Raw genomic sequence first — 1,060,452 nt, forward strand, 5'->3', positions numbered from 1 at the left:
TCATAAACTAATCATAACCTTGTACAAATCACTTAGCCTATTTGATTCTCTTGTTTTGAGCTGCAAAATACTAGCAAATATGTCTGCTCTATGCTAGCTGTCTTAGAGCACTGTCACAAAGAGAAAAAGATAATATACAGGCAAGTCCTTTAAGCACTATGTGGTCCCCTGCAAAATAAGACATTCCTGTGAAGAAGTCTTTCTCGAGTGTTCATGTATTTGTCTATTTCATATCTCTTCAGTGATAGGTGTGCTCTGTATGAGGCTCCTTGCTCTACATAAAATGTTTTGTCCCTTTAAAAATGCTCAGCAATAAATCATTCCTCCCCTTCCCTGCCTCTACTATCCTCCAAGGGAGTTAGCACGGCTCCCTTTCCATATGGCAGAGGACAGAAAGACGGGGGACAGCCCGGAGGGAGAAGCAACTCTGCTCAGGATTGCTCTGATTGTTTTTATGTGGGTAAGAGCTGAAAAAGAATACAATACAACTTGCACATGGGTTAGCCTAGTGAGGGGTAAGGCCTCCGGTTTATGTCTTCAGTGTTTCGTTTGTTGACGCTGATATGCTCTTGTGCAATGAACAAAGAAAATGATAGTATATGAGCTTGGAAACATGCTGCCATTTACCAAGCATTTTCCTATGAAGCTCTTTGATGTTTTTCACTACTATTCTGTGAAGTCAAGAGGGTGTGGGGATAGGCCTGTGAGACAGCTAGGGAAGCTGAGGCTTGCAGAGAGATAACGGGATGCAGAATCAATACGTTATTTCCACTACCCAGAGGAAAGGGGACACTGCTCCAAAGAGGAACCAACAGGATGAGTATGTTAAGCCCTGAGCTCCTCCTAAGACCATGGTAGAAAGACCCAAGATGGGGCCCGGCGCGGTGGCGCAAGTGGTTAAAGGTCCTCGCCTTGCACGCCCCGGATCCCATATGGGCGCCGGTTCTAATCCCGGCAGCCCCGCTTCCCTTCCAGCTCCCTGCCTGTGGCCTGGGAAAGCAGCAGAGGACGGCCCAAAGCTTTGGGACCCTGCACCCGTGTGGGAGACCCGGAAGAGGCTCCTGGCTTCGGATCGGCATAGTATCGGCCCGTTGTGCTCACTTGGGGAGTGAATCATCGGATGGAAGATCTTCCTCTCTGTCTCTCCTCTCTGTATATCTGCCTTTCCAATAAAAAAAAATAATAATAAAAATAAATCTTTAAAAAAAAATGTTTTTAAAAATAAAAAAAAAAAAGAAAGACCCAAGATGCACCTGTGACTCAGGATGAGATCTGCTCAGTCCATGGTGAAGATGGGGAGAGCCATGTAAGACTGTGCCCCGCTTGCCTAGCTGTGAGCAGTAGTCTTGGCAGGCTCATTGCAAAGATGGGAGACGGCTCCTTCTTAAGATAGCAATGGGGGGATTCAATCCCATAGCAAATAGGCAAGATGGGAGCAGGTGGGAGCACTGGGCCTTCTTTGGTCAAAGTGCTTGGGAGCCACACTATTTTTATTGTAATTTTCTGACTTTCAAATGAATCAAGATTTAAAAAAAAATTTCCAAGAAAACTTATTGGGAGCCATAAAGAATAACCAGCAACATCTTTAGAGTCAGCCTGTGTAAAGAGCGGCCAAAGAGCTCACGTCCAGACTCAAAATGGGTTTCAGGATTAAGGAAGAGAAAAAGGTTGGGCCACCAGGGAGAACTAGAGCTGCAGAGTGGCAGCCCACAGTCTAGCCCCTAATTTTAGATGTGTTCTTTGGAGTTCCTAAAACTATCCAGGACACAGCTACTATTTCATGTGAAATAGTTGCCATCATTTCAGTGTCATAGAATTGAATATAAAATGTAGGTTTCTAACTTCTCTTAAAAAATCACAACTTCAAACCTCCTAGGCCCAGGACTCCCTCTTGTCAGGAAAGGGCTAGAGATGGAAAGAAGGGCGTATGTCCAGTGCTTCTTTCTCATGCCCCCTAGTCATGGCTTTATTTGGAAGATGAGCTGGGGACTCCAACTCCATAGCTGAAGAAAAGATTCAGAGAATGAGCAGAGTTGAAGGAGAAGTCCACAGGGTTATGAGGCCACTGCAAGAGCCTCAGGTAACCATGGCTTAGGAAGCTAATATTTGCATGTGCTATTCACATTCATGTTTTCTTATTTTTTTTTTACAATTTTTTTAAAATTAATTACATTGCAGTATGTGACACTGTCTCATAGGCTCTGGGATTCCTCCAACCTTTCCCCATACCCTTCACCCATGGTGGATTCCTCCACCTTGTTGCAGTATTACAGTTCAAATTCAGCCAAGATTCTTCCTTTGCAAACATAGAGTCCAGCATCTTATTGTCCAGATAAATTCAATGGTTTCTTGGGGAGACCATCTCTGGTCTGAAGGCAGAGCTGGCAGAATATCATCCAATCAATTAAAAGCCACAACATAACATCAACAACAATTTACAACATTATGGAATTGACATGGTATGGAGTAATCAATATGTTTAAAAATGCAAGTTCTTAACCACATCCTATGACTACTTCGTTGACATTTCAATTTTAGTTTATACATAGAACCGACTGCTATACACCTTAAAATGGCTATAGGGTGCTATTCAGTTGTCTCATGTCTATTTTCATTTTAGCATTCAGCAGTTTATAGTGTTGAAGCTTAATTTTACTGAACTTGGCAGATTTGGGGATAGTCTAAACTGGCTTATAACTCTAACAAGGCATATGTCAACAGTTGAGGCACCGAACAGTTTTAGGTGGGGGGTGTGTAGAGAAATCTTCAGTACCTTAGTGAGGAGTAACTAATCTTTATGTCCTGCCTAGTAAGGCATGTGAGTCCATGCTGACTGTTTCCTGTCTGGTCCCAAGCTTTCCTTGTTGTTCTCTGTCTATCTATTCCAATTTGTGTGTGTGTGTGTGTGTGTGTGTGTGTGTGTGTGTGTGTGTGTGTGTGTGTATGTATGTGTGTGTGTTTTAGGGTGGGGGGCTCCGGAGCAACCCTGATGGTCATTGCAAGATAGCATAGGGATTGAAAGTTAGAACTAAGTGAGGACCAGTAAAAGCTCCTCTCCCTAGTCCCGAAGGAAGCTTTCCGTTCTTCTGTTTCTGCAGACTGCTCAGGGCACCTGGCTGGTTATGATCTACATCAAAGAATTGTAAAACTTAATATACTTTTAGGACCCTATGCTACTCAGAAATGGGGAGGGAGAGCAGAGACATCTTCCATCTCTTTAGAATGTGTGAGGAAAACGTGAAGTATAACCTATCAGGAACATAACAGTTAACTTATAGACAACAGACTTGAATCTGCATTAGACAATAGTAAAACTACAAAGACATTCGGGGGAATCAAGAGTGAGCCTGACAACCTCTTAACAGGAGGTCATATGCACAGAGCAGGGGGGAAGACCCCAGAGTGAAGCAGAGGGACAGGAGGAGGCTTGTAACCCAACCCTGGAGACTCCCTGATCCTCACCAAGGACTATCAGTACAGGAACCAAGGACTACATCCCAACTGCCAAGGAGACCACGGGGAACTGGAATGCCTTCAGAGACCAAGAACTCTGAGGTCATCCACCCCTGTTTGGATCTACCACCTGGGATGGAAGAAGCCCAAACCTTTCCTTGCAGGATCCAAAGTCATCGGAACAACAGTCTTGTTTTCTTGATTCTTCACTGACCTGCCTGCCTGAGGCTCCAAGATCCAAGGTCGACCCTCTCCTTCCAGGAGGATGAGCATGGGCAGGAGTCTCTGGAATGAGTACCAGGAAGTCCCAAGCAGAATCAACAAGCAGTCAGAGTTCAAAACCACAGCGACACCTGTGAAGGCTCAGGTGGCAGAGGCTTGGACTTGGTCCCATTGAGTTGGGTGATTGTGGCAGTGTGCTTTTTGCAAGTCCTGCATCCCAGTCAGACAGGGGCCCTTCCATCCACCAAGTCTAAATGGAGGTCTCTGATAATGAACCTGCTGACTCCATCAGAGGCTGCTGCAGACCAGTCACACAGAAGAGCCTCAAAGATCCTTATTTGAAAAAGGAATGATTGAACTATTAATCATTAACTTCAAGATAGAACAACTTGGCCATGACCAGAGAAGCACTGACATTATGCCCTAATCTGTCTACCCTGTTTCCTGGGATTTGTTTTATAGTTTCACATACTAAGGTGAAAATGGTTCATGGACAAGGTTACTCAATACAGTTTCATTCCCATCAGGAAAATGAACCAGTGCCCATATGGGATCCCGACTTCTAAGAAAACAATGATACTTTCCTCCTTCTTTCCCTCCCTTATCCAAAGTCTTAATGCTCCACTCAATATAGAGCTCAACAAGTGAAAAGACTCTAGATCAGCAGAAACCAGATCATTAGATAGAGACACAGTTGGCCTTGGTCCTGAGAACAACAGGGCCAAGGGCAGAAAGAATACAGTGAAACCAGGCCTGGCACAGTAGCCTAGTGGCTAAAGTCCTCACCTTCCACTTGCCAGGACCTCATATGGGCGCCAGTTTGTGTCCCGGCTGCTCCAGTTCCCATCCAGTTCCCTGCTTGTGGCCTGGGAAAGCATTAGAGGATGGCCCAAAGCCTTGGGACCATGCACCTGCCTGAGAGACCAAGAAGAAACTCCTAGTTCACCTGAAAGACCAGGAAGAAGCTCCTGGTTCCTGGCTTCAGATCAGCTCAGCTCTGGTTGTTTCAACCACTTGGGAAATGAACCAGCAGATAGAAGATCTTTCTCTCTGTCTCTTCTTCTCTCTGTGTATATGACTTTCCAATGAAAAAAAAAAAGAATCTCACATGACTGACAGCTATGCTGAGTGCCTGCCTCAGTCTCAGCCTCAGTTTATCTGCAAGAGCCTGAAGAAAGGGTAGAAGTCCAGGACAGATTTTGATAAGCCCCCAGGAGAGTGAGTATGCAGGTGGACAATGAACAAACTATACAACAGAAACAGAACTCTAACCTAAGGCTACGGCAATGACCAGGAGACCATCCCCTTCTCTAGCTAGAGAGTCAGTGTATCGTCTGTAAGGTTGCTGGCTGTCTCTGTAAGTCTAGGAGCCCAAACAAAAAACACCACAACTGATGCCAAAAGGCCAGCACCACTTAATAACCAGCAACCTCCCTCACATTTGGCTTCACTTCCAACTTAAGACCAAAGAGGAAAAACCAAATAAGCACTTCTAACCATGCATATCATGGAGCTTATAAGCAAAGTGTCTCAGTATTTCAGAGAGGGGTTGACTTCCAACAAAGCAAGTCAAAATTGCTCCTGGCATGACAAGAGGTTTGAAAGTTTAACAGCGTTCAGAAAGAAAGGGGTGTCAATTTATTTTACCATAGCAGAAATGAAGACTGGAAGACTCTGATAACAGAATTTCTTCAATGAGGAGAAGGAAGAGAGATAAGGATGCTGTACTCAAACTCAGGGTATTCATTTCATATACTGCTATGAAAGGGGCAGACAGAACAGAAACATCCAAACAAGTATGGAAGAGGCAGGAAACAAGACCTTGCAGTGAGTGGTAGCTGCCGCAGGTACAGCAAAAGGAACTCAAGGGCTCCAAAAGAAATCTGCAATGAACTAAACTCACATTCTCACAAAATTCATATGCAGAAGTCCTCATCCCCAACATGACTGAGTTTGGAAATAGGGTCTTTAAGAGATAATTAGGATTCATGAGCAGGGATTTACACACAGAAAGAAAGCCATGTGAGGACTGCAAGAAGGTGACCAGATATAAGCCAGGATGTGAACCCTCAGCAGAACCCACCCTGCCAGCACTATGACCTTGGATTTACAGCCTCCAGAACCATGAGAAAGTGAATTTCTCTATTTAAATCACCCAGTCTGTGGTATTTTTTTATGACAGCCCAGACTGCCTAATGCATCCTCCCACTCCGCCCTCCCCAGTTCAGTTAGACCACTGCTGGGTATGACAGCAGCATGAGTCAGTTGTGTGTGCTGCTCTAATGCTAAGTCCAAGGCCCAGGAATGGCAGTGTGGGAGAGAGTTGATGTTGCTGCAAGCTCTGATGATCCAGCAGAAGTCCTGAGATCTTTTAAAGCTGATACAAAAGCTGGGGGCTAATGTGTGCAGCAGCAAATGCCAGCACCGAACAATCTGGACACTTCTTTGGCTCTCACAGAGCCCCACATGTAACAGGCCCTCCCTCACTGCCCCTGCAGCCAGAGAGTCTCCAGAAAAATCCCGTGATCTTCTCTTTGCTACCCTGGACACCATGGTTTTGCTCCTCCCTCCATATACCCAGGCCCCATAGGGCTCTAAAAAGGGAAGAAGGCAGACAGTGGCAGAAATGGGAAAGATATCATTTAGCCCACCCAAAGAAATGAAGTCACTAGAGAAAGAGTTTCAATTACTGACTCAGGCTAAGAAGAATTATAACATGTCCCTTCTGGTTCTCCCCACCTCCCATGGGAATGGGGCTCAGAAGGAAAACCACACCAGCAGCAGAAAAAAAATTAAGTAAAATATATTTTCCTGAACATCTGAGTGTGATAAGAGTAATCCCTTGTTCTGCTAGGTCTCTTCACGAACACATACATCTGCATGATGTGTTCACAGCAAATTTTGTATAAGGACCATTTAGGGCCTTACAACTGAGCTATCCATTCAAAGGCAAGGGCTGAGTGCAGCCTGTATTTAGACTATTCTCCCTGATGGAGAACTTTCAAACTAAGTTACTTACATTCATCTTATATCAGTATCTAAAACATTGACCCTATGGTCATATGCCCTGATAAGTCCAGCCCTAGTGTGTGACTCACTCCACAAACCTGGCAAAGACTTGGCCTTTGTGCTTATTCGCTTCCTGCTCCTCCACAGAAAAAAATCTAGGTCCTTTGGCACCATGGTGCCCATCTACTTGACAAAAAAGAATGCGATCATTTACCTTAAAATTTGTCTTTCCCATAAACCTCTACACTATTGCTAGAAACAAAGACTATGAAGGCTCATGAACCTTATAGTAGGTCAAAACTAGGAGGAGAAAACAGATTGGAATGCAGCTCAAATCACCATGTTGACATTTAGCTTTGCTGTATCAAAGCAATTGTACAGAGCTTGCAGTTGAGAAGCAATTAAAAACAAAGTAAGTGCCTTTTGAATTTTTGTTTGTTTGTTTTTAGGGCCAGTAAAAGCTACTGGATAAAAGCCACTACCTTTGTCGCTACTCTGGACATCACACATGGGCACCATTTCATGTTCTGGCTGCTCCATTTCTGATCTAGCTTCCTGTTAATGTCCTGAGAAAAGCAAAAGAAGATGGCCTAAGTGTTTGGCCTCTTGCCACCCACAAAGGAGACCCAGATGTAGCTTCTGGCTTTAATCTGTCCCAGGCCTGGCCATTGTGGGCTCTATGGAGTGAAGCAGCAGCTGGGAAATCTCTCTCTGTCTCTCCTTCTCATCTCTGTAACTTGGACTTTCAAATACAGCAAATAAATCATTTTTTAAAAAATGAGTTTTGTCACCCTGAAGCAGTCAACCACTATTTGTGGGCCTAAGTGCCTAATGAAATAGATTTGAGTCCATCCTTGGGTGGATATCTATGCTCACCCTCTAAGTGGTAAACTTCAGAAAGTACAGAAGGAAACTCACAAGATATTGGGGACCAGAGAGTGATTCCAATATGGAAACTAAGCCCTAGAATTGGAAACAAAAGCAGTCACCTCAGTGACATTGGAGTAAGAAAATCAGGAACTCCTAAAAACAGCAGAAATGGAAATGATGCAGAAAGAACAGGAGTACAGAGCAGTTCCAGAGAGTTCTGGATTGATTTCCCAAGCTCTAGTTTGTGACCTTTCTTCTAGGTTTTCAACTGGCTATGTTTTATAACCTGTGGTGGGACTGAGTCTCCCAGTGGCTGGTGGAATTACATCAAGTCTAGGGATCCAGAAAGTGATGGACAGGGTCGAAGGTCTCTAGGGCAGCACATAGTACATCTAGAGAGAGGACTTGTGACATGTGGCCACCGTAAGTGCAAGAACAGGGTGGTTTGGAGACCCTGACATTTTGGGGTACTAGAAAGAGGGGAGTCAGCCTTGCCGTTTCTTGTGAGCCAGAGAGGACAGTATAACTTTAGCCAAGCCCATAGATCTTCTGACATCCCCCCAGAGAATGGCCCAGGCCTGCACTCTCTAATGAAAAAGCCACTAACCACATGAACAATTCACTTTTTCATCCACCAAACTTTTTTTTTTTACTTTGATTTTTATTGGAAAGGCAGATTTACAGAGAGAAAGAGAGACAGGGAGAAAAGAATCTTCCATTTGCTGGTTCACACCCCAAGTGGACACAGTTGAGCCAATCCAAAGCCAGGAGCCACTTCCAGGTCTCCCACATGGGTACAAGGTCTATGGTTTTGAGCCATCCTCCACTGCTTTCCCAGGCCACAAACTGGGAGCTGGTTGGGAAGTGGGGCATCCAATACACAAACCAACACCCATATTGGATGCTGGTGCCATCAGGCAGAGGATTAGCCAGTTGAGCCACTGCATTGACCCCAGTTACTCAGTAAAATTTAGTTCGACTTAATTAAGGACTCAGTTTCACCTGTGGCAAGTTGCTACCTTTTGGACAACACCAAAATTGAACCTCATACAGAGCTCTGCTCTGCAGAGCTGGCCCACACAAAATATTTAGGGGTCGATAGAAATTATAACTATTGTTTTGCACTCCGAATATATGGAAAACTTGAGTTAGGGAAAGATAATTTTAATTTTAAAAAGCTTAAAGTTAATACTTTAAATTACTGAAGAAAAGCCTAAAAGAATAGCCCTAAAAGAATGTGAAGTGAAGAACTCATGTGTTCACAAATTGGTATAATATCTAATATTCCTGAATATTTTCATTCATTTTGATTCTCTCCTGCTAATTGGTCTAACAAATATGGAGGGGGGAAAGTCATGCTATGGATGACTTACAAGAATCATAAAAAATAGCATCCCACTCACCAGGAAATTTTGAGTATATATGCTTCTTTGTCTCTGCCCACACACTGTCTGTGTGGAGAACACAGCTGTTCGTTTGTAAATGATTTGTGGTGTTTAGTTGACCTCTGGGGTGGTCTGCAGACATCATCCCCCGTTAGTCATCCTAAATGTTTTGATAGATATTTAGATATCTGACTGGGTTGACTTAAGACAAACTGGGCATTTCTACAGCCCCCCAAATAAAGACTTCGAGTGTACCTCCCTCATTCTGCATACATACATCAACCACAAAAGGCTCAAAACGTTCACCCTGGAGTTGGCAAGCTACATAATGACGAATGATAAATGTCCTCCTGACTGCTCAGAAAGCCACCTGCAGCTCAGCAACAGTATCGGAAACCAAGTCTTCAAAGAGCAGGCCTGTTGATCTCAGATCAAAGAACAGGCAGAGAGAAAAATCCAGACATATCTTTCACTCCATTGCCTGCTGGTTCCCTACAAGCACACCCCTAATAACAAGTTACCCAATGACACTGTGGTAATATATTACGTCCTGCATCACTTTACAGGCGTCTTCAGCAGTCCTTCCATCATTAACTCTCACTGAATGAAATGATTCATATTTTGGAACATGATTCTTATCTCCTGTCATGAATATACAGAATAGTGATTGATCTTGAACTCTGGGGACCAGAATAATTGGGGCTGTTTCCGGCACACTTCTCCCACAGAAGCAACAACAAAATCCCCATTAAAAAACAAAGTGCCCGTCTATAGAGTCTCTTCAGGATGGTAGTTGTAATCACCAGCTACCATTTCTAGTTGTTGACAATGTCCCTGGCACCCTGCTAAGGTGTTTCCCTGCATGTTTCCATAGAATGTTCATAATAATAGTGGACCCTAACCTGTTGATATCTAGCCTGGGAGAAGGAGGGAACTGAGGCAGCTAGAGTCGCACAAGGGGGAAAGGTACAAGTCGAACCAGATTTGTGAGATGCCAAGCCTGGTCTCTTACCAAACTGCACTGACTTCAGTGAAGCTGGAAGACACTGTTTTTACAGAGAGAAGGGAAGTTATGTGGACAGGAATGAAAACCAAACCAGAAGCTCTTCTGGAAGCTTCCAAGGGTGTGCCTAAGGAAGGAACTTAGGAGAATCAAGCTGGCACCCTTCACCCTGCAGGAGGGATTGTGCCCACCAGAGTTTTGCCCTACTACTCTTTTACTTTAATTTGTCAGACAGCTTGTTCTCAGCTGAGCCATTTTCTCTTTCAATGCGTTACACAGAAATACAGAAGGATGTTCTGTTGTCTTACAGGCACAGGGTGGAATAGGAGGAAGATGCTGTCTTCTCCATTGCCATTTTATAAATGTGACATGGGCTATGTGCCAGCCAGGGTCAAACAGAATGGGACAAGAAAGACTGGAAAGGAGCAGAAGACCCACAGTGGTTTGAGGAGCAAGAGAAACTGAGTAGGTTCAGGTTTCCTGATGGCACAGCTCCAGGAGAGAGGGGAGGCAAAAGGTTTTATAACAATGATCAATTTCCTAAGAAGCATCAACTGTCTTTTGCTGGTTGAACTCCCTTAACTTCTTGATGCCTGACATGCTACTATGCGGCTTACTTCCTATTAAATAAATCCAGGAAGGTAATGAGATTTTAGGCTAGGAATAGTAACAGGGAAAGCTATAAGCAGCTTGTCAGTGAATAAAAGATCTAGAATAGAACATAACTGGTGGGCCTGGTGTGGTAGCCTAGCAGCTCAAGTCTTGCCTTGTATGTACCAGGATCCCCTATTGGTGCTAGTTTTCATCCAGCGGCCCCATTTCTCATCCAGCTCCCTGCTTGTGTATGGGAAAGCAGTGGAGGTTAGCCCAAAGTCTCAGGATCCTGCTCCCGCATGAGAGATCTGAAAGAGGTTCCAGGCTCCTGGCTTTGGATTGGCTCAGTTCTAGCTGGGTGTTGCAGCTGCTTTGAGAGTGAATTGGTGGGCAGAAGATCTTTCTCTCTCTGTCTCTCCTCCTCTCTGTATATCTGACTTTCCAATAAAAATAAAATAAATCTTTAAAATTAAAAAAAAGGCCTGGATAGAGAATTTGCCTCCACTACTTAACTAATCTGTGATTTGGAACATGTTTTTTAAGATTTAGCTTATTTGTATTGGAAAGTCAGATATACAGAGAGGAGAGACAGAGAAGAAAATATTCCATCAGATGATTCACTCCCCAAGTGGCCACAATGGCCAAAGCAGAGCTGATCCTCAGCCAGGAGGCAGGAGCCTCTTCTGGGTCTCCCGTGCTGGTGCAAGGTCCCAAGGCTTTGGGCCGTCCTCGACTGCTTTCCCAGGCCACAGGCAGGGAGCTGGATGGGAAGTGGGGCTGCCAGAATTAGAACCGGTGCCCATATGGGATGCCGGCACATGCAAGACAAAGACTTTAGCCACTAGGCTATCATGTCAGGTCCACATTTTTAAGACTTTAGGCATTTCCTTGTTCTCATCTCTGAGGATTCTCCATTTGTTTCGTTGTTTTACTTTAAGAATAATGACCTAGAATCTAGAAATTGTCTCATACCCAGTGAGTGTTGTTATGGTTTGAGCCAGAGAAGAAGTATATGTTATTTGAAAACAACCCATGAAATATAAAGGACTGAAGAGTTTGGATCATTTGCCTAAAATCAGAGAATTTCAATCAAACCCATATTTTGACTTCTGTCAGTGTTCTTTCTCCTTCAGTATAAAAGTCCTCAACATAGAAAAAAGGAAGAGATGACATTGTGGCAGGGCAGGTAAAGCCACTGCCTATGATGCCTGTATCCCGTATCAGAGCTCCATCGGTTTCAGTCCCTGCTTGCTCTGTTTCCAGTTTAGCTGCCAGCTAATGCACCTGTGAATGTAGAGAAAGATACCCAAGGCCTTGGGTCCCTGGCACTCATAAGGGAGATCCAGATGGACTCCAGGCTTCTGACTTTGAACTGGCCTTGGTCTCATTTTTGCAGTTATTTGGGGAAGTGAAGCAACCAATACAAGATTCTCTCTTGCTCTCACTCGCATGCTTTCTCTTGCTAACCCCTGTGTGGATCTCTCCCTCTCACTCTCTGTCACTCCACTTTTCAAATAAGTGAAATTAATTTAAAAATTAAAAACAGTCTTTATTGTTGACCTTGTCCAACTATGCCGCAGAGGTCGTACCCCTTACCAACTGAGAGAACAAATCCTAGTGGAGGAGAAGCTGGGCAAGTTCCCATTTGCTGCACTGCAAACGGGGTGACCTCTTGCATTCTCTACATCCCTTAGGACCTCCGGCTCCATGCCAGGTAGGGAGTATTGATCATGTTATTGTGGGATAACAAGCAGATCCATGAAGCAAGCACCAGAACTAATGAGGTCAGGTTTACTATAGATTCAAGTTTTCTGGCTGAGCAACTTGAGAATTGAATTAAACCAAAGACATGAGACATTTCTGGCTTCCCAGATTGTTGAGCACTGGCATGTCCTTTGAGATCCATTTCTATGTATTCTGGTTTATGAACCAGAGAGTTGAAATGCTTGGGGAATATTACAGTGGTGGTCTTTCCTACTAGCACAAAGGGGGAAAAGGGGGAGAAAAAATAGGGAGGTGACAGCTGCAGAAGTTAGCTCCTTTTTGATGTTATCCATTTGATGTGAACCATGTACCAGGCATTGCAGTAGACACTCTATGTCTGATGTATGTATGCATTCCATTAAACCATTTCTATCGTTGTAATCTTTTTACCCACTGCTATGATTTGAATATGTTTTGTCTCTCACCAAAACTCCGGTAATGACTTGGTACCCAACAAGGTGGTGGCTTTCTAGTGATGTTTAGGCTATGTGGGTGGAGCCCTCACAAACAACATAGTGTTGTCCTCATGGGCAGAAGTTGCTTGTCTCAAGATTATAGCCTGTCTTTCTGTCTTCTGCACATGCCAATTTGCCCTTTCATTTGTCACTCATGAGGGCTCCACTACAAGCAGAGAAGGTACCAGTGCCTTGCTATTTGGACCCAGAACTGTGAGCCAAAATCAATTTCTTTCCTTGTTGGGAAGACCATGCTTACTCAAGGAAAATACATACCTGAATGTGTAAGACATTCTGGGCAAACCAAAACAACACAATTCACTGCTGATATGCTTTTCCCAACCCTATGACATGACACAGTAAAGTTAAGACATGACTTCAAACCCCAAGACTCAGTTGTGTTGGCAATAATGCTGCTCCTTGAATAAGGCAATATCACAAAGCTCCAAGAAAGAAATCAGGAAGCTGAGCTCACAATTGAGGTAGTACATGTAAGATGCTTCCAGAGACTGGTTAATGTTCCACCTGTGATGCCAGCATCCCATATTGGCCTGGTTCCAGTCCAGGTAGTTCCACTTGCGACCCAGTTCCCTGCTTACAGCCTGAGAAAACAGTGGAGGATGGTCCAAATCCTTGGACCCTGACACACACATGGGAAATCTGGGAAACCCAGAAGTCCTGGCCCCTGGGATTGGACCAGCTCAACTCTGGATATTACAGGCATTTGGGAACCTGCACATTGTAAGACCTCTGTTTCTCTCGCTCTCTTTCCTTTTCATTCTCTGTAACTCTAACTTTCAAGTAAAATAAATAAATCTTTCAAACAACTAAAAATGATGCAGGCCAAACTCTGCTTTCTAAGCTGTTTACTCAGCAAGAACAAGGGTTTAGGCCATTGTCTAATGGTTGCACTGTTGCCCACGTGGGAGACCTGGATGGAGTTCCTGGCTCATGGCTTCAGACTGGCCCAGCCCAGGTTTTTGCCACCATTTGGAGAGTGAACTAGCAGATGAAGATCTCTTTTTATCTCTCCTCTTCTCTTTATAGCTTTGCCTTTCAAACAAATATAAATGAATTAATATTTTTAAGAAAATGTGAATGTAGAGCCTTAAAAAATAAAAAATCTAGAACACATACATCCCTCTAAGAATTAACAGATGTATTTATCTGAACATTGCTAATAATGGCCAGATGTACCTGCAGAGAACAGGTGCAATTACAGCGAGAAGAACCACCACCAAATGTTGGGCATATAAAGAATGAACCATATAAAGGAAGAATGATTTTTCCAGATTGGAAGAGAGATTTCTTTACTCTGGAAAGAATACTGCTCAGCAATTCAAGACTTTTACAACATTTCTATTCTCCCAATACCTCCAAGCCATGTTTAACTTTCCAAGCACTAGCTGCTCCTTACACCTGACTGAAGTGAGGGCAACTGGGAGAGCCCCACACAGAGTAGGCACCACCGTGGGCAGGCTAAGATCATCCTGCTGGGTCAGGTACAGTGGTCTTTAAGGTTGCACAGAGAACACACATGGCACCAGTATGTAGGCTATCCTGGTTACATGGGATGTGATCAAATAAACAGGCTGTTGGAAGAGAGAGGTAGCTGTGACTCAAAGACACCTGGGGACCAGAGGAGGACACTGTTTCCTTAGGATGGAGAAGATGTAGGTGTCTGTCACGGGGGTGGAGGGGGATTAATCAGAGCATGCCTTCTGGACAGGTTGGCAGGTGCATCCCCAGCATGCAAAGAACTTGGGTCAGACAGAGCAAGGTGCCAGAGGAACTCTCTTGTAACAGAAAAAAAGCTGGGGTTGGTCCAGTCTGACACTCAGTGGTCAAGAGCAGGAGAATAAATGCTAGAAGAGATGGCTTTAGATCTCTGGTCATGACTTGTAGACAAGATGAGCTAGACTCCATTTCTTCACCCCAAAGAGAAGAGCTCTATACTTCCAACACATAGTTGTCTGAAGGACTGTACCAAATAATGTACACAAAAGGCTAAGCATGATAGGAAAGAATCAATAGAGACTCTAAGATAAGTGCTCATTTACTGCATTACATTTAGTAGTGATGAAAATGAGTAACTTAAATCTTTCTGCACACACACGAAGAGATTTGCAAGACAAACTTCTGAGGTTTTGCAAGATGAAACTGTAAAGTAAAATGCTTGATAGCATGCCATTTATATTGAAAACTATATAACTGCAGTGAATTGAACACATGATGTATGGATATATCCCTGAGCTCATCCTGATGCAAAAAGAGCTCAGAAAGAAGACCAGAAAACATTCAAAAGCACTAGGGAATTAACCCATTATTTTGAAAAAAAATTAAAGGATCAAATCAAAGTTTTATTTTTCTAATTTCCTTCCATAATCTTGACTTTAGGGCAACCAAATAATTGATAGGAAAGTTTATATAATTATTTCAAATAATAAAAAAAAAAGAAATAAACTTGAATTTCACTACATGGCAACCCTCAGTGAATTAACAGATGTTAAAACCAAGCACCGATGGACACAAGCTGAAAACTGGCACCCACTAGTGGTAGAAAGCAGCCAGATTCCTCCTGTGAAAGAATGCTAGGCCAAAACCCAAGTCTGACTCTGACCTTGCCTCTAGAAATGATCATCAGCTTATGAGAAAAAAACAGAACAAAGGAATACAATAAACACCAGCAGACTTCACATTATGGAAAACTCTTTGGACAAACAGCTGTGTTTTTCAAAAATGAAGTAAAAGAACTCCCTACCTGTCCCCACCAACACCACCAAAAAGGAAAATCTTCAGTAAAGAAAACAAGCAAAACAGAAAGAAAAGTGATTAATGATTTAAGCAGATTTAGGAAGTCATACTATTAATATGCATGTGCCACATTTTAACCTGATTCAAATAAGCAAACTGTTACATATTAAAGCTAAGTTATAATATGAAGTAAATATTTCAAACCTGTAAGAACTATCCATAGGTTTGATTGTCTTTCTGGAGTAAGGATTCCTGGAGTAAGGTAGCCTCAGATAAATTAACATGCCAGGGATGCATGAGAGTAACACCACTTGATAATTTGGCACGGGACAGAGAGAAGGAAAATGGGATGGAGAGGAAGTCAGGCAAATGTACAAACTGAGGCAAATTCCCAACTTCAGCCTGGTTCTAGAATGGAAGGTACCTATAGAGTCTGTCCCATCTTGAGGCAAAGGCCCTTGGTTTTCATACCTTAACGCCCACCCTCGGCTGTGAGAGGAGTGTGGAATAGAAAGGTACTTTATGCTCTTACAGTGAGCAGTTACCATCATGGTTGAAATGTGGAAACGCTGACAATTTCCCCAAGCCCAGGACCCTTTATGCAAATGAGCCCCTGGAGGTGGTATTCAGTGTAGTCCAAGCTCCCTGAGGCATGCATACAAATCTCCAGCTAAAAACAACATTTCTTGAAGCATAGTTTTTAGTGAAACTCTGTCAAACTATGGAATTAAGGCCAATAACAAAGGTATAATAAATACAATCTAAACTTTTTAAAATGATTTAATGTGACCTAAACTCTTCTCCATTGAATACCAGTTCTCAAGAATGCTGTAGAAAGGATCTTTTGCCTAAATAAGTCTAATAGATAAGAAGTCACTCAACTCTAAGCAGGTGTATTTGTAGCAATACATCCCAGAGCTGTTCGCATGCCTGTGAGGGCTGTAGATCTCCAGGAGGCCAAGATTTCCCAAACCAATAATGTAGGCCCTGGATTCTAAGATGCACATACATTTTCCCCTGTCACCACCAATAGAACCCAGGGGCATCTGATGAAAATCAGGCCACGGTGATTATGAAACTACAGAATTTTATGCCCAATGTCTGCCAGTCTGTTTTCAAAAAGCTCAATTTGATGGGAAAAGAAGCAACCAATCGCTGAAAACTTATTCTGTGCTCAGTTCAAAATTTCTTTCAAAAATTCAGAGGGCTTTTCTCCCTCTCCCCTCTGTAAGGAATTAGAAATGCATCTTATGTATTCCAGGCTTGGGGAAACAGTCAAACCACCATGCTCCCAGATTCAGCACACATCACTAACCACTAGAAAACAAGCATCTCTCACCCAGAAGCTCCTTCAGAACTCACCTGTCCTCCACCGAATGTTGGGCTCAACAAAGGTCCATCTATGGGGCTCCAGGTCACCTCTGCTGGGTGTCATGTGGTTTATGACATAGTAATTCAAGTTTTTTGGTATTTTCATGTTCTGTCATCTTGGATATGCTGTATCCTGCTTCACAATTCCATTATCATCAGCCATAGGCCAAGTCGCACAACCCCAACTGTTGGACCAGAGGGCACGCTGCCAATCAACACATCCTGAACACAAGAGCCCCTCATAAAGTTTGTTGGAAATGCATATTGTGAAAAAGTTAGGCATAGGTTTCAAAAGCTTGCATAACAGAGTGAATTCATCTTCTAATTTCATTTTTCATCGACTCTCTGAAGTATTACTGTGAAGGTCTGAGGCCATGGATGAGAGTTCTGGACTTGTTTATGACTCATAGTGTGGGTGATGGGAAGTAAAAGCAGTGGCGTGGGAGCTGCAGATCTGAGTTCACCTTGAAGATGAACCCTGAGGGTGAAGCTGGAGTTCAAGTGCAAGAAGACATTATGTCTGAGGGTGTCACCTGACTCTGCTTTGACTGATGGAACTTCATTCGAAGAAAATTTCTAACATCTCTTCTCTGTCTGTCATCTCCATTGAAAGAAAACACACAGACATGCTCATGTGTTCCTCTGCGTGGCCAGGTGAACTGGAAATTCTGCACAGGCACTGAAAGAGATGTTCTCCCCTGCTCATACTTCCCATTGGGCCAGCACATACCCCAGCCTGCGAATGCTACTCTCAAAAGGGAATGCACCCACAAAGAGACACTGTACTGATTTCACCCAAGCCACACACTGGTTATGAAGTAGCACTACTAATTTTCCAGATGAAAACAACTGAGGAACACAGAGGTAAAGTAAGTTGCCCGAATTTTCCCAGTTGTCAAACTTGATTGGCTGTGGGGCCTCCTGAATTGTGAATAAATTCAGAAATCTTACTGATTTATATGCACATGTGTGTGTAGGAGCAAGGGGACTTCCATGTGGACTGTATACAACTGCTGCTTTACAACACAGGGTAGTTTGCACAGCTTCTCATCGGCTGTAATACCCAACATGTGACAGCCCAGACAATTAAAAAATAGCAACAGTAAAACTAGATACATTTCTGGGACATATCTATAACCTTGGGTTCTTGGGAAGTAACAAAAAGGAAGTAAGAGTACTTACCACAAGATGGTGTCTCATTCCAGAATGAGATCTTGCTTTTGTCTTGTTTTTGTTGTTTTCGTTTTTACAGCTCATGCAGTAAACTGATTTTCCCAAATTGACGTCTATACATGGAATTGGTTTGCCTGGTTCAGTTGTTCACTTCTTATTGATTGGATAGTTTAGAGTGCACGATGCTTAAACTGATCGGGTGTCTATGTCCCTCCACTACACTTGACTGGACATTTTGCATTATGCACTGGTATAAGCTTGGTTGATAGAATGATTCATATCATGTGTTAGTGCTTTCTTGGCTGATTGGATGATCATTGCTTAAAACTACCGGATCACGATTGATCAGGGCTGCTTGCATCCTCCATTTGCAGTGGTACAGGACAGTCCAGCAGTCAGTGCTGGCCGGTGAATAAAGGTTCCCGAGCATCCAAGCATCTGCTTCCCACTCATTTCTGGGAAAGATCTTGTCAACTCACAACAAAGGTATCCCTAATTCCTTCTTGAAGTCTTGTCTCTTTCATGAAGGATCTGTCTGGCTTGCACAGCAACTTACTCAAGGCAACAGACAGGCCACATGATATCCTGAGGACCTCCAAAAAGATATTTGTTGAGAGTGCTTGATGTGGCAAGCACCCTGATAGGGATGAATGTTGATTTCCCTTATTGTAAATATTAAATTCCCTTATTAACTGGTCAAGCTGGAAAAAAAAACTGACACCTCAATTGTTTGAAACACTTTGCACACATTCTTTCCTTATGCGCTTCTTGGGAGAGTATAAATTGGTGTACATTTTCTAGATTGCAGTTCAACACAAAAGCCCTTAATACATGACTATGTTTTAATTCTGTAATCCTACTTCTAGGCATGTTGCCTAAGAATATAATTGGACAATTACACATGCCTATGTGCAAGGTTGTTTATTATGGAAGCAGTGAAAATAGAAAAAATCTAGGGAAACCAAGCTATAGTAAGTGATGAATGCCACAAGGCAATGCTTAGGCCTCCAAAGGAAGGTGGCAGCAGGTGAGGCACTGACAAGGAAAGACATACGGGGAATGTATTTTTGGTGGAGTTTGAAATGTACAGGTGACAAGCTAAAGAAGAGGACAATTTCATGGGGAAAAAATCCTGTAAAACAACTTACCCAAAGTAATAGAAGCATTGTCTCTTGTTAATAAGATTTTAAATGGTATCTTTCTTTGCTTGGCTTATTGCATTTTTTTTTTTTTGGTATGCAAGGATAATTTGCAATTACCTAAAACATAAAATGCACTTTTAAAATGGGACCATAGAGTTTAGATGGAAGGTGCTAGCAAGTTCTGGAGGAGTCAGCAGCAAAGGCTGTGTCCGGGGATTCCCTCATCCACAGCTGATAATGGCCACCAAGACGTGCCCTGGCATGCCAGTCAAGTGCTGGGGGATGAGAAAGACATTAAAAAAAGACACATTAACTCAGGAGTCATAAAATCTTTGATCACCAGCTAATCATGAAAGCAAATGTTGAGGAAATCACTGGGGTCAGAGCATCTCCTCTCCTGTCCCTGAGAGACACAGCAGGTAGGAGAGGGGACCATAAGACAATATCACTGCCACATTCTCAGGTCAGAGAATCAGCCCCTGCCCAACCAACGGAAGGCGCTGTTCCTGGGTTCTCCAATGGCATCAGCACCTGAGGACTGTCAGCTACAGTCCTGCTACATCTCCTGGGGCTTCTGGCAGCTGAGCGGCTTAACCTGGGACACAGAGAAATTAAACTCCAAGAATACCAAGTTCCTAGGGGCTTGCAGAGAATGTGTTCATTTCTTATCTTGCCTGAGGAAATGTGAATTGTGACAGCTTCTCTGGAAAGCTGTCGGGAAGCATCTTATCAAAATTAACTGCTTCCATATCTCAGCAGTTCAACTCCGGGAATCTACCACATAGAAATAATAGCACCAGCACAGAAATGCATTCTAATGGAGCAAGTGTAGTGTGGGAAGTGTGTGCTCTAGTTGGTGTCTAGCTTGTAGATACAACTCCCTCTCCCTGAGACATCTGTGAGATGTCAATAAAACTTCAAACTTTGATGGGGAGGGCATTCCAGGTTGGTAGTTGAAAAAAGGACAGGAAGCATCAGGACTGTGTTCAAGGAACATGATCTACTTCATAGGTATCAATACTGCCATTTGAAAATGTGCCCTGGGAGGGATTTAGGGACAGCTATAAAGATTCTGCTTCGGATGCCTGCATCCCATATCCGAGTGATTGTGCTTCCTGTTCCCATGTATCCCTGGGAGGCAGCAGATGGTGGTTCAAGTACTTGGGTCCCTGCCACCCACAAGGGAGGTATGTATTGAGTTCTGAGCTCCTGGTGTTGATCTAGCCCAGCCTTAGCTGTTATAAAAGAACCAACCGATGGGGTCTCTCTCTTTGTTTCTCCTCCCTCTCTCTCATTATTTCTGCTTTTCAACTAAAACAAAAACATGTTTTAAATCAAATCAATAAAATGCATCCAGGATTTTGTTTAAATTAGAGATAGTAAGCTATGCAAGCATGGAAATGGTTGTCATGAAGGAAGATTTTATACTCACACATTCCTAGATGCCAGATGCACCTGTACTGTGCCACACATGGAATGCCTGGGGAAAAGCCAGGGTTGGTCAGGAGACAGAGGGAGACAGTCCTGATCACAGCAGGAGATTCGGAGCAAGATGTAGGGTGACTAATTTGGAATTATCTAGTTTTACAGGGACTCTCCTAGTGCTCTAGTACCTGGGCATGAGGACACTGTGCTTGAAGTGTTTATGCTGATGGTGAGGAGAGGCAAGTAGGCTCTGGATTCATTCATTCGCATAACAAAGTCACACAGACAGGTGGTGCATAACTTCCTTTAGGAACCAGCTAACCCTGGGAAGGAAGGCTCTTGGGGTCAATGGGCACAGTAGCCTAGCAGCTAACGTCTTCACCTTGCAAGTCCTGGATGGGGAATAACATATCAGCGCTGGCTCATGTCCTGGCTGCCCTACTCCCCATCCAGCTCTCTGCGGGTGGCCTGGAAAAGCACTAAAAGATGGCCCAAAACCTTGGGACCCCGCACTCATGTGGGAGACATGGAGGAGGCTCCTGGCTTCAGATGGGCTCAGAATCAGCCCGTGAGACCACTTGGGGAGTAGATCTTTCTCTCTTTCCTTCTTTCTGTAAATCTGACTTTCCAATAAAAATAGATAAATCTTTAAAGACATCCATGCTTGCCACCGTTAGCTGGGCCCAGGCAGGGGCCTTGACATGAATTTAGGCAGGTAGTTAGTTCAGGAAGCCACACTTCCCCTGCCTATGTAATCTTCTCTGTCCACCCGTGTGTCAAATGATGCTAACCTATCATTGCCTGGGACCTGAGAGGGATGGTGTTGTATAACCTTTCCCCTTTCATGTTCCTGAAAAGCCCATGTTGAGGAGGCTCAATCTGTCTCTCTTCCATTGTTACCACCTTATTAGACCATCTGTGCTTAAAAACTGTGTTTTGTAAGAGGCAAGAACTAGAAAATAAATACTAGGTGATCCCACATGGGGGCCATTTAAAGAACTAGAAAAGAAGGTGTCTGACCAGCCAGCCTGTGGAGATGAAATCAGGGAAAGGTGTCACTCCCACTGGGAGTGTCAAACCTGCAAGACCAGAGTAACACTAGCTGATTCTAGCAACTTCAAATCAGAGGCACACAGAAAGACTCAGGTCACTGGGTCCTTGGCTTCCAAGGCCCAGTGTACCAGGGAGATGTGCTACAGTTTCCTCTAGGTCTGACATTTGTTTCTGAGTCTACCCTGAGACTACAGACTGGAGTGTGTAGGCAGGCACTTGGCATGTTAGAGTGTTGGTATAATGTTAGAATGTTAGAATGTTAGAGTGTTAGCTCAGGCAATGTTGGGCCCCTTTGTGCCAAGAAGCTGCTGCTTTGCTAGGTCGGGATGCATCTGGGGCCATGGGAAAACTCCACTTTAGCAATAAACGTGTTCTTTGTCACTCTGTGAGCTTGTGAACGGTGTCACAGGCCTTATCTGTAGAATGCACCCAGGTGCAGGAGGACAATGGCACAATCATCCAGTCCCAGGAACAGGATGAGCTGTAAAGATAATGTGTGTGAGAACGGAGTGGACTGTTTGCATCTGGACTTTACACTGATTGCTGTGTTTGAATGATGTATGTGATGGCCGAAAGGGGGCCTATATAATCGCTGGCCTTTTCTAGTTTGGGGTCTGCCCTCTCCTTGGCTGGCCTGCATGCCCCAAGATCAGTCCGACCCTGGCATACTAGCACAATAAACTCTGCTTGCTGTTGCATTATCAGTGAGGCTCTTTGTCGTTCATGGGAAATTGATGAAACCGGACCCTAACAGGTACAGCCTTGGACATGCTCCTTGGGACATTGGCATACTGTGTCAGGGCTGGGGGATGTGTCTGCATTTAAGCCTCCGTTCCCTCTCTGATCCAGCTGGCTGGCAGTGCACACCCTGACGGGGAGCTATGATGGTTCAGGGTCCCTGTCGCCCACACGTGAGACTCAGATAACAGTTTCTGGTTCTTGGCTTCAGCCTGACCCAGCCCTGGGAATGAACCAGGGCTGGTCAACTGTTCATTCATGCCTCTCTCTAAATACCTATGATTTAAGCAACATAAATAAACTAAAGAAAACTAAAAAACCCTGGAGTGTGATGAGTATTCAAGGCCTCAGGGGAGTGAGGGAAGCCAACAAAGGAGAGAAAGAGAGACTCTTCCCCATTTGTCAAATCCAACTTTCAAGGACTTGGGTGGCCCTGGAAACTCAGGGGTGGGTCAGGAAATTAACCATGTGCGGAAAACCTTGCAGCAATGCAGGTGCATCTGAAAGAAGGGTGAATCACTTCTTCCTCCCAGCTCACCTGCACACGCCCACCCAGTCTCTGCAGTAGGGAGCATCCCCTGCCTCGCTCCAATTACTTCCTCAGCAGGAGAGGTAGACCTTGCTCTTATTTCAGAAAAAGAAAAACCACACTGGGAGAGATTCCTTGCCAGGCACTAGGCTGAGAACACAGTAGGCAGAGGGAGTTCATTTTCATTTCACTTTTCTGCACTGACTATCCTCGCATTTGCATAGAAGCAGGGTTTGATCTGCCTTTGCTAACATGACTGGTATTTGTGATGCTCAGGAAAAGAATGGCAGTGGCTCTCTTGGGCCATTGATAACCTTGGCTTTTCCCCAAGAGAGCTGCACATTTGTGTACTGGCTGCATCTGTCACCCTGCCCTGCCAGCCACATTGCTTCATGCAGCAGGAGGGTCCCTGAGCTCCATCAGCATAAACAACACGTGGGACTTCCGGGCAGGGGAATTCTTACAGATATCTGGGTTTTAGAAGTCCTTAGTTCAGGTGCCTCAGCCCACACTCTGCTGAGGAAACATCTATAATTCCTGGGTGTAAGTTATTCCAATATCCCACGCTGGACCTGGCGCCATTTCCTCTTCCTCACAGCTCACGAAATGCACGCAAGCCTAGCCATCCACCAATCAGATGTAACGTGGCATTCCACCTGAAAATCCCACCCCCAATCTCCAAGCCCCTTTCCCCCAACCCCACCCACTCACCAATCATCCCCAGGCATTCACCTGCAGGCACCAATCCCCTGGGGCCTGCCCTCAATCCCTTCCAATCCCCACCCCCCACACCAGGCAGACAAAAGGCCCCAGGTGGAACTCTGTCTCTCTTCTTTGCTCTTCCCCTCTCTCCTCCTTGTGGCCTCCCTTTCCTCCCTTACCCCCTTTCCCATCCCCCTTTTCCTGCCCCACTGGAATAAACCTCCTAAGATACCTTGTTGCGTCTGGTGTTTTCAGCTCACCAGGTTGTGGGAATTAGCTGCGCGTAAAATATCATATGAACTAGAACTAAAACTCCATCACTGTTTTAAATAACTAACACTGGGTGTTTTTGTTGCCTGAATTAACATGCGTGTGTTGAGACTCTGCCATCTCACCGTCCGGGACACACAGCACTTAGACTCAGACGTTATTATATTCCTGCTACTCAGAGTGAGGGCCCTCCAGGACACTCTGCTTGTCACTTGTCCTCTTTCTCTGTTTGTCCTTGATTCACTGCTCTCGTCCCACAAAGGCACACTATGTGTTAATTTGTTTTCTGAGAACATGTCCTGGGACTCACCGGCCAGACGCTGCCTCTGCTCCAAGATAACAAAGGAACAGGGCCAGGATACTTGGAGGTTCACAATAATATAGGGCTGGTGGCAGGACGCAAACCAGCGCCCTAGTGGCTAAATCCTCACTTTGCTCTTACTAAGATCCAATATAGGTGCCAGTTCATGTCCCAGCTGCTCCACTTCCCATCTAGCTCCCTGCTTGTGGCTTGGGAAAGTGAAGAACTTAGTCAATCTAACCCTTTTCCCCTGCTTGATGCTCAGGGCTGGCAACTTGGGGACAGTTGCCCAGGTGCCCTGCAGGGGACCTACCTGCCTACGTGACACCTGTCCCGTCACCCCAATAAAGAACCCCCACCTACCCCTTGAACTAACCAATGGTGTAAGGGTCCCATACTAATGAGGGATACTAAAACTAACCCCCTGATTGGTTGATTTTTGTATAAAAACCCTAAGATTTAGAGGTTCGGGGTCTTCGTCTTCGGGGACCCGGGCATGTTCAAATAAACACTCCTGTTGACTCCTGACTCCTGGTGATTCTTCGGGGAAGAGCGGCGGCGGCGATGGCGGTAGCAGCGGCAGTGGCGGCAGCGGCGGTGGTGGTGACCGAGACGAGACCGTGATCTCAGCGACCCCGGCGCCTGCCTAGGGGTTGCGGCGGAGGCGGTAGCAGCAGAAGCGGCGGTGACGGCGGAGGGAAGAAGCGGCGGAGACCACAACCGTGACCACAGTGAAGAGGGCCTGCAGTTGCTCAAGGCCATGACGGTCGTCCCTGGCGTTAGAGCGGCCCAGAGCTGCACACGGACTGGCCAGCTGTTGGCTAGTGCTGCCAAGCTGTAACACTGTTCCAGGCCCTGCCTGGTCCAGACCGAAAGAGCTGAAACCTCGGCCCCACCTCCGCCTGCTCGTGGCCCACCTGCCTGGCTGAGCCCCTGTTAGGGGATCCCCGCTCGCTTGCCGCTGCATCTGCCTGCCGGCCAGCCTGGGAACAGGATCCATCCAGCTACCCTGTCTGGAGTGTCGCCACAACAAAAGCACTAGAGGATGGCCCAAAGCATTGGGAACCTTCACCCACATGGCAGACCTGGAAGAAGCTCCTGGCTCCTGGTTTAAGATCAGCTCAGCTCCGGCCATTGTGGCTACTTGGGGAGTGAACCAGTGGACAGCAGATCTTCCTCTCTCTCTCTCCTCTTGCCTGTAAATCTGACTTTCAAATAAAAATAAATAAAATAAAAAATTTTAATAAGAATAAATGATGTGTTACTGGTTAAGCTTGGTAAATTGTTTCCTCACTTTGGTGTAGAAAACAAAAAGCTGGGAATTGGTTGCAAACAAGTTTTATTTGTGAAGTCAACAAGTGAACATGAAAAGAAGAAGGAAAAGGAGAAAATCTCCTGGGAAGAATACTGGAGATGAGGTATCTCCAGAAAGGGGAGAGAGAAAGAGAGAGTGTTCTGGAAGTGTCTTGAGCTTTGGGGTTTTTTAAGGGATCTTTGATTTTCTCCCCTAGTAGTCTTTAGCCAATTAGGAAATGGGTGGGCAATTCCTGTGTTGCCCACTTGGAGGCGATATTTGGCAACTGACACATTGTACGTGCAAACATGCAGCAGTGAGATAGCGACTCAGACTCAGGGAGAATGGCCTCACATGCTTTGTCCCTGGGTCTGACACAGGAGTTTAGCAGGTTTGGGTGATCTCAATGTGTCCGTGCCAGGAGCAGCAACACTGCTGCAGCTCTTAGCAGTGTGTGTGTGTGTGTGTGTGTGTGTGTGTGTGTGTGTTACAGACAATTGCAGGATGAGATCTATGTGCCAGGACTCTTCAAAAAGTTTACAAAAAAGTGAAATTAGATACATTTATTTGGGAAAAAATTGAAATGTATTCAGTTTTTACAAATATATATGTATTTCCATGAAGCGTTTGAGAATCCATCAGATGCATGAATGTCAAATGTTTTACAACCAAACTTAAGTGTTTTGAATTTCACACTTCATAAGTTCTTGAAGAACCCGTGTATGAGTGTGTGCTTTTAAGAAAATCAATGGCAACTTTAAAGTGAACCCCATAAAAAGATTCTGTTTCTGTATTGGGCTGCTTTGAAGATCTTTAAATTTTCCACATAGCTTCAAGCTGCAAGTTACGATCATTTTGCTAACATCCATTAATGCAACTTGCTAAAAATAAAAATTAAAAAAGCTTTCACCCATACTAAATTCAAAGCATGTTTGACAGGGAGAAACCAAAGATAATGAGGGAGGGAGAAATAATCTGGGATCACTTGCCCTGTAGCTAAAACTCCCAAGCAAAAGCACTGACTTGGGGCTATGGAAGCTGAACTTAAGTATACTTCAGAAATCAGAGGAGGTAGCCCAAACCGCCTGACAGTTCAGAAACCTCAGAACCAGGATGATAGCAGGCCTTGCCTTGGGCTGTGTGCAGCTGGCTGCTCTCAACCTCTGGGCAGGAGTGCTGAGTGGTTAGGTTGCTAGGGGTTAATAGCACAAAAGACCCAAACGACAGTTCTTGTCTCACACAAAAGAAGACTGCGGAACACGCAGTGAGCAGGGCAACACAATTTTTTTTTAAATGTATTTATTTTTATTTGAAAGGCTGCTGGTCTCGACCACCTTCAGCCTGTGAATGTATTCAGCACCCACATCTTCAGCCCCTGAATGCCTTCAGTGTCCCACTTCCAGGTCTCTGTTGAGCTCCTGCCACCCCTGCAGGCCCTTTGCCAGCCTGTCTCCAACTTGCTCAGCCCTCTGTGATTCTCAGCTATCTGGTGCCACCTCCTGGAGATCCGCGATCATGGCTAATCTAAAGAGAAGAGCAGGTTCCTACAGCATCCCACTAGCAAAGGCTCCAGTGAGAATACACCCAACCTCTTTTTATTTGTGCCACCACAGTTACAGGTGCCTTATGAGCTTGGCACTATGTGGGAAGAATAATGAGCATGGTTAAGCATGTTTGCTGGACTCAGGGCAGCCACCCTGGCTGTGCATTCCCAGGGCAAGATGGCTGGGGCAATATGACCAATATCTTAGAGGATATTGGTCCTCTAAGACATTGTTTCTGGATTCCATTGGTTAATACATATAAAGATTCTGGGAGAAATGTAAAGATGGAAGCAATTCTGCTTCTCTGTCATTCATACTTTTATTAAGTTCTGTCTTAATGTACTATTTGTGATACAAACACCGCATTAGTCTTTCTAACACTAGGCAGGGGCATCCATCTCTTGTTTTCTGTTCCCATTTTGCATCTTTCTAACAGGAAGGACTTTGTCTGCACCCATGTTCCAAACATAATCTATGACCTTGGTGAGTTCCGTAATGGCTCAATGTTCTCCAGAATGGTCTAACCTATTTTGTTTTTGCTTAGACGGTGGAATGTAACTACCTCCTGGACATTTTTCCATTGTAACCCGGCACTCTCGAGATGTGAATGACCTACCAGCCATTGGTAGGCCCTATAGTTCTAGAAAAAGTCATTAGTGATGCTGGAGAGGTCACTCAGATGCTTCAGGAGTTTCGGTGTATAGAAGTAAAGTTGTCAAGTGAACTATGATGGCATTAGAAAGGTCACAGAGGGCTGGGAGGTGCAGCTCCCCGCTTTGACCTTTACCTGACTTTAGGACTTCACTCCTGAAACTTCCAAGCTTTCCTTAATCTGTACCTTGCAGGCAACTCCTGATTACACTTAGGTCTAGATTAGTCTGGTCCTACTCCAACAGTTATCAAAGTGACTCTATGAGGACACTTAAAAGTTAGTGACCAGGTGGAATTAAAAGGTATGTTTAGGGACCAGCATGGTGGTATTGTGGGATAAGCCAAAACTGTGGCAGTGGCATCCCTTCCATGTCACAGCACCAGCCCCAGCTGTCCTGCAACAATCCAGCTCCTTGCGGATGCCCCCAGGAAGGCAACAGACGATGCTTTACATACTTGGGTTCCTGCTGCCCATGTGGAAGGCCCAGAAGCAATTTTAGTCTTCTGGCTTCAGCCTGGCCCAGCATTGGCTGTTTTTGCTATATAAAGAGTGAATCAGCAAATAAACAATATCTTTCTGTGCTTCTCTTTTGCTGTCATTTAGCCATTAAAATAGTCTTTAAAAAAAGTTTATTTTTGCACAAGTTTTTAAAATCAATGCATATGCTTTAAAAAAAAGAGAGAGAGAGATTTGTTTTTATTGGAAAGTCAGAAATAGAGAGAGGAGGAAAGATAGAGAGGAAGATCTTCTATTCACTGATTCACTCCAGAAGTAGCCACAATGGCTGGAGCTGAGCTGATCTTAAGCCAGGAGCCAGGAGCTTCTTCCAGGTCTGCCATGTGGGTGAAGGTCCCCAATGCTTGGGGCCATCTTCTAGTGCTTTCCCAAGTCACAAGCAGGGAGCTAGATGCGAAGTGGGGCTGCCCTGGTGCCCATATGGGATCCCGGACATACATGACAAGGACTTTAGCCACTAGGCTACTGTGCCAGGCCCTGCATATATATGCTTTCTAATAATGAACTTTTCCATGTATTTTGAAGCTCCCTGCTGTGAATGGCTTAAGACAATTTTTGCACCAAATATTTTGCATAAACGTCTTTTTTTCCCCTGAGGCAGAAACACAAAGAGAGAAGGCTCCTATGCACGAGTTCACTCTCCAATAGTGTTCAATGGATTCTAGGAGCTAGAAACTCAATGCACAATGACGGCAGGAACCCAATTGCTTTCTGCAATAGCCAGAAATTTGAATTAGGGCTGGGACTGAAGCCCTGACTCACCAGAGTCAGTCCAAAGCATTTTTTCCAGCATCCTAATTGCTTACGCCAAATTCTCTCCTCTAAACTCATCTGTCAGCTTTATTTTCTTACAGACTCTAGATAAATCCTTGCATGCAGTCTTTTCTGCGTTCATGGAGATTTGGCTCCAGGAGTCCTGAGGATACCCACAGCTGCTCCATGAGGCTCAAGGGCCCTTTTCACCATGGCATGTTGTTTGCATAGAACTCATGCCCATTCTCCCGTGTACTTTAAATCATCTCTAGATTATATGGAATGCTTAATACAATGTAAATGTCATGTAAATCACTGTTATGCTGTGCTGCCTGGTGAATAATGACAAGAAAATGTGCATATATGTTCAGTAGATAGATGTGGGTTTTTTTCCTTTAAGTATCTCCATTCTGCAGTCAGCTGAATTTATGGATGTGATATAATCCAGAAACAGTAAATCCAATGTCAGAGATACATTGCAGTCACACATGTCCCTCTAGACATGACAGATGCTTTCTTGGAGTGACATGCAGCACGGATCTGGCCAATGAGAAACAAGAAGATCATAGGTGGTCAGATGAGGCAAGCTTTACAAAAGGAAACTAACACAATAAGCAAGTGTCCGTTTGTCATTGGCATTCCCTTACTGACTACAAATAAGATGGCTGGCAGTTGGCAGCCAGCTTGTGACTACAAGACAGGAATAAGAACTCTGCCAGTGACAGAACAGGAAGATGGGAGGAGCCTGACAGCATCCTGGAGCTGCCCTTCCAGTTCTAGGCTCCCCATGTCCTTAGACCTCCTCATGTGAGAAAATAAAGCCCTTCGTCAGAAGTAGCTGCTTCAAATTGGCTAACACCTGCAGATGAAAGTATGTCCCAAGTGCTGTGCAATAGTTGTTACTAATAGTTAATAGGCAGAATACTTTATTTAACTAAAGTAATAATAATATTATCACTAGTTATTAGCATTAGCAATAGCTATTTTAGCTTTATTTATTATTATTATTATAGTATTACTAATGCTATATTAATAAGCATTAATATAAAATGGTCTTAAGCTGTCAATAATATTGATATAATTATATTAAGTAATAATAATATTGAATGACCAACTGCCCAGTCAGTCATGGAGGATGGGGAATATTTTTCATGTTTTTTTATTCACTGTTCTTATTCACATTTCTAAGTAAGAATGTTTGAAATTTAGTAGGCATCCAATATTTTCCCACCAATTGTAAGCTGACACAGAAGCCTGCACGAGTTCTTTTTTTTTTTTTTAAGATTTATTTTGATTATTTTTTTATTGGAAAGGCAGATATACAGAGAGGAGAGACAGAGAGGAAGATCTTCCGTCCGATGATTCACTCCCCAAGTGAGCGCAACGGCCGATACTATGCCAATCCGAAGCCAGGAGCCTCTTCCGGGTCTCCCACGTGGGTGCAGGGTCCCAAAGCTTTGGGCCGTCCTCGACTGCTTTCCCAGGCCACAGGCAGGGAGCTGGAAGGGAAGCGGGGCTGCTGGGATTAGAACCGGCGCCCATATGGGATCCCGGGCGTGCAAGGCGAGGACCTTTAACAACTTGCGCCACCGTGCCGGGCCCGAGTTCTTTTTTTTTTATAAAGATTTATTTTTATTATTTTTTTATTGGAAAGGCGAATATACAGAGAGGAGAGACAGAGAGGAAAATCTTCCGTCCGATGATTCACTCCCCAAGTGAGCACAATGGTCGATGCTATGCCGATCCGAAGCCAGGAGCCTCTTCTGGGTCTCCCACGCGGGTGCAGGGTCCCAAAGCCTTGGACTGTCCTCGACCACTTTCCCAGGCCACAGGCAGGGAGCTGGATGGGAAGAGGGGCCGCCGGGATTAGAACCGGCACCCATATGGGATCCCGGGCGTGCAAGGCGAGGACCTTAACCACTGCGCCACCGCTCCGGGCCCTGCACGAGTTCTTAATTAGCATCTACAGTTCCTGCTTCTAATTTCAATTTTGTACTTTACAAGTCTCAATTATGACAACTAAATGTGACAAAACATGTGCAAAGCTTAGTATACATTATGGTACACAGTCTACCAGTGTGAATAAAGGAAACACATCCTTAAGCTGGAGATTTAACTAAATCTATACAGAAAGAGGAAAGTTTATCTTGGGCCTAATGGAGACCATTTTTTGACATCCTGCTTAGTACAGATTACTAACAATCATGGATTTATTTGATTATTTAAACTATAGTCCAATTACATTGTAAAAGTGATATGTGAACAATTAAATTCAGAAAGTCATGTTCAATAGATACATGTAACCACAGGTTACCTGCTAACTGTCACTGAGTGTTAGAAACTCATGAGGCGTAACTTAGATGTAGCCAAAGAAAGCATGGCTCCCCAATAAAGGCCAAGTCTCTCCACAGAAGGACAAGTTAGGAGGTGGATACTTCCTTGGCGCTGCACAGGATCCAAACACAGCTTACTGGTCCATACTGTCTGTGTCTTTGCCCCCCTTTCATATTGTATGGGTTGTGGTAGTGTGTGAGTTTGTGAAACCAACCAGTTCTGGCTCCAGATATTTTTGTTTGTGAGGCTTTTCTTGTCCTTGTTGCTGCAGGTGCTCCTTGAATTTCTCCTCAGTGCAGAGCTGCCTGTAGAACACGATGATTCGGAGTGCACCATGGCTGTCCCGGCTTGGCCTGCTCCTAAGAGCCAGCCTCATCTTCTGTGTCTACATTCTTGGAAATAGGCTCAAGCACTTAGCTTGCACATTTTTCTATCAGTTATTTTTTATTTTATTTATTTACTTTATTGGAAAGGCAGATTTCCAGAGAGGAGAGACGGAAAGATTATCCATCTGCTGATTTACTCCCAAAGTGCAGCAATGGCTGGAGTGGAACCAATCCAAAGCCAAAAGTCAGGAGCTTTATCTAGGTCTTCCATATGGGTTCGGGAACCCAAGGCTTTGGGCCATCTTATACTGCTTTCCCAAGCCACAAGCAGGAAGCTGGATGGGAAGTGAAGCAGCTTGTACACAAACTGGCACCCATATGGATTCTGGCACTCAAATGGGTCCCAGCACATGCAAAATGAGGATTTAGCTCACTGAGCCATCATGCCAAGCCCTATAGCACAGTTCTAACACAAGTGTTCTTTGGCAGCCTGCATTCTTTCTCTATTCCTGGTCTGACTCTTTCATCTACCAACTTTTCTTCATACGTCTCCTCAGTAACAATCTCTAAGCCAGTTATCAATGTCCCAGAGGAGACATGGGGGCAAGGGGCAGAGAAAGGGTTGAGAGGACTGTTGGTAATTTTCTCAAGAAACTTCACTCTATTGCTTGGCTTTAGCTCCTACGCACTAGTTCGCAGAGTTCAGTAGTCAATGCTCATCAGAAAGCAGTGATCCTGAATGACTCACATATTCATCTGAAATTCAGTAATTACAGAGTTACAAGTTGGTACCTGCTAACTATGTAAGAGGAAACTTTTGCTCTGGGCCCTGCAGATGTACAGGATTCCCACATGGCCATGAATAGAAGGATTGTTTTCCAGCTAGCTTTCTGCATAGAGTTCCCTAAGTACATATGCATAATGAACTCAGTAATCCTTGAGCTATATCCCTGGCTCTGTGTATCCCTGGCATAGCTCCTCTTTCTTTTTCTGCTTACCTGAGCCCAAGCTTGATAGAAAAGGAGGTATCTACACCAGCTCTGCCCTCTCTCCTGTTCTGGAGGTTGAGGAACAACCTCATGCTCAGCAGGTACCCGCTTGGTTCCTGGAGAATTCACTTCATGAGCATGTCTTGTCAACTAACCTCTCTTGTCCTACGGTTTCCAAAGTGTGGTTCCCAGACAGGCAGCATCAACTCCTAAGATGTGGTTGAAACCAGATTCCTTGACTCAGTTCATCAGAACCACTGAGCCAGAAAATCTGGGAGGAGGGTATGGGGCAGGAGAGGGAGAAAAGGGGCAGAAACCTGTATTTTAGTTTAATAACCAGGTGTTCTGATTCACACTCAAATTTGGAAAGCACTGAGGTGGTATTGGGCTTGACAAACCTCTGCTATAAATAACCCAATCATATGTTGGGCTTTGCCAGCCATTCTTCCAGTTACCACCTCTCAACTCTGCTGTTGTGTGTTGTAACAGCTGCCATGGACCCCATGTAAGGAGAATGAGCTTGATTGTGTCTCAACACAACTTAGGAAAGCCAAACAGCAAGCCACATGTGGTTAGTTGGACCCTGGCTTAGTCTGTCTTGATATACCTCTGGGATGTTAGATGGTTTTTCATCCGTCAGAATTTTTATTTCAACCACATTCCTGTTCCTGGCTTCTTGTGAAGTAATTTTTAGCCACTTTTAGAAATTTATTCAAGGCAAAAAAAGAAAAGTAAAATTGTATAGGAAAGGATAATAATGCATTTTATTATTTCCAGAGGCCTCATTTTACAAGGAGGAAAGTGAGGCAGAGACAAGATGTGTTCAGGGTCCAATGTCCTGCCCCCTGTAGGGTGCAAGGTGTGTCCCAGAGTGGTGCAACAATGACCCAGGATATAAGTACATACAACTGCAGTGCTGGTCCCACGCTGTGGAGCTTCCTTACCCAAAGATCTTCACTACACTCTGTAATGTATGTCAAGGCCATATACATCAGAAAGAGTAACTTGGACAATGGCAGGTTTTCAAAGTTCATCACTGACTCATCTATTTCTGGAGTCTTGATCAAGAAGAGATCCATTAGAGACCTTGTTCTGTTCACCGAAAAGCAGGCAGTCTTTCCTTACTGTTTGTAAAGTGTTGACAATTTTCAACAGAGTGGAGATAGGTTCAGTCGAACCAGGCTGGCATCTAGTTTATAGCTTGAAATACAGCCTTGATGGACAGGTAAGGATTCTGTGGTGTGTTGTGAAGCAATACTTTGGGTGTGGTGCCTACACTTTACAAGACAAAATACTCTACTTCAGTATTGATGTCTCTACAACTCCCTGTGCTGCTCAGAGCCTGGGAGGGCAGAGTGTCAATCATATGCCAGACCCAATTATACCATGTCCAGGAGCTCTGGAGAGAAAACTGAGATGATGCTATAACCATGAATAAAGGTAGAGGAATCAAGCTCACTCTAAAATCACAAGGAGGGTGCTAGCTCCACTATGGAACCCATCATTTCTCTGACATTGCATTAGATTTTTAGTCTGCACAGCCTCCTTCTTCTTGTCTCCTGGCAATAAAAGTTGTGTTCATTAAGTACCTTGGTCAATATTGTTATCCACAGGGATTCAGCCAGCAGAGGGATCAGAGTTCTTTTCAATACTATTCGGAGTAGATTTGAGAGGTTCTTTTCTTCTCTGGTTGTGCAGATCTCAGTATAGGCACTCAGAGCTCAGGGAGCTGAACAGAAGCTGTACTACCCACCAGGCAAAAGCAAGGAACTAGAAAATTAAAACCTGATGGAGGGACAACTAAAGACAAGCAATCAAAAAGCAATAAGTGACTTTCTCACTTCCTAACAAAGGCACATCCCCTCGTGAGTTTGGTTTTTTAAGGCCATTAATTCCAACTTTAACTTTTACCTTTGCTTTTTAACTTCTTTCTGAACTGTTTGGGTTTCTGACATTTGTACCTATAAGAGCATTGATTAGGGGGGGTCGGTACTGTGGCATATCAGATACAGGTGCCACCTCCAGAGCTGGCATCCCATATAAACACCACTTCATGTTCTGGCAGATCTATTTCCAATAGAGCTCTCTACTAATGCACATAGGAAGGTGGTGGGAAATGGCCAGCATTGCAGGCAGTGGTGTTCCCTGTTAAATTACAATGCTAGCCCCTTTCATCAACATGTGTATTAGAATGAGCTAGGCAAACAGCCCTAGAATTTCAGTGGCTTTAATGCAACAAAGAAATTGAGATGATGAGATGTCTCTTGCCCATATGAGGACTCTGGGGCTCCAGTTGCCTTCATATTGCAGTTCTGTTCCTAAAACCAAGCTTCCTTTAGTGTCACATGACCACGGAAACACAGAGAGGTACATTGGCCTACACTGTCTACTTCCAAATGGCCAGCGTCAAGTACATTGTGCTACCCAATTACAAGAGGACCTGTCTTCTATGTGTTTGGGCGGGGAAGAAGGCTGCATATAATGCTAGTGGCAATGCAACTCATTAACTTCTGCTGTGTGGTGTAAGTATGTCTTAACACAGCTAAGACAAAAGCCAAATACAGCTTGCAAGAGGACTGAACAAGGAGTGGTTCTTTTTTTTTTTTTAAATAGCTCTGACATATCATTGGTACATAATGAACCACAATGTCATTCCCAAACACCCATTAAACACAGAGTTATGCTGTCAGGGCTCTCAGCACAAGCCTATTCAAGTTTTACTATAATCACCTTTACCCTTTGCTGAAGTAAGGTCAGCAGGCAGATACAGACAGAAAGCATTTGTGTCAATGAGGGCAAGTAATTAATTAATTAATAGTATTAACTAAAACACAGAAGTGGAAATAAAGACTAGTGTTCCCTGTATCTATCTTGTCTCCTTTTATTCTCTCTCTATCTCCTCTCTCTCTGATTGTATTTCTTTAATCAGGACACATCTTCTGCCCTCTAGACTCTCTTGCTTTATTCCACTTGAACAATGCAGGCTAATGGGTGATTTTGATCAAACCTAGAGATAACTTCCCCAGGACTCTATTTCCCATACCCAGTCCTCAACTGCCTAGCACATGATTTTTTTTTTTTTTTGGTCACAGTTACAGTAATCTCAGCACCTGTCACATACTAGGCACTGTGGCAGGAACTTTCTATGTGTTAGCTTCAGTTCTCTGCCTATGGGATCTATCATTCACAACAGCCCTAAAAGAATGATACTGCTATATCTACGTTGCAGACAAGAAACTGAGAATGAATTAGGCTAAATAACTCCTATTTTACTTAATGGATTAACTGATAATGAGCTAATTGCTGGATTAATGATTAATATATGGCAGAACTGTCACCTGCTCTCAGATTTGATGACACCAAAGTCAGACACTGTTCATCTGTCGTACCAGGCTACCTTTCTTATCATTCCTTTCGTTTTCATTTACCAGAGAATGCCTACAATGGGTTCCACATTCAGAAGCATGAGCAAGACAGTGAGCTATGTCCTTGAGTTGCTTGCGGTCTACATTACTGCCACACATGTGTTGGAGCTGTGTCTATGATGTGTGGAGATACTCCAGAGATGAAAGCTGTCATCTATCTGCAAGAGTAGAGAAGCCTACAGAGAGGAGACCTTGAAGGCCTGAGGTGGGTAAGAAAGGCTGCTTTCTTTTATGGAAGTCCCTTCTGTGTCCCTATTGAATGTCAAGGTGCCAGTGGGGCAATACCAGGTTATTGGCATGGAGAGTTGAGAGCCCTTTTCTGGAAGGACACAGAGCATGCACATTCTAACTGCCCACAGCTATCACCCTTGCAAACCAGCAGTACTGGGTGTTGGGACCTGGATCTGGATTAACTATCATCACACAAGTGTTCATAATGAGGTTGTAGTTAGGGTTGCTGAGAAAAGATGAGAACAGGTCCTGGGCCTTCAACCTCGTGTCCTTCCATTATCCAAGGTAAAACCTAAGAGTTAGTTAACCCTGCAGCAGAGGAAGCATGTCTTTAGAGACAGACGAATAATGTAGTGCAGTGGTCTCCAGGTGCTGTTCCCAAGCCAGCAGCAGCACTGCCAACTGGCCATTATTAGAAATCAAAATTACCACCTTCCACCCAGAATCTTCTGCATCAAATTCTTCCTGTTTTTTCATCTGGAGAAAAAGTCTATGCCAGAAATGCTACTGCTCTCCTCCGAAAGTGAGTAGGAATCTGAAGAACGTACTGCGATTTCTCAGGTGACCCTGCTAGGAGTCCATCTCACCTGCCACTCCTCCCCAGAACCAGCCTGGGCATTTTGTGAGAGCCACAGGTGTTCCCTGCCCTTGTGGGAGGTGTCCTGTGTCAGAGAATGAGTGACAGGGGAGCAAAGAAAGAGCTGTTGTGTGTCCTAACATGTAGAATAGCAGTTTGTGCACTGTGGGAGGAGGAGTGGGCATGGGATCTTAATTGGAAAGGGAGAGGGAAGGGATGACCTGAAACAGAGACTAGACAGCCATTGCAGAGAGGTGCAACCACACTGCCCAGTGTAAGGTGATGCCCGCTAGAAGGATCTACTTAGTGAAACCAGCCAGGCTTTCAGGTGGCATCTGTACCAAGTGGACACCACCTGGGTTCTCCATGCCCACTGTGTAGATCTTCCTACTTGTTAAATCTCTTGAATAGCACTTCTATTGCCATTTCCTAGTAGAGTGAGCAACAGTTAGTAAGCCTGTGTACATCTCAGCTTCCTTGACTATACAATGGGTACATGAATAGCACCTCCTTCCAGGACTGTGAAGATTAACTGAATAAATATAAAAACTGTGCTTAGAGCAGTACCTGGTGCCTCAGTGGATGTCAGTTGTGATCATTCTTTTCTTCCAAAGCTTGAATAGTGAAATGGTTCATCGACTGCCTCAAGCCAGCAGCTTGATTTCCATGATGGCTGGATTCCAGGTGGGATGATCCCAGCCAATGGCTCAGAGCCCTCCTGGGAGGGAGCTAGATGGCAGCAGCTGGTAGGATGGGGGTGATGCCACTGTGACCATCCTCCAGCCAACATGGAACTACCACACACTGACAAATGCACTACCCCCACCACTACATGCAGATGTCCTGGCCCCAGCCCTAAGGCAGGCCCTTGGAGTCCATTCAAAAGCGGGAAAATGTTTTAGATCCACCCAAACGGCACTCTAGATTGTTGGCTCTTACTTTAGATAAACAGGAAAAGCAAATGTGGCCAAAATGAAAACTGGTCATAAACACTGTCTTTCACTATTCTTGTGAAAGAAACCAAATCATTCATCTCATAGGAAATGTCAGAAGGGTTTCTGGAGTGCTTGTTTATTTGGTTAGGGATGAAACACACACATGCTCTCTCTCTTTCTCTCTCTCATACATGTGTCATATTTAGAACACAAAAGAGGCCCAAGGAGTGCAAATGCCATGTGTGTATGTGTGAAAGTTGTAGAACATGTCCAAACAGCAAAGTAACACAGTGACACCGTGCTTTCCCTGGAGTAGTGTCATCAGGCATCCCAGTCTCAGCATATGGTGACCTAGAAGAGGACTGTGATAAGGGCCCATCAATTATTCCTGACAAATATTAACTTCTTTTTTGATCTTCTAATGCTTTTATGATCGCTAACCATGGTATCACCCCTTCATCTTGCTTGGAACAGCCTTTCCAGTTTTATTCCATTGGGTGGCTGCTGCCCAGTTGTTGTCCCTATATCTTCAGAAAGGATATGAGCCACACAGAGCACCCGTGCTGCCCAGCCACATGGAATCATCTGCACCTGCTGTCCATCTTCCCTGGCAGAATCCTCACTGCTGCCAGAATAGCTTTAGCCTGATGCCTCCACCTAATCCACCAGGGAATTCCTTTTTGTTTTCCATCTCACCTAGGCCAAGTTCATCAGTCTAGTCCAGATCCCATCACTTCTATCATGTCTCTTCTCACTTCTCTAGCCTGAAGGGCACTTCTTTTCCAAAATCTAGCACCAGCAGAGTTTTCTGTGACTCTGCTTGTCATCCTGTACAACAAAATGGTGCAAGAGAGTAGAGCCACCATGTGGAGAAATTGAGAAAGGAGGTGTGTTTTATGTGTCAGAACCACCAAAATGCTTTCTGAATTAAAGGGAAAGCAAAATCACTTTTAGATAACCCACCACAATGATAGGAAAGAGGTAAAAGCAATGCTAACAAGAATTAAAAATCAACTGGAACTCTCATATAGTATTAGCTAAAAAACAAATGGATTGATGATCTTAAAGACAACATCAGCATCTGCTAACAGAGTCAGGATCTACCACATGAATTTTCTCTGTAACTCAGGAACTGCAACAAAACAGGTGCACTGTGAGACACATATACTAGAAGTTTCACAGTTGCACTAATTGTAGTAGCCAACTGCTAACACCAGTGCTTGTCAACTGAAGAAAAAAAAAAAACACATCTCACAAAGGAAAACATGAACAAAAGAGGCCAATCACAAAAGAAATGGGTAAGGGCTAGAAAGGGACACAAAGTTGTTTCTGAGATTCTGATTATGTTCTGTTAATTGATCTCTTGGTTGGTTACAAGTAGGTTCATTTTATGAAAATCTGTTAAGCTGTGTATTTCTCACAAGTGCAATTTCTCTTACACATGTGATTGTATAAATTGCATTTAAAGTGAGTGTGTGTGAATGAGAGAGAAACAGAAAAATACTCCTAAGTGTAGAACATGCGGTGAATGAATAATGAATAATAGCCCAGAGACTATCACCAGTATGTTCAAGCACAGCTGGCCTCACCAGTATGCAAGCTATCTCATGCAAAGCTCTGTGTGTCTAGAATCCCAACCTTTCCTTTTATCACCCCACAATTATTAATAATTTTTGAATCAGATATGAACATTCCCCCTTTACCTGGTGACCTGAAAACAACATAGCCAACTCCCTAATATCCAGGATCCAAGATTTCTGCAGAAGATCTAAGATTATACAGCATGGAAGGGAATAGACTCAGTCCCTGAAACAATCCTGGGTGCTCTTGCATGGAAACTAGAGTGACAGCTGCCTTCTTAACAGAAACTTTAACGAAGCCAGTTGGTTTCAAGGCTCCCGAAGGCCCAGGAGGGCAGAAGTAGAAGGAGCTGCTGCTCTTGGAGTCCTAAGGGTAAATTCCTGAATGAATCAGGAAAACCACTTGGTTCAGCCCAACCTAGCTCTTGAGGTTACCTTTGAGACTGGTGGAGCCTGCTTTTCTCAGTTCCTCCTTGTCTCTTGGAGAGAATGAATAACATTTAATCTATTGATTATGCTGGGGATGGGAAGTGCTACCTTTTCAAGTGTACCAGCCAGGGTTGAGTAAGGCTGATTCAGAGGCATTGATAAAGGTATCAGCAGAACTAAGCCTATGCGCTCTATCCTGGTTTCTGTTGGCACTTAGTGGCCATGTGGCTTCTACCTACCTCTCCTTTGTCCAGCTCTCCAAACATTCAGAACCTAAGTATGCGGGGCTGTTGCTGTGCAGTAGCAGACAAAGCTTCAGCCTGCAACACCAACATCATGAATGCATACTGGTTCAAGTCTAGCAGCAACATTTTCTGATCCAGCTCCCTGCTTATGGCCTGGGATGGCAGCGGAGAATGGCCCGGGCCCTCGAGCCCCTACACCTATGCCACAGACCCAGAAGGAGCTCCTGGCTCTTGGCTTTGGATTTATTCAGCTTCAGTAATCACAGCCATATAGGGAGTGAATCAGCAGATGGAAGATCTCTCTCTCCCTCTCACTCTCCCTTTTTCTGTCTTTCCTTCCATCTCTGTACCTGCATTTCAGATAAAAATAAAGAAATGTTTTTTGTTTTTTTTTTTTATAAAAGAATCTAAGTCGAAATCGGCAGCTGACCAGGTCTCAGACCTTTTGCAGAATTACAATTTCCTGTCTGTTTACAAGCTGCAGAGTCAGCACCATCTATAAAGGACTCCATGACCCCATCCAAACAGTGAAAACCTGACTCGGTGTGGGCCTTGGTGTACTTGAGGACAGAGGCTGCACTCCTTGGGCAGACCCACCTTCTCTCTCCAGACCGGAATGAGCTTCTTCCCTGACATTGTCTGCCCTGCTGCTTGGTTCCGTTGGAGAGCAAATCCCAACAGGTGCTCCAGGGCAGCCAGGCTCTCACAATTTCTGGTTCACGTGCTGTCCTGGGAGTCCACTAGGTGGGCCTCTAGTCCTGTAAATCTGTTTTGACCAAGTTCAATCCAGCCCCACACCCAGGATGGAACAGCTGACACCAAAGCTTGTCTGCTCATCGCATTTATTTTCTGCCTGAATTATGCTCGCAGCTAATCTGCTAAAAGCCTGGGGAGATTTTCCGGGGTTATTTCATATGAAAGGAAACAGCTTCTATTTTCAGCTGAGAATAGATAAAATTCCCAGGGGATGCCACAGTCACCCAACAGGTCCTGCTGTTTGGGTAACCAGTCTGAAGGCTGTATTTAATTCCAATTAGCCTCAAGGAATCTTTTTTCTTCTCAAGTGAGAAGAGCAATAATAACTTATTTGCCTTTATATGCTGATGACTGACAGGGTTCCAAATAGGAATCATGCGTTTTTGTAACCTTCTCATCTTTGGAGGAACTTGTATCTCCATAACTCAATCTAGCCATGCAAACTTTCATCTGAATAACTGCACATCACCTTGCAAATCATTGATTCGTTATTTACTCAGCAATACAGCACTGAGTAGGCACTCATTACCCCCACCCTTCTTGTGCCTCCGCCTTTTTTCCTTTATCCTATATCCCTCAATGCCTTGCTGTTAGTTTATATTCCAAGCACATATTCCAAGAAGATTTCTTTGGTTCTACTCATCCTATTTTGATCAGAGCCCTCCAATAGGGAGAGCTTGGTTTGGTGCTCGGTCAGTCTGAGCCTATTAACAGCTCAGTCTGAATCAAACCTCCCGTACTAGTCCCATACACTTATCCTGAGGCTCTAATCAAGTTCAGCGATTACCACAAGGAGAGAATTGGTAGTGTGTGAGTCTCAGGGGTATCATTCAGAGCTTTTAAAAAGAATACCCGGGCCCGGCACATTAACGTAGTGGTTAAAGTTCTCCCCTTGAACATGCTGGGATCCCATATGAACGCTGGTTCATATCCCAACAGCCCCACTTCTGATCCAGCTCCCTGCTTGCGGCCTGGGAAAGCAGTCAAGGACGGCCCAAAGACTTTTGACCCTGCACCTGTGTGGGAGACCCTGAAGAAGCTCCTGGCTCCTGGCTTTGGATTGGCTGAGCTCCAGCCATTGCAGCCGCTTGGGGAATGAATCAGTGGATAGAAGCTCTTTCTCTCCATCTCTCCTTCTCTCTATATCTGCCTGTCCAATAAAAATAAATAAATCTTTTTTTTTAAAAAAAAGAATACCCAATATTATATTTCATTTCAAATAAGTACATTTTTATTTTTGCAATATGAATATAAATACCCTGATACAATAGCTCTGCTTGGAGGTATTTAATGCAAATGAGAGTCTCTCAGTGGAAGTGTGTTCCTACAGGTGGTGACAAGACCTGAGCTGGGAGAGGTGGGGTTTTTCTACCAGTCTTCTCTAGAAGGCTAAGAGGAATCTTTTCCCTGAATGAGGTTCTTGTTTCATGAAGCTTAGTTCAAGCTCCCTTGCTCGCTTAGTGTGTTGTGTCCCTCCTGTGCCTCTGTAAAACTTGCTATGATTTTTTTTTAATGGATTTCTTTTTTTTTTTAAAGATTTATTTTTATTATTTTTTATTGGAAAGGCGGATACACAGAGAGGAGAGACAGAGAGGAAGATCCTCCGTCCGACGATTCACTCCCCAAGTGAGGAGCCTCTTCCAGGTCTCCCACGCGGGCTCAGGGTCCCAAAGCTTCGGCCGTCCTCGACTGCTTTCCCAGGCCACAGGCAGGGAGCTGGAAGGGAAGCGGGGCCGCCGGGACTAGAACCAGCGCCCATATGGGATCCCAGGCGTGCAAGGTGAGGACTTAACCACTTGCGCCACGGCGCTGGGCCCAAACTTGCTATGATTTTTAAAAAATATTTATTTATTTGTATTGGAAAGTCAGATATACATAGAGGAAGAGAGACAGAGAGGAAGATCATTCATCCCCAAGTGGCTCCCATGGCCAAAGCTAAGCTGATCCTGAGCCAGGAGCCAGAAGCTTCTTCTGGGTCTCCCACACAGGTACAGGGTTCCAAGGCTTTGAGCCATCCTTGACTGCCTTCCCAGACCACAAGCAGGTAGCTAGATGGGAAGTGGGGCCACTGGGATTAAAGCCGGTGCCCATATGGGATCTTGGCGCGTTCAAGGTGAGGATTTTAGTCGCTAGGCTACGGTGCCGGATCCAAACTTGTTATGTTCTTAACAACCTCATCCTGCATTTGCTCTTTGGTACCATAACAAGTTCTTAAGAGGAACCTCTGAGGAAGGAAGGTTATTTTGCCTGACACTTTTAAAAGTGCACAGTCCAAGATCAGAGGGCCTTATGGGTCTGGGTGCTGATGAGGGTGACCCAGTGCTTACAGAGTTAGAAAACAGTCATGATGAGTTCAGTTAATACCACCAACTCTCTTGTGAGAACTGTCTTCCAAGCCAACTCTTCAGTTACCTAAAGGCCTATCCTCAAGCACCCCTCTCAGACACCATGAATGAATGAGCCTGCATCCTTAATCTACTAAGCACTAAACATTAACTATTAGCCATAATCATGTTTAAACTTAACATGAATTGGGGAATCAAATCTTGGTCAAATCATAGCACATCTTTTAAGATTTTCCTAGATCTTGGGGCTGGTGCAATGGCTCAACTGGCTAATCCTCTGCCTGTAAGTGTCCACATCCCATGTGGATACTGGTTCATATCCTGGATGCTCCACTTTGGATGAAGCTCCCCACCTGTGGCCTAGGAGGTGTTGAACGATAGCCCAAAGCCTTGGGACCCTGAAACCACATGGGAGACCCAGAGGAGGTTCCTGGCTCCTGGTTTTAGATAAGTTCAGCTCTGGCCATTGTGGCCATTTTGAGAGTGACCCAATGAATGAAAGATATTTCTTTTTCTGCCTTTGCTTCTCTCTGTACATCTGCTGTTCAAAACAAAACAACAACAATAAAGGACTTTCATGGTTCTTCTAATAAGGAGTAGCCTTTAAATCCAACCAACATATGAATACAGTGGATAATAAGGCAGATTTAGTGGCTTCTCTTCTGAGAGTCCCCTCAGTTTACTCATCCTGCAAGGCAGCAGTAGTGGTTATTTTGTTGTGGGTAATGGAAGTTTCCCCAGCTTGGATTTATTCCAGGTTCTTGTCTCAATATGGGAGATGAATTTGAAGTTGAAACATGAGTGAGTTGCAAATCGGAGAATAGGGTTCATTTAACATGATGGTAAGCATTGAGAGGTAAATGAGGGCAGCCTCACTCCATGAGGAGAGAGTGGTGTCTGCTGGCTCTATTGCGTCATTCAGCAAAGTTCTAGACACAGGGTGGTGCCCTACCTGAACACACAAATGGGATGGAGCTTGGGCAGTGTGTCAGTGCAAGTGTGGATCTCCAGGCAGGGGTAGTTGCATGGCTTAACCATGTGTAACTCAGCATACATATAGCCATCATGATGTCTTATACATGATGGGAAATGGGCATGCTACATTCCCCTATAGTCATGCTACATTCCCCTATAGTCATGCTGGGTTGGGTTGAGCAATACACAGAGACTACAGCTGGTCTCTGAGCTGCCCACCTAGCCTTAGCGCATATCAAACTAGTCCTCATGAGCTGACTGCTTTCTTTTCCTAAAACTGTGGTCTTCTTGTGCTGATAGGTGAAAAAAAAAAACAAACAGTAAATGAGTTAGGTGCATGATTCCACTTAACCACTTAATTTTTCTTCCTTTGTCCACTTAGCTATTTGGGCAAACGTGTCTCCCGATGACCCATGTTACAACTGCAAACTCAGAGAGATGATGTGGGAAAGAAATTCCAGAGCTGTGCCTGAGCAGTCAACCTCCTAGGTGGGGAATTACCCCCACAGCTTTGTCAGGCCAATCCTGTGTGGCTCCAAGAAAACAACTCAAGAATGCCACTGTTATTCAGTGGCATTGTTGTGTCAATGACCAAACATGGGCAAAGAAAAACACAGATACTCCTTCACAAAGGAAAAAAAAAAAAAGACACATCCAGCCAGCTGTCTGTTAACAATAGACACTGGAAAGGTAAAATATCTCAAATTCTCAGATAATTTTATCACTTTTCTCTAGTGAGAAACAAGTCAGAGAAGCTTCAAGGATAATGTTAACATACTAAGCAGAAATAGAGCTTGTATGAATTCCATCCACACACATTTTCACCCCCATCACACCACCAAACAAACACACATGCACACATGTGCACGTACCACACAAACACATGGCCCAATTTGGGAGGAACTTGTCCAGACAACCATTTAGGCTTGACAAGTTCCCATCAAGCCTGACATGTTCCCATCAAGCCATTTTGTGCTTATAAACTCATTGCTCCTTCAAGACCTTTGGGTCTAATGTAAATTAATTAAACTGCCATGCAGCTCATTTGACCATTATTGCGGGTTTAACATAATTAAGAGTGAAGGCAACTGGTGAAACCCTTTTCTGGCTACTGTAGCAGTTTATGAATTATATACATTGCTTATTAATGTGAGTCCTCTGTGGGTGCAGATTAGCTGAGAGACATTCAATAAGATGAAATTAGAAGGCAACAGTAGCTGTGACATCTCTTTGTTTCTCATTCCCTGATAGCTTTCCAGGGAGTTCTATGTGCAGGAATAAAAGAATGGACTTTATAACGTTTCACAAATAGGATCATATTTTTTTAATCCCATTTGATCCTCACACTAAGCCTTTCAACTTTGCAAGGCTATTGTTGTTCTCTTTGTTTCACAGTGTGTAAAAACGTGAAACGCAAAGAAGTGCCTGACATGGATACTAAGGAAGGGACATGGTCGAATAAGTAGTGTTCCTCCACTGAGCCATGGTTGCCTTCTTAGGAGCCATGATTTCCCCAGACCTCCTTTCTCCCATCTTAGATGTCTGAAATTTCTCTTTTTCAAAGATTTATTTTGTTTTTTGTTTGTTTGTTTGTTTGTTTGTTTGTTTTGTAAGACAGGGTTCCATAAAGAGAGAGAGACAGAGATAGGGAGAAAGGGATATTTTTTCTGCTGGTTCATTCTCCACTGGCATAATGGCTAGGGCTGGGCCAGGCCAAAGGTAAGAGTCTGGAGCTTCCCCCAGCTCTCCCACATCAGTACGGTGGCACAAGCACTTGGGTCATCCTCTGCTATCTATCCTTCTAGGCACATTAGCAGGGAGCCCGACAGAAAGTGGAGTAGCCAGGACTTGAGCTGGTACCCATTTGAGATGCTGGTGCCAGCTTTACCCACTGTACCATCATGCTGTCTCCGTATCTAACATTTTTAGAGAAACCTTCATCACATTGACCTTGCATTAAAACAGAGAAGAAACACAGAGGGGAGGGGAAGGGAGGAAGCGCATGACTCAATAGGATAATCCTCTGCCTGTAGCGTCAGTACCCCATATGGGCACCAGTTCGTGACTAGCTACTCCTCTTCTGATCTAATCCAGCACCCTACCCTGGATTTATTGCCTTGGGAAAGCAATAAAGGTTGTTCAAATCTTTGGGCCCCTGAACCCATGTAGGAGAAGCAGAAGAAATTCCTGGCTCTTGACTTTGAATCCAGCTATTGCAGCCATTTGGGGAGTGAAGCAGCAGAAGTTAAGATCTCTCTTTCTCTATCTCCTCTTCTCTCTGCAAATTTGTCTTTCAAATAAAAATGAACAAAAACAAATCATTTTTAAAAGAAAGAAAGAAAAATAGTTTCCTCTGAGAGATAGAAGGTTGTTTTCTGCTGTAGCCTTTTCTTAAAAAAAAGAAAAGATTTATTAGTTTTTATTGCAGTCAGATATATACAGAGAATATATATATCTTCATCTTCCATACACCATTTCACTCTCCAAGTGACTGCAATGGCCTGAGCTGCACCAATTTGAAGCCAGGAGCCAGGAGCTCTTCCGGGTCTCCCACATGGGTGCAGGGTCCCCTTTGGGCCGCCCTTGACTGCTTTCCCAGGCTGCAAGCAGGGAGCTGGATGGGAAGTGGAGCTGCTGGGGTTAGAACTGGAGCCCATATGAGATTCTGGTGCATTCCAGGCAAGGACTTTAGCCACTAGGCCACCATGCCGGGCCCCACTATAGCCCTTTTTACAGCTCCATTAAAAGCGTTAAAAAGAAAAAACCCACTAACTTAAGTAAAATAAAAAACAAACATAAACACAGAATATCATCTGGGAAGCATCTTTACCAGTATTCTAACACCTGAGTGTAGTTGAGAGAGCTTGGTGAAAGCAGGTTCATCCCCAGCTAATTTTATAAAATGTGCAGAATTTTTCAACAAGAAATACTGCTAAGAAAGAAATAACTACAGTGACTTTTTTTTTTAACAGTGGGGGTACATCTTAGCACATTTGATGAGACCAACAAAATCTTGATACCAAGGAAAGGGAAAGAAAGGAAAGGAAAAGAAAATCACATTCCAAACTTACCAAGGAATCTTAGGCACTAGAATGAAAAAAGTTTTAAGCGAAGAGTTAACAAAAACATAATATGTATTTCTCCAGTCATATATGAGAAAGATGCTACATGATGATCAGCTGGTGCTAATTCTAGTACTGCAGGAGTAGTTTAACTTTTGCAACTCAAGGTAACTGTCTGGACTTACAGAAGAATAGGGAAATTATATGATTCCATTTATTCCAGTACTCATGGTAAAGTATGAGCAAAAAAACAACTGAAGTGAACTTCCTCATATAATAAAAATTATATAACAAATGGAAATGCTGAAAATGTTGGAAGCTTTTCTTGTTGAACTGGGAATGAAGTAAGAATGGAGCTTAGGAACAACCAGTCAAATGAATCAAATTGAATCTAATATATGCAACCAATCAAAAAAAGATTAAGAAGAGGGAACAGTGATATTATTTATGGAAGATACAGTTATGTGTAAATTATTAGATTAAGAGATGGGATTGGCAATTACACTGAATAGAATATCAGAATACAAAGAAAAGTATTTCTACAGGGTGAGAACAAATAATTAGGCAGTTTTAATGTTTTAATTGTGCTCATTATAATGACATTAAAAATCAAACAAATGTCTAGAAAATAAATGACAGGTTACATGTGAGTTGTCTACACAAAAATGTTTGAAGTATTATTGAGAGGAATTAAGTAGAGCAGAAATAAATTAAGATGTTGGAAGCTTTGATATTGTACATGTGCTAATTATCCCCCAAATGACATATAGATTCAACTCCAATCTAAATGTCAGTAGGATGTGTCTGTGTGTAACTTGACAAACTGTTTCTGAAAATGACATGGCAGTGTAAGATAGCAAGAATATTCAAGACAAACTCAAGCAAGAACGAAAAGGATGTATATACTTGAACAGTGTCAGGACTTACATAAAACGCTATGGTAATTAAATCAGTGTGGTGAATGGTGTAAGAAACACATATAGATCAGTGAACTGAATAGTTAATCCAAAAGCAGATGCCTGTAGCATGCTTGCTTGACTCATGACAAATGTGGCACCAAAAGCAGCAGGCAAAGACAGCTTTTTGTTGCTAGGCATTCCTAATCAAGTTTTTATATATAAATATGCATAAATATTTATAAATTAAACACAGTCCCTATTTCATTTCTACAAAGTAGTCACTTTTACATAGGTTGTGTATCTAATGTGAAATAGAAAGATAATAAATAGTAAAATATGCTTATGATTTTTGAGTGGACAAAGCTATCTCAAAATAATAGAAAACCTATGAACTATAAAGCAGCAATGATAGGTTAAACTTAACTAAAAATAAGAACCTCCATTCACCAAAAGATCCCACTATTATCTAAAAAGAAAAATCAGAGAATGAGAGAAAAAAATCATAACTCAAATAATTAAATGGGATACATATTCAAACTATAAAACCTTCCAGCAGTGCATTCAAAAAAGACAGGCAACTTTGCAGATAGAGAAGATATTTAAATGGGCACTTCAGCAAAATGAATATGAAAGTGGATAATGAACATCTGTAAATGTAGCTAGATTAAGGGAAATGCATATTAGGAGTATAAAAGACAACATCATTGTAGTCTTTAGCATGGCTAAAATTAAAAGGCTTAACAAAGCCAAGTGCAGACAAAAGTGCAGAGCAACTTAAACTCTCGTATGCTAATATGAGAGCATACATTTGTAAGACTACTTTAGGAAATTGGCAAACTCTGCTAAACTTAACATAGAAGCATGCATAGTAAGTGATCCCCAAAGCCCCCAAAGCCCCATACATACATTAAACAAAATATAATGTGAAATTTTTAGTTAAAATATAATGAATTTTACAATTTTTACAATTATGTGCAGTAAAGCTCCTAAAGGGGAAGTAAGACAAATGCCCTGTCAATAACAAAACCACATCTAGAACAACACAGCAATCAAAATAATTAAAAATACAGCAATGGAATAGTCTGTGGCTGCATGAAGCAACAGGAATGAATCTCCTTTATGTGATACTGTGCAAAAGAAGGTAGAACATACAAGAAACACAAGTATATAAAGATTGTGCACTCAGCATGTAAAACTTAAAAGAAGTTGAAGAACTGGAAACATAAGAAGACACTGTGTGCATATTAATTGAAAGATTTAATGTTGTTAAGGTGATAGCTCCCAAACTGATCTGCAGATTGAATCCTTATCAAAATCTCAACTGACATTTTTTTCTAGAATTGATCATTCCAAAATTCATATGGAACTGCAAAGAACTCGGAATAGCTAAAAACAATCTAGAAGAGTCTTAAAGGAATCATACCTTTCAATGCAGAAATGTATATAATAATTAGGATCACATGGAAATGCTGCAATGTGGACAAATAGGTCACTGAATTAGAATTATACGTGCATGAGTGCCAAGGCAATTTAGTGGACAAAAAAGGAGTCTTTTCAACAAATGTTGCCTAGACAATGGATGGCCACATACCAAAGTATGAGTCTGGATCCCCAAGGCACAACAAACTCACAATAATGTGAGTTTGAAAGAGAAAAATTTAGGAACAAATTTTTATGAGCTTTCAGACAATGCTTCTTAGAAATAACACAAAACACAAACAGTAATGGTGGAAATAAAGCATGAATGACACTTCAAAATCTAAAGTTTTTGTGTTCCAAAAGGGTTCATCATGACAATATAAATAAAAACACCTACTTGCAAATCATACATCTGGGAAACTCTAATACTGAATACTAACAATTAGTCTAGTCTCGTCATACATTTATTAAAAATTATTTACTTAATATCATTTTGGAAATGTCCATTCCTAATGCATATAATGACAAATTACTTTTTAAAAATCTATATATTTTATTCCGTAGATTCATGGATTTCCCCTCCCCCTATTTTCCTCCCACCACTGGTTTCCGCTATATTATTACAATATTATAGTTTTTCAAAAAGTCTTAAGTTCATCATTCTGCTATTTAAGTGTATCATATTATAGGTGTAGACAATGGCAGAAAGTCCAGCATCTTATTGTCAAGGTGTTTTTTAAAAGATTTATTTATTGATATTGCAGTTAGATATACAGGGAGGAGATACAGAGAGGAAGATCTTCCATCAGATGATTCACTCCCCAAGCAGCCGCAACAGCTGGAGCTAGCTGATCTGAAGCCAGGAACCAGGAGACTCTTCCTAGTCTACCACACAGGTGCAGGGTCCGAAGGCTCCAGGCCATAGTGTACTACTTTCCAGGCCTCAAGCAGGGAACTGGATGGGAAGAAAGGCTTCTGGAATTAGAACCGACGTCCATTTGGGATCCTGGTGCTTGCAAGGCGAGGACTTTAAATATGTTTTAAGTTTCATTGAGACTACATCTTTGATTTATGAGTAGAGATACATACTGCAATGTGTCTTCCCTTCTCCATATACAGTCTCTACTGTACAATTCCTATGAATGACTATATGTACGTGCATGTTTACCTCCTCATCCATGGATCTTGTGTTTTGAAGGTTGCCTTATTTCAGAGAGGACATAAGACCACTGACTTTTGAATATTCATCTTATTTCATTTAACGTTGCTGAACTCATTGATTAGCTCTGTAGATTTTCTTTGTAGATTCCCTTGGATTTAATATCAATACATTCTGGCTTCAGAAAACAGAAATAGTGCTACTTTGTGCTTTCAGATTTGGGTACTGTACACTTCTTTTTCTTGCATAGCTACCCTTGCTGGAACCTCTGGTAGAAGACTCAGTATAATCAGTGAGGGTAGACATGCTTTCTTGTTCTGCAAATTGAGGGATTGATTTTGGTCTTTAAGCATTTGAATCTATCAAATCTTAAGCTTCCACTTTGCGAATATCTAAATGTGCGGGGTCTATCCCACAGATTCCTTTAGTACCCCATTGCCAGAGGGGATGAGCCTGCTGCCCGCCACCCAGCCTCCCGGCCAATGAGAGACAGCCAGACGGACAGGGGTTCAGTCTAAGCAGTTCCGATTTGTTGGGGAAATTCAGTTTCTTATATGGGGTAAGGGATAGCCTCAGGCTAGGAATTTCAGGAATTTCAGGAGGGAAGAAACTAGGAGTCAATTACTAGGAGCATGAGTGCAGAAGCCACCTGCCATAGGCCAGGGTAGGTAAGTGAAATGGCCCTGGTCAATCAGTATTTCCTTGGAGTTATGTGACTCCTGCCCTGGTTCACGCCCAGGGCTCTGTCCTTGGCCGCCATCTTGCCCGCCAGTGACCTGGACTGTTAGTCGCCATCTTATTGACTTAGTGACCTCTTTGCTCCTGAGCCCCACATAAATGAAGGGATTCAGTGCTGTAAATCAGAACCTGGAGCTTAGATATTCTTTATTATCATGAAGAAGAAAAGCATCACCCTATAAATGGGACACTGTGGCAGCAATACTTTTAGATATTTATATTTATATATGATAAGTACATATTTTTACATGCATAGAAGCTGATCTTTAAGTAGGACTTTGGGGAAATAATACATAATTTCATATACAACACAATAAACAAAAAAGACAATCCTACAACCTACTCAACAATTATTATTGGTGGAAAGGAGCAAAACATTTCAAAGAATTAAATTCTATTTTTGACATGCTGGTGTCATCACATAACATGGCTGGTTCTTATATCATCATTGTTATTGCTATTTGAGAATAATACAGCTTTTTAAAAATCATTTATTTTTTATTGGAAAGGCAGATATATAGAGAGGAGGAGAGAGAGAGATGGAGATTTTTGGTTTGCTGATTTACTCTCCAAGCGGCAGAAACAGCCCATGCTGAGCCAATCTGAAGCCTCTTCCAGGTCTGCTACAGGGGTGTAGGGTCCCAAGGCTTTGAACTGTCCTCCACTGCTTTCCCAGGCCACTAGCAGGGAGCTGGATGGGGAACAGGGCCACTGATATTAGATCCAGCACGCATATGGGATCCCACCACGTGCCAGGCAAGGACTTCAGCTACTAGGCTACCATGCCAGGCCCATAATATGGTTTTTTATGTAAAACCTTACATCAGCTGGAATAGCACTAGGTGTATGTAGCTCATCATCTTGATTTCTCATTGTGTCATCCTTGAAATTCAAAACACAAATCTAGGAGCTCTTTCTTGTGTCTGTTCTGAATTTGTGAATGTTCAATGTATTTAGGCATCAATTAGTCTCAGTGAAGAAAGACTAACACCATTTTTTTTTTTACCTGTACTAGAACTGGAATATTTGGAAACTCACCAATCCTGATTATCCACACCAACAATGAACTGTTGTCCCAACTGTCAACAAATAACTATAACTAGTTTTGTTATGCAATCAGTACACAACACTGCATACCACATATGTTCTCCCAGTGTCTTATTTAAGTTTTTTTTTTTTAATCAGAAAAGCAGATATACAGATAGAAGAAGATACAGAGAAAAAGATCCATCTGCTGGTTCACTCCACAAGTGGCCACAATGGCCAGAGCTGAGAAGATCTACGACCAGGAGCCAGGACCTTCTTCCAGGTCTCCAACTTGGGTGCAGGGTTCCAAGGCTTGAGGCCAATCCCAACTGCTTTTCCAGGCCACAAGCAGAAAGGTAGAAGGAAAGTGCAGTACCTGGGATTTGAACTGGTACCCATATGGGATATTGGCAGATGCAAAGATTTAACGACTAGGTTATGGCACTGGGCTCCCAGTGTCTTTTTTATAGGGTGGCTATGCTTAAACACTGATCATTTGAAAAACAGCACTTTTTTGGAAAAAAAAAAAAGGCGCCTAGTTATATAAAATGTTATCATGAATGCCTTTCTTACTTATCAGCTAGGTATATAATTTGTCCAGCCAAACATTTAGTGAAAGTATCTTTTGCAGTAAACTTTATGCAATTTTCACAATGTAGTTAAAAATAGCTTCACATGCTTTCATTATTCAACTATTATTTTTCTCAACAGAACTTTTCAAACATAATATTTATCTTCCAATAAACATGAGTGTTATATTTATTGTCTAATTTATAATTTTATAGGTGTCCAATATGACAGATTATGGAATGTTATAGCTTAAGTTTGATATTAGCTATAGTTTTAATGGATGCCCTTTATCAGACTTAGAAAGTTACCATTTCTAGTTTGTTGAATTTTAAAAAACACTTGTTAATCTTTTTGAAAGGTAGAGAGAGAGTTCTTCCATTCACTGGTTCAATCCACACACGGCCACGTGACCCGTGTTGTGGTGTAGTTGGCAAAGCCACAGCCTGTTAAACCAGCATCCCATATAGGCACCAGAGCTTCACTTTTATGTCCCAGCTGCCCGACTTCCAATCAAGTTCCCTGCCAATAGCTTGGGAAAAGCAGCAGAAGATTGTCCAAGTGCTTGGCTCCTAATGCCCACAGAGAAAGCCTTAAAGAAGCCCCTGCTCCTGACTTCAGCCCAGCCCCAATCTGGCCATTGCAGGCATCTGGGGAAACAAACTAGAACATCCCTCTAAAAAACACATAGTACAACAGTGCTCCCCATGTTTCTTTTTAAAAACTCATAAATGGTAGTAATTTCTACTGAAATATAAATGCCATAAGGAATAATGACATTGAATACGTCTAAATTGTTTATAGGTGTCATTTTTTAATTGTTGTTCTCTTTCAACACTCTTGACCAAATTAGTTTACCTGTCATTATTGTACAGCAAAATAGAGAATAATGTGGCAGGAAAATAAGACTAGAAAAGGTTTAAGGAAGTAGACAAGAGACACCAGGGACTCTGAGCAGCTCCCAAATCACAAAGTACTTCTGGGAGCCACGTAGGATGGGCAGACGAGTGCTGCACAAATGACTTCCTCGTTCTCTCCCTTCTCACAGTCAGAAAGGCTCCTACAAAATCTTCCAGGTCTGTACCAGAGTGTCTATTTAATATGGGCATGACAGCCTTGGGCCAGAAGCTGGTGATATAAAGATGAATTGCCTCAGTCCCTGCCCTCAAGCACTCACTGGCTGCTGGGAAGGATGGAATTATAAAAATTAACGTCAAGTACAACAATAGATATGCAGTGGCAGGAGCTACAGCAATTGCCCAGGGTAGGGGAGATGATTCTGTTTAGAAACTCAGAGACTATTCTATAGAGAAAAACAAAAAATCTATATTTGAACTCATCATGTATAGACCAGAGGAAAGGAAAGACATGGGGGTAGCACAACCAGTTTGAGGAACCACAGGACTACTGGTTTGATCACATGTAATAGTAGATGGAAATACAACTGGAATGGAGGAATCTAGGCCTCAGAGGACTGTCCTTGCCCTCACAGGGAGTAGCAAGCTTCTCCTGTACATGGTGGTAGCCACTGAAAGTTTTCAAGTAAAGTAATGTCTTGATTTTCAGCTTAGAAAAAGACCATGGTGCTTCGATGGAGAATTTGTGGGAGTAAAAGAAGATGGAAGGTCAAAAACCGATTAGAAGAATGAGGCTGGTAGTCAGTGATGGAGCCTGAAAAGAAGCAGAAGAAAGACAAATGTCACTGACAAAGAGTAATGGAGAGAATGTGGTGAGAAGGGCATGCGGGCTTCTGGCTTGAGGAGCTGCGTAGGTGGGTGCAGAAAGTGAGCTCATTCCTTGGCAAGCCAGCACAGATGCATGTGTGGTGATGAACATAGGACACACGCAGAAAAGAAGATTCCGAAGTCAGGATGGAGTCTCCTCAAGTCCAGGAGAAGGACAAGTGGCCGGAGGAGAGAAGAGTGTGACGAGAGAATGGTGCAGCATTTGCAATTCAGCAGTGAGTGAGTCACCACAGAGAAGCCATAGGGACTAGTAGCAGGGTATGAGAGGAGGAAAGAAAAAGGATGAAAAAGTTCTGAGAAGGGAGTAATCATTAGTGAAGAAAATTAAGAAAAGTATGAAGAAGGAAAAGAGAAAAGAGACTGAAGGGAAAGGAAAAGAAGAAGGGGAAGAATACAGGGAAAGGAGGGGGGATCAGTGCGACAATTCAACTGACTAATCCTTCACCTGCAAGCATTAGTATGCCAAATGGGCACATCTCCCAGCAGCTCCACTTCCCATCCAGCTCCCTGCTTGTGGCTTCGAAAAGCAGTCAAGAATGGTCCAGAGCGTTGGGACCCTATATTCACATGGATGACCCTAAAGAAGTTTCTGGCTCCCAGCTTCAGACCAACCCAACTCTGGCCATTGTGGCCATTTGGGGAATGAACCAGGAGATGGAGGATTTTTCTCTCTGTCTCACCTTCTTTCTGTAAATCTGCCCTTTGAATAAAAATGAATACATCCATAAATATATAAATATACACGAAAGAGTACATGCTTGCTTAAGGGTGAGCTGCATGCAACTACATTCAGGGTCATTCCTCAAAACATTTATAACAGCATTCATGGACCATACAAAATTATCAACTTAAAAATTCAGTGACTATAGACGTATTGAATTTCAAGTCCCACCTACGATTGCCTTGGCAGAGCCAGACCAAATGAATTCACAAGCCTAGTACAGCCTTCAGGCTGACATTCCCCACCACTGTTTGATCTAAAGGCACAGGGAATGGTATAAATTGAATATTCATAGTGGGAGACATTGGGGCAACGCACTGACCCTCGTAGAAGCAACTGCAGATTCCTTGTCCTTTTGAAGAAATCTTGGAAGTGACTTAGAGGCAGGGCATGATGGGAGTGGATGTGTCAACCATGAAAATTTTATTGTGATGACATTATAATGAGCTAGAGGCCATTGCAAAGAAGCAACCAGCAGCCATGGTGGCTACTTTAGCCACTGCCGGTTCTCAACCCCATGGAAGAGGTCAGCAGCTCCTCCTTGCTCATCACCTCCCTGCCTACATCAGGGATATTCTGGGCTGATGCCAGGACCTGCCACCTACAATCCCTGTCTTCCATGTGAGAGTGGAAACACAACCACTTAAACACAGAGGGGCATTTACTTCACCTGGCACTTGTTCAGGGGCTTGTGTGTGTGTGTGTGGTGGATTGTTTACTGTGACAAATAAGGAGAAATTGGGAAGGCACTGACCCCTAAACAAACTTCTTCCTGAGAGAGGCAGTTGACCAGGATTAACCAGGGTATAGTGAAAGGAAGCAGGAGGCAAGGTCCTACTACCTCAGGTAACATGCCTCTGCAGATGCTGTGTATTTGAAACTTTGGTTTCGTGTAACTTTCCTCATGTGCCGATGGTCTGCCCCCCTCAACCCCCGGGTGTGCTATCTTGTATGATATGCTTTCCTGAAATATCTTCTGGAAAACCAATTCAAGTGAGAAAAGTGTTTCACTTTATTCATTTATTTATTTTATTCATTTTTATTGGAAAGGTAGATCAGATTTATAGAGAGGAGAGAAGCAGAAAGAGAGAAAAGTATCTTCCATCTTCCTGGTTCACTCCCTAAATGGTTGCAATGGCCAGAACTGAGCCAGTCCAAAGCCAGGAGCTGGGAGCCAGGAGCTAAGAGCTTCTTTCAAGTCTCCCACATGGGTGCAGAGTCCCAAGGCTTTGAGCTATCTTTGGCTGATTTCTGAGACTACAAGCAGGAAGCTGGATGGGAAGTGAGAAGTTTGGACACAAACTGGCCTCCAAATGGATTCCCAATGCATGCAAGGTGAGGATTTAGCCATTTAGCCGTAACCCTAGGCCTGAGATCTTCATTTTTAATTATTGGGGTTGGGGGGATCTGCATTGGCAGGAAACTAGAATCAGAATCTGGGATTGGGACCTGAACCCAGACACTCTGAGATGCGATGTCAGCCTCCCAAAAGGTGGCTTAGCATTAGACCTAATGCTCATACCAGAGAATAGTCTTTAAGTGCCACAGAGCTACTAACATCCCTCTGTTTTCTCCAACAAGCACGGGAATGTGGTGGGTTGTGGTTAACATTCCAGGATCCTGGAAGAAGAAGGAGGTCAGAAACAGCCCTTTTAACCCCTCCACTTATCTGGCCTGGAACAGGGGAATCCTTCTGCTCATCCCTCTGTGTCCAATATTATAACCTTTTCAACCTATAGATGTTTGTGCATCCCAAGCAGTCCTTTTCCTCAACTCTGACAGTGTAGTAGGGAATAACCACTGACCCTCGTAGAAGCAACTGGAAAGAAGCCAAAGCAATTGAAGGACATGTCCTTCCCCGGCTATCTCAGAGGCTAGAGGTTAAATAGGTCTTGGTCCCAGGCACACATACAGCCCCACATCCATCATGAAGACATGACCTCAATCAGCTCCTTGGAAACAAGAAACACAAACCTCCACTGAGAGTCAATAAAGTGCCGTTACTGGGCTAGAGCTACACACCTGTTAGCTCACTATCTTGGCCTGGGAGATTCATGATTCCATGTCCATCAAGAAGACTCAGATCTACATGGGCTTGATACGTTGCATTTTTCAGGGTCCAGGATTTGTTCCTAAATGAAGAAAGTTAATTTCTACTTTTTTTTTGCCTGTAGTTTTTGATCCATCAGATTTCATTAGGCAGATGAGCTTAAGAAAGACATGTTTCCAGTAGTTCTGGGTATAAACAGAGTTTCTGCAGCTCAGATCCAACTTCAAGGATCTTAGATTTCATGACAAGTCTTTTTTCTACATTCAAGAGGTCTTTTGCACAACCACCAGCCAGGCCATACAGCTACATATGTCAAGTTTCCTTCAAGTGGAGCTCCATTCTGCAACTAAATGCACTTTTTACCCTGAATAAACACCAATTTCAAAGTCTCATTATGTTTTCTTTGGGAGCTGAGAGACTGAGCATCCCCAGAACGAGACCTTGGCATTCCCATGCAGTGCCTGAAGGAACCTTTCTATCTTGGAGGAGCCAGGCAATCAGACTCCAGTCCCTTCTCAGGAGCCCACTGCACCAGGAAATATCAGGTTTTCACCTTTACACTTTCTTGAAACTTCTTGAGGATTCATAAAGAACCTAGGTGAAACATCTGAACCTCTTAGATCAAGGTAGACTCCATGGGTCAGGGGAGAACTGAGGCTGTGAAATTCTAAGACCTCTCACCATTGGTCACCAAAGTCTGTGGGCAGCTTTCTCCTTGCCTGACCTCTCCTCTGCTCCCCAGGATTCAAGCACACGCAGCCAAGCACTCTGGTTTCCTTGCCCCACCCTTCTCTACCTAAGAATGTCAGGTGTTTGCACAAATCTTTGCATACACAAATGGGCTGAACTGTGAGTTTACTGGACAATATCATACACTTATCCAAGACTTACACTGATAGCAGGCTCCTCTTTGAGCTGGTCACCTATTCCATCTACCAGATATATCCCAGTCTTCTCCCAGGGAGATAATCATACTTTCTCAGCCCTTTCAAGGTTGGGTATAGCCATGTGACTTACTTTGTCCAATAAAATACAGGCAAGAGTGATGTATATCATTAATACAAGGAGCCTGGAGGGACCAGTAGGCCAAGGAAGCATGTACTGAGATCACCTACTGTCAGCCAGCATCCCAGAGAAAGAAACAGAGAGTCTGCAAACCCCTCATAGGCAGGAAGCAAAAGCAGACCAAGATGCCACAGGTGTATTCAGGAGGAAGAGCAGATCGAACTCTCACTCCAGGGGAGGCTGGTCAATGAAGACTTCCCAGAAGAGGCAGGGTTGGTGCTGAGTAAGAGTGGAGGGGGCGGAGTGTTAAGAAGTGGGCAGGAGGCAGTCCAGGGACAGGAGATAGCACAGGAACAGGCTTAGAGAGTCACAACCAGAGAGGGAGGAAGGCAAGGCCCTGGAGTCCTTGGGAAGACCCATACAGGAGCAAGAACTGCCTTGCTTAAGAACTCTTTCTGAGGTAAATTTTGGACCACCTGTCCCTGTGCATACAAAAAAGAGAGAGCAGGAGAGGGGTGGGAGAGGGAGAAACCAAAGTGGAAGAGAACAGAGAAACATAAAGTACATTTAATGCAAAAAGCAATACAAACAACCAGGAGGTTCAATACACTCAGTGTCATGAATAAAATAAAAATATTTGGTGCACCAGATTAGAAAATGTTCCCCAATCCCCCAAATGCCAAACCCTTAGTGTGGAACTGGCAAATAAGAACTTTTTTGGAGAAAGGCTCTTTACAAAAATGTTTACAGATTCAGAAGCAAGGTGAATGCCTTGGGCTGGCCCTTATAGCTAAATTCTGTTTCAGGCCCACATGAGAGGGATGTAAAGAGCTGCAAACACAGGAGAGAGACAGAAGACCCTGAGATAGCTCCTGCAGCCTCGGGGCCACAAGCAGAAGATGGCCTGAGACTTACAGAAGCCAGCAGAGGTGAGGAAGGGGCGGGCTCTGAAGGAGGGCATCCCAGCAAGGCCCTGTCTTCAGCTCTCTGGCTACCAGAATAGTGGGAGAATATGCACCTGGAACTCCCTGCCACCCAGTTGGTGGGCATTTGAGACAGTAGCCCCACAAAGCTAGGATGCAGATAACAGAGAAAGATTTATCATTTGTTCTGATGGTCCGCCCCCCTCCCTTAAAGAATCTGCTGTGTAGCCTTCCCTTTTACATTCCTCCCTCAGCTGTTCTCTGACACCACCCACCTCTTTCCTCTCCCATCCTGCAGGTGACCCCAAGGCTCCAGCGGTGAAGCTTCCCCAGCTACCTTTGCCCCCCTCTTCTCCCCTGGGCCAGATAGACAGGCCCTTATATTAGCTATTCTTTTGCACTCAGATCCAAGCACTTGGATGCAGAACACTTCATCACTACTCCCAAATAGCAAATGCCAGATTGGAGACACAGATTTGAAGGCATAAAAGGTAATTGACAACTAGTTGCTAATTGATTGATGACTTTGAATGGACTCTTATTACTCTAACAACCATTTAGGAAGATCTTATTGTGCACCATACACTCTGCTGAGCAGACCAAATAATTAGAGTAATAATAACAGCCATGATCACAAATGAGCTGTTACTGGATGCCAGGGGCTGTGTTTTGCCTGTATTACTTCAAATGTCAACTTACTGTTTTATTTGATCCTCACAATAATACTATTATTATTATATCTGTTTATGGACAAATAACACAGGCTGGGAAATGTTATGGACAAATAACACAGGCTGGTGACACTTTGTGTCACTCAGTTGGTAAGCTTTAGAGTCCAAGTTCAAGTCCAAACCAAAGAACCTATCAAAACTATGCTCTAAACTGGGTCTTTTGAGGGAAACCATTCAAATTCTTCAAGATAGTCATTTCATTGACCACTGTCTTAAGGTTGCCCAAATGTATGTGGCTCATCCTCAACTCATCTGAGTCTAGGCTTGCTAGCTAGCAAGACCGCCCCATCACAATTCCAGGTCCTGAAATCAACCAAATTGGCCACTGGGTGGCACCAGAAAAATGTGTTTGAGACCCAAAAGTCTACCAGTGTGGGTGGCTTCCAGTTCTCAGGTGTTCTTAAAAGTGAGCATCACAGACAGGGAGTCAGTGCCGCCACCTACCTGGAGGAGCAGAGCTGAGATGCAAACAAATGGGTTAGAAAGCAGGTGTCTCCTGCTAAGGGAAGAGAGGGCAGCATGGCCACATTTGTCTTTCAGTTGAAGAAATCACAGTCCGGAGAAATGCAGATTAATTAAACACATTGGCTTAGGAGGACACAGGAATCCTGGGGGTGCCGCAAGAAATGAAAATTTACAAGCACAGTAATTCTCCCTTGGTGTGGATGCCCAAACACCTTATCAAGTCCTTGTGGAGACAGCAGCTCTTAAATTATTTCATCTGCTACTTAGCCCCAGTGCATAGCAACCGCCAGAAATATGCTATAATTAACAGCACAAGCAAAGCAAGGGGAACTTGCAAAATACTTCATTTTACATCTCAGAGGAGTCAAAGAATTCTTCCTTGTGAATGAGGACATTGTCAAATTATTTATCTAGAGCCAGCTGTGAATGAATGCGCCTCACTGTAAAATTCCTATGGTTTGCTATGTGCTTAGTACAAAAAGCCAGAACTTATGGAGTAACTAGCTTCTGTGGGTTGGGCACCTGGCTAGAATGCCAGTTGCCAAGTGCCATACCATTACTATGGTAAGTGTGGTCTTCAGCATGCCATCCATTTGGAAGCTATCATGGGACTTCAAAAATAATTACAAGGTAAGTTTATTTTACTGCAAGTATTAATTTTAAAATCCACACGAAGTTTCTTGTTAATATACTTTCCCGGAACTTTTTGAAGATATCTCATGGCCATATATTTCAAAACAAATTTTTTTGAGAGGCAGAGAGAGAGAATTCCAAATGCCTCTAAGAGCCAAGGCTGTGCCAAGCTGGAACCAGAAACACAATCCAGGTTTCCCCTATGGGTGTCACAAACCCAATTACTTGGGCTGCCACTGCTGTCTCCAGGAAACTGAGCCAGTCACTGCAGCTTAAGTGGTGTCTTAAACCTGCCCCTCCATAACCTTCTCAAGCTATTCTCATTTGGGCTAATGTTCCTCCAGCAGGCAAGTACAGAGAGTGACAGGGAGCACGGAACACTTGTACAGCAATTTGACATCACCGTGCTAGCCACGGCTGTGATCAGCTCAGCTAAGTTGACCCAGCAGGGATGTGGCAAACCAAACTGGCTGGTGAGTTATTTGTGACAAGAGTCAGAGCCAAACTAGTCCTATGCAGGAAGCATTCACAGATCTGAAACAGACTGGAAATTCAGCAAGCTGGCCCTCGGCCCTGAGCAGTTTGAACTGTAGGATCCAAGCGATCAAAAGCAGGACATTCTAACCTGGTCCATCCAGTTTCCCAGCCTTGATAAGCAGTGCCTAGGAGTCAAGGGTGTGGGTTGGTAGACAGGGAAAACTCGATCTAATCTCCTCTGTTAATTACCAGCTGTGTGGCCTTAGTTCCACTGCCTACCATTGAGTTTTCCTAGGAAGAAAATGTGGTTAATGATGTTTACAGTGTAAGAGTGGGAGAATGATACGAAATTGAGTAGGTGTGGTGAAACTGAGCACTCCCATGCTGCTTTCTTTCCTCTCTCTGCATGCAATACCATTCTTTTGGAGGACTTTTCCAAAAAAAAAAAAAAAAAAAAACCCTCTCAAACATCCTCAGCAAACAAGGCAGGTGAAACAGCCAGAAAACTTACTTGGCAGAGGATAAATGGAAGGTTTCAGGTGTGTCCCACCTGCAGCTTGTAGGCAGGTGGCATGTTAAGTAGAGGCAGAGCAATCTGCGTCGTAGATTTACAGAGTGTATTTGGGGACTTCTCTGGGCAGTCCTTAATTGGAAGAGAGAGCAAAAGATAACAGGGATGTTGGCAGGCATTAATGATCCCAGGCTAACCCAGGCTAGGGGGCAATAGAGGTGGTGATATGACTTCCTAGGCTATTTGCTTCAAGTGCACGTCCACACCTTTGTTGCTGTAAATGACCTGGCCACTGTCTGTGTGCATGTTTACTCTGTCAGGACCCACATATCTCACCCATGTCCAATAGGAAGATGTTTTGGATGTGTACCCAATAACAGCATGAGGGCTCTGGAAGACCAATCGGCACAAGTCTGTTAACACCCCAGTGTCTCACATCCAGGCCAAGTCTTGGGTAGCTTGGAAGGTGCTGGAGCCAACTCCTCTTATACTTTGCCATGAGTAGCTCGTTTTTCCATGAGCTGCTGTGGTGGCTAATGACACCCAGTCACACAGGTAACACTGCTGACACAGGGTAGCACTCAGTAACATTGCTACTGGGAGTTTATTTTGTGGGAGTGCATTTGGTTGTTGTTGAAGGAGAGGTACCATTTGTTCAAGGATCTGGGATCTACACCAGCGTTGTTCAGGCTGGAGACTTTTTGCCCCCTAGAGGACATATTACCATGAATGGAGGCACGTTTTGTGTGTCCCAGTTGTGGTTGTGTTGTAGGGTTTTCGACCCTGAGTACGGCAGCAACCTCAATTCTTGTCTCACAGGAAAGAATTTTCGTGTGGACACAGTTTAGTTTTGAAGCAAGATTTATTAGAAATGCTGAGAAGAGGAGCTCCTGTCCTAGTGACAGGAGGGGACTTTAAGAGAGAAAAGAGCCGGTGCCTCCTGCCATAATAGCAGGAGGAAGAGAGAGAGAAAAACCCGAATTAATGGTGGGGAAAGCATTTTTTAAAGGTTCACCTCAAAGATGTTTCTCCATAAACAAAGGAGAATTTCTGGTTTCCATGATACCTGGCCCTGGGACAAAAGATCCAGAAAGGTGTTATCACCCAACTTCCTCAGTCCTTTTTAATGATAAAGAGGCCAGTATCAAACCACCCCCTTAGCGATGGCTGGAGATGGAATTGGGCTGATGCTTTAGGTGGGGAGTTGGTATGTTAACGGAAGCATGTTCTGGATATGTTAAAATATGCACTTGTCTCAGGAGAAATGTGCTCTGGTGAATCCAAGACATGGTGGGGAAAATACCCTTTTTCATTTGAAAAAAAAAAATGATGACTCGGGGACCCAGAATACCCTAACTGCCTGCTACCCAAACTAACTCCTCTCTCAGTTGGAGACACCACAACATGTGCTGGGTGGGAAGCAGGCACACTGCCAAAGATCCTGCGATGGCATAGGATGATCCACAGCCGCATGTGATGCAGCCCCAAATGCCACTCCTGATGAGGTTGCCTATGTCTGGAGAGACATGGACAGCATCTGGGTGTTCTGGTGTCAGGACAGCACAGGGACCAACTGAGTGAACTCTGGATTCAGGCTTTGCTACCTTCTGGTGATGAGGGACGAGTTGCATAACACCTATGACAGTGGTTTCCCACTCCCAGGATATATTATGCACTGAACTAAGCCAGCTTCATCCCAATTTTTGTTTAATTCCTCTGAATAAAAAATGAGCTAGGAAGGTTGAGGTGGGTGAGCATTGACCAGTCCTTTCTGTCCAAGATAGTTACGAAGTTAAAAAGGAAGAATCTTGCTGCCAAGATTTAGATATTTAGTAGGAAACAAAACCAAAAATAGTCCTGGTGTAAACTCATGCAAGGATAGAGAGCATTTTAAAAATATTTGATCAAATCTAAATGTCTTGAAGTTCTGTTTCTTTTTTTTTTTTTCATTATCAAAGACTAGGGACAAGCGATGTACAGAACCATCTTGATGCCACTTGGGACATGCACATCCTGTACACATCAGAGGGCCTGCATTCAAGAACTTCCTCCACTTTGGATTCCTGCATTCCACTAATGTGTACCCTGGGAGGCAACAGATGATGATAGCTAAAGTACTTGGTTGCCTGTCATTCATGTGGGAGGTCAGATGGAGTTTCCAGCTACTGACTTTGCCCTATCTGTTTTAGAAACTTAAAAAAGTAAGCCAGCAGATTGAAGCCCTCTCTTTTATCTCTGCTTGAAAACTCTCTTCTAATGCTCTCCCAGCATTTAACAAATCACTAATGGTATATATGAAGAAACATTTCTGACATGTTCTAGGGTAATTGAGGTTAAGAAAGACATCAATAACAGAAACCCATTCTACCCTTTTGCTGATACCTTCTGCTTAGGGTACTGAGCACTCCTGAGAATTCTTTCCATACTGTATTACTAGCTGCACCTGGGCTGTGGCTTCCCATAGCTCACAAACACTCAGGGACAGGGTCTAGTTCAAAGGTTCTCAAAGTAAGTCACAGAAAATATAATAGGGTTGTTCAAACTGTTTCTAGAAATTACATGCACTCGGCACTATTCCTGACACATTAATAAATGAGAAACACACACTTGATAGTATTGCCATTAGTTTTTGAAAACTGACCTCTAGTTTTTTGAAAAGACAGGGGATTTTAATATCTTAAAATAGGAAGGTGGTGGTGGCATTTTATGAGCAACTCTTGAGGCCTGAGGATTTTTTGTGAGTCTTTAGCATATGGCAAGATGATTTGAAGATTGCAATTCTCCTATGAAGAAACAGTGCATCATCCAATACCACCTAAGCAGAGCCAGTGTTTAAACACTCTTGCATGAGAAAAATTTGTACAGTAGTTGCAGCTGCCTCCATGCCATTGCACTTCAAACTACTAGTCCAGGTAAAAAGTGAAGAATCAGGAAGAGAATGGTAGGACCACCGCTGAACAATGAAGGTGCATTAACACCAAAGACGAATGGTGTCTTTCTTCCAGGTTTATTTAACACCCAGTGGAAAGGGTAAAGAAAGAAGAGGAATTTCTTTGAAAGCATTTCTGTGGCCTGATACAATGGGTCAATGGCTCAATCCTCATCTCGCAAGCACCAGGATCCCATATCGGCACTAGTTTGTATCCTGGCTCTCCACTTTCCTTCCATCTCTCTACTTATGGCCTGGTAAAGCAGTGGAGGATGACCCAAAACATTGGGACCCTGCACCCATCTGGGAGCCTCAGAAGTACTTGGGTGACTTCTGGCTTTGACTGCAGCCCTCATAGCCATTTGTGGAGTAAGTCAGCAGATGGAGGATCATCCTCTTCTGTCTCTTCTTCTCTCCATAAATCTGATCTGCCTTTCTAACAAATAAGTAAATTAATTTGGGGGGGAGGAAGGGCAAAAAAGAAAGAAAGCATTTCTGTACCTTCAAGGAAAGACCAAGTGGCTGAGATGGAGCCCTGCCTTATGCACCAATTTGCACAGTTTCACTGAGACAAAACTCACTGTCATCATTATTGCTGCTCTGCACTTTAGTTTTGGCAGCGTGGACTGGTAAAGACAAAGGTCCAAGGGGAAATTCTTCCCAGCAACTATCAAACGGAGACCTTGTATCCAAATGCTGGAGCAGACAGTGCCACCATAGGAGAGATCCCTGCCGCCTACCTGCCATTGTTCTTCATTGCACCAAGTGCATGACCACCAAGACTGAATTTGCTCAGTTCAAATTCCTTGGACTAGTGTTTGTCTCCTTTGCACTAAATATGCTGAACTTTTATTGTTTTTTTTTAAGATTTATTTTTATTACTGTTTTATTGGAAAGGCGGATATACAGAGAGGAGAGACAGAGAGGAAGATCTTCTGTCTGATGATTCACTCCCCAAGTGAGCACAACGGCTGATGCTATGCCGATCCGAAGCCAGGAGCTTCTTCCGGGTCTCCCACGCGGGTGCAGGGTCCCAAAGCTTTGGGCCGTCCTCAACTGCTTTCCCGGGCCACAGGCAGGGAGCTGGAAGGGAAGCGGGGCTGCCGGGATAGAACTGGTGCCCATATGGGATCCCGGGCGTGCAAGGTGAGGACCTTAACCACTTGCGCCACTTGCGCCACCGCGCCAGGCTCTGAACTTTTATTGTTGATGTCTGCTCCCATGTTGCATAACCATCAGCTCCACCATCAGTCTTTCAGGGAGACTTCCAAGGCTTTCTTATCCAATTTCATTCCTTCTACACCATTCCCCCAGGCATTTTCAGTTGTTTTTTAGTCTTTTATCTTTGTTTCAGAACTTAACTCTTTCTAAAGTCAGAGAATTTGTCCACATGCACTTGAGTTTTGGGTGTTCAGTAAAGGCAGGGCATACTTTTCCTTGTGAGCACATTTGTAATTCTTATGGTTAAGATACTAAAAATCACTTTTCTACCATTTGAAAAGGTACAGCATGTTATCTAGTCTCATACTGTGCTCTGGAACACTAAAACTTCTTTGTGCTGTCTAACCATAACTTAGTAATGTTGACCCATCATCCCCCAGTCATCCTGTTTTGCCCATATTCCCTGGCCTCTCTCTGATGACCACCATTCTACTGTGAGCCTCTGTCAGATCAGCTTTTTTATATGCAACATATGAATGAGATCACATTCATCAGCATTCATGGCTTGAGAGAGTGAGCTTCCCTGCCTCGCTGAGATGTCTCTTAGTTCACTTCTCTGCTTCACTCTGGACTCTTTTGGTCTTTGAGCTCTAGAACTCTCCCCACATCTTGACATTGGCTGTAGTATTTTCCTTTAGTGGTCATGGGAGAGGATGGTTTTCAACCCTTCCATTCCTTTCAGTGGAAATAGTTTATTGGGTTGAAATAAGCTAGCCTGGGCCAATATGATGGAAGACAACCAACCATGGAAAACAAACATGGCTTGAATGCAGTATTATGTAGACATGCCCTTTCCATCCAAGAGAGTGTTACAGTCCCGTAGTTCAAGAAGGGAGAAATAGCCGCAGTGAGAGAGCAGGCATTGGAGGCGTTACATAACAGCCAAAGATAATACACCTCTAGGGAACTGTTACATGAGAGCCAAAGGTAAAACACCTCCAGGGAACTACAGAGAAGGAAAAAAGAGATTACCTTAGGGAGGCAAGCAGAAAACTGGCAGGCCTTGGCATGGGCTGCAAGCTAGAACAAATCCCAGGTGGAGGCACTGCCATATCTAAAGGAAGAATCTCTCTCTCAACAAAGGAGTTGGCAGGTCCTGGGATTAGAGTAAATGTTTGTTTAGCTTCATTACTTACCGAAAGTCTTGCTTACAGATTTCCTTGCATTGCCTCCTGTAATCCTCACAATGGTCCTTTTCTTTGTGACTAGCAGTCTTATCATAAGAACATGTCTTTTGTTTTTCACCAGTCTTTAGCTTACTTAGGCTGTCCAAACATTACAGTACATAACCCAGCACACAGAGAAATAACCTGCACTGGTTGATTAACACTTCTTAATCCTGGGGTTTTCATCCCTTCTGAAAATATTCTTCAATGCTTGATAATACATCACTGGGTTCTGATTACCCAGGTAGAGGACCTGGATTGTGCTCCCAGCTCTTGGTTCCCACCTGCCCCAGTCCTGGCTGTTTTGTGGCCTTTGGGGAGAGAATTATCGATGGAAGAACAGAAGAGCATGTACTTTCTCTATCTTTCTCTCCCTTACAGTTAAATATAGGAGGAAGAGTGAAAGCATCCTGCATTTTAAGCTCTTTGGAGTAGAATACATCTAATCTTTAATTCCATTTCCTATGAACCCTTTGAATGTCCCTACTTACCATAGTGACATAGGTTCTGCCTTGCCTTGCCTTGGTCTCCTGTTTCTCTCTGGGAAGAGTGCCTTCTTGATCTTTCTCTGATTGGCCATGACCTCTTTTAAAATGATGGGCAAATGGAGTTTTGTAAATAAGAGACCCATGTTCATTCAAATGCACATGCTGATTAAATAGCTATGTGACACTGGGAAAATTAACCTCTTTGTATTAGTATCCCATCAGTGAAATGGACTTAATCACAGAGATGCTAGACTTCTTGTACAAATTACTAGAAACTTTAAATGTAAAGGGTTATTGTAGAGAAGTTAAGATTGGATTTAGACACACATACAACACCTGGAAGGGGATGTCAAACTGCAGAGAACCTTTGAGAAAGAATATAGTTAAGTACTAACAAGCGGCAACTGGTTAGGTTCAGCTACAAGCAAAAGAAACTGAATTTGGCTAACTTAAACAACAATAAAACAAAACAAAACTCCAAGACTTGTTATAAAGACAAGTGGCACTCATTGACTTGAAAGGTAATCAGAACAATCCATATTGGGGAAGGATGGGCCGAGAGGGAACTCGGCTGTCAACATTCTGCATGAGCCTCAGTCTGACTGGCGCCCTTGGGCTGATGAAGCTCCGATTACCTTCCACCTTCTCCTAGTCTCTGCTCCCATAAAATTCAAAATCCAGGAGAGAAAATCTGGGTCATGTCTTGTCTTGTAGGGTTCAGGGAGTAGGCACTGTGACTGATGATCCTACCAAGATGACATAGGACAATGCAGGGACTAAATTACAGATTGCTATTGCTGCTGAAACAAGTGACCATATGCTTAGTGGCTTAAAACAGCAGTCATTTACCATTCTATAGCTCCGGGGGCCAGAAGTCGACAATTTATCTCCGTGGGCTACAACCAAGGTAAGGCATGCTTGCTCTCTACTCTGGCAGTCTTAGATAACTGAAAGTAAATGCAAAGTTTCCTGATCTCTCATGCCTGAAGTCATCTTGAGTGGTGGCCATCAAGTTCAGAGGTGGTATTCATACTCCAGGGGAGAGGACTGTACATACCAGCTGTGTCAAAGATGGTCTATATTTCAGCAAGGTGAGAACAGGCACATGAACTGAGTGAAGTACAACATGTGAGGTGTTATGGTAGGCGCATTATGTGGGAGACCTTCCAGGAGATGATTAGTAAAAATGTGTGGAAAGGAAATGGGTGTATGGACTGCTGGGAAGGTAGGCAGGGTATAGAGAACAGAGATAAATCCTGAGTTAGAAGCTGCACACAGAGACCAAGAGGAAATATAACTCAAACTCCTCGGTGAAGCACTCATGTTTTAATCTTCAGCAAATAGCTGGATTCCAGAAAAGTCAGAAATTAAGTTCAGGTAGAATCAATCATTGAATAAGCCAATCAGGCCATCTTGGCGTGCTTGGCAACTTAAAGCAGCTAAGATAATGCGCACCTGGAGCCTTTTCTAAAACTTGCTGCACCTTGAAATTCCTCTCAGGAGTCATAGTGGAGTCATAGCACATTATTCAAATCTGTTTGCTTAAAAAAAGTCATCGAGAAGCAGACTTTGGTGGAGTTGCTGGGAGGAAAAGGAGTCCTATTAATGCTGAGAAAGGATAACAGTGGAATTCACCAATCAGCCAGCTACCTGGGGGCTTCTGAATTTCTTTCTAATCTTACATGGCAGTATAGAGCTTAGAGGCAAAGGATATAGGGAAATGTGAAGAAAGGGGTAGGGAGTATGATTAATTTAAAGCAAGCACTAATTAGGGAGCAAGGGAGAAGCAGTGTTGGGAGTTTGAGCTGGCCAACAGTGGCCAATCACAGCTCCATCTGCTAGAGGTGTGCATGAGATGGTGCAAGGGTTTCCAATTCTCTCAGTATCCCTTTGTCATCCATTCTAGTGTGAGTCCAACTTCAGAGAATCGATCTGGAAACAGAATAGTCAAGGATTTGTTTTTCCTGGCACAGGGGCATCTTGTAAATTTTTCTTCAAGTATACAGGCACACATTTTTTAAATATCAGTTTTTTTAAGAGTAATGTTCTTTATTTGATCTGCCTACAAATAATGTATTGGTGTCAAGCTCTGTATATTCATTTGAGATATCTCTTAACTACCATTACTAAATAAGTGTAGCTCACCTATACCATCACACCAGACCCTACCACCAAGTAAGCTTAATCACTATCTGTGTCCTTTGTTGCCTGTTTTCTGCTCCTTTGATATGCCATAATGTTTACCACTTTTTTTATTTTCCATGAACAATAGTCTTACATATTCTCTCTTGCGATGAAAGGGTTTAAAAAGAAAATAGGGAAATTTTTTTTCATTATTTTATTATATTTATGGCAATCTTTACATAGTTAATTTGGGTAAAAAGGTTGAAGGGCTATAGGAAAGTGGGTAAGACTATTATTTCCATATTGTGTCCTTCATGTATCTGAGGTAAAGGGGGATATCAAGGGAGAAGCCCCACCCAGTTTCCCACCCACACCAGGTTCCAGATGTGGGGCATGCTCCGAGATTCTTGCTCAAGTGGTTTTGATAGTTTACTAGTAATGAATTGCTGCCAATCTCACCACGCCAAGCATGATGAGGTCGTTGAAGAATCCACTTATTGACATAGTCCATCATAGAGTCTCCGTTTGCCCAATATTTTGCAGCCAACGTATAGCTGAGGTGTTTGATTGACTTGTTCTGTCTTCTCTCTTTTCTTGGTTAGGGTTCTGAGTCCAGCAGTTCGACTGGGGAGATCCCCAAAGAAACTTTGTTCCCAGACCAGATAAAAAGAAAATAGGGAAATTAACAGGTGAAAATAGTGACCCAGTATGTCAATGTGGGCCATTAAAAAAAAAGTTGCAAGTATAAATACATTGAAGACATTATGGGTAAATAGAATAGAACACATTTCTTTCTTATGAGGGCTCTCAAAAGCTTTGATGTGCAAATGCATACTGGCATGCTTCAAAAGGACATGAAATGTGTAGCATTTCCCAAACTTTTGATCACAGAAATGTGTTTAGTGGTAAGGGTTTTTTTTTTTTTTTTCCTCCTGCTACACAGAGAACATTGATTCTCATTTGGGGAAAAATGTTTATAGAAAGGAAGAAGAGTCAGACTTACGCTTGTTGCAATGTCAGGTGCACACAAAAAAATTGTACTAACATTCATTCCCTTTGAGTACCTGCCTAGAATGTACTGAGAGCTAGCACATGGCTTCCCTTATCTCTATACTAACAGTATCTCAGGAAGTGCAGAGTAAGGCATAAACATGGCCCATTCAGTGTTCCCCAATTTAGAAGGTGGAAATGAAGATTCTCAGAGTTTCTTGATTGCACCTTACCACCCACCGTGATGTGAGCATAATTTGAATGTCCTCCAAGAGTTCACCTATGGCAGCCTTGGTACTAAGTTGGCAGTACTGGCAGGTAGTATAGAATTTTTGGAAGGTTCTTAATTGAGTTGGGGGGCGCACCCTTGAAAGATGCTAATAACTCCAGTTATTTGCTGTTTCACAGCACTCTGTTACAGCAGCCTGAGCCAGGCCCCACCCAACCTCTCTTGCTCCCAGTCAAACAGTTGGGGGTTTCTTCCTTCCAGTGGAGACCCTGCCTTTGCCATCTGACAGGGTAAGACAGAGATCAGAGAGCCCTCTGCAGAGCTAAGCCAGGCCCTTGAACCTCCAGAGCTTCAAATACTTTGTTATAGCAATGGAAAACAGTTCACACACCGTATCTCCCGCAGACTGCCCTGCTACTCAAAGGGAGAGAACAGGCTTCTGAAAGTAGCTGAGCATCCTTTCTAGGTCGTTTCTGGAATCATTATGTTCTATTTGTTTCTTTATAGTGATGCACAAAATACCAACAACTGTATATTCATTAGTTCCGTTGAGCCCTGTCAGACAGTGGAGCTGATAAGGGCACAGAGGTTGAGTGTACTGCTCACACAGGTAACCATGGACTAAGAATATCAGCAGTTCGCCTTATTGCCAGCTATATCCTAAGTGTACGGTTTCCAGAATTATTTATTTATTTATTCATTTGAGAGACCAACAGACAGAACTCCAGCCATTGATGCATTCCCTGCAATCTCAATAATGACATTTAGATAAGCAAAAGCCAAGAGCTTAGCACTCGATCCAGATTTTCCACGAGTGGCATGGACCCAAGGACTTGAACCATCACCTGCTCCTTCCAGATGCATGATAGCAGGAAGATGGAATCAACTCTCTGATGTGGGATACAGCCATTCTAACTTCTGACTTCTTAGCTAAGGCAAATGCCTGCCCCAGAATGCCAGATTTAGCAAACAAAATACTGGAGTCTCAGGGTTTCACATAGGGAATGAATAAATTCTTTAAATATAAGCAACTTCCATGCAATACCCGAGACACTTATGCTAAAATTAGCTTTCAGTGTTAACCTGTATTTTAAAAAAGATTTTAATTATTTTTATTGGAAAGGTTGGAAAGGCAGATAGAGAGGAGGAGAGAGAGAGGAAGATCTTCCATCTGCTGATTCACTCCCCAAGTGGCAACAATTGCTAGAGCTGAGTCAATCTGAAGCCAGGAGCCAGGAGCCTCTTCCAGGTCTCCCACACAAGTACAGGGTCCCAAGGCTTTGGGCCATCCTCGACTGCTTTCCCAGGCCACAAGTAGAGAGCTGGAAGGGAAACGGGGCTTCTAGGGATTAAAACCGGCACCCATAAGGGATCCCAGCGCTTTCAAGGCAAGGACTTAAGCCACTAGGCTATCGTGCTGGGCCCTTATTATTATTTTAAATTTAAGTGGGTATCTTGTGTGTTGTCTGGCAGCCTTACAAGTCAGAACTCAGCTTAGAATGCAGAATTGACAGCTTGTGGGGGCCTGGAGCAGAACAGGAGCATGCTGTATCTCTGAGCTCAATGACTAATATGCAGCCAGTAGGAGGAAGCAGACCAGGTATTACTGTTTCTCCTAGCCCTCTATCCAGCTAAAGGAAGCTGGAGCAACAGCAGCACAAAGCCAGGCACTGTCAGCCACAAGCAGCCTCATCGAGCATTGTTTGAAGAGTGGCCCACATGTAGCCAAACCTACAGGTGGGTGCATACTCCCTTAAGTGGCATCTAGGATTGTCATTTTATCTGGATCTCCCAGCAGCCCACATTCAAGACATCCAAATACCAGATCCCTTAACCCAAGAGCTTTTTCTTGGGGTGAAGATGAGAGGGTACCCTGGCAGGTATAGCTCCCGTTGATGTAGCCTAGATATTTTCATTTTCATTTATTTTCATTTTATTTGAAAGGAATATAGAGAGACAGACAAATAGACCTTCCAATGCTTGTTCATTCACTCCATGCTGGATAACTACAATCTCCTCAGTCCTCACCCCTTAATAAGCACTATTCTATTCTCTATTTAATAAGCACTTAATAAGTACTGTCAAGTTAATAAGCATATTAATAAGCATTATTCTTTTCTCTCTGTTTCTATGACTTCATTTAAGACTCTACATATCCTTAAGATTATGAATTATCTGTGTTTCTGTGCTAGGATAACTTAATTTAGCATAATGTTCTCCAGGTTTGTCCAAGTTATTGTAAATGACAGGACATCCTTCACTTTTAAGGATGAGTTGAATTCCATGTCTTTATCCCATTCATTCATTATTTGATACTGTGGTTAATTATATATCATGGCTACTATGAATAATATTGCAATGAATGCATATCTTCAACATAATGATTTCACTTCCTTTGGAATCCCAAACCCCTCTTTCACACATATCTGATAACTGTTCCTTTCTGGCTGCTGTGCTTTTATCAGCGATCTACTTAACATCCTGGTGACTGCTTTGTCTTGTGAGTTCAAAGAACTAGAACATCCTGGTTATTTTAAAATGATTAGGGTGTGAAAACAGTTTGCATGTGAACTCTGTTTGCATTATTACAGAATAAAATTAAACACAGCATTTGACAATAAAGCATTGCTGAAATATTTAAATATAATCAACTCTTGCAAATGTTTGGTTGGCTGTTTAAAAAAGGTCTTAAATATATTATCAGCTCTGTGGGGGACCTTAGTCTCAATGATGATCAGGAATTTGAAGGGAACACATTAAAAAGTCAATTAGGAGGTGCTTGTAATCATTTCAACATAAAACTGGATATAGAAAGCAATGCTGAATTCCACTTCCTCTAGAGACATGAACAGTCATGAGCGAATGTTGCTCCTAGTCTAACAACAAGATGCCTGGTAATCTACAAATCATACTTTTTAAAAGCCTATAAGAGAATTCAGGTTGTAAAAAAACATAATGAACCAAAATCCAAAACATGACAACAACCTCCCAGGAGATGGAAATGCCCACAGCTGCTTTTATCCTTGGCAGCACAGCAAAATTGGAATTCAAAAGGCTATAAAAACAAGAAGGACATAGGGTAGCCAAAGCAGTAGTGAAAAAAAGCAAAATTTGGAGGATTTATTCTACATGACTTCAGGACTTAAGCTCCTTAATCGACATAGTGTGTATTGGCAAAGGACTGACAAATAGACTAACAGACCGAAACAGGCCGGAAAATTACTCAGCTTGCAAAATAAAATGATTTCCATTAGGAATATATTAGAAATGCAAAGGGAAAAAAGACAAAGTGATTTTCAAATGATATAGAAACAACTGGTTACCTTGCAAAGAAAAGCAGCAATCTTTACCTCTTTTTCACATCACACACACAAAAATAATGATTTGAGTTGAATTAAAGGCCCAGAGTTGAAAGTTAGAGACTGACGTTTATAGGATAAAGTATAGTAGTCACAAGACCTTTGTAGAGCAGAACTTTCTTAGAACACGGACAGTAATCATAAAGTAAAAATATGATGTATTTTACTAACCTGGAATGCATTAAAGTTTAAAACTTTTGCATGACAAGATGTCATGAACAAAATAAGCACATAAGTCCCAGTCTAGAAGCAGATGTTTACAAAGCATATATCTGACAGAATAATTGTATCAAGAATATAAGGAACTCTTACAACTAAAACTAAAAAGGCAAATTGTTCAAATAAAAACTGGGTAACATTCACATCAGATATCTCAAGAAAGATTTATATAAATGGCATAGAAAATCATAAGAAAATGTTCCACATCAATTATGAAAGAGATGAAAATTAAAACAATTAGATTCACTACAAACTAACCAGAGATATGAGTCCAGTTGTCCAGTTGGTGAGGGTGTTCGCCAAGAAACTTCACCTGAGGCAATCCCTGACCTGAACCCCATGTGCACCAGCCAGTGTGGGATCTGGCTCAATCCATCATCCACTTCTGCCTACACACACACACACACACACACACACACACACACACACACACACACACACACACACACACTATCCCTACCCTCACAACTCCACCTTCCTGATCAGTTTTGCACCCAGCCTCATCTCTTATGCAAACCAACAGATGCAGTGGCCCAACGTAACCCTTCCCATCAAATACTAGGCCCTTAAGCACATCTGCAAGAACTACAGCCTAATCAGGGTAACCTCCAATAACTCCCACCAATCCTGTCCTGGTTCCTACACGTGCTGACATGTGCAACAGACTGGTCCAATCCGTCCTGCAGCCCATCTGTCTCTTATATCGACCTTTGGGTGCTGCAGCCTACCTCAGCCCAGCTGATCCCACCTTCCAGCCCAAATATATATGCCAGCAGATGCTGCTGCCTTGTCCAGCCAGGCCCACCCTCGGCCCTGGCTCTCATACTCACTAGCAAGAACTGCAACCCAGCAGAGTGCCCACAGTTTCCCTATAACATCTGCTCCCAGTCTTGGATCTTACACTTTTCAGGGGTTACTGTGGTCCAGTCTGACATGACTTGCACCCAGTTGTAGCACTTGCCAGTGGGTGCTGCAGCAAAGCCCTGCCAGCCTGCACTTATTCTGGCTCTTGTATATGCCAGCAAATGTGGTGACTTAATCCAGCCTAGTTCTCCCTGAAACAACTCACATGTAGGCCAGTGGGTGTTATAGACCTGTCAAGCCTGATCTGCCCCCAGAACCAGCTCTCACACACACCAGTGGGGTTACTGTGGTCCAGCAGGGGAGTCCCTGAAGCCACCACCTACCAGGTTGACTCCTGGCCTGGGATCTTGGATGTGCTGGTGAGTGCTGTAACCCAGTCTGGCATGGTCCGTCACCTCACATGCACCAGTGGGTGCTGCAGCCTGATTCTGCCTGGTCTGCCTCCAGCTCATGCTGTTGGGTGCTGCAGCCTAGCACAGCAGATCCTAACATGAACTGGCTGGTGTTGCAGCTCAACCTGGCCTGCCCTGCACCCCATCCTGGCCCTCAGGTATGCATTTATTGCTCTTGGCACAAAACCTGGTGCATGGCAGGTGCTCAGTGAATGTTAGTTCCTTCTCTCCTCTAGGGTACTGTTAATTGTGGAGGTATATGTTTTATCTGTTGTGTGTAGGGAAACATTGTTCATTCCTTACTTTTATTTCCTAGAAAAGAAGGTTGGAGCTGTTAAATAGATCCAGTGTTGGCTGCTCTTCAGAAACAAGTTAATTTATGCAAAAAACAATTTTCTGAATTTTCTTGGTGATGGCCTTAAACAGTATGCAAATCAGGAATTCAGAATTCATTAATTGGTGTTTGTGCAACCATGCAAGTTCTGAAAAGGGCAGTGTTCTTACAAAACTAAATACTTTGTCATAATTAAGATGACAGTAGGGAGCTTTCCAGGAATATAAGAAGACTTTCTTCTAGACAATAGCCAAATACTTAATTAAATCTGCCAATATTAGAAATTCATTTATTTGTGGAGATACCAAGCATTCAAGAAGATTAAAAAGTTATTTTTTCTATACATAGTCCTCAAGAATTTGTTCCTCAAAATAACTTAGGAAGAATATGTCATTGCTTGATAACAAAGTTTTTTCAAGGCCCATAAAACCTAAGTAAAAGGTTGTTTCTTAATTGGCACACTGTTTTAGTCTTGGGCTAATTATAAAAATGATTCTTTATGTTACTTCATGCTTTCAACCAGAAACTAGGATTCTGCACATGCTGTATTCCACAATTCTCCCACATTTAACTTTAGTATTAAAAATGTAAGACATTCATGAGATGTGGCCACATGGCACAGCACATGCATTTCTGCACTTTCACAACACTCTGCAAGCTCACTTAACAGATGTGGAATAACACAGATGGCTGGTTTAGTAAATCAGCATCCACATCTGCTAGAGCTGGGGATCTCACCCATATTTTTTATCATTCAATCTTGGCCTGTGCACTTCAGACCCCATGGAAGAACCAAAGGAAGAAGTCACGATGCTGTGTGGACCTCTCTGCACTCCTTAGGAGACCTGGCCTGAGCAGGGAGATCTTACAGGCCACTTAACTGAAGGCAGAGACACCTAGCCCACTCACACACCCATTCACCACAAAGGGGTGGTAGTCATGTTTGTTTTCTCCCACCTGTGTGCTCTTAGGGGAATTTCTAATCAGAGATCCCCAGTCGTCACACTGCACCACCACCTCTGTTGACAAGGACTAGGGTGTGAAGAAAGGAACTGACAGCTCAGATGAGAGAATAAGCAGACCCAGCCAAAAGGGTTGTTGAAGAAAGAACCTCACACTCAACAGTCAGGTACAAAGCCATGAAACAGCCAGCATTCCATTCCTTCCTCAGCAGCCTTCCGGAACCTCTTCTTCTCCTTTCTTGTCTTTCCTTGTCATTCGTTTCCTTTCCTTTTTTTTTTCTTTGATGTTCTTTTCATCTCGTTTCTTCTATCTCTCTTCCTTCCCTTTTCTATTTTTTCCTTTCCTTTTTCTGCTATTCTCTTTTTAAAATGAGTCTTATCTCTTAGCTCACTCAGGAGTTGATGGTTAACATGTTATCCGAGAAGCAACAGAGAAAAATACATTTTATTTTTTCAGTCTTTGAGTTGAACACATTTTGAGCTATCCATCCATTTAGTCCTAGACAAAGATGGCATCTATAGTCTTACTTTTAACCTGATGTTGAGTTTAAAAGATAGGTAATGAGGCAACTTCCCATGTAGAACAGTATTGGCATCAAGATTGCTTATCTAGTGGTGGACTTTATGGTCAATGGGTTAAGCCGTAGTTTGGGATCCTCAAATGCTAGATCAGAGTTCCTGTTCGCGTCCTGGCTATTCCCTGCCAATGCACTTTGGAGTAAGCAGTGATTGATTTTATTCCTTCAAAGCAAACATTGTATCTCATGGTGTTTTTGAAACTCTGAAAAAAAATTGAATGTATGAAGTGCCTGTGCTCATGCAAAGGAGTTTTCTTCCTTGCGTATGTTGTGGAACATCCTGTGTCTCTCTCAGTTCTTACCATGTCTGTACCCTTATGATTACAGACTAACTATGAGTATTCTGAAGTTTTCTTATATAAAAGTTGCATGTTTATAGTAAGGTTTCTACCATATTGAAATATTTCTTGTTGTAAACTATAAGAATTTCAGCAAAAAAAATAGGAAAAATGTAGTATGTGAGAAAATTTGTGATACAAATAATTTCTCTTGGTTTTTGAAAAATGATCCCATTGATGAATGGAAGCTAAGAAGGTTGAATTCATGGATGCAGAAAGTGGGATGTTGGTGAGCAGGGTTGTGAGTGGGGATGAAGGAATGGGAAATGTTGGTCAAGGGAGTTAGAAAGAATAAATCCTGCAGATCTGTACAACATGCTGATGGCAATTGGTCATTTATTGTGTCTTTCAAAATTACCAAGAAAGTGGACTTTAAATGTTCTTACTCCCCCAACATGATAAAGTTTGTGAAGATATGCTTGTAGGCTTGATGTAACAAATCCACAATATATACACATATAAATTCTACATTGTATGCTATATTCAGTTTTATTTATACGTTTAAAAAATATATAGAAGAACATGGAGCAGAAAGTAGGATTGGAAAGGCAAGAGAAGGAAAAGGAAGAGAATGGAAGAGAGGGAGAGAGGAAAATTGGGAGGGAAGGGTGAAACCATTCTAAGATGTTCAACCTTCAGTTCAAGATTGTGGCTACTTCTGCAGGAAGGCAGCAGTGGGGGTAGGGAGACTTATGGCAGACTACAAGGCATTGACTTCACCCGTATCTATCTACTGTATTTTAAGTATGATCAGAAACATTTTTAAGAGGCTGCTTCTTCATTATCCTCCATTGTACACTTAAAAAGTAACCTGTGTGAAATAAATGTGATGATAATGCCATCTGGCTTAACCATCCTGCCCTCATCTAACTGCTTTCCAAGGCAGTGGCTATTCTAGCAGTGGCTGTATTCAGCCACAAGTTAGCACACATGGTTTAAGCTTATGCAGATATGTGTAACATCACAGTATACTGGAATGTCTCGCGTCACTTATATTAAGAAAAAATATATATGAAAATACTCAGTCCACCCATTTCTATGTAAGGGCCTACCATGCACTGTGGCCAACTGTCAATGTCCCACCGAACAATGTGATATATTTTTGCAAGAAACTCAATTTCTACTTTAGTCTGTCTGAGGAAAAGTTGATTATCTTAATTATTACCACTCTGTAGGGAGTAAGAAACAGACTTAATATTATGCTGTCACTAAAGCATAATTAAAGGATTTTTTTCCTTTAGCAGATATTATAAATACCAGTAATTGTCCCAAGTATTAACTTTGAAAAGAAATTTTACAAATTGCAATAGCATTTCTCTTCTGTATGGATGGAAATGAATGATTTAATTGAATTTCATCTTTCATTTCAAATCCTTCTCCCAAGCTTTCATTAAGTAACTCATTTTTATCCCGGTGAGGACAAATACATTTAACTTCAGCTCTGCACCCCTTGCAGGCATATGTTTTTTTGTTAAGACAACTCAACCACCTGGCACTGAATATTTAATATCAAGAGCATCCTCTGCACCTGGAATTAACTCTCATCTGCATCTGGTTTAGCTACAGTCTTTGTATATTTATGCGTAGTGTTTTGGCTGAGTCTGTCTAAAGAAACACAACGTGGACCCACTTAGGAAAGAGAGTGACTATGAGCAAGACAATGATGTGGTCTTGTTTACTGATATTTGTTTATTATCTGATTAAAAAATAGGGATTAAATAGAAGGATTTTAAAAGTGTTTTAAAGAACATGTATTTTAGCGTTTTATATTACCTATAAAATTTTATTCATTATTCTTATTTTTATTTCTATAAAATAAGTTTATTTCACATGTTTCATGAATCAGGTCTAGAAGCACAGGACATATTCTCTTTCCCCTTGCTCCTTCCCTCTCTGCTCCCTGATTATGTTTTTCCAAATTATTACAATAACACATTCATTCACTTTACAGTAACAAGCTTAACTTTGCAATATTTAAAGACATCATAGCAACACAGCAAGTAGAGGAAAGAGGTAGTAGAAAAGAAAATAAGATTATGTATAATAAACGTGAACTAAAATGGAAATGGAAATCTTACTGTTCCTCCCAAGTGTTGACTTTTGCTGTATACAGCAGTTGTTTCCCAGGATGCTGACCTCACTCAGAGGTTATGTTTGTTGTGCTCTGTGTGTTCGTTGGCACAGATCAGGGAGAACATATGATATGTGTCATTCTGGGCCTGGCTTATTTCACTAAGCATCATGTTTTCCAGCTGGGACCATTTCATTGTACATGACAAAATTTCAAACTTTTTTTATATAGTTGAGATATATTTCATAGTGTATATGTATCACATGTTCTTTACCCAGTTGTCAGTCAATGGGCATCTGCGTTGTCTATATATCATAGTTCTAGCGCATGGTACTGCTATAAACATGGGGTTGCAGGTATCTCTCTCTTATGCAAATTTCATTTCTTTTGGATATATTTCCAGGAGTGACTGGGATGAATGGATAATCTATTTTCAGGTATCTTAGGACTCTTTATATTGTCTTCCGTAATGATTGCATTAGTCTACATTCCCACTTTTAAAGATTTGTTCATTTGAATAATAAGATGTCAGAAAGAGCCAGACAAGCATGTATGCACATGCACACAGAGAGAGAGAAATTTTCGATCAACTTGTTTGCTCCCTGAGTGGCCATAAAATGGGCTGGTGTAGCCTGCAGTCAGAGGTCTTGAACTGCATCTCAGTCTCCCACCTTGGTGACAGGGATCATCATGTGATCACCAAGGCTCATTAGCAGGGAATTGTATGGGAAGCAGAATAGCCAGGACTATTTCCTATGTAATGTATAACATATAATATATATAATAGCACCTAAATGAGGGCTGTCAGTGATGTAAGCAGTAAATCAACCCCTGGAGCCACAACACTAGCCCCCAGATTTTCTTATTGAAACAGATAGTTGAACTTTAGGTTAATGTCACATTTGAGTCTTCTCGAAGAAATAGTTCATTCCATCTTATTTTAGACAGTATTTAGTTTTAAGAAGTATATGGAAAATACACATTATGGCATAGTGGGTAAAAACACCCACTGCAGCATTGGCATCCCATATGCATGCTGGTTTGAGTCCCAGCTTGCTCACTTCCAATGCAGCTCCCTGCCAATGACCCAAGCAAAGCAGCAGAAAATTGCCCAAATTCTTGGATTTCTGACACTCAGGTGGGAGACTCAGAAGAAGCTCCTGGCTTCTGGCTTCATGGCCGTTACAGACATGTGGAGAATTAACTAGCAGATGAAAGATTGTTCTCTGTGTCTCCCTCCCTCTCTGTAATCTGACTTTCAAATAAACATATCTTTAAAAAAAAACAAAGAGTCTACTGAAACAGAAAACAGCAAATATTTGGGATAGGGAGCAACAGTAAAATTGTCTTACCCACCATAAAATATGTGATAAAATATGTGAACCACCATGATGTGAAAAACATATAGGGTACCATTGAATAAATAGGTTGAATAAAAGGGTTGTATTATCTGAAAAGTCATCATTTCCTATAGAAACGAGTTAAAGTAAGAATGATTCATTAAGTCAAAATTTATTATGAAGAACTGGCATTGTGGCACAGCGGGTTAAGCCTCTGAATGTGATACTAGCATTGCATATTAGAGTATAGGATTAAGTACTGGATGTACCACTTCTGATCTGGTTTCTTGTTAATACACCGGCGAGGGTGCTGGAACAGAAACAACAGAAAACAACTTAAAATAATTGGGTCATTTCTACCCGTATGGGAAAAATGGATGGAGTTCCTGGCTTTGGTTTACCCATTTCTAGCTGATGCAATTCTCTATGGAATGAACCAATGGATGGAAAGTCTCTCTCCTTTTTCTTTCCCCAACCTCTAGTCTCTCTTTTCTTTCTCCCTCCTCTCTTTTTCTCTGTGTTTCCCTTTATCTCTGATGCCCTGCCTTTCAAATAAATAAATAGTATATTTTGAAAAAATATTCTAATAAATGGTAAAATAGTGACAAAGATTGAAATTAATTCTAGAATAACTCTATAAATTATTTCTTCTTCTTTTTAAAAATTATTGCCATTGCCATTTTATGATATAGTTCCATAGACCCTGACATTTCCTTTACCCCCTTCTCAAATCCCTCCCCCTGAGTTTTCCCATACTATTACAATAATTAATTCTTCATAAACAGTCATAAGTCTATCATTGTGGGCATGGACAATAGCAGAGAGAACAACATCCAATTGTCAAGATAATTTAACAATTTCGCTGTGAGTGCAATGCAATGAGATCGTTGAGTTTGCTCCCAGATCAGCACATGTGCAGCTCACTGTTGTCCCAGTATTCTCAAAGCCTTTACCACACTGCACAAAATGGCACTTGATGTGCTACTACTAGAGTTGATCTGCTGGCTGTCACCACCCAGCAGCAACACTAAACTAATGAGCACGCTCTTGAGGGTCTGGGAAAAGCCGAAACCACAACTGGACCCCTCACTGCCAAAAGTGGCCGCGTTTAAACCTTTTTCTCTGCTACCCTTTTCCCCATTGGCCCTAGCTTTCCTCTACCGCTTCTCCAGCCCTTTCTCCACCACACTTCTTCGTTCTTGTCCCTGTTTTCTGCTGTATTTCTCCGTTATTGTTCCCAAACTTAGGTCTTACTACTTCTCCACCGCTTTTCCAGCCCTCTCTCCACCACCCTTCTTCCCACCCATCCTTCTTCTCCCCGTTCCATCTTTCTCCATTGTAGTCTCTCCATCTTTCTCATCATCGTCTGTCCCTCCTCTGTCCTAGTCCGTCCTCCTCGCTTTTACCAGCTACTTTTATATTGTTCTCCACCAATCACTTCTCCCCATGGGTCCACTTGGCACTACGTGATAGGCCAGTAGCAATGACATAACCGCAGCGAGGGCAATATCCCTGTGACTTCATGTTTATCTGCTGGCGAGACCAACTCCGCCTCCTGGCCCTGGGCCAGCCACCATCTTGCAACAGCCCTTCCCAATCCCAGAAGTGGCTTTAGCACCCCGCTCCCCACAGCTGGCTGTTAGGTCTGGGGGCTACCCATTCCTATTTTGGGTGAAACCTGTAGGATGTCATGTCATTGCAAATCACTGAGCTAGAAATGAGTTCACTCCTTGCTTGGTTCATGTGCATTCCTCTTTCATAGTCTTTTCCTCCCTACACAAAATGGAACTGGATTCAGCTTTAGTGTAGGTTTGGGCTGTGAAATCCACCCTGTTCCCACACCGCCTTTTTTGGATCTGCTGCTCTGTCTCTGATCCTGGTCAAATCAAACAAACCAGCAGGATGGACAATTCTTTGTCTGGGTTCACCTCCCGGGCTCCCAGTGAGCTCCCCTTACCACCTGGTTGCTGGTAGAGTTCTGGTCTCTGGTGGAGTTCAGATCACCACTCCCTGAAACCAGCTGGTCACTGTAGCACCACACCCTTGTCTCTACTGCTTTCCTCTGTCCATCAGTCTCCAGGTGTCCCTCTGGCATCAGTCTGTCCCTCCTAATTCCTGGAATGTGTCCTCTCAGCTTCACCATGGCTAATGTTTCTCCATCTTTTAAAATATGTCCCTACTCTGTTTTGCCATCTTGATTTTCTCCATATGTACATTTTTCTAAATTATTTTTCTAATTTGGCATTTTTAGTGACTAAAACATCATCCTTTGCTCCATATCTGATAAGTATTCTTAAGTGGAAATAATATAAGTAATCATATAATTAGATATAAGAATGAAATATGTAGAATACATTTATATTAAGCATATGACACACACAGTGTTCACATAAATAAACCCTGATAAATATGCCCTATTGGTAGTTTCCCAACTTGTCAAACTCATAGATAAGTGAATGACACTCTGATTTTGATCTAGTCTTCCCATTGATGGAAGCAACTATGGGTTGAATGCATTTTATCTCCTAACAGTTTATGTGCTGGAAACTTGGTCCACAGTATGGTGGCGTTGGAATGGTAGGGCCTAGTAGAAGGTGACTGATCATGAGGGCTCAGACCTCATGAATGGATTCATGCTGATCTCTCAGAATGGTCTGGGTCTCAAAGGAGGGAGTATGTTCTCAAGAGAGTGGGTTGTAATGAAGTAAGACCACTCTGCATGCCTGGTACCTTCTGCAAATATTTGGTTTGCTTTCTGCTTCTGTGCCATGCTGTGGCACAGCCAAGGAACCCTCATCAGCATACTCCTTAGAGCCACCAGCCACCAGAATCATGATTGGGACCTGCCCCCCTTTTCTTCATTCATTACCCAGGTTTTCTGTGACAGCAGCATAGAACAGTATAGAGCAAGATCCTCATATCCTACAGGATGGCATTCACTCCATTACTGGATAACTGTAGCACACAGAAAGGCAATTTAATGTATTCCATAGACATCTGTATTCCAATGTTGTTGAAGCAATATGGAATATCTACTTTGTCTTCTGCATGACCACTCTTAGACATTTCTGAATGTATAGCCTCATCATGCAAGTTGTCATCCTCTTGATATAAAATTGAGCCTGGAAATGTTCACACTAGTGTGGCCTAAGAGAAGTTTAGAATAAGCTACCTAGAGATTCAGTGTTAGAATAATGCCGCTCTGGGGCACTAGAGTTAGAGGCCAGTTGTGTGTAGAACTACTCCAGACCTCTTGCTTTGTGAATAACAGAAAGTTAATCGGCTTCAATGGGAAGGAAAATGATTCGGTAGGTTTCGCTTCTGTTATCAGGTTCCTAGAATAGAAGGGTACTGCAGTTGGAACAAGCATGCAGCTGAGACATAGAGACCTCCAGCCAAAGAAAACCAAATTTACATGGGAATTTTTCTTTCCATCATTCATATTTATTCCTCTCTAGAGTCCTTCACTACTGTCATGATTTTAGTGCTATCCCATTTTAGCTAAATCCAGAGCTTTAGCTCTCAAAGAATTTGGGCTTCAAGAATCAGACTGGCGTTTAGTTATCAGTACCTATTTAAAAATGCTTGGAGGCAAATGTTCACTCTTAAGTCAAATGCCCATTCCTGCTGTCATCAACTGTGGCTTGGGATCAAGTCAAATTGTGATTTGAATGCATTCATTGCAACCATTTTGACAAGCAGGAGGGACAATTTCTAGGAAGCATAATTTAGGTGGGCAGGTCTGCAACTATATATCAGAACACCACCCTCCCCCTCCCCCCCCCAAAGCAGGTTTATTTGAAAAGGAACAGTTAAAAAGGGGGGAGGGAGGAAGAGAGACAGAGGGAAGAAGAGAAAGGGATGGAGGAAAGGACAGAGAAAAAGAGAGATGTTCCATCTGCTGATTCATTCCCCAAATGGCTGCAGTGGCCGGAGCTGGGCCAGTCTGAAGGCAGGAACCAGGAGCTTCATTCTTGTCTCTCACATAAATATCGGGGGTCCAAAGATCTGGGCCAGCCCCTAGTGCTTTCCCAAGCACGTTAGTAGGAAGCTTGGTCAGAAGTGGAGCAGTTTGGACTCAAACCAGAATCCAAATCAGATGCTGGTATTGTAGGTGGCAGCTTTATGAGCTATGCCACCACACCATTAATTAGTAATAACTATATCAATATCTTTAGATATGTTTAATTAGTAGTATAGTTAATAATAAATAAATAATTAAGCACTCCTTTCCTCTCATATGTAAACTATAGTTCTATCTCTTGTCCCCCATTCTGTACTTGTCACCTTGGCTACTTGAACCTGGGTTCTCATTTCTATTTAATGAAGTTCAGCACATCTTCACAGCGTTTTGACATTTGTCTCAGTTTCCCATACAATATATATTACTGACACATTTCAGTCATCTCTGTGACATTTGACTTTCACCTACTCATGAGAAGATGATAAAGTGGACAAGTTGATTTGCTCATTACATATTGTATTCATGTATTACACTGTACCCCACAAATTTGTACAACTACTCTGTGCCATTTTTAGAAGATTAGATTTTTTAGTGAATTTAAACCTAAAAGGAAAATAAATGGATGGGATCATAAGTGAAACTTTATGGAAGCTCATCAGAAGCTTCTTCCAAGGTTTCTGATAGACTCAGGTCCATCAGTCAGCCCTTTTCCAACACCATCTTTTAACCAGCAGTAATGGCTTAGAAAGTAGTCTTTGCAGGCACACATGGATCTGTCAGCAACAAGGAGCTCACAAGATTCATCATTTCCACAGGCCAAGAGGGAGCTTATTTGAGGAGCAGTGCTCCTGCAACCCAGAGAGAGAGAGTTCTTGAACAAGTGTCCTGAAATACCATTTTCTTCTAACAGTAAGTGGTGTCTGGAATAGTAGGGTATTGAACAGATCATGATTGCAGTAAATCAAGGTTGTCACAAAAACAGGGCTTAGAGGAAGTTTTAAAAAAATAAAACCCTATCACCAGTCCAGACAGGAAAGGCAAAGGGGGTGAGTGGGACAGCATCTCCACTCCTGGCATGACACCCTTGGAGCTCCTAGGACTGTATACTTTATGAGAAGAGAGAGACCTGAGGATTTACACACACACACACACACACACACACGTTGGATCTAGCCATGTAACTCGACACCACATTGGTCATCCTGACAAATTGTTATCAGCAACAGAACATGAACCTGCATGGTATATCAAAAACAAAGCAATGCCTTACTTTCCTGCATATCCTTTCATTAGTTGTAGCTGGTACTATCATATTTTCAAATATCTTTAAGCTTTTAATTGTCATCTGAATTGAATTTCACAGTGATTTCAGTGAAGTAAATGAACTACACCCTCCCTAAGCTGGTGTCTTCAACCCAAGGTTGTTAACAAATATTCAATGATAACAAAAATTCAATTTTTTAAATTACTCAGCAGGAATTTATCCAGCAGTTTATGTGCATACGCACAACCCATTCTGGATAATTCCATTCACAAAACAGATACAGTCCCTGACTTCATGCAACTTAAAAATAGTGTAGCCAGACAAGTCTGTACACTGACCAGTGAAACTTCTAGCACTTTCTTGACTCCCATTCCCCAACCTTCTAGCCATTCAATGACCTCCTGTTGTACTCCGTCTCAAGGGATGCCAGCTCCCTGGTCCAAAAAAACTCCCAACCAATCCAGTGATCTTCCTGCGAGTGACTTGTTTGTCCCACGACTGGATAGCTTCCAGCTGATTTTAATAGAAGCAGATGTGCTTTAGTGTGGGGATAGATCATTGTTTAGTTCCTGACACTTATTCATTTCATAATTTTCATCCACATGTGTAAAATGAATATAACAATGTCAATTTCATAGAGAAGTTATGGGAATTCATTTATTCCAGATAAGATTCTGTCTCAGCCTATTTCTGCTGTGCAGCAGCATATCTCATAGTAGGTAATTTATAAATAACAGAAACTTCATTCAGTTCTGGAGGCTGAGAAGTTCAAGATCAAAGTGCCAATAGATCTAGTGTCCAGTGATAGTTCATTCTCTGCTTCCTTAGGTGGCACTTTGTTGCTGTCCTCGTGGGAGGACCTATTCTGTGTCCTCATGTGATGGAAAAGAAAGAAGGCTGCTTTATAAGGCAATTAAACTCATCCAAAAGAATAGAGCTCTCATGACCTACTTCCTGGGGTGGGGGGAACCTCACTCTATTAATACTTCCACAACATGGATTAACTTTCAATATGAACTTTGGAAAGATATACTCATTTGAACCTTAGCATATTTTATCCATTCATCTAGTTCTCTAGCATGGTATAGTTAGAAAGTGCATGGTGGCATTACACTTCTTGACTTCAGTCCACTAGAATTATCACCCAGTATCTGTGAGTTTCAATTTTTGAAAAGGAGAAGATAATTACTATTTTTTTTTGTATTTTTCATTTGTGTACTTAAGAGGCAGAGAGACTGAGAAAGTTCCCCTAATTGGCCATGATGAACAATGCTTGGTCAGGCAGAAGCCGGGAGTCCTTGTCTCACTAGGTGGTGGAGGGGACTAGGTGAGTTCTCACTGCTGCTGCCAGACTTGGCATTAGCAAGTTGCTGAGATCAGGAGCTGAAAGCAAGTACTGAATCCAGGTACTTGAAGTGGGATGCAGACATCCTAATCACTAGATCAAATGCTGGACCCTAAAGGTAATCATTCATGTATCACAAGATTGTGAATAGGAATAACATTAATGCATACAGAAATCTTTTATGAGCTATAAAACAGAACATACAGCATATTCTATCTTAATGTCTCTACTTTATGATTCCTCGCTATAGATTGTCAACCCCATTGGGCCAGTGAATTCAGCAACCCAGGCACAAATTAATACAGCTTGAATATTTGTTCCTAATAACTCATGTAGTTGAGCCTCCAAATCTCATGTTCATGTCTTGAAGAAGGTAGATACTTAAATTGATTGTGTCAAAGGTGGTGTCATTGGAAAATGACCTTAGATTAGATTGCTCAGTTAGATTAGATTCCCCATGATGAGACCTTGGTGATTTTACAAGAGGGAAAGAGACCATAAAGGCACAAGACACTATCACCATGGTGTTTTTCAGACAAGTAGATCTTCAACAAAGCCTGCATTTTGCTATTTGTCCTTCCACACTAGAATGTGAGCCAAAATAAGTCACGTTTGTTTTTGAAGTCACCTGCCTCTGATAGTTTATGATAGTAACAAAAATGTTGGTTATTACATATCTCAACCTACATTTTTTGGCTTCCTGTAAATGGAGTCATACCAAACGGATTCATGCATCAGATTTTGTTAACATTATATCTGGAAATTCACTCTTTGTAGAATATATCAGTAGGTTTTTATTTCGTTGTGTTTTATCTGCTTCCTATGCTTTATGAATATTCCAATGCTTATTTACCCATTCTTTGGTTAATGAACATGCACTATTCCAAGTTGAACTGTTTCAGGAAATACAATGAGGGGTTGGTATTGTGGCATATTGGATAAAGCTGTTACCTGTGATGCCTGCATTCCATGTGGGAACCACTTCATTTCCCAGCTGCTCCACTTTAGATCCAGTTCCCTGATAGTGATCTGTGAAAAACAGTGGCATATGATCCAAGTACTTGGGTCCCTGCCACCCATGTAGGAAACCTGGAAGAAGCTCCTGACTCCTGCCTTGGCCCTGGTTCAGTGATGGCTGTTGCAGCTGTCTTTGTAGTAAACAAACAAACAAAAAAACAAAACCAAAAAAACAAAAAAGCTAGGAGTTCTCTGTGTCACTCCCTGTCTCTCTGTAATTCTGGTTTTCAAATAAAATAACTTTAAAAACAAAAGTCATATCAACACTTTTGTGCATTTTTTGTTACACTTTGCATACATTTCTATTGAATATACATGCCTAGGAATGAAATTACTAACTCAAAATGTGTAGATTTAGTTTAGTAAAGATTGTCAATCATTTCTCCAGCATGATTGTGCCAATGTGTACTCTTGCACCAGAGAATGAGAGTGCAGCTGCCTCACAGCCACACTAACACCTTGTATTATCTGTCTTCTTTGCGGTAACTATGCCAGGGAATATGCAGTTGCATTCCATGATTACTGATAAGGTTAAGCATGTTTTCATAAGCTTATTGGTTGTTTGAATGCCATTTTTGCTGAGGTGAATATTTAAGGCACTTGAAATACTTAGTTTTTGATTGTGCATATGAGTATATTTTGGATTTGAGTCTTTTCATACAAATGAAGATACTTCAAATGATTCATAGGGCACAGTTTTAAGATAATTTTATTATGAGGCGAATTTGGTGGTATAGCAAGCTAATCCTCTTCCCTGGAGTACCAACATCCCATATGGACACCAGTTTTCATTCCAGCTGCTCCTCTTGCAATCCAGGTCTCTGCTTATGGCCTGGGAAACTAGCAGAAAATAGCAGGACCCTGCACCCAAGTGGGAGACCTGGAAGAAGTTCCTGGCTCTGAGCTTAAGATCAGCTCATATCTGGCCATTGCAGCCATTTTGGGAATGATACAGTGTATGGAAGACCACTCATTTTCTCTCTCTATATAAAATCTGCCTTTAATATAAATAAATCTGTAAAAATAATTTTGTTGTGGTGTAAACATAATTTTGATTCCATGTGTGAGAGGAGTCTTCAAAAATCATGAAAATATGTGTCACGAAGAAACTACATGGATTTCAAAAATATTTTGCATGAAAATGAATTTATCTGCTAAAATTTGTATTTCTTTCTAAATTTAAAAACTTTTATCTGAAAGGCAAAAAGACATACAAGAAGATACGTTTTCTAATCTTCTAGTTCATTCTACATATGCCTGCAACAATCAGGGTGAAGCTAAGCCAAAACCAGGAGCTGGTAACTCAATCCAGGTTTCACATATGGGTGGTAAGATCTATAGCCTGCTGTTTCCCAAGGTGTTCACCAACAGAAAGATGGACTGCAGAGGGAAACTGGAACTTGAAGCTGACATTCTGATAGAAGATGTGGCTTTACAAGTGACTATATAATCACATCTCCAAACATATACCCTTATATTTCTCTTTCAATTTAGTTTTCCAATACTTAGACGGATATTCTATTCAGTATATGCGGTTTGTGTTTTCTTCCTCTAAATGGTGTCTTGATCATAGAAAATCTCTTACTTCAGTACAGTTAATATTTTGTGGTTCGCATCTTTTCTATCTGTTTTAAGAAAACTGTCCTCAATAATAGGGATGTTATCTGGTATTCTTTTATAAACACTTTCATTGATTTGTTGCATACCGAGCTACAATCAAACAAGAATTTGTTTGTATAAGATAAACAATGATTCATTTTTTTTATGATGTAACTATCCAAATAATAGCACAATTTTTTTTAAGGCAAGCTTTCTATAAATACAACATTGGCATTTTCACAAAAACATTTGCAACAGTAGAGATGTAGGACTTCCTGGTCTGTCCCTCTTGGTTTTTTTATCCTCTTGCTTACTAGTCTCTCCTAATTTCAATAGCTTCTTGAGAGTCCTTGATATCAGAGGGAATAAGTCTCCCAACTTCTTTTTATTAATGATCTGTTTGACTTTTTCTGACCTCTTGCCTACATACAAATTTAAAATCACCCTGTCAATTTTTGCAGAAAATGAGCTCAGAATGTAATTGGGATTTTGTTTAATCTTGATACTTTTCGGGGACAGTTTGTACCCTGATAGTTTAATCCATTTAATCTGTGGGAGTGAGGGAAAGAAAGCATGCATAATTAGGTTTTTAAATTTTCTCTTAACAAAATTTTATACTTTGCAGTATACAAATTTCAAAAATCCATCGTTAAATATATTTCTAGACTTAAGGGGCTTTTAAGCTAATGTAAACGTATCTTTAATTTCATTTGCATTTTTATGCTGATATAAAAAATGCCATTGAGTTTGTATATTGATCTTGTTGTTCAAAAAGTGGCTACATTTATTTATCAATCCCATTAGTTTGTTTTTATATTTTTCTTTTAGATTCTTTGAACAATCTTGTCTACGTATAACAGAACTTCAGCCTTCTCCAAACTTTGCCTTTTATTTTTTAGTTTAAGGTTTCATTTATTTATTTGAAAGTTGGAGTCAGAGAGGGAGGGAAGGACGGAGAGAGAGAGAAAGAGAGAGGGAGAGAGAGCAAGGATCTCACTCCTCAAATTACTACAATGGCCAGGACTGGAGCAGACTGAAGCTAGGAGCCAGGAACTTTATCTAGGTCTTCCACATGAGTGGCAGTGGCCCAAGTACCTGGGCCATATCCACTGTTTTTCTCAGGCCATTAGCTTGGAGTTAGATTGAAAGTAGAGCAGCCAGGGCACCAACTGGTACCCATACAGGATGTTGGCATCACAGGCAACAGCTTTACTTGCTTTTCTACAATTCTGGCACCTTTTTTGTTTTTGTTTTTGCTTTGCCTTCTTGCATTGACTTACATCTGTATTTTTGTTTTAGTAAAACTGTTAATAGAGGTTTCCACATCAGGCTATTCATCTCAGGAAGAAATCTTCCTTATATGTATCATTCCATGGTATACAAAGTGTTTTTTTATCATAAATTAGTATCATGATTTATGAAATGTTTTCTCTATGATTATTCAGATTTTTATTTTACCTCCACATTTCTATGAACGTTGTGCAACATGCTGATTGATTATTAGCCTTTCTGGAATAAAATTTATTTGTTTCTGATGCATTCTCTACTTACACATGATTGAATTCCACTTGCTAATATATGTCCAGCATTTTTACACGTATGTTTATGCTACATATTGGTCTTGTTTTGTTACAATTTCTTCAAATGATTTAGCCACCAATTTTACACCACTCCTGTAGAAATAGTGGGAAGAATATCTTGTTCCGTTTTCTGGAAGGTATGCATGAAACCGCCGTTATCACTTCTTTAATATCCAATGCAATTCACCAAGGCAACTCTCTGGGCTAGGAACATACTTTGTGGGGAGTTTTTTACAAAATATTTAATCTCCTGAGAAAATGTGATATGTTGATGATCCCTTTTATGTTTCAGTTTGGATAAATTATGTTTTTCAAGGAATTTCTTTCATTAAAATTGGCATAGAGTTACTTGTAACGTATTCTTCTTAGCACCTGTAGGATCTCTTCAGATGTTGCCTCATTCTTTACTGTTTCTGCTATCCTTTATGTCAGTGTTACCATCACTGTAGCAATTTGATCCCTCTTTAAAGATGAATAATTTATTGATTTTCTTCTTTATTGTTACACATTTTTCTTCTTTCTGCTTTTATTTTATCCTTTCTTTGTTTTATGACATTTTATTTTATTTTTGAAATGAAACTTGAATCATTGTTATGCAGTGTCTTTTTCTTTAAGATGTGTAAACAACAGTATAATTTGCTTACCATGCTTCTCAGCAATTATTTATTTTTATTTCTCTTGGGCCTGGCAGCATGGCCTATAAGTCCTCGCCTTGCACGCGCCAGGATCCCATATGGGCACTGGTTCTAATCCCAGCAGCTCCACTTCCCATCCAGCTCCCTGCTTGTGACCTGGGAAAGCAATCGAGGATGGCCCAAAGCTTTGGGACCCTGCACCCGTGTGGGAGACCTAGAAGAGGTTCCTGGTTCCCGGCTTCGGGTCGGCATAGCATCAGCCGTTGCGCTCACTTGGGAAGTGAATCATCGGACGAAAGATCTTCCTCTCTGTCTATTTTTATTTCTCTGAAAATACAATCATTTTACCTTCTTGCTTGCAGGGTATTTTTGATGATTATAAACTATTTGTTGGCAAATCTCTCCTTTAGATAATTTAGCTGTTTTCCAAGTTTTCATAGATATGCTATAGCATCACTATACATATTTCAACATATTTTCTAATATGCACTAACGCTTTGATTCATGGGTTGCTTATAATCTCATGGCTCGATGTTCAAGTAGTTGGTATTTCCAGGAGCCAGCAGTATAGTGTGATCAGTAAAGCTGCCACATGCAATGCTACCATTTCATGTGAGCAATGGTTCAGTTCCACCTGCTTCACTTCTGATCTAGATCCCTGAGAAGCAGCAGCAAATGGCCCAAGTGCTTGGGTTCCTATCCAATATGGGAGACCAGATAGAAGATCCTGGCTCCTGGCTTTGTCCTGGTCCAGCTCTGACTGTTGCAACCATTCACCATGTGGGCACTAAAGTAACAGATGGAAGATTTCTTTCTCTTTCTCTCTGTCTGTCTCTCTCTCTCTAGGTGTTTCTCCATTCTTCTCTGTCCTCTCGCTTACTCCTCTGCCTTGCAGTTGAATAAGTCCTATTATTTTTTTTAAGTAGTTGGTGCTTTTCTGGCTAGCTTTTGTTTTGGATGTCCAGAGTAATCCCACTGTGCTCTGAGAACATGGATTGTTTTAGTTCCTCACAATATTCTGCAGCTTTATGAGAGAGTTTATGGTAAATTCTAGCACACAGTCTGTGTTTTTTACAGTTATAAATAATGATATAATACACATCTTACATAAGTGTACATACTTATACTTCTTATGTATGTACGATTTTTTAATTCATGATGATTACTTTTATTACCCTACAGTAAAGTACTAAAAGTGGCATTGCTAGATCAAGAGGTTAGGACTATGGTTAATATCATCATTTACTCACTATTGCTGAATGAATCTATGTACCTAATTTCATTGTCAGGTGTGATACTTCAAATCACCAAATTCCCCATAGTGCTCTTTTTTTAAAAAAAGATTTATTTATTTTTATTATAAAGTCAGATATACAGAGAGGAGGAGAGACAGAGAGGAAGATCTTCCGTCCGATGGTCCACTCTCCAAGAGACCTCAACGGCTGGAGCTGAGCCAATCCGAACTCAGCAGTCAGGAGCTCTTCCAGGTCTCCCGTGTAGGTGCAGAGTCCCAAGACTTTGGGCCGTCCTCAACTGCTTTCCCAGGCTACAAGCAGGGAGCTGGATGGGAAGCAGGGCTACCAGGATTAGACCAGGTGACCATATGGGATCCCGGCACGTGCAAGGCGAGGACTTTAACCACTATACTATCCTGCCGGGCCCGTCCCCCCATAGTGCTCTAATGTTTTTGTTAATAAAGTGGAAACAGGAGTGGGCAAGGCTATGCAGTGGGTTAAGTGGACATGTGGGATGCGCTCATACAGAGTGCTGGTTTGAATACCGACTTTGCTTCCAATCTAGCTTCTCACTGTTAAATTCATAGAAGCAGTAAATGATGGCTCAAGTACTTGAGTTCCTGTCACTCACATGGGAGACCTGGATGGAGCTCAGGTCTCCTGGTTTAGGCCTGACCCCATTCTGTCTGTTGTAGACATAAGAGGAAATGAACCAGCAGAGGAAATATGCATATTCCATGAGCTTAGGGAACATACCTCATGTGCATGCAAGGCTGAGCCAACTTAGCTCACAAGCAAGAACAGAAATCAGGATACAGCACAGGCCATGCTGAGCTAGGCTCTTACACCTACTGGTCTGCATGAGCCAGGGAAGTTGGATCATAGCATCGAAGCCAAAGGCCAAGACAGGTGAGGGACTATGCCAACTGGGTCAGAGCAACCACTGACATGCACGCAATCTATGGCTGGGAACAGGCATGACTGGGGAGCTAAGAAGACATAGGTCGGGGGGCAGACCAGGCTGAACCAGTTCACATCACCTGCTGGCAAATCCAATCACCAGAACAGAGTGTGGGTTGGGCCAGGTATGGTTGCAACAAATACCAGTACACCTTACAGCTGGGATTGGGTGATTACTTGGCTGGGGTAGGCTGTAAACCCCACCAGCGGGAACTGGAATTGTGGGTGGGCCAGGCCCATGCAGGTTATAGCACCCACTGGCAAATGCTGAGGCAAGGTTGGCTGTACCAACTTGGGCTGCACCCAAACAGCACACGTGAGAACCAGCGGGGGAGGTGACAAAGCCAGTAGGGGGGAATGTGGAGGACTCCCCTGCTAGGCAGCCACTCCCACTGGAAAGCGTGAGTTGGGATGGGGGCAGACCAGACCAGCCAGGGCTACAACACGTGTTAGCTAGACCAGGGAAAAACCAGGCTGGGCTGACTGTTCCTACTAGTGGAAGCATAATTCAGAGTGAGTGAGGGTTGGTTGGGCTTTGCCACAACAACAGCTGGCAGAGGCTGGAACTGGGGTGTAATTCTGTCAAGTTAAACTGCAGAACCACCTGGAGAGTGCATAATCAGAAAGTGGGAGTGGCCCAGTAGGGAAATAGTGGGTACCTCCCTCTTGGGTTATCACTCCTACTGGAGAGCATGAAAACCATGACTGGGACAAGTGTGGTTAGACAGAATGGCACCTGCCAGTATGTGTGTGGGCTGGAAAGTAGGGGTGGTTGGGTTGAACTAGGCTTCAATGCCCATTGACATTTATGAGCGCTGAATGCAATGTGGGACAGACTGGACCAGTCTGCCATACATATTGGCATGCATGGGAACCAGGGAAGGGGGCAGGTCTGGTGGGGGATATGGGGATCGCCCCAACTAGGCTGCAGCTCCCACTGGTTTGTTTAAGAGCCAAGTGTGTGCAGGGCAGAATTAGGCTTGACTGCGACATCCATTGGTTCATGTGGAAGACAAGTCTGGAAACTGAACTAACCTAGCAATTGTAACCACCAGCATGTGCATAAACTGATTGGGGCACTCGACTGTGCTGGACCCTGTACTGGCAAGCACACACAAGAATCAGGTCTGGGATCACCTCAGATGATGCTTCTTCGGGAATCTCCCAACTGAACTACTGGACTCAGAACCCAACCATGAAGAGAATTGCAGGTTCTATGGTCTGACCATAGAGTGTCAAAGCTGAGCCTCAGGGCTCAGACAGAGTAGCTGACAGCATATTCAGGTGCACATGGACGATACGGCCATCCATTGGAACCTGCAGAGGACACCTGGTACAACAACAGAGGACAGAGGAAAGAACAAATCAATCAACTACCCCAGCCATGTGTTGGTAGTGAAAATCTGGGCAAACAGAGACTGTAGGGTGGACCATATCAGCCAGTGAATTCTGGAGACATTTCATCATGCTTGAAATGGCGAGATTGGCAGCAATTCAGAACTGTTGAACTATCAAAACCGCTTGAGCAGGACCCTCAGAACATGCCCCACGCAGGGGACGTGGGATGGCTGGGAGGCTGGGTGGGGCTTCTCCTTTTTTCTTTCTGCTTACCCCAGATGCAGAAAAAATAATAATAACAATGTGGGAAATAAATAAGATTGATTTTTAAAAACTTAAAAAAAATTAAGTGGATGAGTGTAGAGATGCTGATCTCCAAGCATGTGTTATCATTGCAACATTTCAGACATTTGTAATAATTCAGATGACATTAAAAAGAAGTTAGTATTATATTATAGTTCATTTAAAAATAAAAATGAATTTCAGCCATTACACATGTAAAAGCCCCCAAAAAACAAATTTTATGCACCAAAATTATTCTTAAAAAAAAAAAAAGATTTGTTTTTTGAAAGGCAGAGTTACAGAGAGATTTTACATCTGTTGGTTCATTCCCCAAATGATCACAAAGGTCAGAGCTGGGCCAGACTCTGAAGCCAAGAGATTCTATGGGGTCTCCCACATGGGTGCAGGTGTCCAAGGAGTTGGGCCATCCTCCATTACTTTCCCAGGGCATCAGCAGCGAACTGGATCAGAAGTAAAGCAGCTGGAACTTGCACAAGTGTTTATATAGGATGCTGGCACTGCAAGCAGTGGCATTGTCTACTAAGCCACAGCACTGGCTCCCAAAGTAATTCTTATTGCTATTACATTCTTTTAAAACTATTTTTCCAGACCTGATATGTGTAATATGAAGTGTATTTTACTCTGCCAGAACAGCTCAGCTCAGATTTGCCTCTTTTCAAATGCTCAGTAACCACTTGAGTTAGTGCCTGTGATATTTGAAGGCAGACGCTAGGGTCATATTTCATTTTTCAGCTAGAGTTGGCAAGTGTTGATGGGGCTACAAGTCACAGGCAAAGCAACCCAAGTTTGGGGATGGGGGAAATAAGGTACAGGGACTTGCTTTCTCCCCGTCTTAATGGAGACCCTGACATGACTTCAGCTCCCCTGGGAAAAAGGACTGAGAAAATAGCCTGGAATTCTTCTCATCAACTCATTAAAAGCTGACTGACTAGAGCAGTGAGGGCAGAGCAGGAGGCAGCATGCCAGTCTTGAACAGTGGCTTCTTAGTGCCCAGCATAAGTGGAAGCATCACAACCAGTGCCAGCTTGTAAGGATGGGGAGAGATTGGTATGAACTTTGGGGCTAACAGATTTTCTCCAAAACATCACACTGATGTTGAGAGCTACTTATCAGTGAGTTAAATGCTTGGAATTTGGAAAATACCTTCGCAAGTTAGAGGAGTCAGCAAACATTTATCTGATTTCTCCCTCAGCCTCCCGCTCTGGGAACTCCCAGCGGCCTAATAGGACTTCAGCAACACCTGCTTGGCTGCCAGCATGTGGGCATTTTTCTTCCTAATAGTCCCCACATGATGACACTGCCTATTGTGCTAATGTCTGTAGATTTTTCTTGGGCGAACAAGATTACGGCAGCTGTACATTCTTATCTCAGCTCTCCCTGACGACTGGCCCCTGAATATTTGTACACAGATCCCATCTGAGGTTAGATGAGGGCCTCCTCCTATGACTGATTTTCAACTGATTCCTTGTTCAGACAAGAATAGAGTGGCTCAAAGCCCAATCTTGAAAGGCACACAAAACGGAACTGGAATGTTAATGCTACTACAACTTGCCAGCTCTATAGACTTGAACATGTGGTACTTCATCTTGTCATGCCTCAGTTTCCTCATCTGTGAAATAAAACCACCAACTTCCCATGGTGGATACAGGGATTATATGATAATAGGTGTGAAGTGCTTGGTTGATGTCTACTGTAAATGCTAAAATTAACAGCTTTTTTTGTACTATGATTTTTATTATTATTTTACATTGTGGTTTTACCATGCCCTTTTCCCCCAAAAGAGCCTTGCTTATGGCCTCCTCATCCTCTCCTCACAGTGTAACTTGTAACAGAAGATAAGGACGGCAACTTGACTAGAGGCTTGCAGAGTTTCCTTGAACAAAAGGGGTTCTGGCCAAATGCCCTGTGATGCCTCATGGTCCACCTTTGGCTCGAATGCCTCTTTTCCAACATGGTGTCCAGTGGTCTCCTCTGCAACATGTCTCTGCTGCCTCACTCTCCCAGCTTGCACAAGGAAGCTTCAAAAAGTTCATGGAAATAGAATTAAAAGATAAGTTTAATCTTCTTGGGAAAAAAGAATGGAAATCCACGGCTAGTTTTCTCATAATACAATTCTTCATGGACTTTGTTTAAGATTTGTTTTATATATTATTTAATCGGAAAGTCAAATATACAGAAAGGAGGAGAGAGGGGAAGATTTTCTGTTCACTGACTCCCTCCTCAAGCAGCTGTGACCACTGGAGTGAGCCAATCTGAAGCCAGGAGCCCTGAGCCTCCTCCAGGTTTCCCATGCAGGGGCAGAGCCTTGGGCCAGCCTCAACTGCTTTCCCAGACCACAAGCAGGAAGCTGCATGAAAGGCGGGGCCACTGGGACATTAACTGGCACCCTTATGGGATCCCAGTGGGTGCAAGGTGAGAACTATAGCTGTGAGGCTATTGCAACTATTGCACCAGACCCCTCATGGGCTTATTGAAGAGCCCTCATGTTACCATCTCCATCCCATTACTTTCTTCTCTTTGACTGCTTCCTCCCACCAGTTTTTAGTTGCATTTCTTTGAGTCTTTGACACAATGAGCCTTTCAAACTTTTTAAGATGCCAGTAGCAGGGCTGGCACCATGGCGTAGTAGGCTAAGCTTCTGCCTATGCCGCCAGTATCCCATATGGTTCAAGCCCTGGTTGCTCCATTTCTGATCCAGTTCTCTGCTAATGGCTTAGGAAAGCAGTGGAGGATGGCTCAAATCCTTATTTCCCTGCAGCAGGGTAGAGGAAGCTCCTGTCTCTTGGATCCATCTCTGGCTGTTATAGTCATTTGGGGAGTAAACCTGTGGATGCAAGATAACTCTCCCTCTTGGTTTATCCTTCTCTATCTTTTAAAGAAAAAAGAGAAATATTTGAAAAGAGAAAGAAAGAGACACCAACAGACAAATCTTTCCCACCCCGTCCCCATTTACACAGACCCCAGATTAACCACTCTTCATAGGATATTCTGTACACAGATATATACTATGAATCACACACACACACAAACACACACACACCTACCTTTTTTTCCTTTTTTACACCACTGCACCTTGCTTTTTCATTTAGAAAAACTTGGCAACTATATCATGCTACTTCCTGAAAAGCTACTTCATTCTCTTTTATGGTCACTCCACTTCCCATGGGGTGGAGAAGTCATCATTTATTTCCCTCATTCCACAGATGTTTAAATTTGTCAATATTTACTTCAGTAACTCTTTACATATACAAATCTATACACCAGATAAATATAAATTCCTGTAAGTTTAGTCACTGGATCACAATTAATGTTTACAGATTTGGCCGAGTTTTTGCTGACTTACACTTCCAATTAGGAATGGTAGAAAATATCAGTTTGCCCCTGCTCAGCCGACTGCATTCTGTATTCTTTCTCAGACAGAGTAATCTTGACATCTTTAGTTCTACATCTCCATGTGTATGTCCTGCAAATGGATCTTTCCCACTGGATCTATCATTTATCTCTGATATCAAGGCTGTCATCCACCCCTTAAACCCGAGGGCTCGGCCCTCCCTCTATATATAGAAGGATCTTCTCTCTGATCTTCCCAGGCCTGCATTGTTGGGGTCAGTCTGCTTGGTGCTGGGAAGTTTCTCAATGGTTGGGAGCCAGCAAGAAGGACCAATATAGGACTCCCATCCAATGTGCACCCGCCAAGATAGGCAGAGGATGCCCTCTATCATTTCCCTTCATGAAATAGCTGGATGTCATTGATTTAGACCACTGTATACTTACACATGGGAATAGCACACTGCTCTGAAAAGAATGATGTGCCACTGTATTCATCAACAGGGATGCATCTCAGGAATATATGTCAAGTATCTTATAAATCAAGTCAAAGAAAACATGCAGCATGGCAAGGTGCAAAGTTCTAACAGGAGCAAGCCAAATGTTTTCTGTGTTTGTGAGTATATATATACATGACAAAACCATACAAATTATGGGGCGATGATAAGCACAAAATTCAGAATGACAATGTCCTAGATTTGAGGGAAGGAGGAGAATAATGTGATTAAGGAGGATCACATGAAGTCCTCCATGGTATGTGTCGTCTCTGTTGCTTAAGATGCGAGTGCGTTCCTGGGTGTTCGTTTTATTCCGATCCTTAATAACCTCCCAACCACTCATGTTGCCATGGTTCTTCATTGGTTTAAAATCAATACTAAAATTCTAGTAGTTAAGCCATCTTGTATCATATCAGAGTACTTCGCTTCGATGTGTGACTGTAGTTCCTGCCTGTAATTTGCTCAAATTGTAACACTGAAAGGTGGTAGGGATGGTTTAAGTCAATGTATTCCTGCCTCTTGTGAGGAAGACACGGATTGAATTCTGACTCCTAACTGCAGTGCCCTATCCATTGCAGGCACTTGAAAAATGAACCAGGGAGTGGGAGTTTCCTCTCTATCTATGCATCTATCTGCTTATTCTATTCCTGCCTCTGAAAAAAATCCTTTAAAAATTTCAGCATAATGACCAAAATGATAATAATGGTAGTATAGGTTATCATGATATTATGCTTTTTTTTCTTAAAAGATAGTTATAAAGAGTGATGCCAGGAGCCAAGAGACTCTTCTTGCCAGGAGCCAAGAGACTCTTCTGAGTCCAGTGGGCTGAGACTTTGGGCCATATTCTGCTGTTTTCTTAGGCTATTAGTAGGGACCTGGATTGGTAGTGGAGCAGCCGGCACTTGAAGCAGAGCCCATATAGGGTGCTGGTACCACAGGCAGAGGATTAGTGGGCAATGCCACTGTTCTGGTGCCGTAATATTATAATTTAGACTTTATGATATAAATTTTCTAGTTTTAATTTTTTTTCTTTCTTAAAAACAGGAAGGGAGAGAAGAGAAAGAAACCTGCTACCCACTTATTCACTCCTCAAATGCCTACAATAGCCAGAGCTGGGCCACACTGAAATCAGTAGCCAGGAATTCAGTTTCAGTCTCCTACAAGGTTGGCTGGGACCCAACTGCTTGAGCCAAGTCCTACTGTCCCCCAGGGTGTGCCGTAGCAGAAAGATGGAATTGGGAGCAAAGCCCAGACTCCAATCCAGGCACTTCAATATTGGGGTGAGGCTATATCAAATGACAGCCCACCCACCATTACTTTTATAACAGTGAAGTGTTTTATTGTTGGTTTTTTTTGTTTGTTTGTTTGTTTGTTTTACTTTCGTAGTGAGAAAATATGCGTTTAATATTGTGTTAAGTGCTACGCCAAGTAGTTAAACTTAGCTCACATTCACTCATTTTACTCTGTCAGGTTCTGTTCTGAGTGTATCACAAATATGTTATTATTAAATGCACAGGGAAAGTTCATGTGACTGGCAAGCTAATCCCCATGCCACAAAGTAGCAACTGGAAGGCAAGAGGGATTAAATAACTTCCTCCCAATCACACAGAGAGCTAGTGGTGCAGGCAGAGCTCCATTCAATCTTACCCAAGCTTTTGGGTAGAACTGAGGAGCCTAGGGAAGCCCAAGGAAGCCATTCAGTCCAAGAAGGGCTAAGGACCTGGATGATCATTTAAGGTTGCCTGCCACTTTTTCATAGGTATTGACAGGAGAGACAAGCTCTCTGGGTCACAGCCCTGAGGAGTGCTCAGGGCCTAATAAGAAGCATAGCTTACCGTTGCCTGCATCCCACCTCTTGGGCTCCAGCTACACAGAGCAGCCTTCAGAAAACTCTGTGTACATGGTGGATTGTGTTGCAAGGAAAGAACAGTCAACTCAGGAGGCATAGCACTGTGGCTCCAAGCAGAAACACACCTCATCCTTGTGGGAATGCCCACCTTGTTCCCCAGGCTGGTCCAGTATAAATACAATCCTGTAAAAATTCCCAAGAAAAACAGGTGCTCAGGACACGGAGTTCCTCACACAGCCAGCCAGGATATGCAGGGCCCATGAGTTAAGACTGTTTGAGATGCAGCATAGAACTGGTCTAAATGAAACACAGCAAGAAACAGAGGGAGTTATGGCCCAGCGTGGTAGTCTGCTGGCTAAAGTTCTTACCTTGCACACACCAGGATCCCATATTGATGCTGATTCTAATCCCAGCAGCCCCGCTTCCCATCCCGGTCCCTGCTTCTGGCCTGGAAAAGCAGTTGAGAACAGCCTTGGGACCCTGCACCCACATAGGAGACCTGGAAGAGGCTCCTGGCTTCAGATCAGCTCAGCTCCAACCACTGCAGCCAGTTGGGGAGTGAATCATCAGACCAAAGATCTTTATCTCTATCTCTCCTCCTCTCTGTATATCTGAAGAAAATAAAATAAATCTTTATAAAAAAGAAAAATGAGGAAGAAAGAAAAAAAATAACTTACAAAAATTCTCCTCCTTTCTCTCTCAATTAAACTAATTAAATAAATAAAATAACAATTTTTTAAATGCCAAAGATGTTTTGCAAAGATGAGCTAGCTGGGTTGACAATGAAGCACAAGGTGTTCTCAAAGGTTTGCTGAATCCCGTCAGTCCCTGAGGTCCTTTCTCCAGACATATAGGCCAACCACCACATTCCCTGTGACTTCTGACAAATGGGGCAGGTCTCAGGAAGCTGGAGCAGGCTGACTGGTCCTGACACACTGTGCCTAGGGATTTGCCCAGCTGATTGGTTTCTAATTGATTGCAATGCCTTCCTTCAATCTGAGGTATCTTTGAACACACCTAAAATTAAGGAACAATGGTCCCAACTAGAGACCATTATGCTCATTGAAATAAACCAATCCCAAAAGGACAAATATTAGGTATTCTGTCTGATAGAAGGCAAGCTTCGATTTCATAATGTACTTACATTACAGAATGATGGACTTATGAGTGCTGCTGAAGAATTACACTATTATAATAATAAGAGGAGAATGGTGGGAAGAAATGGGAAGATTGAAGACAATATATCTATGCCTATGGAACTGTATCATGAAAAAATAGTAGTTTTAGAAGAACTGGGAATAATGATCCAAATCACCAGACCCAAAGGAAACATCCATCTGCAAGGGAATTACCTAGGCACCCAGTGCTATGTTGGTTAGGACACCATATCACACTACTATGGATGGGCAGGGATTGTACCTACCTGGGCTAAGACATCCTGGGTTGCAACTGACAAATGAAAAGGCTTTCCCCTCATTCCAGCCTAAGAGCTCTCCTCCTCCTAAGCTCCTCTGTTCATAGATAAGGGCTGGGCATCACATACAAGTGCAGGTTCTCACGGTAAGCGTGACCTCTGTGAAGGCTCCACAAAGTAGTGTGTGTGTGTGTGTGTGTAACTTCAGGGGCAGCCACAGAAGGCATAGGTCAGGCAGAAGGCTGCCCCACACTGTGAACACTCCCTGCAGCTAGTTCCCAGATAACAGGACCTTCCAGTGCCCCTCAAGGTGATCAAAAAAAACCTTCTCCCAGGACAAGGAAATATCACCTGTGCCTTACAGAGGAGTGATCTCTGTGTACAAGAACTGTTGTAGGAAAAGTGATTAACAACCCCATTGTTTGCCTCTCTCAGTATATGGATTACATCCAATATGGGAGTAAGCATGCGGATGCCATGGACCTGCTTCATTAATTACCATGTCTGTGAACTATTACCAGGTTTTGTTTGGTTTTCGGTGTGATTGATAACCACACTTAAATCTCTGTTGTTTAAACCTGATGCAGAGCATGTGCTCATCCTGTAAGAATAAAACCTGCCAGCAAACTCAGGCTCACACAAGAGCCAACTCAGGCTCCTGAGAGAAGGAGTTCCAATTTTATATTCTCAATTTGACCAGCTGAGGAAACTTAAACTCTGAATTTTCTTTATTGTTTAAATATTTACTCACTGATTCTCTTTAAAGAGATGCAGAGAGAGAAAGACAAGAAGACAGAACAAGACAGAGAATCTTGTGTCCATTAGTTCACGCTCAGATGGCTGGGCCAGGCTGAGTCAGAAACCTCATCTAGGTCTTCCACATGAGTGCAGAGGGCCAGCCATCTTCTACTGCTTTCCAAGCAGCACAAGCACGCAGCTAGATTAAAAGCGGAGCAGCTTGAGATCAAAATAAGCACCCTTATGGGAGGCAGGCACTGGAGAGGGTGACTATACCGGCTATGCCCCCTTTGATTTTTCAACCAAACTGATTTTTTTAGGCCACGTATGATTTAGGAGAGAAAAGCATACATGAATATGGATTTGGACCCAGAAAATAATAGTTGATTTGAACTAAATCCAACAGAAAAATTCTGCTTTCTCATTCCCACTATAGGATACCATTTCTCCTACTTTGGTGATCCACTAAGTACGAAATGAAAATAGTGTCACGTTATGAAAATGAATTTGAATTTAAAGAGAATGCATTGACTGGAGGGAGCCCTCCCACACCTTGTGGTCTCTGTTGGCTGGCTGTTGAGTACCCCTAAATCTCTCCTCCTTCTCTTCTGGCCCCCCTGAAACCTCCTTAGGAGAATCCAAGGCGTTCTACACTGTCCTTTTGTCTTTAGTGTCACAGAAGTTCCTCTCCAAAGAGATTTTCAGAATGAGAGGTTCTAGAAAGCCAGGACCATGCACTGTTTATCTATAGCTGGTTCCTCTCAAACACAGCAGCTTAAAATAGAAAACACGTTATTATCTCATTTTCTGAAGGTCAGGAGCACTGCAGGCTTAGCAGTGGGGCGCCTCTGGCTCAGGATAGCTCTCAGGGCTGACATCAAGGCGTCAGCCAGGCCAAAGTCATCTCAAGGTCCCAAGTGCCATGCAGCCAAGCAACAGTCCAGGTTGTTGGCAGCAGCTGGGTCCTCCTTGGGTGTTGGCAGAGATATCAGCTTCCTTCCTTCTGGACCAGTTATCAGGTGTCTCACAATTCGGCATCTGGCTTCCTGCAGCAGGGGCTGGAAGAGAGAATCAAAATGAAAGGAGCAGGACAGAATCCTGCTATGGGAGGAAACACTCTGTGATTTTTGTTGTGGTTTTTTTTTTTTTTTTTTGGCTCCAAGGTGCACACTTGAATGTGGAGGAATGACAAGGCCCTGGTTGTAGGAGGTGGGAATCACAGCAGCGTACCTAGTAGCTACTAACCAAAGCTATCCTTCCCATGGCCAGACCCCATGCCTAACAGTGTCAGGCATGGGGCACATGGACATTGGAGTGGTGTGTTTCATTCTGTCTAAAGGTCTGGTATTGGGCAGGGCCCCTGCTGAAGAATGAGACACACACAAGAAATAAACAGAGGATGGTGTGAGGGGTATGATTTTCATTTCACTAACTTAACTGTGCAACAGCTACAACAGGCAGGGCTGGTGGAAACTAGGGACTGGGAACTCCCGAATCCCTGCTCTGTGACTTGGTCACATTTTCCTGAGAAAGAGAAGAATTTCTGCTCATTGCAGAAGAAAGGGCATCCCACAGGACCCCTTTCCTCCTAGGAAGTAGACCTTCAGAAGGCGTGGACTCCCAGGCTGCGGGAAATCCACTATCTTTCATGCTAACATCAAGCACTTTAGTGATTAAGTTTCCATACCATCTGTAAGTTTCTCTTGAATTCTCACATCCAGGAGTCAGCTATTGCTGATTCATTTAACTGATGAAGCAAATAGACCAGCAGGACAGGAAGTTGGGACTGGAGTTCAGGTATTCTAAAGCTAGAATCACGCTTCTCTCAACTAAAGTAGCACAAAATGGATCTTTCTAAGGAGGGGAGAATGAAAACATGCACAGTTTTGGGCTAGTGTGAGTCTTCATTTTCATGCATTCTTCTTCTCAAAAGAGGGGAAGGAAGAACATTTTTTCCATTCGTCTGCTTTGTTCCAACTATAAAGAAAGGTCATGACAGCGGAAGAGACTAGTATGTCCTTGTGAGATTTGTTTGTTTTCTGTTGAAAGTGCCAAAGACAAGTCTTTAAGGTCATTTTGTCTTTCAATTTGTTCATTTGAGGCTATTGCCAATTAGCTCCATTGTTAGAACATTCTGATCCTGAAACCAGGGTGGCAAGTGGCTTGATCAGCTTCAGAAAGGAGAGGAAGCAGCACGGCATAAGATTTCTTTCGTCCAGAAGAAAATCAATTCAACCCAAGTACCAGATGGACTGTGGCCTAACTGGTGTTTTTCCTTTAGCTCACAGGGGCCAGTGTCGGCCCAGGCTCCCTCTCCTGTGACTCAGGTATTCAGAAAAGTAGAACAGGTGCACAAAAAGAGCTGGTGTGCTGACCACAGATCCCGGAGAGGGAGCCAAGGATGTTCTTGTAAGTGGTACAGTGAGTCCGTTACTTTACCTAGCAATGCCTGAAAGCAGAATCTTTCACCTTTTATCACCTTTTGCTCTATAGTTTCTCAATTATATACAGATGCCACTATGGGAACTAATAAGATACAAGCTCACTTCAAAGCATTTTTAAAATCCTAAGACTTATTGTCATCCTGTGCTTAGGTAATGAAAGGATACTTGTAACAGGAATGTCAATCTGTCATACTCTCGGAAGTTCAGCAATAATGTTTTCTCTTATAAAAAAAAAAACTCTAAGCTCAAAACTATTAGGATTCATTGTTGTACATTGTGCACACGATCCCTAGTCCAAACATCTTGGGAGCTGAAGAATTAATCATGATCCAGGGAGACTCCCCAAGCCAATTCATACATTAATGCAAACCCTACCAAAAATCCTAGCTGAGTTTTTTTGGCAAAAATGAAGGAAAGTTCAGCCTAAAATAGATATGGAAATAGATGGAATGCAGAACAGCCAAAATAATCTCTTTTATTTTGTTTCAGTCTATTGGTGATGCTTAAAAGAAAGGGTATAGGATGTGAAGGCGGAAGCGGCTACATAGGTCACCCCTCCCTTCCCCCTGCCTGCCCCTGGAACACAGTAGTATCACTTACTTGCTAATAAGCACTAACCTTATTAGCTAGTTGATGCTTATTGCTAATTCACACTAGCCCTTCTGCAGGCACAGGTGGCTACTCTCACATGCCCAGTGTCCTGGGGCTGTAACCCCAAAACAGGAGCCCATCGGAGGGCTATCCATAGGCCCATCTCATTTCCGAGAGCCACCTGCACAGCCTTGATGGATGCAAAGGACACTGCAGCAGGCTCTGAATTCTCCCAGGAGGGGTCGAGTTGAGAACCTCACCATACTATTGCCAAAACTGTAGGTGAATATTTTTGGACTCATCCTCTTTACGGTTTCATTTTTGCTTTGAGGGTTTTGGTGTTCTTCCCCATCACCCTCACCTCTCATTTTCCTGTCTCCTTCCCTCCTTCTCCCTCTGCTTCCCTAAACTGGAATGAGATTGACCTTCTTTGATCATCAGGTCAGCCTTTTCATCCTTCCTTCCCTGATCAAGGTTTTAGCCCACCCCCACTCCCACCCCCACCGTGTCGCTGCTTCTTGACTTCCTGACCTTGCGGTACGCAGTACTGGCTGCACCGTCTCTTACTCCATTAAGGTGTGAGAAGGCTGCTAGAAAAGTCCCACTGCTCTGGGACCATTGGGATTTTTGTCTGAGGGGCAGGGGAAAACCTCTTGCCTATAAGTCTTCTCCTCAAAGCCTACTGGTGTGCAGGCCCATGACTAAGAACTTTTTGGTAACCACCATGGTTCCAATGCAGTCTGGGTTGGTACTACAACACCCATGTGTGTCCAGAATAATTGGGAAAGATGAGAGAGAAAGTTGGAGGTCCCACATGTCCCCAGTGGAAACTGTAATGATCAAGATAGTGTGCTACTGGCATAAGAACAGACACAAAGATCAATGGAATAAAACTGAGGATCCAGAAATAAATACCAAATTTACAGCCAATTGATTTTCAACAATGGTGTAAAAATGGGAAAGAATGGTTTGTTTGCTTTTCTTGCAACAAATGGAGCTAGGACAATAGATAACCACAGGCAAAGAAATATATTTGGGCTTCCTAAATTAGATATAAAAATTAACTCAAAATGGATGAAGGACCTAAGTAGGCAAGCTGAAAATATAGAACTCCTTTTAAAAAATAGTACATTTTTGTGGCCTTGGACTGAGGACTGGTTTCTTAGAAACCAACACATGCAAAACATAAACAGAAGAAAAAATAGAGCATCATCAAAATTTATAACTTTTTCACTTCCAAGGATAATATCAAAAATGTAAAAAAAAAAAAATTCCACAAGCTAGGAGAACATTTTTTACAACTTATCTGATAAGAAAATAGAACATAGTGTTTATTCTTGCAATTTCACAATTAGAAAGCCCATAACCCAATTTAAAAGGATTTGATAGACATTTCTCCAAAGAAGATGTACAAATATCTGATACACACTAGAAAGCATAGTCAATGTAATCAGTCATTAGAGAAATGCAAACTAAAACAACGTGTAAATGCCTCTATGACCTCAAAATTTTTATGTTTATCCATGGATTGTTGAACCAAACAAGTCACCTGGCCAAGCTCAGAGTTGAGTGTGGGAAGAACTCTGCAAGAATGCGGATAAGGAGACACGTGGTTCATAGTAGACTGTGACTAAAACAGTCAACCACACCATCAGGCCATCTCAGGCTTGAGTTCCCACTGACTCCTATGCTCCAGGGCTGGTCACTGTTTCCACAATCTCCTGCCAGCTGTCCCCAGGAACAGCTTCCTTAGCCTCCCCCAGCCGCATCACAGAGAGCCTAGACGAAGCAAATACACTATTCATCTCTTTCTCTTAGGGGTTTTTCCAGACTTCATCTCCTTCACTCCTTTTTGAAAGTCCTCTCTATTACCTAATTATCTGCTGGGGACCAGAGAACTGCCGAACAGCAGGAGTGACTCCATTTTGTTATTTCCTCACTTTGTAATGGTCTTGGAATGCTAGATCCAGTTATCTTTCACCCAGATTCCTCGTAATCTTTCACCTGTATTTGTTCACCCAAGACAACGGTTGTCCTGGTGACCTCTGCCCTATCTGGCCCACATCCTGCTGTAAAACTCCCCCACCCAGCCTTTACCTGCGGCTTAAATACTGCCCGAGAAAATAAAGTTTTCGGAGCTTGATCAGACCTCCTGTCTTGCTCCCATTCTTCGTGTCTCCTGTCCCCACCAATCGTTGGTTCTCTCCCCAGGTCTCTGTTGAAGACCCCGCGGGCCGGGCAATTATCATCCCTTCTAGCTGTAAAGATACCCAATCCATCTTTCTGCCAAGGCTTTTCCAAATGACAATTTATTTTTGGTATTTGTTATTGAACCTCATCCCAAATTCTGCCTTTCATATTGCCTCCTACATCTACCCTTGGACCTTACCTGAGCTTAAAGGCCAATCCTGTTTGACCGTCCTTGGCTAAGAGAAAGTCTCAGATATATGCATCTAGTTCGTGATCCCCTGTCCTTCTGGTACTGTCTGATATGCCTCTTAAATACAGAAATCTCATCTTGAAGTTCAGGCCAGAAGAAGAGATCCTGCCATTGGCTGATGCATTCCCCCAAGAGCTAAGATGCCCAGCATTGCCTGATCCTGGGATCACTATTGCTTGTCCTTGTCATGCTAGAAGAAAGCCCCTGGTGCTTCATGTTTGGACAAAACACTCAGCCCAGATTAAATGGGAGATAGGGACTTCTGGGCTCATATAATGGAGACACAGGAAAATGAAACAGAGTTCAGAAATAATGATGCAAGGCCTGACTCATATTCATAGTCTGCTTCAAAGTCATATCTTTAACTTCCCTTTAAATGTTCGTGTTACACTGTGATATAAATGCAAACCCTAAAGTTTGCATGTGATAAACTTGGCTACCAGTGTGTCACTACTGAGTTGGTAAAAATCCTTACAAGCTTGGACTTAGCAGAAAGTAATTAGGTCAGGGGGAAATCATGCTCCTGAAAAGATTAATGATATCTCGGGAGACTGATTCAAGTCTTATGGGACTGCACTAGTTACTACAGAAGCAGGTTGTTAGAAGTACCCTGGCACTTCCCCTAAATCTCTCTTCTACACATGCTACTCCAACACATTTACCTGCCATTAAGAGGCAACCTACTACAAGGTCCTCAGCTGTCAGGGCGCCATGTTTCAGAACTTTCAGAACTGTGCTCCACATAGAATTCTTTCATTTTATGAGTAGCCAGCCTCAAGTATTTTGTTAACTCAATGGGAAATGAACTCACGGTTTTTTCCTCCATGGTCACTATAAACCCTGAAACTCTCTGAGGGTATACATGTGAATGCCCATATTCAAGCTCTTTAACTTTGTGCCAGAACAGATAATTTTTTGGCAAAGCCATTTCATGATTGAAAAAAAAAGAAAGCTGGAAGTTTACAGATTCCTCTAAGGGTATGTTATTGCTTTATCTTCTCATCCTTTTTTGACATGTAGAGAAGGGAAACTAGACACAATTCAAATTCTTGCTAGTTCAAGTCAAGTCAGGATCTGCATCAAATACATAATATAAAAACTTGATTTTCAGAACTTGAAGATTTCAGAATAATGGTTGAGATTGTACATCTATGCTGCAAATATCTAATGATGGCTGGAATTTCAGGCCACTGGTTCCCAGTGTTAGAGGCTATCTCCAGCCAACACGGGAGATAATTGGTTGAACTTATACTACATGCTTGCACCTAGGTACCATTCCTCTATGGCCAGCCTTGTTTTCAGTTTCTTGAGCACCACAAAGCCTCCGTTCCCCAGCAACTTCTGCCTCACTGCTGTCATCTCTCCAAGCACCTGCATCCAAGGAGGCTGTACTTAACACTACATTGTCTACATCCTGATAGAATCCTTAATGGCATGTCCACCTGGCCCTACATTCCTTTTTTTCGAGATCCTCACAGATTTACCGTGTCAAGTCTTTCCACCTGGACTCTCACCTCAGGATGTCCTAAGACATCCTCTAATCAAACTTTATTTCCCATCCATTTGAACTCCTTAACTGTGCTCTAAGAAACTCATGGTCCATCATCCCCAAATCTTCTCTACCCCTCATTCCCTATATGAGAAAGAATAGCCTCATGCTTCTTCCCCAGGACACTCCACTCAGTCCTCATGCAGGACACTCAAGTCATAGCTTTGTTTTCTTTCACCCCTCTTGTATCCTTTAACCCCATGAGTGTGGGCATATATAGGTGTCCTCCTTCTCATGCTGCTTTCAGATCTCCATCCCGCCCTTGCAGGTTCATAATGACACTTCAAAAAAGAAATGTGCATTTGACCTTCATCCTTGTCTCTTCTGAAACTTGTCAGCTTCTGAAACTAGTGGCATCTGTGGAGTGCTAAGTATCTTTTTGTATGTTAATAAAGATGGCTGGGGCTGAAGGCTCCTGGGTAGCCTCAGAATGGGACTGGTTGTCAGGGAAACCAATGCTATGATTAGAGGGTTATAACTTACATGGAGGGGACAGAGACTGGCTCTTGAGTTCATTACCAATAGTCAATGTTTTAACCAATAATGCCTATTATTGAAATTCCCATAGAAATCCAAAAGGGTGGAGTTCAGAAGTCTTCCAAGATGATGAACAACACAAGGTGGGGCCTTGAAGCTCCACACATCTTCTATGTATCACCCTGCTTGCCTCCACCTGCTCACCTGTGTCCTTAGAAGTAAATGAATCACTGTTAGCATTCCCTTGACTTCTGTGGGTCGCTGTAGCAGACAAACTGAATCTGAAGAGGGAAATCTACACTTACAATTGCTTTGTCAAAAGTGGTGTATATATGTACTGTGGAATACTACTTAGCCATAAAAAAGAATGAAATCCTTTGTTTTTCAACAAAAATGATACAATCATTATGCTTAGAGAAATATCCAGTAAATAAGCCAGTATCCAAAAGGCAGATATCCTATATATGCTATAGAGGTACTTTGAAAACCAATTATTATTTTTTTAATTGATTATATTGCATTATGTGACACAGTTTTATAGGCACTGGGATTCCCCTCTCCCCTGCTTAACCCTCCTCCCCCATGGTGGATTCCTCCACCTTGTTGCATTACCACAGTTCAAATTCAGTTGAGATTCATTCATTGCAAGCATTTACCAAGCATAAAGTCCAGTATCTTATTGTCCAGATAAGCTCAATGGTTTATTGGGGAGACCATCCCTGGTCTGAAGGTAGAGCTGACAGAGTATCATCCCAATCAATTAAAAGCCCCGACATTACATCAGTAACAATTTATAACGTGATGGAATTAGTTGACATGGTATTGAGTAACCAACATGTTAAAAGAGAGAAAGAAAAAATAAATAAATAAATAAAGAGTGCAAGTTCTGAACCACATCCTGTGACTTCTACATTGACATTTCAATTATTAGTTTATATACAACTGAGTTCTATACACTATAAAATGGCTATAGATTACTATTCAGCTGTCTCATGTCTATTTTCAATTTAGTATTTAGCAGTTTATAGCATTGAAGCATGATTTTGCAGAACCTGGCTGTTGAAAACCAATTATTGTTTACAAACTTTGAAAACCAATTATTGTACTTTTTAGGAATTGTAGAATTTTTTTTTTACTTGCTAGTTGTTGAATTCTTTACCTAATGAATGCAGTGTGAAACCTGTGATTGCAAACTGGACTGAAAGGATACCAATTTAACATTCAAATTTTAAAAGAAGAAAAGGAGGAAGGAAGGGAGGGAAGGAAAGAGGAATGGATGGAGAGAGAGGATAAATGGGGAAGGAAAGGAGGAGGGAGATGGAAAAGAGGAAAGGAAGGGAGGGAAGAAAGGAGGAGAGAAAGAAGGGAGGAAATAGGGAACATGGCAGTAAGGAGGGTAGGATAGGAAGCTTCACTCTACTCCTAAATCTGTATTTTGAAATACATAAAATTTGTTGACTTTATATAAGTAAGTTAAAACATATATTTTTTGAAAATTGTTACCTCCTCAAAAGCCTCACCTGCTTCCTGGCAAATTGTCAAAAATGCACCAAAAGGAGTTATTGTGCAAATATATTTGTGCCAAATGAGGGCATTAAGGATATAGTTTCCAAAGCCAACTCCACAAGTGGAGAAATAGGCATCATGTACATTAGACAGAATGAATATAGAAGACGGCATGCCCCTGTCATTACTGTAAGGTATGGGTACAAGTCCACTCAGGCACAGCTCAAACATAGATTCCAACAAAGACAGGAGCAGTGCTACGGCCTGCTAGGCCAGTCCTCCTCCGGCAGTGCAGCCATCCTACATGGACGCTAATTTATATCCCAGCTGCTCCACTTCCAACATCTCTCCCTGCTAATGGCCTGGGAAAACTGAGAATCACAGCCTACCTAAAGCCATGAGCCTCTGCATCCCTGTGGAAGACCCAGAATAAGCTCCTGGACCCTGGCTTCAGATCTCAGCTCCAGTCATTGTGGTCATTTGGGAAGTGAACCAGCAGGCAGAAGACCTCTCTTTGTCTTTCCCTCTCTCTCTGTAACTCTGCCTTTCAAACAAAATATAAAATAAATCTTAAATTAAAAAAGAGGGCAACAATCAGGCCAGATCAACACCTAGACAAAAAAGCCCTTTAGAAGTCTGTTTTTCCCTGGGAAAATATTTCATAAATACAGCAGGGTACTTAAAAATTTAGAGAACAAAACTTTTCAGAAAATTGTTGGAGGAAAGAGAGCTCAGTATAAAAAAAAAGAAATCAGGGAAATCATAGGTCTAATGAAGCATGTATTTTGCCCTAAATTCCCTATAGCATAGTGGTCTTCTAACCCCTAACTGACTTCACTGATCTTTATAATTCCATATATAACATGGCAACTGGAACTCAATATTTGCTGCACTGAACAGAATCCTTTAGAAGATAATGAAAAAAAAAATGACAGTGTGACAGGCACTGAAATTCTCATCTACAGAAACGGAGAATTCAAGTCTTCCCGGAGAGTCAAATTTTTCTCTATCATTTTCTTTTACAAGGGATTTTAGAGAGAAATCTTCATTTGAATGACATTCAGTCTCATAATGAACAATGGCTTCATTGACAGAGGTTTCAGTAATGACCTTCAACTATCTTTCTCTTCTATGCTCTCCCTAAAACCAAGGCAATAGTGCTCCATCATATTGCATGGATGGCATTTCCAAGGAGAGGATTAGCTCATTTGGCAGAGTGGGCTGCTTTCTGACCAAAGGCAGAAATAGAACTGAGAAAACCAGGAGATGTGGCTCTGAGCCTTGGCTGGGGAGAGTATCAAATATTCAGAAACACCTGGAAGGATTTTTCAAAACAAGTGCTCTCTCCACCACAAAGGTACTGCCATTACCTGGATCCTGTCCATGAGAGTGACAATGGGAGGTATCAGATTACTGTCATAGGTACTTTAGGAAGCACAGCTCTCTCTCCCTCTCTTTCCCTTAAATAGCAATGACCTTGGGAGATGCATTTGGGTGTGATAGGCGTTTCTCAAATGCCAGTGTATCTTTTATGTATGCATGTATGTATGTATTTATATGCCATCTCTCTCCAGAAAGGATGGCAGATGGCTTACAAGGATACATGAAATACAAAAAGGAGAGTGTAAAAAATATATAGAAGCAAAATGCCAAAGTGGGGTTGAGGGGGCAGTGTTGGAAAACTCAAATGTTAGTAGCCCTAAGGGTGCACTCATGAATGTTAGCTGAGACAGTCCAACAGAGGCTGTAGCACTGAGAGGAGACAAAGGAGGCACCTGCTGATGAAGGAGACTGTGTGTTTCCAAGATGAAGCCCCCAACTGCAGTCCTCATCAGATAGCAAGAAACCACCTCTGGGGAGGAGTAAAAAAGGGTCCATGTCTGTTGAAGTGTCTCCATGATAGCTCCTGGTCAGGGAACACTTGTCTATTTTTATTATTCTTATTAAAGACTTATTTATTTTTATTAGAAAGGCATATTTACACAGAGAATAAGAAACAGAGAAAGATCTTCCATTTGTTGGTTCACACCCCCAAATGGCCACAATGGCTGGAGCTGAAGCTAAACTGAGCTAAGTTGAGCTGATCTGAAGGCAGGAGCTTCTGGGTCTTTCCCATGGTTGCAGGGGCCCAAGAACATGAGCCATCTTCTGCCTCTTTCCCAGGCCATAAGCAAGGAGAAGTGCAGCAGCTGGGACTTGAGCTGGCATCCATAAGGGATGTCAGGGCTTGCAGGTGGAGGATTAGCACATTGAGCCACCATACCTGCCCCAGGAGCACTTGGTTTTTAAGACAAAATAAACCATTTTTATTAGGTCTTATTATTCCACACCTTTCCCCCACTACACACACACCCCTACTCAAAGCTGGCCTAGATTATGACATCTGGAATTCAGCCTCTTATGCTCAATTGCTATCTAGACTGGTAGCTCTGTTGCAGATTAAAGTATAACCTTTTTCTAATTCTGATTCTGTTCTTTTTTATTATTATTTAAAGGGTGAGAAGGAGAGAGAAATAATATCTTTCATTCACTGATTTACTCCCAACAACTTCTGGCCAAAGCCAGGACTAGGGCCAAGCAAAAACCAGGAGCTCAGAACTCCATCCTGGTCTTCCATGTAGGTCAAGGACTCAGGTGTTTGAAGCATCACCTGCTACCACCCAGGGCATACATTTGCATGAATTTGGATCAGAAACAGAGTGGGGATTCAAACATATGATGTGAGCATTCCAAAGTACAGTGAAATTCTATTTCAGTTTACTTTTTCTGGTTAAATATTTCTCTAATATTAGGTTTGTCGTAACTTAAATATAAGTCTATGAGCCACACATGCCACTCCCCTCTATGAGACACCCTGCCTTCCCACTACCTTTAAGGGTACCTGAGAAACTTGCTTTTGTCTGAATTTATTTTCCCTGAGATACTAGCTATACTTCAAATGAGAGGAGTCAGGAATCGCCTTCCTTAAGCACTTCAGCCTAGGCCCTCAAAGTTTTCACATTTCTGACAAGATTAACACAATCACCAGGTCCATAGCAGTCACATACACCATTCCTCTTAATGTCCTAAAAACAATATTCACAGATAGTTTCCTTGTGTTTTGCTCACTTTGCTTGAGGTATCAAACTGTGGAATGGAACCACAAGAAGTTCTTGAAAAAAATAGAAGATTACCCACAGAGTAGATGTTGGGAAGCTGATGAAGACACAACTTGGAATACCCACCTTTCTTACTGAATGCTGGAGCTTGAGTTCTAGCTCTGTGCCTCACTCCAGCTTCATGTTAAGACATTCCCTGGGAGACAGTGGAGATGGCCACTGTCTCAAATGGCCACAATAGCCAGGGCTGGGTCAAGGTGAAGCCAGGAGCCTCATCTGGGTCTCCCACAATGGTTCAGGGTCATAAGCTCTTGAGCCATCTTCTGCTGCTACCCCAGGCACATACACAGGGAGTTGCATAATAAATGCAGTAGCTGGAACTCAGCAGTACCCACATAGGATGCCAGCTCTGAAGATGGCAGCTTGACCTGCTGACCACAACCCAAGCCCTGTAAATAAATGTATTTAAAGAAAAATGACAATTCTACATTTCTATAAACTATTGGAGTTTCTTTTATTAGCATGCATCATGCGTGTTTCCATGGAACATTACCTGGTACTTGGATCATGAACACAGAAATGAGTTCTCCTTTGAGATTTTGAAGATAAATGTGTGGTATGTGTGTGCAGCTATAACCCAGACCCCATACAAGCTACTGCAGAATTGTTGCTAAAGTCTCCCATTCATAATGTAAGAGACGACTGGGATTCCTTATAGCATCTATCTTAGGGATTTTAAACCCTAAGTTTTCACTTCCTTGGACATTCAATTGATTCTTTTCTAAGTAGATAAAGCTGTTCTCCTAGTAAACAGTGGGATCCTGACATTAGCACCCTTTGATGAACTGTGTGATCAACTCTACTTCAAACATTTGACTCCCGTTCTTGCATGTATTAAAACTCCAAGTCCTAAGCTATTAATACTAAGAGGATGGAAGCTTGATTCAGTGCCCATGATTAGAGGCAGGAGCTAGTGGGAGATCCTAGGATCAATGGGGATGTACCTGCAAGTGGCAAGTGTCATGAGAGGATTGTGAAGGTGGAGAGGGATCCATCTTCTCCTGTTCTTTTTGGTTCTCCACATGATCCTGCTTCCACAAAGCTCCACCATGGCCATCCACCAAAATCACTGAATGCCCAACCAGTGGGGCTGCCCAGACTTGAACTTGAAGCTCCAAAACTGTGAGCTAAATCATGCTTTTCTCTTTACGAAGTTAGTTTCCCCCCAGTGTTTCAGCATAGGAACAAAAAAGCTAAGCAATACGGAGGCCCTGGTTCATATCAGCCCCTGGGGATGGAACTTAAAAGAAATGCCTTTTCCTAATAGTAGAGAAAGGGGTATCTGTGAACAGATGCAGTCTGTAGGACCAGAGATGTGCTGTGGGTGTCTTCTTCTTCTTTTTTTTTTTTAGATAACATACTATTTTGAAACAGTTTAAGACTCACAATAAATTGCAAATTCACTTCAGACACTTCTCCCACAGCTTCCTCTATCATAAGGGACAGGGGGCACAGAGGACACTTGCTCATTGGCAAATACTGCCTGAGCACACACACACTGTGTCAGGAGCCATCCTAAGAGATTAAGACATTAGTTCTTTTAATCCTCGCAAAAACCTGTGGGGCAGGCAGGATAGTGGCTTTCTGACAGCAGAGGAAACCAAGGAAACCAAGAAATTAGATACATTGCCCAAACCATCTGGCTTTGAAGTACCATACTACTCTAGATTTTTTTTTAAAGTTACACTCATTCCTGTATATAAAAAAATGTGTTGTTTTTGAAGATTTTTTAAAAACTGGACAAAGAAATATCACCTGCAGCCTCCAGTACTCAGTGGCTGTTTCTCCCCAGGTCCACATCTGATAAACACTGGCTCACTTTGGAAGGTTGTTCTTCAGGCACTGGAAACCATAGGTGGAGATCAATAGAAAAGTCAGTGAGTGATACATGCCTTTCACCAGGCAAATGCATTTGTATGGAGATTTGCACAGGAATAAACCCAAAATGGTTAGCCTTGACCTCCCAGGTACATCTCTGGGATTCCAGCTCTGAAGCAATAGCCAATGGACAGTAAAGATTTACTTTACAATTTATACAAGGCTTAGGTAGATAGGAAGTGATGGATAAAATCAAAGCAAAATAAGTTCTGGAGAGTACTAAAGCTAATAGGTTGCATTTGCATTTTATAGTCCCATGGTTAGGTCTAACAATCAGAGTAGATTTTAACTATTTGATACATACCTACTATGTGCCAGGAGCTTTACAGTCTATCGAGTCCTCAGAGCTTTCAGACAAATGGTGCCCCATGCAGAGAGGAGGAAGCTGGAGATGGAGTTATCTTCTGACTGAGAAGAAGGAACAAGAACAAAATCCAGGTGACAATGTCATCCACTTATGTCAATAAAACCAAAAATGAGCTGACAATGATAGGATAAGGCAATTAATGGGAAGTTAGCTGCCATGCTAATTAGGAGATGTGACTTCATACATTCCCTGTAGAATGTATGTCATGATGTCATTGGTGACCAACTACTATATTAAATCATACTGGTTCTTTATTGCAGCTTTCTCTTCCACCTCTACTTGGATCATGGAGTAGGATTCACTAGTTAGAAAGTTTGTGTTCCTTGCTTTTGGCTAACTGAAAAAAAAGAGCTATCTAAAAGTGATCAACAGTCTTAAATTCTTAGTATAAATATTCAAATACCAAAGGACATGGGGATGCTGGAAGTGGTTGATCATTCAACCATTCTGGAAGCGTCCAGAAGACATCCATCACAATGCTATGATAAATTCACAAGGAAACCCTCTTCCCCTACTCCCTGAAGTGTTCTGTAGTTACTCTAGATACGTGTCGTAAACTGAGATTGAATATGATTTCTGAATGTGGTGTGAGTGATAGGATTTGGCAATGGCAAAGACCGAATGATATGAAGGCCATTTATAAAACAGTATGCTGTAAACCTTTGCATTGGCTAACTGGTCTTGCCATTCCTAGAGGTAGAACTGATAAGTAAGTTATTAGAATCTTCCTCATCCAAGTGGAAAAGCTCCCAATTACTATGTTCATCCTGATTCAGTAACGTCAAGTCAAGGAATCCTTGAAGAAGGAATTTGGTATCCTTCAAAGAGTCATGCTACATACTGAAATTCTGGTTTTATTTTTTCCAGCAGTTCAGTTGGCATTTACCAAGGTGACTGTGCATTAGCAAAGTAGAAACAGACTTCAGGATTATGATACACTGGGTCTAAATTAGCATTCATTTCCAAATGCCTAAAATGTGTCTGCAATCCACCAGAGCAAGTGTTGATGAAGGTGAAATAACTCATGGAGTTGTTCATTTCCATCTCACAGCAATCCCAGCAGGCTCCAGAATCAACTTCCTTCTATTTCCCCTCGGTTTTGGAAGGCAGAACTCTGCACTGGCTTACTCAGCTGTACAACCTGGGTTGTTATGATAGGAAATTCCATAGAGAAACCTCAAGTACTTCCTCTATTTAGAAGAGTAAACCATACCACATTTCTTAAAAGATTGTAAAGATTAGTGTCAAAATGGAGAATTTGAAAGATACAGGCATAGCGATTACTACATATCTCCCATACAATCAGTTTATTCAAGTTGTCCTGTGAAGGAGACAGATGGAGCTTGGAAAATGAAAGTGAATTATGTTAAGCTTCATCGGGAGGTGACTTCAATTACAGCAACTGCTGCTCTAGCAGATGGAATTCGTTGTAGGAGCAAATCAACACATTCTCTGTCACCTGACAGGCATCTATTGCTCTGGCAAATGTCCTTTTGTTTAAACCTATTAATGAGGTCATCAAAAGAAGTTTTCTTTCAGCTGTCAAGGGCAATGACCACGCTGAACTGTTTACTTCAGGGCTATGGAGATGCCTCATCTCGGCACTATGACTGCATCTTCAGGGACATAGCCACCTTTGTATTCACAGGAACCTTTACACTGATGATATATGCTGATTGGACATGGTAGTTAACTATTTTTGGCATATTAACACAATATTCACATTGGCAGGAGGCAAATAAACCCCCATAAAAACCTCTGTGGAATTGCTATTTATGAAGTATATTGAGATATCTCATTCATGGTGAGGAATCTAGCTGCAGCATTGGGCTCACTTCCCAAGTGACTCAGTGAGCTGCCATTTCGAGTGGGCTGCAGAATAAGAGAAAGATGTAAATAGGGTCCTGACTGCTCTGCAAGTTGCTCTGCCACTTGAGTGCTAGAACTACCAAATCTCTGCACAAAGTTTCAGTACTGGATGTGATGATGTATGGAGAGTTTGTGAGTTACGTGACAGACTCTTACAATTTGGGAACAAAACCGCATCCTCTTCTACAGCTAGCTACCCTCCTTTTGGAGAAACAGTAATCAGGTTTGGCTTAGAGTCACTAGACTAAAGTACTAAGCATGAACTTAGGATTATCTGACGTACCAAGGCATAAATGTCATCATGCACAGCAGCCTCCATTATCTAGTGAAGTGCTGTGTGTAGTTATCAGCCTTCAGCAGATCCTATGCGGTCTCAAGTTGCCTAGGAAAGTGGCCCACATTCTCATGGCCCCTTTGTTTGCCACATTGCCATCTCCCAACCTATATGTGGGAAGGACATCATATGGAAATTCCTTAAAATGATTTAATTGAACAGGTGGAGAAAAGCCTTTGGGCATGGCTGACACATGAAAGAGCATGGCTGCAGCACCATAACGCCACCCTGGGGTGAGCTAGAAGGACAGTGATAAAAAGCAATACTGCCATCGGGTAGAACTCAGAGTAGGGCCTCTGCATTTTGCCTGGAAGGGGAGATGGTACAGGTCTCAACTGCTTCCCTGGGCTGAAGCTCGTTATTCAGGGAATTAGAAGGAACAGAGTTGGAACAACTAGGTGGGAGGGTATGTGGCTATGCCTATCTATATGTAAATGGAATTAATACACTGATACCTCATACACAAATGCTCACTATAAGGCTGCTTCACCAGAGGTGAATTTAGTAAGTGGGTAGGATAACCCATCCTGCGCCACAACTTAGTGCTTCCCCCAAACCAGTCCTATTATTGGCCAAAGAACATGAATGAAGCTCCCTGTAGCTCATGACCAGGAAATTCTACTCACCCGACCTATCTGGTGTCTGCCACTGTGAGGTGGCCAATATGCCAAACACAAGAATCAATACTGAATCGCTGACATGACGCCATTCACTCCTCACGAGGACGGGGTGGCAGGTTGACTGCTTTGAGTTGCTTGCATCATGCAAAAAGAATATTCTCTCCTTAGTCATTTACACGACCTGTGGGTTTGCATTCCTTGCATGCAATGTTTCTTTAAAACTGCCGTCTGTGTACATTACACTGAGCCTTACAACCCTTCATGCTATTCCAAACAGACTTCTGATCCAAGAACCTGCTTAATAGAAACATAGGATGACAATGGACCTGTGTGCATGGAATTCATGAAATTCATTGGTTATATTCCTCATTGCCTTGAAACAGCTGGCAGGGAAGGTTGATGGTATGAACCTAGGAAGACTCCTTAACAGTACTTTCTAGGCGGCAAAAGCATCGAAGGGGTGGGGCAACAACCTCTAAGATGCAGCGGGTGACCTCAATCAGCCCCTAAGAGCAAGGGCTTTCTTTGGATAAGGGTCACAGGTGCAACAATCAAGTGTTGAAAACAGGAGTAACACCGCTCAGCATAAAACTTAGAAATCCACCAGCACAATTTTATTTCCCTTCACCTTTAAGATCTGCTGGGCCAGTAGCTTTTGACATAATTTGAGAGTTTGGTTCCTGAACTTACACAAGATGTTTAGATCCCAACGTTCTAAATTAATGGCTCTGGGGGGATGGAAGCGTTCCATAGAATTATGGTATTCAGGTGAGCCTAGTGGAAAGGCTTTAAGTAATTAGGGCTGTGTCTCTTACTCCTTGCAGCGTGTCGGCTATGAAGCCTGATTTGGGCCCTGCCCTTGCTGGCTCGCTGCTGCTTGTATAGCCATTTTCTACGCAAGCTCCACCACCGTCATCATCAGACACAAAACAAGCAAGGTCACCAGACTCTGGATTTGAGCCTCCAAACTGGTGAGTTAAAGAAACTCTTTCTGTTTACCAAGTTAGTTGCTCCAAGTTTTTGTTGTATTGATGACAAGCAATGGCACTTCTTGAGGGGGGAAATCCTTTTACTAACTGTATGACCATGACTCCGTTGGACTGGAATTTTCGACTGTTTGGGGGCTGTTTTGGGTTCACTGTGCCAGTGAACCAACAGATCAAAGAAAGAAGGCACCATAAAGGGTGGTGTGATCAATCCTGCCTATCAGGGAAACTAATCTGCTATCCTACAAGTGAGAAAAGAAAAACTAGATTTGGAATACAGATGACATTCTGGGTATTTCTTAGTATTCCATGGACTGTGATTAAATTTATCAGGCTACTAGTGACAAGGGTGCCAATGGCCCTGAACCTTCAACAATGAAGGTCTGAGTCATTTACTAGTCAAGGAGTCATGACCAGCTGAAGCAGCAGGATGGAGAGTGGATAGTGAAAGGGTAGTGCTTACAAACAACAACTACAACCCTGTGACTGGTTACCTGGAGGACAGTAATATGTATGACTAGTCTGTGTTTTGACATGGGAGTTTATATATGTATTCGCTGAACTTCAAACATTTCTTTATCTACCTTTTATTGTCTTCTATAAAACATGTTCATAGATGTTAACTTTATGGCTCAATATTTAAGGCTGATAACATTCAGCAAGGTTCTGAATCTCTTAGGCAAAGAAAGAACATTTCTCCTTGATGAAATAGAATCATGTATCTTTTTGTTTAGTCTGGCTCCTCATATACCAGGTGGTTGTAGTATGTTAGGGAAGCATGAATTCATCAGTATTTTTATCTGGAGATTAAGTCTGGGCGTTAGAGCTGTGTATGAGTGATGAATGGTTGAAAGAGTACCGTGGCTTAGTAATATGTCACTCTGGCTAAACAGGTCCAAGGTCCTGGTCCTGGGAGTTTCCTCTTCTATCTGCTGTTGATTGAGAAGCCCTCAGAGAGGTTATTGTGGGCAGAAGGGGAACAGCAGGTGTTTCTTAGCTCACATGTTCTCTCTCTATTTTGCTGGCTTGGCTCCTCAGTGTACAGCAGAGGTTAGGCCTGTGACTGCCCTGACTTCCCCTAGTGCCTTCATTAACCACAGCAACTCATGAGCAGGTGTGTGCTTCACTTACGGATGAAGGGGATTGCTTCTGCAGGTTGTTCATACCCACCAGGCCAAGACACTAAGCATGGGCAGGCACTTGAGTCCATCGTTGTGGACTCCAGTTCGTCCTTGCTGTCTCCTGTTTTATAGCCCCAAAAATATTGCTTGAATACTGTGTGGTGGTGACTTGCCTTCACCAATAAACTTTGAGAATTGTCTATATATGTCAATATGTAATTTTTAATTATACATAGCTATATATAAATTGATTGCAGGGATTTGATATGACCCATACCACAAGCTTTATTTATATATAAATATATAATTTATATTTTATATATTATACATGTATGTATTTTGTCACAGGAATTTGACAGACATATGCAGGCATACCTACTTCAAGGAGTTTGTGGGAAAATGGAATTAAATGAAGTCTATTTTGGTATAAAGCATTGAAACCCATGAATAGTATTTTAAAACATGCATTTTTCATGAACTTTAAAAAATAATTTATTTGAAAGGCAGAATATCAGAGACAAAGAGAACTCTTCTTCTATCTTCTGGTTTACTACTCAAATGGCTGCTGTAGCCAGGGTTGGGCCAAGCTGAAGCCAAGAGCCAGCACCTCTGTCCAGCTCTCACACATGGTGGCAGGAAGTCAAAGACTTAAGCTATCACCTGCTGTCTCTCAGGTACATTAGCAGAGCTGGAGGGAAGTAGAGGAGCCTGGAATGAACTGGCAGTCCTATAGAATGCAGATGTCCCAAGCAGTGAACTAACCCACTGCACCACAATATCTACCTATCGTAAACTTCTCATAGATCCCTCATATGCATGAATTTCATGTGTGTGTGTGTGCCAAAATAAACTTTTACTTCCATCCTCCAAGTACTTTTTAAATATATGAGTATTTCTAGAGCTTTCACATCTCTCACTGAATCCTGTCTGATACACAGGACTCATTCAGAGGGTTAGTGACTTGGGCCTACTGGGTAGAAGGGCCAGGAACCTTCAACAAGCTTTAGTCCCAGACACCTGCTAGCGTAAAGGCCCAACTGTGTCTGAACAGGAAGTCCTCACCACTGTGGGTTTCATCTTTTAAACTAAGCCTTTCTCTTGCTGTGCCAGCTCAGGGAGGGCTTTTCCATAAAGACAACCACAGAACAAGAAATTCTCAGGTTGATGAGACATGTCTGTCAAGACGCTAGAACTGTGTCCCTGGCCAGCAGCACCAATATTAGCTCTGCTTCTCAAAGACCCAAGATTCCTAACTTGTCCCTGCACATCTGGGGAGGATGTAGCTTCCGGCTCATTCTCAATGGACTGTGAACTTTATCCTGCCTGTCCCTCACAAACAGCACATCTTCCTGTCATGTGAAAGAGCGTGTATCACTGCTCTCACACACGGAAGCTGTGTGAGGCCCCTTCCCAGTGTTATCTTTAATCCTGCCACTCATTGTTCTGTTGCTTTCTCTTTGTCCTTGGCTGGCTTGACCCCTCCAGAAGGCATATAACATTTTCCTCTATCCTCAGCCACCCAGCCAATGTGGCAATTTTTATGTCCCAGAGCTGTTTGTTGTAGCATGGGCTACAGAAGTGGTGATGCAAGAGTTCTGGCTTCTGGAGAAGGATCTGTTCTCCTGTCTGGGTGTTCACAATGGGAAGTGATGGGGACCCTCCAGGTCATCTCTGTGGGTCTGGATTTCTCAGAACATGTCCTTCCTGTGGGAAAAGGTCCCCACTGAGCCATGAGCAGAGCGAGCTGGGTCTCAATGATCCACCTTGCAGGTGCACTCATCTTTGAAGCTGTCTGAGTAACTGAAAGAGGGAGAGGCAGAGATGAGGCAACCTGAGGGATGAGCCACAAGTTTCTGACTGCTAGCAACCAAACTCCATGAAAATGACACATAGTTCCTATTTTTAAGACTTATTTTTATTGGAAAGTCAGATATACCAGGCCTGGCACGATGGCACAGTGGTTAAGGTCCTCGCCTTGCATGCCCGGGATCCCATATGGGCACAAGTTCTAATCCTGGCGGCCCCGCTTCCCATCCAGCTTCCTGCTTGTGACCTGGGAAAGCAGTCAAGGATGGCCCAAAGCTTTGGGACCCTGCACCCGCATGGGAGACCCGGAAGAGGTTCTTGATCCCGGCTTCGGATTGGTACAGTACCAGCTGTTGCGCTCACTTGGCGAGTGAATCATTGGACGGAAGAACTTCCTCTCTGTCTCTCCTCTCTGTATATCCACCTTTCCAATAAAAATATAAAAAAATCTTTAAAAAAAAGTCAGATATACCGAAAGGAGGAGAGACAGAGTAAGATATTCTGTCCTTTGATTAACTCCCTGAAGCTGAAGCTGCACTAATCCAAAGCCAGGAGTTAGGCGCTTCTTCCGGGTCTCCCATGTGGGCAGAGGGTTGGGTTTGGGGGCTGCCCTTGACTGCTTTCCAGGCACAAGCAGGGAACTGGATGGAAAGTGAGGCTGCCAGAATTAAAACCTGTGTCCGTATGGGATCCTGGTGCGTGCAAGGTGGGGACTTTAGCTGCTAGGCTACCGTGCCAGGCCCAAGATATACTTCTTAGAGATAAAGACATAGGAGGAAGTCCATCCCATCATTCTTCCAGCATGCAAAAAACTGTCAAACTATATATGTTCAATGGCAGAACATTGGAAGAGTGATAGAAAAAATCATGCTTTCACTATTTTTGGAAGCTGAAACCAAAGTAACCATAAAATGTTCAATCTTTTGAAGAATAAGCAGCAACATGACATAAGCCAATGTGCTTGCTTTTAAATTTAAATGACTGACAGTGTCCAGATATTAAAAAAAAAAAAAAAAAGGAGTGTTAGCTGTTAGTAATGGTCTCCCCTGGAGAGCAGACTAGAAGTGAATTTTGCTCCTTGCTACTGCAGACACTTCAGGTCCTTTGGTTCAGGTCATTAGGTTCCCACCACCCACAGGAGAAACCAGGTTTGGAGCAGATTCTTGGCTCCAACCTTCATGTCCTTGACCATTATAGACATTTGAAGAATAAACCAAAAGATGACTCTCTTTCTCCCGGTGTGTGTCTTTCTCTGCCTTTCAATTAAATAAACGCAAAATATACATAGATTTAAATAAAATCATGTCTTTATGAGCATTTTGCTATTACTCACCAATCATTAATGTGAGATAAATTGTTAAAGACAGAGCGCAAAATATATAAAGGCTAAAACTCCACAACATATTACCTAAAGAGAGAGAGAGAGAGAAATACTGGAAAGAACAAAATACTTCTTGTAAAATATAATTTTTTTTGTTGTCATTAAGGTTAGGTAACTTAAATCCTTTGAGGTAATTACATTTTCTCAGAAATTCTGAATTTTGAATTCATTTTTCACGCTTGAGAAAACAGGCAGAATTGCTTTTTATAGTCGAACTTTATGTTAACATCCTGTGACATGCCAGGCCCCAGCAGCTGTGTGTGAAGGGCTCCCAGTTCCTCATTTTCCACCCAAACCGAGAGTCTTCGGGACTCTCAAGAGCATTTTCTCACGGAGGCTGTAGCAGCTATTTTCCTGAGGAGAACAGTCCACAGGCCAACTATCAAGGGTCACGTGCTGTGGTCTGGTTCTGCAGGCCCCCTGGCTCCATGCTGGCAGCTCAACCACCATGTAAATCATTGTCCGTAGTGCCTCTAGCTTCTTCAGGAAGACCAATCATTAGTGAACCTCCTTCCTAGGCAGACTTTTTCAAACTCAATTTTTAAAAATTCATATCTGCTGTCCAGCACTATTCCTTTAATTTTATCAAGAGTAAATATGAAATAGCAATTATGGAGCTCACCGACAAAAAGCTAATTCAATAGCACTGCTAGACCCTGGCATCCAACTCAACATTCGCATTTAATCAAGTTCCTAGTGTGTGCCAGTCACTGCCAGCAGGATCTATATGCATGACCTTGTCCTTGGGATGCTCATAAAACTGACAATAACGAAGGGAAAGGGAGCCAGAAGGAGCAACATCTAAGACTCACAGGACTCACCATTCACAATGCATGTGAGCAGGGGAAGAGCTCAGGGCCACAAAGATGGGGAAAAAATGCAAAAAGAATATCAACAGAGGAAAGCAAGGCCTCCTCTTGCCCTTCTGCCCAGGGTACTGGTTCTCTAAGCCCAGTCCCCACACCACCTGCCTTAGTATATCCTGCAGCTTTTAGTCAAAAACACACTTTATTGGTGAAATACAGGTGGCCAACAGACACATGGAAAGCTGCTCAGGATCATTAGGCATCTGGGAAATGCAAAGAGACAGTAGAAGCAGGTATCCCCTCACCCTAGTCAGATAGCTGTTATCCAAAAATGAAAAAATAATAAATACCAACAAGTATGTGGGGCAAAAATGCACCCTAATTCACTGTTGCTGAGGATATAAATTGGCACAATCATTATGGAAGAAAGTATGACGATTCCTCAGAAATCTAAGATCTATCATATGACCTTGCCACCTGCAAGAGCCAGCACCCTGTATGGGCACCAGCTCATGTCCTGGCTCTTGCAGGTGGAGGATTAGCCTATTGACAACACTATGCCAGGCCTTATTCAGTGTATGTTAATGTTGAAAAAGTACAGATATATAGGTATCTGTATCCAGTTAAGGAATAAAACTCTCCACAATATTTAATGACCAAGTTACAATAGTATAAAATTATTTTGAAATACATTCTTAGAAGAAATGCACATTCTTAGATTGCACTCCAGACTTCCTGGAAGTCAGAAACTCCAGAGGCAAGAGCATTTTAGTTGGTCTTTTTCCCCTTCCTCATGCCCCCACCGAGTGATTCTGTTTTTTTTCTGAGGACCACTAATGTCACGTTTGGTGAGTAGCAGGTGCAGCATAATTCAGAAAGGCAAACAAGCAGAAACCTAGGCACAGATGAATCACCTGCACCTCCTGCAAAGGCCGGAAAAGGTGCTGAGATCTGCTTGTAAATCGGGACTCAAGGCTGTTGACAGTATGCTAGTTCCAAATGTGAATTACATTCCTATTCAGACAACAGTGGGGGATGGCCCTCTGTTGTATTGCAGTCATTCCCACGTGTGCTGAGCCAGAGGAAATTGCCCAACAGCAGTCAAATTTCATGAATGCAGAGAATCACGTGACTATGAACCTACACAGGTGTTAAGATGTGATAAGTCCTTTATTAGAGATCTCAGCCCAATACAATCACTGCTGGCTGGGAGCAGAAGGCTTTATTGAAGTCACAGCATTGATGCACAGCTTGATTAATGAGTAGGTTGGTTTCTAGAAATGGAAAAATGTAAGTAAAGGTTAGAGGTCATGAGAGCATCTTTGGGAGTCAGAGAAAGCTGGGGGGAAAAGACTCAGGTGGGTGACAGGGAACTAAGTGGCCAGAAAGGGCAGGATGAAGCCACGTGCAGGAGGATTAGCATGGCCCCACAGAAGGGCCATCTGCCTGATGTGATTGAAAAGAAAATGGACAAATCTGCAGCAAAAATGAATGTATGAAGTGAAAGGAAACCAAGATCATTGGGAGCAGACACTGTGGGTTCTTGGCTGTAGAGATGGCAGTGGTTGGGTCCAGTGTGATGACACAGTGGGTAAATCCTCACCTTGCAAGCACCAGCATTCCATATTGGAATCAGTTTGTGCCCTAGCTGCTCCACTTCCCATCCAGCTCCCTGTTTCTTCCCTGGAAAAGCAGCAAAGAATGGTCCAAGGCCTTGGGACCATGCACCTATGTGGAAGACCTGAAAGAAGCTCCTGGCGTTAGATCAGCTCATCTCTGGTCATTGTGGTCATTTGGGGAGTAAGCCAGTGGGTGGAAAATCTTTCTGTCTTTCCTTCTTCTGTAAATCTGATCTGCCTTTGAAATAAAAATAGATAAATAGTGGTCACCTGAGATAGCATCACCAGGCTGCAGGGGTAAGCTCCAGAAGCTGTTCCAGGGCTGAGGGCAGGTATAGGTCACAGCCCCTTGCAATGTCATCAGCCAGCCAAAGGCTGAAAAAATATTAGCATCAGACCCTTTATACAGAAAGCTAGGCCAAGGCACAGATATGTTATAGTCATATGGGCAGGAACTGGCTAAGCGGGAGTTTGGGCCTCAGGCTTTCACGAACAGTGCTGGGATTTAGGGAAGAAATAATTTTGGAATGATTGACAGATTATAAAGCAGTATTAAAAGCTCAAAAGAGTCTAAACATCATTTAGACTGTCCTTTGAGGGTACTGTTGGGTTGTGGTGGTTAAGCTGCCAACTACAACAGTGACATCCCACGTGAGTACCACTTCCAATCTGGGTTATTTGGCTTTGAATCCAGCTCCCTGCTAACATGCCTGGGAAAGCAGCAGAGGATGACCCAAGTCCTTCAGTCCTTGCCACACACATGGGAGACCCAGATGGAGTTCAGCCTGGCCCATACCTAGTTCTTGTGGCTCTATGGAGAGTGTACCACCAAGTGGAAGATCTGTCTGACACCTTTCTATGTGTGTCTTTGCCCTTCAAATGAGCACATAAATCTTTCAAAATATATACTTTTCATGGCATCCATGATGGTTTTGGAAAGAAAAACCAACAGGATCTCTCTCATTATACAATCTTGACTTCTGCCACCATATGAGAAAGACCTGGTTAGAGGGTTCCTGTGGAGGAGGCAGAGCTGTGGCAAGAGGCTGTCCTACAGCCAAAGCCATCCGGGAATGGCACCAGAGAGAAGGTGGTTTCCCAGCCACTAGGGCACAGCTGTGGGATTGGAACTGTGGGACTGGAAGCTCTTCAAGTCTTTGGGAAAGCGCAGCTACCAGCAAAGCTGAATCAAAGGATCTAAAACTAGCTGAAGAAAACATAAAGACAGAATGTGCAAATCAGATTATTTGAGAAGCTAAGCCAAAGGCAGAGAAACTACAAGATGGGGTGGACGGGGGAGGAAGAAAGGAAACAGAACCTGGGCCTCATTCTGTAGTGGTAATTGTACCCCTAACCATTATCTCAGATCACCTTCACTGCACACTGAAGTGTTCATATGAAATGGGCACACCACCTTGTCGAACAATCTGCTCATATCAAACACAGAACAGAGAAATGAGCCCTGTCCCTGCTACCATCAGTTGAGATGAGACTACCTTATATTGCAGGCAGATAGCTGGCAAAATGATTCATTTTCTAGCTTTACATATTTTGTTTTATTTGACAGGCAAAAGAGAGACAGGGTTTCCATCCACTAATTCACTTCCCCTAGTGCCCCCAAACAGCCAGAGCTACACTGAGACCAACACCAGGAGCCAGGCACACAATCCAGGTCTGGCTTGGAGGCTGGAGGAATCCAAGGGCTTAAGTCTTCACTCTTACCTCCAGGATCTGCATTAGCAGCAAGGTGAAGTCACAAGTCAGAGCCGGAGATAGATCCCAGGAAGTCTGAGTTGGGATGTGGACATCTTAACCTCCTAGGCATGTAATCACTCATGCAGAATTTCTCAAGGATATCCCCCCCAAATCCCTAACCCTCCAGTCCTTACATGAGATATTTTGAGATAGCCAGAGGAATCCCAATGAAATGAGCTCTAGTAGGTGGCATTTGACTATCACATTGGAAAATCCTCATAAACATAACATTATCCATAGTAATGTAGTTCTAGGGTCAGTTCAACAGCTCAGCATCATAGGGCATCAGTCAGTGCAAGTAGTGTGTGGGAGTAGGCAGGTTCCTTTCTGCCTATCCTGGGGCAGGTGACCTGCTTCCCATTGGGGCCTGTGTTTGCTTCCCCAGAAGCCTGCACTCCTTAGCTCATAATCTCTCACACCAGCTCCCATGGATTTCACTGCTCCCATCCCTAGGACTCCCTCTCCCACCTTATAGCCCTCCTGCCACCCTCTGGCAAGGAGCCCTGTGGCTATGATGGGCCTCAGACAATCTCCCCATTCAAGGCCCTCCACATAATCATATATCTCTTTGGCCATGGCAGGTGGCATAGTCAGAGGTTCTGGTTATTGGGAATGTGGACATATATAGCCCTTTGCTGTGTCTTCTGTGCACTCACTGACTCTAAAGCAACAAATCGGCCCAATCTGCTCAAATTTCTCTTGGATAATTTTGCAAGTTTCCAGAGATCTTCTTCAGAGATCCCTTAGGGTGCTCATGGAACCCTTTCATTTTAGTTGCCATGGTATCATGAGATGTCTCTTGACAGTGGGGAGTAGTCAGAGGCCTTATGGAAGAACAGTAGTACTGAGAGAGAGGTGTATGTATGGATGGACAAAAGAGTGGATATATAAAGATGTCTCTTACAATGGGGTTGTGCCCTGAGAAATTCATGCTACATTGTAAATACCCTAAGTCAAAAATGCGTTTACCATACATCCTCTATAGAACCGCCCTAGCTTAGTAACATAGCATATCAACAAGTAGCAAGTGTTCACCCCTGTGACCAGGGAGTTGACTGAGAGTTGCAACTACTCAACTTCAACCATGTAAGAACATGAGAAAGCATATTGTAAATCCAGGAAAATTCATCACATGGTTTCTGCTGAATGCAAATGGCTTTATCGTCATCATAAAATTGAATATCCATATGTCAAACAGTTGTATGATGACTACTTATATACACATACATGTCATATGTGTATATACCTTTATATGTCTATACAAAGATATTCAGGGGACTGCACTATAAGTATGATGGGTTTAGTCCATAAGGCATCCCAAATGGACCCTGGTTTGAGTTCTGACTGCTCCACTTCCAATCCAGCTCCCTGCTAATACACTTGGGAAAGCAGCAGAGGATGGCCCAAGTGTTTAGATCCCTGCACTCATAAGGGAGACCGAGAAGGAATTCCTGCTTGGCCTGGTCCAGTCCCCACCATTGATGCCATTTTGAGAGTTATCAGTGGATGGAAGAACTCTGTCTCTCCTTCTATCTCAATATAATTCTACCTTTCAAATAAATAAAATCTTTAAAAAATAGATATATGAAGTATGTAAAAGATATTGTGAGAAATTATTTATTTTTTTGAAAGGCAGATTTTATAGAGAAGAGAGCTAAAGATGTCTTCTACCTGCTAGTTCACTCCCCAAATGACTGCAGCAGTCAGAGCTGTGCTGATCCAAAGCTGGGAGCCAGCAACTTCTTCCCAGTCTCCCACGTGGGTGCAGGATCTCAAGGATTTCCTTTGCTGCATTCTCAGGTCATAAGCAGGTAGCTGGCTTGGAAGTGGAAAAGCAGGTTCACAAACCAGTGCCCATAAAAGATGCTGTTACTAGCAGTCAGGGGATTAGTTTGCTATTCCAGTGCACCTACCCCTAGGAATTGTTTTATACAGTTATAGAGGACTATAGATTTTAAAAATGTATAGATCTGATGTCCCAGGTTGAGCCCAAACATTGGAAGCTGCTGCAGACCCAGTAAGATGACTCAGGAGTGAAGGGATGAGGCTAGAATCTTCTCTCCTGCTCAGGGGCAACCTATTGTTCTAGTCAGACCTTCAACTGATTGAACATGGCCCACTCCACACTAGAAAAGGTCTTCTGCTTATTCAGCACCTACAGAAATGGTTGTTGTACCCCTATGTACACCTAGAATCATACTTGATCAACCCTCTGGATATTCCATAGCTAGCCAAGCTGACAAAATACATTCATCATTGCAAATGGCAGGTGCATTGCTCAGGCATATTTGGATCCTGCTGGAGCAGATGCCACTGAGAACTACCATGGTGGAAGAAAGCCCGCAGTACCCAGAGGCCACCTGCACCATGGCCCATCCATGTGCAGTGACACACATCACCTAAAATCAGGGGGCTGCTGTAGGGTGGTCTGAGGGTCCTTAGGCATGGGACATGTATTAATACCAAGTCCTTCATTGTGTCTGCCCCACCTGACCACAGTCTATCATGCCAGCCTCACCTTTATCCCCACCTCCATCCTTAAACCAAAGTTAAGTATTCACCTTTCTTGTGAGTGAACTCTGGGTTTTGTTTTGTTTTGTTTTGCATATAAATACCACCCTTTGCAGGTACCTCTCACACCACCTGCCCTGAAGTTCACCTTGCACAAGGTGATGCTAGCCGGGAGCCTAAGACGTGTACCACCAAACTCAAAACCAAGTTGGGGATCCTGCTGGAGGTTTCATTCTTCAAGATGAAAGAAACAGGTCTGCTTATCAGCAGCAGCCAACGTGCCTGGAAGCAGAGAAGGCATAGGAAGCTTAGGAGCAGGGAGACCCTCCTGGGGAACTCAGATCACAAAAAGGAGGCGTTCCCCTGCCTCTTGGCCTTATGGTTTCCTGAGAATCCTCTGGTTTCCATGCCACCTCCCATGGAGCTTGTCCTTAGACAGCCTTTCTCTTCCTGAACTGTCCCTGAAATAGGAGCATGCTATGCCCCAGAAGCCCTCCCCACCCCCCCACATAGTGCAAAGGGCAAGGCAGGGAAATGACCAAACTCCTCTTATCAACACCCAGCCCTTGCAGATCGCTCTGGCTGATGTGAACACATTTTCCAGGGCTTCAGGAGAAAGCATGCATATTTCATGGAAATTCAATCTAGTTAAGCTGGTGGAAACTGGAAAAGGAAGTCCTTAATGTTGGGGAAGTGGAGGGAGACTCCAGCCAGGCAGGATGGACCAACACAGCAGGTGGTGAGCTGCAGGCCAGGGGAGTGGGGGGAAGGGTGGGCTCTGATGAGCTGGGGCCTGGCCAGTAGAGGCAGCAGCACAGTAGTGCAACTGATGAGGCTTTAGGATGAGGAAATACAAGCTCCTGTGTTGGGGTTAGAGTGGGGACTGGACAGAAATGCTTTCGACAGAGTCAGCAAAAGAGCTTTCTGTTCTGTCCCCAGCAGGCGCCTGTACAACAGTACTGGGTCATAGCTAAAAGAGCAGCTTGGGAGTCAGATACCCCTGGGCCTTCATTCCCACTCTGCTTATTCTGACATTATCTCCCAGTCACAATTCTTTATCTACAAGGACCTGCCTTATAGGCCATGAGATGATTCAATGCCACTATTATTAACTGTTCCACAGAACCAGATTTCTATCTTTCTCTTCTGCCTTTCTAGCACATGGCTTCCACCCTCAAGGTCACCTGATGCTCCCAGATGCCACTAGAGTCTCCAAATTGCAGGAGGAAGTTAAACTGGTAGGATGAAGACGAGGAGGTTTATGTCTGATTAGTCACAACCTTATTTCTCTTTTAATATTTATTTTTGTTTGAAAGGCAGATTTACAGAAGGAGGAAAAACAGAGAGATCTTTTCTTCTGCTGGTTCACCATCCAAATGGTTATACCAGCCCAAACTGAGCAAATCTGAAGTTAGGAGCCAAGAGCTTCTTCTGGGTCTCCCACTGGATACAGGGGCCTAAGGACGTTAGCTATCCTCTGCTGCTTTCTCATGCCACAAGCAGGGAGCTGACTGAGAAGTAGAATAGCTAGGACAAGAATTAGTGCCCATATGGGACGCCAGCATCTTAGGTGGAGGATTAGCCTGTTAGGGCCCTGCGCCAACCCCAGTCACCTCCTTCAAAATAGCCTTTCTTACCCACATGATATCATTTCTGCTTCCCTTTCTGAAAACATGACTGCACTGAACTAAAAAGGTACCTGGATACATCCCATTATTTACCCTTGTTGAACTAGATTCATTGCTAAAACTCCTGGCTAAACTTGATTTCTGTTATCAAGGAAGAAGAACAAAGTACTGTCCCAAGAGCCTCCATCCCTCCCAAGGTCTACTTCTCCATCCTTCACCTTCACAGGCAGGCATCCTAGTTCTTTCAGTAAAGAACAGAATCGGACAAAACAGAACTTGGCTGGGATTGCAGCCCAACATTTAAGGTGGTCTTCACTCTCTGGCTTTTGCAAGTGTTTATCCTGAGCTTGCAACAAAGCTGAAAGTGAGGGCCAGCTTAAGTGTTGTGTATTAGTCACCTTATTCTTCCTTCTCATACTAGTCCCAGCCCTGTCTTAGAATTTCTAAGATAATAACACCTCCCATCCCCACCTCCATACAATGGAGAGCAATTTCTTCCCATCTGATTTTTCCAAAGTAGGCCATCTTCTGTTCAAGCCTCATGATTTTGATCAGCTTATTGCTCAGCAAGGGCTCCAAATATCTGCTTTGTTGGAGGTCTTCAGATCCTGTAGAACACAGATGGCACCCACATCATGATGTATCGGCCTTCCATAGAGAGTGTGCAAGCATAACTGGCCAGGCATGGTGAGCACCACTCCAGCAGCGCATGTAAACCCAGTCTCACCCACATTCCAACTTGTCATGGCTTTGGATTTCAGAACTCCTACCCCAAGCCTGGGAGAAATGAGGCTGCAGCTGGCACTATGCCTTCATCCCCAACCCATGCTTTGAATTCTTTCCAGAAAGCACCAACCATGCTACCTCATAAGTGTTTTGCAAAAATCTGCTGGCCTGAAACACTTTTGGATACACTGTACTACACACAATGGGTTAATTGCCAGTCCAATTATAATAATGGCAATAATGGACCACACTCACTCATTTTAACCTGCATCATTAAGGCAAATGGTTTTTTGCACAGCTGGGTCCAAGCAGGCTGAGGTTTCTTTGGCTCGGAAAAATGTAGACCAGAGTAACACCCATCTTTGTTTTCACTGCAGTTCTCCCAGTGTGGCATTGCCAACAAGTCCCAGATTCTAGGGATCATCATCATGCTCCATCTTTCTTCTCTTTCTTTCCCAGATGACTCTGTAAACCTATGGAGATCCAAACCACACATTCTCACAGGCTTTTGAACTTGGAACCTCCATCTCTAGACCACCATTCCCAAAGACAATGTATATTCTTAGTCTCATCCTGAGGTCATTCTTTTTGAGTCTCCTGGCTCAGCGTGTTTTTCTGACATCACCCTGGGCCTGACTGCCTCACTCTCTGCCAAGAGAGAGTGTTGGCAGCTCATCAGGAGGACACGCCTATTGGAAGCAGAAGGGAGGAAGCAGAATTGACACAAGAGTCTTCCTGTCTCATCTCCTGCCCTGTAGATGAAAAAAAAAAAAAAGTTAGAGGAAACCTAGAGGATTCCTTGCAAATAACCTGGAATGAATCAGGGGACAGACCAAAAACCTTTGGGCGGTGTGACCCTCCCTGCCCCTACTCTTCACTGTTTTTGTGGCTCGCCCATCTGCCCTTCTATGTGTTGAACCCCTTGAAGTCAAAGTCAACACTTTTGATGTTCCTGCCCCCACACAGTATCTGCTCCCGCTGATGTCTCATAGATACTTGCTAAATGAACAGACAGCATTAGGCACTTCTACAGCCCAGATACATTTAGATCTCACCAACTGGGGAATCAAATAAAGTCACGTGAATAATAATCTCTCCACCTGATCACAATTATTTTATCTGTTGGAAAAGTCTCCCCAGCCACCCACCAGAAGCATATGACAGATCTGCCAAGCAGGGTCATCAATATCCCCCAACCAGTCCAAGTCATAGTGATTATTGGATCATCACTGACTCTATCATAATCCTCTCTCTGCCATGGCTTGGTTCTGCATGACAATATCATCACCATGGTGTTAGCTAAGCAGGAGATGGGGTAGGGAGGGGAGGGGAGGGATCACCTAGTGGTAATTCCAAGTGCTGGTGCTGGTTTAGAGATGAAAAGAGCTGAATGTTGCTGACCTTGAGGAGGTTAGAGCAGCCCTCACTAACAGCCAGGAAGGACACAGGGACTTCAGTTGCGTAACCCCAGGGAGCTGTCTTCTGCCTCTTTTCTTCTCATGGAGCTTACCCACAGCCAGCCAGCCTGGAACAATGCTGCAGTGACAGGACAGACCCTGTGGCTCTGATGTCCTCATTCTAGAGGCAACACATGCTACAGGAGGAAGAATTCTAGGATGACCCCAAACTTCCACCCTAATGCATGTGTCCTACCTAATGTCCTCCTCTGGTGAGTGGATAAGACCCACCAATGAGAAGTTGACAGTCATTCCTTGGTGAGATTTTGACAGTCACTCCCCTAATGAAGACCACATTGTGAGGGGGTCTCAATCTGAGCGGCACCTCCAGGTGACACCCATAAAGAAAATGGGGATGTAAGCCCTTCCTCAAGGGCCTGGATTCTGCCAATAGCTCAAATGAGATTGGATGGAAACCTCAAGCTCCACCTGAGAACACAGCCCAGTGGCACCTAAACAGAAGACTCAATTGGGCTATGCTCAGGGGTCTGCCACACAAAAGTATGAGGGAATAAGTAGGTGTTGTGCTAAACTACTAGATGGCAATGAAATAGGACACAGCAACAGAAAGCTGACAAAAACTGGAGAATTTATGCATAGTTGTAACTATGAGTTTGGATAGCAATAAGTTTCCCTATGTTGCCATCTCCAATAGTCAATGAGCTTTCTGTTTGATACAGATTGTGCTGTTATTTGGGCCCAACTTTAGCCATACTGTCTTAACACTTTTCCATGCCACTGGCAAGCTATCACATATTTTTTATATACACTTCAGTTTTAATGGTTGTGTAATAGTTCATTGAGGTTTGTCCTAGTTTTCTCAACCTCCCTCCGCACTATGATCGTTGGTTGTTCTTAGACCCTAATAACACTTTAATCCTCACCATAATGTGAGAAATTTACTTTCATCTTTAGAATCACTTGTTCCTTTAGTTTAACTCTTGAGCCTGCTACTTCGATTAGCATTGCCTTCTTGTCTGTCCTCTGTCTAATACACAGGTTCCAATTGTATCTCAGTCATATGTTGTGTATGTCATATCAACAGGGGTGTGTAGACCATGCACCTCTGTGTGTTCTTCCATGGGTTGTTAACAACAGGTACATGAAAGGACAGAACTAATACCAGGAGGGAGGTGAGCAAGTTGCTGGACTTGGGTGCCACATTCAAAGGACACCACAAAACTCAGCAATTACATTAAATGCTATTTTAATACAATTGTGTCCGTTTCCTAGCACTGTTGTACCAAGGTGCCTCCACTTTGTCAGAGTTCTAGAGGCCAAAAGTAAAAACCTCAGGTGTGTGGTAGGACCACACTCTCCACTAAGTTCCAGGGGAGAATTCTTGCTGGCTTCCAACTTAAATGGTTATTGGCAATCTGAGGAGTTCTTTAGTTTGAAGTTGCATCCATTCAAATTCTGCCTTTGTTTGCACTTGGCTATTCTCCCTCTGTTTATGGTGAGTCCTATAAGCTCTGTGCCTGATGGATTTAAAACCCCCCATCCCAGTATGATTCATCTTAACTAATTACATCTGCCAAGACTTCACTTCCAAGTAGGCTTACCTTCCAAAGTCCTGGATAGACACAAATTTGAAGGGCACAACAACTAATCAACCAAGTCATCAATTGACAGGAAAAATAAAAGCCCATAAAAAATAAATAATAAAATTGTAATATATATGTTTGCTATTTATCATGATACAGTTCTGTAGATATGGGGATTCTTCTTTCCTTTCCCTTTTTCTCCCTCGTTCTCCCACCCCTTGCTCACAATTGTCACAGTAGTGTAGGCCCTTTAAATTTTAAAATCTTAAATTAGCACTGGATCCACTCTGCCTTACCATGTCACATCATTTGCTTCCCCTCTGGTCCCTCTCCTGATGAGATAACTTCTGTAAGAAGCCTCCAGAACAGAGCCAGATTTCAAAAAGACAGGGTAAGCATTCATTGTATTTTGCCTTCCTTCTCCACATGTTCACGGGTTTGATAGTTTTAATTTTTTTTTCCCTAGCACTTTGCTCTGTACATGTTTTCATGTGAAACAGTTGTCTGTTTCAGGGACTAGACCTCTTGGGTGTGCATAAGCCTGCTTGTGGTCCACTTTGCATGGCTTCAGTCACCTAGAACTTACAAATAAGTACAGTTGAACCACTTCATCTTCCCCTGGCATGAGCAGCATGTACTGAGCGACTCCATTCATAGAGGGGAGAGGCAGAGCCAGTGCTTCATGCCCAATGAGATTTCATTACCGCTAGTGAGTGAGCATTGGAGACAGGGTCCACACTCCCAGGGGGAGAAGGAGAACCCTCTCTAGGGGCTCCAGTCTTGAGCTGAATCCTAGCATAACAGACTAACATTGCAGAACAGCCTTGCTCCTTCAAAATTCCAGAGCTCCCAAAGGAGCTTACCAATCTGTTTACAGAGAAACACACAATCTCTGCTTATACACTGGTTTCTCAGCAAGAGAACATAAGAAATGGCCCGGCCCAGCCTAGAGTAGATCAAAAAGTAGGTCATAAATATCCTTGAATCAAATTACTGAGGCCAGCAGCTGGCAGCACATGCCACAACCGGTAGGTTCCACATGGTTTGTTTTTCTCTGCTTTGTGGAGTCGAAGAAAGTAATGAAATCTTCAAGTTTCACCCTGGAAATGACAAGGATGGAGAATCCAATATTAGTAACATCTACAGATTTTTTTCTAGTCTGCACAAAATCCCATGCACTTTCTAAGTGCAATTTCCGTGAAATCAGACTGACAATGTTGACATTAAATCTTTCTTGTTTTCTGCAACCAGAAAAGTCACAGAGAGATCAGACTCAGCCAACGAATGTGTTCCAGCACACTGGTGTGATGATTCCATCAAATGCTAGAATCCTCCTTCTTGTTCACATATCAAAATGTAAAAGAGCAAGTCTAACAGTCAGAAACCCTACCAGTGACTTTCTTTTCTTATTCTGGGAATTTGCCCCAAGATACCATTCAGTAATATACGCTTAGTCTGTTAATAGCAGAGTTATCAATAGTGGCAAGTAGAGAAGAATCCAAATAGAGAATGGTTAAATAACTTAGGGCACACTTCTCACTGAAATATCCCAGGTTGTTCAAACTTGTGTGATTATTTCACTGTAAAATATTCCCCTATAAATACATACATAAATGACAGGACTGCCTGTTTTTTTTTTATGACACAGGGATCCCTGAATATGTCTGTAGTACAGAGAAGGAGGCATCTAAGCCAGTAGTAGCAGTCACCTGTTGGCTTTGTGCTGCCTTTGGCATGTAACATTTTTAAACCACATATGTGTCCCTTCTCCATTTGACTGGAAGCATGGAAACAACTCCTTTATTTGATTTTTTAAAGTCTCACTGAAGTTGCTATGTGTACAGCAGTATTTACTAAAGTAATAAGAAGCGAGGCAGAAAAATGACACTTAAATCCCAAAGTCGGATGTCAACCTTCCCAAACCTGTGGCTCACATCCCCATGCAGGCTTTGTACTGACTCTGACTACCATCTGCAGCTCAGGCCTACTCTTACATGTGCAGTAGTCCAGCCACTTTGCTTGGGTACTTGACCTGTGGACCTGCCTGGCTTACGGCACCCAGAGGCAGCCAAAAATCTGCAGCAGCTGCTCCATAGCCATTGGTCTTCTCCTTATGTCTCCTTTCAGCTCCAGGGTAGTCACTGGCTCTTGTCTTGCATAATCAGAAGGCTCGTTGATGTATTTCTTTTATTCCAAAAGACAATAAAGGCCTCTCAAATGAATTTTGCTGGAGAAACCAAAATAAACTGTCAATCAGTTTTAAAATAGCAGTCTATCTCCCCTTCCAACCACACACTAATGGAATTCTTCAGAGCCACTTAAAGTCATGTTGGAGAAAAGTGTTGAATGACACGGTAACAGTGTTCATAGCATATGGGTAAGTGACAAAAAAAACTATTAAAAAGTACATGGCGCAGAATCCAAATTGCATGAAAGTTGTGTATATATTTGATTTTCAAAAAGAAGGGCAGGTTTGGAAACATATTGTTGTGTTTCTGTTTTACCCTCCTCCATCTGCTGCAGGGTACACATTATTACAAATACCAAGACACAGCATTGCTACTTAGCTTTTGACATTCAAATCAGCTGTGTTACACTGAGATGGGTTTCAATGCTGAGAACTGATAAAACAGGGCCACTGGATATACTGATGACTTTTCTTGAGGAGTTAGAGGGAAGAGAAATGGAGACAGAATAGAAAGACGTTCAGAAAAAAAAAAAAAAACCTGCATCCTTTGCGTGAAGGGACCACTTGAAGGAAGACAGTCCCATGTAGCATTCAGGGCCAAGACCTGTGTGTGGACCAAGCCTGGGAAGCATGACTAGATTCCAGCTTGGCTACGAAGGCAGACACAGCTGATTGGAGTTGTGTCATGATCATTGACTTTGAGTGACGATCTGGACAGGTGACAGACAGCATGAGTGGACAAGACGTGCCAAAGGCAAATAGAAGAAGGCAGAAACTCGGGGTCTATGGTACCGTGGAAGCCAGGAGAAGACGAGAGTAGCAGAGGGAGGATCCTGAACAAGCTGAGAAGGAGTACGACAGGCTTCAGCTGTCACCAATGTCAGGATAAACGCCAGCTGAACTCTCAACTGGGTCTCAGCAGCAGGGAACACCAGCACAAAGTCCCATCCCGTTGGCCACAGGGTCACAGAACCTTCCTCCCACCCATGCTTCCAGCCACCTTGAAAGCAGCCAGTGGAGGCCAGCAAGGGAAGAGTCTTTAAGCCTGAGCATGTGCCCCGAGCAGATGAAGGAAAATCTAAAGATGCTACATGAATTATTGGCTTGGAGTTAGTGTAAACTTGTAACACGCTCAGCTTAGTCTCTCCTGACAATCTCTCATAACAGATAGTCTGAGGAAGTCCTGATTGAGAGGATCAAACTCTCCACAGAGCAGTGATGCTGTGATGTTTACGTGAGAATCACCTAGAGAATTGTCACAGATCCTGGCCAGGAGGGCTGGGGTAGGACCCAATAATGTGCATTTCTAGCAAGTACCCAAACTATTTGGGCCCAGGAATGACATTAGAGAACCACTGATCTAGAAAATTAAGCAAGGCCATTGCCTCAGCCCAGGTAAACAGATTAATGACAAGAATTCTTTGTTTGCCAACTGATCCACCCAATACCAGATGGCAGCTATGGTTCTAATGAGGCTGTAAAATACAGGTAATTTGTGTGTGTGTGTGTGTGTGTGTGTGTGTGTGTGTGTGTGTGTGTGTGTGTGTTTAATTGTACATTCTAAAATTTTCCGGTTACCTAAAATATGTATGTGTTATTTTTGAAGACTGGGGAAAATTATATAACAAAAGGATTATTCAAAAGGCTAAAAACACTAGCTGGTTGGGATCTATTTAATGTGAACTGAGAAAATGAAATGGACCATAGAACCAGAACCTCACTCTTCCTGCCTGGTCTAGGCTGGCCCTTCCCATCACTGAAGGTTTTTCTGGGCAGCTTTAAAACTGTCAGTTTTGGGCCTGGTGCAATGGCACAGTGGTTAAGGTCCTCACCTTGCACACCTGGGATCCCATATGGGCGCCGGTTCTATCCTGGCAGCCCCGCTTCCCATCCAGCTACAGGCCAGGCCTGTGGCCTGGGAAACGGTCGAGGACGGCCCAAAGCTTTGGGACCCTGCACCCGCGTGGGAGACCCGGAAGAGGCTCCTGGCTTTGAATTGGCATAGCATTGGCCGTTGCGCTCACTTGGCGAGTGAATGATCGGACAGAAGATCTTCCTCTCTGTCTCTCCTCTCAGTATATCTGCCTTTCCAATAAAAATTAAAAAATAATAAATCTTTAAAACAGTCAGTTTTACACACAAAAAAAACACAGCCACCAAATAGGAATGAGTTGAGAGGCACAAAAAAATTCCATAGGCCCGTAAATATCTTCCTGCTCGACCTGCTGTGGTATCAGAAAATTGCTCAATAGACTGATTCCTAAAGGACTTTGAAAATGGTCACTGACTACAGCTTCTATGGAACCTGTTAGGGATCACTGTCAGCTTCCTGACCAGAGAGAGTACTGAGATCATTACTGCACATCTACATAATATAGTACATTAAATCCATAATATTGCATAGTACATGTATATGTTTAGTCATACAGTAAATCCTTAACCCCATGCATATTAAACATTACTTCTCATTATTAATAGGACATTACTACTTAATCAACTAACTTCTCTAACCAACATGAATATTCACCTATACTATTAACTTAATAATTGTACATAGCACATATATTCTGTAATCGTACATAGGCCATCATACCCACACTGACTTTATACCCACCACAACATGACTGTCCCCCTCCTCCAGGAGTCCCTTAATCTACCCTCCTCTGTGAAACCAGCAACCCGCCCAGTACGGATCCCTCTGCTTGCTGTGTGCCCATATCACTTGGTGGTTGCTAGACTGAAACTATAACTGACATCTGGTTCTTAGTTCAGAGCCATGACAGCTAAAATCACCGACACATTCCCCTTAAATAAGACATCTTGATGGACTAATGACTAATCAGCCCATGTTCACACATAATTGTGGTGTCAGGCATTTGGTATTTTTATTTTGGGGTATGCTTGGACTCACCATGGCTGTGGTGGGCCATAAATCAGTCCTAAAATCGTGGCCGAGCACCTTGATGTACCTCCTCCACCCTTATAATTATGAGCCAGGACATTCGTTCCATGAACTCTAGGACATAGCGACTACCACTTTCAACATTCATTTGAACTTTACCACGCCTAAGCTAGCATAAACATTCAAGTTAATGGTTACAGGACATAATTTCTTAATACTACACAATTCATGCATGTATATGTATGTGTAACTCATTTCCATATCTCTATCTCAACAAACACCCCTGCCCCCCCCCATGTCACACTAATGAATCCCTATTAACTCATGGAAACACCTGTATATGCTTAATCTCTTGCCAAACCCTCGAAACAAGACTCTTACACAGTATTAAGAACTTACGATATGAAACTAATTCAACTATAATTTTAACTTGCACCTGGACTGTGGTCTCTTGGAGGTTGGGAGAGGTGGTAGGGAGGTATAGAGGGCAGATGCAACATGAAACACTCTGGGGCACAAGACCTAGGTTGGAGGAAGTAGTGGACAGCTGTGCACATCCAAGGCTCCGCCCAGAAAAGGGAATCCAATCGTGTAAGAAGAACGCTAAGCCCCACGGCCTGCTTGCCCTGGCTGACTCAGGGCTGCAGGAACGCACTGCAGTTCTAAGCAGGTGCCTATGTTACTGCCTTTAGACAGTGACCCTACACAGGGATTTAACTGGGGGCTCTGCCATAAAATCCAAAGGCCATTACCAAAAACCTTTCACACATGATGAAACTTTCAAAGCAATTCAATTACTTGTGAAAAATCATCCTCTTAAAGTCCTGTGCCATCTTATTTACCAAGAGCCACACTTTCTGTGCAAGTGTTAGCAGAGGCCCAAATGTAGCTCATTGCAAAACTTTTAAATCAATTGCCTTGTTTATAAAAATGGCTCAAATATTCAATAGTAATTAAAAAAAATTTAGAAAAATTTAATTAAAAGAGGTTTGTTTTGGTGCAAATTTTAAAATCCATACACCTTTTTTTTTTTTTGGTAATGCATGCTCTTCATCACCTTTTCAAAGACTTACTATATGATAAATTCTTTACACTACAATAAACTTACATTTTAATTCTGTTATAGAAAAACTTTTTGAGGTACCATCATAGGTTTTATGTATTTGAGAGGCAGAGAGTGAGGGAAGGAGAGAGAGGGAGAGAGAAAAAATAAAGGTCTTTCTTCCACTGGTTCATTCTCCAAATACCCACAATGGCTGAGACTATGCTAACTGTAGTCAGGAACCAGGAACTAGGCTGGGTCTCCAACACAGGTATCAGAGACTAAAGTACCTCAGCCATCACCTGCTCTCTCCCAGGTGAGCATTAGTGGGAAGCTGGAATCAGAATCTGCCATTAAGACTGGAACCTGGGCATCCCCTGCTTTGCCCCATGGATTTCTGAACTCTGCCTCAGGAGTGTCCTGGATTTCAAGGCTGACTCATCTGACTGTTCTGAATAGACCAAGAGTACTCATTTGCTGAGGGCCTTGCTGATGCCATTCCTCCCCAGCTCAAGGAACAAGTCCAGCAGAGTTCACATTAACTACCTGGAAAGTGATTCTCTTCAATCTACTTTCCATGGTGGCTGTGTACACTTGCCACTACCTACAGGGCACAGATAGCCAGTTAATCATTCAGTGTGGATCCGTTTGCTATTCAACCTGGTTGACTGAGAGCACCTTGAGAACATCAGTCATGTCTGTATCATAACAACAATGCCTGGGACAGAGTGGGCTCCTCAATGTTTGTTGAACGCATACATGAATCAATAAATGTGTATAATTAAAATGCATTTTAACATCGCCTTTCATTTGAAACAAACATACATAGCTGCACACACGTGCACACACACACACACATACATACAGATCTCTCATCTGATGACTCATTCCCCAAATTCTTGCATCAATTAAGGCTGGTTTAGATCAAAGCCAGGCACCAGAAACTAAACCCAAGTCTCCCAGAGGAATAGCAGGTACCCAAGCACTTGAGCCATTCCCTGCTATCTCTCAGAGTACCCTTTAGGAGAAGCTGGGTTTGGGAGCAGAGCCAGGACTGAAGCAAAGCACTGTGACATTGGATGCACGCATCCCAAGTAGGAACTTAACTACCAAATGGTCACCCCTACAATGTCTTACACTTCTATTGAATCTTTCTAACAATCATTTTTCACAAATAAGAAAAGAAAGAGAACCAATGACTGGGAAAGGAGGAAAAGTGAAGGGAGATTCAGGGATGGTGGCAAGGAGAAGCAAGGGGGAAAAGGTGACACTGATGGAAGGAAGGGAAGAGCAGAAAGGAATGGGCTATGATAGAAAGGGAAAGGAGCCAGCCAGGGAGAGAGAGATTTAGAGATCAACCAGCTGGCATAGTACAGAAGCCAAGGTACAGTGGAAAGTGCTGGGAGGATGGCTGTTGAGCTTACAGAACACTTGGTCTGCAGAGACTGATCAGAGGAGCCTAGTGAAAACCCAGACATCAGTTGGCACCAGTAGTGACCTCCTAAACTGACCCTAGCAGAAGGACTCTCGAGGGCCACGTTTGAGGACTGAGCTGACAGGCTAGGTAAAAGCCTGCCAGGAAGTACTAGAGCTGGAGATGCTGAATGGGAACCAGGAGACTGGAGTTTAATTCAAGGTTACCCATCAGGAGAGTGACTCGGGGCAGGAATCCAGGTTCAGAACAGAAATGCAGAAAACAGACCAGGCAACCACTGCCCAGGAGACTGAGGGAGGACAGGCACCATCTCACAGCATGGGATTTACACATCTGTTGCATAATGATATTTGGGAAGACATGTGGTTGTCACAAAATCAAGTTAAGTAATACAGCACAGAATAAGGTCACAGAGTAGAGCTTTCAGAATTGCATTTGCCAGAAATGAGCCTTGTTGCTGTTGATGGATCTACTTTTGGCAATACTGTGCACAATGCAGAGACAACATAGATAAATGGGAAGACGGACACCCAGACACAAATGTACAGGTTTATTAGATGCTAATTTACAGCTTTCACTTTCCTTAAATGTAAAATGTACCTAAATGTGTGGCCCAAGGGTAAGCATTCTTGTGAAAGCATAGCAAAGACATGATTTCAGATCACCCCAGAAAGTGATAAGGCTAAGACACAGAAGAGAAGCAATGCAGGATCTACCATCACTGGGAGGTGATTCAAGGGGATTCATCTAGATCAAGTTCCAAGAAAAATAAACAACTCAAGATTCAGTATTACAGGAAAACCAAGTGCTGAGTTTGAGAATAAGCCAAACCAAGAAAGGGAGGAAATAGCACTGAATTTTTCAATTTTAGTATGATCAGATGTATTATTTAAAATGATATTTGGGGCCAGTACTGTGGTACAGTAGGCTAAGCCTCCCTCCACAGAACCAACATCTCAAAATGGCACTGGTTCGAGCCCCAGGTGTTCCACTTCTGACCCAGTTCCCTGCCAATGCCTGGAAAAGCAGCAAGAGATGACCCAAGTCCTTGGCTCCCTGCACTCACCTGGGAGACCTGGGATGAAGCACCTGACTTCTGGTTTCAACTCTGGCCATTATAGCCATTTGGGAAGTGAGCCAGCAAACCAAAGGATTTTCCTCTGGTTCTCCACTTTTTAATAGCCTTTCAAGTAGAAATAAACTTTAAAAAAATCTTTAACATGTGTAATGAAATTTTTAACATACCAGAAGAAAGACTTGAAAATAAATGATCATAGACCTAGAAATGTCAGCTATATCCAGGCACATTTCCAGAAGAACGAAGCAGAACTTCTAGAAATAAATAGTCATTTCTACTAAAGTCTTAATGACACAAAGCAGGTCATTTACTGCTGAGGAAAGATATAGTAAAGAAGATGTGAGAAATGAAGGGATTATTAAAATTAAATGCAAAGAACTGGAAAAGTACTCCAAAAAGTTGAGGCATGAAGGATAAATAAAGAAGATACAACACATATACATTTACAAATCTACAAGATTGAGGCAGTAGCAATCTATAAAGAAATAAGAGAGAAGCATTTTCTAGAACTATTGACATGTTCTCATCCACGGGTTAACAAAGAAGAAAAAGGATAAAAAGCAGTGCATACTAAGTTGCACTTAATTAAAATGTATTAAAAGATCATTTTTACATAGTCTCAACATAAACCAGAATATAGTTGGATGTTGTCTCCAATAACAAAAATTAGCATGTATAATGTGCCTGGAAATATTGTAAGAACTTTAATGTGCCAATTCATTTCATCTTCAAAATCACACACAAAAAAGAAGTGGATACAACTGTTACTAACATTTCTTGTATAAGAAAACTGAAAATTTCCCCATGTGCACACAGTAAGTATCAGAGTCAGAGTTCAAGTCAAGTTAGCCTTGTTTCAAAGACAAGGCTCTTGACTGCCACATTCATTAATTCTTTGGACTGAGAAAAATTACTGTCAGTCTAAATTTTATTTTTGCCATTCCAAGTATCTTCCTATCATGATTATTTTTCCATTTAAGTGATGTCAGACTACATAATTCAATTAAAATGGTGAGTCTGTAATAAAAAAGCTTCTCATAGGAAAATTTCAAACCAAATGGATTTACTAATAATCTCTATCAATTTTAAATTCAGTATTACATAAACTCTACCAGAGAAAGAAAAATGAAAATAAAAACAATGAATTTACTTTCTGAAGCCAATATAATTCTAATTTCTAAAATTGGCACAAATGTAAGAAAGCAAGATTATCAATTCATATCATTCATGAACATGAGTAAAAAAAAATCTTAACTGAAATAATAGTAAATAAAATTTACTAGGTAAATTTGGCAAAATCTTTCCAAGTAAAAATGCAGTTACCCTATGGCCTGTCAACCACAATTCTGGGAATTCACACTACAGATTGAGCTGCTCTTGTACAAAACAAATGCTCACTACAATGGCATATTCATGACATCATTGTTTGTGTTAGACAAAAATGGGAGACAATCCAACTTTGTAAAAACAAAACTTGTTGAATAAATTAGTGTACATCCATATAAAGGAACATTGTAGAGCAATATGGAAACTTTCTAAGATATATTGTTAAAATTAAGAAATCAAGGACTAAAATGATGTTGACTGTTGTATTATGGTAGAAAAACAAGAAGCTAGAAGGAATGTTCAAAGGCTAATGAAAATCACATCTGATGAAAATGCTGTACATGAATTCAAGAACTTTTTACATCCAAATAAACTCAGGTTTTAAATAAGTTTTACAAAGTCTTTCTTGAGGTACTATCATAAATTCTGTAGTTAAATGAATAATAAAAAAAAACAACAGAATATACAAAAACCTTCCCTGTTGGAAGGTACACAGTAGCCAGTAATGGAAGGAAAACATTTTGATTAAATTTTTCTTTCATGCATTATTTATTTCTGAGTCATGGAATTACGTTAAAAGAACAAACAAACAAAAATAGAGGTGGCTTTGTGGTATAGTGGTTTAAACCACTGCCTGCAAGGTCAACATAACATATGGTACCAACTGGTGTCCCAGATGCTCCATTTCAAGTCCAGATCCCTGATAATATATCTGCAAAAGCAATGGAAAATGGCCCAAGTACTTGAGCTGCTGCACCCATGTAGAAGACCTGGATGCAATCCAGGTTCCTGACTTCAATCTGGACCAGCCCCAAGCCATTGTGGTCATTTGGGGAAGCCAGCTAATAGAAGATCTCTGCTTTTCCTCTGTGTCTGTAACTCTGCCTTTCAAATAGATACATGCTTTAAAAATAAATACAATCTTATGGATAAAACAAGATTATAAGGAAATATATGGCAAAAGTATGTACAAAAGGTGGTCATAATAATAATAGAGATATCATGGATAACAAACAGTGGTTGATTTTAGAAGATAGTAAGTTCATAATTCTAGAGTTAATTGATAGTATTTTGATAGCATTGGCACAAAACACACAAAGCAAAATTTGACAAAACTAGGAAATATATCTCAGTCATAGTAAAGTAGGTTAAGATACATATCTCAAATGGATGATTTCAAGACATTTTTTTAAATGAATAAGAATGTAGAACATTTTAAGTACACAATAAACAATCTTGATGCAATAGTCATATCAGAGTGTATAACTCTAGGCCCAGTAATAAGGAGAACAGATAAAGTATACGTAAAACATTTATCAGCATTGACTATACAAGGCTATGAAATAAGTTTCTGTAAGTCTTAAACAACATGTGCTGCTGCTATACTAGCAAAATAGGAATTCATAACTAAAACTATAATATTTACACAATTGTACCATTTAAAGGAAATTACTTTGAACCTTATCCAAACTATTAAATGATTATACAAAAATAATGCACTCCAGCTTATGAGACAAACCATCATCTTGCTTTGAAACTAGCTGAAGACATGAGAAAAAAACATTGCAGTCAGAACTCATTCAAGCAGCTAAATGCAAAGCCCCTTTGTTAAGTTTTGTGTTCTATTGGCAGAGCAGGAGTTTAGAAAAATCAAAGTGGTGGCGATTCCAGAAGAGAAAATGAAACAAACACAGCAGTGGGTGGGGGAAGAAGTTCCCCCTGAGTGGCTGGCTGCTCCTTATGAGAGGAATTCACTTGGTACTGGTTCTGGATCTAAGTACCAAATCCAAACTCCGGCATGTATCTGCTAGGGGCAGAAGTTGACAGCTTTCTACTATAAAATCAACTTGACTTTAAATACTTGAATCACACTGCCTTTAGTTTGGAAGTGTAACTGATACTGTTACACCTGTGTTCTTATCTATATTGAGTTGCTAGTTGGTTTCTAAGATCTTTCCATTCAGTTGTTGACTGACCAGAATTTTATAACAAAGTAGTTGGTCTATTTGATTGCAGAGTGGCCAGTGTATACTTATTTTCTGATTCTTCCCGTTAGGTTCAAAAGAACCCTGAACCACAGGCAGATAGCTTCCACAAGCAACAATGCAAAGGCAAAGAAACTTTATTGATAGCTCAAGCTAGGGTCCATGTCTCATCCATCACAGTGGAGTCTTGACAAGGACCCTGCTGGTCTCTTGCAAACTGTCTTTATTCCCTCTTAGTCATATACAACACGCTTCCAGCAAGCAGTCCTTATCTTTGTCACATATAACTTGTACTGGTGTAGGCCACATTTCTGCACAACCTGTACCCCATTCTATTCTCTCCATTCCAAACCATGATACGAATGGGCACTGATGTGGAGAGAATAGATATTTGTATGTTGGTTATGTGTGTTTCAGATAAGTAGGATTGGGTATTTAGATGAGCATATTTGTGAATTTAATAGCGTGAAGATTACTTCAAATGAAAAATCTCAAAATTCCTCTTTGGTTTTGTGCATTTTCTTTCAAAATGTAATCATATGATTTTAGTGTGTTAGATTTTCCTGAGTCCTAGCTGTATTAGGAACAGTTCCATTCTACATTTTACCTTGGTCACATTTGAACTGCTGCCAAAGTTGGGGGTATAAAGAATGTCTACTGCCCTCTATTTAAATTTTGGAATGGGATAGTGGGTGTTTTTCCACTCTCATCTTAAAAAATCATTCTGAAACACTTCAAAATATATAGGACCACTAAGCCTGCTATATCTGAGCATATTAGTAGGGTACTTTTTTATTTTTCAAGCATAAGAGGCTCATTTAAATCTGATTATTTTCCTTGGTTTACCCTTTTTATTGGTTACAAACTCAATGGGAATAAACTTGATGTATTATTGAACCTTTAAAAAAAAGTGAAGACCACATTCCATTTGCCGGCGTGCAGATGCCCCTGATTGGCCCTTCGCCAAGGTCTTTGCCCTTTGCCCACTCCATCACTCTGAGGAAAATGAGACTTTGGAGTGAAGTGAGACTTAGGCCTACTCCCCGACCTTAACCCTATCATGACATTGGTCCTGTTCTTTATGCAGCAAAGCCAAGCAACGATTAGAGAAGCCAAATTTAGCGGTTAGGCTAACAGTTAAGAAACTCCCTTATCACTACTCAGCATTCTTATATTCCTACTACTGTTTTATGTTTAACTAGTCTCACCTCTAGACACTAATTTACTATTATCCCTAATAACCTTTTAACACTACTGTTGTTAGGAGTAAATCTCCGCCACCCAGCCTTGTACCACCAACTCCACATTCCATGTTTGGTCATTGCTGAAGTTGTTTCATAGCTTTTTTCATATGATTGGAAGCCCTTCTGTATCAGTTGCATTGTTGCTGGGGAAAGTCTGATGGTAACCTGATCCTAAATCCAAAAGATCAAATCAGGGTCGACTTTTGCTTTAACAGGGCAAATTACTGCCTGCAATGCCAGCATCCTATTTGAGTACCAGTTGGTTTCCTAGGTGCTTCGCTTCAATCCAGTTCCTTGTTAATGTTCCTGGGAAATCAGTAGAAGGTGACCCACATCCTTGGACTTCTGTATTCAAGAGGGAGACTCAGATGAAGCTCCTGACTTCAGCCTGGCCTAGCCCTGGCTGTTACAGCCATTTGGGGAGTGAACAAGCAGATGGAGAGTTTCTCAATAACTCTGCCTTTCAAATAAAAAAAAAACTAATCTTTAAACCAAAAAGCCAAGTTTTCCTATATGTAGTGACCTCAGAGTGCCATTTTTTCCTTCCCAATAAATTTTAAGAGATCATTATCTACTACTAAACCAATCATTCCCTACCATGTACCTTGTTTTCTACCTCAAACTCAGATATTGCTTCCATAGCAACTTTTCTTCTATGAAATCTTTGAGTAATCTTTCAGTCCTATTTGTTGATTTGTCTAGCTCATATTGATCAACACTCGACCATTATTATGTCTTTTCTATAGCTGAGAAGCAAGTGCTTTTCTCTTACTATCTTACTCTCTTTCTGAATCATTTAAATGTAATGCCATCCTGGATTTCAATGACTACTTTTTAGCCATGACTTTTCAGTCCCTCCTTATTTCTGGTTTATTACTCTTGTAGTGATGCTACTTTATTGCTCATTTTGTTTCCCTGGTTTTGCAATTTCCATTTCCAGCTCATTGAATGTTTTACCTAATTTGTAAGATATTGTAAAATTGAATACACATTCTTTAGCATCAAGTATTTGCACGAGTGTTTCTGTGCTCCTTAGATAATTTTTCCGTAGAATAGAATCTTCAACTGGCAACTGAATTTTCTATTTCTTTCTCTGTTACCTTTCTTAATACTGTCTACAATTCTGGTACAGGAATTCAGAGTCAGTTCTTCATCTCATGGTGATGAAGAATTATGATACAGACAATAAAGGGGGAGGTGAACAAAGGAAAGGAAAATAAATTTCACTGAGAAATAGAGATCCCAGTTTGCCAGAAGGGACCCCCAAGGGAAAGAAAGCTGAGAAGGCCTAGGTGCTGGGAGTTTATCTGGGGAGTGCACAGCAATTAATCAATTCTGCAATTTCAACGGTAAGCGGTCACCTTTGGTTTGTTTTTTGTTTTTTGTTTTTTTGTTTTTTCTCTATGTCTGTTGTGTAGCAATTAAGGTTCCAGGTCAGTTAATAAACTTTCCCATGTCAACCACTTGGGAGATGTGGCGATTGAGAAATGTTGTTGACCTGATCAGTTTGAAGGCAGGTTATGAGTACCTGATTAGTTGCCAAGCACTTGAGACATGCTGCCTTGTGGAGTGTTCTGGTCTGATGCTACAGCCTGGTTTCTCATGGGTCACCTAAGAGTGTGGAACACATTGTTCTGCCAGAACTATCAATCTTTTCATTTTCCTGGGGCAGTGTCTTTTGTTTACTCAGCTGCTGGCAGGTTTTCTATGGCCACTTGGTTCTTTATTCCCACAAGGGCCTTTCCTAAGTGCCTATTAACCCTCTCACTCCCCCACACTCTCCTGTGATGGCGGCTTCAATGTCTTTCAGTTCTTTTTAGACTTGCTCCTGATGTGTCCTCTACTCAAAGATGGGAGATTTTTTGTGAATCCCTTTCCCAATTGAAGTCCACTTCCCAGGAGTCCAAACTTCACTTTAAGAACACAATATGGATGTGGGTGTGTGTGATACAGCAAGTAGTGCCTTAAGTTACAAGGTCCCTGTCACCCACAAAGAGGAATGAAACAACATTCTGGATTCCTGACTTCAGCCTGCCCCAAACCTGGCTTTTATGGGGTTTTGGGGAGTGAATCAGGATGGAAGATTTTTCTCATTGTGAGTGTGGCTTTCATTGCCTCACAAATAAAGTGAAAATAAATAAATGGAAATTTTAAAATAGCTCAGAATAAAATCCTATCTACCTGAAAATAAAGAAAAAGATCTGCTTGAGCTGTGGGCAGTCTTTGCTGGAAAACTTTGCTCTGCAACTCTCATCCCAGACTCAGTTTAATTGCCTGTAAAGAGATTGACTTTGTCATTAAAGCAGGCAGTACCAGACCAACTCTTGAGCTTGAACCCAATGGTTGTCTTCTTGACTATTGTCTTAAATCCAGACTCAATCTTAACATTTTCCCTTGCCAAGTTGAAAATATTTGCAAACTTTCTTGATTTTGTTTAATGTTCTTTTTTAATGTCCTATTAGTAGGGGTTGGAAAGAGAAGTGTTTGTGTTCTTGTGACCTTTATGATGAAGTTGTTTCTTTATTTGGAGGCTGTTGATTCTTGGCTATCGTTGATGCTGCTGGTTTCACTTTATTGAGAGGGAAATAAAAGCTGTGTTCTGACTTTATTGTACTAATTTTATCTAGGCGTGTTGAGTACATGGTGATATATAGAATTGAATAAAAAGACAGTGGGGTGGGCATTGTAGCACAACAGGTTAAGCCACTATTTGAGATGCCTACATTCCACATTAGAATATCAGTTCTAGTTCCAGCTAAAACTTCCAGTCCAACTTAGGAAGTTGATGACAGCTCAAGTGCTTGGGCTTCTGCCACTTAAGTGGGAGAGCAAGATGAAATCCCAGGCTTCTGGGGTAAATAACCCAACACTGACTACGGCAGGCATTTGCGGAGTGACTCAAATATGAGCTTTCTCTCCCTCCTCTCTTTGATCTTTTTCCAAGTAGGTAAGAATAAATATACACATTTTTTAAAAAGACAGTTTAATAAGTAATGTTTATAATTGTTTTTGCTTTTAAAATCCATTGTTTTCTAAACATTTGTTTATTTTTATTGAAAAGGCAAATTTATAGAGAGAAGGCAAGACAGAAAGAGGAAGATCTTCCATCTACTAGTTCATTCCCCAAATGACCACAATAGCCAGAGCTGAGCTGATCTGAAGCCAGAATCCAGAAACCTCTTCCAAGGTCTCCCACATTAGTTCAGGGGTCCAAGGATTTGGGTTATTTTCCACTACTTTCTCAGGCATAAACAGGAAGATGGATCAGAAGTGGAGCAGCTTGTGTATTAACTGATGCCTATCTATGATGCTGGCACCACTGGGTGGAGGATTAACATATTGAGCCACTGCACCAGCACCTAAAATGCATATTTAATCAACATATATATATAAATACATTATCTATAATACCTACAATATATAAATCATATGTAAAAATATGCAGTTGTATATCAATATGTTAAAATTAATATTCTCTAAAAGAATACATTTTATTTTCACATTTTCTTCTATTCACATTTTGTAGCATTTAATAGCAAACATGCATTGCTTAAAAAAACATTTTCCCTTCATTAATAGGCATCCTTTTTTTAAAATGTACTTGATAAAGTTTTCAACAACAGAGTTATATGATCAGATTAAAAAAAAGAACTCAAGGCCTAGAGAAAACTAGTAAAGAAAGAGGGAAAGCCAAGAGGTGGTAGAGTGATCTGCTGGGTGTGGTGAGGCCAGGCACTGAAGGGACCTGCACCCTTATAGTATCTAACCTGCTGGCCATAGGTGGGCACCAGTGGGGTACAGGGCCACCACATCATGGAGTCGGCAGAGACTAGACAACAACGCCCTTGAGCTATGAAATTGTCTCCCCACTGATCACAGCAGACAGAACTTCTGTCATAACTGAGGAAGCTGCTTTTCCTACCTTGAGCCAGCTCAGTGAGGCCATCAAGAAACATCTGTGGGAGTACTTGCAGCATGACTTACTTGGAACACTAACTTGCATGTTCAGATTGAAAGCTGGCATAAGACAATTCACAAATTGGCTCATCATTATTCTCTAAAGGAAGAGAAACTGCACATGAGCATTGGTAGTGTTGAAAATGCACCATTATCTGGGACCATGGGCTGCCCATACACTCCTTCCCAGCTAACACTCCTGCCCCTACACATACCTGGGGGCTCTTTCATTTGATTCAGCCTCCCTTATTAAACCATGGGAGCATCCATTTTTGCACCTGACACCCACCCAGTTCCAATCCAAATGCATCCCTGTTGTCTGAAAGATAAAATAAAGTTCCACAAACTTTTACTCATAGCTTTTCACAATCACTTACCCATGTAACTTATGTCCAACCCAATCTGCAAAATGTACTCAATCGAATAAACTGCCTTATTGACAAAGGGATGTAGTAGTATGAACAAAAACTAGTAAAATAATATAGAGTGGCATTTACAAGGGGAACACAAATAATGAAATCACTTAGTTGTTTGATTGGGGTGAGTAGCTGTGCACAAAACTCATGAAGACCAGGTGTCTTTGCAGTTAGGCCTTGGAGCAGAAGAATGATTTTTTTCAATGTCATGCTAAGGAAAGGCATTCCAGGAGAGAGCAGAAATCTATGCAATGGTATGAACTCAAGTTTTCAGGAAGCAGAGAGCAACCCACAGTTGCTAGAGAAGACCTGCAGTACTTCACCACACTGGATACTATAAGGGTACAGTTCCCTCCAGTGCACTGTCCCCAGTGCACTAATGATGCTGCATTATGTAGATATTCTGACACAGAAAAACAACATAAATGGTGCCCCATGATCTGCTGCCTCTTAAGGTGCACAGCAGTGAGATACTGGAGCTAGAAGCAGAGGGGCTGTGACTTTAAGCAGGTACCCCAAAATAGGATGCAGCATTCCAGGCAGTGAATTAACTGCAATATCCCTACAATATCACAAGTGTTTATAAAAGATTTGTTATAAAAGATTTATTTATTTTGAAAGCAGGATAAGAGACCAAGAGAAATTTTCCAGCTTGTCCCTCAGTCACCCCAATAACTAAGTTTAGGCTAGGCCAAAGAAAGACATTATCTTTTAAAGATCACCTTTAAAATAGTCAGGAAAATACTGTGGACAAGGGAGAAAGAGAGAAAAAGAGAGAGAGAGAGAGAGAGAGACCAAGACAGAGATTGGTGCTAGAGTTCAGTCAAGAAGGTGATTGCAATAGCTTTGGCCAGGTGAGTGTGAAGGACTTCTGCAGAGTGATGGCAGGGGCTCAAGACTACACGAGACTGTCCAGAACAGACTGCAGTAAACTTAGTAACCCATATATCAGAGTGGTGAGAGAGATGAATCATAAGTCCAGGGCTTGGGGAATTGGGTAGGAGGGAATGGTATTCATTGAAACAAGAAATTCTAGATGGAACCTGGTTTATGGAGTTCCACTCAAGATATGCATGTGTAAGTCGCTTATGGAATATCAGGAAAACTAGGAACAAGACCTTGGATCCACTAGCAAAATCCTTGCCTGCCAATTCCTCCTACGTAACATTTGCTGGGTGTGCAGTCAGAGCAGTGGGAGAAGCTGAGCCGGGCCTGGTATTGAAGAATTGGCCAACACCACATGGTCCTTAGAGTCCCGACACCTGAGGGAGGCAGAGCCTCTGATTCCCACAAGAGAATCTCTTGGTGATTAGTAATTTTGCAATATGCAAAAATTAATTCGACATGCATAGGAAATATAAAAACACATGTGTAGGAAATATACATGACACATGCATAGGAAACAAATTCTTTCCTAATTGGTAAATTGGACCTGGTCAGATGAAAAGCTTTTGTTTGTGAAAATACATTATTAAAAGGATATTTTAAGGTAAGCCATAGACAGGAAGAAAATAATTGCCATGTTCACATAAACACAACTTGTTTCTGAATATGTGTAAAGAACTACCAGAAATCAATAGAAACTCACATCACTCAATTAGATTCATGTGCAAAAGACTGGGAAGGTACTTCACAAAGGATAACTACATGGTTGAAAAGCTCATGGAGAGGTACTTAAAATGAAACACAAAAATGCAAATGAAAATCTTGGAAGTTGCTACTACGTCAGCACTAGAATGTGCTAAAATAAAAATACTAGCAACTGCCATCGATGGTGAGGATGGGGAACCATCAGAATTCTCATGAACAGTTGATGTGAATGTAAAATGGGAAAAGCACTTCAGAAAACTACTCAGCGTTTCCTTAAACATCAGTTTTCTCTATCGCTTGGCATTTCTACTCCAAGCTCATTACCCAAGATATATAAAAAAAGATTCACAAAAGGCATGTAAAGAGTTTTTCTTAGCAATTTTAGTCACAATAACCAAAAAGTAAAAACATTCTCCATCAAAAGGAAAAATGGATAAACAAATTGCAGCACGCTCATGCAATGGAATGCCACAGGACAATGAGCAAAGGAGTGAAAGACTGATACATGTCTACAATTTTTAAAAGAAAATGACAAAATATAAAAGACCAACTGGATGATTTAGGGATATGAAAACCTGGTGTATAGTCACAGAAGGAGTAATGGTGAGTTCCTTAAGGTGGCAAGGTAAGAGTAGGATCTACTGCACAACAAAGCTGATGACATTCTAGATTTTGATCTTCTTGATTATGTATGTATGTAAATATGCAGAAAGTCATCAGGCTTATATCCATGATTTACACATTGTCTTTCAGGTAAATCATGTCTTCCGACATGATATCCTGAAAATGATATATCACGCATGTAGTATTCTGGCAGAGTGTAGAATATAATCTATTCCATCACTAGTAGCTGCCTATTTTTAGAAAATATCACTATCACAGCGGTAAGCTGTCTTGGCCTGCAGTGCCAACAACATTTATAGGCATGGGTTTGAGTTCCAGCTGTTCCACTTCTGAGTCACCTTCCATTCCTGCTTGTGCCTGGGAAAGCATCAGAGCATAGCCCAAGGTAAGAGTGGGATCAGATTAACTTGGTTCTTATAGTTATGGCCATTTGGGGAATGAACAAGTTGATAAAAGATATCTCTAAGTGTGTCTTTCTTTCTCTCTATAAGTCTGTCTATCAAACAAAAATAAATCTTGCAAAAATGTCAATATTATACAATAAAAGGAAAAGCTAGAACATTCCAGATTAAAGGAATCTATGACGTAAATACAGTACCTAGCACTAGGTCAAATTCTGGAAGGGAAACATGCTAATAAAGACATTATTGCCCATCAGTCAGACAAGCAGTTAGATAACCAACATTTGGGATGATTGGTTACCAGTCTTTTTAAAAGTTTTCATTGTTTTATTATTTTCCATGATACAATAGGGATTCCTCCATTCCTTCCCCTTTTCTCCCTCCCCATTTTCTTTTCCAATCATTTCCCCCCATATTATTATGCTAGTATATAGTCCCTTAGTAGCAGTTATCAGTTTAACAGTCTGCTATTCAAGTGCATCATGCCATTGTAGGCATAGACAATAGTATAAAGTCCAGCATCCTATTTTCAAGGTATATTTAACTAGTTCACTGAGAGTCCTCCTTTTATTCAGGAGTACAGATGCATACTACAACTTACTTTACTTCCAAGTATGCTAGTCTCCATTATATAGTTCTATGAGAATATAGGCATTTACTTGTTCAGCTGTATATCCATTTGGTTTGCATTTTGCATAAAGGTTGACTTTATTATCTACTACCTGTATAATGAAACCTTTGTATTACAACTGAACTGAAGGCTTAGTTGGTCTTTTACAACCTCTGAAAAGTGAACTGCAAGGCAGCATAGAAGGTTAGATGTGTGCGCTGATGCAACCAGCAAATGCTTAGTCACCTTCTCTGGGCCATATACTATACAGCTCAAGGGGCTGATAGAAAACAAGGCAAAAATAAATGTACCAGTACTGTGAATAGAAGTACAAGTTGCTACCAAGGTTTGTAATTTACTGATACAGCTCTCCTGAAATGAGCAAGGTTTCTTAGAGTAACTGACACAGCAAGTTCAAATGTGAAAAACTAAACAGACACAGGATAACTCAACAAAGAATCTGTAGAGGAAACAATGTTCCAGACAGAAGGTTTAAAAAAAAAGCAAACCTGGAAATTTAAAAGAATCTAAAAAGCAATCAAGTATGTGAATGAAGATTTCTCTAAAAAGATGTTCTGTATAACATAATTTATGAGAATGACAAATAAAAACTACTCAAGTGCTCCCAAATAGGAGCATGATTAATCTATATGATGTGATGATAAAATCAAGCCATGAGGAATAATTCTGTGGATGACAATGCTCAAGATAAATTAATTTTTAAGTGGCAGGATGTGCTTTTTCAATAGGAACCAAAGGGCCACATCAATATTCTATTCTGTGTGAGCATTGAACATGCAAGCTGAATGCTCCCAAATTCTATGCATGGTCGTATCTGGGCAGTGGAATTGCAGGTAATATTGTTCTTCTTTGTGCTTTTCAGTATTTTTCTAATTTCTTGCTTTTATTCTTCTCACAATGAACAGGCACTACCGTTGTTGAGAAAATAAGGTTTGAAAAGAATCAGGCTGCTTTTTCAGGCCCTCTCCCGGAGTGTTCTGTTTGAGAAGCATCAATGATTCCTGCAAAGTCCCAGCTGGCAGCTCACGCCACACTGCACCACTAGGCATATCCTCCCTCCTACAGCTCACATTTGGAGCCACCTGGGGCTGGGACTTTCCCACCCCAGCTCCCTCCCATGGGGCAGGCTTTTTTCCCCTCAGGAGGATTTGGTTTTGCCTTCATTGCACATGTGTCATTGCCCTGACAATAACCTTGTTCCACCAGAAGAGCTTTATTACAGGGCTTGATGCATAGCACACACCAGAGCTGCTCTCAGTAAGTAGGCTGGGTGAAGCTGTTCCTCTTAGAGGCTTCAGTACTGGGCATATCACATCCTGTGTAGCTCCTTTCGGGAAAAGGGACTGCTGCTGCTACTTTGTCACCCCTTGCTACTGCCTTTTTCAGGTGCACAAGGGAGTCCCTGCCCTGTCCCCCACCAAGATAGGAGGAAATTCTGAGTGAGGCAGGGAGAGAAGGGGCGTCTGTGAACTTGATGTTTGAATGACATGGTTGCCACAGGTGGTCTCAGCCTTGACCGCATGTTGCAATCACCTGGAGAGCTTTCAAGAATACTATTGCAGGGACTGGCATTTGACCTGTCAGTTAGACTGTCCAGGTCTCACAACGGAGTGCTTAGGTGCGATTTTCAAGTTCCACTCTAGACTCCAGCTCCCTGCTAATGCAGGCTCTTGGGAAGCAACAATGATGGTTCTGTAGCTGAGTCCCCACCACCTACATGGCACACCTGGAATGAGTTCCTGCTCCCAAGTTCTTCCTGCCCCCGCCATGTCCCCCGCCAGGCAGTTAGGGACTGAGCCACCCATAGAAGCACGCTCTATCTTTTTCACTCCTCTCTACCCTCTTATGCCCCTCTACCCCTCAAAAATATTAAGAAAAAATTAATGAAGGGATGGATGGACAGAAGCACAGGTGGATGAACAGATAACTGATTATGTCTGACAACCATGGGCAGAAATCCTGATTTAACCTATGTTGTCTTAAGCACCTGGGACAGGAGAACAAGGGAGTTTTCATCATGTGTGGCATTTTCCTGTGAATGTTCCCTAAGCAAGATCCCTTTCTCATGCCATCATCCTGCCATATTTTCTCCATTCTTGTAAGCAAGTTTTTAAGTTCCTTTTCCACAAGAAACTGAAGCCAAGAAGGCCCTGTATTTTTAATACAATTCTCTTAACATCTTTGGACTTCATTTCTTCACTCCCTTGAAGTGTCCTGGTTTGGCTTTCCAAAGCTGGTAGGCATCCTCCCCCTGACTAGTGGGAGCCAGATACTAGTGGAACAGACAGCATTCTGACTTTCAACTCAGCCTTTTGTCTCTGTTCTCCCAGTTCTGGAGACAGAAGTGGCTTTCTGCAGTTGCTACCTCCTCGATACCCTTCACAAAGTATAGCAAACATTCCCAGGCAAAAGCCAGAGATGAAAGTGTCTCAGACCTCCCAGACTATTTCTCTGTTGAGACTATTCAAGGTGGTCAATGTAGCATTTCAAAAGCTATAAATAGTATATAAACAAGTGAGTATGACTGTCCTAATAGAACTTTATTTGTAAAAAGCATCTGACTCTTCTAGGTCGATGCTTGTAGAACCTTGCCATTTTGTTATGTCATTGCCATTTCAGCAACTAGTAGACATTAGCCATAATGAACAATTCTTTATATTACATTGTCTAGGCCCAAGTCAACTGCTGTTATTTCTATCCCATAACTGATCTCTGCCCAAGACATTTATTGTGATGAGTTATTTTTATTAGGTGAGGGGAAAAATTTATTCTCTTTCATACTTCTACATTGTTCGAATTCTTTATAAGCATATTTTTGAGAAAATTCTTGACCTAAAAATATGTTCTCCTTTAATAGGCTCTGAGTACTGCCTTCGTCATCTTCAAGAGATTATTTATATGTTGGATATTTTATTCTATTTAAATATTCTCTTTCAGGATGGAATAATTTTATTCTCAGAAATATTGCTGCTTATTCTATCTTGAAATTCTGCTCCAATCCTGGCAAATTTGTATTTTAAATATATTTCTTAGAAGAAGCAGAGGAAGAATAATAGCTGTACTGCCAACCTCAAGGTGGTTGTGAAAAAGAAATTAGATAATGAATGGGAAAATGCTTTTGGAAGTGAAAAATGCTGCTTAGCTAGGGGAAGATGGAAGGACTCACAAAACCTTGTCCATCTTCCAAATAAAGGCTCTTGTTGTACTCTAGGGAAAATATTTAATCTACTTATTTCCTGGTTTTTAAATGAATTCCTATTCTAAGAGGATATGTACAGGGTGTTTTTCCTAACCACCTGCAATACCTGAGTCCAAGAAGGCTAGCAGGTTCCACAACTCCATCCCAGCCTTAGATCTGTCAGCTGACAACAGACGGGCTCCCAACCCTGCTTCCTGTTTCCATTCCCCCCAACATAAAGTATGCTAGAGATTTACAGGGGAGGAGATGTACAGTATACTCTAGAGAAAGCAGAATACCTTAATCTAGGTTCTGCAAGCTCAGATGAACAGAAGAACTAAAGTTGAGTATTTCTTTCAAATGTTAGTGTGGCCATCAGTGTCAACGGTATGTGAGGCTTACTCAGTAATAGAAGTAACAGGCACTTTGTTGTATCAAACTGTCGGTATTGTTTCTACAGATACAGTTTCCATGCTCACCATTGCTTCAAAATCCAAGATGACATCAGACCCCTCCCAGTACAAGTTCTTTATGTGCTATGTTGCTAACAAGACACCTATGTTTCTCTGTCTCAAAATTTGTGTTTTATGTGTGGCTAACTCTACTTCAGTATCCTGTGTTTACTTTGTAATCCTGTGAATTTTGCCTTTTGTGCATAAAGGGGCCTGTGGACCTCATCCCACTGCCACCCTAGGATGGCATATACATTCTCCCAAGGGAAGTGTCTCTAGCTGGTTTCTCAGTCTAGCTTGATCTTTGCTGGTTCTTCTCTGTTCCCTCACGGTTTCTCATCCATGCTCATTCCAGCTTCAAACTTCTCATCACACTCATTTACACAGAGCATGTCCACCCAATGACATTACTGGAGTATCCTGCAAAGCAAGGGTCCCTCCAGTTATGAAACTCACCCACTTTTGAAGATAGTTCACAGATTATGTTTCTTTTTTTCTCTTGAAGATGATCTTGAGGTCCTAAGCCTCATATCATGGACTTATTAAACTACTCTTCTTTAGAATAATGTTGATGAATACTGATAGGAAATAAAACTGCAGACATCAAATTTGGAAGTAAGTGTTATTTACTGAAAAAGACTCATATAAAGAGGAATGAAGCAAGCACACAGGACTCAAATTTTTTACCATTTTGTCAGTTCCTTGACTGGGCTTTCTAGGCACATAATTTAAATCACAAAAGGAGCAGTACATTCATTTACATGAATTTCATCAGGAAGCAAGGTGATCATAGCAACATATTCCAAGTTAGTAAGATAATTCTGTGCTGTTCTCTTAAAATAGAGTCTGGTTTAGCAATTTCCAAACAGCCATTTGCAAAGTATAGCTGATTTTGAAAGAGACAATAGCATTTGTTTATAGTAAAAGGTGAGGTTCTAAATTGTTTTCTAAGGTGTAAACCAGGAATCTTTACAGCAGGTAGCTTTTGCTGCAGAATGGTATCTTCACATAGCAGCTTCACTGAGTTCCTTTTCTGAGTAACACAGAAGGAGGTCACATGGTAACGGTCTATCATGCTAAGAATTACAGGGCAGAGAAGATGATTTTCCAGGTATGTGTTAAGTATAATACACATTAAATCTCAGTGGCTTCCTAGTGCATAGTATAAGACCTGAGATAATTGGGCTGTTTTTTTTGTACAGTTCCTTTAAAAAATATATTTATTTTATTTTTATTGGAAAGTCGGATATATGGAGAGGAGGAGACATAGAGATAAAATTCTTCCCCAAATGGCCCAAGAGCTGAGCCAATCCAAAATCAGGAACACGGAGCTTCTTCCAGGCCTCCCACACAGGTGCAGTGTCCCAAGGCTTTGGGCTGTCCTTGACTGCTTTCCCAGGCCACAAGCAGGGAGCTGGATGGGAAGCGTGGCCTCTGGGATTAGAGCTGACAGCCGTATGGGATCTCAGCACATGCAAAGCAAGTACTTTAGCCACTAGGCTACCATGCCAGACCCTATACAGTTCCTTTTTTAAAAAGTGTTTTTTTTTTAATGTATTTGTAAGAGTTACAGAGAGAGGGGAAGAGACAGAGAGAAAGAGAAATCTATCTGCTGATTTACTCCCCAGATGACCACAACAATTGGCAGCGTGAGTCAGGCCAAAGCCAGAGTCAAGAATATCATCTGTGTCTCCCATGTAACTGGCAGGTCCCTGGGCATTTGGGCTGTCTTCCATTGCTTTTCCAAGCACATTGTCAGGGAGCCGGATTGGAAGTAGAGCTGCTAGGGCTCACATGGTGCCCAAATTGGATGCTGGCATTGAGGCTGCAGCTTTCAGCAGCATCCACCCACTGCAACACAACATCATCCCCAAAGACCTTATTCTTATGCACAATAGCTTCATGCTTTAACTGACAATAAATGATTTGTAAAACAGCAATACCATTGTTAATACAAACAGAAGTACTTCCCAATGAAGCTCAGGTGAGTCTATGCTATTCATTTACCCTTAGCATGCCTCCCGCTAAAGACAGTCTAACTATTGTATTCTGTGGATCCCTGGAACTCTTTGTGTTAGTGCCCAATAATAGTCCTCACATAATAAATATTGTGAAATGACTAAATTTTAAAATCATTCATTATCCCACATTCTGTATATTTCCTTTAAGTAGTTTTCAGAAGTTTGGTTTAGTTTCATGGTTTCCACTTCATTCCCAACTTGAAGACTTGACATTCTAACAGATGGTAGTTATAAATTCTCAAAAGAGCATAGCTTTGACTAATAAGATTTTCTTGCTGGCAAAATTCAGCTAGTTGAGTGGAGTAGGAGTGAGTTAAGAGACATGTAAAAAGTATGTGCACAAGTTTCATTTAGTATTTTTGGGCTATATGCAGCTATATATGTTGTAAATGCAACATCTGGATAGATAAGCCAATTATGTTTTCTATTGTGCAATTTCTAGAATGTTTTCACATAGCCTATTGAATTTTTTGACTTTATAAGTTCCAATTTGATATTAGAATTTTTGTTTAGCCTTTATAGCTTTTCTCAATTATTTCCTCTTTTTTTATAACAATCAATACTCTATTGCCTAAATAAAAATTATACCATGTATTATTATGTATTGCAGCTTATAAGTCAAGATCCTCCTAATTAGCATAAGGTTGGACTGTAGTTAGCCTACAATTTTCCTTTGAGATATTTTAAAGAAAATCTCTAGCTTCTTGGGATTTGTTTGATTAACAAGGAAGAATAAATGCAAACACAGTGGTTATGGTTATGTATTAGCATATACCTTCACGCTGCATCTCAGGAATGCATTAGCAGGAATCTCACAATGAAAGGCAGCCCAAATATGGAATGCCTAATTGTGAGAAGTCTTTAGATTAAACACAAGTGCTCATTACCCTAATACCAGGTAAATTCAAACTTCCAGGAATGGATTATGAATACCATCAAATAAAATCAGATTAGATTGTTTAATAAATAGACATTAGAAAAATATGATAGAACTCACAGCTAAACGGTGTACTTGGAACAAGAGAAAACAGTACGTATACATACAGTCTAGTTGCTTAACAGGGAATATGTGAAACCCATAGCAGAAAGCTTAAACATTCCTGAAAAGCGTAACGAGCAAACATTTAAAATGAGCAGCACCCAGCGATAAGGGTCTAGTTGAATAGACTGTGGCAAAGCCTCACAGCACAGTACTGTTACCACTGAAGGAAGAATGCAATCTGTATGGGAGTTTTTACAACAAAGGAAAATCTATAGGTGATACAGTAAATGAAGGAAGTAAAGTGTTTAACAGTGCTTTTACTAGGCTACTGTTCCTATGGGGAAAAGTAGAGAAATAATACACATACAGACTAGCTTGTATTTGCAAAAAGGAACACTGTGATAACCATGACACTAAACAAATGGTAGCCTATGGGGAACAAATGAGGGGGGTGGACAGAAAAAAAAAGGATAGAAAATATTTTAGTGGAAACCATTTTGTATTATTTTGGTTTATTTAACAGTGAGACAGTTATTACCTATTAAAAGAAAATGAAATTTATCCAACAATGTTCACCTGGGAACATTTCTCTAAATGCATGTATTTTTTAGATTATTGGGGTTTAACTCACCCAAATTCTCAAGAGACACCATTGCTTACCACTGTAACTAGAATAATACAATTACGGTATATTCCAATTGAAATCCAACATTATTTCATATTTACATAAAGTGATTTCTCTTTTCTCTGTAGAGAAAAGCAACAAATCACATTCTTAATATTAAAGTAGGGCCTGTCGCAGAAGCCTAGTGACTAAAGTTTTGTCACTCATTTTGTGTGTGCCGAGATGCCATATGTGCATTAGTTCATATTCCAGCTGCTCCACTTCCCATCTAACTCCCTGCTTGTGGCTTGGGAAGGTAGTAGGTGAAAGCCCAAAGCCTTGGGATCCTAAACCTGCATGGGAGACCCGGTAGAAGTTCCTGACTCCTGGCTTCAGATCAGATCGGCTAAGCTCTGACCATTGCAGCCACTTGGGGAGTGAACCAGCAGATGGAAGATCATTCTCTTCGTCCCTCCTTCTTTCTGTAAATCTGACTTTCCAATAGAAATAAATAAATCTTTAAATATGTATAGATATATACATATATGTATTAAAGTAACACTACACACATTGCATTAATTTTGTTGTTAACACAACTAAACTTCCTGAGAGAAGCTACAATAAAAATGAAAGGGGTTATCATTGCTCTCAGTCTTGGAGGTTCATACACTAAGAATGAATAGCACCATTGTCGAGCATATCTGAGGAGGGCCATGTGCAGGGGGCAGGAGTGCATGGCACACCAGGAGGCAGAGAGAATGACTGGGCCAGATTGCCTTCAATAACAACCCTCTAGCAAGAAAACATCTTCCAAGAAAGCACCCCTAAGAGCCCAAGAGCCTCCCATTAAGCCAACCTCTGAGACACCATAATTAGAGCAAATCTTTGGCATTGGAGCCTGAGCGGATGCCCAAACCATTATCTAACCCATAACATATCATGTGTTTTAACCACTATTTGACATTTGAAAGGAATATTACACAAAGGCTCCCTTATTTGAAAAATATGTTTTACAAACCAAAATTAACCGTGGAAAAATTAAACCAAAATCCACCCTCTGATTTTTCTTTTGCTTTTTCTAGAACCAGAGCTTATCTTTGATTCATGTTCTGTTATTAAATCATCAAAGGTTTTTGAGTATAAGATGAAACTTTAGAGATTAGTATTCTTGTTTTTAAAAGTAGTTTAATTCATTGTTTTTAATTTCATACAGAAAAAATGCATTTTTTTTCAAGACCAGAAAAGTACACAGACATTGAGAAACATGCCAATAAAAAGCACTTCATGGCTGTATCAATGAAAGCTTCAAATCTGAATCAAGTGTCTTTTAACAGTTGGCTTTTAGAGAGTGATCCAAATGGTAAATCATTCTTGAGATTCTGAAATCATATACACAAAAATTAGTAAATGAAAATCTGTTTGTTTCACAAAATGTATGTGTCCTTGGGGAACTTGCTGTGTGTGACTCAATATTCCACTAATGATCATGCATAGGATATTGTGAGAATGCATATTTCTAGCAACAAGTTCATCTTAAGTCACTCGTGTGGAGCTTGAAGGGTCTATGGGTGACCATGGTGATAGGCATTCTTTCTCAGCATCTTTCTCAACATCATTCCAGCTCTGTTTCTCTCTGAAGAAGTTCACCTTCTCCCAGAGAAGTGCTCCAAAATGAAGTGTTTACCATAAGGTTATAAAGAAAGGACTCACCCCTTCAAGAGGGCCATGATCACAAACTCAGCACTTGTTTTCCAATATACCCAATGAGTTTAAAGAACTTGTTATCAAACAATTTTCTATCTTATGTCGCTCACTGGAGTATTGTGTAAGGCCAGTATAGATGAATAAGAGCTCAGAAACACCTGGGAACATGACAAGCAACCAAGAGGGAAGATCTTTCTGTCAGACACGGACAACTGAAATGATGGCAAATAATTCTGTAACAGTACTAAAGTAAAAATGTCCTACCCATGCCCCACATCCAGAGGTTGTCAGGCTTGCATTTCTTTTTTGGGCTTCATTTAGTTTTCATTCAATCAGTAGATGCCACAAGGCAATACTCAGTCCTAGAGTATTGCCAAGCTACTCAACTCTGCTACACACCGTATAAAAACATCGGGTGTTGTTGCATGCCAATCAAACTTATGGACAAAAAGTAATTTTGGATAATTTTCATGATTCATAAAAATTCTTTTGCCAGCTTTTAAGAATGTAAAAATGGGACAGTATTGATTGTGATACAATGAACTAAGTCACTGCTCAGATGCAGGCATCCATTAGTGAGCACTGGTTCAGGTCTTGGCTGCTCTGTTTACTATTGAGCATCTTGCTAATGCATCTGGGAAAGCAGCAGAAGTTGACCAAGTGCTTGGGCCCCTGCCAACTATTTGATAGGCACAGGTGAAATTCCTGGCTCCTGGCTTCAGCCTAGCTAAGTCCAGGTCATTGTACTCATTTGAAGAGTGAACCAATAGATGGAAGATCTCTTTCTTTCATTATATGTCTGTCTTTCCCACTGTGTCACTCTGCCTTTCAAATAAATAAAATTAATAATTTTTAAAAAGAATGTAAGAATCCTTAGCTTGCAGGTCATCCATAAAGAGCAGATAGCAATCAGGTTTGGCCTTTGGACTATCATTTCCCAAGCTCTGTTTGAGGATGTTGGAAGAAAATTGTTATACTATGAACTACACCCATCCTAGGCCATCCTCTTACAAATCCCCGTAGACTGAGCCCTCTGCGTGCATAACTACATATTCATCATAATAATTGAGAAGGCTTCAGGCCATTGAAGTTCTGCATTAAAAAGTCCACTTAACCCTGCCTTAATGTCAAAATTTTTGCTCTGTAACTGAACAAAGATTTAAAGTTTATAGGTAGGATAGTTCTAATTTAGTGTTTAAACTATTCCATAAAAATTGCAAAAACTTGCCCGATAACACTGGAAGTAATGTGATTCTATATTGAGGAATCTATTTTTGGTGCTATTTTTGGCAAAGTAACAATGCCCATTTTCCTCTAGGGCAGTGGTTTTCAGTATATAATTGCCAGATCCACAGCATTAGCATCACCTGAGAACATTCTAGAAATACATATTCTTACACCCTAATTCAGCTGAATGAAAAAACTTACAGGTATGGCCCTGCACTCTGTATTTCATCAAAAATCCTTCAAGTGATTCTGATGCATCCCAGAGTCTAAAAACCATTGATCTAGAAAAACTCCATTGTACTCTGCAGAAAATAAACTCATTCTAACTAGGATGTGGAGTTACTGCTTGGCAGGGGACTGCTGATGTAATCAATCTGCTGATAGGTGAGAGGCATCTGACACCTGACTGTTCCCCGGACCATCTTCCTTGTATTACAAGCAGAGAGCCTACCCAATGACAGGCTGTTGTGATGGATACTCAGGGAACACACCAGTAGTTTTGATTTGTTCTGTGCTCTTGATTTTCCCCAATGTCTCCTCTAACTGATGGATTGACTGGCAGAATGGACTTAGGAGAGAGGAAAGTCTGCCAGGGTGTAAACAGCTTGTAAACAGGGCGAAAGAAGCTGTTGTCGTGATCCAGACAGCCTTTTCCTAATCAGTGGCCTCATTCTTTAAGTCATGTAGTTGTTTTATGGTCAGTAAGCGGCAAGAGGAAATAGATGGTCCTAGAGAAGCAGCTTGAGCAGCTGCATCGGCACAAGCAATTCCCGAACTAAGCCCATCTGTGTGATTGATGAGGGCTATTGGTCATGGTAGAAAAAGCAACAGAAATTGGAAATGGCAACATCCTAGAGAGAAAAAATAATGCACAGGCCAGGTAAGTAAGAGACCTGAGCTGGATTCTGGAGATGATAGTATTAGAAGTACAAGCTACAGGATGGACAAGGTTGACATGCCCTTTAAGGTGGCATAGAATCTCAGCAAAACAGGAGGCTTGTCTGCCATCAGAACTACCTAACTTTACTGCATGGCTAGAAGAACGTGGATCTGGACTAGAGCTAAGACAGCTTGTTGAAAGTTTTTATTGAGGGACTCAATGTTCTCTTTGTGTGTATGGAACATAGGTGGCAGAGCATCATTGTAGTGGCACCAGCAAATCTACTTTGGTTCTGACAGGGTGTGTTCTAAGCTAATTCCCCATCTCGATAGGGCAGTTGATCACAGGCACACAGAACTTCTAGGAGAGCCAAATCTAACAAGAGAGTTCTTGTGGCCTAGTCATTGTTAATTCTCCACTCAAGATTGTCTAGAGAGGGAGGTCAGGTCCAAACATAGCAGTCTTAACTTGCAGTCCATCCTTGTATGGAATTTGCAGAGGAAACCTGAAGCTAATATCCATATGGGCCAGTGAGGGAAGCATGTTCCTTCATGAAGGACTCAGAGAACGTATGGGGTCATTTAATAAGATGATGGTGGATGATGATTTCCTCTGTTCCTTTCTTTGAACTGTGAGTCTTACAGAGCCCACGATTGGCTGCCTTTAATCTTGACGATGTTGGCATCTCTTGACTTCCTCTGAGTTCTGTCCCGGAACCCCAGACAGTAGTCCAGAAGCAAAAATTTGGAATGCCCCAGAGGTGACCTTCAGAATACTCTACCATGGAAAATTGCCTGCAGAATTTTCTCAAAGTGATTCTAAGTGCCTGAGATTCTACTTACTTTTAAGCAACTAATTTTTGTATAGTCAAGAGCAATATAAAATGAATTAATATACTCTTTGTGTGCCATGCATTAAATACTTTCAGTGCCAATGCAGCCTTATCACAGAGTTAAGGGATTTTAAAGGAGCCTAAAAACTCTTCAAATTAGGAGGGAAAGTATTTGGCTTGCTGAGGTCCAACCATTCTGCCAGAGCTTTTAACCATCTTCTTGAGAAAGGTCTGCTGCATTAAATATACTCTTAGGCTTAGCTTGAATGGTCCCAACTGCTCTCTAAGTTTTGGGGACAATTGAGCATAGGTACACCCAAGTGACATGGAGACTATACAGACAATGGGTAACAGTTAATGTGTAGTGGGGTGCAGCCATTGATGGCTCACACCTGCTTGTCAGGTTAATTGACAGCGGACAGGGTGTGGAGCATACCCCTTCCTTTCTATCTTCTCTAATGCCATTCAAGTTAGTTGAAGGCACAAAACCAGCTTTGTAGGCTCCTTGCATGCTCCCTGCTCCAGCCTTCTGCACCATTCAGAACAATTGACAGCAAGGAAATTACTTCGGAACTGCTGTCACCAAGCTTGTCAATAAAGGCTCCTCCTAACACCCTACACTTGGGTCCAGTGTGATCTCCCTCACACCCCTCAACAAATGACCAGAAGTCTAAGTGAGAAAGGCTGCCAAATGACAACTAGCCATATCTGCCACAGACAAGAAGGGGAAGTCAAGAGGAGACACTGACAGTGGGGTCATGGAGGTTTCCTGTGAGCCCTTGATGCGGTTCTCTTGATTGGCCTCTGGTGCCTCATGGGTACAGATCCAGCCCAGGAGATGAGGTTAAGTGCATCTTTGCCAGGAGATTCTGGGAGTCTGGGAATTAGCATTATTAAAGTTTATTCAGCGGAGAACTCCATAGCTGTGTCATGTTTGTACATCCACACATCCTATCTTTCTTCACTGTGAAAAAATAAGACTTCCTTTGCAGGAAAGCCCAGATACTTTGGATTCATTCTGTCTAGTGTTGTCCCTCTAAGACTCACAAGAATGTGTTTAGAGATTCTCACTCCTTGTCAAGATGCAGAAGCCAGAAAACTACTGAGGTCTGCCCTAGTGGGGCCATAGGGACTGAATGCTCCAGAGGGTTTTTCAATTAGTTTCAAAGGCTTCTTCTGTGTTGACTCAAATTCTTCAGACTTTCTAGGGTATTTGTGTGGGAGGCTCTCATGGATTTCTCTCTCGTATAAGCTTCTGTTCCCACTTCTACCTCAACTCCATCTGCTCAAGATAAATATTCTTCAGGTTTCCCTACTTTGTGGTCCATCCCAAAGATAGCAAAATGTTGAGTCCTCCCCACTCTACCCATTGTGTATATACTAACCAAGTGGACAGACCAAGTAGCCAAACGATTTAACATTGACAAAATAATATTGGGAAGCCCTTTTCCATCCTTGGAAGAGGTGGTGGCTTGTGGTCCACTGACTTGGAACAGATATGAAGACAAGGCACCCAGAAGTTTTCTGTGTACTTATACGAAAGATAGCACAGGTTCACACAGGTGACATAGGCTACACAGACAATGGGCAGCCTTAGACGATGAGCTGAACTCTTTTTTATTATTATTAATTATGTTGCATTATGTGACACAGTTTCATAGGCTCTGGGATTCCCCCAACCCCTCCCGGTACCCGTTCCCCATGGTGGATTCCTCCACCTTGTTGCAGTATTACAGTTCAAATTCAGTCAAGATTCCTTCTTTACAAACATATACCAAGCATAGAGTCCAGCATCTTATTGTCCAGATAAATTCAATGGTTTCTTGGGGAGACCATCTCTGGTCTGAAGGTAGAGCCGGCAGAATATCATCATCCCGATCAATTAAAAACCCCAACACAATATCAACAACAATTTACAATATTATGGAATTGACATGGTATTGAATAACCAATATGTTAAAAAAAATGCAAGTTCTTAACCATATCCTGTGACTACTTCATTGACATTTCAATTTTAGTTTATACACAGAACTGGCTGCTATACACCTTAAAATGGCTATAGGGTACTATTCAGCTGTCACGTGTCTATTTTTTATTTTAGTATTTAGCAGGTTATAGTGTTGAAGCATAATTTTGCTGAACTTGGCAGCTTTTAGGATGGTCTAAACTGGGTTATAACTCTAACAAGGCATATGTCAACAGTTGAGGTACAGAACAGTTTTAGGAGGGGTGTGCAGAGAAATCTTCAATACCTCAGTGAGGATTAACTAATCATTGTGAGTCCATGCTGACCATTTCCTGTCCAGTTCCAAGCTTTCTTTGCTGTTCTCTGTCTATCCTAATTTTTTTGTTTGCATTTGCGGGGTTGGGGAGGCCTCTGGAGCAACCCTGATGGTCATTGCAAGAGAGCATGGGGATCCAAAGCTGGAACTAAGTAAGGACCAGAGAAAGCTCCTCTCCCTAGTCCCAAAGGAAGTTTACTGTTCTGTTTCTGCAGACCACTCAGAGTTCCTGGCTGTTATTCCGATGACCTTGGATCCTGGAGAAAGGATTTGGGCTTCTTCCATCCCATGTGGTAGATCCAAATGGGGGTGGGTAACCTCAGAGTTCTCGGCCTCTGAAGGCACTCCAATTCCCTGTGGTCTCCTTGGAGGTTGGGATGTAGTCCTTGGTGCCTGTATTGATAGTCCTTGGTGAGGATCTGGGAGTCTTCAGGTTGGGATACAAGCCTCCTCCTGTCTACCTGCTCCACTCTGCCCCCCCCCCCACCGGATGAGCTGAACTCTTAAGTGAGAAAGGTTTCAAAGTGGAAACTGATCAGGTCAATCCATGTGTAAATACAAACAACAAGGAGAAGTCTAGAGGAGAGATTGACATTGGCGTCATGGGAGGTCTTCTGTACCCCTGTCCCTATGATGCAGTTTTCTTCATTGGCCTATGGGGCCCAACAGGTACAGATCCTGCTGCAGGTACACAATAGGTGGGAGAGAATACCAATGGTTTATATTTTTGTGTAAATCTCATCATTTGCTACAATCAGTAAGCAGGGCCATGAAGAAAGAAGCAAAGATTTCCCCAAACTCCCAGATCTTGTTAGGGTTTTAAAGCAAGGTCAGCAAATAGTGCAAAAAAAGATTTCATAGCACCTGGTTGGACTTGGTGGGCCACGCACTGCCTGTCACTACTGCATAGGTCTGCTATTGCCACCCAGTAAATGAGGTTGTGTTCAAACAAATGTTACTTACAGACACTCTAACTTGAATTTCATATTGTTTTTTGTATGTCTGGAAATAAAAGGCTCCTTTTGATGTATATGAATATTGCCACCAAATTGTACACTTTAGAATGGTTGGTGGTTAAATTGCAACACAACAAAAAAAAGTTTAAAAGCCATTTTAGTTTGGATGCTGCACAGAAACAGATGGTGGCCAGATTTGTCCCTAGGTAGTTGTTTACCAGCCCCTGCCTTATTTGTAAGTCTGACTAACTCAGTTTTTTCTTGCTATAACTCAATGCCACACACTGAGTAACTTACACATTTCTATGGTTAGTGTGCTGAATACTGGAAAGTTCAAGGTTGGGCATCTGCCTTCCATTTGGGAGTCATCACGCCTTCAGGGCATACTTACCATTGTGCTTATACAAATTTGACTACCCAGTAAACTAAAGCCATACCAATGAGAAACTGAAATTGGAAAGAAAACCTCAAGCATTTCCTAGGTAGATGACTTTGTGACAGTCCCATTTGGGTGTAAATGTGTTAAAGCAAATATAAACAGCTTTGGGGGCCAGAGCCATCTAAGAGTTCAGCAGTTAAGCAGAGCCCGAGCAGGATTGTAGCTAAGATTCCCCAATATCACAGACACCAAGCTGAATAGCTACTCACCTACCCTAGCTTTCCTTTTTTTTTTTCTAAAGATTTATTTTATTTTTATTGGAAAGGCAGATATACAGAGAGGAGAGACAGAGAGGAAGATCTTCCGTCCGATGATTCACTCCCCAAGTGAGCATAACAGTCGATGCTATGCTGATCCAAAGCCAGGAGCCTCTTCCGGGTCTCCCGCATGGGTGCAGGGTCCCAAAGCTTTGGGCCGTCCTCGACTGCTTTCCCAGGCCACAAGCAGGGAGCTGGAAGGGAAGCGGGGCTGCCGGGATTAGAACTGGCGCCCATATGGGATCCAGGGCGTGCAAGGTGAGGACCTTAACCACTGCGCTACCGCGCCGGGCCCCCTAGCTTTCCTTTTTAAGACGGGGGGGAGCCGGATGAGAGAGCACAATGCCAGGATTTATTACAATAAGTGGAAACGATGGACCCGGCATGATGGCCTAGTGACTAAATTCTCACCTTGTATCCCCCAGAATCCCATATGCACATCAGTTCATATCCCAGCTGCTCCACTTCCTATTCAGCTCCCTGCTTGTGGCCTGGGAAGGCAGTGGAGGATGGCCCAAAGCCTTGGGACACTGCACCCACGTGGGAGAGCTGGAGGAAGCTCCTGGCCCCTGGCCAAAGCCAGGATCAACTGATTCAAAGAATAGCTCAGCTCTGGCCATTGCAGGCACTTGGGGAGTGAATCAGTAGATGGAAGATCTTTCTCTTTGTCTCTCCTTCTCTCTGTTTACCTGCCTTTCCAATAAAAAATAAAATAAAATAAATCTTTTAAAAATAATAAATACAAGGAAATGAGATTCCTTGAAGTAGGAAGGAAAGAAACAGTTGCCAATATCACACTTTCCCCAATTCCAAGTAACAGTGTGGAGAGAGATATCACCCACCTGGATGAGGGAGAGGGAATTAAGTCCATGTCTTAGGGCTAGATTCAGCACGCAATTCCAGTTTTCTGAGCTTCTGATTCTACTTTAACCAGGATACCAAGGGACTGTCTCCAGAACCACTCTTCTAGCCTCAGGCAGAACAAGGGAGAGGGACATTCTACCTGTTGGGGAGTGGGACAGTAGAGTATCTGCAGGACTAAACATACCAAAGCATGACCTCCCACAGAAGAAAACTGAGCACACAGTACTAGTAGTTCCATCTCTCAAGCGACCTTCTCTCAGCAGGGCAAGATAAGCAGCAGAGCCCCAGAAGTCATTGACAACCTGTGGCAGTTAACACTGGAGAACACGGAGACACTTACAGATCCTGTGCTGGGTTTCAGGAACTACTGGGGCACAACACCCCTGAGTTGCTGATGAGAAACTGCCAAGCCCACATTGTACCATGCCCCACCCAGGCTCTTGCTGGATGGAGTCCTCTTGAGACCCCATTTCCCCAGAATTCTGTGGCCCATCAAGTCCAACCAGGTGCTATGAAATCTTTTTTAGCACTATTTCCCCAGAATTGTGGAGATCTCAGCAGCTCCACAAACTCAGCCCTCTGAACCAGCCAGAAGGCCCCATCTACACTACCACAGTGCTATGAGACTTAGGTCCTGCACAGGTGGAGCAACCCGTCTGCTGCTTACCCGTCTGCTGCCCTGGAAATAAATGGCTGGTCTCACCCTTGCACCCTTAGCACTGTCAAGCAACCAGACAATCAGATTCAAATAGCTTGATACACAGAGCCCTAAGGAAGCAAGTGAGAAGACCTGTTTACCTAACCCTGACATTGGGGTGCAACATGCTTTCTGTTTCCAAGTTCTCCAGGAAGCTCCTGGGCAGTTCTTTACATCTTCCTGTGGCCCCCAGGAAGCAATTGAAAGTCCCATTCTCAGAAGATCATACTTACTAGGATATTTTATTTCATATTCATTAGGGCATCTATGATGATCAATTATGTTTAGAGTGGGAAAAACCAAAATACAAAAAAAATTCATTCATTTTTCCAAAATAAGGTCCCATGTCCAGTCAATGACAAAAGAGTTTCAGTCCCTGGTTTTTCTGTGTACTCTTCCTTAATGTTAATTACAAAAGCCAATGTTTCCTGAGGGTTTCACATCTGCCAGACATTGTTCTACATGCTCTAAACCCATGCTTCTCCACGAGTGCCACAGGGGACATCTGGTAATGTCTACAGATGTTGCTGTTCATCACCATGTCCACAAGGAGTGTTGCTGGGATGATAGGTATTTAGGAGGTGTGCAGTAGGCAGGACTCAGGGATGTGGCCAGGCATCCTGCTGTGCGCAAGACAGTGTGCCACTAGGAAGACCTCTGCAGTCCCAAACATTGACTATGCTGAGGTCAGGAAACCCTGCACCAGAGTGGTGATCTCTTTAATCCTCACAATGAACTTAAGAAGTGAATATCATGTACCCATTTAGCAAATGAAGAAACTGAAGAAATAGCATCCCCCTTGTCACCTGTGTAGGGAAGTGGATTTGAACCCAGGAAGATCAGCCCCATCATGGCATACTTGAGTCACTATTGCAGTTTATTCAGTGATTTATTGTCTTTTTCACCCTGCTAGAATAGATGGACCATGGTCTCTTCTTGTTAATGTGTCCTCAGTACCTACCTCATGGCTTGCTCTTTGGGAGTTTCCTGACAACCATTTGGCAAATGGACCAATGAGTGAATGAATGAATGAATGAATAATACGTGCACATGTGAACCAAGAACCTCTGTTTACTGCTCTATCTCTACTAGAACAAAATTTCACCTAAGTAAATTCTTTAACAAGCTGAATGTCGTCTCTTTCTATGCTAAAAACTCATTTTCTCCCATTTTAGAGAGAACTATTTTCAAATCTGCATGCATTCTTGGCTGAATAATTAAACTCAAACATTTATTTAGTGCTTTCCAACTCACTGAGGACTTCATGTTATCTTCACCGCAAGCCTGTAGCAGGTGGCCTACTGCTACGCACCTAACCCCCACTTGACAAATGTGACACTAGAATTCTGAGATGAATAATGACTGGCTAAGGGTCACATGGTTGTCCAGTGGTAGAACTGGGACTAATAACAGGTTTTCTGAGTCATATTTTCCCTTAAACACACTGCTATCTGTTTTTGTCAGTTACCATGGGCTTGAGGGTGTAGTGTCATCTTCTTCCCATCGGCTACCATGCACAGGGGCTAGATGGGCTATGAAGACATGGAGTGGTTTGTATCCCCAAATGTCTCTAGTCATGATGTTTCCTATGGCGAGGCATTGTGTATAATGCCTCACTTTCTTTCTTTATAGTCTTACACTCTGTACATTCATCCTTAGATGAAACAGAACCCAATTCCTTCTCATTCAGGTTTCTACTCTTCTCTAATACAGAAAGTTATTTAATTGTTCAAAGCCATCCCTAATAAGAGAGTTAGTATGCTCTGAGGAGAAACCAAACAGATGATCTTTTGAGTAAGGTGTAAGAGCTTTGATGTATAGTCTTCAGCTGGCTGAATGTACACAGAATGCATACTGGCACACTTGGTCATCTCCATCTTGGTTCACGAGACCATTGTCACCAATACTGGAGCTTAGGAAAGCTTCCCAAACTGGCCACAAAGAATCATGTAGCCAAAATGTGGTCTGCAGCTTCTACAAATGATAGAATCAGGCTTAGGGTTGGGCAATCTTCAGATCTTCCTTTATGGTGAGGAGAGTCAAAGGTATATCCCCCAGAAACTCTGCAGCTGTGGTAGCAGAGAACCACCTCAGGTACTGCTCTTTAAGCACCTGCCACTTTACCCAAGAGGATCCCCCTGTCTGCCAAGAGCCTTCTCTCCCCATGTGGAAGCCCCTTTCTGCCGTCCGTGTGCTCCAAGTGGAGACAGCAGAGTCCAGACAGCCCACAGGGTTAGCGTGACTGCTTTGAGGGTCTGACTATAACTAGCAATGAGATGGAGATGCACAAGAAATGCTCTAGTCATCCTTGGCCATTCAATGAACACTGGTTGCTATCGTTGTTGCTGCCCTCACTATTTTACTACACAAAGTCTGTCTGTAATATCACTGCCACCGATACCATGGTTACTTGAGGAACTTCTTACTGAAAGGAGTCTTCTGTTTTGTCTCTCTCAGCTAGGAACAGGTAGAATGTCCAGATAAGTGGTCCTCACAAGTTAGAAGAATAGAAATAATGAATGAGCATTACATGTTTCCTTTGGACCAGGTAGTTTTCTAATGGATTCATTAATCCTCCCATCACTAAGAAGGCACTTACTATTGCCATTCTACAGATAAGCAAATGGAGGCACAAATTCATGCAATTAATAGTTTATGCTTTCACTGACACATTTGCAGTTTCATTTGCCTGGATCATCAGCCTTTTAGCTCCACATCTTCTTTCTCTTAATTTCTTTCTCTCAGTTGAAATCTCATTGAAATTTTAACACAATTTTTTTTTTAACACAAATTTTTGACAGCTACCTTCTCTCAAGAGTTTATCCCTGGATCTTGCTGACTCAGTGATCTTGCCTGCACTTGTGAACCTCCCAGAACTTTCTCCCTTGTGCCACAAGCCTGAATCTGCTTTGCTTGTAACACGGCTATTTGTGATCTTACCTAGATTCTCCCAATATGAAGCCAATTACATTATATGTAAATGAGATATTAGGTCTTGATCAGCATTTTCAAAAATAAATGAATAGAATAGAATGGATCCCCATGCGTTCCAGGAAGTAAAAAGATGTTTTCTTCATGAAACGGCTGTATCAAGTGTGTGCGTGCGTACATGCACGAACTGGATTAAAACATAAAACAGACTCCTAATAGAGATTCACTGCTTAGTAAACAGGCAGTCCAAGCCCTGCCTAGTGAAAGCAATGCTAGAGCCCTGTGGCCCCAGGGTGGGGATAGACATATCACTGCTGAGTTACACCCTCAGAAATGGTGAAGGGCATAAATTGTGTGTGTTTTAAACCATGAAATATGATTTTTCATAAAAGAGATGCTTCTTACTGTGAATCATGGCCCCAGAAGTTGAAACGATACTCTTCGATTATATTTAAACCATTTTAGGGCTTAAGGCTTTATGATGTCATCTTTTTTATTCAAAGTAACACGCACCTAGCAGCACATTTCAGACTGAGCTCGGGAAATATTCCCGGAAGGAAACACATTCCTCATGACAAACAGCAGCGAAGTGGCGATCCTCTGTCATCTACCTGCATGCACACACACACCCAGACACCTGTCTTCTCCCAGCCTGTCTGTGCACACACAGGACTCAGTCATGTCCCCACCCACCTTCCCTTAATAAACAGGGCCTCCTAAGGCTGGCATGATGACTAAATGGATAATCTTACCCCTTGCATGTGCCAGGATCCCATATGGGCACTGGTTCATGCCTCAGCTGCTCCACTTTCTGTCCAGCTCCCTCCTTACAGCCTGGAAAAGCAGCAGAAAATGGCCCAAGGCCTTTGGACTCTGCACCACACATGGGAGACCCAAAAGAAACTTCTGGCTCCTGATTTCAAATCAGGTCAGCTCCAGCCATTGTGGTCACATGGGGAGTGAAAAAGTGGATGGAAGATCTTTCTATCTCTACTTTGTAAATCTGTCCCTCCAATGAGATAGAGAGAGAGAGAGAGAGAGAGAGAGAGAAGCTGAGGAGAAAGGGGAGGAGGTAAAGAAGAAAGAAAGAAAGAAAGAGGGGAGAAGAGGGGAGGGGAGAAGAGGGGAGGGGAGAAGAGCAAGGGAGAGGAGAGGAGCCAGGCTCTCCTGTGCATGACAAATACTAGGAAAGGAGCAAGAGGAGCCCCAAGGTGGGTTAAGTGGATATCTGTGCAGTGATGTAACCTGTCTCCTCATTGGCTGAGGATCTCTGCCCCATGACCCTTATCCAGCACTGCACATGCTGGGCGGAATGAGCTGCTTTTGCTTCACAGGAGTCTGGGCTCTGTGAGCAAGAAGACTTGGTCTCCCAGGGCTCAAGGAGCTCCCTGAAGGCAGACACCTGAGCTCTTCCCTAGAGAAAGTGCTGTTGATGCTCTGCCTGACTGTACAGCTGGGAGTAGGTACACACCGGGGTTTGTACCATAACTAAAACTGTATGTAACATCAGAGAGAGAATGAATGTCTCCCCAGCACAGGAAGAGATGCTCATTGCTTCCCTAACCAGTGTAGAGGTACCTAATCTGGATCAGGGCCTAGAAATAGTCTCAAGCTTGTTCTCTATACTGCCACTCAGCCAGAAGTAGTTCTGTGACAGGCTGTATTTCTTAAATAGGTGGTTTGAAGCAGTCTGGAGAGAGGATTGGGATGAACTGGAGGGACATTCGGTGTCATACACAGTAATAATCTTTCTGGGGCTGGCATGGTGGCCCAGTAGGCTAGGCTGGTGCTTGTGGTGCTAGCATCCCATTTCAGTCTCAGCTACTCTGCTTTCAATCCAGTCCCTTGATAATGTGCCTGGGAAAGCAGCTGAAGACAGCCCAGGTGCTTGTTCCCCGCCTCCCCTGTGAGACCTGAACGGAAACCCTGCTTCCTGATTTCATCCTAGCCCAGTTCCAGCTGTTATAGCCATATGGGGAGTAAACCAGTGGATGGAAGATATCTGTCTCTCCCTCTCCTTTCAGACACATAAAATAAATTCGATAAATACAAAACAGAAGGACTCTTCCCTAGTACAAGACAATATCAGTACATGAACAGTGGTTCTCAGACATTTTGCTTTATTGATGTGGACGAGTGAGGTTGTATTATCTGCAGGGCCACGTGTGTCTTTGGATTCAAGTCAAGAGTTACTTCCAGAGCAGTAGAAGGGAACAAATTGTGTGAATAAACCTTAAACTGGCAGGAAATGCCCAAAAGGAACCCAACTTCAGTGCCTGGCTCTGTCTTCTGTTCATCTCTGTGGATGTTTCCCTGGGCAGACAGGAAGGAGGAGGTGCAGGTGGAAGCTACAGGGAGGAAAGCCTCAAGGGCTGGGGGGGACCCACTCTGGGGAGGCGTGCCAGTGGGCTCTTCCAGAAGCCTTCGAAACTTACAGAGTTTCTCTCTAGCCCTGCAGCATTGCACCGTTCCAGGGGACACCATTCCTACCATGCTGTGGAAGCAACACTCCCCTGAAGTTGGGTAGTAAATACATATCACTACTTCTGATTATTTATTTTTAAGGATATGGGCCTGCAGTGGGGCACAAGGTTTGGAACTGGAGCTTGTCACCCTCTAAGAGGAAACAATTCTGCCTTTCTCTTGGTGACCATAGACTAAATCATGTGGTCATATGCCATACACCTTATCTGTAGATCAAGTGCGATTTCCAAGAGGTCTGTTGTCTGTGTTACCATCTGCTCTCTTGGTCCTCCTTAATCCTTCAAGCCGACAGGGTACCCTCCAGTGCTGGGTGTGGTCACTGTGAGAAATAGAGGGGTGGGGTCATAGCAGAAGAGCATTTTCCTTGTGGGCAGGAGTGACAAAGCAGGAAAAAGCACCCTCTGCAGGAATTCTGCCCCTTGGGAAGGCGGGGGGGTGCCAGTAGCAAATCCAAATCTCAGTTGCTGAAGAGAGCTATTTCACTCTGCTGCAGGAGACTGGCCGTCCTAACCCCAAGGAAATCTTCAGTATTGATCCACACGTTGTGATGAGAGCACACACAGAGTTCCACCCCACCTTCACAGAAAATTCTGCTTTAGCAGTGCTAAAATTGCAGTGGATATTTTCAGGGAAAGAAAGCAAGGAAGCATGGTCCAGACAAGCAACCACCCAGGAAAAGGGTCAGCGACTCAAATATGTGATGCCTGCAGGAAAGTTCTGGAAGTGAAGCAGTTCAGAGGTCCAACAGGCAGGTGTGAAGGAGGGAAAAAGAGACTGAGCACAGTCCATGCAGGTTTAGAAAAGGCAAGGAGTTCGTCCCTTCGGCACTAAATTAGTTCCTCTGTATTTGCAGCAAATTAATTTTTCCTTGTTTAGATAACATTAAGCATTCAGCTGCTGGAGAGGGGGTAGGGAGAATTTATAACAATGCTGAAAGAAACCCTTACCTTGACAATTTACTTTCTATCTGATGAGCAGGAAATTAATTTCCATATGAACGCATTATGTGGAGATAAGACACAGAAACACGAATTACAAAGCACATGGAGGTCTCATTAAATTTCTGAGAAATACTGGGCATGCATTAGGCTGAAGCCAGCAAGTCTAATAGAGACTTGCAGAGAGAGGTGGATTACCAGTGAAACAGCTTTGGTTCTAAAGGTTTTCTCTTCCTCAGGGAATGGAGCAAGACATGACACATTTCTTACAAAATGTAATTCTCTCCTTCTCCAGCCTCCAGGTGTTACCAGACAGTAAGGCCAGCTCCCAGCACAACAGGAAACGTCATTAGCCAGTCAGTAGTAGCACGGGGCTCTCCAGCCCCTGGCTCCAGCTACCCTTGCAAATGAACTGTACAAAGCCCAGGGAAAACCCCAGTTCACCACCTCCCTGGCTTGCCTATGTGCCCTGTCAATCTGGGTTTGGATGATGAATTGATGAGTCTCCCATATGGTCACAAACACCAAAGCATCATCACCACTATGCGTAATCCGAATGCATTTTTAACTGCCAATCCTCTCCCTACGCCCACCCATTAACGAGGAACCAAGGAGAAAGATCTCTAACAGGCAGCCAGAAAGAGCAGTGCCACTGTATTTGAGAAGCTGAAGGCACTGGGAGTTAAAGTTATTGGAAAGAACCCCAGATTGTGATTTCCATGGGGAAATTTGTGGCCTGTCTGGGGAAAGGAAAATGGCAGGTGCATGACACATTATTGCACTGTCCTGGAAACAGGGAATTTGCCAGCAAGGGACTCAGTTGGCCATGACCTTGCTGCTTGACTTTGGACAAACTGTGGACTCCTTTGTACAATAAAGGGTTGTGTTTAATGGTTTTTATTGTCCCTATCAATGTTAGCAGTCCATGTTCCTATAATTCAGCAACTGATTAACAAGCAAACCCTTGCTTGCACATCAGGATGGATCCTGTGGATGACCCTTTAAGGAAAACTTTGTTTGCCCAGCAGTTGCATGTGTCATTGGGAGAAGATGGTCTCTGTTTTAGGGAGCTGCTTAGCCAGGGTTCCTGCCCATCCTGGAACAACTTCACAGATAGAAATTGGGAATAAAGGGCTGGCCCTTTTGCTCCTAGTTAACACCACACCAATGTGTGTTCTAGCTCCTGAACTCTCTGAGATTAACTGGGGCCAGCACTGGGTTCTCTCTCCTTTCGTTCTGTCCTACTTCCATTCCTTTTTCCCATGATATTTTTCCCAAAGCCTCTCCTTAATGAGCAGCTTTCTGGTACTCTCTTCTCAGAGTCAGCTTCCTTTGAAATCCAACTGGTAACATTCATAACCAGAGGCTTCCTCCTTCTTCATTTTCCAAACTAGAAACGAAGGCCTGGAGAATGACTCACCTAATTCACTCAGTTGGCAGACCCAGGGCTAAATCTTCAGTTCCCTGAACCTCTTGGCTGTGGCTCTTTGAATTACATCTCATTGCTTTCCTCAACCTATCTCATTTTGTTTGCATGGCATAGACAGATGTGTAGGCAGAGAGATAAATTGGTTCATCCATCCATCGCCAATGCAAGAGGAAATAATGAGCAAATTCATGCGTTCATGAGTTATTTGCTGCCTCCACTTTAAATAGAAAAGCTACTGGTTTCATTTGGGGTTCTTTTTTTTCTCTTAATCTCTCTGCCAGGCTGCACCATGTAGAGACAGTAGAAACTCTCAATTAAGAACTAGGAATACTTGAGTTTTCATCTCAGTTCCTCATTCTCATAGCACATATCTGCTGCTGTCTGATTTTAGGCTCTTCCAGATTCGAATACTGATGGCTGGGACCTGCCCTTGGGTGGAGAGGGGTTAATCATGCTGTGAAATAATGATGTCAGTTATGTAAGAGGTTATGGGAGGGGCAGGTAAGCTGGGCAGAAGGCACACAAAAACTCTGGGTTATTTTCTGCATCTTCTTAGGGTCTAAAATTATTTCAAAAGAGAATGGCTTCAAATAATCACAAAAATAACCAATGATAGTCTCATTTATCCTCACAGGGAAAGGCTGACATTGGGTCATCCAGTGAGACAAGAGGAAGAAGCTTGTTGAAACAGACATGCACATTTTCATTGCTATTATTTGATGTATTTTGAAAGGTAGAGAGTACACCTCCTTCTATTGATTCACTCCCCAAATGCCAAAAAAAGCCAAAAGTGGGAGTCAGGAATTCAACCCATGTCTTTCCCCATGGACGGCTGGGACCAGCTAGCTTGCATCATCAGCACTGCCTTCCAAGTCTGCATTAGCAGGAGGCTGGAGTTAGGAACTGAAGCCAGGGAACCAACCCAGCTGCTCACATGTGAAACACAGATGCCCTAACCAGCATCTTTTTCTTCTTCAGATTTTATACCCTAAACAGAATCTTTTTTATTTTTAAAATTTATTTATTTTTATGTTTTGAAAGGCAGATTTACAGACAGAAAGAAAAGACAGAGAGAAAAATCTCCCATCTGCTGCTGGTTCACTTCCTAAGTGGCCAGAACAGCCAGAGCTGAGCAAACCTGAACACAGGAGCCAGAAACTTCTTCCAGGTCTCCCATGTGGGTACAGGGTTCCAAGGATTTGAGCCGTCCTCTGCTGCTTTCCCAGGCCATGCAGCAGGGAGCTGTATGGGAAGTCTAGCAGCCAGAACACAAATCGGCACCCACAGGGAATGCTGGCACTTGTGAGTGGAGGATTGGTCTGTTGAGCCACCCAGAGAAAAAGTTGGGGTCATAAAAACAAACAGTTCCAAGTTACACACATGTACCTGGCCAGGGATATGTCCTACAAACATCTTGTCCTGTTTCAAGATCTCAGCTATGGGGGAGCAACTGGGAAACCCTTCCCTAAGGAATAACAACAGGAACCCTGGTAGCAGGACTAGGGTTAGGGATAGGATCCAGGTTTCATTTACAAATACAGGTGACACAGTCACTCAGGATGTCTGGGGCAGCCTCCTGGGAAGTCACACTTAGAGATATGATCTTGAAAGAAGGAGCTGCCTCCAAAGAGCTTAAGAATTAAATATCTTCTGTGTAAATGGAAACCATGTTCTAGGGTACTACCAAATATAAATCAAAACATAGGAGAATAAAAACATAGGAGAATAAAAAGAACTAACAAGCAAAATGGAGCTTGCTATCCTTTATCCATAACTTCTTACAATAAAAGATCTGTTTATTTTCTAAGTTATCTTTGTCTCCCAGGAAAAAAGAATGTTTTCACAGCAATAAGAAGGAAATGCTAACAAAAATTGCTGTTGATTCAGTGTATATATGATTTCAGGTGGTGTTTCCTGTTCAATAATAAGAATCTCTAGTTCATATTTCAGAGTCCAATGTCATAGGCTACACTTTGGCTATTTTGAGAACATGAACATTTTTAATTATTTTTTAACTGAGGTATGCTTTATAGAAATCAAGTGTTCAAAACTGAAGACTTTGCATACAGTTGTCATTTTGGATATCTAAAGACTTGATTCCAGGACCCCAGAGACACAAAAATCTTAAGATGCTCAAGTCCTTTGTATAAACAGACCTTCAATTTGTGCATATCCTAGCTTAAATCATCTATTGATAACTAATAATACTGAATACATGAATTGATATTGTTGGTTAAGCTGGCACCCAGAATGCCAGGATCCCATATTTATACCAGTTCAAGTGCCAGCTATTCCACTTCCAATTCAACTCCCTGCTGATGGGTCTGGGAAAGTCACAGATGATGGCCCAAGGACATGGGCCCTGGTGCCCACATGGGAGATCTGGATGGAGTTGCTGGTACATGGCTTTGTTGCCAAACAATAACCCAAACTGGATGGGGGCATTGTTGTACAGCCCCCAAACTGAGTCCATTCACCTAAAACACAGAAAGCCCATCATTGACATCAGGGAGGTGGAAGAAAGTAGGTATTTATTGCAAAGTGCAGAGAAAGGAGCCAGGCAACTGTTGCTTAATTCCAGAGCTCTCTGAGGAGTTAGGATGAAGGATCTTATCAAAGGAACTTGGGCTAAGAGGTGCATGATCAGCTCAGGTCCAAGCTCCTGGCAGGGCAGTGGAGCTCATGACCTTCCTTTGACTGGTCAATGATGCCATGCTCTTTAGGAAATGTATGATGGCCAGGTGGGCTTCAGTTGGTGTGGGGGTTACATGAAGACAGTAGTTATATTCTGGCCAGACCTGCAATTTCCCTGCACAGAACATCCCAGGACAATACTAGCCATCCAGGTTCTTATCTATGGGAGAAGCAAATGACTCCTTGAGTCCGGGGATTAGAACTTATCAGACCAGCTGCATCACTGCTTAAATCAGCAAATTCATTTTTGATAAAGGACAGGCAAGGACACCTGTCCTTGGTAAGGCAAACAACCAGGAGGCTGGGTCCTGCTTTTATATTATGGAGTTTGGGTTGCAGCTTCTGCTCGGCAAAGTCCCAGCTATCGTAACCATCTGGAGGAGTGAAACAGCAAATGGAGTCAGTCACACACTCTCTCTCATCTCCCTCCTTCCCTCTCTTTAACTCTTCCTTTCAAATAAATGGAGAAATCTTTTTAAAATGTATTTGTATTCTGTTTCTCCTTCTTTCTGTAAATCTGACTTTCCAATAAAAATAAACAAAAATCATATATAATAAATATTTAATTATATTATTATATATAAATATATTATATTAATATTATATTATTATATAATTTTATATATTTATTATATTTTATATCATATATAAAATTATATATATATAAATGTAAATAGTGGTTATACTTTAGGGAACAGTGACAGGAAAAGAGTCTAATTATTCAGGATACTTGCAACTTCTTTTAATATGAATTTTTTTTAGATCTGCAGTTGTTTGAATCCATGAAACAAGCAGCTCACAGGTACAGACTGTGGTTTGCAGACCTGAGAACCAGCATAGGTCCAGAGGAAGTCCAGAAGCCTCCTGAAGTACATCCATATGTAGCCAATATTCATGAATCGTGAAGCCTGCTCATCCCAGCCTTGGGTCAGCCCCTCCAGGAAGCCAGTGGTGCTGATAAGAACTCTTTATCCTGAAGGTAGGACTTGCTTTTCCAGATGTGCCCGGCTTCAAGTCTGCCTTCTCACAGCAGATTTGTGTCCAGAAGACCCTTTGCTTGACAAGGTCAAATAGGCCTTAAAGCAAAGGATCAGGGAAGGAGGGTGGGTACAGGGACCAGAGACCAGGAGATTTAAGGAAAACCCAGAACTGGAGGACAGGGGAAAGTTAGCAATGAAAACAGATAGGTTTCACTTGTAAACTGTGGTTTTTAATAACAAGTAATAATTCTTGGGAGTTTATTTCACAGCCACTGAGTGGTAGAAACTGTGCACTTCAAGGTGAAAAGATTTGCCCTTCATGTTTTCTTTTTTGTTTTTTCCCCCTTCATGCTTTCAACCTGTACACTGATGTTATCTGGACTCGGGTTAGTTGGAAATGTATATTGCAAACTCTGGAGCAGAAAAAAATGGAATCATACAAATGTTGAATTAAAATCACAAAAGATGTCTTGGCTCTGCCCTGTCGCAATCATCTTGTGGCAGGAAGAGTTTGGGCAGTATTGGGCCATGGGGTCAGAGCAAAAGCAGCTCCCTGCAGTGTGGCGGCTGTGGGGGTGACCCAGCCAGGATGGACCCAAAGCTGGGGACTCAGGCCAAAGTCACCGCTGAGAGGCATTGACTGAGTCCTAGACTTTCGGTGCCCAGCGCACCAAGTGGTGCCAGGCTCTGCATGCTGGCTGCCCGGCTGCAAGCTCTGGGGTTTTTAGGATATATGACTGCTGCCTAGGGATATCCATGGATAAGGGCAGTGTGAGTGTGAGTGAGGGATGAATTCTGGGTGATTCCTAGCAATGGGGTCATGAAACTTTCTGGCAAGCATGGAGACTGAGATCGGAGGGTTTGGAGGGGAGATTCCATAAGTTCTATTTGGGCCAGACTGATTCACCAACCAACATGGGAATCCTGAGATGGGCTGTTAGCATAGAGCATCACTGACTGCCACATACCAGTCCACATGAAAGCTATGGATGGGGGCCTGTCTGGCAGGGCTCGGTACCAGTACCTGACTGAGTGGTGGAACAATGGACAGGTCACACTTGGCAGAGTCAAGACACTAACCAACATGTGAGAGAATCAGGTCCGGGGTAGATTCTGTGGGGGAAGTGTGGGCCCAATCCTGTGGACTTCTGTTGGTTAGCTCGCAAGTTGGGGTGGTGATGGGCTGAGCTGGCTATTACCATGCAACCTGCCATCACTTACAGGTAAAGGAACCGCTGGCAGTCTGGGCAGGTGAAGGCAGCAACACCCCAATGTGCATCCTAAAACAGGATGTGGGGTGGGCTGAGCTGCAATTGGAAGGGGGTGGACCAGGCAGGGTCAAGCAAGACTCAACTCACAAGGAAGAACAGAAATCAGGATAGAGCACAGGTCATACCAACTTAGGCTTTTACACCTACTGGTCTGCATGAGCCAGGGATACTAAGACACAGCAATGAAAGCACAGGCAAAGACAGGTGAGGGGCTATGCCAAGCTGGGTCTGAGCAACCACTGGAATGCACGTGATCTATGGCTGGGAACAGGCCTGACTGGGGAGCTGAGAAGATACCCTAACTGGGTTGGAGTTCCCACTGGTGCGGGGGCTGGAGTGGGGGCTACATCCTGGTCTGGACATGGCTGCAGTTTCCCTTGGCACAAAGGTGGACTGGAACTCAATGCACCAGGCCAGGCTAGTCTCCAGCACCATCTGGTGCTTTGGAGGACCAGGGTAGATGTAGGTTCGACTAGGCAAGGTCTCTGCCTCTACTGAGCCATGTGTGAGCTGTGTCTGGGTATGGATGAGCCTTGGCTGGTCTGAAATATCCAACTGTAAGAACTTGAATGGGTTGAAGGCCAGTCAGGAAAGGCCACTGTTCCTGCTGGGACAGGAGGTAAACTAAGTAGGGCTGGCTCATGGACCCACTGGTATGTGTGAGATCTGGCATTTGGAGGTTCTGATGGAGGAGCCTGGCAACTCCTCTGGCAGGACACAGTCCCTGCAGGTGAGTGCAAGAACTACAGCAGAGAGCAGCCCAGACCAGGCCAGGGAACGGTACCCACTGGCATACATATGGCATAGGTCAGGGCATACCAGCTGAACCAGTTCACATCAACCGCTGGCGAATCTAAGCACCAGAACAGAGTATGGGTTGGGCCAGGTTCAGTCGCCACACAAACCAGAGCACATTACAGAATGCCAAGGTGAGGTGAGCCATACCAGATGTGGCCACAGCACACGTGAGAACCAAGGAAGGAGGGAGCAAAGCCAGTAGGGAGAATGTGGGCTTTCCTGCTGAACAAGCACTCCTACTGGAGAGCGTGAATTGGGATGGGGGCAGACCAGACCAGGCAGGGCTACAATGCCTGTGGGCATCATATGAGCTAGATCAGGCAAAAAGGCTGGGCTGACTGTTCTAACTGGTGCAAGCATAAATTCAAGTGGGTGAGGGTTGGTTGGGCTTTGCTACAGCATCAGCTGGCAGAGGTTGGCACTGAGGGCTAAATCTTGTCAAGTTAAACTGTAGAACCACCTGGAGAGTGCATAATCAGAGAGTGGGAGTGACCTAGTAGGGAAGTAGTGGGCACCTCCCTCGGGTTATCACTCCCACTGGAGAGCATAAAAACCAATACAGGGCCAGGGGTGGCTAGACAGAAAGTCATCAACCAGTATGTGTGTGGGCTGGATAGTAGGTTGGTTGGTTGAACTAGAGTTCAATGCCCATTGACATATATGAAAGTTGAATGGAATGCGGGACAGATTGAACAAGTCTGCTGTTCATACTTGCAAGCATGGTAACCAGGGTAGGGGACAGTCCTGGTGGGGTTATGGGGAGTTACCCCAGCTAAGCTGCAGCTCCCACTGGTTTGCATGGGGGCCAAGTATGAAATGGACAGGATTAGGCTAGACTGCAACAGCCATTTGTTCATGTGGAAGACAGGGCTGGAAACAGAACTGACCCAACAATTACAACAACCAGCATGTGCATAAGCTGATTGGGATGACGGACTGTGCCAGACCCTGTACTGGCAAGCACATGCAAGAATCAGGTCTGGGATCACCTCAGACAAAGTTTCTATGGGGATCCCTTCAACTGAACTGTTGATCTCAGAACCCCAATCCTGAGGAGACTATGTCAGCCAATGGATTCTGAATAATTTCATTGTTCTTAGGATGGCAAGATTGGCAGCAATTCAGAACTGTTGAACTATTGAAACTACATGAGCAGGACCCTCAGAGCATGCCCCACGTTGGGGACTTGGGATGAGTGGGAGGCTGGGTGGGGCTTTTCCCTTTGTTTCTCCCCTGACCCCAGATACAGGGCGGGAAATGATGATATTAGTGTGGAAACAATGGTGTTACCTACTTTCCTGTAGCCCTTGACCCTTTGTACCCTAATCAACTGTGTAAGATTATAAAAAAAGAAAATAAAAACACAAAAGATGAAATGAGTTGAAGACAAAAATATAGCATAAAATAAACACAAATAAAAAAGCAGTAATAAATATAAAGATATTAGCCCAAGTATTTCAGTAATTACTGTTAATATTATGTTCTTAATGTACCAATTATATATTTATTTCTTAAGGTTTATTTATTAATTTGAAAGTAAGATTTATAGAGAGGGGGACACAGAGAGATCTTCCATCAGCTGGCTCACTTCTTAGATAGGCACAACTAGACAGGTCCAGGCCAAAGACTGGCTCCAGGTGTCTTCGCCTGGGTCACCCATGTAAGAACAAGAGCCCAAGCACTTGGACCATTTTTCACTTCTTTCCCAGTCCATCAGCAGAGATCTGGACAGGAAATAGAGCAACTAGAACATGAACCAGCATTGATACAGGGTGCTGCTTACAAGCAGAAGCTCTACTGGCTATGCTACAACACTGGCCTCCTATATGTACCAATTAAAAAACAAAAATTATCAAAATGGATTAAGAATAAACTAAGATTAATTCTATGTTTACTACAAGAAACCTGTTTTGAACATAAATATTCTCATAGATCAAAAGTAAGTGAATAGTAAAACCTACATGAGTGTAGCACCAGTGATAAGAAGGCAGGTTTATCTCCTGTCTTCAGACAAAGCAGATTTCATGCCAACAAATCTTGTCATGGTAAAGAGGAGCAATGTGTGATTTTCCAAAAGAAGTCATCTTTAACACAGATGACTTTAACCACAGAGCTTAAAGAAATACATGAAGCGAAAACTGACAGGCTAAAGGGAGATATAGATGAATCCACTATTATAGTTGGAGACTTTAACATCCCTCCATCAGAAATGGACAGCTCCTACAGGCAGAAAATCAGTGAAGACCAGGTTGAATTCAACACATTCATCAGTCAATATCCATAGATTACTTCATGCAACCGTCACTGCATACCAATTAGTCTCAGGCCCACATGGAACGTTCAGTAAAACAGGCCACTTTCAGGGATATGAAGCTCATCTGAACAGGTCTAGAAGAATTAGATATTACATCTTCTTTCAGACCACAATATAATTAAAATAGAAATTAAACATAGATATTTGAACAAACTCAAATATACAAAGATTAAATAATTAAACACTTCTTTTGTCTTTTTTATTGTCATTATTTTCCATAATACGATTTTGTGGGTATAAGGACTCCCCCTCCCCGTCCTCTTTATTCCCCATTTGCCTTTCCTGCCATCCCCCCCAATATTATTACCATACTATAGTCCTTTACTAACAGTTACAAGCTTAGCATTCTGTTATTTAAGTGTTTCATGGCATTGTAAGTATAGGCAAAAGCAGAAAATCTAGTATCAAACTGTCAAAATATATTTATGTGGCTGTTTCATTGGGAGTCTTTTTTTTAATTTGGGAGTATAGATGCATACTATAATGTGTCTTCGCTTCCAGATATACTAGTCTTCAATATGTAGTTCAACTATGAAAGTATATGTATATGCTAATTTACCTGTAAATCTATTTTTTATGTTTTGCACAAAGATTGTATTTTATCACAGAGAACATACAATATTTGTCCTTTTGAGATAGGCTTGTTTCACTGAGCATAATATTCTCTAGTTGGGACCATTTTGTTGCAAATAGTAGAAATTTATTCTTTTTAATGACTGAGTAGTATTCCATGGAATATATGTACATAGTTTCTTTATCCATTCCTCTTTGGACAGGAATCTGGGTTTTTCTCCTATCTTTGTTATTGTGTGTGTGTGTGTGTGTGTGTGTGTGTGTGTGTGTGTGACATATAGTAGCATATACAGTCACTTCTTCACTTTGTTGTGCGTTTCCTTTGCTGTACAGAAACTTCTTAGTTTGATGTAGTTTCATTTGTTTATTTTGGCTTTTGGTGACTTTTCTAAGAAGTGTTTGTCAATCCCAGTATCTTATAGAGTGCTTCCTGTGTTTTCCTTCAACGGTTTGATGATTGCAGGGTACAGATTTAGGTCCTTAATTCATTTAGAACTGAATTTTGTATAAGGTGAAAGGTGGGGTCTTATTTCTTTTGCCTGTAAACAAATAATGATTGAAAACACTTCTAAGAAACACTGAAGTCAATGAAGAAATCTGATAAGTTTAAAAAGTGTGCTTGAACTAAATGAAAATAAAAACATAATTTGTCGGAATTGTGGAATTTAGGAAAGCCAGTATTTACAAGCAAGTGTATAGCTTTGGGTGCCAAGATAGAAAAAAAGAAAGATGTAAAATCAGTTATCTCAGTTTCCACTGTGAGACTGGAAAAAGAATAATAAATTAATTTCAAAGTAGATGGAAAGAAAGAATCAAACAGCAGTAATTAATAAAACTTAAAGTAGAAAATCAGCAAAACCAAAAGTTTGCTCTTTGAAAAGATAAATAACATTTACAAGCCTTTAGACAAGATAACTAACAAAAATAATCAGGGGTGAGGGAGGGGTCAGCATTTCAGATTCTATGGGCACTAAAAGTTAATTACAAACACAAAATAAAACAAAAACAATGAACATCTGTTTGTCCATAAACTCTATGATGGCTATGAAATAAGCCACTTTGTTGACAACCACAATCTAACAATCTAAAAAAAAATTAACAAACAATGTGAATAGTCTAAATTTGTTAAAGAATTTGAATCAATAAGTAATAACTATTCCAAGCAGAAAGTTTAAAACCTAGACAAATTTTGCCAAACACATAATAAGGAAATGACACTTGTTCCCTGTGATCTTATGTGGAAGATAAAGGGAATACTTTCTAACTCATTTTGTAGAAAAATATGGGCCAATATCTCTCATGAATGTACATTCATATATCTTCAGCAAAATACTGACTCACTAAATCCTATAAGGTATAAAAAGATACATCCTATACTGACCGAGTGGGATAAATCCCACGTGCTAAAACTGACTCAATATTTGAAATTTATTCAGTGACATACACAGAGAAGAGGAGAGACAGAGAGAAAGATCTTCTGCCTACTGATTCACTCCCCAGCGGCTGCGACAGCCAGAGCTGAGCCAATCTGGTAAATTCTGGTAAAGAAATCAGACAGCCAAATAAATGGAGAGACTTTCCATACTCATGACCATCAAGATTCAAGGTTGTCAAGTTGTCTCTTCTTCCCAAGATAATCTATATATGCAATGTAATCCCAATCTAAATGGCAGTGAATTGTTTTGTGAGTTGCAACAGACCAATCCTAAAATTTATATGGACAGATCAAAGACCGAGAATTACAAGATAATATACAATATTGAAAGAAAAAAAGAGTTGGAAGGCTGACACTTTAAGACTTATTGTAGGGCATGACGTGATAACATAGTACCTAAATCCTTGCCTTGTGACCACCAGGACTCCATATGAGAGCCAGTTCATGTCCTGGTTGTTCCATTTCTCTTATATCTCCCCACTCATGGCCTGGGAAGGCAATAGAGGATGTCCCAAAGCTTTAGGATCTTGCACCTGTATGGAAGACTGGGAAGACGCTGCTGGCTCCTGGTTTCAGATCAGTTCAGTTCCAGCTATTGCAGTCACTTGGGGAATGAGCCAGCACACAGAAGATCTTTCTCTCTGTATTTCCTTCTCTCTGCAAATCTGCCTTTCCAACAAAAATAAAATATTTATTTTTAAAAAGACTATAAAGCTCCAGTCATCAAAAATATCTGTTTATGGAAAAAGAACAGACAAATAGAGCAATAGTCAAGGGAGCTCAGAACTAGCACAATATAAATATAGCCAGCTAATCTTTGACAAAGGAGTAAATAGTGCAGGACAACTTATCACATGGACACACACACAATGAATCTAGGCATAGCCCTTGAAACCTTCACCATATGTGATTCTAAGTGAGTCACAGAACTAAACATATAGTACAGAAGTGTGAAACTCCTATAAAAATCAAGATGGCCTTGGATGTTTTAGATACTGTCTCAAAGTCATGAACCAAGAAAGAAAAGGTGATAAGCAGGGCTTCATTAAAATTAAAAATGTCTGTCCTTGAAAAACACTGTCAAGAGAATGAAGACAAATCCTACACTAGGAGAAACTATCAAAAATCTTCCTGAAAATTCAACATATATAAAGAACTCTTAAAACTCAGTAATAAGAACATAAAATATCCACACTAAAAAATAGGCCAGATATCTCTGTTCTAATTCATACCTGTTGTTGACCTTGTGTCATGGCTTCTTACTTAGGATAATGTATAGTGATGGAGTACAGGGGTCTATCGTATACAGACATGAGGGTACAATGGAACATGCATCCCTGCATCCAGACAAAAGATGGATTCCCAATTAAAATGTTGGACATGTGAAGACAATGAGATGCTGGAATGTCTGACATTGTCTGTACCAACAATGTCGGGATCGGGGTACACTTAAATAAGAGACTGACTGAATTATGATTCCTTATGAAGGACTATACTATTGTAACAAAATGGGAAAAATCTGACAGGGATGGGAGTTTGGAGGGGAGATCCCAGCTTATAAATCAAAAATTCAAAATAAAAATATAAAAAAAATAGGCCAGATATCTTAACAGGCACCACAACATAGAAAATATACAGATACACACAGGAGTAGAAGATTAACATCATGTTTTGTTTTTTAATATTTATTTATTTTCATTGGAGAGACAAATTTGCAGAGAGAAGGAAATATAAAAAGATATATCATCCACTGCTTCATTCCCCAAGTGTCCACAAAGGCCAGAGCTGAGCTGATCCAAAGCCAGGAGCAAGGAGATTCCTCTGGGTCTCCTATGCAGGTGCAGGGTCCCAAGGCTTTGGGGCCATCCTTCACTGCTTTCCCAGGCCAAGGGTGAGGAACTGGATGGGAAGTAGAGCAGCCGGGACATTAAACAGAGCCCATATGGAATCATGGTGTGTGCAAGGTGAGGATTTAACCACTAAGGCTACCACACCATTTGTATTCCCACTATATTTCTTCAGAGATATGCAAGTACTCACTGGTAAGAGCTGGAATGGGTGTGGGCCAGTCAGGCAAAGTTGCTGTATCAACTGGTGAATGCTGGGACAGGAGACCAGGTCAGGATGTGCCTAGTACCCACCATTGTATGCAAGAAAAATGACTAGAATCTGACCTGGTAAAAGAGCTTGGGCAACTCCTTTGTCAGGACCAAGGCTGAGAACCAAGCCTTGGGCTAGCCCAATACCAGGCAAGGCTATATTACCCACGTGTATACATGTGGGTCAGGTCTGCAGGTGGGCCAGAATGGGCCAGTCTGCAGCACCTGCTGGCAGTTATGAGAGCCAGAACAGGGTGTAGGCAAAGCCCGTTGGGGCTGCAACACCCACCACTTCACATTAGGGCTGGGATGGACTAGGCTGCAACACCTGCCAGCATCATCTGGGACTTGGGGCAGGCCAGGTAAGGAACTGGATGGGAAGTAGAGCAGCCGGGACATTAAACAGAGCCCATATGGAATCATGGTGTGTGCAAGGTGAGGATTTAACCACTAAGGCTACCACACCATGTGTATTCCCACTATATTTCTACAACACCAGCTGGCGAATGCCGACTTGAAGCGAGCCATACCAGTCTAGGCCATAGCACCGGTTAAACCCAGGATAAAGGCTGCAGGGCTGTTCTGTTGGACCACTGCTCCCACTGGTGGGTTTGAAAGCTGGGTCTCGGTTCAGACCAGGCTGGGCAGGGCTATGAAATCTGTTAGCCTGCATGTGAGCTGAGTTTGGGGGATAGCTGGACTAGGCTAGGCCACTGCATCCGCTGGCGCATGCAAGAGCCAGAATAAGTGTAGGCTGCTCAGGCGTTGTTGCAGTATCTCCTGTTAAGTGCCAGAAATGGGTACAAATCACATCAGACTGGACCACAGTACCTCCTGGAAAGTACAAAATCTGGGTCTGGGAGTGAGCCTAGTAGGGCAACTGTTGGCATTCCTCTGCTGGGCTGCAGCTCCCATTACTGAACATGAGAACCAGGGCTGGCAGTGGGTCTGACTGAATAAGACAACTACCCACTCACACATGTGCAGGGTAGATCATGAAGTCAACTGGGCTGAACTAGGCTACAGCAGCCATTGGTTGTATATGGAAGCCAGATGGGGTTCAGGATGGAATGGATCAGTCTCCTGCACAAACTGGCATGTACTGGGACTGGCACTGCAGGTGGACCAGGTAGAGGTTATGAGGGATAACCCCGACTAGTACAGTTCCTGCTGGTGTGTATAAGGGCTGAGTGTGTGATGGGCAGGGTTAGCCTGAGCATCAGCATCTGTTTGTGTATGAGTTGAGGCTGGGGCCAGAACTGATCAGACCACTGCAATCACCAGTGTGTGTGTAGGCTGATGCAGATGATGGACTGAGCCCAACCCCACACTGGTTTTACACAAAAGAATCAGGTCTAGAATCACACCAGGCAAGGTCTTGGGGAACCCCCACAACTAGACTACTAGTCACAAAACTGCTGCCAAAGGGAAAATCACAGGATTTGTGGTCCAACCTTGGAATGCATGTATCAAGACTGGGTCCCCTCCATGGCTGATGCCTGTACAGTAAGCAGCATGCCCAAATGCACATGGGGGATATGACAACTCATTAAGGCCTTCAGAGGCTAATACCATGGCAGAGGATGGAGGGCAGAACATGCTGGACAATTATCCTGGCCAAGCTTTGACACCAAGTATCTATTTGTCTGCCAATGGACCTTGGAAAGATTTCTTCAACCTTGGAGCAATGAAACCAATAATGTCTCAAAACTAGCAGAACCACTTAAGCAGTACACTCAGAATAATCTTTTCCACCTCAAAGTTCCTAGAATGACATTAAGTGGTTGTTCCCCCATCCCCAGGTACTGAGGTGGTTTGACTGCTGGGAGCAGTCCCCTTCCCCCAGATATAGGAGAAAAAGAAAAGAAAACCAGAAGCATTTACTCCACTCACCTTTCCTCAACCCTCCCCACCCTAATCAGTGATCCACATGGACATACATCCTCCCCAATGATGTAAACAATGTCAAAATAAATAATTCTAATAAACAAGAACAGCAAAAGAAAAAAAATCAGTGGGACAGGCTGGTGTTTGGCAAGTGTTTAATTAACACTAGGGATTCCTGTATTTCGTATCAGTCCCTGGATCCAAGGCCATCTCTGCTCCAGACTTCAGTTTCTTACTATGCATACCCTCCAAGGCAGCAGGTGATGGGTTAAGAAGCTGGGTCCTTGTACCCATGTAGGAGATCTGGGCTGAGTTCCAGGCTACTGACTATGGTCTTGTTCAACCCTGCCCAGTTGAGAGCATTTAAGGAATGAACTGGAAGATGGAAGATGTCTCCCTTTCCCACTCCCTCTCCTTTCCTCTTCCCTGTATCTCCCTCTGTAGGCCTTTCTGTCTCTCTTCTTTTCAAATAAATAATTAATCTTTTAAAAATTAGATGCTATACATCAGCCGTTGCGCTCACTTGGGGAGTGCATCATCGGACGGAAGATCTTCCTCTCTGTCTCTCCTCTCTGTATATCCACCTTTCCAATAAAAATAAAATACATCTTTAAAAAAAATTAGATGCTATAACACAGCTATTAGAGTGGCCAAAATCCAAACCACTCACTATATCAAATATCAGCAACAGAAATATAGAGCAACAGAAAGTCTCATTTATTGCTGGTAGGAATGAAAAATGGAATCACCACTTTGGACTATGATAAGGAAGTTTCTCACAAAATTGATCAAATGCTTAGCATATGGTCCATCTATCATATTTGTCAATGCTGCTTGTTGCTCATCTGAAAGAGACCTGCACATGGGTGTACACAGCAATTGACACATAAACATTCCAATGTCTTTAATTTACAACTCAAATTCCCCCTCATATCCTTTGAAATGTGTCTAATTCATTCTAATGTCTATATATTAATTATCCCATAATGTAGATAAATTACAGTTATATTTATCCTATTTCTTCTCTTGATGGGAAATGAGTTTACTTCCAGTCCTGGAATAGTAAAACACATCTGCAGCACACATTTTTATTCATATTTCTGATGGCCAGGTGCTGAATTCTCCAGAGAGAGGAACTGGGTCTGTAGTTCACAGCTTTTGCAAGGCTGAATCTGAGCAGTGGTACTTTTGGGCATCACAGAGAAGATACCAGAGCTTGCCAGAGCCACCCTCTGCTTTGTTCTCCATGTGCAAGCTCAGCTGGCCTAGAGTGGAAAGCCTGCTGTGCCCCACAGGTGCAGAGGCAAGACAAAAGCAGAGCTGTCCCTGAGCCCAAGTAAGGCACACTGGGGACTTCCAGGAATGGCTGATGAGAAACCCTGCCCTGGCTTGACGTTGCCACTCTCCCAGACAGTGGTTTGTGCCCTTGGTCTGCTGCAGCCTGGGAACACAGGGGTCAAACAGAGGAGGCTGCCCTGTTCCTTTCAGGGCAGTGAGGATACCCAAGTTTGCTCTGAGGTGATTAAACTTGTCTTGGGGGTGCTACATTTTGCACAACAAGCTAGAGAAATACAAAAGCAGCTTCATTTCCCTTCAATAGTATGAGTCCGACAAACCTGGCAGGAGAGGACATGGGGATTTGGATGGCAAATGTCAGAATGAATAAAAAAGAAAAGAATTTGGAGACATTACCCATTTTTGTTCCTTCTCATGGAATCTTAATGTTCCACTTTATTGTCATCCATTTAAAACTAAATTCCCCATGAGAGGAACTTGAAATTTAGGAACTATGTCGAGATGACCCTGTCAGGGACCCACTCCACCCAAGGACATCCCTCGCCTGGATTTAATCTTACGTTCACAGTATGCATGAATAGCCAGGATAAGAATGGTTAAATATTCACTCCGGGAAGTCTGTCTGCATTAGTGCTAAGTCATTTACATAATAATTTTCATGCCATTTCCACCGTATTCCACTCTTTTTATGCATTCAGACAGGATTATAGCAGCATCCTAGATATCTTTAAAATACAGAAGGTAGAGAAAAAGACAGGGCAGAGTGACAGAATTAATTTCTGTAAAGGACCTCAGGTTTTCCAGCCTCCATGGACTACTCTGCCATTTTTACTATGCATTTAAGCTTGCATAATTTACCCCAAAATTCAGTGACATCTACAAAGTGCAGGATTCCCTAGCCAGTCTTTAGTCCAACTCCCCTGATCTTTTCCCTTCATTGAGTTTTGGTTGGCCCGTAGGATCCATACTCCTGGCCACTCCCCAAGTCTCCTTTTAACTATGTCCTGCCATAAGCATTACATGCACCTTTCATATGCGCTGTGCCCCTCTGATGTTATCTTACCTCTGAAATACAAGGCTCCCCTCTCTTTCAGATTCAGCTCAAGCACTTCTTTCTCCACAAACACTTCTTACATCAGCTCCTTGGTGGTCTGTTTTGTTCATTGATAGACTCCTCCCCCTTCCCCATGGTGCCTGAAACATAGTAGCTGCTGAATAAATATTTGCTGAATGAATGAAGAGCTAAGTCTTTTCTTGACTCTGTCCTCCTGCCAACTGTGGAGACGTCTGTTGCTCTAACTACCTATACCTAGCTACTTTCTCCTTTGCTGCCTCCTCTGACAGGCACCTGTTATGCATTTTGCTGAACTTACCTCCAGGAGACTGAAGGATCTAGAAGGATAAGAATTTCTTCCCACCTACTTTCCTGAGCTGCTGTCACATTATTCACTTACATTGTTAGAGGCATACCTTACTTTCAAATTCTTCAGTATTGGCATTGTGATACATCCATGCATTAATTCTGATCCTCCCCTGCTCCCAGAGGCAGGAGTGATTTAAGATGAAATCTGTACTCAGACACCTACCTACCAACCACATGCCCTCAGCCAATAGGGAGGACTGCCCGAGCTCTGAGGGATACTAGAAGTTACTTTCATCCCGAGCCCCATGGTGTTGAAGGTATGTGCACTATGCCTTCGCTTAAACAGATCATCTCAGGGGACTAACCCAGCTTCTTGGATTCCCTGACCCTATTTTCCTCCTATTGCCTTGCCCCAGGTTCCGTCAAGCAAAGGGATAGTTTATATACACAAAGTGAGTTATTCATCTCTTTGAGAGCTCTTCAGGCACCTCTGTGCAGTGCTCAGTGGCTGACGTTTCAAGGCTACTGAAGATTTGTCCCCTGCATATCTCCCTAGCGTCACCTTTGAACATGCACCACCACCAACCTCTCCCAACACAACATTTTACTCCATGTGCACTCTTGTGTGAACCAAGTTTGGTTGGGGGCAGGGGTCTCCAATAAGCATATTTTCGCACTTGATTTGAGTTTGCTGTGTCAGTGGGATCTTTCAAAAAGTTCACAGAATAATGATATTAAAATAAGTTTATATTGATGTAAAAATTGAAATATATGCATGGTTTTCCTCATAATATGGATTTTTCATGAACTTTGTGAAGACCTTTCAAAAAGAAGGAATAATTTTCTCTCACCACTAGGGATTCTCACCCTACAGGAATTTCCAGGTAATTCACTGTAGATTCTATAATTTCCATTCTTTAAAATTTAGAAAATAAGGTGATCAGAAAAGGACTGTTGAGTAGACAGGTAGTCATGGGGTTGATTCTACATATGAAGGGGCTTTAAAAACACTCATAGAAAATAAAACTAAAGGACAGTTTTATTTTGAGACAATAAATTTTTAAAATCTATGCACACCAGGAGCCTTCAAACAGTTCATGCAATGCATATTATGAAAAATTACGTATGATTTACAAAATAAACTTTTAATTCCATTTGCCATGGACACTTGGAAGTATCTTTGCATCTCGGCTTTGTGGTTAAAACAATCTTTAGAGTCTTGGGATGCAGAACAATGGACCACACTGTTTGGGCCAAATGCTGGCTCTGTCGCTCACTTGCATGAGGCCTTGTACAAATTGGTCATCTCTGCATGACTCCATCTCCATATCTGTTACAGGATGACAACAATAGCACCCACTCCTCTGGATTATTATGAAGATTTAATAAGTTAATGCCTGTCAAGTGCTTTTAGCACACTCACCTGCTACACAAACAGGACTGAATGAAGCCTTTATGTGTTTTTTGTAAAACTTATTTTTTATTAGAAAGGCAGATTTTACAGAGCAAGGGAGAGACAGAGAGAGAGATTTTTCATCTGCTGACTCACTACCCAAATGGATGCTATGACTGCAACTGAACTGATTTGAAGCCAGAAGCCAGAAGCTTCTTCTGGATATCTTACATAGGTACAGGGGTCCATGGACTTGAGCTATCCTCTGCTACATTCCCAGGTATAAGCAGGAGCTGGGATGTCAGTACTGCCAGCAGAGGATTAACCTTTACGCCATCTCATTAGCCCCCTCAGTAAAGTCTTTATTACTGTATTTCACCTTGCAACCCAAGAGTCACTGATGGGGTTCCTGTGGGCAAAGAGTGATGAAGTGTGGTTCAAAGAGCATCATCCTTCAGCACTAGCTCCCAGTCTCAGCTCCGCCCCTCAGTAGCTGAGACTTGATATCCTTGAGGAGTATGCTGAAGGAAGTAGCATTATAAATTTTAGCCATGAAAACCTTCTTTCCAATGATCCCTTTTGGGCATTAGCAAGATAGATGATAGGTAAAAGTGAAATTTGGGCTATCACTACCCCAACCTTCTTGTATACACAGAGGCACTGCTAAACCTTTGAGGTAAGATTATTGTATCACACAATTTATGAATGACTCTTCCTTTCAAAAGTGCTAGTTACAAAGTAAATGCTCAATAACTATTGACTAATGTTGATAGAGCATCCTCAGTAGCTCTCTCTCTCTCTCTCTCTCTCTCTTTCTCTCTCTCTCTCTCTCTATATATATATATGCCTCAGATAAAGGGCGATTCATACATTAGACACAATAAGATATCAAAAACCACTCACAAAATAGAGCAGTTGCAATAGTACTCTGATAAAAGTTGTGTGTGATTTTGCAAAATATACTGGTACATGTCTAGTGATGATGCAAGATGATACAATGCCTACATGAGATGAATGACATATGCAGAATGATATATGATTTAAAGCCTATAAACTGCCTGTTTCTGGAATTTTCCATTAGCCATATTAGACAACATTTGACTGTGGGCCAGGAAAACTGTGGGAAGGGAACTCCTGGAGAAAGAAGGGGAGGAGACACTGTAGATAGAATGGCTTATCCATAAAGGTTCCTCCAGCCTAATTCAATCGGAACACAAGACAGATACAATATCACAAAGAAACAGCCCCTCTCCAGTAAGGAGCAGGTGGTATCCCTGCAGTTAATGTCACTGGAGAAGCCAGGCCAATTGTCAGTAGTTGGGAGAGATTTTTGGAAAGTAAGATAAATCTCTGGATCTCAAATTCCAGCCAGCCCCATGCATTTGGAGCTTTCCCCTTCTCTTCCTGCTTTCCAGGACTCTGTAATGGTTTATTAGGGAACCCGGTGGGGCTTCCTTCTAGATGCTTCCTTCTATCCAGATGCCACCTGTGTTCTCCACACCACTGGATCCTTCCCACCACTGTTCATCAAGGAGCAGATCTGTGCATGGGCAGCGGTACTGAGGGCTCCAGCTAGCTGCCCTGAGAAGGGACAGATTGGGCTCTCTCTGGAGCTCACCTCTGATGATTGCTATGAACTTAATCAGGTTCTCCTAAACATTCATATATTGAAGCTTAATCATCATTGTGACTACAGCTGGGAAGGAGGTCTTTGGGGGAGTATAATTCAGAGTACTGGAGGTCAGAAGGCGAGAGCCCCTGATCTGAGAGAATGTGTCCGAACAAGTATCAGAGGAGACAACAGAGGACTGGCTCTCTCTTTCTCTCTCTCTCTCTCTCTCCCTCTCTCCCTCTCTCCCTCTCTCCTCTCTCTCTCACTCTCTTTCTCTCTCTCTTCCCCAACAAAGGTTCAGATGAAAGGCCAGGTGAGAATAAAGCAGAAGAGCACACTCTACAATCCAGGCAGAGAGCCATCACCAGAGACCAGTCGCAACCCAGCCCCTTGACCTTGTAGTCTCCAGCTCCAGAGCACTGAGAAAATAAGTGACTGTTGCTGAAATCACGCTCTTGGTGGTATTTTCTTACAGCAGCCCAAACAGACCACCAATGGGGAGATGTTTGTGTAGTTTCAGGAATGCCTTGCAAGTGTCCTTCAGCTTCCGGGCTGCCTGGAGAACCACGTGGGAGTACACTGCTCTTCCTGCACTCCACCGTAATGCTCCCTGTCAGAGCCAATGCTGTTGTTTTTCCTGAGCAACGTGGCAAGTGAATCTTTGGAAGGCTTTCTGCAACTAGTCTTGAGGAAATAGGACTGTGTGTGCAGGATATTTTCCTGAGGATGAACATTTGTATCAGAAACATAGCTTCCAGACCAAAGCAGACCACATTTTTTTAAAAAGATTTATTTATTTATTGGAAAGTTAGATATACAGAGAGCAAGAGAGACAGAGAGGAAGATCTTTCATCCAATGATTCACTCCCTAAGTGACCACAATGGCCAGAGCTGTGATAATCCGAAGCCAGGAGCCAGGAGTCTCCTCTGGGTCTCCCACATGGGTGCAGGATCTCAAAGCTTTGGGCCGTCCTCCACTGCTTTCCCAGACCACAAGCAGGGAGCTGGATGGGAAGTGGAGCTGCTGGGATTAGAACCAGTGCCCATATGGGATCTCGGGTCGTTCAAGACAAGGACTTTAGCCGCTAGGCCACGCCGCCGGGCCCAAAAGCAGACCACATTTTAAAAATGCTCAGTAAAGTGGCCAAAGCAATGGCTTAATTGGCTAATCCTCCCCTTCCAAGCACCAGTATCCCATATGGACACACATTCATGTCCTGGCTGCTGTGTCTCTGATCTAGCTCCCTGCATGTGGCCTGGGAAAGCAGTGGAGAATGACCCAGTGTCCTGGGACCCTGCTGCACCTATATGGAAGGCCCAAAAGATGCTCCTAGTTCCTGGCTTCAGATCAGCTTAGCTATGGCCCTGGTCTATGGCCATTTGGGGAGTAAACCACTGGATAGAAGCTTTTTCTCATTTCCCCTTCTCTCTATAAATCTGCCCCTCCAATAAAAAGAAATCTTTTTAATAATGTACAGTACAATAATATATGATAGTGAGGTTCTAACATCAATATATATTGATTGTAGAAAACTGCTCATTTTGAATATAAAGAAACAGTTATAAATTATACTTAATTCCATTTCTTATATGTATTTACATACTGTCATGTGTGTGTGTGTGATTTTTATTTATACCATATATATTTACATAACCTCCTTTGTTATTTCACATTGTATTTTTTTTTTCATGATAAAGTTCCATAGGCTTAGAGATGTCCCCTTCCACTCTCTCCATTCATCTTCCCCACAACTCACAGTTTTCCCCATGTTATTACAAAACTATAGTCCTTCAACAACAATCACAAGTCCATCATTCTGCTATATAAGTGTATCATGGCATTGGTGATATAGGCAATGGTAGAAAGTCCAGCATCCTATTGTCAAAACTGCGTTTAAAAGTTTCACTGGGAGTCCTTCTCGTCACATTTTATGTCACAGGTATTTTGACAGGTTATTAAGTGTTCTTCAAAACAACACTCTTTCAGAGCCATGTGTGACTTTGGTGACATGTTCATTTATTTTGCATTTAAGGAGTGAGTTTCCCCTGCTCCATAAATCTACTCTTGTAAAATGCCAGTAGGCCGTGAGAAAGGGCTGGTTGTGGCTTAAGTGTCCTGTTCTGGGTTAAGCAGCTGTGGTTGACAGATACTAAAGTGGGCTTCCCTTAAGCAACTGGACATTCTTTGAAGACTGAGATAACAGAAGATCCCATTCAACTGGGAAGATGCCTTGATCTGTTAGATGCTTTCTACTGGAATACTTGAGATTGAGTTATTTAGAAAGAATAAAATGTTTATTTTAACTTACAAATCTGGAGGCTGAAGTTCACGACTAGAGGTCAATATCCAGCTAGGTTCTCTTGTTTCAGCACCATATAGCAGAAAAGTAGAAGGGCCAGAGTCTGCATATGGAAGAAAAAAAAAAAAAACATGGGAGCAACCTTGCTTTGTAACACTTGCTCTTCTGTGAGGAATCTAGCCCCAGAAGAAAGGAATTAATCCTTCTCAACAATCTTCATCACTTCTTAAAGCTTTATCTCCTTGCCACACCGCTGCATTTCAATATGTGTTTCAGAGGGAACAAACCGTAACTGAGGCATAACAAGTGTTTTCAGCAGATGCTAAAATAACAGGTCAGAACAACTTAAGAAAATCTGGCATGCATGTCCTTTAGGGTCATAGCCGATCACTCTGGCCTTGGAAGGCCACTGACAGACAATGCACTTGTCTCTTCTGCAGACAGTGCCTGAAATCTGAGACCCTGAGTTCACCTCTTTGGCATGTGAGTGAGCACTGAGGCTGGGAGTATTCCTGCCAGCCAGCACTGAGATGGGCACTCAGGTCCAGCCCTTGGTGCTCCCGCCCTTTGTTCTACTTTCTTTTTTATTACAACAAAGTTGTCTTCTGGCATACAAGTAAAGTCTGCCAAAACAAAACTTCAGAAATAAATGTACAAATAAACTTCTTTGAGATTCCCTTTCTTACACCCTGTCTTCCTCTTGGTCTCATGCCCAAGCGTTGACCATTGTCTCAACTTTGTTCTTTATGAACTGAGATATTCATATTTTTACATGTTAATACAAACCACTATGGCTTTACATAATATAAAATTTGTATGCTTGTTCTAATGCTTTGGGACCCTTCTGTAACGTTCTTTTTTCACTTAACATTTTTTCTTAATTTATCAGTGTCAGCATCCAGTATACTCTATAATGTGTTTTATAATATAGTTATCCACTGCCAAGTTTGTGAACATGTGGAGTATTTTCCTCACTAGAGCACCCCAGCAGTGGATCTTCCTAACAGGTATATCATACAAGCTACGTCCTGGGCTTTGTTCACCTAGCTATGTCCTAGGGAGCTGTGAATTCCAGTTACATACCACTCTGTAGGGCTGTGTTGTTACAGGATTTATGTTGTACCATCTTGAAAGCAGTAGAAAGGAAACATTATCTTGGCCCATTATCTCTTGTAATGGGAGACCTGATCCTGGACCATTTCTAAAGAATGGACATGTGGGGCTTCATAGTGGCCTAACGGCTAAAGTCCTCGCCTTGAACACATCGGGATCCCATATGGGCACCGGTTCTAATCACAACAGCCCCACTTCCCTCCAGCTCCCTGCTTGTGTCTAGGAAAGCAGTTGAGGACGGCACAAAGCCTTGGGACCCTGCATCCACATGGGAGACCTGGAGGAAGTTCCTGGCTCCTGGCTTCAGATCTGAGCAGCACCAGCCATTGTGGTCACTTGGGAAGTGAATCATTGGATGGAAGATTTTCTTCTCTGTCTCTCTTGCTCTCTGCATATTTGACTTTGCAATAAAAATAAAGTCTTTTTTAAAAAAAAAAGAAAGAATGGACATGTGGCATACAATTCTGAAGGCCAGGAGGCCCAAGAGCAAAATACCAGCAGTCTTACAACCTCTGGTGAAGGGCTTCCTGCCAGGTCACTGTGAGACAGAAAGCAAGCATGCCAGAAAAAGTTCATTTCTAAAAAGACCTATTTAATTTTATTGGGAAGACAGATTCACAGAGAGGCAGACAAAGATCCACTGGTTCACTCCCCACATGGCTGTAATTGTCAGAGCTGAGCCAGTCCAAAGCCAGGAGTCAGTAGCTTCCTCTGGTCTCCCACATGAGTGTAAGGTCCCAAGGTTGTGGGCCATCCTCCACTGCTTTCCCAGGTCACAAGCAGGAGGCTGAGTGGGAAGTGAAGCATCTGAAGTGAAGCAACTGGCACCCATATGGGATCCTGGTGTTTACAAGGGTAGAATTAACTAATTGAGCCATCTCACCAAATTCAAAGAAGTCTCATTTTAAAAACAGGGCCAACCTCATTATACTCTGTTAATACATTCTTTCATAAATGAATGGATCTGGTCATGATCATTAACCACCCTGAATTTCTGCCTCCAAAACATGACTTGGGGCTTGAGTTTTTAACATGTGAAATTTGGAGGATACATTCACAGCAGGGTACACAGTCAGAGTGGAAGGGATGCATGAGATTCAGAACTTGGCAGGTGCAAATCTGTGTAGGAAAACTTCCTGTTAAAAAAAATTTCCAGCAGTGGGGGAGGGGTAATGTGTGCCCAAAGCCCAACCCATAATCAGTCCCCAAACTCCTTTCCTGGAGGAGCCCCAAGACCTAAGGGAAATTTAAGATCCTAAATGGGGAAACCTCCAAAAGTTTGTGGGAAATGAAATTAAAACATAAATATACTTTGGTGTCCAAATACTCATGAAAAGTGCATATTAGCACAGAACTCTACATAGATTTTAGTCTCTTTTTTTGCACTAAAGTAAACTTTTAATTCCACTTTTCCCAACTTTCAGAAGTACTGTGACACTCAGATATTTATTCAATGAAAGGCTCTGTCTTAGTATTTTTTGATCATTAAACGAAAAGTGTCATGGAGGTTTGAATTCTTCTGGAACCTTTCACTAATTGCCTGGGTTTACAGCAACTGTTTGCTTTCCCCACCATTGCCTTGGAGAGAGAGAGAGAGAGAGAGAGAAAGAGAGAGAGAGAGAGAATATTTTTTTTTAAACAGAACAGTCATGATAACCTCAAGCAACACTGTCAGAGATATTTATTCGCTTGGAGTTCTAACCACCCTTTCTGTATTTAAGACTCTTAGAAAACATTTAACATTTATCCTTCCAGCTGGGTTTGCATTTCCAAGTGCTAACATTATTGCCCTGGGATTTCTTTTTTAACAAAGCTGAAATTAACATTGCTCCCTTGACCAAATTTACAAAGACTCTTCTTCACATGATGGACTTTACCTCTATGAAAATCAAGCTTATTCGTCAACTACCAGTGAAAGTGAAATTCCCTAAATCTCAATGAAATGTCTGTCTGTGGCTCTTCTTAACTAAAAGAAGGAAGGGTTTAGACACAAAGAAAACAGTTAAAATCTGGGCTTCATTCCTCCCCTTGAATGTACTTACACCAAAGTAGGTCAGACTGTATTGCTACAAATCTTAACAATTCTCTCAAATTCTTTCACCCAGCTCAACTTGAGAGCTTAGAGGGAGGCGAATCCATCCAATTAATTAAAGAAAAATTGCAATCGGGTAAGAAAAAACTCCTGGAGTGCTGATGAGCTCCAACTCCAGCCTTCAAGAGTTCACCAACAAGAGGACTATTAGCACAAAGATTACTGGTAGCATAATGGTTATTATACAGTAGACACTCCAGTAGGCTGCCATGGTTGACCACAAATATTTCCCTCTTCCTGCTGCTGAGGAGGAAGCTGACACAGCTTAAGACAGGCCAAACCTGGCTTACACCTCACATCTGAGTTTAAAACCTTCCACAGAAGAGGCTCTCCAAGCTGGGGATTCAGCAGAAACTTATAAAGATGCATAGACTTGGTTGAAAGTGTGAGAGAGTGAGGCAAACGTACAGAAAACTTTAATTTGCTGAGGCTGCGTGTGTGATGCTTCTAAGTCCAAACCCTTCCCTTTCTTTGTCCTTGAATAGATACTCCTACCTTAACCACAGAATGGTACACTTGTGTGCAAGATCAGCCTTGCCAGAAAAGTCACAGCATCATTTTGCACTGAATCAAAACATTGCCTGTTTCTCTCTCTCTCTTTTTTGTTTTACATTTATACACTAGTGACTTTCAAAAGCATTAAAACTCCCTTTGGAACACATCATAGACCAACAAAAAGCTGCAAAGCCTGAAGGGAGTTTATGAACGACCTCTGGCTTATTCTTTGATCTTATCTGAATATCTGCAAGAAATGACTCGAGAGAGATGTCTCCTCATTAAGCTACCCAGCAAAACAAGTTTTCCAGATTTTTCCAATGAATTCTAGGACAACACAGTTCTCATCAACTAATTCTTTTCTGTGTGGATCTAAGATACAGGCCTTTTTAGCCCTCACTCAGAACAAGATATTGTTTTACAAGCCTACTTCAAAAAGTTTGTAGGAAAGTAGAATTAAGAGACAAGTTTATTTTTATGCTAAGATTTTTCCATGCAGAATTATATATAATACTACACATTTTCCACTAATTTTTTGAGGAACCCTTGTGTTCTATTATATGTCTCTAACATTACTGTCTACATTGTATTTGTCAGCTATTATCAAAAATAGGCAGTATGTGTTGAGGTGAGTGGTGTGCACAAGGAAGGCATTCCTGGCAGAGAACCCCCCAAAACTCATCTATGGGTATGAAGGGTGAGATCAGCTGGAGGAGTGTGGTTAGGACAGCGGACTCCTTCAGTTACTATGAGCATGCTTTACGCAGCAGTTGTATTATATCCTAAAGGCCATTAAGCATCCAATAATATTCAAATTGGAACCATTCATTTAATGGCATTGTCTCTAATCTACATTAATGCTACATGGTCTTGTCCAATTCCCAGGAACCGGTGCATGGGGAAGTCTGGAGTCGCCTGCAAGTGATATCTTCAGTCAAAGTTACAGGCAGGGCACGTGACCCCTAGGCTGCACTTTGGACCCCATGCAATTCAGCAAGGGTTGAATGCAGTGTATGCTGGTGCCTAGCTCTCCGCTTGGCACTCAGAGGGAGGCTTGGGATGGAGTGGCAAGAACCATCTCTATCTTGACGACATTGTTCCGAAGGCCCTAATGCCAGCTGAAGGTTAAAATGGGTCCCGCTGAATGGTTGCAGCTGAAACATATTCGTCCCTACCCCTACCCCCCATTTCTTCCTTAGGATTATGCCTCTTGGGTCAGGAAGGCAGGGTCACCTCTACTGAGCAGAATGGGCTTTTCTGAATATCCCAGTCCTACGCTTCTTTCCCCTGCTGCATCCTTCCACGCTTTCAAGAAGGTGGAGTCAGTGGGGCAGGTAGAGGGGGAGGGGACTTGATTCCATCATGTGTCGCATTTCCTACAGGGAAAAGGCCAACTGATGTGTCCAGTACTGTTTCTGATGAGCACAGAAGAGAGGAATTTAAAACAGCTGACTCTAGGGATGAATTAGTAATGAGTTTCTACTGAATTTTTTAAAGTCGTACTTGTCACGTGACTGTGATCATTACCCGTCTTTTGATGAATCCACCAGGTTTAGTTTGGTAATTTGCAAAGTTATGCAAAGGAATGCATAGTTTCTGCATAGACAGACTGGCCAATTCCTCAGGCCAAGGTTGTCCTACCTGCCCCCTCATGCTAGGGTGCTCCTGGATCCTGTGAGGGGAGTGAGGTGGGATGCAGGTGCTTTTTCCTGGATTCTCCACCTACAGATGCTCCCAACTCCTGGCTCAGTCCTCGGTGCTGCTGAACATTTTTGCACCATGACCGTGACTGACTCCAGCCCTGCCTACCTACACTCTAAGCCAATGCTCCTCCCACCTCCTACTGTGAATACAAGATGCCACCTCGGGCCCGGCGCAATGGCGCAAGTGGTTAAGGTCCTCGCCTTGCATGCCCAGGATCCCATATGGGCGCCGGTTCTAATCCTGGCAGCCCCGCTTCCCTTCCAGCTCCCTGCTTTTGGCCCAGGAGAGCAGTCAAGGACGGCCCAAGGCTTTGGGACCCTGCACCCGCGTGGGAGACCTGGAAGAGGCTCCTGGCTTCGGATCGGCATAGTATCACATACAGTGCGACTCTACTGGCCAGATCTGTGGCCCACATTTTCTGGGCTTCTACTCTAGTACCTTCACCCTTCCCTGAAATGCTTCTGCTCTAATGAATCAGCTGCATGTATGTGTTCATGTTTCTCCTGTGAGTACAGATGAGTCTCATTGAACTTGAAGTAGCCTTGGGGGCACCCTGGCTCAGGGGCTTGATTCTCGGAGCTTTCTGGCCGAGGCAGGCTAGGAAGGATCCTGGAGTCCTACGTGCTGTTCACAGTGCTCTCACGGGAGGATTTGCAGAGGTTCCGCAAAGGGAGATGGTCCTTACAAGTAGAAACAAATAATTGTTCTACTTTCTCCAAAACTCAGTAAATAAGACCGTGCCGGTCCTTGCCCTTGACGATTGTACCCGTCTGTCCTGTGCATTCACAAAGCGTGCACTTGAAACCCGAGGAGTGACTGAGAAGGGCCACTCCCTCCACCTTCCTCTTGACCAGCCAATGCCTTGATGTGAGTTCTTGGTTTTGAGTCTTTGACCATTCTGCCCGGATCTCTCTCCTTTTGCTTGTACTGAAGATGTTGCCCAGCAAGAGCCACTGTGCAGTTGCTGGGAGGGTTTGTGGGTGTTGAAGTAATTAGAGACACACCAGCTGCACTTCCAGGGCAGGCAGTGGGGGCTGCTGCCTGGCTCCTCCTCTTTCTTCCTGAGCCCCTACCTTCCTGTGTCCTGCCCACGTGCCAGCAGGAGACATTGCTTCCTGTCTCCAGTTGCTTCATGTGGTTTGGTTTATACTCATCTTGGCTGATTTAAATAATTCCTGTAAAACTTGTACAAACTGGGCCTGGCGCAATGGCACAGTGGTTAAGGTCCTTGCCTTGAATGCCCTGGGATCCCATATGGGCGCCGGTTCTAATCCCGGCAGCTCCACTTCCCTTCCAGCTCCCTGCTTGTGGCCCGGGAAAGCAGTCAAGGATGGCCCAAAGCTTTGGGACCCTGCACCCACGTTGGAGACCCGGAAGAGGCTCCTGGCTTCGGATCGGCATAGCATCGGCCGTTGCACTCACTTGGGGAGTGAATCATCGGATGGAAGATTTTCCTCTCTGTCTCTCCTCTCTGTATGTCCGCCTTTCCAATAAAAAAAAAAGTAATAAAAAAAATAAATCTTTAGAAGATGCCACCTCTAACTCCTCAAGATCCTGGAGGTCAACGGTCAGACCTCCTTCTCGTATCTACCCGCTGCCCCACCCCAGAGTTCATGGAAGGGGTAACAATGATGATGAGGCTCCAGGAAGACTCTGCAGCAGCTTCTGCCTCACCTGGAGCCTAGCAGGAACCCATCTCTTTGTTTCCTGTGACAGCTGTAACAGCTCATCACGAACCGCATGATGGAAAAGGTGCCAAATTGCTTATCCTGCCCTTTAGAAGGTCAGAGTCTTCAATGAATCTGCCTGGGCTGCAGGCAGGGGTCACCTTCTGGAGGGTTCAGGAGAGGACCTTCTGCCGTTTCCAGCTTCTCAGGGCTGCTCACAACCCACGTAACTAATGGCTGTGGCCATCTTCAGGCCAGCCAAGGCTAGCTGGTCCTTCCCCAGTCACATCGTTCTGACATGACTCTTTGACCTTCCTCTTCCTTTCCTGAGGATGGCATGAGTACCCTTGCAACCCACAGCCACCTCTTTTTCTCCAGGTCAGCTCATTAACAACCTCAATCCCACCTGCCTCCCTCAGTCTCCTGGCTACACAGTAGAACATAGGCAGGGGTTTCTAGGACAGGGGCACGATTAGAGGGTCGTAATTCTGCCTACCACAGTGATCAAGGTGTAGGAGATGTGAAACACACATGCACGTGCATACGTGAGTGTGCACACATGAGTCCCACGCTTGTTTGGGGACAGATATGGGCTGAGACACTGTCAGGCCAAATGGCAAGAACAAATGCTATAGAAAAGCACTCTATTTCTTCCACTCTGCTTCTTTTACCCACCCAGTGTTTCAAGCTGCCAAAAAAGGTGCAGGCGTCGCCTGTGTGTATGGCTGTTGCTCTGACATGCTAATGACAGGGGACTTCTCCAGGCCTGCCAGAGTGGGGAGGATGGATGAGATGGGAGACAAAGCCTGCCTCTCTTCCATCTGCTGGCAGCCTATCAGGGCCATCATGGAGCGCGTTCTGCGGAGGTTTTCCTCGAATCTGCATAAGAGTGGGGCCATCTGCTTCCCTCTCTGTAATTAGCCACACATGAGTGCTCTGTGCCCATGCTCTGTTATTATGTTTGGATCTTTAGAAGTATGATGTGTGGTTTGCTCATTGGAGTCAGAAATTCCTCTTAGAACACTACCTATTTCCAGGGTTTCAGGAACGCTGCTGCATAGTGGCCCTGCCAGTGGTCATGAGGGATTGAGGAGTCTGTGAGAGATGTTCAGGTTCCTTAGGGCTGGGGTTTAGTGAGGCCACTGGCAAGCAATGACTGCCTGGGAAGAGGGCAGCATCAGCAAACAGGAAAGCATCACATCTTGGATCTTTCTGAGTGTCTTGTGCAATCTCTAAGTCTGTGTAATTCAGGAGACTGTAGAAGGTTGCTCATTACAAGACAAAATAGAGACCAAAAGGGGGAAAAAATGGAGTCTTAAGTTGAGTCAGGGGGTGAGTCTCACCATTTTGTCATTAAAGAAAAAAAAATGCTGATAGTGGGAGCCAAGCATAGGAACTGGCAGCTTCTAACATACAGAACAAGGAAGAGAAACATGGGGAAGAGGTAACAGCCTGTGTCCTCAAATTCATAAATGACAGAAGCAGAATGAACAGGTCAAAAAAAAAAAGTATAGCAACTCCCTTTGCCAACTTCATCAACTACAGCATGCCCTCAACAATATTGTTTCATTAAGGTCTTGATAGATTTCCATCAGAAGCAAATATTGAAGAAAAGCTTTCCTTTCAGAGGATGTACTCCAGGAAAGCAACCATCCTCCATCTTATTCCTGCTCTCATGACAGGAGAGACAGAGGAGATTCAGCACGCAAGGCCTGCTAACAGGGACTTTCTGTTGCAGGGCCAGGCACCTTGTCCGAACATGTGTGAGTGACAGAATAGATGGAGAACTGATCCTTGTCCCATGCCTGCATCCCATTGCTCTGCCACATTTGAGTGGAAAGGTAGGAGACACTGAAACTGGGTATTCAGGGCTCAGCTGAACCATTAGGCTTAAACAGAAGCACCTGCCAGTTATGGTAATAGTTTCCATCAGTGAGTTTGTTTGTTTGTTTGTTTCTGGTGAGCACATAGTGAACTGCTGCAAAATCAAAAGGGAGCAAAAGGGCACATGGTGAAAATCTGACTCCAGGTACCTGATGCTTTCACTGAAACAACGATTGTAAATAATGTACTACCCAGTTAACCAAAAGCATTTAATTATTACAAACACAGGAGTCCTCTTATCCTCTCATGGATTTATCCCAGGAGCAATGAGCTCCCTCTTTCCTAATGTTTCACTTTCCTGAATTTCAGTTACAAAAATACTCAGCAGAAAAATCCAAGAAACGAACAATTGCTGGGTATTAAATTGCATACCACCCTGAGTAGCCTGCTAAAATCTCGTAACACTCTACTCCATTCCCCATTTCTCAAATCACCCCTCTGTCCCACGTGTCTGTGCTATATAAACTACCTAGTAGGCAGCTTAATTATTACTTTTTAAGATTGATCCATTTATTTATTTGAAATACAGAGTTATGGAGAGAAAGGGTGAGGCAGAGAACAGTTATCCGTTTGCTGGTTTATTCCTCTGATGGTTACAATGACCAGGGCTAGACCAGGCCAAACCTAATAGACAGAAGCTTCATCCAGGTCTCCCAAGCAGGTGTCAGAGACCCAAACACTTGGGCCGAGTTCTACTTCTTTCCCCAGGCCATTATCAGAGAGCTGGATCTGAAGGGGAACAACCAGGACATAAACTGGCATTCATACAAGATGCCCGCCTTGCTGCTGTGGGTTAAACCTGCTATGCCACAAAGCCAATCCTGACATCTTGACTCTCAAACCAACTGTTGCTAAAGCTTAGTGCTGTGTTCAAGTACCCCTTGCTATGAAATATGAAATATGTTTTAAAGATACTATCTTAGACTATGTAGGATACAAGTACTTGGGCCATATTCTTCCGCCTTCCCAGACACATTAGTAGGAATCTAGATCAGAAACAGAGCAGCTGAGACTCAAGCTGGTTTGAGATACTGGCATTACAAGTATCAGCTTCATCCCCTGTGCTACAACACTAGGCCCTAGATGTTAATGTCTTGCTGTGCTTTGATTTATCAATTATACCCTTTCATAAGAAGGTAAGTACAGGACAAAACATAGTGTCTGTTGGATTCAGGGCAATCTGTCATTTTAGACATACACTGGAGGTCTTGAAAGTTGTTTTTTTAAGACTAAGGGGGAACTACTGTGCATGCAAACCTGTGTAAGTATTGTCTCATTCTCCTATATTATTTTGCCTTCTTTGTCGACTTTCTGTAGCATTTTCAGGTTCACAACAAAACTGAACAGAAAGTTTTCTCTGCACCTCCTTTCCTCAAGCATGTGCCACCTCTATTAACAACCAACAACCTCCCCACCCCCACCACTGATCACCATCATCATCAGCCAAACTCCACAATGGGTATTTGGGGGACAATCCTGTCGATTCTGCAACATTGCAAAAATGCATCATAATGACATGGATCCATTTCTGTAGTGTCACAAAGAATACTTTCATTGTCCTAAACATCCTCTATACACTGACTTTTTCATCCCTGCCTTCCCTCAACCCCCTGCAACCACTGATCTTTTGACTGTGGAACAACCAGGATAAAGCCTTGCCTTTTCCAGAATGTCATGCCATTGGAAACCTACAGCATGAGCCCTTTGCAGTGAGTCCCACCTGCTCCTGTTTCCTCCATGCATTCATTCTCATGGCAGTATTTGCCATAGGCCTGCTGTGCACCTCACGGAATCTCAGCGATGGGGACACTGGAGAGAAATTCCTTTATTGCTTGAAGCTTGCCTTCTAAACGTGTAGTGGGAGAAAGCCAGTAATCAAGTAAGAGATGTTGAGATGTAATGATATGAAGGAAATGATACATAGGGAGTTGGCAAGTAGTGGCAAAGGAGATGCCCAGTGAAGATGGGGATGCAGAAAGTGGTTTGCTCAAGAGATTCCTTGTGAGCTGACCTCACGTACTGCAAGGAAGGAAGGAAGGCATTGAGATTGTGGGTTGATCCTCTGTACAAGGGTGGCAGAGAGCCAGGCATTCTTTCCTCTTGATCCTCTCCCTGTTACAAGACTTCTCTGGGGATGGTGGCACCAGACAAGGTTTGCAGGCTCTGACCTGTTATTACCCTCGTCTACACTTAGATTTGGAACAAACATCTGAAGGATGCTCGCGGGAGGCAGAGGGCTTTCTTGCCTCACTGCCTCTGCACCTGGGCCAGACTGCTGGTTTGCTTGAATGGTCAGGCACCTTTCTTCTTTCCTAATATTGTACAACAAAGCATTTGTGCATTGTGTGCAAAATGGAAGACATCAGCTTTCATTAAAATGTATACATTTGTGTAGTTGTGTTTCTGAGTTCTCACTATACTTCAAAGTGCAGTGAGAGCACTACACTACCTCTCATTCACAATGAAGATGAGAGCAGTCCAGGAGAGGGGGTGGGGAGTCTCCAACTGCAGAAATCTAACCTTGAGAATGCACACTCAGTACGCCCATCCCAAATGCTCCAGAGTTGACCTGGGAGCTCTCATCCCAAAACCAAGCAATTTCTAGGCCACCATATGGGTAAGAGTAGGAATGAATATTCTCTATTGAAGAAATAATATGTGCAAAACATTCCTGTTGAGTATGTGCCGTATATCTCTAATCTCACAGCAAAACCACCAGATATCTCCAAGGTAGATCTCAGGAAGAGGGGAGGCAAAAGAAAAATCTCAGCCATCTGCTGAGAAAGCCTTGACTTCAACAAAGACCATAACTCAACAAAAGAAGCAGATCAGTGGATGTAATTCTGAGTCTATCATCTATTAGCCCAGAGATCTTCCACCAGCTCCCATTTCCAACACACAAGACCGAAGGATATTCCAATTGCTGAGCTCAGGGACCCGATTAAGAGCTAGACAGATGCTCAACAGGACTTCTGTTCATGCTGTGATGGTGAGAAGTTCTGGAGTGACATCTGATTTCTGCTTTGGAACAGCAGCTAGGCCTGATCCTGTCTCTTGCTGTATCACTCAGCTTCCTATCTTCTGGGTCCCTGCCCTGGTCAAGATCAGCAACACGGAAAACCATTGTAGAAATCTGTTCTTTCTAACTAACCATTGATCAAAAACTGCCTGTCCTAAAGAAAGACCAGGGCTTGCCAAGGCTGAGTAGGGAAAGAAAAGGGGGTTAGGAAATGTCCATGCTTGGGTTCAGAGTTCCTTCTAGGGGATGCTAAAGATGTTTTGATACCAAACAGTGGTGGTGGTTTTACAGCGCTCTGGCTATATTCACAACCACCAAATTAAATACTTTATGTTGGTGGGTTGTAGACTATGTCAATTATACCTCAATCAAGCTATTAAGAAAATATCCTGACTCCTCTCATTTCCTGCCTTTTTATGGCTGTAGATTGCTTAGCTCGGATTTCAGACATGTCCATGTGTCTTTTGGTGCTCACCACTAAAGAAATGGAACCTAACTACCATCCCTATGGAATGGGCTAGACTTAGTGATCACCCAATTGGATGGCGCAGGACAAAAGTGAGGGTCACGAAAGGCATTACGGCTCCCTCCCTGTTTCTCTCCCGGGATCGCTCACTCTTGAAGGAAGCCAGCAGCTATATCATAAGGAAGTACAGTGCCATGGAGGGCTTCCCCAAGTGAGCCAGCTTCAATTCAGGTATGCCAGCCCCATCAAAACAAACCTTCAGGTGACTGTAGCCCTCTGCTTTATCACCATGGAGGACTCTAAGCTAGTACCACCAGCCAAGCTGCTCTGCTGATTACTAACCCACAGAAGCTATAAGACAACAGATACTCATTGTCTTAAGCCTACCTTTGGCTGGTAATCTGGTAGGCAACAAAGATAATAGTAATAGGTGGGATAGGAGGTTCAATTAGCTAACAATCCATTAAATTGCATTGCCAAACCACTAGCCAATGTGGGCTCCATTTAGGCAAACACAGGGTGTGGGGAGGGGGGGCAGATGGTAGGACTCTGTGTCCTTCCAAACAGCATCTTATGCTTTAAATAAGGGACTCTGGGTATGTGGTTTCTCCTGCTTTGAAAGCATGGTGATAGAGGAGGGGTGAGAATTTCAGGCTTTGGGGCAGCCCTGGTGGAAGGTTATTTTTGGTCAGAGCTGGTGAGTTTCTGTGGTTTTACTCATCACGCCAGGCTGCCAGCTGCCTGTTCTGCATCCCCTGCCTCTTACCCATCCCCCAGGCAGCCTAGTGAGACAATTCCTGTCAGAAGCAACACAGGCAGGGATTTGATAATGTCACCACCACCCAAGTGACAGAAAAAAAAATGTCCCTTTCTCTAGAGAGCTCTCATTCTCCTTTCTTTTCAGGCTGCCTCATCCTCTGAGTCTATCTGGGTCTCCCACCATGAAAGGTCAGTCTCACTCTCCTTTATTTCTGTCGCTAAGGGGGCCTTTCCATTCTGGGTAAGTGTGTCTTTGCTACCTGCTGACTTCTTTTTTCATTTCCTCAGTCTCCTTTGACATTTGTGATTGCTACAGCCCTTTGGAAATTCTAGGATTCTTTCAAGAATTTAATTAAAGTTGGGGATTGGTATAAACGAGGGCTGAGGTCTACAGCTGTTCCCTTAGCCTGTTGTAAGGCTTAATAGCAACAAACAAGTGCATATGCATATGTGTATACTCATACACAATCATGTAGAGAGGACACAAACACATAAAGAGCAAGGTGTATATCCTGGCCAATCAGATGACCCCCATACCCACAGGCCTGGACGGTAGGGGAGTGCTTGGGTTCCACAACTTAGCAGTAGGTCACAAAAGTCAAACCCATTTATAAAAGATTGGCAGTAATCTCTCACATGCATAAAGACTACCTGCATCATCATCTTTACTTTTGGCTGTTCCATTTCTCCTCCTGCTTTGCATGTGCTTGAGAACTTGTCTTTGACTAGCTTTTGAATGATTGCTTAAGATCCCCAATGATTAAGTCCAGGTTTTGAGTTTTTGTGCTTCTATGGCTGTCTCTTCTAAAGACTGTTAACTCCACTGTGGCCCCGCATGCCCATCTGGACTCTGGAGTGCCTTAAAACAGTGTAGGGTGATCCTAGAGAAATCAAGAAAAATTGAAGGTGACACAGCTGTACTTGGCCTTGAGGAATACCTTATGAACCACTCACCTGAGGTAGGTCAGAATTCAGCACAAAGAATCAAGATGGCGGAAAAGGGAAAGGACATGTTTAAACAGATGGAGAAACATTAGCGAGTGTGAAGCAGAAAGGGCACATTCCAGAAAATAGGAGAGGATAGAACAACACTGGAGAAGTACCTGGAAACAGACAAGAGAGGACACAACAATGTGGTGTTGCAGTGACCAACACCCCAATGGCATTCAGTGAGCAGCAATCTGAACTGCACTGGCAGCCTGGACTCCACCAGCAACAAGGTGCAAAGGGGTGTACACCAGAGGCTCAGGAGGTGAACCCTAAAAGAGAACTGCCCATCCTGCTGGTCTGTTTGATTTTACCAGAAACAGAGACAGAGTGGCAGGTCCCAGACAGTCAGTGTGGAAACAGGGTAGACTTCCCAGTCTGTCCCCGAGGGCCAAATAGGGCACCATTTTATTTAACGAGGCAAAGGCTATGTGACAGGACTGGACATACAATAAGCGAGGAGTGAACTCATTTCTGGCTCAGTGAACTGCAACAACATGGCATCCTACAGTTTCCACCTATAGGATGGGTCCATGTAGCTTTCAGACCTGATAGCCAACAGATCAAGAACTTTAGTAGTGGCCCATTAGGCATTATTTTGTACAGTGTGGCAAAGGCTTTAAGACTTCTGGGACAACAGTGAGATGCACATGTGTTGAGCTGGGAGCAAACTCACTGAGTTAGTGCATTGTACTGGTCCCTCGGGGAAAATAATATTGACTTTTGCATCATACAGGTCAAAGGAGGTCCGTGTGGCCCTCAGACCTAACAGGCAACAGGTTCCAGCAAGATCACCAGGAAGAACAATATCTAGCTATACAGGACACCCGCTGTCTCCCTAATCCTGGGAACTGCTAGAACTAGACAACAGTGAAGCCTCAGCACAGTATCACAAGAGGTGGAGAGTGGTGAGCCAGGACCTGGGGCTATGGAGACCATGGTGGATGTCTAACATACCTGGAAATTGCTGCAGGGAGTGGCACAACTGACTACAAAGATCCCTGTACCAATCACAGTAAGGAAAATCACATTGTAGACCTGTGGGTGACACAGCTTATTAATCTGCCCCAAGGAGGAATCATCTGATAACAAGAAATACAATGACCAAGAACAAAAGAAGAGATGAAGGCACAAAGAATATTACTGAAGACTCCCCTGCAAAGGAGCAAAAGCCCTTGCCAACCTCAGAGTTAACTGAGGAAGACAATGAGAAAATGGGGGATTCAGGATTCAAAACATTTGTTATGAAACTTTTTATCAACAATGAGAAGCATGTAAAGCAGGCATTCAAGGAATTTAAGGGATTTGTCACAGTGGAAATGATTCAAATGAAAGATGATATCTTAAAAGTGAAGAATATAGTGGAGCAAATTAAAAGTAACCTGGAGAGTTTCCAAAATAGAATGAATGAAGCAGAAGAAAGAATCTCAGAATTGGAAGATATTTCCTGTTACCAGGAGGAAACAAACAAAAGGAAGGAGAGCTGGGTCTAGCTAAAAAGTATTCAAGAATTGACACTGTTAAAAGGCCAAATATAAGAGTTATGGGAATCACAGACGTGCAGAAAGAGAAACTGGGATTAAAGGTGTATTTAATGAAATAATAAAGGAAATTTTTACCAATCTAGAGAAAGAATTGGAAAACAACTTCCAGGAGGAGCACAGAACTCCCAACAGGGTTGACCAAAAGCAGTCTTCACAATGACACATAATAATCAAGCTCTCTTCAACCAAGCATAAGAAAAAGATCCTGAAATGTACACATGAAAAAAAAATCAATTTGCATATAAGGGAATGGCAATTAAATTCACAGGAGACCTCTCACAGGAAACGTTAGAGGCAAGAATAGAATGGAATGACATATTCCAGATTCTAAATGAAAAGAATTGTTGGCCCAGGATAATGTACCCAGCAAAGCTTTCCTTTGTCTTTGAAAATGAAATAAAATTCTTCCACACTAAAAAAAATTTGAAAGAATATACCATTCCAAACCTGCCCTACAAAAGATACTTAAAGATATTCTCGTGACAAAGAGGAGGAATTGTACCCACCAAAACCAAAAGCAAATGTGAGGAACATCCCAGTAAGATGACAGCAGAAGACTAAATCAATGAACAACACCTTGCCAAAATGACAGGACCTATTCATATTAACCCTGAATGTAAATGACTTAAACTCATCAATCAAATGTCATAGATTAATAGACTGGATTAACAAAACAAAACCCATTTATTTGTTGTCTACTGGAGACATATCTCACCAACAAAGATCAGCGGAAACTATATCTCATAGATTTCTATTTTATTTAGATTTAGATTTAGATTTAGTTTTACCTGTTCAAAACACTTTCTTTCCTTAAATTCTTCACTGACTCATAGATCATACAGTAGCATCATTTTCTTCAAGAAGGTTCTTGATTTTCTTGTTCATTTACTCAGTGACACATTAGTTGTTTAGTAATGTGTTATTTAACTTCATGGTGTTTTTTTAATTTCTTTTTTCTTCCTGTTGATTTTGTTTTGTGGCTTTTCATTTAAGGGGATGTATAGTAACTGTGTAATGGAGACTGTCATATCCAGATGTGAGAATACAATGCAGGATGCATCTCTACTTCCAGATCAATGATGGATTCCCAATGAAACTATTAACTATATCTTGACAATAGGATGCTGGACTCTCTGCCATTGTCCATGCCCGCAATGATGGACATATGACTGTTTATGAAGAACTATACTGTAGTATTAATATAGGGGAACTCGGTGTGGTGGGGAAGTGAATTGGGGAGGGGGATACCAAGGCCTATGGAACTGTATCATAAAATGATAATAATAAAAAAAGAAGAAGAAATAATTCAGCACAGGCCCATATAATTCTTTCTATTTCAGTACTTGTACACTGAGCTTTGGGTGGCTATTATAAAAAGGAAGTGTTACTCCAAATTCAGTGTGCAACAACAACAACAAAAAATGACAGTTAAAGTGTCCAATCTGGGAGATTTGATCAATAATGCCACAGGTATGCATATAGTCTGCTAGTAAAAATTGTGATTATCCAAGAATGAAATATTATTAACCTTTCTTTCCATTTATGCAAGTTTTCTTTTTCCTAAAATAGTGTAATGGTTAAGACCTGAATACCTATTCAGGTGTTTGAATCCAACTACCCAATAAGTGGAATGGGAAGGCAGTTCTTTTGATCTCAGGGCATGGTGAGAGAACAACTGATATAGCCTGACAGCACTGAGAAAGGGGGTGTCCTATTGTGACCAGGCCTCCCCCTAGCCTTCCCCGGTACCCACCTGCTGCCTCATTCTCTGAAGCACACAGGATACTGTTCACCAAAGTTGCCATAACCCCTCACTTCTAGGACTTTAGGTAGAGAATGATCCTCTCTCTCCTGCTTTGGCTATCTGCACCCAGATCACCTACAACATCTGCCACTTAGCCCACCACCTGGAGTTGCTTTTTTTTTTTTTTTTTGCTAGTATATTTTTTCTACTCACCAAGGAGCTTCTCAAGAACAAGGGATATAGTTTGCTTTCCTCTGTATACCCAGCATTCAAGAGAAAAGGACACCTGTGTCATTAGAAGCTTTTTCTATAATTGTGCCAACTTTATCCAGTCTTCCCTATAGAGACACACTATCATCCCTAACTTCCATTCCTGTCCTGATCTGAAAGGACCAAGTGGCCTTTCTTCCTTCTGAAACTATTCATTTTACAGAAACGTATTAAAGGACCAAGATCTGGAGAATTTGCTTGGGGTTCTCTGGTCTCATTTCAAGAAGTCTATGTGCTGGGCCATTCCAGCTGGGGTCAAGCTTGCAGAATAGTAGCAGCCCAAGGCACATCTGGTCATAAGTAGCAAGAACTAGGAGGAAGGAAATTGTGTTGGGTCATATTATGTTAGATTGTGGTTTGTTCTGGTTTGCATGATATGGAATGCTTGGTCTGCTTTTTGGAAGCACAGACTTAGATTTATTCTTCTGCTATTCCTGAAATAGCATCAATACCAGGATCCCTGAAAAAGTGGCCTTTGCAGAGCCTGGAACTATAATCAGAAGCTCAGAACTGGCCTTGATCCAAAATAATTTCACTGTCCAGCACAGGATGATCCCTATTCCAATGTTAAGTACAGCAGCGTTTCTTCCCAGTTTCTGCAAGGTTTCTCTCTACAGTATCCCCATTCTACTAAATTAATCACTCTCTGCTTAGCCTCAGTTCAAAGACCTGAAGGGCAATCTGATTGGTCCAAGCGATTGGTGAAGTGTCTGTGGTGGTAGCTTCTAAGTTGGCTGTGGCTGAATCAGGTGTCTGCTTCCCATCCAATCAGCTGTGTGTGGGACCAGAAAGGACTTGGAGTGCGGCAGCATGGTTACTTGCTGTCTCACAATCCTTGTGAAGGAGTTATACAGAAAATATCCCAGGAACTGGCCTATCTTGCCTGTGTAATTTTTACTGTTGCATAGCGCTAACTAGCTGTCTGCTCAACAACATTGATTGTTCTGTTTCCAGCGTCTTATTTATCATCCCCAAATTGTCAGTTTCAGTCTACACGCTGATAATGCCCAGTTATTTAGTTATGAAGCCATCAGTGTCTCCTCCATATTTATTACATTAACAACAAATGATTTTCTCTGCGTCTGCAAACACATCTTTTTCTCAGGGGAGTATAGCCGAATTGCCTGTGAGTGTGAACATAAACATCTTTGATTTGCCCCCAACGAGAGGCCTCCAAGATTCTGTGATTCTACAGTGATTTATGAACTTGGAGTTTCTAGAGCACTGAGTTGGGATCAATGCACAAGATAAATGAGTCCATGAGGTAGAAAAAGAGGACTTCTTAATTTGAGCAATGAAGCTCATTAACTAAGGGAAGACCCTTTTAATTGCTATGTCTAAATAATCAAGGATGAAATACCTTATCTTTGGTCTACATCAGTATATACTTTCATATGCATAGGCAAAGCCTGAGTCTTCAGTGAGATCCTGCCAGGAACCAGACTCATTTCCAGGGCTGACTTGAGCCTTAGAGATGAGTTTTTCCCTGCTTTTGACATTAACCTGTGGTGTTGACCCTCACTGTGGCCTCTGGTATTGGATACTGGGTGGGTTTGTTTTTTATTTTGTTTTGTTTTTGATGCTTTTTGATGTCTTGGGTTGTTTGTTCACACAGTTCACTTTCATCTAAACTGCTTCTGTCTTACGCCTTGCCTTTTATTCCTGGACAGCTTTAAAGTCTTGTTCCAAATGACTCCTTCGCCTGACTTACACACATAGCCAAGCCTCGACTGAAAATAAGGTGCTTTCCCAGACACTGCATGTTCTCCTGGTTCCCCTCCCTCCCTGCTCCCAAGCTTGCAGGGGGCATGGCTTGGACTAAGCTTCAACTCAGTCTCTCCTCTCCAACTGCAGGGCGGTTCCTTCCTTCATTTCCTTTCTCTTGACTCTACCTTTGCTGTTGTTGTAGAAATCTAATAGCTACCTTCGAAGCACCCCCTTCAGACCTCATGTCCCAGCCCTTTCCACAGCATACAAACTCAGTGACTTCTCCCTCCCCTCTCCAGCCCATGGTGGTCAGGCTTCATAGAGCATCATTCATGTGAGAGCTCATGCAAACATAGTTGCTGCAGAGTTTGGAACTTAATGTGTCTGCTTCAGGATCTTGTGCATTTCTCTCTCTCTCTCTCACATTTAATCTAACTTTTTTTTTAAAGATTTATTTTTATTATTTTTTTTATTGGAAATGTGGATATACAGAGAGGAGAGACAGAGAAGAAGATCTTCCATCCGATGATTCACTCCCCAAGTGACTGCAACAGCCGATGTTATGCCGATCCGAAGCCAGGAGCCTCTTCCAGGTCTCCCATGCGGGTGCAGGGTCCCAAAGCCTTGGGCTGTCCTTGACTGCCTTCCCGGGCCACAGGCAGGGAGCTGGAAGGGAAGCGGGGCTGCCGGGATTAGAACCGGCGCCCATATGGGATCCCAGGTGTGCAAGGTGAGGACCTTAACCACTGCGCCACCGCGCCGGGCCCTTAATCTAACTTTTTAATGTTTTTTTTTTCTTTGAAAAGCAGAGAAACAGAAGGACAGGTACACAAAGGGACATCTTCTTTTTACTAGTTCATTCCCCCCAAACACCCACAACAGCCAGGCCTGGGCCAGGTAGAAGCCAAGAAGCCCAAAGCTAACTCTGGCTTCCATCTCCCAAGCTGAGCAGCAAGGACCCAAGTGTTTGAACCATCCCCTGTTGTCTCCTAGAATGCACACTGGCAAGAGGCTGAAATTGCCAGTGGAACCAGGACTTGGAACCTGAACACTTTAACACGGGATGAGAGTATTCCAGCAGCATCTTCACTGCTGTACCAAAGAGCTGCCCCCACATTTCTGACAAATTCCCTGATGTTACTGATTGTTCTGGTCTATAGACCACTGTGTGAAGAGTGTGGCTGGTGGGGTGGGAGTGTGATTTTTGCATTACTCCTATCTACCCCCCTGATGTTTGACAATGCATTGAGACATTTTGGGGTGCCAAAACAGGGAGATTTGGGGAGAGAGGCTGCTGCAGTTTGGTGAGATGCTCTAATGATCCACAATGTAGAAAGCTACATCTTTCCCGTCTCCAACAAGGAATTCTCCAGGCCCAAAATACCTGTGGCACTTGAGAAATTCTGCTGTGAGAATTCCCTAGATTGGTCCCTGATCGTGGCCCTGCTCTGCTTTCGTGCAAACCACCCTCTTCCTACCCCCCAAGCTCTTATGGCTCTGTCTCTGCTATGAATATGCCTCTCCTGTCCTTGCTTCTTCCATTCCACTGTCCCTCTTTGCTTCTTCCTCCATCGCCTCCAATATGGATTGCACCAGCTTATTAAATAGTTTTTTGTAAATGATCATGTTATCCAGCTTAAATGGATAAGAACTTTCCAAACTTGAAGCCTGCCATGTTTTTACTCCCCCCCTCCCCCGCCCTTGCCACCACCACCCCCAGAGCAGGTTTGAGAAGACTCCAGATTTTGTGACACGTGAGCCTGTGTTGGGTCCCACCAGTCTGGTTAGCCCCTGGGCCTTCTCACAGCCATGTGTCTGCCTCCAGAGTCACTTGCTGTTGTCTGAAGGCACTACCTGCTCTCATCTCTAGGTACCTTGTCTGTCCTCTTCACCTGGAAGCCCTTTCTCATCCTCTGCTTGGCTAAGGATTCATAGCAAATGTCACCTCCTCCATGAAAGCTTCCTTGACCATCATTGACCAAGTGGTTTCCACTCAGGGTCCGCCAGGACCTTTGCCAATGTCTGTACCATCAACGTTGATGCTTCTCACACCCAGAAAGGCAGCAGAACAGGTTGTTACACATACAATTCAGAACTGAAAGCCCCATCTGGTGCTAGCTGAGTGACCTTAGATAATCTGCTTAACTTTCTGTCTCAATTTCTTTTTCCATAAGGTGGGTTTGTGAGGGCAAAAGGAGTTAATATATGTTTGAAGCACTTAGGACAAGGGTTGGTAATTACTAAGCAGTTTAAGTGTCGGTCACTCTTGATACCATTTATTTGTCAGTTCATTTCTGTCAATCATCAGCTCATGAGGGGAGTGAAATATCTCTGATGTCTGTGTTCCCTCTGATTCTAGCAGGTACTCAGTAAACACAAACTTGTGGATTCCTTGAAAACACAAACCTGGATAGAACAACACTTTTTTTCTTTTTTCTCCCTTCCTTCCTCCTTCTCTCTTCCCTCTTTTCCTTTCTTCCCTTTTTGCCTCATTTATTCATTCCAAAAATGTTTACTGAGCACCTTTTAGACAAGTCACTAATGCCTACATCCTGATTTCTAAGAGTGTAATAGAATATATGAGGCAATAAGAGTTAAACAAGCTTCATTCCTGGCTCTCTCTTAGAAGCTATGCACATCAAAAAAATTGCCTGTCCCCTCTTCTGTCTCCATCATGTTGTGAAGCCATCATGAGACAATGAATTTATGGAAAGTATAAAATAAATGCAAAAGATCTTATTCTTGAGTCCAGCATTGGATCATAGCAGGTTAAGCTGTTGCCAGCAATTCTAGCATCTCATACAGGCACAGGTTCAAGACTGGTTGGACCTGGTGCAACGGCTCAATGGCTGAAACCCTGGCCTTTCTGGTTCATGTCCTGGTTGCTCTCCTTCCCATCCAGCTCCCTGCTTGTGCCCTGGGAAAGCAATAGAGGATGTCCCCAGCCTCCCCCACCACTGCCCCCTACTTCTAATCCAGTTCTACTCTACTTCTAATCCAGTTCCCTTCCAAGCTATTTTCCTTCCTGAAAAAGCAGCAGAAGATGTTCCAAGTGCTTGGGCCAATGCCATCCATGAAGGAGACCTGGGAGAAGCTCCAGGATCCCAACTTTAGCCTGGTACAACCCTAGTCATTGTGGTCATTTGTGGGGTAAACCAGCAGATGGGAGATCCTTTTCTCTCTGCCCTCCCTACCCCCATAACTCTGCCTTTCAAATAAATCAAAGATAAATCATTTTTTAAATCTGGAAAAAAGAATACTAGTTTGACTTCTAATTATTTGTACAGTATTCTTGGCAGAAGAATTAGAGAAAATGTTAATTGAGAAACAAATTTCCCACAGCTATGCAAAATTAGAAAACTCAGAGAGCATGTTCATGTGTTACAGACCCAGGCTGTCAGCATTTTCCAAGGCATTTTTCAACTAACACCCACTCCAGATGATGATCCAGCTGGAGGGGCAAATATAGTCAACCAAATATGGGAATACTGGATTATACAAACAAGTCTCTTGGTAGTAAATCTTTGCAGACTCTTTAGGAAGCTGATGTGCAGGATCTTGGGAGTCTCGATAATGCCCAAGTCTCGATAGCTACTGCCTTCAGAACATTTTCTATCAAGGGTGTTTTCCTTAAATAATAATAATAATAATAATAATAATAATAATAATAATAATAATAAATATGTATTTATTTTTATTAGAAAGGCAGATCTACAGAGAGAAGTAAAGATGAAGAAAGATCTTCCATCTATTGGTTCACTGCCCTCCTCAAGTGGCTGCAATGGCCTGAACTGATCTGAAGCCAGGAACTTCTTTCAAGTTCCCAACATAGGTACAGGATCCCAAGGCTTTGGGCCATCCTCTGCTGCTTTCCCAGGCCACAAGCAGGGAGTTGGATGGGAAGTAGGGCAGCCAGGACATAAACTGGTACCCACATGGGATCCCAGTGCTTGCAAGGAAAGGATTAGCTTACTGAGTCATCACACCAGGGATCTTAGGAAATAAGTTATTCAGGCCACACACTTCAGACCTGCATGCTGGGAAACTCTAGTCCAAGCTCTTTGTTGTATTGACATGAAAACCAGGTCTATGGAATGACATGATTTGCTGCAGGTGACACACTCAGTGAGGGAGAGTATGCTGGACCAGAGCCTATTCAAAACAATCATATGGTTGCCATCTTTGTCCAAACTCTCAGAATGTAGAGGTCTGAGGTTTCTGATTTAGGTCCAAGGTAGTTTCAAAATTCAAATTTCAGAATCTCAAGAAAATTTTAAAAATGTTTGTGAAGTTAATAGGGGACCATGAGTTTCATCTCCTTCCCATTTAGAAACTGAATGACCTCCTCCCTCTTCTGATGTCCTAATTCCAGCCTGTCCTCAGGTCTCGCTCAACAGTATCTGCTATGCAACAGGAGCTCACACGATGTGCGGTAAGCATTAAATCTTCCAGGGGATCTCCTATCACTGGAACTTGTTCCTCCCCTGTGGTCCCACTACACATTGCACATTGTCCTTGCTATCTCATGGCAATTTTCAGAGTTTCCCCTGTAATGGCTCACACACATTCTCTTCCATGCCTTAGGTTATAAAAATAAACTATTATAACAGTAAAATGCAAAATGAATGGATAAAAATTGATACCAAAGTATGATCCCAAGGAAAGAGCTATTTTAATCATCTAAACACTACTATAAATTAAACTGTATCATTTCTCTTATTATCTTAACATTGAGCAGATTGGATTTATGTTACTATAATAAACAGCTCCCAAACTTCATTGATGTAACCCAATAAAATATTGTCACGTGTGTCCTATGTGTGCCCGAGATCAGTAGAGGGCTCTGTTCCATACAGTCATTCACGACCTAGCCTTACCACAGCCTGACCTGTCACCAACTCAGTCACAGCAGTGAAATGAAACCTCTCATGCTGTATATCTTACACATTATCTCAAAAATGACAGGCTATGTCTCATGTGTTAATGTCCATCAAAAGAAAGGAAAATCAGATGTGGGTGCACCCTAGATTTCTCCATCACAGAATCAGATTGTAAAAATTAAACAGAGTTTGTTTACTTGCTTGCTTTTGTTTTTCACGTATTTGAGAGGCAGAGGGATGGAGATAGATTAAGAGAGAGCTCTGTACTGATTTCCTGCCAAATATCCACTGTGGCCAGGGCCAAAGCTAAGAGCTAGAAACTCAACTCAGGTCTCCCAATGTGGGTAGCACAAATGCAGTTACAGCACTCATCACAACCTTTCATGGTGTATGTTAGGAAACAGAATCAAGAGCTAGAGCCAGAACCAAAACCAAGGTACTCTGACAGGCGTTATGGGTACCCTAACCAGTATCTTAACCAGGAGGCCAAACAACCATTCCTGTGTTTTGTGCTTTGTTTCTGACAATGATATGATGATACATGTTGAAAATAATTTCAGTTAAGATGGAAATGAGATACATTTTAAAGGGAGGGTTAAATGACTAAAGCATTAGATTAAAATGCTCATCCAATCTTGCTCCTACCCTCTGACCTTGAGCAAGTTCCATGACCACTCTCAGTTTTCATTTCCTCATAAGTGGAAAATAAGAGATTGATCTGGAAAGGGCTTGACGGGAAGAGAGGGATGAGGGAAGGGTGGCTAACAAATACAGGAGTGTAGTTAGGCAAGAATAAGCCTGGTGTCTGTGACACCATAGAACAACCATGGACAACAACAATTAACTGTGTATTTCAAACCGGTTAGCAAAGAGTTTGAATGTCTCCAGTGCAACAAAGACATGGTCCATGTTGCAGTGATGGATACGCCAGTTACCTTGCTGTGATCATCACACATTGTAGACATGTACTGAAATGTCATAGTATGCTCTAGCAGTGTGTACAATGACTGCGTGTCAATGAAAGATTTAAAAGAACACGTATATGTTTAAAATGTATGAGACATACAGAAATAGGAGGCTGGGTGATATTATTTCTAAGGCCTATCCTAACTCAATTATTCTAATACGCCTTGGTAGGATAAGAGCATTCATTGCAAGAATTAAGAGCAAGCCTGTGAACAAAGGCCCCCGCCACTCAGCAGAATTATCCCTTTAACACCAGCTGGCTTTTTGTCCTAAATAAATGGAGAAGCCACAGAGGAGAGAACAGAGTAGAGCAAAGAATCCAGAAATAGCCTTTCATTGCAAGCCAGGGGCAGGCAGGAGCCCTAAGCAGAGTAAAGATGTTCACTTTGCTTTTGGGAGATGCCAAAGTTGTCTCTTCAATCAAAGAAGATTGTAAGAGAAACACAGCAGTTCTTTAATGTGTTCCTGAGCTGCTCTCGGGCCTGGGACTGGGCCCAGGAAACACAGTTATTGTAATTGAGATTCTAGGACTTTTGGCAGTGTTACATTCTTGTTTGGCCCGGTGTGGCTCTTTATTTGTTGAAGCCTCAGGGCTCCTCAGACCAGGGTTCAGTGTATTAATGTATACAGTTTTCTGCCCTAGACAGAAGGCTGGTTTGAGTACCCACAGCTCCAGGGTGACCCAGTTTGCAGCTAAGATATTGACACAAAGTTTCTTGCTTTTCTTCCTTATTTACACCCATAAGCGGCATTTGGCACCCATGCTAACAAAACACCAAAGTCTAACTCATCACTTCTGCCCTTTCCAATATTCCTTCCTTCATTATGCTAACCTGAGTTGGACTCTCAATTTAATTCAAATACCCAATATATCCTGAGTGTTAATTCTACACAAGAAGTATGCTAGCATGAATTAAATAAGACCTAACTCTGTCTTCAAGAGGCTAAATATATCCTGAGGGAGACAGACGTGGAACTAGTCCCCCACTCCACCCCAACCCCTGAGAATATGGCAAGTGCAGAATTAGAAGAAAAGACAATAAGAAGGTGGAAGTGAGGATGTAGTTCACTCTGTGAAAGGCTCACAGGGGGATTTCTGGAAGAGGGTGCTTGATTTGGACCCTGAACAGTGGGTAACAGTTGACCAGGCATAGGAATCGGGAGGACCAAGTGGTCTTAGCCATTACCTGGGTCACAGTAGGGTGGGATAAAATAACATTATATGCATTGAGAACATCAAATCATTTCAGTTGAGTTAAGCATGTAATAAGCAGAAAGAGGTGCAAGGGTGAGAATGGGGCTAGATTGTGATTGACTTTGGGAACTAGATCAACCTTGACCTTGTCCTCAAAAAGTAATTTGTGCTACCATCCTTCCTCCAGATGAATTTCCAAAGACAAAAATGTCGCTAAAGGTACTAAAATGAATGCTGATGGTATCAACCAGGGCCTCAACTGAAAACAGCATATTAGGATAATTTAGAGATGTGCTGATTTATAAAGGAACTATTAACAGAGATGAAGGTAGAGGAAAGCCACAAGGGGAAGAGCAGTGGGCAGGCATCAGAGGCAAAAGTTCCACTAGCACCCTGGAGCTATAGAGATGAGTTTTACAAGATCAGCGAAGAGTTGTGAAGGATTAGGGTCAGAGAGAAGACAATTTCCTGACATCCTTTCCCTCTCTCCTTCCAGTCTTCTGCTAGATCTCTCTTAGGCCCAATAAGGCTCCAGAGCATATTAACAATGTCTAGAAACATCAGGCAGGACAAATGGAACATTTTCAGTAATTTATGGTTGACCTTGGCATTGTTGCGAATTGCAAAAGAGATTCTAATGGCTGGAACTCCCTTGCATTCCCTCACTAACATTCATCCCTTCCTCATGGTCTTTCCCTTCAGATCCTGGGTAATGGCTAACTTAGCCATCTTGGCAGCTGGCACCTATTCTATGGGATATATAATTGACAAAATGTGGCAAACAAATGAAGAGATGGTTCTATTCAGGCTACTGCAACAGAGAGAACATTCACAATGGAGGAATGCTCATGGAATAGGCAGGGGTTCTGGGGTTTTTAAGAGGCAAATAAATGAAGGAATCACACAGGCATATCAGCATGTATATCCTATGAAGAAAGGAAAGTGGCTGATTATTTCTAGGAACACAAAAAATAGAGAATAAAGTTGACTATTACCATTTGCCAGGAACTTAAGACTCAGGTACCAGTTCACCTTTGCCAGATCCCCCTTTGTTTCAAAACAAGTCAATAGCATTCATCCTTAAACTACTCAGAAATGATCACCAGCCTTCTGAGAGGGGCGACATAAGATCCAAATCGATAGTCTTTTGAAGACTCTTTTTGCAAAATCATTTGAACCAACTGTTGAAAGGCAGTGACACCGGTCAATCCTTTAACAGACATGAGTATCAGGCATCTTATATGAAAGAGAGAGAGAGAGAGAGAGAGAGAAAGAGAGAGAGAGATTTTAACAGAAATGGCTGTGGTGAAGAGCCAGAGAGTTAAACCAGTATGGTGGATGCTACCTCAGCATCATTAGGTGATTCAGCAGCTTGGTTCTCTGTTGAGACTGTCAGGTCTCAGATGGCTGTCATCCAAAGGTGTGCATGACCTAAGCATTTTCCTGAGCTTCCTTCCCTAGTGGTTTAGACAGCAGGAAATCTAGGTTGGGGGAGCAGAGGGGTAAAACTCCAGCCCATAGGTGAATGCCTGTGGGTGTACATCAAGGTGCTTGAGTTTGGTAAGACCCTGGAAAAAAAGGGCCACAGCAAGGCAATCTAGCATCCCAGTTGGTTGAAATCTGGCAGATCAGGTTTAATATTCCATGATACCAGGCCAGGTAGGCGGGAGAAAAATTGGAAAAAATATCATGGAATGCCACAGTCAGATACTGAGGGAAACTAGGAGAATTGGAAATTTGATATGGATTGGCAATTTGCACAGTGTAATAAGATCCAGTGCAACTTGCAGGTAGTTACTACAAAGGGTTTTTCTAACGAGGTAGGGAAAACAGAAAGTCATGCAAATCTCTACCAGATGAGAATTTGCCTGTCCATCAATTACCTGAAACTTGCAGATGGGCAACTAGCTCAATGAACAGGGCCAGAATGAACAGGGTAACTTGGAAATGTGTGCTCTAGACAATGTGGTTCTCCACACACAAAAAAGTCACCTGACTCCTGATCAAAACTCATCTCTACTAAAGATAATTCTTGAGCACAATAAAGATGGTCTCATTAGATTTGACCTGATTATGTACATAAATGCCCACAAGTACAGTGATTTACCTTACATAAATCCTTCTTAAATTTGCCTTACTGGACATTTTCATTAAAGTCTCAGATTGAACTCTTTTTTTTTTTTTTTGAGAGAAAACAGAGGGGCACAGAGAGAGAGAGAGAGAAGGAGAGAGAAGAGAAAGAGCCTGCTTCACTGTTTCATTCCCAAATACTCACAATGACCAGGACTGGAGGAGGTCCAAGCCAGGGTCCAGAAACTCAGGCCAGTTCTCCCATGTGGGTAGCAAAGAGCCCCTTTCCCTGGGCATCACCTGCTGCCTGATCAGGTCTATGTTAGTAGAAAGATAGAGTCTACACAGGAGCAGGGTCCTGAACCCAGGCATTCCTGACCAGTGTCTCAATCCCTATACCAAATATATGCCCCTCAGATGACACTTTTCAAAGCTTCTCCAGGATAGGAACCCAAACCAAAAATCCACCACCAGATCTCAAAGCTAGTAAAGATGTGGATCAATGTCACATTTCCTGACGTCCTCCAGCATTCTGTTTCCCAAGTGCCCCCAAAGGGTGACTTCTCTTACTTATAAGGACATTTGTCTCAAAAGGGCTTTTGTAAGCATCAGCTCCACAAAGTCAGTCTTTGCCCTTAAGGCCATATCCGATTAAATAAACACTGTTCTCAATAGACATGCTAGGCAAGGCCATGTTTCCAATTGTATCCTGTGAACAAGGAAGCTGTATTATTGCTGAACCTATTCAGTTAACCATATGGCTATGAAAAGAGAACATTTAGTAGTTCCAGATTCTCTGAAAGTATCAGGTAGGGAAGTAAGAAAATAAAGATGTCACTTCTGTTTTTAAGCTAGGATCTACTAAATTTGCTATGCACAGACAGTTTAAGAGAAGGGACAACTGAAGGGATCCTCCTATTCAGAAAATAAAGCATTAAAAAGTGGCTATTCCTAATGAAAGTTACTGTCATCTTTCATCTGCCCATTCAGAACATATGTAATGAATTCATTTTTTTCTTTTATTTTGATAATCGTTACATAGTTGATTAGGGCACAAAGGGTCAAGGGCCACAAGAAAGTGGGTAAGACCATTGTTTCCATATTGTGTGTGTGTATCTGGGATAAAAAGGCAGATAAAGGGAGAAGACCCACCCAGCCTCCCACCCCATTCCAGGATCTCCAACATGGGACATGGTCCAAGGGCACTGATCTAGTGGTTTTGATAGTTCAACAGTTCTGAATTGCTGCCAATCTCGCCATTCCAGGCACAATGAAATCTCTCCAGAATCCACTGGCTGACATAGTCCACCTTAGGATCTCCATTTGCCCAGATCTTCACTGCCAACATGTGGCTGGAGCAAATGATCCATTTGTTCTGTCTTCCATCCTCTGTTGTGGTACCAGGTGTCCTCTGTGGACACTCCCCAAGTGTCCACAACAGGGAGCCAAACTGAAGATGGGAGCCAGGAGCTTCCTCCAGGTCTCCCAACTAGGTATATGGTCTAAACACTTTGGGCCATTCTCTCTGTTTACCCAGGCCACAATCAGGGAGCTGGATGGAAAGCAGAAGAGTCAGCACACAAACCATACCCGTATGGAATCCCAGTGGATACAAGATGAAGATTTACCCACTAGGCTATTGCACCACTCCATATTTATTATATTTTTAAAGAAGACTGAATACTACACTTAGCTTATTAAAATGAATGAATACAATCTTTACAGAGAAAAATATCTTTACCAATAACACATAGTAATCTTGAGACATAATGGTGAAGTTAAGCTCTTAGTTAGACTATACCATTGTTACTAGCAAAACTCAGTGGTGTCTTCCTCAGCTTAGCATAAAAACCTGGAAATTAGTTGAATACCAAGAAGTATTATTTGCAAAGAGACCAGGTAAATGTAGAAAGAAGAGGGAAGGGGAAAACACCTCCCTAGAAAGAGCTGGGAGGTGGGGTGCCTTTGGAAAGGAGAAATGGAAAGGCACCAAAGGTTTTCGGGAGGGTGTTAGGATTTTATGCATTCCTTGACTCCTCCTTGTTGGGTGGCACCCTGTAGGGAATATGTTTCCCATTGGTGGTGGCCTCTCACCTCTTTTAGGAAATGACTAGGCAGTTCTGGTGCCACCCCTTGAAGGTGTGGCCAGATTATAATGAGCCTAGAAGGGCTCACCATGACTACATTGAGAATATCACATAAAGAGGATCCAGTAAGTCTGGTTCTACATGGGAAATCATGTGAATCCAAGCTTGAAAACCACTGGTCCCAAAGACATTAGACTCAAACAATTTAAGAAGTGACTAAATTAGCATTTAAGAAATGCAGCTGGTATTCAATTATAGGCGATGTGGCACCAAGACCATGAGAAGAAGAAGTACGCCATGGCCAGCCACTGACTGTTAATGGCAAATATCAAAAGTTATCAGCGTATTTGAACACTGATACATGGGTCATTGAGAACAACATGTGGTTATCAATTTCATCAATATGAAAGTAATAAGTTTTTTAAAAGTTTGTTGTTGTTGTTGGAAAGGCAGATTTATACAGAGAAGAAAGACAAAAAGAAACATCTTCCATTTGCTGGTTCACCCCGGAAGCGGTCACAACAGCCAGAGCTGAGCAGATCTGAAGCCAGGAGTCAGGAACTAGGAGCTTCTTCTGGATCTCCAATGTGGCTACAGGGTTCCAAGGCCTTGGGCCATCCTCTACTACTTTCCCAGGCTACAAGCTGGGAGCTGGATGGAAAGTGCAGCAACCGGAACATGAACTGGTACTCCTATGGGATTCCAGTGCATGTAAGATGAGGGAACCAATAGTAATTGTTCAAATCAGTGAGTCCCTGCCATCCATATGGGAGACCTGCATCGAGATCCCAGGCCCTAAGTCTTGGCCTCAGCCCAATTCTGCTCATTGAAAGCATTTGAGAAGTAAACCAATGAATGCAAACACTGTCTTCTACCTGTGAGAGAGAGAGAGAAAGCGTGTGTGTGTGTGTGTGTGTGTGTGTGTGTGTGTGTGTGTACATGGTCATGCACCTGCCTATTTTGCTACCTCTCAGATAAATAATTCAAAAATTAAAGAAAAACACACAAAAAGCAGAGGAAGTAACATGATGGTAAAAGACCTTCATTTAGCTCTTGCAAAGTTGAGAATTCTTTGTTTTCTTAAATAATCAAGGACATGACAAAGTCAACACAGAACACAACCAATTCTACTTGTAATGCATAGAATTTGGGTTTCCTAGGCAGACCGACTCCACAGAAGGCAAGAGCCACCTTTTACAACCTCTTATCAACAGCAGGTCAGTAATCTAAGAAAATGTTGTTTTAACAGAGAGAATATCCAAGATCTGGTTTTGAATCAGTGTAATACTTGATGCAGAAACTCTTTTTGAAAAATCTCATAAATAAATCATAAACCTTGGCCAGCTTTGGTCACGGCATAAAAAGCTTCATTTCTAAAACTTTTTCTGTCCATTTTATCCTAAACTTTTGCTCTTTCTCATTTTGAAGCAACCAATCATTTCACTTTAGAATAAAACATTTTGTTTTTCCTTAATCCAACTTCTCAAAGTAGCACAAAATAAATACATTTATTAGTAAAACCAAACAATAGCTTTTCTATATTGCAAGTGAGAAATTCAAGAATTTTTAAGATTTATTTTATTTTTATTAGAAAGGCATACTTATAGAGAGAAGGAAAGACACAGAGAAAGATCTTCCATCCAGTGGTATGCTCCCCAAATGGTTGCAATGATCAGAGCTGGGGCAGATCCGAAGCCAGGATCTTCTTCCGAGTCTCCCACATGGATGCAGGATCCCAAGGCTTTGGGCCGTCCTCTGCTGCTTTCCCAGGCCTCAAGCAGGGAGGCTGGATGTAGAATGTAGCACAGCCAAGATATAACAGGCATCCATATGGGATGCTTTGGTGGAGGATTATTCAGTTAAGCCATGGCACTGGTTCGAGCCTCACAAAATTGCCAAAAAAATAAAATTCATAAAAGTTTTAAAAATCTGTCTTTGGTTTCTTCATAATACATTTCTCATGACCTTCTTGAAGTTCCCTCCTATAAGTACTTGCTCATCTCAAAGCAAATTGGAACAAAGCTCTTTTAAAGAGGTTTTTGTTACCTAGTGGTGTACTGCTATCCAGAGGTTGGAAACTATCACAAACTGACAGATATGTATATGTACAGGTGTGAACAGGAAGCTTTTAGCTTCAATTATAACATTTCATCTATCAGTCGAGCATAAGAAACATAAAACCTTTTGGTTCACCTCAAGGACTTTTCTCTGCCAGTTGGGTGTGAATGCTTGAGAGATGTGAACTCAAAACAGACATACAGAAAAGAGAGCTAAACCAGATTGTTGGTCTCACACAGAAGACAAAGTCTATATAAACCATTATTCCCGTTTTCAGTGAGCACCACTGGTCCTATCAGCAGATCTAGAAGACACTGTCACCAAAAGTGATGAAGGCACTCTGAAGACCCAGACCCAAATCCTTAGGAATGTGGCACATGGGACCAGGAGGCAGCCTTGCCATTGTGGTGCTCCAGTGGGCAGTTAGGAAAGGAAAACCATGAGCTGAGGGCTGGTGACAGTGGGCAAAGGAGACTCCAAGGGAGAGGAGGCAGTAGTCGCTGAGCCACGGTACCAAATCATCAAGGACAAAACGCACCCAGTACTTAAGGATGTGATTTTATCAGGGAGAATGTCTGTCTATGAGAAATTTCAAAGGCAAGAGAGGGGGGACTTGAGCATCATAGAATCAGGTCAGTAAGGAGGGTGTTAGAGTGGTGGGAGGTCTGACCTATGGGGGAAGGGATTCTTTGTCTTCTGGAACCCCAAGGGGTAAGAAGGTTTAAAAGGAAAGTGGCAAAAAGGTTTCTGGAAAATGAAAGAAGAGAGCTTTCTTAGTTGCTGCTACTTCTCTGGAGAACAGGGGTCAGGTAGAGGTTGACACTGTTGAGGGCCTGTCAAGCAGCTAAATGGAATCTATGATTATTATGGTTATTTTAGTGGCTTTTGATTTCAGCCAAATCCCTTATGGCAATTGTAATCCATTATAAGATGCATCATAAGAGTTTTTTTTTATTGCTTTAGCTAAGTCAAATATTAAAGCTAAAAGATGACTTGTCTTTTTAAAATATAACTTCAGAGTTATTCTTACTTACCTGATGGGTCATGTAGAAGTGAGAAACTGGGCCTGGCATGATGGCTCCATAGATAAATCTTCACCTTGCAAATGCTGGGATTCTAAAAGGTGTCAGTTCATGACCCTGCTCCACTTCCCAATGAGCCTCCTGCTTGTGGCCTGGAAAAGCAGCAGAGGGTGACCCAGAGCTTTGGGACTCTCAACCCTGTGGGAGATTTGGAAGAAGCTCCTAGATTCTGGCTTTGGATCTGCTCAGTTTCGGTCAGCCATTGCAGCCCTTTAGGGAGCGAACTTTCAGATGGAAGATCTTACTCTCTCTGTCTTTCTCTGCATAAATTTGATCTGCCTTTCTATTAACATATAAATAAATCTTTTTTAAAAAACAGAGTCGCTTGTACAAATGTGTTTAACAACAGCACCCACTGCAACTTTAGGGTGCTAATTGTGCACACAGTGAGGGGAATGAGAAAGAGTGAGGAATCAGATGAGGCTCAGGAGATGGGCAGCTGTGGCGAGAGCCAGGGTTTCTTCCTGGTTAGAACCTGTTGTTGCGATGTCCTTTTCCTGAGAGCCTGAGCCACAGGGCTGACTTTTGGATTCCAATCCAGAGTTTGCTACTTACTGTCTGCAATCTTGAGTTGGTTGCTTCAGCTGTTTCTTCTGTTGTGCAACACTGTTTTGAATGCTATCTACTGAAGATCACCAAAAGGCTTATGCAAAATGGATATTAGGAAAAAATCATGTAAGGACTTCACAAGAAATCTTTTTGCACTCGAATAAATGTGCCTTCATTCCACTTTCTAACAAATTATTTTGAAATATTCTTACGTTTCAGATGAATTGTGTGATCTCCTACAAGAAAAGCTTTCCAGTACTCTGTGGGGAAAAGAGAAGGACCTGTGACTACTATTGGAAACATTAATTGTTGGGATTTGCCTGTTCTAATGTTGTTCCCTGTGTGCATGGGCACTGTGGACCTCCTGTTTTCCCATTAGGAGTGGCTTCATAACACCAATCAGCTCAGAAGCTGTAGAGACTTGCTGGTAATTCTATATAGCTGCTTAGGCAATGGTGAGTGAAGTCCACTGATGAAACAAAACCATGAGGTTCTGGAGGTCAGGATGTGGTTAAAAGTCTTGCCAGTGTCACCCTTCTGGGGGAGGGGGATGAGAAGCGAGACTGACAGGTGGTTACAGAAATGTCTGACAGTCTATGACCTTAGTATGTTTCCTTTTCAGCAGCCGTCTTTGAGTTTCTGCCACCATTACAAATGGGGAACTCTAGTAAAATGGCCAGAAGGAGACGCTCAAGACCTAAGCATGTCTGGAGCTTGAAGTGCAGAAGAAGCCATGAAAGCCCAGGCAAAGCTTGGGCATATTTATGTGTTTCGCCCAAATATGAGAAATCCAAAGGGCAGCATCTCAGCCTCCTTACAAGCAGACACTCCCAGGAAAGTCAACTTGAAGGTTCTTGTCTGGCTCAGACTGTGCTGACATACATCAGCAGTGCTAACTTGATTTATTTCTGGTTCCTGGCCTAGCTGAGCAGAGGAAGTTTTCTAGAGCATAAGGCCTCTCAAGTGCAACGGTCTACAGGCTGTAGGAAAGGGCTAATAGTGTGGCTCAAGGATTCATTCAAGAATAGCACTGCTGGGCCATTATTTTCTATTTCTGAAGACATTGATTTGAAATGAAAGGAATGAATGAATGAAAGGAGAAAGGTTTTAACCGAGGTTGTAATTAATTTGGAGTTGATGGGCCTTGCTCGTCAAAAGAGAAATATTCCATCAAGTGCCATGTCAGTATTGTGGGGGTTAATTAGTAACCATAAAATAAGAAAATAAAAATCTTAGTTCATTAAACCTGATTTTTTTAAAAAAATTTTTTTACAATAAGTTGTATGTTTTCTAATTGAGGATTGGGCTAGGGTGGGTTGTAGTTAAAACTATGATTGAATTAGTTTCATGTCTTAAGTACCCAATATTGTACTTGTTTTAGGGGTTTGGCAAGACACTAAGCTTACACAAGTGATTCCTAAAAACTAATAGGAGTTTATTAGCATGATTTAAGTGGGAGGGGGTGGGTGAGGGGGGTTGCTGATATAATCAGAGAATATGACTATGAATTGTGTGTGTATGCGTATGTGTATTAAATTATGTCCTGTAACCATTAACTTAATGTACACCTGCTTTAGGCATAGTGAAATTCAAGAGAATGTTGACTAAGTCAACTGTGTATATCCTAAGTATATGGACTGATTATCCCAGCTCATAATTATGAGGGTGGAGGAGGTACTTCGAGGTGCTTGGCTAGGTTGTTAGGTCTGATTTATGGCTGCAGTAGGCCATCTTCCATATGCTTACTCACTCACTCTCCAGCTGCATGCAATAGCCAGGGCAGAGCCAGGCTGAAGCCAGGATCCAGAAACTCCATCTAGATCTCCAGTGCGGGTGGTATAAGCCCACATACTTTACTTGGGTCATTATCTGCTGCTTCCCATGACGCGTGTGTGCAGAAAGCTGGAGCAGAACTAAATGTGGGTCTTGATCCTAGGAATTCAGATATGTGCCAACGTAGCAGCTTACCCTGACGCATCACCATGCCTGCCCCTACCACTAGCACTTGAAGTCATATAATCACAATACTCATTCTTTTTGCTTCATTGACATAAACTTCCATTTATATCTTGCAACATTTCAGCAAAATATCACACACACACCCCCCTCACAACTATGTGGAGGATGAAGAGAACACAGTGACCTGAATACCCATGGCAGGAACAACCATTGAAAAAAGGTCTCTGCTTCCAGATTAATTTGGCTAACATCATTTTCTTGGCTACTGTGTCCAAAACCAGAACCCTTGTTTCCAGAACCAGAGAGGTTTACACAAACAGATTGTTGGTCGTGTGGGGAGTTGAAATTTACTCAACAACCATGAGATGCATGACTTTCAAAGCTTCTGACCCTGACCCAGTGAGAGAAATACACTCTCTCTCATGATCTAACTGAAGCTACATTGCTATAGTGTTAATGCTCTTAGCATAATTTATTCCTAGCTAGCAATCTGATGTCACTGGTTCTCTGAACATGGTTTCGGAAGAAACATACATAATCAGCTGTCAACACACAACTGCTACACACACACATGCAAGCAACAATCATTAACAAACTGCTGAATTTGCAATGCAAAGAGCACACATTGAGAAACCCTTTCTGAATTGCAAAGTTAGTAAATCAAAAGAAAAAGATGATTTGCAATATCTCAATGTTTTCTTTGCAGAATTTTAAGGTCTTTGGCAGTGTGCTTCAACAAACACACTCTCCCCAATTTAATTTTCCACTGGTGATGTTCCAAGGAAGGTGGTACTTCTATTTTAAATCGCTACCTTCCCTGGTTTTTTATTCCCTGTGGTTCTGAAAAAAAAAAATTGCTTCAACCCACATGAAGTTTTCTTTGGAAACAATTCTTATAAAGGACTAAAAGATTAAGTCTGATTTATACATAGTAAAATGAAGGGTATGTATATATCCATTTAGCCTGTATTTAAATTCATGAGACTCTTAAGTGTTCAGAATAGATTTGGACATAAGTAATTTTCTGCTAGGATTTAAAAATTATTGTGTAAATTTAAAAAGTTGCATTATTGCACAACAAACCTTAATGTCGATGCCAATTTACAATAAGCATTTACTTATCACATAGTTACTGGTTTGCTGAAAGAACTATTGGCCCTTGACTGGGTTCATTTTTTAAAAATTTTTGTTGTAGGGCCCGGTGCCATGGTCTAGTGGCTAAAGTCCTCACCTTGAACGTGCTGGGATTCCATTTGGACACCGGTTCTAATCCTGGCAGCTCCACTTCCCATCCAGCTCCCTGCTTGTGGTCTGGGAAAGCAGTTGAGGATGGCTCAAAGCTTTGGGACCCTGCACCCGCATGGGAGACCTTGAAGAATCTCCTGGCTCCTGGCTTTGGATCAACTCAGCTCTGGCTATTGAGGTCGCTTAGGAAGTGAACTAACGGATGGAAGATCTTCCTCTCTCTCCTCCTCTCTGTATATTTGACTTTCCAATTAAAAAAAGAAGAAGTTATCTGACAATTTTATGATCAAGGATAATGTGGCAAGGAGAAGATGCTAAAGATTTGGGGTCTGTGGCAGGCTGTACAATGTGTCCAGGCCACAATGTCTGGAACCTATAAATATTACCTTATATAGCAAAAAGTTCTCTATAGGTGAGGTTACATTAAGGTTCTTGAGATGGAGAGATTATCCTTTGTTTTCCTGACAGGTGCAATGCCACCACAAGACGCCACATGAGAGCAAGGCAGGATATCAGAGTTGGAAGAAGCATAGGGGATGATGGAAGTGGAGGCGAGAAAAGTGATGTGATGTGTGTCAGAGCCAAGTATGGAGGAAAACATCTAAAACCCAGAGAAGGCAAGGAAACAGAATCTCTGCTCTGAAGGCCTCAGGGGGAAAAAAATCGACACCTTGATTTCATCTTTTTGACCTCCAGAAAGTGGGACAACAAATTTTCTATTGTAAGTTAAAAAATAACTTGTAGTGTTTTGTCAAAGCAGCTATAGCATTTCAACATAGATTGGAATCAGGATGTGGGGTGATGCTGTAACACATACCCACAAATGGGGAAGTGGCTTTGGAACTGAGTCATAGGCAGATGCTAGAAAACGTTTAAGGAGTATGGACACCCATAGGCTATATTTCCTTGGCCAGAAATTTAGATGTTAGAGAATCTGTTGGTGAACAGCTTGGGAAGACATAAAAAAATTATGGGAAAACTGAAGGCCAAGGGATCCTAGTAGAAAGTAGTAGGAAGATTGGCTAAATTGTGTTCTATATTTTTTTTGGAAAGAATTTGTCAGTAATGTGCTTAGATATTTAGCTGAGGAAGGTTCCAGGCAGAGTGTTGAAGTTACAACCTGCTTTATTGTTTATGGCTAAAACATAAATGTGAGAAGAAAGAACTAAATTAAGGAAAGGACTATTCAGCAAAAGGAAACAGGGCATAAAGATTGGAAATGTTCAGCCTTTCCAGATTGCAAAATGGGGTAAAATTAGGAGATTTCCTGCCAGGACAAATGTGTTCTATAGAGAAAGCCAAGACTGTGGCAGGACAGTCTTTTGTTAGTGCCTGAGAAGAAACAAAATATCACAGACTTCTATCACCCAGGGGACTCTTTCAAAACATTTCATATGTAACTGTGGAATTCCTGCAGCCCTCTCATGGGATAAGGCAGGAGAGAGTAACAGCTGTCTCTTCTTTAAAAATGGAATTTAAAAAGATTCATTCATTCACTTATTTGGATGACAGAGTTTCAGAGAGAGAGAGAGAGAGAGAAAGAGAGAGCAAGAAGCTTTCATCTGCTGGTTCCCTCCACAAGTAGCCACAATAGGCAAGGCTGGACCAGGCTGAAGTCAGGGTCCTGGAACTCCATTTGGATTTCCCAGATGGATGGTACAGGCCCAAACACTTGGGCCATCTTCTGCTATTTTACCAGTTGCGTTAGCAGGAAGCTGAATCAGAAGTGGAACAATGGAACTTGATTCAGGGCTCATATCAGATTTCAGCATTACAAAGTGGCTGTTTAACCTACTATGCACAACCTCAGCCCACATAAGGGCCTTTCATCTAATGGATTTAAGCTGTATGACATATGTGGAAGATCTGTAAGACTCTTGATATTGTTATGAAGGAATATTATCAGTTTAGATGTAAGGAAACAAGTTAAAACAGCTAGATTTTTAAATTGCTTGGGACTAGTGACTCCTGATTTCTCCTTTTTTTTAAAATTAGGAATGTCCATAACCATTATCCTGTAACCAGTATGTCTTGGAACCAGGTATTTGTCTTCCAGTTTCATGAGACCACAGAGGGAGAAGTACTTTGCTCCAGGATAGATCATACCTAGAGTCTCACTCAATCTTGTGGTAGAGTAAGTGATTTGGGACTTTTGAACCTGTAATTTTGAAAGATAGTTGGTACCATGACAGATTGAGACGTGGAGGGGATGATGAGAAAGGGTGAATGAACTTTGATGTGACATGTATATAAATTGTTGAGATTCAGGGGGCCAGACTCTAGTAAGCTAAATAATGATTCCCCAAAAGGTGGTCACAGCTGAATTCCTGCAATTTGTAAACACTAATGTCCCCAAAAGATCTTTGTGATTATGATTGTAAAGAATTTAGGTATGGGGAGATTGTTCTGGAATTTCTAAGTAGGACGTGAATAGAATCGCATGGAGCTGTGTGAATGAGCACCAAGAAGGCTGAAGTAGGGAGAAGTGAAGTGATGACAGAGCAGAAATTGGAGTGAGGCATTCTGGGAACAAGGAAACCACTGGAAGAGCAGAGGCAAGGACCTAGAAGGAATCAGATCACGCTAATGGCAGGTATTATGACTCATTTCTTATTTGTGGACTAATGTTTTCTGAAAGCATTTGTTACCAAAATAATAAATTACACATTTGGGGCCGTTTTCACAGCAGTCATTGGCAACAAATATATTGTGTAGGGCAAAAAAGTGTTCCTCTGTTTCCACTTGCATTATTATTTTAAGCATTATTATTATTTTTAAACCTATTTGCTAGTACATTAACATTTGCAGTTTGGGAAATTTTGATTTTCTCAAGTGTGATTTGATCTCACTTTGTCTTCCACAGCAAACATCTTACCTTGAAAGTGACGTCACTGAGCAACTGTATTTGAAACACAGAAATATTCTAGAGCTGCCATCTTGAAAACGTCAAAAAGCTAACATGGTATGCAATGAGACAGTGCTTATTAACGGGAGCGTATACGGAATGAAACAGAATCTTGTCATAACAAGTAACCCCTGCTTCTCTCTTCAGTGGAAGATCCAGGAAGCCTGTGTGGCAAACATAGAAGCAATGGAGAAGGAGAAAGGGGAAATGAAAGATCTGGAGATCTGTGGAGAGACAGCCATATTGTGTGACAAAAGTAGATCAAAGGTAAAAAGGGATTTTAAAAATGGTATCACTATAAACTATATAGATGTATTTGGATCCATTCCAAACTTTGTGAGAGGGGCTGGCTGGCATTGTGCTATGATGGACTAAGCCACAACCTGTGTTGCCAGCACCCCATATGGACATGGGTTTGAGTCCCAGCTGTGCTACTTCCAATCCAACTCACTGCTTATGTCCTGGGAAGTTCTTGTGTCCCTACACCCAAGTGGAAGACCTGGAGGAGACTTCTGGCTCCTGCCTCCTGCTTTGGGGCAGCCAGCTCTGGTTATAGGAGCTATTTGGCAAGTGAACCAGCAGATAGAATATTTTCCTGTCTCTCCTTTCTCTCTGTAGCTCTGTCTTTTCAATAAAAAGAAATAAATCCTTTAAAAAAATAATAAACAAGGTAGGAAGCCTAGAATGACCAGTTAGAACTCAGCTTTTCCTGCATCTCTTAGAAAATATCTTTCCCAGAAATCCTCAGCAGTCTCTCCCTTCCATCTCATTGGTCAATACTGGGTCAAGCACTGCCCCATCTTCCAATGGAAGAGTAGAGGCCGAGAAGACAAGAGCCTGGTTTTTCAGATTTATAGTGGAGTGTAGCAAAGGAAAATGGGTTGGATGTGGCTTCTGGTTGACCATCCACGTAGAAGTATGTGGCAGAGTGTCTGATCTCTTTCGCTGAAGGGGCTGCAGGTTTCTGGGCAATGAGTTTGGGAGATGAGTCAGGGCCTCTGTTCTTTTCAATGAGTTCCCAACTCCAAAGGAAGGTCTCATCAGTGCTTGTCTGCAATACCTGCACTCCCATCCCTGGTGAGCTGCCTGGAGCTATGAGGAATGTGTCTTCTAGGGGATCTTAGGGATGGTTTGAGATGGATACATGGATCCAATCTGATAAATCCTTTTGGGTATTAATTCTCTAATGCCTCCTACTTGCACAGAACCAAGGTGTTTCTGGCATTTCTCCTTGATAAGAACTTAAAATATTTTCAGTTCAGACACAGAAGATTGCCATTGGGTTGGAATCCCAGCTGCATCGCTGACGGGCTGTATGAGGAAAACTGTTGAACTTCTTTAAGCCTCAGTTTCCTTTTGTGTAAAAAAGGGAGGTAACAATAACTCACAGCCTTATTTTCAAGATGGACTACTTTAATGTACAAAAGGATGCTAATCAGTCTTGAGCATCTCAGAAGAGCATCTCATGTGCCAGCTCCCATTGCTATTTATTCCGGAGCTCAGGACCCCAGATTTCAGCAGGTGATTAATCCTAGTCCCAAATGCTCAAGTGGGCACCCTGGGTCTAGAATCTGGTAACTCCTCTAGAGCCTAACTTAAAATCACATTCTTCTTTCTGAGTCTATCTCAGAATCTCCATGTGCATTTTTCAAATTGTTTGCTTCAATAGGTTCGTTAGGTTACAGCTAGAGTCCTGTGATGGGCAAGCCTTTTCCTACAGCATTTGCGTTTTCAGTCTGCTTCTCCAGGTATGCTGAGATCAGATCCTGCACAGAGACAAAATGAGGGAGATTTGGCATTAAGGGGTGAGGTTTCAAGGCACCACCTCAACACAGATCATCGCTCTATCTCAGTCCTCATGATTGCCTGCACTTGGCACGGAAGGCAACGGCAGGCACGTTGCTCCCACGTCTCTCCATTTAATCCCCAGGGTTCTACTTTGTTCTGTTCCGCTCTGTGGCCTCTGTTTCCAATCATAGAGGAGCCAGGTCATGAGTTAAAGTGGTTTCATAATTTGGTAACCCAGAACATCAAACTTCGAGTTTTCACCTACCTGGACTTCCAGTTGCTAAAAATAAGGTTTCTTATCCTTGGCTGCTTGTTGACTATGTCAGAAAACATAGAAAATCCTGGTCTATGGGTACTTTGAGCTGAGAATTTGGGAATTTGTTATCCTCTTTCTTTAGGCTGACCAACTCCATGAAAACAATCAGCTTAGTCCCACAACCCTGACATTTTTGGCTGCCACTTGGGCTCCCAGAAACTTGGTGCCCATAGGTTCATTATTCTTGGTAAATAAGGTTGAAAAACTGTTTTTGTCACTGTATGCCATTAGTTGCCTGTATCATAGACCTTTTTAAAATATTTATCTATTTTTTTTATTTGAAAGGTGGATTTTGAGAGAGAGAAGGAGAGAGAGTCTTCCATCCCCTGGTTCACTCCCTGTATGGCCACAACAGCCAGAGCTTCTCCTCAGATGGCCAAAACATTTGGGTTGGATCAGACTGAAGCCAGGAGCCAAAAATTCCATCCAGATTTCCCAGATGGGTGGCAAGTGCCCAAGCACTTGGCCCATCTTCTGCTGCTTTCCAGGGCAAATTAGGAGGGAACTGGATTAGAAGTGGAGCAATCCAGACTCCAGCTGACACTGCTCTGCACTGCCAGCTTTGCATGTGGTAGCTTCACCTGCTGTGCCTAAAACTCCACTCCTGAACAACATTTTTTTTGTCAGCATTTTTATCCCACTGAGATTGGTTCGAAGACTGAACCACAGAGGAGTTCCAACTTCCAGAAGTGGCATACAGAATTGTTATTTTGTTGCTTACGATTTTCACACAAGTAGGTCAAGAAATGTGGTTTGGCTCTTACACCTTAAATATCTCGTTTAGATTGTGAGGCATTTTTCAGAGTAGTGCCTGCCCTACTGGTCTAAAATTTTCCACTGCTGCTGGCAGTCTAGTGCAGGGAGCATGGTGTAGGAGAAAAATGTTGGGCTGGGGATCAGAAAAACTTTGGATTCCATTTTGACTCTGACTGGTCAACAGTTCACTGGTAGGTGCAGGCTTAACGCAAATAAGCTGTCACTACTTCTTTAGTAAAATGGGCATGGTAAAATCTGCTCCCCTGGGTAGTGTCTGAAGGCTGAGAATCTAAGTGGCCCACCAGGCTTTCAGGCTCATCTGATCTGTGAATTGTAATGAGGGTAATTACAATTCACATAGAGCCTAGTGAGAGTTGCCAGGAAACAATGGTCTTGATTGTGTGGCTCAAGTTGTGTTTTCATGTGTCTAATTGAGTGATTATCTGAAGTGTGGTGCATGGAACAAATACATGGACACAAGTGGAGCAATACAGTTAAGAGGAGACTTCGCACTCTCAACAGACACTGTGGCATTGTCATGGAAATCTTCTCACCTATCATCCATTCTGCACAGGTGGTAGACATGCCGGAAAGGAGTCTGTCCACCAGGTACACATGACCTTGACCATCAGCTGCCAGGGCTTTTGAAATTCCAGTGTGTTATCTGCTTCCTTTTAAGTTTGTAACATGTTCTCTCTTGAGAGGCCATGATGAAACATACAGTTCCATCCTAGTAAACACCTTTGTCCATAAACAATGTCCTTCAGCAATTGTTGTAAAGTACAATCTTAATCCCGAGGAAAAAACAATCGAGTTACAATTGATTTCTTCAAGTGAGTTATTCATGTAAGTAAGTAGGGTATATACTACAAATAAATGTGCACATTTTCATGTACACATGAATGCTAAAAGATTTATTTACTGTTATCTGGAAAGCAGACTTAACAGGAAGAGAACCAGATAGAGATCTTACAGCTGCCGGTTTCCTCCTGAAATAATTTGGCTGTAACTTCCGGTGCTAGCTGGTCTGAAGCCAGGAGCCAGGAACTTCTTCCAGTTCTCCCACGTGGATGCAGGGGCCCACAGGATCTGGGCATCCTCTGTTGCTTTAGCAGGAAGCTAGATCAGAAGTGGAACAGCTGGGATTCGACCCAGAACTCATATGGATGCCAGCACTGCTGGCAGGGGATTAATTTGCTTAACCTACTTGACACCACAGTGCTAGCCCCTACATATGAATGCTTATCTTTACACTGTTTTTTTTTTTAAATTTTACACATACACTTCATTTTTAAAAAATCTGAAATAACCATCTGTTGCTTGCTCTAATGTGGTGGACCTGTAAGGTTGGCATGATGGACATGTTCAGAAATCTTTCAGTTATTAACTGTACCCCTGGGGCCTTGGGCTGCAGAGTCTGGTTGGATCCACCGCACAGCACACAGAGTCCTGGCCACCAGATGTCACCATTCTTCTGTTTCCCTCCAAGTACCCAAAGTGAGCTTGAGACATTTTCTTCCTAGGGACTGAGGGAAATAAGCTCCTTGGAATATTTCCTGGAATTTCACCCAAGGGTCTCTTAGGAGGAGCAATCCTCCTGGGCCTGTAGATCTGTCCATGGTTCACAGGCACGGCTTGGACAATTCTTGACAGCGCAGGACCCCAGGGTTGGGACTGTAGGATTCACTGGATCTGAAAGTATCATAGGCACTCCCTGAAGGCTTGAGTTCAACGCAGGACCGGCCCAAGGCAGGTGGAGCCTTGAGCTGCCATGAAGTCTTCTGCTGAAGACTCCCTAGTCATCTGCACGGTCTTGTGGATTCCTTCCCAGCTTCAGAGAGGGGTGGGGAGGAAGTCATTGCTGGGTTCTGAAACCCTCCAGGATGTCAGTTCTTACACACACTGAATGAGTGTCAGAGGGGGGTGCCCCAGAAAGGACAGTGAAATGAAGGATCCTGCAGGCAGGATCAGGGGTACCTGGACGTGAACTCTCAATGCTGGGATTGGAGGTGGGACTGGTTACAGGACCGGCGACTTCCTGGGGCCATGTCCCTTACCATGTCCACCGCTGGGCAACCCACCAACCCCCTCATCCCTCCATGCAGGTTTACTTAACACATCTATACTGCTTTTCTGCAATCTCTAAGTGGCTTCACAGTACCTTCAGGGCATGGCATGTTTTGTTTATTTGTTTATTTTTTGAGTTTAAAACAGCGTGACCAAAGTCCAGAGTGTTTATAACATCCGCGTGGGGGAAGAGCAGGGAACCATCAGTGGGTCTTATTTATGGAACTCCTACGATGTGCTGGGTCTGGCTGAGCACTTTTAGGAAGTTTTATCTTCACCATCGGCCTTAGGAAAGAGCATTCATCACGCTCACGTTTAGAAGCTGAGTTCAATGAAGTGGGCCACTCAAGGTTCCAGGAACCGGGTCGTGGGACCTCACGCGGCTTTATATAATCCATTCCACAAAGGAGGGTGTTTATTAACATTGACTGCAGCCTTAGGCGCAAATCTCCCTGGGCTTCCCTGAGGGGAGGTCCCTGGTTCCAACCGCACCAACTCCAGAGGCCGCTTTGTGCTGTCAGCAGGTGCACTGGTCCCCGACCTTGCTCGGATGTTAGGTGCTCTCACGGTCAGACAGTCCGGCTCCTCGGCGTCTTCTTTTGGGTTGCGGAATCAGAAGGCTGGCAAGCACTCCTCGGCAGGAGTTGAGAGTTTGCAGACGGCCCCTGAGAAGCTGGCGCGCTCCGAATTGGCTGAGCGCTCGGCCGGGGGAGGGCGGGGAGTTTGCCCAACGTCCCTGGCCGGAATCCCTGCCTCCCGGAGCCGCGAGCTCCGAAGCCAGACAAGTTGGAGAGGTCCGCGGGTAGCGGACGCTCGCTAGCAATTGCGGACCCAAGCGCTCGCCTGCTCCCGCGCCCCGGTGCCCCGCGCCCGGGAAGGAGCGCTCCCGCGGGGCGTCCGGGCCGAGTGTGGACGCGGCTGCGCGCGGCCCCGCCAGGGCTGGGAGTTTGCAGACCGTCCCTGCCGCGGCCCGCTCCGCGCCGGCCCTGCGGCTCCCGGGCGCGTCCAGCCCAGGTAGCCGCGCCGCAGGCTCGGGGCGCCGCGACCCCGCGTCCCGCCGCGGGCACGGCGGCCCCGGCGGCCGCTCCGGCTGCAGCTCGGCGGAGAGGTAAGAGCTGCTGGCGGGGTCGGGGTGATCGCGTCGGAGCGCGCTCTCCATCCGGGCCGGGGATGCACACGCAGAGGGGACCGCGGGGGGCGAGAGCGGGCGGGGAGAGCCAGCACCCCGGGCTGCGCAGCTGGGAGCTTCCGCCCACCCGCCACCCCACAGCCGCCCTGCGTGGGTGCTCCGGCGCCAGCAGCGGCGGCTGCTCTGCAGGACCCTGGGAGGGGTGCATCTTGGGGGGCGCCCACCTGCCCCGGGCAGCCTATTCCGAAGGGAGGCTAGAACCGTTCCCCAGCTCCCCCAGGCCCTGTGACACGGGGTATACTGGGCTTTACAAAGGTGGTTCGGGCTGCGCGGGCTGGATGAGGGCGGCCAGGGCTGGCAGGTGGGTTCTGAGGCTGCGGAGGAACCGGTTGGGGGTCACGTTGCTTGCGGGCTGGGCTTGGGTTGGGGAGGGGGTGGATGTCCTGGGGACCTGAGGGCGCAGGACGCGCAGGGTGCTGGGCCCCTTGGGAGGAAGGAGAAAGGCTGGCCTCGGTGCTCTGGAGAGGAGAGATGCGGTGGGTGGGTGCTGCGAGCTGGGCCGGGGTTGAGGGGTTCTCCGAGATCTCAGGGTGCCCCATCCCTCAGAGACTGCCCACCGGGACTGCTGCCCCGCGGGCGCATTCCGGGAGGCTGCGGGGCGCAGAGCCCACACCCGCGGAGCACACACACTCCGGGAGAGCATGCTCAGTGCGGCCCTGGGAACTTCCTGCCCAGTCGCCAACCGCCCCGGCCCTCTCCTCCTGGCCCCTCTGCGGCTCGCAAAGTTGGGGGGTGGGAGCTGCGTGGGTTGTGGGGGGAACTGCATGTACCCCTCGGCGCCCCTCAGCACCCTCACCCTCAATCCCGGCCCCTGCCCTGCATCTGCCCAGCCCCGAGCGCTGCTCCCCGTGGCCGCCTCCACCGCTGGGCACGGGGGCGTGGATGTCATCTATGGTGGCCAGAGGCCTTGGCGGCACGGCTGTCAGCGTGGTGGCCCCACTGGCAGTGCGCAGCCGGCAGTGGTGGGGAGAGCCCAGCTGGCAGAGCCGGGTGGTGGAAGGGGGTGTGTGAGCCCTGGGACGTTTGCGCGCACACACTCCCGGCTGTCACACAAAGCCCTGGTTTCTTCACCACCGTGAAGAGAGGGAAGGGGTGGCGCCTGCCTTGTTCAGCCTCGTTTGGCGCGCCCACTGGGTGCTGGGTGTCCCGGGGTTGTGGGAATCGCGCGATGTATGTGTGGGTTTCCAGAGGTGCTGGAGTTGGGGTCTGGGTTCCTGTCTCCTGACACTGTCAGGCATTAACTAGCACTGGCACCACTGGATGCAGCCGCCTTCTCTGGCTCTGGTGGCCCTAATGGAGAAGGCTGGATGTCTCCGTGTGTGAGGGCTAGGACTCACAGGTGTGTGTGTGTCGGGCGGGGGAGGGGGTTGCGGGGGGGGGGGGGCTAGGTTGGGGATAGAGAGGGAAGGTGACTTTTCCACCGGTGTACACCCAGATCCAGGAGGGGCGGCAAGGGGAGTGAATGTCTTGGACTGCGCTCCTCCAGGTCCTGGCCAGCACCTGAGCCCGGGGTTGAGTTTTAACACGGAGAGGACACCCCAGTGGTGGCCAGTGATGCTGCTCAGAAATAGAATCTGACCTGAGATGTTCACCAGTCGCCCTTCAGGGTTAGGACTGGAGAGTTCTGATATTCTTCCTTTTCTTTAGTTAAAATCCTCGGCCCATGTAGCGCACCTGAAGTGGCAAAACCCTGAAAATCCAGAGGCACTTTATTTAGTGTTGGGCATTGAGAGAAGAGAGGATGTTGCTGCACCTGGTACCTGATGGTGGCAGAACTGAGTGCTTGGGCAGAGATCTGTTCTTTTTTCTTTCTTTTCTTCCTTTGTTTGGCTACCTTCTTGGCTTTGGGATACCTGTGACTAGAATCTGCCCGGAACAAGGAGTGTGCAGTCCTGGTCTGGAGTTTTGCAGATTTTGCCTCTACTCCGAGGCACCCCCGCCCCTATCTCCATTCCATCCCTCTGCCCAGATCTGCTAGCCCCCTGTCACCCAGCAAGCAGCGCGAGGGCCTTTTGATCCCTGGAGCGGTGTGCTTTCAAGGGCTTCGTGTGTGGACCCGTGATGCCTGAGCTCGTTTATATATAGCCGCACATCCCTGTGCGTTCTCATCAAGCAGCCTGTGCATATGCGTGTGCATATGCGGTGTTCTTGAAAGGACACCAAGAGAGATCCTAGGAATTCAGATTTCCCCTCTCTTCCCTTTCAGCTTGCTCAGTTTAAAAATAACCCAGCAGCCTTCTGCCCAGCTGGCCTCTGAAAGTACCAAAATATCAGAGTCCCCCATGGTTGTCGCCGAGGTGGGGAGGGCTGTGGCGACTCCCCCTGAGAGGTGTGGCTGCTCAGCGTTCATCCTACATGCTGTTTCCATGTGGAACATGACTTTGCCTGACGGACGTTCTGTCGATGCAGAGTCACGTAGGGTTCATGGAGACAGGGGACAAGCAGTGACCAGTGTCTGGAAAATTCCAGAGTAGTCATGAGTGAGGTTCCGGCTGCTGAGTTCATGCCCTCAGTGGTCACTGCTCTGGAGCATTGCCCCACTCCTTCACCTCCTCGGAGTGCTTATTTCCTCTCTCACTGACTTCATGTGTACCCCCCCCCCCCCCCCCCCCCGCTCCTAGGAACTCCTGGCAAGCTGTTTCAGTGGGGTCCGTCCTGCTCTTGGCAGAGCCTGAGCTGTGGGCTTTGCCGCAGGTCTGCTCTCGGCGAAGGCTGGCATCTGGGCAAGGGTCCTTGTGTCAGGTGAACAGCTGGCAAGTTTTGATGGATGAATGGGTACGTGTTCCAGAATGGAAGTTTTGTTTTTTAGATTTATTTGTTTTTATTGGAAAGTTAGATATATAGAGAGGAAGAGAGACAGAGAGGAAGATCTTCCATCCAGTGAATCACTTCCCAAGTGACTGCTGAGCTGTCCCAATGCCAGGATCCAGGAGCTTCTTTTGGGTATCCCACATGGGTGCAAGGTCTCAAGGCTTTGACTGACATCCACTGCTTTCCCAGGCCACAAGCAGGGAGCTGGATGGGAACTTGGGCTGCCAGGATTAGAACCAGCACCCATACAGGATCCTGGCATGTGCAAGGCGAGGACTTTAGCCACTAGGCTACTGTGCTGGGCCCAGAATGGAAGTTCTTTACCAAGGGAGGCACTTATCTTATATTTGGTGGGTGGTGGTGGGGTAGTGTTTGCTGTGGGGGTGACAGTTGAGAATTTAGGGTGAGAAAGAAACCTTTGGAACTTGTCAGTACAGGTTTTACTGGGCTGCCTTTAAAGTTAATAGTTGCTTTTGAAGTCTGGAGAGGCGTTCTTAATTGCCAGAAGATAGCTCTCCTTGAAATTTCTGTTGGAAATTAAGCATCTCCCCCAACTGTAAAGTTTTTTGAAGTCTCCAATCTAAGTCGGATCTCTGCACTGGGTTTTATAGGCTGTGTCAGCATGGACGGATTGAGTGCTGCGCAGCTGGGACCCTGGCTACAGGCATCCTCATGAGCATTTATCCGACATCTGCCATTGCATTGTGCCCGGGGCTGGGGCAGGGTATGGAGCTATCCCTCTTTTAAATTACCTTCTCACTTTTAATTTATCTAACCTTCTCTTCCAGTGTGTTAATGCAAACTAATAGCTCCTGGAAAGCTGCCAGTGTGGCTCCCAGGAGCCCAAGTACTGTATCCACGCTCTCAGCGCAGGCATTGTGATTTGAACTGTGTATTTGCCTCTTTGGGCTGTTTTTGTTAAATTCATCTATCTATCTATCTATCTATCTATCTATCTATCTATCTATCTATCTATCTATCTATCCACTCCACCATTTAAATACATCCTTCTCTGACTCAACCAAAGATCTGGAGGATGGCATGTGTGTATGGGAGGGGTTTGAAGAGTTCCTTCTTTGAAATGCCACAGCTCTGTTGGCTAAACACAGAACCTTCTGGAAGGAGAACAGGGCTTTTCTCTTGTGCTCTTTGTCCAGTCTCAGAAATGCAGACAGGCAGGGCACATACGGTAGGGGGACGGCAAGGTTTGGTGGAAGCAGCTGTCCTTGTAAACTGGCTCTGTTTCTTTGTCACCTTCACTGCCAGGCCTGTGCCACTGCCAGCTGCCCCTTGGCTCCCACAAGGTCTGTGGAGTCCTTCTCTTCCCCGTGGCCTGTGACCGCGGAAGTGAGACGTGCTCCGAAGGATTTGGTTACTGGCAGAGGTTTAGTAACACTTCCCAGTAGACTGGCTTGTTAACTTGCAGCGTAGTTCGAGATGCCTCTGGAGTAAGAACAGCCCTGCGTATCCTTCCGTGGTTTCTGTGCCGGGCCCTCGTAGTGCAGTTCTGTGCGCAGACTCCGGTTGCTGGTAGAAAGGCTCTTCCGCATCCCATAGACAGAGTTCTGCTCTAATCATTTTGGGGTTCCTTTGTGTCTCAGACTCCGGTTCTCCCAAAGGTAGTGTGTTGTGCTGGTGATCATGTCTTGCCGAAGCGTGAAGAACTGGCAGATGAGAACATTGAAGTAAGGAGGATGAAAGCTTCTCCTCTAGTTGACGTCATTTCACGTGCTTCCATTGTGCCATGTACTATCATCCTCACTGTAACGCTGAGAGATCCCGTCACTCTGTGCACAGGGAGACGGTGAGGTTGTGAAATCTGGCCAAGGCTCCAGACAGCTATAGCAGGTGGCAGAGGATCAAGACTCAGGTGGTCTGGATCTAGCTAGATTAGGACTAGCATGCTCCATCCTAGCTAGCACTTTCTTTCTAAGCTGGGGTCTAGGAGTTGCTTTCAGATACCTTCTTTGTCTCAGAGGGTCACGGAGACCCTGAGGGTGAAGGACTTGCTCCAGGTCCTACCAGCAGGTGGCAACAGCAAAGTCAGGGCTTCCTTCCCATCCTGGATGCCGGAGGAGCAATCTATCAACAACTGATAACTCATGTGTACCTTATTTGTAGTGATGATCCTGGAAGGCAATGTGGAGTGATTGGTGTCTGTGTCCCCTGGAGCCCTCAGAGGGCTTACCCCCAATGTCACCTCAGAATGGGGTGGCCAGGAGGAGTTGGTTGGCCCGTCGCCGTCTCATCCCCGCATCAAAAGACCAAACCACTTGTGTCCTTTTGTGTGAGTGCTTCCTTTCTTACATCGCCTTTTCAGCTTGACTTTTTTAGATTACAGTCTGGGCTTGCATTTGACATTGCATTCTTAATCTGTGCATCTTAGGAACACAGGTTTCAGTCACTTCTGTAGGAATGCAAGGTGGGCAAGGGGCGGGAGGCTCCTGGCAGGAGTCTCAGAGTTGTGTCTTAGAAGTCCAAAAAGGGTACCTAGGAAGACAGCAGACGGCTCTGCTGATTCCTGAGGTCCCCCAGACTTTCTGGAATTTCCCTGCTGGGCATTCCAGTGAGCCACTTCTGCCACCTTTTATTCGCTTCTGTGTGCCCTGGAATACATGAGACACTCCCCCACCCCCACCCCAGGGTGGTCTCCCCCACCTGGCTCTGAAGTTTTCTGGTTAATAAATCGTTGCTAGTCGCTCAAGGAGTTTAATGTCTAGATCTTGTCAGAGTCTGTATGGAAGTTCATTTACAAAGGAAAAGGCAAATAGAAACAGTAGTCCAGCCTGCAGTGTAGTGCTGGGCTTCACTTCTTTCTGTTTCTTTGTTTTTCTTTTTAAAGACTTATTTTTAGTTTTATTTGAAAGGCAGAGAGACAGGGAGGAGATACACACAGAAGAGAAAGACTCTTCTATCCCCTGATTCACTCTCCAAATGGGTGAAACACCCGGCGCTGAGCCAGTCCAAAGCCAGAAGCCTGGAGGTCTCCTCCAGGTCTCTCATGAGAGTTCAAGAGTCTAAGGACGCAAACAGGGAGCTGGATTGGAAGTGGAGCAGCTGGGGCTTGAACTGGTGCCTACATGGGATGTTGGTGCCACAGGCAGGAGCTTAGTTGACTACACCATGGCACCAGCCCCTTGGCTTTACTTCATGTTGGAAAGAAAAGGGAACTTGAATGAGCTCCAAAGATCCATTCAGTCCTACTGTTTCATTCTGTATGTGTGGCAAAGGAATTGCAGAATAAGTAAATAGACTAACTCTGCTATTGGATTATGGAAAAAAAAAACAGAAGAGAGTGAGAAAATACATTTGTTTGGTCGGGGGACTCTTTTTTAGTAGGGAGCCAAAATGGCTTGCCTAAGAACCAACCTGTGTGTATCCATCTCTTTGTTATGTGTAACTGTATGTTTAGAAGGAGAAAGGCTATGCCTTTATGTTTGGTTTCTAAATAACCTGCTTGTCACTAGGGAACCATTCCCCCCACCTCTGGGAAATTGAGCTTCAAAGAGGAAAAGGTGACCAGGCTGCCAGAGTCTTGTGGTTACCTGGATCGGCACCCTGGGGAGCGTGATGAGCTGTTTATGCTGCCCCACACCCATTCCCAGGAACCCTCTCCTTCCTGGTGGAAACGCTACATTGAAAAAATATTAGATTGTTTGCTGTCAGGCCCCTGGCAGCTGCTTTTTTTTTTTTAGACCCATCTGTTATTTTCAACTCTTTTTTATTTATGAGTGTTCATGTGGATGTGTTTGCTAAATGACCGATTCGTTCTCATATGCATCTAGTTTAAAGATGCTTCTGCCTGCCACCAAGAGTGACGTTTCTGTTTTCCTGTGGCACCTTTCTTAGTGTTGTGTTTCATGTGCTTCCTTCATCCCTCTCCTGTGGTTCTCTAGAGAAACCATGCTAAAAGACGGCACCAGGTGGGGGACTGGGACAGACAGAGGGAGCTGTCCTCCAGTCTCCCCTGCCCCCCAGCCCTGGGAACCTTCGTCCTGGGGTATCCCTGGCCCTGTGTAAGACTTTTGCAGACACAACTCCAGATCGCATAAGCTTCCCCAGGTTGCCATCCATCCTTCACAGACTTCTGGCTCCTATTAGCCAGGGCTGACCATGGCACATTATCCCCCCACTGCCTTCATTTAAATTTGAACCACATGCTGAGTATTGCCTACCCAAAAATACGTGTGACCAAAAGCATTTCAGATCTTGGAAATTTAGGGAAATGCTTGCAGGAAGTTATCTTAGGGGATGGGACCCAAGTTTAAACACTGAATTCACTAATGTTTCCAATATACTTAAGCATATGACCTCATAATTTTATAATAACTTTAGATGCCTGTGATCAGGTGTGACATTTTCCAGTTCTTCATATTGATGCTTAAACACCTGTCAGGTTTTGGAGTGTTCTGGACTTTAGGGATGTTTAACTTGTATTTTCTTGCCAGATTAAAGATGGGACTGTTACATGGGCAGTCTTTCCTGCATGTACACACATAATTCCTGGGTAAATAGGATTAACAGGATTAACTTTCTTGCATAGATTCATTATTCCTATTTCCTTATTGCATTTCGGGTGCCCAGGGAGCACCAGTAAGAACATTCCTCCCCTACTCCGCCCCCACTTCTATCTCACTCCCCCAACTCCTTCCCTTCTTCCCCCCACTAGTTTGTTCTACAAAAATCTGGCCTTCCACAATGCTCCGTCAGTACTGTGGAGCTGTCCAGTAAGCAGAGCCTGCCACATTGCAGTCACAAGATCCACTGGGCAGGGTGGATGGGAGTAAACTTTGACCCCAGCAGGTGAAGTCTCTCTGCCAACACCCGGGTTACTTGTGTGCTCTAGGTTTCTAATGTTTCCTGTCTTGGATGATCCATCACTTTAGCTTCTCCCACCCGGGGTTCTGCTAGTGGTGTTGCTTGGCTAGGCTTAGCACGCTTGTTCTCTCCAGCCTCATTCATTGGCCCTTAAGGCTGTTCTTAGCTGTGTCTCTTGATTTGAGGTCTTATTTGGTTATTGTGCTTTATTAGAATTCTCTCATTTCTAATCAGTGAGTAGACACTTTTTTAAAAGATTGATTTATTTTTTGTTGGAAAGCCAGATAGATATACAGAAAGGGGGAGAGACAGAGAGGAAGATCTTCTGTCCAATGATTCACTCCCCAGGTGGCCGCAACAGCCAGAGCTGAGCCAGAGTTGATCCAATCTGAAGCCAGGAGCCAGGGGCTTTTTCTGGGTCTTCCACATGGGTGCAGGGTCCCAAAGCTTTGGGCCATCCTCCACTGCTTTCCCAGGCCACAGGCAGGGAGCTGGATGGAAAATGGTGCACCGGGATTGGAGCCAGCACCCGTATGAGAATCTGGCACATGCAAGGCCAGGATTTTAGCTGCTAGACTACAGCACCGGGCCCTAGTAGATTTTAGTAGGTATTTTCCCCTCTCACATTGAACATGTTCATGGGCCCTTCAAAGGTCAACAAATTGGGATTCTGGAAGAAAAAGTTAAGAGTGATCAGGATTCGCTCTACAGAGGAGGAGCAGCCATCAGTTAACTGAAGTCTTCTGAAGAAGTTCTGGAGAAGGAGTTTTGTTATTTGGCTTCCCCCTGCTACTTGTGTGTTGGGGCTACAGGTGCGGAGTTCTTGGAGATACTGTAGATCATTTCATTACTCTTTTCCATGAAGTGCGGCAGAGTGTTTTCTCCAAGATACTGCATTGGTCCGTCTACCTTACTGCCTTTGGTCTAGCTGCCGCTCTCATTGGCTTTCCTTTTCTGTGCCATGCCTGCTCAGTGTTCTCCTACGTCCAGAGTTTCTTCCTCTCAGCCCAGTGGCTTCCAGAGTGCCTTTTCCCTTTCTTTCTCGTCAGATTTTAGTGGGAGCATGACACCGTCCTATTGTTATTGTAGCAAGTAACCACAAAATAATAGTTTAAGCAATATGCAGTTTTACTTTGGATTCTATAGATGGCAAGAGATTCATATGGGTCTTGTTGGCTAAGATCAGGTATCTTCCTCCTAGGAACCCCTAGGGAGAAGTCTGTTTCTTTGTCTTTGGCAGTCTCTAGAGTAGGGATGAGAACCATCCTGGAGTCTGAAGACCATAGAAGGCAGTCATTTGGTGTGGCCCTGCCAAGAGAACAGCAGCATCAAAAATCCATGCATCTGTGGTAGGCTTATTGGTACTTTTGGGTTTTTTTTTTAATGATTTATTTATTTTTATTGGAAAGGCAGATCCAAAGAGAGAAGGAGAGACAGAGGGAAAGATCTTCCATCTGCTGGCTCACACCCCAAATGGCAGCAGCAGCTGGAGCTAAGCCAATCTGAAGCCAGGAGGTTTATCTGGGTCTCCTACATGGGTGCAGGATCCCAAGGACTTGGGCCATTGTTTGCTGCTTTCCCAGGCTATAAGCAGGGAGCAAGATAGGAAGTAGAACAGCCAGAACATAAACCAGCACCGATATGGGATCCCAGTGCTTGCAAGGGATGGACTTAGTCTGTGGAGCTATTGCGCTGGGCCCAAGTTGATCATTTTGTTTGGCCCATGAACCAAGTTATAATAGCTAAGTGCCTCTTGGTGAAAAGGCTGCCCCTACCTGTGGGGCTGTGCACCTTCCTAGGCTGCTGCCCCTCATTTCAACAGCAACCGCATCAAGTTGAGTCCTTGTGCTTCTGCTGCCACATAGCTTCTCCTACTTGAGTGTGGCAACATTCTTGGCTCTAAGGATCTGTATGATTAGATTAGAGTGACCAGGCTCATCTGGGATAATCCCCCATCTTGAGTCCTTAGATTGATCCCATCTGCCCTTTCTAGTGGCATATTCCCTGCTTCGTTAGAATTAGGACATGGACATCTTTCTGGGCCATTTTTCTGCCTCCTAAAAACACTTTGTAAGAAAATGGTTCGTTACTCTTTATGCAAAGACTCTAGTCTATTTTTGTAGAGAGATTTTACTGGTCTGAGAAATGTACCTGCTTGCTTGCTCCTCCACTGTTCTGCAGCTGCTTGCAGAACATATTGGTAGCTAAATAAAACTTGCAATCTCCTACAGCCACACCTGGAGCTGCGTACTTACACACGTCCATGCTAAGGTCATTGCAGCAATGAGATTATTACAGCCGGGGAACCGAGGAGTGAAAGAAGCTTTCCCACTGTCACAGAACCCGAAGGGACAAAGCCAGGGAACATAAATTCACATTCCGAAAAGCCTGCATTCTGCTCAGTGGGGTTCTAACAAATTCTGTATGCAGAGCATGAAAAAATATCACATGTTGCTTCCCAGTGTCTTTCACACAGTGGGGCTCATGAAAGCATGTCCAGGCTAGCCCAGAGGGGTTAGCCAGGTAGTCCTCAGAATAATCCCATCCTGGACCATCTGACTAGCTGCTGCCTTCCGTCTCCTGAGCCTGGATCTAACACCACTGTTGAACCTGCACAGTCCTGCACCCATTGTTCTAAGCCACTGAGTTGCTATTGATACACAGCTCACATCAGATGTTTGAATATACAAGAGGTAATTTTCATATCCCTTTAAAGATCATTTGGGGTTGTTACAGTTCGTTAATATTTCTCTTAGATTGTGCTTTCCCTTTTGACCATTATGTCTGCCCTTTTCCCTCCCTTTTAGTCTTACAAATCTTACCAACTTCACCAAGCAGCAAACTTATTCTTGCCTCATCAACTATCTGCCATTGTCTCCTGTGGAAGGGTTTGACCCTGCTGGCCAGGGAGAATGATTGTAACACAGATTGCATTTCCCTTGCAGAGCAGAAGGCATTTCCTGTCTGTGCCTTGAAGAAGAGTTAGTTCTCTGGGCCTGCACTGGGTTGATGTCGCCATGCATCAGCTCTCCTGGCATGAACAAGTCTGGCGAATGTGAAACCTGTCCCTTCTCCTGTGCCATACTCCACCTTTCTTCTCTGTTTACTTAGCTCAACAATTACATTTAGGCTGTTTGGATGGGCACTAGGCCCAACCATTGAGATGTCCCCTAGGATGCCTGTAACTCAAATTGGAATGCCTGGATCGCAGTCTCAGCTCTAGTCCGGATTCTAGTTTCCTGCTGCTGCATACCCGTGGAGGCGGCAGATGATGCTCAAGTACTTGGGTCGCTGCCACCGACATGGGAAATCTAGCTTGGGCTCCTGGCACCAGCCTCAGTTTGGCCCAACCCCAGCTAGTGTAGACATCTGGTGAGTGATTCAGTCGATAAAGAGTTCACTCTGTCCATCTGTGTCTCAAAATCAACCCCAAAAATAAACAGATATGTATTTATTTGTTTAAAAAAGGTTTTTCCTGTTTAGTATCACGACTGATTGGCTTAGATAGGAAACTTTAGGAATTTCTAAAGTATTTCATTTTATTTAGTGTGAAGCCCCTCTTTTAATTTAGGTAGGGCTTTCTAAGGGAAACTAACTGGAATTAAAATAGACACAAATTCCATTGAAGTGCTAGTTATTTATTCATTAGATTCATGCAGTGACTTTTTAGTGATATAATGGACTCCATTAGTGAGAGAGACAGAAGAACTGCCATCTTGACTTTCTTTCAGAACACCTTGCTGGCCTCTGATTCCTATTACCACATTTCTGAATTAGGATGGTATTATTCCTGCGCCTCAAAATAGTTGAAAAGGTTTTCCAAAAAGTCATTATTTTTTTCCCCCACTCAAACTTAATTAGGCCTCCAAAGGCCACATTTCTCCTCTCCCTACATTTTCCAAGCCTGTGGGGGGAAGGACACCATTGTTATTTATAATGTGTGACTCAGGGGATTGATGAGAAAAAGCTGAGGCAGAAAAGGCTTCAGAGTCTGAGTCTGAAAGGTTGAGTGAAGAGTGGTCACTGGCCCATTCTGCAGTAAAGTCAGAGTCGACAAAAATGACCTCGAACTGCAGCCTGAGGAGCTTAGGGAAGAACTGAAGGGTGTCTCCAGGACAAGGTGCCTTCTTTGTCACTGTGACACTAGGTTCTCCCCAGCAGTTCTGCTGGTGCTGATGTGTGTAGTGGAGTTGTAGCCCATCACTCAGGGAGGCTGGTGGTTGGATTCCCGTACTCTGAAACCCACAGACTGGGAAGGGGGTCCAGGAGCCACCAATAGCCAGGGCTTAAGGCCTTAGGCACCCTCCAAGCCCCTTGCACCCTCCTGTCAGCCGCCTGCCTAGCTGCCAGCATCTCTTCTACCTTCTCCTGCTTTTCTTGTTCCAAGGGCAGAATTCTGGGTAAGAATTCGCTATATAACACATTTGCTTTTTCTCTTGAAATGCTGGTTTTCCTTTTTTGGATAGTACACCCCACAATTGGAGCTCTCCTGGAAGTAGACAGGGGCTGGGATCTAGGGAGAGGACTCTGGTCCAGCCCCGGATTCTCCAGTCCAGAAATGCATGCAGGTGATTTTTAGATGGAGAGATGCCATAGCATTTGTTTTACGGGCACCATGGACATTAAACATTCACCCTGGCTGGAACAGCTGTGTACCATAAAAATCATTTCTGTGACAGTGTTTGACTAGGTAATCACAGACAAGCAAAGCTTGAGCCTAAATCTCACTTACATACAAGCAAATTATTTTTGCAATTTTAATTTAAAAGAGTTTCTTAGCAATAGAGCATGTGCTATCCTTAATATGGTCACTGCCCCAGTGCACTCAGTGTCCTGGATGAACTGGAACTCAATTCAGGCTTGTCACACGAGTGGCAGAAAGACAGCTACCTGAGCCATCACTCTTGTCTCCCAGGGCTTGCATGAACAGGAAGGAAGCTGACACTGAACCTGGAATTGAACCCAGGCTCTCTAATGTGGAATATGGCATCTCCTTTAAACAATTTTTTTTTCAAGATTTTTTCTTCTTAGAAAGACAGATTTACAGGGAAGGAGAAAAAGATCTTTCATCTTTTGGTTCATTCCGCAAATGGCTGCAATGGCCAAGACTGAGCTGATCTGAAGCTAGGAGCCAGGCGCTTCCTCTCAGTTTCTCAGATGGGTGCAGGGACCCAAGGACTTGGGTTATCCTCCACTGTTTTCCGGGCCCTAAGCAGGGACCTGGATTGGAAGTGGAGTATCCAGAACATGAAGTGGCGTGAAGGGATGTTAAAAATGTACTTGAAGCTGAGGGAGTTTGAGGCTGAGAGGGTTTGGAATGCAGCTCTGGGGAAGGCCTAAGTCCCTTGTATCACAGGGTCTGCGTCCGTGGACTCCACCTTCAGGTTGGACATTCTCAAAGGAAAATTGTGTCTGTCCTTATCTTGGACAGATTTGTTCCTTCTTGGCTTCATTTCCTTAAATAATATAGTGTAACAACTAATTACAAGGCAAATGCGTTAACTTAAGTCTTATGGAATTGATTTTAAGTAGCTGGAAAGACTTCATAGGTTCTATGCATTTCAATAACTTTCTCGCTTTAAATACTGGACTGGAACATCATCAGCTTTGGGGGGTCTTGAAGCCCATCTTCCAGGGGATGCTGCTGGGATTCATACTTCTAACACTAACTTTTTTTTTTTTTAAGAAAGCAAACAGATGCATTCATTGATGTGGCAGATTAAGGGAGAAGAGTAGAGACTGGGTTCCAGTTCCCATCCGCGCTCCTGGATGGTGGACTCTTCTTAGTGCAGATTCACCCCACCTTTTCCACCATGTGTTTTATTGCTCTTGCTGGATCAAGGTTCGTTTGTGGATCTCCTTATCATTCTTGAAAAATCACAGGAGTGATCTGCCTCTTTTTAAATTTCTTATTTGAAAGGCAGATGTACAGAGAGGTGAGAGGGACAGAGACATCTTCCATCTGTGGTTCACAATGCCTGGAGAGGAGCTGATCCTTAGCCGAGATCCAGAAGCTTCTTCTGGATCTCCCACTTGGATACAGGTATCCACGGGCTTGAGCTGTTCTTCACTGTTTTCCCAGCCCGCAAGCAGAGTTGGATCAGAAGTGGAGCAGCCGGGACATGATCTGGCACACATATGGGCTGCTGGCACTGTGAGGCAGAGGATCAGCCTGTTGAGCCAGCACACCAGCCCCTGCTCTACCTCTTAAAGATTCCATTGTCTCAAAGTCCACACTTTGGAGAGCAAGCTGTCAGTCTATGTATCTGTGGAAGACAAACTACGTCCAAACTATTGCAGGACAAAAGCAGGTTGTTGTGTCGCTAGAACTATGGTGAACCAGTGTGCATGGCTTCAAAGGGACCTGTGAGCTGATGTGGAAAACAATACAGCTTCTCTTCATTGATCTCTTGCCAAAATGCAACTATCCCTTCACTTTCGAATAACAGTGTGCAACAGCAGTAGTTTTTGATTTTGTCACTGATAGATGATAGCCAGTATTTTCATATTACATTATAGTTGGCTAACAGATATGTTCCATTTACCACTAGTTGGACATGATGGTGCCAGTTACATCTGCTGCTAGGGTGTATTACTTTTTTTTTTTTTTAAAGATTTATTTATTTATTGGAAAGTCAGTATACAGAGAGGAGGAGAGACAGAGAGGAAGCTCTTCCATCCGATGATTCACTCCCCAAGTGAGCGCAATGGCCGATGCTATGCCGATCCGAAGCCAGGATCCAGGAACTTTCTTCGGGTATCCCACACGGGTGCAGGGTCCCAAAGCTTTGGGCCATCCTCGACTGCCCTCCCAGGCCACAAGCAGGGAGCTGGATGGGAAGTGGAGCTGCGGGGATTAGAACTGGCGCCCATATGGGATCCCGGCGTGTTCAAGGCGAGGACTTCAGCCACTAGGCCACGCTGCCGGGCCCCATAGGGTGTGTTACTTAATGCATTAATAAACAAACACATACATTATTATTTCATGCATTAATAATGCTTTTGTCACTGAATTTAGATAAAATTTATTTCTTTCGTAATTTTATTAAAAAAATATCCCATTGAGATCAAGGAGTTCTTGGGCCCTTCTCTTCTGCCTAGCGCTCTGTGGTGCAGACACTGGGTTGTAGATTGGTGAGGTCTGAACGCTTTATGTCCTCTGCTTCCAGCATTGTCCTCTTCCCAGGGTTTGCTGATGTGGTGGTGGAGTGCTCATGGGTGTCTCTGACTTACATATTTTTCACAGATGTGGTCAAAGCACTGAACTCCACCCATGGCTCACTTGCATGCTGTACACAAGGTGCAGCTTGCTATAATATTCCTCCATCACGTCTGTATGAATCCATATCATATATGTGAAGCATTGAATGTTAAAATAGGGAAAGGTCTTTGGCGCTGCAGGTAAAAGCCCATTTGGGGACTTGGCACGGTAGCCTAGCAGCTAAAGTCCTCACCTTGAGTGTGCCAGGATCCCATATGGGTGCCAGTTCTAATCCCAGTTGCCCTGCTTCCCATCCAGCCCCCTGCTTGTGGCCTGGGAAGGCAGTCGAGGACAGACCGAAGCCTTGGGACCCTGCACCCACATAGGAAACCCGGAGGAAGCTCTGTGCTCCTGGCTTCGGACTGGATCAGCTCTGGCTGTTGCAATCACTTGGGGAGTGAATCATTGGATGGAGGATCTTCCTCTCTGAGTTTTCAATTTAAAAAAAAATAGCCCATTTGGGATGCTGTCATTCATATTGGGGTACCTGGGTTCCAGTTCTGGCTTGCTTCCAATCCCAGCTTCTTGCTAATAAGCATCCAAAGAGGTAGCAAGTGATGGTTCCAGCAGTTGGATCTTTGCCACCCATGTTGAAGACCTGGACTGAACCACACTCCTAGTTTTGGCCTGGCCAAGCCCCAGCTATCGAAGGAGTTTTGGGGAGCATGAACTAGTGGACAGAAGATATTTCTTTCTTTGTCTTGCTGCCTTTCAAATAAATGCAATAGATAATGGTGACAATAAAGTTAAAATGTACTGATAATCTGAAACCTGAAGCGCAATCTGACTTCTGCTTTGCTTTTGAGAAAAACCACAGACACCCTGCAGAACATTCCCTCTGCACAGATGAGGGCCCCCCCCCATCTTCTTCTCTCTGTTCCTCAAGGTTACATAATCATCAGCCCAACTGTTCACAGTTACCTCATTGCCCATGAAAGAGTTGCATAAATGGCTACCCTTGGATTTACCTGTTTCCCCTAGGCTTGTAGAAAAAGCGGCAGGCGTTCACTGAAGGCTACGGCCTGGGTGGAGGTAGACAGCCCCACAGCTGTGGAATGCACCTTCAATGCTAGCTTAGGCTAGCTTAACCCTGGCTGAGTCCAGCCTCTACTGCTGTGCTGCTGTTATAGCTGAGGTCTCTGTCTGGAAACTTCTGTCTATAGGAAGTGCCTGTCCTGGAAAAACTTATTGCACTGTTTCTTGCCATCCTTCTTGCCGAGCACCATTGCTGGGCTGTCCCATCCATGTTTTTCCACTTGTAGCATCTGACTGTGGAGCATGAGTTTGCTGCTTGCTTGTTTACTCTAGTTCCTTAGGCATCACAGTGGGGTTATTTTTCAGATGTCTTCAGTACCAACACCTTGGACAACCATATTCAATAAAAGTGACAAGCATACATGTTTTTGTTTTGTTCCGAAAGCCATTATTCTGAAGATTGGAATCCAAAAGTCTCATGTGTTTTTCCCTTCATTTTCTTTTGGGTGTGGTAGTGGATCCAACTGTTTGTTGAGTGTAAACTATCCTTTGAAGGAAGTAGGATGCAGGCTCATTAAATCATGTTGATTCTGCTCATTTAAAGACTAAGAGGAACTTGTGTGTTTCTATAAGCTTATCAATAAAAATAGGTCTCATAATTTTTCTTAAAATCCTGTTTAGTTCCCAAACTCCTGTTTGATAATTCATATTCACATATAAGAATCTTCTCTATTAGACCTATTTTTAAAAGATTTATTAAATTTTTTATTGGAAATGCAGATATACAGAGAGGAGATACAGACAGGAAGATCTTGTGTCTGCTGGTTCACTCTCCAAGTGGCCGCAATAGATGGAGCTGAGCCGATCCAAAGCAGGGAGCCAGGAGCTAGGAGCTTCCTCTGGGTTTCCCACATGGGTGCAGGGTCCCAAGGCTTTGGGCCATCCCATGCCACAGGCAGGGAGCTGGATGTGAAGTGGAATACGAACTGATGCCCATATGAGATCTTGGTGGATGAAAGGCAAACATTTAGACACTAGGCTATAGTGCTGGGCTCTTCTTATTTATTTATTTTTTAAGATTTCTTAAAGTTTTAAGTTTGAAAGACAGAATGCTAGTGAGGGAAGGAGATATTCTGTTCGCTGGTTCATTCCCCAGATGACTGCGATAGTTGGGGATGTACCAGGCTGAAGCTAGGAGCCTGGAGGAAGTCCATCTCCCACATCGGGGGTAGGGACCCAGTAACTTGGGTCATTTTCTGCTGCTTTTCCAGGTGCCTTAACAGGTAGCTGGATTGGAAGCAGAGCAACCAGGACTCAAACTGGTGATCTGATATACAATTCTGGCATTGCAAGCAGTGGCAATGCCAGAATGCCAGTCCCTGGATTTGGTTTTTAAAGTAAACTATATAAAACCCTTTACCTAGAAACTGTCCTGTCGTCTCTGTTAAGGCCATGTTTTTTTTTTTGTCTTGTAACTTGAGAAAGGTAGAAGTCCATTGAATTCAATGGCTAAGGGATGCTGATTTCGTGAAGTTCAAAGGGTCCCTTTCTCCCCCTTCCTTCAGTTGGCCTGTCTTTTACTGGAGTGGTATGGGGGTGAGTTTTGTAGAGAGTCAGAAGAACTAGAGCATAAGAGTTTAGAAAATAGTGAGAAGGATTCACCTGCTGGTCTTATTCATGACAGCTTCATTATGGGCCCAGATTCTATAGGCCTTATCCCAACGAGAAGTGGAAATTGTGGGTCCTGCCTTGAACATGATGACACAGAAGGTGAGGTCTTCACCTTGCGATGAACATGTTCTCCCAAGCAGTCCCCAGGAGCCCAGGAGCTAATGTCCAGGGTCCTCTTGGTGTTCCTTGACCAAGTCTTCTGTGCACTGTTTGCTTTGTTTCTGGACACAGCTTTGGGTGTTAGGCTCCTTATTTGCATTGAGCAAATGTGAAGTTGTTGTCATATGGAGAACTGAAGTGTCTTGTTTGTAGTGACTCACGTAACAAGCAAGGTGACCTGATAATTGATCATTGAACCTTGGACACGCTTGTGAGTGAAGAGGGTAATGGTATAAGTGGGGATGTGAATGCCCCAGCTAATCAGGTGCAGGTTGGCAGTTTAATGCATGGCTCTGCTTCTAAAGCCCATTGTGTCTTTGTTACAGGATGTTGGATCAGGCTGCCCTATGTTTAAGCAAATACGCCCTACATATATTAAATAGCCTTAAGAATTATGTTTAGAATCAGAGACAGAAAGGAAGAGAGAACCAGCTTCTATCTGCTGAGTCACTCGCTAAATGTCCACACTGGCCTGAGCCTTGAGCTAGAAAATCCAGGTCTCCCATATAAGAGGCAGGTATGTGGTGCTTTTGAGCCATCACCACTGCCTTCCCGAGGAAGCTGGGGTCAAGACCTGGAGTTGGGTAATCAAGCCTAGGTCTGCTGATGTGGGTTGTGGTCATCTTACCTGCTGGCTTAGAGGTCCACTTCCGAGTAATCTTCTAAACAAATATCCCCTAGCAAGTGGAGAGTTAAAGGGAAGTTGCTTTGAGGATATGGGATCATTCCCTTTGGCAAGAGAAATGTTTTTCTTTCTTAACAAGAAGTAGAAAGCATCTTGCTGGGAAGGTTGGGTGGTTTTTCTCTTCCTGAAATTGTGTTTTCCAGTGTTTATTTTAAAGGATAATACATGTAAATGTTTACAGGAAAGACATAGGTAGATTTATGAGATTTCTTGTCCAGGGCAAACTTTGACCCAGCCAATGGCTATTGAGATACAGCAATACACATTTGTCTTTTGAGCTCCATAGTAGATTGATTCATGGTTTCCTTCTCCGCCACTGTGACTACCAAAATCCAAATGCTCAAGTCCCTTACATGTATGGGGACAGTGTTCATATATAACCCTGCATATTTTAAATCATCTCAAGATAACGTATAATATCTATCACAGTATGGATGTTGTGTCAATAACTATATTGTCTTCTAGGGAGCAATGACAGAGAAAAAACTCTGTGTTTCACACATGTTTTCTTTACTACTTCTTTATTTTTGGTTAGTTGAATCCACAGATGTGGGGCATGCAGTTTTGGGGAGATGGCTAAGGAAATTTTCAGTAGTAAAGAGTGCGGATACAAAATCACTGCTATAGTTGTCACTGTGTCTGTGCCTGTTATCATTGAGGCAACCATGTATGCTATAATAATTCCGATGAGAATATGCAAAATCCTATCCGTTATCTAAATTGTCCTCCCAGTTCTGCCACACTCTGGCTTGTGATACCAGCTGCATGGTTCTGTGAACCTGATGGGTATATGAACCCATGGGCAGAGGCTCAGACCAGAGGTTGCATGAATTGCAAGGTGCTTAGAATGGTATTGAAGCCACCCATGGAGCATATTCAACAGCCTCACATCCGCATGCCAGGGTTAATGTGTTCACAGTGTCATATTCTCCTGCTCTCTTGTAAGGCAGCAGAGCTGTGAAAGCAGAAGTTGCATTCCAGAGCCATTCTGGAAATGTCACAGCCTCTGAGAATGTCCTGCTAGATTGCTGTTTGTCATCAAGTAAGCAGTGCCAAAGCATGATGGACTTTCCCAAAGGCCACTGCCGAAAACCCAGAGCGACAGGTGGACGGGTTAGAGTTATGCACTTGGTTGGACATTTGGGAGCTGCTTTCCACTTGAGAGCTGTTACTTGGCCATCATGTTGCACCCAAATTAATGGGGAATCACGAACCTTGGCACGTTCAGAAAAGGCTGAACGCCAAAGCAGACAAAGTGCAACTGTCTTCTCTTGTCCCAGTCAGGAGAGACAAGCAGGGCTTGGCAAGGGACTGGGGCTTAGATACTGTCCCTTGCCCTGGACTGTGTTAGAGCCACACCCTAAAGAAGGCAGGGGCCTCTGGTTATATTTGTGAAGGGCTGGGCTCTGCTCCCTGGATACTTGAGACCCACTATGACAGTGAGTCAGGGAGGAAAAGAAAATAGAATTGGCAGGGAGGCAGGAAAAGTGGATGTAAAAGGACAGCAGAGATGGCGTGGATGGTCAGTCTCAGCCTTAGAGTAGAGAGCCTGTGCTTCCTTGGGCCAGTTAGGACTGTTTGGGATGACTGCAGGATTCCAGCTGGACAGTCCTGTGATCTGAGATGATTGCTTTCCTGACCTCTCAGTTTGTGAGCTTCTTTTCTGTTCTGCAATCTCATAGGTGACTGCAGGGGTGGGTGGGTCCTATGTTATCCAATGGGACTTCTGGCTCTAGAATTCTTTGGTGCTGAGTCATTGGATATCCCTGTAGGGCCCACCGGTATGGCACAGTGCACACTTACTGAGAGCCCTTAGGTCAGGTGTGGGACAACAAGCAGGAATCCAATACCTGCTCCCACATGCAGGGAAGGACCCTCTCAGTGCTCCACCAGGGGGAAGAGGAGCACATCTCAAAAAGCACGGGTCCTGAGCCTGCCATCTGCAGGTGCTTGTGATCCTCCTGATGCCATGACACAGGCGGCATTCTTCCAGTCTTATTGCATTTGATAAACATTGTTTTTTTGTTTGTTTGTTTTTACTTTATTTGAATGGTGGAGAGACAGAGCAAGATGCACAGAGATCTCCCATATACAGGTTCATTCCAAAATATCCACAATAGCTGGGGCTGTGCCAGGGAGAAACTAGGAGCCAAAAACTCCAGGTGCTAGGTGGCAGAGGGCCCAAGTATTTGAGCCATCACTGGCTACCTCCCAGAGCGTGCAGTAACAGGAAGCTGAATGGGAAGCAGAGGTGGTATTGGACTAGGCAAGTATTCCCGGGCACCTTAACTGCTGATTCACATGGTGTGCTGGCCACAGTGTGAAGGGCAGAATTTCACTGGGAAGGAGAGACCATGGGAATTGAAGTGGAGATGCGAAGTGGAGGCCCAAAGGTCTGAGGACTTTCTAAGCTGGAATTGGTGGACTTGCTAACTGGCTGTCCAGGTGTTCCCATGTGGGGACAACATGACCTTGAGCCAGTATGACAAGGACAGCACAGTTAGAGGTTTAGGCCTTGCCAGCAGTTTAAGACAGGATAGTGAATGGCATCACCTTGAACAGGTATTACCCCAGAAGAGCCAATCCTTAGGAAATTCTTTCTTTTGAAATTATTTGTATATTTATTTGAAAGCCAGAGAGACAGGGAGATGGTCCATTATCATTAAAAGGAACCTGGATTGGAAGCTGAGCAGCCAGGACTCAAAGTGGTGTTCCAATAGGGTGTTTCTGATAGTGGTGGTGTCTCAGATGGTGGCGTAAAGAGATGTACAATTCCAGGCTTTATAGATTGAACCCAAAAGAAGTCCCAGCTGGACAAGGGAGGCCTTGCCCTACCCAAACACAACAGGGATGTGGGTTTTATGAGCCTGATCATCCTGACTACCATGACAACGTTGCTGGCACACTTGGATGCTTCTACTCATTTTCTCTCTGTTTCACAGAGGAGGGGAGGGATGTGTGGGGAAAATATGTTTCTAGCAATCTGAAGTTGCATACTCCATGTGACCAGAGGCCTGTGGCGATGAGGCCATCCAAGCTTTCTTCACTTTTGCCAGAGTGACACTCTGAGGCCTTTGTAGGACCCAGACAGTGCAGCAGAGGCTGAGGCCGGGGGAGGAGGTGAAATGGTTTTGACAAGAGAATGAAGGGTCAAGAGAAGGGGGCGTACATGTTGTTCCAAGGATGGGGACATTGCTTGAAAGGCTCAGAGAAAAGAGCAGGGCACAGAGGAAACCTCAGGCTCTCTAGGACTGAAGTGAGACAAGCATCATGAGCAGAAAGGAGGCCTCCCTGGTGGAGGCTGAGAAATGGTGCCTGGAGAGCAGACTTCTCTGAGTGCATGACCCTGCTGATAGGAGATGGCCAGGTATGTCCACGGAGACAGGAGGGCAGGGGCTGTGGAGTGGGGAATGAGGAGGAGTACCTAGAGCATCTGTAGTTTGCCCTGAAGGTGACAGAAGTCGTAGAGGTGCTGACAGCATCACCGCAGGAGTGTGTTCAATGTCACTGAACAGGACACTGTTCAAGGGTAGTTTCATCCTCTGTGAATTTTCTTTCAATTAAAAACAAAAAAGCTGGGGAGGGCAGCAGTGTGCAGAAAGTGATAGGGATCCCATCTCTGCCCCTGCTCGCTCTCTGGTGTGGAGCAGTTTTGTTGTCATTATCTTTCTGTTTATTAGCATGTGAACGTTGTCACATTGTCAGCAGCAGTCCTGGCTGTGTGGTGTCAGCCCAGCAGTAGGCATAGCACACAGAGTGAGTGCTCAGGAGCTCAGGGAAGTGGGCCTGGATGGAGGCACAGTTGAGTGGAAGATGAAGTTCATCTGTAAAGGTGAGGTGGCAGAGTGGTGGTTGAGAGATGTTGGCAGAGCATAAAGGGTCATGCTGAGGACAAGAAAAAGACCCAGTCATTAAATGAAAAGACCAGGGCATATGGTAACCTGGTAACTGCTGTTTGTGTGGTTACCATGTATTCTGTTTTGTTTTCTGTTTCTTTGTTGTTATTTTTTTCTTCTTCTGAATACTGTTGTGTTGCCTCAGTGCAGAAGAGGAGGCAGATGTAGAATGAAGATACCATTTGGTGTTCCAAGGTGAGGATTTTGCTTGGTGATTAAAGTGGAAGGACAAGGATGTGGGGGAGAAGGCCTTGTGCAAATGGATGGCTCTAGGTGTGTGTGTGTGTGTGTGTGTGTGAAAGAGAGAGAGAGAGAGACAGATTTGGGAGGGAGAAGCAGGCTTGGGAAGCAACTGGATACAAAATGATCCCAGAACTCTGGGAAGTGGAGAGAGGGCTGAGTGTTGGAAGGAGAGGCCCTGGACAGATGTCAGGGACAAGATGTGCTTGGGGTGTGGCCCCTGTGGGCTGAAGGTGAAGGTCACTGGACCCCTGATGGACACTGTGGGGTCAAACCAGGGTCATGAGTTACAAAATCTGTTGTTCAAAACCACTTTTGGGGGTGTGGAAGAAAAAAATGAAGATTTTATCTTTAATTTATTTTTGCACTAAACATTGAAGTATTAGGTTTTGCTAAGATTTACATGTTGAGAATAGTGGTTTTTTTTTTCTTTTGAAATAACATTTTGAACATACATTAGGTTTCCAAAAGCTGATGGTTTGGGTGTTTAGATAGATCCTGGGGTGACAATTTGGGGTCCTTGCTTGCAATGCTATGTGGGAAACCATGGCAGAGGGCTCCTTGGGACAGAAGCCCTGGCTCTTGGCACCCTCTTTTGGTTGACCACCCAAAGGCAGGCCACCGCAATGTGCCTGATACCTTTTTAAGTCAGGCTGTAATCCGGACCATCTCTGTAAGGTGATCAATAGCCATTCGCCAAATACTTGATGGTTGGCATTTGATTAAATGCTTACCAATGTCCATAGTTCCTGAATCCACTCCTCAACCCTAACTTTGGGTTTGGTGTTCTTGTTTGGAAAATTGAGCTGTTTGCTTTTGGTCTTTTAAGGGCAGGAGAAGGAGCAGCCCAAGGCCCAGAGCCAGGGCCATCTGTCTGTCCTCCAGGTCTCAGTGCTGCCACCCTGGTTGTGTGCTTCAGGTTGCCCACCCTGTCAGGTTTTACGGGAGAATGAAAAGAACTCCTAACACCTGTGCAAGTCCCTGTGGCCTGCCAGTAGCCCTCGTCTCCCCCAGCACTCTACCAACCCTGTGCAGTCTGCTGGGAAAGACGCTGGGGAACAAAGCACCTCTTGCTGGAACTTCCCGTCATGACTGGTCACAGGGTCAGGCTGCCTTTGTCTTGTATCCCCTTGCACAACCTGTCATTTCCTTTTCCTCAGTCATTCTTCTCCTTTAGGGAGAATTGTGGGGGTGGGAGGCATTCTCCATTATGTTAGAAATGGCACCGTGTGAACTCTTAGGCTTGGTCTAGCCATGGTATAAAAACTCGGTAAGAGAGTTGCCACCACCCCAAAGTAGATTTATGGCTGAGCTGGGTGCCTGGGTCTTGCACTTTTTTTTTTTTTCATAAGCAATGCCGCTGCACTAAGGCTAGGCCCTCCTGTTCCTACTGGCTCCCACTGTTAGTGTGATGCCCCTCCCTGGATATTGCTGTCACCACAGGACCTCTTCCCATCTCTTAAGGTGCCCACTCGTAGGTCAGGGTACCTATACCTCTGCACCTTAGGTACCCTATCCACTGGGTTGCACCTCCCCGCTTTCTCAATCGAGGAGAAACAGGGAGAAGGAAGCTTTGTGTGAGAGGGACAAAAAGAAGCCTAGGAGTCCTGCCTGCTTCCACTAGCTGGCCACTGCTCTCCGGTAGGGGTAGGAGATGATGCCTGGTTTTCTGCTCCCTCAAGTTTCTGAGTCCATCTTTGGTGGGGAGGTGATCTCAGGTGGGCTGACTTCCCACAGGTACACTACGGTGTTAGGTCAATGTTGACACGAGTTCATCTATTTTGAGTCTCACCTCATCCCATGAAATGCCTTGTTGAGGAACTGATCTCCTGGGAGGCAGAAGAGGAGGAAACATCCTCACACTTCCTTCTACTCCATTTCACACAATGAGGTAAAACAATGTCCTCACACTTCCTTCTGCCCCAGCTCACAGATGAATTCCAGGAATCTGGAGAATCAAGATGCTCTGGTAGGGTTGCAGAAGACCCTTGCTAGTTGTGGAATGACAGTCTTCGTTTTTGAGGCCATGGCCTTGATGGCTATGTGCCACGGGCGAGCTCTGTCTGCCTGGCTGGGGAGCTGTGTCTATGCCATGCTCCTGTTTTCCAACACTTAGAGCTGTTCCCTGTGTCTGGCTGCCACTTGACTGTGCCTTGGGTCGCACCGTGCCATTCTCACCTGCATTTCCTCCTACTGACGTCTTGCTTTGCACATGGAAGGAATATGAAAACACTAGAATAGCCAGAAAGATGTTCTTAGGAAGAAAAAAAAACTGGGTCTGTGAGTTCCTTAGCACAGTGTGATGCTAGGGTAAGTGGGTGTGGTGTCTCCACCCCAGGAAAATATTTTATTGTTTAGTTAAAAAATACCTTTCTATTTGTAACAGCACTTTCTTCCTGTTTCTTTTCCTCCCTCTTTTTTCTCCCCTGTTTCTCTTTCCCACAAGAGTGATTTTGTAGCCTCAGTCTATTTTTGAAGTTCTTCATCAGTTTATTTCTTTATTAGTAAGATGGGAAAATGGCACAGCATGGATGTGAGTGTTGGAATATTTCAGGAAAAGAGCCTGGGGCTGTGCCCAAAAGGTGATAGCTGCTCAATGCATGGTAAATGCTGCCTTAAATTCACATTAAAAAGGGGGGAAAAAAGCATTCAGGTTCTCTGCAGGCAGCAGAGCACTATATGAAAAGAAGCCTATTGAGTAAACACTTAAAAAGTTTCAAAAAGCCCCTTTTAAATCCCAGGATATCCGCACTCATGTGACGAAAGTCTCAAGACAGATAAAACAGTTGAGTCTTTTTAGTAAAACAGGAATCTTTTCAGATGAAGTGGCACTTGAAAAATATTGCTGTAATTAAGATATACAGTGGGGTTAATTTTCAGGAAATGTACATTTTTCATGTCTTAGAGAAACCTTAAAAAGGGTGGGGGGTGCGTGGCTGGGGCTGGGGAACAAGACTGTCCTGGAAATTAGCAGGTGACCAGGTTGAAGTGATGGGGCTTTTCCCCTTACTTCTGCCCGAGGCCTTGCTCCTAGTGGTGGAATTTATTTGGGGGCTGAGACAAGCCAGTAGCTCTGCTCTTTTTCCTTACAATCCTGGGAGACTGTGAGCTTGGACGGGATCAGGAGTCCTTCCCTTCCCACCTCTCAGACTCCTTGGTCGGGATAACCAAAGCTGAGGTTGTTCCAGTCCCTTACATAAAAAGGCATAGTATTTGCATATGACCTATGTACACTTTCCCATATACTTTAGAACATTTCTCCATTGTTTCTAATACCTAACACGATGTCATTGCTCTTTGGATAGTTGTTATACTGTATTATTTAAGACGTAACGGTGAGATTACAAGCCTGTATTTATTCGGAACAGATAAGATTTTTTCCTGCTCAGCAAGCTTTAGTCCACAGTTGGTTGGCTGAATTTGTAGACACAGATGTGTGGAGGGTTGATTGTTGAGGACAGGGGCCTCAGCAGTCATGGAAAGTCCACGTTGTTTTCTGATTCGTTTTTTATGAGCTTGTTGAAGTGCCCTTGTATTTGAAGTACTTTGACTATATCACGTTATATTTACTGCTGAGATCTGTAAATATTTGTTACCCAAAAGGTGGTGGTGGGGTAGATGTTTGGCCTGGAAGTTAGGACAGTGGTAAAGCCCGTGCATTCCACGCTGGAGTGCCTAGAGTGAATTCTTGGCTCTAGCCATTGATTCCAGCTTCCTGCTTACAATGGAGGCCCTGGGAGACAGCGGGTGATGGCCGAAGTAACTAGGTTCCTATCACCCACATGGGACACTTAGGTTGAGTTTCTGGATTCTGGCTTCTGCCTCCATCCAGCCGCTGTTATTGCAGGCATTTGGGGAATGTCTCAGTAGATAGCCTAGCTCCAGGCCTGTGGGTTGGTCTCTCTGCCCCTCAAGTAAACAAAATATTAAAAAAACGATAAAAATGGTAAACTCTCATCATTTTCAATCTTGTTGCTTTGTGTGTTAATCAAAAGGCAATTATATTATGATATCACAGTTTAAGAACATTGCAACAGATCCAAGCACACTTTGTTTCATTTGTGTTTTATTTTTATTTAAAAGCATTTTATAAAGGAAACATCCATGGGCTTCTTCCCCAGGTGACTCGAGAAGTGGTCTAGAGTAGACAAAAGATGGAGTCTTCTGCTCTGTCTCCTGTGACCTAATCACATCCTCCATGATTTCAGAGCAGTCCTCAGCCCGGTTGCCCATTAGAGTTACTCAAGGAAGTTTTAGGAATCTCAGTGCCAGGCCAGAATCTCAGTGCTAGTCCAGTCGAATGCACATTTCTAGGAATGGGTTGAGTGATGACTCTTGCTTCCAGTTTGTAGCCGGCAATAAGAACCCAATGGTCTAAGTGTTTGTACAAAGCCCCTTCCTTCTTTCTTATTCTTTAAGAACGTAAACTTAGTATTCTTAGAAAATTCAACCTGTAAAGATGAGCATAACCTTGGCACCTTCCTAGAGATAACTATTGCTCACAAAGTTTGTGCTTAACCATTATTCATACAAATGAGGCATTTCAAAAAGGTCATTGAAATGAAATGCAAAGATAAGCTTACTTTGGTGTGAAAAACTTGGGAATTCGTAGTTTTCAAGCTATGATTTTCTGCATATGCATTTTCTATGAAAAATCTGAAGGCTCTTTGTATATCCATGACAAGATTGTACCACATCTGTTAAACCAAGTAGACGTAGCTGTGCTGTCACTTACATCAAATACAGTTTTCTCAGACAATTTTAACTAGCTTGGTTCTTTTTCTTTTTAAGATTTATTTATTATTTTTATTGGAAAGTCAGATATACAGAGAGGAGGAGAGACAGAGAGGAAGATCTTCCATCAGATGAATCACTTCCCAAGGGACTGCAACAGCTGGAGCTGAGCCAATCTGAAGCCAGGAGCCAGGAGCTTTTTCTGGGTCTCCCACGCGGGTGCAGGGTCCTAAGACTTTGGGCCGTCCTCGACTGTTCTCCTAGGGTACAAGCAGAGAGCTGATGGAAGTGGGGCTGCTGGGATTAGAACTGGCACCTAAATGGGATCCCGGGCGTACAAGGCGAGGACCTTAAACACTACACTATCATGCTGGGCCCATAGCTTGGTTCTTAACATTAAGACTCTGGGGGCTGATATTGTGGCACAGACTGGGTTAAGCTACTGGCAACCCATTTTGGAGTGCTGGCTTAAAGTTCAGCTGCTCTACTTTCACTCCAGCTCCTTGATAACGAACCTCAGATAAAGACAGTTGATGGCCCAAGTGCTTGGGCCCCTCCCACTCACGTTCACCTGAATGCTGTTCCTGGCTATGGCCTGGTCCAACCCTGGCTGTGGCGACCATATTTAATAAATTAAATACGTGTTTAGAAAGAGTAAGATTTTCCTTATTTAGCATTTTTGCTTTACACTGGAGACCCTGATCCACATAGGCTCAGAGTAGTACTAATTATAGATCCTGAGTTCCATTTTCTAAAGTATGACCTAGTGGGAGAGAAAGACCAACCCCTTGATGTCAGGCAGACCTGGGGTGTGGGGCCTGTGGCAGGGGGTCATCCACGTGCATTTCTTTAGCTGTGTTTGCTGCCTTCCAGGTAGCAGTAAAGAACGTCTCTGTACAGGACAGATGGGTGATGTGTATATGCCTGAGGCAGTAGTTTTTTATCACTGACCTTGTGGCTAGAATTCCTCAGAGGAACTTGCAATGTTCCCTGGGTGGCTCTGAGTTCTCTTCCCTGTAACTCAGCAAGGGGCAGGAAGGAGGGTAAGTAAACAAGGACAACAGTCTGTGTATACTTCCTGCTGGCAGAGCTTAGAGAGCCTATACCCCAGCTCTTGTCATCTGGTCGGATTTGCAGTTGGGTTCATGGCCGCATCTGTGTGAAATTAGCCTTATCAGTACCTGCCAGTCTGGGACTTGTACCAGGTTTATAGTTCTTGGAAATGCCCCCCATGTGCTTACAGACTTTCAACTGTGCATTTCATCTCCCTTGCAAGTGTAATTACGTTTACAATGAAAGTCATTGTCACAGCTCCTGGCAGGCAGTAGAATTCACCCCAGATGGTTTGAATGAAGATTAATAAAGGAACAGCTACAGAGGTACTGGCTGTGCTGGAGGAATCCACTGAGGCTTGGGGACTAACAATATTGGGAAAGCTCTGCCACCCTTAGGGCTGCGGGATGAGAAGTAGTAGTTACTGCATCTGTTGAGGTTTGGAAACAAGGAACAGAAGCTTTCCAGCAACAGTGAAGAAGAATGGTGCCCAAAGATGTGGCATGTAGGAGAGGTAGAAGTGTCCAGTAGTTTAGTCATGCCTCCCTTATCTAGCCCCCCAGGTACCCATCACTGGTTGGTTGGTCCAGTGCAAAGCCAGCAGGGAGTGGAGCCCAGGTGATGTAGGCTACAGATACCAGCAGGTTAGAAGGAGGGCAAACACGGAGCATGGAGGTGCCAGATTTCAGGACCAGAGAGGGCTGAACCCTTGGGTGGTCCGTGATAAGTGATTCCCTTTCCTGTCCTCCAAGGACCTGGACAGTTGCTTGTTTGCTCCATCTTAAAAAAGCATCACCAAAGGCACTTAGGCAGAGAGAGGAGGAAAGAAGGGGGCAGGTTTCTAGCCTACTAGTTAATACACTACTTGAAATACGTAAATCCTATGCTGGAGTGCCTGGGAAAGGCAGATTTAAAGAAAGAAGGGAAAACAGAGGGAAGAAACATCGATCTGCTTGTTCACTCCCAAATGGCCACAGTGGCCAGAGCTGAGCTGATCCGAAGCCAAGAGTCAGGAGGTTTTTCCAGGTTTCCCACGGAGGTGCAGGTTTTCGCAGACTTGGGCTATCCTCCTCTGCTTTCCCAGGCCATAAGCAGGGAATTGGATGTCGCACAAACTGGCCCTCATATGGGAGGCTGATGCTCAAAGGAAGGATTAGCCAACTGATACAAGGGGCTAAGTGTCTGGGTGTCCTCTGCTGCTTTCTCAGATGCATTACAGGGAGAGGATTGGAAGTGGAGAGGCTGAGGCTGAAATTGCCACCCACATGGGATGCTGGCTTCTAAGGTGATAGCTTTACATGCTGTTAAAATAATAAAGCATCTTTTGAGCAATCGAGAAGGCAAGAAGCTTGAGTGAAGGACATGGCAAACCGTGTTTGTCTCTAAGGAACATGCAGATGCAACTGAGGCAAACCTGTTCATTTCAAATGCATGAATTACTCTCTGGCTATAGCTGTGTTATCAGTAGGGCATTAATAAAACAGGACAGTGCTTTGTCAATCTCACTTGCATAAAAAGGACTGCAGCAGCTCTCCCTCCCCTCTCTCCCCATCCTCCCTTCTCCAGACAGGAGGGAGTCCCCCTTATTCACCAACACCCCAAGTAGTTCAGGAGACAATTTAGACAATGCTGCCCCATGGGAAAACACATCCACTTAAGCCTGTTGTAAGGTGCTGAAACCTGCTAAGGGGGTATTTAACGTTTTTGTTGTTGCTAGGTCAGAATTGCAACATTTCTTCTGAACTTCCTCCCCACTAGTGGGTTTGAGGTTGTTACTGCCAGCATTGACCAGGCAGATGCACCTCTCCCCGGAGAGAGCCAGCTCCTGGGGCCACATGGTAGGGAAACTGTCTTGTCTGAAAACAAAGAAATGCAGCCCTAGGAGGTGTCCCAGAGGAGGTAGGAGATGAAGTGTAGTGGTCTCTGTGTGTTTGCGGAGTCTGTTGTTATTAATCCCACTCCCTGTCTTACCCTCAGAGTTTTCTGCAGTGCCTGCTAGAGCCTACTGGGGGATTAAACAGCTCGCTCGGAGCCCCCACAGGCCACCTGAGAGCTGTGTGCCTACTGCAGCCACCTGTACTTCTCTGCGCCTTTTCTAAGTGGTGCACTGCCTCTCTTGGCTCCATGGGGGTGGGGGCGGGGAGTGTGCCAGTGCTGTCATGGTTGAGTCCTGGCCACGGCTTCTCCCAGTGGTCTCCTCCTTTACCCTCCTCTCAACATCAGAAGCTTCTCAGCCCCCTTTTACTGGAGCAGGCAAGGATGTAGCTCTTTAATGCTTCCTTTAAACAAAAAGAAAAGTTTTTTTTTTTTTTTTGAGAGAAAGCTCCCAATCAATAGCTTATGCTGCAAATACCTGCAAGAGCTGGAGCTGGGCCAGCCCAAAGCCCATAGGCAAGGGTGCAACCCTGGTCTCCCACCCGGCTGACAAGGACCTGAATGACTTGAGCCATCGCTTGCTTCCACCCAGGATCTACCCTGGCACCCAAGTGGGATGGAGAACATATCTGGGCCTTGGGAGTAGATCCAGGACTCAAACCATGTACTCCTGTATGACCGTGGATGTTCCCATCAGCATGTGCCCTGGCAGGCCAAGTGCCAGCCACTGCAGCTCTTTGTTTTTTAATGTTAATTATCCTATAGACAGAAACAAAGGCTATAATGCTAAGAGCCATCCAAAACCAGATGTACTTTAATTCGGTACTTTGGAAAAGAAGAGAAAGGTAGTATGTTCTGTAGAACACACCAGATGGTACAGTTTCAGGTTCGTAATAGAGAGAGTTTGTGGTCAGTGAAGGCAGTGAGGGGAAGGTGGGAGAGTTGGAGGGTGTCACGTGCACAGGCGTGCCCGTGGGGCTCACGGGGCAGCTTGCATACTTTGTCTGAATAGGGAGGCTTTCCGATGTCTACCCCTCAACATCCCTCCCATCCGCCTCCCCTCCACACATCTCCTCCAGGCTGCCCCGCTTCTTCTGTTTCCCAACCTGCAGCTGGCTGCCCTGGTTTCGTCTCCCTCCTTCCCCCCAGGCATGTCCCTCTTCCAGGTCAGGCTCCTCAAGTGGGCAGCTTCCATCTTCACTTTGCCATCCCTGGATGTTTTCAGAGCAAAACAGAAATCCTCAGGGTCCTGATGGTGAAGTGACGGCAACAGGGCAGATGAGATGTCATTGGTCATTGCAGCTCCTTCCAGAGGAGGTGCCGTGGGAGGGGTGTGCCCTCCCGGGAGAGACCCTCCTTCTGTTCCATTTCACTACCTCCTGCTTCATGCTGCCCACAGAAACAAACTTCCCATCGTGGACCTTCCTGTTATTATTTTTCAAAATTACTTTTATTTTTTTTGAAGAGTAGCAAGAGAGGGAGAGAAAGAGATCTTCATTTGCCATTTTATCCCCTAAATGGCCATCACAGCCAGAGCTTCACTAGGGTGAAAACAGGAGCCTGGCGCTCCATCTGAGTTTCTTACAGGGAGGGCAGGGGCCAAAGCACTTGGGCCATTCATCTTTAGCCTTCCTAGAAGCATTAGCAGGGAGTTGGTTCCAGGGGAAGTGGAGCAGCAGAGACTTGAACTTGCATCTGTAAGGAATGCCTGCATTGTAGGTAGTGACTTAGCCTGTGTGCCACAACACTGGCCCCTGGTGTAATGTCACTTTTTAAAAGTTTGATTGTTTATTTATTTATGGGGGATGGTGCCTGGTGGGCCTCTCAGCCTGGGCTATCGCTGCCAACCACCATAGTTTTCAGGTACTCCTGCCTTGTCAACAGGCAGCAGTGATGGATTCCTTTGGCTCTGTGGTAACTGTTGATATCTGTGAATCTTTGGCTTTCGGAACACCATCATCTGGGGGCAGAAAGTGTGGGTTGGAAGCAGGTAGACCAGTTGACGTAGTCCATCAACTACTGCTGTCTCCCACCAACAGGGTGGTATTGCCCAGGGAGAAATACACTGTAGGAAATCTGAGCTATCCTGGCACTTGCTGCCAGTGTCTGCAGAAGCATTATTGGTTTCTGATAAAAGTAATGGCTTTTTCAAAAAATTAATGGGTTTTAAATTTTGCAGGTTTTTGGCATAAATCTTACAGCTTTCCTAGAAATTTCAGTTGTAAGTGTATTCTCACATGTAAATTTGAAACTCCCAGAGCCTATTATGAGATGATGGACATTTTTTAAATGAGCAGCAAGTTGTTTGCCTTCTCAAGTGTTTTCACCGGAAGCTTTAATGTGCATCTTCATTCAGAAATGTATTATATTGTCATACTCTAGCAGAAAGAAAAATTTTTATTGGAATATATGATTCAGTTTGCACAGATCATATGCCTAAACCACCCCCTTAAAGAAAGCCTAGATTATATAATTCAATTCTACACAAAAGTATTTAGTGCAAAATTTGTATCTGAGTCTTATTCATGTTATAAACATGTTTTAATTCCAACAACAACCTCAAGTCTGTATGGGCTTTTACTATAATAGGAAGGGAGGCTGTAACTTGTTTCCATAAGGAAGTGACCACCTCTCCCTGCACCTGTGGGTCCCTCTGGGACCTGCTGAGCTCCACACATGGCTGTTCTTATTGTGTCAAGCCGCACAGGACAGGGACACAGACCAGGCTGAGCAGGGGGTGAGGGTGGGCATAGTTGCACCTGACCAATTAGACCAGCGAAACCCACTGGCTTCACTGGAGTCCACTTCACCAGCCTAGGTCTGCCAGTGGCTTAGATTAGTGGGCTCCATTCAGCATCTCCCTGTCGCCCACCCCAGCAAATACACACATGCACCTATGTGCATGCCAACATATATTACGCATGCATACACATATGTAGTACACACACCCATGTCTGCACATGCACAACCCTGTGTGTACCTGCACACATGCACATGCACACGTACAGAGACATACACAGACATATACATTTTTTATTTAAAGTGCAGTACCTGGACCCCACCCCTCAGAGTCTAAATTTAACCCAGGAAGTCATTGTCTGCCAGGCTTGTTCTGGTCCTTGTTCCGTTTTCTAAGCCACAGGCATGATTTTATAGGAACGCAAGCCATCTTCTTCCTCGAGCTGAAAGGCACTCCTGGCGATTAAAACGTGGACTCTGTTTGTTCAGGCACAAGCGGAAAGTGTCTTCTTACAGCCAAGTTTGTATGTGTGCATGTTTGTTTGTGTGTACTTGGGCAAGCACTGCTGTAAGCTGTCTGAGCCATTTCTCCCTGAATGCTAATGTGGAAAGGGAAGGGCAGACTGGTGCTGACATCTGGGTCACTGTCACGGCCCTGTGTTTCAGGTTAGGTCCTTTAGGAAAGGGGAGACTGCAGTCCCCCTCATCATCTTCTGTGAGAGTGGTGTGGGACTGGGAATGAGATGCTTGCTTTGTTCATGGCCACATGGTAGAAACCTCATTGAGCAGCCCCATGCGAGAGGCCAGGCTTGACCAACCACCTAGTGCTTTCCATGGCATGGCTATGGCTGCCCCTGCCAGGAGCTCTATCCTGGTCAAATGAGTAGCAGGGGCCTGAGTACCTGAGCCATCATCCACTGCCTGGCCTGGTGCATTAGTAGGAAGCCAGATTGAAAGCAAAGCAGCCAGAACTTGCACCAGAGGTCCAGTGTGAGAGGCTGGCAATACAAGTGATGCCTTAACTTGCTATACCACAATGCCTGCCCTCTCCAGATCAAAGTTTCACCTGGAATGCCAAAGACAGTCAGTACTGGCTCATAGTAAGTGCTGAAAATGGGTGGTTTTGTTGTTAGTTTCAGAGGCCTCCTTGTTCAACTTGGACTCCAGCACGGAGTCCTACCTGCCGATGCAGCACGGTCTGAGGCCGGGTGGTGTCTCTGGCTCTCCTGGCAACACTCTTTCTGCTCCTTCTCACTGTTTTCCAGCCACACAGGCCCAAGAAGTGACAGCACATGCTCAATATTCTCAGCTTTAAGACCCCCAATTCTGGACCTTTAATAATATTTATCCCAGGCTGTAATTTCATGTCCATTGGTTGGTCATCAAACTCTGCCATGTTTTAAGCTCCTTGAAATCCAGCTTGGACTGTACTTGTACTTAGCAAGGGCCTAATTTGCATGACTCCCCAGCTGTGGGCTGAATGCATGCTGGGCCCCAGCTGAGCCTGCAAACTTCCTCTGGGCCCACCATGTGTGTGCCACAGGATGTTTATCTGTGGACAAAGAAACTTCTTTTTTTTTTCTTTTTTAAAGATTTATTTTTTATTTTTATTGGAAAGGCGGATATACAGAGAGGAGAGACAGAGAGAAAATTCTTCCGTCCAATGATTCACTCCCCAAGTGACTGCAACAGCTGGAGCTGAGCCAATCAAAAGCCAGGAACCTCATCCGGGTCTCCCACGTGGGTGCAGGGTCCCAAAGCTTTGGGCTGTCCTCGACTGCTTTCCTGGGCCACAGGCAGGGAGCTGGAAGGGAAGCGGGGCTGCCGGGATTAGAACCAGCGCCCACATATGGGATCCCAGGCATGCAAGGTGAGGACCTTAACCACTGCGCCATCGCGCTGGGCCCAACAAAGAAACTTCTAAACACATTTTTAGGTCCCAGATCAGCCATGAAGATGTGGGGTTTTCAAGCCGCTGCAGGCACCAAAAACACCTGCAGGACCTGTGAAAACTGGTGCTTGAGCCTGCTTCCAGGATGTGTGATTTTGCAGGCCTGAATTCCCAGGGGAAGCCTCTGCTGCTAGTGTTGAGGCCACACTTAGAGAACCAGTGCCAGAGCAAAGCAGATACTCTGTGGAGGACAAGTGGTCAGCAGTTATGGAATGCCAATGGAAAAACAAACAAAACAAAAGACAAGTGAAAAGATTGGTCCATTCCCTAGTCTCAGGAGCATGGGTCCCAGGAGTTGTGTGTGAGGTCAGTGACCTCAGTATGGGAAAAGCTCTTCTTCATGCTTTGCTGCTGTCATAGCATGGGTGATGACATTTTGCTACTCGAAAGGATTGGAGATGAATGTTTCATCCATCCACCCATCCATCCATCCATCCATCCATCCATCCATCCATCCATCCATCCACCCATTCAGTTGGAAAGAGGCCAAGACAGATAGATCTTTCATCTATTGATTTGCTATCCAAATGCTCACAATGACCAGGAACCTGGAACCACTCCATCTAGGTCTCCCATGGGGGGACAGATCTAGGAACTTAGTAAACCGGATAGCACCTACCACCTCCCTTGGGGTGCCTTAATAGGAAGCTGACTTAGAAGCAGAGGAGCAGAGCAGCTAGCACTCTAGTCTATGTGTGAGCATTCCAAGGGACGAAAGTCTCTGTCAAACGCTTGTCCTAGGGCTCTATAAAAGAATCCCTGGTCATTATGTTGTAAAGGTTCAAAGCCGGAATCTTCAGAGTTTTATTGCAGCTAATTTAATTTTTTTTTCCTGACACTCCATTACTCACTTCTCAAGAAGTGCTCCTTCCTTTGACTTCTGGTGCTTCTCCGTGCTGTGTGCAAGTACAAGAGAACTGGGTTGGCCAGTGGCCCAGGAAGAGATAGGCCATCTTTGGGGGCAGGAGCCCCTCTTTCTCACTTTTATGACCTTTTCCTGGGGTTGTCCCAGCTCTTTATCCATCTGGGACTGAGAGAGGCGGTTGTGTGGCAGGAGTACAGCTCTGATCTTTCAGTCAGGTGCAGCCCTATTTGATGTGCTGTTATGGCTTTTACATTAACAGTGGAGTAAGGATTCCTGTAATTCAGTTCTCCTATAGGCTCCTCCCTTCTCCTGACTCCTCATGCTCTAGAAGATCTGTTTGGTGGTTGGTTGGGGATTCACATCTCTTTTTTAAAGCCCCCGGAGACCTTAACACCTTTCTCCCAACTGTGCCTTGAAGCTGGCTGTTGCTAAGTGGACAGATGTTAGTTCCCTGGTTTTCAAGGCTGCCAAACTACCTCCCCAGTAGCTGGGGAAGTGAAAATGCAGACTCCTAAGCTCCCTGCTGCTGCCTTGTCCTAGGAAGGGGATGCATTTACTCTAGACAGCATGCTTGTCAGCTAGTGGGGTGCTCCAGCATGGGAAAAAGCCTCAGTTTACACTCCTGAAGCCAGTGGGTATTGGTAAGGTGGTTGGGTGCAAGGCTAGGGGTGGGATCCCAGAGCTGGGTGGACACACCTGGCCTTCCTTTTCTCCTTTGCTAGTACCTCCTGATTGGCTAGACTTCTCAAGGTCCTTCTCTCTTTCTTAGAGGTCAGCAGAAGATGAAGGGATCAAGGGTGAGGTCATGAGGTACAGGCCCTATTTCTTTGCTTGGTGACTTTATAATAAGGTCACTTTAAAATCTATACTAACTAATTATGGCTATTGAGATGAGCTATGGTAAATGGTTTATTTTTATTGGACAGGCAGATGTAGACAAAGAGAAAGAGAAAAATCTGCCTTCAGTTGGTTTACTCTCCAAGTGGCCACAACTGCTTTAACCAAGCCAGCCTGAAGCCAGGAGCCAGGAGCCAGGAGCTTCTTCTGGGTCTTTCTTCCATGTAGGTGCAGGGTCCCAAAGTTTTGGGCCATCCTCAACTGCTTTCCCAGGCCACACACAGAGCTAGATGGGAAGTAGAGCACCTGGGATATGAACTGGTGCCCATATTGAATGCAGGTGCAGCTTGCTGGCAGAAGCTTAACCTCCTTTTCCGTGGTGCCAAACCCATGGACAGCATGTGGTGCAGGCTGCCACTCCATACTGGTCCTCCTTGTCTTCTGACACTTTCACTGAACTTAAGGCAGGGATTGGCTTGGATGATCAGAGCAGATTTAATAGTTTCAACAATGAACATCTGCGAGCCCCCGGCTGGCCTAGAGGATGAAAGGAGTGCAGCTGGAGGTACTGGAGGAAAGTGAGGGCGCAGGGGAGGCTGGGAGCCGCACAGTTATTTTTTGGGCCAGCCAGTGACTTTGCAGATCAGGTCAGAGTTTCTAGATGCTGGGAAGGTCATACTTTCTCGCCTTGATTCACAAACGCCTTTGTCAGCATGCATCGCCAGGGACTGACCGAGGCCGCAGCCCCAGGGTAAGGTTCATACTGACACAGCTTTCTGCCTTGGGGACTGGGCTGGGCGCTGGGAGCAAGAAGGAGGAAGTGAAGACATTGCTCGGCTCTGTAGATGGTGACTTATGCTGGGGACTTTGTTACCTGGAACTGGCTGAATTCTGAACGCTGGCTGCCCTGGGCCCCCTGCTCCCACAGTTGAAGAAACTCCTGGGCCCTAGTGTCCAGCTTGGAGCAGGTCAACGCTGAGGCCTCCAAGACGAGGGCAGGAGCCCAGGCCCATGTGAACCTTCCTGTTTTGCCTCTCCCTGCCTCCCCTGAGTTTTCTTTTTCTTTCTTTCTTTATTTATTTATGATTAATTTATCTATTGGAAAGACAGAAGGTGTTTTTTTCTTCTCTCTCTCTTTCTTTATAAATCTGTCTGCTGGTTTATTCCCCAAGTGGTCGCTATGAGTGGAGCTGAGCTGAAGTCAGGAGCCTCTTCCGGGTCTCTCATGCAGGTCAGGGCCCTGAGGTTTTGTGCTGTCCTGCACTGCTTTCCTAGGCCGCCAGCAGGGAGCTGGATGTAAGTGAGCAGCCGGACATGAAGCAGCACCCATGTGGGATCCTGGCACTTGTAAGGGGAGAATTAGCCAATTCAGCCATTGTGTTCAGCCCTCTCCTGAGTTTTCAAAAACTTGTAAATTGGGCAGAAAGGATAGGATTTATTTTTCTTCGTTACATGGGGTGGTAGCATTTTCATTTGCTTGATTGGAGGGGTATGTGTCTCTAGGGTGCTGGCTTTCTCAATACAGTAGACACAGTTGGAATGATTTTAATCATAGATTTGTTTTGTAAAAAAGGGAACCGGTAGGACCAGTGTCTATTGCTTTCAGGAACTGTCTCGCTGATGTTGCGTGTGAAATGTGAGTTGACGGGAATATTTGGGGAGTGGCAGAGCCATGACACTGAGGGCTCCCATGTTCCCTTTAAAGAAGCAGGTCTATGGGCCGCCGCCCAGGTGATTGTCCTGAGCTGACGCTGCTGGGAGCTTTTGCTGATGATTGGGAATTTTCAGCTGAAATGAATGCAGCCTTGCAGCCTGATTTAGCAGCTCCCATGTGAAATCCTGGGGGTGAAGAGTGATGTGAACAAGGAGTGTGAGGACTTTGTTTTCCCTTTTCATTTGTGTGAGGGATTGGACCAGACTTACATTTGGTGCAGCAGAACTTTAGAAACCTCTTTCCCAAGTCAGGGTGCCAGGGTTTGAGTACTAGTTCTGCTCCTTCAGGTGCTTCCTCATACAAACCCTGGGAGATAGCAAGTGGTGATAGCTCAACATTTGGATCCCTCCCACCCACCTGGGACACCTGCCTCAAGGCTCCTGGCTCCTGGCTTCTGCCTGGCCCGACTTTGTCCCTCGAGGAGGTGATTGAACCCAAGGACAGAAGCGTTCTCTGTGAAATAATAGCCAAGTTTAGGAGAAGCTTACCCATGAATGTCCCGGACTGAGTTACCATTTACTGATAGCGCTGGATGTGTGAAGGTACTTCAAGTTCATGTAACGTGGAATTGAAGGTTTATTTTCTTGCAGCCACTTTGCAACCCATGCATCATTGATTCATCTGTGCTTTCTGCAGTCCCTCATTTACTCCTTAGCCTGATTATCCTCCTCCTGTGGTTATCCAGCCTTTCACTGAGCCAATCCTTTCCCAGGATCCCACAGCTGGGTCAGCACAGTGCCAGGATGGGAACATAGGGCCGAATCATCCGCCCACGTGTTATTTTTTCCTGTACTGCCTTACCTCCTGAAGGAGACTTAGCAGGAATGAGAGTAGGAGGGGAAGAGGGAAATGAAGACACTTAAGTGGAGCCTGCTGTGTGCCCGACACTAGGGCTAAGTGCTTCACCATTATCTCCTCAACCCCAAAGACCCAGTGGGGGAGGCCCTGCCATTACCTCAGCTGCAAGGAAGATGAAACCCAGTCTTAGAGATGTTAAGTGCCTGGCAAACGATGTTGAAGCCATGTGCCCTTAGCAGATGGGGAATCTGCTAAATTTCGGAGTGTGAGTAGGAATTGTGCTTTCAGCAGATTGTCAGAGATGAGGGGACTTCACAAAGGGAATGAAAGGATCAGTTTATTTTGATGCACACACCAAAAATATGAAGTCCACGCAATGAAGGGTTTTCAAAAAGTTTCTAGAAATGGACTAACATGAGCTAACAGCAGATCATGAAGATTTTCATTGGATTTTTCCAAAGACTTCCTGAGGTACCTTGTACTTGGAAAGTGTGTGTTTTGTGTAAGATTCAGAGTCCACTGGCTAATATTGCACTTGCAAGCACCAGCATCCCATATGGGTGCCAGTTTGTGTCCCAGCTGCTCCACTTCTGATCTAGCTCCCTGCCTGCGACCTGGGAGGGTAGTAGAGGATGGCCCCAAGCCATCCTTGGAACCCTTTGCCTATGTGGGAAACACAGAATAAGGTCCTGGCTCCTGGATTTGGATTGGCTTAGCTTTGGCCATTGCGGCCATTTTGAGACTAAAGCAGTGGACGGAAGATGTTTTTTCTGTTTCCTTTTCTATGTAATTCTGCCTTTCAAATAAAAATGGATAAAATATTGGGAGACTCTGTATCCACATGCTCTACACAGGCCATGCTCTTAGAGTTGGGGAGTTAGGTCAGGGAAGTTACTACGCTGGGCAGGCAGGATGCTCAGCTGTGAGCTGAGGATGCTGCGAGCCAAGCCACCTTTCTGAGTAAGACCTGGGGCAGTTAGAGGATTTTTCTGGCAGGCGTTTCAGAATGGTTTGGGAAGAAGAATAAGGCTGGACTAAAACACCACCCCTCCCCCGACATCCCTATCCCTCTGCCCCGCCAACCGAGGTTAGAAAGCAGCGAAGCTTTCATCTGACTGATACCACAAAGAAGTGGATCAGGGAAGAATCTTCTTTGGGATTGGTCACTCACTTGGTTGTGAACCTTCAGCAAAGGTGAGCAAGCCTGTGAAGACATGCAGACATCTTGCGGACACAACTGAGTTCCATTCTCAGAGGAGCATTTACTAGATGGCCTGCGTGGATTCTGAGAGAAACATGTCTCTTTCCTGTAATCAGTGTCCCGAAGGTTTTGCATTTGTTGTTAGAACAAAAGCAAGGTGGCAAGTTATTCTAACTCTTCTGCTTTATGTGTCCTCCTGGCAGAAGCCTAGGTCTGACCTGTGTGCTGGCTTGAGGCTGGAACTTGGTACATTGATTTCCAGAATTACCTAGATTACTGCTACTGTGAAGTTTGCATTTTGACCTGGGATCTGCCACCTCATAGACCAGGGTTGGTGTCCAGGCAGGCTGGTTTATCGTGGCTGTGGAGCACAGTGGTTTTGGACTGCTGCACAGACAGCAGGGGAAAGCTGTGAGCAGCTGGGGCGAAAGGAATGCCAGGTGCAGAGAGCTTGTGAGTTTTCGTAGTGGAAGGTCAGATCATTGACCTTGCCTTTTAACAGCTCTGCCTGCCTCACCCTGCTGTTGTATTTCAGCAGCATCTGACTCTGTATTTTAAGATCCTGCTCCAGATTGGAATAATTACCCAGAATTTCTCAGGATTTTAATTCCTATAAATCTATTTTATTAAGATATTTGAAAAGTTTGCTTTCTCAATCGAGAGTAATTGCATATATTACATCCTTGTGAGGTACCATGCAATGTTTTATATTTGTCTTGTGGCCTGGAAATCTTTTTAAATGACTCCTTCCAAATCAGATGTTATTGAGGGGAAGTAGGCTATCTTTTTTAGCCTCTTATCTGACTGTCATTGTCCAAAATAAACTTGTTTGGTTGGTAATTATCCTAGCTTTAAGAAAACCAATTTAGTGATGCCAACTGGTAGAAAACAGTGAGTCGTTAGCATTGTTTTGTGCTAGAATCGGGCCAAATCTGGAATCCCTGCCTCACCAAGGAGGAGTTACAGTGATGAACTGTTCACCTGGCAAGAGCTTTGATGAAAATGGGTGTCAGAGATCTACCTGCCTTGGGATCATGGATGAGTCTCAGTGTGGTACTTCGATATTTCTTGAATGGCAGTTTCCTAGGTTGGCTATTCCCAAAAGGAAGGTCTGTTATTATTGTTTCTTAGATGTTCCATCCTACTGCAGCCTCATAAATTGGCCAAATGACTTATAGAATACTATACCTTAAAAGAAGATACATGGTGGCACGCGTGCATGCTCACAGACTTATGAAGGCCTCAGATTGATGTGGTGAAAAGGCTGTCCTTCACACTGTTGGTAGGTGTTAAATGAAGAAACAAAATACACTGCCCTGAGATTTCCGCCCGAGCACCATTGAATAGAACTCTTCGCCTATGGTGGGCTATTCCTCTATCTGTCCTAGCCGGTATGTGACTGTCAAGCTTTTGAAATGCAGCTGGTGCTTCTAAGCAGCAGTGGTTTTCATTGGACACCAGTGAGTAAGCTGATGGCCAAAGGAACATTGCCTGCTGCAGTCAGCAAGTAATAGAACTTGGGTGTAGGTCCTGGGTGGACAGTCTTGTTGGTGAGAGGAAGTTTAAGACACAGGGTACACTACTGGGAAGGAGAAGATGAAATTAATGGATAATACAGGATTGCAAAGTTGTATTGTACTGTTGGAATTCCAAGGAGAGTTGCAGCTGGAAGCAGGCAGGGAAGCTTTTGGGGGAAGATGCCATGTCCTTAGTGTGCAGGAATCTGTGCCAAAGGCCTGCTCCAAGATAGGGGAGCTTTTCTTCCTCTATGGCTTCTTCTGCATGATGTAAGTAAGAGTACCTCAAAGAGGTATTGTTCCATTCATGGCTTGGACAAGGCTCCCAGTGTCTTGGCGCAGGTTTTCAGTGCAGGCATTGTTACAGGGAGAAGGACAGCTTGTTTACACAAACCCTTCTGATTATCTCAGACTACCTGGTAAGGCTGGGTTCTCCCACCTTCTCTTAATGGTCTTTGATGAGGGCAGTCTCTGTGTTAGGTGAGGAGCCTAAGCTGATGATCAGAGTCAGGAGGGAGTTAAGAGGCTGAGTGATATGCACAGGGACCCTTGTAAGACGGAGCATTGTAGTGTGAGAAATTCATGCCTCGATTCTGTGGGACAGGCACTCGTTTACTGCCACATATTATAATCTTCGACATTCTGCCTTTGAGTCTCCTTCTCTCCTGGAATGAGTATTAACTGCATTTTACAGCTCCAGCCCCAGGTTTCCAAGCATTACTGTACACGTGACACTTGGGGCACTTCTCGGAGCCAATTCCATTATCATTTCCTTATCTGGATTCTATGTACTTGAACACTTGAGGTTGATTTAGTATCTTACAAGAACTGAACATTGTCTCACAGACATCATTAATCTCGCTGCTGTTGTCCAGCACAAGTGTGAAATTAATCAAAAAGGAAAGGGAAATTAATAACATGTTAGTATTCACAACTCATCAGGGGATCTCACCACAGGTATGATATTAGCTTCTCCAAATTAATATGCACCTTAGAAAGTGATTTATTTGTTATTTATGAACTGCCCCCTAGTTCTTGCTGCCTTCATCATTAGTTCTGCTAAATGATGGGCGAGAAGGCCACTCAATATTGGGAGGTCACCTTAGGATCCATAGGAAGTGCTAAATCAACTTTTTGGTTTTCTTTGTCTGTTTCTTGGGTGATTGTGATAAATCTAGATAGATGTTTGGTGTGTACTTGGGTTTTGCTTTTTGTTTTGTAGATTTTAAGAGGTTTGCCCAAAGACAGTTTTGATTTGTTTACAGTAAAATACATTTCATCCCATGTTCTATGTTTCCTTTTTTTTTTTTTTTTGGCATGTGGTAAGATTGTTTTCAAAGGGCATATTATGATGAGTACATTATGGAAAAGAATGGGGTGTGATAATTATAACTCTCCATTTCAGCTTTCACCTGGGGTTGATAAAGGACAAGCTTTTATTACTGAATTGTTCCTGTAATTACATCAGAGATAAGAGGCAGCAGTCACCTTCCATTAGGGGAGTGAGAAGGCTCCTTACTATTTAAGTGATCACATAAGGTGCCGAGTGAATCATCTTCAGCCTCATCACGGAGACTTAAAAATAGGAAGAAACAGTTGACATCATCCTATAGCAGGTTTTTAAGGAACAGAAAAAATGCCAGATTGTTCTTCAGGAGCTCTCTGAAGTACCGGCCCAGCCCACATGGTAATAGGTTGTTGGCAATGGCTCTCAGACTTGAGTGTGCCTCTGACTACCTAGGGAGCTTGTCAGAGCAGGTGGTTGGGCTCCACCTGGGTTTCTAATTGAGTAGCTGTGTGCTAGGGGGAGCTGAAAATTTTGCATTCCCAGCTTCCCAGATGATGTTGCTGTTGCTGGTTCAAAGGTTGTACTTGGAGAACCATTGGGATAGGAAAGAGGTGGAACTAGGAGATGGTTCCCAAAACAGCATTTCAAGATTCTATTCCTGGGGTGTTTGGAGTGGCATTAATGATGCTGCTTGGGATGCCTGCATCCTGTGTTGGATGTCTAGGTTTGAGTCCTGGTTCTCCTCTAAATTCTAACTTTGTGATGTCAGGAAGTCAGTTTGGGTCTCCCTTGTGGGTGGCAAGGAACTAATTGCTTGAGCCATCACCACTGTCTTCCAGGGTCAGAGTTAACAGGAAGGTGGATTTGAGAACCACAAGGCATCATTGAACTTGGGTCCTTTGACGTAGGGCACAGGCATTTTAACTGCTAGACCTAAGATCTTCCTTGAAGATACTGGAACTAATGGTTATCTGAGTCCCAAGTCAGTGAATCATTCTTTGTCACATCTGTGTCTAAGAACAGCTGTTAGCAAGATGGAAGTGTAATGCATGGAGCCCCATCAGCTAATATGGCTCTAGCACTCTCACTGGTTCCAGAATCATCCTTGTCTTAATCTGTTAATTTATTACCCTGTGAAAAGAAGCTACCACCATGGGGATCCCAGCTTCTGACTTGTACCGAGAACTTGCTGACTCTGAAATCCTGAGTTGGGCTTCCCTTGCCTCGCTTGCTAGCGAGGCCCTGGGATGCCCTGTTTCAGACCCAGGATCACCACAGAGGCTGGGTAGCTTGGCTGCTGCCATTGCAGGCTGTGAGAGTTTGAGCCCAGATATTGTTAGCAGGTTAGGGCAGAATTAGATTTTAGGTTACTTCTGTGGAGAGGCACACTGCAATGCAAGAGGATTTGAAAGCTGTGGCATGTCATAACACCAAACCTGTTTAAAGTTAGCATTAGTCTCAGGAGTCTCTCTAGATTGTTCTAACAGTGCAAACAACTGTGGTCAATTTTGCTGCTGTGGTCAATGAAAGCCAATGGAATGAGTATTGTAATTATGGGTATCTTTTTTTCTGCATAAGGGACATTGAATGAATAAACAACCATGAGGATTTTTTCCTCCTCAACATGGTGTACCACCAGGTGGTCTTATTTGAAATCTTGCTAGACATGATGGTATTTTTTATTGGACCCACAGATGCCATTTTACTGAACAAGGCAGATTTGTGTTCTCAAGGAACTCATTTGTAGTAGTTTGGGAGGGAAGGAAGGTGGAAAGTATGCCCACCTGGCACCTCACCGTGGTGGTTTTTCATGTATGACATTGTCCATTTGGAGAGAGACTGGCCCCAGGGAATAAAATGAAGGAAAATATTGAATGTAAAAATAGAGAAGATGCCCATGGGACAGGTTCCAGAGCTGATGGACAAGACTGGAATGAATCGTCATGGTTCTTTGTCACCAGTTCCTAAGCAAGTGCAACCTATACAAGTGAGTCTTGTGCATGTTTTGGCCCACTTTTGGGATGCATTGTGTGTGAGATGGGGAAGGAAAGAGCACATTGCTGGCTTAAGGATGTCATTAGGTACAGGGCTTACAGAGTAGGTTCCTGCGTGTGTTGACTGCAAGGAGAGTTCCAATTTTTTCTGGGCTGCTCTGCCACTTTACCCTGTGATTGCTGCTTGACTTTCTCCCTAAGACTGAATTGCATTCCTACAATCTGAATTGCAAAGTATCTCACAGTTTAGGTGTAATTGAGAAGGGGAGGAACCTCAAAGGATGGAAGCCCAAGAGGAAATTGAGGAACTTACCAATGCCCAGAATGTCAAGCATTGAGTGAACTCCAGATACAAGGTGTGTGTTTGAAAACTGGAATGGGAAAAAGGATCTCTTTGAATATTTTCTTTGTAAATCCAGCTAGAAATGGCTTCACATTTTCATTAATGTTATGTGCTTGACTCTGCAGGAAATGATACTTAAGATAAGCTGAACATTAAAGCTTTGTCAAGGTCAGACGTAAATGGCCTTTTGGTGTCTCAGTGACCATGAATTTTGTGGATGTGCAGTGCCAGTGGTGATGCAGAGGTCTTCAAGTGCCCAAGAAGGAGCTTAGGAACTTTCTAACTCTTAAGGGGCAGTGAAGACAGAGTAGTTAGGGTGGTGGCTGCTGTTAGAGGCACATAATCCAGATTTGGAAACCCTGGGGAGAAAAGGGAAAGTGGACTCTTTTTGTTTTTTTTTTTTTTTTTGTATGCATCATGAATGTATTTTGATTGCTATAGTCTTATCACTGATGTGATTGTTCAGTCATCTACCACCCTGGGCTTGATATCGTACTTAGAAAAAAAAAGCTGTTGTAGAATGCACCCAACGAAATGTTGATGAAACTTGAGTAAAAGCATGAAAGAGACCTTGATAACCATTTAGGCCCGAAGCACAAAGGCAGTTTGTTCTTTTTGCACCACTGCTCTCAAGAGGTGTCCCTGACAATGACCAAGAATTGTTGTATGGAAATACATCTTGGTACCTGGATTTGGGAGAGTGGGCAGCTTTTTCTGTATCATGACAATCAATTTTTCAACTTGTTGCTTCATGCAGAGCTATCTGCAGTTCTTCAGCACACCTGAGCTGAGCTATACCAGGCTGTTTCCTGGTGATGGGGCATTTGGAAGGACGTTGGTTTGAGTCTAGCCGGTCACCTTGGTGTGCGGTCCTCTGATGTTGCTCACAGCTTGTAAACGGAGTTAAATACTATGAATGTGGTTGTGTGCTAATGATCATCCTAAGAAAGACATCCCTTCATTTGTATCAAAAATACAAAAAAAAAAAAAACCTTGCAGAAAGGAATTGTATGGACCCTCCATGATGTCCTTTAGAAAGAAGCAGGCTAGTTAGTGTTGGAAGACTGATTGGGTACTCAGTTTGTAGATGGTTGGCAGAAGGCTGCATGATCTTCTGGATATTTTCCTTCTTCCTTGTGGGGCCCTTTCTGGTTTTGTGTTTCTCCTCTGATCATCTCAGGAATGTCAGAAACAGACTGCAGCTGCTAATGAGTACCTTTTTTTCCTCTTCGCTTTCTTTTTTACAAAGGTGTTTTGTAGATGGAAAATACTAGCCAATTGCAAAGCCCTTAATACATACAATTTTAGAATGGCTTTTGACTCTTTTTTCTTATTTTTCAAGTTGAAGTGGCTACAAGTAGTCTGTTGCATTTGAGTGAGCAGGCTTCTAATTGGGTTGGCTTTATTTCCTATTGTGAACTTGTTGCAGTTTTGTAACAGAACTGACTTTTTTAGGCTTGTTTGTGTGTGTGTGTGTGTGTATATATATATATATATATTTGAGACTGTGCATATTTGAGTATGACCTAGTCTGAAAAGTGTTAGGATTGGTAAATGTTTTGGTTTAATGCCTCCTGAGACTTGAACAGTGCAGTGCAGATACCCAATCTTAGCCAAGTGTGACCTTCTTGCTGGTATAATAATGGATGGGTTTGGGTCCTAGCAAGAGATGAAATTTTTTCTTAAATAATTCTAGATGTTGAGATCATAGGCCTTCTACTTAGCTACATCTAGGCATTGTAAGTGTGGGTGTGTCTTGTTTTTGTAGACTGCCTTTTTCTTCCCCCCAAAGCTTCATTTGACAGGCTGAGAGATGGACTGTCATCCTACTTATTCACTCCCAATGCCCACAGCTGCAAGAAGTTGGCGTGGGTGACTGGCAGCCTCGTTGATCTTGATCATCCACGTGGGTGCCAGGAACCCCAATAGTTGGGAATGACTGGCTGCTTTCCAGGTGTATTAGCAGAAAGTTGGATGAGAAGCTCTGGGTAGCTGGGATTCAAACCACACACTATGGTGGGGTGAGCATTCCAAGTGCTGGTTTATCCTCCTGTACCACCCCAGTGCCTGCTCCAGGTAGACCGTGTGCAGAAACAGGTTCCATGATGTGGGAATCCGGAGTTCATATAAGGTCTCTCCATCTGTTCACATTGGACCAAATCTTTTAAAAAGAAACGTAAAATTGTCCTGGTACTTGGGTTTTCAGAAGTGATTTGTGTTCTACAGTGGATACGGGAGGAGGTTCCATTAGGCCGTGTATGCGCTTTGGTAAGCGAAACACTCTGTCTAGCTAGGCACAGAGTCCAGGATATTTGTCCCTGGGAGAGAGGACCGAGGAGCTGAGTCCCTTCAAACTCTGGCCCTCAATGATGAGAGTTGACTCTCCCAGGAACTGTTTGATTAGGTGAAACAGAGAAATTGAGCAGGAGTATTTTATCTGTGTGGAGTTAGTGAAGTGACTGGAGCACATGGCTGTTCACTGTCAAATGCGAATTAATTGGGCTCCATCATTGCCAGAACAGCCTGACCCAGCACTGACATACAGGATCATAAAATCGGTGAAACCATGAAACAAGAGTGAGTGGCTTAATAAAGATTGCACAACCTCTAAACTGTGGCCACCTTGAGGAACTGTTGCTCAATGAGAATATTTTTGAAATTTGGCAGTTAGGGGCATATTTTATGGGGAAGGTTGCTAAGTACTGTTTTATTTTGGCTGTCTGAAATAGTTTGTAGCATGTGGAACCACTGGCCAGACTCCCCTAGAGAGTTACCTTGATAAATCAAACGTTGAATGTGAGCAAAACATTTGAATTTCACAGACTGTTGGGATTTGATGTCAAGGTTATGGATCAGCAGAATGAAACATTAAAGCTTTGTGAATCTTCTCATGGGTTTTGGTCTTTGCATATATGTTGTCTGTAATGAACTTACAAGAGAAAACACCTTTAGCGGTGCTGAATAAAAGCACTAATATTATAGCTAAAAAAGTCATATGACTTGTCAGCAGCAACTCCAAGCTGTCACCTTGAGAATTGAGCCCTCTGGGAGAAGTCAGAGGAACAAGATGTGCCTCCTTTGTAATTGTCAAAGGGAGTTTAATTAATACACAAGTATATTGTATCTGCCCTCCCCCACTACCCATGCGTACATCTCTCCCCACAGCTTAATGGGAATGTGATTTTATTCCAGGGACTGGACTACTGAATAATCTGCCTTCTAGGTCTACCCACCCTGTGACTAGTGCTAACTGGCAGGGAGATATGTTTATTGCCCTCCTGGAGTTGCATGGAGATGCAGCAGCTGTGGGAACAGGCTGACACTGGGAGAATGGGAACTGGCTGGTGGTCTCTGTTATACACTCAATGTGGTTCACACTTTGGGAGAGAATGAGCATTTTTCTGTGATTTTTTTTTTTTTCTCCAACAGTATCTGCACCTCCCACCTGCTTTCAAGCTCTGCACCATGTGGGTTTGACAGCCTTCACAGAGCCTGCAGGTGAGTTGGCGTCATGTGGGTCTCCCAGGCTGTGTCTTTCTACCACCAAATATGTTGGCACCCTCCCCCATCAGTGTGCCATACCTAGCTGCTTGGGAGAGGCCTCTTGGCTCCTTGGGGAATAACTATGGAAAGAGCAGCTATCTGTCAGCCTCCTCCAGGGCTGTCGGATTGGGCTGCTGTCACCCTGTTGTTGGAGGAGTTCCCGAGGCAGCAGACTTGGCTGTCATTGACATTTATCACTTGAAAGTCATATCACAGATGACTTTACATTTCTTCTTGAAATAGCCTATGACCTATCAAGCATGTGTCCTGTCTACTCTGGCAATGCCCATGAGTGGAGAAGAGTGGGTCTTCTGCAGGTGACCACAGGGCTCCTTTGTCTCACTCTGCCCTATTAGGATGTAAGCTCTGGGTTAGAAGCAATTGTCCTGTCCTTGTGCTTAATTAAAGTGTGACCAGGCAGATCCTACTAAGATCTGGAAGAACATAGCTTCCAAGGCCAGGGGACTGCTCACTTATTGATAGTCACAGAGCCTGGGAGAATGGAGGGTACACCTGAGGAGCAGGTTACAGAAAGTGTTACGTGAGTCAGTGCAGCCTGTGCCTGGTTGGTTGTGCCCTACTTTCTCAGAAAGCCAGCTTCTGAGTTGTATTTCTTGAGACATAAATGGAAGAGAAAGGGGCAACGATCCTGCTGAGAATACAAATTCTGATGTCCACGAACGTGGAAAAAAACCAGGATGGGCCAAAAAGCATGTCTATTGCCTGTGTGTCTCTAAAACTGTAAATTTCTGAAGATCTAGACTAGGCTTTTCTCTTCATGCCTCCGTGTCTAGGGTGGGTCTGTGTGCAAGCTCAGTGGATGCGTGGTTAGAGCAACTTTATTTTCAGGTGGAAAAGCTTTTTTCCCATTTTGTTATCTGGATAGCACAGATATTGAAATACATTAATCAACAAATCCAGATTATGGGATTAAAAATAATGAAGTTTTCCTGTGGGCAGAGAACAGGGAAGAGTTTGAGATAAGAAGTGGAGACAGACAGTCCTCGTTAGTTTTGGCTAAAATAACACACCTTCGTCTTTTAGACCTCTTCCTGTGGGCATGATTTCATCTTATGAAATGCTGCTCCCTGGTTTTGGTGTTGGGCGTAGCTGGCCTGAATTAGCTGCAGCCATAGGCTTCTTGAGCCAGACTGAGGGTGTCCACAGGCTTTGGTAAGATGGTAAGCTGCAAGATGTTTGCTGCTGCTGCTTCTCAGCTCTCTGCCCGCAGCCCATGAGGTTCTCTGGACTCTAGAGTTGCAAGAAAGTCACAGCTGTCCATTGTGATGGTGGCATGGGGGACTTAGCCCTGCTGGTGTCCTGGCCAAGGGCAAAGTGAGGGACTGTGGGCCAGCCACACACTTCTGCATCAGGCCAAGGACAGGGCAGCCCAGCAGGTTACCCCACCACCACTACCCCCGCCAAGGAGTTCCTGGTGCTGACCACATCTAATTGGCATTCTGGTTCCTGGTAAGAGATTTTCAAAGAGCATCTCATTTTCTTTGTTGAGAAACAGAAATGCAGGGAGGGAAGAAAGAAGGGTCAGAGCGGGTAAAGAAGGATGCCAAATGGTGGTTTACTCCTCAAATGTCTCCCAATAACAGAACTAGGTAGGGTGAAAACTAGGAGCTCTGGGGCTGGTATGATAGTTTAAAAGGCTAGTTCTCCACTTGTTAGTACTGGTATCCCATAGGTGGGCACTGATTTTTGTCCAGGCAACTTGACTTCTGATCTAATTCTCTGTATAGCCTGGGAAAGCAGCAGAGGGTAGCCCGAGTCTGTGGGCCCCCACACCACATGGGAAACTGGGAAGAAGCTCCTGGCTTAAGATCAGCTCAGTTCTGGTTGTTGCAGCCATTTGGGGAGTGAACCAGTGGATAGAAGACCTGTCTTTCCTTCTCTCTTAGTAAATCTGTCTTTCAAAGAAGAACGTATAAAAATCTTAACAACAAAAGCTGGGAGCTCAGTTTAGATGTCTCACATGGGTACAGGGTAACAACTTCCTGAGCCATCACCACTGTGTTCCGGGGTCTACATTGGCAAGAAGCTGGAGTTAGGATCTTAAACTGGGACTTGAACCCAGGTACCCTCTGCAGGTGTGTCAGCCACTAGCCTAAACATATTTTGGATATTTGAAATGTCCAAACAAATGCAGAGCTTTAATAGGACAATCATTCCAGTATCTGCTGCCCACATTCTCTTCCTTTGTAATCCCTCCCTTGACACATGTCATCCTCACTTTGAAAGGTCCTTGTTCTGCTTGACACAATTAGAGTTCTTGTGTTAGCCAGATTTCTAAAGTCCCGTACCGTAGCACACCTGTGTCGAGGAAGGTGGATACTGCCCTACTTGTGGTTTCCCTGTGTTCATTCTGTTGTGTCATTCTGTTTTCTACTTGGGTACTTTAAAAATTTGGAGGGAAATATTTATTATAAAAAAAACCCCATGGATTTCAAATTTTTGTACCCACATGAACGTTTTAAATATTTTTTATGACCTTTTTGCAATACCTGCGAGTCTGCTTTCATCCTTGACTCAGTGTCACAGAAGTAAACACACACACACACACACACACACACACACACACACACACACAAAACAGATTGTGTGTTAATTCCCTTGCCCCCTCCTCTCTCCTTATCTGGCTGATCAGAGCCTCCCTTGGTCATGAATAGTCCAGTTCCATTGGTTCTGCTTGGCAGGGCTCAGGCCATCTCCACACCTCATTCCTTTCCCTGAGTAACTTCATCACATCATGAGCACAGGTGACTCATTTTGCAAATAGCCTCTTGATTCTCTTGCAACCAAGTGTGATTTCTGCCTGTGCATCTGCTCTTTGGAGGTGTGAGGCACATACTGTTGTACTTTGCCTTTCCGGTTTGGAGTGAGGTGTGCATGAGCAAGTAGAGTCCCTACCTCAGGCTGAGGTATAAGTGATGTGTTTCGAGTGCAGCAACAGTTTTCTCATCACTGCTTTTTAATGAGAAAAAAAGCAAATGGTGAGTTTATCTTGGTGTAACATTTTTTTTTAAAATTAATACATAGGCATTCTTTTTTTTTTTCCTTGAACTTCTTGAAGATTCCTGGTATAGGTGATTGCTGAACCAGCAGTATTCAGGGAGGCCCAGTGATGGATATGGGAAAGGTGTAGCTTTGGGAAAGTGACAAGAGTTTTTGAGGTTCTGGATGATTGGAGAATAAAAATAATTTTGAAGAAAAATCTAACCCATCATAAACAAGTATAACACAACTGAATCATTCTAAAAATGAAATCTAAAAATTGGAAGTAAAAACTGTATTTCTCTAAGTAGAAGTTAAATTCTCTGAATATCAGATTAAAAGATGTGGGATCCCTGAGTACTGTTTCCTGTCCCAGCTGCTCTACTTCTAATCTAGCTCCTTGCCAATTTCCTAGTAGGGTATTGCATTATGAACCAAGTACTTGATCCCCTACCACCCACGTAGGACACGTGGATGGAGTTCCAAATTCCTGGCTTTGACCTGGCCCAGATCCAGCTGTTGGGGTCATTTGGGAAGTGAGCCAGTGGGAGGAAGATCTTCTCTCTGTGACACTACCTTTCAGATAAATTTTAGAGAAGGCATAGTAGCCCCAACAAGTTGCTATAGAAATTTCTGGGTCATTTTCCTTCCATTTTTGGCTTTTACTTCTTAATAACCCAGAGCCAAATACTTCCTAGGCTGCTGACCCCTTTGGAGTACCATTGACCTTGGCCTTCTGGGTCTTGGTGTTTCTGTCCTCACACACTGGGTGGTCCAGCGTGACTTCTCTGGTGCTGGATTTTATTGCTGGAGTATGGAAGTGCTTTCTGGCTTACATGTCACTCTTGTCATGAAGACATGTGGAACTAGGAGTTAGGTGCTTGATTCTAAGTCTCTTGCCTAAGTGACTTCCTCTTATGGAAGGTCCAGAACCTAGGGGATTCTCTCCTATAACCTCCAGCTCCTCCTTCCCACATGAATTACTCATCTGCCTGAGGAGAAAGGCATACATCCTTCCCTGGTGACCTTTTGCTGGTAAGTATGTGTGTGCGCTCCTATGGTCATTTTGAGTGTGATGTTGAGTGGAATGTCATGGTTTCTTGTTCACAGACAGCATGGGACATTTAGATGATCAGCCCTGACAGTGGTGACTGTCATACCCTACTCACATTTCATGGCCTGGAATGCAGTTGGCTGGCTGTCCCTGGCCAGGAAGCACTGTGCCTGGACTTTGAGGGGCTGGCATTCCTCTCATCTGCCCTCTGTCCTTCCTCTGGTTGACTAGAACCTTACTGTAGGCTTCTTTCATACAATCTTGTTTACTTCTTAAACCTGAGAGCAGTCATAGCCAGCCATTGGCCAGGCATGCGGCTTCCTAGGTGCTACAGAAGGGAACAATGGAAGGAAGAGAAAACTGCCTGGTCCCTGGGAGTGCACAGCCAGTGATAACATAGGTCTGTGGTCAGCTGCTCATGGTCACCCATGTAGACTGTGGCAGTGAACTGGCTTTGTACCCTAGCCTACATTTTCAAAAAATTTTTTCTTTGAAATCAAGGTACTTATGAGTTGAGACTAATGCTTGATCTTTCAAAAATAAACGGAACATAGGTGGGTGGAAAAGCATCACTGTGTGGGAGCAAGGGCAGGCTGTAAGTGGCCGGTGTTGAAACGTGGTTGAGGTAATAATGTAAGTTGATCAAAATAGCTTTATCCAGGCTCTGCCCATCTTCCTGCAGTTGTGAATTAAAAGCAAAGCAAAAGCTTCTATACTCACTGCACTCCAAGACCAGAGCCAATCTGGGAGAAGTGAGGAGTGAGCAAGGGACAGGGTATGTGCAGGGGTGGGGAAAATTTTGTGGCAGGGAATCTTCTAGAGCCAGTGTTGAGTGGGGTGTCAGGTGGGATCAGTCAGCAGACAGCCTCCACCTTAAAGTGCTGAGTCACGAAATAGTCTTTGATGCACAAGCATTAGAAGGTGTGAGAGGGCCAGGCACGGGGCCTGTTGGAGAGCTGATGGTGTTGTCAGGTACCTGCCTAGGCAGCAGGAGAATGGAAGAGGGGTCCCCAACTGCTTCCTTCTTCCTGACCTCCCTGAGTCTGTGGCTGCCTTCCAGAGGCAGATTCTAGGGAAAACCACTGTCAGAAAAGCTTGGGAAAGCCCGTTTCCGCCAGTGGTCAGAGCAGAGAGTGGTAGAGGGTGGACTTAAGAGCACAGGGGGAGTCGTTGGTACTCCTCAAGATGTGGTAGCTGAGCGAGAGATGACGCTGGAAAAGGAGCTTTCTTACCACGTTCATGTTGCTTACAGCCTGGAAGTTAACATTCCAAGATGGTGTGTATATGGGGGGATTGGCCCCCATTGCTCTGCTGGAGGCTGGCAGTGCTGAGGGATATGTGGAGGGAGAATACTACAAGATGTGGCATCCAGTTTTTGTACTGTTTTAGCTCACACTAATAACACGTGATATTTGTCTTTCTTGGTCTGTTTTATTTGCCCACTGGAATCAGTTCACATTCCATCCATTACCTTGCAAATGTCAGGATTTTGTCATGCTTCTATAGTATGTGATATGTTGATGTATCTGATTTCCCTAAAAGAATAACAAATATTTGCTGAGTGTTCACTCTGAGTTGGTTTTATCTGTAGGGCTTCATTGAATGGTCAGATTGCTCTGTGAAGACAGCCATCATCCATCTTCATTATCTGCTTATTTGTGGATTCACATCCTGGCTAAAGCCTGTTTAATACACTCAGATCGATCGCTCAGTGCTTTCATGTCACTGTTGGACATGCACCGAGCAGAGGAGAAAGGGACTTGTCCAGTGCCCATGTTCCCTGCTGAGCTTGAACAAGCCACTGCTCTGCCTTTTTGCCCCAGCTGCCGTGCTGTAAACAGCTCTTTCTTGTACCTGGTTGGCACCACAGCATTCTAGGTTTTCTGCTTGCTTTGACTTTGCTGCTGAATCAGGTTTCCAGGTGGGATGCTGAAGTGCCTCTGAAGGCTTCTATATGCAGGAAGGCTGTGATGTACCAGAGGGAGGAGGGAGCCAGAGATGTGCCATATAGGTGTCTTCAAATGGAATCACGTGGTGAACAAGGCTGTTTGTGGATCAGATGCTGACCATGCTGTGACCAGACTTGCGGGGCCTGCAGATCTTTTCGAGAGGCACAGTCCAGAGGTTATTAAATGGAAATGGGGAAAATGGGGACAGAGGGACCTTGTATCTACTGGTTTACCTCCCTCCCTCCCTCTCTCCCATTTCCCACCTCCTGCTCCCACCAATAGCCATAGAGGCTAGTGCTGGTTTGTGATGGGGTGGGGGACTTCACAGGACATAGCTACCAACAGTCTTGCTGGTCAGCAATACCTGGTCAGCTTTGGCCTAAGTAAAGGTGACTAAGGCAAGTACAAGTCGAGAAAGGTGTTCATGGCCTCCCAGTAGCGTCAGGACTCAGGCTACTGCTCTGCTCACCTGCTGCTGGCAGACTGCTTTGCCCTGGAGAAACCTGTAAGTTAGACTGGTGTGCAAGATCAGTGATTCCAGAGAGGGACCAGGAATAAACAAATATAAATAAAGCTTTAAAATATTTGTTTGAAAGGCAGAGTTAGGGAGACACAATGTTCCATCCGCTGGTTCATTCCCCAAATGGCTGCAACGGCCAGAGTTGGGCCTGTCCAAAGCTGGGAGTTAGGAGCTTATTCCAGGTTGCCTGTGTGGGTTCGGGGACTGAAGTACTAGGGCCTTCCTCTGTTTCTTTCCCAGGCCAATAGCAGAGAGCTGGATCGGAGATGGAAAACCTGGGACTTGAACTAGCACTCAGATGGGATGCTACTTGCAACATCAGCATCCCATATGAGTGTGGATTCAAGTTTTTGTTGTTTCACTACCTATCAAGCTTCCTGCTAATGCACCCAGGAAAGTTGCAGAAGATGGCCCAAATACTTGAGGCCCTGCCACCCGTGTGGGAAGCATGGATGGAGCTCTGAGTTCTCGGTTCCAGCCTGGATAAGCACAAACTGTTACGGCTGTTAAGGAATCTTTCATCTGCTGGTTCACTCACCAATCTTCCTTCCCTTTTTTCCTTTGCCTCTTTCTTTGTAACTCTGCCTTTCAAATAAAATGTCAGTATCTGTGTTTATTGATGACCATTGCACAGTTATTTTTAGAAATGTGTTTTCATTAAGGAAGTCTGAAAGGAAAGGCAGGGCTGCTGGCACCTTCTTAGTGCTCATCCCTTAATCTGAGCATGTGCATCTAGTGTTTCTGTCACCACATTCCTTCCTAGCTAGCTAGACGTGTGTGTTAAGAATTCAAGGAATACTTTAGAAATGTGCCCCTTCCCATGCTCCATCAAGAGGTGACCAGTTTGCCTGATGTATTGTGTGTCTGTGTAAAATGTTCTGAGAAGGATTCAGACTGGGAGCAGTTTTCCTCCTGGGACATTTGTCACATGGGACTTAGGGGAGTGCTGCTAAGCATCATACAGTGCATGGGCAAGCCCTGCAGGTGTCTCGACCCAGATCAGCTGTAGTGTTGAGGTTGAAAAAGCCTGCACTGTCCTGCTCTCTCAACACTATGAGCTGTCCTAATGTGTCCATCACAAAAGCCTTTGTTACTGAACTTGACCTTGGTCTGTCTTCAGAAGGCTTGGGCTGCCAGGTTCTTCTGTCCCGATGTTACAGCTGCTAGCTGAAGTTGGGCCGCTGAGAAAGAACCTCTGCAGTTGCCGCTGGGAGGAACTGCATTGTCCTTAAGACTGAACAGACTGACTTCAGACAGCCGGCCTTTTTTAAAAATTAGCACAATCTACATGGGCAGTTCATAACAAACCCAGGGATAAAATGCTTTGAGCAACAATTGCTTGTTGATCCAAGTCCTTGGTAAATGCTGCTATATTTTCCAATGTATGGTGGCCTGAATAAAGATTTTTCTGTGATGCTATGCAAGCAAAACTGCATCTTGGATTTGGATCTTCTCTAAGGCTAATGATCCGTGCAGGTGGTGTGGTACCACAGCTGCCTGTCAGCCAAGGCTTCACCATGCATGTAACTAGTACTCTGGTGCATAGGTTGATTAGATATCTAAAATAGTCTTTCCACTTGGAAAACTTTGAATTTATGTGGGGTTATTGGATCATAATCCTGTTGTAAATTGAAGAGTTTAGTTACAAAGATTCTCCAGCAAGTTTGAACAAAAACAGAATTTAGGGATGCATTCAATTCAGTGCCAAAAACCTTTTTGAAATTCATGTATGGCTTTTCTGTAACCTGGATTGTCATGACCTTTGGAACGCTTCTCATGTCCCTGGATTTCAGATTTCTGCATAAAAATAAAGTTCTTTTAATTTTCCACAAGCTATTTTTGAAGTTCCTTCATGTATCAATACGCATACACTTCAGTTGGCACTTTTTTTAACCCTTTAATATTTGGCACATTCTGCTTGGAAGTGATTAGAGCTCAAATTACATAACTGCTCTGTGTTTTGCTCTTAGTGCCATGTGTTGCTTTGAACCTGAGATCCTAACCAATCAGTGGTAGGAGCTGCCACATTTAACCCTTTGAGATACGGCATGCTCCTCTGCTGAACCATACATTTTCCACCAGCAGGGATAGTATAGTTAAAAGGATGCAAAGCTTGAGTTTCTTTGCTTCTGTTCTATGTGATGTGAATAAATTTAAAACAGTGAGGAAGTGAGAACTGTGTGTGTGTCTGTGGGGTGAAGTCATTTGGTCAGTACAGATGATGGTTAATGGAAGACCTATTTTCCTGAACTTTAAAATTGGCCATTGTGGGTTTTGTCGAAGTATAAAAATGAGTCAAGAATGTGGGGAGTATTGAAGTGTGTGTGCATTGCTGTAAATAGTTTTGTCTGGAAGAAGGATGTCACACAGTGATGTGTCCTGGTGTCACCTACACTTGACATGCCAGTGTTAGGGTGGTTGATTCTGAAGAAAAATGAAAGGAAATGAAAGTGGACCCAGTAAAGCAGTTAGTCATTTATGTTGGACTGGTGTTTGTCCATTTCCCATGGAAATGCTCTCTCACGTAGCAATATGAAGTACTGACCTCTCATGAGCTTAGGAGGACAGTTTTTGTCCTTTCCACCTGTGATGTTTTAAGCCTTGGTATTGATTTACACAGCAAGAACAGTGCATTCATCACGAATAAATGGCATGAAGAATTGTGCCAAGCAAACACACCTGTACTTGGCAACACCCAGCCTGAGAACCCAAATGGGTCCTTGCTAGTGTCACCACATGACTTCTAACAGCATGGAACACTTTCATCTGTCTTTGGCTGTTAGAGACAAATGGAATTACATAGTACAGAAACACTCAGTTTTCAATCTATTTTATTATTTGAGAGGCAGATCTCCCATCTGCTTGTCAACATCCCAGTGGCTGGTGCAGGTAGACTGAAGCCAGGATCCAGGAATTTGGGTCAGGTTGTCTTGCATGTGGACAGCATGGATCCGCTGCCTTGACCTTCACCTGCTGCTTCCCAGGATCTGTGCTGACAGGAAGCTGGAGGATGGTCTCAAACGCAGGCACTCTGTTATATAGCCTGGGCATTCCACTTGCTTCTTTTTAAAAATATTTTTCTTGCGAAGTCAGATATATAGAGAGAGAAGAGGAGAGAGAGAGGAAGATCCTCCATCTGATGGTCACTCCCTAAGTGACCGCAATGGCTAGAGCTGTGGTAATCCAAAGCCAGGAGTCTCCTCTGGGTCTCCCATGTGAGTGCAGGATCCCAAGGCTTTGGGCCATCTTCTGCTACTTTCCCAGGCCCCAAGAAGGGAGCTGGATGGGAAGCAGGGTTGCTGGGATTAGAACTGGTGCCCATATGGGATTCCAGTGCGTCAAGGCAAGGACTTTAGCCACACTGGGCCCTCCAGTTGCTTTTTGACTACTTGGCAGAATGCCTGCCCAGATAAGACTACTTCTTAACATAATGCTTGATTTTGCTTCTCCCTGGACATGATGGAAATACTTGAAAATGTAGCAGTTTTGCTTCTTAGCAACTTTCAGTGGGAGATGAACAAAAATTTTCTGTTCCACTTGAATAAAAAACTGCAAGATAGTAAGACATAATACTCTGGCTTCCATAACGAAGAAAATGACCATCTTAATCATCACATTGCCTGGTGGGATTAAGATTTTGATTTGGAAGGCAGGCAACTGCATAGAACTGAGTTGGTGTATGTGTTGGAGTGATCAAGTTCATTTGAATTTGGAGTGACTTAAAGCATTAGAGTGTTGCTAGTGGACCATACTACATAGAAGCTTTTAATCAGCTTTGGGTTAGAAGCCTTAGCATCACTGTCCTTGCATTTAGAAAATCATTTCTGAGCAGTAATTCTGACTTGTCTACATAAGCTGAATTGGATGACTGATTGTTGAAATTTGGGTCATGGAGAGATGAATTTGACCTTCATGACAAGGGCAAGTTGAGTCCTTTGGAATATTGAACCATTAAGTTCCCTTAAAGCTATTACATAAAAATATGGCTTTCTTAGCAACCGTCATCCATGGTGAAAAAATGTATTCTCACTCCTTTCTGGATGTGTCAGGGGCTGGCTCGTTCTCGGTGAGCCACAGCAGCCAAGTCTGGAACATGATGTGGTTCCCAGTGGGGTGTTCTGTGGGCAGCAGCTACCGGGACGTGACAAACATTGGCCATGCAGCTTCTGTTGGTCCCAGCAGAGATGAAAATGAACAGTTTCAGCAAAATTGCAAAGCCAAGGATGTTTGTCTTTGGGAAACTGCCATTGGCTTGCTTTTTTCCCCTTTATGTGAAAGGCATTCTCTTTTGTCTTTTCTTGTCAGTGGTTTCCAGTCATCTTTGCTGATAATAACAGGGAAGGGACCTTTCATGTCTTTGTCTTTGAAACATAAGTTTGCAGTTACTAAATCTGCACCTTGTTTCCGTTTTGCATGTATAAGCCCCTGAAGAGGAAGAAGCTGGGGTTGCATATAAAAATGAGTTCAGGAAATGAGACCTGAAGTGGAAATTGAATCACGCTGCTCCTGGGCTTGAGGACTTTGCCATTCGTCCTTTGGCACAGAGTCCCGAGTCTCAGCCATGGTGCTTTAGTCCTCTCATTTTCATGTCATCTCGGACACACCTGGGCCACTTTCTGCATCCCTCTGTGCTTGCATCCCCTGTCCTTGAGAACGACTGATGCAGACATCACCGTTGTGTATGCACCTGCTCTTCCCTTGGTTGGGGAATGCCCTTCCTGTCACTTTCATTTGCTCCTTCAAGGTTCCTTCCAGGGTCTGGATTATCATCCTTAATCCTCCTGGGTCAGATGAGAAACCCTTGTGTATTCTTGCTTCATGCAAATTGCATGTCACAAATGGGTGCTTTTATTCCTCACTGTGTGCCAACTCTGTAAAAGATTGTCAGACACATACTAGCTCCTGAGCAGGTGCCAATGAGTGAATCCCATTTGGTGGGTAGCATTATCTATTATTAGTGAGTCTGCTTCTCCACTCTTTGAGGGCAGGGTTCTTGCCTCTTTGTTGTCACATACTCAGTGACTGGCCAGGGTGCAGGAGAGTGTGTGCATGGGGTCAGGCAGAACTGGCCCATGGGGACAGTGTTTCAGAGGCAGCGGAGGCTGCTGCTCACCTTGTCATTGTTATGTAGGCTTGAGTCTAGGGGCCGACCCTTCCCCTATAACATAGTGGTCTGTCACCAGAGGACTCCAGAATGCTGCAGAATCAGAATTATCTGTGCTTTTCCAATTTCCCAGCCCCTTGTTTTCCGAATTGGATTGCTGCCGTGTATGCGAAGGTGTTGAAAAAAGCTTCTCTGGCTCAGGGAAAATGCTTGACATTGATGTTGATTACTTTGCTGATTGCTGGTGCAGGTAGACATCAGTAAAACAGAAAATCTGGGAAAAGGGGCTTATGTTAAGGCAGTATCAATCATCATCCTTTAAGGGTACTAATTGCCATTATAATGTGATTGCTGTGCAGCTCAGCACAGTCCTGTATGTGGCTCATCACGGTTTATTCCTGAAGGAACTTGCATGTGAATGTGTAATTGACTCAGATCCTTGGACTCTAGGATTCTATCATAGCTGCTTTTTCTTTTTTTTCACTTCCCAGAAAAAAGAAATTAAAGGCTGGAATAGTGGTGTCAAAATTTTGAACCCCTCGGTCTCTGATACCTGCTAAGATCTTCGGCAGCTGCTCACCTGCCAGTGAGTGCCAGAGGGTGGCAAAATGAAGAACCAAAAACCAAGCCCTGGGCCAAGGGGAGAGATGCAGTTAGAGGCAGGCACTGCTGTCTCCTATGGCGCTGTTTCCTCTTCGTCTCAGGGAGCCTGGCTCAGAGGAAAGGACTTGTGTGCTCACCTGGCTGTCTGGGGCTCTGCTATCTGCCAGGACAAGGGCCCCTGGGGAATGAGTAAAGGTGCATCGTCTGCTTTTAATTTGTGAGATGCTGGGTCTGCCAGCACATTGCTTGGCCCTGCCTGTCTCCCCACCTGGGACGTTAGATGCAAGAATAGTACAGGTTGGGTTCAGGGATGACCACAGCCAGGAATGCATAGGCCTTTTGTGTAGGGGACAGTTGCTCTGAGGGGACCTCATTCTGATGGCTATGGTGTGAGGGAGGTTGGCAGGGATGATTGGACAGAGATGTGTGTAGGCCAAGTGGTTCCCAGCCAGTAATGATCTCACCTGTCTTGGGAGTGTTGATGGGAAAGGACTGGCAGTCTTGATTATGCTGTAACCCTGCCAGGTCAGAAGGACATTGCCTTTTCCAGGCCCGGAGATTCAGGCTCAGTTATCTTGAATCTGTTCTAGAGGCCTCTTGCCCAAAGAGAAATGGAGAAGTTCAACTTGACATTCCTTCACTCAAGCCATGTCTATCTTGTATAGCCTCTCAGTTGTCCCTTTGCACTATACTACCCATCACTGCCTGCAGTCAGACATAGGTCTGTGTCCACTTCTCCCCTCTTTGACCCAGTGGGGGCCCCAGTGAGCTGGGCAAGCCTGTGGCTGGGATGCTGCTATGTGCATGACAGGTGCTCCAAAGGCTTACTGAACAGCTGAACGAAACGAAAGGGCAGTCTGTTAATGTCCTTGGTATATACCTGTTCACCATCAAAACAGCCTGAGATTTTCCTGGCTGTACTCACCATTCTGAAGTATCTGCTTAATAAACACTGGGAGAGGGCCCGGTGCGATGGCGCAGTGGTTAAGGTCCTCGCCTTGCACACCCGGGATCCCATATGGGCGCTGGTTCTAATCCCAGCAGCCCCGCTTCCCATCCAGCTCCCTGCCTGTGGCCGGGGAAAGCAGTTGAGGACGGCCCTAAGCTTTGGTACTCTGCACCCATGTGGGAGACCTGGAAGAGGCTCCTGGCTTCCGATCGGCATAGCATCAGCCATTGCGCCCACTTGGGGAGTGAATCATTGGATGGAAAATCTTCCTCTCTGTCTCTCCTCTCTGTATATCTGCCTTTCTAATAAAAACAAAACAAATCTTAAAAAAAAAAATAAACACTGGGAGAAGTTAACCCCTAGGATTTAACTAAAAGGGAAACCATGGTGGGAGAGAAGGTGGGTGAAGGAAAGTGATGGGTGCTGGTTCTAATCCTGGCAGCTCCACTTCCCACCCAACTCCTTGTTTGTGACCTGGGAAGGCAGTTGAGGATGGTCCAAAGCCTTGGGACCCTGCACCCATGTGGGAGACCTGGAGGGAAGTTTCTGACTCCTGGCTTTGGATCGGTGCAGCACTGGCCATTGTGGTCACTTGGGGAGTGAACCACTGGATGGAAGATCTTCCTCTCTGTCTCTCTTGTTCTCTGTATATCTGCCTTTCCAATACAAATAAATAAATCTTTTTTAAAAATGATGATGAAAAGAAACAACTTGGAACCTGGTCATTTATGGCAGGGAGATTTGTCGCTTTTATTAACATTCAGAGCTTCCTGCTGTTCACTTGAATTTTTTTGTTGTTGTTGGGAAAGATTTTCAGGGACATAGTTAACCTCCTGTACAGCTGTGTTCTCAACATGTGCCCTGAGCCACAGTCAGAACCTGATCAGAACCATCAGAGAGCCCACCAGTTCTGCATGGAACCCAGCCTGTGGCCATCCTGAGGATGGACAGTGGGAGCTGAGATAATGGAGAGGAACAGCAGCCTACAGGCCCTCAGGGCTGGGCAGCAGGCATCACAGCCTCCACCTGGCTTTGTGACTGTGGGACAGCCTCCCTATGTGGAGCTGTTGCTTTTGAATCGAACACATCCCTTGACTTCTCCCAAATGCGCCTATCTGTAAAATGTTACAGTTACAGAACCTGCCATTTAAGGTTGCTCTGAGAATTAAGGGAGTTACTGTATGTGGAAGGTCTTAGAACTATGCCTGGGAGAATAAGTCACCCAAATGTCTCAGCTATGGGGGCTGGCATTAGGGAATAGTCGGACAAAGCTGCTACCTATACAACCAGTATTCCATATGGGAGTTGGTTTGTGTCCTGGCTGTTCCACTTCAGTACATCTCCCTTCTGATAGCCTGGGAAATGCAATGCAAGATGTACCCCTTGCCACCCATGTGGAGACTTGGGTGAAGCTCCTGGGTTTGACTTGGTCAAGTATCGTATGTTGTAGCCTTATAGGGACTCAACCAGTAGCAGGAAGAGATTTCTCTTTCTGTCTAAAATAAATGAGGACCCAGACTGAAGGATGTACCTGAGTTCCAGCTTTCCCACCATAGTGCCATGTGTGGTAGATATCTGGGTTCTGGTGCCTTCAGTGCTGCTGAGTAAACTGCTCAGGATAGGGCCAGGACAGAGTAGGGACCACTGAGGACTCAGTGTAGAATGGTCACTAAGGGACTCTCTTGGAGAGGACACTGCACCCATCTGAGAATGAGAGGGACTTGGGGCTGGTCAAGAGCTCTTCCTGGACCTGTGTTCTGTACCTGCCTGTGTATATGACAGCCAGGTCTTGGGGTGGGTTGGGTCATGTACACTCGATGGTCTCACCTGGGCCAGGCCCGTGTACTCTCAGCCACATGTCAGCAGGGATATGATCTACACACCAGGCCAGGTTGTGTACCCACTAGTGTATGTGTCACATTTGGGTTTGAGCCGGGCATAGGAGTTGGGGAGTTCTCCCTGGGACAGATCGCTGTATCTGCTGAGATTCAGAGTCGGAGGAAGGTTCCAATTGTTAAGAGATGGTATAAATTCTAGCAGAAAACATTGTTTGGACCTGGGTATTGAACCAGTGTATAGTGCTTGCATTTACTGAAAATGAAGAGGGAGGAGGCCATGACGCCTGCTTGTATACCTGGACTGGGCTCTGCTGCAGCTGCCCAGAGATGGTGCAGAGCCCTTATGTTAAAGGGGTTAGCCCTTCTTTCAGGCACCGTCTTCAGTCAGTGTCTCTATGATGCTCACGTTTCTGACTGCACAAATCTGGAACTGCTCGAGTCTTTTCTTTTCTTTTTCCTTTCTTTCTTTCTTTTTTTTTTTAATCTAAGTTAGGAGCAGAGAAACGTAGAGACACATGCAAAGTACCTTGTTTTGCACCTGTCCTTGGGAGATAGGGTGTGACACCTTCCTGCCACATCCCTGTCCTCACCGAGTGGGGGTGCCATTGAGCAGGTGGCCAGAGTTATTCTCAAAGTAGCTCTTACACTGAGGCAGTTCTGAGTGATGGAGGACGTGCCTGTAGCTAGGGGTGGAGTTTACAGCCCCCACTCTGCTCTGCTGACACTCCAGTGTCTTGGTAAATTGTTCTGATGAGCAGATCCCACCCTGAGCCATCTCTTAGTTACTCAGGTAGGATACAAGGGGCTGGTGAATAATAAAGCTGCTCCTGAACTGAACAAATCCTAAGGATGTGGAGTCTTCCTCCAGGAAGAACCAATGTCAAAGCTAGTCCGATTCCTTATTGTACAGTGCAAGATAAAGGAACTGGCATGATGGCTCGATTGGTTAATCCTCCTCCTGCAAGCACCAGCATCATATGTGGGTGCCAATTAGTATCCTAGCTGCTCTGCTTCCCATCCAGGCAGCAGAGGATGGCTCAATGACTTGGAACCCTGAACCCACGGACGACCTGGAGGAAGCTCCTGGCTTCTGATAGACTCAACTCCAGCTGTTGGAGCCATTTGAGGGAGTGAACCAGTGGATGGAAATCTGTCTCTCCTCCTCTCTGTAAATCTGCCTTTCCAATACTTATAAGTAAATCTTCAAGATAGCAAGGTACAAGGAGGACCTGGGAACAGCTGCTTGGCGCAGGGCCCTCTCTTTCCTTGTCTGGGAGTTGCTGCTGTTGCTGTAACCTGGTGTCAGACTGGCCTCCTGGGTTTGCAGGAACATTTGTTTAGCCTAGGTGCCTCTAGCTTTTTTTTTTTTTTTTAGAATAACCTTATTTTGTCCCATGGTAATTAAGCTGTCTTTGGGGATTTTACAGTGACCTGTTAAATAACCACAGAAACAGCATTACTGAATTGGAGACTGTGGCTTTGAAATTGTACTGCAGTGTTCTGAGCACGGTGAACTGCTGGCTGGTCCTGAACTGGATTTCAGGGTCACAGATGAACCCTTCTGAGTAAGTACACCCCGCTCCCCAACCTCCTACCCACACCGAAATCTGAATGATCGTGGGTACTGGCTTGTGCGTGGCCAGGCATACAATTAGCCTGTGGTGAGATTTTCCCTGTTGTCCCCGTGGTTGCTAGCGAATGCTCATTGGTGTTCTGTATGCACTTGAATTTCTGTACATGTGTGCTTTCTGTAGTGCATCTTGTTCTCTCTCTCTCTCTCTCTCTCTCTCTCTCTCTCTCTCTCTCTTTCTCTCTCTCTCTCTGCCATCGTTCCTGCAGACTGCACACACTTAAGGTGAATTTCATAGTACATCTTGGTCCTTGCACTCCCAGCCTGGGGTTCTCCAGAGGCATTTCCATTTGGATATTTTGAGCTCCTGCTCTCTCCCGCCGCCTCCTCCCTAGCCGCTGCTTAAGCAGAAGGTGTGTAACAGGGGATGACACACGGAAAGTGCGCAGTAAATGTTGTGGCTATGGTTTTTCTTACTAGTCATTTATTCCCATCTGATTGACAAACAGCTTTAAGCAGCAGTAAAATGCAGAAAATAGAAACCTTGCTGACAGCCTCCGGTGTAGAATTTGAATCAAGGCATTCTTAAGTCTTGCTAGTGGCAGTGCGAATTGATACACTTCTGAAAGAAACATTGCCAACATAACTGCCTCAGAAGAAGCCAAGACATCCTCTGACTTGGACAGATAATTTCTTCGTTCTTCTAAATGAAACATGTTTAAACTTTAATTTTACTGTAAAGGTAGGGTCAGAGACACAGTTCTTCCAATTGTGAACATATACATAAAATCATTCATGTAAGAATGGAAGACAGGTTTGTCACACCTTTATATAGGGAAATTGAAAATAAAATGAGTGTCTAAAACTGGTTTTATTTAAGTAAAACAACCATCTCTGAATGTATACTAGATTAGTTTGTGAATTGTGATTCAAAAGATGGGGAAAAAGTTTGGAGTTAAGATCAGTGCAGGCTACAAGAAACAACCATGCCATTTGTGATATAAATGTATGGCTAAACATGCCATACATTTGTATATATGGCTGGATGGTGTGTGTATGTGGGACAGTGCTGCAGAGAGATAATGCAATTGACTGTTGATTTTTTTTTTTTGATGCAAGAAAATTTAAAACTATGTGTAAATCTTTTTCACAATACGCCTTTTCCGTGACCTTTCTGATGAACTTGTTTGTGTGTATGGGAGACACCAAACTAAGTGGATAGATATCTTATTGCATCCACTCAACTGCTAAAATAGAATATTACATTCACCAGTGAATCACAACAAAGTTTTATTATAAATGAAAGGCAAGGCAACTGGCTGGCTGGCTGGCCCAAACCTACACCCCTTACCAGAGTGTGGGCCCTGAATAGCACATTGACAGGGTTTTTATAGGGGCAGTGCACAATAGCCTACAAGGTGAGGGAGGAAATGCCACACGTTCCCTGCTTATCTTGGCTGGACAGTCCATGCATAGCTCTTCTCTGGTCTAGCAATTAAGGTAACCACCTACTTAATTACTTGGAACCACCTGTGAGATAAAACCAGACTTGGGCCTTGGAGCCATCTGTGCCTAACTGAACTTGGGCCTGGATTCATGAGACTTCGGGCCCATCAGTGCTGAAGGTCACATAGGCCATTTGGCCTGCAAGCTTAGTTTCTTAGTAGCATTGAGCCATGTTTACTCAATTTTGTTTTCCACTTTACAGTCTGATGATGGGTTTCTATAGTTAACTTGCAATCTGTGCATTTCCAGTATTCATCCAATGTTTGACAAAGAGCAAGTGTTGTGTTTCTGTCAGAAATAAGGCAGCTCCAGCACTTGGAAAATCAGGGCTCTAATTGCTGGTGTGAGGGTTCCAGGAGAGCAAGAACTCAGTAAGGGAGCCAGTTTCCGGGTGATCCCCAACACAAGGTGATGGGCTGCTCTCCTCAGCAGCCCTTCTTGCCCGCCCAGAATGTGTGCCCAGCTCTCTGCGGAGCCCTAGCCTGATAGGAGCCCCTCTTGGTCTCCTTGACTAAGGAACAGTCTCCCCCTCCTTGACTTTGCCAGAGGATTTGTGGTTTCTGGGTTTTCTGCCGAGGCCCTGTGGGATTTGCTGAGAGGCTGTTTAATCAGAAGTGATGAAAGCTGGCTTCTGCCTGATCCCGTTTTTGGATCCCATTTCCCGTTCTCCTTCGCTGTCTCCCTGGCATTCCTGTCCTTGCTGTTCTCTGCATACCATTTTAACGGGGTAAAAATAAACTTTGCTTGCTGCTCAGAATTGATCCTGAGCAAATCTATCTTTTGGCTGGGCCTGGGTGCCAGATGGCCTTGTACCCCCTGCTGGGTCATGGAATTGTCCTTTGGGAAGAACCTTGAGTTGCTCTTGACTCTATCTGGGAGCATTCACCACCAAACTCTGCGGGTGGCAATTTGCATTTGTTTGTTTTTCTCTCCCTCTCCCGATTTCAGGAAGGAGAAAGAGGTGACTTTGTGGAATCTTCCCATGAATGGACTCAGCTTTACTGCTAGTATTAAGAATGTGTATCCCTAAGCTACTTAACGTATGTTGTGTCAACTTCTAACAGAAGTATATCGTTTCTCCTTGGAGCTGTCTGCAATGGTTGCTTTAAAATACAATGCCAATTGGGGCCAGCATTGTGGGGCAGCACATTAAGCCACTGTTGTATTGCCAGACTCCCCTGTGGGCTCCAGTTCTGGCTGCTCCATTCCCAGTTTAGCTTCCTGGTAGGTAATGTGCCTGGGAAAGCAATGGAAGATGGCCAAAGGCTTGGGACCCTGCTGGAGACTCAGATGGAGTTCCTTGTTTCCTGATTTCAGCTTGCCCCAGCCCTGGCCACTGTAGCCATTTGTGGGGGTGAACCAGTGGATGAAGATCTTTCTCTTCCAATTTCTTTAACTCTGCCTTTCAAATAAAACCAAAGCAGAATATTACTTCAGCATTAGGGAGAGCAGGATTTATAGATGCTAGTTTGAGGAAAGCCAGAAAAAAAAAAGGAGTTTGTGGCTGTTAATAGCACCTCCATGGTTGCACACACTCTCATTCATTCTTGCTATAACCTTGGGTAGCAATAAGCAGGTCCAGGAAAGAATATTACCTGTGTCTACTCATTATTTGGTCAATAGCTTTAAGATAAGATAGCTTATGTGCTGTGTAGGGATAATAAACATGACTCAATGCAATCTGTGGCTCATACGCTATAAAATAAATAGTGGGGGTGTTAAGGATCAATGAGATCTGCCAGCGTGAATTTGTGTCTCTCCCCACGGTAGGTCTGGGTACCTTCCCTGTGGAGAGAGTGCAGTGGGTTTGGAATCCTGCCCCCTTCTAAGGGGCTTCGTTGAGGCGCAAGTGTTATTAGCTCTGTCCTCACTCTGTCATAGTTAAGGCCCTGATTCAGTATCTTCCCTGAATGCCCATGCCTTCTCTTGACACAATAGGTGTTTTGATGTGCAGGTGGTTCATTCTGCCACAAGAACCTCAGTTCAGGAAGGTGATAAAGAAGCTGAAATTCTGTGTGGTTTCCTCAATCTCTTTGCCCAGGCTCAGGAGTTATCATAACTGCAAAGGTCACATGTCTGTCTTATTTTCCAATTTTGTGATCTCCGGTGTTCCCCAGAACACTGTTGGCCTCAAAGGTAGGTGACCTCTAACATGGAAACACCCGTTAGCCTAATCCTGTAAGCTTGTCCGATTCCTTCAGGTTCCTAAGCCATAGCTCATTGTGTACCTACCCCCAGAACATGACTTGTTTCTGAGTTAAAGGCTACTGTCACAGACTGGAATGCTTATTGTCAGCACTTAGTACATTTTTGAATTTGGGGAAAAAAAAAAAAACCCTGCAAGTGTGAGTTTTCTATTTTTGAGGAGGATTTCCCTTTTCAAAGTTTCTGAAGTGTTTGGATTTTACTCTGCACACTCGGTAATGATTTATCCTCTTGCAGTACAATTTTCTAAAAGTTATCCTAGAAATTTCAGAGGGCATAAAAAAGTCTCAAACCTGTGAACAGGGAGTCAGAAGTTTGCTTTGTTCTTATACACCGTTTGGGGTGTGGCATGTGGTGCTGTAATTGTTATTTCTAGCTCTGTTTCCTCCTTCAGCCTCACCCATTGTTGAGTTGCTCCTAATCAGCATTGTGTACAAGTGCATCCCTCTGTAAAACTTACCTCAACCTTTCTGATGCCGGTAATCCTGCCTGTATTGGGTGCCTGGGATGCATATGAGTGTGTGTGGGTATGCGTGCTTGCAAGAGCTTCTGGTTGGCTGGAATCATATGTTTCCCTTAGTTGGCTTAATTTGTGATGATCACAATAAGAAATGGGCTTTATTGGGCTGATGTGTTGGCTCAGCTGCCTAATCCTCCACCTCCAAGTACCACGTGCCATATGGGCACTAGCTTGTATTCCAGTTGCTCTACTTCCAATCTAGCTCCCTGCTTGTGGCCTGGGAAAGCAATGGAGGATGGCCCGAAGCCTTGGGACACTGCACCCACGTGGGAGACCCGGAAGAGGCTTCTGGTTTGTGGCTTTAGATCAGTTACTTTGGGAGTGAACCAGTGGATGGAAGATCTGTCTCTTTTTGTGTAAATCTGCCTTTGCAATAAAAAAAACCTTAAAAGAAAAAATGGACTTTATCCTATGTGTTGGGCTGGAGGAGGAAATAGGCACACCTGGGCGTGTAGGCTGGCTCATGTTGCCCAGCAAGTCACTTCATGTATCTGATCATCCAGCAGAGTTGTTTGTGGATCTCCCTGCAGCTTTTAGATGCCATGGGTCTGTGAGTCAGACAGATCTGCATTATATTTTGGATATTCCATGGTAAAAAATGAACAGGATGCAAGTGAATTTAAAGCCATTTTCTCCCCATTTTTCATGTGGGTGAAGCTCCTGTGTAGTGCTGTGGGACTGCTGTTCTTGAGAAGTTGATCTCACTCATTGCTTAGTGCTGTATTCCCTACTTAACAATAGATGCTGACGTTGTCACGTGGGGTCTGCCTTTGAATTTCGCCTCTCTTTTCTTAATGAGGTATCTATTGGAAAGGTAGAGTGACACAGGAGGAGACAGATCCACTGTCTGCTTGTTGATTGCCCAAATGTCTGTAACTGCCAAGGCTTTGTCATTTTGGGTCTCTCATGCGGGTCCTACAAACCAAGTAATTGCATCATCATTTGATGCCCCTCGGGCTTTAGGATGAAGCTGGATTGGAAGCCTGGTTGACTTGAACCAGGCAATCTGATACCAGGATGTGGCCATTCCGAGTGACAGCTTAACCTGCTTTGCTGTCACTTCACTAGCTGTGACATAGTTCCATTTGATTTGTTAGCTTCATCGATATTTTGTTCTGATTGTGCTGGGGACTGAATTGCCTAGAATCTGGGAGACTAGAATGAATCAGCTCTTCTTGCCCTAAGGACTCCGCAGGCTGCTATGTTAGCAGGTATATATGCTGCAGTGTATGCCAGTGGTCTTTTCAAAGTCCCCCGAGCCCTTGGGAGTTGGAGCATTCTTAAGTTTGAACTTGCCCATGATGCTGAGGGAATTTCTAGGTTATGAACAACCTTGCAGGCAGGGGGAACAGCATGAGCATTGCCCGAATGATGCTAGACTGATTTGTTCCAGAAATTGTGAATGATGTATAGGAGAATCCACTGGAAGAAAAATTTAAATTGAAAGGTAGGTGGGAGGACTTTCCTAGTGGACAAAGCAGTCACTTACAATATTAACATAGCCCATATGGGTGTTGGTTTGTGTCCTGACTGCTAGACCTCTAATCCAGCTTCCTGCTTGTGTGTTTGGGAAAGCAGCAGCAGATTGCCCAAGTGCTTGGTCTCCTACACCCATGTGGGAGACCTGGATGAAGTTCTGCGCTCCTGGCTTTGGGTTTGCCTGACTCTGGCCATTTTGTCCATTTTAGGGGAGTGAAATAGTACAAATGGAAGAGCTCTCTCTCCTTCCTTTTCCCCTCACCTTCTCGCCCCCTCTTCCTACCTGATGGTGCCTTTTACTCTCTGTACCTGTACGTTTCAAATGAGTAAATGGGGCATTAATTAACCAAAAGAACAAAGTTGTTAGTTTTGCAAATCTAGGGCTTAAAATCTGAGGTTTGGGAAGAAGAGAGATTTGATACTGTTGGCATCACTTGCTGTAGAGAGGAAGGTGATGCCTTCTACTGTGTGGTCAGACTTCAGAAGGGAAGAGAGGGTAGGGAAGGGTTGCTGCTAGGTTGGTAGTTCCATGCAGGACAGAGCACAGGTCCCACTGCTCCAGCAAACCTTAAATCATATTTCAGTAAGATACTGAGTTTCCTTTTGTGTTACACTCGATAGGAGAACAGTCTTGAGGTAGCAAAATCCAAGTGGTGACTTTGCCAACTCCTGTGCTGCTCTCCTTGTATGGCCTATGATACAGTGGAGGAAAGAGTGGGAGGAAAAATGTGGGAAGATGTTTACCCGTGTGTGTTCTGCTTACATCCCCTAGGACAGGGTTAAGACACATTGCCCCTAGCTACAAGAGATGCTTGCTTGCAGTCTACAGTCAGAAGCTCTGCTGAATTCATGGGAGCATCTGTGAAAGGGGGAGGCAATAGCTTTGGGAGAGAGGATGGTAGCACTTCAGCACATTTCTGTTGGGGCCTAACTGTGTTGGCATTACCAGATGCCAATGAAGATAGTCCCAGCCCATATTTTCTAGGTTCTTCATATCAAGAATGAAGTAATTTACAAACTCTTGTCTGCTCCATCAGGCTCCCTGACCTGGGAGCCAGCCTCCAGCTGCTTTCTGTGACCTTTGGCTTGGGAGACAAGATGTTTGAGCTGGCCAAATGTCAGATTTTTTGCTGCCTGGCTCTGCCCAGCTCTGCAGAAGGCCAACATTCCTGACACAACCTTCTTCAGGATTCCCAGGCAACTGACAGCAATGTCCAGGAAGTTGGCTGGGGGACACCTTTTGCACTTGGTCCCAGCTGGATGTGAGCCTTGGCTGTCGCACCATCTGGACTCCATCCAGTGTGGCTGCATTAATGAGGTTCTTGGGGTATTTTCGTGCAGAGCAACTTGTCAACCTTGGGTGGGGGAAAAGCAGTCAGTGTGCCCTTGCTATGTTGCCTCCTGCAGCTGCTCTCAAACCTGCCTGCTGGTCAGAGGCACATGCAAAAGAGGCTGCTTCATATGATAGGATCCCATGATCCATCATAGTGAAGCTACTAAGGTTAGTTCAAAGGGTGATGCCCCCAAATAGATATTTATATTTAATTTTAATATGTTTAAAAATAAAATGTTTATAAATGGATACTTACATTTAAGTTCACTCCTCAAATGTCTGCAATAGCCAGGGCTAAATTAGGCTGAAGCCAGAAGCTAGAACTCTATCCAGGGCTCACCCTGGATGGTAGGGAACTAGCTATTTGAGATAGCACCTGCTCCTTCCCTGGGGTGTGCATTAGCAGGAAGCCAGAATGGGAAGTGGAGCAAGGCACCCTGATGTGAAACATGAATCTCCCAAGGGGTGAACTCACTGTTACACATAGACATGCACTTAATGCTCCCAGGATTAGACCTTTGAATATGTGTGCTTAAGACTGGGCCAGGCTGGGGAACCACTGCCTCACAGCCTTCTTGGTAAAACAACTATTGGCAAATGCCTCACAGTTTGCTTTCTGTTGAGGGGTTTATGTTACAGTTTGACTTGTAAATGTTAGGTATGGGACTGTGTCTGATGCTCAGCCTGTGTAAAGGAGACAACAGTGTGTTTTTCTGAGTGAATGGCATTTGTGTGCAGCTCCACGGCTCCCTTGAAATGTTTGCTCCGTGGCATATTAAGTTGTCTTAAAACATTTCCACTAGCAGAAGGTAAAAATTAGCACACCAGGAAATGTTGTGTATGCACCATTTCAAAGAAATTAAATACTTTTCCCCTTCCAAAATTGCTGATAGATTTGAAAGTTAGTGTTAAACTTCATTCTGGAGTTCTTTGGTAAAGGTGCTCTTTTTTTTTTTTTTAAGGAAATCCTTTCTAGAAAATTTGAGTTCTCAAGAGTGCTATTGAGGTAGATGGGAATTAGACTCTGTATAGCAGAGGGTGAAGACAAGGCCCTTTAGAAAGGCAAGGAAGTGTGGCAGGTGATCGCAATCTCAAAAGCACACCTGGAAGCTGCCCAGGATTTTTCAGTGCAAATTCCTGTCCAGACCCTGATAACAGGTGACCCCAGCCTCCCTTCCAGGAATAGCTGTCATGGGGAAGCGTCTCTGCCAGGCATCAAATAGGTTCCCCAGTCTGATAACATTGGGCAGTGAAACCTTCACAGCTGTCCCCCTCAGTTCCCCCTCACACCCACCCACCACACAAACAAGGGCATCCTAGGGCAATCTCTGCCCAGTCTGATAACATTGGGCAGTAAAACCTTCACAGCTGCATCCCCCATCCCTCCAAGAGCATCCTAGATCAATCTCCTCTGCCCAGTCTGACAGCGCTGAATAGTAAAATCTTGGGAGGAATTTCACCTGATTCACAGTCAGCAAATGCTTTGTCCAGGAGGGAGAGGGAGGAGGAGAATCAGTGGGAAGAACTGGACCTCGTACCCATAAAAGCCCCCCACTCTGAATAAAAGCCTTTGTCAGCTCTTTGCTGAGCTGTCCACCTGGCCTGTCAGGTGTATCCTTTACATGAAATCCTGTAACCTTGGCTTTCCCAGTCTGAATGGTTGGGCGTTCTCTCGGATTTCTGTCTAGAGAAGTGTCCATCTGTCTTGGTGAATGCCCTTCACCATGAAACCTTGCTCTCTTGCTTACCACTGCTGAATCCTGTCTGAATTTTTTGGCAAAGACAAGAACCTGCTCCGCTTATGCCCACCAGCACCATCCTTTTTCCTGAGTAGGCATTGTTGTCCTCCTCCCCCATTTCTCCTCTTCCTGCAAGGATGCCAAAGCATGCAGACACCAGGAGACCACAACCCCCCAACATGAGTCTTGAAAGTCATGGCTCAGTGGTAACAGTGTGGTGAACTGAAGAGCACTCTCCTCTCCTATGTCCCTGGGTGCTGTTCATCACATCTCTGAGGCCAGCGTCTTAAGACTGACGGTAGCTGTATGGTGCTTGCTTGCTCATTCTCAATGATAGTAACCCGCACCTGTTCTGCCGCTTGCTCTCTGGTGATGGTATGTCAAGTCCCTGTTGAGTGACAGCAGTAGTGTTTGACCTGTGCTCTGGGTTAATCTAACAACTCTCCTAAGCCTAGTGTCCTGTGGATTTTTTTTTCCCCTCCCAGCTCTTGGATCTTTCAGATACTCATTTTGTGCTTTTGTTTCTTCTGTCACTCAGGATTATCCTCTTATACTTTGCTTAGGATTCTTGACTGCTGCTTCTCTGCCCTTCTCATTTGAACCCTCAGCTTTGGGAAGCTTCTCTCCCAATTCCTTGGCTTGGGAAGTGCATCTGCGTTGAAACTGGTCTCCATCATGGCACGTAGGTTCTGTGTGAATGTGAGGGAACCAGCTATCGCTCCAGTATGTGGAGGTGATGCAGGTGTCCGAATTGAGCGTGGCCTTGCCTTCAGGGAGTTTCAGTAGTCCAACAAAAATATCTACCACCCTGCATCAACAGTAGCTGCATGGTGATACAGCTCTGCACTTTGCGTGGAAACTGTGCTGTCAGGTTTGAGTTTTGATCTTTTCTAAGGGTAATGATGGTTGATGGTTAGCCTCTCTTATGCTGGACATTAGCAGCCTGGTCAGTTCTACCATCACAAGAGTAACACCTGGTACCCTGCTGGGTACTGCATTACTGAGTTGTGCCATTCAGTTGGTCAGATGTATTCAATATATTTTCAACTCAGGATATTTTCAGTTTATGGTGAACTTATTGGGTGTCCCTGCATTGGAAGTTGAAGACTATTTCTAATACCTATGATCATCGAGAGTCTTAACATTATTTAGTAGTAGTCTCTTTTGGGAATGTCTAAAGATTTACTTTGTTGCTCTCTCACTTCTTGGAAATTAAAATGATGCAGTTCCCTGTAGTCTCCTATTTGGGTAATAATGACTATTTTGGCTGATTTCATTCTGCTACACTCTGCCACCTCCAATAGACTGAGAAAAGCACAGCTTTAAGGAAGTATCTTGGGCTTTGTGACTGGCTGACCTTGTGGGGACATGGTGTTGGTCATGCATGAAGAGTTTAAACAGATTGTATGCTTCAGGCAGGACTGTCTGGATGTCCCATGATACCTTGTATTCTGTTCTGGAAATTTCTGCCTTGCTGCAGCAGAGCTGTCCTTGATTGTTTTTATCTGGGCGGTGGCCATTGTTTCTAGTCAGTGGTGCAAGGGTCTTGTTTGGTGCTTGTCTCCATTCAGCCACTGTCTCACAACCCTGAAACATGATCAGGCAGCTCCCACTTGGCTCAGGTCCAGTGTCTTTCCATAGAACCTCTCTTGGCATTAACCTTGCTCCATGCATTCATTCCTTCAGGGAACAGTTGAGCACCCACAGTGCATAAGACAGTGCTTCCATTGACAAGGACACAGTGACATGCACTCTAGAGGCCTTCTCTGCCCTCAGTGGGTTTCTATTCTGGTAAAAACCAAAGATACAGGACAATTGCAGGTGATTAGGGCAAGCTGTAGTGGAGAAGAAACATGTGTTTTATTAAGGTGGTCCGCCATAGACAGAGCTTGCCAGCCATGAGGGAAAGCGTGCAGAGAGGGAGACTGGCATTTAGGATGGCAACATTGAGATCTGACAAGCGGGGTGAGGAAGTGCAAGGCCAGATTGCGATAGGCTGTATTTGATCAGGATAAGGTATTTGCCCTGAGCATTATGGGAAGCTATCAGAACAGAGGAAAGCCCTGTGGGCTGTGTAAATGGCTTTGCCTGTCAGTGACAACACTCTGTATCCTATGTGTGTGTGTGTCTTGGAGCTCTGAGTGTCAGGCTGTGAATCTTATTTCCTTCCCAGAAGTGACAAACCTGCCATCCCTGATGCCTGGATAGATTCATTTCTCATGATCATGGGCTTTTAACAGAAACAGCGGAAGCTGAACTTGGGAATGGTCCTGATGCAAGGGATGCTAGGGGAAGAAGGCTCTGGCTGGCCCTGCCTTGTATTTGCTGTTCAATGAGTGGCCTCTCTTGATCCTTGGCTTATGACACATGGAGACGAGAAATGGGACTGAAGTACTTCCAGTGCCTTTTTCTGTTTTATATCTGCCCTATTGTTCTTGTAAATTATTTTCAGACATGGTAAAGGATTTAAGGTCCTGTGTTACACGACAATACACACATCTGTGGAACTGATAGTGCCACAGTACCTGGGTTTTCTGAAAGCTACTTGCAAATTTGAACACCAATCAGAAAAAGCATGAGTTTCAATTTAGGGAGTATGTCTTCTGTTCAGTCATTCAGCCACCTTTATTGAGTACCCTGTCTGGGCTTGGTCTCCCTACTGGGCTATTTACTGCCAATGGAGGAATATGCTTTTCAACTCCCATGGCTGTCTGGCCTGGGTGACCTACACTGGCCTGAGAGCCAGCAAATCTTAAGTGATCACAGAAAAGTAGATCCTGGGCTCATTTCACAAGGAAGTGTCACTTGAGAGCATAAAGAAAGTGTTGGTCCCTGTTTAGGAGCAAATAGAGTCCAGAATGGTTTAAAATACATTTTCAGGCCTGGCGTTGTCAAAGTCTAGCAGCCAAAGTCCTCACCTTGCATGTTCTGGTTCTGGTCCCAATGACTCTGCTTCCCATCCAGCTCCCTGCTTGTGGTCTGGGAGAGCAGTTGAGGATCCAAAGCTTTTGGACTCTGCACCTGCATAGGAGAACTGGAAGAGCCTCTGGACTCCTGGCTTTTGATTGGCACAGTTCAGGCAGTTGCAGCTGCTTGCAGGGGTGAATCAATGGACAGAAGATCTTCCTCTCTGTCTCTCCTCCTCTCTGTATATCTGACCGCAATAAAAAAAATAATAATCTTTACCTGGGCCTCTCATGTGGGTGGCAGGGGCCCAGCACCTGGGCCATCCTCTGTTGCTTTTCTCAGCTGCATTGGCAGGACAATGAAACATACATGAGGCAGCCTGGGATGTGAAGATGCCAATGACAACACAACGCCCACTCAAGGGTGGGCTTTTGTCACTATTCTTCAGCTTTGGGCAATTCAGTGAATTTTTTCTTGGTCTCTTCTATTTAAATCCTGTCTTTTGGCCTGTTCATTCTTGTTAGGGAAGCAGCAGACAGGAGGGAAAATGATAGGATAGGGAGGGAGGAGAGGACAGCATCTTCCGCATCAGCATTGGTCTCACCCGTGACATCTCCAGACAGGGTGAAACAATTTTTATGATTTGTCTTCACATCCTCTTCTCCTTTTGCCTTCAGGGTGACCTCTCCTTGTCAGATTCTCCCTCTGAGGCGGTGTTCCTGTGAGTGCAGGAGCTGTGGGCCAGTGCTAATGAGCAAGTTACCACTGTCATCTTCTCCAAGGTGGCCTTGGTCATGACCACCAGACCCCAGCATCTTTATCTTCCCTATGCCAGATAAAGCATGTTCCCTATGCCAAGTGCACAGCCCTTTATAAAAAGCCCTGATGTTTGTGAGAGCCATGATTACACCTCTTTCTAAACACTGCTGATAAGCCCTGACTGATAATGTGGATTGCTGGCCATCAAGCTGCCAATGTTTGATGTGGTCGCTAAATGAATTGCTTCTGTGATCATTTGTTTTCTAGTTGCTACAAATGAGTACACAGTTATTTCCATATCATTATTTTTTTTTTCTTTCAAGATTTATTTATTTGAAAGACAGTGTTAGATGGAGAAACAGAAATCTTTCATTGGCTGTCTCACTCTCCAAATGGCTGCAGTGGCTAGGAATGGACCATGCCAGTAAGTGCTGCTTGGTCTCCCAAGTGGGTACAGGAACCCAAATACCTAGGCCATCTTCTCTTGCTTTCTCAGGCACATTAACAGAAGCTGGATCAGAAGTGGGGTAGCTGGGACTTGAATAAGGTACTGTATGGAATGTGGGCACTACAGATGGCATGACATGATCTGCTATGTCACACTGCTGGCCCCATGGTATAATTTTTTAAGAGAAGCTTGTTTATTTGAAAGTAGAGTGATAAAGAAGATACATTTGATGTTCCATCTCCTAAGTAATCATAATGGCCAAAGCTGGATCAGGCCAAGACAAGGAGCCAGAAATTCCACCAGAGTGTCTCCAGTTGGGCCATCATCAGCTTTCCTAGGTACATTAACAGGGAGCTAGATCGGAAGTAGAGCTGTTGGGACTTCAACCTGTTTTCATATATGACGCTGGCATAAGGGAGTGGCTTAATCCAATGGACCACAACACTGGCCATTGTTACTGTTTTTGTTGTTATTGCTCTTGGATCACCCAAACCAATAATTTGGCCTTCCCAGTAACTAACATCAGTAAGTTCCTTTCCTGTGCCATCTCTATAGCCACTGTCCAAAATGTTCAGCTCCTCTCCCTATTGCTGCCTTCTGTGATCTGGCTGTGTCCTTGTGGAATTCCTATAGTTGGCTAATGACCAGGGTGAGAATATGAGCAAGTGGGGTCTTTCAAGCAATGGTTCCTTCATGAGGGTGGAGCTCTCCTGAATGGGGTGAGTCCTCTCATTGGGGTGAGTCCTATACAAGAGGCCCTGGGGGGGGGGAGGAGGATGGTGGTGTGGAGCTGTTCTCCACTTGCTTGCTGGGACCCAGTTGGAAGCAGCATCGGTGAAAGACAGAGCAAGCCCTTCCTGGACACTGGGTTTCCTAGTCCTTTCACCTTGGACAATTCTCTGAATCTGAGATTTCTGTTGCTCATAGGTTGCCCAGTCTAAGGTAGCACAGCAGCGAGGTCAGATTGACTTTGGCTGCAGTATATAGGTGGGGGTGTTGCCGTGAGCTTTGGCTGTCTGCCTTCGAAGTGTGTGTGTGTGTGTGTGTGTGTGTGTGAGAGAGAGAGAGAGAGAGAGAGAGAGAGAGAGAGAGAGAGAGAGTGAGCGAGCAAGTGAGCTAGTTAGCTAGCTAGCTAGCTGTCAGGCAAGTAGAGTAGCCAGGACACAAACTTCTGCCCATATGGGATGTTGGCGCTTGCAGGTGAAGGTTACCATGTTTTTCTACCATGTCTCTTTCTTCGTGGAGCAGTGAGGTTGCTTCAGGAAGCTGGATTGAGAGACTCAAAGAAAACATGACACCTAGCAAATGACAAGCCATAAGCAGTTCTTTTTGCAAAGTAAGGGGCATGTACCAGTCATTCAGCTCACAAGTAAGACACTTGGATTATTTGGACCCTAAGTTCACTCAGGTGATGGTCAAAATTGGATGCTTGAATTTGAGAGCCTCAGCTTGCAGCTGGGGTTCAGAGCCACAGGACTAGACATGCTCCCCAGGGGAGAGAAACCAGATATCATCAGATGGACAAGAGGAAGTTCTGGCAGGAAAGGGCAGCCCAGGAGCTGCTGCAGTGTCCTGAAGGCAGATCCGTGGAAAGGAGCAGGTCTATAAATAGAACTCCCTACAGAAATGCTAGCAAACCAGTCATAAACCCAGAGAAAGAGCAGTGATTACCCAGCACTTACAAGTGTGTGCTCTGCCCCTAGCCAGCTAGGGAGACTGTCTAAAGAGGCTCTTCCTAATTGAGGAGTGTGGTCCTCCATCTTCCCATTGCCTTCTATTTGTGGTGGGGATTATTGGCTTTGTGGGCAAAGCTCTTTGACATTTGTAGATGGAGTGTGCTCATTATAAAGAGAGATTCTCAGAAATGGTGGATGTCTTTTCTTGACCCCACCCCCAACTCTAAGCTTTACTTTAGCAATTATTACACAGATCAGCTAAGAAACTGGTGAGAGACAGGAAGGAAGGGTGACCTCTGGGGTTTTCAGTTGCCACTTGCTTCTGTAACATAGCATCCTATCTTAAGTCAGTGCAGTGATTAGGGGGGAGATCATCTCTGGATATGGGATCCCTGGAGGCGGATGGGAGTGGTGGGCTCCATCCTCCCAAGTAGGACCCCTCCTTATCTGTAGCACTCCTGGAGGAGATGGGAATGTATGGCTTTCCTCTTGCTGCCATAACAGATGCTTATCCTTAGTGGCTTAACATATAATTATGATGTGCGGTTTTGCAAATCAGGAGTCTGACGTGGCTGTGTTGCAGGTTGAATAATGCCCTACTAAAACCTGGTACCTGTAAAGGTGAGCTTACATGCAGAACTGTCTGCAGATGTAATTAAATCAAGGATCTGGAGACTTGGAGGCTGGGAGAATCGTCTTGGCCTATTAAGATGAGGCCATCAGAAATTTCCTTCTACTAGAAAAGCCAAGGAAGACAATGCAGGGACAGAAGAAAAGGCAGGTTTAACTGTGCAGGCTGGAATTGGAGAGATGTGGCCACAAACCAAGGAATATGGACAGCCACCAGCTGTTGGGAGAGGCTGGGAGCAGGGAGCCTCTGGAAGGAGCTTGGCACTCTGACCTCCTTGAGTTCTTGGCCCTGGAACTGTGAAAATGCAGATCTGTTGCTTTAAGTAACAAACTTGTTAGAGCAGATCCAGAAAGCTAGTCCAGAATCTCCCTTGGCCAATCTAAGACCAGCAGATGTGTGTTCTTTTCTGCAGAAATCTAATTCCTTGCCTTTTCTGCTTGGAGATGAAGAACCCAAGGACACAGTGAGACTTGAAGTCAGAGCTGTTTAATTTTTGTTTGAGTTTTTTTTTTTTTTAATCCTTATTTTTAAGCAGACTAGTATTTCCAAATTCTAGGCACTATTCTTATCCTGCTACTGTTACTGTTTGTACTAGTTCTTTAGCATGTTTGTCTTCGAATTAAGCCTAAAGTGACTCATGCATTTTAATTTGGTGTCATTCCATTTGACAGAATATACCAATTGATGCATTTGTGCTGCTTGAAGTAAACACCTGATTATTAGAGTAAGAGGGGTTTATATACTATGTGTTCATGATCTACACTCAAGCAGCTGTATGAGATGAGGCTTGACACCCAACGGTAATGGAGTCTTTGACCATTGGCCAAACTTAACATTAATGTCAGCAGATAGAAGAGTGGCTGCTTAGCTATTCAGAAATATTTTAAATAAAATATCTGAGGACCATGGATTACATGTGCCTTCTCAGCACGCAGAAAATAAATGCTATTTGTTGAACTATTTGCGATATAAATACAGTAGGTCCAGCAAAAGCTTCATTCAGTATCCCATTAAAAACGGCAAAGAGAAAACTTGGACCACTTCTAGATGAAATGTCTCAGGAGACGGGGGGTTTGCCAGGTCCTGGGCAAATGATAAAGCTCAATATCTGTGAGGAGCAAAAATCTAGTAAATAGAACCCTATCCTGCGTTTATACTTGGACTTGTCTGGACTTCTTAAAAAAGTTTCTATACTACATTCTTGATTGTGATGAAACCTTACCTTACTCTTAGCGTCTGGGGAAAGTAAAAGCAAATGGGGTAAAAGTACCAATAAGGAAAGACCTCCTTGTGTCATTCTGAGATCAGGGCTCCTGTGCATGTGGAAAGACTTCTGTCTATCCTGCCATGCTTCTCTTCCTCTTTGTCTTCTGTTACTACATTTATTGGGGGAAATAGAAGGATTGTGATGCGGCTGATTCCTGGGCACCTCTAGGGAATGGTGGGATCTGAACTTTCTAGAAAATTTGGAGCATTTCTAGGTCTTAGAAGTCAGGGATCTGGTATTACCTAGGAGATTGTGGGAAAAAAACTGGGATAACATTGACATTGATCCCATTTGTCCAGTGTGTTCTTTCTCCTTTCTCTTCTCAGACTTCTCTAGGAATACTTCTTTTTAAATTTATTTCCAGTGTGTCAAATATTTATCTTCTAGAACAAGGGAAGGTATCAGTAAGATCTTCAGACTTGCAGCTCTCCTCAGCGATCATGGGAAATGAGCCAGGTTGAATGCTGAGCTCCATGTGGTGTAGACTGCTCGTTGGCAGAAATCAGTGCAAATGTGTCTGTGTTGTCTTCTCCTGACCTTGAGAGAGTGTTTTTTTCTTCAGAAGGTCTGCACTGGCTTTTGCATGTCTGCATTTTGTTTGATGAGTGTCTTTCCTGCTGACTTGGGTGAAAATCTCACTTTGCATACTCCCCAATTTTTTTAGACCAAGGGAAGGTAGCCAAATGACAAGCTGGTCATATGGGGGGCTGCCAGGCCAAATGATGGGTTGATAGGTTGGTGGCCCAGGTGGCTAAATGCTACTTTGTCAAATGCAATCCTGAGTCATAGGTTGTCTATATTTTTCTTCTAGAGACTGGTGGTTTGGTTGGTTGATTGAGTGTTTGATACCTAAGTCATTGCAATAGCCAGTGCTGATCCAGGCCACAGCCAGCAGCCTGAAGATTGATCTGGCTCTCCCATGTGGGTGGGAGGGACCCTAGAACATGGACCATCATGTGATGCTTTCCCATGTGCGTGAGCAGAGAACTGGGTCAGAAGAGAAGCTGCCAGACTAAAACAAGTGCTCATTATTGGATGCCAGCTCTGCAAGTGGCAACTTAACCTGCTATGCCATAAGGCTGTAGATTTTATATATATATATATAATTTTTTTTTAATTAATGAAGTGAGGTGCAAAGAATGAAAATTTGCTTCAGGCTACACAAACAGCTGGTGTCTGTTGATCAGTTGCCTTTTCAAGATCAACTATCACCAAGAACCCAGATTTATCTATAAAAGGGAGAACTCTTCACTACTCAGAATACCTCTGATACCAAATATGTGGTGAGTTGCTCCCACATCAACCAAATCTCTAATTCTGCAAATACCAACTAAGTGCCCTACAGTCCAATTTTAACACTAACTACCTTGGGTGGATGGAGACCCTCCCTACAGGTTCAGAAATGGTTCTGTCCCGTAAGAATGCCCACTTCTCCCCAAGCCCCACTTTCTGCCATTTCACACAACAGCCACAACTCTCATTGTTACCTGTACTGCTAATCAACTATGAATAGAGGATTCCTGCAACCCCCTTGACAGGCATGACAATTTTATATTCTCCTTCATAAAACCCAAGGAAAAATTTGGCAGTTTATTATAAATGATGTTGAGAGCTATGCACAGGCTGATAAAGAGAAACACAGATGGGGCAGATTCTGGGAGAGTCTTTTGCAGCAGGTGACACAGGGACATGTACACCAACCTGGAAGACCCCTGGGAGGCTTGAGACCTGGGAGGCTTGATTCTGTAAGCCTGATGGTGCAGATCATTGGCTGTTGGGGAGCAAGCCCATCTCTTCTTGCCCTTTTCTTCCACAGATCTTGGGAATTGAAGTACAGTGGAACTGAAAACCTCCAATCTGGCTACTCTCTGGCATCCTGAAGTTAACCTGGAACCTTGACTCTGGTTATCTCGTTAGCATACAAAAAGACTCTGTCCACTCTGGAGATGGCAAAGTATCTTAGAAGCTCATGTGTCGGCAATGGAGGATTAAGACCTAATACTGAAGGAACTGGTATTACGGTGCAGTGGATTAGCCAGTTTGTGATGCCAGGATTCTATTTCAGAAGGCCAGTTCAAGTCCTTACTACTTTATAGCCAATCCAGGCTTCTGCCAGGGAACCTGGGGAAGCAGTGCAAAGTAACCTAGGTGCTTGGAGCCCCTGCCATCCATGGGGGAGACCAGGAAGGAGTTCCTGCTTTAGCCTGCCCAGAACTGGCTGTTGAAGGCATTTGGGGTGTGAACCAGTGTATGGAAGCCAAATCCCTTTTCTTTCTGTCTCTGATGACTAATGCAAACCAACACTCTTAATTTTGTTCCTAATTTTCATCAATATGTAATATGCGTATGCAAGTGCACAAGTCATAGATGTACAGTCAGGATTTGACACCCAGTGCACCTTGCCTATGTAACCACACAGATGAACAAACATAACACTGTCAGCCCTTTACAAGCCCTCTCTTTTCCTCCCACTTCCTTAGCTATCCCCTGCCCCCAGTGCTGACATTGAATAACACAGATTGAGCTGGTCTGTTTTGTACTCTGTGTAATATATTAATACAGTATAGGCTATCTTGTGTTTGACTTCTTTGGCTTGGTATTAGGTTTGTGAAAGCCATCCAAGTTGTTGTGTGGTACATAATTCATTTTTTACTGCTCTGTGGTATTCCCATTGTGTGTCTATGCTGTGATGGACCTGGTTTACTGTGAAAGGACATATAGTGATACGTGGAATTTAACAGAATAGATATCAGACTGAATCTCACCCATTCCTTGAATTTTCTGTGTTTTCTATCTCTGGACTGACATCACAACCAGACTTGGTCAGTCTGCTCAAAGTACCAGGCTGGAGGTTGGACATGTTGGGTGTTAGTGAACTAAATGGAGCAGTCTGGATAGTGGTCTTCCTCTGTTGGAGTTTACTGTGAACAAATGGAAGAGTTGGCTATTTTAGCTACTACTTGGCTCAATTCTCATCCATATGAGCATGTGTATCTCAAGCAGAAATAGATACTGTGTTCTTAAAAACTATGTATAGGTTGCAAAACCTTTTTCTCCAGAAAATCTATTGAGCCACACCTTGCACATGCTGAGATCCCATATGGGTGCCGATTTGTGTTCTGGTATTCTGCTTCCCATCCAGCTTCCTGCTTGTGGCCTGGAAAGCAGTGGAGGATGGCCCAAAACCTTGGGACCCTGCACCCGCATGGGAGACCCGGAAGAGGCTCCTGGCTTTGGATCAGCTTAGCTTCAGCCATTGCGGCCACTTGGAGAGTAAATCAGAGGATGGAAGATATTTCTCTCTCCTTTCTGTTTATCTTACTTTACAGTGAAAGTAAATATTTGAAAAATTTTTATTTCAGTTCAGTGTTCCATGAATCTGTTGGAATTACTCTCGTAGATACACACTGGACCTGAGTATATTCTTACAAGTGGACTTTTCGGGGCTTACAAACATAGAATTGTCTTTTCCTAGCAGTAGTACCAGCAGAGGGCTTCCCCCCAGTCATACTCTCAATGCAATTGATATTTCTTGGATTTTGCACCTTAGTCATTCTGCTGGGTATGTCATGATACCATGCTGCAACTTACTCCTGATCATTCTGTTGTAGTTTGACTAATGTGATTATGTGCCTTTCTTGTGTGCCTTTGATGGATCCTGTAATCGCCACCCTTTAGATGGTGATATCAGAAATATTATTCAGATTTTTCAAGAAGGCTGAAGTGACCTGACAGACTGCCTCACCTTGGCCATTCTGCAAGGGAGAAGCTGGTGAAGCTGATGTGTTGTCCTGCGTGTGATTATGCTCCGCCTCTGGGCTTGGCTTCTTGCAGTAAGATTAGTAGAAAGAGGCAGGTGCACACCAGACCAGCTTCATTGGGCAAGCTGGATCTAAACGCTGACGTTTATGTGCTAGAGCACAGCAGCCAGCAGGAACAAGATGGAAAGTCTGGGGCTTGCAGGCATTGTGGGCCTGTGAGAACAGATATGGCTTTGAGGTTTTCAGTGGAGAAGGGAAATAATCTGTTTTGAACACTTAAATATGTCCAGGATGAGCTATGTGCCAAACCTTTGAACTTTCATACTCGATGAGCAGATTTTCTAATTGTTTCATTTCACTTTCATTCATAGACTGACAACTGGCTCTCAAAGGACTTAATGGTTTTTGAGGCTTGAGTTTCTTGAGAAAGTCAGTGTGGGTAGCTGAAAACTGAACTGAAATCAGCCTGGGGAGGAAATGCATCATGGCAACCACCGCATGGGACCAGTCACCAGGTTCCATCATTGAACGATTAGGGTTGAATTGGGGTATTTCCAGAGATATCAAAGTTGTGTTGAGTGGGGTTGCTTGGGTTTTGGCAAAAGCAAGCCCTGGAGCTCACTACCTGCTGTGCATTTCTGACTTTGATAAAAAGAATAGGGATGGGCCTCGTACCTATTCTCTCCCAGCAGAACAGATGAATTGCTTAGTTGGACAAGGTTGATTCCTTCAGCGCAGTGGGCTTAGTTTTGTATCCTGAACAATCAGCATAGTCCTAGGCCATCTTGTTGACCCAATGGGGAAGACTATAGCAAGTTGATGAGAGAGAGAGAAAAAAATTAACTTAGAAAAATGTTTTCTGCCTTGTGCTTTCCCCAGTTTTAACATTGCCCCAACCTGAGATTGCTTGCGAGTCAGTTAATGGACACATGGTAAGCTTAGCATGAGTAAGATTAAACATTAGTAAATGCTTGTTTCATCACTGTTGGCTGCCTGAGGGGTAATGGGAACCAGGAAGAGGTTTTGGTCCTGTTCTTCTGCTATCTCTCCTCCTTAGTGCTTGTTAAAGTGTCCAGATGACTCACAGTGATTGTGCTAGAGATGAGGATGATGACAAATCCATATTAACTTCCATATAAAATTCAGAGACAGGGCTAGGCACAGTGGTGCAGTGGGTTAATCTGGTGCATGGAGTACCTGTATCATGCATGCCAGTTTGAGTGTCAGCTAGTCTTCTCATACAGCTTCCTGTTGGTGTACCCTAGGTGTTGATAGATAATAACATCAGTTCTTGGACTTCTGCTACCCAAGTGTTAGACTCAGATGGAGTTCCAGGCTCCTGACTTAGGCCTAATCCAGTCCTGACTTTGTGGGTACTTGAGCAGATCTAAAATCAGTCTCTTTTTGTATTTCTCTCTCTCTCTGCCTTTCAAATAGATGAAAAAAAAAAAAGACATTTAAAACATACACAAAATGTTCAGAAGTGCTTTGTTTGAATACCCTACAACCAATCATACTGTCTCATGACTTGTTGGAACACCATTTTAAGCTCTGTGGTTCTTGATGTGACGTACAAGGTAGAATCAGTCTGGTCTCCTGGGTCTGTCACTTGGTAAGATGAGGATTTATCTTGCGTCATCACACCCGATAGCTATGGCCACATGACAAGCTCTGCCAACTCATCAAGGCATAACACAATTGAGTCTTTTTTTGGTGTTTGCTAGCAGCCTGCACATCAACTAGGTGATTTTTGTGGGCTGAGCTTGTTTGGCTCATGGGATTGGAGGGACCAGGCTGCTGCTGGTCTTGGCTGACCTTTCTCCCTTGTTTGAGTGATTGGGTGGCTGAGGCTGGTTTAGGATGACTTCTGTTGGACATCCTTCCATTACTCTGATGTCCATGGCAAGCTCATTTATTTGGCAGTCTGTGGTTTTAAGAGGGTTAACAGGAAGCATATAATAGCTTTTGAGCCCACATTAGTAACTGGCATACAATGGCTTCTGCATTGGCCAGCCCAGATTCAGAGGGTAAAGTTGGTAAGAACTTGTAGAATCTCATAAGGAGCATGGATATGGAGAGACTAAATCAGGATCACTGGTACAATCAATTGGTCACATCTGTTCTCCTACCCTGAAATCCTGCATGTGACCCCTGAAGCAATCCCTCATCCCCTTGGTCCATTCTTTACTAATTAAAGCTCCTTACAGATGGATATACTATGGTTGGTGAGAAGGCTATCACGGTGCATTAGGTACTGGCACCACTTTACAAAAGTTCTTAAGCAACAAGTGGAAGGAGATGGAATTGTCAGTGTCTGATAGCAACAGAATGTGAATGAGCCTCAGGAAGTAAGGTATGTGTGTGTGCGTGCATGCACCCATGCACACACACATGCAGAGTGGCCTGGGAAGGCAGAGGAAGGAAGTTTCTGGGTAAAGTTCACTTCCTAGTGGGGGAACCTCCCTCACCCACAAACTGAGAACAGGAAATGACTGAGGAAGATGGCAATGAGAGAGCAGACAGCAGGTGCAAAGCTTCCGGAGCGGCCAGAGTACCTACTTGGCTCATGGAATGCTTTGTGTATGGAAGGAGTGGCGGAGGCAGGAGGCAGAGCCAGAAGAGTTGGCTTGGGTCAGAGGGAACAGCCTGTCCTGAGGGCTCAGAGGCCAGACATGACTGATGTCCTTGCAAAAGGAAGCTGTTAGCAGATTTCTTTCTTCTCTTTGCCATGTCAGTGACTCATCCATTTTAAGGAGCACGTGGTACGATGACTGTGTTCCTTTTCACCTTAATGACTTTTCCTCATCAAAATGAGAAAACCAGTGGAGTAGAGTCTCCAGACTGTGTGCTGTGGTGCCAGAGCAAAGTCACAAGGCTGCCAGGTGATTTCTGAATGCTGAGGAGAATCTGGAATGTTTGTCAGACACAGCTCAACTCTGCTTAGCTATTGGGGCTTAAATGTTCAACATGCAGAACTTTGTTGGCATCAGAGGACCATTGAAGAAACAAACCTAAAAACTCAACAGGATGACTAATACAGCACTGTGGTATATGGTGGAGTTAGAGCACTTGCGGTGTTCAGGGTCCTGGGAGGAATTCTGCTTCTGCCCATTGGAGGTATGATTTTGGGCAAGTAAGTCAGTGTCTTGAGTTTCTTGCTCCTTGATGAAGTGCACTTGGCACTTGTCTCTTCCCAGCTCAGGTTTTTAAGAGGAACAAGTTTGCTCTGTGTCACCTTGCATGGCAAGTATGCTGATAAGCACTGATTCTAACTCCTTAAGACCCTAAGACCTGGGCTAATGCTTGGTCACTGTCACTTGATAAAAGTAACCTAACCACAGTAGAGGTGCTCCTGTTGGGATAAGGAGACAGTGTCAGAGCATTTTGAAAGAAAAACATGGAAAGTGGAATTGTGAGTTTATTTTGGTGCATAACATTTCAAAATCCATGCATAGTGGTTTTTTAAGTTTTTTTTTTTTTCAAATAGATTTTGCACAAAAATTTTGACTGCTGGTCCTCCTTCACAGCCTCTTTGTGGTAAATGGAACTTGGTCTCCTACAGGAAGTTGCACGGCACAGTGGACAGCACCCAGCATTATGCTGTCCTACAGTGTTTGTTCTTCCTCGGCCTCCCTCTTCAGGGAGCTGCACTTGCAGACCCAGCTCTGGGGTCTTCGTGATGTGGACAGGTGTATTCACTCATTCTGTCTTCCCTGAGCACTCACTGTCCCCTCATGAAATCACATGGTGTCTGCCTGTCGACATCAGAGGGGAGGAAGGTGGCTTGATAATAGGTGGGAGTGGGCATGAGGCATGGCAGGAACCAGCAGATTCCCTGCATGCCCTGGGAAGGCTTCTGCCTGATTAAGAGCTGACTTTAATGCTGAAATAACTCACTGTTCCCCATCTCTCTAGTTGATCTCTGTACCCTAACAGGTTTCCTATTAAATTGGATTTCTCTCCCTCCCTCGCTCCCTCCCTTTCTGTGTGTGTGTGTGTGTGTGTCACATGCACTGCTGTGTGTGTGAGAGAGAGATACTGTGTTTGGCTTTGTGCAACAGATTTTTGCCCCTCCTTTCCTTGCCTTCACCCTAGACTATCTTTCTCTCCTTTTGCTTGTGGAGTCTGTTCTTTCCCGGTCTCACCCAATGTCCCTTGGGTGCTTTTTCTCTAACTTGTAGCAGGAAGTGGGCTGTGGCTTATCAGTCATTCTGATCATGTTCTTTCTGGATCCTGCCAGATCTTTCTGGCATTTGTTCACCTCATTGCTCTAGACTGTGCGCAATTCTGTAAGCTCTTCAAGCTAAGTTTCTCCCCATTTGCCTTTTACTTAGTTTTCCTCACCTGTGTCTTCACCTCTCTCTGAACTGTCCTTCTATGGATAACCACAGCCCCACGGCTGTTGAGTGTGATCTGTTTAAAAAAAAATGTGGGGGCCCGGCGTGGTGGCGCAAGTGGTTAAGGTCCTCGCCTAGCACGCCCGGGATCCCATATGGGCGCTGGTTCTAATCCCGGCAGCCCCGCTTCCCTTCCAGCTCCCTGCTTGTGGCCTGGGAGAGCAGTCGAGGACGGCCCAAAGCTTTGGGACCCTGCACCCACGTGGGAGACCCGGAAGAGGCTCCTGGCTTCGGATCGGCATAGTATCGGCCCGTTGCACTCACTTGGGGAGTGAATCATCGGATGGAAGATCTTCCTCTCTGTCTCTCCTCTCTGTATATCCGCCTTTCCAATAAAAAATAATAAAAATAAATCTTTAAAAAAAATGTGGGTCAGGACAATGTCAGAACTAGGTTCCTAGGGTATGGCTTCATTTTTTGAAGTTTTTGGTTTCATTTGCTGTCTTGCTATCTAACAAGGCACACATCCTGTTGGCTACGATTTCATCATCTGCTCTAAGTTTCAAGAAAGTACTTTCCCATGAGGTATATGTATTGCAAAGGATTCGTACTTTAAAACTCAGTGCTTTGAGTGCTAACCCAATTCTTCTTGGAAGACAGGGAGCTGACTTCCTCTACTGGATGAAGTTCTAGTACAGTCTACAAAACCCTTGGAAATGCTGATGTTTAGTGTCTGTGAATTTGAATCAGGGGGAAGAGTGCTTAGATTTCTATAGGGAATATGTGCCTCCTACATATGAGGATCTGTGCTGAGGTTGCTTAAAAAGTCTAAGATGATTTGAATTTATGATGTGTAATCTGAAATAAAAGGGCAGAAGTTACAGCAGCATAGATACTTGTTTCTGGTGATGATACCGTCCTTACTAAGCATTTAGAGGGAGCTATTTTGTTTTTGGGGAGTGTTTTCTCCAGTACTTTTTGTCTTTTCAGGAACCAGGATGTTTCTGGGTTCTTTCCATCTTTCCTTCCTTTGCTTTCTTCTCTTTCTTCTCTTTCTTTTGTTTTATCTTTTCTTTTTCCTTTTTCCTTTTCCTTTTCCTTTCCCCAACTGACTACAATGCCTGGAGCTAATCTATCTGAAAACAGGAGCAAGGAGCTTCTTCCAAGTCTCCTATGTGGGTGCAGGGTCCCAAGGCTTTGGACCATTCTATACTGCTTTCCCAGGCCACCAGCAGGGAGCTGGATGAGAAGTGGAGCAACTGGGACATGCACTGGCACCCATATGAGATCCTGGCACTTACAAGCTGAAGATTTAGCTACTGAGCCATCGATTGTGGCAAGCCCATCCTCTAAACCCCAGTACTCATTCTTATCTATAGTATTGACTGCTCATTGAAAATGAGATGCTGAAAGGGAGGGGGGAAAATAAAGGTCATGTCTTAGGAGATTCCAATGTAAAGACTGGCATAACAGGATTCATCCTCCCTGGCAAGTTAGCATTGTTCACTTGGGGAACACAGTGTAGGCTCCAAGGAGAAAAGGTAGTCGTGGGACCTTGCTGACCACTCTAGATCTTTACTACTCAGCAGTGGTCCATACCCTGGCAGCCTTCCTAACACCTGAACACCCTCCAGACTCTTCCTAAGCCTGCGGACTGACCAGGGCCCCGGGTGATTGAAAGAACATGTAGATATTCAAGGAACAACATAGTGAGCGTGTTTCCCTGACAGCAGCAGTGGCCATCTCTGAGGTCTTGTGTCCTGGGAACGACCCTTGCATCTTTTAGGTGAAGTTCTGGTTTCCTGTCACTTAAAGCAAATTTCCACATGAGGGCAATAGCGAAAGTCTATAGAAAATAGAATTAAAAGACCAATTTATTTTGGCACATCAAAACAGTCATGAAAAGGGAATAGTATGAATAAAAGTATATTAGGATTTAAACATTTTTGCATGAAAGCCAGATTGTCTTTATGTTTTATGGACTTTCTGAAATATCTTTGCGTATCAGCGTGACGGGATAGAATGTGGTTTTGTGCCTGTTTGTGTACACAGGTGCATGAATTGATCAGAAAAGGGGTGCTTTATTGATTAATGCTGCCTGGAGGAAGGAGGCTGGGAAGCCTGCATAATGAAGTCACTGAGATAGAAGCAGTAAGATGCTGGAGATCTGTAGTCCAGAGAGATAAACCTGTAAAGGAGGATTTGCGTACCAGCAGATGAGATCTTGTGACAGCATGTAGCATCGGAGGAAGAACAGGTAGCTGTGTGTCGCACTGCTGTGGCGTTCCATCAGTGTATGGCCATGGATGGACAGCTCTGTAATGAAGATTATTGTTGAGTTTCACCAGACATCTGACCTCCTTGAGGTGGGAAGTAGTTCTCCTTCCTCCTTGTACTAAATGAGTAGCATTTCTGCGTCCTCAAGAAAGTAGCTTAGATGTTCTGTTGTTCAGGTGGCCATCAGTCCTACCTGGGAGCAAGTGATGATTGGCAAGCACAGGGGTCCTGCTCTCTGCCTTGGCTAAGGATCCCTGCTTCCTGTGAAGTGTAAGGGCTTCCTTCTGTGACTTTGTGTCCTTGTGAACTCAAGTAGGAGGTATGATCCAGTTAAAGTACAATGCTTGGCCTGCCTGGCTGGTTGGTCACAGCATGCTCATGTACACTGTAGTAGAAGTAGCCTCATTTGAAGACTTAAAGGTAGATAACTTATTTACCTGATAGGATTTTTGAGTTTTACAGAAGAAAGAAGCAACAGCATCATAGTATCCATACTTTTCTGTTTAGGTAGTTTTGTTCCTTAAGAAACTAGAGAATGTTTCTCTAGGCCTGTTTTTTGTTTTTTTTTTTTTTTAACTCAAAGCCCTTTTTTAAAGATTTATTTATTTATTTGTTTATTTTTTGAAAGGCAAACCTACAGAGAAGAAGAGACAGAAAAATTTTCCAACTGCTGGTTCACTCCCCGGTGGCCAGAGCTGACCTGATCTGAAACCAGGAACCAGGAGCTTCTTCCTTGTCTCCCATGTGGGTGCAGGGTCTCAAGGCTTTGGGCCATCCTCTACTGCCTTCCCAGACCATAAGCAGGGATATGGATTGAAAGTGGAACAGCTGGGACACAAATGGACACCCATATGAGGTGTAGGCACTTGCAGATGGAAGATTAGCCAATTGAAACATTGTGCCAGCCCAAAGCTTTATTTCTATACCCTGCGTTGCTTTTCCATACTTCTGGCTATGGAGTTAGATAAGCTATGGATCAAATTCTGACATCATTGGCCAGCTGGGTGAGGCTTGGAAATGCGTGGTTATCTCATTCCCTGACTGCCATGAGTGGACTGGGGGCACAATGATATTAAGAAAGAATATACAGCTTGTGTATACTTGATCCACAAATTAGAATTCCTGAGTGCTCCAAGCGCCAAAAGTTGAAATGCCTATATGGTACCCCAAGGGGAAATTACATATTATGTATGTGGTGTGTCACCATCAAAGTATAGATGCACCCAAAATATTAAATGACCTTCAAACTGAATGTAAGGTATACGTGGAACATAAGTGTATGTTCAGACTTGCATTCCACCCTTCACATCTCATTCTATATATGTATATATGCAAATATTCCCAATCCTAAAAATAATCCAAAAGCTGAAGCATTTATGGTCTCAAGCATCTTGAATAAGGAAGAATCACACTTGAGTATAGGCAGAAGATCTGGGATGGTTCATGTGGTAACCTTGCGGTCCTAGCATCTCACAGGCACAGCTACTGTGAACTTCAATATAGGTACTGCATTGGAATATACCAAGTGAGAGCCACACAGGCTTCTCATGCTTTATGATGAGACGAAGCTGAAATTCCAGCAGGGCTGGGCAGGCTCTAGGGTTTCAGAAAGCAGAAAGTATACTGTGGCAACTTGCAGAGGGAAGGCTTCATTCCTGCCAGGGTGCCCTTTTAGGCAAGGTTTGGTATCTACAGGAAGGCCCAGAAGTCCAGCCTTATTGTGAAATCTCCCTATATTCTGATTTAAAGAAGAACCTGGGGTGAGTGAGTATGTGGTACAGTGGTTCAGACACACGGTGATTTGGAGTGTCTGGGTTACAGTCTCGGCTCAGTCATTCATCTGGCAGACTCAAGCATACCCTGGAGATAGCACCAATGGTTCAGAACGCCGTTCTGTCTGCCTTGGGAGACCTGTGTAAAGTACCTGACTTCTGGAGTCAGGCTGGTCCAGCTACAGCTGTTAGAAGCATATACAAGATGTATGCTCTCACTATTTTGTCCACATTCCAATTAATAAAAAATGAATAAATGCTAAGAGAACTAATCCTTGCTGACTTTTGACTTCTTGTTTCCCATAAAGTAATGAGTGTGTCCGTAACAAATGTCACTTTGATGCTCTGGCCCATCACTGGTGGCACAAAGAATGGCTGCAATCACCCGCCTCATCCTCTGTCCCAGCAACATGATGAGCATCTGGAGTCCAGAACCCAGCGCTTTGCCTCCAGTCTTCTCCCCACTGTGGACTGCAGCAGTAAGGATCTTGACCCGGGAGGGCTGTTCTTTTTTTTTTTTTAAGATTTATTTTTATTATTTTTTATTGGAAAGGCAGATATACAGAGAGGAGAGGCAGAGAGGAAGATCTTCTGTCCGATGATTCACTCCCCATGTGAGCCCAACGGCCGATACTATGCCGATCTGAAGCCAGGAGCCTCTTCTGGGTCTCCCACGCGGGTGCAGGGTCCCAAAGCCTTGGGCCGTCCTTGACTGCTTTCCTGGGCCACAGGCAGGGAGCTGGAAAGGAAGCGGGGCTGCCGGGATTAGAACCGGCGCCCATATGGGATCCCGGGCGTGCCAGGTGAGGACCTTAACCACTGCGCCACCGCGCTGGGCCCCGTGGGCTGTTCTTTATGAAACAAAAGCAAGCCTCACAATGGTCTTTTTGCCATTCTGACTCGCCGCTTCCACTTGGAGCTGGAAATGAAAGCCTGGAATAGTGAAATGGAAGGAGTGTCTATTCCTGGCAAGCAGGAGCTGCATTCAGACTCATTCACTGCAGGGTTTAGCATTTATGAACACTCGAATCCTGAGCTACAACTCACAGCCTGAAACAAGCCAGCTGAAAATTGGTACCTCTCAGAGTGGATTGGCATCAACTTTGTTGTGAGAATGGCTCTTTATAGGCCGTGTTCTGGAAAAGCTGAACTGAATATAGCACACATCTTTGAATTGCTTGGTATACCCCCAGGGGTAAAGCTGGCAGCAAAGGCTCCCGTGAGAAGGCAAGGCCTTTGGTTGACTCGGGATCGCTTTTAGCTGCGCTTTCCCTTAAGTGTCTCGCATGCCACATGGTTCTGACTCTTCATGTTGGAATCCTATCATTTCCGTGTGCTTCCCAGTGGGCACTGCTGGTGCCCACAGGGTGAATTTCCAATGGCTGTGGAGCAGGGCAGTTGAGAAGGAGTTGCTTTTCTCCTACCCAGACTAGCACCCAATTGTAGAGCCTGTCACCCACCTGTTAGCCACTCAATGCATCAAATCACCACTTGATCACGACTTTGGAGAGAGAGAGGAATGGAACCTGCTAAGTATCAGCCTCATGGTGCTGCTATCCAAGTGAGACTATTAGCTTAAAGCAAGAAGCATATGTAGTAGTTTTAAGAGATGGTTGTCAGAAGATCACAACATTTACTTGGGATCATTTGGAGTAATACCACCTGTAGCTACATGTGTGTGCATACACACACATACATGTTAAGAAAGAGAACAAGCTTACCGTGGGCTACGGTAAAGATGTCCCTTTTTTGGAATAGGTGATTAGTTCATGGGCAAGGTGAGGATTCTTGGCAATCTAGATGGGTGGCCACTCAGGACCAGCCCTGGGCAAATTACAAAACAGCCAGTTACAAACCTTGCTTTTGCTTCCAGTGCCTGAATTGTGTAAAGCGTTGCAGCTAGAGAACACCTCCCAGATGTCTGCTACACCAGAACCTTATCACTGTAGCCCACCTGCTAGCTCTTGGCTGACAGCCTGTCAGCTTTATCTTTTTTGCGGTAGAGGGCGCTGCAGAGACATTGCAGAAAAAAGGGGTTTGCTTCCTGGGTTCCTTGTGGCTTCTGGGACTGGCTTACCAGAGTGCAGTGACTTGGCTTCAGTGTCCCTCTCTGGTGATGTGTAGTGGCCAGCAAATTCCCCTGGCATTTAGTTGGGCAGTTTTGCAGCAATGTACCTCAAGGTGAGCAGCTTTTCTGGCATCCTGGAGGGCACCCCAGTGAGCTTCTCCATTGTCTAGTAATGGGGTATGTTGCCTCTTCTATGGAGTCTGGATCTCTATCCTAGAACAAATGTCTCTTGCCCTGGTTCCCTTACCAATCCTGGGAGTAGTAGCTGCTCCTTACAGCTGCCCTTCCAGTGTCCCTTACAATTTCTGTAGGGTTTGTGTTTGTTTTAAGGTTGGGTTTATGTATTTATTTAATGTCAGTGCTAGAGAAATCTTCCTTTTTCTGGTTCACTCCCCAGATGGCTACAATGGCTAGGGATTGACAAGCCCAAAGCCATGAGTTTTTTTGGGCCTCGCACACAGGTCCAGGGGCCTGAACACTTAGACTATCTGCTGCTGCTGCTTTTTCCAGGCCATTAGCAGGGACCTGATAGGAAGCAGAACAGTTGGGACATGAAACAGTGCCCATTTGGGATCCTGGAGCTTGCAAGGTGAGCTGTTGTGCGAGGCCCTCCATATAACTTCTTACCGATCAAAATCTTGTTAATACAGTCCTGGCTGTCATTAATTGTAAATATTCCATACTTGTCTTGTTCAGATTATTGTGTGGCTTCTAGCGCCTGTTGGACCATGACTGAAATGATATGCTTTCCAAAAAAGTCAACAGATTTGTGAAGGACTCTGAAATGCAGCCTCCTGAAGAATTGGGACCTGCTACACCCTTCTAGGCTTTTGATGTTTTTGGTTTTCTTTGGATATCTGCAGTTTGACACGTTATAGCAAAGTGATAGTAATATTTTACTCCTACAAATGCAAATGGATTTTTCCAGTAAATGTAATGCTGAACCCTCTGCACTTTTTTTTTTTTTTTAACCATATAGGCTGAATGTCTCTCTTCTAAAATGCTTAGGCCAGAAATGTTAAAGATTTTGTAAGTTTTTGGCTATTAGTGTATTCGAAAGTACATAATATATGTTAAGAATAGGATGCAAGTCTAAACATAACATTGGTTTGATCGAGGATGAAGGTAATTTCACTAGGTATTTTAACATGCCTATGTTTTGAGTGAGAGCCTATTGCATGAGGTCAGTTGTGGAATTTTTCCACTTACTGTGATTTCAAAGGTTTGGGACTTTGGAGCATTGAGAGTTTTTCAGATTCCTGAGATGGAGCCTGTAAGACCTCTGCCATTTCAGCTTTCCTCTTTGCCTACATCGTTTGGTTATGCTGCTTCTTTCTGGATTGCTCATTTATGGATAAACTAAATAACATCATTATGTTCATTTCACATTTGTGAGAGGCAGGCTGAGTGTTTTAAAACCCGTAGTCTATAATAGATGTTAAGGAGCTCTTGAGTTATAGTTAAAAATGCCACAGACAGTGTTGAAGAATAATGTCGCGCCCACGTTTCTTATCGTCCGGCGATAAGAGGCAGACGCGAGTGAAGTCTTCTGCGGTAATCTTTATTGCGCGCACCAAGATGAGGAAGGAAAGGCTCAGATCCCGGCAGGCTGTCTGCTCTTATGTGCTGACTGGCCTCGCCTCCGCCGATGATAGGTCGGCGTCATGATTACGCAGGGTCCTGGGCGACTGGATTCGTCAGTCCCAGTGTTCATGCGCCGGCCACGCCTCAGCTCACTGGGCATGTGCTAGGCGCCTGCGCAGTACCACGAAAGCTACGTCACCAGGAACCAAGGTGTGGCTTTTCCGGCCGGCGCCATTTTGGGTACGGCATGTAGCCAGTACTTGCAGATGCGGCTGGCAACAGAATAAAAATTATTTTAAAACATTTTAATACTTTATGACTAGACAGAAATAAGGAAATATTTTTTTCAGAGGAAAAAATGCCTTGATTATTCATGAAAATTAGAAGATTAGTTCTGTGACTATGTTAGGAATCATAAGAAAATACTTGGAAGTCATGTATCTGATAAAATGGCATTATTTAGATTGTGTGAAGAACTCTTAGTGCTTAACAGCAAAGATAGCTCAATTAAAAGTGGGCAGAATTGGGCAATGTGGTGCAGTAGAGCAAGCTGTCACTATGACATCCATGTCCCATTCAAGTCCTGGGTCCTCCCCCCTACTGATCCGGGTACCTGCTCATGTGTCAGGGATGCAGCAGATGTTGGCCCACCAATGTGACCCTTGACACCCTCATGGGAGAGCTGGCTGTTGTGGGCGTTTGGGGAGTGAACCAGCAATCTCTCCTCTCTGTCACTCTACGTTTCAAATCAGTAACCATATTTTTAGAAATGGATAAAGGATCAGAATAGACATTTCCTCAGAATGGAAATGCAAATAGCTAGTAAACATGTGAAAATATACTTACCAGCAACAGCCAAGTGCAAAATCACTAGGAAATATCACTCCATGCCTACTGGGGTGGCTGTATTAAAAATGAATGTTGCCAAGGATCAGGAGACACTGGAACTTTCATATACTGTTGGTGGGAATAACATGCAGCCACTGTGGAAAATAGATATCCAAAATATTAAACATAGTTAGCTATGTAATGCACAAGTTTAGTCCCAGGTGAAATGAAAGCAAAAACACAAGAAAATTTGCACACACGTGTTCGTAATGGCCTTACTCATTCTGTCCCTCGGTAGAATAGGACCAAGGAATGTGATATCAATGCTTAAAACAAAATATTATTGAGACATTAAGAATCTGGCCTACGGTTGTGTGCTACGGCATGGACAAATGTTAGAATGGTCCTTGCAAAAAAGACACATGCCTGATTCCATTTATCTAAAATGTCCAAAATGGGCTTATCTGTGGAGGCAAAAATGTAGCTCAGTGGCTGTATAGGACTGGAAGGAAAGATGGGAAATGAGGAAGTAGCAGCTGAAGGGCATGTATGAGTCTCTTTTTGAGTTGACAAAAAAAATGTTCAGTGGATTGTTATGACAGCTGCATAGCTCTGTAATACGCTAGGGTTATTGCATTGTATATCTTAAATGGTAGCGAGAGGTATTGTATGGCATATGAAGTATCTCAATAAAGTTACCAAAAAGGAAAGTTCATGGCCTAGATGGATATAAGCGATCAAGTTCCTCACGGGTGGGACAGTCTAGTGACGCAGGTTGTCAGAGGCTCATCCTGCTTTGCCTTGATATCCCATCACACAGATTTGTTTTTCTTGTTTGAAAGAGGAAAAGTGGAAGAAATTATGTAGCTGCTCACCTGCTCCCCAGAAGCCCAAACCGGCCTGGGCCAGGTCAAAGACAGAAGCCCGGAACTGCAGCCGCGTCTCCAGTGTGGGTGGCAGAGGCCTCAGCACTTGACTTTCATCGGCTGTGCATGCATCAGCAGAGTGTTGTTAGTGGTGCGTATCTGGGCAGGTTTTTCATTTAGGGACAATATTTGTTAGGTTGGTGGGTGTCCTTCTTCCTTTCCCTCTAAGTCCCTCCCTTAGGAACCTTGTGGATCCTGTCCTAAGCACCATGGAGGTGTTTGGAGCCCAGCAGCTGAACTTGTGTCTGGCTTTGTGGTCTGACCAGAGCAGGGCCAGATAGCTGGCGTGGCTGACCCTTCTTGGCTGCCCTGCCTAGGTTGTGTATCTGCCCGTACTTTGCTTCTTCCTATCAAAAAAGCCTGTGTGTCAGCCTTATGTGATATGCTATCTCTGTTTTCTACTGCCACTGCCTTCTGTCCTCACAGTTGAGCTCCCTTGTAACTAAATTAACTTTTCCGTGGATTCCTAAGTTGGAAGCCTGGCAGTCATAGTCATCTGAGATCCCTCCTGTTGCTGCTTTGCCTCATCAGTCATTGTCCATTGTCCTGCTGACTTGACCTCTGCTGTGTGTCCAGCTCCTGACCTTTACTTAGCTGTGGCCACCCCTGACCTTTTTAGGCCTTACGGTACTTGGTCCTCACCCTGCGCTCCTGGGCTTCTGCCTTACCTCCTTGTGGTCCATCTTTTGCCCAGAGGTCAAAATCAGATATGAATGGCAGTCTGGTTTCCTAAATGTCTTCTGTGGTTGTCATTGGCGGGGGTCTGCACAGAAGAGGGGCAAGTTTTGCCCATCAAATGGGAGGATTCTGCGTTGTGTGTAGATGTGGATCGCAACTTAGAGCCTGAAGTGGGAGGACATGGGGGAAGGAATTCTGTACCACTTTCTGCATCACTGCATCCCACTTGTTTACAGTAGAAATGTTCCAAGTGCCCCAGAGCGTGCTTGAAATCCTGGACAGCAATGAACCTTGCGTGTGCTTTGTGTGAGTCTCTATGAGGAAGTTTAGCTTATAAACTAGGCATAATCAAAATGAACAGGAACTAATAAGAGTTCTAACATACAATTCTAACATATACTACTTAGATGAATGTTGGCTGCTCTCTCTCAAAACTTATTTTTAAAGTAGACATTTTACTGCTTTTGTTAAGAATATATATACTTTTGAACCAGTATTAAATGAGGGTTAGTGGAATAGGGGTGTTGCAGTATTGATAGTCTGATAAACTAGGTGCCAGCTGAGTGATTAATGAGTAGGTGGTGGGTACACTGTATATGCACTGCATGGTGCTATGGGGAGTGGTGGTGCCAGGTTTCATCATGTTACTCAGAATGATCCACTGTATGGAGCTTAGGAATTATTTCTGGAATCTTTGATACAATTTTTTTCTGACTGTTCTAGACCACAGATGGGGAGGGGGGAAGGTAACAACATCAAACTAGGAAATTGACATTGATCTTTGCTAATAGACTATAGACCTAAGGAAATGGTTTCTAATGCCATTTTTTCCCTTGTCAGTTTAAATGTCATGCTTCTGGTTACATAGGCTGCTGGATTTTTGTTGACTTCATCAGAGCACATTTTAATTCAGGAATAATCTGGACATTCTTGGTCCTGGGAGTGGTCATGGCCATAGTGTATATTTTATTCATGTGTGTGGGAGAGGAGAAAAAAAGATTTTGATAGCAACCACTTGTTTATCCTTGTAAAACGGATTATAACCTAAAGAGCTTGCCAAGAATAAATTTGAGCCACGTAATTCTATCTAGTAACCCAGGGTCATGGCTTTCTTGTGTAAAAAGTTGAAACTGCCACAGCAGGTTTTATGCTGGAGAAATAAGACAAGCATTGATTTTTCTGGATTCTAAGATTTAGTTACCTTACAATTATGTCAATGTGCATTGTGTCCCAGGCATGTGGGCACCTTTTCATTGTAAAACATCAGGATACAAAGCTTGAGGTTGTGTCTGGGTCTGCTTGTGGTTCTCGTTCTTAAAGCCAGTGGTGTCTCCTAGGGCATGGCTGTAGGCAATCGGACACTGTGGTTTTGCTTTGGAAATGGGGTCTTAGTATGGCCATAATGAACTCTGTGGCACAGATTGCCTGGTCCCAGGTGGTGACCCAAGAGGTGGTTGGAAGTGGCGAACTTGACCAGTCACTGAGGGTGCCTGGGCTTTCTCATCAAAATGATGGACAAGATAGGAAAATCCTTTGTGTCTGTCACTGTGACATTTTGCTGACACTTGCCTGCATGATTTGGGTTTCACAGATAGGCTCATGTCTTTTGAGAAAAGGAGCTGGAAAAAAAAAAAAACACCACTATTTGCTGCCAAATGGAAAGAACTGGGTCAGGAAAGGCAGACTAGGCTTTTACAGCAAGGGGAAGGTGGGCTCACCACCCTGGCCCCTGGGGTTGGGGGGTGCTGTCAGAGTCCCCTGGGGATTAGAGAACTTCTGAGGCTTTGCTAACCCCACCCAGTGCTAGTCAAGCTTTGGGTGCTAGCCTTGCCCCTTGGTAAATTCAGTGCCTGTAAAGCAGACATTTACTGGGAGGAAACTGGGTCTCCGTTTCTTGAACTTTCCACAGCTAGCACAGGGCTGGTGTAGATCACTGTGGAATTTGAACCTGAAACTCATTGCTGAGCCATGACACCTTGCCCATCCCTCTCCCCTCCCACCTCCATGCGAAGTGCAGCTCTGGCCCTCTTGCCTACTTTCAGAGGCGGCTTCTGGAAGAGGTTTACTCAGGTCAACTTCCGGCATGGCTGAGCAGCTGTCTGCTGTGGTGACTGAGAGGAGTCCGACGCCTGCACTGCATGCTAAGTCCTTTGATGGTGACTGATAACCTCAGAGACAGAAGATCGTGTGATCCAACGAGACAGAGTGGCCCATCCAGCATTGCTTAGCTGGACTGTTTCTGGTGTTTCTCATCTTGATTTTATCTGATTGGGGAAGCAAGTGTCTGTCACTGTGAGAAGGAGGGCATGGCAGAAGAAACAACTTGAGGGTCTTCAGAGTGAATTCCCCAAGCAGGCGTGTATTCTCAAAAGCTTGTGGGCTTTTTTCATTGCCCTAATGCACTCTCCTTCTTTCAACTAGCAGGTTTTTTTTCACCAATGGAGAATTTAGGACTCTCAGACAAAACTATCCATTGTGTAGAAGTTTTCAAGACACCGCCAGATCATGCATGGGCAGCACTCTGGGTGGACATTGGCTCATTTTAAGGCTCAATGCATATACACAGTTATTATCATAATGGTGACAGAATTGACAGACTTTCCTCCCTGTCCCTCCCAGTAGATTTTTGGCTCGAAAATAATAAAAAATGTCTCAGTGATGAGAGCTAATAGGCAAGGAAATTAGAAGGTGGTGACCTTCATTCCTCTAGCTTTTGCTTGGGCCATGTGTTGTGACTCTGTGGTCTGGCCTCCACTGGGAGGTTCCTAACTTTTGAGAACCAAGGCATTGCCCAGGCAGAGATGCCCAGTGGCAGGGCTGAGGGACAGATCAGAGCAGGTGTTCATAGAGCCCCCCGAAGCTCAACTTAGAGTGATAAAGAAGAGTTGGCTCAGGGAAGTCCCAAGTGGTTGATACACCTGTTGTCTCTCTGTCTCTCATACGCACACACACACACACACACGCTAATTTCTTTTTCTTAAAATATTTATTTACTTTGATTGCAAAGTAGAGAGGAGGAGACACAGAGAGAAATATCTTCCATCTGATGATTCACTCCCCAAGTGACCACAACGGCCGGTGCTGTGCCAATCCAAAGCCAGGAGCCAGAAACTTCCCTCCAGGTCTCCCACATGGGTTCAGGGTCCCAAGGCTTTGGGCTGTCCTCAACTGCCTTCCCAGGTCACAAACAAGGAGTTGGGTAGGAAGTGGAGCTGCCAGGATTAGAACCAGCACCCATATGGGATCCTGGTGCATGCAAGGCAAGAACTTTAGCCGCTAGGCCATCACGGTGGGTCCAAACACGCTAATTTCTAACTTAGGTACTAAGTGTGGACTGAATTGACTGTGCGACAAAAGCATGGCGACATAACCAAGCAAATACCCAATTGGTATATTCATGGCACGTTTGTCTTAAGGTATTAGTAAACTCCCTGCATATCTTGCTGCACTGCCATGGGCATTTAAATCGTTATCATAATGTGCCTAGTTTTCTTTTGCATTGAGTGATTATAGATGTAATCTTAATGACCTTATAAATCCAGCGGCCTGCAGAAGCAAGCAACATGTATTTAGTGTATTGGAGGTAAGGGGTGGAAGGGAAGGGAGCCTGGTGAAAATTAACTTGGGTTTCCTCTTTTACATAATGACTTCCTTCAGCCATAATTCTCCCAACGTAAATCAGTTTCTATCATTTGCTGCCTGCTTCCCCTCCCTTTCCTACCAGGACCACATTTGAGGCTGTGAGTTTCCTCATCCTACATTATTTGAAAATTGAAGAAGTTAGTAAACACACCTGTTCATCATGTTTGGCGCTCAGAATAGAAGGGACTCAAGGCACTGCAGATTTCTGCTGCCTAATTTTGTGGGCAGGCAGATGGAGAATATTGAGATGTTGATTGGTTTCAAAGCTTTGCCCCAAGTCCTGCGTCCTGTGTCAGCTTTCACCATCCTGCCCTAGCTTTTGCTTGGGCCATGTGTTGTCTCTGTGGTCTGGCCTCCACTGGGAGGTTCCTCATTTTTGAGAACCAAGGCATTGCCCAGGCAGAGATGCCCAGTGGCAGGGCTGAGGGACGGATCAGAGCAGGTGTTCATAGAGCCCACCCAAAGCTCAACTGAGAGTGATAAAGAAGAGTTGGCTTAGGGAAGTCCCGAGTGTTTATGATACACCTGCTTATACTTCATTTGCAAGCAGCAGACCTGCAAGATTTCCTTGATGAAAAGGGGGCAGGCATGTGGGCAAAACATTCAAAGCAGCATATATGTATTACAGGCATATTTATTATGTGCATTACCCAATGATTTTTTTTTACTCCTGTTTTTGTCATGCTCTCTGATAGCCTCCTGGAATATCAGGAAGGAAATCAGAAAGCAGCATTGCCAATAGCTGTGCACCCTCCTGGCCATGTGGCCTTGCACCAGCTGCTGGGTGGTGCTTCACCAGGTGGTTTGTCTCACCCCACTTTGAGTGGAGATGGTTCCCATCTCATATGCTGAGAGTGAGCCTCACATGACAGGAGGCCAGTTAGGGTCACTGTTTGCAACTCTGAGGTGTTACTGCACGAGTCCTTAGCAAAGGGTTGGGGTCCAGAGCTTGAACTTGGTGAGAACCCAGCACCAGAGGAGCAGGCATGATGAGCAAGTGAGTGTGTGACAGGTGGCCCTGTCTGCTTTCCTGCCTGACCATACTGCCTTTCCTCCCTCTGTAACTCACTCCATAATGCCTCGTTTGTCACTGTCACCATCTCAGCTGTGTGCTGTTTTTTTTTCTAAAAATACTCATGTGTCTTTGTTCCCTCCCACTGGTGAATGCTGAAGTGTCATGGCTATGACACTCAGCTGTGACCTTACCATCACACCATGGTCAGTGATGTCCCCAAGCCAACCTGAGGTGCAAAGGCTATTTGTCCTGAGGCCAGGTGCTCTTTCGAGTCAGTCCTTGTCTGCTCTACATATCTTGGGCTTTCTTGGCAGTTACATTTTGGGGCTCTCACTTTGATCCAGAAGTGCCCCCTCTCTTTCTGAAACTCTTAAGGAGATTACCACTAATGCCAAAGCAAAGATTTCCAGGGGAACAAGGTAGCCAGATGTGTCCCATTCGTACCCTTGGTCTGTGAATAGCATTGGGTGAATAGTCTAAGAGCTCTTACAGAAAGTGAGTTCCTTCTGGGCTGCTTCCAGTGGCCCTCTGCTGTTGTGAAGATTGTGATGACATTGGGGCCCCAGGATATTAAAGGATCCTCTATCTTCAGGTCTACTGATGAAAAAACCTAATGCCACCAGATCCCTCAGCAGTTCCTCTGTCATGTGCCTGAGCCCCATACCCCATACCCTGATGCTGTAAGATAATACCTGGAGCTGGATAATATAGAAGAGGTTTATACAGAAGAGGTTTGTTGAGCTCGGATCTGTCAAATCCAAGGATCCGGTGGCTTTGGTTTGGTGGAGACTTGGCGCTGTTGGTGGCAGGTGGCATGCAATGTGGGGGCTTGCACCAAACTGGCCAACAGAGGCATTGGAAAGGGATGGAGGTGGGAATGGAGCCAGGGAGGCCTGACCATTTGACAACCTGCTCCCTCTGGAGGTAGTCCCTCATGTGGGGACTGACACAGCCTCAGCAGAGGGACATGTGTCCATGCATCACCTTGATGTTTTCCTGACTCATTCACCTCCCAATATTTTGCCTTTGGCCAGACTGTTTCAGAAAGAGCTTTGCTGGAACTAAACTTTGCTTGAACTATGGCTTTTTTTGTGTTGGATTAGTTACTATAGTATGATCTAGAAAGAATAAAAAGATAATATAGTAAGTAAAAATATTTTTAAACTTAAAGACTGCAATGAGGCAAAGGGAAGTAAAGCAGGGACCAATGCAGTGGCTCAGTGACCAAATCCTTACCTTGCAAGTGCCAGGATCCTATATAAGCAGTGGATTGTGTCCTGGCTGCTCTACTTCCATCCAACTTCCTGCTTGTGGCCTGGGAGGGCAGCAGAGGATAGCCCATAGCCTTGGTATCCTGCACCCAGAAGAAGCTTCTGGCTTTACAAAAGTCTCTCCGACCCTCTCCTTCTTTCCAATCAAATGAAAATAAATAAGTAAAAATGTAACACTTATAAAAGGGAGAAAATAATAGCTGGGAGGTTTATGCAGGAAAAAAGTTCTTTGAATTCTTTTACTTCTGGGTAGTTGGGCCGTGATTTTGATCATGAGTTTCTCGTAGTGGTTCTCTGCTATTGATAAATATTGATTGATTTATTTATTTACTAACTAACTTGCTTATTTGAAGGGCAGAGTGATCAGGGAAGAGGGAGAAAACTTCAGGCAACTGGTTCACTTCCCCGGGTGGTCCCAACAGCTGGGGCCAAACCAAAACTGAAGCAGGAGTCAGGAACTCATTTTGGATCTGCCATGTTGTTGGTGGGGGCCCAAATAGTTGGGTCATCTTCTGCTTTTCTGGGTGTGTTAGGAGGGGGCTAGATTGGAAGCACTGGGCATTGGAAGTGAAGCCGTGGGGACTTCCACCAGCACTTAGATGTGAGATGCAGGTGTCACAGACTGCTTTTTAACCCACTGTGCCACATTGCCAACTCCCTCTAGTGGCTTTACTGAAGAGGATAGTGCCCTCAGATTTTCTTGTGGCAATGGAGTAAAATGTAATCGGGTGACTGTTGTTACCATGTACTATGAGAGAGGACTTTGTTCCCTAGGGCCTACTGGATACATCAGGTGCAATGAGCAATACCTTTGACTGTTGACAATAAACCCCACCACCTGCTTCCCCGGGCCATTATTCTGTCCCTGTATTCTGTATTGGCTCAAAAAGGCTTTGCTTTGCAGGCTGATTTTCAAGAAACCTGACTTAAGGACTGTGGAACAGTGTCCCCATCAGATGGTATTTAAGAGTGCTTTGAGCTTGTGTTCTGAATGACTGTGGCATCAGAATGACCACTCCTGTTTCTGATGGTCATTAAATGAAACATATTTACCTCTATGAATCCATATCATCCTTTGAGAGGGAGCAGTTTGAAAGTCCACTGGCATTTACCAGGAACTTAGGTTAGGCTCTGAGTACCTGCTGGAGAAGTGCTGTGCTGTAGCTGTCCGTGAGGTTTTTGACAAGCGTGTGTTGTTACAGTTGATGTTTTATATATATATATATATATTTTTTTTTTTTCAGGATGCATTGGAACAAGCAGAATGAACGTGTGAGTTTTAGGAAGAGACTGAGAATTCTGCCAGTATCCTTCCAGATTGTTTTTCATGTTGAGCCAAAACTTGCATTTGTCCAATCAGCATTCTTTTGGCATTTCTTATGATATTTTAAAATTCTGATATTTAGAAAGGGAAAATATTATGACTGTGAGAGTTATTTTGCCTTTCAACTTGTGAGGATTGAAGATTTCCACACCTGCAATGTGTTATTTGTAGACAAGTGCTTTCAAATAACTCCTGGAAACCACCTGTCTTATCTTGATACTTAGAAACAAAACAGAAAAAAAAAATAGTAAAACAAAGTTCTAGGGGTTTGGAGATGTCAGTTAATCACACCCGTCTCCCTTCTGGCTTCTGAGAGGAAGATTAAAATGCAGTGCCGGTTGTGTCCATGCTACATAGAGCTGGAGGATAGTGCTGGAGTGTAAACTGATCTGCCACAGGTAGAACTCATGCTCACACAGGTAAAGGGCCAGGTAGCCATAGGTGGGCTCCTCAGGAGGTAAAGGACCATTGAGCTGACATGAGCAGGAGCAAAGTATGTGTTCCATGGTCTGCCTAGTTGGAGCTGCTGTCACCAGGAGCCCCAGCCTAGGGCTGTAAGCCCTGCAGAAAACGAGCAGGGCGAGGCCCATCTCAAATCTCTTCCTAGGGGTTGGAGCACGTGTCCCACTGGAAACAGGTCCAGGGGAAGCAGGGCACTCTCCCTTTGTAACCCATTTGATTTGTTTTGAAATCCACATCCATGAAATCCAAACAGTGGGCATTTTGCTGTCCTGTCTGGCTGGCGGAGCCCATAATTAACTCGCTGTCTGGTTTTGAATATGCATTTAGTCTCTGCACCGAGAACATACTAATAAGGAAGTAAATTTGAAATGGAGTGTATGGACAAATCATACGTCCTCTAACCTAATTAAATGCTGTGTGTTACAGCTTCAATGTGCAAAGAGTAATTTGTCATTAGTCGTTTTGAACAATAGCAAAGGTCACAAAAATGGACTGCATAAACTGTTGTATCTTGCTTTAAAAATGAGTTCTGATTCTACTTTAATGTCTTCTGTTTCTTACATGACTGGAAAAGTTAAGAAATGATTGGAGTTGCTGAGATGTGGGTATGGGAGAAAAAAAAAAATGTGGTCATTGAAGCTCACTGGTTGCAAAAGGTTAGGCAAAGCTGATCATGAACAATGGATGAATTGTGAATCCCTTAAGTCATCTTTCAAATATAGTTTCTTTGAGCACAATTTTTAAACTGTCAGTGTCCATGAAGTCACTGTGATGTGCCCTGGAAAAAAAATGGAACCAGAGCCATTTTCTTTTTTTTTTTTTCCTTTCTTTTTTAAGATTTTTTTTTTTTTATTGGAAAGTCAGATATATACAGAGAGAAGGACAGAGAGAAATATCTTCCATGCAATGATTCACTCCCCATGTGACCGCAGCAACCAGTGCTGTGCCGATCCGAAGCCAGGAGCCCAGATCCTCTTCCAGGTCTCCCACATGGGTGCAGGGTCCCAAGGACTTGGGCCATCCTCGACTGCTTTCCCAGGCCACAAGTAGGGAGCTGGATGGGAAACAGGACTGCCGGAATTGAAACAAGTGCCTATGTGGGATCTTGGCGCGTTCAAGGTGAGGACTTTAGCCGCTAGGCCCCTGCGCCAGGCCCAGGCTAGATTTTCTGAAGCACTTCTGGGACTTGTCCATAACCTTACCTTTGCCATTCTGTTGGGTTCTTGGGAGGTCCCAAAGGAGAAGTGTGAGTGCTTAACTCCACCAGAGCCATTTTCAGAAATTTTTAACAACTTACAACATGGTTGCAAAATGGAGTAGCTTGTTGCATGTTGAAGTTAATTGGAAAAATCTTTGACTGGTCAAGTAGGCCTTCTAAATGTGAAAACTTCAATTACAAAACAGCAAAAATGCAGGAGCCACTCTGTGGTGTCTAGCTCGGAGCAGTGCAAGTTGTGCTCTAGATAGCTGTGTACATTGAATTGTTTGCTCTCTGAGTCACAAGTCAAACTGTCTCCAAGCTGTGTCTTTGATTTTAGTCTCATGAATCAAAACTGTTGTCAGCAGCTACAGAATAGGGCTTGTTGTCCTAAGGGCACTGTGGTTTGTAACGATAAAGCCACAGCATCTTGGTTTTATCTGTGTCTTACTGACATGGATGCTTTTCAGAAGCACCACTGAGTTATGTCCTGCATACATGATGGGAAGGAGGGGACAGCTGCCGTATCCTCCCATATCTTCCACTGCAAGTTGGTATTTGATGTGCCTTCACTCTCAGACTCCAAGATGAGCTAACACTACAGAATGCTGCACACTCAGGCTGCAACATTTAAACAATAACATGGTGATCTCTAACCCACGACACTTCTTATTCTGTTGGGCTGTTGGAGAGCTAGCCAGAGGTTGAACAGTGTGGTATGGGGTTGCTGGTTTTACTGCAAGTACTGGTGGAGTCAAGGCCATTATGTTAGCTTGTGACAAACCCTCATCTTGGGAACCAGATATCTAGAAAAAGTTAACAATAACTGTATTGTTTAACCTTTTCTTTTTTTCTAAAGGATTTTTTTTTTTCCAGATTTGGTTCAATTATTGGAAATGGGGGCTGGGGAGAGAGCTTCTATCTGTTGGTTTACTCCTCAAATTGCTGCCAACAGCTGGAGCTGTGTGGAGCAGCTGGAATTCAAACCAGCAGTACAGCACAGCACTGGCCCCTCCAACCTTATTCTCAACAACCTGTTCCAGGAAGACCTCATGGGACTGTGTCACGTACTGGCTCCTCCTAAGTGGCTAGTTGCTTGGGTAGGACACTGGCCCGAGAAGTCAGCATGTGATTCCTGAAGGAGAAACACCAACTACCTGCAGTGTGGGTTATCTAATGAGACCCCACCTACCTTGGTAGGCTGCAGAGTTTGTCTCCTGAGATATTCAGATCACCTTTTAGGTGCTATTAAATAAGCCTGTTAACTTGATAAAAGGGTGTCATTTTAGACATTTAGCATTTATTTTTACTTAAAAGTCATAGTGGGAGAGAAAGAGGTTTTCCATCCACTGGTTCACTCCCCCAGATAACTGTAACATCCAGAGCTAAGATGATCCAAAGCTGGGAGCCAGCAACTTCTTCCATGTCTCCCATGTGGTTGCAGGGTCCTATGAACTTATACCATTTTCTGCTACTTTCCCAGGCCGCAAACAGGGAGCTGGATCAGAACTGGAATAGCCAGGACATGAACCAGTGCCCATATGGGATGCTGGCACCACAAGTGGAAAAATAGTTTGATGTGCCACCCTACTGCCCCCAAAATGGGGCCATCTTTTTATAATTGTGCTGGTTGGATATTAAAACCATCTAAGCAGCTTAAAATACTTATGCTGGGCCATTTCTTATACGAAGTAGATCAGAGTGATTGGGTCTGACAGCTGGTCATCTCTGTTTTAGGAAAACAAAGCAAACCAGCCCAAGTACCTGGGAGAGGCTCTGGTGTAGACAGTCCTGAGTGTTTAAGGTGACAGCATCTTCCGAGCACCTCCCCTGGGGTTGATTCCTTATTCATCGTTGGTAGGACACAGGGCTTCTGGGCAGATAACGATCAACAGACCCTATATGTCTGCAGTGTTGGGGAGCGTTGAATGGCTTATGAGTCAAAGAACAAGTGGGCTTACAAAGCAGCCGATGACGGTTTTCTCTGAGACCATTCATGCCTGTGCTATTTCAACCAGAATCTGCCAGTGCTTGAGGGATACTAGGTACCCTATAGTGTGATGGTATCCTCATGGGAAAGGCAGCGAGAAGTTGCTGGTCATGTTGAACTGATATAAACCTCTCAGTGGTACATTTAAAGTTCTGCATGTATGTACATCCTTTTGCTCATCAGTTAGATGGGTCAGATGTTGAACCTCCTGGTATTTAACAAATCTGGTTTGGGGAGGGCTATCCTCTTTGTATGGACAATGCATCCAGAACACATGGAGTTTACCAGCACCCAGGCCTGGGATTCTGAAACCCTGGGGTGGGAGAGTTAGGATCAGAGGACTTGGGGCCCTTGTGGAGTTATGAGCTTTATCTTGGGGGCATTGTCTTGTGTGCTTGAAATACTTTTAGTGATTTTATTTGACAGGTTCTCCTGATTCCTGTGGCCGTTTGGGCCCTGTTGTCATTTAGGGGGTTTTCTACATGTACAGGGGTGCCAGGAATCTAATCGTGGAGAAGAGGGTGTATGTTATGCTCGCCTTGAAATTGCCTTGTGGCTCCACTGTGCTTTGGTTGAGTGGAACTGATCTTCTATGAGTTTTCATTGAGCATGACAGATACCTTGTGATCTTGCCGCAACTGTTCTTGAGTCTTCCTCTCTACCTCTCACAGTCCTGTTCAGGGTTTCCTGAGCAAAAAGACAAAAAGTAGCCCTGATGGTTTTCCTGAAGACTAATTCATTTATTTATATATTTTTAAAGGCAGAGTGGCAAAGAGAGATCCCCCCATCCATTGGTTTACTCCATCACATGGCTGCAGCAGCCAAATCTGGGATGATTCAGGCTGAAAGGAGCCAGGAACAATATCCCTGCGTCTCACCTGGGTTGCAGGGGTCCAGGTGTGTGAGCCAGCTTTTGTGAACTGTCTTCCCAGGCACATTAGCTTGGAAACAGAGCAGTGTTTATATGGGATGATGACATTGCAAGTGGTGGCTTAACTAGCAGGATCACAATGCTAGCCCTTTTCTCTCTTTTTTTAAAGGTTCATTTTTATTTGAAAGGTAGATTTCACAAAGAGGAGGAGAGATAAAGATCTTCCATCCACTGTTTAATTCTCCAAATGGCTGCAACAGCTGATGCTGAGCCATTCTGAAGCCAGGAGCCTCTTCTGGGTCTCCCCAATGGATGCAGGGTCCCAAGAATTTGGGCCACTTCTGCTGCTCTCCCAGGCCTCAAGCAGAGAGCTGGATGGGAAGTGCAGCAGCTGTTTGGAAGGAAGCCAGCAAATAGAGGACATCAAGGTCTCCTTGTCCCCTCATTGGTACTCTGTCCCTCAAAGAAATCCTAAAGGACTGATGAAGCATCGTCTGCACTTGATTACTTCAAAACCACCTTCCCTGTTGACTGTCGGCTTTGTGGAGCAGAGTCCCATTGCTACATTCACATTGTTTGGAGTTACATCCATAGCCAGGTTAGGAATGAGCTGCTGACGCACTAGTGGCATCACCAAAGGGTGTGGATGAAGAGGATTGTAGGTGTCAGTCATCTTGGGGCAGCATTCAGCATGGGCTGTGACTTCCCTTTGGGGGCCTCCCCAGCTGCTGCTGCTCTTCTGGGCTGGTGAGGCACTTCGGTATCCCTGTCCACATTTCTCCAGCTCTGCATTCGGTTATGGGTTGCAGCCGTCTCTGTCTGAGCACCTTCTGTATGGATAGGCACCTGCTACTTGGTGCCTCTCCATCAGGGTGTTTTAATGCTGGTCAGCATTGGGCCATGTGGGAAGATATTTCTGCTACATTTTAGTGATTTTTAAACATTTGAAAGGCACAGACAGAGATCATCTGCTTACTGGTTCACTCTTCATGTGCCTGTAATAGGCAGGCAGGTGGATGGAGCTGTGGATTTTCCTTTGTCTGCAGAATGCATGAAACCTCAGGGGACAGTCCTGTCTTGTTTGGCTCACACATCATTGGGATGTTTACAACCCAGACACTGCTGCAGCCTCATCCCTAAGGTGTATTGCTCTAGCTGGGTTCTTGCTAGTGGCTCAAAAGAAGACTGGTGGTGCCACTTTTCAAGGGAGCTGCTTTCATGCAGTGATTTTCCCGTTTCACTTTCATGACCTTTTATTTTATAAAGTGAATGGGTCTGTTGGCACCTGTTCCTGGGCAGCGCAGCTATTGGCCCCCTGAACTCTTTGTCATCCAGAACTGAAAGAGGGTGCGGCGCAGCCATGGCCACCTCTGTCAAGGAATCACACATGAGACTCAGGCCACTGCTGCGTAGGCCCTGTGACTAGGGTCAAGTTGGTGGCACTGGGCCATCCAGGAGAGTGCTCAAACCTCAGTGTGTCTTCCCAGGAATTTGCACTTTTGGAGAAAGAAGCTGATTTCCTTGACCCTCCTTCTTTCTTGGCTTCTCTTGCAAAGAACTGAAGGTAATGCAGCATACAGCAGGAATCTCTTCTCCCCCAACCCCTTCTACTGAGTCTCTTCCTTACATCAACCTTTCTCTAATTGCATGTTTGCACTTTTGTCTTCTGTGAATTCCTCCAACCCCCTTAGGTTGTTGGGATGTGGCATTTGACCCACAGCTCCTTAATATTGCCACACTCTGGTGCCTGGTTTGTGTTTCCTTCCAAGAGTGCTCTCCCTTCTGAGTTTCTGTGGGTGGCTAGGAGTACGCTGCTTGCCCTGGGGGAGACCATGTAGTCATGGGAGACAGGCCTAAATACTGGTTAGATGCTGACTCAAATCAGCAAGCATACAGTTCTCTCGACCTTGACTTCCCCTGTACATTGAGAGTTTGCCCTTGGTTATTATTTATTTTCTAAGTAAAACTGAATATGTGCTCCTCTTCTGTATGAACATATTTTATACAGTTTATCATTTCCTTTTAAGGTGAATCATCATCAGGCTAGAGAACTGCTCTTATGAGAGCAAAATTGAGAGTTTGGTAAGACTTGGCAGATTGAGCCAGCTTAGCACCCTGCTGATGCCCATATCACTGTTTTACATCACCTAATTGTGGCTGAAAACGGCTACTGTTTTAAAACATTTTGCCAAGCACTGCTAGTTTTTAATATTCATACAGAGGCTGGAAACAGTAGGAGTAGACATTGTTTCAAAGTCTAGTCCTTGGGCAAGAAGCTTTGAAACTTACAAAATGTTGCCCTGATATTTAATTAGGGTAGTGTTTTTTGTCATACAGATTCATTTGTGTTGATATGTGGGTGGGCCTGACTATTAAACATGATTATTCAAAGCAGTTGAGCCCAGCATCAATTTGTTGACCAGTGAGGCTGAAATCTGAAGTTCAGAATCATGGCAAAGGTAGCCGAGGCAGTTTTGTTCTGAGTCTGTACAGTATAAATCAGTAAGTATGTACTACTCTCCTGATGGTCCCAGCATCTCACAGTTTGGCTTGAAAAACTTTCTGTAGTCTCTGTTCAAAGCAAAGGGAAGCAAAATTCAAATGAAACATTTTTACAACCTCTGGGACCTAGAAAACTTTCTCTGGGAACCTTAAAAAAACTTTTGGAACAAAACATGATGTCCTGTACCTCTGATATGTCATTCTTCCTCATCAGGCTCTAATAAGTGTCTGTCCTTCTAAAACGTCATGTATACATGCAGAAACTGAAATAGAGTGTATTACCAGGATCATGCTGTTTCATTAGGTGGAACAGCTGGAAGGCAAAGATTTCTGGATTTTCACTGTGAAGTTCCTTCAGCTCCTCATCCTCCTGTGTTAGATTTAAATAATTAAAATGCCTGAAAACAGCTTCCTCATGAAGGAAGAAGGTTGATGTTGCCTCAAGGTTTTGGGGACTCACAATCCAAGATGGGCTGGCCCTACTTGTGGCCCCATCTCGTGAGAGTGCGAGCTAGTAGTGCTTGAGATTGGTGTACAATAGTTAAGTGGTGAGGTGAGGAAACAGATGGGAAGGAGCTCACTGTCCCCCCCCCCCCCACCACCATCACATGTTTCCTTGTAAATCAATTATCTGCTCAGAGAGGGAACCCAAGCAAAATAACTCAATTTCCAAAGTCCCCCCCCCACCCCAATACCATTAATTGCATTAAGTTCCATCCCCAAGCCATTAATGTAAGACTGTGGTGAAGGGTCCAATGCATTGACTCAATTGGCAAGTCCTCCCCTTGCAGGTACCAGGACACCTAGGAGTACTGGTTGATGTCCCAGCAGTTCCACTTCCCTTCCAGCATCCATGAGGGAGATCTGGCAGAAGCAGCTGGCTCTTGGTTTCAGATTGGCTCAACTCTGGATGTTGCTTCCATTTGGGGAGTGAACCAGTGGATGGAAGATCTTTCTGTCCATCCTTTTTTTCAATAAAGCTGCCTTTCAAATAAAATAAATATTTAACAAAATAAAAATAAGTAAAAATAAAAAGAAGATTCTGATGACCAGGCCTGTAGCACATGGGCCTTCAGGGGACACCCAAAATCTATGTTGGCATAATGGTGATGAAATAAGTAGACTTTGTGCAAGACTCCCTTGCTAGTACCCACCCTCACCCTACCTCGGCCCCCCATCTGTCTTGGACATCTTTTTGTTCTTGTTCTTGTGGTGTCCTTGTCTATTCAAGCATGTTTTATTATGGCTTTTTTTTTTTTTACATTCTGTTTTTTTGTTTGTTTGTTTTTGAAATACATATATTTGTGGTATAGAGGCTGACAGAGAGGTAGGTTGACTGACAGATAAACAGAACTCCCATCTGCTGGTTTATTACCTAAAATTGGACACAACAACTGGAGCTGGGCTAGACCAAAGTTGAGAGAACTCAGTCTTGGGTCTCCTGGGAGCAGCAGGAACAACCTACTTGGACCACAGCCTGCTACCTCCTTTGGTGCACATTAGGAGAAAGGCAGCTACTGTACCTGGGACCCAAGTACAGGTACCCTGATGGGCATCCAAACTGGTTGCTTACATACTTGGCCAAATGCCTACCCTAAGATTTTTTTCATTTTGCTTTTGTTTTTTTCTACTACCCTATCAGTATTAGTAATCTCTGTTCAAGGAAACCTACATTTCTCACTGCCATGGGACAATATTAGGATAAAATCTTCCAAACATAGCCCCCAAAATGGGCAGGTCCTGTGTGGGTCATGTAAGAACCTCTTGCAAGTTGTGGCTCTTGGTCTCATTTCGACCTTTCCGTCCATCTGGTGAGCAGTCACTTAACGAGCACCCACTGTGTACAAGGCATGGCCAGTGTTGGCATTGTTTGTCTTTGTGGACCTTGAAGACCCTTAGGAGAGCTGAACCAGATGACCCTGTTGGACAGCAGGTTGAAAGCTCTACTGAGTGTGGGGAGCTCTAGGAGGCTTCGTGCTGGAGGCTGAGTGAGTTGTGAGGTTGGAGAAGATGAGGTAGAGATGGTCTGGTACAGCAACAGATGAGCAGGGCTGACTGAGGGTGCTTTGGGTGTTACTGCTCATGGAGAAAAGTCAAAGGTAGGTGCGGCCAGCTGCTATGAAAAGACAAGGAAGTAGTTCAAGTGGTATATGGTGGGGACAGAAGTGGCAGCACTGTGCAGCACTCTGGTTGTGGCTGGCATCATTTCTGAATAGGTGGCCATCTCCACCTGCTTCTATCCTTCCTGGTGGAAGACAGGGCTTCCAAGGGAATTGGCTGGGCACCTATAGGAACTGCTTCAGCTACTTGGCTGTTGTTCTTTTCATTTATTTAAAATATATGTATTTATTTTACTGCGAAGTCAGTTACAGAGAAAGAGGATGGGATGGGAGTGGGGCAATCAAGAGATCGAGGTCTTGCATTTGCTGGTTCACTCCCCAAATGGCCAAAGCTGAGATGATCTAAAGCTGGGAACCAGAAGATTCTTCCAGGTCTCCCACGTGGGTGTAGGACCCAAGCCCTTGGACCATTTTCAGCTGCTTTCTCAGGCCATAAGCAGGGAGCTGGATGGGAAGTAGAGCAGATGAGACAAATCATGTGGAATGCTGGTGCCAGCAGATGTTGCTGTGCTGACCCAACTTGGCTGTTTTTCAAGGGATGTGGTTTGATCACGGGTATCTGCCAGACAAAGCAAGCCATGAGGCATCTGCACAGAAGTGGGTCTGGAAGTTAGGAGAAAGGCTGTGTGTGATGACCTGGAGGCAAACAGCTATGGATTCATTCTTTGACTAGGCCCACAGTCAGTTCCAGTGCTGGGTGTAACCTGGTATTGATTGTGCTGGGTGCAGACAGAGGGCAAGGCTGTGCTGAGCTTGGGAAGCTCATCTGCCTGCTCTCAGCTGCTCCTCCTCCCTCCAACTTCAGGGGTGGGCTTGCTTTGTTCCCTCGCTGAAAAAGTTTTATTAGGATACAGTTCATATTCAGCGTCATTCTCGATTAGCTAGTGCAGCTCAATATTTTTTACAGCATTGTGGCTCTGTCCCTGCAGTCAATCTTAGAACATTCTTGTGACCCTAGAAAGAAACTCTCTGCGCTTTAGCTGTCAACTCCAAGTTCCCCTATTTCCTCCCAGAGCAGTGCTGAGCAAGCCCCATGTACTTCTTCCAGCTGCGGATCTGCCTATTGCGCACACTGGGTGTAGATACAGTCACGCACTGTGTGGTCTTTCACTTAGCACAGCGTTCTCCTGGGGCATCCATGTGGTAGCATCATCTAAAATTATTATTTTTTGCCAAATGCTATGACATGGCATGCATTTACAAGTTTAGTATGTCCTTTCTGCCATGGCTGGACAGTTGGATAGTTTTAGTTTGATTTCTCATAAATGATATGACTGTGAGCATTCGGATATATGTTTTTTTCTGTGGTTGTACCCAATTATTTGCCTTGGGAGAATTCCTGAGAACAGAGTTGTGTGAATTATGTAAGTACTTGCAAGGTTGTTTTGGACACGGGCTGTACCAGTTGACATTTCCATCAGCAGTAGATGAGAATTGCGATTTTTCTGTCTGCTCACCAACATTTGTCCTTATCTGTGTATATTTTTTTATCCTAACCATCTTAGTGGGTATAAAGTGGTCTCTGACTGTGGCTTTGATTTGCATTTCCCTTAATGACTAATGATGTTGAGTATCTTTTCATGGGCTTTCAGAAAAATAGAACTGACACATTTCTTCTCCAAAGATCTTTGATTGTTCTTGGGAAGGTAAAACACAGATTTTACTATGTCAAGTAAGTGGAAAATAAGGACAATGGTGAATGCTGTTTTAGGAAATGCAGGGCTGAAGGGCACACCTGTTGGGATAGTTAACGATGGAGGTGGACTGATGATGTTATGGCTCTGGTTGGCTGTCAGGACTCGACTCGCCAACAAGGACTTCTGAGATTCTAAGATGCACTGTGCACTATGAGGTCCCTTCTGTGCCCTTGGGTTCTACTGGAGGTAGGCAGGGTCTTAGCCTAAATAACTCCCTTTTGCTCACTGTTAGTCAGAGACATCTCTTGGTTTCTTGGCCTTTCCTGATGTCATCATTAAGTCACCAAGGCACTCCGTGAGGATGGATGACCTGTGTCTGCCTCAGGGTCTCTTAAGGCTGAGGGAGTTAATGGGAGTATCTCATGGAGATGAATGCTAAAATGGCTATGGATGCTAATGCCATTTCCTGTCATTTCAGACTCTGGATTCCATGGGAGAAAAAGAACATTTCTGATGGTTCTGTCGTCACTTAAAAGTTTGGGCCTTTGTGGAGCAGAGCTGTGCTCTGAATTCCTTAGACCTGGAGATTTCCACTCCCAGACTGTGTCTGAGCTGGAGTAATGTCTATGGGATGGAGTTTTCCCACCATCTCTTTTGCCCCTAACATGTGCCACCTTCTGAATCTTTCCAAGGCAAACACTGGAAGTCCTTGTTCTGTCCCTGGCTCTTGACCTTTGCTCTCATAAACCCTGTAGCCCTGCAGGGGCTGTTCTCGATGAAGGAGGTGGAGTGTGGTTCCTTCTCTGAAAGTTGACAGATAACTCCTGCCAGCAGTGGAAATCCTCTTCCGTCAGAGTGAAAGAAAATCACCAGAGAATTTTCTTGATATAGTACCTCACTCACTCAGTCTGGGAAAAACCCCTTTAGGCTTGAGGCAAAACTGACTAATGGCTTATCAGAAAGGAAGCGCACCCACTTCCTGAGGCAGCAGGGGCAGCACCCAGTGACAGGGGTGGCTGTCTAGCGTTCAGTCCCTTGAGTTTTAGAAGCATCTCTTCTCTCTTACTCCCTCCTTTCCCCACCCACCACCAATACGGTTCAGTGCTCAGGCATAATGGCAGCAGAAGTTCAGTCTACACTTGCAGAATGGTTGACGGGAGGAAGCGTGGAAGGTACCACAGTGTCCTTGTGACTTTGTGTTCTTGTGATAATTATCTTTTTCCAAGAAATTCTGTACAGGCAATTGGGGACTTGAAATGGCTCGGCTTTAAGATGGGGCAGAAACAAACTCGTACAAATGTGCTGAATTGAATTCAGATAACAGTATTCAAAATACTGCATGAGATGTTTGACATCTTATTATAAAATAGCTGTGTTTGGTGATTTCAGCCTCAAATGTAGGCTAGCTTTGGTGTTGTGAACACATTTAAGGTGGGCTAGACAATGCCACCGTATTTAGTCAGTTGGCTGTATCAAACGTTTTATATTTTTGACTTAGGATATTTTTGACAGTCTTATTGAGGTGCACCCCTATGGTGAGTCAAGAAGCACCTGTGTGTGTGTGTGTGTGTGTGTGTGTGTGTGTGTGTGCCTCCCCTTTAAAGGTTCACAATGAAATTCCATTTAGAAACACGTAAGAGTCCAAGGTAGATATGTTTTAAAACTTTGGCCCTAGAAGAGCATATTGTAATCTGTTGTGGTGTGGTGAGAGGCCCACAGTGCAGGGACTGGAGTGGAGGTATGGAGAACAGGGGGAGTTTGAGTTGTCACCCTAATATAGAAAGTATGGGCCAGCAAGTGGAGAGAATCACCTTAAAGTGGGCTGTGTGGGGCTTTATGTTGGCAACCGATCCAGCAGGTGCTTAGCATCTAATTGGACAGAAGGTAGCAAACCATGCAAGACGGAGTTCAGGGCTCATCTCTAGGTGTTGCCTGGGGCAGAATCTACACCTCAAATCCAGCTTTCTGGCTTGAGGGCTTTGAGACTAAACTGTGCAGTGGAATCTCCCAGAGGGCTTATTAAGGACTGGTTGCTGGGCCTCATTCCCAGAGTTACTGATCTGTGGGGTTGGGTAGGGCCTGAGAATTTGCATTTGTCATGAGCGCTGCTTTGGTTGCTCAGTTAGAAACCCAGAATCCAGCCATTGGAAAGCCTTTGGTTAAAGGACAGCCAGTGTCTGGACTTCCTGGATTGCCTAGGATCTCTGCTACATGAATCAGTCCCTTTCCCTACCCATTTAAGCAAGTGCGCATCATACCTGGTCATATGGGGCATCAAGGGTGGCCCAGGAAGTGGGACACTGACTTCTAGACTTCCTTGATTATCTCTCTGCCACAGGGCTGGCCATACTTTGCATGTCAATCCCCTTCTTTCTTTAGTTGCTCATCTCATCTCATTTGTTTTGCATGAAAGAGATTGTGTTATTAATATTCTTCTTACCATGTGGATATGATGGGGACCCCACCACCTAAGACCCAGAAAAATGTTGGTCCCAGTTCCCAGTATCAGTGATTTCTCATTCCTGGTGCTAGTATTAGAACTAACAAGTACCGATTACTGGGAAGAGGTGAGAGGAACAGACAGCCACTATATTAGGGTCTGAAAATGAATCGCTCCAAGGTCCTGCTGCTACATTCTCTTGGGTGGCTTGAGAAAAACAATTCCTGGGCTTGAAACATATGCAGCCCCTGGAAGACATCCTGGTCAGTCCCTTCTTAGACAGTTACTCAGCCTCTCATTTGAGCAGCATTTAGGTCAGCAAGTGGCCAGGGCTCTGATTGCTGGGTTGGAGAGCTCAACTGATGCTGGGGCTTTCTGTGATAAAAGTGGGAGCCAGCTCTGAGGGAGGGCTTGGGCCCAGCCTGTGATTGTACCAGCTAGGACCTGGTTGTGTTGGTACTGAAAATGATGCCCTTCAACTTTACATTTTACTTTTTTGTGGGAGTAAAAGTGAGAGGTTCCGTGGGGCAGACACTGCCGGCGGCTGCAGATTTGCTGTGCGGCGAGGTGTGAGGGAGTGAGCCCTGAGCTATAGTGGGTACAGAGAGATTGCCGAGGGCTTCTCTGCCATGTCTTTTTAGTGCCAGCGGGGAACCCAAGACAGTCACCTTGTCTCTGCACTGATAAGGAAAGCTGGCTGGTTGTGCTGACACAGGATGGGGACCTGCTGCCTACTTGCTGTCCACCACCCCTGAGGAGCTGTCCATTGCCTCCCTCACCTCCGCAGCTGCCGACTCTCGGTCTTTGCCAACAGTGCCGAAGAATGACTTTGTGAGTTCTGCTTACACACACCCGTGTTTCTGATGCTGATAGCAGTCCTTGTGCCGCTTGAGTTTTTGCTGACATTCAGCAAGCTAGCCCTGAGCACGCTCCCCAGCTTACAGATCGAGCTTCCTGCCTGAATATGGGCCAGACTGGAGGTGGCCCAGTACTTACACCTGTTACCACACTCAGACAACTCACTTCCCCTCTGTATTTGTACAGCGTCTTGCTGCTCAGCCAGATTTCCTCTCTGAGGGCACAAGGTACACTCAACCAGCGAATGAGGGAAGAAGGAAGTTCACTTTGTATTTAGAGCCGCTGGAGTGAAAACATGACTGGTAGCTTATTTTGCTGTGTTTGGCCGTGACCCTTAGGCTAACACATTTTACTTTTCTCTCTCTTTATTTTAATGACAGAATGGAAGTGAGGAAGGGAAGTCGCCTGACGCAGGAGCCGGAGTGAGAGCCCCGCTGGACTCGTGCGCCCAGCCTGCACCATGAATCTGGGTCTATCTTCGCGCTAGGAGCTGAGGGCAGGCGCAAGCTACAGGGAGCAATGGCTCTTTTTAGTCCGTGGAAGCTGTCCTCGCAAAAGCTGGGCTTCTTCCTGGTGACTTTTGGCTTCATTTGGGGTATGATGCTGCTGCATTTTACCATCCAGCAGCGGACACAGCCTGAGAGCAGCTCCATGCTGCGAGAGCAGATCTTGGATCTCAGCAAAAGGTACATCAAGGCACTGGCAGAGGAGAACAGGAACGTGGTGGACGGGCCATACGCTGGCGTCATGACAGCTTATGGTAAGTGCAACGCTGCCGAGGCCTCTCTGTTGAGCTTGCTTTGTCTTTGAGATGACCCAGAAATCTGGTCTTGTCCTGCTGTGGGTTGCCCTCACCAGTACCTTGCCTGGCGCCGAGTTGTCCACTGAGGACTCCTCCTGGGAAGTTCAAGCAGCGCCCTCTAGGGACAGCTTCTGTGCAGACAGACGTTTGCTCCCTGGAGTGGGGGTGTTGTGTTAATATTTACCTCCTCCCTCAGCACATTTCTGGTGGGCCTGGCCTCGTGTGGGTGTGGGTTCAGAGAATATTGAAAAACATGCTAATTATCATTCCCCAAACAGTTCTTAATGAGATCTGGTGGAGGTGAGGAAGGTGGAAAGGAAAGTTCTATGGGTGCCAGTGGACTTGGCAAGTTCCATGGATGCCATCCGCCCTGCTAGCGCAGAGGTCACTGGAGCTTAGGCCCTGGCTAAAGGCTTTCTTTGGCTTCTGCCAGGGTCCTGCTCTTTTTATTCCCCCAAATTTGAGAGGCAGACAAGGAAGGAGAGAGATGTAGGGGAGAAGAGAGCGCCCATCTGTTAGTTTACTGCCCAATGGCTTCAGCAGCTGAAGGCAGGAGCTGGGTGGCAGCGACCCAGCTGTGGGAGCCTTTGCTGTCACCTTCCCGGGTATGACTGGGGGAGGAGATGGAACTTGAACCAGGCACTTTGGTAACCAGATGGTCACCAAACCATCCGGTGGGCATGCCAGGTGGCATTCTGACCAGCATGCCAGAATGTCCAGGATTGATTTCCTGTCTAGTAGCCCTAACTTTCAACAAATATTTTTATGGTTGTTACTTTTTAAGGTGCCTTATTCCTTTTCCAAATAATTCAGAATAAAAACATACACATATGGAATATAACTCACTTTCGTTTTAATCGAAGTTAGGTTTAATATAGGAAAAAACTAGAAACTGTAGGTGAGCACAAATGGAAGGAGAAAAAAAACACTTGAGTGTTACTCTAGGTAATACCATAAATAGCAGTTTGATGTATATCTGAGATTTTACATATATATACACACACAAAGAGATGCAAAATAAAATAGGGAAATGCATTTTGGATTATAATGCATTGTAGAGAAGTAGCATCACAGCCCCCTACAGTTGGTCCCATAACATCAGGAGGGGAATTAGTATGTAGATGACCACCTGAATGGCAAAGGCTGGCCACCCAATAGAGGTTCCCTGGGTTTGTTCCTGGTGACGGGAAGTGTAGATGGTGCAAGAATAGGGTCTGGTGAGGTGGAGGAAAATCAGCAGGCTGCGCTGAGACCCAGCCAGGAGCAGGCCGTGAAGTCTGCACCTTTCCAGGGATGCTTCGGGACAGTGTGCAGCAGGTGTGGGTGAGTTTGGTACAATGTGGCTTGAATTCAAACACAGGAAGTCAGACTCAATTACAAATCCAGATTTTTTTTTTCCTGTATAATGTTCCAAGAACTTGATTATTTGATAGCTGATTTTTCTGTGAAGGCACTTTGCAATAGTTTGCAGAAGATGAAAATGAAAGGTAGTTTTTTTCGGGGGGGGGATGCAGAAATTTTTGAAATGAGTACATATCATGGGTCAACAGTAAATGAAAAATGTTAAGAAAACTGACTCTCGGGCCTGGCGTGGTGGCGCAGTGGTTAAGGTCCTCACCTTGCACGCCCAGGATTCCATATGGGCGCCGGTTCTAATCCCAGCAGCCCTGCTTCCCATCCAGCTCCCTGCCTGTGGTCCGGGAAAGCAGTTGAGGATGGCCCAAAGCTTGGGGACCGTGCACCTGCGTGGGGGACCCGGAGGAGGCTCTGGCTTCGGATCGGCATAACATAGGCCGTTGCACTCACTTGGGGAGTGAATCATCGGATGGAAGATCTTCCTCTCTGTTTCTCCTCTCTGTATATCCGCCTTTCCAATAAAAAATAAAAATAAAAATCTTAAAAAAAAAACTGAATCTCAAAGTTTTAACATCCAAATAAACACTTAATCCCATCATCTCTGAACATTTTGAAGTAACATATTTGCAAAGAAAATATAGGTTTTTCTTTTTTTTGCTTTTGTTTGCTTTTTAAGATTTATTGTTATTGGAAAGGCAGATTTGCAGAGAGATGGAAAAACAGAGAGGTCTTCTGTCTGCTGGTTTACTTCCCAAATGGCCGCACCGAACTGAGCTGATCCAACCTAAAGCCAGGAGCCAGGGGCCTCTTCTGGGTCTCCTATGTAGGCTCAGCATCTCAAGGTTTTGAGCCATCCTCTGCTGCTTTTCCAGAGCGTAATCAAGGAGCGTGTTTGAAAGTAGAGCAGCCGGGACACAAATTGGCACTCCTATGGGATGCTGGAATTTACAGGCAGAGGATTAGCTCGATGAGCCACTGAACAGCCCCTAAATGTTTTTATTTACTTATTTATATTATTTATTTGAAAGTCAGAGACAAAGATCTTCCATGTGATAGTTTATTCTCCAAATGTCTGCGGGACAGCCTGAATCCAGGACTCTATTCTGGTCCCAGCAAGGGTACCAAGAGCCAAGGCACTTGGGTCATTTTTTTTTTCAGCTTTTTTAGGAACCTCAACAGGGTCCTGGATGAGAAACAAAACAGCCTGGGCTTTAATCGGCCCTTGATACAGGATGCCAGTGTCACAAGCCATGCCTTACCACACTGTATCACAGTGCCAGCTCCCAGAAGATGATTGTTCTACAAAACAATGTGAAAATGCTTTCTCGGCACTTGCTTTGTGAATGATCACACAATCCACCTGCAGTCTGTTTACTCCTCCAAGATGTGGCAGTGTCTGGAGGCATTGGCTTTTAATATGTCTCCATAAAAATGCTGCCTACCTCTTTGGTGCTGATGGATATAAAAAATAAGACTCTATTTTGAGAGAGCCCAGGTTGGAAGTCAACCAAGTGGTTTTAAGAGTGTGTACAGCAGGATTGTTCCCTGGCTTTAAAATTCATGTAACATTTCCAGAACCATTTAAGTAAACCATCGGTGGGGGTGAGGAGGGGGAAGCACCCAGAGTTCACTGTTGGGTTCCAAAAATCTCATATGCTTGCCATCCAAGGGCTTTGCATCTCAAACTTCAGAAATTATGCCAAATTCTTCCTTTTACTGGTAACTCTTGGCAAAGTGATGATTTGTTTTCTCTCCCCCTGACCAAAGAACAGTCTAATAGGCCACATCAGTAAGTCTGTCTCGCTCTAATTTTCTCTCGGGTCTAATCAGCCTGACATGCTGGCCAGCATGGTCTTTGGGGCCAGATTTTTGGAATTGAGTGTGGCTATCCGTGTGCTTGGAACATTTGGCATTGAGATAGGGTGTTGGGTAAGCTTTGGTTGTGAGTGATTTGGTTTTAGCTGCATGCCTGGGGCCTCTGCCCAATAGATGCCAGGAGCAGCCCTGCTTGGTGGTAATCAGCATTGTCTACAGACACAGGTGAGAGTAGCTGCCCTGCTCCCTGCCACTGTGAAGAACCTGGGTGATGTGCCCAGGAGACAGTCAACATGTATTTCCCAACACCCTGTTTCTGAAGACATTGTCATTCAGATTTCTGTTTTCATCTTTGATGACTGAACTTGGGGCACTGCACTTGAAGGGAGTAGGAGAATTGTGCCAGGGACCAGTGCAGTTCACACCAGTCCTTGAAAGCTGGTGTCCCCAGAATCCCTTGATGTGGGTATCATTGACAGGTGGGCAGCTGTAGCAATTGGTATCACATGGGGGTTCAGGACGACCAGTGGTTTAGTGGAGCTGGCAGAGCAACAGGAAACATGCATGGCTCATCAGTTAGTTGGCTGCCAATTTCCTGTCACAGGAACAATCCCCGTGAAGAACTCTGCCCACGTGTTTGCTCCAAAAGAGGATGTGCTGGTCCTGTGTGACTGGGATCTCTGATTTGAATGAATCCAGAGAATAGGCAGTCTCCATTCTCACCCCTCAGAAAGCCCCTTCCATCTCTGATGCACACACTGGTGTAGAGATGACTCTTTGCTGACGGTGGCAGGTGTTTAAAGGATGGATGTTGCTGATTGTAGGTTGTTTCTGCTTTATTGGAATGCTTGCCTTGAGCAGCAGGGTTCAGCACTGTGTCCCGTGGTACACGTTCAGACCTCTGTATGTATCAATAAAGTTTTATTGGAACACAGCTGTACCAGGGTTTATTTCCCCAAACAGCCCAAACCATCTGAATCTGCCCTTCAGCGTTCAGCTGGGCATGGATTGATCTGAATGCTTGTCTGATCATGGTTGTCATTGACTCAGCTACTTGTCCAGATGCCTAGGGTGTTAGGTAGACTGGGTGAACCTTGCTCCCTCTCCCTTGCTTTTTGTTGCTGCTTAGCAGAACAGCAGCCATGCCTGGCCCATTTATGTTCACACTGTCCGGGGCTACTTAATGCCATGGTTTAAAATTGTTTCCCTTTGCGTCCTTCAACAGAAGTGTATTGGTTCACGACCAAGATCTGTCTATGGCGAAGGGGTGTGTATGTGTGTGTCCGTGTGTCCATGCTGAGTCTGTTTGAAGCTTGCACTTGGATTCACTGCAGACACCTTAGAAATGGTGCATATCCGGCTACAGTGTTTCTCTTCCAGGTGGCAGCCTGGAGGTACTTGGGGGCAGGAGAAGGGTTTTGGAGTGAGCCAGTGCATCTTTGCCACACCATGGCTGTGTGGTCTAGACCCGGGAGTACATGCAAGTTTTTTCTGTTTTTCTTTTTATTTGAGCAATGAAAAGAGGAGGTTTGTGTGGGCACCATATATTGGTTCCAGGTTCACAATAGCCAGGGTAAAGCCAGATCAGACCCAGGAGCATAGAGTGCAACTAAGGTTAACCATCCCTGCTGCTTTCCAGGGTCCATATAAAAAAATAAGATGAAGTTAGGGCTAGGTGTGGGATATGGGTGTCTCCACCAGCATCTTAGCCATTGGGCTAACCACTGTCACACAAATCACTTGTAAAGTGGGTTGTCTATCTGTCTCATCATGACTATGATGCTGGAGCCAAGTGTTGCATGTATGGTGCCTGCCATGTACTTGGTGGTAGTTTGTCATTTTCATGCTCAGACCCTAATACAGGTGGTTCCTGTCTGAGGATTTCTCAACACGGCAGTGGTTGTGAAAGTGCCTGGACCACCTGCGCAATCATTCTGGTTGTTATTTTCAGTGTAGTATTCACTAAATGGCCTGACATCATCAGTATGTGACTAGACAATATGCTTCACCCTAGATAAGTCTATAAGCTGATGTCCATGGCCTGAGCATGCTTAAGGCAGGCTCAGCTCATCTAGAATGCTTGGTAGGTTGACTATATTAAATGCATTTTTGGTTGAATGGTGTTTTCCACTAACAGTGGTTGGATGCCACAGCATCTAGTGTAGGATGTCACAGCCTCCTAGGTGGTGGGCATCTAGGAGTTGCCAAGCAATGTCTTCCCTCTGCTCCTACTCAACCTTGTTTTGGTGTTTTGACAAGTATGTCTTCTGTTACACGAGGAGATTCAGGGATGTTGCCAGAAGGATCTTGCGGGCAGCGCTCACTTTCCAGGTATAAACCGTGTTCTCTGTGTTGCTCTGTCACACAGCAAGTGTGGCTCCTGCCTCTGACCACTTGTGGAGCTGGAGCCCTCCATGGCTCAGCTGGCTTGCGTTCAGCAGCCAGCTCAGCATCTCTGCCAGCCGTTGATGTCGCGGGGGTTGCGTCACAGGTGGCACCACTCTCCTGGTCAATGCGGTTCTTGTTTCTGAGGTGAATTGATCCCTGTCTCTGATGGCCTGGCCCCGATTTGGATCCCTAGTGATCACTCTGTCTAGCAGGACAGGCCTGGTTCCCCTCTGTTCTCTAAAGAACAGGAGTGGAAACCCGAGGCCTGTTGATCTCCTATGGGTCTAGCCTTACCTTATTAACCCTGATGGATGTCATGTGCTTGTTTCCCTAGGCACTGGGATGCTCTTTCCCTGGGCAGGTCACCAGCTTGGGCTGCTGAGAGCCATAGGAGCTCTGCTGCTCTCTGCCACCCCCACCTCACCTCGCGTTTGCCTGTCGCTGGGTTCCTCCTTGCCCTGCAGGGTTTGTGTACTTGCTTGGCCTTCCATGCTGCCTGTCCCCTGGCTTCTTGAGCTGCTTTGGCCTAGACTGTTTCATTCCTTGGCTGTCGCCCTGACCCTTGAGAAAATGTCTGTCATTAGCCGGAGTATGCCAAATGCTCTGTGGGACCGGGCTGGTGTCTCAGCTATTGGCTCCATGTAGGGGTGGCCGCAGGTAACAGTTGTCCTGTGCTGCAGACCCAAATGAGGATCCGGCATGCAGATTAGAGCTTTGCAAGTGTTTGCTTCCACTTCTGCTGGGAAAAGGAAAGGGGAAAAGCATCCACTTATGTGGGCTTTCATTAGAGATGTAAGCTCATAAAAGGCTTTTGGGTTTTGCTTTTGCTTTTTTTTGCGGGGGGTGGATCTGTATTCCTATCAGTGTGACCAAGGGGACTTTTATGGAGGGCTGGCACTTTCATGGGGCCATGGCCAAGGAAGAAATCCTCTGCCCTTGAAGGAAACTACGCTGCTCTGGGAGTAAAATGAACACGTGCATGTGGGGGAATAGCTGGAGTACTGGAGGTGCCCTCGAGAACATGACTGGAAGCATTAAAGAAAGGGTTTCCTGCTTTCAAAAACTCAGGCAACCAGAGCTGCTTCTTGGAAACTTGAGGCTATTCTAGCCACTCCGTGGTGATGATCTGTTTCCCCACGACCCTTCATCCCAGCATCCTAAGTACAGCACGCCAAGTTCAGAAGTACAGGCAGCCTGATTGGAAGGGCTGGGGAGACTTCGGGAACATTTCAGAGAGGAGGAGTGAGAGGACAGCAGGGGGTTCATTGTACTATTGTACCTTCTGCTTCCTGTGTGGTATGAGGTTAAACCCAGGCTCCAAATATCCCTGAGCTTGCCTGGCTGCCAGAGCTCAGCAGGGCCCTCTCCCCCATCCACCTGTGCTGTCAAAACTCTCGCAGGGGACCTCAGCCCTCTTCATGGCTATGTGGCACATCAGTGCCACTTTGGGCCATGGCTAAGCAGTACTGTTTGCCAGGATCTACGTTTTCTTCCCTTCACTGCCCTCTCTTCTTCCTTTTCCCTTCCCCTCCCCTCTTCCCCTTCCTTCTTGCCTGTCTGTTGCACTGAAGTCCACTTGATGTCCTCATGGGAGGCTTCAACTCTGTGTCATTTCCATTGGACCAGATGCTCAAGCTACTTTGTGCCATCCTTGCTTGTTCTCTGTGCCTTTGTTAGTGTTGGCTACTACAGCAGCAGACCTGAAACAAGCTGCTTCCATAGCAAAGACACATACACTTGGCTCATGGTTTTGGGGGCTGCCAAGTCCCAAGGGCATGCCACAGGATCTGATGAAGGTCCCATGCTGGGTGGCAGAGTGTGTGTGTGTGAGTGTGTTTGAAGGATTGTGTTACAAATTGGGAAGCAGAGTATCTGGGCCAGAACTCAGGTTTTATTATATGCTCATGTGAGAACCGACTTCCAAGGACACCCATACCCGCTGACCTGAGAACCTCCCAATGGGTTGTACCACTTAAAGCTCTACCCCCTATTGCTGGTGCCCCTAGCAGATAGCTTCTCTGTAACACATGGGCACTGGGGGCGTTTAGCATTCAAATCACTGCTGCTCATCTCTGCCCTCCAGTCACTTCGAGTATAGTCCCTAAGACAGCAGGGATTCCAGTCTCTTCTCCCCACTGTGCCCTGAGACTTTGCACATTAAGCCTGATGCTCAGTAGGAGCCATACGTTGCTAGCAGTTGCCCCCCTGGCAAAAGTGCTGTGGCTCTCTGTGTGACCCGCTCACAGCTGGGAACCATTTACAAATCACGATCCTGTGTTTAGGGAAGCAGGAAACAAGAAGCAATTCCCTGTGGAAACCACTGTGGGGGATGCGCTGAGTAGCTGTTTATATACGATGCTGCCATGGGAACTGCTATACATTCTGGAAGGCAGTCTGAGGGTGTTTCTGTGAGACATTCTTGCAGGATGTGTGGCCCTGAGCAAGTCACTGGTTTTGAAAAAGCCTGCTTCCCTCTCAGAAAGCAGAAGCTGACATGTGGCAGCCACATAGATATGTCATGAGGATTAGGGATGAAGAGTCTGCCAGAGTGTCGGACTAGCCACCAACCTTGTCTTTGTGCACCTGTGGCTCTTCCCCTTCTGACCCCCCAAACTGTCTATGCAAGTGGTTTATTCATGTCAGCATCTGCCTTCCAGAATGTTTGTACAGCTGCCCTGAGCATTTGCAGGGTTGGGAGCCTGACCAGACAAGAGAAGAAATAGGCCTTGCTCCAGAGGATGCAAGATGGCATTGTCACTGTCACGTCCAGCGCAACTTTCCTTTGCGGGCTGTGAGATAAGCCAGGTGTGCTCTTCACTTTTTTCCTCTACAATGAGTGTATTACTGGTGATGCTTCTGATAAGTGACACAGTGCTGTGCAGAAAGAAGCAATATGCAAGGGAAGATGTGGTCCCTGGAGGCAGTTTAGGACCCTTGGGTGACAATGGCCTTGACTTCACAGGACCTGTGAGTCCTCATCTGATTCTATAAAAAAGGAGTAAAACTTACAGCTCCTGCTCTGTGCAGCTAGCTTACTGTTGGGAAAACCCAGAGAAGAACCCATGGAGTCTGTTCAGGGTATTTGCACATTCTGTAAAGCACTTGATGACATCACTGGCCTAGAGATGGTCTCGTCTCAGATTGTGGTGCCCTGACAGTGACGTCGCCCTCTGCAGCTCCCTGGGGATGATGTTTGCCACTGGGTACCAGCCAAGTTCAGATCAAAGGCTCAACCTGTAGTTCTAACCCAGAAAAGAGCAGTATTCTGAGATGCAGAGCGTCTGAGCTGTCCTTCCAGCTTCTGTGTCGTTTGTTAGTGGAAAAGGCACATTTGTAAGTTCTCCTGCCAGGGGTTAATCGGCTGGGTGGCTTTAGAGCTGAAATGAGAACAGGTGATGAGAGTTCTGGAGAGGTTTGTAATGTGCATTGCTGCATCTGATTTGGGCACACGGGCCAGCATCTTTGCATTCTGGGAGCATCCATTGTTTCTGTGTATATGATTAAAATTACTTTGAACATGATGTGGGTTTTTATATGAAACTGAGATGGTCAAGGAGAATAAAAGGGATGACATTTGGTGGCTGAGGCCCCGCATGGGACTCCCACACACCATGTTGGCGTGCCTGGGCTCTGCTTCTGGTTCTGGAATCTTACAGATGGACATCTTTGGATGGTTCAAGGAGTTAGCTGGGGTCTCTGCCAGTCACATGAAAGAGCTAGATGGAGTTCCTGACTTGTCACCTCAGCCTGGCCCAGTCCTAGCTGTTACAGGTGTTTGGGGGGGAATGACCCAGCAGACGGGAGTTCTTTCCATGATTGTTTGCTCCTTTTTCCCACTCCGTGTATGTGTTTGTGATGGGGAGAAAACGGGGGGAGAGTCCTGCCATTCAAGTAAAAATAATCTTGATGCCCATGTTTTTAACAATGATAAAATATTGGTTACCATCTGTCTTTTAAGAATGCAGATTAGATACATGAAAATCTCTTAAAACTGGGATAAATTTTTTTTTCAAATGTGTCTCTTGCATTTATCTGCAAAGATGGAAAAAAGCAAGGGAGGCAAGGAGGAAGGGGAGGAAGAAGGAGCTTCTCTCCATGTACTAATTTGTTTCCCAAGTGTTCTCAATAGCTAGAGCTGGGCCGGGCTAAAACCAGGAATGAGGAACTCTATCCAGGCCTCCCACGTGGGGTGACAGGGATCAGACTACTTGGCCCATCACCATCACCTGCTGCCTCTAAAAGTGTGCCTGTGCAGGAAGTTGGAGTTAGCAGTCGAGTTGGGCCTTGAATTTGGGTGTTCTAATATGGCATGTAGGCATCCTAACTATGTGTTTAGCACCTGTTAAAGGTAGGCCAAATGTCTACCTCGGGAACATGTTATATATACATAGTCTTTAAAAAACATCTTCCTTGAGCCATTTAGGCATTTTGATGACTATATGGTTTTTCTTTTTTTTTTTTTTTCCTATCCATTCACTCCTTAAATATTTATTGATCTCCCAGTATTAGCAGCAATTGGCAATAGAGAAATAACAGCATGGTCTGGCCTTTGCCTGCTCCAAGTGTACAACCTGGTGATTTGTACTGCTTCATAAAGGGATGACATGATGCAGCCTCTCCTTGGCAGTCCGGTAGCCTCCAATTCTCTTCTTGAATCAATAGCACCATTTTTTTCTCTTAGAAGTAGCACAACTTTGAATGTCCTTAAACAAAATGAATGAACTGTTTTGCTCAGCCCTATAACTGTATTATCTTCCGATGAAAAGGTCACTTTAGAATTAGTTTTACAATGTCTAATTGATGCAACTTGACATTCCTGGCAGTGGATGGTGGCAGACAGTTGAGGTCAATTCTTTTTTCATTAGCACCTTCCATTCTCATTAACACCTTGTTGCCAGTTGATCTGGAGCAGCCAATGAGGCTCCTCCATGGCCTTGCTGCTCATGCTTTGTACTCCCAGGGGTGGCCCTGGTGAAGAGTTTGGAGTCAATATAAGCATGACTGTAAATTAGTGTTGGCAGCTCCTGTGTATGTCCTTGTTCTTTGTGTAGTTGGTTCTGTACCATTGAATCATGGCAGCCACACTTAAGAGTGGAGCTGGCCTGTGGCTGTGCCAAGAATCTTTGATAGGTGTTTCTACAGGTCTGGATGTAATATTAGTGATGGGGCCTGGTGACAGTGACTCTGGTGATTGTGAATCTGACACCGAACAATGTGGCAAGCCTCTAGTTTGGAAAAGTAGTCCTGGGAAAATGCAATAGGTGATGGAGTAGGTCTCAACATGGCCTTTTCTTGGTGATTCCTCAAATATTTATGATGTTGTGATCTAGAAAGTCAGTGTTGACATTCAGTCTCATATGTTGAGCTTGAACCAATACAGATATAAACTGTTTCCTATCAGTGGGCCCATTCTTTATAATGAAAGCCCTTCTCGTTGGGCTGTATGCAGGAAGCATAGCCAAGTGTCTTGAGTTACTGTTGATATAACAAAATACCTGAGGTTAAGTAGGGTACAAAGCAAAGAAGATTATTTAGCTTACACACTTGAAGGATGGGAAGCCCAAGGTTAGGCAGCCCTTTTGGTTTGGCTGTGGGTGACAGCCTTGTGGTCATACCACAACATAGGGGAAAGCTTTATGGTAGGAGGACCTGTGAGAGAGAGAGAGAGATAAGTGATGTGGTGGGACAGGAGGCAGGAGAAATCCAGGTCTAGCTCCCTGTTGTCTCAGGCAGCTCTTGCAGTATCCCAGTGGGCTGATCTTCTTCCACTGGGTACATCTCTGAAAGGTCCCACCACCTCTACACTTGCTGTGGTGGGAACCAAGTTTTCAGCACACAGACTTCTGGGAGACGCACTCAGAGCATGTTCACCTCCGCAGTGTGGATGGTGAAGCTACCTACGTGACTGTCGTCTTCAGGATTGTGTTAACACCTTCCAACCTCCTCATGCCATTTTATTTATCTTTTCACTTTATTTATCTTTTTACATGCTTTCTTTATTTATCTTTTTACTTCCTCACTTACATGGAAGCCATCGCAACATCTGTATTCATACAGTTTAATCCATCTCATCATTTATCAGAGAATGCCCGGACATATAGAAACCAAAACTTCCCTCTCTCCTCCACAAAGGGCTACTGTAAATGTTTTCAGCTGCTTTGATTTTATCCCCATTGGGTACACTGAGTTTTAGGAACACAGACTTGGACTATTCATGCTGGGATTAAATTTTTATTGCTAAGGCTTTGAAGCACAAACAAAATTTTAAGAGCTCATTAGTAATTGAAAATTGTAATCCTGCTGAGGATACATTTTACTGCAGTAAAAACCGTAAAACACAATGATACATGTAAAATATTATACCAGAATCTGGAAGAATGTTTTCATCCTCATTTTCTTATTAAGCTCTATAGAAATGATTCTTTGGTGCACAGTCTTATTGGAGAAATGGGTTGCTATTAAGACTAAAACACAAACCAAAATGCTCCAGTCATTGGTTTAAAATTGTAATAAAACTGTTATTGCTTCCTGCAGATTCAGCTGGGCAACATGATGAAATAATCCCATCACCTGTTAGGAATGGATTTAGTTCTACTTTATTTATCTTTTTACTTCCTCACTTACATGGAAGCTATGTACTAAGAACTTTGATGTGCTAGACACTGTGCTTGGTTGGTGAGGATACAGAGATGGGCTCAACATCCTATTTCTTGTGTGTTTCTTGCTAACACTATCATCAGTCTTGTTTTGGAAATTTCAACTCAAGTAGCAGCTTGAGTTGATGCTGAACTCTTCCCAAATACTGACCCCCAGCACTGCCATGTGTCAAACTGACACTCACAGAGGAGTCTTAGTCCCCAAATCCCATCACCAACAGAATCTGCAGAGAGAAAGAGCTCTGCAGGGAGCGAGATCACAGACCCCTCACAGATCCTGGAGTTCCAAGATTGCTGGTTGCTTTATATTCTCTCTGTGTAAATGTACATGCTTTGCTAAGTCAGATTCTGTGCTTTTTTTTTTTAAGATTTATTTATTTTTATTGGAAAGACAGATATAAAGAGAGGAGGAGAGACAAAGAAGATCCTCCGTCCAATGGTTCACTCCCCAAGTGACCATAATGGCCAGTACTGCACTGATCCAAAAGCAGGAGCCAGGAACCTCTTCTGGGTCTCCCGTGCAGGTTACAGTGTCCAAAAGCTTTGGGCCGTCCTCGACTGCTTTCCCAGGCCACAAGCAGGGAGCTGGATGGGACGTGGGAGCACCGGGACCCGAACCAGAGCCCATGTGGGATGCCAGCATGTTCAAAGCGAGGACTTTAACTGCTGTGCTATGGTGCTGGGTCCCTGTGCTGGTTTTACTCTTAGGAACCACTGTCGTTAGGAAAAGGGGTCTTCATTCTTTGGTTCTCAAATGTTCCCCAGTGATAGTTGATGATGCCTGGAGATGTGTGCTCCATGCCACGGCTGGGAGATTTCTGCTGGCATGTGGTAGGTACAAGTACATTGCCCAGTCCCACAGCAGAGAATTAGTCAATAAAGCCAAGGTCAGGAAATGGAGTTAGCCCACATCAGAGGGCCAAGGCTTTCTGTGGCTGGCTCACTTCCACTGCCAGCAATAGTTGAATGCTATTTTAATATGGATTCTGATTGGCTGGTCATCCTGGCCCAAGACAGGGGCTGGAGCTGGGGAAATTGATATTCAGAGTGTGTGTGTGTGTGTGTGTGTGTGTGTGTGTGTGTGTGTGTGTGTGTGTGTGTGTGTATTTTCCGGAGTGTTTTTTCCACTGAGCACAGTCACCTCTCCCATGTGGCTGGCACTGAAAGATCTTTAGAATGTAAGGAGCCAGCTGATGCATTCAGCTCAGAGCAGGTGACGGATGCCTGCTGTCCACACTCACTAATGATGTGCCAAGGACAGGCTGAGTCATGCTGACCCTGCAACGGTGGCCCCAGGGAGCAGAGATCTCATGTCCGAGGATAAAGCCCTGTTCCCCAGAGAGGCAACCTTAGGAAGCATGAGAGCCTTGTCCAGGAGGTGTTTTATTTTATTTATGCATAAGGAGACTTCCAAAAGTTCATGGAAAATGAAATTAAAAGGTGAGTATTTTGGTCCATTTTTTTAGAAAGATTTATTTATTTTTATTGCAAAGTCAGATACACAGAGAGGAGGAGAGACAGAAGATCTTCCGTCCAATGATTCACTTCCCAAGTGACTCAGTGGCCAGTGCTGCACCAATCCGAAGCCAGGAACCAGGAACTTCCTCCAGGTCTCCCACACGGGTGCAGGGTCCCAAGGCTTTGGGCCGTCCTTGACTGCTTTCCCAGGCCACAAGCAGGGAGCTTGATGGGAAGTGGAGCTGCTGGGATTAGAATCTTAGAACCGGTGCCCATATGGGATCCTGGCGCTGTGTTCAAGGCAAGGAATTTAACCGCTAGGCCATCGCCACCAGCCCTGTCCAGTTTTTATAACAACAACAACAAAAAAAAAAGCATGGTTTTTTACACTAGGCAATTTTCATGAAATTTTGAAGACCCCCTTGTATTTGTGGATGTCAGAATTTCTTTGCATAAAAATACATAGCTTTTTTGTTTTGTTTTTAAAGATTTTTATTTTTGTTTTAAGTCAGATATACAGAGAGGAGGAGAGAGAGGAAGATCCTCTGTCTTATTATTCACTGCCCAAGTGATGGCCAGAGTTGAGCCAATCCGAAGCCAGGAGCCTGGAGCCTCTTCTGGGTCTCCCATGCTGGTGCAGAGTCCCAAGGCCCGGGGCCATCTCTGACTGCATTCCCAGGCCACAAGCAGGGAGCTTGATGGGAAGCGGAGCCAGGACCGGCTCTGCTATGGGATCCCAGTGTGTGCAAGGCAAGGACTTCAGCCACTATGCTACCACGCTAGGCCCTTGTTTTGTTTTTTAATTGTAAGGTAGAAGGAGAGAGGATGAGTGTGTGACCCAGGCAGAGGAAGAGAGATTACATCAGCTAGTTCACTCCTCAGATTCCTGTGAAGAGCTGGGACTGGGCCAGGCTGGAGCCAGGAGCAGGGAACTCAATCCGGGCCTCCCATGTTGGAAGAAACCCAACTACTTGAGCCATCACATGCTGCCTCCCATGGTGTGTTCATTAACAGGGCGCTGGAGTTAAGAGCCAAAATCAGGCCCTGAACCAAGGCATTCCAGTGCGCAAGGGTGGCATCTGAATTGTTGAACCCAGTGCATGCCTGCAAAATAAATGCAGTTGCATTTTCTACAAATTTTGTTGAAGTCCTCTCACATTTGGCAGGCAGTAATGCAAAGCTTCCTGTGTGCCAGGCACTGTTGGGAACATTTTGTAAATATTCACTCAGAAAGTCCTCACCACAGCCCCAAGAAGGGAGCCAGCTCAGACCAGTGTCTCTCATGGAACAGTAAGGAGTAGAGGAGTGCAACCCGAGAGTCGGCCTGCAGGGGCTCGAGCCCTAAGCACTACACTGTGCAACTGTGGTTGAGCTGGATGTCTCATCCCTTTTCCTACCCAGGTCTTCTGAGTAAGACAACAGGGAGTTCTGGAGGCCTGACTCCAGCCATGTTTTTTTTGTTGTTGTTGTTGTTAGAGGTTTATTTTTATTGGAAAGGCAGATATACAGAGAGGAATAAAAGGGAGGAAGATCTTTTGTCGGATGGTTCACTCCGCAAGCTGCCACAATGGCTGGGGCTGAGCTGATCTGAAGCCAGGAGCCAGGAGTCTCCTCCGGGTCTCCCACGTGGGTGCAGGGTCCCAAGGCTTTGGGCCGTCCTCAACTGCTTTCCCAGGCCACAGGCAGGGAGAGGGATGGAAAGCGGGGCTGCTGGGATTAGAACTGGTGACCATATGGGATCCCGGCATGTTAAAGGCAAGGACTTCAACCGCTACGCTATCGTGCCAAGCCCCAGTCCTGGTTCTGTAGCCACCAACATGGTCCCTTTTCCCGTCTGTAAGATGAAGTCCTACCTACTTCAAGGAGAATGGGAAAATCCAGCTAGACTGATCAGATGGATCAAAACTCAGGATAAGTTAGGCATCAGGAAAGCTTTAAGCTAGAGCCCTTGCTGGGCTTGCCTTGGAAAGGTATGCCCAAGCATTGGGGACAGTTGAGGATTGGCTGCCTTTGAGCACTTGCAATGTCTTGTTGCTGGCTCGTGGTCCTGTGATGATGAAGGTGTGGTGATGGGCTGCTGGGTGGCAGAGTAGGTTCTGGAGAGGGTGCGTTTTGCGTCACAGACAGGCTCTTGGGACTGGATCGTTTGTTAGCTTTAACAAGTAGTCCCTGCAGGGTCAGTTCTCCCCAGCCACAATGATTGTATAGATCTCAAAATATAGAAAATCAGAAGCAACTGACAGAAGCCTGCATTGTGGAATGGTGGGTTAAGAAGTTGCCTATGTTACTGACACTCCTGTCCCAGCTAATCCACTGCTGCACTTGTGATCAGCTTCCAGCTAAGGTACCTGGAAAAAGCAATAGAAGACAGTCTGGGTATATTGTCAGCTGCTATTCATGGGGACAGAAGGATTGAGACCCAGGCCCCTGGATGCAGTGTGGTCCAGCCCTGGCCATCAGAGCCATGTGGGTAGTAAATCAGCAAAAAGAAAGTGTCTTTCTCTATCTTCCTGTATCCCTCCTTATCCCTATCACTCTGCCTTTCAAAGAGTAACAATAAGAAAACAACTCATTTCCTAGACAGTTAGTAATGTATAATGATGATAATGATGATGATGAATGAGCTGCTGTTAATCCTAGCATTTTGAGCAAGCCTCATGTTGAATCTGGGGTACATTTGTGGTAGGACCAGACAACAGAATCAAGATAGGAGATTTCTTCTATTTTACTGGACTTTTTCAATCTGCTTACGTATGAGCCACCTAGAACACCAACCTCCATGTGAACTTCCTATCTGTGTACCAATGAGTTTCTCTCCCCTGTACAAATGGGGTAGCCCATAGGCAATGTGCTCGGTGAGATGTGCTGGCTGCGATGAACTGACCAGATATTTATTTCCTGATCGGATCTGAGCAGCTGTTCGTAGGCAGGTGTGCTGTATTCCCAGCCGAGTGGGAGGTGGTGGCTCCCCTGTTTGTCTTAGCTGCAGAGCTTTCTGGATCCTGCTGGCCACTGCACTTCTCTCACCTACTCCCAGTTTGTAGATGAATCTGACTTTTATTCTCATGGATGCTTTTCTGACACAAGTCTATACAACTTTCTTTCCTTCTTTTTTTCATGGGGTAATGTTGAGGGTGGGAAGAATATTGACGCAGTTTGTCTGAATGCATCTATTACATGAGAGGACCTTCTGAATGCTCCGTGAGGAGTCAGGAAGCATTAGTAGTGAATTTGGAAAATAGAATCCAGAATGACGCACAGTATTATTGGGACTGCACAACTTTCTGTAATGCAATACACTGTGCTTCTAAAGTAGAAGTGAAAGCAAACTGAAGTGTGTGTGTGTGCGTGAGAGAGACACAGGTTCTTAAACGTGGGGGGCTCTGTGAGCTTCCCCACATAGCACACCAGCCGCTCTGTAGTGTGTGCACATTTTCCTGCAGAACAGTCTCATAATGTTCATCAGTTTATGAAGGGACCCAAAGCGAGGAAGGAAGAGTCCATAGTTGAATACTAGTCTTTTCTGTGTTTTCCGTTAGATTGCCTCTCTACACCCAAGAGCTCCTTTTCATGGAAATTGGGTAGACAACAAATAAGACAACGAGTAAGGATTGGGCAAGAAGAAAATCCCAAAGTGCTATTGCCTTTATGAGTTCAACAACATGTTCCAGTGCATAGAGAGAAAATGGGAACCTCAGGAGTAACGCAAAGTGACAGCAAGGGGACTGCAATGGGATTGCTTCTCAAGTCCTTAGAACGTCCAATGGCTACACGAGTAAAACAATCACATCTGGTCAAAATGCAGTGAAACCCAAGTCCAATATTCAGGTTCTGTAGAATACCAACTGCTTAAATTGTTTGAATATCACAAACTTCATTCAACATGCTTCAGAAATATTCTGCCTGTGTTGAACACATCTACCAAAAGGGCAGCTATCCTGCTTGCTTGCATTTTAACTATGAAGTTCTAACTGAACGGCCAGTGAATTTAATGAACACCTACTTAAAAATCAATCAGGTGCAGGTAGCAATGAAAAAAAAATCCAATTTGATAGATGATGTCTGACCACTGTGCATGGGTTTGTGTGATGCTACTGGTAATGACTCTGAAGCATGAACGAATAGAAATGCAGGCCAGTCTGTGCATCAAGTTTAAGGGATCAAATATTGTCCTCATCATTACTCCTGAGGATAAAGCTGTGACGTGTGGACAGGGCCACTTCTTAGCATCCTTAGAGCCACTGCCCACCCCCAAGCCCTCCCCTCCCCCATCCATGGGAATCATGCAATCACATCTGTCTCTTTGGAGTCATCATCTTCAATTTGCCTTCTCCATCATCTTCCTCTTCATCTGCAGTTCTTTTCACCAGAGTTATCAAAGAGCTTTTTGTCTGCATCTTCCTCCTCCTCAACATCTCCAGGCTCTTTTTCATCTACTTTCTTTTTTTGTCATCTTTGTCATTGGACATGTCATCAAGCACTATTTCATATTGATTTTCCTCTTTTCATCAGAATGTTCATCAAACTAGAGCCTCGCTTTCTGTGCGAGGCTCCAGAAGAGTCTTAAGTTCATCTCTTTATCAGCCTGTGGGGACTCTTGTGCACAAAGCTGCCACATGCTGTGTGTTAATGAGCTGTTTTTCACTGCTGTGAAATACTTGAGGCAACTAGCTGTATGAAGAGAAGAGAATGATTCAGCTGGAGGTTCCAGTATGAGATGAGGTGGCCTTCTGAATATGGTGTCCGGCGAGGATAGCAGATAGCAATGCCAAAAAGGCAGGGGGGTGGGAGAGTCAAGTGGCCTGCCAGGAAGTAGAGAGAGGGAAAAGGAGTATGTTTATAAGGAAGGGATGGGCTTAACTCACGTTGTAGATGCCACCTGTCTTATGAGAACTACCCCCTGAGTGCAGGGCCCTGATGCCCTAAGGACTTTATAGGTCTACTTTGAAAGTTCCATGGGTGGATCAAGTCCACTCTTCATCCATTTAATAAGATTTTGAGGATCCAGCCTTTCATGTCAACGTATAACATAAGCTTGAAGTCCCCTAAACTGTTTTGCAAACTTTGGGGAGGCCACCCAAATCCTGTTCACAAGTACAGCTGCTTGTATGGGATGGTATTCCTGTGAATGAGCCAAAGAGATGTGCCACTCTTGAATGTGTAAGAAAGCAGAGTCAGTGCTTAGATGTACGCTACATGAGACAGTTTGCCTTGGCATCCAGAGCGATGCTAGGCATGCTATGGACATTTTATAAATGTTGTGAATAAATGACCCTAGTTCTTATTCTAAGTGTGTTCCCTTGCCCACCCCCCGCCCCGCCAAATCTGATTTAAGTCAACTCTGGCTTATCTAATATGCCTGAATATCTGCAATTGTACCTTTTATTAAGTACTGTCACATGTAACCAACAGAAATAAACCCTTGAAAAAAAAATTGGGGCAGGCTGAGTACAAGTACACACTACCAAAAAGTAGCCATGGAGTTGTGCCAGATGCTACGGTGAGACCCTGTTGAACATCTGGATTGTCATTGTGTATATTGGTAACCATAGTGTTGTGTTGTAAGGAAGAGGAATTTAAAACAGCACAGTGGTAGGATGCAATGTAGCTGAGTTTTCCCTGTGGGCCTTGAAGCTGGAAATAATTTTATAATGTGATTCTCAGCCAAACTTGCATTCTGAAACTGGCAAATTTGTTTAATGTGGTCTTGGTGGGTTGAATATGGTCTGTGTCATCTCCAAGATGTGGTTTGTTGGGATTTTGAGGGACTACCTCAAAAACATGGAGAAATTTGGATGTCCATGTCTTAAGCAGAGGTCAAGGAAGTGTAAACTGGTTCGCATTTTCTCTTCCAGATCTGAAGAAAACTCTGGCTGTATTACTGGATAATATCTTGCAGCGCATTGGCAAGCTGGAGTCGAAGGTGGACAATCTCGTTGTCAATGGCACAGGAACAAATTCCACCAACTCCACAACAGCCGTTCCCAGTTTGGTAGCACTTGAGAAAATTAATGTGGCAGGTAAGAATGACCATCCCATAGCGGACATGGGGTTGTGTCTTGCTTTGAATGAGGAAAAGGTTCAAAAAACATAGTGGTTCTTACTGGAGTAATACAAATTGCTATGCTAGTGAAGTCATTGTAAAAACAAGTTTTGTTAAGATTGTTTTTGAATAGCATGTGTTATGACATTTTTATAGTCTCATCACTGTGTGTAATATCCAGTGGTTTGCTCTGACACATTGGCCTGTGGTGAGCTCCTGGCATTTACTTAAAATGCAGATTGGTAGCATGGATTAAATGAAATACTGAGGTGATCTGAGAATCCCTTGCCTGTTAGAATTTCTTTCCGCTTCCCATCGGACAATCCCTAACGTTTGATTCCCTTCCCTATTGAAGTACCTACAGTATTTCCATGGAGAGTTACATGTATGGATTTGGCACGTAGGGCATGGATGGTTCCTGTATCAGGCTGAATGTAGTAGTTAAGTGTGGACTTCATGATGCAATTCAGTGCTGCCCAATTCTTCTTGAAACCACATCACTGGAAGCAAGAAGGGAAATGATTTTAAAACCACACCCCAGACATACACAGCTTGTTGCCAGCGTTTCACATTGAGCTCGCATCCCCATCATGCTGCTGCCTTGGGCCTTGTGCTTGAGCAATCTTTATTCTGGTAACCACAATTCCAGGAGACCCCAAGTTAGGATGAGGGGTAGATGCTTTGGGCAAGTGGTTATGAGCAAGCCGTCTGTACTGCTGGTGGGTGGTAGCCTGTCTTCAGCTCATGCATGAAGTAGGTAGCCCGAGTTACTCTGAAGTCTTTGCAAACTCTCTTCATAAACTTCTCAGTGCTTTTTGTTCTCTCTTGCTCTTTCTGATTAAAGAAACCTTAGTGGAAGAGATTAGTTTTCTTTGCTACCTCCCAGTTCAAAGCCTTTAGTTGTTTTACTTAATGCAAGTGAGTTGTATCAACTTTTTGGTTATGTTCTTGTAGCAAGTCTTCCATTACAAAATAATATTTTGAATAATCCAAAGTATCCAGCCAAACAAAGGTATTAAAAATAACTTTTAATTACAGCACAGGAGCAGTGTCATCTGGGCTATAAATCCCATCTTCCTTGCAGTTTCCAGCAGCTTCTGTAATTAGACAAGGAAACCTCCCACTGTGCTGAGCTACTTATTAATAAGTGGAAGCCATGCCTCCCCAGCCTTCACTCCCCCACTGGTACAAAATCCTGGTGGGAGGATCCAGTTTGATTTCATTGTAGTTCTGCGATATCATATTTCTGGAGTGTGGAATGGGGTATGATGCCTTTAACTTCACTGCCCCCATTGCCTCTATCCCAAAGCCATTGTGTCCTTTGCTGTCTGGGATCCTGCTGCTTCAGGCCATCCTGTTCATGTGCCTGAATCCTGGAGAGACTTTCCACCCTGGGCTGTAAGGTGTAGGGCCCTGGATCCTGGACTGATCTTCTGGAATGACATGGGAGGACTTAAGAGCTGCCTTTAAAAAGAGAGAGGAGAGATACAAGCCCTGTGTATAGAGCCAGATTGACTTGGCTAGAAAATACCCCTGGAGTATATTCTCTCACCTCCTCACTGTGTGTGTTCCCCCACTTCCCTCTCCAACACACTGCTTTGACCACAGTGGATTTAGATATGCTGTGCATCCTCCCTTTTTAACTCAGCCACATCCATGGACGAGGGTGCCAACAAGAAGGATGTGAGGCTAAATTGATAGTTCTCGTTCAGGAGCAGCCCTCATTGCTTTGTCTGCCCTCATCCTGATCCATGGCCTTGCAGTTGGTCCTTGGGGCCCTCTTGTCATCTCAGGAATAGTTCCTGAGTTGTGACAGAGTTCATTTTTATGAGGTTCCAATCCTAGCTGAGTGAGATTGTTCCTTTCTCCCTCCGTGCATTAAGACATGTGGTAATTGCTCAGAAATGTCCTCCCTGGTGTGTCGGCGCTGCTTACTCCGGTGTCTCATTGCTCACTGATGTTTCTGAGTACTTACTGTTGTGTCTTATTGCTTGCTGATGTATCTTCTGCTTAGCTACAAACTGCCTTGAAAGCCGCTGCCGTGGAAGCTGCATTCCTTGTGAGTAATCCAAAGGGGCCAGCCAAAGGCGCCTGTGTGTACCCTTTCCTTTCTTTTACATAACTGTGTTCTGTGTCGCCTTAATCCCAAGTGGCATTTCTTTCCAAATTTATCACTCTGGGGCTCTTTTATTATGTGAGATGGAGTGTATCTTGAAGAATTCAGAGGGAAATGAAATTTATTAAAAATTAGAAATCAGATTAAACAGCATTTTTTGAGTTCTATTTCATCATGTGGAAGAGGAAGGGGAATTCATAAGAATGGTAAAGCATATTTAAAAAGCCGCCTTCCTTCCACCAATCAGTAGTCAAATAACCTGTCTAGGTTGACTGTCTGAATAGGCTCCACTGCTCCCTTGTCAGTTACCTAATTTAAGGATCTTCTACTAAAATATGTATAAATATGAAAATTAAATAAAAATCTGTCTCTCTTTAGTTTTGATTCCTTAACTGGCCAAGTGGAGTGAGTAGGGTGGGCTCACGCATCTGCTGTGTGCAAAAAGGGAAGAGGTACAGCTATGTGAGAATGGAAGTTTCTGAAGACTGCAACTGGGTCTGCATGGTCGTTGTGCTGCCTTCAGGGTCGAATTTAAAGCCTTGCCGGTGGCAGCTGCAGCACAGATGCTGCTTGGGCGGATGGTGTTCCACGGGCAGGACTGGTCTCTGCTTTCACTACCACGAGGTGTTTCTCCTTACAGTTTTCTCCCCTCCTTTTGTATCTTGGAGGACTTGGTACGTTGTTTCCCTTTCTCAGATCTGGCAGATGGCCCAGAAGTAGCAGGACTCCCCTTCTCGTTAGCTATTCTGAGCTTCTACAGAGCCGAACTTCCACAGATTGTGATCCTTCTAAGTCTAGAATGTGGTCTTGGGAAGGACAGGAACATTGCTTAGCTTTCTATAGGGGAGTGTGTATATGTGTATGTGTGTTACTTTTTTCTCAATAGCCCGTTGTTGTTGCTTGGTATCAGCTGGTTGGCTCATGTGGACTGTCGGCCAAATGTCAGAGTGGCATCAGATATAGTTTATTGTGATCACTTAAAATTACGAGGTCAGTTGGGAAACACCGGCATGGGACTGAAGGTGCAGACAAAGCTGAAGTAGTGTTTTTCAGTGTGTAGTCCAAATTGCAAGCATGTTCAGCAGGCCTCAAATTTTCAAATACCAATTGCAGCATGCAGTATCTTCCCATACTGGGGGTTGAAGTGCAGTGTATTTGAACTTGGGTGCTGCTCTTAAAAACAACCACAGTAATTATTATGCTTAGCATCTGAAAATTGAAAATGAAAAATGTCCCTGCTGAGTTCCAGGGCTTGCATTTGGAAGTGTAATTTTCTCCCCTTTGTGCTGCTAATGGACCTTGAAATTAAGTGGCACCTGTGCAGTTTCCTTGTTTGTGTCGACCTGTTATTAATGCTGTACCTGAAGGGTAGGCTCCCAGTCTAGCCAGTGGCTCAGCAGGTGGCTTGCAGTGGGACCTGAGGTCAGACACTGCCAAGAAACAGGAGAGGAATGAGATGGCAGAGTGTAACCATGTTGGAACAAGAAATAAATATGTTTATTGTACTGCTTTCTGTTTTGTTCTTTACAAAGGCAACAAAATATTTTAATATTGTGTAGAAACAGTTCCTCTTGTGTCTAATTTTAAGATTTATTTTCTCTTTGAAAGGCTGAGTAACAGAAGAATGAGTTCTCAAGTGCTGATTCATTCCCCAAAAGGTCAGTCACAGGGACTGGTGTAGGGCCAAAACCAGGAGACTGGATGTCCAGCCCCGACTCCCATGTGGGCAGTCCCTGGGCTGTCTGGGAGAGCCTTCTCAGGTGCATCAGCAGGGATCTGTCTGGCCTGGAAGCAGAACAGCTGGGGCTGGAACCAGCATTTGTGTCAGCTGGTGTCTTTGCAGGCAGCGGCTTAACTTGCTGTGCTGCCATGCTGGCCTCAATTCTTTGCATCCTCACAGGGCATGCACATCCTTGTTGGTGTGTTTTTCACTTCCTGTGGTCAAGAGTGTTTTGGTTTTTATCATGGTAGAAAATACAGGGAGCAGGGGTCATTCTGACTCATAAAGCTGTGTGAGTGTGTATATATGTAGCAATGACTGAATTCCAGATGACTTTGTCCCCCAGGGAACACTTAGCAATGTCTAGGGACAATTCTGCTTGTCACAGCTGGAGAGGTACTATTTCTGTCTTAACAGTTGAAGGCCAGGATTGCTGCCAGGTGTCCTCCAACATACAGGACAGGCCTTACCATGAAAACCTAGCCAGTCCCGCCATCCGTTCACATGCTGGTGAGAAACCATGGATGTGCGAGGAATTGTTGGAATGAGATGCCAGCTAGTTCTGCCTCCTGTGGTCTGGGCACAGGGATATCTCCCGCAGAGTAATGCCGAGAGCTTCTGCTTGGTCTGCTGAGACCTGCGGTAGCTTTCTTTCCCTTCTTGTGGGCAAAGCTGTATATGGGCTAACTCCCCCTGCAACACCCAGCAGCTGAGCTTAGCTTGCAACTGGTCTTTGAGACCTCCAAGGAAAGAGATTTTGTGAACTCCCAGAAAACTATTTTGGGATCCTGACCTTAAGAGTATTTTCTTCTGGCCTGTAATCAGTGCATTTTTGGCGGTGTGTGTATCTATCACCTTGCTTATCCAGAAGATGCTTTCATCTCATGAAAGAGCCACTCATCTAGGATGATTTTGGAACAAAGAATTCTGAATGGATTGAAGTTGCAGAATGTTCTAGAAGAAATTCTATTTGTTTGAAACCAAGTGTATATAATCACAATATGAGAGGGTAAATGAAGGAAGTAACAGAAAACAAAACAGGTCTTGAAGATCTGCTTGACAGCATGAAATGTGTCCTCCACGGACTGCTTGGAGCACACTTGAATGAGTTGAGGCTGGAGAGGTGGGTTGGAGGGTTGGTGAAGCACATTCAGTATCAAACTAAGGAGTTTGTGGCTGGTCCTCCAGGCTCTGGTGGCTGAGGATAGGTTTAGGTGGAAGAGAATGTTTTCAGGGAATAGTTAAAGGCTGTATGGAGGTGAGATGCTTGGAAAGAGAATAGTCAGAATTCAGATAATGAGCTCACGTTGGTGGTGTAGTGGTTAGCATAGCTGCCTTCCAGATAATGGGCTCACATTTAGCCTAGCAGTTAAAACACCCCTTGGGATGCCCACGTGCCATATTGAAGCACCTGCATTGGAGAGCCTGAGTTTGATTGCCTATTCTGTTTGAGATTACAGCTTCCTACTAAGGTGCCGTCTAGGGAGCAGCAGGAGATGGCTCAAGGAGTTGGGTTCCTGCTGCTCATGTAGGAGACCCAGATGGAATTACAGGCTCCTGGCTTTTGCCTGGCCCAGCTCTAGTCATTGGGCGCATTTGGAGAGTGGAACAACACATGGGAGATCTGTCTCTCTTCCTTTTTAATAAATACACACTGGGGAAAAAAAAGTCATTTGCTAAAAGTAAAATTCAAGTGCTAAAAGTAGACATGTGTATGAGGCCCAGGAGAACGATGGCATGAAGGAAATGATGGCAGAGCAGTGGATGAGGAGTGGAATAAGTCGGCATGAGTCCCAAGGGTGTAGCAGGTAGGATGAGTGGATGTCTTGTGGATTGAGGACACAGTTCAAACAAGAGACAATGAGTTGTTGAGGATGGTAGCCATGTGTTAATGTGAATGTGGGGAAACAAGACTATTTGGCTTCCCGCTCCCCGCTCTCCACTCCCCCCGCGCCCCACCGTGTGTGGGATTAACAAAGGCATTTGAAGGCCCCTGAGACATCTGTGGAGCCAGACTGGCCTGGTTCACCCTGGCCATGCCCCTTCAGAGCCACATGACTTTGGACATGGCTCCTGTGGCTGAGTATCCTCTTCTATAAAATGGGGATAAATGGAGGTAGTGCCTGCTTGACAGGGTGAAATGAGACAAGTGCGTGCCTAGAACACAACTTCCATGCCGTTGTTAATTACGGTTTGGAAGTTCCACATCAGGGCTATTGGTTTCAAAATGCAGTATTGCAGGGACTAGTAACTCAGCATCGCCACTGATAGGGAAATAAATGGCTAATACTTGGGTAATGCTTCATAGGTGACAGGAAGATATGTTTGTTAACATTTCACTAGAGTACTTAAAACTTGTTCCCAATTGTACTTTGGAGCCCCTTTATTATCAATTCTGGGGAACTCTTCAGGAAGTCCTGGTATTTATCAGGAATTTCTTGGTTGCAAGAGGTGTGGAAGATGTAGTTTGTATTAGCCTAGGCAAAAAGAGAGCATGCGGTTCATGTAACTGTAGCGTTCAAAGGATGCTGTCAGGATCCTTGGCATTCCTGTCTTATGTATGGCCCTGTGTTCAGGCCATTTGTGTGGGATGAAGGCAGAGGGCTTCCAGAGGAGGCAGCAGGCTTTAGTTTTCAGCTCCATTGGAAAAAATAGTGCTGCTTTGTCCTGGCAGTTCTGACCCTGCTCTGGGGAAGGGATGTCATTAGCTGGCCTGCAGTTCTGTGCCTTTTCCTGACCCAATGAGAGTGCCCAGTGATGCCCTGGTTGACTGGGCCTGGTTCAACTGGGCCTGAGTCACCACTGAGATGCCATGGCGCTACAGATGAAGTATATGCAACTACTGTTGGATTTCCAGAGCCATCCTAAGCCTGACTCAGCATTTTGTTTCCTCAGAGATGTGGGAATCACAAACTTGACTGCTGCCATTTGATAGCAGATGTCTGTCTGTCTTTAGCTCCGAGGTAGAGTGAAAGAGCAAGAGCTTGTATCTGCCGATTCATTCTCCAAATGCTCATGATACCTGGGGCTACTGCAGGTTACAGGCAGGAGTCAGGAGCTGGAAACACCATCCAGGTCACCCATGTGCTGATAGGAACCTGAGCCATCCCTTGTACCTGCAGGGTATACATCAGCAGGAAGCTGGAATGGGAGCAGAGCTAGGACTCGAATCTTGGCATCTTAACTGTTAGACCGTATGCCCACCCTGCAGCTCCCATGTTAGACGCTATGGAGGCTGAGTGGGCCTAAGCCCCACCAGGAACCAACCCAGCCTGTGCTATGCTCTTCACTCATGCCCTTGTACATTTATAGGGTTTGTCTACAACCTGGCACACTCCATCTTTGGGCCTCATCTCAAGGTGTCTTCCCAGGTGGCCTTCTTTGCCACTTATGCTCCTCAAGTTTTCCAGGTCCTTGCTTTGTGTTAGCTGTAACCCTCACGTGCAACCGTGGAGTTCCCCATTTGTGCTGGTCTGCACGGCCAGCTGATGAAGCCCTCACAGGCAATGTCCTGCATGTCTCTTGGGAATCCAGGGCTTCACTGGCAACCTGGCCAATTGTGGGACCTCAGTGTGTCTACGTTTTTCTGCTGAGCACACGGCAGGGCAACCACTAAGTCCTGTTGCCATTGCTCCGGGTTCCCACTTCTCCACCTTGCTGGTGAGAGTAGCTTTCTGGAAATTCTGGGAATTTCCGAAAACCTCCTGAAAGCTGACTACTTTATTGCTTAAAAGAGAATTGCTTAGACTTGATTATTCTTTTCGGAAACAAATCCCAAAATGAGATCATGCATTTTTTTATTGCTTGGTGGCTCGTCTTGAAAAAAAGGAACAAGATTCTATACCAAGGTCAGGCTACCCATACTACATAAGAAGCTGCTCAGAATGAACTGTTTTGGCAAAGTCAGGAACCCGTAAGCCCTGCCTGACCCTTCCAGGAATGCATGGCCTTTTCATGTCATAAGGTAAGAGAGTGTGGTTGGATCTTTATTGGGAAGGACTGTTCCTCCCCTGGTGTTCTGATGGAGTCACGCCAGCTACAGCACCCTCAGTAGCATGCACTGTTCCTGGGAGCTGGTGTAGGCTTCTCTGATACTTGGAACAGGCCTCTGTGTGGGGTTGTGCTTTGTATCAGAGACAGGACATGCTGAAATTAGATGTTTGTTTTGCTCAGAAGGCGACAGATCCCACTTGCTCTAATTTGGCTTAATGAGGTGTGTGCATACAGTTGTGCTATCAGCATACATATGCTATTGATTCAATAGACCTAGCGCAGCTCCAACATGGCATATGCATTTCCACTGATAGTCCCTTCTCTTTGCCTCTTCATTTTCTACCTGTTCGCCATGACATTGCAGTAGATTCAGATAGAGCTTGAGATTTCAAAATCCAGGAAAGAACTTTGGAATCCACCTGTTGGGATTGAGGGCAGGATACTTGTCTGATCCATGTTTTGTTTTGGAAAAGGGGCTTTTTTTTAAGGTTAGGAGATTTGTGAGGTTTTATGAGATTGCCCTTTTAAGCTGTGCATTTGGCGTTCTGTATCCATGGCTTCTAAAATTAGGAGACCTAAATGAAAGTCGATTGTTTGCTGTTTTTGTTTCTCCCTTCTCTTCTTATCCCAGGAAATGCAGAGAGAATGCCTGGGAGGTCAGGATGGCCTGCATAGCTTTGCTGATTTTCAGAATTGGGAAGAGGGGTCTCCAATTAGGGTTGTAATAGGGTAGGGTCAGAATGGGGTAGCAGAGCTTCCTTACCATCCGGGAGAGCAAAGAATCCTTTCTCCCTCCCTCCCTCCTCTCTCTCTCTCTCTCTTTCCCTTTCTTCTCCCTCTCCACCCTTTAAAATTTGTTTGCTTTTAGCAGAATTTTGGAGTAGTGACTGCAGCTGGAGGACTACACTATTCTAAAATAAAGGGGAAAATGAGGGTGGAATGGGGAGGAGGGAAAGGGAGAGACAGAGGGGTGCCCTATAACTATAAAACTGCATAATGGAAAAGGATATGTTTATTTATTTGAAGAGCAGATTTACAGAGAGAAGGAGAGACAGATCTTAAATCTGCTGGTTCACTCCACAATATGGCCTCCACAGCCAGAGCTGAGCCAATCTGGAGCCAGGAATCAAAAGCTTTTCTGGGTTCTCATGTGGGTACAAGGTCCTAAGGACTTGAGTCATTCTCTGCAGCTTTCCCAGGCCAGGAGCAGAGAATGGATAGGAAGTGGAGCAGCTGGACACAGAGAGGTGCCCATATGGGATACCAATACTAGCAGACAGATGATGAGCCTGTTCAGTCACCACGGCAGCCCCCATCTGTGTCTTCTATGCAAGTCTCAGAAACACAATGTGATCATAGGCCCCCGGTCCACTTTTGTTCAGGGACAGGTGGATCAAGGTATCAGTACCACCAGGTGTAGAATTGAGGGAAGCTGTTGAGCTGCGTTTTGGGGTACCTGGTCTAACTTGGACAGCTGCATCATTAGCAGGCCTTATGCTGTCTTGATGTTGCATGGTGGTGAGCTTTCTGAGTCGCTGATTGCCAGTGGAAACTCTCCCATTACGCTGGCACATCTGGGGATAGGTTCCTGACACAGATCTATGTGGAAAAGCCACAAGTAAACTTGTGGTGAAGGGTTTGGGTTAATGCTCTCTTGCCCGAAGGACGGCGGCGGGGGTGGAGGTAGGGGGCTTGGCTGGCCCACAGCAGCGGGGTTGTGGGTCAGACATGGACCCTGCACCCTGACTGCTAGGATTCAAATTGCAGCTGAGCCACCTCCAGCCCAATGATCTGGATCAACCTGATTGTTTTCCCCATGTGGGAAGTGGTGAAGAAGTTTGATGCCATACTACTGTTAAGACTGTAGATTAATACTTGTTAATCACTAAGGGTGCCATGCTTAAATTCAGTAAGTTTTGGCCACTGTTCTTCTTAAGAACTGAACGTAAGGGACCAGGCATGTAGTGGTGCAGTAGGTTAGGCTGCTCCTTGGGAGTCTTGCATCTCGTAGGAAAGTGGCTGTTTTAATTCTAGCTTCTGCCTGCTTCTGATGGGGCTCTCCTGTAATGCCCCTGGGAGGCAGTGGATGATGGCCCAAGTGCTTGGCCTTCTGCCTTTGCTGTGGCTCAGCTCTAGCTTTGGTAAGCATTCTGGAAGTAAACTAGTGAATCAAAGATAGGCCTGTCTGTCTGTTCCCCACCCTCACTCCTCTGCCTCTCCCCGCCCCTTTGCTCTCTGCTCTTCCTTTCCATCTTCCACTCTGCCCTTTAAGTAAATAAATCCTAAACAAACAAAATCCCAACCTCAATTTTGAGTCCTGAGCCAGATTTGTAGCTTTGTAGGATTGCTTGTTGTAGGGTTGCTTGGCTATGTTCTATTACCCAGTCCCAGGACTGAGTGTTTTGGAGAAAACAACACCTGGGGAAGAGCTTTCTGGAAGTACTTGGCAGCCCCAGGCTGGGGACAGTGTGCAGAGATCTTGGTGCATTGTCTTAGCCCTCGAGACCTGCTGGCACTTCCCTCTGTTTGAAAGGAGTGGTCGAAGGCATAGTGTGGCCCACGCTGATACATATTTTGCCCAGCCAGTATGGATTGAGCAGTGTTTGACATGTGTCACACAGTGCAGGTGAGGTGAGTGGGAAGCTAAGCTTCCATGTGTGGCCTGGAATGTGGGACCTGTTGTCCAGGGTAGGATGAGAACTGGGAGCTCTGGCAGTGCCCACAGTAGCACTGGCGATCTTGCACCTTCAGCTGCCATCACCCTAGTCCAAGATAATCTATTGGCTTTGCCTGACTTTAATCTTGGGAATGGCCTTCTGGGGGATCCAGAGAGAAATGACCTGCAAGGACTTGTATAGGCCTTCCCTTTTCCACCTGTCACATTGCCAGAGTCCTGTGGTTCCTATCCCACCTGTCATAACCCACTCAAGCAGATCTGGGGACCGTGCTAACTTCACTGTGTACCTGCTCCAGGGTAGGGAGGGGGACTTCTGTGCGCCAGTGCTATGCTCTCAAGGGAAGACAGTCATTAACCTGTCTCAACTCTATGCTAATAGTTCCTTCTGGATAATTGCTTTCATTAAGTGTGGTTAATGCGAGCAATACACGTTACCGTAAGATGTGCAAGAGAAGAGTAAATATTTAAGATTTTTATTTCAGAGTAGTTGGCTTGGGGCAAAGAGATTAGTAAAAGCTGAACTGAAGATATTTCAAAAGTTAGTGGAAAAAGGAAAAAAAAGAAGTTGAAGGAGCAGACTTTTCTAGTAGCCATGCTGTGTGTCCCATATGGGAGTGAATAGGTTCAATTCCTGGCTGGCTCCAGCTCCTGAGGCCTGCCACCTCCTAATACAGGCCCTGGAAAATAGCAGTGATGGTTCAAGTTACTGGGTTTCTGCTACTGCTATGGGGTACTTGGATTCCCATAGTCAAGGCAAGTGAAGTCTCCTTCTCTCCTTATATCCCCTGCTAAAATATAAAAGATGCATTATCTTTATCTGTCTGTAAAACTTTCTTTCCAATAAAATCTTTTTTGTTAAAGATATGTTTGGTGCCACCACCAAAGACTTGCTTAAAATATGTTTGGAGATACAAACGATTTGGATACCAAAACATTCAAACTCATGTGCAGTTCATCACATGCATCTTCTAAGGGCCCAGCGTGATAACTTAGTGGCTAAATCCTTGCCTTGCAAGTGCAGAGATTCCATTTGGGAACCAGTTCGTGTCCCAGCTGCTCCACTTCCCATCCGGTTTCTACTTAGGCCCTGGAAAGCAGTAGAGGGTGGTTCAAAGCTTTGGGATCCTGCACCTATGTGGGAAACCCAGCTGCTCCTGGCTCTTGGCTTCAAATTGGCTGAACTCTATTGCGGCCCTCTCTCTGATCTGCTTTTCCAATAAAAAATCTGGATCCCCCATGTGTGTAGTGGCACCTACCATCTTGACACAATGAGCCACCTAGCTGAAGTTCCAGTTGTCTCTTTTCCATGGTTCTGGCCCTGGGAGGCAGGTGGCTATCCTTCAGGAGATGTATCTGGCCCCAGTCTCCTCCTCCTTTACATTCTGGCCTCTGTTGGACGGAAGTAAAATCCACCCAAGATCAATTGCCACTCCTGTGCCCCAGGAGTGCCAGGAGGATTAAGATGTCTGTTGGCCCAGTGTTGTGCGTGCCAGGATACACTTGTTCTCTAAGGGCAAGGAGCCTTTTGTGGCAGCTGAGCTGGCCAGGAATGCCCAGGGTTGTGTGTGCCAGCCTGGGCATGTTCAGCTGTCTTCTGTAGCACCTGGGAATTAAGTTCACCGCAATATTCATGCCTCTAGGCTGCTTTGGTCCTGGATGTTAGGAAATAACAGAGCTGTGCATTAAGAAGAAAACCTTGGAAAGTGGAATGATTTTTAAAAAAAGGGTGGGGTGGGGACTGAGGGGATTTAGGTTTACCACTGAGCATTTGAAAGTGACAGCCTCACGGGAAGGTGAAGTAGGAAGCAGCTGTCTTGCTCTTACCCAGAGGCTGGACTCCATCCTGGCAGGAACCATGAGCTTTCCAGGTGCTGGAGATGGAGTATTCGGTGAAAGCCTGGCTTTCCTTCATGCCGAGGATGGCCCAGCATTGACGGCAGATGGTGACCAAGTGCATAAACTTTAGCTAGATCTGGTATGGATCTCGCTGAGATCCAGGATATTCGGGATTTTGTGACTGTTTCAAACTTGATTGCATCTAAGTGAATTTAGGCATCATTTCATTTAAATGTTAACTGAAGTCCTAACCCAATTTCTGCTGAACTATATCCGTTTCATGTTTTAAAAGATATATTCTTTTTATTTGAAAGGCAGAAACAGAGAAATCTTCCATTCACTCATCAATTCCTTAAATTTCTGTGTAAGGGCCAGAGCTGAGCCAATCAGAAGCCAGGAGACTTTTCTGAGTCTCCTACCTGGGTGCTGGGTCCCAAGGTCTTGATCAAATCTCAGCTGCTTTCCCAGGCCATTAGCAGGGGGCTGGATGGGAAGTGGAGCAGCTGGGTCTCAAACTGACAGCCATATGGAATATGGGCATTGCAGGTAGAAGCTTGGCCTATTACACCATGGTGCCAGTCCTATCATTTGTTGTTGTTGTTGTTGTTGTTGTTGTTGAACTCTTAATTTTGTGGAGCATTAAGTCTTTGGCCATAATGTAAGTTAGAAATAAATTCTAGGGCCGGGTGCAGTAATCTAGTGGCTAAAGTCCTCACCTTACACATGCCGGGATCTCATATGGGTGCTGGTTAATGTCCTGCCTGCTCTGCTTCCCATCCAGCTCCCTGCCTGTGACCTGGGAAAGCAGTCGAGGACAGCCCAAAGCCTTGGGACCCTGTACCTGTGTGGGAGACCTGGAGAAGGCTCAAGGCTCCTGGCTTTGGATTGCCTGAGCTCTGGCTATTGCAGATGGAAGATGTTTTTCCTTTTCTCGGTAAATCTGACATTCCAATAAATAAATAAATATTTTAAAAAGACTTGCTTAAAAAAAAAAGAAAAAGAAGTGCAGTCTCAAAAATTACAGGATAGTGAAAGTATCATTTCACCTACATAAATATAAAATCTATGTAAACATAAAAAGAATGTTTTATAAACATGAACATAGTAAAATAAATAAATAAATAAAGCCACCAAGGAGACCATGTACTTCTTGACCGTATCACCTGCCATGGATGCCTGTGCTAGGTCATGTAGGATACTCGAGAGAGCCATGTTGAGACAGTAGGAGAATGTCAGTATTGCTGTGGCAGTAAGGTACAAGGTGAAACCTCAACAACAACAGCTGCGGGGGTTATTGCGTGGACTCCACCAGCCGTGTAACTGGCCATATACTTTAGAGAGCTCAGGTCTCAGTTCTGACTCCTCTTGAACAGCAACCAGCTCACAGGGAGGTTGGCAGGGCCACAGCAGCCAGTGCCTGGGAAGGACTGGCACATGCCACGTGCTCGGTGTCAACTGCCACCATGAGGATCTACAGTGTGATCTCAGCGGGCAGTCATTTGAAAGCTCCCTGCATATGCCTTTGTTGTATAGGCTTTTCACGCAAAGCAAGGGAGCTCCCCAAATTGTGTGAGAGGCCTCTGTGCAGGAACCAGTTCTATTCACTTCCCTAAGAATGGTCTAAATAGGATCAGAGCGTTAAAAGAAAGGCTCATCCATTGGGCCAGGTCTGAGCTGGCTTTTGTGAAGGGGTGCAGAGTTTGTGGAGTTCAGCTCATTGTCTATTCACATTGAAAGCTGTTGGAGAGGAACATAGTGTCCAATTCTTACAGCAGCTGCTGTCAGCTTCAGGGGTGTCAGAAGGCCACAGGGAATTCATCATTGCTCCTCATGCTGCTTGGTAGCCTTGACCTAAATTGGATCCCTGCTGTTAGCTTCTGGCCTCAGGGAAACTAGTGCTTGGGTGAGCAAGTCACCATGGCAAATCTGGGCCCAAAATTCCGAGTTCATCATCTGGGAAATACAGAGTTTACAGGTGGAAATCTGGCCATGGCTGTGTTTCCTGAATTATGCCCCTCTTCTTTCTAAGTATTACATGTGTTTGAGATATTTTGAAGGCAGAAAGACAGGAAGAAAAAGATACATACCAATATGTACCGTTTCCAAATGCCCACAACACTCAAGTTGAGCCAGGCCAAGGTGGGTCCCAGAAACTCCATATGGGAGACCATGTGGGTGTCAGAAGCAACTTGCTATTTCCCAGGGTGCACATTAGCAGAATGCTGAAATTGGTAACGGAGCCGAGACTCAAATCCCAACACCGAGTGTCCCAAGTGCCATCTTATCAGGTACCAAATGCTTACCCTGCCCTTCCCCATCTATTCTTAAGGGTTTTCACGTGAGGTGGTGGCAAACATTCCCAAGTGCCAAGTTTCCTCTATGATGTCCAGGGTGCCCAGACATAACCATTACCACAGTGAGGCCTTTAAGAATGTGACAAGGTATGCTATAGCATTGGAACACAAATAGCTAATTTTGAAAACCCTGGAGAAATGGAGCACAAATAGTTGCTCTCCAGCCTGATACCCACTGCCCTCACCTCCACCCTACCAACTCCCTGGATATGCCTAATGGACAAACTCATGCATTGTAAATCAGGGATCTTCTGGCTGCTCATACCCACCTGGTGATAGTACACATGAGGCTCTGTGGGAGTGTACATGGCGCCCTCCCAGCAGAGTGTAAAACAGGCTCTGTCCACTGCCTGGTGAGCTGCCCTCGTCGGGTCGTGCTCACCAACCGAGCCTGAATCTTACTCCTCATGTAACACTCATTTGTCTTTGCTGCTTTAACTCCTTGTCTCCTTGGCTCCTGGAACCCTCAAAAGTCTTAACTCCAACAGTTACCACCTAGTGATGTACTGGCTGACATTTAGCCTTCAGCATGTGGGCAGACCACAGGTTGAGGAATGTGAGGCTTTAAAAGTGGGAGCTGTGGGAAGGATTGTAGTGTTGGGGCCAGGAACCCTAGATCAGGATTTTGCTGATGGGGAAAGCTTCTCCAGTTCCCTGTCCCTGTGGCTCATTTGGTGACTAGAGACTCATGGACTTTTTTTTTTTAATGATTTGTTTATTTTTATTACGAAGTCAGACACACAGAGAGGAGGAGAGACAGAGAGGAAGATCTTCCGTCCGATGATTCACTCCCCAAGTGAGCGCAATGGCCAGTGCTGTGCTGATCCAAAACCAGGAACCAGGAACTTCCTTCAGGTCTCCCACGCGGGTACAGGGTCCCAACGCTTTGGGCCGTCCTTGACTGCTTTCCCAGGCCACAAGCAGGGAGCTGGATGGGAAGTGGAGCTGCTGGGATTAGAACCAGCGTCCATATGGGATCTCAGCATGTTCAAGGCGAGGACTTTAGTCACTAGGCCACGCCGCTGGACCTGACTCGTGGACTTTACAACATGGGAGAGATTGAGATGTTCTAGAGTCACAACTTGTCAGAATCCTTAGTGGATGATCCTCCTGCCTTGGCTAAACAGTTTTGGGAGTGGGGCTTACCTCCTGAAACATTCATGTGACCCATGTCCTAACTATGCAAACAGTATTGCAGCATTTCTTTGCTCATTTGTTGGTCTATATTGTCTATCTCTACTTAAGTGTTACAATTTAGGATTGGGTGGTTTTAAAGGTCATTTGGCACACCACACTAGAAGTTCCTGTTTAATGGCACTTTGCAGAAAACAGTTGCTGAACCCCGGTCTGAATGGTGGGTATGCAGTGCACAATACACTCGGCAAAGGCAGTACGTAGTCCACTGACCCTTTGTGCAAAACCTGTTAGACTTTTGAAATCCTCATAAAACAAGGGGAAAAGTCACTGCAGAAACATCCAGGACTCCATGCACCAATACTGACTTTGATTTACTAATTCTTTCCTGAGAACAAACCTGCGAATCAGTTATGCTGCTGTAATGGAGAAGGAGTGTCCAAGCAAGAAATGCTATATTATCTCCTCATGCTGGTAGAAACCTGGAATAGGACTCAGATCCTGGCTGGTCTGTTTTTCAAGTCCACATTCGTAGATGCAGCCCAAACCTGGAACAACTGAATTTCATACAACTTTACACTCAAACCTCACACTAAGACATCTTTTTATTTTTAGCTTGCTTTATTTATTTTTAGATCTACCTGTCTGTCACTAGAAAGGCAGAATGATGAGAAAGAGAATCTTCCATTTACTGATTCTCTCCCTAAATGAGGTATTTTTAAAGACAAGAATAGTTGAAGATTCAGGAGTGGAAGCTGTAATCTGATTCCAAATATTCCTGGTAATTTGCATGAAATTGCAAGTGTTCTCAGGTGCCAAGCGTCCTATTGAGTTTTGATTTTTGGTTAGTCTTTTTGATATTGGGATTTGATTTTCTTCTCTTAAAGATGCATTTATTATTTGGAATAGTTAGAGATTTATCATTCCCCAAGAGTTGTGTGGACAGTGCTGGGTCAGGCTGTCAGGATCCAAGAGTTTCTTCCAGGTCTCACACGAGTATAATGGGGCCAAAGCACCTGCACCATCTTCCACTGCTGTCCCAGAAGCTTTATCAGGAAGCTGGATCAGAAGTGGAGGAGCTAAAACTTGAACCAAGTCCCCATATGGGGTACTGATAGGGTCATAGCAGCTTAGCCCCCATGCCGGGGTGCTGGCCCATGTCCTGTGATTTTCATTGTAATCAATACAGATGCTCTTTTAAATAAGATTTATCTGAAAAGCAGGCTGAGTTAGGGAGAGACAGAGAAAGATATTCCATCTGGTGTTTCTCTTCCCACATGGCTGTAACATCTAGGGCTAGGCCACAGCAGACCCAGGATCCTGGCACTCTTTCCGGATACTCCATGTGAGTGGTTAGGGTCCCAAGCGTTTGTGCCATCTCCTGCTGCTATCCCAGGCTGCTATTAGCAGAGAACTAGACCAAAAATGAAGGAGCCGGGACTCAAACCCATTCTCTTATTGGATGCTGTTAGGGATGCAGGCAGCAGCTTAATCCATATATCACAACAGCGGCCCCGTATGCTCTTTGATACATGATAAAGCCATTGTAGGTTGACATAAAGCCATCACGGTCAACACGTTCATGTACTTGAGCTTCCAGACACAAGAATGTTAGCTGTTTATCCTCAGGATCGTAGTGTTGATTGGAGATGTGCTTGCTGCCACTTTGCTGACCAGATGCGAGGAGACAGAAACTTCTGGCTCTCCTGCGTGGATGCACTTGAGCCATCTTCCACTGCTTTCCCAGGCACATTAGCAGGGAGCTGAGTTAAAATTGGAGCAGCTGGAACTCTAACCTGCCCATATGGAACTCCTGTATCACAGAGAGAAGCTTTACTTGTTATGCCGCAGCACTGGCCACCAATCAATTTTTTTTTTTAACGATCTGCTTGCTTTTTTCTTTTTTTTTATTGGAAAAAGATTTGCAGAGAGAAGGAAAGACGAAGATCTTCCATCTGCTGGTTCACCCCAAAGTGGCTGCAATGGCTGGATCTGAGCCGATTTGAAGCCAGCAGCCAGGAGCTACTTCCAAGTTTCCCATTGGATTCAGAGTCTCAAGGCTTTGGGCCATCCTCTACTGCTTTCCCAGGCTACTAACTGGGAGCTGGAAGGGAAGTGGAGCTGCCAGCATACAAAACAGTGCCCACAGGAGGTCCTGGCACATGCAAGGCAAGAACTTTAGCCACTAGACTACTGTTTCTGGCCCCAAATAAACAATTTTTTTTAAAGCCAAGTGTGTAATGCAGCAGGTTAAGCTTCCTATTGCTTATGACTCTGGCTTTATGCATCAGAGTGCTGGTTGAAGTGTTGCCAGCTTCACTTCTGATCCAACTTCCTGGTGATGCACCTGGGAGGGTAGTGAATGATGGTCCAAGTATTTGGGCATCTGCTGCCTACAGGGAGACCTGGAGGAAACTCTTGCTCCTGGCTTCAGCCTGGCCGCATTCAGGCTGGCAGAGCTATTTGGGGACTGAAACAGTGGTTGAAAACATTCATTCTGTCTGGTTCTCTGTCTGGCTCTGCCTTTCACATAAATGAATGAATGAATGCATTTTTTAAAGAAAAATTTATTTTGCTGCAACTAAATTGAAATTTGTGTAGTGTTTTCAAACTACACATTTTGCCACCGACTTTGAAAAATACTCTATTTCAAAAGAGGCTTTTTCCTAGAGAAATAAATACTAAGAATTATACTCCAGTTTTAAATTTCTGTTTTTAAAATTTAAAAATACTTTTGTAATGCTTGATAAATAATGCGTAATTAATGTTGGGAATCTGGGAAACACAGAAAAAAAGAAGAAATAAGGTTACTTATTATCACATGGAGTACATCGCTCTTAACTGGCTTTATTCCATGTTTGTGTTACGTAGAAGTGATAATTACACTTGATCCATCATTTTAAAAATCTGGTTTTAAGGGAATATTCTATTGTGTGTTTATCCTCTTGAAAAGCTTTATCTTCTAAAATAACATGCGAGTTTCTTTTAGTAAGTAAGTCCTCATTTTAAATTATCCTTTCCCTTTTTGTGCTATGAAGATCCTGGCAGGCAATATCAATCTTTGCATTTCTGCTTATTCTCTGGGGAGAATTCTTTAAGCCCAGAATGGTTAGACCAAAGGGTCCGAGTAGTTTTTAAGTTTACTATTTATCTCATTAGTATGTGTGCAGAATTTTAGAAGTCTAATAATGTCAGGCTTTTAAGAAATTCATTTGTCAGCTTTCTGCCCTTCTTAGCCAGATTTCCTTTCGTTCCTCAAATGAAGATATTTTTATCATTGGGTGTTTCTCATGAAACATTTTTGTATTTCTTGGTTACGTGTTGATGCTGTTTTTCCTTACGGTGTGTTTTTGAGGTTGGGTTATGGTTTTAGCCTGACCAGTGGTCAATGCTTACCCGATGAAGACAGTCTTTAGCTCTCTGATCAATGAAGCGATGCTGAATGCCCTTTGTTCTCCATCTTCGTGTTTTTGCCAGAGTTGATGACTTTCAATACTCACTTGCTTTTATAAATTAATACAATAAAAAGTCCTTCCCCCCTCATCTGTGACTTTGCTAACAAGGTTAAGCATTCTGAAAATACTACATGAAAATGCCAAAATACAATTTATGGATTTTAAATAACTTTCATTATAGTATATCGATGCAATTATTCCTTTGGTTTTGTTACTTTCCTACTGAGCCTCTCATGAAACTTTATTATAGGTATGTATGTGGAGTGTACATACATGGTTAGGCAGTATCTGTCTTTCAGGTAAGCCCTAGAGGTCTGGTCTGTGTCTAAGGATGGATGACTGTTCTTGCTACTTGTTGTCTATATGGCAGATGCTTTCCTGGATGCTGGGATTGTATCAGTGAGCAATAACAAATAAACACTCTCACTGTTAACACAATTCCCTCCTAAATTTGCCCCCAGACTACCTCTGACTGGGACTGAGAGGTAAAGAGCTCCCGGATGCACTTGTAATTTAGCATCCGTCTTTCTGGAATGCTGCAGGCTCCAGCTGCCCTCTGGCCTGCTCCCTGGGCTTGCTGCCCCGCTGACATCCTAGAGCTGCCTGCTTCCAGTGCCCGTTTCCTCTCGCTTGGGCTGGGTCTCCTGTTTCCTGAATCCCACATCTTCCTCTCAGTTGCTTTATTACCTCATCCTGTGGTCGTTTCCTGAGAGGGAAGGTACACAGGACAGAGAACTTTGGAGAATTCTTGAGTGTTGGACAATGCCATGGCCTTACCTTTACCCTGGGCTGTTGGGTTTGTGCTATGCAGAATTCTTGGTTTGCATGGTTATTTCCCTACCAGATAGCAAATCCCCCTGCAACCTCTGGTTTTTGTGTCATTCGAACCCAGTCCAATAGCTCTCTGATCCCTGGCCGTGACCTCTTGCTGCTCTTGGGAGTCTTGGATTTGCTTTCCATCCTGTCTTCTTGCTTTTCTCCTGCACAGCATGGCCTTCTGGTGCAGACGCTCCAGTGAGGATACTTAGATCATTCTAGTCTAGCGATGTTCTTCTAATGACTAATTTACCAGTCCTGTCTCTGCCACTCCCTGGCCTGACCCATTTTTCTTCTAGAACTCATTAGCTGGATTGTGTGCACTGGTAATGGATTCCCACCACTCCTTACACTACAATTTTCTCTTGTCTTACCATCCTGTTTATCTTTTTGTACTTGGTTTTCCTGAACTATTTCCACATGTTTAGCTGCTCTGCAGATGTTGTGAATCCTACTGTTTTAGTTTTCATTTCTGAGAGTTTATGTCCTTTCATTGTTCACCCTCTGTTATGGCTTAGGTACTAACTGGGGTGTCTCCCCGAACCCTATGTGTGGAAGATTGGGTTTCCCCAATGTTATTCTAATGGTACTTAGCAAACACATAAAGCCAGTAGTGTTGGCAGAAGCATGATAGGTTAGATTTGGCAGTTAGCATGAATCCTGTGATGGAGTCACTGTGACTTAACAAGCAGAGACTCAAACACATCTGCTTCCTCCTGCCTTGTGACCCAGAGCACTGCCTTGTCTTTGTGTAAGAAGCACACCATCCTAGATGCCCAGCTTGGGCTCTGAACCTCCTAGGAATCATGAGCCAAAACGGGCCTCCTATCTTCAACAGCAGCTTCTCTCAGGCATTTTGCAGTAGTAACAAAAAGCTTTCTGGGGGTCAGCATGTTGGCATAGTGAGCTAATCTTCCATCTGTATTGCCAGCATCCCATATTGGCACTGGTTTAATTCCTGACTGCTCCACTTCCAGTCCAGCTCCCTCTTGATGTCCTGGGAAAACAGTGGAGGTTGGCTCAAGTCCTTGGACCTCTGCGCCCATGGGGGAAATCTGGAAGACTCCAGGCTCCTGGCTTTGCATTGCAAATCTCTAGCCATTGCAATCTTTTAGAGATTGCATCAGCTCCGCACTGCCTCTCGCTTTCTTTGTAACTTTGGTTCTTAAGTAAAAATAAATCTTTTTAAAAACCCTTCTATAGTATGTCCAGAGGTCCGGGATTGTGATTCCCCCTGCTAATCTCTTATTTTTCAGGATGGTTCTAGCTATTCGTGGTTTTTTGTGTTTCAGATGAGCGTTTGGAATCATTTGTATCAGTCCGTCGAAGAAAGTTTTGGCAATTTGACTGGAATTGCGTTGAATATGGTTATTGCTTGTGGTAGGATAGACATTTTTTAATGATATTGATTTAGCCCTATCCAGGAGCAGGGAATGTTATTCCATCTTTTGAGGGGTCTTGTTCAATTTCCTTTTTAAATAGTTTGTAGTTTCTTCGAATAGGTCTTCCTACGCTTTTGGTTAGATTTATCCAAATACTTATACTTCTCTGCTGCTATTTTGTATGGTATCTGTTGGTTAGATCTTCTTCCATCTTGGTTTATTTGCGTACACTATGGCTGTTGATTTTGTTCGTTATTTTTGTACCCTCGCCACTTGCCAACTCGGTTAAGTTCTAGCAGTTTCTGTATTGATTTCCTGGTTTTTTATGTTATAGGATTATGTCATATGCATATAGTGATAGCTTGGACTTCTTCGTTTCCTATACGTATGCCTTTGATTTATTTTTTCTTGTCTTTTGGCCTCTGCAAGTACCTCTAGGACTATGTTGAATAGACAGTGGTGAGGCGGGCACCTTGTTCTTGTTCAGCTCAAGTGGGAAGGGTTCTAGCCTTTTCTCCATTCAGTATGATACTGGCGTTGGGTTTATCATTAAATTGCTTTAATTATGTTGTTGGATTTTCCCAGCTATGCCTACCTTGGCTAGAGTTTTTAGCATGAAGAGGTGTTGGATTTTGTCGAAGCTTTTTCTGCATCTATTGAAACTATTTTGTGGTGTTCTTGTTTTGCAGTTTTTGGTTATGGTTTTTATACATTTATGGATTTACGATGTTGAATCCATCCCTGCATGTCAGGGATAATCCGACTCTGATCGGATGAAAGTCTGTTGATGATTTTTTGAATTCTATTGGCTAGGATTTTGTGAGAATTTTAGCAACAAATGTTCATCAGAGAGATAGGTCTGTAGTTTTCCTTCTGCTGATGGTGCTGCTGTCCGGTATGGGGATTAAGGTGATGTTGGCATCATAGAATGAGTTTGGGAGGTTGCTTACTACTCTATGGTTTTGAAGGAGCTTTGTAGAGGATTGGGTTAGTTCTGTTCGGGATGTTTTGTAGAATTCTGTAGTGAAGCCGTTCTGGGCTGGGCTTTTTTTCGTTGGGAGAACCTTGATGACTGTCTTCTATCTCTACTCGGTTGGGGTTTATTTAATTCTGCAGTTGCCTCGGAAGAGTTTTGGTAAGTGGTGGGAGTCAGGAATTTTCTATTTCTTGGTGGTCCTCAATTTGTGGGAGTAAGTTCTTTGTAGTTAATTTCTAAATTATTTTGTTAATGATTGCAGGGTCTGTTGTTATGTTGCCTTTTTCATCTTTATTGTATTGATTCTCACATATATAGAGGCAGAGGTTATCAAACAGCCTGGTACTGGCACAAAGACAGAAAGAAGATCAATGGAATAGATAGAAGCACCAAAAGGGAACCCACACACATACAGCCAATTAATCTTTGAAAAAAGACCTATTATAGTCAAGCAAGTGGAAGGCTTCTTTAGTAAATTTTTTGGGACAATGGCTGTAGCTGTAGAAACAAAAGGATAGACCCAATCTATCACCATACACTAAGATCAATCTACATGGATAAAAGGACAGAAACCTACATCCAGAAAAACCTTCAAAACTCTTGCAAGAAAAATGTAGGAATAACTGCAAGACCTCAGTGAGTAGGTTCCGCACTTTCTAAGAAGGACACAAAAGCAATAGCAGTTGAGAACAGAAGAACCAAATGGGACCTCATTCAAACTAGAAGCTTCTGTACAGCAAGGGAACAATCAACAAAGTAAAAAGCAACCACAGGTGGGAGAAGATCTTTGCACACGATATAGGCGTAGGGGGTAATTTCCAGGAATTACAAGAACTTCATAAACAACAAAAAAACCAAAAACAAACAACCACTCAAGAAATGGGCAAGGGAAATGGGCAAACATATTCACAAAGGAGCAAGTCCAAATGGCAAAAAACATAGGAAAAATGTTCCAGCTCCCTAACAATAAGGGAAATCCAAATTAAAACATCCGATGAGGTACCACCTAACACCAGTAAGATTGCGCCACCATAAACAAGAACACCAACGACGCTCTGGCGAGGGATGGGGGAAAAGGGAACCCTACTCCACTGCTGGTGGAGCTGCAAATTGTTTTGTACAGCTTTATGGAAAATTCAGTCTGGAGTACACTCAAACAACTCGGGAATCTGCATGCCATATGACCCAGCAATAGCACTCTGGAATAACCATCCAAAACACCTGTTTACGACAAACAACCATGCATCCCATGTTCATTGCCAGCACACAATTCAGTAATTGCAAAAACATGGAAGCAACCGAAATTGCCTCAATAGAAGATTGGGATAGAAAGCTTTGGTTCATCTACTCCATGGAATACTACTCAGCTGTTAAAAAAAACAATATGCAGTTCTTGTGTTGGCTAAATGGGCACAAATGGAACTATTACCTGCTTGGGAAATGAGTGAATCCCAAAAGATTAGATACCACATGTTCGCCTTGATTTAACCTCGTAATTGATTGTTTGGTTTGTTTGTTATTTTTGAGTGGTCATTGATGACTGTCTAACCAGATGTTTGAAGAATGGAACTTGCATTATTTTTAACTTATTGTTTACCAATACTATGTCAATTAATTCCTTAATGTTGTATATTGTTCTGACGGCTTGTTGGGGCTTTTAACCGACCGGATCTATACTCTGTTAGACTATCTTCAGACCATAGAAGGTCTCCGGATGGCACTGAACTTATCTGGACAATTTAGAAGCTGAACTTTATGCTAGGCTTGTGGTTTGCAAGCAATGAATCTCCACCTGAACTTGAACTATGGTTATGCAGCAGTGGAGGAAATCAACATGGGGGAGGGGTAGGGGGAGTGGTGGGGGGAAGCCCCAGCCGCCTATAAAACTGTACTACACAATACAGTGTAAGCAACAATAAAAAAAAAAAAAAAATAAAAAACACTTTTTATCCTTACACAATTTCTATTAAGGGCCCTAGTGAACTATGGGAATGGAGTAATTAATCACTAGATTTTTTTAATATTTATTTTGGTTTTTGTGTTAATAATCTTATTGCTTTCCGGATTTCATTTTTCTTCCTTTCCTCTGTTGTCACATGGTCAGGCACCAGCTTAAAGTACATTCTGGTTTCTCTTTCCTATTGGCTGCCATGAAGGTTCGGCCGAGTGAGGCACTCGGAACTACAGGGTTTGTATCATGTGCTTCGGTGTGGCAGCTCTGATTTGGTTTTCTCTATGCTTATATCTCTCTCCAAAGCTTAATTTCCAAAACTCAGTCAGTAGAAATTTCAGCAGTCTTGTGGATGAGTCCTGTTGCTTTTATCCATCCACTTAAGGATATTAGTTGCTTTCTGCTATTGTTAATTTCTAGGAATCACTATGGTTTTTTTTTTCTTTCAGCTTTGATGATAGCTTTGTAACCAGAGCCCACTTCAAATTCTTAAATTCAAACTACATATGAGGGCTCAGTTTCTAGGATGGCCTGAACTGATAAATAATTATTGAAAAATGGGAGCTTCCAGGCTTTATCTCTTGGAATGAGTTACTATTTGTATACAGAAGAGCAATTAATGTTATGTGTGGGTTTGCTTTATAACTTTATTTTATCAAAATAAAATCTTAGTTATTTGAGAACAAAAAAAAAAAAAAACCCTTCTACTCCATTCTGTTCTGGTTCTGAATTCATGAGTCGATATACTCCTGTCACATGGCATTTCTAAAATATTAACATAATTTCTGTTATCTGTCCCTATGCCCTTTACATTTTATTCCTCTTTCTCCCTTCAGGTTTATAAGTTAGTTCAAGTTCTTCTGTGTATAAATGTTTTGGCAAATGTCCAGTGGTCCTCAGTTATTCTTTCCTGTTGGAGGGTAAGATTGGTTGCATTGCTGTGATTGGCTGTGGGAGAAGGGTGGCACCTGCTGGGCCACCCCACAGGGAACCGGAGCTGACCTTGGGGCACATCATGAGTCCACTTCAGTCTTTTCGGACTTGGGCTAGCTGGCTTCCTCAGCCTTAACCCAGGGGCCACATCCTGCCTGCTCAGACTTGGCCGTCCAGCTGGAGACCAGCACCTTGTAAACGCGGGAGGAGGGGCCTTCTGTCCCGCTTTCTGCTCCTTCAGTGTTCTCTCCACAGGGAAAGCTTTGGCTGTTTATAACTGGAAGCCTCTAATCTCAGCCCCTTGTGACTTGATAGACGTTAAAATTACACTCTGATCAGTTAAGCATGAATATCTCTGTTTTACATTCTCTGGGTAAATATTTGATATTTTCCTTGAAAAAAAGATCCTTGCCAGCATAATAAATAGGAAATGGTACTTTACATGTGCTTCCCTGATTGCTAGAGAGGCTGAATGCTTTCCATATGTTTTATGGGATTTGTGTATTTTGTGAATTTCCTGTCCATGTCCTTTAGTTTTTTTCCCAACTTTTAATCTCTTGAATACTCACTGGAGTTTGAATTCTATTACTGGCTTCTGCAACTGAAGCCATTCTTTAATTTTTTTTTCTGGTTTTGTGATTTCTATCTTCCTGACATGGCTTTTTTAGATACTATCTTTGATGTTGGAAGCTCATAAAACACTACTTCTGCTGTGTGGCAGTCATCTCCTATCAAGTGGGTCAGTATCGATTTTGTTAAAAATGTAAATGGCCAAGATCTGTTTTTGCCTCGGCTGAGTTCCATGCAGGATTTAGACTGGGGGATGAGCTCCGAGCTTATTGAGCCTGGGCTTGTTGGTTTGTGTGCATATTGCTGTTTGCATGCCATGCTGGCAGAAGCTGTAGAGTTGGCACAGAGACCATGTGGCTTGCAGGGCTGGAATAGCCACCATCTGATTCTTGAAGAAAAATCTGACCAGTGTCTGAACTAGATATAGGTTGCTGGTGCTTAATCCCGTGCATGCATTTTTCTGCAAGTCTGTGAAAAACAAAATTAAAGCTTGCTTATTTTGGTGAAAAAGAAATCTCTGAAATTGATGCAGCTGAAAAGCTTTCAGTAAGTTCTGGAAAAGTCATGTATTGTGGGAAAAAATACACATGGATTTCAAAGATTTTTGTACTTGAAATATCTTATCTCTGCACAAACTTCTCAAAGTATTCCCATAAAGAGTTATGAAAGCACGTGAAATGCACATGGCTTTTATGAGCACAAACCAAGAGCGGGTTGCTGTTGGTACAGTGTTGTGAAGATCCCATTTAGGACTTGAGCTGCTCACACCCTTGTAGAGGGCCCGAGCCTGAGGCTTGGCTCTGCACCTGATTGTAGCTTCCTGCTGCTGCACACTCTTGAAGGTAGCAGTTAGTGGCTTAAGAAGTTGAGTGCTGAGCCGGGCGCTGTAGCCTAGGGGCTAAAGTCCTTGCCTTGCACGTGCCAGAATCTCATATAGGCGCCAGCGCTGGCTGCTTCACTTCCCTTCCAGCTCCCTGTTAGTGGCCTAGGAAAGCAATAGAGGAAGGTTCAAAGCCTTGAGATCCTGCACCCACATAGGAGACCTGGAGAAAGCTCCTGGCTCCTGGCTCCTGGCTCCTGGCTCCTGGCTTCAGATTGGCTGAACTCTGATCATTGCGGCCACTTGGGGAGTGAATGAGCAGATGGCAGATGGTTTTCTCTGTCTCTCCTTTTCTCTGTAAATCCAACTTTTCAATAAAAATAAATACATCTTTAAAGAAGAGGGACCTGGCACGATAGCCTAGCCGCTGAAGTCCTCACCTTGAAAGCACTGGGATCCCATATGGGTGCTGGTTCCAATCCCAGTGGACCTGCTTCCCATCCAGCTCCCTATTGTCACCTGGAAAAGCAGTGGAGAACAGCCCAAACCCTGGGACCCTGCACTCGTGTGGGAGACCTGGAAGAAGCTCCTGGCTTTGGATCAATTCTGCTTCAGTCCTGGTGGACATTTAGGGAGTGAATCAATGGATAGAAGATCTTCCTGTCTCTCCTCCTCTCTGTATATCTCACTTTCTAATAAAAACTAAAAAGTTTAAAAAATTGATTGCTTGTCACAAGGTGGGAGATTGGCTAGAGGGTCTGGCTCCTGAGTTAAATAGACAGGCAAACAAAAGTAAGCACGATTGCCATGCCTTCCATAGAAACCATTAGAAGAGTTTGGGACAGTGGCAGCTGCCTGCCTTGCAGGCATTGTATGAATGTGACAGCAGTGTCAGGTGGCTTACCACTAAATCCCTCAGGTGACTGGTTTCCAGAGTGTTGCTGTGGTAGCACATCTGTCCCCAAAGGCCACAGCACTCACCTCCCTCCCTTCCTTGCACCTTCTGAAAGGACCAGGTGCTCCGAACAGGCCCTTCCTGCTCAGATCTCTCCCTGTAACTGTGCACAGTTTTGCAAGAGAAATTAGGTTAAGCACAACCAGACTGGTGGGTTAGAGGCAGCTGTTGGCACAAATGTGCCAACCACTTAAAGCACACATGCATTTGGTCTTGTGCAGCTGTTCTTGATCTTGCTGGTAGGGCTCAGTCTTTCCCTGTGGCCATGACCTCTGTACCCTTGAGGATTCTGACTCCCTCCTTGGGATGAGTTGGGTGGATGGACTATGTTTGCCCTTGGGGCTGAGCACACTAATTGGAATGTCCCTTGTCTGCCTGCCTGGTGCGGTGAGACTGATTTTCTGCTCTGTGGACCCACCACAGCTTCTGAGTTTTTGAGTGCCAGCCTGGGCTGGGCTCTGTGCTCTGCAAGACTCTCTGGCATCCAGTGTGCCCATCTCCTCTCTGTAGCCTTTCCCCACTTCATGCCAATACTAGCATCCCTGGCTAGCAACCCAAGCCAGCTCCCTGGCAGGCCCTTGCATATTCCCTGCGGCACTGCCATCTTGGTGCTTCCTGGTGCAGGTGCTTCCTTTGGTGATACGTGTGTGCAAATGTGAGTACCTTAGGAATGATGCACAGGACTGTAATGAAAAGACATAGCAGGCCCAAGACCTCCTTGTCAGATTGAATCTTTCCTTAAAAGAAAATTATTTATTTTTATTGCAAAGTCAGGTACACAGAGAGGAGGAGAGACAGAGAGGAAGATCTTCTGTCCATTGATTCACTCCCCAAGTGACCACAACGGCTGGAGTTCAGCTGATCTGAAGCCAGGAGCTTCCTCTGGATCTCAGTCTTCTCTCTCTGTCTGTCTCTCTCTCCCCCTCTCTCTCCTCCTCTCCCTCCCTCTGTCCCTCCCTCCCTTTGTCCCTCCCTCCCTCCTTCCTTCTCTCCCTCTCTCCCTCACCTCAACTTCCCTAAATATTTGAAAGGCATAATGATAGAGCTCCTTTATCCCCTGGTCCACTTCTCAAATGGCCTTGAATGGCCACAATAGCCAAGGCCGGCTCAAGCTGAAGCTGGGAGCCGGGAGCTCTGCTTGGGTCTCCTGAGAAACCCAAGGACTCAAGCATTTGGGCCATGATTTGTTGCTTCCTGGGTACATTAGCAGGGAACTGGATCAGAAGCAGAGTAGCCAGGACTTTAACAGGCACTGCAGTATGGGATACGGAAGTTGCAAGTGGTGGCTTAAACCGCTGTACTACAACACCCTGCTCTTCACCACTGAGTCTCTAACCAGCTTCCCTGGCACACATACAGTGCGACTCTACTGGCCAGATCTGTGGCCCACATTTTCTGGGCTTCTACCCTAGTGCCTTCACCCTTCCCTGAAATGCTTCTGCTCTAATGAATCAGCTGCATGTATGTGTTCATGTTTCTCCTGTGAGTACAGATGAGTCTCATTGAACTTGAAGTAGCCTTGGGGGCACCCTGGCTCAGGGGCTTGATTCTCGGAGCTTTCTGGCCGAGGCAGGCTAGGAAGGATCCTGGAGTCCTACGTGCTGTTCACAGTCCTCTCACAGGAGGATTTGTAGAGGTTCAGCAAAGGGAGATGGTCCTTACAAATAGAAACAAATAATTGTTCTACTTTCTCCAAAACTCAGTAAATAAGACCGTGCCAGTCCTTGCCCTTGACGATTGTACCCATCTGTCCTGTGCATTCACAAAGCGTGCACTTGAAACCCGAGGAGTGACTGAGAAGGGCCACTCCCTCCACCTTCCTCTTGACCAGCCAATGCCTTAATTTGAGTTCTTGGTTTTGAGTCTTTGACCATTCTGCCCGGATCTCTCTCCTTTTGCTTGTACTGAAGATGTTGCCCAGCAAGAGCCACTGTGCAGTTGCTGGGAGGGTTTGTGGGTGTTGAAGTAATTAGAGACACACCAGCTGCACTTCAGGGCAGGCAGTGGGGGCTGCTGCCTGGCTCCTCTTTCTTCCTGAGCCCCTACCTTCCTGTGTTCTGCCCACGCGCCAGCAGGAGACATTGCTTCCTGTCTCCAGTTGCTTCATGTGGTTTGGTTTATACTCATCTTGGCTCATTTAAATAATTCCTGTAAAACTTGTACAAATTGGGCCCGGCGCAATGGCGCAGTGGTTAAGGTCCTAACCTTGCACGCCCGGGGTTCCCATATGGGCGCCGGTTCTAATCCTGACGGCCCCACTTCCCATCCAGCTCCCTGCCTGTGGCCGGGGAAAGCAGTCCAGGACGGCCCAAAGCTTTGGGACCCAGCACCCATGTGGGAGACCCGGAAGAGGCTCCTGGCTTCGGATCAGCATAGCATCGGCTGTTGCACTCACTTGGGGAGTGTATCATCGGACGGAAGATCTTCCTCTTTGTCTCTCCTCTCTGTATGTCCGCCTTTCCAATAAAAATAAAATAAATCTTTAAAAAAAAAGTGTACAAACCATCCATCAGTACTTTGAAATCTCCATGTGTACTTTTCTGAGTTACTGCATTGTATCTTCCCCTCCCCCAAAAAGGAATATGAACTGATGGTCAGGCAGTGATCCCTGTGACATAGGGCCTCTGCTTCTGCGGCTTTGTCTGTTGCATGTCTGTTGTCAGCAGAGAAATATGCTGGAGGAACTGCATTTTGAAACAAAAGTAGTTCCTCTCTGACTTGCAGTGGAAGTTGTGGTAGCATTGCTAAGGTACCTTCATATGGGTGCACCTGGTGCTGTGCACACCAGGAGGCAGCAGCTGCTTTGACTGCCTGTTAAGGAAAAGTGGAACAGGAAGCAGACAGTCTTTGACTCCCTGTCACTCACGTGGAACAGTCCACCTGAGCCCCCAGCTCCCAACTTTGACCTGCAGGAGCCCTGGGCGTTTGTTCATTTATTGACTGAACCAATGAGTAGGGAGCTCTCTGGCTGGTTGTCTGTTTTTAAAATAGAAATTGAAAAGTATAGCAATGATTTATTTATATATATATTTTTTTGCTTTAGCACAACCCCATATGATGAGCCTGCTGAAGAATTTCTGATTGGGTATGAAAGGTTCTTTTAGAAGCCAGTAGCCAAAAATGCCATGTCCCAGAAAATGAAGGCCTCACCTCAGGGAGGTATATTCCCATGAAAGAATATAGCCAGAGACAAACCAGGCTGACATGTAACAGTGTTGTCAAGTAAGCAGGGATAAATGTAATGAAAGAAGCATAAAGCAAGACAAAGAGGAAGACAATGATGTGGGAACGGCTGAGTTTCATGGACTAGACATAGCCTCTGCAGCCTGCAGTGTTGAAGTCCTGTCCCCCAAGGAATGGAGTTAGGAAGTACCACTTGGAAGTCTACTTTGCCTTCTGTCATCAGTCTATGGGAGGCTACAGGGAGGAGCATTCTTACCTGGTCCCTCCATCTTAGGTGTCAGCTCTGCACAGCTGCAGGAGAGACCTGTTGGCAGCCCTCTGGCTGGTTGCATATGTTGGAGCAGCCCTGACTGCTTAAGACAGGTATATTCAGGATGGTTGGAGAAGGCTCAGTGCCTGCATATGCCATTGCCTAGAAAGGTGTTTGAGAAACAGAGGCAGCAACAGCCAGGGAGGGAGCGGGAAGTGTCTGGGCCACAGAACGTTCTTTTGTATATTTGCATGTGGAGGTGAGACCCATGTGGCTGGAGAGCAGTGAATTGGTATGAGAGGCACGGAACCACACTTCTGCAGGGTCACTGTTTGCTACTGTGACAATGTATTCATGCCAAACATGCAGCAATTGCTGTGACTAGTTGCTTAGTCGTTTTTCCCCCTGAGAAGCGTAGCAAATATGGGCCTTGCTTGAATCTTACGATGTTTTCCATTGATGGGCTCTCCAATTGGCTTTATGCCTCCACTTATATCATGGAGTCTGGTCCATCCTGGAGCCTTCCATGACCGTTGCTCCAGAAGATTCTTGACTTGAGGGCATCCAGCCAGCAGCTGTGTCCAGTCAGGTTCCCATATAGAAGCCCATCGGCCTTTCTTTTTCTTTCTTTCTTTTTTTTTTCTTTCTTTCTTTTTTTTTTTTTTTTATGGCCTGGTGAGTTATTGCAGGATGAATGAGTGAAATCGAAAGAAACTTTCCTTGACTTTGGCAGGATGCCTGGTTTAGTACATTTCATAGCGGTAGCATATGGTTTTCAGATTCCATCTGAGTCCTCAGAACTGAGTGTCCCTCAGGAAAAGTGGAACAGGAAGCAGCCAGAGGAGCCCCACCCCTGTCTCTTCCTCTTTTATGGATGGAGTCCATAGAGAGAGCCCAAGAGGCAGGAAGACACAGTGCGCCACTTGCTGCTGTTGAGTCAGCACCAGCTGCTTCTGCAGCGTCTCAATGTAGTCTTTGCACGGTTTTCTTCCCTTCTGGGCAAGCGTGAAGTCCTCAGCTCTGACTTGGCACAGTTGCGCTGGAGAGTAGAACATGTTTCTCTTGCCAGCCCTGCTACTGATCGGTATTTTTAACCTGGGGAGAAAGCCAGGTAGCAGGGGCTTTGGGTTCCCTCCAAGGACCTCCAACTTGTATGATTTTGATTAAATTTAAGTTCCAGCTTTTTTTCTGTTTGCCTCAACCCTTTGTCCAAGCCAGGCCAGGGCTCCAGCCATCACTGAGTGTCACTGTTTAATTAGGATCCAGCTTCTTTCTCTGCCTGAGGCCATACCTCTGGCTGACTTTCCCTCTTCAGCAGGTCTGTGTTCCCTGAGTGACCTTCTAACCAGGGGTTGCACTGTAGACCCACCCTGAACGTGGCAGGTGGATGCCACTTCCTTCCTCTGTACCTGTTCCCAACCTGTGCACTTAAGCCAGACACTCCAATTGATGAGAACAGGCAGGTACCAGGAAGCTGTGCTTTAAGGTGAGTAGTCACCAAATAGCTTTCAAATAAAGGTCATGTGCATTCACAGATGTGTGCCAGGATGAAGCCATTGTTGTCACTGGTGAAAATAGCCAGCCAGCTAGCAAGCTGGCCTCCAGGGGAGCATGGGTCCTTGATAGACCTTCACACATGATGGGCAGCCATTCTCATTTCACCACAATGCGTTTCAGATCCCAGTGTACCCCCTGGCCTCTTTTGCCTGTTTTCATAACATGTATATGATAATAAGTGTTACTAGTCAGTGAGTGGAAAATTGAAAATGGATGGCAGATCCATTGCATTGCAAATGAGTACATTATCAGTGGGCACTTGGTTCCACGTACTAGGCTGCTTACTCAGGCTGTGGGTGTGCAAACAAATAACACAGATCTTGAATGTTGAAAGGGCTGCACTGCCTGCCTTTTCTTCCGCTTACCTTTCTCTTTCTTGTTTCTTTTTGATCCTTCTTCTCTCTTTCCATCCTGTGGTCTGGAGAAAAACTAAGCAGGAAGATTGTCCTGTATGGGCAGCAGCCAAGTCTCTGCAGGGTGCACTGGGCAGGTGCAGTGGTGGATATAGCAGTAGCTCCTAGGTCTGTGTTCATGGCTTTGCTGCTGCAGGGAAGTGAGACCTTATCTGCTCTCAGTGCCTTCTCAAATGGAAAACCACTAGGCATGTGAAGTACAGTAGAGTGGAGTGGCGGGGGTTGCAGGGTGCTGGACCATACCCTCTGGTAGACAGCTTCCTCCCTTTGTTCTCTGGATGTGTGGATCTCCAAATTGATACAGGTGGATCTAGCAAGACATGATGCTCTGAGCACCTGACACAGCTTGGCACATGGGAACAGGGGCACTGTCCACTTTGCTAGTGGCCTCGTGCCTTCTGCCTCTGAGGGAGTGGGAAAATGGAGTAGAGGGAGAGAATTCTCTCCTTTCTTTGACAGCAGCTGCTAGGCAGGCTTTGCACATTAGCTGGAGCAGAGAACATGCTTTGTCCTTGTGGTGTAGCCCCATGGACCTTATAAGTCGTGGAAAGGTCTCCATGCTGGCAGTCGAGCAACTGTCGTCATTTCCAGTGTTTTCATTTCTTGTTTTTGTGTTTCCAAGTCTTAATATAGGAATTTTACTGGGATGTTGGGTGATAAGTGTGCAAGATATGGTGTTCATATTTCTGAATATGAACTTAGACATGCAAGAGGGCTTCCAAAACTTCATAGCAAATGTGTGTTGAGGAAAAAGAAGTCATGGATGTTAAAATAGCCTTTGGTACCAACAGCAGCATCCCATATGGGCACTAGTTCTGACTGTTCCACTTTCTATCCATCTCCTTGCTTGTGACCTGGGAAAGCAGTGGAGGATGGCCCAAAGCCTTGGGAGACTGCGCCCTTGTGACAGCCCCAGCACAAGCTCCTGGCTTCAGATAACTTAGCTCCAGCCATTTCGGTCAGTTGGAGAGTTAATCAGTGGGTGAAAGATTCTCTCTATTTTCTCTCATCTCTCTGTAAATCTGCTTTTCAAATAAAAACAAAAATGTTTTACCCAAACGAAAGTCATTTTTAATCCAGTTTTTCACAAGCTGCTTGAAGTACCTATGTATGTAATGAAGCAAAGGATTTTTTCCCAGGTCATTCACACAGCTGGTCAAGTGCTTTGGCAGTCCTACATGCTAAGGAAATTAGTGTTATATTATTAAAGGCAAGCCTAGGCTTGTTAGTTTTCAGTGTCCCATACGTTATTTGGTGTTTTTTGGCTGTTTTCTGATTTGAAGATAACAGCGCAGAACAATGGAAATGCCCGGAAAAAAAAATCTAAAACTGACTTAAATACTTAAGAGTCAAATATGGTATAGCTGGACTGGGCTGGAAGTACCTCCGGGAACTTAAGTGGGCATAATGAACTACATAGATTCTCTTCACTCAAGAAGGAAAATAAGATATTGTATGATCTTCTTGTGCTCTTTGCCAAACATTAAGGCCAGAAAAAAAAAAAAGTTAATAGAGAAAGAAATCTTCATGAAAATCTCTCAGGCCATAATTGACCTTCTCTTTCATTCTTGTACTTCTGTGTTATAATTTTAGCAGGTAGTTTTATTACCATTTTCCTCAGGATGTTCATTCCTTTTGTTACTGAGCACCCACATTCTCTCCAAGGATTCCAAGAGCAGGGGTAGTGGGTCAGTTGTTGTTGCTGGCCTCAACCCAATAGAAAGGGGCTGTTAAGAGTGTTAGAACCATCAGAAATACTACTGGGGTGACCTCAGTATCCCAGAGGAGTAGTTTGTGTATTTCAGTTCAGTCTTTTAACATTACAAGGAACCCCCTTGTGTTAATCTGAATTCTGCTCTGGGTGGAGAGATAGCTTAGATGATTTCACGACGTTCTTCCAAAATTGTATGAATTTGTGGTTTAATAATTTTTGCTGGAACCCACAAGTGTCTACAACATTTATTTGGATGGTAGAACAAGAATGAAAATCTTTGGGAGAGCATAGGGTTTTATCTAGTGGTATTTGGCAACCTCCTGCCATATGTGTAGGTGTTACTGGCATTTTGACTGTCCAGTAACAGAGATACTGTGGTCTTGGCCATGCAGACCAGGAGGTAGTGTGGGGAGCAGACAAAAGCCTTTAGAATTTATGAATCTGAGTAGGCAGAGACATTTATGTTGTGTGTGGTTTTCTGTGTGGTTGTACTGCAAAGAATTGGGGATGACCAGGTGATGTTTGAAGAATCACACACACATTAAAAAGTTGCTGGGATTAACAAGTTGTATTCTACTCAACCAGGGAGTCAATTTCTGGAATGCGTGGACACTGAATAAACACCAACATGTTAAATTACTTGGTTAGGTTTGCAGGGAGTGGCTACCTGGCTCATTCATTCTTCCTGAATTTCCTGTTCTTAATATCCTTGGCTTCAAATTTTTATTGATGGAAGACTCAATGTTCTTTATAATCTCTTGGTAGCATTTGACTAAACCTTAAAGTTCTGTTTTGTTGCCTGTTCCTTTTTGCCATTCTCTTTCTCACTTTTACCTTGTGAAATTAATTTTAATACCAAAAGAAAATTACTTTCCTTATGTTTATAGATGTACATGAGATACAGTGCAAACTATCTCAGTTAACCTCGCCTTTTTTTTCTGTTTATTTTATTTGGCTAAAATCAACTTGGAATTTGGGAAAAGGAAAAAGCTGTATTCAAATTATAGGAATGATAGAAGCCAGAAAACAGAAGCCTGATAAAAATTATGATTTTCCCAAATTGGTTAGCATGAAGAAATTAAGCTTTTGCATTTCATATTTGTGCTGGTGTCTAAGAAACACAATGCAGTTGGGGAGTAAGGACGGGCAGCAAGTTCATTGTGGCAGAGGGGGACTAGCTTGGCACATCCTCTTCAGAAAGGCAATGCTACAATTTGGGAAGATTGTCAGTGGCGGCCATTTTAGGACATTGCACCATATGGAGAAGCAATTTCTCATGGAAAACTCATGTACCTGTATAAACAGTAGGCATTTCAGGCCCTGCCACCTAAAGCTGTTGCTATTCCCTAGCCCAGCTCTGGCAGCAGCTTGATCCTAGCTGAGCAGAGAATGCTGGAAAGCCCTCTGCTTCACTGCTGGATGAGTTTGGCCTGATGGGGAGCAGAGCCCAGAAAAAGCTCATGTCCAGTAGCAGTAGTGATGCTGACAGCTGAATGGGGAGTTTGACCCCAAGCGGCACCAGTGACTCCCTCTGGTTGAGGACAAGCTGTGAACCAGAAGATGAGCCAGATATTTAATTTGGAAACTTGAGAAGTAAGACTGTTGCAAGGAGCTTAAGCATTGTCTTATACAAACCTGCTGAGGATAGGACACCGCCCCATGAACCTGTCCGCATGCGCAGACAAAATACAAAACAGCAGAAAAGAAAAACCAAGAGAGGATGGAATACTGCTGACTATGAAAATGGGCCATGAACAGGCACACAGATCCAATGGGAGAGGCAGAAACTTTTAATTGACTTGAATCTCTTAGCAGTCAGGGACCAACGACTAAGCTGTGTAAACACAAAAGTGGCCAAAAATAAAAAAAAAGATTATAAAATGCAAAGCGAGGGCTCGATACAATGGTCTAGTGGCTAAAGTCCTCACCTTGAACACACTGGGAGCCCTTATAAGTGCCGGTTCTAATCCCAGCAGCCCTGCTTCCCATCCAGCTCCCTGCTTGTGGCCTGAGAAAGCAGTGGAGGACGGCCCAAAGCCTTGACACTCTGCATTCACATGGGAGACCAGAAGCTCTGGGCTCCTTGCCTCAGATTGGCTCAGCTCTGGCCATTACGGTCAGTTGAGGTTGAACCATTGAACAGGAGATCTTGCTCTCTGTGTCTCCTCCTCTCGGTATATCTACCTGTCCAAGAAAAAAAAAAAATCTTTAAAAAATGCGAACTGAGAACCTTAGCAGAGATATCAACTGTCAGTCCCATGTAGGAAACAGAGTCTGCAGATTCAGTATAGATAAGCTGTTAAGCAAAATGACAACAGCTCCCTGGACAATCAGATTCCACTGCTCCTAAAATGTATTCCAAAATCAGTAACTTAGCAAAGAAACACCAGTGAAATACATACTGTGGCAGAAATAACAGCATCAAGTAAAGTAGAAACTAAGTGGGTCTACATCTTAGCAGATGAAGACATTCTAATCTGGTACTATGAGAACCAAGAGAAATGATGTTTTAAGGATTAGAGGAAAGCATGAAGAAAATAGCTCAAATATACTGACGAGGTACATACTAGTAAAAAAAAAAAAACAGCTTAATGACTGTTGGATTTAAATACTAGGTCCAAGGGACCAGTGTTGTGGTGCATCTTTTGCGATGTCCGCTTCCTGTATGGGCACTGGTTCATGTCCTGGCCAGTCTACTTCTGATCCAGCACCCTGCCAATGGCCTGCAACAAGCACCAGAAAATGACGTCTTTGGGCCCCTTGCTACCTACATGGGGAACCCCAGATAAAGTTACTGGTTTGGACCTGGCTCAGTGCTGCTCGCTGTGGCTATCTATGAAGTGAGCTGTCAGTGGAAGATCTCTTGGCCTTGTCACCATTCCATTTCCTTCCTTCCTTCCTTCCTTCCTTCCTTCCTTCCTTCCTTCCTTCCTTCCTTCCTTCCTTCCTTCCTTCCTTCCTCTTTTTCTTTTAAAAATTTATTTACTTTTTAATTGGAAAGTAGGACACAGAGAAGGAATGAAAGACAGACCTTAAATCTGCCGGCTCACTCCCTAAGTTGCCACCAGGACCAGAGCTGAGCTGATCCAAAGCCAGGAGCCAGCAGCTTCTTCTGGGTCTCCACACAGGTGCAAGGTTCCAAGGCTTTGAGCCATCCTCTACTTCTTTCCCAGACCACAGGCAGGGAGCTGGAAGGGAGGTGGGGCAGCCAGGATACGAACTGGTACCCATATGGGATCCCAGCGGTTGCAACATGAGGATTTTAGCTACTAGGCAACCATGCTGGGTCCCATCTTCCTCTCTTTATCTCAGACCTTCAATAAATCTTAAAAAAAAAAAAGACCCAAAGAAGGCCTGGAGACAACTGGTCAAGACAGGAAAAACAGAGTAGGACAATACTGTGAATGATTGAGGGAGTTAAATATGCCTGGGCAGCAGGAGGGAGTCTAGGGTCGGGCTTCAGATTCTCCATGCCCACTTCCTTTCCATCCACTTGTCCTTCTATGCGCTTTGCCTGGGAAAGGCCAATATTCACCATGACAGAGTGGCCTTTGTAAGAAAGAAGCCCCCTTGACATCTGTTGACCAGACTCAGCATTGTATCCTGTGGTTTTAGCAGCCCATTTCTCCAACAAGGAGCTGTAGCAGTCAAGCTGTAGAATCTGAGTCGTTCCACAGTGTGATCCTCAGGGTCATTTTGCTTGTGCCCAGTTTTACCAAGTGCAGAGAAGCACATGTGTGCCAGTAGCTAGCAAGTTGTAACAGTGAGGATTCTAGGTGATATCTAAGCTATCAGAAGAAAATGTCCCGAAGTAAATAGAATGAACAGATCGTAAGACACAAGATGAGAAAGTCATGGAGACTTAGATGGCTGCACGTGTATGCATACATGTGGTTTGGGAGCTGCAGGAAAAGAGAGCAGGGCAGAGAAAACACTGGAAGAAATCATAGCTGAAAGCTTGAAATTTGATTTTTAAAAAATCAGATCATGAAGCTCAATAAAGTAAAAGTAGTGCATGCACAAAGTCATATCTAGGCACATTATAGCCATTTTTAAAACTATCTTAAAAAATTGTGAAATTTATTTTTCATGTTGAGAGAACACAAGAAAGATCTTCTACTGGTTTATTTCCCAAACCCCAAATACCTGCAATAGCTGGGGCTAGGCCAGTCCAGTGTCAGGAGCCAAGACCTCAGGCTGTGTCTTCCGCAAAGCTGGAGGGAGGGGAACAGTTAAGCCATCAGCTGCTGCCTTTTTTTTCTATATTGTTTCCTTCATGTTTAAAGGGGATATTAAGGGAGAAGGCCCACCCAATCTCCCACCCTCCCCAGGTCCCAGATGTAGGGTATGCTCTGAGGTTTTGCTCAAGTGGTTTTGATATTTCAACAGTTACGAATCGCTGCCAGTCTTGCCACTCCAAGCACTATGAGGTCCTTGAAGAATCTACCGATTGACATAGTCCATCATAGAGTCTCTGTCCCATATTTCGCTGCCAATATATAGCTGAGATGGTTGGTTGATCTGTTCTGTCTTCTCTCTTTTCTTGGTTATGGTTCTAAATCCAGCATTTTGATTGGGGAGATCTCCAAGGAAACTTTGTCTGAGGTGTTCTCAAACCAGATTCTCGCATGTGCTAGCAAGTACAGGACCCGGCACAGTCCTCCGTCCCGATCAGCTGGTGGTTGCAATTGCTGGTTTGGTTCTGTTTTCACTCCCGACTTCCGCTGGAACCAATGGGTGTTGCAGTCCAGCCTGGTTCTGCCCAGCACATACTCGGCCCTCACATAAACCAGTGGGAGCTGCAGCCTAGTTGGAGCAACCCGCAATAACCCCCACCAGGCCTGCCCCTACCCTGGTTAGCCAGTATGTGTAGCAGTAATCCAGTCTGTCACACACCCCATTCCACCCCAGCTGCTGTCCTAGTTTTATGCCCTCCCGTGGAAGTGGTAACCCAAGAGGGAGGAGCCCACTATTTCCCTCCCAGGCCTCTCCCACTCCGAGGTTATGCACTCTCCAGATAGTGCTGTGGTTTGACTTGACAGGACTAGCTCCCAGTGCCAGCTTCTGCCAGCTGATGCTGTGGCTAAGCCCCAACAACCCTCACCCACTCTAATTTTGTTTGCACCAGTAGGAATAATCAGCCCAGCCTGGCTTTTCCCTGATCTAGTCCACATGAGGCGTGCAGGTGTTGTAGCCCTGCCTAGTCTGGTCTGCCCCAATCCCAGCCTACGCTCTCCAGTGGGAGTAGCTGTCCAGCTGCTGCCTTTCTGTTCTGCCCATTAGCAGGCAGGTGAATCAGAAGTGGAACCAGGGGCCTGGTGCTATTGCCTGGTGGCTGGAGTCCTCACCTTGTGTACACCGTGATCCCATATGGGTGCTGGTTTGTATCCTGGCAGCTCCACTTCCCATCCAGCTCCCTGTTTGTATTCCTGGGAAAGCGTTCAGGGATGACCCAAAGCCATGCACCTGGGGGAGGCTCCTGGCTCCTGGCTCCTGGCTCCTGGCTCCTGGCTTTGGATCAGCTCAGCTCTGGCCGTGGCAGCCACTTTGGGAGTGAATCAATGGACAGAGAGTCTTCCTCTCTGTCTCTCCTCCTCTATGCATATCTGACTTTCCAATAAAAATAAAATAAATCTTTAAAATGTGGAGCCAGGGCTTAAACCAGGTCTCTGACACAGGATGCAGACATCCCAGATGATGTCTTAACTGCTGTGATAAAAGGCTAAAAGGCTTTTTGGTCAAATTTTTGGAAGACAAAGAGAAGGAGATAGCCAACTCATCAAATCAGAAATAATAGATGCCAGGAGGCACTATTCTACAAAGTGCTGAAAGAGAAAAATACCTTTTTTTTTCCCCCCAGCAAAGCTCTCTTCAAGAGTGAATGCAAATAGAAGCATTCCCTGTCAAAGCCAGATTCAGAGATTGTTGCTAAGCAGAGTGGCCTTATAAGAAAAATTAATAGATGCCATTTCGAGCAAAAGGAAATGACATAAGATGGTAACTTGGATTCTCACAAAGAAATCAAAATTATCTGTGCAGGTATATGTGTGAGTAAATAAATATAAAAAAAGGAAAAAATGTGTTTTCCTTCAGGATTTTGGAAGAAGAATTCTGATGTTGCCTTTATTATTAACATAATAATGAATACACATATAGACTTAAGCATTTACTTAAGTTCTAGTTTGTAACTTAAGCTTCTATACTAATAAACTGGAAAAAGAAGAAAAAATAAAAAACAACGGAATAGGATCCAGAGTTTAATAACAGTGATAACAGTGGAGTTCAATGAAACAAAATAAAATAGTAGAGAAAATGAATTAAAATAGCAATGAACTACTGGTTTTTGAGAAGGTTGAGATTTGACAAGCATTTATCAGGCCTTGTAAAGGAAAGAGAAGGTAGGATCACATGACCAAAATCATGACTTTCACAGAACGTCATCAATACATAGAAACTAGACTGTGAGAGAATGGGCCATCATCCGCTACTTTCCCAAGGTACAGTAGCAGAGAGCTGGGTCAGAAGTGGAACATGCAGGACAAAAACCAGCAACCATCTGGGATGCCGGCATTGCAGAATCATCTTATTTCAGCAAGGTAAACTTAAGATACTGGTAATGCTTCTGATTCCATGGTGGTTGGGCCATACTAAAAACGAGGGACACCTCAAAGAAAGGCATTGAAACTGTCTCATCTGTATGACATTTCTTGCTCATTGCTTCTCTGTTTCCTTAAGAATTTCTGCAGGCCAGGTATACAGACTTCACTCCCACCACCCAATTCCTCTGTCCAAGCCAGCTTCCTTTAATTCTGTCTCCTGTGTCCAAAGGCCTCCTTCACTGCCTCCCCTTCCTGCAGCCAACACCCACCTTGGGCTACATTGGCCTCAGTCCTGCCTCCCAAGTTCGTCCCTAGCTTGCTGGTTATCTTCTGCTACCCCCACCTCCATGTAGAATTCTGCTACAGAGGCAGGAAGGTCACTGATGGAGGACTCTGTACTGCTGCTTTCTTGCAGGGGTGGCTATTAAATCCCTGTCTGTTTCAATGAGCGGAAAGAAATTGAGAACTGATGGCTAGACTATTGTTTCACAGAAGCAACCATTTTCTGACCATCTGACTTATTAGCTCTGCATGGTGCTGGAAAATAAAAGCTTCTAACGACTTCCCATTGAAGCCATCTTCCTCCCCATCTAACCCCCTCTTTTATTTTCAGACTTCCTTTTTAATTGCTGCTTGGGAGCTTAGCATGTGAGGCTGAAAGCCTGTTACAAGTAAGCTGAGCAATCAGTTGCGTGTTAGAAATGGAGCTTAGATGATTTCTGTCACAGCCTTCAGACTGGGGTGGGAGTGAAATCGCGGCCATTTCGTTTTATTGGGTGTCCAGAGAGTGAATTATTTCCAGGTTCTGGTGACTTTTTCCACTCAAGCTGTTAGATGTTGGAGCAAAGGCTATTATTTAAACCTCTTTTCAGCTGTGGCCCAAGCCCTGTAAGTACACAATTAGCTAGTCATCTCTGTATATAAGACATCTAAATGCAGTCAGTGACAGAGAAAAACATTGTATACATAGGTTGCACTTAACTTCGAGGTTGCAATCTTCAGAACAAGATTTCGTCTGCATTCTGAATGCACTTTTGTAGCCAATCTGCATGAATGGTGTCCTTACAGTCTCATCGGAAATACTGGGGGTCATGCATGGTGTTATGGGAGATATTCAGGATACAGGGGAGCTCCTTGTAGAGGCTCAGCCCTTAAGATCACTGGCAAAGGACAAGGATGAGTAGATGCAGGTTGCCATCAGAAGGTAATATTTTTTTCCTTTGTGTTTATTCTCTAGTTGCAGAGAAAACATACCTTTTCCAAGCAACTTGGCTTAGTCTTCAATTGAGAGCAGCACTGTGTGTAATGCAAGGTGCAAATCTTAAGTGCACAACCTGATGAGTTTTGATAAATGTGTGCATCCATAAAAATAGCACCATGGGCAAGATGTAGAACATGTTCATCACCCAGAAGGTTCCCTCGTGCCTCTTTCCATCCAGGCTCTATCCCTCACAGGCATTGGCTGCTCAGATTTCAGCCACCATAGATTAATTTTGCCTTCTCATGAGCTTCATAGAAATGAAATCCTACAGTATGAACAATATGGGAACTAGAGCCTCTCTTTCCAAGTAGAATGTTTTTGAGATCCAGCCATGACATCACATATATCAATAGTTGTTCCGTTTTTTATTGTGTTTAAAATCACTGAGTAGTATCCTGCTGAATGAACATTATAATTGATTTATCTGTTTTCCTGATAGAAGCATGTGAGTCACTTGCAGTTTGCGGCTACCATGAGTAATGCCACCAGAAACAAATGAGTCTGTCATTTTTTTAAACTAGTAGACTATATTGTCATTAAGTTGCTCATAACTCTTACAGTTTTTAATGTTGAAATTGTAGTGACAGACTCCTTCGTTCTTTTAGTATTACTAATTCTTGTTTTCTGTGTTTCATGATCACACTGGCTGTGGCTTATAAATTCATTTCCTCAAAGAGGCAGATTGGACTTTTTAAATTTTTCTCTCCTTAGGCCAGGTATTTGGTTTGGTGGTTAAGACTTTGCTGGGGGTGTTCACATCCCATTTTGGTGTACCTGGATTCCTATCCTGACCCCACTGCCAACTCCCTGTCTCAGTACAGATTGTCAAAGGTAGGATGTGGTTCTATCGTATCTGGATCTCTGCCACATACATGGAGGATCTAGACTGAATTCCACTTTTGTGGCTTCCATTTGGCCCAACCTGTTTTCTGAATGCACTTGGGGAGTAAATTAGCAATGAAAGATCTCTTGTGAACAAACAAAAATTAATAACTTTTTCTCTGGATAATATCAAAGGAGCAGAGTGATTAGGAAGAATGTATATGTTAGGGTTTGTCAGATATTGCAGATTAAGCAGATGCCTCTGATGGGAACGTTGATTCTAGTAGTAGTAGTTGCTGCTCCACTTCTGATTCAGCTTCCTGCCAATGCTCCTGGGAAGGCACTGAGGATGGCCTACATACTTGAGCCCTGCAACCGGATGTGACATATGGGTGGAGTTCCAGACTGCTGGCTTCAGCCTGACCCAGCCCTGGCTGTTGAAGCCATTTGGATAGTGAAACAGTAGATAGAAAATGTCTCTGTGTTTCTCCTTTCTATGTAATTCTTTGAAAAATAGAAGAAAAGAGGCTCTGTCAAAGGGACATTTGGTTAACACCTATAGTTGTGGAAGAGGTGTTAACAATTGATCAAATGTTGTTGCCCTTCTTGCAGTGGAGCTTCAGGTCCACCAAGAAGGTGGGAGGATAAAGGTGAAACGGAGAAGAATAGGCCTCCAACTCTGAGCTGGAGTGACAGTTGGATACCACTATGTCAATTTGTTTTTGGTTTCTGCCCCTGACTTTGTGATATGGGTATCCTCCAAAAACTGGAACTGTTTTAATCTCAAAATCAGAAGAGCTTTGAGGGGAAGGAAATACTTTCAGTTCTACCTCCTACTCACCAAAATGTTTTTGTTGAATAGCAACACTGAACAGGAACTCTGTAGGATAAGGGCTGCCCAAAGTGCTCTGTATAAAGGATTCAGTAAATGTGTTGGCTTTGCTCATCATATGATCTCTGCTTTAGCTGTATCATTCTGCCATTGTAGTAATAGGGCAGCCCTGGATATGTAAATGAAAGCCTTGACATATTGCAATAAAACTTTGGCACACACAGATGTGGACTATAAGCTGTGTTTGGCCATCCTGTTGGAGATTGCAGTGTGTTTTCTGAACTTGTTACAGTCAACAGGGATCGTCATAGAATTTGTACTTAATTAACATTGATCCTCCATCTTTTATATTTTATTAAATAGCTTAAATCTTCAGCCTCAAGATTATCCTAATGGAATTTTTGCATCAGAGAATGCATTGTCTGATGTGCAACTGAAGAACGTTACACTTTAATGCTTACTCTCATAGTAATGATGGTGATTTTCTTCATCCCTTTCTAGTTCCTTATTTCCTCTGACAACATACCTCTTTCAACACACAGAGCTGCTTTCATCATTTCTTGTCTTAACAGGTCTGCTGATGGTGAAGTCTCTCTACCTGTTTGTCTGACCTTGACTTTTTGGTTGGGCAGCAATTCTCAGGGAGGTCACTACAGAAATCTGAGCTGAAAAGCTGAAAATAAATTTATCTCTCGGCTCTTAAAATTGCTAGTTCTTTGTTTTCATCTTTTTCTAATGAGAACTCAACTTTCTGTGATTGTTCTCTTATGTAACATCTCCTATTTTTTTTTCAGGGTGTTTTCCTCATTTTATCATTGACTGTTAGCAAACTTGACTATGATAAATGTGATTACTTTGGCAGTTGGAGTGTGGTTCACTGAATATTGGATCAAAAGCTAACATTTTCCACCAAATTTGGGATGTTGTTGCCCATTTTAGCAGATATTTTGTTTTCTACCCCTGGGTTTCCATTTACTAAACGCTAGCGTCCATTATCATCTCACAAGTGGCTGATACTCCGCTGATTTTGTTTTCCTTCATCTTTATTTTACTTAATTTTCAGATTAGATAATACCCAGTTTTTGTCAAGTTTGTCGGTCTTCTCTTTCAATATCTCCAAACTACTGTTGATGACACACATTAGTTTTTTCAGTCTAGATGATAAATTTCATTTCTAAAATGTCCTTTGCCTTGTTGCTGAATCTTCTTGCATTCACTGACCACAAAGATTTTGTCTTATTTATTGTAGCTGCTTTAGATTCTTTGTCACTTCTCCAATGTTTGCATGGACAATGGAATTAAAGGATAATTTTACTTTGCTGTGAAAAATGTGAAATCTGCATACATTTTTTTGCGTAATTTTTGTGTGTGTGTGAATGGTTTGAAGACCCCTCATACACCTGGATTTGAAAAACTTTTATGCCAAAACACACATGTATATTTATCTTCTGATTCCCTTTTCCATGAACCCTTTGGATGGCCCGTGTATCTTTTCTGTGGGTTATTTTTCTTGGCTTTGGTTCACATTTACCAGGCTATGTAGAATTAATGGTGATTTTTTTTCACTTTTTTGTTTCATATTTTAATAGATACTTTGCCACATTCCACTATGTGTATATATATTACATGCACGTAACATATTTCTACAAGCATATTTGTTTGTAGAAAGCTGAGGTAGTAATTCTCTCATGTACTGGATATTATAAAGTGTCTAGATTTTGTTGTCTTCCTCTGAATAGTTGATTCTTCAGCTAAATACTTAACATCTTGAGTTTAGGAAGATCTCGTAGACTGGAGTGTGTGTGTCTCAGTTTCTTTGCCCAAGTCTTAAGTCCTGGACTGGATGTGAGACCCTGATGGGGTTCCACTGGCAAGCCTGAAATGCTGCTAAAGCCACTCTTCCTCCTTAGGATTCAAACTGCACTCACCTGCAGTGCTCATCAGCCAAGATCACTTGAGCGCCTTTAGGTTTTCCCTTGGAGTTTCCTCTCACAAATGCTTCATTATCATCAGTTAAGAAACTTAAGGTAGTTGATAACAAATTTAGAATTTCCTGCTGGCTCTTTCTTGGTGGGGGCGGGGGGGGGGGAGCGGAATATTCTAGTTTCATTCAAATTTCATCCAAGTCAGACCATAGCCTTGGTTGTGCTTGTCAGTGGTCTCCCACCACCCAGACAGCGGGGAGAACCCGAAAGCAGCATGGCCACAGAAATGTGACTTTTACCAAGAGCAGCTCATTCATATACCTTCCAGTTCCCACTCTTTCTCCCTCTGGAGGGGCTTCTGTAGTGTCACCTCTGGAAAGGTTATGCCAGCAGAAATTTCCCCTCCGTTGGTGATACTGAATGTCTCAGCTTTGCTAGCCGGAAAACCCCAACTTTCTCTAACCATGTAGCAGGAACAGTGTGAGTTAGCTACTGCCACCTCGCTGCCATGCCCTTTTGTTACACAAGCCAGCTTTTTGCTGCTTTGCACATGGTGACCACTATTTTAGATTGATTGGCAAGGAAAGTCCATCTCTTTTGGTGGTTATCTTTCTGCCCTGCAGGCTGTAGTTGGAGGGTGAGTGAGTCTTTGTGGTTGATTCTGGAACCTGAAGTGGTGGAGTAGTAATCCCAGCACCCTTCAGGAAATGACTAAGAAACCAGATTCCCAGCTCGGGAAAATAATCTTTATTACAAATTCCAAAACAGGTGCAAATCTCAGTGTTTTCTTTGGAAGAACTTGCATGCACATTTTTACTCGCCTCTTCTGTGAGGTTGGTGAATAGCATTCCAGTGTCCTGAGAATGCAGCATATAAGGGCATGCACGTTTGACAAGCACATTATGAGCTCAATATAGGCTGTCCAAATACCCACAATCTTAACAGGCATGTTTCTTTTCTGCAGAAAAGAACCCCTGCTAGCTAGCAGCAGAAATTAAGTTAAAAGCAATCTTTTTTTAAAACTTACTTTATTTTCTTTCTTTAACAGCAAATAGACATCTGCTATCATCTGTTCATTCTTCAAATGTCAGTCATAGCTCAGGCTGGGCCAAGGGTGAGGATGGGAGTTCAGAACTCAGGCTGGATCTCTCATGTGTGTGTCAGGAACACAAGCACTTCAACCATCACTTGCTACCTCCCAGGATGCACATTAGCAGGAAGCTGGATTGGAAGTGGAGTAACCAGACCTTGAAATGGCATTCTAGTAAGGAACATGGTTGTTCAACACAGTGTCTGTAACTACACCCAGAGTTTTTCAGGTCACTGATAGATGAAAGGCGTCCTTAGCAAAGTACCTGATCTGACAGGCTTGGTATCTGTGTCTTAACCCATAGTATAACCCTAGATAAGCCTCAGTAAGCCTACGCATATAACGGCTCTTGGCCTTTCTTTGAGCTTAAACACAAGGCTGGCTGTACTTGGGGGTGTTCACAGTATTCTGGTCTCTGGCTTCATTCATGCCTGCTTTCTCTAGAATCAAAAGCTTATCTTCTGTGACTCGTTACAGTTTAAATTTTCACACAGTGAAACAAGATGAGAGGCCAGGGCCAAGCAACCAAAACAGGATGAAAAGCCTATTACATGAGGATGAGGTAGAAATTGCTCTGGATCTTCTCCTAGGAGAATGGTCAAAGTGCTTTCTCCTTGCTTACAGGTATCTGTGACCACAGAAAATTCCTGTGCTTTCTAACAGCTGCACGGAGAAGAGTGTCAAATGATTCTTACGACTATCTTTTCATTTGATTATTGATTATAACCTTTGCCTGTTTCCCTGTTGAACCAGGATTTTTATGTTTTTAGTCTAGTGAACTCTTGAGTGGCACAATAAACCTTTGCCTATAAAACAGGTTAAGAAGATATTGTCTCAAATTGAAGTGAGGTAGGAAGAGAATATCATGAGAATTATATGACTACATTGAGTCTTTTCTCCTTGTAGTAATATCACATTAATGTAAAAAAAACTTAAAAAGAAAAAAATCTCCTAGATTACCCATAAAATAAAAAAGCACTTTTAAACATGCACAAAAACATATTATATGACACAAAACATACTGATTTAGAAAAGTCAAAGCCGCTGGGGAATACAGGCAGTCTACTGTGCAGCTTTATAGTTCCTAATTCCATCACTCTAACATGAAGAAGAAAAAACACAAGTATGCCTGCCTAAACCACGTGTCAGTTTCTTTTCTTCCTTCAGCAAAACCCAAATCTAAAGCTCCTCTGACGGTTTGGTGAGAATAGTCAGGACTGTAGGAGATGTGCTTGTGTTGTCAGTCCTGTTGTGTCAAAGCCGAATCCTAGCGTGCTGGAGGGGATAGAGGGAGATGTGGATATGTGTGCCTGTCCCCATGGTATGGCGCTGTTCGAGTGCCACACCTGCTTCATGTGTGGCAAGATGGGAAGTTACAGTTCCTCTCCCCTATCTTATTTGTTGGAAAAAAAGTAGCTCTAAGAATGACCCTAGGCCCCCAACATGAGATGAAGATAAAGTTTTGCAAGAGTAAACTTGAGTTTCTATTACCTGCAACTTCTCCCTGTGTTTTCTTAAACTAAAATTGGCAGCTGATGCAGTCTCAAAATATGTCCTTTTTTATTTAAAAAGTATGGAAACAGTTTTTGTGGAAATCGGAGAGCAGTACAAACTTTTTGGTCTTGATGTGTAAAGCTAGCATTCTCCCAATTTAGTTGCCATTATGCAACCCCCTTTTCTGGTAACCAGATGCATTTATAATGCCCATATAGAATATTTTCATTTTCTTACTTTGTTACTTAAAATACTGAAGAACATTTCGTAGCAGAAGACATGAGAGCAGGAATTAAGTATATTCTTCTACAAAATAGTGTTCCCATAGACATGAATACATGTAGATGTATGCATAAAGAAACACTGATTATCCAAATCATGTTATAAACTGTTTTATCTCCTAGTCCCCAAGTTGTTAAGAGTGTGTGCTGTGTGTGCTGTTGTGGCATGATTATATTCATTAGAAATGACGGAAACTCTTTGCCTTTCCCTGAATCCAAAGCATTTTAATCATTGACTAGACTTCACGCCCCACCAAGCATTGTGACATTAAAATTAATCAGGGTTGGTCAAGACAGGAACAGGAACATACAGGAAGCAGAACAAGCCTGTTGTACAAGTAGATGAAGTAACAGAGCGGGTGCTAGTGTGTGCTTCTTCAGTGTGGGGACAGCTGTCTCATGCCTTTGTCTCCCTCCACCCCTCCCATTCTACTTCGGAACTTACTATGGGGGGAGTGAGGTCATGCATGAGTGGCAGGCACAGTACCTAGCACAGACAAGCAACTCAAATGATGCAGGGATTTTCTGAATGTATTTTTTGAGCAAGAAAATATGTCCTGTCAAAGCTTAAGTAGGCTGTGCAATTGGTGTGAAGCAGAGAGCAAGAGTCCCAGCTAGAACTCCCTTCCTCAGGATGTAATCTTTACTTGATTTTCTTCTTTTTCCATATTGAACTTGAATGTAGTCATGGACTTGGAAAGGTCAGGACATTCAAGTGCTTTTTCTTCTTGGAGCAGTTCCATGTTAGTTCTAGAAGCGAGTGGTGTCAGAACAAGGAAACATCTTGCTTGTAAAGGAGAGTGGCATTTATGGGAGGATGGAGCGACTATTTGGAAATAAGAGAAGACGGGATTCCTTTGGGGATACATTAGAAACTTTGAAAATCTGTTGATTGCCTTCTCGGTCGGCACCAGTGAGTCCTTCATTTGCATCTGTTTAATGTTTATTTTCCTGTGCTAGAATGGCAAAGTCACAGAAAGATCTTCCCTTTATTGGTTCACTCCCCAAATGCCCACAACACCCACGACTGGGGTAGGCCAAAGCCAGGTACCTGGAATTCCAGCAGATCTCCCAAGTGGGAGGCAAATACTGACACAAATACTGATCTTTCATGTGCTGCCACTTAGGATGTGTTAGCTGGATGCTGGTCTGCCAAAAGAGCATCCAGTAAGAGATGTGATTGATTGTTCCATGTAGTGGCTTACCGCACAGTGGCACAGAGAGTTTCACTGAACAAAACAGGATGTTTTAGAAATATTTAGAAGTTTCATTTTATTTTTATTCAAAAGTAACTCCTCTTTTTAAAGGAGGCAAAAATAATGAAAAAGCAAAGGTGTGTGTGTGTTTTTTTTTTTTTTAATTTCCAAAGGAAAACTTCCCCAGGGACTATGACCCTGACTATTTTTACAACAGGGGTAAACTGTGTTCTGAGCTTAGAGTTTCGTCATGTGCAATGCCAGCTTATCTGTCTAGTTATCCTCCTTGCCACCTTCTCTGCTTTAGCCAGATTTGCTCCCTTACTTCTCCCACATGCACTCAAACACAGATGCTGGCTTAGTTGTCCTTCTGCCTGGGGCATGTGTGCTCCGCTGTTGCCACATTCTAAGCTCGCTCTTTTCCAGTGTCACCATATCATAGCACCGTTTCATCTCTGTGGTTACTCTATTTGCCACCTGAGGTGGGGGTGCCATGGGAGCACAATCTTTGAAAGTATGGCGCATATAAAAAAAAGGTAAGGGATTGTAAAGTGTGCAGGTAGGGTTAAAAAGGGCTGATTTCTTCTATGTTCCTTGCCAAGTTACTTCATCTCTCTGAGCTCAGTGTTTTTTATCGACTAGGGACAATGCTGCTGACCTCTTAGGGTTCTCATTGGGGTTACCTGAGGCAATGCATGTTCGTATGTTGTCACAGGTGCTCATGGTATGTGTCTGGCCCGTGCTGGCGGCCATTATGTTTATTCTCCTGTGAGTCTTCCTCTCCTGCTCTGTGTAATCCTGCTTGCGCTTTAGACAGCTCCCAGCTCATCCATGCTGTCTGGTGATTAGTTTGGGTGTCAACTAAGGTGGCAGACCACAGAGGTTCAAAAATGTAGTATGTAAATGAGCTTTAGCATGGCTTCTGTTTCATGTGATAAATCTATAGGCTGCAGCCCAGGACAAGGAACTCCCCAGGGTCCAGACTCCTCTTCACTGCCTATGGGAAGTGTCAAGCTTTGGGAGCTGAGGAGAGCAGGTGACAGGTGTCAGAACTGCTGATTCGGCCAGGCAGATTGCCGTGAAATTAGAGATGACCTGCAATTTCTTCTTCTACTGCTTGGCCTGAATTTACTCATTCAGCCATATTTATTCAATTCCTCCCCCATCTTTTTATCAATGTCAAGTTTCTATCATTTCAAAGTGTCTTATAATAAAAGATAATTTTGTAAGTCTCATGGTAGCCATAAAACAAAAGTGTATAGTAGCTTCTCTCCCTCTCTCTCCCTCTCTCCCTCTCCCCCTCCCCCTCTCTCCCTCTCTGCTTCTCCCTTCCTTCCCCTCTCCCTGCCTCCCTGCCTCTGTTTCTGAGCTCTTCCTTTAAAAACGGGGAGATAAGTTTATTATGTGATTCAGTGAGACCAGTTGTATGAATCCAGCATAAAATATTAACACAACGATCATTAATAGACAGTATTGATCTTCTGTTGTAAGAGACACCCCAGCTGAGTAGCTCAGCTAAACAATGTTAGTGTGAGATGAAAAGAACTGAGATCTGGGGAACTAGTGAACAAGTTGTTAAGTTCTGGAAGCCTTCTTTGACCTCCTCAACCCCTGCAGCCTATTTCTCTGCTCATTGCTTGGTTCACAGTTCCCTGGTAGATGGCCTTAGGCTCTGAGCTATATTTCCTGGGAGCAACTTTCAAGTCCCTAATTATATTCAAGGTTCCTTCGAGTTGGAGTGTGTTTTGTGCTCCTTTCCTGGCTTCTGAAGAAGTTACTAAACTGATTGCAAATGCTTACTTAGGTACAATATTTGTTGAATGAATTCGTGGCAGCATTTTGTAATGTCTTTATTGAGATACACTTCACTTTTCATGCAATTCACCCACTGGGAGTGTCTGAACCAAGGGTTTTCAGTACATTTCAAGTTGTGTCATCAGGACCACAATTGATTTTAGGCCATTTTTTCGTCTTCTAAGAAAAAGTGTTCTACCTTTAAACTGTCACCTACCTCTTGCTTGCCACCTTTAGATTTCCCAACCCTAAGCAGCCTCTCATCTTTCCATCTCTTGATGGGCCGTTCTGAATACCTCATGTCCACGGACTCATGCATTATGTGTCTGTTATGACTGACTGCTCTCACGGAGCAAGGCACTTTGAAGGTTCGTCCATGCCATAGCGTGTGCTAGCACGCCATTCCTTTTTCACGGCTGAATAAGAAAATATTCTTTTGTGTGAATAAGCTGTTCATTGGTTGATTGATATTCAACTTGTTTCCAACTTCTAAATGCTCTGAATAAGGCTTCTGTGAACATTCGCTTGCAGGTCTTTTTGTAGGTGTTTATTTTCTTTCTTTTTTCGAGTAGAAACCAATGAGTAGAATGGTTGGGTCAAATGATATTTCTATGTTTAACCTTTTTTAGAACTGCTAAGACTCTGAGCCAGAGCAACTGCACCATATTGTCCTCTTGTCATTGGCATCTAAGGCTTCTGATGTTGCCACAACTTTGCCAATGTTTGTTGTTTGCATTTTTTATTGTGGCCATTTCATTTACTGTGAACTCAGCCTTACGGTGCATGTCAGCCTTGAAACTCTCCCACTTTTCTCTGCTTACTGTGCACTTGTGTTTCTATGTTTATCATGTGCCCCTTTCTCTACGTGAGCACTCCTAGTTGAGGTGGCTCGGTGCTTACCAAAATGGAGAGCTGATAATGTGGATAGAGTATGTCTGTGTGACATTCTTAAATACTCAATTCATCATTACCTAGCATCTCTGCCCTAGGACATCCTTTTACTCCGACTATGCCAACAAAGGGAGAATGAAATTGTAAGTGCTGACTTAGAAGCCTAATGAGGCAGATAACACTGCAAACAAAAATGGACAGTGTGACAAAGAGAAGTCTAAATAATCTGGGAGTTTTGGCTAAATTGAGACTGTACAGCAGTGATGATATTGGGCAGCAGGTTTTCAGAGACATTACACTTCCTCCATTTGATGTGTTCGTTCCATTCTGAGAGAGGTGTGTATAGTCAAACCATATACATCACATACATTTTTGTGTTGACATCTGTTATATCTGTAGTGTTTACACCTGAGCCATCCTTTAGCTCCACATTCCAATTTGGCAAGTCTTTGAGGCCTCTGGATATACTTTTTCAGAAGTGAATAAGAACTTGTACTTTTGCTATTTGCTTGGAAAATTTCCCATGCAGAGTGTGAGTTGCACCTGCTGTACTGTCCCATTCAGTATACAATATAGAGCGTTGTGAAAATCTGACCCATGAGGCAAAGGTCTGGGTACCTTGCACATGGAAGGTGCTTCATGAATTTTGTTTTGTCAATGAGTGACACTTTATCTCTCTAGGCTGCATGGTAAAAGAAGAAAGCAAGAGGGGGCTAACATGATTGCACTACTCCCTTACAGCTCCAGAATCCTTTGGGCAGTGATGATGCCATTGCCAGCTTCTTAGGTTAAAGAAAAAAAAAAAAACAGCAAACGCAGGTGTCCCATGTGAACTAGCATCCCTCTGCCAAACATTCCAAATGAAATTCACATTTTGGAGTTTTGGAGTAGAAACAATGGTTAATCAGGAGAGTTCTTGGGCAGTGCTCCAAATTCTTAAAACCTGCAACATCAGAGACAGTTCCGGTGCCAAGTATTTCACATCTGGAAGACTCAACCCGCTCAACACCTCTGGCAGCCCATGAATAAGACCTGCCTGTTACTCCATATCTCAGCTTTGTAAGGCGTTTGGTGGAGACTGGGCCTAAGCTATATGTAAAGACTCAATTAGAGGGCCCAGCACAGTAGCCTAGCAGCTAAAGTTCTCGCCTTGGTTGTGCCAGAATCCCATATGGGCTCCAGTTCTTATCCTGGCAGCTGCACTTCTCATCCGGCTCCCTGCCTGTGGCCTGGGAAAGCAATTGAGGACGGCGGAAAGCCTTAGGACCCTGCACCTGCATGGGAGACCCGGAAGAAGCTCCAGGTTCCTGGTTTCAAATCGGCTCAGCTCTGGCCATTGTGACTGCTTGGGGAGTGAATCAGCGGACAGAAGCTCTCTCTTTCTCTCCTCCTCTGTATATATCTGACTTTCCAAAAAAATAAATCTTAAAAAAAAAAGACTCAGAGAAATGAAATCACTTTTCATAGTGCAAATGCTAGAAAGCCTTATATGAATATTTGCCAAGCTGAGAATGACTGAAGTCATTTTTAACAGGAGGCTGTCTTGAACTGTAGTTCCTTTGTGTACAATTGATTGCTATTAGCTCCTACAGCCAGGCCAGCTGATGGAGATGCTGGCAAGGGTTGTCTTTGCGGGCTGAGCACAGAGAAAGCATCAGTAACCGGCTGTTGCTGAGCGGCCAGAGGACTAGTGTGCTCACGTGGGTGCACTGTGCAGGTCCCATCTGATGCATGTGGCTGCGAGTTCCTATCAGGTGTGCCTGGAGAAATGCCACCTTGTCCTGCATACAAAACAAGATGGCTGCCGACCCCTTGTCTTTTGAAAGGAATGCATGTTGGGAGACTGGAGGCCCATACTTACGAAGATGAACTGTTGCCGTTGGCAAAGCAACTGGAAGAGAAGGTTGAATTCAGTTCCCTAACACTTCTGGGGTGGGCAGATGATTAGATTTTTGAAGTAGGTGAGAATTGTCGTAAACACGCCTCTCCTGCTGCTGTTTTCCATTTTTCCCGATCTCTGTTTAAAATCACGACTACAGTGAGAGACTCAACACCCTGAACCTGTCAGATGTCTTTTTAGTTCTGGATGAAAAGAGTCAAGGTCACTGCACTCTGCAAGTTCTTAAAAGAAGTGCTGTTTCCAACACTTGGCACCTGCGCTGTAATTAACGCTCAGGAAAGTGAGTCTTCGCGAAGCCTCCTGACTTCATAGTGGGTCAACTTGCACTGGCAAATGACTGCCTCCTGTGTGTAGCCCCTCCTCATGCCCCTTCCCACATTACTGACTCCATTCACTACACAGGGACTCCCCCACTCTCCCCTGTCTCACTGTGTCTTTGTACCTCTCCAGGGACTGGTAGGCAGGTCTTATACTGGTGCAACATAAGCGTTGCTAGAACCAAGTTTAAGGTTCCCACCTGATTCCCAATCTGTTTATTTGCTTCTTGGGGTTTTTTGTTTGTTTGTTTTGTTTTGTTGGTAGAACTTTTATTTGTAGCTATATTTCTAGGTGTCCTTGGTTCAGTACCAAGAAGTCGTCATTAAGTCTAAGTGTATGGGAGGGGAGTGTTTTATGACTTAGCTCACTTGTGAGTTGATGATGATTTTGAAAGCAAACAAGGATACGCGTTTGGCACAACGGTCAAGAAACTGCTTGGGGTGCCCACAAGGGCTGAAAGTTTGAGTCCTGGCTCTGCTCCTGATTCTAGTTTCTAGCTAATGTGCATCTTCATAGGTAGCAGGTGATCACTCCAGTGGTTGGGTCTTTGCCAGCCATGTGGAGACCCAGATGGAGTTCTTGGCCATTGACCTTGGCCAGACCCAGCCCTGGCTGCTGCAGGCCTTTGGAGAGTGACCCAGCAGATGTCCTCTTGATTTCTCTCTGCCAACTCAAAGGAATAAATAATTGAACGAACTAGAAAATTCTAAAGCACTTTGGTACCCAGTAAACCTTGTATTGGATTTGGAAAATCATCAGACAGTTAATGGTGATGATTCATTAAAGATGTCACCAACTGCCAGTGCCCCAATAAGGTACTTACTTGGGGAGGAAGCAGGAGGGTAGGCTGTATCCTCTCCCTGTGTCCTCTGAGCATCAGAAAGCACTCGTTTCCCTGCCACCCCATTCTGCTGTTGTCCTTCATGTCTGGCCCCAGGTTTCTAGGGGTGTGGGATCCAGAATGCACTGCAGAGAGCCTGTGAGGCAGCCCCCACCCCACTCTGCTTCTCTGTGAGAAGCTTGCACTCTTTTGTGCCTCGTGCATTTGTTCTCTGTTGTTAGTGGAAACGCTGCCTATCCCTGTGTACCTGGACCACGCCCTGGGGGGTCACAGGATGACCTTGTTTTAGGTTGGTGATGTGCCCTGACTTTATGATCCCCAGAAAATCATCAGGAGTCTGAAGTCAATGCAATTGCATAAAGATGATTTATTCAGACTCTAGCAGAAGCAGCCAAAAAAGAGGGAAGAGACCAAGGTTGGACAGCTCAGGGTTTTTATACATTTCAGGTCAATTCTATATAAGTATACAGTCATAATTGGCCAGTTTATCTGTTAACTTTTAAAAAGAGCAAGTTGGCAGGTTTCTATTGGTGGGCTTGAAGCAAGCAACTTTCAAAAAGCACAAACTGGTGGGCTATAGGGCGATGAGCATCTTGTCTAACAAGCACACCAAGGGTCTCCTTCCTGTGGAGTGCTCTGACTCCGTGACCTGCCACGTGTTCTGCCTCGTGTCCCGTAGACTGTCAGGCCTGGAGTTCACACAGCCCCCAGCCAAGCAAGTAAGACAGAAATCACAGAAGCAGAAAACACCTAGGTTTTTCAGTGAGGCACTCTGAGGTCAGGATTTCTCCCATGACTCAGTGTGTTGACCTTGGGGGCACAGGCGGGGAGCAGGCTCTCAAGGACCGGGGGATGAGTTTGGAGGTCAGTGCTGAGGATCTTACAGGTTCTCTATTAAAAACTGTCATGTGCAGTTCCCATCATTAGCAAAGAACATGCGTGCATGGTGGCAGAATGGAAGCAGGCTGTTACCCTCCTTCTGGTTCGGCTTCCTGCACTCTGCCACCCTTCCTCTGTTTCCTCTGTCACTCAGATATCTTTCCTGGTTACTCCTGCCCTGTTTCTCCTGACATCCCCGCTTCCTTCCTTCCTCACAGGTGGCAGAAAGCACGAGCAAAACCATCTGTGGGTTCCCTGTCTCTTCTTGTGGATGTGTGCGCCAGAAGGCAGTTAACACCTTAGGGTCAACACACAGTCACTTAGAGGCATAGCTGATCAGGACTGGTAGAATCTTTAGTTCAGAGCCCCACTCTGTGTGCCTGCTGCTGTTGACAAATCCCGCACAGGGCTCCTCATTGTCTTTTCTAGCTTTTTCTCCTCAACCTTACATGTGTTTGATGCTGGAAGCAATGCGTGTTTTCTTAGAGCAGGTGCAAGGTTACTGGATTTATCTAAGTGTGCAGGTGCAAGTGACTGATATGGCAGCAGCATTTTCACACCTGTGTATCCTGCCGTATGTGTTCACACCTGGTTGACAGTTCTGCAGAATCTGTTGGGTTGCAGTTCTGGGTAAAACACATGGACTGTGATGGGGTGAAGGATGAAACTGAATCATAAATGAGAGTAAAGCTGAGCTGCCTTGCTTACATCTGTTGTTATTTTTTGTTGTCCTTCCACCATTAAAGAGGGGGTCCTTGAGAACTAGGGAGGGTCAGCCACAGGCAGAACATTCTATTCTAGTAAGGTATCAGCAGTCTCCCTCTCTTGAAGAGACCCACGTCTGTAAATCAATTCTCTCCTGAAAAAGCAATAATATTTATTGTTTTGGGCCAGAATTTCCTTGAATGAACCAAATTGGGATTAAAAGTTCTTTTACAGGCAGGAAAAATCCTTCATGGACACAAACTAATAAAATGCCTGTTACACGTTATTGCTCTGTGATAGAAACACACATCAGAATTGTGTTTTGAGAAGCAAAGAGAAACCCTCAGGAATGAAGCCCTGCAGGGTCTCACCCTGGCTGCTGCAGGGAGCAGCTCAGCACCTTGCTCTGGAGGCTGCTACTTCCCATTCCTCCAAGTTACAGATTGCTTCTTCACCAAAACCTCCAGTGCCATTCAGTAAATGTCTTGGGAAGCCCATTATCTGCCCAGATCCATCCCTGGGTAACTCAATAATGCAGAGAATCTCATCTGTGAGATAATGCAATTGCATAGGAAGCCCTGCTGGATTTGCTGACAAGCTGCTAAGGAAGAAGAACAAAAACCCAGGCCTGGCAGGTGTGTCTGCCTATTTAGTTGCCTCCCAGCCTGGGAGTCAGGTGCTTGGGGTAAGGCAGGAACATACTGCTCATTATTCAAACAAAACTGCATAGTTCAAGTCCTTGATGATCCAACAAGAAGATAAAACCCTCTCATAGGTTCCTGGTACCCTGAGCAGGGAGATGAGCCAATAGAAAGAAAAAAATGGAATTGCTCACCGTGATGGGAAAGATAGGAACAGAAAAGTTCAGAGAAAGGCTACACCAAATCCTGACTGGAGCATGACTTGACAGCACAAGGACCAGGGAGAGAGTACTTGGTCTGAGTCTTGAAGGATGGGCAGGGCTTCAGTTGGATAAGGAAAACAAAGGCAGAGGATCTGCAAAGAAAGCATCTCTGGCATCCCTGGCAGAGAAGGAATGCCTGCAAGGCTCCATGAAAAGTAGTAGTCAGTTCAGCAGATGGGCTCAGAAATAAGAACTCCTGTTTGGAGAGTCTCTGAGCATAAGCAAACACAGGTAGAAGCCTGCGACTGGCTTTAGGGTTTTCATGTCTTCCTTTTTCAATCTGTTTATGTGAAAGGTAGCAAATAGTCACTGGGTCACTCCCCAGATGTCTGCAGCAGCTGGGGCTAGGCTGGGCTGAAACCTGGAATCCAGTCCATTCTTCTTTCCTTCCTGGGAGGCGGGGACATAAGGACTTGAGCCAGCACCTGCTGCTGCTTCAGTAGAGGGGGCGCTGGGGGCTGGATCCGAGGCACTGCCCAATGGGATGCTTGTAAATAAGGTTTGGTTGGAAGATGGCACCATCACCCTTGCATTCATGTGTTGTCTGTGGCTACTTTCTTCCCATAACAGCAGGATTGAGTTGTGAAAGACTATGAGGACTACATAGCCTAAAATATTTACTATGGGGTTTATTACAGAAAAAGTTTACTGACCCCTGGCCAAAATTATCTTTGGTCATTGAAACTGAGTGAGGAGGGTCCACACCATCCAGTAGGGCTTTGTTTCACAGGCCTGTTTATCACTGCAAGTACTCTTCAATCCTGTCTCCACCCCATCACCAATTTAGTAATTCCTGGGTTCTGAAACTTGCAGTGATTGTTCTGAAAGTGAGATAGTGGCTATACAATGGAAAAAAAGAATCTCCCTTCTAAGTTTTTCTTTGGATGTACAATTACCCCCAACCCTGGGCTGTTACAGCCTCTGTTTAATGTCTTAAGTTCTCTGCTGTTACATCTTAGGTTCTCATAATTCCTTGGGTTATGAGTGTTGCCAAGCAAAGTCCAGAGTTCCCCAGAGTGATGCGAGTGACAGTCAGTGGGGAGCCCTCTTTCCTAGGAGTTCTGTTCTTTGTGTCTTCTGGACTGGCTTCCACGTGCCAGTAGCAGGAGGGGAAGCCCACATTCATTTCTGGAACATGAAGCATGCGTCCCCGCAGAAGGCTGCGCCTTTGAAACACCACACTCCTGGACTTAGGGAATGAAGGTTGTATGGGATTACACGGCAACACCAACTGCTGTGGTCTGTGGTTGTTGGCCTTGGAGTGTTGGGTAGGATGCTATACAAATGCTAACTTGTTTATTAAGAATGGGATGAACTAGAGGTGCAGTCTCCTTTGCACTCTGCAGATCCAAAAACAATGGCTTTGACAAGCCAAGTGACTGTGATTCTCACTAAACCTGCAATAGTTGGATATTGATTTTTACAGTCTAGCTATTTTCAGAAAGTAGAAGGCTCATTGATAGTGTTGCATCAAAAGGCTAAGAATTTCTGTAACAGGTTAACCAAAAAAGCTGGTTTTCAAGGGGCGGGTAGACCGTTAATCTGCTAATCCTCCTTACCATGAATTTGTTTCAGCCCCAACGAAGGTATTTAAATGCTGCTATCAAAAGTTAACTAATTCACAAATTTTAATTCAAATACAAACACAACTGTTTACAATAAATAATGATAAATAGTGATGGCATTTAACAAAAATTTCTGGAAAATGTAGGAGGTCCCAAAATAGAATCACATAGGTTTGGGATCATTCTGTTTTCTCACGAAAATGATTATTCCTATAGAAAAATCTGATCATCATCATCCCTTCCTTAAAATATCTCCTTGCTTGGGTACATCCTTAAAGACTTCTGGGCCCTCCCTCCTGTTAGGCCCTGTCTGCCCATGAAGCCATCTCACCCTTCTGCATTCCAACCAGAGAGGGTCCCTGCTTGTACAGCTGCCTCTGTCCTTGCAACACCTGCTGGAGAAGGTCCCCATAACTTGCTCTGTTGTGCTTCATCTTTGTGCCTCAGCTTGATTGTCTCTGGATACAAGAGGCGTTTTTTGACCCTTTGAGAGTGGGTTGAGTATCCTTCCCTTGCTCAACCCTGATGTCCTATGCATTACACTGTTGATCAGTTGTTCACCTATTCTTCGCTCTTAGACCTCAGGGTATCCAACAGCATTCAGAGACACACAAAAAGCATTGTGGCAGAGTGGGTTAGACCATAGCTTGGGGTGCCCACATCTAGTATAGGAGTGCCTGATTTGAGTCCATGCTGCTCTGCACTTGTAGTCTGTTCTTACAATGCACCTGAAAGGCAACAGGTCATTACTGAACTGCTTGGAACCCTGCTACCTACATAGGAGATACAGAGGGAGTTCGTGGCTTCTGGCCTAGCCCCAGCTACTGGGGAGTGAGTCAATGGATGGAAGATCTGCTGCCTAATCCCTGTGACCACCATCCTTATCATTGCTGCCTTTTAAGTAAATAACGAAATCTGTTTTTTTTTTTTTTAAATAATACATTTCAGCCCTGGTACGATGCCTTGCCTGCACTGGAATCCCATATGGGCACCAGTTCATATCCCAACTGCCCCCTTTCCCATCCACCTCCCTGCCTCTGGCCTGGGAAAGCAGTAGAAGATGTCCCAAAGCCTTAGGACCCTGTACCCAGGTGGGAGACCCAGAAGAAGCTCCTGGCTTTGGATAGGCTCAGCTCCGGCCATTGCAGCCACTTAGAAAGTGAACCAGCAGATGGAAGATCTTTATCTCTCTAAAATCTGCCATTCCAATAAAAATAAACAAATATTTTAAAAAAAACATTGTTTTTTATTTTGACTGTAGTTACAACAAATTGAAACCCTCTTGAGCTACCATCTAGGAAGGGAGTTTATTGTGGGAAATAGCAAAAGCAATAAAGAGACATTGGCGAACATGTGAGAACCAGGTCTGTAGGAAAGCTGTACCTCGTGGAACCAGAATGGAGGTAGCTTAGGATAGTGTAGTTGCGTCTCGTGGCTTTTTATTCCTGTGTTCAGCACCATTGCCCCTCTTTCTGCTGCTGACTTCTGAGCTGCTGGCCCTGACTTCTGAAGCCTGCTCATGAGTTCAGTTTGCCTTGAATGCCTGCATCAACCCTACTCCATTGATGGATCATCCTTACTTCATGCCTTCAGTTCTTCTTCATGGCTGGGTTACTTTTGAAGCTTCCCAATTCTAAATCTCCAAGCCAAGACTCAGCCTTTTGAGTCAGGCCGCACATATGACAAGTCTCTGGCTACCCTATTAGGAGGCTCCAGTCTTCCCTGCAGCCTGTGCAGTTTTGTGTATAGCTGGAGGGATATCCTGGGTCAGAACACGGCTGTCTATTAATGGGTACCCTCTTGTTTTTTAATTTATCCATGTACAGAGATGTTACGCCTGTGTTGTATGCACTTTGTGACATCCTTTGTTTTCCTTCACAGATATCATTAATGGAGCTCAAGAAAAATGTGTATTGCCTCCTATGGATGGCTACCCCCACTGCGAAGGGAAAATCAAGGTGAGAACCAAGCATTGCTTTTCCTTTCCTTTGAACATGACACTGCCCCTGCTGTAGGATACACATGGGCTCATGAGCTTGTGAGGTAGGCTGTCTCAGAGCTGCCTCCTTCCCTCCAGGATTGGGCTCCTGCTGTGACGGAGGCTTCTTCCCTGATTCTACCACTGTAGAGTTCATCAGCAGTGGCCAGCATCGGTCAGACTGAAAGAGCCTGGGTCATTGCAGGCTTCTGCTCTGTCTGAAGCTCTCTTCCCCTGCCTCTGCAGTCTCCAGCAGGTGGTCCTTCAAGGCCCACTAGCCGGGAGTAACTGTTATTTAGGAACCAACTGTTGTCACTCGCAGTCCCCAGCTCTGAGGTCTCCATGTTATGGTTTCCTTGTCCAGTCTACAATTTACGTGTGTTGGTAGAGCACTCAGAGATACTTGGTCAGTCTTGACCCTTACTTCATTAAAAACTCCTATATGTAATGGTCTCTTCATTTTGGACTGAAAACTTTGGTTGAGTTGTGCTCATGAGACCAACCCCAGACCCTTTTGCATGGTCTCCTTGGGGACGCATTGCGCCCCAAGAACTTGTTTATGTACCCTGCGTTCAGCAGTGCTGCTGGGAGTGCATTTGGAGGCTTGGATGCATTACTGCTATCATCTTGATAAACCTCTCCTAGACGTCACCCCCACCCCGCCCCCATCTCGCTACCCTAGGCACTTGCTGAGGTCCCAGTATCTTCTTGCTGCTTTTCTTGCAGTTAAGCATCTGGTCATCTTGCTCTTAGTATACGGTGACTGTGACTCAGTCTAAAGGTCCCACTTGAGCCATTGCCCTGCCCTTACCTTTCCACTCCACAGTTTCTCTGTCAGCATGTCTGGTACTGGAGCAGTGGGAATGGCTGCTCAGAGATGCTCTTCCTTGCTCTTGTTTCAGTGGATGAAAGACATGTGGCGTTCAGATCCCTGCTACGCAGAATATGGAGTGGACGGGTCCACCTGCTCTTTCTTTATTTACCTCAGTGAGGTGAGTTGCTTCCTGGGACTTGGGGGGAGATGTGGGGCAGGGGTAGACCGGCTTGTTGAATTGAGACTCTGTAAATGAACATGGGCTTTGCAGCACTTCCATGTGTGCATCAGTTTTATGTGGAGGACCTGTGGAGGCTCTGCTTCCATAGGGGTTATGAGCTAGTGCACATAACCCAGAATTTATCCTCCAAGTTTATTTATCTATCCAGCTTTCTATTTTTTTATCTGAAAGGTGAGGGGCAGGTTCTTACCTCCTGGTTCATTTCCCAATCACTGGGTCATGCTGAAGTTAGGAGCTTCGTCCAGGTCTTCCACATGGGTGGTGAGGGTCCAAGGACTTGGGTCATCCTCCAGTGCTTAGAATAGTCAAATGTCAAAGTGACGCCTGTGTGGAACACCCAAGTCATAGGTGGCAACCCTGCTTGCTACACCACAACTGTGACCCCTCTGAACTCCTTTCAAAGACTCAGTTCAACAGCTTTCACCTGGCTATGCAACCATCGCTACCAGCCACTTCCGGAACTCCTTTTGTCTGGCAAAATCAAAACTATCTCTGATGTCTTGCATAACTCCTCATTCCTAACTTCTGCCTTTGCCCTGCCCCTGGCACCCACCCTCTTCCGCCTTGTGTTTTTATCAATTTATTACTTTTAGGTTCATTACCAAAGTAGAATCACATGATAAATGATGTCCTATGCCTGGCCCCATGGACTTAGCACAGTGTTTTCAGAGTCTACCTAGGTTCTAGGCCATAGCCCATGTTCAAATTTCCTTGCTTTCCAAGGCCAGCTGATACCCTATGGAAGGAAGGCAGGGATGATATTTGGCTTATATATTCATCTGTTTCTGCTTGTGCTTTGTCAAGCATGATGCTATAAATATGAGTGTACAAATATCTGTTCCACTAGCTGCTTTTATTTCTCTTGGTAACCCCAGGAGTGGCATTGTTGAATCATATAGTAATTCTGTGTTTAATCTTTTGAGGAACTACCCTTCTATTTTTCATAACAGTCTTGACATTTTACAATTCCATCAACAGTAAGCATGAGTTCCAGTTTCTCCACCTGCTCACCAATACTGATTGTTTTCTATGCATTTGATAGCAGCCTTCCTAAAGGGTGTGGGGTGCTAGCACATTATGGTTTCCATTTGCATTTTCCTGGTGATTCGTGATTCTGAGCAATTTTTCTTGTGTGTGTTTAAATTTATTTTTATCTTGGCTTTATTTTCAATAGTATCTTTAAATTTCTTCTCGTTCAAGATTTGTTTAGTGTCAAGGAGAGAGAGGGAGAGATAAAAAAAGAGATCATCTTCCATTCACTCCCAAGATGAATGCGACAGCCAGGACTAGACTAGGCTAATGCCGTGAGCTTCTTCATCTGTGTTCCTACATATGTGGCAGGGTCCTAGATACTTGCTCTGTCTTCTGCTTTCCTAGACCATTAGCTGGGAACTGGCTCAGAAGTGGAGCAGCCAGGACAAGCGTTGGCACCTGCCTGGGATGCACACATTATAGGCAGCAGCTTCATCAGCTATTGCCAGCCCCAGAACCCTTAACGCTGGCTTTTCCCTTGGTTGAGGGTTGCAGAGCAGTATAGAGACTGTGTGAAGTAACAGGCTTTGGGGATCTCCATTGCAGCTTTAGAGAATCAGTGGGTGGGGAAAGTTTAGCTTCATCCAGGGCAAGGATCCAGCAGGTGGCAGAACCTGGTCCCTCTTCTGCTATTGGCTGGAAGTCTGGGGATTTTGAGACGCATGCACTGGTTGTCTTCAGAGGATGCATCTCCACAGGCACTCTGCTGCTGTTCTTTTTGTATTCTGTCCGCCGTTTGGGTGTTCAGGTGTGTGTCAGTGTGGTTGCCATTTGACAACAGACGATGCCAGGTAGAAGGGAGAACGCCTCCATTTCTGAGGCTCCCTGAAATTTTCTTATCCCGTGACTTCCCTTGTGGGATTCAGGGGTTCCTGATAGCCACAGCTTCCTTTGGAAACAGATGCTACCCCAACGTTGCAGAAGGCAGATGACCTTGGATTCCTTGGGTTTTAGCCTGCTCCAGCATCAGTCTCTTTCCATGGGATGATTAAATCATGGACTTTGAGTGTGACAGGGTTATTCCAGGGGCTCGCCATGGCCAGCGGGCAAAGCTGTGGAGCAGAGTGAGAACACCTTCTAGAAATGAAAGGCACAGGAAGTTGGGTATTTGATGGTGCTCATTAACAGGCTGCCCGCAAATTGATTTTGCAGCTAGAGTGCCTTTGTAGTTGCTGCTGCTGGACAGCTCCCAGCCTGCCTTCTCATCTCCTCCTTCCTCTCTAGGGGTGAGGGTGGAAGGCCTGGGGGCACCAGGGAGCCTTCACAAAGGCAGGTCCATTACCTGTCCCTCTCCTGCCCCCAGGACAAGGCTCCTCCTTCACTTTAATTTTCTGAAGTTTTCTTCCCTTGCACACTTGATAGAATTTATTCAGGGTCCAACTGTGCCGGTGATTGACAAGCTGGTCTCATTTCATGCCTTCCTTAGAGACTGCACATTGGGGTGGACTTCAGAGGGAACAGTGGAGGATGTGACTTTTCCACTCTTGCTGCTTCTCTAGCTGGGGGGCCAGAGCTGGGATTTGGTGGGTCCAGACTTAAAGAAAAAGGACAGAAATGCTTGGTGATAATTTGCCTTTCAAACCAGTCTCCCTACCCCTCACAATGAAGGTCGGATGTTGCTAGGAGAACTGGGGGTGGGGTGATGGAGCTGACTGTAAGATGGGCAGGGATGCCTGGGCCGATTGTCAGGGGCTGAGATTTTTGATTTCCGATCCCCTGTCTGTTGCTGAAGCGAGGCATGCTGCTTCACTGGCCTGTTGCACTCTGTTCTTGTCCCTGATTGTGTATTTCTCTTCTTGCTCAGCTGAATGCATATTGAACGCATATTCATTGATTGTCAGTATTTACCCAGCCTGTTTCCTTAGTGCCATGCTGTGCCTCATTATCTTAAAAGCATCAAATTGATGTGGGCGTGGGTATATTAATTTTACTCCAGGTTCTTGCCTCACACAAAGGCACACATTCTAAGTGCAGACATTTACATACATAGGAACCAGATTTATTTAGTAATGGAAGACAAAAGTACTTCTTCACACAGGAGTGTGGGCTGCCCCACGTGGAGAAACCACTGTCACTAGTGGGCCTGAGAAGTGCCCAAAAGTAGGGCAAGAGGAAGAATGCACTTGCGTGGTAGTTCCAGCCATGGTGCTTGGTGGAAGAGAACACTCCCTTCTCTCCAGGTGTTGCTCTTTCATGAGATAGGGGGATGGTGCCTCTCCACATGTGGGAAGCCACCTGGGGCTTCATATCTGTATTTTCATGTCATTCCCCCTGGGGTCCCAGATAAAGCAGGTACATGTGGGGAAAGAGACATTTTGATTATCAGACAAGGAGATAGCATGACATTGGTGACTTGCAGTGGCTTCTAGCTCATGCAGGCCTGTCTAGCTGCCTTACCTTTTCCCCATACACCATTGTTAAAATGGGACAGAAGGCAAGGATGCAGGTATTGGGCCAGGAAAGGATGGAGTTATTTCCCCTTGGGAGAGAAGTAGGACCCACTTTATCAAAGTTTCAAATCCATTTTTTTTCATAGTATCATGTGTATTCGTGTTAGTCTGTGGCAAAATACCTGAGACAGGCTAACTTTTCAAGAAAAGGGGTCTGTTTACAGTTCTGGATGCTGAAGTCCGAACTTCAAGCAAGAGATCATAGCTCAGAATAGGAAGCCAGGGAGGCTGAGGTCCCACACTTCTCTCTGAGAGCGGAGCCTCCAGGGACCTGGAGAACTCCCACAAGGCTCCACATCCTAGAGGCACAGCTCCACCCCAGAGGAATAACTGGCTGAAGGTTGTGGTGCCTGAACTTGAGGGAAGACTAATCCACCATCAGGATGCTGCTTTGCTCCTTGTGAGCCAGAGCAGCCTTGTTACCTCTGCAGGGAGATGGCCTCACCCCTGCCATTTGCTTTCCAAACTCTGTGATTTGTGGACAGTTACCTCACCTCTTGACTTCTCCCTTCATAAATTAGTACTTCCAAATCCGCTCGTTTGTAAAGCTGCCCCCACCCAATGTGAAGATGTTGTGAAGATGCTGTGGTTGCTATGGTAACACAGAGTAGCACCAGGCAGGGAGAAGGCACTTCATACAGAGGACTTGCACCTTGACGAGGTCTAGTGTGGCCTCATCTGAGGATCCTTATGGGCAACTGCTTCACTTAAAACATTCTGTGTGGAACCTTGGTGCCATTTTAAGTTGAGATTCCACTTCTGGTCCTCATTCACCCATCACCTTGAGTCATTTTACATCCTTTGCTGCACAAGTTCAGCTGTTTGCCTTGGCTTCTGTTCTTTCTTGACAAGCTAAAGTCGTGTGTAACTGTGGTGTACAACATGATGTCTGCAGAGTGGCTAAATCCACCTAATGAACATATGCGTGTCTAAATTGCTGTGCTTATTCACCTGTGCTGAGCGCCCTCCACCTTGACTCTTTGCTCCTGGGGTGATGCTGCATGCACATTCAGACTGGGAGCATAGCTAATGTGGATTGAGAGTCAATTTCCAAAGCCCATTAGGTGCTGTTTGTTTTAAAGAATTCAGGCATTATTCCAGTAGAACTGTTTGTGATTCTGTCCATGTGTTCTTTTTGTCCTTCCCATGCTATCTTGAATCTTCCCCTATTTTCTCACTTCATTAAGCCCTAAAACCTATTTATAGCCTTTGTTAGAGGCCAAGTGTCTCTGGCAGTTGGGGAAAATGATTGGGAGGGACATCTTCCTCTATCTTGTTAACTCAGTCCACACCTGTGCCTGCGACTTTTGTTCTGCTCTCAATCCTTACTAAAAGAGCAAGTTCCTATTTCCATTTACAACATCAGAACTTTGACAGATACCAAAAGGACTTGAAGGAGGTCCCCAGGTGAGTTGAAAACATCAAGATTCTCAGCCATTGTAGGAAATGACATTCTGCTTTTTATTTTTTTCCTCCATGGTTTCTTCGTGTGCCAGCTTCCATTGAATCATGGAATTATAAACTTTGAGCCTGATCAACCTGCAGTCTTTCCATCTAGGGGGGTTGAATCCGTGCCAGTAAAGCCCTGTGGTATTCCCTGCAGCCTCCCATGGCACACTAGCCTTTCAGAGTTGTTTGATGTGTGTTTGACACCAGCCTTGGGCTTGGAGTACAGAGACCCCTATGTCATTGTACTTACATAGGAATGAAGCTTCAGTTGCAGACCACCGGGATGAAATGTCCTCAAATTGCACTGTGTGTGGAATGTGAACCTGAAGTCCTATTTCAACCTTTCAACTCCGGTGAGCCTTGGAGACATGAGAGGTGAAGTCACTGCCCTTTCTATTACTGTTACGCCTTTCCTTTTGAAGGCAAACTAAACTTGGGCCAGTGACTTACAGTTCCTAATCATTTGCATCACTCATAAAAACAGGTGTCAGCCATTCCAAATTGTGGAAGTGAGTGGATGCTGCATTAGGCAGTCTTACGTTTCTTGAACATCAGTTTTTTCCATATCATTTTTGTGAGCCATATAACTGTTTCAGTTAAAAAAGAAAAGATACGTCCCTATGAAGTAATGACATTGAGTGTCATTGTTCAGGCATGTTAACTTAGTTGTCTACTGGCTCTTGTACCACTATCAGCTTTTACAAAATTGAAAATGAAGTCCATCATCACTGTTAAGACATTAATGAGTGATGCTGCTCTATCAGGCACCCCCATGCATACATGCACATGCACGCACTCACACGCACACTTCTTTTTAATGTGGTCCTAAAGGCAAGCAGGCACACTAGCCTTTCAGAGTTGTTATTTATGCGGAGATTTTCGGCATTACTACTGCAGTATAGTTCCTTAAATACTCAAACTGTTTAGTGATTGCTGGTAGATCTTAGAATGTTCAAAATGTTGCTTCAGTTGCCAGTTTGGACTCAGGATGTGTGTGTGTGTGTGTGTGTGTGTGTGTGTGTGTGTGTGTCCAGTCATCCTTCAAAAAGAAACACAAGGAGTAATTGCATGCCTTCCTCATCAACCTATTTCTTTCCTTTTCATGAACAAGAGGCATAAAGGTCTTTGCCTCTTCCTGTTTTCCCTGGGCAATATGTAAAACTAATATTGGCTGAGCATGCTATTAACCTTGAGTTTAAATTCAGCGTACTTAATCCCTTGATTAATGCCAAGATTAATGCCCAACAGGAAAGGTTGAAAGCTTAAATGTTTGTGAATGCGAGCATGAAATGAAATCCTAATAACCAGTACAATGATTTGGATTTATGGGCTGTGTTGGCTGCTAAAGATAACTTGAAAATGGTGTTGTGCAAACTCATTTGTCAAAGTGGGCAGCAAGGAAAGAATTGACTGTTCAGGTTGCAGGAAAAAAGCTGAATGGGGAGGAAAAGACCTAACATTTTTGGATGGGTCATAGCGGTCCTTTAAAAATATCACTGGAGTATTGCCGGAGAACAGCAACACAGACCTATAAAATGTTGAACTGTTGGAAATATGTGAAAAAGGAACTTACTATTTCTTGGCAATGAAGCAGGTAACAGATTTATGATCATGTTCTTTTCACTCTCTGAGTTAGGTGTTTATTAGGATTTTTCTCATTCACACGTATCCGTTGCTTTCACAATCTGAACTCTAAGACCTCCATGGGAAAAAGATTCTTATCAAATAATCTGTCAGGGAGGCCAACTGGGTCCTGACTTGTGTCAGCACCATCTATTCCTTACTCTAGGGGTTTCTTAATGAGGTTTCCTGTTTGTCTTGACAACTTTTCCTTTCAGACAACTACCTCTGGCTTCCACCTTCTGACAAACCAAAGGGAAAAGGATGTGACTTGCCACAACCCAAATAGCAGCTTCTTCTGATTGGTCCTTGAAATGAGTTTGGCAACCTGGGGCTTCTGCGTGGTCTTCTCCAGCATACGTTATGCGTACTGTGAAAAATGCTCTGTGAAATTTCCACTGCACATCCAAAACTCGTTAGGGATTGTCTGTGTTCCAAATTTGAATCTGCAAATTTCTAAACACATGCAAAGAAGAGTTTAGAATCCCCCATGCTGTATACTATGGGTTCTGACCCTGGTTCAGGAATTGTGAGTTCATGGCCGCCTGCTTGCTTATACCTTCCCCGCTCCATTGTTTTGAAACCAATACAAATAGCCAAACATCCATGAAGAGTCCCGTATGCAGCTTTACGAGAGAATTATAAAACCTGCAGCTACGCTCTCATAACAACTACTGGTGCCACTTCATACCAGAAAAGTAATTTAATTCCTTACTAACATAAAAAAAAAAACAGATTAGTATTTATATTTTCTAATATTGTGATGAAATACTAGCTTATAACTTAGTGTGCATTGCAATTGGGTTTTAAGGACCATAAGTGGCAATTGTTGGTGTCTCTTAAGGTTCTCCATTATTGTTTTCCTCTGTCTTATTTCCCCCCTCACAACTGTTTGTTGCACGGAAAGCTTCATGTGCCTTCATTTGTCTTACCTGTATTACTGTGTAATCCGGGCCTGGGTCCTTTGTATTTCCTATAAATTGATGTTTAGACCTGAATCTAAATGTTCAGTCAGGCTGAACATTGATTTTGCAAGGCTGCATTTCCTTGCAACTATATAGAAGGTATTTTACCAGCCTGTGATGCTACCTGTGTCTTTTTTTAGGATTTATTTCTGTGTTGGAAAGGCAGGGTGACAGACACTCTTAGATCAGCCATCCACTGATTCACTCCCCAAATGGCCACAGTAAACCAGGGCTGGGCCAAACAAAAGCCAGGAAGGTCTGACTCCCTTCAGATCTGCAAGGACCCCATCACTTAAGCCATCTTTTGTCACCTTCCCAGGAACATCAGTAGGAAGTTGGAGCTGAAGCACAGCCCTCACGTATCACAAGTCATGACTTAACCCACTGCACCGCGATGCCAGCTGCTGCTTATCTCTTGTGGTTTTTAGCTGTCCTTCATGATCAGTGCCTAGATTCATCTGATCATTAGAGATTCATTCTTAATATACAATAGTACCGTTATAATTCAACTACCTTAATTTTTTTGTTTTCCTAATTTTTCCTGTTGGTCAGCAGCATTCTTTCCCCCTGCTTATATGATCTCTGATTTTATTATCATTTTAAAGTCTTCAACAGAAGGAAACATAATTGTCATGTTTAGGCTTTTGTCGTTATTTCCTACTGGTTCTGACATCCATCCCGGCTTTGGCTGGTAGGCTTCTGTACACGTTGTATTCTGGATTCTGACCTTGGTGGATTTCAGTATTTTCCTTGCTCTCTGCTATAACAAAATATTCTAAGTTTACCTTATCTAGTTCCCGCCTCAGTCTTGGAATTAGCCATGTGTATGCAAGAGCCACCTGCTTCTCAGCAGAGACTTATGCTTTGGGACCTTCCAGTGCTAGAGGATTCACTGCTGTTGAGTTTTTCTGGGTGAATGGTTACAAGAAGCGTATGTTGTTCCTTCTTGAGGTTGTATTTCGTGAGAGGGGAAGACTTAATCCCTGACTAGATTAAGTCCATGGGGAAAGGCATGAGGGAACATAAAATGGAGAACCACTAATGAAAACGATGATCGTATTGGTTTGCAAGAGAGTGATCAAGAAAGGCCTGCTCCCAAGAAGATAAGAGGATGAAAGTAAGAGGGGTATACAACTAACAGAGGTATTTGGCAGGCATTGGGAACACCTAGGTTCAAGGGCCATAGGGCTAGCATTAATATTCAAGTTTAACAACAAGTCCAAGAAAAGTAGAAGCTGAGTGTTTTGGTCATTTTGTTCTCACTTATAGTGGTAATCAGGCATTATTTATTGAATTAACAATTCTCTTCAAAGTGCTTGTAAACCTAGCTAGTGATTTTGTTGTTGTCCTGAGTGGATAAGTTCTTCCAAGTTACTATTTTTCACATCTTGGAAAGAGATGTCATTGTAAAATCTGTGACATTAAAATCTGATAGACAGTCTGGTAGAGACACAAAACAGGTATCTCGAGCATTTATTAACAATTTCCTGGAACCCTCGAAATGTTGCATCTGAGTTTGAGTGTAGATTAATGAGACTGCTAGAATGGAATGAGCCAATTATATTAGAAGGCAACGTTTTCTTGCCTATCATTTATTCTTATTGCCACAGACCATTACGTACCCAGGTTTACATTCCTGGCACAAGCACTCCTTGAATCCAGGAGAAAAGATAGTCCTGATCCCTGGGCTGAAATTACCTTCTAAAATGGGCTGACTTGAGCTGTCACAGTGTCCTCTGTGTGGGTGCGGGCCTGATGGGAGCTGGTCTTGCCAATGTGCAGGGACAAGTGTGCCAAGTGCCAACTGGTATGAGAAGCACCTCAATGCTGTCTGTGCAGCTGCCGACTGAACAATTCATTTGCTGCCTCTCCCATATAAAGGGAAAATTGACTTTTCTCTTTGTGCAGCAGTTTGGGATGCATTTTTAGAACTCTGTGTCACGTACTCATTAGTGGCCTCTGGTTTTATGGCATGTTGAAAACTTACCTGCAACCTGCTTTTAAGTCCTGTCCCTTCCCTAAAAGCCTGAGAAGAATTCTTGCAGAGGACACCAGCCCTTGGCTGTTTCTTACACTCAGCTGGTCTCTCCCCTGGTGTTAATAATACTCCTGACGATGCTGATGGGTCGGTGGGGGGAGGGTGGCAATACAGATGACAATTATTCCCCTGCCTCCATTCATCATATCATTTCCCGTAGTTTCTGTTCCCTGTGACCTGAAAATATTAAATGGAAGGTTCTAGAAATATACAGTTTATACATGTTAATAAGTAACTTTTAATAGCTTATTTTAAAATTGCTTTTGGTTATTATGTCATTCTCTTGCGGTGCCTACTTTATGAGCAAACTGTATCTTTGGTAAATAGTTGTTGGGCTTGTTCTAATGCTTTAAGTATCTTAGGAAGCAAATGTCATTATGAAATTTGTGACATGAAAATCTGGTAGATACTCAGGTTGAGACACAAAGCAGGTGTCTTGTACCAGTTTAATTGTATGCTTTATTATATTTGAGAATATGATGATTGGATTAGCCCATTAGAATAGAAAGAGCCAGTTTTACTAACTTTCTTGTCTGTCTGCTGTTTTCACTGCCACATGGTGAAGTAGATCCTCCTGGGAACAATCAGGGTTGTCTGCTGAGGAAACACCTAGGATCTGATGGTCTTTCTGGATCCCACCACTGACCTGTGGGGCTTGCAGCTTTGTTGAGTTTTTACTCAAATTTGTCAAGGAGCAACCTGCTCCACCTGATGGGTGTGTTGTAAGGAAGGTTTTGATGAAAGCAGTGTCACTCACAGGGCTACCTGGAACACTAAGTCATATTTTTTATAGAGTCATCACTCACCAGGCATTCATGGAGGACCGACTGGGTGCCAGACGTGTTCTTGGAGCTGCATGGAGTGATGAGCAGGAGAGACAGAGTTTCTGTCCTCCAGAAACTTAGATCAAATCTGGAGTAGTGAGGCAGTGCATCCAATACTTTCTGTCAGCCCTGAGCCACAGGAATGATAAGGTGGAGCTGGGGTGTAGCATGACCAGACCAGGAAGTGAGAGAGAAGGCTTGTCTGTGGGGGAACTGGGAGTGTAGTGTGGAAGGAAGCAAGGGAATAAGATGTAGGTCACTTTGGATGGAACAGAGTCACAGGAACAGCAACGCAGATGTCCTGAGATGTAGATCTAGCTCGGATCTATCAATGGCAGAAGACAGGGCACCCAGTGAAATCTGAACTTCCAGGTCAACACTTAAAAAAAAAGACATATGACAGACACCACACAGGGAAGACTGATACTGAAACAAAAAATATCTGCAACTAAATTTTAACAATATCTTTATTTTGTTTCTGTCAACTTGGCAGTCCTGCTAAGGTGGGAATAGGCTATGAGCCTGACATGTGTTTGGGTGTGCAAAGGGGCAGTAGGTAAGGGTGGGAGTCAGATTCTGCAGGATCCAAGTATTAGTTACAGGCTACACCCCGAGAGCTTTGAGTCCCCTCGAGAGTTTGAGGATGCAAGGAAGTGATCCCGTTTCAGCTTTAAAACAGTTGCTACAGAGAATGAACTTTAGGAGCAAGAGATGGAAACAGACTATGGTTACCAGTGCCATTAACCTTTTATTAGAGTACTGCCCCAAAATATGAACACAGTAAATCATTTTATCTGTAAGAGTTAGGGAATGATACCCTAGTATTGAACATTGAACATTGAGCTGTGTTTCTTTAACTGTGGGAGTCAGATGTTTGGAGTGCATGCTTTAGTGAGTAGTCATCGAGCACACCTCTGGGGCTGGACAGTGTCAGTCCTTAACCTTGTCCTCTTCTGCTCCTGTGTCTTACTCTGCTGCGATAGCCTAGCCCAGAATGTTATTTGAAAGACCAAGTGGGGCCCGGCGGCGTGGCCTAGTGGCTAAAGTCCTCACTTTCAACGCCCTGAGATCCCATATGGGGGCCGGTTCTAATCCCGGCAGCTCCACTTCCCATCCAGCTCCCTGCTTGTGGCCTGGCAAAGCAGTCGAGGATGACCCAAAGCTTTGGGACCCTGCACCCATGTGGGAGACCCAGAGGAAGTTCCTGGATCCTGACTTCGGACCAGCATAGCATCGGACGTTGTGCTCACTTGGGGAGTGAATCATCGGACGGAAGATCTTCCTCTCTGTCTCTCCTCCTCTCTGTATATCTGACTTTGTAATAAATAAATAAATAAATCTTAAAAAAAAAAAGAAAAAAAGACCAAGTGAAGCCCTGAGTGTAAAGGGCCTGTCACCCTGTTGGCTACCACCACATCCACATCATATCTTTTGTTCATGCTTTGTCTTCCTCACCTGGCCAAACTTAATAGCCAAGTCATGTACCATTTCCATGCATAGACATCATTTACTATTTCCTTTTGAAACCTGAGAAAGTGGAATGCACATGGGGGTTAGTATGTGTCGGGGAAGGTGCTTAAAACAATTTCTGTAGCATGCTGCATTTAGTAAATAACTATTGGATGAGCCATTGGTGTAACTGGTGCATGTGTGTACGTGTATTTAGTGTAACAAATGAATGTGAATTACACAGAGCTCATCTAATAAGATAACGTGAAATGCCCTTTCTGATGATATACCAGAATTGCTGTGGTCCCCCAGTCCAACCTCACCACTTCGTTCATGAGAAACTCTGAAAGCCACACAGTTGAGGTTGCTCACCTCGTTACTAAAAGAGGTGGTTGATGCAGAGGGAGTGCTCTTTTTCACCCAGCACCTCTCCCTTCGCTCACCCAGCCCAGCCTCTGGCTGGCTGTGATGTGTCCTGGTCGGGGTAACCAAAGGATACAGCTGTCGCTTGGACTGCTGCTCGCTAGTGGAGCTCCCCCAATCAGCTCCCCTTCAGCTCTGCTCTCCTGCCATGCAACAGGATGGTAGCTGCAGTATTAGCTTTTCTTGAGTACAGTGAAATACCTGGAGGAGGGAACTTCATAAAGTGGACAAGTTTGTGTAACTCAAAGCTGTGGAGCTTCAATGCTGAGGTCCCGTGGTTCTCGAGTTCTGATGGATGACTGTGGTGCATGTGTGAGAAAATCACGTGGCGAGCCAAGAATTAGGACACATGTGCCTGTCTGTAGCCTTAATGAAGTCTGGAGGGTTTAATGGTAGGGCCCTACCCTAATAACTTAACCTTCAGACCACAACCAGAAGGCCTCACCTCCAAAACTTGTAATTGAATGAAGTTCGTACCCTCTTGGCAACATTAACCTGTCTTTGGAGACTAACCTTTAACATCCAAACAAATATCCAAAGCATAACCATGGCTTAGACACCTTTGAAGGTAAAGTGATCTAATGCCTGCAAGTTTTTACGGATTTATTTTTAGAGAGCATGAAGTATTATAAGCCTGCAGTAAATAATTTTATGTTTATGTGATATGACTGATTTCAAAGACATTCAAGTAATAGTCATTGTAAAACAAACTGCAGAGACAGGCATGACAGTGAGGAGAGGGGGATTAAACTGCTTGGGAGGTTTACAACCTGTAACTGGAGTGTGGATTGGAACATGTGGATTTGAGTCCTGTCTCTGCTTCTGACCTGGCTGCCTTAGGTGGCAGCAGAAGAAAGCTCAAGCATTTCAAGTACTTGGGCACCTGCTTCCCCCCCCCCCCACCTCATGAAAGGTCCAAATGGAGTTCCTTAAACCTGCCTCAGCCCTGATTGTTAGTCATTTGGGTAGCAACCCAACACATGCAAACTTGATTCCTGTGTTGGTCTCTGCCACTCTGCCTTTAAAATCCATTTTAAAAAAAAGTAATTGAAGGGCCTAGCATAACAGCGTAGTGGTTAAAGTCCTCACCTTGAACGTGCCAGAATCCCTTATGGGCACCAGTTCTAGTCCCGGCGGCCCTGCTCCCCATTCAGCTCCCTACCTGTGGCCTGGGAGAGCAGTCGAGGTCAGCCCAAAACTTTGGTACCCTGCACCCGGAAGAAGCTCCTGACTCTTGGCTCCTGGCTTCAGATTGGCTCAGCTCCACTGTTGCGGCCGCTTGAGAAATGAACCATTAGACAGAAGATCTTCCTCTCTGTCTCTCCTCCTCTCTATATATCTGCCTTTTCAATAAAAATAAATAAATATTTTTAAAAAAGTAATTGAAAACTTGAAACATTCGGATTAAAAGAACATGGAAAGCAGCCTGATACCATTACTGACAAATGACCTCGGGCTTCCCATACACATGTTTTCCATTTAGTTCCAATGGCACTTAGCACCTGCAAAACCCAACTTGAAATCCTGTGTGTCAGCACTTCTGTAAAATAACACGTTGCATGCCATTCAAGAAGAAAGCCCTAGCAGAGATGATCCTCCTTTGAAAAAATTGGAACCCTACTGCACAATTAGCCCATTGCATACCTAACTCCTCCATGAATTGCTTGGGTCTCTTGTCCCTTTTTGCAAAAAAAAAAAAAAGAAAAAAGAAAAAAGAAAAAAAAATGATACTTATTCTTTTACCCTTTACATTGTAAGGGTTGGTACCTATGTGTAATGTCTTTTTCCTGAAATGTGATAAAGTGTCTATCGCCTTGACTTTGAAAATAATTTTGACCTAGTTAGGCCATTTAGAATTTCAGAGAATGCCTTGATTCACAATGCTCATGATTAACCGATAGCACTTTTTCTGTTCCAGAAAGGTTAAATCACTGGGGAGAGCAGAGTCAAAAACCAAATGGTTTTATTTTCTATATCCTTGTTGGCGAAAAATGATGTATAGGATTTCTCTGTGGAATATGCATTAATGTTCCAAAGTTCTAGCCTGGCTGCTCCTGCTGTATTTCTGCTGCCTCTTCATTTTGTAGCCTGAGGCTGGCTCGCTGAAAAGATGAGTTCATGTCTGAGGAATTGTGCCTTCAATCGGAGATTATTGCAGTAATGATGCTGCACCTCGATCGATTGCTAAGTGCAAGTTGCCATGAACTTGTACACTTCTCAATTCTCGGCCTTATTGTGGTGAAGTTACTGTACTTTTAGGCTGTTACTGTACTTTTAGGTCCCTTCCCTGGCAGATGACTGGAGACAGAGCATGCCCAGGCCAGAGGAGGAGAGATGGGAGTAGATAGTTAAATGGGGGACTCTCTTGTGCTACCTCCAGAAAAGGAGCTACTCAGAACAATTACGTGATGGAAAACTAATAAGGATAAATCTGTCATAATGCAAAAAAAATTTTTTGAAACCTATGCATAGTTTTATTTTTCCATAATATATCCTTTTCCATTAATTTGTAAAGACTTTGTGATGGCATGAATTTGCATTTTTTTCACTCAAATTGACACATCTTTTAATTACCATGAACTTTGCCAGATGATTCCAGGTTAGCCAGGTGGTGGGCTCACTCTGAGGGCTTATTTATTCGCTGCATAATGTACCAGTGCAAGGAGTTTGTGCAAAAGCCTTGAACGAATCAGACTGGAATCACCGAGTTTAAGGGGTTGAGTTACGAGCTGAGAGCCAGATTCTCCCTTAGTGTTATTAGTGATGCTTCTAGGAAAATGCTCATCTGAGGCTACTTGCTTCCATACTCCAAGTGCTAGCTGATGGCCAGGTCTGGTCATCCTCTGAGGGTTTCAGAAAGAAAGGCTTTGTTTTTGTCTGCCCTCCAGTCCCCCACCCCTAGGGGTAATTGGTTTACATACAATTGAATTATCCTGTTAACCAGTTATCCTATCATTCTGTACCAAAACAACCTCCCGCACCGCCCTCTCCTTCTGTGTTAAGTTATCCATAATTGATTTTTCTGCTGTGGTGCATGCATGGGTAACTCTGAAATTTCTTGCTAAAAGCTCAATTGGACTGGCTCTATTTTCCATATTTACAAGGAGGCCCTTGGAGCCTTGCAAAGTGGTAGCCAGCAATTAGGAGTCAGAAGATAAACGAAGATAAATGAAAATAAACGCTCAGCTTCGGAGAATTACAGTCCTGAGGAATCCCCAGGGAAGTTGTGTTTTCCACAACTGCCTTAGATTCTGTTTTCATCAGTGTGTGTTGTGAAAGACTTGTGGGAACAGACAACCAGGAAAGACTGTAAATTGCATTGTCAGTATCTGGGTTCAGGAATACCTGCTATTCATGAGAATTTTATTTCAATTTTGATGGATTGCTACTGTAATGGCTTCAGACCAGATTTCTTTGACCTCTGTGCATTGCTTGTTCATCCCACCCACTTTTTGGATTTGTTTCTTTTTAAATGGAAGGTCTCACATCAAGACTGCGTCTGCCTGAAAGCTTCAGATTGAGACCATTTACAAAAACATTAATCGGGGCTAAATCATTCAATTTGACCTTGGAATGCAAGACACAAATCTGTATAGTTCTGCTGCAGCCAGCCAAACCTTGGTCCCTTGCAGGTGTCTTTTCTGATACTTTGCACATTCATTGTGATCCAGATAGTGTCCTATGTGGCCAAGAGGTTTTGAGGTCCCAGGAATAAAGACATGGATCTCCATGGCAAGTTAGTGCATTCTGTATTGATCAGTAAGTCATTTCAGCTTTCCTTGCAGAGGGTCATTGAAGTCTCCAAAGTCATTCCCAGATAATGGTGAGTGACTCCCTCCCCTCCTCACTCCAGAGAAGACTGTGGAGCTTTTCCCATCAAGGGTTTCTGCCCTCCCCCAAGCTCAGCTGCCCTCCGCTCATTGCTTTCAGCTCCTTTGCAGCAGCAGATGGCTTTATGCAAATCAGGCTGATTATTTTTAACCATAGTAAAATCCACATTGTGTTATGAGTACTTTGTAGATGGATACAACTGGCATGTTTCTTTGAACACTCACTTAGATCTAGAGAGCAAAGCTTGGCCTGACTCTGCTCTGCCGCTGGAGGCAGAATATGTGGTCACTCACAGTCCTGCTGCCATAGAGGTATCACTGCCACCACCTCTGGGATGTCCTGCACTTGGTTAAACTGTATAAGTTCATCTGGTCAGGCAAAAATATTTTCAGTGACTGTTAGCTATATTGAATTATGACATTGCATATTAGTAAATAGTTAATCATGCTACCTTAAAACTTGGGCTTGTTACACAAAAAAAGTTAGGCATTAGTGCTATTCATTCTTATTTTTTCCTTTACTGATCTCCTTTGATAACCCCTGTAGTAATTCCTGTGAAGTCAGACCCTTTTTCATCTTCTGTTTCTTCCGTCCCCCCAACACTCTAGACCTTTGGAAACTTGTCAGCTCTTTCCATCTCCATCCTCCAGAATGGTCTGCCCAAATTGTAAGGGCTATTTTCTACCTTTTATCTTTCTCCAGTAGGATTTACCACCTTATTTTTAAAAGGCCAGAAAATAAGAGAAAGCCTTGACTGGTTCATCTTAAACTCAGTTTCATTCCACAATCTGTTATCAGTGATTGAAGTCTGTGGCTAAGATGCCATCCTTGTTTTCCTCCCTCCTCGTTGTGTCATAGCAGAGAACAAGTCATCGCAGTCCACCTACTACCCAGCCACTCAGGGACCTTTACTTGTGCATTGATTTTCAGTAGTATTCAAGTTTATTTTTGCTTGTCTTTGTCTGGAAGTATGAGGATGAAATAGTTAAGGAGGGAACCCTCACTGTAAAGTACCTGGAGGGGAGACGAGTGTGTGGGACGATGCTGTGTTTCTTGTGTCCCTTCATGGTTATTGGACAGGGTATCTGAATCTGGAATTCAGAATCTGAAAGCCTGAGGATGTGGCTCTTCACCATAGCCCATGGTTATAGAAGGCTCCTAGTGAACTGCCATTCCGTGGCTTGTCATTCTGTCACTTCAATCATAGAAGAACCAGCATGCTTAGTGTCCCTGATTTGTGTTTTTCAGGTTGAAAATTGGTGTCCTCATTTACCTTGGAGAGCAAAAAATCCCTATGAAGAAGCTGATCATAATTCATTGGTGAGTGACTTAGAAAGGTTGTTCCTTTGCAGTTGGGTCAGCTCAAGTGGTACTGAACTTGCAGATTTCTGGCACCGGTCCTGGCAGTTCAAGTGATGAAGAGAGTCAACTGTGGGGCATATGTTTATTTGAGCACTTCTCACAGGGTTGCAACTGGTAAGATACTGATAAGAATAGGACTCAATGTGAGGTATAACCCAGTGAGGGGTGCAATTGTAAATAGAGACCATGTCTGTCTCATACTGTCATGCCCACCAGTGTAAATTCATGGGGAAGAGTAGTCTCAGGCTTTGGGAGTCAGAGTGAATTGCATACAAAGGAATAGAACTGGAACTGGATTTAAAATAATGAATGAGTTGATGGAGAGTCAAGAAAAAGGAGGATGCTCCTGGTTCAGGGAAGGGTGTGGCTTGATGGGTCAACATTGGAAGAGAATGAGTGCTTTGGTTTGAAGGTTAGATCAGAAAGTTAGGCAGAAGGCATTGAAAGCTTTGTTCACTGCTTTGAATGCTTAAGTCTTTATTCTTGGGCCAAGGATTAGCAAACCTTTTCTCCAGATACTAACTCATTCCATCCTCCTGGCAGGCCAGAAAGTCTGTAGCACGGCTTTCAACTTGGCCATTTCAGCAGCTGGAGACAGTACATAAATGAAGATATGTGGCTCTGTGCCAATAGAACTTGATGCACAAATAGGCACTCGGGAGGCTGTGGCCCAAGGGTTGTAGGTTGCTGACACTAGCTCTTAACTGGGTTTCAGGGAATGTTGACCAGTGCTGGAGCGAGGTGAGTTTTCAGAACAACCTGTGGTGATTTTTACATTCAATGCGTTTAAGAAGTTCTAAAAAGCAAATAGTACTGTTATCAGGTTTCTTAGTTATTTGTGTCATTACATGTATACCAGCATGTTCTGAAAAATATTCTGCATGTTCTTTCAATTCTTCTGGTTTGTATTTAAATTGTGTTCAGCTGTGGTGGAAAGCCAGTATTCCTGCCTTTAACTTCATTAGCAAATACCAAGTTTTTGTTTGGAACAGAACTAAAAGATGAGCCTTTATTTCTATATTTAACTCTGTGAACAGAAAGAGACTTACTGGCGACCTGCAGGATGTCTGGTATCCCATTTAGAATTGATTTCAGTTTTCCCAGGAGTCGCATGCCTGGCCACAGAGCCAAGTGGCACCATAAATTTGGGCCCAGAGAATTTCAAGGTACATCAAGCACACTGATCGTAAAAAATTGAACTTGAACGTAGCTCAAGGCTCTATGGTGACTGTTCTGCCTCTCTCGGTTTCTAATTTTTTTAATGATGTCCCTTGCAGCAAGGCAGCCGTCTGGAGTGCCTGCTTTCATTTGCAGCATGGGAACCTAGAAAGGAAAGCTATAATGTTGACGGGACTCGCTCTTGAAGCCCTGGATTTAATTGACAACCTCTTTCAAGTTTTCAAATGTCACATCATGAAAACCATTACGCTTTTTTATCTCCTATTCATTTTATTAAATTTTGGTTTCTAGGCAGAAATTCGGACAGATTTTAATATTCTCTACAGTATGATGAAAAAGCATGAAGAATTCCGGTGGATGAGACTGCGGATCCGACGGATGGCTGACGCATGGATCCAAGCAATCAGGTCACTGGCAGAAAAACAGAATCTTGAAAAACGAAAGCGGAAGAAAGTAGGTTCCTTGCTAATTCAGTTCAGTGAGATACCGATTTGCTTTGAAAATGTGGTTTTACTTGAAAACAAGACTGAGAGAAATGTTGGCTCTCCAGTAGTGTTCATTCTGTTGAACCTGTTCATTCTATTGCAGTTGGACTTTGGTTTTCTGTCTGCAGTTAGAGTAGTCTTTCTTAGCAGGTGCCTATGCACCTTTCTGGGGTGATGCTAAGCGAGCCATTGGCCTGTGAGATTTTCATTTGACCCACCTAGCTTTCTCCATCAGACTATTAGGAATCTTATTTATCTGAGTCCAGCCTTCTAGGACTTTCTATGACAGCATTATGACAAGTACAGATTTTTGTTTGTCAGTCTTGGACTTTGGGGCAACCATGGCATTCCATTATTGACTGTGTCTGGTTGGTGATCTTTGTTACACTGTCAGGAGAGATGCTGTATTAAACTTGAACCATCTTCTTTTAAATTCATGAAGAGGTGCTTGAAAAAATCTCCAGAATACCCCCCAGGTTGACAGGATCTTAAGATTTTAAACCTTGTTATGAAGAAAGTGATGTGATTTTAGGTGAACTGTTCTGATGTCACAAGTGAACAAAGTGAAGGATTTGTTCCTTCTATATTTTAACTCTACTCTTCAACAAACTTTATAACGTCCCTCATAAAAATAGACTTGTTGTCATAGTCTGAGTCAGTTTTGTCCCTGTTTGAAACAGCAATACTAAACATTTTCATATCAAATTGTTGTTCCATGGAAGAGTCTGTGCTCCTTTGGGGTAGGTGGACTGTGAAAGGAAATGTTCCAAAGTCTGCATAATCCAGTGGAGTCTTCTATTAGATTAAAACAAATCAGTTCAAGATTAGTGTGCATAACTTTAAAAAAATTTTTTTGGTGTGTATTACATTTAAAAGAGAAATTTGTATCTGTATATATGTGTAGTTACCTATGTAGGCTCGCAATATAAGTAAGATAAATTTTTCTTATTCCTGTTTTTTTTTTTTTAATTGGAAGGTAAAACATAAAATTAAAAACAAAGGAGAGGGATGGTGGTGATGGGTGACAGTGTGAGTGTACTTAATGCTACTGAGCTGTGCTCTGGAAATGCTTTTATTCTGTGTGCATCTTATGACAATTATTAAAGCTGCTCGAGTAGAAGTGTGCAGCATGGAGACACGAACTATGGACTCTCGGTTTCTCTGAAACCATCTGACTTAGCGTCTTACTTAACTGTTTTACCAGAGCAATTAAAAATGTAGTTGATTAACAACAACAGCAAATAAAAAGCACAAAGAAAGGAAACCAATAATCCCGTTCTATGCCCATCCATGTCAGACATGAGCACACAGACAGCATCCCACTTCTTGACTGAGAACACAAAATGCAACATTACTGATGGGAGAGCATGCAAAGTAGGAAGAGCTATACAACTGGCTGACTTGAGCAATCATGCAAATTGCCACAGCCTTCATATTCCCAAGCAAATGAATCATGACTTTGTAGTGTCTTTGAGAAGGGAGATTTTCACTGTATGAGACTTAGAAATAACAAGAGAAAGGTATGCGAAAACACTGATTCTGAACTCGCATTGGAGGTGTCAGGATGAACTCATGATTTCTATTAGCTTTGAGGAAGAATAAATTTCCTAGCACTGGCCACTCAGGGGGCCTCCGTGGACTGTTCTAATGAGGGTCTCTGAACTCCAGGCTCTGATGGCTAGATGCCGCCTCCACTAGGTAGCACCAGGGGTTCTTAGGAAAACGGCTCATTGGCTGAGGCACGAGGAAAATAGGATGAGATTTTAGGTAGCCAGCTTACCTTAAACGTGGGAAGCTAGCGGAGGAAGGCTAGGATTGTGTCCAAAGAACACAAAGTCAGAGCCAGTTTAAGTAGTCTCTAGGATGATTTTGTAATCGATGAGGCTAATCACTGAAACTTGTTGAAACGCAGAAAATAAACTTATATCCATGATTTGATGTCTTTAATTAAAGATCATGCATCATCATTAGGGTACATTAGACAACAATTTCGTTCTCATAAAAAAATGCTAAATAAAAATGCTTGAGTTTTTACCAGGGTAATTTTCTGTAAAACCTTCCCTCAGGGTGACGCTATGGTCAGTGAGGGGAAGGTTGCCTTTACTGAAGTGTTCTTAGCTAAGAAATGAAGTAGGGGTCTTCGAATATCAGTTTTCACAACCCCTAACGGATTAGTAGATCGGGTTAGTGGTCCTCAGAGGCTGCTAATGCCCTAAAATGCACCAGATGTGTTCCCACAGCAGCACTTAAGCTGTTAGCACCCAAGACCCTGAGAGCTGGAATTCAGTCACGTGTGCAGATGATGATTATTTTGAAGTATTAATGAGTTATTAATAAATGCCAGGAATTGAAAACCTGTTACACAACTTCTTGGGGTTATAATCAGCAAAGTCTAGAATGTGGGAGACAGAACTGGAACTACAGCCCAGTGTCAGATGAATTCCAGTGTCTTTTAGGAAAAAGAGAAGTGGTGGGGGAGCGGGGCAGTGTATCTTAAAGAGGACGCTGAGAGGGAATGACAATGGATGTGCCTGGGCTTCTGAATGCAATAACCGCTTCAGACATTAAGAGACAATTGAGGAAGTGTTAACGCTAAGTGGATGTTGGATGATATTAAGGAGTTGGCTTCTCTAGGGAAAAGAGTGGTGTGTTGGCTGTTGTTTTTTTTTTTTTGGCTCACCACTGGTTTTGTTTTAGAGAAATGTGTTAAAATACCTACAGAGACAGGTTGTGATGTTGTGATGTCTAGGATATACTTCAGGATCTAAACAGCTGGGAGAGAATGAGAGGTGTAGAATAAGATCCCAGTGGTGAGGTTGTTGAAGCTGTGTGATCAACACATGGGGATTCTCTCTATCATGTTGTCTGCTTTGTTCTGTGCTGTGGAAATCTGCCATAGTAGAAGGTTAGAAATACTCTGTAGAGAAAAAAGCAGTATTTTTTAAAAAATAAGTTATATTGCCTTGGTTGACTTTCATTTCATTCTAAATATATACATATTTAGATACATATATCTATATGTGTATTATATATATGTATTTTTATATTATATATATATCCTGAATATTGATACTGTGAATATATATATACCCTGAATACACACACATACACCCTGAATATTAAAACAGTACTAACTCATGATACTTAATGTTCATGACTGTATACAAAATGCAGTAATGGTGTTATTTCTCTAAAACAACAGCAAATAATTGTTTTCTTCCCAGGATGGGCATTTGGACTAGTACTTAAGAAACTAGTCAAGGTGCCAACCTCTCTACAAGAGAGGCTGCAACTTTGAGTCCTATTTCTCTTCCTGCTAATAGATAGCCTGGGAAGCAGTGGGTGATGTGTTAAGTATTGGGGTTTCTGTAAACCATGTGGAAGACTCAGATCTTGACTCCTGGTATTGGCATGACCATTTAGGGGGTGATTTAGCAGATGGGAATTGGCTTTCTCTGTGTCTTTGTCTTTGACAATGAAAGAAATATTAGAAACAAATTCTTTGAATGATCTGCTTCCCTCTTTGTACCTTTTAGAAAAGCAATGTATCCTACCTTGACTTCTGTTGGAGTTTAAACATGACTTTGGGATCAGTTGATGACTGTAGGGTGTGTTACTGTGAAGCTTGTGCATGGTTGCATGTGGATGAGAATATGCCTCTTTGTTTTGCAGGTCCTGGTTCATCTGGGCCTCCTGACTAAGGAATCTGGATTTAAGATCGCAGAGACAGCGTTCAGCGGTGGCCCTCTTGGTGAATTAGTTCAGTGGAGTGATTTAATTACATCTCTGTACTTACTGGGCCATGACGTTAGGATTTCAGCTTCGCTGGCTGAGCTCAAGGAGTAAGGAGATTATTTTTCAATTTTAAAGTCAGAATACAAAAAAGAAATTGTAAACTCTTAAAGCCCTCTATTAGTGTGTAATTTCTTGTGGAGGAAAATGAAAGTGATAATTCACTAAACAGGAGATAAGGAGATTATTTTCAGGAACTAAATACATGCACTGTGAAAAGGATAATATGTTTTCATTGTAGCTGCGGGCTCCGGAGGCTTCATAAATGAATGCCAGAAAATTCAAACTAAGGAGCTTATTCCTGGCTCTTACAGGTGCTTCAACATCTGCGGCACAACACATTATTGACTTTCCTAATTCCCTATCTCTTGGTGAAATTCCTACTGTTCCCCACTCAATATCATGCTCTCCAAGTCTGAAAACAGGGCAGGTTCCTGTTTATAATTTAATTTGGATAGAAATGAGTTTCCTAAAGGCCTTGATCCAATCCCTTTTCAATTAGCCAACTTCTAGCTCCAAGTCTGTTACCTCAGCTTGGGTTTTGTATGGCACTGAAATTCACATCTCACTGCAGCTTTCTAATCCCACTCAGATGGACACAGCTGGCTGAGCAGGACCTCTTAGCTCTCCTGCACTGTGGATTACTGCCCATGGAGACTTGTTACCCAATAGCTGGGTTACTGTGTAGCCATATGTCAAACATTTCCGGAAAAACATACCCTGACTGAACATTCTGGAATTGAGAGGAGTATTCAAACCACATGTATCCCACCCTGCTCCTATTTTATTGTGCAGGCCCAGAGAGCCCACATGTGAAAGTTTCAGGATCCTCATCTGCTGGGCCATGATGTGTTGAGAAAAAAAACAGTAAAGTCATTAAGATAACATCAGTCATTATTTGCTAATGATTTTCTGGTGCCAGGTACCATAATATAGGCCATCAATAAAGTTCCAGCAGTACTAGCCACCAAATAAACCGCAGTATTAGCAACACTGTGACCACCATAATGTTGGGAACGACTTAATGGTTACCATTGTTGACTACTTAACTGCTTCCCAGATGCTAAGCGCTTAAGATTTTTTCTGGTATTGGACCCCTGACACCTCAGAGTCAGTACTGTGGCTGTCAGCATTTTAAAGGCGAAACTTGAATTCACACCAGAAATAAATGGTTGACTGGTTGACAGTAACACGGGTGATGCACAGGAGCACCAGGATTTGAACTCTGCGCTCCCTTGACTTGTGAGCCTCGATTACTACCCCCATCTGTGTTGCTCCCTCCAGGGCCAAAGTCTCAAGAACACTTCACCAGCACTCCAGCCTTTTAACAGGCTGCTACCTCCTGCCCTTGTCCTGCTTGTTTTTTTTTTTTTTTAAAGATTTATTTTTATTATTTTTTCATTGGAAAGGCGGATATACAGAGAGGAGAGACAGAGAGGAAGATCTTCCGTCCGATGATTCACTCCCCAAGTGAGCGCAACGGGCCGATACTATGCCGATCCGAAGCCAGGAGCCTCTTCCGGGTCTCCCACGCGGGTGCAGGTTCCCAAAGCTTTGGGCCGTCCTCGACTGCTTTCCCAGGCCATAAGCAGGGAGCTGGAAGGGAAGCTGGGCTGCCGGGATTAGAACCGGCGCCCATATGGGATCCCGGGCGTGCTAGGTGAGGACCTTAACCACTTGCGCCACCGCGCCGGGCCCTGTCCTGCTTGTTTTAAGACTCAGAGTGGGCAGGCAGCTCAGAAGGAAGATACAGTGCTAGGCTTTGCATCCACTCCTTCAGCACCTTCCGCGGCCTGACGTTTAGTACAGGACTTACGGAAATGACGAACATGTGGGTCAAGTGACTGCCTGTCTTTTAAACATGACAACTGGTATTTGAAGGTGTGATGCCAATTGTAATTCTGTTGGTGCTAATTGTGGTATAGATGCTGGAATATAAATACAGAAGTACAAAACTGCAAATTACTCACTGCTGTGTGTCTGCCACATAGGACATACAGCATATGGGTGCTTATCCAACTGATAATGAAATGAATAAATGAATTGGTGAAGGAATAAGTGGTTGTGGGAACAAATGGGGTTACTGTGGCGGTCTTGGGGACGAATATTGAGTTGGGAGGCCAGGCAAGGCATGGAAGGGATCTAGTGGACAGACCCTTCAATCATCTGTGAGGGTCTGAATACATAGGATTGACAGTGACCCCCCAAAGATGCTTGCATGGTAGAATTGCCTGGGAGTCCTTTTTAATTAAGTTTGGGGGAATGTGTGAATTGTAAAGCACACTCCATAGCCCTGGACAGGGAAAGCACACCCTCTGAACTAGCACACAGTCCTTAAAGTTTTGATGTCCTAGGAATGACAAAATGTAAGTACATCTACCAAAAAGAGGGTGGACTCGGCAAACGTGGCTTGGCAGGCCAAGTCCAGCCTCCTGGCTGTTAGTGAACATGCACTTTGAGGGATGCACAGCCTCAGTCCTGGGTTCTTGCCTTGCCTGTTCTCATCTGCTGTGGCACCGTTCAATGGTTGTCACCCAGAAAGCATGGCCTGTGACTGCTGGAGTGGTCCTGTCTGTCCCTTCCTACAACGGACTTTCTGATTCTCAGGAAGAAGCTGGTCTGGCAGAGCCCAGCACTGTCCGAAACCCAGAGAGAAGGAAAAGGGTGCCTGAAGGGCCCAGCATGGAGCCCTGGAGCACAGAGTCCTGTTTGTGATGATGGCCATTCCACGTAGGATGTGCATAGTCTGGGGAAGGATTGCTGTTGGATATGAGATGGGAGTTGAGGCTCTACTGCTGACTGCTTTGAAGTGAATGGCAGTGTGAGAAACAGTTCCTTACTGTCCCACGTGAAGTTTAGTGTGCTGTCAAGTGCATGGTTGCCATTTTGGATTTCTGGGTGGATAGGTGATAGGTGGTTCAAAAGAATGTGCAAGATATTTCCGGGGGCTGGGCGGGAGGGCGGGGGGAAGAGGAGTCCCTTGAACGAGCATTCTAGTGATGAGAGGGATGTTGAATTCATGTTATATCTCACTTGTGTGTGACACTGACTCTCTGGTGTGTTCAGTGCCAGTTGTGTGATGGTGTCAAGATGGAAGCAAGAGAATAATGAAGGGATACTGCAAGCGAGAAGAGAGAAATTAGTACTATCAAGGTTCAACATGGCAGACATTCTCAGAAAGGGGAATCAGATAAGTTTTAAAAAAGGAGCACACACAAGATAAATATCAGCTTTGTGTCAAATTTTTCTTTCCTGGAAGATGAGGAAAGATTCAAAGCAGTATAGGGAGTTTACTGTCTCCCCATCATTACAGAGTGGAGGTGAATGCAAGCCCGAGTGGGATTTAAAAGGCTGTGTTTGCTCTTCACCATTTGCTTTTATGCAAGAGATGGAATCGAGGCCCAGGGTTGGCTCTGTACTTGAGTCAGTAGTAGATTTGGTGGGGCCAAGCTGTCATCTTTAATGAGGACTTGGAGAACGGTGATGTGCCTGTTTAAGTTGGCAAACATAGGATCTCAAACGAAGTGATGTCTTTATTAACCTCTCATGTCTGCCTTTTCTTTTTAGAATAATGAAGAAGGTTGTAGGAAACCGATCTGGCTGCCCGACTGTAGGAGATAGAATCGTGGAGCTCATTTATATTGATATTGTCGGACTCGCCCAGTTCAAGAAAACCCTTGGTCCATCTTGGGTTCATTATCAGTAAGTGCTTACAAACTGTTCTTAAGTTTTCAGCTCCCATTTTGTTCTTTTAACAAGGGCTGGGTGATTGCAAGCAGAGAAAAAGCTTACCAAATGTCATCTTTTCAACTGTACAGAGGGTGTTTATCATTCCTAATTGAAATTCAGATTCTTTACAACGACTTTCTACTTTCTAGGGCCATTTGTTATTTTCATCGATTTCTTGAAAATAGAAAGCAGGTGTCCAACCTCCTTTTTACCCTCTCTACTACTTAACATTCCTCTCTGTTTGCCTACAGCCGCCTCATGTGCTTAATCAAATAGAGATTCTGATAAAATATGGCTGTGTCATTCGTAGGATCCTTAGATGGGAAACGATGACTTTTCTCTGCTAACTTTTCCTTCATTAGTATTCTCCTTCTTGGAGAGGAAAGCTGGGCTACTGTGTCTGCATTCTGGGGTCATGTGCTTAATATAAACCCATTCATAGCAGAACTCTGGTACATGCATGCTGTGACTTAGTTGAATAATTGATCCTTTACTTGGGATTGGGTTTGGGACTACGTTTGGGTCCTTGCACAGATTTTACATAGTATACACATAAAGCACTAAATGACAACGACATCATGAGAGGTCCTGAGTTTTTAATCTTCCAGCAGCTGGTTTGATGCTACTGTCTTCAGTGATGCTGAGCACTAGCAAGCATGTTTAAGAAAATGAGAGAAGCTCGGAGTCGGGACCTTCAGCAGGCTAATGTGTAAATCTAAAATTTAATAATGATGTTTTTAAATGTTTATTTGAAAGGAAAAGTTACAGGGGGAGAGAAAGGCTTCAATTCTCTGGTTGACTCCACAAACGACCACTGGGGCTGAGTAAGGTGAAGAGAGAAATTGTGAAGTCTACCCAGGTCTCCCACAAGGAAGGCAAGAGCCCACTTAGGCCGACTTCTGCTGGTTCCCCAGGTGCAGTAACAGGGCCCTGAACCAGAAGCAAAGTAGCCACACTTGAACTGCCACTCACATGGGACGCCAGCATCATAGGCTGTGGCTTAACCTCTTGTGTTTTAGTGGCGACTCCTAATCATGATTTTTTTTTAAGTTTTATTTCCAATAAAAACTGGAAAGGCAGATTTACCAAGAGAAGGAGCAGAAGAAAGATCTTCCATCTGCTGTTTCATTTCCCAAATTGCCACAGTGGCCGGAGATTAGCAGATTCAAAGCCAGGAGCCAGGGTCATCCTTGGAGTCCCCATGTGGGTATGGGGACCCAAGGGCTTGAGCCATTCTTTGCTGCTTTACCAAACCGGAAGCAGGGAGCTGAATCAAAAGTAGAGCAGCTGCAACACGAACCAGCTCCCATAAAGGATTCTGGTATTTGCAGATGAAGGAGTAGCTAGTTAAACCATCATACTGGCCCTAGTAATGATACTTTCTAATTTTATTTATTATTTGTGTGATTTTAATTTATGTACTGGAAAGGCAGATTTAAGGGAGAAGGAGACGCAGAGAGAAAGATTATCTATCTGCTGGTTCACTCCCCAAGTGGCCACAATGGCCGGAGCCAAGCCAGCAGGAGCTTCCTCTGGATCTCCCACATGGGTGCAGGGTCCCAAGGCTTTGGCCTGTCCTCAACTGCTTTTCCAGGCCATAAGCAGGAAGCTGGATGGGGAAATGGAGCATCCAGGACAAGAACTGGGGCCCATTTGGGATCCCAGTATGTGCAAGGCTAGGATTTTAGCCACTAGGCTACTGTGCCAGACCCTATACTTTTTATTTCTTAGAGGTTTATTTATATTTATTGGAAAGGCAGATTTACAGAGAGAAGGACATAACTGAAAGATCCTCCATCTGTTGATTCACTCCCGAAATGGTTGCAACAGCCAGAACTGAGTCTATCCAAAGCCAGAAGTCAGAAGCTTCGTCTGGGTCTCCCATGCAGGTGCAGAATCCAAGCTTTGGGCCATCTACCACTCCTTTTCCAGGCCACAAGCAGAGAGCTGTTCAACTGGAATACAAATCAGCAGCTACATGGGACACTGGCACTCGGAGGATTAGCCAGCACCCTGGCCCAAATAATTGTGCTTTTTAAAAAACTGTTGTGTCATCTTGTTTCGGTTAGCCTTTGTTTATTGGAATTGATAGTGGCTTTTCCCAGGGGCCTAGAAAACATTATTTTCAAGGTGAGACCATCTAAACAAAGAGCATATTTTAACGTAAAACATAAACGGATACACACAGACCCATTGATCTGATGGGCTGAGTTACTGTTTGCAACAACTTCCTAAGTGAGCTCTCACGCTGCTTCTCATGCTCTCACTCTGTGACTTTCCAGTAAATAAATCTTTTTAAAAATCTATTCAGCATCTTAAAACCACAAGTGCAGTGGGAGGAGGAAATACCCATAGTCTGAATTCTCTGAGATCTATTTTCAGCAGCCAGAATTTTCTCACTTGGCAGTGAGCAACTCATAGCTCAAGAAAAAGCATGAAAGACATTGATGTGATAAGGACTATGCTGTTTTCCTTTGGTTGTAGTTTCATAAGAGAAGCCGACTTCAAGATCCGTCTCACACCAGGATAACAATCTCCTTCTGACCTTAGACTTTTTTTTCCCCTGTGCTTGATTTGCCATTGCCTTTAAATCTTCATGAACCATGAGCTATCGTGTTTGTTCTGAGCCATGTAGAAGGAAACTATCTTTCTTCTTGGCTAATAAGCCATATCAAAAACATTTTTTTTTTTAGTTTCACCACTAAAGAATAACGGAGCTGTTTTCTGGCATTTTGTAAATGGCAGGCACTTGAGTAGTGTACAAAGGTAGCTGGGCATTACGGACCTTCCGGTAGTCTTGTATCCTCACCGTTCTGGCTGTTTGGATTGAGGAAATAATCTCAGTGGTAGTGTTTAGGTCAATTAAAGAGAACATGGTCATGATTAAAGCAGTCACTGTTGACATGTATTTGATTCTTGTTGAAAGCAAAGGCTCTGCAAGAATTTCCTGTTAGTCTGCCTTTCTTGGCTAAATGTCCTACCGTAGTAGAATTAGCTGGCACAAGGTCTGTTGGTGCTGCAGCCCTGCTGTCTTTGTGCTGGGATGAAGCCAAGACAAGGCCAAGGAACCCATCTACAAAGTTTCAAGCTAATTTTTTTGCCTTGGGAAATTAGAAGTTGTTGGGGCTGAGGTCATCGTGTAGAAGGCTAGGCCTCCAACCATGGTGCTGGGGTCCCATATGGGCACTGATTCCTGTCCCAGCAGCACCACTTCTGATCCAGCTCCCTGCTTAGGACCTAGAAAAGCAGCAGAGTATGGCTCAAATCCTTGGGCTTCTTCACCCATGTGGGAGACCTAGAAAAACCTCCAGGCTCCTGGCTTCAGAAGCGCTCAGTTCTGGCTGTTGCAGCCATTTTGGAAGTGAATTAGTGGGTTGAAGATTCTTTTTCTCTTCTTTCCTTCTCTTCCACTCTAGCTCTCTTTCTTACATATTAAATTCATGGGACAAGCTTTTTATAACAAAGCTTATAAATTTCATAATTTTTACACCAAAATAAGGTGTTTACTTTTAAATAACGTGTTTATTTTTAAAGTTTGACTTGCTTGTTTCATTGATTTGAGAAACAATGAAACAAATTTTCCCATCCAGTAGTTCATTCTCCAAATGCCTGCAAAGGCCAAAGTCAGAAGTTGGCATCTTAGTCCAGATCTTCCACATGTGCCTGGGACCCAACTGGCTGAGCCATTACCTGTGGCCTCTCAGAATAGGGAAAGGAGCTGGGGTTAAACCTAGGCCCTCAGATCTGGGCATCTTAATCACAGTATTAAATCTATGCCCCAGATTTCTCAATTTGATTTTCCATGAACATTTTTAAGTATTGTTATATTTTAAGAAGTAATAATTTTCAGACATATCGTGTTTGACATCCAACTTCAAACTATGAAGTAGGTTCTGCCTGAGGGCCTGTGAGCCCTGGTCTTGAGACTGTGTTCCTGCCAGCAGACAGAATGTTCTGGGAGTCCCCATACCAGAAAGGCCAGTTGCTTTGAGCATCCAGGCAGATGTCTTCATAAGTCAGGAGTCGGCTTCTGCTGCTCCAAAAACAAAGAAGGTGTTACAGGGGCAGCCTCAAAATTGACAGCCAAACCCAGCTCTGAAACAGGAAGAAAGCAAGAATAGGGAAATGAACGTTAGGCATCCTATGTCCCAGACAGGGGTTTGAAAAACAAACCTTTGATTAACTAGAAAAGAAACAGTTGCTAAGCCAACACCTCAAATGAAAGGACATAGAGTAGGTTTCTTGCAGAGATCCTCTCATTAGCATTGTCATCCACCCAGAATCCACACCCCATCACTTCCATCTGGTACTCTGCACAAACCTGGGCTCAGGAGCTGGGCCCCATGCTGGCAGCTATGTTGGTTAGAGTTTACTGTCCATGTAAAATTGAAAACCAAAAAATGAGTGAAAACTATGGTTCTGGTCACTATAGACGTGGTCACTTGCAAGCATATGGACAAAGCCTTTATGGCTAGGCTTCTTGGGGCCAGGACAGCCCTTTTCTCCATTGTATGCCTCTCTATAGAGCACACTGCCAAATCCTTGACTTGGTGAATCCCAACTAGCAGGAGCCAAGCCATGTCCAAGGGTGAGTGTTTTGCTTTTCTGTCTTTCCTTCCACAGTGACCTTGTACACATCCCAGCTTTTACTAATCGTCCTTCTCCAGAGAGGATATATTGGTTCAACCAGTTCTTTTCACATCCTACTTTTAAAATAAAACATATAAGCTGAGAAAAGGGAACAGGGGCAGACATTGTAGCACAACAGATGAAGCCATCACTTGGGATACCTGTATCCCACAGTGGAAGAATACTCAAATCCAAGCTTCTGTACTTCCAATCCAGCTCTCAGCTAATGCAGTGAATGATGAACCAAGGACTGGGGCATCTGCCACCCCTTTGGGAGACCTGGATTAGAGCTACTGACTCCCAGCTTCAACCTGGCTCAACCACAACTGTTGCAGGCATTTGAGGAGTGAATCGGTGAATGGACCGTCTCTATCTCCCATTTTGTTGCTGTGCCTTTCAAATAAATTAATAAATTTTAAAGGAATGTTTATTAAGGAGTAGGTGATGTTTTGAACTCTTCTGAGAGCAGGGACATCAGGCATCATAGAGCTCCTTGGATCACTCACAATTTTTTTTTGACTGCAGACTCCCATTTCTGTGCATTTCTATTGGTTGTCAGGCTGAAGCTGTGTCCTTAACAGATGTTGCAGAAGTTGCCACCATGACCAGAGTGTATTCACTAAGAGCCACGCAAGGAAATTGTTTCTGCTGTCAGTTTTGTCTTTCACTGTTAGCATCTTGGCTTTATCTCTCTCTTCCTTCCCTGGATGAATGGAGATGATCTCGGATAAGAAAATTAACACACACACATATTACAATTTTGATTATACTTCTCAGACAACCCAGTCCGGATGTTTAGACTTGTGAGTTTTTTTGTTTTGTTTTGTTTTGTTTTGTGTTTTTGGTTTTTTTTAAGGGGAGAGTAAAAAGCACGATGAATGTTGGAGAACGGGAGGGTGACACTGAAGTAGATCCTGAAAGGCTGCTACTGTCCATCTTCTGATTCAAGGGCAAAGGCTGTACTTTGCATGCTTATGAGCCCAGTGAAAGAAAGTTGTATAACCACAGCATCAGAGCTGCCTTCATTGGCCACCAGTGTATCTACTAGGCATCAGCATGAATTGGTGCGACCAAGATCATTGCATTTTGTCTCAGTGTGCTTTCCTTTCTCCTGGTTGATGGCTCTTGGTACACTTTGAGGATTTGTTTTTGTTGTTGTTGTTTTTCTGTCTGCAGGACCAGCCAGCACATGCTTTAGAATTTGCAAGCCATGCTGCTGGGACAATCAGTTTCACTCTCAGCTGTGCAGTCATCCATTGATGGTGCAACAGCAACGGGGCATGGCTACCCTCAGATGCATTTATTTGTTTTAAATGTGTGCTTATTTGAAAGAGCAGCAGAAAAAGAAATCAACCATCTGCTAGCTTACTTGCCAGTGCCCACAAAAGGCAGGAATGGACCACACCGAAACCAGAAGCTCAGAACTCTAGAGCCTGTGGTTGTCCCAGTTGGATGGCGGGGACTCACGTGTCTGAGCCATCCTCTGCTGCCTTTCAAGGTGCATAGGCAGGAAGCTGGATTAGAAGTGCAAAAGCCACGACTAGAACTGGCACTCTGACAGGAGAGAGAGGCATCCCAAGGGAGACTTAACTCTTTCACCACCCCTAGCTTTTGTTTTGAATTTAGAAATCCAAATTTTAGGTAATTTTTACATTTCACAAAACACTTGTTTTTCTTAACAGTGTAGAGATTATTCTGAGCTGACAGATTATCCACAAAAAGATGTCAGAACCCATGTGACCGCCTCTATTGTCAGACATTGGTAGAAAAAACAGAGGAAGCAGCTTCTTTAAATGCTAAGAAAAAAGCAGGGAGGCTCTGTTATTATCCAGCTGTAAAAATCTGAAGTGCTTAGTCCATTTTGTTTGGGTATAACAGATTGCTTTAGCCCTGGTGATGGATAATGAAAAGAAATTCATTTCTAATGGTACTAGAGGCTGAGAAGTCCAAGATCAAAGGTCTGTGTCTGATCGTAAGAGCACAGGCATCAACTGGTTGAACATGGCAGGTGTACCAGCTCAAATCTGCCTCTTCTTAGACAGCCACTAGTCGCACTCTGAGGAGCCTCCCTCACATAACCTCATCGAATGCTAATGATTTTCAAGGCTGCTCCTTGAAATACTATCCCCCCATAAGAGTTTTGGGATTAAGTTTTAAACACAAGCTTTAGGGAAATTTGATCAAACCAGAGTGTAAACTTCACCAAAACCCAAGGCTCTCATTAACTGCTGTGAATGTCAGATGATGACTTTCAGAGATAGTACAGCTCCTGTGCTGTGAGCAAGAGCCCTGTGGAGATGGCAGGTTTTGGTTTCTTAAGTAACTGTCGATCAGGCACTTGCTCTCTCAGCTCAGTCCTGGCTTGGTGCAAAGTGCTCAGCTGTGAACGTGGCATCCCTAAGTAGCAGCATTCAGGAAATTGCTTCTTGGACTTCTCTTTCAGCAATCCTCTATGTCCACGCATCTGGAGCCGATTGTGTACTGTGTGACATGGCTCTGGCTGTGCCGTCACACGTGGAGGCATTTGGTGTACAAGATACTCTAACACCTCCACAGTCTTGCCCCGTAACATTTCTGATGAAGAATGATCATCTGTTTTTAGTGGATCCTGAAGTACAGGCTGAAAAGCTTGGCTTTGAACTGTACCCAAGTGCTTGCTTCTTTCTTTCAGGTGCATGCTCAGAGTCCTGGATTCCTTTGGTACTGAACCAGAGTTCAATCACGCTAATTACGCCCAGTCTAAAGGCCACAAGACCCCCTGGGGAAAGTGGAATCTGAACCCTCAGCAGTTTTACACCATGTTCCGTGAGTACCTGTTGCTTCTGCATCCCAGGGTGCTTCTGCCTGTGGATGGGAGGGCTCACGCCCCTGGCCATCTATGGTGGTTCCATGCCCAGGAACCTATGCTACATGAGTGTCTCTTCTAGGGCAGTAGCTGAGGGTTTTCATTTTCATTTTAATTGGAATTGAAAAACTTTAGAAGTAGTAGTGAAGAGCGTTGGAGTGTTCTGGAGAAAAGATGTTAAGTCTGAATACCATTGGGAATACATTTGGGGCAAGACCCGTTGGTTGACAAGTGCTCAGCTCAGATGCTGGTTAGGTCCCTGCATTATTTAAAGACAGAGGTCTGCCTTGTGAATTCCTTTTCCAAGCAGCTAAACCTTGATCAGTTAAGCATTAAACTCTCCAAAGTTTGTAGTGACTTGTTGTCATTTGTGAACAACAGTTTTTGTTTTATTCTGCTGTGTTCCATGGTGGTGCAGAGCTGTAAAGCTCTAAGGAGTTCTCTCTCCTGCCCCAAGCCAGGCAGCTAAGTGAGTAACTGTGAACTCTGAGGCCGAACTACTTTGAATAGTGTTTGTGGCTCAAATGAATTTACCATTTAAGTCAGTAGACCTTGGAGACGAGGTCAGTCAACTCTAGAAATGAAAGTTTATGCAAAGTCTAAACATCTTACATTGGAGAATCCCTGTTCTCCAAAGTTACCAGCATAACGTTAATGCAGGGGTTTCCGGTGTCCACCCTGAGATGTGAGTCTGTGTACTTTCTTAAGATCCAAGGGACCCTGTCCTTTCCTCTCTTGTGGTTGCCCCTTATCTCCCTTGTGGTTGTCCCTTCAAAGGTGCCCTTTTTTCTCAGATTCACGTTATTTAACAGTGTGCATGCTAGACAAATGCCTGAGTGTCAGATACCAGGGAGAGAATTAAGGAGGAGGACAGTTAATGAGGGGAGTAATTTAAAAAAAAAAAACAAAAACTTCAAGCTTAAGCGTAGTCTCTGGCCCAGAATGCTGAGAGCACGCTTTGTAATATTGAGAACAGTCATGTTCCTGGAGCTCCATCACTCTGTCATTGCTCCCCGTCTGTGGGACACAGATCAGGCGCCAAGCTAATATTCGGCCCATTCGGTAACAGATGGAAGCCTGCATGATGAGGTGTGGTTGGAGTTAGCCCGTGGTCTGACCTTGCTGTGTCATTTTGAAAGACTGGGATTAGGTGGCCTATGTGTTATGAACACAGAGTGGCTTGTGTTATGTTAAGTGGAATGGAGTGATATTGGTGGTGACTGTAGCCTCTCCACACTGCCTATTCGGTGTAGATGCAGGTGTCCCCCCGTTTGCAAGGGGAATAGAGGGGCAAGGACTGGCCAGCAAGTGCAGAGTACTCTTCAGGAATGTGGGATTCAGAGTCCCCCTAACCGATTGTGTTCTCCACGATGAAGGGTTTCCCTTCTTTCGGACATAACTGAAAGAAATGCATAGCTTACAATGCAATTGAAGGTCAAGCCATAAACTGACCTCTGTTTACCTGGGGAGAGGTTTGCTACCTGTGACTCAGAAGTCAGCAAGGGGGCTGACCTTGAGCCCAGCAATTACAAGTTAACTAAGTGCCCTCTGTGAGAGTAGCTGGTTTTCCATCCTGGCCCCCTTCCAGTTGCAGCATCCTGCTCAGGTGCACCCTGCAGTAGTGGCTCAGGCAATTGGATCCCTGCCTGCCATCCGCGGGGAGACCTGTAAGCGTCCCCAGCTTCTGCCTGACCCAGACCGGGTCACTGCAGGCACTTGGAGACTAAACCAGAAGACAGGTACTCTGTTTCTCTGTCTCTCCCATTCTCAAAAATAAAGGAAGAATTCATCAGGAATCAGACATAAAACTGATAACATTTGCTGATTTTTTTTTTAAGAGAACCTTATGGCAAAACAACAGCAACTAGTAACACTATGAGTGAAAGCAACCAGAATGTTTTGACATTTTCCTTCATAGTGTGAATTATTTATATTGTCACTTAAAAACTACTGGAGTTAGGGACCAAGATTTCTGGTATAGAAGAGATGGAGAGTACTTAAAGAATGTCAGGAAAACCCATTTGTCCATCAGTTTGACCGGGAAACATCTGGAAAAAAATTATACCTTATTCTTGACTGAAACAGTGCGTGTCCTTAGCACTCTGGGTGTCTTGATGCCTTTGCCCACTGCAGAGAACCATTTCCTTGGCAGCCAGTGCCAGATCTGAGGCAGGAAACATTCGGGATGGGATGTCTTATGTCAAAAGGCAAGGATGCCAAGAAGAATCACTGTGATAGAATCAGACCCAGGATCCAAAAATAGGGCGGTGGGAGCATCAAAACACTGAAGAGCAGCAGATGGAGGTTAAGGCAGTAAGAAAGAATTCACAGGCAGTAAGAAAGAATTGTGGGCTAAACAGGTAGCCCATAAAATATACTGAGTCACCTTTGCAGGTGGCTGGGCCACCAACTCATGACACAGAAAAATAAAGAAGACAGCCTTCATCTTGAACTCTCAGTGCAAATGGTAGTTGAAGATAATCAAATGGTTGATGAGAAAAAACTGTTACCCATGGAGAAATCACGACTAATAAATGCAAACAGAGCAAGAATGAGAAATGGAACCTCTGAAATGAACACAGCAGGGCATGAAGGCAGTCATTGGCAGTGGTTAGTAAATGCGGTGGAGTCACAAGTTGATGGAAAAAATCCCCAGGGGTCTTGAAGGGAGGAAAGATGGAAATGAGTAGGGAAATGAAGCAGTTAGATACCTGGTACAAACATCTGATGTGGAGAATTTGTGACAGAATCGCCTATACCCTGCTTTGCAGAGGCTCCCCACCAAGACCCTGGGTATGTCCCTGGAGAAAGCCCTTCCTGCCCAGTGGCAAAGGAGAGGGCTCCAGACCAGCACTTGGAGTCCTGTGCTCCCTTGCCTAGTATGCCTACTAAATTTGGCTGTTCTTGGTTGTCTCAGGGGAGGGCAATGCCCTTGAATATAAGGAGTGAGTGTCAAAAGACACTCCTTGTCAATTTCTTTGTTTTAAAGAAGTGAGTATACCAGTTCTCGATATTTTTAGAGGTTTTCAGAAAGTACATGGAAAATGGGTAAGTTAAAAAAACTACGCATGGATTTCAGATTTGGGGGGAGGGGTCTAGGGGTCAGAATAAACTGATTGCTTTCCCAGGAAATTTTTGAATTACTCATGTGTTGGCTAACAGTAGTCTGTATATGAAGCCATTTCAAAATGTTTGCAGAAAATGGAATTGAGATTCCTTCTTTAGTTATAAATAGTTTTGAAATTGGGTATATTTTTTCCTTGTACACATCTTCCATGAACGTTTTGAAAATCCATGGTGTGCATTCCAAAAAAAATCACACCAAATAAGCTTATTTTTCTATCCTATTTTTCACCAACTTTTTGAAATGCACTAGTTTAACTGAAGTAATAATCAACACATGTGTTTAGAGTACCTTTAGATAGGGTGCGGAGAAGTTCATTAATAGAGTGCCAACCACAAAAAGAACGCTTCGCTCTGGTCAGCTGAAATCATCAGGTACCTGGTGCCTAGGGATCGAGCCCAAGTGCAGCTGACACTGCCCGGAAGGAGAGAAACAAAAATCCAGTACTGGACCTGCATTTTTAGAAGTCATAGAATGAAATAACTTAGAGCAGAACCTCTTTCCTTTCTTACATAATCCTCGTTCATTTCTCATGTGACAGCTTCCCCTCCTTCTCTGTGTTGTTTCGTTCATGGAGTCTCTGCAAGTTAAGAAGCCTTGTTTTTCTGCAGTGTTGGATCCCCCATCTGGGCAGTTCCCTGGAACTGTCTTCTCAGTATTTCCTGGGCATGGTTGGATGTGCCGGCATGGATAATTATTCATATCTGCAAACTTCCAAACTGCCGGAGGCATGGAGGTCAGACACATTAAGGCTGTTGGATTACATTTAGAGGGTTTTAAAAATACACATATGTTAATTATATATATATATGTATATACATACATATATATAATTTGAAAGGCAGAGAAGGAGGGAGAAAGAGAGAGAGAGGAAGAGAGATATTCCATCCACTGGTTGACTCCCAAATAGCCGCATGACCAGAGCAGGGCCAGAACTCCATCCATGTCTTCCACGTGGGTAGCAAAGACCCAAGTACTTGAAATACCTTATACCACTTTCCAATTTATGTCAGCAGGGAATAGATTGAAAGTAGAGCAACCAGTTTTCAATGCAACACTGGGATCTTGGTATCTCAGGTTAGCGACTGAACTTGCTACTCAACACAAGTCACTGACTTCATCAGTGGAATGATGACTTTTTCCTGGAAGCTGTTCCTGCTGAGCCCTGGCTCCTGCTTTGTTCTCTTGTTCGTTTACACACATGGCTTCAGACCTAGAGGCTAAGGCCTTCTGAAAGCCAGTTGAGCCAGTTCAAGGAAGCCCAGCTTGTCCAAGCTATCCGCATCAAAGGCTGTGGTGCCTTCCTTTTGTCTATGTGTCATGTCTCAAGCACCAAGGCTTGGAGTCCCCTTTCTCTCCTCCACCTCCTGGCCCCAGACTCTCACTAGCAGGTGTCTCTTTCAGGTTGCATTCATAGCAGTGTTACTATTTTCTGTAAGACTGTTTCAGTGGCCACCTCTGTCTTTCCAATTATACTGTAAGAATGGTAGCCCTCTTAGAAAACCAGTGAAACTCTTCCTCCAGCAGAGGTGGCTCCCTGTTGTAGCCATGATAGCTCCTGCACATGTAAGTTTACACATGGTTGTAGCACACCTGAAAATATTGAATATGTCCCAACCCCCTTACCTGTGGTGTCTTAACTCATTTCTAGTTTTGCTAGAGTTTGAAAGCCATCATTTTCAGAGCTGATTCTGAATCCACTGAGGGGCTGTTTCTTTTGAATATGCTTTTGTGGTTTCTGGTAAGGGATTAACTTCCATGTTTTGTTCTCTGTGCTTGCCATGGACTTGGCCTGGCCTGGCTCTGGGTCTCTGAGTCATTTCATTCTCTGCATTCTACTGTGTGCTCTGCTGGTTTTAAACCCCTCCATGCTTCTCTTTAACAAAATCACCCAGGCAAGATACAGTGTGCCTCAATAGCTGTGGGGAAAAAAGGAAAAATCCACCCACAAAGAAAAATAGAGTAAGCTTGCCTGTGCCATTTACAAGAGAAAAATAAAACTTGAATTGATAACTCGCACTGTGAATTACCCCAGATTTGGATAGCTGCGATGATCTGTGCGCCACACGCTTTCACAACTGAGCGTGGTTATGTGAAAACATTGGCCATGATATACCATCTTGATCTAATTGGATTTTTTGCTTCCTTTCTCTGGAAACCAGCTAAAAGGAGCACTAGGCAGGTATTATGAGATGGTCCCTGGTGTCATTCAGATCCCAGACATTACATTTTTACATTTATGTATTTCTGCATTATAGTTGAAATGCAAAGTAGTGGAAGGGGAGGCAGATTTTCTCCTGCTAGTTCACTCCAAGAATAGGTCAGGTCCATTCAGGGCCTGAAACTCACTCAGACCTAGGACTCCCATGTTGGCAAGGACCTCAGAACTTGAGCTTCCTACGGTGTGTGTTAACAGGAAACAGAAATGGAGCTAGGTGCTGCTGCTGTGATCTAACAGGGGAAGCCACCATCTGCAATGCCAGCATCCCATATGTGAACCTATTTCTAGCCTAGCTGCTGCACTTCCTATTCAGCTTCTGCTGTTGCCCTGGGAAAATGAACAAAAGATGGCTCAAGTGTTTGTGGCCCTGCCAGTCTTGTGGGAGATCTGGAAGAAGCTCCTGTCTCTTGGCTTTTGGCTTTGGCCTGGGGCAACATTTTCTGTTGCATTTGGAGAATGAACCAGTAAATGAAGATCGATCTCTCTCTCTCTCTCAAGTCTGACATTCATAATAAATAAATTGTCTAAAAGAACCAGGAGCAGCAGCAGAATTGAAGCCAGGCATTGTGATGTAGGGTGTGAACATCCCAGCCACTTAACTGCTGCTCTAAAGGCCTGTCCCTTGAAACCTGTTTTTGTATTTTACGGAAGTTTTAATAACCTTTGAACTGTGTCTGCCTGATGGCCTCCGTGTTTGTATCACTGATGTAAATGTTCCTCATCCCAAAGCAGTCTGTGTAGGTTGATTTTGTTTGTATGTTTGTTTGTTGAGTACTTGGCCAATACCTTGGCCATCATTCACAATGTGGGGTGACAGTATTTGCCTGCTGTCTGCTCATCTTCTGTATCACAGTCTAGCCAGGGAAATGTTTGGTCTTTTGAGGACCTGTGGAATTTTATAAAGATTTATTTTTATTATTTTTTCATTGGAAAGGCGGATATACAGAGAGGAGAGACAGAGAGGAAGATCTTCCGTCCAATGATTCACTCCCCAAGTGAGCGCAACGAGCCGATACTATGCCGATCCGAAGCCAGGAGCCTCTTCCGGGTCTCCCACGCGGGTGCAGGGTCCCAAAGCTTTGGGCCGTCCTCTGCTGCTTTCCCAGGCCACAGGCAGGGAGCTGGAAGGGAAGCGGGGCTGCCGGGATTAGAACCGGCGCCCATATGGGATCCCGGGCGGGCAAGGTGAGGACCTTTAACCACTTGCGCCACCGCGCCGGGCCCGACCTGTGGAATTTTGTGGCACAAACATGGAGCCATAGCAATGACCTGAGTATAAAGCAAATGGAAACACACACAAAGTGACAGAGGATAGATTGATTGTCCATCCACTGGTTGACTCTCCAGATAACTATAGCAGCCTGTGCTCTGCCAGCCCAGAAGCAGGAGCCAGAAACCCATCCTGGTCCCCCACATGGTTGACAGAGATTCAGGCACTCAGCTCTATTTCCTCTGCTTTCCTAAGCACTGTAGCAGAGAGCTGGATTAGAAGCAGAAACAGGACTTGATCCCAGGCACACAGATAATAGAATGTGGGCATTCCAGGAGGTGACTTAACCTGTGGAGCCATAATGCCCACCCCCAGACCACACCTTTCAGGATCACTGGCCTGTGCTTCACGGAGAACCCAGTAGTTGAGGGGAGGAGCTCTGCTTTTGATCTCCCTGATTTTGCTAGCCCAGTCTCTTGGACCTTACCAGCCACAGTCCACCACTTAGGAGAAAGACAACGTCTTCCTTTTCTCTCTCTGCATTGAGCAGCAGATTGCTTCTCCTCCCCCATCCCAGATGCCACTCCTCCAGAGTTCAGCAGGTGGCCTAAGTCCACTACTATGGTTTCCTTAGGCCCAGCTTTGCTGACTTTGGCAAAGTGTCTGTGCTGTATCTGGGGGTCTAAAGCCATGACACAGGGCACAGCCTCTGGAGGCCCCACTGTGTTCTTTCATTTCTCTCCACCAGTGTCCCCATGAGCAAGGATGTGGTGTTACCACCATAGAATTTCCAGGGGGGAAGGACCCCTATAACATCACCCACGTGCAGCATGGGGGAACTTCCTGAACCTCTGCTAAACGTCAGCTAAGAGCCTACAGCCTAGATATACATGGAATTGTTTACTTTACTCATTCTGTAATAGGTCCATCCACATGCGAGCCCTCTGCCTGCCCATCTGGCCACCATTATTTAGGATACATGGCAGAGCCTTTCCCTACTTCAAAGTTTACTTTCCTGCTTTCTATCTCTAAGCCACGAACTATCTTGTTCCTTCACTTACTTAAACTGTCTCTTCAAATTATGTCCTTCACAAAGGGGAGCCCATTGTTTGCGCATCCTTGCCTGTTTGGTTACTGCCTGGCTCAGAATATAAGTGTTGAATGTTGAATGAAGAGCAGCATTTAAAGTCCCACGACACCAGCGTTTTCCATGTCTCCATATATGGTTTGTTTCCCTCCTTGCCAACATCTTTTTTGTGCACTATGTAGGAGACTGTTCATTTGCCATCAATCAATGAGTTTTGAACTCTGGGACTCTGCAGGGCTTGAGGGTGAGGCTGGTGTGTGAAGTAGGAAGCTCCTGTAACTGGTAATGAATTCCCAGAATGGAGTTTGTATGCAGGGAACACGATGCTAGAGGTCATCTCACCCTGGCCTGCCGAGGTCTGGTCATGTAGGTTTTCTGACAATAAGTTAGTATCAGTTAATTAAGCAGTCACGAAAACTAGCTCAGTGCCTTCCATGCAGTGGGCAGTGGCCGGTCAGGGACCTGCCATATGCCTTGTCCTCCAGGAGCACTCAGTCCTCAGTCCAGGGGTGAGGGACTGTAATGTGTGGTAAGGGTTCGGACTCATCCTGATCGCTAAGAACCCAAGAGGGGCACTCACTAAGTGCTGTGGAGGCAGGGAACCCCTCAACTGGAGCCATGCTGAACTCACAGGAGGGATAGTTTTTTAGCAGGAAATTGCTCCAGTCACAAGTATGTCCAAACAGTGTTCACATTCCTTGTCAGGCAGCGTGGAGGGTGGATTGAGGCTTAGGGGCAGAGAGGAAGGGGCTGGTGGTATGGAGAACGCTTCAAAATCTTCAGCAGCCTTGAAAGTGTGGTGATACCTGCTGCCTATTAATCTCCGTAGTTGTTAATCTGAAACATTGAAATGCCCTGTGGTGGGCAGATTAGAAAGGCTCTCTGTCACACTGGCTCAGTTACAAGGCTATATTGACTCCTATCCCTGGGAATTGGTGACACCAGCTCTCAGGAGATTGGGGATGAGGGAGCTTTCAGTGCTGCCTCCAGCTTTCTGCTCAGGCAGGCCCAAAGGGACTAGAATGTGAATCAGATTGTTGGGTTCATGGATTTGGCTCAGCCAGACCCTGTGGAGAGTGAGCCAGCAAATGGTAGTGTGCTTGCACTCTCTCAAAAACAATAAGACAAATAAAAATCTTAGGGCTGACTAATCACAAGAAACGAGCAGCAGTATATGGATCAGCTAAATCCATCTATGCTACTGAGGATAACAGATCCAGAAGCGAAGGAAGCACCCACTGCTAGTGGTCATTTCCAATGGTGAGCTGATGGGCGTCTTCTTTCTTATATCTTATCTAAAAGAAAAAAAGTACAGTGCAGATGTATTCTTATTAAAACCAAGCACACTAATAATAACAGTTGTGTTTGGGAGATAGAAAAGTGTCGACAAAAATTGACCAAGCTCAGACTAAGACTCAGGTAGTGACTGGCTGTGTGGCTGGTCCTGGGTGTCTTGCCCTTAGGGGCCTAGTGGCATGGATGTAACCCAATGTTTGGTGAGCTGTGTGGATAGGAAAAATAGCCCCAGGAGACTTGTGCAACTGAAGGGGAAGGTCAGTTTGACTTTTTTTTTTATTATTTAGAAGAAGACATGGTTGCTTGGTGGATAACAGTGCAGGCTTCATTTGTTGATCAGTTTCTGCTAAGCTTGTTAAGGCAGAAGTTGTTTTGACCCCTGAAATCCACCCGTAGGCCGTAGTCTATGGTAGGAGCACTCTATGATGTTGACCGTTGCTTGAAGTACTCAAGCTAATGATGTGTGAATGTGTGTGTAATTGACGTTACACACATATTTATGGGGTGCAGTGTAACATTTCAGTATATACCTATAATGTATAATTGGCGCAGTTGTCACCTTCAACATTTATCATGTCTTGCTGTAGGGAACATTCAAAATTTTGTTGGCTAACTGGTTTGAAACACACACTATAATTGTTGGCAGCCATAGTTACCCCATTGAGCTATAGAATGTTAGAAATTTTTCATTTTTCTCCCAGCTTAACAATGTTTCTTTAAAATAGCCATGATCAGAATTGATTCAGGGAATACATCAAACTGATACGCAATCATTTGTAATTAGATGGTTCCAAAGTTCTTAGAATAGTGCTTTTCTTTGAGGATGAAAAAATTATTTGAAAGAATTTGAAATAGAAAACTCTTCCATCCTCTGGTTCATGCTGCAAATGCTGGCCATAGCCAGAACTGGACCAGGCTAATTTTGGTTGGAACCAAAGTCCTTGGGCCATTATCTGCTGCTTTCTGGCCTCCTTAGCTTGAAGCTGGATCCCAAGGAAAGGCACAACTCAATCCCAGGCACTGTGATATGAGATGTATGAATTGCAGGAAGGGACTTAACTTGCTGCCCCACCACACCCCCCCCTCCAGTAGTAGTGCTTTTCTTTAGGATGTTTGCAACTATTTGAAGATCATTGTTGAAGTTGGGCAAATGTCCTCTAGTACATAGTGTATGAAAGTAACAGTGTGGTCCCGCATGCGTGTAACTCAAGAAACCGAAGGACTGCTACTGTATATAAGGGTTATTCAAAAAATGTAAAAATGGGAAAAAAAAGAGATGTGGAAAGATGGGGTTATTTTTTGTGCCTTCAAATTTTGAAGCCTAATTTCTTCATGATGCACATTTTCCGTGAACTGCATATAGACTCCTGTGTAGCTTGAGTCTCACAAGTACTTTAGCTGACCTTACAATATTATTTTCCTCTGAAGCCATGGCTTGTTTTCATCAGGCCCAGAAAACAAAATATTTGGACTCTTAATATCTATATTAGGGTACTTTAAGGCGCTTAAGCTCTGAGTCCAGCATTGTCATTTCCTGTTGTGGCTTCAGTACACCTGTTATTGTTTGCTCATCTGTGCTAACATGCTACAAGGTTGTCATGAGGACACATTAATAATGCAGGACTCAAAACATACACTCAAATATCCACTATGGCTTTCAAACCCATTTGTGTGACAAACATCAGCTGTTTTTTGTTCTGTTTGCTTGCACTTGCTTTGTCTCTTTTGTCTCGCTCATGCTTGGGCTCTCAGCCTCCCTCATTCACTTACTCTCTTGCTTTCCACAGACTCTGGGGACAGAAGGTAGTAACCCCTCTTACCCTTCCCCTTGCTGGCTCACTCTCCCTGAACATGGCCCGTGTATGTCTATATTGCTCACTCTGTGGATAAGCCTTAACTCTCCTTTAAAAAAGAAAATCAGCTTTTAAAAAAATCCCATTTATTTATCTTCTGGGATAGAAGATTACCAAACATACAGAACTACCTGAAACTCATTTATGATGGGATTTCTTTAATTTATCATTAGTATAAATACCCACTTTTTGAAGTCTTTCCCCTTCCCACTGAACTTTGTATTCTTCTCTTAAGGGAGAACCAAAGAGAAAGCTTGGACTGGGATTAGAGCTCCATGAAAAGGTCATTTTACACGGTATCAGCCTGCACTTGTGGCTTTTGATGTTCTGAGTGGTATCTGGCATACCCAGGGTCAAGACCAGGTCACCGTCTGCAGATGTGACAAGGCAGGCACCTGCTTGCTGATGGGCAGCTCCTGAGGGGCCGTCAACCACAGGAAGCCTCTGGTGACTTCAGCATTCATCCACTATCGGCTAGGGGATCATAGCTGAGCAGGCTTCCGTGATAGCCTTCCCTGGGCAGAGTCCTGAGAGGGGTCTGCCTTGCACTCAGGACCTCTCCGTGGGCACTGCTTGCATTTCTCCTGAAAGCACCTTGGTAGGTTTGTGACAGCTCAGGTCAACTGCAGCAAAGTGAGAGAGGAGTCAACACAGAGCATTTGGCAAACAACTGAAATGGAGGTGAGCTCGTGTTTGTCATTCCTTGCTCAGGTTGTCAAGGTTGCTGTGGTGCCAGAGTGTACTCAGGATGCCACAGGTGCCTGGCATTCCTCACAGTGGCTTCTCTTCTGTAAGCCAGGAGTATCTGTCGCACAAAAAATAGGGACCAATGGTGTTCTTTATTCTTGGAGGGCACCTACATCATTTTTTGGCATATCTTAGTATAGTCTTACATGAAAATCAGACTATTTGTATCCCATGCCATGGTGCATAAGCTCTGTTCAAGTTCAGTTGAGATTCCTTCATTGCAAGCACATACCCAGCATTGAGTCCAGCATCTTATTGTCCTGAAAACATTTAACAGCTTCTTGGGGAGGCCTTCCCTGGTCTGAAGGCAAAGCTAACAGAGTAAAATCCTGGTCAGTTAAAAGCCCCAACAGAACATCAGCAACAATATATAGTGTTATGGAATTGATTGATATAGTATTGAGTAAACAATATGTTAAAAATAATGCAAGTTCAATTTTTTGAAACACGTGTGTTGAGACAGTATCAATGACAGGATAAAAAAAAAATACAGGTTAAATTAAGGCAAACATGTGGTATCTAACCTTTTGGGATTCGCTCATTTCCCTTAGCATTATAGTTTCCAGTTGGGCCCCTTTAGCCACAAAGAACTGCATTTGGTTTTTTTTAATAGCTGAGTAATATTCCATGGAGTAGATGAACCAAAGCTTTCTTATCCAATCTTCTGCTGATGGGCATTTCGGTTGCTTCCGTGTTTTTGCAATTACTGATTGTGCTGCTATGAACATAAGGGTGCATGTTGAATTGTCGTGAAACAAGTGTTTTTGATATATTCCTAGGAGTGCTATTGCTGGGTCATATGGTATGCAGATTTTGAGTTGTTTAAGTGTTCTCCCTACTGATTTCCATAAAGGCTGTACTAACCTGCAGCCCCATCAGCAGTGGAATAGGGTTCCCTTCTCCCCACAACCTCACCAACAAGTGTCGTTGATGTTCTTTTTTATGTGGGCCAATCTTACTGGCATTAGGTGGTACCTCATCGATGTCTTAATTTGGATTTCCCTTATTGCCAGGGAACTGGAGCATTTTTTCATATGTTTGTTTGCCATTTGGGCTTGTTCCTTTGTGAAATGTTTGCCCATTTTATGTGCCCATTTCTTGAGTGGTTTGTTTGTTTTGGTGTTTTGGTTGTTTTGAAGTTCTTTGTATATCCTGGAAATTAGCCTCCTATCGCCTATATAGTGTGCAAAGATCTTCTCCCACTCTGTGGGTTGCTTTTTTACTTTGTTGATTGTTTCCCTTGCTGTACAGAAGCTTCTTAGTTTGATGAGGTCCCATTTGTTTATTCTGTTCTCAACTGCTATTGCTTTTGGTGTCCTTCTTAGAAATTCAGAACCTACTCCTAGGTCTTGCAGGGTATTTCCTACATTTTCTTGCAAGAGTTTGAAGGTTTCTGGATGTAGGTTTAGGTCTTTTATCCATGTGGATTGGATCTTAGTGTATGGTGATAGATGTGGGTCTTTTTGTTTCTGCAGGCTATCAGCCAGTTGTCCCAACAACATTTACTGAAGAGGCCTTCCCATTTGCTTGGACTGTCGTTGGTCTTTTTGTCAAAGATTAGTTGGCTGTATCTGTGTGGGTTCCCTTTTGGTGCTTCTATTCTATTCCATTGATCTTCCTCTCTATCTTTGTGCCAGTACCAAGCTGTTTTGATAACCACTGCTCTATAGTATGTCCAGAGGTCCGAAACTGTAATTCCCCCTGCTAACTTCTTGTTCTTTAGGATGGTTCTAGCTACTCGTGGTTTTTTGTGCTTCCAGATGAACTTTTGAATCATTGTGTCCAGTTCCATGAAGAATGTTTTGGGCAATTTGATTGGTATTGCGTTGAAAATGTATATTGCTTTTGGTAGTATAGACATTTTAATGATATTGATTTTACCTATCCAGAAGCATGGGATGTTATTCCATCTTTTGAGGTCTTGTTCACTTTCTTTTTTGAATTGTTTGTAGTTTTCTTCGAATAGGTCTCCTACACTTTTGGTTAGATGGATTCCCTCTCCCTGCGGCTCTTTGCTGCTTCTATAGCGTTCTAACCCTCTCTCACTGCACTCTCCCTCACAGCCTTCCTCCTATGTCGGCCATCTTGGAATCTCTCTCGTGGTTCCTTTTTAAAAGTGTACACAGAGGGACTAGATACCTGAGTTGCAGAAGCAGTTACCTAAAGCATGGAGTTACCAGCTAAAATAAAAACAGGGGCCAATGTTGGCTGGCACTGGCTTAGCTGGTGCTTATGACATGGGTTTTGCATGTCACAGGGTCAATTTCAGTCCTGGTTACACTGCTTCTGATCCAACTCCATGCTATGGCATCTGGAAAGGCAATGGATAGTGAACCAAGTGCCTAGACCCCTGTCTCCCACAAGGGAGACTCCAGTGGAGTTCCCAGCCCCGGGTTTCAGCCTGTCCCAACCCTGGCTGTGTAGCCCCCAGCAGATGGAAAATACCTTGCTCCTTTTCTGCCTTTCAAATGAAATAAAACTTAAGAAAATCCCAAAACTTCACAAGTATCCAATTCTAGTTCTGAACATTTTTTTGTTTGAAAGGAATGGGCCAGGTTAAAGCCAGGACCCAGGGGTTTCTGGGCCACCCATATGTGTGGCACGGGCCCCCAAGTGTTTGGGTCATTCTGGTGCTTTCCTGGGAACATTAGCAGGGATTTGGATAGAAAGTGGAGCAGCCTGGACTTGATCTTGCCACCTTATGGGATGCCAGCATTATAGGCAGCGGCTTAACTTGTGATGCTACTGCACTGTCCCCTAGTTGAGAACTTTTACAATTAACCAGAAGTTATACAGAGAGCTGTTCCCAGCTGCTGCCTGGACATGTAAGATGCACGCTGACACTCTTCCCCTCCCTGCTTCACCACCTCGCATTATTCCCATTCCTCAAAAAGGGAGAGAAAGAAAGAAAAGAGCCATTGCCTCTTGTTGGCAATAAAATTTGTTCATTGGTTGACTTTCCAGCCAATTGCCGCCTATGTCCTTGCCTCTGGGCACTTGTTCAGAAACACAGAAATAACAGATTGGCCAGACTGCATGCAACTCCCCAGTCACAGCCCTGTTATCTCCTCATTCTTACACCCCCATTAGGCAGGAGCCTGGGAGACCAGGCAATGGCAGTTCAGTATGGATACAGCTCCCCCGCTGCCTTCCCTCATCTGACTCCATTCTGTGGGACTGATGGGAATGAAGTTTCTGCCTATCTTTTATTTCTGTTTAATGTTTGTATATTGGAGATCCAGAGATCCTGTTCACTTGTTAATTCTCCAAATTCCTGTAACAGGTGGGAGTGCAGAGAGAAAGGGGGAGAGGGGCAAAGCCAGGAGCTGGAGATTTAATGCAAGTCTCCCATGTAGCTGGCAGGAACCCAGTTACCTGAGCTGGACCCAGGAATTGAACTTCCCAGACACCAGGAACATGGGATACAAGCATCTTACCTGCTGGGTGAATAGTCCGCTCATTTCCTTGTAAGGTTTATTTATTTAAAAGGCTGAATTACAGAGAGAGAGACAGCAACGAAGTGAGAGATCCTCCATTCACTAGTTCCTTCCAGAGTGGCCACAATGGCTGGGGCAGGGACACACCAAAGCCAGGAGTTTGGAACCCATCAAGGGCTTCCACGTGGCCATCCTCCACTGCTTTCCCAGTCACCTTAGTGGAGAGCCGGACAAGAGGTGAAGGAACTGGGACTCGAAGTGACACTGTTATGGGATGCTGGCATCCCAGGAAGTGGCTTAATGCACTAACATCCGGGCTCCTGTGACTCCTTCAGCCCTGAGAAAACTGAGACAATGCAGAGACCCACATCTCTGGTTCGTTGACAACTGCTTGAGTTGGTGTAGGTGAAGTTGTAGTGTATGGATTCTAAGGAAGCTGGCGGGTATCTCGATTACCAGGAAGAATTTGGTTTTGTGTTATTTATAGCTGCTCAATTCAGGTCAGAGCCAAGCAGAGTGGTTGCTTTTTTGAATATTGGCCACATGTCGCCTCCGCCAGACCATCTCCTGTTAAACAGAGATTTCTCTGGACACAGTAAAGGAAGGGGAGAGGAAGGTCTCTACTTATCAAGAGGAAATTGTTCTCTGTCACTTGCTGGTGAAATTTCTTTCCCAAGTAGTGGTGGAAGTTGCAAAAGGGGGGGGGGGGGGCTGCAATTGCTTTTTTTTTTTGCGTAAGTGTTAAAGTAAGGAAATTGCAAAACCCATGATGAGAGAGAACAAAATCTTTTTCCTTTCCAGCATGGTCCACCCTGTAGCTGCCATTCCTTTGCAGTGTTTGGCATTTAAGAGGGTTTATAGTTCCAGTAAGCTTTCCCCTTTATTCCATCTTCATTGTGAGCATTTGTTCAGTGTAGCTGTGTCATGACAGTCATGCATGGCTTAATAAATGAAAGCGGCGGGTCCCCAGAGATGTGTCATTAGGCTATTTCATCACCGTGAAAGCACACAGGCTCTACCTACACAAGCTTGGACAGCTACATTACTCTGCTTTTGACCCAAACATCTGCATGCATCCCTTGGCTGTACGTGATTTATTAGTGGGTTATTCTTAGAAGAGGTGGAAGTTTGGGCGAATGGTGCCTGCTTTCTCCCCACCCCCAAAACCTCTTTACCCAACCTGGGTGGTGGATGCAGTTGAAGGCAGACCAAACTATGGGGTGCCCACTATTGTTCAGAACCACTGAGTTAGCCTGGTCTCTCTCAAGTTCTGGCCATTCATTTGAGGCACCTGGATAGCCCCCTGTCTACCAGTACTTAGTGACCTAGCACAGAGCAAGACAGGTTGGGAAAGACACACAACTGCATGATTTTTAAAGAGGATTTTCTCCTCAAAAGAGCTGAGTTTGGTTCAGGTTAATCCATCATGGAGAGAATTATTCATGGGAAGGTTGTGCTGGGCAGGCAATCACTGCTACTCCTCAGCAAGAGCAAGGGCCAAGGAAAACAAGCAGGTGCGTGTGAGATGACTGTTGTAAGTTTCTATGTCATTGCTGCTGCTTGGTGATTGAAGCCTAACTAGTGTGTGCTTTCCTTCCCACCTCAGCTCATACCCCCGACAACAGCTTTCTGGGCTTTGTGGTCGAACAACACCTCAACTCCAGTGACATCCACCACATTAATGAAATCAAAAGGCAGAACCAGTCCCTTGTGTATGGCAAAGTGGATAGCTTCTGGAAGGTGAGTCAGTCTGCGTGCTTTTCTCTCTCTCCCTCTCCCCCCACCCCCACCCCACTCTCTTTCCCCAAGAAGCTTGTTGGGTAATTTAATTTAACTTTGATCCAGGGAGTAATCAAGCAAAGTGCCCGGGGCTTAATGGGATCTGCTTAGCAGTAAACAAGAATGTTGGAGGATTTGGCAGCTCAGCATTTGGATATTACACTGTGGCTGCATTTGCTCATCCGCACATTGTGCGAGCAGCCCTTCCCTGTGCTCTTTGCATGTCAGAAGTGAGTGGGGTGACATCTTTCATGTCTTATGTGGTTTCTTTGAATTCTGCATTTGTGGATTTAACTAACCGCAACTGGAAAAATTTGCAAAAACAGTTGCATCTAATGCTGGACAAGTACAGAGTGGTTTTCTTGTCATTCCCTCAACAATAGAGTATAACTGTCATGTATACAACATGTGCATTTTATTGAGAATTTTTAATAGCTAAAAATGACTGTAGGCCTACAGGAGAATGTGTTCAGCTTGATATGCAAATATTCTATTTAATTTTAAGAATTTATTTACTCTTATTGGAAAGGCAGGTTTACAAAGAAGGAGATGCAGTGAGAAAGAGCTTCCAACCCCTGGTTCACTTTCCAAGTAAACACACCCTCCAGTGCTGAGCCAATTCGAAGCCAAGAGCCAGGAGCTTCTTCCAGGCCTCCCATGTGGGTACAGGGTTCCAAGGCTTTAGGCTGTCCTCTACTGCTTTCCCAGGCCAAAAGAAGCGAGTTGGATGGGAAGTGAAGCAACAGCCCCTGCCTGGCATGATTTCTAGAGCATACTTGGGGAAAGGGCAATGGGAAAGGAACCAGCTTGGGTGTGGTCTATTGACAGGTGATACTAATCATTTGATATGACACATCTGCATCAGTAAGCACAAGACCTAGTTTTTACTTTTGGAGGAAAAATTTTTTAAGATTAATTTTATTTCTATTGCAAAGTCAGATATACAGAGAGGAGGAGATACAGAAAGAAAGATCTTCTGTCCATTGATTCACTCCCCAAGTGGCTGCAATGGCCAGAGCTGCACTGATCCATAGCCTCTTCCGGGTCTCCCACGTGGATGCAGGGTCTTTGGGCTGCCCTCGACTGCTTTCCCAGGCCACAAGCAGGTTGCTGGTTGGAAGGTAGGGCCGCCATGATATGAATTGGTGCCCATATGGGATCCTGGTGGGTGCAAGGCATGGACTTTAGCTGCTAGGCTACCACACTAGGCCCTGGAAGAAGTATTTTTTATAGAACATATCTCAAGGACTTCAGAAACATGCTTGTTTCTGAATTTAAGAACTTTAGTCACTTGCCAGAATGATCATGAGTGGTGCTCTCAGGTTGGGTGTGCCCTTGGAGGAAGCTAGAAGTTCTACAAGCGAGAGGGTGCACAGTGAAGCAGAGAGCAGAGAACATAATTGCTTCTGTGCCTGCCCATGTTTGGAATAGGAAAAGCTGTGATTGCCCTGCAGATCCACAGTGCTGACCATGATAGAGGGGAATCAGCCTGTTTTGGGGGAAGCTCGTGGAATTCCAGATAGTTGTCTTTGTTATAAACAGCCCAAATTGTGTTTTCATTTGATGCAGTTTTATTCCCCTCCCCCGAGGGACATTTTATCAGTGCCTGGAAACTGTTTTGTCATGTCTGGGCTGCATACTACCAGTATCTAGTGGATAGAAGCCAGCAATGCAATCAGCATCCTACAGTATATAGGCCAGTTCCTCTAACACAAGGTGTCAGTTGGGCCAACTGTGAGAAACTCATGCTAATGAATCATTTATTTCTTAGGTGGATGATTGGACACTTTGAGCTCTGAGATGAAATCAAATGCATCTAGATGAGTGTTGGCTCTTTCCAGTGTTGCAATGAATTTATGCATCCTGGCTTACCTTGTAGCTCTGTGGCCTGTGTTGACAACACATTTTTCAGCAGACTTTTAGCCAAAATCAGCTGAGAAGGGGCATACTGGGTTGTACTAATTCTCAGCTTGGTTGTGACATGAGTGGCTTTAGGCAGACATGAGCTCTTCAAGAAAAGCTGCACTTGCCTTCCTCCTTCTGCCCCTGCTTGAAGCAAACAGCCTGCATGTCAGCATGAGCTTGACCATGAACTTGTATCACTCCTGATTGGATCCAAGTGTAGCCACCTCCCAGGTACTTCCAGCAACATTCCTGTATCTAGGAAGGGGAAGGAAAAAAAACACACTAGTTCTGAGAAATTTGGTTACATGATTTGTGTAAATGAATACTTCCACTAACAGGATGACATCCTGGGTGGCAGGCCAAACCCCAGAAGTGACATGCCTCTTGCTCCAACAGCTCTGGATGTGGTGTGGAAATCATTGTGTTTTGGGGTGTAGAAACTTAGCAGGTGAAGTCACCTTCTGAATCTTACAAATCACCTGAGGTTTACAAATGGCTCCAGGGTCAGTGATTCTATGTTCATGTCTGTCTGAATATTGAGAATCTGGGGTGTCATGTCAATTTTATTCTATCATGTTGCTGTTGTATGCTAGGAAAGATTCAGAGTGGAAGAAAACAACTAACACATTTTCACACAAATTCACAATGTCATCTCCATCTTTGGAACACGGCATGGTATTCAAACATTCGCATTTCAGAGTCTAGTGAACGCACAGGAAAAGCAGATGTAGCCACTGAGTGAGATGTTAGCTCAGTCACATGTCTAGGACTGTGAACCAGTGGGCCTGGCCTAGCAGCAGATGTGTTTGTCTCCCTTCTGTTTCCCAAACTTCTTTTGCCTCAGAGCTCTTTGGGAAGTGACACCTGTCAATCCCTGGAGGGTCATGGCTGCTACTGGAGCTGGTAGAAGTGGGGCATGGTTTAGATCAGATGGTTCTGGAAGACCCATCTTGACCCTTAGACTTGCTGAAACTAAAGATGCATGCTGTGTTTCAGCTCCTCCACTCTGTCCCACCCTTTTTAGGGAAGCTTCTCACCTACCATGTGCTTCCCTCCAACCTTGGAAAATTGGACCAGGAATTGCCTTCTGATCCCAGGTAGGCCAGTTTATTGGTGAATGGGGTCATGATTCAGATTGATCCAAAGCCAGATTGTGTCATGACCCCAGGCAGGTCAGCTTACTGGTGGGTGGAGCCGTGATTCTGGCTCAAAGTCAGGTTGATCAATGAGATTTTGGGCGCTGAGAAACAGAGGAATGATGACAATGAGCCAGGAGCAGGTTCTTCAGGTGTTCAATGATAAGGAAAAAGGCACTTTGAGAAAGAAATGCAGCTCCCACAGCGAGAGGCACCACCTTGGGAGAAGAAGGAGTGCTCTGGAGGGCTTGACAGGAAGCAAAACACAGAAGGGTGCAGTCTTACTACTTGGAGGGGAGGAAATAGTTGGAGTTCCCAGGTGCTTTTCTTCCCTAGTTAGGTATGTCACTTTCACTCTCCGTAACTAAGTACTTCCTCTTCCTTGTATTCCTATCAGGGGTCCCCACTAAGCTCTACAGGTGTTACTGCATTCCACAGGCCTTGAGAAACACTGCCTGCTATGGAGGCCAAGGGGGACCAGGCTTCCCTTTCAACCTCCTGAGGTGTCTGCAGTGGTCTTACTTTGATTCTGTTGACACTCCAAACTTTGTTATCAACTCCAAAAACCTGAAGGCCCCAACAGATGAATTCCTGTGCCCAGGCCCCTTAACATCGCACAGGATTGCTAGCAACTCAATCCCAAGTTCCAAGCTCTCTGCTTAACCCAAGAGACTGCCATTCAGAGCTCCTTGCCATTCAGAACCTTAGGTTCCTAGCCTGTGAAATGAGTGTGTAACATCTGCCAGGTGGCTGAGCGCCTCTTAGTTTCAATAGTGCATGGACGTCACCTGGAATCACTAAATACAGATTCTGCCCCAGCCCTTCTGCAGTAATGCTGTGGCCCTGCCTTTTTGCAAGTACCCAACTGATACTGAAGGTGCTGGCCAAGTACACATGGAGGCATGAGGTGTGACTACTCACTGTGCTAGCCGAGTCAGCATAGAGTAGCTGTGTATCCAGTTCTGCAGAGTAAAATACACCTTATCTGATTAAAACACACATAGTTTCTGGTTCCATAGCCCAGTGCAGGGCTTGCCCCAGCCAGCCTGGCAACGAGCAAGGTCGGCCAGTCTCCAGTGAACTTGAAAAGCTCCTTTTGATGTAGATCTCAAAGACTTTGTGGTGTTCAAGCCTCCCCTGAAATGGTCCCTTTCCCAGAGGCCTGAGACATGAGGCAGCAGCATTTTCAGAAACCAGATACGACTGTCTTCTCCTTCCTGCCCTTTTGTAAGCTCTTTCTAAACAGCATCAGCCAGAGTGATCTTGGTGAAAGTGGAAATTGGACTGTAGTACTCCTCAGCTCAGAACTCTGGTGGCTTCATTTTAAAGTTAGAACATGGCACATGGGCTATGAAAGCGAACCTTGGCAGTGTGGTTTGGCCTGACTCTACAAACTGTCCACATCTGACATGGCCCTACTGTTCTCTCTAGCTCTTGAGTTGTGGCCACGGTCACTTGTATGCACCCCACCCTCCTGCTTAGGGTTATGAGGTGGGGGCAGATGGCCCAGACAGGCCCTTGCAGTGGCTGCCGTCTTCCTGGCCTCACCAAGCCCCCTAGGGCTACCCTGTCCCCTCACCAGATGGCCCCATGCTTATTAGAGCACTCTGTCATTCTCTTTATGCAGCCATAATCATTGTCACTCACACATATGTTTATCTTTCATTGTCCCTTCACCTCACCAATGGGTCATGAGCTATAGGAATCATACCCATTGTCTTCACCCAAATTGCCTGACCATGCTAACATAGCTATGTAGTGACTGGTGCATCACATCTGGATTTAGCTTAAATACTGATGTGTTTGCGGAGGCTGCAATACAAAGTGGAGTGCTGCTGGTTGTGGGTGAAACATGGGGCTGTTCCTTTGGCTCCCAGAGTGAAAAGGAAAGAGTTTAGAAGGAAAAGGAAGGGAACTATACTTGTGTGCCTTCCACAGACCACACAGGGGCTCGTTGAGTCTTTGAAAGCTTCCAGGTGTGATTGGCAGCGAGATGGCATGGAAAGGAGGATGGTGTGCAGGGAGGTGAGAGGCCTGTCTCTGGGCCAACTCTGCTGTCTGTCATCTGTGAGGTTTGGGGCAGGCAACCCCAGCTTTCCTACTTGTGTAAATGAAGGTCTTGATGCTCCGAGGCATCACTTATTGATGGATACAACCACAATATGGTAACCTCAAAGTAATGAAGGGTACGTACTTGTTTGGTTCTGTGTTTGAGGGTACTTGACCAAACTTGGAGAAAATGGAGTGAATTAAGCCATGGATGTTTAGGGGTCTGACATCACATGGAAGAATGCAGTTCAAGTCCTGGCTTCTCTGAATCTGATCCAGCTTCTTGCTGATACAATCCTGGGAGGCAGCATGGAAGTAATGGCTCAAGTGCTTGGGCCCCTGACACCCATGTGGGAGACCCATTTGGTGTTGCAGGAACCTGACTTGAACCTGCCCTTGCCCTGGTTGTTGCAGAAATTGGGGGAAAGGCCCAGCAGATGCAGGTGGTTGATCACTCCTAAATTCACTCTACATTTTTTTAAAGATTTATTTATTTTCATTTAAAGGCAAATCTTAAAGGAGAGTTAAAGAGGTTGTCCATCCACTGGTTCATTCCTCAAATAGCTGCAACAGCCAGAGTTGAGTTAATCCTAAGCTGCGAGCCAAGAGCTTCTTCTGGGTCTCCCATATGGGTCCCAAGGACTTTGGCCATCCTCTGCTGCTTTCCCAGGCCGTAAGCAGACAACTGGATGGAAAGTGGAGCAACCTGTAACCAAGCCAGCACCATTATGGGATGCCAGTGGAAGATCAGCTGGATGTACCACCATCCCCACTCTATTTTTGAGGCAGATGGAAACAAATAAATAGAACATCTTTTAAAAGAAGAAATCCATGCACAAGAAGGATACATGAAAAAATTATGAAAAAAATATAAAAATGCATGAATTTCAGGGGTTTTCAACACCAAAATACAATTATCTTTTAGTTCTGTTTTTCCATAAACTTTTCAAAAACTCCAGAAAATGCAGGCTGAGCCAGGTGGACAAAAGCAGATTGGTAGGGGAGCATCAGGTAGGAGAGAGGAGTGTACTCCACTGGGGTGTGGTGACTATTTCGTGGATTATACAACTGTCAGGCATCATAACATTGTATGCTTTTAAAAACGTGAATTCTGTTATATGTCTGTGGACTCAATAGAACTGTTGGGAAAAAAAATAATAAATAGGATCTGGCAAACAGCAGCCCCTAGAAATCCAACCTTTGGCCAGTCCGTACAGCTTGCAAGCTCAGATGGTTTTTACATTTTGAAGGTTATTTTTAAAACATAGCTGATGAAAGCATATATAGCAAAGACCTTATATATCACACCAAATCTGAAATATTTGCTATGTGGCCCTTTACAGAATTAGCCACCTCTCGATGAGATCAGTAAGTAGTCACCCACATGTTCTCGAGCCCCATGAATTAAGGGAAGGTGGCACAGGAAGGGCTCTGCCCCGCCAGAGTGGCTAGGATTTATTTGGGGCATATATTTGAATTATTTTTGAAAATAGTATACAGAAAAAGAGAGTTAAAATGCTCTAAACAACCAGAAATAAACCTTGGTAGTCTCTAGACTTAGGTGACCTCGAAGACAAATCCCATTCTGAAACCTGTAATTATCTCATTTGCTAATTTAGTTGATTTGGACTTAGTTTAAATTAATGCAAAATTGGAAATGGAAGTCATTTGGAGCAATGCTGTTTTATTTCGTAATAGGAATTAACTGCTCTTAAATGCATTGTTTTAATGAACTGCCAAAGACCTTTGTAATTAAGGAATGCACTAAAATCCTGGAGAAGCACACATTTTTGTGAGTAGGTTAAACCTTGTCAGCCTGTTTTTTTCTTTAATCTACTTAGCCAGGCATTTTTTTTTCTTCCCAGATAATGCAGAGATGAACCAGATAAATTAAAATCCACCTTATGTCTCCTTGGTGTGTATTTGGGTACAATAAAGTCAGACTCCCATTTCGCTGGAGTTGCTGAAAGTCAGATGTAATCACAGATAGCTCTTGACTTTGGTTCAATCTTGAAGAGCCTTAGGAGATGACGTGTTCTAATTCATTTTCCTCGAGACAAAAGTCAATGAGAAAAGACCTTGTGGGGTCGCTTGGCCTTTGCCAGGAGCAGAATACGGTGGAATGGGAAAGAGAAGGCAGTGAACAGCTCTGTGCCCCCTCCCCCAACTTCCAGCCCAGGTCAGCCACTTACCAAGCTGCAGTCTCCTGAACCAACTCTGTGCCTGGCACAAGACAGAGTGGAGCCTCTTCCTTCCCCAAAGTCAAGTATGAGCTTGGGGCAGGCAAGAGGAATAGTGGAAAAACTCAAGTGCGAAGGGAAACTTGAGAAATGAATCACTGGCCTTTTAATATTCGGAGGGATATGGTCCAGGAGGCCTTTAGGGTTTATTTCAAAGATAGTGTAGGCTGCTTGCTGACTCTGAGCAAACCCTGTACAGTATCTGGAGAAGCCAGTTAGCGTTTGACAGGGGGTGCGAGGGAACTTGGGAGCCTTGGGCATCCTTGGCTTGCCTCCTGGTCTGGTGGATTGCTCCCTGGTTCAGCCAGCTTTCTGTGATCATCATAACCTTACTGAAGTTTAATTAGGGATTGGCAGAGAGGGCACCTCCTCCCTATTGCACAGTCAGAGCACAGAGGTGCTGTCTGGGGACCATCCGGAGCTCTGGGTAAAACAGCCCATGCAGAGATTTCTCATTTGAGCTGCGCCTGGCACCAGCCACCTGTCCCTGACAGTCATTTGCCCTCTGGCTCTTGCTTCTGTTTTGTGTAAAATGAGGCAGAAGACTGGATGTTCTTTTGTGTAAATCTAGAGAGTTCTGATTCCATAACCCAAACTCCTCCTCAGCCTCCTCTAATTCTGTCATGTACAAGAACAAGAAAGGAGGCAGCTTTCAAAACATTGTTATGGGCCATCGGAAATAGGGCAGAGACAGACGGGAAGGAGAGCAAAATTGGGCCAGGAGAGGCCCAGAGTCTCTACAACGTAACTGCCTGAGGAAATGTTGGAATTGCTGAGATTGAACATCCTGGTACTTAGGGGAAATTGGAGGGATGCATCAGGAGTGAGTATATGTAGGCCAACAGTGCAGGGCACTGCCGGGAGTTGCTCATGGACTTATAGCTGAAGTGTAACAGACAACAAAGGGGCTGATGCTTCCTGCTCACTCAACTTGGTTCCACTTCCCAGAAATGAGCTGAGTGATGGTCCCCTTCCTCTTTCCATAACAGTGAGTCCGTCCAGAGACTTGGCTAACTGTTTTCAATCCTGCCTCTGTGCTGAGTAGCTGTGTGATGGTGTGGAAGACTCTTGTGCTCCCAGGGCCTCTGTTTTCACATCTATATAATGGGTAGTCATTCTAGAGCAGAATAATGGGATTCTTAGGACGATAACAAGATCATCAAATGTAAGTTGTTGAGAGTGATGCCTGTTATTCATGAAGATCTTTTGTGGTGTCTTGCTGCTACTAGGATTACTAGCAAAAGCAGTTTGCAGGAGTGGGAGGTGTGGAGACCCAGGGCCTGTTTGGTCAAAGCAAGAAGTTTTGATGTAGTGAGAGGGCAGGGACAGTGAAGGGGTGGCAAACACTGGGGCTTCCTGCGCATGGTCCACACTGGGGTACCAGATAGGCTGTAGTGAAACTGGCTGAGATTTCTAGAAATATCAATGCCCTACCAGAACAAATGAAGCCTCCTGCAAAGCTGTTGGTGGTGGAAGGGATGGTGGCAGGGCTTCTGAGACACACCACCAGTGCCAGGGGACATCTGAGTGTGTGTGTTCTAAATCCCATGGCAACCTAGATGTTCTTTGAAGAATGTGGTTGGCAAAGGGGACAGGAGGGCATTCTTGTCTATGGGCTTGCAGCATCAAGAAAATAGTTGTGCACGTATACTGATGGCAGGACACACCCTGTTCTCAAGGTCCTGGATACAGTCTCAGACCCCTTAGGCTCAGTCTACCTCATGTATGTTTGCCCAGCAAGATGTTTTTATATTGGAGAATTTGCCACTTGGGAAGTTTGACCTGGAAAGCTAAAATCCCAACATAAAAAACATGGATGTATAACACACTGAACTCTTGAGTCCTTCTGTACCCAAGATGTTCAGGAGCCAAGTGGTGTCTGCCCCCACATAAAGATTGTGGATCACTCCAGGTGTGGCAGTCCTGGAGCCTCTTTCTCTGATCTCCATGACCTGTCTGTACCCAATGCGATCCTCACTCTGGCAGGACATGGTATGGGTCGGTCTGCCTGGATTCTTTGAGAAGGATTCCTTAGAATATGAGTGAAGTTAGCAAAGAGACTTGGAATGGATTGAAGATTTGCATGTTTTTTTTTTTTAGGCCAAGTATCCCTTCCATGGCATTTGTGGGAGTCTGTGCAATGTTGAGGCATCCAGGTGGGTGGGTGGGAAGGAACACCAAGGCCCCTTTCTTGGCATGGACTTCCAGCAGAAGCCACAGGTTCCTTGGCATCCTCTTCCAGATTGACCTTGTCATTGGAGCTGAGTTTTCTCCCAAGACGTGGCAGTCCAGCCTCTTCATTTACTGCTTCTCTGTTATGGGATGCAGACTTTCCCCTACCTGATAGCGAAAGGAACACAACTTTTCATGGAAGCTTTTCATGGAAGCAGTTTCAAGCATTGCTTGGCTGTGGAGCCAGGCAGGAAGCCTCAGGATCTTCTGGAACAGCATGAATGTGTGGGACTTTGGCTGAGATGGTACATCCTGAATTACAATAGAAAAGTAGAGACAAAGTTTAAGTTCATGTTTAGAGCCTAGGTTCGTATGAAGAAGCTAGCCTGATTGTAAGTACTGCTGACAGCATGTAACCCATCCAGATACCAGGGCCCTGATCCAGTCAGAATCTCCGGCATAGGTGCCTGGGAATGTGGATGGTCAGAAAGTGCTCCACCCAGGCACAGTGGGGAGAGCATGGCTGGTAGCCACTATAGTCCCCAGATGAGGAAACATAATGGCATAATGTTCAACTTATGTGTAGTAAGCATCCACCCCTTGCTGTAGAAGATATATGCTGTGTTCCTGTTTACCCCATGCCACATCCTGTGCTCTGGGCCCTGGCTTCCTCTGCCAGGTTGTCCTTATAATTGGAAAGCCATGGCTGCCCGATACAAATGATCAGCAGCATGACCTGTCCTCACCAAGGGCCTGCCCCTGATTTCAAGGACAATGGCCTGTCATCTACATTAATCCATGCAAGGTGCAATGAACTAAAACAAAGTGCAGTAACTTTTCCCAGGTGTGTCCTTAGAACAAGTAACATTTTCGATGAACTTTCAATGTTACCAGGCCGTTCCTTATTGCCTCATGAAGTATGTGTTAGTTTTATAGGTAATACAGCCAAGTCTTAGAGACAGAGAGGAAACCATCCACCTTAAGGTGTGACTGCCGGCTTGATGTCTTTCTTTACACTGTGACATTTACCCTTGGAAGAAGACAGGCATGCTGCAAAGGTTTAAATTGTGAATGTGGTAGAATCTTGACTTTTGTATCAAACAACAAGGAGTTACAGAAGTATTTGAGGATTTTGGAAGTAGGGTGAAAGTCACTAGCTCACTGGCCAGTTGTCCACCCCAGAAGTGAACAGCAGCTCTCCCGGTGGCTAAGTGCAAATCCTTTCAGCTAGGAGAAGAAAATCTGGCAGTGCAGTAAGTGGAAACAGGCTCCTGATGCTCAACAGGGAGTCTGCTGTGGAAGCCAGGACTAGCTTGGGAAACAGGAGGGGCAGGCAGCCAGCAAGACAGCCTGGGGGCGGGGTGCTTCTCCAAATTTCCAGAGCCACTGCCCCACCACTCTCATAGTTCTGGGATGAGTTCACTTGTAACTCTTAGTAAACACAGCTGTTGTGGTTGTAATTTGCCTCAAAGCTTTTTACTATTCCACCAACCCTAAAGGTTTGGCAGCCGATGTGGGAACAATGGTGTTAAGGAATGGGAAAAGAAGCTGCTGTCAGAGAGAAGAGCCATGGCTGCCCATGGACAGATGCCATTGGGCTGGTCCCCTGTGCGTGCAAGCTGTACCGTTGGTGGGGGGAGTGTTCCAAAAATCTTAGGTGACCAGACAGTGGACAAACACTTCTGGGAGAAGCAAGAGGACTGAGGCTAGAGTTGTTCTAGAAGTTCTGCAGGCTTATTCCATTACAGGGAAGAAAGGTTAAGATTGTTCAAGGGAGACATAGTGTGCATAGAACATTTAGCCTCCACATATTCCCAGTCTGGAAAGCATGGCCTTCTGTGACTGAGAACAAATTGCCAAGAATGAGATAACGGTATTGGTGGTAGGGCTTTGTCTCCTAGCTGGAGCATAATTAGAGTGTCAGTCATGGTAAGATAAGTATTGGATGAGAATTCCAGACATGTGAAAGTCCAGAGGGAACGTGGCTTGAGGAGGTGGTGCTGTTCTCAGTCACTGCAGGCAGCGGTTGGTGCTGTTCTCAGGCCCTGCTGGCCAAAACCTGTCTCAGCCTTCAGTGATGAGGGTCTGGTGTGTGCCAGAGCTGGCTGTACTCCTTCCCGGGTGACCACATGGCTCCTCACAGCATCTCAGCTCTGCTGGGGTTGTGTGTTCCTGGGTTTGGAGAGATGACCATGGGCAGCTGCTCCCTACTGTCTTGAAGACGTCATGGTGGAAGGACTGGTGCCCTTGTTTGCCTCACAGCTCCTCTGTGGCTGCCCCAGCTCTATCCTGGGAAAATATCTCAGCCACACCTGCATAGAACACCTTCTTGCAAGTGCCCTGTGATCCTCACGTCAGCTTCATGTAGAAATTCAGCAAACTGAGCAAAGTCACAGGCCACAGAGATGACACATTCTTCCTGCCTATTGCCTGGGTGGGGAGAGCCCTGTAGAAGTATTTGTTAAAAATGTAAATGGAGGAGCAATCTCTAAGCCCAGGAAAGGTATTCCAACAGCCCAGTTGAGGCCCAATGAGGAACCCTACCTTGAAAGCGGGTATGAAAAACCATAGTAAGAGTGGCTTTCCAAGGACAGCGGGAGTACTGTAGGAATCATTAGTGGTAGCAGCGGGAGCTTTGGAGTTTAAGTCGGATGGGACCTTCTAGATCAGGGCAAAGCCATTGCTGCTGAGATCTCAAAACAGGCCTTTGGAGAGCAGAGTTTGTCAGCAGATATTGATGTCAGAGACACAGAGAAGACCATGGGACCCCAAGCATTACTTGAAAACTGAGCCCATTGTTTCATTATAGGAAGAGGTATTATGACATTGGCAAACAGTGCTAAACCAATTTGGGAAATATTTTAGTGTAATAACGTGTGTGCATCCAAAATCATGGGTAGCATCTATATTCAGCTTGATGCTTTAAGTACGAATCACAGATGCAGCATATGCTCATAAAATCTGGCTGTGGTGGTGTAGGCCTGAGTGCTGGGTGAGTCCATCTGTTTATCTGGACTGGATAAAGCGGGGATCCTGGGCCAGCCCTTGTGGACCATCATTACTACAGGGAACGCCAGTGCTATCCCTGCTTCCTGGGTGATTTCTCAGCTGGCTGGCCTGCTTGTGACCAGATGGGACTCCTTGAGACAGAATGACGATGACCACACTGGAGTGTATCCTACCCACTGCCATGAGTGGCACTCAGGGTGCCTTCCTGAAGTCAGTCCTGTCATGAACCCCATTTTTGAGACAAAGACCAGAGGCAGTTAGAGGCTAAGAGATTTGGAATGAATCATGTGCTGTGTGCATGGCCACTGCCCTGAACTAAGGAATGGACTCTCCCTGGTAATTTCTTCTGCTCTGTCCTGTGCAGCCTCTCAATTACTAAGAGCCTGAACATGCTGTTGGTGGCAGCAGACAAATTCAAAGGAGAGTTCTGTAGGGTTCAGGATGGAGATTTAAAATCCCTTACAAAGAGTCAGTGAAACTGTGGTAGTTGATGCACATTCACCTTTGTTGCAAGAACAAGGGAAAGGAGGCCCAAATTCTGAGCGGAACAGAGGCAGGTGCAGAGGGCTAGTGTTCTCCTCATCCCTGTCTTTCCCTCAGTGGCTGAAGCTGGGACTGAGACTGGGAGCACAATCTCTCGGAACCCAATCTCTTGAGCTGTCTGTGTTAGCAGAAACTGGAGTCAGAAGCCACAACAGAGGATCCAACCCAGCTTCTGCAGTTTGGAATGCAGGTATTGCGACCACGTGGCTGAAGGCCTGGTCCTTGGCTAGGAATTTGCATTGTCTGACTAGGCTGCTGGGGAGTGCATGACCACAGAGGTGGGATCAGTTGCAGAGGGACTGTCCTCATACTGCGGCAGGGAATGCAGTAGAGCAATGTGTCACACTGTTGATCCAGACAATCTGTGGTCATTTCCGCTTCTCAGATCCCGCTGAGGTTTGGCCAGTCCTCCAATGGTGCCAGTGTACTTGAACTGGAAAGTGGTAGAGAGGCAGAGCTTCCCAACAGCTCACTCGGGCAACATCACTATCTGCATTTTACCTAAAGGCAGCCAGTCTCTTTGGAGGCCAAAATCTGAACCTGCTGCCAGGGAAACACTGCATCTACTGGGAAGCAAGCCTTGTCTGTCCTTGCTTCTCCCCCCTTTCCTCTCCTCCTCAACTCTCTCCCTCTTTTCCCTTCCCTCCTGCCTCTTTCCTAATTTATAAAAATGTAGATCATTGACTAGAGTAGATGATTCACCAGAGTTCAAATAACTAATTCATCCTAAGTCAACATCTTTTTATTTTCTTGTTCTTAAGTCATAGTTTGTGTTACATGGGATGAGCTGACACTTGAGTAAGGTAAAACAATGATGGTGTGAGTAGCAACTTAAAGGAAAAGCTGGGGCATAACCACTTTCATGGATGAATTGATCATGGTTTGCATCAGCTACTAGCTTGTCCTCAGTGACTTGCAATCCCAGTGCATCTCCTAGCCTGGGGGAGCCCCATGGGTGCACTAAGGGAAGGGAAGGAAACTCCATCATCTGTGTCCATTTACCTGCTAGGTGCACCCGCAACCCGCAGGTCTCCTGCCATCTCTAAATGGAGACTAGGGTGTTAAATATTCAGTTGACTTTCTTTATATGTTGTGAGAAGGTGCTGGCTCTTTGTAGAGCCATAACCCAAAGATAACAATCCCCAGAAACGGACTCACTTGGTAACCTGGCTGGCCTTTGCTCCTAGGCACTTCTGAGGTGGTAGGAGCTCAGGGGACTCAGCTCCTGCTCTACTATTGAGCACTTTTGTGCTTGAACCAGGCCCTTGCACCTATCTGGCTGTCCTTTCTGAAGTTCGGCTGCCAGGGCTGCCACAGCAGTCTGTGAAGAGATAGATGATGTGCAGGCTGTCACCAGCTCAATGGGTATACCCGCCCGTGGCTCTGTGTCAGTTGAATCTATAGTCACCTGCCATTAGCAGAATTCCACAACAGAGAAGAAAACCAGAAGTGACTTCACTCATATGGCAGTGTCAGGGTCTAACCCAGAATGAGGTTATTTGTCCACTCAAGTTCATGGAAAACTCAGGCCACTTCCATCTTCCTGTTTTGTTATCCTTCGTCTATTTAGTTTGTACCAGAGAGTCACAGGGCCTCCTGTGGCCCTCAGCCTGCAGTCCAAGCAGAAGGAACCAAGAAGCGGCTGCAGCTTGCTATGTTTGTTCCATGTGTTAACAGAAAACTTTGTGGCCACCCTTTTGTGACCACCTGGGTCATGTGGCCATCCTCAGCTGCAAGGGAAGCAGGCAAGTAGCAGATGGCACAGTTGCAGTCAGCTCATCAATCAGAATTCCATTCACTGTGTCTCCAGATGTTGGAAGCCTGGTATAGAGCTAGAAGGAAAGGAAAATGGACTTTGAGATTGTGGTCAATCAATGTTTGCATTGCTCTAGCAAAGCCATACAAAAGAGCGAGAGAAGCATAGCCCATGTTGAAGGAGCCGGGGCAGGGAGTAGGGAGGGGATGAAGCTGTGTCCTCCAGGCCCTGATTCTCCCCTCCGCTAATGTGACCTTGTCATTCAAAGAGCCACGATTAAAATGCATGACTTTTCTCCATAACTGAAGCCTTTGCTCCACCCCGGGGTGTTTTGTATTTTGTTTTATTTTGTTTGTTTTTAGCAGAGAGGGCTCCACCTCCAACTTTGGGAAGCACTAGCAAGTGTTCACGCAGCTGACTGCCACATGTGTCCCAGCAGGTACCTCTTGCTTAATTCTAGCAGAGTGCTCAACAAAATCCCCCTAGCATCTGCTGTACCCAGCATAGGTCTGCCTCGTCCAACCTTCTGCTTTCAGTCAGTTCGCTGGGCCTTGAGACAGCCTGAGTCCCCTCCTATTGGCAGGAAGGGTAAGTCAACAGGCATGCGAGCAGGTAGCTGCCACTCAGCTTCAAACACATCCTTTTCATGCCCTGGAGAGTTTGCATTGAAAACTGCCTCTCAAGTTCTGTCTGTAGAGGTTGCCAGAAGACCCATGAGGAGGAAAAGGATTTTGCTTTTCCACCTGCTAGTGGGCATGGAGGAGGGTGGCACGTGGCTAGAGCAGGCTGTGAATTTTGAACTTTGCAGTTGGGAAATGGAACACATGGCAAGGCTCCTGTGTGCTTGCTCGCACTCTCTGTCAGATTTGTCTTCAGCTATCAGAGTGATTAAACAGGCCTTTCAGCCCCGGGAGTGCAGAACCCTGGAGGCTGGCTCCACAGCTGTTGAGAGGACACCCTGAAGAGACATCCAGGGATGATTTTACCTGACTCTGCCACTCCGGCCAGGAACTCCTTGTACTGGACACATGAGGCATCTGAGTTTCAATGTTTGCACCTGTAAAATCGGGATGAGATCTGTTACAAGACTTAGGATTTTCTTTAATTTTAGCAATTTATTTATGTAAAGAGTGACAGAGCCAGGGAGAGAATGAACCTCTCTACTGGTTCACTGCCCAAATAGCCACAATGGCTGGGGCTAGGCCAGGCCAAAACTGGGAACCTAGAACTCTGTCTGCGTCTCCCACATGGGTAGTAGGGGCCCAAGCACACATGCCATCCCTGGCTGCTTTCTGCGGTACGTTAGCAGGGAATTGGATCACATCTAGATCAGCTAGGACTCTAACTAGAGATGATGATAACATTGTACTAAGTGGCTTAACCCACTACTCCATAATACCTTGATGACATAAGATGATTCTGTCATGGTGCTTCAAAAATGAAGGAAAACATAAGGACATTTTGGTATAAAACATTTTAAATGATGCATGGGTTTTCCCCTAATATTCATATATTCAGGAACTTTTTGAGGATCCCTTGTAGTCATGGCTTTCAAGTTTTTGCATCAAAAACAGCATCTTGTAATGCCATTTTTCATTAATTTTTTGGATGCACCATCGTCAGAGGGAGCGTTGAGTGCAGCGCCCGGTGTGTGGTAGGGTTACCCCGTGGCCGTTGTGGGCAGGCTCTGTCTGTGAGGGCCTGATTGCCAGCATTCCCGCATGCTCCTTTCTGGCGTTGTCTTTCTCCCATGTGCCTTTGCTCGTTCTTTGCTTCCCAGCTCTTCCCCGTCTTCCTTGCTTTTCTCAGTTCAGCTCTGACTGTTGTGAATTCCCTGGAGTCTGATGAAGCGGTTTGGAAGCATCTGCCTCGGGCCTTTATAGAAATACTTGCTCATTTGTCCCGAATGCTTAAGTCGCTGGGATGACTTGCTCCTCTCCCTTGTCTGCAGGCTTAAGGATTCTCTTTTAGTTTTCTGCTTTCAGGAATAAATACAAGTGACCGAAGAGCTGAATGAGTCACGCTTTAGGCTCAGACCAAGGTCTTAGTTGGAGCGGTTTGTTTCTTTTCCTTGCAAGGAAACCTCGGTAGCTTTCAAGGACTGCCTTTGGCCAGCTGGATGAGGAGCTCAAAGTTTGCATTCTATGGAGTCCACACCCACTGCTGGGAAAGGTAGCCAGCACCTGTAGGCCCAGAGCAGGTGATCCGGAGGGTCGCTACTCTCTGTAGTGAGATCCAGTTTCCACGCAACAGGGATCCTGGGCTGGTCCACAGGTCTCTTAAAGGCAGGTGCCCAGTGATGTTAATCATGTTGGCTTCTGCAGTGCCCAGCCCAGTCCTGACGACAGGGAGCACAAAATATATACCTCAGGAGACTAGACCATGGGTGTTTGCATGAAAGTGGGCCAGTGCAGCCCATGACAGTAAGAATGCTAAGACTGAACCCGGCGCGATACCATAGTGGCTAAGTCCTTGCCTTGCACGCACCAGGATCCCATATGGGCCCTGGTTCTAATCCCGGCAGCCCCGCTTCCCATCCAGCTCCCTGCTTATGGCCTGGGAAAGCAGTCGAGGACGGCCCAAAGCCTTGGGACCCTGCACCTGCATGGGAGACCCAGAAGAGCCCCTGGCTCCTGGCTTCGGATTGGCTCGGCTCCAGCCATTGCAGCCACTTGGGGAGTGAATCATCAGATGGAGGCTCTTCCTCTCTGTCTCTCCTCCTCTCTGTATATTCACCATTCCAATAAAAATAAATAAATCTTAAAAAAAAAAAAAAGAATGCTAAGGCTTTTCATTTACAATAAGACCAGCAGCACTTTGCATTTTAGAGCTCTGTGTGCAAGGTCAAGGGGATTAGGCCATGGACCCTGCACTTAGCCTTGCCTCCCACAGTTACCCTGTGACTGGGACTTGTTTTAATCTCTATGAATGCAGATTTCTCATGTGTAAAACAAGAATAATGCGTTGCAGGGCTGCAGGAATAAGGTGAGAGAAGTGGAGAAGAGTGAAAGGAGCTCTCAGGACAATTTGGCTAAGCACTCCCTTCCCCCAAGGCAAGGAAGCTAAACTTCACACTGAGAAATGTTTAGGAATAAGATTGGAGACGTCTCTTCAGGTCCAATCTCTCATCTGCAGATTATTTTTTAATGTCACTTACTGCATGGGCCTCCTGCTGATACTCCTCTCACAGGATTGTGAACTGAAGTAAAACACGGGCATGAAGCATGCGGGCGTGAAACGCGAGTCTGAGTACAGTCAAGGCTCAGTAAGTGGTCGCTGTTACCTTCTTACTGGCACCAAATGCTCAGTATGGGCTGTGTGTCCATAACGAATCTTGCCCTGCTGTAAGTGGAATGGTCAAGAAGGGCGAGCGTGGGTCAGGCCCCTCTATGCCCCCCTGGCCACCCGGCAGAGTATCCGTGGATGAGTCAGAGGCCCAGTTTCCTCCTCTCTCCCCCAGAAGGTTTCCTGTGAAGAGTGCATGAGAGTAGAGTGTCCCAGCAGTCCTCGTTTCCTTGACTGCGTCTTAACACAGCATAACTGTCACTGCCATGGGTGTGGTCAGGCTTTACCAAGTTCCACTGCTTGGTTGATGCCCCACACCCTGTCCTAGTGGACTCTGTTCAATTTCTCAAGTCTCAGAAGACAAAAAGCTGGTATCATGTGTTGGAAATATATTCAATGTGCAAAATATTCCAAGGTGTGGCAGTGGAAGAGTTAACATGTCGTGGCTGTGTGGTTTTGGAGGAGGTTATATTCTGATGAAGGGGGTGGGCTGGGGGGAAAGGGCACAAAACCACCTGTCGGTGCGTAATACACGGTAATGTATTCTAGGAACAATGATAAAGCCGAAGAAAATAGAACGGTGGAACTCACTTCTCTCTATACTTCTTTATTATTATTTCTTTCCCCCTAGAAACCCACTTCCGCCCTAAATTATGCTAAAGTGCTTGCAAATACAAAAGCCTGGGTCAGTATTAGTGTAGAGCAATTCTGAATTCTTGAATCCTAGAAAGTCTGAGTCTGTGGCATTAGCCTGATTACAATGACCGTTTAGAATGATTGCAGTTCGGGTGCCCTGCTGACGGCCAGAAAGGCGTGATGAGTTGCCTAATAGAAAGGCAAACAGCTTTCAGAACTCCTACCCTGCTTGTCAGATGCACGGCGCAGTCTAACTGCTCCTAACCTTGCAATCAACTTCTGTGGCCTTGGCCTTGAGAGCTTGGATGCTGTCAATCACTTCCGTTTGCAGCTCTCCGTTTGCACGGCAGGAGGAGACTAGGCATGGTGTTTAGTACTGCATCCCTCTGTGGCTATGACATGCAGCTGCTCTTGCTGGTTCTGCAAGATACTAATGTGCTGGGCAGAAATCACACATGAAATAAAGCAGCTTCTATGCCCTGTACCATCATCCCCTGTTTATTCTTCATGTGTGAGCATGTTGGCAATAGGGAACCATGTGTCAGCAGAAGTGACTGTTTGTTCTTCAATCTCTGCCTGCCTGCCTGCCTGCCCAACATTATGCCTTGAACACAGGTAGAAGAATGCGCATCGCAGTAGCCTGAGCAGGTGTCACATAAGCATCAATTATCGGATCATCATGTATGTCGAGACAGGATGTCTATACTGCAAAATGTACTAAATCCAAGAATGAAGAACAAAAGTGTGTCTGGCGTGTTGCAGTCCTTTCAACCTCTTTAGCCGTCAAAAGCCCCTCCCTACTGTCTCAGAATTTGGGATGCTCGGAGCTGCTGTTTGCATGTCTGCTACAGCTGGCTCCATTGTACTCAAGTGCATGTTGTCTGCACTGACAGACTTGGGATGGAGGCAGTATTGTTGTAAATGCCACCTCAATTGAGCCAGCATTTTAAGTTGTCAGGATCTAGATAGAGTAGCCTAACACACACCCACACCCACCCTCTGCCATTGCAGGTGTCATTTTCAACTATTTTCAAGTGCCCAGTCAGCCATGTTCTGAAAACCTTACATGGAAAATTCTTGAAATAAATGATTCTTAAGTGTTGAATTGTGTTCCATCTGAGTAGTGGGATGAAATTGTCCTTGCTGAGATGGGAATTACCTCTCTGTCCAGCATGTGCATATTGTGTGTGCTACCTGCCCTTTATCTGCTGAGTAGCCATCTCAGCTGTCACACTGACAATGGGGGTGTCACAGTGCTTGTGTTCGTGTAACTCTTATTTTACTTAATTTTAGCCCCAAAGTCCATGAGTAGTGAGGCAGGGGAGTTAACCAGGGCATAAAGCACATAAAGATAAAGCAAGTCAGGTACTGCGTGACAGCGCTGCATGGCATAAAGGAGAAAATACGGGATACATAAACACTGTTTCCTAGCGGATGCCTGCAGCCATCCATGGGGAAGGGGGAAAAGTGACATGGATAACTTTTTTAATGTGCATAAATGATGTTTATAAAAATACATTAAAGAGGGCCCAGTGTGGTAGCCTAACAGCTAAAGTGCTCGCCTTGTACATGCCGGCTTCCCATATTGGAGCTGGTTCATGTCCCAGCAGCCCCACTTCCATCCAGCTCCCTGCTTGTGGCCTAGGAAAGTAATTGAGGATGGCCCAAAGCCTTGGGATCCTGCGCTCAAGTGGGAGACCCACAGGAGGCTCTGGGCTCCTGTCTTCAGATCGACTCAGCACTGACCATTGCAGCCACCTGGGGAGTGAATCAGCGAATGGAAGATCTTCCTCTCTGTCTCTCCTCCTCTCTGTATATCTTACTTTCCAGTAAAAACAATAAATAGAAAATACACTAAAGATTAGATGGGATATAACAGTGAAATGAGAAGTTACTAGTGATATTAAGGAATGATCATCTAACTACTGAAGAGGAGGAGTATGGAGCATTCTTGTGGAGGAGTAAATATATGAGGTTAGATTTGGATGCTCATTGAAAGGAAGATAAATATGGGTTTTTTTTTTACTCAAAACATGCAAAGTAAGATCACACTCATTGTTATAGATGGAGTAAATGTTGAACAGTTCATCAGAAGCTGTGCTGATCAGCAGCAGAATGTTAAGTGAGATAAGGTGTAGGAGTCCCTTTGTTATCAGCCAGAATCCTATTACAATGCATATTGGGAGTAGGTTGGTATGAGGACCAAATGCCACAGAAGGGCACGAGGGCAGAAATGTTGATGCAACGTCAAGTCGTGAGTTAGGTTTGAATGTGTAGAATTAGCTGGTGGCCAAGGTGTGAAAAGTCAGTTCAGGATCAGAGTTGTGGAGTTGTCTCAGGCAGAAGTGGAAATGTTTGTTGAAAACATTGATAGGAAATACAGAAGGAAAGCAGTGACCTCAGAGGGGTTAGGTGAAGTTCAGATAGATGACTGTATAGATAACAGAAAATGTTGATGCTCAGGACTCCCCAGATTGAGATCTAACAATGAGGGGATACTCAATGGTGTTGCATTTTCAAAGCTAACTCTTGATCCAGTTTGACTGCTGACATTCTAGCCATTAGGTCCACAATCCATTTAGGATGCTCATTAAAGAAGGGAAGGGTCGAAAGGGCGTACACTTTAAAAAGTTCTCTCCAAAATATCCAGTCGTTACCCACCACTAGCTTCTACAGAGACTGGGAAAGATATTTTATAACCATGACTACAGCTGCCCCATATGAAGACAAGATTCTGTCCATGATATAAAAGAGGACCATTGCCAGTGGTTGCTTACACAAAGGGGCTCTGTGCTAAGTTCATCTTTGTAGTAGGTGAAAGGGAGAGTAGTGTCATATGCCCAGGAAGCACTCCTGTGCAGGACATCTCAGGGTGAGCAGAAGTTGGAATTGGATCAAAATAAAAATAGAGATCAGTGGAAATGCTGCCATAATTGCCAGATGAAAGAACTGTATGATGTGTTCTTATTGACCGAAACTGGCCCAGGAACTAGATTTTGTCGAGTGTTAAGATCTGTGTTCCAGTCCTCATCCTGCAAGCTGCCTTGCTAGGTGATCTTCCACAATTGCACTATAATTTATGTGACTAGAAGGTGAACACAGCAATCGATGACTCCTCAGGTATCTTAGAGGATTGTCTGGAGAGTCTCCAACAAAACTTAGTCCACAGAGGGTACTAGACCCACTCCCGTGACCAGGTGATCTGCCACAAGTTCTCTTCAGGAGGAAGTGAGGCACCTTGCAGGCCACCTCATGCTGGAAGGTAGGGGGAAGATAGATCCTTGTCATGATGATCCAGTACTGGACACTAACCAGTTGTTTGATTAAGGGAAACAAGAAGGCACAGGAATATAGAGGGGGCCAACCGTTTGGTCTAGCCATAGAGGCTTGTGTGTGTTCATTCTGTGATGGCCGGCAAGCTCGAAAGTCATATTAAGAAAGCATTCTTGCCTGGGAAACTATGAATGGAAACCCCCAGTGCAAGAATACTAGGCTTGAGCTTGTTGAACAATCAGGACATTTTTCCCCTCCATGTTGTGATCCTGGTAGCCAGAAATCAGGAGACACAGCCATCAGCAGCCGAGGGTGTGCAAGGATGCACTAGAGTCCTCTAGTTGGCAAGAGTGCACAAGGGAGGAAGAGAAGGAGGTGCAGGACTCGAAAGCTAGGGTGCAAAAGCTCCAGAATCACCACGTCATCCTACAAAGTGAAGTTCAACATGAAAGGGTCCTTTTTCTCCACAATGAAATGTTGGAAATATTTTCTCAGAAGAGCCCATGGTGATTCTTCTTTATATTATTATATTTTTGTCAGGGAGATTTTCTAAGTATAGCCTAATGAACTTAAATATACATGTCACCACCAAGTTCACCAGTTATCAATTTATAGCCATCTTCCTCCTTATCCCAATCCAGATTATTTTAAAGCAAATCCAAAGCATCATGTTCGTTCATTGCTGAGTATTCCAGAATGTTTGCCTAAAGTATAAGGATCTTACAGGATAGCACACACTACTGTTCATTACATTTGAAAATAATTAACAGTAGGTTCTTAATATTAAAATACATAGTCAGGATCAAGAATTTTTGCCTTGTCTCAAGTTTTAACCTTTGAAAATTCGAATTACGGTGCAAGTGAGATCCAGCCTTGGGAACTGGTTATGTTCCTGAAGTCTCTCTCAGTGCAAGTTGATTTGTCAGAGAAACCAGAGTTATTTGCCCCACAGGCCAAATTGTTTGCTAATTGCAAATCCACGGTGTGCTTTACCACCTTTCCCTCCTTGCTGTATTTTCTAAAATTAGTAGATAGGATCCAGCAGTTTGATCAAGTTCCACTTTGGTTTTTGCAAAGCTGCTTCATATGAGCCTTGGTATTAACATCTGGACAAATCTGACTCCTGCTTATCTGGCTTTTTTGAATGTTAAAATGAATCATTGCCTAGAACCAAGAGCTCATCAGTACTTGCTAAGGATAATCGAATTAAGTGCCTTTATCAACTCACTTTGTATTTGTTGTTCTCTCAGTCTACCGCAGCTATTCTTATGAATCCTGTGTGGACTGGTAAATTTAGCCTTTAGATGCTAACTTTGGGAACGTTTCAAAGGTCCTCCCAGGAAGCAGTTCTGGGCAGCAGCTGTACTGAGCTAGCACCCTTTGCCTTTTCCAGATTCACTCCTCTCTGAAAGGAAAGCTTTCTCACTTTGCTTTTACTGTCGGGTTTTGCGTCATCCTCTGGGCTCCTTCCATATGCTTCACCAGCTGAACCATCAGACCAACCAGCTAGCTAGGTTCCCAGGTGATTAATTTTTTTGCTGGAGACCCAGAGGCCCCACAGTCATGCACATATGGTATGTAATGGCTTGGTGGGTAACTGTGTTAATGGTGTGTGAAGGTGACCTGAATAAATTTGAAATTAGAGCTAATGTGGGTTATAGCAAGCTGCTCCTATAATAAATTCAGAATACTTGCATTTTTGTCTAAGTGGGTGCTAGGTGACTCTCTCAAGAGAGAAACTAGAGTGATCCTTAACTCAAATTCTGTTAGGGACACAGGAGACCAAGCCTTGCCTCTTTGGAACCTCATTTATACATGCATTCCCTCTCCTTGTCCCCTACTTAGTTGCTGCAATGCAGAAGATAGTGTCATTGTTCTTTTATAACTGTTCTTTATAATTGAGAACTGTTCATGTCCAGTGCAGAGGAGATGTTGGTATGGTTTCTCCCATTCTCCACCCCTTTAACACTTCCTAATAGGAATAGGGGCCAACAGATGTTGACTTCATTTCCCTGTGGGTCAGTGCTCATCAGCATGCTTCTCTTGAGGTCTCCAAATGAATGCACGGTATTCACTTTTTGATTGTTGCAGCTTTGTCAGCAAAAAGATGTTGGATGTGGCTTCCTAGTATATGAATATTCATTGTTTTGGTAACAATATAAAGTTCTATAGTAGCAGCCCCTATATTAGGAACATGTTGAAAGCTCACCAATGCTTTAAAATGTGTTTTCTTCTCTGTCCGTGGGTCATCTTGTACATCCCACTGAGGAGTCCCCTTCATAGATGAGAGGTCTGAGCCAAATGATGGTGTCCTCCAAATTTTCCAAGAGTGAAACGCAGCTTCAGTCAGTTTTTTAAATAAATAAATAAATTGTATTAGTTTTGTTTCAGTATATCCATGCCATTTTCACAAAGCACATGTTTGAGTCATAGGCAGAGAGCCATCACCATTTTTAAATGTAGAACTTCTCACAGGTTTTTGACCTAGCCTTGTTCCTGTTACTTAGAGGAACACTCTGGCTTATCAGCAAGCACAACTGTAAGTCACATGACATGTTCCAGTAAAATCACGCACCAGATGCATGAGTCAATTCAGCCTGCAGGGGACCACATATACCATACCAGTCCCCAGTTTTAATCTTAGAGCTCAGAAACTCTTAGTGGCTAGCTTGTTGCTGAACCTTTGCTGTGTTTAGAGACATGAGTACTTAATGTTGTGTTGCAGTCACCTGTAATACAAGAATATGCCACTTGGCAGGCTAGAAAAGAAGAACCCCTAGTGTGGTGAGTAACAGAGTGGTGTTTCTGAGGACTGGCGAGGAGGCGGCCATCTCTTGACCCAAGCTTGGGGACCACCACTGGCTGTTTAGCCTGTGTGGCCATTGAGGCTGGGTAGCCTATGTATAATGTTAAATCTATTCCTCACTGCTGTGGAGACTGAATCTGAGATCAAGGGTGTCACCATGGTCAAGTGCAGGTGAGGGCCTCTGCCAGGTTATAAACTTCCCATTGCATTCTCTCGTGGCAGAATGAGAGTGAGAAACATGCCTGGTCTCTTTTTAGAGGGCTGCTATTCCCATCCAGAGCTTCACCCATTACCCCATTCCCTCACTCTCAAAAGCCTGCTTGCATAGAGGATCTGAACACCCATCCCACAAGCAGCCATGAACCTGGGATGGTGGGGAATGGCTGGAGAAGTTATGAGCAGAATTGTTGCTACTGAAGAGTCCCTTGCCTACGCCACCTCATGCAATCCTGTGCACCTGTTTGGGAGGCAGGCCGATTTGTACCTGAGGATGCGGAGTTCAGATAGATAAAGGGGAGAGGGTCAGAAAATGCCAGTCCCAAGTCTGAAACCCCCCTGCCCTGACTCCAGGTTCTTTAGTCTTGGCCCTGGTCTTCTCTACGGCCATTTGTGTTGCTGCTGGGGCATAATATTAGAGAGACGTAGAAGGCAGAAGGGAAGTAAATGGAATCTGTGAGTAGAGTAGACATGGGAAAAATGAAAAAAGATTTTTCCAAAATGATAGACAAGCATGAGACCTCACCTTTCCTTTCACCGCGTGTTTTAATTATTCCTGTTTTCAAACTGCTGCCTCTAAATCAGCTGCTTCAGCCCCTTCTCCTTTCGGAATTTATTGATTGGCTGCATTTCAGATTCAAATGCACTCTGATTAGGCGGATCGCTTTTCTTTTGCTATCAATGCATTTTCAAGAAAGCAGGAATGAAGCGGAAGAATGTCTAGAGGCCCATGATTGATGTGGAGGGCTTGTGGGGAGGGGAAGCCTAGCTTTCCACGTGCACATCAGCTCCTCAGGGAAAGCCCCGGCTGTCACTGTCCTTTCGAGGGAACCATGACTTGCTGTGCTCAAATCAAAGTCTCAATGTGTATTCGGCAGACAGGGCAGAAATTAGGCCTGATTTTTTTTAAGGCTGTTGTGTGGTGTACTTGGTGCCAGGGAAAGGAGGGATCCCAGAGAGAGTGCAGAGGGAGGGTGGGAGGGCAGCAGGGACCTATGTTTTAAATGGCCTGGTTAGTCACATGTCAGGCCCCAGCCTACAAGGACAAGTGTTGACACTTGGTGTTCTGGGGGAAGATTATGCACATTATTAACGACTGACACATCCATCATTGCGAAGCCGTGGGTAGTGCCGCTGCAGATGGCACTCAGCCGGGCGCCTTGCGAAAGAATTGTGCAAGAACAGTCCTGTGTCCTAGAACTAGAAACTGGAATTGGGCCCCAGATGTGTGGTGGTCTCTGGGCAGGGTATAGAGAAACACTAGGGGACAGAGGCCCCTTGAAAGGGGTGGGGCTAGGCTGTGACCGCCATGAGCAAGCATTGTCTGGATAGAGCCCTCGGAAGTGGCAGAGACTGGGGTGTGTGCAACAAGCAGGGTGAGCGTAAAGCAGCTAAGGGTTCTTTCATCAGTGTTGAAAACCCTCATTTGTTGCGTGGACAGTCTGGGGAGATAACAGAGCAATTTTAACCTTCCCTTATTTGACACATTAGGAAGCTCAGGCTTAGTGTTGGCGCAGGTTCCCATCAGAAGTTAGTCACAAAGCTGGGAGCCAAACCCAGATGACTTCACTCATAACCTGAAACTTCCTTCTAAATTTTACAGGGAGGTAGCTGGAGGGCCCCTTACCCCCAGTAAAGGCCAGAAGGCTTCAGTCCAGGGCAGGGGGTGCATTCCTCTAGCCTGCTGCCACCAAGGCTCTTCATAGACCAGTGAATAAATGTCATCTGACCTCACTGTGGGTAGTGAGAGCCCCACTCCCCTGCCTGTGTGCACGCTGAGGGGCTCCTGGTGAGAGTCGCCAGGCAGGAGTTCCAGAAAGTCCCACATCTCTCTGAAGCAACCCGTGCTTTAGAGCCTGTGGTGTGGTGACAGCTTCTTGGCACCTTCAGCTGTGTCTTACTTGGAGCCTGTCCTCCCATGCAGACAAGGAAGTCATGCTCTGGGGTGGCACCAGGTGTGTTCTGTGACCTGTGTGAATTGGCTAGACTCTCTCTTGCCTTGTCCCCAGAGGCATGCTTTTTATCATTCACCAGGACTCCAAAGACAGGGACACCCTTGCAAACTGCACACTGCAATCCTAGGATTAATGGCATTGACAATAAGAGAAGTGCTAAGTGAGATATGTGCAGCTCCAGATGAAGGTGGCCATGTTGCTGCACCATGCAATAGCCTGGGCGTGAGTGTGGTACACTTCAGTACCAAGCTGTGGAACTAGCCCTGCTGCTTGGCTGCCCTTGTGGGTTCCACGAGTCACATGCAATGCAGCGTGCTCACAGGAGCGAAGGCATCTTCTCTCGGGGTGTGTGTGTGGTGTGTGTATGTGCATGTGTTGTAGCATATTCCAGCTGCCTTTTCATTCCCACCTGGGAGGGGTTAGCAGAAGGGCAAGGCCCTTGGGATGCCCTTGGGAATAAATAGAAAAGTGTGTACTGTGCTATGGAAATGGGCTCTGGCACGTGCTTCATTACCCTGTTTCAGTTTCCCAGTATAATGAGGCCCTCTCTGTTTGTCCCAGTTCCTGACTTTGTGCATAATCACCATCCTAGACATGTGGCCCTTTGGGCTTCTGGATGTGGTGTGAAGACAGAGGTTATCTTTTCCTCCTCTGGTTATAAACTACATGGAGGGGGGAGTTGGAAATGGCACCAAGTGATGACTTCATCCTGGCATGTAGAAATCACGAGGTTGGGTGAGCGTTCTGCCAGTCTCTTGGCATGTTCATTGTACGTCTTGCTTCTTGGGAAAAAAAAAAACTTATTAAGAATAATCAAAGACGACCCCTGGGAAATTCTGACTTAAGGTGGAGTGGTAGGTCAGGCAGGCGGTGATGCCCATTACTGTGGCTGTCTGAAGAGTATAACCTTTGTGGGGAGCCACTGGCAGGTGTGCTGTGGTTAACACTGGGAAACAGAAATCTAATACACATTAAGTAATCCTAATCCCCAAATCAAAGCACAGATGGTTGAAAATCTGAAACTTTGTGAGCCCCAACTTGCCACTCAAAGTGGCAGATTTTGGAGCATTTCTTATTTCATATTTTAGGAGTGGGGCTGCTCAATTGGTGAGGTCTGTGCAAATCTTCCAAACTCCAGAACATCCCAAAGCCTTTAACACTCCAAGCATTAAGGGCTAGCCACCCTCTATTATTCATTAAAAAGAAAGGCCAATATGCATGTTGCATGAATTCCAAAGGGTTTTTTACACCAAAATAAACCTGTCTTCTAGTACCAGTTTCTACATACTTTGGAGGTATTTCTATATAGTAGAAGGTTCCTCTGTCTTTTGTTGTTGCTTTCTTTTTTCAAAGAAATTTTTTAAATAACCGAAAAGTATTTATCTGGGGAGGGTATCTGGTGCAATAGTTAAGACGCTGCTTGGCATGCCTGCATCCCACATTAGAGTGCTTTGGTTCGATTCCTACCTCCACTTTTCTTTGAGATTCATTGATTGATTGATTTAAAGGCAGAGTTGCAAAGGGAGGGACAGAGATCTTCCATCCACTGGTTTACTCTCCGAATGGCTGCAACAGCCAGAGCTGGAATGGTTAAAGCCAGGAGCCAGGAACTTCTTCCGAGTCTCCTACATTGGTACAGGGACCCAAGATTTGAGCCAGCCTCTGCTGCCTTTCCAGGGCATAAACAAGGAGCTGGACCTGAAGTGGAGCAGCTGGACATGAACTGGCACCCACATAGGATGGCATTGCCAGACATGGTAGCTTCACCCACTATGCCACAGCACCAGCCCCCTACCTCCACTTCTAGCCCAGCTTCCTTGGGAGCAGCAACTCATGGTTCAGGTGATTGAATCTTTGCCACCCATGTGGCCAACTTAAATGTTGGAGTTCTGGGCTCCTAGCTAGGACCTGACCCAGCCCTGGCTATTATGGACTTTGGGGAAGTGAACCAGTGGATCAAAGATGTGTGTGTGTGTGTGTGTGTGTGTGTGTGTGTGTGTGTGTGTGTGTGTGTGTGTGTGTGTGTGTGTGAGAGAGAGAGAGAGAGATTCTCTCTTTCATAAGTAAATAGAACTTCAGAAAAAAGAGGTCACGGACCTTGTAGCTCAAAGGACATTCAAGTCATCATGGCCCTCCTTTTACAGTAAGGGATTTGAAGTAAAAAATAAAGTATCTTACAAAACCTCTGGCCTCCTAGAAGGGCACATTATGAGTAAGCTCAGCAAGGCTATTATCCACAAAAGACTGGGTGGAACAGCCTGAGGCTTTCCTGGGCTGAGTGCCTGGGCAGAGCTCCGGGCACCCTGCCAGCCCAGCACTACGGTTGGTAGCTCAGGAGACTTGGGTTGCTCAGGAGGCTTTCTATCCCCGCGTTTCTTCAAGGTGAGAGCATACTGTGTGACAGTTGTTGGTCCCCTTTCGTTTCCTTTCTACTCTGATCTCCCAGCCACCTGAGAAACGTATGGGTGTTTGCTGCCACAAAGAACGTTGTCCTAGCCCTGCTTGCCTTTCTCTGTCCCTGCCAGGTGATCCTGAGTGGCAGGGTGGGGGGCAGGGAGGAAAGCTGGCCTGTGGGATGCTGGAATGTGGGTCCTCCTCCTCCCCCAGAGTCCTCCCTCCGTGAGGACTGTCCCTTACACTGCTGTTAGGCAGCAGCTTCTGATCTTGGGTCATCTCCAACCCAAAACCCATACACAACATGGCTGCTAGGTGCTATTAACAAACTTCTTTTTAACAATGGCTATTTTAGGCTTATCCTAACTAAATAACATCCACAAAATCACCCAGGGATTCTATTTTTCTAAATTACCTACGAGCAAATTTATGTTACTTCAAATGATCACGTACCACCCAAGTCCCTTAACACAGTTACTATTGCAAAAGTGGGATTTCATAGAACTCAAACAAAAATCAACTTTTCTGAACGCTTTGCCTGCAGAGTTAATCTTAAACCATTGGATCTAGTCTTCGGCAGGCAGTGCCACAAGTAGCATCCTTCACTATTGAAGAGTTCTTAAATAGTATAAAGAATCCTCCCATTACCTTTAATTCCAGAAACAATCCCAGGGCAGTAATTGAAGGATCCACTTTAGTTTAATCATGAAAACTCTGAACATCACTTCAACTTCAGCTACTTCCCTCTGACTACCAAGGGCTACTTCACCAAAGCCTGCTTGGAGTCACTTTCTCTGCTTTTCCAGCTCACTTTCCCCTCCTCATCCTCCCCTCCTTCTTCCTGTATCCCAGGCAGAGCTGCTGACAGTTCCTGCAGAGATAGTACGGGTAGCAGGTCAAGAACAAAGGAAGAGGATGCTCTTGTCTGAGCAGGGCTGGGCTCCCCAGTTGGCCACCGCTGTATTATGCAGACTCTGCTCTGCCATGCTTTGCCCAGAGGACCATTCTCCTGTAATAATGCTTAGGTGTCCAGCAGGCTGATGGTGTGGCTCCCTCCACCTTTCCAGTGCCTGACCTTCCTGTGGCCCCTATAGGCTCCACCAGTTGAGTGTCCATGTGTGTAGTCTACACTTGCATCGAGGGACACAAAGTCCTCCTTAGCCTGAAGAAGATCTGGAACTCGGGCTCTACCCCCAAGCTGGCCCTGCTCCAGACTCCTCCTCGAGGAGTCTCTGACCGTGAGGTTTTCAAGGTTTGAATCTGGTGTTAACCTCCATTCCCCAAGAACTTTCCAGGGATGTGCAGGAAGCTCTCCCAGTGGTCCCCAGAGGCCCTTCATACCCAGCTGGCAGAGCTGATGGACAAGGCGGCAGCTCCCCTCTTCCCACCCACGCCACCTGGACATCCTCCTTCCTCCTCTCTCGGGGTAGATGGCAGGTCCAAGCTGGCTATACCAGTTCCACCTGCCTGTTAGGCTCTTGCCTTTGTAAAGGAGGACCAGCTACTCGCTGTGGAGGGCACCTGCCCCCTTTAGTTTGGTTCCTGACCTTCTATTGATACTACCATGCCACCCTTTATGTGGCAGCACTGAGTCCCAACACTCTGCAATCCTTGCCCAAGGAGTCTTACCGGTTGTCCTGTGGAGTACCACTTAACCATGGCCTCTCCTGAGCATGTGATGTCAGTCTAGCCAGTGCCCGTCCATTCCTCTCAGCTTCAGAAAGGATGAGACTGTAGGGTCAAGTTCATTCCAGGTACAATTAGCTGGCCCTTTGGTGATTCCATATGAAGTACAACTTTGGTTTTGGCAAGGCTATCTGCCAGTCCAGCTAACCATCCCCTGCTTTGTTTTTGTCACTGAGAAGTCTGCTTTCTGTAATGGGGTGGGGGCTGGGAAGAGGGGTGGCTCATGGAGGAATCTGTTGACACATGTAGGCCATGATGCTATGAATGCAATCTTCCAGCCATTTCCCTGCACTCATAGCATAGCCGGTGGGCTGGGTGCTTCAGGGCTGTGTCAATCAGAATAGATTAAGGGGCATCATTATCCATAAGTGACTGCATTTACATTGGGGAGAGAGAAACCGGCTTTGAAATGTGAAGACCTGTTGCCCTTCTCAAAGCAGAAAGAAGCTGTGTCAAAGGCTTTCTTGTTTTCACAAACAGGCTTGCAGTTCCCCAGGGCCCTTGAAGAGGCCTTGGTTCAATGGCAGAAATGTCAGTGTCAAGACAGAGAAAACCCTACAAAACAAAAGAGCAGGGAAATGGGGCAGCATACTAACTAACCCAGATGGGGAGAAGGGGAGGAGCATTACACTGGGGCTGGACACCAAGGTCAGGGTTTTGGTCCTCCAAGGGTTCTTGAAGCTAACTCTTCCCACTTTGTGGATTTAAAGCAGGGTTGACACTCTGTAAGAAGTAAGGGTGCATGTTGAAACAGCTTTCATATACGTTGTATGCCCCCACTTCTGACTCCATCGTGCATATACAGTGGGTGTCTTCTGGAGCCTTAATGCCATGTTACCCCCAAGTATAAATGAGAAATTTGTTGTCAGGTTGCTAAAACAGAACTGACAGCTCTTCTCAGACTATGCATTTACTCTCGAAAATCTCCCTCCAGTTTCTGTCTTTAGACTGGAGACCAAGATTCTCACCTTTGAGTATTCTGTCTCCTTTGTGCCCGGGGAGGTACTTCATCCATGCAACTACACGGCCACTGCTAGGGATGAGTTCTTATGCATGCCAGAAGACATCACGCATGAGTGGGATGCCCAGTACTTCACAAGGAGACTCCTCCCTTTTTTTGCCCTTAGACACTTATGGCAACATCAGACCATGCTGGAGACAGGAGATCTAGGTCCCGTTTCCCCTCCCACTGTCATGCTCTAGCACCATGTCCCAGAAAGATGAGGATTCGGGGCTGGTTGGGCAGGGGAAGACAAATCTTTAGTTTGGTGACTTCCAGAGGTCTTCTAGAGCCCTGTGGAGCCTGAGTGGGACAGCTCCCTTCCTCCATTTCCTATTCTGCCACACAATTTGACCTTGAGTATAAATGAGTCAAGGACTGCACAGATTTTAAATGATTCTGAAGTGTAAATTATTTTTGTTTCACTGCTGAGAATCACAGAGATTTGCATTTTTGGAGCTTACCTCTAATCCTAGAATAAAAGAATTTGTTGGGCCCGGCGCGGTGGCGCAAGTGGTTAGGTCCTCGCCTTGCACGCCCGGGATCCCATATGGGCGCCGGTTCTAATCCCGGCAGCCCCACTTCCCTTCCAGCTCCCTGCCTGTGGCCTGGGAAAGCAGCTGAGGACGGCCCAAAGCTTTGGGACCCTGCACCCGCGTGGGAGACCCGGAAGAGGCTCCTGGCTTCGGATCGGCATAGTATCGGCCCGTTGCGGCTCACTTGGGGAGTGAATCATCGGACGGAAGATCTTCCTCTCTGTATCTCCTCTCTGTATATCCGCCTTTCCAATAAAAAAATAATAAAAATAAATCTTTAAAAAAAAAAAAAAAAAGAATTTGTCATTCTTGTTGGATTTTGGACTTTGGAGCAGGCATGTGAGTTTGTTTGCTTTTATCTCCCTCTCTGCTTCTGTCCTCGTTACATCCTGACTCCTAAGAGGGAGCCTTATATTCAATAGCTGTGTTAAAGTGAAGGTGAAGCTTTTTGAACAATACACCTTTTATGGTTGGCAGCTCTTCTTTTGTGTTGTCTTGTCATAAACCGTTAATAGCCATCAACCCAAAACGCATTTGTTAGGAGCCACCTGCCAGAACTTGGCCCTGACAGCAGGTAGGGTGTCAGAAAGAGCAAGGCCATGCCTAAACTTCTGAATGCTTCATGGTTCATGTTCATGTGCCCGCTGTCTTTATCAGCTGACCAACTCATGTGTACTGGGCACCTGCTCTGTGCCAGGCCTTTGTAAGCCTCGTATCCTGCTGTTGAGAGCCTCAAAATTCCAGCTGAGCAGGAGCACATGGGGGCAGTGCTGCCTCAAAAGGCCCCATGGTATGAAAGCACAGAGGAGGTTGCTTCAACTGGCCAAATCCAGGAAAGCCAATTTATCAATGGTGAGGACAGTGGAGTGTACCTGGGAGAGATGTCCAGAGAGAGGGAGAAAAGACAAGTTGAGAACCACAGGCCAGGTCGTCTGTGCCTGGTAGGCTCAGTGCAGGTGAACCTTGAACAAAGTAGGGCATGTGACAGTAGGAGGCAAAAGAATGAGCACTCTTGGAGGCCTGCTTGTGTGCAGAACTAAAAGGGGAATCTTGTCCCAGTGACCTTGATGACCTGTGAGGCCCTTCATCTAGGTCAATAGAATCTGCAGTTTGGAAAAGTTGTGGCAATGGCGTGGGTGGATTAAAGGGACGAGAGCCTTAGCCTGCAGCCTCTAAACAGCAGGGCACAAGGCTAAGACTAATGTGCACCGTTGCTCTGAATCCATGGTTGTGCATTCCAGGGATTCAGGTATCTGCAGTCCAAACATACTGAAAGGAAAATTCAAAAACTCATCCATACATTTTAAATAACTTTGATTACTGTATTACTTAGAAAATGAAACTAAAAGAATAATTTATTTGACATCAAAAATAATTTGAAATCTAAGCATATTGGATTATAATACATTCTCATGCATTTTCTGAAGAATCCTCATACTGCTATCACTGTTCTGCTTTATTTTTTTTTTTTTTGCAGCTGTAGTGTTGTTAACCTCTTACTGTGTGTGATTTCTGAAATAAGCTTCATTGTAGATTTGTATGTATAGAAAACAAAAGAGGCTACATGGGGTTTGGTGCCATTTGAGGTTTTAGGAATCCACCAGGCATCTTGGAATGTAGCAGAGAACATGTGTTAAAATTTCATAAAGGAAGGAGGAAACCCAGGGTAGTTAGGATGAGGGAGAAGAGAAGGGAGGCAGAGAGTGGCACAAGTGATGTGATGGGGTGGTCACCACGCTGGCTCCTGCATCACCTGGAATAGCAAAGACGTAGCAGACAACCTGGACTCCCTCCCTTGACCATTTCTGGGACAGAGAAGAGGTGGGTTTTATTTATCCCTTGCCATCCTATGACCCAGTCATCTTGGATTTACCTGCTAGGGACCCAGAACCTCCCTCAGGCCCATTGCACCAGGGAGCTTTGTCCTAGTCTGATGGTGGAATCCCACCTCATCACATGAACACTACCAGAGACAGCGAAGGCAGAGCAGCTGTCAGGAACCATGGAAGGTGCGTAGGCATGGGTCACCATCTCCATCACACAGAAGTGTGTCTCTAGAGTCCAGGACAACAGGTGGGGTGGATGCCAGAGTGCATGCTGAGGAGACATGGAGAACTGATGGTGTTAACCTGAGCACAGTCCAAGAGAATGAGGAACAGAACCTGGACAGTAGGGACTATTTTGATCTTATAAAGGAGGAATCAACAGGACATTGTGACTAATTGCATATTGTATGTGTGTTGATGTTGATAAATGTGGAGAAAAGCAGAAGAAAAGGTACAATTCTATTCCGGGGAACTTGGCAAAAGGGCCAGTTACTGAACTCAGGAACAGATGAACGGATGCTGGCTGCTTAAGGTGGTGGATTCCCGTTTGTGTCAGAAGTAGCTACAGCCACAGTAGAAATGTTCAGGATATTTGCATGGCTTTTGGTTGGCTGGTTGTTTTGGAAAGAGTTCACCCACCCACCCAAATAGCTGTGACAGCTAGATCTGGACCCGTTCAAAGCCAGAAGCAAGGAATCCCCATCCTAATTTTCCACATAGGTGACAGTGACCTCAGTAGCTAGGCTCTCTTCTGCCGTCTTCCCAGGTGCATTAGCAGGTACTTGGATTGGAACTGGAGGAACCAGACTCAAACTAGTGCTGCAGGAGGGTTGGTGTAGCAGCAGATAACCTTCTGCACTACAATGCCAGCCCCAGATTTGAGATGTTTGGACCTGAAATTCAGGAAAGAGATCTGAACTGGGGATACCCCAATTGGGTTCATTTTACATCCAGTGAGTATAACTAGTCAGTGTAGGAAACTGTGTCCAAGTGGTCCTGTGGCATGTTCACCTGGAACAGGTAGCATGGCTCACGCTCACCCGATTGCTGCAGAACTCTGACAAGTGGCAGTAAGACATCTGAGGTGGAATGACTTGATTTCATCTCAGCATCAAAACTCAGAGTTAGGCTTGAGACAGTCTGTTCCTTTAATCACTTGTTGAAATCTCATAGATGGAATAACGTCAATCCTCTCTGAGTGTAATTTTTGCCTTTCAGACTTTATTGTGCCTTAATAAGTTCAACAGACTTTATTAGCCTTGACATAAATTTCTTTTGTGGGTCTGAACTTGCTCCCTTGTTGTATTTCGAGGAGGCCTGGCCTTTGCTTGGATTTAAGGGCAGTGTGTGTAATGTCTTCCATTCTTCCTCCTAGGCATTTAACCTGGGAATCCCAATCTGAAGTCTGCCTGCGGAACAGGAACCAGATGGGCCTTTGACTGTTGTGCCTGTCACTCACTGCACTTGTGGTGCTTCCTTGCTAAGTAGAAGCTGCCTCTTCACAGAGGAATGTCTCCTTCTGCAAAAAGGAAGAGGCACATGACATCCCTGCCATGCCCCAGTCCTGCAGCAAGGCCTTATGTGTCCTGGAGATGGTGTTTGGTGGGATGGTGGAGAGGTTGTGTCTCTTCTCTTATTTATTTAGTGGGAATCCAGCTACAGTAGCTTAAGTGAAAATAAGGCCCAGGGTGTGGGAAGATTTTGGATAGCTGCTGGTATTTTAGGGTCCAGAAAGTTCTGGAGAATTTAGGACAAGGAAGGATTTGGGGATACTTGGAAACCACAGCAGTTCTTGGTCCTGGCTTTCTGTCTTTTCTGTTTCCTCTTGTTTTTGCTCCTGCCATTGTACCTTCTCCTTGCTCTCCTTTTCTTTCCTTCCTTCCTCTTCACCCTGGATCTGTATGTGTCTCAGTCTGTCTCACCGGCAAGGATGTCTCAATCACCCTCACTCTCTGGGCCCTTCTTGTCAGCTGTGACTGCCCTCCTTCCCCACCCTCTGCTCCTACTTGGTTCTTTCCTTATTCCCACCCTCCTACCTGGTAACTGGCTTCTTCGAATGTACCTAATCCCTACTTGCCCAAAACCTACACTTGGATGATCTGGTCTGCAAGGAAGCCCGTGGGTATCTGAAAGTGACTGCTCTGCATTCTGTTCCCAAGACAGAGTTGACTCCCTCCATCATCCTGAACTCAATACAGTGTTTGCTGAGCTCCTTGCTGGCCTAGCATCGGCTCTCTTCAGGTCAGACCTGTGCTAGGACAATCAGTGATGCAGGGGTCAGGGTTACAGAGCCCACTATCTGCTTAACATGGGAGGAGGAGGCCCTGAGAAGAAAGATGTTACTGGACGCATCTCACACCAGTACCATATCCATTCAAATCAACTTTGCCTCACCAAGGTAAATGTGGTGCCTTGTCAGCCTTGTGGCACTCATTCCTGTGATCTAGGCACTCAGCTGTGGGGATGTGCTTTTTGGTTGTTACCAGAACTCTACTGGTGCTTCAGGGGAGGGCTCCGCTGCCTTCCATCCTGCAGGTTTTTAGCACATTTCTCCAAGGTCAAGAGTTCTTTGCAGTATTTGCCCAGGAGAAGTCATTGTCAGGGGACAGATGGCAGCCTGCTGTGGTCAGAGCCCACCTGCCCCTGGCCCACATCACATGGCGCCTGGCCCTACACACCCCGTGTCCCTGGAACACAAAGCTGGCTGTGATTAGATTTGCCTGGAGTATCTGAAAACAGGCTTAGAATGAGAAAACCATGACCCACTTTTCTACAACTGGAAAACATTACAGAGCTTGAATTTTCAAATTAAAAAAAAAAAAACATAAAAAACACAGCTTGTCCAATTTAGTCATGCGGAAGCCTGCGGGGGCAAGAGAAAGTGATCTTGTATCCCGTCACCCTTTACAGGTGTTTTGGATTTAGAAACATGCCTGGAAATTTGGTGCCTACACATCCAGGAAGAGGCTTGGTTTGGCTTCCAGCAACAAGTGCTTTCTGTGCTTACAGGGCTCGCCCAAGCTGACAGTCTCTTTTTCTAGTTTGCTCTGCCTATGTGTTCTCAGTTTCTCCAGAGCCAGAGCCAATCAGCACGTGTGGTGAGGGATTCCCCTCTCTGTCTGTGATCTGAGTTGGGTGTGGGATCTGGTTCCCACAGCAGGAGTTCATTGACAATAGAAATACAGATGAGAGCTGGGACGTGTGTACTCCTCAGGGACAGCTTAACATCTCCTGGTGCCTTCTGCAATCCAACACACTGCTGCCTCTGGGCTTTCCTCCCCCAGACTTCCTCTCCTTTCAGCAAGAGCCTGAGCCAAAAGCAGTGTGTGGGGACCCTGGTAATTGACAAAGCAGGGATCATATTTCAAAACAGTTGGCCGGGAGAGGCAATTCGTGTTCAGTGATACACTGCCATGTAATGTGTTTTGTGTAGCAAAACTATCCCGGAACGATCTGTTTCTACTCTCAAAATCCAGCCAGATCACTCTAAAAAGAAATTTCGGTGTTCAGATTGCCCGACTGTTGCCAACAGTATGTTGAGAACATTTTTTTTTTCCCTCTCTTTCTTTCACTATCTTTCTGGCGTCGGGCATTTGAAGAAATTCTGTCCTTTGGGACAGGTTGCTATGCAAATACAAGAGAGACATGTTTTGCGCTTGTGTGCTTTCTTTAGAATAAGAAGCTCTACTTGGACATAATTCACACATACATGGAGGTGCACGCGACTGTTTATGGCTCCAGTACCAAGAATATTCCCAGTTATGTGAAAAACCACGGCATCCTCAGTGGACGGGACCTGCAGTTTCTGCTCCGGGAAACCAAGGTGAGTTTGCAATCCTGGAAACATGCATTCGAGATGCGCTTCCCAGGTTTGCTTCCATTGGCCTTGAAAATGGAACTGAAACCTTTCATGCTGTCATTTCAACACAGCAATTCTGGGCAGACACTGTCCTGGCCAGATGTCGGTGAGCTGTAGAAGGAGGTTGTTGCAGGCTTGCTCATCTGTTGCCAAGCTGGGAGATGTCCCGTGAAATCCACTGCTCTTGGGCCCCTGAGGCAATCACAAGCAAGAATCAGAACTCCATCCATCTAGGGCAGACTAATTTTTAGGTTGACCTCTTGTGTGGCAAGTGAATGATGTTCCATGTAGTCCCCTGGCCCTTGGCAGGGAGAAGGTCTGACAGCCACTGAATTTTAGTCAAAGAACGTATTCATAGGGGTCCTACTATGGACCAGGAAATAAGCCAGGGTCTTGGGGTAAGGATGAAGATAGCAAAGGCAAGCACCTGCCTGGACAGATGGGCCTTCTAAAGGAACTACAGGTTTCACCATGAAAAGGATGGCCCAATTCCTCCCCAACTCATTCCTGTTGAGTGAGCTTTCTCTCATTAGGAGTGTACGCTGGCCAGTTGGGTGAAGGAAAATCCCCGTGGACCCTGAAATCCAAGAGAGCATCAAGTGAGATGGAGATGAATAGGGTGTGGCTGCTGGGCAGGCACAGCCACCTGGAGCAGAGGATGATGTGTCTAGCAGAGAGCTGAAACCAAGCTTGGCTAACCTAAATATTAAAATGGTAGAAAATACACTTTGTAAGGGTCTGATTGTCACAGACTGTGGGGGTGGAGCTGGCTGAGGGCACCCCTGAGGATTGTTTAATGAGCCATAACATGAGGATGTGGTGCTTGTAGGCTTGTAGCCCATAGGGAAGTCCATCTGATGGTGTACTTTTCTAAACTCTGGATTTGTGAATAAACCAGTTTGGCCAGGAAGTGACTGTCAACAGTAAGTGGACTTTTTCGTGTTCAAGGGCAAAAGGATGAGCAGATGGATGTCATAATCCTGATGGTAACTGCCAATCAGTGTGTTTCTTGCAAATGTAGTCACCTGTGTTACTGGTTCCCACAACAGTGTTAGTGTTTTTGACAGCATGAGGGGAATAGACTAGAAAAAGGGACTTGCCCACAGTCAACTGGCATCAAGATATGGAGGTGGCCCCTCCATGATTTTCTTTGTGTTGCACATTTAAGCTCTGTTAGACCCTTGCCACCACAACTTCAGAAACACCTACCCATAAGAGCACTCACTGGACTCCTACCATCCAGAAGCATCTTCCTCCTCTTTGCCTGGTTTCACCATCTAGAAATATATTGATTCTTTCACCACCAAGCATGTGTGTGATACCATGAATAAAACTGTCTGACACATGCTCTTCCCCTTGGCCGCAGACCTACGTTGTGTTCATTAGGATTTTGTTTCCTTAGAAGGATCATCTGTCATCTGATGCCTGGCTGTGGCCTGCCCAGCATGATGCATGTCCCTGGGCTCACCATGGGCTCTCCATTGCTGTCTGCTTTATTTGGCACTTTAGAACCAGGTGCTCTGATGGTGATGCTGCTTTGGCCAGTGGCTTCATTTTAACTTTTCTTCACTTTGGATGATGGGAAAAGTTCAAGTTCCTTTCAGATGATGTTTGGCAGAGCTGGGTTTCAGCAGCGTGTCATTACTGTCTTGTACACTTGTACTAAGCCAGCCTCCTGCGCATCTCACTCAGCCTTGCAGATTTTTAAAAGAGCTCTTACTTACCTCCCATCCATTTAGCCTGTCAAGGAGTAGGAAATAGGCCAAAATAGAGATCCCTGATGTCCAGGAGATGATGAGAAAAGAGATTCCAAAGGCCCAGGCTGTAATGTGAGAGATTGCCTTAACAGTTAGGGGTTACAGTTGGCATTTTGAAAATGAAGGGCATAAAAAAAATTGTGCCTTCCAAGGATGTCCCTGATCCCATCATGTAGTGGCTGCTCATCTAACTGGAATATATTAAACCACTCCAACTGGAATGATGGCTCATAGGGTTGGCGAATAGGACAAGGGCACAGCCCTTCATCACTCTGCCCCCCGCCCCCCCCCCCCGCACACTGACCACAGCAGCCAAAACTAAAACAAATGAATCCCGGGTTTATGAAAGACCGGGCAGGCTTCGCATTTATGACCCCCTCCACCACTCACTGCTTTTCTGGTGTCTCTAAGCAATTTGAAAGCAATTTATTCCAGTACATGGTAGAAGAATGGAGAGCTGGAGCTGCTGAGGGGCTGTGTCTGGGGAGTGAATGAGATTTCATGCATGCCTCAGACTTGGGACCACAGAGGGAAACATGTCTGGTCCCTCTGTAACGATGGAGAGTGAGGACTGATGCTTCTACCGCTCTGGTTCCAGCTTTGCCTTTGCAAGCCAACTTGTGCATCTCTGTACCCACCAGCCCAGAAAAGTCTCCATCCTGCACAATCTCCTTCCTGCCTGCTGCTAACAGTGGGCTGGCATCATGAGCAGATTCTGGCTTCATGGAGCCAAGAGAGGAAATCTGTGCCACGTTAAAATTGGGACTCGAAACATCAGACGGTTTCTGGAGTCGACCACACTTCTAGTGGGGTGGAAGTTTGAAATGAATGAGTGATTTATTAGAAGACTACAGAAAAGGTATTCAATCCAGCCAACTGCAGAAGTGCAGATTGTACAGCAAAGCAGGACTCATTCAAGGTGGTCTGTCTGGTTTTCTTTGGCTGACATCTCCATCTCCTCTAATGTGGTTTCTTCCTTCGTCTGCCTGGTATTTATTTCCTCCTGTCCAGGGCTCCCCTCCAGCATATCTGTTACCTAGTACAAACATGGCATTTGTATCCTACGCTGGCCTGGTGGAAGGGCTGCAGCCATGATCTGTAAGCCCACCCGGGCACTCCTCTTTTTACATCTGAGAAGCTGTGCTGCTGTTCTTGCTGGGATATACCCCTTCTGTTTACATGTGGGACTCACCCAAAGGCCTAACATTGCACGCTACTTATGTAGGATGCACTGTATGACTCTATCCTGTCTTTCTGCCTGACCCACATCACCATATACACACATACACACACATACACATATACCAGCTCTTCCCACTGATCAGGAACCCTCTCCAAACCAGGACTTAAGGCAAACCCTCAGAACTAGACTTTGATTCATGGCTATGAGCGCAGACAGAGGGTGCTTGTTCCAGTCAGGAGATATATTGTCAGCACCCACCTGGCCTTTAGATTTAGTTTGAAAATTCTTACACTGAAAAGCTCAAAAAGCAGAAAGCTTTGAGCACAAACATGATGCCACAAACGAATAGTTATGCCCCCTGGCCTTTAGTAACAGGTCACAGTCAAAATGCCGGATTTTGAAGCTTTTTCTAAAATGTCATTCAGTCTATGTGACTAGAGTGCATGTGAAACTAGTGAAATTCATAGTAGACTTGGATTCCATCCCCAAGATATCTCATTATGTGCGTGAAAATATTCCCAGGCTCACAAAGTGAAATCTCAACTTCTGGTCCCAGGTTTTTCATCTTTAGTGATATTCAACTTGTATAGAGTAAAGACAGGACTTGAAATCCATCTGGGATCTTGGGGCCAGGCCCCTCACAAGTGATTTCTTCCTAATTTTCCTGAGCTTATTATCTACATCTCCCAGTTCTCCCCAGTGGCGGCCCCTGATTGATATCCCGCAGCTCTCTTCACATCCCAGGCTCTGTGAGCAGAGGGCCAAGAGCTCACTTCTATTTGCTTCTCAAGTAGGATCCACATGAATGTCCCTTAGGTCACTGCCATCCATTTTGGGTGAGGACAATAATGGGGCAAATACAGACATGCCCATTCCTCCTTCCCGTTCTAGTGTTTGTGTGTGGAGGATGGAGAATGGAAGATCTGACTTCAGGATGGAAGTCACACCCCCCACAGCCAGCTACTTGCCAACAGACCACCCTGCTTGCAACCAAAATCTTGTGCACTAGTAGTCACTGCTTTGCTCTTGATCCAACAAAAAATGTGTTACATTTTTGATACAGCCCAGACTTTATTCTCGCCATTCTGTGTATAAAAATGAACTGGCCAGTTTTGCCCTCAAGGAGCATGTGGGTGGTGTGAAAAGTAGGGAGCTGGAGCTAAGTGCTGACGCAAAAATCACACTACCCACAGACAACCTTGCAGTAGTCTTGTGCATGGAGACAGTGATGCAGATGTGAGAAATGTGGCTGCATGATTTGAGAAGTCACTAATCCGTTTGAGGTACACCTGCTGCAGAGGACAGGAGCCAACTGTCAGCCATCGCTTTAGCATCTTCACACACTGGTGTTGTCATGGTGCACCTGCCCGTGACGTTTACTGTGACATTAGCTAGTGGCCTCCATTTCCACCTTTACCATGTGCCAGTGCTAAACCCTTTCCACACATTCTGTCTCTTCATATTCTGTGTCCTGTGCTTTTAGCAATGTTATAATCCCATTTAAGGAAGCAGAGTGAATACATCTGCTTCCTGTTCAGGAGTATCTGGAGTGGAGTGTGACAAGTGGTCAGAGAAGGCTGTCCCAGGAGATGGTACCTGAGCTTTACTTCTATGGTGACCTTCCCAGGCCAGCCCAGCTAAATATGTGAAATGTCTACAGTTTTCAGTTGATTTCCATTCTCTCCTGCAAACACATTCCCAAGTCTGCACATGTACAGAGCAAATTATAATGTCTTTGATTTTATTTGGGACTTGCGAATGACTGAAACACAAGAACTTGATCTTGATGATGTTGATTTGCTTTAGCTTGATTCTGCAAAGCACTTGGGCAAGGCACTCCTGATCAGGAGGCTAGCCCAGCGAGTTCATCTCTGAGAAATGGCCTTTAGTTTAGCCACTGACTGAGTTTGGGTACATACACAAGCTGGATGGGGAGGCTCTGTAACTTTGACTCCTTGATCCTCCTAGCTCTTCACCACAGAAACTTCAGGCACTGTGGATCCCTCAGCAAGGACAGAGAAGCCAGGAAGGGAGGGAATCTGCCCACTGTCCGTCACAGCCTTTAGCACCAGGTGCTAGAAGGAAGAGAGCCAGACAGAGAGGCAAGCCTTTAGGTCACACAAAAACAACCAATATCAAGAAATGAAATTGTTTCCTCCATACACAACTGTAGGTTCTTGGTAAAGACGCAAGAGACACCTGTGAGTGGTAATGTGATTGCCAATCACTATATGAAGAGTGGACGAGGGAGGCTTGGCAGTAGCCCAGGACTTGGAGAACTGGGCCCTCCACAGCCCTGCCAGGCCTGTCATCTCTCATCTCTCCTTCTTCAAGTATGCCCCTCCTCTCTGCTCATCTAAAATACTTACTGAAACAGAGAGAACTCCTGTGAAAACACTCACCCACAACTCACCCTCCTAAGCTGCAGCTGGATGGTGCAAGGCCATGTGATGTGGCTGTGTCAAGTTTAGTTTGGATTCAGCCTTGAGCTGCAGTCTGTCAGCCACATCCTACGTACCAAGCTTTGTAATCTCCTTCCATGAGAAACCTTGTTTAATCTTCAGCAGCAGCTCTGTGGGAACAAAGCGCTATTGCTTTTGCCATCTTCTATGTGGAAAGACAGGCTTAGAGAGCTTGTGTTTGCTTGGCTAAGGACCTATCACCAGAGAGAGTGATTGTGAGTGGACCCATGCACAGAGGCCTCCAGCATAAGGGCCCCAGGTACTGAGCCGGGAACCATCAAGGCTGATCTCTGGTCCCCTGCATTCCAGAGCCTCTGCTGTCCCCATCACTCTGTCCTAACAGTCAGTCCATTGCACAGATCCATCCGCTGAGCCACACTTGCTGATTCGGTAAATTAAAACCAATCAGAAAAGTGTATGTTAAGTGTCCTCTTCCAGATTGTGCTTGATGTTTCCATCAAGTGACTGCAAACTGAGCAAATCCACAGTATCTTACAGAAATGCCTCTGTGATTGCTGAGGGCAGGCATGTGGCCCAGGAGTTAAGAGCATGCCTGGGCACCCACATTCTCTGTTGGAGTGCCTGGATTCAAATCCTGGCTCTGCTCTCAAGTAGTTGGATCCCTGCTTCCCACAAGGGAGACCTGCATTGAGCTCTAGCCTATTCCAGCTCCATTATTTGAGGCACCAGGAGATGGGAGTTGTACAACACTCTAATTTTAACCTATGGAATAATTTTTTTAAACAATTATATATCCAAATGACAAAGATGTCTTATTCCCCCAAATAGCCACAATTGCCAGGACTCCACTAGAGCAAAGCCAAGAGCCAAAAATTCCATCTAAACCCCCTACATGCAGGTTAGGAATTCAAGCACTTGGGCCATTATCTGCCACCTCCCAGGCACATCAGAAGGTAGCTAGATTTGAAGCAAAACAGCTTGCACTCAAAAACCAGCACTCAGATATGGGGTGTGGGCACCCCAAGTGAGACTTAACTTGCTATACCACAACAGCAAGCCCAAGGAACCTTTGTTCAGTACTACACGTGGTGATAGAAAGCAACCCAGTTTCTGTTTTTTAGTGGCTGTGTGGGACTATCTCAGCGCTAAAGCAGGAATTGAATGCACAGTACTTTTCTCCCTCTTGTTTAGTGTCAATGGTAGGGCAGAGTGTGTAATCTGTTTAGATTGGCACCATGAGGAAGCCAAGGTCACAGCCGTGGAGCTGGGCCGTCATCTTGCAAGGTCCTCAGCTGAGGCTGGGCAGAGCATGCTGCAGCCAGGGTCAGCCTTCTCCCAAGGAGCTCACCCACAGCCCTCGAATGCATGTGTGCCATGGGACTCTTGCCTGCATGCCAAGGAAACTGTGCAGGTGGGTGCAGTGAGGCCAGAAGCTGGGCCTGTGGGAGGAGGACAGTGATTTCGTGTGAATTAGGTACCACGTGTTGCCAGGCTGTCAGCTTGCGGGAGTTGACAGTTGGTGATGCTGAGTTCTCTGTGCCTACCCTGTTGTCTTTGCAACCACAAACGTGCCATTCATCCTGGGTCCATGTGCTCCATTGTAATGTCACAGTAATAAACACCCAGGAAGCCAGAGGAAAAGTGGCTTATTGACCAAAATGACCCAAGCTCGCTGATTTTGATGTCTTTCCGAGGAATGCATTTCCTGCCACTCTGATTTAGTATGATGAGAAAGCTTATTGCCAAGAAATTGTGTGCTATTTGCTGAGGCCTCGTTCTAAAATGGGGAGGCTTGAGAGAGGTGGCCCCTAGTGTTTGTTTTATGTGTGCTGAGATATCATGGTGCCAGCGGGGCAGAAGAGATGGTGCAAATTGTTATTCAGATATAATTAAAACCCGGGTCGCATTCAAGTCCATTAAGCAACAACCTCAAATCCTTTTAATTAATAGGTTCACATTGGTTGGTCTGAAAGAGCTAATTAAATTTTTTTTTCCCTGAGATTTTCTATTTAAATCGACAAGCCTTATACCTCTTGTATTAACTCTGGAGTTGTTCTTTGCGAATCGGGGCTGATGAAGGAAAATAGTAGCACTTTGTGGCTGACCCTGATTTTTCAGAGGTGGACATTCACTGTGGGCTACAGTCTGACTAAGCCCCTGGACCCCAACCGCATCTTAGAGCACCTATGTTCTTGTTTCCCACTGTGGCCTAAGAGGTCATCTCTCTCTCTCTCTCTCTCTCTCTCTCTCTCTGTGTAAGATTTATCTGTCTTTCTTGGAAAGTCAGATTTACAGAGAGAAGGAAAGACAGAAAGATCTTCTGTCCACTAGTTCACTCCCCAAGTGGCCGCAATGGCCAGAGCTGAGCCAATCCAAAACGAGGAGCTTCTTCCGGGTCTCCCCAGTGGATGCAGGGTAGCAAGGTCTTGGGCCATTCTCTACTGCATTCCCAGGCCACCAGCAGGGAGCTGGATGAGAAGTGGAGCAGCCAGGACATGAACTGGGGCCCATATGGGATCCCCTGTTCTTGCAAGGTGAGGATTTAGCCACTGAGCTGTCACACTGGACCCCCGAAGAGGTCACCTCTTTGGCCCGAGCCAGCTGACACAGCCTCTCTGAGGTCTGAGGAAGGGAGTCGAAATCAGAGAGCTGGAACCTGAACTCTTTCATCCCTTCCTTCTGTTGCCTCCGCTGTCAGCCCTTCCCCCACCTCTGAGCCACAAGCCCAGGCGCACCCCCGACTCCCACATTCTCTAACCATTTATTTTCTGTTGGTTGAATTGGTAAGATGGAATGTGGAAGCCCTGGGGACAGTGTAGAACTTGTCCCTTGTCCTACAGTGCCCAGGCCCCCACTGCCCTGCCCTTCCCTCAGGCCTGTGGTCTCTGCTGCTGCTTTTGTCCAGGGCAGAGGGGACACCCAAGCAGCAGGACCTCCCGACTTCTTTGTTCCCCTAAAGAGTGTCCCAACAAGGGTAGCCAAGGTGAGCAAGAAATACAGGAATCTTTCTCTGGGTATCCCTGCACCCAGAAAAAGCTCCTGAGTGCCCCCTGCACTCCCCGTCCCAAATTTAGTGGAAAAGTTACCAGAGATCCTGAGATGTTGGGGTTTTGTTCCCAGAATTCCTTCAGAGGCTGCTGTCATTCCCCCAAGGTGTTGGCCATGACCGCAGCAATTGAGTGCCCCGCAGGGGCGTGCTGCCTCCTTGGGCATGCCTAGGGAGCTGCAGGGTCACATAATTCATCAGTGAACACGGCTGCCAAGCTGGCAAAGTGGAAAGAGGACACAAATGCCAACCCCCCTCCGGGGCATCATCGCTGGCCCTGTGGGTGTCTGCAAAGCCGGAGGAAGCTACTGTCCTGGGACCCAGTTGGATTTTGTCCCTTGTCGGGTCTCTAGGGACTGGAATGCATTTAGAACTGGTTTCTTGCCATGGCTAGGGCAAGCACACGATTCATTCGTTCGTTTTTAAAAGAAGTATTATTAGAAAGCCACAGGACAGGGAGAGTCTGTTACTCCCCCAGGGCCCTCCAACAGTAGGACAGGTGCCCTCAGCCACCGGTTTCTGGGCGGTGTTATGTCAGTTTTTGTCAGGGGCCGCGGCAGCTCCTGGTGCTAGACGTGGAATGCATGTTTCTGCTGCCATCTGTCGCCCACCGCGGGGACCGCGCCCCGTTTGCTTTTCTGGGGGAGTGGGGGGAGTCGGGGAGCCGTATCTTGCAGGCTTAGGCGCTCTCAGCCACCCTGCTCTAAACCTGCCTTGAATGCGGGATTGTTGGTGTCCCACCCCCACCCCGCCAAGCACCCGTAAACAGCCCGTTGTGAAAGCCTGTGTTTACCGACCTGCCATCGTTTTAACAGCAGTCGCATTTGAACTGCAATCAAACCCAGCCAGTGACCTTTCTGTCCCTTTGAGTAACGGCCCTCAAAGAGCCCTTGTTCCCTGGGTTCGATGAAGAAACCTTCTGTTTAGTTAAGTGCATGTTTTTCCAGTCGTGTCTCCTGGAGACTGACAGATTAGTGTTGGCTCTCTGTTGTGTTGTTGTTGTTGCTGTTGTTTTTATTTTAAGTCTCTGACTTCTCTGCCCCCTACGGACCCTCACCCCCACAACACACACACACACTTCCTCGCTTAGTGGACAAAAGGAATATACCTGTCAAGCAGCCTCATCAGAGAGTCCCCGGTGAAGTTGTTGGGATCCTGGTCCAAGCTGGCTTGTGTCTGCCCCTCCACTCCAGGGTCTGGGAGCCTTCCAGTGTGTGCGTCATGCACAGGAAGGCTGCTGGATCGTCCCAGGAAGCCAGGGACGCCAGGCCTGACTGACTGACCAGTGACTTACCCACTGTGTGTTTCTCTATCCCACAGTTGTTCGTTGGACTTGGGTTTCCTTATGAGGGACCGGCTCCACTGGAGGCCATCGCCAATGGATGCGCTTTTCTGAATCCCAAGTTCAACCCGCCAAAAAGCAGCAAGAACACGGACTTTTTCATCGGCAAGCCGACTCTGAGAGAGGTAAGTGCGTGTCGCCACCATGCCACGTGCGCCGAGATGGATGATGGCTACTTACTGAGTGCTAATGAGTTGTTCATTGGCCTCTGTGGGGGGCTGGTTCCAAGAGTCCCCGTGGACATCAACATCTTCAGATGCTCAAAACTTTTCATGGGGTAATATAGACTTTGTACACTTCCTCTGTGTACTTTTTATTTTTACAAGCAATCAGTCTCTTATGGATGATTAATGGATTACAATACAAGGTCTTATTATAAAAGGTACAAATAATTAGGAAGTGCATTAAGATAGAATACACAGGAAAAATCCTTAGATTTGACATCATTGATTATCTTATATTAGGGCAAACATAAGGTATCTGACCTTTTGGGATTTGGCTCATTTCCCTTAGCATAATGGTCTCCAGCTTGGCCCATTTGGCCACAAGCAATTGTAGTTCATTTTTTTAATAGCTGAGTAGTATTCCATAGAGTAGATGCCCTCTGTTGATGGGCATTTTGGTTGCTTCCATGTTTTTGCAATTATTGATTGTGCTGCAGGGAACCTAGGGGTACACGTTGCTTTCTCATGTAACAAGTCTTTTGAATTTATTCCTGGAAATGGTATTGCTGGGCCATATGGTAGGTAGATTTTCAGTTTCCTAAGTATTCTCCATACTGACTTCCATAGTGGTTGCACCAGCCTACAATCCCACCAACAGTGGAGTAGGGTTCCTTTTTGCCCCTGCAACCTCGCCAGCAGTGGTGTTGTAGTTTTCTGTATGTGGGCTATTCTTACTGGAGTTAAGTGTAACTTCAGTGTTATCTTTATTTGAATTTCCCTTATTGCCGGGGGACATGAGCATTTTTTCATATGCTGCTTAAACATTTGGATTTGATCCTTTGAAAAGTGTCTACCCATTTCCCTCGCCCATTTCTTGACTGGTTTGTTTTATTGTTATGGTTGTTCTGGTGTTGTTTGTATATTCTGGAAATTAGCCCCTTGTCTCCTTGTAGCGTACAAAGATCTTCCATTCTGTTGGCTATTTTTTTACTTTGTTGATTGCTTCCTTTGCTGTGCAGAAGCTTCTAGGCTTAATGTAGTCCCATTTATTTATTTTGGCCTTGACTTTCTTTGCTTTTGAAGATTTTTCTAGGAAGTCAGTACCTACACCTATATCTTGCAGAGTGTTTCCAACTTTTGTTTCCGAATGTTTGATGGTTTCTGGGTGTAGGTTTAGATTTTTTATCCATTTAGATTTGATCTTTGTGTATGGTGAAGGATGTAGGTCTTGTCTCTTATTCCTGCAGGCAGTTAACCAGTTGTCCCAACACCATCTATTGAAGAGACCTTCCTTTTTCCCTGGATTGTTTTCTGTTTTCTTGTTGAAGATTAGATGGCTGTGTGTGTGGGGGGGTTCCCTTCTAGTGTTCTGTTCTATTCCATTGGTCTTCTCTGTTTCTGTGCCAGTACCAGTAGTTTTGGTAACCACTGCCGTGTAGTATGTCCAGAGGTCTGGGATTGTGATCCCTCCTGCTAGGTTCTTATTCTTCAGGACAATTCTGGCTGTTCATGGTTTTTTATGTTTCCAGATGAGCCTTTGTATCATGTTTTCCAGCTCTGTGAAGAATGTTCTTGGTGTTTTGATTGGAATCACATTGAATGTCTATATTGTTTTTGGTAATATGGACATTTTGATGATATTGAATCTACTCATCCAGGGACGTGATATATTTCTCCATGTTTTGAAATCTTCTTCTATTTCTTTTCTTAATACTTTGTAGTTTTCCTCATAGAGATCTTCCACATCTTTTGTTAGGTTTATTCCTAGCTATTTCATTTTCTTCTCTGTTATTGAAGGATACCATGCTGGTTAGTTCTTTTTTTCCACGTGCAGTTGTTTGTATACACTATGGCTGTTGATTTCTGTTCATTGATTTTGAACCCTGCCACTTTACTGAGCTCATATAAATTCTAGCAGTCTGTTTATTGAGTCTCTTGGTTCTCCTATGTTTAAAATCATGTCATCTGCAAACAGAGATAGCTTGACTTCCTCATTTCCAATTTGAATTCCTTTGATTTCTTTTTCTTGTCTGATAGCATTCCGGAGTACTTCCAGTACTATGTTAAATAGCAGTGGTGATAGTGGACACCCTTATCTTGTTCTAGATCTTAGCGGGAAGGCTTCCAATCTTTTCTCATTCAGTTTGATGTTGGCATTGGGCTTTTCCTATTTTGCTTTGATTATGTTGTGGATTGTTCCTTCTATGCCTACCTTACTTAAGAGTGTTTAGCATGCAGTGGTGTTGGATTTTATCAGAAGCTTTTTCTGCATCTGTTAAAACTATCAAATGATTCTTCTTCAATTTTTGATGTCATATATCACATTTGTTGATTTCCAAAGCTTAAATTATCCCTGCATGCTGGGCATGAATCCCACCTGAGTGGCACAGACAGTGGCTTAACCCACTACATCACTTGTACCACTACATCAGTTTCAACCTTATTTTTACATCAGACTAAATTTTTCAAACTACAATATCTGTACAAATGGGGAAAAATTCCCTAATATAGCATAGTCAATTCAAGTTCCATTTCAATATAAATTAGATCTTTATCCTTGTATCTGGTAGCATATTAGTAAGTTCTCAAGCATTATTCTGACATTTTGTAAATCTTTAGAAATTCTCTGGCTTCAGGGTTTTTTCTCCCATAATTGTGAACGCATATTCTCCTGGGAGGATTGAATAGCCGCTCTGAAGTAATGTCTCATATTTAATAAGATTTTCATTACTTCTACAAAGTATATGCCAGTAAATTTACTGATATGGGTATACAACAGAGTAGCTGAGGTCAGGCAATTCTCAATAAATTAACCGAGAGGACCATAAGATCCAGAGGGGCTAAGGAACCACAGAGGCCTTACTCATAAAACTAAGTAACCCTTTATAAATGGAAACGAATAAATGATAATGGCTCAGCACTTCACAGTATCCTAGTGCTTGGAGCAACCTTGTAAATAAGCAGGGACCCTGGGCAGGGGGAGGCGGGGGGAGGCAGCTAATGTGTAAATCGTAACATTGATGGCAGGTTTAATTTACCCCAGTGCCAGTGGAAGAGCTAATTAGGTTGTTCTTCAAGCCACAAAATGAAAATGATGTGACACTGTGTTCCTTTCCAGAAAAGGTCTAATACAGGCATAAATTCATTTCGGGTTATATATATATATATATATATTTTGTAGTGTTGGCAAGTTAAGAGGGCGATTAAAAGGCTGGTGTTTGCATCAAGCTGTTGTTGGTCTGTGTCATAAGTACTCAGTGGCATCTTTTAAATCGCCTTCATCTTCTGTAATGGCCAAAGTTACTGAGTGCTTGAAGGACCGGGGTTTGAATTTCCTGCTTTCTGGCTGTATGGTTTGCAGAAGAAAAGGAGCATAAATCCCTCTTGCCCTCAAAATCCTTCTTGGTATGTGAGAAACCTGGAAACTAAGGCATGCCCAAGGGACCAGCACAGGGGCAGCCCAGCCTGGCGCACCCTCCACATTAGCTTAAATCCACTATACATGCAGAGAAAGAGATGGAGGCTTCTACAGTCCCAGGGGACTGCCAAGGGTCTGTCATTTGATCCCTGGAGACTGGCCAGAAGAGTGGCAACCAAAGAGACGTGGCTTGGGATTAGCACAGATGGAAGCAGACATGAGCTAACCTGCTGCCCTTAAGGCTGTGGGGGCTGTGGCAGGTTGCCTGCAAACGCTGGTGGCTGGATCAGCAACAGGTGCCTGGGGTGTCTGCCTCGAGCAGTACATACCACTGATGTGTAGTATACCAAGAGTCGTGGCAAAGAGCAAGATGAAATGGTGCAAGGTATGTCGTCCAGCCCTCTGAGTGGGTTTGTGTCTGAAGAAAAATGAGAGGACAGCTCGGTCTCCACACGTGCATTGTCAGGGAGTTGGATTGGCAGTAGAACAGGCAGGACTCAGATGGGATGTCAACATGACTGTCATGCCTTAACCTGCTGTGCTACATTGCCAGCCCACAATATCTCCTTTTCTCATAAATGTATCATCTACTTTTCTCTTCTGAGACACAGTCTGTAAAAGATGTCACATTTACTACATTTGTGATTCCAAATGTGAATTCCAAAAATTATTTCATAACTCTTAATATAGAGAGCTAAGAAAATAATTTCTTATAAAGTGCAGATTGAGTATCCCTTTTCCACATTTCATGGGACCAGAAATTTATTTATGACTTCTTGGATTTTGGAGGCTTTTGAGTATTTGCATATGTGATCTCCTGAGGGGTCCCAAGGGTCTCATCAGCTTCTCATTATTACAGTTGAAACATCCAAGAGAAGCTGCTTAGGAAGGAAGAAGGCCTGTTTCAGCTCTGGGTTTTGGAAGTTCACCATCCCAGAACCAGATACTCCCTTAGTCTGGCATCTGGCGAGGAGGAAGGCTGATGACAGCTGACTGTACGCTGGGAAAGGTCATGTGGCAAGCCAGGGAGCAAAGAGCGAGCTACTATGCTGAACTAGGCTTCTATAATCCATCCCCTGGAGAACTGCCTGCTGACCGTGCCCCAGTGACCTAGAAAACTACCTGTGGGGCCCACCTCCAAGAATTTGACCCTTATTCTATTCAAATAACCCATTAGGCTTTGGTAGCCAAGCCCTTATGGCCTGGGAAAGCAATAGCTGGCTCAGGTCTTTGGCTTCCAGCACGTACATAGGAGACCTGGGGAGGAAGCTCCAGGTTCCTGATTTAGGATCAGCACAGCCCTTGCAGTTGTGGCTATTTTGGTAGTGAACCAGCAGGTGGAAGATCTTTCTCTTTGTCTCTCCTTTCTGTAACTCTGCCTTTCAAATTAAAAATAAAATAAAATAAATCTTACAACACTGGATTCCTGAGGAGTTCCCTTTTCCAAAGTACCAGAATGCACTCTTTGGTCCTTCAGCCATATGTTATTCTTAAAATAAAACTTCCTTTAGGACAAGTCCCACCCTTTCTTGCTGTTCAGATTACAAGCTGTCTTTGTCAGTTTGAAAGTCTGGTGTCATTAACAGTTATACCTAAAGCCATCATAAAAATTCTGTGCTTTACAAAGAATTTTTTTTCTCGTCCTCCTAGAACTTCACAGCGTTGATTTTTGGTGTAGCCTTCCATGCTTACCTGTGTGCCCTAGATAGGGGAATGCATACTGATTTGTTCTCAGTGACTTTCAGGGCGGGGCTATGCCTGAGAGTGGATGTTCTTGGGGGACAGATGTATTTTTGTCATCTGATTATGACATCTCTCCTCTTACTGCCAGTGGGATTTGAGATGTGGAGCCATCAGGGTTTGTCACCTGAAACGCTGAGGGGAATTGCTACTTATATGAAAGGACGAGAATGTCTTGACATGCATGCGCACGCAGCTCAGTGCTGCCAAATGTGTCTGGCTGGGTTGGCCAGGTGTTAGGGTCCAGAGGGTGAAAAAGCTGCAGTGCTGTACCCCCTGTTGGAGCAGCAGTTTGAGTCGCAGCCACTCTAGCTCCCTGCCAGCACACCCGGGGAGCAGTGATGAAGGAACCAGCACTTGCGTCCCTACCTCCTACGCCCAGTGTGTGGGAGATGCCGGCATCCTGTCCCCTGCTGCAGGGAGTGGGGGTAGGAGAAGGATGGACGATCTCTCACATCTTTTCCTCTCCTTCTCTGTCACTCTGCCTTTCGGATAAGTAACTCTCTATAAAATATAAAATAATGTTTATCAAGCACAGTAAGATTTTTTTGTTGTTGTTAAAAAGACATCACTGTGGAATGGGGGGAGGTGGGATATAGTGGCATAACATTCTAATTCTCAGGCTGTCATGCTGATATCCCATATGGGTACCATTTCAAGTCCTGGCTGCTCCACTTCTGATCCAGTTCCCTGCTTATGGCCTAGGAAAGCAGTGGAAAGGCCTTGGGCCTCTGCACCTACATGGGAGACATAAAAGAGGCTTCCAGTCCCCAGCTTCAGCTGGACCCAGCTCTGACCAATGCAGCCATTTGGGGAGTTGATGCAGCGCTTGAAGGATCTCTTTCCCTTTCTCTCTCTGTGTCTCTCTGAATTTTAAGTAAAATAAATAAATCTTTTTAAAGGAGGATGAGAAGACTGTGGAGCTAAGGCATTTGGTTTTTTCTTTTCCAGCTGACGTCCCAGCATCCTTACGCTGAAGTGTTCATCGGCCGGCCACACGTTTGGACTGTGGACCTCAACAATCCGGAGGAAGTAGAGGACGCAGTGAAAGCAATTTTAAATCAGAAGGTAGCTGCTCTTCTTCTCTGTTTTCTTCCCCCCCTCACTGGAGCCGGCATGCGTGCAGAGCATCCCAGGCCCCGGGTTTAACACAGTACCACTTTCCCATGTTAGCTAGACCCTGGAATCGAAAAACAGTTGGGCCTTAGGCGTTGGCTCATGGATGTCCTGCAAAGTGGAAACAGCTGCTATCCAGATGTGGCCGTAGGTTTTCTGGGCCCTGTTGATGCAATTCCTGGGTCCCAAGCACAGCATCTGGGGCTTGGATTGTACTGGCTCCTGTGATCTGTCCCCTTCGTCTCACACTGCCACAGTGGTAAAAGCATAGGTGTGATTCTTAGAGAAAAGAAGAAGAAGAAGGACTAAGGAAACCCTGGGAATTCTTTTGCTGAGCACCTGTTTGTGAAGATTCTTTTTCCCCCTTTGACCTAAACAATTTGTAGAATTTTATAAGAACTTCTGAACTTGAGACAGCAATTTAGCAAGTACCAGTGATGCACAGAACCCCCGATCCCGTGAGTCACTTAAGAGGGCAGACAACATTGCATCCATGAACCTGACCTCAGCTGGTTCCTGCCAGTAGAAAATTGGCCATCCAGTGAGGCGGAGTTCACTCACCCCAGGACTGCCTTGGGCTCTGTCATGTGCAAATTGCCCTTGTTCTTGTACTTGGGTACTTTTAAAACATGGACAAAGAAGTTCAAAACTGAGTTCATTTTGTAGTTTTCAACCCACATGTAGGTTTTTTTCCCCATGCTATACATCTTCCCTGAGCTCTCTGAAGTATTGTTGTATGTTCACTGTCAAAAGCAGCATGCACAGTCTGTAGGAGGGGCCCTGATGACATGTTTTCTGTGGAGTAAGTAGGAATTTGCAGAGCAAAACCAAAGAGCAGAGCTTACAGCACTACTGAGTAAATAGGAAGAGGTTAGAAGAGTGTGAATCCCAGCAGGTGCACATACCTTGCCTATGAGAAGGTCATCTTAACTCTTGGAAAATAGAATGCTAGCAACTCTGTACCCACTGTGCTGCCGATTTCACTACATTCAGAACATTCCCGAGCCAGCAAGAATACCCGATGCATCTTCCGTGCCCTGCCCGCTTAAAGCTGGGATGGTTGTTAAGGTTTTTTTTTTTTAAGATTTATTTTTATTATTTTTTTATTGGAAAGGCAGATATACAGAGAGGAGGGACAGAGAGGAAGATCTTCTGTCCGATGATTCACTCCCCAAGTGAGTGCACCGGCCGATGCTATGCCGATCCGAAGCCAGGAGCCTCTTCCGGGTCTCCCACGTGGGCGCAGGTTCCCAAAACTTTGGGCCATCCTCGACTGCTTTCCCGGGCCACAGGCAGGGAGCTGGAAGGGAAGCGGGGTTGCCAGGATAGAACCGGCACCCATATGGGATCCCGGGCGTGCAAGGCGAGGACCTTAACCACTGTGCCACTGCGCTGGGCCCTTTTTTTCTTTTTTAAAGATTTATTTATTACAAAGTCAGATATAAAGAGAGGAGGAGAGATAGAGAGGAAGATCTTCCGTCCAATGATTCACTCCCCAAGTGAGCGCAACGGCCAGTGCTGTGCCGATCCGAAGCCAGGACCCAGGAACTCCCTCTGGGTATCCCACATGGGTGCAGGGTCCCTGGGCCATCCTCAATTGCTTTCCCAGGCCACAAACAGGGAGCTGGACTGGAAGTGGAGCTGCCAGGATTAGAACCGGCACCCAGATGGGATCCCCGGGCATTCAAGGTGAGGACTTTAGCCACTAGGCCATGCCGCCGGGCCCGGTTGTTAAGTTTTGAAGTAGCTGCAAACACCCTACTGGTGGCAGGTGCAGTCACCACTCCCACCCACCCCCACAGGATGGTTTTTCCCTTGGAGGTAGGGAACCCGGCTTGCTCTAGTATGCAGGCTCCTTGGTGCTTAGTGCCCTGGAGCTGTCACTCAGAGTATTACAAATTCTGTGGCTTCCAGCAGCGGAGCTGTGCTTTCTGCCGGTCCTGGAGCTGAAAGTCCAAAATAAGCATGTCAGTGAGGTTGAGCCCAGGGAGAACGCTAACTTTTGTCTCGTGGCCAGTGCTGAGCCCACGAGTCCTCTGCTCACAGTCCCAGAGCTTTAGTCCATGCCTCATGTGGCTTCTGCCTGTGACTGTCTTCTTTTGCACTGTGGACCAGGATCCATCCCAACTCGGCATGATGCTCCTTGATGTAGGTGTACCTGCACGAACCGTGTGGTCAGGATGTCACACACTTTCAGAGAGACAGTCCAGCCTCCTCCACTGAGGAGGAGGAGGCCTAAAGGCCAGGGGAGGGGCAGTCAACTTTGGATCACAGAGTTCAAAGCTTTTTAGGTACCAGGTCCCTTTGTCGAAACGCCACTAAATGGGAATTTTCCAAAAGAAAGCATAGCAGGTGGGGTGCGGATAGCTGCTCACCGCCCCACCCCGAGGCTGTTCTCTCTCCAAGCAGCACGCACAGCACAGCTTAAAACCCTCCTCAGCCTCACTTCCAAAATGATTCCATTCCACTTGAAATAATAATTAGAACAGCAGCTTGCATGTTGAGAAAACCTCGTTATGATCCTTCTGACATTCTACGACTCTATAGAGTTGGGACGGTTATTCATTTTTTTTAAAGATTTATTTATTTTTATTGGAAAGACAGAAATACAGAGAGGAGGAGAGACAGAGAGGAAGGTCTTCTCTCCAATGATTCACTCCCCAAGTGACCCCAACGGCTGGTGCTGAGCCAATCCAAAGCCAGAAGCCAGGAACTTCCTCCACGTCTCCCATGCAGGTGCAGGGTCCCAAGGCTTTGGGGCCATCCTCAACCACTTTCCCGGGGTACAAGCAGGGAGCTGGATGGGAAGTGGGGTTGCCGGGATTAGAACTGGCGCCCATATGAGATCCCAGCGTGTTCAAGGCGAGGACTTTAACTATTGCACTTTCCCAGTTATTCATGTTTTAGAAGTGAAAATTAAGGCTTAAAGGATAAGATACAGAATTTACCCAAGATCATACAACCAGTAGCCACTAGTAGTACCTGGAGTCACAACCAGATCTTTTTGAGTAATTTGCTTAAATAAAATAAAATTTTAAAGGGAAAAAATGATTAAAATAGAAGACAGGGAATATAAGAATGGGACATAAAGACCAAAATCAATTAAAAAAAATTTCATGGAATTCACCATTCTTAATAAGCTATCAATAAAACAGGATCTAGAGATGGTCCGCATGTTGAAATTATTAAACAGGAACTGTTATGCTCTGATGAGTACTAAAAAAGTGGACAGCACGTGTGATCAGATTCAGAGTTTGACCAGAGTGATGAAAACCTTTGTAACCCAATTTTTAAAAAAGATAGAAATGTAAAATGCAATCTCAGAAATAAACAGTTCTTTTAGTGGGATTATCAGTAGCCTGTACCTAGCCTAATGTGTATGTGTGTGAGAGATAGAGAGAGAGAACTGGAAGACATGTTGAACAGAAGTTCTACAAATTGAAACACAGAAAAAGAATGAATGAAGAACAGAACATAGAATCTGTAGGACAGTATCAAATATCCTCATTAACATGTGATTGGAATCTCATAAAGAGAAGTAATTGGGACAAATGAACTATTTGAAAAGATAATGAAAAATTTTCCAGGATTGATGAATGGCATCAGTGTGCAGACGCTAGGAGCCTGATGAATTCCAGGCAGGGCAAATACAAAGGGAAATACATGCAGGTGCATTATAATCCACCTGCGGAAAAGCAAAGATAAGGGGGGTAACATCTTGAAAGCATCCAGAGAACCTTCTCATTACACATAATGAAGATCAACATTGGTCCCCAGAAGCCAGGACATGTAGGGCTTTTACATTAAGCACTAGTGGGGTTTTGGCTTTACTAAAGAAGTGTGGCAGGAAGTTTTGAGTAGGAGAGTAGCATGGTTTGCATTGGTTTACTTTAGAATCCTAAAGAGAAACCACAGCCTCTGCTGAGCTCAGAGTGTTACAGTCGCTCAAACCAGAGGAACCCGGACTCAAACCCCAATGCCTACTAAGAGTGTCTCTCATTGAACAATGCCAATCCAGCTGTTTGGTCGGACCACGAGAACTCTCTCAGGGAGGCTGATCTCAGAGAGTAGCTTCCAATAGTGATATGAGTGGATGCTGATGGAGACAGGTGGCAGGAAACATCTCCAGAGGAGTAATGTTGAAGACTGGAGTTTAAGGCAAATAACTCCACAGTACACCTTTCAGGCAATCCCAAAATTCCCTTTTCCACAAAGCAATTTTCCCCACACCTAGCCCTACTTGGATTTCTGGGTGACAAGGTATGACTTTAGTATTCTCTTTCATCCATCCCCCAAAGAGGTCATGGTTTTTCCATTAAGGTTTGATGGGTAGACATTTGCCCATCCTCCATGCAAGAGCTACTGACTCATGAGTGTGTCAGGGTTGTGTGTCCTTGAAACCACAAGTCTGGGGAGCTTTCCCATGCAGAGCCCCGTGTACATTCACAGCATGATGGCCAATGTACTCACGAACAGTTGCCTTTTGGGAACAGCTAATTCAACCTTACGACCTTTGAAACAACAACGTGGCCCCAAAGCAATGAAGTGGGTCAGCACCCCTTTGGTTAACCTGGGCTGAATTAGGAGGAGAGACCAGAGGAAGAAGTATAAGTGAGGCATGATTCTGTACTCACTGTGCTGAGCTCTTGGAGTTCATTCACTTCCATTCTTGCAGCAGATGCCCCCTGGGAATAGGATGTCGCAGTGCCCCTGTGATTCCCAAATCCACGTGATCTGGATTTTTTCCTCTTGGCAAAAGTGGGCCACTGATGTTTGCTTCACTCTTAATGTTCTACTTGTTCCTTCTGTGAATCTCTGAGAGGGTGAGATCTCCAAGATAGCTTTGGAAAGCTTCTAGACTTACCCATGGATTGAATAAGTAAACATCATTTAAAAGCAAAAACACATTTTTACATTACAAGGGAAAGAGCTGTCTGGGTCAGAGGGCCCAGTAAGTTGAAAAGCTTTCATCAAGGAGCAAGTTGAGAACATGAAAGTTGGTTCTTGAAAGGATGTTGAACTGAGTGGAATCTGTTCTGGCAGAACCATTGGCCTTGAAGCTCCAGCATTTACGACTTGGCCCCTTTGAAATCTGTCTGGACATATGCTGGAGGTTCAGCCCCAATAACATACCGTGTAGTTATGAGCCTGGAGATGTATTAAAACTTCACAGAAGTTCAAGGGTAATATGTGCTTCAGCACTTCTGAAATGCTCACATTGGCATGGGCAGAGAGGATGCCCTGCAAGCTGTCCCTGCCAGTGACCATCCCATCAGCACACTCCAACCCAGGTGCTATGGCCAGTGGTTCACCCCATGGAGCTGAGACGAGTGTGTGACTAAGTAGGAGTGGGGACAGGTGTCCCATCGGTGTGTTCTTGGACTCTCAGGAGCTATAATGGATCAGATTGCTGATTTTGTTCTAATGAGTTAAATGTTCATTTCAGAGTAACAGTGTCTCTGAAATTGCAGGCCTTATTAGAGTTGGCCAGTGCTGCATGGCAGAGATCAATCAGTGCCCCTTTCCTGGGGTATCAGATTGATCAAGTGCCTTCCTGATCTCACTGAAACACCCAGGGTTTCCTGCTCCCCTCCAACAAAGTCTGTGTTGCTTGGCATAGAAACCTCAAGGTGCTCACGGAAATCCAGTGACTCTCCTTGCCAGCCTTCGTGAACCTGAGCTCCAGCCTTGTGCTGCTTTTTCATTGTCACGTGTTCCAGAAAGTGTTTACCTGGAAACCGTCATACCTTGGCCCTCCCAATCAGAGCTTGGTAGGATCATAATGGACCTTAAAAGAGTTGGACCTCCAGCCTCCCCTGCTGAACTCTGTGGCACATCATCACCCTCACTGTGCAGGATACATGTTAACTTCACCTGTTAGCCAAACCAGGGATCTTGTTGTGGATCCCTGAACCTTGTCTTTGTGTACCCTTCTCAGAGCAGCGGCCATGTACCCATGCACCAGATACTTCCTATGTTCCTGAATGTGCCACACCAGGATCAGTCTTGGGTTGCAAAGATGATGTAGGAGTGACAACCCTGCCCCATGGAGCTTACCTACCAGCAGCCGATACCAGATCCTCAACTTTGACTTTCATGTAGTTTCCATGACAGTGTAGGAGAAGTGGGTTTTCATATTCTTTTACATATGAGGTACTGGAGATGCAGGGATGATATGTAGATTGCCCAGGATGTCCCACCTAGGAAGTAGAGTGAAGTTGAGATATCTGTTGACGTCCAAGTGCACAGTTGTAGCCACTCGTGGCTGCCTTGCAGTATGGGCATGTGTGTGAGTGAGTCGGGAACTCTGGGAAGTGCATGCATCCCGGGTCCTCCGTGCTCACAGTGCCATGTTCTGTGTCTGCAGATTGAGCCGTACATGCCATATGAGTTCACATGCGAGGGAATGCTGCAGAGAATCAACGCCTTCATTGAAAAACAGGTAAGACTCCTCCAGAGTCATTCTCAACCTTATCTTGCCTCCTGTCACCCCAGAGGGCGCTCAGTGACAGTTAAGAGCTGCCCATCTTTCTGTGGTTCCATCCTTCCTCTGTTGGAATCCTAAAGGCAGGACTTCCCTGGATTGTCCAGGAACCTGAGCATTCCAGAAGACTTAGGAGGAAAAAGGGATGGACGGGCTCTTGGGGCCTCACCCGTCACTGTAAGAGACAAGAACCAAACTGGTGATTTCTAAGCATTCCTTTCATGACATATGCTGAACAATCCTAAACCCATTAGGAACTTTGAGTAGTATTCAAAAACCTTTTTAAGTAAGAGCTCTTTTCCTATGAAATCCAGATGTGTAAGACAGCTAGAAGTAGGACTTCAATTCCGCAGAAGGGTGGGGTTGCCAAGAATCCTCCCGCCGAATAGGGTTCGGAAGCTATGGCATGAGCTGTTGGTGAAGGCCAGCAGAGCCCTTGCTGGGATTTTATGTTTTATTTCCCTAAGCCACCAGAGCTGGAAATAGGCAGAATGAAAACCGACTCCATTCCCATCCTACTTCCACCCCTCACCCCACTGGCTAGAGGAATGTGAAACCTGAGCAGATTCCAGAAATAAGGAAATCTTCTGGAAGAGCGAAACAGATGCTTTAGGACCTTCCGAGGTCCTTGTACAGTCAAGGGGTGAGACTGCTGGCTAAAGACAGAGCAGGGGTGTTAAAATGCAAGGTTAGATAGCAGGCTCCAGATGGGCGTCACACGAAGAATCCATGTCAGCACCTCCTGTGGGTTTTCCTGAGTGCTATTCCGGAGCGCAGCTGCACCACAGCGTGTTCCTCCTTTCATCCATTGATGGACATTTGGTTCTTTCTGCCTCATGACAAATGCTACTGGGAGCGTTCCCATGTGACCTTAGTGTGCATGTGTGCTGTCCGCCCCTGGTGGTGGAGGGGCGTGGCGTCAGGTAGGTTTGTTTTTAGTTCTCAGCGAGCTGGCTGCCATGGATGTGGAAGCGTAGGAGTCTGCCCAGGCTGGTCCTGTTCTAAGCTCCACAGCACCTGGCTGTTGCCTTTGTGCGAACAAGCATGTACCTGCCTATGGAAGCAACCTAGAGGCCAGTTGGGTTCATGTCTCCTTCAGGGTCAGCCAGCCCAGGCGGAGGAGGCAGGGTACCAGCCAGCAACCACGGTGGCCTGGTACTCAATACAAGAGCACCCAGAGCGTTTCTGGAAAATAGGATTAGAGAGACGTCTGTTTATAATAAAAGGAAGTTAAAGCCCACGTATAGTATTTCCATAATAGACACTTTTCATAAACACTTTGTATACATAGGTTATGGGATATTTGCATCAAAATAAACTTCCTGGATCCGTGAACTTGTTGAAGCACACTTACGTTTATCCTACATGTCTTTTTTTGTCAGCCTTGCATTTCGCAGCTATAACACAAAGATGCTAAGTAGCTGCCGAGTGTGGCCCTACTCCCTTTTATATGGCCTGAAACCTGCCCCACCAAATCCACCCTCTTTCCTAAACTTCTTCTCAGAAATAGGGACCTGTTTCTCTGCCATGGGCCATTTGGGTATTTGTAAAATCAGTTGTGGGCCATATAGTTGTCAACATAAAAATCAGTCCGCTGTAGGTTTCTTGAATTTTAAGTCCCTTGGCTGGGTTAAACCCAGTGGTTTCATTGGCCTCATGTGGAACACAAGCCTTTTGTTTTCCACTTCGGGGAGCCTACCCCAAGACCTCTTCATCTGAGCTGTCTTCTTCATTCCAAACCATGCCGATTTCCACGGAAATCAAACACAAAAACTCATTGGAAAAATGAAGAAATGAAAAGCTTCTTTTTTTTTTTTTGTGCAAAAGGAATGCCAACCCACACAGTGTTTTCAGAATGTATATATCCCATGAGCTTTTTAAGGGCTCTTTGCACATCTGGATTTCAAAATTTTTGCCCCCAACTCAATGTGCCTATTAATTCTAATCTTCCATAAACATTTTGAAAAATGCTTATGTTGTTCAGACTTCTGCTTTGAGGTCTGTAGGTTTAACAGACTTGTGCTCTGTTAAAGATTTGGCTGTCTGAGTGGGGTAAGGACTTTATAGTAAGGACCTCATCATGAAACACACATCCTCTTTCTACCTCTTCTGTTCCTGCTGTTGTGTTTTGCTTCAAACAGCTCACTCTTCCCACCTGCCATAGGCCACTAGGAGGGAGGGACAAGCCAACCCCATACACAGCACTGGCCTCCTGAACAAAGCCCACCTGTCCCCCACATGCCTCTTACCATCTTGAGTTTTCTGATTGTCACCTCCAAGCTGCCCCTTCACCTTCATTGCCAACAGCCATCTCCTCTGGCAGAAATCCCCAAGGGTTTCTGCACGGTGACCTTTGGGTACATTTGTTGAGGAGACTGCTTTTTCTCATAAATTGGTTGTGCATGAACCTGCCCTAGAATGGCTGATGGTTGCTTTCTGGGCATCGCTGATGAGTGAAGCACATTTTAGAGAAATCTGGTAGCCAGTTGTAAGAATTGTTGGAAAGGATTACAACTGGTCCGCATTTTCTGTGGGCTTGCTAACATGATTGAAAATGACTGTTGATACCTCATTCTGCCTGTGAAGAAGCCTTGCTGTTTTGCAGTGGGCCGCTTTCCTGCGTCTGCTACTGTCAGATGGCCATGATGCCCATCCATGCAGCAGTATCGAGCACAGTTATAAAGCCCCATGTCAGTGATAAGCCACTAACTCCCATCCAGCCTACAAAACCGAACCCACAAGTCCCATTCTCCACTTGCTGCCGTTCTACTCACCCCCTTCCGTTAGAGTCTGTCCCTTTTTCTCCTCCAGGAACCCTTCTCACCCTGCTTGGGCATCAGCTGTAGAATGGTTAAAGCACCAGGCCCTGCAGCAAACCTCTGAGCCCAAGGACTGTGCCTCCCAGGTGTTCATATCCCAGCAGCAGCCTGAGGGCTTGTTAGCTATATGCAAAGAGCTAGGAGACCCCCACAGCCAGCTGAACGGCCCCCATAGGCTGGCTGCGCACAGGTGCAGCCTGGGAGGCCATGTTGACTTCCTGACCATCTCTGCACCTGCTGTAGCCCTGCTGTCCCTTCACAGCCCTGTGGTTCTTGTCGCTGTGTACCCAGGACCTCCTGCACCCCACCAACTCAATCTTCCTGCCCCTAATACACTACAAGCACAAGCCTGCGTGCTGACCTCCAGCCGCCCAGAACACTCGGTTCATCCGGGACATTGCTCCCTTCTCAGATACTCCCATATACGTGTCTCACTCACTGCTTTCCTTCTCATTGGGTCGTCTGTCACCTGCCACCTTTTCAGGAATGTGTCACCTGGCCACCCTCCCCACAACAATCTCATTGCTTTTTTTTTTTCATTGCAACACATCACATTTGAGTTACTTATTTTATTTTTGCTAACTCCTTCCATGAATATAAGCTCTGTGAAGGCAGAAGCTTTTGAGGTTCCTCTTGTTCAGAGCTGCCACCTAGAGCAGTCCCTCGCTGGCGCTTCCTGACGGTGGCAGCCACTGGATAGATGCTGTCACTACTGTTGGCGTTTTTCTGGGCACTTAGCATGTTATAACTCATTTCCTGTGTTCTGCAGCCTTGTTGGTTTTTTCATTGGGCAGTTAAGCAAGCTGAAGGCAGGAAACACCGGCCCAGATTCCAGGAGGAGCTAAGATTCCAACCCAGGCAGTCTGATCTCTGAGACTTTGGGCTTTCCTAACTTCTTAGCAACTATGTGTTGAGGTTGTGGGTGGGTGGACGGACAGACTCACAGGTAGACAGATGCTTAGAGAGGAGCTAAGGCAGGCTGGCAGTGTCACATTAGCTCATGCTGTGGTGGAATGAAACTTTCGTGAGTATCCAGTGGGGCCCGCACTTGATGGAGGAAGAGGCTGACGGCAGGGGCTTTCCTTCTCCTGCTCCCTGGGAGTGGCTGACCTGGAGGTGGCTCTCTCTAAAGCATTTGACTCAAGTTTTACCTCTGCCCCACCTGGACACATTGTCTGTGACATCTCCCAGTCCCTACTCACCTCACCTTATCTCCCAGGAATCACCTAAGGCAGAAAGGGTAATAGTCTTGTCCTGTTGTCTCTGCAAGCCGTGGGATAGTTTGAGAGACCACCATGAGCTCCCACAAAGCCCAGCCCCCTCCTGCCTGTCTTCCTGCCCCACCTACCCATGATACCTTCATCACCACTGGGATTTCTAGTGCTTCCAGAAGGTCCTGTGCTCCTTCGACTCTTCCTGGCCCTCAAAACAGACTGCTGCCAGGGTGCCAGACCAGCCTCTCTGCACCTGCAAGGATGCTTGGAGCTCCCATGCTCCTGTGCACCATGGAACTCTGTGGGCCTCTTGGGTCGGAGGGCACGTCCTGAGGCAATCACACATACTTACTTTCTGGTCTCTGGAAGGAGTACAGGAGAAGGAGGGAGGAGCGGCGAGGTCTCCCAGGTCAGGGTGGCTTACAGTGGTGCCGGGCTCTGTAAGGCTAGAGCTAAGAGCACCTGAGGCAGTCCCGTTCTTCAAGGAGCTACTTGAGAGCAATTTGCCTGCTTACCTGAGCCCCTGTTTGCGCTCACTGGGGCTGCTTCTCCAGCTGCTTTTGTGTCTCCTTCTTATAGATTAGTGGGAGGGGAGGGGCTAAGCATTCTCGTTGTACACACCTTACAAGCTTGTCCTAGTTCACCAACACGTCCTCGGTACTCCTCACTCTAAGTTACACACGGTTACAGTTCATTAACTAATGATTCACACATTTCACATTATGCCCATTAATATTCCAGACATTCCACATCTTGAGGGGATGGCTAAATACAAGGAAGCCGACATTTCCTCTCTGTGTGTGTGTATGTGTGTCCCTGGGTCAGAGCTCCAGGCCCCCAGGGTGGTTCGTCCACAGGGAGCGGGCGGAGGACACGGGAGACAGACTAAAACCAGGGGCTGCTGCGTTAAGATTTCATCACCACTCCTGAGCTGATATTCCCGGGTGCCAGCCACACCAGCCATGCCTGGAGCAACACTTGCATGTGTGCGTGGATTCGTGTCCCAGTGTTTCTGGAGGGTGGTCTCAGGTCAGCAAGGGGATACTTGCCTCTTTTTTTTTAATGTTGTTTGTCTTTTAAACACTTCTCTTTATGACATCTTGTGCAAGTTTTGATTCACGTGTAACTTTTGCCCGTTGGAGGCACAGGGCAGTATCTTGGTGCACATTACGGTGTGGACCTGTCGGAGTGGGTGGCCAGCAGGATGAGCGTCACCTTTCCTTTGTGTTTGGAGCCTGCCAGATCAAGTCATTCACACATGACCGTGAAGTAGCGTGGGCACACGGGATTGTGGGATGCTGGCACTCCATGGCAGTTCCCTCTTGCAAGACAGCGTCACGGGGTTCCCAGCTGTTTGCTGCTTCTCTGACAATCCCGCCAGGTCTGGCCCTGCTTTCAGCACTAGGTTTCCTCGCGCCCAAGTCACCCGTGGAAGCTTTGTAAGGCTGGTTCTGTGCCAGATGGCATTCAACAGACCAGCACAGCTGCTCAGGTTCCCAGTGTTTTCAGTGCCCGGGCACCCAGGGACGTGGAGTTCTCCAATCAGGCTCTTATCTGTCGTGCACTGGCAGAGCGGGTACTGGCCACCAGGGGCCCAGGCATTGCCAGCACTGATGCCTTCTCAGGGCCTTGCTGGGCACAGCTGGAATGAGAGCTGGCCTAGGTCCCGCCCCTCCAAGCTCCACCCCACTCCTGTGTCTTCTTGTGACACAATGGTTCCCCCATTCCTTCTAGATTCTTCGAAGGCTTTGCTCTATGCTATGCTGAGCACCCCACACACCTGTAAAGGGGGTCCTTGTCCTCCCATCATACCCTGCCCAGACTATTTTCTCTACTTGCTGAATTTTTGCAATCATCTCCAGCCAACAAGCAGTGAGTCCCTGCTGAGGATCGGGCACTGTATTGAGATGTGTCAGCAATGTCACCTTGCAGTGTCAGCATTTTGTCCTTACAATACAATGGGGACCATCCAACAGGGTCGTAGGTAACTGCCAAAGCCAGAAGACACTCACTCTGTCTTAGAGGCAGACACAGAGCAGCAGGTGGAAGCAAGCCTGAAGACAGGCCTGCCAGGGTGGAGGTGTTTTGTAGCTGTGTTGCATTATTGATGCTGGTCATAACGATGAGAGTAGCCATGTCTAATGCGCAGGCGTGGTGCTGTGTGCATTGCCTGGCATCCTCGGGCCCTAAGTGGGCAATGCTGCTGTCCTGCCTCTACCCTCATTCTTTTTGTGGTTAAGGAACCCAGTGGGTAGAGAGCAAGCCCTGGCCCAGGGATATGTCCAAGCCAACTCTCGCTCGCTGGACCTCCCCTTCCCAACTGTCTTAGTGGATGTCACCTCCACAGTGAGGGTTGCTTGGTAGGACTGAAGGATGGAGCCCCTGTTGAACCCTTGATCCCTTGGCTAATGGCTTCATTGTCATTCCAGGACTTCTGTCATGGACAAGTGATGTGGCCACCCCTCAGCGCACTGCAGGTGAAGCTTGCTGAGCCTGGACAGTCCTGCAAGCAGGTGTGCCAGGAGAATCAACTCATCTGTGAGCCGTCCTTCTTCCAGCACCTCAACAAGAACAAGGATGTGCTGAAGTGAGTGGCTGGGGTGTAGACATGGGAGGGTGTGCTGGGGAGGGTGCTAGTCTCGCCTCATCCTCCCTGATGTCACTCAGCCTTTTGCATTGGACATGGAACTATGGGACGTCAGTTCCAGGCCCCAGGGCTTGTGGAAAAAGATGTGGGAAGGGAGATTATGGAAGGTGTTGGCTGTGCCAACCTCATTCCCCAGGATGGTGGGAGCAGAGATGGGCCCAGAACTATAGGCCTGCATGAGGCCACCTCTTGGGGTCCCTAGGGACAGCAAAGCACCTCCCCTCCCAGTAGCCCCCGTGCAATGTCTGAGCAGTGCAAAAGGCAGGTGACAGTCCCCCACCCTGGAATCAGAAAGCAGGGAGAAACAGGGAGAAGGGCTGGCATGAGACTGTCTCCAACAGCTGCCGAGTCCCACCTTGCCCTGCTGTGGCCTGTTTTTTTTTTTAATTTGCTGCCTGCGCCTTTGCCACGTGCTTCCTCACAGTGGGCCTGAGAATGCCTGCCTATGCCAGGTCCTGGGGCAGGGGAAGGGGTGGAGTATAGCATCCTTGGATATTCTTTGCATTTTTTTTTTTTTATTGAGAGAAAACTTGCTCTCAGCTGCTAGTTTACCCTCTAAGCTCCCCCAAATAGTCAGGGCAAGGCTTGGGCTAATGCTAGAAGACAGGAAATCTGTCCCACACGATGGCAGAGACCCAATTACCTGAAGCTTTGCTGCTGCCTCCCCGGCTCTGTCAGCAAGAAGCTGGGATCGGGAGTGCAGTCAAGGACCCAAGATCAGACTGTGGTGTAAGACGGAGGCCTTATCTCTGGTGCTTTAAGGCCTAAGCTCAATGCCTGCCCCTCTTAGAATGGTTTAGTTTGTGCTTGCATGACTTTTAGGGCACTAAATGGATCTGTTGTTATTGTTGTTTTATCATCATTTCCACTTTGGCACACGCAGTCCCAAATCTCCACGTGCCTTTAGCTCTGGCCACTGATTCTTGTCTCACCACTACTAAATCTGTTATCCCCATTTCCATCCCAGCTTGTCCATACACTGCTCAATTTTTTAATCTTTTGTCCCACACACTCAGCATACCCTGGTAACTCTGGTTAACTTTGTCTCCAAAAGACACACCTGCAGGATGACACCTGCTAATACTGCTCAAAATCTGCAGTGCACCGGCTGGGCTGTCCCAGTCTGGAAGAGGGTGTGACAAGCAGTGGAGTTGGGACTTGGGGCAGTGGGTGGTTTTCTGGCCCTCCTTCTGGCTTCACCCTGTATTTGAGGCCATTTTGCGCTATGCTAACAAGAGTACCACAGACTGGGAAGTGTACAGTAGACCAGGATGTATGTGAAGGCGGGGAGTGGTACCGACCTCCGGCACGGGCCTTGAGACTATGTGACCCCATTAATTGCAGAAGGGCAAGAGAGGGCAGCCCAGACTCGCTGTCATCCTCACTCACTCCTGAGGACAGCAACCTCCCACCTCCCTTAGAGGTGCCCGTAGAGCTGTTGGCCACTAGGGGTATCTGAGCTGAAGCAGCCTGGACTCTCCTGTGGCTCTGCTTACCCATCAAGTGTGTGCAGAAACGTCACAGAGAGATGTGGCCACTGGTATCCCCCCAAGCAGGGCAGCACTCCGAGCAGGAAAGCGAGTATGGCTATTCCATCCCATTGTTTTCCTGGGAATACCAGGACTCTGAGGCTGCCCACTTCTGAAAATGCAAAGTTGTGTCCTAGGAGCAGGCCCCCAGAGGGTCCCCTGAGAAGTGCAGTTTTAATTCCTGCCCAGCAGCAGTTGGGGTTCGTCCACCATCTCCCCGCCCTAGGCACGGTGATCAGGCCTCTGAGCTAATATAGTCCGCAGATTGGGGTCCCAGTGGGGCTGGGAAGGGGCACCAATAGCCGGGTAACCTGTGTATCATCAGTGTTGCCATTTCTCAAATGGACACATCTCTTATGTGACGGTGAGTAGCATCCTGCCCTTGCTGAAAAGGGCTGAGGGCGGCCAAGGGACTTGGTGTGGACCTGTCCCGTGGCCAAGCCTTGGACACCACCACCCCTGTCCCACCTGTGTCCCCAGGGGGCTTAGAGGAAAGCTCATTTCCAAGTAAAGACATCTGAAATGAATCATGTGGGCGTGAACGCTGCAGACTCCCTTGTTGGTGCATCTGTAAATACTCGTGACGCTGGAGTACCCCAGCTTGCAGACTCGGTGCCTGTCTGCGTTCACGGCCAATCAGCAGGAAGCGGCTCCTGGAGGCCAGAGGCTGCCTGTTTTTCTGGAGGCTAAGCCTCGCGGAGGCTCCTTTCTGTCCCGAGTGTCGCTTAAGGAGCACCTGTCCTCACTGCACCCTGTGGACTGGATACCAAGGGACTCTTCAGAAAGGTCATAAAGTTTATTTCAGTGTCCCCCCCCCAAAAAAAAATGTTTGCAAACATGTCTGTTGAGTAGAGCTCATAAACTGAGTCTAGTGTGGTAGTCTTGAACCTGGGAGCTTGAGGAGAAAGATCTCCTCAAGTGTGTGCACTTTACTTTTGTAGGGGCATGTGTGACTCAGGAGACACCAGGCTTCTGGACCAGACTCCAGATGTGCTGAGGTGGGGTCAGGGAGAGAGGACTCCAGAACGTCCTGCCTCCCTTGCAGTTGGGAGGACTCAGCCCCACCAATGGGAACACACATGTCTGTGTGAAGGCCGGATCACTGTCGTGCTGTCTCTGAAAATCTTATACCTTGGAAAATCTTCAAGGGCAGATGGCCCCCACCTTACCCCAGGCTGACTTCCGAGGTGATTTGGCCTTGATGATCCATCATGGCATCATCCGAGGCTTGGCTCGGGTTTTCAGTTTGGATCCTCCGCCGCTCCCGGGACTGGTGACAACCCTGGCCAGCCCCGGGAGCATCAGGGGACTCGGGGAACGCTCTGGCGTGGGCTGCAGGGCTGAGTCATGAAGGTGTGGCCCTGTGATTCCCACTCAGGATGTCTGGTTTCCGAAGGGCCTGTGGGAACACAGCGCTGTGGGGAATTCTGGACCTGAAGAAGGGGCATGGCCCACAACCAGAGCAGTCACCCAGGGCATTCAGTGTGTAGGTGGGGGGCTGGCATCCTCTGTCTTCTCCCATGAGCTGGGATCCCGGGGAGGAAAGCAGCCCCCCAGGAAGGAAGATATCACCATGGGATATTTTGCAAAGTGCCAGGAGTTGCCCCTCACGTGCTGAGGGCAAAGTGGTGAGGCCAGCAGGGGAGAAGGCCTCCCCTTGAGCGTGCAGGGAGACTCAGCCTGCAGTGTGTGGAGGCAGGGGCAGCGAGGCAGACATGGGCTGGCTGAGCCCCAGGGTTCTGGCCACCGGCCAAAGGCACTTCTCTTCACCAGTATCTTTGGCTCTGGTGATACAGGGACAGTGGGTTCAGCCAACCTGCCTGCACATGGCTGTGGGGAGCACTGCACACCAAGAAAGGGGGCAGCTGCTGGGCAGGTGTCTGCACGTACCTGAGGATGCTCAGGTAGCCACACATGCCCATGGCACTGCAGGAACAGCTCGTGCAGGCCTCCCTGCATGCCCAGGGCTCTGTGTGCATGGCCCCGGGGAAGGCTCCTTATTGTTGAAGCTTGGTGGAGATAAACACTCCCCAGTGCCCACACCCCAGGCATCTGTGTCCCGGAGCCCAGGGCCTGGCGACCTGGCATGGGTAGGAAGGATTTTAGGGCTCTTGGCAAGGATAGGGTGTGAGAGCAGGAATGGAGGATTCAGCAGTATTTCTGACAGATGGTTTGTGTTAAGGCACAGTGCCTGCTGTGACTCACTTGACCCAAAGCTGCATCCCAAGGCCACCTGCCCCGTGTGGCAAGAATGAGCTCAGGACCCCTTTGTCTCGGCTGGCCCCTGCCAGGTGTCCCATACAGGACTCATTTTCCCCAACAGGAAATCGGTTAAACATCCCGCCTTGACAGTTGGGAGGCTAGGTGTGGCTTCTTGCCTTTTCCCACCAGAGAGACAGGAGGAAGAAAAAGAAAATGTGGAACCAATGGTTTCAGGCACTTTCCCCTAATCCTTGATCCTTCCCTCCCTGATCAACTATGTAAACATCATCAAAAATATACATAGATACATACAGACATCCTACCTTCAAGCCTGGGCCTGGAGCCCTCGGCAGGTGCAGCAGGAACCCTGGGCTTGCAGGGAGGAAAGCTGGAGCACTATTGCATTCCAGAAGCCACTTGAGCCATCACTAGGCAGAGCCAGCCTGGGCAAGGTGACAGGCAGGAGTGGGAATACGGGGCCTTTCCAGAAGCAGGGGAAATCTCAGGATCCCCAGCCTGATCCTGGTCAGCCAGAACTGAAAACTCCAGGAAAAATGTGTGTGTACACTCACCCCACCAGACACCAAGGCTCAGCCCAGCCAGCACCTGCCAGCACACAGCCACAGCGGCGGGTTGATAGTGTCCTGTTTTATTGACCGCTGGCTGACTCAGCTAGACTCTGTCGAGTGCAGGGAGACAGGAGGTGGCGGTGGGGGCAGGGGTGTGGTTCTAGTTCCTGGGCAGGGGGAGTCCTTATTTTACAGAAGAGAGATCTGAGCCCCACACCAGCTCAGTGGCTTGTCCAGGGTCACACAGTTCCTAAGATATGAGAGGATGGGCTCAAGGCTAGGTCTGAGTCCCACCCCACCTACCTTACACACACCTGTTCTCCAGGCTCAGGAAAAGATTTGCAGCTTGTCCTTGAGGTGAGAAGCCAGCATCGCTGGAAACAGGTATCATCCTGACTCAGGAAATTAAGCTGCAAGTGTCCCCACCCAATAGATACCACAGCCGAGGAACCAGAGCCCAGACCCAGAGCTCTGCATGCAAGAGCCCTGGTGCTCTGAGCTCTCACTGGGATACCAGTCACAAAGGCCCACAGAGATCATGCCCTCAGGACAGTATCATCTTTCTGATTGCTGTCCAGGGAGAGTCCACAGCTGGGCAAGGGAGCTACAAAGAGCTCATGAAAAATGCAGTTAAAAGGCAGGTCAGTTCTAGTGCAAAAGTTTTTGAAATTTCTGCAGGTTTTTCATCACATGCCCAGGAGCCAGGCAACCAGTCAAGTCTCCCACGTGGAAAGTGTGTTCTACTGCTTTCCCAGACACACAGCAGAGGGCTGGATGAGAAGTGGAGCAGCCAGGATAGAAATCAGCACCCGAGCAGGATGTTGGCTTCTCAGGCAGCAGCTTTATTCATTGTACCCCAATGCTGGCACCTGATGCTCAAGCTTTCCATGACCTCTTACAAAGATGCCTTATATGCTTGGATTTTTTAAAAAAGTGTATACTAGATACACACATTTTTACTGCATGTACTACAAACTTTTTGAACATTTTTGAAGTGATGTAAGACTTTGCCATAGCTTCACTTCCTGGAGGTCAACCTTTGCTAACACTTTGCCAGTCTGGACTTGACACGCTCACACATACACACCGGGCCGAGCACACTGGGCTTCCTGTCCCATGACCTTCCCGAGGGACAGTTGTCACCCATGCTGCTGCCTGTTTTTCTCCCTTTGCCATGGTAGCCTATGATGCCAGAGGCACAGTTTGCTAACCACTCCCTGCTTGGCAAGTGTACCACTTGTTTTTGGTTTTTCCCATTGCACACAACATTGACCTGAACAAAAGCCCCCTATTACTCGTGCTTCTAAGCCACACTAGGCTTTCTCAAGCCACAACTGCTGAAAGAGAATCTAGGGCTGCAGAGGGGGCCCCATTCCCTTCCTACACTGCACCACCTGTGTGCGCTCCCCAGCCCTCCTCAGCCTGCCAGGATAGTGAGAAGGATGACTCGTGTCCCTTGCATTGCTAACCTGTGTGCCTCTCTCTCCCCTCGGCAGGTACGACGTGATCTGCCAAAGCTCAGAGGTGGCTAAGGACATCCTGGTACCCTCCTTTGACCCCAAGAACAAGCACTGTGTGTTCCAGGGGGACCTGCTGCTCTTCAGCTGTGCAGGTGCCCACGCCCGGCACCAGCGGATCTGCCCCTGCAGGGACTTCATCAAGGGCCAGGTGGCACTGTGCAAAGACTGTCTATAGCAGCCATCTGCCCACCTGCTCACCGGCTCCGCTCATGCTCCTCCTGTGGGGACGTCAGGCAGGGCTGTTGGGCGGGGCACAGGTCATTCAGGGACTCTGGATAGAGCCTGAACTTGTTCAGTCAAAGGTTTCCACTTGGTTTTACTCCTGCTGGTGACCAAGTGGCCCAGAGGGAGTTTTTGTCAAAACCAAGCAGGAGTTTGGCTTCTTCCCTATTACCACAAAACGCAGTTTCTGTTTTGCAAGGAGCACCTGTCATGGTGGTGATGGTGGTGGTGGTGCTGGTGCTGGTGCGGGTGGGGTGGGGATGGGAATGGAAGCAGAGGGGATCTGTAGGTACAAGTCTCTCCAGGGTAGAAAAATACTCCAGATGGGTTGCAAACCAGGAAGGCATCTTTGAGATGATCGGAAAGAACTCCGGGAGTATTCCTAAACCCATTAACTTATTTATTTGGGTGGGAGGGAAGGGAGGGGAGGGCCGAGGGACCGAGGACACATTTCTTCTGTTACTTCCCACTGTTGAATCATCCACTTTCGCACTACTGTCGGTTGTCCGCTTCTGCAGGATGGAGGCACGGGGTGTGCCACGGGGCAGGCTAAAGCAGGTCCTGTGTGAGAGATGCTGGCCAGGTTGTCCAGGGCGAGGATGGTACAACCCACCCAGGGACCAAGGTCAAGGCTGCTTTCCTCGTGTGCCCCCACAACCTATGGCTGTCATTCCTTGTTAGAGTTCCTTTAGGTGGCACATGCTTTTGTAGTTTAGCCGGTGGTATGCTTGTTATCTGTTGTCGCAGGTCCCCATGGGGAGGAAAGGGGACTTGGGAGACCCAGAGGTGTGTGGGAGCTATCTTCCCTCCCCCTTTTTCAAAAGAGCACAGTCTGTGAGCTGAAATGTGGGCAGGAGAGCTGTCAGCCCTTCAGAACTGCAGGCCCCACTGGAGCTAGGCTCCTGGTTGCCAGGCTTGTGCTGGGTCCAGCTCCTAGCTGGTGTTGGCCCAAGTCCAAGGCTCCGGCAATTCCCTGTGAACGAACTCGATGTTTGCTGGTAAACCAGGAGCCACTCGGGATGAATGTGGTGTGTTGTGCCGGCTGCCGGCTTGTGAGTGAGGTTTGTGAGGAGTGGGCACCTGGGGTTGGTGTCTTCTCCTGGCAGGATCCTTAGAAGGCGGACAGGGGCGGGCAGCAGCGCCCCTCTCGTCCTGTATTCAGACTCTCCTGGAAGCAGATAACATTGAAGACGTCATGCAGCCATTCGGCCAGCAGGGGGAGCCTGCGGGTTGTAGCCAGGAGCTAAGCTAGGCTAACCCTGTGGCTGAGACCCCGCCCTGCAGTCCCTGGAGCTGATGTGCCAGGCACGCGCGCTCACATGCATGTATGTGTCTGTCTGTTCCAGCCCCTGCGCTTTCCTGGAGCTGATGTGGTGCGTGTGTGTGTCCATGTCCCCACATCTGGCCCCTGTGCTTTCCTGGACCCAGGGCCGAGTTTTGGAAAAGGAGAGAGGGAGAATACGAGCAGTTTGATTTTGTCTGTTTCTTGGTATCTGTCCCAGTGGTGAGAGCAATGCCAAGTGCACTGTCACCTTCTTGGTTCGTGGGCCCTTCACATCCCTGTGCAGTGAGTGTGAAATGCGCCTTCCATGGGGAGAATGGTGAGGGCACAGGACGGGCACCCAGGGTCTGCTGCCCACCTTCTCACCACCCCCATTGAAACAACTCCTAGGCAAGTCTGCCAGGAGGGTACTGTGCAGGGCCATCAGTCCCAGCTGAGTTCCTCTGCTTCGGCCTGGCAGGCGGGGCAGAGGGAGCAACCTGAAGGTGCTGTGTTACATGGACAGTGGCCTGCCTGCAGCAGAGGGGCTACAGTTAACAGCACAACCCTTATTGAGGAAAGACTGTTGATCACATTCCTAGGACGAATGGCTTGAGCTGCCAGACCTACAAAATTGTATGCCACCAGCGCCCTCTCCTGGAAGCTTCTGGCACTGAGGAGGTCAGGCAGGCATTTGGCCAGCAGTGGGGGAGCTCAGCCAGAAGAACCCATTTAGCAGAGACCTGTTAGAGAGCAAGCACAGAAACTGAGGGAAACAGATGGCTGGAAAGAAGCTCTCCTGCTACCTGCACAAGCTGCGTGGCTCACTCGCTGGCTGGCTGGGAGCTCAGGGAGCCTGCACCTTCCCGTTCCTTTTCTCCAAGTCTCTGGGGCCAGGCAGCCTAGACGAGCACTTTGTCCTGTTCCAAAGCCCCTGTGTGGCTGTGTCCCTTCCCTTATCCCAGGACTGGCTGCCTCCTGGGGAAGACACTCCAATTGTCAGGGGCACTTGAGATAGATCAGGTGACCCTGGCACATATGCCAGTTCCCAGGCCCTGGAGTCCATGACCCTTGAAAGGAAGTAGGAGAGGGGGCTTCCTTTAACACTGGGTGCAAACAAGAGGAAAGGGCCTCGAGGACTCTGGCCTGGGAACTGGAAACCCTTTGGCCACTGCCTGTCGTAAGGGAACCCCAAGTCCACGTGTTGCTGCGGACAGTTTCAGCGGCAGGGGAATCCTGTCGGGGTTAGTGTCTTGCCGTGCTGCGGTCACACCTTGCCTGGTCTTTGGGGTTATTTTTCCCTTTGTGACACCCAGCTCTTAGATGCAGGTTTCCTGACTTGGAACGCTTTGCTGGGAGTCGCCTCAGAAGGGAGAGCTGCGTCTTGGGAGGCAGCAGCCACTTCCTCTCTCCTCTTTGCAGTTTGCTTTGCACGTGGATCCCAGGAGCCGTCACAAGGGGGCGCTTTTGCTTTGATGGCGTTTTTTGTCCCTGCTTCTTACCTCAGTTTGCTTGGAGCTGCTGGGCTCTGCTTCCTTGGCGGTGTTTGTCTCTCTAATGTGCCTTTTCGCGTTTGTTTCTTTAAGGTTGGGTTTGGCGTCTGGGGAAGGATCGCCACAGGCTTGTCAGTGTGGAGAAGGGGCATGTCTGGGTCACGGCAGGTGTCCGGGCAGGGCAGTTTGATTTTTGTCTGCTTCTAAGGTGTCTGTCCCAGTGGTGAGAGCAGTGCCTAGTGCACTGTCACCGTCTTGGTTCGTGGGCCGTCACATCCCTGTGCAGTGAGTGTGAAATGCTCCGGGCTGGGCTACCTTGTCGGCGACAGAGCATGTGTACATTCTAGAACATCCCGGGAGGATATGTGAAGCTATGCAAACCCCAAGAAAGACGAGCCCGCCTCGGCCCACGTCCACCTGGATCACATGGCTGCTAAGTCTGCATCGGTCTTGGGACTGCTGGCTGTGCTGCTAGGCTGGGCTCCCTGTGACCCAGCACCTGCTGAGGTGTGACCAGGTAGGACAGGCCAGCATGATGTAAGGGCAGCATCTGAAGGGTACAAAACCCCACTGAACTCATGGGGAGCACGAGGCCAGAACTAACTCAGCTAATTAGCATCTCAGCTTAGGGGCAAGGACAGGCACTTCCCCTCCCCCGCCTTGTTTTTGTTTTCTGTACGAATGCGAGAGGAGTGAGTGAGTGAGCTTGGGAGCCCAGCCCCCTCCTGGCTCTCGGATGTCATGTGGTGGGCGCAGCTAGAGCTGAGTGATGGTCCCAGGGGAGCGAGGGCTTTCGGGACCAGACTCAGCTGGTTTATCTGGACTGTGTATATAATTAAGACACTGGCACCCTCTCCTGTGCCCCCCCAAAATTCTCGAAAGGTATATTTTATTAACGACAGGCCTGTTGTATGTTACTGTTCCAAGCCTGGATTGCTTTTATTTATTTAAGAAATATTTCCATTTCCATATTGGCTTTATCCTATTCATCCCTGACCGTGGGGGCCCCCTCATCTTTGTATGAGTTGATGGGCGGAATCAGATGCATGTTCATTGAGGAGGCTGCAAATTGTGTTAAGCCGAGGGTAAGTTTTTTTCATTCTTGTTGGCTTCAACAGAAAGTACAAAAGCAGGATTCTGTAGCAAAGGACCAAATTAGCTGTATGATGTCAGATACAGAAAAAAAAAAAAATCCCCCTAGCTTTGTAGCGCTTCCGGTTCTGTGAGGATTCAGTGTGTAGCTCGGTGCCTGGCACATAGTAAATGTTGAATATTGTTGTTGTTAGCCTTTCCTAAAACTTGAGAAATTAGGAGCTTAGCTCACTTTCTGTATTATTAACTCAATACCTATACAAACATAGCACGCGCCTGCCCTGCTGGTCGGGATTTTGCTGTGCCCGTAAATGCACTGATTGGAAAAATGCACCAGACCTCAACCCCCAGGGAAACAAGGCTGGGAGAACTTACCACCTGGAGCTGAAAACCACCATCAAGACAAACCTTTGGCCACACCTGTCTTTTGGAACATTCCAGGGGTTTTGAGGACCTTGGAACTGTAAGTTGTGCACCTGGAATTGTGTCACTGTTGTGTATGAACTAGATAATGGAGCCTTTCCTGTGGTCCTTAGGGGAAGGGATGACCGGTGAGTGACTCCTGCAAAGATTCCCCCAGGAGGCCCCTTTGCTGCCCCCTGCTGGCCGGGGTGGCACCTCTGGTCTTCAGACCAGTTAGCCCCCAGCTGTTCCCTTGGGTCTGCAGGCCGACTCCTGGGTCTGCAGGCCGACTCCTTGGCCTGAGCCCAGAGGAAGACCCTAAGATTTGGTCTTGTTCTGGACCCAGCCCCAGAGTGGCTCATTCGTGTGATGGCGTTCCCTTTTCTGGGGCAGTGGCACCTCTTCCTACAGTGGCACCACTCTAGCTTAAGTGTGGTCCTGAAACAGGACAGAGCGGTTGCAGCAAGCATTTTTACCGCATCACTGGGGATGCTCTTCCAGTCATGGGCAGTGTGTGAAGACGCCCCCTTACCTCCTTCAGGGTCTCACCTTCCCCGTTCCAGATTCTGTGAGTCTTGAGACTGCCCTCAACCGTACCTGACCAGCACAGTACACCCCTGCGCTTGCATGGTGGAAGGGGCCATGGCTTGTGGAGGGTCAGGGCTGCCAGGGGCCCGCCAGGGCCATCTGCAGAACTAGAGGGCCAAATCCCCCTCCTTGGGCTTGGGAAGCATTTTTTTTTAATTGTCTGCCCCAAGAATTAACCAGACCATAGCATGAAATCGATGCCAAAGGAGTCGGTGACATCTCTTCTGCTGTAGTTTGCTGTTACAACCCTTGATATCTTTAAGCTAATGGCCATTTGCATCAGTGTCTTTCACCTGATCCTGGTACCCCCATTTTCTACTGTTCCCTTCTGGGGTGAAGTAGTGCAGGAACCTAAAACTACGGTGTCGCTGTCCACATGTACTGTACTGGCCTAGAGAGCTCTGCTTTGTTTTCCACTGTTGTAGAAAAAACTAGGGAGAACTTTATTTTTCAATAAACTTTTCTTGTGTGACAGGCGGAAGTGATTTGCGGGGAAAGGGCTGCACCTGCCCCGCTCCATCAGCCGCGTCTCACAGTGCACGCTCCTAGGACCGGTTTCTGAGCGCACTCCTGGGAGCAGCTCAGAGTGACCTGGACAGAGTGAGCCTTCAGGAGGCTCCAGGAATGCCAGAGCACATTCGACGTGGAGCATTTTACCCTCCTCGAAAAGAACAAGTCTGAAACAGTAAGCTTTGGGGGCATAGAGCACTCGGTTAGGCCGGCGAAGCCAATGGCAGGTCAAGGTCACACCCACCGCTAGAGGCTTGTCTCTAGGCAGAATGGCCCTGTACTAATCCTTATCAGCATGGGGAGCTCCTGGGTACTGCCCAGAATGGAGACACTGTGCCCTTCACAGAACATGGGTGGTGGAACGCAGGCCCTAAAGAGGGCACCCAGGGAGGTGCAAGTACCCACGGGTGGAGATTGCAACATCAGAGTATCACCTCTCCATGCTCCCATGAGCTTGTGAATAAGGAAGAGATTTACTCTGGGGAGATGCAGTTGGTATCCTGCACTCCTCACCAGGATGTGCGGGTTTAAGCCCTGGCTCTGTTCTACTAAGTCGGTCACCCTCGCTGTCTCCCAGCATGCTGCTGCCTCCCATGTGAGAAAGCAGGACTAAGATCCAGGTTGCCAGCTTTGGTCTGGGCTGACTCTGGGTGCTCCAGACGTGCTGGGGTCGGGTGCGGGGGGTGCACCAGTAGATGGGATCAGCTCTCTCAGCCTTATTTTTTTCAAAAATTTTACTTGAAAGTCTTTCCCCCTCTCTCTCTCTGCTTGAGAGAAGAGGGAAAGAGATCTTCCATTTGCTGGTTCACTCCCCAGCTGGCCCCCTGACCAGGGCTGGGCCAGGCTGAAGCCACATCCTTAGGCCACAGAGGAAGTCCTTGTGATGGCGGCGCCCCTCAGATGACCTCCCTGTACCATCCAGAACAGGTAAAGATCTTTATTGACTAAGTCAGTGCTGCGAGCCATCCCGGGGAGGGCAGGACGGGACATGGGTACGGAAGCAGCACTCCATGTCACACACACGTTGAGGAGCACACCAGCTCTTGCGGGCCGGCAGGGACCACAGCACACACATGTGTGCGTACACACGTGGTAATAGGTCATTATTTATTACAAACCAACAGCTTAACGTCTCTCAAAAATGGGGCCTGTTCGTACAGGAAGAGTAGGAATCATGTGCTTATTTAGCTCGTCCATGCAAAGCTCATACGGGGATCACTAAGTACTTTTAAAAACAGGATGGTCTCCTTTCGCACAAACCAGCTTGGGGCGAGGATTAGTGAAACAGTATGAAACTAACGCAGCACGTGGATAGAAACGAGGTGACGTTGTGATGGTTCTGGGTGTGTGATAGGGACAGAAGGGGACAGCTTCCCCTCACACCTGCTGGGACAGTGGCCACCCTGGGCCCCGGGGCGGAGGACAGCCAAACCACACAATGCCCCGAGACAGCAGACCTGGTCCTTGACCTCGTGTGCCTGGCCAGAGCACCTAAGCCTGCCTTCCTGCCCGCAGGAGAGCTGATCTTACCCACAACAGCTGTCTGACGCCGGGAGCAAGGCCAGAGAGGGGGAGGCACGTCCCTTCCTGCAGGGGTGCCTGTCAGGGCAGCGGAGCGAAGGGCCAGTGTTGTGCCATGACGACAAACTGGGGGGAAAGAAAATGTCCGAAAAAGAAACAATGTGCTGTTCTACACATTGGCACCGTCTGCCTGCGGGGACACCTGTGCAGCTCACGGCTGTCCTCACTCGAACATCTCGTAGTGACGCGTCTGCCTCACCCTCGGCACCATGTCGATGAGGAGCCTGCCAGGACGAGACAGAGATGGTCAGCCACACCTGGCAGCGTGCAGTCCTGTGGTTTGCTGGCTGGGGCAGGTATGGAGGGAATTGTCACTTTCTAGGGTCATGCATGTGCCAGAGTTATCAGGGTATAAATGCATGCCCTTGAGCCTCCATCATTCGAGAATACTCCAAACCCCCAGCCCACTGGCAGGTACTCCCCTTCTCCCCTCTCACTTCCCTGCCTACTTTCAGTCTCTGGATTTTACATGTAGCATCACATAGTACTTATCCTGTTGTGATTGGCCACTTCCTCCTGCCTGGCATCACATTTGAGATTATAAGCCACACTGCAGTACCTTCTTTTTAGTAGCAGAGTAGTGGTTCCCTAAAGGGACCACCCATCAGCCAAGGTGCAGTGGCTTCCACCTGTCCCCACTGTAAATACCTTTCTTCATGTCTGAGCTTTGGTGTGGCTGTAGGTTTCAGTCCTCTGGACTACCCACCCAGGAGAAGTGCCAGGATCTTTATCTAAGCAGCAGCCTCACCCACTGCTGCTCCTCTCAGCCTTGGGAGAGGAGTCTGCTGCTTTCACCTTCTCACTGCCCCCTCCAGGGCCCCATTTTTGGTTATGGCCATCCTATGATGGCGAGCAAGTGTAGAATGTTCCAAGCACAGACTATGTCTGGAGGGCGGTTGTCCTTATGGACACTGAGAGGACCCAGGCTGGACTAGGACCTGACACAGGTCATCCCTAAGCTGGGCCCATCTGTACTGATGGAGAACCTTTTGCAAGGGGTATTGAAACCCGTGGCCCTGGCGTAGGCTGTAGGGTGCTCTGTCACCTCCCCTAATTCACTGGGGAATGCACAGCAGGAAGCCACTGCAATAGACAGAAACCTGCCCCTTTCTGTTACAAAGGGCTAAATGTAAGCTGCAGAGGCTTTAAAGTCTTGCACCTCTTAGAGGTTCTGCCTCCCTCCTGTCACAGCCTCAATACTATTGGAACCCTTGCCATGGCCTGGGCGCAGGGTCCTCCTCTGTCCTTCCCCAACAGGAAGATGACTGAGGGTAGGGAGTGAGTACTCCTAACTGCTGTGAGAGTAGGGGAACTTACTTGACCCCATAGGCAAAGATGGTGAGGCCGATGAGCACACCGATGCTGCCATCCAGGTACCAGACCTTGGCGTTGTGCTTGAACACCTCAGCGCTCAGGAGAATGGAGAAGCCCATCACGCCGCCCACGAGGGAGTTAAACCCTGCAGAGGAAGCACAGACCTTCACCACCGAGAAAACCACCCCACATCCTCCCTGTGTCTTGGGGCGGGGGGGGGAGGGGTGAGGGTAAGAATGGGGGAACCTAGCCCAACAGCTCCCTGACTGGTGAGAGCCATAGACTGGGATTCTCCAAGTCACTAACCATCCCTCCCCCTGCTGTATTTCTAAGAATACAGGCTTGCAGCTTCTAGTAGGAATTCACAGTGCCCAGAGGAGTAGCAGGCACTGAGATCTCTTCAGTGGTCCACCTTCTAAGTTGGGGGGTATAATTGTTCCATCACATACCATGGTCCCAAATGATGCAGTTTTAAGAAAGAAAAATAGTAAGAGTAAACAATTGGTATGTATTAAATTGAGGGGCAATGCCATGGCATAGCCAACTAAGTGTAGCATCCCATATGGGCGATAGTTCACCTCTCGGCTGCTCCAACTCTCTGCTAATGGCATGGAAAAGCAGCAAAAGACGGCCCAGATGAAGACCTGAAGAAGCTCCCCGGCCATTGCAACTATGTGGAGAGTGAATCAGCAGATGGAAGAGATCTCTCCTTTTCTCTGTAATTCTTCCTTAAGTAAAAATAAAATCTTTGCAGATATTACATGTCATGTTGAGTAGCTTCTTGAACCCCCATACTGTTTCACACTATGTCTCTGGGCCCTTAAAGTAGTCCTCTCTTCTTACTTAAAATAATGACTGGGGTCATTTTTGTTACTGTTGATCTCTTACCATGTCAGTTTTGAAAAATTAAACTTAGCATAGTGAAATACATGCATAAAGGTTCAATACTAACATTAGTCTTAGTAATACTTCCCACACAAAAGGAGAGTTTCCCATCAGGGTTGAGAAGGTTTGTATACTAAGTCAACAAAGTATGGTTGCAAGGATTGACCCAAGTGACCCTGATTGAGAGGGGGAGGCCTGTGCCCTCCAAAGGATCCCCCCTCCCTCCAAAAGAGAAATGCAACGTCTAGAATCATCTCCATGGTTGGAGAACAGCAATGAACACAAATGCGAAGCTAACGTAACCATCATTGTCCTCTCCCTTCGTTCCCATCTTACCTGTGAGTTCCCCAAGGCCCCTAGGAAAGGGTGTGGCTTAGGGGACCTCCTGGCTCCTCCCTGTGAAATGAGCCTCACCCACCTGTCACTGTGGTGGACTTTCCTGAAGCCGCGAACGCCACACTGCCACCTGAAGCCAGTCACTCTCCTTCCTTCCCAGGTGTTGTGCTGCCACCCTCCCAGCCTTGCCCTGGCCCCTGCTCAGTACCCTGGCCTCACACCTCTGACTTCTCCCGTGACAGCAGTCAGATCTTCACCACTGCAAGGAAAAGCCCCGGAAAACAAAAACCTTACGACTTTGCAGTTTTGGACCTTCAAGTCCAAGATCTGGCGGCCCCACTGGTTTGACCTCTGGTGAGGGCACGCAGAGTTCAAGCCACCACAGGCTTGGCTGGTGAGCAAGAGTGGCAGCACCCTCACGGAACTTGCCTTCTAGGAGCATCTGCCCCGGTGATCCACTGAGTTTCTGCACCTTCTCCCAAATCCCTACCTCTTGTCCTGTTCCACCTACAGGCTCATAGACGCATGTCAAAACAGAACATGCACACAACCCAAGTCCCAACTCCTCTCTGTTCCCAAACCCCTCCCCTAGCGGATCATTTTCTCTGTAAATGGAACCTACCTCCATCCAGCTACCCACCTTCTGTCACAGCCCTCATCTAACCCCTCCATTCCTAACTGCCCCCTGCAAGCTCCAGGGCACGCGCTCAGCTGCTCGTCCCCTCTCAGCCCCTCAGCTGCACGGGCTTCTTCAGTAGCATCCCATCCTGCCCTCCTCTCACCAGGCGATGGTCCCGTCCATTCCCAGCAGCCATGCAGCCAAACCCTCCAACAGAAGAACCGCTGCCCCCTGTGTCACCACGTGGAATTCTCCAGGTCTTCCCAACCTGCCCTACGCACTGTACACTCAGCAGCCACACAGCTAGGAAATTTGCCCCCTCAACACAGACCCTCTTCAGGCCTCATAATACCCCCAGCCCTGACCCCTCAGCCCCCATAAAACACTTCCCCTCTGGGCCCGGCGCGGTGGCGCAGTGGCGCAGTGGTTAAGGTCCTCGCCTTGTACGCCCGGGATTCCACATGGGCGCCGATTCTATCCCGGCAGCCCCGCTTCCCTTCCAGCTCCCCGCCTGTGGCCCAGGAAGGCTGTCCCCAAAGCTTTGGGACCCTGCACCCGCGTGGGAGACCTGGAAGAGGCTCCTGGCTTCAGATCGGCATAGCATCGGCCGGTGCGCTCACTTAATCATCGGACAGAAGATCTTCCTCTCTGTCTCTCCTCTCTGTATATCCGCCTTTCCAATAAAAAAAATAATAAAAATAAATCTTTAAAAAAGAAAAAAACACTTCCCCTCCACCTGCTCACCACCCCCTCCCCATTACTGCTTCCTTTTCTTCCCAGCTCACTCAGTACCTAGCATACTATCTGTACCATGTTTGTTTTGGCATCTCTTTCCCAACTAGAAAACCTAAGCACCAGGACAGGGATGCAGCCCCTTTCCTTGCTGGATTCAAGACACGGATGCAGTCCCTTTCCTGACTTTGTCAAGTACACACATTCACTCTCAATGCATGATTAACCGATGGAAGATTAAGATAAAGGGAAGGCATGGGGCCTGGCCTTCACCTGTCCAGCAAGGACCACCTCCACCCAGGTTCTGGCAACGCTCAGCAGATGCAGGGGGAGTGTGAGATTCCCCAGGCCACCACTAGATGTCCACTCAACTCCACCAAGTCACCTGCCCTGCCAGGCAGCCCACAGCCAATCCAGAGTGCAGATGGCTGGATGGTTCAAGGCTCTGTGCCACCTCCGCCTCTTTCTCCTGCACTTTCCACGTGACTCTTACCTGCTCTGCTGGGCTCCCCCCTTGTGACGACAGAGTCTGAGTCATTGCAGCAGCAGCACCCACTGTGGGACTGGGGAAGACCTCTGAGCTCCAACTCCCTCCCCAAGGCTCAGCGCTGTACTCACCTCTCTGGTCTCATCCACACATGTTTGGACCTGTCCCCTCCGTTTAAAAAAAAAGTTTAGCACAAAACCAAGGCCGTCTCAATGACTGCTGGTGAGCTCAGAGTCTGCTTTGTGACGCACATCAACACCACACCAAAGATTCTCATTAAAACTCATCTTAGTTAAACCTTGGATACCACACAGGCATTAGGGTGTTTCTGGACTTGGGCCGGCAGCTTTGTTGGCATTCCATTATTGCACACTACCACTTTACCTTAAATAATACAAAGCCAACTTCAGCAGAGTCCTGATGAGGATTAACACCCATTGCCAAATGTCCAGTTACTAAACTTCACCTTGTGGAATAAAGCAGGGAGTCCAGAATTCACCCAGCGTCCCTCATATGTACCCTGCTGCCCCTTCCCCTGCAGATTGGCATCCTGGTTTCAAGGTCACTGACCAGCCAGATGAGGTACTTGCTGAATCAGCCTGGCCCTGTTCACATGTTGCTAGCAAGGGGATCAGTTACCCACTTCCCAGCAGGAGAGGACAAACTTTGCTGAGCTTATTTCTTCTCCAAGAGAAGGTGCAGGTGCTCAGCCTGGGTGCCCCATCTGTTTAAACATTTGGTAAAAGACCTGCTCCCACCCTTGCCAGGACTGCTATGATCTCCCTCTGTCTACTTCTCAGGGGGTCCCTGCCTGCTCCCCCGACCCACCGCAGGGGTCTTTTTGCCTGTCCAACAGCCCTTTCCCATTGTTGCCTGCACAGGGGACAGTCATCCCCTTTGCTTTAATCACCTGATGTGTTACTGTGCTCACACATGCATATATTACCCACACAAAATTTCCCAACTCCCAGATGTCAGCCACAAACGGACTATACCACCAGTTAACATCACCCAAGCCAGAAAAAAGGGGCTACATAGTCTCCCAAGGGGCCCATTCCTTTCCTGGAACATACACACTGTGGCTTTACTAGCCTCACTTAATTCTCTCTGAACTATAATTCATTACTCCATCAGCAAAATGGAGCGAAAGCAAGGCAGCTACTACCACTGACTTTAGAAAAACATCCTTATGGTTGGCGTTTCCTCTCTGTGTGAAGTCTAAGTAGGTACCTGTCTCGATGTCAGTAATACTAAGAACTCACTAGTTGAGGCAGAGGGCCCACTCTTTCCACAAGATAGGAATCATACCCCAAGGTGATGGGCTTGAACTGGATGGAGAAGGGCTCAGGATCACTGCTGAAGGCCATATTCAGGCCCCTGGGGAATGTTTTTTAAATGTTTGGTTTATTTATTTGAGAAGCAAAAAGTTACAAAGAGGGGAAGAGACAGAGATACTTCATCCTGATTTCCCAGGGGCTTAAGGCCTTGAGCCATTTCCTGCTGCTCTTCCCAGGCCATCAGCAGGGAGCTGGATCAGAAATGGAGCAGGTGAACTATGAACTGGCACCCATATGGCTATGGGCTATGTCTTATGGGGAGCACTTTCTTGCATTCTGTCACTACTGAATAGATAAAGATGTCAGGCCTCCAAGTTAGAGGGGCTTGCAGTCCCTCCGTAGGTCCACCTAGGAATCAGCTGAAGAGCAGCTGTGGCATGCCCTCCACTGGAAGTCAACCTGTTGGAATGCCTGACTCTTGTGTTCTGGGCACAAGGGTACTACCAAGACTGTATTGGGCTCAAGTGGGCATGAAGGATGTGACTGTTAGGCAAGGATGGCCAGCCCTTGCAGCAGAGACACTATCCTCAGGCCTGCTAGTACACCTGACAAAAGCTATGCCCACATCCACAGCTGGGTCTCTGACTTCCAAGGTGGTCATTCCTGCTCCTGCTCCACCCCACCCCAGCCCACTGGGCAGAGCTCAGCTCCACACACAGCCCAGGATGAAAAGGCAGAGGCCACACCAGGTTCCTAGGCTCCACCACTTGAGCAAGCAGGGCCCTCCCATGGCTGTCCTCCTGGTCCCATGCTACCCAGACTATTGCGTGCAACTATTTCACACAAAACAATTGTGCCGGTGTGGGGCAGGGAATGGAGGAGGGATATTTTCTTTAAAAAAAAAAATCCAACAATTTCTGCTCTATTTTATGCATATTTTGCCACCAACCCACAGGAATGGTCCCCTAACTTTTACTACTCTATTGCTACACTGGGACTCTTCATGTGCCCACAATGAGCAACACCAAAATAGCTCTGTCCATCAGGTCTGCCAATGATGCCCTGATGCCAATTTTGGTTCTAAAAAATGACCTTAGTACAGTTCATACCCCTGCTGTAACTCAGAGGTCACACAGGAAGCTCCTCCTGATCCACAGGGACACACACAATTTCTTTCTTTCTTCCCTTCCTTTCTTTTCTTTCTTCCTTCCCTCCTTCCTTTCTTTCTTCCCTTCCCTTCCTTTGCTTTTCTTCATTTCCTTCCTTCCTTTTATTTTTTTTTAACCTGCACAGGAACCTGTAATTGCACCGAGTACAGGGTCATTCACAAAGGAAACATTTGCAGAGCCAGGAAAAGGTTCACAATTGTTTTATGGAGCAATGGCCATAAAACACAACTCTCAGAAGCCCTTTGTGCCATCATGATCTCCGTCTGTTAGGAGGTCAGAATATAAATGATTAGTACACAGTTTATTAAATTCCATGGGCAGAAGATAGCTGCCCTGCTATGGGAGCCCTGAGAATCATTCAACAGTGTGGGGAAAAGACAGGCTGATGGAGGATAGATTCCAAACCGTTGAGCCATCCTGCAGGTCAGGCAGCTCATAGCAACCTGGGAAGCGTCCTCCCTTGCCCTGAGCTCAGCCCCGTGGCTCAGCCTGACTCACCATCTGTAATGAGTGCTCTGCTGGTGAGAACCTTGCCCAGCATAAACTTCAGCACAGCCAGGATGCTGCAGAGGATCCCACTTAAAATGGAGACACTGAACAGGAAGTCATCCTGCAAGAGAAAGTTCCAGATATCAACAGGTCACCTCCGGCTAGAGCGGACTGCTAGCCTTAAGCATCAGCTTTCTTCTGACCTTCAGTGAAGTATCCTGCCACCAGGTGGTGGGGGTGTGTGGTCGGCTTTGCATACTTGTTGGGAAGCAGAAAAGGGCAATCAAAAACAAGTACTGCAGAGTTGGATCTATTTAGAAATTCATTCTGCTTTTCCTTCATTTCACCTTCCCACTGCTCTGTCTCAGTGAGTCACAGTCATCGATCACCATCAGAGTTGGTCAGAACTCTAAGGACCGCATCTTCTCAGGAGTGTTTTTGGCTGATGATTCAGTTGGCTGAGGATTTGGGGTTGCACCACCACCCCAAGAACCCTTGAATGCAGAGCCCAGAATTTACCACATGGTCAATAATGGCCAGAACTACTTAAAATCCTGTTTTTCCCCCTTAAACTCATACAAGGTGATAAACTGAGAATTCAGATATAAGTCACCAAAGTGGGGGAAATGACATCTAAAAATACTACCTGCTCTTGACATTATCTTAGACCTTTCTATACACTTCTACCACTACTCTGCAAGCAAATGAGTGAGTCATGGATGCAAAGAGAGCCACCGTCTGCTGTCATCAAATCTACCATGTGCCTGTTTGCAGTGCCTCCAAAGCAGTCCCATGAGACACCACCTCTGGGTTCTCTAGCAGCAAAATGCAACCGCCAACAGCAACCTGTCACAGCATTCTCCTTAGGTGTTTCCTCTTAATACATTTGTTAAGCTGATGACAAAGTATAGGAGCAAAGATACAGCCTGTCTCCCTGGGCCAAGCACTGAACAAAGGCCCTTTGAGACTCACCTTATGGGCCATGGGATATCTGTTTAGTGCCCTCCTCAAAGGAAAGAGCAATGCTGATGGGCATTTCAATATCCTCATGTTCATAGATTCTTTGCCATTTCTTCTTCTAGATTAGTTCATCACTCTTCCCATCCATTCCTCGAGCTAGTACTAGACTTGGAGACTGAGTAAGTATGGGAAGAAGAGAGTCACTTCCTAGTGGTGAAGGCCAGCAGATGGCACCTAAGCCACCAAATCAGAAATTGACATTATCAGCATGAATTAGCTGTGTGACTATCATGTGCTACCTGACATTATTTGACATGATGTGATGTGACATGACATGAGTACTTGACCTCCACAATATGCTACTCCAAAACCAAACAACCCCAGGTTCATCATGAAAAAATTTCCATTATATATCTTAAACAGGGAACAGCCTACAAACCAGCTGACAGTCTTCACCTAAGGGAATGTTGTGAAATACAAGGCAGGAAGTTACACATGAGTGATGGGAAGAGAGCTATTAGACCTCCTCCCAAGGAGGAATCAGGTATCCTGCTTTTCCATTTGGACTCACCCAAGACCACCCACTTTGTAATTTAACTTGTGTTTAAAGTGTCCTGCTATAATAGGAACTCAGGCAGACCGGTGAAGTGCAGCTCACAGCAGGTGTGCAGTGAGTTCCAGTTTGACATTCAAACAACCCTGTCTCCCTATATGATCATCACAACAGAATGAGCATCACAGCTTTGCTCCACCCCTGCTGCCATTCCTCATGCACCCTTGGAAGCCACATGCACAGGCAGTCCAACTGTATGTAGCTCCCTGTTGTCAGTCACAAATGCCAATCCTGAGCACCATAACCGCAACCACCAGTTAGCACCCTTAAGCCTTAGGGACAAAAAGCCCCAAGCCAGGAATCCGGGACCAGGTTTTCTCTCAACAGACCTATTCCTCCCCTGGAACATACTTTAATAAAACTTTTTTAAAAGTCCATACTTTTGTCTTACTGAACCATAAATAGTTCCCCTGGCAAAAGTAATCCAGGCAAAGTGGCCACTGCAGGCAGCAGGGAGCCTGGGGAAGTCAAAACAGAGCCCAAGTCAGAACAATGCTGACCTCTCCTCATTCACTGTCCCCAGGGCACAAGAGATGTTAACTTCAGAGCAGGCTGAATGAAGGGTGTTGTGGGACTCCCTAGCCTCTCTTCAAGACTCTGCTACAAATCTAAACTTATCACACACATATATGTTTTTTAAAAGTCATCCCACCTCTTCCTCAAATGATCGGTTGGCTCTTGTGAAGCATGGTCTTCCGAAAAATCCCAAGTCTTTTCTTATGCATGCAGCTGGAGAGCATAGAACTCCACAATAGAGTGCAGAGCCAAGAACCCCCAAACCCAAGCTCCTTTTGGAGGGGGATGTAACCTCAGGACAGGAGATGGTGCCCAGGAAAATAACATGAGTATTACAGTGCACTGTGAAGGCTGTGTCGCCCCAACACACACATGTTAACACTTCATAACGCCAGTGTGATGCTCATGGGAGGCAGAGACTGTGAGGAATGAGGAGGTTTGTGCAGATGGACCCTGCATGAACGACATCAGGACCCTTACACAGTGGAGCACTATGGGGTCAGTTCTCTCCCATTCAGGGTAGAGCTTGGCAGGTGGATGCCATCCATGAGCAAGGAAGTGAGCCCTCCTCACTAGACACTGAAGCTGTTGGAGTCTTGATCTTGGACTTCTCAACCTCTAAAACTGAGAACTCTAAGTTTCCTTTGTTCAAAAGCATCCATCTCACAGACAGCCCAAATGGACTATGACACACAATTAGGAAATCCCACACAATATGGTTCCTGAAACTCAGCACAGTTAAGGAGAAGTAGACAGTCAATGAAATAAAGCACTGGAAGTCCCCAAATTCAATTCGCCTGGGTCAGGGCCTCTTTGGCACCTTTTAGTATCTCCCCATTTGCAGAACCCTCAGCCAGGGGTGGAGAAAGTCAGGGTTCTCCCCACACAGGCTCCAGAGAGCAGGAGTCGGAACACCTTCCTTCTCCAGGTAATGTGCAGAAGAGCCGCCTGTGGCCTCGGCATTCCTCTCCTCGCTTGCCACTCACCAGAGGCTTGGCTCACCAAGGCAGTGGACACATGGGGCAGACCCCTGCTCACATCTTGTCTCCATTGCCTATTAGGAAAACACACCCCCAACTTGTGAGTCTCTGTTCTGATTTCTACAAGGGAAACCACTAGGCCCTGAGGAGTTGCTGGTGTGCAATACAAGGCAACAATTGCTGCAAAAGGGGCCTGAAACAGCATCCACATTCTCAGCTATTCCCACGGGTATGTTTAATGGTGAGGCCAGACAAAATGTAATGAGTGCCCCTGCACAGGGAATGTTGGAAGTTCTTTCCTAGAGGAAAGGATGCATGATGAACTAGACGTGTCGCACAAACCAGAAATGGCATTCACAGTGACTTATCAAATGGGAGGGGTGCTTCAAGATCCTTCCTTCACCTGAGGAGCCCCATCTCAAAGCAGCCGACAGACATAAGGAGATCCTGTGCCTTGCCAAGGATCCCTCAGCAAAGGACAAGACCCAGAACTGGGCTCTGCTACCAACTGTCCTCCACAATAAACCCTGGCAACAGGGACAGCCACTTCCTTGCTAGACATTCACTTCCTAGAGTTCCCAGCATGAGGCCTCTAATTTCTTCCAGTTGCATCTTCACTTCTACAAACAAAAAAAGGTTGAAAGAAATCAGTCACTGATTGAGTCAAAGATGCACGCACATTAAACATAAATGCTCTATTAATTCTGTCCATGTCGACAAGCTCTTTTAAGACCTCAGAAAGTGAAAGCCCCTTGTAGCCATCTTCAAGCCACAGACTCAATAATATAAAAATTTTAAAAACCTATGCAGGGGGACAGTCACATTCAAATATGAACTAGGGTAAAAAAAAATCACAAAAGGATCGTTTTCTTAATACACACAGAGCTCATGGGGTCTTTAAGATGAGCGGTTACAGAAAATGGACAAAGGACATGGACTGAAGACAGAAATGAAGCAAATTTTAAACATAGGAGAGATGCTCAAACTTATTTATAAAAGAAAACAAAGCAAACCTAAGAAGTCATTTCAACCTAACCAAGAGCATTAAGGCTTCAGGAAACAAGCTATCACACAGCCGTTAGAGCAGCGCAAAGTGGTGCCAGCAGCACAGGGAACAATCCAACAAATTTCCTAGAAAATCCTGACCACCTGCTTATGTGCATTTATCTTACTGCTATACCTATGCATGTTTGAAAATGATGCTACATACAATAATCATGAAGGAACTAGAAAGAAAACAGAAAAACCCAGCATTCAGGGTAAAGAGCTGTGACAGAATAGGTGTGCCAAAGTTCCATCAGCACATAAATGCCTTTAAAACTATCAATCAACTTGAGCTGACATTTACGGACTATCTACCCTGTTCTTGTGGGTCACATTCCTTTCAAGTGCACATAGTATGTTCATTAACGTAAACTGCATTGCATAATATAAAACAGAGCTCAATCAACAACAAAATTAAACTCACATGAAGTATATTCTCTGACAAAAGTGGAGCTAAACTAGAAATCAGTCATAGGAAAAATTCTCATCTGTGAAAATTACATAACAAAATAACATTTCTTAAAAACAAATGAACTGGGCCCAGTGTGGTAGCCCGATGGCTAAAGTCCTTGCCTTGTACCTGCTGGGATCCCATTTGGGCGCTGGTTCTTATACCAGAGGCTGTACTTCCCTTCCAGCTCCCTGCTTGTGGCCTGGGAAAGCAGTCGAGGATGGCCCAAAGCCTTGGGACCCTGCACCCACGCTGGAGACCCAGAAGAGGCTCTGGCTTTGAATCAGCACAGTTCCAGCCATTGTGGTCACTTGGGGAGTGAATTAACAGATGGAGGATCTTCCTCTCTCTCCTCTGTATACCTGACTTTCCAATAAAAATAAAACAAACCTTAAGAAAAAAATGAACTGGCCCTGGTGCGATATCCTGGTGGCTGAAGTCCTCGCCTTGCATGCACCGGAATCCCATGTGGGCGCCAGCTCATATCCTGGTTGCTCCACTTCCCTTCTAGTGCCCTGATTGTAGTCTGGGAAAGCAGTCGAGGACAGCCCAAAGCCTCCCTGAACCCACCTGGGCAAAGCTCCTGGCTGCTGGCTTTGGACTGGCTCAGCTCCAGCCATTGCAGCTACCTGGGAAGTGAACCAGTGGATGAAAGATCTTTCTCTGTCTCTCCTCTGTAAATCTGACTTTCCAATAAAAAAATCTTTTCTAAAAAAAAAATATGAATCAAAAAAAGAAATCACCATGGAAATTAGAAAATATCTTGAAATGGAAAAAATGAGAAAAGGGCATATTAGTGAGGTTAAGGCAAGAAAAAAAATTTTTTTAAGGTTTCAAGTTAAATACTTCAAAGGCCAAAATCATTGTCCTGAGGTTCCTCTTTAAGCATCAATAAAAAGAAAATAAAATTAATCCCAAAGGAAGAAAATACAAAAGAAAAATAGAGAATATAAAGAAAAAGCTTGTAAATATAGGTAACATTGAACAAAGCCCAAGGACTTGCCTAGAGAGGACAGAAGTTACTACTATCCAGCAAATAAAAAAGCCACATCATTACAGACCAGACGATCAATGATGAGTACAAAGAAGAGCAACATCCCCAACTTCACAGCACTGAATTTGACAACACAGCTTTTTAAAAGACAAATCAAAGCTACTCAAGAAAGAAACTGAAGCATCCTGTATCGGTTGAAGACACTAACATGTAATTAAAACCGCCTCACCACAACTTTTCAGACCGGATGGCTTTACTGGTAGTTCCATCATACATTGATAGCCATACAAGGAAGAAAAATATCCCAGACTCTCCCAGAAAATAAGAATTTCATTCATCCCAGAGGCCAGCATGAACATGAAAATAAAATCCAAGCATTATAACAAACAGACCAGCAGCTCTCAGTAACACAGACAACAAGGCTTTAACACAGTTTTAGTAAAATAAGTCCAACAATAACGAAAACTGAAAATACCTCAGAATTAAGCAGGTTTTAACCCTAGGAAAAAAATGATTAAGCAATAAAACTTCAAAGTAATTCCCCTAATTAACAGACCAAAATGAAAACTTATGTAATCATCTTGGTAGGTGCAGAAAGAACATTTGACATAATTCAGTAATTATTCACGGATACACACTATATAGACCAATTAATTTGAGAGAAAGATTGCAGATCTCAATGTAAGAGGTATAAATGTAAAATCTGCATTATTTATGACCTTAGGTTTTGCATGGGTTTCTTAAGACAAACAATAATAGGATGGTCAATCTTGTAGCCTTTAATGGGTTAATCCACTAACTGCAATATGGGCATGGGGTCAAGTTCAAACTGCCCCATACCCAATGCAGCTCGTTGGCAATGCACATGGGAAAGCAGCAAATTACTTTTGTCATTATGTGCTTAGGTCCCTAAGGCTCCTGGCTTCTGACTTCAGCTCAGCCCAGGCCCAGTTGTTGCATCCATGTAGGAACTGAACTAGCAGATGGAAGACATACATCTCTTTCTCCATTTCTGTAATTATGCCTTTCAAACAAATCTTTTAAAAAATAAATTATTTCCATTAAGGGAAAGAATGATAAATTGTACTTCATCAACATTAAACATTTGTTCTTGAAAGACTATGAAGATAAATCACATCAGGGAAAAATGTTTCCAAAATACATCTGATAAAGGACTTGTATTTAGAATATGAATAATATTTATATATTATAATAAAATTATAATAATATTATTAATAATATTTATGAATAATATTTATGAACCATTTCTACATCTCAGTCAGTGGGTAACAGATGAATCAGTTTTTGAACAGACTTTTTACCCGTGAAGATGTAAGAGCAGTAAATGAGCACATGGGGAGGCAGACAGCAACACTGGTAACCAGGGAATGTGAACAGACGCAGGACTAGATACTATTACATACCCTCTACAATCACTCAAAGACACACAATACCAACTAGTGTGAGGATGTGGAACAACCAGAAAGACCTCCAATACACTGCTGGCAGCCACACAGGATGGTACAGTCACTTTACAAAACAGATCAATGGTGCTGCTATTGTGCCTTCATGGGTAGAGCCATTCATTATCTGTGATGCTGGCATCTTATTTGAGCACCAACTCATTTCCCAGCGGTTCCACTTCTGATCCAGATTCCTGCTAATGGCCTGGGAAAAGCCACAGAAGCTTGCCCAAATGCTTGGGCCCCTGCCACCCAGGCACCAGCCTGGCCCTACCCTGGCCACTTTAGCCATGTTGGGAGTAAAACAGACAATGGAATCTCTCTCTTGCACTTACTCTGTCTTTCCTCTTTCCTATTACTGATTTTCAAAGATATAAATACATCTTTTGAAGAGCAGATTGGCCATTCTATAGCAAAGTTAAATGCAGACTTTCAGGACCTGGTAATCCAACTTCTTGGATTTTATTCTGAAGAAATAAAAACATATACCCAAACAAATATGTGTATACCAATATTCTTGGCTACTAATTTTATCTCAAAAATGGAATGAAAGGAGCACTAGTTAAGATGTGGCTTGGGGTCCCTGCATCCCATATCATAGTTTGCTTCTAATTTAGCCTCCTGCTAATGCACACCCCAGGAGGTAGCAGGCAATGGCTTAGGTACTTGGATGCCTGCCACTCACATGGGAGACCTGGATTGACTTCCAAGTTCCTTACTTCAAGCTGGCCTAGGCTTGGATGTGGAGAAAGTTTGAAGAGTAAAATGGTAAGTGGAAGATCTCTGTGTGTGCATGTATGTGTATCTGTCCTTCTAATAAAGCAGAAAAAGGAAGTAACTTTAAGGTCTAATACATGGTGAATGGATCAGCAAATTGTGATCTATCCATACAACGGATTTTTACTCAACAATTACAAATACTAAACCACAGGACATTCAACATGAACAGGCTTACATCTCAGAAGCATTAAGTGCAGACAGATACAAGAGACTAAATACGATATATTCAAAGAGGGCATAGTGGTACCGCAGGTTAAGCCACCACTTGGATACCAGCATTCCTTATCAGAGTGCTAGTTCAAGTAATGGTTACTCTGCTTCCAGTCTGGTTTCCTGCGGATGCATCTGGGAGGTAGTAGATGATGGGTGGTTCAAAGTACCTGGGTTTCTGTCATGCACCTGGCTCCTGGCTTTTGGCTGGTCCAGCCCAAGCTATTGTGGACATTTGGGGAGTGAACCAATAGATATGCAGTATTTCTCTCTCTCCAATAAGTAAATAAATGAATGTAAAAAAAAAAAACCTGCATGATTCCATGTATAGGGAATTCTTGAAAAGGAAAGCCACAGCAACAGAAAGCAAATCATTTGGGGGAGAATATCTACTTAATGATAGCAAAAGAGTCTAAGAAAATTTGGGGGATGATGGAAGTTTTCTAGATCTTTATTATGGCAGTCATACTCTGATGGCAGTTATCAAAACCCACCAAATTGCACAATTAAAAGGATGATTTTCATTTTATGTATTCTATTTCCACAAAAACATATTTTCAAAAGAGGCAATTTATCTCAGATAACCCTATGACAATTACTTGTATGTATGTAACGCAGATCCACACATTATCATAGTACACATCACGTCCATTATCCCAGCATGAGGTAGAGGACAGGGATCTAACCAACTGCAATCACCACAAGCATTGAATCCGAGACTTAGAGAGGTGCACCAAGGCCACAGCCGACTAAGGCCACTTCCTTAGGACACATTCCTTTTCTAGACACATTCCTTTTCTAGACATTTCCTTGGGTGTCTCCTCTAGCAAGCATTCCCTGGTAGCCCATTCTCTGAGAGCTGGCTGCTCCCACTCAGTACGCCCACTGGACCATACTCTCCCAAGTCCCGTGCATGTCCTTGGTCTGCATCCTTTACTTCCCTTACCTCTGAGCTCACAGAGAGGGACTCTTTTCTACCCACTTCACTGTCCACTTACACGACTTTCAGAAGCATCTGTGAGCTGAGCTAGTGCACTGCAAGGAAGAGCCATCACAATCACAGTACACAGTCTTCTGTTTTTCTTTTAAAGATTGGAAAGACTTGCAGAGAGAAGGAAAGAGAGAGATCCTCCATCTGCCATTTCATTCCCCAAGTGGCCTCAATGGCTGAAGCTCAGCTGATCTGAAGCTAGCAGCCAGGAGCCTCTTCCAGGTCTCCCATACAGGTGCAAGGTCCCAAGGTTTGGGCCATCCTCTACTGCTCTCCCATGCCACAAGCAGGGAGCCACAGGGCAGTGAACAGCTGGGACACAAACTGGTGCCCACATGGAATCCCAGCATATGCAAGGTGAGGACTTATTTACTAAGCTATTGCACTGGGCCCTATATGAAGTCATTTACAAGCAGTTTTATGGGAGGTGCAGGAATGTATATTCATACAGTCATCTGACAGCTTGACTCTTGTCTAGTCCATTCAGGCTGTTATAAAATACTATGGACTATATATCACTGATGACAGAAATGCATTTCTTATGGTTCTGGGAAGTCCCAGGTCAAGGTACAAGAAAATTCCACATCTAGAGAGGGCTGATTTCCAGGCCAGAGATGATGCCTTCTGGCTTTGTACTCACAAGGTGGGTATGGAAAGGAAACTACCACAGTTCTTTTTACACAAACTTATTTATTTGAAAATCAGAATGTGTGTGTGTGCACGAGAGAGACAGACAGAGACAGAGAGACAGAGACACCTATCTGCTGGTTCACACCCCAGATGGCCAGTGGTCCAGCCAGTTAGTTGGGTGATCTACTAAGATTCCCAGGCCATTAGCACAAAGCTATATCTGAGGTGGATCAGCCAGGATTCAAACCTGCACCATATGGCATGCTTGCATTGCCGGTGCTGGCTTTGCCCACTGTGTCGAGACACCAGTCCCTTCTCAGGCCTCTTCTATAAGAGTTAAAGCCCATTTGTGAGGACTCAAAAGCTAACCACCCCTCAAAATCCACGCCTACTCCAAATCATTACCTTGAAGTAGGGATTTGAACATTCGATCTGGAGTAGATGGAACACAACGCGCCAGGCCTAGCAAACATCCATCATGTCAAGAGCACAGGCTGAAGCTATGTCCACTCCAGGCTCGGTACAGCCATTGCTTGGGGTGGGGAGGAAGAAAGCTAAGGTGATTGGCTTCCTAATGACTAAACAGAACCCTGAGAGGTTCCTGGCTTACGAAGAAACATACCCCAGGGACAATGTTGCTCAGCAGTAGCTATTTTACTCTAGACTCTTGCAGAGAAGCTGGTCATCAGTGAGGACAGGCCTGAACTTGGATAACAGCCAGAATCTTGGATTGGATAGACCCTCACTCACATGTCTAGATGTGAGAACCAAGTTGGGCCTGAACGCTTCCCTACCAGCCAGGGGTTAGGCAAGCACTGGTGCAGGACTCCTTGGCCCTACCTGGACCCCATTTCTCTGTGTTGAAATCCTAACCGAGGTGTGATGATAGGAGGGGGTGTGGCCTTCAGGAAGGTATTTCAGCATGATAGAACCTCACCAATCAGATTAGCTACCTTCCTGATGAAAGAGGCCCCAGAGGTGCCTTGCCCTTTCCCACAGCAAGTGCTTGGGGAACAACTGCCATCTACAAAGCAGGAAGTGGACTCTGGCCAGACACTGAACCCACTGGCTCCTCGATCTCAGCTTTCTAAAACTGTGAGATGGACATTTCTGTTGTGGTCACACCACTCAGTCTACCATATTATTACAACAGCCAGAAAGCACCAAGACCCAGATACCCTTCAGCCTGCTCCCAGCACACCCCCTCTGCCCTCCATACTGGGTGGAAAGGAGCCCAAAGTCAGCTCATGTGGCTGCAATGTCTATTTCAAGAGCTGCTAATACTTTCACTCTTTTATTTTCATTTCCAAGTTCACAGTCCTGATGTGTAAAAAGTAACACACTAACTTGTTGACACAAACTACTGATAGATGAATTTCAAGAACTGGACAGACTCTGAGGATACAAAATGTTTTTCATTCCCAACTCTGGCTTATGCAAAGGGTAGTCCTGGAGACACATGGCCCAGAGCCCCACAACAGTGTATCCCAGGCAAGGACAAGCATACTCCCCATTGTAAATAAGCAGAAGTCATGAAACCACACACCATCAAGGGCTTGGTGAACATCCAACTCATACTACATGGGAATAAACCAGGTCCTGGGAAAGGTGGGCCCCCTGAAACACAGAGAAAGGAGTACCCAGTCACCCTGTTTGTCTTAGCAGCCCGGCACTGGCCACCCCCTCTAAATCTCTCAGCCCAGGCTGCAATATTGGGAAAGCCACAGGGATAATTTGAGGATTCAGAGGCATCAGAAGAGGGCCAATAACACTTGATCTGGATGAAGATTCTTGTGCTGACACATATTGTTAAATATCACCAGGCAGCTCCAGCACCCTGGGTCCACCGAGCTGTGTCTTCAAATGTCTTGGAAAATGCAAGGCCTCAACACTACCTCCAATACAATCTGATGCCTGCAGGATAACAGTCCACATGACCTAGTGTACAATTCCTTTTCCATCTTCCCTTAGAAAAACCAAATTCAACTTATGAAGCCAAACCAATGAAGCTGATCTCTTACCACACTGTACGCCCTCCCCTCACTCTGCTCCTCCAACACATGGGACAGCATTTTCCTATCTCTGGGCCTTTGCATATGCTGTTCCCACCACATCCACATGACTCACTCCCTTGACCCTTCATCATCACTCTGCTCAAGTTTCATCTTCTCAATGACATAGTCCCTCCTATTCGTCTGATCTTTTTTAGATGGCCCATTTCACTTTCAAACACACATGCTTATATTTAAAGTTAATAGAATGGAAAACTCACTTGTTCTGCATTAGACCAGCCATGTTCCAGTGTTCCACGTGACTATGGGCCATCACGTTAGACTGAAGACACAGGACAACTCCACCATCCCAGGAAGGTTCATTGGTAATACTGCTTCAGAAATAAGTTATTTTTTTCCTCTACACTTGAGATAAAGCAAGAATTGGCTATCAAGTGGAACTGACAAGTGCAGGACAGCAGCAGCTAGAGGTCATGCATGACCTGGCCAGTGGCCCAAAGTAATAGATAAGGAGACAGGAACTTGAATTCACAGGGCAAATTGCAATTGCCTAATGTTCTGCTTCCAAAATGTGCCTTGGGTTTTTAAATATTACACTATGCTTTTCTATTGGAGCTATCAAGTAACAAATGAGAAGAAAGAATTTTGAGATCCAATATGAAAAATTGTATCAATGGTATCACTACCCCCAGAAACAAAATATAGGGGGCAGGCCAGAGGGAAAAGCAAGTTAAGCTATCACCTTCAATGCTGGCAGCCCATATGGGCATCACTTTGAGCCCTGGCTTCTCCACTTTGGATCCACTTCCCTTTTAATGCACCTGGGAAAGCAGAAGACTGGCCCAAGGACTTGGACTCCTGTCACCCACATGGGAGACCCAGATGAAGCTCTGGCTGCCTGGCATCAGCCTGGCCCAGTCTCAGCTCTGGTGGCCATTTGGGAAGTGAAGCAGCAGATGGAAGATCTCTATCTTCCTTCTCTATGTAACGTTGCCTTTCAGATAAAATACACAAATGCTTAAAGAATAAGAATGAGTAAATTATTTTCACAAAAAATAGATATTTCCATTATCACAGAAAATCCCTCATGTCCCTTTCTCAGTCTCTTGTACCGACTTGCTGACTCGAATCACCAGTTTCTCCTATACTTGAACTTTTACCTAGAAGAGAATCACACAGCGTATGTTTTTTGGTCTGATGCTTTTGTCAGTGCCTTGAGTTTAGGATCCATCCCTACTGTGACAGGTTTCTGTAATTCATGGAAATGGAACCCCTAAATAGTAGTGCCTTGAATTCAGATGCCAGTTACTGTAGGGTCGTGGTCTCTCAGCCTTAGCATAAAGTGGCCTTGCCTTGCCTTTCAATAGCACTAACATTAACTCACAGGCTGGAGGGAATAATACAGGCAATCCTACAAGAATTTCACCACTGGCACCATGAATTCATTTGCTTCTCTAATAGGTAATGCCTTAGTGACTAGCATTTTCTTGAGGGGTTTTGTCTAGGGAAATCCAGGACCGGGCAGGGAATCTCTAGCCCCAGCAAAGAAAGTAACTACCACCTGTATGTATCCTGCAGACTAACAGAAGACTGACCGATCATCACAAAAGTTCCATGAAGAGCACAGCATTGCTAACTCATCAAAGGCCAGCCACAAGTACCATGGACTAATCAGGAACTCGGATACATGATCAACTCACACCTGTCAACTTCATCTTCAGTCTGGAAGAGGCTTCACACTAGCAAAACTTGGAAAGCCCAGGGAATTAATCTGTCTAGCTCCTTGCTTAGCAAACTTTGCAAATAAATACCTCCTTTCTTCCACCAGTCCATCAGGGACTAGCTTCCTGTGTGCGGGTAGAAGAGACCCAGGTTTAGGACTTCTTAACAATTTCTCCAACAAGTTCAGGGGTTATTATATAACACCATGGTCCTGGAGTTTTAACTTTTGAACCGCCCCAGGAAAGATTTCTCTCCCATTTTTAAAATTTTTACTAGAAAATCATATTTGCAGAGAAAAGGACAGAAAGATCTTCTGTTCACTCCCCAGATGGCTACAAAAGTTGGAGCTAAGCTAATCCGACATCAGGAGCCCTCCTCTGGATTTCCCATCAGGTGTAGGACCCAAAGCTTTGAGTCTTTCTCTGCTACTTTCCCAGGCCACAAGCAGGGAGCTGGATGAGGAGGGGAACAGCTGGGACACAAAACAGTGCCCATACGAGATGTGACATTTGCAGATTAAGGATTAGCCATTAAGAACTAGGAAAGTTTTCTTGTAGTTCCAGCTAATGGCCCTCTGCTGGGCCAAGGCTTTTATACCTAGGTTCCCAAAAGGCAGTTGTTGATACAATAAATAGTCAAAGAAAGAGGAGGGAAGCTGATGGGGTCGAACATTTCTCTTTAGCAAACCAGATGCCTTCCTATGAACTGTACCTTCAGGTTAAATGCCAGAATGACACAGGCTATGGGGATGGAGCTGCTGGACTAGCCACTCCCACCAGCATCTAAAACAACAGGGCCAAACCCTGAACAATCAAGATGTAAGATAGTTATGAAGATGTCTCAGGGCAACTAGTTGGGCTGATACTGGACACCAGCCTTGCTCCCCATCAGTCTCATTCAACACAGAATAGAAGCAGCAACGCAAGTTTGTACCACAAATCCAATTCCATCTCCTGACCCTCACAGTCACCTGAAACATATAACCCTTATTTCTAGCTGGTCTCCAGCTTGCCCCCGTTGCTAACATCATGACAATGACTTTCTCTGACCTCCCTGACACTCCCTATATTGTCCCTGCAGTATCCTCTCAAAGTGCATTTGCTCATGCTCATGATGTAGCTCACGGAGCAACCGTACGTAGAAATGAGATTTTTTTTCTCATCAGTGGCAGCTATCACCTTCTACTTTCCGAATACTCCTTTTCAGAGGTGACACTGGCAGGTGCAAATTCAGGGCACAATGAGCTGTGGCCATGGACACCACACAGAAGCCATGTCTGAAACCCAAGCAGTCCCCTCCCTGTGGACCAACACTGTTCTTTTTCCTAAGCTGTGTGACAGTGAAGGGGGAATAGGGAGGCTTGCTTATGCCTGCAAAAAGGCGTCCTTTGCCTTCTAATGAGGACAAATTTCAAGCCATTCTGACACGACATGTGTTAGCGGATCACCTAGGGAAATGCTAGAGCTGGCTGAATAATACATGAATATCGATTTATGGCCCCAGGTGAAATGAAAACAGTCACCGTGGTCCTCTGAACTCGGCATCAGCCCCTCACCCCCGCCCCCTGGCAGATGACAAAGCTGGCAGCTGTGGAGGAAATTGCACCAAGCACCAGCCCTCCATTTCCCCTTGCTTATTAAGTTACACTGACAAATGGCCATGGCTCTCCATTCAATTGTTTCACAAATTTTTAAATTAGCATGAGGCCACTTGGATTCCAGGAGCATCAGGTTGCTGTTAATCAGATAGATGGGTATGCAGTCAGTAACCAATGGGGTCACTGGCAGGCTTGCCAGGAGAAAGGCCTGTCTGCTCAACCTGACAGGTGAAGCCCTCCCAAGTGTTATAGAGAGAAATTTCCAGGTCCCAGAGTCCCTGGAAATGGCATAGGAAGACACAGTTGCATCAGCCAGAGCATCACCATCAGAGTAAGGAGGAGGAAGACCCTCTGGGTGCTCACCTGTCAACTCCAAGACCCAATCTGGCTTCTACGACATGAAGCGTCAATCAGGTGGCTACTTCCTGACACACAACCAGACCAGCAAGAGTCTGTGATGCATCCACCCAGGAAGCAGAGAAGAGCCACCTTGTTCTGGGGACCAAGTGTTGGCTCCCCTGCAAGGAAAACAGCACTCTTGCTACAGGCACCAAAATAAAGGGTCCCTTACAGTGGACACCCCAGAAGCAACCAGGGCCAAGTTATGGCACAGAGAGGAGCAAGAGGTCACTGACATTGAACTACTGCCCTGGAAATTAGCCCAGATCAGGAGAACAGGGTAAAGGGTTTTATGTGCATGAATATAGCGGCTTATAAATAGAAAACAGTTATATTAGCATATAGTTAATAAACCCAAAATTATGGTAATAAATCACCTCTAAATTAATGCATTAAATCGTAAAACTTAATAGCACATCTAAGTCATAATCTGAAGTTATAATAAACACAAATAATATTTTGAGACATGCCAAACTAATCTCAGGTAAAAATGCCTGGTTTTTACTGATGACAAAGTCATAAACATTGGTATGGTTTATTGTCTTAATTTACAAAACACTAAACTTCAACCAGATGCTAAAAGAAAATACAGACACATTTTTCCAACTCAAGTTCATGGATTCCCTCAAGTCCATCCATGGACCCATGTGGCAGATTAAAAACTGTTGCCCTGGGTTGATGACCACATGTGACAAGCACCACATTTATGGGTACACATTCACACACTGAATGATAGCATCTCTGTCAGTGACAGCGGCAAATGGACTAGTGAGATCACATCACCTATGACATGGCAGCCATCATGGCACATGTAAGTGTCCTCACATTTGCACATGGACAAAATTGCCTAATGAGACATTTCTCAGGTGCATCCCTGTTGTTAATCAAAATATGACTACAGTCATGTACAAATGTGTGTGTATATATATATATATGATATTTATTTTTATTGGAAAGTCAGAGATACAGAGAGGAAGGTCTCCCGTCCATTGATTAACTCTCCAAGTGGCCACAATGGCCAGAGCCGAGCCAATCTGAAGCCAGGAGCCAGGAGCATCCTACAGGTCTCCCATGCAGGTGCAGGGTCCCAAAGCTTTGGGCCTTCTTTGCGTTTTTTCCCAGCCACAAGCAAGGAGCTGGATGCAAAGTGGGGCAGCCAGGACACAAACTGGTGGCCACATGGGATCCTGGCAGAGGCAAGCTGAGGACTTTAGCCACTGAGCTATCACATCAGGCCCTCCACATATATTCTTAAATAAAATCAGACAGCCAACAGTAACATGTAGGATGCTATCTAATTGAAAGGCAGACCAAAACAAACAGAAGAACGTCACTTGGTAAAAGTGGTGAGGCAGTTAAAACTCTTAAAAATGATTATTAATACAGAAACAGGAGACGTTGTGACTACCTTTAGACAGAAAAGGATGCTCTTAAAAAAAAAACAATGAATAGAATTTAAAACCAACATAACTTGGGGTAGGCGGCTAGCATAGCATGTAAGAGGCTACTAGGAAAGCTTATATTTCATGCTGGAGGACTTAGTTGGAGTCCTGCTTTTAGTTTTCTGTTAAATGCACACCTGAGATACACAAAGTGATACCTCGAGTACTTCCACTGCTGTCACCCATTTGGGAGACCTGAATTAGGCTCCGGTCTCCAGGCTTTGACCTGGCCTAAATGTGGCAGGTATTTGAGGAATGTATCAGAGAAACTGAAAGATCTCTATCTCTTTATTTCAAATAAAATGAAAATGAAATTTAAAAAAAAGTTAAAGAAATAGAAAATATAATAAAATGGGGGCTGGGTGGCGTGGCCTAGAGGCTAAAGTCCTCGCCTTGAACAAGCCGGAATCCCATATGGGTGCCGGTTCTAATCCCGGCAGCTCCCCTTCCCATCCAGCTCCCTGCTTGTGGCCTGGGAAAGCAGTCAAGGACGGCCCAAAGCCTTGGGACCCTGCACCCATGTGGGAGACCTGGAGGAGGTTCCTGGTTCCCGGCTTTGAATCGGTACAGAACTGGCTGTTGCAGTCACTTGTGGGGTGAATCATCGATGGAAGATCTTCCTCTCTGTCTCTCCTCCTCTCTGTATATCTGACTTTGTAATGGAAATAAATAAATCTTAAAAAAAAAAAAAACAGAAAATATAACAAAATGAAAGCAACTACAGCAGAAAAGAGAAATTTAGAGGACCAGTCCTTAGGCCCAAATTTCAATTAATAAGAAGTCCAGAAAGAATGGGGAAAATCAGAGAATCATTAATAGTGTCAGAGGATTGTCCAGGATGGAGATACATGGGTTTTAAAGCAAAAATATCTAAGTAGCCATCACAAGCCAAGAAAAAAATCCCCTCCAAAGAAAATAACTGAATTGTCAGAACATCGAAGTCAAACACAAATCATGCAGGAAGGAAAATCAAAGCTTAAGGGGGACAAAAATCAGAGTTAATCATTTAAATAATACACATCTCCATGGCAACGCTAGAAATGAGAAAACAACGCATGCATGCCCTCAAACTCTGAGTTAACTCATTTCACCCAGACTACTATACATCAACTATGAGGATAGAATATTAACATTTTCAGATGTTCAAGGTCCCTGAAAAATTTACTTTCCCTGTATCTGTTCTTGAGAGGCGAATGTTTCATGAGCTCTTTTCTGACAGTGGACTAAACCATGAAAGATAGCATCACAGGATCAGTGAGAACCTAAGAGATAAACTAAGAGAAAAGCAACATGAAATCCTGGGATTCTAACGCATGGGATCCCAAGATAACTGTGGAGTTCACCTGATATGTGCCCAACCTCAACATGTGTGTGTGTGTGTGTGTGTGTGTGTGTGTGTGTGTGTGTGTGTGGTGTATGTTTGTGTAATTAGTCTATGTGATATTTTCTTTTATTAATACCAGAGAACACAAGATACTATGCAAGAAGGGAAATAAACCACAAGAGACTATTGTACTCAGGTATGAGTAACATTTACAATCATAATAACAACAGGGAATGTTGATCTAACAGTAACAATGCAAATAAACTGTGGCAATGCAGGGGATCATGAAAGGACCAACCAGGGAAGGAAGACAATAAATCTTGCCTGTAACTGAGAAAGTGAGAAGCAGTGAAAGATGTATCACATAGTGATGTGTGGGTTGAAAGGAGCTATATGTGGTTACCCCTTCGGGTGGGGTATATTTTTTATAATGAGCCTTGAGCCATTGGCTGTTCAAACTATATATACACTGACTTGAATCAAAAATAGAATTTAATCTAAAGAAAATATTGCAGATCTGTCATTTCTGGCTTTATCAAACAGGGTTTAATCAGAGAAAAAGAATCAGAAGGGAGGCTACATTTAGACATTTATTGTTTTTTTTTTTGTTTTTTCTGTTTTGTTTTGCTTTTAAGATTTATACAGGCAGATTTACGAAAAGAAAGATCTTTCATCTACTGGCTTATTCCCCAAATGGTTGCAATGGCTGGAGCGGAGCTGATCTGAAGCGAGGAATGTCTTCTGGGTCTCCCACAAGGATACTTAGTCCCAAGGCTTTGGTCCCTTCTCCACTGTTTCCCAGACCATAAATTGGGAGCTGGATGGGAATTGGAGCAGCTGGGACATGAACCGGCACCTACATAGAATGCTGATGCTTGCAAGTGGAGGATTAGCCAACTGAGCTAGCATGCCAGCCACTGGACATTTATTATAATCAAATAGCTTCTGAGATTGCGGCGTTGGCTAGCCAAGTCCAGATAACCGCAAGGCCAATGGTTGGGTTAGCCAGGCGGGAAATGGCTGTCACAATGTGAAACATCCATCCATGAGCCAAACTCTTCCTTACGGCAATCTCAATTTTGAACCAAGGACCTTGCTGCCGACTGGATCTGGCTCACCCAGATTATCAAATCTAATCACCTTCATGCTAAACCAACACATTCATCATGGACATGAATCCCATCTATAAAGCAATTTCAGAGCAACACCCAGTCAGTGTTTGTTGGAGCATCTGGAGATCCCTGATCCACACGCTGGCCAACAAAATGGTGACCTGCTCCATGGTCGTTACCCCGAGAGGGTGCCCTGATGGCCAATCACTAAAGAAGCAAAAATTCTTCAGGGCTGCCCTGGAAGAACGTAGATGGCAGCATCTGAAAAACAGCAGACACTGGCAAGATGAAGTGTACTTCAAGAAGCTCATGCAGATTGTAAGATCAGTGACCCTTTCCATAGTGTTTTTGCTGCAATCCATGGGTTTTGATGCTTTTACTTTTATTTTCATTTCTTCCAAATAGTTTATTTTATCTAATTCTTCACTGACTCACTGGTCACACAGTAGCATGATTTTACCCAAGAAGCCTCTGTGTTTTCTTTTTCATTTCTTCATCAACACATTGGTTATTCAATAGCATGTTAATTCGGTAGCATATTAGTTAACTCCATTGTGCTGTAAATTTTTTTTAAAGATTTATTTTTATTATTTTTTTATTGGAAAGGCGGATATACAGAGAGGAGAGACAGAGAGGAAGATCTTCCGTCCGATGATTCACTCCCCAAGTGAGTCTAACGGGTCGATACTATGCCGATCCGAAGCCAGGAGCCTCTTCCGGGTCTCCCACGCGGGTGCAGGTTCCCAAAGCTTTGGGCTGTCCTCGACTGCTTTCCCGGGCCACAGGCAGGGAGCTGGAAGGGAAGCGGGGCTGCCGGGATTAGAACCGGTGCCCATTTGGGATCCCGGGCGTGCAAGGTGAGGACCTTTAACCACTTGCGCCACCGCGCCGGGCCCTGTGCTGTAAAGTTTTTAACTTCATTCCTGTTGTTGACTTTGCTTCATGGCTTCTCATTTAAGGGAATGTATACTGATGCTGTAATAGAGACTATTAAATCCAGATGTGAAGATACAATGCAGTAGGCATCTCTACTTCCAAATCAAAGATGGACTCCAAATGAAACTCCTGGATGTGTCTTGACAATACAACACTGGACTGTCTGGCAGCAATGTCAGGACACACAGATAACACAATGGTGGACTTACAACTGCTTATGAAGGACTACAGCATTTTAAAACTATGGGGAAAGTCATCGGGGTGGGAATTTGAAGAGGGGGCAAAGAAAATCCCAGATCCTATAGAATTGTGCCATAAAGCTCAAAATTAAAAAAAAAAAATAAAAGATAAGCTTACTGTGGCACAAAGATTTCAGTAATCAATGCTTATTTTTCCTGTAAGGCTCAATTGCTGCAGATTTTGCTTCTGATCTAGCTTCTTGCTAGTGTGCTGGGAAGGCAGCAGAAGATGGCCCAAGAACTCAGGCACTGTAAGCCATAAGGAAGATGTGGGTGGAGTTCCTGCCTCCTGGCTTCAGCCTGGCACAGACCTGCCGGGTATGCCATTTAGAGAGTAAAACTGTGATGGAACAACTCTATTTTTCAAATGAATAAAAAGTTTAAAAAAAAATCTGGGCCTGGTGTGGTAGCTTAGTGGCTAAAGTCCTCCCCTTGCATGTGCAGGATTCCATATGGGTGCCGGTTCTAATCCTGGCAGCTCCACTTCCCATCCAGCTCCCTGCTTGTGGCCTGGGAAAGCAGGAGAGGATGGTCCAGAGTCGTGGGACCCTGAACCCACATGGAGACCCAGAAGAAGCTCCTAGCTCTTGGCTTTCAATGGACTTGGCTTTGGCCATTGAGGCCACTTGGGGAGTAATCAGTGGATGGAAGATCTTTCTCTGTGTCTCTCCTCCTCTCTGTATATCTGACTTTGCAATAAAAATAATCTTTAAAAAAATTGAAAACATTAGTTAACAACATATAAAGAAATATGAAATTAGGAGAAACAAAACTCATATAAAATAATCAACTAATGAACAAAATTAAGAAGTCAGAAAGTTACCAGCTAACAAAGTCAACATCTAAATATCCTTAGCTTTCTCATACAGTCATAATCTAGAAAATTATTTTCTTCCTGTTGTTGATTTTGTATTGTGGCTTTTCATTTAAGGGGATGTGCAATAACTGTGAAATGGAGAATAACATATCCAGATATGAGGATACAATGCAGTATGCATCTCTACTTCCAGACTAAAGATGGATTTCCAATGAAACTGTTTACTATATGACAAGAGGATGATACTCTCTGCCATTGTCCATGCCCACAATAATGGACATATGACTGTGTATGAAGAACTATAGCAATGATATAGGGGAACTCAGGGGTGGGGGGAATTGGGGAGGGGATAAGGGAAATCCCAGAAGCCTATGGAACTGTGTCATAAAATGATGATTAATAATAATAATAATAAATAAAAGATTAAAAATAAAAGCATTTGATATAGCTATAACTGAAAAATATTTAGAAATCCAATTAAAACTTTAAAGAACACAAAAGAAACTAACTCCAAATAGACAAAGATGAAATGGAAAAGAGGATTTAACAGTTAGAACAAAATAATTCTTTCAAAATTAGTAAGTTCAATGCAAGATTATATAAAATCCCAACAAAACGTTTCATTAAACTTCACAGATTTTGGGCCCAGTGGCGTGGCCTAGTGGCTAAAGTCTTCGCCTTGAACAAGCCAGGATCCCATACGGGTGCCGGTTCTAGTCCCAGCAGCTCCACTTCCCATCCAGCTCCCTGCTTGTGGCCTGGGAAAGCAGTCGAGGATGGCTCAATGCTTTGGGATCCTGCGCCCACATGGGAGACCCGGAAGAGGCTCCTGGCTTCGGATCGGCATAGCATCGGCCGGTGCGCTCACTTGGGGAGTGAATCATCGATGGAAGATCTTCCTCTCTGTCTCTCCTTCTCTCTGTATATCTGACTTTGTAATGGAAATATAAAATGAATCTTAATTTTAAAAATTCACAGATTTTGAAATCTGTAAGGAATACTATAAACACAAGACCACTTGGAAAACCCAAGAAAAGATGGAAGTCAAACATGAAGATTCACTGTCATTAAGGAAAGCATGACCATGGGGGGATGGATCAGACCAACATACCCATGGCTTGAACCATCACACATTCACACATTTATGGGAAGCTGACATCAGATGGAAGTTGACTTGAAATCATAGTGAGGAACTTACACTTTCATCGTGGAAAACAGATCAAGAAAATGGACTTTTCATCTCCTATAAAGCCCCAAAACGCAAAGAGTGGCATTTGTCTTAGTGGCTAAGACGTGAGTTATACCACCCACAATAGGAGCACCTGGCTTCGAAACCCAGCTCCAATGCCTGACGTCAGCTTCCTTCTGACACAGATGCACAGATGCTAATAAGCAGAAGAGATGGCTCAAGTGACTGCATTCCTGCCAGCCATGTGGGAGACCTGGATTGAGTCATCTCTGATCCCAGCCCAGTGGGTGGGAGCTCAGCTCTCTCAACTATAGAAAAATTAGATGAATTAAAGACCAACTTCACATTTACTCAAAGATATCTTCCTGGCACCAAGGCAGCAGGCTTTCTGAAACTATTTAGCAGAAAAAACAAACTACCACAACCTCATAAATACTGTCAACTTTGAGGAAGAAGTTATAACACACACCTAAAAATAAGCAACAGAAGAAAAACAAAATACCATTAGAAATTCTTTGCAAGTTAATATCTACTAAAATCGATCCTTGGATTACAGAAATAATTCCTGAAAATCTATAACATAAAGAAAACATTAGGGGACAGCATTGTACTTGTATTGGAGTGGGCTACTACCTGTATTGCCAAGCAACGAATATCTAGAGCACCAACTCCAATTCTGGCTGCTCTGCTACCAGTCTAGCTCCCTACTCATGCTCCTGGGAAGGCAAGAGAAGATGACCCACGGGCTTGGGCCTCCACCACTTACAAGGGTGACTCACATGGAGTTCCTGGTTTCTGGAGTCAGCCTGGCCAAACCCCAACCATCTTGTCAGTTGGGGAGTGTACTAGCAGATGCAACTACTTTTTCTCTGGCTCACTTTCTCACTTTCCATCATTTTGTCTTTCAAATACATACAGTAACAGGCAATGACTCTCAGAGACATTTTTAGGAAAGCAAACACAAATAGAAACAAATACATAGAAAGTATCATCAACTGTACAGCAAGAATCAGGAAAAACAAATTGGGGTTCTATCTTCTACCTGTTAGTCTGGAAAACTGTGGCAAGTTTGCAGCTATCAAATATGGTAGCATTCTGAGGATGGAAACAGGTACATCCCACCACAGGGCAGTCTGGCAGTATCTATCAAAGCAAAACACAGGCATGCTGTACTTTCACCCAAATCTGCCTCCTTAGGATATCTTCCCCAAAATAAGACCAGCTGCACACATTACATTCCACCCTAAAAGTACAGCAACATTCATGCTGACATCTTTAACATAGTAAAACATCAGGTCCTGTCCCAAAGCAAATCCAAGAAGTGTCTCATGAATGTATATGATGAACAATCAACACAAATATTCTAGAGCTTAAAAACACTAAAAAATAAACCACAGCAGGTTTTATAAAACATCTATCCATAGAATAGCAGATAGTGTAATATTTCCTAAGAAAATAAATATGCATGGTACAGAAATCAAAGGTGATGTTTCCAAAAGCTCATGGAATATGGAATTAAATTTCAAGTTTATTTGGGTACAAAAAGTATTTCAAAACCACACACAGTATTTCTCCCTGAGAACTTTCCCACAAAGCCTCCTTATCCACATGGCTTGCCTCACCTGCACCTCACATGCCCACATTCATCTCCCACCCAGCAGAGCAAACAAGCAACCCAGGCTGTGAAGACAGGGGAGGAGCCCAGGACAAACCTGGAGATGTAAAAATGGCCATCACAGGTCCTGGGCAGCCTCGGTGGAGTTCCTTGAGAGACAAGTTCCCACTGCTTCCACCCCTTTCCTTGGTGCAGTGCTAGCCTACTGCCCGGTGTAGGCAATGACCTCCAGTGTGCAAGAATTCATTTCTTTAACACATTGAAAGAATGTTCATTGAGTTCCTTCCATTTGCAGGTCCTTTCAGTTTCCAAATAGCTATACCAGGGGAAAAAAAATCACTCTGTACAATTCAAAGGCCTGTGGAGCAATCAATGTGACCTAGGAGGGAGTAGGGACAGACACCTTGGTTGGGGAATTCCACATGGAGGAGAAGCTTAGCTCCAATACATGGCTAGCACCAGTGACCTGGGGCAATGTTTTCCCCAAAAGCAGGAGGGAGTGGAGTCAGGGGCCAGGGCTCTTCATGGTGATTTTATCTTAGTCTTCTGCACATTCCCCACCCTCTTTGGAAGAACCAACCACACAGAGAGGAAGCGGGGAGTTCCGGGAGCCCTTACAACACCAGTGATGCCCACGGCCACTGCTCTGCACATCCTGCCTCACCGTGGCAAGATCTCCATGGAGAGGAACACCCATCCAGTTCCCTTTGGGTCTCAGAATTTCTCAGCTCCACCAGGGGACTGGGATGATCACAAGGTCCACTTTGGTAAGGAATATTTTAATTTGAAACATAACCAGTTTCTCAAAAATCCTCTCTTCAGTATGAAACATGGGCCCAGCGGCATGGCCTAGCAGCTAAAGTCCTCACCTTGAACGCACCGGGATCCCACATGAGCGCCGGTTCTAATCCCGGCTGCTCCACTTCCCATCCAGCTCCCTGCTTGTGCCCCGGGAAAGCAGTCAAGGACAGCCCAAAGCCTTGGGACCCTGCACCCGTGTGGGATACCCGGAAGAAGTTCCAGGATCCTGGCTTCGAATCAGCATAGCATCGGCCATTGCGCTCACTTGGGGAGTGAATCATCAGACGGAAGATCTTCCTCTCTGTCTCTCCTCCTCTCTGTATATCTGACTTTGCAATAAATAAATAAATCTTTAAAAAAAATAAGTATGAAACACTTCCCTAACAGTCCACTGACACAGTGGCTCTGTCCCAGAGACTTATGGTCTAACCACAAGCAGGAATATTGCAAAACAACAGCACTCCCCAGTGCCCAGAGGTCAGAACACAAACACCTACAAGAGGTACTGCCACCTGCTGGGAGCATGCAAAAAAAACGCGCTGCTAGCCACTGGGCTAGCAAGCACCCTGTGCATCCAATCAACACGGATACTTCAATCAGAGCATGCGAAACAGAGAAACACTCAGGGTGAGTCAGTCCCTCCCATAGTTAAGCAACAAATGAACTGACCATCGAAAGAGAACTGTGTTCTTCGTATTACTCTTGGGAAGTCAATCAAGGCAATATTTACTTGAACTCTGAGAAATAAATTCTGTTTTCAAAAGGCAAGAAACCACTCTTCACACCTTGGAGAGAGAAGTGCTAACTTGATTTGTTCTCATATTCTAGACAGAAAAAACAAGCACCAAGAAGTGAAATCCATTTCCCAAGGTCAAGTACAGCAGCATTGGACTAGTCAAGCACACAGTCTTCATACACTAACACCCAGGTGTAACTAAGACCAGGGTCCCTCACATACACAGGCTCCTCCAGAGACAGAGCGAGCAAACAGCTGCCTTCTTTCCTCTTCCCAGGCCATGCAGTTCATGCTTTGTTTCTCCCTCCTTCCCTCCCTATTTCCCTCTTCCCTACATTATGTCCATTTTCCCTACCCTAACCCAGTCACATCCTGAGACACCTCCATGGACAGACACCAGACAGAAGGGAGGTGTGAGGGTTCGATTTTCTTTTAGGGAGTGTGGGAAATCCAAGACGTGGAATTCTGTTAGGATGTCCTAGCACACAGACTGAGTCCCCGGGCCTTACTTGCTGGATGAGGGAACTGAGGCAGCTCCCGGAGCTTTTCACAAGGGTGAAATTTCTGACTGCAGGATCTGGCCTGTTTCAGGAGGCAATCTGGGCAAGAGTGGGCCCTCCACCTGGTGTGGAGAGCCGAGGTTTTCCTGCACCAGGCATCTAACATTGATTCGGTGTAGCCTGGAGGGAGTCATTTTATTTCGTCACCTAAGGACTCACTTCCTTGTCATAAATACCTCCAGAAGAAAGTCAAGGTAGAAAACACAAAGAGGCATAATAGAAAAAAAAAATCCACGTGGCTGATGGCTGGCAGACATGGCATATTCTGATGAAAACCCTCGGCTTCCAGAGCCAGCCCTCCAGAGCCGCCCAGGGATTCCCTGCAGTCATTTCCTAGGTAACGCTGGAACTGACAAGCAGGGCACACTGCACGGGGAGCACAGAAGGATCAAGTGCCCTGAGTCCAGCCCCCAGCTCCCGAGGCTTACAGAGATTAGTGCCCTTGGAGGATGTTTCCGGCACCTGCCTGAGATCAGTTAGGTTGATCCGCAAAAGCTCCTCTTAGCGCCAGCCTCTGGGGAAGGCTGTCAGAGTCAGCCCGCCATGTACACATTCCCCTTTACCGTGTCTGCTCTAAGAGTGTCCACTGACAGTGTGACTTCTAACAGTGCCGTAAGCTCCCCAGGTACTAAATGCATGGAGCACACAGTGAGAATTGAAAATCTCACTTCCTTGTAACTGAAATTATGTGTCCTATGCAGCTCTGGGAAGGATTCCCACCTGAGCATTGCCAGGTCATTAGCGGCTTGGCACAACCCCTGAAACGCCCTCACATTGCATCTACTTAAAAGGCCCACTTTGGGGCCCAGCGTGGTGGCATAGCAGCTAAAGTCCTCGCCTTGACCATGCCAGGATCCCATATGTTCGCCAGTTCTGGTCCTGGCAGCCCCACTTCCCATCCAGCTCCCTGCTTGTGGCCTGGGAAAGCAGTAGATGATGGCTCAAAGCCTTGGGACCCTGTACCCGCGTGGGAGACCCGGAAGAGCTCCTGGCTACAGGCTTCAGATCGGCGCAGTGCTGGCTGTTGTGCTCATTTGGGGAGTGAATCATCGGATGGAAGATTTTTCTCTGTGTCTCTCCTTCTCTCTGTATATCTGACTTTACAATAAAAAAAAAATCTTTAAAAAATGTGCACTTTGATCAACCTTAACATGTGTATTTTTTTTTAAAGATTTGCTTATTTTTATTGGAAAGTCAGATATATAGAGGGGAGGAAAGATCCTCTGTCCGATGATTCACTCCCCAAGTGACAACAATGGCCAGTGCTATGCCAATCTGAAGCCAAGAGCCAGGAACTTCCTCCGGGCCTCCCATGTGGGAGCAGGATCCCAAAGCTTTGGGCTGTCCTCAACTGCTTTCCTAAGCCACAAGCACGGAGCTGGATGGGAAGCAGAGCTGCCGGGATTAGAATCTGCACCCATATGGGATCCTGGCGCAATCAAGGCAAGGACTTTAGCCACTAGGCTACCTCACCAGGCCCAATATGTGTTTTATACCTCAGAAATCATCATTCAAAGCAAGGACATATCTGAATTGTCCCCTCATGATTCTTCTAATAAACACACATGTGGTGCTGGCACAATTGCTGAAATGGCTAATCCTCAGCCTGCGAGTGCCAGCATTCCATATGAGTGCCAATTCACATCCCGGGTGTTCCATATCCCATCCAGCTCCCTGCTTGTGGCCTGGGAAAGCAGTAGAGGACAGCCCAAAGCCTTGGGACCCCACACCCATGTTTGTGAAAGACCCAGAAGGAGCTCCTGGCTGCTGCCTTCTGATCGGCTCAGCTTCAGCCACTGAGGCCATTTGGGGAGTGAACCAGTGGATGAAAGTCCTCTCTCCTTTATATAAATCTGCCTTTCCAATAAAAAGTTAAATTTTTTAAGATAAAATAAAAATATAAACACACACCTCCATTCTAAGGTAGCAGTTGCTCTCTGTTTTCTGATACTCTGGATTAGCATTTAGGGAAATATTACAGAAACTGAGTCACAGGGGTCAGACCTCTTTCCCTTTAACTCTGGCAGCCACCCTAATCGTTCTGATATCCTTGTGGTGTTGTGTGGCCCAATTGTGGATTACTAATTTGTATCCCACTCTATGAATATATTGTACTTTGCTTATCCACTCACCTGCTCAAATATACTTGGAGTACTTATCATTTTGGTATTAGACATTAAACTACCATACAACATCTTTTGTGCAGAGCTGTATTTTCATTTCTCCTTGTGGAATTACGTAAGACTGTCACGGGAGGTCATATAGTAAGTGGACATCTAACTTTACAAAGAACCTCTAAATTATTTTTCCAAAGCTGTTACAACATTTTGCTCTCTCACCATCAGCATCGAAATTGTAACTACTCCATACGTTTTGGGTCTTAGGGAATTAAATTTTTAAATTTTAGACTTTTACTAAACAGTGAAAGAAAATCTCCCCTCTGTTGGTTTACCCCTGAAATGTTTGCAATAGCCAAGGCACACTAGGTCCAAACTAGAACTCAAACTGGGTCTCTCATACTGGCAGCAGGAGAGCCAACTCCTTGAGCCATCATTGCTGTTTCCCAGGGTGTGCATTAGCAGAAGTTAAAATAGGAAGCAGAGCCAGGACTAACACAGACACTCTGCTAACAGGGTCCAGGTATCCCTAGGGGCATCTCCATTCCAGTGGGAGCATGGTGCTTTTCATTTGTGATTTCCTGATGACTAACAATGTTGACTATTTTTTTATGTGCTCCTTGGAAATTCACTGTATCTACTCCCGGCCACTGTGTGTATAAAGCTTTTGCTAATTCTCTCACTGCTTGTCTTAGTAAGCTGTTCTGCACTCATTCTCAATCCAAGACCTCTTGTCTGATGTCCACATTACTGTGGTATCTTGTCATTTCCATGACAGGGTACTGGAACAGCAGAGAATTTGGATTTTGATGAAGTCTACCCACCAACATTCTGATCCTTAGCTCACATTGCAGTACTGAATCTAAGCAACTTTCACCTAGCCCAAAGTTCTGACAATGCTCTTTTGTTTTCTTCTAAAAGTTTTAGTTTTAAGCCTTTCATGAAGGCTTACGATCTGTTTGGAGTCAATTTTTACATAATGAAGGATGCCTGTTTTTGCCTATTTGGCTATCCAGTTGATCCAGCACAGTGTGAAAAGACTTTTCTCCACTGGCATACCCTGGCACCTTCTCAAAAATCCACTGACCACTGTGCGATTTTCCATTCTTCGTAAGTTTATTCAGCCACTGATAACACATCTTTGTCAGTAATCAATTCTCTAATTAGAAGTTATGGGTTCTTGACTCTAGGATGAAAGAAGATTTATACACACACACACACACACATATGTAAAGTTTAATGGACTGACGAGCCCAGGGTAATTCAGAAAGATTTCTTGCTTGAGATGCAGTTTAAGCAGAGTTTGGCAAACACTCGTATGCCTATGAATCTCCTACAGATCTGGTTACGAGGCTAATTCTGATTCACTAGGTTAGTGGATCCACTAGTTTTGAGATTTGGCATTTCTTTTTGTAGCGAAGAGAGAGAGAGAGAAAGATCTTCTGTCTACTAGCTCACTCTCCAAGTGATCTTCCCTACTGCTTTCTTATTCCAACATTGGTCCACACTCATTCAGTACTCATTGCCAAGCATGTCCCCCAAATAATTATTTGCATTTTATAAATTAAAAAAATGAAGCAGGGAAACATTATTCCTCATGTTCCAGATCTTCCAATTAGGAGATGCCAGAACTGGCATCTGTCCCCCTGATTTGGCATCTGTCCCCTGTATTGATCCCTAGCACTACATTGCTTCAGAGCACCCACTCCATGCTGAGGAAGTCTCTGGAAACTGGCTCCTATGACAATGACCTGACGTTGTTGAACAGCATGGGTGGGCAGTTGAAACCCCTCACCTTCTTCAAACCTACTGCCAGGTGTATGCTCAGGGGAGAGAGAGTCTGACCATGAGATGACACAGAGAATGTCAAAGGAGGGATAGGAATCTTTGGAAAGAGCACTTTCCAGACAGTCAAGCTGAGAAGGCAGGGGCTTTGGACATCAGTGCCTGTGTTAGACGTGATAGGTAGTAAGTGACAGAAGATACCAGAAAGAGATGTGCACAGAAGCAAGACTTTCAAGCAAGTGGCCAGGTCACCTCATCAGAGAATAAGACAGGATGGGATAAACAGAACTTTGCACTGAGAGTAGACATGTAGGAAGGTGGCAGGCCAGGTTGTACCAATTCCCTCTACTTCCTACTAAGTAAGGACTCACTAACCACAAGATAATAAACAGCTGGAGAACATATAACTTCACTTCAAACAGTTTGTGAGGGAAAAAAAATGGAAATAAAAAATTTTATTTTGGTCTAAAAGTTCTGAAATTCATGAATGCCAGGGGTTTTTCTAAAAGTTGTGGAAAATGCACACTGCAGAAAAAACTGTCACAGACTTCCCCAGGTTTTTGTACCCAAACTTATCTTCTCCCAACCCAAGCAGGAGGTTTAATGCCTAGCAGCTTATAAACACAAGAGCCTGTAAGTGTAAGAACCAGAGCTACTTCCATGGGATGGGGGATCATGGGGCAACATTCCTGGCTGTGCACCTACAAGCCTGAACATCCTTCCCTGGGGTTCCATTGGCGGTTTTGCTCATAACAGTGGAATTTCATCAGAAGCTTCTGCAGGAAGTAGGTGGATCCCAGGGATCTGCAGAGCCAGTGCAGCCTTGGCAAGACTTCTCAAGCAAGTGCACCAAAGTAAGAAGACTGTACTTCCACTCCACCCCACTCCTCCCTCCCAAACCACCCTGATAGTCTACAGGGCTGAGAATAGAAACAAAGCTGATGACCAGCTGCCTGCAAGAGAATTAGAAGCCAAGCTAGAGTAGACCAATTTTATTTTGGTGGTTGAGATACAACATTGCACCAAACAGTGTGTGTGTGGGGGGGTGGGAGGTGGGACACAGACAAGGAAGGACAAGGAAGGGCAACTTCGCTGTGCAAGGATGGCAAAGTAAAACTGCTAGACTGCTGCTGACTGAGAACACAGAGCTGTTATCTCCCCTTTAACACCTCTTTTCGCTAATTGCTTCTCCTTCCAGTCTTTCTCCCTCATACTCAGGGAACCTTGTGTAAGGAGGAAACAAGACTGTAAGAGAAAACAGAATAAGCGCAGACCTGTGCCTCTGGCTGGTTCATCTCCCTATCCCAGATGGAGACAAAGCTTCCTGTGTGTTTGCCAGATGACGTGTACCACAGCCCATGTCACCTTTTACCCAATGAACCAGCTGGTGGGCCCCTCCTCAACTGGGACTTTCCTGAGAACAAGAGCCAAGTTTTCTGAGAAGCAAAGAGCCTTGCAGAGCATGGAAAATCAACCATTATTGTCTTTTCAGGGCCTCAGAAGCAGGAGCAATGTAAAGTCAGGCATCAGGGCATCTACAGCCAGAGAAAGACCAGGATGCCAGGAAAAAGGGTCACAGAACCTAGAAGGGTAGAACTTCAGAGGCAGCCACGGCCCAAAAGTTCTGTCCTCTAAGACCTATTATTTTTGATGCATTACAGACATAACTTTTTTTTTTAAAGATTAATTTGCTTTTATGGGAAAGGGAGATTTACAGAGAGGAAAGACAGAAAGATCTTTCATCCACTGGTTCACTGTCCAAGTGGCAACAATGGCTGGGCCTGAGTTGAGCCAATCCAAAGCCTAGAGCCAGGAGCTTCCTCTGGGTCTCCCAGGTAGGTCCAGGGTCCCAAGGCTTTGGGTCACCCCCTGCTGCTTTCCTAGACCACAAGCAGGGAGCTGGATGGGTAGTGCAGCTGCAAAATGAACTGGGGCCCAAATTAGATGCTGTGCTTAAAGGTAGAGGATTAGACTGTTGAACCATTGCACCAGCCACACCAAGACTTTTTGTCTAAGTCTTTGACCTCAGGATTGCCTCCATTTTACTTACAAAGGAACCAAGATTCAGGGAGGATGACCCACAGAAGAATCACAGTCGGGATGATCATCCACATCCTCCACCACATTTCACAGTCTTGCTAGGGTGCAGGTCATGACCCCCTTCCTCCATGCTTGCCCCTCTGCATCTTCTGGTTCTCCTTGGTCTGCCCACTTAGGAGTTTTTCAAGAGACAAAGTACTGGGAGCTCAGCCTGGTCTTGTAACAGAGAGCAAGGGGACCATGTTATAATGGAATGGGGAAAACCAGAAAGATCAGGATCATGAGTATGAACAGACAGGAGGGCCAGACTCAAAATGTCTGAGGTCAGCAGAGTTTCGACGGCCCATAGTACAGTTATAGATAAGGAGACAGGGATTTAAAACAACAATAGCCAGAGGAAAAGTGCCACCATGCCTTCCCATAGGGCTGTCTGTGCAATTCCTCCATTTTCTACAGTGGAGGAATTGTAGAAGCTGTATGAAGCTTCTGTACTATATGATCACTACTGTATGAAGCTGTTCCCCAAAATCAGCTACAGCCAAAAGGCTCCCACATACCTGCTGGCCACACCCCTGTGATGACCTGCAGCTAACTATACTGTCAGTACAACAAGATTACCATGGCTAACATTTTAATTCCCATCATCTATCTACTGCTGTGACACTTGGAAGGCTTCCTAAAAAGGCAGTCAACCAAACTCCTGGAGGTCCTCCTACCCCACCCTTTCCTGGCAAAGGGCCCCAGCCCTGAGCTCCACCCACTAAGCCTGCAGATCACCCTGAATCTCAAGGGGGCACAGCTCACTCTAGAGCTTGCCCACACTCTCTCTAGAGTGTATATTTTCTACTTGCTAATACATCTTGTTTCTTAGCTAACCTTCACCTAGATCTCATCCTCAAGTTCCCCTCATGTGTCAGAAAGAATGATCCAGATTTCCCTACCCTGAAATGGTACCAGGAGTCAATTTAGCCCAGGGTGAGGGACAAGGGCTCAAATTCGTGTACTGCCATCAGTCAACCTGCCAGCTGACAATGCCAGAGGGTCAGTTTGGCTAGCAGCACACCGGTGTCCTAAGGAAAAGGAGAAGCGGTAAGACTGGCCCTGCTTACCAGAGCAGTAGGTGATGGGGGTAAACAAAGAAGAAGTACGTACACCACTGGCCACAGTATAGCCATCTCATAGAAGAGCATCAGGCTGGATGCCACATGTACAAAATGTTCACTTCTTAATTGAAAACCCAGAAACAGAAACAAGGGATGAGGCTCTCATGGATGTCAAGGATGTCTGGACCTTGTTTATCTGTTTAAAACTTTCAATCCTTGAATGAATGAATACAAAACAACCTACAGGCACAGGAACACACTTTGAGGACTGTATCCTCAGCCAGCACCTCCTGCCTTCCAGAACCCTAGCTAACACAGAGTGGCATGAACAGCTCTGTTTAGCATCCGTTTCATGACAGCAGCTTCTGGCACCTGCATCCCTGTGGCAGATTTCCCAGAGCACTCCTCTGGGGGCTCCTGGAGACAGTCAGACATGCCTTGCATTGGGGCTCAGAGCCAAGCCGCTCCACGGCTGGGTGATCCCTAACTGCGCAGCTTTCTCACTCAGCACTAACCCATCTTGCAAGTATTCCCGCTCTGAGAACTATGTGCCAGAATGAAAAGGCAAGGCACCTGGGGAATAGGGTTGGAGAAGGAGTCACATTCCTTCACATAGGACTATAGGTGGAAATGCATTTCTACAGTGGAAGCCAGTAAGGAAGAGGACCTAACTAAAGTTAAGTTTATGATTCCAGGGCCCAGGGGAGCAGTCTGGCTTCACTCAGTCCCTACATTCACAGCCACGAGCCAACTGAAGGTAGCAAACTCCCCACCTGCAGCCAGGCAGTACATCAAAAAGACCTTGGAAAAAGTTAATAGAAGCTTACTTGGGTGATCCAGAGTTTGAAATTCATGTTATCAAAACAAAAACAAAAACAAACTATGCCTGAATTTCAACACTGGGGGGCACCCAAATAAATGTATTATTCCATCTTCCCACAAACTTATTAAAGGTCTCTCTTACTTGATGTGTATGACAATTATCCACTCACTCCCAGCAAGGATTTTCTTAAACACAACTAGCTGTCCATTTCTTTCACATGACACAGTGGTGGACCCTGAACCCACATTCCTGCACATAACCTAGTAGAGAGGCCAGACCCTTCACGCAGCCACACATTCCCCAGTTGCCACAAACCTGCCAGCTTGCCCTATTTTTTGGCCTCAAGGCTGGCTTCTATGGACACCAGTTAGAATCCTGGCTGCTCTACTACTGATCCAGCTCTCTGCTTACACCCTGGGAAAGCAATGGAGGACTGCTCAAGTCCTTAGGTCCCTGCACCCATGTGGGAGATCTGGAAGAAGCTCCTGGCTCCTAACTTCAGATTAGTTCAGCTCTGGCCACTACAGCCATTTGGGGGAGTTAACCAGCAGATTTAAGAAGCTTATCTCTCCTTCTCTCTATAAATTTGCCTTTTCCAAGAAAAAAAAAATCTTTAAAAGAAACATTTCACAGAAAATGGATCTGAGAAAACAACTATGCATGATTTCCCTCCACCTTTTTTTTTTGGTATTAAAATAAACATTGTTTAACCATAAACTTTCACATACTTTGAAGGGGAATTTCAGTCTGTGAACATCTGAAGAGAACTTGTGGCATGGGTAAAGTACCATTCCCAGCTAATAGTGATTCAATCAATGAGAAAAACAAGTAAGGCCTCAAAGCACAGTCATCCATTCCATCTTCAGTTAGCCTGGCCAGAGATTAATTTTTAATGCCCAGATAAATGACCAAGTCCACTGGTGCAACACTGAATCTTCCTATCAATAAGTGTTTCTGAGAGTTGCGCCCTAAAAAGTACAAAGATGCCACCCAAGTGATATCCGACACACACAAGAAAATCGACACTGAATGTCTTCATGTTACTTAAGATACGAATCTGATATGTGGAAGACAGACTGGTAAGCTTCGATGGAACAACAGGATGGCAGAGCTGAAGACCGCAGGAGAGCAGGGAGAGAGGGAAGTGATGACAAGGAGATGAAGAGCACAGGAGTGTAATAAACAGGAACGCTGGTTGGCTGAAGGCGCTCCCTCCCCTGAAGACCCCACACAAGACCCCACACTACCAGCAATTTGTTGCTGTCTTAGCTCTCATGCCTCTTCCTTGTCACTCATCAACTATAGTCACAGACAATACTGAAGATCCCGATGGATTATTAAAAACGTTGTATGGTAATTGGTGCAACACATGGCAGCAACCTTGTTTCTTGTCTCACATGAAAGAAGAATTTTCATGCGGACAATTCTGGTTTGCAAAGCGGGATTTATTTAGTAAAAAAAAAAAAAATGTGAAAAGGGTCCCTGCCATGGTGGCAGGAGGGGGCTCAAGTGACTAGAGGAAAAACCCCAGACCCCCAGCCATAAGCGGTAAGAGGAAGGAAAGGAAAGCCTGAAGTCATGGTGGAGGTGGTGTCTTTTATGCCCCATGTAGGAAGAGATGCTCAAAGGACAAAGGAAAGAATTTGTCTTCAATAGTACCTGGTTCTGAATCTCAAAAGGGTGGGACTGGTTAACTTCCTCCTCCCATTCTAATGATAAGCTGGTCACTCAGCCACCATCTCTTTTGACAGTGATCCAGATATGAGATTAGGTGGGTCATTTCTCCTTGCATTTGTTACAACTCTGAGATGGTCAATTGATATGTAAAAACGTACTCTTAGAAAGTTAAAAAAAAATGGGAGAGAAATACAATCTTATAATTTTAACAAATAATTTCACCAGAAACCATAAACCCTAACTGCCTGCTATTCTATCTGACTCTTCACACAAAAGGCTGGCTCTACTCACAGGTTAAAAGACAGGGGTGAGGCGACTGAAAATAGCCCCTTTAAGGCTTCTACAAACTGCAAGAATACTTCACCTCATTTTCATCCTCCCTATAAATTTATGCACACAAATGCAATACATCATTCCAAAAGGATTAACATAAATGCTTCCAAAAGTAAAATTAAACATCTAATCATTTTGATTTTAGACAAGACGGTACATAGAGCTATGTTCAAATTCCTCAGGTCCCAAGAGAAAAACCCATAACATGCATCTCTGTCACTGCAACTGGGATACAGAGAACTACAACAGCACCATCTTGCTCTCCTGGTGAACAAACTGGCTGCCAGGATGGTGTAGCCAGGTAGGAGTTCAGGGTCATGAGCTTGGAAGCCACTCCCCCACCACCTAGATGCTCCCTCCCACCCACCTGTGATGCTCACCTATCATCACCTGGAACCTCAGAGGGGGTGGTATAGCAGTCCCCTCTCAAGCCCCCTATAAAGGCCCATGATAGAGAGGGTCTCTGCTCTCTCTCCTAGTTGTGTGTCTGTTGCTCTGGCACTCTTAACTCTTGGCCTTTTCAGTGCCTGCCTGCTCTGTGGCTTCCCAAGGACAGGTATCCCCTGAGCAGGGTCCCTGTGTGTGTGTATTCCTCACTCTCTATTCACTGCTTGGACAGGACAACGAAGATAGCCATGCTAAGATGCTTGTATTTCTAATGTATGTACTATCAATAATCCCAGGAGAAGTTTGGACTAGCAGTGATGGAATGTAGGCAGAGAAGCCAGGGAAAGGTGAATGTCTGCAGCTTTGTAAGTGTGTCCAGGTTATTCATTGCATGTCTCTTAGGATAACTTATATTGTTGGGGAAGCTGGGACATAGGTCTTCAGCTTAACGGATGGACTTGAAGGTAATGACCATTTGTTCTTCTTGGGGTTTTGTTCAACTGGACTGCTATATGAATTTGTGACTTGCTATTTATAGTGGGCCCTGTTATCACCAAGCTTGGTTAATGAAGACTCCTTGATAAACCTTAGACATGTCTAGCATGATCTCGCTCACACTCTGCAACAATGGGAGGCTCTCAAAATATTTCTTTCCTTAGCATTCCTATTGGGAGGAGAGAAAATAATCAGCGTGCAGGTAATGACTCTCACCCGGAGGACAAAGCCAAAGACACATTTGCCTATGAAATTGTGTCCTCCAGTTCCTATAACCAAATATCAATTGTGCCAGAAAAACTAATGTAAATCGATTTAAGTAATGAAATTGAGGTGCAAAGGACAAAATAAGTAATTTTTATGATGGCAATCATTGGTTGCAGAATAACAATTACATACAACACACATCGGTTCACTCTACCATGCAAAAATTATCTCATTTCTCAACACAAAACAAACATCTTGTGTTGCAACCAGTCAGACTTAAGGTTGATACAGTATCAGCTCAACCACTTGGAGTCACTTCATCTTACTCAGTGCTTTCTTTTGTGAAGTCATTTGCATTCCTATCATGAGTTCTGAATCCCCCAAAATGTGTCTCTCAACCTGCCCACACTCCAGGCCCTAGTAAACCAGTATAAGGAGGCAGCACAGGAGGCCAGAACTGCTGCTTATATTACTAGCACAGATTTTTAAGGAGAAAGAAGTACCTTACCACTTCTGGGAGTAGCTTCGTAGAAAGGTCATGGATGGCTTTGACCACTATACATATGGATGACAGAAGGAATATCACGCCCAAGATGACACAGGCTCTGCAATAAATAAATACATACATAAATACATAAACAAAAACAAAGACACATTGCGATTCTTTACTGGATGACTGACTCCATGGGACTGAAGACTCGGCATAATGACCATGACAAAGACATAATCTGAAAGTCCAATACATCTGTCATTTGGTATGTCCCCTGGTGACCACCTACAGCCTCAGGACTCACCAACTCACCTCTAGGAGAACACAGCTTGGGGTTTTATTGTCAATGTAAGCCTCTATAGGAAAAGACCTCACCATCCTACACAATCCCACAGCATCCCAAAAGTGCTGAACTCAAAGGGTTTCCAGTGCCAGGAAATCTACCCACTGCTTGGCAAGCTGCAGGTTTTGTTGTTTCCTAAGCTGGAAGGTGCAGAACTTAATGGCAAAGATCTGAGACACCCTGTGTCATCTCAGTCAAGTAAGAGAACTGAATTTCACCTTTTATTTCTTTTCAAATGGGAGAGGCAGTTCCTACTTCAGATGAAAACATAAAAGTCGGGCACGGCACGGTGGCACAAGTGGTTAAGGTCCTCGCCCTGCACGCCCGGGATCCCATATGGGCGCCGGCTCTATCCTGGCTACCCCGCTTCCCTTCCAGCTCCCTGCTTGTGGCCCGGGAAAGCAGTTGAGGACAGCCCAAAGCTTTGGGACCCTGCACCCGCGTGGGAGACCCAGAAGAGGCTCCTGACTTCGGATTGGCATCGCATCAGCCGTTGGGCTCACTTGGGGAGTGAATCATCGGACGGAAGATCTTCTTCTCTGTCTCTCCTCTCTGTATATCCGCCTTTCCAATAAATAATAATAATAATGATAATAATAAATCTTTTTTTTTTTAAAAAGAAAGTATAAAAGTCTAAAAACATCACCCATCCATGCCAGCTGCAACAAACAAAAAGTCTGCTGGGATGCTCTGTATTTTTTTGTTTCTAACTTTTTTTAACGTTTATTTTTTATTTACTCAAAAGTTAGAGCAGCAGAGTAAAACATTCCTGTTGCATGCTGAACAATTCAATCCCCCAAATCAGTCACAAGCTGACTCTTAGAAGCTTAGGAGTCTTAATTCACTGTCAGCAGACCGTCCTGTACCACCACAAGTACAAGAGGGGAACAGTCCTGACACGTCTCAGTTATGGACTTTTAAACTCACACAGGCATGAGAAACTAGCCAATCAACTAAACTACCATTGATGCAATGTGACGATGGGGAGAACTGGCAGGAATTATTATCTTCTCAATGCTGGGCACTCTTTCTTCCCAGGGTTGTCAAAGACCTATGTTTTAGTGTGAGCTGTCAGGGGAAACTTCATAGCTGAATGCTTATCTGAGGATAAGGGGAAGGTCTACTACCTCTAACCCAACTGCCAGGTACCATTAGGAGAAACAATAACACTGTGAATTATATGAAGCTATCCAATGGGCAAAGGTTTACACAGGCTAAGAACCATATCCTGCTTAGCAATGAGCAGCTGAAGCAAGCAAGCAAGGAAGCAAGCAAACAGAAGCCAGTTTTATAGTTAGCCAAGTTTTAAAGTAGACAGTGAATGTCTTTATATGATTCTGGTCCACACATGTTCCCAACAGAACACTTGTTTTTTGGCTGGCCCTAAAACTCATGTAGACTTAGAGGGCCTGACAAAATTGATGCCATTTTGAATCTTCAGGCTGCCACAATTCCCTCTACACTTCCGTAATAGCTGCAGCAGCCAAGACTGGACCAGGACAAAGCCAGGAACTAGAAACTCCCTCCAGGTCTCCCACATAGGTAGCAAGAACCTAAGCATTTGACCCGTCACCTACTGCCTCTCAGGACGAACATTTTAGAAAATTTTAATTTTCTTTTTAATATTTTCAGGATGAGCATTAAACAGGAAGTTGGATCAGAAGCCTAGGAGTCAGGAGCTGAGTCATCATTCCAATAGGGAATAGGGAATCCCAAGCAGTGGCTTAACCTCCCCTGTGGTCCAGTATCTCCCCCTTCCCCAAATGCTGGATTTCATCAAGGTTAAAGAGGAGGAATGCTTTGGTAGTGAAAAAAGAGTATTCATGTTACCACAGAAAGATTCTAAAATGGATGGAGGCAGGGGAGCAAAGATAAAGTTGAGAGATGGCCAGTAGAGCAGGAAGCAACAGTAAGTGGAGGAGAGGCGAGGTAAACAATAGAGTTCACAGCTGGGTTGTGGGGAGAGCACCAGGAAGGACAGCTACAGGGTTCTTGGGTAGCACAGATAGTAATGAGTCTCTGGAGGAAAATAATAAAAGGCAACGTGAGGGATCTGTCACATGAAGGAAAACCACCAAATGAACATAAAGAGAAGAAAGAGTAAAAATGTCCAGGATCAGCTCAACATCAATCCTGTCTCAGCCGGATGCCTCTGTCATATGGCAACCTACTCAGCACCTCCCCCAGATACCAAACAGAATCATTTCCCAAATCCTCATCTTGAGTCCAACAACATACAAAGTTTTGAGTCCAAACTGATCATCTCACTTGGAGATGGCACTCACTTGTCACCCTGGCAAGCTTGAAGGTAGTCCCAAGTCCCTAGATGAAGTCATCAGAAAAAAAAAAATCAACAGAGCTTCTTGATTCCACTTGCCAGGCATCTAATCCACATTGGAACTATAGAGTTTATTTTCCTTAAAAATAAAGATTCACAGGTCTGGGATCACCTCATATGATACATCTTTGGGAATTTCCCCAACTGAACCGCCAAACTCAGAACTGCAACCATGAGAGAATTACAGGTTCCATGGTCTGAGCGTGGAGTGCATGTGTCAGAGCTGGGCATCCTCAGTGACTTAGGCACAACAGTGGACAGCATATCCTGATGCACATGGAGGCTATGGCAGTACATTGGAGCCTGCAGAGGGCACCTGGTACCATAATACAGGACAGAGGAGAGAACAAATTGATGAACAACCCCAGCCAAGAGTTGACAGTGAATACCTGGGCAAATGGACACTCTAAGGTCAACTATGTCAGCCAGTGAATTCTGCATAGATTTCAACATGATAGGAGTTGCGAGATTAGCAGCAATACAGAACTGTTGAATTATCAAAACCATTTGAGCAGGATCCGGGCAGCATACCTTACATCAGGGATCTTAGGATGGTTGGAAGGCTGGGTGTGGCTTCTTCCCTCATCTCTCCCCTCCCCTCAGATACAATAAGGAAAAAAGAGAATGTGAAAACAATGGTCTCACCCACTTGCCTCTAGCCCTTGACCCTTTGCACCCTAATCAAATATGTAAAAATTATCAAAAATAAAATAAAAAATAAAGATACAACACAAAGGAATCATTTCAGGTTGTGGCAACACACACACACACACACACAAAGAACACAGAGGCAGAAAGAAGTGGTGACTGGGCAAGGGTTCTTGGGAAGAGCTTGAGTAAATGGATGAGCCACCAGGGCACCATACATCCTCTTCACAAGCCCTGGGGGAGAAACATGCCCTCAAGGGAGGAAAACAATAATTCAGGCAGCTAACACAGGCTGGTGCAGCTACCGGAGTACAATGCATCTGGGGCTGGCACCCAAGATACTCAGGGGACCAATTGGAATAAAGATGCTGTGGAGACAGGAGGGTCATAGAGTACAGAGGTGCACCTGTTGGATAGTCCTCATGTGCCAAGACAATAGGGCAAGAGCAAGATGCCCACAATGCAGGGCTCAATGTTCCCATACAATAGGCTTCCCACTACTGCTGTGCTCACTTACACAGACCACTACAGACAGCAGTAGATGTCACTCTGTACCTGCAAACCAATGGACTACAACAGCTTTCGGAGCAGAGAAACTATTACAGTCCAGTTGGAACTTCAAAGCAAGTTCTGCAAGGTGATGTTTTATTTTTCCCTCCCACTCACAAAATTTCTGAGAAGTCAGCAGGGAGTCTTTGATTCACTGTTTCAGGTCAATTCTACCACCAGCGCAGTAGTGCCCAGTCCTGAGGACACCTGCTCCTCATCTAGCAGATTTGCACCCTTTAAAAAAATTGTTGCCTGAAGGTGACTTCATCCCCATTTCTAGCAGAATCTCTGGGGTGGATCCAGACTGGTACATTCCTTTAGAAGCTCCCGATAATTCTAAGAATACCAGCCTATAGCTAGGTGAGGCCCAGTCTGCCCCTATGGAAGCTTCCACTGTGGAGGTAACACATACAGCAGTTCCCAGGGTGGCAAGCAGGAGTGGAACAGGGCAAGGGACCGTTAGTGGCCTTGCAGAGTACTTGTTCATCAATCTACTTCCTTCTCCTAAGGAATGAGAAATGAGACAAGCCATCACTAGGCTGTTTGCCAGACCATCTCCAGGCTAGTTGTCACCACAGCCTCAAGGTGGGTGTCCATGTCCATGCAGTCCAGGGGGTGGGAGAGCGAGTGTTAGGAGACAGATGGGTTAATACGTAGTTAGGGCCTCTAGCCATGTAGTTAATTTTTGAAAATATAACCTCACCCTATTTTGGCCTTCTTTGAAAAGATGAGTTCCTCCAGGTTGCTGCTATCATTTCACATCGAATTCCCCACAACACAACCATCTGTGTTCCCCTGATGGAAAATAGCAATGCCCTCACCATGTCACTGCAGACACACACAGCTGTAATGCATGAAAGGTGAGTTTGGATTCTTTTTACATCATTCAAGAGACAACTATAGTGGATTCAATGTCTTCTATGTCTTTCATCAAAATGACATACCTTCAGGTCAAGATTCCTATTTCTTAAGGCGAGCATGCAGCAGGTGTTCCACAAGTACCCGCAGAGTGGATGTCATCATCACCTAACTCATCACTGATTTGTACACTTTCCCAATGGAGGCCAAGGGAGCCCTGATCCCTTAACAATGGGTACAGGAGGAGGAAAGAGACATCTAACACTCTTGCCAGATGTTGCTGGGATAGTCCTCATGGTAAAGCAATGCTATAATCTGTTGCGGGGAACAGGAGAGAGAATATGAAACAAGTCTAGAATATGTTAACGAGTCTTTATTATCCAAGGTTGGCGATGACAAGACCCACTAAAAATTAGCAAATGACAAGTTCATGTAGCAATCCAGTCTGAATCAAAACCCTGAAGGGAACAATCATTACTATGAAACCCATCCATTCAACTAAAGACGATCTAGGTTTCAGCTTCCCCAGCAATATAAATTATCCTAAGAGGGCCTGGCATGGTAGCCTAGTTGCTAAAAGACCTCACTTTGCACACACTGGGATCCCATATGGGTGCTGGTTCATGTTCTGGCTGCTTCAATTTCCATCCAGCTCCCTATCTGTGGCCTGGGAAAGCAGTTACAGACAGCCCAAAGCCTTGGGATCCTGCACCCATGTAGGAGACATGGAAGAAGCTCCTGACTTTGAATCAGCTCAGTTCTGGCCATTGCAGCTGCTTGGGGAGTGAACCAGCGAAGGAAAGATATTGCTTTCTGTATATTTGCCTTTTCAGTTAAAAAAAATAAAACCCAACATGCCACAAACAACCTAGACACACTTAAAAAGCTGTAAACATTCACCTTTTCCGGACTTCTCTGCCCAAATTTCATTACTACTCATCCTAACCTTTCCTGGAACTCTTGAAAGTACACAGACTAGAAATACAAAGCACCTTACCATTTGCATCTTCGCTGACTCATCCCAGCAGTAAATAGAGGGTGAGGAATACAGGCATACAAGGGTCATACGCAGGGGCTCTCTGTCCAAGGAGTCTGTCTACAGGAAGCCAGAGAACAAACAGGTACTGGGGAGGCTGAGTCAGAGTGCCAGAGTGGTGGAAGCACGGGACCGAGACAGTATGCCTCCCTAACACGGGCCTTTACGAGAGTTTGTGATGGGAGTGGTTAAGCAACTACACAACACTGCCCCTTCTCAGGTCCCAGTTAATGATAAGTGAGCATCACAGGTGGGCAGAAAGGACCATGTAGGTGGAGGAGTGGCAGCTTCCAAGCTCATGACGCTGAATTACCTGCCTAAGCCCACAACAGAATCCAGTGCAAACAGAAAGTTATCTGTGATTTTTCAGTTGATTTTAAGCATTAAATGCTGATTTTAATCATACTTTTTAAAAATATTTATTTGAAGGGTAGAGTAGAGGAAGCATAGAGAAAGGAATCTCTTTCATTGGCTGGATCATTTCCCAAAAACATTTAACAGGCCCACCTAGCAGGCAGGAACTCCACCTGGGCCTCCCATATGGATGCAGGGCTCCAGGCTCTTAGGCAAACTCATGCTACCTTCATAGGCACATCTGCATAGTGCTGAATGGGAAGTAGCACTATGGAAGTAGCCAGGACTCAAATGGACATTCCCATTGGAATACAGGTGTCCTAAACAGTGGCCTAACCCAGTGTACCCCAATGCTTGCCCCCCACAACCATATATTCTTTATAAATGTACCCAGGAATATGCTAAAACATATTTTAAGAACTCATTGTCATCTCTTTCAAATGGGCTTCAAATTCAAACCAACCTCCTTTACCCTTCCTTCAGCAATGCTGGGGCTGTGTCAGAGCCTAGATTCTCTAACAGCCTACAGTGGCTATTAACAGCAGAGAGTATGCTGTTATTTAAAAAAATTTTTTTGTTAATAATATATTGTTTACACGGCAGCTCTCTCTCCTCAGGAGCTCAGCATGCCCTCACAGCAGCTCAGAGATCCCCAGAAGCTCATTGATTATACTCTGGGTCAATTTGTGGCTGGGGAAGGAGAGAAGCAATGTTTGTAACCATAAGCATCCAAAATGGAGGAGTCAAGGATTAGGAGGCTTCCCCACGGTCAGCCATGGAGTTTGAAACCTACCCAGAAACAGGACCTAGGTCAAATAATCCGCTCCCCATTCACAAGTCCCATCATCTACCTAGTTATCACCTAGTTGCTCCTGTCACTCCACATACCTCAGCCATGGCCTGCCTGCAGCCTCCAGCTGCTATGAAGATCTGGATCAGGAACAAGTGCTACAGATGTGACTGTTTCTGCATCTGTAAGATGAGCTGTTTCTAGTCCTGGGAGACAGACTGGGGGATGCCCAAGGTAACTGCTCCCACAACACAGGGACAGTTGGCCTGGCAAGCGAAGGGCACTGAGGAGCCAGCTCATCCAAACACAGACTTCATGCTGTGCAAAACCCAAAGGGGAACTTTATGAGACGAGATTGGGCGCGTTCGGGGTGGTAAGGCCGTAGACAGGGGAACTTTATGAGTCAGAAAGAGGCAAAAAAAAAAAATCCACCATCCTTTTCAATGTTTTCCTCCAATCAACCCAGCATGGACACCAAACTAAAATGCCCGTTGGAGCAGTGATTGCCACAGTGTGGTCTATAGATTAGTAGCATCAACATTATCTGAGAACTTGTTAGACAAGCAAACTCAGAGTCCAAGTCAAACTTACCAAACCTGAAACTCTAAGGGTAGGGGCCAGTAACCTGCTTTAAAATCCCTTCAGCTAGAGTTGTGTTGTGGCACTACACATGAAAGTGATGCCTACAACGCCAGCATGGCACATGACCACCAATTCAGGTCCTCATTGTTCCACTTCCAATTCAGTTGCCTACTAGTGTACCTAGAAAAGCAGTAGAGTTAGCCAAAGTAATTGGGCCCCTGCTACCCGTACTGAGACACCCAGATGGAGATCTTACCTATGGCCTGACCCACTCCTGACTTTTGTGGCCATTTGAGCAGTGAACAAGTAGATGGAAGATAGATTCTCTAATTGTATCTCAAATACTTTTTAAAAATAGCCTCTCAACTAATTCTGCTGTACAAATTTAAGTATCTCAGTATTAAAACACATTTAATGTCTGAAATACAACTGATGAAATTCAAATAGATGGTTCAAGAAACTTAAAAAGAGGAACAAACATGGTAACCCAACTTGCTACAGGCTGTTTGGCTCACTGGTTACAGCATTGCCAATCTCAGATTCACCTTACAAGCAAGCATGAACTTTTGCCACTGAAATTCCAAGGGCTCAACTTCCACTCATATTGAAAATGATGCCAGACTGAAAGAATAGCTCTTTGTCAATTGTAGGTTTAAGGCTGGTGACTCTTAGTAATAGAGCCTAAATTCTATTGCAAAGCGCCTTCCCCTTGATTCAAAACTGGCCAAGTGAGGGAATTTTCTCTAACCCCCTCTAATTTGTAACAGATGTGACACACATTATAGCCCACTGTTTAAGGTGTCATTATGTCATTTATCTGCTTTGACCCTAGCTTCCAAAGCACATGTAATCTGGGACACTATTCAAAAAGGAAGCAAACAATGACAAATAGAAGACAATCAAGCAATAGGAGCCTAACAGTGGTATGGGTACAACATTTCTAGACTTGTTTTATTCCAGCCAGATCGCACCCTCTCAGTTTGTTCTGACATTTCAAATAAAGCCACAGAACAAAGTCAGTTGTCAAAGGAAAGGAAACTCACAGCCAATGGCTCTGAGTCACTCCCTGCTTTATCTGACGGTCCTACAGGCATCATTTCCTTCTGGACTCCGGCATTCTCTCTCTCTCTCTCTGTCACCAGCAACACACATACCTCCTCTCATTATCTTCCAAGTTGTACCCACTTTCAGTTCTTTCCCTTGACCCTCCTGGGCTTCTGGCCCTCATTTCTTCTCTCTATCCCTGGTCCCATCTCTCACCTCCATCCTCAGCTTCATCCACCTGCTGTATTGAGAACAGACTCTCATGTGAGGATGTCATCAACTGCAGAACCAGGGACAGTCTCCTAGGCCAGAGCTGTGCAGGTAAGTGTTCCACACTCTCTCCATGGTGAAATCACCCACCCTCTAAACCCACAATCACTGAAAACCTCTCCTTCCTCAATTCATGGCCCCTTGCTTCTGGCTGTCCTAAGATATCAGCTGAAGAGAAAGCTACCAACTGAAATCCTATTTAGGTGGAACTCTACTCCTGGCTTGTCATTTGAGGGAGAAATCTCAACCTGAGGACTCAGTTAAAGAAATATGTTTTAGAGCAAAGCAGTCCAATAGCATTTCCTGATTTTACAAATGTTCTATTCTGTGCTGTTGTACATAGGAGTCAGTAGCCACTGGCTACTGAGTCCTTAACATATGGCTGGTACAAGCCAAGAAACGAAATTTTTACTTTCACCACCTTTAGCTAGGAATCAAATCCCCACATGTTTGTAGTGACTTTAATGCTGGACAGCACAGCTGTAAAGTTCTGGCTCAGAAATAATTGCAAGCCCCAAAAGAATCTTAGCCCATAAGTAACTTAAGATGGGGAGCCTGCTCTAGGAACCTTTGTGAAGGGCACGTGGTACCTCCCACCAGTCAATGCATTGTGCCCTTCCTCTACTGACCCACAGGTCTCCTGCTTCTTCTCATCTACACTGATCAGTCTTCAGCCACAGCAGCTGCCCTATTGAGAGAAACTGCATTTCAAAAAGAGAAACAAAATGCTAGTCACTCAATTTATGTTGTATGTGTGCCAAGTGCTGAGGCTAATGCAAACACAATCTATCCCAGAGGCTACAACTCTTATACCTAAGAGATTGGAAGCATGATAGGCTAGCCACAACTCAAGAATGTGAAAACAGACAATGAACTAGGGAGAAACTTGAGGATGGGCTCAGAATAATGAACACAACTTGGGAATGCGATGGGAAGGAAGGACAGCTCTGCAGGGTGACATCAAAGCTGGGTGTAGCGAACAGACATGAACTGCCAAGCAAAACAACTGAAAGGCTGTGGAGAGGACTTTCAACAGAGAAAACTTCATCAGCCCAAGTGAGGGGCCCTGTTTCAGGAGCAGATCAGGGTGTAGATGTTGTCCCTATAGTGTTTCACCCAAGGACAGCCATGCCAGGGCCACACACAGAGTGGATCTTATACGAACTGTAGGATTCTGCCATCCCCTGTTGGACATCAGAAAAGAACAAATACCTGGTTACCAATTCATGACTTTAAATACATATTATTGCTCAGGGAAAAATGATTATGACTGAACTTGGATAACTAACTAACAGGATAGGTGACACAAACAGCCATAATCATCTAAGTGAAACAGACACATCTGAGCCTGGGCAAGTCTTCGGAAGTAGAAATCACTGAAGAATTTTAAGCAAGTGAGACCCATGTTGCGACCATGGCTGGAGGTTGGGAGAGCTGAAGGGGAACAGAGGAATCTGCTGAGGGGTGAAGTCAGTAGCCAAGAAAACAAAATGATGTCTTCCCCTACAAAAGGGTTATAATAGCTCAGAAGAATCCATTGGGGGAGGGGGGCTCTAAGAAAAGAATTGGGAAGACTTGGTGACTGACAGAAAAGGAGAACAACACGAGGACTATTTCAATTTCGAGACTGGCCAATAGAGAAGAGATGGCGGCACACCCAAGATAGGTGCTGAAGTGAGAGAAGGGAACTGCCAGTGAGTCTAGCGTGGAACTTGGCACACTTGGGGAGGGACATGAAGCCACCCAGGTGTACTGACCCAAACCAAAGAGTGGTTTCCTGGGCCTCTATGTCTCATGCTGCTATTTCTGGAGCATATAGAGAGGAATAGAGAGGATGGAACTGGGAGCAACTCCTTTTAAGGTTTAAAGTACTACCCAGAACCTACTGATCTGCAATGCCAGGGAGATGCAGGTTGAGACACAGGACCCAAATGGTTCCGCTCCATCAACAAAGCACTGACTACTGAGTTTCCAGGCAAGAATTCAGCAGGGAACTCACATGGGGAGACACAAACAAAACATATGTGTACAACCAAGTACACAACGTATAACCAAAAGGGTAACAACAACAATAATCAATGTTGCTCCATAGTCACACTTCTAACTGGTCCTTAACCCAAAATTTCAACACAAGAATATCAAGTCCTACTGCTTTAGCTACCAGGGATGGAAGAGTCCTCTGGGTACAGATTCCCAGCTCAGAAGGGAACCCAGCACATTTTAGGACCAGCAACAAGGGCAGTGGCTGGGAATGAGAGACCAGGCAGGGCCTGAAGGCCTGAGCAGGAATCAGGGCTTTTACTGAGTGCAAGAGAAACTAATGCAGGACCAAGCAGGAAAACAATACAACCTGACATTCCAAAAGGTCTTTGCAGCACAAAGAGCACCCAGGTAGAAGCAGAGAGGCCAGAGGAAGCCAAGTGCAAAGACCCTGCAAACAAACAGTGCTAGAACAGGAGAGGCCTAACAGTAAAGTGGAGAGGAGATGGGGACCAGGTTCTGTACGTTCCTGGAAGAGCCATGAAGCCTGGCCAATGTTCCATATACTTGACACAACGAGCTAAGAAGTGGACTGGTGAGTTTCAGATAGACTTAGAAGTGATGCTTTATGCTTCAGGAGGAAAATGAAACAGAAATCCTATTGCTTCAGCAAATTGGTGATTTAAACAGATATTCCTTCCAGGCTCTTCTCTCCTGGGTGGGTGGATGGGTGGGTTAGGAGGGGGTCATGCACTTGACTGACCCAAAAGGGAACACTCTAACTCCATTCCTGGACTGTGAATCCAAGAGGAGAGAGAATTTAGGACTGAAAACTGAGATGATTCATCTCCCTCCCAGAATGGCAGGAAGGGAGAGCTCAGCTCCAGATATCAACTACCATCCCCAGGGAAGTTGGCACTGACCTTCCCCCCAGCAAGTATTCCAGAAGATTCAAGCAGAAGCTCTGAAGCCCAGGAGGTCATGTAGCATTATTATAAGTTCAGAGCATTTTGCTGACTATAAGTGAGTCACAGGCTTCGTGACAATAACAGGGAAGAGAGCAAGATGGCAGTCCTTGATGGCACAGAGCCAGGATAACACTGTAGAAAAACATGTGAAAGGGGAGATAGCAGGGTCAGTCATCTTCAACAAATGGCATTTGCCATCACAAAGAGAGGCCCGGGTCTACAATGCCCACTCACTGGGTGAGTGTATCTATGTTTCTAGGGATTCTCTCACACTAGGGTCCAAGTAGCTTGGGCACAGAGTCAGGATGTATTGCCATACATACACAAACGGACGCTTTCAGAATAAGGAGGAAGCTATAGGTCTGTGGAAGACTGTACCCTCATTCACATCAACTTGATTTCAACTAATGTCCCTACTGCTACATGACCTGTCACAGGATTTGGACACCTCTCTGTGTGGCGGGAGTATGAAGTACTTATAAAAGCTCACCAAAAACAAAAAATAGAATTGAAAAAAATTGGGGGGCTGATGCTTTGGCTAATCCTCTATCTGTGGCACTGGCATCCCATATGGGCACTGGTTCAAGTTCCAGCTGCTTTACTTCCATTTCAGCTCCCTGTTAATGATCTGTGGAAGGGGGCCCCAAATGCTTGGGTTCCTGACATCCATGTGAGAGACCTAGATGAAGCTCCTGGCTTTGGCTTGGTTTCTCCGTGGCCATTGTGGCTCTCTGCAGAGTGAATCAATGAATGAAAGATCTTACTGTTTATGTCTTCCTGCCTTTCAAATAAATCAGTTTTAAAAATAATAGGGGGCAACAAAAATTATGAAATAGCTTTTTCATAACACAGATACTCCATGAATATTTCGAAACATCTTCAAATGCTAGGATTTTTAAAGTTTTACACCAAAATAAGGTAAGATTTTCATTTCCATTTTTCTTACTCTCAGTACCTCAAAAGTATGGCCTCACTCTTAGGCTTGGCCTTGTGACTTGCCTTGGCCAACAGAGTTGTCATCTCTTCCAACTGGGCAACATATAGGATTTGCTTGGCCTAGCTTCTATCCAGCAGTCCTGCATGAGGACATTTTTGCGTGAGATGAAAGAATTCACATGCCACAGCCTCCACCAATGGAGGTTGTTCATTTCCTCTCCAAATCTGATAGACCCAAGGGAGAAAGATCTTGGGGCTGTACAGTATCTGGAATAGGAGATGCAGGAATAGGAATAGGGCCTGCATGAGGCTCACTGTGGGACACCTGTCTGATTTTCCCCGAGTCCCAGTCCATCCACAAAACAAGCAATCCCAAGGTCCCTGGAGATACAGATCTCTTGAATGAAAGATCTTCCAGTATTAGAAAAAGAACAGAAGCCCCAGGTGACTTCTGGAGCCCTGGCCCACTGGGGAGGCACCAGGCTCCACCCTCCACCTCTGTCTGAGAGAAGCACAGAGCTCAGCACTCAGGGCACGCAGGCTTCTTGATGTGACTCAGTTAATTGAATCTTCTCCTTCTTTCTATCCCTACAACAACCCTATCATTTTCTTAGTAACCTATTCTCTAGTGTTGCTAGTCGGCTTGATTACAGTATTTAAAGTAATTGGCTTAAATTGTTCATTCACTTGGATCTGCTTCTGGGAGTCGATCCTGGAAGAAAAGGCTTTCACAGCAGTATTATTGGTATTTAAAAGTGGGAATTTCAAATGCATCATAAAAGGACTGTTTAACTGATACAGCAATCCAATTAATTGACTATTAAGTGTCAATTAAATCTTTCTATTCAGAGCTAGACATTGTCCAAGAAATAACTACTCTTTGAAAATTCAGGATATAAAATGGTATACAAATAGGAGCTAGCCTAACCCATATCCCATATAGGCACTGATTCGTATTCTTGCATTGCCACTTCTGATCCAGCTCCCTGATAATCACCTGAGAAAAGCAGAAGATGGAGCATGTGTTTGGGCTCCATTTTTTTCCATGTGGAAAACTGGGACGAATCTCCTGACTTCAGCCTGACCTAGAGCTGACCACTGTGCCATCTGGGGGGAATGAACCAGTGAATGGAAGCTCTCTCTCCCTCTTCTCTTCCTCTTTCTGTCTCTCCAGGCATTATCTTTTAATTCAGTTTTTCATGTTCTTGTTCAAGAGCCCTCTTCTGTAACGTCAAACAGAAGCAGAGAGGGACAGTTTTGGAAGTCACCCCATAAAGTCACGGGGTGAGGTTGAAGTTTATTCCCTTCTTCTGTCCTGAATGCTATTATAAGAAGGAATTTTCTAGAAATACCTTCCTCAGCTCCATCACTTTCAACATTTCTTTTTATTTGTAACCTTGCACAATGTAAAATGCTGGTACCCTTCAGGTCTCAAACTTGATTGTAAGAATTAATCAGGTTTTCCCAAGCATCTGCCATCTGCCCTGTACAGTGAGGGGCTTAGGTATGGAAAGCAAGGTGCTGTTGACCCACAGTGCCAGTACTGGAGCAATACAATAAATTCCTACCCAAACCCAGCTTTTGACTCTCCTTATCCATGACCCCCTTATAAGAAAACTGGAATAATAAAAATACCACTTCCCTCCATGGGTTATAAAAATGGGTACAACACCATAAGATGACATGTGATGATACTGAACATATACAATGTTATCGATAATAATTCTAATTGTATCTTCTTCCATCACTAGGACGTTTGCTAAAACTAACCAATGGCAGACCCTTTGTGAATATCAGTCTTAGGGCCAAATCCCCAAGGTATGAAGTTCTTGTGGCAAGAATCTCACAGTACATGGGTAGGAGTGTACACCTGATAGAGAATTTTCATGTGCTTCTTTTCATCCATGGAACCATGTGATGAATCACTGTTCACATACAAGACATTAGGAGGGTTGAGAGAGAAGCTTTAGACAGAAACAGACCTGTGCAGGGTTATAAAGACAGTCAACAGGGCTTTTATTCTTGCCACAGTTTTTAAAATATGTGCTTTAGACACCTATATTTCATTATCAGAACACTTGATTTGAGTCCCAACTCTGTCTCCCAATCCAGATTCTGATGATACATATCCTGGAGACAGCACATAGCAGTTCAAATGCTTGGAGTCTGGTCACCTGCACAGGATGCACTGATGAGCTCCAGCCTTAGTTTCAGCCTAGCCCAAGGCCAGCGATTGTGGGTATCTGGGAAGACACACAGGTTTCTCTCCATCTCCCTGTCTCTTTTTCTACCTTTCAAAATAAAATTTTCAAAGAAATGTTAAGCTAACCAATAGGTGAGCTAAGAGAAATCTAAATTTGTGGTTTACAACACAAATACACATGAGTATCACATAGCTGTGTTTAATAATTTGTCTAACAACAGTACTTCTGTAATTACTGAATTGGGGTAGGATTCAGGAATCTTGGGTTCTATTTTTTTTAGATTTATTTTATTATTTTTATTACAGAGGAGGAGAGACAGAGAGGAAGATCTTCTGTCCGATGGTTCACTCCCCAGGTGACCACAATGGCCGGTGCTATTCCGATCTGAAGCTAGGAGTCAGGAACCTCCTCCAGGTCCTAAGGTGTAGGGTTTCACAGGGGTGCAGGGTCCCAAGGCTTTGGGCTGTCCTCGACTGCTTTCCCAAGCCACAGGCAGGGAGCTGGATGGGAGATGGAGCTGCCAGGATTAGAACCGGCACCCATATGGGGTCCCGGCTTGTCCAAGGTGAGGACTTCAGCTGCTAGGCCATGGCGCTGGGCCCAAACCTTGGGTTCTAAATCTATCTTTGTCATTAACTAGTGATCACATAAGAAAACATCCCCAGACCTCAGCTTTTCCCTCTTAAAAAATATGCCAAATGGAAATATGCCATTATAAAATGTAGGAACAATAAGTAACGCAAGAGGTGAGAGGGCAGGGAATGCAAGCAGGAGGAAGGATGAGAGGGTGAGAAGCAACACTGCGGTGCTAAATGTGAATTGTGAAATTGGTTCACTTCATATAAAATTTTTTAAAAATAAATAAAAATTAGCTTCTTTACACACCAATATCTTGACATCCTGAAATTCTACTATCATTGCAGCAGTGGGAATTCTGGCTTATTAAGGATTCTGCTTTAAAATCAACAGGTTTGAGCACAGATTTATTTTGCATCACCAAAATGTAAGAACTGAACAGTGGGGATTACTTACCCACTGGCAAGTGAGAGGAACAAAGTTGACTTTTCCACGGAGCCATCTGCAAAGTGTAGGTTCTCTCTCATCTATTGCTGCACAGGTGTTAGGATGAGGGAAAAGCATGTATCATGGTATTGGCTGTATCACACTGATTTTTGCAACTTCTTTGGCCCACACACTCTAGCTTTGGAATGGCTGACATTTCACAGGATAAGAGATAATGCAAAGAGTGTGCATGAGTATTAAGAAAAAATACTCTTTGCCCATTGAGCTGGGAAGCAGGTTTTCTCAAAAGAGTGGTTTAAAATGACCATTATCAATATATGGCTATATTACTGCATCACAAGTTGGGAAGAGCACATAATTAATCCTAAAGTGTCCATCCACAGAGGTTATAGTTTCAGAAATTTTGGAACTTTAAGCTAAAATAAAAATCTTTCATTGATAACAGAATACCAAGACTTCCACATAAAGTGCAGATTTGCACACAGACTATTAATTAGGTCCTTAAATCAGTTATGTATATTGCAAAACTACTTGTGATACCAGCAAGCACTGCAGGCATTGCATCATAGCATATTGACACCACATACAATCCTGACATCCCATACTGGAGCAACAGTGAGAGCCCTTTCTGCTCTGCTTCTGATCTAGCTTTCTGCTAATGTACCAGGAGAGGCAATGAATGATGACCCAAGTGCTTGAGTTCCAGCTACCCATGTGGGAACTGCAAATGGAGTTCCTGCCTTTGACCTGGCTGAGCCCAACTGTGTGGATACTTGGAACCAGTGGATGAAGATCAATCTGTCTCTTTTTGTCCCTCTCTCACTGTGCCTTTCAAATAAATCTTTAGTAAAGAGAGGGCAGGCTGTCATCCTGCTCATGTGAAGAATGGGGAGATTAAAAAACATAAACCTATCATGCTGAATAAATACAAAGACATCCCAGAGGAAAGGTGCACATTTTTGAGCTCCAGTTCAGAAAAACTGCAGGAGGCAATGAAGCAGAAAGATACCGTTGGTGCGACATCACACCCTCATAGCCAGCTCAGATTTCCTTTAGTCGCTCCCTGCCACAGTCTCAACTTGTTGCCCATCGGGGTGGCCTGGTCTACCTTCCAAGATGACAAGGCAGGAGGGAGCCTGTGCCGTCTGTGGAAGCGGCCATGGTAACCCACCTCAACAGATTCTTTCTGCCCTTTACTCCAATCTCTCACTCCTGTTTTTTGGATCACTCCTGGAGCCAATATCCAATCAGCTGCCTGCAGCCAGGTCTCAGTTCCCAGTCACAGACAGCAGGAGGTCCGGAGAGGGTCCAGCACAGGGACAGTCATAATCAAGAGAAAGTGAGACAATCCGGATCCAACTTTGACAAAATGAAGCCACTAATATTTGCATGAACAACCAAATGAAGACTCAGAACAGCAATTTCCACAATCTCCTTGTTTTGTACATTGGATCTGTCCAGCTCCTCCTGGGACTGGGACATCACCTGTACTCAAATGTCTGACCTAAAGCAAGAGTCCTTGGTTAATTGCTGCAATAGTCCACAATTCTGTCACCTTTTAAGATATTCACAGATCACAAAGATAAGGAATAGCCCAAGCCAAACAAAGCAGTCTTGCCAAAAAGCAAAGCAACCAAGATTTCTCTCTCCTTAAATGACATATTTTGCCTCAAAGTCCACTGATTTACCCCTCTTTTTGGGGATGTCTTTAAAATCTTCTATAGATTATCATAGGAGGCCTCAGTAAGGCAGTGGTAAAGCCTGTGACTACCTTACAGGTGTGCAATAGATTAGGGTGGCCTCTGGGTGTGACACAGAAGGCAGAGATGAGTTTAGAGCAGAAAAAGGTATGAACTTCCTGCAGCCAAATAAACCCAGAGATGTTGGCATCAGCCCTCCTGGTGGCTGCTACTGGTCAGAATGGAGGGGAGGTTTGAGTGTTCAGTTCTCTGAAATAGCTGCATGAGAAAGGCAGGAAAGGATCATGACATAAGCTTTAAAATTGCTTATCTACTTATTCACTTGAAAGGCATACACACACAGAGAAAGAGAGAGAAATGGTCCATCTGCTGATTTCCTTCCCAACTGCCTGAAAAAGCCAATGCTGGGACAGGTTGAAGTCAGGAGCTCTATCTAGGTCTTCCACATTGGTGGTGGGGGCCCTATATACTTGGGCCTTCTTCTACAGCTTTCCCAGGCATATTCACAGGGGGCTGGATCAGCAACAGAACAGCTAAGGCTGGAACTGGCACTCTGATCATGAGATGCCAGTGTTGTAGAGACCTAAGTTGTATTTAACCCGTTGAATCACAACACCAGCCCTGTGAGCCAGCTTTAAAATAAAACACAACTTTCTCAGCATGAATGGAATGAATGCAGGGAGAGAGGAAAGAGTGGGCAATTATGTACCAAAAGGCTTTCAACAAAGCATTTTGTTGTTTAGGTTTTTAAAAATTGTTGACATAAAAAAAATAGTGCATACATTATGGGTTACCACATAATGTGAGACACATATATACCTTACTGGGGAAAATACATCTACCTTCTCAAACACTTAACAATTCTTTATGGTAAAAATATCTAAAACCTTATCCTCTAGTTTTATTTTACTACTTATTAAAAAATACTTTATTGTATGATTCAGTTCCATAGGCTCTGGGATTTGCCTTACCCCTCTCCAAATCCCTTCCCTTCATCCTCACTGATTTCCCCTATTAAAATAGTATAGTTTTTCATGAATAGCCCTAAGTCTGTCATTCTGCTATTTCAGTGTACCCTGACATTGTAGGTATGTACAAATGGCAGAGTCCAGAATCTATTGTCAAGAAATATTTAACAGTTTCATTGGAAATCCATCTTTAATTTAGAAATAGAGATGCATACTGCATTGTATCTTTACATCTGCATATGACAGACTATTACACAGTTACTATACATCCTCTAAAACTAAAAGCCATAAAACAAATTGTTTGTTTATCTGAAACCCAGAGTAAGACGAGGAAAGATGAGAAAGAAGGTGAGAGAGACAAAGGGGGGGAGAGAGAGAGAGAGAGAGATCGAGAGATCGAGAGATCTGCCATCTGCTGGTTCAGTTACTGAATGACCAGGGCTAAAGTCAAGAGCCAGAAACTCCATCTGGACATACTACAAAGGTGGCAGGTGCCCAAGTACTTTGGCCATCCTCTGTTGCTTTCCCAGGCACGTGAACAGGGTGTTGGACTGGAAGTGGAATAGCTAGGATTCAAACCAGCACTTAATGGGATGCCATCATCACATGTGGTAGCTTAACCCACTGTACTACAATGCCAGTCCCTAATGTTGTTTTAATGGAGAAATATACAATGCATTAACCTTATCTATAGTCACCCTGCTATGTAATACAACTCAAGAGTCTGTGATACAAATTAGAGGAAAAGAATTCGCAACATCAGCCCTTCCCACAGCATATGCCTCTGGAATCCAAGATCTCACAGCAATATAAAGACAAACTGGTGGTAGAGGAAGAAAATCTTGCTATCATTTGTCTGACTCTGCAAGAACCACTTAGAAAAAGCAAGGAGGGGAGAGACCATTAGAGTAAGATAATCCATCACTCTGTAATTGATGCATCCATACATTCCCTCAAATATAGAGCTGATACCCTACAAATGGCTCATTTGTCAATTCATTACCTAAAGATGACCCCTAATAAGGAATTATCAGGCACAATGACATCTGTGAAATCCAGCACAGTGCTCTGATTCGTGACAATCACAGTGGAAGCCCTGTTTGAGTCAAGTACTGCTCAGAGCACAGGCTCGGCAGCTAGTGTCTGGTGACATGGACAGCATCTCCACTCACTCCTGTGCCATGGCTTACCCTCTCGGTAAAGGGGAATGGCAGGATGACCATTGTTCTTTCACAAGCAGGGCTATTTAACACACAGTGCCTGGCACACAGTTTGGTAGGTTTTTCTTTGCTTTTTGTTCAATAAACTAGTTTGATGACACATAAATATACTTGATCCAAACAGGCAAAGTGCCCTCATTTTCTTAGACCACCCTCTCATTTTCTTACAAAAGTCTGAAATGCCTTCTTAGTTACAAACCCATTTTCCCTTTACTGATTCTGGGACTCTGTATCGAAATCACGTGTCAAATGAGATCATCATAGATAACCTCATCCAGAGTCAGTGGCAAAGGCCCAGGATGGAGAAAGCCTGTTGAGTCTCACACTGTTCATCAGAACCATTTCTGGGGCACTCGGGCCCCTTCTTAAAGTTTCCAACTCTGCTGTCTCAGGTAAGGTGCTATGAGTTCTGTTTTTATTTGTTTTGCAAAACTGTATGGGTGTTTCTCATGAAACAAAAGCCTTGAGAACTTCTAAGACACAGTCATGGCTCTAGGTCAGTGGTTCTTAGCTAAGTCAATTCTGTTTTCCACCTTCACCCATACCTTCCCTCCCCCCGAAGAAAAGGGGTCATTTGGCAATGTCTAGAGACATCTTCTACTGTCACCATTTGTATGCCCTGGAAGCTACCAAGCAGAGACTAGGGATGCTGATAAACATGCTATAATGCACAGGCTGGACCCCACCACAGGAATGATCTGGTTCTACACAGCAACCACAGGAACCTTGGGAAACTTGTTCTAGGACACTTGAGAGAATGTCTTTCTCTTGATGGATACCTGGGAACAGACATCAGGCTTACAAGATCATCATTTGAGCAATCCACAAAGTCAAAGGAACCAAACTGGGTAACACATGGACTGTCGACTGGAGGGATAGTTGTAAAGGAACAGTGATAAACGCCTAGAGACCACACTAACCTCAGGTATACAAGGAAAACAAACTTCACACAGAACACATCAAATTATTCCAATCCTTAGACAGATCGGGACCAGAGCAAGACCAGTGGGTACCAGCTCCACTTGCTAAATGCCTCCTAAGTGGCCCACACTCTCCCATCTATTCCTGACAGTTGCCCTGTAACACAGGTATGTTAACAGTTCAAAGGGTTTGTTGACCTCATCTGCCTACACTCTGGGCACCCATCAGTCTCTTCTCATCCCACTGTATCTTTGTTTCTCAGACTCACACCCTAGGCACCTGCTTGTCTATTCCTTCCCTGGCCCCATCCCAGGTCTTGGGAGAATTTCAAAGCTGGCAATTCTCGGGCTTTGGGGTCTTCATAAGCTCAGTGGAGGATCACTCAGCACCTGAAAACTTGAAACCCAGAGTTTCTTGCCATGGCCTTTGTGGAGCACACATCACTCAGGCTAGTGATTGGCAGCTTGTCTCTATAGAGATGGGCTCAGAGACATAAGCTCCATCATCCAATCCTCTTACAAAAAGACAAAGTAAAGAACAAAACAAAACAAAAACATGGCTCAACTGGTCCAAGAGAACAAAAGCATTTGAATTGTCTTCATTTGGAGGAAGCCAGCTTCTGAGGAGCTTCTCAAAGGGGAACTAAGCAAGTGAGTTAGAGACTAAACTATTTTGGCACCAGCAGTTTCTGAAATGCCAGCACTTGAGGGCTTTGTAAACACACACATATTAGATAACTGCCTCTCCAGCCCCCAGGTCACACAACCAGATATTACGAGTACACATTTGTAAATTATTCATTGTTTAGCTTGGGGGTTGCAGATATAAGCATGGCTTTGCCAACCATAGCCTTTATTTTGCCAACAACCCAAACAACCTTTTTAGGACAGGATGCCAGCCACACAGGGTGCATGAGTATGGGAGCAATAAAGACGAAAGTCATTTATTATCCCCACCATAATTAGCCTACTGGCTTATCCAAGGCTCATTCAGATTTGCCCTCCTGTTGTAAATACCCCATTTTGCTCTAATTTGTTTGCCCAATGATTTTGAATTAAAGTAATCTGCCATTTGCTTTTTTAAAACAACAACAACAACAACAAAAAAACAAGTGGAGACAGAGGCTGAATCCCATGCCTGTTGAAAGAAAAGTGACATGTGGTTTCGACACCCTAAGCAATCAGTGAGATGCCCATTCCATTCCTAATTACCAGTCCACTGGTCTTCTAACAGATGGAAAAGACCGACACACCCCTAACAGCTTATATAAAGAAGCACTGGGTAATGACAACCCTGCATTCAATCTGCCTCATTAATGCCAGAGGTAGTTCAACCGAATGAGAGCCTTACGAGCCAGACTGATGCATGTGTACACAGTAATTGTATTAACCATGAACAAAGCCTTGTAGAAAGAAAAAAAAAAAAGGCTTCCAATTCAAAACCATGAAATAGATACACAATTTTTAACCTTCACTGACAGAAGAGCTTGTTGGTGGGTAGGTTAGGTAGATGGGGTGGGAGCTGGGGGTTGGGGGCAGTGGAGTAAGCTATTACTAGCCTGTGAAGACAACAGGGAATAAAAGCATCAACCAGCCAGTCAATCACAGGAATTATTCATGGGCTTGTTGAAAGGTCACATGCCAAAAACTTCAGTTAAGAGAAAAGAGCTCAGGTATGGAACTCAGGTTTTTTTTTAAACCCATCATCAGATTTGAAAAAGAGAAAGGCAAAATTTCACTTAGCAATACATATGAAGTGATCATTGCTATCTTCTAAACTCTGGTCCTGGGCAGAGCTAGAAGGCACCCTGCTGTGTCCCTGAACTTCTCAGGTCTCTACTGTTTCATGGCCACCCCTATAAATACTCTAATCATTGGGAGGCTTCTTCTGGGGGACTTAGCCCAGAGGTGGGTAACAGAACCAAAATTCCAAGAACCAGAGTGATTATTGTAGAGAGTGGAGGGGCCCCCATATTCTGGTGGTTCTGCCCCTGAGAGGATTTTGTCCCTCACTGGAACATAGGACACCAATTGGGATGGAGGTGGTGCCTAGTAGGGAAAGCCAAGAATGTTGGCAAACAATTTTCCCATCACTGAGAAAGACAGGAACCCCACAAGTCCACAGAGCTGAGGTTGAAACATCTTGGTCAATTTTAATAGTTTACACCCATTGCAACAGAGCTTGGTTCTGTAGCTATCAGCAGCAACATAAGCTGAGATCTCACTCCAATCTCAAAGCCTTTTCAAACTTTTGCAGCCAGAATCTGTGTCCCAGTGATCCACACAAGGAGATTACAATCAGAGCTGCAATCGTTTGGAATGATGGCTCTCAAATGAGGCTAAACTTGGAGGTTGCCTGATGCTCTCAATCAGGTGTTTTTCGTCTGGGAAGCAGCCCAGGGCACTGAGAGCTGGCAGAGCTCCCCTGGTGACTTCAAGGTGCAGCCCACAGCAAGAAGCACCATCCTCAGAGACTCCTGCATTAACAGTGCAGCATCACCATAATTGGGGAGCTTGTTAGAGCAGCAACTTCCTGGCCTCCATTCCCACCCACAGTGGAGACCATGCACTGGAGCTGGTGCACTTTAACAAGCCCTCAGAGGACTCTGGTTCTCTAGGTCATGGGAGTCAGAACAGCACAGCATTCTGCGAAGTGCCACCTGCCTCCCAGCAATTTCTCATGACTTGCAGATCATGGCTCAGGACAGCTTCTGTATTCAAGATTCAAGAAGCTTGCATTCTGCAGGGCTTCAACTATAAAGTCAGTGGCTAAGTAGCACTACAGAGTGGGCAAGGAGAAAATGAAACACATGAGCATTTTTATTCGCACAAGCACAAAATGTTTTCCATTTGTTGAGAGAAAAAGATGTGTTGGTCATTGACAGTCCAATTTCTGGATCATAAGTTACAGACAGGAATGTCTTGATTTCAGAACAAGGTAACAAAATTGAGATTCAAGGCTAGGACCCAGATTCAAGGCTCCACCCAGCTGGTGGAGCCAATGTGGGCTACAGAAGCAAGAACCATACCGGGTCCTGCTCAATGCACCACCAGCTCCCACCTCTCAGAGGTGGCCTGGTCTCTGCCCCTGAGTTCCCACAGCTCTAACTACAACCTCATGAGCTTTGACCAAGAAGCCCACAACTCCTGAGACTGAGGATGATGTCTGCATGTCCAGGGAGATGGTGGATCTGAACTTCAAGGAAGTGCCCAGGCCACACCCAACCCAGATGGTGGCTCTGACCACTTACACTTCTCTGCATCAGCAGCCACTGGCAATGGTGGAAAAGAGGCAACAGGAGAACACAAGCCCCATGAGTCATGCAAGAGGCCACACTGTGGTCACGCACAGCAAGAACTGGAGCTCAATCTGGATCTCAAGAGATATGTGCAGCTCCTGTTAGCTTTACCTATCAAAAAAGTATTAGTAAAAATAAATTAACAAACAAAAAAAGATGGGGGCTGGCACTGTAGCACAGCACATGATGCCATTGCCTGTGATACTGACATCTCAGTTGCTCTGCTTCCAATTCGGTTTCCCGCTAATGCACCTGAGGAAGCAGCTGAAGATGGCCAACAGAGACCAAGATGAAGTTCCAGACTCCAGGCCTCTAGCCCGGATCCAGACATTGTAGCCATCTGGAGAATAAACTAACGGTCAGAAGATCTCCGTCTCCCCCTAATTCTGCCTTCCAAATAAATAAATAAATAAATCTAAGAATTAAGAAACCTTGGCTTCCAGCCTTGTGACACTCTAAGTGTTGTAGGAAGTAACCCCAGCAGAAATACATGGCTGCCCTCTGGGCTAAAGGGATAAGTACAGCACAGCCCACAAGCACTCAAAGGAGCTTTGACCTCTCAGTCTGTATTTGGGTGTCAAGAGGAAAATTCCATAGATCAATCAAATGGCATGCAGTTTATCTGAGCAAAGAAAAACAAAAAGTTCACAACCAGGTAGTTCTGGAACCACAGCAGGTTCTAAAAATGCCAGCACACATCAGGATCAGATGGCATTTACAGAAAACACAATAAGAGGCATGGGAAACAACTCAGCTGGCTACAGCTTAGGCAGTCAACCAGTTGGTTGACTACAGAATGTCCTGTGCTGAACTAGGGTTCAGGAACTGCCATTAAGCTCCACAAGGATTTGATCTCTTGAGCTCAGGGCAGTTTCCTAGTCCAAATCTATGGCCTTCCACAAGTTTAATGTTGGAAACAGCCTGTTAAAAGCATCAGCTGCTGCCTGGTGCAGTGGCCTAGCAGCTAAATCCTGGTGTATATAAGGTGACGATCCTTGGTATGTGCCAGGATCCTATATGGCCACAGACCATGTTCTGGCTGCTCTGCTTTCCATTCAGCTCCCTGTTTTTGTGGCCTGGGAAAGCAATCAAAGATGGCCCAAAACCTTGGGCCCCTGCGCCCATGTGGGAGACCTGGAAGAGGTTCCAGGCTCCTGGCTCAGATGGGCACAGCTCCTGATGCTTGAGGAATCAACAGACAGAAGATATTCCTCTTTGTCTTGCTTCCTCTCCAAATATCTGCCTTTCCAATAAAAATAAACAAATATTTTAAAAAACACTCAAGATTGGCAGAATAAAAGTCTCTGGCTGGATGATTATGCCACACATATCTCCTGGCTGATGAAAGCCTTTAGGTAATGAATGCAGTCTTCCCCTCTGGAGGAACTACTTGTAAAATCAAAGCAAACACTGGTTGACAGTGGGTAGGGAGGACAGCTCCACAATGCAATGTGCCACTCGGTCCTTTCGAAAGCCACTCATGAGCCATCATCGTCTCTCAAAGTCCAGGTCTGCTTTTGTCCTAACTAAACCATTATGTTTCAAGAAGAATGTGGTAAAAACTCATTCTACTATAACATGTTGACTGGGAAAACTTAATAAAGACTTAAATAAAAGACCTCTGAAAGGCAGCCTAGTTCAGTTGTGCTCCTCAAGACACATGAGGTTTCCCATCATCCACAGCCTAAGCCATGACTGCTGCATTAAGTCTTTACCAATACAATGCCTCATTTCAAAGCAAAAGTTGGGCGAATCATGGAGAGAGCCTTCAATTCATTCCAGTAATGAGAAATGCCATATCCCTCATCTCCTGTCCTGGCCTAACAGATCATTTTTCACACAAGACTGTCAGTTTTAACAGGATCAAATCTCATCTCTGGGTAATGACAGCCTCATTATCTCCCTTCTAGCCCTGCACTCCAAATTCCTGGCTTCTCTAGAAAGACACCCATGTGTATATATACACATATGTATGTCTGTGTGTTTATATATTCAAATGTCCACATATATGCATATGTACATTCATATTACATATACATATAAACGCAGGCAAACAGAAAGGGAAGACATGGGCCAACGTGATAACTAGTGGCTAAATCGTCACTTTATATGCACCAGGAACCCATATGGGTGCCAGATCATATCCCTGCTGCTCTACTTCCCATCCAGCTCCCTGCTTGTGGCCTGGGAAAGCAGGAGAGGATGATCCAAAGCCTTGAGACCCTGCATGGGAGACCTGGAACAAGTTCCTGGCTCCCAGCTCAGGTAGGCTCCTCTCTAGCCATTGTGGCCACTTAGGGAGTGAACCAGTGGATGGAAGATCTTTCTTCCCTTCTCTCTGTAAATTCAGTTTTCGATAAAAATAAATAACTCTTTAAAAAGAAAAAAGAGAAGTAATTTTTTTAAAAAGGAGAGTGTGAGGAAAGAACCAAAAAGAGGAGGGGTTTGCCACCGTGGCACAGTGAGTAAAGACAATACCTACAGTGCAGACATTCCATACTGGCACTGATTTGAGTCCTGGCTGCACCATTTCTCATCTGGATTTCTGATAATGTATCTGGGAAAGAAGTGGAGGTAGGCTCAAGTAGTTGGGCCCCTGCACCCATGTGGAAGACCTGGAAGAAGCTCCTGGTTTCACATCTGCCCAGTTCTGGCTGTTGTGATTTTGGGAATCAATCAGCAGATGGAAACCCACATTCATGCTCGCTCACTCGCTCACTCAGTCTCTGCAGTTGTTTCAAATAAATACATACATCTTAAAGAGAAAGCAATAGAGGAGGGAGAGGATTTTATAAAGAAACCTCAAAATTATTAATAAGAACACTCTGAGGAACTGCAGAAAATGCTCCAAAAGAAAGTACAGCTAACCCTTAACATTTACAAAAGACATTTGCCAGAAATAAAACACCAGTGTCCAAAATTCTGCAATAATAGACCTAGGGCTGAGAAGCTAAGAAGAGGCTCAGTCCCAGCAGAGAACCGTCAGGGCACAAAGTTGTTATCATTGTCATGTGGTCCCAACACCTCACCACAGAGCTCTTCAGTGCCTGTTCTCCCAGTATCCTATGCAAGTCACTCCTGATCCTGGTGACATTTCATGAACACTGACTAGGAAATGGCAAGACTGAGAGGAAGGATGTTTAGAAGTCAGTCACTGTGGCAGCACAGGAAACTCTGACAAGGGGAGATTTCAGAGGCATCCTAAAGACATACAAGCACAAATATGCACCTCAAACCTAGATCCAAAATGGGCTGAGCCTTAAAGACACATTTGTGTTATATGTACAGAAAAATGTCTTTTCAAGTGCTATTCACAGCCAAAGTCTCAGTTTGGCTGCAATCCTAGAAACCTGTTCAATGTTAACAGGAGACAAAAAGACTGAAGAGCATGACTTCCACTAAACCTTTTTCTTCTGGCCTTCCAACTGGACAAGACACAAAAAATGAAATCCATCAAGACATACAAGCAGAAGATGCAAATAGAGGCACCTACTCACCCCATCAGCACCTAGATCCCAGACACCAAAGGAGCATCCCAAGTTATTGCAGAAAACCTACCAAACTTTGAAAAAGGATTCCAGAAACAAAATATGATTCTTAAGTTCTAAGAACAGGACCTAAAAAGTCCAGCAAATGTTTGATGTTCAAGCTTGAGTTGGCTATTTAGATTTACTATAAACACAAAATAGTGAAGATGCCCAGACAAGCCAGGCTCACCAGGTATGAATCAGACCTGCATAACTCAATTTTGCCAGCCCTGTGAGCCAGGGCACAGCCTGATGCACTGTGAACAATACACAGGCAAGTTTCTCAGAAAAGCCCCATGTGTAAGATGGCATTGAGGGCATGGTTAGATGAACTCCACCCTGATTGGAAAAGCATTCTGGAAAATCTTGATCAATTTCCAGTCATGTCTCTAGGATCAAATCTTCAGAAGCTGTTTGAATTGTCAGTTTTTACAAATGGAAATGTCCAGTGCTGCTTGGAATGTAAGTTGTCATAAATCTTCTCGGAGGACAACTAAATAATGCATATGACATGTTGGACAAGAAATTCCGTTTCAAGGTTCATTCTTCCTGAGGAAGTCATCAGACAGTTGCAAGAAGATAACCAGGCTCTGTGCTTACTATTTTTTTTTAATACTTGGAAAAGGTGACTCTGGTTTGGTTCCTGGCTTCAACCTTGTCCAATCCACATTGCCGCAGTCATTTGGGCAGTCAACCAGCAGATGGAAAATCTCACCCTGCCCCTATGTATCACTCTAATATTTAAATAATTTTTTTTTGAAAAATAATTTTGGTGCAAAAATATTTTGAGGGAAATCGCTATGTGTGATGCAGTAGGTTAAACTGACACTTGTGACACCAGCATGTCAGACTGTAGAGTATGTTGGAGTCCTGTCTACGCCACACCTCATGCAGTTCCTTCCTGATGTGCCTAGAGAGGTTGTACAAGATGGCCCAAATACTTAGGCCTCTGCCACCCATATGGGAGACCAGGGTAAGGTTACAGGACCCTGGCTTCAGCCTGGCCCAGATCTGTCTGTAGAGACCATTTAGGGACCATTTAGAGTCAATGGGGGATCAATCAATCTCTCTCTCTCAAATATATATGAATACATTTCAAATATATATGAATACAATAAATATTCCAAACATATATTAATACATTTTCAAATATATATATTTTTAAATATATATGAATATATCTTTTAAACAATAAAAATATATTTAAGGAAGAAAAGACATACTGAATGAGTTTATGAAAGAACCATCACTAATGGTGCAGCCATAGGAAAGAACCTTCATGGACACTAAATGAAGCACATCAAGATCTCTGAATCATGAAATAATACTCACTCTGAAAGCAGCGTCAACAGAAGACAGAGAGCTGACTGTTTTATAAAAATGTTACACAAAACTGTGCACACCCACTAAAAAATTATCCAAAATTCACCTTCTACTTTGAGCAGTGGCATGAGAGTTAATTGTATTTCAAGATCCTAAAATTTTTAAATAGTAAATACACATTTCTTCAGAATCTTAGACTATTGCTTACTCTATAGTTAATAAAAACCAGAATCAGAAAACTCACAGGGGTTTAAGGGACATCATTCAGGGAGGTCCCCACACAGGAAGGAGATGAGATGGCATCAGGTACTTAGTAAGGCCCCTGCCCAACTAGTAGCCAGGGCAGGACTTCAAAACATACTTAAATGCACGGACTTTCAAAAATTTCATGGAGGGTGAGAGGCTGTGGCATAGCAGTAAAACTACCTCATACAGTACCAACATCCTTTACGGGTGCTGGTTCAAGCCCTAGCTGCTCTACTTCCAATCCAGCTGCCTGTTATTGTGTCTAGGAAAGCAGCAGAAATGGCCCATGTCCTTGGGTCCCTGTCACTCACATGGGAGACTCAGAAAAAGCTGGTGGCTCCTGGCTTCAGTCTGGCCCAACCTTAGTTACTGAGGCCATTTGGGAAGTAAACAAGCAAATGGGAAGATCATTCTGTCTCCTCTCTAACTCTGCCTTTCAAATAATAATTTTTTTAAAAAAGATGTTTTAATCCAAGTCCAAAATCCAAAATCCAAAGTCCAAAGTCTTCAGAAAGCAAATGACATGTGCCTCAAGATAAATATCACTGGATTTCAGGATAATCAAGGTGGTGGAATAGGACAAGGACACATTTAAACAGGTGGAGAAGTATCAACCAGTATGAAGCAAAGAGGGCACATTCCAGGAAACAGGAGAGGACAGAAAGACAGCAGAGGGGTACATATAGACTGACAGACTCAAGAAAGCAGTGGACACAATGATGTGGTATTTCAGTGACTGATACCTCAGCAGCATCCAACTAGTGGCTATCCGAATTGCACCAGTAGCAGCAGTGGAACTACACCAGCAATAAGGTGGAAAGGGACGTATACCAGGAGTTCAGGAGGTGAATCCAGACAAAGAACTGCCTGTCCTGCTGGTCTGTTTGATTTGACCAGGAGCAGACACAGAGCAGCAGATTCCAGATGGGCGGTGTGGAAACAGGATGCATTTCATAGCCCAGTCCACCTCCTAGAGGTGAATCAGGCACCATTTTGTTTCAGGAGGTAAGGGTTATGGACAGTACTTTCTGGCTCAGTTAACTGCAACAACATGGCATCCCACAGGTTCCACCCAAGATAGGTCCGGGCGGCCCTCAGACCTGACAGCCAACAGATCAAGAACTCTAGTAATGGCACATCAGGTGCCATTTCTTACAGTGAGGCAAAGAATTTAACACTGCAGGGAAAACAATGAGATGTGCATGCACTGAGCTCAGCAAGAACCTGCTGAGCTAGGTGCATTGCACTGGTCCAACAGGAAAATAATACAGACTATGGTATTGTACAGGTCAAAAGAGGTCCATGTGGCCCTCAGAACTAACAGACAAATGCTTCTGACAAGATCAACATCACCAAAAACCTAGCTATATAGGGCACCCTATATATACACCTATATAGGGTATCTCCTTAATTCTGGGACTTGCTCTAACTGGAAGTGGGAGAAAGGTTGTACAGACAATGGTGCAGCCTCAGCACAGTATCACATGAGGCGGAGACTGGTGAGCCAGGAGCTCACCATGGGGCTATGGAGACCATGGTGGAAATCTAACATAAGAACCCAGACTGGAAATCGATGCAGTAAGTGGCACAAGTAGCTACAAACAAAGAACCATGTACTGACTACAATAAGGAAAATCAAATTGCAGACCTGTGGGTGACACAGCTTAGAAACCTGCTCCAAGGAGAAGACTCTGCTAACCAGACCAAGAGCAAAAGAAGAGACAAAGGCACAATGAATATTACTGAAGACTCTCCTGCAAAGGAGCAAAACACTGTGCCAACTTCAGAGTTAACTGCGGAAGACATTGAGAACATGGGAATACAGAATTCAAAACACTTATGATAAAGCTTCTTATCAACCACCAGAAGTACGTAAAGCAGGCATTCAAGGAATTTAATATGTTACATGGGAAATGAATCAAATGAAAGCTGATATATCAGAAATGAATACAATGAAGCAAATGAAAAGTACAGTGGAGAGTCTCCAAAATAGAATGAAGGAGGCAAAAGAAAGAATCTCAGAATTGCAAGATATTTCTTGTCACCAGGGGTAAACAAACAAAAAGCTAGAAGCAGAGCTAGATCAGGCCAAAAAAAGTATTCAAGAATTGAAAGACATTATTAAGAGGCCAAATATAAGAGTTATGGGAGTCCCAGAAAGTACAGAAAGAGAAGCTGGTTTTACAAATGTATTTAATGAAGTAATAAAGGAAAATTTCCCTAATCTAGAGAAAGAATTGGGAAACAACATTCAGGAGGGGCACAAAACTCCCAACAGGCCTGATCAAAAGCGATCTTCACCAAAACACATGATCATCAAGCTCTCTTCAATCGAACATAAGGAAAAGATCCTTAAATGTGCATGTGAAAAAATCAATTGACATATAAAGGAATGTCAATTAAATTCACAGGAGATCTCTCCCGGGAGACTCTACAGGCAAGAAGAGAATGGAGGGATATATTCCAGATTCTAAAAGCAGAAAATTGTTGGCCCAGGATAACATACCCAGCCTAGCTTTTCTTCGTCTTTGAAAATGAAACAAAATTCTTCCACAGTCAAGAAAAGTTAAAGAATATACCTCTTCCAAACCTGCCCTACAAAAGATACTTAAAGATGTTCTCTTGACAAAGGGTATAGCACCAAACAAAACCAAAGGCAAATGCGAACAACATCCCACTAAAATAACAGAAGACTAAACAACCCATTCCTAAAATGACAGAACCAAATTACCACCTATTCATATTAACCCTGAATATAAATGGCTTAAACTCATCAATCAAATGTCAGATTAGTGGACTGGATTGAAATACAAAAGCCATCTATTTGTTCGCTGCAGGAGACACATTTCACCAATAAGATCAGTGGAAACTGCATCATGGATTTTGATATTTTTTTTGTTAGTTTAATCTCTTCAAAATACTTTCTTCTCATTAAATTCTTCAATGACTCATAGATCATACAGTAGCATTTTCTTCAAGAAGGTTTTTGATTTTAATTTCTTCAGCGACATATTAGTCACTCAGTAGCATGTTATCTAACTTCATGCTGTTAATTTTTTTCTTCCTCTTGATTTTGTTTTGTGGCTTTTCATTTAAGGAGATGCATAGTAACTGTGTAATGGAAACTGTCACATCTAGCAGCATGTAATTTTACTCTATGGCATTGTAAATTTCTATTTTTCTTCCTGTTCTTGATTTTGTATTGTGACTGTATCTATGGGGATGTATAGTAACTGTGTAATGGAGACTATCATAGCCAGATGTGAGGATACAATGTAATGCACATCTCTAGTTCCAGACAAAGATGGGCTCCTAATGGAACTGCTTACTATATTTTGACAATAGGATGCTGGATATTTTGCCATTGCCCATGCCCGCAATGATGGACATATGACTGTGTATGAAGAACTATACTATAGTAATGATATAGGGAACTCAATGAGTGGGGAAGGATTTGGAGATAAGGGATATCCCAAGACCTATGGAACTGTGTCATAAAATGATAATAATAAAAAGCAGTAAAAAAAAATCATTGGTCTTCAAACTTTTTTGCACTAAAATTTATCTTTTCCAAATTTGGTTTTTCATGAATTTTTGAAATTTCTCTACTACTGGCACAGGTTAGTTAGGAAACTTCATGTCCTCATCCAGATCTCAAACCAAAAGCAAGAGGCTCATGAAAGCTGGGGAAGGGGTGGCGTTTGCTCCTTCCACAAGTCCACTTTTCTAGAAGCTTTACAAACAACTCAACCTGGGACAAGCACTATGGCATAGCAGGTGAAGCAATTGCCTTTGATATTGGCATCCCAGATCAGGGTACTAGTTGAATCCTGCCTGCTCTACTTCTAATCTGGCTTTCTGTTAATGTATCCAAGGAGAGCAGTGTAAGATAGCCCAAGTACTTGGGGCCCTGTCACTCATTTTGAATGCTCAGGTGGAATTCTAAACCCCTGGCCTTATGATCATTTGGGGAGTGAAGCAGCACATGCAAGATCTTTGTCTTGATGCTATTATTCTCTGTTACTCTGCCTTTCAAATAAATAAACCTTAACAAACATTAAAAGAAGAAGAAGAAGCCATCCTTTCTGGTGGAATCTCTCTGATTCTGCTTTCTAGAAGGAGTTATGAGAGAAAAATGCTCCCTGATTGACTCCAATTTAAAATGAGCCCCAGAGAAAATCAAACAAAAGCCTCCCTCAATAAAGCTATCCACATCAGTTCATCCTCTAAAAGGAAAAAAAAAGGAAAGATTAATATAAGATTTTTTCTTTAATTTAATAACATATACCTTCTTTGCAACTAAATCTAATAACCCAGGCTTTTCTCTGGGGTTGGAGGAATAATAAATCAAAATGATTATTTCTGGATAGTAGCTAATGTGCAAATAATTTTCCACTATAATATACTTCAACACACACACACATAAGCGTGTACAAACATGTAACATACATCCTTACATCTTCCTTTGCAATGGTTCACTCCAACACAAAGCCTAGGAAAATCTGATTTATTCTCCCTTTCCATATTTCAGCCATTCTTTGGTTCATGCTGACTTTAGCTTCAACAGCTTTTTCATCAACTTACACCACAACAGTGAAAGGAGAGTTCACATTCACTTTACTTTGCAACAAAAATTCTCCCTTTCAAAAGACCACCAAAATAAATACACTCAACCTAGTTTTCTAAACCTTTCTCTGTACCTGGTGAATGGGGAAGTGGCAACAGAGATAGGACAAACTCAGCTGGTTTTGAAGCTAAGTTCAAGTGTGTACATTTTGCACAAGACCGTGATCTTAGATCTTTGACAAGCCAAAAATGCAGAGTGCAGCCCATATGTCTGAAAGTCAGCCAACAAGGAAGAGATATCTACCAAGGCCTGCATCTTGCCTTGGCTATTAGGGCTGGATGCACCACGAACAAAGAAATTGTTTTCCAGAGTCTGCACAGCAGGTCTCAGAGTCAAACAACACAGAACAAGCCTCACATACTGTGAGAGTCCTTTCAAACATTTGGGCTACAGTCTTCCTGGACTTTTTGGGGTCTAGTATAAAAAGACATTCAGAGAAACTACTCTTCAGGGCTTCTCCCCCATCAAAACCTTTCAGCAGCTAAATGCCCCCTCCTTACAGCACGTCTGCTTTTCATAGAAAGTGTGATATTTGCAAAATGCAGATTTGGTCATAAAGAAATGTGTATTCAATCTTGAACATGCTTGCCACCACCTCAAACAATGCCACTTCTAGAGATGCAGATTCCCCAGTTAATTAACCAAAGGGCAGTCCCAGCTTTGTGTCGTCTTTTGTTGGTGAGCTCTTTCCTGGCTTTAGTTACTCATGATATTAAGCAAAGCAACCTAATACAGATTTGCAGCTGTGCCCACACAGTGAGGGATGCCTGGGGAATACTCACAGCTTCATGTGCATATAAAATAGGTGTGTTTACTGTTCCCTACATATGTTCCTCATTGTTTCAGGCAGTTGGGGCTGGCAGTGTTTTCCATCATAGTAGCTAGTGCATGAACAATCAAGACTACAGATCAGTGACAACCTTCAACACTTGGAGACTGACAATCTCCTATATAGGGTTGAGTCTTCCCAAAAAGCCCTTTCATTCTCATGTAGAATGCATTTGGGGCTATCACCTAGTAAGGGTTTTGAAACCCACAGTTTAGTTGTCTCTTAGTGAATAAAAAATACCTCACTTCAAAAGCACAGGGCCTTAAAGAACAAAGACGTTGCATGCAGAAGGCAGAAATGGCCTCTCAGCTTAAAATAGCACAACTGGGAACTGTTCAGATTTCCTAAGATATTGTTAAATAGTCGAGAGCAGGACTCCATGAAGCCATTAGCAAGAATGGGCAAGAGGTTTCTAAATGTCCCTTGCTTTGTGTTAGGACAAAGAAACAGGATTTAAAACAGAAAGATTGCATTTCCATTTACACTTAGTAGTATGTTTTTGTGTTTGATGCACATAAGCATGTAGCCCATTTTGTACAGAGCATATTCTGAAAATGTATACACACCCAACTGCTCATTATAATCATTTTTCATGAAGAGGGGGCAGGAGGAATAAGTATAAACAAAGAAACTTTCACTGTTGAGTTTATTTTGATTTAAAGGTATTTGGTCCACTAATCTAAACCAGTTACAGCCTGTGAGATGAAAAGGAAAGAATTCTGCTTTTCAGGATATAACAGAGCCTCACATATGCTTGACAGTGTCAGATTTCTCTTATAACTGACCACCTGAGCTCTCCACATCAATTAAATAACCAGATCACGTCACTCTCAGGCTTAACATCTAGCCCAGGGCTCCTCATTACCCTGACAAAGCACCCCACCAACACCTCAGGGCCCCAGCTGCCTCCTCACTTGCTGCTCATTACTGGGTCCAGTCTCAGGGACTTACTCTCTTCCCTCCTCTCCAACACCCCAGGTTGGTCCTTCACCGGGGTCTGCAGTTGCAGCAATTCCACAAAGGCCCTTCCTCCTGTCACCTCCAAGTATGAGGTGGAGCTCACCTCCACACAGTAGCCTTCTCTAACCCCCTCCCCCCCCCGATTTCAAAGTGACTTAGCCGCATCACCTGGGTCCTTCCCCACACAGCCTTTGCTGGTATTGGGCTGCCCATCTTCTCCTTTGAGGTTCCTGAGAGGAAGGAGCTGGTTCATTTGGTTTCCTCTTGGGTACATACATGGTGGACTCATGACACAGGTGTTAGACAAGGCATCCATTGATAGGAATCTGATCTGTGAAGTTGGACTTTTTTATCCAAGAAAATTTGACCTTCTGCATCCCAAATGCAGCTGCATTGACATAAAACCTCTGTAACTGCAAACCTGAGCCTGGATAGTCACTCATTGGTCCAGAAAAGCAGAATATGACCCAGAAACTCAACGGAGCTAAAAGTCTCATCAGGGAAGCCCCTCAAAACTGAGTTTCCCACAAATCACCACTCTGTTGGGAGAAAACTGTACAGTATCTCTTTTTCTGGGCTGTCAACCCCAACAGTCAAATAAACTCTAGATAAAGGGGAACTGTTGAGCCAAGATAGTTTCAGCTGAAGCCAGTAAAGTGTCTTGCTCAAAACAGGATCTAAGAGCAGGTACTGAGAAACCAGTGTCCAAGTGGCTGTATCGAGGCATAGTGAGTTAAGCTAGTACCCACAGTGCTGGCATCTCAAATGGGCCCACATTGAAGACCTGGCTACTCCCACCTCTGATCCAGCTCCCTGGGAGAGGAGAGGAAGATGGTCCAAATGCCTGGGCCCCTGCATCCAAGTGGGAGACATGGAAGAAGCACCTGGCTTTGGCCTGGCACAGCCCCCAGCCATTGTGCCCATTTGGGCAGTAAACAGTAGATGAGCTATCTTTCTCCTTAGTCTCTCTCCCTTCCAAATAAAGAAATTTTTTTTTTTAAAAAAAAGACAAAATTTGTCAAGGTTGCCATTGGATTATTCACTGCTTATGGTCATTTCTTTGAGCTCATCTTTGGGAGAAACTGGAACCTCAGAAGCATTTCCTGATCTTGTCAACATTACCTTCACATCACTATTTCTGAAACTTACTCACTCCATCATAAGCTTTCCTATTCTAGAAGAAATCACACTTGCAAGGACCTGGTTTTTCCCTCTTCCGAGCCTCAGTCACAAGGGAAGAAAAGGAGAATTTGTGACTGGAATTCAAAAGCAGGCACAGTCAGCATATTGTCTGTGAGGTAGGTGACTTTCACACCACTTGATGTATCAGGCACATGGGTCACCCTCACTAAAAACAAATACACAGAAGAGCAGCAAAGAATTTCTTGGCTGAAAATGCCAAAAACAAATTCTGGTGCCTGCTAACACCCACACTAAATGATCCCTGTGTAGCAACAAACACAACCAAAAAAAGATAAAGGGAAATTTTGCCTGTTCTGATGCCCTGAGAAACTGTGGAGGGGGAGGGCTCTCAACTCACGTCCACAGCCTGTAGCAGGCTGTTGGAGCTTCCCTCCAAGTGCTTGTATTTAGGAACTGAAATTAAACATTCATTTATTTTTATGGGATAGGCAGATTTACAAAGAGAAAAAGAGACAGAAACATCTTTCATCTACTGGTTTACTCCCCAAGTGGCCTCAATGGCCAGGCTGAGCCTATCCAAAGCCAGTACCTTCTTCTGGGTCTCCCACACAGGTGCAGGGTCCCAAGGCTTTGGGCCATCCTCGACTGATTTCCCAGGCTACAAGCAGGGAACTGGATGGGAAGTAGTGCAGCCAGGATACGAACCAGTGCCCATATGGGATCCCAGTGCATGCAAGGTGAGGACTTTGGTCACTAGACTACTGCGTCATGCCCAGGAACTGAAATTAAGTTACTGATAAAAGGGCATCAAGTTTCACCTGGACAAGGGTAGTACATTCTATAGATCTACTGCACCAAATGGTACTGCACACTTAGGGTTAATTGCATTGATATATATCACTATGTATGTAAATAATTTACATACTTCTTTATTGTAAATTATGTGTATGCATTGGTGTATATAAGAGTATTTTATAAAGTACATGATTTGGGTCCAGCACAGTAGCCTAGTGTCTGGGGTCCTCATTTTATGTGCACCAGGATCCCATGTGAGCACAGGTTCAAGCTTCAGCTGCTCTAGTTCTCATCCAGCTCCCTGCTTGTGGCCTGGGAAAGCAGAGGAGGATGGCCAAAATCTTGGGACCCTGCACCCAGCAGACAGAAGCTCTTTATCCCTTTCCTCTCTGTAAATCTGACTTTGCAATAAAAATAAATAAAACTCTTTTTAAAAAGTACATGGCAATAAAAATATGTTCTTTTTAAAAACGTAAAGGAAATTAAAAACATAACCATTTTGCTGACAATTTTTTAAATCACTGCACAGCACATACTTTTTCATGAATTTGCTGAACACTCTTCATAGGCATGGGCTTCAAAATTTTCTATTTATTAAAAAAAGATTTGTTTTATTTATGTAAAAAGCAGAGTTACAGAGAGAGGGGCATTGGGAGAGACTAGAACTTCCATCACTGGCTCATACTCCAAATGGCCACATTAGCTGGGTTTGGGATAAACGGAAGCCAGGAATTTCATCCGGGTCTTGCACATGGGTGGCAGAGGCCCAGGTTCCTGGCCCATCTTCCTGTTTTCCTCCAAGCCATCAGCAGGGAGCTGCATTGGAAAAGGAGCAGCAGGGCCTTCCACTGGGTGCCTGTGTTGGAGATGCCAGTTTAGCTCACTACGCCACAATACCAATCTCTGGACTTCAAATTTTTCTTGCACAAAAGCAAACATGAAAATTCTGTTGCATATCAAAATTTTGAAATCTCTTCATACAGAGAGAAGCTTTCAAACCTTCAGAACATGTTCTCTTTCCAGGTTTTTCCCCGAGATACCTTCCCCAAGGCAGGGAAACAGCTTCCACCTTAACCCCAAGAAGCAATGGCAAGGAAGGGTGGTTACATTACACAGCCAGACACAGACCACAATGGGAGTTGGGGGAGGGAGGACTCTCAAGTGGGGTGAACACCTTCTCTCTAGGCTGCAGGGAATAAAAGAGATGCTGCCTACCAACCCCTGCAGGCTCCCCTTGGGACTCAAACAAGTAGGGGAGGAGCATGGGTACTCACTCCCAACTCACAATCACATCTGTCAGGAGCACACAGCATCTCTAGGCATCACACATGAGCAGCATGTAAACACACAACTGTCTAGAAATGAAGACCATTGCAAGTTTAAGGGCCCAGTGCATTGTGATGCAAATCGTGGCTCTTCCAGCATCATCCCCAGTCCCTCAGCTCTGGAAAAGCCATGTGGGTCTCCTGCAAGGTTTCATTTCCCCGCCTGCACCATTAAAGCAGAAAAAAAAAAAGCCAAAAAAAAAAAACCCCTGTATTTCATAGGATTGTTCTGAGGATTAAGGAGACAAAAATGTAGAAAACATTTAGTATCTGGGGCCAGCAGTGCATCATAAAGGGCAAAATCACCACCTGCAACACTGGCATCCCATATGGGTGCCAGTTTGAAACTTGGATGTTTCACTTCTGATGCCACTCCCTGTTAATGCTCCTGCTAAAGCAGCCAAAGGTGACCCAAGTGCTTGGGCTCCTGTACTCACATGGGAGACCTGTAGCTATCAGCAGATGAAGACTCTCGCTTCCTCTCTCCCTCACTCCCTTCCTCCCTCCCTTTCTCCCTTCCAGCCTCACCTTCTTTCTACCTCTCAAATACATTTTTTTTAAAAAGGAAATACTTAGCACAGTACTCAAAATGTACCAAGAAAATTAGCCATGAAGATTGTCCTCAGTAGAATTTTCAGATCAAAACTTATCACATAGGCTGGCACGATCTTGGGTCATGCTAGGTGTGCATACCAGGACTTCCACCTCACCAGCCATGCATAGCTGTGGCTGGCAGAATGGAGGGCAGCCTAGGCTCACGGCTGGGAGTTCCATCCCTCCAGGTGTCTAGATGCGGCTGGTGGGATCTTGGGTCAAGTAAAGCCCTGAAGCTGACTGGTGGTAAGCACTGGGGACCTGTGGGTTTGAGTCTATAAAGTGTATGGGGGATGGCACAGGTGGGGGTGAGTAGGAACCTGAGGGATTATCCTTGAATGACTTCCATGGGACTTCCGTGGACATGGTCACTATTCCAGCAAGTAAGCAAGGATGCCGAGACTGAGTTGTTTGGAGCAGGGAATGGGAGGGACCTTTAAGGGCCAGACCAAGCTCACCTGTGAGGCCTGAGCTGGGGTAGCTCACATCAACCATCACCAAATGCCACTCGCAGGCACAAACTGAGGCTGGGTGATGGGGCTTCCTGGCAGAGCTGGATCATGGTGCCCAGTGAGAACTGGAACAGAGAATGGGTAATGCGTAGCTGGGCCATGACACTGAGCAACACATGAGTAAATTCGGTCTGAAGGCAGAATTTATGAGAGAGTATGCGTGCTCATCCCTGTGGAACAACAATCTCCACTGGGACACCTAAAAGCTATGGCTGGGAGCAGGCCTGGTTGGGAAGGTAAGTGGACACTCCAGCTGGGTCGGAGTTCCCACTAGTGAGCATGAGAGTCAGAATGGGGCAGTGGGCTGGGACAGACATGGCTGCAGTCTCCCCTGGCACGGGAGTGGACTGGGTCTGGGGAGTGCCAGACTGGGCTAGACTCCAGTTCCCACTGGTACACATGAGAGCAAGTATGGGTATAGGACAGACTGAGCTAGGTCTTGGCTCACACTGAACCATGTAAGAGCTATGTCTGGATGTGGACCAGGTGAGAACAGGAATGGGTACGAGCTGGTTGGGCAAGGACATTGTTGCTGCCAGGACAAGAGGTGGACAAAGTCAACCTGGGCCAATGACACATCTGCCATTGGGAGAAGACCTGATAGAGGAGCTTGGGAAACTCCTTTTTCACAATGCAGATCTTGCAGATGAGCACAAGAACCAAGGCAAGGAGCAGCCCCGATGAGGCCAGGTTGCAGTACCTTCCAGCATACATGTGGGTCAGATCTGGGCGTGGTCTAGGCTAGGCAAGTTCATAACATTCACTAGCAGATCTGAGAACCAGGACAGGGAGCAAGAGGGGCTAGACTGGGCCACAACAACAGCCAGTTCACATCAGGGCCATGACAGGACTGGCTGGACTTGGCTAGGCTGCAACACCCACTAGTATGAGCTGGAACTGGGTGCAGGCTGGACCAAGCCAGGTTGTATCACCTGGGGTTGGATACTAAGGTGAGATGAGCCATGCCAATCGGGGAAGTGGGTGCTGGGTCCATGAGCCCCAGGGCAGGAGATCCAGTGGGCCCCAGGCCCTTGGCCTGCCAGCACAGTGGATGCTGGATCCATGAGCCCTGGGGGCAAGGGTTCCAGTGGGGCCCGGGTCAATTGGCTTGGTTCCTTGGCCCACCTGGGATAACTGGTCCTCCTCAGTGAGAGAATAGTGGACAGCTCGCCCAGACCCACATGGAGAATATGGCAGCCCATTGAGGTTTGCAGAGGACATCTATACCATGCCAGAGAAAGGAGAGCAGAACAAATTGGATAACTACCTAGCCAAACAATGACAGCAAGTATCTGAGCAAATGGAGACTATAAAGTCAACTATGTCAGCCAATGGAAATTGAAAGGGTTTCCTCATCCTTGGATCAGGGAGATAAACCACATTTCAAAACTATTGAAACCACCCAGCTAGAACTCTTAGAGAGTATGCCACATGAGGACCCTGGGTTGATACCAGGCAGCCATTGCCCATCCCTTGGTACTGGGGCAGTTGGGAGGCTAGGTATGGCTTCTCCCCTCATCATCTCACCCCCAAGAAACAGGAAGAAGAAATAGAAAATTTGAAAACAATGATCACACCCACTTTTTCCTAACCCTTGATTCATCCCACCCTGATTAACTATGTTAACATCATATAAAATAAAAATTTTAAAGAAAAAAATTAAAAACCCTTCTCATTCAGAAAAGGGACTACTGAGAAACCCCTCAACTACCAGACCATGGTCTACTGACAAGCTACAGAAGCAACAGCTCTATGCAAAAGACCTACAGGCACTCAAACACAGAATCCCAAAAAAGGTTGGCTGGAAAGGGGAAGGGGTGTGTACCATGTTGTGGCATGTGATGCAAGCATCTCACATAGGTGCTGGTTTGTGTTCTGGCTGCTCCATTCTTTTCTTTCATTTTTTCTTTCTTTTTAGATGTATTTCCATTGGAATGGCAGATATACAAGAGAACAGATCTTTAGTCTGCTGGTTCACTCCCCAAGTGGTCACAACAGCTGGAGCTGAGCTGATCCAAAGCCAGGAGCCAGGAGTTTATTCCAGGTCTCCCATATGGTGTGCAGGGTCCCAAGTTCTTGGACTGTCCTCTACTGCCTTTCCAGGCCACAAGCAGGGAGCTAGATAGAAAGCAGCACGGTCAGGACACGAAATGACACTCATATGGGATCCCAGCAGATGCAAGCTGAGGACTTGAGCTGCTAGGCTATTGTGTAGGACTTGCTGCTCCACTTCTGATGTAGCTCTCTGCTCCTGGCCTGGGAAAGCAGTGGAAGATTGCCCAAGTGTTTAGGCTCCTGCCCTGATGTGAGACAAACAGATGAAGCCCCTGGTTCAACCTTACCCAGCCCTGGCCATTGCAATCACCTAGGAAGTGAATGAGCAGGTGGAAGATTGTCTCTCTCCCTCTCTATAACTCTCTCAAATAAAATAACTATTTAAACTAATAGGTAAATAAGTAAGTAAAGACTTAATGTTAGCACATGGTGTGAGTATCAAAAGATAATTTAAGAAAAAATTTAAAAACACAAAAAGGTTGGTGAGCTGGAGAAATAAGAAAAGAGCAGTCATAAAGGCAGGTTAATGGCTGTTCACCCCCAAGTTTGTGACTCCAAGGAGAAGCAACCCCAACCAGTGTCCTGGTCTCTTAAGATACACGCTACCCCTGCTACACTTCTAACATACAGATTGAGGTCATTAGGCTATGAGGTCACTGGCACTAAATAAAATGTCCTAATCTCTGATGCTTTCCTAGGATTCCTAGGTGGCTCTCCCTGCAGGGGAAGAAACCAAATGGACATTGCCTTAGCTCAGGCTGCTGAAACAGACTACCCCTGAGGGCTTTCAACAAAGACTCCCCTTCTCACAGCATTGGAGGTTCAAAGGTGGGATGAGGAGCCTGCCTGATCAGCATGTGGGGAGGGCCCCTCCCTGGCTTGCACATGCCTGCCTTCTCACTATATGCCCATATAGCTGAGGGCTTACATTATAGCATCTCTTCCTCCTCCTCTCAAGTTATTAATGCCATCAGAGGCACACCAAATTCAATTACCTCCCCTTTGTGCCTATCTCCTATTACTAGCATACTCAAGTTAGGTTTCTGCCATGTGCAACTAGGAGAGACTCAAGCATTTGATCCTTAACAGATTCTCACAAGATTTGGTCAAGATATTTCACATCCATTCATAAACTCAGATCCTGTCCTTTCACATCCTTTCTATCAGTTTGGTTCATCTTATTCTCCTGACCATGTGTCATGACCTCAAAGCCTCAGCGGTATACATTGTGGCAGACCAGGCTAAACCACTCCTGCAGATGCCTGCATCCCATATCATAGTGCTAGCTCAAGTCTTGGCATCTCTGCTTCTGACCAAGATTCCTCCTAATGCACCTGCTAATGCCTGCTTGGGTCCCTACATGTTGTAGACCCAGATGAAGTTCCTGGCTACTGCATTTAGCCTGTCTCTTTGGAGAATAAACCAGCAGATGAGAGATGCTTCTGTCTGGCTCTCTCTTTCAAATATACAGATGAAAATTATGCTTGAAAAAATAAGTAGAGCTTCCATCTCCAAGGCCCAAAGCAAATAGTGCAGGACTTTAAAGGCACCAGAAGGGCATGCATCATGGAGGTGGAGGGCCAACTGGAGGAGGCTTTCTCAGGAGAGTGGCATGCTACTTCATTAGCGTGACTAACACAGCTTCCTGACAGCCCATAGGAGTCAAGGCCAAAAGTCAGGCAAGAGAAGGCAAAGGTGATTTTTTCCCCCCAAAAGCACAAAATCCTGTCAGGTATAAATCAAAGCCACAATGAGATTGCCCTCATGCCCACTGGAGTGCCTGGCATCAGACACACAAATGATAAGTGTTACTGATCACGGGGAGCAACTGGAGTCCCCAGTGCACTATTGGTGGAAATACAACATGGTCCAGCCACTCTGGAAAACATTTGGATAATTGCTCCCATGTTTAGTAGCAGTGACCACATTAGCCAGTGCTGTGGTCTGAATGTATGCACCCCTCACTCTTCATGTGTTGAAATTTGAATCCCTAAGTTGATCCAAATAATGCTGCCAATGAACCAAACACCAAATCCACCTTAATCTTGGATTTCACAGCGTCCAGGCATTTCTCATGTTTATGAAGTGGCTCAGTCAGTATTTTACTACAGCAACTCTGAGACAGGTACTCAGCAGTTCCATTCCTAGCCATATGCCTAGAAAAATGAGAACCTACTGGATCTCCACATGAGGTATTCACAGCAGCATTCCTCACAACCACCATGAAGGAGACAGCACAAGTGCCTACCAAATGATGACTGGCTCAGATGCAACTCACCCAGATACAGGATCACACAGCACAACAGAAAAAGAGGAAGCAGTGACACATGCTACAACATGCTGGCCACTGCAAACATGATGGAGCCACCCAAGAACAGAGTCTACAGTTCCCGTTCAAAATAAACCAAACTAAATGAACGGAAGCTCAATGAGTGGCTGTCCGTGGGTAGGAGGCAGGATGGGAGAAGAGTGGGAGGGGTGGGGCTTCTCTTTGTGGTAACAAATATGTTCTAAGAATGACTGTGATGGCACATACAAATCTGTGAATACCTGAAAGGCCACTGAGGTACACACTTTAAACGGGTGAATAGTATCCCCTGGGAATTGTATTTAAAACGGCTGCTTTAAAAAAATCTACTTCTTTTGTGCCTGAAAAGCCAACCGTTAAAAATAACCCCAATTTACTAGGATCTTCTATGGGTCAAACACTGTGCCAAGCAACTTATCTGTATTATCTCATTTGCTTCTCCTAACAATTTGATGAGGTAGATACAAACCATTAAAAAAATTAACCTACTCAAGTATGTCTTTCAGTGTCTCCTATTTATTGACATGAATAAGCAGAATCAGAGATGCTGATAAACCCATACTGACTAAAAGCTCCAAGGCTGTGACTATTTAGAGAAAGGCAGGAGATGGGAAAAAAAAAAATCCACCAGATTCCCTTCGGTGCAATTCATGAGCCCCCACCCCCACCCCCCCAAGCAGGGTAAGCACACTGAGCACCCCAGAGCCCCTTCCTGAGAGTAGTAACCACACACACAACACCCAGCGGTGCTTGGGTTAGGTTCACCTGCACTCCCTAGGCTATTCATAGGAAAGCATTATCAGCGTAAAGGAGATGAGAGCTTCATTCTTCGTTTCCATATCCTCCAAAAGGGAAAAGTATGCTGAATCTGACTGCAAAAATTATTTATGTACAGAACATCTTTTTTCCAAAAAGTGCAAGGAATAAACCAATCATTGGCTATCACCAATACTAGCATTCTGAGCAGTAATCAATAGCAAGCAGTATTCAAAGTCAGACTGAGTTACAATTTTCTACCAATGAACACACAGAACAAAATCTGGTGATAGAAAAAACACTCACATGGGCCATGAAATCCCTAACCTGCACACTTCAGAGACTATGGAGAAGAGGAAACAAAGGTCTCCTCATGAAATAAAATACTTCACAGAAGGCAAGCAACCTGTCCTAAACCCCCACAGACAAGGAAGTTCTAAGGAGACTAAATTCTTTCTCATGCAACTTCCCAAGGCCCACCACCACAGGGAAAGCTCAACTACAGCTGGGCACTGCCGGTCAAGAGCAGAGGGTGGCAACATGACAAACACTGCAGCTTCTAGGTTTATCTTTCCAAAGGGTAACCATCCTCAGAGCAAGACAACACCCTGGAGTATAGAGCACTCTGAGTTGGGCAAATACTTTGTCCTAGCAGCAGGCCCCAGAGGAGAAGCCACATGGGTCACCTCCAGCGCTTAGCCACAGCACAGCCTCACACAGAGAGGGCTGTTTCCAAAGAGTATGAAGGGAGTCCAGGCTACTGCTGAGACCAGCCATCCTCATCTGTAAGGCTGCTGAGATGTGGGAAGGCTGGAGTGCTTGTCATAACAACGATTGCTCAGGGGACCCAGGACAGAGAAACCCGCCTCTGGGAATGCTAACCCAAACCCTTAGACTGCCCAGTTTGTCTTTATCTGGCTGAGTGCCAGCCATTTTCCTGCCTTGCAGACTCAGAACCAAACACCAGGATTGAATTTCAGGTTCAATAACAATACAGCCCCAAATTCTTTCACATACACAAGTGTATTTGTTCTCCCTCCTACTAATTTCGAGTTGCAGGTAATTGTTAGCAAGGTGCATCTCCCGGAGGCAGGAGGAGGAATAGAATATTGGAAATACCCAGAGATGCACATGGTCATTCAGAGAGGTAGTGTTAACACAGTCATCACTGCAACTGAGACCTAGACTCAGAACCCAGTTCCAGCCATTACAAGCCAAGAGCTTGTAAATAATACCTCTCCCCTAGGCAAACTCCAACACAAAGCCTAGCACAAGAAAGTGCTTTGCAAATGGTAATTACTACTGCCTCAATGAGAGTTATCACACTGTATACAACATGAAGGGATTCCATCATTTATTTTTTGATGTACATCTACTACATCCTGGACATTGTCCAAGGAATTGGGGGATAATAGAAATGACACCTGTGAAATAGTCTTGCATGGGTGAGTTTCAAGTCCTATCAGGGAGATGCAAAACTAATTTACTAGTACCAAAAAAAAAAAAAGGCCAGGTAATTAGATACATTAAAAAAAAAATCACATAACTGCAAAAAAAAAAAAAAATTACCCGAATGCTAGGAGCCAGAGCCAGGAAACTGAGCTCAGAGGGAAACAAAAGGCTTTTCAGTTCCATCTGAAACTCTGACAACTCACTTCCCCACAACACATACACATGTCCAGGAAGCCTATGAGAATACCTTCTGCTAGGCAGATGACTAACGACACACACATTAGTGTGAGGAATTCCATTTTCTACCCAGATACCTGGCAAAGATTGCAGAGAACTGTGGCATTCAGGACCAGCTCGGGGAGTACAGGTCTTGCCAGGCCCAGTCAGGGCAGTGCAAATGAGTATGGTCTTTGTGGAAGTGCAGCTTGACACGAATTGTCGAAATTATGTTAACATGTTCTTTAACCCAGACTCCTGGTCATTTATCCTACAGAAATAAGAGGCCTAATGGCCAAATCAAAACAAGTCAAGACAACTACTTCAGGTTGTCTGTAACTCACATCTTCAGTAGAAATGTGCTTTAGGAGACTAAAAATTCACATAGAAAAAACCACCAAGCTGTCAAAAATCACATGTTAACTCTAGGTAGTCTAACATGGAAAGATTAAAAAAAAAAACAGAGATCAACTCTGCACTAAAGCCACGTTCACATATGTACAGATACACACAATGTACATCAAAGTGTTGGTGCTAAGAAACCTTAGGAAACTCTGCAACATGAATTTGATGGTATTCTTAGTTTTATGACTAATCTCAGTTTTTAAAAAAGAAGTATTTATTTCTATTGGAAAGGCAGATTTATAGAGAGGAGAGTCAGAAAGATCTTCTACCCTCTGGTTCACTCCCCAAATAGCCACAACAGCTAGAGCTAGAGCTAAGCCAATCCAAAGCCAGGAGCCAATAGTTTCTCCCAGATCTCCTAAGTGAATGCAAGGTCCCAATAAACTTTGGGCAACACTGTGCTGTTCTCCCAGGCCACAAGCAGGGAGCTAGATGAAAAATAGAGCAAATGCTCTTATGGAATCCCAGTGCTTACAAAGGGAGGATTAACCAACAGAGCCATCAAACCAGGCCCAAATAACCCCAATTTGTTGTCATGGACTACTTATCTTGCCTCAAATAATTCTCATTTCTTTGGAAAGAGGGAATGAAATCAAGGAATTCAGACACAATCTTTTTTGTCCCTTCATGTCATTTCTACCCTTAGACCAACAATAACTTTTAAATATACTACTCAAGTGTATATTACTCTTTCTTTGCAAATTTTTCTCAAGATGATTTATTTGAAGGGCAGATGGGCAAAGAGGGGGGCTAGGGACATGGATCTTCTACCTGCTTCTTCCCCTGGTGGCCATACTAGCCAGGTGTGGGCCAGGCTGAAGTCAGGAGCTAGAAACTTCATCCGAGTCTCCCAAGAGGGTAGCAGCAGTCCCAAGAACTTGGGCCATCTTCTGTTGCCTTCCTGAGAACAGTAGCAGGAAGTAAGAAAGGAGGCAGAGTCGGCACTCCAGTGCAGGGTACAGCAACCAAGGGGTAGTGTTATCTGCTGTTCCACACCAAATTCTTTGTTCCCTAGTCTCGAGAAGTTAAAATCATGAAGTAGACACACTGATATAACCAGAAAAATACTTTTAAGATCTGTAATATAGAAAATAAGTCATCCACTATTTTTCCAATAGGTATGGATATTGCATTCAATATCATGTTCAATCTTTATCACATTGCCATTTGGTAGATGTCAAAACCCTTCGACACATGAGGAAACTAAGACTTTGCAAGACTAATAGGTTGCAGAGGGGGTTGAGAGTTATATGGTAAATGTGAAAAAACATTGGAGACGATGTTATATTTCAAAAAGTTCACGAAAAATGCATACTGTAAAAAAAAAAATTGAGGGCCAGTGTTCTGCTAAGCTGGGTTAAGCTACCGCCTCCAATGCCATCAGCCCCTACCAAAGAGCCTGGTTCATGGCCTGACCTCTATTTCTGATCCAGCTCCCTGCTAATGCACATGGGAAGGCAACATAGGATGGCCCAAGTCTATGAGTCCCTGCTACCCAGGTGGGAGAACCAGATGGAGTTTCAGGCCATTGGCTTCAGCCTGGCCCGGCCCTGGCTGCTGCAGCCATTTGGAGAATGAATCAGCAGATAGAAAAAGATACACACAGAGTGAAATCTTCTTTCAAATTATAAAAAAGCAAAACTATGCATGAGTTTTAAAGGCTTTGCACCAAAGTAAACATACTATAATTGGGTTTTCCTTGAACTTTCTGATGTGTACTCTTGTGAGCTTCCTGGGATTATAACCCAGAATGACAAACCAAGCAGTTTGAATATCAACAGCTTTGGTTTTGCAGTTTAAAAGGTTCAAAATTAAAGTACTAGCCATGCCAGCTACTCTTAAATGTATCTACCTTGGTCTCTCTGGATCTATGATATTTATCACAATCCTTGGCATTCCTTTGCTTGCAGATATATCACTCTATTCCCTGCCTCTCTCATCACAAGCTGGTCTATTCCGAGTGCCTGTCTCCCTTTTATTTTCTGAGGATGCTTGCAGTGCCTGATGATAGCCTATTCCTCTCAGGCATGACTTCACCTTGCCTTGATTACATCTACAAGAGTGTGTTTCCTACTAAGATTCTATTGTACTGCCCTGGGGCTTACAACTTCAACATTTTTTCCCCTCAGGGGATACTACTCAATTCACAAAGGGCCCAAGTTTGCATTCTTCTCAAATATACTACAACACATCACCACATTCCTGTAGTGTCATGTCTGTTATAGGCACACTTTAAATGTCCTTTAACATACAAAGCGCTCATGAGGGTAAAAGCCCCTTACAAAGACCTTGCCTCACTTAGCTCAGAGGGCATCTCTGACATTATTCTTGTAGCTCAAGTTTCACCCCTTGAATGAAAATACGGTCAAGAGCTTTGTCAAGGGAAGAGTATTGGAAAAATGTGTCGCAAATGGGATGTACTTTCCCAGAGCCTGTTTAGAGCAAGATTGAATGTCCCATGAGAAGTACTGGAGACATGATTCTATTTTACAAAGTTCTCACTGCAGCTCACCGATGCTACAGCTCATTCCAATAAGACACCAAAAGCAAATGACCAACCTCTCATTTTTGCCTGTGTTGACTGCTTTTCTTTTCTTTTAATCTTCAGATCTTCTTTCCAAAAGCAGCAAGACGGCTGCCAAACCTGCTGATCAAAGGCTACTGTCAAACCCTTCTGGCTACTGGCAATTCTCAGCCAAGGCATTTGGCTCAGCAAAATGCGAAAGAAAACAGAACAAGTGAGCACCTGGGTGAGAGCCAGCATGACCCATTTACTTCTCCTGAGAAGACACACACGAGGCTTTATGTCTCTTCAAGAACATCACTGTCCCAAGTGTTCCCAAGCAGGATGTCATGCAGAGGGAGTTGCAAGCAGTGCAGTAAGCTCTCAGGCTGCAGCATTACCTTATGGTGCACAAGTAGGAGTCTGATAAGGGGAGGGAAGTTTCCCAGCTGCCTTCACCTGTCCACCTTGGTGAGCCTCAAGAGACAGCTGGGACCAGGGCACCTTCAGCAGTCCCACCTGTGCCACCATCACACACAAAATGTCAGAACTCCCCAGTGAGTGCCAAGCTGTACCTTTAAAGCAAGCATTTGATAGCCCTTGCTGCTGACAGCGGGAGGCTGTCCTTCCTGTGGCCTGACACCATGCTTGGGACTCAACATAGCTAAGACGGGTGTGAAATTCCCTGACATTTGGCCCTGCCAATTTCCTCCTTAATTTCTCCACAGGCCCTCAAACCAAAGCACCTCTTTGCTTCCCTGATAGCTCTTGTTGCCAAATCATTTGAATGTTGGATACATTCATACTCTGCCCTTTTAAAATAGGTTAAGAAGAATCAAATTATCTAAAGAGGTGTTAGCCAACAGATTAGGTACCAGCCACATGGATTACTGGAATTTTTGTATTATCAAAAACCCAATTAAAAATCTACTGAAAAATTCAGGATTTCCAGGGACATGTGAAGCACTCAATGATTCCTTGTGGCTAGGGGTCATCAGACTAGACAGTACAAAAGTGGAGCATGCCTGACAGGGCATAGAGTCTGCCAGACAGGTCCGGTCTAAAGATGTGGCAGATTGAGCCACCTCTTGGGAATGGCTGGGATTGAGCCCCACCTCTGCGCCTGTTCCAGCTTCCTCACAATAAACACCCTGGAAGCCAGCAAGTGATGGTTCAAGTACTTAGGTCCCTGCCGCCTGTGTACAAGACCAGGTAGAGTTCTCAGATCTTGGTTTCAACTCAGCTCAAATCCAGGTGTTGCTTCCCAATTACTTGTGTGTCTATCACTGTCTGTCTGTCTCTGTCTGTCTGTCTCTCTCTCTCTCACCACCCCTCCCTTCTTACTATTACCCTTAGGCCAATTCACTTTAGAGAGACAGAAGGCTCACTGAACTTACAGATTGGGGCTTTCCCAGTCCCACTGGAGAGGCATCCAATGAGTATAGTCCATGGCAATGGCAGAGCGGATGCAAAAAGAGGGCCACATGACTAATCGGGAAGCAATGAGAGTACCTGGGCCCATGTTCAGGCTTTCACAACAATCCTCCTGAAAATTTCATGTTCCCAATGATCTAATGACCTCCCATCACACTCACCACCTAAACAATATGATTGGATGAAGTTGCTGCCCACTGAGGTCCATTAGTTTATGACAAGGCATTTAAGCCCTGCACAAATTCCAGAACCAAATCTTATGTAAGCCACTGCACCATCCAACCCCTTGAAGCCTCAGCCTCACTGCTTTCAGACCCTGCCTAAATCCTGCAAACATTCCCAATGTGGCCTCATTCATGTTTGATTCATACAGCTAAATTTATAGAAATACAACAGAGGTGCTGGCACAACAGCTCACTTGGCTAATCCTTTACCTTCAACTTCCAGCTGCTCCAATTCCCATCTAGCTGCCTGCTTATGGCCTGGGAAAGCAGTACAGAATGGACGAGGTCCTTGGGACGTTGTACCAATATGAGAAATCTGAAAGAATCTCCTGGCTTCATATCAACTCAGCCATTTGGGACATGACTCAGTGGATGGATGGTCTTCTTCTGTGAATCTGCCTTTCCAATAAAAATAAGTCTAAAAAATGTTAAGGAATTCCATTAAAAATATAAAAGCACAGTAGAATGAAGGCTGACAGGAGTTTGGGCTGTAGGAAGACAGGGATAGAATTTCAGTTTTGCAAGATGAGAGATTGCCAGAACTTTCTCAACAATGTCCAATGTAATTAGCACTATTTAATTACGCACTTCGTTTGCTTGATTTTGTGTATTTTTAAACTAAGTTTTAAAAGCATAACAAAACTATTTGGGTTACACGTCTTTGTTGGTGTTGATACCATAATCTTTCTGTCTCTGAGCATCAAACACTGCATTGCATCCATGCTTTGGATACAGAATCACCAGGTAGCAGGCCTGGACAATTTCTATTTTCTTTGCCTGGGCATGTCCAAGCTCAAGGTTGACTCTGAGTCCAACTAGAGACAGCAAGGAGTGGGAACGGGGTATGGCTATGTCTTCTGTTTAAGATACAGCTCCACTCGCCTGCAATGCATGTTCAAGTGTCTGGTTGCAAGTCCCACATACACCTCTTTTCCAATTTCCTTCTGATGAACACCATGGGAGGCAGCAGACGATACCTCAAGTACTTTGGATCCTGGAACCCATATGGGAGACCCAGAAGAAGTTCCAGGATCCTTGTTCAATCTCAGTTGCTGTGGGTATTTGGGAAATGAACAATCAGCACAAAGATTTCTCTAAGCCTTTCAAATAAAATGATTTTTTTTTTATAAAAGTGGAATTAACCAAAAGTCAGTAGGATATTTCCCAATTGCCCCCAGTATCATCCTTGAACAAATAACTCAAAATCTGTTGTTTTTTTTTAGCTATGCATCTCCTATCTCACTGACAATTTATAATATGAAAACATTGGTTTTTCAGTTGTCAGTAGCTTCAAAAATTTTTAACTTATATGGAATGGGCCAGAGAATAAAATGTTAAAGGCAAGAATATAGAGGCTGGCAGGTATCATTTGAATCTGTAGGTCAGGAATTTCCAAGTGAAATCACTGCCATCATCAATGAACAACCTTCTGGGAACTGCCAAAGCAACTCCTAAGTGTTTGCAGTTTACATAATTAGACAATTTTGTTTTGTTCAACTTTGTTTTTCCACATGGTTCTGTTTTACTATATTTGTTCTGAAATTAGCATGAGCAGTGAAACCAAAGACATTTCTCGTCATTATTCTGAATTCTGGGAAATCTCCAGGACACTATTAACTTTTCACAGGGATCCCAAAGCGATGGAAAAAAAAAAACCACAGTGATCTGCAGCTCAGTGAGCACAAGACACAAAATTATTTCAAAAAAGAAATCAGTTTTTAAAAAATAAAGTAGGAAAGAGAATTTGGCAAACTCAGAACTCAATTCCTTTTAGAACTGCAAATAGAAGTATTGATTGTTGTTCCCTAAAAAAAGAAAAAAAAGGCAGCAAGAGGACCTTTCACCTTTGAGGGCACTGTGTAATATAAGTAAATTCACATATGCAGTTTGCATTGTAAGTTGCCAGAAACACTATTTAGCAAGTCAACAGAAAATAGCTTAACCCAATATATCCAAAATATTCTGATATCAGTATCAACATTCTGGCAGTAGTTTAAACACTAATAAAACGTTTATATATAAATATAAAATATTTATGTGTTTTTGTAAGTCTTTGGAATCTGGTTAGACTGACAACATATCTCCTTTCAGACAAGTGTTAATATATGACTGGAGCAGCAAACGTTTTGGAGAATGCAACCATGGAACTAAAGATTGGGTGTTGTTTTGTTCTGTTTTGAGATTTATTTATTTTTATTGAAAAGCCAGATACACAGGAAGAGGAGGAGAGACAGAGAGCAAGATCTTCTGTCCATTGATTCACTCCCAAGTGGTCTCAACAGCCAGGAGTTACGCCAATCTGAAGCCAGGAGCCTCCTCTAGATCTCCCATGAGGGTGCAGGATCCCAAAGCTTTGGGCTGTCCTTGACTGCCTTCCCAGGCCACAAGCAGGGAGCTGGATGGCCACCCATATGGGATCCCAGTGCATGCAAGGTGAGGGTTTTAGCTGCTAGGCTATTGCGCCAGGCCCAGATTGGGTGTTCTTGATGACATAGCACCTAGCTCTTAAATCTGAACACATCTCATAATTGCCTTCATTGAATTCCTCAAATGTTTGGGTGGATGCATTAGCTAACCAATCCTTCGGATATAGCAGTGTTAACTTCTCTGATTATGATACCATCATGTGAAGTCTTATCAAATCACTCTAGTACTATCTCTTCTAAAAACCAAACCAAAACAAAAACAAACAAGCAGGGCCTAGCACAGTGGCCTAGTGGCTAAAATCCTCACGTTGCACATACCATGATACTATATGGGTGCCAGTTTTAATCCCAGCAGCCCTACTTCCCATCCAGCTCCCTGCCTGTGGTCTGGGAAAGCAGTCAAGGATGGCACAAAGCCTTGGGACCCTGCACCGGCATTGGATACTCAGGAGAGGCTCCTGGCTCCTGGCTTTGGATCAGCTCAGCTCCGGCAGTTGTAGCCGCTTGGGGAGTGAATTATCAGACAGAAGATCTTCCTCTCTGTCTCTCCTCCTCTCTATATATCTGATTTCCCAATAAAAACAAAATAAAATTTTTAAAAAAGCATAAATTACTCTAACTTAATCCTAACTGGTATCTGAGACATCACAGGTTTGGAATTTTAATTATATTTTAAAATTCTAATATGTTCCAATATTTAACAGACTCCTATTGCTACCTAAAGCCAAAGGTGAAATTAGCTGAAATTTATGCTCATTAATGACTCATTAGGTATCATTTTCCAAAAATTTTCAAGTTGGCACATTCGTTCAAGAGAACCCTCTGAGCCTTAGAATTTGCCACAGCGAAAGAGCATTCATTCTCTCATGTGTGTTCCAGATGCTGCAGAGGTCAGATAAAGCTTCTGCCCTGATAAATACCAGGACATGCATACACTTTAACACTTACACAAGTTAACATCTATGTATTTAACTGGGATTCTATTTTCAGCTCTATGAGGGATGAATTGTTTCCTTGCTTTCTAGATGAGGAAATCAGACACAGAGCAATCAGAGAAGTAGCAAAATGTGGTCTTCAAAGGCAAGAACTGGACCCCTAGACCTGTGCTCTTATTACCTTGCGAGGTGTCAAATGGTACAAATGGACAGAAATGGGAAAAGCCATGTTTTATGGTGACAAATAAAAATCACTCGGAGTCAAAATCTTCACCCACTAGAGGAAACAACATTCTTTAACACAGAGATGGATGGCAGGGAAGTAGAATAACATAGGCTGCCATCTAATTGTCTTCTGGAAATTCCAGTAATGAAATCCTCACATGTAGAAGGAAAAACATGTCTAACAATCCAAGAGAATAGAGTCCAATGATGAAAATAGAAAGGGTGGGTGGTTAGATGGATAGATGAGAGGATGGGCCAATGAATGCATGCATGGGATAGACAGGCAGACAAATATCAACTGACATTCAGGAGCAGAAAGGATTCTGACCACCCCTGGAGGGTCCCTTCCTGTGGCTGACATCACTCCTGGTGCTCTCGGACCTGGGGACCTTGTTCTCAATACAGTACAACAGCTGCAGAGCCAGCTGTGCAGAAGGTCTAATCACAATGTCTCCATTCACCAGGGTTCTGTAGTCTGTAAAAAGCATCAGAATCCACTTACATGTACTCCCTATGGGCAGAGTGTACGGCAGCTGCATTGCTGTATCGCCACAGGACAATCGCTGATGACAGGACATCGAGGATGGCATCAAACTAGGAGAAGGAGACACAGCATTAGTGGATTTTTAGAGAGAAGTGGTCACAACTGTCAAGACACAGGATTACTGTGCTGTTACTGGGAACATTTGAATGAGTGAACCCTGAGCAAAGAGGTTCCCGTTGTTACAGCCCAGCCACTGGGGGCCTTCACAGCAAAGCCCGGGGGTGTGTGGAGCCTCTGTGCCCATGATGTGGTGTGGTGGTAGCACTACAGTCCCTGTCTTGTGGTAGGTGCTACTTCAGGGTCTCCAAGTCCCCAGCACTGGAGACATAAGGAAGATTGCGTTATTCTCCTAGCATGTGCAATTGTTATCCCCCGTGACAGGCAAGATAACTTCATTTTCCTGTATGTCCTAGGAAGTAGAAGATTCAGGATAGGGATTTTGTTTTGAGTTCTCCATGGGATTATAGTAATTAAGGGATGGAGAAAAGTGAGGATGAACCAGGGGTCCCAGGAAATCTGTCAAGACATTGACGTTGCACACAACATTCAATGCTTCTGTTTGAATGCGAGCCAAAGTGTGAGTGCAGAAGATGGGTGTGCCAGAAGGGCAGATGTTTGTGTGTTTCTGGGAATGTGCACTTTTTTATATAGTCTGCATCCTTCATAGAATTTTGTCTAGTAACTGCAATCCTCTCAAAACATGCAATCCCACAACACAGGACAGCAGCGGGCTTGAGAACAGGCACCCTTTTCCTGGCTATGGCCGCCCTACAAGTGCACAGAAGGAAGGCCAGAATATGTCTCTGCAGCACAACACAGTCTTCATCGGGAAATGACAAGCACCAGCTCTCTCTGAAAGAGGCTTGAGATGCACCACCCCGAGTGCATGGCCTATGAAACAGAGACCTGCTACCTGGGACCATCATTTCCAGAAGCAGCCTAGGAAGCTAGCTGACCTCTAGCCTGGCTACACACTGAATTCATCCCATTGCGGGCAGCTCTGCTATCAGTCCTAACACCTCTGCCTACAACAGCAAATGTCTCATTCTGGTGCGGGCCAGGCCTACACATAACCCAGATAGGAAAGAGGAGGGGGGAGGTCCAAAACGGAAGCATCTTCTCCATCCAGTCACACTGTGCAACATGTGGAACCCTCAAGTTATACTTGAGAAACATCGGCACTCCTCGCTATCTTATCAAGGCAGCCGTTTCCAAAAAAGCCATGTTCCTCATGCTAGCCCTTGACCCTAACCAGCCTCTGCTGAGGGTTCAGGGAGAGATCTGGGGACTTAGGCAACATGTGCAAGACTCGAGAGAAGTATATTTCAGGTTACTTACTGCAAACCCAAAAGCAGAGGCGCTGTACCTCATAACGGAGACAGCTAAAAGGAAAGAAAAGAGGATTCAGAATATTTTAAGACCTCAAGGACACTTTTTCTCATTTCTGAGTATTATTCACCCATCTGATATGGCCCCAAGAGAACACAAATAAAAATTCACTGCACTTGGAAAATTAAACCCATAAAGTGAAGAGCCATGGAAAAGCTTGGTTGCCTCACAAATATTTCACTGTCCCTCAGGCTCGGAAGGCCAGCTCCACGATGAAAATGCTGAAGGCATTGCCAGCCAAAAGTCTTCTGAGACCATGTGAAATCAGCAGCAGGCTAAACTCTCCAAGTGACATGCAGTCATCCAAATGGCTCCCACAATAGGACAGTGACTGCTGATGTCTTGTGCACCGTACTAATTGCTGGAAGAGGTTTTCATCCCACAGAGTTTTAAATCCAATATAGGTACCAATAGAGCTGTTCAGAGCAGTAATAACTTATCTTTAAAGGCCAGAGATCTAGAAATGTAGACATTATAATTGCAATTAAAATGCACTTTATTCACATTGAAAAATTGGAAAGGCAAATAACGTAGTAGCAATTTTGCCTAATTTCATTCTTTGCCCAAGCTAACATCCAGCTATAAAACTTGTCCTTGATTTGACGCAGTCAAAGCAGCTCTCAAAACAAAGGTGTATGTAACTAGCACAGGTCGCTGCGAGAACGCCACCCATGAGGCCCATAAGCTTTCAGATGGTTCCTTTCCAGGCCAGGCACTGCAGGTGCTCACAGCAGAGGGAGAAATGCATGGGTGGGAGACATGGAGGTCAGCACCCAGCTAGACTCCACTCAGCTCCCTACACAGTCCCCTTTTAAAGACCTGCTTGTCTTCCTATTCACAAGGAACAGAAACATGCCACCGGCAACCCCACCCAAAGGAGCGTGGGGACACACTGCAGAGGACACACTGCAGCTGTCCTCTGCTTTGATTTGCCTTAAAGACAGGGGAGCAGGAAGGCAAGGATGGGGCACCTGCAGAGCTAAAACCACCTGCTTCATAACACTTCCAAGCCCTTCCCAAGACTCAGCCATAACCCAGTCCTCCAGCTGTGTGAGGCTCCAAGCCACCAAATCCTTGGCAACTTTTCTGTTTTTGATGGGAGCTGCTCCTAGGGCCCCAGCTGTTACTGTAACCATCCACAGAGAAGGGTGGGGCCAGGTGTGCACCATGACAGACTGCAGCTTTCATGTGACACACAGAGGCAGTGTTGTCAAAAGGTATCAGACCCTCCCAAGAGCAGCAGCTCTCAGCTGCAGGGGCAGGTGCAAAAGAAGCAGCTGTTCCCTTGCAGGGCAGCCAGGAGTGCTGCGGATGCCCTACATGACCTTGGGCCTGGCTCATGATCAGTGCTCAGCCTCTATTAGCATGGTGCAGTAAGATGTCACAGAGAAAAATCAAAGGCATACTTGGTGAGTTATTTATATTTTCTTTTTACTGTTTTTAGAATACTTGGGCCATGTGCATCCTATGGACTGCTTCCTTATCAGCTAGAGTAACCTGTTAATTCCCTCTTGCATCTTGTGCAGACACCAATCTTTGCAATACAGAGGAGCAGAGCCTCTCTGGCTGGACTGCCAACTCCGGTTCTATCTGTGCCTCTGGCTTTGTACAAGGCACAGGTGGAAAAGTACTTGCATCTGTATGTGCAATCACTGAAAACCCCTGGCTTTACGTGCAGGAGGTCATTGTCCTATGACGTTTGTCCTTAGTGGGGAGTGGGCAGGCATTTGGCACAGCCATCAAGATGCCGTGATGCCTGCTTGTTTCACAGGAATACTTGGTTCAAGACCCAGGCTCTGTGCTTACATTCAGCTTCCTGCCAATGTTGAGTTCAGGAGACCACAGATGATGGCTCCAGTATATGGGTCCCTGTCACCTATGTGGGAGACCCAGATTGAGTTCCAGACTTCTGGCTCAGTCCTGCCTTTGCAGACATTTGAGGAGTGAACCAATACATGAGAAATCTTTTTAGCTCTTTCTCTCTCTATCCCTAACAAATAATATTTAAATATATTTTCTTTTAAATTTTTCCTCTGGTTTACTTGATGAGACCAAATATTCATACAGTAGTGCGGTTTCCTGGACTTAAGAGTCTAATGCCTGTGATTATGAATATTCTCAAATACTCAGGAAGGTTCTGCTTGTGTGAGTGAAGCATTCCCAGTGCATGGATAATCAATACTGCTTCATTCTTTGTGCTCCAAGGGAAGTGGGAGAGCCTAAGGCCACCAAGTCAGCCCCGAGCCCTTCACAGAGGCTTATCATTACTCCCATTTAATTTCCTTGACGATTTGGCAAGAAAGAGAAAGGCAACAAATTGCATTGGGGAGCAAGACTGCACTGAAGGGCTCTCTACTTGGCCATGCTCAGGCAGTCGTCCTCAGAAACCAACTGCCTGCATTCACCACAAATAGCAGCCAGCAGTCACTGGCGCAGGAAGCAAATGAAAGTGCTCCCAAGGCCTTTTAGGAATTTCTCAAGAGTTGCAGCTAATTACTTCATCTTCTTTAGTCCATAATTCACCAAGACATGACCAATTCCCGGACCGGAATGATCTCAATGGAAAAAATCAGGTAAGCTTAGGCAGTTGCTGCTGTCCTAGCAAGGCAGCAAGATGTAACAAACTGTGGGTTTCCACTGGCCCAGTTACAACTTTCCTCAGGCCAAGAACGAGCTACTGGACCAGAATGCCTACCCCCAGCAGAGATGACAGTGCTAGGTTTCCCCAGGAGCTTCATAAACACCTGAATGTAGGCAAAAGCCACCACAGGGCCAACAGAGCTCAACACTGACATCAAGGCAGATGCTAGATTCCACAGTGGATAACAGAGCCCTTTCAACCCAAGGCAAGAATGCTGCAAGAACCAGGAGACCAGGCAGCCTGGGAATGGGAGGGCTCCTGTACTGGCGGCTCTCAGACCAAGCAGAGGCCACAGAAGTGGGGGGCTGAAATCACTCTGGCCATGAGCCCATCAGTGTAGAGCCTCTTAGCAAGCCCTGTGGCTGCTCTGGAATGGAACACCTGCCCGCCAGCAGCCTTCAAGTTCATCTGGAGAGCACTTGATCAGAATCCCGTAGAGACACTCAAGAATTTTTCTGCTCCTAACATATTAGAGCCTGCTTTCATGGCTCATATCTTAATCATACACCCAGGGAGCTAGTGGCCAGTGATAGCCTATAATTGTGGGCCTCATGGTCTAGTAGAAGTCTCACCTGATTGTCCAGGAAACTGGGACCTGAGATTCTTGCTTCTTTCTCTCCCATACTAACAATGGAAATGTTGCCATCTGATTAGATTGTATCAAAATAATTCAAACTTTCTTAGTATGTAAATGGCCTTCTCTTTCTATATCTACTGGACTTTTTCTGTTTTCCCTAAGGCACAGAATCCTTCAAATGTTCATAGGAAACATGGAGAGCTGTCAGTCAAAGCCTGTCCAGCATCCATTCCCCACATGGCCAGAGCATCCTGACTCTTCCTGGGGAAGGAACGGTACTTGTCTAATCACAGGCAAGGTGTTGCGTGTGTGATGACATCACCCCTGCTCTATTTCAGCACCTCATCCTACACCCAAAGTGAAGGATTCAAAGATGGCACAACTCAATTAGAGCCAATGAGACCCTGCCACAAAAATGCTCCTAAAAATGTTAAGTTGCGGGCCCGGCGCGGTGGCGCAAGTGGTTAAGGTCCTCGCCTTGTGCGCCCAGGATCCCATATGGGCGCCGGTTCTATCCCGGCAGCCCCGCTTCCCTTCCAGCTCCCTGCTTGTGGCCCAGGAAAGCAGTTGAGGACGGCCCAAAGCTTTGGGACCCTGCACCCGCGTGGGAGACCCGGAAGAGGCTCCTGGCTTCGGATCGGCATAGCATCGGCCTTTGCACTCACTTGGGGAGTGAATCATCGGACGGAAGATCTTCCTCTCTGTATATCTGCCTTTCCAATAAAAAATAATAATAAAAATAAATCTTTAAAAAAATGTTAAGCTGCAGGTGTCTCCCTAGGAAGGGATTTTAGAGCTAGCAGGATGAGATTTTGACATAAGTTAACAGAGTATCTCAGAATGAAACACACAGCAAAGTAGAAAATGAAGATCTGAGAGATGTTCAGATTTGCTGATAATTTCAACTCATCCAGAAATCTACCCTCTCACTTCTCAAATACATCAATAATTTCTTTTGTCCACATTCCATTTCTCTTACCTGTGGCCAACTGAGCCTCAGTAGAACCTGATGCAGTAAGTCCCCTGCCCCAGATTTTCCCATAATATCTAAGAAATGGAAAAATGCTATACACCAAAACATCATTACAGTGTCATGGGATTTATAGGATCAAAAAATTGAATGCGCTTTGAATGTCCAATAGCTGGGTGATGATTCTAGTGAGGCCCCTTAAAGAACAGGCTGTGAGGTAGGCATTGTGGTGCAGAAGTGACCACTTGGGATGGCCACACATCATCATGGTGCTAGTTACTTCCTCAATCTCCTGCTAATGCACCCAGAAAGGCAACGGAACACAGCCAAAGTATTTAAATGGTGCCACTCATGTGGAAGACCAGGTGAAGTTCTGGACTGCCGGCTTTGTGTAGGCCCAGCCACAGATGTAACAGGCACTGGTTAGTGAACCAACATATGAAGAGTTTCTCCCTCTCTCTCTCTCTCACACACCCCCCTTCTGTTGAATATCCAAATAAGTGTTTTTACAGGGGCTACATGTAGTTATTGCCAATTTTACAAAAAATACTATCAATACTTATGTTACTATACTAGGTAAAATAATAACATTGATAAAAAGCAGTTAAGCGGCATGGCAGGTGTCACAGGCACCAAATGACATGGGAAGCGATAGATCTAGGCCAGGAGTTCAAGGCTAATGCAGGTGCAAGCTGAACGGTGAGGTCAAAAAAGGCTTCACCGAGGTGGCAGATCTGAAGAAGACAAAGCACAGGGCCATGTAGTCACTTGGAGAAGAACCTTACAAATAACAGGCAGCGTCAGTGCAAGGTTCTGAGGTAAAGCACTTGGAAAGTACTGAGCCCAATGAGGCAGAAGCCAAAGGGAAGAGGCAGTTATGTGTGACAATAAAAGTAAGACACAAGATGTGACTTGCCTCGTTCCACAGCACAGCTCTGCTTTTAAAATGCACTGAGAGGGGGCCTGGCGTGATGGCATAGTGGTTAAAGTCCTTGCCTTGCACACGCCAGGATCCCGTATGGGCGCCGGTTCTAATCCCAGCAGCTCCTGCTCCCATCCAGCTCCCTGCTTGTGGCCTGGGAAAGCAGTCGAGGACAGCCCAAAGCCTTGGGACTCTGCACCCAAAGCTTTGGGACCCGGAAGAGCTCCTGGCTCCTGGCTCCTGGCTTCAGATTGGCTCAGCTCTAGCCATTGTGGTCACTTGGGGAGTGAATCATCAGGTGGAAGATCTTCCTCTCTGTCTCTCCTCTCTGTATATCTGCCTTTCCAATAAAAATAAATAAATCTTTTGAAAAAATGCACTGAGGGGCTGACACATTGGCTCAACTAGCTAATCTTTTACTCCCAAGTGCCAGCATCCCATATCGGTATTTGTTCTTGTCCTGGATGCTCCGCTTCCCATTCAGCCCTCTGCTTGTGGCCTGGAAAAGCAGCAGAGGGTGGCCTAATGCCTTGGGACCCTGCACCCGCATGGGAGACCCTGAGAAAGCTCCTGGCTCCCAGTTCAGATCAGCCCTGCTGCAGGCACTGCAGCCATTTGGAGAGTTAACCAGCAGATGGAAGATCTTTTTCTCTGTGAATCTGCCTTTCCAATAAAAATAAATAAGTCTAAACAGGATAAAATATAATGTACTGAAAACAATAAAGCTTTTTCCTCAAATCCTAACAGGAGTTAATGGCTTAGGGTGGGAATATTTGAGACAATTTCTTTTTTTAGTTTTTCACATTTTTCTATTACTAAAGATAACAATTCAAATCAGAAAAAAAAATCATTTATATCTGGGAAAAATCATCCAGTGCATAGAAACAACCATTGGCTGAAAACATAGGAGTGGGGTCAGCACCGTGACGTAATACACTAAACCTCCACCTGTAGGATTGGCATCCCATGTGCATACTAGTTCTAATTTAGGCTATGCCGCTTTCCATCCAACTCCCTGCTTATGATCTGGAAAAGCAGAGGAGGATGGCCTAAGTGCTTGGACCCTTGCACCCACGTGAGAGACCTAGAAAAAGCTCTTGGTTTCGGATTGGCTTAGCTCTAGCCACTGTGGTCATTAGGGAAGAGAAGCAACAGATGCGAAAGTATTCTCTCTGTGCAATTCTGCCTTTCAAATAAAAATAAATGCAAAACAGAATAAGAAATGAGAGAGAGAGAGATTGAGAGAGAGAGAAAAGAGCAGAAATGAGGGGCTGTAACAGAAGTTTCCGAATGTTCCAACAAGGAATAAATACATTTTTTTTTTCCTTTAAGATGTATTTTTATTGGAGACTCAGACTAAAAGACTAAAAGACTCAGAGAGGAGAAAAGGGAAGATCTTCCATTCATTGGTTCACTCTCAAGGGACCACAATGCCCGGAGCTAAGCCCATGCAAAGCTAGCCCAACGCAGGCAAGGCAAGAACTTCAGCCACTAGGTTACTGCAGCAGGCCCCAGGAAACATTTTCACGTGTTCTTTACATTCAAGTTCCTAGCCCAATCACCTACATGAGTGGGTTTTTAACTCTAAAGAGCTTTTGGGTATACAGGAGAGGGCCAAGGTGGCCAGGGTGTGAAACTCAAGTAAAATATCACTTCAGTGTCCCTTCAGGTTTGAACCACTCCCTCGCCCCGACCTACTCCCCACCCCCACCATCCTCCCAGAAATGTACTTGTTTTACAACATACCTTCATTTACATGTCAAGGAGGTAATGACAGCTACTTTTGCAGAAGCACACACAAGAGAAGTCTTAAATAAATATTTATACAGACCTGACTAAAAGACCAAAGCTCCTTTAACCAAGCCATACTCAGGCTAGGACAGAAAGTGCCATCAGCCGGAAACTGAAATTCAAACAGAAAGACAGCTGGAAAATGGACAGGACCCAGGCAACCCATTGTTAGGGAAAAGCCAAATGTCAATCTCACAGCTGAATAAGCAGCAGGCTTTGAGGGAGCATTGTGCAAGGTTGAGAAAAGGCCTCTCTGAAATGCACGGAAAGGCCAGGGTAGCAGCAAGGCAAGGGAGAATCAATGCTGCTGCAGAGCCCCTGGACAGTGTTAAACGAAGAATGCCATTTCCATTGCAGGCGAGACTTACAGCAACAATGGGGACCCATCTGTCATTCTCTCCAATGTCAGGCAATAATTATCTCGTGCCTAGCACTCTTTTGCAATACCCCAGGCCTCCTAACACCTTCACATTGCTAAATTATGTGACCAGGAAACCTCTGTTAATAAATCAATTCCACTTTAATTACAATGCCTCTATCACTCAGATGCCTGACAACCACCTAACGCATATAACGGAGCCACCTGGTGAACCACCTGCCCATCCAGCACCTGCAGTGGGAGAGCTCTGGCTGATCAGGATACAGGCAGCAGCAGATACAGAACCAAAACAGACCAAAATTCTGTCCTGTTCTATTCTATTCCATTCATTTTTGTTTTAACTTGCTTGATCAGAGCCTTAGCTTCCAGACTCTGCCCCACTCAAAGGGGACGAATGTAACATACTGTCAACAATGACTGATAGGGTGTTGAATACGGTTCTCTCTGAAGGGGAAGAAAAAAAGGCTAAGAGAAACAAATGAACACGAAGACTGCTTAGCCATAAATCTGCGCTTCTGTAGTTTTGTGATAGTTGCCTTTTCTGTAACTTAAGAGAGAATTCACAAAAGGGCTGCCTCAGGGAGAAAACTGCAACATTTTGTTGGGTCTCCACAGTAGTGTTCAGATACCAATATTGGCTACCAGGGTGTTTCAAGCAGGGAACTTCATGTTCAACAAAAGCAGAACAACAGCTTCCAAAGATCAAAGCTTCAATCTTTGGCTTCTTTCAAAACACACAGCTGTCTGTTTCTCAGTAGGGCCAGCACCGTGTGTGGATGGGGCACACTCTCTAGGCTGTCCACTTCCCCTGTACCACCATGCCTGCTTGCCTCACCCTCCTCCTCTTACCTCAGCCTGGCCAGACCTTCTATTCCAAGTACCTATGTAATTGCTGCAACCTGAAGCTGATTTCATGCTTTGTTCCCATTATCACTACGCTGGATCAGAGTCTCCTCTATGTCACCCAATGCCACCTGTCCCTCCACCCTCACCTTTCAGCACACAGCAATGGCCCTTATCTACCCTCAACAAGTGGACCAAAACCTGAAGGGTACATTCTAGTCATCTCTATCTCCAAGCCCATGAAAGCACAGGCATGGGAATAATTAATGGTCAATAAATGTTCAGTAAACTAAATTCAACAAGACCCATGGAATCTGTAAACCCTAGTAGTTGCATCTAATTTTCATTTAACATGCCATGACTGATTTATGCCAGAAACACAGGTTCATGATCTGGGTAACTGAGCAAGCAATGACATGGATATTGTCATTTAAGGTCATTCTTGCTAGACCACTAAGAAGGCCTTGGGCCTGGCATTGATGATCTCATATTATACACTGAATCGTTTTTCATGATATTTACATAGTTGATTAGGGTGATTAGGGTCAAGGGCTACGGGAAGGTGGGTGAGATCACAAATTCCATGTTCTCTTTTTTTCCTTCCTGTACCTGGGGGAAGAGGGAAGTTGAGGAGAGAAGCCACAGCCTGCTAAATGCCACTGCATCCTGGGAGGGAGGGCCGCCACCAGACACCACCCCAGGCTGCCAGATGTGGGACATGTTCTGAGGGCACTGCACAAGTGGTTTTGACAGTTCAACAATTCTGACTTACTGCCAATCTTGCCACTCCAACCACGATAAAATCTCTCCAGAATCTACCAGCTGACAGTCTTATCTTAGAGTCTCTGTGAGTTCACCCTTCTTGGCCGTGAATTAAGTCAATCCAAGCAAAAGGCCTTAGGCCCAGTGTCAGGCGCTTGGACCGTTGTGGTTTCCTCTGGGACAGACGCCCACCACTCGGGGTGCTGGTGTGGGAGCCGGCTGCCAGCAGCGAGGCTCCTGGTGCACATGGGAGGGGCCTGGGCACAGTGGCTTGTGGATGCCACAATAAATGCAGCTCACAAGCTGGGAAAAAAAAATGTCTGCCCAGGTTTTCACCGCAAACACATGACTGGGATAGAAGATTGATTTGTTCACCTGTTATAGTACTATGTGTCCTCTGCAGACTCCAATGTACTGCCATATCCTCCATGTGAACTTGGATATATTGTCCACTGCTCTATCTGAGCCTCTGAGGAAGCTCAGCTTTGACCCATGCACTCCATGACTAGATCATGGAACCTGCAATTCTCTTCATGGTTGGAGTTCTGAGATCAGCAGTTCAGTTGTGGTGATCCCCAGAGAAACATCGGCTACGGTGATCCCAGACATGATGTTTGTGTGTGCATGCTGGTACAGGGCCCGGCACAGTCTGTCAGCCTAATCAGCTTATGGATAGGCTGGTGGTTGCTCTAGCTGGGTCAGTTCTGTTTCCAGCTCTGTCTTCCACACAAACCAATGGGTGTTGCACACCAGCCTGATCCTGCCCACCACACACGTGGCCTTCATAGACAACAGTGGGAGTTGCAGCATAGTTGGGGTGACTCGTAATAACCCACACCAGGCATGCTCCCTGCCATGGTTCCCAAGCTTACGAGAGTATGGACAGCAGTCTGATCCAGTCTGTCCCACATCCCATCCAGCTCTCACACATGTCAAGGGGCATTGGAGCCTAGTTCAAACCAAGCAGCCCCATTATCCAGCCCATACACACGAGACAGAGAGAAGGTGCCACAACCTGTCCAGCCATGCGTGCCCCCGTCCTGATTTTCATGCTCTGCAGTGCGAGTGGCAACCGAAGAGGGAGATACCCATTGTTTCTCTACTGGGCCCATTCCAGGATCATGCACTCTCCAGGTGATTCTGCAGTTTAACTTGACAGAGTTAAACTAGATTGTGTCCTAACAGAGGAGTTTCCCAAGCTTCCCCATCAGAAACTCTCCCGATGCCAGATCTCCAACATACCAGTGAGTCCATGGGCCAGCCCCACTTAGTCTACCTCCTGTCCCAGCAGGACAGTGGCCTTTCCTGATTGGCCTTCGCTCATTCCAGTTTTTACTACTGCATGTTTCCACCCAGCCAAGCCAGGTCCACATCCAGACACAGGTCACAAATGGCTCAGTAGGAGCAGAAACCTAGTCTAGCCTGTCCTACACCTATCCTGGTTCTCACAGCATCAAGTGAGTGCTGAATCTAGCCCAGTCTGGCACACCCCAGCCACAGTCCACACTTGTGCCAATGAACACTGCAGCCATATCCAGACTAGACAGCAGCTCCTACTCTGGCCTTCACACTCACCAGTGGGAACCCCAAACCAGCCAGGCTGTCCTCTTAGCTCCTCAACCAGGCCTATGTCCAGCCACAGATCATGCTCATGCCAGTGGTTGCTTTCACCCAGCTTTGCATAGCCCCTCACCTGTTTTGGCCTTTGCCGTAAATGCTGTAGCCTGTTCTGTCCAGGCTACCCTACCCCCAACCCCAATTCTCACTGGTGGGTTGTGGAACCTGCTCCTGCTCAGCCTATTCCCATCCCTGGCTCATGAGAACTGAGGTGGGATAGCATAGTCCAGCATGACCTGAGTTCCAGCCTGGTTTTTGTTCTTGGTGGTGAGCTAAGGTTTGCTTGGCCCTGCCTGGTCTGCCCCTTATCAAAATCTACCCTCACATTAGCCAACAGTTGGAACTACTTTGCCCAACCAACCTGACACCTAGGTCTGGACCATGTGATCTTCAGTGAGAGTTAGGACCTATCAGGGGAGTTTTCTAGGTTCTCCCACTTGACCCACTCCCAGATCTAGATCTCACTCATGCCAGCTGTTGTTGGCATAGCCTGCCCTTCCATCTTGGCCTTGCATGAGCTGGTGAATGCTGCAGCCTGGCCCACTGCACACCTTGTTTTAGGATGCACATGCAGGTGTTGCAGCTTGGACCTGCCCAAACTATTCTTGGTCCCTTAACCCGTGAGTGATGGCAGGTTCCATGGTCACACTTAGCTCAGCCCAACACCATCCCAACTCTTGAGCTAACCAGTGGGACTTGTATTTCCACAGGATTGGGCTCATATGTCCCCCACAGAATCTATCCCTGGACCTGGTGTTTGATAGTGTCATGTGACCTGTCCTCTGTTCCAACATTGTCAGGTACTAGGATCTAGTCCTGCTAGACAGGTCCCCAGCCTTGGCTTTCACGTGGAGTGGCATGTGATCAACACTAGTGTTCCATGCCAACAAGCCCAACTCCAGATTCCCATGTGGGCTGTGCATGTGTCTAACCCATACAGATCTTACAGTCTCTTCCCTCCAAATCACCAGGTCTCAGTCTCCTTGCTTACCTCCAAGTACAGTGACCCTGTCATTGAGTGTCCCTTCAGATTCATTCTTCACCTACCCATACTGTGGCCTTATCCATGGATGTCCTTAGGCAGCAATTCTAGACCACCAGGATCCTAGATCTTATGGTGGGTAGTCAGCAAATGAAGCGCAGCTTTGTTTCTGCTCTGGCTGCCTGAAAGCTCTGCCAGCAGTGGATGGGGAGCTAGAAGTCCCAGCAGAAAATCTGGCCTGGCACGAGTTCTCCCAGCCATAGCCACATGGCTGGGAGATTCAAACACCTGCACCTCTGAGCAGACTTACCTGGATTCCACCCACGAACATGGCGGTGGTGGGCAGAGCCTGAATCTCTGGTTTTGATAATTGCTAAAGGAACGTTTTAAACAAAACAACATATTGTAAGGAAGAGAGATTTATTGAACAAGGCCTTAAAACATGGCTTAACAGCACATGCTGGCAGATGCTGAGGTGAGGCATGGCATGCTAGACTGGGCCACAGCACCCACCAGCACATGAGGATCCAGGGAGGAGTGCAAGCGAAAGAATCTGCAGGAGGCTCCCCTGCTGGGCTACTGCTCCCTTTGGCAAGCATGAGAACTGGAACTGGGGGTAGACCAAGCCAGGCAGGACTATAAAAGCTGTTGACCAGACCCAGTGGCGTGGCCTAGCAGCTAAAGTCCTCGCCTTGAACACCCTGGGATCCCATATGGGCACCGGTTCTAATCCCGGCAGGCCACACTTTCCATCCAACTCCCTGCTTGTGACCTGGGAAAGCAGTCGAGGACGACCCAAAGCTTTGGGACCCTACACCTGCATGGGAGACCTGGAAGAAGTTCCTGGTTCCTGGCTTCGGATCAGCATAGCATCGGCCGTTGCGTTCACTTGAGGAGTGAATCATTGGACGGAAGATCTTCCTTTCTGTCTCTCCTCCTCTCTGTATATCTGACTTTGTAATAAAAAATAAATAAATCTTAAAAAAAAAAAAAAGCTGTTGACCTCCATAATAAGCTCAGATGGGCTTGAACCAGGCTGGGCTAATCAATTGTACCCACTGGTGTATGCATAATCCAGAGTAAGTGCAGGCTGGTTGAGCTTTGCCACAGCTTCAACTGGCAAGTGCTGGGACTGGGGGCGAACACTATCAAACTAGACTGCAGAACTACCTGGTGAGTGCAGGATCCAGGACTTGACACTCTTGGGCAACTGTGGGCATCTCTGATGGGTTCAAACTCCCACTGGTGAGCATAAGAACCTGGGCTGGGGGGCCCAGCGCGGTGGCGCAAGTGGTTAAAGGTCCTCACCTTGCACGCCCGGGATCCCATATGGGCGCCGGTTCTAATCCTGGCAGCCCCACTTCCCTGCCAGCTCCCTGCCTGTGGCCTGGGAAAGCAGTCGAGGACGGCCCAAAGCTTTGGGACCCTGCACCCACGTGGGAGACCCGGAAGAGGCTCCTGGCTTCGGATTGGCATAGTATTGGCCGTTGCACTCACTTGGGGAGTGAATCATCGGACGGAAGATCTTCCTCTCTGTCTCTCCTCTCTGTATATCTGCCTTTCCAATGAAAAAATAATAAAAAATAAATCTTTAAAAAAAAAAAAAAGAACCTGGGCTGGGGGTAGGCCTGGCTGGACAGGAAGTGGCACTTGCCAATATGAGTATAGGATAGATATTAAGGCTGGTTGTGTTGAGCTAGTTTTCAACACCCATTGACATGTATGAGAGCTGAATGAGATGTGGGACAGACTGGACCAGCCTGCTGTATAAATTGGTAAGCACAGGAACTAGGGCTTAGGACAGGTCTAGTGGGGGTTAATGGATGCTGCTTCGACTAGTTTACAATTCCCATTGATTTATGTTAGGGTTGAGTGTGTGGTGGGCAAGGTTGGGCTGGGCTGGAGCATCCATTGATTTATGTAACAGATGGGCCTGGGGACAGAACTGATCCAGCTATTTCAACTACCAGTATGTGTGTAGGCTGATGGGGCGGAGGGGTGGACAGAACCAGACTCTGTACAGTTGAACACACACAAGAGTCAGGTCTGTGATTAGTTCAGACAAGGTTTCTTTGGGGATTCCTCTAACTAAACTGCTCGACTTACAACTCCAGCCATGGGGAGAATCACAGGATCTGTGGAGTGCATGTGTCAGAGCTGGGACTCCTCAGTGACTTGGATGGAGCACTGGACGACATACCCAGATGCACATGGAGGATATGGCAGTCCACTGCAGCATAAAGAGGACATATGATACAATAACAGAGGAAGGAGAGCTGAACAAGTTGGTTAACTACCCCAGCCAAGTGTTGGAAGGAAGTATCTGGGTGAATGGAGAATCTAAGGTGGACTAAGTCAGCCAATGCACCTTGGAAGGATTTCCTCATCTTTGGATCAGCAAGATAAATAGCATTTCAGAACTACTGGACTATTGAAACCACTTGAGCAGAACCCTCAGAGCACGCTCCACACTGGGGACTCTAGTATGATATTGGGTGGCTATTCCCCATCCCTTGTTACTGAAGTGGTTGGGAAGCTGAGTGCAGCTTCTCCCCTTATTTCTCCCCTTCTCCCAAATACAGGAAGAGAAGGAAAAAATATGTGAAAACAATGGTTTCACCTACCCCCCTCCTAACCCTCGACTCTTCCCACCTTAATCAAGTATGCAAACATCATTAAAAAACAAACAAAAAAAAGGCTCGGCTTAAACAAATGCTATTTACTTGTTTAAGCTGAATCAAAGTCATTATCCCTCACAGAATAATCATGAAACACAGTGGGGCAGAGCCCTTTTTCTTTCCTCCCTCCCAACCATTCTCTATAAAATCCACCGAAACCACAAGCAGCACAGAAAACTAGAGAACAAATACAACGATCTAAGGAAAAATAACTCCAAAGACTACCCAACAAATAAATTAAAATTTGGACCACACAAAATAAATCCCTTTTTGAGTGGGCTAAGAGTCCCAAAACTTCAGGTGCTGATCCACTGCAAGCTCTTTAGAGTGTGGAAACTTAACCAGGCTCTGGTGTCTAGTAGTGGAACCTTTGAGAGGTGATGAGGACCTGATGGCTTTGAAAGAAGAGGTAGAGAGACCACAAACACATGTGTATGTTTCCCACCTCCTGCCACATGATGGCTAACACCACCTTCCAACCCTGCCAGCAAGAAGGCTACTACCAAGTGAGGCCCCTAGACCATTTAACTCCAGAATCATGAGCCAAATTAGACATATTTTCTTTATGGAGTAGCTTAATTGCAGCATTTTGATACAGTAACAAACTATGAACTAGTACAGGGAAGATACTGAGAGCTAATGACCTAAATCAACTAAATCACAGAGCTCAGTTTTTTACAATCGGATGGCACAGTCATTAAGGACCCCAACAACTAACTACTGCTTCTTTGCAACATTTAGTTTAGGCTTAACTGTGGCATCCATCCCTGAACACAATCTCCATATCTCATCCTCCAGAGAGCAGGGGGTAAGGCCAAAGAAGAAATAAGTCAGACCCTGGGGTGAGAATCAGGCAGCTGGGAAGCAAAAGGATTTGTGTAAAGGGGAGAGAAAGCTCTATTATCAGTCAGGAAGCTTTCAGCTCACAAGACAGGGAGACATTCCAGAAGAGAAGACTAAGATGGGGTAGAAAGTAAGTGGGCCGAGGAGAGAAAATCAGAGTAAAAGTTGCCTGCTCCTCCCTGCACACCCAACTCTCCAACTCTCCGTAAAGCTGCAACCACTCAAGTAGCAAGGTAAAGGCAAACTGCTGGAAACAAGCAGGGAACTAAAAAGAATTCAGCAAGGGCATCACACATAAAAACCAACACACACAAAAATCAATTATTCTGTATTAGTCACCAGAAGAAAATTCAATTTTCAACAGCTAATAACAAACCAAACACCTAGAAATACACCTAGAAATAATGAAAAAATATACAAAATTTTTACCTAGAAAAATATATATTGGAAATTATATCAACTGTATGGAAAGAGACAATATTGAGTCTTCTTCATGAACACACATGCTATCAGTCAAAACGCTAGCAAGTTTCTATGGAGAGAATGGATAGTATGATACTAAGTTTTACACAGAAAGTGAAGATAATCAAGAATAACCCCAACAATCCTGAAAAACAAAACTGATACTCACTACCAGTCATCAAGATTGCAAAGCTATAATAAGTGAAACAGAATGGCATACACACAAGGTGAACAAGATGACCATGGAATCAAAGGAGATTATATATGGTCACTTGACTTATATCTAAGATATCCCTCAAATACACTAGGGATAGGCTGTTCTTTTCAATGAATGCTACTGAGTCAACCAGGTATTCATATGAAACGACCGAATCCTGACCTACCTCACACCACACACAGAACATACTTGTAGATGACAGGTACACATAAAAAAGCAAGGCAAAAGATAACACGGGAGATTGTCTAAAATATTGCATCACAGAATATCTTCAAAATCTCGGGAGAAGTAATGACTCCTTAAACACATCCTAAATGCTTTCACTATATAAAAGATAAGTTAACTAAATTCAAAGAAACCATTTGAAGGGTAAACAAGCCACAGAATAGGAGATTTACAATACTTCTAACAACCTAGAGACTTGCATCCAGAATATATACAGAAGTCTGAACAATTAATAAGGAAAACAACACTAGAGCAAAAATGGGCAGAAGATTTAATAAGACCTTCAAAAAAGATGATAGACAAGTGACTAATAAGCACATGAGAACATGCTCAACTTCATTACTAATCACGAAAAGCAAAAGTCAGAGCCACAGAGATATCATTCCAAGGAATGACTGAAAAGAAAGAATGCCAAGCACTACAAATGTTGGCAAGGATGTAGAACTGGTACTCTTGGGCTGGCACAATAGCTCAACTGGCTAATCATCCACCCAGCAGCGCCACAACTGCATATGGGGCACTGGCTCCTGTCCCAACTGCTCCATTTTGATCTAGCTCTCTGCAGCCATTTGGTGAGTGAACCAGTGGCTGGAAGAACTTACCGTCTCTCCTCCTCTCTGTGAATCTGCCTGTACAATAAAAATAAATCTAACAACAACAACAACAAAAACTGGATACTTTTGGAAATAGCCAGAGGGTATATAAATTAGTATAAACACTTTCAAAAATTGGTTGTCAGCATTTGTAAAAGGTGACCATCCTCTGCAGCTCAAGCAGACAGAGACTCAACAGAAATCCATACCCACAGATAGCAGAAGATGCTTATAGAGATACTCCTAGCAGCATGATTCGCAAGGCCCAAAACCTGCACAGCCCAAATGTTTCTCAATAAAAAGATAAAGCGGTGATATGTTCACCTAATGCAATACTACACATCAATGACATCAGATGGATTAGAGCAAATCATATCTACATGTATGAACTACAACAAATCATGAAGGGGAAAAGGCAAACAAAAGCATTGCCTGGATGTATCATCTATGTAGGATTATGTCTCTGGAATCAGGAGAGTGGCTACTGATGGGATGAGGATCAGTGGCTGGGAATAAGTGAAAAGTTTCTTTTTAATATTTATTTGTTTATTTGAAAGAAAGGGAGAGAGAGAAGTCATCCATCTACTGGTTCACTCCCTATTAGATGGCCTCAATGGCCAGGGCTGGTCAAAGTCAGCAGTCAGCTTCTTCCTCTGGGCCACCCAAGTGGGTGCCAAGGGTTGAAGCATTTTGGTTCATCTTCTGTTGTTCTTTCCAGATCATCAGCACAGAGCAGTATTGGAAGTGGAGCAGCCAGGACACACTGGACCCTAGGTGAAATGCTAACATTCGAGGCAGCAGTATAACTCACTACACCACATTGTAGGCCTTTAGAGAAGGGTTTACAATGTGGGAAGATGAGAGTGAGTAGCAACTATACATTTGAACAAACTATACAATTTAATCTGTGACTACTGTATGCCTATTATGCTGATTTTTAAAAAACATGGGCAAATCAGTTTAAAAGTCAAACTTCAGGACTCTGGTGTTAGGCCAACATTCATGCTAGTGGGCATTAGAGTTGGAACTAGGGGCACACCATGCTGGGCAAGGCTACAACACCTGTTAGCCTACATATCAACTGGGTTAGGGAGAGAGCCAGGCTGGGGTAGCCAATTCTATCAACACGTACAGGCACGAGCCAGAATAAGAGCAGACTGCTTGGGCTTTGCCACAGCAGCAGCTGGCAAGTGCTGGGACTAGGGGCAAGTCCTGTCAAGCTAGACCACAGAATTCTCTGAAGAGTGCGAGATCCAGGCCAGGGAGTGAGTCCAGTGGACAGAGGTCCCCTTGGATGGGCTGCAACTCCAGCTGGTGAGCATGAGAACGAGGACTGGTGGTGGGCCTGGCTGGACAGGCAGTGGTACTCATTGGTGTAATTGTTATAAAGAATGGAGTCGGTTGGGTTGAGTTGGACTTTAAAACCTCGATGGGATATAGGGTGGACTGGACCAATCCACTGCACATGTTGACAGGCACAGGGACCAGAGCTGGGGGATCATCTGGTGGGGTTATTGGGGGTCGTTCTGACTGGGTTGCAGCTCCTCATGTGGTACTGACAGCCAAGTCTGTGTTAGCAGGACTGTGCTGGGCTGCAGCACCCACTGGTATGCTGAGGAGGGAGAGCAGAACAAATTGATCCCAGTGAAACTTTGAAAGCAAATTTCTGGGCCAATGGAGACTCAGAATTGGATTAGGACAGCCCATTGACCTCGGAAGGATTTCGTCATCCTTGGAGTAGCGTTATCAGCAGCTTCTGAGAAATATCGAAAACACATGAGCAGAGAACCCTCAATAAATGCTCCACAAAGGGGACCTAGGATAACCTTGGGTGGCAGTTCCCCATTTCCTGGATAATGCAGTGGTTGGGAGCCTGGGTATGGTTTCTCCTCTTGCATCCTCTCTACCCTTATACAGGAAGAACGAAAAGAATATGTGTAAACAATGGTCTCACCCACTATCTGTTGACCCTCAACCCTTTCCATCCTGATCAACTATGTTAACATCACTAATAAATTTAAAAAAATGTAAATAAAAATCAGACATTCCACAAATTAATAAATCTTTGAGCCTAAAACAAAAAGAAAGGACATCAACAGGCAACTTTAGAAAAGGTATTGAAAATAGCCAATAAGTGTAAGGTGGAAAAATTATGTAAGAGAAATTGAAGATCAGCTCCACCCTCACACGAAAAATCTGAGTTCTGGAATCTGGGTTCAACTTTGCCCTGCCCCAGCTGTTTCTGACATTTGACAAGCAAAGCAACAGATGATAAAACATTTCTTTCTCATTCTTATATTTTGTCTCTTCCTTTGCCCTTCAAAAGAGAGTAAATGAAAATGTATTTTTTTTTAATGTGTGATATACATTTTATGAACACAACAGCACTACATTTGCAAGTCTATTCTGTCCTGGTACTGCCACAGACATAGAAAGAATACATATAAAACTCTCCACTACTGATGTTTAACAACAACATTACCTATTTACACACTCAGTAACAAGGGAGTTATTTGCTAAATCATCATACGTTTATACCAGGAGATATCAGTAAGCTCTTGAAAAAGACGGCCATGTCATGTTGCAGCACACATAGCAAGGAAATTCAAGGTTATTAATGGAGTGATTAAGGCCTGTGTGTTTGCATGGATGTATACAGAAATACCACTATATGCATGCAGATAATATTTCAGAGGAGCTACACTAGAACCCCTCCAAAGAAGAGGGCTGGGAGTGTTTGGTTGAAAATAAGCTCTCAGGATTAGCACCATGGCTCCACAGGCTTATCTTCCACCTTCAAGCACCAGCATCCCTATGGGTTCTGATTCATGTCCTGGCCACCACACTTCCAATGCAACACCCTGATAATTGTCTGGTAAAGCAACAAAGGATGGTACAAGTCCTTGGGCCCTGGTAATTGCATAGGAGACCTGGAAAAATCTCCTGGCTTCAGACTGGTTCTTCTCCAGCCCTTGAAGCCATTTGGGGAGTGAACCAGAAGACAGAAGATTTTTTTCTCCCTCTATGTCCTCCTTTCTGTAAATTTGCCTTTTAAGTAAAAATAAATAGTTTTTAAAAGAAATGATGAAAGCTAGCTGTCAGCCCACTCTTACATGTCTTAGTTGCTTTCACTCTTTTTTAAAAAAGATATTTTTATGGGAAAGGCAGATATATAGAGAGGAGGAAAGAGAGCAAGATCTTCCATCTGATGATTCACTCTCCAAGTGACCGCAATGGCTGGTGCTGTGCCAGTCTGGAGCCAGGAGCCAGGAACTTCTCTCCAGGTCTCCCATGCAGATTCAGGGTCCCAAGGCTTTGAGCCATCCTTGACTGCCTTCCCAGGCCACAAGCAGGGAGTTAGATGGGAAGTGGAGCTGCCAAGATTAGAACTAGCACTCATATAGGATCCCGGCACGTTCAAGGTGAGGACTTTTGCTGTTATGCTATCGCGCTGGGCCCTTCTTTCACCTTTAATTTGTGTATGTACCTCCAAAATGGAGATGGAGGCTCATGGGCTACAACTAAAGTCATTCAACCACTTTTCATTTGTTCATTGCTATTCAGTTATTATGCATATCCAAGGTAGATTGAAATCTAACTTGTTGCCATTTTAGACCCCTAAGTTCTATATTCACTTACACAGTTACAAATCAAATTGATTTGTAAAAATCCATAAGAGAAATTCAGTTTGAGTTTTTAAAAATCAGAAGATCCCTCCATGACACCTTTCCCTATTTGCCACAAAGTCTTTTCTTCCTCACTGAAGATAATACTAGTGGAGAAACATGACAAATAACACAAAGGCAAGTATTTCCAAAGAGTTAACTGTCCTGGAAATTGGCCGGGTAGATACAAAGACTGCAGAATACTGTGCAGTGGCTGAGAAAGTTGAATCTCCATTTGGTTACATTGCCTCTTCCATTAGAGCTTACAACTCATATGTTCTCCTTTAGAAAGTTTTCCATATTATTTTGCATGGTTAACTGCATAATCTTCATTCTTCCCACTAAGAAATAAAACTAGACTTAAACTAATTTAAAAAAACAACTAAATAACAAATATGACTCACCTTATTTGAAAGATCATGGTAACTGATTCATTTTGGCATTACTCAGAACTATTATGTCTCAATACCAACTTTCCTCAACCTTGAGCATGAAGCTGAAGAGGTAGAATGAATGCTTAAATGAACCTCAAGTTCAATTTCTCAGCCAGCAATTGCAATAGATATGTGTGTACCCTCTGATGATGAGCATTCTCTAATGACAGTAAAATAAAGAGACGCATCTTCCAACCCATCGCAACACCACCACATCACAAAACAGGCCCAGGAATGTCACAACAACAAATATGGTGGACACAACACTCAAAAATGAAATTTTACACACAAAGTTCGACCTCAGGTCTTGGTGCAGAGAGCTTCCAGCAGCCTAGCGGCTGCTAGGAATACCCAATCCAGATCAGACTCAATGCTTGGGGTCCTGGCCACAGCCACCGCTGCCACAAGGTGAGCGAGTCCTAGGCTCTTGGGTGTCTAATTGGCACACTGGTGCCAGAATCTGCCTGCTGGCCACCTGCCACAAGCTCTGGAGACTTGGGGGTGTGGAATTGCTGCCTAGGTACATCAATGAATGAGGCCACTGTGTGTGTTGGTGAGGGATCAATCCTGAGGGACTTTCAAAGACTACGTAACTTTACTTGAAGGTAAGCAAGGGTACTGAGACCTGGTAGTTTGCAGGGGAGAGACTGAATGATCTGTATGGGTCAGACTGATACATCAGCTTATATATGAGTAGGATTTGTTACCACCAAACAATGCTGACCAGCACACACCAGTCCATGTGAAAGCTAAGGCAGGGGACTTGTCTAGCAGGATTAGATCCTAGTACCTCACAGAACGTCGGTACAGGGGATGGGTCACATTTAGCATGGCCATAACATTAAACAGCACATGAGAGAACCAGGTCCAAGGGTAGATTCTGCGGAGGGATTGGTTTGCCAAACTCTGTGGAAATACAAGTCCCACTGGTTAGCTCAAGAGTTGGGATGGTGTTGGGCTGAGCTAAGTGTGACCATGGAACCTGCCATCACTCATGGGTAAAGGGACCAAGAATAGCTTGGGCAGGTCCAAGCTACAACACCTGCATATGCATCCTAACACAGGGTGTGCAGTGGGCCAGGCTGCAGCATTTGCCAACTCATGCAAGGCCAAGATGGAAGGGCAGGCTATGCTTGGCACTGGCCTAATACTGGCTTCTATGAGTTCTGGATCTGGGAGTGGGTCAAGTGGGAGAACCTAGAAAACTCCCCTAATAGGTCCTAACTCTCACTGAAGATCACATGGTCCAGACCTAGGTGTCAGGTTGGTTGGGCAAAGTAGCTCCAACTGTTGGCTAATGTGAGGGTAGGTTTTGATAAGGGGCAGACCAGGCAGGGCCAAGCAAACCTTAGCTCACCACCAAGAACAGAAACCAGGCTGGAACGTAGGTCATGCTGGACTATGCTATCCCACCTCAGTTTTCATGAGCCAGGGATGGGAATAGGCTGAGCAGGAGCAGGTTCCACAACCCACCAGTGAGAATTGGGGTTGGAGGTAGGGTAGCCTGGACAGAACAGGCTACAGCATTTACGGCAAAGGCCAAAACAGGTGAGGGGCTATGCAAAGCTGGGTCAAAGCAACCACTGGCATGAGCATGATCTGTGGCTGGACATAGGCCTGGTTGAGGAGCTAAGAGGACAGCCTGGCTGGTTTGGGGTTCCCACTGGTGAGTGTGAAGGCCAGAGTAGGAGCTGCTGTCTAGTCTGGATATGGCTGCAGTGTTCATTGGCACAAGTGTGGACTGTGGCTGGGGTGTGCCAGACTGGGCTAGATTCAGCACTCACTGGTGCTGTGAGAACCAGGTGTAGGACAGGCTAGGCTAGGTCTCTGCCCCTACTGAGCCATGTGTGACCTGTGTCTGGATGTGGACCTGGCCCGGTTGGGTGGAAACACACAGTAGTAAAAACCGGAATGAGTGAAGGCCAATCAGGAAAGGCCACTGTCCTGCTGGGACAGGAGGTAGACTAAGTGGGGCTGGTCCATGGACTCACTGGTATGTTGGAGATCTGGCATCGGTAGAGTTTCTGATGGGGGAGCTTGGGAAATTCCTCTGTTGGGACACAATCCCTATAGGTGGGCACAAGAACCATGATTGATAGCAGCCCAAAACAGGCCAGAGGACGGTACCCACCAGCATATATTTGGCACAGGTTTAGAGTGGAGCAGGCTGAACCAGTTCATGTCACCTGTTGAACGCCACAATGGAGTGTGGGTCAGGCCAGGTTGTGTGGGAGCACATACCATTACATACACATTACGGCTGGGACTGAGTGCCCACTGGGCTAGGCTAGGCTATAATCCTCACCAGCGTCATCTGGAATTTGGGGTGTGCCAGGGTGGCTGGGTTGGACTGGATTGGGCCAGGTTACAGCACCCACTGACAAACGCTGAGGCAGGTGGGCCATGCCAGACTGGGCTGCAGCACCTAACTAGCACATGTGAGAGCCAGGGTGGGAGGGAAGAGGGGGCAAACCTGATAGAGGGAATGTGGAGGGCTCCCCTGATGGACCACCACTCCCACTGGAGAGCGTGAATTTGGATGGGGGCAGACTGGACCAGGCAGGGCTACAACACCTCTGTGCCTCAGGTGAGCTAGATCTAGGACAAGCCAGGCTGGGCTGACTGTTCCTCCTGGTGCAAGTATAAATCAGTGTGTGAGGGTTGGTTTGGCTTTGCCGCAGTATCAGCTGGCAGAAGCTGGCACGGAGGTTAATCTCTGTCAAGTTAAACTGCAGAACCACCTGGAGAATGCATGATCTTGGAGTGGGAGTGGGCCCAGTAGAGAAACAATGGGTATCTCCCTCTTCGGTTGCCACTCGCACTGCAGAGCATGAGAACCAGGACTGGGGCAGGCATGGCTGAACAGGTTGTGGCACCTTCTCTCTGTCTCGTGTGTATGGGCTGGATAATGGGGCTGCTTGGTTTGAACTAGGCTCCAATGCCCATTGACATGTGTGAGAGCTGGATGGGATGTGGGACAGACTGGATCAGACTGCTGTCCATACTCTCGTAAGCTTGGGAACCATGGCAGGGAGCATGCCTGGTGTGGGTTATTGCAAGTCACCCCAACTATGTTGCAACTCCCATTGGTTTGCGTGAGGGCCGAATGTGTGGTGGGCAGGATCAGGCTGGTGTGCAACACCCATTGGTTTGTGTGGAAGACAGAGCTGGAAACAGAACTGACCCAGCTAGTGCAACCACCAGCCTATCCATAAGCTGATTAGGCTGACAGACTATGCCGGGCCCTGTACCAGCATGCACACAGAAACATCATGTCTGGGATCACCGTAGCCGATGTTTCTCTGGGGATCACCACAACTGAACTGCTGATCTCAGAACTCCAACCATGAAGAGAATTGCAGGTTCCATGATCTAGTCATGGAGTGCATGGGTCAAAGCTGAGCTTCCTCAGAGGCTCAGATGGAGCAGTGGACAATATATCCAAGTTCACATGGAGGATATGGCAGTCAGTCAGAACCTGCAGAGGACACCTAGTACCACAATAGAGGATGGAGGACAGAACAAATCGATCTTCTATCCCAGCCATGTGTTTGCAGTGAAAACCTGGGCAAACAGACTCTGAGGTAGACTATGTCAGCCAGGGAGTTCTGGAGAGATTTCTTCATGCTTGGAATGGCAAGGTTGGCAGTAATTCAGAACTGTTGAACTCTCAAAATCACTAGAGTGGTGCTCTTGAAGTATTTTCCCAATATATAGGAAAAAAAAGAAGAATGTGGAAACAGTGATCTTACCCACTTTCCTGTAGCCCTTTACCCTTTGTGCCCTAATCAACTATGTAAAGACTATCAAAATAAAATAATTAAAAAATTGAAATTACACATGCTCCATGATGTCATTTGGCCAGAGGTTCAGAGTGATACGGATTCTTGGTTGTCTACACAGAGATAGCCAGGTCTGGGTTCTGGTAGGGTTTTATAATAAGTACAATACTGTGTTTTCAGAATTTTACATGAACTGAGAATCTTTTCCAGAGATAGTTAACTATAAATCAAAGACAAATCAGTATTGATGCGCCAAAAGAAAATAAGAACAAGGAGTCATGGTTTTCCTTCTACCAATGATATTACCTTCCCCTTACAACATCAGCTGTATTTCCACCCAGAACAGATACACAACTAATTACAGGGATTTACTGAAGATTAGCTAAAAGGAACATCTGGAAAACTTTGGGAAATGAAGTTTACTCACCTTACAGAGAGAGTGGCCTTCACACTAAGCAGTATCCTTGTGGGTAAGACTGCTGTTCTAGCCAAAAGCACACCTGAATCCCTGAGCCACAATGAGCCTGTACTGAAATTCCTTCTCATTAGTAAAATAAGGACATTGTCTGTTTCTATATTCAGAAATGGTTTTCAGAGACAGTCATCCACCAGAAACAACCAGTGGGGTTCAGTTCATACTCCTTTTCTCAGATTCACAAAACAACATGTGTTCAGTTAACAGGTGCCACACTCCTTTTCAGAGATTCGCACAAATAAATCCAATGGATGGTCATTTTGAGGCAGGCACACTCAAAAGGGGAAAGTTAGGGATCCTCCTGGTTGTTGGCCTAACAAGTAACCATGCAGGCATGTACAACGATCTTACATAGCCTTAAAGCACCCAATCAGGATGCACACGATTATATAAGGGAGACAAAGGAACTAAGGCTATATACAGGGCAGTTCCTGCTTTGCTCAGAGCCCAGATATTTAGATATAAACCTGGTGGACTTGAAGCTGGCATAAATGTAATCCTGTTTCCCACTTAAGCCCTGGTGTCATGTGTTTCTGAGTATCCCACAACCATTTCGGCTCACTCTGCCTGCTTTCTTCTGGCTTCAACAAACAAAACCAGTATCTCTCTCTCTGTGTGGTTGAGGGACTATTTCTTCCTGACTAGTCCATGGATGGGCCATGCTAGAATGATTCTTCCCTCTCACATGACCAGAACGCAGAGTGCCCCCATCTATCCCCAGACACAGCACCTGTGCAAACAGAATCCCCCTCTTTTTTGGAGACTAAAAGAAATGTTAATATAGAAAAGATTCATGTCTTCTTTGTATTCTAAGAGCTGGGACTCTTCACATGGATATCCTTGAATAGTTCCCTGAAGACACGGCCCAAGGATGAAAGACAAGAGACAGACACAAATGAGAGGGGAGAGCAGAAAAGAGGAGAGACACAGAATTCTGACAGATAAATCCACACCTCCAGCCAATCACCTTCTGTGAGATATTCTCATTTATTCTGCTTAAGATGACAGATCCCCACTGTCTGTCACTGGGACACCCAAGACTGTTCCAACACACACACATGTCTTTTTTACTTATAGCACTCAAGACTCAGGCTCATACTACACCCCATCTCAAAGTTGGCATCACCCCAAAGACAAATTAGGAACCAATTCACACAAGGATTTCTTCAAATATAAGCTCTTCCCAAATTTAGTTGCCTCAGTCTTAGGCATCTTATTTCATTCAGTTGAGAAACAGGACTCCACAGCATGTAAAACACACAGCTGGGATAATGGCTAAACCTAGCTGTCTAAGCTATGGTCTCCCTTTGCCTTTAATCCTTTCTCAGCTGCATTTATTTTTCTCACAATCAAAAGCAGGAATCTAATGGCCAGCTAGGCCATGATTTGACCACAGAACAGGGTGCATTCTGTCAGCTCACCCCCTGCTGACCCTGGTCGTGACTTAAAGTGGAAAAAGACTTGGGTATTCATATAATGAAGGCTCAGGAGAAAGAAAAATCTACTACTTCTGCTTAGAAGGGAAAGATTTTCAAAGACTTTCAGAGATGCCAAGGGTTTCCAGAGCCACCATAGGTTTGGTGACTCAGAACAATAAACAATACACAAGTCTTAGCATACAGTCCAATGCAGTATTTATTACACTTACAAGGACACAGAGAAAAACCAGCAAAGGGCAAAGGTGCACAGAAAAAAAATTTGGAGGAGAGCCGGCACAAGCTTCCAAGAGTCACAGAGGACAACTTGATTCCCCTGGCAACAAGCTATGACAATGTGTGCAAAATGCTACCTTCCAGGGCTGCTCAAAGACTTTGCCAAGGGGTCTAAAGATGGGCTCAGAGCACAGGTGCCTGCCATCTCCTACGTAGAATTTCATGCCCCTGGAAAGCCAGCAAGTGCTCAGCCAAAGTCTCAGGATTTGTACAAACAGGTGAGACATGGTGTGCCACTCTTCACAGTTGGTTTAAGCATCAGCGTTGCGAACTGTTTACTGGCCAATTTCACAAACATTAACCAAAGGCCAACCTTGCTGGCAGGCTTTTCTAAGGCCAGGCAATCTCAAACCTGCTCTGTTAACCCTCTCCACACAGGACGATGGCTTTTAAGAGAAAACTTGAACAAAATCACACTGCAGAGACAGAACCAGCTTCCGGGTGTGCAGAGTCACAGACAGGTCATCACAGGCCCCACAGACACATATCTTCCAAAGCCATCAATCCACCTCTGGGTGAAGGGTATGCAGAAACATCTCTGTTCACAATGCATAAGTTCTCCATGGCAACATGTATTACCCTATAGCTTCAAAGTTTCACGGGAAGGAATAAAAATAATTTTCCATATCCTATCCCTGCTCTTAGAACAAGGCACCCCTCCCATTCTATTTAATATTTGAACATACTGATACTCATAATGATCTTAGCAAAAATCCTACAGTTTTCACTTATAGCTGGAAGAGTCCTCAGAGATGGAATGTGCAGACTGACATCTTTAACTGAGAGCCAATGAGGGAAGCCATCCAACCTAGGCCTGCATCCTCAATGTGCTTAAATAGGCAGGGCCACACTCTCCCTGGCCTTCTTCCAGCCATGCACCCCTCCTAGCACATCTTTCCATCCTCCCAGGCTGGGCTCTTGGAGCTCAGAAGACTGTGTGCTTATTGTAATCTGTTAAATGCTTCATGATCTAACATGAACTCCCATAGGTGACCTCTGCAAGAAATCATCCCACAAGCAGCAAATATTCCTCACAGCAGAGAAGAAAGGAGATTACTACATGGGAGGGAATTTTGCATGTTATTTCAGGAATATTTTTCAGCATTCCTTTTTTAATATACATGGTGCTGGGTCTGGCGTGATGGCCTAGCAGCTAAAGTCCTTGCCTTGAACACACCAGAATCCAATATGAGCACTGGTTCTAATCCCGGCAGGCCCCACTTCCCATCCAGCTCCCTGCTTGTGGCTTGGGAAAGCAGATGAAGATGGCCCAAGGCCTTGGGACCCTGAACCTGCATGGGAGACCTGAAGGAAATTCCTAGCTCATGGCTTCAGATCGGCACAGCACCAGCCATTGTGGTCACTTAGGGAGTGAATCATCAGACAGAAGATCTTCCTCTCTGTCTCTCCTCCTCTCTGTATATCTGACTTCATAATAAAAATGAATAAATCTTTAAAAAATACATATACATGGTGCTGCAGAAGCACACAAAGGGCAGGATCCACCAAGTCGTAACATGCCACAGAGCAAAGGACCTTCCACACCCTGTCTGACCCCAGCATCCTGAACAATCAAGGAGCTGATTTCCATGGCTCAAGGAAACAGCCAATTAGATCTCTCCAACATTTTATCTCACATAGGGAGCCACCAGCCACAGGGACATGAATGATTAGTTCTTTTTTCCTACAGCAGATCCTCACTATGTATGATCTGGCCACCAGAACTATCCAAATGATTTCAGTCTGACCTGTGTGTGAAGTCCAAAGATATGGGTGCCAGCATTGTGGCACAACAAGTTAAACCACTCCTGCAATGGCTGCATCCCATATCACAGCACTGGTGTGAATCCCAGCTAGTCAGTTTCTAGTCCAATTCCTTCCTAATGTGCCTGCAAAAGTAGTGGGCGAGGTCCCAAGTAACTGGTTTCCTGCCATCCATAAGCAAGTCCCAGATGGCGTTCTTGGCTCATGATCTTGACTTCAAGTAGCCCCAGCAGTTCTAGCCATTTGGGGAATGAACCAGTAGATGGAAGATGGATCGATCTCTATCACTTTGCATTTCAAATAAAAGGAAATAAATAATTTTTTGTTAATAAAAAAGACCTGATGAGAAGGATACAGTCAGAAAAGCGACATTTCAAGGATGTCAGTAAAGTACAAACCAGTGTTTTCCAACGGGGTTACTTTTGCTCCCCCACCTCTACCCATACCCTATCCCAGGGGATACCTGGCAGAGTCTGAGATATTGCTGGTTGTCATAACTGGGGAGGTAGGTTTTACTTGCATCCAATGGGGAGAGATCAGGGTGCCAATAAACACCCTACAAAGCCCACAAAAGCCTGTATAACAAAGAACAGCCTGGGCCCAATTAAAGGCCAACTCTGAAATCTTGATCATATTTAAAACTGCAAAGCTGAATTTGACCTGTTTTAGTGTTAAGCACAGTGGTGTACATAAAAACAAGAAAACAGCATTAAAGAATCTCACTTGGGACCTGGCGTGATGGCCTAGCAGCTAAAGTCCTCGACTTGAATTTCTCGGGATTCCATATGGGCTCCAGTTCTAATCCTGGCAGCTCCACTTCACATCCAGCTCCTTATTGTGGCCTGGGAAAGCAGTTGAGAACGAGCCAAAGCCTTGGGACCCTGCACCTGCATGGGAGACCTGGGAGGAAGTTCCGGGCTCCTGGCTTCAAATTGGCACAGCACTGGCCATTGCGCTCACTTGGATAGTGAATCATCAGTTGGAAGATCTTCCTCTCTGTCTCTCCTCTCTGTATATCTGATTTTGCAATAAAAATAAATAAATCTGAAAGAAAAAAAAAGAATCAAGCTTGGTCAGCCCAAGGATTCCATGAATCCTATGTAGAGCTGAAGTCTATTTCTGTATTTGAAGGCTTACATTCTTTTGGTTTTGCAAAACTGAAAATGCTTTTTGGCTCCCGAGTGGCCATCATATTTGGAATGCAAGTGGCAGTTCCTGGTTCACTCAGAAAGCCAGGGGATCCAGAGGCCTGGAAATTGACTGCAAGAGGGACCCATGCAGCAGAGTTGGCACAGGCAGTCTTCCTCCACCATGTGGCCTAGGTCCTTGAGCTGCCGGCCACCACCCAGTGGTTTGTATGTTTAATTATGTTTCCAAGAGTTTCCCAGTTAAAATCTAGAAACCACTAGGGAAACATTGGTAAATCAAGAGCAATTATGAATGAGAAAGCAAGCCTGCATCACTAGCCAATGAATCAGATCTTCATGACCTAACAGACACAGTGGGTGAAGGGAATAAAAATAAGAACTTGCAAAATGGTCAAGCGCTGAAATCTTAAAACGCTGCCAAGGCACAGACTACCAAAAACCTAAGAGCTTTTGTCCAAATACTAGCTTCTTTCAGAGGCTTTTGGTATCCTTCAGAGCTATACCAAGAAAACAGCTGTTTGGATGAAGAAATTACCTGAAGGCCAGATGGGAGAGTTCACCCATTTAACAGGATACATTGTACTACAGGTTTCCCAGCTGCAAGGAGGGAGTGGACTGGGGGTGGAGGGAGCAAGGAGCAGGGGGCTCCAGGGAGGCAAGTTGGTGGCTTCACTACCCAAGGACTCTCAGATGAGAGGCCCTAAGATGCTGAAATTGCAGCTGTTGGGCTTGGCAGAGTAAGCGGCAGGGCGGGGACTGTCATCCACACCCATCAAAGATGGTCCTTGGGCTAGCAGGGGTGTGACTAGAAGGCGGTGAGGAGAGGAGGGGGGACAGGATCCATCTGCCAAGTAGGGCCCATCCAGATATGTAGGAGTCTGGGGACAAGAGAGGGACAATGTGGTGGCCCCAAGCATGCAGAAGGAAGGCCAGGAAGGGTGGGGTGGGAGGAGCTGTGACTTTCTTGGCCGTATTGGAGTTTTTTCTATTATTGCTGGAAGGGGGTAAAAGGAAGAGGAAGGAAACCACTTAAGAGTACAGGTGCTACCGCTTGTGATAACTTTATATAGATGTACACCCTTAATAGTACATGTCAAATTGAGACCTGATGTACCAGTTCTACAAGCAAATTCATCTGAGCCATTAGTAAACCTTTCTTTCACCCCATTCATCATCATTCCTGCTGCTATTCTCTCCTCTGTTGCCACATAATATCCTGGTGTCAGACTCACACTTGCCTTTGTGAGCCTGCTACGCATGCAGCATTGCCAGCACAGACAGGTCTAGAACAATATCTGACCCTTAGCTCATATTTAAGTAGGACAGACACCTACACACGGTTCTTGGTGTTCTCCTAGTTCCATACCATCCCTCTGCATCACAGTCCCATGACTTGCGTCACTGGTCCCACAGTGATTGCCCAGCCTCTTAAGGAAGAACAACAAATGCACAATGTCAGCACAGAGGGGTCCATGGTGGTTAGGGCAGAACACAATTACACAGGCAGGTATGATGCCAGCAGGTGAGAGGGTGGTATACAAGCAGAGAGATGATTCTGTGTCAACATCACGCATGTCAAGAGGACACAAGTCTCTAAGGATTGACTCCCAGGAGAGTCACTGACTCAAGGAGGGTTCTGGCATCCACCTACCCAAAGGAGAGCCCAGGGATGTGCAAAAGGAGTTTTCTGCAAAGATAACATGAGACGGAAGAGCAAGTGAAAGGCAGGTTGGCCTGGGTACAGCCAGAGGAGGATCAGAAGAGATTGTACCAAGGGACTGAAGGTAGTGGAGCCATCAGACAAGCCCCTGCAAAAGGACACTGCACTGGTCAGCTGGAGCAGGAGCCAGGGAACACAGAAAGAACAGAGGAGGTATGAGGATTTTGGAAACTACTGGAAATTTTCAAAAGAAAGATGCTAACAACTAGATTGCGGTTGTGTCCTGTCTGTGAAATTCTGCAAAGTGGTTCTAGTCATCTCAAGAGCCTGCTACCTTTATACTTCTCCCCAAACCCTAATTAAAAAAAAAAAAAAAAGCATGCCGCTGCTGCAGCCACTGTGTAGAAGGCTGGGGAGATGCACCCCCAAATTAAAAGGGTTTGCACCCAGACAGAGCCTAATTTTAGTCTGCAAAATAAATTCCTCCAAAACAAAAAAGCCACCTTCCAATGGCACTAAGAAGCCTGACCTGGAACAAATGACCCAGACTGCCTTATCAGAGACCAACCTTTGTTTTTAGGAGACAGAACCATCTCCCACAAGAAGAGGAGCCAGCAGGAGAGATGGGCCACGGCGTGAGCTTCTCTGTGCACAAAGCTGAGGGATTCAGGACCAGTTGCAAGTACTACTTTCTCAAATCTATTGCACCTGCGAGTATTTTCACTTCCCCACTCAAGGGCAAACTGGGCCTCTGCCACAGGCCCTCCTTCATTCCTTGGATACATGGACTTTTCTTGCCGCCTGCCCCTGCCACAGGGGCAGTCTCTGGACAGGAGGTAAAGGCAAGACTTCCATTAAACAAAGACACTGAAACTCACTTCCTGTTGGTAAAGGGTACAGCCGGCTCTTTCTAAACTCCCCAAACTGTTGTATCTGCTCTGCCTCAGCCCACACAGCGAGTAGCATTCTCATTCCAGTGGCTCAGCGACTGCTCAGAGGCCCAAACTCACTCGCACAAAACTACCAGGCTAAGAGGCAGGAATACCCACCTAGACCTTTCCCAAACTAAATGAAGGCAATGCCCATTTTTAAACAGACAACAAAGACGCTTCAAAAGTTTTATGCAACACTTGGAGTGAACCATCAGAGCTCTCTCTGTTGCTCTTTGTCTAACTCTGACTTTTCAAATAACTTCCATAAAGAGTAAGATAAACTTCTAGTGCCAAAAACCTTTGAAATCCATGCGTACTCTTTTCATAATATGCATTTTTTCATTGACTTGTTTAAGAAAAAGCTATGCATGGGTTTCAAAGACTATGTGCACCAAAACAAGCTTATCTTTCCAGTTAGTTTCTTGCAGACTTTTCCAAGTGCCCAGGCCTACGGCACAAACAGCCCAGCAGCTCTCAGGAGCCCAAGTCTGCACCCTTTTCTGTGAGGCACGTGTCATCACTCCTCCAAAGGATCCCTCTCCTTCCCTCAAGAGTCCTCTGTAACTGCCAAGGTCCCAGCCTGGAGCAGAAGTCACCATAATGACGACATGAAGAGGTTTTCACTTACGTTTACTTGTGAGATTAAGGATTCAAAACGGGGGTGCAGGCACACCAGAAACGCACACCGGTGGAAGCTGGCTGTATGCCTAACCACACAGGGAGGTGGCAGTGACCTGGGAGCCCAGCAGCAATCAGCAGTCAGCCAGAGGAGCTGCCGAACAAAGACATCACACAGAGCTGAACGCCAAGACTAACAGGCTTCCTCCTTCGCCCTTTTGTCCTCACAGCTGCCCTGGTCCTCAGGCTAGATCCGGCTCAGCTGGTAGGTTTTCCTGGCCTCCCCACCTGCCCAGGTGAGCTTCCTCTATTTGCCTCTATCCAATAAGGGAAGATGATGCCTTAGTGATTGCGTGAATCCTCCCACTTTCCTCCTCCTGATACTCATTGTATCATTTCAAACTTAGAGGAAGAGAAGGGTAGTTTTTCCAACGATAGATGCAGCATTCTGGCAGGCATTATTAACCACAGGATTTAGCTCAGAGAAAGGAAAGTGCACATAGAGATTCTGCTCATACAAATCCTGTTCTGGATCTGCCCCCATTTCCAAAAGACTACTGGCACCAAAGCAGCTCAGGAATAAACAGAACCTGCCGATGATGGCAATGCCTGCACTGCCCCAGCTTAGAGTTTCTAGAACTGGCAGTGTAATTCACGAACTCACGTCAGCCAGTTACTGGAGCTTCCAGCCTGCTGTCCACGTGAATACTGAAGCATTACCCTCGTGGTGAGATTTTGCACGTGTAATATTGCACACAGCTGCTTGGAATGAACTAATTTGACAGTAAATTGCAAAAAGCATCCTGTGGTACAATTAATATACAAAACCTGTGCACAAAGTACCACTAGCATGCACCTGTGAGTAGTCTGCTTGCAGCTTGTCCCAGTAACCAGATACCATCCTAAACTCCATACTTCTGACCAGGTTAGATCTCACAGGCTCCAGGGATGACCTGGGTTGTGTCAATGTGTGTGCGCGCATGCATACACAGCAATAATTTTCCCACAGCTCCATCAAGTGAAGCATAAAACTTTTCTCAAGAAGGCAAATAAAAGGAAGTTTCTCTATTCCCCCAACAACTACTCACTAGTGAATGTGCTCTGGGAATGTGAAATTAAAAGCTTATTTTGAGGGCCCAGTGCGATGGCGCAGTGGTTAAGGTCCTCGACTTGCACACCTGGGATCCCATATGGGCGCCGGTTCTAATCCCGGCAGCCCCGCTTCCCTTCCAGCTCCCTGCCTGTGGCCCAGGAAAGCAGTCGAGCACCGCCCAAAGCTTTGGGACCCTGCACCCGCGTGGGAGACCCGGAAGAGGCTCCTGGCTTCAGATTGGCTCAGCTCCAGCCGTTGCGGCCGCCTGGGGAGTGAATCATCGGATGGAAGATCTTCCTCTCTGTCTCTCTTCTCTGTATATCTGCCTTTCCAATAAAAATAAAATAAATCTTAAAAAAAAAAAAAAAGCTTATTTTGAGAGCTAGTGCTGTGGAGCAGTGGGTTACATCTCTATCTGTATTGCTGAATCCATGTGGGTTCCAGTCCCAGCTGCTCTGCCTCCAATCCAGCTGCCTGCTGATGTGTCTAAGAAAGCAGAGGATGATGGCTCAAATACATGGAGCCCTGCTGTCCATACGGGTATACGGATGGATTTCCAGGTTCCTGGTTTTAGCCTGGCCTAGTTCTGACTGCTTTGGCCATCTGGGGAGTAAACCAGCAGATGGAAGGTCTCTCTCTCTCTCCCTCTGTCTTTCAGAGTCAATCTACATTTCAAATGAATAAATAAACCTTCCTTTTTAGAGTTTTGGTGCAAAAAAATTTTAAATCCATTCATACAGGGGCTTTCAGAAAGTTCATGGAAATTCGTTTTTTTGGACAAAACTATACATGTGCTTCAAGATTTTGTGGTACCAAAACACATTAGTCTTTTAAGTCCATTCTCCACAAACTGAAGTATCTGTAAATCATCCTTCCAACCCCTAATTTCCTGTCATTAATAAATTTAGGTTGTTGAAAAAAATTTTAAATGCAGATGCAACTTTTGTTTTATATGCATTTTTCCATGATATGTCTGAAAGTCCTGCCCCCTCGCACCAGCTATTAGGAAATGTGGAATTCTTTCATAGTATGCATTTATTTTCCTCATGCAACCAAATACAATGGCTTTAAAATCACACCACCTGGATATGATCATCCATTGTCATGACTGGAAGCTGAAATTGGTTTTGCTATTTCATGGGTTTTTAAAAATAATACATTTGAAATTTTTTATACTAAGAAGATTTTTAAATTTAAAAAGACAGTCACATAATTAAGAGGGTCTAGATTCATACAGTTGTTTCCACTGTCATCTCCTGAATCACAAGCAAATCTCATGTTCCTAACTGCACCCTTAACCAGAGAGCTAACTGGGAAAGGGAATGTTCTCCTACAGGTAGAAGGTCAAGCTGGGGTAACTAAATGGTGGTCCTGGCAGGTAGTTATAGGAAAATGAGCTGCCAATATTTTTCCACGGTATCTGTTTCTAATGCTGCAGCTGAAGTCCACCCCACTCCAATGCCAATACAGTATGCCCACTTTCCCATGAATATTGAATCTCCCCCTGCACCAGAAAGGAGACACCGTGATGAGTATGTGAGCATAAAGCTCCAAGTGGAAAAGTCAAGAAAGTTCTCTAGACAACTTCAGATAGCACATTAAAACCTGCCGAAACTCAAACCTATATTACATTCAATTATAGCTACTCTCCGCTCCATCAAAGGGACCACTGAATAAGTGACCCTTCCCTTCATGGCCTTCCCAAATTTTCACCTCATGGACTGGTCTCTCTTGCATGGTTTGCTCACACTGACTCTCTTGGCTCATAAGCCCTCCACTTTTGTTCCTGCTTTGATATTCACATGGGCATCAGAACTTAGAACAAAAGCAAGAAAACACACTCCCACAGCAGCAACACATGGCTTTTGGGACATATAGGGCTTGCATTTGAATCTAGTCACATCCTACAACAGCTGTAAAGACAGGGCAAACTGTCTCCTAAGCCTTACCTGTCTGCAAAGTCAGAGTGTAACTCTCAAACTTATCATGGAATTTAAAAAGAATGAGGGTAACTCACAATGTCTATGGAAAAGTGGGATTCAAAGATTTCTGTTTTCCGATGATTTCTTTAAGACCTGTAACCATTTACTGCTTATTGCCTGAGTCTTTCTTCCTAACAACTTGACCCTTGTGCCAATGGTAATGACTTCTTCCTTTATGCACAGCATAAAGGGTTTCATATGACACCAGAGTGAGAACTCTAGTCTGAAAAATCTAAAATATGACAAGAAACAGAAAAAGCAACCTTATTCACCAAAGATCAATAATCCTTCCAGGATATTTAGTAAGATGTGATCCTGAAGTTAGAAAATCTCAATCCCAAGCTTTCATGAAGCACTTGACTAAAGCAGACTTATTTTACCTGTCCAATTGCATGATAATAAAGGAAATTTTCACAAACTGAGAAGATGCCTTTTTAAGGAACATGAAATGCTTGCTCTCTGCACCTCCATGACTTCTGCAATGAGGGAAACAAAGGTGAAGGCATTGGAATCCACCAGGGGTTGGGAGTTAATGAGGCTGCTTCGACCCCAAGTGTCACAGCCATCAATTTAACAGATATAACACCAGACACTGGATTTTAATTAGGAGGGCTACAAAATTGTTTAGGAACCAAATGCAATTGTCAAGCCCAATTAAGCAGGTTGATGGCACATACCATGTGGTGCTATAAAATGTTCATTTTACAAAAGAAACAGAAAATCAAAGCCTTGTTCAGGAGCCCTTTGGCTCCCCGCCACATTCTCAAAAATATATGGTCTGGCCCATGTAATAAAACTCACCCATTAATTTATTGTGCACAGAATATCATTCTTTGCATCAAATGATATCTTGTTGAGGAAATTAGTCTTGAATTGGGACCAAGACTAATATTTTCTTCTACTTATTTGTTCGAAAGGCAGAATGACAGACTTGATTTTTTTCATCTATTGATCCACTCCCCAAATATGTGTAACAGCCAGGTCTGGGCCAGGTTCAAGACAAATAAATCTGTTTTAAAAATGTTTTTAGATTTATTTAATTTTTATTTAAAAGATGATTTGGAGAGAAGAATGAATAGAAAAGTCTTTCCTCGGTTGTTTTACTCCCCAAATGACTGCAATGACTGAGCCTGACCCAGGAGGCTGGAGCTTCTTCTGAGTCCCCTATAGGGGTGTGGGGAACCCAAGGACCTGGACCATCTCCTGCTGCTTTCCAAAGCACATTAGCAGGGAGCTTGATTGGACTCAAATCGGGCAGGACTCAAATCGGTGCTCATATGGAATGAAGGCAGATAACACTTATAAGAACCACTCCTGAGTTGGGATGAGATGGTAGGTGTGGGCAGGGATGAGTCCCACTGTGGCTAACATTCCAGAAGGGTTTCAAGAGATAATGCTCACTGGCTCACTTCAGTTCCAAGCTCCTATAACAAAGGATCAAATTTCCTGCCCTTCAAGATTCTGACGCTGATAAGAAAGGTCAAAGCAGGAAATTGCTTAGAGTTGGAAGGACACTGGGCAAATCAAGGGGGAAAGTGTTCCATTAGCATCTTGAGACACCATTTCTAGTGGATCCCTCTCCTCCTTTTCTTCTTCCTTTATTTTTTTAAATCAAGCTTCTACCATCAAAAGTAGCTATTCAAAAAATAACACTCTCCTTCCTCTTAAAAAAAAGAGCTGATACATACTTTTTAAATAACTGGAAAACACAAACCACAAAAACAACTTTCACACCTTCTTCCTAAGTGTCTGCATGTAAACAGCCTCCATCACACATGATGCTTGTGCCTTTCAGAATGGATCTGAAATTCCCCCACTTCACCTGAGTTGGGGAAATTGCATGTCAACATTCATATTCATTCTGGAACTGGGTCAGTGTCCTCCCAAAAATGAAAACAGCAGCTGCCAAGCCCCACTCTGGCTGTATTGCTGCCCTGGCCCTCTCCAACGCTTCCCACAGCAGTTGTCTCCCAGGGTCTGCATTAGCAAGGTTGGGATTGAAAGGAGAGCCAGGACTTGAAACCAGGCATTCTGACATGGGATATGGACATCTCAATTACTAGGCCTGATGACCACCCCATTCCAGTTGTAACGGCCAAGAACTAAGCGGCTCACTCAGTGACCTATACTTCATAGCCTCCTCCACTCCAGCCTGGTCCCAGCCAACCAGGCTGCCTGAAGACTGGCAGTATGCACCAAGCCGCTGTTTCTCCGTCCTCCATTCCCATTCTGGCTTCATTTATTCCCATAGCACCCTTCTTGATCTAATATATATCTTCTTTCTTTCAAGCCCCACAAGGACAAGGATTTCTATCTGTTTTGTTCACTGCCCTACACACAGAGACCAAAGCCTAACTGGGTACAAAGTAGGTACTGAAGAGAGGGAATACAGGGATTGGTGTTGTGGTATATTGGGTTACATCCTCTCAGTCATGTTGGCATCTCGTAACAGTACTAGTTTGAATTCTGGCTGCTCTGCTTCTGATCCAGCTCCCTGCTATGTGCCTGGGAAAACCACAGAAGATGGCCTAAGTGTTTGGGTCCCTGCACTCATGTAGCACACCCAGGGTCTTGGCTTCAGTCTAGCCATCCCTGGTCACTACAGGAACTTAAGAAGTAAAACAGGTATTTGAACAGACAGAAAATCTCCCTCCGTCTCTCTCTCCAAGTTTTTACATCAAATACATAAATCATTTACACAAATAAAGATATTTCATTAGTAAAGCATAATCATGAAAACACAGGTTTTCACTTATTAAATATAAATAAAACATGTTTATTTTAAGCCTTATAATCCTTTTCCCCACCCAGCAAAGACCTTAGAATTTTTGAAATAAGAACAAGCAATGCTTAGAGAACCTTCAAACAATGGACATAATTTTTTAAAAGATTTATTTATTTGAAAAGCAGAGTTACAGAGAGAGGAGGAGAGATAGAGAGACAGAGAGAGATCTTTTCTCTACTGGCTTACTCCCTCAATGACTACAACAGTCAGAGCTGAACGAGACCAAAGCCAGGAGCCTGGAGCTTCATCCAGGTCTCCCATTTTGGCACATGGGTCCAAGGACTTGGACCATCCTGAATTACTCTCCAGGGAGCTGGTTAACAAGTGGAGTAGCTGGGCATCAAATCATAGTCTATATGGGATATTAATATTGCATGTGGCAGCCCCCTTGTCTTTTTTGTATTTACTTGGGAAGTAGAAAATCCCTGTTTTCTGGTTCACTTCCAAAATACCTATCCAAGTCAAACCAAAAAGCCGAGAGTTGGGAATTTTATTCTGGGTCTCCTACATGGGTGGGGGGAATTCAGTTACATAAGCCATCAGCACTGCCTTCCATGGTCACATTAGCATAAAGCTGGAACCTGGAGCCAGATATAGGTGTTGAACCTAAGACCTCTGGTATGCAACAAAGGAACTCCAACCAACATCTTAAGTGCCAGTCTCAACACTTACCACCACTGTTTAGAATACACATCATCAATGGCAAGAAGTTTTATAGATGAGTTAGGGTACACAAACACTACTGAAGCCTTCAGCTGGTACTTGGAAGAAGAGCTGTTTCTATGGCAACTGTTTGTTGTTTCGGGATCTCTTGATCTCAGGCCAAGCCTGGATTAGTTGATTACATCTATAGAAACTAAGTGCCACCAATTAGGGACTTTAACAATAGAAATTATTGTCTCATGGACCTGAAAGTGTAAACTGAGGTTGTCAGAAGTATTGGTTCCTTCTGGGGCCAGAAAAAGGGAATCAGTTCCATGTCTTTCTCCTGGTTTTTGGTGTTGCCTGGCAATTTGTGGCTTTTCTTAGCTTCTGTAGCCTTACCATATTTCCGCTTCCATATTCATATAATCCTGTGTGTGTGTGTCTGTGTCTACATTTCCCCCCCTGCTTTTTAAAGACTCTGATAATAACTGATTAAGGACCACCTCCCTCCAGTATATGACCTCATTTTAATAATTCTGCATGCAAAACTCTTCTTTCCAAACAAAAGCACATTTGAAGGTACTTGTCAGGGGTAGGGTTACACAGGACTCTGATATGTGCATTTGGGAGAACACAATCAGCCCCCAAAGAACCTACCAGCAGCATTGGTACAAAAGCATGGAACTCCTGAGCCAGCCACAAGACAGCCATAAACACCAGTTGTGGCTAGTACTGGGACCTCAGTGACCACAGAACTGCAATAAGTGGTGGACACTATTAGAGCAAGCTATCCTAAGTGAAACATCAGCTGTGTTTGTTAATCTACCATAAAAATGCCACCAGCCCTTAGGATGCTTTTCACAACCATAAAGAGTGGACAAAATGAGACCTGGACCAAATGAAAAGCAAAACAGCTCTAATAAGGGTCTATCGCTAATTTAATATCTAGAAGCCTTAATTTGCAACAAAAGGATCTAAACATAGTTTTACCATCGATCTTGAGCCAAAATATCACCTCTCCCACCACCTGCTTCTGAAAAGCTAGGTTTGGAATACAATACAATACACACACACACACACACATAGCTTAAGGTCCCCCCAAACAGTCTGTGGGCAAGAACAGGTGCATGCGCACATGCCAAAGGCCATCAAGGAAGGGCACCAAAGGATTCTGTCTCCTACCTGTAAACTGGAATACTAAAATGCTCAATAAGATAGCAGGTCCTTGACCAAAGAGGCCCAAATACCATCCCCAGTGCTCTGAGGTGATGGGATTCCTTTCATTGGTAATAAAGACTGAGCTGTAAGTCACATGGTGTCAAAAAACCTGGAAAGCTCCTGAGACATTCTCCTGTGCACTGATGAAGAGGTATCCAAACAAATAACAAGGAGTGATGTACTTCAAATCCAATTATTGCTGAGTGTTTATAGTTAATTTACTTCTAGGAGGAAAGCAGTTTCATAGCATTCCCTGTTGTGTGCTGTGAAAAATAACCCTGTCAATTACAATCTCTATAAATTGCTACATCCAAAGGGAAGAAAAATGTGACAGAAGCTCCAAAGAAACCTAAACATGAGGCCCTTTAAAGACTACCCAACCTGTGAAATCCCCATTAGTCAAAGTCAACTTGCCTTCCAGTCTCACAGGAGACATGTCAGGAACCAAGAGAACTCACACACTAGCATGGAGACTGTCTTTCCAAACACCCAACTCCAAGTAGTGCTGAGAAGGACTTAGACAATGAGCCACAGTATGGTCTTCAGTGGCTGTTAAAATGCTCATGGAACTAAAAATACATTTCTGGTAACTCCAAATGAAAAGAATGGGTCAGAGAATAAAAGCAGAGGGAAGAAAAAGATAAGTGATTCTGCAATGGAGGCACAAGACTCTACTTAAGGCTTTAGGCCTGATCAGATCTCCATTTAGACCAGAGAAGCAAAGCCAAGTGAAAGAGCTGATGATTATGTTGGGATCAAATCTGCAGATCCTAAATCAGGTGAAAGCAAGGCAGTGCCACAGCTGAGAGGGAATACAGAGCCATCCCCAGAAATGAGATTTGTGGAGAGTAGGGTCAGTAAACCAGCACATGCCACCAACCATGGCAACTACAGCTCCTCCCAGAAGGGCAGTCTTCTATTCACACACTCATTAGATGTCTACTGTAAATAATGATAAGGTAGAAGAGAACCTCCATGAGATGCAGATAAGTCTTGATCTCTAGAGATCACATTAGTAAAGCAAGTATATTTCAGTGTATCATTTCCCAAGAGTTATGGGGTTTATTCTTCAATTATGGCAGAATCAAGAAGGGCTGCATGGAAGAGGAGACATTTAAACTAGCCTGGAGGCAAGCAGATATGAAAAAACAACTAAGAGACGAAGAGACCATTCCCGGTGGTTGGGGAGGAGGACCAGTTAGACTGAAGCATACGTTGCATGAAGAGTATTACACAAGAGATTGATATGTGCTTTATTTAATGTTAGAAGAAAAGTACCTTAAAAAGCTCACTACTGGACCCTGCGTGGTAGCCTACTGGCTAAAGTCCTTGCCTTGCTTGTGCCAGAATTCCATATGGGTGCCAATTCTAATGCCAGGAGCCCCACTTCCCATCCAGCTCCCTGTTTGTGGCCTGGGAAAACAATCAAGGATGGCCCAAAGACTTGGGATCCTGTACCTATGTGGGAGACCTAGAAGAATCTCTGGGTTTCAAATCAGCTCAGCTCCAGCCATTGCTGCCACTTGAGGAGTGAATCAGCAGATGAAAGATCTTCCCCTCTCTCCTCCTCTCTGTATATCTGACTTTCCAATAATAAATAAATATATTTTTTAAAAGTTCATTACTATCCTGTAACCCTAGAATGGGAAAGAACAAAGGCAGAGTGTGTAATTGTGAAGCCATTTGAAGAGTGCGCATACAAGGTCACGGTACCCAAGAGAAGGAGATAGTGGGAAGACAGTCTGGACGCAGGTGAACTCTAAGGTATAGATAAGATACACAGGAACCAGACACTGACAGTAGGAAGAAATGGTCAAAAAGAGGCCAACCCACAAAGAATGAACCAAATATCCATCATTGAGTGCCTACTGCACATAGTTCTCTGGTAACACAGACATGGGTAAACCATCCCTAATCCACAAGAGACCTGGTGGAGATAATAATAAGCAGCTACCATGATAATAATTAAACAGTTATTGGATTTGAGCTTTAAGGTCAGTAATCTCGCTCTTATCCATTAGCTGCTTATACTTAAATTTTCTATCTCCTGGGGCCAGAGCCAAGGCATAGTAGAATAAGCTTCCATCTGCAGTGTCAGCATCCCAGATGAGCACCGACTGGTTCATGTCCCAGCTGCTCCACTTCTAATCCTTCTCCATGCTAATGATCTGGAAAAGCAGCAGAAGATGGCAAAAGTCCTTGGCCCCAGCATTGGAAACCCAAAAGCAGCTTCTGGCTCTTGGCTTTGGGTCAGCTCTGCTGTGACTGTTGCAGATATGTGGGGAGTCAAACAGCTGATGAAGGGGTGTTTTTCTGTCTCTTATCTCCCTAACTCTGGCTTTCCAATAAAAATAAATCTTTTTTAAAAAATCCATCACCTGAGAAGTCTTCTTCTATCTTAGTCCCACTGAGGGTTTTTTTTCAAGATTTATTTATTTATTGGAAAGGCAAATATACAGAGAGGAGGAGAGACAGAGAGGAAGATCTTCTGTCCGATGATTCACTCCCCAAGTGAGCGCAACGGCCGATGCTATGCCAATCCAAAGCCAGGAGCCAGGAACTTCTTCCGGGTATCCCACGCGGGTGCAAGGTCCCAAAGCTTTGGGCCATCCTCAACTGTTTTCCCAGGCCACAAGCAGGGAGCTGGATGGGAAGTGGAGCTGCTGGGATTAGAACTGGTGCCCATATGGGATCCTGGAGCGTTAAGGCGAGGACTTTAGCTGCTAGGCCACGCCGTCGGGCCCATTTTTTTTTTTTTAAGATTTATTTTTATTGGAAAGATACACAGAGAGAAAGGCCCATCAGGGGTGTGGCTTGGATCTGAAGGCCTCAGTTGATCAGCCTGCTGAGTGCTTGGGGTTAGCTAGCCCTCTCTGGCTCCAGAGTGTGCTCCCAGGTTGCAGGACTCAGGCAAGGTGGTACAAAGATGGTCCGAAGGCTTCGCCCAATGCCACTGGCACCACAGGGCCACCTGGTGCTGGGATCTTGTGGGGGAATGCAAGGACCTTTAAGGTTCAGACCCAAACACCAACCCTAAAGAAATAGCAGAGCTGGGGTAGTCAGTACTGACCAATGCTGGATACCACTCACTGCTACACACTAAAGCTAGGGCTGGGGGCCTACTGGGCAAGGCTAGATCACACTACTCTTCAACTTGAGTCAAAAAAGGGGCCAGTTAATGCTAGGCTGGGCCATGGCACTAACCAGCATGCCAGAGAACTAGGTCTGGGGGCAGATTCTGTGGGGGATGTGTGCGCCCAACTCTGTGATCTGCAATTTCAGCTGTTTGGCTTGGAGCTGGGGTGGTGACAGGCTTAGCTAGGCATGACCATGGAACCTCCTCCCCAACCTCATGAGTACTGAGGTTTGGTACAGCCCAGGTTGGTCCAGCCTGTAGTACCCAGATGCACCCAAGAATACAATGTGGAGTTGACCGGGCCACAACATGCACTGCTCACACATATGCAGGACAGAGGAGGTAGCCAATGACTGACAAAGGCCTAGCACGCACTGGCACATGTGAGATCTGGGCCTGGGAATGGGTCTGGTAGGAAAACTGTGGAAACTCCCCTGATGGGTCGTTGCTCCCCATTGTGAGCATGTGATTTAGGCCTGGGTGTTGGTCAGACTGGCAGGGTCGCTTCACCTGTCCTCATGCATGTGGGGTGGTTTTGGAAGGGGGCAGATCAGGCAGAGGCCAACCAACCTTGGCTCATTGACAAGTGCAGGAGCCAGGCTGGATATGGAGCATGCATGGCTCGGCTATCACTGTTACTGGCATGCATGAGTCAGTGATGGGAATGGATTGGACAGGGTCAGGCTCAAGCACTCACCAGCTAGAGTTGGGACTGGGGGCGGGCCAGGTCAGGCCAGGCTGTAGCATCTGATGGCAAAGATCGAGACATGAGACGGGCTATGCAGAGCTGGGTCACAGCAACTACTGGCATGTACAAAATCTGGGGCTAGGAACAGAGCTGGTTGGGGAGCATAGAGGATGCCCTGACTAGGTTGTGGTTCCCACTGGTAAGTGTGAGAGCCAGAATGGGGGTGGTAGTCTGGGCTGGACATGGCTGTAATATCCCTCAGCATGAGCATGGATAGGCTCTGAAGTTTGCCAGACTGAACTAGATTCCAGCATCCATTGGCAACTGTGAGAGCCAAAGTGGGTGTAGGACAGATTGGGCTAGGTTTCCGATCCCACTGGGCTACATGAGAGCTGTGTTAGGGCATGGACTAGGTATGGCTGGGCTGTAACTCTCAACAGTAAGAAACAGGTTTAGTAAGGGCCAGTTGGGCAAGGCTACTGTTCCTGCCAGGACAGGTGGTAGACTAAGTCAGTCTGGATCAAGGACACACTGGTGTGTGTGTGAGATCTGCCACTAAGAGGAGACTCTTAATAGAGGATCTTAGGGAACTCCTCATCATGGCACAGTCCCTGCAGGTGAGAGCCAGAACCAAAGCAAGGAGCAGTGCAGACCAGATCAGATTACAGTACCTTCCAGCATACATGTGGTTCAGTTATGGGGTGGGCCAGGTTGGACCAGTTCATAACACCCACTGGCTGATCTGAGAACCAGGATGGGGTGCAGGACAGGCTGGATCTGGCCACATCACCAGCCAGTTCACATTGAAGCCAGGTCTGGGGGCTGACTGTACCGTACTGGGCAGCAGCTCCATCAAGCACAAACTGGAATAGGGGCAGATGGAGCCAGACTAGGCTACAGCATCCCTGGCAAATGCTGAGGTGACACAGGACATGCCAGACTGGGGCACAGTACCCACCAACACTCATGAGACCAGGACAGGGGGTGAGCCTGATAGGGGAATAGTGGGAACTCCAATGTTAGGTCAACATTCATGCTGGTGAGCATGAGACTTGGAACTAGGGGCACACCATGCTGGGCAAGGCTACAACACCTGTTAGCCTACATATCAACTGGGTTAGGGAGAGAGCCAGGCTGAGGTAGCCGATTCTATCCACAGGTACAGGCATGAGCCAGAATAAGGGCAGGCTGCTTGGGCTTTGCCACAGTATCAGCTGGCAAGTGCTGGGACTAGGGGCAAGTCCTGTCAAGCTAGACCACAGAACCACCTAGAGAGTGCGAGATCTGGGACAGAGGTCCTCTTGGATGGGCTGCAACTCCAGCTGGTGAGCATGAGAACGAGGACTGGTGGTGGGTCTGGCTGGACAGGCAGTGGTACTCACTGGCGTAAGTGTGGGCTAGAGGGTGGGGTCGGTGGGTTCGACTTCAATGCCCAGTGATGTATATGAGACTTCAATGGGATGTGGGGAGACTAGACCAATACACTGCACATGTTGACAGGCACAGGAACCAGAGCTGGAGGACCAGTCTGGTGGGGTTATTGGGCTTTTTCTGACTGGGTTGCAGCTCCTCCTATGGTACTGTCAGCCAAGTGTGTGTTAGCAGGACTGTGCTGGGCTGCAGCATGCATCGGTATGCTGAGGATGGAGGGCAGAATAAACTGATCAACTACCCCAGTGAAACTTTGAAAACATATACCGCATCAATGGAGACTCAGAGGTAGATTAGGACAGCCCATTGACCTCGGAAGGATTTCTTCATCCTTGGAGTAGCATTATTAGCAGCTTCTGAGAAATACCTAAAACAAATGAACAGAACCCTCAGAAAATGCTCCATAATGGGAAACCTGGGAAAGCCTTGCAGTTTTCTATTCCCTGGGTAATGCCACAGCTGGGAGCCTGGGTGCGGTTTCTCTTCTTGCATCCTTTCTTCCCCATATATGGGAAGACAAATAAGAAAATGTGGTCTCACCCACTATCCACTGATCCTCGGCCCTTCCCACCCTGATCAGCTATGTAAACATCGTCACTGAAAAAATTTTACAAAAAGATTTATTTTTATTGGAAACACAGATTTACAGAGAGGAGAAACAAGGGAAAGCTTCTCTACCTGCTGGTTCACTCCCCAAATGGCTATAACAGCTAGAGCTGAGTCGATCCAAAGTTAGCAGCCGGGAACTAGAAGCCTCAAACCTCCTCAGTGTCTCCCATGCGGGTGCAGAGTCCCAAGGCTTTGCTGCCTCCCCAGACCACATGGTGTAAGTGAAGCAGCCAGGACATGAACTGGCATCCACATGGGATGCGAATGCCTTAAGGCAGAGGATCAGCCAACTGAGGCATCACACTGGTCCCAAGTCTTACTATCTTAGTTTTTGTACAGAGTTGTTGACAGGCTGATCCAATCTAATACTGTAAGTACCCCTTTTCAGAAAAGATTCAAGTGGAGATATAGAAAGATTAAGTAACTTGTCCAAGATCACACAGCCAGTCAGTGGCCAAACCAGTTTTTCTGCCCCTAAAATCCACTGTTGTGACCTGCCTTTCCTCCCAGTACCCCACTACCTTGAAACCTTCCAGCCAAGCCTCTCCCCTGGGAAAGCACTCTGCTCAGCCTGACTACTGCCATTCTGCATGTGAGCCCCTGGAACCAATGCTAATCATACTCCTTTGGCTTGGTTTCCTCCAGCTCTCACCCAGGACTTCCAGATAAACTGACCCCACCTAAGTCAGGTTTGCCCTATACCACTCTTTCACTTACAGATGCTTCTAGCTACCCACTGTCTACCACAGCAAGCTCAAATTCCAGCCTGACATTCAGGACTCCAACCACTTGTCAAATGCCATCACTCCCATATGTTGCTCCCTCCTATTTAGCTCTCAGAAGCAAGAACCAGGCTAAGTTTGCCTGCAACCTTCACAGCCCATAAGCACGTATACATTAGATGCAGTCATTCAGATATAAACACCTATCTCTCCCCTCTGCAGGGTTATATAAATATAATTATATGTCCCTCAATGATGGATATACATTTTCTGAGAAATGCATTTTAGGTAATTTTGGCACTCTGTGATATCACAGAGTAGACATACATAGACCTGGATGGTCTAGTCTACTATGTACCTGGACCATATTGTATAGTTTGCTGCTCCTAAGCTACAAACCCTCACTGCATATTACTGTACTCAATAATGTATACAGTTTTGTGCATCTAACCATAGAAATGTTACAGTAAAACAGTATATGAGGAGCAGGTACCATAGCAGTTAAGGCATTGTTTCAGAAGCCCCTCTCCATAAGGTAGGAGTGCCTGGGTTTTGCTTTCAATTCTAATTTCCAAATTATGCATATACCCAGAGATAGCAGGTGATGACTGAAGTACTTGTGTTCCTGCAACCAGATGGGAGACCACAACGGAATCCTGGGTTTCTGACTTCAGCCTGGCCCAACCCTTGCTGTTGTGGCAATTTGGGAAGGGAACCAAAGGATGGCAGATATCTCATTCTTATTCATTTGTTCGTTCTCTCTCTCTTTCTCTCTCTTCCCCTCTCTCTCCCTTTTTCTCCATGACTGTTTCAAACAAATATAAATAAAAATTTAAAACCTAGAAAAAAACCTGCTAAATTATTAGAAAAATTTCAGTTCTTTATAATCTGTGAGACTACGAATGTATTTATAGTCTGTCATTAACCAAAACATTGTTCTGTTCTACATTACCACAGAGGCAGGGATCGACACAAGTACATATATTATATATCCTTGGGAATGAGTGGATTAGAAAAGCAAGATGACAAGCATCACCTCTTCTCATACAACGCTCAGCTTTTCCTCATAGAATCACAGCATCTTCCAGTTCCAGGGGCTTGTTTCAGTGGGAATACAAGATAGGAAGCTGTGAATAATACAATACAGGACTTGATCACTACCTGATTTGTGTGGAACAAGTAAAGCTGCTGCAAGCTCAGAAACTCATGGGAAATGGTAGTCTATAACACAGAAGTGGACCAGAGTTAGAAGTGGCCAAGCAGAGGGCAGAACATACGAAAGATACGAAAGAGTACTTCTGGCTCCAGGAGAACATGCAGATTCATTATAAATTTTTCTGTGATTCTTTCTTCCCCCTAAATATTATTTATTTTTATTGGAAAGGTAGATCAGATTTCATGGAGGCAAGGAAAGATAGACAAAAAGGACTCCCTCCTGCTAGTTCACTCCCCAAGTGGCTGGGTACAGGATTTGGGCCATCCTCTACTTTTTTCCCAGGCCATAAGCAGGGAGCTGGACAGAAAGTAGAGCAACTGGGACATGAATCCTCTATGGGATACTGGCACTTACAAGGTGAGGATTTAGCCATTGAGCCATTGTGCTGGACCTTCCTCTGTAATTTGAACTGAGACTTCATGATGAACTTCATTTAAGACTTTATGATGAGCTGGCTCCATACACAGTGGCAAAAACAACTCCTGGGAAACATGTAGCCCATATTGGAGTGACTGGTTTCAGCACTGGCTCCTCCTCTCTGATTCAGCATCCTGCAAAGGCACACCCTGGGAGACAGCGGATACTGGCTCAAGTATTTCTGGGCACAGGCTCCAACCCTGCCCCATCCTGACTGTTGCCCCCATTTGAGGAGTGAACTGCCACTGGAAGATCTCTTTCTGTCTATCTGTGTCTCTACCTTTTCTAGAAAGTGAAAATAAATGTTAACAAATTTTAAAGGATTTCATTAGAGCCTGCTTCCTGCAAGATGGAGCTAGACAGGTGACAGTGAAATGAGGGGCACTAGAAAACCATCCCTGGAGGCTGACCAGGGACAAAAAAACCTCTTGTCCTGCTACTAAATCTCACAGGAGCTAAGCAGGCAGCATCACTTACATTCAGAAACACACAGGCCCAGTGCTGTCTTGCAGCCCAAGGAGTCTCTCTGATGAAAAGCTTTGCATGTTATCAGGAGCCAGGGGGCAACAAGGTCCTGGTACAAGGACAGAGGAAATGAGTGGACAAGATGGGCAGGGGGCAAAAGGTCAGCTGAATCCAGAAAAGACTATTAGCCACTGCTTCTGCAACTCATTTGTATTCAGGCCATTCAGAATGCAGGCTACTAAGGGTTAATCGCTTCTAGTGCCTAAAAGCCTGATTCATAAAAAATTGAAGAGTGCTCTCACTCTGAGTTTTTTTTTTTTTTAAACATGCAGAGGTTTAACTCAGCAAGATGCTGGCTGCCTTGCATCAATTAACCCCTATGAAAGCAGCTGGGCCACCAGGCACAGAAATTCCCATTCCAGATGGGGCCAGTGGTCATTGAATAAAGTCTCTGGGTTCTCCATGTGAAGAACATAAAGCTCACAGACAACTGATTCAAGAAAAAGCTCCAGTTAGAATCCAATTCTAGCACAACGGGAGAGCTAAGATGGCAGGAGTTCTGTGCCCTGCCCAGCAGCAGAAGATGCCTGCCTCTCACTCACCCTAGAAACATTTCCAATCTGCGTCATTCCTGCTGGTCACACATAAAGGAAGGACAAGAGCGAGGGAGGGACAGAGAGAGAGGGAGTGAGGCCAGGCAGGGAGGACGTGTCAAACCTGACGGCAGCCTACAGCAGGATGTGTTTCTCCACCGGGCTGGCTTCATTCCCATTGGAGGTGGACCCTACCTTCCCTAAGCGTTTCCATCAGTGTGATGCAGTCTGCTGTCTGTGAAGTGGCAGTTATATCCCATAACTTATTAAATAAGAAATCCCACTTAAAAAAAAAGCTACCCATGACCACTAAAAATAAACATGGAAGCAAGCTATTTATACACTGCCTGTCACCATGCCCTCTCATACACACAGCAGGATAAAAACAAAGACATATGCGGCACATGGAGCTGCTCTCCTGTTCTCTGAGAGCCCAGGATGGATGCAGAAGAACTGTGAATCGCACAGGCACACCCACTGGCAGGAAGCCTGCTGGCTGAGCATGTCAGTTTAAGTCCGTTCCCATCAACTCATTTAGAAGATCAGCAACTGAATTTCATTGCATCAAGCACTTCAGTGTGCCAGATTCAAAAGGAGGTGGAATGGCCAAGTCTTGGAATGCCACGGAACATGCAATATGTAAATTAAGGTACAACATACTACACGGACTCAGGGTCTCTCTCTCTCTACCCCACCTTCCTGTCTAGAGAATAAATAATGGGGGTGGGGTTGGGAAAAGGATTGGCAAAGCAGCAAAACAGACTTCATGGAACAAAAAATAGGAAAAATCTACTTCCTGGCAGCTTAGTGCATATTCACAACTGTAGTATGTGCAGGTATATGATAAATTCTACACATAATTTGTAAATTCAACTGAGTTCTACCTACCTGCCAGAGTATTAAACATTCTTTTCTTCTAAGATGTCTTTCACGTGTTTAAAAGGCAGAGTGGTAGAGAAGGAGAGACAGAGACCTTCCATTCACTGATTTACTCCCCCAAATGGTTGCAATGGCTGGACCAAGGTCTAAGCCCCAAAGTCAAGAACACCACCCAGGATTCTCATGTTGTTGGCAGAAGACTGAGTAGTTGGGCCATCATCTACTACTTGCTTAGACACATTAGCAGGGAGCTAGAAGCAGAGCAACCTGGACAAGAACTGGTATTCCAATGCCAGATGGTGGCACCTCAGGTGGTGGTTTAACCCACTGCGCCACAAACCATCCCCAGAGGGGATACTCTGTCCCCTCTGAAAAATGCCCTGACTGACCTAGGCCACTGTCCCAAAGAACTCACTCACAGATACTGGTTTTCAGCCAAGACACAATATCATCTGCTTCCAAACCTGCTGTGCCAGTTGTATTTGTTTTACTAATAATGTAATAGTAAATATTGACAGTAATAAAAACAGCACTATGTCCCAGACAATGTTCCAGGGGCTTCATGCGTATTAACCAACAATTCCCACAGCCATCCAAAAAGTCAGTATGAACATCAACTCTGTTTTCATAAAGAAAACAAAGAGGCCACCGTCCGACTTTAAGCTAGCAAGTAGCAGTGGTTCAGATAAAAGCTGATTTTAACTACTGGACTTGGCTTCCTAAATATTGGGCAAATACTCATGAGTGCAAACTCACCAGAGTAGCAGTGTGCTTGAATTAAATTTAATGCAAAGAAAGAGAGGGGAGAGAAAGAAGGGAGAGAGAGGGGGGAGGGAGAATGGGAAAAACAGAATTGAAGCTAGGAACTACAAGGAACCTATTCTCTTTATGTTAGTTCCACATCAGTAGGAGAACTGATGAGAATTACACTGAGGTAATGATGTGCATTTGCTGTGGCCCTGACAATCTACCATGTTGATAAATTCCTCTAAAAATAAATAAACAAATAAATGCAATGCTTTGGAAAGACTCGTTAAAACCACTCTGAAATGCAGCTGACTTCATACTTATGTGGGCAAGGCAGATATGAAAGACTGGGGAAGAAAAAGTTAGGAAGGCTTTAGAATTCTGGGCTCTGGGGCCCAGCAGCGTGGTCTAGTGGCTAAAGTCCTCACCTTGAACGCACCAGGATCCCATATGAGCACCGGTTCTTTTTTTTTTTTTAAGTTTTATTTATTTGTGTTAACTGTTATTAACATTGTATTATGTGATACAGTTTTATAGGCACTGGGATTCCCCCCACCCCTCCCACAACCCTCCCCCCATAGTGGATTCCTCCACCTTGCTGCATAACCACAGTTCAAGTTCAGTTGAGATTCCTTCATTGCAAGCATATACCAAGCATAAAGTCCAGCACCTTATTGTCCAGATAGGTTCAGTGGATGAGTGCCGGTTCTAATCCCGGCAGCTCCACTTCCCATCCAGCTCCCTGCTTGTGGCCTGGGAAAGCAGTCGAGGATGGCCTAAAGCTTTGGGACTCTGCACCTGCATGGGAGACCTGGAGAGAAGTTCCTGGATCCCAGCTTTGGATCAGCACAGCACCAGCAATTGTGGTCACTTGAGGAGTGAATCATCGGACAGAAGATCTTCCTCTCTGTCTCTCCTCCTCTCTGTATATCCGACTTTGTGATAGAATTCTGCGTTCAGATACCCTTACAATGATATTCATGACCATTCTGCCTTAACTCCTATACAAAGTAGAAATATCAATTAATTCTTGACATTGTACCCACTTCCCAAATTAGATTCCCATGCTTTAAGTGTAAGCATATAAACTTCAAGTGTATAAAGTAAACGAGAACGCTCTTGATATTTACGTCAACCCCAATCCTCCAATGAACCCTGATCATTGGAGGTGATGGTATGAGGAGGTGATGCCTTTGGGAGGTCATTAGGTCATGAGGATGGAGCCCTTTGGATCAGTCCCTCAGAAGAAGAACCTGGAGAGCTTTTCTTGTTACTTTCCACCACATAAGAATAGAAACTTTCATGTACTCATTTCCATTTTTTTTTTTTTTTACTTAAAAGACAAACAGATGGCTCTCTCTCCTCCAAATGCCCTCAACAATCAGTAATTAGCCAGGACAAAGCCAGGAGTCACGAACCTATGCAGGTCTCCCAAGATATGTGGCAGGAGCTCTAGTACTTGAGTCTTTATCTGTTGGCCTTCCAGGGTAAGCATGAGTAGGAAGATGGATCAGCAGTGGAAGAGTCAGGACTCAAACTGGGCACTTCCACAGAGGAAATGAGTAACCCCAGTGGCACCTGAACTGTTAAGCCAAATGCCCAGCCCATCACATGAGAATATAGTGAGAAGGCAGTCTTCAGCCTGGGAGAAGACTCATCAGAGCCTGACCATGGACCCTCATTTCAGAATCCAGACTCTGCAATCCGGAGAAACAAACCATGTTATCCGAAAGTCAATCTATATATCCTTAGCATACAAACTCAGATCTAAAATTAAAGCACAACATTGAAGATTTCTATGATCATGATTTTACGTTCCTTTCTTACTAACTCAAAGTATCAGGACGAGAGGTTTCTACTCTGTGCATTCCTGTGTATGCACACACAGAACCGTCAGAAGCCTCAAAATGAAAATGCTTCCTGAACAATTCTAGAGGTGTCCCTATTGAGCTCACTAAGATGGCAAGATTTTAACAAAAGAGATGCATGAAGGCTGGGGCCCAGAGACCAGGGGGAAACAGCATTCAGGAAAGACAGAAAGGCTTTAGAAAACCTCAGAGGTAGGAGTGCACCCCCATGACAGACTCCCTGCCTCCCACCAACTTGTCCTTCAAGGAGAAAAGGAAAATGATATCAACAGTTGAGTGCAATCCTGATGTTAGACAGAAGATGGATGATTAAAATCTCATCTGAAGAAGCTAAGTCTGAAATGTCCAACATGGACTCAACCATATATGCTGGAGGATGCTGGAGAGAGAGGGGCTGGGGCTGCGGTAAGCCTTCAGTGGTGTGGCAAGTGTAGGCTAAACACTTGCTGATTCCACTTCCTATTCTTCACTCTCTGCTGCAGTTAGGCAGAGATTAGGCAGCAGAGTTAAGGTACAGGAGTTTGACGTCCTGTTTGCTCAGGTTCTCTGCCTCGATGTTGAGAACAACAGGCAAAAGAGGGTGTCAGTGAGCAGGATGTGCATGGATGCTAATGATGCCCCTTGAGGACCAGGCCATCAACTCCCCTACTTGCTTCTCCAGACTCTTCCTACAAAGCAACTGCATAAATCTCATTTTTAAGATGCCAGCAAGGCTTTGAGTCCCACACCACTCCCGAAAAGGGGAATGACAGACAAGGAGGGCTGTGCTCAAGCCACAGGGACTGTGGAATAAGTGAGAGTCTCTGATTACAGAGCCTGGCCTGATTCGCCTGGATGGCCACACAGGGAGGGGTGCAGAGTGGAAAGGATCGGCCTCACAGAGGGATCACTTCCCTTCTGCAACCACTTAGAAAAGGGAGAGTGAAGATGTTCTCCTTCCCAAGGATGCTAATTAAACCTGCATCTCACTGAATGCATCTAAATTACTTCATCCTCTCCTCAAAACTCTATCTTTCCTAGACTTCTATAGCTTGAGCACCACTTGCCTAGAAAACTGAACCCTGAAATGCTCTTAAACTCCAAAGCCTCCAAAGCAACAAATGTGTAATAAGGCAAGTTGCTCAGGTTCAGATGACCTGGAATTCTGATAGCCCTGGAAAGTCATGTTCATCTCTGCCTAATCTGCCCACCTTTCCAGGATGCACTTGTGTCATCAGGGACCAGGGCACATGCTAAGACCACACCCCTTGTGCTTATCTAATTAAGGCACTATCCTACCTCCTAAAAGAGGCTGAAAGCAGGACAGATGGTTCTTTCTGCCCTGGATTATGCTTAGAAAGGACTTTTGTTTTCTTTCTTTTTTCACAGACATCCCTCTGACCCACACATGACATGTGTTTCTCTGTGTAAGGTAGCTCACATTCTCACTGGATTGCATGTTTATTCCCTTCATTGTCAAGTAAGTTGTGTTCCTATTTGAGCATGTTACTAGTCTCCACAAGAACCTAGAGTGAAAATTGAAACTTTCACATTGATATTGACACTAGTAGAAAACTCCACATCTGTGGCCTCATGTGATAGGCTACAGTTGCAACACTGGCATATGAAAAGTACTGTGTAAAATAATCTTCAGTCTCACTGGGTCCTTGTATCAGCAGTTAAAATGCTGCTTGGGATGCATGCATCCCATACACGAGTGCCTGCGTTCAAGGCCTAGATCCACTTGTGATTCCAGCTTCATGCTAATGCACACCCGGAAGATTGCAAGTGATGATATGATGGTTCAGACACATGGGCTCCTGCCAGTGGGAGACCCAGAATGAATTCAGGTTTTCTGGCTTCAACCTGGCCCACCCTCAGTTGTTGTGGGCATCCAAGGAGGGAATCAGAGAATAAAAATATGGAAGGTTTTTCTTTCCTTCACTCATTCAACTAAATAAATATTTATTTTTAAATTATCTTCAGGCTACTTACAAGGAACACAGGATTAAAAATACATATGAATTTTGTATTTAGAAGTGAGTCTCACCCCGAGATGTCTCATTATGTATATGCAGACACTTCAAAATCTAAAGAAGTTCAAAATGTAAATCACCTACTGGTCCCCGGTGCTTCAGGTAAGAGATTCTCACCCTGTACAACTCCAGGTCTCTCCTAGGTCCCCTGCCTGCCACACTGGCTGTCCTACTTCTTCCTCTGCATATTCCTGAGCTGGGCTTTCTGCCTCAGTTACACCTGTCTACTGACACCTCTTCCCTAGTCCTGCTGCTGCTTTGGAGCCATACTCTGCACTGCTTTAGCTCACTGGCCCAAGGGGGTAGCTCCTTGCATTCTAAAATCTATACATCAGGTACACTGCAGGTTAAACCACTGTTAGTGCACCCAGCATCCCCTATAAGTGCTGGTTCAAGTCCCAATTGCTCTAGTTTTAATCCAGTTCTCTGCTAATGCACCTGGAAAAGCAGCAGAGGATGCCCAGATTATTTGAGTCCCTGACACCAAAGTGAGAGATCCGGATAAAGCTCTAGAACATTTGAGGAGTAAAGCAGTGGATAGAAGCATGTCTGTCTCGGAGAAAGAAAAGAAAAAGAAAAAGAAAAAGAAAAAGAAAAAGAAAAAGAAAAAGAAAAAGAAAGGAAAGGGAAAGAAAGGAAAGGGAAAGAAAGGAAGGAAGGAAGGAAGGAAGGAAGAAAGGAAGGAAGGAAGGAAGGAAGAAGAAACAAAGAAACAAAGAAACAAAGAAAGAAAGAAAGAAAGAGAGACAGAGAAAGAAAAAAGAAAGAAAATCTATATACATATTGGCCTTATACATGTTTCCAAAGCTCCCGCATATGTTGGGGATTGCTCCTTGGTCCTGTGGCTGCATACTAAAGCCAAAAGAGGAGTTTTACAGAAGACTCCCCTGTCTGGGTCACACTCTCACAAATTCAGGTGCACCTTATCTGGGGAGGAGCACATGAGCATATTTATGAATGTACCTGCTACATCTAAGGAGCCGGAGGGGCTGAGGGTAGAACACTTATATAGGGGTTACCCTGGAGCTCAAGGTCATTAGCACAGACTGGGCAAATCATGAAAAATAACAGTGTCTAGACCAACACTGTGTTTTCTACTGTTAACCTGTTTTTAAAAAGGTATGGCAGCAGTATGAATTCAAATGACCAGCACATAGGCTGCAGTACATACAGCTGACCCATTAGCTGCAAATTCGTGAAAAGTCAATGCATGAAAATTCAACCATTTTGAAAAAAATTAAAAATTAAAATCTAAAATAGTTACCCCAAATATACACCCTGTGACCAAAAATTAGTCATTCTATCTCTCTGTTGAAGCTGTTATTTTCACCCAAGAGAGTTCAAGTTGTCTGAGAAATAGCCAGGATCCTTTACCTCTACTTGAGTGTCATACAACTTTGCCACTCATTCATTCAAGATTGAGTATCTACTTGGTCCTCAGGCACAATGCTAGGAATGTAAAATAAGTAAAATACAGAAATAATAGTATCTTCCCATAAGGGAGTTAGAGACTACTGGAAAGAGAAAAACCTAAACCACAAACAAAAAAATATATTAAAGTGTTAAAGATGTTGCAACAGCTATTTCTATGGAGTGCAATAAAATTATGGAGCTGAGAGTGTCACATTTAACTAGTAGGCCAGGGAATTGGAAAGGAGTTTGCAAAAGCATGGGCCATTGGCCTGATCTTGAAATACTCAAAGGTGCTCATAGAGAGTAAGAGTAGAGAGGACAAAGACCAAGAAAGGCATTTCCAAGACTGAAAAGCAAAAGTACTAGTCCAGGCCAAATAATGGGAATTACAAGTGATAGTCTCAACTCAATGTAGTCAGCATGGTTATTTTACTGACTTATTTGTAATCTAGAGGACACCTGTCACAGAACATGCTTCAGTTTCAATCTGCACCAAAACATTCCAGAGACAGCAATGCCAATCCACCAGATCCACCTGCAGATTCCACAGCTAGCTACCAGAGCAGGTAACAAAGAGCTCAGTACCATGGGGAGAGAACAGGAATAGAGGACACTTGCTAGCAAGTTATGCAAAAGCTTGACACAACCACAGATACACATGAACCCAAGAGCTTGTCTGAAAACATCTGGCACATCACTTCCTTTACTCTACCTCCCAGTCTCAATAGGCGAGATGGAAAAAAATAGCAGAAACGTAACCAAGGAGGGCCCTACTTGGTTGCCAACACAGGATGTCTGCTTAGGAGCCAGCCACCTTGCAGCTACCAGAAAGGAGGGGTTAAAAAATGTCTAAAACATGTTGGTTAATTGTCCTGACTAGGAAATCCCACCACAAGAAAAGACCTAACTGCAGTGTATTTGTTGAAAACAATCAGCAATAGCTGTTCAAGGATTTTGCAACTGAAATAATCCAATCTAAGAAAGAAAAGTTACAGAAAAATTAACAAAGTTAAGAAGCTTGTGAGACACCATTTAAGATATTAGCACACATGCAACAATAGGCCTAGCCAAAGATGGAGTAAAAAAAAACTCTTGAGAAAAACAGAAATCAATAATGGCAACAAAACTTCAAAACTTTCATGGAAATTAGTAATCTAAAAATCCAAAAGGATCCACAAAACTTCAACAGCAGAACAGAAAGGAATCTTCAAGTACAGACAGACTAATGTCCAAATGTTGAAAGCCAAAAACACTTAAACTAGAAAACAAAAGGAGAAAAAGCATTCATCCTATGTAATGGGTTAACAGCACAACATATGGAGACCTATCATTATAACAGGAAACCAGAAAGTAGTGGAATGACAAAGTCAAGATTCTGAATTTTACATTTAGCAAACTTCCCCTAAAAACAAACACAACAAGAAACCAAAATTTTTTTTTAAAAAAATGAGATAACTTTAAATTATCTAAAGAAGATGAATAACCAGGTGCAAATATAGCAACATATTTGTAAGATCTCTATGTTGAAAATTATAAGATCCTGGTAAGAAAATAAAAAGTACCAAATAAATCATTGAAGAAACTTATACATTCCTGATCCTTCCTTGCAGGATCCAAGGTCATCAGAACAATAGCTAGGAGCCCTGAGCAGCCTGCAGAAACAGAAAAATAGTAAACTTCCTTTGGGATTAGGGAGAGGAGCTTTCTCTGGTCCCTACTAAGTTCCAACTTTGGATCCCCACCCTCTCTTGGAATGACTATCAGGGTCGCTCTGGAGCCCCTTGCCCCACAAAACAAAACAACAACAAAAAAATTAGAATAGATAGAGAACAACAAGGAAAGCTTAGAACCAAACAGAAAACAGCGTGGACTCACATATACCTTACTAGATAGGACACAAAGTTACTTCTCACTAAGGTATTGAAGATTTCTCTGCACACCCCTCCTAAAACTGTTCTACACCTCAACTGTCCACATATGCCTTGTTAGAGTTATAACCCAGTTTACACTATCCTAAAATCTGCCAAGTTCAGCAAAATTATGCTTCAACACTATAAACTGCTAAATAATAAAATGAGCAGCTGAATAGTACCCTATAGTCATTTTAAGGTGTATAGAACCCAATTGTATATAAACTAAAATTGAAATGTCAATGAAGTAGTCACAGGATGTGGTTAAGAACTTGCATTTTTCAACATATTGGTTACTCAATACCATGTCAATTAATTCCATAATGTTGTAAATTGTTATTGATGCTGGGGCTTTTAATTGGCCGAGATGATATTCTGCCAGCTCTACCTTCAGACCAGAGATGGTCTCCCCAAGAAACCACTGAATTTATCTGGACAATAAGATGCTGGACTCTATGCTTGGTATATGCTTGCAATGAAAGAATCTTAACTGGATTTGAACTGTAATACTGCAACAAGGTGGAGGAACCCATCATGTGGGGAGGGTACAGGGAGGGGTTGGGAGAATCCCAGAGCCTATGAAACTGTGTCACATAATGCAATGTAATTAATAATTTAGAAAAAGTCAACATAGTAAAAACACCAGTTTTCTAAAATTAATCTATAATTTTAACTCAGCTCTTCTAAAATTCACATAAAAAGGAAACATCCTAATAATCAAAACAGTGAAGAAAGAATAAAATGCCATGAATCAACACTTCATAACTGCAGTAGTCAACACAGCATAGTCCCGGGAGAAGGACAGAAAAATAGATCAGAGAGACAAAACAAAGAGCTTAGAAAGAGACTAACACAGATATGTTCAATTACTCCTGACAGGGACATAAAACTAATTCTATGGGGAGGGAATAGTCTTTTCAACATATAATAATGGAATCATCAGACACCACAAGACAAAAAAAACAATAGGCAAGAATAAGCCACCACAAACACAAACCTTATGCAAAAGTTAAAATGGCCTTTAACAAAAAACATAAAACTAAAAACTCTTGGAGACATAATGGGTAAAAATATTCAAGATCTACAGCTATGCTGTAGAACCTTACATGTGATATCAAAAGCATTCTCAACAAAACAAAACTTAATAAGCTGAATCTCATTAAAATTTAAACAAGGGCAGGTGTTTGGCCTAGCAGCTAAGACACCAACCAGGTAGATATTGGACTCCATATTAAAGTGCCTGGGTTCGAGTCCCAGTCTGCTCCTGATTCCGGCTTCTTACTAGTGCACAACCTGGAAGGAAGCACGTTTTTCGAGTAAGTTTCTGACACCAACATGGGAGAACTGGACTGAGTTCCCTGCATGCAGCAACAGCCTAGTCCAACCCTGGCCATCAAAGGAGTGAACCAGTAGAGGGAAGTTCATCTGGTACTAGGTGTCTTTGTCTCTCTTACAAATAAATAAAAGAAAAAGAAAATATTTAAATTGTAAACAGTTATTTTAGGTCCCGTGTGGTAGCCTAGTGGCTAAAGTCCTCATCTTGCCTGCACTGGGATCCCATGTGGATGCTGATTCATAGCCCAGCCCTTCCACTTCCCATCCTGCTCCCAGCTTGTGGTCTGGGAAAGCAGTCGAGGATGGCCCAAACACTTGGGACCTTGCACTGGTGTGGAAAATCCAGAAGAAGCTCCTGGCTCCTAGTTTCAGATCAGCTCAGCTGCAGCCTTTGCGGCCACCTGGGCAGTAAACCAGTGAATGGAAGATCTTTTTCTGTTTCTCCTTTTCTCTGTAAATCTGCCTTTCCAATAAAAATAAATATTTTTTTAAAAGTTATTTTGCGAAAGACTGCTAAGAGGATGAAGAGAAATTACAGTCATAGGAAGTATTTGCAAACTAATATTTGATAAAGCACTGACATAGACTACAAGGAATTATGAAAATTAACACCAAAAAAACCAGGTCATCCAACTAGAAGATGAGCTAAAGATATTAACATAGAAACACACATTTACACATAAATGAGTGTGTGGCATTACTGTTAAAATCTGAATAAGTGGCATGGCTTGTTTCAACTCAACTTCTTGGTTGCAATATTGCATTACAGCTGTATACGGCATTAACATTGTGGAATTCTCCTATTCATGAGACTCTCCTGTATATATTTTTACAACTTCCTGTGGACTTACGATTCTTTCAAAATAAAATGATTTTTTTTGTTTGTTTGTTTAGTGAAGGAAAAATGAAACTATCTCTAACCAAGTAAGAATGAATTTGTTAAGTACCAAGCTCAACTTTAAAAAATTCCAAGGGAAGCCAAAAGAAAATTATTCTATATGGTAACATGAATGCACAACAAAAAAGAAAGGATGCTAATGGTAGCCATTAAGGCAAAAATAGAAGACTGTATGGGAGCACATGTTTGGCATAGGAATCAAGGTGAGGCTTGGAACACCCTCATCCCACTTGGAAGTAACTGGGTTCAAGACCTAGCTCCAATTTTGAGTCTAATTTCCTGCTAATGTGCATTAAAGGGGGCAGCAAGAGAGGGCTCAAGTAGTGCGGTCCCTGCCACCCACATGGGAAACCTGGATTAAGTTTCCAGCTCCTAGTTTTAGCTCCAACAGTGGTGACCATTATGGGAGTAAAGCAATAGGAGGAAGATATACTTCTCTCTCAAAAACTCATGAAGAGAGAGGAGGGAGGCTGGGAGATTGGGAGGTAGCAGGGGAGTAATGGAAGTGGGGTTATCTTCTTGGAACTCTATAGAATGCATAAAATCTGCTCTCCTTATATTAATAACAACAACAATAACAAAAATGCCCATCACAGTAGCCTAGTGGCTAAGTCCCTGCCTTGCTTGTACCAGGATCCCATATGGGTACCAGTTTGTGTCCCATGCCACTCCCTGCTTGTGGCCTGGGAGATCAGTGGAATACAACACAGCACCCTGGGAACCTGCACACATGTGAGAGGCCTGGTGAAGGCTGCTGGCTCCCAGCTTCAGATCGACTCAGCTCAGACCATCACGGCCACTTGGTGAGTGAACCAGTGGAAAGAAGGATCTTTCTTTCCTTCTCTCTCCTCTCTGTAAGCCTGTATTTCCAATAGAAATAAATAAATCTTTAAAAAAAAAACATTTAGGAACAAAATTAACAACAGAGGGCCCAGTGCAATGGCTCAATGGCCAGATCCTCATCGTTCAAGCCCCAGGATCCCATATGGGTGTCAGCTCATGTCCCAGCTGTTCCACTTCCCTTCCAATACTCTGCTTGTGGCCTAGGAAAGCAGTAGAGGATGGCCCAAAGCCTTGGAACTCTGCACAGGCATGGGAGACCCGGAAGAATTTTCTGGCTCCTGGCTTTGGATTGGCTCAGCCCTGGCCGTTCAGCCATTTGGGGAGTGAATGGAAGATCTTTCTCTCTGTCTCTCCATCTCTCCATAAATCTGATCTTTCTTTTCAATAAAAATAAATCTTTATAAACAAAATATGAAATGTACATATCAAAAATTATAAATATTAAAAATCAAAAAAGTACATGTTCAAATCTAATAATACAATTATCTCCAAACTGATTTAACATTCAAAACACATACTATGAAGCACTAAGCTTATTTCTTTATTTCAAAGCTTATTTTATTTATTTGGAAAGCAGAGTTACACAAAGAGAATAGGAAAAACTGAGAAAGCTCTTCCATCTACCTGTTGACTCCCCAAATGGCCACAATGATGAGGACCAGGCCAAGTTAAAAGCAGAAGCCATGATCCTCATACAAGTTTCCCACAAGGGAGCTGGGAACCAGGAACTCAGGCCATCTTCTGCTGCTTTCCCAGGCTTATTAGCAGGGAGCTAGATTGGAAGTAGGGCATAGGAATAAAGGGAAGAAGGGAATGCCATTATATTGTGAGGACTTATCTACAAGCCATATTGAATCTGCCAAAATATTTAAATTCAATAATGTTTAAAAAAGAAAGTAGAACAGCTAGGACACAAATCTACACCCATATAAGCTGCCATCATCACAGATGGCAGCTGAACCCATGACACCAACACTGGCCCCTAAGTTTATTATTGTATGGAAACTGATAAGCTGATAATCAAATTTTTGTGGAAATGGAAAAAAAGTCTACATTAACTCTTTAAGAGAATAGTGGCGGGTCTGGCACAGTAGTCTATTGGCTAGAGTTGTCGCCTTGCATGTGCTGGGATACCACATGGGTGTGGGTTTATCTGCTTCCCATCCAGCTCCCTGCTTGTGGCCTGGGAAAACACTCGAGGACAGTCCAAAGCCATGGGACCCTGCATGCATGTGGGGGACCTAGAAAAAGCTCCTGGCTTCAGATCAGCTGATCTCCAGCCATTGCGGCCACTTGGAAAATGAATTAGTGGATGGAATATCTTCCTCTCTGTCTCTCCTCCTCTTCATATATCTGACTTTCCAATAAAAATAAATAAATATGTTTAAAAAGGAAAATGGGAAAATGCAATCTAGTAACTCTATGCTAGGGCAAAATGCTATTGGTTTTTCCTAATCCCCAACACAAAAGTACCATGAAGAGAAAACTACAAATGGCACAGATACATCCATTTAGGTTAAGGTGTATACATATATATATGTATATATATACCACAATATATATTATATTATAACAAGTCAAGCTGAACAGAGTCCTATTACACTGAAGTGCAGAGCTGGCCCTAAATATTTCAGCTGAATTTATCTACCTAACATTAAATATAATCTCCACTTGTCACCATAGGAAGAGACAGAAGGGCAAAAAGCAGAGAGAAGGTGACAAAAGCATACAAATGAGCAAGCTACCTCCAAACTGTGATGATCAACTTCACAAGGATTTTCATTGGATCATCAAAGAGCAAAAATTCTTCCCTTGGGAGGGAAGAAGTCATTCATTCATGCTAGTCATTCATATCCTTCTTCCCCTGCCACCCTTCCAGGAGGCCTTTGATGGCAGTAAAAAGAAGAGATGAAGAAACAGAAACAAGGGGAAGAAAGCTCATTTTCTGTATGAGTGTTTGTGTTGTCTTATACAATAGTGCAGACCTCAGGCAAATTCAGACTAAGCAAGGTCTACATACTCATTACTATATCCTTACTCTTCTACAACTTCCACTTGCACCTTTTCAAGTAGCACTCACACCCAAGGACTAGATTCAACGAACAATTCTAGAATATTATACTTGGAAGGACCAGGAAGTTCACAACACCCAACTTCTCCTATTTTATATAAGGGGACAGAGAGCCTAAGGAGGTGAAATATAGGTGATTTCACATATCATTCCTGAATAACCATACAAAGTGTAGAAAAGGAAGTAAAACATTAAACAAAATTAAAACCAAACCCTAGTGGTCTGATAAATCTGTATCTTTGATTGCAAGGGCCAACAACCTACTGAGATGCCCATTTCGGGGTAAACATCTCCGTCTCACCAATTGTCCTCCCCACCCCACACCATATAGGACCTTTTTCATAGTGTATGGGCTTTCTATTGCTGCTTTAACCAATTGCCAGATTTAGTGACTTAAAACTGCACAGATTTGCCAACTCATAGTTCCAGAAATCAGAAGGCCATTACCAATCAGAATGGGAAAAAACAATGATGTTGGGAAGGTTCCATTCCAACTCAAGGCTCTATGCAAAGTCTTCTTCCAGCTCCTCAGTCCCTGGCCCCAAACCCTGTCCTCTGCTCTTTCATTGTATCTCCTTCCAAGATTTTCCCTCCTCCCTTTTAGAATGACCCTCCTGGACCATTCACATTAGTCTTCCCATCTCAGGATCCTGAACTTAAATCCTATTTGCAAAGTCCTTCTGGCCACATGTTCATAAGTTTTGGGAGTGAGGGCAAGGACATCTTCAGGGAACATTCTTCTGTTATGCGGTATAGCCAGTGATAGCCAGCACCCATTAACAGTGGGCAAATGAAATTTGGTTGTGTCCCCTACCCTCTATCCTGAAGGTGGGTCCTAACAGCAATGGAATGTTTATTCCATCCTCAACTATTCCCCCCACCACTTAGGTATTCACTCCTGCCCACCTGTGACTCACCTATCATCTGAGAGGGGACCATACTGCGTTGTTGTGTAACCACTCCCCTCACAAGCCCCTTTAAAAGGCCTGTGGAGCAGGGGCCCACTCTCGTTCTCTTTTTCTGCTCAGGTGCTTCTGTTACTCTGGCATCTCGACTCTTGGCTGACCCAGGACAGGTAATCTCCTGAGCATGGTCCCTGTGTACTGCTTAGATGGGACAATGAATTTAGTAATGTTGTTTCTGGTTTGGGTACTATCAGGAATTCCAGGAGAGGTGAGGCCTAGCAGTGATGGAATGTGGGCAGAGAAGCCAAGGGAAAGGTGAATGTGTGCAGCTTTGTGTGTCCAGATTATTCGTTGCATGTCTGTTAGGATAACTTATATTGTTGTGGAAGCTGGGACATAGGTCTTCAGCTTAACAGATGGACTTAAGAATAATGACCATTTGTTCCTCTTTGGATTATGCTTGGTTGGATTATGGTTGGTTGGATTGCCACATGGATTTGTGATTTGCTATTTTTAGTATGCTCTATTATCCCCAAGCTTGGTTAATAAAAACTCTTTAATAAACCTTAAACATGTCTGATGTGATCTTGCTCGCACCCTGTAACAAATCTATTGGTAGAGTATTCTTCATGAATGTGAATTTTAATGCATATTTAGTGTTACATCCTATGTGTCAACCAAATATTCTCCTATTCTTTCCTGTTGTTTTAAAATATTTTGCAATTATCCATAATGCAGACACAGATCCTATATTGTGCAGACATTTAAACACTGCTCTAATTATTTTTCAGAACGACAGATCTGACCTCATGTTCACGGCTTTTCAGAAATACCTTGCAAACTGCTGTCTGGAGACTACATTTGCTTCCTCAACAGCAGCTAGAGTACCCACTTTACATCATTGTTGCTAGCACGGAATGTCACAATTTTTTCCTCAATCACTGCTAATTTGAAAGGTAATGTGAGCTGAATGTTTCAATTTGCATTTCCTTTCTTTCCAGGCACAAGCTATTTTGTATAGTACACATGTTGATTACCTGTATTTCTTCCTTTGACATCATCTGCTCATGTCTTTGTCTTTACTGGTTTCTCTAAAACAGAGAGGCATTTGTTCTCATATATTTGAAAATTACCTGTATTGGAGCTTGCTAAACTTTACATTTAATTCCCTGCAGATGTATTTTTACAGATATCAGCTAATTACTTTCTCCTTGTATTTACTTATAGATGTGACTAAATAATTCTCATTAAAAATCGTTTTAATGATTCAGGCATTTTTCTCTGGTTCATATATTTTCTTTTCTCCTTTTAAAGAGTCAGAGGTATAGAACTTCCATCTGCTGATTCATTCCTCAGATAGCTGCAATGGCCAAGACTAGGCCAGGCTGAAGCCAGGAGCCAGAATCTTCTTCTAGATCTCCAAGCACTTGGGCCATCTTCCTGTACCTTCCTAGGCACATTACCAGGGATCCTGATCAGAACTGGAGGAGCTGGGGCTCCAGCTAGTGCCAATATGGAATGCTGGAATTGCAAAGACGGCCCTTGGCCAGCTCCAGCAGACAGATTCTGAGCCTTTAGAACATTGCACTAATCAGAGCACTTTTGTGTGACTTAGGCCTAGCACAATGCAGTATCAGTTCCATCATTCACAAATAATGGGATATGTGCCTAACAATTGCTTTTGCATAGAAGAGGCTCTCAGAGTGTGATTGACTCTTCCCAAGCCCTGGGCACCAAAGCAGGATGATGAGTTATCACCGGGAGTTCACACAAAAGCACACACAAGCTTTCTCTTCACTTTACACCATGAATGGCCTGCCTTTCCCCTCTCTCTGTAATAGACCATCAGTATCAGAGCATCTTAAAAAGTCTAGGATATGAAATTTTAAAAACATGTTTAGAGACCAGCACTGTGAGGCAGCAGATTAAGCCAACTCCTACAGTGCTAGAAATCCATGTGGGTGCCCATTTGAGTCCCAGCTGCTCCACTTCCGATCCACTCCCTGCTAACGCTCCTGGAAAAGCAGCAGAATATGGCAAAAATGCTTGGACCCTCTGCTTCCCATAGGGGAAACTTGGAGGGAGATTTCTGCTTCAGACTGACTCAGCCTCTGCATTACAGACATTGTAGGGGACAGGAGGTATGAATCAACAGAAATTTTGCTCTCTCACTCCTCTCTCTGAAACTGTACCTTTCAAATTAACAACGCTGTCAAAAAATGCAGGAGATGGGACAAAAAAACATGAAGCCCATGTAGTTTCTTTCATAAAACACATTTTTCATGAACTTTTTAGACTCCTCATACTAAAGCTTTTCTGAGACTTGAGTTTGAAAGAGTATCAGACTGTCACACCTGTGGATGGTCTTAGGGGCCTCTAATGTACTAACCATGAGAAATTTTGTCAAAATGATATAACAGACAGTGTACAGCCAGTAACAGGAATGAAACAGACATGTGTATACAAGTACATGCTCATAGCCAATGCCTCAATATGTTGATAAATGATCTTACCAAAACACTATGGGCATGACGCTGCATTTTTAAATGCTAATTTTTGTGGAATAATCATGACATGCCAAGCCTTGTCTAAGTGCTTTACATGTATTATCTCATTTGATCTTTACAACACTATGACTGTTGTCACCATTTTAACAACTGATTTTTCACTTTATTTGCAAGGCAGAGAAAGAGACAGGAGGAGACTAAGAAAGATCTATTTGCTGGTTTATTCTTTTTTTTTTTTTTAAAGATTTATTTTTATTATTTTTTCATTGGAAAGGCGGATATACAGAGAGAGGAGAGACAGAGAGGAAGATCTTCCGTCCGATGATTCACTCCCCAAGTGAGCACAACGGGCCGATACTATGCCGATCCGAAGCCAGGAGCCTCTTCTGGGTCTCCCACGCGGGTGCAGGTTCCCAAAGCTTTGGGCCGTCCTCGACTGCCTTCCCAGGCCACAGGCAGGGAGCTGGACGGGAAGCGGGGCTGCCGGGATTAGAACCGGCGCCCATATGGGATCCCGGGCGTGCTAGGCGAGGACCTTTAACCACTTGCGCCACCGCGCCGGGCCCTGCTGGTTTATTCTTGCAGTGACTGCAACAGCCAGGGCTAGGTCAAGGCCACAGTCAGAGATCCAGAACTCAACCCAGGTCTCCCAGGTACTCTAGTCATCAACTACCATGTTCCAAGGAGGGCATTAACAAGACACTGCATCAGAAGTGGAAGAGGCAGGACTCAAACCAGGCACTCCACACAGGTTGCACAGAAGGCTTAGTGCTGCACATATGCCTGCCCATACTGTCCATATTTTAATGAAAAGATAAGGCACAGAGAGGTTGAAAACACACCCAAAGCACATAGCCAAGATCTGAAACCAGGCTGGCCTCCATCAGAACTGACATCCTTTTATTTTCAAAGATTGACTTATTAATTTGAAAGGCAGAGTTACAGAGAGGGAGAAACACAGAGAGGAGAGAGATTTTTCATTTTCTGGTTCACTCCCCAGAATAGCTGTAACCACTGGAGCTGAGTTAACTCAAGATCAGGAGCCAAGAATGCTATCAGGGACTCCCTTGCAAGTAGTAGGGGCCCAAGCACTTGGGCACTCTCCTGCTGCTTTCTTGGAAATATTAGCAGGGAGCGAGATCAGAAGTGGAATAGCAGAGACTCCAACCAGTGCCTATATGGGTTGCCAACACTTCAGGTTGCAGCTTAACACACCATCACAGCACTGATCCTGGAGCTAACAATTTTAACCAATACACTACACTGCTTTGCTCCTCAAAATTGTGCATATCTGCAAGTGTTTGGAATACACTTAATAAAAATGCATTCACAGGAGCAGACATTTGGAGGAGCTGTTCAGCTGCCATTTGGGACACTCACATCTCATATCGGGGCGCCTGGATTCCAGCCCCAGCTTCTTGCCATTACACACGCCGGGAGGCAGCAGGCTATGGCTCATGCAGTTGGATTTCTGTCATCCATGAGGGAGACCCAGATGGATTTCCTAGCTCCTGGAGCAGCCATGGCTATTGGGAGCATTCGGGGAGTGAACCACCACATGGGAGATCTGTCTCTACCTTTCAAACTAATAAACTGATTGATTTTAAAAACAATAGCCTCTGTTTGGCAATAGGATTATAGAAAGGAAAGGTGTGATTTTTGTTGTCAGCTTTCACATGTACTTTGTTTCTGATATATTGAGTTTGCATTAATGATGCAATAGTTTTTTATAGGTTATGAACTGCCTTATCAAATGTTCAGATACATTAGGGGGCTAGTTTTAGTCTAGAATATTTCTGTGTACTTACCTCTTTAAATAAACTTCAGCATCATTATACCATGTTCTCTAATGAAATCCCTTTGGTATGTTTATTGGATTTATAACTCATTGTTAAAGCACAAGGTTATATTTTCAGGGGCTGGCTCAATGTTGACATTTGCAGTTTATGAAGAAAGCATCTGATGGACAAACTGGCCAGTGTGGAGACAGACAGACACACTAATGAGAATATCTACACCAAAATACCTTCAGTCAACTGTCCTACAGAGAACACACTGAATTGTGTATCAGCACCAGCATTCACATGTCACCTAAGGACATCATTGGCAGTAGAGAAATTACTTCATGCAGTCCATTGACTGCATGCCTGCTACATGACGACACAGAAAAATCTTCTCATTTAACACCTCTGTGATTCAGGCAAGTTATCTGGTCTTCCAGATCCACAGTTTTCACATCTGTAATGTGGAAATATAATTCTCTACATTTGGGGATTAACATGAAAATCAACTGAGCCATCCCATAGTAAATTTTCAGAACATGGCAGGTCCCAAAGAAATGAAAAGTATCTATCTTCATGATTAATGCCATTGCCACACAACCAGCCTACTCCAAAGTCACAGCTCATTTCCCCCTCAAAAAAGAACAAAAACAACTCTTAATATTTCTTTCATTTCTAGCATTATCAAATCAGTGACATCTTCATATGAGGGTGCTTGAAAATGATCATGGAAAATGGAATTACAAATTATATATGGGCAGGGATTATGGCACCACTGGGATATTGGCTTCCCATATCAGCCTGCCAGTTTAAGTCCCAGCTGCTCTGCTTCCAAGCCTAGTTATGTGCCTAGAGGGCACTCAAGTAATTAGGTATCTGCCACCCATATAAGAGGTCAAGATGGAGTTCCTGACTCATAGCATTGACCTTGCTAAGCCCCAGCTATTGTAGCTACTCCTTCAGTGCAAACCTTTGAATGGAAGATGTCTCTTTCACTTTAGTTCTTCCCCACGCCTTTTCTTTTGTCACTCTGTCTTTCAAATAAATAACATGCTTTAAGAAAAAAAAAAAGATACGCTTATTTTAGTACAAAAACATCTTGAAATCCATGCCTAAAAGCTCACAGGAAATAAGTGTTAGGAAAACACCATGCGTAGATGTCAAAACATTCTGCACCTAGATAAACTTATCTTTCCACTCATCTTTCTGCAAAGCTTTTCAAGTATGTTCATGTATCTAAATTTCCTTTACTAGGTTCCTTATCTCTCATACAGAACTGAGCAGAGAATAAGAGAAGCAAGAAGACAGGGAAAAGGAACCTAAGCCAGCTGAATGGGTAAGACCTGAGCAACAGAGCTTGCACAGTCCAGTCAGCAAAGCCCACTCTGCTCAGACCACATTTGTACTCCTGGTAGCACAATGCCAAGGCCAAGGCCAGAGAGCCAGGTCCCGTCTCCCAGGCTTCTGTAAGCCTGCCCTAGGTTTCAATGATGCTCACTCATTGCCATGGTAACCTTCTGTCAGAGGCACACGCCTCTACTAGTCTGCAAGGCAGGCAGCCTGGCCTCCTGGGTGAGCCTCTGTACCTGACTGCTTCACGCATGTGGTCTGCAGGGAAGGTGTGAGAGGTAGAGGTCCCAGGTTTTGACTCTCAGTCTACAGTTAGACATTCTACAAACACCCACTGCTGACACACGCCCTTCTGAGCTAAGACAGACTGTGTTAAGGATAGGAAGGAAACATTGTGACAGCTTCATTCAGCTCAGTGTCACACACTGGGAAAAGAAAAATTGGTTCACTGAGGAAAATCCATGACCCAGTACCACAAGAACAATGGATTAAAGACAGTCAGAGTCTCTTCAAGGTCTAGAGAAGGAACCAGGAAAACAAGAGAAGAAGGCCTGGAAAAGATCAGCCAGAGCATAGACTATGGAAGGATACACATACAACACAGGCAGTTGAGAAGAGTGTAAGATAAACACAGCTGGAGGCAGCATTCAGCGGCAGAAAATTCCAGAAGCACAGCTAACCTGGCAAGCCAGGTTACCTCTTTCCACACAGAGCCTCTCTCCATGCACCTAACCAAAATGAAAGAAGAAAAGGGTTCATACCTCTCTCTAGCTTGAACAGCAGGCTGTGTTTCAGCCTTCCTCAATGAAACATCATGTAAGGACCTTTCAACTGATGTGTGCCCCAGAGAGGAAAGGGAACATCTTTGTCCTTACAGAGAAATCAAGTGGTACAAGGATGCTACACACCCCAAAAAAGGAATCTTAACCCTAGACAGCAATTTCTACCCTGCCAGCAAAGGCAAAAACATCAGGGAAACATAATTATACAGGCATAATTCTATTTTTCCCTATCTTCTCCTAAGTAACAAAGGAATAGTTGCAATGCCTAAGAATGTCTGTTGGGGAGCGGGTAAAAATACCAAGCAGCAGACATTCCCACTTACCTCCCAAGGTTCACCTCCCTCCTGCCTTGCCCCAAGAACTCCAATTCTGGTAACACAGTAAGGTGGTCTGGATAAGGCTGTCTGATTCTTAGGGTCCCTTGTGAAAAGAAGTAACTACATGACCACAAGCAGGCTAACAATCTCAAGTGGGGAAAAACACATTTGATGCAAAGGCTAAGATGGAGCTTAGGAGGCACACATATCAGAGTTATTAGGTTCAAGATGTGGCTCTACTCCCAATTCCAGCTTCTTACATTCTGGGAAGCAACAGCTCAAATAAAGGGGACCCTGCCATTCATGTGAGAAACCAGGATTGAGTTCTGATGTGCAGAGTGGGGCAAAGTGGGAAAGAGGACTTTCTGATGTTAGCCTATCCAAGACTTGGCTGTCTTAAGTATCTGGGGAGTGAGCTAGTGGATGAATGATCTCTCTCTCTGCCCACCCCTGTCTTCCAAATAAATCCAAAAAATAAGTTTTAAAAAGATGCCAATAAGAAAGGTGTGCTCCAACCTTTGTATTTAACCTTTCTTCTCTCTACCAGGCGGAGTACAAAAACTAACTATGCACATGAGAATGAAACTCATATACTACCAAGGAAGGGAAAGTGAAAGTTATCAGAGAGGGGAGCACATTGCTTCCCTGTAGACATATACAAGGAAAAGAACCTCCAATTTGGCTAAGTTTCCCTGGTTAGATTTTCTGTCATCGGCAGCTCAGCACATCCTTAACTCATGGACCAGCAAAAAGGAAAACACAGAACGAAGTCTGTCTGGGAATCATGGAATCTGGGAGCTCAGCCATCATTAGTTAATGATCCTACTGTAAAGAGCATTGTACATGCCAAGTCACCTCATATTTTAATGAAATACTTTTTCACTAAAAGTATAACACTATTTCTGTTGTTTTTATATTGTTGCCAGTCACTGCAATTGTGCCAAGTTCTTAGAATGTATTTCTGAGCCCACTCCAAAACTGCAATTTCCTATAAGTTAATTTAAGTTCTCTTTTTGTTCTTTCTGGTAGCTTTCCAAAATTTATCTGTGGGAAGAAAGATGGAGGATGGGAGGAAGCAAGAGGAAATTATATTGATTTCCCAACAACAGAGGCATCCACCATAAAGTAAAAGGTAACTACTCGATGTTCTCAACTGACAGGGGAGCCAGCTTGTTAGCATCCTAACAAACAAACGCTGTACCTGTTACAGGGGACCACTTTATATACTTGAACAGACATGCTATTTCCATAACCATTTCCTGTCTGTGGTTGCCTCTGTTGATTTTTATAAAGTAACTGCCCAAACTATAAGGTACATTTACATTTGATGCTTTCAAGGATTGGCAAAATTCTTGCCTTCAAACTGCACAGGTTCTAGCCTGATCAAGCTGCAGGAGCTTCGATGAAAACACTTGTAACTGATTCTTAGCTATCCAGAAGAGACAAAATGGGTTTGGTGTTGTGGCACAACTAGAAAAGCTGCTGTTTGCGATGCTGGCCTGCCAAAGAGCTGATTAGTGTCCCAGGCGCTCCACTTCTGACCCACCCTTTAGCTGATATGCCTGAGGAAACAGTGGGAGATGGCTCAAATCCTTGGGTCCCAGCACCTTCATGGAAGACCTGGATGAAGCCTGGCTCCTGGCTTTGGTCTGGGTCAGCCCTGGCTATTACAGTCATCTGGCTAATGAACCAGCAAATGGAAGATGTTTGTGTGTGTGTGTGTGTGTGTGTGTGTGTGTGTGTGTGAGAGAGAGAGAGAGAGGAGAGAGAGAGAGAGAGAGAGAGAGAGCAAGAGCGCATGCACAGGGTCACAAGGATTTTGGCCATTCCCTACTGTTTCCCAGGCTACAAGCAGGGAGCTGGATGGGAAGTGGAACAGTGGAACAGTCAGGACATGAACCAGTGCACGTATGAGATCCCAGTGCTTGCAAGGCAAGGAATAAGCCTCTAGACTATCACACTGGATCCCTCTCTCTGATTTTCAAATAAATAAGTCTTAAAAGGAGAAAGGAAGATCCAAGATGGCAAAATAGGGAAAAGACGTATAGATTCTGACCACAGAAGAATAGAAGAGGAGGAATTGCATTCCCAGGGGGACAGCTGGAGAGAAATCTACAGTGGATATGTTACAATTAACAAAATTAAATCCTAAAAATGATATTAAAATTAAAATTTAGTATTTTATACTAAAATATAAAAGTGAAATGAAAAGCTGCATTTTTGAAAAAAATAAATAAAATTTATACACCTTTGGTACAACTAACCAAAAAAAAGAGTGGGGGATAAGACCTAAATTAATAAAATAAGAGATAAGACAGAAGATAATATAACAGGTACCATAGACATTGAAATAATTGTGTTACTGTAGTAATAGTTATATAACAACAAGCTGGAAAATCTAAAGGAAATGGACAGATTTCTAAATACATACAATCTACCAAACTGATTCATTAGGACATAGGAAACGTCAATAGACCCTCCCAACAAAAGAAAAGTCCCAGATTTCATTGTGGAATTCTTCCAGATTTTTAGTGAAAAACTAATTTCAACACTTCTCAAACTCAAAAACAATTGAAAGTGAGGGAATCCACCCCACTTTCCGTAAATCCTCCTTCGCCTTCTATAAGACCAACATCATGTTAATTTCAAAACCAGAAAGAAGACAACAAAGGTAAATATAGGCCAATATGCCTGGTGAAACTAGATGCAAAAATCCTCATCAAAATACTGGCGAACAAGATCCAGCAAACCAGCAGAAAATATTATTCATATGGACCTAATCAAATTTATTCCAGGGATGCATGGATGATTAAACACATGCAAATCAATAAATGTGATACATCACATTAGCAAACTGAAAAATAAAAACCATATGATTATCTCCATAGATGCAGAGAAAACATTTGGTAAAATCCAATGTTCTGTTATGACTAAAAATCATAAATACATTTGGTAAAGAACATTCTCAACACAATCAAGGCAATGTTTGAGAAACTCACAGCAAGAATCATTTGAATGGAGAAAACTGGAAGCATCTCTACTAAGACCCAGAATCAGACAAGGATGAAAACATTCACTATTACTATTCAATCTATTTCTCGAAGCCTTAGCCAGAGCATTAGGGTAAAAGAAAGAAGCCAAAAAGATACAAACTAGAAAGGAAAGAAGTCAATTTTTTTCTATTTGCAGATGACATGATTCGATATATATAGGAGCCAAAAGACTCCACTAAGAGACTATTGAACCTCACAAATTCAATAAAGTTGCAGGATATAAATTCTGCACACAAAACTCAGTAGCCATAAGTAAATCTTAAAAAAAAAAATGCATACAGAATTTCATACACAGATAATGCCATGGCTGAGAAATAACTCAAGATAGATGTCAATTACAAAAGCTGCAAAAGAATTTTAAAACCTGGGATAAATTTTAAGGATGTAAAATATTTCCTCAATGAAAATTGAAAATGATTAAGGAAAGAAATAGAAGACAAGCATAAAACTGCAAAAAAAAAAATCTTCATGTTCATGGATTGGAAGGATCAATATCATCAAAATGGACATTCTACCCAAAGGAATTATAGATTCAATGCAATCCCAATTAAAATAAACATTAAAAAAATAAAAAAGAACATTCTCAGATATAGAAAAATCAAAACCAAAATTCATATGGAAACACAAGAGATCTAAATAGCTAACACAAGCTTAAACAATAAAAACAAAGCCAGACGCATCACAACACAAAAGGCATGCTACAGGGAAGCTATAAACAAAACAGCCTGGTACTGACACAAAAATAGCTATGTATGCCAATAGGAAAGAAAAAGAACCCCAGAAATTAACCCACATAGCTGTAGCCAACTAATCTTTAACAAATGAGCTGAAATCAGTCCCAGGAGAAAGCAGTCTCTTCAACAAATGGTGTGTTGAGTCTTTCATAAAAATCAACTCAAAATGGATCAAGCATATAAGTCTATGACCTAACATAATCAATTTCCTAGAGTAAAATATTGGGGAAACTAAGCAAGACATTGACATTGGAAACTGTATCCTAGGAAAGATCCCAAAAACTTGGGCAGTAACAGCAAAATAGACAAATGAGATTACAACAAGCTAAGAAGCTTCTGTACTGTAAAGGAAACAGTTAAGAAAAGAGGCTACCAACCGATTGGGAGAAAATATTTGCAAACTATGCAACTGGTAGCAGGTGAATATCCAGGATCTATACATAAAGAGCTCAAGAAAGTCAACAACAACAAAACAAGCAATCCAGTTGAAAAATAAACAGGCAATTTTCAAAGGATGAATTACAGATAGCCAACAAACACATTAAAAAAATGTTCAGCTACATTAGCCATCAGGGAAATGCAAATAACCACAGTGAGGTTTCACATCATCCCAGCTAGAACGGCTACCACCCAAATATCAATAAATAATAAATGCCAGCAAGGACTGGGGGGAAAAGGTACTTGAGTATGTTTGTGGAAATATAAACACATACCACTTTATTGAAGACAGTATGGAGATTCCTCAGAGAAAACAGATCTTTCATATGACCCAGCCATCCCACCTCTGGAAATTTATTCAAAATGAAATCAGCTTATGAAAGAGTTATTTGTACCCCCATGTTTATTACAGCTCAACTCAAATAACAAATAAATACAATGAGTCCACATGTCCATCAGCTGATAAACGGATCAAGAAAATGTCACATATATACTATAGAATACTGCTCAGTCATTAAAAAATGAAAATTTTTTTGGTAAAATACATGCAACTAAAACCCATTAATGCTTAAATAAGCCAATCCCAAGAACCATTTGTTTTCTCTGATAAGTACTATTTAATGTAGAATAAACATGTCTGAATAAACTGTACTTTTAAGCTCTTGTTTGTATTCAAATGAATCTGTGACCTTTATTTTTTACTTGCTGAATATTATGGTTAGTGTGCATTAAATCTGTGATTGTAGAGTTAACTGAAAGTATGTTCATGCAAAAAGTAAAGAATAAAGAAACGAAGGAGAGAGGTTTCAAGAGAAATTGCGGAATGGAAGTAAATATGCTAATATTACAATGATACCTATAAAATATATGAATTAATTATACCTATAAATATATGCATTAATACAGAGCTTTTAAAAAGAGGAAAAGGTTTTCGCATTTAATTTATCTGGTTATTTAAAACCCACATCCATCCCACGTACAAAGTATTTTTAAAAGTTCATGAAAAATGCAATTAAATAACTTTGTGCAAAAATTTGAACCCAAAAGTCAAGCATAGTTTTCTCATAAATGTGCATTTTCTTTGAACTTTTGGACACACCTGTTTCATGCATGGAAATCACATTTTTTGTGATACAAAAAAAATGTATCTTTCAGTTCTACTTTATCTGGACTACTTGAAGTTCCCTTGCACACAAAAGGTTCACTTTTCTAAGCTTCCTCTTGCAAATTCCTTCAGATGTTCTAATAATTACCTAAAAGTATCAATAAGACACTGATTTGGAAAAATTACTCTTCCATGTGATGAATCTGGAATTGATTTTAATCGCACACATTTTTGGGTCTAACGACATTCAAGAGCAGATCTTCCTTTGCTGCCAGCTGTCCTACACAATGAAACTATTTAATAGCACTCTTTCCAAGCAAGGACTGTCAAAAATGTCCCCAGACACTGCCAAATGTCCCCGGGGGAAAAAACCACCCTCCTTATGCCACGCTTCTATCTGTAAAGGGCATGTATCCAACCTTCTGTAGAGATGAGAAAATTTAAGTCCATGAGGGCCAGGACACAAGTTCAATGCCAGAGCTGCCCATGTTCCATCACACTATGAACTGTTTGTGTTATAAACCTGGCTGAGGATAAAACATTTTTACTTAAAATGAATGCTACAAAATTGTATTTTGAAGAATGTCTCATGATTTAATTCCCATTATAGTAGGAATATTAGAAAGAGAAGTCTGCTAAAATTTCATGGCCAACCATAGACTTCTCTTAAATAATCTTATTCAGAAAAGCACAACAAGTATCCATTAAACATTTCCTAAGCATCTTAACCATTAATTAAGCAGCAAAGAGTCTCTGTTCTGGTGCAATAGAAAGAGTCAGTAAGACAAGTTCAGCACTCACCATGGCACCCTTACCGTCTAGGCTCCACAAGAAATGTTGCAAAGAACGTTAGCACAGAGGCCCACTCACATAGGAAGGAATTCGGATTAACCAAAAAATCAGAGACACTTCAGAGCAATGGCAATAGAAATGGGATTTGGGGGATGTTAGAACAGCATTCTAAAAAGAAATAACAGCAGGAATATAGGGACTAAGGGACCTCTTATTGGCACCACAGAATTGCCCAACTGCCTGGACCTCAGGGGATAGGAGCAGTCAGTGAAGCTAGTAAGAACAAATAGATGCCATGTACAAGCAGCCTTAGTATGCTTCTCTGGACATCTGTTTTTAATTTGGTAGTAAATAAAGAACCATTGAGTTTTTAAGCAGATAAATGATATAAATGAATTAGATCATTTCACCATAACCACATAAAATAAATTAGAGGTGGAATGGGCTGGCAGCCATCATTGCTATGAGAAAACACCTGAGACTGGATAGTTTCTAAACAATATACATTTATTTCTCACAGTTCTGGAGACTGGGCAGTCAGAGTCTGGTGAGGGTTAGGTTAATCCTCTGCCTCAGAGATGGTCTCTTGCTGCTGTGTCCTCAAGTAGCAGAAGGGGAGCTCTATTCCCCCTGCTTTCTAAAGGTACCAATCCCTCATCACTCCCACAAAAGCTCCTCTCTTTTCATCTCCCCATAAGGGGAATTTGATTGCAACATGACCTTTTGAGGAACACATTGATATCCCATCAGGAGACTTCAGCAGCCCAAGTCTGGCCAAGAGGACAGAGTAAGTGAGTAAGTCATTCACAATCTACAGCACTACAGAGAATTCAAAAGAGACTATTACATCTGCCCAGGCAAAAAGCATTATTAAGGCTGGTCTGGGATTGAAGTAGCAGGGATGGAACACACTCGGGCAAACACATAAGATGACACAATACAAGTCAGTGGGAGGTGGATAAGGGTCACATGGCTATTCTCTTTTTAATCTTGGTGCTAAGGAGAATGACCAGCAAGTCTGAGGCCAGGAGAAGAAGTGATCTTAGGGAGAAATATATTTGAGTTTGCAGGGAGTCGAAAACAGAAAATCACAAACTGGAACAATGGGAGGAAAGTCTGATGAACGATCAGGACCATGATTTTGTTCAGAAATAAAAGCCAGTTGCCAATTTAGAGTTTTCTAAATCAAGTTGGTTATTGAGGGTTTAACCATAGAAAAGATCCCTAAGGAAGAGTGAATTATCAGAATCCTAAACAACGTGTAAGATGCAAAGCAGAAGGATAAGGAAAATAAGCAAATAAGCCAGGAGGGGATTGCTAACTGCATAGATAGAAGACATGGGGAGCCAAAAGAGGCAGCAATAGTTCAAACGCACTGGAAAGATAAAGTAGGATGTGACACAAACAAGCAAGCCTGTGCACCTGCATGACTGGGCTCCATGGCCACATAGCAAGCAAAGAGACTGCTCTCTGAATTCAGACAGGCTCAGTTCATAACCAGGGTTTGGCAGCTGCCAATCTGGAGATTTCAGACAAGTTGTTAAACTGCTCTGTGATTCACTTCTTGAAATATAATGAGGACAGTATCATTTTTGACATATTAGTTGTGGGAAAGTCAAGCATGGGATGCCCTTAATGTCAGGCCAGATCCCAAATATCGAATAAGCTACCAGACATCAGCCAGGAGGTAGCAACTTAGGGACCCCATGCACCAGAAAGAACAAGTCCATGCAGTTCTATTTGCCAAGTGACTGGATATATGAGAACACTTCAAAAAATTTATAGAAAATGCAACTAAAGGATAGGCTTATTTTTGTTCAAGAAGTTTCAAATCCATGCTTACTTTATTATGATATCCATTTCCTATTTTTTTTTTAAAGAGAGAGTACTTAAGTATATGGATTTCAAAGCTTCTGCAGGTCCAGCACGGTAGCCTAGCATCTAAAGTCCTCGCCTTGCATGTGCCTGAGATCCCATATGGGCACTGGTTCTAATCCCAGCAACCCCATCCAGCTCCCTATGTGTGGCCTGGGAAAACAGTTGAGGACGGTCCAAAGCCTTGGCACTCTGCACCCACGTAGGAGACCCTGTAGAAACTCCTGGCTCCTGGCATTGAATCAGCTCAGGCCCAGCTTTTGCTGCCACTTAGGAAGTGAATCAACAGATGGAAGATCTTTTTCTCTGTCTCTCCTCTCTTTGTATATCTGCCTTTCCTATCAAGAATGAATAAATCTTTTTTTTAAAAAAAGCTTTTGAAATAAGATAAACTTTACTTTCACTTTCTATCACCATTTTAAAAATAATAATGTAAGCCCTTGCATGCAATATAAATTTATTGAAATACTAATTGCTAGGTTATACAAAACCGCACAAATTTAATGAAGGCTTTTAGTATACCTTTGGCCAAGTAGTTGTAACATTAGATTGGTCAATTTAAATACTGTTGCTCTCTGTTGGACACAGGTATAGGCTTTACACTCAAACATTAATGCATACAAAACAATGCATATTAAATAAACCAGCAAACAATTACTGCAAATTGGGCTTTGTGACCAGTTACACACAACATAATTACTTCCCACATTCACATCCACAGTATGTATTCACCATTAAACATCTTAACCAAAAAGTTACACAGGGGAAACAATTACTAACAGGCAAAAGTGCTAAGCCTATATATTTTGTGTTGCTAATATGCTTACACACATCATGACAATAACATAACCGAAGAGCCATGATCATGATGGGGAAGGAAGTGAAAGTGGAATGGCAATACAAAACAGCAGGGGTCTACAAATTTTTATTGATAAGCACCAGACAGTAACTACTTTAGGTTTTGAAGACTATATAGTCTTTATTGAAACAACTTAACTACCCTTGCATTGCAATTAAGTTATCAAATGAGCCTATGTATGTTTCCATAGAACTTCATATACAGAAACAAGTAGTGATTGGCCTTTAAGGCCTGAGTTTACTCACATCTGCAGTAACAGATAGAACAAGGCCAATATTCAGAAACCCACAACTCTAGCAGGTGCTGCTAAGTTTAGAGAAAAAGATAACAGGGATGTGAGAAACATACACTGAGGCTTACAAGAACAAACTCCGCAAAAAGTCTCCAGCATGACACTAGTATCCCATGCCTGGTGTTTCATTGTTGTTGAGATGGGGAAAATGGAGAGCAGAGGCAAAGACTGACTAAAACAAATGGAAAGTAAGCAAGCCAAGAGATGCCTAAGTAGAAACGAGGATAAAAACCCATCTGCATTGCAAACAGCACTACACAGTCCCTGACATCCAGAGAAGCTTCCTAAGCAGACTGGGAATCAGCACTGTAACTCTCTATGTCTTGGTGACAGAGACTTGTACCTAATGCCCAATGGAGGCTTCTTCCAACCTTTGCCTCAATGGATCCTTGCATCTTTCTTCCCATACCAGCCCAGAATTTCCCCTCAAACTGTCTCCTACTTCCTTCATTCTAGGAAGGACACTCATCCTCCATGGATCCCTTCTCCATCAGTCATCAGTTGAGTTACCATGTGGGGTGTCTCATAGCGATAAGACCTGCTAGGATTATTGAGCTGATCAGTATTGTTACAAGAACTAGATCAAAACAACCACAAGGGAGGGAATTCCCTCTATGCTGCAGGGAAATATCAAGATGAATGGTTCTGGTGTTATCCTCATGTCACTGAAGTCTTTAGCAGGAGAGATAAGGACAAGCACAATTAAGTGCACAAAGAGATGCAATGCAGAAATACAGATACAGATAAAGGTCTCTGAACAGAGAGAGATTGCAGCCTCCTCTCAAACAATTTCTCCTTCCAAGGTTTCAGTTCGCCCCACAGTAAACAGTGGTCTGAAAACACTAAATAGAAAACTCCTGAGTTTTAGGCTGTGTACTATTCTGAGGAGTGTTGTGAAATCTTATGTCATTCTCACTTGGGACATGAATCTTCCCTTTACTCAGTGTACCTACGCAGTGATATAGACTACACATGTATTAGTCACTCAGAAACCATCTCAGTTATTATATCAATGTCAAATGATTGCAGTGCTTGTGTTCAAGTGTAAGAGTACCCATTGACACTGGAGGTGCCAAAAATGCCAAAAAGAAGTTTAACCAAAAGGTGTTTCCTTTACGCAAAAGGTGAAAACCTTTGATTTCAAGAGGAAAATACATGCTGATCTGCCAAAAACCTGTGACAAGACTGGCTTCTGTGAGACTGGTAAAGGAGAAAACAAAAATTCATGCTAGGTTTGCTATTGCACCTCAAACAGCAAAAGTCACAGCCACAGTGTGAGGTACGTGCTTGGGGGGCAGATGGAAAAGGCATTAAATTATAGAGTTCAGAACAAGCTGCAATTGCAGGCATCCACTTGAAACACAGCTCCTCTAGATAAAAGATACTACCACAATACTTGCAGCCATGAGAAAGAGAAGCTGAGTAGCCCTGCTATCATGAAAGGTGAGCAAGATCTAAAAATGCAGGGATTATAAAAGGACGTCCCTGGTGGAAATGATCCATGGGGCATGGGCAAATACTCAAGTCAGAACAAGCTCATGAAGGATAGCTGGGGTGGACATTCAGCAGCAAGGCAGCAGAAAGACAATGCCAGTTGTTGAAATCTACTCCCAGACTTCCATCTCAGAAACAGATAGCTACTATCCTGATCCTTACTTCTCCTAGCATATGAAATGCTGGTATCATCACTCCGGTATCTCTCCTTCCTCTCTCCTCATCGGCACAGCACAGTACAGGGCAGACCAGTCCAGAGTTTGCTCTGGCACTGTTTGGTGTCTGTACTCATGAGGCTATGCCCACATCACATGCCATTAAATCAATGGTTAGAGGGGTTCTGTCAGTCTTCTCTTGGATGACAGATTATGCACTGAAAACAAAATAAGAAATATCCTCGGGTACTAAACCCAAAAGCATTTTCATGGAAGGATGATTCACAAATTCAGACTTAATTTTTCTAGTCCTGAAGAAGCACTTGCAAGCTTTGTTCTTTATTTATGAACCTTTGGTAAAGGGTAATGCATACATAGGAGCATATTCTTCAAAAGTAAAACATACAGAATAGTGTGAAGTCACCTCATTCAAATATGTAATGAATATTCAAAGCAGAGATATATTAATTCTTTTCTTTAACACATAGAATCATGAAAGTATTAGTGTATATACTGTTTTAAACCTTACCTTTAGTTCCAGTTCACCTTACACCTTGGAATTTGTTCCATATCAGCCAATATACATGTAGTTCATCACTATTTATAGCCACAGGATTTTCTATTTGTTATATGGCTTCCTCTTAATTTATCTAAAGCAGTAACCAACTGATGGACACTGAAGTTATTACCTGTGTTTGCTATTATAAACATGACAGCAAACACTACTCCATTTCAGTCTGCATTCATATATCTGCATAAATCTGCAAGATAAATACTAATAGACAAGGAAATGTGCAGACAAGGAAAGGAAAGAGTAGGAAAGGCAAGGGAGAAAATCTGTGTCACTGTGGGAAATACGAACAGAAGAGTTTTAGAAAATGCTAGTGATGAAGAACAGGCCACCAAAGGCAGAAAGTGAAACAAGACCAGTGAAAAGAGGACAAATCCAAGACTACAGAAAGTATAATTTATTGATGGTCCTTACAGTCTCAGTGGGTGAAGACAACGGATACATAAGGCAGGAGGCAGAGAGTTTCCTAGACAACGGTGGTCCTTGCTAACTGAAATGCGCCTGGGCTTTCTCAAGACACATTAATATCTCGGGCCTGAGACAACAGACATCCCAGGGTCAAGAGGCAAAGCCAATGGGTTATCTTAACGGTTTTGGCTTCCCTATTGCAGGGCTTAGAATGACTGACTGGGTCACCTCTGGGGCGAGAAGACAGTTATGTCAAAAGTGGCTGCAGTTCTGTCAAGGCTGAATTCCTAAAAAGGGACATGATGGAGACAGACCATGTGGGATGGTCTAGTAATGTTGCAAGTGAGATAATCTGAAGGGCAGAGATCATGACGGGAACAGAGAGAAATGGACTAGCACCTATACAGGGAAACCTGAGGGGAAGAGACCATAGAAGCTATGCAAGTTGAGCACAGGTACTACAGGCACAGAGGAGGAGCATGGGAAGGACATGAGAAAGGGAAGCAGAGAACTAAAGTTTGAAAAGCATGGCCAAGCCAGAGCTGTCAGAGGATATAAGTGCTGTACAAACCCCTGAGGAACATGGAGTATAATGATCATGAAATGACTGTGGGGTTGCTGGGTTGACTTTTCAAACTGTTTGGGAATGCACTATAGAGCTTGGCAGAAGGCACAAGGATGAAAAGAAGGATTTAAGGACCAGCCACAGAGATACACAGCCAAAGACTGTGATGGGACAGGTAGAAAAAGGAACAAACTGTTATAACGCTACCTCTTCAGCAATATTGTTTAGGGAACCAGAACAATGCAAGTTTGGCCTGAAGGAAATCAACGGAAGGTTAGTCAATGCATAAAGCAGCAGACAACTTCAAGCAGAAAGCCCACAGCAGGGAAAGGGATAGACAGCCTGTGCCACAGTCATCTTTCAACACCACCTGAAAAGACCCTAAAAGATGATGAAATCTGGAGCCACATTCAACCAAACTGACAGAGCAGAACCAACCCAGAATTTAAAAATAACAGTACATTTTCCATAGGAAAGAAAACCAATTCTACTTGCATGAACACAGTGAAATAAAGAAAAGAGAGGGAGCTAAGCATAAAAACATCCAAATGCTGCACTGTCCAGGCATAAGATCTAATCACTCAAAATTTGGCCCATTTTCCTTTTAGATTCCCCTATGCTTTCTTCTCTTTGTGGGCTCTCCTCAATTTCCAACTATGCAGTAGCTTTTGCTGTCCCGGGAGATGATGTGCACTTCTACCCTAAAGTGATCTTTCTACAGTGAGAGAAGCTTCTAACAAAGGCTCCAAGCAAAATGTCACCAACACAGCTGCCATCTAAACATGCTTTGATTCCTGTAATCTTGTCCATGGAGAGTTCTTTCATTTGTGAAAGCAAACAGTCTGTTAAATCAGATATGAAGATCTAGAAAAATACCACAGAAACAGATGACATACAAGTCTTCCCAAGGCTCTGGGCATAAGATGCTTCTTCAACCACTGTTAGAAATGACAGGGAAGTTCACCAAGTCAGCCTCATGCCTCGCAGGCAAAAACAGACATGTGTCTTTGATTGACACTTTTATTGCCAGGTCAGTAATTCAACAAGTTACTTCCTTCACCATTAAATGACCTTCTCATGCACTTCTGTCTCAGGTACAAAGCACTCAAGGTTCAATTTTTCAGAGCCAGTATCCTAGTGTGACTGGTTAAGCCATCACCTATCACCCCAGCATTCTATACAGGCACAGGATTCAGCTGCTCGACTTCTAGTATAATTCTGTGCTAAACACCTGGGGAGGAAGGAAAAGATGGAAAATGGAGACACATACCGTGTTCCTGGATTGGCAGGGTCAACATCATCAAAATGTCCATATTGCCAAAAGTAATATACACATTCAATGCAATCCCAATCAAAAGTCCAACAATATTCTTCACTAAGATAAAAAAGATGCAACAGTTCATCTGGAAACACAAGACACCATAAATGGCCAAAGCTATCCTGAAGAATAAAAATCAACCTGGAGCAATCAAAATTCTAGACCTCAAGACACACTACAGAGCAGTGGTCATCAAAACAGTCTGCTACTGGTTCAGAAACAGAGAAGAAGATCATGGAACAGAATAGAAACACCAGAAGGGAACCTACACATGTATAGATAGCCTACTAATCTTTGTCAAGAAAACTGAAAACAAGCCAGGCAAAAAGCCTGGTCTCTTCAACAAATGCTGCTGGGACAACTGCATAGCAGCTGCCACAATTAAGAAGCAAGAGCCACACCTGTCACATTCTACAAAAATCAGCTCTAAATGGTTCAAGGACCTAGAGCTACACCAAGAAACCTTCAAACTATTAAAGGAAAACATAGGAAGCACTCTCCAAGATACAGGAATGGAGAGAGACTTCTTAGAAAAGACACCAAACACACACAATCAAAGACAAAATAAACAAATGGGACTACATCAAACTAAAAAGCTGCTGTACAGCAAACGAAACAATTAAAGTGAAGAAGCAACCAACAGAAGGGGAGAAAAACAACAAGCAAACACATACACACAAACTTGTGAAGAAATGGGCAAAAGCAATGAACACACATTTTGGAAAAGAACCGATTCAAATGGCTAACAGACATATGAAAAGATGCTCAAGCTCCCTAGGCATCACAGAGATACAAATGAAAACTACATTGAGGTTCCACCTAACTCCAGTGAGACTGGCCTACATTCAGAACTCTACTAACAACACCTGCTTGAATGGATGTGGGGGAAAAGGTACCCTCCTTCACTGCTGGTGGAAGTGCAGGCTAGTACAACCACTATGGAAATCAGCATGGATTGCTTAGAGAATTGCCAATAAACTTGTCATATGACCCAACTATCCCACTCCTAGGAACATACCCAAAAGAAATGAAAACTGCATATGAGAAGGGGACCTGTAATCCTATATTTACAGCAGCACCACAACATGTAATACCAAACATGGAGACAATCTAGATGCTCATCAGCCATTCAAAAGAATGAAATCATACCACTTGCAGCTAGATGGTCCCAACTAGAGACCATTATGCTCAGTGAAATCAATCAATCCCAAAAGGACAAATACCATATGTTCTCTCTGACATAAGGCAGGCTTCATGCAAATTTAACATCAATAATCCTTCCCATACTGTTTTTGCTGTATCCCATGTGTTTTGATGTTTTTGTTTTCATTTTCATTTCTTCCAAATACTTTCTTTTCTCTTGTCGAATTCACCTCTAGCTCATGGATTGCACGTTGCATCATTTTATCCAAGAGGCTTTTGTGTTTTCTTTTCTTCATGCATGCATTGAATATTCAGTGGCACATTTTTCGACTATGGTGCTATAAATTTTTTGTTTTAACTTTGTACCTCTTGTTGACTTTGTTTCATGGCTTCTCATTTAAGGGAATGTATAATGACGTTGTTGTGGAGACTATCATATTCTGATGTGAATGTACAATGCAGTATGCATCCCTATTTCCAAATCAAGGATGGATTCCCAATGAAACTTTTAGACATATCTAAACAATGGAATGTAGGACTGTCTGACATTGCACACTTAAAGAACAGACTGATGAACTTATGACTGCTTATGAAGGACTATACTACTATAATAATTAGGGAAAATCAGTCTTGGGGTGGGAATTTGGAGATGGGGGTAAATCCCAGACCCTACAGAATTGTACCATAAAATTCAACATTTTTTAAAAATGAAAAAAAAAAGAAGAAAAACAAGTCAAGCAAAATGGGTTGGTAAAGATGATTGCTACTCACCCTTTCCACATCTCAAGACCTCTAGATCTCATGTATGTGGGAGCATACCAAGCTAGAGGGGCCTCCTACCACATGAACAGATGCACTGTTAATTCTGCAGAGGCAAATCCTGCTTTCAGAACTTTCAGCACATGTCAGAAGAGAAAGAATAGTTCAGACCATTGCCAAAAAGCCACACCTAGGCTAGCCACAGTCCATTGTCACGACCCTTACACCTACTCTGTACCCTTCAAATCACAGAACACTTAAATGCAACAGTCATTGTCCTTAAATGGTAACTCAGAGAGAAAACCAAAGAGGAAGGGTATCAGGAAAAAAGCAAGCTTCACTTTACTAAAGCAAAAAATAGATTAGATTGAGCTTTTGGTGCTAAGCTACACAATATGACCAAAAAACAACTAAACATCAATGATCAGAAGAGAAAGGTTCACAACATTCTGGAGAAATGGTTTGAAGGATACATCCTGAGACCAAAACATCAACTAGTAAAACAAAAGCAAACAGCCTCTGAGTGCACTATCTTGGTAGTAGTCAAAATTGGCTTAAAGAGAGTCAAATTCACAATGGCACAAAATGTACAAACAGGCCCACACATATGTGATCAAGTGACGTTCAACAAAGATGCCACGGTTTGTCAGGTGTAAAAGGAAAAGCTGCTTAAACAAATGCTGGCAGAAGGGACCAAGAATTTGGAGCAAAACATGACTCTGACCTAACACCAAATACACACACCCACACACAAAAAAAACTTGGACTAGATTATAGGTATAAACAGAAAAAAGAAAATATCTTGCCAATCTGAGGACTGGCAAAGATTCTCTAAAAACAATATAGAAAGAAATATCGTTAAGAAATTAAACTTTACAACTGCTCAGAAACGGACAGCATTGTGATAATTTAAAATTCTAAATTAAGGGAAAAATGTGTAAAACATATATCTGATAAAGAACCCATAAATGAATTAATAAATAAATAATAAAGTAGAAGCAAATACATAGTCAACACAATAGTTAAAATAAAATAGAGTATTAGAATACAAATAACTTAAAAAGGGCAAGAAAAGTCAAATAGAGAAATAAAAATGTAATGAAATGATATATTTAAAGGGAAGTATATCAATAATTACAAGGTACATGAATGCTGTAAATACATCAATTAAAAACAGACTATCCAGTCTTGAGGTTTTTGACCCTGCCAGCAGGGCCCTGAGGTCACCATTGGTAAGACAGATGGTAGTTTTCAGCCACAAGATCCACTGGAGACAAGCTGGTGAGGAATGTCCCTTTATTCATCCCAAGTTCCAGGTTTATAAAGGTCTAAGAAAAGAGAATGTAAGAGGGCGTTTTCAGGTAGCCCCTTCACCCAGTGGTGATACTGTGATTGAATGAAAGGCAGGCCCAATCTTGTTGACCCTCCAATCCTATCAGAGGTCACATTCTATATACAGGATTGGAAGGCACACCCTAGACCAGGGCAGACAAGCTCTAGGTCACACCCACCATGTAGCAGGCAGAGACCCAGGGACAATTTCCCACATATGAGGATCAAATCTTTCAAGTAGGAGACCATTTGAAGCAGAATGAAGTTCTGGCTCCTGGCTTCAGCCTGGCTCACCCTAGCCCATAGCAGCCACCTGGGGAGTGAACTAAGAGAAGGAAGCTCTCTCTCCCTTCTTCTCTCACTCCCTTCCTCTGTATATAATTCTAACTTTCAAGTCAATAAATAAATGTCTTAAAAATGGACTTGTCCAACTTGACAGCAATATTCGCTGTCCCCAACACTAGAAATCCTAGCCAGTACCGCAAGGTAAGAAAAAACAGAGATAGGAAAAGCAGAAATAAGGCTGCGATACTTCCAAATGATGCAATGTCTATATAGAAAATAACAAGGAATCTGCAAAATAAATAAATAAAAATAGCAAGTTTCTAAAACTAGTATATAAAGTTGGTAAGTATGGAAGATATAAGATTAACACATAAAAATCACTCATATTTCTAAACAACAATGGGCAATTAAAGTAGATTTTTTAAAAACAATTGATACTAGCTTCAAAAATATATGTCAATCTAATAAAAACACATAAACAATATGCTGAAATTTTCAAAGTGCTGAGGAAAATTGTTAAAAACCCACACAATTGGAAAAATACTGTGTTCAGGGACTGAAAGACTAAACATAGTAAAGAGGCAAATATCTCTAAATTTATCTATGAATTTAACATAATTCCAATCAAATCCCAGCAGAATTTCTTCTAGATTTAGGCAAGGTGATTTGAGAGATTGTACAGAAAAGAAAAAAAAAAACCCTAGACTTGTTGAAACAATTTTGAAAAACAAAAACAAAGGTTAAAAGACTCCACTGCTCATTTGGAGCCTAACTGTAAAGTGACACTAATTAAGACAGTGTGGTACTGGCAAAAGTATAAATCAACAAACAGAACAGGTATCCAATATGGGCACCAGTTTGCTTCGGCTGTTCCACTTCCAATCCAACTCGCTGCTTGTGGGCTAGGAAAGCAGCAGAGGTTGGCCCAAGACCTAGGGACTCTGCATCCACGTGGAGAATGGGAAGAAGCTCCTGGCTCCTGGCTTCAGATTGCCTCAGCTCCAGCTGTTGAGGCCATTTGGGAAATGAGCCAGTGCATGGGAGATCTTTCTGGACCTCCTCCTCTCTTTAAATCTGCCCTTCCGGGCCCAGTGGCATGGCCTAGCAGCTAAAGTCCTAACCTTGAACGCGCCCAAATCCCGTATGGGCACCAGTTCTAATCCCAGCAGCTCTACTTCCCATCCAGCTCCCTGCTTGTGGCCTGGGAAAGCAGTCGAGGACAGCCCAATGCTTTGGGACCCTGCACCCGTGTGGGATACCCAGAAGAAGTTCCTGGATCCTGGCTTCGGGTTGGCATAGCATCGGCTGTTTGCGCTCACTTGGGAAGTGAATTATCGGATGGAAGATCTTCCTCTCTGTCTCTGCTCCTCTCTGTATATCTGACTTTCCAATAAATAAATAAATCTTTTAAAAAATCTGCCCTTCCAATAAAAACAAATAATCATTTTTTAAATGAAAATATTCTTCAAGAAGAAACATTACAAAACTAATGGAAAAAAATATTGATTGGAAGATACTGTCAAACCAGATATTCAACAAAGGACTTACATCCATAACATTTTAAATAAAATCTATTAAAACTCTAAGTAAACTACCAACACTATTTTGGTCAACATATTTGCAAAGTCACTTCACTAAAGAGAATATAGACACCGCTCATGAGCACAGGAAAAGCTGCTTGATATCATCTTCCCTTAAGGAAAGGCAAATTAAAACCATACCAAATTAACTCTGTGCTGCATTAAAACTACATATTTGTTATGGTGAACTAAACATGTTAACCCTACAGACCTATTGGAAAGTTGCTTACAGGACTGTGGGGGCATCTTGAACTCTCATGCCTTACTGGGAGGAAGACAAAATGGTACAGCTACTCTGGAAAAGTCTGACAAGTTTCTTATAAATTTAAACATAAACTAACCATATGGCTCAGCAACCCTACTCTAAGTATTGCCCCTTCTGCCAAATACAGCAGCACCCAAAATTCAAACAGTTTCCACTCACTTAGGTACTGTTTAGAGCTTGTGCATGCTACAATCATAGAATTCAATACACGCAACAAAGAACACATGGCCAGCAAAGTCAAATATATTTATTACCTCATGCATGTGTGTGTGCATGCACACACACACACACACACACAAATTACTGCTTTAAAGAAAGTTTATGTAAATACAAAAAACTGTATGCAAATATGTGTAACACCTCTAGTCCTAAATGCCAAAAACTTGAAGCAATCCAACATCCTTTGATAGAAGACTTGATAAACTGTGGAGCCGTCATACAATGGAATAGCACTAAGCAATAGCAAGGAACAAGCTAGTAATGAATAAAGAACAGACTGACTATTGTGATAGTGTGCTTCTATACACATTGTGGTGCGGGGTATCTCCTGAGTTGTATTCAAGTCTCATGTATATATACACAGTAGTACAACTGTTGGATCATACAGCAAGTCTATTTCTAGTTTTTTAAAGAAATCCACCCTGCTTTTTATACTGGCTGCACTAATTTAAATTCCGACCAACAGTGTGGAAGGGTTTCCGTTTTTCCACATCTCAACAGCATTTCTTACCCTCTGAATTTTGCATTTTAGCCAAGCTGACAGGGAGTAACTAAGGTGATATCTCTTTGTGGTTTTGATTTGTATTTCCTGGTGGCTAGTAATGTTGTACATTTCTTGTCTCAAAAATTGTCTACTGAAGTCCTTTGCCCATTTTTCAACTGAATTGGTTGGATTTTTTTGTGTGTGTGGTTGAATTTTTAAAGTTGCTGATATGTACAGGATGTTAATCCTTTGCTAGATATGTGGTTTGCAAATGGTTTTCCTCATCCTGTTGGATGTCTTCATTCTGCTGGTTGTTTCTTTGCCGTGGAAAAGCTTCCACGTTGTAATCCCACTTTAGCCTTGCTTGCAAACCAACTTCTTGCAGGATAATAAAGCTATTCTGTAGCTATATCCTAAGTATGGTGATGGTTGTACAATCTATGCAGATAAATTTGTTAAGTCATTCTGCCACTTAAATGGAAAAAAACAGTATTTCACTCTGTCAATTTTTACATATTGTCTTAAATATGATTCCCTTGTATATTTGTTCACTTACACCATCTGACAATCAACATACAGTCAAGGTCTCAATGTATCATTTATGAAATAGACTTGTATGGTTTCTAATTTGATTATTTTCAGCTTCATCCCTTATTCTTCATCTTTCAAGTAAATGATCAACCTGGACCACAGAAAGAGTCTGTGGACTTGAACCCACTGTATTTTGATTCATGGTGAAGGCACACGAAAAACTGTTCCAGGACATGCTGGGATAACACACATGGATAAATTATTCTTCCTCATGTTCACTGTCCGCCTAGAATCCTGTCAGTGCTATTGGCAAATCAGCATCACAAATTTGGGTGGCTTCCTCTGATTTCTCAGTATTTTCCATCAATATCAACAAAAAAGGAGCAAAAAAGGAGTCTGATTCTTCCATAATCTGTTTTGTGGCTTTAGCCAAGTCATTCAACCTATGCATGATTCAACTTTCACATCGATAAAAAGAAAATCCCTACTGACCCTCACATTTCAGATCAAATTACCTTTATGCTATTATCGTCCAGGCTAGCAGTCAAAATAGCAAGGAATTAACAAGAAATCTGCTAAGGAGAAAGCATTTATGTCCTCTTACAAAATTTAAACAAGAAGATCCTTAGTTTTCCTAGAATCCTGCACCTCTCAAAATGAGCCAGAAACTAACAGTCATGGAATGTCCTGCCAACTTCTAAAATCACCTGCAGAGAATTTCCTGCAATAATTCCTGAGGGGTCTCATACAAGTGGGACTTACAATGAAACCTCAAGTTCTGTTCACAAAACACATTAGGCAGTCAAGGCCCAGTATAAACAGAAGCAGTTGGCCAACACATCCAACTGAGAGCTGTAGGAACTCTGTACCTCCTTTTCAGGAAGACCATAGCCAACAGATCAAAAGCATACCATCCAATACCATTAGCCAGCACTAGGAAAACCTAGGATGAGTAGATAATGTAAAGGATGGGAAGAACAATCACCATCTTGCAGAAAACAATATCTGTACTTACATTTCTATTGGAAAAGGGAAAGACTTAGAAGGAATCGGTCTGGGTAGGCGTCCCTGCTTCTGATTCAAATAGGCTTCCTGAAACAGGAAGCATGATTCATGGACTAAGAACTTGCTTCCTGTCAACAGCATGAAGTTGTCATATTTCTTGAATCCATCTAACCCTTGCTAATAAAGGAGGTAAATGATTCACTTCAACCAGAAGCATATTTCCCTATATTAATACTACAAGCTGGTGGCTCAAGGCTGGAAACTTCCACAGTATTCAAGAATCCTTTCAACTATAAAAGAATCATTCTGTATCTGTTGATTCAATAGTGAGGGGGGGGAAAAAAGAACTAAAAGAACTGACTATCAGAACTCTAGGGACATGACTCTTTGATCTGTGACATACTAGAGGAAAAGTTTAACACAGTTTCAGTCTGCCAAAGTAAGAAAGTACATGTAACAAAAGAATAGTAAAAAGGTTGAAGAAGTTATCTATAATAAAGTGGATCTACAATAGAAAAGATCAAGGTTGAAGAAGTTGTCCATAACAAGGTGCATCTATCATAAGTAAATTGTTATAACTTGTAACCAAGATCGAAGTTGTAAGAAATACTCAAATACACACAATGCACCACAGAGCAATACTGAAATATTTGAAATACTGAAATAATTGAGGAATCCTCACACTGGGTACAACACAAATACTCTACGCCTCTCCTTCTCAGACCAAGTGCTCATGGCCACTATCAGGTATTGCATCAACAACCAAAGCCAAGTGACTAATATACCTTCAAAGAACTAACTGCATTAGAGATGTTTAAAATCCCTTTTGTGATTCAGCCCAGTTTGATATATGAGTCATGTCACAATAAAGATCCTTGAATCAAGCATTCTCCATAGTAGTGAAAAAAGAAGGAATTTAGGAACATAACCATTTGGCTACATTTAATTGATTTATGTGATGAAGGATGTCAATCTTATGTAAGTACAGAGAAATTATTCCAATTATTCAAAACTTGCAAGTACACTAAAACTATGTTAACATAGGAATGTGTGTTTCAACAATCAAAATTTTAGAGATTTAAATGTCCACCAGCATTGGAGTGGGTGAAATAACATTAGGCTTATTGGGCCCAGCAGCATGGCCTAGCAGCTAAAGTCCTCGCCTTGAACGTGCCTAAATCCCGTATGGGCACCAGTTCTAATCCCAGCAGCTCTACTTCCCATCCAGCTCCCTGCTTGTGGCCTGGGAAAGCAGTCGAGGACCCATGTGGGATACCCAGAAGAAGTTCCTGGATCCTGGCTTCGGGTTGGCATAGCATCGGCCGTTGTGCTTACTTGGGGAGTGAATTATCGGACGGAAGATCTTCCTCTCTGTCTCTGCTCCTCTCTGTATATCTGCCTTTCCAATAAATAAATAAATCTTTTTTAAAAAATTAGGCTTATCAATAGAACATTATGCAGCCATGGTAAGAAATGTGGTGGGTTTGTATATTCTGGCATGCAGAGATGATCATGGTATATTACAGGGTTGGAAGAAGGAAATTTAGTATGATACACACAGCACAATCATCTTCTTATCTGACAAAAGATACCATTACACACTATTTTTGGTACTTCCACGTATGTAAAAAATCTGGTGTCTCCAATACTAACAAGTAAAAAGGATCTTGGAAATCTTATTAACTTTATGCCCTTCTAAGTAATTTAGTAGTAGTAGTAGTAGTAATGTTAGAAGCAAGAGAGAGAAAGAAAAAGCTTCCACCACCAGATGACTAGGATGGCCTGGCCAAAGATGAGAGAACAGAATTCAAGCCAGATTTCCCATGTGGATGGCAGGACCTCAGTGCTTAGGCCATTATTGCTGCCTGCCAAGGTGTGAATTAGCAGGAAACTGGAATCAGAACCAAGGTCAGGATTCAAACCCAAGCACAATCCAGTATGGGATATGACCATCTTAACTGCTACAACAAACACCTACCCTCTGAATATTTTTAAACCAAAAAATCAAATATCAATAATATTGAAGCTGTGAAATTAGAGATGACAGAAATCAAGCTTAAAATGTCCACTGTTTTTTTAGTAAGTAGTTATTAATAGGGAGGAATGAAACCCCAACGTTTTAGTGTTGATTTCACTGATGAACAGTCTGTTCATAGCTGTCCACATGCACATTCCTGCAGGCATCAGGAATAGACTTTCCTTCAACCGAGTGTAGACAGAAGTCCACGTGAAAAGTATCTCCAAAGGCAGCAGAACATGTATAAAGCAGCTAAGGCAAAGTCCAGTGACTACTCTGGCAATATAACATCTAAGTGACAAAAAAGAAGTCTTCAAGATTCTATGTGTTTCAATGAATAAAAGCATCACGAAAGTTTTTGTGAAGTTTGTGAAGTTTTCTTTCGCACTATGTAAAAAAGGTAGTCAATTTATTGATCTGAAATTTTTTTTTCATAAGATTTTAGAGGAAAAGAAAAAAAAACAGCCTGGCCTTGTTCTAATGAGAGCAACAGAGCTGAAGTTCCCATTGTCATGTTAATAGAAGAATGCATATTGCAAAGCAGTAAGTCACAGAAAACACCTTATTATATTTTTTTTTCTGAAATACATGTTTATAAAGCTCTGCTTTGCTGAGAACTCAAAATACTCCAAAAAGAAAGAGAACAATAGGTTCAGAAGTCTAGGTGTCCAGGGAAGATGCTCAAGGTTGCCATCACCCGCCCCACACTGGACTTTTGTCCCTGAAATGATTTCTGCGATGCGGTTGAGGGGACTGTGTGGGTTTGTCCCTTTAACAAACAAGTGTGGATGGGAGGGAGTGCCTACCACTCCGGGCACACCAGCTCCCCTGGTACACATTGGCAATCAGGTGGGTCTTCAAAAAGTTCATAGACGGGCATATGATTAAAAAAACTAAACACAAGATTTCAAAATGATTTGCACCAACACAGACTCAACCTTTGAATGTCTTCTTATTTAACAAGCACCTACCCCTTTGTTCTGTGGTTGACAGATGCCATGAACAGAGATGAAGACCTGAGGGAGCCTAACAATCTAGTGAAGTGAAACAGACATTGAAAAATCAACAAGACTCAACAACACAATTCAATGTTCATGGAGAAAACAAAACTAAGTGACTGGCTCAGGCCAGATCTGGATGTGCTGGAGGATGATGGAGACACTGGATTGCAGAGGAATACCATAGCTAAGTATTCCAAAGGGTCAAAGAGGGAACCAGGTATTGGATTGCTCAGAGCCTGGAGATGACAGGGAAAAATTTAGGTTTTCATTTTAGTACAATAGAGAACCACAGTGAGAGAACAATTCTACCTGTTAGAGAGAGGAGTGATAAGAAAGCTTAGAGGGACCCAGAAATGTAACAAACAACAAATCCAGCAAGAGATAAAAGTGGCCTGAAGTAGTAGAGATGCAGAGGAAAGAGAACATTCTGGATTTTTGCTAGCAGAACTCATAGACAAATGGGATACATGGAAAGAAAAAGAAGTAAATCAAGATGTCACATGTGTACACAACACCGTAGGTTAGTGGCTGAAGTTCTCAACTTGCATGCACCAGGATCCCATATGGATACAGGTTCTAATCCAGCAGTCCCGCTTCCCATCTCACTCCCTGCCTGTGCCCTGGGAAAGCAGTCGAGGATGGTCCAACACCTTGGGACCCTGCATGGGAGTCCCAGATTGGCGCAGCTCTAGTCATTGTGGTCACTTAGGGAGTGAAACAATGGATGGAAGATCTTCCTCTCTGTCTCTCCTCCTCTCTGTATCTGCCTTTCCAATAAAAATTAAAATAAATCCTTAAAAAAAAAAAAGATGTCACATGTGCAATCTCAGAGACAGTTGTGAAAGGAGTTTCATTTCAACAAAATCAGTAACTAATCTTATTCAAATTTGGGCAAGCTTTCAGATGTCAATTGGCAATGGTTCATAGTTGTCTCATCTTCTAACAACGTATACCTGCTACCCTACCGCTGGCCTTATAAAGTCAGTTTTCTAAAATCTGCTACAGTCAGTCCACAGTTGAAAGAAGCAAGAGAAATCAGGCCACTAGACTAGGCACCCAAAATGAACACACACATCCAGTAGTATGGCTTAAGATCACCTAAAACACTGCTCAGTGATGTAACACAGAGGTAGGGGGAAATAGCTTCCTGATAACGTGGATATGACATCAGGACCTGGACAAAAGCACTTCCACAGTGCTGTGGTTTGAATACTATACCCCTAAGTTCAGCAGTTGGACTTTTGGTTCCCAAATGAGATAAGGTTGAGAAATGGGATTTCCAAGAAGTGACTTGTCCATGAGATGTTTCCCCTCCTGAGGGCTCACTGCCATTATAACAGTCTGCCTTCCTCCTCTTCTCTCCCTCTCTCTCTCTCCCTGTTATGCATTTTAATACACAATAAGGAGTCTTCTTCAGGTGCCAGCACCTTGATCTTAGCCTTGCCAACCTCCAAAACTGTGAGAAAATTAATTACCAGCCCAGGAATTCTTTCCCAGTAAATCAAGATGAACTGACACAAGTAGAAATGTATAGTCTTCACCAGATATTTTTCAGGAGCTCATACATGAAGGGGCAAATGAAACTTGCAGGTGCAGACACAGACAGCAGTGTCATGCCCAGGTGTTCCTCCCACAGCAGGTGTAAACAGAGCCTATGTAACCCCATTCAAAGACTTGAAACCTCGAATCTCCTTCATATCTCTGGGGGGATGTGGCAAAAGTAGTTAAATTCAAGAGGCTTAAGATAACCTCAAGAATCCATAGACAATAGATGACCCATTTAAGTACTACAAAATTAGCTCTTCACCCTTTTCAATTTTTTTTCACTCACACATTAACCAAGTAAATGCAAAGTTTAGCCACACATACATTATTGAGAAGGTATTTTAACCTATTTGAGCCTAGAACCCAGAAAGTTCCAGCTCTGTAGTACCTTCTGGAGAATTGTGTGATTTTTAAAATGCAAGGTTTTAATTATGTTAGAGTTGAAAATATACAACAAAACATGACAGTCTTTTAAGGAAGTATTCAGAAACATATTACTTTTCATCTATTCTATTTCCACCGCTGGTATCAATACCCAAACATATAACTCAATTTCTACTCTTAAAAAAAAGAAAAAGATTGACTTTGGCGTAGCAACAAGTAGGGAAAGAGCAGCTCACTACAGGGGACAGACTAGTGACAGGATGGAATTCACAGCACAGAGATCAGGTGCCATTTTGTGTGGTGGGGCAGAAAGTAGAGTTGAGGAGATGGCCTGGAGTTGGCCCATTTTTGGCTGATTGCACTGAGCTGATCCCATGAGGAGGGCAGCTCCAGCTTTGTGTCCTACAGGGTCTCTGTGGTCCCCAGATCTGAAAGCCAGCAGCCCTGATTCTCCAGCAGTGCCCCACCAAGGGCCATCTTGTAGAGTGGGGCAAAGAGTGCAAGTTTCACAGGATGACCTGGAGTGGGCTCATTTCTAGCTAATCACACAGAGCTGAGACCACAGAGAAAGCAGTGCCAGGCTTGCATCCTGCAGGGTCTGTGTAGTCCCCAGATCTGACAGCCAACAGTCCCAGATCTATGTTGGTGCCCTGTCAGGTGCCATCTTGCAGAGAGGGGCAAGGGCTCAGTGGTCAGGAGGAGCCGTGGAAAACTGCACATGCACTAAATCAGTAGCGTTCAGATTCCATTTTCACAGAGCCAGGCACTTGTTAGACTGAAGGAAGGACAAAAGAGCTCTGCAAGAGCTAAGCTAGAAACAAAATCATGTCCAACTTAGAGCACTGCACAGGCCCCTCCAGAAAAAAAAATTCCATTATGACACTCCACAGACTCTAATCAAAACAACTCCTGGTGGTACTCAGACGGCCAGCACGTGTTGATAAGATCAGCACCAGTAACAAGCCAGTTATTTGCACAGCTGGTGTCTTCCTAATCAGGGACATTGATTAAACATAAAAATTGACTTGTAAACCTGTAGGTAATACATCTTAGAAACCTGACTAAAAAGAATCTGCCAACCAGAATTGCAATGTGAAAAGATAAAAGAAGAGATAGAGGCATTATGAATGTTACTGAAGACTCTCCAGCAAAGGAGCAAAAGCCTCTACCACCCTCAGAGTTAACTGAAGAAAACATTGAGAAAATGGGGGATATAAAATACGAAACACTTGTTATAAAGCTTCTGACCAATAATCAGAACCACATAATACAGAAGTTCAAGATTTTTTAAGGAATATGTCACACAGGAAATGAATCACATGAAAGCTGATATTTCAGAAGAATACAGTAGAGCAAATTAAAAGTACAGTGAAGAGTCTCAAAAATAGAATAAATGAAGCAGAAGAAAGAATCTCAGAACTAGAAAATATTTCCTATCACAAGGGGGAAACAAACAAAAAGCTGGAAGCAGAGCTGGGTCAAGCTAAAAAAGGTATTCAACAATTAAAAGATGTGATTAAAAGGCCCAACATAAGAGTTACGAGAGTTCCAGAAGGCACAAAAAGAAAAGCTGGATTAAAAGTGTATTCAATGAAATAATAAATGAAAATTTTCTAAATCTGAAGAAAGAATTGGAAAACAATATACAGGAGGGTCACATAACTCCCAACAGTGTTGATCAAAAGCGAACTTCACCACGACACATGATAATCAAGTTCTCTTCAATTGAACATAAGGGAAAAAAAATCATTAATGTGTACATAAGAAAAATCAAGTGACCTATACAGGAACCCCAATCAAACTCACAGCTGATATCTCACAGGAAACACTACAGGCCAGAACAGAATGGAATGACATATTCCAGATTCTAAAAGGGAACATTTTTCAGCCCAAAATAACAAATCCTGCAAAGCTTTCCTTTGTCTTTGAAAATGAAATAAAATTCTTCTATAGTAAAGAAAAGTTAAAATACACCTGTTCTAAACCTGATGTGCAAATGATACGCAAAAATGTTCTCAGGAAAGAGGAAAGGATTAGCAACCTCCAAAACCAAAAGCAAATGTGGAGAACATCCCACTAAAAGGCTAACAGAAGACTCAAAGAACAACCCATTGCTAAAATGATAGGACCAAACTATCAATATTAACATTGAATGTAAATAGATTAAACTCATCAATCAAATGCCATAGATTAGAGGAATGGATCAAAAATAAATCCCATCTATCTGCTGCTTACAGGAGATACATCTCACCAACAACGATCAGAGGAAACCGAAAATGAAAGGATGGAGAAAGATATTCCAAGCAAATGGTAAGCAAAAACATACGGGTGTAGCCATTCTTATATCAGATGATAGAGACTTTGATGTGAAAAACATTAAAAGAGATGAAGAAGGATGCCACATAATGATCAAAGGATCCATTCAGCAAGAAGAGATCACCATAATAAATGCAAAATGCCAAAACTTCTAGCTATGTGAAACAAATATCAATGGATTTAAAGAGAGAAACAGACTCCAATACAATAATAATGGGGTACCTTGATAACCCATTAATATCAATGGACACATCAAAGAGACTGAAACTCAGCATAGATACAATAGAGTTCATCCAAACACTAGAGCAAATGGTTTAGTTGATATCTACCAAACCTTTCAGCCTACAGAGAGAGAATACACTTTTTTTTTAATCAGTGCATTGAACTTTCTCCAGAATTGACCATGATATAAGCCACAGAACAAGCCTCAGCTAATTAAAAACCAATTGAAATAATACCATGCATATATTCAGACCATCATAGAGTGAAACCAGAGACTAAGAAGTCAAAACATCCAGGAAGACTTGCAAACACACAGAGACTGAAGAATATGTTACTGAATGAGCACTGGGTTATAGAGGAAGTCAAAGGGGAAATTAAAAACTGCTTGAAACAAATAAAGGCATTAACATATCAAAACTTAAGGGACACAGTCAAGGCAGTGTTCAGAGGAAAGTTCATCTCAATCAATGCTAATGTTAAATTAGAAAAGCACCGAGAGGGGAAAGAAGATGGCCGACGTAGGAGGAAGGCTGTGAGGGAGTCTCCAGTGAAAGAGGGATAGAAAGTCACAGAAGCAGCAAAGAGGAACAGCAGGGAATCGCAGGGAGAGGTCCGTGAGGCTCCCTGGGACAGTGCGGAGCCAAAAAGATCCACACAACTCGGAAGAACAGCGAGAACGGAGCAGGGCAAAGGTAGAGAAACCGACATCCCACTCCAGACCTGCTGAGTCACTTTTGAAAACGGCCTGACGGGAGACGCGGACAGCCCGGAGGCGGGGAGATCGGGCGGATCGTCACCGGCGGGAGGCCTTCGGCAGCGGTGGAGGCAGACTGCAGCGGCGGAACGTTTGGTGAGCCGGGGGGTTGACGTGGCAGCCTCCGCATTCCTAGACCCCTGCCGAGGTTTTAGCCTCTGAGAACGCGGGGCAGACGGACTGAAACTGTTGGGTTTGTGCCTTGGGAACTGCGTGCAGTGGTGTTGGTGGCAGAGGGGGCCCCGGGGGGGCGCCTCAGGTGTTCCTACACTGGGGGGGCCAGTGCGTCTCGGTGCGCAGAGGCTGCTGGCGAGGATCTGGAGTCCTCCACATCCTGCCTGGTGGAAGTGAGATAACATCAGGAAGACCCTGGTCGCCGCGCCGAGCGGCTGCGCCGAGCGGACTAGGCAGCCCCGCCTGCAGCAGCCGCCTCCACAGCGCAGGTGTCAGGTGTCAGAAGAGCTCTGCCCAGCTTTGGGAAGTGTAGTGCTGTGTGTCCCCGACAGCAGGTACCACTCCCATAGGGTGAACTGCTCACCTCTCGCCCCCCACCCTGCAGTTCTGAGCGTGGGCGTCCCACCAGGAGAGCTCTGAAAACTCCTGCATCACACTGACACGGTGCGAACCTGCCGTGAAATTATAACAGGGCGCCTGGGCCACTCCTCCGCTAAGGGCCGGTGTGAGAGAGCCACACAGGAACAGGGGCTCTGAACATCCACACACCACGAGTGGTGGATTCACTGCACAAGAGCCACGCCTGGAAAGTGCCTCACCCACAGTCCCGTGTGTGGGAGACGCACCAGGTGGGCTCTGAAAAACCTTGCAGTCCCTGACACGGAGAACGCAGGGAGAAAGCACATAAAACCTTCTAAGTCCTGCGGATTCCCGTGCAGGGGGCACACCCAGAGAGCGCCTCCATCCCTCCACGCCCTGGGGTGTCACACCTGTAGAAGAGGTGCCCAGAGTGTGCCTGGAAGCCACTGGGCCCCCAAGGTGGTGCTCTACAGCCCCGGGCCCTGAGAACGCACCAACGGTGCCTTGAAAATTACTACGCTCGACAACACCACGTCTGCAGGCTCCAATCTCTACAGGAAAGCATCTGACAGCCCCTCAACACACGGGTTCATTTGCCCCACCAGAATTCACCAACGCAATGGGAAAAACCACCAGAAAGAGCTGTGCTCCAGATGAAAGAGCCAGCACCCCACCAAACATGGGCCAAAAGCCATTATCAATATCGGCGATGCGAGATGAAGACATGGACATGTTACCAGCAAAGGAATTGATGAAAATAATGCTAAAATTTCTCAGAGACGTGGACACAAAGCTGGAAGACTACCAGAACCGCATAATCACCGAAATACAACAAATCAAAACCAAACTGGATGCCCAAGAGAATAAGATTGAAAGCCTCATCAACAGAATAAATGCGGCAGAGGAAAGGATCTCTGAAACAGAAGACACACAAAATGAAAGTGCCCAGCGAATTAAACAGCTGGAGACAAACCTCAGCAAAACTAATAAAATGATGCAAGAGATGAAGGATTACCTTAGAAAACTGAATATTCGGATCATCGGCCTCCCTGAGGGAGTAGAAAGAGAATCTGGGATGCAAGCAGTGCTTGATGAAATTATACAGGAAAACTTCCAAAACACTTGGAACACGAATCCACCCCGCATACAGGATGGACAGAGAACTCCCAACAGACATGACCCAAAGAGATCTTCACCCAGACACACGGTGCTCAGGTTCTACTCCAATGAAGACAAAGAAGGAATCCTGAGACAAGTACGAAGTAGAGAAAAGATCACATACAGGGGAAAACCCATCAGAATCACTGCTGACTTCTCCGAAGAGACCCTACAAGCAAGGAGAGAATGGACAAAGATCTTCCAAGTCCTGAAACAAAACAACTGTCAACCAAAAATAATCTACCCAGCAAAGATCTCATTTGTATATGAGAACGAGATCAGATACTTCAATAGCAAAGAAAAACTAGAAGAATATGTCTACACAAAACCAGCTCTGCAAAGTCTCCTTAGAAATGCGCTAGTCCCGGACAAAAAGGAGGCAAATCACAAACAAAGATGGCAAATAAGAAGGTCTCCAAACTAAAAGCTGCACAAACAAGACAACTACATAGGCAACAACACACACACAACACAATCACATGGCAAGGCAAAATTGCAAACTCTCAATTTTAACTCTCAACACAAATGGTCTAAATTCACCAATCAAAAGACAGAGATTAATAGAATGGATCATCAAACAAGACCCAACCATCTGTTGCCTACAAGAAACGCATCTAACCAGAAAGGATGCAAAGAAACTGAAAGTGAAGGGATGGAAAAAGATATTTCACGCTAATGGACGAGGAAAAAAAGCTGGGGTAGCTATCCTAATTTCAGACGAGATAGATTTCATTCTAACTAACATCAAAAGAGACAGGGAAGGCCATTTTATACTGGTGAAGGGAATGATCCATCAAGAAGCAATCACCATCATTAATGTTTATGCACCGAATCTTAATGCACCTAGTTACGTAAAGCAATTACTTACAGACTTAAGGGAAGACATAGACACCCGGACAATTCTTGTGGGCGATCTCAACACACCTCTAACAACAATGGACCGGTCTACGAAACAAAAACTCAACAAAGAAACAACAGAGCTCACACAAACAATAGAACAACTGGACTTAGTAGACATATATAGAACTTTTTATCCTAAGGCCACAGACTATACATTCTTCTCAGCGGTACATGGCACCTTCTCCAGAATCGACCACATGATAGGACATAAAGCGAATCTAAACAACTTCCAAAACATTAGTATCATACCATGTACCCTCTCAGACCACCATGGGATGAAACTGGAAATCAACAACTCAAAACTCCCCAGGAAGTATAGGCACTCTTGGAAATTGAACAATATGCTATTAAACGAACATTGGGTCAGAGAAGAAATCAAAGATGAGATCAAAAAATTTATGGAAACCAATGAAAACTCTGATACAACACTCCAAAACTTGTGGGACACCGCCAAAGCAGTGCTACGAGGTAGATTCATCGCAATCGGAGCACATGTCAAGGCCCAAGAAAGACGCCAAATACAGGAACTAACCTCACACCTCCAGGATCTGGAAAAACAGCAGCAGAAGAGTCCCACGCACAATAGGAAACAAGAAATCATCAAAACAAGGGAGGAGATAAACCAAATAGAAATCAAAAAAACTATACATAAAATCAACAAATCAAAAAGTTGGTTTTTTGAGAAAATAAACAAAATAGACACTCCACTGGCCCGATTGACCAAAAAAAAACAAGAGAAAGTGAGAATCAATAGCATTAAAGATGAAAAAGGCAACATAACAACAGACACTGCAATCATTAAGAAAATAATTAGAAATTACTACAAAGAACTGTACTCCCACAAATTTGAGGACCACCAAGAAATAGAAAAGTTCTTGGACTCCCACCACGTACCAAAACTCAGTCCGGAGGCAACTGCAGAATTAAATAAACCCATAACCGAGGTAGAGATTGAAACAGTCATCAAGGATCTCCCAACGAAAAAAAGCCCAGGCCCAGACGGCTTCACTACAGAATTCTACAAAACATTCCGAACAGAACTAACCCCAATCCTCTACAAGCTCTTCAAAACAATAGAGGAGGAAGCAACCCTCCCAAACTCATTCTATGAAGCCAACATCACCTTAATCCCAAAACCGGACAGAGAACCATCAGAGAAGGAAAACTACAGACCTATCTCTCTGATGAACATTGATGCTAAAATTCTCAACAAAATCCTAGCCAATAGAATTCAAAAAATCATCAGACAGATCATTCATCCGGATCAAGTAGGATTCATCCCTGGAATGCAGGGATGGTTCAACATTCGGAAATCCATAAATGTTATAAACCATATCCAAAAACTGCAAAACAAGAACCACATAATAGTTTCAATAGATGCAGAAAAAGCTTTTGACAAAATCCAACACCTCTTCATGCTAAAAACTCTAGCCAAAGTAGGCATAGATGGGAAAATCCACAACATAATTAAAGCAATTTATGAAAAACCCAACGCCAGTATCATACTGAATGGAGAAAAGCTAGAACCCTTCCCACTGAGATCTGGAACAAGACAAGGGTGCCCGCTATCACCACTGCTATTCAACATAGTCCTAGAGGTACTTGCAGAGGCCATAAGACAAGAAAAAGAAATTAAAGGCATACGTATAGGAAACGAAGAAGTCAAGCTTTCACTATATGCAGATGACATAATCCTATACATAGAAAAACCAGGAGACTCAATACAGAAACTGCTAGAACTTATACGAGAGTTTGGCAGAGTGGCAGGGTACAAAATTAACGAACGAAAATCAACAGCCATAGTGTACGCAAATAACACCAAGATGGAAGAAGATCTAACCAACAGGATACCATTCAAAATAGCAGAGAGAAGTATGAAGTATTTGGGAATAAATCTAACCAAAAGCGTAGGAGACCTATTCGAAGAAAACTACAAACTATTTAAAAAGGAAATTGAACAAGACCTCAAAAGATGGAATAACATCCCGTGCTCCTGGATAGGCAAAATCAATATCATTAAAATGTCTATACTACCACGAGCAATATACATTTTCAACGCAATTCCAATCAAATTGCCCAAAACATTCTTCACGGAACTGGATACAATGATTCAAAAGTTCATCTGGAAACACAAAAAACCACGAATAGCTAGAACCATCCTGAAAAATAAGAGGTTAGCAGGGGGAATCACAATCCCGGACCTTTGGACATACTATAGAGCAGTGGTTATCAAAACAGCCTGGTACTGGCACAAAGACAGAAAGGAAGATCAATGGAATAGAATAGAAGCACCAAAAGGGAACCCACACAAATACAGCCAATTAATCTTTGACAAAAAGACCAATGATAGCTCAAGCAAGTGGGAAGGCCTCTTTAGTAAATGTTGTTGGGACAACTGGCTGATAGCCTGTAGAAACAAAAGGATAGACCCACATCTATCACCATACACTAAGATCCAATCTACATGGATAAAAGACCTAAACCTACATCCAGAAACCTTCAAACTCTTGCAAGAAAATGTAGGAAATACACTGCAAGACCTAGGAGTAGGTTCCGACTTTCTAAGAAGGACACCAAAAGCAATAGCAGTTGAGAACAGAATAAACAAATGGGACCTCATCAAACTAAGAAGCTTCTGTACAGCAAGGGAAACAATCAACAAAGTAAAAAAGCAACACACAGAGTGGGAGAAGATCTTTGCACACGATATAGGCGATAGGGGGCTAATTTCCAGGATATACAAAGAACTTCAAAACAACCAAAAAACCAAAACGAACAAGCCACTCAAGAAATGGGCACGGGAAATGGGCAAACATTTCACAAAGGAACAAGTCCAAATGGCAAACAAACATATGAAAAAATGTTCCAGCTCCCTAGCAATAAGGGAAATCCAAATTAAAACATCGATGAGGTACCACCTAACACCAGTAAGATTGGCCCACATAAACAAGAACACCAACGACGCTTGCTGGCGAGGATGCGGGGAAAAGGGAACCCTACTCCACTGCTGGTGGAGCTGCAAATTGGTACAGCCTTTATGGAAATCAGTCTGGAGAACACTCAAACAACTCGGAATCTGCATGCCATATGACCCAGCAATAGCACTCCTAGGAATATATCCAAAACACCTGTTTTACGACAAACCAACATGCATCCCTATGTTCATTGCAGCACAATCAGTAATTGCAAAAACATGGAAGCAACCGAAATGCCCATCAGCAGAAGATTGGATAAGAAAGCTTTGGTTCATCTACTCCATGGAATACTACTCAGCTATTAAAAAAAACAAAATGCAGTTCTTTGTGGCTAAATGGGCACAACTGGAAACTATAATGCTAAGGGAAATGAGTGAATCCCAAAAGATTAGATACCACATGTTTGCCTTGATTTAACCTGTAATTTTTTGTTTGGTTGTTTGTTATTTTTTGAACCTGTCATTGATACTGTCTCAACCCAGATGTTTCGAAGAATGGAACTCGCATTATTCTTAACATATTGTTTACCCATTACTATGTCAATTAATTCCATAATGTTGTATATTGAAACTGAGGCCTTGTTGGGGCTTTTAACCGACCGGATCTTTACTCTGTTAGACCTATCTTCAGACCATAGAAGGTCTCCCCAGGAGGCCACTGAACTTATCTGGACAATAAGACGCTGAACTTTATGCTAGGCATGTGCATGTGTTTTCAAGCAATGAATCTCAACTGAACTTGAACTATGGTTATGCAACAAGGTGGAGGAATCCACCATGGGGGGAGGGGTATGGGGAGGGGTGGGGGGAATCCCCAGCGCCTATAAAACTGTACTACATAATACAGTGTAAGCAACAATAAAAAAAAAATAAATAAATAAATAAATAAAACTAAGATTCCCAAAAGTTGCAAAAAAAAAAAAAAAAAAAAAGAAAAGCACCAAGTAAATAAGCCAACTTTACAGTTGTAGGAACTCGAAAAACAATAGCAAAGCAATCCCAAGATTACTAGGAAAAAGATTCATCAAAATCAGGGAGAAAATAAACCAAATAGAGAACAAAAGAACTATACATAGATTAATGAACTGTACCTAAAATCAAAGAATTAAGCAGCTGGTTCTTTGAGAAAATGAATAAAATAGACACCCCAACTAGTCCAATTAATTTTTTTAAAGATTTATTTTTATTATTTTTTTTATTGGAAAGGCGGATATACAGAGAAGAGAGACAGAGAGGAAGATCTTCCGTCCAATGATTCACTCCCCAAGTGAGCACAACGGCCAATACTATGCCGATCCGAAGCCAGGAGCCTCTTCCAGTTCTCCCATGCGGGTGCAGGGTCCCAAAGCTTTGGGCCGTCCTCTGCTGCTTTCCCAGGCCACAGGCAGGGAGCTGGAAGGGAAGCTGGACTGCTAGGATAGAACCGGCGCCCATATGGGATCCCGGGCGTGCAAGGCGAGGACCTTAACCACTTGCGCCTCCGTGCCAGGCTCCCAATTAATTTTTAAAAGGAGAAGATACACATCAATAGCATCACAGATGAAAAAAGGAAATATAATAAGAGATACCTTGGACATACATAGAATTATTAGGAACTATTACAAACAACTACATGCGAACAAATCAGAAGTCCAAAAAGAGATGGATAGATTTTTGGACACATACAATCCATCAATATAGAATCAAGAAACAATTAACAATCTAAATAGACCTAAAACATGCAATGAGATTGAATTGGTAATTAAAGCCCTCCCAACCAAGAAAAGTACTGGATCAGATGGCTTCACTGCAATTCTACCAAATGTTTTTAAGAGGAACTTACCCTAATCCTCCACGAGATTTCCAAACAATAGAAAGGGAGGCAATTCTTCCAAACTCTATGAAGCCAATATCACCTTAATAACAAAGACAGATAGAGACACAGCAGAAAAAGGGAACTACAGACCAATATCCTTGATGAACATTAATGCAAAAATCCTCAACAAAATATTAACCAACATAATCTAACAGTACATCAGGTACTGAAACAGGTGGGATTCATCCCAGGAATGCAAGGGATGGTTCAACATTCACAAATCAATAAATGTGACACATCATATCAACAAATTGAAAATAAAAACCATATGATCAGCTCAATAGATTCAGAGAAGGCATTTCATAAAATACAACACTTCATGTTGGAAATCCTGAGCAAGACAGGCATAGAAGGAACATTCTATAACACAATCAAAGCAATTTATGAAAAACCTAATGCCAACATCATAGCAAATGGGGCAAAACTGCAAGCCTTTTGACTAAAATCTGGAACTAGACATGGATGCCCGTTGCCACCAATACTCTTCAAAATAGTATTGGGAGTCCTTGCGAGAACTATTAGGCAAGAAAAAACAAATTAAAAATTCAAATTGGAATCAAGGAATTGAAGTTATCTCTATTTGCATATGACATGATTCTCTATGTAGAAGAATCAAAAGACTAAGCCAAGAGACTATTGGAACTGATAAGTGTAGTTGGCAGGATAGCAAGATACAAATTTATGAACACAAATTGATGGCACTAGTGCACACAAATAATTCCACGGCTAAGAAAGAAATTGAAAGTATAGTTCCTTTCAAAATACTGGAGAATAATATTAAATACCTAGGAATTAAACTAACTAAACATGTGGAAGAAAACTATAAATTATTTCAAAAGGAAATAGAAGAAGACATTGAAAATGGAGAAACTTCCCATGTTCCTGGATTGGCAGGGTCAGCATCATCAAAATGTCCATATTGCCAAAAGTAATATGTACATTCAATGCAATCCCAATCAAAAGTCCAACAATATTCTTCACTAAGATAAAAAAGATGCAACAGTTCATCTGGAAACACAAGACACCATAAATGGCCAAAGCTATCCTGAAGAATAAAAATCAACCTGGAGGGATCAAAATTCTAGACCTCAAGACACACTACAGAGCAGTGGTCATCAAAACAGTCTGCTACTGGTTCAGAAACAGAGAAGAAGATCATGGAACAGAATAGAAACACCAGAAGGGAACCTACACATGTATAGATAGCCTACTAATCTTTGTCAAAAAAACTGAAAACAAGCCAGGTAAAAAAGCCTGGTCTCTTCAACAAATGCTGCTGGGACAACTGGATAGCAGCTGGCACAATTGAGAAGCAAGAGCCACACCTGTCATATTCTACAAAAATCAGTTCTAAATGGATCAAGGACCTAGAGCTACACCAAGAAACCTTCAAACTATTAAAGGAAAACATAGGAAGCACTCTCCAAGATACAGGAATGGAGAGAGACTTCTTAGAAAAGACACCAAACACACACAATCAAAGACAAAATAAACAAATGGGACTACATCAAACTAAAAAGCTGCTGTACAGCAAACGAAACAATTAAAGTGAAGAAGCAACCAACAGAAGGGGAAAAAACAAGCAAACACACACACACAAACTTGTGAAGAAATGGGCAAAAGCAATGAACACATTTTGGAAAAGAACCGATTCAAATGGCTAACAGACATATGAAAAGATGCTCAAGCTCCCTAGGCATCACAGAGATACAAATGAAAACTACATTGAGGTTCCACTTAACTCCAGTGAGACTGGTCTACATTCAGAACTCTACTAACAACATCTGCTTGAATGGATGTGGGGGAAAAGGTACCCTCCTTCACTGCTGGTGGAAGTGCAGGCTAGTACAACCACTATGGAAATCAGCATGGATTGCCAATAAACCTGTCATAAGACCCAACTATCCCACTCCTAGGAACATACCCAAAAGAAATGAAAACTGCATATGAGAAGGGGATCTGTAATCCTATATTTACAGCAGCACCACAACATGTAATACCAAACATGGAGACAATCTAGATGCTCATCAGCCATTCAAAAGAATGAAATCATACCACTTGCAGCTAGATGGTCCCCACTAGAGACCATTATGCTCAGTGAAAACAATCAATCCCAAAAGGACAAATATCATATGTTCTCTCTGACATAAGGCAGGCTTCATGCAAATTTAAGACCAATAACCTTTCCCATACTGTTTTTGTTGTATCCCATGTGTTTTGATGTTTTTGTTTTCATTTTCATTTCTTCCAAATACTTTCTTTTCTCTTGTCGAATTCATCTCTAGCTCATGGATTGCACGTTGCATCATTTTATCCAAGAGGCTTTTGTGTTTTCTTAAAAATATTATTCTGAAGTCTTCCCAAATACTGTTTTATGAATAAAGGTTACATCACACACATGGAAAAAAAAAGAGTGACTGGTTAATGAAAGGCAGAGTTTACAAAGAAAGGGAGAAACAGAGAGATCCTTCACTTACTGACACATTCCCCAACTGCCTACAACAGTACAATTGCTAGGGCAGAACCAGCCTGAATCCATGAGTGGCAAGGATCCAAACACTAGGGCCAACACCTGCAGGAAGCTGAATTGAAAGGCAAATAGGCAGAACTCAAAGCATCACTGCCATTTTGGGATGCTGGTGATACAACCAGAAGCTCAGCCCACTGTAATGGCATGGCTGCCTCTAGTTTCTTTGCTTTTAAGATGCAGGTTTAGAATCTGGTAGAAAACGATCTCTTCATACATAAAGACATAAGGAAAGGTCTGAGAAAGAGTGAGAAGCTTATGCTTCCAACTCAGGCCTTGTGGAGACAAGGCCAGAATGGGTTCTGATCAGAAAAGAATTCATGATATCCAAAAGTTCTTCAAATAGATTATTCTCCAAATAATTCCAAAGTATGCACACAGATAGCGAAAGAATGGCAGTAACTAGGACTGATGTGTTGAAGTGATTTAGTCTGGGACTTGGCAGCAGAGATGCTTTTAGTCTCATCTTGATACTTCTCCCCTAGGTAGGAAGAAAGAAATTACTCTTTTGTTTTCATCTCTTGGTATCACCAACTTGAAGCCCATTGGTCCTCCAGAGACTTCATCAGGTTGTAGACTTGCAAAAAAGAGAGGAACAGGAAAAGGTCTCCAATGCACTTCCTCGGAGTACCTGAATAACCAAACTTCTGTTCTGTTTCATGCTCAGCCAGTGAGGAGCTGCCTGCTCAGCTGAAACTAGCATACAGCAAGCACACTCCACAGAGTGCCTTCCATGATGGGATTCCCATTCCATCAGCCCACTGGGCTGTCACTGAGAGTGCAACTATAATCAGGCCCCTACCACAGGCCGATCGGACTCTCTGGCCTTGGAAACCTGCCCAGGGTCTCAGGATCATCATGCCTCTTGTAGGAGCAACCTTCTAGCACAAGAACTAAACAGACCCATGGAGAGGTACAGAGGTGGGACACAATGGCTGGCTTGCTCTCTGTAAACAGAAACAAGCCTTATGACTAATCCCTGGCACAGCCTATGACGGCTCATATGGGCTTCAGCTGTTTACAGATACTGTCAGTCCGAATACTCCAAAGCCTGCTGGGTAACCCTCAAGGTCCTTAGTCTGATGAGTGACATAGGACAGAATTCAAGGTTTGCCCTAAAGACTCATCAACTACAAAATTTCCCATGAATTTCTTGCTGCTGCTGCTGCTGAAAAATGCAATGATAATAAACCTTCTGTGGAGACCCTGACCATGACTATTTAAAACAGTTCTGCATTGGTTAGAATGACTTTGTGGAGGAAATCCTGGAAAGTGTGGTTAAGCACTAGGGGTATGTGCCTCATAGATCCCTTTCTGCCTGGTATCCCACTATAGACTCATTTTGGCACATTAACAGGCACAGATATCAGTTGGCTCTACATCCTCCCAAGTCCTTCCTTCATCCTGCTAAGCATTCCAGACTACTTCCATTCCCAAATGAACATAGAGAGATACCATGAGTTAGGTAGCACACCCAGGTCACTGCACATCTGAGTCCCACCTTTCCTACCGCAGCTGAGCCCTCTCAGATGCCCCAGATGGTACTAGGGAGGATGTTCTGCCTCCAAAGGCCGCTGCACAGGTCCCCTACCTGAGCAGCCTGCCAATTACCAGTAACCCCACAGACAGAGAAAGTAAAGTCTGTAGGACCAAAACGTCATTCACATTCCACACCCTTCCCTTCTCCCTTGTACATCAGAACATTGTCATTCAGACCATGCACCCCTTTACTCTCTCCTAAATTCTAGGCCTGGAATTCTCAGAGCAGCTTTCCCATGAGCAGCAAGGTTAGTGGGTTCCATCATGTCTGATGAATTTGGGTCTTACAGCTACATTAGATCCATGGGTACAGATCAAGATACCCAAACCTTAACTGTCCTTTCTCCTGCCCTTGACTCAGTTTCCAATGTCAGGCTGAGCTAGGACAGCAATACCAATCTCAGAATCCCTAGCATTGCTTGGAAGGTCTGTTAAACTACAAAAGAATTGCCCTGACCACAGCATTTCCGATTCACTGGGTCTGGGGAGAAGCCTGAAAACTCAAATGTCTATGACAGGCCAATGATCCTCAAAGATACATAGGGACTAATCCATGGAATTTGTAAACATTTTGTCTGGCAAAAGAAATTTTGTAGAGCTAACTTAAGGATCTTTTTTTTTAAAGATTTATTTTTTATTTTCTTTATTGGAAAGGCAGATATACAGAGAGGAGAGACAGAGAAGAAGATCTTCCGCCCGATGATTCACTCCCCAAGCGAGCACAATGGCCGATGCTATGCCAATCCGAAGCCAGGAGCCTCTTCAAGGCTTTGGGCTGTCCTTGACTGCTTTCCCAGGCCACAGGCAGGGAGCTGGAAGGGAAGCGGGGCCGCCGGGATTAGAACCGGCGCCCATATGGGATCCCAGGCGTGCAAGGCGAGGACCTTAACCACTGCGCCACCGCACCAGGCCCAAGTTAAGGATCTTGAGATGCGGAGATAATACCACATTATCTGGTGGACCTTAAATTCATCTCAAGAGTCTTGATGTGGGAGAGACAGGTTAATTGATAGCAGAGGAAGAAGCAAGGCAACAATGAAACATAGAGACTAGAGTGATATGGACAACAGTCAAGGGATGCTGGCAGCTTCCAGGGAGTAGAAGGGATCAGGAGTGACAAGAGCACACAGAAGAACCATTCCTGCTTGCACCTTTATGTCAGCATCTCTGTAAGACTCAGTTCAGACAGAGAACAGAGGGTGTTCAACCACTGCATTCATGGTAGTTTGTCTCAACACCCAGAAGGAAACTCAAAACAGTAGGCATGATCCCAACTTGGAGAACAGTGCACGACACTGACGCCCCCAACTATCCCCAGTGCCATTCTGAGAACCCAGCTCTGTGGGAACAGTCCCTTCAAGATCTTACCATAATTCTCAACAATGTGTTACAAGGTGAATGCACACCAAACCATACCCCCTCATAACTCACTAAATGAGAAAGAGCATGACAAAGCAGTTACAGAGCCTGGTTCAAAAGCTGGCTCCCATACTCACTAGGCTCAAGGCTTGGCCAGCCCATGCATCCCTCCTTGCCTCCGTGTCTATATATGTAATTAGGGTACACACCACCAGCCACAAAACTCCATCAAGAGGAGTACACTGGCCCATGATAGCGTAGTGGCTAAATCCTCACCTTGTAAGCCCCAGGATCCCATATGGGCACCAGTTCATGTCCCAGTTGCCCCACTTCCCATCCAGCTCTCTGGCTGTGGCCTGGGAAAGCAGTAGAGAGTGTCCTTTGTGACTGTGAACCCTTGTAAAAGACCCAGAAGAAGCTCCTGGCTTAGGATCGGCTCAGCTCCAGCAATTGTGACCAGTTCGGGAGTAAATCATTGGAAAGATTGTCTTTCTTTCTCTGCTTCTCTCCATAAGTGACCTCCCTTTCCAATAAAAATATATAAATCTTAAAAATAAAAAAGAGGAATACACAGTTAGTGTGTGAGCTCCTGTTTGGTTCACAAAGAACACTCTCCAAGCATCTACAATGAAAAAACTATTTCTGTGACTTGAAATGCCATGAGAGTAGCTGGATGCATATCTACCCCCTTCCCAGCTGAATACTCCTTATTGATGTGAGTTTCCAGACCCGATTATTAAGTAACTCTTTCTGAGATTTGATCCTCCCATCTATAAATTAACAAACAGTAATCAAAAAAAAGAGGATGAAAAACTCGTGCCCCTCCCCTACACAGCACACACACCCAATCAGATGAAGCCCCACCCCACAGGCAGCATCACAGCAGCCAATTTCTGCCTACCCATTCCTTCCTTTTCATCTCTCTCCAGTAGGGTCCTGCACCTGATACAAAGGGAGCAGAGAGGTAGTGTTAGCAAGAGGAGCTGAGATGTGACAGCACCACTCTGCCCCTTTCCTGGCCTGCTGCAGCCCCAGCCATACCCTGTGACAGCCCCAGCAGCTGCCCATGACAGTGTCAGCTGGCCAATGCAGCATCCCAAGCCACGTGACATCCTAGCCCAGGCGCTCAAACCAACCTCCCACATTTCCCTGTATCATCTGAACCACTCCCCTTCTGTATAATGGGACCTAAATGCCATGATGCTGCAAGTTGAGAAAAAGCACAAGCTGAAAATATCCAGTATGGCTGTTGTGTCATACTGTCATTATACTAAAATAACTATGCTTGACACTTTCACTCCCATCATGAACCTATAACTGTGATGCCTCCAAATTTTCCAAAGAAAAGGCTTGGAAATGGAAGGCACCCAAGCTCTGTCCCAAACTCCACCCTCTTTGAATATTCAATTAGACCTCATTCAGACACCACTCTCCTAGGCTTCTGAGAGTATAAAAAGACAACTTCAGAGTAGGCAGAGTGCTATAACACACTAATTCTTTGTCTGCATTGCTACATCCCACATATAAGTGCTGGTTCTAGTCCTAGCTGCTCCACTTCTCAATCCAGTTTTCTGATAATGGCCTCAGAAAGTAGCAGTGGATGGCCCATGTGCTTGAGCCTTTGTACACAAATGGAAGACCCAGAAGAAGCCTCAGACTCCTGGCTTTGGAACAGCCCAGCTCCAACCCATCTGGCCATTTGGGATGTAAATCAATAGATAGTAAATGTGTCTCTCCTCCTCTCTGTAATTTTGACTTCTACATTAAATAAATAAAATCTTTTAAAAGACAGAGACAGCTTCAACAGTCAAATGTTTCCTAATGTATTTTCCCTTTGAGTAAATTTTGCCTCCCTGCTCACTTTTTCCTACATCTCCTTCTTGAATTCCTTCTTGCAAGCGAGAGAAGAACTTGGACCAAGCTTAGCCAGGAACCCCCCACAATACTTTACACCCCAGTGCCACAGAACAAAATACAAAGTCCCCAGGGCAGCCCAGAAACTCCTCTAGTAACTGCTCCTCTGCATTTCCCTGGTCCCATTTCTCAAGTCTCTCCCTTCCCCACACACAGTCTACTCCAATCCACATTAAGAGCCCATTCTACTTCTGCCATTATAGAATCCACCTCCTTGGCCCTCGAAGCCCTCCTGCCCCGGTGCCCATCCTCTGCTTTGGCACATCCACAACACAATGAACTGCCTCAGAGAGGAGGCATGCCAGCCCTGCCTAGGTAGGGTAAGGTAGGGTAAGACCAGCTGTTTCTACTCTAGAACCAAGTGGCAGAAAATCTGAATTCAAATTCTAGTTTCACTAATTCTAGCCTGGAACAATTTACTCCTACTTTGTCCCCCATAAAAAGTATATCATAATCATATCTGCCAAGCACATCAGTATTTTATATGGATTACAAGAGATCACTTGCATAAAAAATCTTGTCTCACACAAAGGAAGCATTCAATAGTATAAACTCACTACAGTGTTGGGGTGTGCTCTGAGCACCTGTTTCAGAGCCATGATCCCAGTTGGCTGTCATCTTCACTACCAAAGAAGTTTCTGTCCCTCACAACATCTCCAATGTCACAGCCTTCAGAAAGCAAGAAGTGCAGCCCACTGGGAGTATCCATCCAAGCACCTCTCACGATCACTCCTCGTGTACTGCAGGAGGTGGCCTCGTGCTTGAACTCCTCATTTCCCCAAGTCAGACCTAACACCCCTAGAATGCTCCTTCTGAGGACAGCCAAAAACAGTACTATGGCAGGAGCTGGTTATCCTACAGTATGGGTCCCACAGTTAACACCATATTTACTCTTTCATCTGTCTCACACAGGACCCTAGTTTTCAGCTAGGCATGTAGCATCTCGCATAAAAACTACTTCCAGTCAGCAGGGCCTGAATGTGGACTGCATCTTCCAAGGCAGTCTTTTACAGAGAATGACCAGGCACTCTCCTTCCTTTTTAGGATGTGGTGGACCAGGAATTCAGATCTGGTAACCTATGTAACCACGTGGAGGCAGTCCACATTCTAGAAGTAGCAGGGCAGGGAGCAAGCGAACAATTCTGATACTGAGAAAGTTACTGGAGCAGCCCTGGGCAGCTTAGGCTTGAGGTCTGGGTTTAAACTGTAATGATCTGTGGCCTCAGGTCATAATTGAATCTATATTCCAACAAACTCAAACACAGCACAGCTTTGAAAAGCATCTGCCAGGGAAACGTATAAACCATGTTTTAGGCGAAGACAACATTATATAAATTTTCCCAAAGAGACAACTGGGAAGAAAACCCTCATTAAGCTAAAGTAGTAACATAATGCACAGCTAATCATTCCTTCTCCTGAGATGGGAAGAACAAACAATCTAATGGTTAAAATCCACTACTGTCACCTAAACACATTCAGTGACAATTATATTTTCTTCTAATGCACTTTGTGAACACCCTGTCAGGAAGACGCAGACCCCACTGACAGACACAGTGTCGGGGTGCAGCAAAATCTGTGGATCTCACTTTTTTTACATCTGTAAATAGTGACTGAAGCTAAGGGACTTAAGAGGAGTCAAGGTCAAAACCCACAAACAGCAGACAGAAACAATTCCCAAGTAACTGAGAAAAAGAAAAACCTAAGCTCATAATGGTTGCCTGTCAAACTGGATACCACTGCCACAGTGACAAACCTTGGTCTCCAATCAACACACAACCAGATCCTGGGACAAATCAAAAGTGTTCATTTGTATTCACTCCAAGCCCCCTTTCCCTCACTGGAATGGTTGGGTTGGTGCCAAGGAGGCTGGAGGGAAAGGACTGAGGCAGGGAGTTGGGGGGAGGGGAGAAGGTGTTGATGGAGTCCCACCTCTGGTCCATTGGCTGAACAATCTTCCAAACACTAAGACTCCAATGTCAAGTGCCTGAGTCCCAGACAGAAGTAAACTTTTCCACTAGTTCTGATTCCTCTTTTGTAAGGTTTAAAAACATGTGGGTTATTAAAAATGGCCTTCTGGTGCCTTTTTTCTCTCCACACTACAACACAGGCTCCCTCACCACAAGCACGCATATTTTAAATGCAATCACCAAAGCACCCAGCCACAAAACGACATACAAAGGAGGGAAAGTAAATATATGATTTTTAAAAAGAGAGATTTATCAATTTATTTGAAAGGGGGAGGTACAGAGAGTGGACAGAGACAGGGAGAGAGAATGAGAGAAGAAGGGAATGAATTTTGCAGAGTGGTTTAGTCTCCCACACGGCCATAACAGCCAAGGTCAAAGCCAGCAGCTTCTTCTAAGTCTCTTGGGTGGATGCAGTGGTCCAAGCACTTGTACTATCCTCTGTTTCTTTCCCAGGCCATTAACAGGGAACTGGATAGGAAGTGAAGCAGCTGGGACACAAACCAGTGCCCATGTGGGCTGCCAGCATCACGGGCAGCAGCTTTATTCCTACAACATTTTCTTTAAAAGGCCAGAGGACTCATGTTCACACCCAGAAAGTGAAAACCTAGCTCATGCAGTCTACTCTCCACGTCAGGTACCAAGGACTATAGCATCTCCTAAAGGCACTGTCCTACCCAGAGACTCCCTAGCTCCCAGCTTCTGGAATGTACTCCATGAAAGAGACCACCACCCGGGTGAGACTCAAACTAGAGGCCAAAGCACCTATAGTCATTTCTTCAACACAGCTCCTGCCAGGATAGCATATCCACCACCATCCATTCCTCCAGTCCCCTAACTATTCCCATTCACTTGTGAAGAGCAGGAGGAGGATCTGGCATAATAGCCTAGTGGCTGAAGTCCTTCCTTTGCATGCACGGGGATCCCAAGTGGGTACCAGTCCCTACCCGGTTGCTCTGCTTCCCACCCAGCTCCCTGCTTGTGGCATGGGAAAGGCAATTGAAGATGGCCACATGAGAGACCTGGAGGAAGCTTAATGCTCCTGGCTTCAGATTGGCTCAGCTCTGGCCATTGCAGCCACTTGAGCAATGAACTGGCAGACGGAGGTTCTTTCTCTCTCTCCTTCTCTCTGTGAATCTGACTTTCCAATCAAAAATTACTAAAACAGGATATGCTGGCCCTGTAAGAACCAACTCCCTCCACAAAGCAAACACTAATGGCTTTTGATGTCTACTCATAAGGTGAAGGTGCTCCTGAGCTGCTTTTTTACCTAGGTGAGTCCTTTCTGCCTAGGCCAGTGGGGTAAGGGAATAAGAGTCCAGGACTCTGGCTGTCTCCCCATCCTCTTCCTTTGCTTTTTATTTCTGGAACCTTCCAAAGCTTGCCTGTATAACATATCAATTCCTCAATCCAGATTCAGCCGATTGTGTTCGCAAAGATGACTATACCCAGCTTTACCACATCATGTGCGTCTCATAATGTGGTATCAACATTCTGCCACTGAGAAAAGGATCTGGTTCCCTTCCCTTCAGACAGATTCTTTGTAATCATAGAATGTGATAGGGCCAGCGTTGTGGCTCAGAGTGTGGGTTTGAGTCCTGGAAGATCTGCTTCCAGCCCAGCTCCCTACTAAGATGCTTGGGAAAGCAGCAGAAGATGATCCAAATACACGGGCCCCGCCACCCACATAGTATGGAATTCCTGGCTCCTATCTGTCTCTCATTCTCCCCCTACCTTGAAAGTGATAATGAGGGCCTGGTGTGATGGCCTAGCAGCTAAAGTCCTCGCCTTGAATGTGCCCAAATCCCATATGGGTGCCGGTTCTAATCCCGGCAGGCCCCACTTCCCATCCAGCTCCCTGCTTATGGCCTAGGAAAGCAGTCGAGGACGGCCCAAAGCTTTGGGACCCTGCACCCAAGTGGGAGACCTGGAGGAGGTTCCTGGATCCTGGCTTCGGATCGGCGCAGTACCGGCCGTTGAGCTCATTTGGGGAGTGAATCATCACATGGAAGATCTTCCTCTATCTCTCCTCCTCTCTGTATGTCTGACTTTGTAATAAAAATAAATAAATCTTAAAGAAAAAGAAAGTGATAATGAATAAATCTTTAAAAAGAAAGAGAATGTGACAAAACGGATGCAGCCTCCACTTTCAATGCTGGGTCTGATGAGGCACATCATCAGCTTTCACCCTGTTCCCTTTGGGACTGGTGCCATCAGAGCCCAGAGCCACTGTTAAGGATCCCAGCAACCCTGAAGCCACTCTACAAGAGAGACGACATGGACAGATCCACAGGGCCGGGGAAGATGGACAAAGAGGCCCATCTGCTCCAAGACTCTCTGGCCAGACACCAGCCCCATGACTGGGGATGTCTCTGACATGACCCAACCAGAACAACGTCATCAGAGTCTCTAAGACAGCACCCTCTCAGTTGCTCACAGATTTCCTGAACCAGTCGGGAAGAACTATTGCTTGAAGCCATGGCGCTTGAGGGTGATGTTCTTGGCAGCCACAGGGCCAGGAATGGCGGTCTTTAGTAGACATCACAGGTTCTCACCTCAGGGCCAGCTTTAGAACATCTTGCCAGCAGTGAATTTCACAAGTCCAACTCCTCCAGCAGTAAATGGCACCTTTTTTTCCTGAGGTTTCAATTTTTACTGCAAGATCTTGAGAATTTCACAACACCTCTCTCAAGGTCGCTTAAGAGACCTGCTGACATCTTGAGCAATTCTCATGGCTAGATGTGTGCTGAGGTGATGACCAGCAGCACCAAATCAGACTGTGGCCTCCCCCACTCACATGCATGTCTCCCTCAACCCTGACAATGGCATCACAGAGCAGGCCTCTGAAAACCAAGCATCAGGCCAGTTTCTTAGCAACTGAAGTAAAGCAAGACTGCTGACCATCACCGAATTGGCTAAAGCATTGGTCAAATCCAACAGCCCAGGAAAATAGCCACAAAGACACAGAAAAGGAGGGGAAAGAAAAAGGAGAAAGGGGTGTGTCACCAGAGCAAGAAATTTCACTTCCAGAACAACAAAGAAAGCTTGGCCTTTTGACAGAGTTGGGCTGGAATGTGAGATCACCTGCTCCCCTTTGTAACAGGAAACCTTTACTTGAAGAGCCAATTGCTTGAGGAAAGTCCCCGAGTGTAAAGGACTTTGAAACCCACACCTCATGTAAGTGCTTGCATAAACAAAATACCTGCCTGAGATGTGCTGGCTCATTTCTTCCTTTTCAAACCCTGACTGGGCTTTCTGTTCATGCATCTAAGGATAGCAGGTGCTCAGCCTGTCCTTCGGAAGCCCTGCCCTCTACATACCTTGCTACTTTCAAAGCTTTCCTTGGAATTGGGCTTTGTCCTCCCAATCCAGCCAGGTCTGCAGCCTGGGAACTGGGATTGTCCTTTCTCCTTCCTCACCAGCACTGCTGGTCCTCGATAAAGGCTGCAAATCATACTTGTGTTTCAGAATCCTGGTCATTAGCAATGTGGTCCACACCACTCCATCAGGGCATGACTCTCTACCCCAATTCCAGATTCCTATAACCTGTAGGTTGGGTCCCTACCACTTTTTCCCATAACACTGGCTTCAGCCATAGGTGCCCGCCAACCACAAACCCTCAACAGTATTTCAAATCACTCCAGACCCAGGATCTGCAGGATCTCAATCCACCCTAGGTTGAAGCCCCACATGGACTCCTCTGCCCATGGCTGGTGACCAAGGCACCCCTCCATGGTTTCCCAGAGATGCTGTAGCTCTCTGCTCCTTGTTGATGATGCACCAATCACTTTGCCCTGAGATTCCTTTCTTTTCAATCCTGGATTTGAAACGGAAATGCCATCGTTAACCACTCCCAATCAGCCCACTCCACTCCCCACCTTCCTGGAATGATAACAAGGCAGAATGGAAGGAGCAAAGTAACTGCATGAATATGGTCCTGGGTCCATGACTAAAGGGCTTGACACAGGCTTTAGAATCACACCAAGCTATCAGGGATTGAAGCCTAGCTTTACTCCTCACTGTCTGTGCAACTCGGAGCAAGTTACTCAGTCTCTCTGGAATGGGCTGCCTCTTCTGCAAAATTGTGTCATAAAAATAAACTCTTACAGGGACACTGCAAGGATGCATTAAGTTAATAATTGCAAAGTGCTCAAAATCCAGCTTGCTTATTGGTTAAAAACAAACATTTGTTATCTGTTTTATCTGTTGCTATTCCAAGCTTTAAAAAGATGCCTCAAATAGGCATTGTGGAGAATCAGATGTCCACATTCAATATTGGAATGTCAAGTTTCAGCTACTCTCTACTCTGCTCTTCCATCCAGTTTCTTGCTAAGGAGCTTAGGAAGCAGAAGATCGTCCAAATACTTGGATTCCTGCCACCAATGTAGGAGACCTAGATGGAACTCCAGGTTCCTGCTTTTAGCATGGTCCAATTCTGAAAATTGTAAGCACTGGGGTAATGAAGTAGTGAATAAAATCAATCAAGCAATTGACTGATCAATCAATCTCTTTCTTTTCCCCTCTCCCTTTTCCCCTCCTTTCTCCCTCCCCTTCCATCTGCCTTTCAAATAAATATATTCATAAATTAGCCTTTTTAAAATTTTTCCTAATCTATATCCTGATCATTTTAAGGAGTTAATGTCACAGCACAATAACAGAATAGAGGATATCCAGTAAGGATAAAAAAAAAACAATGCAAAGACAGCTTGTGAATTGCTGTGTCTCAGTGCTCTAGAACTGATCACGATCCCATACTCCATTTGAAAGTCCCAGAGGTCCCCATTATATAAATAACTCTGAATTTACCAAATCCATTCACCCCACAATAAGCTCAAAACCTGACCACCATCCTATATTTCCTAAGTTCACTAATATTGCTTTCCTCCAACCAGCACTCTAACCAACCACCCCTCCACCCTGCTTACTTTATACAATTACTCAGCTTCCATTAGCTCTATTCCCTCCAGCTACCTGAGACACAGGTTCTCTGTTCTCACTGCCTGACACACACTCATCTCTGGTCCCCATTGCAGCGGAGGCATCCAAAGGATATCACTGCCTCCAACTTATGTACCCTAAACCCCACCCAAGGCTGGTTTTCCAAGTTGCAAATCAAATCATGTCATTTCCCTAAAGTTCTTCAAAAGCATTCCATCAACCACCACTATGGCATTGAATCTTCAACTCACAAGTTGAACAATAACCTGATAAATTTCATGGTCCCTCTACACAGGGAAATTCACACATGCCTGATATTTTACATACAAGGCCAAGTGGCTAGGAACTCCTGATGTCCTTCTATCAACTGTAGGGTAAGAAATCTTGAACCACAAGATACAGTTCCCCTTCCTAAATTGACACAAGGGCCCAGTCTGGCTATAACTCAGTTTTTACCTTTGTTTCTAGCTATCTCTCACCTGGTACTTGAGGTAACCCTGAGGATCCTGGAAGCACCCTACAATCTTTCCTGATTTCCACTCCCCTTAAGAAGCATAAAATTACACAATGCAGAGACATGGAAATGAGCTCAATGAAATGGTGAAGTTAACTGCAAACCAGCAGTAGGTCTGAAGTCATGTGGTATAAAAGGTAGTACTTTGCAAAGATGTGCACATGCTCAGCTCCAGAATCTGTGGCTGCATCACCTTACAAGACTCTGCAGATATGTGATGGGGAGATGATCCTGGATTATCCAGGTAGACCCACTGCAGGATATCCCTCGGGGAAACAGGGAGATGTGTGGAGTGTCAGAGAGGATGAGCAATGGAAGGAGGAGTAAGAGTGGTACAAAAGCTGGATAAACAGAGACGCTGGAACTCAGGAACACATGCAGCGTCTGGAAACAGGAAAAGGCAAAACACAGATTTCTCTCAGAGTCTCCAGAAAGGAAGCCATGCTGCCAGCACCTTGACCCTTACCCGCTAAGACTGATGCTGGTCTTCTGACCTCCAGAACTGCAAGGCAGTAATGATGTGCCTTTTTAAGCCACTGCATTTGTAGTCATCTGTAATAGCAGCAACAGGAAAAAGCATACAAATTATCATCTAGAGCCATGTTGCTTTGCATTCTCATGGCATAGTCTTTTAATGCTGTTGAACTCCACTATCCTGAATGCATATCAGTAGACAACTGGCTCCATAGACCACACTTCATACATTCCATGAAGTATCTCACAGACACCAGGAGGGGAAAGGTCGCTGTTTGTCTTCAGTTCACTTCCACATACACATAAATGCACTTGTAGCAAGTGTATACATTCTTCAATATATGAGGGCATAGAGCATATCCAATATACAAACTGCTTGCCTACCTGCCATTTTCCCTTACTACAAGGGTATTCGAAATTTTCATGGAAATTGAGTTAAAAGAAATTAACTTGAGAGATGCAATGGCTTAGTGGCTAAATCCTCACCTTGCATTCACTGGGATCCCATTTGGACCTTGGTTCTGTCCCAGCTACTCCGCATCCCACCCAGCTCCCTGCTTGTAGCCTAGGAAGGCAGCAGAGGACATCCCAAAGCCTTGGGACCCTGCACCTGCATGGGAGACCTGGGAAAACCTCCTTTCTCCTGGCTTTGGATCAGCTAAGCTCTGCTTACTAGCAGTTACTTGGGGAATAAACCAGAGAATGAAGGATTTTTTTTCTCTGTCTAGCCTTCTCTCTATAATCTCTCTAATAAAAATAAACACTTCTTTAAAAAATTGAGTTGAGCACGAAAAAAATTGGAAATCTATACCTAGTTTTCTCTCCTGGGTATGCATTTCCCTTTAGAAGACCCTTTATGCATGACATGTCAGGCATTATACTAAGTTAATGCAAAGGTATCTATTGCTCATTTCTGGAAGAAACAATTAAAACATCAGCTTTTCCTTTTCTCCATACTAACCGAATTTTACTAACAATTACTAACTGAACTATACTAACAATTAGTATAAATTATCAAAAAGAAAAAGCATGAGTCCATTTCCAGTAGAGGGAAAAACTCATTATCAGAAAAGCTTCTTTGTGAAAATTCCATGTTGACACCAAAAGGGGGGACAACCAGAATATTAGTAAAATGTAATGAAAGACTCAAATTGTCTAGCTATTCCTTTTTCTTTTTTAATAAAAAAGAAATAATCAACCAGTGAATCAATCTCAACCACGTAGGTAGGTACAATAAGGAAGGTTTTTCCCAAACCTCTATTACTTCCTCAATTTCCAGTGTGGCTGACTGTCTAATTACTAATCTTACAAAGATGTTGACAAATGAACACATGGGAACAGCAGTAAGACATGGAGCTGTGATTTCTCAAGGGATCATGATTGGCCAGCTCATAATGGGAAGATTATGAATAATTCATATATTTCCTGCCTGGGAAAAAAATGACTTTGAGAGATGTAAGCCTAAATCTGATAGAATTAATTAAAGAAGCTGAATAAGGAGGACAGTGGATTCTGTTGCTTCGTCTCACAAGTTATTGTGGCAAATTTCATTTAGAACCATAATAGGGTGGTCTCCACACAGAAGAGCAGTATAAATAAACTAATCTAATCACAGGACTTTGGAATCCTAATTTTCCTTCTCAAAAGCCAAAAAGCAGTATGAGAGCAATCACTGGTTGTTGGGAGATATCCCTCAGGGCACAGCTTCCCCAAATGAGATACTCCTTAGAGGAACCCCAAAACCCAAAGAGACAAGTTAGCCAGATGCCTTCCACAGAAAGAATCCAGGAACCTGTCAGAGCCCACTGGTCAGCTCTCCTCATCACTGAGACAACCAGTCCTGAATTGAATGACAGGGACAACCGTTGGTCCCTGGGACAAGGTGCAGGGCGTGGGGCTAGGGGAATGATGACAAATATTTCACTGACTGTCTGGGGGGAAAGAATGTGCTCATGTCAGCTTTGTCAATGTCCCTGGTGAAAACATGCCCACTTCACTACCAATTTCAGGTACCAGCTTGCTATCTACCAGCTTGCAAAAGATTCCTGAACGTTGAACCATCCGGTCTCACAAGCCAACACACTCCAGCTTACATCTGAGTATCAATTCATTCTTGCTAAATGAATCAGTTTATTAATTAAAATTAAAAGTGACCTCTAGCGGCCTGAAACTCCAAACATTCTTAAGGGTGTTTTTCTTCACATTTTTTAAAAGTACAGGTTCTTCCAATGAATCAACTGTACCGCTTAGCACTGCAGTGAACATACATGTATTCATGTCTATTTTTTCTAATAGCTTTAAAGAGCTTTAGTACATTGACTCCAAGTGTATAAAGCAATGGTTTTTAATGACCTCAGAGTTATGTAGCTGCCATATTTAATTTCAGATCATTTTCATTATCCCAAAATGAGACTTTCACCTGCTTAGAAATGGCCTCTCACTTTCCCCCACATTACCATGTTTACCTTTCTCCCTTTAAACTTTTACCTCCTCTGGCTATTTCACATAAACAGACTCAATCTTTCACATTAAATCCCATCACTCTGATACACACATTTTAAAATACAAAAGTATTTGAGATGAGCAAACCACAAGAGATCAGCACTTCAGAGGCAGCACTGAGCAAGAAAATTAACCAAGAAAAATCTTGCAGTAGCTATGTAAAACCCAGATAGATCAAGAGTGTAAGACTAAACACATCCAGTAAATCCAACACATCTAGTGCTTTCTGCCAGCACTCATTCTTTACAGAATACATGTTACCCAGACATAGTCAGCCCAGGAGAAAGAGATGTACAATGCCTCTGAAATGTCCACACCGCACTTGCATGATTTGCAACACTCCCAGTCAAAGCAGGTTAGCTTCCGGTGACCCTGTGCCTCAGTGCTCCTCCCGCAGCTGTCCCAGGCTCTCACTGCACACAGATGATAGTGCTCCTGAGCTACAGAATAGAATAGAGGCTACAGGAGCGGAACCAAGCCCAAGGAATAGCCTGGATGACTACCAAGGGGACTAATTTTAAAGCTATCTCTCTGAAGTATCAGTAACTGACCTTATCACCTTTCTCCCTAGGAACCAAACCCCACCTCTGATAAGTCAAACACTACATCAGAAAAAGCTAACTGCCATCATGCAGGTAAAACTAAAAGAAGGATGAAAATAAAGGTGCAGTAGCTTTTCAAATAATAATAATAATAATAAAACTATTGTCATTCAATACAATTTGACTTTTTAAAAAGATCTATTTATTTATTGGAAAAGCAGAGTTAGAGAGGAAAAAGATACAGAAACAGAGATCTTTAATTATCTGATTCACTTCCCAAATGGCTCCAATGGCCAGAGTTAGGGCCGTCCAAAGCTGAGAGCCAGGAGCTTCTTCTGAATTTCCCGTGTGGATACAGGGCCCAAAGACTTGAGCCATCCTCTTTTGCTTTCCCAGGCCATTAGCAGCGAATCAGATCAGAAGTGGAGCAGCCAGGACATGAACCTGCCCTTATACATTGACAAGCAGAGGATTAGCCTGTTACACTATGACTTTGGCACCTGAATTTTTTTTAAAGCCACATCATATATTGGCTTTATAAGCAGAAGCAAATAATAACAATAATAATAATAAAAAGTTAACTTCATCTTGGGGTTGAAAGTGATAGTATCAACCTCTGAATGACTTTTTCATGAAAAGGTCACCCAAATCAGCTGAATATAGAATTGTGTGTATAAGATGACTAAAGCTTTGTGGTTGTTAAAATAAATTCAAAAAGATTATGAGAATGAATATAAAATATTAAAAATAAGCTGTCTCTAGAATTAGAGATTAAAAGATTCTTTTCCAGGTTTCAAAATGTGTATGTCTTTAAAAATACAATGTTGTATATAAAAGAAAAAGGACCTAGATCATCTCTCTCTGCATCTGTCTGTGTCCCCTGTTCAGAAAAGGGACAATAAGCAGTCTGTGCACTGCCACTAGAGGAGAAGCAGACACCCTTTATTCTCACTACCGCAAGAAGACTCTGCAGCGTGAGAAGCCCCATGCTCCAGGAAGCTGCCTGCAGCCAAATACAGAAACCCCAGCACTCCACCTGCAGCACCCTCCTTGTCATGGTGTCTTTCTCTGGGGAGCAAATCGATCCAAGCTAACTGACACAGCAGTTTCAGGTCCAGAATGTCTATGTCCTTAGTTCTATCACTGGTATATGTGTTTTAAAGATTGAATTATATATTTAAAAGGCAGAATGAGAAAGATGGTTCACTCTCCAAATGGATGCAACAACCAAGTCTGAGCCAGGACAAAGCCAAAAGCCAGGGACTTCAGTAACTGCCCCATATAGGTGGCAGCAGCCCAAGCACTTGGGTGATCTGCTGCTGCTTTCCTGAGTGCATTTAGCAGGAAACTAGATGGAGAGTGGAACAGCCAGGATGACAACCAAAGCTTATACAGGATGCTATCATCACAGGCAGCAGCTTAACCTATTTAAAATCATTTTTTGTCACATCTACCCCTTCCCTGGTGACAAAGATTCTTTGCCTACCCAAACTTTTGAAGTCAATTTTCTGAGTCTATTCTCAGTAAAGAACTCTGGGAAGTCAGTTTAGTGGTGACTAATGTCTCCATCCTTCACCAGCCTCAGGTGAGGTCAGTTCACCCCAGAGGTCCTCAGAGACCTCTTACCCTGACATTTCCTCCTAGTCATCTTCCATCCACTGATCCCCACTCTGCTCCTTGGTCATAAACCCCAAGCTTACCCATACTGTATTTAAAGTGGGGCCCAATATCATGTCCTCCACCCACCAGCACAAAATCCCACTCCAGTGGTCCTTATATTGAGCTAGCAGGACAGTCCTGAAACAGTCTGCCTTCCTGGGCTTTAACACTAAGTCCCTGTCTCTTTAACCACTGCCTAGCAGCCAGCATGGGGAAAAGGACTCATTCTGTGCCTCTGTCAGCTCTCAGGTTTCACCCAAGGACTGTGCCAGGACAAGAAGCAACGTCACTGTTCATCTAGGCAGATGTTCCTTGAGGCTCAAGGTCAAAACGATAGCACGTGGATTTATTGGTTACAGACAGTTCCCAGTAGGGAAGAGTGGGGGGGAGATCTCAGTGTATTTTTAAGTGACACGGCATGCAGAGACTGTTCTTTTAACAAGAGCTTCTCCCCACAGGGATAAGTAAAGGACAGAGGTTGCACCCAGTGACCAGTGAGAGAGGAGCTGAAGGGTAGGGCTGACCCTGGAGTCTGCAACCCCAGGCTCACACCGCATTTTGGCTACTCACAAGCTGTGTGCCAGGTCACTCTTGAAACGTTCACCCCAAGAAAAATACCAAGAACCTGTACAGTAGGAAGTACATCAAGAACACTGAGCAGCCGTGTGCCAGATGCCATCGCAAGCCCTCGTTTCGTCATATTCGAGCTGCATTATTATTTCTTCAGGCACAAAGCCGGTGATCAGTAGAAGTCCATGGAATAAATGAATCCTTCCAAATTGCTAGTCTTTAATTGCTTTAGATGGACTATCTATTGAGCTATTTCATTCTAACCTCAAGTAGACGAGCTACATTTTAATGAGGCTACTGCATTTGAGAACAATTGTTACTTCAACTGCTGAAAGGGCAACTTTTAACCAAGTTAAAAAGAACTTCTTCCAATATCTATGTACATGAAAATAACAGATGGGGACATAGAGGTGACAGTCAGCTGTGAGGGACACTGCGTGCTTCCAGGGCTGGAGCAGATGGTGGGTTCCAGGCCAGGCATTAGTACTTTTGATTAGTGGAGTGAATAGGCGGGCAGCTAAATAGGTCTAAATGTGTTGGACACCTGCCAGGTACCCCCAGTGTACGGTTATCCCTTTACCTGCTAGTCAAGTCACTCACCTTCCAAAGATGCTCCTGTGTCTCATCCAGGACTAAGAATGGGATATATGGACATTAAGCTCCAGGTGGATTTAAGCAGGCATAAAATTCCCAGGTGGTCTCACACATATAAAGGCATAGCTCCCCTTTACTCAGAAAAGGGGCCAGCAATGGGGAAGGCCTGAAGGTGCTGTTGAAGTCTTCTCCCCCTACTTCTTCCTGGGGGCCATCCTCTGGCTGACACATAAGCATAATTTTACATATGGGGCAACTCACAGGTGCATGTGTGCTCACATTCTCACTTTTGGAATGGATCTTGTGATCATTTTGTGCACCTTATAGATTCTTATACTTAGCATGCTTATCTTTGTGAGACACAAAGACCTGGGAAAAAATGAGAAGATACTCAGGCCCACAACACTTGCAGCTGCAGATTAATCAACGTGTCCAGAGGAACTCAGGAGATGGGGGAGGTCATGGATAAATGTATCCAGAGGATCTCAGGAGAGGTGTGGGTCTGTGGCTAAAGGTAGGGGGCATGGCAGTGCTTGATTCCCAACCAGAGGCAGGGCTATCCCAGCACTGATGTACCTGCTAGAGCCAGCTGGGCGGTTAGCACCTGTGTGTCTGTGACCTCATGCACATGCCCAACCTTGGTGGCTTATTCTGCAGAGTTAAAGGCAAATTCTCTCACTTCAGATCCTGCATTTTAACAATAGGAATAGTTTTCCTCACTTAAAAGTTATACTAGCACCTCAACCCATTTCAACAATCTTCATACGTGTCTGTCCTCTGTGAATATTTCTATAGAACCATTTCATTAAATTCCCAGAAACAGTGACAAAGTGTGCTGCTTGGAAAGAACTGGAGAGGGTGGGGGAAGGAGAACTGAAGATGATGGGGGAGAAGGTGAGTGGGAAGCAGAATGACTCAGGGCCTGGCCAGGCCCTTTGCTAAGGCATTTTACTTGACCTGACAGGTCTCTTGGAAAAAAAAAAATCTACAGTGAGGGGTAGCAGACAGGCAATGGTTAAGATGCCTTCACAGGACACCTACAGCCCCTACTGATGTATGAGTTCAAGTCCCATCTCTGCTCAATTCCAGCTTCCTGCTACTGCACACATTGGGAGGTAGCAAGTATTGGTTCAAGTACCCAGGTCGCTGGTATGGATGGAGTTACTAGTTCTCAGTTTTGATTAGATCCAGCTTTGGCTTTTGTGAGCTCTCAGGGAGTGAGCCAACCAATGTTTCATTCAGGTAAACGAATATGCATTTCTCAAAATGAGAAAGCAAGAGTCCTATATCCATTCTATAAATGATCAAAAAGAGAGACTCTGTTTGTTACAAGATCACAAAGCTTATAGTGTAACTGTCTAGAAAGCTTTCTTGTTTAACAATACATTCATATTTGCTTAATTGAAAGTAAATAATCCTCATTCAAACCAAAATACAAAGTGACCAAGCCCTATGCTAAGCCTAGAAAACACAGGCTACCCTACCTATGTGCTTCTGTGCCAGGTGACACCAAGGCTGGAAAAGGACCAAGGCTCAAGCCACATCTGATTTTAAAAGCCTTTTCACTATGTAAATGGTTATATGAGAACTAAGGTTTTCTGTTGTTATGGAGAAAAAAAAATTTTTTTAAATAAGGTCTTAACAGGATTTGTACATATTTTCTAAATAATTACTGTTTCTTTTTCATGGAATTTATTTTAAGTGGTTATTTATCCTCCAGTGGTAGATAAAAGAATTAAATAGAAAGACTAGAATCAAAGAAAAGATTTAACCCACAAAAATGAAAACTAAAGGGGGAAAAATAAAGGCTTTAAAGTCACTGTTCAGATTTAGCTAAATGTCCACCTCCCAAAAGTCTCTCACATTTTTGTTCAGCAAACCATCAAAACTTGTCATTCTCCCCCAGTATTCTATTTCCAAATAGACTGGACCACATCAAAGAGTGAGGCTTCCACTGCTCCTGACTGTCTGTCTGTCTGCTGGCTGTTGTGGCCTTAGGCTGTTAGTTCAGGGTCATGAGTTTGGAAGCCACATGTCCCCCATCCATCTGTTTCTTTCTGCCCACCTGTGATGCTCACCTATCATCACCTGACACCTGAGAGGGGGTGGTATTGTGTTGTTGTGTCATCATTCCCCTCACAAGTCCCCATAAAGGCCCATGAAAAGGAGGGGCTCTCTCTCTTGGTGACATGCTTCCATTACTCTTCTAGTGTGATTCTCTGCCTTCCCAGTACCTGCTTGCTCTCTGGCTTCCCATGAACAGACTCCGAGGACAGGTAACCCCTGAGCACTGCCCCTGTACGTCTCTATTCCTTACCCTCTGTTCACTGCTTGGGCAAGTCAGTGAAGATGCAAATGCTAAGATGGTTTGTATTTATACTTGTACACTTACTTTTTTAAAGATTTATTTATTTCTATTGGAAAGTCAGGTTCACAAAGAGAAGGAGAAACAGGAAAGTATATCTACTGATTCACTTCCCAAGTGGCCATAATGGCTGGAACTAAGACAAACTGAAGCAAAGAGCCAGAAGCTTCTTCTAGATCTCCCACACAAGCTCAGGGTTCTAAGGCTTTGGGCTTTCTCAGGCCACAAGCTGGATAGGAAGTGGAACAGCCAGGATATGAACTGGTGTTTATATGGGGATCCTAGAGGATGCAAGGCAACGACTACGGCCAAAGGACTATAGCCAGGCCCTCTAATTTGTGCACATTCAAGAGTTCTTGAAGAGGTGAGGTCTAGCATAATTGAATGTGGACAGAGAAGCCAGGAAAAGGTGAATGTTTATAGCTTTTTAAGTGTGTCCAGGTTGTTTGCAGCATGTCTCTCAGGATAACTTACATTGTTGGGGAAGCTGAAACACAGGTCTTCAGTTTAACTGATGGGTTTCACAGTAATGACCATTTGCTCCTCTCAGGGTTTTGATTCAGACTGGATCACCACATGAACTTGTCATTTGCTAATTGGTAGTGGATCTTGCCATCACCAAGCTTGGTTAATAAAGACTCCTTAATACATCCTAGACTTGGCTGTGTAATCTCTCTCGCACTCCGTAACACTGGGCAGTTAGTGACCTCCTCCTACCCGGGACAGAGGTGTGGGGCAGCCTTGTTCACCATATCCCATTTAGAGAATCAGAGGGGGTTCTGGCAAACAGGGCATATCCTGGGTACACATGGAGGAGGGGCTGTGCTCCAACCATAGAGGCCAGCTTCATGCCAGCTCCACCACATGCCAGTGTGTGACTCTGAGTGGGTCATAAGCCCTTTCATGGAAATGTGGCTAGGATTACACAAAAATGTATAAACAACTTAGAAGATCGCCTGACACACAGGAAGTGCTGGATACAATGATCATCAATACAAACCAATTAGCATGTGGGCTAATTCCGGATGGAAGCAATAGTAAATGTATGCCTCCACTCCATAACATGAGGGTCAACTGTGTGAGATTCCTGGGTCCACAGTGTCCATCATTTGCTGCGTTGCCCTCTCTGTCCTTCCAACTTCTACCTCACTCTCACTGAAGCCTCTTCCTTCTCATGACATCCAACAGTTACCCTGCAGGGCGCCCTGCTCTGCACTGCATCGTGACTTCTGACATGTGCATCTGGTCATGTGTCATTCCAGTCTGATTCCCTCTGGAGACTCCACTTGGTACAGCCTGCCTGTGCCCAGTTCCAGGCAGGCTGACCACTTGCAGTGTCTCTTACAAAAGCTCTGTCCCATATTCTTGTACAACTAAGAGTAAGCAATTCCCAAAAGGCATTGAAGGAACTCTACCTCCTTATCCCATCACATTCACACCCATGAGCAAAGGCACGTGCACGTATACACACACACTATCATGCCAACAGAAACAGGAGAATCATCTCTAAATCCTATTACTTGGTAGGCATGGCACTTTCTCTTAGCAGTCGCCAGCAATGCACAAAGTATTCTTCATTTTTAAGTCCCCCACTTGCCTCTTCTCCCTGCTCTGTGACTCCCATGTCCAGCACAAAGGAACCCATTAGGGCATGTGGACTAGAAGGATGGCCTGATAACCCCTGAGAACCTTGTTCTAGGAACACATCAGCCAATTTGGTTTTTACATACTCAAATGCATTATGGAACTAAAGAAGAGGAAACTTTAAGGACTGCTGGTTTGGGGGAGAGGAAACACACACGACACATGGCAAACAACCTTACTTCATCTAATTCTTATTTGAGAGATGCCTGAGAAAACAGGTACAACATCTGCATGCAATGAACTGAAAGGACACAATCTTTTCAACCAACATTCTGTATCTGAACCCCAGCACAGACAATACCAGGAGAGTGTATTCCAGATGGTTCCAAGCTGGTAACTGGTATGCACAGATGTTAAGCCACTGTGGACAGCACTCCTTTCAGGGTATTAGAGATGAATTTTCTTGCAGAACCACAACTGAGGAAGTCTAAGGGGACGGGACTTTTTTAAAGATGTATATTCTGTTTCTTTTATCACTTCACCAAGTTTCAGACTTCCCTTCTTGTCTGGGGATAGACCCAGAATGCATATGAGATTGTGCCCAGCCTATTTTGAGGGGTCCAAGCAACACCACACTAAATGAACATTTCATGTTTCCACAGCAACTCCAGTTACCTGAGATGGGTGGTGCCCAACCATTCATCACAAGCAAACCACAAAAGAGGTGGCTAAAGACTTCAAACAGGCTGGGAAAGCTAGAAAGAACTTCATTCTCATACTTTCAACAAGTACTGGATATCATGCATGCCTATCAGAAGGAACTAAATCATTCAGTGCTGATGGGAATGCAAATACAGTCACTTTGAAAGAAAGCCTGGCAGTTTTATCCAACTATAGCACATTCAGACAAGGGACTATTATACATGTAGCACTATAAAAAGAAGTGAGCTACCAAGTTATGAAAGATACAGAAGAACCTCAAATGCATACTGAAGGTCAAAGTGACCAGTCTAAAAGGGCTTCAAACCCCACAATCCCAACTTGATGGTATTGCAGTAAAGGCAAAGCCATGGAGATAGTGGAAAGATGAGTGGTTGCCAGGGACTTGCAGGAAAGAAGAAAGGACCAAGAAGAACCCCAGGGATCTTTCAGGGCAGTGAAAATGTTCTGTAGGATACTCTCATGGTAGATACATGCCTTTATATACCAGTGCAAACTCATAGAGGGAAAACACCAACAAGGAACACTAACATCAGCTACAACCTTCACTTAGCTGAGAATTTTGTGTTAACATGGGATCACCCATGGTGAGAATGTTGAGAAGGGGAAGGCTATGCATGTGTGGTGGCAAGGGACATACTGGAAAATCTCTATACCTTCCTCTCAAGTTCGCCATAACCTAAATCGCTTTTTTTGGAAGGAAAAAAAAAAGTCCATAACTAAAAAGAGGGAATAAACATTTAAGATATGGAAACGACCTCTAGAATCCCAAATCTGGGACTTCAATGTCTGTGGGTTCCAATATTCTTGCAACCACATTCAATTCTTTAATTTAAAACCAAGCTCATTTATTAAGTCATAAACAACCAGACCTTTTCTGATCATAGAGAAAACATGGGTAGCAATTACAAAGTCTGGGTACTACCACATTGGAACCTAACTCTGTTTAAGGTTCCGCAGCTCTTCTGCTTAAATCTGTACTAAGCAGTGCTGATTTTTAGGCACACTTAATGCTGGTAGCATGTGTCCCTCATGCCTGTGACTCCAGCACAGTCCCGGCTGAGCTTCAGGTGCTTAAGCAAACACAGGGAGAAGGAAGACTGTCAGACTAGAGGGGCTTGCTCCAGCAATTCCTTGTACATAAAGTGTCAACACCACCCTGGGAAAACACAGGAGAAAGACTGTCACACTGGTGCCCACGGACACTGATCTCTGAAGAGCACAGCTTAATGTATAATAAACTCAAACTTGTTAAAACAGGTAATTTAATAAAAATCATCAATGATAATTATTGCCATCTATTTCCATGGCTTACACTGCTACAGCATCTGCCACACCACCTGAAATCATCAATATTACCATGCTTTACAAATGAGGAAGGCAAGACCTGCTAAAAGGCTTAGTAACTCATTGAAGTTCCCAGAGCAAACAGCACTTGGTCTTTGCCTTATGAAACACATGCCACCCTCATTTATTCTCTTGGCAAATGTAAAACTGACCAATATTATCTAGCTACTGCTAACTGGAAAGATTTCTCAGAAACAAACATTACCACCAAGAGATTCCTTTTTTTAAAGATTTATTTATTTTTATTGGAAAGGCAGATTTACAGAGAGAAGGAGAGAAAGAGAGAAAGGTCTTCCATTTGCTGGTTCACTCTCCAAGCTGGTACTGAGCCCATCTGGAGCCAGGAACTTCTTCTGGGTCTTCTATGTGGGTGCACGGTCCAAAGGCTTTGGGCCATCCTTAACTGTTTTCCCAGGCCACAAGCAGGGAGCTAGATGGGAAGTGGAGCAGCCAGGACACAAACGGGCACCAATATGGGATTCAGGGTCATGTAAAGTGACTAGGCTACTGCACCAAGCCTGTGGTTTCCTTAGTGAGGGCTGTGAACACATCTGGCTACTACCAACAGGCAGAGTAAAATGAACCCCAGATGCAATCAGAAGCAGTGGTGTTATAAGATAATCAATTACTTTTATGGGCATGAGCAAAGTCTGCAGGATCTTAAAAACCCAATGCTCTCCCACAGCCAAGGGCAACAGGAAAGACACTTTGCTTTGAAAGAAATCCTTGGAACAAGGGAGAACCTTAGGGTTGAGCATCAGCCAAGACTGGGTATCAGTGAGGCAAACAAAAAGGCACAAGAACAAGCCCAGTTTTCTGGAAACGCAGAGATACACCTTAATAGCAGAATCTATCAGCTCCCAAGGACAAGGCCCAAAGAACAGAGCCCTGCAAGGATGTCCATTCCCACCAATCCAGCCGTCAGTCTTCATGTTCTCAGCTCATTGATGTCACACCTCAAAACAGGAACTACTTCTAGAAGCCTTCCCTTGGATACTGAGGAGTTGAAAAGGTAAGTGGCAGAAAGCATGCCTTCTCAGGGGTAAAGGTATTAGGTGTAAATATCTGGGCTGAATCAGCTCCTGAAGTCAATCATGCTGTCTGAAAAATGTCTGACCTTCAGAAACAACCATTTTCAAATGTTAAAACCCACCACTGACTTTTATCACCTACACAAAATGCCCTGCATGACACATCAATTTCTGATCCAAGAAGAGCTAACAGTAGATTGACCAAGAATCCCACTAGCTACAAAAAGTCTTTTGCCTAGAATAATTTGGGAGAACAGCCTTTGCTCTTTGCAATGTGTAGCAACTCAGAATATTAGGCGCATCCAATTGTGGAAATTATTTATGAGCAATAAGACATAGTTTAGCATTATGTTAAGCCAATGTCTAAGTAAACTCTTCACAAAGTAAAGGACCTTTCCAGATAAGTTACCATAATGTTCAACAGCAGCCTAACTGGATCTGAAGGCTCCTGACACCATAGGCCCCACCCTCCCTATCATCTTCATTAGTATTTTATGCAACTAATACAAAACTGTGCGAAAATGAACAGGGTAGAAAGAAAGCGATCCAAACAAGGAAAAGAACATCTGTTTACAAATCAATCACATGGATCAACAAACTATATTTGAAACTACCACCTGACAGAATCTTGATCAGACTATCCACCATAAATCTGAAAACAGCAAATAGGGTCTGTACTCATTTGAACTTTTCATTACAAGAAATGGTAAATCAAACCCAAAACTGCCTTAAGCAAAAAGAAAATGGACTAAATCAGTCTCTCTCTCTCCTTCTCCCTCTCTCTCTCTCTCTCTCGCACACGCGCACACTCACACACACACAGGCAAGTGCCTGAGTCCATAACAAAACCAACTAAATGTCTGGCTTGATCTCTGTCAGTCTCTATATCTTCCTAATCACAGAAATGGCTCCACACAGTCCTGCCAAGAAGACAGAAGTACCACCTGGATCCTCTTGTCCCTTTCACCAGGAAAGCAAAAACTTCCTGAACACAACTACCCCTCTCCACCCAACACCCTCCAGCCCTGCCACTCACCCAAACCTAATAAACTTGTGTCATCACAGGGGTATTCATCTTTGGAATCAATTTCAGCATTTCATCAGCCAGAAGTCGGACAAAGCCACCCAGAACTGCAAGAGAAGCTGCCAGAGGGAGAAAGTAGTTCATTCAGGCTCCTATGCAGATGGAGGAATACAGAGCTCGGGAGGAAGGGTTGGAAAGATACTCCCTGGCCTTGACCAAGCAGTTAACTATTCCCAAAGCAATCAGTCAACATCAGGGCAGAACTATGGCAGCTCCAAGGAGGCAGCGAAATGGAAAAACTGACAGTTTATGTGACAGTTTGCACATGAGTCATATGATACTTAGTATAGAGGTATTGGGACATAAGGGAAGACATGACCAGGGGTTAAAAGAACACTCATTTAAGCATTTTAGAAAGCTAATTACTGGCTTCACAAGGAGTAAGGGACACAGAACCACAGCATGCAACTCACAAGCCAGTACACCACTCTTATATAGTCAAAAGTACTGATATACTTGCAATAAATATACTTGAAATCTGCGATATTAAAATAATTGGGAAAGTATAAGGGAAAAAATTATAAAGGACTTAAGAGTTCCATCCAACTTACAAGCTAACAAATTAAATGGCCAGTTTCATGACTGCCAGAAGAAGACAAAAGGCTTGGGTCAGAGACAAAGAACGAAGCAGGAGACATGAAACCTTTGATCAGGGACAAAGGACGATTTACTACTGACAGCAATGGTACTAGCCAGGGTAGCTTTTTGCCTCAATGACCCTCCAACCTCCAACTTTCCCAGATATCCAAAGAGGCCCAGTGACTCTGCAAATGCCCTGCGTTGCATTACTGGAGGGAAACTCCCACTGTGGGGAACCTTAATGTGTCATGATGGGATGACAGCATGCCTGGTCTCTGTGGTGCAGAAAAGCAGCAAGTCTACCTTCCACGGCTGTAAGCTGACAGACTAGATGGACACTATACTGCCCAAAGTATCCACTATTCAAATATTCTTCACAAGATAGACTGAAAAAAAAGTATCTCTGCTAGCAATAAAATACATGCAGAAATGTGTGAGAACTATGAACAAGTATCTCTTGGCAAGGCAGAGAGTTAAAATCTCCTGGTAAATACATGCCAAAAAGTATTGACTTTTAGAAACAGGGCTTCACAGGCCCAGCATAATAGCCTAGTGGCTAAATCCTCACCTTGCATACACTGGGATCCCATGAGGACACTGGTTCATGTCCCAGCTGCTCTACTTCCCATTCAGATCCCTGATTATGGCTTAGGAAAGTAATAAAGAATGGGCCAAAGCCTTCAGACACTGCACCCATGTGGGAGACTGAGCAGAAGTTCCTGACTCCTTGCTTCAGATCAGCTCAACCCGGTCATTGCGGTCACTTGGGGAGTGAAACAGTGGACAGAATATCACTCTCTCTGTCCCTTCTTTTCTCTATAAATCTCTTTCCATAAAAATAAAATAAATCTCTAAAAAAGAGTGAGAAAGAAACAGGGCTTACAGAAAAGTCACTAATGATATATTGAGCAGTGGCTACCCGGAGTTAGAAATGGGTATGTGAGAGGGAGAGAATTTGGGGAGTGGGGCATGAAACCCCAGTGCCTATGGAAATATATCATAAAACAATAATAAAATAATTTTTAAAAACTAGAAATAAATCTACATAAAATAGAAAAAAAATCACAAAAACAGAATTAAGTGCATATGAGATGGAGGGAAAGGAGAAGCACAGGGGACAGTTATCTTGTTGCCAATTTCTGCAATATTTGACTTAAATCGTGAGCATATACTGTTTTGATAAGTGGAATCTTAAAGACATGTACAAATTTAACAAGAAAAAAAACAAACATGAGCGTGTCAATTGTATCTTCTCATCCCAGGATACAATTCCAATAATAAGACTTAAATACTGAACACAACAGAGCTCCCTAAAAGTGATGAGTGTGGCTGTGACAATGTAGTTGCAGAAGAGGTGGCAACACTTGGTTCTTAGCTCTGGTTAAGAATTTGGTTCTCCAGCTATAAGATGCATATGCCAAGTGACAGCCAAGGAAAGTCCCTGCAAATGGAGGTGAAGGTTTTATAAGCCATATGCTCTGACCCTCTGCCATTTTCATTTAAAAAGAAGAAAAAGAAACCAAGAAAAAATGGATCACTGCTAAAAATCAGAGTCCAGTTTATCAATCAAATAACAGAATACCTACTTATACGCAAAACACCCAGGAAACAGACAGACTCGTACAGAACCAATTCTCAACTCAAGGAGCTTCATTCATTGTTGTTAACATACCTGCCAACTCTGATTAGCAAACAGTAGAGAGGAGGAGGAACACTTGGCACAGTGGCCAAGGTATCACTTGGAAATACCCACCTCCTATATCAAGTGCTGATTCCTGATTATAACTTCCTGCTAATGCTGACCCTGGGAGGCCACAGGTGACAACTCAAGTATCTAGGGACTTACCCCCACTTGGGAGGCAAAGATGGAGTTCCTCGTTCCTGGCTTTCTTTGGTCTGGCTCAACCCAAGTTATTACAGACATTTAGGGGAGTAAAACAGTGGATAGAAGATTTTTCTCCATTTCCCTCCCTCTCCCTCTCCCTCTTTCAAAGACATAAATAATAATTTGCTAATATGAAAAAAAAAAACCAGTAAGGGGTTTGTTTACCTAGGAAGAACTTCAGAGTTGAAAGAACTAGCTGAGAACAAGTAAACAAGCTCCAGAAGCTGACCAGACCTAATTCAAGCTCTAGGCTGAGAATGGAGCTGAAGGCACAGAACACTCTCTTCCAAGGCTACCAACATCAAAACACTCCGCTCTTGTCCAATGCCCCCACCGCCATGGAGCCCAGGATGTTGCTGTCATTCCAAGGCTAAAAGGAACCTCAAGACACTCTCCAAACAAATCAAAGCCCCAAGTTAGAAACTCACCATTTTCACATCAGTCATGTGCCTCAGATCTGCCTGCAAGCATCACAGGAAAGTTATTTTTTTCTAATTTGATGGAACCCAATCTCCTCTCCCACCAACGCATCAAGGGGGAGAGGTAAAAGGTCATCAACAGAATGGGAATAAACAATACACAAGAAATGTCACCAGTTAACCAGTGACAAAGAAATAATTTAAAAATCTCACAATCACTTTTAAAATTTCCTTTTCATACAGATTCATAATTCTCATAATCTTTCCATAGTTGGATGTTTTAATTCTCATAATACCCCTTGTTAGTCTCTTTTTGAGAGATAGAACACAGAATGATAGACAAAGAGAAAGAGAGCTCCCATCACCTAGTTCATTCCCCAAATACCCACAATGGCCAGGGCTGGGACGAGTCCTAGGCACAGGAAACAGGGACCCAATCTGCATGTCTCACAAGGGTGGCCAGGACACTACTACTGCAGCCATCACCTGTTGCCTCTCACAGTAACATTAGCAGGAAGCTGGTATCAAGAAAGGTGTTAGGATTCAGACCCAGACATTCTGATGCAGGACACAGACATTTTCACTAGGGTCTTCACCACCAAGCCAAATGTCCACCTCTCATAACACTCCTAGGAGCAGCCATGATGGCACAATAGGTTAACTCAGACATGCTGCTGGCACACATGTGGGGAGTGAACCAGGGTAAGGAAGATCAAACTGTCTCTCTCTCCATCCCCTTTCTGCCTTTCAAATAAATGAGAATACGCATTTTTCAAAAGATTCTTAAACAGAAGAATTGCATCATATACCACTTAGAGTTTAAAGAAAAATTAATTTTAGTTCTCCTATTACCCAAATCCCTTAGACATCACTGTCTCCACTAGATGGATTCACAGACCCTCTGCCATATGTATTTCTAGGGAAATGGTAGTTAGCAATGAAAGAATGGACCTTTGATATTCAATATTCTTCTAACACTAAGCAATGAAACACTTCCTCTCAACACACACACGACTCTGCTGTCCCATATGCTAGCCAGTTACCATAGATACACATATACATGACGTGTGGCTAGTTCAAACTGAAATGTACCTTAAGTATAATGTACTCTCTGGATTTTGAGTATCTTACATGAAAAACAGAAACCAGAAAGTAATATCTCTCAATAATCCTGTTATTTTATTGCCAAATGTTGGTATAAAATTTTGGGTAAATTGGGTTAAATGTAAAGTATCAGCAAAAACAATGGTGCATTTTTTTCACTTGGTTTAATGCACATCTAGACTGTTTCATGACATCAGTGCTTCACATTTGGGATTACAGTTACATGTGATTTCTATTAGCCACTGTTGGTTCAGACACCTAGGATTCATTCAGCTCAATGTCCCCACATGATTAGCATGGGAACGTCACCTTCCACCCAACAAACAAGGGAATTCAGGTCCAGAAACTTCTGCAGAGGCCATCTCCCAGGCTGGGGCTTCCATGGAGAAGCAAAGAGAAGCAGGATCATGTGGGGAAGGCCTGCAGTGCATCCTTGCCTGGTACAAGTGAATGAATTCTTTAGGAAAGCAGCAGTTAGAACAAGGATGAGCTCAGGCTTTCGGGACCCAAGATGTAAACAAGCACACTAATCATAAAGTTACTACATATAGATAGCCATTTATCATTCAGGAGTTGGAACCCTGATTGCCTCATAAAGAGATGGAGACATTGACAGGTTACTCCCTGGCTCTTGATGACATATGACGCTCTCATCCATTCTAGGACTCCCAGTAAGAATGCAGTAACCAGGATTAAACCAGCAGGCATTGCCCAATCTTGGATTCTAAAACCAGGAGACAAAACCAACCTCTTCCCTTCTAAAGTTAAGTATGCCCTGGCTAATTCACTGTACTAATGAAAACTGACTACTAGGTAAACTTTATTTCAGACAAATGCCCAAGCACAGGCTCTGCATTCAAAAAATATGATCTTTCCAAAGTACCGCATGAACAGTCCAAAAGCAAAATTCACCTTCCGTTTTGCTTCCCCACACATTGCTTATTGATTTATCAAACTTCAGCTACATCAGCAATTTCTATTTTTAAAAAAAAAGTCACTAATCTGATTGAAGGATAGATTTAATTTGTCACAGGAAGAGCCACTGAATTCTTTAGGACCTTGAACAAACTAGCAGAGCATACTCTTCCCTGGCCCTTTACCTCCACACAACAAGAAACTTGATGACCTTGGGCTCTTCGCACTACTGTTCTCCCAGCTGAAGCTAATGAGATCTTATCCAAGCAAAATTATAGCAGTTCCCTCCAGTATAAAGACTCACACCAGCAAACTGCAAGTACTCACAAAACCAAATATACTACTTTAAAGACAAAGCTGGGTAAATGGCTTTGAGATGCAACCTAAATCTTTCCTTTGTTCAATATATCTCATTGTCTATTACCCACTCTAGGTACCGGTGACACACAACAGGACCTGTTCCCATGACAGAAGGCCCTACAGAGGGCAGTGAGGCAAGAAACATCCAATGACCCCAGAGCCACACTTCAGGGAGAGGAAGGGAGCCCCTGAAATGCCCAATGTGCTCCAAGTGAAGAGAATAATTGCCCCACCTCAACCCCTCCAATGCCCATCTCTCATAGTAAAGGGTCCCCATGAGTCTTCTGTTCAATGAGCTCAGCAGGGCCAGCCTTTATCCCCACAGCAAAAGCATTTTCTTTGGTTTTTTTACTCCTTACACATTTTTTGCTCCCTGGGTATGTGGTAAAAAAACAGCCCACAAAGACCCATATACCCTAATCTTGGAATCTGAGCAACTTTCTTCATAATAGCAAACAAAGGGGATATTATTCTGAACTACCCCTGTGGGTAGTTCTTATAAGAACAAATTATGAATGCACCTATAAGAGCAAGGCAGAGAGGGACTTGGCACCCAAGGAAGTGGGGTTATAAAGATAGGGCAGAGAGATGTTGGTCTTGAATAGTGGCATGCAAGAGCCACCAGAAAGTAACAGAAACAAATAAGAGATTCCTTCCCTCAAGCCCCCAAGGGTAAAAGCTGCTAGTGGCTGGCTTGAGATCAATTTCTGTAAATCTCTACAACAGCCACACCAAATAAACACCTCCTCTCCATCTCTATGCCTTGAAGTCTTCCCCTTGTTTCTTGTCTTCTTACTACCCCATGAGAGTCATTCTCTGAATTCTGCTTCCTGCTCTCTTTCCCCTACCTTAATGGGCTCAGGTCACCATAGTAAAACCCTGCAGGCTGCTAGCTTACACATAGGAACTGGTTTCTCGTGGTTCTGGAGATTAGAAAGCTCATATTAAGGTACACACAGCAGGGGTGCCTGGTGAGGGCTCTCTCATGTTGCAGGTGATTGCTTTCTAACAGCAAACAGCAATCCTCCCAGGGCTATTCCTCCGTGCAAATGGGTGGTCTGACACAGGGAAGACAAGGGGTCAGCATTGTGGTGCAGAGAGCTAAATTACCACCTGCAAGGCCAACCTCCCATTTTAGAGCTCCAGCTCAAGTCCTGGATGCCCCACTGCAGATCCAGCTTCCTGCTACTGCACCTGACGGGCAGCAGAATATGGCCTGAGTGCTTGGGCTACATACATGGGAAATGCAGGCACAGTTCCAATTTTCAGGTTTGGGGTTGACCTATCATTGGATGGTAGAGACTTTTGGGAAGTGAACTAGAGGACAGATGATCCACCATGTCTGTCTGCCTTTCTCTCTCTTTCTCTCCCTCTCTGCCTTTCAAATGAGCAAAATAGGTCTTAACAAAAAAAGAAGAGACAACCTCTCTGGTAACTTAAAGGGGCACAACTCCATCATTAATATCACACTCTCATGATACACCTAAAGGTCCTACCTCTGAATACCAGCACACTGGGAGTCAGGGCTTCAACATGTGGATATCAGGTGTATACACTCAATCCAAACACTTGCTTCTCTATCCTCATCAGCATCCCTAGGCTGTCTGATTCACCCTGCATCCTCAATCACTGCCTTCATGACAAATGTTCCTCAAGCCCACATTTCTTCGTGCACCACTGTCAGTTTCCAGTACCACACTTCCAGGTGAGCACCAGCTATCTCCCCTGCTATATACTACCACACTGTACACTTGGCAGCAGCAAACTAGATTCATCTGCTGCCCTCTTGGTCTCCCCTACTGTCACAGACTGTGCCATTGTCACCTCCATCCTGGCTACCTCCATGCTCCAGGTTCTGAAATGTTTTCAGCCTTTGTCTCCATCCAGAAGCCTTCAACATCAGTCCATATCAACACGGGCCCTAAGTGAAGTGTAAAGGGAGAAAATATAAGATTAAATTTTAATTGTGTTTAAAGCAACTGCGAGTATTAGAAAACGGGCCTAAGCTTCAGCATGAAGGAGCTTCTAAGGCAATCCTTACCTGCACTGCTGTGAACTTGTATGAATTCTACACTGAAGAAAGTAATGGGCCCACTAGGTTCCCTGGGCAATGCTTTAAACAGGACATGAATGGGTTCAGACAGGGTTGGTTAAGAAAATGGGTTCTGAAGCCCATCTCACATGTGGACTAGCCAAATGGTCTGGGAGGATCACTACTATCTAGAAGTGATATGAAGACATTTTGATAAACTCACAGGATGTGTGCTCAGATTCCAATTCTTATAGTCATCGGACACTAGGAAAGTTTCATAACTTCTCTGAATTTTAATCCCCATCTACAAAATAGGGATGACAGAGCTATCTACGTGCAATGTTGTCAGAATTGAGCATGGGATGCTTGTCAACATTTCATATAGATCAACAGACATATGCTTGCTAAATGGGACCTCAGAACATACTAAGATGCTATAAGGGCTAAGGGAAATTTCATATCACCACCACTGCCCCCTCCAACCATGGGAATAAACTGACAGAGAGAAGAAAGAGTATACAAATGCATTAATAAAAGGCAAAATGGGAAAAGAAAATCACAACATGTGGGGAAAACTATAGGCACATGATTATACTCCAGCCCAAATTATTCACAGAACTGTACCCAATGCATTTCTACACACAGAATACATTATCTCATTAGCTTCAAGTCATGGGTCATACATGATTTTTAGGGGAAAGTCAATGGACTTTAGAGAGCAGACAACAGCCTGGGACAAGCTCTTTTTGTCCTACAGAACAGACTGTAAAAGATTCTCCTTAGGACACAAGTAAAGGCTAACAGTATGTGAAAATAAGTCTGCCCAGATGCATGCCTCTCATAAAGCAAGTGCAGTTGCCTAAAGCCTAGGGAAGGGACCAGAGGTTACTGTTTGTCCTGTGGCAGATCCAAACGAAGCCTCTTCCTGTGCTGGAAGGGGAAGAGACAAGGAAAAGTGGGGAAGATCTCAACTCTGAAGTTATCTTTAAGGTGTCTCCATCTTTGGGATATCACTTTCTGAGCCAAACAACAAGTGCAGTCATCACTCAGTAAATTTAAGACCCCCACAAAAATCCACAGATGTTAAGGACCCTTCTCCTCCCCGCAAAACAAAACAAAACTTGTTAAATTAGTACTAGGCCAAGATAAACCAGGTCTCACTAAGCTGCTAGAATCTTAATAATAGACATACTCTAACAAAGGCTAGACAAACTTATAACTGCCTCCAAACAGAACAAACTCTAATGTTAGTTATTTAGACAGGGTGGTACTTTAGAAAGAATGATTCTGTCCACAGGCCGGCCCTTCAGGCGCCATAGGACTGAAGAACTGATGTCACAGCATGACGACTTCATCACTTGAAGCTAATGAGATTGCCTTACAACCAAAAACTTATTTTGGTAGAAAGAAATTTGTCTTTGCATAAAACAAATTCATTTGTCATTTTAATATCATTTCCTATAAATGCTCTCATTATAGGACATGCAGTTTGTTTCCATGAGACTGGTACATCAATTATTGCGCAATAACTATCTCTTCAATTATAATACTACATCTCCTCATGTGCCCTAACGAGTAACTCATGATTAGATCCAATCTCTCACAGGATAGCCTTATACTACACATTACACTTTAAAAAAAATAACATGCAGTTTGTCATTTTTAAATGTACTTCATATATTACACCAGGGCTACTTTCCTTTTTAAAAAGCTACAAGGTCGAAATGCAATTGGCAGGAATGCCAGGCATCTCCCCAGAAAAATAAAGGCATAATGAAAAAAATCAAGAAATCCAAACTTAAGAGTCTTCTGGAAAGACAGAAATGGTGGTGACAGTTTTGCTGTTGTTGTTTAGTCTCACTGAATTCTCTCAAAGTTTTCAGAGAACGTAGAACAGCAGAGCCCAAAACTCAAGCATTTACAACACAGCTGGTTTGAAAGGCATTGCTTCAAAATATACTGCAACCCAGCTGTCTCTATGAGCTGCATGGCCAGGAGGAAGGCAAAGAGAAGAATCCCCAAACCACCAACAGGTAGTCACTGAAATGAGAGCTCCATCTGAGACAGGCAGTCCAAACACGTAAGAAGTCACCCAAGGCCCAGCTGGAGGTGAATGCACAGGAACAACAGTAACATCTGATAGTTCTAAACTTTGTGCTCTGAGAACTCAAGATGAAACTGCCTTTCTGGGACTAATCTCACACAGAAAAGAAATGATTGGACACAGAATCCAACTTGAACAGGAAAGACAACTGAGGAAAGGGAGACTCCATCATCACCTGAAATAGGAGCTGAGGAGGCAGACCCAAAGGAGGCCATGTTTCATACTCATACATTGGAGGAAAAAACAAGAGGGCGCTCTAGAGGCAAGATGTCCATAGACCTCCCCAATGGCAGGCTTTGAGCCTAGCACTCCAAGGCTCCCTGCTGTTGGCATGACCACTTCTTGCTGCTGCCTCCCACATCCCACCTCAGGACGCCTGTGTTCCATTCCTGGCTCTGGGCTGCATCCTCGCTCTGGCTGCTCACTGCTAACGCAGACCATGGGAGGCAGTGGTGACAGCTCTGTCATGTGCATGTGTAGCCCAATTTTAAATCTCAGTTCTTGCCCGCAACATGGAATAGGAATTCAAAGAGATATAAATAAATGACATAAAGCAAAGCAGGATTCACTTAAAGTGAGGGAGTAAGCATACATTAGGGTGTAAAGGCAGGCATCACAAAAAAAAAAAAAAATACTTGTGGGCCTGGCATGGTAGCCTAGTGGATAAAGTCCTCATTTTGCATGCTCCAGGATCCCATATAGGAACTGGTTCATACCCTGGCTGCTCCAGCTCCCTGCCTGTGGCCTGGGAAAGCAGAAGAAAACAGCCCAAATCCTTGCAACCCTGCATCCACGTGAGGGCTGGCATCACGTGAGGGCTGAAGAAGGTCCTGGCTCCTGGCTTCAGATATGCTCAGCTCTAGCCATTGCAGCCACTTTGCAGAGTGAACCAGCAGATAGAAGATTTTTCTGACTCTCCTTCTCTCTAAATGTGCCTTTCCAATAGAAATAAACCTTAGAAAGACAGGAAGAAAAGAAAAGAAAAGAAAAGAAAAGAAAAGAAAAGAAAAGAAAAGAAAAGAAAAGAAAAGAAAAGAAAAGAAAAGAAAAGAAAAGAAAGAAAAGAAAAGAAAAGAAAGAAAAGAAAAGAAAAAAGAAAAGAAAGGAAAAGAAAGGAAGAAAGGAAGAAAAGGAAGAAAGGGAGAAAGGGAAGAAAAGGGAAGGGAAGGGAAGGGAAGGGAAGGGAAGGGAAGGGAAGGGAAGGGAAGGGAAGGGAAGGGAAGGGAAGGGAAGGGAAGGGAAGGGAAGGGAAGGGAAGGGAAGGGAAGGGAAGGGAAGGGAAGGGAAGGGAAGGGAAGGATACAATGCAGTATGCATCTCTACTTCCAGATCAAAGATGGACTCCCAATGAAACTGTTAAGTATGTCTTGACAATAGGATGCTGGATTGTCTGCCATTGTCCATGTCTGCAATGATGGACATAGCTGTTTATGAAGAACTACACTACAGTAATAATATAGGGGGACTCTGTGAAGGGGCAGGAAAAGATTAGGGAGGGAGTAAGGGAAATTCCATGGTCTGTGGAACTGTATCATAAATGATAATAAAAAAGTTTAAAAAAAGAAGAAAAAGGATAATGAATCATTATTTGGATTAAGATGAATATACCCAACAGATTTATGTCAACAATGAACCCTTTATGGGCTCTAAATTTTAATCCAAAATGATGTTTGATTAATGTTAGATTTTATAATTAGTATTTGGCATTTTAAAAAGTAAAGAAAATATTTTTATATTTGCTTTTTTAAAAATTGATTTTTAAAATTCAGGTATCTGATTGGAAGAAATATTTTTAAGAACTGAATTTAAAAAGGACTCTTAGAACAAAATTTTCATTGCGACATGAAGCAAAAACTAGAACGAACAAAACAGCAAAATATAAGCTAATACATCTAGAGACAAAGAAGAATGCCAAAGTTCCTATCCATAATGCTTTGTAGATTCTGTCAGATGCCAGTACCTCTTCTTTAGCTTGGAATTACTCTGTAAAGATCAATTCATCAAGGTAATGATACAAGAGTAAATACCAAATCTTAAAGACTAAAATTCCCCATATAGTTAACTCAATGCTGGCCTCTATTCTGAAAGCTTTGCAGGAGGAACTCTCTGCCCTTGATCAAACCAAATAATATCAAGCTACCCTTAGAGCCAGAAAGCCTAGAACCCACCTTTGTCACTCCAAATGAAACACACTGACCTGATCATCAACCAGTCAATGGAAGGCTACATGCAGTGCAAGTCAATAGACACCTGAAAGATCTTGCACTGTTTGACCTCCATTTTGAACTATAAGAACCCAGGAATTGCATATTAGCATTCTGCTTTCTTGCTCTGTGCTTTGCAATAAAGATCTACTTTTTTCTACCATCTCAGTGTCAGTGATCAGCTTACAATGCACTTGGTGAGCAGAACCAATCTGCAGAAGACTCTACATCAGTTTTGGGGATGGAAAGGAGACAATGGAAAGGAGACAATTTTTTAACTAAAAAAAGTTTGAGGAAAAAATGGCACATATAAGACATGCAAAGAAGGTTTAATATAAATACATTAGAAATCCCTAAAGAAGCAAACCAAAGCAATAGAACAGATCCAAATATCACAACTCAATGAGATGTTTATTTACTAAAATAAAAACATTGAACTACACCTTTTACCTGTAAAAAGCTGGCCAGTCTGGCAAACTCTTACAAATTGGTTGGAGGGGCCTGGTGGCGTGGCCTAGCAGCTAAAGTCCTCGCCTTGAACGCACCGGATCCCATATGGGCGCCGGTTCTAATCCCGGCAGCCCTGCTTCCCATCCAGCTCCCTGCTTGTGGCCCGGGAAAGCAGTCGAGGACGGCCCAATGCTTTGGGACCCTGCACCCATGTAGGAGACCTGGAGGAGGTTCCTGGCTCCTGGCTCCAGATTGGCAAACATGAAATCATTTTTAAAGGGAAAAAATAACAGTGCCATAAAACATTAAAAGCAGTACTTATGAAATGGTACAAGGGAGAAACTCATATTTTAAGATACTTGATGGGGCTAGCACTGTGACAAAAAGGATAAAGCTATGACTGCAACATCAGCATCAACATTCTATATGGGCACCAATTCAAGTCCCTACAGCTCTGCTTCCAGTCCAGCTCCCTGCTAATGCACATGAACAAGTAGTGAAGGATGACCCAAACCATGTGGGAGACTGGGAAGAAGCTCCTGGTTTCTGGCTTCAGACATAGTTCTGGTTGCTGCGGTCATTTGGGGAAGATTTATCTCTTCCCCCACCTCCTCCACTCTTAACTCTGTCTTTCAATAAGATATTTGGAGATAAAATTGTGGACCCAGTATGAAGTAGGAAGGATAGACATTAGCCTATATGTGTGAAAGCAGATGGGTAAAAAGTTCCTGCAGGGAGTTAGAATCACACCTTGGAAGCAGTCCCCCATCCACACATCAACATCCAGCTTAGTCAGGACAACCTGGTAGTTGATCCCAGCTATCCCACTGGAGACACCCCAGGAGAATCTCCTCCTGAGAACAAGGGAATCAGTGTCAGAGAGGCTGCGTGGCTGCTAATACACCTTGTGAAGAATTCTCAGTTCTTCCCTTCACATCCCTTTGCCCAGAGAGGAAAGGGGAAGAGAAATGGTGGGGAAAAGTTGGCCTCCTTCCCATCGAAACCCAACATGGATGGCACACTCTCACTTCCTTCTGAAAAGCTGTCCACCTGTCCCAACAGATGTACTGTCTCATTCAACTTTGCTATCTTGCCTTCTGCTTCTTTCTGCCTCACATCTGAAATCTCTCTTATGAGAGAGACCAGAACCTCTATTCCAGTCATCTCAGCTAACACGAGTTCTTTACACTCGGTCAATACTCAAGTATTAAAGCCACACAAAAAATTATAAACACACAAAGGCTCAAGAAATACTGTTCCAGTGAACTCTTCTGTAGAAAACTCAGAAGAGAAAGAACTGATAGGAAGGATCATTAGAAGGATTAGCAGTTTCTTATAAAAATATATTTCCTTGCAGAACTAAGACTTAATGACAATTATAATGAAAACAGCAAAATATGGAATGTCTATATGATTTGGCAGTGTAGATGCTGTACAATATTTCAAAGATACAAAAAAAATAGAGTCAGTACATGAACAATGGGAAGTATTTTTAAATAAATTAAAAATAAATGTCAGTCTAGTATGCTCACTTTCCCACATTGCACCTGTGTCTCATCTGAGACCAGAAAGGAAGACACTATTATAATCACACACAAGGAGTTAAACTCTATGTGGAGGTAACGTGAAACTCCCAGAAAGCCTTATGCATACCAAACCCTGACCAGACTGCTCCCTGCTTATATATTCAAGTAGGACATCACACCCTCCATTCCCTAAGAGACTGATACACTTGAAAACAGCGCTTTTGACTTCTTACTCTTGCTTTGAAGGCAACACTCTAGTCTGTTTACAACGATATCTCTCTCACACAAATAAATGCATATCCACACTCTCAATACTAAATAAATTTTTGCTCTTGTATGTGCAGTGTATTCTTTTAAATTCTGCCTCTACTAGCAAGAATTTACACTATAAGAACTGAAAAACATAGTCCCAGAGCAATACAACAAAATAACCCGCAAAATACAAAAGTATAATATTATCTGAGCCTAGAATTCAATCTATTTCTTCCCCTCCACTTGAGAGTTTGCTTTATTTTCTACTGTTCTACATCCATTTTCATAGGAATGAACTTCAAAATGTTCAAGAAAAATGAACATTATCCTTAAATTCTATTTTCCCATTGATTTTTTAACCCTTGAAATTTCCATGTAAATCATAAAAGTATGTTTTATTTTATTCATTCTTTTTTAAATTTTACTTCTTATTCTTATTATCATCATCATCATCATCATTTTTTATGACACAGTTCTATAGGCCCTTGGATTTTCCTTATCTCCTCCCCAATTACCTCCCCCCATCCACTGAGTTCCTCTACATCATTACTAAAGTATAATTCTTCATACTCAGTCATATGTCCATCAATGCAGACATGGACAATGGCAGAGAGTCCAGCATCCTATCAAGACAATATAAACAGTTTCATTGGGAGTCCTTTGTCTGGAAGTAGAGATGCATATTGCATTGTGTCCTCACATCTAGATATGACAGTCTCCATTACACAATTACTGTACATTCCCTTAAATGAAAAGCCACAATACAAAATCAACAATAGAAAGAAAAATAGAAATTTACAATTCCATGAAGTTAAACAACACTTTACTAGATATGAGAGTCTATCACGTAGTTACTGTACATCCCCTTACATGAAAAGCCACAAAACAAAATCACCAACAGGAAGAAAAAAGAAATTAACATAGTCTGAAATAAATTTTAAAAGTTTGGTCATCAATGATGACTCCTCTCAATATAACAAAAGCACAATATGAAGCATTTCTATCAGTCCACCCTTGTAACTGTTACAATTCTACATGTCTACATGGACATACCCATGCATCTATTTAGCTCTTATTTCAAAATACCAAGGAAAATGTCAACAAGACAGCCTGACTCTTTTCTTACTTCTCTTGAATCCAAACATTTTCATTATAGGCAGGTGTGAATAAAAATCTACTCAATTTTAACTATTAATACCATCATAACAAGCATTTATATATTTCAATTCTGTTTTAACTTCACCTACTTTTTATTTCTCCACTATATAACATTTTAGGTATGCTAGTATGGTTTTAAATAATGTGTACAGTTAGAAATTCATTTTAAGAGGATAAAATATATTTCATAAAAGATGTTGATCATAGAAAGGTTACATTAAGAACTAAATAAAGTAACTGCTATTGACCCGGCGCAGTAGCCTAGCAGCTAAAGTCCTAGCCTTGAATCGGTTCTAATCCCAGCAGTCCTGCTCTCCATCCAGCTCCCAACTTGTGACCTGGGAAAGCAGTCAAGGACAACTCAAAGCCTTGGGACCCTGCACCCGAGGGAGACCAGAAGAAGCTCTTGGCTCCAGGCTTCAGATCAGCTCAGCTCCGGCCACTGCAGCCACTTGAGGGGTGAATCAGCAGACTGAAGATCTTCCTCTCTCACTTCCTCTCTGTAAATCTGACTTTCCAATAAAAAGAAATAAATCTCAAAAATAATAAATAATTGCTACTATACAAAAGTCTTCTATGTGAAAATAATACAATAATGTCTATCAAATTTCCTGATAACATCTGTCTACCTCCTAGTATTTTGCTAGAACAAAAGTACTCCCTAGATATGTATCTCCTTAAACACATACAACTTGACATGCATTGCATTGGAAATCACACTAGTGACTTACCTTTCATTGTTTTCTTAAAAGTTTTTAGATGTACAAAGTTTTTAATCTTGTAGTGAAACTGATATTTCCCTTCATAGTTTGTGCTTTCTGAGTCTTTGATATCCATCACATAGTTTCATATTTTCATAACAAATTTATTTTCTTTATGTGAGAGACAGAGTAAGCAATTCCATCCATTGGTTCACTCCCCAAATGCCCACAATGGCTGGAGTTGGGCCAAGACACACACCGGATTCCAGGAAATTACATTAGGGCCTATCCCATGGATGACAGGGATCCAATCACATGAGCCATTACTGCTGCCTCCCAAGGTTTGCATCAGCAGGAAGCCAGAGTCAGGAGTTAGTCAGGTATTAAACACAGGTACTCCAATGTGGGATATGGGCTGACTGCTAGGCTAAATGCTCACTCCTATCAAAAACTTTCAAATCTTTACATGTCAGTATAGTTTCTTAATTCACATGGAATTTATATTTGCATATGTGAGAAGGAAATAAATTTATTGTCATTTTTGTTACACAGTCAATTTTGCAAGTATCACTATTTCTCTCCCTGATTGTGTGATGCCATTTTTCTTACAGATCCAATTCCATATATTACAGTGCTATTCCTGGACTTCCTGTTCAACTTTAGCTACTTATCCCCAAAAATATCACAATCTCAACTGTTCTCATTTTAGAAGTTTCGACAAGTACATGTACCTTGTTCTTTGAAAGGTATCCTGACTATTCTTAGTCCTTTATCCCTTTATGTACACACATCCCAGCACTAGCCAAATTTATTATTTTTTTAACTACTGGGATTCTTAGTGGAATTATACATATTTAGGGTTAGCTAAGGAGAAGTGACATTTATTACACTATCTTTCCTAATCATGAACAGGAGATGGTTCTTTGCTCAGATCTTATTTTATGGATTTTAATACAATTTCATAATCTTCCCTATTAAGGCATTATACAGACGTTAGACTTACTCCATTTGGTCTATTACCAGAAGAAATTATACCATTACAAAAAGTAAATACTTTTCTGCTGTGTTACTGCTCAATGACTGAAATGTTTTTCTTCTTTTAATGATGTCTTCTGAATCCCTTGGCTTTTCTATGTAGAACAGTGTATGATATCCATGAGTAATAAGGTCACTGCTCTCTAACCTACATTTCTATTTCTTTTTCAGGCCTGTCTTCCCTGTCTAGGACTTCATGTACATGTTAAGGGGAAATGCTAACAGCAGACATCCCTATTATCATTCTAAGCTTTAAGGAATTGCTTCTAATGCATTTGTTTACCACTTAAAAATTACTGATGTTGTAGGGCAGATACCTCTTATTAGATGGAAAAGTTTCCTTCCTTCTTTGCTAAAAGTTTGCAGTCTACCAAATGCTTTTTTTCATATCTAATGAGATGCTATGATTATTCCTCTTAATTAATGAACATGGTCAGTTACATAACAAACATTCTAATTATACCATCTTCTTGTACTGGCCCACTTATCATTACTACAAAGTTATATCTGAGAAAAGCTAACTTCATTTAAAAAAAATTTATTTTGCCATAGTTTAAGAGATGCCTGGTGCAAGATTGGTGGGTCCCATCAGTTTAGTCTTCTTCGAAGACCAGAGAATGGCAGTGGCAAAGCATGTGTGGAGGGAGGACTAACCATGAAGTGAGCAAAGAAGACTGGCTAGAACCATCCATCTCTCTCTCTTTCTCTTTCTTTTTCTCTTTCTCTCTTTCTTGAGAGCTACTACCAAGGGCATGTCCCATTAACCTAAGGACCTCCCACTAGATCCAACATCTGGAACAACATAATTCAATTGTTTCTAACCTCCTGGTGTCATCAGTTTATGACTATGACATGTTACCATCAGCATGAATTTAGGAGCTTTATACTATGTAAACCACAGTGATTCCTAAAATAATCACATGTACTGATATTCCTTATTAACTGTTCTGTTATATAAGCACAGAGATTGAATATGATTGTATCTTCAAATTTTGGGGTCTATTTTATGACCTATGAATTTTCTAATATCTTTGACTTTGGTAGCAAAGACCAATCTCAAAGTGAAATGGGAAACTTTTCTTCTTTTATTATGGAACAGAATCATTGGACGGAAGATCTTCCTCTCTGTCTCTCCTCTTCTCGGCATATCTGCCTTTCCAATAAAAATAAATAAATCTTTTTTAAAAAAGAAGCAATCCTGAGTTTACCTACTATATATAGTAGTGCCTCCACTCCAAGTTGTAACAACCTGTGTTACAGCTTGTGTTGCCTGACATTGCCAAATGTCCCCTGGAAGCAAAGGCAGTTACAAACACCCTCGCTGAGATTTATTCCATTTGGTCTGGACTAATTTTCTCAATCATCATAAAATCATCTAGTTTTTCCCTCTTGAGTTAACAATGGAAGGTTGAAGTACATTTCATCTAAGCTTCCAAAATGATAGGCATAAGGTTATAAATAAAATTTCCTGAATTTTGTTTTACTAACTACACCCCTCATTTCATTTCTAAATATCCTTAATTAATCCCTTCTCTGTATCAGTGCCAGAGTTAAACTGGTTTTATAAATCTTATCATAGATAGCTTTTATTTTTCTTGATTTTTATCCTTTTTTATTAATTTGCATTCTTAAATGCATTGTCTCCTTTCTTCTCTTTTTCAGGAATGCATTTTTCTGTTTATTAGCCTTTGGTTTGGACAATTTTGTTCTTGATTTTTCAACCCCACATTTAATTTCTAAGTTTTATCTTAATATTTCATATAAATTTAATCCTAGATTTGCTCAGAAATGTACTGCTGGAGTGCATTTTGTTTTAGCAGTTGCAATGCCCACATCCCATAGTGGAGCAGCCAAGTTCAAGTCCTAGCTCTGACTCCCAACTCCAGTTTCCTGCTAAGGCAGATCCAGGGAAGCAATAGATGGTGGCTCAAGCAAATGGTCCCTTCCAGAGGGGAGCTGCCCAGTTCTGACTATTGCAACAATTTGGGGAGTGAAGCAGGGAATGAAAGACCTCTCTCTCTCTTTCTCTCTCTCTTTCTCTCTCTCTCTCTCACACACACACACACACACCCTTCCTTTCCGTGTAACTCTTTCAAAAAAATTTTTTACACCTTGAAAAAAAAACTGGAAAGACCAGAGAGATTTAAAAAAGTAAACCCATTTTAAAAAGAAAATGGAAGCGGTAACAACAACAACAACAACATTTTTAGAGGCATCAGAAAGCAAATTCCAAACACAGCAGTGTGAAAGCTAAACAACAACCTAATGTACATCTCAGGACACTCAACAAAAAAAGAAGTTGGAAGCACAATACAAAAAAAGAGAACAGCAGGGTAGACATTTGGCCTAGATGTTAAGGTGTCACTTGGGATGACTGCATCTCAAATCAGGTGTCTAGGTCTAGTCCCAGCTCTGCACTGTCCCAGCTTCCTGCTAATGCACACCCTGGGGCACAGAAGATGACAGCCCAAGTCATTCAGTCCCTGCCTCTACATGAAAAACCTGGATTCCCCACCAACACAACTGATTAAGACCAATGCAACAACAACAACAAGCACCTCGGGGGAAGGCAATGCCACATTGCTTTTTTGTTTTATTTTGAACTTCTGCTAATAGCATCAAAAAGATAACAACAAAAAAGTCTATTTAAAAGAGTCATAAGATAGGAACTGGATGACTTTTTAAATAACTTAATATTTTCCCGTCTATGCCTACTTTGGCTAGAGTTTTTAGCATGAAGAGGTGTTGGATTTTGTCGAAGGCTTTTTCTGCATCTATTGAAACTATTATGTGGTTCTTGTTTTGCAGTTTTTGGATATGGTTTATAACATTTATGGATTTCCGAATATTGAACCATCCCTGCATTCCAGGGATGAATCCTACTTGATCCGGATGAATGATCTGTCTGATGATTTTTTGAATTCTATTGGCTAGGATTTTGTGGAGAATTTTAGCATCAATGTTCATCAGAGAAATAGGTCTGTAGTTTTCCTTCTCTGATGGTTCTCTGTCCACAACATAATCAAAGCAATTTATGAAAAACCCAACGCCAGTATCATACTGAATGGAGAAAAGCTAGAACCCTTCCCACTGCGATCTGGAACAAGACAAGGGTGCCCGCTATCACCACTGCTATTCAACATAGTCCTAGAGGTACTTGCAGAGGCCATAAGACAAGAAAAAGAAATCAAAGGCATACGTATAGGAAACGAAGAAGTCAAGCTTTCACTATATGCAGATGACATAATCCTATACATAGAAAAACCAGGAGACTCAATACAGAAACTGCTAGAACTTATACGAGAGTTTGGCAGAGTGGCGGGGTACAAAATTAACGAACGAAAATCAACAGCCATAGTGTACGCAAATAACACCAAGATGGAAGAAAATCTAACCAACAGGATACCATTCAAAATAGCTGAGAGAAGTATGAAGTATTTGGGAATAAATCTAACCAAAAGCGTAGGAGACCTATTCGAAGAAAACTACAAACTATTTAAAAAGGAAATTGAACAAAACCTCAAAAGATGGAACAACATCCCGTGCTCCTGGATAGGCAAAATCAATATCATTAAAATGTCTATACTGCCACAAGCAATATACATTTTCAATGCAATTCCAATCAAATTGCCCAAAACATTCTTCACGGAACTGGATACAATGATTCAAAAGTTCATCTGGAAACACAAAAAACCACGAGTAGCTAGAACCATCCTGAAAAATAAGAAGTTAGCAGGGGGAATCACAATCCCGGACCTCTGGACATACTATAGAGCAGTGGTTATCAAAACAGCCTGGTACTGGCACAAAGACAGAAAGGAAGATCAATGGAATAGAATAGAAGCTCCAAAAGGGAACCCACACAAATACAACCAATTAATCTTTGACAAAAAGACCAATGACAACTCAAGCAAGTGGGAAGGCCTCTTTAGTAAATGTTGTTGGGACAACTGGCTGATAGCCTGTAGAAACAAAAAGATAGACCCACATCTATCACCATACACCAAGATCCAATCTACATGGATAAAAGACCTAAACCTACATCCAGAAACCTTCAAACTCTTGCAAGAAAATGTAGGAAATACCCTGCAAGACCTAGAAGTAGGTCCCAACTTTCTAAGAAGGACACCAAAAGCAATAGCAGTTGAGAACAGAATAAACAAATGGGACCTCATCAAACTAAGAAGCTTCTGTACAGCAAGGGAAACAATCAACAAAGTAAAAAAGCAACCCACAGAGTGGGAGAAGATCTTTGCACACGATATAGGCGATAGGGGGCTAATTTCCAGGATATACAAAGAACTTCAAAACAACCAAAAAACCAAAACGAACAAGCCACTCAAGAAATGGGCACGGGAAATGGGCAAACATTTCACAAAGGAACAAATCCAAATGGCAAACAAACATATGAAAAAATGTTCCAGCTCCCTAGCAATAAGGGAAATCCAAATTAAAACATCGATGAGGTACCACCTAACACCAGCAAGATTGGCCCACATAAACAAGAACACCAACGACGCCTGCTGGCGAGGATGCGGGGAAAAGGGAACCCTACTCCACTGCTGGTGGAGCTGCAAATTGGTACAGCCTCTATGGAAATCAGTCTGGAGAACACTCAAACAACTCAAAATCTGCATACCATATGACCCAGCAATAGCACTCCTAGGAATATATCCAAAACACCTGTTTTACGACAAACCAACATGCATCCCTATGTTCATTGCAGCACAATCAGTAATTGCAAAAACATGGAAGCAACCAAAATGCCCATCAGCAGAAGATTGGATAAGAAAGCTTTGGTTCATCTACTCCATGGAATACTACTCAGCTATTAAAAAAAACAAAATGCAGTTCTTTGTGGCTAAATGGGCACAACTGGAAACTATAATGCTAAGGGAAATGAGTGAATCCCAAAAGATTAGATACCACATGTTTGCCTTGATTTAACGTGTAATTTTTGTTTGGTTGTTTGTTATTTTTTGAACCTGTCATTGATACTGTCTCAACCCAGATGTCTCGAAGAATGGAACTTGCATTATTTTTAACATATTGTTTACCCAATACTATGTCAATTAATTCCATAATGTTGTATAATGATACTGAGGCCTTGTTGGGGCTTTTAACTGACCGGATCTTTACTCTGTTAGACCTATCTTCAGACCATAGAAGGTCTCCCCAAGAGGCCACTGAACTTATCTGGACAATAGGACACGGAACTTTATGCTAGGCATGTGTTTGCAAGCAATGAATCTCAACTGAACTTGATCTATGGTTATGCAACAAGGTGGAGGAATCCACCATGGGGGGAGGGGTGTGGGAGGGGTGGGGGGAATCCCCAGTGCCTATGGAGCTGTACTACATAATACAATGTAAGCAACAATAATAATAAAAAAAATAATAAAAAAAAAACTTAATATTTTACTATTTAAAAACCTTATTTTTAGATGCAGAGTGATAGAATACAAAGGCTTATGGAGAAAAAAAAAAAAACAGGAAAGTAGGAATATAAAGCTGGGAAAATTCCTGGAAACTGAACAAAAAGACCCAAGGACAGAAACTAAGAACTTGCATGGGTGAAAGAGACCCCGTAAGAGCAAGTCCCAGGCAAAGGCTTGGTCTCAGAACAGCTTAGGACTTTAAAAACCACACCAGAAATTGTGATAAAATGGAGCAAACCTTTCAGAGCTCTTGAACAACATGATATCTGATAGTTTTCTTTTTTAAAAAAAGATTTATTTATTTTTATTGCAGAGTCAGATATACAGAGAGAGGAGGAGAGAGAAAAGTGGGAGATCTTCCGTCCATTGATTCACTCCCCAAGTGGCTGCAATGGCTGGACCTGTGCTGATCCAAAGCCAGGAGCCAGAAGCTTCTTCTGGGTCTCCCACATGGGTACAGGGTCCCAAGGCTTTGGGCCATCCCTGACTACTTTCCCAGGCCACAACCAGAGAGCTGGATGGGAACCAGAGCCACCAGGATTAGAACAGGTGCTCATAATGGGATCCCGATGCGTTCAAGATGAGGCCATTACCACTAGGCTACTGTGCCAGGTCCTCACTGATAATTTTCTATCCAGCCATCAAACAGTGAATGTCAAGCTCTCTTAAAGACATTTCAGGCAATGCATGGTGTGAAAGCTGTAACTCTTCTGTATACTTTCCTGTCTCCCCCTGAGAAAGTCTAAAGTGGAGAAAAAAGAAAAAAAAAAGTCCAGAAAAGGGAGCCCAACAGGAAAGAAGAATAGAGGGAATATGCTGGGATGTTGTTTCATGCCAGATACAAAGAGAATCCTGGGGAGCCAGTATCAGGACACTGTAGGTTAAGCCACTGCTGGTGACACCAGCATCCCATATCTGAGTGACAGTGCAAGTCACAGCTACTCCACTTCCTATCAAGCTTCTCTCTAATGCACCTGGAAGACAGTAGAAGATGGTTCATGAATGTAGGTTCTTGCCATCCACATGGAGACCTGGATGGAGCTCTGAAATCCTGGCTTAAGTCTAGTCCAGACCTGGCTGTTGCAGGTATCAGAGGGCAAAATGGCAGATATAACTTTGCCTTTCAATTAATAGATAGGTAGAAAAGAAGAGGAAATCAGAATAGATCCAAGGGGAGAAAAAGAGTTCCAAGGTCTCAAGAAGACACTGATAGCATTATTACTATGTACCTCAAAATGTCACAGAGAAACTGAGACTGAGATAGAAAAAGCTAAATTATGAGCTGAACCAAGAAATAAACTCATAGAAAAGTCAACACAGGAATACACAAGGCAAATATTCAAATCATATAAAAAATAAATTATGCATGTCAGAGTGCAGCTCAGTGAGCAGGGTGTTACACAGCCTAGGTAGAAAAACCCTAACCAGTGATTAAGACAGCAGTGCAGAGAAAGAGTACGCTTGTGGGGGGCTGGGAGAACTGTGGGGGTCTAGAACCACGTCATAGTAACAGACATACCTCCCTTCTTTGGGGACGTCAACAAATAATGCCTAAACTTAAAAAAAAAAATCAAGATTTAACATCAAGAGCCCATTACTAATACACATGTAAGTAAACCATAAAAACAACTGTAAGAGGTGTGGTGACTACTGGGAGGGAAATAAATGAGCATTTGGGGAATAAATCAGAACTTGGGGAATTTCTCCTCTCAGTCTGTTTTCCTGCATTTGAAATAGATTTAAAAATATAAAGAAATTCTTTTCAAATATTCATACACTGAGGATCTACAGCCAAATGGGTTAATCTACCACCAGTGATGCCTGCATCCTATATGGATACCACTTAGCATCCCTAATGATCCACTTCTGATCCAGCTCCCTGCTAAGCAGAGGATGGCCAGATGAGTAGGTCCCTGCCACCAGCACAGGAAATCCAGATGAACTTTGTTGCTCCTGGCTTCAGCCTGACCCAGTCCTGGCTGCTGTCACCATTTGGGGAGTCAACCAGTATCTGAAAACCTTCCTGTTTCTCTCCTTTTCCCTAACTCCTTCCTTCAAATCAAGAATTTTTTTTTTAATCTATATAGAAACTTTGACCTCCAGGACCTCAGAATCAGACTGTATTTAGAGCTCGGGATCTTTTTTAAAAAATTATTAATCATTATTATTATTTTTTATATTTTTACAAGGTTGATTAGGGTGATTATGGTCAAGGACTACAGGAAGGTGGGTGAACTCAGGATCTTCAAAGAAGATAATTAGATGAAAATGAAGTCACAAGGTAGAGCCCTAATCCCATGTGACCAATATTCCCAAGAGAAGAAAACATGGGGACACAGACACAGAGGAAGACCCTTGAGGACACAGACAGAATGTGCCATCTATGAGCTCAGAGGAAGGCCCTGGAAGAAACTGACAATGCCAACACCTTGATCTTAGATTGGTACCACTGGAGCTGTGAGAATGTCTGCTGCTTAAATCGCCAGCTCTGGAACTCTGTTACAGTAGCCCTAACAGACAGATCTGGCTTCATGTCATCCCCTGTGGACACTGTCACCCATGGCCTCTTAGAAAACCCCAGCCTCCCACCCATCCAGGGTAGCCTAGCTTCTACACCCACAGTTCTGACTTGCAGCTTATTCTGTTTGGGTGGGGCGGTGACAGTGGGGAGGTGAGGCTGGGGCACCTAGGCTGGGGGCTGTCTTCCTCTAACAGGTCAGTGACAACCTTTCCAGAATACCTCTGCACCTGCAACAGAGTGGGGGACCCTCAGGTTGCTCAGCCTGTCACTGGCTCAAACTTGCAGAGAACACAATATCCTGTTCTCCAAGGGAACTGACTGCGTTACTTCTTTATCTATCTTAAAAAAAAAAAAAAAAAAAAAGATTTATTTTATTGGTCTTGAAAGGCAAAGTGAGAGAGAGAGCTCATTCATATGCTGGTTCATTCCCCAAATGGCCTCAATGGCCAAGGTTGGAATAGGCCAAAGCCAGGACCCTGGAATTCCTCCAGGTCTCCCATTTGGAATGGGGGTGGGAGTGGTTAGATGTCCAAGCACTCAGGCCATCTTCTGATTTTTTCCTGAGCAAATTGGCAAGGAGCTGGGTCAGCAGCAGAGCAAGCCAGCATCACAGGCAGCCACCTAACTGTCCCACCTCTAGGATCCAGCCCAGCTAGCTGTCCTTCCCCCAAAAGACACTCACTGCAGATTAGAGGAAGGAAGTCACTAGACACAGCAAAGCAGGGAACACCAAGTGGTAGAAACAATGGAGAATGAGGAATACACCTCTTTACCGGGGATGGGGATGAAGCAAGGAGGATTCTCTCGATCCCTCTGGTTTCATCTGTTTCTTCCAAATCCTAATAATCTTATATCTCAGGCCCCAGGGCCCCAGAGTGTCACCTCCATCCAGCAGGGAGTCACACTAAGCCAAATCACAGCCTTGTGCCGAGCAGACTAAAGCAATTGCCTGCCAAGCAACTGGCTAACAAATGCAACTGCCAAGGGCTGGGAAGCAGGAGCAAAAAGCCCTCACAAAATTCCCAAGGGGGCCGCAGCAAGCAGAAGCGGGGACCCGCCTAGTCAGATGAGTCCAGCTGGGCTCACCCTTTTGGCTATGCCACAAGGATGCCCTCATATTAATGCACCCAGTCCACGTTTTAATTAAACGCTGTGTGCAGAATGCACTGAGAAGGGAGGCAGGGCAGGCAAGCAGCTGCTGAGACCCCTCCTCCACTCCCAGCTGAAAACAGCAGCTTGTTGTGAGCAAGCCGATTCCAGAAGATGCATTCTCCTCTCAGCACCAGGCAAAGAAAGAGGTGGACAGCGAGGGGACAGCAGGAGAGTAGAGCGCCTACATCCCAGCCACTTATTATATGCCTAAGCTGCAGCTTCTCATTGCTTTCATTGGCCTGAAAATACTGCAGTTTCTTTGTCCAGAATGAGCACCTGCAAGTATGCATCACCCCCTTACTGAGCCACAGTGGCCTCAGCAGGGAGAAGGGAAAAAAACTGGCTCCAGTCCAAGCAACATCTAAGTTGACTACCTGAAGAGCACAGGGGTCTCCACCTTGAGGAGTCAATCAGTGGGTACTTCCAAAGTGAGTGGGAAATAGACCTGAAATGTATATATTTCTTTTCATGCAACATGTTCGATTTGTGCACAGCTTTTCTCATTAACTGCATTTTCCCATGATCTTTGTAGAGACACCTTGGATTAGTGCAGAAGGCAATAATATGACAATTCTGATATCTGACATCAGATTTCTGACCTATTGGTATCTTTGGGATTATAGAGAAAGGGAGGGCATGTAAGTCAGCCTGCAGGGCCAAGGGAAGGCTTCCTGGGAGCAGTGTACTTTCATTTTGAATTAGAGGGAAAAGGAAGAGTGGAGTCAAGTACAAAGGTATCTGGAAGTAATGGACAAGCAGGAACCTGGGAATGAAGACAAGCGACAGGAATACCACAAAGAGCACTCTTGGACCAGAGAGTGGGCCACAGGAGTGCAGCCAGAGGATACCCAGAAGACATCCAGAGGACAGCCACAGGACAGGATGAGTGCAGCCAGAGGAAGAAGGCAGCAAGATCATGAGGGAACTTGTGGGAAGCCAAGGAGCCCAACTCCAATACTATTCCAAGGGTGGGCATTTTGCTCAATGGTTAGGATGCTGCTTGTAATCTAGCTTCCTGCTATTGCACACTCTGGGAGGTAGCAGATGATGGCTCAAGTGTTTGGAACCCTGCCATCCATCCATCTATCCGTGGTAGACCCAGATAGAGTTCCTGAGTCCTGGATTCAGCCTGACCCTGGCCTGGCTGCTATGGGTCCTAGGGGGAGTAGACCAGCACATAGCAGACCTCTCTTGTTCTTTGACTTTCTCTGTTCTCCCTTCCAAGTAAAAACAAGTCAACTCATAACTTTGAAAACATTACTATGTGTGTCAGTCACTGCCAGAGACATGCATAGAGTTTTGGGTGATGTGACCACAGGCCACAAGGGAAGAACCAGATATTAAGGGGTTCTCCAGCCATCTCAGTCTGTTCCTCCCTCTTGATCTTTTCCTAACCAAACACGCAAGGAGTGAGTTACCCCATGTCACTCCACCTGCAGCTGCGTAGCAGAGTAGTTGGGGTAAGAAATTACATGTAACAGAAACACATCACCCCCAGGCTTACAGGGGCACAGAAAATGTCTACAAAGCCTTTTTGTGGGAGCAGCACTAGGACAGAGGTTGACATCACAAACCTCAGGTCTCATGGATTTTTACCATGAGCCCAGGTTGCTTTGACAGAAACAAATGCAATATCAGTGAACCATTCAAAGGCTCATTCTCTGAGCTGAATGCAAGCTGCTTGTTTCAGGCTCTGTTTCTTGGAAGTGATATATCAGGGCAGAAGGTTTCACAGAGCTCATGATCTGCTGGAGGAGGGGTTACAGAGAGAAGGACCATGAGGAGGCAGAGGTGCAGAAGTGGAGCAAATACTCCAAGCACTGACTCCATCTCACTGAGCAAGTCCCCTTGAGGAACCGCCCCTCCCATGCATAGGAGACGCACAGAAAGCTGAGCTTCAGGGCCAGCATTGTAGGGGAAGATTCCACCTGCGATGCAAGCATCCCATGTGAGGCACTGATTAAAGACCTTGTGCTCCACTTCCAATCCAGCTCCCCGCTAGTGCACTTTGGAAAGTACTGGAGGATGGCCCAAGTCCTTGGGCCCCTGCACCCACATGAGCCCCTGCTATGAAGCTCTGGGCTGCTGGCTTTGGCATGGTCCAGCTCCAACTATTATAGACATTTGTGGGAGCTATCTCTGTCTTCTTCTGTCTCTGTAATTCTGCCTTTCAAATTAAAATAAATTCTTTTTTAAAAAGGTGACTAAGGAACAGGAGACATGGGACCCATCCTGAGGAGACGTTTGCATTGTGTGGGAAAGCGAGGCTCAGGCTGGCTCAGGCTGGGCCTTCACAGTCATGGAGACAATTACAGATGCGGTCTTCAGAAATCTCCAGAAGACTTAATGCTTTCTGTACACAGCCATGGGTCTGTAAGGCACAGAACACCTTAGAAAATTCCCAGTCATGTTCCTGCTGAGCTTGTAGAAGACCTGTATCATTTCATTTCCTGCACCTCCCCACCCCAGGCCTCATAATTTTGAAATTAAAATGGTTCAGTACACACATTCTACTATGTAAGGGTCAACACTTCATCCTACAATCAAGTGTATCCTTTTTAAAGCCTCACATACAAGAAGAAAAACAGTCCTTCCCAGAAACTGCTATTCTCAAGTTCTTCAATCGCATGATGCACTAAATCTTTCAGTGAGGTTTTCTGAGACAATCTTGGTCTAGAGTAATTTTTTATTCTTAATGGAGCTGTGTGTCTGTGAAGAGGTTTTCCCCTGTGAATGACACAAATATATCTTCATTTCCCACAGAACACATACAGAGTGCCTAAAAATTCACCAGCACTCAAATTTCAAAAACAGAGCACATTTTCCTAAATCATTCTAACAAAGACATCAATAACAGCAAGACTCTGTGTTTTGAGACAGGAGTTCTGTTCTAGTTCTGGCCTCATTATTAAAAGACATATTTTTCATGTTTGTTCATGACAAGATTGTCATTTTCCATGCTGCATGCCAATTATACTCAGGATCAATTTTCAACTGATAATGGAAACTAGCATACCAGGAAATAAAGACACTCTATAGTATGCATCTCTACTCCTTAACCAAAGGAGGACTCCCAATGAAACTTTAAGTATATCGTGAAAATAGAATGCTGCACTTTCTCCCATTGTCTATACCTACAATGTCAGGACACACTTAAATGGCAGAAGTTATCAAACATGGGGAAAACAGCATGTAGGGGAGAAGAAGGGGAAAGGAGAAATCCCTGTGCCTATGGAATTGTATCATGAAAACAAAATTTTTTTCAAATAAATAAAAACACATTACCTTCAAGGCAAGAACTTGGAAAGTCCACCCAATTTTCCAAAACATACCCCACACGTGACTGTCAATCTCAGCCACACACATAAAAATCTGAAATAATTTAGTAATGCCAACCTAAGCTCATTTCATTCTCAAGGCTTTCAGAAACTATAAAAAGGCAATATTCTGGTTACCGAAAACTTCAACAAGGTGGGAGGTAACAATCCGTAACTACAATGTACATCATATATAAAAACAGGAATCTTTCCAGATGACTGAGAAAGGATATGTCCTTCAAATTTATGAAAATACTCAAAAAAAGGTCTTATAAAGGGTAATTAAAAGTTATGGCTAGGAGTGGGAATTGAGGCAAAGCAGGTTAAGCTGCCACTTGGGGTTCCCGCATCCCATGTAGGCGTGCCTAGGGTGGAGTCTGACTTCTGCTTCCACTCCCCATCTTCATGATTAATGCACACACTCCTGGAGGCAGCAATGACAGCTCAAGCACTTGGGTCAATCATGTTGAAGATCCGGCTCCTGGTTTTCGCCTTGGGAAATGTAGTAGGCCTCTGAAGGATGAATAAGCAAATGGAAAATCTCTCTATCTCTCTCATTCTCTGCTCTCTCTTTTTCTCTGTCATTCTTCCTTTAATGTAAAATAAAAGAATGAAATCCACATACATGAGGAAGTCTCCAATGAATTCATGGACATGAATATTATGAAAAACCATGCATATATTTCAAAATTTTTGGCCCCCAAAGAAACATCTTTTAAGTCCATCTTCTATAATCCTGCTGGAGTCTCCTTGTATATATGCATCCCCTGATAGCCAAGCACAAAAACACAGCATTTCTTCAGAAGATATTCGGGCAAAAACTAGCACTTCTGTAAATAAGAATACAGCAGTAGAGTAGCTAAAGACAGGAATTCCAGTAGACGCCACGAGAAGCAGCTCTGAGACATGGTTCTTACCAAGTTCATAACTACAAGGAACACCCAATTGTCTCAAAAAAATCGTCAATATTTACAAAATGAGACTTAACATAGGAGAGATTCAATATTTTTAAAGAAATATTTGACTTCCATTTCATTTTTTAAAACTTTCTAAAAACCTGTCTCAGTTCATTCACGTCACAGTTGTTAAGTACTGAATCCACACAATGACAAAGAATGCTCTGCATGTCCCCCAGTTGTTTACCATCTGCAGCATTAAAAAAAAAAAAAAAAAGACAAGATCATAAGCACATGAATAGATACAAATGCAGCCAATTTGTCTTCCTGGTGATTAACGCTCCCTGCCAACACACATACAAACACACATGTGAATGCACAGAAGCTTATACGATAAAAGATTTCTCTGCCACATCAAAGCACTACATCTAGTAATTCCATCACAGTGCCCTTAAGTGCTAATTGTTCAATCTGACCACTTCACTGGATAGAACAAGGGCTCATCAAGTAACTCACCATTTAGCATGGCAGCTTGCCTCATTGAGCATACAGTGTGAGTTCCAGAACACTCCACACTTCCAAAGCACCTTGCTGCTAATGCACTAGGAGGCAGCAGATAACATTCCAAGTACTAGGGCTCCTGCCACTCATGAGAAAGATGTGGATGGAGTTCCTGGTTCCTGAAATCTGCATATGAGAAGGGATCTATAATCCTATATTTATAGCAGCACAATCTATCATAGCAAAAACATGGAAACAACCCAGATGCTTTTCCAAAGAGGAGTAGTTAAAGACACTGTGGTACATCTACTCCATGGAATACTACTTAGCCATTAAAAAGAAAGAAATTCTGGGCCCAGCATGGTAGCCTAGCAGGTAAAGTCCTCACCTTGCACATGCTGGGACCTGATATGGGTGCCATTTCTTGTCCTGGTGGCCCCGCTTCCCATCCAGCTCCCTGCATGTGACCTGAGAAAGCAGTCAAGGATAGCCCAAAGGTTTGAGACCCTGAACCCACATGGAAGACCAGGAAGAAGTTCCTGGCTCCTGGCTTCAGATTGGCTCAGCTCCAATCTGGCCACTTGGAGAGTGAATCATCAGATGGAAGATCTTCTTCTCTGTCTCTCCTCCTCTCTGTATATCTGACTTCCCAATAAAAATAAATACATCTTTACCAAAAAAAAAAAAGAAATTCTATCATTTGGTCCCATTAGAGACAATTAGGCTGAATGAAATAAATCAATCCCAAAAGGATAAATGCCATATGTTCTGATATAAGGGAGCTTTCATGCAAATTATAGTATTAATAACTTTTAATACTGTTTTTGTTGCAACTAATAGGTTTTGACACTTTTTCTTTACTTTCACTTCTTCAAAATAGTTTCTTCTCTTATTAAATTCTTCACTGACTCAAAAATCAAATAGTACCATAGATCATAGAAACATTTTCTCCAAGAAGGTTTTTTGTTTTGTCTTATTCCTTCATTGAAACATTGGTTATTCAGTAGCATGTTATTTAACTCCATGGTGTTGTAAGATTTTTTAACTTTATTCATATTGTTGATTTTGATTTATGGCTTTTCACTTAAGGGGATGTATAGTTAACTGTATAACAGAGACTTTCACATTCAGATGTGAATATGCAGTTCAGTAAGCATTTCTGCTTCCAAATCAAACAAGGACTCCAGTGAGACTGTTGAATATATCTTGATAATAATATGCTGGTCTGTCTGCCATTGTCTGTGCCAGAAATGTCAGGACACGCTTGGATAGCAGAAAGATGGATTTGTAACTACTTATAAAGGATTGTGCTATTGTAATAATATGGGGGAAATAAATTGGGGGTGGGATTTAGAGAGAGGGTAAAGAAAATCCCAGAGCCTATGGAATTTTGTACCATAAATTTTAAAATAAAATAGAGGGAAAAAAAACAAAACACATCAGAGTATCCGATTTCAGGACCTATTATAGAGCCATAAAAATCAAAACAGCTTGATACTGGTAAAATAAATGTATAAATAAATAAATACTTTTTAAAAAAGGAAAGAAAGAAAATAGACAGGTAGACCAATAGAACAGAACAGAAACCCCCCAAACAAGTGGTGATGGGAAAACTGGATTTCCATCTGTAGAAGTATGAAACAAGATCCCTACCTTACACCTGATACAAAAACCAACTCCAAATAGAGCATGGATCTAAATCACAAATTGCTAAAGGAAAGCATCAGGGAAACTGTGCAAGACATAGGTACAGGCAGAGACCTGGTGGAAAAGACCCCAGAAGCTTAGGCAATTAAAGCAAAAATAGACAACTGGAATTACATCAGGCTAAGAAGCTCCTATATTGCAAAGGAAATCCTCAACAAAGAGAAGAGGCAGCCAACAGAATGGGAGAAATATTAGCAAATGATACAACCGATAAAGAATTAAAATTCAGAATCTATGAAGATCTCAGGAAACTCAACAACAACAAATCCAGTTTAAAAAAATGGGCAAAGAACATGACCAAGCAAATGGCCAACAAACACGAAAAAGTGCTTAGGCTCACTGGCCATCAGGGAAATAAAACCACAATAAGGTTTTGCCTCACCTCACTTAGAATTCCTATCATCCAAAAATCAAAAAAATAATATATGCTGGAGAGAGTATAGAGGGGAAAAGTACCCTAACCCACTGTTGGTAGGAATGTAAACTAATACAACCATTATGGAAGACAGCATGGAGATTCCTCAGAGATCTGAAAATAGATCTACCATATGGCCCAGCCATCCCACTCCTGGGAATTTATCCAAAGGAAATAAAATCAGCATGAGACAGTCATCTGTACTCCCATGTTTACAGCAGCTCAATTCATAATAGCTAAGATATGGAATTAACTCAGATGTCCATCAACTGATGAATGGACAAAGAAAATATGGTACATGTTCACTATGGAATACTACCCTGCCATAAAAAACAAATCCTGTGCCTTGAAACAAAATGAATGCTACTGAAAATCATTACGCCTGGTGAAACAAACCAGTCCCCCACAAAACCATCATGTCTTCCCTGTAACTAATATACAGAATACAAAAATGTAATCTATTAAGTTGATATTGATATTTTGAGATTCGTTTACAGCCTTTGTCTATACTCTTGAAAAACAGTAGTAGCTTCTTTTCTACTTCCTACTTGTTGAATTCTTTACTTACTGGAGTGTTAAGCTCATGGTTGTCAACTGAACTGAGAGTACGTCATTGTAAGATTTCCAAACGGAAGAAAATAAAGAAGGGAAGACGTGTGTACTCGGGCAGTAGGATGGATAGGGTGAGAAGTATCACTATTCTCCTAAACAGGTATTGTGTAACACATTAAATCTGTTCACTTTATATAAGTAAAATAATTTTTAAAATTTATATCAAAAGACAATAAAACCTTGAATATAACACAAAAACAAAAAATAAAGCATTTAATTATGAAAACAATAAATACATAAATCTTTAAACACAAAAGTCTGTCAACTTGTAGATGTCACTTTTCAAAGAATTTCAAGTATTTCATATTACAAACACATTCACAAAGCTAAAGAGTAAAACCAACAACTCACATAATAGCGACCACTCCGAGGGTTTAAGATATGAAATGCATACACACACTAAAACCATTCTGTACTGAACGGAGGAAAAATGCAATTCATCTTCTACCTTTTGGTTTAACGTAACTAAAACAAGGTGAAAGCAACTTACCAAACAAATCAAATGTACTTTAGAAAATCACAGGGCTCACAATGTAGGTTAATTCCAACACTGTATAAGCAAGAAGTTAAAGGATTTAGATTAAATACTCACTGCAATAAAGGGGTGAAATCATAAAAAGAAAAAGACACCCTTTTCATAAAATCATATTCTAATTATAATGGATTGCATATCATTTAAAAGGAAATGAAACAAGATTTTATAAGATAACCAAACCATCAAGTAAAACAAAAATTTCCTCCTAATTTTTCTGCTGTGACAACAAATATAATCTTATTCTCCCAAGGAAAGACTTGTACATTATTTCTTCCCAGTAAAGTCCTTCATTCAAACACCCACAAGATAAAGCCCTAATGGCTTTATTAGGCACATGGACAGATCCAGGCAGCTATTATTCTGTTTGTAAATCACCCGCCTTCCTTCCACTCCTCTTTCTTTACAAATGTAAATCAGTGTGTCTGATCCAGAGTCCCCCACCAGTCACTACAACCAAATGATTCTCCAGGGACATCAATGTGGCTTGTTATTCTTGTTTCAGCCTTGAAAGGGGAGGGCAAGGGCAGCAGCTATTTTCAGAAATCAGAATTCCTCTTGATCAGATTTCTGACTGGCTGGTAAATGTTTATCTCCGCTTGAAAAAAAAAAAAAAAACATTACCCTCTGCTCCTAAATATTTGACTTTTCTAGAACAAAAATACTATTGCCAATACGAATTGCTTCAAGTTATGTATGCTTAGTTTTACAGGGAGCATTTGGTCAAATTCTAGTATTTCCTCTTGGAAATCAATTGCAACTTCCTGCAGATCTGACACTGCAGAACAGAATTTTAAACCACACACACACACACACACACACACACACACACAGAGCCATATCTTTCAGTGACACTGTCCTTTCTTTCTCCTACTCTGAGACACCTCCTATGACGTTCAAGGCTTAGATAAAGATCTTCCTGGGAGGTACAAGCGTCATCACAAAATGCACAAAATGCTTTTCCTCTGGCATTAAAAACAACAAATAAACCTCAGTTTCTAACCAAGACTGAGACTATGAATCACTGCACGATTAATAAGAATAGCACGCGCACATTTCTATAGGTGCCAAATGTAAACTTAAAAAATACATATCACAGGGTGTAGGATCGTCTGTGGGCAGGAACCATTTTAATTGCAATCCCATTTTCTTAACTGAGATCATTGCTGTTGCATCTGCGGCCACTGAAAACTAAGGAGCACCCTCCCATTCGTCTGTCATTAAAATGTACATGTGAATTGACTCCAAACCTTACAAACAGATTTAATCTAGGAAAAGGTGAGGGCTCAATGCAATACAGCACTCATCCTGTTGCATTAGGGCTCAAAATAAGACATGTCAGCTCAGGCTGAAGGCATCCAACATGAAAGAATTTCACAAACTCGGCTGCAGCTCAAAATGTACTTCCACCAAGCAGCCAACTGATGAGAGCCTAGGCTCTCCATTTCTTCTCCCGAACACCTCTTCCCTTTGCAGCGAACAGAAGTCATTTTACTAATTTATAAGCACCCTGACTAGCCAACCATTTCCAAAAATGTACTCATCAATAACGGTCAACTGAAAGCCAAGGCACATCCCACAGGAGTCAGGGAGGAAGACAGGCAACAGTGGCACACGTCGACCTGCCAGGCTCCAGCTTAGACACTCACTGAAGGCAGCCACGGCCAGGGCCAGAGTGACGATAATGGAGAACCAGGAGACCCACAGAGCCTTCTTTCTGTAGTTCTGGGCTTCGTGAGGTTTCAGCCGGGTGCTGCTTTCTAGTAAGCCTAACAAAGACAAGAAGAGAAGGCAGTTAGACAGCTCTTCATTAAGAAACCCACGCCAGCATAACAATTTCTGATCCAAAGATTGCAAACTGACAGTCGGCGGGCCAAGATGTGTTGTGCCTGGCCCATGCTGTGTTGTAACAATTACGAGATTGCACATGAGAAATTGGGCTTGCTGGCATCCCTTGAAAAGTGTTGGGTTTTGGCAATGTGAGACATGCCCCTCTGCAGCATGACAGGAACTGTCCCTTTGCCACTCCACAGTTCCCACTGCTCCCTGACCCAGTACCCTAAGTCATTCCCCCACCTCAAGGCTAAGTAAGCCTTGTGGCCTGAGAAGATGCAGTTCCTTCCACTGACTGCCACTGACCCACTGGCACAGTTCCAATTGATGCACAGGACTTGGCCCACAACAGGGAGTCAAGAAGTACCAAAGTTCTCTCTGTTCTCCCAATTAACAAGTCAAGATGGCCATTTTTCTCTTTAACCACATCCAACAACATGCCAGATTGTGCAAGATATTCAGAAAGTCCATAGAAATGTATATTATGGGGGGGGGAGCTATATTCAAAAAGTTTTCACAAGTTACAATTATGTGCAACAGCTAAGATGTCCTTTGGGATGCTTATAGTAGAGTGGCCAGGTTCAAGTCCTAGCTCCACTCTTGAAGCCAGCTTCCTACTAATGTACACCCTGGGAGGCAACCGGTGATGTTTCAGCTTCTTGGATTCCTGCAAGAGATTTGGAATGAGCCCCTAGCTCCTGTTTCCTGGCTTCATCCTGGTGCAACCCCTGTGGTAGTAAGCATTTGCAGAATGAACCAGTGGATAAAAGATATCCTCTCTCTCCCTCTTTCCTTCCTCTTCAGTCTCCCCTAAAAATAATATTCTTAAAAATTTTTACACAAATAAATATTCTCGATTCCACTTTTCATATTATTTAAAATGTATTTGAGAAAAAAGAAGCATAAAACTTACATCTCATGGCTTATTCTAAGGAATAATAACCATGTTAGCCCTGTCCCAGGGACCAAAGCCAGCGGCCAGGTCTCCTATGTGGGTAGCAGCAACATAATCTCCCAGGGTTAGTACAGGCAGGAAGCTGGAATCAGAGCCAAGCTAAGCATCAAGTACATCTCAACCACCACACCAAAAACCTGCCTCTCTACAAACTTTTTGAAGTATATTGGTACATGCCATGTTTTCTTCCCTCCTCTCTACACACCAAGCCTGTGTTTTTAAAAATCCCTCAGAATAGTAAAGTGGGCAAAACCTGCTAAAACTGAAGTTATCTTCCCAGGTAGGTCATATGTAAAAAAAGATTATGTCTTCTATATGTTGAACATTGGAAATCCTTAAGAACAACAAAAATTTAGGAGCATATTTCCCCTCACCCAAGTCAATGCCCAAGCTTCAACTGCCTAGAGTCAAAATGTGATCTGGATTTATGTTTTGTTTCTCCTCCTTTAAAAACAAATCACAGATGGCATCTCTAAGTAGCACAGGGACCCAAATTCACAGTCCTGCATTCTATGTAAAAAAACATCTACCACACCATCTCTGGCTACAAACACTCTTCCTTTAACAGAGTGGGCAGCTTTATCACAACAGCTCCAAGGGATGAAGGAAATGCTAGTTAAATGCCAGGCACCAATACAACATGGGACATACCATACCTACAATTCCCACAGAGACAGCATCCTTTTTCTCTGCCTGGGTGCACACTCAGGTTGCCAAAAGAATAAGAAGAGTGTGACACCTGTCCTTACCCATCAAATAGAAAAAGCATAACAAATGTACAATTCTACACGATACGGGAGCCTGCAAAAACTAAAACCCCCTCATTCCCACTCCACCACAAGATTCACTGAATGAAGAACTGCTGTGAAGGAATGTGGCTAGTAGAAGGATTTGGCCTAATGTAACTAAGGGGGAGATGCAGCCAGATTGGGCATCCAGTTCTTCCTCCCTTCTGGGTATAGGGTGAGATTCCTTCTAGAACTAGGAATCTATAGTCACACAATGTAAGTCTGGAATATTCTTTAAGGTCAGTTCTTACAAAGTTAAGGGGGATGGAGAGAAGACTGCAGTAACACTTCTAGCTTAAACAGAAGCAGCATGACAGGAACTGTCCGTTTGGAAGACAGGGGTTGAAGTTAGACCCTTCTTAAAGAAGAGGTGGTCTAATTTCTATTAATTGTACTAGGGGAGAAAGTCAGAAAAGAATCCTGCTTCAAAGTCATGCCAGTGTCTTTCAGCTCAAGGCAATCAGCCATCAAAGCGCCATCCTTCAGGGTACTGTCTCCTAAAGGGTCCACATTGCCAAAAGCTGCCTCCTGCTCAAGATTTCCAAACTCCTCAGTTCTCTTTATTGCTCAGACTTGAGCATTCCTGAACAAGTTCGAAAAAGGCTAGAGAGAATGTTAAGAAGGTTGCCCAGTGAACCAGGTGTATCATACACAAGATTTTTAAATAATCAAGATTTTGTGTAGAAGCCACAGAACACATACCACAAGTACAAACACCATCTCTGCCACCTCCCTGCAGTGATCGCCCCAGACCTCCTTCAGAAATTCTCTTGGAAGTAAAAAACCAGAACCTCCTTTCTGTTTAAGTCTGGCCCAAGTATGATACAAAGTCATTTCATATGGAAATCCCATGCCCCTTTGTCTACTTCATCCTTACCTACCACATATCAACTCATTCCACGTTCACCTGCAATCATTGTTGTCTCCTAGCTATAACCTGGAGCAAGCAGATCTCATACACCCCTAGGAATTCATTGCCATTTTCCCAAATGACATGGTAAGCTTCCTTTGCCCCTGCCCAGTGTATTTTCATGGGGAAGTGAAGCCATACTAATTCAACCACACTTCTGGTAAACATTTTGACAGCAACTATGTCAAGAAATTCACCCACAGAGGTTAAAGATAAGGCTCCTTGTACAAGTAATCCCATTTTCTGAGAAACAACAGCAATCTGAACCTTCTAGTCTGCATTGACATTTATTCTTCCTTCCAAAGTCATCCGGTTTTAACAATCAGTAACAATACTCAGTCCACACCTATGAATCAATCTACACCCCCTCACCCACCACTGGGGCCCCCAGAGGAGCATCGAGTAACAGCCCACACTGCTTGAACTGCCACTAAGGTGTCACCGGAGTCCTCTCAACAAGAAGACTAAATGAGTCTCCCCCAGACTGTGTATGCCACCTCTGTAAGAAAAAGGAACCTCAGTGGGAAAAATGCCCCCAATGAGAAAGATTTGACAATTCCTAGTTAACTCTTTATTTCCTGATTTTTCTTTCTGAAAATAGAGCTGATATCAGGAGTGGAAAACCTCCCATTCCTCAAAGTAGAATAGGAAAGCCCACAAAAATCTAGTGAGAAATAGCCAGTCCACACACTGGTACCTCCACACCTAGGTCAGATCGATGGTCATGCAGCAGCCACTAGATGTGGGAAGGGTTCTCAGGCTGGCAACCAACCCAAGGTGGAAGAAAGGAAAGGCAAGACAGCCTAGTGCAGCCAAGACAAGCCCCACATTTGCACACAGGCCCACATGTTCCCTAGCTCCTAGGCTAGGGAATTGGACTCCACAGTCCAATTTCTCATCTCACTCCAATTTCATGTACTTGCCACCTAGGCTAGGCCAATACCAAGCTGAAGTGAGGGTTGAATTAGTGAAGCACTGACTCTTTTATTTATCTGGGGGCAGGAGGAAGCCAATATAAATGAGATGGTGGGGGGTAGAAGGGTGAAGCTGCCAGCTGTTTCCTATGTACTAGCTTGAATGAATTCCAATAGCTTTCTCCTGAGACATTGTCAACCTCGTGCTCTCTGAAGGGGAATTTTTATTAGTTTGGGGGTGGGGGAGGGAGTGTAGTGGGGAATGCTGAAGTTAAAAAGTCTCTAAACCTAAGGTTTGGGACAGAATGATGAGGGAAATGGAGATTAAACTAGGAGGCTGAAATGCCTGCAATGAACCTGATCTATTTTCTACCTGCTAAAGGTCTTAAACCACAAAGCATGTGCTCGTGGAAGAACAAGACCCAGCCAAACAGCCCCATGCTCACTGACAATGCAAGCTAGCTAGTTTCTGGGTACCAGCCCACATCACTTCTGGGGTGTGGTGGGGTGGGAGGAGGACCACCTCTCAAGTCCCCAAACCCTGGGCTATAAAGCAAATCTTTGATCAGAGTTGGAGACATTCAAGGAATCCTGATGGCTCAGGAGGGAGGAAGTCTGCGACAAAAGACAAGGCCAAATATAGGCACAGATCATGAGTACCCATCCCCCCACACCCCATAGGTATCTAGGCCTAATGTCTGCAAGCCAGGCAGCACAGAGAAGCACAGCAGGCTACTAGCCAGGCTTCCTCTCCTCCAAACCCTCTCCCCAGGAAGAAGGAGGTAACAGCAGCAGAACATTTCCAAGAGGAAAAAAAAAAAAAATCCATGCAGTCCGCAAGAAAAGGATATCACAGGCACTATTTATTTAACCAAAATGATCATTAACTCTTCCCATCAGGAGTCAAGTCAAACAAAAGAATGTCACATCGCCGTTCAGCTCTGCTCCCAGTGCGCCACACACGCGGCAGAGGGTTCTTTGGGGACCAGGACACATCCCAACAAGGAGGCTGTGTGTGACCTGCAATGCCTTCACCCAGGCAGTTCATGAACACTGAAGGCTTTCACGCCATCACATAATGCAAAATGAAATTCAGCTGGCCACTAGAAAATAAGCCCAAGAACGAATTCAGAAGGGGTTGTATTTTTTTTTTTTTTTGTCACAGCTTGATCCTGAGCTACAAGATAATCCTAAATATTAACTCACCCCAGTACTATTTTCCTTCCTTTTGTGGGATGCGGAGAAAAAAGCCAGCGCCTACAGATGACCCGCAATGTCGCACAAAACAAGCTCAATCCACTTTTTCCTCCCTAATAAAATAAAAATCTCTACAAGATTAGTTGCAGGGGTTAGTGGCAATTAGCCCCATTGCATGTAACTGCTGGGCTTGCATGGGTCCTTACGAGGGCACGGGCCTCAGAAGAGAACCGGAAACCTGGGTGCCGAACTCGTTGTCTGCCACTGGAGCGGCTCCAGATCCTGCCCAGCATCGCTGCCCATGTTCGTCTCCATGTCAATTCTATCTTTCATGCTACGACTTAGAATTTCTAAGGAGAAAGAAATCGTGCATCCGAACACGAAACCGGAATAAAAATGTACAGGAGAGTCTAAGAATAGGACGGAAACCTGTTAAGACTAAAATATACTATCAACCCGCCACAGAGGATCAAATACTGCTTCCAAGAAAAGGGGGGTGGAGAGGCCGAGAACCTGCTCTCTCGCCCGCTCGCCCCCATCTCCCCCATCTCCCCCAACACGTCAGCCCGCTGGCAAGGCCGGGTCTGCAGGGACCCTGCTTCGGCCCCTAAGCGGTTTGAACATATCCATTTCGAGGAGTCCCGTTGCAAAGCAGCAAGAAGCAGAAGGGGTGTAGACGCGGTGAGGAATCCCAGCCCAAAAGAAACGAGGGAGAGACACAGGAGGGGGGGGGGCACCAAAGTGAACCCTGAAGGCTGCTCCACTCCCTGTGAACCACTCACTAGGGAGCTCGGGCGGGAGGGGACTGCGTCCGTGCCCGGGAGGACATTGGAGGGCTTCCAGGAGGCCTGGGTCCAAGGAAAGGCTGCAGAGACTGTGTGCTCTGAACGCTGCCTGGTCTCAGTGGCATCCCTCCACAGCAGGTTAGTGGACCATTCCCAATATCTCCTGCCCCAACTACCAGACAGCAGGGCAATGCCCCTTGGTGGCCCTGGCGCCCGGTGCAAGCCTGGGTTGCCTCAGTGCACGGTGGCCAGAGCCCTGGCTCGCACCCTTCCTTGCGCCCTTAGAGGGGGCGAGCCGCCCAAACGCTAGAGTGACACCACGAGACTTAACTCTCTGAAGTTCCCTTGGCAGCCGAAGCAGGCTTGCAAGAAGAGAGCAACCAGTCCGGGTTCTCTGAGTCCAGCGGGACCCGCAGTCCCCCGGGAGCGCTGGGCTCCTAAAGCCATAAAGCCTTTCGCAAACTTTTCGCCGGGCGACATAAGGGTACGGGCCCAGGCGGGGTCGGCCGGGAGGCAGCCGGGTTCTCCAAGCTCGAGGAGGATGGAACCGCTGCCAAGCCGGTGCCGGCCGCAGGAGGTGGGAATGCCGCCCCTGCTCTCCGCGCCTCGGCTAGGAAGTCCACGCTCCGCGCCCCCGCACGCTCCGAGGCGCGGAGCTCAGCACCCTGCCGGGCCCTAAACAGCGAGTCTGCGAGCCCGGATCCGCGGCTCCTCGGGCGCAGCCGACCCAGTCCGCGCTAGGGGCCCGGGAGGCCCGGGGCGGTGCCCGCTCACCTCGGTCCTCCAGCCCGTCACTGAACTGGCCGCTCTCGCTGATGCGCGGCTGCCGCTCCTCCTCGGGCTGGGGCGGTTCACGAGCCGGGGAACCCAGCGGGCCCGGGCTGGGGGCTGTGGTCAAGGGCGTGTGGCCCCGGGGCGGAGGCTGGACGGCTGAACCAGGGGGGCTGCGGCGCTCATTGCCCAAAGCCGGCTCCATGGCGCCGGGCTGCGGATCCCGGAGGAGGCGAGGAGTCCGAAGTGCGAGGCGCCGCAGCTCCTGTGGGCGCAGGGAGGGACACACGGACAGACCGACCGCGTGGAGAGGGAAGGAGGTGCACCGGGAGGGAGAGAGGGAGGGGAGGGGAGGATGGAGAGCCGCGCGGCTAGCTCGCCGGGTAGCTGAGGCTGGGGCCGCCTTGTCGCCGCCGCGCTCCGCCCCTGGGGGCAGGTGCGGGCGGCAGGGACCCGCCCCAAGGCGCCGGCGCTGGAGCCCGCGCACCGAAGCCGGTGAGGAGGGTGGGAGGGACCGGGTCTGGCCACACGCGCGGACGCTAGGGGGACTGTTCCAGGTGTGCGTGGGGACGAGCAGGCGGATCCTGCACGGCTAGGAAAGCATGCGACCAGGCACCTACTTCACCCGCGCCGCTGGATGGTACCCAGGGGGACCCCTCAGACCCGATTCCTGGAGTCAGCTAAGCCAATAGGGCGGCAGTGGCCCTCTGAGCGCAATAGCGCGTTAGAGTAGGGTCCCCGCCTGGGTTGCCACCCCCATTGCCGGTCTCTTTTGGTCTTGGGCCTTCTCGGGGGCTGAAACTCTCCGTCCAGAGTTCCCCCTCTGTCCAGCACCAGCTTAGCCAGCGGATGGGATGCCGGGCACGGCGGACGGTTCTGCGGAAGATGCTTGAATCTCTCCCCACCCCGCGACACCCCGCTGCGACTGTCCATAGGCCTTTGTTGTCGCGTCCAGTTCGGCTTATCATTTTTCTTATCCAAATGCTGCAAGTTTTCGGGACTCCTGGGAGTGTGGGGCTCCCATGCCTGGCCCTACGCTTCCGGCTGCGGCACCTCTGCCTGCGCGCTGCGGCGGTACCTGGGGCTGGGTTTCAGTGCTGAGGAGCGTGCACCGTTTTTAAAAGACTTAGCATGGATTTAGAGGTTTCCCCACCCAAGTTCTAGAATCCAGATTTCGTCTTTAGATTCATACCATCTCTCTAAATCTAACCCGAGTACTCTGAAATGCCTCGTGTAGAGAATTCGTCCTGTGTCCTTTCTCCTGGCTGCTGTTCTTGGAATCCAAAGCAGAGAGGGATGGAAATGCCTCTCTGATGTGCTGGGAACAAGCCTTGCTGGGGGGGAGGGGGCGCTAGGGTGGTTCCAATTAGGAGACTGACCTGACGTTGACCACCCCACTTTACCTTTAAGAACAACTCATTTCTCCAAGTAAACTGAAGGGCTGTGCTAAATTGTTTCAAAACCCCCTCTTCCTTGGATTTAAAAATTAACAATTCCTACCCACCGATCCTGATTCTGTCCTGAAGGTAGATGGCCTTCAGACCTGCTTGCACACTTCCCTCCCAGCTCCAGCACTCCAGCCTTGCACCATCCACTTGATCCTTCTCTCAAGGGCTCTCCAAGAACCACCTGGAGACCAGGCAAAACCAGCCAGGCCTCGACTGCTGCAGATTCTGATCGCATAGTGGATGTGCGTTAGCAGGCGTCACAGGTGTTTTCATAAGGCACCCCTTCGTTCCGAATCACTTGGGTTTTTGTTTTGTTTGCTTGTTGATGCCTATTTCTCCCTGCTTCTCTGAAATTCTGATTCAAGAGAACTCAGGTTTCTCTGGGACTCTCTGAAACAAACCACCTTCACTCCTCCCCGTACCTCTCCCTGCACATGCACGCACACACACGAGGGGGGCCACATGGGGGGTGGGGATAAGATGGTCTGCAGCAGGCTCCTATCCAAAAAGCAGGTTCCATGTTCCTCGGTTGGGTCTGTGATGCATTGCAAACATAAACATGCAGATGGACATGTTTATATAGGAAACAACAAAACAACAATACCCCCAAAGTATGTCATGCCTTGGCACGTTGAGTACTTTGAAGTGAAAGAAAGAGGCTCAGAGCAAGATATTTCTGTCTGTTGCCCTTCTTTCTAAGCTTCTGCTCCTCCCCCAAAGCAGTCCATAGAAGCTGGGATTCCTCTTTCTTTGGGGAGAACCCTTCTCCCCAAAGACAGCTATAAAGCCTAGACTGGTGCTCCAGCCTCCTCCACCTGGCCATGAAGGAATACTGTAACCCATGCTGACCGACACCCTAAGACCCTCGTTACAGAAGAGCCCTGTCCTCGGCCCAGGAGGGAGGAACACTGCCCAGAGGCCAAACACCACCCAGAAAGCCAGGCCTTGTTGATTTACCTTTGTTCATTTCACTGCTGCACAGCTCAGCATAAACACGGGCAGCTTTTCCTGGTCTTGGGGTCTTGGCGTCTGCAGACTCCCATGTCACATCAAACTTGCGTTAATTTGATTTGCTAGGCTTTCTTCCCCCCCTTGCTCACCTTCCTTAGCTACAGGAGTGTCAGGATGGGCAAGGAAAAGCATCACACCTGCAAACACTGGGATCCTTGGTAAAAGATTCTCAGCTGGTCTGAGATGGGGAAAGATCCCACATTTCTAACCTCCATTGCAGCGGATGCTGCTGGGCTGGTGGTTGCGTGCTGAGAAGGAACCATCTAGGGGCTATTTTTTATTCATGGGATAAATATATGTCCCTTCATGTTCCAGCTGCCCTGATTCACTAAGCCACTGCCATCTGCCCCAGAAAGATCCCTTTGACTCCAGCTCAACTCCGGGCACACCTCTCTGAACTGCAAGCAATTTAATAATTCACTGCATATTTCACATGTTGGGCCAGGATGGTAGTGCTTTTCAAGCCTGCCTGGATGCTAAGTAGACACAAGCCCTTGCTGATTAAGTAGAAGATAATGTTAGCTTACACCCTTGCGACGGCACACAAGGTAGCAGGCACCTGGCTAAGTGTGTTGTCTGCACTGTCTTCCTCCACTCAGTTATTACTGTCCTCATTTTATAAAGGTAGAAGCCAAGCTAAGTATCTAGTTCAGCTCCGTTTAGCACCTCATGTCACAGCAGCAGTGCCCCCTAGGGGAGCATCTTGGAAATTTGCAGATGCTTTCTTTGGTTATAATGAGAGGAGCAGGCAGTCACTGGCCTTTAGAGGGAGTGACAAGGCCACAGGAGACTGTGTCCCACCAAGCCTTCATATGCCAGGAGGGACCTCCAGCTCAGTTAAAACGTGCTACTTTTAAAAGCACACACACACACACACACACACACACACACACACACGTATACATATATATATTAGGATTTATTCATTTTACCTGAAAGAGTTATAGAGATCAAGAGATAGATTTTTCCTCCTCTCGCATTCACTCCTAAAATGGCCAAGACTGCCAGAAGTGAGCCAGGCTGAGACTGAAGCCAGGAAGCTTCATCAGCGTATCCCGTGTGACTGCAGGGGCCCAAACACCTTGACCACCTTCCTCTCTTCCCAGGTGCATTAGCAAGGAGCTGGATGAGCAGCAGAAGAGCTGGGACTCAAACCAGCACTCACTGTCACAGGTGGCGGCTTTACTTGCTATGGCATAATGCCAGCCCCTACAGTGTGCTTCTAATTACATTAGGACTTTGTTTCCTATATAAGCAAACATTTTTTGTACCTTTTGAGCACACAGAGAACTTTCCCAGTGATGTAACTACTGTTATCTCTAGAGAAGTCAGTCAGTCCTCTGTTCACAACTTTGGAAAATTAGGACACGAAGCTACTTCCACTCATGGCACCTAAGTCAACAAGCAGTGCATCTGTACCCTGCACATGTGTAACTGCCACTGGCAGCAAGTCCACACATACACACAAAAATGTTTATTTAGTTCTTGCAAAACATCAGAAACAAAAGTATCACTGGCAATCCAGACTCTTGTCTTCCTACTCTTAAAATAAGTAGGTGCACATGTCTAATTTATGACTTCTGATGCATTTCTAGTTGAACATTGTTAAAAGCAAACACATTCATTATGAAATGGTCCTACTTCTGTTCTTCCTGTGCTAATGTAGGTCACCATATTGATTTTTAAATTGTGTGCCTATATTATCTATGAATTTACTTCAGAATCACAATAGTGACACAGCCAAAAGAATTGTGCTGAAAAGAAACATTTAACCATTACAAAAGAGATGTGACAACTAAAAGCAATGTGATGTTATGCATGAGAGTCTGGAATAGAAAAAAAAAGACCTTAGAGGGTGGATATTGCGGCACACTGAGTTTTGATGTCACATGTGATGCCAACACGCCTTATGTGACTGCCTGGGATCAAGTCCTGCCACCTCATCTGATCCCACTTTCTGCTAATAGGCGTGGAAGGCAGCAGATGAAGATAAAATATCTGTGCCTCTGCCACTCCAGTGGAAGACCAGGATGGAGCGCCTGGCTCATGACTTTGGTATGGCCCAGCTGTTGCAAGCATCTGGGGAGCAAACCAACAGAGACAAGATTGATCTCTCTCTCTCAAAAATAAAAATAAAAAATAAAAAAATAAACATAAGAAATTTATTATTCAAAAAATGTATTAGTCAAAAAGAAATCTAAGTAAAAATTTAGGAACTATGAAGTCTGAACTTCAGCTAATAAGCTATAATAAATGCACACCAGTGGAAAATGTTAGAGAGTACTGAATGTAGAATGCAGGCTATACTGAAATCTCTGTCCTATATTCTCAACTATATGTCAATCTAAAACCATTCTAAACACTAAATTCACTTTTAAAATATAATTATATAATTATTTGACAAGCAGAGTGAATGGGGGTATGGTGGGGGTAGGGGAGAGACAGACATGCACAGAGAGATTTTCCCAAATGGTCTCACTGTTAAGGTCTGGTACAGACTGAAGCCAAGACATAGGAGCTCGATCCAAGCCAGCTACGTGAGTGGCAGAGACCGAAGTGCTTGAGCCATCTTCCCCTACTTTCCCAAGCAGCTTCGTCAAAGTGTAGCCTAGTGGCTCAAGTCCTCACCTTGCATGTGCCAGGATCCCATATTGGTTCTGGTTCATGACCTGGATGCACCACTTCCCATCTAGCTCCTTGCCTATGGCCTGGGAAAGCAGTCAAGAATGGCCTGAGCCTTGGGACCTTGCACCTGCATGGGAGACTTGGAAAAAGCTCCTAGCTCCTGGCTTCATACAGGCTCAGCCCTGCCCATTGCTGCCACTTCGGGAGTGAGCCAGCAGATGGAGGATCTTTCTCTCTTTCATCTCTGTAAATCTGACTTTCTAATAAAAATAAATAAAATCATTAAACAAATGTAGCAGCTAGGACTCAAACTAGCACTCAGATTTGGGATGCCAACATCATTAGTGGGTGTCTTTATCCACAGTACCCAAGTACCAGCCCCCTATTTTCAAAATAATTTTAAAGGAGAAAAAGTAAAGGTATAAATCTGAGAGATAAACACCCAAATCTTGAACTTACCTCATTGCAGAAGAGAGACAGTGGGAAAAAAAGTATTCAGGAAATTGAATAGTTATAAGGAAGATCAATATTAAAGTAAAAAAAAAAATGAACCACCACAAGAATTACACTAATATTCTTGATTTTGAATCAGTTTCACTGTCTTTCAGTGAGTCATTTTCCGTACAAGGGTAGTTTAAAAAGTTGCAAGACATGGAATTGAAACTAAATTGTGGGGCCCGGCGCGGTGGCGCAAGTGGTTAAGGTCCTCGCCTTGCACGCCCGGGATCCCATATGGGCGCCGGTTCTAATCCCGGCAGCCCCGCTTCCCTGCCAGCTCCCTGCCTGTGGCCCAGGAAAGCAGTCAAGGACCGCCCAAAGCTTTGGGACCCTGCACCCGTGTGGGAGACCCGGAAGAGGCTCCTGGCTTCGGATCGGCATAGCATCGGCCATTGCTCTCACTTGGGGAGTGAGTCATTGGACGGAAGATCTTCCTCTCTGTCTCTCCTCTCTGTATATCCACCTTTCCAATAAAAACATAATAAAAATAAATCTTTAAAAAAAAAAACTAAATTGTGGCAGGCACTTTGTTTAGTGGTTAACAAGCCTACACCTTACCTCAGAGGAGTGGTTGGGTCAGTATTGGTCTTAGGGAGCTGACTGTAGCTTCCTGCTAACACAGACTCAGAGCAACTTCAGTAAGACTCAAAGATAAGGAAACTCAGGTCAGATGAAACAACATTGCTAAGAGATCTTGAGCCTTGCTTTTAAAAAGAAATCATCTGTTTGTTTGAAAGGCAGAGTACCAGAGAAAGAAGAGCAGAGACTGGTTCATTCCTCAGATGGCCACGATGACCAGAGCTGGGCCTGAAGCCAGAAGCCAGGAATTTCTTCCAGGTTTCCCATGTAGATGCAGAGGCCCAAGCAACTTGGGCCATCTTCCACTGTGATCAGAAATGGAACAGCCAGGACTCAAACCAGCTCCCATATGGGATGCCAGTGTCACAGATACTGCTATGCCACAGTGCCAGCCCATGAGCCTTGCTTTTAACCACTTCACTGCATGACTTCTGTAGAAGACCGTGACAACAGTCCAGAGCATGGCTTCTGTACCTAATGCTGTGACATCAGATTTTAGAGTAAAGCTTCAGACTTTGTTAAGATGTGTGCACTGCGGAAAACCAAATCTAGACACATATTCATCTTGTGCGAGCCTTGAAGAAACATAAGCAGCACCCGAGAGTTAATGTGCCCTGACAAACATGATCTCCGAGACGTGGGGCTGACTGAGAAACTGTCCAGTATTGCACTGTCTCTAACCTGACTGCCAAAGTCAACCTCAACAGCATGCAAGGCAAGGGCCCGAAGATCTCTTGGAAAACAGGAAGTGTGTCTATCTGCCTGTGCATGCAGGTATGTATATTACATTTATCAACCCCCTTTCCTGTAGAAAAAAAAATCACTACAAACTAGGGCATAGCAACAGAACATTTGAAAGTGCACCATTTATTTATGATAAGCATTATTTTAGGAGGCTTTGTGTGCAAAATATCGTATGCTTGATTTTTCATGTCTGTGAGTCTACATCAACCCAAACATGCATTGAAAAGACTTTGTAAAACTGTGCTTAAATTGAACATGTATAATTTTTCTCATCATATTGTTTATTGCCTAAACAATAAAGTAGAATAACCACCTACACAGCATTTACATTACCTTAGGTATGACAAGTCATCTAGAGGTAACGGAAAATTTTGTAGGATGATATGCACAGGTTTCATACAAATACTTATGCAATTTTATATAAGGGACTTCAATATCTGCAAATCTTTCATATCTTTACAGGGTCTTAGAACCAATCCCCCATGCTTTTGAGGCACCTTTTAATGAGACAGACAACAAGAATTTCTGTGGCTAGCATTGTGGTACGGTGGGTTAAGCCACGCAAAACACTGGCATTCCTCATGAAAACCAGTCTGAGTCCTGAATGCTCTACTTCCTGATCCCACTTCCTGCTAATGCATCTGAGAAAGCAGTGCGAGATGTCCCAAGTGCTTTGGTCCCTATCATTCTCATACAAGACCTGGATGGAGTTCCAGGTTCCCATCTACACAGCCAGTCCCAGTCCTGGCTGCAATAGCCGGTTTGTGGGAGTGAACCAGCACATGCAAACTCTCTCTCCCTACATTCCTCCCCCATTCCGTCACTCTGCGTTTCAAACAAATAAAACAACTATTTAAAACAAAAGAATTTGTAAATACCACCTCTGTCCTTCAGAGACTACAGTGTAAGCAGGAAGGTCCAGTTCCATAGGCCAGAATCACGGAAGACAGGGCAACCAATTCATGCTGGTTAACCAGAAACATTCCTCTAAGTCCCATGATCTGGAAAGCTCCCTCAGTCCACCGGACATTAACACAGCTACCCAGCCTCCTCAGAGGCTTTTACAAATCTCCACGCTCAAACCCACTTCACCACTCCTGACTGATGACATCAGAAGTGCTGGGGGTGGGGCCCAGGCATACTTAGGGAAGACCCCCCAGGTGAGTCCAACACAGAGCCAAACATGCAAACACACCATGCCACGATGGGGTTTCTCAACTTGAACGTGCCCAATAATCACTTGGTGACTTCAGTAAATTGCAGATTCAAATTCGGTGGGTTTTGGGTGGAGCCAAATTTTCAGTAGCTCTAACAAGCACCCTGGAGATACCACGGTTGGTGGTGCATGGGCCCCCAGTAAAGAGCTGGGGTCTGGAATATACAACAGCCCACTGTGTTTTCATTTGAAAGAATCTGTAACAGAGTCAGGAAGCGGGCTGGGTGAAGACAAATTTAACAAAAGGGAAACACTGAAATAGAAGCAGCTGATGATCCAGCAAGAAGAGGGGCTGGGGCAGAGGACACTTTAGTTTCCATTTCTCACCATTGAGTGTGTGCTCAAGACACAGTGGACACTGAACAAAGTTGAGGTCGGTCAGCTTTGTGCGGTGCATTCAAACAGGGACTTGCGAGGATGGGAGGGCCTCCTGGACAGTGCTGGACATGAAGGGTCTGTAACAAGTTAAGGGCAAACTCGGTATGAACACACAGATCCACAGTTCTCTGTATAACATTTCCTTTGGGAAAAAGACTGACATAGGACATGGTGAAAGGGACTTCTGGTGTTGCTGGACAAGTTCTACGTTTTGCTCGGTAGCTCTTGCATTATTGTAATTCATGAAGCCTTGCATTTGATTTGCGTAACTTGCAGTCCCTATCTTTTATAATAAAAAATATTAAAAAAATTTTTTAATCCAAAATGATCAGATATATTGGGTGGGATGGGTAAGGCAGTCTGTGTTGAAGCCAAACAGCGGTTGCCAGGGGCTACTGCCAGAGCAGGTCTCATGAGTCATCTCTGTGAGCTCCATGGAGAATGTCAGAGATGGACAGGAGCAGGAGATTAAAGAGAATGAAGCACAAAGTTAGCTGAATGCAATATGAGAAGAGGGAGTTACATAAGCTCAGAAATGGCTTCATTTTCTTCTCATGTTAAGAAAGAAAAATTCTTCTTAATGACATCACTGTCCCTCCAATCTCCAGCCCCAATCTTCTTCCTCTCTGGCTGTTCTCCAGAGCCCCAGACCCAACAGTCTCCAGGTGACTAAGCCTCCCAAATTTAATAGACCCAAAGTCAGAAGCCAAAAATCCAGGCATCTTCAGCCTCCCTTAACTAGCAAATGACAGCAGCATCCACCCCATTGTCTTGGGTAAGAATCTGATGTAACTTCACTTGCCTCTTTCTTCCCCTTGACTTGCAGCAAGTGACCACCTTCCAAGTACCACCTGGGTCATCTCTGCCTCCCTGCCAGGCTCCTATGTCTTTTTCCTATGTCATTTTTTTTTAAAGATTTATTTTTATTGGAAAGGCAGATATACAGAGAGGAGGAGAGACAGAGAGCAGGATCTTTCGTCTGATGGTTCACTCCCCAAGTGACCACAATGGCTTGAGCTGAGCCAATCTGAAGCCAGGAATCAAGAGCTCTTCCGGGCATCCCACGCAGGTGCAGGGTCCCAAGGCTTTGGACCGTCCTTGACTGCCTTCCCAGGTCATAAGCAGGGAGCTTGGTGGGAAGCAGGGCCGCTGGGATTAGAACCAGTGACCATATGGGATCCTGGCGCGTGCAAGATGAGGACTTTAACCACTACACTACCGTGTTGGGCCCACTCATATGTCTTTTGTGTGGACTCCCATTGTCTCTTGCCTGGGATGTTTGGTGGTCTCCTGGCCAGTCCATCACCCCCTGCTCCAGCCCTTAACACCCTCCTACCACAGTGTTCTTTCCAGGAAATTGCTCTAACCATATTGCTCCTCTGTTCACAGCTGCTTCTGGAAGAAAGCCTCTGATCCCTTGGGTTGCTGGGGGTAACCCTCATCATCTCTCTCCTGCCTCCTTTCTCTCTGTACAATAGCTTGTCCAAAAATAGTTCTGGCCTCCAGCCTTTGTTTCTCCAATAGGTCAAAATATTGTTTGGTTTCCCAAAACTGGACAATTTCATCACATGTGCAGCTTTTTGCTACTCTCTCTTCCTGGAGCAATCTTCTGGGTTCTCTGTCAATTCCAGTCAAAAGCAAACAAACTTTAGGGACTAGGGCAATGGTCCAGCAGCTAAATCCTTGCTTTGCACCCACCAGAATCCCATATGGGCAGTTCATGTCCTGGCCATTCTACTTCCCATCAAGCTCCCTGCTTGTCACACGGGAAAGCAGTAGAGGATGACCCAAATCCTTAGAACCCTGTACCCCCAACTGGGAGACCCAGAAGAAGCTACTGTCTGCTGGCCTGAGCTCAGCCCAGCTCAGCAGCCACTTAGAGAGTAAAACAGCAGACAGAAGATCATCCTCTCATTCTCCTTTTCTCTGTAAATCTGCCATTCCAGGAAAAATGAATAAATTTTAAAAAATAAAAATATAAAGCAGGCACATTCTAGAACCTTCCACTCTCTGAAGAGTGCCAGTCTCTACATGCCTTTCCAAACACCACTCCCACCCCACCAAAGGGCACCACTTGTCCTGTTTCTCTCCTGTTTATACAATATGCATTATTCTGCATAGCCCTTACAACATTTTATTTCTCTAATTCAACTAGTTTAGCAATTTCCTTAAATTTTTTTTTATTTAGTTGAGAGAGATAGTGACAGAGAGACATACACTGTGCACAGATAGAAAATTTTCCATCTGCTACAAAAAGGCTGCCACAATCAGAGCTGGACCAGGCTAAGGCCAGGTGTCACAAGCTCCATCTTGTTTTCCCACATGGGTGGCAGGGGCACAAGATTTGGACTATCTTACGTTACTTTTCCAGGCAAACTACTAGAAAGCTAGACTGGAAATAGAAACGGAGATCCTCCATCTACTGCTTCACTCCACCACTGGCTGCAAGCCAGGGTCAGGAGCCAGGAGCTTCTCCTGGGTCTCACACAAGGCCCAATAGTTGGGCCATCCTCCACTGCTTTGCCTAAGCGCATTAGCAGCAAGCTAGACTGGAAGTGGAGCAGTCACAACTCCAATCAGAACCCCTATAGGATGCTGGCATTGCCAGTGGTGGCTTAGCCCCTTCTTGCTCTGCCTTCTGAGTTACCAGATTCATTCTAGGGCTGGTCACCTGGAGGCTATAACATGTAATAGCTGCCATGAGGGCTACACACTTCAACAGTGAGAGGAGTTTAAGGAGGGAAGGAATGGGAAGAGAGGGAAGAACAAGAGAAGCAGCTATCTTGGAATGAAAGTGCTAGACTCCTTTCTGATTTGACTGAATTTGGCCACGTGGCCAGTCACTATGGTCTAGACAATGCCAGTATTAATCTAGCCAGTTTTCATTCATCATCAATCTTTGTGTGTCAGGACAACAGCTGGAGCTGGGAAAAGCTTTAAGTTCCAACAAACCATATAAATAACTTTGCGAGGGGTCTTCAAAAAAGTCATGGAAAACTATGAAAATTATGAAAAACTATAGATTTCAAAAATGTGTACATCAAAATAAACATTTGAATTGTATTTTCTATGAATATTACTAAATATCCACATACATAATGTGGGTGGAGTTAGAATGGATGCAAGATGGGCCACCTTAATATACATTACTGCAAATATCCTTTGTGACCTTTTTTGCATCCAAAATACTCTCAAATGCATGAACAAATACTTGTAACTAAACTGGAATCACACTATTCCACCATAACTGACTAATCTGTAATTTCACAAACAAATAAATCTACTTAGGTATTTAAATCTGCAAAGGAAATGTTTTAAAGAGATGAAACTAACAACAACAACAAAAAAATTAAAAACCAGGAGATACAGTTTCCACTGATCTTTGTTGGTGAGATATGTCTCCTGTAGGCAACAGATAGGTTTTGTTTTTTCAATTCAGTCTACTAATCTATGATGTTTGATTGATGATTTTAAGCCATTTTCATTCAGAGTTAATACAAATAGGTGATAATTTGGTTCTGTCATTTCAAAAATGGGTTGTTCATTGGTTTAGTCTTCTGTTGTCATTTTACTGGGATATTCTTCACATTTGCCTTTGGTTTTGGTGGGAGCTATTCCTCTTCTCTGTCAAGAGAACATCTTGAAGTATCCTTTGTAGGGCAAGATTGGAAGAGGCATATTCTTTTAACTTTTCTTGACTGTGGAAGAATTTTATTTCATTTTCGAAGACAAAGGAAAACTTTGCTGGGTACGTTATCCTAGGCTGACAATATTTTGCTTTTAGAATCTGGAATATGTCACTCCATCCTCTTCTTGCCTGTAGAGTTTCCTGTGAGAGATCTCCTGTGAGTTTAATTGGCATTCCTTTACATGTCAATTGATTTTTTCACCTGCACATTTAAGGATCTTTTCTTTCTGTTCAATTGAAAGAGCTTGATTACCATGTGTCATGGTGAGGATTGCTTTTGATGAGGCCTGTTGGGAGTTCTGTGCCCCTCCTGGATATTGTTTCCCAATTCTATCTCAAGATTAGGGAAAATTTCCCTTATTGTGTCATTAAATACATTTGTAAACTCAGTTTCTCTTTCTGCACCTTCTGGCCCATAACTTTATATTTGGCCTTTTAATTGTGTCTTTCAACTCTTGAATACTTTTTAGCTTGATCCAGCTCTGCTTCCAGCCTTTTGTTTGTTTACCCCTGGTGACAGGAAATATCTTCTATTTTTGAGTTTCTTTCTTTTGCCTTCTTCATTCTATTTTGGAGACTCTCTACTGTACTTTTTATTTGCTCCACTGTATTCTTCATTTCTGATATATCAGCTTTCGTTTGATTCATTTTCTGTGTGACATATTCCTTGAATACCTTGAATACCTGCTTTACATGCTTCTGGGGGTTGATAAGAAGCTTTATAACAAGTGTTTTTGAATTCTGTATCCCCCATTTTCTCAATGTCTTCCTCAGTTAACTCTAAGGTTAGTTTCATCTCTTCAAAACACTGTCTTATTAAATTTGTCAGTGATTCATAGATCATACAGTAGCATCATTTTCTTCAAGAATGTTGATTTCTTTTTCATTTCTTCAGTGACACATTAGTCATTCAGTAGCATATTATTTAACTCCATGACATTGTAAATTTCTATTTTTCTTCCTCTTGTTGAATTTTGTATTGTGGCTTTTCATTTAAGGGGATGTATAGTAACTGTGTAATGGAGACTGTCATATCCATTCTGAGGATACAATGCAATATGAATCTCTACTTCCAGGTAAAAAATGGACTCCCAATACAACTGTTAAGTATATCTCAACAATAGGATTTCAGATTCTTCGCCATTGTCCATGCCTGCAACAATGGACATATGACTGTTGTTTATGAAAAACTATACTATAATAATGATACAGGGGAACCCAGTGAGGGGGAGGGAGGGAATTGGGAAGAAGATAAGAAAAATCCCAGGATCTATGGAACTGTATCATAAAATGATAATAGAAAAAAAGAAAATAAATAAATAAATTTGCCAAGGACCACTGTATAAAAAGAAAATAATAATTTAAAGACTTCCTAACTGATGTTTATGTTAAACATGTCTCCTACCAAAAATGCTATATTATTATTTCATTTTGGACAATATCTCAAACAGAATATTTAATGTTTGGAAATAATATTTTAAGATAGTTTAATAATATCTAAAGTCCATGAAGACAATGGGATAGAATGTTCTTTGAAAATCAGTTAGGTACCTCTCTAACTAGTCTCTCCAAATAACAGTTTTCTTTTGTCATTTCACTTAATACAAATAGGAGTTACTGCCTCTGTGAAGAGAGGTAAATATCTCATTGTTGCTCAGATGGAAAGGAAATAAAAGCCAGCAGCAGTAACAACATTCAGATTGGGAGATGTGACAATGTGATTTTCTCAAAAAGAAACCTGAAATTGATTAAATCAGAGGACTAAAAGAAAACCCAGGGGTCACCCAGTCCATTTCCCTGCCTTCAAGTCCAAATCCTCTCAAACACAGACAGCTGCCTAGCTAGAAAATCACCTGGATGCAATTTAGAGTCTTAATACAAAACATTTCATCTGCAGATTTTTAATGTTTTATTCAACCATAAACACAAGTCTTTATTTCTTCTCCCTGATTAATGACAGCTTCTAGTTTTGATCACCTTTATCCTTTTTCCTCATATCTGCGATGCAGAGCTGTTTCAACTGGTGAAGGAGTCGTCATAGATTCTGATTGGGCCACTGAATGCTTTCTGAAAACCCAAGCTCAAACCTTCTTGCTCCTGCTCAGGCCTGGGTGATCTGGCCTTGCCAGAAATGTGGTGTTTGTGCACACTCCTCTCCTGAGAGTGTCAGAGCCCATCTGCCTCAACTATTATGGACTGAATATATTCCTCTCCAGCCCACAGTCCCTATTCTAACCCATCTAGCCCTCCCTACCTGACTGTGCATGGAAACAGTCTTTAACAAGGTATTTAAGGGAAACTGAAGCCACTACTGCGGGCCCTAGCTCAATATGGCAGGTGTCTCTAGGGAAGCACAGGACATGTGGGCATGTGGACACCCCCGGCAGAAAACGGCCACCTCAAAGACAAGGCAGGGAATGGGGGGGCCCTCTGCAGGCACCAACTCTGCTGGAGCCATGTTCTCCACCTTCCTGTCTCCACCCCTGGGCTTGCGGTCCAGGCCCCTAGTGTGTGGTACTTTGTTATGGCAGCCCTAAGTGACTAACACAACTCCCAGACTCAACCATGCAATGAAAAGTCTTGCTCAGACCATGGGAAGCCTTCATGACTGTCCATGGTTGTGTGGGTGGCTTCTAGCCCCCTGCTCTGCTGTGCAGCTCTCAGCAGTACCCCTCCAGTCCTCCTCTCCCCACTACCAGGTTGCTGTCAGTGGGTTCCTCTCTTATTTTATTTCCATATATAATTGACTTTGAGATCTTTGAGAGGGCTTAAGCATCACTACTCTGTGAATAACTATTCCCAAACCAAGGTTCCAGAGATGTGAACTCACTAGCTCAGTGAGGGGGACAGGGTGCCTGCACTTATAACAACCACCCCCTAGCAATTCTGAGGGCAGGTTGAGAGGCACTGTGGAAGGCATATCTTCCTCCCTCCCTGTCCCTTTCACCTGAGAGTCACCTTGACAGCATATGAGAGTCACATGGAAAGGTTTTTAAAGCATCCCTGGTATGCTCAGCAAGAATTTATTAGTTTTAATTGATCTGTTTAATATGTTAAAGCAAGAGAGGATAGAGATCTTCTGCCTATTAGTTCAATCCCTCAAATGCCCCAGACAGCCATGGCTAGACAGACTGAAGCCAAAAGCCAAGAACTCAATACAACTCTATGTGGATGATGGGGACACAACCACCTGAGCTATCAGCTTCTGCCTCTTAGGATGTACATTAATAGGATACTGGTGTTAGGTTACAGCCAATACTCTAATGCAAGCACTCAGATACAGGATGTGGGTGGTCCAACGCAGTATCTTAACTGCTACACCAAGCACTGCCCCAGATTTTTTTTAAACAGCACCTCAAAAGCAAAAGCAGATAAATAGGACTGCATCCAGCTAGAAAACTGCCGAGCAAAGGAAACTATCAACAGTGCAACAGGACAACCTATAGAATTGGAGAATATATTTGCAAACTGTACATCTGATACATGGTTAATAACTAAGAGACATAAAGAACTAATTTCAACAGAAAATAGACAAATAGCCCAATTTTTAAAAAGGGCTGGGCCAGCATTGTGGCACAGTCAGTTAAGCCATCACCTGCAACAATTTAATTTCATCGTTTGAGCCTGGGTTGCTCCACTTCCCTCCCAGCTCCCTGCTAATGGGCTTGACAAAGCAGCAGAGGACAGTCTTACTGCTTGGGTCCAGGCACCATGTGAGAGTCCTGGATGAAGCTCTTAGCTCCTGTTTTTGGCCTTACCCAGGCCTGACCTTTCAAACAAACAAACAGAAAAAAAACAGCAATTTTCTTTTTAAAAATATTTATTTTTATTGGAAAGGAAGATTTAGAGAGAGAGAGACAGAAAGATCTTCCATCTGCTGGTACACTCCCCAAATAGTTGCAATGATCAGAAGCCAGAAGTATCTTCTGGGTCTCCCACATGGGTGAAGAAACCCAAGGTTTTGAGCATCCTTCACTGCTTTCCCATGCCACCAGCAGGGAGCCGGATGGGAAGTGGAGCAGCCAGGATACAAACCAGTGCCCAAACAGGATGTTTGAACTTACAGGTGGAGGACTGACCAATTGAGTGACTCCACCAACCCCAAAAACATTTCTTTTTAAAAAAAAAAAATTTAATTAAAATGGGCTGAGGTATGTATTTGATTAAACTGTGAAGATTTCATGTGGAAGCCTGTATCCCATATCTGAGTGCCTAAGATCAAGTCTTGGCCCTACTTCCAATTCCAATTACCTGCTAATGTGCACCCTGGGAGGCAGCTGGAGTTGGTTCAAGTACTAGGGTCCCTGTCACTCATAGGAGAGCTTCAGCCTGGCCCAGCCCCCGCTGTTGTGAGCATCTAGGGATGGAACCACCAGATAAAAGATCTCTGTCACTCTGCCTTTCAAATAAAGAAATAAATGAGTAAAACACCTGAATAAACATTTCTCAACAAGACACACAAATGGCGAATACATATATTAAAAATGATCAAAATCATTAATTTTCTGGGAAATACAAACCAAAACCACCATGGGTACCGTTTTAACAGTTAGAATGGCTATTATTAAACAGGCAAAGGAAAACAAGTACTGGTAGGGATGTGGAGAAAAGGGAACTCTTACACATTGTTGGCCTGACTGTACATGAGTATAGCATCAGTAAAAACAGAACTGAGATTTCTTTGAAAAATTAAAAATAGAATTAACATGATTCAGCAGTTTCACTACTGGGTTTGTATTCAAAGGAAATGCAATTAATATGTTGAAGACACATCCGCACCGCATGTTCACGACTAACAATAATCAAGAGATTATACAACCTGAGAGTCAATCAACTGATGAGGAGATAAAGAAAATGTGCCACATAACACAGTGGAATGCTACTCAGTCACGAAACAGGGTGAAGCTGCATCATTAGCAATGACATGGGTGAACCTAGAGAGCAAGATGTCACATGACATAAGCCAGTCACAGAAAGACCATTACCACATGATCTCACTCACATGGGCAATCTGAAATAGTCCACCCAGTGGAAGCAGACAGTAGACTAGTGGCTGCCTAGCCAGGTGAAGTACCCAGGAAGGCAGGATAGGATGAGGGTGCTAAAGGGTACAATGTTAGAGAGAAGGGGTAAACTTGGGGATTCTGCTGCACAGTAAGGTGACTAAAGCCAACTATAACAGATGACATCTTTCAAATAGCTGAAAGAGAAGAAATGATTCTAAGCCCAAAGCAGTGGTAAATGCTTAAAGTACAGAGTATACGCATTACTCTGAATGGATCTTGGCAATTACACGCATGTAACACTATATTGAGGGGTGGGCACCGTGGCATCTTTAGTTAACTATTTTTTTTAAAGATTTATTTTTATTATTTTTTTATTGGAAAGGCGGATATACAGAGAGGAGAGACAGAGAGGAAAATCTTCCGTCCGATGATTCACTCCCCAAGTGAGAGCAATGGCCAATGCTATGCTGATTCAAAGCCAGGAGCCTCCTCCGGGTCTCCCACGCAGGTGCAGGGTCCTAAAGCCCTGGGCGGTCCTCGACTGCTTTCCCAGGCCACAGGCGGGGAGCTGGAAGGGAAGTGGGGCTGCCGGGATAGAACCAGCACCCATATGGGATCCCGGGCGTGCAAGGCGAGGACCTTAACAACTGCACCACCGCGCTGGGCCCTTTAGTTAACTATTAACACATAGGGTTCCTGGCTACTTTGCACTTCTGATTCAACCTCTGGTTAGTTTGCCTGGGAGGCAGCAGATAAGCACTGCTTGGGTAGGTCCAAGTACTTGGATTCCTGTCAGTTACGTGGGAGATCACTTGGAGTTTCTGGCTACTGGAGTAAGACTGGTCCAGACTCGACAATTGTGGGCATCTGGGGAATGAACAATAAATAGCACACTGAGGACCTCTCTAGCTCTCTTTATCTCTCTGTTACTCTGCCTTTCAAATAAACAAATACATCTTTTTAAAAATTCATCCAAATTCTTCCTCACAAGTATCTATAATTACGTGACAGTGAAAAAAAAAAACACACACAGGTCCACCAGAGGTAATCTTACTTGTTAAATTTGAGATGAGCCCTGCGTAAAAGCATTTTATTTAGTTATTTTTAAAGATTTATGTATATTTGATTACCCGGTGTGGTAGCCTAATGGCTAAAGTCCTGGTCTTGCACACACCAGGATACTATATGAGCACCAGAATTATGTCCCTGCTGCCCTGCTTCCCATCCAGCTCCCTGCTTGTGGACTGGGAAAGCAGTTGAGGATGGCCCAAATCCTTGAAACCCTGCACCCACATGAGACACCTAGAAGAAGCTCCTGGCTCCTGGATTCAGATCAGTGCAACTACGGCCATTGTAGCCACCTGGGGAGTGAATCAATGGACCGAAGATCTTTCTCTGTCTCTCCTCCTCTCTGACTTGCCAATAGAAATAAGTATAGAAATAAGATTTATTTCTATTTGGAAGATAGACTTACAGGGAGAGAGAGGGAGAGACACAAAGAGATCTTCCATGCCTTGGTTCAGTTCCCAAATAGACACAACAGCCAGAGATGGGCCAATCCAAAGTTAAGAGCCAGGAGCTACTTCCAAGTCTCCCATGTGGGTGCAGGGATCCAAGGACTTAGGTCATCCTTTGCTGCTTTCCCAGGCAGATTGGCAGGGAGCTAAATCAGAAGTGAGACATCCATATTCCAAACTGATGCCTATATGTCAGGCGGCTTTACTCACTATGCCATAGCACTGGGCCCTAAGCATTTTAAATAAATTTGTCCAGGAGAGTTGTATGCAACCCATCAACCCAGAACCAATATATCCAACTCAAGTCAGGCTGTCATTCTTCTTCACCAGAACTGAGCAAGAGCCACCTACTAGTTCCCTCTGCTTCTGCCCACACTGCTCTCTTCACCCCACTCATTCTGCCTACGCGGCTAGAGGAACACTGCTCAAGCATGGGTTTAGCCATGTTCCTGAACCTACTAAAAATCCACCAACAACCCTCACTCATTAGCTTATTGACAAGCTCCTCAGCCTGACAACCAAAGCATCCATATAGCCTCTGAGGTCCTTTGCTCCTTTATCTCTCCCATTTCCACCCTTAAGATAAGCCTTACTCATGCCCTGGATTCCCCCAAATCCCCAAGCCTCCACCCTTGTTGTTCTACCTGCTGGAATGCCCACAGCCTGCCTATTGCCTTTTGATACATAACATGGTCTGAGAAACCCTTCCCGGACCTCTCCCACACTTAAGCTGGGAGATGTGCTATCCTTGCATCAGAGCACACCTACCTCAGGGCAGGAATCACTCTGCATTATAACTGCATTTCCCATCTGTCTCCTCCTGAGTCCGTCTTTCCTCCCAGCCTCCCCAAGTCCTAACACATTGCTTGATGTGCAAAGAGTAAGGATTGCATCAATAAGTAGGGTTTGTTAAGTGAAGGAACACCTCGCCCTTTCCCAGTTTTGTGCTCTCCAATGACAAGGTAGGGCTCTGGGCTGGTAACTTTGCACAGGAAAGCATGATCTAGGCTAGTTTTCTGCTTTCTCTAAGAGTTGGCTAGCTCCAGGAGGGGCAGTCTCTGCTCAGTCAAAACATCGCAGTAGGAGCAGTCATTTTGTCTAATGGTCAAGCCACTAGTGAAGATACTTGCGTCAAGTATCAGCATACCTATATTCAAGATCTGGCTCTGGCTCCTCATTCCAGCTTCCTGTTAATGCAGAACTGGTTGGGGATAGAGTTTGTGAAGTGAGTGGCAGTAGTGATGGCTTAAGTAAATGGGTCCCTGCCATACACATGGGAGATCTGGACTGAGTTCCCTGCTCCCAGTTTCAGCCTAACCCAGTCTTGACCCTTGTAGAAGAGTGAAACAGTAGTTGAGTCCTCTTTTCTTTCTCTTTCCTCCCTCTTGTCTTCTTTCTTTCTGCTTCCTTCTCTGACTCCTGAATAAATAAATATTTTAGAACACTATCATAGGGGTAGGTGTTGGACATAGCAAGTTAAGTCACCACCTGGGACACTAGCATCCAATATTGAGGCCTGGGTTCAGATCACACCTCAACTTCTAATTTAGATTCCTTTTGATGCATACCCTGGGAGGAAGCAGATAATGGTTCAATACTTGGATTACGGGACATCTCAACTTGGGTGATCAGAATGGCATTCCTGACTTCAGGCTTTGGTCTGGTCCAGCCCTGGTTGTCATAGGCATGTAGGCAGTGAACAATGAATGGAAAATAACTCCCTTTCTCTCTCCCTCTCCCTCTTTCTTTTGCTCTCTTTCTCTCTCTCAAACTTCAAAAACATGTTGTAATATATATATAATATATATTTATTTATATATTTTATATATAAATATTTATATAAATGCTCATATATATAAATTTAAATCTATTTATAATACAATGGAGAAGAAAACTCTGGTTGACAAACTGTTCTGGTTCCTAGGAATGGGCACTGGGCAGTTTTCATCTTTATCCCAAATGGTCTATCCTTAATGCTACACTCTATCAAATGTCTTGAGGACTCATGGTCATCTCCACATGCAGCTTTGCCAGTTTATTCACTAGTGTCTTCTAGGTGCCTAGAACAGTGTCTGCTGTGAAGTCAACACACAAAGTAGACACATGCTTGTTGTCTTAGGAAAGCGTGAGTGAGCAATCACCTCCTTGAGGTAACTCAGTGGAGTCTTTCTCAGGATTGCACAGGCTTGCAGAACCCAGAATTCAGAGGAAGCTATATCAAAGGGTTAAAGTGATCTTTTTCACTCATGTGGAGACTGAAAATGATGAGGATGCCTAGGATAGAAATGCACAAGATCCTCAGATGAAAGCTCTTTAATACTCAAGGGAAGAAAATATCCTGACGATACTTTAATTCTAAAATAGCAATCCCCATCTCAAGAGACAGTGAGGCTTTGTAGCTGTTTATAAACCTGAAAATTGGTTCTAATTCATCACCGCCTGTGAGATGAGGAACTACTGATGACCTTGACTCTGACTTTCAAGTCCTCTCTGAGTCACTGAAATCCGCTCCAACTGTTCTAGATCCGAAACAAAATCTTAGTAACGAAGACATCTTCTGTGACTTTTTTTTTAAGATTTATTTTTATTATATTTTATTGGAAAGGCAGATATACAGAGAGGAGAGACAGAGAGGAAGATCTTCCGTCCAATGATTCACTCCCTAAGTGAGTACAACGGCCGATGCTATGCCGATCCGAAGCCAGGAGCCTCCTCCGGGTCTCCCACACAGGTGCAGGGTCCCAAAGCTTTGGGCGGTCCTTGACTGCTTTCCTGGGCCACAGGCAGGGAGCTGGCAGGGAAGCGGGGCTGCCGGGATTAGAACCGGCGCCCATATGGGATCCCGGACGTGCAAGGTGAGGACCTTAACCACTGCACCACCACACTGGGCCCCTTCTGTGACTTCTTAATCTAACATAAATGAAACGCCGAGAGTGACTGGGTTCTAGCTTCCCTTGGCCTATCTGAATATCTTCATTATACCTCACTGGTGCCTTGACTTTCTAAAGTCTAAGAAAACCCAATGATATTTATTTATCTCTCTGTTTATTTATTTACCTCTATCCAAATGTCCCTAAAATGAGACACAAGATTTTGTTGGGGGCCTGGTGGCGTGGCCTAGCAGCTAAAATCCTCACCTTGAATGCACTGGGATCCCATATGGGCGCCGGTTCTAGTCCCGACAGCTCCACTTCCCGTCCAGCTCTGTGCTTGTGGCCTGGGGGCCTTGGGACCCTGCACCCGCGTGGGATGCCTAGTGGAAGTTCCTGGATCCTGGCTTTGGATCGGCATGGCATCGGCCATTGCGCTCACTTGGGGAGTGAATAATCATCGGATGGAAGATCTTTCTCTCTGTCTCTCCTCCTCTCTGTATATCTGACTTTCCAATGAATAAATAAATCTTAAAAAAAAAAAAACAAGATTTTGTTGGGACACGGCCTCTATTATAGCCCAAGGTGTCCTGTCTTGTCCTTTAGAATCAAAAAGAACTCACTGAATTGTAGGACTAATCCCACTGACCCTACAAGGTTCCAACATCCTGACCATTTGCTTCTCTAATATATAAAACCCCACTGGCCAGTATTGTCTGAAGGTATTTGTTTAGATCCAGGTGAAGAAGTTTCAGGTTGGAAAGTTTCATAAAAAATCCTTCAAGAGCACAGCATTACCACCCCCCCCCAAAAGTCATGTACAGCATTGACCAATCAGGAACTTGGACACAAGCTCTTAGCCCCAATTTCAATGTATAGGTTTCTACACCCCAACTCCTCAAGAGGTCTTAATTCTTCAACAGCTGCCTTGCTCCTGGCTCTGCACTTTGCAATAAGCACTTACTTTTTCTTCCTCAACTTTGACGTCAGTGATTGGCTTTCTGTGTAGCAGGTAAGCAGACCCAAGTTTGGGGTTTCTATAGCAACACCTCCAACTGGTTTGTGTGTGAGTGTGGCAGCGGGGAGGCGGTGTTCTACCACACTAGCTACTAAAGAAAGCCAAGCAATTCACCTCAGAGTGTTAACACAAAAAAGTCCAGTGACATCATGGAGGTCACTTAAATTTGGCCCAGACTCCCACTTAACCGATACAAAATCTGAGATAGAAGACAGTATGTCAATTTTCATTAAACAAAGCTACAAGGAGTACAGTGACTCAAAATAACACAAACCTACTATCTTACTGTCCTGGAAAAGCAGCCTAAAATGAGTGCTGAAGGATTAAATCAATGTGTCCACAGAGCTAGCTCCTTCCTGAGGCTGCAGAGAATCCCCTGTCTGGCCTCATCTCAGGTGCAAGACTGGGGAATTATTCCCTTCCAAGCCAGGGGACCTGATTTCTGGTCCTCGTTCTCACCTTCTGATGGAGCCGTTCTTTGTGCTGATCAGAACTTTTGCAGGTGCAACAGAGAGAAACCCACAAGAGGCCTTCCTTGTCTTGTATAGGTAGGAAGGACAGGCATGAGGGACCCTGGACTGCATCAGTGTGCACATGACAGCTGCTCGCTGTCTCTACCATGTGCAGCCATTGTTGCCTGGGTATGGCCCCCCTCCTCATCACCTCCAAAGGCCTTCCTCCAGGTAGCAGGGAGGATGGCCCCTGAAGGCCCCACATTCAACCCTTGCAGCTCCTGAGAGACAGAAGTTTGTCCTTCTCCCTTAGTTCCCACAAAGAAGTCCCAAAGAAGAGCTGTGATGGGCCTGGCTTGATCATGTGTATGCAGACATGCCTTAATCTGGCAGACATTTTTGCAGAGACCCAGCTCTCAGAGTTCTCCATGAGGGTTCTTACTCTGTTGGGAGTTCAAGGTAGATCTAGTTCCAGGCTGCAGACCCGGTACCTTCAGAACAGCAGTGAGGAACACACAGAGCCCCAATAACTCTCTACTGCCTGCATTCTTGGGATGAGTCCAGTGAATACAGAATATTCACATTACTCAGAAGTTATTGCACATGGGTAGATAGAAGGACTCTGCAGAAACCTAGAGTCCAGCTCAGGAAAAATGACTAGGGGAATGGAGCTATGTCTGTGCATGCCTCACATCTCACTGAAGCCAGGGACCCTGAAAGCAACCCACCCATGGGTGCGTCTCAGATGACTGAGCACAAGCATTTCAGAGTACCCTGTGAGGTGCCCATGAAGATATTTCCTGCTTGTCACAGCTGTTGCACTCTCAGTAGTACCAGTATAACAACTGCAAGCAAGAGAAGGAAGAGCTAGAGTGGCCCAAGTCTTCAGGGATCCTGTCCTTGAGATAGTGATGTGTACATTTCTAAGTCAAGCTCTATGACCAGCACGGGTGGTGTCATGGTCCACTCTGGGTCAGGTTGCCCCTAATGGATTGTTGTGGGAGAGGAGGGGCAACATGTGCTATTAATAGAAATAACAGGAGGAAAGTCATGGGGCTCTAGCTTCTCTACAGGCCATGGTGAAAACGGCAGATCAGAAAGAGACAGAAGCCAGAGAAGGAATGATGACAAGAATGAGTGAGTCCAGAGGCATGTGGCCAGGTTCTTGGGAGGAAGCAGTTTCCAAAAGGGAAGCCGAGAAAGGCCACTCCTATGTGGCCAGGCAGCCCAGAGCCATGTCCCACTTCTGGTAGCCACGTCCACTGCCATGCCACTCACCCCCCTGTGTAAAATGCAGACAGCAGCTCTGGGCTCCTGGGGCTCACCTGAAGACCTAAAGAAGCAAGGTCTGAGGCAGAGACTGTTTCTGTGAGTGATCTCAGGAGAAGGGCCATGAGATGAACAGAATAGGGCAAAGGAAGAAGCTAAGAACAATCTAGATTCAGAAAACTCTAGCCCCGGCCTGTTGGTCTTTTCCTCCCAGAGGAAAAGCAGTCATTTGTTGGAGAGGTGGCTCCTATCAGCAGAGTTCAGAAGGAAGTAGCTGACATGCAGGGCAGCAGCAAGCCTGGCCAACAAAGCAGAGTTAGGAGAGGTCCCAACTGCACCCTTTACAAAGCTACTTGGACAGCATTACTGAATTCTCGAAGCCATCATTATCAGCAGAAGTACTAAGGAAGCATCCCACAGTGCAAGATTCTTGAACAGAAGCTACACAAGCATGCATTGGCAGTAGGAGTCTAAGGTCACAGCCTGGGTATCCCCAGCACAGGCTAGTCATATGATCTGGGGTGCATAATGTAACGGTTTTGTGCCTCAGGGTTCCAACCCATAAAATGGGCTAACAATCAGAATTCCAGTGTGGGGCTATTGCCAGGATCACGTGTGATCTGGGTCATGGTTTGTGCAGAGCTTGCCGCAGAAGGAGGATTTGAGTGTTAGCATAGCTTCATGCATGGAAGTCATGTTGCTACATAACAGAACAGGAATATGAATTTGCATCATGTAAAAGATGAAGTCGACTGTGATGAAGGAAGAAAATCTGTTTTCAAAAAGAGGACGTGAAAGCAGCCTCTGAAAGCAGGTGTTCTACTCATCAAGACAGTCTCAAGCCCTTTTGTGACAGCTCCTCACAGCCACAGACCAAAAGGCCTCACCCTGGGTTTCTACAAAGATGTGTCAGCCTGCAGTCACCAGCTTTGGTGCTTTCGCTGCCTGGAACCTAATAGTAAGGATGCCTGTTTAGGAGCCTGATCAGGTCAGAGCTCTACCACCAGCTAAGCCCGCGACAACCATCCTATGCATTTCGCAGCTTTGTAACTATGCACTGGGTATGCAGCTTCTCTAAGCCTCATTGACTTCTTGATATAAACAGAGGAAAGCACTCCTTCTGTTTCGGGTCATTTTAGAGAACTAAATTAGAAGACATTTATAAACACTCGACTCAGTACCTGGTTCTTCAATCGGTGCATTTAAAATCAGTGCCTACTCCCAAAGAACAGCTGTTACTGTTCTTCTCGATGTGCATTTATCTAACCAATACTGATCGTGCACCCACTTTAAGCCAGCCCCATTCCCAGTAAAAGGAAGATGCTGATGAGAAAAGAACATGAGGTTCCCACTAGTAAGAAGCAGCAAGCATCTTCACACAAGGAGAGATAGCTGTGAATAAGCAACTCAAGGAGTGCTATGCATAGAATGAAAACTGGGTGATGAGATAGTGACAGAGTAGATGTGTCAACCTGGTTTCCCTTTAGGCCTCTTTGAGCTGAGATCCTGGTTGAGACAGAAGCCAATGAAAAAGTGAACTTGGGAAGTGACAATTGCCCTGCACCCAACATGGAAACAAGTTAGGCCTTGGTGGGAATAATCTCAGCATCTGAGGGACATAGGATAGCTGAGATGAAAAGCAGAGGGTCATGGACAAGGGAGAGGAGTTTGAAATAAAGACCAGAGGAGACTATGCAGAGTTCTCTAAAGATCTGAATCGTCATCTAAACGGGATGCAAAGTGGCAGCAGGAGTTTAAGCTATACAGAAATATAATCTGAAACAGGCTTGTGAAAATTTCACACACTATTTTTTTAAGAGACCTATTTATTTCTTAAAAAGGCAGAGAGAAGAGAGACAGAGAATGAGACCTTCCACCCACTGGCTTACTCCCCGAATGGCCACAATGGCCAGAGATTAGCCAGTCTGAAGCCAGGAGCTTCTTCTGAGTCTCTCTTGTGGGTGAAGGGTCCCAAGGCTTTGGGTCATCCTCTGCTGCTTTCTCAGGACATAAGCAAGGAACTAGGTCAGATGTGGAACAGTCTGGACATGAACCAGTGTCCACATGGGATGTCAGTGCCTCAGGTAGAGGATTATCTTGCTATACTATGGCACTGGCCCTTTCATGCCCTATTTCAAGAAGCAATAATATTGCCCTACATATCTTTCAGAATATTGAGGATAGGAAACACTTATCAGTTCATTACATATGTTATCCTTAAGACAAAGCCAGGTAGGCATCACAAGAAAACGAAGGATGTATTAATCTCATGAAAATAGTTGCAAAATCCTTAACACACTGTTAAGCAGCCTGAATGCAACAACATGTATAAAGTATTATGCACCGTGATCAAGAGGAGACTGCTTGCAGGTATGTGAGGGCAGTAACATCAGAAAATGAACTCATGTACCACACCTTATTGACAGTACACAGGCAACCCAGAGTGCTCACCTCATTAGATGTGAAAAATGTATCTGATCTTAAAAAATGATACAGCTGCTATGAAAAACAGTGAGGCCATTAAAACACATAAATATATAATTAGCATGATTCAGCAATTCGGTATCATCTTGATGTGTATCCAAAATGGAGACTTGAGTACATATTTATATACCCCCTTGTTCACAACAGCCTTAAAGTTCAAGGTAAAACAAGCGTCCATGGAAGAACATATGGATAAATCAAACGCGGGTCTATATCTACAAGGCTTAATAGGAGGGGCAGACACCTGGGTCAGTCCATGTTGGACTGCCCAAGCTTTTATTTCCATTTTCCAGCTCCTCATTCCAGCTTCCTTTCATTGCAGACCCTGAGAGGCAGCAGGTGATAGTTCAAGCACTTGCATCCTTCCATTCATATACAAGACACGGTTGAGTTCCCGCATCAAGGCTATGGCCTGGCCCAGGCCTGGCTATTGATAACATTTGAGGAATGAATTGATAGTTGAGAGTCACTCCTCCTACCCCTCCCCACACCACCCCATGCCTTTCAAATAAATTAAATGAAATGTTACTAAAAAAAGAAAGCATTCTGGAGATTAATGGTGGTGACAGTTACACATCATGTGAATGTATAAGAGTACATCACAAAATTCGTTGAAAATACTTATTATGAATAAATTATGAATGGATCCAAAAAATGTTTTGTAACAAAAGAAGCTTATTTTTAATATCATTTCCCATGAACTTTCTCATGTATCCTTGTAGTTTAAAGATTTATTTATTTATTTGTTTATTTTTCTTGGAAAGGCGGATACACAGAAAAGAGAGACAAAGAGGAAGATCTTCCGTCTGATGATTCACTCCCCAAGTGAGCGCAACGGCCGATGCTATGCCGATCCGAAGCCAGGAGCCTCTTTTGGGTCTCCCATGTGGGTGCAGGGTCCCAAAGCTTTGGGCCGTCCTTGACTGCTTTCCCAGGCCACAGGCAGGGAGCTGGAAGGGAAGCGGGGCTGCTGGGATAGAACCGGCGCCCATATGGGATCCCGGGCGTGCAAGGCAAGGACCTTAACCACTGCGCCACTGCACCGGGCCCTATCCTTGTAGTTTAAACCACTGAACTTTACACTTAAGTAGTACATTTTAGGGTATGTCTAATTTTATCACTTTTGTTAGAATTTTTTAAAGATTTATTTATTTTTCTTAGGAAGTCAGATGTACAGAGAGAAGAGACAAAGATCTTCCATCTGATGGATCACCCCCCAAGTGGCCACAACAACTGGAGCTGAGCTGATCTGAATCGAGGAGCCAGGAGCTTCTTCTGGGTCTCCCATATGGGAGCAGGGTCCCAAGGCTTTAGACCATCCTCTACTGCTGTCCCAGGGAGCTGGATGAGAAGTGAGGCATCTGGCACATGAACCAGCGCCCATATGGGATCCTGGTACAAGCAAGGCAAGGGCTTAGCCACTAGGCTACCACACCAGGCCCCACAATTTTTTAAAAAGAATTGTTTATTCTAATTGAAAGTGAGATTTATAAAGATAGAGGGATCCTCCAACCTCTTGTTCATTCCCCAAATGGCTGCAAAGGCCAGAGCTGAAAAGGCCTGAAGCTGGGAGCCAGGAGCTCCTCCCAGGTCTCCCAGGTGGGTCCAGGAATCCAAAGCCTTGGGTCATCCTCCACTGCTCTCCCAAGCCATTAGCAGATCAGATCTCACTGGGTTTCTACTGCTTCAGGCAGTGGGGTGGCTCTTCCTCGGATGTTCCAGCTGCAACCTTCAGAGTCTAATCCCAATAAAAAAATCTCTCAAGTGTGGAATATTTTATTTATTTATTTATTTATTTATTACTTTTTTTTTAGATCTTCCTGTCTGTTGACTCACTTCCCAAGTGGCTGCAATGGCTGGAGCTGAGCCAATCTGAAGCCAGGAGCCAGGAGCTTCTTCCAGGGTGGCCTTTGCAGGTGCAGTGTCCCAAGGCTTTGGGCCGTCCTCGACTGCTTTCCCAGGCTACAAGCAGGGAGCTGGATGGGAAGCTGGGCTGCCAGGATTAGAACTGGCACCCATATGGGATCCGGGCGCATTCAAGGCGAGGACGTCAACCACTGTGTTATTGCGTCAGGCCTGGAATATTTTATTTTAAAACATATTTAAAAACCCAACAACACCCTTCATGCTAAAAAAAGAAAATCTCTCCACCAAACAAGAAAATAAGGAAAAATCTTCATAGACAACATCTAGAATGCTACAGTTGACTTTCTACTTCACAGCCAGCACTGAGTCATTCCCCCAGGGGATTAAGGGGAAGGCATGGCTTTCTTCTCTCCCCACTCCTATCCAGCACTGCTCTAGACAGGTCACTGCAATAAAGCAACATACAGAAACAAGACATTTCCAGATTGGAAAGGAAGTAGCTACACTGTTGTTTTTATTTACAGATGATACAATTCTGTGCATGGAAGAACCTAAGGAATTAAAACAAAAGCAAAAAACTCAGCGGTAAGCTAGTAGCTAAAGGCATCACCTTGAATGTGCCAGAATCCCATATGGGTGCTGAATCATGTCCCAACGGCCCCACTTCCCATCCAGCTCATTGCTTGTGGCCTGGAAAAGCAGTTGAGAAGAGTCCAAAGCCTTGGGACCCTGCAACTGCATGGGAGATACAGAAGGGATTCCGAGTTTCTGGCTTCCAATCAGCACAGCTCCAGCCATTGGGGCTGCTTGGGGAGTGAATCATCAGATGGAAAATCTTTCTGTCTCTCCTCCTCTCTGTATGTCTGACTTTCCAATAAAAATAAAATACACCTTTTAAAAAATAAACTCAAACTATTAGCACATTTTTCCTGTTAGCAGGAAAATTTTAAATGGACATTTCACCAAATATTTTCAAATAACTAAAAGACACAAGAAAAGCTGCTTCATATTATTAATAGCTAGAGAAATATGAGTTAAAACCAAAAGAAGAGATCAGTGTTATGGCACAGCATGGTGAGGCATGCTTGCAATGCTGGCATCCCATAAAAGAGTGCTAGTTAAAGTCCTGGTTGTCCTGCTTCTGATCCACCTCCCTGCTAGATGCACCCGCCACCCTTAACAGGCGCCAGGACAAAGTTCTTAGTTCCTGACTTTAACACAGTCCAGATCTGACTGCGGAGGTCATTTGGAAAATGAACCAGCAAGTGAGATCTCCCTCTCTTTTGTCTGTCTCTGTGTCTCTGCCATGCTGCCTTTCACAATGGACCATATCAAATGCTGGCAAGGATGTGCAGAAACTAAGGCCCTCATATTTTTCTAGGAGAAGGAAGGACCATCAAATAATTCAACCATTTGAAGAAATTTTAGCAGGTTTTTATAAAGCTAAGCATGTGGTTACCATATATTCTAGTAATTCTACTCCTGTTTTTCCAAAAGAAATAAGAAGGGGGAAAAAAAACAGTTGTTCACACAAACACTTGCATGTAAATATGTACAGTAATCTTTTCATGACAGCTACAAAATGCTGCTCAACTAATAATTAAATCAAATGCAATGGATGTCTCCATACAATAGAATACTCCCAAGAAGTAAGTGCTGATCAATACTGCAATGTGCATGTCTCTCAGAAACATTTTACCAAGTGAAGGAAATCAAATATAAGCAATCACATACAGTATGAGTCAATTTAGGTAAAATTTCCAGAAAAGGCACATCTATGGAAGCAGGCAACAGATGTAATAGTTGACTGGTAAGAGAGGACATTCCTCTACAAAGGCATAAGGGGGGAATCAAGAGCGATCCTGACAACAACAGGAGGTCATATGCATGGAGCGGCTGGGGGACCCCAGAGTGGAGCGGATGAACAGGATGAGGCTTGTATCCCAACCCTGAAGACTCCCAAATCCTCACCAAGGACTATCAGTACGGGCACCAAGGACTACATCCCAACCGCCAAGGAGACCACGGGGAATAGGAGTGCCTTCGGAGGCCGAGAGCTCTGAGGTCACCCACCCCGATTTGGATCTACCACATGGGATGGAAGAAGTCCAAAACCTTCTTTGCAGAATCCAAGGTTATCAGAACAACAGCCAGGAACCCTGAGTGGTCCACAGAAACAGAACAGTAAACTTCCTTCAGGACTAGGCAGAGGAGCTTTCTCTAGTCCTTGCTTGGTTCCAACTTTGGGTCCTCACCCTCTCTTGCAATGACCATCAGGGTTGCTCCAGAAACCCTTCAAAACAAACAAAGAAACAAGAAAACTAGAATAGATAGAGAACAACAAGGAAAGCTTAGAATCAGGCAGAAAATGGTCAACATGAGTTCACTTATACCTTACTAGGTAGGACACAAAGATTAGTTACTCCTCACTAAGGTATTGAAGATTTCTCTGCACACCCCTCCTAAAACTGTTCTACACCTCAACTGTTGACATATGTCTTGTTAAGAGTTATAACCCAGTTTAGACTACCCAAAAAACTGCCAGATTCAGCAAAATTATGCTTCAACACTATGAAATGCTAAATAATAAAATGAAAATAGACACGAGACAGCTAAATAGTACCCTATAGCCATTTTAAGGTGTATAGAAGCCGGTTGTATATAAACTAAAACTGAAATGTCAATGAAGTAGTCACAGGATGTGGTTAAGAACTTGCATTTTTCAACATACTTGTTACTCAATACTATGTCAATTAATTCCATAACGTTGTAAATTGTTGTTGATGTTATGTTGGGGCTTTTAATTGATCGAGATGATACTCTGCCAGCTCTACCTTCAGACTAGAGATGGTCTCCCCAAGAAACCGCTGAATTTATCTGGACAATAAGATGCTGGACTCTGTGCTTGGTATACACTTGCAATGAAAGAATCTCAACTGAATTTGAGCTATAATACTGCTACAAGGTGGAGGAATTCACCATGGAGGGAGGGTTAGCAGAGGGGTCGGGGGAATCCCAGAGCCTATGAAACTGTGTCATATAATGTAATGTAATTAGTAAAAAAGAGAGAGAGAGAGAACATTCCTGTTTGGGGAAATAAACATGTTTACAAACTAGATTGTAATAAAAGCTGTGCAACACTATACATTTATCTAAAATAATTGAATTGTGCACTTATAATGGGTAAAATTCATTGAGGTAACATATACCTTAATGAAACTAGAAAGTCAGGTGTGTTAGTGAAGGGGGCTATTGAAATAATCTCAGGTGAAAGTGACAATGGCAAAGCCAACAAATAGTGATGCCTTAAGTACATTGTCCTGGCATGGAAAAGACTCACTGATGGATACAGGTATATCTGTGGACAAGCCCAGAGAGAGGAACTATGGAGAGGAGTGGTGATGGTTGTGGTTGCATTCCACCCTGCAGAGAGCAGGCCATGTGGCTCCTGTCACCTCGTGCTGAGGGCTGGGGGCTCTGGGTGTCTGTGTGGATGGGTGGTTGGGCAGATGTGTGCATTGGTGGGTGGCTGTACTTTCAGAAAATCAGGTTCCTGGGATCTGGATCCACTCTATCAGAATTTCAAGCACTATCGTCTGCTTTAAGCAAGAAAATTTGCATGAGGAAATCCAGAAGCACAGTAAAGCTTAGAAGCTAATCTATTGTAGGCATTGTTTTTAAATTGTTACACAATACATGGATTTTATTATTGATCTCTGTCAACTTGTCTAATGTCCATCTTCAAGGTCAAGAGCATAGATGTCCTGTTCCCATTCACTGTCCTTTGGTCCTAATTCCTGAGGGGAATGTCCAGCTTTCTCTATGTGTTGTGCTTCTCCGCCTTTTCTCCAGAATGGTGAACTCTCTCCTAGAGGAAAGGGCATGGCTCAGGAAGTGAAAGTTTGACCACCATTCCCAAGCCACACCCTCTTACTCCAGAACATTTACAAGTGAACTAACCACAACTGTTACAATAACTGCAGAAATCATACAGAATTCACTGGATTCACACATGTACCCACCATCTCCTCTACACTTTCTTTACTAACTCCATCTGCCTCTTCTTAAAATCACTGATAGATAGATGATCCTGTCTGAATCTTTGCACCCAACCCAACTAGGCAGATGGTCTTATTCTGCTTCCTGGGACACAGTTAGCTTATTTGTAAAGGGAAAGTATGATAAAGTCAGTGAGACCAAGTTGTTTTTTTGGTGTGGCATGTTAGTATCACTGGGGGAACTTATAAAGCTTGCTGGTGCCCTGGCTATATCCTAGACTAATCATGTCAGCACCTCTGGGTGGAAGATACCAAAGTGATTCCAGAGTACAGCAAAGCCTGAGAACCTCTCATGTGGTTACGAAGGACCGCTGAAGTGTTGTCTCTGATCCACACAGGGGGTCTTCCAAAAATTCATGGGATATGCACACTAAATTTTTAAAAACTGCTTGGCTTGCAAATTTTTCCTCCCACCCAAATGAAAACCTGCAGATCTTTTAAAATATTTTAATTTATTTTTATTTTATTTGAAATGCAAAAAGACATTTTTCCATCCACATGCTCACCCTCCTCAAATACTTATAAAAATGGAGGCTAACCAGGTTAAGAGCAGAAGCCCAGAACTCTAGTTCGAACTCCTGTGTGGATAGCAGGTACCAAAATGCTTAAGCCATGATCTGCAGCCTCCAGTGCACACATTAGCAGAAAGCTGAATTGGAAGTAGAATAGCCAAGCCCTCCTCCCTTGCCATGATAACTTAAGCCACTGTGCCAAACACCTGCCCATGAACTTCTCAAAGTTCAGTGTCTTCCTTTACTACTGTAACCATCACTCCAAGGCAAGGGTTAAAGATACACTGTATATAGTAACTGGACAGTACTAACAGAGTACACCTGGTAAGCCTGACGAGGACCAAATCTGGTCTGGCTACTAAAGACTCAGTATCTGAAGGTGTGATCTTAAAAAAAAAATCAATCTCCCTGAGTTACATACAAGATCCTGCCCTGAGTACCTCCCAAATGAAAATAAATAATAAAAAGTAAACTACTAGGATGAATGTAATCATGCCTAGTTCAAATCTGGAATGCTTGTATGCTTCTGTTTCAGATTCTTGCTAATGTGCATCCTGGGAGGATGGCTTGAGTACTTGAGTCCCTGCCAATGTGAGAGCCCTGGATGGAGTTGCTGGCTCCTGGCTTTGGCCTGGCACAGCCTTGGTTGTTGCAGGCATTTGGGAATTAGACCAATAGGTGCAAGATCTTTCCTTTCCTCTTCCCCTCATCATTTAAAAAAATTTTAAACAACAGAAATAAAATTATCACTTTATGAAGAGCAAGGGGTCACAACTTTTTTAAGATTTATTTTATTTTTATTAGAAAGGCAGATTTACAGAGAGAAGGGAGACAAAGAGAAAGATCTTCCTTCCATTGGTTCACTCCCCAAGTGGCCCCAACAGCTGGAGCTGGGCTGATTGGAAGTAAGGAGCCAGGAAACTTTTCTGGGTCTCTTACACGGGTGCAGAATCCCAAGGCTTTGGGCCATCCCAGGCCACAGGCAAGGAGCTGGATGGGAATTGGAGATGTCAGGACATCAACTGGCACCCATATGGGATCTCAGCACTTGCCAGGTGAGGGTGTAGCCACTGAGCCATCACACTGGGCCCATGTAAAGATGTTTTCCAGAAGCCTTCCGAGTCCTCAGAAAGGTGATGATGATTTATTTTTCCACCTTCTGTTTTTGCTGAATAGTGTGAGCTAAAGACAGGACATGTTGACTTTGCAAAGCAGTGTCTGTTTTTAAACGTTAATGTGACCTTTTGGATCGATCAGATGTCAGCATTAGATAACAGAATCCTGAGAAATTTCTAAGAAGTTAACTCGGAAATGAAAATCAGTAGACAGCTGAATTTTCTGTGGATTTAGATATTGCCCATTTTTCCATGAAGAAGCTTCAGAAAGTTTATGGAAAATGTAATATGATGGAAAAAAACTGCATGGGATTCAAAATCTTTTGCACCAAAATAAATGTATGTTCAAAATCTACTTTTCTATGAACTTTTTGATGGAAAAAACACCTGCCCATGACACATAAGTGGCATAAAATCATTTCTAAGTTTCCACAAAAAAACTTTGAATAAGAATATTTGAAGGACAAGATGATGGCAAAATATTAAGCTGCTGCTTGTGACACCAGCATCCCACTTTGGAGCAACAACTTCAGTTGTGGCTTCTCTGATTCTAATCCAGCTTCCTGTTTATGTACCCGAGAAGAGAGTGGAAGATGGCCCAATTGTTTTAGCCTCCTCCACTCACACGGGAGAGCCAGATGAAGTTCCTGGCTTTGGGCTTCAGCCTGGCCCAGTCCCCACCATTGCAGCTGTCTGGGGAATGAACCAACAAATGGAAGATTCATTTATATCTCTCTGTTTTTCTCTCTTTTATTCTGCCTTTTAAGTAAAAGAAAATAAATCTTAAATTCACAGAGTACAAATAAGACACAATCTATAGGTATGAGAATGATACTCTGGGATTTGATCATTGTTTACAATCTTTTTCTCTATTCCTTGTTGTTATTATTATTATTATTATTATTATTATTATATTTTCTACCTGCCATTTGTTGATATGGTCACCTAATGGAGTGTTAAATGTCCGGGGGCCTCAGAAATCAAGCCACTGAACACAAAGGGCTTAGGGCAGATGACTAGCATGTTCTTCCCTACCCTCTCCTGGCCTTACTCCACACCCAAGGAAGGGGTCCATATGTGTTGAAGCAAACGGGCCTGTGGGATGCCAACCGATTCAGTCACCTTCAAATCACCTCCCTGTGGGCCTCCTGCTAGGTAAGCAGTTCCCACCTTTGGCTAGACCAGAGAAAGACAGCAGCATCTCTCCAGACTGTATCTTTTGCCAGATATACTGCTTAACAGGAATGGCGCATCCGCTTCCTTGTTATATTTGAGACTCTGACATGCTGTCTCCCTCAATGTGGAATTAAAACCCATCTCTGCTTAAACCAATGAGCTTCTTAAAACGTGATTCATTACTATTCCTGATTCTCTTTCTCAATAGTCTGTCAACTCTTCAAGTGGAAGAGGCATTTTATTTATGTTTTATTTGCTATAATAATCTAAGTATCCAGCATGGTACCTGACTTACAACAGCTATTTATAAATATGCATCAAAAGAATGAGTGAACTGCAGAGGCAGGAAGTGAAGACAAAGACAAACAACTGACTCTTTGAAGAAAATTGTCTGGGAGGAAAGAGGATAGGAGTTGGCATGAGGATGACATGGTAGAGAGGGGGCCTGTTGCTGCTGCTGTTGCCATGGGAACTGGGGAAAGAGGGATTGTGCAGAAGGAGGATATCCAGACAAGCACTGACCACTGCCAACTTGAGTGGCGTCACCTACTTCAACTCCCACGTGAATGGCACCTCCACAGTTGCACGGTGCACTAGCCCAGCTGAACGTGAGAAGGCAGCAGTGCCTGTTGGGGCAGAGGGCAGGCAGGGTACACTCAGAGCACAGCTGAGTTGTAATGGGGGTTGGCAGAGGAACAGATTAGAGATCAAGTGCGATACAGGGAATTAGGACAGGCTTTGCCCGTGTGCATAAACATTTCAGCACTATTTTATTTTCACAGATTTGCTTATTTGAAAGGCAGAGTTTAAGAAAAAAAAAAAAGAGTGGGTGAGACAGATCTTTTAACTACTGATTCACTCCCAGATTGCTAGGCCAGACCAAAATCAGGAGCCAGGAGCTTCTGAGTCTCCCATGTGAGTGAAGGGGCCCAAACACTTGGACCATTCTAGGCTGATTTCCCAGACACATTAACAGGGAGCTGGATTTAAAGTGCAGCTTCTGGCACTTGAAATGGTGCCAATATAGGATGGCAGCACTGCAAGTCACAGCTTAACTTATACCACTGTATCAACTCTGAGATTTCGGTTTTATAAGAGCTGAAGCCACCCAGCTCTGAGAGGACTGGGGCTGTGTGAAGAGTTTATCAAGTGCAGGGAGTCTTTGGAAGAGGAGAAAATTGACTGCAGACAAGTCAGACTGTCACTGCATCATATGGAGCTTCTTAGGAATCCAAGATCCAGATCACGGAGACCTGGTAATGCTCGGGGGAAAGGAAGGCAGGCTGGAAAGTGATGCAGGGGAGGGGAGTATACATGTACATGCCATTGAGTCTCAATAGCACAAAACTCATTTGTAATGAGCTGTCTGGGCTCGGGAACCACAGTCCTATGGGGACTATTGCTTACGGTGGTTAGACAGTCAAGCCAGCAAAACAGCCAAAGCCCATTCATTCTCCAAAGTCCCTGAAATCGTGAGTTTGTGCTGCATTGATGCCTCAATGTCACCTCCCGCTAGGCGTAATTATAACCTCTGTCTGGGAAAATATGTTCTCAGTTAGATCCAAGGACCAGGAATGCCTGGCCCTGCCACCATCTATCTTGAAACTCTTCCCTGGCCTCCCCGATCAGTGTGTGCTGAGAGTTTCATGTGTTCAGAGGTTGAAATGCCCTCAACTCTGCAGCCACTGGACCTGCAAGCATTATAACCAGGCTGACCATTCCCCAGAGCTTTTGAATTACACACCAATGGCAGCGCCGGCACTTGGATCCCAGCAGGCCTGTGCTAGAGAGGGCTACCTCTGCAAACAAGTCTTCCTTTGATGTAGACGTCATATCTACATCAAGACATTTGGCCAGTGAAATAAACCTTTCACTGTGATGCAGCAGTTCTATCTATAGCACTTCTTGGGCTGAGATATCTGCACAGAGGTGTGAAGAGTTGTCACTGTAATTAAGAAAAAAAATGAAAATGATGATGAAAATATTCACCAGCAAGAGACTGGAAGTAGATCAGCTATGGTAAAATCATTTCTCCATTATCTTTTAAAAAGATAAGGTGGGTCCACAGAAGTAGGATGATACAGCTAGATACAGATCTATAAGAAATCACACAAGTGTGTGTGATTACAAATGTGCTTATTAAAAACACCTCAAATAGGATGAACACCTCATTATGTGGTTACCTCCAGGCGAAGCATCAGGAGAGAAGCAATCTGACTTTCATCCTCTCCCTCATAAATTACAAACTTGCTAGAACCATTTTTACAACAAGTGTGTCTTACATCTATAACAAAGCAGCCTTTTAACCCAATTTGAAGGGATATTAGTCATTGCAAATATGTTAGTGCATCACAAATTAATCTATAAGTATAATGTTCTCCCAATGAAAATACCAACAGCGACCTTTCTGGGGAGGATATAGCAAGCTAATCCTAAAGGTCCTACGGAAAAATTAAAATCCTGGAATAACCAGAGATACTCTGAAAAGGAAGAGAAATGAAAGGAGATAAATGCCAGCATCTATTCAAATGCACTGTCAAAATAGCAATTAACATGATTGCACAGGCAATAACCCAGATGGCAGGATTCAACTTGACATGACCACAGCCATTTCGCTGGTGACCACCACCGTTCCCTTAGAAGACCCTGACAGTCATCCCAAGCTTTGTGATAAGAATCTGAAATTATTAATATCAGGCTTGCCTTGCCAGGTTGGGCCCTAGGATGTTCCTTATCTAATGCCCACATTGTCAATGTTTTGAGAAACTGCAGGTGCACTGAGGTTAACTCTTCAAAATTGACTGGGACCACAAGGATCTACTGTCATGTAGCCACCCAAGACTACACTTCTGTCCTTCAGTCTCCGATAAATTTTATTAGAATCTTGGATCTGTCCTCTTCTATCAGGCTCAGAACTCTCCGCCATTAGTGGTTATTTCTCATACACAGGGTTTTCCTGAACCATCACAGAGAGGTCAGTTCAACAGAAGAGAGTTCAGATACAGACACAGATCCTTCTGGAAAACTTTCCTGGATAAAGTTGTCATTTCAAAACAGTGGGAAAGACCAATCCTTCTGTAAGTGGGATTGGGACAATAAGGTCACTGTTTTGAGAGGAAAAAAACAACAGAATCCCTCATCTGGTTCCTGAATCTGTTAATGTCCAAGCACATCCAGATTTACACATACAGGATGAGCATCATCAAAGTAGTAGGACAAAGTAAAACATAATATGAGAATCTTTCCTATTACAAGAATACAGAGTGTGCTTCTAAACCATGTACAGCCAGGAAGTCATAAAGGAAGTTACTGATGTGTCTGACTTGCTCAGATTCAACTTTTTCTGCATGGCAATAAGTGTCATGAGCAAAGTAAGACAGGCAAACTGCAGACTGGAAACAGATCTATATAATAAACAGCAGGAGAGGTGAGTTTCTTTAATGCATAAGGTGCTACTAAATGAATTTTTTAAAAAGGTCAATGAACCAATAGCAAAATTAGGAAGCCAAGAATGAAACATCCACACAAATTTAAATGTAAATATTGAAGGTACATGGCCACATGAAAACATGACCCTTCTTATGCAAAACAACACCGTATCAGTTTTCAATCTACTAGCTTGACAAAGACAAAACATTGAAAAGAACATTTTAGTGAGGCCAGGAAAAAAATAGGGGTTTTTTTTTTTGAATTATGGATAAGAATAGGTGTAATGTTGCAAATCTTTGGCACAGCAGGTAAAAATTATCCTTGGGATGTTGGCATTCCATACTGGAGTTCCTGGTCTGAGTCCCAGATCCTTTGCTTTCAGCCCAATTACCTAAGAATGTGCCTGCCCTCTGAGAGGCAGCAGGTGATGGCTCAAGCACATGAGTGCTTGAAACACACAAATAAGAGACCCAGATTGAATTCCAGGCTTCTAGCTTCAGACTGGCCCAACTCCAACTGCTATGGGTATTTGGATTGTGACCTAGCAGGTGGAAAATTCCTTCCTGTCTCTTAGTTTCCATACTTCTCAAATAAAATAAAACTAGCCAAATAAAAGGTTACCAATAATCATATATCCTCTTGAAGGGAATATGGCCACACTGTGATAAAATATTTGTTTGTCCTTTAACTCTGCTCCCCACTTCTGAGGATTCCCTGTAAAGAAATACATATGTGCAAACATGTAGTCTCTACTCAACAACAGAAACATATTCTGGGAAATATGTTGCTGGGCAATTTTGTTCTTGTGTGAATATTATAGAATGCAGAGAGAATCAAGATGGCAGAATAGGACACATTTAAATGGACAGAGAAACATTTCATCAGGATGAAGCAGAGAGGACACATTCCAGGAAATAGGAGAGGATAGAACAACAGCAGAGAGCTACCTGGAGACTGACAGACTCAGGAAAGCAATGGACACAACGGTGTGGTGTTGCAGTGACTGATAATCCAGTGGCATTCAGCTAATGAAGATCCGAACTCCAGCAGCAACCAGGTGGGAAGGGACTTTCACTGGGAGCTTGGGAGGTGAAACCAGACAAAGAACTGTCTGTCTGTTGTGCTTGTCTGTTTGATTTGACCAAGAGCAGAGACAGAGCAGCAGATCCCAGATGGGCAGTGCAAGAACAGGGTAGATTACACAGCCCAGTCAGCCTTTTAGCGCTGAATTGAGCGTCATTTGCAAAAGGGGGCAAAGGCAAGGGTAAGGACTGAGCATGCAATGAGCTGGGAATTAACTCATTTCTGACTCAGTGAACTGCAGCAATGTGGCATTCTACAGGTTCCACCCAAGACAGGTCTGGGTAGCACTTAGACCTGATGGCCAGCAGATCAAGAACTCTAGTAGTGGTACATCAGATGCCATTCTGTACACTGTGGCAAAAGATTTAGGACTGCAGGGGACAACAGTGAACTGCACATGGGCTGAGCTCACAAGAACTCACTGAGTTCCATGGATTGCACTGGTCCTGCAGGAAAATAATACCAACTGTGGCATTATATGGGCCAAAATAGGTCATGTGGATCTCAGACCAAATGGCCAACAGGTTCCAGCAAGATCAGTGCCACCCACAACCTAGCTATATAGGATACCTGGTGTCTCCCTAATCCTGGAACCTGCTACAACCGGAAGTGGGAGACAGGTTGTACAGACAACAGTACAGCCTCAGCACCATATCACAGGAGGTAGAGATTGGTGAGCCAGGAGTTGGGGCTATGGAGTTCTTGGTGGAAATCTAACATAACAACCCAGACCTGGAACTCGCTGGAGGCACAATTGTGGCACAATTGCTGCAAGCAAAGAGCTGTGTACCAACTGCAATAAGTAAAATCGAACTGTAGACCTCTGGATGACACAGCTTAGAAACCTGCACCAAGAAGAAGACTGCTAACCAGAAGTACAATGACCAGGAACAAAAGAAGAGACAAAGGCACAATGAATAGTACTGAAAACTCCCCTACAAAGGAGCAAAACCCTATGCCAACCTCAGAGTTCACTGAGGAAGACATCGAGAAAATGGGAGACAGAATTCAGAAAACTCATTTTAAAGCTTCTAATCAACAAGCAGAAGCACATACAAGCGTTCAAAGAATTTAAGGAATATTTTACACATCAATAGCAGCAATAAAGCAAATCAAGGCTGATATATCAGAAATTAAGAACACAATAGAGCAAATTAAAAGTACAGTGGAGAGTATCCAAAATAGAATGAAGCAAGCAGAACAAAGAATCTCAGAATTGGAAGGTATTTCCTATCATCAGGGAGAAACAAACAAAAAGCTGGAAGCAGAGCTGGATTAAACCAAAAACCAAAAGTATTCAAGAATTGAAAGATACTATTAAGAGACCTAACATAAGAGTTATGGGAGTCCCAGAAGCTGCAGAAAGAGAAACTGGTTTTACAAATATATTTAATGAAATAATAAAGGAAATTTTCCATAATCTAGAGAAAGAATTGGGAAACAACATCCAGGAGGGGCACAGAACTCCCAACAGGCCCTATCAAAAGTGATCCTCACCAAGACACATGATCATCAAGCTCTCTTCAATTGAACAGAAAGAAAAGATCCTTAAATGTGCACATGAAAAAAAAATCAATTGACATATAAAGGAATGCCAATTAAGCTCACAGGAGATCTCTCACAGGAAACTCTACAGGAAAGAAGAGAGTGGAGTGACATATTCCAGATTCTAAAAGAAAAAAATTGTCAGCCTAGGATAACATATCCAGCAAAGCTTTCTTTTGTCTTCAAAAATGAAATAAAATTCTTCCACAGTCAAGAAAAGTTAAAAGAATTTGCCTCTTCCAAACCTGCCCTACAAAGGATACTTTAAGATGTTCTCTTCATAGGAACAAAATCCACGCAATCCTTGCCTCATGAGGTTCACACACAGCTTTGGAGAAGCAAAACAATACACAACATGTACAAACCAAACCAGTCATGCTGGAGGTGTTTGGTGCCACAGAAAGCACAAGGAAGGACAGCTGAGACTGGGGTGGAGAGAGGAATCTAGCAGGAATCTAGTAGGAATCCCTCCCTGTGGAGTATATAGGGTGTGGTTGTCTAGAAGAGGTAAAAGAGTAGCCAGGACAGCAAATGCTGTGACCCTGGAGTTAGGGTGCATCTGATGTGTCCATGAGTAGAAGGTGACAAGTATGGCTGGGGAAGTGCATTGCTGAGTGGTGAAACCAGACTTAGCAAAGAAGTGTTTAAGGGTATTGGAGGCCATTGTAAACCCACCATTTGCTTAAGATGACCTGCATGGAACAACCAGAGAAATCCAAGCAGAGATATAACAAGATCTGTTCTACTAGAGTTCTTCTAGGAAGAGGAAAGCAAAAAGCAACCAAGGTCTTAGAAGATGTCAGTGTGGGTTAAAGTGTCGACAGTGGAAGTGAAGAGGAGCCATCTGATTGTAGAGGTGGCCCTCCCCATTCAGATGGATGGGGAACAACCACACATGGATGGGGAGGGAGACAGCTTCCCAAGGAGCAGCTTTGGGATTGAGGGAACAGTCAGCAGTCCAACTAGGAGCCTGGTAATTTTGAAAAGCTATTAAGCATTCTAGTGTGGGTGATAAATGGACATCTGGTTAAGTCCAGATTTCAACTCTAGGAGGCAGGGCCAAGGAGAGATAAAGCTGAGAGTCAGAGAAACAGAATTTAAATCATGAACTTGAACTAGGAGCCAAAGCACAGATCCAAATCTCCTGGCTCCTGTCCTCAACGAGGACCTGAGGTAGAAAACTGTTTGTCTTTCTTATATTTCTGTTTTGCTTATGACATAACTAATTTCATTTTTTTAAATATTTTTGAGAAATGGAGACAGGCGGACAGAGATTTTCCATCTACTAGTTCACTCCCCAAATACCAGCAACAGCAAGGAAAAAGACAGGCAAATTACAGGAAGCTGGAACTCCAGCTGGGTCTCCCACATGGGTGGCTGAATCCTAAGGACTTAAGCCATCCCTGCTGCCTCACAGGTGCATAGCAGCAGGAAGATGCAATTTGGAGCACAGATGGGACTTGAGTTCAGACCCAGTGATCTGGGGTGTGGACATCCAAATTGGTAGTCTTTCTACTATTCCAAATACCCACCTGCTTCTTTTCTCCTGCTCTACCTCCTGGTGCTTTTTCTTCTTCTTCCTTTTCTTCCTCCTCTTCTTCTCCTTATCCTCATTCTTCTTTAACCTTAATAGTAAAGATTTGGGGCCAGCATGGTGGCCTTTCAAGTTAATCCTCCACCTGCAGCACTCACATCCTATATAGATATCATTTCTAGTCTTGGTTGCTCCATTCCTGATCCAGCTCTCTGCTTATGGCCTGGGAAAGCAATGGAGGATGACCCCAAGGCCTTGGACCTGTATACCCATGTGGGAGACCTAGAAGAAGCTCTTTGCTCCCAGCTTCAGACCGCCCCAGTTCTTGCTGATGTGGCCATTTGGGGAGTGAAACAGTACATGGAAGATCTCTCTTTGTGTCTCCCTTTCTCTCTGTGTCTCTGCCTTTTAAATTTAAAAAGAACGTGTTTTTTAAAAAGGAAATAAGCTCATGCTTGATTTACAGACTTTAAAAAAAAACACATCAAAACTAAAAATTACCTATAATTTTGTTAGTCTTAAATAATAATGCCAAACCATTTGTCAAAATTCTTTTCAGAGTCTTGCCAATGTAGAGTACATATTTTGTATGCCACACACTGACCAGGCATTAGGAGTTGGTTTTGGTTATTTCTGAATGAATGAGGGAAAGAAATGGGGAGCCCACTGTATAAAGCTGGGAGACCTACGGTCTATCATTACCCCAAGCACAGGCTTCCTGCCCAGGCAGGGGTCCTGGACTTGTCCAGAAGGGCAATACCCAGTCCTGGGTCAAGTGTTCTCAGGGCTCTGGCATCCACTGGGCATATCAGAGGACTGGGTTTCTAGCAGGTGCCTCTGGTTTCCAGTGCACACTTGGGTCACACCTGGCCGCCACACAGCTGACTCCATGAAGGATTTTGAAGAGATGAGGAGGGCTGGCATCTTTCAGAGCACAAAGTGACTGGGAATGGAAAGCATTGCTTTGAACTGAATTCTTTTGAAGTTTGTCACTGACCTGTGTTCCTGAACTATGAAACATTAAACATGTGAAATAAGGAATAGTCTGTTGATAAATAAATAAATAAATACTCTGGAAAAAAAGAGAGAGAGAGAGAAAAGAGGCTGGGTCAACACAAAGTGTTGCTGTGTGTATTTCTTTGGCCAGACTCTGAGATGCAGGAATGGTTCTTCAGCAGCAGTTTCACAGTGGAAAGAGAAGCTGGTCTCAGACAAGAGGGGAGAGAATTAAAAAAAAAAAAAAATCTCAGGAATTTATTTAGTCTTTTTTCTTTCAGAGCAGAGCTGTCACCTTTCTATTCCTGGCCCTGCCTGCCTGCCTTTTGCTGGAAAATGTGAGACCCGATGTGAGAGCTCCCGGGGTACAGCTGATCCAAATACCTTATCTTAGCAGAGTGGCAGAAGTGGTGGGCCAGAGTCAGCTGGCCCCTTTCTTTCCCCAGCTCACCTTTCCTGCCAGGTTGAGGTAGAACAGGTGGAACCAACTGCCGTGGGGGCATAGCCAAGGAACTCCTGACTGGTTATTTTCATTTCTGTGGGGGTGAATCATTCATGACCACCATGACCCCAGGACACTTAGCCGTACTCCTGCAAGGGCCCAACAGGACACTCTGTAAAAGCACAGAGCTCAGAGGGAGCCTCACCTGGGCTCAAATCCCACCTAGAGCAAGTACTTTTACCTCTTTTCTCTCTGCAAAAATTGGCAACAGTAATGTGTGCCTGCGGTATAAGGCAGACCCATGGCCGGATGACAGCAAATGTCATTCTCCCTTCCCTCCTCACAACAGCCAGCCTGCTCCACATGCAGTCTCTTCCCGGAGATAGTCTTTTGGTGGGGTGGGGGTGGGGGGGTTTCGCAGAATGCTGCCTGATCACACATTTCTCTGTGAGCATCTCCAATAGTGCTTCCAAAATGGAATCACCTGTCATTGCTTGGACATGCACAGTCAGTGCTTGGAAAAGGGATGCCACATGCAGAGACAGAGTCACAGATCAGGGCCTAAGGAAGGTTCATAATAAAAATGACGTGACATGAGAAGGCTAATTTAGGAAAATGCAAGCAGCTTCCCTTCAGGGACAATGCAGGTGCCTCGGGAAACTGCCTACCTCTGCAGCAACATTCGATGAGGAGGGAAGCTGGAGATAGGAAAGGAAGCATTACTCCGTGGTCTTAGGGGGTCCCTTGGATTCCAACAGCTGTGGAGGGCAAGGTGTGACCTCCAGAAGAAACATGTGGGCACCCCAGTGACTTCATCACATAATCCTGTGGACGCCTGACAGAGTCCTCCCTGGAGGGAAATGGAGCAGCAGGAGATGAGCAGTCCCATCCTCTTCCACTGAGGCAAAATCCAAAGATATCAAAAAGAGAGCAGTGGTGAATGAGGAGCAACTCCCATGTCGAGTATAGGTTCTGGTTTCAAGATGGTTCCCACAAACGGATGCTCACAGCCTGTGGCGTGGTCGGTCAGATCAAGGCCGGCTCCTCCACGCTGCACTGTGTGCCCCTCAGCCGCCTGGGCCACATTCACTCTCCAGATCACCTGTCTCACATTTGTACATCTTCATACCCAGCCCCTTCCCCCTCAAGCTCACTCCAGTGCCCCCATTTCACTGTGGATGATTGACTGATAGACTGATACTGACTGGTGGCATAGAACTGAGCTCTGGAAGAGAACCAGAAGGGAGGAGAAGCTGCGGGAGGTGGCAGGGGTCAGGGAGAAGAAGCCGCAAGGCTCTGGAAACATAAAGTCCTCTTACCCTGCTAGACCTTGTCATGTCTATACGTGAAGCCCAGAACCATGGCAGCTGTTTTGTTACACAAAGGGCAATAAGCTGATAGGATGAGCACAGAAAAGTAGCTATTTTGAGGTGAATCTTCTGTTTGAAATGTCCAAAGGCATCCTAACCCATACACAGTCCCATTGATTTGCAGCCAGTCTTGAATGTCCTAATTTAGTCGTATAAATAGTCACAAAGGCAAATTCACTTTCTTGGTCTCTAGCTTCCCCTTTGATTTTCAAGTGAATGTGGATCAGGGGCACAGTAAGAGAGAAAAAGTACAACCTTTGTTGACTGGCTGTACCCAGGGCTTAGCACTTCCCTGAATGATTGCTGCATGGAGATGGGCAACTCTTTTTCCACACATGAATGTGGGTAGTGGGTGTCTTGGAGAAGAAGAGGATGTGGTTAGGTATTGTTTACTGGAGATAAGGAGCTGACCCTTCAGCCGGAGATTTATAAATGTCTACACTTGGAGATCTGGGGCCCTTCTTCTGCCTGCCTCCCTCCCTCGAGGCACTAGGCCATCCCACTCTCTGTCTGGCAGTGTTGATCTAAAGGGGCAGGTAAGTCTTTTTCTAATCTGCACAAGGGTACCATAAGGGCGAATAGTGGCCGTCTGGGAGTGTTGCATCCAGGCCAGATGACAGAAGTTGTGGAACAGGTAAGAGGATGTACAGTACATTTAGCTTAACTCTGGACTGAAAGCCCAATCCAGAAGCTGGGACTTTGGTAACAGCAGCAGACAGCTTCATTCAGCCAATGCTCTGACCATCTCCAGGAGTCTGCTCCTGCACCTGTAAACTGCCTTCAGCATTTGGGCACAGGCCAGGCATGACTACCTACTGACTGAGGGCTTCAGCGTCTCCCAGTGTGCCAGTTGTCCCAGTTAAGGTTACACGTTCCAGGGGGCTGGTGCTGAGGGCTGCCAAGTTAAGACTACGCTGCTCTGCTTCCGATCCAGCTCCCTGCTGGGCCTGGGAATGCAGAAGATGGCCCAAGTGCTTGTACTCTGTACCAATATGGGAGACCCAAAAAAGTTCCTGGCTCCTTACTGCAGTCTGGACCAGCCCTGGCTGTTACAGCTGGGAGTAAATCAGCAGATGAAAGACCCATCTCTTTCTCTCTCTCTCTCTGCTTCTCAATTAAAAATAATTAAAAAAAAAAAAAGACTACATGCTCTAGTACTAGATTATCTGATTTCCATAAGAAAGGCCACAGCAAGTATACCTCTGTCAGGATTTCTACCAACCCTTTCCTAATCAGAAGAATGAATGCCAGCAATTACTTTTGTTTAAAAAGTCCTAATTTTTTTAAAAAAAGATTCATTTACTTTTATTAGAAAGGCAGATTTACAGAGAGAAGAAGAGACAAAGAGGGAAAGATCTTCCATCTACTGGTTCAATCCTAAAATGGCCACAATGGCCAGAACTGAGCTGATCCAAAGCCAGGAGCCTCCTAAGCAGGTTCTGGAACCCAAGGTTTTGAGCCATCCCTTGCTGCAGGGAACTAGATGGGAAGTAGAGCAACCAGGACATGAGACAGCGCCCAAATGGAATGCCAACCCTTACAGGTGGAGACTTAGCCAGATGAGCCATCATTAAATTTAATTTTTTTAAGATTTATTTATTTTTGGGCCCGGCGTGGTGGTGCAAGTGGTTAAAGTCCTCGCCTTGCACGCCCGGGATCCTATGTGGGTGCCGGTTCTATCCCGGCAGCCCCGCTTCCCTTCCAGCTCCCTGCCTTGCATGCCCGGGAAAGCAGTCGAGGACTGCCCAAAGCTTTGGGACCCTGCACCCGCGTGGGAGACCCGGAAGAGGCTCCTGGCTTCGGATCGGCATAGCATCGGCCGTTGCGCTCACTTGGGGGGTGAATCATCGACGGAGGATCTTCCTCTCTGTCTCTCCTCTCTGTATATCTGCCTTTCCAATAAAACATAATAAAAATAAATCTTTAAAAGATTTATTTATTTTTTACTGGAAAGGCGGATATACAAAGAGGAGGAGAGACAGAGAAGATCTTCTGTCTGATGATTCACTCCCCAAGTGACCCCAACGGCCAGTACTGTGCCGATCCAAAGCCAGGAGCCAGGAACTTCCCCCAGGTCTCCCACGCGAGTGCAGGGTCCCAAGGCTTTGGGCCATCCTTGACCGCTTTCCCAGGCCACAAGTGGGGAGCTGGATGGGAAGCAGGCCCACTGGGACACAAACCAGCGCCCATAGGGGATTCCGGCACGTTCAAGGCAAGGATTTCAGCCACCAGACCACCACGCCAGGCCCCATCATTAAATTTAAACTTCATCATTAAAGTCATAGCCCTAGCAATAACTTTAATGATGAAATTAGCAACTTGTTGACACTCCTGAGATCAGATTAAACATGCGCTCTCATGGGGGAAAATAATGTGATGGATGGTAGGAGGTCTGGAAAGAATATTTCAGAGATGGAAAATTACAACACAGCTGGCTCAATCAAGTGAGTAGCTTAGAGGAGACATGGCAAAGTGAAGGTACTTCAAAGCTATATGGGCAGTCTCTCTAGGGTGATGGCAGAACAACTGGATGTTGAAGATAGGGCACAAATAAGTGGCAGGGGAAACCAGCAGGGTGAAAGGCATTCAGGAGAGGTTAGTGGCACCTGCCATGGATTACTCCTGTGACTGTGTGGGGCAAGGGAAGGGCAGATTCTGCAAGAAATCTAACTTTTCGGCAGTGGGATACAGGAAGCATTGTGAGAGTGCAAGGTGGAGTGGTGGGTGTGGCATGAGATCAAGTCAAAGTCTCAGGCAGAGCCCAGATGACAGAGGCTGTTGAACTTAATTCTGAGAGTGGTTAGGATGTCAAAGGATTATAGGGTTTGTTTAAAATGAATTTCTTCTATACAAAATTTTGTTATTAGAGAAGGTCCACAGCAGAGAAGAAAGATGGGAGACAAGGTCATAGAAGTGTTTGATAGTGTAAATTTTTTTTTTAAAGTATTGCTTTATAAGCAGAGAGAGAACTGTTTCATCCACTGGTTCAATGCCCCTAAATTCCTGGGCTGGGCTAGCCTGAGGCCTGGAGCCAGGAACTCAGCCCAGATCTCCCACAAGGGAGAAAGCCAACTGTGAACAGCCATCACTGCTGCTTCCCAAGGTCTGCATCAGCAGGAATGTGGGGTTAGGAGCCAGAGGATGGACTCAAACCCAGACCCTCCGGTACAAGATGTGGTGTCTTAACTGGCATGTCGCTGCTAGGCCAAATGTCGCTCCTACGGTGTGATTATTTTTGGAAGGACCTATGCATGGATACTGACCCATATCAGTCTACTCTTACAGGCAGCCTGTAATTGAGATGTTTCGAGTTGAAGACTCCTTATCCCCTAATCTCAATACTTGAGAAAAGAATGTGATTCATCCCTCCTGGCAAATCTCCCACCTGTTGAAGCAGTGGGCAGATTTCACTGAGATCAAAGAAACCAGAGCTCAGCTTTAAGTTTCAGACAGACTTGCAGTCTGTGGTGAAGAACCTCATTTTGAGAGCCAGGCTTTGTTGAGTCACGAAGGCACCTTCTCGACTCTGAAAACTTCCCTTCAGATAAGAGGAAGCAAAACTTGGATCAGAGGAAGGGGAGAGGAGGCCACAAGGTCAGCTGCCAATGTCCCGGCTTGTCCTGGGGGATAGAAACTTCCAGGAGGAAACAAAGACACCCACTCAGGCTTTGAAAGTCAGTGAACATGGAAGGTTCCATGCCAGAGGGCACTCAGGGAAGTCCCACACAATTAAGGGTTCTGCATCGCATGCTATGAAGGGAAAGGCGGAGCAGCTCCGTCCCAGTGGGGCTAGAGGTCCCAGTGAACCACAGAGTGGATATCGTAGGAGAAACCACAAGCACCCTTGGGGGATGTGATCGTGCTAAGAGAACTGGTGGGGCTGAGGAAGCTTGGGCGACAGAAGAGGCCTCGGATCATGGGGTCTTGTGACTACAGGTTAAATCGGAGACCACCCAAAATCCCAGACGGGATTCATTTAACACCCCAACATCACAAGAGACGCTCTCAGATATCCTGCAGGATGAGGGCCATCTAGTGGAAGGCAGTGGTAATGCAGAAGACAGCCCCAGCAGAGGGAAAACCCAGCCCTGACAGACTTCGAATACGCAGTTCACCCTTACGCAAAGGAAGCTTTTTAATTAAAAGAGATGGAGTTAAATTTAATTTGGAAAACCTCTGTGTTCTTCTTGCAGAGGCAAGAATAGGGGCGATTCCACGCTGGATGGGCTCTAGGAATAAATGTAAGGTTTTTATAGTCAAAGATATTTTTGCATCAGATTGCCATGTGTAACCTTGCATCCTGAGTGAGTTCCAGAGAAGCCACAGAAAATCCGTATCTTGAAAAAATTAGGTGTGGATTTCAAAAATGTTTTCTGCACCAAAGTAAATTCCTTCACAATTCTACTTTTCCACACACTATTTGAAATGTTCATATGTGTGTTCTCACACACATAACACACACACACACACAAAACACACATGCTCTTGAATTTCTTCTAGGACAGAAATCACTGTGCCAGGGGGGAAAAAAAACAGAATGAACTCCAATGTATCGCAGTAATAGTCGACTTATAAATAGGAAGAGTAGGAGTTCCTTTTGGAGGCACCTTTTGGAGGTATATGATCATGAAACCCAGCCAGCCACACTCCCAGACTTCAAGCCCTAGGCCCACCAGTGACCAGCTGTGACCTCGCACAAGTCATTTACAACTCCATGCCTCAGTCTCCTGTGTCAGCAAAGTAGAAACAATCCTGGGGCCATGAGGGATGTGACGTGAACTGACAGTTGGATAACTCAGGGTGGTGCCTGGCCTGCAGTTGGTGCTGGCGAAGTGTTCAACACACACACTCAGCTCTCAGGGCCCCAGACTCTTGAAGGAACAACATGTGGTCATAGACTGGGTTGACTGCAGCACCTGCTGGCACTCACAAAAGTCAGAAGGGGTGTGTGACAGGCCAAGAGAGGCCACAGCACCTGTCGGGTCACAGGTCTGGGGATGGGCCAGCCTGGGCTAAGGTGGAGTACCCACTGGAGAGAGCCAGAATGGATGCAAGGCATTTGGGCTAGGCCACAGTACCCACTGTTGAGTACCAGGAGTTGGAGCTACATGTGTCAGTCTGAGTAGCAGCACCTACCAGTACCCTGCAAGATCTGTTGCTGGGAGTAGGTATAATATGGGAACTTGGGGGACTCCCTGCTAGGCCATAGCTCCCACTGGCAAGTACAACAGTTAGGGCTGGCAGCAGGCCCAGCCAGGTTGGGCTTCAGCATCATCCATTAGCAAAACTGTGAGCTGGGCCTGGGGGCAGGCCAGGCAGGGTCAGTCCACAGCAAACACTGGCATGAGTGAGAGCCAGGACAGGGTGTAGGCCAGGCCGGATTGGACCACAACACTCACCAGTTCACATGAGGGCTGGAACTGGGAGTGAGTCAAGCTGGGTGAAGCTGCTGTACCCACAGGGAGAACTGACTAGAGTTGGGCTGGGCTGAGCTAGGTTGCACCTGCTGTTGAATGCTAAGAGTAGGGGTCAGCCATTTCAGACTGAGCTGCAGCAACTGCTGGCACATGCAGGACCCAGTACTGGGAATGGGCCAGGGAGGGCAACCTCCAGGATTCCCCTTTGGACCTCTGCTTTTATAGGTGAGAGTGAGAGCTGGGATTGGGGGCAGGCCAATCTGGGCTAGGCTGCCACATCCTCTAGTATGCATGAGAACCAGAATGGGTGTGGACCAGCTGGAGTAGTTTGCAGCACCAGCTGGCAGGTGCCAGAACTGGGTCAGAGTCCTGTCAGGCTGTACCATAGCACCCTCTGGCAGACACAAGATCTGGGACTAGGAACATGCCTGGCAGGGGAACTGTGGCTACTTCTCTGTTAGGATGTACCTACTGCTGGTGAGCACAGGGACCAGGGCTGGGGACAGTACAGGTTGGACAAGGCGACAGCACCTGTCAGCATACATGAGGGCTGGTTCTGGGAGCAGGGTGGGATAAGCTAAGTCACAGCACCCACGGGTGTGCATTAGAGCCAGATGGAATGTGGACTGGGCCAGGCTAGCCTGCAACAGAGGCTAATGCCTGCAAAAGCTGGGGCTAGTGGCAGGTCTAGTGGGGATTATTGATGATCACCCTGATTGGGCTGTGGCACCTGCTAGTATGCATGAGGATCGGGTCTGATAGGCTGGGTGGGCTGCGCTGTAGCAATCTTCAGTTCATGTGAGGTATGGGGCTGGGATGGAACTGACCAGGCAGCCACGCCCACCAGTATGTGCATTGGCTGGTGCAGGTGACAGACTGATTCTGACTCTGCACAGGCTGGTGCACACAAGAGTCAAGTCTAAGGTCACCCAAGATGAGGTTTCTTGAGGGACTCCCCAACTGGACATTGGATTTAGCCCCTAGCCACAGGGAAAATCACAGGATGTGTACACGGTCTCGCTTGGAGTGTATATATCAGGACTGGGCCCCTTCAATTGCTGATGCCTGTGCCGTGAACAGCATGCTCAGACACTTACGAAGGACAGTCTGACAGCCAGCTCATCTCGGCAAGCAGAGGATAATCAACTGCCTTGTCAGAGGATGGGAAGAACAGGTTGGACAATTCTCCTAGTCAAGCTTTGCAGCATGTTCCTGGGTTTGTGGATGGACTAAGGCAGGTTTTGAACAACAGACCTTGGAAAGATTTTCTCAACCCTGGAGCAATAAAACCGACAACTTCTCAGAACTATCAGAACTATCCAAGTAATACACTCAAAACATTCTTCCCCACTTCAGGATCCACAGGTGCTAATGTAGTTTGACAGCAAGCAGCAGATCCCCTCTCTCCCCTGTGGACACAGGAGAGAAAAAAATTAAAACACTTATTTTCCTTCCTTCATACCTGACCCTCCCCTGATTAGAGGCCCTCATCAGAGGTCCACACGGTCATGTGTCGCTCTCAGTTATGTAAACAATATTAGAAATTTTTAAAAAATTTAAAGAATATGTAGTCATGATTTGGAAATTTTAAATGTAAGCTCTTGTCTTCACCTTTTCTAGAATCTGGGCAGGTCCTTAGGCCGCAGCGCACCTTGTCCCCTAATCTATCTGTACCCTGGGTAGAAAATTGCTGTTTCTCACACTCAAAAGGAAACATAATTTTTGAGGCACTTTTTATAATCTTTAGCTATTATATTACTATTTTCTTCTAGAGTTCTCCACCTATTTGATAGGTGCAAAAAGAGAGAGATGGAGAAAAAAGAGAGAGAGGGAGAAAAAAGGAGAGGAGAGAAAGGGAGGAGAGAAGAGAGGCATGTGAAAGGGAGTGGAGGGGAGGGAAGGAAATAAAGAAAGATCTCTCTCTCTCTCTCTCTCTCTCTCTCTACCATCACCATCACTGCTTTTCAAATAAATAAATCTCATATATTTATATGATGCTTTGTGAATTTTTTTTTCAGAAAATTTGAATCTCATAAAACTCGGAGCTGAAAGGCCTAAGCATGTGTTTAATATTTACTGGGAGATTTTAAACAATATTTCCTAACAATGGTTACATTTAATACATAAGAAGGCATTTCTCTTAGATCTGAACCCAGAAAATTAATCTGATATTTGTCTAAAAATAGATAACTTCTTTCTTGTGTGTCCTTGTCTCTATTTTTAAAAACCCACAACTTATTCATTCCCTTTTACCAGATGTTAGCCCCAGGGGTGGAGGGTGGAGGATCTTTTTTTAAAACCTAGCTAGAAAATCTCACAGATACACAAAAGTGTTGATAACGTCAAAGGTGCAATTTACATCAAATTCTCACAGAAAGCAAAATTTTAAGGATCTGCTATTGCCGCTCCAACTTTCACTGTTAAATGTGCAGAAATCACAAGACATGTACCTGTAGAGTTTCTGGAGTTAACAAACATCCCGGATGTAGAACGAATGTGCATTTAGGCTCTGAGGCTGAGCTAAACTCAAATTTTAAAAGCTGGTGGGCTGCACAATGCAGGTACTGTTTTTAATCTGGTGCTACGACAGTTTCAGCCGACAGGGACGTCCTTGAAGTGGCAGGAAATTCGGGGCTTGCGCTATTTTTAGAAAGGGCAGTTCCTGTGGTCTTCCTGGACATACATGTGAATTATACCCAGGCAAGTCCATGCCCATGACCTGAAGCAGTGTTTTTCCAATTGGGTCATGACCCATTCAAAAGCGCTGGCATCAACATATGGACAAAGCCAGCACTAAAACAAAAATAATAGAACCAGACTAGTGCTTTAAAAAAATATTAACAAAGTTTCACTTGCGTTTGTTTATGTGCTGAGTTACAAAACGAAATGGGTATTTCAGAATGCATTACAGTTACAAATATTGAAAGCCAATATGCAGCTTTTTTCAATCAATATATTCTACTGGAAGGAGGCGCCATTCGTTTTTGTTTGTTTTTTTTTTTTTAAGAATTATTTATTTATTGGAAAGTCAGATATACAGAGAAGAAGGGAGACAGAGATCTTCCATCTGATGATTCACTCCCCAAGCAACCACAATGGCTGGTGCTGCGCCGATCTGAAGCCAGGATCCAGGAACTTCTTCTGGGTCTCCCACATGGGTGCAGGGTCCCAAGGCTTTGGGCCGTCCTCGACTGCTTTCCCAGGCCACAAGCAGGGAGCTGGATGGGAAGTAGAGCTGCCGGGATTAGAACCGGCGACCATATGGGATCTCGGCACGTTCAAGGCAAGGACTTTATCTGCTAGGCCACGCCGCCGGGCCCAGGAGAGGCCATTAGTACAAACCTAATACAAAAGATCTTCTTCTTGGAGAATTAATTTTTAGGGAATATCACAGATCTTGAAATGATTCACAGCTTAAGAGCCATTTTTCAGAGCTATCTCTTTCTGAACAATTCTTTATCTTAAGGAATTAATCCAAAATTCAGACAAAGATTTTTAGACAAAGATATTCATTGGACCTTTACTTGTTATACTGCAAACCCTAAACAGCTCAATATTGCTGTTTAATAACAGCAATAGTGAATCAATTTCAGAATATGAGGACTGTTTAAATATTGTGTGATCATTAAAAGCAGTATTTTCAGAGTATGTATAACTGAGGCAAGAAATGCTCATGACATAATATTAGGCTTTAAAAAACAAAAGATTCAAAACTGCTCATATCAGGGTTTGCATTCGACCTGGTGGCTAAGATGCTGGTTAGGTCGCCTGTACTCCATGTCAAAGTGGTTGGGTTTAATTCCTCACTGTGGCTCCTAATTTTAACGTCCTGAAACTGCAGGCCCTGGAAGGTTAACAGGTGATAGCTTGCCAGGCTGGGTTCCTGCTACCCACTTGAGAGACTTGGATTGGGTTCCTGGATCCCAGGTTTGAATCAACGTGTTTCCCACACTTGGAGGCAATTGGGAAGTAACCCTGAAGATGGGTACTTGTCCTGTATCTATCTCTCAAATAAACTTTCAGAAACTGTCCGTACTACATTATCTTAACACAAGACTAGTTAAACGGAAATGCTACAATAGCTGTTTTTTGGGCAACTGAGTTATGGAATTTGATTTTTTGGGCAACTGAATTACAAATTTGATTCTGTCTTTCCATAGTTTCCAAGATTTATGCAGTGTGTGCATAAAAAGGGTACTTCAAAAGGTTGATGGGAAAATGGAATTAAAATATAAATTTAGGAGCAAGCATTTAGCTGAACAGTGAAGATGCCCTCATCTGAATCACAGTACCAGAGTTCAAGTCCCAGCTTCAACTTTGAACTCTAGCTTCCTGCCATTGTAGATTCTGTGCCAAGGTAGTTAGGTTTCATGCATCCATATTAGATATCATGTGGGTAGAAATCCTGTCTCCGGATTTTAGCCTAGCACAGCCCCAGCTATTACGGCATTAGGGAATGAACTAGCATGTAGAAGCTGTGTGTGTGTGTGTGTGTGTGTGTGTGTGTGTGTCCTCCACATATATCTTTCTCTGTGCCTCGCAAGCAGTACAAATATATTCAAGTTTATTTTGGAGCAAAACTTCTTGGGATCCATATGTGGTTTTCTTCACACTATGCATTTTCAACCAACTTCCTGAGATCCCTTATCCATCTAAATTTAGGGGGGGGGAGTTTCCCTCCCCAAGACTGTTAATGTGTGTTTTGTTAAGTTATAATGCTATGTTCCGCACTGCTTGCTTTCACAAGGATGCCACTTGGGCCCGGCGCGGTGGCGCAAGTGGTTAAAGGTCCTCGCCTTGCACCCCCGGGATCCCATATGGGCGCCGGTTCTAATTCCGGCAGCCCCGCTTCCCTTCCAGCTCCCTGCTTGTGGCCCGGGAAAGCAGTCACAAGGATGCCACTTGACTGACTTTCCTTTTGAGCCAGAAAAAGCAAAATTTCCCTGTCTTAAAATGTATTTATTATTCTCAAAAGTTTGTTTTGCCTTCTCCCTGGTGACTGCTATGACAGCAGCAGCATGGAGGCATGGGTTTTGGGGTTCCCCAGCAGTGGGGTACCGCACAGTGCCCTTTCCTTCCTCTCCAAACCAGCAATGTTCCCTCTTGCCTGTTCATCTGTTCCCTGGTGGCCTCAAGTGGGTCAGAATTCTGAAACGGGTCTCTCTGCACACAAGGGAAGGTGCCGGCCACCTAGGTTCTTCTTGGAGACTCCAGGAGAGAGAATCTGCTCCCTTGTCTTTTCCAGCTTTCAGAAGCTGGCTGTGTTCCTGGGATCCTGGTCCGCACTCAAAGCCAGCATCGCAGCATCTTCAGTTCTGCTTGTGCTCTTACACCTCCTGCCTGCCTTCCTCTTAACATGGACCCTTGTGGTGACACTGGGCCCAGCAGGATCATCTGTGGGCACGCCCCACCTCCACATTCTTGTCTTACTCATCAGCACAGCACCTGTGGTCACGGATGGTGGCTTATTTGCAGGTTCTGGACATTAGGGCAATGACATCCAAAGTTGGAATGGTGGTCCTTGTTCTCCTATAGCCATGTTCCATGTTTGACAGAATGACTTGGTTCTGAGGGATTTCATCTCTGGCAGTACAGGGTGGTTTGAAATTTCACTGGACCAGGAAAGGAGCCATAGCCTCTGTGGTTAATCTTTACCTTGCTTGCCTGGGATACCATAGGAATGCTGCCTCGTGTCCCAGCTACTCCACTTCCCATCCAGCTTTCTGCTTGTGGCCTGGGAAAGTAGTCAAGGACAGATCAAAGCCTTGGGGCCCTGCACCCTCATGGGAGACCTGGAAGAGGCTCCTGGCTTCGGATGGGCACAGCACCAGCTGTTGTGGCCATTGGGGGAGTGAATCAGCAGGCAGAAGATCTTTGTCTCTGTCTCCTTTTTCCTCTGTAAAAAGCTGCCTTTCTGGAGAGAGAGATAGAGAGAGAAATGCCAAAAAAAAAAGCAACAGGACCTGAGGCTTTCCCACTAGGGGGCGCTATACATCAATAACAAGATCCCTCAACCACCAGCACTGGCCTAGGCTAAAGGTTACATGGGGAAAAAGTGCAAAGTTGACTGTTACTCAAACTCTACAGCACAGGGAAGGTGTAGGCAAGGTGGAGAACCACCCAGAACCAATGGAAGTAGATGCCAAGGGACCTGCAGCTACAACCAGGGATTCTCTATATTGAGCTTTTGGCAACTGCCACGTGGGAAGCTAATGAACCAAGGAATGGAGAATATGGGCTCAAAACCTTTACAGGCAATTATGATTTTCTCTTGCTTTTACATTAGAAATTTCTAAGTGACCTAAGTAATGCCACATTTAGAAAAATTAGAAATGGCAGATAAGCAATTTTATGTTATTTTAAACATCACTTTCCATTCTTAAAAAGTGACTGTGTCTGTGCTTCATTTATTCATTTTTCACATATTTCTTTATTTTAGAAACAGAATGCAGAGAGTATCAAGATGGCAGAATAGGACACATTTAAATGGACAGAGAAACATTTCATCAGGATGAAGCAGAGAGGACACATTCCAGGAAATAGGAGAGGATAGAACAACAGCAGAGGGCTACCTGGAGACTGACAGACTCAGGAAAGCAATGGACACAACGGTGTGGTGTTACAGTGACTGACACTCCAGCGGCATTCAGCTAATGAAGATCCGAACTCTACCAGCAGCCGGAACTCCACCAGAAACCAGGTGGGAAGGGACTTTCACTGGGAGCTTGGCAGGTAAAACCAGACAAAGAACTGTCTGTCTGTTGTGCTGGTCTGTTTGATTTGATCAAGAGCAGAAACAGAGCAGCAGATCCTAGATGGGCAGTGCAAGAACAGGGTAGATTACACAGCCCAGTCAGTCCCCTGGAGCTGAATTGGGCGCCAATTGCATAAGGAGGCAAAGGCAAGGGTAAGGACTGAACATGCAATGAGCTGGGAATTAACTCATTTCTGACTCAGTGAACTGCAGCAACGTGGTATTCTACAGGTTCCACCCAAGACAGGTCTGGGTAGCACTTAGACCTGATGGCCAGCAGATCAAGAACTCTAGTAGTGGTACATCAGATGCCATTCTGTACACTGTGGCAAAAGCTTTAGGACTGCAGGGGACAACAATGAACTGCGCATGTGCTGAGCTTGTGAGAACCCACTGAGTTCCATTGATTGCACTGGTCCTGCAGGAAAACAATACCAACTGTGGCTTTGTACGGGCCAAAATAGGTCATGTGGATCTCAGACCAAATGGCCAACAGGTTCCAGCAAGATCAGCACCACCCACAACCTAACTATATAGGATACCTGGTGTCTCCCTAATCCTGGAACCTGCTACAACCGGAAGTGGGAGACAGGTTGTACAGACAACAGTACAGCCTCAGCACCGTATCACAGCAGGTAGAGATTGGTGAGCCAGGAGTTGGGGCTATGGAGTTCTTAGTGGAAATCTAACATAACAACCCAGACCTGGAACTCGCTGGAGGCACAATTGTGGCACAATTGCTGCAAGCAAAGAGCTACGTACCAACTGCAATAAGTAAAATCGAACTATAGACCTCTGGATGACACAGCTTAGAAACCTGCACCAAGAAGAAGACTGCTAACCAGAAGTACAATGACCAGGAACAAAAGAAGAGACAAAGGCACAATGAATATTACTGAAAACTCCCCTACAAAGGAGCAAAACCCTATGCCAACCTCAGAGTTCACTGAGGAAGACATCGAGAAAATGGGAGACAGAATTCAGAAAACTCATTTTAAAGCTTCTAATCAACAAGCAGAAGCACATGCAAGCGTTCAAAGAATTTAAGGAATATTTTACACATCAATAGTAGCAATAAAGCAAATCAAGGCTGATATATCAGAAATTAAGAACACATTAGAGCAAATTAAAAGTACAGTGGAGAGTCTCCAAAATAGAATGAAGCAAGCAGAACAAAGAATCTCAGAATTGGAAGGTATTTCCTGTCATCAGGGGAAACAAACAAAAAGCTGGAAGCAGAGCTGGATCAAAGCAAAAAAAGTATTCAAGAATTGAAAGACACTATTAACAGGCCTAACATAAGAGTTATGGGAGTCCCAGAAGCTGCAGAAAGAGAAGCTGGTTTTACAAATATATTTAATGAAATACTAAAGGAAATTTTCCCTAATCTAGAGAAAGAATTGGGAAACAACATCCAGGAGGGACACAGAACTCCCAACAGGCCCTATCAAAAGTGATCCTCACCAAGACACATGATCATCAAGCTCTCTTCAATTGAACAGAAGGAAAAGATCCTTAAATGTGCACATGAAAAAAAAATCAATTGACATGTAAAGGAATGCCAATTAAGCTCACAGGAGATCTCGCACAGGAAACTCTACAGGCAAGAAGAGAGTGGAGTGACATATTCCAGATTCTAAAAGAAAAAAATTGTCAGCCTAGGATAACATATCCAGCCAAGCTTTCTTTTGTCTTCAAAAATGAAATAAAATTCTTCCACAGTCAAGAAAAATTAAAAGAATTTGCCTCTTCCAAACCTGCCCTACAAATGATACTTAGCGATGCTTCCTTGGCAGAGAAGAGGAATAGCACCCAACAAAACCAAAGACAAATGTGAAGAACATCCCAGTAAAATGACAACAGAAGACTAAACCAATGAACAACCCATTCCTAAAATGACAGGACCAAAGTACCACCCATTTATATTAACCCTGAATGAAAATGGCTTAAGTTCAATCAAATGTCACGGATTAGTAGCCTGGATTAAAAAATAAAACCCATCTATTTGTTGTATAGAAGAGACATATTTCACCAGCAAAGATCACCGGAAACTATATCTCATGGGTTTTGATATTTTCTGTTAGTTTTATCTCTTCAAAACACTTTCTTCTGGTTACATTCTTCAGTGACTCATAGATCATGCTGTAGCATCACTTTCCCCTAATCCTCCATTCTTCCCACTCAAATTGGTTGTCCACATGGGCATGCATTCTCTCACCTTTGTGAACACCAATATTATATTAAAAAGTATTTTAAAATTATAAAAAATTAGTTTTAAAAAGGTTAAGTTCAGCACCTGGGATCACAGAGCTGACAGGTGGTAAAGCTGAGATTCAGAACCAAAAGTTTCAAGCTCTAACACCCGTGTGGAAGCCACTAATCCAGAAAAAAGTCTAAGAAAGGATCTCTAGCTGATGAGGAGCCTGTGACTGGCAAGCAAGATCAAGAAGGCAGGGATGCACCATGCTCATGACCCTGGTCCGTCTGAAGTGATGATGTGCAAGGAAGTGGTGATTCCACTGGCCATTCAGGCCCACTGGTCTCTCTGTGGCCAGTGCTGGGAGCAGTACGCCAGAGACCAGATCTGAAACAAGGCATGGTAGGGAGGGACAGAATGGAGAGCACTTTGAGATATTCATGGAAAAGGAAGTTAACGCCCAAGTTATTTTCGTGCAGTTTTTTAAAATCCATGCTTATAGGAAGTCTTCAAAAAATTATGAAAAATGCATATTTGGAGAAAACAATGCATAGGCTTTTAAATATCTTTTTTAAAATAATTCTATTGCAAAGTTAGATATACAGAGAGAAGGAGGGATGGAGAGGAAGATCTTTCATCTGCTGATTCACTCCCCAAGTGACCACAACAGCTGGAACTAAGCTTATCTGAAGCCAGGAGCCAGAAACTTCTTCCAGGTCTCCCTTGTGGGTGCACAGTCCCAAGGCTTTGGGCCATCCTCGACTGCTTTCCCAGACCACAATCAGGGAGCTGGATGGGAAGTGAGGCTGCCAGAATTGGAGCCAGTGCCTATATGGGATCCTGGCACATTCAAGGCGAGGACTTTACCACTAGGCTACCCTGCTGGGCCCCTAAAATTTCCTTATGCCAAAATAAAACCATCCTTTCATTCCATTTATCCATGGACATTTTGAAGTCCTCTCATATGAGAGATATCAGGGAAATGTAGTAGTGGAACTTGGGCAGCATACTAGTTGTGTGCCAGGCATGTCTTCTCCACCGCCTCCGGCTTCAATTACTAGGATGAGACACTGGCGGTGCCCCCAGACACAGGGAGTAGGCTTTTTATTCTTGAGGAGTTTGCTTGCGGTAGGAAGCTGATGCATGGCAGGATTTCAACACTGGCTCTAGGAAGAAAAAGATTTTTCTTGCCTTTGTCTTACTGATTGTGAAACTGCTAGAGAACTTTGTTAGAAGTAACACTTCCTTAAATTATAGAAAGTGTACAGACAGTTCAAGCTATCTGAAGTTACTGTAGTGAACTGAATACCAATATGCCTCACCTCCCATTTATAGGTTGCAATTGCGAGGCAGGGTCCCCAGGAGGTAATGAGGTCATGAAAGTGGATCCATGTGAACGGGAGGTGTACCCTTACAGAAGGGATCTCAGCTGCCTTGCCCCCTCCCCACGGGAGGCCCCAGTGAGAAGCCATCATCTGTAAAACAGGGAATAGGCCTTCACCCAACTCAGAATTTGCCCATGCCTTGATCTTTAGCTTGCCACACTTCAGAACTGCAATGAATGAATTTTGTTTATAAGCCCAAGGTGTTCTGTGATACCAGCCCCAACTAATTTAGACACTTGCTACCATCTGTCTGTGCCTGATAGGAGAAAAGTCTGCTACTTGGGATGTTCCACCTGTTGGGCTTTCCTCTGCACCCAATTTATCCTTGTCTATGTGAAAAATGGAAATCTGGGGCATGGTTTCTCAATTGAATACACAGCACTGGCCAGCAACATTAACCCAATGGCTACAGTATAAAATAAGTGAGCAATGCAGAAGAGTGGCTGCAAGGCCCCTGATGGCTGGGAACTCGGTATGCAAAGATGGCCAGTCATTTTATAAAGATCACAGTGTGACTGCAGCAAGGGTCACTGGGAGACCAGGTACAAGACAAACCTGAAGGAATATAGGCCTTTGTCTTAAAGTTGCAAATGCTGACCAGGGCCTGGCCAAACACCCACACCAGGCCAAGCGTTTTTAATCCATGCTACACACAGGAATGACTAAGCCAGGGAGCTTTGGAAAATGCTGATGCTTAGGCCTCACTAGAGGCCTTACTAGAAACTGAGTAAGCTGGCCTGGATGGGGGCGAAGCATGCATTTTTTTTTCTTGCCCCCCCCCCAAAGCTCTTAAATGATTCCAATTTGCAGTCAAGGTTGGAACCCCTGTTCTATGGCATTTTTAACTCATGAGTCTTAAAATCACAATCTGGATGAGAGATTTCAGTCACCTTGGAGTTGCCATTCCCTAAATGGCTGGAATGGCTTTGCCAAAGTCATCACTACTCAACACTACGAGTTCTGGTCAGAGTTAGCAGGTGCATTTGCTGGCTTCAGAGTTGAAAAGATATCATCAACTACCCAAAGATGGTGAAAGGCATTAAGTCAGGGACTTTGAAGATAAACACCACAGGGAGGACATTTGGCTATTTCTTGTGTACCTACTACCATCTTGTAGGTCCTCCAGAACAGGATGTGGATTCTGTATTCAAGGAGGGATAAGAGGGTCTAGAAAGACCTCTGAGAGCAGGTAGCACTTGAGGAGTGCCTAGACTATGTTCCAGGGTGACCAGGAAATATATTTCTTAGGCAAGCAGCCAACTGTCCATCTAAGGTTTGTCCAAATTGGCTGAGCCTGTAAGAAATGCAAAAGGGAAATCTACCTTACTGGCATGCTGAAAATATGCACTCTCTGCTTCTAAGACAGCGTGTTGGAAGTAATCACTGGGGCAGATGGGTCACCCACACATGAAGAATGGTCCTGGAGTCACAGATTGAACATCTCTCTAAAAAATCATGTGTTGGACCCTTAATCCTTTGGGAGATAAAGAGACTCATGAAATCGTTGTAAGGAGAAGTGTCCTTACAAGAAAAGACATGCAATATCTATTCCCCTCTTTCTCGTGTTTGTGTGTGCGTGTGTGTGTGTGTGTCTCACTTCCTTCCTGCCTCCATCTCCTATGTAAGACTCAACACGACATTAACCACCTACAAGCTAGGAAGAAAATCCTCACCAGAACCTGACCATGCCCTGATTTCACGCCTCCAGCTTTCAGTACTGTGAGAGCTGCATGTCTGCTGTTTAACTACCCCAACAATGGAATTTCATCAGTCAGTTGAACAGATGTCAGCCAGACATCTAGGGTCTGGGGATTTCCGTTTTTAGGGCAGGAACTGTCCAGAATTGTGTCCTACTTGGCCTTTCAGTCCTAAATCCAGGAAAGGCCCCAAGAAACCAGGACTTCTTTGTAAATGAGGCCTTTGTCCCATTTGTTGGACAAAAGCAATATCAGCTTGCTTCACCAGCATGGGTTTTGCCACTGGAATGGAAGCATTTGCAAACAAAGGTTAATCCTCCCTTGGCATAAGGTTTGCTGTTTTCAGAAAATAAAAGTGGAAGGTTTCCCCATAAGCAAAACCTTCACTGCTTTCATGAGGAAATGGCCCATGGAGGGGTGCCTGACATTGTATTTATTTTCTATTAATAAACTTGGACTTCTCTTGAGGCACCAAAGTAAGCTTGATTAAAGTTCTCTTGCAAATGATGCCCAAGTGGTCACTTCTTTGCCTGTAATTCAAAGTCAAGTGCAGCTCCTTGTCAGACGGTTGCCAGGAGATAGCTTGGGAGCCATCTCCTGTGCCATGGTAACACAGTTATTTCCTCTTTCTTCATTGTTCAGAGGGAGGCTAGATTTCTGAGTGCAGTGTGCCACCCTTGATTATTTAGCTTAATCTGGCAGACAGAAAAAGGGCCCTTCTAACCTTCCTTTGGCACACAGAGAGCTCCTCGTGTGGTGCCAGCCTCGAGCTGACTTTTTGTGATCTTGCCCTGCGGCTGCCATCATTCTTCTTGATCCTCACAAGGATTCTGTGAAACACTTCTGGAAGCTGCGATTCAGTATGACTGTGAACTCCTGAAAGCACAATTCTCCTTTAAATAGTGGCTTCTCAAACAGCAGGCAAACACTTTGCAATGTTTTCCTGTGACCTAATAGCAGGAAGCATGCTGAGCCTGGAGTTGATGGAGATGGGGCTTGTGGAGTGGCTTGATTTCTCTATCGAAAGCAGAAATTTAGAAGAGTTGAGTATAGGCCACGCTTTCGGGGAACACTGTTGGCATATAGCATGTATGCAATGCTGTTCTTGATCACTCGAAGGCAGAACCATTCCAGTTTGGTTGGAATCAGATTTATAGAAAGAAGAAAGTTTCTGCACCTTGTAAGAATTGTTTTCATTGTGACTCCCCAGTCTGCGCTACAGAAAGACATCATGCTGGCTCCAAGCTGAGCTGCTGACAAGCAGAGCTGGCTCCGTGGGCTTCAAGAGAGACATCAGGATTTGTGCTTTCTGCCCTGTTTCTCCCAATCCTGTTTTTCTCTATTTTCTTCACTCTCTGACCGGCACTCTCATAGAACCTGACAACAGAAGTGGAAGCCAACATCACTCCCAGTTCATTTCTATCTATGGTAATGGACACATGCACACGTCACATAGGTTAAATCTGGTGGGGCTTTTTAAATTATTAATTACATCGCATTATGTGACGCAGTTTAAGGTATATACCAGCTGGGTTCTGTGTATAAACTAAAATTGAAATGTCAATCTGGTGGGTTTTAACCAGAGGTAAGAATTGGAATTGCTTACAACATATTACAAATTCAGATGTCCAGATCCCATCTGCAGAAATTCTGATTCAATAGTACTGGAGCAAGACCCAGGCAATATTTTTTTAAAACTCCTTGGGTCTTTGGTTTTGTTTTGTTTTTGCCTGGTGGTTAAGGTATCGGTTGGAATATCCACATCCTGTGTCAAAGTACGTGGGTTTGAGTCCCAGGTGTAGGTCTTCATTCTGTTTTCTTGCTTATACACATCTTGGGAAGCAGTAAAACATGGTGCAAGTGATTGGGTCCCTGCTCCTCATTTGGGGCACATAGACTGAATTCCTAACTCTTGGTTTTGGCGTGACCCAGCCTTGGCTATTACAAGTGTTTTTGGAGGTGAACCAACAGGTGTCAAATCTTTCTTTCTCTCAATTTTTTCCTTCTTCCTATCTCTCTCTCATTCCATCTGCCTCTAAATCAAATAAATAAATAAATAAATAAATAAATAAAATCCCAGGAACAAAAACTCTTCTGCAAGTAAGTCTGATGTAATGTGCCTGATGAGAATGATCTAAGAGCCTCTCTGTGCTTTTTTTTTTTTCCCTATTTAACAAAGAAGGAGCACATGTGATATATGCTGATGGGACTTTTAATCCTAAACCTATGAATCTTAGGAAACATAAAACACCAAGAAAAAAGTATCATTAAAAATGCCTTCTTGTGCTCTGATAACACACCTTCTACAGATATCAATCGCAGCCTTTATCATGCTGTTTCAGCCACTCACTTGTTCCTCTCAGGTTTTTGGCTTGGTATGAGGTATGGAGGGATTAAAGACATCACTTCCTGGAGCAGGCATCTGGCCTTGTGGTTAAGATGCCCCTGCAAGGCATATATCCCTGATCAGAGTGTCTGGGTTCGATTCCTGCTGTGCTCTCCATTCCAGCTTCTTATTAGTAGCATACTCTGGGAGGCAGCAGATGACAACTCAAATGTGGGAAATTCAGAACTAGTTCCCATCTCCCAGCCAGGCTGGCCTAGCCCCAGCTGTTGCATGTATTTAGGGAGTGAATTGGGGATTGAGAACTCTCCTCTTTCTGTCTCTCCTTGAGTCTGACTCTATGCATGTATACGAGCTTATATAAATTATGTATACATATATAATTAGATAATTTTATTGTTATTTTTATAAGATTTATTTTTAAAAATATAGAGAGATATCTTCTATCTGCCGATTCACTTCCCACATGGACACAGCAGCCAAGACTGGGTCAGGTTAAATCCAGGAGACAAGACCTTCTTCCAGATCTCCTCTGTGGGTGGCAAGGACCCAGGTATTTGGACCATCTTTCAATGCTTTCCCAGGTACATTATCAGGGAGTTGGACTGGAAGTAGAACAGTCAGGCCACAAACCAGCACCCATATGGGATACCAGCACATGCAAGGTAAGGATTTAGCCATTGAGGCTCCTGTCATGCCCAATGTGCTGGATCATTACACAAAATAGTCCAGAGGGGTAAGTGTTGGTTCAAATGTAAGGTCATTCAAAGGGTGTCAGCAGGAATCCATCTCTCTCTCTCTTCCTCTCTCTCTCTACCCTTTTCTCTCTGTTTTTCAGCTGTACTTCAGGGTTTGTTTTCCAGAGAGGTCCATTCCATGCGGTGGTAAAATGAGCATGAATACTGTAACAGCTTTATGTGCTACCAAACAGACAACACTTTTCTCCATGGCAGCAGCCACTGGTATGAGGCTAGGTAGGGTTGACCATGTTTGGATCACATCTTCTCTACCAATCCTCTTGTGGACCATCCATGATGGCATGTAGGGCTGTGGTTATCTTCGCTGAAACCACATGGAGTATGACAGAGGAAAGGGAAGAGGATCTTGTTATATGAAGAAGAGGAAGAAATCCTATGGAGGAAAACACCGCGAACACACATTACATCAGGACTGCAAAGGCAATGGACTAGAGCTAGAAGATGCAAATCTAGGCTCTTCAACATCAATACTGCACCTAGATTTTTTGAGGTTCCCACAGACATAAGGCAGTGGGATGAAAGGAGACCAGGCATTCCATCTTGGCACAATGTGAGCCTGGACTCTGGTCATTTTACTTCTCAGGCTTTGATATTCTCAGCAGTAAATCATGAGATGAAGCCAGATTTCTGAGGGTCCTCCTGAATTTCAAACTATAGATGCCTGTATACCCTCATCATATCTGAAAACCTCTAGATTCTGGATGAGAGCAAAGCAAAACCCTACTGCCAGAGTAAAAGTCAGAAATATGACTTTTTTCACTTTTTTCTCCACCTGCAGAGGCCAGCAAGCCAGGATCTTCAGGCAACCACAAAGCCATCCCCTCTGGAGGCCTTGCTGAGACAGCCTGTGGGCAGACGTTAATGGGACCTATACATACTTCTTTGTGACACACATCACATCAGGACTGACATTTTAAAATTAGTCTGACCTTAGCAAATTATCCAGAGACATTTTCCTTTATCTGTTTTAATTTGTTTATTTTCTTTGGGAGTAACATTACAGAAGGAAAGAGATTTCCTCATCCTCTCATTTATTACCCAAATGTTCACAATAGCCAGGGCTAGCTAAAGCAAGCAGCCTGAAGCTCCATCTGGGTCTGCCAAGTAAAGCAGGGGATCAAGCAGCCAGGCCATTTTCTGCTGCTTTCCTAGGCACATCAGCAGGGAGCTGGGTCAGAAGTGGAACAGCTGGAGCTCAAGCTTCCGCTTATATGGGATACCAGTATCACAGGTGGTAACTTAATGCTTGCAACAACACTGCTCCCACAACACTGGCACCAACCAGAGACATTTTCAACTAAAAAAAATGATTTGGGGTTGGTCAAAATGGGTGCAAAAATAAATTCATGCAGCGAAAAGAGGAGATCTTAGCACAATGTCAGGAACACTAATTATAATAGACATGAAAGACCAAATCTGCCATAGTTTGAAACTGACAATTGATATTAAAAACTCAACAGACCAAGAAAAAAAATGATCAAGTGAAAGCTGCTTTTATAAACCTGATATGATGCTGACAAAGTTTGCAGGCCTGCCCTCCTTGGATCACTGCCTTTGGTTTGCAGAGCTTGCACATGTGTCCCATGACCACTGCTGTAGCTTGAATATGGCTTGTCACCCAAAGTTCATGTATTGGAACCCTAGTTTTAATGTCATGGTTTTGAGAGATAGAAAACATTTAAAGAACAATTCATGAGGGTTCACCTGTCATGAAGGAACGAATGCTGTTCCAAGAAGAATAAGCTGTTGCACCGCAAATTTGGCCCCGTTGTGGTTGCTTCCTCACCATTTCATCTCTTACACACATACATCTGCCTTTCTTCTAAAAAGAAGACTGCCATGCATGAAGCACCATGTGGCTCCATTCAGAAGCTGAGAAGACCCAGGGTTATGCTCTTGTACCTCCAGAACCACGAACTAAATAAAGCTCTTTTCTTTACATATTACCCAGCTCCAGGTATTTTGTTATTGTAACAGAATATGGACCAATGCAACCACTAACAAAAATATCAAAGTTGAGAAGAAATAAGGATTGTGGTAGAAAGTTGTACACTAACATCATTAGGGCAGAAACTGGAGGTTCCATCTATTATGAGTATGTAAAGAGCTTGATACTCCGTTTAGACACCAGGCAACAACTGAATTCAGAAAACTAGCAGAGCTAAATTTCCATCAGTGCCACTGCTTCCTTTCCTGAAGCAGTCAACAACTTCACTTCAATGACAACACACTCTCCTCAGTCCCGGAGGCCTGGTCAGGAATTCTCACTTGTTGGTCTTGAAGATGGAAACCAACAGTCCCAGCTCTGACCTAACTGTATTTCTAATTTTGTCTTTTCCATGATGATAAGATAATCAAGGATGAAAAGAACAAGAATACTTAGTTACCTGTCTGTTGGTTTCTGGGTAATTATGTACCTGCTCAGTTACCACTGCAGTCAGCTATAGATTAATGTAGTTCATTTCTCTGTGAAATGCTGCCTGCCAGTAATAAAATAGGTCTTCATTAAATTTGCACTCCTTGCTCTAATGCTCCTCTGACTTTCTGAGTAAGAGTTACAGTATCTGTTCTGTGTTCTATCAGTGGTTCCCAAACTATTTGATTTCAGCACCTCTTTATTCACTTTAAAATCACTCAGAACCCCAAAGAGCCTTTATTCATGTGGGTTAGCTGAATAAATATTTATCATACACACACACACACACACACACACATATATATGCTGGCATCCCATTATCAGTGCCATTTCAAGTCCTGCCACCTTGCTTCTGATCCAGCTCCCTAGCAACATACCTGGGAAAGCAGCATATTATAGCCAAACAGCCTGGGCCCCTGCTACCCATGTTGGAGGAATTCTAGGATTCTGGCTTTAGCTGGTCATCTTGGACATTTGGAGAATGAGCCAGAAGATGGAAGATCCTCATTCTCTCTCTCTAACTCTGCCTTTCAAATAAAATCAATTAACTCATTAAAAATTAGTTGCAATGTAGAATCAGTCACAATGATGCAATTTTTTTTGGTTCTATGTTACATTAAAACCCATTGGTCTATCTTGCACTTTGAATTATTTTCGAGAAATTATTTGTTCTCTTTCTATGCACAGCTACCAGAACTTCTCACATTAACTAAAATATTCCTGCCAAATGCATAGGAAAGGTCTGTCAAGTATTGGAGCAATTGAGCTTATGGAGAAGAATCCAAGTTTTCCAAAATTCCAATTATTGCTCGAAACTTTAAGTGTTTTCATTTTTTTAAATGCTGTTTTCCTCCAAGTCACAAATTCACTTTATTCATTTTAAAGAAAATGTCAACATTTGCAAAACTAATAGCCATAGTTTTTCTGCCACATGTTCTTTTAAGTAAAAACCTTCTTTAGAAAGATGGCTAGTTGAGCTCATAACTTAAGTACTCACTCAAGACATACATTCTTCAGTAAATTCTTGATGCAGATATCTCATTTTCCTACACACAATACTAAAAGATATAATCAAGAGTCTATATTTAAAGCAGCTGGGATTGTGACATTGTGGGTTAAGCTGCTGTATCCAACACTGGCATACCATGTTATTGTGCCAATTCAACTCCTGCCCACCCTGCTTCCAATCCAGTTTCCTACTAATACTCAGTGAAATGTAGCCAGCATACCTGGACCCCTTCTACCCTTGTAGGAGACCAGGATGGTGTCCCTGAATCCTGGCTTTGACTTTTGTTGCCATCTGCGGAGTGAATCAGTTGACAGAACAGCTCTCTCTGCCTCTCTCTATTGCTTTGCCTTTCAAATAAATAAATGTTTTTCAAAAAGTTTAAATTTAACAAAAATTTAAATTGTGAAAATTTTGATTTTTGAGAGACAGATACAGACAGAGGGGTCTTATACTGTTCCATACGCAAATGCCTACAATTACCAGGCTAGGATGAAGCCAAAGCCAGGAACTTGCTACTAACTTCTGAGCATTGACTTGACATCCTGTAACTTCACTGAATTGTTTTTGGTTCTAACAGTCTCTGAGCGCAGCCTTTAGGTTCTTTTTATTTAGAGATTCATGCCGATTACAAACAGGAATAGTTTCATTTCCTCCTTTTCTATCTCTATGCTTTTTATTTCTTTTTCCTGACTCATGGTTCTAGCCAAAAATTCCAGTATTAAATCAAACAAATGTAAAGAAGTGTACTTCCTGCCTGGTTCCAGATCTTAGAGACAGTGCTTTCAGGTTGTGGGCTTGTCATATACAACCTTTATTATGTTGACCTATATTCCTTCAATAGATATTGAAGGAATTAAGCACTTATTTAAAGTGCTTATCATGAACAGATACTGAATTTTACCTAATGCTTTTTTGTATCTATTAAGATGGTCATTCAATTTTCATCCTTCATATAGTTGAAATGATGCATTATGTTAATTGCATATGCTGAGATATTTCTGCAACCCTGAGATAAATCCCACCTAATAATGAAGGATGACCTTTTTAAAGATTTGTTTATTTGAAAGGTACAATTACAAGGGGGTGGAAGAAAATCTTCCATCTGCTGGTTCATTTCCCCCAAATTGCTACTACAGTCAGGTATGGGGCAGGCTGAAGCCAGGGAGCCCATCCTGGCCTTTCATATGGTAGCAGGGGCTCAAGTACTTGGGCTATCTTCCACCTCTTACTTGTATTAACAGGAAGCTTGGAAGCAAGTAATCAGTGTTTGAGTTAGTATTCTGACATGGAATGTTTTCATCACAATCCATGGTTTAATTCATTATGTTACAAAATGGGCAGCAGAAAGATCTTTTTTGATGTGTTGTAGGATTAGATTTCCTAGTATTTTGTAGAGAATTTTTGTATCTATGTGCATTGGGGATACTGCTCTACAATTTTTTTTTTTTTTTGCAGTGTCCTTGTCAGGTTTTGAAATCCAGGTAATACTGACCTCAGAGAATAAGTATGGAAGAGGTCCCTCCTGTTCACTTTTTAGGAATAGCTTGAGAAGAATCTGTGTTAGTTCTTTCTTAAAATGTCTAGTACATTCTACCAATGAAGCTCTCTGGTCCTGGACTTTTCTTCATCGGGAGACTTATGATTACTAATTCAATTTCATCATTCATTATTGATTTGCTCAAGTTTTCTGTGTCTTCATAGTTCACTTTTGTTAATTTACATAAATCCAGAAATGTACCCATTTCTTCCAGATTTTCCAATTTTTTGGCATAATAGTTTTTAATAATATTCTTTAATGGTCCTTCGTATTTTCATAGCACTGTTGTAATACCTCTTTCCATCCCTTGTTTTAATTACTTGAATCATCTCTTTTTTCTTAGTCCGGCTAAGCTTCGTCAACTTTATCTTTCTAAAAATACCTACTCTGCATTATTTTTTTTACCTTTTTTATGTTTTCTATTTTAGTTATTTCTACTTTGATTTTCATTCTGCCTTCTAATTTTGGATGTGATTTCTTTTCACATTTTTTTTTCCATCACACATCTGCTTTTATTGTGAGGGCAGGTGGGACACTTCCAGCAACAGTAAGAAACAGAAAACAAAAAGATGAATCTGCAAAAGTGGGGAGTGCATGGCTGGTACCCTTGGAGCTCACATGTAGATGCCAACCCAGAGCAGGAGGAAGAGGACTCTGAAGCCCATGAAGAGCCCGACCACCAAGGAGGTGAGGAGATCTTTGTAGATGTCCCACGTGTACTTGGTGGAGGTGACCTCATAGATGAAGAACCAGGCAGTGAAGAACATGCCGATGGCCAACAGCACCACAGTCAAGTGGAGGAAGATGGCTGGGTTCACTGGGCTGGTGTGGTACCTGCTCGTGGCCTCGCACTCCCGTATAAAATGGAAAGATCTGAAGCCCAATGAGACATTCTCACCTCCCAGCTCAGGCCGGGGCTTCCAGCAGCAGCACAGCCCCTGCTTCTCCGGCTTCTGAAGCCTCTTTGAAGATAGACACTGCCCCTCACAGCCCTCTTCCAAACTCCTCTCGTCCCTCTCACCATTCTGTCCAGTACCAGATGTGATATCTTACTTTTCTAGTTCTTTGTGATTCATTGTTAGGTTATTTATTTGATATCTTCCCTTTATTGCTGAAAAACTGCTTCTTAATATTGCTTTTTCTGTAATTTGTATATTTTGGTATATTTAGAAGTTTCAAGTTCACACGTCTCAAGGTATTTTAACTTTTTCCTTCTGATTTTTTTCAATGTCTTCATTCAGAAACAAGCTATTCAGTCTCCCTGTATGTATATGATTTGTAGAGTTTCTTTTGTTGATGATTTCTGGTATTTAAAAAATCTGTGAAATAATTCTATTTTTTTTATGTTTGTTGAGAGTTTTCGTGACCTCATATATGTCTGTCTTAGAGAATATCCCTTGTTTAATGAAAAGAATATAAATTCTGGGCTGGCACTGTGGTGCAGAAGGCTGTCCCTCTGCCTGAGGCACCAGCATCCCATCTAGTCCAGGCTGCTCCATTTCTGATTCAGCTCCCTGCTGATGCCCTGAGAAAGCAGACAAGAATGAGCCATTACCTTGGGCTCCTGTACCTACATGGGAAACCCAAGGGAAGCTCCTGGCTCCCAGAATCAGATCAGCTCAGCTCTTGGGCCATTGTAGGCATCAATGAAGGATATCTCTGTCTCTCTCTGCCTCTCTCTTCCTCTCTGAAACTCAGACATTCAAGTGAAAAATAAATAGATCTTTGTAAAAAAGAATATTAACTTTCTAGCTTTTGGGTGAAATATTAATTGTTAAGTCCATTTGGTCCGAGGTGCTGTTTAGCTCTGATATTTCCTTCTTGATTTATTTTTGGTCTAGATGATCTGCCCATGGGTGAAAGTGGGGTAATGTAGTCCTCCACTAATACTACTTTAAGCTTATCTCGCTTTAGATCTGTTTTTGTTCTATAAAACCGGGTGCATCAGTGTGAGGTACATATACATTTACAAGGTCATATTCTGCTGTTGAATTGATCCCCTGATCATTATACAGTGACCTTTGTCTCTCTTACAGTTTTTGATTTAAAACTCTATTTTGTCTAATAGAAGTATAGCTACTTCTGTTCACTTTTTCTCTCCATTTCCAGTTGCTTTCTTTGTACTTTCTTTTATGATCTGTGTGTTTCTTTACTGGTACAGTAGTTTTTTTGTAGGTTGCAGTTCACTGGGTGTTGTTTCTTTAAACCAGTCTGTATCTTTAAATTGGGAGAATTCACTCTACTCACATGCAAGGTTATGACTGATAAGTAATGACTTAGACCTGCTGTTTTAAAATGTCTTATTGTCTTATGTTTATTTTTAATATCTTTTGCTCTTTTTCTAATAGATGTTATAATTCCCCCTTTGTTCATTATGGCTGTTAATTTTCTTTTGCTTCTGTACACAAGACTCCCATAGGCATCTAAGGTGGTAGTAAAAGTCTTTATTTCTCTTTCATTTGTGAAAGATAACTACAGTGGCTGAAATATTCCTGATTGGTAGTTATTTTCATTCCATTCCTTCCTGTCATATAATATCTTTGTTAAAATTGCTGTTGTTAATTTAATGAGAGTTACTTTAAAAGTGATATGACACCTTTCTGTTATAAAATTGTGTTCTACTTTCAGGGTTTGACTGTAACGTTTTGCAGTAAAGATCATTTCTTGTCATGTCTATTTGGGGTCCTGTGGTCCTTCCTTGCTTGCATGTCCACATCTTTTCCAACTTGTGAAAATTTTCAGCTCCTAGGTCACTGAGCAGGGTTGCTAAGCTTCTATTCCTCTCTTCACCCTCAGGAATCCCCACAATTTAAACTTTTCTTCATTTAATGATGTCCCAAGTATCTTAGTGGCTGTCTTCATTTTTTTTTAATTTTTATTGTCTGGCTAGGATATTTCAAAAGACTTGACAAGGATATTTCACAAACTGCCAAGACCAGCACAGCCTAGGATAGAACCAAGGTCAATCTTGCTAGGGACTGCTTGATGCTGAGGTGGACTTATAACCCCCGCTGCTGCACAAACCACAGGTGATGTAAGTCCAATTGGCTGAAGTTATAGGTCTTCACCTGTCATAGACAATCAAGGGCTCAATCTGTTGGCACTGACCTAGGTACGAGGACCATTGGTATTTTCCCAGTGCTAGTTTTACCAGATCCAAGACACAGCCCTGTGCTCATCTTGGTGCCTTATTCTAGTACATAGGGTCTTGCTCCTGGCTGCCTGCCTGTGGTTGGGGGATGGATGGACAAGGCTATCCTTGGCTACCCAGACTGACACTAAGCAGGGTTACCCTTGAACCTCACATCTAAAGGGCTCTATGTTGTCTTGTAATTGCACATCATGTCTGTGAGGAACAGAGGTTGATGCAGACCACAATGCTCGGAGGAGGGCCCAACTCCTACAAGGCCCAATTCTTCACCTGATGTGAGCAGAGGTCTCGAGATTCTGTCTATTAATACTAGAAACAGAATAGGCTCCTCTAGTATCAATCTGCTACAGGAAGACTGGCACTAGGTTTCAGATTCAAGATCTGACTCCTTATTGTCTGCCTGAGTTTGGAGGAGAGGTTCTGGGGGCAGTAATGCAGCCACCCCAGAAGACACTAAGCTGGGTTAAACCTGAGTCTCACAGTCCATGGGCCCTGAATAATCTCAGGTTCTATGCCAGAGTTGGGCAATGCCAGTAATGATCCAGGGTGAAATAAGTCTGTGACATCCAGACCAAGGTCTCCACTTGATGGCCAGGGCTGCAATCTGGGAGTACTGGGTTTTAAGTCCTTTGAGTTTTATCTCGTGCTGGGTCTCACCCCATAAGGCCCAGCTCTGAACTCCAAAAGGCAAAGTTTGAAGTTCTTTTTGCTACCCTACTCTCCATGACTGAAAACTTACTCTACTGTGTCCTGGAAGTTGGAGGAAGAGCTATGATGCTCTCCCTTTTCCATCTGGCCAATGAAACTCCAAAGGCTACGTCTACAGGTACTGGCCTGGGGGCAGAGGCTGTGCAGTACTGTCCAGCTCTGAGTTCCACTGTAGCAGGCCTGGTACTGGGCCTGCTACAATGGAACTCAAGTCTATCATCTAGACTTTATGTATTCTCCCTCCTCCAAGTAGGAGGCATCTATCCCTGAATTAGAGAGTAGGGAGGAATGACATAGTAATTTTCTTCTTCCTGCCTTCTTCAGTGTTTTTACTTATTATTTATACTAAACTCAGATACCATGGGCTCCCACTTGACTTCCCTGGCTCTTATGAACGTGACTTGGTGCATGAATAGCTATTCAAATTGGTATCTCTGTAGATAAACATTTGCCAGAACATGCTACTTAAACTCCATCTTGCTCCACCTCCTCCTTTCTATTCTTTAAACTGCAAGTGAATGATAGGGAAAATACAATCATTTCTAGTGTAACTCAGTACAGTGGCCTTGATTTTCACAAAAGATCAGCAGTTTTAGCCATTATCACTTTTGCACTAGCAGGGAAAATGTCAACACAATGAGAAAGGCAAATAACAGCTTGATACTATTGCATAAATAGTTTTAATGTGAATTGTGTGGTTTTCTCTACTGACTTTCAACTGTTCAAGCATTCTGTTGGCAGGTACTTGGGTTTCAACCAAGGCCTAAGTTTTTCTAGGCAGATGTGAAAGAGAGGACCATGTGCATCAAAGATGTTTATAAGAAAAGGGTATTGTATATAATTAGGAATCAAAGTTGAGAAGAAAGGAGCTGAGGATAAAAGGGCCCGTGGAGTAGGGTGAAGATCTAAGTAAGGGTCCAGCACGATAGCATAGCGGTTAAAGCCCTCACCTTGGAAATGCCAGAATCACATATGGGTGCCAGTTCTAGTCCCAACAGCCCTGCTTCCCATCCAACTCCCTGACTGTGGCCTGGGAGAGCAGTTGAGGACAGTCCAAAGCTCTGGAACCCTGCACCGGGGTCGGAGATCTGGAAGAAGCTCCAGGCTCCTGGTTTCAGATTGGCTCAGCTCCGGCAGCGGTGGTCACTTGGGAGTGAAGCATCGAATGAAAGATCTTCCTCTCTGTCTCTCCTCCTCTCTGTATATCTTCCTTTCCAAAAAAAATAAATAAATCTTAAAAAAAAGAAAGATCCAAGTATGATGAAATGTCAGGATGACTACAATTTGTGATGATTTCTAGCCCCAGTTTTGACACTCTGGTATAATAGTAGTGTCTGATAATAAGAATAATAATTGACATTTACTGGACACTAAGACCTTACAAATGTTTATCAATTAATCTTCATGTCAGTTCTAGAGGTTTCCTATCATGACCCACATTTTGCTGACAAAAAATCGGAGGCAGACTAAGCAGCAGATCACTCTAAATTGGAATTGGATTTCTTTCTTTGCTTGCTTTGCTTTATTTCCTTCCTTCCTCCTTTTTTTTTTTAAAGTCAGATTTCTTTTCTTGAGATTTATTTATTTTCTTTAAATGCAGAATAACAAAGAAGGAGAGACAGAAATCTTCCACCTGCTGGTTCACTCCTCAAACAGCCACATTTGGGCCAGGCCAAAATCAGAATCCTGGAACGCTTTCTGGGTTTCCCACATGGGTGTGAAGGGCCCAGGCACTTGCGCTATCATTTGTTACTTTCCCACGTACATTAGCTGGTGTTAGATAAGGGATGCCCACTAGCAAATGGTGGCTTGACCTACTATACCACAATACCAGCCCCTGGGGTTGGGCTTCAAATCCAGGCCTGTAGACCCCAAGAGTGCATCTTTTTCCTCATTATACAATAACTTCTTCCCTTAAAGGGCCAGGACATTTAGAATTCAAACTTGAGGAATGGGCATTTGGTACAATGATTAAGACAAAACTTTGGATATCCAATTTCCATAATGGAATCCCTGAGTTTGAATCCCAGCTCTACTTCCAATCCAGTTTCCTGAATAAGTATACACTGGGATGTACAACTCAAAAACTTGAGAGAACCTGGCTTTGACCTATTCCAGCCCTGGCTATTGTGGGCACTTTAAGAAATGAACCAGCATATAGAAGATCTTTCTCTGCCTCTCAAACAGTAAATACATTTAAGAGGCACACTTGGTTGGCTATTGCCTTTACTGATTGTATATATGATGTGAGGAGAAGGAATAGCACCCAAGAGCGAAGATCTGATAAACAGATCATAAAAGTGGGCACACCTTTGCTTTGCCCTTGCTGTCCTTTCCAGTCTCTCCTGCAACAGTTGCTTCACTTCAATGCATATAAACTAAATTCTTCTCTGCTTGCATATTATTGGCTTAATTCCAGACTGTTTCTTGACCCATGGACATATGATTCAATGACTTGAGACTGGAAGAAAGTGGGACAGATTATTTGCATGCTAATTTGAATTTGAAAAAAAAATTTCTAATATACAAGCAGATGCATTTTCTTCATTGAGATGTAAAACATATGTGTTGAATAAGAACAGATTGTATTACTAATTCTCAAAATTTGACAAAATAATGGCCCAAGAGTTCACAGTTGTCTTAATCACCATTTTCTGTCTAATGAGACAGGCTTTCTTTCCAGTTGGGATACAGAAGCCCCCAACCTTTTTAAATGGCTTTTTTTGCATCATATTTTATATTTTCCCAAGAATTCTATTTATTTCTTCACACATTAAAACTTTTTAAAATGAGAGTCTACTCTTTCACTAGGTAGACATAAAGACAAAAAATAAATGGTTGAACCTCAAACAGAACCTCTATACTTTTAGTCTTGTTGGGGAGACAGGAAAGGAAGCAGTCAACTATTTAATTTTCCACAAGAGATTTTCCTGTCTTGAATCTAAAAATACCTATATAATATATGTAGGAATGGAAGAATACTGGCTCTCCAAATAAGCTACCTTACATGGCAAAAAAGGGCTTTACAGGAGTGATTAAAATGAGATAGGCAATCATCTTGAATTATCTGCATGGGCTCTTAATAATCTCAAAACTCGCATGAAAGAGAGAAAGACAATCAGAAAATATGGCAACGGAAACAGCTTAGAGTTCTGCAGGGCCCAAGTACTAGCAATATGGACAACCTCTAAATTCTGGAAAAAGCAAAGTAACTAATTCCCCACTAGAGCTTCCAAAACAAATGCCCCTCTTTCAACATCCTGATTTAGCTCACTGATTTCTAGATCTTTAGGGTAATGATTTGTATAATTGAAGCAGCTAAGTTTATGGTAATTATTATACCAGCAGTAGGAAACTAGCACAGTTGGAAACCATTACTGGTCCTATTTATTTTTTTAGTTTTTTTTAAGATTTATTTATTTATTGGAAAGCCTGATATACAGAGAGGAGGAGAGACAGAGAAGAAGATCTTCCATCCGATGATTTACTCCCCAAGTGAGCGCAACGGCCGATGCTATGCCGATTCAAAGCCAGGATCCAGGAACTTCTTCCGGTATCCCACGTGGGCGCAGGGTCCCAAAGCTTTGGGCCGTCCTCGACTGCTTTCCCAGACCACAAGCAGGGAGCTGTGTGGGAAGTGGAGCTGCCGGGATTAGAACCGGCGCCCATATGGGATCCCAGAGCATTGAAGGCAAAAACTTTAGCTAGTAGGCCACGCCGCCAGACCCTACTGGTCCTATTTAACAGATGAAAAATTAAAGGCACTTGCTTGACCCAAAGATCAAGACATTGCTTGGGATGTCCATATCCTTGTCACCAGACCTATGTTTGTCCTTATTTTCTCACCCCGAGCTTTTTATTCCACAATGGGCCCTGAAATGCCCTTGCTTGTCTACAAGTTCCATCTATACACCCACAAGCAGCCACTCCTTGGCTACCCTTAGGATCTGGAAGAACATACGCAGTGGCACATTTTGTCCTTGGGAAGATGGACCCAGGGAGCTACACAGAACCTGGAAGCTGGATAAGGGACAGTGGGAATCCCAGAGACATGGTCCACAGATGGAAAGGCACTTACAGGTTTGCTGGTAGCCATGGCCTCTTGGTCTCTGTGACTCCTCCCTCTGCATGATGGCAAAAGCCAAAAGAAAACCAGATTCAAAGTATGCTAAAGCATGGGACCCACGAAGGAGTCCCTCCTTGTCAAGTACAAAATAAATACTTTCTTCCTCCCCGCTCCCCAGCAATGCTCACAGAAAGAGACCCTCAAAGATGGACAAAAATGTAGGGTTCAAGTTCAATCAATGACTTAGTGAAATACCTATGAGAATTCAGTAGTCAAACCACAGCAGGTAGGAAAGGGACAGGATAGGAGAAGATGAGCATAAGTATTTGCAAAGTCCTCCCAAGTGAATGCAACGGGGAAATAAGACTTAGACCTGATTTTGTACATCCCATTTCCAATCCCACAGAAACAGTTATTATTTTCTATCATAGAGCTCTAAGTAAGTATAGCATAGAGCTCATTATTTTTTTCAACACACACTAAGTGGCAGATTTCACATTCATTTATGTCACACTCTCCCTTTTATAGTATTGTAAGAGTAGGCAATGATTGACACCCGAGAATTATCATGATGAGCAAAACGCACATAATTTCCCATTATGTAAATGCCTACCACTCATTTCTGAATTAGCCATCAGTTATGACAATAGTGAATGAAGAGGCTGAGTCACAGAAGTGATGCTAGTTTCAAAGTCATAGTATAAATACAAAAGAAACTCAAATGTGCCACTTTTAGAATGGCATGCATGTATCTGATTTTATTTCTTTTCTAAAAGATTTATATATTTACTTAAAACTTTGAGAAAAAGAGATCTTCCATCAGCTGGTTCACTCCCCAGATTAGCCACAATGACCAAGGCTGGGCCAGTCCAAAGCCAGGAGCCAAGAGCTTCATCCAGGTCTCATTTGTGGCAAGGGCCCAAACACTTGGGCCATCTTCTGCTGCTTTCCTCAGGATATTAGCAGTGAGCTGGATCAAACTGAAGCAGCTGGGACATGAAACAGTGCTCATAGAAATTATGACATCCAAGGCAGCACTGGCCCCTAACTGATCTTTTAATATTTATTTATTTGTTTATACATTTGAGAAGCAAAGCTAGAGTGAAAGAGAAGACAAAGAGAGATTGAGATCTTCCATCTGCTGATTCACTTCTCAAGTGTCTACAATATCAGGGTTGAACCAGGCTAAAGCCAAGAGCCATGAACTCCACCCTGTTGTCCCACATGGATGGCAGAGGCCCAGTCACTTGGCTCATCTTCTGCTGGAAGTATATTCACAAACCAGTGCTCTAGATATAGGATGCTGGCAATGCTGACATACCTCACTGTGCCAAAATGCTGGTCTAACATCTGGTTTTAAGTGAACCATTTTCCCTGAGTCCCAGTAGGCGTACAGGTCCTACCATAAATGCAGAACCTCATTATGCTACTCTGATCAGGCAAAAAGCTGGTCCAATTAGAGATCCTGGATTGAATCTAAGTTTTTGGTTCCTGAAGTTGATTGAAAAAATCCACTTTATGATTGAGCTAACCTTGCACTTGCTGCCTGGTCCCCATCACTTGATGCCTTGTTGGGCAGCCTATATCCATTGAAAACAGAACCTACACACACAGGGAGTTTGTCATTTCCCAAACCTTGTTGTCCCTGAAAACCTTCCCTTTTCATTTAATCACACCTGGATTTCCCAGGTGAATTTAGCCTCAACTTTTCTATAATTCTCCTCAATTGTTAATCTAAGTCCTATGCCATCAGAAGTTATTTCAGAGTGTCTCATGCCCACACAATTTTCCTTGAAGTACTGTCTAAATTCTTGTGTGCTTGTGTGATAATATGAAAAGCAGTGAATAGGAATGGGCACTTAGACTAGTGATTAGGCCGGCCTGCTTCCCACATGAAGTGCCTGGGTTGGACAACTAGCTGGGACTCTTGAGTATAGCTTCCTACTAATTAAGATCCTAGCAGGCAGCAATGATGACTCAACAATTGTATTCCTGTCACCCATGCAGAAGACCTGGATTGAGTTCCCAGTTCTCTGCACTCAGTTGTAGTAATTCGTTGTAGTAATGTTGTTGTAATTTGAATAGTGAGCTAAATATTCTCTTTTTTTCTCCCCTGTTCTTCTCTTCTTTCCTGCCTTACCCCTCTCCTCTTTTCCTCTTTTTACCCCTTCCCTTTCTCAAATTAAAAAAAAAAAATGGAATGAACATTTGTCTTGGCTATTATGACTGCTGGTAAGATGCCTCCATCCCCGAGTTTGAATCTTGGCTATGGTTCCTGATTTTACCTTCCTCTAACGCACACCTGGGAGGTAGTAGGTGATAGTTCAAGTAGTTGAGTCCCTACCCTACACATAGAAGATCTGGTCTGAGTTCCTACCTCCTCACTTCACCCTGGCTTGGTCTAATCAATTGCAGATACCTGGAAAATGAAACAGCAGATTGGAGCTGTTTTTTCAAATAAAAAACAGTGATTACCATTCTATACCACTTATTCTCTAAGAGCCATTCTTTTGAGTGCTCTGCTCATCTTCACTCACTTAATCCTTGCAACAGCCCAAGGTAGATTCTATTATTGTTGTCATGTTTTACATGCAGGGAAATGAGTACATGAAGGATTAAATAATTTGCCCAAAGATGTAAAGTTTGTGGATCTATGCTAGAATTCCTACTCAGTCACCTTAGATCCTCTTACTTGCTTGTGTAGTCCAAGGCATTAGCAAAATTACTGCACAAAATACCTGTTGGCCTTCAGTCAAGGATGCCTGGCTTACTTTCAGCTCTTCTGCCTTGCTAAGCCTCAGGCACTCTGTTTACCCATCTGGAGCCCCTTTTGCTCTTGATAACAACAGTCAGCACTTTCCAAAAGTCCATGCCCACATCAACCTCGAGTTTCTTCCTTGGCCTCAATCTAGGACTTGCCTCTAGAATATGGGGCTTCAAGATGCCCTCCCACCTATGGTAGCTACACACTACCCTCCCCTCTGTCTCACCTTTGTCTAATCTTTATGTAGCCAAAAGTAGGTTAAAACTTAAATCTTAGCCCTTGGCCATCCCAAGTTTATGGTGTAAAGTCTTTCATTAAGGGCCCCAGGGCTGAGATTTTAAGGCTTAAATCTGGGCCAAGCACTTTAGCTCAATGGCTAAATCTTCACTTTGCAAGCACCAGGATCTCATATGCACACCAATGCATGTTCTAGCTGCTTCACTTCCCATCCAGCTCCCTGTTTGTGGTCTGGAAAGCCATAGGGTAACACTGTACCTCTATAACATCACAGCTTAGCCCACTAGTCATGTGTTTGTAATGATTCTACATAAACAAACCTACTGGGGCCCGGCGCAATGGCGCAGTGGTTAAAGTCCTCACCTTGCACGCCCTGGATCCCATATGGGCGTCAGTTCTAATCCTGGCTGCTCCACTTCCCATCCAGCTCCCTGCCTGTGGCCCAGGAAAGCAGTCGAGGATGGCCCAAAGCTTTGGGACCCTGCACCCATGTGGCAGACCCGGAAAAGGCTCCTGGCTTCAGATTGGCTCAGCTCCAGCCGTTGCGGCCGCCTGGGGAGTGAATCATTGGACGGAAGATCTTCCTCTCTGTCTCTCCTCTCTGTATATCTGCCTTTCCAATAAAAATTAAAAAATAAAATCTTAAAAAAAAATAAACAAACCTGTGTTGCCAGTCCTATAGAAGTATGACATGCACAATTAGTAAAGAACTTAGTGGTTGATAATGATAACAAATCTCTAAGATGTAGGTTAGTGTAATTATTATGCCATACTTGTGTTATTTTAGAATATACTCTTCCTACTTTCAAAAACAATCACTGTAAACCTGGCTGCCACGTAGCCTCATACATCTCACGACTGTACCCCAAAGCCATGTTGAGTGACTGACCTCAGCCGTTAGCTTTGAGAAAATATACTGGTTGAGTTTTGTAAAACCAAGTCACCTTTTGATGCATTTTTCACAACAAAGCCCATCAATATATATGTATGTGTGCACATCGCATATCTACATATAATATATAACATATATGACAAAGAAAAATACTTTCAAGATTTATTTATTTATTTAAAAAGCAGAGTGACAGAGAAAGGTATATCTTGCATCCTCTAGTTCATTCCTCAAATGGCAGCAACAGTCAGATCTGAACCAGGCAAAAGCCAAGAACCAGAAATTCCATCTGGGTCTCCCACATAGGTAGCAAGGTTCCAAACACCTGGGCCATCTCCCTCTGCCTTCACAGGCATGTTTGAAGCAGAGCAGTTGGGGCTCAAATCAACACTCTGATATTCAAATCAGCACTCTGGTGCTCCAAGGTTGGTGAGATATCTGTCTCTCTTTCCTCCCTGACCTCCCCCTTACAAACAAATCAAATCAAATAAACACAATCTAAAGAAGGAGAGAGAGATTTCCCAGAAGAGTTGATATTTCTACTAAATCTTGAATCATAGATAGGAGTATTCTTGGCAGAAGCAAGAGCAAGGAAAGATCATTCCAGATTCTAAAGACCAAGGAAGTAATAAATTAAGACAAAGTGGGAACACATGATATTTGGGAAGGCACAGTGGCAAAACACATAGGCGAGTGACGTAGAAAAGCAGTGACCATCTGTAAAAAGGCCTACTGGAAAAGATGTGATCCTTTTGCATCTTAGAGTGATCATATTGGTCAAAGAGGCTTGGGGATGGGTTGCAGTAGGCCAAGACTGGAGTCAGAGATCATTGGCAAAATGATCAAAGAATATAGAGGAGAGATGATGAAGCCTGGAAGTGAGCTGGGCTCGAAGGGAGCGGGACCTGGAAAGATAATTAATCATAGTTATTTATTGATTGTAGGGAACAAGAGGCAAAGAGCAAGGAGGGTGGCCTGGATAGGGTGTTACCACGAGAGAAAATATAAAAAGAGAAACAGATATGGAGTAAAGAATTCCATTTTGGGACAGGAGTATCTAGAAATGGTCTATTCACCCAGTGGAGCTGCCCACCTTCCATTGTACCACACAGGCCTAAGCAAGGACAGACCAATAATCATAACTGCCACAGAACACATGCCCCATTTTTCCTGGATCACATAAACCCAAGATTCTTATATAGCACAACATAAGGAGGATGTATGACGTTTAAATAGACTGATAGCAGATTTCTTGCCAGCCCTTGCAAATGGCAAACTAAAAAATGAATATGTGTCATGATATAATTGATAGGTAGTAGCTTCATATGACTCAAGTTAACACAAAACTCTATTAAATCATTGGTTCTATTTTGCATCCTCATTTTACAGAGATTAGGTAACTTATCCAAAGCCAGCCAGCTAATCAGCAGCCAAGGCTGAAGTCAATCTTTGGTATTTGAGCTAATTCATACTCATTATATTAAGGCCAAGAGAAAGTTCAGTCTAAATCATTTTTTATTGTTACACAAGCCAGTTACTGAAAAACTGCACAATCTCTTGTTGTTGTTGTTTTTTTCTTTCACAAAAGAAAACTCAGTACAGCACCCATCTGATTTCTAATTCATTGTCTTAAGCGTGGAGATGATACTGATATCTTCTGCCATACTTCTTGTTTTTATTTCTCTGTTGTAGTGGGAACTGAAGCCTCCTTGCCCAAAAAGATTCCTTAACTACTTACTTACCACTTAGCCAAAAAGTTTAACTGTCTTTTTGTTCAAAACAAAAGCACTGTTTGCTCAAAATGAAAGCATTGGGGCAGGTATTGTAGTAGAGTGAGTTATGCTGCTGCTTAGGAGGGGGAGTTGTCTAATGGCATCTCATATTGGTACCAGTTTAAGTCCTGGATGCTCTACTTTCCATCCAGTTCCCTGCTAATGACCTAGGAAAGCAGTGGATGGTCCAAGTCCACGGGCTCATGGAAGCAGGTGGGAGATGCAGAAGAAAATCCTGGCTCTTGGCTTCAGACACAGCTCCAGAGATGTGGTCATTTGGGAAATGAACCAAGAGATGGAAGATTCCCCTGCCACCTGCCTCCCATGTGTAACTCTGCCTTTCAAATAAATAAATAAACCTTTAAAGAAAAATATGTTGCTGCTGGGAGGCTCACATCCCATATCAGAGTGCCTAGATGTGAGCAAGCTCCACCTCAACTTCTGATTCAGATTTTTGCTCATGTGTCCTAAAAGCAGCAATTGATGGCTCAAGTACTTGGTTCACCGATTTTCACATGGGACACCCAGATGGAATTTCCAGCTCCTGGCTTCAGCCTGGCCCAATCACTGCTGTTGCAGGCATCAGGTAAGTAAACCAGGAGATGGAAGATCTGTTTCTTTCTGTCACTCTATTTCAATAAACAAAGAAATACGGCTTTGAAAAATGAAAGCATTGTTCTTTGATTGCAAAGATACATTTGGTCACATACACAACTTTTAAAATATTCCTCTTTTCCTTTAATTTTGCTTGGAAAAATAGTCTGTCTTCCCTCTTAAGCAAAATTATGCATTCTCAAAAAGTTTCAACTCACTTTTAGGCAATGAAAAATCCTGAGGTTGCTTAAAATTGCAAACCTAGGCTCATTTCATAAGGCAGAAATGCCCAGCACAATATATCAAACATTTCAATTCTCATCGGAAGGTAAAGCTTTTTCCCCTAAAGAAGCATACATGATCCTTTCTTCTCCTTTGCCCTGACATTTCCACTCCTTGGGCTTGATCTGTTTGTCTGGCAGCTCAAAGCAGAGACAGAGGAAATGTTAGGGCTACAGGAACGTCCTTACTTGAGTGATCCTGAGGTCAAATGTCTTAGACCTCCTTGGGCTAGGCTGGAGGTAGGCTGGAGGTTAGTCTCAGTCTCTCTCTCTCTCTCTCTCTCTCTCTCTCTCTCCCTCTCTCTCTCTCTCTCTTTTCTTGTGGAATGCTACTAAGGTCCGCAATGGTTCCTAGGCATTGGAAGTTCCTGCAGTGCCCTGTAGATACTGTTTTTACCTGATTGACACAGGAATAATTGAGATACATGCATTAAGGGTGGATGTTTGGCATTCGTTCTTTTCTTTCTCTGCTTCTCTTTCACATAGTAGATGCAAGAATCCTTACAGATAACCTCTTTGGCCAGTGGTTTCTTTTCTCTAGATCCTTCAATATTCTCACCTTAATGTGAAAGTTATAACTTTGTATAAATCCGTAGAATACTCTTCCATCCCCCTGTAGGAAATAATCTTCAAGTGGCTAGGATTCTGTGGTCACACTGTGTGGGTTCAAATTCAAGTTCTGTCACACACTACTGCATAACAATGGACAAGTTACTTAATTTCTCAGGGCTTCCCCTTCCATAAAGTAGATAATGGTGATAGTTTCTATTTCATGGAGACACTATGAGGAATAAATGAACTAATATGATTAAAATGCTTGCAGCAAAACAAACATATGAAAAAATGCTCAAGTTCCCTGGCAATAAGGGAAATCCAAATGAAGACAACAATGAGGTACCACCTAACGCCAGCTAGTTTGGCACACATACAATAAAACGACCAAGAACACTTGCTGGCGAGGATGTGGGAAAAAGGGAATCCTACTCCACTGCTGGTGGGACTGCAAACTTGTACAGCCTCTATGGAAATCAGTATGGAGGATACTCAAAAAACTGAAAATCAGCATACCATATGACCTAGCAATAGCACTCCTAGGAATATATCCAAAACACCTGTTTCACAAGAAACCAATATGCACCCCTATGTTTATAGTAGCACAATCAATAATTGCAAAGACTTGGAAGCAACCGAAATGCCCATCAACAGAAGACTGGATAAGAAAGCTATGGTTCATATACTCCATGGAATACTACTCAGCTATTAAAAAAAGCAAAATACAGTTTTTTGTGGCCAAATGGGCCCAACTGGAACCCATTATACCAAGAGAAATGAACCAATCCCAAAAGGTTAAATACCACATGTTTGCCTTAATTTGAGATGAAAATATGTTAATCTGGAAAATAGTACCTGTATATTGTAATATTATTGGCAATCTCTGACAGCCTGTATCCAATGCAATAAGATAATATGTTGAAATCTATAAAACAACAATTAATGTGAGTCAGACTGCTTATGATCTACATCAAAGAACTGTAAAATCTAAAACACTCTTAACACCCTATGTTATTCTGTAATGGGGAGGGAATGCAGAGAAATCATCCATCTCCCTAAAAAGTGAGAGGAAGACGTGAAATATAACCTATCAGAATCAAATCTGGTAACTCATAGACAACAGACTCGAGTCGGCACTAGACAACAGTAAAGCTACACAGGCATAAGGTGGGGAATTGGGAGCGATCCTGACAGCCTCTTAACAGGAGGTCATGAGTATGGAGCAGGGGTGAGACCCTAGAGTGGAGTGGGTGGACAGGATGAGGCTTGTATCCCAACCCTGAAGACTCCCAGATCCTCACCAAGGACTATCAGTACAGACACCAAGGACTACATCCCAACTGCCAAGGAGACCACGGGGAATAGGAGTGACTTCGGAGGCCGAGAGCTCTGAGGTCACCCACCCCAATCTGGAGCTTCCACAGGGGATGGAAGAAGTCCAAACTCTGCGGTGCAGAAACCAGCGTCATCGGAACGACAACCAGGAGCCCTGAGCGGTCTGCAGAAACAGCAGAATAATAAACCTCCTTCGGGACTAGGCATGGGAGCTTTCTCTGGTCCTTGCCTAGCTCTGGCTCTGGGTCCCCACCCTCTCTTGCGATGACCATTAGGATCACTCCAGAAACCCCTCAAAACAAACAAACATACAAGCAAACAAAAAACCTAGAATGGACAGACAACAACAAGGACAGCTTAGAATCAGACAGGAAATGGTCAGCGTGGATTCACTCATACCTCACTAGGTGGGACACAAAATTTAGTTATAAGCCAGTTCAGACCACCCGAAAAACAACTGAGTTTAGCAAAATCATGCTTCAACACTATAAACAGCTAAATAATAAAATGAAAATAGACACGAGACAGCTGAATAGTAATCTATAGCCATTTTGAGGTGCATACAACCCGGTTGAATATAAACCAGAAATTGAAATGTCTATGAAGCAGTCACAGGATGTAGTTAAGAACCTGCATTTTCCTATTAATATATTGGTTAATCAATACCATGTCCATTAATGCCATAATGTTGTAAATTGTTGTTGATGTTATGTTGGGGCTTTTAATTGATTGGGATGATACTTTGCCGGCTTTACCTTCAGACCAGAGATGGTCTCACCAAGAAATCATTGAACTCACTAGGATAATAAGATGCTGGACTTTATGCTTGGTAAAAACTTCCAGTGAAAGAACCTCAACTGAATTTGAACTGTGGTAATGCAGCAAGGTGGAGAAATCCACCATGGAGAGAGGGTTCTGGGAGGGGTGGGGGAAATCCCAGTGCCTATAACATCGTGTCACATAATGCAATACAATGAAAAAAAAATATGCTTGCAGCAGTGTCTGATCCATATAGATTGCTCTAAAATTGCTTATACCCCTGCTGGATACTATCACATTTCCTCATGTTAGGTTAAGGCCCATTTACCTGGTTTTGCCTCACAGTATTTCTTTTTTTAATTATTTATTAATTAATTACATATTGCATTATGTGACACAGTTTTATAGGCACTAGGATTCCCCTACCTCTCCCCCAACCCTCCCCCCATGGTGGATTCCTCCACCCACAGTATTTCTGAAAATGGATTTTAAGGATTGTCTTATTGTCTTTACCTGAGCAACAATGAATAGTACATCTGTTATTACTTACTCAGAATCTGATTAAATTATATAGCTAGGCTTTTTGACTACTAGGTCCCTGTTTGGTGGAAGCTGAACCAAAGAGATAATCCATGACTTTGCCAGGGACCCTGGGATCCCTTTAACATTTTCCCAAAAGATGTATTTATTTAATTGAACAACAGAGTGACAGAGGAAAGACATACAAAAAGAGGAAGAGAAAGACGGAAACAGAGAGACAGAGAAAGATCTTCTATCCACTTCTTCTTTCCCCAGATGAACACAACAGTGAGGGTTGGGCCAGGTGAAAGTTGAGAATGCAAAACTCCATCCTCATCTCTCATATGAGTGGCAGGTGCCCAAGTACTTGGACCATGATCTACTGCCTTCCAGGTAGATTAGCAGGAACTTGGTTCAGAAGCAAAGCAGCCATAACTCAGAACCAGGGTCTGATATAGAATGCTGGCTTCACAAGCAGCGTAACTCACAGGCCACTACCATTTCCCATTGACATTTTAAGCTTCCCATGGAGAGAGTAGACAGAAAGTCATAATAGGCTGCTTGGTCCAGGCTTTCTTCAGAAGCGTGAGTAAGCTGCACCTTGTGCTTCAGGAGAAGCCCTCGTCAGCTGCTCTGACAACCTTCAAAGGAGACAGCTACTGTCCTCTTTCCCTGACTCTCAGCTCATGCACACTTACACACTACAGTGTGTGTCTTTTAGTCTGTCACTCAACTGCATATCCTCAGGACATGGCAGCTGTCATTCCCTGTTGATTAAATGTGTACATGAATGAATGAGTGGCAGAGAATAATATACATTACAGAGGAATGATATACATTAATAGGGCTCTTCCTGTGATTTAAAAATAAAAATGAAATCTCTGCCACAATTTTTCAATATGCTAAATTCTCATGAACAAGCCAATTGTTAAATATTTCTTAAAGACATGGAAGTAACTAACTGAAGAAAAAGTAAAAGCATTAAATGTGCTTGTTTCTGGGTGGTGAAACCAAAACTAAGGATCAGTTTTCTGCTTTTCTTAAAACTCCCTCTGTATTATCTAATTTTAAACCATATCATTTGATTTTTAACTATGTGTAACGAGAGAAAAAAAAAGCTGAAATGTGTAAAACCAAAGACTGGATTTTTGACCTGGTATAACCCAACATCCTGCTGTACTTTTGACATCAGCAGAAGAACACATTCCTTTTTGTTGCTTCTTTAAAAAAAAAAAAAAAAAAAAAAAAGTGCCCAGAGTCCTGATTACCAAAGAGTTTTGACCAAAAGTCAGGTTGTCAAATAAACAAGGCTTGGAACTTTAATAAGGCAGTTCCAATGGACCTAGGCTAGGCCAGGCAGGCCTACTAACTGGTGCTTAAAGCTAGTCCTAACAGGACTGAGTAGATCCTTGAACTCCATGGTTCTCATGGGAATCCTCTGATATCAAATCTCCTTCCCCTACCTGCTTCTCCTCTGATCCTGTGGAGATGAAAATTGACATCCATAGTCATATTCTACCAAAAGAATGGCCAGATCTAAAAAAGGTAATGGTGATTAATTTGCTGAATTATTTCTGGAACATCACCTGAGTTTCTCAATGCCTCTGTTTATAGACTTTTCTCTTCTCTGAGAGAATCTGATATTATCTTTCTCTGCTCCAGCGGTGGTTTTAAATAACTTGGTAATTCTGATTTGCTAATTTCTAAAAATGATTGTTTCACATTGATTTTGAAATAGTATTGAAACAAAGAAGCAGTGCTTTCTCAAAAACCCCTCTCTTTCCCCGGCAAGAGAAGCATTCTTTAAAATTGCTGAACAATTTAAATAAGGCAAATTTACTTCCTTTAAATCACATTTTCAACTGCTGGGAAGATACATGCCAACTACAGAATTTAAAGTTTTGTTTTAAGTAAAAGACTATTAAAAATGGAATGTGATAAGATTTAAGGATTTCTAAAATACATCTCCTTTCCAAAATGTTTCAAATACAGTTTAGAAGAATCAAAGTTTGTGGAATTTTTTTTAGTCTATTTTGGGAAGCTGTCTGAAACCTTTCCTTTTTGATCTGTAAGCTGTAAATCCTTGTTATGAAGAACTAGGGAGTAGGTACATCAAAAATCCCCAGAATAAGTGACACATAAAGGTTTTACACAATGCATGTCTCTAAAGAGTATTCTCTGTGCTTCTGTAAAGATGGAAATGTCCTTTGGTCATTAAGAACTTTTGAAGGAACACTCAAAGAGGAAGGCGGGAGACATGAAAGAAATTTTAAATTGGCTTCGTGTCAGGCTTTACCCAGTCTTTGGCATTCTGCTAGCACTTTCATACCAATGGCAATGTTTCATCTCTTTTATCCCAAGTGGGAAAAAGCGAATCAGCCCCAACTCTAATTAAAATGTGATTCACTGTGCAAGTAGATCCAACTGTGTAATTCTCATAGCTGTCTCGTAGAACATCAATCTCAAATGTCTCTGCCCACTGAAATCCTAAGTAGGATGAGTGGTAGGAAGTGCATGATAAAAACTACAAGCAATTCTGAGCCATCTCTGAAAGGCTAGAGCTACGGGTGAAAGCCAAACTATCCCCCTATGCCAACAATCTCACAAGGGGAGCCTAAATGCTTACACAGGATGTTTTAAATGCTGGTGTCCTCATCAGATTTTATTGATGTGTAACCACCACTTCTCAGTGTTGATTTTATGAAGAGAGTGCACAAGCTACTTGGCAGGAGCAAGAACATGTCTGTCTTATTTGGGAACTGCCTGCCATTGCGCACTTCCAACATCACTCACCATTTTCCACCTTCCATCGATGAGTACTTACCTGAGGAGTGATGCAATGAAAAAAATACATTCATTTATAACTCAGGCTATAGAAGGAATAGCACACTCCCAAATATAAAAGTTTTAGAAAAATCTAAAGCTTAGCATGTGGTATTTTGTAATAGCCCTTGGTCTGTCTCAGCAAGCAGCATTAATTCAACATGATGGTTTGTGGTTTTTATTTTTTCATTTATTTGAATGGCAAAGAATATGCATATGAAATGGTCTGAGAATCAGCAGGTGGTCTTCACAGACAGACCACCATTTACCTGAACTCTCCACTGAGAAATGTGCTCAGAATGACTCACCCTCCAACACTCTGTCACAACAGCAGGGGCTTAAAACTCCATATCATTCACCTCCTAATCTAGTCAAAGATTTCTGGAGTTGAAAGAGTACTGTGGTTTGATATATGGTCATATGTTGAACTCACGCTTAGCTGATAGCATGAGGAGATGAGACCTCTGCAGGAGATTAGGTCATGAGAGCAAAAACCTCATGAATGGGATCAGTGCCCTTATAATATAATCCCAAGGAAGTTCTTCCACCCCTTCCAGCATGTGAGAAGTAAGGAGGCTGGATGTGGTATGTTAGCCTTGTGCTTCCCAGGCTAAACCTGGGAGCAATGAGGTTATATGAGTCATCAACTGATAGATTGTGTTACAATAGCCCAAATGGACCAAGACAGAAAGCAAAACAAAGTTCAGATGTTTCCATGGCTACAGGAAGGAATTTTCAGTTTCTTCCATAGGAAGTTAGGGTATTACTGTGCAAAGAACCTAGCTGTTCTATCAGTTCTTGTTGACTTCATAGTGAAATTTGGGCCTAAAACCAGTTTCCAGAGACTAAGAGACTGATTTCAGACAACATTCAGAGCAAATCCTTTCCCTGGAGAACACACTGTTCAGGTCCCTTGGGAAGGATTGTCTTCCCACTAAACCTAAGTCCTGATAAGACATTAACCCTTCTGGGTGAGGTCTAGAATAAGCTATAAGTACCAAATCTCCTTCAAATGCACCTCAGCTTTCATCACCCAGAAGACCCAGAGGGGGCTAAAATGGTGCCTCCTCCTCTTTACTGAGGTGAAAACCTGCACAATTTTACTTTCTCCCTCATTCTCTATTTTCCACCTCCAAACTTCCCTCAATTTGAGAAGAAACCTGATCACCAAAAGTTAGCAATTTCTAGGTACACCACTGTATGCAGGATGCCAAGGTAGTCTTAAAACTTTTGGGAAACTGAGGGGACACACAGCATGGAGACAGTTTTAGGCTTACCCCTAGAGACTTCCCAGGCACATGTTAAGCTGATCCTTCACATTCCCTCCCCTTCCCATAGCCAGCTTCTGCCTTCAGAGAGGGATGTAGGTTGTCTCAATAAGCCAAGCCTCCTTGCATCCACATGCTACAAGCAGACAGATGATACACTTCAGATTGACAGTAATAGTCTAATACTCTGCATTCTCCAAGGAAATAAGTAGACAGAGAGACAGGTATTAAGTAATCTGAACCACTATAAAACCTTGTGACATATGCTGTGGATAAGATTCATATTAGCAACCCTGGCTGATGAAGGAAGCACTTGAAATTCCAAAAGGGGCCTAGAATGCAAGAGAACTTGGGACCACAGTGATCTCTCCAGGGCATGGACTTCCCACGCACCTTGAGAAATTAGTCTAGAAGAAGATATCCTGCTTGCCTCTGCTCCCCAGTGCCTGCTCCACTGCTAGCCTCACACTGACTGAGGGCAGATTCACCAAAGCATCACTGGACTCTGGCCTCCCAGCCATAGGTTAAGCAGTTCCATCAGTTACATGTGAATGCTAGCCTTGGATGAGAGAACTAGCAGAAAACACAGCTATACTTTCAAACTGCATGGGCTCTGCTCTCTCACTCCCAGTCAACATGATCAGAGTGAAATGAATAATAAAGTGACATTAACTGGGGAGGGCATTTGGCCTAGCAATCAGGATGCCAGTTAAGACATCCACATTCACTACTGGCATATCTGGATTCTATACCTTCCTCCAGCTCCTGACTTCAGCTTCCTGGTATTGCACATCTTAAACAATGTTGTTACGAGCATTTGAGGAATGGATCAGCAAATGGGAACTTGCTAGTTCTCTCTGTCTCTCTACCTCACAAATAAGTAATTCAAAAGAAATTTGTAAGTAACATTAACTGTAGCAGAGTTTTGTGTATTTTAAACTTATTTCCTAGTGTAGAAAAGATATTATTTCAAAATATTAGCCTAGGTCTTTCCCACTATTTTTTTTCAAACTTATCAATAGAAGAGTGGGAAAAAAGGTTAGTAGTATTTTTAATTTAAAAGAGAAAGTCCCTTTTTAGAAGAACTAATGTTTCCTTTCAAACCTATCCTTCTTAAATATTAATAGACACACCTCCATAACTTTGACCTTCTTGTGCAATGAATCAAAACACCTAGGTTGATGATTAGCTACCAGTTTCAAGGAAATGGGATTTGAGAAATCTTTTATTTTTATTTGCCAATTATGAGGATATAGTGACAGGATTCCTGGGCATTTCTTGACACGGTTTCTGATGAGTCAGGACTGGTATTTTCTGCGGTGGTCCAGGAACCTAGGGAGGAAGAAGCTTCAGGGTGAGCCACCATGAAATCATTTACAATAATTACAATGAAGATGAAGCCTTCCATTTCCCTTCTACAAGACTTTATGGAATTAAGAAAGAGAGTGAGGGAGAACAGAAAGTTGGGAAGGGGCAAAAGAAGGAAATAAAATCTGCCCTTTTACATTAAACATAAAATTTCAATGGCAAAGAGTATATAGTTTTAAGTATGCTCTAAATTTTAGCTGATCTATGTCATATTCCATCCCTTCCTCCAACATCTTTTTGTGTCTTTTTCCAGGGGGAAAGGAAGGGAAAAAATAAAAGTATAAAAGGATAGAAGAAGACAGGTGCGGGGCCTAAGCTAAAGAGAATCTGAGTTCTGAGCATGTTTCCTTTGCCTGCCTAACCTGCTAATCAAGGTCCACAGATAAGCGGGTGGATTTCCAGAGCTAATGATTATTTGGAGCTAGAACTCAAAAACAGGCCTTATTACTGAATAAGACAAATGGGAAATTAATCCAAACTTTAAGATGCCTGTTGAGGTCCAATCACAGACCCAGAGACAAGAACCAGGATCCAGGTTCAGACCTTCTCACTCAGCCTGGAGGTGAGCAAGTTGGTAGGAAAAGGGATCTGCTAAGATCCAGTTTCCCCTAGACAACTTTCCTGTGTGCAAGCATGAGAACCAATCATTGTTAACTGACCTTGTCCCACCACAGGGAACTGAGATTCAATGAATGGGTGAGGAGCTATTGATGAGCACTTTGTCACCTACCTTCATGCATCAGCTTCTTTTAGCACACTTTGAGAGCCTTGCTTTACAGCACAGAAATCCTGAACAGTGGAAATCCTTCTCAAATCTAATTCCAGATCACCTTTTCAACCTGCTTCTCTTGACACCACCTGACCCATTTCAATGAATTTCTCAAAATTTATATTTCTTTTTAATTGGGAGACAAAGAAAGAGAGACACAGAAGGAAAGACCTCCAGTCCCCCAGCTCACTCCTCAAATGCCCACAACAGCTTGGGGTCTGGCCCAGGGTTGAAGACAGAAGCTGGAACCCAATCCAGTTCTCTCACAAGGGTGGCAAGGACCCAGCTATTTGAAGCACACTCTGCCTTTCAGGGTATGTACTAACAGGAGATTAGATTGAAGAGTGAAGTTGGAACTCAAACCCAATTACTTGACGTGAGATGTGGACATCCCAACCAGTGACTTAACTGCAAGCTGAGATGTCTGTTGCTCCACAAACTTTTTCAAGTAGCTGCCCCCACCCCTGTGTAACAGAAAACAATGCTTACTATATGGGAAACATTCCATTACACTCTATTTCATCCCATCCCATCCTTTCTTAGCTTGTGTATTCCAGGAGGCAGATTCCAAGATAAGGATTGAAATGTATGTAGTGTACTTTGGAGGCAACCCAGGAAATGTTAGCGGGGGTGGGGGAAGTGAGACAGAGCAAACAAGGCAGCCAATGAAAAGTGCTCAGAGCAGAATGCTATCTCGCCTCCCAGTTATTCTGCCCAAAGAGTGGAGTACCTTACATACAGATTTCCTCAGTCATCAGTGAAAGGCTACTGGGTTCTCTATACTAGTTTCATTATACCTTTGATCACTTGCATGGCTTGATCAAAGCAGCTTCCAGAAGCATAAGCGAGCTCTGTACCCACCCAGGCAATGCAGGTCCTGCCATTTGGAAGTGGGATGTTGTACACATGAGTGTTCAGGGGAAAAATATGAGAGGGACCCTGACAACATCTGCTACTCACATTACTTCCTGTTTTTAAAACATCTGCATCTCTATCCACTAGATGTTTGCTGATTTATTCAAGGGCTGGGATCCTACAGCTGGAACAGCAGTGTAGTTCCTAAGCAGTATTCCCCTTGGCTGATACACTCCCAGCAGCCCATGAAAGGACTTCATATGATACACAAACAAGCATTTGTTCACATTACCTTCATTTAAAAACATCATTCTGTAATAGGAGAAAAGAGAAAGACAAAATGCTGGGATTCAGATTTTTCTTCCTGAGTAAATACATTTTAGAATTCAAGCTGATATCTGTGTGAATGCTGAATAAATGACCACTGAGTGTAGGAAAAGACAGAAGACAATGGGTGCAGAGATGGAGCTTAGGATCATGTGCCCTTCAGATGCCTCCGACTGCAGTCCTCTCCTCTGTGTACCTTGAGCCTGACTATGTTTCTCCCCATTGCAGAGATTCGGCTACGGAGGCTGGGTGCAGCTCCAACACCACAGCAAGGTGAGTCACTCCCTGAGTGTGAAGAGCAGTTGACCCAGGGACATCCCAAATCTTTGGCTTTCTTAGAGCAAGCCGACCACAGAACTTGGCCCTTTTACCCTCATGTTAAGTTTGTGGCAGGCAAGAAGGCAGCATGGGGTTTCTCATTACTGGGAAAACTGGGGGTGATTTCAAAGATTGGTATCTGGAAAGAGGAACAGGAACTGATAAGTCCATTAATTTTTTTTTTTACCCTGGGATCCATTTCATCAGTTATTGTTCTGCTTTAAGGAAGCCACCTGTCCCTCCCCACAGACTACTGCAGTATTCTGAGGCTGATCAAATAGATGAAGGAGTTCGCTTTGAGCATAAATTGGAGAAATTTAACACTAAAGATGAAAGGAAGGAACTGCTATTATTAATGATTGAGCTTAATAGAAGAGGAAGGCATGGACTAAACATTCTGCAAATGATGAGAGGCCTGAAAAGAGGTTGGAGGCTCAATCTGTGCAGTGTTCAGATGAGACTTCATTTTCAGGGATCTCAGATGACTTTTACAAGTTCAGAGAAAACATCCTTGGGTTTCTAGCTTGAATACATACATGATGACTAGGAGGGTCCTGCAGGACACATGGTCTGGACAAACATAAGTATGGACAGGGTTAACTCAGTGCAGCATGGTAAGGGCAAAGATGCCTTGGAGCTAGGTGTTAAGAGGCCTGGATTTGCATTGGAGGATGATAAAGGGTCTCCCAGAGGAAGTAACACCCACCCAAGTCTTGTAAGAGTGGAGGTTTCCCCCAAGGAATAAAGAAAACAATATTTCAAAAATAGAAGACAGGAAACTATCAAACACATCTGAGCCCAGAACTCAAGCATTCAACTATGGCTGCTACCAGGATTTTTCAAATTATGGTCTCTTGGACCAAAAGGCTTAGAGTTACCTGGGAACTTGAGAGAAATGCACATTCCTCGGCCCCCATCCAAGACCTACCAAATCAGGAACTCTGATGGTATGTCCAATGACTTGCATTAATAAATCCCCCACCGCCACCTCAGCAATGCTGATTCACACTCAAGTGTGAAAACCAAAGGCTCAACCTATTATTAACTCACTTACTTGTTTTGAAACTTGTTTTGTGCCAAGCCCACCAATCTAGACACCTGCAGCAAAAACAAGACAGTTACTTCCTGCCCTCACAGTGCTCAAATTCTAGGATGATACAAGTCAGTATGATCAATTCATGGGTTAGAAGTATAAACAGGTCTCAACAGAGAGTGACAGGCTGGCTGCCCAGTGACCTAGCAAACCCTTGGAAGATAGGAAAAGAAATCCTGAAGAAGTACACCTGGTTAAGGAAAAGTTGCAAAGGCCAAGTAGGAAGGAGTTGATGTGTTCTAGGAACACAAGCAATGTGGCTGAGATGTAGTGACAGGTGACAGTAGGAAATGGACTTTGTTGCTTAAGGGATTTGGGAGACATGCTGAGAAATTTGGATTTTTGGAAGTTTTTAATTGCTTTGAATGACCACTTTGGCTGCTCTGTGAATAAAGGGTAGGGATAGGCAAGAGTTTTGAGGAGCAAAAGGATGGCAAGAGGTTGATGAGATGAACAGAAGCTTCATCAGACAGGGCATTGTGGAATTTAGGGGTGAGGCCCCAAATGAGTGTAAGCCATTGTACTTGGTGCTACAGCTAAGTGAGGAGTCTTCAGTTTTAGACATCAGAATTTCTGGGATGCCTCATCCTGACCTTCTTTCAAAGAGTGTCCACTTAAACACTATGCACTTTTGCAGTCCTCTTCCCAGCCTGAGAGCTGGGTTTCTCAGTCACCGGCAGCAAGTCTTCCCAAGGGAAAGAACATTGTGAGTGGAGTTGATTACAAGGCTGCTAGTTAAGTCCCAACTGCTACACAGGCAGCCTGTTAATGTTTGCTTACTCCACACCCTAGGCTTCAGTTGGTCCCTCAATACTGGATTTGAGTGCTCTTCATTTCATTTACTCGTAATATACAATCTTGGCACAAGAAGAAAAAATACTGTCTAGGTACATTTACTGACTTATTGTAGCAAATTGGACACAATGGCAGTCTAATAGAATAAAACCAATGTTCTTCCTCTCTCTCTCTCCAAACAAAACAAAGCAAAGCAGCATAAAATGCAATCAGATCTGCATTCATAATAATTACAGTGGTCAGGAGTTAGAGGCACTAGAAAACAACACACAAATGCATACACTGTTTCAAATTAACCCAACAGCAGGGAGATAAACCAGTGTTGGGACTTTAAAGAAATGCTTTCCTAGATTGCTTTGGTGAACAAATATTCTCCACTGTTGTGATTGATTTAATCCAGAGATTCCTGTTGCCTGAAAGTTCTTTGCAAAAAACCCCTCTGATCTCCACTATTTACATTCTGTTAATCTGTTGGTTTTCCAATGTTCCCATAAGATTCAGGGATAATTATTTGCCATGGTAAAGACTTGCTTAGATTTGAAAAATTCAATTTGCCCTTTGGTTGAACATTCATGAAAGTTTAAATAGGAAGCTGGTCCTTGGCTTATAAGAAAACCTGGCAGGAACTGCATGTGATGTGAGTGGAATTATGTCCCGATGGACAGACTACCTGGGAGCATTTTAAAAGCATAAACCCAGGAGGGTGTATGTACACAGTGCTCAATTCAAATCTGCAGATCATCAGCATCATCTAGAAACAGCCACTGAGAGTTTCTCAAGGCTTTCTAAATCCATCTGTGAAACGTTGTCCCAGTGTAATGGTACTCAGAGACAGAATCCAAGAGAGAGATCATGAGTGGGGCTCCCTTAATAGATAGGCAGGCGCAGCAGAGAACTTGTCCTCTCTCTAGCATGGAAGAACACATCATGAAGACAGCCATCCACAAACCCTCTCCAGGCACTGACTCAGCTGCTGCTTGAACTTCACAGTCTCCAGAGCTCTGAGATAGAGTGCTGATGAAGCACTCAGTCTACAGTATATTGTTACTGCAGCCCAAGACTAAGATATTCTACTCTCAAGATGAGTTTCTCCTTGCTGGATAAGCAGGCAGACTCCCAAATGAATGAAGTCGTATAGACTTGTAACAGTAGTTTTGTGCTGGATGAGGAAAATAGACAAGATGTCAAAAGAGAATTTAGAGATGAGGTGACCAAAGCAGAAAGCAGTCCTCAAGAAAGTAAAAGACGGAATCACAGCAGAGCCAGGGACCATCTAATCCAGAGTTTACAAATACGAGATACAACCCAACCTGAAGCCATAATATCCATGTAGTATGTTAGGACAGCTTTAAAAATCAAACATACTGCAAATCACAACAGAATGCATTGCTAATGGTAACAGTTAATATTGTTTCATGAAACTTTTATCTCCATTTATACTAGTATGGGTACTTTTGGACATCCTGGATCACTGTGAAAAATCTATTTCATAATCTGTGAACTCAGCCAAAATTGGTTAGCAGCTATTAATAGACTCCAACATCTTCACATTATGTTTTTATTTCTAGGATGAATTTTTTGTTGCATAAATAATGTTGAATAAATTCTCCTTTAAAACTTTAAGCCATTAGAGATCAATCTACAGTTACCTTAATGAGTACTTCTTATCTGCAAAAGAAATTCCTATTAACAATTTGGTGAACCTCTCTCCAGATCTTTTCCTATAATTACACTTAAGTATGATGCATGTACCTGTAGAAATGGCAGTTTTATTCCATATGTTTAAGTACAGTTTCAGCTGTATCAATGAGGTTCTAAACAGAAAAAAAAAGTGACATACTCTAAAAAATGTTTTGCACAGTTAAGAAAGAGACTGCATATAAAGGTGTAGGAATGTGAGAAAGTTACAGAAGGAGGCAGGGTTAGATCATAGAGTTTTGTAGGATACTTTAAGAAATTTGAATTTTATCTTCTATAAAGTAGGTATTCATATCAGAGTTTTAAGTGACTCAGTGGCAAGATTTGAGCTGAGCAGCTAAATTCTGACTGTGTATGGTCACTGGGTGGGAGAGCAAAGTAAGAGCAGAATCAAGGATATCAAGCCAAAGGTTGAGCAGCTGTTTAGGGAGAAAGGATGGGAGTATGGGCCAGGGCTAAGTGAACAGTAGACAGATGCAAACTGTTACAGGATATATTCTGAACTGGATTCCTTGGTACTGAGAAATGGATCAGATGGTGGTGTAGCAGGCAGAGCTAAGTGAAATGACAATGTTGCTGCAGACAGTTGAGAAAGATGATGCAGGCAACAAGAACAGACATTGTCAAACCAGAAGGACAAGCAGATTAGGGAGAGAGGTAAACTACAGATTGAGCAAACCTTGTTATGAGGTGTGTAGCAGGGTCATCCCATGGAACTGTCCTTCGGAACCTACAGGTGTGGGACATAGAGTGATTGCCAAAGTTGCTTCCCGATATCAGATCTGGGCCATTTCCGTTAACTCTTCACCTCAAGCCCAACCAGCATGGCAGCTGGCATGTCTACAAGAATAACTAAAATAACTAAATTTCTAAATCATCCATATGCAGTGCCAACACTGGTCAAATTTGAATTTAATTTGGGGACAGCATGAGCACTAGAATTGAAGAATCAGACATTCTATAAGTTGGACTCAGACTCTAAGTTGGAAATCAACATGCAGGAGGTAGGATCATAAAGTGCTGTTGGTGTAGACACTGAAAGAGAGAGAAGAGCTGGATGGAGAGTAGAACAGAGGGGAATTTTGAGCTGTGATATAGACTCAATGGAGGCTTCATTGGACCAAGAATGGGTTTTGAAGCTACCCTTCAAAATCACCCCAAGTTTGGGGCAGAGCAGTCATTTGATGTGAACTCTGCCCTGGAAACAGAGCAGACCTTGAGGGAGGCAACTGTCTTCAGCCAAAGCCAACATCCGGTGGAAGCTCAGAGTTCTCTTCAACAACAGTCCCAGCAGCTGGGAAATCTGCCCTTCAGTCCCAAAAGGAGCATCTGGGAGGCCCACTACAGCACACTCTGAGAAAGGCCTTACCATATTATCCTAATCCCTTGTTTTATGGGTCAGGACCTGAGATTCCAGAAGAGTGAGAGGTTCATACATAAAATTCAAGACTGCTGACTCTCACAGTATTCCACTCTCCACCACACTATGCTGTTCTGGCACTAAAAATGATAGCCATATATTTTAAATGGGTTATACAGATAGTGATAGAAGCTTGGGGAAACCACTTAACCTTAAAAGTGTTTTCTTTTGATAGCTTACCAAAAAAGTAAGATTGAGTTCTGGGTCACAAAACTTAGAACATTTTGCTCCCATCCGGTGTGGTAGACTAGCAGCTAAAGTCCTCGCCTTGAATGTGCCAGGATGCCATATACGCACCGGTTCTAATCCCGGCAGCTTCACTTCCCTTGCAGCATCCTGTTGTGGCCTGGGAAAGCAGTTGAGGATGACCCAAAGCCTTGGGTACCTGCACCCACAAGGGAGACCTGGAAGAAGTTCCTGGCTCCTAGCTTTGGATCGGCACAGCAACAGCCGTTGCAGTCACTTGGGGTATGAATGAGCAGATGGAAGATATTCCTCTCCATCTCTCCTTCTCTCTGTATATCTGACTTTGCAATAAAAATAAGTAAATCTTTAAAAAAAAAAGATGGATAATGAAGTCAGTGTTGAGAGAGAGAGAAAGAGAGAGAGAGAGAGAGAGAGAGAGAGAGAAAGGAAGGAAGAAAGAAAGAAAGAAGAAAGAAAAAGAAGAAAGAAAGAAAGAGAGAGAGAAAGAAAGAAAGAAAAAGTGACCTAGTAACCACCTCTTTCCACAGCAGCAAGTGTTGACCTCTGAGGCACATTTATAGCCTTGCAGGAACACTACATTCCTGAATATAAAGTAAGAGAGATTAGGAACTGATTCTTCACAATGGTTCTTCACAATGGTTCAAATCCCAAAATTATGGTTAAAAAAAAGCAGGATGAGCTGGGGCCTATTATAAGGAAATACGGCTGGTTGGTGGCAATCTAAGTCACTATCAATCAGTGAACATATTTTAAAATCATGGCATATACACAATGAAATACTACTCAACCTTTTTTTAAAAATGAAAATTTGTCATTTTTGATAATCTAGAAGAAGCTATAGGACATTACACTAGATTGAAATAAATCAGGAACCAAAAAGGCAAACACTTCATGATAGCATTCATATAAGGACCTAAAAAAAGTCAAACTCACAGAAGCAGTGAATAAAATAGTAGTTGCCAGGGAATGAAGGAAATGGGGAAATAATGGGGAGATGGTCAAAGGATATCAAATTTCAGCTAGACAGGAGGAGTAAGTTCAGAAGAACTGTTGTACAATATGGTGATTATAGCTAATAAAAATATACAATTTATATTTGTTAAGACAATAGATTTCAAGTACCTCACCACAAAAAGATAATAGATATTTAACTAGTGTAATTATAAAAGTTTGCTTTATTGAGACAGTTTGCTTGTAAGTGAGCAGCATAGCAACTAACTCTCTTTTCTGTTCTGCTCTCCTAATTCTCTTTATTGTCCACCAGTTCCTGCAGATGTTCACATCAACAGACCCTCCTCCACTGGGGGAGAGGGGAACTCACCCTTTCTATCCCAATGTTGCTTCTTGATAAAAACTAGAGGATTTAACTAAATAGTCTATCTCAATGACCCTTTTCAATGTGAAAATGTAACAGACCTAGCATTTCCCAGACAATGGTCCATTCTTTTAGGTCTAATAACCAATGGTTCGCTTGGCAAAGTCATGTAAACCTAAAGGGTCATGACCATGACTTCACTGTCTCTGTGTCCAGCTACCAATATCCACAGAGGACACTTATCCCTTGAACTCTAGCTCAAAAAAATTTTTTTTTAATGAGGAAGAAAAGCTGAATTCCACTAAATGAGCAGATTTCTTCTTCTTCAAGAATTAAATTTTAAAAATCCCTGAAAATATAGAAATATATTCCAAACCATACAAAGAAAGATTATTCCAAGTGTGATTCGGTTGCCTTTGGCTTATTTGAGTTTCCTGCCCTAGGGAGAAGCCAAAATGATGAAAGATGGGAAAGTCTTCCGAGTGGTCCAAGAGAACTGCTGGGATCCAGAAGTCCGTATTAGAGAAATGGATCAAAAAGGTACTTGGCAATGAGAAATGCTACAAATATTTGCATCTGATGTAAAAGCAATGTGTGCTGTTAGTCTGCCAACCAACGTCCAGTATTGTGATTTAGAAGGTGATAATGAGCCTCTTTTTTTTAGCCAGGCTAGGTTGTTCTCCCCTAAGGGAGAAGAGGGCCTTTCACCACAATGCTTTCAGAGTGTGATTTAAAATGTTTTTAAAGTTCAGAATATAGTATTTATTACAGATTAGATTAAATGACTAAAAATTATAAAACATAGATGAAGGATGCCAGTTTCCTGCCTTGACAGACTGAGGGACCCATTCCTTTCTATATTTTGGGTGAACCACACACAATAGCCCCATTAACACATGAAGATTGAAAGTAGAAGCAATTTTATAAAAAATCAGTTAACTGTGTACTGTCAGAATATTGAATGAAATCAGTCAAGAAATTCAAAAGAAGAGAATTCGGAAATTTTTGTTTCAAAGCTCAGTTTCTGACAATTTCAAAGAACTTTTTGCATTCCTTTTATTTAAAAACCAAGTAAGTCCCCACCATTTCAAACAATCTCAAAGTCTAACTAAAATATGATGTGATGATCCTGTTACACTTCACTTCTTATTTCCTAGGTGACTTGCTCTCTCTGCTGTTTTTTAACAATTGAAGCTATATTTAGGTGGCATTCAATTGCACTTTACAGAAAGCCTGTAGCAGCCTTTTAGACCATTCCACAGAACAGATAGAATATAGTTGTATTACAACACGGTTCATGGCAGTTGGGAGGGGAGTTGGAAAATGAAAATGATTTCAAAATCTATAGCAGAGAACCAGGTTTTGCTGTTAATGTGACACTAGAGCAAGAGCCCACCCTCAAGAACAAAATTACTGGGAATGAGATTTGGATAAGCAGTGTCCAAAACCAGTCCTTACCACTTCCATGTACATGACGTGTATGTGTGTGCCTCCTTTGGTTTTTGTGTGTTTATCCACGATCATCTTGAGATAATAGTCACAGTCATGACTAACTCTTACAGAGCCCTTGATTTGGGCCAGGTACCTTTTGAAGCACCCAGCAGGTATGTATTCTTTCAATCAACAACAACACTAGGAGCTAGGCTTTCCTGAAGACGAGAGACCCTACCATCCTAGATTCTGGATTCTGGATTTTGGAACCAAATTCAAGATCCTATTTTGGCTCTTCGAAATCATAGGACTCCATCCAGGCTCACTTAGAGAACTGAATCAAAAAACCAGCGAATGCCACTCTAATATGAATGACCTGAAAAATCTTGGTAAAGAAATGTCTTACTTCAACAAATTGTCACAAGAAGAGGTGTAAAAATAACCCTTGGCAAATGGGATCAGTTAGTTGTTCTTGAAAGATTTCATTTTTGCTCACTCTTCATCCTTCTCCATAAACTGTGGGATCAACGGCAAAGGAACCTGGGAGAGGGCCTGAATGAAAGGGTTGGCAAGGGAGCGAGGGCAGGAGGAGGCTGGGGCAGAGGTTTGAGGCCTCTTACTCTGGAAAGGACAGAAAAGGTCTCCCAGCTGTTCTCATCAGCTTTGCTTTTCTTTGTGTTGTCTAGGAGTAACGGTGCAAGCTCTTTCCACAGTTCCCATCATGTTTAGCTACTGGGTGAGTGTAAAACCCCAAACTACCTCCTTCATCATGGAAGGCCCACGTCCAACTTCCCTTGAAACAGACAGACACCTCAAGGTTGGAGCTTAATCCTACCAAACCCCTACAATACATCCTCCCTTTTAGAGACCAACAAGGTCTTTCTACCTCTCACACTACACGTCCCTTTCCAAGTCTGTCTTCTCAGCCATGTTCATACTCCAGTACATAGCCAGTAGTCACATATTGCTGCATGACTCCTGTTATAGTTTCATTGGCAAATATGGCTCTAGTCCAGCCACAATCTCTACCAGAACATGCGTATCTGGTGACTCATTCCTGCCATGCCTTGCTTTTTGAGACTGACATTGATATGGGAGCAATAATCATAGCCTAATGTGTTATCTTTCTCAGGAAAACATACAGCTCAAAAAGAGAGTACTGGAATTGGATGCTTTTTGTTAAGTGAATAAATCACAAGCAAAAAAAAAATGTCTGACACAATGTTAAATCTGTGGAAGAATATCTTTGTCCAGAGCTGAGGATATATACTAAATCCCTGCTTCACCCAGCAGGTAGTCAAGCAAGTAGTGATTTAAGGAGAATGAAAATATACCTGCCCACATGTATTTTACCCACCTGTGGTTTTAAGCCCAGTTTTAATGATTCAGTCCTTATCTGCTCTGATAGAATCATTATTTAAAATAACATGCCCCAGAAGTAGGCATTTAGCCTAATGATTAAGACACCCATGTTCAACATTAGAATTCCTGGGTTGGATTCCAAGCCTGGTTCCTGATTCCAACTTCATGCCAACACAGACCCTGGGAGGTAGTACTATTTTTCTATTAACTGGGTAACTGGGTTCCTGACACCCACATGGGATCCCTGGATACTGTTTCCACTCCCAGCTCCCAGGTTAAGCTTGAACTCAACCCCAGCTGGTATAGGCATTTGAGAAGTGAATCAATGGATGGGAGCTAACCCTTTTTCTGTCTCTGTGTCACTTCAATAGCCAAAAATTAAGATGTCCTCAGACCTCAAAATGCCTGAATTTATCAGACTTAGTTCTACTGTGAAAGGTCAACAGGAATTGATAAAAGTACCAAATTTCTGGCAGTAGAGTGGGGACAATGATGAAAATGGTGAAGAAAGGAGAATTAAGAGAACTAAAAGCAAACTTTGTCTGCCTCAATATTTTTCTAAGGATAGCCCTGAATACCACAAGTAACAGGAAGAACTGGGAGGAGAATAGGGAGGGACAGAAAAAGTCTGTAAGACAGCCTGGCATCCCTTAAGGAGGTGAAATAAGGATGGGCCTTGACTGTGGCCTGGGGCACTTGACCAGGCCCAACCTCCTAGCAATAGGGAGGATGTGTAAGATTTTTCCATAGTTGGTGGAGACCAAATTTCAGTCCATAAGCAGTGTGAGGTTGCCAAGCCCAGAAATTATCTGTCCCTTCTGATTCTACCCTTGATTTTTCTCATTACTCAGCAATAGAGTACATGTTTTCTTTGCAAAGTGTAATTTCACTATTAAGGTTGACTTCTGGGTCTTTCTGAGACTGCAAAATTTTCAATCTAAGCCTCAGTTTTCCAAGCAGTAAAACCATTGAGAATGAGAAATACTTTAGTCGTATAGAGGCACTGTCCTTAAGAAGCATCTGAAGACACAGTCTTTGAATCATATGGTTTTCTCTTTCTTGTCTCCACCAGGCCAAACCTCAGGACACTTTAGATTTGTGCCAGTTTTTAAATAATGACCTGGCTGCCACTGTCGCAAGATACCCCAGGAGATTTGTGGGTCTGGGGACACTGCCCATGCAGGCCCCTGAACTGGCTGTCCAGGAGATGGAGCGCTGTGTAAAAGAGCTAGGCTTCCCAGGGATCCAGATTGGCTCCCACATCAACGAGTGGGACCTGAATGAGCAGGAGCTCTTTCCCATCTACACGGTGAGTAGAACTTGCTCAGCCCAGGCACAGCTGCAGAATGCCTGAGTGAGGGGACCATGGGAGACAGGGGGCTGACAGAGCAGAGGAAGGTGCCCCCCCTCTGGGAGGAACATTGAAAACCAAGGACACCAGATTTGCTAAAACTGCTCCCCACACAAGAAGTGGAGAATCCTACAAAAACATCGGGTCAGACACTTCCCAGGCATGCCCCGAGTTAACTCTGTGATGAAATCTCTCTTCTTTGATCACCTTTTCTGTCTCTCTATTATTATTATTTGTTTTTTTATTGGACAGGCAGATTTACAGAGAGAAAGATCTTCCATGCTGGTTCACTCCCGTAACAGCTGGAGCTGAGCTAATCTGAAGCCAGGAGCCAAAAGCTTCCTCTGGATCTCCTGTGAAGGTGCAAGGTCTCAAGGCTTTGAGCCCTCCTCTATTGCTTTTCTAGGCCACAAGCAGGGAGCTAAATGGGAAATGGAGCAGCCAGGACAAGAACCAGCATCCATATGGTATCCCAGCAATTGCAAGGTGAGGATTTAGCCACTGAGCCAACACACCAGGCCCCTTTGCTGTCTTTTTAACCTTTGATTTGAAAGCTCATATAACAGCCTCACCACAGCCACTATATATCAGAACCATGCTAATGGCATGTACCTCTGCTCCTGAAAAAAATAAAACAGTATGTATCTTTGCTTTAGCAAAAGATACTTAATACTTTTCAAAAAACTTATGAAGTAATTTTGAAGAAACTGGATACAGAAAAGAATAAAGAGCAAAGCAAACATCCCCCATAATGCAACAATCTAAAAATAAGTAGCCACTGATATTTTTACCTACAAGGTTCTTCATTTGTACATATCTATGTTTTAATGAAACTGGAATTCTGCTACATATGTGCCTTTGTTCCCTAATTGAGAACTTCTAACCTGAATTAAAATTCTCTTAATGTATGATTTTAAGTAACTACAAAATATTTTGGTCTGCTGATATGTTTTAATGTATTTGAACAACATATGATAGGGGCCCAGCACAATGGTTCAATGGCAAAATCCTCACCTTGAAAGAACCAGGCACCCATATGGGCCCTGGTTTGTGTTCTGGCTGCTCCTCTTCCCATCCAGCTCCCTGCTTATATCCTGGAAAAGCAGCAGAGGATGTCCCAATACTAGGGACCCTGTACATACATGCAAAACCTGGAGGAAGCTCCTGGGTCCTGGCTTCAGATCAGCTCAACTCCAGCCATTACAGGCATTAAAGATCTTTCTGTCTGCTTCTCTCCATAAATTTCTTTCCAACAAAATTAATAAATCTTTAAAAATACATATATGATAAAAACAATGCCATGAAAATGTTAACATCTGATAAAATCACATGCTGAATATATGGATTTTCATGGTACTATTACTCATATTTCCATATTTAAAACATTTCATAGTAAAATACAACTTCAGAAGTCCAGTAGCATCTACTTCTGAAGTATTCAATTCAAGGATCCATTGTCTTGTATCTCTCTCTATCATTCTTCTTTCACTCCTCTCTTTTTCTTTTTTTCAAGTTTTATTTATTTATTTATTTATAAATGCAAAGTCAGATACACAGAGAAGACAGAGGAAGATCTTCCATCAGTTGATTCAGTCCACAAGTGGCTACAATGGCCAAAGCTGAGCCAATCCGAAGCCAGAAGCAAAGAGCTTCTTTTGGTTCTCCCATATGGGCCCAAGGTCCAAAGGCCTTGAGCCATCCTCAACTGCTTTCCCAGGCCACAAGCAGATAGCTGAGTGGGAAGCGGAGCCTGCCAGGATTAGAACTGGCACCCATATGGGATCCTGGCATGTACAAGGCGAGGACATTAGCTCCTAGGCTACCTACCGTGGCAGGCCCATGTGCTTTTCTTTAAATAACAATTTAATTGTTTAAAATTTTATTTGAAAGGAATAGAGAGAGAGGGAGAGAGAGATATCATCTATCCATTGGCTCACTTCCCAAAAACCCACAACAAACAGTGCTAGGCCAAAGCCAGGAGTCCACAAATCAATCCAAGTCTCCCAAATAGATGTCATCTCCTGCTGCCTCCCAGGGTGCACATTAGCAGGAAGTGAACCAGAAATGGAGTAACCAGGAGTCAAGCCATGCACTCATATGGAATGCTAGCATCCCAAACAGCCACTTAACCACTGCATGGCCCATCTGCACCATCTTCCTCTACTTCCTTTCTGTAACTAAAACTATTGTTCTCAGTACCAGGATTCAAGATTCATAATTCTTAATTAAAATTTTAAATTTCTAATTTCTAGAGTTATGACAGTGTCATTTTTTACTATTTTCATCACAAATGCAAAATCTTTAATAATGAATTAGATATTTGTGGACTAGTTGGACACTGTAATCACTGATCATTTAATATTTATTCAGCTCTAACTCTGTGTGAAAACTGTTTCAAGCTTGTATCTATGGAGACTGTCTACCAGTTGGGGACCTGCCTGTTAATTTGCCTCCTAATGACCTGAAAGATTTAATGTTCCTCTTAAATAATGAACTCCCTGATGTTTACTGGCTGCAGTGGCTTAGCTGAGGCAGAGAATGTTTTCTAGAAACTTTAATGAGCTTTGAAAAAGGATTTATTTACTTCTGCATCCAAGTTGTTTCAACACAGTGTGAGACAGACTTCAGCTGCAAGCCACTCTATTATTCATTGGAACTGGGTTTATGAATTGCTAAAGGGCTTAGAAAGCTATAGCAGTCAGTTGGGGTCCACACGGATATTTTTATTTGTGTTGATTCATGCATTATTCCATCTATGCTGCTTTGGGGGGCTGTTAGTATCTGAAGGGAATTGGGACCATGTTTCTGTGACTGACCTGCAATGTCCTAGGGTTGATAGCACATTGTTTTCTTAGCACCGCTTACTGCTGCACTGTTCTCTAGCTTACGTCAGTAACATGCTCAAAGAGAAATTATCATGAGCCAAGTTGGCTTTGTCATTTCAAGTGGAGCCTGGTACTCCAGTCCATTCAACTGTCACCATGCCCCTTATCTCCTAGATTTCCCTTTTTTGGTGAGAGAAACTAGGCCTATTCATTCAGGTCAGTCCACAGATTCAAAAACACCCAGCATGGGGCAGACATGGTAGTGCCAAACTGTCAGGTTCTACTATTTATCAGTCACAAGACCTGTGAATCACACAACCTCTATCTGCATCAGTTTTCTCATCTATAAAATGAGGGTAATAAGAGTTTTGCTCTCATAAAGGGCTAATTAAGCATTCTTACAAGGGCTGGGTCAGTGTCACACCATGTTAATCTTCTGCCTGTCACTACAATATCCCATGTGGGCTCATATCCTAGCTGCTCCTTTTCTGATTCAGCTCTCTACTTATGGCCTGAGAAAGCAGCACAAGCTGAGCTGAGTCTTTGGGCCTTTGCACCCGAGTCGGACACCAGAAGGAAGCTCTTGGATCCCAGCTTCAGGTCAGCTTAGCTATGGCTATTGCAGCCATTTGGGAAATGAACCAGAAGATGAAAGATTTCTCTCTCTCTCTCTCTCTCTCTCTCTCTCTCTCTCTCTCTCTCTCTCTCTCTATATATATATATATATATATATATATATATATCTTTCCTTCTCTTTCCATAAATCCACCTTTCCAATAAAATATAAACAATTTTTTTTACAGATTATTATATCAGGGCCTGGTGTACAGTAGCTAAATATTCGCCTTGCAAGCTCAAGATCCCAAATGGGTGCCAGTTCATGTCCCAGCTGCTCCACTTCCCATCCAGCTTCCTGCTTGTGCCCTGGGAAAGCAGCAGAGGATGGCCCAAAGCCTTAGGATCCTGTACCCACATGGGAGACCCAGAAGAAGCTCCTAGCTTCTAGCTTCAGATCTGCTCAGTTCCAGCCATTGTGGGAGTGAACCAGCAGACAGAAGATCTTTCCTTCTCTCTGTGTATTTGCCTTTCTGATAAAAATTTAAAAATCTTTTTTAAAAATTTCTTACAGCAGCTTTGGCACATGCTAAGTTCTTAATTAATGTGAGTTCCGCTTTTGAGAGTATAAATTACTTCTTTTTGTTTTAGCTACAAGGTGTCACAATGCATATGGAGATCAGAAAAAAAAATGGCTAATTTGAATCGAATAGGAATGAATTATCAAAGGCACACAGAATGGAATTTGTTTTTGCTTTTCAGTTTTATTTATTTGAAAGGCAAAATGACAGAGTAGGGGCTGGGGGAAGGAGGATCAAAGAAAGGGAGGGAGACAGGGATTTCTATTGATTGGTTCATTTCCCAAACTCCTGTCTCAGCCAGACCAAAGCCAGAAACTTTTTGCAGCCTTGGTCCAGGTCTCCCCTGTTGGTGGCAGAAACCCAAGTACTCGGGCCATCCTCCACACATTAGCAGGAAGCTGGGTTGGAAGGGAAGGCAGGACTCAATCCTAAGGTCTCTGATAGAGGACACAGCTATCCCAAGCAGTGCCTTCACCAGCTTCACCACTACACCTGACCCAAAATAAAGTTTTATCCTCATGAAGAATCAGATCCCACTGAGATATGATGATCACAGATCTTTGCAAAGCCCAAGCTCTCCCAGGAAGTCCATACACTCTTTTGAAACTGCAACCACCGTCAGATGCCAATAGCTGTTCTTCCTTCAAGAGGCTTACATCTCTCTGCTCCTCCGAACTTGTTGACTTCTGTCTTCATTCTACACTTTGCTTGCCACTTCCAGAATCCCCTGGTATCCAAAACTGATTTTTCTTTTTCTATTTTAAAAAATGCTTATTTACACAAGTCATATTGCATCAGCCTGATTGACACAAATATTTATGTATGAAGGTAAAATGAATTATTCCAGCACCCTAGTACTCATATATTTGAAAAGCAAAGGTTTTGGCGAAAAGACTGCTTTGAATCTTGATAGACTGTAATATTCAATGCCCACTGAGGGGACTTCTAATAATTAAACACTCAGTTGGATGAAGGTCATTCCATCCAGATAGTATTTCCATCTCTCAGAAGACTCTGGATCAGGCTTGCTTATGATATTCATCTCACTACCTGCCTGGCTGAGGTACAGCATGCTCTTTTCCCTGACGTCATCTCATTCATGACACGCATTTCAGGAATTCAAGTAGTCTCCTACAGTTCCGTGAGTGCCCACAAGCCTCAGAAATTGCTACCCAGTGTTGGGCTCTGCTGAACTGGAGAGCTGATGCAGCCAGCCTACCCCAGGTCAGCCCTGAGACCCCAGACCCTGCTCCATCACTTCCTTACTTTCCGTAGCCTCGGGTTTCTAAGTAGAAGAAGTGGGGGAGCACTCTACACTATCACTCTGCACAGTCCCAGCAGTCCTTCTGTGCCCACAGGAAACAAGAGGGAAATTCCCCCTAAATTCAAATGCAGAATGAATCCTTAGGCATTTTGCTCCCAGCCTCAGTATGTGAGTGGCAGATGTTTTCTGTGACCTGCTTTGTCAAACAATATATTAAATCAATCCACCCCAATAACAAATCCACCAATGTCTTCTGTTAATTCTGAGTGTGCTTTTCATTTTTTTAGGCATGAGCAGTTTATCAATGAATCTTTTATAAATGTCAATGTCAGAAATATTTTAGTTCAATTATTCAGATCAATACAGGCTCAAAGAAAAGTAGTTTCCCTAAAATAGTACCTGGTTTTTGTTGGTTCATCCAAATAACCTTCTCTCTTCCATTGCTTCTTTAAAGGCAGCTGAAAAGCTCAACTGCTCCCTGTTTGTGCATCCCTGGGATATGCAGATGGATGGACGCATGGCCAAATATTGGCTCCCTTGGCTTGTAGGTTTGTGTCAGTGTGGGGTTCAGAACATATGATCAACTCCTGAAGTTTTCCAATAATATCTGGAATCCTATTTTGTCAAACAGAGAACAAATAATGAAAAGGATGGTAACACCAACTAAATTTAGTGGACTCTATCCGATATGTGCTATAAACCACTTAATTTTAATAAATCCAATAAGACCTTGAGTAAACTTTACCATAAATAAATTGTATATGAAGGTACTTCCAAAATGTTCACAGATTATGGACATAAAAGATGACTTTATCTTGGTACAAAAACTTTGAAGTCTATGCATGGTTTTTCCATTTCCCATGAACTTTTGGAAGACCACTAATATGCATGGAATTCAAAGTGTTTTGCATCAAAAAATTTTTTTAATTTCAGTTTTCCATGAACTTTGTGCAGTATCGTTATATTTAACTTATGAGGTTGGTATTATAAAGACCATTTTGTAGGAGAGACTGAATCTTGGCGAGTTGAGACAAGCAAAGGTGGATTCACACAGATCTTCCCGACTTCAAAGCCACTTTGCTTCACAGATTCCCAAAGAGGCAAAAAAAAAAAGTTTGCCAGTATCAGTTATTCCAAATGAGAACCCTGGAGTTACCGCTAGAACATCTACCTCCACCACTCAAAGATCCAAAGTCTTACATTGCAAACAGCCCAGACTTTCAACTTTCCTGTTAATTGCTCCTGTCTTCTGCCCTTGCCTCCTATGTGATCCAGCCACTGCTCCACAGAAGGGTATTGGCAAAGAAATAAAAAGAAACTTCTATTTGGCCAATCTAATTTCTATCAGTCCTGACAAAGAAGAGATGAAAAACATGTATAAAATTTGAACACTACAAGTTAAAAAGGTACCTTATCTCCCAACCAAACAAAAAGTAGATTCCCATGTAGATGATCCCTTCTGGGGAGGATCTTTGTGCATTCTCCCATCAACCCAACTAGTATAATTAGTAAATATGAAGTGGTCAAAACAGCAAGCACAATGAATTATTAAATGAAACAATATATTAGAATCAAAACACTAAATTCTGGTTCCAGCTTGATCTTTGATTCATTGTATAATTCACAGAAAATTCCATCTTGGGCTCCAATTCTCTTCTGGAACATGTGAAAGGTGACCTGCAATCCTTATAAAGCTCCTTTTGCTCTGACATGTGTATGTTCCTGTGACTGCTGTTGGAAACCAAAGTATTTAGTAAGGCAAAGTATTTGCCTAAGTATCCTTCAAATGCTTCAGTGACAATTAGTAAGAATAGACAACTGAATAAGCCCACTGCTGTCCTGCTTCAAACAAACTCTCACCCTGATTTGCTTAACTTTGGCTTGCTTATTGTTACTGTAGCTTCCCACAGGAACAATGAAGAAGATTGCTTGCATATATAGTCATTTCATCATTAATATATGTAATACATAAATACTGATCCCATCTGGTATGCCAGGTCCTGTACTAGCACCAAGGATATAGATATGAACAAAATCTCTACTCTCATAGAACTTCTAGCTAGTTAGAAAGCAGAAATGATAAACAACAATTCAAGCAAAAAAAAAAAAGTTGACCAATTTCGGAATTCTATTCTGGATGTTTAGTGGGGTGGAGGATACCCATCAGGAAAGAGCCATGATCAAATCCCCACTGTAAATGTAATGTTGGGTCATGGAGTGAGGGGTTATGGTTCGAATAATAGAAAGCAGAAGCAGAAGCACCGGACAAACAGAAAGACATGCTATCCATGCCCTAGCCTTTAGGAATTTCTGTCTACAAATCACTCCCACATGGATCTAAAACCATCTTGCTTCCAGAATTCCCAGAAAGTTTGGAAGCCAATCACATCTCTGTCTCTGAAGCAGAATACCAGTGAAGCTCCACTGAGCAGCTGGCGACAGGCTTTCCAAGAGCACAGGGAATTAGAGAGCTCAGAGTCACAGTACAAAAAGCAGTCATCTGGCAATGTGGCCCACATGGCAGCTCTTTCCAGCACACAAAGCACTAGGAACAATTCGCTTTCCTCCAGTTATTTTCATCTCTGTTCCAATAGGCAGCCAAGATTTGGCAAGAATAAGGATAAGAGTTAATATCTAATGAATGCTTACCGCCAAGTGCTGTCTACTGAGTGCTCAGAACAATGCCCTGCCAGGAACGAATGGTTATTATCCTCCTTTTACAAATGGGAGACACAGACAATTCATGCTTATCAAGCACCTGCAATGCGAGGTTCTGGCCAGGAACTTTGCCACCATCCTCATTTGCCAGGCTCCAACGTAGTCTTGAAACACTATTTCCATTTCACAGGGGAATCTCAAGATCACAGAACAAGTTGTTAAAGCAAGGGGGTAGAAAACTGGAGGAGCTGAAGTTCAGCCTAGACTTACTGTGGTCTGCATCCAAAGCTGAAATAGTGGGAACTGGGACAAAAGTCAAGGTCCTCATTTGTCCTACCCATTAGACAAATCTCCCTGTAGTGATAAATAGGAAATTTCAGATGGGTTTCCTTGTGGAGTCATGGCCTAGATTCAACCAAATTAACCAGGTGTACAGAAACCCCTTATTTTTTAGCATCAACAATTCCCCAGCCATTAGCTGATGTACCCCAGCATTAATATCACTGAACTTTGTTTTGTTGGAAGTTGCAAGCCCTAACCCTGTGACTATTTCCTGTCCCAGGAATGCCTGCAGAGACCACCATGGCTATTTGTTCCATGATCATGGGTGGAGTGTTTGAGAAGTTTCCTAAACTGAAAGTGTGTTTTGCCCATGGAGGTAAGACTGCACCTCTATTAATCAGCTCAAACTGCCATAACGTGGTACACTGGGTGACTTACAATAGAAATGTATTTTCTCATATTCTGAAAGCTAGAATTTCAAGATCAAGGTGTTGGCATGGCTGGTTCTTAATGAAGGCTCTTTTCCTACTCTGCAGATGGACATCTTCTTGTATTTACACTTGGCCCTTCCTCTCTGCATGCACGGGATGGGGTAGAAGATAATCACAAGAAAAATATTTCCTATTTTTGTTGTAAGGACATTAGTCCTATTGGAGTGCCATTTCATGATTTCATAAGATCTTAATTTCCTCCTTAAAGACACTTTCTCCAAATACAGTTAAATCAGGGCATAAGACTTCATTGGATGAATTTTGGAGGAGTGTAATTCAGCCCATAACATACTTCCAGCCATCATTCTAGTCACATGATGCTTTGGGGATGAAATTCCATTTTGGTAGGAAAATTTAGTTTGGCTTTCATAGACTTAAATTCATAAAGATAAATTTAAATGCTTCTGGTCAAACAATGAGCTCTCCAGTTTGCAATGGTCTCTAGATTCTCTCTTGTATACAGACAGGCCTATTTCATTCATTTACACTACTGGAATTCAATTTACCTGCAGGGGCCAGATAAAGGAGCCTGTGACTCTTGAATTCACCTGTGCATACATATGCACATTCACACACAGATGTGGCTCACTAACCTACTTTTGCTTCTCAACAGCACAACGAAGAATCTTTCCACGTCAGTGACTGCAGATCTCTGTCTTTATTTATGCCTCCAGACACAACATAACATTTCATGGCCATGTCATCACAACTCAGACAGCCCCCTCGCAAGGATAGGTTGTCTGGGTATTTTACTTTTAGAACTGTGCTATATTTGAAATCTTTCACCAAATATCTTTAAATGTTTGTTTTCTCTCTTACGGATACGTTTTTCAATTCTGAATTTCCAGATGCATTAATGCCATTTCTTCTAGTTCATCTCTCAGCTCTTGGAACCCAGGACTTCTTATGTTACTCACACCTGGTCTCTGTCTATCAATCAGCTGGTCTACAGTAACTTTTCCTTGCAAAGTACATAATATTAGAAAGAATACCCTCCAATCAACCACAGTTCCTTACAAGTTTTTGCCTGCAGGTGGTGCCTTCCCCTTCACAGTGGGGAGAATCTCCCATGGTTTCAGCATGCGTCCAGATCTGTGCGCCCAGGACAATCCCACTAACCCAAAGAAATACCTTGGCTCTTTCTACACGGACTCCTTGGTTCATGATCCTCGATCCCTCAAGCTACTAACAGATGTTGTGGGCAAGGTAAGCCACATCTGCCATTTGAGTGGCTTAGGGGCAACAAACTGCTGGGTCAAAATAAATTTCTTGATCCATCTCCAAAAGAAAAAAAGGAGGGGGCTTTTGGGGTAGCAGTTAAGACATCAGTTGGAATGCCCACATCCTGTATCGAAGTGCCTAAGTTCATGACCCTGCTTCACCCTTTGGCCGAGCATCCCATTTTAGCACACACTTTGAAAGGGTGTCAGCAGTTAGATTCTTGTCACTCATGTAGGACAAGAGTTTTTAGTTTTTCAGCTTTTCTTTTTAGTTTATGAATATACATAGAACACATTTTATGCATTCCAAAGAAGTTCCAAGAAGGCAACCATACTTTCCTCGCTATTCTGTTCCTCACCAGTTTCCCTCTCTCCTTCCCCTCTCTTCATCAGTTTTTGCAGACATAATTTTAATCCACTCTATATTCATAGGTGCAATGTGCCACTAGTCATAATATTCAGCAACTAGAAAGTAGGAAGAACATAGTTATACTGGAGTATAAACAGACTAAAAATGATAATCATATCCTAAAATGACCATTTCATTCCTATACATTTTTGAATGCTCTATTAGCTGCCACATATTACAGGAAACATATGATATTATCTTTTTGAAACTGGCTTATGAAGAATAATGGTCCTTAGTTGCATCCATTTTGTGTTAAAAGACAGGATTTCATTTCTTTTGGCTGGGTAGTATTCCACATTTTCTTTATCTAGTAATCAGTTGATGGACATCTGGGATGATTCCATATCTTAGTTATTGTGAAACTGAACTACAATAAATATCAGGGTACAAATATCTCACTCAATTTAGGTAAATTCCCAGGAGCAGGATGACTATGTTATATAGGAGATATATTTTCAGATCTCTGAGGATTCTTCATACTGCCTTCCATAATAGATGTATTAGATAATTCATATAAAAGGGCATTTCCCCCAGATTAGTTCCTTTTCGAGGCTTACTCCAAATGACATGGGAAATGTAGTAAGTTAAGAAAAAGCTATCAGTTTTGAAATTCAATTAATTTGGGTTAGAATCCTGGCTCTGCTTTTTTCTAGTCAGGCAAACTGTTAATGCAACAGTTCTCGTTCACTATGTGAAAGAAGCTGAAACATCAAAAATGGGACGTGCAGGACCAAGAAAAAATACTAGGCAGGGAGTTGGGGGAGGATGAGAAAGATGGTCTTACGTGCCAAGCCCTGTGCCTTGTTGGAATAACATGGCCTTGAAGAGTGATCTATTATTTCTATCACAATGATATTTTAAACTCCCAAGAAAAAATAATTACTTCTGTTTTGGTTTATCAGCCAATATCCCTCTTGGTAGCACCTCTTGCTTCAAGTATTCCTTGAAAATGCCACTCAGCAAGTTAGGCCAGATTTAGAGCAAATATGAACTAGTGAAAAGTATGAAATATTTAGCACTTAATTTCTATTTTATGATTTACATATACCTACTGAAAATTTCTAAGGTTTTCAAAGGCAAAAAAAAATCTTAAGGGTTTTCCAGATGTACACAGAATAGTGAAATATTTACAATATTTTACAAACTTGCTTTTTTAAAGCTTGTTCAGTGGAAAAAAATTTTAAAAGAGGTTTCTCATTGCAAAATAGTGTTCTGGGTTAAGAAAAATCACTGGAATGTAAATGTTACATATTGTCTCAGTGGTTAACTCTGGGATTGAGCTGTGTTTCTGATTTGCATGGGGTGTGACACGGAGGCATGCAGGAAAGAAACCACACAGGAGAGATGCTGGAACAGACGTTGTGGGCTCTAGACTTTGAGCAATAGAAGAAAGGAAGAAGGCTAAGTGGTGTGAAACTAGGGAAAAAGTCTTTCTCATTCTGCCCCTATAAGCCTGGTACTACCTCATAATATTGGAAATGGAAACAGCAGAAGAAAACACCCTTGTCTCATCTTCTGAGGAATACCATCAGCAGGGAGGGATTCGAGCAGCAGCTTCAGCGAGCAGTCAGGGCAACACACACCAGCAGGGGCTAGAGTACACAGCAAGAACATGGCAGGTGCCTTCTGGGAACCAGCAGACTAGTTAGTGATCACATGTGAGGAGACTCCTAGGGTGGACGCCCTGGAAAACCGAGAGCACTCTGCAAAACTGAAAGTGCTCAGATCTCATGATCCAACTGTGAAGGCTTAAGCTCCTGCAACTTGGGCACCACAAGCAAATGTGACCTCATTTTATGTGACCTCACAGGCTAATGATTCCAAGACAAGAATGAAGTCTTCATGAATAACTCAGAATTCTCTTTAAAATATTAATGCTTCCTCATTCTGGTTTCACTCATTGAGCAAATTTTCCTTTAAAGACAATCTTCAAGTCAGGATGGCGAAGGAACAGCCCAGCAGGACATCTGGACTAGAGAGCTACCTGTTTCACTTTAAGAGGACACGGAGCAGTGAGGAGAGGATTGTAGGAAAGAAAAAGATGGGACTGATGGAGTCATGAGAGTGTATGATAACTGGCAACAATTATTGCTAAATATTAATCAGATCTATTAATGTACTGGGAATGAGTATGCAGCAAACACACAGAAAAATAAGCAAATGAACAAAAAGGAATTAAGGAACTCAAACCATGTAAAATCTATTTGAGGATGGAGAATCATTGTATTATGTGACTTAGCAGTGAATATAGTCATAACAATGTAAATACTAAAAAAATGGCTGAAGGGAAAATGTGATTTTTTTAAAGATTTTTTTTTCCTGGAAAGGCAGATTAATAGAGACAAAGATATTCCATCTACTAGTTTACTCGCTAAGTGTTTGTAACGGCCAGAATTGAGCCAATCTGAAGCCAGAAGCCAGGAGCTTCCTCCAGGTATCCCACACAGGTACAAAGTCCCAAGTCTTTGGGCCATCCTCTGCTGCTTTTCCAAGCTATAAGTAGGGAGCTGGATAGGAGGTAGAGTAGCTGGGACACAAACTGGCATCCATATGGAATCCTGGCACTTGAAAGTAGAGAATTAGCCTATTGAGCCATCGTGCTGGCCCCCCAAAATTACAATTTTATTGGGAAAATACACAGTGTGGGAGGTAATACAGAAATGCTCAAAGATCAAAACGGGAAATCAGCAAATAGTCTTAAAGAGCTAGCAACTTAAGAAGTAATAGCCTAAGCTTGTTATCTGGGAATGTGAAAGTTAAATATCAAAAGATGCATTAAAATGGTAAAAAGGGCTGCTTTGGGAGATATCAGTTTGGAAGGCAGGCAAAGGACTGCTTTCCACAACAGAGACATTTGACCAATATCTGTTTAGCTACATGTAGCTGTTAATTTGAGAAATCAGAATGTTAAAAAATAGCACAGATTAATCAATATACTAATGAGGATACTTCAAAGAATTCACACAAGTTCCTATGATGGAAACACTATACATGGATTTCAAAATTTTTTTATACCCAAATACAGTTATCTCTTCATCTCCTTTTTCCAGGAAGAGATTAATTATTTTGTCATTTCTTTGAAAGTCAGAGAGTCAGAGAAAGAGAAAAGTCTTCCATCTATTGGTCACTCCCCACATGCCCACAAGAAATGAGTGGGACCAGGCCAAAACCAAGAGCCAGGAACTCCATCTGGATTCAACATGAGTGACAGAAGCTCACACACTTTAACCATGATGCTCTGCTGCCTCCCAGGAGCACTGGAAGGAAGCTGGATCAGAAGCAAGTACCAATCCCAGGTACTCCTGTGTGGAATACAGGTGTTCTAAGCAGCAGCCTACCTCATGTGCCACAACATCAGTCCCTCCATGAACTTCATGGAATACTATTGCATGTCAGATATGTAAACATCAAAACCATTTTTGAGATAACACCAAAATGCTCTATTCCTAAAAGACTACACTATTGGTAAAGGAAGACATAATGATATAATGTATTGGCTCCCTTTTAGCTCTAAAATTCTCTGATCTGCACTATGTTTACTCACTTTTTAAACAGTTGCAAAATCAATATTGTGGGGCACAGTAGCCTAATGGCTAAAATCCTTGCCTTGAACGTGCCAGGATCCCATATGTGTGTCAGTTCTAGTCCCGGCAGCTCCACTTCCCATCCAGCTCCCTGCTTGTGGCCTGGGAAAACACTCAAGGATGGCCCAAAGCTTTGGGACCCTGCACCCATGTAGGAGACGTGGAGGAAGTTCCTGGCTCCTGGCTTTTGGATCAGTGCAGCACCAGCCGTTGCGGCCACTTGGGGACTGAATCATTAAACGGAAGATCTTTCTGTCTCTTCTCTCTGTATACCTGACTTTGTAATAAAAATAAATAATCAGCCTGGCGTAGTGGCCTAGTGGCTAAAGTCCTTGCCTTGAACATGCCAGGATCCTATATGGACGCTGGTTCTAATCCCAGCAGTCCCACTTCCCATCCAGCTCCCTGCTTGTGGCGTGTGGTGAACAGTCAAAGACGGCCCAAATCCTTGGCACCCTGCACCCATGTGGGAGACCAGGAAGAGCTCTGGCTCCTGACTTCATATCCCTGTGGAACTGGCCGTAGTGGTCACTTGGGGACTGAATCATCGGATGGAAGATCATCCTTTCTGCCTCTCCTCCTCTCTGTGTATCTGACTTTGTAATAAAAATAAATAAATCTTTAAAAATAAATACATAAATAAATAAAATCAATATTGTGGCACAGTGCAATAACCTGCAATCCTCAATGTCAGCAGCCCATTTCAAAGTGCCGGTTCAAGTCCAAGTCTCCCACATGCTCTACTTCCAATCTAATTCCCTGCAGTTATATATCTGGGATACAGTGGAAGATGGCTAGGCTTCAGCCTCTACCATCCATGTAAGAAGCCAAGGCCTCACCCAGCCCTAGCTGTCACAGATATTTAGGGCATAAGTCTACATTTCTCTCTCCACCTGTCTCTATTGTTTTTTTCAAATACATAAATAGATATTTAAAAGATTAAAAACCTAAAGGTAGTTACAGGAACTCTGGTAACACACTTTAGTTAATCACTATGAAAATACGAAAATTTATCTAGAATCAGAGAAAATACATTATACATATATAATTATACATATATAATTTATCTGCATAGATTTTTTTTTGAGAAGTCAGTCATCTACCTATTAGAGTTATATAAGAATTTGGGCTAGCTCCCTGATAATCTATGGCTGCATAAGTAATTACCTTAATAAGTAGCAGCTTAAGAAAACAATATCTATAAATATATTTCAAAAAGTTTATAGAAAATGCAGAATATGCAAAAACTGCACATGATTTTCTCCATTTTTTGGCAAAATAAACTGTGAATTTCATTTTCCCTTCCAGTTCTTGAAGTACCTCATATTATCTCTCTTGGTCTCTGTATCAGGAATTGAGGAGCAGCTTAACTGGTTCATGGTCTCCGCAGAGGTTGCAGGCATAGTGTCAGGATTACAGTTATCCAAGGGTATAAGTAAGCCAAAAGACTCAGTTCCAAGATGGCTTTTATCCCTGACTGGTACACTGGTGCTAGCCATTGGCAGGAGGCCTAAGTTTCTCTCTAGGAGTGCCTTTCCATAGAGCTGCTTAGGTACCCTTACAACACAGCAGCTGAACTGCACCCAGAATATGTGATCTGAGAAAGAAGCAGAGAGTGGGATGGAAAAACACAGACCTAGATGGGGCATGTGCCAGAACAGAGGCTATCCTTGTTACGACCTAGACTCAGAAGCCACACAGCACAGCTTCCGCCATGCTTTATGCATTAGAAGCAAGTCACTAAATCTTATCTACACTGGAAGAGAGCAGAATGAGGCACCATCTTCTAGAGGGAGAAACAGCAAAAAATTGGAAGGCATATTTACAAAGGACCACCTTCCACCAAAAAAACTCATTTTCCACCCCCCAAAAAAATGCTAACTCCCACCAAGACTGTCTCAAAAATCTTGTCCATTTATAATACCTAGGCTTTAAAGTCTAGGATTTCATCACTTAGAAGAACTTGTAGAGGAGACTTATAATGTACAACTCCTCTCAATTTGAGGAACTGTTAACTAAAGAGACACGTTTCACACACACACTCTACAAAATGGCAAGACTAGGGGCCCATGTGGCACAGCAGGGTAGTGTTGCCACCTGCAACAGCAGCATCCCCAGTGGGCACAGGCTCAATGTCCCAGCTGCTCTACTTCTGACCCTGCTCCCAGCTAATGGCCTAGGAGAAGCAGCAGGAGACAGCCAAGTGTTTGGGCCCCTGCCACCCACACGGTATACCTAATTGAAACACACGACATCTGAGAGAGGAGTGGAAGGAAGAAAAACCATCATGCTTTCTACCTCTTCCAGGATGAGGGGACACTCCTAAGAGCTGCCGATCTCAGAAGCAGGAGCAAACCCAGGTCAGCTGAGGGAGAATTTAGGAAAAAAGAAGCAGTGTGTGAGAAGGAACCCAGATGCTGCCAGATGCCGCTGGCAAGAGGACTGCCGTCCAAGGGTGAGACATTTGAGCAGAGACTAAAGGAAGAAGCAGCTATTACAGCAAATCTCTATTGACTGCATCCACAAAGAAACAATGCAAAATCTCTCCATCCCAGGTCAATTAGGTCATACTTCACTGGGAAAATTTAGTCAGGCCCTGAAACTCTGACCAAAAATACTGGCCAAAGATACTGGAGTCTATTATGATTCCAGAGCAGTCATTTCAATGCACTTTTATTCAGGTGGGCAGTTGTTATAACCCATAAGTTGCTACCTGGGATGCCCACATCTCATACTGGCATGCCTGAGCTTAAGTCCTGGTTCTATTTGTGATTTCAGTTTCCTGCTCACATGCACCATGAGAGAGGGTAGTGATGATGTCACAGAGTTAATAAGGATCCCTGCTGCCCATGTAGGAGACCTGGATGGGGTTCTGGACCCCTGGTTCCAGCATGGCACAACCTTAGCAGTTGCTGGTATTAGAGGAAAGAATCAGCAGATGGAAGATCTTTCTTTCTCTGGTATGTCTCTGTCCCTCTGTCTTTCAAAAAGATTAAACTTTTTAAAAAGTATTTCAAATCATTGGCCCCTCTTCGCCTTAATTTCCACAACTGTAAAGTGAGGATGATGACTAGGTGAGGTTAACAAGAAGACTCAAGGGGATACTATGCAAAAGGACTATACAAATGTCAGAGATTTCTATGACTTATGTAGTGTTTATAAACAGAGGTATTACATTGTTTGAGTTGCCTAATGATTTGAGGGATCCAAAGCTAATCTTACTCTACACTAATTAGATTAAACCTGGTTCTTTCTCTAGGAAATTATGTCTCTGGGAACAAACCAAATCCCTAGAATTTGTATAATAAGCTATGCTGTGTTTACTAGAAATGTTCCTAAGACGAGAAAACAGCAAATTGTTCCTTTTCTGGGAGAAAAATGAAACATTCTTTCACAATTAGAACTTGTTTGATAAACCAGATCATCCAAGGTTTACAGCAACACCTGAAATGTGAAGAGTTAATGCATTCCAGAAGAAGAACAGTTTATTTCTCTTTCCTAACAGAAACAGTAATCACTATTATTACCAGCTCAGTAAGACTCTAACCTCATAAGGAGCTGTGTCCTGCTTGCTGGTGGCTTTAGGGAGGAAAATGTATGTTGGAGCATAACGTTGAGGCTGAAAAAGCCATCCTGATTATTCACTGCTTTACTGCCTAATAAAAAGAGCCAGTATCTATTTAATAAGCACATTTTCAGGATCCCACAAAAGGCAGCCATGGCACCTCAAATGCCTACCAGCAGAATTATTCCATAATAGAGTCGTTAGAAACACTTAAATATGAGGGCTGGCATTGTGGCATAGCACATTAATCCTCAGCATGTGGCACTGGCATCCTTTCCGGGAGCCAGTCGAGTCCCCTGCTCAGGATCTGATCCAGCTTCAGACCAAACCTGCTCTGGTTGTTGCAGCTATATGGAGAATGATCCAGCAGATGGAAGATCTCTCTCTTTCTGTGTCTTTCTCTCTCACCCTCCCTTGTTTTCTCTCTTTGTAACTCTGTCAAATTAAAAAAAAATAAATAAATACTCATTTTCTTTAAAAAGGTCCAAATAAAATATAGATGTTGTGGAAGATTACATTAGCACATTAGTAGAAATATTTTTTAAATGGGGAGGGAGGAAGTGAAAATCCAAGATCCTATGGTACTGTACCGTTAAATAAATAAATAGCTAGACAAATAAGTAAGTTTCAAAAATAAAATGTATAGATCTTAGGAGAATTAAAAAATTTGCTAATGAACCTAACATATCAAAAGACTAGAATATCCATTTTTAAGAGTTATTATGTATTTGAAAGGAAGGAGAGGCATAAAGAGAGATCTTCCATCCCCCAGTTTACTTCCCAGATGGTTAGAACGGGCCAGGCAAAACCATGAGGCAGGAGCTTCTTCCAGGTCTCCCACAAGTGCAATAGAGGCTCAAGAACTTGGGCCATTCTCCCTTACTTTCCCAAGAGCATTATCATGGAGCTGGATTGGAAGTGGAGCAGCTGGGACTCCCACTGGTTCCCATATGGGATGCTGAGGCTGCAGGTAGCAACTTTATTCTCTAGAGCATAGCACCAGGCTGGAGAACAGAATTTTGTTTTTAAAAGAATATTTTTTTTTCACCTGAAAGGCAGTTGCATAGAAAGAGGGACAGGGAGAGATCTTTCACGAACTGGTTTACTCCTGAATGAATGTAACAGTCTGTGCTGTTTGAAGCCAGATTGAAGATAGAAACCCAGAGTTCCATCTGTGTTTCCCATGTTGGTGGCAGGAGTCCAAGCTCTTGAGCCATCTTTTATTTTTTGAGGATTTATTTATTTTTATTGGAAAATCAGGTATACAGAGAGGAGGAAAGACAGAGAGGAAGATCTTCCATCCAATGATTCACTCCCCAAGCGGAAACCACAACTGGAGCTGTGCTCTGGATCTGAGACCAGGAGCCCAGAGCCTCTTCCAGGTCTCCCACATTGGTGCAGGGTCCCAAGGCTTTGGGCCATCCTCCACTGCTTTCCAAGGCCACCAAAGGGAGCTGGATGGGAAGCGGGGCCGCTGAGACACGAACCAGCACCCATATGGGATCCTGGCACGTTCAGTGCGAGGACTTTAGCTGTTAGGCTACTGCGCCGGGCCTGAGCCATCTTTTGCTGCCCTCACAGGCACATCAGCAAGAGGCTGAACTGGAAGATAGTAGCCAGAATCTGATCCAGCATTCAGAGGCATGCTGGGATTGCAGAGAGTAACTTAACCACTGTGCCACAACATTGATCCAGAGAAGAAAATCTTAAATACAGGCAAGAGCACAAAGCTTAGCTTTTAGGGAGCCAGGATCAGACACATTCCTTAGGAACATAAGATGCCACAAGAGCCTAAAATATCTCAGGCCAGGGATAAACAGGGCAAGTCATCCAATGCCATATGCTAAGACTCCCTAACCCACCAGTCTTCTTGGAAACCATTTAAAACACAATCCATTTGCAGTTATGATTATTAGATGGTCAGTGACAGAAATAAAGAAAAAGCATTTTTAATCCCAAGTATTTTTTGAACATTTATCAAGTAGAGACAAGGAGTGAGCAGTGGAATATAAAACCTTTGCCCCTGCAGGATCATACAAGTCTAGAAGAATCTTCTCCCCGTTCTCCATTTCCCCTGCTGCTACCTCTGCCCCTTTGAACAAGAAACTCGGTGAACAAGAATTTCACTTTCAATGCATTCATGCTTGCTTCTCTTTCCCTTGTAAGGCTACTAACAAATTACAGTCAAAAGTCCAGCAAAAGTAGGCAATAAAACACAGGAAAAGTTTAAAAATCACATGCTCATAAGTGGGTAGCCCATCTCCTGGAGAGAGGAGCTGTGAATATTAGCTATGAAGCTGTAATGAAATAATAATAAATTTTGAGTATGGTTTTATGCAATGGGCATTCAATATCAACTTAGGAAGGCAGGCAGGTTAGGTATCTATCCAGAAAAGGAAAATTGCTTTCATTTTAATTTTATAACCATTTGATTTCTCCACATTAAAACAAAACAGAACCTCTCTTAAAATGTGTCTACAGCTGAGAAAGCCATGATGTAAAATGGAAGAATTCTTGAATGGGGCAAAAATAATTCCTAAATTTCATTTCATGCTAATGAAGTTGATAAATGTAATATAAGCCTGGGACTTTTCAAAGTTATGTTGTATTTTGGAACTGTAAACAGCTTTAGCAAGAGGAGGTTAAGAAATAAGGACAAATGAATCTCCGGTGAATATGAAGCAGGCAGTTTCAATTAAGATCAGCTGTCGGCACAGATGTTCACAGACACAACTCCAGGTCTTCAGGTCTTCTGTCAGCAGGAGTATTTGCTTGGCTTCATGCACTCATGAATACAGAAACCTAGAAATAGACTTGTTAGTCTATCATGGCCTCCCTCTAAATTGTATCACACACTTTCCCACATTACTTCAGATATTTGCAAAATCTAGGAAAAAAATTTTTATGGTGGCAATGAAAGGGTTATCCTTACAACAGCTCAAACTTAGAGTGTTTTAAATATATTTACTATTTCAAACCTAGTTTCAGTCTGACTTCTCTGTTTCATCAATTGAAGCATTTACCAGCATTTACTCCTCCAACACACATACGCCTTTGCTGAAGCACTTCTCAATTTGATTACAGGCATATGTTAGTTTTATTTCAAACTTATCTGCAAAGTAGAGATTTTCTGGAAAGCCTTGTTCAAAGACTACATCTTTCCAGAAATATTTGATAGACTGGATTTTAGAAAAGAAGAAAAGAAAATCTTGCTAATGGGGCTGACACAGTGGCTCAACAGTCCAACACCTCCAAGCAGGGCATTCCATATGGGTGCCAGTCAGTGTCCTGGTGACTCCACTTCCCATCCAACTCCCTGTTTGTGGGGGAAAGCAGTGGGGGATGCCCCAGGTTCTTGAGTCTCTGTACCCATGTAGTAGACCTGGAGGAAGGTTTTGGCTCCTAGCATTAGATTATTGTCTTAGCTCCTGCCATTGCAGAGCTAGGTTGGGAGTGAACTAGCAAATGGAAGCTCTTTCTATATCTCCTTCTTCATGTAAATCTGCCTTTGCAATAAAAACACATAAATCTGAGGCAAGGAAGGAAGGAAGGAAGGCAGGAAGGCAGGCAGGCAGGCAAGCCCAGCACAGTGGCCTAGTGCTGAAGTCCTCACCTTGAACATGCCAGGATCCCATATGGGCACCGGTTCTAATCCTGGCAGCTCCACTTCCCATTCAGCTGCCTGCGTGGTCTGGGAACGTGGTCGAGGATGGCCCAAGACCTTGGGACCCTACACCCATGAAACCTGGAAAAATTCCTGGCTTTGGATCCGTGTGGAACTGGCTGTTGTGGTTACTTGGGGAATGGATCATTGGACGGACAATCTTCCCCTGTCTTTCTTCCTCTCTGTATGTATGACTTTCCCATAAAAATCAAATAAATCTTTTTTAAAAAGAATGGAAGGAAGGAAAGAAAAAAAAGAAAGATAGAGGGAAGGAAGGAAGAAAAGAAGAAAAAGGAAAGATGGATGGAAGGAAGGAAGGAAAGAAGAAAAAGAAAGGAAAGATAGAGGGAAGGAAGGAAGAAAGAGAGAGAGGGAGGAAGGGAGGGGGGAGAAGGGGGCAAGAAAGAGAGGGATAGGAAAATAAAAGAGAAAAAAGAGAAGAAAAAAATCTAGCTAAGTATGATAGTTGCTTCGAATTATTGGTTAAAATTTCTACATTGGTCTTGAGAGTAACATGGTCAGGGCAGGCTTTTGACAGCGCTTGAATCACCACTTGGGACAACTGAGTCCCATGTCAGAGAGCCTAGTTTGAGTTCCCACTGCACTTCTGGTAGCAACTTCCTGCTAACGCACACTCTCACAGATGATGAAAACCTGCGTGGAGTTAGGGCATCTGGCTTCAGCCTGACCCACCCTGGTTGTTGTGAGCGCTTGATGAGTGAACTAATAGAAGGAAAATCTCTATCTCTCCCTCCTCTGTTGCCTTCTCTATTTCTATGTCTGCGTCTGTCTGTGTCTCTTGCTTTATGTCTGCCTTTTGAATAAAACATTTTAAAGACTAATAGAGTTATCCCTCAGTTTTCATGGGGTATTGGTTCTAGAACTCCCTACAGATACTAAAATCTGTAGATGCTCCAGTCACTTATATAAAAGGATATGCCATTTGCAGATAACCCATACATATTTTCTTTTTTTAAAAAAAGCTTTATTTTTATTATTTTTTTATTGAAAAGGCAGATATACAGAGAGGAAGATCTTCCGTCCGATGATCTACTCCCTAAGTGAGCGCAACAGCCGATGATATGCCGATCCAAAGCCAGGAGATTCTTTCGGGTCTCCCACACAGGTGCAGGGTTCCAAGGCTTTGGGCCATCCTCGACTGCTTTCCCGGGCCACAGGCAGGGAGCTGGATGGGAAGCGGGGCTGCCGGGATAGAACCGGCGCCCATATGGGATCCCGGGCGCACAAGGTGAGGACCTTAACCACTTGTGCCACTGTGCCGGGCCCCATATTTTCTTTAAAAAAAAAAAAGATTTATTCTTATTTGGGGTCTCCCACATAACTGCAGGGTCCCAAGGCCTTGGGATATCCTCTGCTGCCTTCCCAGGCCACAAGCAGGGTACTGGATGGGAAGTGGAGCAGCCAGGACAGGAACTGGTGCCCATATGGAATCCTGGTGCTTGAGCATGATGCTGAATATTTAGTCAAGGTGTTCAATACTAAATAGTATATCAAGTGTTAACTGCCAGTGAGGCAGCCAAATGAGAGTATCTGGAAAGTGGCCACATCCTCCAGTTGAGGCTTAGCAGCCAAGCTCTCTGCTTCAAACAGCGCTCCCAAGCAGCACAGAAAGAGGGATTCTGCCCTAACAATTAAGAGTAGTTAAGTAAATCTGCAGCTTCCAGCTCTTCACCGCTCACTTTTCCATTCAGCACAGCTGAGTTCCTCTTCGCACACTTCAAGCATACTTAATAAAGCCATCAAATCCAAGGCCCACGCTTCAGTTCTTCTTCAATTCTCATCCTCTTCAGAAGTGATATTTAATACCCTCACCTTCAAATATTTCTCATGGAATTTTTTTCTCACACCACTTTTTCTTCCCTGGGTCTCCTTCTACCTCACTCGACCTCTTTTGGGGCATCTGCCCCCCCCCCCAGTCCCTCCTTGTTCGCACCCACTCTACCCCAGTACTGCTATTCCCTATGGCTCTGTTTCCAGCACTCATCAGAAACTAGAGGCTAGAAGGCACTGGAAGACATATATAAATCGTGAAAAGAAGAAACTAAACACTCAAAATTCTTTTTTAGAAAAAGATTCATTGGGCCTGACACGGTAGCCTAGTGTCAATATATGCGCCGGGTTCCCATAGGAACGCTAGTTCATGTCCTGGCTGCTCTACTTCCTTTCCAGCTTCCGGCCTATGGCCTGGGAAAATGGTGGAGAACAGCCCAGAGTCTTGGGACCCTGCACCCGTGTGGGAGACCCAGAAAAGGCTCCTGGCTCCTAGTTTTATATTGGCTCAGCTCCCGCCATTGCAGTCACTTAGGGAGTATACCAGCGAATCAAAGATCTTTCTCCCTGTCTCTCCTTCTCTCTGTAAATATGAATTTCCAACTAAAAAAATCTAAAATCAAAGATTCATTCAGGGAGTGTCAGAGAGATCTTGGATCTGCTGGTGTACTCCCCAAATGGCCACAATAGCCAAGTGTGATCCAGGCCGAAGTCAGAAACTAGACACTCCATTGTGGTCTCCCACATGGGTGGAATAGCACTTGGGCCACTTTGTGCTGTCTTCCAAGGAGCATTAACAGGAAACTAGATCAGAAGCAGAGCACCTAGGACTCAAACTGGCACTCTGATATGGAATGCTAGCATGTCAACTGACTGCTTAAACCCACTGCATCACAATGCCAGCCCCAAACTAAAAATTCTTTACCAAGCAAAACTACCCTCCAAAAGTAAAGGAGTAATTAAGACGCTGCCAGATAAATGAGAATGGAAAGAATATATACTTGTAGACCACTACACAAGAAATGTTAGAAGCTTGTGAGCAGATGTTCAACCTACTAGGTAAGACACCTGCCTCCGCTATTGAAATGCCTGGACTCAATACCTGCCTCTGGTTCCTGACTCCAGCTTCCTGATAAAGCCGGCCCTGGGAGACAGCAGTGAAAGCTCAAGCAGTTCAGTTTCTGCCACTTGGGTGTGCTACGTGTAAGGTATAGGTCCCAGGAAGTCATGGAGACCATCTGGTCAAGAGAGGAAAGACTTTTATTGTAGAAAGGACAGCCCAGTAAATTAAAGTAGGCCTTTGGCCTATCTGGAGAGCAGTCAGGGGGGCCTGAAGGCTTCATCCTTCCGGGGCTGGGGGCAGTTGTCCTTTTATGTTCTTGGCCAGGGAAAGGACCATGAATTTTTGCAGACCCACATTCACCAGGATAAAGTGGACCTAGATAAGCAAGAAGTCTTCTCAGCAGTTTTATCAGAGTCAGCAAGATACACTGTAGTTTTATCAGCACATGTCCCCTGCAAGGCACTGTAAAAACCAAAGTCAAGCCAACAGAATCTCAGGCAATAAAATACTATGATGTGATCCTCAGGTTCATTCTGTTTGTGTCCAACTTTACCAATGTGGAGTGAACCATCACAGCAGCCAAGCAAGTCCTAACATGATAGGAAACCAACATCAAGTTCTCAGTTTCTGTCTTCAAGCCAGCCACAGCTAATTTGGGTGGAACATGCAGAATAAACCAGCAGATATGAGCATGCTCATCTGTTTCTCAAATAAATGCATATTTTTAAAAGACTCCTTCAGGTTGAAATTAAAGGGTACTAGGCAAAAAAGAAATCATGACAGAGTTGAGAAAACAGTGGACATGAATTCAGTACAAAAATACAACATCTTGAAACTCATAGGATTCAATTTAATCAGTACTTAGTGGAAAATATACACCTATAAAATGGTCACATTTAAAAAGGATAAAAATATCAAATCAATAACCTTGAACTGTACCTTAAGAAAGTAGAAAAAGCAGAATAAACTACACCCAAAGCAAGTAGCAAAGAGCAAATAATAAATATTAGAACAGATTTTTAAAAAACACATTACAGAAAAACAGTATAAAAAGTCAACAAAATCAAAACTTTGAAAAAATCAACAAAACTGCCAAACTTTTAGCAAGGCTGACAAACAAAAATAAGAGGATGTTCACATTACTACAATCAGAAGCAGAGGGCATTACCAAAAACCTTATAGAAATAAAAGGGTTATTAGTAAAATCTATGAACAACTAATTATGTCAATAAATTAGCTAAACTAAATGAAATAAAGAAACTCCTTGAAAGACTAGTGAAGAAGAACTCAAGGAGGAATTCAAAAAACTGTAAGAAGAGAGTATATTTGTAAATTATAATTTATAATTTGTATTTGCTTATTATTTTTTATTTGATTTAGAATACAGAAAGAGAAAGACCTTTCATTGCTAATTCACTCTTTAACTGCAACAGGCAGGGCTGGGCAAGGTCAAAACCGGGAGGCTGGAACTCCATCCAGGTCTCTGAGGTAGGTGGTAGGGACCAGAGCATCGGAGCCTCCCAGGATGAGGTCAGCAGGAAGCTGGATTAGAAGTCGATGAGCCAGCACCTGAAGTTAGGCACTGCAGGTATCCCAAGCAGTGACTCAACCACTGCACTAAATAACCATTCCTCAATTACTAATTGGAATTACTAAATTACAATTAGAGTTACTAATTACTAATTCCAAAACTTCCCACAAAGAAGAATACAACTAGATGGCTTCCCTAGTGACTTCTACTAAAGATTTTCAAAAGAATGAAAATTAGTCCTTTACAAATGCTTCCAAAAAATACAAAAAGAATGAATCACTTTCTAATTCTATGAAACCAGCGTCACTCTGATACCAGAAACCAAAGAACACCCTAGACAAGTATCACCTGTCAATATAGATGCAAATTTTCTTAATAATATCTATTTAACTGAATCCAGGAATATATATGATGAACTATCTACCATGACCAATTGAGATTTACCTCCGTATGCAAAGTTGTCTCAACATTCAAAAATACATCAATATAATTCATATTATTAACAGAGTAAAGTTCAAATCTACACCAACTTCTAAAAAGATGCAGACAATAAATGCATTTAACAAGGTCAACAGCCTTTCAAAACAAAACCTCTCAACAAACTAAAAGAAAATCTGCATAACCTGATGAAGTGTGTCAAAGAAAAAAAACCTAATATCATTCCTAATAGTAAAAACTTAATATTTCCATTCAATACGGTACAGGAGGTTCTAGGCAAGGCAATTAGACAAGAAAAATAAAGGGCTTCTATATTTAAGGGCAGAAGCAAAATTACATGGCCTTATAAATAGATAATCATAAAGAATCCACAAATAAACTATAAAAAGCTAATAGATTCAACAAGGTTATAGAATATGAGCTAAAATACAGAAACACATTGTTTTCCTATATACTAGCAATAAGCATTCCAAAAAGGAAACTGAACACACATTCTTCAAAAAGAATTAAATCTTTTGAAAAAATACAAAAAGAAAACAAGACATGTACACAATAAACCACAAAATTCTGCTAAAAAAAATGAAAGACCTCAACAGATTAAAACACAACTCATGGTCATTGATTAGAAAACTGAACATTGTCAAAGTGACAACACTCCCCAAGTTCATCTTCAAATCCAATCAAACTTTTACAAAAATTCCAGATGCTACCCTCACCATTTTTTTGACAGAAACTGAAAAACTAATGTTATAGTTCATATAGAAATGCAAGAGACCCAAAATAGCCAAAACCTCCTTTAAAAAGAAGTAGGTGCTACACCAGCAAACCACTTCAGAGTATAGCTGAGGTCCCTGTTGCATCACTTCCAACCCAGCTCCCTAATGGTCCTGGGAAAGCGTAGAATGGCCCAAGTGCTCAGGTTCCTGACTTTGACAAGTGAATGAACAAGTGGATGAAACATCTCGCTCTGTCTCTTCTTCCCTCTGTCTGAATGAAAATAAATTAAAATTAAAATTAAAATTAAAATTAAAATAAAATAAATACATACATTTTTTAAAGATAAAGAAGAGGGGTCGGCATGTTGGTTCAACTGGCTAGCCCTCCACCTCCGAGTGCCAGGATCCCATGTGGACTCCGGTTCCTATCCTGGCTGCTCTAATTCCCATCCAGCTCCTTCCCTGTGGCCTAACAGAGCAGCGGAGGATAACCCCAAAGCCTTACCCATAGGGGAGACCTATAAGAAGCTCCTGACTCCTGGTTTCAGATTGGATCAGCTCCAGCCATTGCAGTCTTTTGGGAACTTAGCCAGATAATAATGGAAGATCTTTTTCTTTATGTTTATCTGCCTTTCAAATGAAAATAAAATTTTTAAATCTTTTTTTAAAGGGGGGTCCGGCGCAGTGGCCTAGCAGCTAAAGTCCTCACCTTGAACGCACCGGGATCCCATATGGGCGCTGGTTCTAATTCCAGCTGCCCCGCTTTCCATCCAGCTCTCCACTTGTGGCCTGGGAAAGTAGTCGAGGAAGGCCCAGAGCCTTAGGACTCTGCACCCACATTGGAGACCTGGAGAAAGTTCCTGGCTCCTGGCTTCAGATCGGCACAGAACCAGCCACGGCAGTCACTTAGGGAGTGAATGATCGGATTCTGTCCTCCTCTCTGTATATCTGACTTTACATTAAAAATAAAGAAATCTTTAAAAGAAATCTTTACAAAAATAATAAAAAAGATAAAAAACAAAAGTTGGTACTTGGCAGACCCAATTTCAAAATTTCTATACAACTATAATAATCCAGACTGTGAAGTATTGGCCTACAGACAGTGTACTTACATATATGGACAGAAAATGTCACATAATTTTCTGCAAACATGGCAATACAAATCAATAAAGACTAGTCTTTGGATATGTGGTAATTAGACACCTGACTATTCACAAATGAGAAATAATAAAACTGGATTCCTTTTGTAGACCATAAACAAAAATTTATTCCAAATATATCATAACTCCAAGAGCTAAAATCATAAACTACTGGGGGAAAATAAGTATAAATTCTTGTAACTTTGGACCAAGCATGAATTTTTTCCTATGATGCCAAAAGCAGAAACATTCAAAGAAAAAAGACAGGTGTAAGATATAATCAATTGCAAAACTCTAGTATCTGAAATACTACAAAAAGACTTCTAAAACAGAATTAAGGTATAATCTTATTTTGATTTAAAATTTTTTTAAATCCATAAACAAGAAGGATCTTTAAAATCTTACATAAAATTAATATTTATTAAAAACTAGGCATAGATTTCAAAAATATTTGCACTAAATAATCATCTTAAAATTCCATTTTCCCTTCAAATTTTTAAAACTATATTTGTATATAAAGAAGTCTTATGACTCAAAATTAAAAAGATAATAAAATGGATATGAACAGACATAGGATTTTTTTAATATGGACTCAAAGCTCAGTGAAGAGCATGTCTGAACAAGCCAGGCAAGCTTCTTAGTAAAGAAGCGAGGGTCCCATCTGCATTCAGACTGGAGTGTGTACTGATTTGGATAATGTGCCCGCTGCCCTCTTCCAAGGATATTAATAGAGACGTTTCTCTAAAGAAGACATACAAATGGAACAGTAAGCATACGGGAACACACTCAACATAACGAATCATTAGAGGCAGGTAGATCAAAGCCACAGTACGGCACTATTTAACATCCACTGGGGTGGTTATAATCGGGAGATGGATAGTAACAAGTGTTAGTGTGGATTTGGAGAAATCAAAACCCTCCATACATTGCTGGTGAGAATGCAGAATGTTATAACTACTGTGGAAATTCCTCAAAATGTCACATGGGTATACCATATAGCCCAATGATTCCACTCACTGGTGTATGCCCGGGGGTGGGGCGAGTGCAATATATATGTACATGCACAATCTTGAATACAGATGTCCATAGCAGCATTATTCATAACAAACAAAAATAGGAACAATTCAAACATTAATCCTCTTAAGAACAGCTAAAAACTGTGGTATGTCTACATAATAATAATAATAATAATAATATTTTTAACCAAAAAGAAACTGCAATATCAATTCTTACTGAAGCATAGATTAAAATCTTAAACATTTTATTTAGTATGATTCCATGCATAGGAATCATATGTATGATTCCACATATAAGAAATGCCAAAAATGGGCATTTCTGTAGAAACAGTAAACCAGTGTTTTCCAAAGGACAAAAGAAAATAGCCACTGCTAACTGGCATGAGGCTTATTTGGGGGTGATAAAAATGGTCTGCCATTATACCCAACAAATAAGATATTTTATAATTTTCTGGAATCAGTGGGGTACACAAATTCATGAGGCTATTAAAACTCACTGACTTGCATCTTTTAAGCAGCACATTTTACGATATGTGAATTATATGTCCAAAAATATTTAAAAAGAAAAGGGAATCTTCTGATTCTGACACCCCAGTTTTCCTCCATGGGGACAACTGTTACTTATTTCTTAAGTACCATTCATGAAAGTGCACAAATACAAATTCATATGGATTTCCAAAAAAGTTGTTAAAGAAATATGAGCATAGCAGAACGTTGTTTTGGATTTTTTTCTCTCTTTACAATATATCTTAAATATCATTCCTCTTTATCATATAACTTGGAGATTATTCCATTTTCACATTTATAAGTATTCTTTTTAATGTTGGATAGGCTATTTAATTGCCTAGTCTTTTACTAATATGCAAATGAGATACTGTTAACTTTCAGAATTAAAATGTGTTTTCTTGTTTTATTTTGATAAACTGTTATTATTACTATACAGTCTCTCTTTCTTATTAGATTGAGTTAGTTGAGAACAGGGTCTGTGTCTTCCGTCCTTTGAACCAGAGTATATCTAGATTCTAGCATATTTCCTGACATACTGCTTCCTATATGGGTAGATTGACAAGCCTGTGTATTTTGTTGCACAAAGTATTAAATAGAAATTGGAAGCTATCATTTAATGAACCGTGATGCAGTTTAGATGGCTAGGAATTGCCTGGATATTTCTGTTTGCCTGTTTTAGTTTGTATCCAGTTATTTGTTTCCTATTCTTTTCTAACGCCACGATTTTTTTCAAAAACTGTCAAATAAATCGCAAGGTATGACTCTAAGATATAATCCTAAATTTCAACTGACCAACTCAGTAAGTTTTATGAAATACAGGCATCTGTCTTATACTTCAGTACTGGGTATTTCAATTTTTTAAAAGGGGTAAGATGGAGTGAATTCCAACTTTAAGAGACCTAATAGCGACACCTGCTGGAAATAGTATCAAAATAAATTTAAACCATTAAACCTTAGAAATTTTAGACTAGTTTTATGTCTAGGAATGCATGTGTTATTTTACCACTGAAATGGCTATAATAAGTAAATACGTATATGTATGTATATATTTAAGAGAAGTTTTTTGATATTCTACCAAAGTACAGGTAAAACAATGTTGTTGTTTTTATTCCAGGATAAAGTCATTTTGGGAACAGATTACCCCTTTCCACTAGGTGAGCTGGAACCTGGGAAGCTGATCGAGTCTATGGAAGAATTTGATGAAGAAACAAAGGTACATGTCTTTACTTCATGCTCTCCTTCCTGAGTTTTCCTGCTCTCATTAATGCTGGTTCCTGAACATTTAGACATACGGTACCAAAACACAGAGGGACCATTACATTAATAGCCCACAACCATTATCCTGTCTCCAGAAATAGCTAAGCTACTTCAAGGCATGGGGACATTAAAAACTGAAACACAGCACATCTAAGTTCTAGATGCCAAGGAACAAAACCATAGGGAAACATATCATAATAACATGCTTTGCATGTTAACTCAGAAGAGTGCCTGATGTTTCCTATAACAGTTTTGTTACAAACCACTCTCTCATGATTCTAGCTATGTGGATATTGATAATAAAGTCTCAGTGACAAGGATCTAAGGAATCACAATACCCAAGTTGCTCAATGTGTGTGTACATATGCGTTTGACTTTAAAAGTGGGTAAAACACTGTGTCACATAATGCAATACAATTAATTTTAAAAAAAAGTGGGTAAAACGTACTAAAAGGTGCTGTAATGCTACTGATACTTATTCCATAGACTCCTGAACTGCGATGAATTTAAATGAGACAATTGAATTACCTCCCTCCTGCCATCCCTTCCCCACTCTATTTGTTATGATAGATACATACATACATACATACATACATACAAAGTTTTTTTCTAAGGACTTCACTGCCAATCGCTCCCTCTTTCTAGAAGTCAGAGACATCCAAAAAGGAAACCAAGGGGTTAGACTCTTACTTAATCTTATGAAAGTCTTGGTGATAAATCGTATAATTCCTGCCTTTCTTCTAAACTTAGAATCCAAAAGTTGCCTTGAACCCCCTCTATTACAAATAAAGCTCATCGGCTCCAGCACAGTAGTCTAGTGGGTTAAGTCCTCACCTTGCAAGCCCTGGGATCCCATATAGGTGCCCATTTATGTCCTGACAGCCCTGCTTTCCATCCAGCTCCCTGCTTATGGCCTGGAAAAGCAGTAGATTTTCCCATATTGTTACAACAGTATAGTCCTTCATAAGAAGCTATATTTCCATCAGTCTGTTATTAAAGTGTGTTCCAACAGTGTTATTATTTATAAACAGTGCTTTCAAATTTTATTCCAATATTACAATACATTAACTTGTACAGAATGTTGTTGTGAATTTGTAACAAGATAACATTTTATGTAAATTAAGAAAAACTTGAAAGGGGGAATCACATCAGGAATAATAAAGGCATAGAATAATAATTATTATTCTATTAAAGTCTTACTCAGGAATTTGGGATGCTTTGAGTTCTGTTTAATTTTGGGTAACTATAAGGCAAATTTCCTTCTAACCCTGCTACATGCCCCTCCTTTACACATGGGTTACAATCAACAGGATGTCACAAAGTTGCCACTTAGATCCTTTCTTCCTGCAGAGTGGATACTCTGTATCCGGACAGTGGGTGGAAAAAGACTGGGGAGTTCACATCAAGTCACCAAATGGAGGGAGTTTTACCGCCATGTGAAACCCTTCCTCCGTGGACTTCAGCCCTGAAGAGCTGACCTTGAATTCAGGGCCATCTGAAAGGAACACACACAGACCCTGAAGTTAGGCTTTAGGACCTCTGCGAACTGTTTCCAGTTCTCTTGTCCTACAAGGCCTAAACTGTATCTTTTCTCGGTCTTTACCTCAAATAGTCCTCAGGATCCACTGGAGAGACCACTAAATATTTCCAAAGAAGGCATTTTGCGTAGGAGGGTTCTTCTCCATAAATGACTTTTTCTCTGGGCCAGCACTGGGGCATAGCAGGTTAACAGCAGCTGTTCTGCTTCCAATCCAGCTCCCTGCTAATGTGCCTGGGAAAGCACAGAGGGTGGCCCAAGACCTTGGGCCCCTGCTACCCCCATGGAAGACCTGGAGGGAGTTCCAGGCTCCTGGCTTCTGCCTGGCCCTAGCTGTTGTGGCCCTTTGGGGAATAATCAGTGGGTGGAGTGTCTCAATCAATCTCTCTCTCTCTCTCTCTCTGTCTTTCAAATAAATACATTAAAAAAAAAAAAAAACCCTCTTCTCCTACAATGAAAGTTCAGATTTAGATTTCAAACAGTAAACTAAACAATATCCTAAGAGGATATAGGTAGGAGTTCACTGTATAACCTGTTATATTTTTCTTACATTGGGATGCTGATTTTGAAAACCCTGATAAAAACATTCAATATGGGGCCTGGCGCAGTGGCCTAGCAGCTTAAAAAGTTCCTTGCCTTGAATGTGCTGGGATCCCAAATGGACATCAGTTCTAATCCCATTGCCCTGCTTCCCATCCAGTTCCCTGCCTGTGGCCTGGGAAAGCAGTAGAGGATAGCCCAAAGCCTTGGGATCCTTCACCCACGTGGGAGACCCAGAAGAGGCTCTGGGCTCCTGGCTTTGGATTGGCTCAGCTCCAGCCATTGCAGTCACTTGGGGAATGAATCATGGAATGGAAGATCTTCCTCTCTGGCTCTCCTTCTCTCTGTGTATCTGACTTTGCAAGAAAAAAATAAAAATCTTAAAAAAAAAAAATACTCAATATGGACTTTACAACAACAAGTAGAAACAGGTATTTGGCCTAGCAATTAAGATCCAACTTGGGGGGCTCAGCATGATACCCTAATGACTGAAGTCCTTGCTTTGTACATGCTGGGATCCCACATGGGTGCCAGTTTCTGCCCCAGCAGCTCTGCTTCCCTTCCAGCTCCCTGCCTGTGGCCTGGGAGAACAGCCAAGGATAGCCCAAAGCTTTGAGACCCTGCACCTGCGTGGGAGACCCAGAAGTTCCTGACTCTTGACTCCTGGCTTCAGTTCAGCTCAGCTCCAGCCGCTGCAGCCACTTGGGGAGTGAACCATTGGATGGAAGATCTTCCTCTCTGTCTCGCTGTCTCTCTTCCTCTCTGTATATCTGACTTTGCAATAAAACAATAAATAAATCTTAAAAAAAAAAAAAGATCCCATTTGGGACATTCATATCCACTATTGAAGAACCTGGGTTCAATTCCTGGTTTGGCTCCTCATTCTGGCTTCCTGCTGCTGCTCAGGGGGCAGAGCTGACAACCAGGTGATTTCCGACTTCAGTTGCTGGCCTCGGCATTGTGGTATCAATTAGTGGACAAAAGATTGGGTTTTTTTCTCTCTCTCTTCTGTCGCTGTCCCGCAGCGATGGACTTGGTGCGCAGAGCACGTGTGGACCCTGACTGATGGTCAAAGCCGAAGTTTTTTAGTGGCATCAGACTTCTATACACTGAGGGTCATATGGGTTAAGAGAGGAAGTATTGAGCACAGCAACAGTTTCTATGCTTTTGTTTGGAACGCTTTTTGTCTTGTATATTCCACCAAATGTTCTCATACACATGCTGTCCACTCAACTGTTCTTATACAAATGATATCCCATCAGGTATATAAAAGGTGGCCATTCGGTTGTTCTCATGCAAATACTATCCAATCAACTGTAAGCCTGTGCTCGCTGACCTTCTAGGGTCACATTGTCCTCCTACACTCTTCCTCTCCCCATTTGCGTCTGTATATGATATATATGTGACTCTTCCTGTTTCTAGGCTTCTCATATAAAATTTTAAGGATTTTTAAAATAAATAATGATTTACAATAAGATTTTTTTCTTTTCTTTTTCAGGATAAACTCAAAGCTGACAATGCTTTGACATTCTTGGGTCTTGAGAGAAAACAATTTGAATGACTGGATTCACCCTGACAGCAAACTTACAAGAAGATATTTCACTTTAAACAAAATGTATCAGTTCATGCATTACTAAAACCTGACTTTAAACTACCCCAAAATGGAATATCCATAAATATCCTAAATTATTCATAACAAAAATGATTCTCAGGAGCTTTCATTCTGAAAAGCAAGACATTACTTGATGTGCAAATCAAACATTATTTTCCCAGTGTCTTTTTAATTAATCTAAAAGGGATTGTTTTAATGTCAAGGGCTTACTTAGGTAAAGAACGACAATGGATTGATTTTAAAGGGCTCCTGTTGGTTCTCCAGTTTCATCAAAGACAATAAACTGGCACAAATAATTTGTTTAATTCACTTTTAACATTTTCCATTAGCCAGAGCTGGGATGGGAATAGTTTAGCCTTCATAAACATAAAGGACATTGATATACAATACTCACAACCTCAAGGAACTTACAGCCCAATTAAGCAAATAGCAGAAATACATTGTAGTGAGGAAGGTTAAACTGCCATTTGAGACCCAGTAGCCCACACCGTGTGGGAGGAAACAGATGATGATTCAAACGCTTGAATCACCTGCCACCCTGTGGGAGACCCAGATGGAGTTCCAGGTTTCAGCCTGCCCCAACCCTGGTTATTGTAGGCATCTGGAGAGTGAACCAACAGATGACAAAATCTCTTCCTTTTCTCTCTGCCACACTGTCTTTCAAATAAATATAAATAAATTTTAAAAGACAAGACATGTATTCATAGAATAATTACTAACCAACACAGCATGTGTACTAAAGCAAAATAAGAAGAATTTATTTTGGTCTCAAATTGTTGAGCAGATCTTTAAAGAGAGTTTGAAATTTGGGCTAAATCTAGGAGGTTGAAGGTTTTTGTTATTTTTTGTTTGTTTTGTTTTTGAGAGAGAGATGATAGTTGCAGGATTACAGCTCAGGAAGTAGGAAGGAAAAACTATAGAATAGCTGTAGTTTCACACTCAATGAGACTTACTCATTTTGAAAAAAAAAAGTTGTGGCATATATACTCCATTTTATCAGCTTTTTAAAATTTAATACACTAAGCAGAATGTACAAAGTCAGTTACAGAGAGCAAGTAAAATAAACAAAAAAAGCAGGATGATCGCAACACAACTACAGCAAGAGATCTTGGCCCTGGGACAGGAGACAGACCCGTGGGATTCATGTACATCTGACTGGATTCTAAAATCACATAAGTGCAATTATTTTTACAAACTATCCTTTTATTCTGGTTCTTTGCCCTTCTGGTTTTTTTCCTAGAAAATTAGGAGTTCAGTGTGAATAAGTAATTTGGGCGGGCCCTTTTCCAGAGTTAAGGAGATCTAATCTTACTGAATTTTGTCCATCCCATGCCATTATTTTCACCTTTAATGTGTTGTTAATTGCTCCATCTCTTTCTTGTTCTTCCTAACACTTTCTAGGCTTCTATTTCCCAACTCTGTTTATTGCTCCAACATGCTTTAAAAGAAAAACAAGATTAAGCAAATAATATGAAATGTGTTTTTGTATTTTTCCTTCCCAAATATTTGGGATAAATGTTCACTCCTTTTCAAATATTCATTGTTAGGATAATTTAAACATAGCATTTACTGTTTATCATGAAAGGTAACTTGATGATTTTATCTGATCTCATGCTTAACATCAGGTAAACGGGCATATTCATATACCCATATTCATATTCACAGTGATTTCTCTGTGCCAAGACTGTAGCAACCTTCCAGGCACTGGGGATGTGGAAGTAAAGCAAAAGCGTAAAATTCTTCTCTGAAAAAGTCTACAATCTGGAGGGTGGAAAACATAAGGAAGTATTGAAGAAGGAAAGAAGGAAGCTTTTCTTGTACTGATAAACAGTAATGAAGAAATTAAAACAGGGAAGTGTGATCACTGGGAGGAAAGACGGGAGATAAAATATGAAATTGTAGTGCCAAAGAAAAGGACTTAGAAAGAGGATTTTGGAGTAAGACTTTTGTGACAGAAGGAGATAACCATGGACAAGAACCTTCCAGGAAATGTGCAAAGGCCAAGAGGCAAGAAAGAGCCTTGCAGCTGGAGTTTGTGAGGCTGGGGAAAACAGATGGGAGCTGAAGTCCAAAAGTCAGATGATCACAGTCAACAGGTCAGATTCTTATATATATATATATAAAGTCTTTGAAGATATTTTGGCAGGTCTGTGCTATGTTCTGGCTTATGTAAAAAAACAAAATAGGATATTAAGGAGGTTGAGGATGCAAGTAGAGAGCTAGGCAAGAAATGATGATGACCCGGGTAGGCACGGGATGGGGATACTGAGTTTGCAGACTAAAGCAACAGCACTTACAGATGACTGAATGTAAGGAACAGGGAACAATGGAAGAATGAGTCATGATATGTATGTGTGTCTAATGTATGTAATGGTTTATCCAAGCAAGAATTTAATATTGATTATTCAGATATTTTTTAGTATTTTACAATTAAAGCAATGCTGCAGTAGAATCAAATTCACTTCATTCATAGACTACAACTCTGATTGAATCAAACATTTAACTACAAAACACTGAACTGTAATTCCCATTTAATCTAAATGTAGAAAAGGGTTTTCTGAGTGTGAATTCCCTGAGATATTGCGGCTTCTAGATGGTAAAAAACTCATTCATACCTAGACATAGATACCTTGACAGCCAGATTTTAACTTGTAAAATTAATTTATTTTCATGTTTTTGTTTGAGAGTAAGAGAGACAAACATATAGACAGACATGGGAAGAGATCCACTCCCCAGATGACCATAACAACCGAGGCTGGAACAGTCCCAAGCCATTAGCCTGGAATTCAATCTACCTCTGTCGTGAAAGGCAGGGAGGGACTCAAGTATCTGAGTCATCTACTGCCTCCCAGATGAGTATCAGCAAGAAGCAAAAAACAGAAACAGAGGAGGGAATCAAACACAGGTACTGGACATGGCATGTGGAAATCCCAAAAAAGGTGTTAACTGCTGCACCAAAAACATTCCTGGTAGACATATTGTTGCTTACTGTGATGAGGAAGACCAGAGAAAAAAACAGGCTTGGCAAGAAAGAGAATCATCGGTTCTGTAGCTGGACTTGCTATATTTTAGATGCCCCTTAGATATACTTTAAATAGGAAGCAGCTGAGTACATGACATTTCTTCAAAAAGTTCATGGAAAGTGGAAGCAAAACATACACTTATTTTGGTGCAAAACAACCCCTGAAATCCACATACAAGAGGGTACTTTGTTCATGAAAAACACATATTATGAAAAAAAATGCATAGATTTCAAACTTTTTACACCAAAATTAACTCATCTTTTAATTCTGTTTTCCAGGAACTTTCTGAGGGCCCTCCAGCTCCTGCCCTTCATCAGCCTGTAGGGTTTAGAAGTTGGGGAACATCCTCAGTGTATAGAAGATATTGAAAGGAATGAGACTGTATAAAATCACCCAGGGACAAAGTAGAGCAGAGAATCCAAAGAATTCAGGATTGCTTCCTGGGACTCGCACTTGCAAGTCTGATGGAGACAGGCACTCAGCAGCAGTGAGAATCAAGAGGAGAATCAAGACAGTGACTCAGAAGTCAAAGAAAAGCAAGTTTTCAAGAAGTCCTAACACTGAAAAAACGGTTACAACACTAGTCTTTCACAGAATCATTCACCCCAAATGTAACTCAATCCATGTATCTCAAAATATATTTCTACATTCTACAGTCTCATCCCCAACGACCCAGTCATGTGAATCATTCATTCTTTCATTCATTCATATCAAAGCTGTCATTTTCACCTAATCTATTTATTTATTTGTTTATATTTGAAATAGTTACAGAGACACACACAAAGAAAGATCTTCCACCTGCAGGTTCACTCCCCAAATGGCCACAGTGGCTGTGACTGCTCCATGCCAGAAACCAGGAGCCTGGAACCAGGTCTCCCATGTGGGTGGCCAGGACTCAAGCATGTAGGCCTTCCTCCACTGCTCTCCGAGGCACATCAGAGTGGAGGTAAAGCAGAGGCAGAACTGCCATGACTTGAACCAGCACTCAAATGGGATGCCAGCTTTGCAGATGCTTGCCCCAAATCTGCCATTAAATCCAAGAGATTCTACTGATCTTATATCTTTTATTTTCTGTGTATTTTTTTCTTCCCTATGGCTTCCTAGGAACCTGAAGATTAAGTCTAGAATCTCTTGCCAGGACTATTGAAATATTCTCTTATTCATTCCCCTCCCTTGGGCATATAGTCTGGAACACCCCTCTGGCACCCTGACGTTAGAGGACAATCTCCAAGTTACGTACCTGATTATGTTACTACCTCTGTATAAAATTCCCAGGAGTGGTCCCTAGGCTTTGGAATTTTATTAACCTGTACTTTGTCTTTCTTTTTAACTAATTTACTTATTTTTAGATTTATCTATTTTTGTTGGAAAGGCATAGACACAGAGAGAAGAGAAAGAGAGGAAGATCTTCCATCCACTGATTCACTCCCCAAGTGGCTGCAACAGCCAGAGCTGAACTGATCCAAACCCAGGAGCCAGGAGCCTCTTCCGGGTCTCCCATATGGGTGCAGCATACCAAGCTTTGGGTTGTCCTCAACTGCTTTCCCAGGCCACAAGCAGGGAGCTGAATGGGAAGTGGGGCAGCTGAGATTAGAACTGGTGCCCATATGGGATCCCAGTGCATGCAAGGCAAGGACTTTAGCTGCTAGGCTACCGTGCTGGGCCTGCCCTTTCTCTTTTAAAATGATTGTACTGTTGGCACTGATAAGGAATGTTTCTTATTTGGAATTGCAAATGCCAACTGCCTTCCTTCCAAACAGGTCTTTCTTGCGAACAGAACTATGTCTTCACTCATGCATACAGTCAACACAATTTATTGAGTACTTATTAGGGATCAAGAATCGTACTAGACACTGGGATAGTTAGTGAGATAAACATGGCTCTTATCCTCTGCAGTACTACTTATCTAGTTCAGGAAACTGGTAGCAGGCAAGCAGAGAAATCCCATAAAACCACTACCGTGACAACAACTGTAATCTATTTTAAACTTGTCCTGGCTAAAGGACCAGGGAAAGACTTTTCAGATGAAGTGTTGCTTGAGCTGGTGTAGAACAAAGAGCTAAAAAGTGAGAGAGAGAGAGAGAATATTCCAGGCATATTCATAGAAGCATAAGATGAAAGCCTGTGTCAGGAAAGAAGATAGCAAGAAAAAAGACCACAGGTACCAGAAGCAAGAAAGGAAGACTTTCTTGGTATAAACTGGTGAGATCACGAGGGGTCAATGGTCAGTTGAGTCTACAGAAATGCAATGAGAAGGTACTAGATAGGGGATAGCATTGGACTGATTGTAGAACATCAACTGCTGGCAGAGAGCCTAAGTGCAGGAATAGCGTGGACTAATGCAGTGTTGGGGAAACATGTTCAGACCCCGGAAATAACAAGGACATTCAACTGAACGCTTCAGTAACAAACTAGATAGACGAGGTAAAGATGAGATTTATCTAAGATGATCCCAAATTTCCTACCTTACCTAACTGGAAGTGAACGCCAGTCACACAGAGTCATACAGAGAAGGTGAGGTGTGAAGGGGTAGGATTATGAGTTTAGTTTTCAGACATATCAATACATAATGCCTTTGAAACCCAGAGAAGCGAAAGTCAGGTATACAGATTTATACAATCTGAATTTGCTATTCATAAATGCAGCTCTTTGTAGCCAAATGGGCCCAACTGGAAACCATTACGCTAAGGGAAATGAGCCAATCCCAAAAGGTTAGATAACACGTTTGCCTTAATTTAACATGAAATGATGTCAATCTGAAAAACAGTACCTGTAAACTGCAATATTATTTCAACCCCAAACCATGTATCTCACGCAATAAGATATTGTGATGTAACCAATGAACCAACAATCAATGTGATTCAGACTGCTTATGATCTACATCAAAAAACTGTAAAACCTAATATACTTTTAAAACACTACGCTACTTGGAAATGGGGCGGGAGAGCAGAGAAATCTTACATCTCTTTAGAATGTGTGAGGAAAATGTGAAGTGTAACCTATCAGGAACATAACAGGTAACTTATAGACAACAGATTCAAATCAGCATTAGACAATAATAAAACTACAAAGACATACAGAGCAAATCAAGAGAGATCCTGACAACCTCTTACTTAACAGGAGGTCATATGCACAGAGCAGGGGAGACCCCAGGGTGGAGCGGATGGACAGGAGGAGGCTTGTATCCCAACCCTGGAGACACCCAGATCCTCACTAAGGACTATCAGTACGGGCACCAAGGACTACATCCCAACTGCCAAAGAGATCACAAGGAATTGGAGTGCCTTCCGAGGCCGAGAACTCTGAGGTCATCCACTCCTATTTGAATCTACCACAGGGGATGGAAGAAGCCCAAATCCTTCCTCGCAGGATCCAAGGTCATCAGAACAACAGCCAGGAACCCAGAGTGGTCCACAGAAACAGAACAGTAAACTTCCTTCGGGACTAGGGAGAGGAGCTTTCTCTAGTCCTTACCTAGTTCCAACTTTGGATTCCCACCCTCTCTTGCAATAACCATCAGGGTTGCTCCAGAGCCAACCCCTCAAACACATATACACACACAAACAAATTGGAATAGATAGACAGAGAACAACAAGAGAAGCTTATAACCAGACAGGAAACGGTCAGTGTGGACTCACACATACCTTACTAGGTAAGATACAAAGTTTAGTTACTCCTCACTAAGGTATTGAAGATTTCTCTGCACACCCCTCCTAAAACTGTTCTGCACCTCAATTGTTGACATATGCCTTGTTAGAGATATAACCAGGTTTAGACTATCCTAAAATCTGCCAAGTTCAGCAAAATTATGCTTCAACACTGTAAACTAAATACTAAAATGAAAACAGACACAAGAAAGCTGAATAGTACCTTATAGCCATTTTAAGGTGTATAGAAGCTAGTTGTATATAAACTAAAATTGAAATGTCAATGAGGGCCCGGCGCGGTGGCGCAGTGGTTAAGGTCCTCGCCTTGCATGCCCGGGATCCCATATGTGGGCGCCGGTTCTATCCCGGCAGCCCCGCTTCCCATCCAGCTCCCTGCCTGTGGCCCGGGAAAGCAGTCGAGGATGGCCCAAAGCTTTGGGACCCTGCACCTGCGTGGGAGACCCGGAAGAGGCTCCTGGCTTCAGATTGGCATAGTATCGGCCGTTGCACTCACTTGGGGAGTGAATCATCGGACGGAAGATCTTCCTCTCTGTCTCTCCTCTCTGTATATCCGCCTTTCCAATGAAAAAATAATAAAATAAATCTTTAAAAAAAAAAAAAGAAATGTCAATGAAGTAGTCACAAGATGTGATCGAGAATTTGCATTTTTTTTAACATATTGGTTACTCAATACCATGTCAATTAATTCCATAATGTTGTAAATTGTCATTGCTGTAATGTTGTGACTTTAAATTGATCAGGATGATATTCTGTCAGCTCTGCCTTCAGACCAGAGATGGTCTTCCCAAGAAACTACTGAATTTATCTGGACAATAAGATGCTGGACTCTATGCTTGATATATGCTTGCAATGAAACAATTTTGACTGAATTTGAAATGTAATACAGCAACAAGGTGGAGGAATCCAGCATGGGGGAGGGTACAGAGAGGGGTTGGGGGAATCCCAGAGCCTATGAAACTGTGTCACATAATGCAATGTAATTTATATATATATAATGAATTTGCTATTCATAGTAACAGGTTCATAAATATTGGCTGAGTAAAAATCCTAATAAAGAAACTTTCCTAAGATGAACAAAGAAAGAACTTAGAAATCAATCCTATGGGATAGAAGAAATACTATCCAAATGGTTAGAGATATAACCAGGCCTCATGCATTAGTGACTTTAGCAGTCTGGATCTTCACCACCCCAACAGTTAACTCCTCTGCAGAATGTCCTTCCCTCTAAATACTTCCAGACTTCCCTAAAAGAAGGCTGTTATTAGTTTGCAAAGATTGTCATAGTAAAATCCCACCAACCAAGCAGCTTAGACCATAGAAATGTACTTTCTCACACACTTCGGTGGAATCTGCAATCCAGGGTGGTTTTTCCTAACACCTACCTCCTCGCTTCTCAGGTGGCGGTATCCTCCCTTTGGCTCCACAGGGTCTACATCCTAATCAGGCTTGTCTTACTGGAGGCCCACTGTCTTGTAACTTAGTTACCTCCGTGAAAGACCCTGTACCCAAATACAGTCACACATCCACTTTGGGGACACACAATTAAATCCACAACCAAGGTCTTAAGTGTACTCACAGACCAAAGATGAGGTCCATACCAAGGCCATCATCTTCTCAGGAGCCATTCGCAGCACAAGGTTCTGAGCAAAGGTAAAGAAAAGCAAAAAAAAAAAAAAAAAAAAAAAATGATTGCCTGACCCTGGAACAGAACTTTAAAAAAAGAAGCTCTCAAGGAAAAACAGAATCACTTTCTAAGTCTTTTCTTTTCACTTTTATCTATTATCCTACGATAGCACTTCTCCAAAATAAACTCAGAAAACTAAATCCCACAGCCCCCAGATTTTAAAGGAGGCACAATCATTCTTAGTTACTGAAGCACTTCTCCCTCTCCCTTCATCTATCTCCCCTAAAACACAAACAAGCTAGAACTCGACTGACATGACCCACCCAGAAAATGTAAACCCATAACCAAGGTGATCACTTAACACGCGGCTTTCTAAAAACATCTTGTGGTTATAACATGCTGTCTTAAAACAACGATAACTTCACATTGATTATACGGAGGAGAAACAAGAGAGAAGGGACTCATTCTATATTTTCCCACATTTTGAATTTTGGATGTCCTATTTTTATATCTTTTTATTGCTTTTCTCTGTTAACATGACAATGTGATTATTATTTTTGTTTGGGCTTTTAATCTTCATACTAAAGATATGAATGCCTTGCATGAATACACTGTTCAAGCATTCTTTGTGCTTTAATCTCATCAGTGAATTTTCTACTTCCTGGTGTATCCTTTTCGATTTAAAGAACTCCATGTAGCATTTTTTTTTTCTCTACAGACAAGTTGATGAAAACTTCTCTAAGCCTTTGCTTGTCTGTAAACGTTTTTTCTTTTAAACCTGAAGGATGACTTTACTGGTGACACTATTCTTGGGCAGCAGTGCTTTATTTCTTCCATCCCTATTGTGACAGTCTTTCCTCCCACTCCCTCCTGGCCCATATGATTCCTGCCAAGAAGTCTGCTGTCAGGTAAGCTGGGACACGCTTCTGCTAGTTTTTTTTCTTGGGGCTCTGAGGACCCTCCATTTGTATTTAATCTTAGCTTACTGAAATCTGTGCTTTGGGTACATTAGATTGAGTTGATGCTGACTGATGAACTTTGATTTCCCTGGACCTGGATACTTGTATTTTTCTCTTGGTTTGAATGTTTTCTGTTATCTCTTTGAAAATGCTTTTTACTCTGGAATTCTCAAGTCCCTCTTCAACCCCAGTAACTTACAATCTTTGTGTTGGTTTTGTCATACACATAAAATTTGTTTAAAGATTTATTTTTTTTATTACAAAGTCAGATATACAGAGAGGAGGAGAGACAGAGAGGAAGATCTTCCGTCCGATGATTCACTCCCCAAGCGAGCGCAACAGCTGGTGCTGCGCCGATCCAAAGCCAGGAACCAGGAACCTCCTCCGGGTCTCCCACACAGGTGCAGGGTCCCAAAGCTTTGGGCCATCCTCGACTGCTTTACCAGGTCACAAGCAGGGAGCTGGATGGGAAGTGGAGCTGCCGGGATTAGAACTGGTGCCTATATAGGATCCTGGCGCATTCAAGGCAAGGATTTCAGCCGCTAGGCCACAGCACCGGGCCCCACATAAATTCTTTATTTTTTCCTCAAAGCCTGTATTTTCATGTAGCCTTAATTGTCTAACTCAATAATTATTCTATTTGATCAATTCTGTTATTGATGCCATGTATCATGGTTTTTAACATCAGTGTACTTTTCAGCCCAGGGACTTCTGTTTGTATTTTAGAAATTTACTCCAATCTTGCAGTTACATTTCACCTTTAGGGTATTAAATTACTTCCCTTTGTTTTCTTAATGTTCTTCGAGTTTCTTTAAACAGCCATTTTGAATTCTACACTGCAGAGTCTATAGTTATATCTTCATATGGTCAGTTTCTGGCAGCTCATTTTGTTAAGCTGTTTTACTGAAAGTTCCTGATGCTTACTGACATACGATGTCACCTGCACAGGGAGGGATCAGGTACTTATCTTCATAATCCAGCTTTGTGCCTGGCCTTCCAAAAATGGTACGTAGCCTGCTCATTTTCTAAGGCTGTGGACATTTGCTTCAACACTAGATGGCGCCCTAAGATGCGCGTTACCTCAAGTCAGCTGTTGAAGTTCCCGCAAAGGAAACTCACCTATCTAAGGTTTATCCTGAAGCCGGTGTGTTGTGCAATGAGCTGGGGGCATGCTTAAAATGAAGTAGTGCATCCCTGAGAGCCCGGATTACGGCTGAAGCAGGCGTGAGGCTTTTCCCATAGTTAGCAGCCTATGCTCAAGCACCACCAGATTCTGCCAGCCAGGTCTTTATTGTGGCAGGACTAATCCCACCTCCCTTCTCTTCCCTCAAGCATACAAGTATTCATATTTTGTTACTTAGGATTATGGTGGACATCTGGTCTGCCACTACTACAAGTAGCCAAAGGGGGGTGGATACTGGCAAAGATTTAAGTCTGCTCAACCACAGCTTTGGGTCATCACTCAGTACAAGGAAGAGTCCAGATTTTCCAACCACAGGCACTGGTCTGGAGACAGTGGCCCTTAAGACCTTCCCAGTTTTAAGTTTTACCAGCCTAGTAGTTCCTCAGCAGCTATTGCCTTTCTCCTTGAAGGCCCTGAAAGAAATGCCAAGGACACTGCTTTGATCACTCAGGCTGACATTAAACTGGATCAGAGTGATGTCCTACAGGCAAGGGTGTTTACAGAATCATCAACATACACCAGATCCACACAGATCTAGCGGTGATGCAAGAGGAAACAGAAATCTGCCTCATCAGTGTCGGTGTGCACCTAAGGACATCTTGGAAAGGTCTACATGTCCCAATCCAGACCAGATGTAGTAATCCTTGGACTCAGCACCACACTAAGTGTCAACACAGTAGGCATAGCACAGGGCTTCAGGACAGTCCTATACCCATTTTCCCATCCTTTTCCCCAATGACTGGAGTCTCGTTCCACTGTTTGTCCAAGGTTGGGGGAGGGATGGTATGGACAATCCCTTTGCTATACTGGTTAAGGAGGGTCCTGAGGTTCAGTCTGTGGGTACTGGCTGGAGGGCAGGGCCCATGGTATCCCTTTTAACACTGGATTTTACCACAGCAAGTCCAAGAGTGTGCTTCAAATATAAAGCGCCTATTTCTGTTCCTCTGCCCCAAACAAGAGGTACCTAAGCTATGCTTTTAGGAGCTGAGGAAGAGGTGACATGGGAAATTCTGTGGGGTTTTATTTGGCTTTTCTCCACATGTCATTTTCTACTATTATACTAATACCAGGCTCTATGTTTTTTCAGTTGGCTTTTTAGCTTTTGTGAAGCTGCATTGGAATACGAACAGCCTGGTGCCTCTGAGGGCAGAAGATTGCCACAGTGTTTTACTAAACTGCCATCTTGCTTCAAACGTAACTTGTATATGTTATCTTTCCTTTGCTTCCTGTATTAGCCAGAACACTCAGTAATTACAAAGTTGAAAGGAAGTGTCAAAGAGCACAAGTGTGCCTTGTACATCAGCTTTTTGTTACTGTAACAAAATATCTGAGGTAACTAACTTTATAAAGAAAATTAGTTTCTTTTTGGCTCTTGGTTCTGGGAAGTCGCCAAGATCAGGCATTCCATGGGTGATGGTGGCTTGCCGGCAAGTGATCCAGGGAGACACAGGGCAAGGAGTGTTTAGTGTTCAAGTTTCCCTCCATTCGATCTTCTAAAAGCCGAGAAGATTCAGTCACAGGAATTCTACCATAAATCCAATCTCATCAACTCCTAAAGGCCCTGCCCACAAACCCCATCACCCCAGTAAGTGCTCACTAACTCTTAGTTCCATTAACTCAAGTCTCAAGAGTTTAGTTTTGAGTTTCAGGAACCAAATCGTACTCAAACCACAGCACCTTGTCTGGATCTTACTAGAAAAAAAATGTTTTTCAACAGTTTTATGTTAACTATAGGGTCCACAAACGTGCTTTTTATTAAGTTGAATTTCTCCCTTTATTCTTAGTTGGCCAGGTCTCAAAAATATAATGAATGACCATTACAGGTAGACATTTCTAAAATGCTGCTTTAAATCAACCTATCCAGGGACATGTCAGCAACACAGGAAGGAAACAAAGCTATTTGCATACATCATTCCTAACAGGTGGCTCCTATGACCGCTTTCTCGGGGAACTGGGCAGGCAGCACTAAGATAAAGCAGAATGCTGAATCCGAAAGACTCAAGTGACTCGGGGAAGGTGTATGAAATCGCTGCTTCGAACACTGGTATCTGGAGTGCAGGGTTCAAGTCCTTAGCCACTGCACTTGTGACCCAGCTTGCTGCTAATGCACAGCCTGGCTAGTCCTGGTGGGATATGGCTCGTGGCTCCAGCTGTTGAAACGAATCCGAGTCGAATCCGGGTCGGGATGATATTCTGTCAGCTCCACGTTCAGACCAGAGATGGTCTCCCCAAGAAACCGCTGAATTTATTTGGACAATAAGATGCTGGACTCTATGCTTAGTATACGCTTGCAATGAAACAAGGTTGACTGATTTTGAAATATAATACTGCTACAAGGTGGAGGAATCCACTATGGGGGAAGGGCACGGGGAGGGATTGGGAGACTCCCAGTCTATGAAACTGTCACATAATGCAACATAATTAATTAAAAAAAAAACTAGTTTAAAAAAAAAGGAATTTGAGGAGTGCATCAAGGGAACTTCAATGTCGACGTACAGTAAAATAAAAAGTTAAAAAAAAAAAAAGGTCACTTGCCTTTAGGTGTAATTCTGCCCAAACTCCGTGATCTTTGGCCAAGAGATTAAAATTTTTATTCGCACAAGATTGGCTTAGAGCCCGAAAGCCACTGCCAGGGTGCCCTGTGGCATTTCTCACAGGATCAGTGAGGAGGTAGAACCAGCAAGCATGCGGGAACAGCCGCTCGGTTCCTCTCGCACCATGGGCTTCTCAGCCCTTCCTCCCTGGCACCATAGTTGAAAGGTACGAGGTCAACCTGAACCAGCGTAAGGATTCAACTCCAGTTAGGAACTGCATCACCTTTCCTAAGTATCTTTTTTTTGTTGTTGTTAATTAATCCCCCGGAGCCTGCGGGGTGTCGGAATGCTACAAGGTAACGTGAGGCGGGAAGAGCAGCGACGCGCCGACCGATGTCCAGGTCGCAGCCGCGCTTTCCCATTAGCTCCGTCCCGTGGTCGCGCGTGGGCTGGAGCTGACCTGACCGGGACCAAGCTAAGAAAAACTATAAACAGACGGAGACGGAGGCGTGAGGCCGCGACGAAGCCGGGGCTCTCCGTCGCCGGCTGCGGCCGCAGGACGTGGGGTCCACGCCCAGCCTCCAGGGCGTACCCGAGTCCCTCCCCACACGACCCGGCCGCAGCCTCTCCGCCCCGACTCCCGGCATGCACCGCGTCGCCCTTCTCCCTCCGAACGCCCCCCACCTTCGGGGCAGCGCCGACCAATGGCGAGCCGGCGCGGAGCATTGTGGTCCCGTACGCAACCTAGCGTCATTCGGCGGGCCCCCTTCTAAAACAGAAAGCAAAAGACTGAGGGGCCGCGAGGGGAGGGCGCGGGGAGGAGAGGGCGGGTCCCGCGCACGCGCACGGGCGTCCGCGAGGCTGGAAAAGGGGCGGTGCGCGGGCCTACGGCGAGCGGAGTGGGGCGGGGAGTCCGCGCGCCGGGAGGGGCGGGGGGCGGGCGAGGGAGCGGGCGGAGGAGGAAGTGTCATGGCGTCGGGCCGTGGAGCCTCTTCTCGCTGGTTCTTTACTCGGGAGCAGCTGGAGAACACGCCGAGCCGCCGCTGCGGAGTGGAGGCGGATAAAGAGCTCTCGTACCGCCAGCAGGCGGCCAACCTCATCCAGGAAATGGGACAGCGTCTCAATGTGTATCCTTTCCTGGGCTTGGCCCTGTGCCGCCGCCTCACACGCCCTGCCTTTTCCCCCCTCACCCGGTGGCCGGCCCTGGATGTCCTGCGAACATGGCGCCGCAGCATCGCCCGTGGCTGAAGGGGTTGGGGAAGGGCGGGTGGTTCCTCGGGTCGCGCCTTCCACGGGAGGAAGGGCTCGGAGGGGCGGAGGACAGAGGCCGCGTTGTGTAATCTCTTGGGGGGCCGCGCGGGGAGGCGGCGGGGAATGGGAGTGCCGCCCGGGCCCCCGAGGACGGGGTGGGGAATGGTGGGCAGAAGCGGGGCGACCCTCGCTCGGGCCTCTGCGGCTCGGAGCAAGGCTGGCGTTCCGGGAGGGCTTGCGCATCTCCCCGCGGCCCCGGCCGGCTCGATGGCGGGTTCTCGCACCTCGGGAGCTCCCCCGGAGGGCTTTCTGTTCTCGGCGTGGGTTTTGTACGGGTGTCGTCTGTGTGCGCGCGCGCTTCAACTGTTGGAGAGTTGAGGCAGTCGGGGCCGTGGAGGAGCAGCCTCGGGGCTCTCTACGGTCCCGGCAGGGTCCAGGGCCTCCCTGGTCTCCTCCCTTCTCCACCCGCAAGCTCTCCTGTATCTTCGGGTTTTGGCTCCGGTTGCGGATGAGTAAAAAGGGAGGCTTTGGACAAGAACCGCAGCCCGGGAACTTTCCATCACAGTTATTTGGGAAAGGAGCGCCTGAACTTGTTTTTGGGGTTTTTTGTTTTGTTTTGTTTTTTCGGCTATATTCCTAAATGTTCCGTCCCAGCTCTCAACTTACCATAAACACCGCGATTGTTTATATGCACAGGTTTTATATGCATCATTCTTTCACCAAATTCAGCCGAAATGTAAGTACTGTTAACCACTGAATTTTATTTTTTTGAAGTCAGTCGATAATGCAGGGGAAAAAGTTGGGCATTGATTTTACTGTGGGATTTGCCGAGTTGACGGTAAAACAGAATCACTTGATAAACGTTTTTGCTGCACATAATACAAAGGTTTTGTTCTTTTTTTTTTTTTAAAGTTTATCATGAGCTAAACTATAAGCGCCGGGAGCATGTGAGGCTTTGTGCGACCTTTCAAGATGATAACAAAATAAATAGGAAGCATTTCTTTCCGGAACCCTGAGAGTTATTGTATCTTTGTGTTAGCTTACATTGTATAGTTACCATCTGTGTCATAGTTTACTTTGTATAGTTACTTGAATGATTTCACGGGCAGTGCACTGTACAATTTAGGCAGACCCAGACGTTCTGTGATGCATCTTAGTCATACTGGACTCCTTTTGTTTCAAATGGTATAAATTGGGATTGTAACGGTGTTTACAAATGACATTTAAGGCAGCTAGCTGTTCCGAGGTAATTTCTTTTTGCTGACAGTTTCTTAGAATGTCAGGCATTTCTATTTCATATTAGCATTAGTTACCCTTTTAAATTTTTAAAGATTCAAAAGTCAGCATTTACTGAAAATAGACCTATGTTTATGTATGTTTTGACGTAACACTCATCCTTGAGTACCAAAGTACTGATACCATATGTAACCTGTAAATCATTGCAAATGGAATTAATGACACAATTGAAATTTTTAGATTAAGAAAGACAATGGGCTTGCTGTTTGTCCTTTATTGAGTAACATTCATACTGTGTTGCATCTGTTTACCAAAAAAAAAAAAAAAGAAAGGGAAATGAAGTACGGCTGCTTAACTCTGCCTTTATTCTCACTGCATTTACTTTTTACTCCTTTTGATCACACTTTTTTCTAGAATGCTATTCTGGAAAATGTGTAGGAACACAAGACCATGGAAGACTTGATAACATGAATCATCAATCATTAGGACTCTATTTGCTTTAAAAAAAAAAATAAGTCTTGGAAAATACTTTATTGGAAAGCTCCAGGATTTAATTCTTAATTCCTGTTTTACTCTCTCCTGATCGCAAATTCATTTGCTTTATTAGATTGGCATTAAGATTTATCTTGAACAGTACATGTTGTGTATATGTTTGGATCTCTTGCCAGTCCCTTGATCTGAAACATAAGTGTAATTCTTAGTCTGCTGTTTCCAGCTTTCCGGTTATTTCATTTGCATAACATTTAAGCCAGAGACAGTGTTGGATGAGAAAGGAAGCCATTGGTGATAATATTTAGGTCCAGGGAATTCAATTTTTATTTAAATTTGCACTAATGTAAATATCATACTCATTAAGTAGCCTTGAATAATATTGCAAGTCTCCTTTCTGTACTAGGTGTTCTGTTTGCTGAGTTGGATTTTCTTCTTACCCTGTAGAAGTTTTCACAGGTCTTGTAGTCTGGTTGATGTACTTTAAAACACATAGCTGGATGAAAGCCACAATTCGAAAGTTTAAATTAGCTGGTAAAGCCAGGGCATTTGCATTCTATCTTTTCAGTGTTTTACTGTCAGTAAGAAGCCAGAGAATTAATTTTTATTGATCATTGGTGTTAGTATAAAGCAGCATGGCATCCTTGGTGTTACAAGTATTGACTTTTTTTTTTCTAAGATTTATTTATTTCTGGATCCACCACAATAAGTCATTGTCTAAATCCTCACCTTGCAAACTCAGAATTGCATATGGACACCAGTTTGTGTCCTTGTTGCTCTACTTCCACTCTAGCTCCTTGCTTACATGTTTCTTCTTTGTGGGAAAGGGAAATCTACCATCCACTGATTCACTCCCCAAGTGGCTGCAATAGCTGGATCTGAGCTGATTGAAAACCAGGAGCTTTTTCAAGGTCTTCCATGTGGATGCAGGGTCCCAAGGATTTGAGGCATGCTTTCCCAGACACATAAGCAGGGAGTTGGATTGGAAGTAGAGCAGCAAGAACTGGAACCACAGTCCATATGCAAGTGTAGGATTAGCCTATTGAGCCCCAGTATTGTTTTTTATATTCATTATTATAATCTCAAAAATGGTTGAATGTTTGTGTTGGTGTACTCATACCAGTTGTAGAACTTAATTTTATCTCCTGACTTCCTTGTTTCCTTAAAGTTGAAGAGGGTAGTCTCAAATTTAATGTGAGTTGCTTTTAAATTTAATTCTTCCACATTAGGAGAGATTTTTTTTAGAAAATTGTAATGGAATGTCAGTTAACTATGAAAAGCAAAGTTAAGCTGAACACTATTTGGTAAATAAGTCTTACGGACCAGCAAACTAAAATGTGAAAGAGCTAGACCTTACTATCTGGTCTGAAAATAAATTAATTAAACTATTTTGAAATGTTTCTTTGTTGTTTGTTTGGTTTTTTTTTTTTCAGAGTTCACAGATTTAAATTTTACTCCTAAAGCAAACTGTGCATGTGTTTACGAATAAAATCAGTATCAACATGTGTTGATGACCCAGAAACTATGTTTTATTGGAGTTCTGTTACATTTTCTTATAGCATTGAGTTGCTATCAGCAGTAAATGATTTTGCTTTGTATCTTACATCCATTTGCTCGCTGGGTCAGTGAGGTTTATGTAATTGGCTTTAGCAATTAAAGAATGGCCTTGCTGGATCAGGCTCAGAATCAGTCTAGTGACATACAGAAATCCTGGCTCAACAGTACCCCAAGGCATGTACTAAGGGACCCCAGCTTCTGTGTTAATCATGATTCAGCTTCTCTTAGAAACTGTTCGTTAATTTGACTAATCAAATTTATGACACATTTATTTCTTACACCAGTATAAAATCTTGCCTCTTTCTTGAGCAAAATAAGGAGAACTTTTTGTGGTATGCAAAATTTAATTGCATTGCTCTTTTTAAGGCACTAAGAGTATGTGAGTTCAATGCAGTATTCAGGATTGATGATCTTAATGACTTCTGAGAATATATCATTTATATCCTGAGATTGAGTCTGTACGTCTGAATTAGATTTTAAGTCATTTATATTTGTGCCAAAATTTGACCTTCTTTTATATATTTGAAAGGCAGAGTTACAGAAAAAGGGAGGGACAGATTATGTGTGTGCTGGTTTGTTCCCCAGATGGCCCCAAGGAAGCCAGAATCTTGAAACTCCATTTGAGTCTTCCACTTGGGTGGCAGGTTCCCAAACATTCTGTCGGACCATCTGTTGGGCATATTAGCAGGAACTAAATCAGAAGCGGAGCAGCTGGGCCCAGTGCAATAGCCTAGTGGCTGAAGTCTTCATTTTGCACGCACTGGGATCCCATATGGGCGCCAGTTCTAGTCCCAGCAGCTCACTTCCCATCCAGCTCCCTGTGGTGGCCTGGGAAAGTGGTCAAGGATAGCCCAAAGCCTTGGGACCCTGCACCTGCATGGGAGACCCAGAAGAGGCTCCTGGCTGCCAACTTCAGATCAGCTCAACTACGGCCGCAATGGCCACTTGGTAGTAGATCAACAAATGGAAGATCTTCCTCTCTGTCTCTTCTCCTCTATGTATCTGACTTTACAATAAAAAATAAATAAATGTGTTTTAAAAAAGTGGAGCAGCTGGGACTTGAAATAATGCACATATGGGATGGCTTAATCCGCTACACCATGATACTGGTCCTTGGTTACCACTTTTTGTTCATGGTCTGTATTTTCATTTGGATTGACTCTTAGTAGGTATTGTTTGAAAATTGGAAGGTGCTTTGAGGGAAGCCATAGAAGCACAATCCACTCCCACTGTTGGGGTTCAGGGCAGGGCATTTGGGTTGGTGTTTGTTCTTGGCTTTACTTACTGTTATACCGTGAGTAGAATAATGTCCTACATAGCAAATATTTGTCAGTAGAAATTTCTTGCTACTCACAGATCTGTGTCATCCAGCACAGTATGATACTGATGCCAGTGACTTCTAAGCTAGTACATGCAACAAATAATTAAATAAAATTTCCGTAAGTCATTGTACTAAATGCAGTGAGATCCTATGCAGGCACCAGATTCTCCTTCAACAGTCTCAACAATTTTGCATTGTGCATCCTTGGTTTTCCTCGGGAGCGTTAGCGTTTCTCAGTACATTTGTGTGATTGTGCAGATTAAGTTTTCACATTCAGCTCAAATTGCAACAACTTTGTTAAGCATATCCCAACTAACTAGCTTTCTGTCTCTGGAATGCTCTAATCTTTGCATGCTGTACACATCCTATTGTATTTCATCTATTCAGTGCTCTTTACTATTGAAGTATTACCATGTATATATGAGGTATGTTTTTTGTTGCTGCTGTTTTTTGGGGGGATAATTAAGTCATTCAAAATGTGTTCTGTGAAGTAAAGAAAGATAATCCATCTGGGAGAGTGCATTTATCAATAGGTGTTCCAATGAGTATCTGACATTCTTGACTGCTTTTTCTCAAATTGATCTGTAACAGCTCTAGAAAATGTCCTCAGAAAGCCTCATACTTTTTTTTGGAAATATGCTGTTATCTGCCGAATTACAGGGATGTCGGCTGAAGGAGTATAGTGACCTCTGTATTATCCAAGTCTTCAAAAGTGTTTAATGCTTCCATGTTGACCTCAGTCTAATTTGTCCCAGAACTAAGAAATAGTTCTTAGTCTGTTTTGTGCTGCTGAAAGAGAATACCTGTCATGAGTAATTTATATTGAACAGAAGTTTTTTGGCCTATAGATTTGGAGACTGACAAATCTCAGAATAAGGCTCCAGCATCTGATTCGGGCCTTCTTGCCTACTCAGCACATGGCCCAAGGTAGTAGGGCAAGAACCCCAGTGGGTGAACCTCATCTTTTACACCTTGAATACAGTAGTTGTCATAGCTCATAATTTGGAAATTAGTTGTCTAAGGCTGTATTTTAGGGAAGTGAAAGTGGCCTAACATTAGTGTAAGTTCACAGATGTAAGATCTCAAGAGTAAGAAAAGGGAAGCAAAATTTTGACAAAAGGAAAGGCAAGGGAGTCATCTTCAACAAAGACAAAAAGTGAGGTAAATTAAAAGGTGCAACTGTTAATACTTTAGTCATTTTTAGTTCTAGAACAGTGTTAAAAAAAATGGTTAAGTCCTTAATTTTGCTGTTATTTAATACTTTTATACTACTGCAAGAAATGTAAGACAGTCAATTTTAAGTTGTTCTGCTAACCATATAATGTGAGTGAAATATCAACACATAGGAAAACACATAGAGAGAACTGAAAATAAAACAAGAAAATGACACCAGGACATCTTAATACATTCAAAATAAGGCTGGGCTAGGTCTCTGCACCTGCTGAACCATGTGAAAACTGAGTCTGGGTGTGGACCAGGTGTGGCTGGGCTGTAGACCCAACAATAATAGATGAAATGGGTGTGGGTTGATGGGACAGGATGCTGCTCCTGACAGGACAGGAGGTGGGCCAAATCAGGCTGGGCCAAGAACACCACCAGTGTGTGTGAGATCTGCCACTGGGAGGTGACCTGTTCAGGGGCTTGGGGAGCACACTGGCCAGGAAGCAGTCCCTGTAGGTGCGTGCAAGGACCAATGCTGGGAGCAGCCCTGACCAAGTCAGCTTGCAGTACCCACCAGCATACATTTGGTCCAGGTCCAGGGATGGGCCAATTCATACCACTCACTGCCAAATGTGAGAACCTGGATGGGGTGCAAGAAAGTCTAGTTGCTGGAACTCAATCTATATGGGATATTGGTGCCATGGGCAGAGGCTTAAACTACCACACCACAGTGCTGACCTTATCAGGTCCCTTTTTAAGACACTGGAAATAGTTGTCCTTGTCATCATTGGACAGCTAAACATCATGTGTAGATGTTGAGAGCAGTTAAGGGGCAAGGAACAGAAAGCTGGCCTGTGGAATGTAAAGGTAAGACAAACACAGGTCACTGTGAGCCTTTTGGTGAAGAATTAACAAACAAAAAACAAACTCGAAAGTTTTTTGCTTTTCTTGGGGGATTTTTTTAGATTGGGAGCTTTAAAATTGAAGAATAATAAAATAGTCATTGGCTAGTTACTAAATATATACTAAAGGTATACATTAAAAAGTTCATGCAGAAGATTAACTTAAAATAATTCAGAACCAGAATAATTCATTTGAAACTGATTGGCACATACTTCATGTGCTGTCTTAGAAATTACATAGGCTTTTGGTAATTTAGCCTATCCTTATCTCCAGATGTTAAGATTGAAGTGAGCAGTGGAGAGTGAAGAATGTCACCAGAATGGGGACACAAAGGCCAGGAATGGGCAGGAGGAAGGGAGTCAGGTCAAGAGGTAGGGATGGCAGCAGAAAAGGAGAAAGGCTGTGAATGCAAATCATTGAAAACTGTTGTTTACTTTAGCAGTGGAATATGCTTAAGATTGAAACAGCATTTAATGAAATGAGTTCAGGGCAGAGTGAGAATATCACTTTTTTAAAAAATTGAGGTCAGCCATGGAAAAAGGTGAGCAAGAAGGAAAAGTTTTAAAGATAAGCTTTTGAATTACTTAAATTTAAGATCCAAACTAACAACGCAATATAGTTTTTTTTAACATAATAAGGCCTTGAATTACATGTTGATTTATTCAATTTCATCACAGCCTTATTATAAGCGCTTAGTATTTCTCCCACTTTAGAGATGTAGAAATTGTGGTTCGCCCTCCCCCAAACAGAATAAATTGGCTCTTGTGAAATAACAGAGCAGGATTCCACCGAGACGGTCTGATTCTGTTCTACACCTGCCTCATCATCTCCACCTTTCCTTCCCTATGGTTTGTATGGTGTATCTGTGGACTCTTGTTTTGAAGCTAAGGTGAAGTAGTTTGGTTTCTATTACAGGGATAAGCTTTGGACACTATTTAAAAACTAACTTCTATTTCCTTTAGTTACAGAAATTTGAGAAAGTTTATTAAACGAAATATCAGAACATTGTTCTGATTAACCGTGTATCACAGGATCCTTTTCCATACTGAACAGTGTCCATTTATAATTGGTCACTCAAAACGGTTCCCCATTAATAGTGGTATAAATTCTTGGGCTTTGAGGTTTTGTGTGCCACTGAATACTTGTTACTTTCAAAGGGTCTGCTCATCTTTTAAAGCCACAGACCAACTAGTAACATTTTTTGCAGTCTAAAACTTTGAAATTCTTTGAAGCCACATAGGAAGATAATATTTCCATACAAAAAGCAGTAATATTTAGTTTATCACCTTCCTTATTCATCGTAAGCCTCACGTGGATATTCATAAATAAAGTAATTGTCTTAAAAGGTGTTTTGTTTTTACAGCCCTGATGGAGTAAAATGTGTGCAGATTGTAGAGGAGTCAATGTGAATGAAAGTTAGTGGATTTCATCAGGAGCTTGTTCCAATGTGGAGTATTAGTGTTCCACTAGAGGAGAATGAGAATTGAGTCCAGCTTAAAGAGAACAAAATGACTGGTGGGGATTGTGGATCAACAAGTCAGGAATCTACCCTGGAGATCAGTACTCCACTCCCTGGTTACTTTCATGTTTGTCGACTATTAGAATCATCAAGACTCTTCCTATGTTTCTTTGGGGACTGTCTTCTGAGAAAACCTGTGTAGGTTGAAAGTGTTTCTAGATACCAGGTTGCCACTACTGTAAAAATATGAAGAGGGTGGAGCAGTATAATTGGGAGCCCAGTTAGATTTTACCAAGAAAAGCTTATTGGAGACTTATGTAAGTTACTTTCAGTGAACTAAGAAATTCTGGATTGTAATTGGTTATATTGGAAATTATTAAAATCAGTCTGATTTGACTTTTGAATGGTATTGATTCACTCTGATAAATACTTGCAGCTTGAAGACCAGTTTGTGAAGTTGTGGGAAGCCAAATGTCTCCATTTTTTGGAGTGTTTCTTTAAATCTTATGCGAACATTGACTCTTAGATTTTTACTGCGGCCTTAACATACTTTGAATTTACTGTTGGTGTCTGTATATTACTACATCTCATTCATTCCGCAGATGTATTGAACAGCAACCAAACAGTGTTTGGTGGAAACAGAATGGACTCAATCTGTGTGTTGAATGATTATCAGATAAAATTATTGTTTTTCATCTTTACATTTTATAACTTTAATTTTAAAATGAAGTAAGTTGAGAGTTGAAGTTTAAATTACTCAGTCTTAACATTTCTGCTTGTTGAGGAATAGTAGGTATTCTAGGTCTGTTGCACAGATTTATGCAACAGGAATAGAGCATTTTAAAGTCAGTTTTAATCCATTTAATTCTTCTGCAGGTTCATTTAGACTAGAGGGTCTCTTTCAGAAGCAGAACCCAGTAATAAATTTGTTACCATATTTTAGCCGCGTTCCTCTCAAGAAAAAATACTCCTTTGCTGTATAAAAAAAAATGTTCTCCTGGTATTAACTGTTCAGTTCATATTGATGTGGTTTATGCCTCGTTTTCCACATTGGCATTATTTCTTTATAGTAATGGATAACCCCAAGATATAGCGAGGATCCAAATACTCATCTTTCAGTGTATTGGTATGTGAATCTTTCCATTTGGAACTCACCAGGGAAAATGTTTCTTTTCTTTTTTTTTTTTTTTTTAAAGATTTATTTTCATTATTTTTTTATTGGAAAGGCGGATATACAGAGAGGAGAGACAGAGAGGAAGATCTTCCATCCGATGATTCACTCCCCAAGTGAGCCGCAACGGCCGATACTATGCTGATCTGAAGCCAGGAGCCTCTTCTGGGTCTCCCACGCGGGTGCAGGGTCCCAAAGCTTTGGGCCGTCCTCGACTGCTTTCCTGGGCCACAGGCAGGGAGCTGGAAGGGAAGTAGGGCTGCCGGGATAGAACCGGCGCCCGTATGGGATCCCGGGCGTGCAAGGCGAGGACCTTAACCACTTGTGCCACCGCGCCGGGCCCAAAATGTTTCTTTTTTAAAAAGATTTAATTTTTGATTATTTGAAGGGCAGAGTTAACAGGAAGAGACGGAAGGGGAGGCCAGGACTGTGCCAACCAGGATCCTGGAGTTTCTTTCAGATCTCTCACAAGGGTGCAGGGGCCCAAGCACTTTGGGTCATCTTCTGCTGCTTTCCCAGGCATGTTAGCAGGGAGCTGGATTAGAAATAGAACATCTGGAACTCAAGATGGCACCTATATGGGATGCTGACATATGAGGCCACAGCTTTACTCCCCCTAGAAATTTCTTGTGTGCAACTTAAAACATTAGTTGAGTTTAAAGTGTCTGTTTTAGACTGAACCAGTCTACTTGCACATGCTGGCAGGTACAGGAACCAGAGCTGGAACAGGTCCAGTGGGGGTTATTAGGAGTCACTGCCTAGGCTGCGGCTCCCATGATATACATGAGGGCCCAGCATGTGGTGAACAAGGTGTGGGTCACAGCAGCCATTGATTTGCAGAGGAAGGAGGGCAGAACAAACTGATCAACTACCCCAGGGAGGCTTGACAGCAAACTTCTGGGTAAATGGAGACTCTGGAGTGGACTATGTCAGCCAGTTTACCTTGGAAGGATTTCCTCATTCTTGGAGCAGCAATATCGTCACAATCTCAGAACTATTAAACGACCTAAGCAGAACTCTCAGAACATGGTCTGCAATGGGGACCCTAGGGTGGCGTCAGATACTGAGGCAATGGGGAGGCTGGGTATGGTCCCTCCCATTTTACACCCCTTCCCCCATACAGGGAAAAGAAAAATGAAATGGGTAAACAGTGGTCTTGTTCTTCCCACCCTGATCAACTATTTACATGGTTGGCATTTACCATCATCACAAATAAATTTAAGATTTATTTTATTTTTATTGGAAAGTTGGATAGGAGGAGAGACAGAGAAAAAGATCTGTCCGATGATTCACTCCAAAAGCCAGGAGCTAGGAGCCTCTTCCAGGTCTCCCATATGAGTGCAGAATCACATGGCTTTGGGCCATCCTTGACTGCTTTCCCAGGCCACAAGCAGGGAGTTGGATGGAAAGTGGGGTTGCTGGGATTAGAACCGACAGCCATATGGGATCCTGGCGCATACAAGACAAGAACTTTAGCCACTGAACTACTTGCCAGACCCCAAAAATAAACTTTAAAATACATATATTTAAGAAAAAGTATGTCTGTTTTTCAAGTTGGCAATTATTTAGTTCATTACTACCTTTTCAAGTAAATATTCGGAATTGATGTTTCCTGTCATTGTTTTTGTAGTGTGGTGCCTTTGTACTTCTAGAAATTGAATGTACCAAGCTAAAAGAACTGCCTGATTTCTAGAATCCCCACTTGGCAACATTTCTATCCAGTTTGTTTATTTTATTTAGTTTTTCAGCTACTTTTGTTATTAAAGGGAAATAATGGCAACATTACATTGCAAATTCATTTTTGGGATCCATGCAGTGCTTTATTGTATGATCTAAAATACCACTAAGTGGTTAGTGACTGTGTACCAAAAGAAAGTGTAGTGGGTAAACTTTATCCATTTTTTATCGTGTGTGTATATGTGTGTGTGTTACTTTAAGTTTTTTCCTATATGTGTAGATTAATATTTAAATTTTCTTTTAGCTAACTCTTCAAAACAAAAGTTTATAGCCTGTAATTAACTAGTTTAATAAAAATAACTATTAAAACATTCATTTTGTCGTAGTATAACACACACATATGTATAGTCCTTCCTTACACACTTTCTCGCCTCCTTAGAAAGTACAGGGGACTTTCCAAAGATGAGTTCCTTTTTAAATCACCAAATTTTTATGTTTTCTGCAGATAATATCACCTACTGCATTATTTTTGGCTGCAAAAGTAGAAGAACAAGCTCGAAAACTTGAACATGTTATCAAAGTAGCACATGCTTGTCTTCATCCCCTCGAGCCACTGCTGGATACTAAATGTGAGGTATGTAAAAATTGGGATTTTTGATTTTTTTAAAAGATGTTTGAAAGGCAGAGCTTAGCGAGGGGGAAAGAGGTTTCCCTCATGCTGGTTCACTACTCAAATGGCCTCAACAGCCAGCATTGGACAAGCTAAAGTCAGCAGCCTCTTGCAGGTCTTCCACATGAGTAGCAGAGTCCCAAAACTGTGCTGCTTTCTCAGGCACATGAGCAGGTTGCAGGGTAGGAAACGAAGCAGACAGGACACAAACCAGTGTACACAGGGAATGCAGGTTGCGTAGATGGTGGCTATGTGGTAACACCAGCCCCCCCAGAAATACACATTGCACTGTGCCTCTGTGACCAATATTTTTTAACATTTTAATTTTTCTGAAGAGTAATGCTAGTTTTTGAATGTATGTATTAGCACTGTATTAATAAACCTTATTTTAAAGTACCATTTAAAATTTTTCTGACATCTTAAAATGGATTTTACAATTAATAGAACTTTAACATTTTCTTAACATTCCTTATTATAGGTGAGTTGTTTGATTAGAAAACCTTTATCCAGTGAATGACTACCAGATTGTATTAATTTAATTTGACTTAAGTATATTTAATATCCAAATTAATTGAAACTTTGATGAAATATGTGGTTTTATTAATGATGAATTTTACTATAGATACTGACTGTAAGAGAGCAAACAATGTGACCATTGAATAATAGGGAAATTTGTTGTTATTCAAAGCTAATTCTAGACATTTTCTGTTAATTTTACAAAACTGAATGAATATGTAACAGGATGCTGTTCAAATTATAGATGTCTATGTTTTAAAAATTGCCTCTTGGTTTAGAAGTTAGGATATAGTTAGGATGCCAGTGTCCCATGTTGGATCCTGGGTAACACTCCTGAACCCAATTTCTGATCCTTTTTGTCCTGTGGTTCCTGCATTGGAAGGAGCTCCTGCTTGCTCCTAATGCAGACCCTGGCAGCCAGCGGTGTGTAAGCACTTGGGTTCTTGCAAACCATGTGGAAGATGTGGATTCAGTGCTGAGCCCCCAGGCTCATCATGGGCATTGGTGGAATGCACCAGCCAATGGAAACCTTCCCACTGTCTGTCTGCTTCCTGAAAAGATAACTGTGAAAGAGGGAAGGAAGGAATGATTGAACAGTGACCTTTGAAAGTGGAACATAAGTAAAAAGTGCTTTTACTTTGTAAGTTAGTATATTCTCATAAATGAATATTTATTTACATGTGATAATTTTTTTTCTTATCACCATGGTCAGTCATAATGATCTACCTGAGAATGTGGTTGAAGAAAATTTTTCATTTCCTGTATCCCATCGTAATTAAAGTATGAGAAAGCAATTTCTTCAAATTACATCTCTGTGAGCATATGACTCTTTTTTTTTTAATAGCGTAGTGTTTTAAAATTTTATTTTAATTGTTGTGTTTCCTTAAAGAAAGCAAGCTAATTCTAAAAAAACGACTCACTGAACTAGCATTGACTTTGAAGGCATTACCGTGTGAAATGTGCTAGAGTGAATTGTAAGCTTTTTTCTAGAAGTCAGGTTTGAGTTTGGTGTTCTCATTTAGATTGGTGCTTCTGTTCTTAATGTGCCTTCAGAAGCACTGTGTGCCTGGGTAGATGTCCTTTTTTCAACTATCTCCCTGTCTCGTTATTGTTATCTTTAGTTACCTCCTTTTTTGTTTTGTTTACATTTCCTATATAAGAAAGTAATTCATACACCATCACTCACTTTCCCCTGTATTTCCAAACTGCTGTGGTTCTTTTGCAGTCAGAGAAATTATAAGATATAGTGGTCAGGGCCCAGCCCTACAGGCTAGTGGTTAAAGACCTCACCTTGCATGCAGTGGGATCACACGTGGAGTGCTGTTTCGTGTCCTGGCTTCTCCACTTTCCTTCCAGCTCCCTGCTTGTGGCCTAGGAAGGCAGTGGAGGACGGCTTACAGCCTTGGGACCCTACACCAGGCTAGGAGACTGGAGGAGGCTCCTGGCTCCTGGCTTCAGATCAGTTCGGCTCTGGCCATTGAAGCCACTTGAGGAGTGGATAGGAGGTCTTTCTCTCTGTAGCTCCTCTCTGTAGGTCTGAATTTGCAATAAAAATGACAAATCTTAAAAAAAAAAAAAAGATCATGTGGTACAGTGTATTAAACATTTTAACATTTGATCTGACAGGCTTACCTTCAGCAGACACAAGAACTGGTTTTACTTGAAACCATAATGCTACAAACACTAGGTATGTACTTACTGCCAGTTGTTTTCTGTTCTTCATTGTAATAAGTCTGAAAAAATTTCTGGAATGATTTTATTGTTGAAGAAAGTTATTTTAAAACAGGCTCTGGACCATAGTGATGTTGCCTAGTCACAATAAGAACCAATTTTTAGCATTTCCTTTCAGTTGGCCTAATTTAACTGAATGGTAAACATAGCCTGCAGTGTGATTTCTTGGACTTTAGTTGAAACACTGCTTCACACTGGAGTGGGAGTGAAATGGCCCTTAGAGCACTACCTGTGATGGTGTGTGATTGTGATGTGTACAAACATCATTGCTCTCCTAAAGTTATAGTCAGTATGTAATGAAAATGTCATGTCTTTTTTTAATGTGACATAGAAACTAAATGTTGATCATTCTCTTCTAAAAGTTACCTTTTCATAGAACAGGTTCATCTACTCCAGTCTTTCATTTAGTCTAACAATGTAACTTGTCTAAAGTCTTTTAGAAAAACCTAGTAGGGGATGGTAGGGAAAACATGGACTCTGGGAAGATACAACTTTATAAATCTGCAGCCTGTGATCAGCTTTGTAAACTTGGCAGAGTTTCTTTAAATGTTGAGTGCCTCCATTCTTTGAAAGTTGGACAGTAATACATAACTTTAGATTGTGAATTTGTAGCTGTTTTTGTTACTTATTTCTCAATTTGTTGGAAGCTAGTGTGATGAATTACAGCTTCCCATCATAACATTCTTTTTATTACAAAAATAGCTTGTTTAAAGCACAGAATTTGAAGTATTTCTAAAATAAAAGTATAAAAAATATTTGAAAAAATATATTTGAACTTTATTCCCACCAAATGCTTTATTATTTTATTTCACAAGATTAAATTTTGAAAAACAACAGCATATATTATTGATGACATTATTATAAAATTTATTAGATATTGTTTATTACATAAAATGTGTCATACCCATGTTGTGACACTGTTGAACTTAAGAATAACATTTTAAGAGAAAGTTAGAACAGCATTTTGCATATTAGAAATATGTAGTATAGAAATGTAGAAATATAGAGTGCACATCATTCTTTATAAATTTGTATTACCCATTTATTAGGGTTTTATTTATTGTTTCTGAAGGGACTAGGTATGGCATGCACTTTTAATGATAAAAAGAGAAACCCTGCCATACCTAGGGGTTAATTGGACAGTGAAAACTATTTACCATTCACCTTTGATTTCTGAAACACACTTTAAAGAATCCTAAAACCTGAATGCTTCACTTGCCTTGTATTTTTAATTACTAGTGAAATAGTTATTATGTTAACCCTTTGCTCTGATGTGTTGTAAAAAAAATGAGACTGTATAATTGAAAAAGCTGATTACTGCTGTTTTTGCCTTACATTTGTGAAAAATGTTCTTTTCACATCTTCTGAAAGATATGAAATACTAAGTTAAATCTGTGCTTGAATTGTGGAGCCAGCTTACTAATAGTTATTTGCTGTAGATCTAACCTCTTATTAACTTGAGAATCCCAAATTAATTATAATCTGGAATTTTGGATTAATGTAGTCTTTGAGCTTTAACTGTTTTTTAAATTGGGATATTGTACTTCAGAAGCTATTTCTCATCTTTGGAGACACGATGTGCATGTCAGTGATAAGAAACTTTTACAACTTTATCTCTGGGGTTTGTAATTAGTGAATATATTACAAATTTATGGTTATGATGAATGGTGGTTCTCAGGTCAGTAATGGTAAATGATTGGGGGAAAAATAGTGCTTATCATTTCAGGTTTTGAGATCACCATTGAACACCCACACACAGATGTGGTGAAATGTACCCAGTTAGTAAGAGGTGAGTGATCTTAAAACGTTTTTGTAAGATAAAAATACTAATTTTTCTCAATCTGTAATTGATTAGATGTTGGGGAAGAGTTAACTTTTTGTTGGATTGTGTTAAAATGGGGAATTGCCATTTTGAAGCATTCTTTTTTTTCCGCCTCCTACATCAACTTATTCAAGTACTTGTAGTTGTGCTTTGGCCTGGTGTATTAGGTTCTTTTAAACTTAGAGAAGCTAGCTTCACTAAAAAGGTCTGGGGCCTTCCAAATATTGGGATTCTTCTCTCCATCCTCCCTTTGGCTATGCCAGTCCCACTTCGGCTGATGTTAAGAGGTAGGCTGTGCAGAGGTGCAAAAAATAATGCTGATTTCCAGTTTTTGTCAAACTTTGGTTACTTCCTGAAAAGGAATATAGCTTAAGAATTTTAAGGCTAACCTCAAGTTGTTAGCACATTTGTCACTTTTAGAAATGCTTCCCATATTCATTTGGACAAAATTGGCTTAATATGTTTTCAGTTTTTTAGCATTACTCAAAATGGCTTTTTTTGATAGAGGAGTAATTATAAGCAAGATACATTGCGATATGTCTGTTAAACCTTGTGTAAAGTAGGAAAGTTTGGGTATTGTTAAGTGCTTGTAAAACACAAGGTAGTTTTCTACACCTGTCAGTGAATCCTGTATGTCTGTTGTGGTATCCTTAGAAATATTTTTTATACAGGTGCATGTTGTGCTGCTTCTTACTTCTACTTTGCTATTTCCTATTTGAAGTGTTAGGTATTCAGCCCATCCACCTGGTACTTTAGTGTTTTTTTGTTACTTCCCTTTTGAAAATGAAATTTTGCAGTTTCATTCACCAGGCTTTTTAAGTTTGTCGTAAACAAAATAGGTAAGACTTGTGAAAGCCTTGTTCTCTTTTTAGCATTTATGTATATATTCTCACTTTTTATTTGTTCTACATTGAACTCATTTTGTGCCTAAATAAAATTTTGTTATGTTAATAACTGCATTTTAGAAAAACTCTGGTACCATAGTATTAAAAACCAGAATGCTAAAAATTCCAATTTTTTTTAATCTCAGTGTAGCCTACATTGTTAAACTAGGACATATTTAATTAATAGTTCCTCTTTTTGTGGTTGTTTATTTTGTAACACGTTCTCATCCCTATTATTACAGTGTAGTATAGAATTATATAAATAGTTCTAATGGTAAATTTTTTAAAAGCATTAAATAGTTTTCATTTTCCTGAAAAAGCTGTTTCTAATAGTAATAGGTAATCGCTTCTCAGCCTTTTGGCTAAGATCAAGTGTAATAGTAATAGGGAACCATATAATTTTAAACAGAGCCTAGTGAAAGAAAGCTTAAAAGATACTACTGTTTTTTAAGTTTCCTTAAATGTATTAAGAAGTACAATTGGATTTCAGATTATTATTTGTCAAATTAGAATAATTTTTTTAAGTCCAAACTTTATATAATAATTTTTGCATGTGGTCTACTACATTTAAATACTATAAACATGAAATAAGCTAATTTGAAAATTGATTTTTTAAGATGTGCTTACTTTTAGTTGAAAGGCAGGGTTGCGGAGAGGAGAGACAGAGAGAGATCTTTCATTGACTAGTTCACTTCCCAAATGGCTGCAAAGGCCAGAGCTGTGCTGATCTGAAGCCAGATCTCCTCATGGGTGCAGGGACCCAGGAAGCCTTCCCAGGCCATCAGTGGAGAGCTGGATCAGAAGTGTAGTAGCTAGGAAACAAGCCAGACCCATACAAGATTCTGACAACACTAAGCCAGACACAAAAGTTAAATTTTAAAACAATGGCAAAAGCTGCAGGCTTGATAACATCCAAAATGAAGCATTTACTGCTGACAAATGGTGTTTTTTTTTTGTTTTAATTTTTTATTTAATGCTTATTAGAATGTGGATGATTCTTAAATTTGAATACAAACAATGTATATGTTTAACTTCATTTTGTCTAACATTTCTGATAATGATAATTTTTATCATTTAAAATGTTCTGTCATATTTGGTGTTTTTTTTTTCTTTGTTACTGCTTGCAGCTACAAAAAGAACATTAATTATTGCATTCTCTATTCAAAAACTGTTTATATACATATATTTTTTTAATTTAGATGTATTCCTGGATGAAAATTACTCTGCCAGTTTAGAATTATCTTTTCCTTCCTTCTCTAGATTTTGTTAGATTCAGGGGGTTGGGGAGGGTGGTGAATGAAATTGATTCTTTGAAATCTATTTCCTCCTTCTGGAAATGAGAGTTGATATGCTGCTTTTGCTACAGAACTGGCTAATGTCATTTTCAGGGACCTTTCACTTCTATGATTTCTCCTTCCCTCCCCACCAGGAAAGAATGCCATACTTAAGTCACACTGCCTCCAAGACATCTGATGCTTTGATATTCTTCCTTAGCACAACTCTGCTAAACCCAAATCCCTTTTGTAAAACTTGTGTTGATGATCCACATGGGGCTACAGGGATTACAGGTGCCATGAATTTAAAAAGAAAAAAAAGAAGGGGGGAGGAATTTGAAACATGTTAGGGATGAAATTGATGTTGACTGATGCTAGGTAAACAGTGATTATGAACATTAATGGGAGAAAATGGGGAAACTCTTCCAAAAGAGTGTTGCTGTTGAGAAGAGTAAGAGGCACTAGGGGAGGGGATGTGGTGTTTAGTTTATGACAAAGCTAGTTAACATTTTGTTTTCTGTTGGGAACCAGTGTTGGAGCATCCTGATTTTCCCTAGAGTACCTATATCTTTTCTTAGTGTTGCCTTTAATTAGAATCTTTAATTTTTTTTAAAGTAATTTTAGTGGAGCTTCCCAAGTTGTATTTCTACATTGCTTATCCTCTGTTTATGCTTTAATTGAGCAGTTTGTGCTTTGAGTTTTGGGGGTGGGGGGGTTGTTTTGTTTTGATGCAAGTATTTAAGACAAATATGACTGAGGAGTAAGTCTGGCAGGCAACTCTTTGTATTTTGTATTAGACTTCAAAAATCTTTTCTTCTTCTTCTTCTTTTTTTTAAATCCAGGAGAATGCTTTATTGCAACTTTTAGCTGACTAGATGCTTAACTTAGTAACAAGTTTAGCCCTTGTAACTGGCTAGCTAAAAGCAAATCGGCTTGTTTCTCAGATCTTTGGGGGATAGCAAGAAAACATTTGAGTGAATGTTGTTGAAGATTTTCAGTAGTATAGAAAATGATGGCGCTCTTGTGATATTTGTAAGTAGTAAGTAAAATTTACTTTTTGTGTACAAATCTTTGAAGTTTTTGTTGTGTTGAGAACTTTTTGATGGTAGCAAGTTAATGCTGATGGTATCGTCTTTGGTTTTTTTTTCTTTTCTTACAGCAAGCAAGGATTTGGCACAGACATCCTATTTCATGGCTACCAACAGGTTGTTATCCTGACCCTCTTTGTTGCACTGTTGTAGCACACTATAGCTTCCTTTAATGCAGGGCCCCCTCAATGTGTCTCTTACCCTTGTTGCAACAGGAGACTGGACCATCTACTGTGGTGGTACCTTCCTGTTTGCTTTGCGGTGTATTGTACAAGGGACTTTGGGCACAGAGGGGTTAAATGCACAATGTGAAGTGTAGTGGTGCTTTCTGATGACATATTCTCGATTTGTGAGTGCATAAGTCTAAAATTGGTAGCCTGAATAACAGCTAAAGATTACAAAGAGCTAAACTTAACGTAGAAATTCGAGCAACTTGGTAAGTATAAAGCTATTTCTAGTTTACAATTATAGTTAAATGACAGTTTTTAAAAATTTCACATTGCTCCAATCTTAAAAGTTTTTTAATAACTAAGATTTATGTAACATAGGATTTTTTCTAGTTAATACCTGTCATTAGTAAATTAGAAGTCGTCAAGTTCTAGCCATAGCTGAGTTTGCATAAATATAATTTTGCTTTTTAAAAAAGTTTTCAGTTTTTATAAGATGAAAATTTGTGTTTGTGACTCATGAGTCATTTTATCAATTCTGAAATAGTGCTGCAAGAAGCCTTTAAATTTCTAATAATTCTCTTTGAGATTGACTATATTGGTGGTTTAAATTTGTTTTAAAACAGGTTTGGGGAGAAAAAACAAATAATTTTTGTGTGATTCTTAATTTCTTATAGCACTTGATGAATTTTATTTAAAAATGTGGTTTGGCACAGGCTTATGTTGTTGGCCTTTTACCTCTGTCCCCTAGATAGTTGAGTAGGAAAGGAAATACTTTCAAGTAGTGATGAGAAAAGGCTGGCTATGGCATGTTATGCTCAGTTTTTAGTATACAGCAGGAATAGAAAGGTAGCTTTTAAGTGTTTAGTGACACTGAACTTTGAAGTTGTTTGTGAAAGGTAAGTTTTCCTTGTGGCTTTTCTAAAAGACAGGTTTACAGAGTTTATGTTAAATTCTCTTTAATTTACTAGAGAATTGTATATGGTCAGCCACGCCAGATTTAATATAAGCCCTTATTATAAAGTTGCTATGTTTGCAAATAGTATTTTTTGTGTTTTGCCATGGCATTACAAAATAAACAAAAATTATAAAAGTTTGGAGTTTATGCTTGCATATAGCAATTATTATTCATTATACTATCTTTCCCTCGTATACTTTGGATTTAGATGTGAGAACAACAATTATTTTAAAGAATGTATTTTGTAACTCTTAATCATTACTTAATAAAATAAGATTTTATACTCTAGACTTTAAGAAGAAAATCTCTATAATGTTCTTTTCGCTTTGACCTCACTGGTAAATGTTTTTCTTTGTTTTACATATATGAACTTCTATGGCTCTCCATTTTCAAACCTGCTCCACGCAGTCTGCATCTTACAACCTTCTGTCTTCAGTACAAACCAACAGTGATAGCATGTGTGTGCATTCATTTGGCTTGCAAATGGTCCAATTGGGAGATTCCTGTGTCAACTGATGGAAAGCATTGGTGGGAATATGTGGATCCTACTGTCACTCTGGAATTACTAGATGGTAAATAGAGAAGAAACTTTTTTACAATATTTTTTTTACAATAATAATTTCCTACTTACCCATTGCCACCTTAACAGTTCCACCCTGTCCAATGAGGGCATAGACATGCACAGATATATTAGTTACACCAGTTCTTTGTAAAATAATTTTCTTTCAAAAGGTGGAGAGAGGGAAGTCTTTCATCCACTATTCCGCAAATGCCAGTAACAGCTTGGAAGGGCCAGGAGCTCATTCTGTGTATCTCACGTGAGTGGCAAGTTGAATCAAAGGTACTTGAGCTGGCATCTGCTACTTTTCTGGACATGGACATGAGCAGAGTCAGGACTTGACTTCCCAAGCAGTGCCTTAATGAATTACTAAGTCAAAGGGCCACCCATTTCATCTACTGATCGTTGATACTTAAGAAGATAAGGATTCTTGGGCCCGGCGCAGTGGTGCAAGTGGTTAAGATCCTCGCCTTGCACGCCTGGGATCCCATATGGGCGCCGGTTCTATCCCGGCTGCCCCGCTTCCCTTCCAGCTCCCTGCCTGTGGCCCGGGAGAGCAGTTGAGGACGGCCCAGAGCTTTGGGACCCTACACCCGCGTGGGAGACCCGGAAGAGGCTCCTGGCTTCGGATCGGCATAGCATCGGCCGTTCCGGCTCACTTGGGGAGTGAATTAACAGATGGAAGATCTTCCTCTCTTTCTCTCCTCTCTGTATATCCGCCTTTCCAATAAAAACATAATAAAAATAAATCTTTAAAAAAGAAGAAGATAAGGATTCTTTTAAAAAAAGGTAATTTCATTTTAACAATTTGATAATGGAATTTTAAAGCGCAGTCACACGTTTAAATGAACGGAATGACACAGAATTCATTAGTTTAAAGAAAAAGCATTTGCATATATTATTAACCACTACAACGATTTAAAACTCCTCAGGACTTTTCTAAAAAAAAATACATGAACTAAAATGCTATAGATGATAGAACAAGAATGCATGTTTAAAGTATTCTTACATTGTTGAGTTTAAAATGTGTATACTCATGCCATTGTTATGCAGCAAGTTAAACCACCACCTAGAGTGCTGGTGCTTCATGTTAAGACACTGACCAAGTCCCAGCTGCTCCACTTCCAGTCAAAGCTGCCCAGCAATCCACCTAGGAAGGCAGGGGGAGGTGGTTGCCAAGTTTTGGGGTGTATACATTGTTTTGCAAATTATTTTGTAGTACTCTATAAAACTTGAGTAGGGTACTTAAGAAAGAAAAACACTTTTATGTCTGCTATCTACCAGCATTTATGTAAAGAAGTTAATGTATATTTAATTTTGGTGGTTAGGATGTTACATAAGTGGAGTCAAAACAATTTGTTAATGTTGGACTCAAAAGTACCTTCTGTTAGTCTCATTGACTAATGTAAAGTAGAAAAGTTGTATAAATTTTTTAAAAGTTGCTTTAAGTTTTTCAAATTATGTGGTGAAGTTTCGGACATTAAATGTTGTTTTATCCTGACTGGTTCAAAAAGTCCATGAACCTTTAGTAGGAAATAACATTAAATTTATCAGGGAAGTTACATCTGGAAAGACAGATTTTGGCTTATGGGACAGTTTTAAATAGGGTGTGTGTGGGTGTGTGTGTGTGTGTGCACATGTGTGCTTGCACGCATGCTTCTAAATCTGTAGTAGTGTGGCATTTTTGTGTGTGTATTGTACTTTTCTAAGACTAAGGCTTATATTGCTTTCAATTTTCAGTCAGCTTTTGCCTAGAATAGTTTCCAGAGAAAGAAGCTTTCTATTTACATGTAAAAGTAATGAATGAATCTGTAATCATACTTTAAGTCACTTGTTTAGTATTATTATTTGTCTTGAGAAGAGTGGCCAGTAGCAGTGATACTATTTTGAGTTATTAAACTATAATTCATCTTTATGGCACTTCTATGGAAAAGTGTATCATCTTATTATAAATCTTAAATTTAAGAGAACTGAAAAAAATGTATCACAATGTAGTTTGAATAGTAGAAAGTAAGCATATGGTTAAAGAAATTTTTTTAACAGCATTGGACTTGGAAATATTTTTAACTTAAAGAACTAGCAAAATAGTATGGAGTTCCTGTATGTCCTTCACCCAGCTTCATCTTACATAACAATCTGTAATTACCAAAACCAGGAAATTAACAATGATATAATACTATTACCCCAGATTTTCCCGTTTTTCCCTACTTTAGGATCCTATATTCCATTCAGTTGATATGCTTTATTAGTCTCCTATAATCTGTGATAGCTCTTCAGTATTCCCTTGTCTTTTGTGACTTTGACACTTTGGAAAATAATTATTTCAGAATGATCATCACGTAGAGTTTTGTCTTATGTTTTCCTCATAAGATCGAAGTTATGTATTTTTGGCAAAAAATCTTCAGAAATACGTGGTTCTCTGCTTGGTGTGCATCCTAGCACAAGGTGTCTATCACACTGATAACTCTTTTCCATGGAAATACAGCCATGATCAGATGATAAAAGCTGATGATATCTCCTGGCTTCTTCCACTACGAAGTTAATAGTAATTAATAAATACCTTAGGGAAGATAAGTTGGGATTATACAAATATCCTTTTTTCTTAGACTTGCTTGTAAACACTAAGAATTTTGTTATTACATCTTGCGAGCAACAAATATTGCTGTTATTTACCTCATAGAGACTTAGTAGTATTCAGTGGCGATTTATTTTTGTGCTACTCAATTTTCCAGACACTAAGAATGTCTACTTTTATAAAGGTTGACTAGAAGGATAACAATGAAGTAGATAAGCTCTTAGGGTCCCTTTTTAATACTGCCCTCTTCAGAGGAATTAAATACTATAAAGGTACCTTCTAAGTTTTAAATTTTAAATTTTGTTTTTAGAGCTAACACATGAGTTTCTACAAATATTGGAGAAAACGCCTAGTAGATTGAAGAAGATTCGAAACTGGAGGGTAAGAGAATTAGCAGGATATTACAGAATATTAGTTTGTCAATTGCCTATTTTATAGCTAACCAATTTTGTTATTAAATAACCCTTCTAGTACTCATAAACATATCAAACTACATGTAGTCATAGTTTATTCAGTAGACATTGTTCAGTAGACATTAAGTATCTCACACACTTTCTTTTTAATTCTAACAGTGAGTATATCAGATATACTCTTAAATTTGCAGGTGGAGGAACTAGAGCCTAGACAAATTAAGTTACTCTAATTCTGGGCTCAAGCTTAATTTGTATTTGATCTTAAGACCAGTGCATTCAACTTTTTATAGCCTTCCCATTATGCCTCCAAATAAGACATTTATTTACTGGCAACAAGTTCTTAAAGGTGATGTGTGTGTGTGTGATATTTATAGTAAACAAGTTTTTATCTCCACATAATGATAGTGTTATATGTATATAATTTAACAGACTATAGGAAAATAGGTTTTGTATTAAATTCCTTTGCTAGCACTGTCCTTTGTGTTTTATTTAAATAGGCTGATCAGGCGGCTAAGAAACCAAAAGTAGATGGACAAGTATCAGAGAGACCGCTTCTCAGTTCATCTTTGGTCCAGAATTCCATGTTAGTAGATAGTGTCACTGGTGTGCCTACCAACCCAACTTTCCAGAAACCGTCTACATCAGCATTCCCTGCTCCAGTACCTCTAAATTCAGGAAATATTTCTGTTCAAGACAGCCATACATCTGATAACTTATCAGTGCTAGCAACAGGAATGCCAGGTACCTCATACAGTTTGTCATCACACCAAGAATGGCCTCAGCACCAGGAATCCACAAGAACAGAACAACTCTATTCACAAAAACAGGAGACATCTTTGTCTGGTAGCCAGTACAACGTCAACTTCCAGCAGGGACCTACTGTATCACTACATTCAGGATTACATCACAGACCTGACAAAATTTCTGATCATTCTTCCGTTAAGCAAGAATATTCTCATAAAGCAGGGAGTAGTAAACACCATGGGCCAATTTCTGCCACTCCTGGAATAATCCCTCAGAAAATGTCATTAGATAAATACAGAGAAAAACGTAAGCTAGAAACTCTTGATCTTGATGTAAGGGATCATTATATAGCTTCCCAGGTAGAACAGCAGCACAAACATGGACAGTCCCAGGCAGCCAGCAGCAGTTCTGTAACTTCTCCCATTAAAATGAAAATTCCTATCACAAATACTGAAAAGCCTGAAAAGTACATGGCAGATAAAAAGGAGAAGAGTGGCTCGCTGAAATTACGGATTCCAATACCACCCACTGATAAAGGAACAAGTAAAGAAGAACTAAAGATGAAGATAAAAGTCTCATCTTCTGAAAGGCACAGCTCTTCTGATGAAGGCAGTGGGAAGAGCAAGCATTCAAGCCCACATGTTAGCCGAGACCATAAGGAGAAGCACAAGGAGCACCCTTCCAACCGCCACCATGTCAGCAGTCACAAGCATTCCCATTCCCACAGTGGCAGCAGCAGCAGTGGTGGCAGCAAACACAGTGCTGATGGAATCCCACCCACTGTTTTGAGGAGCCCAATTGGCCTGAGCAGTGATGGCTATTCTTCTAGTTCCAGTTCTTCAAGGAAGAAGCTGCATATCAATGATGCATCTCACAACCATCACTCCAAAATGAGCAAAAGTTCCAAAAGTTCAGGTAGTTCATCTAGTTCTTCCTCCTCTGTTAAGCAGTATATGTCCTCTCACAACTCTGTTTTTAACCATCCCTTACCCCCTCCTCCCCCTGTCACATACCAGGTGGGCTACGGACATCTCAGCACGCTCGTGAAACTGGACAAGAAGCCAGTGGAGACCCACGGTCCTGATGGCAATCACGAGTACAGTACAAACAGCCAGCATATGGACTACAAAGATACATTCGACATGCTGGACTCGCTGCTAAGTGCCCAAGGAATGAACATGTAATCATTTGTTTAGGTCACTTTTTCTTTACTTTTTTTAATTTAAAAATTGTTGGAATGGAAAAATTCCTCCTGATCTAGCAGTGGTAACACCTGCTGTTTCTGCCACTGCTTCAATATTTGTAAGTGCTGCTTTATTCTTCATTCTGAAAAGAAGAGATTATAGTAAACAAGTTTTTATCTCCACATAATGATAGTGTTATAAATACTGCAAAAGCATGGAAGGTGCAAAACTCAATATTTCTACAGTTGCAGCTGAGAACATTAGGATGAATGGCTGGCTGCTTCTAGGGATATAAGCTGCCTCAAGCATTTGTTATTTATAATTTGAATACTGTATAGCTATTTTTTGTTGTTGCTTGGCTTTTGAATGAGTGTAAATTGTTTTTCTTTTGTGTATTTATATTTGTATGTATGATTTGCATGTTTCAATGATAAAGGGATAAAACAGTATACTGACAACTGTTTACAAGAAAGTGGAGAAAAATGTACATACATTTTTGTATGTTTAGATATTACCATAAATACTCAGGATTGGAGCTGCTTGTAAGTATAACAATATACAGAATAACTTTATTTTCTCTTGTCAGAGTCCATCACTAATCTAAAACAAAGGTGGCACTTTTTTATGTTAACCTTAAACTCTAGGCCTTACCGGAAGCCACTGAAGGGGGACACTTCACTACCGGATGGGTGTACAGTGCCAAGCATGGGATGGTCAGTTACACTGTCGGGCATGAAACTTTTGCCTTCAGAGGTTCTGACCAGATTGGCCACTGAAATAACCCCTAATTTTCTGAAGGCTTGAAGAGGAAAAAAAGTTTACATACTCTTGATGTGAAGTGCATTTAAATGTTTGTTGGCTTGTTGCAGTACTATAAAACAGAGCTGTTAATAATGGTTGTGTGAATTACTGTGATTTGAAAACTAAATTCACAAAGATTTATTTACATAGTGAAAGAGTTAGTTTTTTTCTTAAAGAACTTTAACACTACATATTTTATTACCAGTAAACAGGGATCACTTTTCCTTTAACATTCAGAATGACACCATATTCTTAAATATATTCCTCTCTTGAAGTGTGTTTGTGTGTGATGCCATATTTCTTTTTCAGGTAAATGCAGTCTTCCATACAAAAATGAAATTAAACCTATGCTCTCTCAGTTCTTTTATATTCTAACAATAAATAAAAAGAAAAGATCACTGTGCATTGTACCTGTATTTGTAGCTTAATGTTATTATCAGGAAGCTCTGTTAAAAATGATCAGCCTCCAGACAAACCGCTGGTGGAGGTTTTACATTTGTTTGCACATCTCAGAATATTCCTGTTGATGTAAAGTTTGCACAGTCATCTGACTTCTGATCAAACTATAGATGTGTTTGAATTTGGCTTAAGCAAACCAGTAACACAGCTCTTGCTTAATCAGTTAATCTTGACTTTATTCTGTGGTAAATCTTGGAGCTGTTGAGTATTGTTGAGATGGGTTGGATTCAACCTCTGTTGAACTAAAAACTGTCTTAATTTTCTTTTGTGTGTATATGAATTATTTTTGTTACAAAGCCACTGTTACGTGCACAATTGTAATTTTACTCATGTGTTGTGGTTGTAAATATTGAAAGTTGAATCTTGTGCTTTATTTCATTTAGTAATTGCCTATTTTGCTGGTAGCTTTATTATTTTTTTTTTTTTTTTAAGAAAACTGTTCATTGTTTTGTCAATGTTATTTGAACTTGATACTAGGAGCCTCTTTCTAGGGCCTTTTGCCTAGCTAGCATGTCTTAACATTGGTTCTTGTCTTGCATAACTTTAGTAATCTGTCTATATGTAACCTTATTGCTCTGTATGGCATAATCCTGTATCCACAAACATGGTAATTTTGATGCAGTTCTTTTACAGTGGTACATAATCCAAGGACTAGTGTAGAATTAAGCTGAGTACAAGATTGGGGGGGCGGGGGCAGGGGTTTGTTCTTGGTAATTTAGATGTGAAATCTCCACAGAGCTATCATGTGAAATGATATAGGGCGGTTGTGCTACTGTATAATTGGGGATAATACCAGGAATTTTAATAAGATTTTGTAAAGAGTATCCAGAAAAGTAGTGAACTTATTTTCAGTATGACATAGAAAAACAATGTGAATATTTAAGGTCTGTGACTATAGTTAAACTTCACTAAGAATTTGCAGAATTGTTTTGAGATGTGGGAATAAAGGTAATTTTGTTGAATCTTTATTGGTGCTAATGATGGACAGTTAAAAAGTAGCTAGTGTATATTGTTATGGGTCAGTACTTATTAGTACTTCCAAAATTGAAATGCTATGTATTCACTTTTCACTCTGTAAATGTACTTCTTTACACTTAACTTTATTTATTAAAGGGCAGCCAGTTCTAATTTTTACAGGATTGTGTGAGCTGTTCAAACTCTTTAACCTCTGAACAGGATATTAAGCTTCCAGAACCACAATGGGGGTAAATATGGAGATTGAAATTTCATTTCCATTAAAGGAAAATTCTTATTCATATTACCATGAATTTGCTTTAACCATCTCATTCGCACGAAATCGTTAATCTGCCTCGTCCCAGTAGGCTCTACCAAAGAAAAAGACTCAGATGAATGAACACTGTTAATGTGAGTCTTCTTATAAGTAGCCATAAATAAACCAAAATAGTGTCATCAGATTTAGGGATGAAATTCAGTATGTGCAAAGTACTGTTAAGGTGATACATTTTGATGAGATTTTTAAAAAAAATATTAAAAAGCATTAAACATCCAATAAAAGAGTGACTCATTTTTAAGTTGTGCTTTCCCAGGATTGCGGACTTATTGCCTTTATGCAGGAAATATGCCACAGACGGGCTTTATCTACTTCTACCGTTTTAAACCAAGTTTTCTGATACTTAGCTCTTAGGCCCCTTTAAATATTTTCCTTAGCTACTTTAAAATACATTTTTAGAACCAAAGCAAGGGGTGTTTGTTCACAGAAACATTCTCAGAGACCTGCATTTTTAAAAAGCAGCAGTGTCCTTTAGTGGAAAAACCCTGCAGAGTGTCCAAGTTGGAAGTATTTTAAGTTCCTAAAAGTCACACTGTCAGCCCTGTGTTTGTCTTTGGGAGTGGTCACCTGTGCATCTTGCTCTTGTATGTATGCAGATTAATTTTGGTTCAAGTTCTTGGGTTTTCAGTCAGTTGAAGAAATTTTCTAATTATGGTTTCTTCAGGCAGCTTATATAACTTTGTAGTAATTTGGAAAATACCCTCCTTTTGAACTAAGGCAATGACTAATTGACACCTGCTTCAGAAAACCAATTTGAAATGCTTTTGTTATCCTTGTCAGAAAATAAGGTTTCAAACACATTTTTATATTTGAAAATTTTAATTGGCAATTTAAATTCCTTAGCCAACCTTAGAAATAAACCACTGCATTTATGTTAATATTAACACACTTCTGTCAGTCTACCTGGTTGGTTAGCTATTTCAGGATTTTTGCATTTGTTGTGAAAATAAGGGCAGTGGGTTGTGTTGAGGGTTTTTTTTTTTTTTTAAGCTCAGTGACAACTATAAAAAAGACACTGCTGTTCCTGAATGAGCTCACCTTTTTCAACTTGTGTCTAAAAGTAGTGCTTTTAACCTGCTGCTTAAATTTGTGATTCTTGGGGTGTCTTTGTTGAGAAGATAGACAGTTCTTATGACAGAGAATATTTGATCCAGTATTTTTCTTAGTTTGGCAGTCTTAGGAGGCTTTCTTGAAAGGCAGTAGGATTTGTTAAGTCCAAGTTTATCCAAATGAATTAGCAAATTACAGTCTCCTAGAGACTGGAATTAACCAAGTTCAACACTCATGCCCGTTAGTGCTAACGCTGATTCTGTTACATTGAAAAGCAGCATACTCTGTCCTCGCATTCTGAGAGTATCAAGTTCCAAGGCTCAGAGCTTTGATCATATCTCAAATCAGCAAATAATTTCATTGCTGTAGCTAAGGTAAGCCAAATCAGCAGTTTGCAAAGAAACATGCGTCTTGCCAGTGAGGCTCAATTGAGCTCAAGTGTTCTAGCCCTGAGAGCAGGGTTTCAGTTTTTCACTCCACAGTGTCAGTTTGGGCCCAGCCAGCTTTTACCTGTGACTTCCCCTTTTCTGTCCTGTTATCCACCATCATCTGCTTTGCCTGACAAGCAGGTTAGTAAGCAAGGTACATTGAAGGTTGCACGGCTGGGAGTAGATTTGTTGTGATGAAGGCAACTTACTGTGATACATTCATCTAAAAAATCTTGGGGCTAATTTACTTTTGTTTCCAAGCTTTGGGTGGGAACCTCATTGAAAAGACCAGTCCTGGATATTTGTTTATTTTGGGTTGCCCATTGTTTAATATGAGTACATTCGTGCAAGTCGTGTGTGTTTCAAGCTGCTTCACATGATTAGAAAATCTTAATGTGTTCTCATCCGTTGTTAGCAGATTGAGATTTCTTTTTCTGAATGTGCTCAAACCCCTCCACCACTACCACCACCAAGGAATAAGGATTGAGTAGGCTGCTTGCTGATAGAAAATGCAAAAACAAAAATATGTGTGTATGGCATGAATCACTCTCTTAGTTTTTCATTATTTATACAATTATTAATAAATATTTATTGACACCATAAGTCCAAGGCTCTGACATGTCTCGTTAACTTGATTGAAGTAACTCTGGATCCTTGGGAAATATGGGAAGGTTTCTAATATAATTAACTCTTCAAGTGACTTCAGATATCCAGGAATAAGGCCTCTGGTAGCAGGTAGACTACATTCCTGTCAGAGCCTCAGAACCTAATGGCAGAATGACCTGGAGTGAGTTGACTTTGTTCCTTGATTTCCTTTTCTGTAAGCTGTCTGCCATTCCTGTGAAGTTTCTGACACAGGTAGTCTAGGAGTGTAAAACAGGTGGTGGTTAAGAAAATTGAGGGTAGATTTGGGATGCTGAATGTAATGAGGCCAATCCAGCTTGAGCATATTGCTGTGTCCAGAATTTCTGGAATTGGGCGGGGTGGGGGCAGGGAGCAGTGGACAGGCATAGCACAGCAGCACATTGAGCTGCTCCTTGGGACTCCTGTCGGAGTGCCCAGGATCGGTTTCCCTGTTGGCTTTGCATCTAGCTTCCTGCCAGTGTATCTGACAATAGCAGCAGGTGATGAACCAAGTATTTGGGCCCTGCCATTCACATGGAGACTAAGTTTGAGTTTGTAGCACTCGGCTTCAGCCTGGTCTAGCCCTGGCTGTTGCAGCCATGTTGAAAGTGAACTAGTGAAATGGAGATCTCTCTCCCTGCCTCTTAAATAGAAAATTTATTATGATTGATGTTTTGGCCTTGTCAGACTTTTTAGATCACTGTCATGAAAGGTAAGAGTAGTTGCACTTAACTGAAAGTGAAACTGTCCCTCAATTGTAAACTGCTTATCATGGCTGCACACTACAAGCTCCACTCCCCACTGGTTTTCCTGCACCTTCCACTTGAGAGAAAAATAAAAATAAATTAATAAAAATTAGGGAATTTCCCTCTAAAAATACATTATAATCCCAAATGTAAAGTAAGTGTCTAAATCACAGAAGTTGTTTTACACCAGTGAAGACTAGTCCTGTTAGGATATGGTAAGTTTCACAGAACTTCACAAAGTTAACACTAGTCATCCAGGTTGACTTAGCCACTTTTTCCCCTGCAAGTTTTCAGGATGATCAGAGATAGACATTTTAGCATGAGGATCTATGCATGCTCCCACCTCCTGGAATAATGCAGGGCCTCACTAGCCAGAGTGCTTGCAAAGAGCTCAGGTCTCTCCGTTGTCCTGAAATGCACCCAAGCTCAGTGTTTCTGCTCAGTTTGCAGGAGTGATTCATGGATAAATTAAGCTGCAATAGTTCACAACTTAGAGGCTCCCAGACAGCAGGATAAAGCGGCATTGCCTTATTCAGCCTCCATTCTGGCTCCAGCATCCTATGTGGACACTGCTTCAAGTCCAGGCTGCTCTACTTCCTGTTCTCCCTGCTAATGGCCTAGGAAAGCAATAGAGTTGGGGCCCCTGCACCCACATGACTAAGAAGCTTCAGGCTTCTGGTTTTGGTTGGCCTGTTCTCTGCCTTTGGGGCCATTTGGAAAGTGGACCAGTGGATGAAAGGTCGGTCCCTTCTTAACTGCATTTCAAAAATAAATCTTAAGAAAATAAACTGCCGGTAACAACAGGCTACCTGCCCCTCAAAGTGTAAAGTCAGCATCTGCAGGAAAGATGCTTTATTATTTGATCGGCATTTAAATAGCTACTCTAAGCTACATTAATAGTTGCCAGCATAGAAAGTTAAAAGGTAAAGATAGCCTGACAGGTGATCAAGGTGTTTGCTTCTTGAGCAAGTTAAGTGGGTTATTACATAGGAGCTACTCATCACCAAAGCCCAGAGCTGTTGGCAGCACCACTGGAGTGAGACCACACTGCAAGTCCCAGCTCTGTGTGATGGCAGCTTTCTTAACTCAAATATAAAGTACCCATAGTATAATGCTAAAGTAGGCCCAAGCAGGTACTGTGAATTACTCTAGAATTTCAGTTGGAGGGTAAAGTTTCTGTGGTTGAATTTGGGCCCTGAGTGTAATGTGGTTGTCAGAAAGAGATGTTGTTATTAATGGTTTATGGAAGGGGGATGGAAGTATTGCTACATGAACCAGAAAGCTCTTCACACCATTAAAGTGACACAGAGAACCTGGCAGGAAGTTAGGGATATATGAGTTGAAATTTCTGCCAGCCATGCACTCTGACTACCTTACCCATAGATCCAGAACATTTACTTGCCTATGATGTCCCTATAACTTAGTGGGACCAGGAATAAGATGCCATGACGGCCACGTGGATGTGAAATGCCATATGGAGGAGTCTGAGGACAATCCTAGAAATTCTTGCACACCACACATCCAGACTTCCAGATGCATATTCAGTTAGGGCACCACTCCAAACACGAGAGTGAAAATGCATGGGTGGGACCCCTTGCCTCCCTTCACCCGCCTCACTGGGAGCCCTGTGATGGGTACCTCCATGTGGGGTGGCCCACACACTTGAAGTCCTGCTCTCACT

At 43.8% G+C, this 1,060,452-nt stretch overlaps 5 protein-coding genes and 1 long non-coding RNA gene across 17 annotated transcripts; 3 read left to right on the plus strand and 3 right to left on the minus strand.

The window, feature by feature from the left end:
- The first annotated feature begins 253,654 nt into the window (after window positions 1–253,654).
- MGAT5 (alpha-1,6-mannosylglycoprotein 6-beta-N-acetylglucosaminyltransferase) lies at window positions 253,655–585,081 on the plus strand. 4 transcript variants are annotated; one of them, XM_040971485.1, is made up of 19 exons: window positions 253,655–253,965; window positions 302,901–302,969; window positions 319,459–319,596; window positions 376,013–376,392; window positions 395,963–396,127; window positions 458,134–458,210; window positions 459,133–459,222; window positions 476,615–476,686; window positions 478,199–478,360; window positions 482,065–482,234; window positions 485,752–485,886; window positions 493,214–493,347; window positions 509,969–510,102; window positions 548,238–548,387; window positions 558,153–558,299; window positions 564,448–564,564; window positions 570,980–571,054; window positions 577,559–577,716; window positions 583,573–585,081. In XM_040971485.1, exons 4-19 carry the CDS (start codon window positions 376,152–376,154, stop codon window positions 583,769–583,771), a joined length of 2,226 nt encoding a protein of 741 aa, XP_040827419.1. In that variant the 5' UTR covers window positions 253,655–253,965; window positions 302,901–302,969; window positions 319,459–319,596; window positions 376,013–376,151; the 3' UTR covers window positions 583,772–585,081. The 4 variants fall into 4 exon arrangements, with proteins under 4 accessions (XP_040827419.1, XP_040827421.1, XP_040827420.1 ...); XM_040971487.1 differs by lacking the exon at window positions 319,459–319,596; XM_040971486.1 differs by lacking the exon at window positions 302,901–302,969.
- Window positions 585,082–590,257: 5,176 nt separating this feature from the next.
- TMEM163 (transmembrane protein 163) lies at window positions 590,258–872,095 on the minus strand. The gene is made up of 8 exons (XM_040971488.1): window positions 871,860–872,095; window positions 865,353–865,472; window positions 692,376–692,419; window positions 690,996–691,087; window positions 635,662–635,758; window positions 598,063–598,174; window positions 592,063–592,204; window positions 590,258–590,969 (listed from the first exon to the last, which is right to left on the minus strand). The coding sequence occupies exons 1-8, from the start codon at window positions 872,059–872,061 to the stop codon at window positions 590,909–590,911; spliced, it is 870 nt and encodes a 289-aa protein (XP_040827422.1). The 5' UTR covers window positions 872,062–872,095; the 3' UTR covers window positions 590,258–590,908.
- Window positions 665,715–675,903, minus strand: LOC121150558. Its single transcript, XR_005882989.1, has 3 exons — window positions 675,893–675,903; window positions 671,014–671,020; window positions 665,715–665,793 (listed from the first exon to the last, which is right to left on the minus strand). It is a non-coding gene; the product is annotated as an uncharacterized LOC121150558 (long non-coding RNA).
- Window positions 872,096–943,797: 71,702 nt separating the features above from the next.
- Window positions 943,798–951,254, minus strand: LOC121150800 (transmembrane protein 258-like). Its single transcript, XM_040971985.1, has 2 exons — window positions 951,237–951,254; window positions 943,798–944,150 (listed from the first exon to the last, which is right to left on the minus strand). Exons 1-2 carry the CDS (start codon window positions 951,252–951,254, stop codon window positions 943,914–943,916), a joined length of 255 nt encoding a protein of 84 aa, XP_040827919.1. The 3' UTR covers window positions 943,798–943,913.
- Window positions 951,255–962,250: 10,996 nt separating this feature from the next.
- Window positions 962,251–1,014,638, plus strand: ACMSD (aminocarboxymuconate semialdehyde decarboxylase). 2 transcript variants are annotated; one of them, XM_040972008.1, is made up of 10 exons: window positions 962,251–962,471; window positions 968,565–968,609; window positions 975,626–975,722; window positions 977,300–977,349; window positions 979,048–979,284; window positions 985,006–985,099; window positions 987,772–987,867; window positions 989,016–989,188; window positions 1,009,740–1,009,838; window positions 1,013,458–1,014,638. In XM_040972008.1, exons 1-10 carry the CDS (start codon window positions 962,415–962,417, stop codon window positions 1,013,518–1,013,520), a joined length of 1,011 nt encoding a protein of 336 aa, XP_040827942.1. In that variant the 5' UTR covers window positions 962,251–962,414; the 3' UTR covers window positions 1,013,521–1,014,638. The 2 variants fall into 2 exon arrangements, with proteins under 2 accessions (XP_040827942.1, XP_040827943.1); XM_040972009.1 differs by lacking the exons at window positions 975,626–975,722; window positions 977,300–977,349.
- Window positions 1,014,639–1,027,507: 12,869 nt separating this feature from the next.
- On the plus strand, window positions 1,027,508–1,057,609 carry CCNT2 (cyclin T2). Of its 8 annotated transcripts, none has more exons than XM_040971494.1 (10): window positions 1,027,508–1,027,689; window positions 1,028,468–1,028,549; window positions 1,039,293–1,039,421; window positions 1,041,600–1,041,660; window positions 1,043,431–1,043,493; window positions 1,046,844–1,046,889; window positions 1,048,306–1,048,469; window positions 1,051,342–1,051,412; window positions 1,051,942–1,053,103; window positions 1,053,205–1,057,609. In XM_040971494.1, the coding sequence occupies exons 1-10, from the start codon at window positions 1,027,532–1,027,534 to the stop codon at window positions 1,053,270–1,053,272; spliced, it is 2,004 nt and encodes a 667-aa protein (XP_040827428.1). In that variant the 5' UTR covers window positions 1,027,508–1,027,531; the 3' UTR covers window positions 1,053,273–1,057,609. The 8 variants fall into 8 exon arrangements, 7 of the variants coding, with proteins under 7 accessions (XP_040827428.1, XP_040827424.1, XP_040827425.1 ...); XM_040971493.1 differs by having other exon boundaries at window positions 1,027,520–1,027,689; window positions 1,043,416–1,043,493; XM_040971495.1 differs by having other exon boundaries at window positions 1,027,520–1,027,689; window positions 1,051,951–1,053,103.
- The last annotated feature ends 2,843 nt before the right edge of the window (window positions 1,057,610–1,060,452 follow it).

This window comes from Ochotona curzoniae, unplaced genomic scaffold, assembly GCF_017591425.1.
Source record: "Ochotona curzoniae isolate NIBS_2020 unplaced genomic scaffold, NIBS_Ocur_1.0 contig_2210, whole genome shotgun sequence".
In the NCBI taxonomy this organism is placed as follows: Eukaryota; Metazoa; Chordata; class Mammalia; order Lagomorpha; family Ochotonidae; genus Ochotona; species Ochotona curzoniae.

Bases quoted from the DNA above. Each gene is read 5' to 3' on its own strand.
- MGAT5 (XM_040971485.1), top strand. From the start codon at position 376,152: ATGGCTCTTTTTAGTCCGTGGAAGCTGTCCTCGCAAAAGCTGGGCTTC. The intron at 485,887-493,213 runs GTAAGTGCTTAC...TCTTTCTTTCAG, and splicing joins CCATCTTGGGTTCATTATCA to GTGCATGCTCAGAGTCCTGG. The intron at 577,717-583,572 runs GTGAGTGGCTGG...TCCCCTCGGCAG, and splicing joins AAGAACAAGGATGTGCTGAA to GTACGACGTGATCTGCCAAA.
- TMEM163 (XM_040971488.1), bottom strand. From the start codon at position 872,061: ATGGAGCCGGCTTTGGGCAATGAGCGCCGCAGCCCCCCTGGTTCAGCC. The intron at 865,473-871,859 runs GTGAGCGGGCAC...TGTCTTTGTTAG, and splicing joins TGACGGGCTGGAGGACCGAG to GCTTACTAGAAAGCAGCACC. The intron at 692,420-865,352 runs GTGAGTGTCTAA...CTTTCCTTTTAG, and splicing joins CCTGGCCGTGGCTGCCTTCA to CTGTCTCCGTTATGAGGTAC.
- ACMSD (XM_040972008.1), top strand. From the start codon at position 962,415: ATGAAAATTGACATCCATAGTCATATTCTACCAAAAGAATGGCCAGAT. The intron at 962,472-968,564 runs GTAATGGTGATT...TCCCCATTGCAG, and splicing joins AATGGCCAGATCTAAAAAAG to AGATTCGGCTACGGAGGCTG. The intron at 987,868-989,015 runs GTAAGACTGCAC...TTTTGCCTGCAG, and splicing joins AGTGTGTTTTGCCCATGGAG to GTGGTGCCTTCCCCTTCACA.
- CCNT2 (XM_040971489.1), top strand. From the start codon at position 1,027,532: ATGGCGTCGGGCCGTGGAGCCTCTTCTCGCTGGTTCTTTACTCGGGAG. The intron at 1,027,690-1,028,467 runs GTATCCTTTCCT...GTTCCGTCCCAG, and splicing joins ATGGGACAGCGTCTCAATGT to CTCTCAACTTACCATAAACA. The intron at 1,028,550-1,039,292 runs GTAAGTACTGTT...TGTTTTCTGCAG, and splicing joins TCACCAAATTCAGCCGAAAT to ATAATATCACCTACTGCATT.